The sequence below is a fragment of the Urocitellus parryii genome, chromosome 6, assembly GCF_045843805.1.
Source record: "Urocitellus parryii isolate mUroPar1 chromosome 6, mUroPar1.hap1, whole genome shotgun sequence".
Lineage (NCBI taxonomy): Eukaryota > Metazoa > Chordata > Mammalia > Rodentia > Sciuridae > Urocitellus > Urocitellus parryii.
The window spans coordinates 105,324,593-106,478,025 of NC_135536.1; the positions used below are offsets into that span (position 1 = coordinate 105,324,593).

The window sequence follows — 1,153,433 nt, forward strand, 5'->3', positions numbered from 1 at the left end:
TGCATGCATCTTTCCAGTTTTGGAAAAAACTTCAAGAGAGGTGTCGATTTTTTCTGGCTCCTTTCAGAACTTGATAAGTCCCAGGCTCTAGAATCTGGAAGGAGGGGAGCCTCCCGATCCCCAAGGATTCTAAGCACTATCAGTTGCTCCTGCCTCTCTCATTGTAACTACCAAAATGATAAGTATATCAAACAGCTTCAGTTAATTTGCTCAGTTAAACAGCCTGGTATACTCTAAAAAATGTAAGTCCAAAAAAAAAAAAATGTACCAGCAACAAAGAAACCGTTAGAAAACTAAATTGGAGCTCTTGAAAATGGTAGTGGGAGCCTTTTGGATATTTAGGACAAGATGTGTGATGGTGTCAGGATTTCACAAGCCTTATGCAATGCCCGTCTCTGCTTCTTCCTGCTTTCTTGTGTAATTTTCAGTCTGATGGAGCAAATGAATATATTCTTTAAAATGTAGTTCCAACAGAAAGGCAGAAATGAGGGAGAAAGAGGGAAGGCAAAGAAAGGGGAAGATGGGAAATCGGGGTGTACAATGGAGGGCAAGGACCGAGAAAAAAAAAAAGACATACACCCTTAGAGGCAAGGGGTGTGTGGTTGGATCCCTTTAAAAACAAGAGGCTGATAGAATGAGTTTACCTGGACAAGAACATGGGAGCCAGTTCTTCTTGAAGAAGCTCAGAAGACAAGGGCATTGCAAATGCAAACCATCCCCAAACACCGTTTCCTGGTCTTTGCTTAGAAAAACCACTGTGGGGAGGAGGGACAGGAGGAGGGAGGGTTAACATCAAAAAGCCTCCTGAACCAATTTTTTTTTCCCAAATATTACTCCATCATATCCATTACCACCTGCACATGGGGAAGTGTTCTGTCCTGGCCTATAGTCTTGTCTTAGGAGGGCAGAATTCCATCTGCTGAATGATCTTTCTAGAGCAAACCCTTGCTGTTGAGCAGCAGCAAAAGGTGCATGGAAATCCAACACAAGCAGGAATCCTCTCAAAGCCGTTTTCCAAGTTCCCTCGCACAAAGCAGGTTTTCCCCTCCACTTCAACACCAACAATTTGTTTTACTTTGATAGGTCCTCCTGAATAATGGTTTCATCATTAAACATCTGGCTTCTTCTTAGCAGATTAGGCCTCCAATGAGGAAAGTATGTTTATAATTCTAATTTGAAACACAGCACATTAATATGCTGATTCTCATAATGTTTGCCTTAACCTGTTTGGAGAAATTATGACTACAAATATCTTGTACACAACACCTCTAACTACCAGCTTGTACAAACAACATAAGAGCCAGAGCTGCCTCATCCAGACGATTGGAACCACTTCAGAGGCGATCATGATTAGTGCTTTGGCTGGAAGCCATATTTTACACATAAACTCAGCATCTGTCTCTGAGATGCAGTCCCAGGCTAACAGACCCACCTCCACTGTTACTAATAAGCACATTGGAGAGAGCCAGATGGTCTGCCGGGAAGAGCTCTGCCTTTTCCTGAGCTAGGCACACTGGAGGGAGGCAGCCAGAGCCAGCTCCAAGTTATATTTCCTGGGGCTCCAGGTTCCTGCAATGCTGTGTGCAAACAGGCGCCACTAAAAAAGAATGTAAATGAGGGTGCTATTCATTATTTACAGCTGGCACCCAGCCATCCCCTCCTCCTCCCAGTGACGCCTGCCTGTAGGACCAGGGAGAACATCTGATGGGAGCAGGGCCATCCTGGAGCAGTCAGGCCATTGCACAGCAATTTCTTGCATTCTGCTGAGGATCCTGCAGCCTCAGCATCCCTGGTTCACAGAAGAGCTGAGCTTTTCACTTCCTTCCTAACAAAGCACTAGCATTCTTCAGCCTCCATGTTTGTACCAGGGGCGTTTATTTACAACCCCCACCTAAAAAAGCAGACTTGCAACTATATTTTCATTCATAGCCGAGGTCCTTAACCCCATATGGGTTCAGGTGCAGTTGGAGAAAAAGATATGGAGGACAGAGGGAAAATGATCCAGAAAGTTACAGACAGGTTCCAGGCTAAATTGGCCAGAGATTGCATGCACTGAAAGAGTTTATTTATTTTGTGTAAAAACCTGTAAGTTTGGTGCTGTAATACTTCAGTATTTCACAAGTAGACAGCATCATGAGAGCATGGACCATACTTGACACTTATTCCCAATTTCTCCTAAGTGCTAATCTGGTAGAGATTTGGAGTAGGTGTGCAGAAGATCATCACTAAACCATACAAAGGTTTTAACTCTTTAAGTATAATTTTTTATGGAAAATAAAACATATAACTTTATTTTCATAAATAAATTTGTCTCAATACAAACAGCAGAAATCAGGAATTGTTATTAATGAGCTAACACAGAGAAGCTTTGTGTATTACTTGTTAAGCTAGCAGATTCCTCTTCAGACAATCTGAGAGTATTTTTTTTCTAATAATATAACCCCAAATGTTAAAAATATAAAGACAGTAATGGACATATATGTATCTTCTCTTTCTTCAATATAGAAAACTTTTTCTTGACTAATGATATAAAACATGGTGGCTATTAGTATCAGTCTAGACCTTTGACTGCAAGTTATAAAACCCAACTCTAGCTAGTTTTGTCAAGAGGAGGGAGGGGAGAAGATTTGTTGGATTCTGAATTCAGTCAACAAAAGAATAGAAGCAGAGGCAATTTCAGGGAAATTATTTTTTTCTTAAATTCCATATCCTTATCATCTTTTTCTTCTTTTCAATATAATATTCTTTCAGTTGCTTTATTTAAAAAGTTGCAGAAGATGTAAAATGTTTGAGGCTATATGTGTCTGAAATAATATCAATTTCACATAATTGATGTTTTGTCTGGGTATGTAATTCTAGGTTCTAGAGCAAACTCCTAAGTGACTCAGATTCCTCATTCTTTGTATGTAAACTTTTCTTGCACTCTCTGGAAGCTTTTAGAATCTCTGTTTCTAGTTATCAGAAATATACAATGTACATCGGTATGAATCTATTTTCATCCATTTTACTGGGGTCTTGGTTTTTTTCATTCTATAAACTCATGTCCTTTGGTTCTAGTAAATGTTCTTGAATTATTTACCTGATAATTTCTTCAATTTTTATTTACTCAATTCTCTAAGTCAGGAATTTGTATTATTCAGATGTTACATTGCCTAATATGATCCGATTTTCTTTCTCCTAGTCTACATTTTCCTTCTTGGTCCATCTGGTTTATAGACAATTTCTTCAATTTTGTTTTCCAAACTTCATGTGGAGTTTGTGGTTTGTGTCATTATATCGAAGATTTTTGGGTTTTTTTATTCTTCTGATTATCCCTTTATTATAGCATTGTATCCTTGTTCTGTGAATGCAAAATCATCTTTTATCTAACTCCGAAAAAAAATTTTCTACCTGCACTGTCAAAATTTTTTCTTGTTGTTTCCTTACATATTTGTTTTTCGTCTTAGAGGGGAGACATTCTTAATGGCTCACATTCAAGATTACATCACTAAAAGCTGATTGGAAGCTCTAATATGAATTGAGTTGTAAATTCTGGGTCTTGTCCTAACCAGTCTGGCTGGATTCTTTAATTGAACAACCCCCGATACAAACATACTTAAGTCTAGCCTTGTAGGTTGGTCAGATACTAAATTTCTAATCTGGTGTCCTAAGTAGAAGCTGCCTGCCAGCATTTGAGAAATCATTTTAGAGATGACCAGGTCTTTTAAATTCAGGTAAACTCTCTTTTTAAATTATGGTTCTCCCACCCATTATGTGCATGGTGACCTTTTATTTGAGGTCTATAAAATAAACTTCAAAAGTCTCTGTTGCATTGAGGGAGGGGCAAGCATCTGGTTCTCATAAAGGGGGGAAGAACAGAGAATTTAATTGTGCTGTTCAATACAGTAGCCACTATGCACTGTAGCCATGTAAATTTAAATTAAGTAGACTTTCAAATTCAATTTCTCAATTGGCACTAAGGTCAGCCATAATTCTAATACTCAATAACCACATATGTATTAGAGAGTACAAATACAGATTTTGTATAGAGAGTGCAAATACAGATTACCTACATCACTGCAGCAAGTTCCACCAGACAGTATTGGTCTAATTGCTTCTTTTCTTTCTTTTTTTTTTTTTTAATTGCTTCTTAAATAGACTTTTAACCCATCCTCATGTTTCAGCCCTATATACATTGCCACTTCTAGTAATATCACCAATTCCTTAGCTTACTGGAGGTTTTAGGGTACAAATCTGATTTTTCCTGCCAGATAGTAACTCCATAAAAAAGTGATTTTGATTTTGTTCATTAATGAAACCTAGAGACCTAGAAGAAAGTCTGGTGCACAACAAGGATCTTAGTCAGTTTTCTGTTACTATAACAAAATACCTGAGCTCAGGTCATTTATGAAGAAAACTGTTCTATTCAGTTCAGTTTTAGAGACTGGAACTCTAAAATTGGATGATCCCACCTGTTCTGCCTCTAGTGAGAGCCCCCCTGGCTATGTTACAACATGGTGGACCATGCCTCCATGGTAGAGATGCAAAAAGGGAAAGGGCTACGTGCGGATGGGGTTAAGCAGGTGGGATGGTACTGATTTATAACAACCCACCCTCTCAAGAACTCATTACATAAGACCAATATTAGTTCCTTCTGAGGCAGTGGCCCAGGGACTTCTACTAGGCCCCACCACCTCTCAATATCAGCACACTGAGGACTAAGCTCCTAGCATATGAAACTTTGGGAAAACACTCAAACCAAGACCAAACCACAGCAGTAGGAACTCCATAAGTGTTTACAGAATATTGAATAAATATTTTCCCCTTTGTCAACCTAGGATTCAGAGTTCTCAGATGTGCTAAGTCAATTATCTTCTCATCCTCCTGCTTTCCAGATTCCAAATGTTATCGTCTCCTCTCTCACTGTCTTTGTTATTGTGAGTCTATGTTTTGTGGCCACTTCAAAGGAGTTTCAGGTGGGAGCAAAGATAACCATTTTTAACCAGAATTGTATTTATAAATGAAAAACAAAGAAAATTTACAACAACAATTTTTTTAAAGGAAAAGCTTATTTAGTTTTTCTAAAACAATACAAAAGCCGCCCAAAACATATTCAGACTATACTCAAAAGAAGATTGAGACAGTATTAAGAGTAGTCATTCAAAGAAAGTCAGCATGCAGTTAAGAAAATAAGTTGTTTATGGTTTCCTTGCATTACTCTGCTGTTAATATATTCATTATAGCCTTCTCTTTCTTTAATTTATTTCTTATTTTTTATTTTTTTTTGTAGTGGAGCTTGAACTCAAGGGTACTTAACTACTGAACCACATCCCCAGCCCTATTTTGTATTTTATTTAGAGACAAGGTCTCACTGAGTTGCTTAGGGCCTCACAATTGCTGAGGGTGGCTTTGAACTCACAATCCTCCTGCTTCAGCCTCCGGAGCCACTGGGATTACAGGCATACACCAATGTGCTGGCCATAATAGGTTTTCTTAGTCAGCGGTTCTTTAAAACTCAACAGTTTACTTGAGAATCAGATGAAATTTATAGCTTAAGGGACCATCCATGAGGGTCTGTGGTGTTTGTCCCTCACTTTGGCTGCTAGTATCTGAACCCTCTTTCTATCCATGGGGAGCTCTACCTCAACAGTCAGGGCTTTCTCCACCAGGAAAAGAGACATTCACTTTCCCCACTTCCCTTGCAACTAAGGTACAAGAATAGGTCAAGCTTTGGTAATAAAGATATACCTGACCTAGACCTGGTATTGGCCAGTGACCCAAAGAACTAGGATGAACCAGGATCTGTCTGGCTGTGTTCTCACTGATCAGTTCTGCAGCCTAAGGGAGGAACAGTTCCTAGTGCAGTGCTAGCTCCAGATCTGTTCTCTGATCCTACCCCAAAGCCTTGACTAGTTCCTGTTGTGGTTCAACGAAGCAGAGTTCATTTCTGTGACTAGCAAGTAAGAGCTCAGGCTACCAACGAATTCAGACACTTCATGTGAGGAATCTCTGGGTTATATAAGAAAGCTATAACCCATAACCCATTTTTCTAAAGTAATCATGTAAATTCTAAAGTTCACATAGTGAGTTTTTAGAAAATTTTGGCAAAAAAAAAAATCCAAAGATACTATATCAGTGGAACTTTTCCTCAATATTATCGCTAGGAGTTGGTATAGACTCACAAGTTAAAAATGTGAAGCTTCTCTTTGTGCCAGGAAACCCTTAGAAGAAATGGCATTGTAGGTTTGGGTTTGTGAAGCCAATTTCTTCACTTAGAAAAATGTGAGCTTGATCAATTTCACCAGTGACCCTATAGCTTGGCACCAAAAGGTCTGGAGAATTGTATCTCAGAAGAGAAGGACACAGCTACTCAGGAGTGCTCACAGGTTATGGATGAAGCTTACTCTAGCCCACTCCTCCTGTGGTATGGGTTTCAACTGCTCAACACTTGAGCCAAGAGAAATCTTTTCAGGAGGCGCCTGAGGTGGGGGGGGTAGGGGGGATGTGTCCACCAATTGCTACTTAGCTTGAGTTAAGATTTTTTATTTTCAAATTTTTCTTTTGACCAATTTCCAATTTGAGGATTCTGCGTGTTCCCTCTTCTGCCTAATATAAAGGAACCCATTTGGAAGAGTAAAATGGACACTCGAATCTCCTTCCAAAAATGCTCAAGGTATCTGTCCCCAAATGTCTAGTATTTACTGTGTTGGTTTTAATCTAGGCTCTGATACTTCTCACTCCAAGAAGCAGAGCTTCATTCCCATCTCCTTGAGTATAAGCTGGACTTGGTGACTGAAGTCTAGTGACTAGAATACAGAAAGGGAGAAGTTGTTTACAGTGGACAGTCTGGAAGACACCATCTTAACCAAGGGATGGAGATTAATATTACTGGTGATATGTCGTGTTGGCACCACATACCCCTCACAGGATGTGATAAGGGCATTCCACCTCGATGGACTTCTTCTCAGACCATCACTGTGAGAAAGCATCAGACTCACGCACCCACATTGAAAGACATTCTACATAACACCTGAATGGGCCCTTCAGAAGGATCAAGGTCATGAAAAACAAGGCAAGACCAAGAAACTGTTATCAACTGGAGAAGAATCAGGAAATGTGACCACTACAGGCAATGGAGTATCCTGAATTGGATCCTGGTCAGAAAAAGGATGTTAATAGAAAAGTTGATGAAATCAATAAAAGTCTGAAGTGTAATTAATGGTATTGCACTGAGGTTAATTTCTCAATTTTGGTGAGTATATCGTGGTTACATAAGATGTTGTTAATTGTGACAACTTGGTAAGTGGTACAAGAAGCTCTGCCCTGTCTTTGCAACTTTTCTGCAAATATAAAATTCATTTTTTAAAAGAAAACAGTTTATTAAATAAGGATCAGATTTAAAAAAAAAAAGGATCCCTGAGATACTGCTCTGTGGAGAGAGATTTCAAGGAACATAATGAAATTCATGCTCTATCTAAATCAATTACCTGCATTTGAACAGGGTTTAATGTTTTGCAACACAGAAAGCTCATGTATGTCTTTCTCTTTGTAGTGTTGTGAATTTTTGATCTTTTAAATCATTGTAACAGCATCAGACTCTCTTCTGTTAAAGACCCATATACCCAAGCATTGAAGACAGACCCACATTCCGAGGCTCCCAAGTTCTAGCCCCTCAGCAACTATAATTATAATTCAGTAGCTCAACTGGAACAAGATTGTTCATTGCCAAAGGGTAGTTGGGACACATTTCACTCTGAAGGTTCTGCCTGACACAGCCATAATTTCTACCAGGACTCCTAAGAATACTTTTTAAAGTGATAGAAGATACTATAATTGTATTACCCTTTCCTGATTATTTTCAAAATGTATTAAAGAATAATGGAGCTGATGCATGACTGTAATCCCAGCAGCTCTGGAGGCTGAGGCAGGAGGATTGTGAGTTCAAAGCCAACCTCAGCAATGGCAAGGCACTAAGCCATTCAGTGAGATCCTCTCTCTAAATAAAATACAAAATAGGGCTGAGGATGTGGCTTAGTGGTTGAGTGCCCTGAGTTCAAGTTCAGCTAGCTCACTCCACCAGCTGAACCTGAACTTGGGGTGAAAAGAGTTTTTACTCTTCATAGACAAGGGCTACCACAACACACCCTGGGGTGCTGCTTTCACTCAGTGGGTGCATATGGAGCATTCAGTGTCTTAGGTGCTAGAGATACCAAAATTTAAAGGTTTAAAAGTCCTGGTACAACTACTCTGGCAAATTTAGAAATGCCCAGTCAAAGGGAGCCTGTGTATATATGCTACCCAGATGTCCTGCTGGCAGCTCTATCTTAATGCCAGTCTTGTATGTGTGTCAGAAGACGTAGGTAAAAATATTCAAAGGAGCCTTGTGTATAATTGCAAAACCTAGAAACAAGTCATCAACGATAGATTCAGTAAATAAAAGATGAGGTATTCACAAAGTGGGATTTATACAACCGTGAAGAAAGTGAATGAACCATAGCAATACATATCAACAGAATAAAGCTCATGAACATAAAGGTAAAAGAAGCCAGTCGTAAATGAATGCAAATAGAACAGCCCCATTTATATAGAGTTCAAAACTAGACCAAATGAAACAATATATCGCCTAGGAATACACACTTAGGTAGCATTTCTAAGAATTATAAATAAAGCAAGTTAATAATTAACATGAAATTCAGGATCATAGTTACCTTCTAGGGAGGGAGGGGCAGATGAGAACAGAGAGGGACACACAGCAGGCTCAGTGCAGAGGCTGGTAAAGACCTACCTAGGTCTAAGGCCTGGGGACAAACTCACAGTGTTTGATTTTGTACAACCGTTTCTTGTGTACCAGCAATGTGATTCTCCCCTCCCACCATGAAGTTATTAGAGATCAAGTTACAATCTTGATTTCATTTGTCTGTATAAAAGAAAGAAAGAAAGAAAGAAAAAGGAAGAAAGAACATTCTACAGGAATTTAGGATAAATCCTTCATTTAAATCTTTAATGAGCAATCTCAACTTAGTATTTGCTATTATGAATTCAATCAAACCCAGCTCCTTCCAAATAAAGCACTTCACCCCCATCTTAAAGCTTCTGAACAGCTGCCCGGTTCCATGGACTGTCTTATTTCAAGAAGATGGGCAGAGAAGAAGCAGGACTGCAGGACTTGTTGCAGCACAATGACAGGAAGGTCAGGGGGAGAAGCCAGCAGGTACCCAACTGTCCCCAAGACTGGAAGACAGCAAACCCGCATTTCCCTCCAGGATCATCAAACACAGCAGCTGAAATTCAACATGTCTGTCTTCCATTTTAGCTCAATAAAAACAGTTGGGAATATAGAAACAGCCATCAAGATCTTGGTAAATGAACATTTGCATTTATCCCAAGGCCGGGAACCACTGTTAGAAGAATCTGTAGTGAACACATTCAAATAAAATGATTTTCCCCGGCCTCAGTCAGCCATAGGATTTTTTCATGTAAAAAATTTGAGAAACTGGGGAGTGGGGAAGAGGGGGACTTGGGAGGAATGAAGAGCCTAATGATGAGGTTCCTGGGTTCTTACACACTTACTCATACACATCCACACACATACTTGTGTCCTCGTGCTGTGAGGGCACACAACCACCTACAAGGCATAGTGTTTACTTCACACCCCTAGAAAGGTCTGCTTTCCTACCAGCTGTGGGAATGTCACCCCTCCATTGTTTGCTTGGAATCCTAGATGTGCTGCGGTGCAAATGAACCACCGCAAAGGGCAAAATAGTCCAGCGCTTCCCTGAGCAGGTGGAGGAAGCCTAACTTTCACCCGCTGCCTAGTGGTGTCTGGATGGAGCCCTGAACACAGTAAACTACCACCAAAGACCTCTGCACCAGCTATGCCCTTCCATGATCCCAGCCAACCTCTTGTTAGCTGCGTTATATTCATTTTCTAAACCAGGACACAAGCTCTAGTGTGGCTCAGTACAAAACATGACCAAGATCAGCAAATGGAAAATAGAAGCAGAACTCCAACCCAGCCAGCCCGCCTGCCTGCCTGCCTGCTTGCCCTCCTGCCCAGCCAGCCACGCACGGGGCATCCAGCCATAATCATCACACTTCTTCACCTGGCTTCACACCTGAGTGGTGACGACCTTCACACCCAGAGAACAGGGGAGAGAACATCAGGTGCACTAGCAGTTGAGTACTTCCATCTAATCTAAACCCTGGGTAGCAATTCAGAAGATTCTTGGGAGTGGGGATTAACTCAGAGAAAAAGCCTTCTAAGCTGTCAGTACTAAAACTGCAGGAGCCAGATTCTCCTGGGAATAGATAATATTTGAGAAGGCAAAAGAAATAGACTAAGAGTCACTTAGATTTACTAGGATCAATACCAAACTTCAGAGCTCAAAAATACAGATCAATAGAATCAATCACCTTCATCAAATGTGTTTTCTTGAGTAATCCAGAGTATGTTGCAAACACGAGAATTTAGAAAATGGGGTTCAAATACCTAGTCGACTGTGTATGGGCTATGTGTTTTTAAGCGTATAACTAAACCTCTCTGAGAAGCAAATGTGGCAATATAAAAATTAAAAATATTGGACTTCAGAAAAACTGATCCAGGGCTGGGGTTGTAGCTCAGGGGTAGAGCGCTTGCCTAGCACATGAGAGGCACTGGGTTTGATCATCAGCACCACATAAAAATAAATAAAATAAACGTATTGTTTTTATCTACAACTAAAAAATTAAAAAGAAAAAGAAAGAAAGAAAGAAAGAAACTGGTCCTCCTCATCATAGTCAAATCACGACTGAGCTTTGTGTCAAGGGGGACTCAATAATACGACCCCACAGAGGTGGTGTGAATGGGATACCATGTACAAAAGTGCCACATCAGCTATAAAGACTATGTAAAAAACAGTTCTTGTCTCCACCATAAAAAGAGGGAATCAAGCCAGGAAGTTCTTCAAAATTCCTCATTCCATCTGTAATCAGGCAGTGATCCCTTGGTGAGGAGCTAATTAATTGGTTGTTGCTGTTAAATATCTGCTGGGTGACAAGCAGAGCAGCTTCTTGGGTATGCAAATTACAAACAGGAAGTTGACTCTTCCACCAATGTTTTTCAAGATCTTTCTGAATTACTATGCAAATTCCAGCCCAGGCTCTGTATTGAGAAGGGCTCCAAAAGGGGCCTGATGCTAGCTGTCACTGTCTGCAAACCCAATAATTTTTGAACAAGGAACCTGGCATTTTTGTTTTGCACGGAGTCTCGAAGGCCCAGTAACAGGGCCTGTTGTACCGCATGGTGTTTAGCATCCAGAACACAGCAAGAAAACCAATCAGATCCTCCACCGGCCCCAAGTAAGTAAATTACTTTGGAAGCAAAGTCTACAAAACAAATCGGACACAGAGAGAAAAGAAAGGAACTTGCATATTTTCTTCCTCGGTCCAATCTTAGATAGAAAGCTCCAAAGATTGAACTGGTTGTTCATCTGGGGACAGACCCTGGGTCGCTTGCCCATGAAGCACAGGCAGACCGCACACACTCACCAGCCACATGTGTGAGGCAAGATATCCTGGACTCCCACAGCACCATGGGGCATGTCCGCCCAGCCACGCCACACAGCTACAAATGGAGACCAGAGCACCGCACCACCACATGGTCCCAGACCAGCAGCATGGGCATCACCTGGGAGCTTATTAGAAATGCAAATTCTCCAGCCCACCCCAGACCCCCTGCATCAGAAACTCAAGGGGTGGGACCCAGCAATCTGGGTTTTTAAGGAGCCCTCTTGGGGATTCTGACCAATGCACACATTTAAGAACCACTGGCTAGATTATCAAAATTAATCACTTTGCAATGTGTTTAAGTTCTTTTTTTTTTCTTTTTTTGCAGAGAGGGTATGATGGGGGTGGGGGTTGTTGGCAGGATTGGGCCTTCCCAGCATCTTCCACCACACCACAATCAATAGCAATTCCCAAAGATCAGGATCTCTTTGTGTGTTTCCTGCAAAATTCAATTTAACTCACACACTTTGTTTTTGCCCGTTCATTCAAGACACAATGTAGCCCCGGAGTCCCTTGTGAACAAACATCCCATTTGCACATGTCAAGTATCTGATTCATTTAGACTTACCCCAATTGCTTAATGTCTGCAACAGAGGCCTTGTGATATTCTTGATCCAAACAGCTGAGTTAATACCCTTGGACAAAGGGGGCCTGGTGTTTGGGTGAGCTCCCATGGGTCTCACAGCCACAAAGGGAAGCTTGTTGAATGCACACATAAAGAGGGGAGATAGGAGGCAGCCACTCTGATCTTTACGACCCTTTGATTATTCTATCAGTTAGTTAAAGCATAAATCCATCCCTCGACCTAACAAAATACTATTTTACTTCCTTTTACTCCATATTTTATCTTTTATAGCCAATAAAACATAAAAAAACCTTACAAAGGTTATGTTCTCATCAATTTTTGCACTAAATGACAATAAATTAAGTGGAAGTTACTGCAGCAGCAACACAGATGCCGGCTTAAAACTTTCTTGAAAGACAACCTCCCACTATTGGAGTTGCGAGCTGCTAATCAGAGACCTCTCAGTTCAAATTAAAGCCCGATCACAGGATGGTATTGCTGGTCTATTTCTTTACTACGTAGTTAAGAGAGTTTCTATCCTTTTTCCTGATGGCTTCAGATCTTTTCTAAAAGGGGTCAACAAATAAAAAACAGAATATTAGAAAAAAATAAAAACTTAAATATTTGTTAGGTACAAAAAAAGAAAAGCCACAATTTGCTGAATCACTTCAAGACTGATCTCTGAGTTTTCATTGTAATAAAGACTTCCAGACCTCCTTAACATTAAAGAGTTAACAGACACAGAAAATCCAGATTTATTTTTTCTTTATATCAAAGTCATTCAACCAATATCTGTTAAAAGGTTACATTAAGAGTGAGTAAGCATAAAGCAATCAGAATAATACTTGGTACAGAGCAAGGGCTCCACAAGTACCTGTTACCATTCTTATTCACTAGTATGCTGTCATTGCTGCTGTTTCTTGTTAGATGCTTTTAAATGCTATCATGTGCAAAATATATTAGATACACAACTGCAAGCAACACAGGTGTGGTTCTCCTGCTCTTGTGGAGCTCATAGGCTAGTAGTAGAAACAGACCTCATTCAATCACACATTAAGTTATAAACTGTTCCAGTTAAGACATAACCCCATTTGTGGGAAAGGGACTTAAGAAAAACTCAGAGTAGTGTCATGTCATTTTACAATTTGAGAGCCTCTTGGATTTAGGATTTGACTCTTCCACCAATGTTTTTCAAGATCTTTCTGTATTACTATGCAAATTCCAAACAGGAAATAGCCAAAAAAATATCTATAAGCAAATATTCATATTTCGTTATCATATCACTCAATATCAGAAACATACTTCCCTACTGTCATAGTTCTCTTTCTGTAGTTAAAACAAAATACCTGATACCAGTTAATTTATAAGGAATAAAAGTTTGGCTCACAGTTCTGGAGGCTGCAAAGCCTAAGAGCATGGTGTCAGCTCCTGTTGAGAGCCTTCCTGTGGCATTATTACAGGGTGGCAGACATCACTGGGTAAGACAGGGTGAGCACACTAGCCTTGGTCTCACTTCCTTTCCTTATAAAGCCACTAATGTCATCACAGTGCCCCCTTCTCGAGACTTCACCCAACCCTAATTACTTCCCAAATGCTCCACCTCCAAACACTATTAACATATAAATTTGGGGAGTAAATGTCCAACACATGAAATTTTAGGGGACACGTTCAAACACTAGAACCAACTTTGCAGATCAGAACTGATTTTATAAATACTATTAACGTTTCCAAACACAGAAACTAGGATATAAGGATATAGTCAAAAAAATTATATAGGATATAAGCCTATAGTCAAAAAAATTCAATGAGTCTTCATGAATTTTCTCAGAACTTTATGAATAACTGCCAAATGAAAGCTAGGGCTCACCTCTAAATCTCATATACAACCACTATGTTGAACTTTATGACTATTCCTAGATACTATAAATCGCTTTAATAAAAATATTCTTATTCCCTTAGCTTCATATATATGTGTATGTGTGTGTATGTGTTTGTGTATGTATGTGTGTGTGTATGTATGTGTGTGTATATATATACATACATATATATATATATATATATTTTTTTTTTTTTTTTTCTGGATGGTTTCAAGCTAAGACCAAAATAAATAAATAAATAAATGACCACAGAATGCAAGGTCCTTTTTGATAGAACCTTTTTAACCAGGAGAAGTGAGGAAATTCAAAAAGGGCTCAGGGGTGTGTTGGCAGGCACAGGCACACCACAGAGGCTGCTGTGAGGACCCTCCGACCCTTGCCCACTCCTTTAGAGCATGGCAGGAAGACCTGGCTCTGGGGTCAGGGGCCTGTGCATGGACCCCAGCCCCACTGCTGGTATCAGTCTTTTTACTCTTGTCTCAACAAGAATAAAAAGCAAGTAGCTACTTTTTTCAGATTCAGCCTCCTGCTCTGTAAAGGGGGTCTACCTCCTAGCAAGCAGGGAGGATGAGGGCAGGCTTCCCCCAAAACCTTAAAACAGAGGAATTGCACACTGGGTAAGAAGAGCTCCAGTCTCTCAAGGCCCATTTCCTCATGAGATGGATTCCAAGGTCCCAGCTGCTAACAAGTAAATCCAGTTCCCACTGCCCATGAACTCCCCCTGGCAGAATGGCTATTCTCTCCTAGTCTCTCCTGGGCCACCTGCTGAGATGCTGGCCCTATGGGGGCAAGTGGGAGCCAGCTATGAGAAGCACACGCGTCTTCTGAGCCTTCAGAGGCTCCTGTGACCTCACCTCCTGACTCACTCTGCCCAGGCTCACACCTCATGGGGTGATTTATTAACCAACTGGAAATTGCATCTCAACTGATGGCTTCATTCAAACTTTACCCTCCAGAGTTAGCCGATCAAGCACATGACTTATATTCTATAGCAGTCGATTCCCGGGTGCTTAGAACTTGATCGCCGTAGGCCGCTCACGAAGAAAATGAAGAAATTGACACCATCACCAGAGACTCATTCATTCATTCAAAACACTTGTTCATGCTGTGTGCCAAACCCTGTGCTAAGCCCTGGATGTAAAGATGCATGCCACTATGTCTTTGCCACTAAGGTGTTCACAGTCTCAGAGGAAGAAGATGGTTAATAGATAATTACAATGCAATATAGTTCACATAATGATAAAGTCATCCATAAAACATTAAAATGTTTTTCCTGTTAGGAATTTGGCCTGGAAAGTAAAATATTCAGAACTTAAAGGAAAAAAAAATAGTCGTCCACAGTAACTAGATTACCTCATTTGTTCAGCTTGTTAATATATCAACTGTAAAAGAATCTTAAGAGAAAGGTAAGCAAAACAGAAAAGTATCACTTCTACTCTTCCTACAGCCTCTGGACTTTCAAATATGTACGTATTTCTAAACAAAATAGGAGATCATTTTATACATGGTTTGTTAACTTGAGCTTTTTACCTACCTACAAACACATACAAACATATTTCTAGAAAATTAAATGCTTCTCTAATTTATCCTTTTAAATGGCCATGTAGTATTCCAACATGGGTGCCAGAATGAGGCCACTGCAATGATTTGAACTATTGTTAACATTATAACATTCTTATTCACACATCTTTTTAACCAAACCCAATTAGTTCTCTAGAATAACTTCCAAGAATTGGAGTTGTTAGATCAAAGGGTTGGTGCATTTTTCAGACTTGATACCTGTTACCAAATCACCTTCCAGGAAGGTTGTACCATTAAATGTCATCATTTCAATACTCTTCAGCCTCATTGCTGCATATCATTTTTTACTCCTTGCATCTAGCAGTTTGAATTTTGATGTGCCCAACTTAGCTGAAAATGATACTTTCAGGAGCATCTTTTTTAGAAGTAGTTATGACACTTGCTGAAATTGGACAATTTTGAGCTATCTCATAATTCTAGTTTGGGTTTGGGGCTTCAGGGCTTCTTACATTCTACTATACACAGAAATCACCAGAAGACCTTGTTAAAATGCAGATCCTGATTCAGTAGGTCTGGGGTAGACTGAGATGCTGCATTTCTTACAAGTTCAGGGTGAGGCCAATGTTATTGATCCGAGAATACCACTTGGAGGAACAAGGATCTTAATTTTCTTATCTCAGATCCCTCTCAATTCCTGAGACGCCCCCATATCCCCAGCAGCTTCTTCCTCCCAAACACCTTGTGGTAGTCAAGGTATTCTACCATCAACTTGTTGCATCCTCTGAGCTGCACAGGGCCTCTGTTTACCCATCTGTGAAATGAACATTGTAAGGTAGCTAGCTGATTTTAAGTCCCTTCCCATCTCCAACAGCAAAGCAAGTTCTTCCCTGTCACAGTAGAACAAGGTGCATCCTAAATTCCTTCTCACTAGGACAAATTGAGTACCTTCTCTCCTTCTTCCCACAGGATCGCACTGAGATGCACAATGAGGAAACAAAGTATGAGGCCGACTAAGGAGCTACCCTGTAGCAGTCGATGAACTTGGAAAAAGCACCCTGAAAGGGAACATTCCAATAGACATTTTGCCTGGACCAGAGTGGTTATAATGATGTACATCATTTTCTCTTCCAAAAAGGAGAGCTTCAACAAGAACCTAAGGCTAATTCACCCATTAAAGGAACAAAGAATGGGGAAGGGGAGGAGATTGACAGAAATACTGCACCTGTAAATGCCTTACCAGAGAGCCTCCAGGAGCCAGCTCTCAGAACAGGGAGTTGCAGTGTCCTGGATAGTATTTCACTTGTCACGGCTACTCCCTCCTGTTCTGATTTCCCTCTTGCTTTCCTGCAACACTAAAAGATGAACAAGAAGCAGGACATCCTCCTTAATGCCTGAGCTAACTGGAGTCATTGTCTAAAATAAAGTTGCATCTATAGACGTGTTTTCTTGCTTATCCATAGTATGAAAATGCTGGCATCATACGCATTTCTTCTACGCTAATAGGAGACAACCTGTTACAACCCTCCCTATCTCAATGAAGAGGTCGAGTAGGACCTTGAGTGGTCATTTAGTTCAGTCCTCTATTTTTCAAAGACTGGGCCAGAATGATGTGTTTTGGGGTAGGAGTCTACTCCCCCATCCAGCCACAGACAAACTTTTTCTCCTGCTTTTTTCCATGTATTGGTAAAGAATGCAATTTATTCACAAAACTCTTCTTTCCATTTTCATTTCCTTTAGCTTCTTTTAAACAACGCAGTATGCTTTGACTCCTAAGTAAACTTTCTTTTTTTTTTTTTAAAGTACCACTCTCCTTTGCTTTTCTCTTCTGCCTTTGTTTCTTAAATCAGGACAGAACAAGGCACACACACGGATCAACTCTAATCAAGGACATGGACCAATCAGTCGGATCCTAAAATGAAATGAACAAAATAGATCACTTTGGATGTTCATTCTGCCAGGCACTCCCCAGGACCCCTTCCACACTACCACCTGTGAGCCCCCATTGGAGCTGGTGCCGTCTCTTGCTCTCCACTTTGAAGGTGGAGCCCCAGCCAAGACTCTTTCCTCTGAAGGGCTGGTACCCTCATTCTTGGCATCTCTTCGAAGCTTGTCAGTGGGACCAATAAGAAAACAAATACCACCTTATTAGGTTTCATTTGATCTTAAAACCAAATCCAAGATTTCAGCTTCATAATGTTGTCTCCGGACAAGATGAGCCGTGTTTCCTTATGAAAATAAATTAGACAAGCATACAGAAGTAAAAGAAAATGGATGGGCAGTTGCTAAAACGTACGAGAGCTTTAAATGTGGCCAGTGAGCTAAGCAAAGGGCGATGGTTTCTGTTTCTGCTTTTGGTCTCTTATTCTCCACTCTCCATTCTCCCTGCAGCAAAACAAATATTTTCCTTGCAACGGGTATTTTGACAGTATTACTTTTCAATTAGGGACGGCTTTATTTCTTTTGTATGCTGGGGTTTTGTTTCCTGACTGAAATTAAACATACACTAAGGAGGGTAAAAGGAAGACCTAGGAGTAGCCTTACTGCAATCCATCAGCTGTGATAATATCAAGATGAATATATTGTCAGGAATCTGTATGTAGCATTTCATTTATCCTACTCCCTCCGCTAAGAGAGGCTCCGCCGGGGATTACATTATTATTCAAGCTTCCTGGACTCGCTCCAAATGCAGATTGCAACTACAATTCAAAGGGAAACTTATAAAAGGTGATAGGAAATAGACCTTCAACAGAACAGGCTTTTTTAAAAAAATTAACCTTTTCAGACTTTAATTCCATCTTCGATATCCATAAATAGACCAGCTTTCGGGAACTAAAAACTAATCCTATAGTAATAACACAAAGCTCAATTTCTCATTCCATATGATCATTAATATTGCTTTAGAAATCACAAGAAATCTCTTCGACTTCTTAAGCTTCGTAATTCATTTCTGTACACCCATTCAGGAACCCTCATTAATTTAGGCGGCCTTTCTGCCGTACATCTGAGGCACGCAAATATTTGGAATTTTTACCTTAGGTCAGAGTTTAAGAAAAAATTAATTTCTCATTTTTCAGAAAGGATTTATGAACATAGAGAAAATGCTTTTGTGACAGTCCTATGTGTAGGTTACCTAATTCACAAATAAAATAGACCACAAGGAATCTATGAAGTTAAAATTGAAAGAAAAAGAAGAGAAAGGTTTTTATATAAATGGTAGGGTCTTTTTTAAAAAAGAAAAAAAAAATCTTGTTACATCCTTAACGTTTTTCCTATAACCCAGTTTCTGTATTCCAATCAAAAGTAAGGTGGAAGAACTTTGATTTGGGAAGGGAAAAAAATCCTTTGAACATTGATCGACATGCGATTTGTGCAATTATTTTACCTGGATTTAACTCTATGCTCTCAAATCACTTGAGGGACCAGGATGCCATTTCCATTGAGCTGGGTTTACAATTATCCCTAAACAAGCAAAACTTCAAAGGCTGCTCAATGGGTATTTTCCGTTCTTCATTAGAACTCGTAAAATGTATAACCTGCACATAAACAAGTCACTCTACCTAATTAAATGGAATCTCTTCCTCTCTATTAAAAATTTAGAAGTGCTGCCTGGGTAGAAACATGTCATCGGAGAAGGTGGGAGGGGAGACCCTCTTAATACCCGTGAATAACCAGCCGAATCTCCTTTAAGCTAAGCCATGTTGATAATAGCACAGATGCACATAAATTATTCTAATTATTTTATTATCAGTAAAAATCGTTTAAATGTGAAGGGCCTCCATTGTTGCCAATTATGCCCGCAAGCATTATCTGACTACTAGGGAAATTTGGTTCGGGTGTTTTCATTTATTTCAGAGACCATCACAGATTTTCACCCAATTTCTTTTTCAATTGTCTATACCAGGGCAAGAGGTAACATAGCATCTTCTCCGATAGTCATGTCTGGATTGGAGAATAGGGCTTTTAATCATATTTCTAGACTGAGAATTCTTATGAAGGTAATCCATAAACACTCTAGTTTGAAAATGGAATTGTTCTCCATGTACTTTGAGTTTGTATTGTTTTGTTCTCTTGTAAAGTAAGAAAATGTTTTAAAAGTCTTTACCCATTTTGTAGAAAAGTAGTTTAACTTGGGCTCAGGATTTACTGTCCAGGCTCCCAACCTTCTAAAAAATTTCATAAAGTTTGAGACAATATTTGTGACGTTAAGCTTTATATTGTAAAAACCAGCCAGAAATTGCAACGTGTAAATGTTTGAGGAGAGAGGCAGATTTTTGAGCTGTGAGGTGTTTTGTTGGAGCGCCCTCTTGTGATCCAATGTCACCAACACAACCTCCTTTGCACAATTTTTTAAAAGGCGATTCGACAAAATCACAGTGGTGCAATTTTGACAAACAAGTTGCAATTGGGGGTTGAAATTTCTAGTTTTTTGTCGACTTTTTGGATCTTCACCTCTTCTTCAAAACACCTTAAAATGCATTCACTAAAGCAAACAAGAATGTATAATAGTTCTTAAATATACATGAAATACATAGGCAAAAATCACTCAAGCATGCAAGGCAATGTTCCTTAGTGATTAGAGGACAGAGAAAGGCTTCCTTGTGAAGTGACACCACTCTCCAAACATTCTTCCACTGGTCAAGATGGGGTGGTTTCTTTGCCTAGCACCAGCACCATGGTCAGATACCAACAGGGTGGCATTGACGTGCAGTTACAGGTGGGCTGGATACTGTCACCCAATGGCATGATGTTGAGTGCACCCATCTGCAAAGAGAACATATGTCCCTAGAGGAGAGGGGCCCCCGCAGCCTCAGTCCCTGAGTGGAAGCAAGTATGACTTTTCTCTGATACCTTTTCCCAGAGGGGTGTAAGAATTAAAAGTGAGGAAGAAATATGAGAGGGAGTCATTATGTTCACATTTCTGTAATTTGTTGCCAAGGAAGACAGACTACCAGGTAGTCTTCTGAAGCTACTTTTATGCCTCAGAAGACTCCACCTAGAACATTCACTAAAAATAAGGATTTTTGTGGAAATTCCTGCTTTTGACTAAAAAGTCTAGGTTAAGAAAGAGTGATAAATGAAGACTTCTCTTTGATGTGTCAAATGTTAGTTGTTGAAGGGACTCTGGAGATGAAAGGTTTCAAACTTGTCACTCTGCCGATTTAATAAACCCAAAGTGCAGTTGCATAGGTAGGGGTTTATCCAAGGCTTCACGAGAGAAAGCAGCAAACTTGGGGTTAAGAGGCAGTTTCAGCCGGAGCTAGCTCGGCCCACCATCTTGGTTCCATCCAGCCCAAAAGCTTTCTGGCACCCAGTTCCCCACGTTGGCCAATCGTCCACAACCTGGCTCGGTCACCCCAACAATCCTACTACAACTTCTGTCCTGCTGCTGATTGTCTTTGCTTATAATGCTAAACAAATGATAACCTCACTCTTTGAGACAAAACTGACACCATTCACAAACCACAACCAACCTCCATACCACACTAGCATCCTCCCTGGAAATTTCTAGAATTCCCATCCCATATGTGCTCTTGCATTATAGGCTTGTCAGCCAAAATTCTTATACAAGTGGAATTAGAGTATTTAAGGGAATTGTTAATGTGATTTTTAAATTATAACTGGCAGTGTTAGTATCCCACAATGACTGATTTTATGATTATTAGAAAATAACTTTTAGCCATTTATGAAAATAAAAGCCCATAGAGTTATTAATTATAGGTAAAAAAAAATTAAGAAAAGTCCTTATCGGTTGCTCTAAAGCCTTTAGCTGATACGTTACATACAAATGTACACATACACCAACCAGGTGTCTTGAATTAATGGGCCCCTGAACAGATCTGATGTGGCTATAGCAGTTGTCAGTATCCCCACAAGATGGCACTCTTCTTTATTTTTAAATCACTTTTTAAAGGGATTTTCACAGTCTCAGAATAAAAAGAATCATGAAATATATAGATGATTTAATATACCAGCATGTGTAATGTTGTAACTAGCATCACAGTTATAAAAAATGCCCCTGACTCTCCAAAGATGAGTTGTGTGATAAGGGAGGGTTCCTGCCAGGCTCCTCCAAGGTTCTGCTAAGGGAAGTACTTTTTTCCTTTCTAGAGAAAGGCAGTATGAGTGTGTGTGTGTGTGTGCGTGTGTGTGTGTGTACCACTAGAGTCCATGTTTTTCTAGAAGGTAAATCTAGATTCAAAGGTATATCAATCAGGCTCCCACATTCAGAGTTTTCCATCATTAGGGCTGAAGCAGAGGCTCTCCAACTTTAGCCTCTGCCTTCATAAATTGCCCACCTGAAGGGCTTTACTGTGCCCTCTCCTACCACAGCAGTTGGTCCCTGCACCACTGGAATAACATTTTTGCTTACTTCTCCTTAGAAGGCAAAAGATATCTGATCCAGTGGGAAAATGGCTGAAAAGAGAGTAGTACATGGAGATTTATAAAAAAGCCTCCCTCATTGGGGCTGGAGTTCTCAAACTTGGTTTCATCACACTTGAATGCCACAAACTGGACAGATATACTTTGCTAATAAAAAAAGAATGAATGTTGACTTTTCAACAAGTGGTGCTAGAACAATTTGATGACCAGACTCAAAAAGAGAACGCTAGACAAAAACCTCAGACCTCAAACAAAAATCAATTCAGAATGGATCATAAGCCTAGATGGAAAACAAAAACCATAAAACTTCTTGAAGAAAACTAAGGGAAAGATCTACGTGACCTTAGATTTAGTGAAGACTTTTTAAATACATCAATAACACAGTCCAAAATAGAAAAAAAAATCATTAAGTTGGACATTGCTGAAATTAAAAAATGTCTGCTTCACGAAAAACAGTCAAGAGAACGAAAAGAAAAGCCACAGGATGGAAGAAAATATTTGCAGAACACAAACCTGCTAAAGGACTTAGATCCAAAACATGAAAGAACTCTTGAAACTCCACACTTCAAAACAACAGAATAAAAAAGATGGAAAAGATCAGAATAGACACTCAGAAGACTGAGGCAGGATGATTGCAAATTTGAGGCCAGCCTGGACAACTTAGCAAGACCCTGTCTCAGAAAAAAAATTTATAAACAGTGTTATTATAAAATGTTTATAACAGTTTTATTATTCATAATCATCTGCAAACTAGAAATGCTATGTCCATAAACAATAGGTAAATGGGTAAGCAAACCGTATTAGTCTGTTTTCCTGAGACAATCGACTTAGAAAGAGGAAGGGTTTCTTTTGGCTCACAGTTTTAGAGGTTGCAGTTCACCATTGGTTGGCCCAATCCTTTGGGGGCCTATAGTGAGCAGCACATCATGGCAAAAGCTCACAGCAAAGCAAATTACCTACCTCATGGCAGCCTGGGAGCCAAAGAATGAAAAGAGGAGAGGCCAGCACCCCAGGAACCCTTCCAAGGACACGCCCACATGACAGGAAGACTTCCAATTGGGCCCCACCTCTTCAAGTTTCCACCATATCCCCAAAGAATCACAGGGCTGGGGATCAAGCTTTGAACACACTGGCCTTTGAGGGGTACTTAGCCAAACCACAACACCGGTACATCTGCTGAACAACACAGATGAATCTTGAGTGCATACTGCTAAATGAAAGAAACCAGTTTGAAAAATACATACTGCACACACATTGCAATTTTATGACATTTTAGGAAAAGTAAAGTTGGTAAACAGATCAGCAGTTGCCAGGAATTGGAGGGGCAAAATGAGGTAGTTAAAGCACTGTGGATTTTGGAGATGGTGAAACTTCTACAAGATACCATACATTAAACACAACTTTAAAAAAAAAATTTAGGAAGTCAGAGGGCTCAGAATAGAATGCAAAATGTGATGAAGAAAACCCATTTGTACTACCAATATGTGAAATAACCTCAGTGGGGGTAAATGGTGCCAAACTAAGGAACTTTGGAAATGACTGGAATCTGCAACACTACAGAAAAGCAGACTGCGTGCAGTACTGAATTCCAGTTGATAAAGTTTTCCCTAAGGCAGAGCAAACAATTCTGATAGTGCTACGCGCGTACACTGGAAGTGAACAACTAAGTAAATAGGCGGCAGATGGCAGGAACAAGGTTTCTCACCACTGGAGCTGGACTGTACAGAGAGACAAAGGAAAGAGGCTAGAATGATCCATGTACTAATGGATTGGAATTGGAGAGATCAGCATGAACTGTTTCACTCCACGTAGATACAGATCCTATAGAAATATTTAGCTGGATGTGGTGGCACACGCCTGTAATTCCAGTAGCTCAGGAGGCTGAGGCAGGAGGATCGCGAATTCAAAGCCAGCTTCAGCAAAAGCAAGGCACTAAGCAACTCAGTGAGACCCTGTCTGGCTGGGGATGTGGCTCAGTGATTGGGTGCCCCTGACTTCAATCCCCAGTACTAAAAAAAGAAAAAAAAATATTTACAGACATAGTTCACACACAGCACAGTGCACACATATATATTTCCTGGCTCTTTCAGAGGAGAAAGCCTAGAAGCAATGGCAGCCCAGCGGCAAGGATCACTCTTTTGCCCAGATCTCAGTTTCTGACACCACCGTCCAACGAAAGGAACCAGAGCTGCTCGAGGAAATAACAGAATCTATAACTGAGGCAAGAAATATGCCAGATGAACCTGGAGCCTCTTGTAGTACCAGGAAGAAAGAAGGGTTCAAAAGATTGTCTGCGTCGATGTGCCAAAGAGACACAGGAACAGATGGAAATAGCTTCCAATGTCCAAAGCTAAAACAATTTGAGAAGTGTTGGGTCATAACCCAGAGCATAAAATAATGAATACTGTGAGTTCATATGGACACCAATAAATGACTACATAAATAAATAAGAAAAAATAAATCCTCTGAAATTCCAAATAATTTATGTGATGCTTTACCCTCAGAGAAATAGAAAGCAACTCCCCTCCTTAAGTGTGGGCTGCTGCATAGTGACATCTGTCCAAGGGGGACAACGTGGAAAGGGGTGGGGGAGAGCAAAGAAACCGGACACACACGACCTCAGCCAGGAAGTCAGCACTAACTTCTACTCTGGCGAGTCACACTGATAGGGTGACCCTGGAGGGGAGATAGTGAAAATGGCATTTCACCTCCGTCATCTTCCTCTAAAAATTCATGACCCCCATTGAATCCTGAGGAAAATGTCAGACAGATCCCAACTGAGGGGGAATTCTACAAAATATCTGACCAGTAATTCTTAAAATGTCAAGGTCATTAAAAACAAGAAAAGCCTGAGAAACTGTGGTTGCCAAGAGGAACTCCAGGAGACCATGACAACTGCAGGTAGTACGCCATCTCAGACAAGACAGGAAACCAACAGGGCAAAACCTGAGGAAATCTGAATAATGATGGATTTGAGCTAATAGTAATGGATCAACGTTGATTTGTTAACTGCCACAAACATGTCATGCTCATATAAGATGTTAACAATAAGGGAAACAGGGAGTGGGAAATATCTGTACTCTTTACTATCTTGAAACTAATTTTGTAATTCTAGAACTATTCTAAAATTAAAAGTTTAGTTTTTAAAATGTTGATAGTTTTTTTCCCTACTTGTGCAAATACAAAATTAATGGATAAATTTTTCTTCCATTTTTATAACAACAACTCCAATGCATCTACTCTGGCAGAGGTGTTGGAGTAAAAGATTTGGGTTCCACATCTTATGATCTGTGTTGCTTAGGAAAGTCATTTAACCCCACAGAGCCTCAGGTCGCACATGAGTCAAAGGGACTCATGCTATCTACTTCCTTGACCAGCTGACTATAGGAATTTGATGTCATAATCTATGTCTAGCAAAGTGTGGCCATGACGACAGAACAAATGTCTGGGCAATAAATAGATTTAAATAGAAAAACAGAATGTAAAAATCCCTACATTGAATCTTTTAAAGTGGTAAAAGAGAGAATGGTAAATTCTTATCCTTAGCTAAATAAGCTCTAAAAATCAGCTCCAGAAAAATATCCAAAATGTCATTTGCTTTGAGTCCAAGAAATACATTTCTACCAATAGGAAGTCATTCTGGTAAGAGGAATTTGGGAGTTTCTTCTTTAATCCTCTCCATCTGGCCCTGGGCTCAGCTCAGGTAATGAAGCCTAGACAGGGGTCTTTGAACTCTGGCTCTGTGTATGTCCTGGGGTCAGCCCTGCGGAAGGTGCCCTCCCGCCAACTCTCTGACCTCTTCCCTCCTCCTTCCGTCACCCTGCCCTTTCTTCTGCTTCCTCCCTCCCCTTTCTTTTTATTCTAATGGCTTGCATACATATTCTCTAACACAGATGAAGCAGGCAATTTCTGCTCCATCTCTGTTCTGGGTTCTAGTTCTGGGAACAAAGGAAAAAAGTGGAGAAGACTCAGAGACAATCCAATCCAAGGCCTTGAGAAGGCCAACTCCCACCAGCAAACCTCCTCGTGTATTAAGTTAGAAGGGGATCTGTGCCCATCTGCACCTTGAGTCTCATGGTAAAAGGCTTCCTCCCTCAACCTGGCCTCAGCAGGACCAGATTCCAGGAAAGCGGGGGAAGGACAGGTGTTAGAAGGAGTGAGAAAAGCCCATTACTGTACTGATGCTTCCTTAAAATATTGTACACATGTGTTTTTGAGGTATGAAAACTAATCTGTATGATTATAAAAATTTTTCATTAGTGAAACTGCTCTTGATTTATAAAATAAATGTTTAATGGATCACAGAAGAGACATACCCAAAGAATCAGAGAAGCACCTGGAAGTCGACTAATGGTGCTAGCTAATAGGTTCATATGGAATAGGAACCCTACAGCCCAGGCTTCCTAACCTTTCCAGTGTGTCCTGATCTTGTTGGACTCAACCTCCCTTGCATCCAGTTGGCTCAATATTTCCTACAGTTTTTACTATCATCATTTAATGGTAGAGTCATAACCACATGGTTCCGAGAGGTGAACCCTTAAATCCTCTCCCTCAAGGAATAGGAAATTAAATGATTTTCAAGAACAGGAAGGATTTGCCATCAAGGAGCATTATTTCCTATCCATCATCAGTCTGCATATTATTTATCAACTTGATAAGGTCTAAAGTTGTTGGAAACTTAAAAAAAAAAAAAAAAGAAAGAAAGAAAGGAAAGAAACCTTCCTGCCAAAATGACAAACGATGTTGCTATATAGGAGGCTCAAGGACACACACGCGCTACCTAAGACCCAAATATTCTGCACACCTCCCTGACGACTCTCAGATGAGGCCTGGTGATTCACTGACAGACAAGGAGGCAGGTGGCACATCCAAGAGAACCAAGGAGGCCAAATCCCTAGAGGAAATAGGCCATAGAAGGAGGACAAGCCTCCCCGGAACCCTGACACGATTTTCCAATGCCCTGTGGACACTCCCAAGGGCAAATACCACATGGCAGGAAGAATCTCCCCCGGGCCCAGGAAAGCCAATTCTTCAATGATATTGTACAGAATGACGTTTTGATAAGGCATCTATCTGATTATATGTTAATTTATTGGATTTATTAAGTGCTTCCTCTATATCAAGAAATATGTCAGGGACATTACATGTATTGTGTTCATTTAATCCTTACAACAACCCTAGAGGGGAGATATTATTCCCAGGGAAGCAGGCCCAGAGGGTTCACGTACTGGGGAGACTCCAGATAAAGGATTCAGCTACAGAAAATTCCCAGACTCACCATTAGTTCAGGGATTCAGGCCTCTATCGGGGGCAAATCCAACCCAGAGACAGTCACCTAACCATCCTGTGGACCTCTAACCAGGGACTTACAGATCCAGAGCTGGATCCAGGCTCATGCAGCTCAGCAGCCTAACCACAGGGCACCTTCAACCTTGTGCTCTTTATCTGGTTGGGAAGTGGAATGACTAGTTGATGTAGTTCATCTCTGAAAGGGGGAGCCCTCAGAAACTTCTAGAAGCTAAGCTGGAATATCACTATATAATATCTTGAAAGTACCTCATCCAAGATGAACTAAGCAGACAGTGACACGAAGTTGCAGACAGAGCTCCAGGACATGTGGAGAGGATGATAAAGGCTTCAGGAGATGAGGAGATGAGGTCAATGACCAGGACAGAAGGCAAATTATCACAATCTCAGCCCCCACAGGGCCAAGGTGATCAGAGTGGGCCCAGTGCTGGGGACAAAATGTCTGGCAAGCCCCAGACTTGGCTCTCTGCTTCCCAGAGTAGTAAGGAAACCAACAGAGTACCAGAAGCCACAGGAAGCACAGCCTCTTACATGTCTCATCCTAGCCCAAAGTAGATGGCCAACTCAGGGAGGGCTAGGCCTGAATTCCTGTTTGTGGATTGGAGGCCTGTATTAGTCCATTTTTCATCCCTATAACAAAACACCTAAGGTGGGTACTTATAAAGAAAAGAGGTTTATTTAGCTCACAATTTTGGAGACTGAGGAGTCCAAATAGTATAGCACTGGACCTGGCGAGGTTCCCCTTGGCTGCGTCACCTCATGGTGGATGGCACCATGATGGCAAGAGTGCATGGGAGAGAGATCACATGGCAAGATGCAATCCATTGAGGGACAGGATCCAGCCTCAAAACCTCCCACAAGGGGCTGGGGATGTGGCTCAAGCGGTAGCGCACTCGCCTGGCATGCGTGCGGCCCAGGTTCGATCCTCAGCACCACATACAAACAAAGATGTTGTGTCTGCCGAGAACTAAAAAATAAATATTAAAAATCTCTCTCTCTCTCTCTCTCTCTCTCTCTCTCTCTCTCTCTCTCTCTCTCTCCTCTCTCACTCTCTCTTTAAAAGAAAAAAAAATTTAATCTTAAAAAAAAAAAAACTCCCACAAGGCTCCACTGTCTGTCAATCTAGAGGGGACCCAGCCTCCACAACACATGAATTGTAGCAATGCCTCAGCCAGGGGGAGAAACAAACAATCCAGAGGCCAGGAGCAAGGAGAACCCTCCTTATTTTACCTGTATATGTTACTGTTAGCAGCCAGATGAGAGCTACATGGAAACCTGCTGGTGAAACAGAACTGGCAACAGCCCCCCCAAAAAAGCCAGCAAGTTTTATCTATGCTCAGAAACCATTTTCTGTGGTTTCTTTGTTCTCCCAGCAGCTTGGAGTGCAATATCCAGTGTGTCCTTCATTTTGTTTCCCTTGCTTTCTCTGATAAGAACCCGTTTCCTCCTTTTGTACAACATTTGGTTAACTTAGGCTCTTCAAAGCACAGAATTAGATCTAAATTTTGAGGCCCTGCAGTGTCTAGAATAATGATTATACCTGGAACAAATGTTATATAGACCACAGAATGTCAAAAAAGAAAAGGTCAGAATGTACACACACAATGAAGCTCTCCGTCTTGGAACGTGGGCTGTTGTGGTCATCAGAGAAAGAAGGGGTGTGGAATCAGACTGAGACTGGGAAGTAGGTTTGAACACAGGGTGGGCCCCTCTGCCTGCTCTCCACTCCCAGTCACTAAGGCTTTTCCAGAGGGGCTCCACACTAAGTGGTATTTGTTTCCCTACAAACACCCAGTTTCCCTCTCAGAAGCCAGGACACTTGGGTACAGCATGGGGGCCAGGCACCATTTCCCATCGCCTGGACAGCACCCCTCTGGAAATCCAGCTGCCCCAGGAATAGGCTACCTGCTTCTCCCTTTTACCCCAGAGCCTTCTCCCTGTGAGACAACCTAGCACTACATCCTCTTGATCTAGACTTTGAAAAATCCAAAGCCACCTTGGCTCCTCCACAGGGCCAGGGAAGACTAACTATCACTGCCCGACAGACAGTCCAGGCCATACAGCAGGGAAAGGGGAGGAGGGAAAACTGCCACTGGTTCTTTCCGGATGAGCTCACTGTCAAGGCAGCACAAGCTGCTTCTCAAACAGATCATCCTGCCAAATACAGGATCAGTGATCTGTTCCAGTTGGGGCTCCCAATGATGCAAGTATTCTCCTTCATATTTATCTCTATTTTCCAACTTTCCTCAATGATTACCTATTCCTCTTCTTAAAAAAAAAATACCAAAAAAGATTCTGCTTGGGGCTGGGGCTGGGGCTCAATGGTAGAGTGTTCCCCTAGCATGGGTGAGGCATTGGGTTCAATCCTCAGCACTACATAAAAATCAATCAATAAAAATAAAGGCATTGTATCCACCTACAAATATATATATAAAAACAAAGAAAAAAAAGATCCTGCTTTAAGTTGCTAAATTACTGAGGCTGACCTTGAACTTTTGATCCTCCTGCCTTGGCCTCCCAAGTTGCTGGAATTAAAGGTATGTGCCACTATGCTTAGGAAGATATTGTTTTCTTTTTTTGATATTGGAGATTGAACCCAGGGTCATTTAACCACTAAGCCACATCCCCAGACCTTTTTACATTTATTTAGAGACAGGGTCTCACTGAGTTGCTTAGGGTCTTGATAGGTTACTGAGACTGGCCTTGAACTTGCTATCCTCCTGCCTCAGCTTCCTAAGCCAGTAGATTACAGGTGTGCACCACCGCACCCAGTTTTTAAAGTTTTTTAAAGTCTGGAGTTAATGCAGGTAATGTTTGCCTTAGTTGTTCATTTGCTCATTTGTTGACTTATTCATTAACCCAGTAGGCATGCTGAATGTGTGCTGGTCACTGAGTTAAACACTGGGGATAGGGGGAGTAAGAAGAAAGCAGCCCGACCATGTGCAGCCAGAAGGGCGGTGACAGAGGAAACCATGGCACTTGCGGGGTGCTGAGCAGCTGATCCTCATCTAGGAGACAACTGCAAGGTTTCTGGAGATGTAGCTTAGCGGTTAAGTGCCCCTGGGTTCAATCTCCAATGTCAATAAAAGAAAAAAAAAATCTTCCTAAGCACAGTGGCACATGTCTGTAATTCCAGCAACTTGGGAGGCTAAGGAAGAGGATGGAACATTCAAGGCCAGTCTCAGTAACTTAGCAAGGCTCTACACAGAGCTTAACAAGACCCTATCTCAAAATAAATAAATAAATAAGGGCTGGAGATGTGAGTCAGTGATTAACTATCACTGTGTTCAATCCCTGGTACCAAAAAAGAAAACAGAAGAAAGAAAAAGAAAAAAAAATTTTCCTAAAGTCAGCATGCTGGCACATGCCTATAATTCCAGCAACTTGGGAAGTTGAGGCAGAAGTATCTCAAGTTTAAGGCCAGCCTCAGCAACTTAGCAAAACCCTGTCTCAAAATGAAAAACATAAAGGGCTGGAGTTAAGTGTCCTTGAGTTCAATCTCTGGTACCGAAAAATAAAATAGCACTTAATATTCCCCATCCAAATCTTCCTAGTCATGTGTGAATTCATACCTGTTAGGACAAATTGTCGCCCTTTAAGACAAGATGATTCTCTAAAATTCAAGAATCCATGGTAAAATTTGAAATCCGGCAATCTCACTGATATAGTAACATAAAACTTCTTTCAAACATTTTTTTTCAATTCCCAAATCTTATTGTTTCTTGAATTTAACTGTTTGATTTTAGAAATTTACCTGAAAGCAAATATATAATAGCCTTGGGCTACAGTGGATTATAGCTAGAAAAGTTCCAATTTGATCATTCTAAACACAGTCACATACCCCATACTAACATTTTGTTCAGTGGTGGGCCACATACATAACAGTGGTCCCATAGATTATATTACCTAGTGATATCGCAGCCATCTTAGTTTGTGTAAGTGTGCTCTATGATGTTGACACCATAACAAACTCACCAGGTGATGCAGTTCTTGGAATGTGCCTCTGTCATTAAGTGGTGTGCAAGTATACCTGGCTCATCTCTTCACTGTGGCTTGAGGGGTCCATATCCTCTTGCAGCCCTCCAGTCTCTACTTACTAACTCCTCTCATCCCAGTAACTGGAGAACAAAGCTTTCATCCAAGGATGGAAGAAAGATGGGTCCTATATACTTACCTCCGGGAAAGATATGTGGGCCAGCAGCTGCACTCAATTTTAGACAACATCCTACAATCCCTAAAGGAGAGAGAGGCCTGTAGATACCAGGAGGGACATTTGGAGGACTTGGGTCCATTCTTGACCACATTCCAATTTTGCCCAGAGCTTGTCTAGCTTTCAGAGTGGAAGCAGGCTGTTTGAACTGGGATGGTTGGGTTTGGATTTCTACAAGGTTAAAGAAAGAGGCGCCTGGTTCACTCTCTCCTCACTCTCCATCATGAACTGAGTGGCCTGATTAGGAGCACAGAGCTCGGAGCAGCACAAATGCAAAAGAGGATGTGCAAGGGGGAAAGTGTGCTTTTCTGTTTCGGGAAACCTGCTGACATAGGGAATGCTTCTGTTTTTCTGCAGAAATGCTGCCTTCAGTGGACAAAATTCAGCCACAATCAAGCTAATTGAATGCACAAATGTAATATTTTTCCAGGGCACCTCCAATTTAATGCTTGATGAAATCGTGTCTTTCGCATATATTTACAAAAGCTTTTCTTCATCCAGAAATGTCTGTTAAAATTGCTTATAGATGCTGAGATAGCAAATCACTCTTCTAATGTAATGAGATAAGTCATCTCTATAAACTTTGCTTGCTCAAATGTACTCGCATAAAAGAAATCAGGCTACAGGCTTTTTTCAATAAATAGAATGAACAACTAGAACTTGATGGCTATAGCATGTTCTGCCTCATTGCTAAGGGATGTTCAGAATTGCTCCTTCTCTCTCTCTCTCTTGCAGTGGAGTTTTCATTTTGGTAGTTGATGGAAAAAGGAGGTCAAATAAACTGATGTGGATAAGAAGCCAAAGCCATTTGTCAAAACGCAGGGAGAAGCCTGGAGATTGGAGTCATTTAGAGACTAAAAATTGATTTAAAAGATTTCTGTCCTCAAATCATTTTTCTTGCTAAATGCAGCTACTTTGGGAGCCTGGTTTTCCCTGCCTTATCTATCTTTACTAATAATTTACACCAGGGGAACTTCACCTCCAGGGGAAGATTCATATACATAGTCATTTGCCCATAGCCTAGTAAAATGGGTGGGGGACCTTGAGGAGTTCATCCATGAGTTTCCAAGTAAGATTCGTCTTCTTACTTTTTAATTGGGAAGCCAACTCTGGAAAAATACCTAACAAACTGTTTGACGCATGCCAGGGGTCCCAACAGAGGGCTATCACAAATGGCTGCTCAGATTGTGCGCTTTACCACTTCAGGGGAGAAAATGTACACGTGGACTACAAAGCGAAGGATATGTCAAATTGGGCACACAGCCTTGCTCAGCCCCTACCTGGGTCGGAGGGAAATGTCAAGTTCTTGTTCACAGTGTCATAGTGTAACAAGTTTGCACAGCTGGGAAGCACGTTCACTGTCTTATTCCTCAAAGAATAAAGTCAAACTTTTTATTATTATCAGCTCACAAAACGTGAAAGCCTGCCTGGTGCCCTTTCCCATCTCTTTGCAAAGTAAAATTGGATGGGAGAATATTCAGATCTCCAGATGGTTGTCTTTACTTCGAGAAATGGCTTGAAAAACTTGACAGAGGACAGGGTGGAATCCAGAAGAAAATGAGACCAAATTTCCTTGTGCCCTCACTGTCATTTTTGGAAAATACTAGACATCTATGGCTCCACGCAGAGGAGAGACAGTAGGCGTCTTTGGAGCAGATCTCTAAGACTCTGCCCTGTGCAGCCTGCCTTTTGGATTTTCCCTCACACCTGACAGAGGGTCTGAGCCAGCCAGACCAGCCCCCCCGCCCCCCACAGCACCTTGCTTTCTCTTTCAACTATTTCCTTTGTAGCCTGAAAAATGTTGTTTGGGTGAAAGAAAACCTAAATGCTGCAACATTGCTCCGACAGCCTCTCCCGGCCCTATCCATTCTGAGTTCAACATGAGAATTTAAGGTTAAACAGAAAGGTCCTCTTCCTATGCAGTTCCTTGAACTCTGCCTCAAGCACAAGGAAGAGTACATATTGGGATCTGGGGCATCAATTCTAATGGGCACTGGAGGTCATATTTGATAAAACACCTTATGTTTGCATAACCTGGTTTTAGAAGAAAATCTCAGTGGCCTAAGAGATACTTCATGGGCCACACTGCATCCAAAGTTTGCCAAAGGGGTCACAATAACCAACCAATCAGCTCACAGTTATTTGGTTTGGGAGACACCGTTGCTGCCATTGTTTTAATTGAATTTGGATGCCTTAAGTGGGGCAGGCATCCTCCACCTCTCTAGACTCCCCACTTCTGTCCATCCAGCCCACTTCACACATTTCCATTACCTGCCTAGTCCCTGCAGACTGCTGAGCTTGCTCTACCTCAGCCAGTCGACTCAGCATCCTCTGATGTGGAAGGGCGTGGGAGGTGTCACCACTTCCCCCAGTCTTACTCTACTCGGAAAAGTACTCAGAAAAGAAGTCTGCAGGGTCCTGGGTTAGCAGCTTACAAACAGCACCTTCACATTCGTCAGCATAGGTAGACACATGTACACACCTACATGCATAGTATGCAGACTCTATTTGTGCAAGGACATACCAGACACCACTGACTATAGAGAAGGCCACTGGCTGGGAGGGGAGAGCAGTGAGAGGTAACCATGGTCTTCCCTCTATGTGGTCACTGTACCTTTTGGAAGGTGTCCCAGTCATAGGAATGATAATTATCCATTATCTGAACCTTAAGAACCTGCCTAGAGAGCTTCTTCCCAGCTTTAAAACTTCATGTGAGATTTGAGGGCACAGCTGATATGCCTCCTTCTCACTTCATCTTTCCCAGAGCACCCACTCAAAGACGTTAGCTTCCTTTCTGTGCCCTCAATTCACTTGTTAGCCCTTTACAGGAAGGCTGTAGCCGAACCCACTGGCACTGAGTTCTTGAAGTGGGGACAGGATACTATTTATTTTGATGTCTAGAAATGTTAACAATATTTGCTAATCAGAATCCACCTCCCCACCTGCTCCTCAGTTTGAGGCCACCAAGATACTTGTTTTCACCTAATTGACCTATAAAAGGCTAGACAGGTGAGGAGTCACTCGGGGTATTCCCTCCACAGGTCCTCCCATTCCCTGGAAGGAAGTGCTGCTTACAGAAGGTTCTGTTAGAATGGAAATGCTCTCCCCAGGCAATATCCAGCATAGGACCTGTTCACCACAGGTGGATACAAGGCATTTGATATGTGGATAGCATGAAAGAAGAACTAAATTTTTAATTCTGTATGATTTAAATTCACTTATACTTAAAGAGCCACATCTGGATCGTGTCTACTGAATCAGACGGCTCAGTTCTCCTTCTTCCTTTAGGGACGGGCTCACCCATTGAACCATAGGATCCGAAGCACGCGTGATTTTTAAACCATTAAATGGAAAGCAAGGCCCACAAAGTGTTTGTGTCTAAAGTAAAAACTCGGTTTATTCACGACACGATACACAAGAGGCAAAGTGTTTCACATCATAGACTTCACTTCCAAATCCTTGGAATGTTCTTTTCTTTGGCTTAAAGGAGAGGATGGGTGGGAAAGACAGGCAACGCTTAGGCAACTAGAGTAAGGGAGCGGGGCAAGGCAAACATTATCTTCACAGGGAGGAGACAGGGGTCTGTTAGTCGCAAGCTGATCCTCTAGAAGGTTAGGTGGGAGCACAGGGGGGCGCCGTCTCTGGGCGCTTCACCCTGCCGCGCTTCAGTCATCTCCACCGCACAGGTACAGCAGTGCCTTCTGGTAGTCGCCCTTGGTGTCTTGCTACAAGTGGCCGTGGAGAAAAGAGAAATGCTGTATCAGGAAAAAGACCCAACTCCACAGAAACCTGCAAGCAGCCCTGGAGCACAGGTGAGTCTCTGCCATGACCCAAGAAGGATTCTGCAGGTTCTTCCTGCCTGCAGACACTAGACGGCCACAGCTCTGTCAGGTCCCCTAGGAGTGTGACTGGAAAAGGTGCTTGGGAGACTTCCAAATACAATCCCAAGGGCAGAGAAGAGTCACAGCTCTGCCTGCAGCAAGGTCCTGAACATAGTTCCCTGTGCCTCTCGTTGCCCCACCCTTCCACAGAGAACTGGGGACATTTCCTCCTCACTGCTGTGTCATGGACTCATGTGCTAGTGAGGTGAGGAAATAATTACCAAGAGTCTAACTGGCCCCTCAATTTTAAACACATGCCCTAAGAAGCCTAGGTTGACCGAACCCACCTCAAAATATATCCTTAGTAACCATAGACATGCCGGTAGAAATTTCAGAATCTTTTAAAAAGGGATTTGCCAAGTTTGTCTGATCTAGGCACAGTGGCACCACTATGAAGGCAATCACTTTACACCAATGTTCCATCACTCTAAAATGGACAGAGACCAAACTGAATGAAGAGACAGGAGTTCTAAGTAACTAAATGCTGTCATGATTTTCTGAGATTTTTTTCAAGAAATATTCTTGTAGAAATACAACAGAATACAAACTTTAATTGGTGTTCAAAGTTTCTTCAGGATGTCACCAACTCTTGTAGGATCATCCTCATGAACACTGATTATCATTGTAGAATAACAGATGTGGGAAATATTTAATACTGGCCTGTTTCTACAGTAATCCAGGACAAATCATCAAGGGTGCCTCTCAAAATGAATTCCTGATATTTGGTGACCAACATCTCCTCCCCAGGGACTTAGAAAACAGAAAAATCACATTCTTCCACTGTTCTGGGTGGCTAGCTGCCTGGGAACCCCAGGACCTTTGGATGGCCAGGCAGGGCCAACCTAACACCAGGGGCCTTACCTGGATGTAGGAGTACAGGGACTTGCCGTACTTTCGCTTGAATTCAGACCTAATTTTCAACATGTCCACTTCACTGCGGGACACCATGATTCTAATCAGGATCTTATCACGAGTCCCTTTGCCCTGAAAGTCAAGTTGATATTCCAAGTTAAATCCCCCGACAATGTTATCACTTAAAAAGCATCTAATATGTTTTCTGGCACACTCCTGCTTCTTGAGGCTGCCTGAGAAAGTGAAAACACAATTGTGGAACTTTTTCCTCAAGAAACAAAGATCATCTTGGAATTCCAAACACACCAAGATTTAATCAGCACAAACCTTACTCGTCCATTCAATAAATGTCTTTGGAGCACCTATTCTTACAAAGCTCAGCCCAAGAAGCCCGAACCCTTATGTACATGACAAGAGGTTGCTGCCTCTCGGGGGCTGAGAGAGAACTTGCCACACATCTTTCTCATGGTTCTGTGCCAGTGCGAATGGTAGACACAGTAAGGACCCCTGAGTGTACTTCCAGAGCCTCAGGCTGAGAGCATCAAGGAAAGGGTCACATCTGACATGGAACTCAAGTAGAAATGGCAGAGAAGCAGCGTGGACAAGGAAGGTGCTCCAGGGAGAAGCGGCAAAGGCCTGGAGGCACGTCCACGTGGCATGTCCAAGGAATGGAAAATGGGATGGGTCTATGGGAAGAGATGGTTAGTTCACGGAGACTCGCAGAGCTGGCTTTGGAGTCAGACAGGTGCAGATCTGCTGCAAAACTTCAAGCAGACTGAGGCTCCGTGAGCTCCAGTCCCCTCATCTTTAAAGAATATAAACCTTGCAGGGTTTTCAGTCAAGGAGGTAAGGGGCACAATGACTATGGCATAGGGGGTGCTCACTACTACTTCTGTCCTCGCCTGTCTTTCCTCTGGGGGTAACTGCAGGAAATTACTGAACCACACCACCTGCAAGAACCAGACAGCACCACCTCTTAGCACTTCCTCCCTCCAGGGGCACTTATTTTCTCCCTGAACCCAAACACATGTTCAAGCAGTTCAGAGAGGAAGGACTTGTGCTTTTCTCACCTATCAAATGGAACCAGAGCTGACTAGTGTGTTCTTGCTTCCAGACACTGGGGTCCCTCCCTCCATCCACCAGTTAAGGAGATTTAGTTGAGGGCATAAAATAAGAATCTACCTGGGAACATGGGCTTCTTGGCCAGTTGCCCTTACCTTCATGGAGTCGTACAGCCGATCAGCAAAGTACAGGGGCTTGTTCTGAATGCACTGAACTGTGGAGAAAAGAAAGGGCGTCAGAGGTGCAGTGCTCATCTCACCTTCTCCAGGAGGAAATGATGCTCTGACCCCAGGGCATCAACTAGAAATGACCTGATGCAGCAGACGTGGGCTGCAGGATGCAAAAGGTTAAGGGAAACTGCAATCCTCTGAACTACTGAGCTCCGCTGTGGTTTTCAACGAGGGCACTCTGAGGGCTGCAGAAACCCAAGCATGCATGTGAATTTCTCCACCACAGCCCCCTCTTCTCTTGCCTTATTCTTCCTGCCAACTCTGTTCTACCAAGTGAAACCCTTCTTCAGTTTTGTATCTTTATGCTTACAGAGTTAAGATTACAAAATTATTCAAATCATGCCTAGATGCCACACTTCCCACATCCACTTGAATTAAGAGGATGGCCATTCATTCCTTCTGATTCCATACTGTCCACTGAAAGTTGGTGTCCACTAGGGATGATTGCTTACCCAGGTTCAGGAAAGCATTTTCCAGGTCTCCTTTGACCTCCTTCTTGATGCTCTCCAACATGTCATAAGGGCTGTAGCTCTTATACCTATCAAATACTAAAAAAAAAAAAAGCCACAAATCATCATTATGTCAGAGCCACTGGTCAGTGCTGCAATGGTAACCCACAAGGCTAGGCACCAAAATAAAAAAAAGAATGAGGATGATCATAGGTAGTGTCTTGGGCAGCTAGAGGTTGCCATGGTGGACCAGAGCCAGCACTGCACTAGTCTACTTTAGAGCAGCAGGTCATGCACCTGTCCCGAATGGCACGACCCAGGTCACAGATTGCAGCATGTCCATCTCCCATGAGTGGAACCCTTTCCATCTGGAAGCCTTGAGAAACAATACAAAGCACCCAGCCAAGCCCTCTATTCCAACAAATATGTCAAGATAAAATGTTCCTCAAACAAGGAAGAGAAGCAAACTCAGTGCCAAACATGATGACATTTGGGAGAGAGAAGGCTCCAGAAGGACAGAGAAAGGCAAACGGATTTGGTGAAAGAAAACCGAAGAGCCTATGGGACGGCCAAGCAGAGAGTGAGTCTAATTCTTGCAGACCTGAGCCCCAGGATGGACACCACTCAGCCTAGCTGAGAGCCCTGGGTGCCAAGACCTCCTCAGCACAGCACCCACCTTTCTGGAGATGGCACACACTCCGCTCAGTCATGATGCTGATCCACTTGGGAACATCGGTTCCTTTCCTCTTCACTCCAGCATCATAGAGATCCTACAAGCAAAGCCAACAAGGAAAAGTTAACTACATGATCCAAAAAAAAAAAGGTCAAGAGAAATGTCATGTAAAAATATCCAAAGAGCTGCACGTTCAAAATGCCAAATGAGAAAGGGTGCCCTGCAGACTTGACCAAAAATGAACCATTTAGGTCAAGAGTCTCATAGCCATCTTCATTAGGCACAGACAGATACAAAGTAAGAATGCAGATTGTTCATGAGGCTGGTGCTGTGCACGTCTCCTTCCTTGAACGTGAAGGGAAAGGTTGAGAGCTTTTCCTATTAAGAGGGACTGAGAGATTCTAGTAAAAGAAGGCAGCCCCATCCAAGGAACTCAGTAAATAATGGAGCAGAAAAGGAGCCATTCCAATCTCATTTTTCAGTTTCCAGGAAAATGTAAGGGCCATAAGTAAAGGTAAGAATGGCCGAAGGTGAGGAAGAAAGGCTTCTATATGGAGAGAGACTCATTCATTGATTCTCCATCATCTGCAAAACCCAATTTCTATTACTGATTTAAAACCCCTCTCCACCTCTTGCTAAATATGCTACCCAGCATATTCTGAATTTTAAAACTAAAATGAATTCATATTAATTTTTTTCTATAACTTTTATGGCACACTTTGAGCTAACAGTTGACCCTCTAGATACAGCATATAGTTTAAAGGAATCTACATCAGCTTCACGAATAGTTCTCAGTGATTATGGCAAAGTTCTTTTCAGCCAGAAAAGAGGACAGACCTCTGTAGCTCTCCTCTGCTATCACCACAGCAGAGCAGAAAGCCTCCCCATCCCTGGCTGTGCCTTCACCACCGTCTGCTTCCCCAAGCGCTCACTCTGTTGGTGTGCACGGCCACATCCCACCCGGCAGAAGCTGGTGCTTCCAGACAAGCAAAGCCTGAATGAGGGTGAGTGAGTCAACTACTGATCCGGTAATTAATACCAGGATTAAAGGAAATACATCCTAAAAATAATCCCCTCAGAAAGTGAAGGAGAAACTCTCATTCTCAGACTGCTGCGGGTTTAGAACATGGCCACAGATTCTTTCAAGTTCCTTTCTCCCACAGGTGGAAGCAAATTCTCCACCTAGTGACTGTCAGCTAGACTCAGGAACGTACTTTTAATGAAAAAACTATGACAGAGGGACAGTGTGTGACTCCTGAGACTGGGTTATCAAAGGCACTGGGGCTTCCTCCTGGTTCTGGCTCTTGGGCTCTTGGATCACTCACTCAGGAGAAAGCCAGCTGCATGTTGTGAGGACACTCGAGCAACCCTGGAGAGAGCCTGGGGGGAGATGCTAAGGCCTCCTGCCAATAGCCGCAAGGGCGGGCAGTCTAAGAAGAGATCCCCCTGAGCCTGTTAGACCCCCGGGAAATCGCCAACATTTCATCTGCAACTTCACAAGAGACCCTGAGCCTGAGCCACCTGGCCAAGCCACTCCCCAATTCCTAACCCACGGAAACTGAGAGATGATAACTGTTTGTTGTTTCACATCCCTAAGTTTTGAGATAATCAGTTACACAGAAAACAGATGATTATACAGACTCTCCAGAGCTTTATAAAAAAAATAGGAATTTAAACCATAGAGCTTGGTACTTACCCGGGCATCTTGGTCGATCAGTTCGTAATCAATGACAGAGCCATCCTCTGCTCTTCTACCCTAGGGGACAAAAATAAGAAGATCAAATCTATTCCTTTGTGTATTTTAAAACTGAAACTGTTTTTCCCCCAACCCGTGTAAGTCACTATTTAATTTCCTACACGAACACCCACTTATACTTTTTCTTTTCACTTTGAGTACAGACAAGACCAAGGAGGGTGAGGCCGTCCAGGGAGGTGAAAAGTCTGCGCCCCTCACCATCCTCAGCCCCCTCAGAACCCAGGCCTGGCTGTGCATCTTACAGCATCCGCCTCCCCCAAGAAGAGCTGAAGACATTTAATTCTCTCCTTCAGGGACCTTGCAATTGGATGGAGAATGAAGTATGGAATACTGGGTAAGACAATACTCTCGGGCACTCAGATGACCAGAAATGCAAAAGAAAGGAGAACTCTTCAGAAAGCAGAGTCAGCAGGTCTGGGGATAATGGGGTGTGGCTAAGGCTGAACCCTGAGTGATGAGTGAAAGGAGGCAGGAAGCCATTCCCCATAAGAGGGACAGCACAGGTGGGGACAGAGCAGAGTTAGAGAGAATCCCAGTGACGAGGATGGAGGCGGAGAGGCCCAGGGTGAGGGCAGCTGGGAGTCTGAATTTGATGCAACAGAAACAGGTTCTGATCAGGGGATAAAATGTGAAAGTGAATGTCATAACCATCTGAGGGTAGCAGTGCACCGGGTGGTGGCAGATGAAGAGGGCAGGGGAGTTGTTGTAATAATAGAGATGGGAGTGGGCCAGGGTATAGCACGCTGATCAGTCATTTGCCATCAGGGTTCCCAGAGAACAGAATTTCCTTCTCCCCTGACGCAGGCATTAAGTGGCACAGGGCCAGAACTTAATAGTCACAGGGGAAGCACCTTTTACCCATGTTAATGTGTCATCATTAGCAATCAGTTCCACAAAGACCGTCCCACTCCAGACAAAGGACGGCAGGGACAAATGCTCTCATTAAGAAGTGGGAAGTGAGAGATACAGAGGGTCACTGCCCAATGAGTCCTGTGCGGCCACAGATAGAAGCAAAGTGACCTTCCCTAAGTCACACGGCAAGACACTTGGCACATAAATCCAGGCCAGAACTTGAGAACTTCCTATTCCTCCTCTGTCCCCCAAAGTCCAGTTGTCCATGCGGTTTCTCAGGATAAGAAATCCTATTATCCAAAAATGACAACTCGGCAGCGACGGTGCAAACCCACTGTCGGAAATGCAGCAGAATTTCTGATGCAGGCACAGAGGATTTAGTTAATTTGTTCTCAAGTATAAAATGAGGTATGTGACTTGCCTTGGGAGGAAGCAAGGCCGGTGAGATAAACCCAGAAACCCACCTTGGCGAGGGCAACCATCAGCTTGCGGAAGTCACCAGATGTGTCGGAGACAATGTCCTTCTCCAGATCAGTCTTGTACACTTGGAAAATAACACATCGAGTGTGATGCTTTCTGCCTATGCAGCCAACCAGCCGCCCACCCCAGTAACCTCCCACAGCGACTAAGCCTCAAAAGCAGGAACAGCTGAGTTGGCAGGAGGCACCTGTGCTTCTGAAACCCAAACTAGGGGCACACTCTCAAGAATGATATTGGCCCCCATGACATCAGAGCGGGAGTCACCAGGGACAAGGGATAAACAGGTCTAAATCAAGCCAGGGTTCCTCAGTACTCACTTTGATCAGGGAACTCTTTTATAGTTAAAATACTGGCTCCCAACCATCTCAATTAGGAATACTCATTTTCAAACAACAAAACACTTGTAGGGCAACATACACATGTTCATACCCTTGTACTTTATTATCCATGAATTGAGAAAATGCACCATGGCAAAACCCAGTAAAAATCAAATAATACTTTTAAATAGATTTATATTTCATTATTCAAAATAGTACCCATACTGAAATACAGTAGCAAGGTAGGCTGTGTTGTTTAATTTACACACTGCCTCCCAGATTGCTATGAGGTTCATGGGTCTCTTGCAGTAAGTCATGAGTGATCCATAGTCCAGAGCTGGTAGCCTTTTGAGCACAGAATAGATAGTACTCAATACATGACATATGTATATAGTACTTTCTTCTCCCTATCAGATCTTTTTTAGAAATAAATTTTTTCTACCCTTTCCCTCCTATTTATCCTTTTGCAAAAGTTCTAGTAAAATGTAATAACCAACACAGGAGGCTAAGGTTGTGGTTCAGTGGTACAGTGCTTGCCTAACACATGTGAGACAATGGGTTGGATCCTCAGCACCACATAAAAATAAATAAAAAAGTATTGTGTCCATCTACAACTAAAAATATTTTAAAACAAAACAAAACAGTTGGGCTGGGACTGGGGCTCAGTGGCAGAGTGCTTGCCTAGCAGGGGTGAGGCATTGGGTTTGATCCTTAGCGCCCTATACAAAAAACAGCAATTAAAATAAAGGCATGCTGTCCATCTACAGCTACAAAAAAAATTATATATATATATATATATATATATATATATATATATAAAAAACAAAACAAACAAATGAACAAAAAAACCACAAGCAGCCAGGCACAGTGGTGCATGCCTGTAATCCCAGTGGCTGGGGGGGGGGGGGGGGAGGCAGGAGGATCATGAGTTCAAAGCCAGCCTTAGCAAGGTGCTAAGCAACTCAGTGAGACCCTGTCTCTAAATAAAATACACAATAGAGCTAGGGATGTGGCTGAGTGGTTGAGTGCCTCTGAGTTCAATCCCAGGTACCAAAAAAAAAAAAAAAATCTAAAAACATGGGCAACGAGGAGGTGGAGGAGAGGGGCCAGGACCATGTCCAGCCTCACCTGGAAGGCCAACATGGCAGCTCCTGCTATGTGTTCACAATCCCAGCACCCCCTCCCAAACACTGACTGGGGTGGCCATGAGGGAGTCATAGAAACTCAGCTGAGAGGATGGGTCACAGAAACAGGGCTACTCACTTTCCTTGTAGACTCTGTTAATTTCCTGGAGCTCCTGGTTGGTTCTTGAGCAGATGATCTCGATGAGGGAGTCCTCGTCAGTTCCCAGCCCCTGTGAACCCAGAAGCACAGTCATCAGCCATCTTCCTCATCACTGGCCTCCTTCTCTCACTTCCATCAGGTAAACTTCAAACATGGATTGGGTCTGTTGGCATTTTCCTTTCCACATGCCTACACAGCAACCTGTACTATAGTCTTCAACAAAACAATGGCATTTTTCTATTCCTTTAAAAAATACCTCCCCAGAGCACAAGATGGCATGAGTGGCATGTTTGAGTTCAACTATGTTAAAATTACTTTTCAATGTGTGGGAATGTTAAAAGTAGTTGTCCTTTGATGACAGGTTGATAAAATAACTTCTTTCTTCTTCCTAGTTTTCTTTACTTTTTAATTTCTACCATAACCACTCACAACTTTAATAAATGGGAAAGAACTATCTTCATTAACAACCTTCTCACTCATCTAAAATAAAGGAACATAGAAATTTGATGTTGTCATTTGTGGACACCAATGGTAGATTAGAATAAGTCCTTCTTGCCAGAGAAAGGTACAGTTAAGAAAAAATTTTTAACTTCTCTTCTTTGAAATGTAAAATTGGGTTAATGTTAAAAATTTCATTCTTGTACTTCCATTTTTGCTTGATTATTATGCACTCTTCGGGCATTTTAGAGAAGCAAAAGGAAATAATGAAGTGCCAAATAAACCTCGACACCAACACTTTATTAAGGAATAAGAATTTGATGAGTGATGAATTCAAATTTAATATATACAATTTTGAGTGTGCCAGATAGCTTGAAAGGACTCAATGAAACATGTATTTCAAAGCTGGCTTCATGATCAAAGTCAAGATTTAATAATCAGGATTCTCTAATACTTGTCTTTCCGAATATGGAAATATCACTTTGAACTAAGTAGAATTACAACTGTTTAAAATGTAAATCAATTATAAGGTGTTAATACAATAAGAAACTTACTTATCCACACGAAAAATGTGTCAGCTCTTAATTAAACTTATTAGGGTTTATATGCCCTTGAAAAAGTAGTATGTATAATCTAAGCTAAGCCTCAGGTGAATGGTTAATTTTGAATTTTATTCTTAATCTAATCTTTGAGCCAATGGCTCTTCCTCCAGGGCTTTTATCATGATGTGTAGAGGTTCCAGCAAAGCCAAGAATCCTTCCTTTGTTAGCAAAAGGTCCACACCACATTGTACATAGATGCTGTGAAATGACTACTGAGGATCTTTGAATATTATAGGGAGGGGCAGTTTCAAGGATGATTGAAAAACAGTCTAAAAGCAACTCATGTGTTGAAAGAAATGCTATACCCCGACACTTTAGAAAGGAAAGATAGGTGAGTAATGAAAGGTTTGTTTCCTCCCACCAATGATATGCCAGTGTTACTATCTGAGAAATTTCAAGTGCTTTGATCTCTACATTTGAAGGTGACCTTGGTAATTTCCATAACTTGGCCCAAAGTTTCCCTAGATTGCCCAAGATTCCTATCACAAGGGCAATTTCTTCCGTAACATATGGCAGATACTGCTACTGGTATTGCCAGAAGTCAAAACAGACTTATTTATTTATTTATTTTAAAAAAGAATAGTTCAGTTAATATCACTTCAAGCTTTATGGATTTCCGAAGGGTACTCAACTATGATAGCTAATGGAAGAACTGGCACAAGGTCAAAGATTTAGCAGTTAAAGCACCCTTCATGGGGTCCAATTACATAGATTACAACAGTGACTGATAGCTCAGACAGGTCTGTTTCAAGTCACTAAAACCTAGTAATAGATCTAGTAAAATCACAATTAAATGGATTCTTGATGAAAATATGATAATCTGATCTGAGTGTTGAAGGTCAGCAGAAACCTTGGAGAAGCCAACATGGCTCCAAAGGTCCAAAGCCTCGGTGTGCAGGAGTGCTGTCTTATCAAGCCATTTCATCAGTGTTGTTAGCACATCGTCATTCTTGATTATACCTTCCCTGCAGTATAAACGGCTAAAAAAACTCAGAGCAAGTCCACATTAACAAAGAGTAGCTTGAGCTAAGCTTCATGAAGAACTGAAAGAAAGGGATTTAACAACAGATCTTGAAGCAGCCCTGAGCTATGAAGTCCCAGGGACCTGGAAATGCGTGTGAAGCAGCCTCATCCTGAGGTGCTCTCTGGGGAAAGGATGACAACTGAACTGGGACATTAGCTTGGCTGGCAGGCTTCTAGCTCAGTTCATAATTCAGAAACAGTGGCATCACAGAAAATACAGACTTAGGATAAAAAATCGGAGAACTAAGGCAATCCCCAGCTACGGAGGTTTTTCCCAGTTGTACCAGGAGGGGGCAGTAGCAGATTACTCAAAGTGTTGCATGCAAGCACACACTGAAAAGGATCCATGTGCTTTGCTGTTGCATACGTTTATGCATCCATTACACTTAAATATTTGGTACTTTAGGGATCCACAAAATTCAGAGGGGTTATAACCTAGAATTTTTGCTAATTTACCTAAAATTCCAAGTTCAAGATAACTTTGAAAAACATAAGAGATATAACATCCCTGAAAGACTTTGAACTAAACACAGACACCCTTCACATTCTGAAATCACCCCTCATGTGTACTATGCTGTTCTGATTTTGTTGGAATTTGAAACAAACAATGGGACGTGACAGGGAGAAGGGCAGAGGAAGAAATGCTCACAAATGCACAGGCAGAATTTGCAAGCTCTGCTTAACAAAAGCTACGAGTTCTTCTTTCTCCTTAATATCACAACATATCTTTCTTAAGGAGGAAGTGTAATCAAGGAAGTAGTTTTCCCAAATGGCATTCCAATCGCCCAGGTGCCAAGTCGTAGCAGCTGGTAACTGACTTCTCAGCATCATGAAATTTCTTTGCAGTCTTAAAAAAAGTAAATGAAATATTTTTGGTACAAATCCTGAAACTTATAGCTTCAGTTCATTAAAAAAAAAAAATCCAAATGAGAATTCAACAAAACTGAAAATCACCTAATTACACTCAAATAGCTGTAATTCACAAATATTAATGGCAGATTTGACAGAGCTAACATCTCACACGTGTTTACCTTCATGGAAGCTTTCAGCTCGGAAGCATCGTACTGAGCAGGTGTCTTCAATAGGCCCAAAATCACAGTTTCCAGGTGGCCAGATAAGGCTGATTTCAGTGCTGATGCAAGTTCCTTTAGAAAAACAGCAATCACATAGCAAACATGGTAACCAATATTCGCTTTAAAACTGGAGAGAAAAACAAAAGTAAGAGGACTCTGACCACTCTGGAGTCCTAGGTCAAACTCCCTCTACCACATTCCCTTTGTCAGACCCAGAAACCCTTGCTATCAGGTTTTGTACCCATTAAAACTCAGGCTGATTTTGCCTTCTCCTAATCATGAAAAGGAAACTAGAATGGCAAGCAATTCCTCAGAAAGCTTCAAGATAAGAGGGGAGGGCAGGAGAGGGCATTAGGGACATATGCATGTTTATGTCACAGAGGTGCCCATTGATCTGTTCATTTAATGGGTTCATGATTATGACAAAAAAAAAACACACACACACACACACAACACACAAAAAATAAACAAAGAAAAAGAAAAGAACTCTGAGCATGAAGGCACCGTAATACCCTGTGGAAGACAAGGCAGGTTCTGGTGTGAGGCCCCTGCCAGGAAGGAGGTGGTTAGAGAGTACAGCCTCCTGGGGACAGAGTCCTCCTTGTGCTGAGATCCTACAACAGAAAGTCTGTCTGCAGCTGTTACGAGTGGGGGGAAGGAGGGTGCCTGAAAACCTCCAGAAGAACCACAGACCCCAACGTGGCAGCAGTGGGGTTATGAAGCTTCCCTGTACAAAACGCTTCAACTGCTACTGAGGAAACACCAACTTGTCCATACTGAATCAGGATGGTGTTGGTGGGAACTAAACCCCCCACACTCCCCTTCACTTGCCTGCTGTGTATTGTTTTTTGATTGTGTGTCACCAAGAACTCCTTATTTTAAGTCAGAGGTCTAAGGCAGCACCTAATTCAATATGGCTTTTAAAGATGCTTCCTCAGGGATTAAATATTCTACAAACCATGGGCAGTGGGTCATGGCTAGCTCTACCATTTTAATCCTCTTTCTTTTTATTATTTTCCTTTTTTCTCCCTACTTTCTTTCCAATGGTGCCCTCAAAATCTGATGATGTTCAGCCTGTGGAGGTAACCTGCAAGCTCTGCAGGTCATGTGCAGCCCGCTTCAGAGATTATCTTCTCAAATCATTCATCCATGTCAAGATGATTAGAATGGACATGGGTCTGAGAAATCATCAGGCCCAATGCTTTGGCCACCTACTTTCTCCAGCTTCCCCATGTGCTAAGAACACACTTAGATTTTTCAAAGCACCACCTCCCAATTATAACACCAGTTTTCCAATTTGGAACTTTGAGGTTAGGTGATTCCAAACTTAGCCTACCTTTGACACTCCCCACTACCCATTCTCTGCTCAGACCTCGAATAGCATTTGGACACCTATTTGACTTCTTCCAGGTCTATTCTGAACTCCTCATGGGCGTACAACTTCCTGTTTCTTCTAATGTTCACCACAAGGCTCTGCACTTAGCAAAAATTCCAAAAATGATAAATAAAACACAACCATTCTTGATATAGGAACACCTCACACCTGGCATCTGCTTAAACATGAAAGAAACAGAAAATCAGTCCTCTCTCCACTCCAGCTCCTCTCTACATCTGCTGGCTGCGCCCAGGTCTTCAAGCTCACCACCTGGGCAGCCTTGGTCTATCTCCCCACAGAACTCTGCAAACAACTCAGATGGCTCTGCTTCTGAGATTTCCTTCAGAGGCTCTCTCTTTCTGTGAAGGATGACTCTCCCTGGCCTAAGGCTGTAAGCCCTCAAGAATCAGCAGGACAGTGAGCTGTCCCAATCACATAGCAAAGCCTGGGCAGTTGCTGAACCCCACCACAATTCTGGTAATACATTCCTTCCAACAGGGTACATGAGAGCTTTATTCTCCACCTACCTAATTTGAAATTGAGACTGGGGCCTCTATGTTTGTGTATACACAAGTGTGTTCCAAGACCCCACTCTGTAAGTGACAGCTGAATGAGCAATTATTCGTCTACTGTCCAAAGTGGTGGACCTTCTGTTCCAACAGAAACTTGGCTCTGCTGGCTCATAAATCCTTTGGGGAAAGTGCAGAAATAAAACACTCCCCTCCATGCTTCACCACAGAAGATTAATATAAATCTAGTGGAAGAAGAATTGTAATGCATATGAGATGAAAGAAGCCAGCTGCTTTCCTATTTCTGTCCTTTCCAACTGTTTCAGAGGGTGAAGGAAGGAGCTACAGAAAGGCTTGACCTGCAACTCCCAGGACCCTGGTGGTCATGTCAATCCCAAGAACAGAAATTCTCTTCCAGAATCCTTCCAGTTCACCTCTACTGTAGCTATAAGTAAAAGCCCTAAGTCAAACTGGAGCTGCAGGAAGCCACTCTTACTGCACTGTCCAAGAATAAATCAAAAGCTTTTAATAGCAAGAAGTTAAAAATAAAGCAGCACATCCTTAAAAATAAAATTTCCTAACACTGCAACAAAATAAAGGATGAACAAGTGCTAGTTGCTCTTTAACCACCAGTGGACAAATGAAGGGAAAAAGCACACAAAGATTCTTTAAATAGTAGAGCATGGCATGCTGAAGATAGCCTGGTAGACCCAATAGACCCAATGTACTACCAACGAAGCCCATTTGTTGCAAAACTCTTAAGAATTTGAGTGGTTTTTTTTTAAAGAATGAGAGGAATGTGTTACCATCAGTACTCAGTGGAGGCAACAGTCCTGAAATTAAATTAGAAACATCATATCAGAGCCATCAGAAGTCATAAAGATGAAACAAGAGAACTGAACACAGTGCCTGGCACATGGTAAGCACTCTGTTAGCCTCTGTTCCTTCCTAACTTTCCCTTCCCAGAACTGTTCCTTTCACATAGGCTGAGATGGAGTAAGAGAGGGTTGGAATAAAGGGTGTTATCTTTATGTGTGAGCTCCCACATGGACAAGAGGAGTAACCCTTACAAGGACATAAGAGGGAAACCTTGGACATGCAAGCGTTTCCAAAGGTCCTAGCTGGTGAAAGCCATAATCCACAAAAAGAAAACGCAATGGCCAAGGAAATTAAATTAAATTCAACACGGCATGCCCTCCATCCCTGAAATTACTCATACCTTTTTGGTCCTTCTCTGGTAGGCGAAGGCGATATCCTGTCTCTGTGCATTGCTGCGGTTAGTCAAAATGTTGACGATGGTGACCTCATCCACACCTATGAAAAAAAACAGTTGTGAATAGTCACTCAGCTATACATTCTGGTACTTTGGGCTTAGTTCAAAGGTCTTAAGTAGAATTTTTCAAACTGAAATACTAGGACATTTTTTTTCCTTGAAAGCTTCAAACCTCAAGCCTAAATGAACCTTTTAAATATTTGTATTTAAAAACTATTTTATTCCTAAATTGGTTTCTGGAATCAACAGTAGGAGGTGCATCTGTGGAGCTTTGGCAGTCAAATGGAACAACACAAAGATTTAGGAGGATTTTAAATGAAGGTCGCCAAATTGCTATATAACTGGGAATTTAATAGACAGGAACTGCAAAAATGAATTAATAGAGGCAATTATTTATATTTATTGCAGGATTATGACTATATAAGCAGCTAGGTATAATTTTTATAATTATAGAAACTGTCATGACAAATGAGTCAGATTTAATATGGCAGTTGTATTTTAATAGCATAATTGATTAATATAATCATACTTATTGAAGATTAAATTGTTTTGTAAGGAAAATAAACGTTCCACTGCTTTTAATCTCCAATAGGCAATTTTAATAATCAATTTTATAACTTTATTAAAAAGAGTAAGTGTTTTAATCTAAATTAAATCTAAATTGGGAGTTTTGAAGTGCCACCAAAATATTTTAGTACCTATTTTAATTGGAACATGTGTATTTACAAAGATAAGCAATGCCTTCTGGTATCCGAGTTTCCAATTTTATATCAGAAATACTCCTAACATGCCATTTAACTTAAGAAAGCATGATTTTAAGGATTCAGAATGTGAAACATGCCTCTCCTGAGTGATTATGAACTTTGTTTAATAAAAGGAAAGTCTCTGCCACAACTGGATAGGTAATTCTGGATGATAGGACATAACTGCTAAGCCCACAAGGTCACTGGCAAAATGCAAACAGCTTGGCCCAGAGGGAACCAGAGGAATCTGAAAGAAACAGAGGCCAGAAATGTAATATTTTGAGGCAAAAGCAATGAGCAGATTCACAGAGGTGGTACCTTTACTCTCAAGTGTATTAGTCCCAAAAGCACGAAGTTAGAATTTCTGGGTATAAAAACAACACTTTTTAAAATGTATATACTTATTTCAAAGGGAGTTCATACTAATATGTTGCTATCTTAACTGAAGCATCTATAACTTTAGTTCTGATTTTTAGAGTAGCAAAGTAAACATAGAAACCCAATCACTGCATGGGAGTCAGCTTCAAAGATGCTTATTTCAGCTTTGTATGCAATATCAAAAAATAAAATAAAATAAAGGGGAAAAACCTCTATGTCCAAAAGAGATGGATTAAATGTTCTCTTGTTCATATAATGGAATACTATGTAGGCATTTACACATTCATGTGCATGTGTAAGAAGATATCTAGAAGCCTTTATACCAAAATTTGAATAGTGATCATCTAGGAGTGAGATGACTATGACCACAAAAAGCATTTTTTAAGTACATAGTAAATGATGTGCAGTTACTGATCTAGAGTCAACAAATTACTTCAAGAAATTCCTAATGTAGTTCTAAATACTTCCTCTAGAATAAAACACAGTATGCATAATAACAAGGAATTATATCTATGTAATTCCCTTTCTGTCTCCCAATATCCTGACACTTGCTATCTTACTTAATCCTCAAAACAACCAAGTGGGCACAGCTATTTCTCTTTCTATTTATAGATGAGGAATTCAGTGCTCAGAGACAGGGACCCAGCTCTGCATCTGTTACTTGTGTAAACACCTGTCCTCCTGGGTCTCAGTGTCTACACTCACACAAAGGAAGGAGCATGAACAATGACCTCCATCTCCACACTACAGAACAGAATCATGTCTAAATTTATATTTAGTTTTTATTAGGTATGGGCTGGGAAGTTTTAATCACAAACTCAATAAGGTTACAAGGCTACTTTATTTATTTATTCATTCATTCATTTACTCACTTCCTTGGTACCATGGATTGAATTTTACCACTGAGCCATATCCCCAATTCTTTTTATTTTCTTTTAAGGCAAGGTCTCACTCAATTACTGAGAGTCTTGATAAGTTGCTGAGTTTGGTCTCAAACTTGCCATCCTCCTGCCTCAGCCTCTCCAGGTACTGGGATTACAGTCATATGCCTACACAACTGGTATTGAGGCTACTTAATGGACTTATGTCTGCACTAGTGGTGCGCACACCTACCTACATACATGTGTAATCCTCTTATTAATGTATTTTTGCCTTATACTTAACTTTATTATCCATATCTGAAAATGAAGAATCACAATGAAACACAATTCTACTCTCTAACCTCAATTCTAATAGTTCCTGAAATCAACTTACCAGCCACTGAACTGAACATAGAATACTGACCCATAATACATGATTTTCTCAGAAACAAAAGCAAAGGGTACATCTGTGTCAGATGTGGTCCCTGACTGGCCACCACTGAAATCCCCAGGAATATTTATTAAAAACTCAATCCCCTGGATCCTATTTGAGCTGTACTGATTAAGACTATCTAGAATGTAGGACCCCAGAAGCAGCATTTCAATAACACCCAGGCAAACCCTTGAGTGAGACTCAGTGACAGAGATGGACAACTACGGGAGGAGAGTGGGAAGGCTGTTGGAAAGCAGCCTGTGTATGACTTGTATCACTTCCACCAGCTCTTTCTATGATGTATGGGGCTGACTGTAATTTTAGGGCATTCCCTTATTATTGCTTGTTTTTGTCCAAACAACCCAGGTAAGAAAAAAAACACCTAAGAAGAGTTCAGTTCACAGACTGCTGTATAGTTCTCTGCTCTCAGTGAAACAGTTCTTTGCCTTTGTATAACAGTTAAGTGTCCAGCCAGCAGAGTTGGAACTCAATCCAATTATTGGAAATCCCCATAAAAGCCCTGATGATTAACCTGAATTTCACCTAAGAGGCAGCACCAACTGTAGTCTGAAGGCATCCCAATGCATTCACCTGAATTATTTACCAAGCGAACAGCCACTGAGATGGGATCACAAATGCATTACACACATGCTAATTAATGTCAGCAACTATAAAGAAACTAAATGGAGTTTCAGCAAGTGGAAGACTCCTTCCCAAAACTCCACCCACATCAGCTATTTCTCCCATACCATTGCCTGCATGTTTCCAATTGAACTGGAAAGAGGAAAAATTCATGGAGCCCAGGATTATCTGCCTGGTCAATGCTGCTAAAGGCAGGACCTACACGGAAACACCAGAACACGTGTATCTGCCAGTGGGACTGAACCATCTTATCTTTAGGACACGGCCGCTTCCCCTCGACCTGCTATCCTAATGGATGAGGCAGTTTACTCTTGTGGAAAATAGATGGTACAGGTTAAAGCTCCAAGGGTCAAATGGTTCCTCTCCACTGCTGCCCAAGATGCAGGAAGGAGGCAGCTGAACGCCGAGCTACCTCTGCCAGCACAACCACCAACAGCACACGGCCGGTGCCTGGAGCAGGGAAAGCTCTACAGTGAACACAGCTGCAGATACCTGTGAGAAGAGGCTCGGCCTCTGAATCTGTATCTTCTGACTTCTCATTTTCCAGTGCTTAGGAAAGGGTTTGCTGGTCAGAAGGATTTAGGGACTAACAGAAACTGGGTGGGTAGGGCAAAACTTCTTGAAGAAGAAACAAATCTGAACAAGGCTTTCTTTTCCATCCTATCCCCCTGTGTTTGATACAGGTGGTCACAAAGTCCTCTACGCGAAGGCTTACACTGGGGAATAGCGATGTGGGGGAGAATTCCACAAAAGGTAGAGGATGACATGCTGAATGCTGGGATTCAGGCAGACTTTTTAAAATGTATTTTTCAAAAACTAATAAAAATGAAGGAGGGAGGAATAGGAGTTCACTGGATTAGACAAAGGGGAATGAAGGGAAGTGAATGATGGAACAAGAGACAGTAGAATGAACTGGACATAACTTTCCTATGTTCATATATGAATACACCACCAGTGTAGCTCCACATCATGTACGAGCTCAAGAAAGGTAAGTTATCCTCCATGTATGTATGTCAAAATACACTCTCCTGTCATGTATATTTAAAAAGAATAATTTTTTAAAAGAACTAAACAAATAGAAGTTAAGCTTTTGCAACACTGGTGAGGAGACAAAACACAAATGTACTCATTTGGCTCCTGATGGGAAATAGAACAAGGAGGTTTTTAAAAAGCATCTACTCCTTGAATGAAAATAGTCAGCTAATCTAGTCAGTTAACTACAGCGTTTTCAACACTCCAGTTGGGGGACTCCAAAGGTCAGTCACTATTCTAAATGCCAGTGGACCTGAAGTAATCATCCTGCATTGAAGGCTACAGGAAGGCACCGCTGTCAGCGGGCTCAAGCAGCCAGCTTTGGGGTCCTGGGTGTCTTCAGTCACCCACCACATTTTTCAAGACAAAGAAGACTTGCAGTCTAAAATGATGGCTGAGTCCAAAAACCACAAAATCTGCCTCCTGGAGTTTCCTCCTCCTCGCTGTGGGTAGAAACCCCAAGTCAGCTCCATGGAAAATGTGTGTCTTTATTGTTCATGGCAATGAACCAACAGCCATTTGGAACAGGATGCTGACTCACAGCTGTGGAGACACACTGACTGCACAAAGAAAATGGGTTTCATTTGTGTTTGATGAAGGGCTCAGGAGCCCGTAGGGTGGTGGTGATGGGTTGAAAAGTAAAGGAAAATTGCCCAGATTCTCTCCTTATCTAGATCATGGGAGAAATCATGATTCAGCTCAGATTTCTAGGCAGAGTGGTATCAAATTTTGGAAGATATCATCTTTATATTAAGGTCAGAGGCATGCCACACCAAGAGGGCAGACCACAGATCCAAGGATATATTCACATGAACATGTTTTACTCATTAGAACAGCAACCTTCCCCTGTGCACCTACTGTGTGCCAGGCATTGTACTAAGTGCTTTGCACATATCCTGTCATTTTTCTTACATGCACATGAAATGGATGTGATTATTATCCCTGTTGCTAATGCTCAACGTAGGTTTATCCTATATTTATGAGTCATGTCTGTACCTTTTTGAAATTATACTTATGATACTTCTTCATATCGCACTCCTCTATCTAGGTCCTAAGAAAGGACTGGGAATGGTAATATGTCTGTACATGTAGAGAACTATTTAGTCATACAAATGCACTCACAGTTAGCAACCTGTAGGTGATAATTTGACATGCAGTAACAATGCGTAGCTACTGAAGAAATAACCCAATTGAGTTTTTTTCAACAGAGGGGCTAGAACACTCTCTTCAAGATATAGCCATTAAGAACTTGGTGGAGGGAGGCGATCTTTTGCACTAAGCTTGTTTATGCTGGCTACTCATCCATCTACGGGTGTGGTTTTAGGATAGAGAAGCCCCTGACCCAAAATACATACATCATTGCCCAAAAGAACCTTCCTGCCATCAGCCCTGGTGCTAGGAAGCCTGGAATTCCTGCCCTCTCAATCATTTGGCAAAATGGAACTTAGAGGATCCAACCAGGAGGGGCAACAGATAAAAGGAGAGAACTCTGAATAAGCAGCAGAGACAGATGTAGCGCTCTGGGAAGCACACAGGACAAAGACTGGCAAGATCCTGGGGCACAGTCTCCCTCCCTTTTCCCAGAATTCTCACTCTGGGACAGTGACGACAAAAATACTTATTTTTCCAGGATGCAGAAAAGACTAGTTGAGGGCTGGGGTTGTGGCTCAGCAGTAGAGCGCTTGCCTAGCACTTTCGAGGCCCTGGGTTCAATCCTCAGCATCACATAAAAATAAACAAAATAAAACTATTGTGTCTGACTAAAAAATAAATATTTAAAAAAAAGACTGAGTGAATGAATGGCGACGTGTCGACTGTATTCTCTGGCTCCTGCGAGCATTCAATTTGGGGAAGGGGTTGTCTACAAATATATAGGGTATAGAGGAGATGGGGAACAATTTTGCCATTAGCTCACATAGATGAATAATCCAGTTACAGGATAAACTCTGACAGCTGCCTGAGGGATGGGAGAGAAAACAAACACCAGACAGGGCGAGAATGGGAGAGCCCTGGGCCTCTGCCAAGTCTGGCAGAGCTGGGGACACAGTCCCAACTCAGGAAAAGTCTAGTTGAGCTAAGTGCCCAAGAAATTTTGGTGCAGAAATAAAATGTGTTCTATTGCCATTTTGCTCTGATCCCACCTCAGCTGAGCTCCTTAGATAGGAGCTAAGACATCATCTACTTGGTAATACCACTGGATACTTGAATGATCTAGAAGAACCCTGTCTGCTTCCCAGGACCAGTAGGAAAACAAAAGCAAGAGATTCAAATTATAAATGAAGGAACACACATAAAATACATGCACCATCCTGTGCTCTGCTGCTCTAGCTCTCTCATGAAAAGGAAAAGGGGAAAAAAAGCAGGAGCCAGGGAACACAGCAGGCCCGCCCTTAACTCGGGGTTACTCAGAGTTGCTGACCCCAGTAAGAGTCTGGTTACTTTCAGAGTCCCTGGGTGAAGCCAGTATTGGGATTTCTGCAGGGAAAAGAAGTTACAGCTCTCACAAAGGAAAAAGCAGCCAGGAGAGGCAGCAATGAAAGCTGACGCCAACAATTAGGAGGACAGGGGACTCTTTTCCCTGTGTGTTATATAGCCACCTGGCTTGGGTCTGGCACCTACACGCTATGCAGACAAATACCATTACAAAGGAACTCTGTGCTCACAGAGTAAAGGTGCCTAGGATTCAAACTGGCCTCAGGCTCCCACCACTGCTGTGAGATGGGAACTGGGTCTAAAGTAAATTTGAACGTGAAGACGAAGGCCTCAGTAATGGGGAAGGTTGGACTTCTGGCAGCTCCTTCCAAAAGGAGAGAATGTACTGGGCCACACTGGGCTCTCACTCCCACGGCTGGCTCTCCTAGGTCTGGCTCCTCATCACCCTGATCTTACAGGTGGTGAAAGGCTCTTTTCCCAGCCAACCTGCCTCCTGGTACCCTCAAGAGAATATATGCCTCGATGCTGTGCTCAGCTAAAGGAATGAATAGCTCCAGGTGTGCAGATGAAACCCAAAATACAGGTGCTGGCTCACTGTCCAGTGCATGGGCTATTACTCTTTTGACCATGCTGGAAATCTTAAGCAGTTCTATTTTGAAAGTATAAGAAGAAAATAAGTGCAAAAACTTGCCACAGTTATGCTTCTATATTTGTGCTTATGAGAAGGGTGGGGGGAAATCACCCGCTTTTGCACCCCTTCCGGAGAACACAAATACTGCTAAATTCAAAAGTGGCAATAATAATAGAGCAATTCATCACCCTCCCCTTCCAGAGAGACCAAAGCTGTGCCAGTTTATTGGCACTTACACTAACTCGGGGGTTGTGCTGCTGCTAATTACAACCTATTTTATGTAGTCTAGATTCATCCTTTTCTAATTTAGCTGACTTTCCTTTCTACTTATTTGGACCCATATGGTAAACCATTCACAGCTGTGTTGTACACTCCACAGTATATATTTAACCCAAGGCCAATGTAGACCAAGAGACTCCTACAGATTAAATCTCAGAAACCTCTTGTTAATTAAGCAATATTACTACTTTTGCATGGCTTAACTCAGTTTCTAACTAGACGTGAATTAACATAAGTAATTGCATAGTCTACCTCAAGCCAGAGCACACACAGAACAACCATGCTTTGGCTTAGGTGACACAATCAAATCCTTTCAAACCACAAACAAAGCCGACTTAGGATCAAGAATGGAATTCAGACCCTAAAAACAGACCCGAGCTCACTGGGGGACTATTATCCTTCCTGGATATCATCTAGACTCTGGAACAACCTTTGCTCTCTCAGGTGTCCCTGCTCACCCACATTCACCTGTGTGCACTGGTAAATGGACACTTTTTGACTACTATTGGGGTTAAAGTTTTACCATCTCACATAATCCAAGAGCCTGGGCATTGAAAAGTTTTTATGAAATAAAATCCTTGCCCTTAAAGAGAGACAAATGCAGAGGTAAATATGACAACACGATGTGACAAGAGCCATAAATGAGGATGTAAAGTAGAAAGAAGAAGCACATCAAGGAATCACTGACTCTGCTGCCTCCCCAGAGAAGGCCTGAAGAACAACTAGCAGCACTCAGGCCAGAGAGGTGAGCAGCAGCTGTGTGGGTGTCAGGAGGCGGAGGAAGGGGCCGTGCCCGCAGTCCTGCAGGAGCCAAGGCAGAGGCCCATCTGTTGGGGGCATCCGCTAGAGCTCAAGATGAAGCTAGAAAAAGAATGTGCATTGGGTGTGGCAGAGGGGCCCATTAAAAGACAGCTGCCAACACAGCCCACAGGTGAGACCCAGCGGGGCTGGGGAGGGGGGAGGGTAAGAGCTTCCCCTGGACTTTCAGGCAACTCTAGGCAGAGCCAGCCCACAGATCTCGGAAGGCTCTGCCCCTCCTAGCATTGCTCCTGCTTACAGTCCTTGTGTTCAATGGCAACACATTAAGTAATCTGCCACAGGTGACCTGCTCCCAGCTCTCCCTCCCAGAGCACACAGATGATAGGGAACATCAGATGGAGCTGAAATGTCCCTTCCGGCTCTACAGGTGGCAGGCACACAGCCTACCTTATCTAGGAGAGAAGGAGGTGCAGATACTTATCTTTTGGTCATTGGACTTATGTTTGTTGTATCAGCATTTGAGGTTTTACACTCTGTACCCTTTGATGTTAAGGAAAGGCCAACACCACATAGAGTTTGAAGTGGGTCAAGGTGTGGTAGGAACTTCTTAATTACAGTAAGATCACAATTAACTCATTTTCTAAATGGTGTTAGTTATCTAAAAAAAACATCAGGGGGAGGAGAAAGAAACAAAATGGTAAAATCCCATGCACTGGAAAACAAAATCATTTTAGTTTTTAATTAAGTTTACTGCCTTCCACTGGAAGATGATACATGTCAGAGAATATCTGGAAAATAGAGAATATACTGAAAAGACAAGAAAGAAAATGAATTAATTCTTCATTTTATGTATCAGTCACTAATGCTTGTGTGTAGAGTGGTTCTGGGGATTGGACAAGTACTTTACCACTGGGCTATGTCCCCAGCCCTTTTTGAGACAGTGCTTCACTAAGTTGCCCAGACTGACTTCAAAATTGTGATTTTCCTTCCTCAGACTCCCAGGTAGCTTGATAGATCTAAGGTTAAAAAAAAAACCAAAAACCTACTGCCAATATAGGAATTATTCTAAAGGACTAAATGGACTTAAGGAAACAGTTACTCTCTAAAACCACTAGGCACCAAAAATAAATAAGTAAATAATTAAAAAGTGGTTCTACATGAAAGTTACTAAACATTAAATCTGGGGGAAAAAAAAAAAGAGAGAGAGACGGTACCTAAACTAAAATTGGACCACAAGTGTAAAACTTATCGAATGACTACAGGATCATGTTTTTCATGCCTGAAAATAGAGGAAGACAAAGAAAAAAATCTGACCCCAACAGCTGGGTGCCAAATCATGGTAATGCCTAAGAACACATGCCCAGGGCTAGGCAGAGCGGTGTTGAAATCCCAGGATGAACCCAAGGCCAAGAGACGTGGAGCATGTCCATCCTGAACTATGTCACCTATAAACTGGGACATTCCATCCAAATGACTCCAAAGCTCACCTAAGCTGAATGTGCCTGAAGGGCAGTGTCTGCCCACCAGGAGCATTCAATAAATAACTGATGATGATCAGCTGCTTCGGACCAAACTGGAATGCAGGAATCCACATCTCAGCCCTCCAGACATTTCTACAGAGGACGACAGTATTTTCCTAGTAACCCAGAAACGGCCTGAAGGTATTCTTATTAACAAGAGAGTTTCAGCTGTGACCAGAGTTCATTTGCGCAATCCTTACATTCCAGTGGGCTGAAGGCTTTCTCATGCAAGGATAAAAGCACCCTTTATCCCAAGCTTGTAAAAAGGCACCATCTTTGTCAAATGAGTTAACTGTTAAACTTCAAGGGTGTTTCTGCAACAGCAAGTTGGGAAACCACAAGAACCTAGGCACACCCAACAGTGAAAGAGGATGAATGTTAGGAAAGCAGGCCATGTGTGTTTCTGTCCACAGGTTTAAGAAACGTATCTCGCACTCTCTAAGTCAGGCACCACACTTAGTGCTTGAGATTTCACAACAGCCCTGGGGGTGGGAGCTTCAGCTGTTCTACAGTAAGGAATCGACTCTGAAGCAAGTCCAGTGTTTGCTCAGTCAGATCACTAGTGAGCAGCAGAGGCTGGACTTGAACCCAGGACCGCACATACTCTCATCCACAATGTGCCAATGCGACAAAAACAGACTATAGTGAGGTAGCCCTGCGGATTTAAAGTTTCTGATTAGTGACTCTTGACAAGAAGGGTTATTTTAAAGCAAAAAGAAGAATGACTTTTTAAAGATCTAATTAGGATCCTACTATTCTCCTTTCACCTGTCCTGGAAGCCACTCTAAGTAAGGGTATCCCATAGTGTCCCCACAACGAACAAAAGGATGCTGAAGAGGCAGATGATGTACCCCCTTACATCTTGTTAGAGCCACAGGACACCAATGACCCTTTCTACTGTTCTTTCTGTCTCTCAGAACAAAGTCACCAGTTTCTCCAAGGGTCTTAGGAACAGCCGCATATAATTCATCCTCCAACATCAGGCAGTTCTGATAGTGAAAGGCACGGTGGCAAGTATACAGGGCAATAACTAATGCCTGTCGCCCCAGTTCAAGGTACCCAGATCCTCCTGGTTGCTGTTTCTTAGTCCTTCCATGAGGAAGCAGTCTTCCTGCTGTGAATTATGGGTCAGTAACTTAAAACCCTCTCTCCTTAGACGGAAATGTGACATGGCTATTTAGCAGGGCTGTGGACCAGCAGCTGCTCTAACTGCTGGGTCTCATCTACACTTCCATGTAGCCTCATGGTAGAAGGAAGTGCTTTGTCCAAAGCAGGGAGGGGAATCATAAAAATTCTCACAATAACTACTACTTCGAAGGGTTCACAGGATGGGCCAGTCCCCAGTGGTTCATTCATTAGCATAAGCAGGAAAGTCTGAACATGCACTTTTGCAGGTCAGGAAACAACAGGATGACCAGAGTTCTTGCTCAACTCCAACCAATTAAGTGCTTTATTTGTTTTGTTTCGAAAAGGAGGCTCTTACATGGCCTGGTCCCCTCCTACTCATCCTGGAACTCAAGGGCATGCTCTTAGTCAGACAGCCCTTCTAACCCGAGCTGCAGGTCTGAGGATGAGTGTCCCTCACAGGGAGAGAAAGAAGCCCGGATTGTTCACTCATTACATCCACCTAAGAGCCAAGCTGTGAAGTCTTTGCAGCATTTCCCCAACAATTATAAAGAAAGGCAAGGGAATCAGAACAAGAAAGGCCCTTAGGGACCCCCTGACAAGCTCCTTCCTTATGAAAAAGGGACTGGGACTCAAAGTGAAGCCCCCAGCCCAAAGCCCACATCCTGGACCAGCCCTGACTCTTAACGGGTTTCCCTTTAATCATTATATTTGGTTACACATCACCTCATGTCATAGCATTCCTCTCCAAAAAGGGGGAGTGGGGAAGGAAGGAAAGAAGGAGCAGAGTTGGGGATGCGGGCTGAGCAGGTTTGCAGAGAATCAAGAGGCGACTCAGAATGCCTTGGTGAGACCCTGCCGAGAGGGCAAATGCGTTGCCTACCTTTGGTCTTGATGGCCGTCTCAATGTTCAGAGCATCCCGCTCGGCATCGAAGTTGGTGTAGGCTTTGACGGACCCATAGGCGCTTGCGGGTGTAGATTGCTGAGATTAAAACACAAACACACTCAAATAACACACATTTAAAATCCTCCTGCTGAGATAACAATTCCTAAAACAGATGTTTTTACTCTTGTTTCTTTTAATGATTCAAATCCTTCTTCTACTAGGTATGGAGGAAAGTCGTGCTGTGATACCACGTACTGGATAACAAAGTTCATTTTTTCTAATAAGAATTCCCTCCTCCAAGGTTTAGCCAGTTTAGAATACGCTGTCTGTATCTCCATTTGCCATCTTACCAGGAGTAAGATCTCAAAGGCAGACTAGGCCAAGCTGGGAACCTGAGACCGGCATTTATTCTGGAAGGCTCAGAAGACATTAAACTAACCTAGCAAAAACTCAAAATAAGCTGAAAATGAATAAGCCCAAACAACAAGTGTGTCTTGCAAGTTTTTGGTACAGGCACATGCGTGTCTTTTGGACCTAGATTGCTGAGCTCCCAGTTCTTTAAAAGGCAAATATAAAATGCCTTCCCAGGAGTCTCTTATCAGATAAGCAAGAAAAGCATCTTCCTCTACCACCCCCACGCTTTGAACACCACTGTGGCACAAAGGTGGTCTGGCAAGCCGGCCCACATCCTCTTTGGCTTGCCAAGTTCTTGCTTCTCTCTCTCCTTCGTCTCAGTGTTCCTCCTCCGCCTCCCCACTGTCTGCTCTGCCTACCACTCTGCCTAGCATTTTTTTTCTTATTGCCTTTTAAGCCATCATCCCCTCTTCCTTTTCCAACATTTTTCAAAGCCCATGACTCTCCCTGAACTGATGGATGGCAGATCTCTCCCTACCCACCCCCACCCCACCCCAGACTGAGGGAAGGACTATGGCCTGCTCCTCCATCAGTTCTCCTTTTCCAGGATTTAATTTCCTTCCTTCTTTGAAATGCAACCTAGTCCCAAAGCACACACGAAGAGGACAGACGTTGTGGCTTTGGTCAGCTGATGGCCACAGAGCCCTCCACCAATGGCCCTACCTTCCACGCCAAAGCTCCCCATCTTACAATTCCCTTGCCACCCCCTCCCTAGGACACACTGCCCACATAATGGGATGACAGGGCCTTGGTGCAGTTTCCATGAACGATCAACATACAGAGGCGTCCTGCCTACCTCTCCACCCACGGCCATCGCATCATGAACCATGCCAACACCAGCACCAGTTAACTTTATCAGCAGTGAGGTTACTCAGATGAGCAACTGAGATGCCACCCTCTTAGCTGCCTCCCATGACACATTAGGAATCTAAGTTCAGGATTAGACAAAATACACTTGGAAGAAGCATCTTGGACAAACAGTAAATCCAGTTAATATTTAAAATTCTGGAACACAAATAGATTAGTAAAGCATGTTTCATCTAATTTCACTACTTAAACTTTCCTGTAAGATTAACTCAATTTAAAAAAAAGGAGCAACTATGCAGGAAAATGAGAAGACCGTATGCATTTTTTGAAGTACATACGGTTTTGCTATGATAGCTACAGGAACTCAGGTGGAAATGTAAGGACAGTTATTTGCCCATTTATCAAGAGTGCCATCAGGTACTTATTTGAAAGGCAGGTAGCCTGGCCGTTGAGCCACCTTACCTATAGCTTTCGTCAGGAGGTACATCATCTTAGTCCCAAAAAACAGTCAGTGGGGAAAAGGTTTACATGATTTTAAAGTACCTCTAGAAACAAAATTAAATAGATAACTGAATCTATTATTTATCAAATTGACTTGTCTGAAAATTAAATCATTGGGGTACCAGGTAACATGTGCCATTTTCTATTTCAGTCCCATTCTGTGCCCAGAGAAATGTGTCATACTGGAGTAACTTCAAAGGCTACATGAAGAGCCTTCTCAAGAAACTGATGCTGAAAACCATCCAAGGAGCAAATCCATTAAAGAAACAAATTACATAACACCTGGACTTGTCTGGGCCTTAACACGCAGCTGATGTGGCCAACAATAGCAGGCACAAGTTCCAAGAAGAGGAAAGATTTTAAACACCAAAAGGAACAACCCTGCACAGGCTTTCCCTCCACATTACCTGGGCTTGGCCCATGTTCATTGGAATGTGTTAATGGCCAGCACCACAATCTGGAGGATTTGTACCACATAACCCAAGTTGTTGTCTGCCCTCTTAAATGCTTCTTTGAACTTTAATTTAAATGAGAGCACATTGTGAAATGTCTCCAGGATATAGCTAAAAACTAGGGTCAGAGCTGAGTCTTCATAAAAGGCAATTCTGCCAAGATGGCCTGAAAGATGTCTGCATTATGAGACATCTCACGTTTCATAATGTACATACCACTAGATTCTAAATGTTTGTGCTTTTATTCACGTTATAAATAGCTTTAAGATATTGACTAAAGGAAGAAGCAAATGTATCAGAAGTCCAGAGTCACACATTTCCTGTGAAAGTCAAATTAAATTCTGAGCTCCATGATAGCCAAAGCAAAAAGTGAAATATGGTGAATTATAATTTCATTAAGAAAAAGAAAAAAAAATCCAGATTTTTTTGGAGAAAAATCTTCCCAAGTGCTAAATTAAAAAAAAAAAAAAAAAAAAAAAAGAACAGTATAGGTCTGGAATAACTTCACTTTAATAAGCCCAAAAATAGCTAGGTGTGGTGACACAAGCCTGTAATCCCAGAGGCTAGGGAGGCTGAGGCAGAAGGATCTTGAGTTCAAAGCCAGCCTCAGCAAAAATCGAGGCCCTAAGCAACTCAGTGAGACCCTGTCTCTAAATAAAAAATACAAACTAGGGCTGGGGATGCGGCTCAGTGGTCAAACGCCCCTGAGTTCAATCCCCAGAATCCCAAAAAAGAAAAGCCCCAAAGTGGCAGAAACATTTTTTGATGTGGTTGAAGCTTATGCTGAATATGAGTAAAATCCTGGAGCATAACATTAAAAAATTCTTTACATCGTAACAATGATTACCATTGATATGATAAGAATGGCAGAATACAATTCCAGTCATCTCAATCTCCCTAATACTGTCCAACTTTAATGTTGATATCAATAAAGATTTTAATGCAGAAGGAAAAAATAGCACCATTCTACAGAGATACCCAATTTGAAAAATTACACAAAGTGAAAAATTATGTACTTACATCACCCTCCAAGCTGAGCTTGCACAGGATTTCGTGAACTGTAGACATTTTGAAGGAAACTGGAAAAAAAAGGACAACAAAGTTTTTACAAAGAGGCTTTTCTTTCCCCTGAAGCACAGTGATTCATGATACTAATTTCTACTTCTTGGACCATTTCATCTGAAGATATTAGAACAATTTTTTCAAAGAGATGCCTTAGGTTTGGAATGGATGACCAATCTCGACATCGCTATGTTCTAGTGAAACAGAACCTGGGGAGAGTGACCTGTGAACGCAAAACCATCTATTCATAAGCTAATACAACTTGTTCAAAGGGCTTAGATCAGAGTCTTCCACTTCTCATCCAAAGTGACAAACTGTCAACCCATCACTACTTTTCTGTTTCTCACAAGTAATTTAACATTTTGAGAAAGGACTGTAAACTATAATATGAACTGAAACCAATAGTATTTCCATGTTGGCCTATTCCTAAATGGAGCCCCAAATTACTAGGTCCACAATTCTTTCCTTAGTTCAATGATGCTTAGAAGATATTAAACTGTTTATTTAAAAAAAGACAAACACAGATTTTCTGACATGAACTCATGCCACAGAGGATTGAAACCTGTATCTAAAATTCAAAATGGTGGCAATGACATCCTTCTCTTCCAGTTAATACACTTAATTGGGCAGCAACAAATGGCTTTGCAGTCAGACAGTTCCTGGAATTGATACACCCACCCCCTGCCACAAGGAGTGCTCGATTGGCAGTGGATTTATTTCAACTGAGACAAGACAGGTCATTCTGCATAATCATTCCAAAATAAAAACAGAGCAGAGCTGCATCCTGGAATAAGCAGGAATGACATTTAAGTTGCAGCAATTACTACTCTGTTTTTTCTTTTTTTTTTTTAACTTAATATTCTATGATCAAGGGAATGATGCACACGGAAATTCAGCTTTCTAGTCTCTTCAAATGGCTTGCTTAGTCTAAATATTTTCATAAAACCAGTTTGGAGAGAGTACTTGACATAGACATTGATCAACTTGCAGGAGCATTTTGGACTAAGCAGATTCCAGGCCCTCTGTGGGGAGAGTGGAGGAGTACAGAGGAGAGGATTCACCTGTCTTTGTGGTGATCCATGTATTTCTGCAAGATTTTCATTCAGAGCTCTCCTAGACCACTCCTCCCCTCCTGATGCCCACACAAGCTTTTCAAGTCAAGCGAAGAAGGCAATCACAGCCATTCCCACTGTCCCACTCCTCGACCCTCTCACTGCCTCCTCTCCCCAGTGTGTCTCTGCACTGGGGTACAGTTCTGGTTTGTAAAAAGTTCAGCTCTATAAACACACTGTGGGCCATCTTGAAGATGGAATAGTACTCAGTGCTCTAGAGGAATGAGCTATTGAACCATGAAGACATCAAGGAACTCTAAGTGCCTATTACTAAGTGAAAGAAGACAATCTGAAAAGACTACAACTGTTATAATTCCATCTTGATGATGTTCTGGAAAAGGTTAAAACTGTGGAGACAGTACAAAGATGAGTGGTTGCCAGGAGTTGGGGGAAGGAAGGGATGAAGAGGTAGAATGCAGAAAACTGTTAAGGCCATGGAATTATTCTGTTAGACACTGTAATGGCGGACACATGCCATGCTACATTTGTCACAGCCCACAGAAGGAACAAGACAAAGGGTGGACTGTAACATAAACTATGGACTTTGGGTTTTAAAGACAGGTCAGTGTAGGTTCACTGATTCTAGCAAACCTACCACTGTGGTGTAAGATGCCAAAAGAGGGCAGGCTGTGCCTGTGGGGAGGAGGGGGGACTATGGATTTGGGAGCTCCCTACACTCTTTGCTCAGCTTTGCTGTGATTATAAAACTGCCCTAAAAAAAAAAAAATAAAGACTATTTTTTTATAAAGTCTTGTTCTATAGCTCAACTGTCCAGTATACTAGCCACTAGCCTCATGTGGCTCCAAAACATTTGAAACATGGCCAGTCCAAACTGACACATGCCATAAGTATAAAGGATACTCTGGATTTTGAAGACTTAGTATGGAGAAAAAAGAAAGCAAAACCTTATATACTGATTATATAGGTGCATGTTGAATATTCTACATTAAATAAAATGCGATTTAATTTTACCTGTTTCTTTCACTTTTTTAAAATGTGGATATTAGAAAATTTGCCAATTGTACAAGCAGCTTACAGTCTGCTTCTATTAGGTAGTACTGACCGAGAGGATCCCAGAGACCCATAGTTCAGTCTTAATCCAAAATCTTTGCAGAAGCCAAGTCAGATGAAGCCTCAATTTGAGAGATTTCTTGCAAAGACAGACAAACTAGAGTCTTCCTCAATGGAGCCAGAAAGCTCCAACTTCTACTTGACTCAGAAGAGGGTCTCAACAGTATCCTTCAGCCTGAGAATTAACAAAGCAGGCTTGGCAGAATTCTAGCCACTGCTGTAAATAATGAAGGAATAAAAATGCCAAACAAGAACAAAAACAAAACAGAGGACCAGCAAGTTAGAGTGGCAGAACAGTTTCTATGTACAAAGTGTAGATTAAATTCCACTTACTTATTAAACCCTCTACTCCTCAGCAAAAGGAAAGTGGAGCCTCACATTGGTTCTGATGTTTGGGAAATCTCAATGACAGAGGCCCAGTAAGCTTTCATTGGATTGTTCTTTCAAGATGTCTTTCCACCTCGCTGGGAGCACTGCATTTGCAGATGACCAACCTTGTCCCGCATCCCTACCCCCTCCCCCACTGTACAGATCAAACACAATCTGATCCACTTCTTTACACTCTCCATTTGCCCAGCTCTTCTCCCATAGCCACAACCTTGAAGAGACAAATAATAGGGATGTTTTAAAGCCCTGTGAACTGTGTTTTGTTTCACCATTTAAAATTGTGCTGTTCTAATCTCAACCCCGTCCAGCAGTGACACAATCAACTAAATCTGTTTCATCTTATCAAACAGTTCAAAATCAATCTTTCTTACTCCAGAAGAACCCAGCCTTTTGAGATTACATCAGAAGCCAGCCTCACCTTCTTCCACACTGCGAAAGGAAAGCCAAGCCAAATTGCTCCTTGCCTCTTCCCAAATACAGGACTTCTTTCCTCAACAGCGAATTGGTTCTCCCTTCCTCCAGGTCACCTTACCTCCTCTCTCCTTACAACGCCATTGCTCTGGCATCTGCTCCAATGATGTCACCACAGCCCCCACTCCACATAGCTTTCTCCTGACTTCAATGCCAGAAAACAATTTTTGATACTACTTCCTCCTCCATCCAGGGCATATTTGAGTCCCCGCCCCCTCATCTCTGTATGGCAATATCAAATGGCAGATACCTAAGTATGATTCAAAGCAGTAAGGGGCATGTTTTATCTCATCTCCCCTCAGAGTCCCATTCCCCACCAGTATTTAAGAATATCTTTGCATGCTCTAGGTGCTAAATAAGAGTCTAAAAACAATGAGTTGCTGTTTTGTGTAACATTGATATTATCTATCATCATTCTGCATAAAAAATGAAAATGTGACAATAACCATAAAGTCACACTGACCACAAAGCAATATCCAGGAATCTTGCTAATAGTCCAGGCAAGTGCCCATCTGTATAAATATTTCCAATTCCATGCAAGTTTAATGGCAAACACATTTTCACCTTGGCTTTTTCACTTCATCATCTCCCCTGGCAATGCAAAGTCACTCCAAGTATCACTGCTTCGTGGCTGGAAAAAACAGTTGGCTTTGCCACTCACACTGTATGTTAAAACATTAGTTTAATATGGTACCTTTAACTAGTGAGAATGTGTCCATATGCTGGAAACAGAAAGTTTCCCTTGGAAACAGAAAGTCTTGGCAGTGCTCTAAGTTACAAATACTGGTGATATTCAAGGAATCAATCCACAAACCCATAATAAGCACACAATGTACCTGCACTGCCTTAAAATCAGTGAGAAATACATACAAAATTATGAGACTCAGCCTCCTGCCCCTCTGGTGGACACCTGAGAGACTAGCCCAGGATCACCAGTAAGAGAAGAGGAGGGAGAGGCCGGAACCTAGAGTCCTGAGCCTTGTCCTTTAGACCTCACCGCAAAGGCTCTTCATTCCTAGAAGAGTAAGATACAGAGAGAAAGATGAAAGGAATAGAATGAGATCAGCTCAGGCTCAAAGGGTGAAGCCAGGAGGCCCAGGTTCCCAGGCCTCCCAAGAGGGGTGACTCACCATGGGTGTATCCAGCAGAGAAATATAGGGAAGGCCTAGGGAGATGGGAAGGGGAGGAACAGCCCAGGGTGGCAGGAGAACCATTGTGCAGGTTTGCAAAGGAGTCCTGTCCAATGTGGTGCTCTGTGGGGAGCCTAAAATAGAAGTGCCTGAATGGGGCAAAGTTACGCTAGGATATAGAAACACACCAGAGGGCCTGAAAATCAAAGTATTAGGACTCAATACTGGCATTTACCTGTTCACCAAAACCTTTGCCCTGGATCCTGGATTTTCTTACTGAAAACAATCCCTCTGCCTTTAGTGTACCTATTGTTGTGAGTGTGATTAAAATGAAATCTAATGTGCCATGAGAGATAATTCCACCTCTACTAACTCCTTATCTCTGTGTACAATTCATGAATGCATGCAAAGCAGAGCCAGCCCTCCTATCTAGCATGCTTCTCCCCAGAACATGAAAATTTCAGTCTACATCAATCACTCTTCCCAACACTTCAACCTCACCCAGTTGGCCAACTGGTTTCAACTTGCAAACAAGAAGGAAATATCAAGCAAATCCATCTGCTGAGATCTGCTGATGCCTACCTCTGCATACCAGGGCCTTCTGTTCCCAGGGAAGGCTAAGTACTTGGACAACATTGTTAAAATGGCCCTTTATCAAGGAAAGTGTTTCTATTTAGGAAAATAAACCAGAGAGGCACAAGGAGACTTTACTGAAAGAACCATGCCCACCTCACCCTGGTCTGAAAAAATTTACCACTGGAGTGGGAAAACAGACTCACTGGGCTCCACCCTAATGAAGGGAACTCACAGTTTCCTCTGGCTTTGAAAAGATTAATAAATGAGACTGCTAATTGCCTCATAAGTTCTTAGGGCTCAAAACTGGACAGTAATGGAATTTGTACAGCTATTAAAGAGCAAATCGTTTACCATAAGACTACCTTAAAGATAACTTAAGGGTATGTCCTTTAAAAAAGGACACCACAGGTTTTATTGGATTTTACTATTTCCCTCCAAAATCACAGTTACAACAAAAAAGTTCTTTTTTTTTTCCAAATTAAGTAGTTTTAACTTCTCCCCCCCCCACCCCACCCCCCGCCAAAAGAAAAGCAAAACGAGATTGCAAAATGTTGAAACAAACAGTAAAGCTTTTGTTTGTCAACACTTCAAATTAAGTACAAGTTTCACTTAACTGGAACCAAGAAGAACCAGGTCCAGAAAGCCCAAATATTGATTCAGACAAACACACAAACAAAAACGTGTTTCGACACGGCTGGTGCACAGAGGCAAATTTGAGTCTAACCCAGCAGTTTCAGAAACACACCCACTTGTAGCTGAAACGTGGAGTGTTATTGGGTTACCACAAAACAGATCCCTAGCAACCAAGATGAATCAATCAGGAACAGGATGACACAAATGAAGATTTTTTAAACAAAAATGCATGGGGGTAGGAATGTGGAGGGTGGGGTTTCCCCACCAAAGCCTGTCCTGCCTGTCCTGAACACTACAGTCTGTCCTGAACACTACAGGAGGCAGGACCACACTGGAATTTTAAAACAAACAACAAAATGCATGAATGAGGGGGAAGGGGAGTTCCCACTGTACTCCACCCTCCATCCCCCTAAATCATCTTTATTTAATAGAACCTTCTGGAAGCACATACTTTTCTCCTTGCTCTTACGGTCCTGATTAATGCTTGAGTCATAGGGCCAAGTCATTCCCCAGAATTCTTGGAATTCTGCCCAGTGGCCTTGATCAGACTGAGCAGGAAGCCCCTGCAGCACTTGCTCTAGCTTATCCCTTTTGCTGCCTGAGCTGGTTCAATATTTGTGACCCAAAGACCCATTGCAGCTTCTCTCTCTCAGAGCCTCTCACTGCCAGTCTCATGAGGATGGAGGGGGCAGGAAGTGATTGGTAAGAAGAATGATGTCACTTGGCATTAAGGGTTGTCAGGACTGGGAAATATAGTCTTTCACGTTTACAATTCAATTTCAGTGCCTTATGGCCCATATATTGTTCTTTCAACAGGGCCCAGCTGCCTACAGAAAAAAAAAATAACATAAAAAAACTCTAACTTCAGCATTCAAGATCTTCCACACTCTGGAATTCACCCACCTTTCCTTAAATACCTCCTACACACATACTCCCTACAAAAAAAAAAAAAAAAATCAGACTGTCAACTCTCCTCCAAACTTGCTCAGCACTGTCCAGGCACTTCTCCAAGTTCCCTCCAACCAGGGCTTTATGTGGATGGGATGACAACCAAATGAGATTTAGGATACAGAAAATCATAACAAGTGTCATCTTTTCACACACCCTTGTTGCTTTGTACTCCTGCTGCTCCTTGTGGATCTATGAAACATCAGAGTTGAACGTGTGAAGGCGATCTTCAACTGTACTGGCAAATGGGGCTTCTGACTCAATCATTTGTGCATCCTCCAAGGTCTGAGCACACTGACACACAGTAGGGAATCAATTGCACCTTGGGATGGGCTTACACACAGTGGGTCTTTACAGTTCAGAAGGTCTATTTTTTTTTCCTCTTTTCTAACATACTTGCTTTCCTCAATTATCTTTCCTTAAGACTGAACATTCAAATGCAGGTCCAGTTTTATATATTCAGAGCTGAGGGTACCAATTTCCAGCATCTGAGAATCTTGCAAAGCCCAGGAGATGACTGATAGTACAGCAGCTGCTTGAATCCTAGCACAGGACAGCTTGGGACTGTAACTTTCACCTCCTTTGGGCATGAAGCAAACAAGATGGCAGCAAGGAGGTAGGACACACAAGTGGCCTTAGGACTCTAATTTCCTCTGAGCTGGGAGTATATAGTCTGGGTGTGGTGAAGAGACAAGGGGCATAGACAAAGAACTCTGTCACAGCCACTCCCTAGACTCAGAGTGTTCCACACCAGACCTGGGATCAGAACTCAGACTGCTTGTGTGCTATGGGCTTGTGCTCTAACAAGGTGGAGCTCAAATGGCTTAAAAGCTTCAGGGGTGTACCCTAAAAGGGAGATTTTGAAGTAATCTCCAGTGAAACACCTAGGATCATAAGTGTGGGCATCTCCCAACCTCTACTTATGATCAGTCCCCTAAATATAAGTAGAGGACTGCCTCTGGCAATAGAAGAAGGAAAAATCTACCAGACAGTGAATGGGCGGAAAGAATTTTTTTTTTTTTTTTTTTAAGAACTGGAATTTCCTCTGGTGTGGCCTACAACTAGAACAGGGTGTGGCACCAGGGAAAAATGAAAGAAGATGATTCCCATGTGCAAAAATAGAGAAATATCCAATTTCTATTTAACTCTCACAATCAGATTAGGAAGGCAGCTTAAGTTGCCATCACTTCAAACAATACATCCTGAGGAGAGCAAAATATGAAGTTCAGGTCTATGAAAAAGATGCATTAAAGGAGGAAAGAGCTCAGCCATTTGAAAATAAACATTAATTTGGGAAAAGATGACATTTTAAAAATCCAATTAATATCTATACAATCCATTTATTTTGTCACTTTTCTTTCTCTCCCCAATAGTCTTTTGAGCATGGACTGTGTGTGTGTGTGTGTGTGTGTGTGTGTGTTTTGTCCTCTGTTGTATTCCTAAAGCCTATAACTGAGTGGAGCATTGTAGGTGCTTAATAGATAGTTTTTGGGACAAAAGGATGTTTAAAGCTGCCTACTAGAGCCTGGAACTCCTTTTATGACACACCCACCATCCCATAATAAAAAAGGACTTCGAAGGCCCTATATCCTACAAGAACAAAAAGTGAGAACAAAGACAGCTGACAATGCATTAGTATAGATTCTAGACCCAAAGATGCAGGAAGAACTCACAGCACCCTTCAAATCAATTGCAATTAAAAAAGAGTTATCTACTTTGCCAGGAAAACTACTTAAATCAGAAATTAGTCAGAAACGAATGGCCATGACTGCAAGCCTAATGTCAATCAATAGGGTACTTAGCTCCAAGAGGCAAGACGCTAAATATCAAGACTCCAGGCCAATACTGATCTAGACAGTGAGTCAGCAATATTTGCTGACCATCTACCACAGGCAAGTCACTAAATCATAAAACTCCAAATGAAAAATTTAAAAATGTGCATATGTGGTCACACCCTTCCACTGCAGAGGTAATGGATGCTTTTATAGAAACCCTTGAAACGATTATAGGTGTATTTAGAAGAGGGCTAGAAACTGTGAGCAGGAATGTCCCAGGGCAGGGCCTCTGGGGTCCTGGTTTCATCTAAAATCTTCATTCACCTTTCCTGAATAGTATGGTTCCTTAATTCCATAGACTCCAAATCTAAAAATAGCAGATCCATTTAGGTTAACATTGTTCTTCTTTTTTCAAAAATTTAACTCCTCTGGATTGCTGAGGATTTTAGGACCACCAACCATTTTTAACCTAGTACTGTTCTAATTTGCTCGTATCTAGTCTGGTATGAGTACATACACTGAAATGGGCAAGAGGAAATAATACCACAGAACTGGACAAGCCTGAATGATGATTCCCTGGATGGTGATTCTAACATGTCAAGGAAGAGGATCAGTGGAGAAAAGAAAAGGGAGAGGTGATGCAGTGGTGCACACCTGTAATCCCAGCAACTTGAGAGGCTGAGGCAGGAAAACCACAAGTTCAAGGCCAGACTGCAACCTAGAGAGATCCTTTCTCAAAATAGAAAATAAAACCACTGTGGATGTAGCTCAGTGACACAGCACCCCTGAGTTCACTCCCCAGCACTGGGGGGAAAGAAGCAGGGGGAGGGGAAATGGGAGAGGTGGCAAAGACACAATTTTCCAATTAAAATAATTTAATCAAGATGTAATTTTTAAAACCAAGGAAAAAAACCTGAAAAATATTTCAGTTACTCTTCCTACTCACATATGGACCCTCACCCTCCCACCTCCTCTTCCCCAATGGGAAATAGGGCAGCGCTGAAATACAGTACATGTTTTAAAATATAAATAAATAAAAGTTTCTCTGGGCTAGCCTGGGAGCCTAAGCAACTGCGATAACAATCTTTCCTGTGTAAGTGAATACTGTATTCCAAACTACCAAGCTAAGAACAGGCAGAGCAGCATCCACAACTGTGGACTGAAGACATCAGTAGAGTGTGACTGACACTCGGGCCCTTGAATTCCAAGAGTTCTTGTAAAGTCGCGCCTAAAGACCCCAAGTGCACCTATGTGGCCACAGCTTCAACACGGCAAATCTTACTACAAAAAGGACACTTTTTGTTTTCTGACATTTGTATGGCACTTAGTGTTTTCGGTGTTCTTTACATTTTTATGTTTTGAACTCTTCAACAACAACCCTGTTTCGGTGCAGGCGTCCTGAAACCGTTTTCACAGATAAGAAAACGTGGAATCCAATTCCTCCACGCCAGCACTGGGACCTGCGGCTCAGGAGCCACGCCCTTGCTCTACCCTCAGTCCCTGACTCACTGTTACTCATCGAGTAACAGTCAAGGCAACCCTCCCCACAGGACCACGGGGGACACTTCCTTCCCATTGCCAATGTGTTCAAGCAAGTAGCAAACTGCCCAGATGGAGTGAAATCCGAAGCCGCCACCCTACACGATAATCTAGACAAAGAATGAGCTGAGGTTTTTGTTTTGTTTTATTGGCGATGTGAGCTGGCAACTCAAAACTCCCACTCCTCGTCCTCGGCTACTACTGGTCGTCGGCTCAAGCTCCACAAATGCGCTTCAGCTGAAAGGAAAGTAACTGGAAACACTCGGGGATTTACTTTGCGGAAGGCGGTAAAGCTTTTTGTTAAACTTGGAGGGAAATGCCCACCGCCTGCAGCGGGAGACTCCCGGACGGCCACACCCTGTCCCCCACCGGCGCCTGGCACCTCAGGAATGCGGGGGCTCCCTCGACTCTCCTTCCTGCATGGCCTCGCTCGGGATTCCTGCGAGGACTCCAAGGGGACGCACGACTCCCGATCTCTGTCCTGCACCCCCAGGCCTGAACACCTACGGGCCCCTGTCCCCTGCCCGGGACTCTTCGCCTCTGCTCCCCCACCCGCAGAAAAACGGGTGCGGACAGTCCCTCCAATCCCCTGCCCCGCGGGGCGTCAAGGTCCGGGTCCCCCGAGCCTCATTGCAAGGCCGTTTCCTCCTTTCGTGCCTCCCCGCGCCCCGCTAGCGCTGCGGGCCCGAGGCCATAGCGGGCGGGCGGGCGGGGTGCGCCCCGCTTACCTGGGCCGGGCGCCGAGAGCTGCGAGCGTCCCCAGATGCCGAGCGGAGCCGGATGGCCTGGGTGGGGCTTTTATACCCGCCACATCCTCTCTCTGTTCTAGGCGAGGCCCGCCCCGCCCCACCCCAGTACCCCCTCCCTGCCCGCTCCCATCCCAGTCCGGGTGAGTCACCCTACTCCGCCAGCCGGCCCGCGGGGCAGCCGCGCCCAGAAACAGCCCGGGATCCCGCCGCGCAGAGCGGCCCCACGCCCACCTCCCTGCCCTGGGTCAAAGCCCCGCCGAGGCTTTCCCGAGGCCCATTAAGGGCTCAGATTCTTTCTGTCTTTCTCATTTTACTTCTTGAGTGCCACGTAGAGTTCTCAGCCTGGGCTTGGGTTAATAAATGAGCAGGACTTGAGTAGACTCTGGCTTGCTTTAGTCACTTAAAAAAAAAAAAAAAAAGAAAAAAAAGAAAGAGCTTTCAGGCGTCAAAGCAATGGAGAAAAGAATTGTTCCAAGAAACATGAATTTGTATTCCCCGGGTTGGAGGATGTTGGCATCTGGCGCCCTATTACTGTCTGCAAATATTAGTTAACCTCTGGTCGCTAATTGGAGGGCTAGCTGGATTCACCCGTCCTGCTCAGCAAAATCTATCTGCCTGAAACACCGGGGCGCAAGGAAGCCCCGAACCCAGTACCAGGAGGGAGGGGTTAGGGTGAGGGATAGGCAGAAGTCAGGAGCCAGGATCACGTCCCAGTCCCACCTCGGGAGGCGCCCTTTCCCCCGGAGACAGCTGTGTTGTGTCCTCTCTGCTCCTCCTGGTACCTGGCTGCCCACTCCGCGCAACAGGCAGCTTGTAGTGGCCTTGTGGCAGGACGTCCTGAGCTGGGTGGGGCCCACAGCTTTGAAACCCAAGTTTCGGGAAAGAACATTTCTCCCCTCCTTTCATGACTGCTGGGGTTTTTCGCAACTGCTTAAACTGTTCTCTCTGTGGGTTTTGTTGTTTCTAGCTTTACTAACTGCTTTGCTGCCAAATCACACTGGAAACGTGGGCAAACACACTGATGTATGACTGAGCAAATACTGTATTCAAACCTCAAACTAGCAAAAATGCTATGCTAAGCATCTGCAAGAGCTTTCTCCAAGTCTTTGAATTCACCTTCCTCACTAACTTCTGGAGTCTCTTTCTCCTACTCTTGATGCTTCTGTGTTTTATCCTCCACATATTTTTAACATCCACTTTCACTTTCCACTTGGGCCATCATTGCACACCTGGGAATGGGAGAATGATAGCAAAGCCAACATTGGTGGTGTGCTCATTGCACATAGCCAAATAGATGCAAAATCCACTTATCTGGCGTCTCAATACCCAGCCCAGAGCTCCCTGTGATCCAGTGCTTTCACTAGGAATAACATATACATAAGCCCTAACAGAAGGACAAATATAAATAAACACTTTTGATACAATTTCTCATTTACATTTATAGTTCTTAAACTTTGACCAAAAAAAAAAAAAACCACGTGTTTATCTGTCTATTTGGTGGAAACATTTTGGAACATAAGAGGACACAGGCAGGGGAGAGTCAACCCCTCCCTTCTCTTATTTTTCAGGGGCAGGTCCAATGGTCTGGAGGCTTTATCATTGAGCTACATTCCCTCACCGTCCCCCTCCCCCGCCTTTTTTTCTTTTGTTACAGGGTGCTGAGGACTGCTAAGTTTCCATAGTTTTTTTATTCCCACTTGTGCTGTAAGAGACCCTCTACAGAGATAAGACTAAATTCAAATCATATATAAAAGTCATAAAATATCCCAAGTGATTTCTTTTTTTTTTTTTTTTTTTTTTTTTTTTGCTTATCTTGGGCATTTGGCAAATCTAAACTTATAGATCTATGCACTAGCAAGACTTTGATCTATGCTACAGAACTTGGCAGTGATGTTATAAAAATAAAGTGGTTATAAGTCATGGTTCACTATTTCTAAGGAATGGGAGACCAGTTTTGCCTGTATAAAAGAATTTTTGAATCTTTAACCAAGAAGTCTCTTCCTTCTTTCTGTCTCTCTATCGTTCGGGAGAATGCTTTCTACATGAAAAACTGCAGATGATGTCTGTTGTTGTGCATTTTGTCCTCAAAACAATTGACTTTGATTCACTGATCATGTCTAGCTAGTAATGATGAACACTCACTAAATGTTATAGAATGATAGAACAGAATTATTCACAGAATCAAAGAATATGAGAGCAAGGAGGGGACTTGGGGATAAACTTATTTATTTATTTATTTATTATTGGGGATTGAACCCAGGGCTTCCCACATGCTAGGCAAGTGCTCTATCGCTGAGCTATATTGCCCCCATTCCCTTTTCTTTCTTTCTTTCTTTTCTTTTCTTTTCTTTTTTTTTTTTTTGATACTAGGAATTCAACCACTGAGCCACATCTCCAGCTCTATTTTGTATTTTATTTAGAGATAGGGTCTCACTGAATTGCTTAGCACCTTGTTTTTTGCTGAGGCTGGCTTTGAACCCGAAATCCTCCTGCCTCAGCCTCCCAAGCCACTGGGATTATAGATGTGCACCTCTGTGCTGGGTTTCTACTCCTATTTTTGAAGAAACTCAAACACCAAATAAGTCTCCTGTCCCATCCAAGGATTAAGTAAATGAACCCTTGGTTCTTGTATCAGTTACAACATAACAAATTAATCCCTGAAATTTAGTGGTTAAAGCATAAACAACCTAACTGATATTTGCTCATGATTTTGCAATTTGGGAAGGACTTTAGGGACAGCTTGGCTTTGCTCCACATGATGCTGGTTTTTGATTGAAAGTAGCTTCACTCATTTGTCTGGTGTCTCACCTGGAGTTGCTAGAATGACAAAGAGCAGGATGACCTGTAGCTGAGAAATTCTCTCAGTCATTATTTTCATGCCGTTAAAAACTAAAAAGCTTAGAAAACTCATTTTGAACTGTTTCTCTGTCCAAGCTAACAGTTCTTTTATCAATACAAGTATCTTTAAAAACATGTGGATTTTCTATAAATCTTATTTTCACTCTACTATCCAATATTCATGTCCAGTACAACTTTCTTAAACTTCATGGGTGTTTTTAAATCTTATTGAGTTTTAATTCTATGCCCCAAGGTTCATATTCATTATTCTTTCTAAAATCTCTCTATATATATTTCACATGTTAGGTTGCAGTGGGACAATGCACAGAAGATTCTTGGAAGTTCTTGCTTCCTGCCTCAGCTTCCCAAGTCACTGGGATTCCAGGCATGTACTACCATGCACAGCAAACTTTATAAAGTCTTTGTAATATTCATATCAATACCATTTCTCACACATTATTGTAAAATAATAGTTGTTCATTCAATCAGTTGTAAACCAGATTTAACCAGAGTTATAAAGTGACCATTTAAAGAATTTTAAAACAAATAGATGTTAAATAAACCTTAATAGTTAACAATGCTTTTTTAAAAAGATTCTTAGAAGTCCTAAGATGGCCTTCAAAGCACCACATTAAATCTTTCTGGAGTCTGAGAAAAAGTTTTTATAGCTACATCCACGATTGGATCTTTATCCTGGGGCTGTTTCTTACTTTGAAAATCACTGGCTAGAATTCTGCTTGAAAACCAAACAGATCTTTCCTTAGTGCATGCCTTTGTTCTTATCCTTTTTCATAAGCAGCTAAGAGAAACTCATTGGCACTTCCAACATTCTGCCTGGAAATCTCCTTGGTTAGATCCACAAGTTCTTCAGGCACATATACTACCATTCACATTACCATAGGCAACAGTACTGTTAACATCCTGCCTCTACATGACATCCATTGCCTTTTCTGCTATATCCTATGGTAATTTCTTCACTGTTCTTCCAATCTCCACTAACAGTATCCACTCTGGTTATCACCTAGCAGTAAAGTCAACGTCAAATATTTTAGGTTTTCATTATAGCAACACTATCTTCTTGCCAGTTTCTGTTTTGTTTACCTACAATGAAGTTAAAATGTCTCCAAATCTTAGAGCCTTAAAATAACCACCACCACTTATTTGTTCATAATTTTGCAAAAGTCATAATTTATTGGACTAGCTTATTTCTGGTCTAGAATTGGGTAGGGACACCTGAGGTTGGAAGAGTCAAAAAAGCCTCCCTCTAAAACAGAGTTGTTGCCAGCTTTCAAGAGACGAAAGTGAAAGCCTCCAGTCCTAGAACTTCCATTGCATTGCACTTGCCCAAGAAAGTCACATTACCCAGATTCAAAGGAAAGGAAACAGACAAACCTCTTCATGAAGGGTGTGATGTGGCCAGGTGTGGCGTGCACACCTGTAATCCCAGAAACTTGGGTACCTAGGCCAGGAGAATTGATAGCTTGAGGCCAGCCTCAGCAACATAGTGGGCCCTAAGCAATTTAGCAAGACCCTGTCTTAAAAATAAAAAATTAAAAAGACTGGGAATGTAGCTCAGTGGTAAAGCACCTTAGGTTCAATCTCTAGTACCACACACATGCACACAAAAAGAGTGTTATGTATTTACATGGATTGAAGGAATTGTTGGAAATCATCTTTGCAGATATTCTACCACAATTCTTAAACCAGAAAGTAGCACAGATGAAGCCACAGTATATTTTTCAATCAACTGTTTTTCCATTACACCGTATTTCTCAAATATCTTCTCTATTTTGGTGAGATATAGGCTGATCCCAGACCTTCTGCATTGTATGGTTTAGATGCTCCCTAGCCATCAAGTCGTTATTTCATTAAGTCTGTTATATTCAGTCAGTATGTGAAACTGTATTATATTTAAGGACATAGACAGAAGAGGGAAAAATCAATCTGGGAAATCCAACATGCAAATAATAGACAAAATGGAAGGGGAGAAATCATCAAATAAATTACCGAAGGCAATTTTCTAAAACTAAAGTCTATGAGTTTTTAGATTGAAAAAGCCACAATGAATAGAAAAACAAATTCAAAGTCTGCCACTGTGAAATTTTAGAATATTATTAAGAACAGAGAAAAGTTTCTAAAAGATTCTGAAAAGATAAATCAGGTTATATGAAGGATCAGAAATAAGAATGCATTATATTGGGCTGGGGTTGTGGCTCAGTGATAGAGTGCTTGTGCAGCATGTATGAGGCACTGGGTTCAAAACACATAAAAATAAATAAATAAAATAAAGGTATTGTGTCCATCTGTGACTCAAAAATGTAAAAAAAAAATTAAAAGAATGCATTATACTCAATACCCAGATCTGAATTTCTAAATACTGTTCTCCAGTAAAAGGAGCCAGGGTTCCTTAGAGAAATGATTGTTTCCAGGGTTGTGGCAAAGAAAATACCAGGTGAGCTTTGAACAACTGATGGGGACATCAAAAAGACATAATGGTCAATTTGAAGACTCTCACTGGTAAAATTTTGAGATAATTTGATCATCAAATGAATAGTGATAGGAATTTATTATATCACATTGAATAGTCTAAACTGATAGTTTTTAAAAATCCACAAAAATGTTGGATTGAGAAAGCTCTCATTTACAGAAAAATGGCCACTTATGGAAGTATCAGAAAAGGTACATAGGTACAGAGGTAAGACCTTTGAAACCTTGGTTTTCTCATCAGCAGGATTACTCTAACGATTAGAAAAATGTCTGAAGAATGCCCGGCATATCAGAGGTGATTTTTAAGTCTTTTCAGCATCTTGCCCTGCTGAACTCATAGGAAGACCTCCATAAATCCTGGTTAAAGCCAGGTGATCACTCTGTGTGGTTTGATCATGATCCAAACCACACAGAGTGATCTTGGCGTGGACAAACCACAATTTCTATTTTCAGAGAAACATCTGTAGTGAAACCAATGTCCTCCTCTGCTGTAACAGACACTTTTGGCCTCCAGTCATCCTCTACAAGGCAGCCAGAATGATCTTCCTCTGATTACATGACCCCTCCCCAGAACCTCTTCCCAGTCGGGTTCTGACCTGCCTGGCCAGCCTTATTTCCCATGTCTTTCTCTTCATGCCTCCGTGCAGCACGTCATGGCTCAAACTGGCCAAGCACATTACTGCCTCCTTGCTGTCCTCCTCCCTGTTTCCTGGCTGGAGGCCCTTGCTTACTTTCCTCAGTGGTGAACTTTCCTCATTCTTTCATTCTCAGGGCAGATATTATTTTCTCTCAAGCAAAGGCCTTCCCAAATGCTTCAGGCCTTTTGGCTCTAATCTGTTTCTCTTGGCATTTTTATATCATCTCCTCCCCTCTCTGATGATACCAGCTTTGCTTTGTCAATGGTTGGGTTTTTTTTTTTTTGTTGTTGTTGTTTTATTTTTGTTTGTTCTGGTCTCTACAGCTAGGCAGGAGCTATTTGAGGACAGGCCTTTGGTTGTTTCCTCTTTGTGTTAATGTCTAACCCTATACCTGCTACAACCAGATTTATCTCCATAAATATATTACCTGGCCTTTATTCATGCTCATTCCCATGAAAGTATAGGCAAAATGGGAATTCTCACATATTCCTGATGGGAATACAATTTGGTAGTGTCTATCAGTATTTAAAATACTCATGACTATTGATTCAGTGATGTCATTTCTAACAAACTTTCCTGACCATAATATGTGCATATAGACGTCAATGGCAGCATTTTAAGTTTGAAACACTTTTAAGTGACCACTAGTGAGGCTAAATGGCTTATGGAATATCTCTACTATGATATTGAAAAATATGTAATAGACAAGTGTGTTCTGACATGGACAGATTTTTTTTAAAGGTAGTGTTAAATGAAGGAATGAGTTGAATGTCAGTGCAAAACTGTGTCTTGCTGGCATACTAAGTTGTAATGCCAACCTATAAAACATTACGGAAACTGATTTGATTCCAAATATCCACCCATCAGGATCACTCTTAGGTCAACTCACTGGGATATTTGCATGCTTCCTGAGCTAGAAGCAACTTAGTTCTTAACTCAGCACATTCCCTGCATTTTTATAGGTTGACAAGTGAAAGGATGAGTATTTCAAACTCTATCAGCCTCTGTTGGATGCTTTCTTTTTTTGTTATTTTTGTACTGGGGATTGAACCCAGGGGTGCTCTACTACTGAGCTACCTCCCCAGTCCTTTTCATTGTTTTATTTTGAGACAGGGTCTAAGTCACTCCAATTTGACATCCTCTGCTTCAGTCTTTTGAGTCTCTGAGTTTACAGTCTTGCACCATCACCACCAACCCCTCTCATTTTCTCTTTAAGCAGCATTTTCCACATAATTTTGCATAAAATGCATGTAAATACAGGTGCTAAGTCTCTTTTACTGACTGAAAGAAAAGACTAATTCTGCAGCACAACATACATCCCATAAATTGGACAATTTTTTTCATAAAATATTTTTTAGTGAGTATGAAAACATACAAAAAGATACCTGTTTTCATCTTTATCAAATGTCCAGTATATGTTTTTTAGTGCTTTAAATATTTTTTAAACTTTAAAGACCACATAATATTGCCTGAGTTTTAAAAGCCACAACTAATTTGATTCTATTTATGTAATATTTATACACATATGTATGTGTGTAGCTATGTATATGTACACACATATGTAACTGTATGAAAGAATATACCAAATTGATACTGATTAGTTTTGTCCTTTATATGTATAAAGGACAAAATTCACCTTTTCTAATATGTACTATTTTGCTTTACTTTTGTTAACAGTGAACATAAATTACTTCGATAGTTTTAAAAAATCGATTAAATTTTACATGTAAACATGTGTATGTATATATTTGCAGTAAAAGGAAGAGCTATATTTTTACATATTAAAATTTGACAGCCTGAGAAGGGCTAGGGCAGTAGCTTAGGGACAGAGCAATTGCTTAGCATGTGTGAAGCACTGGGTTTAATCCTCAGTTGTAGCAGATAACAATAATAAATAAATAAGATAAAAAGTAAAAAAAAAATTGACAGTCTGTACCGGATTTTGGGAAAAAATTCAAATCTTTCTCTCTCTCTCTCTCTCTCTCTCTCTTTTTTTTAAACCAGAGATATAACCACTGAGCCATATCCCCAGCCCATTTTATTTTTTATTTAGAGACAGGGTCTCAGTTGCTTAGGGCCTTGCTAAGATGCTGAGGCTGGCTTTGAATTTGAGATCATCCTATGTCAACCTTCCAAATTGATGGGATTATGGGTGTGTGCCATTGCACCCCACTCAAATATTTCTTTATGGCATTTTCATCTATATTTAAGAAAACAACAAGAAAAAATGTATAAGTAGAGGAAAAGGTGGACATCATATTCCTTTCCACTGATAAACACTGTAAAAATACAAATTTTAAGCTACTATAAAATCTCATTTGATTTTGATTCTTCTAATCATAATCTATGATTACACAACATAGGTGGGGCTTACATCTACAATACATGAAGAAAAAATGTTTGCTAGGCAAGTTAATATAATAAATAAGATAACCGGTGGCATGGGGTAGACTCATCTATTCATATAACCTTTGTATAGTTTGTATGATGTCTTTTATCTCATGTTACTATGACTGCTTTAGGAACTCTGTGTTCATCCTTAGAATCTCTGTGCCCAATGAGGCTCCTAACAGTTGCTAAGGGTAACCTCGAATTTGACATCCTCCTGCCTCAGCAATTCTCCATATTGAGACCTGACTTTGTTGGAGTAAACCTTGTTGCTGGGTAATCTGATAATTATCATAAAACTCAAGAAGGTGGGGTTCTGGTCCTAGATCCTATACAAATTAGGGGTACGTGGACAAATCATCTAAACCCTCTGGTTCTGTTTCTTTTCTGGAAAATACAAACTTTGACTAGAAAATCATCAAGTTCTCCTTTAGTTTTAAAATTAGATCCTTAATATGCCAATGTAATAGATTTAGGCATAGTAATCATGGTCATGCAGGTGGATGCTGCTAAACAGAAGCAAGTTTTATCCATTCACTGAAAAGGCCCAGATTCTAAATGGAAGTAATTTGAATATAAACAAACTCTCTCTCTTTATAAGGAGATCAGTAGATCATTATTATCATATTCAATTGACCTTTCTCTATCTCTATATTCATTTTTTTATCCAAATCAGGAAGGATATCCCTTGTGTAATTGATATAGTCAGCCCTCCACATTCTTGGGTTTCATACCCACAGATTCTACCAACTGCAGATTGAAAAGATTTGAAAAAAAAATTGTATTTAGCATGTGCAGACTTTTTTCTTGTCATTACTCGATAAACAATACAGCATAACTATTTACATAGAATTCACATTGTATTATATATCATAATCAGCTTAATGATTCAAAGTACACAGGAAGATGAGCACAGTTACCTGAACACACTGTCATTTTATATAAGGGACTTGAGCATCCTCAGATTTTTGTATTTTTGCTGGAAGGAAAACCCTGGAACCAAGTCCCTCCAGATACTGAGGGGACTTATATCCATATGAAGTTTTTTCTTTAATTCAGACTTTTTGGATTATCAGACCCCAGCATGTTTTTGATCCCTAGATTATTCAAATGTATAGCTATGATGAAGAAATATCACTTCAATGTAAAGTGAAGTTGTGCAGACTATTATTAAAATCATAACAGATAACTGTTAAATATCCTTAATGCAGCAAAGGAATTTTGATTTTTAATAGTGTGGACCCATGATAACACATGTATAAGGAAGACATACTTTTGCTGCCACTATCCATGGGGTACAAATATTCCTCTCCCCCGATAGTGTTGGGAAAGATGGAGCCCAGTTTTGTAACCCACAAGGCCAGAGTTGATATAGGGATGCTACAGGAGGACAGAGGAAATTTGAGTAGAGCTAAGTTTCATACCAAGGAAAGAGAGAAGGGCACTATGACCTGTCAAAAAGTCTAAAGAACAAGGGCAGATTCAAAACTGGCAATGAAACTAAGACTCTGAAGCTGGAAGAACACAGAAACCAAGAGTTGAAAGGTAAAAAGGCTGAGTCCTCTGCCTCCATGCAGGCGTGGTTGGAGGGATAGCTGGTGTGGATACTAAATCATCTCTGCGACTTCTTCAAACAACAATGCCAAAAGGGAAAAACAGGAGGAGGAGGAAGGGGAGGGGAAGGGAAGACAAAGTGGCAGAGAGGGTCAGGAGGACTGATGCTGTCAGATTGTGATTTAGAGGGAAAAGGACAGAGAAAGTCCACATTCCCAACCTCAGTCTTTCTGGAACTTTTTACAACTGGATGTTTTGGTCCAAATCCTATAAGTTTCTTGTTAGCTCTTAAGTTTAGAAGATAACTGCTAAAACAGAATCTCATATATTATAGAACTTTATTAAACAAACACTGAAAGATTTATAATCCATTGTTATTACTCAGGCAACATGTCTCATTTTACCTCCTTACCACATAGGCATCTAGGTTTCCTGGGTGCGTCCCTGATTGCTTTCTAATACAGTGGTCTCAGGGTTGTACTGGGAGCAAAGGCAAACAGTTGGGGTTGCTCTAGCTGCAATTTTTTTTCTATTTTCTCTTAAAACCAGTTCAGTCTTCCCCAAATCCCAGGGTTCCACTCCCTAATTTGGAGATGAACCAGATGATTTCACTGGTCTTTCCCTTCTCTGGTTTCTATGATTCATCAGCTATAGCAACAAGGGTGGGGCAAAAAACATAGTTCTAATCTTCAGGTTCTTTCTCAGCTCAAAAGGAAGGAATCAGAAAAACTATTAGGACTGTTAGAGAATGAGAAAAGGGGGCTGGGGATGTAGCTCGGGGTGGTGTACCAGCCTAGCAAGGCCAAGGCTCTGGGTTCCATCCCCAGCACTACAGCAAACCGACCAACCATGAGAAAAGCTAAATAATAATGTGCCTAACTCAAATATTTCCTTGGTATATCTCGTATCCCCTATTTTCCTCTTTAATTATCAATTATATGAACTTCCATATTTATCAATTGTTTAACAAAATTTTTAATGAAATATGGAGGGAAATGCTTATTCTGATACAGATGGAAGCTTAGTTGGTTTTGATCATCCACGTATCTAAAAAAGCTGCTAGGATCTACCTGAGTATAACAATCAAGGAAGTCTCAAGACAAATTCATTCAATTTAGCAAACAGTAAGTTTCCACTAAGGGCCAGAATGTTGTCAGGGCTGTACAGCAGATACAAAATAGGAAAAAACACCACAATTCACCCTTCAGGTCTCATGGAATTAAATAAGTGAGTATAATTTGACAAAGGTATTGGAAACGAAGTCAGAGTGCAAGGGAAGCACAATAGGAGAGAGACTAATTCTGTTAGGATAGTTAATCATTAGAGAGAGAGGAAGTAGGCCACTCCATCTTGGCCAATGCACCCGGTTACTCAGAATTATTTGAAGTCATTGTGCAACCATAAAAGAGGAAATGTAACATATACCAATTTATTATGTATGGGTAGGGAGTGGCAATAGAGAGAGGTATGACCGTTGATTTTTAAACAAACCGTTTGGTATAAGAACTAGTAAAGATTGGTAATTAAAGATATGATTTATGCCACCATTGTGTGAACATTTTTGGAACTCCCTCAAAGTCAAAGACAAATCCTAGTGACTGAATAGGAGTTTTGAGGAAAAGTTAACAGTGGCTGGGAATGGGGTACACACAATCATAGCTACCTGGAAGGCAAGTTGGAGGACAGCCTGGGTAACTTAGTGAGATCTTGTCTTAAAATAAAAAGGGGTAGGACTGTGGCTCAGTAGTAGAGAATTTGCCTAGCATGGACATGGGTAAGGCCCTAGGTTTAATCCCCAGTACTACAAAAAAAAAAAAGGAAAAGGAAAGCTAACGGTCAATCTGAGCTAAGGCTGGTGACTAATAGGGCAAAGGTTAGTAGGAAGACAGAATACCGTCCAACTGGGGTTAAAGATAGCTACATAAAGCCACCACTAGGCCCTTACTTGATAACGTTATTCCATGAACTCAGCAGGAATCTTCTAGTTTCAAGAAAATTTGATTATTCTGGTATGAGGTTTGAAGTAGAAATCTATCAATCCGATCAAACTTTTAGAATTTTTGAGATACTAAATATTCAAAACACTATCTAAAAGTTAATTTGTTTGGAAGGGAAGAAAATGTTCAAAAGTGTAGTGGAGAAATGGAATCTTTGATGATGACACGTCTATGAAAATGAACACATATACCAACAAGGGTCTCAAAACAGCACTTTTTGGAGCAAGGGAATAGCCAAGTATGTTGCAGTTTCCAATGGAGACATCAGCCCCAGGTACTTGTTCTTTAGAAAGGGGTTAACCCAAGGGCGTGGTGCAGTGGTAGAGCACTTGCCTAAAAAAAAGCAAGAGCAAAACAAAACAAAAGCCACACATAGTATGCCTATGGTCTCAGGCACTTGTATAGCTGAGGTGGGAAAATGGCTTGAATCCAGGTGTTGGAGGCCAGTCTGTCTCTTTAAAAAAAATGCTTGGGGAAGTTTTTCTTTCACTGCTGCAAGTATCTTTCAACTGAAAGTGAGAAATGATTGGTCAATAGGTACTAAGTTATGTCTGGATAGAAGAAAAAAAAATTGCACCATAGTGTTATAATGATAAAAAACAATAAAATACCACATACTTCAAAAAAGCTCTAAGAAAATTTCTCTCTCCCAAGTTTCCCTTTGAAGGCTGCAGCATGTACTATGAACATTTAACCAACAACATAAATATAAAATAAATGCTGAAGTCCCCTGAGGAGCTCAGGTCAGGACTCTGCTCTCGAGCCCCTCAGGGAAGGCAGTTTGGGTTTTAGGTTTAGGCATCTGGGCTCAGTTGCTTGACTCAATTTCAGTTTTCTTTCCTCTATACTAGAGTCCAAGTTTTAAAAGATTGGGAAAAGACCAAGTTGGTAAAAGAGTGTATCACAGAGTCAACTACTATTTTTTAAGCAACTTTCTTGTGTGGTCAATGATCCTTTTCCAGATTCAGTATTCCCTTCTAAATTGGAATTTTATTCTCCAAAGAAAAATTTCTGAAAGGAACCCGGAATCCATTTAGGTCTGGGGCCTCAAGGGAGGAGAGACATCTGACCCATCTGCGTGAGGATCTGCAGGACTCACCACCCTGTTACACAACCCACTCCAATGTGCTTGCCATCTGTGCTGTCAGCCTCATTGGCCTAGCTGCATTCTCTTGAAAGGGTGAAGTTTCTAAGCTGCAAAGCCTGAGTTAAAATGTAAAGGACCGGGCATTGTAAACCTGCTTCTAAACTGCAAAGCATGGGTTAAATTCCTGAGGCAGTTAGGACAAGGCCCTACTGGCCATTTAGTTGAATTATGGCCTGGGGTCCTGTGCAGCTCCTCATGTAAGCATTCAAGACCCTGTGCAGCTTGTCACGTAGATATTCAGGGTCCGAACCAATCAGTTTAAATGTAACCCCCTCCTCAGGAAAGACCTATCACTCCAGCCAGCCCTGTTCCCACCAATTAATGTACTAATCAAGTCTAAGAATTATTGTTTGATTTTCCCGCGGTGTAAGGTGATTTGTTAAAGGAGACTGTGATGTATGCAAAGCCCCCCCCACATCCTCCCCAAAAGGTGTACTTAAGCATTGTTCAACCCCTGCTCAGGGCTCTGGGCTGCTCTCGCTTCTTGAGTGAGCCTAGAGTCTCAGCGCGCTGAATCGGGGTCCTCAATAAAATTCTCCTTATGTTTTTTGCATGAAGCCAGTCTCTTGTGGTCTCTTCCTCCGACGTTTTGCCAGTCCCTTACACTCTCAAATATGTCAAGCTCATTAGGCACCAAAGAGACAAGAGTGAGCAACTTGCCAGTTAAGAGTGGTCACTGTGCCTTTAGGTTTAAATGGAAAAACAGCCTTTCCTGACCTCTCTGCCCTCAGACTTTCCCCATTTCCACTCTATCCCCTACCTACCTCTCCCTATTACATACAGCCCTACTCCTCGCTATTATAGATTCACCATGTTGCCACCCCTACTCCCACCTCCTAACTAGCTTTTGATCACTCTCCATCTCAGGATAATGTCCACCATCTTTACCAAGACACCAAGACCTCTCATTCACAAGTTCTCCCCAGCACTATGGCAGTTCCTTTTGTTCCCCTTGCCACAGGCACCTGGCTGGGCCTGAGCCTCCCTGGAAGACTTACCATCGTCGTCTACTAACATGCCCTGTGTGTTCCCTTCACTGCAATGTTGATCCTACTTTGTCTCTCAGCTTGAAATTTCCTCTCCAGTCTGGCAAACTCTTTTCAACTTTTAGCCCAAATGGCATCTCTCATTGATTTGATCTGATAATTCTCCACATTTCTACAGTGACTTATAACCTAAAAGAAGCTTTTATATCCATTTTCTATTGGGTATCTACTATAGCCTGTAGAATAGACCAGGAAGGCCTTACTATTCATTCCAACGTTACAGATGAGAAGACCAAGGAAGGATAATGCTTTAGCAAATGGTGGAGTTGGCAGCCTACCTCAGTGCTCTTCCCCTCACTCCTCGTACTTCCTCTTCCAGCAAAGTCCAGCACTGGGCTGGCTACTTCTAAGACTCCACTTTTCACACTTCTTTTCTTCTGGAAGTTGCAGCTGACGGTCCTAACATTCTGAAGATGTCTCCACTGCCAGATGTGAATTAACTTCAGCATGGGGCCCCTGGGAGACAGAAGGCTTGGCTGACAGCAAATTCAGCACTCCCCTGTATGCAAAATGACATTTTGGCCTTAGGCACTGACTAAGTTACATAGTCCTTGCTCCTTAAGAGAAAAAGTTTTCAGGCACTAGAATGTAGCATTAAAAAGAGCCAAACTGAATTAGGGGCTGACCTACTACTTTATTAGGCACCTAACATGCACATATAGAGAGACCTTTAAGCCTAATGTACTATGATATCACAATTTACCTCACCACCCTTTCTGAACTCAAAAGAAACTAACTCATTGTGCAATTTCATGAGACTGAAGATTGGAGCAGGACAGAAACTATTTCCAGCTGCCTAATGTGGCACTTGGGAATTAAAACTCACATCACTTTCAGTGGGGCAGAGGGCAGGCATTATACTTGCAAAATGTGTTCAATTATTTATTTTTCACAATAGTGAAAGTGATGTTTGTATATTATTGGGACCAAGACTAAATAGTTAAAGGTAAAACACAAATTCCATGAGATACAAACTGGACATACAATACATACTACTTCTTAGTTATATAGAATATTAACTTTCTCAGAAACAAATCTCAATAACTTGATTTTTTATCCTGGATCCATTTCTTTCTTTTTTAAAAAATTTCTAGCTTCTTAAATTTTTGAAGATTTTTCTAATCAAGAAATATAACTTTGGTGCCACTATGGCCTCATGCCTTTTTTCCCCCTCTACCACTTATTGTTTAAATTGACACATTATGTATTATGTATTATATAACACAAATTGTATTATGGAATACGATATAATATTTTGATTCCTGTATACATTCGGTAAAGTACAAATCAAGGCAAGCATATCTATCATCTTTAGCATTTATAATTTCTTTATGGTAAAACATTCAAAATCCTTTCTTCCAGCTGGATGTGGCAATACCAGCTGCTTAGAAGCCTGAGGCAGGAGGATGGCAAGTTGGAGGTCAACCTGGGCAACTTAGTGAGACCCTGCCTCAAAATAAAAAATAAAAATGGTTGGGGATGTAACTCAGTGGCAGAACACCCCAGGATTTAATCCCCATTACTGAAAAACAGAACAAAACAAAAACTTTCTTCTAGCTTCTCTGAGGTCTATGGTACATTACTGTTTTCTATTATAACAATACTGTGCAACAGAATACCAAAATTTAGTTCTTCTATCTACCTGTAACTTTGTACCCATTGACCAACCATTTTTCACTTTCAGTTGAAAACTTTAGGAACAAATGTAAATACTATCTCAAGAAGTGATCATAGTTAGTGGATCTCTTACTAGACAACATTCTCTTTGTTTATTTGGAATCCCATCTAACAGGTTAAACTAGAAAACTTTATGGTTCAGTTTCAGCAGTTTAAGCTGGATAGAGGTCTTTTTGAAAGACCTGTTATTAAAACTGTGGATGACTGATGTGTACTTGGCATTAGAAAATATTATCTGCAGAAGGTGAGGCTTCAAGAGTTGAATAAAAGAACGGGTTCTTCTTTTCAGCACACACACCAGTGATTAGAGATAAGCTTTTTGCTGTTATTGATGTTGTTTCCCAGGGAAGAATAGGAAACTAATATTCAGGTCTAGACAAGTTTTGCTGCCAGACAGAATGTTTTTAAGAGCTTTTGAAACTTTGTATCTTCCAAACTGTTTACTGTGAGTTTGTATGTTTTCATTGCTCTTAAATGAGCTGGAGTAACATTAAATGAGTTAGTATTATAAAAATGTGTCTAAAATAAGAAACTTTTTTCTTTCTTGGCGGATGACTTCTGTGGCCTTCATTAAATGCAGGGGTTTGTTTGTTTGCTTTTAATTTAGTGTTCTATAACTTGGAATGGCCCTAGAATGCTTTCCTGTCTTTCATGGGAAAGAGAATTTTTGATCACTGACCATTTGTTTTATAGACTGTCCTTTAGTTTGATTTCTCTGGTATTTCCTCATGATTTGTTTATTTGCCAGGAATCTATCACACAAGTGGTACTGTGTTCTTCGTGGTATATATTGGGAAACACTCCATTGACTTGTCTCATTGCTGGTGATACCAAGTTTTTTCTCTCTTGGTTAAGACACTTTCTTCCAGGTTCTGTTAGCACTCAGTAAACTAGTAGGTTATGTTATCCTCATTAAATAAATAACGAATTATGTAAAGCTATGCAAATTATGTTGTCAAATTTTTACTCATTACATTGGGCATCTACTGATTACTAAACTATGACTCTAATGGTTGAAAATTGGTGATTTCTCTATATCTATCATTCCATTTATTGGTTGGCAGTCTACTCTAGAAAAGACTGTTTCCTTCTTCCCTAATTATTTATTCATTTTTATCAATATGGACTCAAGGATTCCTATTGTATTCAAAAGATTCCAAACTCTTTCTATAATATTTGATGCTCTTAATTTTCTCTGACCTGGGACTCCCGTAAGCTAGCTCCTGTGTTCTTCTGATATGCCCCATCATTCTTTGAACACTTTCTGGTGCAGCATGAGTTCCCAGTTAATCTTATACTTTCCCTGACCCAATCTTGAGAATTAGTAATTTCTTCAAGCAGTTCTTGTTTCTTTTAGTGATGAATGGGATTTAGAAACCAAGATCTAGATGCTAGGTGTGCTAATTGCTTCAGCCCCTCTGCTGCTTCCAGATCTTTTCTGTGAATTATGGAATATGCATACCTATAACATGAACAGCTGTAACTGTTTTTCCATCTCTCTCGATGTATGAAGTACCATGCACTCACTCTGATATTTCCAATTCCAATCCAATATGATGAGATTAATTCTTGCCTTTCCCTTTCCCAATATTCTCAATGTATTTATCTAGCCCAAACAAAGGGAAAGGTGAGAGTCTTATCTGTTTTGTGCTGTTTTAACAGTATACTACTGACTAGGTGATTTATAAAGAACAGAAATTTACTTCTCATGATTCTGGAGTCTGAGAAGTCCAAGATCAAGGTGCAGGTACCTAGAATTGAAAGGAAAGTGACCACAACACTCGGAGCGACCAAGAGATCTTTTTGCAGCAGTGCAACAGAGGAGAAAAGAGAGAGAGAGAGAGAGAGAGAGAGAGAGAGAGAGAGAGAAGAGCATGCATGCAAGGGAGACAGAGAGATCAAGAGAGAGAGACAGAGCAAGAGAACAAGAGAGCAAGAGAGCAAGAAAGAGAGGGGCCCAGCAGGAGGGAGTTTTTATAGCCCAAGCTGCCTTGTTGGCACAAGGGGGGGTTGAGTGTTCAGCCTTGAGTGGGGGTTGAATGTTCAGCTTTGATGCAAACAGGTGATAAAGGACCAAACAGAGGGGGGTTTGAGTGCGTGGGCCATCCTGCAGCTAACATTTGTTCAGCCTGCCCTGCAGATAACATAGTTCAGCCTGTTCTGCACCTAATATTCCTTCCTTTTTGTTTTTCTAAGTGACATGGGGGACATCGTAAAGTCCTTCAGCTACTTCCTGCTTAATGGTGGGCGGTGTGGAATCTAGAAGGGAAAGTGGAGGAATGTTCAGGGGCCAGGTCTGTGAACACCAGGGCAGCCAGAAATGACATCCAGTGGCTATAGACGGTTATTTCGGAAGGGGCAAAGTCCATAAAGGTTTCTTGAAGCCATAGGTTGTCAATGGCATCAAACCATTTCTGAGCAGAGAAGATCTTTGGTATCAGCCATTGTTCCTGTTGTAGGGACTCTAGGAAGTATCGGAGGTGGCTTGGTTGAATCCAGTAATGTTAAGGGTGACAGCCCGATTTTGCAGCCAGTGGAAGGGCAATTGCCTTGACCCATAAACTGAGAGTGGGTGGTGTCATCCTGGTGCCATGTTGCTTGGATGTAGAAGCGGCATCTGTGGTTTGAGATAAAAACTTGAGAGAGAATAATGATTAGTAGAAGAAGAAGAGGGTTGGCGAGAAATTTTGAGTTTGGTGGTCATGGTGGAAGTCCAGGACTGGAAATTTGGAACAGGTGCCTATTTTAAGGCAGGAGACATAGTACCAGGGAGAGTGGCCCAAAAGCTTGGCCACCATTGGGGTAGTAACGATTATTGTATGGGGTCCTGTCCATTGAGGTTCCAACGATTGAGAATGCAGTTCCTGAAGTAAGACTGAGTCACCCAGTTGAAGAGGGTCCAATTCAGTTTGTGGTTGTGCTGGGACTGAGGCAATGAATGGAACAGGAAGACACCAGTCTGCATGTTCCCTTAGGAGTTTGCATAGAAGTGTGAGTTTAGGCAGATAGAACACAAGGGGAGGAGGAGTGATTGGAAAGCTTTGGTTGATTAAGAAAGGGCACCCATAGAATTGCTCAAAGGGGCTAAGGCCTGAGGGGGTCCTTGGGGCTGCCTGATTCAGGTGAGGGCCAACGGCAGGAGATTGGGCCAGAAGAGCCTGAGTTCAATAGCATGATCCCTGAGAATGCCGTTAGGCCTCTCAACCTTACCAAGGATTGGGGGTTGGTGGGGGATGTGGAGCCTCCAAGTGATGTTGAGGCCTTTGGAGACTAGTTGAACAACCTGAGAAGTGAAGGCTGGATTGTTGTCTGACTGGATGGAGGCAGTAAGTTCGAACCTGGGAATGATCTGCTGGATGAGGATGGAGGTGACAGTGTTAGCAATCTCCCTGGATGTAGGGGAGGGTTCTATCCAACGTGGAAAAGTATCAACCAAAGTAAGTAGGTAGCTAAGCTTTTTGTGCCTAGGCACATGAGTGAAGTTGATCTACCAGTCTTTGCCTGGCTGGTGGCTCCTCATCTGAGGTGTGGGGAGTTTAGGTTTGATATTTCCTTGTGGGGATACTGTAGAGCAGACAGAATAAGCAGAGTGGATCTGCTGGAGAGTAGTTCTCATTCCTATGAAGTGAAAGAGGGGTTGTGAAAACTGGAAAAAAAGGGGTTAGAGAGGGTTTTAGATGCACAGAGTCTCTGGAGCCAGAGGAGTTGGTCATGAGTCGTAGGTCTCTGTCTTGGGCATCAGGGCTGGTAGTCTTAAAGAAGTGGTTGATTGACCAACTGGTTGGTGAATTTGTGTATCTGATCTTGCAGGAACTTCTGTAGGCAATTTAACATAAATGGTCCTATTAGGAGAAACATAAAGAGAACTAATAGGGGTCCTGTGAGGGGGAGGAGCCAAGGCCATACTTGACTGAACATTCCCCATGGAGCCTGTTGGCCTAGTTGCTGTCTCCTTTTTTCTAGCTGTTCTTGTCTTTCAATACTCCCAGGAATGACTGTTTTGGCTTAACTGTTTTTGGTAGGTGTTTAAAATCAAGCTGGTCAAAATTGACTTTGTTTTTTCTATTGTTAAGAGTCAGCTGAGTTCCCATAGGGGTCACCTGTGGGGGAACTTGAGAACAGCTTCTTAGTTCTGCTAGTGCCATTTGCGCTAGGATGGGTCCAGGTCTTGCTTGACCATGTGGCTTCCCTTGGAAGCATCAGGATGTCTCCTGTTTCCAATGACCCTCCTATTCACAGCAAGTGCACTGATTGGCTTTTCATTCTCCAGTGGTCTCATTAATCTCCCTAATCAGGAGGTTATGTAGCCCAGAGTTGCAAAGCTCTCTAGAGAAGTTCCCTGTTCCCTGGATTTCAGACTGACTCAGAGGGTAAGAGCGAAATATTAGGGGTTTTTTTGGCCATTTTAATTTAAGTTTTGATCATAAACATCCAGCAAAGTCAGTTTCACCTTAAATTAAGAGTACTGGGCTTTTGCTGAAGTCTGGCCTACTTTAAAGTCATTCTGACATATACTAAGATGGGAGGCAGAGCCTTATCTCAGGTAAGGCTAAGATTTATAAATCTTAGGTAAAGTGTTCTATTATTGAACTGATCTTTGTTTTTAAATATCATTTTATAAAGTTTACATATATTGTTGCTTGATGTCACATGAATACTAATACAATATTATATTTCATTTAAATTGTACCCAGTTTATAGAACTTTATATTAATCTTATTGATAACAGGTCCAGTTATAGAACATTAAGTGATATAAATAAATCTCCAATATGTTATTTTTATAAGCCTAAAATTACCATGCAACCTTTTGGAGAACACCAGCTTGATAAAATTTTTTTTAAAGCTTCTATCTTAAAGACTTATATACCTGGAAAATATGAACACATTTAATACACAAAGAAGAGTAATAGTACCACAATTACATTGATGTTTTATATTAATCAAGTTTAGCTCTTAAAGAAATAACATATTACAATATTGTAAAATAACAGTTGTTGTTTAACCATAGTTGTATACACAGACTTTCTTTAGCACTTACACCTATATAGCCAACGTACACAGACCTTCTTTATCACTTGCTTAAACCCTCTTATTTACTTAATAGACTCTCTTATCCAGAAACACATTTTCCTTCTACTAAATCCATACCTAGAACCTTCTAATTTCTCTTTCCTATCTGTTAACTCCTTCTTTATTCACATTTTGAAACAATTCTTATAAATTTCTGGACTTAGGCAAATTATTCCATTTTAATAAGAGATATTTTGTTATTTGCAGCACAAAATTAATCACAACTGTTGACCATTTCATGAAAATATGAACAATGTTTAAGTATATAGAATTATATTGTTGTAGGGATGGACAAGGCAAGGCACTTAAGATAGCAGCGAATATAGGGAAACAGTTTTATTTGGTTGCAGCCAGATTCAGAGCTCACTGCTTCTGTTGTAATCAGTTAATCCCCTGAACCCCAAGTTTAGGTAGTTTCAGAATTTTGTACCCAACATGTAAGGGTGGGGGGCTCAGAAGTTCAGAGTCTGCAGAAGTTCACAAAAAGCAGTTGTTTTTTTGTTTGTTTGTTTGTTCTGGGCAAGTTAACTTTTCAAGGACACTTGATGCCGCAGTCTGGCTGGGCACAAATCACGAGCCACTGAAGCAGGAACAAACTTTATTTCTGAACTCCACCAGCACACTCCACACACACTCCCCAGGAACTCTCCCGAATGCCACACGGCTCCTCCAGGAACCACCCACCGGAAATCCCTCCTCCGGCACTTCCCCAACCAATGCGAACTCTCCAGGAATCCCCAGGAGAACTCCAAAGTAGCAGGCCAAGGCGGACAGCAGGGGTCTAACATACACAGCTTAACATAACCATTATCATCTCAATGGCTTGCTGGCATCACCTCTCAACCACTCTGTTCTGGCAAAAATGCCATGAGTCATTCTGACTCGGCTATGGCTCTTAGCAACTTGGGAGGGGGAGAGCTTTTTCTTCCCTTTCTTTCCTCCCCCTGCCAGCTGTTACCATGGAGCCCAGTTGGTAACTTCCTTATCTTAGAAATGTAGCCATCTCTGTGAAGCCCCAGCTCAAGGCCAGAGGTCTTGTTCACATATTTTGTGAAAAACTAGTAAGGGGGGGGGTGTCTAGCTTTTGGAGTGCTGATTTTTTCAGCCAGTGGCCAAGTAAAACAGGGCAATATGAAAAGAGGAAGTTTATCTACATTAAACTCATTTGTAGAGATTTTTTTTTGCTGAAAGTCCTAAAATCAGCTATGGTGAAGATTTCTGGAGAAGGTCAGTTATGACTTTTCTGTGGGCCTGGGTAAGGAGGGGGAAAACGGGAAGGCGGGGCTGAGAGCAGCTCCGAGGTGGATCTGAGAATGAGGAAGGAGAGATGTAAAAGAATAGGATTTTCCCTAGCAAGAAAAACTTGAACAGTAGAACAGGATGGGAGTGAATATCAAAAAAAGCCTATAAGGGACTTTAAATTCTTAGGAACCTGTTTTCAGTGATGACAAAGCAACTTTAAAGGCCATTTAATCCCAGATCTTGGATAGGGGTCTGAGGGCTCTCCTCAGCTCATTTAGCTGGTAAGAGGACCTGGTGGGACCCGGTGTGGTGCTGACAGTAGAAGAGAGGAGTGAGTGGGTGGAGGGATTCCTTCAGTAACTGCTACCTCAGTAAGGGGTCAATGGTCTGAGAACTGGCTGAGGTTTGGGTTTTTGATCTAGTAATTGGAGGGGAGAAATCAGGTTGCTGAGGTGGTGGGGGTGACCACTTAGGGGCTGGGGCAGAAGGTTGAGGGTGAGGACCTTTTTGAGCCAGGTGATAGAGTGGAGGTTCCTCAGCAAGGTCAAAAGAAGTGGATGAGTCCAGAGGAGGAGAAGATTGGGGATCAGTGGTTGTGGGTGCTGGTTTGTAGGCTAGAAGAATTTGCAGAGGTTTGCAAGAGGTGCAGAGAGCAGGATTGGATTGGAGCAAGAAGAAAGCCTGGACATAAGCCATCTTTACCCATTAATTGAATGCTCACAGTAATTGTAGAGATCCCTTAGAATGGAGGGATCCAGGGACCCAAAAGGGTGCCATCTGTTTTGATTGTTTAAGGGATAAGTGGGCCAGGCCTGGGTGCTATATTTGATCAACTTTTGGGGTTTGATGTCTGGTGTCAAGGAGAGGGTTTTGAGGTTATCCAAGAGGCATTGTAGGGGAGAGTCGACCGGCAGAGAGGACACATTACCCATGTCACAAACGTAGTATAAGGAGGAGGGAACAGGACGCAAAGTAGTATAGGGGAGAAGGAAAGAGATGCAAATATAGTATAAGGGAGAGGGAAGGAGATGCAAAGATAGTATAAGAGAGAAGGAGGAAACTGATTTATTGGCAAAAGGGGCGTCCCCGCTAGAGCCAAAAATCAGGAGTGCCTTAGTGGCAGGTTCGAGCTGTAGGGTTTGGTCGTCACCGAATCCTGACAGTCGAAGTTCCCATCCGTCCTGGACTGAGCCGAAGCCGTGGGAGACCTTGGCCAAGGCTTTTCAGGACCCTTCCTGGAGAGGCTGGATACTCCCAGGGCCAGAAAGAGTGGAAAGAGAGAAACAGGGGAAGAGAGAGGAAGGGGAGGGTAAGCGTCTCTCTAGCAGCCGAGTCTTGAAGGTGAGAGGACTAGGACTTTATGAGAGCCACCGAAGCCATGAAGGTCTGGGTGGGGTGATGTTCAGTTCTCTGTTGTGTGTCCCTGGAGGTTACACAGTCCTTCGAGGAAGACCTACAAAGCCTATGCTGGTAAACTACCAGATGGGAAGGGAAGGGAATAAGTTTGAACCTAGGAGTCTATTCTGCCCTAGGAAGGAGTCCCTGGGGACCACCGTGGCCTTGAAGGCTGTGGTGGGGTGTTTTCCTCCCCGCAGGTGGGCAAAGAGGTTTGCCAGACAATCAATGGTCAAATCCTCCTGACACCTCCATTGGGTTTAGGACTCCAAAAAGGGGAAACTCACCAACTGAAGGCCGGTGGTGGAAGTAATTCTGGCAATTGAGAAAATGGATTCACTTCAGAAGGAAGAGGGACCTAAAAGTGGGTTTTAACCCTCTCCTGGGTTTCCGCACCAATGAAAGGAAAGTGACCACAACACTCAGAGCGACCAAGAGATCTTTTTGCAGCAGTGCAACAGAGGAGAAAGAGAGAGAGAGAGAGAGAGAGAGAGAGAGAGAGAGGAGAGCATGCATGCAAGGGAGACAGAGAGATAAAGAGAGATAGAGACAGAGCAAGAGAACAAAAGAACAAAAGAGCAAGAGGGGGGCCCAGCAGGAGGGAGTTTTTGTAGCCCAAATCTAACGGGGGGGGGGGGGGGGGGGCCTCTGGGTCTGCAAGCTGCCTTGTTGGCACAAGGGGGGGGTTGAGTGTTCAGCCTTGAGTGGGGTTGAATGTTCAGCTTTGATGTAAACAGGTGATAAAGGACCAAACAGAGGGGGGTTTGAGTGCGTGGGCCATCCTGCAGCTAACATTTGTTCAGCCTGCCCTGCAGATAACATAGTTCAGCCTGTTCTGCACCTAACAAGAATGGTTCTTCTTACTGTGTCCTCATGTGGGGGAAGTTGGAAGAGAAGGAAAGGGTGAATGCTAAGCCTACACAGTGGAGAAGAGCAGGAGAGGGCAAACCCGCTCCTGCAGTCCTTTTTATAATAGCTTAATCCACTCATGAACTAAACACCTCCCAAAGCCCATGCCTCACAGTTGCTTTGGGAATTAAGTTTCCAACACATGAAGTTTGAAAGGGGATTCATTCGATCCTCTGCAAAGAGGGAAGGGAAAAAAAAAAGGAAAAGGCCAATTTGATGTCAGACATGCTAGCCCATCTTTCCAGGTGTGTATTATCACATGCTAGCCCATCTTTCCAGGTGTGTATTACCACAGAAGTGGTAGAAGCAGTTCCTGTATCTTCACAATCCTTATACATTACATAAACTAATTACAAAACTTACATTTTGGGGGTTCTTGTTTAGATATCACTTTTTATGAAAGTATAAATACTTGAAAACAAGGTCTTTTAAGTCATCTTTATATTCCCAGCACCTAGTACAGTGTCTATTCTCACTTGTGACACAATGTTACACGATTAAATACTCATTCTGGGGATGAGGTCAATCTATTATCTGCTACCTCTTAAGCAGCTTTCCAATCTATGCTTTTGTATCCACCTCCTATTTGTACAATTAACACTTGTCATTCATCTTTCTCCTCCCAAAATAATTTGTTATACTGCAACCCTTCTAACAACACTTTACTTGAAAAGACTTCACTGTTTCAGTGCTTTCAAATCAAGTAAGACTATCTGGATACAATACTCAATAACTTCTACAACTGAGATCTAACTTACCACTCCAACCTTATCTCCCACTCCCTTGCTTGTTATATATTTGCTATTTCCTAAAACCAGCATCTTTCATGACTTTCCTTCATGCAGTAATCCTCTACTTCCTTTTTGTCTACATTGATGTTTTACTTGTTGGGAGCTGCCCTGGATGCAGATGCCTTTAAGTCCTGATACGCCGAGTTCTGAAGAATTTTTGTGTTCAGTCTGGCATGGCCATACTAGTTCCAAGTAACCTGGGCGTTACCTCAGCTCAGATAACAAGGCGTGGCTCCAGGAGTAGGCGTCACCCACTGGGGTTGAGTTACTCTCACCTATTCCTTTGTAATCCTACCTCTTTGCCCTTTTGGGATAGAGTATTCCATTGAAAGGTCTCCACCAATAAAACCCTGGTTCGAGGTGTGCTTTCTTGCCCACCTTGCCTGCTTTGTGGGAGCTGAGTCAGAGGAGCCGACACAGAACCCAAAGAAAAAGGTATATCTCTATCTCTGTGTGATTATTTCATGCAGGCCCAGTTCACCTGGAATGATTCTGACTGGTTTAGTTATGAGTTGCAACAATTTGTCTTTCAAAGAGCCTAAAGGCCATTTCTACCATGCTTTTTTCACTTCTGGGTATCCCCTTTACTTATTCCTTTGTACTGTGTAAATTGAACATTCTGCCCTATATCATAATTAATTGTGCATAACTATTTCCTCAACTACATTAGCACATGACCTTAAGGCAGAAATCAACCTTATTTACTTTTAAATTCCCAGAAATATAATACATTACATCCAACAGATTGCTCAAAATACATTATCAATTCCATACAGGACAGGCAAGGTTTTGATAGGTGATAATAAACCCAAGTAGACATTGATTCATGTGCAAAAGCATGCAGGCAACAGGTACAGTGGTAAAGGCAGCAAGGCAGCTAGAGGATGTTAATGTAGTGCTTGGAAGGGCCTGGAAACCTCTGGCATCTGTGTGGTTTTGCCCTTCTGAAGTGTGAATCTTAAGATTATATATATATATATATACATATATACATATATATATATATATATACACACACACACACACACACACACACACACACACTTTTCTGTGCTGTATATTTTTAGATAATCAAAACCTAGGATAGGACATGTAGTAAAGATTCCTTTCCCCCAAAGAAAAATGTAGATTCTTCAGAAAAGGGAAAGAGAAATTCAACCCACTTATCATAGAATCTTTAGGGTTCTTCAAAACAGCAATCAATTTCCACTCAGGATTTTGCACCCCATTCCTGAGAGAATAACCACATTATACTATGTATGTATAGTAATAATAATAAACCCTTACTTGATCACTTTTTAACATCTGTCAAAGGTAAATCCTTGACTAGTGGATTTCTCTAATATAGCCAACTGGAGACCCACCCAAGAAACAGATCTAAGCCTTGACTTTGCATGGCAGGTCAGAAACAAACTCCACATACATACCTTCAGCGTGTCTGCCATTATTTACCTTGGTAAATAGTCTGGACATTAGACAAGGGAACCCAGCAAGTGGAAAGATCAATGAAATGAATCCCTTTATCTCTACATCTCAAAGACAAACTCTATAAAGCTTCATATCAAATACTTTGAGTTTGATTAAAAAGTACCACTTATATAGTGTATAGCAAACATCTTAGCACATTGATAAAAAATTATAAAAAATTATCTCTCTCCTATCTTTACTCAAGCTTACTGTTTCTTATATTTTCAAAATGTTCATGGTATCCAAACTCAGAATACAGAAGAATTAAAAAAGAACTGGTTAACTCCCTGCAGTTGACAAAAATCTAAATCACAAAAACCATTCCCAAGTTTTTCGGATCAGTTGGCAGTGAGGGAGTCCATTGTTTTCACCTTGCATTCTTATTCCTTCAAGTTTATAAGTCTGACTTCTCATTAGCCATATCAATGAAACTTCTCCTTTCAATGAACTTGTATGGTTTCCCCTGTGGTTCCATCCACAGCCCTTTCCTCATTCCACCTGTTTCTGCTGGGTCATCTTACACTTTGCTATAATTTCAATAACCACAAATACACCAGTGACTCCTGAATCTGTACTGATGAGGCTTCTTGCTTGAGTTCAAGACTTAGCTTACCAACTACCTATAACATATCACCTAGTTCTACATCAAATGTAACATGTTGGAAGTAAACTCACCTTTAAAAAGTGTTCTTTTCTTTCCACCCTAAGCGTAATTCTTCTTCTATCTCCCTGAAGTTTTCATGGCACATATGGTGGTTTAAAAAGATGTTCAGGAATTACCTTCAAAGTCTTCTCTTTAAGATATGGAGTTCAAAACTGGACTTAGTGACTTATTTATAAAAAGGAAAATATGGCACAAGGGACAGTGTTTGACCTCCAAGACAAGATGATAAAAAACCCTGTGGCTTCCTCCTTAGTCTTTTCACGGTACAGCTCACTCTGGGATAAGCCAGCTATCACTCAAGCAGATGTATGAAGAGGTACATATACACTGCAGCCAGCCACCAGTGAGAAACCAAGGCCTTCCACCTACTCCACATGCATGAACCTTCTTGGAAGTATATGCATGCTCCAAGTCCACTTGAGTCTTCACCTGACTCAGCCCCAGTCAACAGCTTGACTACAATTCACGAGAGAATTTGAGCCAGAGGCACCCAGCTAAGTTGCACCTGGACTCCTAACTTGCAAAACAAAGATAATCAATTCTGGTTATATCAAGTAACTAAGTTTTGGTTAACTTATTACTCACAAGAAACCTAGAAGCCATACTCCACTAATCTTACCAACCATATCAACAAGTTGTCATTTTTTTATCTTATATATTGTTCAAGCTCACTCCCACTTTTACTGCTTTAATTCTGGCTGTTTTCAATTACTGTAACACAGCATCGTAACTTCTATTTTAGTGTTTTTCAGTTTCATTTTCAACACATACTGTTATTTATTAAACTTTACTACTAGTTTTCACAATGCATACGAAAAAATACAAATGTCTTACATAGCTTGTCTGTCCCTCTCCTATCATTTTCTTTTTCACCTCCCACATCCATAGCCTACAATCTGGCCAGTTTTCACCTTTGCATAACCTGCATTCTTTGTTTGTGGAAAATATTTCATTCTTCCTTTATAACTCCCACTCTTTTTTCTTTTTTTTAAACCTCAGCTTAAGTTTTATCTCAGAAAATCTTCCTTATTTATCAGAACCTGGTTAGGTGACTTTTTTTTTCCCTTTCTTTTTTCGGTGGTGCTGGAGATAGAACCCAGTGCCTTGTGCATGCAAGGCAAGCACTCTACCAATTGAGCTATAGCCCCAGGCCTGACTTTCTTATTATGCTTCATCAGAGCCCTTATCACATAGATAAGTAATGTGCTCTCCACTAAAATTTGAGCTTCAGAGGAAAAAAAAACTATCCTTGGTGTGTGTATTCATTCATTGAAGACTCCAACTTGTTAACTTATTGACTACATGACAGGCAATAATATTAGGTATCTGTTACTTAACAATCAACAAAACAAATGTGCTCCATCCTTTCAGAGATTTCTGTGTGTTGAAGGGCCGGGTGGGGTGGTCCCCACTTGTAATTCCAGCCATTCAGGAGGTTGAAGCAAAAGGATCACAAGTTCAAGGCCAGCCTTGGCAACTTATTGAGACCCTGTCTCAAACATAAAAAAGTTCTGTGGGTATAGCTCAATCCCCAGTTACACCAAAATAATAACAATAATAATAGATATTATGGTATGGCACATAGCTGCAAACACTCATTGAATTACCTTGTTTTCTAAGACATTTGTATAAATTAAATGCTTCCCACTAGAGTTATAAGTGGCCCAGGCTCATCACATCCTCATGTCTTTTTTTTTTTTTCCTTGTACCGGGGATTGAACTCAGGGATATTTAATCACAGAGCAACACCCAAGCTCTTTTTATACTTTGAGATAGGACCTCACTGAATGGCAGAGGCTGGCTTTGCACTTGCCATCCTTTTGCCTCAACCTCTCAAGCTGCTGGGATTACAGAATTGTGCCACTGAGCCTGGTTGATTTTTTTTTAACATCTTTGCTAATATTGTCAATGTCATTTCCTTGTTTATAAAGTCTCCATGTTAAAATGTAAGAAAAAGGATATAAATCATGATAAAATATATGTTTAAGAAGTTACATTAAGGAAAGTGAAAAACTAGCTTTATATATTAGGATTATCCAAATATATAGCTTACATAATTTAAAAGTAATCACTTGCAAGACACATATTCTACTAAATAAGTTGAGCTAAGAAGCCTGTAATCCCAGTGATTTAGGAGGCTGTGGCAGGATTGCAAATTTGAGGTCAGTCTCAGCAACTTAGCAAGACCCTGTCTCAAAATAAAAAATAAAGAAAGGACTGGGATGCTGGTGTTGTGGCTCAGTGGTAGAGCACTCGCCTAGCATGCGTGAGGCACTGGGTTTGATCCTTAGCACCACATAAAGGTGAATAAATAAAATAATGATATTGTGTCCAACTATAACTTAAAAAAAAAAAAAAGGAAGGAAGGAAGGACTGGGGATGTAGCTACGTGGTAAAGTACCCCCAAGTTCAATCCTCAGTACCAAAGAGAGAGAGAGAGAGAAAAAAAAAAAAAAAAAACCTCAAGTTAAAAATGGCAAAAGCCAAGTCTTTCTGGCACTCAGAGATTTAAAGCAATCATTGTCCAGATTTTTCAAAAGACCTAATTCCAATGGAATCCCTCCCTTTCCTTTGGCTTGCTGACAAATGAGGCATAACTAAAACATTTCTGGAATATGTGATAAAGTTTAAAAAAGGTGGGGGGCGAAGTGTTTTATAAAAGATAATGGCAGGATGAGGAAATGATATATTAAAATATACAAAACGGGCTGGGGGTTGTGGATCAGCAGTAGAGTGCTTGCCTAGTACATGAGAGGCCCTGGGTTTGATCCTCAGCATCACATGGAAATAAATAAAAGTATAAAAAATAAATTAATATACACAAAACAATTTGTACTAATAAAAATGCCTTATAACCAATAAAAAATAAATTCAAAACAAAACTTCATAGTTGAAGAAAAAATTTCAACTGTTATTTATAATATATGAGAAGATATTTAGGTCAAATTTCTTATATTAGTGTAGAACTCATAAATAATAAAAACAAGGCAAATATTGTCTTGAATTACAAAACTTATATTTTATAAATGACACATATTTCTGATACTTTTAATGTACATTAAAGAACAGGGTTACAAAATTAAACAACTCTGCTCCTTCTTAAATTCAAAGTGGTTATAGTAACATCAGCAAATTATGCCAGGTTTTAAATTAATGTATGGTCCTATAAAATTTAAATTACTTAGAATAAATGAGGAAAAAATTAGCTTAGGCTCTCTACATCCCATTTAACCCTGTCAGTTTTAAACAACAGATTTTTTTTTTCCTGGAAAATACCCTCATCTCTACTTCCAGTAGCATATTTCAACAATCATCTGGAATTTGTGCCAAGAAGCAGGGGCATTCATCACCAAACCTGTTATACAACTAGTTTTCTTTTAACAAACTGATGGTTGCCCGACATGAAAACATTAACTTGTGACTTTTCAGAGGCAGAAAGTTTTTCTCTTTACCTTTAGTGTCTGCAATGAAATTTCAAAAAGTTTTTAACCTTTATTAACCTTCAATGACTTATCATTTTATAGCAATAAAAAGTGTCAAAATCGATCAGAAACAAGGTTTACAATGCTCATAATCATTTCTGACAGTGATAATATTTAACCTTTTGAGCTAGTCTCAAAGACCAGCAATATAACTCAAATTAAACAATACATAACCATAAATGTTATTCCTAAAAAAAAAAGTTATTTCCCTGTTTACAATTTTTAGAAAACGGTATAATATAAAAATATTTTCTTCATTTCCCTGCCATGGTAATCTGAAACCGTACCTAGGTTCTCTCAAACTTCAAGGGTAAAGAGTGAAACATTCCATTTTAGTAGAAACACTTATTTCTCATAGCTAGCATTTTTTCAAGGCACTCTAAAAATTCTTAAGAATGCTAAAAGAAAAACATTCCTTTGCCTACTGTTCTTTTGATCATGTTCTCCTCAAAGTTTTCAAAATTAAACATAAGTGGTTCTTCTGAATTTTTCTTTTCCATAGTACAGTCCTTAAGTTATTTTTCTTTTATTTGGAGCTACTCCTTCATTTTCAACTTGCTGAGCAGGCAAGCAACTGCTTTTGGTTTCCATGGAAACTGGAGTCCTGCGGCTGCGTGTAGGCATTCTGGTTCCACCAACCTAAGAGATAAAGCAAAGAACAAAATAGCTTAATATATTTACAACATACCTACATATAGTAAACTGTATTATTTCTATATGTACTAATCATCATGGATATAATATTCTAAATTTTTGGTCACCAGTCACATGGTTAACTGTTACTAAACAAGTTTTAATCTGATATAGTTTTAAGTAGTACAATTTTTTCAGCTCAAGATAGATAAGTGAATGGAAAAGCTACTATGTTTGGGGCTGGGGATGTGGCTCAAGAGGTAGCGTGCTCACCTGGCATGCATGGGGCGCTGGGTTCGATCCTCAGCACCACATAAAAATAAAGATGTTGTGTCCACCGAAAACTAAAAATAAATATTAAAAAATTCTCTCTCTCTTTTTTTTTTTAAAAAAACTACTATGTTAAATTTTGAAGGGGCTGAAATGTTCAATTAGAATAAAAGGGAATAATAGGGCTTTTGAATAATATGTTTGCACTAATTATGCTTAAGGAAAGGAAAAAAGAAATGAGAAAAAAAGAAATAAGAAATATGAAGGCAAAAGAAAGAAAATATAAGCAAGTCAGAGGTGCTGAAGAAGGAGAAGAAATTACATGGAAAAAAAGGTCATACAATAAGATAAGGAAGAAAGGGAGAGACAAAGAAAAGTCGTTGGGCACAGTGGCACACACCTGAAATTCCAGTGGCTCTGGAGGCTGAGGCAGGAAGATCACAAGTTCAAAGCCAGCCTCAGCAACTTAGTAAGGCCTTAAGCAACTTAAGAAGATCCTGTCTCAAAATAAAATATAAAAAGGGCTGGGGATATGGCTCAGTGGTGAATTGCTCCTGGGTTCAATCCCTGGTACAAAAAAAAAAAAAAAAAAAAAAAAAGCCCAAGAGGGAAGAAAGAAAAAACAATAAACATAGAAGAAAAAACAAAACAAAAAAAGGAATACAGAGGATGGGCAAAGGGAAAGAAGGATGCTTGGGGGACACCCGTGGTGCTACTTGCACCTTCATGTGTACTATTCTCTTCACTCTCCTTTTCTAGCTCACTGTGTAAGGGAGGAAGGTCATTCTTTGGACCCAATCCCTTGCTAATCATAGTCCTGTTTAAGAATAAGATCTGGAAATACTGTCACCTCCTTGGCTACTAGGAGGGAGGGCAGAAAGTTTTAAAAATATGTAAAGGAGAAAGCCAGCCCTCACAGAGAAGGATGAAAGTTGTGTAACCTGAAATTATTTCCACAGAATCTGCCCGTATCTGCCTGTATCTTCCCCAGCCACCATTCACACTTTGTTTCATCACATCCTATCTAGTGAATTCCATACTTGGGCACACTAAGGGTGATACTGGAACTCCAAGCACTCTCTCATATTCCAAACCCAACAGAAGCAGTGTTGGTATTGCTTCAATGGGTTACTGGTTCACTGAGAAAGGATCAGACTCCAGTGTCCCTCACCTATTATTTACTGCCTCTTAAAGGGACTTTTTTTTTCCTTTAAATTTTATTTATTTATTTATTTATTTAGGTTTAAAATGACATGATTAGAAAGGAAAAACTTAAGGATTTGAATCTGCCAGACTGTCTGAGGTTGATGAACATTTATAACATTTCTACTAGAAAGTGCTATGATTTTTAGATATCTATATCACTCTCTACATAGCTGGTATTTCTTATAAAGATATACTGACTATACTAATTGTATCTACTATATCTTTGAGGAAAGTCAGCATTGAAGACTTCCATTGTAAGATGGTATGTGTGTGTAAAATAAATGCTCATTACAGAAATTGTAGGAGAAAAGGGTATGAAGTATGAAGCTGCTGCAAAAAGACTGCAAAAGTCAGAAGTAGCACAGGAAGTAAAACGAACTCCTCCATATATCTTTTGCTGGATGCAGCAGGGAGGCAGACACAGGGTCTACTGGGGTCTCTTCAGGGTTAGTGCCTTAAGGCACTATACAGATGTGAGTTCTATGTTCAAGTAGATTAGGGTCTAAGGAATCACATTGGGGCAAAAACATTTGTTATATGAGTCTGTACATGGAGAGGATATGCAGATGATTTATGTTTCATACAGGTTTTTTCTTCCCCAGTTTCCTTGAAGTTGTGGTTTTTCCCCATTTCTGCTAAGGCTAAAAAAATCCCTATTGGTGCTTAGCTGAAGGAAAAGAAAAAAAGTAGAAAGTCTTATTTCCATGGTCTGCTTAGGAGCAAAGCAGGAAGGTGGGGGTAATCCCCACTAAATGTAGGGCTAGATTGTTATATCATAATTATATCCAAAATGTTCTATTGACTTACACACACACACACACACACACACACACAATCTCAAACTAAGTTTGGTTATCTCATTGTCTATAGTACCTAGTGTTGGGCTATGTAAGAGCCTGGTCCTGGTTAAACTCACTAAATATTTGTTCCTAAATTGAATACATGAAGTATCTTAAAAATACAAATAAATATATCACTGTGCTCAGTGATATACAAGTAATTAATTGTTAAAATATATATTTACATAATCAAACCCTGAACATATAGAATTTTTCCTTTTCCAAATAAATTATTATTATTATTTTTTATTATACAAAATCACATTTTGATGGGAACAGAAAAGACAGTAGAATGAACCATACCTAACTTTCCTATGGTTATATATGAATACACAACCATTGTAACTCCACATCATATACAACCACAAAAATAGGAAGTTATATTCCACGTATGTATGGTGTGTCAAAATACACTCTACTGTCATGTACAACTAAAAAGAACAAATAATAAAGAAACAAAAGCACATTTTTGGACCATAGTTTTAAAAAAAGTAAATCATGATAGTATTTAAAAAACATAAGGTACTCAACATTATTCTACTGTTAATCTGTATCAATAAGGGAAGAATAAAAATATTACTCAGTTCTTTTTTAAAAACACCTTGGGCAAATAAATTTATCCTTCTATTTATAGTTGTTTGAAGTCAAGACATTAAACCATTAATTTTCACTTAAGAAGAATAAGCAACCCCTGCACAGAATTATATGTTATGGTTCAGAAACTATAATCAGTGTTTCTAAATTAAAGAGAAAATCATTCTTCTAGAAAGAATACAGATTTTCAAAAATGGTTTTCAATTATTATTTCTTTAAGAGGTTATAAAAACCACCATTTATATTGTATGTAAACTAGGGACAGTCAACCAAAACTGTAGATAAAATAACTTAAGATGCTAACAGTTAACTTTCTCCATTCTTTTTTTTTTAAGAGAGAGAGAGAGAGAGAGAGAGAGAGAGAGAGAGAGAGAGAGAAAGAGAGAGAGAGAGAGAGAGAATTTTTTAATATTTATTTTTTAGTTTTAGGCAGACACAACATCTTTGTTTGTATGTGGTGCTGAGAATCGAACCCGGGCCGCACGCATGCCAGGCGAGCGCGCTATCACTTGAGCCACATCCCCAGCCCTCTCCATTCTTTCACTGATCTCAACTGGTTAACCATATTTATATTTTCTTGGCCATTGTTAACTAAGAATATACAAAGAGCTCAGTGTTCAATAGTTGCTTAGCATGCAGAAGGCCCTGGGTTCAATCCCCAGCAGAAATAAATACATAATAAACAAACAAATCCTTCCAAACTCTAACATTAAGGTAAAGAACTGAAAAACATAAACAACCCTATTCACTGTAAATTGTTTTAAAAAAAGTCCTCAATATTTGCATTCTAGCTATTTCTCAAAAGGACTTAAGGACATTTACAGATTAATTTACTGTAATATAGAAGGGAAAAAAGAATAGAACATTCAAAGGGTACACAAGTGATAAATTCTCTGAGGGTAATAACATTGAAAAGATTATAAAATTCAGTAATTTTGATTCAAAGATTTTTTTTTTTTGGCAGCAGAAAGGAAAACACACTAGGTTTTGTCTCCTGAACATTCAGATAGCAAAATTTTTCCTACAACTAAACTTAAATTGAAATTTCTTAAATTATATACAGAGAACAAGTGACATGGTGGAAAGTATTTCTAGCCACAGCTTTGTAGGTTTTAGATAAATAAATTATTATTCAAGTGAGATTTTTAGGAGGAATTTAATAAAGAGAGCAACATTAAAGTGTAATTTAATAAATATTGAGTTTAGCAGAACATAATATAGTCATTAATACTACAGCTATATTTATAACAAAGCACTCCATTAACTACTACATTTTAATTTTTCCATATCCTAGCAATCAATTTTAATTATATCATAATTTTATTGTTTGTATTCTTTTGCAAATTGTCTCAAATATTTAATAAAATTGAATAGAGTGGGCATAAATAAAAATTGCAAATACAACTTTTTATTTTATAGGAACATCGAGATTTAACTATGTGGCTGCCTTACCCATGCACCCATGAAGCAAGCTAGAATTTTCTTTTGTTGGTTTATAAACCTTATAAAAATAGAAAGTTCCATTGACAAAAAGACTGGACATGGTAGAGCATACAACTTTATCTACCCTTCTTATGGATATTAGTTGTAGAATAGTAGTTGTAATTAACTTGGAAATGTGGACCTCAGGTTGAAGTACAGTGAATGAAACAAATTAATAATAAACAATCTAATAGAACATTTGATTTCAAAAAGACTTTACCTTTTGCTGTGTTGCAGGACCCAGTGATTTGGGTGGAAAAGTACAAGGTATCCGTCCATGATGAATATGATATGGTAATAGGAGACTGGGATCTAATGGGACCCAAGGAACTGAGAGACTAGAAGGTACACCAGGAGGGTCACAATGTGTTTTATGCAAGTTGTATGCTGTTCTAGTAACTTTTCCATCAGAGGTCTTGTAGATCAGGAGTGAAGAATCTTCTGCTGCATGAGACAACAAGTAGGAACCCTCCTGCAAGCTAAGTACACCATTGAAGATCAATCTATTAATAAAACTGAAAACAATTATAGGCATAGAACCACAACCTCTAAAATATAAAATAGACCAATAAAAGTAGACTTCAGATTTAAAGTCTTTTCATGCCTTTTAGGCAACTAAATTATTTTGGAACTTTGGAACTTTAGTACAAAGTTCAGAATATCTGATCATTTTCTTTTTATTATGTATTAGGCAATTTGCAAAATTTCAATCATCTAATAGAAAAACAATCTGCCTATTTTTCTAATCTATGGAGAACAGATGCTTCCTGAAAACATCTGTCTCTCAACATTTTCATCATTCAACATCCTAATTTTTATTTCTAGTAATATAAGTTAATAGGTAGAAGTAGAGGATTAACAGATAGTAATTGATAGAAGTAGACACAGGTTAATGTTAATACTGAAATGTACACTTAAATTTTAAGAAGGTAGAGCTCATGTTAAATGATCTTATAATAAAAATTATTTTAAATTATAAAAGTGACAAAAGACATGAGAGAAAGTTAATGTTACATGTTTATGACGTCCAGTACTTTAAAATAAAGTGGCAGAAACTATTGATGGAACAACCAAGATATAATATGAAGTATTATTATGAGATAATAGTAGCAATAGCAGCCAACAGATATTGAATTTTTATCATGAACCAACAAATGTTATACTGCTTCATATCCATTTTTTCATTAAATCCTCTGCAACAAATCTTCAAGGCATAATATTAATTATTAACTCCACATTGGTGATAAATAAACAAATTAGAGATGTGAAGCAATTTGCCCAAAGTTGTGAGTATAGTAGGGTTTATATATAAACTCAGGCAGTCAAATTCCACAGGCCATACCCTTAATCACGATCATCTACTGTCACAATAATCAGTTATGTCAAACATCCAATCCACATTTTTCTTTTTTTTCTTAGAAAGCTTTAAGGGATTCAATGTATAACCATAAAGAGCTAATAGGATGATTAATACACTGTGCTTTCTTGGGATTACACATTTTCTGGATCAAAGGGGAACAGTTCTTTCTCACATTAATAAAAAAAGAGATTAATCATACTTCAGTTATACAGATCTCCTACAAATCTTTAAGTTACATTTTCATTAACATTTTTTTTTTTTGGTGCAGGGGATTTTACCCAGGGGTACTTAAGCCCTGAGTTCCATCCCCAGTCCTTTTGCATTTTGAGACAGGGTCTTGATAAGTTGCTTAGTACTTTGCTAAGTTACTGAGGTTGGCCTTGAACTTGGGATCCTCCTGCCTCAGTCTCCCTAGTCTCTGGGATTACAGGCACATATCCCCACACTCAGCCATTTTCATTAACTTTTTAAATTAAAAGTAATAGATGTTGATGAAGAAGGTCCCCAAAATTATTCTTATCCTTTAGAAACTTTTTTTTCTTGATCACTTTAATATAAGGAAATAATAATTGATAAAGAAGCAGGAATAAATAACATTTCAAAGATTGAGATTTTACTAATGAAAATCACTAAAAATGAAGAAAACTTTGGTTTACAGAAAAATGTATACTTTTTTTTGAGATGGGTTTTGCTATGTTGCCCAGGTCGGTTTTGAACTCCTAGGCTCAAGTGATCCTCCTGCCTCAACCTCCCAAGCTGTGCCATCCTGCCCTGCTCCAGAGCAATGTATTTAATTTATGGAGAATGAGACACTCCAAGGACAAGTATCATACACATGCCATACGAATGCAATGCACATGAAAAAATATAAAGACATACAACTCTGGTAGGCAGAATAGTGGCCTCCTAAAAATGTTTTTTTTTTTTTTTTTCCACACCCTGGTTATCTTACATGGCAAAGGGGAAAGGTAGCAGATGGAACTATGGTGATTAATCAGCTAATTTTAAAATGGTCATATTTTCCGGGATTATTCAAGTGGGCCCAATGTAATCACAAGAGCCTTTAAACGTGGAACGAGGCTGAAAAGACTCACAGGGAAATCCTACTGAGAAACAAATTCAGACAAGTGAATACTATGATTTTAACCCAGTATGACCAGTTAGATCTCAAGATCTACAGAACTCCAAAATAATAAATTTGTGTTGTTTTACAAAACTGATATTTTACAGCTATGATAGAAAACTAATATAAGAACTGAGGAATATAGCTCAATTGTAGAGTGCTTGCCTAGCATGTGTGAGGTTTTCACTCCCCAGCACCATAAATAAATAAATAAGAAAATTAGTAACAAGTGAAATAAGATTGACAATAAAAATTCAAAAGCATCTGGCAAGTTTCAAGTACTGTATCTGCTTAGAACTAAAACGTACTCGGGTACTTACTGTACCCGACACCATTATTTTACAAATAAGGGAATTCACATCTGGTTGTATAATTTAAGTGGAGAGTTAGAACTTGAACTTGGAAATTTTGACTTTGAGTTCAGACTACTGAATTGTTGTCTATTTCTCTTTTCATGACAGAAAATAAGTAAAAATTCATAAAAGTTGGACAAATAATCATTTGGAGAATTCATATTCTTAAATTTGCCACAGACTTAAAAACTTTGGTTACTAGTTCTCTGTGGCTTCTTTGTCCTGAACAAAAACTTTGTTAGTCTGAATAACGGTCTCCCATGATGTCTGTATCCTGTCTCCAGACCTGTGAATACATTAACTTTAATGGCTCTGCAAAAGTGTTTAAATTAAGGATTCTGAGATGAGGAGATGATCCTGGATTACTTGAGTAGGGCCAGGGTCCTTAAAGGAAGCAGGCAGAGGAAAATACTATTACAGTAGGGACAATGCAGTGTCACCTGGATGCAGACATCTGAGTGATGAAATTTGAAGATGGAAGAAAGGGCTGCAAGTCAAGGAATACAGCTGAGTACTAGAAACTGAAAGAGAGAAGGAAGGCTTGGCAATGTACGCCTGTATTTCAGCAACTTTGGAAGTTCAGACAGGAGGATCACAAGTTCAAGGTCAGCCTGGATAATTTGGCAAGACACTGTATCAAAAGAAAAGAAAAGAAAAGAAAAAAAAAAGCTCCAGAAGAAAGCAGGCCTGCTGACACCTTGACCTTAGCCAGTGAAACTGATTCTGGATTTCAGGTCTTCAGGACTATAAAGAGAACTATAAATTCATATTACTTTAAGCTACTTGTAATAGGGGCAATTTGTTATATGGACAATAGGAAACCAATACAATGGCCTTTTAGAAAATATATTTGCGGGCTGGGGATGTGGCTCAAGCGGTAGCGTGCTCGCCTGGCATGCGTGCGGCCCGGGTTCGATCCTCAGCACCACATACCAACAAAGATGTCCACCGAGAACTAAAAAATAAATATTAAAAATTCTCTCTCTCTCTCTCTCTCTCTCTCTCCTCTCTCACTCTCTCTTTAAAAAAAAAAAAAAAAAAGAAAATATATTTGCAAGTTCATTAAAGCAGATACTATCACATTATCTTTTTACTTGTATTTTTTATAATTTCAACTTCAACAAAATAATTCTTGTACTTCTAGTCTTTCTCATTGATTGTTAATAACATATTTTCAAAGTTTCTAAGAATATTTTCCTAAGAAAATCAGACAAATCAGCGCAAAGTGTCCAAAAAATACTTACCTACTTAATTTCTTTAGAATGTGTTGGAGAATGTTAAATAAACTCGAAACCCTATTAAACAGAAGAAATTTATGTAAAATTAAGCCAAAACACTTAATTATTAATAATTATAGCTTCTCAGGAAAAGAAATGCCCTCAATAACATAGGAAAACAGATGTGACAATATAAAACAGAATGCTAAACTTTTAAACATTTTAATGAAAAAATGATAAACTTTTATTTTTGTTATTTCTTGATTTTCTTTTATAATCAAAGTATTGGCCTTGTGTTAAGCAGTTATAAAAAGATCACTGTTGTATGTTGAAATCACATACTTTTAAAAATACAGAAGAGTATTGCTTTTAAAGATGGTATAAATTAGTTTTCAAATATTTGATGGGTACTTTAAATATGCCATGACAGAGAAGCTACTGATTGTGAATGGGATAACTAAAGGGAAATTAAATGTTATTCTGGTTTTTTTTTTTTTTTTTAGTATCTCTTCTAGATCCTAACTTAATATTTCTTTAAAAAAAAATCATTTTCATTGAGAGAAGTGAGGCAGGCAGAGAGTGGGGTATAGTAGTTTTTGTATTCACATGTGTAAAGAAAAGTTACTGCCCAAGAAAAGCAATTCTTAGAAACAAAAGTGGATATATTTAAAGCAGAGAGTTCAAGTTTGAATCTGGGACTCTTAAAAAAACATCAAGCCTCAGAGCTAGTACTACGCAATTAGTGTAAATTAAGACAATTTCTCATTTAAGTGGTGAATTCAACATACCAACTAAGAGCTAGACTGTCTGACATTAGCTCAGTAATGTGCTCTGGAGGCAAGGACCTATAAATCCTAGTTCTCATATATAAAATGGCAAAGACACTACCACCAGCCTTTCATAGAAAGTTGTGAGATACAAATGAGATAATATTTATAAGTTATTTTCCTTTGCATTTAGGCATTTAAAGTTCTGAGTACAATAAATTCATTTAGTTTTGGTATACAAAAACGCTTGGTAGGATGGGCAAACTTAATATTTAAAAGTAAAGGAAAACTAGTTATCATACTAATAAGTTTTTCTCAATTCTGTCACAAAGTGAACTTTCTTACTTGAGTGCTGAAAGTTTTTCTTTTAATTCTTCTGAGGTAATTTCTTCTAGCAGGAAAAGCTTTGAAGTAAATGCATCAATATGCCCTAAAAATAAAATATCAAACTTAAAAAAAAAAGCAAATAAGGTATTTAAAAAACAAAAACCCAACAAGTCACCCACTCTCCTTCAAGAAAATTTTTACAAAATTTTAATAATTATAATACGAATTTCATCAAGTCTATCAAGCAAAGCTATATTTAAAAATTACAAAAAAATCAAATTATAAAAGAAATACATATTCATTTAAAAATCTTTGCTGAATGTAGAAAAGTTTATACAAATATCCACAAACACAAAATAATCCCTAAGCCAACAATTTAAGAATAACTGTTCAGGGCTGGGGTTGTGGCTCAGTGGTAGAGCCCTTGCCTAGCATGTGTGAGTCAATAGGTTCAATTCTCAGGCACCACATATAAATAAATTACTTAAATAAAGGTCCATTAATAACTGAAAAAAAATTTAAAAAGGTTAAAAAAAGAATAACTCTTCTAATATTACTATTTCTAATTTCCATTAAAGTTGCATTTTTATTGAGTTTTTCAAGGAAAATATATACTTATTGTTAAAACAAGCACTTAAAAATCAAAATTTATAGACTGGGCATGTTCTATGTATCTTTACACATGTGGTTTTTAAGATGAAAATTAGATTATAAAAAATATGGCTAATTATTTAAAGTACACCACGAGATTTCTTGTGGTTTAAGCAGTCTGTTTAGTCATTTTTCTTTGCACTACTGGGGATTAAACCCAGGGCCTTGTATATACTACCACTGAGTATATTCCCAGCCCCTTTAATTTTATTTTGGGACAGGATCTCACTAATTTACTAAGGGTAATTCCTAATTACAATCCTCCTGACTCAATCTACTGAGCACATAAGATTATAGGCATGCACCTATAATCCTATAGGTGCATAGGATTATGCCTGATTCATGCCTGATGATATGAATCTAGAATTCCAAAAAGCAAAACAGTACGTGTCCAAAATAACACTTCTATTTTAAAAAGTCATGTGTATGTTTTAAACAAAACAGGGTTGAGACACATCACTGATGCCTTATGATATACCAAACCAAGGAAGAGTGAAACAAAACTTAGCCCTGAGACAAATGTTATACAATCAAGTCATGGTTTATTAAGGAGAATAAGAGAAACACTCACCATGACTAAAAGTGATATTGTTTTAAAATAATACTGTTTTTGGATTTTTATTTTTTTAAACTCTTAATATTGGGTTGTCTAATTACCAGGCATATTGATGTCAATCATAGGAACAACAAAAAATACATATAATTTGATATCTCATTTTTTTTTAAAAAATATTTATTATTTAGTTTTTGGCAGACACAACATCTTTGTTTGTATGTGGTGCTGAGGATCGAACCCGGGCCGCACGCATGCCAGGCGAGCGCACTACCACTTGAGCCACATCCCCAGCCCCTGATATCTCATTTTTATATGTAGCCCACTTTAATTTCATTTGCTTTATGCTTAAAGAATTCAATTAGAAACGTTATTAACAGATGCCTTCCTTCTAGACAACAAATCCATCTGTTCCAACAGCCTTGTTACACAAAGTTTGAGTTTCACCTCTTTTTTCCTAACAGTCATTATACAGTGACATTTCTTTTTTGTAACTTTAAATTTATGTGCATTTAGTTGCATAGCCTAATACATAATGTAAAAAACTACGATAACAGATTAAAAATAAATATTCATAATTTAGGGAGATTTTAACATATCTTAAGGGATTGGTAGAATATGCTGATTAAAAAATGAGTGAGTATGAGTATATAAAAGACTTGAGAAAAAAAGGATTAACCAAATGAACATACAGAGAATACTATGCCCCAAACCTGCATAATATATAATTTTTTGCAAATATTTTCCTATGACATATGGTTATTAATATACCTATCTATAACAATTATCGTTTTAGTGTGGTTGATGGCTTAATTGCATTGTCGTCCACGAACATACTGTCATCTTAGTCCTTTTGGTCTATTTTCATAAGTATATGTGTATATTTGCAAAAAATTATATAGTGACATTTCTAATAACAAACTTGTACATTTTAATGGTTTAATAACATAGAAAAAGGATATTAAGTGCTATTTTATTTTTTGGTACTGGGGACCGAACTCAAGGGCACTTAACCATTGAGCTACATCCCTAACCCTTTATATTTTTTATTTTCAGACAGGTCTAGCTAAGTTGCTTAGAGCCTAAATTGTTGAGGCTGGCCTCGAACTTGCAATCCTCTTGCCTCAGACTCCTGAGTTGTTGAGATTATAGATGTGTGCCACCATACCTGGCAATATTATATTTTTAGATGCTTACAAAATAAGCCTTGAAGAGACTAACAGTTCTTATATTTTTAAGGAAACTCATTAAAAAAGTACATATTATAATATACATCAAATACAGTCTGTCAAAAAACTATACAGACAATCATCCTAAGTACTATGAAGGTCTACCTCCTTAAGATTACAACTATCAACCTTGAAGCTTCCTGACCTGTGAGCTTAAAATGAATTAACTATATGCCTGAGATACTTATCTTTTTAGCCCTTGGGGCAGCTGAGCAGGGCTTGGGAGGATAAAAGCTTTCTGGCCAATGCCCTTCACTTACAAGCAATCTTGAGATCTCTGTATGATCACAGTATGTTGTACAAATGTTTTTCAGATGTGTCAAAGTTGGGAGGCACTGTTTACATAGTACAAATAAAGTCTTTGTATGCATGCATTCATACATGTATACCTATATATACATAGGTAGGCCTTGCTTTGTTTGCAGGGCAGGACCATACAAATGATCATACTGGTGAAAACTATGCAAGCAATTTTTAATAATATATGATTATTATGTATGATATTATATAAGTAATCTAAAAACTATGATTATTCTACCACCTTTAAGTATTCTGTCAAAACAAATTTTCCATCAATTATAAGTGCATAGGGAAATGAAAAAAACAGCAAAGTATGTATTTAGTTTATTTATAAAACCAGCCTGGCATGGTGTCACATGCTTGTAATCCCAGCGATCTAGGAGATTGAGGCAGGAGGATCACAAGTTCAAACCTAGCCTCAGCAACTTAGTGAGACCCTATCTCAAAAATAAAATACGGCTCAGTGGTAAAGCATTCCTGGGCCAAATTCCTGGTACTTCCCCACCGCAAAAATTCCTTATCAAGAATATTTTGAATAGTGCTTGTTGCATTCTTAAACAACTCATGTAGAAAGAAAGCATCTTTTCTATGTTATGGTGAAATAGCTTCAAACAGTACATCCTTTGAGCATTCAATGTCACGAAGTATCCCAGGAATTCCTTTAATATAAAATCTTATGCTGCTGTCACTTCTTCATTTTTCATGTCACAAGAATTTTCCTCATTTATGTCAACAGAGTAGCCTTCACTAAGTTCCTCTAGCAGAAAATCTAGAGTTTCTTGAGGAGTAGGAGTATCAACACTTGTACTGTCAGTTATTTCTTCCATAACTCCAGGTAAGTATGATTCAAATTTCATTTCTAGCAATATTAATTTTTATTTCTTTATTTTAATCTGTGTTGGCCAATTCCCTCTTTTGAGTATCCACTTTTACAAATATTATATGGGTTTAACACTGGAAGATAAGGAGGTAACACAATTGTATGCTTCGTTTTCTGTACACGAACTCAATGATAGGTGAATAGTGATCAGTCACAGATCATGAATGAGGTGGCACAACTTGCCAGTGATTATGATGTGCATCTATTATCTATGTAGTGATCACAGCAAAAGTGAAGATTGTATGCAATTACTCACTGTTAATATGTTGTCATAACTGGTATTTATACTTATAAGAATTGTGCACAGTGAGGACTGCCTGTACACCAACTATATAGAATTGATATACATTATAGGACTGCAGGGTGATACAGAAATTGTGGTAAGACTACTTTGGATGCTTTCTTAAAGGAGTAAATCTTAGCCAGGCAAGGTGGTACACATCCTTAATCCAAGGAGGCTATGGCAAGAGGATTCCAAGTTTGAGGACAGATTTTACAATTTATTGAGAATCTTGTCTCAAAAAATAAAAAGGGCTGAGGTTGTAGCTGAGTGGTAAAGCACCTCTGGGTTCAATCCCCAGGACCACACACATTAAAAATCAACCAGTCAGTCAATCTTACTGTTTTTATGGGGCATGGGGCAAGTAGGAAAAAAAAAAAAAGTACTGTAATCTAGGGAAAGAGGGGAATGTCCTTATAGTAAAGCAAGCAAACAAACAAAAAACAAAACAAACAACAAAAAACAAGTGTACTTGAGCTTCCTGAAAAAGAATCTATGAGCTATAGAAGTGGTTCTCGAAGTGTGATCCCTGGACTAGCAGCATCAACCTCATCTGAGAACATGTTAGAAATGGAAAGCCTTCTATTTCTAATTCAGACCTATTAAGTAAGATGTTAGAAAGCTCCATTTTAACAAGCTCTTTAAGTATTTTTCTTGAAAATTTTTCTTAAGAAGTACTATAATATTAAACAAAACAAAAAACACCTCAAACCTCACGTGCTTTAAAATACATTTCCATGTGAAGTATAGCTCAGTGGTAGAGCACTTGCCACTACCACTAGAATATGGAAGGTCAGGGGCTGGGGATGTGGCTCAAGCGGTAGCGCGCTTGCCTGGCATGCGTGTGGCCCAGGTTCGATCCTCAGCGCCACATACAAACAAAGATGTTGTGCCCGCCGAAAACTAAAAAAATAAAGATGTGGAATCAGCCTAGATGCCCTTCAATAGATGAATGGATTAAAAAAATGTGGCATTTATACACAATGGAGTATTACTCTGCACTAAAAAATGACAAAATCATAGAATTTGGAGGGAAATGGATGGCATTAGAGCAGATTATGCTAAGTGAAGCTAGTCAATCTTTAAAAAACAAATACCAAATGACTCCTTTGATATAAGGGGAGGAAACAAGGACAGGGTAGGGACGAAGAGCTTGAGAAGAAGATTTACATTAACAGGGTTGAGAGGTGGGAGGGAAAGGAAGTGAGAAGGGAAATCGCATGGAAATGGAAGGCGATCCTCAGGGTTATACAAAATGACATATAAGAGGAAAGGAGGGGTAAGACAAGACAATACAAATGGAAGAAATGATTTACAGTAGAAGGGGTAGAGAGAGAAGAGGGGAGGGGAGGGGGGATAGTAGAGAATAGGACAGACAGCAGAATACATCAGACACTAGAAAGGCATTATGTCAATCAATGGAAGGGTAACTGATGTGATACAGCAATCTGTATACGGGGTAAAATTGGGAGTTCATAACCCACTTGAATCAAACTGTGAAATATGATGTATTAAGAACTATGTAATGTTTTGAACGACCAACAATAAAAAAAAAAAAGAAACCAAAAAAAAAAAAAATTCTCTCTCTGTCTCTCACTCTCTCTTTAAAAAAAAAAAAAGAATATGGAAGGTCAGCATCAAAACAACAAATATGTGGGGTGTGTGTGTGTGTGTGTGTGTGTATCCATATAAAAATGGAAAACAAGCCCAGAACCCACAACCATACATGTTTTTGTTTTGATTTAGTCAAACCGTTGTCATAGAAACCAAACATATTATCCCATCACACTAAAATGAATGGCTCTTATGTGGATAGGTTCACTGAGGAAAACCAGAACATGTGGCAATGATTACTTAAGACTTTTTAAGAATACTGTAGATGAAATAATCCACACAGTCAATGATGGTAGTTTTATCTGTTAAACTGTGCATTAAAAAATAAAAAATGAATCTTGGGGCTGGGGTTGTGGCTCAGTGGTCAGTGGTAGAGAGCTTGCCTAGCATGTGTTAGGCACTGGGTTTGATTCTCTGCACCACATATAAATAAAAAAAATAAAATAAAATAAAGGTCCATCAACAACTAATAAAAATATTTTTAAAAAATGAATCTCTCTCATCAGTCAGTTCAGTTCACTGATAAAGTTTTGGTGGGTCTTTTCCAAAAGTGGATGTGGTTGGCAATTACTATCAAGCAGCTGACATGAAGACTATTAGTGTGAAGTCTCTGGAAAAAAAAATTAAGATCCTGGTTACTAATTAAAAAACTACTACAATAAACTTCCAGCAGTGCATTTGAAAGAGGTGGAGTTAGGCAGAGTGAATTAATTATTTCATTATTATGTTATTAGATGAATAGTGATCAGTCTATATTTCATAAAATATGAAAACAAAATATTGGTTAGCCAAAATAAGGGGAAAATTCCAAGTGAACAACTTTTCCTGGATTAGGCGAGGAAAATACACAGCACTTATTACACACAAGACATTATGCTACCCATTGCATAAATAAAGAATTCCATCAGACTAACCTCAAACCACATATTGTCTAACAGGAAAAAGAGATAAGAAGAAGACAACAAAAAGAGAATAAAAGATGAAAGGTGAAAGATGGTACACTGAGTGATGGGAAAAAGGAAAAGATCATATGGAGGGGCAACTTGGGATGATTAGGAAGGACTGAGACATATGGAATGAACTGAGCTATATAGGATTAGGCATTCTAATGGGAGAAAACAAATGATCAGCAAATAATCTATCACATGAGGTATGTTCATTGTAAATGAACCCAGCCAATCAAACCCCTGCCTAATTTCTAGCCCTGTAAAATACAAAAACAAAAAAGTAAAAAGTCACTTCATTAATGTGAGATTTAAAGACAGTGTTATTATAATTTTATGAAAATTTCAAAAAAGTATGAATCAATTAAATAGTAAACCAATTAAATAGTACTTTTAAAAGTAGCTTGTTAGAATATACATCTATTATTTTTAGTTAACTATCTGTTAAATAAGAATTTAAAAACAAAAGATTATTTTGACACTCATGTATAGTGAGATTGATATGGATAAGAGGAAAAAATGAAACATTTGCTATCACTAATTCCATTTTGCAGGTTAAATCTAGAGTAGAAATGCGAGTTTAAGAGGAATGTTAACACAATTAGAAAAATAAAAACAAGCAACTTCAAAAATGGAAGTTTTCCAATTGAATTTAAATGTATGTATTTACAAAAGAATTAAAAAGAAAGCCTCTTATATAACTTACCAACATAAAACGAGCAGTTGGAATGCAATAAACTTTCTGTCCATAAGCGACAAAGTTCACTTTCAGTTAGCGCTTCAACTCCATAACAAGCTTGATATTCTACTTTTGGTAGTACATAAACTGGAAATTGCTGAAATTCAAGATTATAGTTTTTCAAAGCTCCATTATTTACTATTAATAACAAATATATTTGCCTACATAGCTTTGCAGCTTTCAAATGCTTTCAGGTAATCTTATTTCATCCTTTCATACAGAATAGGATTCAGACAGAGAGATGAACATATCTGCCCTTGATGGGCAAAAGAACCTTTGGTTGATTCAGGCAAGAAAGGATAAATGGATAAGGAAGATTCCTCACCACCACCTCATCCCCAGTGTAAATCACTATACCTGTGTGTGTGTGTGTGTGTGTGTGTGTGTTTTAAATTTCTGTCAGGGAATGTGATTGACAGACTCGTTGGAACAGAACCTATCATACATAATTGTCCAAAGATTCAAAGCTAGATGCTGGGAAGCAATGACTATAATATATACTAATAATTCTCAAGAGGAAAAAAAACAGTAAAGTTTTTTGTAGTTGTTTGCCCTTTTAAGCATTAGTTCCATTGTCTCAGGCTAAAATACTCTGAGCAGCTTGTTTTAATCCTATGAATGAATAAGCATTAACAACCACATTAACAATTGTGGATGTCATTTATCTTCATTAATATAAAAGATTTTATTCTAGATACTAAGTGTCTGAGAAATTATCCATTCAGGGTTTACTGGTCAGGATTCCAAACAAATTAAGTAAAATGACTATAGCCAAGCACAAGAAATGACTATAACCACTAAAGGAGAATATGTAAAAATATACATATTTGTGAAATAATAAAACATTATTCTTATTCATTGTCCTCATGTTTGTCAAAGAAAATTCTTTTTTTCCCTCTGCTCTGCAGTGCTGAGGATTGAACCCAGAGCTTCCAGCATGTCAAGCAAGCACTTTACAACTGAGCTACAACCCCAGTCTAAAAACTCTCCTCTTAGCAGAACTCTATTTCCAGTTGCACAAAAAGAAACATGAGATTTCAGTAACTTACTCAGAGTGATATGGCTAGATAGCACTTTTGAAATTATACTAAGATACTGCACTCACAAATACACCTGAAAATATTTCAACAATGTTGCTGAATTGAGCCATGTTGCAAGTTAGTCAAGAAGTGACTAACTTGGTGGACTTAACATAATGGTAGTAATAAGAACAATTCAAATACAATAAAATTTTTGTTATCAACATGTGAAACAGTATGGTTTATATATGATTACCTCTGAATTTTGTAAAACTTTAAAAAGTAGTGATTCCTAAATGTCAATATGCACATGAATAACTTGGTAATCATTCAAAAATGTAGAATCTGAGTTGGTACTCAAGGTTTTGCATTAACTATATCCTAAATTTGGTTTTAATTTCTATATGTATTCTACTGCCATCTCCAGGAAGCCATGGGAAAGGAAGGCCTGAGTATTTTATCTTTCCTTAGCAACCCAAAATTGAAGTGAAAATTTAAAATCAAGATTCCTGTACTATAAAAACTAAATTCATTATTTCCCTTCCCATGTGATAGGTGGCTCCTACTCTGTTCTCCCCCAAGTGAAAGCTTTTCTTGGTTCTGTCTTCCTGTTTTTCACATAAATCTCTTAAATCTTTACATATATTTCTAAATAGATATTCCATAGCTAGTAGCTTTTCATCAAAATTATTAATTATCTTTTATTTTCCTCAATATTTAGCACCTTCAAGATCCCTTTTTCTGCTTGGTGAAGTGGATCATGCCTATAATCCCAGTGACTTAGGAGGCTAACGCAGGATAATTACAAGTTCAAAGCCAGCCTCAGCAACTTAGTGAAGCCCTATGCAACTTAACAAGACCCTGTCTCAAAATAAAAAATAAAAAGGGATGAAGCTCAGTGGTTAAGTGCCCCTGGGTTCAGTCCCCGGTGCCAAAATATTTAAATAAACAAACAAATAAAACCATTATTCTGGTTCTACAATGCCTATATAAATTTTAAATAACTGAATCTGAACTTTTTAATCATTTTTCAACATAGCACTTAGGATATGTGGTTAACTGTGACAGACAATAACAGATAATATCAAATTATCCAGAGTTACTCAGTCTGGATTTCATAATTATGCAAAGAACTCAGTGAATTTCAGTTTTATCTTAAGATCCAAATTAGCCTCTTTGTTTCATCACTTGAAACTGGCTGCTGTTTTAGGTTCTCTAAAATGCAGCTCTTGTTAAGCAGAGTTTTGATGAGGAAGTGTAAGTGATACTGGGAATTAAACTCTCAACCATGATAACAGAACTGAAGTATCAGAGGAAAACAAAGGAGAGATGTATTAATTTCTTTCTTTTTCCTTTTCTTTTTAGGTAGTACTGGGGATTGAACTCAGGGCAATCGACATGCTAACAATCATGAGCTACAAACCTCAGCTCTTTGGAGATAGGGTTTTGCTAAATCGCTCAGGGTGGACTTGAATTTGTAATCCTCCTGCCTCAGGCCCCTGCCCCCTGAGTAGCTGGGATTATAGGTATGTCCCACTATACCTGGCAAGGTAAGGTTCTTGAACAGCAGAGAGAAGCTTCTAAGTATTTTTAAGCTTTAAGCTGGTTTTAAGATAGAAATATTTATGAGAATGTATCCTCACCTACTTAAAAAGTAGCATTAAAAATATTTTTTGCTGGGCACAGTGGCACAGGCCTATAATCCAGCAACTCAGGACGCTGAGACAGGAGGACCACAAGTTCAAAGCCAGCCCTCAGCAATTTAGCGAGACTCTGTCTCAAAAGTAAAATATTAAAAGGGCTGGGGATATGACTCAGTGAATCTCCAGTACCAAAAAAAGAAAGAAAAATTTCACACTAGTGCCTCAACTTTCCCCGAAGTACCCTTCTTTAACAATGTTCCTGTTCTCCCAATTCCTCAATTTTTCTCATTTTTTCAGAATTATTTATTGAGTTCCTATGGCATAGAACATTTAAGAAAAACAAAGATGAATGGGACATGATTCCAAGGAGCAGACATTCAATTCTGGGATTTAAACCATGTGTAGTGAACATCACATACAGGTGTGATAAGCATTCATTGAAAATTTTAAAATTTTTCTCGGTTTGACACAATCAGAAATATGAGATTTCTTTTTTTAAAAATATTTATTTATTTTTAAGTTTTAGGTGGACACAATATCTTTATTTTATATTTATGTGGTGCTGAGGATCAAACCCAGTGCCTCGTGCATGCTAGGTGAGCAATCTACCACTGAGCCACAACCCCAGCCCAGAAATATGAGATTTCTATCCAGACATTCTTTTGGGGCTCAATTGTTTTGATACCATCTTGATGAAGGATGAATCTTCTCCTATAAGGTTATGTCTGGACATTTATCAATTTCACTTGAGTCCAGTGAATGATAAAGTTCTTGCCAACTTGTATTGTTTAAGAAGTAAGTTAATATCTGAAATTTCCTTACGCTATTCTTAAGAGATACTAGCCATCAATAATTTCTAAGTGCTATAGGCTAAAAGAGAAATACAAAGTGCTACCGGGCAGGGTGCTACATGACTGTAATCCTAGCAACTTGGGAGTCAGAGGCAGGAGGATTGCAAGTTCAAAGCCAGCCTTAACAACTGAGTGAGGCCCTAAGCAACTCAGCAAGACTCTGCCTCTAAAAATAAAATATAAAAAAGGGCTGGAGATACGGCTCAAGTGGTAAAGTGCCCCGGGGGTTCTATCACTATTACCAAAAAACCCAAAACAAAAAACAAAAAATAAAGTGGTATGGGTTCAGAGGGTAGGAAGTAAAAGAGTAAGGGTAGTCCCAAAATAAATAAGAGACAGAAAGTAAGAATTATAGAATTAAACATTGAAAATACAATCGATAGTACTGATACTACAAGTGTTCAGGTTTATACTTATTAAATTCATCCCAGTGGGGCTGGGGATGTGGCTCAAGCGGTAGCGCGCTCGCCTGGCATGGGTGCGGCCCGGGTTCGATCCTCGGCACCACATACCAACAAAGATGTTGTGTCTGCCGAAAACTAAAATGTAAATAAAATATTTAAAAAAAAAAATTCATCCCAGCTAATTACAAATGAGACAAGAAAAATAACAAAGTAAAATTCTTAATTCAGAGATTATCGGCATTTATCTGAGAGAAGGCTACCGGAAAACCTATAGAATTTGTTATTCCTTGATTTTTCCTTTATAAAAAACACTTTCCAGGGGTTAGGGATGTAGCTCAATGGTACAGCATTTGACTAAAATGGGTGAGGCCCTGGGTTCAATCCCTAGCACTCACCTCCGAGAAAGAAAAAAGCATTCCTAGATATATGTAATTCAAAATCATTGGTCTGTAAAATTTCACGTTTTTAGCACTTCTTTTCCTTTAGTTATTCTTTAAAGTCAGGGAATACTCTACTAGGATCAGTACTGGAAAATACCACTATTCTTTATTCATCTAATCACTATTCCAAAACACACTGACAACCTAAAGTGGTCAACAATGATTTTTATTGGTGCTGGTTTAGATAGCAAGACACGAAAATTAAAAAAAAAAAAAAAAAAAAAAAAAAAAAAAAAAAAAAAAAGGTATGTGACAAATAAACACAATGGAAAAAATTTTTTAAGAAAAAAGAAAGGCAAAATACTTTAATACTTCTTACATAATTAATTATAATATAGAGGCTTCTCTTTACTTACCAGAATTCATTCAATAGTCACACAAAAATATGCTAACAAGTCTGAAACAGAACTTCAAATATCAAATAGAGAAGCCTTTTGATTTAAGAAGCAATTATTAAAAATTTCTTAAACTGAAGAAAATGTTGATACCTAATCCCCAAACAGCAGCGAAAAGAGATTTGGTCTTCTAACAATCCTGAAAACGTTTCAAATGTGTGTGAAAGCCTATCTATCAAAACTTGTACTTTCAAATAAACCAAGAAAAGTTCCAATACCCCATTTGATTCAAATGTATGATATGTCAAGATCATTATATTGTCATGCACAATAAAAAAGGGGGGGGCTTGTATGTCATCACAGAAATCCAAATTCACATAGAAAACAGGAATAAATGTGCCAAACTAGGTCAAATTTATGATGGTGAACTTTTCATAAGTTGATATGGTCTATGTAAGGATGTTACTGGTATTAATGACTATTATGTATAATTAAACACTTTTCCGTATTTTACTAAAAACACTATAAGAATGATAAACAATTTAAAATTAAACTTCATATTAATGGTATTTTAAATATTTGCTGTTGATCTACCTTTGCTATCCCATTTTAATCCCCCCAAAACAACTTACTCTTCTGATTTTCTTCCGTTTTTTAGAACGTGGTCTTGTCTCTATTCTTTGGACACTGCAACGCACAAGTAATAACAGGTCTTGCAGGCTAAACAACTTATAAACAAAATTTCCTTCTTGAGGAGCAAGATATTCCGATGTATCTTCAACATAGTCCTGAAGTTCATATGGCAATCCTTTAAAAATAATATTTCTCATTTTTATTTTAAAATACATTAGCCCTTTATTCATCATAATTCAGTATACAACAATTCAGTTAACTATTTTTTAAGCTTTTACCAACTTTATTTTCTACTTCCTCCACCTAATTGATGCTCACACTATTACCATTTCTATTTACTGGAACTGTTACAAATCTAGCTGAAATCAAAGCTTTAAAGTTTTCTCTCTCTCTCTCTTTTTTTCCCCCCAGTGCTGGGGATAAAACCTAGGGCCTCATACATGTTAGATAAATGCCCTACCACTGAGTTACAACTCTAGTCCAGTTCTCTTTCTTCTAGTATTACCTTCATTAACTTTAGGCAAAGTATAAATTAGTGAGACAGTACATCAAATTAAAAGAAAAAAAGTTTAAAAAGTAACGTTACGCCTATTCTAGGCAGAGCTGGGGAAGAGATTTACATTTATTTCACAAAATTCAAAAGTAACAAACTATAGTCTAACACAAGTACAAATATTGGTCTGATCAATGTTTATAATTGGTGCATTTCCTCTTCTTCAGTTTGCTAAACCACATTACCTATAGCTTTGCAGCCACCTTACACAGTGGATAAACATTAAGTTATAAAACCCATAAACCTCTGGTACATATCTAGAGAGGATATTCAGGAAACTGAAATACTGATCAGGAAACTAAAAGATTCAGTATCAATGACTAGGTAAAGATTACAGCACAGGCCATAATAGAGACTGTGAAAGAATGAAGGAGAAAAAGTTAAAAAAGGAATAGTTAAAATAGTATAAGTTCTTTGTAAATATTTACTTACGTCCTTTTGGCTTCTGAAATGCAGAAGACCATCCAGATTTTGGCCAACTGGAGGCATCTGAAGGAGCAGAGGGTTGCTCAGAAATAGGTGGTTGTTTAGAATTTTCTAAATTCATTAAGGGCAATTCAGGTACTTTTCTGGAAATGGGCTTTAAGAGCTCATCCTGCATTTTTAAAATTTCTCCAACTGGATCAAATTTTTTATATACCCGTTTGATAGGTTTTTTTAAAACACATGACTCTTCAGAATTACAAGTGGTAGTAGTAGTAGTCTGGTTTCCTACAGGAACTTGTTCTGAAGAATTTGGACTCGCTGGTCTAGAACCTAAACTAGAACCCACAACAGCTATTTTTTCATCACTATTATTTTCACACTGTGTATCAATGATTAAACAGTCCTCATCTGTATCACTACTGCAAGGAATTACTTTTTCAGTTTTAGTTGTTTCTGATGTAGAAGACTTTTCCTTTGAATTGTCTATGTTATCTAGAACATTCAGTCTTTCATCTTTGGTATATACTGTATCTGTAGTCATATCATTTTCATTAGAGTTTTCAATTTCCTTGGAATTTTCAAACTGTAAGGCATTAGATGTTTTCAAGTCATTATCTTGCATCAAAGACTTGTCAGAACTGGTTACCGTTTCACCACATGGTACACATCCCTGATCATCTTTATTTTTGCATTCTTCAGGGCCACTTTCCATACCAGTGACCAGTTGTTTCTCCTTCTGCAATTGTTCCATTAGAATCTGAGTTAAACTTCTAGAATTAGCAGAAATGTCTGGTGCAGATGGTGCTACAGGTGTAGCTGCTGCTTTGGGGGCTGTGGAATCAGTCAAGATGGGTACCGTGGAAGTATTTGCTGGACTTGGTGACTTTGATGGTTTGGTAGTAGTTACTCCAAAAGTTTCAAGTTCTGTGACATCATCATCAAAATCCAGATCCAAATTTTCAAGAGTCTCAATTTTTCGGCACTCATTAACTTCACTGGATGTCTTAGAAGAAAATACATTGGTAACTTATTAGTAAAAATTTCAGAGCATGCTTCACCTATTTCTTAATGTCCCTATCTCTCAGATACATAGTTGTATTTTTAAAAGTAGAAAGAAAAGTCTAATGTTTCTAAATGATTCTTGCTTAAGATGACAACAAACTACAATCACTATTTAGCCTGACTTTCCCATTGAAATGTTCAGGAAAACAATTTGCTAAATTTTAACAGCACAGAAAACAGTCAATTGTGAAGTACTGCATCTCAAGAGGATTTTACACTAATCAAAAATAAAAAAAAGATGATCACCAAGAAGAAATGCAGGATCAAACAGGCAGACAGGTTTTCATTTATGCCCACCTGTGCACTCTTGCAGACACCTGGACTTAGCTGAACTGTAGGAAAGCCTATTTGCTGCTGTGAGGAAGCTATTTTCTAACATAACCAGAGAAATGTTGCTACCTCTAGTGCGTTCCTAATATCACCCAGTAGCTTTCTTTCCATACCTACTCAGTGAAAACAATTTTTGAGTAATGTAAGATGGGGCAAAAATGAATAGGGTAGTACTGTATCTGGGACATGAAGTCACTGAGTTCATGGTTCTTTATGTACTATTCTAGTCACTTAAGAACCACACGCAGGGCTGGGGATGTGGCTCAAACAGTAACGCGCTTGCCTGGCATGCGCGGGGCACTGGGTTTGATCCTCAGCATCACATAAAAATAAAATAAAGATGTTGTGTCCACCGAAAATAAAAAATAAAATATTAAAAAATTCTCTCTCTCTCTCGCTCTTAAAAATAAAAAGAACCACACACAGCTTTAGTTTATTCAGGAATAAAATGTCTCCTTCCAAAGTAGACAAAAAGCATCAGAATAGCTCTCTTCGATGTGGCAGAAAACATTAGATAAATACTATAGAAATTTGGTTATAAGATATGAATACTACTAACCTTTCAGTTTAAGATTTGAGAGAAAGATTCTAACAACAATCAAATAGTAAGGAAAATCAAATAGTAAGGGAAGTTAACTAACCTCTCTAACCTCAAATTCCTCATTTCTAAAATAGGAATAAGAGGGTTACTTCTCAGATTTATTCCAAAGATTAAATGAGAAACTATATATAAAAAGTTTCCTTGCATAGTGCCTGGCACAGAGTAGGTAGCCTCCAAATAAATGGTAGCTCTTAGTAAAACAAAAAGTTCCAAATTTAGTAAAAAAGTAAAATTAAACTATATGCTGTTTACATCAGACATTCCACCACAAAAAGTTTGAAACAAAACAAATGGACATGACATTAAGAAATAAAAACAGGAGGAATAACAATGTTAGTGTTAGACATACCAGAATTCAATGAAAAAAGCATTAGACAGAAAAAGGAAGAATGCTGTGTTGAAAAAAGATGATATCCATGTGAGAATAGATAATGGTCATGAATTTGTGACATACCAAATATGAGGTTAAAATACATAGTCAAAAAGAAAAACAGAAGAAAATTTCGACAGAAACACAAGTGTACTTGGTCAATGATACCCTGTTTCTTAAGTGAAAATAGAAATTCATTAAGAAAATTTTAAACAATAAACCCAAGCACTTGCAAATTAAAAAGCACTCCAAACTATTGGATAAAAGGAGAAATAAAAATAATTACAGAATACTTAGAAAGCAACAAAAATTAAAAGAGCAGACGTTAAAAATCAGAAGTATCATAATTTGAGGATCCATATAACAGTACCTTCTTCTAACAATTATTTTGATTTCATTTTGTTAGAAGTGTAGTGGAGACATTGGCAATCCAGAAGCATCTTACTCCAAATATGGGGCCTGAAAACTTAGGCTACAAATCTCTGAGAAAGCTCATTTACTTCTGGTTTACTTTTTCTCCTGTGGTATCTAAGTCTTTGGTGGAAAAGTGAATTCTGACTTGTAATCCCCTAATGAACTGTGCCAACAGCACAGTTCATTTCTTGGTTGCCACTTTGGAATTGGCAAATACCATCCAGGGCAAAAATGACCCTAAGTGACAGGCTTACACCTCCTACATTCCTTTCTTCTCTGTTATTTCAGCCCTGGCTATAATTCCTCACTATCTTATTAGTAGTTCTTTGATGCTTCTAAGAGAACAAGTTTTACATTTAGTCTGGCTCTTATAGTTAGTTGTCTTATGTAATGGGAAGATCCATATTACCCGATCTATCATTACTTAAAGAAGTCACACTGTTACTTTTTATCCCTCTTAACCTACTTCACATTTCTTTATAGCACTTGCTACCTCTTGACATTCACCTCATACCAATATAAGTTTTAGGTAGATATTCAAAAGTAAATGTAAAAGAATAAACATAAGAAAACTGGAAGTGCTGTGCTTTGTGATACTATACATCATAAAAAGTATTAGGCCAAAAACAAACAGAAAAAAACTTAAAATATATAAAAAGCAAAAGGCCAATATTCTTAAAATTGTGTGATCTCTTAAATGTAAGAAAGACATTTTCATATTTGACTTTAAAATTTTGTTTCTTCCTCACTTTATTCAAGTTTCTATTCATATGGCTTGTTCTCAGGCCTTCTTGGTCATGAATGTAAAACAGTCTTGCCCCTATCCACCTATCTCCCTTTAACCTATTCTATTTTTCTTTATAGCGTATCACTATCTGCTTTGTTGCTGCGTATTAAGAATCTCTGCTACTAATGTAAGCTCTGAGAAGAGACTTTGTTCTCATTTACCGCTGTATCCTCAGTGCATAGAACAGCATCTATTCAATAACTACTTGTAGACTGAATTAATGAAGTTTTCTAGAAACAGAATAATCATAGAGAAAATACTTTAAAACACATTGAATAAAAGCTAATATACGCAGTGTCAACTGTCAATCTAATACTTTATATGAATTAACTGCTTTAAACCCAAACTACCCAAAGAGCTAGGTAATATCATACTCCTCTTACAGATGAGCAAAATAAACAGATTATATAATTTGCCCAAGGCCACATAGCTACCAAATATACTGAAAAAGATTAACAATCTAACCAAATACTTTCTGTACCAATCAAATTAAATTCATCTGTTCCCTTTCACACTTAAAATTCTTGAATAGGAATGAGGCCAATTAAAATCTCATATTAACCACTACCAAGACGAGAACATCATTAAGTTTTTAGTATATGTACACTGAGCATCTTAAATAAATACCAAACTTAACCATCACAACAACCTTGTGAAGTAGGTCCTACTACTTTTGTTTTATGTGAAGGAATAAACGGAAGTTCAGGGAGGTTAAATCACTTAACGTCTTCTAGACTGAGAATTCAACTCTAAGTTTGAATTTAAAGACTATTTTATACACTTACAAATATACATACACATTACATACACACACACACACACACACACACACTTTATTTTGTGGGTTACTCCACATCTGTGGAATTTAGATCAAAGCACATTCATATTCACCTGGACTTCAGGGTTGAGGGCTCATAAATCTATAGACATAAATCTGCACATATTTATTTAGTATTAACCCAATCACAATGGGGATTTTTATAACCAATAACATTTTGAATAAAAATTTACTACGTTTTTACACTAAGAAAATTAAATTCCACATACAAGCTTTAAGAAAATTTATCAAAACCAGATCTGATGGCATGCACTTACAGTCCCCAACATTTGGGAGACTGAAGTGGAAGGATCACTTGAGCCCAAGAGTTTGAGATCACCAGCCTGGACAACATAATGAGAGCCCCCTTTCTCTTAAAAAAAAAAAAAAAAATTAGGGGCTGGGGTTGTGGCTCAGCAGTAGAGTGCTCACCTAGCATGTGCGAGGTGCTGGGTTCAATCCTCAGCACCACATAAAATAAATGAAATAAAGGTATTGTGTCCAGCTACAACTAAAAAATATATAGTAAAAAAAAAAATACATTTTGTCTCATTTGTGACACCTTTGTAAGTCAATAAAATATTTAGATGAAGGACCTAGCTAGGAGATTTGAAATCTATTTGGATTGAGTCTTTGGTATACAACAAAGTGTTTTATAGCTCTGCAACATATAATTGATACATGACATGTGTAAACTCCTTGAGGTATGTATGGTGTGATGTTTTTGTACATTTATGTTGTGTACTGATCAACTAAGTATATATGTTATCCATCATCTCAAAAATTTACCATGTCTTTGTGATAAACATTAAAATTCTCTTCTTCTAGCTATTTTGAATACTAATCAAATTTTTGTCTTTCTGTACACTGTCTTTCTGCGAGCCTGGCTCATTTAACTTAACACTATGATCTCCAGATAGATACCATTTGTATCTATCCTGATACAAATGACAGGATTTCCTTTTTTTGTTTTGTTTTGAAGAGCTGAATAGTTTTCTAACGTGTTTACATATCATATTTTCTTTACCATCATAAATCCATTAATGGACCCTTAGGTTGATTCCATATCTTGGCTACTGTGAATAATGCTGCAAGAAACATGTTAGTGCAGGGATCTCTTTGATACACTGTTTCTTTTAAATATATATCCAGAATTATGATTATTGGATCATATGGCAGTTCTAAAATTTTTGAAGAACCTCCAAACTCTTTTCTGTAGTGGCTGAACTAATTTACATTCCCACAAACAGTATATAAGGTCCTCTTTCTCTACATCCTGACTACTATTTGTCATTTTTTAGTCTTTTTGATTATATCCATTCTATAAGAAGATAATAATATCTCATTGGGGTTTTAATTTACATTTTCTTGATGATTAATAATATTGAGCATTTTTTCATATACTTGTCAACCATTTCTCTTCTTATGAGACTCTATTCAGATAATTTTCCGATTTTCTTAAATTTATTTTTAAGTGACACATGAAAACATAAGAATTATACACATTAATGGTATATGATGTAATGTATATATATATATGACCATTTTGCTACTAAGTTTAGAGACACATTATAAAAGTAATACTTCAAAAGGATAAACATGTACATTCTCTTAAGGAAACAAAAAAAACATTACATACTTCCATTTCAGATATACACTCTTCAGGTTTGTCCATAAATACTGCAGAGACTGGAACAGATGTGGTTTTGGACATCATAAATTTTAATGGAACTTCATGGAAAATTTGATTTCTTTCTCTCATTGTCATTTTCTTCTGGGGAAGTGGTGAGTTAATATAAATTACTTTAACTGGTTTGGAACCTTAAAACCAGAAACAAAAGAAAAGAAGTGAAGAGTAGCTGGTAGCTTTATTCAAAACAAATCAGAATACATGAAAGATCACTAAACAAAGAGACATAGGGGAGAGGAATCACAACTCATATGTTTGCCAATCTTGAACGAAAATATTTTTCAAATCCCTAAAGACAAACTCAACTGGCAAGACAAACATGCTCTTTTCTAGCCATGTTTAAAAATAATTTTCTGATTTTAATGTTGTACTCTGTTATTATTACTCAGTTCTTAAAGGAATTTGCAAAAAGTGATGAGATTTTTACCACAGAGAATACCTTATATTTGATTTTAACTTGTAGTTTTGTTTCATTTAAAGTCTTTAATTTATTTATGTTATAGACATAAAATTTTAATTTTATTGTTAAAAGAGAAACTAGTATAGACCTATTTTAAGTCTGATTTTCAATAATGGACAAGTAAGTAAATCCTGGAAATTAAACCATTTGAAGTTGTGTAAAGAAGTACAGCATTCCTTCATTTAAATAAAAGACAGAAGTACTTCACCATTTCATTTATTTCTGGCAACCTAAGTTATAATTACTTTTCTATCTTTCACCCCTTAACAAGACTACAGGTACTGTAGACTTAATACTCGTCACTTCTTTAGTAGCTTCATATTTGAAAAAGTTCTACTGAGTTTAAGTGTTAAGGACTGGGGATACAGCTCAGTCGGAAGAGTGCCTGCCTTAATCCCCAGCACCACTCACCCACACCCACACCCACACCCACACACACACACACAAAGAGTTTAAGTGTCAAATTGACATTTTCCCTAAACCAAGACTTTTATATTTGACAAATGACCACCTATGTTTGAACAATTAAAATGGAATGGTTCCAATATCCTTTTGAGAACATTATCTGACATAGCAAATCACAAACCTGCAACAGGTATAACTTGAATACACACTGGAATTTCCCATTGTTCCTTATAGCTGGGTCCATGATTATTTAACAAAGTGAATAATGATTGACTAGTCAGAGCTATCTGAGGATGATATCTTGAAACAAGCTTCTCTGCATTTGGATCCTTACTAATATCCTGAAAAAAACACATAACTTGTTAATTGGTTACATTCATTGACAATTTGACAAAGCAATGAAAAGAAGGGAGGAAGCAATAAAGGGAACTTCAGATCAACAAAGTTATATGTATTTTGTGAGATACAGATTACTGAGATCCAAAGCCACCTGGCTACTTACATAGTGCATAGCTTCAGCTCTTTGTTCTGGTGTTTCAATGGAAGACATGTTATCTTTTGAGAGCTGCAACTTTGCAGGCATTGAGGGAAATACTGTTTTCACAAATTTTACATTGCCCTAAAGAAGCCAAAAATGAAAATATTATTGCAAAAATCCTGATGTATTTTTCCCCTAAGTATCTTTCATCATGAAAACTCTTAGCTGAAAATTCATTATTCTACTAAATGCAAATGTGGAAACTCTTTAAGCCAAGATGTTCCCTAATGTTTACTCTAAACCATCCCCAATTTTTTTTAAAGGTTCAAAAGAAGGGTTTCATGAAATTTCCCTGACACTTTAAATTCCATCTTCTCTTTTTATGAAGCACAAATCATAAAAAGCAATAGTGGAACCCAAATATCTTCTTCGGATATATTTCTAGTATGTTTGTGAGTAAATTCCCTTTAAAGAATAAGGGCTTCCTCCTTGTATTTAGGAACATTAAGGAAGATGGGAAGTAAGAAAAGAAATAAAGTTAGTAGTGATATTTTTTAAAACATCAAGAATTAGTATCCATGAACTAAAAAGAATGGGACACAGATTGGTATTATATATTCAAAAAGTTATCTTTTTATCATTCAAATTTAAATAATACAATAAATACAGGAAATACAGATGATGTTTCAGACCAAAAAGGCTTATACTTTCATATGATAAATCTTACCAATACTAGAAGAGTTTTTTCTAACTTTAATCCCATCTCTATTCTGAATGGGAAGAATCCCAGTAAGCTGGTAACTTCATGGAGGGTATAAAATTCTGGATACTTTTTTACTTGTTCAATGCAAGCTCTTAAAACTTGCTAGGAAATAAAAATCAAGAAAAATTCATTTGTATCATACTTCATTAACACTGCAACAGTAATGTTTTAGTTACATGTGATTATATAATTATTTAATCATAAAAGTTAGCTTTGTTTTGTTTACTTTTACCAATCTGCACATTATATATTCCTTGATTTAATTTTATTTTTCAAACAAATTTTTAACCTAGTTTCCTAAAATACTGATTTTAATACTAAAATTAGCAATCTTATTAAAATTAAAAATTAAAGACACACATTTTCTATGCTACTTAAGAAACCATCAAATATAGCCACATGAAAATTTCAACAATGTATTTCAATAAAAGCAGATGCATGAATTATTAGAAATAAAGTTTAATACTCCAAAAAAATTCCCAAATACATGAATTAATGGAGAAGTTATATATACAAAATAAAATGAACAATTGTATAAGTAGTTTAAATGACGGAATACTTAGTATTTACAGATATTTTGAGTTTGAGATAGACCATATTCACATAACTTTTATTGTAGTATATTATTATAATAATTCTGTTCTATTATTGTTTATTGTTGTTAATCTCTTAGTGTACCTAATTTAAAAATTAAGCTTTACCATAAGTATATATGTATAGAAAAAATGTAGTATATGTAGAGTTTGGTATTATGTTCAGCTTCAAGCACCCACTGGGGTTCTTGGAATGTATTCTCCATGGATAAGGATAATCTAGATAGATCATTAAAAGATACAAACACATGAATATACTACAGTACACAGTTTTGAGATGTTAATATTTCTACTATTCAGCACATGAATAAAAGACCTACATACAACTTTATATAACTTGATTTTCTAAACTGAAAATACTGACAGTTCTCTAAGCTTTTTGCTAGATAATCACACATTTTTAGAATGTTATTACTGTAATCCACTTAGAAATTTACCTAAATGTAATTTTGTTTTTACCTCTGTGAAGAGACGAGCATCATCAGAAAGCATATTATAATCCTGTGCACATTTCTTTGCAGAATTCTGTAAAAATTTTAGGAATTCAGCAACTTCTTCATTCACATGTTTCTTCATATCCTGAATTTTTAAAAAGCAGACAAGTCTTGGAATAAGAAGTTTCATTAAAAAGCAATCTCTTCTCAATCACTGCTCTAATAATTTGCATTTAATGAACAATTAACATATCAAATCCAAAGCAGAAACCACAAATAAAAGTTAATATAAACTCTAGGAATGGTAAACTCTAGTTCAATGGTAGAGCATGGGCTTAGCATCTGTGAGGCTCTAGGTTCAACACCAGCAAAAACTAAAAAAAAAAAAAAGAAATCCCCAAAACTTAAACTCCACAAAAACAGAAAAGCCAATGTCTGGTACTATAATACATGCTTAGGAATTAATTTATTTTATATATTAAAAATAAAAAAGACAAACATCCCTATAGAAAAATGAGGAAACAATAAGAACAGGCAAGATACAAAAAAAAAAAGAAATAGAAATGGCTGAAAAACACATAGAAAATACTTATTTTCATTAGTAATCAATGTAAATTAAATTAAGGTAAAACAAGAAATCACCATTTTACCCATATCCAATTAGAGGCAAAAGAAGGTAATGTACTACCTTAATGAAGGCAGTTTTTTTAAAAGATTTTCATACAATAGTGGTACAAACAAAGTGGCTTAAACTTGTTGCAGAAAAATTTATCCAGGTGCATGTGTAAATCACTTTGAAAACATACATTATCTTTGATCTGACAATTTTATTTTTAAAATTTCATCTTAAGGAAGCAATCACAGATAAGAACAAAGAGTTTGCTAAAAAGATGTTCAGCATAGCATCACATATATAATTGAGAATGTGGAAACTACTTAAAGTAATAATTGAGCAATAATTTAAAACTGAAACAATAAGGTGTGTAAACTTCTACTATAACTTGAGAGAGACATGCTCAGAATGCCTGATCTATATGAAAGGACCAACAAAAAAGGCACCAATGCTCTGCCAAGTAAACGTCTTATTTTTCATTTTTGTAAATATGACTGTACCTAAAATAATAAAAGAAAATTTAAAATAAAAATTTTTCCTGATTTGTAATTTTTGTTTTTTTAGTGAAGCTGAAGAATAAAATACATACCAAATACTGCAAGTATTCATTTTTATTTATTCCAATAGCTTTTGAATTTGTAGAAATCTTTGCATATTTAACCAACAAGTCCACATAACTTCTTTGCTCTCTCTGTGAGAAACGAGAGAAACGAGGATAAGGAACTCTTGGTTTTGGGAGAAGAACCATTCCAACTGCGGTTTTAACTTTTTCCTCTGCTTGAGCTGCTGAACTAACTGCCGGCTCATTTTCTACAGAACTTGCTGAGGCATTCAAATTTTCCCCTATACGTCTGGAAAAAAAAAATACAATTTACAAATATGTGCTTTTCACATGAAGATTACTATCATGGAATTTCAAGATTCTCAATCATAAGGGAGAATATAGCATGATTAACAGAGTAAATTCTGGATTATTATCTAACTCTGACACCTGCATTTTGATGTTTAGTCATTTAGTACAGATAAGTATTTTGCAGGAATGAATCACATTGCACACTTACCTCCAACTACTTGATGAAGAGGAAGAGACATACTATTACACTATTCAATTTAGAAGTTTTATACCTTTTATTGAAGAGGGAAAATCATTCTTGCTCATTATATTTGTATTTATATTTTATTACAATGCTAGTTCTTTTTTAATGTTTAAATTCTCCAGTAATATATATTAGTTATATAATGAAAAAAAGCTACTAAGACCAGTTTAAAATAGGGTTACAAACTTAAAGTTAGTAAATTTACAGCAATTCTAAATTCTCTGGTTTCCTTTGCTTATCTCAAAATTTAAACAGAGCCAAGTGAAGTGGCACACACCTGTTATCCCAGCAACTTGGGAGGTTGAAGCAAGAGGATGGAAAATTTGAGGTTAGCCTCAGCAACTTAGGGAGACCCTCAGCAATTTAGCCAGACTGTCTCAAAATAAAAAAGTTAAAATGTTTGGGGATGTAGCTCAGTGGTAAAGCACCTCTTAGTTCAGTACCAAGCAATAAATTAATTAAGAAAATTCCAACAACTATAAGTTATATCTTAAGGAAGCAGTAGTAGTTTTAGAAAGTTGTACAATCCTTTATCAGTCTTGTACATGTCTAAGTCCATGAAAATGTCCCTATGCAAAAGTAAAATCCTAGCATAAAGTAATGTAATATACTAGAAGAAAAAGTAGTGAATAGCTAGAGAACCTGTTATCAGATTTATTTATAAAGTGCTAATCTCAATTTTTAAAGAGGTCACCATACCACCTTAATTAATGCATATGACTACAAATTTCTTATCTTGTTCATAACTGTCTTTATTCTTGCTACTCAGTTATTGTAATCAACATTTTCAAGAAGAGAATTTATAATTCCACCAAAAACTTTCATTTTCTTGGTCTCTATAACTCTAATTTCCATGACAGCCATTATTTTTATAATTTAGCTCCAAATTAAACAATAATCCACAGAGGAAGAAAAACTAATAAGAAAGATGGATGTCTATATTAATTCATTCTTCATTCCATTTATTAATATTTATTGATGTTTATATGTGCAAGTCTATGCTAGATACTGAAAATACAACAAACACTGTATACAGTACAGTCTAGGCTCTCGAGAATCTCAAGATCAAGTGGATTAGACAAATGAATGGAGAAGAAAGGTAAATATGTATATCAATCTGAAGTGGCTATGAATATTCTAGGTTTCCAAATGGAAAGTATCAAATAGGGGCCTGAGAAGAATTCTAAAGACATAATAATCAGGGATTAAGAGGGAAAATGGGAAGGGAGGAGAAATATACAGATACAGATGGGTTATCACAAAAGGGGAGGTTTAAAGGTATTCAGAGGAGAGGAATACTGGATGCCTACAATGTGTAAAACTGTCTTGCACAGCTTTTAAAGTGTTATCCTAACACTATATTCTATTTTCTCTTATCATTCTTTTGTGATATAGTTTACCTAACTTCTCTTAAATACAATCTTATTGTTTTGTTTTAACGCAAAAATCACACATGTTAAAAATGTGCTCTACCACTGAACTACCTACCCCAGCCCTCCCAACCTTATTCATAAATTTTAACTACTGCATCTCATTACATCATATCATCTGACATAGTGATTTCATTGCAATTTACCTATTAAAATACATATATAATGTAAATAACGTTCCTTTCATTTTATATTCATGTACTTAGGATGTATTGTTTTTTAAAATTATGTCTATGGTAATTATTAGCTATTCATTTCACTTCAGGCTGGTAACAGAAGTGTCTTATTTCTTACATACATTTGTTATGAAAAGTTGAAGTTATTATGTACAGCTACAGTGCACCAATAAAAAAAGTGGGAGGGTTTTGGCCTGATCAGGTTACAAAGCATTAATTTAGATCTATGTCTAGACAGAGGATCAGTTAAGCCCCATCCAAAAGCAGCACTGACTTGCTTTAAATCAACTTTATAATACTAGAATAAATATGGTAAAAATTCCAAAACTTGAAAATAGTAATTTGCGGAAAAGATTTAGGCCTCCCCAATATAAAACAAAATATTCAAAAGTACCCTCTTAGAGCAAACCATGAATAAAAAGCTAATTAAAAGCACTGATTTTTTTAATGGGGAAAAATTTTTGGAAAATAAAATTAGAATGCTCAGGTTGGCTCTAGAAAGAATACATGTGAAAGAAGACATACTTGGTTACTAAGTTTCTCCAATAACTATACAAAAATAAGCACATTTTAGGTTAACAAAATGAATATTAACTGCTGATCTTGGGAGAAATGTATTACAGAAAATTGATTTTTCACTAGAAAATGTCTTGAGAGCTATTCAAACTTAACAGTATTGTGTCCGGAACTCTTAACAATACTGCTTCACAGCTGTCTCTCTGAATATGAGAACATGTCTGTCCTTGTGGCACAAACTGGCAAATTTAATTAAGCTGCTGCAGCAACAAGATGCTGACTCAGATATGCCAGAGTAGGAATGTCAAGAAATTCTAGCAGTTTAAATTGGCTACATTCAGCAAAGAATGAAATGGCAGCACATCAAGATCATCTCCAAGTGCAGTACTGTCAAAATCTTCATCAGAGTGCAAACCAAAAGCATCTGATAGGGTTTTTCTATTCACATTTACAACATTATATTTTATTTCACTTGATAGTTTGAAGCTTCCTCCCTTTGTTTTGTCAACTACCCAGTCTCCTTTTTACTTAACATGTCTATGGGGGGAAAATTCCCAACTGTTAGTTTCCTATACTTTTATCTACCGATTTGGCAGCTTCTTTATAAGTAGCATTTGGAAATTATGCTTTTGGCCTCCAACTCATGTCTACCTGTTATCTTCTGTGTTTGATTTACTTTTTATGTTGAAAGGATTAAAACTTCATTTCTTTTCTATTTTAAGTCGTTTCCTCCTTGTTAGTTTAAAACTCAGTTACAAATGTCTGTAAACAGAATATTTAATTTTTTAAAAAGGCAAATGTTTATAATGGTTATTTCTACATAAATGGCTCACAGGGCATTTTAATTTTCTGGTTTATTCTTAGGTAAACTTTCCAAACATTCTTTAAAATCATAATTTATTTGTAATGTTTCATATAAAAATAACACTATGTTAACTTTTTAATATTATTATATGCAAAACACTATTTTAGCAGTCTTTTCATTTATAAACACATATGGTGCAAAAGAAAAGCTTTTTATGTTGAAATTAGGAGTAAAAAGCCTTTTGTGGAAAGATGAGGAAAAGGGTTAAAGAAAATCTCCTAGTTTTGAAAGTAGCAATAATAAGGGTATCAATATTTTTCCAACTGTCGATGAGCACAAAAAATACAAAATTAGGGATAATAATAATTTTATATTTCTTCCTGGTATTTCCCCAAGAAAACACTTGTAAATTAGTAAAGGCTCAAATCCATTCCTTACTGTAGTAATACTTAATAAAACTTAAGGCTAGGAAAACAGTCTAGAAACACATTTCAATTTCTTATGTCTGTTTTAATACTAAAAAGTAAATTATCCTAATGAATTATTTTGTACTGCATAAAAATGTAAAGAAAAGCAAATATAGTTTAAGAAAAAAGATTATTAGGAGTTTGGAATACTCACTTGCCAGCAAAACGTCCTCTCCTTTATACAAAGCTGGGCTATATAACCCACACCTAAGATATGGTGAAAAAACTGGACTTGAAAAGAACGGTTAAATTAAGAAGCAGTGGCAGGATGATGAAGATTAATAATAGAAAATTTTTAGTTTAAAATGATGATGGCTGAGATAAAAAGTTCAAAAAATGGTATGAAATTTTTAAATTTTTTGGGGGGGGGGTACCAGGGATTGAACCCAGGGTGTTTAATCACTGAGCCATATCCCCAGCTACCCCCACCCTCCTTTTTTAAAACTTTGAGATAGGTTCTCATTAAGTTGATTAGGGTCTCTCTAAGTTGCTGAGGCTGGCTTTGAACTCCTGATATTCCTGCCTCAGCCTCCTGAGCCACTGGGATTATAGGAATGTGTCACTATGCCCAACTGAAGATTTTTAATAAAAGGTAAAGATATGTTTTTTAAATCCTAGTATACTAGAATTTGATAGGCATTCTTTGATTCAAATAATCAATGGCAATTCTTTATTTAACTGGTAAGTTTATGAAATCAGTTATTTCTAAGAAATGATACAAGTTGAATCACCAAGACATTTGAAAGTGGTTTTGTGTGTGTGTGTGTGTGTGTGTGTGTGTGTGTGTGTGTGTGCGCGCGCACTACTGGAGACTGAATCCAGAGGTGCTTTTCTGAGCTTCATCTGTAGCCCTTTCTTAAAATTCTTTTATCTTACTGAATTGTGGAGGCTGACCTGGACTTATAATCCTTCTGCCTCAGCCTCCTGAGAAGCCAGGCATGTGCCACTGAACCTGGCTGTTAATGTTTTTAATACCAATTTGGCAATATACATTAAAATAAATGTATGCATACCCTCCACTTACTACTATACATACTATGTTCCTGTTGTGTACAAAAAAGAACAGTTATATTAATTTTTGTGTGTATTACAATATGCATATAGCTATTATAAGCTAAGTCAATTCCACAAATTCATCATTCATCTTAAGAAGTTCAGATTCAAAAGGCTGAGTTTAGAGTGCAATATCAGTTGTTGTTAAAATGTAAGTGTCTTATGATCAGCCACAATGAGAAGTCTGGAGATGAGAATACCAAAATATTTTGAAAAATGCCACAACCAAAATACTACGAAAAAGCTAAGAGAGTGAGGTCGCTCTAGAGCTGAGAGCTCATTGATGCCTCTGAGAGGAGCAGTTTAGTTCAGTAGTGAGGTTGGACGTCAGATTAGAGTGCAACGTGGGTGGGATATACAGTGAAAGGAATAGGTTTTTTATTTAAAAAAACAAATAAATGTGTTTTCTAATGCATTCTGTCAATCTGCCTTTTGAGTGGGAAGCTTAATTCATTCACAATAAAGTAATTGTTGACAAGGAAGAACTTACTATTTTCTGCTAATCATTTTCTCTGTCTTAAAGCTTTTTTGGCTCCTCATTTCTTTCCAGTAAGCATATATTAGTCTTAGTCTAAGAACAAACAAGGGAAGAGTAAGAAAGTAACTGGTGGGGGTCAGGCATGTGGAGTTCATGGATTATTTTAAACAGGAAAAAATTTAAGCACACACATACACTGATTGAGATGATTGAAAATGAGAGAGAACAAAGATACAGGAAAAAGAGGGGGTAATACTAATAAGGGGGGGATATGCTTAGTCCATTATAAAAGGAAAAAGGATAAAAGTGAATGCTGAACTCCCCTAGGGGAGTTCCCTAATTCTGCATCTGCTGGTTTTCAGATTAATCCACAATAGAGTAGAAACAGTCGATCAAAAAGAAAAGAGCTGCTACAGGCAAGTGAACAGTAAGAAGTGAAAATTACTACTGAATAGTGATTTTCATACCAGAAAGGAAAAAAAAAATCTTCGGCAATTTGGCACTTATCTATTAAACTCTAAAATGTATTTACTGTTTAACTAAACAATTCAATTTCTGTGAATTTATCTTCTAGAAATAACTGCAAAAAAATTCACCAATATATTGTTTGTAACTACAAAAAAAGAGGAATACAACATAGAACTAGCTAAATGAATTAAAAATACATCTATACGACAAATCAATATATAACCATCAAGACTAGGGGGAAAAGATTAAAATACATATATATATGACCATGGAAAGAAATACATTATTTCATATTGACTTCTTTTGTTCTGTGACAAAATATTATTTTCAATGGAAAAAGCAAACTATAAAACAGTTTTAACGGGTTTAAAACAGTATTTTTCAGTTTTTATAGCATGATCCCATTTTTTTTTTGTGTATATGTTAATATATGAAGGCAAATACCAAAGTGTTAACAATAGCTTTCTTACATTTTCTATCTTCTATAATTTGAATAATGGAGATAATTATAAAACTTCAAATATCAGAAAAAAAACAATTAAATATGAAAATAATCAAATATTTTACCTGTTAGATAAAATACAGAGTTCTTTTAAACTTGGAGCCAAGGAATGGTCTTTATAATTTTCTCGAGAGAAAAATGTCTTATGGCCATTTTTTGGGGAAACATCCCTAGAAACAAAGTAATTTACATTCATTTGACAATTCAAAACCTCATGTTAGACAAAGAAACATAATAGTATCTAATTTCTGACTATATGCCCTCTATCCAAACCCTTTCCCAATCACTTCTTAATATTTAATTTCATATACCAGATCTGTGAGCTTAGATGTTTTACTTTTCAGACACCAAGCTCAGGTGGATTATGATATTCTATAACTCCAACAATCAACCTTTCTTTTTCTATAGCACCCAATTAAATAACTGTCAGAGGTTTGAGAGTTAAAGATAGAACAGAATGAAGTACAATCAAGAGTCTGTCATGGGCAGGACTCATCTCTGGTTGTGAGGCATAACATTAAGATGCTTGATTATTGAAAAAAAAAATGCTTCTCAATTTATTTTTGTTTCATGCATTACTGTTCTAGTCCAAAAGATTGAACATCCAACCTATTTTTCTGAAACTGGAAAATGGGATAAATGGTGTGCCTTTGCTAAAAATCACCTCTATAATAATATATGATTTTTCATAACATTGTAATTAATTGAGGCTAATATAACATAACCAGTGCTTTCCAGATAGTAAGCTTTCCCACAAATGATGGCAAGTGAAGTTAAAAAACTGAAAACACGGAGAATCCAGGGAGTACAATGATTACTAGGATTTTGTGAAAAAGGACAGTTCCAAAGCCTACAATACTGTGCAAAGGTTCTAAACCACAATTGGTTTCGAGTCAGTTGCATATATGAATAACTGCACATCATCTGAACACTTACTTTACAATATTAGCCAGGAACACAAGTGTGCATGTCACTTAAAACCTACAACAAAACACTCCAATCAAATGCAACTTCTAGTCCCATTTCCAAATGGGAAATCCTAGCATATATGGTTCATGTTTATCTTTTACTGTTTTAAAGATATTTACCCCAAAAAGAGAAAAAATAAAACAAACACCATGATTAAGGTATTATAGTAAAATCAGAATTTCTTACTTGCTATGGACCATGGTAAAGTTTCCTATTATTTCAGCATGGTAATATTTCCATAACATCTTATTAAATTCTAAGGTTTCCTCATATAATTCTAAAACAAAGTCAAGGGCCTCAGTATTATGGAATTATTTGGAGATGCAAACACTGTTCATTACTGAACATACTGACTTAAAAGTTCTTTAAGTCGGGCACTATTTAAAAAATCTTTGTCATCTCTTTGTGACTTTTGTATCCTCCTTTGCTGGCTTAGTAAATGTGTGTTAAAATGAACTAAGGCAGCAATGTAGTATAGCAATATGATAGTTACATAAAACCACTATATTTGTTAGATGCCTACAAAACCATGATATTACTTAACTGGGTTCTCTATTAGCAAAGTTCTCACATTTCTAAAATACAGAAAACAGTCTGCATTTATATAATCTTTTGAGATAGATTCTACTATAACAAAAAGTGTGTCTATTCTTAAAGACGGTCTTTTTATTATTTGCATGGAAATGGGAAAGTTTTTAGAACTAAGAAAATTCCAGCATCTCTCCTTCACAACATACCAACAATAAAGACATGATGGAATTATATCTAATAAAAATTTGAGTGCTGAATTGTCACTTTAGGAGTGGAAGTGCAGTAATTATACCTCAAAAGTATTTATTACATGAAGATGAGAACAGGATAAATTCTGAGATCCTGATCTTTCCTCTTTTATTTCTTCCAAACCTGTTTGGGCCAAAAGCTCTCCTTTCCTATGTCAACCACCAGCTGGACTTCACTCCTATTCAGTTGATTAGGTAGAGAGAGAACTCACCAGTTTAGCCTTGGTTCACTCATGGTCATGCTGAAGCTCATCTTCCTAGATTTCTGCTTCACTCTAGCCCACGATTTGGCAGGTGGGAAGTAAGGTTTTCAAGAGGTAGGATCCCTCCAGATTCTACACTCAACCGAGGAAAAACAAAAGGTCAAAATAAAAAGCAAGGGATTGGCCAAGGCCCAGCTGCACTTTATTAGGTGAGAAAGAACATATGCCCTAAAATGACAGTGGCCACCTAGAACAGACAGATGAATGTTCCCAAGGTTCTTTGCATCAGAGCAGTACAATAAGTCCTTTTCCATTTAACTTATGCCAGGAGGGTCAGTCTTAGGATACTCACTGAGAAAATAAGAGCCAAAACAGAATGGTGTTCTCACTGCTTACACACTAGATCATTTCATGGAAGGGAGATGTAGGTCTTAGCTCTGCCTAATTCTCTTACTGCCAAAATGAATCCTGCTTCCATTTCCCCAATCATATACTATTACGGGGCATATTCTGACAAATGCATGGCAAAAGCTGCCTAGCTATCAAGAAATTTAGATCTTTCAAAGAAAACCTTACATTTGATGAAACTCAGGTTCAGGAAACTTACAGTGACAATTGACAGGATCACTCACAGGTATTATCAGGCCTCAAAATCGGGCTTGACCTCTCCATGTTACCATGGGTAGGCTGATAAAATGGCATGGGGGTAAAAGTCAAATTTAGGAATCTGTATCTTGGCCCCTGACGGGCCTGACCAGCTCCCACTTAATGCACCTTTCATACTTAGATCAGGGTGGGGCTGGGGAGGACGTGCAGATGAAGGCAAAAGGTATGTCTGAGAGAAAAGAGAGCGCAGAAAGAAAAGCAAGTTGCAGGAAGGCAGGTAAAGGAGTGGGCAGAGCAGGGTAAGAAGCCGCGCCAGAACCGGGAGCTGAGAGCCCGGAGCCGCCATATTCTTTCCTCCCGCCCCTCAAGAGCGCTCCCGGCGCCTTCCCTGCCGCTTCTGGACTGCAAAGCAGCCTTTCCGCCCACCTCACGGTCCGCGGCGGCTCGGCCCCGGCGCGGGCCCCACGCCACACTCGCTCCGCCCCACTCCGCACACTCACGCGCGTCCTGAGAAGGCTAATTTAAAGGACGTGGCCGCGTAGACTTGGCTCTGCGTGATGACGCCACCCGAGACGCAGTGGGTGGGGCCTGCGTGCCTAAGGGGCACGGCTCGCCTGCGTGGGTCTTGCTGGTGGTTCTGGCTGCAAAACCCCTGGTTCTTGAAGGGTAGAGGGGGTTGGGACTTTTCGTTATTATAGAAAGCCCTGATCTTGGTGTGTTTCTGTTGGGCTGGACGCGGGGCGGGGGTGTGGTGATAAATTGGAAAAAGCACAGATTTGATTGTGACCCTAGCCAAGCTCTTAATTTCCCTATAACCCTAATTACCCATCTGTAAAATGAAGATGATATTATGTACTTCATAGGGTTTTGGAAATGCCTAAATGGAGCAAGGGATGAAGTTGTGCCCAGCCCAGTACCTGGCACAAAGTAGGGCTTCACTACATGCCATTTCTCCTCATTGCCGCTCCCCGTTCCATTTTGATGTAAGGTTCCTCTAATGGTCCTTTGGTTCTTAGTCTGCTTTTGTTCTCATGTTTTATGAAAGACTTATTAAGCACTTTACACAGCGTGCTTGGTGCTGGGTACACATGAGACTAAGCCTCAATATAATTTTTTCTAGAACTTTTGATCTCTGGGACTCTTAAGGTATTTACATTAAAATGAAACAATAGAAAATGATAAACTACCCAAGAAAGTTGTTATGTTTTGGATCTTAACTCTTCTCCCAAAGACCCATATGTTAAAGGCTTGTTGGCCAGCCTGTCGCACTCTTAGGAGACAGTGCTTTCTTTATGAGGTAGGGTCTTGTTGAAGTTAAGTCATTGAGGGCCTGTCAATGAAGGAATATTGGGACCCTCAGCCCTTTTCTCTTTGCTTCTCTGCCACCATTCGGTGAACACCTTTGCTATTCTACTGTGCCATGATGTTCTGAGCAGTACATGATGTTCTGCCTTGCCAGGGTAAAAAGTCACCAGGGACTGAAAGCTGAGCCAAAATAAACCTTTTCTCCTCAAATTGTTTATCTTAGGTATTTTATCACAGCAATACAAATCCAACACAAGAGGTAAATAGAAAACAGTTGGAGAGGGAGAGAAATTAACGTGAGTTGTGAAAAGCAGCTTGAACACAACCTTGGAGAGTTTTTAGCTTGATCACTAAATTTCTTCATAAACCATACATAAGATGCTTGCAGAATGAGAATCCAGAAATGGTCCTTTGGCAAAAAGGTTTTAGTCTAGTAATTGATTAGAAAATTTGAGGAAATATTGTTGCTAATACCAGTTTGTCAAATCAAGATTGTCAGTAATGGTATTTCAGGTGGGTAAGGAGCCAGCCTCAATCCTAAAACCCAGCAAAACACTCTGGCTCTGTGTTGGATTAGAATAGCTAAAGTGTTCAGATTGTTTTGCTTACAAGATTTTTTTTTTTTTTTTGTACCAGGGATTGAACCCAGAGGTGCTTAACCATTGAGTCGTAGGTGCTTAACCACTGAGTCACATCCCCAGCTCATATTATTTTTTTTAATGACAAGACAGAGTCTCATTAAATTGCTTAGGACCTTGCTAAATTGCTGAAGCTGGCTTTGAATTTGTGATTCTCCTGTCTCAGCCTCCTGAGAGGCTGGGATTACAGGTGTGTACCATGGCTTCTGGCAAAAGATAATATTCTCTAAAATATATTTTGGTGTGTTTTGTATTATATAGTCCTTGGGCTTAAAAAAAAAGGCCCAGCTATAATTGTTCATGTGAAAGCTGAGCTTTTATAAGGAATACTTAGTATCCCCCAAAAGAAAGGGCAATGATAGCAGAGATAATTCCAAGTAATTTAAAAGTTATGTATATTTGTTTTTAGGATGTGGTATGCATTTTACTTGGGTAAAAAGACAAGGTCTAGTAGAAGTGGTGGCCATGGGACTCAGTAGGAGATCACTTTGTTAGTTTGGGGTGAGGCTAAAATTAAAATGAATTGTGCATGAACCATAGAACAATTGATAGATGAAGCAACTTCTTCTCCACAAAGGGGAAGTTATATGAAATTTAAGATATTTGAGAAGTCCACCAACAAAAATGATAAAATAATTGATGATTGCTGAGAGATTACTATGTTTTACTAGTATATTTTTCCTCCTAAGGATAAAAAGTTCTAGGGTCTTGCAAAAAGACTAGATTGTTAACTCTTTCCAATATTAGAATTAAATGGCATTAGGGAAAAACAGGATTTTTCTTAGCTCACATCTGGAGATATGGTGAAAGAACAGCATTCCTGTTAGTCTCCTAGGATGAGGTTTCTGCCACTGTTTAGAGGTGGAGGCAGGGGACAGTGGCTGTAGATGCCATTAGTGTGATTCTTCTGGGAATCAGGAGGATCCTTTTGTCAAAAAGTCCCTCCTTTCAACATTTTAATTTCCACATAATTGTACATATTGATACAGTGTAACATTTGGATACAGGCATACAATCTATAATGATTCATTCGGGGTAATTGGCATTTCTGTTGCCTTAAACATTGATCATTTCTTTGTGTTGGGCATGTTGAAAATCCTCTCTTCTAGCTATTGTTTAATCTATAGTAAGTTGCTGTTAACTATAGTCACTCTGTTCTGCTGAAAAACACTGGAACTTACCTTTTTATCTACCTCTATTTTGATACTTATTATCTGCCCTTTCTATTCCTGCTACCCTTCCCTGTCTCCAGCCCCTGGTAATCACTATTTTACTCTCTGCTAGTATGAGATCAAGTTTTTTTTTTTTAAGCTTCCACATATGAGAGAGAATATGCAATACTTTTATTTCTGTGACTGACTTAGTTCATTTCACATAATGTCCTCTAGGCTCATCCATGTTGCTGTAAATGACAGAAAAATTTTCTCCATGCTCTCAAGTTTCTTAAATCCCTAACATGTGAAAGCATCTTCTTTTCTTCCTTTCTCTGGTGACTTGTATGACATGAATAGTCTCTTCTACACTTCTTGACTTGTATGACACGAATACCTCTTCTACACTTCTATAGCTTTGAACAGTACTGGGCCCATTTTCAATTTCTTGTTCAAAAGAGGAAGGAACCAAGGTGCTGAGCTGCGCCTCTGCTTGGCAGTTATCTTCCTTTGCACAAGGAGCCTGGCGCGTGTTCTCATAGACCAGTTAGGAGAAGCTGAGCTTTGGCACCTGTCCATTTGATCCAAATGCATATCGAGTGTCCACTTTTGAGAGGCTAGACTGATTGCTTTATCTTCCCTTATGAAAAAGTTTAGTAGTAACAGTAGCAACCAACACATTCTTGTGGGCAGATCTTACCTGCTAGTCTTACCTAGAGTTTATTAATAACCTGGCATTTGTTGTCCTTTCTGATTTTCCTGTGAGATATTGTGACATTCTTATAAGCAGCTTTTTCTTCCTCTTTTTTTGTACCAGGGATTGAACCCAGGGGCACTTAACCACTGAGCTACATCCTCAGCCCTTTCTATTTTTTTTACTTTGAGACAAGGTCTCATTAATTTGCTTAGGGCCTTGATAGGTTGCTGAGGCTGGCTTTGAATGTGCAGTCCTACCTCAGCTTCCTGAGCCACTAAGATGTAGGTGTGCTCCATCACACCTGTAAGCAGAATTCTAAGAAGTCCTTTTTATTCTCCCATGAAGTGCCCTCCTGGACACTGAGCAAGCTCATCTGAGATACAGAAGAGCATACTCATTATTTTTAGAAGTTTAAGTATAAATTTGGGCAAAGGCCTCGAGGTGACAGATTTCACATTTTGAACTTCATTATTTTAACTAACAATTTCTTCAGTCACTAAACAGCAGTACATAGTTATAATTATGTAGAACTTGATGGTCTACAAAGATTTCATGTGTACAATAATATCTCACTCTTCCTTTTCTCATAGTTGGAAATAGAAGCAGGATTCGGACAGTTTTCTATATGCTGTGAATTTGGGGATCAATTACAATATTTATTGAGCACCTCCTGATCTTAAGGGATGCTTAGGCATTCTAGAGTATGTAGAGAAAAATGCGAACTCAGTTGCCTTTGTTCTGGCTTCATAATATTTCACAACTCAAATAACCTTGATATTATTTTAAAAATAATTCATGCTAAGGTTGTTGCACCATTAAAGTGCATTTAGCTGATGTTAGGTTTATGGTTCACCCCTAAGTGATCTCAAGAGGAGAGTGGGGATGGGACAATGACAGTGCAGGACAGTCATGGCATCATTTCTGCCGTTCCATTTCAACCATTTCTAAAGCAAAGATGACAAAGTACAGTATGCATTCAGGATTTCTCTGATGCTCAAGGGAGGTGTCAATTTTCAGTCAAGCACCTTTTTCCTTTGAGACAGGAAGTAGCCTCAGAATTCTAAACTCTGCCTTTTGTTTTCCAACAGCATCATTAACCATTATTTCACAAGTAAAAATGTTTTTTTTTTTTGCTTTGTCTTTATACTAATGCAAATGCAAATGAATTAATATTTTTTTAATTACTAAATGAACTGGACATACTGATGCACATTTGGAATCCCAGTGACTCAGGTGATTGAAGCAGGAAAAGCCCAAGTTCTAGGCCAGTTTCAGAAACTTGGTGAGACTTCCAGCAACTTAACAAGACCCTGTCTCAAAATAAAAAGCAAAAAGTGCTGGGGATGTAGCTCAATGGTAGAGATATAGAGAGCCCCTTGGTTCCATCCCCAGTACCTGCCCCCCCACACTTTATACTATTCCAGTACCCCTCCCCCCCCATATAGTACCAGGGATTGAACCCAGGGGCACTTAACCACTGAGCCACATCCCAGCCCTTTTTGTATTTTATTGAGAGACAGGATTTTCCCTGAGTTGTTTAGGTCCTTGCTAAATTACTGAGGCTGGCTTTGAACTCATTATCCTCCTGCCTCAGCCTCTGGAGCTGATGGGATTTCAGGCATGCACTACTATGTCCGGCTAATCTGGATTTTTTTTTTTTTTAACAAAAATGCAGATTCTGATTTGCTGAGTCAAAGTTGATGGTGGGGATTCTGCTCTTCTAAAAACATTACATATGATTCCAATGTTGCTGGTCTGTAGTTCACACTTTGGCTGTGAAAGTTCAGTAGTAGGTCATTCATTAGAGACATGATGTATGCTGGAAAATGATGTACAATACCACTCAGTGACCAAAGAAAAATAAGAAAAACAAGGCACATATTCCATTAGAAGCTGAAGTTTTATTATAGGATAACAGTACATAAAGCACATCTAAAATTGATGTGTTCAATGCACTTTTAATAAAGGTAATGTAATATTAAAGGTACAGTTTCTAAGTACAATATAACAACATTCATATTAGAATGAAAATTGGAGTATTTAAAAGACAACATTAAATCTCTCTTTTTTTACAGCTCGTATTTACAAAATGAATCAAAATATTTTTTTTAATTCAGGACTCAATAAAATAAACAGCTGGAAATAAGCAGACTACTGTAAAGAGTGAATTGAAAAGAAAACCCAATGTAAGTGAGAAGTTGGATGATCCTCTAATAAAGATCATTAGCAAAGGTTTAGTTCAATACTACTTTTTAGGATTCCCATAAATGGCTTGCATTTTTAGTGTGGCAGAAAAGGAGTTTTTACATACTGTACACAAAACAGACAGCATATATTTATAGGTACAGTATTACTGTTTCCAAACTTGTATGTATATGTACAGAAGGCTGAGTTGATTACTCACAGAGTTTTGTGAAATTTGTGTGCTTAACCCTCAAGACCTACACACAATTAGAATCAGCATTTCATGTGGTGTTTTTAAATGTGGCTTTTTATACTTAGTTGTGGAAGAAAATGTTAACCATAAGGCTTGGTATACTTTTATAGATTTGCCAGAACAACCCAGGAAAAAAGTTTTATTTGAGATACACTTGTCATTTAACAATTATCAAATGCTGACATGTGCTGGCCATTGTGTAGGCATGAAGAGATACAATCTCTACCCTAGGGAAGCTTGGGATGCTAAATGGTGCTTAAAAAAAAAAAGTTTCAATCTCTTTTCAAGTGAGACAGTTAAGGAATGCCATGATTTGTATTAAAAGAGATTTCTCCCTAAACTGTAGCCAATTCACTTTTAAAGGTTAACTATTAGCATTAGCTTTCATTAACCACACAATTTGTATTTATAATTAAGGTAATAGCGACTCTTCCATAGAAATGGAAAATGTCTAGAAAGGTGGGTAAATATGCAGTGCATGGGAGCCACTTAATCATGGCTTGAGAATTTATCACCTTCAGTTACAAAAAGTGCAGTAAACAGAAACATTTGCTCTATATTTATAAATTGCTCAAAAATCTTTGCTAAAGATCTTACAAATTCAGTAATATTACAGAACAATTCTAATCAATATTTAATAAGGCTAACTACATCCTTAGTTAGATATTTGATATACTGATTTTTAACAATGCCAATAGATCTTTGGAGTATAGGTGAAGCTCAATATTAAATGAATTTGAAAATTCATTACTCAGTTCATGGAACTGGTTGAGATCATATTAAAGCAGAATATCTCTTGTCAAATTTGCTGTCTGACTTGTTTTCTACAGGGGAGTGTGTCCATACTTCTCACAACTCAGGAGGGTTTAGTCTGTCATCAAACCACCATGAATATTTTATGTAAGTGCTTATTATCTATAATAGGAGTCAAAGATATAACTCTGTCAGATGCCAATAATACAATTCCTTAGTAAGAAAAAAAATGACTTATTCCATTAAATTAGAGTGTTTCTTTGGGATCTCAAAGGCCTGGCAAATAATTTTCAGCTCAGGAGATATGGTGTAAAGCCAAGTAACAAACATAAAGTCAATGCTAATAATTTTCATATGTCCATATTTGTAAACAAATTCACCTATATATGTCAAATATCCATACTAAGGAAGTAATTTTATCCTAATTAAATACACTCTAGAATAATTTATATAATGATATTATGTATTTAAAGAGAAAAGCATGTCCCAAATCCAGCACTCTGATACAGCTGCCAGTTGGGCACAGGTAGATATATATATATATATATGTATATATATACAAATATATAGTTATACTCAGTGAAATTAACAAGACCCAAAGGTGGTATTGTCTAGGAATAAAAGGGATTTTTTTGTTTGTTCACAAAAGTAACTTATCTAGCACCACACATCAGAAAAACACAAAAATAGCACACTCTAGTTCTAAACAGCTATGTCTAAAATAGATTATATAGTAAAACCAGTATTATACAGCATATTGTGGATTTGATAAACAGATAAATATTTGCACTGAGTAGGCTGTTTATAATATAACATTTTCTTATCTATACAGAATGAAAGCCAAAAAGTTAACTGTATAGAGATGTGCAGAACAACATTAAATATTATGACTCAAAAGCAGGGACGAAGGTAAATTTGAAAGAAGAGTAAGAGAGAAAATGTTTACAGGCCATTACAAGTTCTTAAGTTAATAGTAAATAAGGAATCAATTGCTCAAGTTGAAGAAAGCAGTAAACAAGAGATTGCATTTACATGCAGATGTCTAAAATTTGTATTTTTTAAGTCTATGCACAAAAAGTCATTTGTTTTATTGCTTGACATTCAGTTATGGCTAGATTATTTAACCTATTTTTTTGTACTTTGGAAACAAGAATATTGTTAAAGGTGCCATAAAAATGGACAACATTGAAAACGGTTTGCAAATAAACCACCTAACACTGCAGTTCTTTATACATATTAAAAGCCTTGTCTGGGGTTTGTCATATGTTAAATATATTTAAACTGGGAAAATATGTTGTAGCTTGAAGCCTCCCATTGGCCCAAACATCCAATACAAAAACACATCTCCAGAAAAGGAGCAGGCAGACAATACAGGTACATTTAAAGAAGCAGCCAGCTAATGTCCTAATGTTTAAACATTTACCACTGTTTTATGTGAGATTCCAAACCATTGTGGATAAGAGAATTTTGGATTCAGGAAGATGTATACAGTACATACGGATTTTTTTGTGTGTGTGAAATCATTTTCACTATATTGCTCAAGAATTATCTGCATTTACATATGCAATCTGTTCAATGATAATCAGCTTCCTAGAAATACTATTCATCCACATTAAAGTAAAAATGAGTGAGACAGGAATCATGCATGAACACCAAAGAGGATTCTGTTGTTCTTAGGAAACAAACTCATGGCATGTGCAGCAAGCTATCTTTCATTAGCTCCTAGGAGGATTGAAGAAAAAAGTGTGGTACTGCTAATGTGGCAAAGCACATCAAATGTAAATAGCAAACACAGATTCACTAGGCATCCATTTAAAACATTCATATTCTCTTTCTCTACACAAGACTCCATGTTATGTTGCATCACTGAAAAAAGTTTGCTGCTATTTGGACTGAATATTCTGTCATTCATTTGTAAGCAAATAAATGACAGAATGTACTTATTGCTCTAAGATCTGAGGGTGTGGTTGAACATGGAGATTCCTGCCTTCTACAATGGCTCCGTGTTATGAAGCCAGGCTTCTGGATTATTTTAAAAATTATTCTGAAAGTCTGACAAAACTGATCCCACTTATACACACAAATAAGCAAACAGACCCAAAAGTGAAACCAATTGCTTTGGGAGACACTGCTAGTCAGCCTTGTCTCTTAAAAATAAACAGCAATAGAGGGGTGCTGTAATCAATCTGGCAGAGCCTCTTTATATACTAGTGTTTAGGGACAAAATGAAGACCTGTATTATAGACTTCTCACAATAGATCAAGATTGACTGTTGCAATTGCATTTGGGGTACATAATGTGATCCATAGTACAAAGTTGCCTTCAATGGAGTTCTATATCATAACTTTAGAGGTAAGAAGTGGCAGTTACATGTTATGTAAAGAAGTCAGGAACGTGTGAGTATGAGTGTGTGTGTGTGTGTGTGTGTGTGTATGTGTGTGTGTGTATTTGGAGATGAGAAGAAGGAAATTACTGCCATTTTCCATGTTCTTTATTAGTAAAACCAACCGGGTAAAGGTATCTGACATCTGACAGACATGTTTCCCTAAAATATGCTTTTCTGTGGTAGTAAGAAAATCTGTAAATCTGCTGAATGTGTATTCCACCGGTAGAAGAGTCAGAGTCAACAATTACATTGAGCCTCTCTGACTTCATGGAGACTAGTATAAGGGAATTATGAGAACAAAATGGTTATTTAACAAATGTAGCATGTAACCCTAAAATCTAGATCAAGTTGCTGTCCTACAGGCAGGGTTTGATTTGTCTTTAAACATTAGCTTCTGTATTAATTCATCAGATATAAACTACAAATATGAAAGTAAGAACATTTTACATAAAGGGATTTTTGGTTTGCTTCTAGAGAAAAACATAGTGAAAACAACATTTATTTGCTGGCTTTAAAACAAACAATTGTGTTTTATCTTCACCCATCTCACTGTACTGATAGGCAGGTCTTAACACTGGTTTAATTTTTTTTTTATCCATAACATACAGAATTCGAAATAGTTTAAAGCATGCAATGCAACACACACGCACACACATCATGCATATTTTAATTATTAGGGAAATGGTAAATGGAATATGTAAGTTCTTCACTTTGAATGATGTTCTGTGTTGGTGTATTATTGATTATTTTTTCTTTTGCATACACTGGAATAACTTTTCATTGCTTTGGAAGTTATTCAGTGTTTTTAAGCACACAAAACTGAAGAACACATAAGTTTTGAACTCAACAAAATGAGACGGTAGTGAAGAGTTTACACATACATGCAGTTCTATACAGTTCACTTGTGCCTTGGAGGGATAGTATTATTATCATTATTATTAATAATAAAAAACACAATTTGTCCCAGTAGTACTGGCCACCCTGTTTTAAGAGTTTTAGAAGATCCCTGAGCACATTGTTTCTGACTCTTAACCCCAACTCCAAAATGAAAGGGCTTCTATCCTTGATATCAAGATGGATTGTCATTCACAGTAAGTCAATCATAAGGTGCTTATTTACCCTTTTGTTTTTCACCAATCAGCACAAAGAACTGTCCGAAAATAACTTTATTATTATTATATTATTATTATCTTAAAATAATAGCGCTGGAAGGACACATGATTTAAACAATCAATGTTTGAAACAGTGGCTTTAGGATTATTATCTGGCTGCCCCTCAACAATAACAAGTGATTCGATCGACATTCCTTAGCCAAAAACAAAAGAAAAACAAAACAAAACAAAAACCAAAAAACTGTACAAATATGTATTTTTCCCTGAGGGATCAAGGTACACCCGCAAGTGCTCTATGTACATATTGCACTAGAGAGGGATGAAGAACATGTGCAAAAAAGCAACAACGAAAGAAGCTCACAGACGACTTCGACCTTCCCACTAAGGGTTCTGCTAAGTTGTTTTGCATTTTGGAATGTCGGAACACAAACAGCTAGCTATTCCTTAGTTCTAAAACTAAAAACACATTATTTCTACTATGGCACATTCAATGAAATAAAAAGTTTTCCAAAGACAGATAGACAAATTCCATCAAGAAAATAATACAAAGTTTGTTTGTTTGTATTTTTTTTTTTAGAAAATTACATTACTTTCTTTCTTTGTTTCACATTACAAAATCTTTTTTTTTTCTTTACACAAATCACATTTTATTGCAGGAATATTTCAAGTGCCATCAAATATTTATAGAAGGGTTAAAAAAATAGAAGTCTCTCTAAAGTGGTCCAGACAAGGCTTTGTATAGAATAAATCTTTTTTTTTCCATCCTCTAGTTTTGATTTAAGTATTTTGAATACATTTTCTTTTTCCATTGACACTTAGTAGCCTAGAAGCTGTCCGACACAAGCACATCATATGTACTCCAATCACACACGCACACACACACACAAGTGCGTGGGTACACACACATACACACACACACACTCTCACACACACACACACTCCTTCCTCCCCTGACCCTCAGCCCACCCCCATACGCTCACAGAGATCTGGGTATCCACACTATAAAGAACAACCAAACTTAGAAGCAGTGTCTTAGGTCATGTTTTCCTTACGTTAGGAAGGGTGAATTAGGATGCTGAAGACTTAAAAAAAAAAAAAAAAAGAAACCCAAACTTTAACAGAAATTAGGATGCCGAACACTTACAAAACATCCATATCTTTAACACAATTTGCAAACTGTCCAAAAAGCACTTTCATCTGCACTTTTGATCTCATTGTGACCAAGACCAGTGTTTTTCACAATATAATATGATCATCTGGACACCATTGTAACAAAAAGTATTCTGGCTTTGTACAAAAGCCTCATTTATCTTATGTCAAAAGATTAGATAATGGCGTTACAGCAGCCACGTTGATGACAATGTGGTTCTAATCTTTAAAAGGCTATTGGACATTTAAGAAACTTTATTTATATAAATTATTAAGAATAATTATTCAGGTATCACCCAGTATTTTGTGTCACCACACAGGTGTTTTTATGATAAAGAAGAAAATTAAAATGCAAAGGTTTTCACATCGTTTTCTGGGACTCTATTTCTTTCAACTGCATTTATTGTTTAACTTCAGATCCCAACTTAGATCCAAATTTTAGTCAGTTGTTCCCTCAATTTCTCTGGGCACGTCTCTGTCTCTAGTATTCTTTTCCTATGTGGTCTGTGAACTTTGCTCTGACAGCCCACCTCCTGCTTTTCTTTCAGAAACACCTAGAAGCAGCATCTTCTTTCTCTGTCTTGGTTTACTATAAAAGCAATGTCACCATGGCATAACTATTACTAAGATTAGAGCATCATTTTCTTTCTTTCTTCTTCTTTCCTTTTTTAAATCTTTTTTGGCATTAGGTACATGCAAATCCTTTCTGGGAAAAGGAATTTCTTTGAAGTTCATCATTACTTTCTCTCTCACCCTTAGAGAAGTTCAATTAGCTCTTCTTATTCACAAATGGACACTGGAATTAGGTTTAGTTGCTCTTTAATGCGCTAGCACCTGAGGCTGGTCATATTCAGAAAGCTTTGGTTAAAAAGAAGTTAATATACTTTACTAAAACCATTCCCAAATTTAGTGACTATGAATAAAAAAAAAAATCCCCACACCCCACAAACCACACCACCATTTTCTCCCCGAAGGGGAAGTAATAGAAAAGATAATGGACAAATAAATAACTGAACTAAGCTTGGTACTCTTTTCAGAGTATAAATACTATTAATCTTTAAAGGAACTATGTTTACTTAAATAAATGTTTGATTTAACCCTTCTTGCCCAAATATAAATACTATATGCCAACAATTAACCTCTTTATATAAACACTCACATAAAATTTTATATGCCTGTAAGAAATTTAAGTAAATATTACTCTCATCTTCTATTTATGGTTAAACCCTTACTATATTTTTGAAAAAAAAAAGGATGTTATTTAGGCTTCATACACACTTCTGCATAAATAACTGCTTCCCCTTTTCCAAGTGCCTCAGGAAACAAGCCAGAAAGTTGGAGTTAAAAACAGTGAAGTGCTCTGGGAAGCCAACCCTGGTAATCCAGCTCAATATCAGGGGCTGCAAATTCTTGCAGAAAATTCTGGAGGGATCCTATGGCAGAGGAGGCTCTTGGGTGTAGAGGGCTTCTTGGACTCCCATCTTTACACCCTGGAAGATGTTCCCTTTTCCTTACCGACATGGTCTTTGAACCCCATCCCTAATGTGACCAAAATCATCTTCTAAATGCCCACATTACTAAAAGGTCACTTGTTTTTAAAATATGCACACTTGTGCATCAAACTGTTCCTTCCTCTTCCCCCACTGGGGCTTACTGAAAAAGAAAGAAATAAAGAAAAAAGAAATCTACAAAATTTAACAAAAATAACTCAATATTTCTCACCTGAAAACTAAAGCCAAAAATCTTCTAAATATTCAATAAAATAAATTACAGTCCACAGTTTTCTAGTGAAGATAAATACAAGAGTAAATGTTTGCAGCTAGCCTCGACTTGACTTTAAAGGCTTAAAATATTTACTATTTAAATAAGAGGAACATGGTAGGCCTCCCTCACCCTCCTATGTATTCCCTACCAAATATGGAGAGCAATATTCTAGAATAGTGGCATCTGGGGACAACTAGTCTAGAATCAACTCACTCTGAGATGAACTCTTAGGATTCCTGGATTATACCAAGAACATAAACATTCAAAGAAGGTTTCCTGTCCTCACACTGGGAATGTGCATCTGCTCCAGATATAATCTTTGGGTCCTTCTTCACATAAAAATGTAGATTACAACACAATATTCTGGTTGCTGACTTTGTTCTATAACAGTTAGAATTCCAAGTTGAGTCCGAGTCCATAGTTTTGACTAAACTGTGTAAAATGAGCCTCCCCTCCCCCTGCCACCCAAAGGTGGCATTTTGAAAAGCTTTCTTTGTTTTAAAAAATTTGATGGTTTAAGTCCACAGCACCAATCAATCATTCAACTTTGTATGAAGCATAAACACATCTATCCTTGAGCTTACCAAAGAGCAAAGTATAAATTAGGGAGAGTTCTGTTTCTAATGCCAAAATCACATGTGGGGGGAAAAAAACGCCAACATGTTGATTTCTAGATATGACCAGCCAGTCTTTTAAAAGTAATTTTGTAAACAGCAGCATAAATACCTCCCGACGTACCTTCCAAGCCTTCTCAGTTAAACTTGTGTTTCTGGTGCACATGCGACACGACAGTGAACACGCTAGCATTTAATTTAAAGAAAAAGGTGCAAAATGAAAGTGCCTTATCAATTCAACAGGAAAAGCTACACCAGTAACTACATTTTATATTAATTAAAACAATATATAAACAATATCTCTTTTAGCTATATATAGTCTTCATGCCCATTTACCCTGTAATATATTATAATGCTATTGTTGCTAGTGCTATGGACCCTTTTCATGCCATCCTGCTGACTGGCAATAATCGGTGAGAAAATAAAAACTTCCTTCATCAAACAAAGAGCAAGTTGTGCAAAGTAATGCCGCAACCTCCGCTATGCACACCAGTCACCGATTATTGCTGGACTCTCTGCTGTAACTGACAGATTGGCGACTCTGTTGAAAGTCTGTGGGCAGTGAGCTACAAGAAAAGGACATCTTCCGACTTTAGTACCCTCCTTCTGCTGTAAACAGAGGTCAATGCTCAAGAAGTCGAGACAAAAAAAGGGTCCATATCTGTAGGCATAATGGAAATCATATGCATGAGAAAAACAAGTTCAACTTTTATTTGTTTTCATTGTCTCCCCTCCTTTGCCTGACCCCGATCACCAAAAGATGTGCAGTGTGTTGGCGCTCCAGGGCTGTGCAGGGCCATAGAAAGTGTCTTGGTTAATTTTTTTTGTTTTGTTTTGTTTTCTTTTTCATGTTTGTACTTCAGACATTCTAGAAGTGCGTAGGTGATACATTTACCCATCAATTTGCATTGCTGGCTCAAATTCTGAAGTGAACAACTCCTTGTATAATGGAGGAAAATGAAGTCGCACAATGTCTGGGTATATTGCTTTAAATGCCATTAGCTTTTCCGTATGTCGTCCACATAAGGCTCTTAATGTAGACACCTTGCATATTAACTGTAAGTAGAGAAAGGAGATGATGTCAGGAGAGGACAGGCATGAGAATGGAGAATCAGGAATCTGGACCATCTTTACAACACCGTGTATGATGGAAATACACACTTGAAGCAACTTAAACATCTAGTAATAGAGAATTGGTTAAAAATAAATGATGATATAGTCATATCCTAGTAGGCTAATAATTCACTGAATGCCTTTTTAAAAATGAATCCTTTAACCTGAGACAGTATTCATAAGCAGAAGATGGCTCTACTTATCAATGGCAGAATCCAGATAGAACCCCAGGTTCTTGCCTCCTCCTTACTCAGGATCAGGGAGGATACTTTCTGCTCTACTGTTCCAAACTCTGCCTTCTACCACTGCATAAAAAGAAGAGGTCCAGTGATGGAGAAGTGGAGGAACAGTCAATCCTAGGTAGTCAGGGCACTGCAGCTAGAGATGAGGGCATTCCTTACATATTGTATGAAGAACTAGCACTAGTCATTTTCAGGGGCAAGTTTCTTCTGAATAAATATCTTTCCCTACAAGAGGCTATTCTGGGTCTAAGCAAAAGAAGAGTCAGAATAGTGAGAAGTGCCCTGATTGACCATTTACCAGTTGAGTGTAATAACATGATCTGCACAACTACTCTCAAACTCTAAGGCTCTATTCAAAGGCAAAAGCTTGTGATTTCAGCCCAGAATAATTCTTTCTAGGACGAATATCAGCAGATGTTTTCTGTGTTAGGTGCCCTTGCATCTGGGCAAGAAGATGGAGCAGAGAGTGAGAAGCTCCTGACAGCTCCTCACCCTTCCATTCCCTAGTCCTGTTCCAGTCACTCATTCAACAGGTACAAAGATAAAAAACAAAACAGCAATTCACTCCCAACTTCCCCTTTCACCTAATTTGGCTATCAGGAGAAAAGAAACTGAGTCAAAGAGAAAAATAAAACAAAATTGTTCAAATCGTCCTTTCCAGTAATAAAACACACATTCTAAGAATGAATAGAGCAGCTTCTTCTAAGATCAAAAATATACAACTAGCACTAACACTGAAGGCTATTAGCATTTAAAATTGGTATCCTAACTATATTTTTATTATGAAAGATAATTACTAAAAGTGAAACCTGGGCTGGGGACATGGCTCAGTGGTAGAGTACTTGCCTGGGGTACCTGAGGCCCTGAGGTCATTTCTAGCATCAGAAAGAAAGAAAGAAAGGAAGGAAGGAAGGAAGGAAGGAAGGAAGGAAGGAAGGAAGGAAGAAAGGAAGGAAGAAACCTTAATGCTTTGAATACAAGATAGTGATAGGAAATTGATAAAAAATAATATAAAAGCCATTTACTTTTGATTATATTAGAATATATGATTATCCTGACTCTTTTTAGTTCTTTATAACTTCTTCCTTCTTTTAAATTCAAAGATTCTTTTTCTAATTTATATCAATGCAGAATGTTAACTCTGCTTTATGCCCAACTTTGATGGAATAGGAGAAAGATTTCCTAAATGATTTGATTCTTAAAAAATCTATTTTCTGAGCTGGGGATGTGGCTCAAGTGGTAGCGCGCTCGCCTGGTAGCGCGGGGCGCTGGGTTCGATCCTCACCACCACATAAAAATAAAATAAAGATGTTGTGTCCACTGAAAACTAAAACATAAATATTAAAAAAAATTTCTTTCTCTCTTTAAAATTTTTTTTAAACCTATTTTCTTATAATTGCCCTATTATTATAGAATACTTTGTTTTCAATATAATAAATAGATTCAACCTGGGTAATGACTTTTGGTTCAACAGAATTTTCTTTTCTTTTCTTTTTCTTTTTTCTCTTTTGGTACCAGGGATTGAACCCAGGGGCACTTAACCACTGAGCAACATCACCAGCCCTTTTTAAATTTATTATTTAGAGACAGGGTCTCACTAAGTTGCTTAGGGCCTCACTTAGTTGCTGAGGCTGTTTTAAACTCATGATCCTTCTTGCCTCAGCCTCCAGAGCTGCTGGGATTATAGGTGTGTACCCCTGCACCAGGCTCGACAGAATTTTTCATGGAGATTATTTTTCTTTTAGTAGTCTGTGGCATGCTGCTGCTTTTGCGGGTTGTTCATATGACTTATAAGAGCAGCTGGCAGCATGATCTGTGCCAAGGATAATTTAGGCCATGGCAAGTAGAACCCTTTGGCTCTCACCTTTGTTAGTATTCCATCTTCTCGGTGATTCTTCTGTAGAACGTGTTGAAGAGCTAGCTGAATTTTCTGTTGCAGTTTTTCAATTTTTACCTTTTCCTGTAGCCATGAGCGATCTAAACATAAAAAAATGGTACTTTTTAGTATCATTTCTCCAATGAGTGCTTTCCTCCTGACTCCAGATACAGATGATTATGCTATGATGCATATTTAGAGACGCAGAGGCCAGTTTTAGGTCCAAACTCACTCCTAACGGAGTAGAAAAGTGATCTGTGGCAGTTATAAAACAGAATGTTAAACTTTTCTAATTTTACTGATATTTAAAGGAAGGAAGGATCTTCACCTTCCAAAGGATAGCTATTTGAATTTAAGGTCATACTCATGTGACTGCAAATAAAACCACCATGGTCCCTTTGTAATAATTGTACTTCTGGATGAAATTTCCATATCAATATTGCTAGACTTTTTGTAAAATATGAAAATTATCTTATAATCCAAGGCAACTAAAAGTGTCAACAGAATTCCAAATGAATTATATTTAGGATAAAGTCTATTGGTGAGGAATTCCAAATAGAAAGTAGTAAATATGCAAAAGTGATTGTCCCCAAGAGGCCAGTAATGGTTGAAAACATAGATTAAAATCAGATAAACTCGAGGAGGACAAACAAATGGATTTAATAAAAGGTAGAGTGTCTTAAAATAGACATGTCATTTTGGAGCTGGTGTTAAAGAATACCCTGTCCTACCACACACAGCACTTCTGGAGGTTAATTCTGGCCTGTGTTTTATTCAATTCTCTTTTTAAAAATTATAAGATCTTTTTCAAAAAGTACATGGAGCTGCTCTTGGGACCCTCTCAAATATCAATAGCCAATGAAAGTTATGCACGTTGTAAAAATTCTTTATCTAGACTATTTAAAAACCATTTTATTTTTATTTGGCTATCTTACCTGCCGACATCAGTACAAATGCAGAAAATAATGCAATTTCATCTTCAGTCAGGTGCATAGAACATAAACTCTTTCCAAATTCAAACACAAAGCTAATAAAGTCTTCACAGCCTGCAATAATACCATAAAGACAGTTTAGGATTTTGGTTGTCATCCTAGGGAAAAATATGGAAGAAAGTTAAGAGAGATCAAATAGTTGAAGATCAGAGAGGATAGTAATAATATTTCCAGTTTAATAGTTTGAAATATTAAAAGAAAAATTTTAGCCAACATCATAACTGTCACTACTACCACCCACACTGCTATACTACTATCATCGCCCCAGTCACTACCACCACCACCACATCACCATTACTACCAACACCATCATCATCAACTACCACCTTTATTACTCCCACCATCAATATTATCATTCAAAATAATGAGAGTCAACTTTGGCTGAATTTTGTGTGATTAATATGTCATGCACTGCTCTAAGAGATTTCTTTGGATTTCCTCATAGCTCAAAACAGCCTTAGATCCCCATTTCAGAGGTAGGAAACTGAAACTTGCAGAGATAAGTAAAGTACTTGAGGGTCGTACAGGTAGGAAGGATAGCCTGAGATTCCAAGTTAGGCTACCTGACTTCACAATCTATATTTTAAGTGAGATCTAATGGCTACAATCTAACTAAAATGTTAAATTGAATCATTTATGTTTTTAACTCTGTATTATAGAGAACACCCTTAAAAATGTTAACCAATGACACATTCTAGTGGTAAAACTATTACAACTATTTAACTAAGCTGAAAACACAATATGAGAGTCTCTTTAAATTATAGTCCATAAGACTGGTTACATTTGGTGTCTATGCTTTCAGATTTGCTTATTTTGTGTATATATTTAAATGGCAACGGGCTGTATTACACTTAACTAAAAACACCTTCTGTTATACAGCTTTAAAAAAATCATTTAACAATATATTTTAGATACCTTTTAATTTTTCTTAACGACTAAATTACATTTAAATCATAGAAATCCCAAAATAACTTATTTGTAAAGCATACAGCATAGTTTCATTAATTCTATTTCTTTGATATATGCATTTCCTTTCATTGATGGTTGTTGTTCTGAGGTTTGGGAGGACATACATTTGTATTCTCTGCTTGATTTTATGTATTGAATCATATTGTCTAAGTAATTTGAATGCTATATCCCCTGCAAATGTGGTTCCTTACAACCTGGAAGGGGAACTAGAAGGACAGACATACACTATAAATCACTTCGATTTTCAACTAGATAATCTCTAGATCTTTATATATACTAGAGACAAAAAGCACTTGAAAGTGTGTAACTTTTCTATAGTGACAAACACTCTCCAATTTTGGTTTCCAGGCAATCAGTTTCCATTTTTTTTTTCCACCAGAGCTTCCACCTAACCTACATATCCTTTAGTCCTAATTTAGACACAGGGCACCCTGAGATTTTCTTACCTAAGGATTTGAAGACATCGGGGCTGGCGTACTTCCCATCAAAGTACACGGTGTTGTTCTGAGAGTCAAAGGCACGGCACATCCTGATGAACACCACTTCTAGAGAACCTAAGCAGAGGTAGGATGGGTTCAGGTCATCTGATCTAGAGGAGTCTGTTTCTAAGGTGCTAATGTAGAGATGCTTTCTGAGACAGAGACATCACAGGGGGTGTTGTGTGCAGTGTAGCTCTTTGGCTCAGATACATCAGCTTGCTGTCTCACTGAGACAGTAGAGCTTATTCCTACGCAAAGACTTTCTGCAGAAGCTGAGCTGTTTAACTGAAATGAGGACTAATTTACAAATGTCTTCCTTGGCACACTTCTACCTTGTAATACAGAGTCTCATAGTTGCTAGGAAAGCACTTATTCATATGTATCAAAACAAACCAGCAAAACCAGGGAGATTCTCTGAGTTCCACAAGCCCCTTCCTAAAAACATAGCCTTGGGACCTGGTAGGTACACAAAATGTAGGTGACGGAAAATGTGGGAATGCAGGCTTTCTTCAATTTCATCTTCTCACCCAGAGGAAAAACAAAATGGAAGGAATGTTTCCTGAACACAGCTCAAAAACCTTTAAAAAGAACTCAGTTTCTTCTAAGAAAAACCTGAGCTATTACCACTGGAGAAAAAGTGCTCTAGACACCTTCCTTACCAAGCATTTCTTTAACAAGCGGGTGAAAGCAGGTTAGGGAGAGACATCAAAATTCACTTGCAAAGTGCATACCTGCTTTTAGAAGCACAATTTGATCGTTTTGACACAGCTCCATAAATCCATCAATGCGTTTGGCAAACTCCACCACATACTGTATAGCTTCTGTGATTTTGATGGCACACAATTGCCACATCACCTCCCGCTGCTGTTCAAGAGGAAAACATTAACATACAGGTTACCCAGTCTCTTTGGCACAAGGGATTTGTTCCTATTTTATAAAATCCTTCTGTGGAAATGGAGTCGGAAAGGCTAGAGGATGGAACAATAAACAGTTACCCAGTAATTCGGGTTGTAAGGATTGCTTCCATGTCCCTCCTGCCTCCTCTGATTCCTCTTACCTTTTTGGTGGCAATGGGATAAGGATAAGATGTTATGAATATTTGGAGCAGAAAAACTGAAAAGAGGTCAGGGCAGTAACACATGCTACTGCTTTAGCCTTGGGTCACAGAATAGCAAAGTAGGATCTTCTTTTAGGCAATTGTTTTTCCTTGGGAAATTTAATAACACTTTTTGGGGGGAAAGGAGGGAGAGGGGAGTAAAGAAAATTTGTTGTACACCCACTATAAGCTAGATGCTTTATGACATCCATGTCTCAGCATTTTCATAAGAATTTTTTTTCTTTTGTCCAGACATGACATGAAAGCTCACAGAGGTTTCAAAGTAGATATGCGAGCTGGACCCAAATCCAAGCATCTCTGATTCTGAAATCCCGTTTCATATGTCTTGCTGTTTCTTACTTATTTCTAACTTCTGCTCTGTAGCTTTGGCTATTGGAGTTACCTGCAACCTAAAAGGCTAACAAAGCAACTCACTGCTACTCCCCAACTTGTCCTCTCAGTTTCCTTTTATATATTCACTCTCCAGTGCAGTTACAGGGGGACGTGGATCTGTGTCTTTGCTTACTTTTCCCCAATCTCTGTTTAAGACTAGTTCTTCAGGTGTGATAGGGTCTAAGAAACCTTAGATTAGGAGCCAGGATTCATGGCCTGGGCCTGATGTTTCCCTCTCCAGCCATATGCTGGCTGGATGGAGGGGTGTTAGTCTTCCATATGTTACATGAAAGGGAAGATTAACAGAGAGAATCTCTATGATCTTTTCTATGATTATCAGGAAAACCCAAGCATTGTCTTCTACCAAAGGTAAAATTATTTTAATCCCATCTCCAGCTTTCCCTCTCATTTTAGTGACTTATTGATCAGAGTGTTGTATAGAAAAAAGCAAATCGCAGCACTGTCAGATTATCTAGCTAGGTTCAGACCAGAAGAGTTATGATCACAGTTTCCAACCTCATGTTTGTACATGTTGTCTAAAGTCCTTCTTAATAACCACTGGAAACATGAGGCTGAGATTTTTTTTTTTTGCAACAAATTCTGGACTTTATAAAATCTTCTACTGTGATATTAGGACAAATTCCAATTCATTTAGGAATTTGGAAGCTGCTTGATCTAGTCCCCAGGTGACTAAGAGAAGGAGGTGTGTGTACTTATAAAACACAATAGAATTCGTTTGTTTTTGATGAAATTTTACATGCTGACATCTCAGTAGGTTGACAAAGCCTCAAGGACATGATCATCTCTGGAAGAATAATTTTTAATCAGAAATCTGCTATCTGATGAGACCATTCTTGGGTTCTGAATAAATAGCCTCCCCAAACACCATTTCCACAATCCTAAGAAAGAACCTTCAGATTCTACCTTGTTTTGATAGTTCTCAATCTCTTCCTGCAGAAAGGTCTGCCACGTTATCTGCTGGAGCTCTTCTCTCAAGTATTGGCAGGTTTCCAGATGTGATTTAGATATATTCTGTGCAAGGTGTTCTAAGGAGAAAACAGGAGATCACAAACATGAAAAGCCACATTCTTCTTTCTTAGCATAATAATTTTTCCACCTAACATTTGCTTTAAAAAGGAATAAGTATAAGTATAAGCTATTGAGTTCTGATTATCTTTACAAATTTAAACAAACGGTTTGAAACTATTCTGTATTTGGGAACCCAAGGATGTAAGACAGGGACTTTACAAAGCCAATATTTCAAGATGAGACCATGATTTCAGAGGCCCTGCTGACTTTAACCTTGTTCTGTGCTTAACATCAATATCTGGTAATGAATAGATATTGACCTAGATAGGTATGGGGAATGATTGACATGGCTTCTTCTTGAAATTTTTTGAATATTCTAGGAAAAATTACTCTTTAAAAACCAGGAAATTATATTCTTTTATGATGACAATTATGCATTTCTTTTGCTTTTTCCTGAAAATAGCAGTTAAGAGATAGACTGTGCACTTAGATTGTCTGGTCTATATCTCAGCTCTGCTACTTATTTGCTCTGCCATCTTGAGTATGTTATTTTACCTCTCTGGGCTTTGGTTTCCTCAAACAAGGGGAACAATATCTATTTCACAGGGCCACTGTGAGAACTAAGTAGGGTGAGCACTTAGAACAGGGAGGATTGCTTAGCATGTGCTGCATAGTTATTATGCTTGAGAGTAAGGAGTTTGAAATCTTGAGGAAATGGATGCCAAAGAAGTTTTCCCTAGCAATTTATAATCTGTGGTCATGCATGAAACATACTGAAAGGATAATTCAAGGCATTAGATAATAAAGTGTGAAGGTGAATTTCTTCAGAAGATAAAGGAAAAGATAACAGACACCATTAGGAAAGGGAGAGATCAATGCTGAACTGGAAGATGCTTCTTGGCATTGAAGACTAAAGGATGGGTAGTGTTTTCAGGGAGAGATCGGGGTGTGAGAAGGTACACCAGCTCTGCATAGGAAGGGTGGTGAATGAAGGAACCGAATATGGCATTTATAGGGACAGGCAGATGTGATAAAGTAATTGTGTCAAGACAGAAATATGGGTAGGTAAGGGCCCAACACCTGGAGAATCTAGAATGTGAGGACTGAATTTGTTCCTAATGAAACAAAGGGAACTAGTAGGATTCTCCAGAGGGAGCTGACATATTTAAAATTGTACCTGGAGAAGAGGATAAGCAGTTTTATGCTTGATGGACTAAACAAGAGGTGGGGCAGGAGGACCAATTAGAAGGCTACTGGAGTCTAGGTATGAGTGATTAAGAGCCTGAAGCAAGTTGAAAAAGGAGGGCAATTAAAGATGTTTTAAAAGAAGAATTGACAAGACTCTGTGACTATGAAACCATACCCAAAATTTACTCTCCTTCCAGGGTTTTGGATATATAACAGACAAGCCATCTAAAAGAATGGTGGTGAATGCAAACTTGGTAATGCTACTAGGAGTGTCTGTAAATTTGTTATTTCCTCCCTCAAACAGAACGAGACTTGTTTGTATGAAAATAGAGCAGGTTCACCTAAATGGAGTTTGAAACTAGAATCTCCTTGGAGACACAGAAACATAATAAATCTTAATGGCCCTATTTGGCAACACACAGACACTAAAACAGCATGAATAAATAGCATACCAAAATAAAACAGAAACACAAGAAAACATTTAAAGGAAAGAGACAGAATTTGAGGGAAAGAGGGAGAAGCCAGCAAATTGCATATCTTAGAATCAATGATGCTAGTGAGGAAGAGAGTACAGACAAAAATAATGGAAATCGGAAACCAAAAAATGAATGCAGAAATAAGGTAGTGAACTGTGTTCTATAGAGAGAGCTCTCATTATATGAGGTAGTTTCTAGAATGTAAGTTTACAATTTTCCTGTTTTGCAAATATGGAAACACTAAAGTAAAAAGTGTTCACAGGGAAGCTGGGGGCTCCTGCAGGTGACCTGTGGGAAGCAGTTCACAGTACTCTCTTGTAGGTTGTATCTCTTTTCCAGTTAATACGGTCAGTCAGCACCTTGTGTTTTCATTTCATCTTCAAATATATGGCCAGGACTGGGGATAAAAGTCTATGATACTGTGCTTTCCTGGCATGTACAAAGCCCTGGGTTTGATCCCCAACACTGGCACCCCAAAGCTGTCACTTCCCCCTGAGTCAGGATTTTTTAACAGCCAGTGAACAGGGCAATGTAGATGACATACCAGTAGAGGGCAGCAGCTGCATTCTCACCAACTGCTAACTGCTGTCTTTGATTTCAATTTATAATAGATTTGGCAAGTCGAAGATTTTAGACACTTTGCTATTTTTAAATCTCCATTTCAGCAAAGGAGAATATGTTCAGGCTGAATAAAAGTTAAAAAGTTAGTGTGGCTTCTCAGAGAAACCACGTGGAATAGTGAAATACCTCAGAAATAGGAGGTAGGAGGGCTGTTTTCTGGTCTGAGCTCAGCAGATATCTATCTCACTTTGTGACAAGGGCAAGTCCGTTCCCCTCCTCAGCCATGACTGTTTGATCAGTACTGCCAGTGTCTAGACACTGCAGATGGAAAATCCTGGCTTCCAACTAACTCAGACTTTCATAGTGAGAAGGAACTACAGATACCACCTGGTCCAAACTCTGCTCATGTTATAGATAATGACATTAATGAGATGATAATAAATAACTCTTACATAGCATTTGCCATGTGCCAGATCCATATAATTTACTTCTGTCCTGAATATACTTTTTTTCTCACTTAATCCTTATAATCCCAGGAAAAAGGTACTAGTACTGTCTCCATTTATTAGATGAGAAAATTGAGCCACAGTGAAGTCAAGTGACATCTTTTAAGGTGTCACAGATGGAAAATGGCAGAGCTATGTATTTAACATACAACCTGGCTTCAGAGTCTGTGTTCAACCTTTATATTCTATAGGTAGGGAAACTACATCTTGCAGGTCACATAACTTACAGTGGTTGGTACAACTTATAGCAAGGCTATGACCACAGCCCATACAAGCTGACTTGTCTCATTCTATGTCCAATACATCACTCATCTTTTCTGCACAACATTAGTTAACAATTATAGTAAACAAGACACAATTAGTGCTTTAAAAAAATAAACCAATGGAATATATAATTCAGGTATCAACTGCACATCAAGGGTAAAATTTCCTAGTGAAATATGATTTCTGTTTTAATGAAAGTAACAGGCAGTAAGTACTCTTATTGAAAGATAGAACTGTACTTAGGATATGTCAATTTACAATTTTCGTGTTATACAATTGGTTTCATTTGTTGAAAAAATGATGCCAACATTTGCTTATTGTGAAATCAAGAGTCTCAGTTAAAAAGGACAATAGGGCTTAAGCCACAAAGGAAATATCAAGTGATTTTTATGTGGCTTTACAGTGGCACAGTAAGTCCTAGGTCATTTTCATGCTACTTTTAGTTCCATGAACTACTCCTCATCTGTAAATGGGAAAGAAAATTAGAAACCAATTTTGGCCTTTTCAGAAAAATTCTAGTTTAGTTTTGAGTTTGGGTCTACTCTTAGTTATGAGTTAATTCATCCTAGAATATGATATAACACATGGGGAAAAAATCGCAATTTTAAAAGAATATCAAGTACAAGGGCACAGAGCTCCCCAGATGCCCCAGGAGGCAACCGCTATAGAAGAGGAGGTTGGTTTATTCAGTGACTTGGGACAATCAGCTCAGCCATTTCTGACCCCAGTCAGGTATTAGTGCACTTTTAGCCAAAGTGCCATGTTCAAGGGCATTACTTTGGCTAAGCTCTATGGATTTATTTCAGGATTGAAGATTTGACAAGCAAACAGGATAGATTCACTAGTATTTATGGTAAGGTGGAAGCAAACCTAAAGTGAGTCAGGTCATTTTTCATGGGATCATGTCAGCTTTCAATCAAATCCCTATTCATTTCTGAAAATTTTACTTTCATTACAGTTCTGCTTAAGGCTCAGGCAACCAAGATTTCATGACAAAAATGGAAGGTTTTTGTTCTAGTTCAAGAAAAAAAAAAATCAAACCTACCTCTGCTCAGCTTGGCTTCTAGTTCAGAGGTTTCTCTGTTAATCAAAAGAGCTGTGATACACCTTTAATGCTGTTCAGTGGTTAAAGACCAGGCTTAACATGTCCCTGCTCTTGAGGATTTAAATTTAGACCCATAAAGAGATGCTTGTTGTAAAAACCGTAAAGAACATTCAATTTGTTCTATTTGGAGAAAGATTTTACTGGAAATATAAATTTCGCTTAAAAGATGTTTTATGGGGTACAGAGGTGGAGCAACCCTCTAAAGAACACAGCCATTATTTCTGTGAACTGAGGATTTCTGTGCTCAAGTCAGAACCTGCTGGTTCTTTTCCATCTGAGGTCTTCATTCTCTCCTCGTATTAACTTAGTCATCTCCACAGCAACTAATTGAAATGTCCCAAAGGATTATAACCTTGTGTGAGGAATCACTAGGAGGAGAAGATCAAATTCTAAAACTGCAAAGGTTCTTGTCAAAGTTTTTCTAATAATAGTGCTGTATTTAAAAATCGATTAAATATAGCAGAGGATGTTAATATAATTTCCTTGAAATGGAAAGTTTTCCATTGTCTGTGTTATCAACATTTCTAGGTCACATCTCCCAAGAAGCAGTCATGTGCCAGCAATAAGGAAATGGGATTGAGGGGGTGGGGTATGGTGAGCCTTAAATAAAATATAAATTTGGTCAACAACATCCATCCTCAGGTGAAGAAGCTAATTTATTTTTAACATTTATAGTATACATAAATGTGTATAGGGGCCAGGACAAATGATACAAATGGAAGAAGTGGGGGTGGGCCTATCAGGAGGTGCCACCCCCTGACTGGTACCAGTTGGATGCTGACATTCACAAAGCCCGGTCCAGCGTAATTAGTTTTCCTCCCCTCATACAAATAGCTGAAAAATCTAAAGTTTTCATAACTGTCCAAGTTTATTGGGATGGGGTAAGGGAAACTGACCAAGTACAAACTTACAGTTATATAGGAGAAATAAGTTCGAGTGTTTTATGGCACAATAGGGTAACTGTGGTTTACCATGTGGTAATGACTATTTCAAAATAACTAGAAGAGAGAATTTTAAAATTTTTCACTAGAAAGAAATTATAAGTGTATGAGGGAATAGATATGGTAAATACTCTTATTTGACTATTACACAATGTATCAAAGCATCACATTTTTCTCCATAATGCAAATTATTATGTGTCCATCAAAAACCAAAAACAACAAAAAAAGCAAGTTTAATTTTAGTAACCAAACACTTTAAAATTCTGTGCTGGCCAAAAAACATGTCTGTGGGCCAGGTTCAGTTTGTAAACTGCCATTTTTTGGTGACCTTAGGTACAAAGCAATATCTGGAATATGACTAAAGTAAAAAAAAAAATGTTGAAGTTAATGTGACCATTCCCTATGCTTAATGTTTTCTGCAGAATTTTCCTTAATTTTGTCTCATTTCTGATGCCGAGAGGCTAAGCATTTATGGGAAATGATGGACAGTCAAAAGCAAGGGAGTGGGGTGGAATCTCAAGTAGCCTAGATGGTAACAGTGAACTGCATCATTTTAACAACATAACTCATCAGAGGAAAGTCAAACATACCCCTTTACTACCCAGGGCGTAAGCAGAGCATCCCAGCAGAAGCATTCGAGCCATTACCTAGTTCTGCCATGGACACCGTTGGGGAAGTCTCTCCATTGGTGAACGAACAGTAGGGAAAGAAGCCAGATGCTGGTGTGTAGTCACATATGGGTTCTGGTTTGATTCCATTGATATCAAGCCCTGACTGGTCTGGAGAGGGCTGTATGTCCAGGTAGAAGCTGCTGACGGCAGAGTCGGCCTTGCTGCCCTCGGGGGTGTGCCCATCGATGTAGGTACTGAGGTCCTCGTGAAGCTCCGTCAGCCCGTTGGCCGAGATGTTGTAGGTGGGTGTCAGCGGCTCAGCCTCTCCAGGCTGCTGCTGGTGGTCGCGCTGCTGCTGCTGCATCCGGTGTTTCTGCACTTCTGCATATAAGCTGTCTCTCTGCTTTTTGGACATTCGACCAAATTTTACAGCTGGAAGAAAAAAGCCAAACGGTACCATGTAAATGTGCTTTTCTTCATTATCCTCTCCTGCAGTCTTTACGGTTTCCTTTGAAGTCTCAATCTCAATCAATAGCCACATGATCACAAAATAAGGACATCATCCGGAGGTAGAAACAGTCCCACCCCACACAGGCTGGCTCCATCTTTCCCTGGAAAATGCACACCCCAGAGAAACTCATGTTTCAGAAACAGACTCAGGATGGTAGGGGAATGCTTGGATAATCCTCCCTGTTTTTCTGCCATCACATATCCTTGGGCTCACTGGGCACCACTGAGATGTCACCTAAGACACTTGTTTGCTTACCACCTATAAAACTAGCCTAGGCCTCTTCCTTCTCCTCCAGCATTCAGACCAAGGAGCAGCAATGCAAAGACTCACAGAGCACACCAAGGTGAAGGCAGACCTCAACTTTCATTTAGTTCTCGGTTTTGTACACTTGAATGAGGTTCTTCTTGGTTGGCTTTGAAGCTTTATGGAAAGGCCTGACCTAAGAAGCCCCCTCCTCCACTTGTGGGTCCTGGCAGCCCCTGTGAAATCCTTGGACCATTCTTTAAGTGACACTTTCTGTGGATTTCTTTTAGTCTTGAGTATGAATGGATATCAAGATTTTGAAAGGGCAAATACTTTTTTTTTTTTTTTTCCATATTGAGCAGGAATTTTATTTTGCTTCATTTTGTTTTATGTTATTCTTATTGTACTACATACTAATTTCTTGAGGATTTTCTTTTTTTTTTTTTTTTTTTTTTATTGGTCGTTCATAACATTACATAGTTCTTAATACATCATATTACACGGTTTGATTCAAGTGGATTATGAACTCCCGCTTTTACCCCGTATACAAATTGCTGTATCACATCAGTTACCCTTCCATTGATTGACATATTGCCTTTCTAGTGTCTGATGTATTCTGCTGTCTGTCCTATTGTCTACTATCCCCCCTCCCCTCCCCTCCCCTCCCCTCCCCTTTTCTCTCTCTACCCCTTCTACTGTAAATCATGTCTTCCATTTGTAAGAAAGGGCAAATACTATATAAGATCCCTGTTGGGTGGATTTGTGTTTGCTATGCTTCTCCTTGGGATGTGTCTCCATAATTTAAGTGAAGTGGTTTATTCAGAATCTCAAATGATTTCTTCTGAAACACTCAGATAATTGAAAGAAGAAGAAGAAGAAAAAAACCCTATGATTCCTGGTCTAAATTTCCCCACTAATTTATTTTTCATCTGGATTCTATATGCGAATAAAGCCTCTGCTGGAAGACTTAGTTCTCCTGATTGTTGGTTAATTTACTCCTGGTTGGAGGAGTAAAGTCACAGGAGTTTGGGGCAGGAAGTGGGAGAGAGGGAAATGAAGTTGGAACCATGGCCACCAAACTGGCCAGGTGCTGGACTCTTCTATCAAGGAGGATGTACTGTCTTTCTGCACAGAGGAAAAAAGTGAACTAGAATAGTGGTCAGTTTTCAGTTTCCACAACTCAGATAACAAACTTAGATGGGGCCAGTTAGATGGTAAAGAGATTTTGGTGTGGGCTCTGAATTTCAGGCCCATAGTTTTATAATCCCCTAATTCCATCCATGCTATCTCTTCATATGTAAATTTTCCAAAAGGCATACTGAAGCTACTTAATTTTTTGCAAAAGGATACTTTAGACCCTCCAACAGGATTCATGCCCACAGGTGAAACATACTCTGCAATTATGCTTTAACTTTTGCCTTAACATTAACAACAGTTATCTCCCAATAAGTGAAATACAATGAACAGCTCTTGAAAAAATGCACACATACGTTGTAATTTTAACTTGCAGGTTCCTAAGAGATGTACCTATCTTTGTCAGTTTAGTGCCATTGGAAGAGGAACCCTGCAGAGTTGTGTGTCTCAGGAATTTCTGAGAAAATGGCATAAGTTCTGTGACTTGTATCTTCTGATGATAACAACTTTACTTTTGTAGGGGAATACGGGGGGCCTTGTAGGTGGGTCATGCCTGGGTGGGTCTATGACCCTAAGAGCATGTGATTATGGAGAAGACAGGTGGCCCACAGGCTACCATTCCACTGGAGGAGACAGCTTCCTTCGATGGGATCTCTCAAGACAGTCAGCATGTTCAGAAAGTCCCTAAAATGGACCTGCTGTACTTTCTGCCCAGTTTCCATGTATAAGAATAACTGCCTTGAAATCTGGTGTTGATTATTCAGTGCACTTAAGATAGTTTTCCAGGAAGATCTCAAAATGTTCTATAACTGAATGGTAGATGGTCTCTTTTCCTTAAAATAACTTCTTTTAATGAAAAGAGCATTTGTCCTTTAGCCACACTTTGCACTATTTTCTAACATTCTGCATGTACAAATATTTGACCTGGGCATCTGATTCAAAAGATCCAGTTAGCATAAAACCTCCTTCATCCCAACTGCCAGCACACTTACTAGGGTAAGGCAGGTAACAATTAGTTCTGGCATGTGTTTCCTACAGGGGAAAATGTCCAGAGGAATTATATTCATTAAAGTCCTTTAGATGACACTTGCCTTCAATAAATTCATCTACCTGTGACTTCTGATGTTAGAAAACCTTATGGGACAATTCTCTATATTGCCCCCTACTCCCCATGGGCCAGGCCGCTGACTCTGGTAAATTATGGGGAGAAAAAACTGCTGTGGATTCCACAGCGCTGACAGGGAAGCCTGGGGTGGGTGAGGGTGGGGAGGGGGCATCTCCTGGCAGATCTGGGTCCATGTTTCACAACCCCATGCTACTGTACCACTCAAGCTGTGGGAGCTCACCGTCTCGAGACATCCCTACGGCAAGGCATTTCTGCAATCGACAGTGTTGGCAGCGGTTTCTACTGGTTCGATCAATCAAACAGTTCTTCTGACGAGGACAGGAGTAGGTGGCATTGCTTTGCTGACTTCTCCTGAAAAAGCCCTGTGATTCAGTTATAAAATATAAAACAGGTTAGTGTCAGTTTGAGTGGTATGATACTCAAGGCAGTATACTAAGCACTGAGCAGCATTAATATTTAATGGAGAATTAAACTTGTAGCAGAATCATCCAGGAGACCATTAATGAAATTAAAGTCACTTCTTTTTCCTTGGGTAAAATTGATCCCCAGAGCCTAATACTCCATCCCTTACACATGCTAAACTTTTTTAAACTTCAACCGACAGTCATCTATGTAAAAGGCACAAGATAAGACTCCTGCTCTTGCTTTCTGACGATCAGAAGCAATGTGTTCGATGGACTGATACAAAGGAGTTTGTCTTTAACCTTTATCTTCAAAATATATTTTAATTTTTTTTCTTTTTAGTATTAGGGATTGAACCCAGGGGTGCTTTACCACTGAATTAAATTCCCAGACCTTTTTAGTTTTTATTTTGAAACAGGGTCTCACAAAATCGCTGAGGCTGGCCCCAAATCTGCATTAATCTCTCTAGTTTCCGGGATTGCAGGCATGTACCACCAAGCCAAGCTCCAGAATATTTTTAGCAAAATAAATACAAACTGGATGCCCAGATTTAAGGAAAATGCAGCCACACCATGACCTAGAGCACGGTGATCCTGATGCACCATGGTGGCCTCTTAGACATCTCTCACTCCCTGGGTCCTGGTGCAAGCAATTGGATGACACTTGGATGGATTATTTTGGCAGATCAGCCAGATTTGTACTCTTTCTCAGTCCTTGACAGTTTTTAATACCAGTGTTCAGAGTCATGGCCTTTGAAGATTTAACAAATTCAGTCTGAGGTCCCTCAAGTTCCTCTTTTGTGTCCAGTACTGTTTTGAAAATGAGAAGGTGCATGAAGGTGCACAAGGAGCTACTAATTTAATTTTTGTTTGTTTATTAACTTTCTGAGCAGGATTCTTAGCTCATTGATTTTGGTGTTTATTCTTATAGCTTCAAATGTTCTTTTTAGTTATGTTTCAGCAGCAATCCCACAAGTTTTACTATGCAGTATTTTCATTATTATCCACTTGAGCATGTTCTAGATTTTCCATAAATTTCTTTAGCCAAAATGCTATTTAGAAGTATATTTCTCAATTTCAAATATACAAGGAAGGGGCTTTGGTCATCTTTTAATTGTTGACTTATCTTTCAGAAGTTTTGCTAGCTAGACATGTCCTCAAAAGAAAAATAGGATAGAGTAATTTCTATGAAGCAGAGCCATGAAGGGTACAAAAGCATCTTCAAAGCTTTAATGGTGAAGATATGTGATCCCAGCAAAGGGGATGCTGGTGAAGAGGGGAGAGTGAAGTTCAGAAGAACTTGACAAGTAGTGGGGGTAAGGGTATTCTTCCACTGAAGGAATTTTCTAGAGGCCAACTTGGCAGTTACATCAAAATTGTTAGAAACATGTCTGCCCACTGAGCCATTAATTACATTTTTTCTTTCTTTCTTTTTTTCTTTTTTATTTAAACAGTACTGGGGATTGAAATCAGGGGTGCTCTACCACTAAATTATACCCCAACCCTTTTTAGTTTTTATTTTGAGACAAGGTCTTGCTAAGTTGCCCAGACCAGCCATAAATTTGTGATTCTCCTGTAGCAGCCTCCTGAGTAGCTGGGATTACAGGTGTTCACCACTGCACCTGTGCAGCTAGTAATTACCCTTTAAGAAATATACCTTAAGAGAATATTAAGAATGGCATAAAGATTCACCTATAAGAACATTTTTTTGCTGCACTATTTACAATATGAAAAAATTTAGAAAGATCCTAAATGTCAACACTAGTGACAATCATATTATATACACATTCAATGGAATTTAGCATCTGTTAATGGAATTTCAGAAATACAATTGTTATAAAAAGATGATAAAATATGCTTCTGAATTTTAAAAGAAATAAACCCAGTATCATCAATTTTTTTGACTAAAAAGAAAAGGAACCTATATATTTAGAAGAAACTTTAGGAAAATTATGCTCTAAAATGAAAAAAAAAAAATCATTAGCTGTGTCTGGTGGGGCCACGGGTGATTTTAAGTTTCTTTTCATCTGTGCTTTCTGATTTTTTTACACTGTACAAATGGAAAGATGTGTGAATTACTTGGGAAGAACAATCGAGTTCATCTGCTTCCTTCTGTGATGACTGGGGTCTCTGAGGACCAAGTCAATGTGTACGATGCATGTGACCTCGGTTCCCTCTTGTTTACTTTTGCAAATCAACCTGGGAAGATGGTAGGATGAAGATCCTCAGCTCTCACTCCTTCTTGCACCCTGCTAAGCTGCTAACCTAAACATAGGCAATCCTGGGGACCCAGCTCTGCACTGTACTTGAAATCTACCCTGTATCAAGTCTGATCTCTTCTGTAAAGCAATCTGTTCTCACGATATACAAAGCTGTGGTGTGTGTGTGTGTGTGTGTGTGTGTGTGTGTGTGTATTGTACCCTGTGAAAAGAAAGTGAGAAGTAAAGCTTTCTTTGGGCTTAATGGAGAGAAGTCAAGAAAATATAAGTGGTAACAGGGGCGGATAATCCTTAGAAAAAGACACCAAGAGGTCACCCGTCTAGGTGTTCATTTCAGTCTGAGACACATAATCTCTGTCAAAGCTGAAAGGTGTTTATCTCTTTCCTGAGACTCGGCTCCCACTCATACCCTGTGTGTTTGTTACCACGGCAGGTACCTTGGCTCAGGAGGTTATTTGTTTTTCCTTTAGTTGGGGTTGAATTTTGCTGCCTTCATATTGAGCCCATTGTGGTTGGTTTTAAATAATTCTTGAATATGGATAATGTCTGCACACTCTGGTTTCCTTTAAATGGAACCAATGCTGAGGGCTGTCAAACTGTCTTGGGGAAGTGTCTCCGGTAGCCCCAATCACCACATCTGTCAATCTTCCTTTATAGGGTCTTTTCTACCTTTAGTGTTTCTTCTTGGGATCCTCTCTAGCTGTTTTACTTCTTTCAAAAGTCTAAAATCCAGATTACACACAGCTCTTCAGGGTCATTAATGAAAAGGATGTTGGCTTTTAGTTTCCACATATTAATTTGACACCACACTACGGTAAATAAGGTTCCTGAATATTACCACAGAAGCCGTATATAGCCATCAGTTTTCTCTACTGCAAAGGAATTCGAGGGCATGATGATAGATAGATGGATCAATCTTAATGAGTGCTTGTATTAATCACATCTTTTAGTTCTGCATGTTAGATCCTTTGACATCTTGGGGACTTGCTGAGGTATTACCCTTCCCAGGGCCAGCCAATCCCTACAGAAAGCAAGCAGCTTGCCTGCAGTGTACCTTTTGAATGCATACCAACCAGGTCAGAGCCAGGTCATAACCTCCTTGATTAGGTTTCAGACTCCCAGCCAATATTCCCCAGCCCTTACCACTCCAGGGCCAGCAAGAAGACCACCAGAAACAACCCTAGGCCCTGCACCCCATAACTATTAAGTAGAACAAACTAGTCAGTCACCCTGTAACTATTAAGTAGAATAAACTAGCCACTCATGGGCCTGCTCCCCCTGTGGTGCACTTCCTTCCCATGGAAACCACAATACAGCTCCTTTGGCCCAGGAACTGCTGTTCCCTTTACCTCCTGACTGACTGTGGTGCTTCCCTGCATGGCCTGACAGGGATCCCGTTCCCAGGGTTTGTGACTATAACAGACTTCATTCCTCATGATAGTCATTTGCAAGTCTATGTATCTTTTGACATCTGTTTAGAACAAGACCTAGGTACTGTTAAATAGCTCTTAAGATGTGCTAGGCACTCTGTGCTTTATGTGGATCATGACATTTAATTTCGACAAGGACAAGGCAGATACTTTCATTTCTATTATTTCAGGGCTGAAGAAAGCCTTATGAGGGTGCAGAGACTTGCTCATAATATCCCCTCTAGCATAAGGTAAAGCCAGGGTATAAATTTTCATAGGTTCTTCTAAAACTCATATATTGTCCTTTTAAAATGTTTCCCCTGTGTGTCAAAGGAATTCCTCCTTCATTGTTTTCATAGAAGGCAATCATTTAATTAGTGTCAAGATAAAAAAAAAACACCAAGGTATGCATAATCAAATAGCAAGTCTGATCCACTCTGATTTGGTGTTTTCCTACGGATGAGGCCCTTTAGCTAACCTAGGCTGCTAGGTTCACCACTGTATCTGTGCCGCTAGTAATTATTCTTTAAGAAATATACCTTAAAGAAATACTGCCCAGACATGTCACAAAATCCTCATCTACAGCTCCAACAGATATGGGTTAGGAGTCACAGGAAAAAAAAAAGTCTTATTATTCTATTATTTCCCCTCATTTCTAACCAGAAATATTTGCCCCCTTTGATACACCACAACTCTATCTCGATCACATTGGTTCATTTATAAACAAAATGACAAGAAACTTACATCCAGGGCACAGAGTCACTATCATGAATGCTGTCTGAGTCGTTATGCCTTAAACTTGAAGTGCATCCACAAGGCACTCCATGAATGCCCGGAGGAGTGGCCCTGTGGCTGGAACTAATGTGGCTTCTGAGCTAACCACTCAGAAGAGGACCACACTACTGAGATGTGTCAGTTTGGAAGGGTTTAGGGAAAGCAAGCAAGGGGACATACTTTCTCTTGGTATCATCATTTGGTCCTCAATTGAGCCCACTAAGCAAAGTCTTGCTAAGAAGTTCTGGGAGTGGCCAGCTAAGAACCAGAGAAGAGAGCTATCTTTTGCTCTAAGTCAACAGAGTCACATCCACAAGGAGAACTAGAGAATACCAGATAGGAGGGGTCAAGCAGGGTTATAAAGTGAGACCTGAGAAGGGAGAGAATGGGTAAGCCTCTGTGACTCAGAAGAACACTGAACTTTGCATTTTAGAAAGAATAAGGGTTTGGCTTTCTTCTACTTTAAACTTCTTTTCAGCAGTCCTTGGGGGTTTCTCAGAGGTTTAAGTGTTTGGGAAGCTAACCTGATAAAATATTAAAAGCTAAAGAAGACCTAAGAGAGAGAATGATTAGAAGAGAAGGAGGAAGTATAATAGGAACTTTCCTACCTAAAAGAAGCAATATGCTCCTAAGAGTACAAGTAGGATCTTATCCGGGGAGCAATAGTAGCAATAGGGAGGTTGAAGTAGACCTGGAACATGAGTTTCAGGGCTGGGCAGTCTGAGGTCATCATCCAGAGAACAGGGGTAGCACAAGTCAGTGCATGGAGTCTGGGGAGGAATGGAGGCACTGTGTACCGAAAAGAAGGTGCTGGAACTGTGAGAAGCTGGGAAAGACATTAAGTATATAGTTTTGCAATTTTATTGTTTCTAAAGGACGAGTTAATGAATTACTTCATTGGCTTTCATAATTTTTTTTTAAATGGATGTCAAAATACATGAAGATGTGCATTTACAAACATGGTGGGCTTGAGCAAGGAGTCATCCTGATGAACTTCAGGTAGTTCTTAGTGAGAGTGCGGCACATTACCACCACCTAGTGGCAGCATGCAGTCATCGCAAATAGCATAATATATAGGCCTTTAGAGTTAAAGGTCCCATGGCTGGTACTCCCAGTGTTAGTACTGGGAGAAAATTGACTCAAAAGCCTGACTTTAAGTCCAGTGCCCTGCCACTTAAGTATTTTCTCTTAGGTGTTGGACTAAAGAACTGATGTCACACAGTCTCACCTTTGGACACACAGAGTTCCCATATATCAAACTTCTGCCTCAAGTTCAATTCTCAAAGACTTCTCTCCAGCATTTCCTCCATTACTTTGCTTTGCCCTCAACATGCCTTTGAGTTTTATTTCTGATGTCTGCCTACCACTTTCTGGAGAAGTCTATTCCCCAATACTTTTAAATATGGCTGTTCACTATGAATTTGTTTACTATCCCCGCTAGATTGGAGTTCCCCAGGATCAGGACTGAGGCCCTGGTGTTCAGAAGAAGGTTCATATCAGAGTATAAAAATTGATTGCTAAAATTCCAGGAAGTTTGTTGCTAAATCCAGTTGCTAAACCTAACCATTATTAAAAATCAAGTAATTATTTTATTATTTTGCCAGCATGTGCTCTTGAAATTATTTGTAACAATTATAGCTGAAAGGTGGAAATACTGTATAATAGTGTGCTACTGTACATCTCTTCTCCACTCTGTGTTCAGTGAGAGGGAACGTTGGGTAGCTTGAAATGGCCATATGGTGAGTATTTACACCACAGAAATTGGCAAATGCCGCCAATCAAGGCTTGATTTACTGCTTTGTTTGTGGTCTGAATTTAAAAAGTGATGCAGAAAATGACAGTGATGCAGATGGAACTTGAAAGTATGCCTTGTGTGTAGCCATTTCATTGTGAATAGCAGAAAAATGGAGGAAATGCTCTTCTGGTATTTGAGAACTATGATCTGATTCAGCAAAGTTGTTTATATTATCACTGATGAATGAGTGAAGTTCAAAATGTCATTTCACTTTCTTATTGTTCATTAAGGGAAATGAAACATCAACCAAGATTCAAGTTGGAACTATAGACTTTTGTCAGCTGCAACTACAGGTAGAGATGGAACAGTTCAGCAAAACCCATTAAGAGTATTCAGTGAGAATCAAGTGTCTGCATGAAATTTACAATAAAGAATATTATATGTTTTGTTATTATTTGTAAATTATGTGAAATTACTTTAATGGAATATACAGTTTGTTTTACAGGGTGCAAGTTGTTAAAAACTAATCAGCATGTGACTGGGCTGAAACCACTTCCTACAGGGTCACCAGCTTACCATTAGATTTTTGAAAGAGTCCTCCCTACTTCCTATAGGTATCTACCCAAAATTGTGGTTTGGCTTTCTAGGGCCCCCTCACCTTTTCCTCCACCCACACAAGTTCCAAGAACTTAAGCCAAACGGTTTTCTCTTCTTTCCAGAACAGAACAAATCTAAACCCACTGCCCATTTCCTAGCCTGGTCTCCTCCAGTGTTTTCTTGCTCACTGATATCTCAGCTCCCTATCACTCAAGGTAGAAAGACAGCTTCATTGCATCTCTGCCTCCTGTCTATCCACACCCAAACAGTTGACAATTCAGGCAGCTTCTCATCACCTTCATATTTCTCTGATTCATCAACTTTTCTCCATCTTTACTGCAATTTCCTGAAGTTGCCACATGTATGTCTCCTGAATTGGCTATTATACTGTTGGTAGCCCTGCTTCATTTCTCATCCCTTCAATCCATTTTGCACAGTCACTAAAGATCTCCTAAAACACAGAACTGCTCAAGTCACTTCCCTGCTTATAAACACTCAATGGTGCCTTCTGGCGAGCAGGTGATGACCACCTGTCCAGGCACCTCTCTGCCATGCTTGATCCTCTTCTCAGCCTCATGCTATGTTGAGATACTACTGTGTTCCAAGTTTTCCAAAGGAACCCTGTCTCTGTCTCTTGCTGGAAACCCCTTTCCTTCAGAATTCACTGAGGTATTCACATTCTCTTGGACCTTCTTTGACTTGGTCCTTCCCAAAGCTGGTTGAAGAACCCCACCTATGTGTATCTCTAGAGCCCTGAATTTATCCCCCTCATAGCCCTTACCTTGCTAAATTATTCATCTTTCTCACCAACTGCCTTGTTTATTGGAGTAGCTAACCCAGTACTTAGAGAAGTCAACAAACACATTTTGGATGAAAGACCAGAGGGAAAAATATTGGCTGTGATCAAAGCAGTGGTGATGATCAGATTCTGGACCCCTTTCTATGCTAGATACTGTGCAAACCTTACTTGTAGTTCACAACAACTTAACATTTGTACCTAAGCATTTTTTATGTCTGCTTTACAAATAAGAAAATTAAAGTACAGAGAGGTTAAGCTATGTGTTCAAAGTCAAATAGGTAAGGGGAGAAGCCAGGATTTGATCCATGAATCCTAGGTGCATCCAAACACCACAGGCTTTTTAATGCACCTTCCAGAAGTTCAGACTAAACAACAGCAACCCAGGTGAACAAATAACAACACAAACAAGTTAAGAAGCCACTTTTCAGTTCTGTAGTTGATGTGCTATATAATGGGGCAGGTGAGAGAGAAGGCATTTGATAGGGTACTAAACACCCAGTTTCTGTATAAGTAGTGAAACATTCATTTGCCACATCTACTTTATATGAAGTTTGAAATCCACATGACATTTCCTATTGGGGTTATTAATAGCTTGCCCAAAAGGTATGGGCTGGCTGGAGGCTGAACTGTGGGTGTGGCTAGGAAGAGCTGGGGGGTCTTGCTCTGAGGGTGTCCCCTCCTGCTTGGGGCGCCTTCTCAGAGATGCACAGGCTGAAATGCTGATCTGATGTTTGGTCTTTTGACAATTTTCACTTAATGAATTGATTCCTACAGTTCATTAACATACCCACTTCCACTTCTGTATACACATATGTCTTAATTAGCTGCTCATTGGCTGTTTAATTACAAGAAAACAGCTGACAGCTGCCTTGCTGAATTCTAATGGCAGACGCTTTGGAGCGGCTACACATTTGCTTTTGACAACCAAGATTTATTCATAACTCTGAGATTTATTGTGAATGCTCATATGCCTGCCCCGTTGATTGTATTTTGCAACACAACTAAAAATTGGAAATTTCGAGGACTGTTAAAGTGGTTATATGTCCACCTTTTCTTTCTGAGGCTCAAGGAGCATAGAATTCTATGTGTAAAAGGATACACTGTGTCCTTATTTTATTTGTCTTGGGAATTTTCTTTTGAGAATGTTCAGAAGCATAAGAGTGAGGAAGAAATATCACTGGGTGACTGTGGGCAGTTAAGTATCTGTACAAGGTGTAAAAGAGGATAACTGTTAATTTAGTTACACTGAGGGTTAAAGAGAGGATGTACATAGATTAAGATTGGGGAGAGAAGGAGATGAAGGAAATGATAAAATTTAAGTGTGCATGCGTGCTTGCGTGCGTGTGTGTGTGTGTGTGTGTGTGTGTGTGTGTGTGTAGTGGGAGGAATAGACAGAATAACAGGCTCCAAAGCAGTAAATGAGGAAGGGAATTTGATATTTAGAAAAGAATAGGCAACCTCACTTGTAAAAGTTAGCTAGTACAGCCCTAAACTCATGCACCTGGTAGCAATAAATCACAGAAATTTGGATCTCCTGAACTCCCTACTTGTTCAATAATGCCTGACCTCCCTGTAGAATTATTTGTGCAAATGATCTCTGATTAAAGCTGACCTTGTGTCGTATTTGGTAAGTCTAGATGTCTGCTTTTGCCTGAGCTTTGCCGTACTCAGATCCAATCCAAGTGTACACATTCAGCAACCGTCATTCCCAGGCAAACACGAAGGGACCTTTCCTGAGCCAGGCACTATGTCAGGGCCCTATCATCCATTGGGCCTCAAGCCCAGTGTTTTCTGTAAGCTGAGGAAGGACAGCAGTTACTGAGACACGATGAAGACCAAAACAAACAAATAAAAAATATCAGAAAAAAACCCCCAAAACAACCTGAAGTATACAAATTGATGCAAACTGGGATTTAACACATACCTATCCTGTGTGTATTGCAGGACTAGAAGATTTAGCTAAACAAGATTTTTTTTTGCTAATTACCTGTATATAACAGCTCTTTTTTCCCCCCTGCTGGTGCTGGGGATTGAACCCAAGGCCTTGTGCATGCCATTTAAGTGCTCTACCACTGATTTATAACTCCAGTTTATCATCTATTTATAAGTGAACTGAAACTTTGGTGTCCTAAGGATGCAGTAACAGCTGTCCTTCCCCAAATCTAATTTTTATCTTACAGGATAGCTATAATATTGGTTCTGGGTGTTATAAAGAATTAAAATAAAAATACTAAGCATGAGTATAATAATACTGAAAAATAGAATTGATTCAGGACTAGTGACTTTACAAATGAAATAAGAGTATTAGAATACTCTAAAAGACAATTTGGGCCTAAAAGGAACATTCATTTTTGTTTCTTTTAAAAACTAACACATAAAAAGCCCCAGAAGTTGCTTTCATAATTTTCTTACAGGAAAAAAATATTAAATTATCAATTATATACGATCAATTATGTTTCTATCTTTGAAAGTCTTTGTCTAGTTATTTTAAGAGAATATTTGTGGAAAGATTCCAAATAGTCTCTTTACTGTATAGCAAAGGAAGCCTTGTATAGGACATCATATTAAGTGTATTGATTGATGACTAAATCCTTGACAAAGAATGCTACTGTAATCTAACAAGAAAAAAGGGTTTTAAATGTAATGAGAAGCCAATTCATTAACCCCAATGCTGGATTGTATTATCATTTTAAAACACAGTTAAAATTGTATAATAAAAATGTCTAAGATGATATGGATTAAAATGTGTGTATGTGTTTATCTTGAGATAAATCTTCTCTAATCATTTGAACAGCCACTGTATCTTACGATGAATGTAGGATCTGAAATTGAATGACGGCTCGGACCATTTCTCCAAAGAAAACCTTTACCGATGATCATGCCTCTCCAAACACTTCACATTTTTACTTACTTTGAAGGTTGAATCTTAATCCTGCCATTGACTGCTTTAGTTTAATCTCTGGCCTTTACTTTGCCCTCCTGTCCCTTGACCTGGCCCTGCCCTGGCAGGCCTGTCCCAACTCCCATTTGTGCTCAGCAGGGAATACATTCTGTTTCCAGGGCTCAGGAACAGCTAACAGAACGAAACTCTTACAGGCCTGTTTTCTAAAACATGCTTTCCTGGATATTATCGTATGCTATTCCCTTATTCTTCCCAAAGAGCAAGTAAGATACATTTATAATAAAAACTGTGGCCTAATAGCACCCTTAAAAACTTGGCAATGGCATACTTCTCTTCCTTTATCTTCTACTTTCCACAGAAGGTGACCTTGCTTCAGTCAAACTGGGTTATATACTGTTCCTTAAATACACTGAATACACTCAAGACCTCCCTATTTCTGGACTTTTGCCTCTGATGTTTCTCACTCTCCCTCCTCCCTAGCCCAGAATGTCCTCCCAATCCTGCTGCCCTGGCAAGTCCGTCTCCACCCCTGGCCCACTGTTGGTTCCTCCTCAGTGAAACCTGTCTGGCCACACTCTTCTAAGCTCCCAACCATGCTGCCTCGTGGATGTGTGCTTTTGTGTCATATCATGGACTGTGGCTTTACTCTATTAGTTAGCTCTTAACACTACTATTTACCTTTCCCTGTGTTGGCCTCTTCTCTACAACTAGACCATAAACTGCTTGAGGGGAGGATTAGGTCTTCCATGTCTATGGATCCTTTAGAGTGCTTACAGTGTGAAGCCCTAAGGGAGTGCTCAGATTATTGTTGTTTTCCTTGGCAGGTTCTACATAACAGGTTGCCAATGCCCACAAAAATCAAGACTGGACCCATAGATATCCCAGAAACAACAGCTGATTATGTGAAGCAGCATTACCAAGGCACTAAGGAGTTTGGCCTGGGATGATGATAAACTGCAGCCAGCACTTTGAAAGTGCTTGTTCCATGCCTGGCACTCTCCTGAGTGCTTTACCTGAAAGCCTGTGTCAACTCCATGAAATAACTACAATTGCTATCCTCATTATACAGATGGAGGAACTGACTGACCCCCAGAGCTGTTCAGTGGGTGCTTCAGTTGGACAGTGGCAGAGCTGGGATTCCAACCCAGGTAGTCTGGTGGGGTAGGGATGTGGCTTAGTGGTAGAGTACTTGCCTGGGTTACTGAGCATAATATAAGCACAGTGATGGACTGTCTGTCCATAGGTAGCAAAGGGGATGTTCGCCTGAGCAAATATGTGGGAAAACAGATAATTATTTCAGCAAACAAGTTCTCTAGTTTCTTATGGTTTCAGGTTGTTGATTTTAAAATGCAATGTGAAATACACTCACAAAATTATTAGCTCAGAAAATGATGGAGTCACTTTGCTTTTCTCTCACTAGATATTATTTGATATATCTAATTATAAGTATTCTTTATGTCTAATTATACTACCATTGAGATAAATTATTTACAATTGATCATGATATAACCACCTTCACCTGGTTACAACATGATAAATAATTAACATGAAGGGTAGAAGTCCCTTGGCTTCACTATAACTAGAAATAAAATTGTTAGTTAAAGCAGAGAGAAACTAAATTGCAGAATAGATACATGTGTCAAAACAAAACAAAACAAAAAAAATAAACCCAACAATCACTCTCACAGAACATTGTACAAATCCCAGGTTGGGCATAGTTCAAGTCTGTTAATAAAATCACATGTTACCTGTTCATTGGCTTTCACTGTATAAAGTCAACAGAGCAGAGGTACAGAACCACAGATAACTAAACTTCACTTGGCACTGAGACCGTATGTGGACAAAATCTGGAAGGGAATCTACAAAAACGACAACTGTGAAATAATAGCTGTCCTTTGTGTTCTTATGATTTTTGTATTTTTATTTTTGGATAATTGTTGCGAGTAAAAAGGTTTACATTTTTTATACCTATGGAAACACAAGTGGTACTCAGATAGCCAGTTTTATTGAATAGCATGTTGGTAATTAATCTTGCAAATTGTTGGGGTATTTCATACAAAATCAACCACCTTGACCCCTGCCTGTCCTTTCCCTAGACTTAATTCTCAGATATTCACTTCACTTTGTCACATAAACTACATGTGACATTACTGATGGACTCAGATGGAGTGATCAGTTTCTTGGGAAAAATGAAGGGAAAGAGTAGTGAACTGGTATCCAGGATGCTGCCTGGGGCCCTGTCCTTTAAGACAACACTGAAGTCATATGCCACCCACAAAAATCTCCATGTGCTTGGGGACCCCTAGTAGGCAAGCACTGCTGTCTAAATGCCTTTCTTTCAGAGAGTCTATGCCATTTCTACCAGAGACATGGCTTTGAGGGGATGAACACAGAGAGAGGATGAGGTGAAGGACAACAGCTGCCCAGCCCGTCAGCCAAGTCAACTCTGAAGATCACGGGGTGACAGCTGACATCGGCAGATCACTCTCCTGCATCCTGGTGTGGCACAGCCCAGGCAGTTTATTTCATTTCATTAAAAAAAATTAGCTAATTACTTTTGAGGAAGAGCAAATTGAGAGAGAAAAGGTATAATGTTCTTTTTTCCTTTTTGGTAAGCCAGAACCTTGAAGTTTACCACAGAGATGAACAATTCAAATCTCCTCTAAATAGAAGCTCCCCACTCCTGAAAGGCAGGTAATTTATTTAAAAAAATGTATTAAGTATGTTTGGTAGCAGGCAGGAATCTTAAGCTTCACGAAGATGACTGCAACATGAAGCATTTATACATGTACAGATTGGCAAATGTTATGATAATTAACAGAGAAATGGAGAATTAAACTATGAGGTTAGGATGATTAACAGTAAAACAAAGAATTAAAGAAATGATGAGACCAATTTCCCTGAAGTCTCTCAGCAATCATTTGTGTCTGTAGGTGATTTTGTATTTTATGAGATTGTGCTTTCTAGTTTCACTAAAGGAAAGCAAACCAAATTTGTCGATTTTATTTTTTGCCTCAATCTCAAAAAGCCTTAGGGCTAATTCAGGTCTGGATGTAGCAATCAGCTGTCTCAGAGGCCTTCTGCATGCTTAAATAGCTTCTCTCCTATTTATTTTGTGCTGTTTTATCCTATAAGCAGTCTCAAGGCACTTCCAATACAACAAAGAGGATCTAAATCTTAATAAATTGAAATGTGAATAACAGAGGTAATCTGTGTGTGTGTGGGGGTGGTCTTAAATTATTAGGACAAACACCTTTATTTTCCATTCTCACATTATGCATGTGCTATATACATTACTCAAAGATTAAGGTAAGTAATAATAAAAATAGTGACAATAGCAATAATAATGAAAATATTTAGATTTAAGTAGAATTTTTACAGTTATAAGAACTTTGTATGCCAATTCTCGGCCTATTCTTGAATAGTCCTAAAAGGAAGGAAGGTCAGGTTATGCCTAGTTATAGATGAAGAAACTGAGTCACTGTTGAACTGAGAAAGGCCCAAAACAACATGGACAAGTGGAGAGTCCAGGATGAGAGTTCAGTGCTTCCTGACAGCCTTCCCATAATTTGGCCAGATGTGTTAACATCTGTGCACTGACAATACAACTCAACCACACTCCAATCAAACTTACTGGAAACATCTTTTTATAAATCTTATAACAGGGACAGCACAGAAAACTAGAGCTATCTCTTTTTAAAAGGCAATAGCCAAAGAGATAGCTCATCAGTTCAATTAATTCTGGAATTGGAAGTGAAAAACATAAACAATGCTCAAATACCTTTTCCCCATCCATCTCCTGATAGTTTGAAGGGAGCAGTCAAAGTATATGTGACTTCTTGGATTCTAATTTAACACCAAAATATTTATTCGGTCCTGTCATTTATCATCATTCAAAATTCCAAGGAATTGAATTTTTAGACATAGGATAAGTAAAAAATAGAAATCACAAAGATACATTCTAACATTAATAGAACAACAACAATTTAAAAGGCTTACCTTGCAGCCTTCACACGTAATGACACCATAATGGATTCCTGATGATTTGTCTCCACAGATCTTGCATGGAATAATTTCAATTTGAGCTGCAACAGAAGCACGCAACCAGTTAATTACATTTTCTTTTAAACACCTTATAAAAGCGTTCCCTGATCAGCATTTGTATAGTGAAAACTAATAACCTGCTAAACATTATACTGCATTAACTATTCATTGCTGAACTGTGAGGGTCCCCCTAGAGCCCTGGACTAAATTATGGCTGCTCGTTATATAATAGCTTTCGGGTTATTAAAATGGGTCATTTGAGAAGGTGTTTAAGAACCCACAAGAAGACTGGAATCAGCATTTCAAAGCCTTCAAGAACTGGAGAGTTCGCAGTTTAGGCCTCAGAGCAAAGCAGATACTAAAATGTTTCCTCCGATCTCATTTTCCATCATTATTTTTAAAAGGCCATAAATCTGTCTTGGCTGAGCATTGTAGCTCAACTGATGGAGAAAAATAGATTCCAAAAAATCAGGTCTACTTAGGAAAATGATTCAATTCAAAATACTAATAAGTTACATATGATGGCAAGGAAGAATTCCTTACTCATCTTTTTTAAATTAATGTAGTTGCCATATGTTAAAAATTAGTTCATTTGTGTACAATCAAAACCTTTCAACCATAAAGTTAATATCCTATCTGAATTAATGACAGATCTTGACAAATAGGATATGTTGCTTTCGAGTTTTCTACATTGGAAACTGATTTCTGGGTTCAGTTTGCAAGTGTTTAGCCAATCGATTAATATTTAAAGATGCCTCCTCCTGGAAGGCCAACCAGATAATTAACATATCACACCAACATTCTCAAATGTGACAAAGCACATTTCTGAGCAAATACATTATATTTGAATAAAGTTAGAAAGAACACAATTAAGAATTTAAAAAGTAACTGAAGGAATAGAATAATTAAGCGAAAGAAAGTGCTTAGACCACCTATTAAATAGAATATTTATGTGAAATAAAGAAGACCAAAGTGGAGCCACACAGACAGGATGGCAACAGTCCCCAGTTTACTTGGCATGTTCCATTAGGCTAAATTTGCTTTCTACAGTTTCACTACCGCATGTTACGTCCACTGAAGTATGCACACATACAACTGCCAAGTGCCCAAATAGCTAAAGTCTATTTCATTTTTATACAACTTCTAAGTAGCTTATGCCTTCCACAGAGCAAGGACTCTGTCCAGAGAATATGCTGCATGATATAAGTCTCTCTCTCTCTCTCTCTCTCTCTCTCACACACACACACACACACACACACACACACACACACACACACAGCCTACTCTTTCTTCTTACGTCATCTCGTATCCTGGGATGGCTTACACAATGACTTACTTTGGACTTGATGCAATTTTGTAGTTAATATATACTGCACACAAGAAGCCACTGGATTAACCTTGTTATAAGCCATGTGTCTTGTTTACTCTCTTCCATGGGAACTCTGGTGACTTTCATGGAGGGCAAGCTATCTAGGGGGTCTGTTTTCTATCAGTTATTTTAATGCTGGCATACTGAGTTTCTTTACTTGTCCAGATTTAGAGATTGTTCAATATCTTCATATCCAATGTATTTTCCATAATCTGGAGGCTCTCTAATACCCCAGTAATGGTACTAATATTTATATTCTGAGTTTTGCAATTTAATATGTTTAAAATTGAATTTCATAAAAACTGTCATTCACAATTCGGCCTCCCCATTAGTGCTGTACTTGATTTCAAGAAAAATTCTGTATGAATTATGAAATATAACAATGTCTCATATTTAATGGCTCTTCCAATATTTTTAATATAGTCAATGGAAAGGCTTTTGCCACAGATTGTTGAGAGAGAGGGGGCGGGCAGTGGGGAGGCTCAACATTTTCAGACTCAAAAAAGCCAGTGAGAAATTCTGAAAGCTGATATCAGCTGAGAGTTACTGTCTGGATTTTCCCACCTGAATTAACTAGTCTATAATGAGAACTAGCCTCCTCCACTCTGACCTGTAAGGAACAGAATAATTAGGCAACATAAAGTACTTGGACTACTTATTAAACAGAATTTATATGTGAAATAAAGAGGACCGAAGCAGAACTCCTTCTGCTTATAATTCACCTCAAGCTACAATCACAGAAATCAAAGATATACAACCTGTTTAGGCCCTGCAGTTTAAGTCAGCATCAAAACTACCCAAGGCAACTAGAGCAACACTAACCTTAAACTTGGGCTTTTCAAGAATTATCTTCAATCTGCCTTAATAATGGGGAGATCAGGCATATTGTTCAGAAATGGGCTGTGCTGTAGCTCAGTGGATGAGCACTTGCCTAGCATATGTGAGGGCATTAGATTCGATCCTCAGCACCACATAAAGATAAATATATATAAAGGTATTGTGCACATCTACAACTAAAAATATTTAAAAAAAAAAAAGAAGATGAGAGTCCTGGGCAGGACATATGGGCAAGGGCAAGAGTAAAGCTGTATCTGGGTCATATGGAAAATGATGTTCACTCTGTTGGGAGGCTCTTAGTGGATGGTCAATCAGAAGTGAAATGATGTTTAAGGCAGTGACCAAAATGCTTGCTAATGGCTCTGGAAATCCTGTAAATTCTAGATAGGGAGGTCTGTTCATGATGGGGGTGACCGTGGGAGTGTCTTTGTGGACCCAGCACTGCCACCTGAATGGCTTTTGGTCTGGTGTGGGGGAGGGTGGAGACTGGTTGCAGCATAGACCCAGAGTCTGGTGCCACTGCAACAGGACTGCTGGTCTGAGTCAGGCTCCTATACCATTGGTCTTCAGCTTTGCTTAGGTTCCCAGTGTCTTTCCGATTTCAAAGATACCCAAGCTGGGACCTAAGAGGCAGAGAGGCTATGAAGCTTAGTGAATCCAATGAATGGATTCATGAATGGATTCACTGTAGACTGACTTGTATGTCCAAGTGGGAGACCATTCACCTACATGTTTGTCCCCACTCTGTGTGTGCTTAGCTCCAGTGGACAATGTTGGCTAAAGGATCAGAATCAGTTAGAATATGCCTCAATAAGAATCTCATGGTAAGGGAATGGAAAGATTTCTCCAAAGCAACTTTCAGTTATTTTGATCAGTCAGATTAAACTGCTCTACCTGCTGACCCCTGTGTGGCTCTATTATCTCAGAAGACAATATCAATTGTCAGTACTCTTTTAAAAATGGCTGAAATCTACCTGCTTCAAAAGCAAACCCTCTGAATGCAATCTTATCAGACATGTTGATATTTCTAGACAGCAACCATTTGCAGAACAGAGCTCGGCACTTACTCATCTCTCCACTTAATCCCATGATGCACTGAAGCCTCCCATCCCCACTTTTACTCAATTTGTAGAATCAAATTAATTAATGAGAAAAAAATGTAATCAAGGGCTTGCAAAGTTTTCAAAAGGAAGATAGTATAGTACAATAAAGCAAGACTTATCCACATCATTGCAAATTGGCTTCCCAATGAACAATCTTGAGTTTGAGATTTTTGTTTAGGTACCAGGTGTTAAACCCAGAAGTGCTTAACCACTGAGCCACATCCAAAATTTTTTAAATTTTGAGACAGGGTCTCATAAAGTTGCTTAGAGACTTGCTAAGTTGTTGAAGCTGGCCTCAAACTTGTGATCCTCCTGCCTTAGCCTCCTGAGCTGCTGGGATTATACATGTGCACCACCATACCTGGGTTAAATTTGAGTTTTCCATCCAAGAAAAGGAAAAAGATAAAAATCCCTTTGCCTTGCATCCCTTCATGTTTTCCATTTTCTACCAGGTGGTGTTGTGTCTTCTCAAAATAATATTCTTTCAACATAAATTATGAACCTTGGCTCAGACATTTACCGCACACAGGAACTCAGCCATCATTTGCAAATACCAGTTCTGTCAGACACCACTATTGTCAACCTTCACATGCGTTCATAACTATCCTAATGTAGTGAAATATTTGAAGCAAGACTTATCCACATCATTGCAAATTGGCTTCCCAATGAACAATCTTGCTATGAAAAATTCTAATTTGCCCATGTTTTCAGCTCTATTGCCTGAATAATCTGCTTTCACATATCTAAGTAATTCAAAAAGACTCTCCACACCTGCAGAGGCAAATTTCTGGAGCTAACAAGTGGCAGCAGGAAACCCTGGAATACAAGCATGCTAATTAACCAAGTGGTCCTGGGGCTGGGCAGTCATTTAGTGTTGTATCAACACAAAATGTTAGATTTTTATTTTTAACTATAAAAGGTCAAGAACATGGGCACTGACATTCTTAACATCTCATTTACGCCTCAGGACCTATCTTGGGAGTTACACTGATCCAGAGTGCAATGCCCAATCTGCCCCCAAATTAAAGTTGTACAAGAGAGTCACCCATCACTTCATTCTGTGGGTGAGCAGTGTTCTCTTGATAATAATCTAATGGGATTATAATTACCAATGATAGTGAACATATATTTGTACTTACAATGTGTCAGGCATTATCTTATTTTTGTGAAATAGGTATTATTATTGTTAATATCATCGTCACTACTATTATTATCTCCATCATTTAGATGAGAAAACATAAGTTCAGAGAGGCTTATTAATTTGTCAAACTCAGGTAGAAAATGGTAAGTCTGAGATTTGGTCACATTTTGTCTTTCTGTTTAAATTCAAAAGTTAAGATTTTCTTTTTCTTTTCTTTTTTTTTTTGGTATCAGGGATTGAACACTTACTACTGAGCCATATCCCTAGGCCTTCTTATTAATTAATTTATTTGTTTTTATCATTTTGAGACAGGATCTCACTAAATTGCTGAGCCTGGTGTTAAATTTGTAATCCTCCTGCCTCACCTTCCCAAACTGCTGAGATCATAGGTGTGAGCCACTGTGCCCAACCCCTTTCTGGGATTTATCTGCTTGTTTATAACTGAAAGTAACCATTAACTTTTTTGGCCTTCTCGATTTTGCAAAATTCCAGGTAGAATACTTTTTTTTTTTTTTTCAGTCTTGAGATCAAACACACAGCCTCATGTGTGCTAAGCAAGTGTTTCAACACTGAACCATACTCGCAGCCCAGAATATTTGACTGTAAAGGTCAAATGCCAAGGTTAACGATTCTTACAGCTGGGCAAATAAATTACTTAACCTCTTTAAGCCTCAGTTTCATATATGAAGATTTGTTGATACAATGTACAAGTGACACAGCATCTCTAGAAGGTTTATATATGCTCATTTTATGTATGTATTTTCTATATGTATACATCACACAGTTCTTAGAAATAGTTGGCCTTCAATAAACAGTAGTTATTATTATTGTTGTTGTTGATAAGGAATCCTGCCTTATAGCAAAATGAAATTCTTTTCTCCACACTTTAAGCTCTTTCCGAAGTGGGGATAGAGAAAAGCTGCTTATCCTCCAAATACTGTGACAGGCAGTCTGTACCAGCTACTACAGCAATCCTTCACAACAGTGGCACTTAACTGTTTGCTTTAGCATAGTGCATGTCAAAATCAGCTGTGGAAAGTGTCACAAGGAATTTGTCACAAATAATGGTAAAAAAAAAAGTGAAATTTTTTTAACTGGTTCATATAAAAATAAACAACCATACTACTACTGCCCCAGTAGTATCTTTTCGCCTAGCTCATTTGCACACCATAGACATTCTTGAAAAGGACTGAATGGGGGTGGGGTTATCAGGAAATGGCCAGTGGCCAAACCTGGGGTACACCCATGAGTATGTCTATCACACATATGAATGTCAATCAATTTTTTGTGTTGCAAAAATGTTAAAGAACTACAGCTTGGGGAAAAAAAAAACCAAGTATCTATCTTTTACACAAATCTGTTGATGGTAGTTTTTTTCCTGGAAGGCTGAGAATATGGAGGACTTTCCACTTGCTATGTTATATGTTTCTCTAATGTTTGAATTTTTTTACAACCAGCATGCATTACTTTTGTAAGCAGAAAAACCAATAAAGATTAAAAAGAAAAACCCCAAGGCATTTGATTTTATTTTCAGTAAAATGGGCTTGAGTCCTTTATGGATTAGTCACTTTATTTTATCCCTGTTTAGAACTGCTGCAGTATTAAAGGCTTCAGCAGCTGCCCGAATGGCAGCTGGGCCTGCGTGTCAAGGCTGGCTGGCAGAAAGCCGTGGAGTCTTCACCTTTCTCCCTGGAGCGACTTTGGGAATGCCTGGCATCTACAGTTTCGTGGCTCTTTTAGTTTGAGGGCCTCCAAAGACGGTTGTGCAGGTTGTGACCTGCCCAGTGGAGCGCAGCTGAGAGGGCAAAGGTGGGTGCTGAAGTGTACCTGGCTGTGAGCTCTCCTGGGAGTGGCTGCAACCATCTGGCATGAGGGAGCTTTTCTCTGACTTGTCTATTCAGATGGGCTCCTTTTTTTTTTTTTTAAACCACCCTTCCAGAGGTGGTGCCTTCATCTATGGTGTGCAAAGGTGCTCTGTGGACTGGAGTAGGAACATTCAGGGAGCAAATGGCTTCTCTCCACTCAGTCACTGCTGCCATGGAAGGCTCCAACTCCCCATGTGGATTTGTAGAGTGCTCTCACTTCTTCTCCACCTTGGGCGATGAATAGACTGTCATCCTGGACAGTGGCTTGGAGTACTACTGTGGCTACATTCCCTAACCCAGGCATACTCAATAATCCCACAGCATAAGATGCAAACTAATAGTCAACTTGTTTGCCATTTTGTCTACTAAATATATGGCACATATAATGCTAAGTTTACCCCCAGTATTGTCTTTTCTTCCCTTGATTTTTGGATTCTTTCATAAAAATATTAATCCTTGCTGTTCATCACCAAAATAATTAGACATCTAAGAAAAGCTCTACCCCTCTGTAAGCAGTCTTAAGCTATTTCAGGAAACAGTAACACCTGATATTTGCAGAGTTTCATATGGCTTAAAAAGACTTTCACCTCATTAGGTTGTTCAGAGTTTAGTGCTCGTCTGTCCCTGAAGGAGCAGATGGGTATTTTTATTCCCATTTTACAGATGTGAAAATTGAGCCTCAGGGAGGCTCACTGGCTTCTTTTTTAGGTCTAAATTTCCCAGGGTTTACTTGTAGAAACAGTCACACACGAAAAGGTAGACCTGGTGTTTCTTTTCTGTTCCAGATTATTTGATGCCTCACCAGCAATCTGGAGCTTTCATGGGGAAAATGACACCAGAGAGAAATGGCTAGGGATCCATTTAGCTAAGATGGGCCGTGCCAAGTCTCCCTTTGACACCTGACTCTGTGGGTGGCCCCAGGCAAGTCACTTACATCTCCACTTCCTCCATCTATAAAATGGGAATAATTCTTACCTCCCAGGCAGGTGGTGGCAAATGAATGCTTTCAAATCTCTTTGAAGATGAAAAACCTATATAAATGGGAAGCTTCAGGAGGCTTGGTATATCATTCTTGGCAAGAACCAGGACGCTGTACCCTCACTACCCACAACATGCTCAGCCACAAAGAATAAAAACCACATAGGACTATCATTTTCATCTGTGAGCTATATGTATCTAAATTTAAAAAAAAATTGTTCATTTTAAAAATGCCTTTCTGAGGACTGATGGGTCCAGCTTAGTCTCAACCTGAATAAAAAGAGAACTTAGATGTAAAGTCACTTCTCTATGACAAGTATCACATGCAAAGTCACTGAACTGAACTTTTTAAACAGTAAATGGCATGATTTCCACTTGCTAAACACAGTAAACATACATGTCAGCCTCTGACATCCCAAGTCTTAGTTGATATGACTTCAACAATCCTGATAAATTATAGCTTTTAAAAAATCCTGCACCTTACTGTGTCCCTATTCCCAAAAGTCCTTTATCCATTGTTAAGGCACTTGTCAAAAGCATTAACTTGATTGTGATGTTCACTGTAATTTGACAGCTATTTTGCAAACTAAGGATAGGCAAAATTGAAAGTCTAGAACTTGGACCGTTTTCCTTCAGTAAGACTTAGGTGCATGAGAGTTAAAACACTAGGCCAGAATGTCCCAACTGAATTCAGAGAAAGCTGAACTGTGTATGCAGAAAATCTCCAAAGAATAAGGAAGCCCGGCATATCCTCTCATGAGACTTTCTGTGAATATGTGGGTAATTCTGACAGTGGGAGATGAATATGAATTCTTTGAAATATGTTTCCATACCTACTTGATTAAACTTTCCTGAGAAACTGACTCATATTCCATGATGCGTAGTTTCTAAAAGCCAAATCCAAATGAGCATGTTTGTCCCTAGACAGGGAAATTCTGTCAACTTAGAGAGGAAAAGGATTTTTCACATAGAGGAAGAGTGGATGGTCTAGATTTTTAGATCCAGTTGTCTCTAAAGTTTCCTACAATACAGTAGTGCACAAAATGTCTAAGTTTAAAGCAACTATCTTTTTTTGGTAACTATCTAGTAACTAATTAAACCTTCAGTAAAATAATTTGACCCAATCAGGCTATAATCCAGGGACTCACGAGGCTGAGGCAGGGGAATTGAAAGTTTGAGGCTGAGACCCTGTTTTTAAATAAAAATAAGGGCTGGTGACTTAGGTCACTGGTTGAATGCTTGCCTAGCATGTGTGAAGGACTGGCTCAAATTCCCATTACCACAAACAAAAACAAAAACTCAAAAATCAACCAGCAAAAGTAGAAGCTTCTGATGACAAATACTTCATTCTACTTATCTGGTAAGCTGATAAACCGAATAAGTTCTCACACCCAAAATATGATGCTATCAAGATGACCAATACCGTTCTTTTCCTCTTTTATTTCTCCAAACCAAACCCCTGTCTCTTAATAAAGAAACTTATTTGTTGTTAAGAATTTGTGTGGTTATGTGAAATCAAGGGCCAAGACAAAAGTAACTGGCCATTTAGCCAATTATTCCCAGTTGGAATAAGGTCCTTCTAAGATTCTAGAAACAAATATCCTCCCCCACAACATAGAATTCTTGAAGGTTTTTTTTATACCTTTATTTATTTATTTATTTATTTATTCATTTTTATGTGGTGCTGAGGATCAAACCCAGTGCCTCACATATGCTAGGTAAGTATTCCACCACTGAGCTACAACCCCAGCCCTGAGTTCTTAAAGATTTTTTAGGACCCTGGCATCAGAGACATATAACAATAACAACAACAACAAAATCTTCTCTGAAATTCTCAGTGTGGGTTAAGTGTTCTTTTGTATTAGTGGGAAAAGAATCCATTTTACTTTACTAATTTGTTAGACGATGCTCAAGGGAAACTTCTAATAACTTCTTTTCCAACAATAGGTGTCCCTTATATAATTCTGGACAGTACTAGATGCAAAATGTCATCTGACTCACAGAACTGCATCTAATCTTTTCTAGCAATCAACCTCACTTGAGATACCAATTCCTTTTTCCCCCTTAGCAAGAACAATTACACCACATTTAGGTTAAGTCTTCCTTACCTCACAGTTGAAAGCAACGGGGTCAGCTCTTTGCTGTCATCATTCAAAGTCTATTTTTCACAACAACAAAAAAGGGTATCTTTAAAGCCAAACCAAAATCTGGAGATCTTATCTAGTTTCTGCTCAACCAAAAGCATCAGAATTACTGTGTTTCATGACACAATCTTATTTTACACAATTATACCAAAATTCTCACACCTAAACCCAGGAGATAACCACTCTATTTTACAGCTCTTTTAAGTTCACACCTGCCTATGCATACTGAAAGCAATATGCATTTTATGATCTTGGTATTTCAATTTAGAAGCTTTTAAAAAATAATGGATACATATGATGATACAAAAATGAACACATATGTGATTCAATTCCAAGTCCAAATATGGAAAAATCTGTTGACGTGGAAATGGGTTTTAGGATATTTGTTTAAAAATCTATCTGTCCTATGGCTTTATATGAGTTTCACCCATTGTATACTTGGCAGATAGTATGATAATTCTCTGAGTAAATAATTCAAATCATTCTTCTTGCCTCAGGAGTATTCATTTCTTAAGAGGTCAAAGTTATCTGCCTAAAAAGTCAGCCACTGATTGTTAATTCCAATGGGGTGATTCTGTGACCTCCTAGCCATGCTATTCACAAAAACCAGCTGGATTAAGATGTGTAGAAATGGGTCAAAGTCACAAGAATCCAGGTTAAGTCATAAAAGTTTACCAGGCGAAGGAACCCATTGTTTCTTTCCATAGTAGCTTGTGTGGTTTTTTTGAGATCAGTTACTGCTCATCAAATAGTAGATTATGTCATTTAAGAAATATTCCTCAACCAAATAAACTTTGGATTCATGGTGAAAAACTGGAAAAAACTTGTAACGTTAAGCCTTAAAAAATGCATTTACGTCGATCTATGTGGAGCCATAGAAGACTAAAAAGAGCACATCTGCAGTTGCGGGAACAGTCATGAAATATAAACCTCCTTAGTCCACAGACCATCTTGGTGGGTGAGAATGATTATGAGGATTTTGCTACATCCCATCTCTCTACTCCACCTCTGTGCCATTTCCCATTTCCAAGAGGTCTCCCTAGAATTAACAGGGGAATGGATCTCCAGATAAAAGATCAGAGAAGGATCTAGTGTTTATTAAAAATCACAAGCAAATTATTTAGGCTTACCAGAAGAGGAAGCATGGATGTTGACTTATTAATCATTTTAAGATTGTAAGATCTTGATGAATTAGTGATCAAATCCTAGATGATAAATTCCTTCTCTACCTCCACCTTTAAGGACATAACCAACAACACCCAAACAATGGTTGTAGCAAGTTCTGAGCCTTCAAATACGTTACAGCACTATTTCTAGATTGCAGTTCAATTGTAGTTTTTTTTTTTTTTTAATTTCCCTTTTATAAGACAATCAATTCAACTAGGCATAGGAATGCCTGGACTAATGACATGAGGAGTATTTTCTGACTACCTCTCAGATGGTATGTTCTTTAAACTTGCTAATTAAAGGAACATTTACATTTTTAGTTATAATACATGAGTTCAACCAGAGAAGGGCTAACAATAATTAAATTAACAGAGGCAAAGCCCAGAGTTGGTAGCATCAAATGCAAACATTTGTTTCCATGTCCATTCCCAAGGGGAAACAGCAGAAGCTGGTGGCCATTTCTTAGTGCGAAAGGGAAATATAGAAGAAGGCAGTAGAGCCTTGGGGACATTAAGTCGTTGTGAGACATGAGGAGAAGGAATGCTCTGCACCAAGCTAAGAGACTGTCAGATTTATTTTAAGAAGGTCTGACATCTAAGCATCAATTCACATACTATAACGTCTAATAAATGTCAATTTTTTTCTTAGTAAAAGGAAGTGTATATCCTGGATGTTATCTTGAAGCCTATTGTTTTTATGTAAGTCATGCACAGAGGTGAAGCAAGAAAGCAGGAGCCTGTAGAGATAGCAAAATGAGGCACAGGGCACTGTTCTTCCTGTTCCATTTTCAGTTTCTGAACCTACAGTCCAAAATGCTTCTTCTGCCTGCAGAGACAAACATTTCCAATGACATTGTATGACTGTGCTACACATACCCCTATCAGCTATCCTGTGTTGGACGGTATGTGTCTTTGTCATTGAAGATAGCTTAAGTGAATAAGTTATCACTGGAATAAGTGAATTTTTCTAATGTGCAGTAAAAGTATATCATTCACACACTTTGGTACTTTAGGACAGCAAGGTTTTGAAATCCATTTCACAAGTGATGGCAGCACATTTCACATCAGATGGAAACACACTCTGATTGCTAACAGCTGCTACAGGCACATCTTACTGTCGCAGCCAGAGCTCAGAATAGCAGGTTCTTTTTAATGCCAATGGCTGCTACCATCTATCACACCACAGGCTCACATACCACGTAGGCACACTATCCATACACCAGATGCGCACCACAAACACACACTATACTTACATACCATGTATGAACACACACACACACGCACATACACATTAGACACCATATTCATACACCACACACATGCTCCACACACTCACACAGAAACACACCTCACTCACCCACAGGCTCATCCAGTTGCTAGTCCCACTACCACATGCTAAGAAGCCACTATGACTAGGTACCAGAGACATGAAAAGAATGCATCGAACCCACTAGCACACTTCATCTTGTTCACCAGTTTCGCTGCATATCAATTACAGATGCAAACAAAGACTTAAAAGAAGAAGGAAGAGAGTTGAGTACAACTTTGAAGTAAAGTGCGGACGTTCGATTGGCAAACTCGAGAGCCTGGGCTCAAATTCCTGCCCTGTTTCTTCCTAGCTATGTGAAACTGAGAGCTTTCTTAAACTCTGACTGCTTGCTGGTCTTTAAAATGATCGTTACCTCATTATTATAGGGTATACAAGTAAAGTGCCTACAGACTCAGTGTCTAGCACATAGTAAATGCTCATCAAGTATTAGCTGTTATCGTTGCTACCACCAATTTTTTAAGGACAGGGGTGCTTAGGAGTTGAAGGACCTATCAGAACAATGGAAAGGGAAAAATCATGGTGCTCCATTTGAATACAGGCATGTTGTTTAGTAGCTCTGTTTCTAATGCAGAGACCTAATGTGAGAAGCAATCCTAACCAGGTCCAAAGCACAATTGAAGTGTTTCTTTCTAGGGAAAGCCCACAAGGGGGTTGGCATCTTGGAGAGGTGATAAGTGGAGGAAGTGGGAGTAAGGCCTCACACACTGTGGTCAAGTGGGGGAAAGACGTGGAGATGTCCACAACAGCCTGCGAAATGAGCAGAGTTACCAGACACATGCCAAGCTCTATGACCACCTTACTCCAGGGCTCAGCTTCCTCATCTGTCCTTAGGTACATAGTGTTGTGCTTGATAAACATCCAGATCCGGCCCTGTGACATGATGACCAGGAGCGAGTTGAATCATCGCCTCCCCAACAGCAGGGGCACCCTTTTATGGCAAAGCTCAGCAAGTGCCATTCACTCACAGAAAATGGATAGAAAGTGGAAGGGTGGCCCACCTGGCAGCCAATTTGTCCATTTTCATTGCATTTTGGCTTAGAAAAGGGAATATACCCAAATATTCCCTTTAAGAGTCAAAGTTAAAGTTCTTTCAGAGTGCCTGCTGGGGCTAGAATATTCTGTTTCTAATCAACAAATCTCTTTCCCCCACACATTTTTTCCTTATTTTAGAAGTAATATTTGCTACTGTCAGTCAAATAGAATCCCTCTTAATAACATACCCTACCATGAGAGAAGACACCAGGCAAACAAGGCTAACATGGTGTTGATGGGAAAAGAAAGATTCCGTCCCCCCTTCAATGTAAACAATTTCAATTGAATGTGTTGGGACAGGGTTTCATTTTTTTTTCCCCCCGGTCTCTCTTTGAAGGCCACTAACGGCACATTTCTGCTTTAAATTAACAGAGGCAAAGCCCATAGTTGGTAGCATCAGTGACACAAATCTATTTCCCATTGTTATACATTTTTCCAAACATCTTTGCTATCTGCAAAGCATTTTAGGTCCTTATGCTACATAATTTCCAAGTACAACTGTCTTGGATACTAGATATGAAGGATCAAGACCAGGGCTAGTGGGACACAGAAAAACCTTTGGAGGCAGGGTCTGGTGGTATCACAAACATGTACTCCTCAAAAAAGAGACTTCCCTGTGAGGTGCTGGGGAACTGATGCCCAGTGTGGTGGCAGGGCAGTACTGTCTTCCAGGAAACTGATGAACTTCTAACTCTGAATTTTGCCTTCACTGTTATTCAAGAGACCTGAGGCAGTCAGTTACTGAAAGCAATTGCAAGAAATGGAGTCCAAAAAGAGAATTAAGGACTAGGAAAAAAAAATTTGAATAAGGTTATATACTTATAACTAAATTCAAATTCTTAACACTAAATTCAAATTCTGACCGAGAGAGGCTTTTTTCTTGGACACATAATCTTTGATATGCTTTTTTAAAAAATGAGTCATGCCACAAACTTGCTGGCCAATAAGCAGAAGAATGGCTAGCACCTATGAGGAATTAATATTAACTTAAAATATCCTTTAAATTATGTCACAAGGATAAGTTTGTCTGGTCCTTACCCACTCCCTGCCTTCAAAATAAACAATATTTATACTGAGGCCACTTTTCTCTTCTTAAAATTGACTTTTTAAGCTTTCAGAAGAGGTAAACTGATTACTTCAGCATGGAATTTGCCACCATCAATAGAAAAGCAAGTAGCTCTACCAGAAAAATGGCAGGCCACTTCAAACATGCTCCTTGGGAATGAATTATTATACCCACAAGAGAAAGGAAGCCTTTTTTTCTCTCCTGGTCCATTGAGGTCAGTGGTGCTAAGGAGATACATTTTACTGTCAATGAGACAGTACAGTCATTTTAGATTGACTCTTATTACTTTCCTTTCTTTCTTCACTTTTGGACATTGCTAATTTCAGAGAATGTTTTACTTTGGAGTAATTTTATAAATTGCTTTGGGGATCTATGTCAAAGTTTTTATATTGTACCATTCCAGAGACTTTCTGCAAAGGGGCTTTAAGGATGAGCTTAAAGTAGAGAAACCTGAAATTGGAAAACAGTGAGGGAGCTGGGGAGTATGGAGCCATCAGTCCCACCCGATACCACAGCTCCTCACTCTCTCCCGACTAGACAGATGGCTGAGCAGCCTCTACATCACTGTGAACATGCAACTACAACCAAAAGGTGGGGAGCAGAAAAGGATTAACTAGAAGAAAATGGTTGGCTCTGAGGGCCAATGAACACATTTCCTAATGATGTCTTTTAATATTCCAAGACTTTGATTCAGTACCAATTGCAAATTGAATGAATGTGTGACCTGTCTATTAAGAAAGCAATTGCTAAGCCAGGGGGAATTAGTCACAAATACTTTAGCAATAGCTATAATGGCCAGTGGGCTAAGTTGAGATTGTGAGTGGCAGACCCAAGTGTGATTTCTCCAGGAACTATGCCATTCATCTTACTCCAGTGTGGCCATTTTCCCCCCATCTGCATCAAGCTGAGGCAATCCCCAGGAGAAAGGCACAGAGACAGGAGCATAAGTGGTAGATCTGAATATTGTTCAGTAACATCTTATAATCCTAAAAAAGTAAAACTTTCTTAAAAGCCCATTTCAACATCCCCAAACATAGCCACCTGTGAAACAGAAGAGAATACTAATAGTTACAAAGGACTTCTCCTGGGGAAAGTGTCAATGTCACAACTAAAATATCCACTGATTCCCCAGTGCACGCTCTTCTCGACTTTGTGGCTGCGGCTACCTAACAGGTTTGCTGATCTGGAAATTAGGGAGCTCCATGTGACTACAGTGAAACCACCGAGAGCTACCCCATGACCCAGTTTTGTGGCATCTTAACAATTTCTGAACTGGTGGCTGAAGTCAGAATCCTGTGATTACCATCAGATTGCGACAATAGAAGTCACCATTCTGGGTCCTCTTGGGCAGGAGTTTCCCTTTTGTTCTCCCTCCATTCAGCTTCCCACACTTACTGGTTGCTAGAGAATTTTGTTAGTCAGGGGAGTAGTAACTCTGACATACTCCGAAGCATGCCCAATCAAGGCAGCGGCCATCTGGATCTGTGGCACAAGTGGCATGTGTGAAGAAGCTCTAGGCGGCATCCGTGGTAACCTTCAAATTCCCCTCATGGTTGTCATGATCTACTCTGTCAATTTTCTGGAAGAATAAAACTAGTGGCCAATATTTTCTTCCAACAAGGTCACTGGCAATAGCCTCCATACCAAAACGGGGACTGACCTTCGAAAGTACGGATGCCATCACTACCGTGAACTACTTTGTGCTATGTCTTTTGTTGTCAGTGCCAATGAGATGAGAAAGATACATCAGTCAATTGATAGTTCTCCGTCTTTTTTTTGTTGTTGGTGGTGGTGCTGGAGATGGAACCCATGCCTCAGACATGCTAGGCAACATGCTCTACCCCTGAGATATACCTCCAGCCTTTCTTTCTTTCAGTCAGTTTAAGGAAAAGGTCTGGACCATTTTATTTACCTTTTTCAACACATTAACTATATTGGTTGTCTCAGATATCAAGTTCACTTTTCCAGGAGAACCATGGCCACTCTGGAGAATATCCAAACATTGCTAACAGAGGGAAGGCAAATCCAGAAGAGGGATTACACATCAGCTTTTGGCAGGAACAGAGTTACTGGCACAGATGTTCAGCCTCCCCACTTGACTGCTTTGAAGGGGCAACGTTCACATGAAAGCATACCTCTTAGTACATTTGTTAAAATAAAATCGGCCTCATTACCTAATAATGTCAATGACTTTGGGAGGAAACTCTGAGCTTTCTCTTGACAATACCCATTCAATTAGGGTGGATTCGGTGGAACCTCTGATTTCATTACCCCTCACCACTGATTCAAACATGCTCTCTGATGTCATGTTCCGAAATAAACTAAGTTGTTTGCTACAACTACCTACACACAAATTAGAAAATTATATGACGAGGAGTTTATACGGCCTGCAGCTGGGACACAGGTTATTACTGAAAGAAGCCATCCACATGGTTTCTGGTTTCGCAGTAAAAGAAGACGACTTGAAAGGAGTCAGTGGTTTTGATGTTCTTCTGAAATGAAAACCCTCCGTGAGTGCACAGCATTGGGTTGTCATTAATGTCAGCCATGTGAAGACGCTGTCTCCATGAGCGCGACAGTCATTTCCCTGCCGAGACCATGACTTTCCACTCTCTGGCACGCAGGCATTGTGCGAGTATGTTTCCATAAAGAAATCTCTGGGGGCAAAACAGACTAGGTAATCACACACCAAACCGCCCTCTGGCTTCTTTTTGTTGTTATGGTTTAGCAGTGTTGGGGGATCTAACCTAAGGCTTGGATATGCTGGGCAAGAACTCTATAGTTGAGACATATCCCTGGTCCCCATAACACTCTTAAATGAACAGGTGGCCTGAATGTGTTGAAGTCAGGACATTCGAACTTCCCAGGGAGAAGGTGTTCCTTTCTGAGAAACATTACAAGCTAATGATGAAATGCTCAAGCTTTGGGAGGCAAGGAGTATAGCTATTACCCTGAAAGGTACATTGTGTTGGTTCAAAATAATGTTGTGGATAAGAATATAGTGACATCAGAGCAGCTTTACACTGCTCCCAATGAACTTCTTAGATATGCAAGTTTTAACAAGGTCTTGTTGACAAAAGTAAGAGAATCTCTGGCACTGTTAATGTATTTGATAGCAGGTAGCCTTTTCATGGTCTGAGTCTGTTGCCTGACTACATTACAAGCAACCCCAAAACACCCAAGTCGGGAGGAACGAAGCATGTTGTGTAGAGTGAAATCAGTATCCCATTAAAAGACAGAGCTACCATCCACTTTCTTGCTCTATGTCATCAAGTGTGTGGAATAGACAATAAATCTATTTTCTTAGGTAGGAAATAGTATTCGCTATCACCAGAGTGTATTTTTTATTCTTACTGCCCCCCATTCATTGCCCATCAATTAATTTAAGAAACAAACAAGGCATCAGAGAATTGGCTCATTTTAAAGCAGTATTTGTTATATATTTTTTTGGCTTCCTACATTGTAAGAGCAAGGTATCAAAATGGATAAGAAAATATTTTGCAATTTCCGAAGACACCACATATTTGTCATACTTCCTACTATGATAACATGCCATTTTTAATATCGATTTTTCATTGCAGTGGCTTTTCAACATCAAGGTGAAGTCTCGCAGATAGATTGCCTAAGGGTAGGCAGGGGGTGGCATCTGGTGAGACTCATATGGTAATCTTTTTATTTCACTCATTTTTTATGCTTTCAAATTATAAACTCAAATGACAATGTCACTCTTCACCCTCTGCCATTTCCTTTCCAAACAAAACCAAAAAGTCTATATTTTACTCTTTGTATTATGTAGCAGCTACTACTCAGACTTCAGTGGTTCATAAGTTCCATTTTATGTGAAGTGTCTGATTTTCTTTGGTCCATCAATTAAATCACAAGGATAACAGAGATCCTTCTCTTAAACCAAAGATTAGTAGTATTTGAAAATGAAATAGCCAAAGATGTAATTGTTTATATCCAAGCTGCTTTTGACCTCATAAAAAGTATGGAAAGGGAACATGTAAGACTTGACATTTACATGGAAATTTTAATATTTGAAGCTATTCCTATCCAACCTCAGATGCACTCACTTAAAAAATACTGTTTAATTTGGCCATCATATTGTTATACAGTGTTCATGTACAAATACATAACAATGAATCCCACCATTATATATAATTGTAATGCACCAACAAAAAAATGAGAAAAATAATGGTTAAAGCCACATAACTTAATGCACATATAGATTGTTTTCCCTATTAGAACTCTCCAAAAATATATTTTCCCTAAATATTTGCTATAACATCATATCTAGAAAATATTAACAGAAGTATTAATAGTTTTCAATCTTCTTCACTTGCACATTAAAAGGATTAAAATTATTGTCAGCATACACATGGACCAGCTTTTATTGGGAAAGAATTAATTTTTTAAATGTTGCTTGTTTTTGTTTTTAAATGTTGCTTAGTTTTAAGCACACTAAGATGTAAATTTAAGTCTATATCATCATGCAGATGGTGACTCCCAAAGGGGGTGATAAGGGAATGTAAGTACTGCTACCTTAGTTCTGATATTAAAAAAAGCTTAAAGCAATGACTGGCTGGATTCTCATTATACCAAATACAGGTGGACAACACTAAGTTTTCAGTTGTGTGAAATCATTACCACACTTAGAGAAAACAGAAGCAGCATTTTATAAAATCATGCTCTTTCTGGTAATTTAGTTTGTGCAGAAGATTCTTTGTGAACCTCTTATTCTTCACCACACTAAACTGACACCTTTAGAAGAATACAAGAGGGCTATGCATTAAGTGGCATCTTCTCATCTTTCAGGTTTCTACAAGATTTCACAGGATTCCATAAGTGAAAACGTTAAATCATAATGATAGCTCTATAGGGAATATGCAACATAATCTATCAAGTGGAATTAATATATTTATGCATTTATTTTCAGCCTTCGGGAATTACTAGTGAGGGTGATTCTGTGCCCTTGGCTGTTGCCCTTGGCTCTGTCTCTTAAGCAAAAGGAAATGTATACTGCTTAATAGCTTTACCACTCTGACCTCAATATGGAAAAAAAGCGATAGATAAGAAACTGGTCACTTACATGAATAAGTGATTTTGATGTTTTGGCTCATTCTGGTTCCTGCTCAGTCCCACATCCTGATTAGCAGATGTGGCTTAGTTAAAATATGCTATTTCTAAGGTTTGAGAAATTAGGGCTGGGGGTATAACACAGTGTTAGAGTGCTTGCCTAACATGTGAGAGGTTCTGGGTTTGACCCCAGCACTAACTGTCCACAGCCAGGGAAGATAAAAGCTGGTGAGTGATTTCTCCTGCTGCTCACAATGACACCTCACACTGTCCTCCCCAAATTCTCATGGGTTAAACAATCAATGCAGAGGCACTGCCCACGGTGAATCATGATTTTTATTTTGTTTAGTGTGTTCTAAAATGCTGAACTGAACTTTATGAATCATTCATTTTTAGACCTGCAAGGACTTCTGAGATTATCTAGTCAAATCTCTTATTTTTTTAGTGGAGGCTCTTGAGCCTGAGAGGTAAAGGGACTGATCTCATGTTATCACGCCAGGGTAAGCCCAGCGTGAAAGCACCACTCACCTCTACTCCCTCTCCTGCCATCTTTTCAACGAGGTTTATCCAACCTCCCATTTCACAGGTGGAAAACCAGAATCCACATCCATAGAAACAACTCACTTTCAAAGATGGAGCAGAGGTTGATTTATCAGGGTAGGTAATTGAGCTTTGGCAGCCATGGGGGGAACTGACTGCTAGGAGAAGAAACACAGGATGTTACTGGTTCACAGTGCTGGGGTTAGAAAGAGGTGGTGGCTTTGGCACTGCAGGCAGAATGCTAGGCAGAGGAGGGTAGAAGGAGTTAACAGGGAGAGAAGGGCTTCAAAGACTGGCAAAATGATGGCAGTGCTAAAAAATAAAGACTACATTGAAGTTCAACTGTGTCCACATTATGCCCCCCTCCCACCCACTCCTGGGACTAGCCGCAACTACACTACAGGTGCACCTAGAGATTCAGAAGCTTAACTTGCCTTTTATATTTCCTGTAATATTTCTCCTTGGGTTGGCAGGAAATTGAAATATCAGAGGCATCCCTAGCCCTCTTCCCTCCTGAGTCACCTGCTATGAACAGCAGATTTTATTCTCTGGAGCATATATCACTCCCTGGAATGCTACATGCCTATTACCTGTCTCCACATGTTCAGGATGTAAAGCTGTTTGGAGTAGGGACCTGTCTTCCTCATTCTATGTCCCCAGTACCTAGTTCCATGCCTGGACACAGCAGGTGTTCCAAAAGAATGAAGAAATTAGGGACTTCGACCACCTGCTTCCAGCATGTAATCTCTTTCTATTACTCCAGAGTGGAATGAAAGGATTATTAAAGATATCCAAGGATAGCTCCAGGCATTTCCTTCTAGCATGGAAACTCAGTGGCAAAAAACAAAATATTAAGTGTTCTCAATATATCCTAAAATAAAACCAAAAAATCAACTGGGTTAGGCATTCTCTTCTGAACTGCATTTATTAGAGTCTACAACCCAAAGATGATCAAAGATTGAAAAACTTAGAGAAAAGGCTAGAAGGCATGGGAAGGGGTTAGTTCCATGGTGAGAAAAATTATATTTTCTCTTCTGACATGTAGGGTTTGGCTTCTGGTAGTCAGTATGTGGATGCTCCTGTGTGTGCTGATAGTTTTCAAGAGATGGCTTTAGAGACAGACCCAAATGCTAAATCTGCCCCTTATTAGCTCTGTGATCATGGGCAAGTTATTTAACCTCTCCAATCTTCTGTTTACTAATCTGTATAGGAGATTAGAATAATTACTTCACAGGGTTATAAGGCTTGGATGGAAAGATATATATATAAGCAACTAGTTCAATGATGGGCATACAATGATACCCACCCACTATTACTACCGCTCTGTGAGCGATTGATATTTCTATCTGATCTCAGATAACAATAATCAAAGTTAGTCTCCATCTGCTTTTTAAAATCAGGAATTACTGCTTTATCCGGGGATTACTGTAAGGTCAAGATGGCAAGCGGGTTTCAGCTCACATTTCAAGTCAGATGCTTAGGTACTGGTTGAAGCGCTCTGTGCAGCAATCGATTATGATGACTGACTAGGGTGTAGGGCCAGGTTCACTGGTTCTAATATCAGAATTAGTAAACGTTTTGTAGTATCACAGAGATGAATAGCTATTTTAATATTATGAAACAAAGAGAAATGGAAGAACATGCTAAGGGTCTTGTTGCCTGGGTTCTAATTCTACCTCTGCAAGTGCTGAAGGGGATCAGGATGTGCCATCCCAAAATACATCACTTTGGCATACGGATTATTTTGAGTTGAAGGCAACCTAGAAACAGCAGATGCAGAAAAAGCTCCTGCTCTCTCCCCCTCTGCCTAAAGGCAGGGCACAAATTTCCCTCCTCAATCCCATATTAAGGAGAGGGGACAGCTCATTGCTGGAGACAGGCACTGACTTAAATCTGCAAAAGCAAACCTCACTGAAAAGGCCCTTATACCTCCTTAGTTCTCCCTTATATTATGTTCCCACAATTAACTGGCTTTAGAAACCTCAAACTATTTTCCTTTGTCACTTCTATGCAAGCTTATTCCCCTTGATTAAAATGATCTATCAGCCCTCAGGTTTGACAGCCTCTTTGGGGGTTTTTATTTTTGTGAAGTCCACCAATAAGCATATGGAATAAGTCTTTTTCTCCTGTTCCATCTTTTCAGCTTGTTTTGCAGGATTTCAGACACAGAACATAAGAGAGGGCACAGGAAAAAAAATGTTAGTTTTTTTCCTATCACTGGGTAAGTGATTTTGATCCAGACACTTTTACTCCATTAAGCCACTTGTTATTCAAATCTTATGATTTGCCTATATTGATTTTAAAAATGTAAGTTACAAAAAAAAAACTATAGGATGGAGCCTGGTATGTACAATGCAATTTTGTTGACATCATTCGAAAGAAAAATAAAAGCACAAGGGTATAATACGTAAGTGTAACAGTTAAATATTTTCTACCCTTGTTCAAAAAATATGACTTTTCCTATCCATAAGGAACATATTTGAGACAGGAATAAAATTACAATATTTTTGGTACTCCAAATAAAATCAGCCAATGGTTAGTGATTCTCCAAGAAAGACAAGGCTGTTATGAACATGGCGGCCCTTTAATAACCAGGCGCCATTTAAAAATAACTAGAATTAATTACAGAACTAATGACCCATTGAAAAGCTTATTTAAATACCAAAACTAATGCTGAACCATCATGGAAAATATGGCTCAAAAGGGCTTTAGAATGCAGAAACCAAGAACATCAACTGAAACAAAAAACATATTATCTCAGAACACTAGCTGGTCTGGTGAGAGACATTCAGGATGTGGAAGTCTCAGGGGAGCTCTCATACTGGTAAGAGAAGCCACTTGGTTGGACAGAAAGACAAGAAGTTGTTGACGCATGGGTCACCTGCTTGGAAAAGAGTGGCTTCTATTCAGCATTCACTCAAAGCGGGGAGTTCTTCACAAACAGCTTCTCCATCACCAAGGCCTTATTTCTGCCATTTTCACCCTGCTTTTCTCATGTGCCTACCCATTTTTTAATGTGCCATAGCATAAAATTATAATTTCCACAGAGAGGAAAATATATATTTTTTAATAAGTCTCTGTGGCTCTTTTAGAGCTGCATTATCTCCAAGAGTTTCCTGTGCCTTGGTCCTCTGTGCTTTGTCTCCATACCATCATAAGCCAGAGAGGAGGCGATAATCTTCAGCATGCCCTACTTGCCAGGCAAAAGTGATACCACTGCACTTCTTAATTTCTCTCTGTACCAAAATGGCCTTTCTGCACGTCAGTATCCTGGGAGCACACCAGGTGGCCAGAGCTGGAACAGTTTCATTACTTCATTCATGCCCATTAATTAAATGCATTACTCTTACCCTTATTTACTACAGTCCAGACGTGCCTTGTAGCTGCCTTGCGAAGTTAAAAGTGTAAATGGAATCAAAAGGTTCCAAAGCTCTTGAGATCTCAAGGTGGGAGGTGGGGGTGGGAGTGAGGCACTCTTGACATATATTGGTTTCAAGGAGCAAATATAAATTTTAGTATAAATTGCTGTTCACAATAACGCTTTTAAACCAGCAATTATTTATACTGTACTACTCGAGGAACCCTATAATTATTCTGAAAGCGCTTGCCAACGTCTACCCTGTTTTATAATTGCCAACACAGCCTTGTTCAAAAGAATTAGTGGCTATGTTAAGATTCTGTTTGGTACTAGGTTCCTGTTTGGAAGCAGAAGTGATTGCACGATGCCATGACATTCAAGCAGAATGGGGCTGACAGTGTAGATAGGATGACATGGTCTTGTATTCACGGGTGGGAAGAGAAGCTGATGGTTCGAAGGATACTCATATTGCTTGAAAATTTTCTTACTCCTTTGAAGAAACACTATCATCTGTTGAACAAAATGACTTTGAAGAAAAAAAAAAATTTTAAAAAGCTCCAAGTGGTGTGAAAGAAGAATAACAATGCACTTTTCCCTCTCCCTTGTTCTTGCCTGCCTAGAGAATATTTTTCCACTTCTGGCCTTCTTATGATATTCAGAAGTGGATGTGGGTGGCTTACAACACCCATTTGGGCAGGTCACCTGACTTTGCTGACCTCTTTTTTGCTGTTTCTTTTTGAAACACAGGTTGCCCCCGTTTGAACCAGTAGTAGTTCCTCTACTTCCCAACAAAGCCAAAGCTTTTGGAGTGCTTGACATTTTAGATGAGAGTTCAGGAGAAAATAGGATTCATCTTGGATATCTCTCTCCTCTTTATGTCATGATTGCTCTCCTTATAAGCCCACCCAATGGACAAGGAGCTCTGGGTTCCCCATGCCTCCCCAAGAGGGCACATAGTTTAAATCTACCCTCCAAATTGAAGATGTTGTGGATAGTTTCATAAACAGAAACAGGGAGAAGAACCTGGCCCCAAAGACAAGTCATGAATTTAAGTCATTTATGCTCCCCTCCCTCATTTCTACCTTACCCCTCCTCTTTTAGGAACACATGGTGTAAAAGCAAAGAACTTAGTGAAAATAAGTTTTGTATTACTTGCCTAAACGCTTTAGAGAAATACTTTTCTATTCTGAGTGAACAGGCTTTTCTCTGTTCTCCTGCTCACTCTGCAGGTGGAGACATTACCGTGTCATGTTCCCTCACCCCCATTGCTAAGGACGTGTGATGTATAGATGTGCCGGTGGACCATAACCCCGAGTCAGCAGCTCTTGAGATGCAAGAGACAAGCGGCCTGTTCCATTAATCCACTGACCACAAACGTGGAACCTCTTGCCTGCCTCCCCTCTCTCTTCATGACTTCAGAAGACTCTGTCTTTGAAAGCTCACCTCCTCCAAAGGCCTTGGAAAATGAAGACACCTTGCAAATTATGATAGATGATTCCTCTCACTTCTTACAGATCACCTTCCTTTGGAGATATGTTGCCCTGCCATTTTCCCTCCAGGAATATTTATTTGCCCACCTAAATTCAATGATAAATGACAAGGAACATATTACCAGAGCATGTTTTTCTGCAATAGCACATCCCAAATGCTTGAACAGCAAATAAATAGTCACTAAATATTGTTTAAAGAGCCAACTCCTACTGTCAGGCTTAATCCCAGTCTGGATATGCTCTTTATGGCCCCTCCCTGTTTTTAATAAAAAAACTCCTCCTACTACTACTCACTGGCAGATATAATTTTCTGCCACTTCTATTCTTTCTGCTTAGAACTCACTGATTCTGTGAAGGTTGAACTTCAAGTTACCATGGAAAAGTCTGCATTACCCTCTATAATCATACCTAAAATTGACCCACTTTCTTAAATTAAGTAAGATCTAAAATGCGTATGACTACTATGGTTATCTGGGAACTGAGAATGGGGCTTTTGGACAAAATAAGAGGATGTTTTAGGTCACACATGTTGTTTGGCCTTTATTTGAAAGCATAAAAAAAATCACAGAGATGACCGTAAAATTAGAGGAAAGGCCAGGGATGGACACTCTGCTTTGATTAAGTACTGTACTATTATGTAATGAAGTATTAACATTAACCTTGCCTGAGCTTAAACACACCAATCAACTTTTACAAACTGGGATAGAAGCCAAACAGGGAAGTCTGTACTTGGTGGCCAAGGTGGTCAAGTTCACATTGGTAAGGAACAAAATCCCCTGGGCTATAAAAGAAGCCTCCTGCAAACTAGAAACATATATATGTTACTTTTTGGATAGTTCTCTCAAAGAATAGAATGAACTCAATCTTCCTAAATTAATCTTCACAAATATCATATATTTTAATAGTGATGAATCTCAGCTGCTTAGAGCTTTAGTAAGTAATTTGCAATAGCTGAATTTTTAATTAGCTGGAGTTTTATACAAGTAAGCACAAGAAAATAAAGGGAGTTGTTACAAATGTTTTCGTATGTAATATGACTAAAATTATGGCATCTTTCTTTTTAGAGGATTCTGAATATAGTTTACTATGTCTTGATGATAAAGAGCCATTATAAAACTTAAGACTTATTACAAACATTAAAAGTACAAAATTATTTATTGTACATGCTGTAATGCACATGAGGTTTTCTAACACATGGCATTTTGCCTGCAAAACTAAATGGCCCTAGTCTATTCTCCTTTTTATGTATGTTTACCCCCTTAGCAATTGTTTTCCTTCCTTCAGAAGTCATATACTGAATATCATGAGGTTCTTCCTCTACTTGAGATGAACATTTTGTTTTAGACTTAGCTTTATGCTTGGAACTCAACCAGATTACCAAACTTGTCAGGAGACTTGTGTCCAAACCAATTATAAATAGGATACATTAGGTCTGAAAGGATTTCCTGAGTCAAGTGCATGTGTGGCAGCGCCTGAACTTTGGGACTCTTGTTTTGGCAGCTCACAGGCCTCTTTGCTTACTTCCTAAGTTCTCAGATGGTTCCTGATAGAAGAGGTTGCAAGAGGACAGATTCATCATAGGCAAGGCACTGCTGTAGTAGGAAGGCAAAAAGAAAAAAAAAATACTCAAAAGGCAGTGTACTTTAAATGACCAAGAGAAGGTGTGATGCCCAGAGCGGCAGGCACCTGTTTGCATGATGGCTTCACAATTACCACAAGCACATTGAATTTGAGAAAGTTTCTCCATCTCTTCTCAATGCTTTCAAACAGATATGTTTAAAGGAATGCCAAATTGATTCAAAGTTTTTTTTTTTTTTTTAATCAAGGCAAATTTCATGGTCTAAAAAATATTCCAAAGTCAAACCTCATAATTATGGCCACTGTTTTTGTTTGTTTTTTAAAATTTTGATTTTTTTTATCTTCTCCTCCCCCTCCACACCCACGAGAGTTCTAGGCTGGGTTTACCTTATTTATTTTTTAATTTGTTCTTTTTAGTTACACATGACAGTAGAGTTTACTTTGACATATTTATACAAACATGGAGTATATCTTATTCTAATTAGGATCTCAGTCTTGCCTTTTTTTCTTGACTACACATAAAACTTAAATGTAGTTGCATTTTCTAAAGGAAGCAACATATAAAAAGTAGTTTGTGAATGATCTGAATTTGTGATTTCAGTTCATTTTTGGTCCACACCAACCCAGTAGTCCATACCTGGAAAAATAAAAAGTTGATCAGAGCAACTCCTCACTATGTTCTCTATGGACTGCCTTAGAGTTAGATCTTGAGAGAATTTCGCCTCTTTAGCAGATTCAGGTTGAAAATTATCATATGGCCATAAAATGCAGTCCAGGCATATACTAAATATGTATGACTGTATGACTTTAAAAACACTGAATAATAAGAGCACATTTTTTCCTTTGCTTACTTCTTTTTGTTTATTTTTGTTCTCAAGAATGCTTTCTGAAATAGTCAAATCCATGTGACTTAACCAGGGGCAGCATGTCCTAGTCTTTCCCTCAGTATTTGGTATTTCGTTAACACAAGAACTCAGCTACCATTGCATTTTTGTTATGTTTATACTGAATAAATATATTCAAATAGCTGTCTTCTAATGGGGTTGCCTGGGCAATCTGTCCATTTTCCCTTTGCAGCATCGGCTAATAAAATTTAGCTATAATTTTAGGTTGAATGTTTTTTCTATTTAAAAATTTTACAGGCTTCTTGAAGCAAATTTAGAAAATAGTGAAAAGTATAAAGAAACATACCATGTTATCTTCACTCCTAGAGATAATCAAGGCTTTAAAATATATATATATATATATATATATATATATATATCTGCATAGGCACACCTGTACCTCCGTAAGCACACATACATTGATGATAATGCTTTAAAATATAAACATTTCTGCCCATGGGAAATATTAACTTGTATTTTTTTAAGTGTTGCAAATTGCTAATAAATGAGACATAGTTAAAATTTTGAAACGAAGTAATGAAAAAAAATCTTTAACTTTGAAACTAATGCAAGAATTTTATTAAGTGTTGTAGGTTTAAAAACTTGAGAAAGATGCTTTAACCACAAGATGGCTCCCAAGGTTTTTAGATTCCCTTCCATAATGTAAGATTCTGAATTGCAAAATACCAATACATTTTTTTAAAGGGTCATTAATACAGGAGGAAAATAAATGTCAATCCAAAACTATATCCATATAAGTTGAAATTCTCCCAAAGTGAACAACGAGTCAGCCTACCAAAGTAAAACCAAAATGAGGTGAATATTTACATACCGAGGCAAAAATCCCAGTACTGAAACAAACCACAAATATTTGCCTAACACCCACTAAGTGCAAGATTCTGATGATGCAAATACTAGGTGTGCCAGATACTGTCCAGACTTCTATGTGTCTTTGCCCAACTAGACTAAGCAGACTTTTGAATTAGAAGGTTTGCTTCAAAACAAATATACCTTGTGAGCTTACACACATTCTCAACTACTGTCAAGCCCATTTAGTACCCCAGTTGTGCTGCCTGTGCAGTGGTCCTTAGGGAAATTTCTTTGAGCCTCAGATTTTTCATTTGAAGTATGGGGATCTTCACCACTCACCTCATCTCCTGATGTCCTAAAAACAAAGTGAGACAGTACAGTCTTGGGGGATAGAGGACTCTCAGCGAACGGCAGCCCGAATTGTCATGCCCTAAGGAGTATAGTCAACCAGCTCCCCATAAATCAAACCATAGCTTTTCCTGTGTGGCCACATCACAGACACTGTTGATCAGAGGATATTTGTTCTAGTTCACTGTGGTCACTCTTAGTGGTCATTGGAAAGTTTGTTCCAATGAGGCAACTACACACACAGGTAGTGATGGCCTATATATTTGTTTTCAAGCAATATTTTACTACAGAAATGGCCTTATATTTTATGAAACATGCTCATAGTATTTCATTTCCTTTTGTCGTCTCACATGCAGCCTTTTGCAGGCCTCCTGATGTGAGCATGCTTTTCACTGCATACTTCTTCCCTTTAGCTTGTGAGTTTTATGTCCAGACAAGAAATCTAATACCTGAAATATAGCCATCTTACAGTTAATTGGGATATAGCATAGCTAGGGAGACATATATGTTTGAGAGGCTCTGGGGTTAGACATCTCAGTTTGAATCCCAGTTCACACTGCTTTGTGATCTTGGGTAAAACTAACCTCTGTGATACTCGGTTTCCCTCATCTACAAAATGGGGTGATTATAATTTGGCCTTAAAGAGTTGTGGAAAATTAATTGTGATCACACATGTTGATTGTTTAGCCTAATGCCTATCAGACAGAAGAGATGCAATAAACATTAGCTTGTGTTGTTACTGCTACTGACTTCATCTTAATTTGATGCTCTTCACATTTGGCCTACCAAATAAGATTTTCCTTTGGAGCTGTTTTTACTGGCAGTGATGACAATTCAGGGAGAGTCATCCACACTCTCTCATCTAGTTACTTCACTTATGAGAGAGCTGGCTGGGGTTAGGGGTACAATTGAAAGCCACAAAATACTGTTTTCCTGTGTGCAAAGCCTTCTGGGCTGTATTAAATCTGATCTCTTGGTCTCGTTAGGACAATTTTCTAACCAGGGAAGACAGGGTCTGGATACAATGCAGCTCACTAGAGCAAGTAGCCCTTGACTTGCAGAATTTTCAGTAAGTCTACTATTCAACTATATCTGGGGGAAGGGGAAGCTGAGATCAAAGTATTCTCTCAATGTAAAATAGTAATTATTTTTAAAAATTATATGAATGAATAAAAGTATTGATGTTTAAGTAATTCACTACTCTCATAACATCTGAGTTAAAACACTGCAACCAGGGCAATGGTTATTGCATTATATAACCATTATACATTTTTGTTTCACCCTTTGGGGTTTTAAATTTAAATCTTAAATTTCTAAGGGCAAGTAGTAACCTCCCTGAAAGCTCACCAAGCACTATCTATGGTGTTCTACTAGTTTTTCAAGAAAACAATAGAGCCCTGGAAATTTCACTCTCTGTCTGTCAGTTAGAACTTGGAAGACTATTGACTTATTTTCACATGGTCTGATTTCAAGGGAAAACAGAGGACAATATAATTGGATGTACATAAAATTAGTGTATGCCTAAGTACTTTTCTATAAAGGTAAATTCCACAGACAAGACACTTAATTTTCTTTTTTTTTAATTAAAAAAAATTAAAGGCACACTTAAAATTAGAAGCACAAGTACTGTTGTCCGGTATTGGTTTCAGATAGTGCTAAAGGTACAAAAATCATTTGGAAAATGTGACTCAGAGTGTGCACATTATATGTAATCTATTTTATGTATTCATGAGCAGAGACATTTGGACTTTTTTTCTGAATAATGAGATAAATTGCATTTGTCCAATACGCTTCCTTCTATCATACATTTATATTCGGCTTTGAGCCTCAACTGCTGTTATTCAACAGCCAACTCTGTTTCATTTATAATGCATTTTCTCCAAATGGATCTGTTTCATGTTAAAATTAGTGATAAAGGTATTTTTTCTTAATGGACTAGATAGCAGGCAAATAGCACTTCAGAAAGCATAACTTAATGGGGATAACTTCTCATTATTAGCTTTATCACCCATATAGAACAGGGTATAGTAAAGCTCAAGATGGCTCACAAACAAACTTTTACTTTTTGTAAAAGTTAGGTAATTATGATGTGACCTGAATTGAGAAATTCAACACACCCCCTCAGACAACTATCTAAACACTTAAAGAAAATGAATTGTCTTTGGACTCAGGCCAAATATTTGATGGATTCATAAGTGTCACTTACCTCCTGGCTTAAAAACAGAAGTGAAGATACAGGTTTCTTGCCCACCTACCCCTTGATGTTGGTAAGCTATTAAGCATCTGGGTAATATGATGCAAAGTTAATAACTGTGGTCTATAATTAACACACATTCATATGCATGCTCTAAAAATAGGGTACTGAGGAAAGTCTTCCTATTAGCTGATGTGATCAAGAATTAATTGGTTAATGTCTATAGCTCAAGTATATATAAATAAAATGTATGATTATTATAATTATGGAGAGCACAGTTCAAAATCCACTTCAAGTTCAAAGAATAGTAATTTATACATCTAAGTATAGACGCAAATATTTAACTGTGTAAAAATACTTACTTATTTTAGTGCTATTCCAAATGTTTAAGTATTACTCATTGCTCAAGTTTTAGTTACATGCATGGATGCATTCAAAGAGAGTCTCAAAGGAGTGGCCAGAGGAACAGATGGTTCAGGGATGGAAAGTAGGTAGCTATGCTGGTGAGACTAGATCCTGAAGACCTTGAATACTCTGAAAGAAGTTTGGACTTATTTTCTAAGTCACTTAAAAGTTTTCGGAACAGAGAAGAGCCTTTCAGATTCATATGTTAGAGTTGAGATTTTGCCCTATCTACTCATTGTTTAACCACACAATCTCAATACTGACATGGGTACTAACAAATAAAAGATGAACTATCCGCAAATACTAATAAGGTTCTATAACAAGCACTTAAATTTCAAAAATTTGTTTCTAACAATTAATAACCAGGGAATTTCACATTGAAGTTCAGATTTCAATATCCTCTTTAAAAAACAAATTAAAATTCCAAATGGTGACAGTTGGTCAGAGCCAAGGGCAGAGGCCCCCTCTCTGTAACATAGGTGCTGTCCAGTGGTCCAGGTGCCTCCTCTCTCTGCAACACTCACTTCACCTGCCTAAGGGCACTCAACATTTGGGTTTGTGTCTTCTCTTTTAAACAGATGTTTTCTCTAAAAGAATAATTCTAACATTGCATGCAACATATATCTCACTTCTTCTGTATTACTTTCATTTTTTTTTTACCTATTGAGGAATTCTCCCACGTGTTCTTTACTTAAAAGGGAAGACACTTTTTAATAGAATTTACTTTTACTAAAAATGAAGATGTCATGTGTAAGGGGTCCACGGTGAACAAAAAATGGCAAAGTATGTTCTATTGCAGGAGTGCTTGACCTCATTGCTATAAATTGGTGGGGGTTGGGTGGGGGGATGTCCTGTGCACTGTAGGGTGTTTAGTAGTATCCCTGGACTCCACTCATTAGGATGCTAGGAACACGCCCCAGTTGTGGTAATTAAAAACTATCTCCATACATTAAGGACTGATCCCTGGTGGTCAGAATCACCTCTAGTTGAGAACACTGTTCAGTGAGAGAACAGTTTCCAGAAAAACAGGCTCTGGGTCAAAGAATAGTGCTTTGTTGGAAAATGGGTAGGATGGTGCCACACTGCCCACTGTTCTTTCTGCCCTGTGTATCTTCCTGTTCTAGCCTACCCATGGCAGGTGCAGTAGCCAGGCAGCCTCAGCTATTGATGCCAACACAGGCTGCAAAAGTATCTCTTACCTGTGAGAACCCTCAACACCTTTCCAAAGCACCACGGCAGGAAAGCCTCCTTTTGCTGATGCAGTTGAGGGAAAGAAGATAGGAACTTACCTGATCTTCCCTCAGGACTCATCCTTCTACCCCATCCCCCCACCATTTGTCATTTCACACCTGGGCACAGTGTGGTGTCTGAATGCCTGTGAGGAAGGTAGAAGCCCCTTGCCCCCAGCAAAGCAGTGGCAAGGGCTGGTCTGGGTCTTTCTGCTAACACCTGGAAGCAGGAGGCAGGAGAAATGGGAATATGTCCTCAGGTTCCAGGGATTCCTGCCCTTTACCTCTCCCTTGCCTGAGAGCTCCTTTTTCACTGTTCCTGAAACAGAAGTTTATCCTGAATCTAAGCATCCTTGCATTGTTGAACTGCCAATATGGTTTTATATGTTTTCTTTTTGTAAGTAAAAAAGATGGGCTTCTCTGAGAGGAAAGAACAGGTAGTTGCTGAGTAACAAGAAGAACAAATGCATAAAAATTAATTGAGTAGTTTTGATGTATTTCATATGGATGGTTTGTATGGCTTTACACCAGGCACCTTCCCTGCACCCCAACCCTGAAAAAAAAATCAAGATGATGGCATTTCCTGGAGTGTAAATTAGATAGGCTGATGATATAATTTATAGGAGACCTTTCTGTGGTTAGTGTCTTTTCTCACTTCTTTCTCCTGGCATTTAGAGTCTAATCATTTCTCTGTGGTAACGGGTATTATATATAGAAAATTGGTTGAATTAAATTAACCAACGAAAGTGGTTTGTTCACCTTGCACCTCTTCTCAAAAGAAACCCAACATTCCCCTTTTACTAGGTTCGAGTCTTCAGAATGATGCTTAGAAAATATGAAGTGGAGCTCAATATGGATTAGCTAATGACAGCAGTGATTCTGGTCCTCACAATCATTCAGGGGTGAGATGGTAGTTAAAAGTGAAAATAAGACAACAGGAAAAAAACCCTGACAATTGGTCTCCTCATTCACTAAATAATGAGTACATGAAACGGCAGTTTTACCCCAAAACAGGGATCCTGTTTACAGCAAGGATAGCTCAAAAGATGAACTGGCTGGAACAGGGGGAGGGTGAACAATGAAGGGTAAAAGAGGGATGCAGACAAGAAAGGTTTTGAGCAAGTTAAACCTCCTGGAAACAAAGGACACACAGAGAGTGAGGCCAGGCAGCTGAAGCATCCTTTTATTCACAAATCAATGGAAGTTATTCAGGCCAATATGGTTTGATTTAACAGATATTAACTACAGCTAAAGTGATGCAAATACGTCAGCAAAAGGAGAGCAAGATAAACACTGAGAAACCCACACTAGCTTTAAAAAAAAAAAAAAGAACAGAGACTGACATTTAAAGACCAGATTAAAGGATAGGAAAAACCAGAGATGGGGTGAGCATGAACTCCCTTAGACACTGAAGGGGAAAGAGCCAACAATCCCCCTGCTTATTAGACTCAGAGAAAAGAGAGAAGGTGGCCATAAACAGTAGGTAACACAAATACGGCAGGGGCACTTAATGGATAAAAAAATTCTTTCCTTTCTGGATCTGAAGATAAATCGAGATTTTTTTCTATAGTGCCGTTTTTAATAAGTTTTTGCCCTTTGGAGATGTTGAAACTATGGGCAGTGTTAATGGTGATTCTAAAACAGCTGTTCATTTAGAGAAATTTCCAGGAACCTCGTCTGGTACCCCTGACACAGGTGCCATCACAGATTCAATTAGAGGGTCATGATACAGTAGTTGGAGCACTGGACTAAGAGTCAAGAGACCAGGGTTCCAAAATTGGCTCTGCTGCTAAGTGGGTGATGCTGGGCCAGCCACTTAACCTTTCTGAGTTCCTGTTTCCTCTGGAGTAACAACAGTGGCTTGGACTAGATAACTGTCAGGATCCTCTTGTGCTCCTGTGCTGGCAGGGAAGCACATTACCATATTAATCACGTATTTCACCCTGTCTCCATGTTGCCTTGTACAGCCCAGTGTTGCAGGGCAGATCAAAGTTCTTGTTTTTTCCTCTTTCTTTCATTTTGCCTGCTAGTGGCTTGTCAACAGTACCTTATATAATCAATGCTGGAAATGTTTACCCATCCGTATTATCTGAAGGTTGTTATTTACTGTTCTGGGTATTTTTTTTCCCCCCTTGGGTGGAGGGGTAAGGGGAAGAATTTCGCTGTGTCTCCCGCAGGAAGACCACGGCAAACAGCAAGGGTATATTTTCACAATGCTAAGCACAAACAGGCACTGTTTTGTTGGCTTCCCGGACACAGTCTGAGTTCATTGGAACAGTATCGAAGTGGTTTCTTTCCTCCGTTTCCCTGCATCGATAAAGACTATATTAAAGCCCCAAGTACATTTGGGTCTTCCTTTTGCTAGTACTCTCAGGGAGAATTACCCCCCCCCTCCCTTTTCTATGAAAATAAAAATAATAGTGCAGACCAATCACAAGTTTTGCTAAAAATGTAAAGCCTACTTTTTGAAGAGCTAAACAGACCTAATACATCACATACGGTGCTTTTTTTTTTTTTGTACCAGGGATTTAACTCTGGGTACTTAACCACTGAACCACTTTCCCAACCCTTTTTAGTTTTTATTTAGAGACAAGGTTTCACTAATTTACCTAGTGCCTTATTAAATTGCTCAGATTGGCTTTGAACTTGCTATCTTCCGAGCCTTCCGAGCCCCTGGTATTACAGGCATACACCACTGCACCTGGCACAGAAGATGCTTTTTAATATAGTAATATTACATCTAAACTCTTGGTAGCACTTAGATGAAGTATGAGCTATGGAAAAAATATGGCAGAGGAATAAAGAGACTCTGATTTTGGTCCTAGTTATCCTAGGCATGCCTTTTAATCTCCAAACTGCTTTATTGTGAACAGACTGAACTAGATAACTTCTCTGATCTCCTACAGTTTTAATATCTACAAAATGCCTAACTAGTTAGGGGACTGTTGTTTTAGCTGTCACATTCTGTGATGAAAATTATACTCATGACTAGAAAGTTTTCAAAATTCACTACTAGAACACTAGGCCAACATATCAATTGATCTTATCACCTTTCTGTCACCTCATTAAGAAAGTAACAATTTTTACAAAGGGATGAGATTTGAGAGTGATTTATATAGATACAAAAAATACAAGAACAAACTACAGGGCCCATAGGAGACGTTCAAAAATCCCAGTACTCCAAGATGGGAGAAGGAGGCCTAGCTAAATTGAATGCACAGATTCTATAGGTCTATGGGAAAAATACCAGCTATAACCTCATACGTTCTATGATATCCATAATTTGAATTTGGAGTGTTTAAATTATATAGCAAAGTTGAGTAGCCTTAAATATATAAAGCAGCTCTGTAAATGGGTGTAAGTGTGTTCATTTGTTAAAGGAGATGCTTTCCTGCCTTTCACATGTCCAGTAAGAGGCAAGGACTTGAGACTCACTTACAAACTCATATGTCAGGGGAAGAAAATTTACAAGAAACCAATCACAGAATGAGCATGATATCTCATCTATGAATAGCTTTTCACAGCTTTCCTAAACACGTGAATATGTAGGCCATATCTAATCATAAGGATGGGGAGTACAGATGGAATATCCCTTCTCTGAAATGCTGGGGACCAGAAGAGTTTTGGATTTCTTCAAATTTTGGAATATTTGCATAAACCTTACTGGTTGAGCATCCCTAATCTGAAAATCTTAAATTCTCCAAAATCCAAATTGCTCCCCACTCAAAACATGTAAGATTTTAGAGCATTTCATATTTTCAGATTAGGGATGCTCAAGCAGTACAACCCAAAGGGTTTAGCAAACTCACGTCTATGCTACAAAGATGGATCCACCTGCTTTAACCACTGTTAATAAGAAAAAAAAAGTGGCTTTTTAGTCATACTCCCTGCCATTAAAATATATTTATATATCTATATCTATCTATATAGATATATAAATACTTATTATAACACTTATTTTTGAAGTACTTACTGATGGGCCAAGTACCTTAAATGCATTATCTCATTTCATCTTCAAAATAACCCAATGAGGTCAATGTCATCATCACCTTTGGTAGTAGACAAGAGCAGAAGGAGTTAAGCCCTATGGCGAGGAAGTCACATCACCTCTGTTCTGGATAAATTTGCCAAGTTCCAAGTGTTTATCATGAATACCTGGAGGAAAAACCACCTGAGAGGCAGCTGGCAATGATACTTCTTCACGGTTTGGGCATAAGTCCTGACTAACATGTATTAAATTACCAAGCATATCTTTAAATAAACGTGTGCTACAGCAGCTTCAATTCAAACACCAATCTTCAATGTAATAATTACACCGGCTGTGACACGAGCTCAGCCCAGAGTGTATTTTTATTTTAACAAGCCTGAGTAAGTACATGAGTGTGGGCTGAGCTTTTTGCTCGATAGTCAATACTTGAAAGCTGGCTCCAACCTTTAATTTAAGCATTCGCTTGTAGCACCAACAGGGCTACAGGGTTTCTAGTATCAAAGACACACTCCTCCACCCTTTCATGGCCCTGCTTCTGTAAGCAGCGTGATTGAACTGCGGTACCACAGAAACTTGTTTTCCCTCCTCCTGGCAGCACAAGCCAAAACACTACTGCCCCATTCATCTTTGCGACATCATAATGAAGTCCCTGAATCAATTTATAACAAGCAAAGTGCAAAATCCATTGAAGGAGGCTTGTGGCGGATGTCTTTCATATATCTCTCAACAGCAGACGAGGGGCAAAGCATCGGCACAGAAACCCAATCATGTCAAAGAAAGGTCCTTTGCTACATCCAAAAACACTCCCCCCTCCCAAACCCCAAAGATTAAGAGAAAGGAAGTTACTGAGAACATCTGATGGTTCCTAATGAGTCCTTGTACCTTAAAATTATTTGACAAAATTCCTCAGCGGCCTCCAATCACTTTCAGCATAACGAACAACTCCCTTGGAGCGACAGTGAGGGCCTTTCATGGTCTGAACCCTGCTGGCCTCCTCTGGATGCCTCATTTCCAGCAGTTCCTACAGGCCACACTGAACTTCTTGCTCTTCCCAAACTTGCCTTGCTCATTCTCTAGCCTTTGAGAATTTTCACAGGCTCTACCCTTTGTTGGGAATAACATTCCTTCTCTTCAAAGCTCAGCTAACCCTTCACCTCCTCCAAAAAGCTACTCCTAAACCCTCAGTCTGATGAGGGCTTCTCCTCTGTAAAATGCTTCTGTCACATCCTGTATTCCTCTAATCTGGCATTTACCCTATATCACGATTTCACTTCCACCCCAGGGTCTCACTGGCCTAGCACTTTGTACAGTGCCTCGTACACATCAGATGCTTAATAAACTTCTATTTGTATGTTGTCTCCACTGAAGTGTTCAGAATGAGTCCCCAGTCTAACCTCTGAACCAGAAACAATGTATTTTGTGACATTCCCATGGTGCTGGGGCCACTGGGTCAGAACAGCAGAGGAGTAAGCCCAGCCCTGGGAGTCAGACAGACTCGGCCTCAAATTGCAGTTACACACTAGCCCTGTGATCCGGGACAGGTTGCTCTGCCTCTCTGAGTCTCAGCTTCCTCCTCTGTAAAAAGGGGGATGAAAGGCTAACGTTAAGTATTAAACATGGTAATCCATTTCACAGTGTTTGGCACAGAGGAAGCGCTTTACAAATGATAGGCTTGGAACACGTAATACTGGTTACAATAGCAGAGCTTGGGTGATGCAGGATTAGAGGCTTCTTATGTTATATGATGAGAAATAGCCAAGTTGTCCTCCCATCAGCCCCCATCTGACCAGGTCACAGGTCACATAGATTTGGGCACTAGCAGTGGCCCCTGTGAAAGTACAACGTGTGCCAGCTGAGATAAGCTTGGATGGAGTCATCCCTGCACTGCAAACTTGTGTATGTGACAGGTACCATTCCCCATGTGGACCAGAGCATGACGATATTCATAACACTTGTTCAATGTCTATTTATTCTAAATTATTGTTCTGTGTGAGATGTATTAAGTGCCTTCCATGAGTCACTTACTTCTTCCAAAGTCCCTATGAGGGAGAGATATTAGCTTTATCTTACAGATGATAAAACAGGTTATATGTCATGTCCAAGTTCCTTTGGCTTGTATGTAGCATTACTGGGAATTATATCTTATATTTGGAAAAATTTCGAAATTCATATTTGCTCTTATATCCATGCCAAGTTTCTTATAGTTTTCCTTTTTCATTTATCTCATGTCATCTGGAAGAACCAGACATAATGGGACACAGACCATAACACTGGACTGGGGGAAAGGAGGAGGGCTGGAGAGATGTACCCTGCTGTTCATGGGGCGATGGCACAACTGTGCCCTCAGCTGAGCCAGAGGACCTCTGCAAGCTGTGAGGAGGGAACATCTTTGACAACAGCCCAGTTAGCTGATGCCAGCTTCACTGGCAGAACCTGTCCTAGAGCTAGAACTTGCACACAAGCATCTCTGAAGACTTTCCAGTTCCTGTGATGACGTCTAATACCTTCTGATTCACTTTTTTCCTTCCCACATACCTGGCAACTTGTTCAAAGCCAATGATTACAAAGAGGAAAAAATAAGGGTGGAGAGTTGGGTCTTCATGATAAAGAGATATTGCTTCGCACGCACACATAAAATATACAACTGCCTCTAGTTTATCAGCACTCGGGTAGAGGATTTGATTTTACCATGTGAAATAGTGTAAAGGAATTGGGAATAAGCAAAATGTTTGTTAAATTCTGAAGCTGAGTCCACTCTCAGCAATGAGAATGTCTTACTTAGAACTGCCCCCCCCCGAACTTTTTAAGTTTTACATCAAAGCGCAACAGGCCTACAGAACCATGCATAAAGTTATAAACATGAGCCTAATATATTTTAAGAGTAAACACCCCCAGATCCCTTTGGTTTTTTGAATAGTTTTCTATGCCTTGGACAAAACCACTGAAAAAATACAACATCAAGTATATGAAATTTATTATTTTAAGTCAGTCAGGAAAATACTGGAAATTTAATAAAATATAATGCCTAAAAAGAAAAAAAATCCTTTTATTTCAAAGAGGATAATTATCTTGGAATTTTATTTTCCAAGTTGGAAAATTTGAAGTTTTGTTTTCTTTTTAGCCACAAACAGGCATGTAGCTATTTCTCTAACTCTTGAAAAAGCCAGGGTTTCCTCAGCTTTGCCTTCCTAACAGCCCTCCCAAGAACAGGATGGCTATCTTGGCTTTCCTTCCTCTTTGCACCCATTTTCCCTTCCACATTATCCTGTGAGTTCTTCTGAAACCAAGTGAGCTCTCTCTCCACAGCCCATCTCATTTTGGGAAGATTCACAGATGAGGGGCTTTTCTCCCCAGCAGGCTGGCCTTAGGCCATTGTACAACTTGTTCACATCACATGTGCTTCAGCCTCTACCTTTAACTGGCTAATAAAACCATGCAGGAAGGCAGATACCAGATACCCCACTTCTCTAAGACTCATCAGGCTTCAGAGACATCCACTCCTCCCTTAATTATGAGCAGCAGGAGCAACACCCTGGAAATTCAGAATGTGCCAACGTGCATTTGCTCCCATTCCACTGACAGTCTGATAGGAAACCAAACAAAACACAAGACCTGCATGTCCCTTACTTGATAATAACAAAGAGGTGATGCCCAGCTACAAAGGGCAATGTAAGCTTCCATATGTCAGATGCCAACAAAGTGATTATAAAATTAAAAAGAAAGCATCTGGGCATTGCTTCCTAACTGCATGCTATTTTTCACAAGAAATTTCAGGGAAATTTGGGGTTTTATGCATTTAATTAATATAATGGAACTGGTTCTGCCAAGTGTATCTGATTTTAGTTGAGGGCTAAGCCTTGTTGTTACAGTTCATGTGCCAACAGATACCTGGACACAGTTCCCCCATGGAGGAGGTCTGAGGGAAAGTGAATGGCATAACTTGTATCAAGGGGTCCATCACACGCATGGTGACAGGACCTACCAGATCTTCTAATCACTGCACAGTCATAAAACTCCTATGTGCCTATGTTAATGGAAAAAGTATCTCAGCTACCAAGAGTTGGGATAGTTCTGCAAGTGGTATAATTGTGTAAAATACTTTTCCTCTGTGTAAGTCCAAATGAAAAAGTAAAATAGTAGGAATTTACTAGTACTGTTTTTGCTAACATAGGTCACAGATGATTACAAAATAAACTGTAAATCCTCAGGAAACCAAATTTTATGCTAGATCTCTGTTATATTCATATAGAGAACAACAAAAGCTGAAAATAGTAAGATTCTGTTTTTCTGCTGATAAAGATGAAGAAAATGAGGATTAGATTTACTCTTGAATTCCATGCTTGAAAGTGTTCTGTTTAATAAATAATTTGAAGCCAAGCTGATAAATCTGCCTAAATTTAGAGCCTGTCTGATTGTTACCTCCTACTTTGTCACAGAATCTTCTATGTCTCGTGGAATAAACTATAGACCATCAGCTCTCAAACTTTCTGGTCTCTTATTTCCTTTCATGCTCTTAAAAGCTCCAATGAGCTTTTGTTTATGTGAGATTTTATATATATATATATATATATATATATATATTTATATATATATATATATACACATACTATGTTAGAGGTTAAAATGTGGAATGTTTAAAATACTTAAAATAATTCATTTTAAAATACCAATAATAAACTCATTAGACTTTAACATAAAAAATAAGTATTTTTAAAAAATATAGTAAAAAGAATGCCATTGCTTTACATTTTTGCAAATCTTTTTACTTCTGGCTCAACAGAAGACAAGTGGGATATCTTGTCTGCTTCTACATTCAATCTGTTATGTTAGTTTCTTTTGGCTAATATATGTGAAAAAAAATCTGGCCATACATAGAGCTGGAAGAAGGAAGATTATTTCAAATAATGTTGGAAATTCTTTGACGCTATCCTAAACCTAACAAGTGATAGTTTCTTAAAGGTTAGTTAGAATAAGGAACCTAAAAACTTACCTGTGACATTTGTACTCTATTAAATTCAAATACACTTGGCATGGATCCTTTACCCATGCACATTTTTATAATATCCTACACTGGTCACATGGAAACTATTAGTTCTTTCAGTTTGGTAGCATTTTTGGATGTTGACACATCCCATCGTCAGATGTGATTATATCAAGGAATCATACTGATTAATATCACCACCCACACCATCGAAAAAGTATCTGGAAGCTTCAAGTTCATGGGGTTGGATACAAGTCTTCCAAAATCCTATTTTTTTCCTGAAACACTGAATTTATTGGCAGTAAATACTGTCAACTTTTTTTTTCTTGAAATGACAGGCTCATTTATTTCATTTTTGAGAAAATAATGATACATACTCAAGTCTGAGTAACCAGTCAGTCATTCTATTAACAAAAATGGCATTGCATTAAAAAAGCAGATCATTCAGCTCTCAACAGTGGCACAAGGCCTTTTCCCTGGAGAAAAACATGGTATGGAGCGGATGTGCTTTCTGCATACTTTCCATTTTGTTATAAAGTTTATTAAAAAGGTGTGTACTCAAGGGTCAATTTTTTTTTTTTTTTTTTTGCTGAAATTGTGCTATCAACTGAGACAAACTTTTTAAAAATGTATGTTTTTGTATGCTTTGAGTTTGGAACCAGGTATTATTTATCAAGAAAAATTAAAAGCAAAAAAAAAAAAAGCTTTGTAGGAACTCAAAATTTGATAGTTCCTCACAAAGATGTTTGAAAACCATTGTCTTTTTTTTATTGGTTGTTCAAAACATTACAAAGCTCTTGACATATCATATTTCATACATTAGATTCAAGTGGGTTATGAACTCCCATTTTTACCTCAAATACAGATTGCAGAATCACATCAGTTACACATCCACATTTTTACATAATTTAATAGACTTATTTTTTTCCGCTTCATCAAGGTTATTCTTCAACAAAACTGGCACTTTGTTTTTTTGTTTGTTTGTTTTGTTTTGTTTTGTTTTTTTAACAGCAAGTGCATATCGATGAAGGACAACTTAACCGCTAGCACAGGTTGATGTCACTGCCTGATTCCTGCTAAGGGGCCAGCAGTTTCACCCACCGGTGCTTTGAGCCATTAATACTAATGGTCAACGTTGTAAAAAGGGAAAATGATATTTTAGTACACTTATGCAAGTAGTTTTTATCTCTTGGAACCCCTGAGAGGGATTGGGGACCCCCTGGCATCCCTGGATCACACATAGAGGACTTCTAAATACACTCTGTAATCGTCTCAATGCTGTGTCCTTGTGCAGTTCAGGTAAAGAAGATTTAAAAGGCTTAATTCTGTCTCCACCCACCTGCTCTCCCTGCCTAAACAAAAATTTAAATTTCCATTGTGATAATTCAATATAAATTGTGTGTGTAGAACAAACAAACAAACAAAAGTTACTCTTGATGTCATCAGCATTTCCTCCCTAACAAAGAAAGCTCTTCTAACATGCTATTGAGAAAATTAACAAACTCTCTTGAGTTACAGGAAATATGATGTGCTTGGCTGGCCACCCTTTATTCCATCTAACTCTCCACTCTCCCAAACCTTTCACTTTGGGGGTATTTTGAATGAGTTCTTAGCAGTGTCCTCAGAAATAATTGGGTGTCCTAATTCAGCCACATGCAAATTAATGCTCCCCTAAAGAGGCCTTATTATAATTTCCAACCCTTGATGTCTACATAATCCCCTATAGTTCTTTAACTTCTTGCTTTCTAACTCTGTTTACCGATGCACTACTTTTGTCAGCTCATATAGCATCAATTAGTAACACAGTTGTGTTTATTAGGTCTCCCCAGAGCCTTGAGAAAGCTGCTTTGTATTTATTAATGACTATGCAGAGAACTACTATTTTTTTTCAATAGCATTTAAAAATGAGTAAATTACTGAAGATGAAATATAAAAGAACCTCAAATTTCAAAGGCAAGCATAAAAAAAACCACCCATAATATGTGCATGGCAAGTTTAATTTTCAATTTAATACCAAGGAGTAGGTCAATTCTAGACTCTTATTTTACTTTGGGCATTTTGGAGTACACATGATTTGAGTTAAAGAACCAAGGTACAGATTTGGTGATTAATTAAAAGCGGGTTTAACAAGTCTAAAACTCATTATCACACACACCTGTTAGGTAATACATACCTGATTCAGCAAAAATCTACCCACAAAGTTAATTTGAAAAAATTAAAAAGCAAGCAAGCAAAAGAGGAAATAACAACAAACCAGGCACAACTCCACAAATTGATAAATGTCAAGCATAATTCCCAAGAAACAATGTGAAACACACCCAATTCATACACTTTTATTTCATGAATAATTCCATGTTCTATATTAGATGAGATCAGAACTGCCCAGGCTGGTACAGAATTCACTACTGAAGGAAGCCAGAGAGACCAATCTTTCCTGTGATGAATCTTTCCTAACTAAACTTAAAGTGATGGGGAGCAATTATAGTGTTCATTTGCCCTCTTTTATATTCCTGGTCATTTATGAAATGAAGACACTGATCTGCAAAAATCACTTTGCATTCATGAAAAGAGCTCTGGGAGCTCCCCCTGAGGATCTGGCTATGAGGCAGAAACATACCTCAGTGCACTTCCTTTGTCTTGTGCTCCCCCTTTGAAGTGCAAGTCACTGGTGGAGTAAGCTGTGATCGCTTTGATGTTGAACTTGGAGACTTTATTGTTACTAGCATGCCTACAAGGAGAGCTGTCAGTCACTTCTTACATCTGAACAACCATGTTTCTTTACAGCATCACTTTTACAAGCATCAATCCTTAAATACATGTTTTCACATTCCTGCTGATTACCACACTATCTTTGGTGGGGAAGGGCTGTGCTCAAATATAACTACAGCACCCACATTTTCTGTAAACACCCTGAGGCATCATCAGATGGCTGGTAACCAACCTTCTTCAACAAGAGAAGCCTGAGTGCAAAACATATTTCTAGCAAATGAAAACATTCTGAAAACACTCGAGCCATCTTAACAGTCAAAATGAGTAGTTTAGCCAATATTTCTCCTAAGCAGCCATTGAAATCACATAGAAACTTCCAAGCCACTTCAAAAGGGATTCAGAATGCAAGAGCAGCAGGGGACTTAGAAAGGCTGCCAAAACTTTGAGACATCTTAACTCATCTTAAACAACTTTGTTTCTCTGCAGTGGTGGAAACAAAACACTTCTGTTACATGATTTTGCTTGGGTCAGAAACATTGCTTTTGAAATAGATTTCTACCAGACCAATTGTTTTGTTAAACAGTATCACTTTCAAAAGTTGCTTGCTATCAAGGATGCAACCTAAGTTAGAGGCTGACATTTTTATAATCTTCCGTCTAAAGCAATCTGTTTGGATGTGTGTACAATGTATACAATTTCTTAAATACATACAGGAAAATAGGCAATATGTTAATCTTTAAAGATCTCTGTTGGAAAAGATACGGCTCTAATTTCATTTGCCAGCTCCCATCAGATTTCTTTCCAAATTATTTTATCACTTCTGGAACTGCTGAATTATCATCAAATCCCACTGGGAAATTCCACACAAAAAGGAAATAAATTTAAGGTGCTTACACCACACCATGCTGGTTTATAATGAACGGCTATCTTTTTGAATAAATGTTTTAATGAAACCCAAGTTTTAAGAGATACCAGGTCTCAAGTGAGGAAGTAAAATGCTAGAGCTTAGTTCTATTCTTTCCTTTTGATAAGCTTGCAACACAAGGGATACACTGTTCCTATTTGCTAATAAGCTATAAACTATACATTAGGAGACACTCAATTTCTTTAGGTTTTGGACCTTTAATATTTGGTAAAGAATAAAATTAACTGTGTTGTGCAGTGGTTAAAGCTATTACAGGCTTTCCATTTTTAAGCTACTCCCCACCCCCTTGGTTTTAACTCAACCATCAAAAATGGAAAAAGCTTTAGGCTAGAATTTGATAAATAAACTATGACTGTAATTTACCAGAACTAAGTTTGGGCATATTTATTATTAATATTTATGAAAACTTTCATGTTTTTAAAATTTATTTAAATAGTTGGCATACAGTAATTACCTCTTTCTACCTTAAATTTTCACTTGCAAAAGGAACTGATTAGCTGATTAAAGCACCTATAGCAATTATGGGTTGAGACAGGGAGTAAGGAAGCCAGGAGGCATTTGTTTGCTTCTTGTACATCTCATACAAGAAACCCGTCCATTTTCTTGCCATGATTTTAATAGAATGGTGGAGCTGGAAAAGATCTCCATGGCTATCATGTTAATGCTCCAGTTTTACAAAGGGGGAAACTAAGCCACTGAGGCAACACAACAATTATTGAGCAGCAGAGCAGGATGAGAACCCATGTCTTCATCTTCTCCCATCCCACACAAGGAGGTTTCCACTACTAGACACTGTTTTGCTACACCAGGGACCAGGTGACTCATGTACAAAATAAGGGTGTTGGACCTGAGAGGTTTCTCAACCAGAATCATCTGTGTAGCTTTAGACATTACCAATACTTGAGCCCTACTATGGACCAATATGTCAAAATATCCACTAACAGAGTCTGGGCTCCTGTATTTCTTTTAAAGCTCTCTCTACTGACAAGGTTGGGACCTAAGAGAGGAGATGACCTCTAAGCTCCCTTCTAGATCTACTACAGGGTGTTCACCGTTGGCTGGAAAAAAATCTGTGATTCAGTTCTCTGATGTTCATCCATGAAGCCATATGATTTCTAATCCATCAACACTGTTTTTATCTTGACTTCACTTTTGTCACTGTATTTATCTTGTTCATTTATATTTCCTTAAATATTGTCTACCTCTTTCCACCACAATGCACATTCACGAGGCCAGAGACTATGTCTGCCATGACTACTGCTGTCCTCATAGAACACTGCCACCAATTTCCAGTGCAGGAGGGGCTGGCATGCAGGGTTGAGGGTAGCAGGTGGTCTTCCACACCACCCAGAGCAGTTCTTCTATCTGTTTTACTACTCTAGAATCCAAGCTGCATGAAGGCAGTCATGTCTTTGTTTGGAAGCCCCCAACTCCAGAGCCTGGAAACAGGCAGATATGTGCCAGGCATTCATGCCTGAGAAAGGTCATCTTGTTAATAGGAAGCACCGAGGAGCTTGGAGGGCACTGAAACCTGTACTTTGTTGCTTAAAAAAGCAACATAGCAAAGACTTCACTGTTTCCTCTGGAGTTGGCCTTGACTCTTGTGGTAGAATCTGCAGCCTGCCCCCATTTAGTGGTCACAATATTGGCAAAACCCAGCCCTGGAGGCAGTGAGGGCTAGAATTCATTGTGTTTATGTCACATGGAGGCCAGAGCTGCTGGATAAGGCTTTATCCTGGGAGGAATAGGGGGCCTGCAAGAAATCACAGGAACTTAACAGCACCAAAACAGCTTTAGGATCTTCCCTGTTTGGGCCTTTTGGGGTAAGAGGTTTGGGGTAACAGTTTACTTCCTCCTAAGCTCTAATAGGAAGGGTAAAGTAATCAGAAAAATATTTCAAGTGTGAATAATATCCAAATAATGGCAGAAATTGCTCATATCGAACATCTCTTCCACTCTGAAAAGAGATTTCAGCAGGGGCTGGGGATGTGGCTCAGCGGTAGCGCGCTTGCCTGGCGTGCGTGCGGCCCGGGTTCGATCCTCAGCACCACATACCAACAAAGATGTTGTGTCCGCCGAGAACTAAAAAATAAATATTAAAAATTCTCTCTCTCTCTCTCTCTCTCCTCTCTCACTCTCTCTTTAAAAAAAAAAAAAAAAAGCGATTTCAGCAGACCAAAGAGAGGTATGTGTTTCCCCGAAAACCATTTACCTTTCTGAGCTTCAGTTTCTTCCTTCTTAAGGGAAGATGGTTAGACTAGAGAAGTGGTTTCCTCACAATCAAAAGAGGAGCTTTTGTAAATGCAGGATCCTTGCTGTGCCCTAGACCACCCAGAGCAGCACCTGTGTAGGCTGAAGGCTTCCCTATCTACAATGGAGAATAAGTGATATCTGGGAACCACTGAAAGACCAGAGAACTCTCTTGCCCATCCCAATTTGGACAGCTTAGGAGAGGATTTCGCAAAGTGAGGCATAAGGATCATCTGCATCAGACACCTGGGAACCTGTTTAAATCTGTGCCTTCTTTGCCCCACTCTGACAGAAACAGACTCCCTCCAAGTGGGACCCAGGAATCTGTGTGTGTGTGTGTGTGTGTGTGTGTGTGTGGAGGGAGGGGCAGGGATTGGACCCATAGTTACATCCCTAGCCTTAATTTTTTTTTTTTTTTAAATTTTGAGACAGGGTCTTGCTAAGCCACTAAGGCTGGCCTTGAATTTGCAATCCTCCTGCCTCAGCCTCCTAAATAAGATTATAGGCATGCACCACCCTGCCTGTAGGAATCTCTGTCTTCTTAACATATTCTCTGGGGTTGTGGGTTATACGCCACAATTTCAAAAACCACCATTTTAGGCAGGCGTTTAGAGCAAATTCATGGCTTATCTGGAAGAAACCACATTCACATGCAAGTATAAGGGTTGACCTTATTAAATTATAATACAATTTCATTGGATTATTTTGCATGTTGCAAAATCTCCATTGTTTTAAGTGGCATGTAGCTCATAGGAACTGCAAATCCATAAGCCCGATGGTCATAATGCAGGCTTCTCCGGTTAAGTGTGGCTGCCAATTTCTCAGTGCATTTTTAAAAATGCTGATTCATGGTTGAAGACTTTTGATCAGGAAGAAGGTGTCTCAGCTCTATTTTAAAAGTACACAGGTGACACCAGAATTACCCAGCATAGAAAGGCCCATAAGTATTTGCAGAGACAAGTTTATATATGTTTATCCAGTGTTCTGAATATCTGAAGTAAGATAAATAAAAAGGAGGAAAAAACCCAACAACTAAAAAATGAAAACAACATTCTGTGAAAAAGAATACTTCTCATGTGGTACAAGAATCACACTTTTGGGTGGCGCAGTTTGAAAAACAGTTTGCTTCAATAACTGATCTAAACTAAACCACAAGTCTTCACTTCTGAACCACTACTTCATTTCTATGATGAAAAGGCAAAATAGCAGGGTTTCCTTGCTTTTTTCCCCCCTCTCTTGTTTTTCTTGAAAAGATTCATCTTCATCTTTCTAGTAGCAGTCAGTGAGCATGTCATCCTTCAACAGCCTGGTAATCACTGTTCATTGCCATGACCTTGGTTAATCTAGCTTAGAAGGGAGGATTTGACATTGTGAACAATGCAAAATTATGCAAACCTGCATTCTTACCCCTCTGTGCAGCACCAGAGATAAATGAGATTTAAGGAAATAGGAAAAGCAACATTTATTCCTCTGACTCCTACATAGTAATCAAACTGTTTCATGATTGTTTAACATTTGACACAGCACTGAAATCCAGACTCACAACTCATTTCTATTTATCCTAAAAATTATGCCAATAATTTTAAATTCTACAGCATTTAAAAGCATAAAACCTATTATACTCAAAAGGCCTACATGGCACATACTCTATTTGATTTCATAGGCAAACTGTATATATTGAATGATCTAAGTCTTCAGAAACTAAGGGGTTGTTTTTGCATCTGTATTTAAAACTGTTTCATTGCCCCAAAAGATATAGTAGTTTACTTATGTCCAATTTTTTACCTTTTTAAACAAACAAAAGTCCTAGATTTAAGAAGGCAAAATGCTAGATTTCTCTGATGAAATTATTTATGACCTTTTTTTTTTTTTTTTTTTTTTAAATCAAGTGTAGGGGAAGAGAATTAGGTTGAAACTTTCAAAACAGTACAAGGATTACTACACAGGTCATGACAGTTGTTTACTCACAAAACAAACTCACTTAAATTTAATACAATTCATAAATTAGTTTTAACCTAGCTTAAGTTTTTAAAAAACTTTCCTTACTTCTTTCCAAACATTAAAAAATAATTATGTCTCATGCTAACATTTCTCATAACTGTGTAAAACAACAAATTATGCTTTTGAATGTGATGAAGAATGCCCTGAAGTAACTGAGAAAATAATTTCAACCTTTGACCTTCTCCACTAGCCTGATGGGAAATTCACTGGCACCATCATGGTTTTTAGCGTTCAGTAAGCAAGTAACCACTAGAGGGCAGCCTTATCTAGGCTGTAACACTACCTTGCCACAAAAAAAAAAAAAAAATCTCATAAATGCTTCTAATGTTCCTATAATTATTTTTGCAATATTTTTGATTCCCTTGATCCCTTGATATTTAACAGTCAACATCATTTGATATAGAAGTACTCCTACACAGTTCAAAATTCCACTTTCACAAATTACAATGCTAACACAAAGGCAGGTAGGTCATGAGAGGGGTTAAAAATGCAGTCTATGTACCTTAAAATATTTAAAACAAAAAGTTTTTTTAAAAGCCATTTCTTCCTCTTTATTATGTAGTGAGTTAAGTTCCACGTGAATCACACCAAATCTGGTAGTTGGGTTCCATTTTTTTTTCTTTTTTTTTTTATTGTTGGTCGTTCAAAACATTACATAGTTCTTAATATATCATATGTCACAGTTTGATTCAAGTGGGTTATGAACTCCCAATTTTACCCCGTATACAGATTGCTGTATCACATCAGTTACACTTCCATTGATTTACATATTGCCATTCTAGTGTCTGATGTATTCTGCTTTCTATCCTATTCTCTACTATCTCCCCTCCCCTCCCCTCCCCTCCCCTCCCCTTTTCTCTCTCTACCCCCTCTACTGTAAATCATTTCTTCCACTTGTACAAAATTTCAAATGGTTCTAGAAAAACTGAAGTGTGTTTTGAGGAAGAAACTGATCAAGATTGTGGGAAGGCTAAACCATGAACTTTGTGAAAAACTGGACAAGGACAACAGATATTAGGGGTTAGAGGGTGTGTGTGTGTGTATGTATGTGTGTGCACACTATATGCTACTAGTGCTCAAATAGTCTTTTATTTGAAAGATGGATTAAATGTTCAGCCCCCAAAGAAAGGATCAGAATAAAGGGATTAAAAGAACAAAGAAGAGATTTAGGTCTGATATAAGAAGACTTTTCTAATTCAGCATGGAATAAGCTACCTCTAAAGAGAGTGAGTTCCCCATCTTCGGAGGTGTTCAAGCATAACCAATCATTTTGCAGGAATGTTGTGGAGAAGGCTCAAATGCCAATGGGACACTTATCTCGGTGACTTTTAAGGTTTCTTCTATCCCTGAGTCTCTATGAAATAATGCTTATTTGTTTTCAGACGAATATGCTTCAATCCAGCACTCAGAAAGGTAAATGCCTATCAAGTGGGAAATGAGCTTTTGCAGATCCACTTGGAAACTTTTACACTTCAGGTGATTTTCTAAAAGACAACAAATTTCTCAAGAGTATGTCTATAATCATACCCCTTGGCTGTCATGGATACATGAATTTTCTACTATATAAAGGCATATTACAATTAGAAGATGTATTTGTATTTTCTTTGCCTAAAGATAAATGGAACATATAGATAAATCTTTAGTTCAATTGCATCATAATAGTAATGGGTTACACAGGTTAACTCTACTTCAAGGTATTCTATATTCTTCAGGAAAGTAAAGCTTACATTACAGCCAGATCCTCTTATAACAATCAGACTTAGTAAAAATCATGGATGAAGAGAGCTAATGATAAGCAAATAGAATAACCCCATTTGTACCAAATTGATTTTATTAAAGAGTAATTTAAAGATATTAGGCTCAGCAAAGTATTACATAATTGAATCTATTTTTTCCCATATAAATGCCAGAGTTATAATTTCCACTAACTAGATACAAAGTTATATCCAGGACATTTTCACAGCTTCCTCTGGGGGAGGCATGAAGATAGTGGAAATGAGGGTTCTGGTCCTTGCTTTACCAGGCATACAAAGGAAGACGGTGGCTATCATATATAACCCATATGAGCCTCAGTTTCTTCAACTCAAAAACATGAACTTACTAGTGACTTCCCAGGGAGGACTAAATGAGATACAAGTGTGTAAATCATAAAGCCCAAACTAAATACAGATTAACATCATCCCCTATTTGTGAAATGCCTAGTAAACTTCAGAGGCAAGAAAATCAAAAGCAGAAAATGAAATCACTGGCAAACCTTGGGAATAAACTTAACATTGCTTTTTATAGCCACAGGAGCAAAGATTCTCAAGTTTTATTATCTCCTATTAAGATGATGAGGGCTAACAGGTTTTACTTAAAAAAGAAAATCTAGAAACAAAAGATATCCGTACTTTCTTGCTTATTGCCCATTGGTTAATATATACTATTATTCACATCTCATCTCTGGACCTGCCACTTTGACAATTTACAGAAAAAGCACTTTTTTATCTCATCACACATGATACTGACAGATACAAAAACCTCTGGCAATGAATCTCTCAGTCCATAAGTGGAAAGGCCAGGGTAGAAAGAAGGTGTTCTCAGTGGAGTGACTAGACTAGGGACAAAGATGTAAATCACTCTTCAAAGGGTCAACATATGTACTATTATATCTAATGTTAATTCAGACCTGATTAAGCACTGATGGATGTCTCAAAAAAATTTTTTTTAAGTAGAGAAACAAAATTGGTGTAGCTGCTGAATCCATGTGTCTAATTTTTTAAATTACCAAATATGAATTATATAAATTAGCCTTGATTTCAACTAACAAGCTGTGAATATTTTAAATGTATGAATGTATTTCTATTACAAAGCAGTTTTAGAAGATTTGTTCCATACACAGGGTTTCACTGATTGTTAAAATTATTTAAAAGCATTTGAAGAAAACTGAACTCCAGGTCTACTTTCGCAGATTTTCCAAACATCCATCCATCCATTAACTTTTTCTTCTAGTAAATGCTATTTGTAAATATTATCTTCTTAGATTCCCCAGAGCAAATTATAGAGTGGCTGGATGCTATTGTAGGTGCTTTGCAATGATCTATTTGCTGATCTCACCCATTTTTACTGTGATTCACTTGAATGGGAGAGAAAGATGGGAGAAAAAGCAGTTTAGAGAACTATATCTAGTAGGTATTAAAAATCAAGACTTGAATCACATAGTATATATTTATTTTCAAAAGAATTATTTTTATTTATAAATTATTATATACCTGGACAGCATTAAGAAATTATATGGTTCTCAATTCAAATTGACGGCAAAGTGATTTACTTGAGCATGATGTTGCTTTGCATTTCAAGTGATGTGGTTACTAAGTACACAAAGCCAAGGGGCTGTCTATGAATATGGTACTTTTAAAATAGTCTCTGCTTCCTGGAGTACCCAGGCTTCCCCTCTACCCATGCACAAATGCATTCATACTTTTTCATCTTTAATAGAACTGACCCCAGCACTTAGCTCACTACTGGTGGCCATTTGGGTTTTATCTTTTTCAGATCCAGCCATCATCCTCCTCTGCCAATTCCACCCATCATAGGTTCCATAAATGGGACATAAATCTCAACGAAAGGATACCACAGAAAGGGTGCTTAAAATGAGACTGGGGATTGAATCCAAATTTTGCACAGTAAAAAGAAAGGGAGATTCTTCAAAACCATAAAATCATATGTATTAAAATTAGACATAAAACTAACCACCAAAATGTAGAGTATTTTTTTAAAGTGGTAAGGTGCCTTGCATTTGTATATGACTCAGGCTGAAAGAAGAACCTATTATGAGACAGAAATTCCCCTTCGGCCTCCCTTCACTTTAATAACTCCATTTACATGAACGCAGGCTGAGCGCTCATATGAAGCAAAGGGACACACACTCCACTGAGACAGATGGAGCTCCGCATTTCTTTTCAGCTCTCGGCCGCTGGGTGACATTTGGCCAGTGCACTTTTATGATGAGCAGAACAAGTGCTCCCCTGATTATAAATGTTATCACTGCCTCTTTCCGTTTGCCCAGGATGCAATCCAAATGGTAGTGGAATTTTGTTGTTAATTAAACAAAAACAAAACTGAAGGATGAGATGAGAGTTGCTCAAATGAAGATTTATTACTTCTAAGCATGAAACCACTTTAAGCCTAAACTTATTTGACAACTAACGCAGAGGAAGGATTTTCTTCTTTGGTGAGTTCAAAAGGCCTGATTTAAAAACATCAGTAAATCAGCCAACAAAGAGAATGTTTCTCTTTTATGGTTGCTTGTTCTCTCCTCCCTTGTCCACATGCAACCTCATATCCAAAAGCTATATTGTAAAGAAAGTGTTTCTGTTTTGCATGAAAAATCTAATTATACAAACTCTTACATATGGAACCAATTTAACTATTAAAACTGAGAGGCAGCAGGGAAGTATTTAATAAGATTCTGGGCCAGGTTTTTTTCCTTTAAATCTGATATGGAAACATTTACGGCATCCCTCATTTTCCCACAGACTATTTTCCTTCAGTTAAAATTTGCACCAAAACAAGATAATTCCATTAAAACACAGGATATCATGATATTGGGAATGAAATATTCTTATTGTCCAGATACTGCATGCTCTGTCTCTGGCAGCTGAGCTTATAGAAAAATTTCATTGCCAGTACTTTGGAGCTACTTTTCTCAAAGCACAATGCTATGAATCTATTATTTTATGGCAGCCAGAGGTCACTCCAAGACAAAAGTGCGAACAAGAGCTTTTGGGGAGGGGGAATGTGTGAGATTCTTGTGATTCTACTAGTAAGGGATAGTTTGTAGTAGAACTTCACTTTATACTAGAACTATGTCAAAAGCCTGTGTTCTATGTAACATCAACATTAAATTATGAGAACATACTTTCCTTATTGTTTGGTGGTTACTGTTCATTGGTGGTAAAAATCAATTTAAAATGTCTCAGCCTCTGTTTTTTGAATTCAACACAAACTCCACTAAATAAAATGCATGAGGAATGGCATCGATATGCCACAATTAGCAAAAGCTCTTATATAATTTAAGGGAAAATAGGAGAAAATGTCTTCAAAAAGGCTATTTGAGTAATTTTACACTTAGAGGATTAATGAAATGCAGGAACATCTTGAAAGTTTTTTTTTTTTGCAGGGTGGGGGTGGGGTGGGGGACAGAAACAATAGATTTCTTTTTACATAAGAACTCGCTAAGAACTCTTTAACATATTTTTTCTTCCCAAATGATTTTTACATGCTTAAGAGCGTGTATCACAGGAAGGTCTCTTCTCTTTTACTATATCAGTTGCATATTCTGAGAATGATTAAATCCCATTCCCCGCAAGCCTCAGGGGAATAGAAAGAAAATTTGCTTTAGGGCACATCGTACAGAAAGATTTCATCTCAAGCAGCTCATCTTAGCACCCACTACGTTTCGACCTGTTAATAATTAATAAAAGAGATGCCACCCAATCTCTAGTGAAGAAAGGCAAAGCTCGGTGATCCGAAAGTAAACCCAGTTTAGATGCCAAACTGGTGTCCTCCATCCTGGATTGCTACAAAATCCCAACGTAGCAAACATTTAACGCGCCTAGGGCGCCCGCACAGCTGGGCAGAACCCACAAGACAGACTGGGTCTGCACCATTGCTGGGTGTTCGGGAGCCCTGTCTACCGCCAACAGATGGGGCTTAAATCCCCAAGCCCGGCGGCTGGGCCTGCGAAGCTGCTCAGGCAGATTATCCACTGCCCGGAACCAGCAGACGAAGGAGCGGGCTGAGTTTTTCCGGGGCTGTTTGCAACAGTCTAAGAGGGTGTCTCGGTTTCTCAGGGCAGCACAGGACGACTTCCTGCACACCTCCAAACTTTGTCTTTCCTATCAGAAACTTCCCTGACTTGCTTGCCACGGCTCCTTCCTCCTCACCTGAAAGCACCTCGAATCAGTCTTCCCACTAATCATTTCTCCCTGCCATCCGGCTACTAGCCAGGCTAAGGAGTCCCGGTCAGGGCGTAAGGCCGGGTGCGCAGGATTGGCCTCGACTAACCCGCGCATGTCGGCCCTCACCACGGTCTAACCTCCGTTACTGCCAGCGAATCTTGTGGGCTGATAAGTTGCCTTCCCACATCCATTTACAAACGTAAGTATCAAGTGGGGGGTGAGCTGCGGCCGACGAAAGCGTCTTGGCAAGCTCAAGGCGCGGGTCTCGCTTGGGCCGCGCGCTTTCGGAAGTGGCCGCGGCGGGACGCGACACCGACCCGCCGCACTTCCCCGGAGGGCGGCAGCTCGGGCGCTCAGAGCCGCTGGACAAAAAGGGCCCAAGGCCTGGGGCGCTAACCAGTCCCCGGGGTGACACCACGAACCATTCGCACACTCTGCCGGGCCTGGCCACGGCGCCTCGCCTCCCCAACGTAGGCCGGAGCTGTCCGGGGTGCGGGCTCTGGGAATCGGCCGCGTTTGCCCCCAGCAGCCTAGACCCTTTCCTCTCTCCGCGAAGCGCGACACTCCCGGCAAACTTTCTTTTGGGAGCCCCGCCGGGTGCCAGGCGGACCCAGGCGACTGACAGAAGCAGACGAGCACGGAAAAGGGGGAGGTGGGGGGGGGAGTCCAGCCCGTGCGCCTTTGCCCCTAACAGGAGGCAGGCCGATCCCGCGGCCAGGCTCAGGTGGCGCCGCTGCGTTGGCCCAGAAGGCCCTGGCGGGGCTCCGTCGCCCAGCCCCGGGCAGTACGTGCGCTCGGGCAGGCGCGCCCACCCCTCCCCCTGCGCGCCCTCCTCCCCGCCCCCCGAGCAGCCAGCCCACCCGGCCCCGGCGGGGCGCCCGGGCTCACCTTTCATCGCTGCGATCACAAAATACATCATTTAAGCCGCGGTGCGGAGAGCGCAGGGAGAGCGGATTGTCCGACCCCGGAGCCCCCTCTGCCGCCGCCGCGCCGCAGCCGCCCGAGCCACAGCAGCAGCTGCCGCAGCTGCCCGCCCGCCGAGAGCCATCCCGAGCCATAAGAGGCTCCATGTGACCGGCTGACATCACGGCCGCCGCTCTGTTTACACCGCGCCCCTCCGCTTCCTCTCGGGGCGGGAGGCGGGAGGAGGGAGGCAGGCGCGCCCCAGCGCCGCGCCCCGCCCCGCCCCCGCGGGCAGGTGAGCTGCAGCGGCTTGGCGGGCCCACCCCGGCTCTGCGCGGCCCTCGGGTGCTCAAACCCCCAGCCTAATCTTCGTATGCTTGGTCACCTGTGGCCGCCCGGGAGCTTTCGGCGCTCAGCGCCCAGAGGAACGCGCGTCTCGCTACTTTCTCTCCCAACTCCGTGTGGCAAGAGACGCACAACCTGACGCCACTCTCTTCCTTTCCCGAGCCTTAGCCCCTGACAAATAGTCCAGCCTTGGGGAGAAAAAGAGAGTCTAGGGGGCTGTTTTTCCTCTTATTTTCCCAAAGTGCCCCAGCTCTGTTGGAAAGGTACAGCCTCCACTACGCAGGTGGAGAACGAAGCCACTGGGGACCGGTTCGAGGAGAGGAGAGAGCAGTGAGCTCCTCGTAAGTCTTTCAGAAGAAACCTTGCTTGGACGGGGGGGAACTCCACCCATCCAACTCTTGGTAAACCTCTTCATACCAACATCTGAGGTCCTGGTTTTTCCCCACCCTCCGTCCCGCGTTCAGGACCACCAATACCTGGGCGAAGAGCAGAAAATTGTATGTGAGTGACCTAAATGAGCTCCAGTTGCCGGTTGATTTGAGCCACTAAATTCTCAGACTTGTCATATCCAGCTCACTCTCCAGAGAACCTGTCTACAAGTAGAAAAGGCTCTAGTTTTCATACCGTAAAGATGAGACATTGTATTTTGGACCAGGGGGTGGGGGGAGTCTCTAAAGGCCAACTTTGCGAATTTTAACTTGTAAGACTTAATTTCTTCCAAATTTTGAAGCTTAATCCTTTTTACTAGTCTCATGGAAACGTAAATTATGACATAATTATTATACAGATGAATTTCCTTATGATGAATTTCAGATGCTACTGAACCTAGAATCTGCATTATTTTAAACTTTGGTCATTGTATCTATAGTATTGAACATAACAGAGAAAGATTCTCAACGGTACCTACTGCTGTTCCTTCCTTCGAGAAATTTCAATTCTGCTTTCTTTTCTGCTGGTTTGTCCTCTTACAACTTAAAATATTAAATGGCTATTTCTTTTTATAAATATTAAATGGTCATTTTTTTCCCCATACAACTGAATAGCCCTTGTCTGAACTGGGCCATAATTTAAAACACATGCAGATAATCAGCACTGTAGAAAACAAAAATTCACACACTCCCCACCCTCAACCCCCTTTCAAGGCAAAGTTAAGTTTTCCAAGCATATACACAGTGCTCTAATTTAGAAAGCCAGAAAAGTCCATTGTCTTTCAATCCAACTGTGGCTTTATAAAAAAAAAAAAAAGTTTGATCTCAGATAAATCCATCCCAGTACAGTTTTTTTTTCCCTTTAGAATACTTTCCAAATAAAACCACCAAAATAAGAAATTATGAAAGTGTGAAGCCAAGACCTACCCATGTTAATTCAGCTGTCCAGCCATAGCAAAGTGGACAAGAGTTTCAAATGAATTAACCATACCCACTGTAATGTTTACAATTATGAAATTGAATCACACCATGTTCCCATGATGCAACTATATCTCCCAGTGAAGCAACGCCTCTGTTACATGGACACCATCATTCAAATTTGGTTCTTGATTTCTTTTGTGCTAACAATTAGAAGAAGGAAGGATAAGACCAAACTATCCTGTTGGTAGGTCCTGGATCCAATTTCCTTTTTCTTATATTGTTAAAGGATGAAAAAAAAATCAGAGAATGCATTTTCCTAGTTATATTCTTCCATACTTGATGTAAATGAATTTGGATGTACAACTCTGAGAATTTACAATGTCTCTTTAAAACAGTATCCAGCTTTAGAAAATAATGCTTTGAAAATAACCAAATCCATTAGCTCTAGCCTGGCTGTCAGACATCTGACTCCAAGGTAAATAGTCTTACATCACTAGTAATCGGTATTTATTTCCAGACCATTTCAAATGAAATCGGTAATGGGGAGTGACATGTAATGTGACATATGCTCCTGCAATTACAAGTAGTAGAATTATTTTTCCTATAGAAATGTCCTCAATAGTAATATAATCTCATAATACTTACTTGAAATATTCACACATTTATTCAACAAAGACATTTCCAGGATAATGTAATACTGACCTTGCCCTTTTAGAAACGTATTTCATTCGCATCCTACAACTAATGAGCAACAGAATTTCAGATATTAAGTCCTAACCTTCCTGTGTGGCTAGATGCTATTTGTAATTCATGCCTCTATTAAATGTCTTCAGCTTTTAACCCAGGGTATATTACTTCTTTATATTAACATATGCTCTCACAAAACTTTTAAAGATGAGAGACTGTTTTTTTAAAAAACACTTGAAATATAAATTTTCTTTGAAATTATTGTTTCCAACCAAACAAATCAGCTAGGAATGAAAAAATCCATATCTACTTCCAATAATACTAAATTAGAGCCATAAATGATACATTTCAGTAAATCTGTACCCATTGTATATTAAAATACAATAATATAGAAATATGATATAATATTAAAATAAGACAAGTGTGTAGGAATAATGATGGATTTTAGTAAAGGATCAGAGTACTACAATGGGGGAAAACAATGCTAAGCAATATATTTTTTCCATCTTTTTCTTTTTAACAAGTGTACTGAAAAAGAAAAAATAATAATATTGCTACGTGAAGATAACTAAACAGGATGGGAGTTCTTTACCATGAATAGGAGTGTGTTATATATTAATTCCCAACTTACATTTTTCTGTTGGCTTTTTCTCAGGAAAAGAAGGCACACAAGTTACTTATAAAGACAGGTAATTTTCCTGAGTCCCCCAGAGCCCCACATGGTGTCCCTGTGTGCTGGATTTCATAGTGGATCTGGTACTTGGCAAGGAAGTAGGGAGATACTTCTGATGCCAGATTGTTCCAAAATGCCTATGGGGTTGGGTAGGGGGGAAGCCTGGTGCCCTTTTGCAGGTGTCTAGACTGTAATATCATTAGTAAATTGGTACTAATCTTCCCACTTTCAGAAGAAATGATACTTGGCTTTATGGTAATGTATTTGGTTTTTCACCACAAAGGATCTGATCTCATAGTATACCACCGTGAATTACACATACAGTGTGCTATTGGGGAAAATAGTGTTTATCCCAAGTCTCCTAGGATGAAGATGATTTTAAAGTTTTAAATGCATGTGAAAGAAAGCATTTTGGTTCTGTCTTGCCCAGGCCCTGTGTCTCTCTCTCCAGTGTGTGGCAGCTTGCTAATTCAATTAATTTCTTTCTAACTGAACAAGAAAGGGATCAGTGGAAGGTTAATGTGGTCCTAGGCAGCTTGATTCAGCTGAATCGTTGGCCATCCTGCATTGTGATCTTTAGGAGTTGGACCATTCTATCCAAAATAGAGCCAGGGGATGAGGTTTCTTATAGACCAAATGGGGCCAGATCCAAGAGTTCTAGAAAAATTACTCAGGAGATTACACAGAAGGCACAAACTTAACTACGTTGATCAGAGCTTTGCTTAATTTTGAGTCCAGAAGCAGCCAGTGTCCAGTAAGAGAGGGAAACTCCTTATTTAGGAGTGTTAAGGGGCAGGGGATAATCCTATAAATATTATCTTTTTCATAATTAAAAAAATTTTAATAGACACAATATCTTGATTTTGTTTAATTTTTTTAGAGAGAGAGAATTTTTTAATATTTATTTTTTAGTATTTGGTGGACACAACATCTTTATTCTTTTTTTAAAAATTTTAATGTGGTGCAGAGGATCAAACCCAGTGCCCCACGCATGCCAGGCGACCGCGCTACCGCTTGAGCCACGTCCCCAGCCCTTGTTTAATTTTTTATGGGGTGCTGAGGATCAAACTCAGTGCCTCAAACATGCTAGGTAAGCGTGCTACCACTGAGCTACAACCCCAACCTTTTTCATGATTTTTAAACTAGACATAGATGTAGATTTAAATTTGCATGCATGTATACATATGCATAGTCCACGAAATATGTTGAAATAAACTATTTTGGTAGCCAAAGACATCTTTGATTTTATACATACCTATTCACATGCACATATTTCTCATAAGCAATCCACAACCACAATTATTGAGTGCTTATTATGTGCCTCCACTGTGCTGGAGAGTCAAGCAACAACTAGACCATAGTTCTCATCTTGAGAAGCTCACCCCCCAGCTGACCTTTGCTCTAAAATCCCTACAGAAGTCAGTTCCCAAAGTCAGTGAACACTCCTAAAGAAGGCAGAGTGTTGGGTTGCCCATTGGAAAGATGTTTGCACAGCAATTTGCCATTCAATTGATAGATGGCTGCAAATAATTAGTGTGGCGATTAATGTAATGGAATGTTGGAGGTGAAAGATTTGGCAGGAGAGAGACTGTGATGCAGGGATTCTGAGATGTCTGAAAGCAAGTATTTCATTCACCTATTAGGAAATCCAGAGAACTGGCGTATGTTTTGTAACCATCTCAATGAGGAAAAAGGGTAGAGTTCACAAGGCCTACAGAACTAAGCAACTCTACAGAACAGGTAGGCAGCAGGTGCCTCACTAGACACACGCCTGCCAAAGCAGCAAGCAAAAAGACCAGAGGCAAGAGCACCCTCCATTCTGTCAAGTTCCCATGGGCTATGCAAGAGATGGCAGTGGATATACATATGCATATATATGTATATATATATTATATAGTATATATAATTAAGGGAATTCAGGAAATATGTATGAACTCCGAACCTGGAATCCTGAACTTGCTTCACTCTTGTCACTAGCTTTCTATTTTTCTTTGAGCAGTTATTACATCTGGGAACAGCAGGCCCCTTCCTTGCCTGTAGAATGAGGTCGTGAGAATAGGCCTCAAGGTGCTCTTGTGCCCAGACATCCCACATCTGCTTTCAGGAACACTGTCATTCCTTTTTCTCTGCTGTGCCATCTCTATTCACTTCTCGAAGGAGTCTTCTTTATTTCATTGAACTTTATGCTATGGCAGAATGAGCTATGGTTGGACAAAGTTGGGCTCCAGACCAGCCTTCATCCCACTCACTAGCTGAGAGATCTTGAGCAAACCTTTGTTTCATCACAGGTGAAATAAGGAGAGGAGAGTGTTGGAGGGCCACTAGGTGGATTAAATTAGACAATATATAGAAAGGACAGAGTGATTTCTCTTAGTAAGACTTACAAGGGAACTGCTTCTACCACCCCCAACCCACCTGGATCTAGGCATTGTTATACACACAAAACCTGTACCTGGCATGAAATACTGACCCTTAATAAAGATTTGTTGAAATGACTATAAATATGCAATTTTGCTAAGCTTTCTACAATTTTCAAACTGTAGTGTGTGTGTATATATATAAAACAAATATTTATAAAGCACCTGCTAAGTATTGGAGATCCAAAAAGGAATAAGGATTAAGGTTCCTCTAGGCCCAAGAGGACTTGTGACATGGCAGGTTCTTTTTACCTCTCTTCCTATAAGAGAGCAAGCTCTCTTCTAATAAGCAACAACTAAACATCTTCTGTGTGCATGATACTGTTCTAGGACAAAGAGAAGGAAGAAAAATATCAAGATGTCTGTCCTTCAAAGAGCTCACTATCTAGCAGGAAAATGAATGTAATGCTTATAACGTAAGACAGAATGTGAGACACATATTCTAAGTGTTCCTGAAATAAAGTGCTATATAAGCCAAGAATAAGAAAGGTTACTCTGTGCAGGGTTAATCTTAAGCTTTATAAGAAGGATTTCATGGAGGAGGTAGCACTTAGTCTAGACCTTAAAAGCCAAATCAGGGTACAAACAGGAGTGAAGGGTTTTTTGGAAGAAGCATAGAACATAGATAAAAGAAAGAGACAAAAATGTCATTTTTCATTTAAGGAAAACTAGTAGTGAGGAGGTTCACAGTAGCACAAAATACATAGAGACCAAGAGGGGAGAACGTCCCAAATACAGACTGTAGCCATTTCTCCTGCCTTCCCTCATAGCACCCAGTACAGAGATCTTCAAACTATACACATTCAGAGAATGACTTTTGAAAAAAAAAAAACTGAGAGCAAAAAAGGGGAATTTGTGCTTGAGAAAATAAATCTCTTTGCAGCTTGCCTATTGCATAGTCTATTGTAAGGATTAATAGTTGGTTTGATAGTCATAAAGTTAAATTACACTTAATAAAACACATAGAGCAAAAGAGTTCCACATCACAGCACACTGAGGAAGAATAAAACTGGAAATGGGTGTTATTTCATCAGAGTGAAAAGCTAAGCAGAGCATTTTAGGATGAGCAAGATAAATTGAATGTTATTTGATTTTGTATCTCATCCATTTCTGTTCTGAAAATTATCTGAGACAGTTCTATTAATACAGATGCTTCGTATATAGGCCATATTTTATTTTTTAAAGAACTATCTTAAAATATATTTTCAAATAATGGAGAAAAGATAAGCAGTTACAGATGGTTTTCCCTATTTTTGTCATGCATGATCAAGACTGCAGAGTAATGTGGGCTTCGTTGGGAAATCCAAGTCTCGCAGCTAGAAGCATTCCAGGAGCAAACGCTGGCATTATTTTGCTTTCACAGAGAAAATATGTTCCTGTTCAGTCAAGCAGAGTAATCAATTATTCTGCATTATGAAATACTCATTTTATAACTATTGACATTTCAGACAGTTGTGCCACATGTCAATAGTGGTTTTGATGCTCACATTCAAGCTGCAGCTTATAGGATGGGATTCATCTGGGCTGACAGTGTCTGATCAGAAGTCGTTTCTCTTCTCTCAGAAGTCCATCTATTATTTATGCCACAGTCCTGCATGGTACGAGTGTTTTTTGAGCACTGAAACAAGAACAGACTTGACTATGTATTTTCTTTTTAATAAAAATGTTAAAGTCCTCTAAATATGTTAGATTCACATTAAAAAATAATCATCACTCTTTTGAATGAAAAACTATTCCTACGTTTTGTGGGATGAAGGTAAATTAGGCATTCTTTTCTGAAGCTCCCACATTCACATTTGATTTGTTGTATCTAGTTAAACCTTATGTCCCCAAAGGTAATTTTCTGAAATCAAAATAGCTTTCCAATCATTATTCAATACTGCTGCTACTCCCTCTCCTACTGGTTAACCATCTCTTGGGACTTCCTTGTGGTATGCATTTATTTCATGTTCTTTTAAAGATTTCATTCATCCAACAAAATTCTATACTTTTATTACTCTAAATTTATAGATGAGGCAAGGCAGGCACAGAGAAATTAAGTGACTTGTCTAAGATCACAAGACTGGCAACTGGTGGAATCATAAAAAAAATCCTAGGTAAACTGGTTCTGGGGTACACATTCCAACATTATGCTATGACTTTCAAAAATTTTTATAATTTTCCTTTGAATTCAGCATTAACCAGTATTTTTTAAATAGCAAGATAACTTCTTCAGAAATAAAAAATTACCACTCTAAGAACATCTAGGCATCTGTGCAAGAAATTCTTTTATCACTAGCAGGGTTAGCATGTGTCATTATGAATTATTGCACAATTTAGTAAATTATTTAATTACTACTAATGAAGAAACATACTGTACATGGTTGTAATTATCCTGTTTGAAAACAATGTTGCCATTTGTATATTTAAAAAACACTTGCTACATATTAACTCTTGAGAGGAGGTTTTTTTTGTATCTTGGAATAATTAAGCAACACTAAATATTGATAATGGAATGTTAGATAGGATTGCAAGGAAACTAAAATATATAAAAGCTAATACTGGCATTTCTAAAAGATTCCAAATAGGTTGAAAATATAAAACACAACAATTTCATAATTCACACTATGAAAAAGCACAAAAGGTCTTCACCTCAGCAGCAAATTGTATCTTGCTGCTCTTTTTGTAAATCACTTTTGCAACATATGCCACATAATATAGTATCTCATTTGTCTAGTTAAATCACCTAACAAATGGCTTTGATAGCAAAATAATATTAAATAGAACCATTTAATTTTTATGCACTTTTTGTAAATTGCTGTATGCATTTATTAAGTGACTGTGATCATTCATACACAGTTTTTTTTTAAATTTGTACAAAAACATACTACATACATACCCTTAAGATGTGTGGGCAATGAGTTTAATTAAAATATAATTTTTATTTTTTATGGTACTGAGAATTGAATCCAGGTGTGCTCTACCACTGAACTATGTCCCCAGTCCCCCCTTTTATGTTTTTTATATGTTGACATCTCTTTTTTCTATTTTATTCATCTATTTATATATGGTGCTGAGAATAGAACCCAGTGCCTCACGTATACTAGGCAAGTGCTCTACCACTGAGTCACAACTGCTGCCCCTCCCCAGCTCTTTTTAATTTTGATTTTGAGACAGGGTCTCACTAAGTTTCATAGGACCTTGCTAAGCTGCTGAGGCTGGCTAAAATAATTTTCAAAATGTCATGATACATGTGAGATGTACATTATTGAGAAATATTTAATATGCAGTATTGAATTTGTTGTAAAGGCTTATGTATAATAAAATCTTGGAAAGTCCAACTCACCCATTAATCCAAAGGTTAGATACATGTTCTATGATGAAACTGGCTTTCATAAGGTAGACTATAATGGTGATTTGATTTATAACATCTTTGTTCCTTGAAATATAATAATGTGGCAAAGCCATTATAAACAAGGAAGAATAAAAAAAGGTAACTGCAAGAGTTGGGTGATACCCCAAAAGATCATGTGGTAGGTCTCCCTGCTTCCAAGGACATGAGCAGCTAAACCATCCATGTCTGACAGTTGCCTATCATTAAATAATCATATATAAGCAAGATAAGTGATATTATCATATTTGCTCTGTTGTCTGTTTTCTCTGTTATCCCAAGGTCAAGCTGCCATTTAACTGGATAATTTAAATCAAATAAAATTTTGTCCTCTTATGAATAATGCATGTATTAAAATTATAGTTCCCAGATTTCAGCACTTGTCAAAAAAAACAGTAAAAAACTATTTCCCGTCACTATGTTAGATTTAGGTATCACAAAACAAGAGGCAAGAAAACATGTTTTATATGTTCAGAGCTAACACTGCTCAATTTATCATGTAATATAAATTACTAGATAGGGTTTGTTTTACTCTCACAGTAGCTTATCAACTAGAACTACAGTAAAGCACATAGGGTACTGTTTTAATGTCTTTTTCTGTGATTACTATGGCCAACTGGAAAAATCGTACTTTGATTCATCCTTCAGATCTCCATTTTTCATCTTCTTATTAAAATATAATTTATAAGTAGTAAAACTCATTTTAGTGTAAAGTTATTTGTTTTGAAAAAGGCACTTAATTTTATAACCATTAACACAAAATACCTCTCCCCCAGCATTCTTCTTGTGCCTCTGTAGCCAACTTATCCCTCTATTCCAAACCTTGGCAACCAGAAATCTGTTTTCTATCCCTATAGTATTAGCTTTAAAGAGTAGTATTTCAATAGAATACCACATTATGGAGTCTTTTGACTTGTTTGTTTATTCATTTTTTACTTCTGAGCACAATGCATTTGGGATTCATCCCACATTGATGAATACATCAATATTGATATGTTTCTATTTATCAGTTTGCTTATTCATACCCCAACTGGAGGACAATTAAGTTGTTTTCATTTTTTTTGAAAGTTATAAACAAAGCTTCTATGAACATTCCTGTACACATTGCTATGTGAATATATTTTTTATTTTACATGGGTAAAAGCCTAGAAGTGGGATTATTAGATCAAATGGGGTGGATGCGTGAAATTAATAATAAGAAATGGCAAATGCTTTCCAGATGCGCTGTGCTATTTTGCATTTCTATCAGTAGTCTATGGGAGTTCCAGTTGCTCTACATCCTCCTCAGCGCTTCAGTTGTCAGGTACTTATTTATACACTGTTGGTTCTGGTTATCTGCTATTATTAAGTGCAATAAAGTCACCAGGAACACTGAGTTAGTGAATATGGAATCACTGCTCTGGAGATGCAGGTCTCTGCTAGTCTTTGCTCAGAGCAGTTTTGTCAACTGATAAATAACTTTGTTTTATGTGGTTCTGGTTAAAGACACCGTACTTAACATATTTTGTGAACACTGAACTCACAGTCAACAGTATTATGCTTCCTGGATTCTTGGCTGGAGGATGCTTAGCTGATACAAGGTTTTCTCCAGGAGGTGCATCACAGCCTTCAGGGTTTAGGAATGCCCTTCAACAAGTGCTATCCTTGGGAGTCATTTTAAACAGTGAAATCATCAGCAAAAATTACAAAAATTAGAAAAATGTAGCATTAAATAGACTTAGAAAGGGTATTTGTTTACAATAATACAGGTGAACCAGGAAGGTAGAACGTTGTTTTGAAGACATGAACTGGGATGCTTTGCGCATGCACCTGCCCGCCCCGACCACACAGAATTCACCAATAATAATAATTGAACTATCCGTCCATTTATTTTTACAGTCCTGGATCTCAGTTTTAGTGGGACTGACTTCAGGAGGTCTCCAGCAAACCCTAAACTTCCATCAGGGAAGCTTTGGGCTCCTGTTGGCATCTCCTCCTTCCCTTTCTGAAAACCTGATTCTTCACCTTGTTTTTGGTAATCAGTTGTTATCTTTTCTGTTTTCTTCACTAGTCTCTCAACTCTAGTGCTAGGAAACACCTTATCTGTTTTTTTTCCCTTATGTTTTATGCTATAGCTTACCATAGTGTCCAGAACATTCGGGTGTTGGGTAAATATTTGTTGAATACGTGAATACTTCATTGAAAGCAGAATGTGTGGTGGAAAAAGTTCTGTTATTGGAAAATCTAGTTTCCCATCCCAATTCTCACACTTATGGACTGTGTGGGATTGGTGACTTATATTCCATAAACTTTGGTTTCTTAATTTATAAAACTTAAAAAATAACATCTATCTCTAACTATGTTTTTAAGACCTGCAAAATCAGGCAATAAACTGGGCAGGTGATGCACCCCTGTAATCCCAGTGACTGAGGAGGGAGGATGGCAAGTTCAAGGCCAGCCTCAACAACTTAGCAAGACTCTATCTCAAAATGAAAAAAAAAAATAAATAAAAAGGTCTGGGATACAGCTCAGTGGTAAGGAGCTCCTGAGTTCAATCCCCAGGACAAATAAAAAAAGAATCAGGCAATAAACATGGAAACGATTAGTGTCTGGGGCATTGTTAATTATTAATAATCATTGCATTGGAATGGTTCATGAACTACAACTAGACTTTATAACTATATGAGCAACATAAAATATACTGATGAACAGTGTGAACAGTGAATCAATTTAGTCATCAAATAATACCAACTTTCCATGTATTTGATATTATGTATTTAGAGCACCCAAATAATTAAGAGAATTTTTCACTTGCAAAGTGGATGTTTTTGTACTCCATCCACCTAGCCACACTCTTCAGGATCAGAATGTGTCATCTTAAAAACTCTGAGTTTATCTATTCTATTTCAAAGATATTTGCTGAATGTTTAAATATGATTCTTCAATAATAGGCTTTATACACTCTGAAGACAAGTTGTTTTTTTTTTTACTTTTAAACACTCCTAAAAACAAATAAATTTAATTAAGAATCATATTAGAATTCTGCCTGAAATCTTTCCTTGCAAAGATTTAATGTGTTCCTTGTGATTTCCAGGCAATAAAAAATTAATAATTTTTACAAAATTACCTCAATGTTCCCATGTATGATCAAGACTAGCAAAATACTCTAAATGCTAAAATACAGTGGAAAAGAAGCTTCATAAACAATGCAATGGTTACTTCACTCAAAATTTACGCCAATGATTGCCTTACAAAATTATGATGATCAGATATGATTAAGTGACACTATTTAAGATTATTAGTCTTATATATGCAAAACATGATGAATCACCGACAAAGCAAGCTAATGGTAGGGAGGGAGAGATGTCAAGTTTGTGTATTCGATTAGAAAGCAGAAGAGATTAGTAGAACTATAGAATTAATAATGATTATTGTGTATGAAACCTCCATTATTTCTTAACTTCCATTTATATTAACTCTTCTGGAGACAACATTTTTTTAAACACATAAATTCTCATAAAGAACCTAACAACAGGTCTGAAACAAATCCAGGGTTTAAAACATCATTTGCCGACAGGCATCCTCCAAGTGTGCTCCGCAGAGGCACATCGCTTCTGATTATTTCCAGGCTATTTTAAATGATCTTGGACAGGGCTACTGAATGACTTGTCAGCGAACAGGAAAACATTATGACACCACTTCTCCAGTTTTCTTCCCAGAACATGAAATATTTGCAATTGTTCTAATAGAATCAAGGCTAGTTTATAAAAACAAGTTATGCTTCACTCTAAAGCTTTCGGTTTTAACTGAGGGAATGCTTCTAACATATGGCACCTGGGCTCTGACTCACAGCAACCTTCAAATTCTGGCCAAAATGTCTGTTTCCTGAGATTGTGTCTGATCTGCCTGTGCATCCCTGGTGGGGCCCAGCAGGCATTAAATAAATGCTATTGTTGGAACGAATGAATGAATTAAAGGGTTTCTAATTATGAGCTACAAAACTTCCATCAACAAAATAATCCCAGAGGAAAGCTGCAATGTACTTGGAATTCTTATCTATGAAGAGTTCTATTTTCAGCTTCTGTACAATTTTTTTAAATCATTTATGCCCAACTTGGTCTTTCTTGATTTTTTTTAAAGCAATGTGTGAAAAACACAGAAGCATTTTCCAGAACATGAAAGACAAGTTCAGATCTTAGAAAGTTTCATTTGTAAGCTTGTATGTGATAATTATTTTAAAATCTGTTAATCATCAGATATTTTCTAGAAACAGACTTTGGGTGAGGCACTACGTGAGATGTTTGAAAAATGAAGTTAAAAGAAAGGATTCTTACCCTTGCTCACGTACCACAAATGATCATTTAGACTAATAGAAGGTGTACAGTTTTCAGTATACCCATAGGTAAGGCAACTGGCTGTCTAAAGTGATACTAACCTAGAACTCTCATCAGAGGAGTGTGAATAATGGCTAATTTTTTTTCATAATTAGAAATCTCTCACTTGAAAATCTTATGAAATGGAACAAAGAAGAAAACAAACCAAAGAATAAAAAAAGAAAGAAACAACGATTGACAAACATACCACTAAATATCTAAGAACCAAAGTTCAATATATGTACTTAAAAGCATCCTTCTGTCAGTCACTTAAAGGCTAATTTATGGTATGTGAGACATCATTCTGACCACCTTGGCATATGTAGAGGTCCACTATATAGAAGATATGAGGGGAAAAAAGCACAGCAGAAAGGTATAGAGAGTTCTGCTTATGTGAGCAAGGAGAAACAATATAAAAAGAAGAGTTAAACATGATAAAACTTATACATATGAACTCACAAAGTATGGTGGTATGGAGCATTTAGCATAGGGGCAAACACCCAGTCATACCTGCAGAACTTCTGAGGACATCCTGTATTACAGCATACTATACACGCCATAATAATTAATGTTTATAATGACTTTGAATCATTAAGAATGGATTAACCTTGAACTCAAAGACAACAGGGACTTACATAATATATTTTGAAAGCCACCCCCCAAAAGTGAAGTAGTTTAGGCACTTAGAGAGATATATTCCAGAATATTAAGTTATATGGATATCTCATTTTCTGATAATGCCTATGTGATGCCTATGAATGCAGCATTGGTATCAACACCTCAAATAATAACCCTCATTACTTAAGACCTTACAATCTGGGACTTGGATTTTCTAGTTTCAATAAGAAATTCTCTGAAGCCTATTGGAAAAACAAAGTGCTTTCCATAGTAGAATGTCTGTGCTATACACAGATATTTTATTCAATTCTAATTTTAGCCAAATATCAATAAAACCAAAACCATTCAAACACTCCCCCACACCTCTATTTAGAGTGAGAATGCTTTTGTGAATGTTTACTTGAATTATGAGTGTTCAGGGCTAAGGTTTAAATATATATCATTATATTAAGGTTTTTTATAATTGCTATTTATGTAATGATGTTTAACCTGCTGGAACTCTAGTGAAGGAAAGGCTAGAAGTTACAGTAAGTTCGATGGGAAATAAAAAGAGGAAGAAGAAAAACATAGGCAGGACTTCGCATTGTGTCCACCCCGTGCAGGTGAAGTGGCAGGCTTCTAAAACAATGCTTCATACATGCACACATACGATGCCAGTACTTTCTTCATGGCTGCAGCAAGTCTTTTTAATAACTGCTAGTCTGGTTCCAGGGCAGCTGCAAAACATCCATGAACACTAGTTAATTTGTGGAGGCATGGAAGCCGCCACCTTCCCACCTGCCAGGCTAGATCCACAGTGTGCACATACCACAGTGGCAGGAGCCAAAGTTTGGAGAAAAATTTAGCTCCTGCCTGGAAGGAGGAAGGAATAGTCATTGCTGGGAATGTCCTGGATATTTCCAGGAGTTTTGGACTTCTGTCTCTTTTTACTTCACTCATTGCCCAGCCTCCCCAATAATGCTTTTTGTAGTGAAATCACCCTAGCCACCTCCAAATTGCTACTGAATTTTATTATTATTAACATTATGTTGTTGTTGTTGTTGTTAATGAGAATGCAATTAAAGGGTAAGATGTGACACCAATGTTCAGCAAGTGGACAGGATGATAATCCCCACTCACAGAGGGGTAAGTGAAGCTCAGAGCAGCCTTCTGGTTCAGCGAGGATCACACACTAATGTAGAGCTGGGACTCTAACACAGGTTTCTGATTCCAGGTTGCTACATATGGCTTCATGCAATGTATTGAAAACCAATTCCTTGTTCTTTAGGAATTCACGTTCTGAGGAACTCAGGTTGGCAAATACAAGAAAGTTTCCGATAGGAGGAGTTTTGCAAGAGAAACACAAGGCCGTCTACTATTTCTTCAGAAGACTTTTTGTCACTAATTCTATCTTCCCCTCCATTCATGCATTTTTATGTTATCTATTCATTCCTGCCACAAGAGGTAATTTATATGGCTCTTTAACAACACGGTATCAATCATCAATTATGTTTTAATCAGTTGAACAATCTACAGAAACTAGTTCATATGACATATAGCACAAGCTGGTCAGATGATGGTTGTTTTATAGTCTCTTATCCTTTCAGTGTGACAGATAGATGTGGAGTATTTACAGAAGGAGTGTGTGTCGGGGGGGGGGTGCTGTCCATCATAATATCTGCCTAAGAAATTGCGAACAAATTTCAAAGTTAGTTTTTTTCTTTTCATGGCTATGTTTTTTCATGAATCTATTTTAACTTTCTTGTGCCTTTTAATATCCTATCCGTTCTGAGGAGAGAAGATCCAGGCAGGCTGTATCACATGTGTTTGTTAACAGCATAAAGCAGGGCTTCCTAAGACGAAGTCTAAAACTAAACTTTCACATTGGAGGGAGGCTCCTTTGGCTGATCCACTCCACAGAACTTTGCTTTTAGCACCTTCTGCCTGGTATGAAATACAGAATTAATTTAGAAAAGAATCACAGTCGGTTATATTGCCTTTCAAAAATTATGTTATTTGGCACGAGGGCTTTTGAAATAAGACACTTGAGTATTTAATTAGGCGAAATAACATGCAACATTCCTAACAGGGACTTTGGAGGGAACCAAAATGGAGTAGCTAAATGCCTTAAATATAAGTCTCAGGTAGAGATACAGACGTTTCCAGGAATAAAATCCTCAAGTCTGCTTCCTGCTCAATGTTCTGATCATTTGGTCACACTCTAGGAAGGGAGAATAAATATCTACCTGTGAAAAGTCCATGAGATGGAAATGAGGTGGCCTACCTTTCATCATTTGCAATGATCAAAGACGAAGCCACTTATAAAAATACCTGCCTTCGCAAAACCCGCTGCATCTCAACCAAAAAATGAGAAGACACAGAAGAGGTTGATAAAAAATGAAATCGTGATACACTAATCCTTATTCTCGCACCAAACTGGCTGCCCAAAGAAGGGTCTCCACAGTTGCCTGATGAAAGGCACAAATCATGGACTACCCACTGGGGCAGGCAGGGAAGAGAAGTGAGGGAATGGCCTCTTCTTCAGAGGGCTGAATGGCTGGACTCTCGCGAATGAATAGATAACACCATTGGAGAACAGACAGTGGAGATGAAAGTGGAAGCCAACGAAAACAGAAGAACGGAGGAAAACCATCAAAGGGGTAAAAAATAACAAAAGTCCACGGACCGGTGTGATCAGCACCCAAATGTTAAAATTGCAGCTCGAGAGAGCTGTTTGAAGCTGCTAAAGAGATGTAATACAATCTGGAATGAACAGAAATTGCCATCAAACAGAACAGAAGGGCCACCAAGAGACCTTAAGGAAGGGCAACCTAAGGGAACGTGAGCCCCGCAAAGAGCTCACTTGGCAATGTCCTTTTGAACATCTCAATCATTCTGAAGTGCTGTGTAAAACACACACGTCCATGCGCATGCACATACACACACACATGGACCAGGATCTGCGGGGCATTTTGAAGGGAGGTGCTCGTCAAAAGTCTTAAATAATGCAAGGCAATGGCAATCCATCCGATCTTCCACTCTGAGGACCAGGAGCAAAGAACAGACGCAGGTTTCATCAAAGCAGCCTCTAATCTTTCTAGCACATCTGCAATGTCCATCTCACCAGGGGTGACCTTCTGAGTGAACTTTGGGAGAGATGTGCTCTTTGGTTTTGTCTGGGTTGCAGTTTAATTCAGCAGGAAGCAGGCCGTGGCTGGGAACCACAGCACAAAGAAAATCACGGTAAGGAGGTGAAAAATGTGGGACTGATCGACAATAAGTGAGATGAAATAAACGACTGGTAGTTTTTTATGAGACCAGCAGAATAAAAAAAAAATATGATGGGTTATCAGTTTTAAGGCTCATTTCCCATGGCTGTTACTAAGTAGGCGATGATAGAAACAGCACAATTGAGCAATAGCATCCAGACAGAGAGAGAGAGGAAAAAAAAAAAAATAAAGAATCAGGGAGGCCTTTTAGAACTGGGTCCAATCCAGGGCAACCATCCGGAGAAAAACTTTGAATTTCATTCAAGTACAATGTGAGAAATTGCATAGCAGAGAGAAAATACAGAGAGTTTAAAAAATCACTCTGTTCTGATGCAAGTAATTGTTGATAAGCCCCTCAGAATTGGGAGGGTTTTGGTTCACTTAAGATGGAAAAATCAGAAGGTGATCAAAAGTTGTAGTAGATCGAGATAAGAAGTCATGACACCTAAAGTTTATGAGCCAGTGGTCTTTTCTGGGGTAACCTCAACAGAGTTTCAGACAAAAGGGAGGACGGAGGTATTTTTAAGTACAGACAAGTAAAGGGAATTTGCATTCAGAAGTAAATAAAATTTCTCTTCCCACATGATGATCCTGACACTGCAGGGCTGGGGATTATTACATAGAGAGTGGGAATGGAAAATTTCTTCCTCTTGAATAGGTTCAGTCTGTCAGAGCTCAAAAGCTTTCCAAAGGAGTCTCCATGGCAAGAGTGACTGGAGTTTTGTTTTGATTTCTTCTCTCCCTAAATGTTGATTGGTCGTTCCATATCCTACCATGTTTATAGCATGGAATCAGCATCGGAATAGGGTACCAGGGGAAGGAAACAGAGATTTAGTTCCTCCTAGTGTTAACCCTCCCGGGGAGTCTTCTGCGTTTGTAAATTACCAGAATGCTATCAATATGAAAATGCATTTTTTCACCATTACATTCTGCATTTTCTTTTCCTTTGCCCTGGTAGAAAACAAAATCATCAACCTCAAAGAATCTTAAGTTTGGGGGAAAAAATGAAGGATGGAGTCTTCTCTGCATGAAGGTCGGGAGAACTCTGAGCACCTAGTAGGTGCTCAATAAACACCACCCAACAGGCCAGGGCTGGCTTCCTCTGACAGCTGGCCAGAGACGAAAACTGCTTTGGGAAACCTGATGAAGAGACCCGCCTTTCTGGCAGAGCCATCCTCACTCTTTCATCACTGTACTCAAAGATATTACTGATGTTGGTCCTCTGGTTTTGCTGCTTTTTTCCTCTGACTGGACTAACTGAGTCTACTCTGCTCACTAGCTGCCACTTCAGAATCCTGTCACGCAGCGGAAGGCCAAAGGACATTTTCCCCTAAGTCCTTTTAACTTCCTGGCATTCCGTTTTTCAACCCCACATTAAAGGTGCTGATGTTTCATCCTAGTCCTACCAGCCAATGGGTGGCCTCAAGTTAGACTAGGCAGGGCTTCTGTCAGCTCTTTCCCTGTTGGGCACAGGGAGAAGGAACCCAGAAAAATGTTTCCTCAAACCCATTTTCTAATTCTCCCTTGGATGCTATCACTGAAGTTCTGAGATCATTTATTAAGAAACAGACGCATTCGAAACTAACATACAACAGATGTCAACCTTGGGTCACTATTGGCCAGCAAGACGGATTTCTTACAAGTTCTCAAAATTAAATTTTTCTTCTTGCTTGCCTTCCTCCCTGACCCCTGCTCTCTCTCACCCAATGCCCAATCATCGTATAATCCATCAAAGCTGGTATCCCAATTCTGTTTCTTTTCCAAGACAAGACCTGCCAACTTGAAAAACAAAAATGAATCTCCCCTAATTTTGGCATGCTCCTCCAAGTCTCAACTAACCCCAGGCAGAAACTGGTGGAGGTACGCCCAGTTGAAGCCTGAAGTTATAGTCATCATTTCTACCTCCTTTGGTGAAAAATCCCCTGATATGTTCCTGAATCCTCACTCTTGGTGGATTGCTGGGCCAAGCATTAGCAAACCCAGAAGACTTGCTACTCTCTGCAGTTTGTAGAACAAATCATCTGGCTGGTGAGATTTGAGACCCCTCTGTACCTATAAGAATCTCTCTCTGTCTCTCTGTTCTCTCTCTCCTCTTTGTGTTTTTACCGTCTTCAGTGGTACAGTAATTTCTGCAAACATGAAATTAGTTTATATGTGAAGGGCTTTGAAATTACTAATTTCAACTAAGTTAAACCAGAGGGCAGAGTAGTCCTCTAGCACTTTCCCTAGGGACTATATCTGTGATTCTTGAGAAGGTTCTAATGGACATATTTTATTTTCGTTCAGGGTGACCTCACTAATCATTGTGCAAAATGCCCTTTATTTTCTCTCCTTAAAACAGAACAACTGTAATGTTCTAGACATTTTCTAGGGAAGAAAACTATAATTTGTGTTTTACTTATCTTTAAGGCCACGATTCAGAAATTATTTTTTAATTCTATTTTAAAAATAAAAGTGTAGGTGAAGGTGATTATATCTTTTCAAAGTCAGTAAAACAAATGTGTTGCATAAGTCATTTCAATTCAATTAAGAGAAACAGGTCAGATGCTAAAATACTAGTAAAATCAATTATGAGTAATAGGTCTCCTGTTAACATGTATCACTACAACTGCCTCTCTCATAATATTTGAATAAATTTACATTTGTTTCATATCTCTGTGTCACTGACCATTAAATTGTCTTGTTCTCCTTTCCTTTATTACATTTTTCTCTGGTGTGCCTTGGAAATGACACATGGTCTAAACCTTATTTAGTGAAGAATTTTCAAAGAGAGAGAAAGGAGGCAAATTGAAAAGAGCTTTGGAGTCGGATCCAACTTCAAATCCTCTCCTTTTGCTCATCAAATAGGCATTTATTATCCATAAATGGGGCTAAATGTACCCTCCCCATAGGCTTGTTGAACAATTTCATTGCAAACCTCTCTATAAGACGCCCGCCCCAGCACTGGGGTGGTTTTGAATGAAGGCCTCTTTCATTTCTCTTTGAAAACCCCTAAAAGTTGTTAAAATGTAAGAGAGGATAATAATTATGAAATTTCAAATTTGATGTCTTATTTTCATGTTAAGATTAAGGTTGCAAGGATGCCTAGAAAAGGGATGTTAAAAAGAAAATCTTTCTCCCTTCATTTTTTCTGTTTAGTGAAGGGATGCTTGCAAAAATCACTATTAAAGGGAAGGCATTGTGGGACAATAAGTTGCTGCTGCAACCTTGGGAGCCTTTCCTTCAGACAAATGGGTGACATCTGACATGGGGGCGTTCCATTGAAGAAAGAATTTGACATTGATCTGTATTATAATTGCAACATAATATAAAACATAAAATTGACATACATATAGGATGGAAAATAGGAAATACTTTTAGTAGATCTGTGAATAAAATTGGTGCATTATTTTCTCCTTTCTAATTTCCTTTAATATTATTCTTTTTTGCTTCTTTTTTATTATTAGTTGTTCAAAACATTACAAAGCTCTTGACATATCATATTTCATACATTTGATTCATGTGGATTATGAACTCCCATTTTTACCCTGTATACAGATTGCAGAATCACATCGGTTTAATATTATTCTTATAATGAGGTTTGGACAGTTAGGTGGAAAGTAGGGAGTTCTGCGATTAAAGAGTCATCCTTTTATGTTGATGGACTACTTGGGTAGAAAGGATGGAAGTCACAGGGAGACTTTCCTTCCAGCAGGACAGAAGGAATACCAGTGTGGAGGATGGGGAAGAGGAAGGCAGGAGAGTTCCAGAGGATGGGACACCAGCTAACAGGAGCAGCCTTGGAGCAAGTGACAGTTGGAGGTGGGGGAGAGGGTGGAATAAACGGAAATGGGAAAACTGCAGAAGCAAGGTAAGGTAAGTGAAAATGATACCTCCAGGAAGCTCTGGTTATTTAGGGAAGACATTATTATTATTATTATTATTATTATTATTATTATTATTATTATTATTGCGGGGGGAGAGCCAGGAAGTGGTGTGTTTTTGAAGAGAAGAGGCATCACAGAGTGCAGTCATGAGAAGGTCTCAAGAAGAGCATTGAGAACAGAGGTCACATACAAAATCTGGCTTCAGAAGGGGCAGCCTGGCACAGTAGAAAGAATAAGGTCTTCAGGGCAGGGCTTCACAGGTTCAAGCCCATCTCTGCCACTCCCTAGCCAAATGTGCTGGGCAAACTGCTAACATCTGGAACTCAGTTTTCTCAATGAAAGAAACAGGATACTTGATATTCACAGTTATCATAAGGTTTAGGTGAAATTATGCACACACATACATGCATAAAATGCCCAGAACATAGCAAGCTCTCCAAAATGTACCTCTTCTCCATAGGGAAAAGAAAGGTAAGAACTCCCATTCTAATTTAAGGAAATTACTAAAGTTATAGGTTGTGATTACATAGAGGTTTATATGCTCATGGAGGGACAAGGGCAGCCTTCCCTGGGAGCTATGGGTTTAGGAGCTGCCAGTGCAAACGGAGCAGCACTTCCCCACAGGCCCACTCTCCTTCCTAGAATGTGGCAGGGGATTAGCTGCCATTCATTATCCACCGTCACAAGTCCTAATGCTCTCTCATGTGTTTGTTCATCTTAGGGCTGGAGCCCTTGGCTAAGCTGATGGCTCTGATTCCCGTATTTTGAGTCCGGTAATACTCCATGCTTACCATGCTTGGGGTCAGGGGATATAGATAAAGGGGCACAGGGTGGCTTCTATTCTCTGCTGATCCCTGGGACTGGCTGACTGTTTCTAAGTCCTGAAGGTTTGCCTATCTCATCTGGGAAGCTGGTAATAGGAAAGAATAACACAGCAGCCCATATCTCTAACCCTCACCTTGCAACATGTGTAAAATGGGAAAGGGAGGGAAGATTGTCCCCCAAGTCTCCAGGGATGAGGCTCTAAGGGCTTATCGGGAGCTCACAAGGCAGGTAACACTGTCCTCGGGGCTCTAGCAGCAGCCAGGGAGGAGAAGGCTAATAATGGGATTTGCCTTTACCCAGCAAAACCTCTGAGGAGCAATCTCTGGTAGGCGGAGGAAGAATGTGAACACATGAAAGCCGAGGTCCAGGAAAGCTGCTCCCTGCCAACCAGCTCATAAGGAAACTGTTTATGTTTTCTGTTTGCCAAAAAAACCCTTGCGCATTGCTGAAACCTGTTTGTCCTGAACTCCTAACAATCAGCACATGGCAACCAGTTCTCCAGATGACAAGTCCTTCTGTTAACCAGTGAGAGGACACTCTGCTGGGGTCCTGCCGCCTGGAAACCTGGAGCTGCTTGGAGTCTGTGGATGGGGGTAAAGACGGGCTGCTCCCTCTCTCTCCACCTGCCTATGTGCTCCTTCACATGGGGGCAGACTATAAGTGTTATTATTATGGCCATGTCTCATTTGTGTGTATTTTCTCCCAAAAGTTCTCTTACTCCGGGGGAAGCCAACACACCTCCACATGACTCTTATAAAACTTGATATGAAGAGGATTAAAAATACATTAGAAATATACTCACCCACATAAAACACTTTATATCCCATTTAATGTATGCATACACACATGCACAAATGTGTACTTGTGGCCCAGGGATCAGAAAGAGCAAGGCAAATTAGAGACCATGTGAATTGATTATGTTAAACAATTCCATAAAAGTGGTGATCAAATCCCATAAGGGCGTGCATTCCTCCAGGGTGGTGCTGTGACGTGTCCTCAGTGTATGTGAGGCCAATCCTAGTGCCTGCACCTGTTCTCTCATCTCTCTCACCTTGTTGTTATTAAAATCTCATCTCCCATGCTTGCCAAGCACTCTTCTAGTTGCATGAGGGCTGTTGATGGTTGGCGAGGATTGAGAAATTTTGACTTCTGTTTGTTGCTTTACTGGTATCTCTTGTTAACTAAGAGTTAGAAAATATTGCTTGAAGTCCTTACAAAGTTCATAAAGAAATTAAGAATCTAGAAGAGAAGCAAAGAAATGTTTGCGGGGGAAACCGTGAGGAATTCTGGTGGTAGGGCAGCATTTAAGAGATTCTGATCTTGGAATGGAAGTGGACCCCAAATATATCAAAGCTATACTTCAGGAAAAGAGCTTGGAAAAGAAAGTTTATCAGGTTAGAATAAACTGATTGTCTCTGTATAATCTTGCACTTTGCACAAATAAGAATGATCATGTTTCTATCCAATGACTGGACACATCCAGGTTTCGCCAAATAACCTAAAGATGCACTGAGTCCCTGAGAAGACTGACAAACCCATTGTTTTCAGTCTGGCAGTATGCATACCTCTTTAAGTAAAGAGAACTCAAAGAAGACTTGATGAACATGAGTTCACTATGGCAGGCAAGCTTCATATAAAAGCTATTGCCTTTAAATTAATAAAATTAATTTTATTTAATGTATACATGATGCTATATATAAACATAGCTTATATATAGTAAAATGGTTACTATAGTGGGACAAATTAAAATCTCCATCATCTCACATAATTACCTATTCTGTCCCCCCACTCACACTGTATCCCCACTAGCAAGAATATCTATAATCTATTCATTAGCAAAAATCCAGAATATACTACACTATTTTAAACTATAATCCTCAGACAATGCATTTAGGGGGAGACTTCCATAATGTAAAATTGCTTGAAAAAATAAACATAAAAGCTCATAAAATATGTTTTTTCTCCTAGCACCACTTTTCTATGGCAGAGGTTATTGTATATTCTTTGTTTGTGGATCCAATAGAATAGAGTTGAAGTCCCAGTGTGACAGTCCCAGAACTCACTACAGTGCCTGGCACAGAGTAAGTGCCTCCTCTGTTATTCAAGTTTTGTTGAATCAATCAATAGCACAGGGTAGGAAATTCAGCTAATCCTCAATAAGTAATTGTCCAATAATTGAGGCACAGAAATTATGCCTGGTGCCAGTGAAATTTGGGGCCTCTATTTTTACCTCATAAATAAGGGAGAAAAAGTAACCCCATACTGAGCCTTGAAGGGCAACAAGATCTGAGGAAGCATTTTAACAAGTGGTAGAATGGTGACAGTGGAAAGCCATCCCAAAGAATATCCTATCCACAGATTTCCTCCCCCCCCCCCCCCGAGAGAATGCCTACAAAATTGTCATGGGCCAATTTCAATGCTGTTATTGTTTCATAGCATGGTAGATGATGAGCTATATCAATCAGGAAGGAAGAAAGAATAAAATAATAACAAACCCACATGCACACAGAAAAACCTAAAACCCTGGGCTTCACGATCTGGTGTTCATTAAGACCCTCACATCTGGTGGTGGGCAGATTTGCCCTAAAGTGGGCAGGAAGCCTCTTTTCATTGGGTCTTTGACAACAGTTACTAAGCTCAGGTTTGGACAGGGCTGTTTCAGAAGCTGGACCCAGCTGTGTTGAGGACTAGGATGTTGCTTTGTTTATGGGGAAAGTCAGGGAAGTAGCGGGGGTAAAGTGATCCTCGAGAAGTTTGTTGATAAGCCTAACTCTGGTTCTTAAAGCTATCAAGTCATGGAGAAATGAATGGGGCTTGTATAAATGAGGCCAATTTTTATTTATCAGATAGGGAAAGAACTATTAGAGGCCACAGAAGCTGTTAGACATCCTTCTGTGACTACAGATCTTCCTTTTCTTGGTCACTAGCACTTAGGTTGGCTGGTTTTCTCCCACTCCTGACCTTAGATATTAAGCAGAGGTACCTGGGGACTCCAAGCATCCTCAAAATGCTTGGGTATCAGCACTCGGCCCCGATCAACTGTGACCAATGCCAAGAGACAACCTCTTGTGCATTCCCTCCTTCTCTGGTTCTATCCCCCTCCCCAGATACATGTAATACACAGTGACATAAAGTCACACACACACACACACACACACACACACACACACAGAGTAAAGCCTATCCTTTATATTCACTATTGAACCCAGGCATCTCGCACACAGTAATGCCCAATAAGTACATCAAACGTTGCATGGTTAGGTCAACATACTAGGAGGTAGGGTACATAGTCCATGCTATCTTTGCCTCTATGAAACTTCAATTCACTATAAATATGTGGATACAACTGTTTTTCATATGTTATTTTCTAAGAGCTGTAAGAGAATCAGGATACATAAGTAATGTGTTCTCCATACTTTGGGGACAAAAAGAAAAAATAGTTCATTTTCTCATTTCAAGACAGCAGGAAGTCATCTTTCCTATGAGGTTTATTATTATCTTTTTAAAAGATAATCCTCTCCTCCCTCTCCCAAATAACTTTCCAAATGTTTCTTCCCAATGTTTATGTGTTATGGGAATGGGCAATTTGCAATATTCCTGTCTTGCCATTTCCCCAAATCTTGCTAATCTGCTGGGTTGGAAGCTCATGCAATATTTTTTTTCCCTCATCTGTCCCAACACCTCCTGTTGACACATGCCCAAAGGTACTCAGCTTAAAAAGGGAGTGGTCTTCAAAAGCATAAACTAGGTGTTCCCTGCTCAAATGAAAACTTGACAGGCCTTCTCACAGGGACTACTGGAAACTTTCCCTCAACAGCTGTACAAAAGGTTAAAACTTGTTCCTGGCAAACATGGTTATACTAATGCATTCTACATGGATTGTCTCTTCTTGTGGTTCACTAAATTCTAATTGCAATCATGTTGGACATAAGCTGCTTACCGTAATGTTTCATAATGAAAAGTGCACTCCAGAATTCAATACATAGAATTGGTTTCTTTGATTTAAAGCATGATTATGACAATAAAACAACTACAAAAATTGACACAAGATCTTCAATAGATCATCTTTCTTTGAAGACAAAGACAAGTTCTGACTCCTCTTATTATTGACGGTTGAATTTAGTTTCATGCACTATCAATAACCATCACAGCTTCATTTGATTAATTTTGGGGTAAATTGTGGGGCTACAAATATGGCCATCCATATTCATAGATAATCTATCATGGTGATTATTTTGGGTCCATTCATGATCAGCAGGGCTGAGGGATTTTTGTTTGGTCTGCTAAAATTAACTTTTTTTTTCTTAAGAGTATCACAACATGTAGGGTGGGTGAGAGACACACTGGTAATCCTGGAACTTTAAACATCTTAACCACTTTCTTTCTTCCTGGGTCTCACAACATTGAAATCTGTCTGCATAAAAGATGGAGTTTTGCATAAAAGTTGGTCCCTGTACTTTTCTGTGTCATTATTTCATCCTAGTGAATCATAATGGATTGTAGAATCATCCATCTTGACCACTTTACTGTGGCTCTGAAGCTGGCAGAGCCACCCAACTACCTCAGATTTTAACATCTTATGACGCTAAGATCTAGAACCCAGAGGCATTGCTTGAGGCACTTTCTGAAGGCCCTGGGTGGCATCCTTGCCTGCATTTGTAGGCCTAAAGGGAGGAAGGTGGTCCACAAAGCTGACCCTCCCCCTTCATTTATCCAAAGCTTACTTCATTTTCTAAGAACTCCACTGAGACCTAATTAGTCCTGTCTACAAGACTCATGCCTTCCCTTTAAGTTCCAAGGGTCCAAGAATCAGCATCTCTCACAATTTCCATTGGTTGCTAAAGAAGAAGTGCTATATCCGCTACCCAAACTCTTCTGTTTAGAGCAGATATTCTACTTTAGACTTCTCTGGAATCCTGAGATATCTAGTGCATGGAAGTACTAATACACACTTATAGATGGATCCAAATAATATCATTGATGGGAAAACTGTCAAATGGAAAAGTAGGTAAGAGAAAATAAGGTAGAAAATGTGAAAGAGAAAAAAGACATCATGGAGTTAGCTCAAATAAGGACAGGAACCATGTGTCACCCTCTTATGTGACTTATAACTCTCTGTGCTTCAGTTTCCTCGTCCAAAAAATTGAAATAAAACTGGAATCTCCTTCAGAGACTGTCAGGAGGATTAAATGAGTTCACATTTGTAAAGTAGTTAGCACAGTACCAGGTGAGCAGCAAATGCTACATAAGCATTTTTAAATGAAAACAAAAATCAACATGTTAGTGCCCACAGGGTAGCTATCCAATAAAGGTAGAAACCAACTACTGTCTGTCTGTCTGTCTCTCTCTCTCTCTTTTTTGGTCCCATTTGTGCCTGTGCAGGGCCCTGAGATGGAGCAGTCCCCAGGACGGGGGCTGCTTAGTGGCAGTTGCTAGCAGGAGAAGCGCTTGGAGACACAGCAGACACCGCGTTCCAGTTCAAAGGCCTTGGAAGTTAGTTACCAGGTCCCGCCACAAACTCGATTCAGCTGGAGAACTCCCAGGGCTGGGGCGTGTGGCTTTTCTGGCTAGCCCAAGGAGCAGCGGTTGCTGGGCACCCTGGCGCCGGGCCGGTGGTGGCTGCGGCAGGGGACAGCCTGGAGCTCCGCCCCCTCCCTGGCGGCCCAGAGCCCGCACGGAAAGTTACTGCGTGCTAACGTGGCAGGAACGACGGAAAGCCCAGGGCTGCCAAGTGCTGGAATCCTGGGCTGCACTTCTTACGCTCACAGGCACGGCTCTTTGGAGACTCCAGTCTATACACGTCCCCTGCACATACTGTATTCTTTCAGCATTAAGTATATTTTGGGACTGAGGGAGGAGAAAAAAGTTCGAAGGAGTGGCAGAAAGGCAGGAGCCAAGATCACATGTAGGATTTCATCTTTGCCCTGAGATGTTCCTAAAACGAATGCATAATTTCACATTGCCTCCCCACCCCACGCTGTATTGTGTATCTCTGAACTTTCATCTGATGGATATTTTAAAATGTCCTCTTTAAAATTCAACTCACCAGATATTTCTATTTGCCTACTTGCACATTAATTAATTTATTTTATTTTATTAATTATTATTATTATTATTATTATTATTATTTTAAACAAACATCCCCTAAGCACCAATTATCTGTCACCCCACTAGGCCCTAGAAACCCAGAGAGGCTGTCCAGCGTGGAGACAGAGTGAATTGTTGCTACATGACTTGAAGGGCTATAACCGTGGCACACACAGAGAGCTGCTGGGCGAAGAATTATCCTGCCAGGTGGGGACAGCAGCCTGTACAGGCTTGCAGGGGGGTCTTGTTAGAGCTGGGCTTTGAAGAATGACTCCAGCAAGGAGGTCACCAGGTGAACAACTGGCCTAATTAGCTGTGATGTACATTTATTATCTTTGTCCCACACCTGCTTTTTCAAGGGAGGCTTTAAAAAAATACAAAACCAGATTGTGGGCTAGAGAATAGTATTGTATCAACTACACATTCCCTGACTGTGATCATTATTATACTGTGGTATGGAAGAGAAAGACCACGTTCTTAGGAAATCTACACTAAAAAAAGGAAAGGGGAATGGTCCCCTTCATACAGGAGAGAGAGAGAGAGAGGGAGAGAGGGAGAGAGAGAGAGAAAGAGAATAGGATATCTATATAATAGTAATATTGTAGTATATGTAGAGAAATGAGAATGATAAAATGAGTAAAACAAAATGTTAAGAATTGGGGAATGTGGATAAAAGATTTATGGTTACTTGTGCTATACTTGAATGTTTTCTTTAAGTTCGGAATGATACTAACGCAAAAATTCACTGTCCTTGAGAATAATACTGTAAAAAATATAACAATAAACATGTTTAAGGCACAAAAAGTACTATATTGGTTTTTAAAATACCTGCATGCCCATACCTTTTCATACCATTGTTCTGAAAAGCATCAGCAACACTTAAAACAATTTGATCTGAAGAATACAGTTATCTACCTAGGCCTTGGGAACCCTGAGGGATATCGTGTCTTTTATTCATCCCTCCTCATTTCCCTACTCCTTTCTTTTTCTCTCTCTCTTTTTTTTAACCCTCCTGAAACCTTGAGATTTGTAGAGTGTGAGGGTAATGATAGAAATAAAGCCCATACCAGGCTGGTCTGCACCAGCCCTGAAAGGGGAGGAGCCAAAAGGTGCTGCTTGCCTCTTCAGGATGGTCTCCCATGAATCTATAGGAGGTGGTTCTATCCAGGAGTGGGAGGTCAAATTAAAAATAATAACAGAAACATTTGATATTTACCAAGTGCTTACTATATTCTATATTTTGCTATTTAATAAATATATCTCACTGAGTCCCCCCAGTGAAGTAGGTACATGAAGTAGGTACTATTTATATCCCCATTTTACAGATGAGGGAACTAAGGTCCAGCTTGTCAAGGGTGGAAAAGGACATAAGCCCAAGTAGCTTTGCTGCAGAGCTTGGTCTCTTGCCAGGAGACCAAAACTGTGCTGCTGTAGATGTAGCTACTACTTTATACACACATGAACAAAGAATTTCAAAGGGCATTGAAGGGAGGTGAAAGCAGTACAGTTAGTTGGAATGGCAGAATTACAGTAATATTTAGTTTCATTTTGATGTTCAGTGTGATTGGTATAATAAATTTTTTCTTTTGAAAAAAATTCAACTTATTGGTTGATTATTCCTGACCCAGAAAATGCAATTGGAGATATGTGTGCTTAACATAAAATCTTGGTCAGTTAATAATTTACAGCTTCTCTGTGCCTTGTTTCTGTATCTGAAATATGAGATAATATTTACTAACATTTTCCCACTGAATTCCTTGCTCTAAGGTTGAAATTTGATCCATGAATGACATGTACAAGATATGCAAGGTATGGAGATTGGGAGGCTGAAAAGGGTTAGGAGAAATAGGACAAGATAAAGACAAAAACACTATCAGGACAGTTACCAACTGGTGGAATCAAATGTTATGCATGAGGCCGGGCTTTCTATGCATAAGGTCTTGTTTGACATTGGAAGGAAACATCAGATCTGAATTAAGTTTTAAACTTTCCCCTTCCTTCCTTCCTTCCTTTTTGTTTCTACTATCATCCTTGCCCCTCTTCCTTTCTTCCTTTTCTTTTTCTATTTCTGGACCAATGGAAATAATGTTCTGTCATATTTATACATTTTCTCTGATGGGAAAGACTAGAAAAGACTTATAGACCAGAGAGAAAAGTGTCCCACAGGTCTAAGCACACCTCCTTGGCAACCAGGGATACAACCCCCTTACATGATTTGACCTCCTTTCCACATACATTGAAGAATGTCTTTTCAGTTTGCTCTTTATCTACACATACATGCTTATTCACTGGAAATGTATCCACAAAAGGCAAAAAGTTTGGAATTACCAAATGGACATACTATTATTTCTAGAAATTGTGCTGGTTTACTTGTTATCTTCTTCCTAGTCACCTTTTGGACAATCTGGATAGAAAGCAGAGTTTTCATTTCTGTGCATCATGTGTCTAGGTTCAAAGCTGCTTTTGAGAGAGCCAAGGGAACAATGATTTAATGCTGTCAAGTGCTTTGAGATCTCAGACAAAGAAGCACTGTAAATACTGAGAATTACTGAGTATTATCGGTCCCAGTATCATTCCCCTTAGTATTATCAGGGCTTTGGAAAAATTAACCAAGAAATGGGTCCTGGCATACTGACAGAAGCAATTGCTTCTGGAAAGATTAAGAGACCCTCTACATTGGGAAATGCAGGGCTTAGTGAAACCCTTGCCCAAGAACTACTCTTCTCCTTTTGCAAATTAAAACTACCAAAGACTAAAACCTGTTGCAGTATGGAAAAGAAATAAATTGAAGCTTTAAAAACCAAGCTCCAGGGCTGGGGATGTGGCCCAAGTGGTAACGTGCTTGCCTGGCATGCACACATTTCCCTGAGTTTTCTCATCAGTCCAATATGGAAACTGGGTTCAATCCTCAGCACCACATTAAATAAAATAAAGATGTTTTGTCCACTGAAAACTGAAAAATAAATATTAAAAAATTCTCTCTCTCTTAAAAAAAAAACAAGCTCCAATTCAGAGAGGGCAAGCAATTGTGTATGTGTGTGTGTTTGTGTGTGCACACATATGCCCATGCCTACAAGAGAGAAGGACATAGATTTTGCAATATACAATGTTTCTACAAATGTATTTATTTACACATTATTATCATAATTTCATATGTAGGAATTTATTCTGTACATGTATTTGCGTATGTACAAAATGGTGTATGTTTGAGGACATTCATTAAAGCTCTGTTTGTATTAACAAAGCCTGAAACTACTTAAAAGTTGATTAGTGAAGGATTAAATAACTTCTGGTGTATACATAAAATGGAACATTTCACATTTGTTGAAAAGAATAAGGCAGTTTTCTATGAATCGCTATGGACTGATCTCTAAAGATGTAGTGTTCATTGAAAAGAATCAAGATGTAGAAAAACGTATACAAACAAATATGCATATTTGAATATGTATGTTTGAATTCATCATGCTCATATATTCAAAGAATGGATTTCTAGAAGGCTAAATAAGAAAAGTTGTAACTAAGGCTAAGGGATAGGGCTCATCTTTATACCATTTTGAACCTTTTGAATATCACATTACAGACATATGTGTCCTATTAAAAAGTAAATAATGCTAATTAATGTATGTGAAACCAATGAAAATATATTTTGTATCAGTTTCTGGGGGGAGGATGGATGAGATGTGTCTTCAGAACTCTCCCATGTTCCTCTTTCCTCACCAAAGCCAGACTTCCCAGTGTGCATGCTGCTTCAGAGAGCCCAAGGTAGTGCCAGGAATGCTCGGCCTCATCACTGTTCCCTGCCACTTGCTTCTCTAGTTTCTATTGGGGCAGCCTGGTGCCAGTTTGAACTAACTCTTCCCAAATTAGGAACTCCATGGGCTGTTCCAGACACTGTCAAATCTGCCTGAGTGTGCAGGCAGCTTCCATATTGGACTGATGAGAAAACTCAGGGAAATGACCCCTAGGGACTGGGGCCCTTGCTGGATTATGCCAAACACTTGCTGCAAATCTGATTAGAGATAATTTTGGAATTTTTTTCCTTTTTTTTTTTTTTTTTGGTTGCAAGGAATGAATACCCAATTATTGCAAGGATACATGTGGGACAATATATATAGCCAAACTCTTATAGAAATTGAATATGAATAATAAAACAACCTCAAGTATATTAATGGAGCACCTTGTTCCCAGGACTGTACAGATTTGTGCAGATTTGTGCATTTCAACCCTACCATTCATCCCTGAGGCTATCACTGTTATTGCTCCCTTTTTACAGGATATTTAGGCTTGCAGAAGTCATGAGCGCCATAGAATTGGTGGGCCCCACAGAGAGGGCATCGGGGAAACCTGCTGCTCTCTTGGTCTCACCTTCAGGTTGCTTCTTTCCCTGCACATTTGATTCTTGTTCCTGACATTGACTGTCTACTCACTACCGAGCTCACTGAACTTGCTTCCCAATAACACCAGTTTCTGCAGGGTACTTCAAGACCCTCGTCTGCCTCAAGGTCTCCTCTGTTTTTCAACTGTCTCCTAAATCCCCTCTTCCTCTTTAGACCTCCTGTTCAAATTCCCATGAGAGAGAGCTGGGGAGATCATCCTTGTGGGAGACAGCGATATCACTAGTCTCCTTCTCACCTGTGGGTTGGGTTGACCATTCCACACTGGGCACTTACGGTATTGTTTTACTCATCTGTGGCCGAAGGCTAACAGTCCTCATGAACTGAGTCTTTTTTCTTCACTCATCTAGTACTTTTTAAGAGCTAAAGTTAAGCCAGGCATTGAGTAACTAGGAAGACAATGGTCAGCAGGTTACAGCACTGGCTCTCATTGGCACTCTTCTTTGAGATCATTCACCAGTGGCTGGGAGTGTGGCAGAATGTCTTGTTTAGTCCAGAGATAGTGACCCATGGTGGACAATTGAGGTCTTGCCTAAGCCCTTCAATCACTGCCCTCTGTGCATCCCTGCATCCATGCCTTTTCCTAAGTATCCATCCACCTGAAAAAAATGGGGCTGAGCCCTGCCCCAGTGTGCTATGGAGTCCTAGGTGATCAGACAGCCCCAACAGCTGAGTGAAAAATCATGGAGAGAATCCTGGAAGGTACTGCTTATAAGTCTTGTGCATCAAGATGCTTGGCAGTGGAATCCCAGCCACTAATGCAGCCAGACCACAGTATCTGCAGGTTCTATACCTGAATTCAACCAACTGTGGACCAAAGATATTTAACAAAAATAAGTTGCATTGTATTAAACAGGTACAGACTTTTTTTTCTCATTCTTATTCCCTAAACAATAGCATAACAAATATTTACATGGCATTTACATTGTATTATAAATAGTCTAGATATGTTCTAAAGTATATATAGGAAGATTTGCCTAGGCTATATGCAAATACTATGCCATTTTATATAAGAGACTTGTGCGCTTATGGATTTTGGTATCCTGGGGTGGAGGCAGGCCAGTCCTGGAACCAATCCTCTGGCAGATATCAAGGGAGGACTTTAATGACATTAATAATTAGTTCATCATAATTGGTCAGTAAGTATCCAAGCTGGGCTCCTGGCTTTTCTGTACTTTCTTTCCTTCTTTGAAAAGATTCCATGTCTTGACAAATACTACTCTCTAAGCCAAAATTAACCTTTACTGGTCTTGTCTTCAGTCTCCTACTAATCCTTCAGAACCCAGCACAGACATCACCCTCCTCAGAGAATCCCACTCTAAGGGAGAGGGAGTCGGGTCCTCTTCTCCTGTGGGCTACTTTTGGACTTGCACATTCCTATTGAAGCCTTTATTATTCTGTATTACAAACCTTTATTTAGATGTGTATTTCTTCTACTAAAGTGTAAACTTAGAGGGTAGGGGCCATGCCTTAAGAATTTATTGGCTTATTTTTAATTTAAATAAACTATTTTAGCTTTATGGAACAGTTGCAAAAACAGTTCAGATCATTCCCATTTTCTCTACTGTATTTTTAACATCTTGCTTTACTATGGTGCATTTGTTACAACTGAGGCATCAACATTGGTGAGTTACTAGTAACTAAACTTCCCATTGTATTTGAATCTCACTAGTTTGTAACCTAATGCCCTTTCCTGTTCCAGGATGCCAACTAGGCTCCATAGGAGAGCCCTCATGTATCCTTACCCTCCTCTGCTCTATGACCAGTTCTTAAACTTCCCTTGGTTTTGATGACCTTGACAGCTCTAAGGCACACTGGGCAGGAATGTTGTAGAACAATCCTCAATTTGAGTTTGTCTGATATTTCCCCCCAGGTTTAGACTGGACTTTGTTGATTTTTAAACAGCCTCACGGAGCTCGATACCTAGTATGCACCACCTAGCATAGATCAGGCATTTGATTAATGTGAATTGAACTGACTAGCATTTCTTTAGCCTTTTCTACATAAAGAGAACCTGAACTGATGCCCTTGGAGAGGTGAAATATGAAACTCAAATTGTAGGAAGATCTTCTACATGGCTGGATAAGACTGTACACAACCAAGTGTCAAATGAGGGGAACTGAGAGAGTAACCCACAGCAGCTCAGGAGATGGATGAATCAGGGTGAGTCAGCAAAATCTATGTGAGAGAAAAGTCTAGAAGCAGGGAGGGTGGAAGCTTTCTCTAGTCGTTAAGCACACTAGTTCTTCTTGACTTTGGGTTTGCTGAGCCTTAAGACTGGAAGGTATGTCAGCCCCTCTCTTCTTGTGACTGCTACTTCTCATTCTTGAGGTTTGGGGCTTACATGTGACTTCAGCAGACCAATATCATCTAAAATAAGCTTCACCGCCACTCTAACAATACCCTGTTTGTTTTCTTCATGGCTTTGGCCAATGTTTGTAATGGTTGACTGTTTATTTCTGTATTGTTTGTCTCCCTTGGGAGCTTCTAAACTCCTTGAGGGCAAGTATTATATATTTTATGCATCCTGACAGCACATAGTGGTTCTAAAATTATCTCGTTGAACCAATGAATGAGTTGATGTTGAATGAGACTGAGAAAAGACATGACCAGCTTCTATAGGAAGCACTGAAATGGAGCAAGAGTGAACTGAGTAGGCAGATGGGATGCTGCCAGGCCATCCTACAGCTCACAATGGTGTCAGGCCATCCTGAATGGGATGGCATAATGTGGGCAAAGGCCAGCAGTGTATTAGGTGTAGCCTGTCCAGAGGTACAGGTCATCCAGTAATTTTCCATCTTGAGGTGGTCAATAGGGTTCATAGAATGAAGAATGATGGTGAAGAATAATGGGGGTCCATGGAGGGGCAGGAGTCACGGGAGCGGCTACATAAATTAACACTGAGAATGTGTTCCCTGAATAACAATAACACAAAGTTCCTGGAAGGCAAGGGTGATACCCAGTTTAACATCTCTTATGTTGCCACAAACCCAGAAGATAAAGATCATTTTAGCAAATAGCATTTCTTTAGCCTAAATAAAAGATAAAGTGAAAAACCTGTGATTTTGCTATAGGACTTAGTACGAGGAAAGAACGGCCCTTGCAGAAGGAACCTAGAACAACATAATAATGAACCTCAAGACTCGGAATGAAAAGGACCCCATAGATACCTCTAATCTTTTCCACCACTTGTTCCATGGTTACAAAGGGCAAAGTCAGGGTATACACTGCCTACGTTGGAAAGTATACATTTTCCATCCAAGTTCAATTTCAAAAGGCTAACCAAAAGGGCAGTGTTTTCTACAGAGTCTGACTGGAACTAGCCCAGTGGGAAAAGCCTTGGAAAGCATATGGCAAAAAAAAAAAAAAAAAAAAACAACAAAATTTCGGAGTTCAGAGTGTGATTTAGTCACAAAAAAGCAGCATGTCTGTCTTTCTAGGTCCATATAAATAATTACAATGGTTGAACACTGCTTATTTTTCATCCAACCTAAGTAACACTTTGAAAAGGAAAGCTAGCAATGACCTGTGTGTATGGGCGTCCAGGGGGGCTGTAAGCAACAGAGCTCACTGGACTCCTGGGAGGACCAAGTGCAGAGCCAGCTGACCTTCCTGTGACAAGGTAGGGGATGGGGAGCTGAAAGCATAAACAATGGACCGACTTCTGTTTCTGGAGGTCAGAGCAAGAGATGAAGAAGCGTGTTCATGTTATTTCAAATCCATAGCCTTTCAACTCTCTGCGGGTAACTCAAGGATTTGTGTTCTCCTCTCTACCTCCTTAGAGACTTGGGGCAAAAAGAGCCCACTGGTCATTAGCCTGTCTAGTCCTTTTCCTTGCAAGGGGAGAAACTAATGTCTGGGGGTAGCATGACCTGTCTAATGTCACCTGGTGGATGGTGTTTGAAACAGATAAGACTTTCCAACCCAGCTGTCTTCTCAGTTCTAAGCATCTGAGGATATTGTGAGTGACTAACCACCCAAAATGGGTTCTATTGCACATTTTGATTTTCTCTCCCATTTACTTGAATGTCTAAGCACTGTTCACCCCCACCTCAACACACACTCCTTTCATAACAACCTTTAGGTGGCCAGGGGGACAATGACAATAAGATAAAATAATAAACCAACCAATCACATTCTTACACATGTTAATAAAATGTACCCCAGGCAACTGACCTGAACTCCTATTTCCCTGCCAATCTTCAGCTCATATCAATTCATTTCCCTAACAGAAAATAGGTGTCAACTTTGTAGATGGAAAGTAATTTCCCCACAAATATTACCAGAGATGTGCTAGCTCTACTTGACAGTTTTATTATTACTTTTGTTTTAGCTAAGATGGGGAACTACATGTTTACCAGGTAGAATGGTGAGAGAGAGAGAGAGAGAGAGAGAGAGAGAGAGAGAGAGAGAGAGAGAGAGACAGAGAGAGAATTTTTAACTTCCTATTTCCTTTAATATCTGAAAAATAAACAAAACAAAACAAAAAGAGCAAGTATGTTGGCCTTATGCTGAGTATGGCCAAAGGCAACTTCCTGGGATCCTGGATTTCCTCCCCATTCCCCACCCACAAACTTTCAGATCCTGAAATTCAGCCTGGGTTGAAGCAAGTTACTCGGCGATACCTGAAGAGCCACTTCAGAGGTGGGCAGTGGAGGCAACTTGGCAGGGCTGGCTGTAAACATGGGTTATCAGCTCCCAGCCAGCTGGGGCCAAGTTAACTGGTTTTACTCTTCTGGGGATTTAACTGCTTTTATAAGAACCTAATAATCTAACTAGTTCACCTTTAGACAAGAAAACTAGACAATACAATGATAATTAAGACTATTTTATTCCTAGCCACTTATATATAGGGGCTACTATATATATTCTACTACTCATTTATTTTCCAAGGGGTTAAATAGTCTTTGGACTATTCAGGGTAATATGCAAAATTTCCAGTTAAGTTTGAATTTCAGATAAACAACCAATAACTTTTTAGTATAAGAATGTTACAAATATTGCATAGGACATACTATTATTCATCGTTAATAAATTCTGAATTCACTTAACCAGCAGTTTATTTATCATTCAGATTATTTTTTCCTTTGCTTTCTTCTTTTCTGATCTTTCAGTGGCTTAATTTTAGGAACCCTATTAGAGGGTAGAGAGAGAAATATAACTCAAGAGCATTGGATGTCCTACTTATCATTAGCTGAGGCGCAAGTTTTGGTAAGGGAGAAATTTGATACTTTGAGCTAAAAATGGTAATTATCTTCATTCTCCCTATTGCAATATAGATAGCTGTAAACTGATGTTTTCCAGATTTTTGGTTTTATAGACCAGTAAAATGTAAAAAGAAAGGGAAAAAAATCGAAATTATGGGAAGATCAACATTCTGTTGCCATGTTTAAATTTTATGAAAAAAAAGATGCTTAAAAAAAAAACCACAGCTGCCATCTTCAATTACCATTAGTTCATAAAAGAAGCATTTCAACACTCCAAAACTAGGAAGTGCACAAACTAAAGAACAATACTTCTTATAAAGTCTGCAGCCTTAAAAACTCTTGCCCTCATTTTCTTGAAAACTTCCTGGTATATTCTGGTCTGGCCCGGGGAGTGAAGACCACCCAGGCCAACTTGTACCACTGTAGTACCTGTAAAATGACAAGAGTGAGACTGTGCATTTTATAGGATTGTGCTGGTAGGAGAAAATCACAGAGCACCTTTTAGTAATGGAAAAAGAAGGTGAACACAAGGCAGTTTGAATTCTGATGCCCGTCAATTAATATCTACAATATTTTACATGTGAGATGCATATTATCTGTGTGGAAGTATAATGGGATTTTTCACAAACCATGAAGACTTTCCTCTACTTATACTATAAAGAAAAGCTTTTCTACATTCCATTTGGAGCACAGCCCAATCTTTGAATTCTTCATTTCTATCTCTCTAAAATGAATGCTTCAAGAACTGGATAATATGACACTGAACTTAAATAGCCTCCTTCCTAAGAGAGTTCAGAGGTCTTTGAAAGTACTGGTAATTAAGTCTCCTGGCACCTGTGAGCTGGCAGAATGTGTGACCCCAGCTGAGAAGTGTTGGATATTTGCCAAAAGGGAGGTATAGTTTGTAGCAGTGCTAGGAGTCCAAGTCCGTAAGTTCATATTTTCTACCCTTCCCATCCATTCTCCACAAGTGAAAGATTCCATGGGAAAGTGGAGAACTGCCTGAAATTGCTGAGTAATTAATAGGAGCCACAATTAAAGTCAATTGCCTAATTCTAAATTCTAAATGTAGTTTCTTTTATCCTTCCCCAACCTCAGAAATGTACAGAAGGTCATTTTTATCAGAGAAACTCTTCTTTAAATAATATTGAAATTCAATTTCATTTGCTATGGAGAGAGTCAAAGTAGTGTTTACTAATGATTCCTAAATATTCCTTCCTTCTCCTCATGTCTGAAAAGTTGGAAACTGGGTACCCTTCCCAAGGGCTCTTTGAAGCAAAAAAAAAAAAAAGGCTATTAAATGAACATATACATACTAAAACACATGTTAGTATATACATTTAAAATATGAAAAATAGTTCTAACTTTTCACAAAGATAATCTCTAGGTCAGGGCATGTGGGGAGGAGAGCCTTTTCCATAGCATTTTATTTTTTGTAATGATAGTTTTAAAATAATTGTAATAGTTCATTACTTTTAGAATAAACTTTAAAAAAACAAAGATCTGAAACAGTACATGCCCATTAAAATATCACCTCCACTTGGATTCTAAGGAGGCCATTTAGTTACTTGGTACTAGTTCTCTACCCGACCCACCCTCCATGACCTGGGAAATTCTGTATCATACTTGGCAAATCCAGACATTGTCTTCTGAGACAAAGCGTGCTACCATTTTTTATCTCTCAACACCCCAGCTCTTTCATAATTACTGAAGCTTGGGTATTTCCCCTCCCCTCCAGCCCTATTTAATATCAGCTTGTTTTCATTTCTCTCTCTTTGTTGTTTGCTTTACTAATTCTGACATGGTTTTTTTTTTTTTTTTTTTTTTTCCCTAGGCTCAAGTGAATAGGAGACAGATTTTGGCTTTCATTCCAGAATGATATTTCACAGAAAGACAACTCTTGTTCCAGGTACTTGATAAACATCTCACTAGCTAATTTCTTGCTCTTTTCTAAGTGATTAACATTTTGGTTAGCAAATCCAGAGCCCTTCAGACGCAATTTGCCTCCCACACAACAAGTAAGCTAATGAAACCCATGAAACACAGCCTGGTCCTCCACATCACATCCCTTTAATGGCTTCTGTCACCTAGGCCAAGCTACCGGCCACCATGACTCTGCACATCCATGTGCTGCCTCAGGGCAAGCAGAACAATGCAAATGACTGTGGCCCTCAAATTGCAATTTAAGGATAATTGTTAGGTAATGTTCTTCCCATAAATTTCTTTCCTTAGCCACCAAATTTGAGGATAATGTGCCATTTTCACTTATTTTTAGTGGGAAGAACATTAAACCTTAGGGTGATGGTAGCGTATTGCTGAAGTATGTGTTTTAGGCTGACTAGAATAAATTACTTTTTGGTGGGGAGGAAGGAGAAAGAGGAACATTGAATCCAAGAAAAATTAGATTCAAAAAGCTAGATTTGGGTTTTAGGTATAAAAAATAGCCACAATTAACAATATAATAATTAAACTGTGGGATATTACAATTTTTAACAAGGTATTTCTTGGCAGGCATATTCAAAATCTGTATACTTGGTTTTTAATTGAATTTGCTTCTCTTGAGTAAAAAGATGCTTTCTACAACCAGAAACTATGGTATTTAAAGGGGAAAGAACACTTTTAAAAGCAAGAACATTCAAGTCTTCTTGGATAGAGGAGCTCTCATCAAAGGACGCTATGTGGATTGATGGAAATGAATCAGAGGTGTGGAGGCCTTCCATTACCTTAGAAAGAGAAACATGCTAAAATCATCAGGTAAATGAATTGGACAAGGTGCATTCTGAATTTTGTTTTTGGTTTCAATATAACAAAATACTGCACTCTGGTCTTGGCCAAGAAATATCCTCTGCTGTGCTCAGCCTAAGTCAACTCCCAGAATGACTGACTGAATTTTAGGTCCTTCATTTGCAAATCTGGTGCTCTCTCTCTCTCTCTCTCTGTTTGTGGTTATGGAATCTGTTGCTGTTAAGAGTTGTCATTTTCAGAGGCTGGGGTTGTAGCTCAGTGGTTGAATGCTTGCCTGGCATGTGTGAGGCACTGGGTTCGATCCTCAGTACCACATCTAAATCAATAAATACAATAAAGGTATTGTGTCTATCTACAACAAGAAAAAAAAAAAGAATTGTCATTTTCAAACACCAGAACCTTTCTTTGGGTTAAATATTCCCTCTGTCCATTTCTCTGATGGACCCTTGAGGAAGTACATTCTGTACATATGCAACATTATCCTATCTTCTAGAAGAACGGGAGCTAGAGCTGCTGACCCAGCCCTTGCAGAGACTTTTACCAGCTTTCTATATATCTGTGTTCTTCTCAATATGTCTTCCCAGGCTTGGAATGACAGGGTGAAACAATTCCACCCCATCACTCTTGGAAGAGTGGTGCTCATTCCCCTGGCTCAAATGTGGCTAATATTGGGAAAAGGAATGAAAAGGAAGGAAAAACTAAACCCTGAGGAGGAGAAAGTAGTTACCTCCCCAGAAAACTCAGAAATCTGCCCTTTGGAATAAATTAACCAAAAGTAGAAAATGGTACCTCTCTGGACTTAGAAGAATACAATAATTCCCACTAAAAATAGAGCATAATCAGAGATGGCTAAGGAAAAGGATACCTACCATATTTGTGGTTGAAAATTTGGAATTGAGAGAGCAGTTAAAAGAAACATGAAAAATATCGTCAAATCATATCTTCTTAGCTAAATGGAACCATTGGTAACATCTAGGGATTATTGTTCTCAGAACTGGTTTTTATTTTTTTCCTTTTTTTCTGAATATTTACCTAACTGAGATTCTGTACACAGAATTTCACATATTACTTTTTTTGTTCAATCAAAAGTATTTTCTCATGCATTTAATTCTTTAAACAATATTCTTAATGACAGTATAATTTTCCATCATATGACTCTATTATAATTTGATAATTTTCCTGGTGTTGGACACTTATGATGTTTATAATTTTAGCCATTATAAATAGTACTTAAATAAATGTGATTTTTTGCGGGCATAAATCTTAGCATTTCAAATGGTTTCCTAAGAATAATCTACCAGAGGTAGTATTTCTGGATCAGAGAGTATCCTCATTTTTCAGGACTTTAATATATATCACCCAGAAAGTTGTATCAATTTATCTTTACACAGTATACAAATGTCATCTTGAACTTCTGACTGTATTGATTAATGTCATTTTAAAAATCATTGCTGTTTTGTTAGGTCTCTGATATTTAGCTTTGTATTCACTGGTGAGGCTTGGGCTGAATATTGTTCCCAGACCAATAAGCCATCTGTATGCTGTCTTCAATGAATTGTCAGTTCGTGACCTTTGTCTAGTTTTTCCTTAATGTATAGTAACACTAATTTTTTTCCTTAATTTTTGAAAACATACATCATTTTACCAGTTTGCTTCTTGTCTTCTAATTTTTTTTTTTTTTGAGTGCTGGGGATTGAAACCAGTGACTTGGGCTGGGGATGTGGCTCAAGCGGTAGCGCGCTCGCCTGGCATGCATGCGGCCCGGGTTCGATCATCAGCACCACATACCAACAAAGATGTTGTGTCCGCCGAGAACTAAAAAATAAATATTAAAAATTCTCTCTCTATCTCTCTCTCTCCTCTCTCACTCTCTCTTTAAAAAAAAAAAAAAAAAAAAAGAAACCAGTGACTATCTAGAAAAGCACTATACCTCTGAGTTATATCAGCAGCTCTTGTTCTCTGATTTTATAATCATTTTTTGAATATAGAAAATTCATATTTCTCCATATTCTCATATATTGATTTTTAACTATGTGATTTCTTTCATTGCTCTAAAATAAAGGAAATCTGCAGACATCTAGATAAATATGCAGCATTATATTCTTCTACTTGTTTAATTTAAAAATATTATTTCTTTAATTCATATAGTACTTAATTTGTTATATGATGCAAGAAAAATTTATTTTTCTTTGATAAGCTAAAAATAATCATGACATCATTTGCTGACCACACAGCCCCCACAGCTTAAATATGTAGTCTGTTTATACCTTGCAAGATTATGTTTGGGGTTTTTATGATCTCTTTCCTGATTTTTTTTTTTTTTTTTTTTTACCAGTAGCTTCTCCAACCCAAATTCTTTTTTTTTTTTCCTTTTTGGATAAGTTTTTTTTTTTTCAAAGCTATTCTTATACTGGTTTCTTTCAACTTAAAAGGTGGCCAAGATGACATATCAGAAGGTTGTCTAAAATTACTGGAGAAAGAGAGTCTTTAAAGTTTTAGGTCTTAGGTGAAAATGGTACAGTGTAAGCTCTTCTGACCATGAAGGGTGGGGTTCCTGCTATGACACAGAAAATCAGAAAGGACTTTCTTGGTTTCCTGATATTTGTAGGAACAGCAATAAAAAGGAGAAGAATTCAGTATCTTTTGGTTCATCTTCAGAAAAGAAATTTTCCAGCAAGAAGATTGAGACATTTAATGTTAAAAGATCACCACTGCTTGGGCTTCTAGGGCATCAGTAAAGACATCAACCCATGAATCTGTAGAAAATTGCCAGAAACTGTCACAAAATAGAAAATAAGAGAAAGTCTGAATTATAATGGTCCTGTTAGAATTCTTCAAAGCATGACTGAATAACCTTGTTTTGTTTTTAAAGCTTATTAACAGAAGATATCTTGGGGTGATGGGTTTATAGATGAGTGTTTTCCCTTTGTTTTTACTGTATTTCCATCTTTCCCCCGAAGTTGCATAAAAATTTTGTTTTCTCAATAATGGTCTATTAACTAACTTCTGGAATACAATATTTGAAGCTTCAATCCCAAGAAGTGCAGTGTTACAATAGAAAGTGGATTTTCTATTTCTTCACCTCTTTCCTTAATAGACACAGCAACACTAAAACTCATCTCATTAGAAGAGATTTTGTGAAAATGAGACAGGACATTTCTAAACCAAGTGCTTTCCTCTGAATAAGATTTAACCCAAAACGAGGTTGGGGACTGGAAGAAGGTATGAAAAAAAAAAAGCTACCTCTTAAAATTGCTATTTCGAAAACTAATAGGAACCCCTCTGCAATGTCTTTTCCCCTGCCCATGACAACCAAGGATTGATACACCTTGCATGTTAAAAAGAAACAGGTTCTAAGTACGTACTTAATGGAAATAATTATTTTTTCCTGTAAATTCCTTTTTTATGATACAATGGCCACATTTTACTGTCTTGAAGATTCCCATTTCTCTTTAATGGTCTCTACCTTCTTCTTTTTAATCGTTCAGCTCTCCATTAGTACATCATTCTCTCTGGCTGACCAACAGTGATGAGGGTCAGAGTCATGGGCGATTTACTGTGTCTGGTTTGGTCTGCCTCAAGAAAAGCTGAACTGTGCCTCACTTTCAAAATTAGTCACTTTAAGTATAAATGATGGGCAGCCTCCGTGGCAATGATTTTGTCATCGTAAGCATTTGAGAATACCTGCTGCCTTTTATCTGCCCCTCACCCCAGCAAGCAAGTTTATCTTTGCTCTCAAACCATAAGCAGCCCTTTGTGTTTCCTTTCCATGCCACATTGAAAAGAAATAAAACCCAAGTGCCATGCATGTCAACTAAATGCATAAACAATTAAGTAATAGTCCATTTCCCCTTTAAATCTTTCATGCTTGTTTTCCTTTCTTAGAATGACACTTAAAAGCCATCAAAGCACCCACAGGACCAGCACACCTCTTCATTCCAGGGGTGCAGAGTGGAGGGGTAAGGGGAACTTTTGGCATGTCAAGTCTCTGTTCTACAGCATATGGCTGCATAATTTTGGAACAAGGCTTCCAATGGATACCCCTGTGAGATGGAGAAACTTCCTGATGCTCAGAGACTGTCAAGGCCAATGTGCCTTTCAGGAGATTGCCTAAGATTTTGAACACTGAAATTGTAAAAAAAAAAAAATTGAGCTGGACAGATCCTCACCACTGCCTTTTCTGCTAAATATAGAAGAGTTGTCATCGGGTTGCACAATTTGCAGCTATACCTCCACAGGAAGGGAGGTGAGCACCCGCCTCGTGTCTGTGATGACTGAAATGCTTAGGGTTGAGCTGACTGACCCTCACTCAGGAGTTGTGAGGAGCCAGGCAAGGGGTAAGGAGAAAAAGGGGTCTTAACTTTGGTCAAATATGATATGGGGGTCTGCAGGGATAGTATTTGCTTACAAGCTCATGAAACGTCTATAACTAGGAGGAAAAGACCCAGAGAAGGAACCGTATTCTAGGAGGCTGCTCAGGGCACCTCCTCTCCCACCGCTCTGGGAAAGAATGGTCCAGTGAAAAAAGACTACAAGATGTGGAGTCATATAGTCCTGGGTCTGCATCCCTGCGTTACCACCCCTGTTTGAAATTGAGTCACTTACTTAACTTTGCTGAGCGTGAGGATCCTTATATGTAAAATGTAGGCAAAATAATAGTTCCTTCCCAGCAATATTAGGATTTATACTAGGGTTAAAGCAAATGGCACTTACTACTAGGCACTCTTCCCCTCCTCTCTGTTTAGGGAATTCACATAAGACCCCTGGACTCCAATTGCTTCTCTCTTAGCAAGTCCTATTGGTTCTACTTCCAGAACTTATCTAGAATTTATAAACATTTCTCTATTTTCATTGCTCCCACATCAACACCAGCCACTGCATCTCTTGCCTAGGTCATTGCTATGCCTCCAAACTAGTTTCCCTCTTTCTATTTTTAAGCCATCTACAACTCTTCTCTGTACAGCAAGAGAGAGGACTTTTAAAAATGGAAATCACATCATGCTACCTCCCCTGCCTAAAACCCTCCAATGGTTTCTTACTGGACTTGGAATGAAATCCTAAATCCTCACCACAGCCTCCAAAGTTCCACGTGACCCAGTTCCTACCTGCCTCTTTCTTTCTGACTTCACCTGCTATTGCTGTGTCTTCTACTTGAATTTATTTTCAGATGCACTGGCCTTTCTTTGGTCATTCCCAGGATAGGATCAATCTTTTTTCTCTACCTCAGGGCCTCTTCACTGACTGTTTCCATAACCTGGAAGAAGCTTTTTCTAGATTCTCCTAGAGTTGAAAACTTCTTAACAGATAGGTCAAACATTTTCCTCCTAAATTTTGTCTTCCCTGACCTAGATACTGTCACAGCCCTGGTTTATTTTCTTCATAGCACTTGTCACGATATGAAGTTATCTTCAGTCTTGCTTATCTGTTTATTTTTTGTTCCCTTTAGGAATGTGAGCTCCAAGAAAGAAGGGAACTCTGTTTTTCATCCCTGAATAAGCTTGGACCAATGCCTACTGCAGAGTCGGCACCCGGAAACTATCTGGTGAATGAATTCTGAATAAATACATATTGTGGAGTAATAGTATTTTCCTGAGAGCTGATGACTAGATTTGAAAATCTTTGTCCTTTCCATGTCTAGGGATCCTATGATTCTTTGAAAAGAAAGACTGAATCTCAGATCAATTTTAAAGAAATGCAGTCAGAAAATTTTCAAATACTCGATATGGAGTAAGTCAATCGTACTAAATGTACCAAGCAGAAATGCTTCCGATATCTGCTTTCATAAAAGATAAGTAATTGTAATATTTGCATGTAGATGTTTTATAAATAAAGGAATCTTTTCAAATCATTTAGGTTTTTTTTTTTAAATTCTTTTAAGTGGCTGCTAGTTTCCCTGAGCAATCCCATTTACAGATCATTTATCACACCCTTTCTTCACAGGTCTTGGTGAGAAAAGTGACCTACAATATAACACATCAGCTAAAAGAATTGGCTCAGGTAAGGTCTGGCTGGGGGGGTGTGCTCTTCAGCTCCGGAAATTCTCCATTGCACAGTGCCGTTTGCACGTGGGAGCACTTCTGGTGCTGTGCTCTAAGAGGGACACTGTGCAAACTGGATCACATCCCAGGGAAGGAAGTGGAAACCATGTGAGGAAAGAACAGAAGAAACTTTCTTCTAGAGGAGGAGACTCAAGACCTGATTGTCAAGTGTTTGCTTTTCTCTTAGCAAGTCCTATTGGTTCCAGCTCTAGAACATATATCCAGAGTGGATCAATGCATGAAAAGACAGATTCTGTGCTGGTCTCTGAGACAAATCCAGAACCAGTGAGTAGGAACTACTGCAGGGCAAGATTTGGACTCAGTAAATGAGGGGAATTTCCAACAGTGTGATTTCTTACCTAAGTAATGCTATGGTTGGGAATAGTTTAGTGAGCAGGTACCGTCTCTGGATGTTTACAGTTTGGACAGGCAAACCTTAGTTGATAGTGTCTTTCCTATAAGGATTCCTCTTATTGTAGGTGGGCAGCATGTACACTTCTAGCAAATTCTCACTGAGATCTTTTTGTGCATTCTAGGCTGGCTAGCAGGGACCCAAATTATGTGCTTTGTGTTACACAGTATTCTTTTTAAGACATAATGTGTGAAATATGATGAGTCTATTATTAATGAATTAGGCCCAGAAAACTTTGAATTTCAAAAGTTAACGAAGAATCTCAAAGATCCATGGTTTTATATTCTGACCTGGAAGGAAGCAAGTTAGCCTCTTTCCTACCTAAGAGATTTCTTATCTGGAAGAATAAGTTAACAGTGGGGTCAGGGACAGAAGGCTAATGGGATAATGGTGTATTAGTCCCCCTTTCTCTCTGTGAATTTTCTACCTATCCTTTCTAGCAGGGGTGACTGACTGGTAACTCTAGGCAGAAGCTGACCCTCCTCAGTCTGACCCCTCTTTTCTCCCTCTTTCCTTCCTCTGCCTTTCATTAGAATTCCTAGGAGCCTTCGAATGCTTAGCATGAAAATGAGCCCATTTTATTTTTGGAACCCACAGAGGCAGCCTTGAGGGGAGTTATTGTGTTGCTTTTAGCAGCTAAACAAAAAGGTGTGAAATCATTTGCTGGCTGTTCTAGAATGAGAAAAAATAAATAAAAAAACTGAGAAGGAAGGTTCAGGACAGTGTGTGGCAACTTAGATGCAACCTCGTGACTGGGGCTTCTCTGAGACTTATTAGTAACCAAAGTGGCTTCGGGAATGTCTGCATTTTTCTCACCTTCCCCAGAAGTTACTAGAATAGCACAGAAAGCACTTGGATTTTTTTTTTAATGATTCATTTTGCAATACTATTTCCATGTTGCCTTAAAAAAGACTTAGGGAAGGGACTAGTTTGAGAAAATGTCTTGCAGCCTTAGTAACATTTCCATACAGGGAGGTTGAGGGAGAGATAAAGGACTATTCATCAAACTCTGAAGAAGGGAATGTTTTGGGGGACAGAATAAGTCTTCAACCAGGCCTTGAATGACCTAAACACTTAACAGTGGTGAGACACAAAAACAAACCTGAAGTTGTTACCTCACACTGATGACCTTCCTGGGAGCTGTTCTGGGAAGGCTGAGGGTCCCAGATACATACCTCTTAGAAAAGTTTCCTATTTTGAAGTGTCTCTTCACTTTTAATTGGAATTTTTTATATGGAATTTTTTTTATAATTATAGACTTTTTGAAACTGCAGAATATTAAAATATGCACAGACTTGGAAAATGTACATCCTTATTATGAAGATTTCATAATTGTTTCCATTTAGTCCATTCTACTTGAGGTTTTTTTTTTTTTTTTTTTTAGTTATAGAGGACACAATACCTTTATTTTATTTTTATGTGGTGCTGTGGATGGAAGCCAGTGCCTTCCACATGTGAGGTCAGCACTCTACTTCTGAGCTACAACCCCAGCCCACTACTTGAGTTCTTTTTAAGAAGAACTTTTTAAGAAGAATGTTATGGTTGTGTTCTTCTGGCTCCCATGTTTCTTCTTTTTGAAGAGGCAAGCCATGTTAAGCTGCTGGTGGCGTGTCCTTCCACCCTGAGCCTTCATGGAGCCTGATCACATAGCCCCCTTGCTTAATGAACATGGCCGAGGGAGCATGTAGTGACCTGGCAGCAGTGACTGGAGACCCCCATCATGCAGTGGGTGAACAGTGGGCCTGTCTTATTCTGGGGGCTAAGCCTCTTTTTATCCAGCACTCAAGGCCAGAATTATAGTATAATAAAACAGCAGGACCCTTTCACAGCACTATTTAATTGATTAATCCACAGAACACATACTATTGATTTCCTACTGGTTGCCAGGGCTTACGATATGTGCTGAGATAACAGTGAGTCTCACATAGACAAATGGCCATTAAAACCTCTGTAATACCAAATTTGTTTGTGGGAAGGAACTGTCTTTGTCTAGGCAAATTCTGTGAGAAGCTAACTTTGAGGATATCCGTGGTAGGAATCAAGACGACCTAGCGGAACAGGACAGTGGGGTGAGAGTGGAGAAAGGAGGGTAGTTAATTAACTAGGAATCTCAGGGGAGGAAAGAAGACAGATAGGAATGGAAAAAGGACAAAGGAGGACGATGGAAGTGACTACAGGGGGGGGGGGGAATCTATGGTGGTTCCGACTCTGGAACATTCTGACAACATAGCCCCCAGAGATCAACTTTGAGTAGTTTGTGCTTCTGTGAAAGACATCCATTGTTTCCTACCATCCTCTTCTCCCCACCCAGTACAATGTCCCAGGAAACTTTTTTTTTTTTCTTAAGCAAGGGTCTGATTTCATAATGTGTGTGTACATGGATATATATAGATAAATGGTTCACACACACACATACTTATGTATACGAGCCTTCCCATAACCCAAAACAAATTAATGGAAAGCAGAAGTTCAGCACAAGAGGTGACCATGAAACACAGCCTTGGGTGGATGTCCCTTACCCTCTCAGACCTAGGAACTCTCCAAAACCCTGGTGGGACCTTGGCTTTTCAACTGGGATGTACATTGAGGGGCATCTCAAAGACACACAGAACTTACTTAACACCAGGACAATGAACTTATTATTTCACTGTTTTACACAGTAGGTTCTAGAGAACATCATGGTCACCCCTTCAAATTCCCACTGCCCATTCAGACATAGGCTACCCTTGCTGAACAAAACCTAGGGACAGGAGCAATAAAGAGAAGCTCATGAGTGGATGCACAGGTTCAGAAAGAGCCACCTCCAAGCCCCCAGTAATGGCATAACTATTCCCCAGTAATTTTCTTACTAGTTGCTATTTGTTTTGTCCGGGTTCCTATTTTGAGTAAGAACCCATTGCTCCCCAGAAGTAAAAACAATATAATAATAATTTGCTTATTTACTCCCTACTCGAAGACCCAGGGTGACAAGGGTGGATTGCGCATGGGGCGTGGGCATCAGAAACTGGAAAGCCTCACCCTGCCTGGCCTGTCAGGCTCGTATGCTTGGGCAAGCCACATAGCTCCTTGGGGACTCCATTTCCTCACCCATTGGTAATGACCAGCTTCACAGGGTGGCTGTAGAACGTAATTAAGGATTGAGAAGGAGGCAGAAAATACACAGTGCTGCATAAACGAAAAGATTTTCATTCATATTTGTTTTTGAGCTCAGTATCTTGTGATAGTATCTATACCCGGAAGATAAGTCTAGCTAGTCTTGTTCTAAAATTATGCACTTGTTATTGACTGGGAATGGGACATGTTGTTTTTCCTTTTGTTCTAGTACATTCTGTGGCCCTTGCTACTAACTTTGTGTGTATGGCTTACTAACTCTTACTAATCTCAGTTTCCTTGGTCACCAGGATGTTCTCTATGGTTTCTCCATGCTCAGATATGCTGTGGTGGACTAATCTTTTTGCTTGGTCCCTCTATCCCTGAACCATACTCAGATTCAAAGTTGGCTGGTGGCATCCAGCTTGTGAGTGAACCCATAAGGTAACCCTCTGAGTCAGAAAAGGCAGAGACTTTGGAATTCCTTAACTCTTCCAGGCATCATGCATCCCCACCTCTCTACTGAGTGATCAGAAGGCCTTGGCAGATTCAGTCAGTGTCTCAATTGCTAAGTATTTACTGAGTGAAATGAGCAAAAGGACTACTGGTCTCAAAGCAAAGAGAGAGAAGCTGAGAGCATAAAACTAGCCAAAAGGGTGGGTTGAATTACTTCCTTGAAAGCTTTATTATTCCTATCATATTTTTTAGTTTTTTTAATTATAGAGGCTCTCCTTGTAGTGGAGAGAGTCAAGGACCATAATTGTTCAGAAAGAGAAAAGAACTCAATGCCTTATCCCCTAGAAGTACTCAAAACCCTCCTGTGAAGTGTTTATTATTGAGAGGAATAGATGCCAGAGGATACCCATTACTTAAATAAAGCCTCTTCTGTACCCTCAACAGACATGACCAATAAATTCCCTCAGCCCGGCACAGCAGTGTTGAGAACCCTCGGGCTCACTGGGCAGCTGGGTGAGCCTCAGGGATTAGGTGAGGAGGAGGGAGAGCGAGGCGGCTATTGCAGGTTGCCATGCCAGGTGGCTGTTGAGAGATGTGGGGTCATCAAGGCTTACACAAGGAGAATGGAGATCACAGGCCAAAGGGTAGAACAGGATGCTGACTTTGGCCAGCTTAGCATGGGGCAGATGGAGGGAGGTGACAGAGAGCAGGAGAGAACGTGTTTTGGAAAGCACAACAGTGTCTCATTTGTGTGCAAGTGAACATGCAGGTGCCTTCCAAGTAGGATCCCGAAGAAGATGCAGATAAATTGAAAGTTTGATATGTAATAAAGCACAATCTACTTTAAACATGTATAAACATAAGAAAGAACTTGGCATTGGTAGAAAAAGATGCATATTCTGATTACATTAATATGGGATGCATTGTTAGTAGAGGTTGAGTATTCTTTATCTGAAGTGCTTGGTACCAGGGGAGTTTGGGATTTCAGATTTTGGAATATTTGCATATACATAATCAGCTATCTTAGAATGGGACCCAAGTCTAGACACAAAAATTCATTTATGTAGAAGGTGATTTTCTACAATATTTTTAGTGTACCTGCATTTTTGACTGTGACCTTTCACATGAGACCAGGTGTGGAATTTCCCATTTGGGGCATCTTTCTGGACTTTAAGAATCACAAAAATAATTTTGGAACTTCAACCTTGGGTGTCTACAGATGATTTTCATAGGAAACCGCGGCTAAGGAAATGTTGGGACGGATAATTTTTTTTTTCCAACCAAAGCATTATAACTGGTCTCCTTTATTCCTGGGGTAAATTTTCTGTTTCAGCACTACTCTAGAAAAATGTCACATACTACAGATTAAACACAGAAACCAGCTACTCATGGAGGCAAATATAGCATGTTCTGAGAGGGGCAGATATGGACACATGTCTCTCATGAAATCTGATTTTAATCATCCTTTGAAAAATAGCCTTTCTGCAAGGAAAAGTTGTCATTGTTGTATCTCACAGACGGTTCTCAGTTTTCAAGGGTTAATTCGACCTGCTTTGATGATGGAAACAAAAGACACTGTGGAAATATCCTTTTCATTCTAGGCAGCTCCCCCCCCCCCCCGCCCCCAACCTTTTTCTGGGCTATAGAGGGAAGAAGCTTTTAGCTACTCCCTGTGTATTTTATATTGAATAGATGGAAGAGGGAGACACAGAGCAAGTTAACTCTAACCTGCATGCTGTAGCTTAACTACCCAGCTGGTAAAGAAGGCAAATGAATTGTTAGCTATGAACGGTTTCTCAATCTACATCCCACTCTGAGGTCAACTGGCATCACAGGTGCACTTGGCCACGAGGCCCTCGTAATCTCAGAAGCAGATCTGGCTGCCAAGTCCAAGTTGCCATGACTCTGAACATAGTATAACACTCCCACTCCAAGCCAGGGCCTGTAACTCTTGCGGCTGTTCAGCTGAGGGCCCTTCTTGGTACCATTCTGACTCACACACACTGGCCACAGTCATGGAGCAGGTGAAGGACTTAAGTGTCATTAAGTTGGTTTCCAGTTGCTTCCAGGAAAAAAAAAAAAAAAATCCATGGCCTATAAGATTCTTGCTCCTGATCCATGGCACTCTTTCCCTGTGTTCACTGGCCCTGAAGAGGAGATCCAACCACTGCTGTCTTGGCTGTAAGTGCTCTCTCTCATACTTTGAGGGGCTCAGAGACAAACAGAAACCTAGGGACAAAAGTGCTTTGGAGACAAAGTATAGAAAAAAAACTACATGAAAAAATCTGCCAGGCATCTCAGCCCTGACATGCCACTTCTGACTCTTCCAACTTCAGAACATTCTGTTTTAGGAGTTGTCAATCAACCCGACATCATATGCTAGTTTTACCATGTTGATACACATCAACCAGAAAGGAAGCCAAAAGGAAGGTTCTGTCACCATAACTACCTTTGGCAAAGCCTCGGATCATTCCGGATCCCAGCCCTGGACATTTTCCCTACTGTGCTGTTCTGGGCTGGCTGTCTAATTTTTGGATTGGGCATCTGTGGAGCTGGGTAAACATTGAGGTGTCATGAATATTAACATAATAAACAAACAGCATTAATAACCAATAGATCCCTCACAAAGCAATGGAGTAGCAAACTCACCTTGATGTGGCCTCTGTATCTTTGCCAACTGAGAGCTCAAATGCTATTTTGTCATTTCTGCACAGTCATTGACGTTGCCATTTCTCCCCTCACGGGATCAAATCGCCAATGTAAAAATAAATCTAGACACTTTTGTTCACACATTTTTTTTAGGCGTGTGCACCAAATGACACACTCTGAGAGGTAAGCACAAGTCATGGTAAGCAGCCACATCCTTTAGCTCTTGTGTCCCAAGAGTTAGCAGAACTTTATCTTGATGATGAAATGGCCTTTAGAAGTGGGTATCGCGGAGAGCAGAATGCGAACATCATTACTGAGAAAATGCATTTTTCTTTTAAACAGAGAAACCAACAGCCATGCACTGAAAGACCAGAAGGGGGGAAAAAAAAAAAGTTGAGCTACCACAAAACAAACAAATATTCAGCTCGGTTTCAGGAAGCTTAGAGAGGATCAAACAAGCCTTTCTCTATTGAACTCTTGGGAGAACATTTATGCTTTCTCCGGCCTCAGTTCCTGGCTTTTATACATGGACCTCAGGAGGGCATTCCAGGCTCAGGTTACTCACAGAGCTGAGGCCTGAAGATCCCACCCCCAACTCAGCACTCACATTCAAAGCACTCACATTTGAATTTGTTTCCAAACATGGTTCAAACCACTGTTTTGCCCTTGAGGGGAGGACAGCTCAGAAAATGAGGACAGAAAGCAAGGATAAGAAAGCTTTCTGGGGATGTCAGCACCCCTCTGAGGAGACCATCTCTTCCTGTGGGATGAAAGCAGGAGAGAGAGAGCAACCTCAGAAGGACGTTGCTATTTTCTGTTGGCTGTTGGGGACGATGTGGTGCTTGGCTGGATTTCCAAACAAATGATCTTCACCTATGAAGGCAGAATGAAGGCCAACCCCTTGCAAACAATCTTCTAGTTTTAAAATCAATCTGCTTTTCAAATGTTGGTGTCATTCATGCTCATAACAATATTTTGGTTGATATTTTCATCCCCACTTGATGGATGAGAAAACTGAGACTGTGATTCTGTAATAAGCCCTCAGTCACAAACACATGCATAGAAAAGCTAAGATTAACCTGAATCTGTTTGCCTCTCATCCCTCAGTTCTTTCCAGCATGTCTCACTGTATCCCGAATATATTCTTCCTTACAACCCTTATGATCTTCAGTGGGAAGACAGAGAACTTTTGGAGCAGAATGAAGATTTTCTATGCATGTGTTTGGGAAGTAGAATTGGGACAAGAAATATTATCACTTGGATTGTTGTTACTAGGTCCCCATCTTTTCATGGAAACATACGGAGGTTTTCTCTTAAACTCACATGTCAGGACCTGCTGGTGAAACACAAGTCACACCCAGCATCTAGTGCCAGTTCACCTCAGAGAAGCAAGAGATGAGAAGGCTGGTCTCCAGATAGGTCAGATCTGAAGTGTGTATGCCTAAACCCACATAGAAACCGCATGTGGCTGGACTCTGGAGAAGGGCTCAGGAAGCACCATCCAGATTTGAGCAAGAACTCTTCTTCCATACATAGTGTGCTCCTATTCAGACATCTCCCACTGCATGCCGGTCTAGCTCCATCAGTACCTGTTTGGCATCCCCGGGAGCTTAGGGAGAATTTCCTGCCTATGCTGAACGACTTCCCTTTATAGCTGGTTTGCAAATCTTCATGCTTTTTCTGTTATGATGTAATCATTTGGGGTTACCTAAAATATCCAACTATTTTCTATGGTACAAAATCCATCTGCTTCCTGCTACCTACCCCTCTTCCACCTCCCCCCAACTTCAATACCCTCTAGTACAGGAGAAGGCTTCCACTCCAGGAGGCTTCTGGAATCATTCCCACAAATAGTAGCAGCCCTCTGCCCCCTCCTCCCACCCTAATCTTTGTTAAAGTCGGTACAACATGTCCATAAAGTCAACTATCCCTTTCAGAGTTGGGAACAGCCATTTTAGTCACCTAAATCTGAGAGAGATAAATTTACAATCCACTTTAGGTTTATGTGGGGAACCATAAATATCAGGCTTGAGCCCTGAGGGCTAGAATTTCATGGGCCATTAAGCATGTCACCAGGTGGAAAGCTGTCAATAGCTGGATGTGAGTTACACTGAGATAACCGCAGTCAGCCTGGCTTAGGAGCATGTACTCTGATCAGAGAGGGCTGTCCTTTCCACTTGCTCCTTTCCTCTACTCACTGATATTCTCTTCCTCCTCTGAACACACCACTCTCCTTGGTTTCTCGCGGCTTGTCCTCTGTGCTAAATAGCAGGCAGCCGTTTTCTTCCCTAGCGTGAAAGTTTGGTGACATATGGAAAGAAAGAGAGATTCACAGTGAGGCAGACCTGGATTTAAGTCCTTGCTGTGCCATCAAATAGCTATGGAATGATGCAGACATTTCTTAATCCATCTTAGCTTCAGTATTTCCGGTTGTAAAGTTAATAAAGATAATTAATAGATAATCAAGAAAGGTAGAACAAGGGCCAGTGGATAGAGAATGGAAGGAGATAGACTTCCTATTTAGTAGACAGAAGAAATTGCTAAAAGCCAGATTGTCTTAAAAATAGAATGGGCTGCCTTAAAAAGAAGTGAAGGAGTGAATACCTTTTACTGCAGGTTTTGTGTATAAACTAATGTATGGTTGTGGGTCCTGGGAATATATGGAAATTTATTATTTATTGCAGCACTGGGGGCATCACACATTCTAGACAAGTTCTTGGCCCCCATGCTACCCGCTAGAGAGGGGTTTAGAGTGGATATGCACAATTCTCTGCTAATCTTGAAATTCCATGATTCTGTGACTGGAATGTGTCCTTCCATAAAAGCCAAAATAAATCTTCTCCAAGTCCCCTATGGAGAAGAAGGGTAAAAATGACATATTTTTTTTGTTTTCATTTTCTTTCTAGCAAACTAATCCCTTCCATGTTTTTTCTCTTCCCCTTAATTAGTTGGTAGAGAATTACATTTCCATCAAGTGCACAGAACACATTTAACCATTGTGAAACACTTAACATTTAACACAAACCACATGGCCATAAGTTTTAATTACTTCCCACTCTACAAATAGGTCCATTTTTAGAAAAATCAAAATGCTCCATGCTTCTTATTCTCCCGTCTCCATTGTCTCTGACTAGCTCAGTGGTGCATTCCCATCCTGCCCTCTGCTGCCTGAGCCCCTGGCACCTGCCAATAAAAGTGATGAGAGACTTTGATGCTCACACAGGTTTCCAACAACAGAGTTCACTTCATAATCACCAGAGTTCAGCCAGTAAGCCTGATCTGAGTGACATTGGATTTTTCACCTGAGATGTTACACTGTGGGCTTTCGTTTCTACAGGTTATAAAGCACTTTGAAAGTGAATTTTTTAGCTTGCTAGGGGAAATGACCTATGAGCCTGCAGACAAATCTCAACTGATTGGACAAAACCCAAACCCTTGTTCTAGTGCCTGAGTTTGCTTGGAAAATTGGCTGCCATGTGTGAGACACAGAGTCATCCTCTGAGAGAGTACATGCGTGTGCATGGGTATGTGTGTGTGTGTGTGTGTGTGTGTGTGTTCAAGCATGCGCAGGGCATGAAGCAAATCAGACATTTAAAAAGCAGAGTCTTCTCTTGGCCAAAGTGATTGTCAAGGGCAGCCTTCAGTGGGAGGAACACAGTGGAAGATGAAGGGGCACTATGCGACCACTTAGTTGGGGAGGGTTAGGACAGGACAGCCCAACCTCAGCCTCATCACAAAGTGATTGTCATCACTGACCGAACATCTATTATCCAGGCACGGAGGAAGAAAGTACTTGTTCCAACCTGATCTCATTTTCCCTATCTTACAGATGAGGCTCAAAAAGGTTAAATAACTCACCTATGACCACATTACTTGTAGGTAGTGGTGGAGTGGAGCCTCTTGGTGATCCTTCGGAAGCACCTTGACTCTTCATGGCACTGTCCCCTTTCAATGGCCTTCTCGGTTTGAGTCTGATGGCATCTGCCCCTCAGGCCCTTCTGCAGCCAACCTCTCTCTCTCTTTCTCTGTTTTCTTTTTTTTTTTTTTTTTTTTGCCTCTGTTATGCTGTTTCCAAGTTGGTACTCTTATTTACTTAAAGTTATAATTTATGTTTCTGATACCCTAGCACATCACTTTTGGGTTTTCAAAATTATCAAGAGCTTCAGGGATAGTCAAAATCTCAACAAGATCACGAATCCCACCAAGAGACCTGACCTCTGTAGCCAAACTTCAGATGAGGATGTGGCTTCTCTTTTCTCCTATGAAAGCTGCCTTCCTGGGTGGTTGGAATTTAGAATGTTTATCGTTTGAATCCCAGGAACTTCAGAATAAAGACTTGTTGACCAAAGTTTTCTCACAAGCTGAGGACAGAGAAGTCTTATTTTTCCCATTGTAAATAAAGATTCCAATCTTTTCATCCTGAAATAGGGATAATGCAACTGTTTGAATTCATACACTAAAATATTTGATGGTACAGTTAACTATCTGTTTTAGAGGTAGAGTTTTATAAGAGGAAGATTTATCTTTAGGCTTGACATGGTTTGAATATAACAGAATATAACTGTTTCCCATATCTTGTTTTACAAATTTATTTCCAGTGAAACTACATAGCTAGAATAAAACATCAAAAACAAGCAGGCATGTAAACAAAGGAGCAATAAAGTCCTAACTTGTTCTTTGCTGTGTAACTGGAACCTAGGCTCTTTGAAATCTGAAATGCTGTGTTTCTTATCACAGTAGGCTGAATAACGTCACCGTGTTCCAACCCCACACCCCCACCCCCCCACACGCAAAAAAGATGTCTACATCCCAATTCCTAGAACCTGTGAATATGTAACTTCAGGCAAAAGGGGACTTTGCAGACATAATTAAGAATCTTGAGATGGGGAGACTATTCTGGATGATCTGGACGGGCTCAGTATAATCACAGGGTCCTTTGAAGAGGAAGGCAGGAGGGTGAAAGACACAGAAGGTGATGTGATTGTGGAGCAGGTTCGTTGATACCATGTCACTCACTTTAAAGATGGACAAAAGAGCCACTAGGCAAGGAATACAGGTGGCGTCTAAAGCTAGAAGAGTTAGGAGGCAGATTTTCTGCTAGAGGTTCCAGAACGAGGCCTGCCAATACCTCAGTGTTAGCACAGCGAATTTGATTTTGAACTTCAGACCTCTAGAACTTTAAGAGAATAATTTTGTATTGTTTTAAAGACCACTTTATGGTGATTTATTCTAGAAGAGATAGGGAACTCATGCACGTGTTTGCCATTTGTTGCATCTCTTGCATCCACACAGTGCTTGGCTTTTAGTATGGATTCATAAATTGATATTTATTGAATGCATCGAAACAGTAAAGGAAGGAAGTCCTGAGAATGGACTGTACCAGATTCATGGCAATATTTCCTGATTACAAATTCCCTGTCCCTGAAGATGTAAAGTATATTTCTGCAAGGATCAGGAGGGTGAACAGTTAACCTGGCTACTCATGGCAAGGCCCTAGCATTTAGGCAGCTTTGTATTAGCCCTTCAGGCCTAGCAAGTTCTTTCCTGGGAGCAGATGGAGATCACAGGGTACAATACACAACATTTAGAGGCTAATTGCTTTAAGAATTCTTACCTGGAGCTTCCATGTACTAAAAACTCCAGGAAAACAAGGAAGAAGAAGAGGCCATACCAGTACTGTAAATACAACTAGCAAGTAGCAGCCCCTTGCAGAATGTCTGCAATATGCAGAATGTCTGTATATTGTAGGTCCTCGATGAGTTAATGATAGAATGTGTGACACTCAGAGTCAAGATGCAAAGCTTTCTACAGTAGGTTACTCTCCCATCATCTCTACCTTCTCTGCCTCCCTGGATGCTAATTTTGATCAGATTTACCCATATAAACTGAAGAAAAGCAAAGGAGAGCACTTCCAACTCTAGACACAGAACCATAGATCTGTCAATCTTCCACATGTATTTTTGGCATTGGTGCTAGAGTCCACAATAATATACCTCACCTCTTTTGGGACTTGCTTGCTTGTTTAGTTTCTTTCTTTTCTTTCTTTCTTTTTTGAAAATAGATTTAAAGAAAATAGATTAAGCCATTCTTATTCTGATTGGAGAATAATTCCCTTAAGGAACTTAACACTTAATGGTTATAATAGTAATTTACAGTAACTTCTCATTCAGGATTCCTTTAGATGTGTTATAGAGGTAAAATCAATAACTTTTACCAAACTGGAGAAATTTAGATGATTGGTTTTTGAAATATAGAAACAGAGAAAAAAAATCAATGATAAAAACTGAAATAACTCTAGTTCTAAGTCAAGATCTAGATGGCTCTGAGAATCAGAACCATCAGAAAGGGGAGGGGAGGCCTTGGGAATTATTACTTCACTTGTGAGGAAAACAGGCCCAGCTGGAGCCTCACCAGGAGACACTAAATTCAAGATTCTAGTTCAGGCCCTCTGAGCCCCAGTCCAGGCTGCATACCCATCTGCCTTGTTTCTTTAGATGATGATTCCAGGGGTTTGAAGGCACATAAAAATAAATAGACACCCATCTTGCCTTCAAGGCATTTACAATGTAGCAAAAGATATAATATATGCATATAAAATTAAGATGCAGCCCCAATATTTATAGCAGCCCAGCTCACAATAGCTAAACTATGGAGCCAACCAAGGTGCCCTTCAACAGATGAATGGATAAAGAAAATGGAAATAAGAATGAAATTATGGCATTTGCTGGTAAATAGATAGAGCTGGAGAATATCATGCTAAGTGAAATAAGCCAATCCCCCAAACCAAAGGCCTAATGTTTTCTCTGATATACAGATGCTTATTCAAAATAAGGGAGGGGAGCTGGGGAAGAATAGAGTTATTTTAGATTAGGTAGAGGGGAGTGAGAGAGGGGAGGGAGTATTCAATAGGAAGGATAGTAGAATGAATCAGACATTATTACCCTATGTACATATGAACTATAAGATTGGTGGGATTCTACATCATGTACAATGAGAAGAATGAGAAATTATACTCCATCTATGTATGATATATCAAAGTGCATTTTACTATAATTAATTAGAACAAATAAAAAGAGACAAACAGATATCCTCTACAAAATAGGTAGAGATTAAAGAGGAATCTTTAAATCATTTAATCATTTTCCCCTGAGATAGTTAAATTTTTTTTTTTTGTTTTGCAACAGTAATCAAACTCATAAAATGGTGAACTTCCTCTCATTTGCAAGATTCCTTGAAACCAAGTACTTGGAATATAACTTAGTTAAGGATTGCACAACACATGCTATTTGGGTATCTCATATAAACAATGCAGTCCACCACATGAGGCAAATTGGATGGTATCCACTGGGCAGGTATCTCCTGGTCTGCCTATGTAAGCCAAACCAAATGAGAGATCGAGTCAAAAACAAAGGAAAAATAAAGCATAAATCTAATTACCCCACCCCCACCCCAAGAGGCTAAGAGATCATCTCCCCATCCCCCATTACTGGTGGCTTGCGCTAAAATAAAAATACCACTCAAGCTGGGAAAGAGGAAAGCCCTTGGTTTGGGACCCAGATACAAAGTACTAGGAAAATAAAATTATTGCCCACTAGAGACTGTCTTCTTGGTATAACAACAAGAATAGAAAGATCATTGAATAGAGGGATTTGTGAGAAATATGGGTCATGTTCTGCAGCCCTAGTTGCTTGCAGAATTGGCTATGTGGGTTGGCACACAGTACCGTGAATATTAGAAACCACAAATCTCCAGAGTTTCCTGAACAAAGTAAAAGACCTTGTCTTCAGATTGCCAGGTTGGATGTTGGCTCATTAAAGAAGGGCCTGGGTGAGTTCCAGAGCTACCTATACACTCCCTCAGTCTCCCTGCCTCCCTCTTCCTCTCATCTGGGATCTGGGTACCCTAGTGGGTCCAGCTGTAGCTTATGATGCTTCTGCCAAATCTCCAGGAAACAAGCCTCTCCATGACAACTGCCAACCAGGAATCCACAAAAAACAATTCTGGACAATGGGACAAACCATATTTCCATGAACAAAACCATGGGAAGCTTATTCTTTTGCTCCTGGGGGACAAGAAGAGCTATTCCCCAGTTGTATTAGGCTGCCTTTGAGGGCCAGAAAAGGAGTGAACCTCCCTGTACAGACAAGAGAGCCAATTCTAGAGAAGCTGAGCTCATGTTCGGCTCCCTTAAAAACATTTCTGTGGGAACTAGAAATAGAAACCAGGTCCTTCCATGTTTTCATCTGTGCAGTCTTTGACTCCTGGTCAGGATTATTATCTTAAGTTGTAAGTAAATTAAGCAAAGTCTTTTAGAATGTATAATTGAATAGAAAAAAGGAAACTGAAATGTGCTTTTAGATCCTCAGGATAAAGTATACCTTGGAATCAAATAAGCTACCTCTGTACATCATATTTCCATGTACACTGTCTGGAATGCTCTCTGCATTCTCCCTTCACTTCTCTTCATGCTCGGAAATATTGCTTAGCTTTCTCTCATCCACAGTGATTTCCAGGAGCCACCAGGGGTAGGTCCCGTGTCACTTCTTTCCTTAGCCCCTGTATCCAAAACATTTATATTGTACATTTGTGTATTTTTTTCTACTCCTACCTCCTCCAAAAGGAAGGAGGAGGAGGAGAAGTAAAGGAGGAGGAGGAGGGAGAGGAATAAGAAGAGGAAGAGAACAAGGAGGAGGAGGGGGAAGGGGAAAAGGAGGGAGAGAAAAACAGGGTTTATGTAGGGAGATTCCATCTTTTCTTTCTTGTCCCTGGTGCTTTCCACACACATTGGGAGGGCAGAAAGATCAGGGGGATTCCTGAATGAATAAATTAAATGTAAATTTGCATTCTCCTAGCATCCTGTAGACTAGAGAAGCCAGAATTATGAACAATGGTCATGAAAATGAAGACCCACCTCTGGGTTGGTCTCCCCACAGTTCACATCAGCTGGGCAAAGCCCTTCTGGATGTATTCCTATTAATTGTACAACTATGTTCTCAGAACTCAGAGGGTTGTTCTTTGTAAAATTCGTGAAACACATTTTTTTTCCAATTGTAAAAATTATTTTATAAATGCCAGCCTGATCTACTTGACTTCAGTGAGCTTCTATTAAATGTAGAGAAGATAACATTTTGGAGGGTAAGTTTGTGTTTAAAGAATTTTGTTTAAGAATGCTAAATAGGATACATTTTTCTCTTTGAAAAAAAAAAACCCTATTTCAAATGTGATGCTTGGAATTTCAGCTTAATCTACAACAGGCTGTCAGAAAGGCACTGAGAAGTGGCTGATGGTCCTTGTGGAATCCCTCAGCCAAGCCTAGATTGTCATTTGAGCATATTGACCTGTCCCTGACAGGAAGTCCATGAAAGCCAGAGGAGGAGAAGCTACTGCAAGCCTGCTGCCCAGCATGAACAAGAACAGAAGGCAAAATGATCACTTCTGGGACATATCACACAACTTGGAAATGGTGTTCAATAAAAGAAAAGATAATTTGGGGCCACACAACCTGGAGTGAACATATGACCTGCAGTCACTAGTCTGGATTTAGAAAACCGCTTTGATCCCCAGAGGGTAGATTGTTAATGAGTATTTTAAAGGACAAGATTGAGGCAGCCTGATAAAGTGTGAAAGGGTCCTGGTTTTGAAGGGCTCCAGTCTTGCTTCCACATCTGTAAGCAACTGGAACTGACTCTGAACAAGACACTCTACACCTTCCTGAGAAAATGTCCTTTTCTATGAAATGGGAGGTAAGAATCACCAGATGAACTCTCTGGTCCATTCTACACTTGGATCTAGGCTTTTATGACCATATTAACATTCTTTAAACACAAAAATTCAAGAACAAGAGTAATTAATGCTTTTCCCTTTTTGCTACCAGAAACGAAGGTCAAGCAACCTTAATATAAAAAGTAGTTTTTTTACTTGTATACTAACAATCAGTACATAATTTATATAGAAATACAAGGATTGTATATAACTTAAGTGACCACTGCCTACTTCCTGAAATTGATATGTTCATCCTTGTCACCTCTTCTTCATAAAATAAATGCTAATTACTCAAAGTGGTCAAGCCTCCAATGTAAAAAAATATCATCATATAAATCACAGACAACAAGGAGGTGAAAAAAGTAAATGTATTCAAAATTTTCAAGCTTATAAAAAAACCCAGTAGTATAATCCATTCCCATGTTCCTACCCCAGACACCTGCCCCTGCTACTCTGGCTTTACCCATTGCCTGCCCCTCTCTAACATACTTTTTTTCTGGAGCATTTTAAAGTAAATCTCAGCTAATTTGTCATTTCATCCATAACTTCTGCAGTCTTCATTTCTGATACAGATATTTTCTTAAGAAAAACTCCTATGTCATTGTCATATCTGACAATATTTTTAAAAAATCCTCCTTATCAAATGAAATATCAGTCCATATTCAAATTTCATTAGTCATTTATAATATATTTTTTCCTTTCAGCTTTTGGCTTGAATCAGCATCTAAACAAGGTGAAACTGATTTCACTTAATTCACAATCCTTTGTCTTGTAAATATTTCTTCCAGATGCTAACATTACTTAGACACAAAATAGCTGGAACACAGATAATGTTTCAGATGAGGCCAGCTTCCTAGATACTAAATATTTCATTATCTGAAATGTCTGATTCTATGAATCAGATATAAATGTAGTAAAAGGCTCAGAACCGGAAAAATATCTTGCAGTTCTCATAGTTTTCCCAAATGCGTAAATGATTTAGGCAACCTTAACTGAGCGCTCTAAAGAGATTGTGTTAAACTTTACAACATTCCGGGGGAAATACATCTGACTAATGGCCTTTATTTTACCTACATACAAGCTGGATTTTCTAGACCGTCAAGCAGCCCATGAGCAAATGTAGCATTTTTAGTGGTAGCTCCACTTGGAATTTAAAAAAAGAAAAAGAAAGAAAAATTTAGTGGAATGAGGGACGAGGGCGTCTTTGGAAATATTGCTAAGAGTGCTAAACTGTCTTTGACTGACTTTTGGGAAGAGGAAGGTGAACAGTTTCTCCATTCAGCTCCACGAGGCCTCTCTGGTAACACACAGGCAACTGCTGTGACTCATGACTAAAAATCCTGTTTTATAACACCAGTCTGTGTTTTGTAACACGCACCAACATAACAAAATAAAATAAATAAATAAAGACTATTTAGAAACCAAAACCGAGGCCTGCACCTGGCACTAGTATCAAGATCTCAAGATGTCAGAGTGGCTACTTAATCCAGATAAAGTGGGCAAGGCCTTATCCCTTGCTTGGCAGGAAAGTGGAGGCTTCCTGCCTGCTGCACACATGCCCACAGGAGGAGCAACCATGAATTTAATTTTCTTAAAACAGAAGCATTTTCAGACTTGTGTTTTCCTGGACAGTTGCCTAGTGGCTGTAATCCATAAGGGCGTGTAATTGACAGTAATGTGAATCATTCACTGAAATTCTGGCACCAAAAAAAAAAAGAGGGGGGGGATTATTTTTTTTTCCAGGAAAAAATTAAGGATCAGATTCATCCTGTCCATTGAAAATAGCAATTACTTTACATTTCAGCTCATTAGCTACCTTTATATAAAAAACGCCTGTAATGTGCACGATCTGAATGTGTTGTAAAGAAGAGGCGCAGTTGCACAATGCCTGCAATCGGATGGGTTGGGTCAGACTTAATCTGTGAAATGGCAGATTTAGATGGGTCACTCGATATAGAATACATGGAATTCCTCTCCCAAGAGTGAAATCCGGGAGACAGTCCAACCACTGAGTTTTGCCCCTTCAAAAGCAGCTATCTGCCCAGGACCTTGTAATTATTATGGTAATACTCAGGGCAAAATAGATCAAACTGCCTTGATGTCCAAGAGCAGCTTCAGAATTCCTTTCACAGGGATCTCCAAATGAAGGGCTGGGGATTTTCCCAGATATAAGCTGTTAGAAATGTTGATGCTTTTAGACCTGGTAAAGCATTTTTCCAATCTATTAATTCTTTTTGAATGAGAGAGAGAGAATCATCTGAATTAACTTCATTATCAACCTGAAAGGGCTCCCTCTTTTCCAAAGCATAGGCATGGAAACTAAACACTGGAAATCCACAGAAGATTTAACTCCATTTAGATAAACCCCGATTCTATCTGAACCCTAGAGGTTCAGAGATTTATCTGAAACTCCAGCACCTGTGAAACTGAAAGCCCTTGTCAAGGTGTTTGGGGCTTCTGGTACCTGGGGGAATGGGAGTATTTTGAACTGTGAAAATCCCAGGAATATCTGAAAAGATGAGCAAAACAAACTTGGGCCTCTAGAATGTTGGGGTGTTGTGGGGGAGATGTATTATGGAAGGAAAAAAAAAACCACTTAGCTCTTTCCCTCAATACACAACACTCCAGGAATATGGTTTGGTTTAATTTCCTAGTAATGGGATCTCCCATTCTTAGAAGTAAAATTGAAGTCAGATTTCACTAAATCAGAGGCTATGTCAAGACTGTGAGGAAATGAAACTAAAATTAATTGTGTGCTTTATTATTACCAATAATTGAGAAGCTTCGTATACAACAGTTGGGGGATGGGATCATTAGCTCATAATGGTTCCCATCTCTGACAGCCACCACTAATCTCCTTAATTCTGGCTTTATTTACAAGTAGTTGCTAAAAGGGAAAAGAGAAAGTGGATTCTTACAAACCACTAAAAAGGGAGAAAACTATGCACATAAATAGGACCTGCAAAAATATTTTAGATGCTGCAATCTCAATTATAAGACTGTAGCAGACTGTCAAAATCTGAGAAGTAACATGTAATATGTATAAGTAGATCTTTGCAGGCATTCTCTTTGTTTCTATATGAATACATTTTACATGAGCCCAAATAACTGGAAATGTGTTATTTATTTTTATAATTGAGAAAAATGTGTTAACGCTCTGGAATGTCCATGTGTGGAAAAATAAAACATTATATGGAATTGCACACACATATGATTTATAATGCACATATCCAGGACCAGGAATCCTAACGAAGGACCTTATTCAACAGAAAAACCTTTTTTTTTTTTATTCAGCATTTGCAATTCTGGTATACCATAATGCTGAGGCCAAGCATATATTTTATTAATTTAAGCCCTAGCTAAGCAATAAAATGTGTGTCATTTTAAAGAAAGAAAATGTTTTTCACAAATGTTAAATCTGGTGTCCATTTATGCTCGCTGCCAAGATGAATGCTGTGGTGCTGCCACCATATCCTACCCTTTAGGATGGAGATCCTCACTCTCTGCTGGAGCCCAGAGTGGTGACTGCCAATGGCTTGTAGCTGAGTTGTTTCCTGAGTTTGCCATTAGCTAAAGGGAGCTGCCCTGCCTGCAGTTTTGCCTGTCCTTGGGTGCAGCTGGCCTCCAACCGCTGGTTGATGCAGAGTAAGAGATCCAGCCCTCTTGCCTCAGTTTGCAACATCAGTGAAAGGCCATCCCCACTTCTGATCTTCCTTTGGCATCTGCAGAGGCCTGGGTTACAACTGCTTGACAGTTCAAGTTCTCCTGCCCAGTATAGATCCCCCCATACCATACAGGTGTTGTGCCTATGAGCACCCCCAAACTTTCTTTTTGCAAATTGCACAGTCTCAGTGTCTACTCTCTGGGAAACTCAATCAAAGATAACAACCATTTATTCAAAGATACTTGAGTGTAGTGACTAGTTGGAATAAGGATGCATTTTAGATGAGAATGAGAATCTGATAGACCCTTACTTTAGTCAGTGTGAGGTAGACGAAACTGTTTTTATGCCAAGAGAGTTGCTTCTAGAAGTTTCTAAGTCTGGCAGTACAAAGTGAGATGAATTAATGTTGATGGCACAATATGAGAAACTTGATGTGAGGTTTTGGCCATGTGCAGATGCACAGTGCAAGCAGTGGGCTCTTCTGTGTTTCAGGGCATATTCACTCAACCCTCCAGAATTTTTCCTTTGAAGTGAGACTCTGGAGTAGAATGAGGGTAAACTCACTAACCATTTAAGAGTAGCTTGAACCCTATGAGAACCTGTGAGAATGAGACCCACACTGGTCATTCTGTTCACTAGAAATCTAACCTAAGAGAAACACATCAATAGAATCTCAGGTAAAGTAATTTAGGGCAATAAAAACATATTCTTCTAAATGATACTGTCCCCGAGTGACTCCCATAATGAAAATGAGAACATCTTCCCGTCTTTCAAATCACCCCAATTATACAAGGATTAGGTAACTTCCACAAATCAGGCCAGGGAAAGTTTTTGATTGGAAAAATATCAGACGGAACTCTTTTTGTGGGGGGAGAGGAAGGGAGGAGAGTGGGGAGGGATGGTGGCATGGACTTATCTGATCCACAATTGCTTTTCTTTCCATCCTTGCAAACCTTCAGCTGAGCTGCCTTCCAAGAAAGTATCTACTTTGTTTATATTTTGCTGTGTGACACAGCAGCACAGAATGAAGAAGGTTCCTCTCACTGTGATAACAACTCCCATCTGAGAAAGGAGGGGAAAGGGGCGAAAGAGCGTATAAGAGACGGTCTCTCTAGCCAAAAAAATCAACTCCAGAAGGACCAAAGATCTTCGACTCTGTCCTGCTCACCTGCATCTACTCTCAAGGAGTTTGCTAAAGAGATGCCTAAGCAAGGAAGAATCACTGCGAAGAAATGAAAAAGCTAGGATTTAAATTTCACGTGAAGAGAGGGACTTTGCATGACAAGCACAGAAACATTTACTCTCCTCGTACAATCATTTCAAAGTGCTTTTTGACCTTGGAAGAAAAAAAAATCAGTGTTAAGACAGAATTGGTTAGGTCATCGCCTAAGGAGGCATAAAAGGCCACCAGGAAATAAATTAAAATTAAAATAGATTCTTTTATTGGGTCACATCTCATCCTCTCATTTATAAGCAAGGTTTCTACTCAAGGAATTGATACTGCAGGGGATAATTCTGCTCCTCCTGTTTTGACTCAAGAAAAAGTTACAAACAAAAGTAGGGAGGAAGCTGTTCGAGAGGCTTAAAGGACATTTTTAAAAGAAGTCCAAGGAAAAGTGCAATAGCGTCGAAATCACTGGGCCCTGGAAAAGTAGGGAAACGTGTACATGCCAGACCAGACCAAACAGAGTGTCACATGTTCTGACCTTGAAGCAAATAAATGTCATTCATTTCTTTGTAGGATTTACCTTAAAACTCAGCAAGTCACCTGTGATGATCAGAACATCTACTTTAGAAACTGTTTAACATTTTAGGATTGCTTTTCCCTCTATAGACTGGAAAAATATAGGATATCTCCCTGGATACTATAGTCTCCGTTCTTGGAACCGGCCAATTCTCTTCTCTAATAGGTAGTTTTCTATTTTGGATTGACACAGGTGACAACGGTAACTTAAGATGTTCCTTTACCTTTTTTACTCTATAGATTTGATCTTCTGTTTTATAGAAACCTCAAATTGATAATGAAACCAAATGGTGTGTGAGCGGTCACTCCAGAAAATGACACATGCTTTATTTTTAGCAAGATTTTCAAGTATTTTTTTCAAGTTCTAGATGAGATTCTGACTCTGATTTAAACTGCTGAAGGGAACTTTAAAACAATGAGCCCTAAAACTAGAACTTAAAAACATTCGATAAATTGTCATGCATGAAGAAGCCCTTTGAGTTGTACTGTTGGTTTATATAAATCTCACAATATAATATTGAACAATAAATCTCAGTATAATTTTGAATGGCTGTTAATCGTTAAAAGATTAATATTCCTCGCCCCCCCCCCGCCAGCTCAAATGTGTAGGAATAGTGTCTGACACTTAAAATCTATAGATGTTAATTGAGCACATAGTAGATATCAACCATCCTGCTTAGTTTTCTCAAAGATAAGAGATATATCTAGTGGGACAAGATACATAAACCATTATTTTACAATACTTTGGGGATAGAGGAGCTGCAGCGATAATCAAGGTAAGGTTGGAAAGGGCTTTGCATGACAGAGCTGTTTGTATTGGCTTATGGTGGAGCAGAAAGACCTCTACAGGTGTAGAAGGTGGTGAAGGACAGCCTGGGACAAACAAGACCCAAGAGATATAAGGGCAGTATGCCCATGCATGGAATCTCCCAAGAACTGATTGCCCGAAGATGGCAACACCTGCCTGCTTGGTAAAAGTTACGAAAAGAGCAACAGAAAGATTAGGGTCAGGTTGAGAAGACCTTGAGTGCCGTCCTAAAAAGGTTAGGCAAAGGAAAGCCCTAGAAGGTTCTAAAGGAGTGGAATAAGAAGATCCTCCTGACAGTGGGAGGCCATAGTCTACCCCCTCCCCCACTTTTTTTTTTTTTTAACTGGGGGAGAGGGTAGTAGGAATTGCTAAATGTAAGGGTGGTATTTTCTAATACACCTGGTTTCAGAGAATAGAATTTAGCCAAGGGATTTTTTTTCTTTTTAAAATATATTTTACTCTATATAGTTGAGGTTTATAAGATGTTATGGGATACATATAGGTAGTAAAATGGATACTCTAGTGAAGCAGACTAACTTATCTATCACATAGTTAGTAACTCCAGGCACGTATTCAGTACAACCCACCAAGACTCTGATCTTTCCACTGGAAGATTCACAATGGTGACCTTAACTGCCACTGTCCTACTATATTCACACTGCGAAGCAAAAGGAGTGCCAACCCACAACTGGAGTACTCTGCAAATTCACCACCTGACAAGTCTTCAAGTAAGAAAAACACCTCAAACTGAATTTGTATTTAACAACTTTATATGTCTTGTTGTTCCTATGTTGCTTGAGATTGCCTGGCTACCAGGAAGGTAAGTCAGAGGCAGATATTTCTGATGGTGACCCCTACTGGCATCTGCTTTATCATCCTTCATTATCATCCTCATTGTCTACATGGATTAAGAAGTCTCTGGATTTATATAGTGCATGGATAGCAAAGAGGGAGGGTGATCCCTCCCCACTTTTAAAATTCTTTGATTCCTTTTTTTGTGGCAATCCCAGGAAAGTGCATAGTTTACAGATTGGAGAAATCTAGTACCAAAGAGAAGACATCATTGGAAATCAGTGTTTTGATGGAGTCCGAGGCTGAGTTAGCAGCAGCGCTCCTTGGCCGCTGCGCTCTCCGGGGGAAGCCCGCCAGTCTGGTTTCCACTGCAGACTTAAACGTCCTCAATCCAAGGAGATCAATTCGATTCCTGAGCCCAAACGACAAGCTAAACTACCAATGACGCCTTGCATGGTGTTTTAAGCGACATAATCAACTGGAGAGGGACTTGTGTCAGTTAGACTTTGTCTCCTTAAAAATCAAGAGTAACAGTGGTAGGAGAGAAGTTTTTAACAAGGAGGAAAACCCTAGACAGTTGTCTCTAAGATTCTTCACCACAGCTTCAAGGACAACCAGGAAAAGAGCTGCTATTTGAGGCAACTTCATTATAAAATCATTTTTAATAAGCAATCTTAACAAAGAGAGGGAATACTCTTGTGGAGAAACCCTCCAGGGACCCAGAGGCTGCCCAGTTAAGTTATTAGGAAGTTTCACACAAGGGACCAAACAGCTATTTCATTGGCCTCGGGGGACAGAGTTTAGTTTTCACCTGTTCTCTAGAGGCACTGGTGTTATCCTGTCTACCAACAGCACAGACTGGTAACAATCAATTATCCCGACACCCCAATTTGGTGAGGAAAAGCGAATTTTCAGTTTTGTCGACACAAAATGACACAGTGCAAGAGAGACAGATAAATTAACTCAATATGCTTCATTATCCTGGAGACTTTTAAGAATGTGCAGCTGACGAAATGCCTCATCTGGACCTCCGTGTTCTTTAAGAGAAACAATAGGAAACCCATTCTCTGGAAACTGAGAAATGCCAACTGTGAGAAAAGGGGGTGCAGTTGTCTTCCTAACGTATTGTCCAGCAGTAGGAGGGAAATAATTCTTTGTGGTGAAAAAATAATAATCTGTGCAGTTTATTTTACCTGCCTAAGGGGTGAGCAAGATTCGGAATTCGGGGTTCAAATTTTTATGAAGCTATTTGTAGCTGAGTTAAGAGGGTTGGAGAGACACAGGGTCTCAGAGCAACCCAGTAGCCTCCAGCCAATTAGCAGCAGAATGAAAGCAAGCAAGGAGAACCATTAGCCACGAAATTCAAAGTGCATATGTATTTTTCAAGTTTCCCTGCTCATTCCCTGTCTCTGATTCTAATGGAATGGCAGGAACTGGTCTTACAATTAGACTTTAAAACGGGGAAGACAGAGAAAAAGGGAAACACTTTTTCTTCACTGTAAGAATAGCCTTCCCTTTTTGGGCGAGATCTTTCCTGCTCAGTAAGCATTCTTTCTACACAGTCGATCACAGGAACAGCCAGAAAAGAACGTCTATCTAAGGATAAGGATTTTATCTGGGTTCAGAGAAGGCACTGAGGCAGGGAACATCTGATTCATATAATGCTGAGAGACAATGGCAGTGAAAACATTGTTACTGCATTTTTCACACACATTCTGTTGGCTCCCCATTGGTCACCCCATCTCTGCCTGATGCCCTCTCTTTTCCTTGTTAACACTCTACTCCAGTCAGGTCCACACCACCATCCCTGGAGCCTTCCCTTGACCTACTGACCATATCTCACCCTCAAGACCCTTCCAGACCAAGCTCAGGTCACCACCATGTTGTCAGCACACGTGACATTGAAACACAATGCAACTGGAACCTCAACCTGCAAGTCTTTTATGACTAAAAGTTCCTCAAATAGGTGATTCTTTCTCCTTCAGGCTCAATTATTAGAGAGTAAGAACAAATAAGTCAAACTTTCATTGTTTCTTTTTTTATTCGTTGTGATACTGGGGAATGAATCCAGGGCCTCGTGCATGCTGGGCAAGGGCTCTACCATTGAGCTATGTACCCGCCTTGAGTTAAAATTTCTACATTACACTGTGTCTCATGCAGTTCTAGGCATACTTATGGGCTAAGAAGTATTAAGCTAATAGATCTGCCTGGCTCCCAGCACTATCCTTGCCTAGGGATTGGTTGCAATCTGCTTTCCAGCATTCTTGCCTTTAAAGCCCAGTATTATAGATTTCTAGATTATCTATCATATAATCTTCTCTTCTCCAAAACAAACATTTAAAATAAAATACTTAAAAAGAAAGAGAGTTGGGTGAAGAGGAATATAGAAGGGTTTATCCAATAGGAGGCCATTTAGGAAATAAAATATCTATGGATTACTTCCCTATCACTGAATCTAATCCCAAATCTAGCCCATTCCATTATATTCTGCTCTCAGTTTGCTTTTTAATCATTGTGCTTGGCTGTTGATGTTTGGAGCTTGAGTTGATGTTCAGGTGATCAACACAGTAAAACAGGGAAAGAGCTATCACTCCTACATGGGAATACAAGTTTGTCCAGAGGTGGAAGCTGAGTGGATGGAGTACACTCCACTGGGAGGAGTCTTGGGCAGTCAAAGGCAAAAGGTACACCGCAGAGCTTGGAGATGAAAATCTTTGTCACTCTAATATGTTAGGTATGGACATTAATTTTATAATCAAAAGGGCCATATGGCCACAAACACACTAACTTTAGGGCTGCTTAACTTAATATATAAGTTAATATATAAAATGTTCATGGAAAAAATTGTGTAATTTATGAAGTTAATATCGAGTGACTGCTTTGTTCACATTTCAAATACACCAGTATTTCTGCCTGTCCTACAGTTTTGTTCCTTTGCATGTGGATCTAGACCCACTCTAAATCCAATCCTAAATTCAGGTGGTTTAGCATCCTCAAAACCTAGTTGTTTGCTTCTCATATATCTCTCTGATATAGATATATTCCAGATCCCTAGCCATTTTTCTAGCTTTAAGCGCTTTGTTTAATTTAGGTTTGGTTTCAAGGAGACTGTAGTGTCCTGAGTCATACTATCTACATGGCACTGAAAGTCACAGGAAATTATCAAGTTATTCTGACAAAAGAATACCACATAAATTTATTGTAAATGAAACTGATGATAATTAAAGGATTTGTTTCAATGGAAGATAAGTTCATGCCATAGAAATACACATTACTACTAGTAAGGGGAAGACAATTCTTGTAGAAGCCTGAGTAACTACTTGGAACAGTTGTTTTCATTGTGGAATCAGTTGTTTTGTAGGAATAGTGACATTAAGTAGATGTCAATTCTCTGATGGTTTAGAGTGTTAAGAAGATAAGTAATGATCATTTTAAAGAAGGAAGGCTGTGTAATTTCTTCTATGCCAGCTTGGCTAGATGAATCTTTCTCATGTAGTGGGAATAACATTCTCCATTTTTATAATCAGTTGGTTCTTCACACTTAGAAGTCCATATCGGTAAAATAGTTGTAAGGTAAAAGAAAACCTCAATCAATGGTAGGGATGATTATGTTACAATGTTTTCCTGTACTTCAGAGGGGAAGATCCACTATAAAGAATTAAGTTCGGGGGTGGAGGGGCTGGGGTTGTGGCTCATCGATAGAGTGATTGCTTCACATGTGTGGGGCACTGGGTTCGATTCTCAACACTGCATATAAATAAATGAATAAAATAAAGGTCCATCAACAACTAAAAAAATTTAAAAATGAAAAATTAAAAAAAAAACGTATTAAGTTCTTCTTTTTAGAAGCAATTCAGCTCTGGCTTCACGACATGCTAGCTAGTTGTAGGACCCTGGGCCTCAGTTTCCTCCTGTAGAGGGGCAGTAGTAATATCTACTTCACACAGTTGTGGTAAAGAATAAATAGATGAACACTTACAGAGTGCTTTAGAAAAGTGCCTAACATTAAATGTCCCAAAGTGTTAGCTAATGTTAGCTAATACTGGAGATAACAGTGTGGCTATTATGTACACACGAAGGGGCAATCTATTCTGTATTGCACCTGGGCTCTACCCCATGACCAGCTGGGTGAGTTGACGAGTTTTTTGGCTTCTTTGAGCTAAGTTACTCATTCCTCAGATAAGTTTTCTTATCTAAAACGTGATGCAAGTAGTAAAAAGCTCATGGAACTTATGAGAAGAATAAATGAAATAATGATGTAAAGCACTAAACATATGCCTGGAATATTAGAATTGCTTAGCAGGTGGCAGTTTCTGCTGCTGCTACAACCACAGGTAATTCTGCATTAGAATTGTCATTATTGAACTAGATGTAATGCAAACTCTGTAATAGACATCTAGTCCTTCTTTGAAATCCAACCCCACGATGTCTAAGTGTTTATTAAATATGTCATAAACCTACACACCAGCATCTGCTAGACTAGATATTTTTGTTTCCTCCCTAGTAGTCACCATGGATTTTAAAGAATCAATCCCATCTCAACACACCCCCTTGAGCCTATGTAATGAAACAGGAACACAAATACTTTGGGTCCAGACTCAGTTCATGAATCTGGAGTCTATTAACCAAGCAAACTGGAATCGGCTGGATGCTCTGATGGAAATACTGGGCTAAATATTCAGCTTTTCAATGGAATTTACAGATCCCCACCATGAACTATGGTTTTAAGAATGAAAATCTTCTACCTTGGAAGAACTGGCAGGGCCAGGTGCAGTCCATTTACCTTTAATCTGTTGAGACAGAGAACTCCTGTTAAGCTTAGGAGAGTTTGGCTCTAGTGCACAGGCTGACTCTAAAGGCAATCAGTTCCAGATGCTCCAAAGGGGCTTTTACTTCCTCAGACGAGTTGATCTTGAAGGGACTAAAACAAGTGTCAATCTGGGTGGGCATGAGTGGAAATGAGCAGCAGGGATGATTTTTTAGGACATAGGGCTATCACTGCTATTGTTGCTTGGATCATAGCATTGGAATCCTGGATTTTCTCCCTAATTCTTTTCTCCTTTCTCACACTTGCATCTTAGCGTGCCTTCCAGTGATCAGCTGAATCTTCTGGAGCTGATATACCTGGCATTGGTGCTTTCAGTTGTTTTCTGTGATTATGTGTCCCTACCATTCCTGTCTCTGCCACCTCCAGTCCCTTCCCTCAACTAGTTTGTAAATTCCTTAAGGGTAAAGCATCTGCCAACACATAACAGGTCCTCAATAAATGACTGTCCTTTAAGGAGCTCTTGTAAGATCCATCACCTCTGTTTTGGTTATACCCCACTGTCAGCAAGCTTGCCATCTGGGATGGCCAGTAGCCTTAGTAAGCCTAGCAATGAGGCTTGCTGACATTTCATGAGCACTAGATTGTCTCTTTTCCTGACTACTTGTCAATCGGTAGACAGGATATGGATAAAGGCCTACTAAAAGGACCTCAGTATGGCTTCTTCTCACGTCTGTCCTAAGGAAACACTGTGCCAGCAATTGAAATTATAATTGCTGTGAGTCACATCGTGAGTCACATGGGTTGTCACGGCAACCTATTAACTATATCACCAAAGCACCTCCGTTCGCTTTGCCAAGGAAGGTTTCTGCACTTTCTTGGACTGTGAAAATTATGTGGGTGAGCCTCAAGTTTGAGGTTGCTAAGAGTCTACATTCAAAAAGAATGGCCTCAAGGAAAGGAAAAGAAAACGATAAAATAAGGTTATTCTAGTTCCTGGTTCTCCTGAGTAAATGGCAACAATTGTGACAAATTGGTGGGTTCATTTTGTGGTATCAACAAATGCCTAAGGAGAGGAGGTTGAGGCCTCAAAACTAATTTTCTCTAAGTCAAATTCAAAGCCAAACCTCTGGGGGTGCAAAGTGAATACATTAACCTATTCCACTTTAAATGATTGCAATAAACACTTTTTTTTTTCCATGGAGGCAAAAGATTACTCTGAAAGAAATATTCAGGTTTGTGCTAAAATATATTTATTATTGGGAACTAAAACCATTATAAATAATAGTGCTTTAATTTTATATATTTGAGGTGTTAGCCAGCTGTAACCAAACAACATTTGAGAATGCACTGTTACCTTTTAATAGCTATTTATGTTAAAATTAAAGTTGTTTTAAAGGTTCAGAAGCATATGTTTGTATTTTGGGGGAAATATTGACAAATAACACATTTCCTTGATTGCTTACCACTGAGTAACCCACACTTTTTTTTTAAAAAAAAATCATTTGACCATCTTTGAGTATGAATGAAAGAGGCAGTGCAGGTTTGGATCAGAGTAATAATAATAAGGAATATAAACAATGCTTAGAACAGAAGGAAGAGGCAATAGTCAGATGTCCCTGGGATAATCTGAAGGCCTCCCAGGCACCCTCTGTCCTGCTTTGTGGTGGCTGTCTTACATATTCCTTAAGGTTATGACTATAATACCGAATTTCCCAGAAGCAGGAAGTAGCTAGGATGTTCTGTTGTTATTTTTTTCATCCTCATATTTGTCCTCTTGAAACATTTTAGTAAATATGAAACTATCCAAGTAGAATTAGATTAAGGAGTCAGGAGTGAATGGCTAGTTGTCCTTGGCAAATAATACAAACCAAAACAGCAGTTGATTCCAAAAAAAAAAAAAAAGATATTTATCCACATGGTACTATTTCATCAGGAAAAAGACCAGAACAAACTTGTGAAACACCAAAGCAAAAGCAATCTTGCAAGTGTCCAACCAAATCCATGTGCTATATAATCACCATGAAAATTAAATTGAAATTCCACACCACAGTGTAAAATTGATCTAATATGTCCCTATCCCACAAGTACAAACTCTCTTTCATGTTCACACACCAAAAACCAATAGCAACGTTTCCTATCAACAATTGAAAAACATCACAAATGTAAAAATTCCTTGACCAATTTTGTCATGATGACCTTGCACTAAAAGCCCCAGAGCCTTGTCTTGTCCCACCAGCCAACTGGAGTTCAGACACTTAAGGCAGCCTGCTCAGGAACTCAGGTGAACCTGAGTTCTCCCAGGACTATGGTCATGAATTCTTCTGAAGTGAACAATCAAATGTCCTCTCATGGGAATTTATGGCTCAACTCACCCAAAGTCTTTTTTTTTTTTAAATAAGCAATATCTGTATTTCCAGATATCAGGGTGGCCTAAAATATTACAAAGTGTCACAACTATTCAGGTTCATTTTGTAGTTCTTGCACCTCTGACTGGGGGACCTGTGAGCTGACACGCTGGTCTGATAATAGATTCTGCAACTGTACACATTAATTTGTAAGTTGAACAATCTCTCTGTGAGGGCACTTAGGAAACTCAAATTGAAATCGCTAATGTGGGGAGACTTCAGCTGTCGATGATTATGTAGTCAAGTCTTGACCAAGGTTTCCAGAACCTTGGCTAAAAATGGAAATTCTGAGACAGTACAAAAATGAATTAATACACTTCAGTGATAGTGAAACTTCTTGAAGAACAGATGTCAAGATGATTTAAGAGGGGCTGGAATTTCATATCTTTAAAAAAAATCTTATAGGCAAGTTAGGACAGTTCAGTTTTCAAGAAAAATCCGACAGATGCTAAAGAAGAGGTCATTTGGGTAACTGTTATTAGAGAAAGAACTGATTGGTTTTCTTCCTCCCCATAAGGTTGGGGCCCTGTAGAGAGGTTAAGATCAGAAATATGATGGGCTGTCTGCTGAGCTGGGTGACAAAAACAATCTCCATGTTTCAGAGGCATGGGGGACTTGCACGGTGCTGTGACTTGGACATTTCAATTTCTCCTTGACACATGCAAAGTAGTGGGTCAACGTCTATTCAGGTGCTCTCCTTTCCAACTTGTCATTGGGTGGTTTTATTCTGGGCCTTCTCCCCCAAATCATGGAATAAATATATTTAAACAAAAAGATTTCTGAGCTAAATCTCTCTCTCTCTTCTCTCAACCACATACAGGAACTTTAAGTCCTTCTCGATTAACTTTTTGTTTAATATCTAAACATTTTCCTGATGATTTTCAAAGTTATAAAAACAAAGTCCACCCACTCTGACTATATCTTGATTTTGTATTAAAGCAGGTATAGGTGATGAAGTTCTTTAAGCCTTTGCTGAAAGGCCCATCGGGTTACATTGCCTATTATTGGAATATCATTTTTTCCTCACTGGCTGCCACTTTCATGCTGTCACCTAAATCCTTCCATGAGTCCTACTTCACCACAGGTTGTTATTTCTCCAGCAGGCCAATGACATTATTTTCAGGAAGACAAATGCTTGAATGTCTTTATAGATGGACTGTCTGTATATTAGCTAATATCTATGGTCTTTGACTCATCTTGTGAGTTACAATATATGCTTCATGTCCAATGGAGACAAACTAGTGGTTTTGTCCACTTCTCAAAGAGTCAAATGATATTGCAAATAGTCAGTAGCTTTCTGGATATTGATTGCTAGGTGGCCAGGAGTCCACACCCCAAACCACCATAAACAGTAGGCACAATCAGCAGCCCCTATTTGGGAGAGGCCCAGGACTGAGCTAGCAGAAAGACTGAATTACTTACCACCTCTAGAGTGGGTCCCTCCAGGCCAGGGACGAGCTCATGGGCAAGGCTGTGCAAGGAAGCGCTCTGTACCATGCCTGCCCTGCGGATATACAGAGGACTTCAGTCTCCTGCGCTGTCAATCTCTCAGTCATCATGAGCTCAATTATGCACCGACAACAGCAAGAACAACAAGAACAACGACAAAACAACCCCCAAAAAGCTAAGGGTCACGGACCATCCTGATGGAGGGACAGCCAACTGAAACTGTGCTTTGAGAGATGGAGGTGCCTCCTGATCATGTGTGTACTATGGGCTGGGCCTTTCATTGATCCTCAAACAAGCATTCTGTGGGAGGCCATGAGAGAGCCACATGGGGACTGCAGGACTGGGACCTAGAAGGCAGGCAACTTCTCATTGAATTTGATGCTTTTTTTTTTCTTTTTCTTTTTGGTTTTTGCATTTTTTGTTCTCTACAAATACAGATAGACAGACAGACAAACCCGAGAGCAGATTTCAAGAATCAACTGAGGCACAAGCTGAACTACTTTGATGTTACACAGATTTTTTTCCCCAAAATAATTCACATGAAATAAAAAAAGAAATTAAAAAGTATAATTAAGAAAAATTTGGGGATATATCCTTGTCATTCCTATATTGTGCCAAAATAGCTCCTCTGCTTGCCTTAGAAAGATGCCCAAACACATCTCATCGGTAGCACATATCGGTGGTCTAAAATAGTCATCAAATTCTAATGACACCATTAATTCAAAGCCTGAATGTTATGCTGGCCAAGTGCAGTGAAAGTTGACTGCCTGTATCAATGACATATTATTTCATCCTGAGGTTCAAGGCACAAACATTATTGCTCAGATTGCAAATCACAACACCTTACATTGACGTGAGTTTGTAAACTTAGGGTGTGGTTTGAATGAAGGCAACTGATGAAAGCAGTTGAACCTGAGAAGTGGGATGAATACAGAGCATAAATCCAGCACACATTTCCACATCAAACTACCGATGCCATTTACCAGGGCCCTCGTGGACCATGCCCATGGTCGAGCCACAGCACCTATATTCCCAGTCAATATCTCTGCTCCACAGACATAAGAACAAAACAGCCTAATTTGGGAACTAGTGGAGAGGAAAAGGAGACCAAAGTTTAAAAGAAATCAAGGTGATGTTTCCTAGAAACATACCAACTCTTCGAAGAAGGATCCAGAGTGAGGGTGATCGATAAGTAACTGATCCTCCTGGCTAGATTTCATGAATTTTCTAACGATTCATGGCTCAAAACACTAGAATTCAGCAGAATATGTCTAGCCTCTCTCTTCAACACACACTCAGTACAAACAGGTGGAGATGTGCCACTTCCGACCACTACAGGTTGAAAATATGACCTCTGTTGAGCATGGATCACAGCTGGAACATTAGTTTATACTCGAAGGGTCACAGCAGCCAGACATATGCGAATTCCAACTCTTCAGAAAACTTTGGACAAAAAAAGTAAATGCATTACTTACATGTATGTGTCTTCTTCGTTACTGAGATACCTGGAAGAGAAGAAACAATGACAAAGGTAAGAAAGTGTCCTCTCTGAGCTCTGTTGATTGTACATCATTCCAGTGTATACCCAGAACACCATCTTGGTCAGATGGCAATGCATAGCACTGTCACCAGACCTACCCAAAGTCATGCAACTGAAAATGATAAGAGACTGTGAGCATTACCCATTGGCCTAAGAGTTTCTTTAAGAAATAAGATGGACAGTCATGGAACAGGGTGAAACAGGATGAGAGAAAGTTCTTGTTTCTGTCTTGTAAATCGGGAAGATGATCACATTTATAGGCAGAGATTTAAGGGAGACATTTAAGATGCAAGAGAGCAATACCAACCTACTCAGACAAGAGGCAAACTGAGCAATGAATGGAGCCATTAATTTGGTATGGCCATTAATTCTGTGTTTACTTTTTAATGAAAATGACTTTTCTTGCTCATACGAAGCATAGCTTTTAATGGTGAGGAAAAAATTCTTCCACAAAATGTACCTATGTGTCCATACTCATTAAGGTCACCTGGAGAATGACTGCTTCCTCTCTGCAAATGGCAGCAAAATGTATGGGACATAATTGCATGGAAATATGAAGGATTCATGAGTCAGCACCTTTGATGTTTTCAAGATGATTGACAGATGGCAGGCGGAGAGTGGAACTAAGCAATAGTTGGCATGTAAGAGCTGATAGAGATAGCAAGGATGCACGCTTCAATACAAACAATCCAATTTCCAGTTCAGAAATACTACATCTTGAACTCATCTTATGCTTCATTCTTCTTGGGAGATATTCTCAAGACTAAATAGGCTCAAAGTAATAAAACTGTTGAAAACATTTAGCCTGTGACTAAGAACTGTGGTAAACCTTGAATTTTTTTTTCTTTCAAGTTATTAGGAGAACTATTTAACCCTCCTTTGGAAAGTAAAAGTTGTTGAAAAATTTGGCATCCACATCAGACCTATTACTTAACTATGGAACATGTCGTACAGGGAAGAAATCTGTTATGAAAAATCCGTGGTAGACATTAAGAAAAAAAAAGTTAGTTCCAAAGTTGTGTGCCAAGACCAAAATCACACACTTGCTCCCCCCACAATTTTCCAAAGGCCTTATTTAGGGAAGCTGAAATTACATCGCCCAACTCAAAAAAATTTTTTTTCCTTTTTATTGAGGAAAACTATATTGTTTTTCATCATGTTTGAGTTGGCTTTGCAAAGTGAAGTTAGAACCTTCTGCAAAGATCTTTGGAGGCTCTCTCAGATGGGAACCACAAAAGTGTTCTAGAATTTTTTTGAAGTAACATTTATCGCGGGAAGGCCACCTCCCCCAAGAACAACAGTGAGTAAAGTTAAAAATCTGAATACAATTTGCAACTCTAGCTTAGGATACCAGCACCAATAAATTGATACATTAGTGCATTTCAGCACTATGAGAACCCTGTGTGTACTTTCCTTAGGAAATGGAGCTTTCTGTAAAATCACTTTGAAGAGAAAGTGCTTAGGCTGTCACTCCTGATTATTCAAAACCTCCACACAATTGGATTTAACACAGCCCAAAACAGACCTATCTATATTCGCTGAGTGTGGAACTATTTTCTCCTGACATCCAAAGGACTGATGAAAATACCACTGCTTTGCCTTTTCTACTTAAATTTATTATACAGCGTGAGGCAGTGTTCTCATCAAATATTTTCATGATGATTACATTGATAATAGATTTTGAGATTCTTTCCAGGAAAGCTGCCTGATCTTGGAGGGCATGGTAGTAGGCACAGAGCTAAAACTTCCAATATCTGTCTCCAGAAGAAAGTATAACTTCAGCAACAGTATTTAAAGTATTTACAGAACTGAGAGTAGAGAGGTAGGCTCCAGGCAGTAAATCCTTTGTTTTTTTGAACTGTCAATTAATGCTCAATATAAATAATGTGAGGTTTGTATTTACAGGGTTGCCTGATTTAGCAGATAAAATAAAGATGTCCAGTTAAGCTTAAATTTCAGATATTAAGTTGTTTATCTCAAATTCAAATTTTCCTGGCCAACCTGTATATTATCTGACAATCCTAACCTGTACAAATATAATGTAAATTATATTTATCATAGAAAATATAGATACACTAAACCATCAATATAAACATTTTTATGAAGAAAAGCTTAAAGACATACCCCTCTCACAAAAGCACTGTTTTTCAAAAGGTATATTTCAACTCCTAATTATAGAGATGGGACTGCAATATATATATTTTTACTTAGTAGCCATTTTGAAGATGGAGTTCTATTTTCCTAGAGAAAGTGAACAAATAAAAACAATGCAAACACACAAAAGATGAATTTAATACTCAGAAAATATATTGGTGCTCCCTTGAAAAATAATCCTTGTTCTAATGCCTTGAATTTGTTTCCCTTTTCCCATAGAAGTTCTTGTACTTTATAGTAAATGACTCCATAGAAGTATCAAAAAGAAAAAAATAAAGAAGAAAATAACCTTATTTCACAGATGGAGAAACTGAGGCTCAGGGAAGTTTAATGAGTATAATAAAAAGTTTCTCTGTGGAAGTAAATATCGGATGAGAAGCCAGCCTTTGCCAATCTTTAAAATAGATTATATTTTGTATAATATATTTATGGACATTACCTCTCAAAAGAGTACATACTCTTAAGAAGATTTACTGCCTGGAGCCTACCTCTGTCAGTTCTTTAAATACTTTGAAACTATGGGGCCCTGTCCTCAGTCTTATCTAAACCAGGAAGCCTCATCATGGGCTTGAGTGAAAGATGTAATCAAACAGACACTGATGTAAACTTGTAGAAACTGCAGTCCCTCTAACTGGAAGACAGACTGAGTTGATTTGAGAAGATTCCAGAGTATTCTAGAAGAAAGAGAACATTCTAGAAATCCAGCTGCCTGAATTACCTACCCCCTTCTCCCTGGTCTCCATTCATAGCAGGCTTGTGTGCCCTGCTTTGCTACCAGCAACTGTTTTCTCACTCTTATGTGGTGGGAGAGGGGGGTGAGTCTCCTCTTTTCTTTCTCTTCCTATTTTTCAGAGGTTTCAAGATTCCTGTCTTTCTCACCAAGAATAGCACTTATCCTCAGTCAGATCACAGAAGTCATACATTGTGATTTTTTTCTCTTAAGTGGAGGAGAAAAGACCTTCAGAAAAATACCTTATCTGAACATAATGCTAGCAGCAGCACCTCTGAACCAAGAGATTCTTGGAGAATTTAAGTTTTCTAAGGACAAATTACCAGGATTATTAAGGAGGCAAATACCTCTAATATTCCACTCAGGAATAGAAAGGTATACCTTTTTTAAAGTCAGTTCTTAAAAGAACTGTATTTGGGGGCAAGCTGACCTGAGTGTGCATATGTAGCCCACCTACTTTCGAGCCTCTCTATGAGAGACCTCGGGCAAATTACTTAACTTTTCTGAACCTGAATTTCTTAGTCTTTAAAATTAAAAATAATCATCATAATACTTAAAGACTATTGTGAAAAAAGTGAATAGCTTTACAAACTGAGAAATGTGAATATGTGAATATAAATATTAGTTATTGACTTTGATAAAGGCTGAGCAATTTGCACAGTATTATTTTAACAAAATTGAATTATCACATTCTCCTAAGAGCTATGCCTTCACCTCCCATAGTATCCCTGGGTTTCACACTGATTCAGGCCCCAGTATGTGGTTTTCAGCTCAACTGCTCTGACTAGAAAATGCCTTCATTTTTGATGGAGAAGAGCTGCGATAGATAGAGACCCAAGTTCCAAAAAGTAAGTATACTCTATTCTAGACCCTGAGCTCCATTTTGATTCTGTGCTCTGCACAGTCTAGGAGGTTGCTGATCGGTGAGGACAAAGGACATTGATCACCACCACCAAAGGGTGTAGAACCAAGCCTGGCTGTTGTGAAGGTTTTGATTCACTTCCAAATGACTGGGAAGAACACCAAGATCCTTCCTCAGAGATTCACAAACAGGCCAGAGCAGAGTAATGCTCTCTACAGAGAAAGAGACTTCATAGAGTTGTGGTGAATGATGGGGTGGACCCAAGTTTCTAAACACAAAACACCCCCTTCCCCAGCCCCAAATGAACCCAATTGGGAAATCATTTAACTTCTCTGGGTCTTTGTTTTCTCATCTGTGAAAGAGGTAGTTGAATTGATGGTTTTTAAATTTCCCTTCTAGTTGCCTGATCAATGGCTCTTGCTTTCCTTCTAAGTTATCAAACCAACCACCTCTTTCTAAGCCAACAGGCTGCCAGATCTCTCTCTCAGTGTTTAAAAAAAAAAAATCCGAGGTAGATCATAATAAAAGGTAACCCCCTGAAAATTTTTCTTCTTGCCTTAGAAAACCAAAGAGGAAAGAAGGCAGTACTCACAATAGGTTATGTAAGTAAGAGATACACTTCTCTGGGGGAATCTTTTAAATGATCTGGGCTGGAGAAAAATGGCATGTTTTGATGAAGTTGCCAGATGCCTTATTATTTCTCTCTCTCTCTCTCTCTCTCTCTCTCTCTCTCTCTCTCTCTCACACACACACACACACACACACACACACACATACACACACACCAAGGGTATTTCCAGGTAATGCTTTAAAGTACTTGACAGTATATCAGTAATTTTAGATTGCCAATTAAAATCACTAAAAATAAGAGGGAAAAAAAACCCCAAAACTCCATGAATACTCTACCCAAAGTAGGGCTTCTAATATAGCAAGATTGCCTGACTCAATTGCACCAACCATGCTTCAAAGCAAAGCAAAGGAAATGTCATGAAAATACCACAAATTTGTCACTGTCATGCTTATCAGCAGGGAAAAGTTTCAGAGTTATAGTCATCCCAGGAAAGAGCACTTTAGGAATGTAATCTCATATTTCTAATCAGTGCCAAATCTTGGACCAATTAACTTCCTTTTTGGACTTCTTATTGTCTCTTGGTTTCTAACAATTGTCTGGATACCAAGTTAATTTTAACCTTTTTTTTTTTTTGCTTGGTAAGAGAAGGCATCTTTCCTCCTCCCCAATTCCTGAGCTAGCATTTCCTGAGACCTTGCATTCTGGACAAGTCACTAGCTACAAAGATGCTTCTTTGCTACCTTGTCCATATACAGCCTTCCTTGGGCCTTCTCTTGTCCCTTTTTGCAATGAGATAATGACTTTGAGGTAGAGATATCACAAACATGGATAAGTTCTGGGCTAGTATCAAAGCAAACAAACACACATAAAATGTAGCAAAGAGGTTCCTTTTTTCTTTATTTTTTTTTTAAAAAAGTCAATATTGCTATATTTCAGATGAATGTGGAAGGAAGAAAGAAAGATACTGGAGGATAATTCATAGGCTTAGTCAATCTAACTCATGATGTTACACTTGCCTTGCACATTGATTGTTTAATTTCTAGAAAAGAATGACACAAAATCTGAAGACCTTCACAAGATTTATTTTCATTTCTCACAATATGCCCATTACTGAATCTGTGAGATCTTGGGCAAATGGCTTAACTTCTCCGAGTCTATGTGTCTCTCCACAAAAGGGAAGAGGGCTGGCAATGAAGTGCAGTGATATAGCACTTGCCAAGGATGCATGAGATGCTTGGATGGATCCTCAGAACTGAAAACTAAGGAGGGGGGTACAGGGATAACATTATGAGTGCTAGGTTTAAGGTAAGACTTCAGACAATTCATTTGAGAACCAGGGCATAGTGCTTCTTTCCTTCTAAGATGTTTCTAACTGCATACACTTTGTGAATATAATCCCTTTCAGATTAAACAGAGATATATCCCTTGGACAAACAGACATAACCAATAGGGCACTGTTGTTAAATAGGTGGATAATCTAGAAAGTTGGGTTTGAGGGCACAGGGAAAAATCTTTAAAATAAAACCTGGAACATTTAACCTCCATATGATCAGCAGGCACAGGGCAAAGGCCCCCATCTCCAGGGCCTCCTGTGCTTCTCCTTACTTCTAGATTTCATCATTGTAAGGAGCTACCTGTCAAAACATAAGTTTATGCACAGCGGACGAACACCAGCTAAGAAGCAAGACTGAACATTTAGGCTTTTTTTTTCCTTGAATGGCTAACAATTGCCTCATTAGGAAAATGCTATCACTTTGTGCTGGCCCTACATGCCCTCCTCCTCCATCCTAGTTGTCGGATGAGCTTGCTCCATTCCATACATAGTCAAGGAGAAAGTCCATGCAGGAGGTGAGTGAGGAACACAGCCCATAGGGCCTCGCTAAACAAAAATGATGTTACAAAACAATGTCCTTGTCTAGGACAAAAGAACCATTAATGATAATCAGTACATATTACTGAAAGTGCTCCAAGTAATCTCTGGACTTTGTTTCAAAAATTCTTAATGGACACTAATGCTTAGAGTTCACTCAAAAGAGAAATAAATTATGTGCCAGGGTTGCAGGGACCAAGGACAACATTCAGAAGGCATCAAAAGCATTAGCAATGTTACGACAATCAAACATTTTGTAATTACATAAAAAGCCTTTAAAAATCATTTAGAAATACTAATTATGAATATTAATAATACTTTAATGTGAAGTTTCTTTTATGTTACAGTTGAGCCTAGATTGGGCCGTTTCGGGAATAATATTTCAACTTTTTTTTACCAAACAAGGTGCTTTTGACTCCATGAAAAAATTCCATTTTAGTTTGAAAAATAGTTATGTGAATGGAATAAGAATTTTTTTAATTAAAAAAATGTTGTGTGTGATTAACCTCCATCTTTAGGTCACACTTCTTGACATTTGAACCCAAAAATATCTTTTAATTTTGGATAGGGAGACCAGAAGTATGCCTTCTTTTAAGTCCTGCCTTTATCCTTGACAAAACAATTCTGAGGACAAAACTTCATTTCAGATTTTCCAGAAAAGGCAACATGAAGAGATCATTAGTCTATCTATGAAGAAAATCTTGAGACTAAACTTATTTGGAAAACATCCATCTTTCCTCTTAGAGGTAACTAAGTAATGCATTATGAAAAGTCCATACCTAAGGAGGGCAATTTCTCCTGCTGGTGCCAAATGCATGATTAGTACTAATGCACAGTAAGGATCCTAAGAATCCTTATTCTTTCAAATTGATTTCCTTTTATTGAGTCTGTGTACTGAAAATGGAGCTACCCATTAGCTATTACTTGGTTGATTTAAATTTGATCTTGGAGCTCTGGGCAGAGGTGTGAACTGATAACTATCAACACCTCCAGCTTCAACTTCTAGAACTGAGTAGTTTTACCTTGTATGTGAATAATTCAACTCAGGGCAAATCAGCAACTTTTATCATGCTTTTTCAGAAAAAGCTTGCTTTATGTCCTTCTGAAATTAGAAACTGTTTATCTTTGCACTAATAGAGTCAGGTACTGACTTGAACTAACTACAGGAGAGACTCATCTATACTCTATAAACACATGGCTATTGTTGCAATGCCCAAAGTCAAAGCTACCGGAACTGGTTGGATAAGGATGACCCAAAGGTTATGGAGTTGCTTTCCCTAAGGCAATCATAAGGCATGAATCCTGGTCAGCATGCCAAATCAAGACTGGTAAAGATGGAAGAAATTCTTCCTTATTTGCAGCCATCCCCAAATCAAAGCCTGCTACCTATGGCAGAAGCATGGATAGACCAAGAGTATCACTAGTTAGGACACAGGAGGAAACAATTCCAATAGTTCACTCATGTCCGAATTGCCTAGGAAAGAGAAGGAATTTGATGAACTGGAAACAATGGACATTAGTTCTAAATTTGGAGGAAATGGGTTCTACTGTCAGAACAGATAAAGAGTAAAAGTTCCAGTATCCAAGGGGATAATAAACAAAAATTTAGAAGGAGAGAGGCAACTTCAATTATTCCAGAATATACTGGATACTAAAGGTACATAAGCTATTTTGGAAAATGCCAATATTATTACCATTTTGAAGAAGAAAGATGAAAAAAGATAAATGAATCAATCATTAAATCATAAATCATTACTAATTATAGCATCTTCCCTCTTCTGATTATAGGGTTTTTTTTTTGGCAATTTATTCAGACTGGCCGTTGCTGGGTAAAAATTCAAGAAAAAATGGAAATCATCGTGATACCTATTTTGAATTTACAGCTTTTCTATAGATGTTGGTCATTGTTAGATTAGATGCATAAGCCATTTTCCCTAAAGGGATTTAGAAGAAGGAATCCTGGATTTTATGCCTCAGTCACACACTTACTGGATAGTGTTATTTGGGAGATGCTATTTAATATCTCCAAGCCTCAGTTTCCTCATCTATAAAAGGCATGGAAAAAGATTTCTTCTTGCATTCTAAAATCCCATCACTAGAAATGTAGCCTTAGGAACTAATCATTGATATACATGAGGGTTTTCATTATAACATTGCCTATTTGGACAAAACATTAGGAGAGATATACACAAATGTCAACAGAAAGGATGACTTTTGTAAACCATGGTAATACTATGCAATGGACTAGTCTATCATTAAAATAATTAAAAATGAATCTCAGAGAAGGATGTAGTAGCCACATTAAGAGAAAACAAAAAATTCAAATCCACAAAGAATAATCTAATATCATTCAGTCAAAAAGAACAAACACATACAGAAAAAGACTAAAAATGTATGCACTGATTAAATGAGGGTGGCTATCTGGGTGAAGGAATTATGAGTAATTTTTTTCATTGCTTTGCCTATGTCTTCTAAAATTTCCATAATAAAACTGTAAAAACAAAAATTTAATAAAAAAAGAAAAGTTAATGCTGAAATACCTACCTCACAGGGTTACTGTGAAGATAAAATGAAATAACAAAGAGCAATGGTGACTTAATATTAGTTTTTATTATTGCAAACATCTCTTTGTGACCATTAGGATACCCAATTTCCTATGGCAACTACTAATTGCACTACACTTTCTAGGGAACTCTATGTGAAGTCTGAAGTGAAAGGGTGGTGGCATTGCAGCCTACCTTCAGGAGGAACCCATGGGATGAAAAGTCTGGTTTAATAGTAATCATAATCAATGTATTAAAGGCAGTCTGAAAATAAGCTTTGCAGAGCTTACTGTGGTTGCTTTTTTTTGTACCTGGGATGGTGCTTTACAACTGAGTCACACCCCCAGCCCTTTTTTGTGTATTATTTAGAGACAGGATCTCACTGAGTTGATTAGGGAGTTGCTAAGTGTGTGAGGCTGGCTGTGAACTCATGATCCTCCTGCCTCAGCCTCCTGAGCTGCTGGGATAACAGGCATGTGCCATCAAGCTGCTGTAGTCAGAGGCCTAGCCACTGATATTAGACAACTTTTGACACCTGGAAAAGCATCCTTTGTTCACCAAATGAGATTTATTAAGGCTGATGACCATAAAGCATATAACTATACTGTCACCACACACAGTATAAAGCTGACCAAGGACCATGAACATCCCTGCAAAGCAGGTGCACTTCAGAAACTGATCACAATCCCTGAAGGCAAGAGCGGGCCCTTTTGTCAGTATCCCCCAGAAATCCCCAGGACTGCATGCCCTGTGAAGAGGTTCTAGTGTTCTATAGCACAGTAGGGTGACTATAGTTTACAAAAGCCTATTATATATTTTATGAAGAACTAGAAGAGAGTAGTTCAAAGGCTTCAGCTACAAAGAAATGAAAGATGGAAATGATAATTTTCCTGATTTGATCATTGCACATTGCATACATGTATTGAATTAATACATCTACCCCATAAATGAATGCAATTATTACATGTCAATCAAAAATTTTAAAAAATTAAATAAGAAGAGTAGGATTTTTGGAGACAGAACACCCAAGTTGCAAGCCCAGTTTTACCACCCACCAGCCATTTCACTCTAGACAAGTGACTTTGAGCCTCAGTTTGAATTTCTATAGAATGGAAGTAAGAATACCTCTTTCATGAGATTGTTGTGAACATCCAATGACACAGACAGTACAAAGCTGAAAGTTGCTAACTCTCACTGAATCCTATTATCTAAACATCTCACAGCAAAGTATTCGTATATGAGAAAGGCCCATGTGTCCTGGAATTACAGCATTAAGGTGGCACTGAACTTCAAAACAAATGTGGGCTGTTTTTGAGATTGATTTACTTTGTCATTATTTGTTTGATTTCAGCTAGAATAGTTCTCCTCTTCTAAGTTCTTCTTCTTTTTCCTTTTAGTCATAAGAACGTTATAATAGGTTGTATTTCCCCCAAAGACATGTTTGAGTCCTAACCTCAATACGTTGAATGTGTCCTTATTTGGAAGTCATATCTTTATCAATGTAATCAAGATGGCAAGTTCATACTGGACCAAGGTAGGCTCTAAATCCAGGAGAAGCTTACACAGATGTCTTTTTAAGAGGAAGGAGACAGGAGAGGGATTGGAAATTGGCATCTAGAGACAAAGAAGACACACAAAGAAGAAATCCATGTGAAGCAGGAAGCAGAGGTTGGCAGCAACTACCAGAAACTAGGAGAGAGGCTTCTAGAAATTCTTCCCTAGGAGCTGGGAGCAGTGGTGCATATCTGTAATCCCAGCAGCTTGGGAGGCTGAGGTAGGAGGATCACGAGTTCAAAGCCAGCCGCAGCAAAAACCAAGGCCCTAAGCAACTTAGAGAGACCCTGTCTCTAAATAAAATACAAAAAAGGTCTGGGGATGTGGTTCAGTAGTCAAGTAACCCTGAGTTCTGGTACCAAAAGAGGAAAAACAAAATAGAAATAAAATTTTCTCTAGGGCCATCAGAGGGAGTATGGTTCTGCTGGCTGATTTTTTTTTTTTTTTTTTTTTTTGGTACCAGGGATTGTACCCAGGGGCACTTAACCACTGAACCACATCACTAGCCCTTCTTATTTTTTATTTTGTGACAGGGTCTCACTAAGTTGCTTAGGGCCTTGCGAAATTGCTAAGACTGGTTTTGAACTTGCGATCTATCTGCCTCATTCTCCCAAGTTGCTGGCTTGTGCCACCATACCCAGCTCTGACTTTGGTCTTCTAGTACCCAGAATAAGTTTTTATTATTTTAAGCCATGCAGATTATTATAGCTGCCCCACAAAATTAATACAAAACTCCAGGAATTGTTATTGAAGTCTCCGCCAATATTCTTGGGTCTTTCAAAAAAAAAACAGGTAGTGAATCTTCCTTGTTGTCCTTTCTATCCATTCCCCCATTCTTTGATGGCAGTCAAGTTTCAAGGTAGCACACAGCTTCCCAGTTAGAGATTCAATTTCCTAGAGTATTTTAGAGGCTAAGTATGACCACAAAATGATATTCTCGCAGATAAATCTAGGCAGAAGAGGGTGTGTAATCTCCATGTCACTTAAAAAGTAACTGCTTTCCCTGGATAGCCTCTGTCTCCTTTGTCCTAAGGGAAGATTCTGAGGCTGGACATGTTCAAGTCTCCCTATGACCACAGAGAACATAGTGACTGCTTCTAGGGACAATTTCACCAGCATCATTCAGAAGCTACATGGAAGCCAGAGTGACTTTGTGAACTGTAAGTCAAGTCAGTTGCCTGCTCAAACTTCCTTCCCAGCTCAGAAGGTGCTACACCATCCAGCTGCCAGGTTCTCCAGCCCCACATCGTCCTCTCTGCCTTCCCTGTCTCACTCTTCCACACCAGACTTCTGACTCAGCTCTCAAGCTTTCAGCTTGCCTTTCCTCCAGTCCCTCCTGCTTCTAATTCCCTCTACTTGCTTTGATTTTTTCTCCAGATCTCCCTAGGCCTCCCTCCCACCTATTCAGATCTCTGCTTAACAGACCCCCACAGAATGCTTCCCATCCCATCCTCCATCCTGGTTGCTTTGCTTTTCATTACAGTATTTTTCTCATTCTGACATTCTACTTATAGTTGCTATATGTCTTCCCATCAATGTCACCTCTGGAGTATACCAGTGTACTTGTGGCTTATAATGGTGCTTGGCCTAGAGTAGCTAAGGAATAAAAAAAGAAAAGAAAAAGGAAAAAAAAAACTGTTGAATGAGTGAAGGAAGCACAAAGAAAGTTATTGAATGAATGAATGAAGATGGTTTTTGCAAAAGCCATGCATCTGGCTTACCCATTGTGACCTCAAAGCCTCTGTAAACGTGCAGGGAACACGAGAGGAATGTATATGGTGTGACAAGCACTTAAAGAAGGTGGCCTGGGGATAGGGAAGGAGAGACTTGCACAGGTGAAGGGAAACTGGAAGGCTATGTATTAAGAGTAAGCCATGAGAGAACACACGGGAACCCCAGGACCCAAAGCAGAGGTCAGACAATCAATAGAAAAGTTAAAATGGCACTTTTAAACACTTCTGATAAAATCGATTTGGTCGTTACCAGAGCTGAACACAGGGCATGCATGCTCCATCTGCTAGAAAGATCTTTATGATCTTGTTAACGGATCCCCAACACCGCAGCTGTAAAGGTTATAACCTAACTTGTAAAGCTAATCTCATATTGGCTCTGGGATAATAAAGAACTTACAGAAAAATTTCCACTTAACTATGTGCTATTGCAAGACGCAGGGCTCGCAAGACTTCTCAAACACAGCAATTCAGAATAGCTTCATTCTCCCATTTCAGAGATTGAGAAAGCAATTTTGGAAACAATGATTTTGATACTCGGCGTTCTTAGACATAACAGCTCAGAGGTTAACTTGGGTTTAACAATTTCCCTCCTATTCAAAGCAATTTTAAAATAAATGTCAGGATGCCACTGCCATGGAGTGAAGCTGAAACCAATAGCAAACAGCAGTTTGGCAAAAACCGTCTTTGTCAAATTAAATTTGTTCTGAACTTTATTTTTAAGACAGCCCTGTTTTGTGTTTCTGTATTCTCAATTTTAAATCCTTGGTTGGTTATTATTATTACTCGATATTTGAGTTTTGGATCATTCTTAAGTATAGAATGCAGCATGAGTTCTTGACCCATACTCTGCTGGACCACACAGGCAGGTCTCTGGGGGTAGTACAGAAAGGGAAAATGAGTTTATACAACATAGCAGGCCCAGAAAACAAACAAAATAACAATCGCAAAAATCTTTCTGTGGCCTTGAAAAGGAAACAAGGGAGAATGTGAGTGTAGCAGGCGTTTGATTTCGAGCAGGATGCATACTGAAAAAAATGTAGGGATGAAAGGATACAATGTCTGGGGTTTGCTTTAAAATGCTAATTTAGCAAAGGAAAAAAAAAAGGGTCAGATGAAGCAAGTGTGGCAAATCTTGCTAAGTCTTGAATCTAGGTCTTGGCAAATGGCAGTTCACGGCCCTGTTGCCTTCCTTTGTCTGTGTTTGAAATTTTCATAACGAAAATTCACTCAAGGAAGAACTGGCTGGAAAACTTTAAAAAGAGGTTCTGTCTCCCTCACATGAAGTATGCAAGTGAGTCTGCCCATACTCATGAATATGCATCAGTGGTGTTTCCTCAGCGGCTGGGGAAGCTGTTACTAGAATAGGTTTTAATGCTTTGGAAAGCAGATACAGTTATATTCCATATATACATTCATTTGACTTTATTTATGAAAAAATATGGAATCTCTTCCTCTCCCATCCCCTTCCATTCTTGTTCTCAACAAGGTCTTAATCTTTCCAATCACGATTTTGTCAACCATGATACATTTTAGGAACATAACTTCATTTGTTGGTGAGGGAGTATTGGAATTTGTTATGTCCCAGTGAAGGAAGCATGAAACCACCTAAGGATGCAATTCTCAGAATGTGTCCCTGTCTTTAAGCGATGCATGACTATATTTCCCCATAAACATCTTGTTTATGCACTTGTATTTCAAAAGCTTCGGAGACATGATTTAATATTCCAAATAAGCCTTACAACTGGTATTTGATGAAGATAATTGATTCTCTTCCTCTTTATTTTACACAGATGAAACCTGTGCCTCAATTTCTAGGGTAATAGAACCTACCAACCAACCAACCAACAAAAACCCAAGTCATCCCTGGTGCCACTACTGGTAAAGTCAATGGCTTTGAGTTCAGACATGAGGAACCTTTCAGCTAACTGAGCTCCCTATTAATTTTTAAAGTTTTCCCACAACAGAACTTCCTCACATCACTTTCAGAAGTGTGCTTTAAATCCGGTGATAAAACTACTCGGATGAAGTAAGCAAACTTTCAGGGCTTTACTTCTAGCAAATGAAGGCAAAAGTGACTAATCAGAGTGAGCGAGACTGAGTCAGGAGCATCAATCGCAGAGTGAATCAGCCTCTGACAGCAAGCCCAGCACAAAGCATCCCTTCCACCACTGCCGCGTGCAGAGGAAGCGCGAAGCTGCAAAGAATCCCTTCATCGCTTACGCGTTGACATAAGTCTTATTATTATTACATATTATGCTAAAACTCCGAGCCTTACTGTAAGTCATCATTTCATATAGTTTTAACGATGACAGTAAAATACTGCCACAAGTGGCACTGTCAACTTTTCTATGAGCACTACCTTTTCCTCACGGTGACATTCAAAGTAGGGAGCCTCCTTCATCTGAAGGAGCTGTCCTATCAGCTCGCTAATGGGAACAATTCATTTAACCTGCGCTCCAAGTACAGCCAAGGAGCGGAGAAATATGTACAGGGTCCAGGGGGAATCCGTCCTCCCAGCCGGCCCCTCCTGCCTTTTGATTCATTGACGAGAGTTCCACTTTCTTTCCACTTAGGCTGACTTAATGGCGGGGAGAAGGACATTTCAGAAAAATTAAGGTAACTCGTAACCAAATCCCCTCAAGCCGCTGGCTTGAATTATATAACAACTTCGTAATTCCAGAACAGGAAGCCGGCATTTTCTCTGATTTTTGCATTTAATGCCCTTCCATTCTCTCCTCCCGTTCTTGCGGTCCACGGCCCAGCCTTGTATGCTTTTGACAGGCTAACTAGCTCTTATTCCTCATCTATTTTAATTATGTGGGTACTTCTGCTTACACTGCACTGTATCTTGGCTTCATGAGACTCACTTTACACACCCCTTCTTTGCCGCCTTTGACCTACTCTCCATGGAACTCTTGGAGAGTCCAAAACCTAGGGATAGCACCTGCTATGATTATCGTATCAAACTATTTTTCCCAAAATGACTAAATGCATTATTTCTGCTGCTGAAGAAAACGCTGAAGTGAAGCAAGAGCAAAGGTAAAGACCTGGTTTTCCTAAAATGGATGTAGCCTGATGGACAGTTTTCTTCTCCAGAAACTCAGTCTTGATTCTTCTGATCAGGTTTCAAATTGATGCAACAAGGGTGAGATGGCTTTCTCATTAAATTGGTATACTAGGTAAATACTACCTGCTTCTAGGGTGGGGGACTGACACAGAAGAACTGGTTCCTGGGACTTTAAAAGGATTTGTACAGGGAAGAAAAAGGAGGTGGGAAGGCTTGGTTTCTGAAGGAGGCTGTATGTTCCGCGCTCAATCTGGAGTGGCTGTCATGATAAGTAGCGGGGAGATTGTTCAGCTAGAGTGAACTAAAACTGCAACAAGGGTGAGATGGCTTTCTCATTAAAATTGCTATGGATTGCTTTTAGTAGGATTCTGAGTAATTTTGTTTCACAAATTTTATCTATAATTATGACTTCCTTTACAGGCAGTTGGAAAAGTAAACATATAGAATAAAATGCTATATACACCCCCAAACCTACTGTTGTTTCAAATCACACAGGACTGGTTAGATGCTTTGCATCCTGCAAAGCTATCCAAATGAAGCCTCCCCTCTTGGCATATTCTAAGTACAGCCAAAAAACTCCTAAGTATGACCTTTCTAAAGATCCTTTACAAAGCAGATGTTCAAAGTGAATACAGCACCATCTATCCAGCTGTTCTTACTGCCTTTCCCAGCAGAGCTGACTGCATTAGCTATTCCCTTCCAGAAAAGTTGGTCCACTCATGTCTACTTTTTGCTCCCCAGCGCTGGAAACTTCAGAGCCTCCTGCTCACCCATGCATGATCCCAACTCATCTGGATAAAATAGGGCTGCACTTGGGTTAATGAAATCAGACCTGTTACTCAATAGATTCTGTGAGCTGGTGTGACCCTGAAGAGCCATACATTTCTAACTTTTCACTCTTTTCTCAAATTTCACAAGTTATTTTGATTATCTCAAAATCCGGTGCTTTATAATAAATTTATAGGATGCTTGGGGGGATCTCCATTCATATTGGATGGTATCTCATTCACCACTCCTCCGGGATAGCAACGCCGAGTTACACCTCTCAGTCATCCAGCAACTCTGCACTTGTGAAGTTCCTACACAACAACGACAAACGAGGCTCCATGGGGACTCCACACACGTCCGGGAGAAACGCCTACAAAGTGAAAACGGTGACACACCACTGAAGTGGGAGCACCTAGGCACGTTGGAAAGATGTTTCCGTGCTTGTAGCCATGGAGTGATTATGCATTTTATTGCAGAAATTGGCACAAAGCATCATTTCCAAGTGATTTTTACATATCTGATGCTTAAAATGTGTGCTGTGCCTTCCTCTTTCTTCCCAGGACCCTCAGAAGTCACGCCTTGTTTCAGAGGGGGGACTACTGTGGGAGCAGTTGCCCAGCTTGCAGGCAATAATTTAAAAGCAATAAAAAGCTCAACTAAAGGCTGGTGTGCTTTTGGTTATTACTATGTGCTGACAATTCGGAGCAGTGTCAGTGATAAAATATTCCTTCCCTAGGGCTGACCCTTCACACTGCCAGCCCTCTGTTGGCTGTGCCACTGGAAAAACATTCCAAAATCATCCTTAGGATAAGCACATCATCATTCTAAAAAATAAAAGTAGTGCATTTTCACTGCAGAACCTCTAGAAAAATTACCAAAAATTTTGTTTAGGAGAGAATTAAAACTTCACATGAATTCTATTATTTATTCATAATCGTAACCCTTCATGTCATTTCTACTTTCTTGATTATTAAAAGATAATCCTACCATAAATATCTCTACTATATAGAGCTTAATATCATGTATGTTTTTAAAGTACATTTTTGAAAGTTTAACTTTTAAAAAGGAATTGAATATATATCATCAAAGTGGCCTGTGTCCATCAATTTTTAATTCTAGGAATAGCAAACATTATCATCAACACTGAACATTGTCATGAAAAGTAAATCCTGGTTATTTAGTTGGCTTAAAAGGTGTCCTTTTAAAATTTATGTTTAGTTGTTTACTTAAAAGGCTGTTTTTATCTAAGTTTTTGACTTCTGCATTTCTTCTTGTAAACTGCCTGTTCAGAATATTGTATTAAGGTATGAATCTCCTACTTCCTAATTTATAAGAATTCTAAATAGTTAATCATATGCTGCCTTTCCCCCCTTCAGATTCTTCCTGATTAAATTTAGTTTAGGTTGTTTTTTTATGTAGGCAAATTTAAAATATCTAGGAGGGTGGCATTCAGGCTAGTTGTCCTATATTTATGATAAAGGCTTCTGTGTATTTAAAAAACACATTCACCTGTATCTTAAAAATAATAGTGTCATGATTTTATTTTTCATATTTAACTTAAAAATTCAAATGGAAATTGTCTAGATGCACTTTTATCTTTTTGTTTCTTTAGTTTAGCTTGTAGATAAATTATTCCACTCCACTTCTTGAGATTTGAGTCTAAACAATACACCACTGTCTCATGTTTTTCTTTGTTCTCTTCCCAAGAGAGAGATGTCACTGTGTCTGTCATGTGGGGGGGGGGGAGTAGGAATATCAAAAAGGCTTACAGCCAAATTCTAGCCCCCAAACTTTACATGTAGAATTTGAGTCAACTCACCTCTTTAGAAAATGAGGCCAAACACTGAGATTTGGAGCATCCGTTTCTTAAATTTGTTTTCACTGAGTAAACCTGGCCATGTTTCCTGACTTCCTTGTAAAATAAGGACTATGACAAGAGAAGCACAGTTCTGTGGGCCTAGCATTTAACACCTTCTACAACAGATCACTGGTATAACAGAAATCTTCCCCTTTATCTTTGTTATATTTGATATTTGCCTTTGATGAAAATTACTAGTGATATTTTAATATCCACTAAAAGTTTTCCAAAGAGGGATAAATCTATTTTTTTAAAGGCCACATATGCTGTTCACCCACACTTGTTTAGGTTAGAATTATAACCTCAAAGCTCAGAGTGCTCCACTCACTGACTTCACACAAAGTAAACACACAGAATATCACATGGCAGGGCTGATGCTGTTCCTCCAGCTCATCTAATTCTTGTCCAGGAGGATAGCCAGGGAGACTGGAGAGACAGGAAGGGCCTTGCAGAGAGGGCCTCTCTGCCCAGATATGAAAATTGTGCTCTTTGTGAAAAGAAGGGAGTCAGGGAAAAACTGAAACATGGGAAATAATAATATGCATACGAAAATTAAATAGTAACCAAGTAATTCAAAAAGTATCTAACATATAGCAACCTATTCTTATTACTCCTTCTTGCCAGGACAATCATCATCCCAGGAAGTATTGCAGAACATGCTTTGCAGCAGTGTTACATTCCTTAAACAAGAGGTGAGCCACTCCAAGGTCCTACCTGTCCACTCCCCAAATCCTTGCAATCTTCAGAGCAATGCCAATGTGATGATGCTTAAAGGGACTCTTTTATCCCACTCCTAGGGAACAGGAATATTTTCCCTCCTCCAGGAAATGGGGACCTAGTATAATTTAGCATTCATCTCTACTTTCTGAGATAAAGGAACAGCCCAATAGACAGAACAAGGAGAAAAGTCAGTAATCTTTTCACTGGTGTATTTCATCAGCAATACATGTTTTCCCAGCACAGTACTGTATTCGAGCATCAAGGAAGTTACTTAAAGAAGAAAGGCATCTGGTTTCTTAGCCTTTACAGGTTCCCAAATGTTCCAAGTTCTTACAGACCTCTGAGCTTTTGGTTTTTAGTTCCTTTTGCCAGGGATGCTCTTCCTCTTTTTTTCTTTACTGGGCTGATTCCCATTCATCCTTCAGATTTAGTACAGAACTTCTCTGGATCTAGCCTGCTGTGGTCTATTGTGCAGCTCGGTCATGGTCCAAGGACATCAGTAAAGGGAAGGGTAGGGACATGTTTCATTCACCAGTCCATGTGCCCAGGTGCAGTTCTGCATCCACCCCTAGGAAGGGGGCAACTTTTCGCAATTCTTCAAAGGCAGCCTTCTCTTTTCCATAGCTCTCATGCTGCATTATCATTTGCCTGTCCATACATACTACCCCCAACTCCATGCACATCCTACCATCCTCCCTCCCAGAAAATATAAAACACCAAGCATCACTCCTCTCAATTAAATACAGGAACAATATCTCTGGTTCCTAGTCCCTGATATAGTACCTGGCACATAGTGGCTCCTTGGAAAATAGTTTTTGAATATTTGATGAATTAATTATACATAACTTAAGAAGTGGGTGCTCCAATGTGAGGGCTTCATCTTTGATGAAGCACCACAGCAGGGGCTTCATATGGTCATTCTGAAGAGGGGCCATAGCAAGAACGGCCCTGCAGCAGAGGGGCATAAACTGAGAAGTTTCATGGAGGAAGGGAGACAGCGCCTCACACATGTCACAGAGAAAATTCTTATTGGAGACTCAGTGTCTCCAAATTTTGGACGTGGCGGGCAGGGTATTTAGAACTCACCATTGTACTTTCTCGGCTCCCCTTTTGACACGGAGGACTCACTCATTCACGCTCGCTGGGACCTGCTACCTGTACTGCCTGCACCCTCCACAGCACATGCTCTGGAGTGTCTTGTCCTTCACTCAGAGCGCTCTGCTTTCTCCTGGTCTTGTCCTTAGGTATTCAAACAACAAACTGTTTTTGTACCGGAAAAACAGGGTCCCTCATTCTTCCATATGTTGAGCATGCTCACCACTAGCCTGAGAAGTCTGGAAGGAAGACCAAGGCGATGGCATTAGGAAAGGGCCCTGAAGCTTCATCAGCCTGGGACTCTTCAAAGGCCCCAGGATACTGTGAGACTATGGCAACTGCTCATAAAGGTCACAGCTCTGTACATCCCTCCATCCCTCCTGGGGAATACTTGACTGACCAAGTGCAGTGCAGACGAGCCTCTGAAAGCCATGTTCATAGGCTGCTAGAGGGTGAGGACAAGGTCTTCGTGAAGATGGTGAGCAAGATTCTGGCTGATGGCACAGGCATGTGACTGAGTTTGGGGCTGTGGAGCACTGGGCCACTCGCTTGTCTTCCGCAGTCTGCTTCCTCTCCTGTGAAGCTGAGATAGTGAGGGGAAGCTTCTTGCAGCGCTGTATGCAGACTCAGTGGTATATGTGTGAGACCACTTAGCAATGACAGCATGGGTGGTCTTCCTTAGCATATGCATGTGACCTTAAGAAGTCACATTGTCTATAATACCACCCTTAATAGAAGATTTTATGTGTGACTTAAATAATGCATGTGCAAGTGAGCCTCATATAGTATGTCCTAAAAAAAAATCTGAGTTCTTTAAGATGATTAGAATGAGGTTTTCTTATGATGTCGTGGTTAGCACCTGTTCTTAAAGGCTGACCCTGACTCGGCCTGCTTGGCAGGAAGCCGTCTCCTTCCATCTTGTCTGGTACAGGCCTTTCCTCTCTTCATTTCATTCAGAATATCTGTGGCAGTGCTGCGGAATATTCCAATACGTCCTCTTGACCTCTATCCATAAACAGCCTTTCTCACAATGAGATATTCTGAGTTTAGGAGCCTTGCTATTTTCAACAAAGAATTAATTGCAAAGTAATTAAGTTTAGAGCAGGGGAATAGATGAACCCTGTCTATCATAAAGGGACAGTGTGGATGGTGACATAATGAAGCAAGGAGATGATGCTTCAGATTATCGCATGCGCGTGCGCGCACACACACACACACACACACACACACACACAATCTCTTTTCTAAAGCACACAAAGAAACCTCCCATCACTTATATTGACAAGATAAATCTAAGCTGCTTAAAGAAGCACTTAATTTTGTTCTCATTAAGTCGCAGGGTTAAGGGCTTTACCCTCGATGTCCATGGAAGCGATGTTAGGTTTTCACCTTGGAAAGTTCTCTGAGGCTCTAAGTCCATTGACAAATTGAACACTAAGAGGTGTTATGGAAACACACATGGGCTGTGTTGCTGCCACATTCCCACAGGGCTCCACTTTTCTCCATGAACATAGAATAGACAGAAAACATCAGAGGGCCACAAGTGTCCATGCCTCTGCCTTAAAGCACAAAATTCACAATTAATCAGCAGTGGATATGGAGTGAGGGAGTGCAGCTTACATGGGGACAGTCACAAGCAGGTTTTACCAGGAAAGCTCCGAGGCTTAATCTGCTTAACAACGATTAGACTGATGCCACCCTAACATTTTTTTTTTTCAGGGACCAATGGACTTCCAGATCATTATCACACATGCTTTCTGATGTGCATGGAAAAGGTGCTGGAGAAGTCTGTGGGGTGATTTAAGGTGCATCCTTACACAATCCTGTGCTCTGATGAATGTAATATTTTGATGAATGTTATATATTTGTACCTGGAAAAAAAATACTACCTAGGATTTAAGAAAAATGTGACCACTTCAAGAAAGGAAAAAGGAAACCAAAGAGAAAGGAAGAAGTTGTAGAAGAAAACATACCTAAATTTTAATGGAGAATGTATCAAATATTTTTTTTTTCTCGTTTTATGTCTTTTTCAATTTCTTTCATAATGAGTACTGTTTTATAGTGGGCACAACAAAATGAACTTTATTTTGAACCTCTTTTTAAAAACATCAATTCCAATGAAATGTGCTTTAAAATCCCTTCCTGCCCCCAAGGACTTTTACCTCAGATAAACACAACTATGACAAAAATGGCGACTCTAATCCTGCATGGACGAAGTATGAAACTGGGTTTTTTTTCAAAGCTGTTTCCATGTTGGCTTTTTCTAGTGCTCTTTCTGGGTTTCAGGTTGGAGGTGAGTTGCGGGAGGGGACCTAGGAGCATGTGGTTGTGAGGAAAGGGAGGAAAGTAGGGTGCTGCCTCCCTCTTTTCATCACACCCAGCCTATGAGCAAACACAGCCCACAAACCGGGTTGTCACACAGCCTGGGTGGCTCCCTGAAGATGCTGGAGGCACACTCTTCGAGGGTGGGGCTGAGGAGGCTGAGATTTGAAAAACAAAAACAATTACCAGGCTTTCTTGGGTGATTTTTTTTTCTTTTTTCTTTTTTAATTCTTGTTGTCTCCTTTCTCTCTGTGCCAACATCTACAGAAGTTGACTAGGTTTTTCTTCAGTCCCTCAGAAGGAAGCATAACCTTCCCATAACAGCTAAAAGCTTGAAAAAGATGGCTGAGAATGTCGTGGAAACAATGAGACAGGACTAAAGTTGTGGGTACCTCGAATGCACCCTCTAGGACAAGTGAGCACTAATTCTCAAAATACTCTGTTGCAGACGCTGACATCAGGTCTTGTTGGTTGACGACTGAGTTCCACACCATGGTTACCTTTCAGTGTTGTGCAACCTTGGCTCCAAGTCCTCCGCGTTAGCACCCCTGACTCACTTTGCTCTGGATGGTGAATGAGCATGCACACGACACCCCACGGCTCTCCTTGCTGACCTACATTACGTTTTACTGTGAATGAGTCTAATGGATTAAGATCTGATTCGTATGAGCTTCCACATGTGACTGCCAGGGGCTGGCAATGCTCTTCATGAGCCCACAGAGGCATTACAGACGTTTGCTCTGAGTTTTCGTCTTTAAAAATTCGCTCGACAACTCACTTTAAATCTAGGGGTTTTGTTTTTTGCTTTTGCTTTGTGTCTTGTTTTGCTTTCCTCCTAGCAAGAATCTCATCCTCATTATAGTATTTTTGTGCCAGAAAAAAAGAAAAAGAGAAAGTGTGAACAGTTCCCTACCTACACAGTCAGGAAACCCAGGAAGTTTGCACTTTCTTGTATCAAATTATCCAAAACACAGGGCATGCCAACTGGTTTTATCTGAAGTCTGAGCTTGTATGAGATGCCAAATAAGGAACGATCTGGAAAGTGAGGCAAATCTACAATGAATATTAGTTTGAGTTTCCCCTAAAATTTCTGTGGACTGGAGTTTGGACTTAAAATTTTCCACTCAGAACTTACATTATTAATTTGTAAAATATCACCACATATATGTTTGTCATGATGATCCAGTGATTTCTGAACAGTTACTTAACTATAGTGTGATTTAATCCAAGGATTCAACAATTGTAAGGGTGAAGGCCATGGAACGAACAAACTTAGAAATGTAGTGCTATCTTTAGCATGTAATTATTATAAGGGAGACAAGGGTATTTTATAACATCAGAGAGAAGGTGATAGTAATGTTTATTTTCTTTGGTGACTAAGTCCTCAAGAGCAAGCTGCTGGAGTTGGATTAGAATTATAAATCCCCCTCATTCTCTTTCACCAACTAACCAGCCCCAGCTCTTAAGATTTAAAAAAAAAAGTAAGTGTATATTATGTTCTGTAGGACTGTAAGAATTAGGAAAACTGGGAGATAATTTCTCTAAAGGGAAGCACAATCTATTTGCTTAATGATCCTACAAGGAGCTAATAAGTATCATCTCTCTTAGAAATAATAATACTCTGCTTTTATGTAGAATCTTTCTCCAAGGAGTGCACAATATATTATGGATTTATCTAATTAATCCTCCTAGGGTCCCCAGGTGGAAGGGAGGTGGCAGGTATGATGGAAACTCATCAGCACCATTGACAAGTCTCGGGTGAGGAAATGGAGCTATATAAAGTGTGGTAACGCCTAGTTATTTAGGTCTGCCTGACCTCGAAGCACTTAACCAACTCATTGAGAAAAATAATCAATCAAATTTAATACCGGTTGCCAAATGAACAAAAGGAGAGGCTCCTCTGATGGAATGTTCTGCCTTTTCCTCAGTTGGGCTCTTGGAGTGGGGGCTTCAATGGGAGGACCAGTGAAGAACACACCGTTCCTGACTGTCAGCCTAGGGGCCTCTTCAGCACTGATGGTACAGATAAGTCAATTTTTCTCTTTGCCACTTGACACAGGACCCTCAAAGAGCACATAAGCCATGTGGCTATGGTTTTGTCCCAGGTTTGGATGACTGAGGAGGTTCACTGCCCCCTGCAGTGTGGGTTTGTCCATGGTGTTTTGTGGGTGGTGAGGGAGCAGGTGTGGTGATAAAGGTTCGTGGAGCTTAAACAGTTTGTGTGAAAGCTCCTCTCTTTCAAAGTGATAGGAGACACGCTACAAGTCCACATCTCTTGTGTCAAGAGAAATCTAAACCTGGCAGTGTTGGCCCGCTGCTTCAAGGGCTGCTTTGCTTCATTTCTAAACATTCCATAAGCAGAATCCAGCTCCACAGGGTTGCATACCCTCCCTAGAGACAAGCCTCTACCAGGGTCTTAATCAATAACTGTTGAACAGGAAGAGGGTGCGTCTGCAAAGCGTGAGCGAACCTTAAAATAAGAGCCAAAGTAGCACTTCCTAAACCTCACATTCTTTTAGTGCCACGCTCTCTGGGGGCATTGGGACTCTGCTAAAATCACTTCCCAAAAAGGAAAAAACCCCAAGAGAAAATTCAGTCAAATTAATAAACTAGCTGCCTCTGATGTGAACTACATTTTTTTTTTTGACAAAGGGTGATAATAAATAGTTTCTGATTCTTACTTACCTAGCTCAGGAGAAGTTGTCTCTCTCTCTTTTTAAAAAGACACTAATAATGTCACTTGTTTGGGAGTGGAGGTATACACTGTGCTCTGAGGAGAGATGCCACTTTGTCCAACACTGGAGCTCAGCAAGCCAGCTGGATGGCCCTCAGTTGCTGAGTCTGGGGGTCCTGACATGCCACTAGGAAGGTGAACATCTACTGAAGCCCTCAGAATGGTGTACTCTGGCTGCTACAATGTGCACACCTTTCATCTAGTCCCCAGCAGTACCTCTAGCTTGCCCCTCACATAAGCAAGAATAATTCCCTATAACCATACACGTTCTTCTCTTTCTTAAAGCCACTCAATTGTCCCTAAGGCCACTCATATAAATCCTCTTTCAGTATTGTCTTTGATGTCCTCCTCACTCACAAAACTCTTCTCTCCTTCTATTGAGTGTCTGGTTGTGCCCAGTCTTTGACTCATCTCTTACCTGGAATATCATCCCTCCCTCCAAGTCCAGCTTCTGCCTGTCCTGAACACTGGAGGCCCACACTAATTTCTTCTGGATCTTCCCTTTATCCTGATCATCCCCTCATCCCTGTAGCATCTATACATCACTAAACCCATATATACTTGATCTCATGGTTATCATCCATTTGCACACAATTTTGGGGATGCATGTTTAACCACTCCTGCCAAACAAATTCTTGATTCCTTGGACTGAGGCTTAGAAGTCAGGTTTTGTGAGGGTAAAGAGCTCATCTACGGGATCCTGTGGACTTCCCCTCACACTTTGGTCAAGAAGAGCCCTCTGTGCTATTCGTGATGACTGCCCAGCTGGGACTTTCCTAGGTACCTACTTTCTTTGCTTTCTTTTCTTTCTTTCTTTCTTTTTTTTTTAAACAAATGTCACCAACTTCCCATCCAAGTGGCATTCAACTGTGGCTTAGCTTTCAAAGTTAATGCTTCTTTGTCATTTTATGCCTACATGTGTCCCAAGGTGGGTTTGAGAAATACTTGGAAATAGCTTCTGTAGCCATGAAGAAATTTTCCATAATATTTACACAATTTTTTTTTTTGCTTAAGTCCCCAGACTCTCCATAGAAATTCTGACATCTTCCCTTCCCTCCCAGGCCCGTTCAATTCCCTATCATTTCACCCTCCCTGCTCCCAGCAGCAAAAGTGCGGCTGTCTGTTTGGTATTCAAGTTAGAATTATTTATATCTTAGAGCTCAGGCTTGTTTATGCAGTAGAATTCTGAGAAGGAAGTGAATCAGGAGATCTCTCTCCTGACAGGGCATCCAGGGGTCAGGCTGAAAACAAGCACTGATGACAAGGTAAAGCCCCACGCTCCACGCGAAGCTTTACTCCAAACCTCAGACACCACAGGCCTTCCAGGGACAAGGCCTCTCTGTAGCTAGAGTGGCCAGCAAATGAATGTGAGCAGGTAGACAGACTGTCCCAGACAGCTCCTGAGAGCCCACAGACACAGGGAGAATCATAGAAGCCTCCAAGAAGCCATGACTGTCCAAGCCCTTCCTTGTGGCCTTCCTGTCTCAAAAGTTGTATCAGAGAGATCTGCTGTAGGAGTCCACTATGTAACAGGACCTCAGATTTCCCTCCCTTGGTGAGTTCCATATGAATTCATCTTCAAATTAACAATATTTAAGGTTTGGGTTTTTTTTTTCCCCCAGCAGTAATTAAAAGTTACTATTATTCATTGAGTTTCTATTATGTGCCAGGTATTTTACATATAGATCTCATTTAATTCTACAACACTGAGAAATGGTTAGTATTACTCTCCTTTTACTGATTAAGAAACTTAAGCTACGAGGTAAAAATCTCATAGCTATCAAGTAACAGACTGGGGGCTGAGGAGCAGACTTGACTAATGTGGAAGTCTTTCGTTTGCTTTTCGAACTCGTCTCCTCTGCACACTGTACATGAGGCAGGGACAAACAGAGGGAGGCAGAGGCTGAGGGCTTTGGTGAAGCAGGTTGAATTACCTTAAACATCACGTGTCTGGTTAGATGGATGTCTTAACCTTGATTTCAGTATCTCAGGAATGCTTCAAGGCTGGAGACTTTATAAGATTGGAGATTGGATTCTGATCTAGGTTCTGCCACTCTGGACAAAGCTCCAGGCCCTTCCTGAGGTGGGGATGACTGTTAAATGGGGGTGGCCATCACAACATGTGTTTACTCACAGATTCACTGTCAAAGCCTGTTCCCCCCCCCCCGGTCCCTCTTCCCCCGAGTAGCAGTGGAAAGAGTATGGTGGGCCTTCTGGGTGGCCACTGTGGGGCCCTTCCTACTGCAATGGTCCCAGCACAGGAGAGGGACAGAGGGTCTGTCCAAGCCCCCCTCCTATGTCTAGGCTCCAAGAAACATAGATAGGCAGAGCCTGTAGACTTTTTTTTTTTTTTAAGCAGAAAGGGGCCTCTGTACTCAATCTACAACCCTATCTCTTGGTGTTGGGAAAGCTACGACAATGCACAGGGAAATTCCTTACTTAGCAGGTCACACTGCTAGAAAGAAGTGAAGAAGTGTGCCAAGATCAGGATTTTAGGTCTCCTGTCACTTCACATTGTTAGGGCTTCTCTAGCCTGGCTCTGTCCCTGCAGCCCAATTTGAACAAATTTATCCCAGAGGAGGTTTTTCCCCCTACAGGGCCTCTTAAGGGTGGGTCATTGCTATCTTTCCTTTGTGCAACTCCCAACACAGCCTACGATCCCTCAAGGCTGTGTGTGTCTCTCTTTCACCTGGAATGTCACTGATGTACATTCTTCATCCCCACTTCTAAAGTGTATCCTTCTGCAGGGCAGGGACTATACATCTTTCTTCCTTAACAGCCAGCTTCTTTTTGCCCAAACAGCTACCTGCATACAGCAAGTAATCAATACATATTTATGAAATAATTGTGCACATATATGTACATATATATATACATAATGAATAAATATCAAAAAGTTGCCTACAGTACTAAGAAGATGGACAGCTGCAGGCATTAATTCATTAGAAGAGAACTGCAGGGAGGGGTGATGTAAGGTGACTCTTCCTCCCTGTTGCTGTGTCCTACCTTCCATGCACACACGCCAGGAACCAGAAGCATTTCTCTTCAGAGAGCTCTTCTATAGTTGAAAAGGAGGCTAGGTTGAGGGTCACCTATTCTCGTGAGAACCCCCTAATGGTGGATAATTAATTCTATCCCCTCCATCCCTCGTTCTTTCCCTGTGTTATCTTGCTCTGCTTTCTCCTTTGGTCCTGATACCCCATTGCTCAAGGGCTCAAGGGAGATGACTCTTTCTTTGGGGCAGATGGTTTCACCACTGATTGACCTTCCAGGTTTTTCTAAAGCTTGTAGCAACACACCTGCATCCATGACTTATAAGAAAGATCCCAAATTTAAAATATGTTTCCTGAAACGAATTTTATGATAATAAAACAGCAAATTTCTTAGCCTTTCCACACTCATTCTCAAAATGCAATAAATTATAATAGCAGTGAGTTGAATTCTCTTTTTTTCTGCAACAGTGCAATAAAACTGTTTTGTGATGTGTAGTCTAATAATACATTGATTTCTTTTTTGAAATGTAATCTGAAATTTCTTCTTTGAATATGGGGAGTATTGTATGTTATCTTAGAGAGAGTGGCTGATATTTTTGAAAGGAGCTCATACCCTAAATAGGACAGGTTGAAAATACCATTGCTTTGATTGAAGATGAAGACTTATTCCAGAGGTGACTCCCTGGTGGCTCCCTACATGTTCCGTTTGGATTGCAATAGGTGTCTAGCACTTCTGAAAAATTGAAGTATTTCCAACATTTAAACATCCAGGTATTTCCTGTAAAAAAATTTATTGGTCTTTTCTTGAATATAGAAAATATGGCAATCCAAGGTAACATTCTTACATCAAACAATTCAACCGTATCTGAATGAATGGCTGCTGTCTTTAGGCAAGATGCACTTTCTAGGTGCCTAGTGAAACTGAGGTCATGAGATTTAGATACATTTTGCCATTTAGCATGAGTTTTGCATGATGGTTTAGATATATTTTGGTTTGTCGTTCTAATATGCACTTAGTCGGTTGAAGGGAGTCACCTAACCTCTAGGGTCTACATTTTAAGGACCCCAGCATATTGCATATGATGAACAGAGCCCAGTTTAAGCTCTGGCCATTCTTCCAGAGAAAAGGAGGCTACTTTTCCTTCTGAAGTGTGCAAGGCTCAGCTCAGTTCCCATTGCTTCCAGGAAACCTATCATGACCACTGGTGCCAGACTTCTTTCCTTGATCTTGGATCCCCCAGCAGCCAGAGCTGATGACATACCATTTGGGGTTACAGTCTACAGGGTCCTGAAGCACCTCTCCTTTGGACAGATCTCTCTCTGCCTTGGGGGAGACAGCTTGAAGATGAGAATCCTATCTCTTGGCCAGGAAAGCCTGAGGTCTCTCTGCTTGTGGCTATTGGACATACACCCTATTCAATAGTCACTGTAGATATTTGGAACCTGGGTTAAGTGGGGGAAAAACCAACAGTTTAGGTTACATTAATCAGCAAGACAAACAGATTTTTCATTTCCTTTGCTTTTTTTTTTTTTTCAGAATGTGGCCAGGACTTCCCTGGCAATAAAAGATCACACCAAATTGTTCTAAATTACGTAGGAAAATGATAGTTATTAATGTAACCATCTTCCATAAGAGAACGAGTGTGATAAAACCAGCAATCCATGCCAGAGGAGCCCAGGAACTTTGCCTCTTATAAGGGTGTGTGGCCAAGCAGGAACCAGTCCTTCCTCCCTCACAGCGGGGCTGTCCTGGTCCTTGGGTTAGAGGAAATGGCTTCTTGGCTCCTCCTATCCCCCTTCACCCACTAAGAAAACCAATGGTGCCTTTTATCAGTTTGGCAAAAAGACAAAGGGAATGTTTAATTCTGTACTTAAAATTCTTGGTTCCTACTGTCAGCATTCCCAGTTCTCAGAGAACGCTGAATGGATATTTGAAGAGTTTTGTGAAACAGACTGAACAGCGGCAACAAGGAGGAAGAGATCCAAAATGGAAAAAAAAAAAATTTTAAAATACACTCCCAGTACATTCCACTCCCCTCACTTTTCTGTCCTCCCCAACCGAGTCACGGTCAGCCCTGAGGACTATTCCCATAGGAGGGAGGTGATGTCATGTCCTCAGAATGTCTGTGTTCAAATCCCAATTCATTCTAACCAGCTATGAGAACTTGGGTAAGTAATAGACCCCCTCTAAGCTGGCCCCCACCACAATCAAGTGAAGTTAAGAACAGTTTCTGGTTCCCCCACCTGCCACCCAGTCCTAGCATTATTTTAATATTTTAAGGAAAGCACCTGATTTCTAAGACACAAGCCTTATAGCAGAATTTACAATAGAGTAAAGGCTGCCAATTGGCAGGCTGTCCAACCCTAGCCTTTCAAGCTAAGATTTCATAGAGTCATAAAATGAAGTCCTACAAACATCTCCAATGAATGAGGTATTCTCACTTGGCAAAACTGGACCCTGCAGAAACAACATCAAGAGCAACTGAGTTAATGCTTCCTTAACTCCCTGTCTTTTGAAAGAATACTTTTCTTCCCATATGGAAAGTTTGTGTTTATAGGGGATTCTGGGATGTCAGTATGACCTTCTGTCTTTTCAGATAATGTAACATGTGACCAGATAGAAATGGAAACCCTCTAATGAGACCATCTCCATCACTGCCCTGGAAATGTGGTCTTACTGTTTTATAGACTGAATAATAGAATCCTTGAATTGGAAGGCTAGAAGTGGTCGTATGAGGCCCTCTTTTCACAGAAGTGCCATCCAGCCCTTGAGACTTGAAAGGATGTGGCCTGAATCTTTAGGGGGAAGGGTGGGACTAGAATTAAAGTCCTCTGATTTGTTGTCAGTTGACTTTTGCACTTTACAAGCTTCCCCTGGGAGCTGGTTTGATTGGCTATGCTGCTGGGAAGTATTAGGCCTTGCAAGACTTTCTGATTCTAGCTCTTTCTGGGAGAGAGTGACAGCTTCAACAACTCCATGAAAGCTCTATGCCTTTTCTGGTAGGCATGGTGACACTGGGCCTTGGCTATGCCCCCCAATGTGGAATCCTTCCCATAGAAGACCTACCAGGAACAGGAATCCAACTCACAAGGACATAGTGTGGAGGTAAGAAACAAGAAAGGGGAAAAGGATGTCTAGTGGTGGAAGTCTAAAAACACTGAATACTGAGAAATTTCAGTTTTTTGATGTAGCACAGTCAGCCATAAAACATCTTCCTCCTCTTCTTTCTTGCAAAGCCTCCCAGCAACAGGTGGTTGAGAAATTCTCACAGCATCACAGAGGTCTCCTCTAGTGACCTTCATGTGAGGCCTCATGGCAGTTGGAAAAGGTTTCTCTGGCTGTCTCAGGAGAGTAGAAGAAGCCTGGGCGAACAATACTAGGAAAACCACAACTTCATTCGTTCCTTAAGGTTTGTTTTCACATAAATTGTGCAAATTGTCCTGCAGGTTGAGAAACAAAACTAACTTGTACTTTTAGGAAAGAAATATGATGAAAACATAATCAGGGTTCCTTTAACCTTCCATACAGTGCCCAATAGTGGTTTCTAATGAAGTCCTAGGCTGGCTTGTTTCTAATTATGTACACAATTGAGTGCATGTGCATAGACATACTCATGGTTTAGTAGTCTAAAAGCAACCTAAAATGCTTGGGGAAGGAAAAATCCCCATTTCCTACTTCAAGTTGCCAATCATAAAATTCACAAATGGAAGAAAGTGTGTTACATTTTTTTTAAATAAAAAAATTATGATTCTTCCTCTCAAGCTAATGTAGGAGAACTGCCTTTACCCAGAAATGATCTTACGCTACACTAGAAATACTCAGTCAGCATCTTTAATTATCATTTCCTGCCAGCCTCTAGGTCAGTGCTTCTCAAAGTTTAATGTGCAGGCGAATTGCCTGGGGATCTTATTAAAAATGCTAATTCTGATTCAGTAGGTCTAGGGTGGGCCCTGAAATTCTGTACTTCTTACAAGTTTCTATGTAATACCAAAAAGTCTAGTCCCTGGACTAAACTTTGAATAGTGAGATTCTAGACAACCCCACCTAACACTGTTCTCAGCAGGAAAAGAAGTGGTTGGGATACCAGTCTTCTATGAGCTTCATGCTCCCTGTGAAGCTTGGCTAACTTGGCTTCCTCCCTCTGAACCATCTTGTTTCCCTCTTTTCTAAATACACTTACAGTTACTCACCTAAAGGGGGCAGCCTGTTGCACTGGTACAGTTTGCAAACTTGGGTTTGAATTTCAGCAGTATCACTTGCTTATCAGGTAATTCTCAGCATCTATACTATGGGGCTAAGAGACCAACCCCTGAGCTCGCTATTATAGATAAATGAGAGAATGTGCAGCAACCCAGTACAGTGCCTTTCATACAATAGTTCATTAAACATCAGCCTTCTCTCCTCCTTTCTCTAAAATTATCAAGCTCCAAATCAGTGCTTGAATCATGGCCTCAGCAGGACACACCTGAGGAGGGTACAGATTTGTAAAACCTAAAGCACATTAACAAAAGTCTACCTATGATGTTGGAAGTAGGGAAGCAGGTACAGTCTTCCTTCCTCAATCTTGTTCTGTTGTCTTCCTTCTGTCATTGCCCCTAAATTGGAATCTTTTGACCTTGTCAATTAATTAGCTCACGTATTTTGACTGAGACCATGCTTTGTGCTAGAAACTGCATGAAAGATCTTCATTGCTAGACGAAGCCTTTGAATACAACCAGTTTCCAGAATAACTGGATTTTAGGTAGGAAAAACTCTGGGTAATTGATCAAAATGTTGTATTTCTATTTTAATATTTGATATTCACTAGATGGGATCTTTATGTCAGCAAAATTATGTCAATATGACAGAGTTGGCTTAAGGAAAACTAGTTTGACATGCTGATAAATGACATGGATATCATTAGGCAGAGTTCTTATTCCTCTATCACCCATTGGTCATGGGTGAAAGTGTCTTTCTAGAATGCTCAAGTTTCTTATCCCATCCTTGATACTATATTCAGATTCAACCACTGAACCTAAATATTCCCAATAAGTTTTTGTTTTTTTCTTATTGGGTGATTCAGGGTGAGTAGGATAGCAGAGAAGTGAAAAAAAAAATCTAGAAAAAGGTGATTGCCCACTTTTAAAAATGAATCCAGTTGGGCTGGGGCTATGGCTCAGTAGTAGCACACTTGCCTGGCAAGTGTGAGGCACTGGATATAAACAAATAAAATAAAGCTCTATTAACAAATTTAAAAATCCTTAAAAAATGAGTCCAATAAATAAAAAAGAGATTTGATTTACAAACCGAATAGGAAAAACCACTCTAGATGAGGGTTTTATGGTTAAGCATGAATGAAAGACATGTGACTGGTATAATCACATTGGAATGAGCAATGGTGGCTTGCTAAGTTTGATTTTCCTGTCAAAATTGTCACCATGTTGCAAATAAACATTAAAAAGAACTTGAGCCAGGGTGGAATAATGAGAAGTTAATACACAAAGCTCCATAGCAGGGAATTCATCTACCCATCCACGTCTTGACCTCCTTCTAACCCAAAGTACAGAACTTGGCAGAAAGCAGATGAGGAAGTCATTAATATGTGGAAAAGGGATCTCTCAAGCACACACCAAGACTGTGTGCTTTCCACTGACGAAAATCAAAAGGAATTGTACAAATATTTACCACAAGAAAATAATACGTTCTGTCTCAAAGCTGAAGAATTTCCACAATAGATACAGGGCACCGTATCATTACTTAGGCAAAGTTTCTGTTTAGCACGAGCTCTGGATCCATTCTCAAAGTGCAGAGGTTCAAGTTCAAAGACTGACCTGAGCTCCTTAAAAGAAGAATCAGCTGATCAGCCCTGTGTGTGTGTGTGTGTGTGTGTGTGTGTGTGTGTGTGTGTGTGTGGCATTTCCAAGCCACGCTCAGCAACCCAGCTAAAGCTTCAGAACACTCATGAAAACTGTTTAGTTCTGATCCTTATTTGGGTCTTTATTTGATCAAATCAACTATGAGTTTGAAAATGGGCTCAATATTATACAATATTAAGAAATTATTAATCTCATTTCAGTTTAATATGGCATTAAGGTTATATAAAAAACATTTAAAATATGGACACTAAAGCATTTATTGCTTAGATGACATGATGTCTAAGATTTTTATTGAAATTTTGCTGAAATTAAAAGCTGTGTGTGTGTTGGAATAATGGTAGATAAAGCCACTGGTAAAAGGCTGAAGCTGAATGATAGGTCCATTGAAGATCTTCCTTTTCTCCCAACTTATGAGTATTTTTGGAAATTCTCACAACAAAAGTTAAAAAGTCTAATAAATGGCACTGAACATAGTTTAAACAACAATACTGACTTATAGTGGAATGCAGGGAATAGGTGCAAAAACCCAGAGTAATAATTAATGGCCAATCTTATGTGCATTCCATTAAGCACAAGCAGCTGTCACAAACATCTTAATTTAAAGAGTTGGGGTTTAGGGAATCATGGCGCTGCAAAAAGCTACGTCCTGCTGCTGCTCCACAGAACTGGTACATATCAGACCCTTAAATTTTTAAACACAGCTTTCATGTTTTTGTGAGCTGAAAAGCCTTTGAAAAGTCAGCTTGTTAGGAAATTCACCTTGCAGACTCCTACTTCAAGGATTGGCTGAGGTGCTTGGGTACTGGCAATTGATTTGGGGGTGGGGGTGAGGGCTCAGAGGTAAAAGGAATGTGTTCTTGCTTCAGAAGAAGCTAGAAGTCAGGCCAGCTCTGAATACATGGCCACATTACTGGATGTAACTTTCAGGGATGCAAAATATACCAGCTTGCTAGAGGGACATTTAGATCCAACAGCCCCCTGCCCTTGATGGTTTCTATTATAGTGTTTGTCAAAAAAGAAGAAGGAAGGAAGGAAAGAAAGAGAAGAAAAATGAGGCTGAAGGGGGAGGAAGCAGGAAGCAAAGGAGTCTTGCATTTTAGTCCTTCTTACTGCTGCATATAAAGCCTAGGCAAAGCCTCTGTCTTGGTGCTTCTCCTATGATGTGGGAACAGCATCTACACCCTTGGAGGTCTCTTCCATCCTTCTGGCTGTGAGCCCATGTGATCTGTGATCTGTATGACAACGAGTCTGAGGTCTCCTACTACTACCTGTATTTCTCTTCCCTAGAGCTAGGAGGCACACAACAATCCTATCTGACTTGCAAAGTTTAAGGTGAACAGAAAGGGGCAGGAGATAACCAACACAATCTAAGTTAACAACTTAATAATCCAGACTCCCCAATAAAAAGAAAGCTATTTGGGCTGGATCACTTTGCATCAATTTGACAATTTCCTTTGGTGTCTGCCTTCATTCCCCTCTTTGCTCCCTCTCTTTCCTCGGAAACTTCATATTTATGCCCAAATCGGTGAGTTCTTGGGCTTCTATGAATTGATGGTCCTCCATGAACTAGAGGACATCTGGATTCAGGCTGAACTTGACAAGAAATGAAGATTGCCGGCAGTAAGAGACAAAGTCTCCTGTCAATTTCTTGAATTGATCCTGGCAATATTATCATCTGGTCCAGGAAAGAACAGGTCTTTATTCATAGCATCTGACTTGAATTGTTTTCAACACCACTCTCTATTGCCCGTAAGAATGACTAATAAGTGTCAGCTGTAATTTCCCAGCTTTTGTGGGTATGACTTCTGCAACTTTCCTTGCTTTTTGAATTGACCATATTTTGTCTGGGGGCTTGCTAAGAATTTCAAACACAATTTATCCAAAACCCCTGGCCAGCTCTGGGTTCAGCCCCAAGAACTTTGTAGTTCTCTTGCTCCCTCCTGCCCCCACACCCGGGGGTCTCCCAGAACCCTGCTTTTCCTACAGCTTGTACTCTCCATCAATCAAGAAGAAGCCTAGACACCTCTGTATCAATACAATCACCTTTCCTGAGGTAGCACTGCCATCATTTTGAAGTTTATTAAATGAGTCAGGGCAGCTGAGAAACAGAGGCCCTGGTTCTTTGGTGTCTCAGAGGGAAATGGGTCTATCCAGAAAAATGACCTCATTAAGCTGGACTAATTGCCAGGGGGAGGACAAGCCAAATTAACAAAACTTTTGAATAATCAAAATACAGTTTCACTATTTTCTATATGGTCTTGAGAGCTAGACAAATAAATTTGCTGGTATAAGTTCTGAGTCACATATAGATAAGAGGAAATTGAAACCACAATAGCCAAGCACTTCTCTGATGAATGAGTGTGTCACGGCCATGTTCTTATTTATATACTCTTATGCACATTATTTTAGTATAACTTATTTACTTACACCTACCAGATTTATTGAGTACCACCATGTGGAACTCACAGTAAGAAGTGCTGTGGGGAAGGCAGACATGGGTGTTCTCAAAGAACTTGGTAAATAGCTATTTGTTAAGTGCTACAAAACAAGTTGCTCTTCTAGTAGAAAAAGAAATGCTGGAAATCTTATTTAAAGATTATTTTAAATAAAGCAGATGTAGGAAACATTTATAAATGAAGTGTTTCTAAAACAGATATATGAGGGATCAGTCTTTTTTTTCCCCATTAAAATGAAAGTCAAAACCACTTACAATTTGAACACAGTTAAAGGATGAGAAGTAACTGCCCTGGGCCAGAGAGAGAGAGCCATTCCTTATAGGCTTGTTTTAATGAAAGATTCATCATAGAAGGTATAGAACTGGCTTTTTCTAAACAGATTGATTGTTTAAGCAAAGGATGCCTATATTCATTTGCTTAGCAAATCATTTTGCCTAGCTGGAGTCTAAATGATCACAATTAATGACATGCCAATCCTTTTCTACAGAAAACCTACCAAAAAAGTAGCATTAGCTCATGTTATCACTATTTATTCTTGGCACTTTTCCCCTTGACTTTGTTCTCTTCCCTTTCAGTTTGCTATGTACTATTTACTTTCTTAAGTTCTGAATTTCAAGAAAACTACTATGTGTTGTCAACATATGGTACATCATTAACTGAAGTGCATGAAATTAGCTACATATCATTAAAGAACTGATTTTGTATTTTAGTGAGTGAAACTAAGAAATAAAATCGCTAAGATAACCCAACAAACTGCAGTACAGCTCAAAGAGTACCCTCCTTCCATCACTTAAATGAATTACTTCTTTCTTAGAACTTTCTCTTTACATTTGTACAAATAAACAGAATATGTCCCATGCTTCACTGTTTGTGTAGAGGACTTACCTGCAGCTCTCTGACCTTCTTCAGCTCTGATTAACCCCTGAGGGACATGGGTCACCCAGGTGCAATTGGCTGGTGACATCGGCAGAAAGCTGTCTTTCTGAGAATCAGAGCTCTTGGCTCCTCTTGCTGCTCTTGTCATCTCCTGACCTCCTGGACTCTGGGCCCTGCCCACCTAGGGACTTCATCTCCGCTTGCTCCTCCCTGGTTCAGCTGACTGCCTGGGACTTGTGAGCTTCCTTAATGGCCTGGCCCTGTGCTGCATGCCAGCAAGGCTGGATTCTGGTCATTCCTGGCCAGTCATGTCCTGTGGTCATCTAAAAAGAATGCTGGAAAGGAGGACCCCCTTGGCTGAGATAGACCTCCTCAGTCCGATGAAAACATTCAATATCAGACATGAGGGCTTTCCTTCCCATTCTCATCCTTCGCTCTCCATGTCTCACAAACAATGAGAATACTTCCAAAGAAGTGGCTAGAGTACAGTGAGATGGGCAGCCAATGGAATTCTGCACACCAGCATGCTATTGGAGATGCATACTACCATTAATCTTAATTTCGCACCAGATGTCTGCAAAGATGGAACAAAACTAGCTTCCAGGAAGCCCTAGGCACTCTGGATCATCTGTCCCTAGGCTGCTTAGATCTTAAGGAGTGTCCAGAAATTGAACCTTATTTTTTAAAATATAATATTCTAATAACACATATGAGTTTTTCTCAGACCACAGACCTTTTACTCAAGGAAGGAAGCCAGGGAAGATAATGCCAAGATTATATTTTATGAAAAGCTTAGTAATTATACATTACTAAGTAGCTTAATATGTGGACTTTTATTTTAGCAATTGTAGCTACTTTTAGTTTAGATAAGCATAAAGGTTCAGAGGTTTGCTGAAAAGAGCAAAGTAAAGACCATTTGTTACCATAAAACTGATCAAGACTGACAAATGTGATCCTATCAGACCATTCCCATACACATCCGCACAAAATTTGTGGGAAATTCTATTTTCTTTGAAATTTCTCACCCCCAGGTCAGCTCAGAATGGGGTGTGGGAAGCGAAGGAAAGGTTATATTGGTTGAACACTTCTTCAGTGAAATGATTTGAAAAACTGAGTCTTCCTAAATAGAATAAATGAAATATCCTCAGCAAAGAATTCTTGCTGGAAAATTTCACACCAAAACAACTGTGGGATAAATTCACAAATGGTTGATTGGGATCCAAGTTATGGCTCCAGATAGGATTATCCCAAAAGCCATGCATCTATCCATTCATTCATTTATTCATTCATTCAAATAACATACCAATAAATATTTATGGAGTGTTTACTGTATGCAATATTCTGCTTTGGGGATTTAGAGACTGTAAGAAGGACCAAGGCACGCTCTCAGTCCACTAGGAGGATGAGAAGAAGGGAAACGTGTGGATCATGTGAGGTGTGCAAGGCAAGCACCTCAGCCATGGCAAAGCTGGGGTCCATCTCTGCCAAAGTAACTCAGAAGCCTTTGACCTCCAAGAGACTATGTACTTTTTTATGTATTTACTTTCACATAATGATATTCTTTTTAAGGCTTAGCAAATGTACCAAATCTAATAGCATGCAATTTGTATTCTTACTTTGCTTCTGGCTTTATTTTGCTCTTTCTATCCTTGTTTTCTTTGTACCCTAATTTATTCACTGAATTTTTATCTTTTGTATTCTATGTAGTCCTATAGGCCATGTCAAATCTTCTCAGGAAAACACAAACACATCTAAATTCATAAAGAATACATACAATTACTCTACTAGATCATATAGTAAGGACATTGATTTTTATTATCACAGATAACTTCCATTGAGGGCTCAGGTGTCAGGCAGCATTCCAAGCCTTTTCTAAGTACTTATTAATTCTTCATAATAACCTTTGAGATTGCTCTGATTACCCCTATCCTAGATGAAGCAAGTGAAGACCTGAGAATTTATATAACCTGCTGGTGAGTGGTGGGGCCCAAATTTGAACTCACATACTTTGTTCACAGATGGGCTTCTTATAGTTTACCCAAGTGCTTGGGTTCTGCAGGGCTCCTGATGGAACTGCAGATTTGCTTTCCAGACTTACTAGGCTTTCCCTATTGTTTGGCCTTAGGACTTTCATGGAGTGTCCTAAATAGTCTTGGAGACCTTGAGAACCTTTTAGAATACTGGTGCCAACCTTTCTGCAATCCCTCCCCAACCCCATAGGTGGGTTTGTGGGAGCTTCCAAGCCTGAGCACCACTGGATAGTGGGCTCCACAGGACAAACTATGTCCTACTCATTCTCAAGTTGTCAGTGCCCAGAAACACATGTGAGCCATAGCAGATACTTAATAAATGTGTGCGTGTTTGGTTGAATGAGGGCCCGCCCTATCACTTATGTGTACACTGTGCCTGGGATCCACTGGTCACCCTCCCAGAGAGGCACATCCAGATCCTGGCTCCACACTCTCCACACTGGTTCCTTCAAGATGGCTCTGCAATATCACCTGCCTGTTTTGGATAATTCTACCTGTCTAGGTGATGCTTCCAAAATTAAACAACTACCAATCTGTGCATTGTAAAGCATATGTGTCCAGTTTTTATCAAACAGAAAGCAAGCATACTTTTCCAAGGGAAAAAAAAAAGATCTTCCTGCTTAGTGACAATGAAATTGACTTGATTTCAGTCTAACTTACTATACTTGAAAGTCCCACATTCTAAACTGAAATGGGCACTTTAATTATCTTATGCATTCAGTCATGTCAATATCCCACCCACCCTCCAGATTCAGCTTAGAACACTTCAGCCAGAACCAAAGTCTTTTCTCTCTTTCTCTTGCTCTGACATGGTCTTTCTCCTCTTTTGTTGTCTATCTTCTTATTACCTGGGCTATTACTTGATGATTCAGCATGTGTAATTTAGTCATAAGTACTGTTGTGTCTGGCTGTATTTAACTTTTGCATTGCTAATTCATGGTCCCCATATTTCTGTCTGTCTTCTGTGGAAACTACTCACAAGAGACCATTGTAACTTGTGCCACCTGGGTTTTTTCACAGAGTGCAGTCACTCAAGGAATGCTTCCATTGTGGGTAGGGAGAGGCCATGGAATCTCACCTAAAGATTATATCCTTGAACTAAACCTAATATAAATGTCCTTCACTGGACTTATAAGTGAAATGGAAGTAAATCTGATAGAGCAGTTTTCAGGCAGAATTGTAGAAGTTTTGGTCAAATGGGAATGGCAATAAAGGAGGAGGATGAGGGTGACAGTGGATGGGAATGAATGGTGGTGGTGGGGGCGCACAACAGTTCTTGAATGGCCTAAGTTAAATCTGGGCGAATTTTTTTTCTTGCTTTGGATTTTATTTAATCATCACAATAACCCTCAAATGTTGACTTAAATGTACTTGTCTTCTTCCCATGATTAAAATGAGGCTCAGAGAATTTATGTAATTCAAACAAGTGGTGGCTTCGGGAAGTGACTCCAGGTTTATCTGACTCCAAAATTAAACTCGTCCCTCCATGCTGCAGTAAATGGGAATGACAGACTGAGCAGGCAAGTCTAATAAGTGAATGGGTGCAGGACCCATGGGAAAAGCAAGTTGAAATGTCTGGATTCCTGGTTGTCTTGGAATTGCAAAAATAAAGAAGGCAAATGGCTCTAAGCAGGATCACTCATGGCCAGTTTGGTGCACCTACTGTGTGCAAAGCCATCTGCCATGGCACAGAACATGAAAAGAATGGAACAAGGTCACATGACTCAGCCTGCAAGGTGATAGGAAAGCTAGCTGAGCCAGGAGAGAGCTCTTTTCCCTTTCATTCCTGCTGGAGAGCCAGCATCCAATCATCTCTTTTAAGACCAAGCCCAGGTAGTCCCTCAGCCCTGCTCTGCATGGGCCCAGCCTGGAGCCTCATCTGCACGTGTCTCTCCCGTGGGGCTGCAGACGCGCCACTGTGTCTGGGGGCTGGCGGGTGCGCGGGGAGACGGAAGCAGACTTCAGGCAAGCAGGGGGTTAATAGCTCATAAAATAAAACCCTCTAACACAAAAATGTTATTTTAATTGTATTACATTGAGGAGCCCTGAGGGTCGTGGGGTAGATAATCAAAAAGGACAAGGAGGAAATTAAAAAAGGGAAGAAGGCAATCAAAAAGGCCATTTAGGAGAGCCCCTTAATCCTCCATAGAAAGAACACTAATTATACTACAGAATCGCCTTATAATTAACCCTGATATAAAGTGTTTTTTTGAGCAGTAATAACTTTCACATTCACAATCGTTTTGATCGCAAACTCCCATGAACACCTCACAAACAGCGGCTCTCACAGGTTGGCTGGGTTCCTTCCCCAGCAAGCCCCAAGATTGCACTGACGTTCACCACCAGAAAGACAAATATTTCTGCCCTCAGCTAACTCCACTGCTCTGCTGAACTCAGCCCGCTGCTTGCTTTTTTCTTTTTGGCAAGAATAGCCTGAAACTCAACCATACTTGCGCCTCCTTTCCCCTCTTTGTAATTGCTTCCCTATGCTCATTTTTAGGTTTTAATATGACTTGGAATATGCGACGGTTGCAAAACCTACTGAATTCCCAACATAGCTTCCTTAGCAAACAGACCCCTGCTTAGATTTACCTACACTCCCAGTCCACCAGGCACACATTGCTGTAATAGTTCTTAACGTTTCCAGACAAAAGCTAGGATTCAGACAGACTGCTCAAATCCTGTCCAAACTAAGAGCCTTACATTCCTCTCTCTGACAGCGATTCCTTAGGAACCCAAGTTCTGAACTGTCAACTAGAAAACTTCAGGCACAAAAGAAACCAGGGAGAGGATGCAGACAGCTATATATTTCAGGTGCCTAGTTCTTTCTCGCTGGGAAGAAAGATGCAAAGGAGAAGCAACTGGGACTCATGCAAGAAGGGAAAAGGGCCTGGGACAGGTTGTTTGGGACATTTTTTCCCCAATGGCTCACAAGTGAAAAGAATCTGTCTCTGTCCTTATGTGAACCAGTGTCACTCTTATCCCACCCAGTAAGACAAGGAGCAGGATCTCCGATCCCATGAGATCCCTGGGGAGATAGTTTCAATGGGGTGCCTGCCTGCCAAGTGAAACTCTAGGAGAGCTGCAGGGCCCTTGTGACATTCACAGCACTCTGAAGGTATCCATCCCCTCTGAATGCACTCCTGCACCTGGCTTCACCTCCTCCCCTCAAATGCACAGCCAACCTCTTTGAAAGGTCTACCTGCTCACAATGGGCTGCATCCCCACTTTAACTCAGAGACTGGGAAACCAAGGTTAGGGAAACACTGAGCCCAGTGTTTTTCCTCTGTATCAAAGGAATGAATGCCAAAGGAATTTTTCCATTTGCTCTTGCATGCTATTGGAAGTAAAACCTCATTTCTACTTCCCATATGGGGGATTATTTTTTATGGAGAATTTAACAAGATAAGATGAGGCTTCCTATTTAATTAAAAAAATTTTAAGAAACCAGAATCAATTACTGAATGACAAATATGCTTTTACCATTCAACAATATCAATGTGGGATCTGCAATATGCCCACTGATGTTAGACCTATGCAACATATAGTAGAAATTATATGGTCTCTGCTTATGGAAGGACTAAGTTGCTCCTATTTGATGACCTATTTGGTTGAAGAGAAAGTTATAGCTCATTAACAGAGAGAACATAGGACATTAGTTCATTTCCACTTTAAAATATCACTCTTAAATAAACCATCATTCTCCTCATTCAAAACATCTTTAGACACACAATTCACTCATAAAGTTGGATAAGCAGATTAAATATAAAGAACAGATTATGAGTCTATTGCTTTCTAAATTTTTATAAGTGCAATGCACTTACATATATAATACACTAAAGAGAATTTTAAGTCGTGTTAACTTGTGATAATCCATTTATTACTTCAAGAAGCACATGCTGTGGGCTTCTGTTCAATTCTCAACACTCAAAGATGAGGCAGGCACAGATCCTGCCCTCAAGAAACTTAGAAGTAGGGGAACCATCTCACATCTGTGCATAATTGGACTGCAAGTCCCAATGTGAAAAGTAGTATAGATGAAAAATTCATAAAATATAAAGCTATTACATGATGGTAAGGTATTATTCATCTCATCTGCCAGAGGTCTCCCCTCATGCTATCCCACTGGAACAGAGAGCTAGCACTTTGTTATCTCCACAAGTGTGGTATTTAGAACTCTCTTTGGTGGGGTTTTAAACCATGGCTTAATTACTATTAACAAGACAGGAGCTGGAAGCCAGTATGAAGAGGCGAAGCTAGTGCTGATTCCACCTCCCATCCATGGTATCCATCACTGTGAGATGCAGTCCCCCCACATTGGGCTCCCTCTCAGATTCCCCACCCAGTGCTCTGAATGCCTCAACTTCTATGCTGCTCCACCAAGACACCATCGCTGGAGCCTGATGGATGCCACTAAAGAGGATGGACATTAACTAGAAGGGTTCAAAATCTATTAATCACATTCTTTATTCCAAACTCCACCAATTCATATCTCAACAGAGCCTTCTGGATATGAATCCCCAGCCAAAAGAAACTCTGGAGTCAGGAGTCCTGGGGTTCAGGTGCAGATTAGTGTGTCTCTATAGTAACCTTGGATAGATCACTTATGTATCTGTGTTCTTCATTGTGAAAATTCAACATCAACATTCTCCCAAAGTTGTGAGCATATAAGATGCAATACACAGACTTGATCAGTTACACATGTACATTGCAATACAAGCCTGGCTAGGAATTTTAGTAGGCTCAGGGGATCTTTGGACAAGAATCTTGTTTAAAGTACTTAGGTTAGGGTAGGTCTGTCCTGACACAAGAACTGTATCACCTAATGGCCTCTAATCCATTCCAACTGGATTGTAATTATTTATACAGTCACCAGTTCATTTAAACCCAATATGTAAAGTTTAACTCAATTTACATTTTACACAGTCAGGGGTATGGTGAGTATTTTCTATTTAACATCTTCTCTGCTTTAAGGCTAGTGGCTGACAAGAGATTTAGTTGCGACAGTTAAAAAAAAAAAAAAGGTTAGATTCTCTCTTTTCTGGTTCCATTTCTAGAAATAGCAACACTAGCAGCACTGAATCAAAGTGGTCCTTGCTGTGACCCATTCCTCTTTTAAGTCTCTTGTCATACTAGAATAAATAAAACCACAAAGATGAGTAAACAGCTAACATTTGGGAAGCGATTTTTAAGAAGTGGTCCTTGACATCATGTTTAAGTAGCCACCAGTTCCACATGAACTCTGAGCATCTTGTCCTCTTGTCTCCCGTCAGTTGACTGCAGGAGGGGGCTGAGCGGATGATGCCGGGAGGTCTTCCTCTATGAGGGAAGCTGGCTCTCCTCCTGCATTTTGTGTGTGCCCACAGGACCCCTGGAGGTGGCTGCTAGCAGCTGGAAACCTTGGGGTGACTGAGGATCATCCGTTGTTATTCTTCTCATTCTGGATATTTGAATGTGGTCCAATGGTCTTAACCTTTTATTGTCTGATTTGTTTTGCCATCATCTCCCAATTAATTTAAACTACTCTTTAATTTCCAGAAATAATACACACTGGCCATAAAAAGCTAAAAAATATAGTAATATGTAGAATAAAAACCAAAAGATCCCTTTGACTTCCCCCACTCTCCCCAATCCCTTTCCTCTCTTCCAAGGTAAAAACTTTCAGTTTAATTTCTTGCATACTCTATATGCTCTAAGTATGTATTTAAATGTGTATATATGTGAGTGTGTATTCATTTGCATTTTTATTTGTATACTTTTCTGTGATTTGTTTCATTTTATTTAATAATATATCATGGTTGGTTTCTGAGTCAATAAATCTATACCATATTTGTATGACTTTCTAACTGCTGTAAGGTGTGATGTAGAATAAACAGAAAGGTGTGTTACAATCTGAATGCTCATATGACTCAATAAAATCTAAGTGAGACACTCTTTTATAAGGAAAGGAATGCTTCCTTTTATAGAAATAACAGCATTTTCATTGTTTCTTGATAAGAATCTGGCACACATTGATGCTAACCCAGTAAGCGGGGAAGCAGCCTAGCAGTTTTAACCCAAGAAGCTTGAGAATTCTGAGCCACATCAGGGTAAACAACTCCTGGATATGAAAGTGGTCACTTGAGCAGGTGTCAAGCAAAAGGCCACACTCCAGACTTCAATAAGTACACCTGAATACCACCGATGGAAGTCCATTTCTTTGGTCTCAGGGTGGCCAACACAGCATTCTCTTTAAAAACGTATATGGAATAAGCAATGGCTTAATTTGTTGGGTACTTTTCCCCCAGACATATGATTCCATTTGAAAACATCGTTTCTGGTGGGGGAAGATTCTCAAATTGGGGAAGGAGAGATACATTCTGTGATGCAATAGAAGAGATGCATTCTGTGATAAAATCAGAAAAATAATCAAAAAAAGAATTCCAAATTCACTAAAGAATCAGTCTCTTAAATGCAAAAGCTAACTTGAGGTGAATAAAAATGAATTTCTCTTAAAAAGTAGTTTTTGTTTGTTTGTTTTTGTTTTTGTAAACTGGAGCAGAGGAAGCATGCAGGGCAAACCCACTAACACCCCCGCTCTGTGTTTAAGGCAGATATCACTAATCTATCATGGTATTCTTTCGCACAGAACCAGGACTCAGCCTCAGATTTCTTCTGCACTCAGCACTCCAGAGAGCCACTAGCAATGGACTGTAGTTAGTGCCCCAAATGAAATGCAGCTTGTCATTCAGTCACAGGAGTCCTCTCCATTATTACCAAACACAGGTTTGAATTTCACAAGGAGACATGAATTGCATAAGCTTAAAGTTGTTGTCCGGGTTTTTCTTTAGCCAAGTATCTGGAGAGGAGGACAAGCCCCAGGGAAAATGGGAGGTCTCCCTTAGATAGTACATTAGGATCCTTCAACACCAGATTAGAAGCCGTGTGTAGGCAAAGTTATGCTCCCCTAGAGTCCAAGTGGGTACTCAGTTTATAGTTGATGTGAAGTTGAACGATCATCTGAATTAACTGTATAATGGAACAGGATGCATCTCTAGAAGACATTTTGCACACAGAGTTCTCAAGCACTTAATAAAGGTGTCACCCTAAAACTTGTTTGGTTAATGCAGTCTTTGCATATACAGCCTCGAATTAGATATCTTTAAAGGGACCTCTTTTGGAAGAATATAATATAATGCTTTAAAATGCAGTCACCAGTTCAGAAAACAGATTGAAACCAACAGGAGGATATGTGTCAAGATGCTGGGTTGTGTAAGATGGAAAGGTAGGTGAGGGTGAGCCAGCACCTTTCAGATTCCCAAGAAGTGGTAGGGCAGGGTGCCTACATGGAAGTCAGGCCAAAACCTCTCTCCCTTGTGGCAAACCTCAGCAAACAGCTGGCCTCCTGGCTGGGTCCCTAGCAGAGTCTACCACTACGTTTCAGGAAGCTTACTTAGTGTTACACAAGTTCTCCTCATCATAAAAATTAAGCGAATTAAAAATAAAAGGCCTTAATGTGATTTGGCCAGCTTAGAGCCACTGTGTCAGAGGGAGGTTGAACAAGCCCTTCCAGCTTGTCGGAGATGTGACAATCATTCTCATTCTCTCTTACTCACGCGTGCACACACCCACTCACACATCCTGACACACATGCAGACACTGCTCCTACATATGCTTACACATGAACACTGACACACCTACAGACACACCTACTCCCACCCACATGTGCTCACCTGCCTGCATTTCCACTCACCTTTACTCACACATACACATAATGTCCTGTTATCAGCCCGCAAAGAGGCACACTCAAATACATTTCTCCTTTTCCATCATACTATTCTCATTCCAAAAAAAAAAAAAAAAAAAAAAAAAACACCCTCTTTTTATAGAAATTTCCTTCTAAAGGGACTCTCATAAACACCAGGCCCTGGGGACTGTGTGGAAAATAAATGTGTGCCTGCTCTGCTGCTGGCCCCTTTATTGCCAGGATGGTATTAACCTGTTCCTCTGGAGGAATTCTGGCTCAGAACTTTTATAAGTAGGAGACTCAATTATGCTTCTTATGAGTTCCCTAAATTTGGAAATGGAGCTAAATATGGAAATACATTAGTCAATGTCCTTTTCAACCTCCTCCCCTACTCATTTCACAAACTCCCCCCCCCACACACACACACTTTCTTTGGGTGATTTCTTTGAATTAGTAAAACTACCAATGGTAACAACCATGAACAGAGTACCACACTGAGATAGGGAAGAGGGAAAGTTAGAAAACAAATGCTCAACAAATTGTGAAAACAAACTGTGGGTGCCAGCAATCTATGATTAAGGCCCCACAGGCAAGCAAGTGCCCGTGTGTAGCCGACTCACTCAATGCTGGATGAGCAGTGTAAATGTGAGATTGCAAGGACAGAACAAATTTTGATGCAGGAGAACTTTAAGCTTTAAATGTAAATGTTAATGTTGTCAATATTTGGGGATTACAAACGGTATTCCCCAAGAATGAGTAATAAGAAAGAAAGAAGAATATAGTGTGGAAGTTATACTGCATGATCCTACATCAAGAATGATGGCAGATATGCAAAGGTACCTTACAGAGACTTCTGGAAGGCAAAATTTGACCAGAACCTGCCTGAATTTACAAATATGTCAAAAGAAGGGAGGATAACCAAGTCTGGACATGGAAGCAGAAAGGAGGGTCATAGAGACAAAAATGAGTCAAGTCCCACTTGGGATTTTTCAGGCCTGGGGACCCAATCAGTTGTTCACAGTGACTGAGAAGTTGGGTTATCTATTTTATGTGTTGGACACCTCCCCTATACAGACATGAGGGGGTGAGGCAGATGCATATGGAGAAGGATTGAGATGGGAATAGGAAAGGGAAGAGAGGAAAGGGAAAACCAGCTATGGTGTCAAAAAAAGAGATTGTGAGAGGGAGATGGAGAAGCAACTTTGCTGATCTTCAATCTGCCTCAGTTCTTAAGCCTTTCGGAAGATGAGATCTCTCTGAGATTTTAGTGTTTAACTACAGTTATTATCTACACAACATGGCCCCTAACACAGTGTTTCCTAAGAGTGATCCTGGACCAGCAGTATCAGCATAACCTGGCATTTGTTGGAAGAGACAACTTGAGTCCTAGTCCAGCCTTAACAGAATCAGAGATTCTGAGGGTGGGGCCCAGCAATTTGGACTTAAACACGTGATTCTGATGCATGATAAAGTTTGAGAACCATTTACCCTAAAACAAACTAACTCCCTGAATTTACAATCTACTCTCTTGAAGAAATAGTTGGAAAAATCTTTTTTTTTGAAACAAACAAAGGGATATTCAGTTTTGTCAGTGTGAGAGATTTGAGTCTGTCCTCTCATCTCTAGACATAGCAAAGACTCATTTTTGAGTCTATGGGGGTTGAAAGCTGGTCTCTGCTAAAAGGAGAGTCAGCAAGGTAACCATCCACTATTAGGCTTCTTGGGACCTCTGACTTCTCCATGTGCTGGGTGTATCCTTTTCCATTTTCAGATACTTACAGAAAAGTAAGTTTCCTGGTTTGAGAGAGATCTACACACCTTAGTAACATGCTGCAGAAAGGTCCAGTACACTCTTCCTAAAGACCATTCAATCCTGCCTTTAATGTCATGGTAATCATGTAGCCTCTTTGAAGTGACAGATGGGGCTAGACATGTCTGTGACACTTTTGACAGTGGATAACTAAACTGTGCCCCTGCATTTCCAACACATCAATCTGGTGTTTGTTTCTACCCTGCTTTTATTGTTTCATTTTCTCCTCTGTGTACACTCAGACTGACTTGCAGACAACTGTGGGCAGCACAGTTGGGTATAAAAGAGAGTTATTTAATGGTGTTATTTAAGGTGTGCACCTTAGCCATGCAGTTTACAAAAGCAAATCTCTGAGGTACAAAGCATCAGAGAGCAAAACAACAGTCACTGACATCTCTTCAGAGGCAAGAAAGAAGCTGAGTCACTGAGCCTGCAATTGAAGAGAAGGCAAATATATCACAGAACAAAGAATAAACCTCCACCCTGGGTCACAGGACATCTGCCTCAGAGATATTCACCAACACAGAAAGATTTGTTGCTTATGATAAAAGACATCTGTGACAAGACATACTGCACAAAGCATCATCTGACCCCTAACTAAACATAGCTTGCTTTATAAAAGGTTGATTTTATATAATATTGTCAAACACTATTTCTGTAGCCCTTTTAAGAAGTGAGGACCAGCAAGTGTTATTAAATCTGTGGCAGGCATCATTCTAATATGTGCCTGGGAAAGCGTGTGACATCTACACCCTAACTGCCTAATTAGCTATGTAGGGATAGAAACTAATGCTATTTAATTAAAATAAAACCAGTTGCACTTGTAAGAACCTCCAACCTTTTGTGGTAAACATCCTTTAAAAAAAAAAAAGAAAAGAAAACAAACACAAAATAAACTAACTAAACCAGTACAACTTTCACCTCCAGAAGAGGCAAGGTAAACAGAACTTCAGTAACAAAATATTTGTGTTCAGAGAAGTGCATGTGAATTGAACATGGCTGGAAAAGACTTCCTAGAAGAGATGAACTTCGCTCAGTGGTCCATATTTCACAAGGTACCTTGTCAGGAAATAAGAGAAGCAGCACATTAGACTCTAGATTCAGTGCTTTTGGAGATAAAATTGAATCCCTCACTTCCATTTGGCTGAAATATTGGGAAGCAGCAAAGGGTCACCACAGAAAGGTTGAGTCACCCTTAGAGAGAGACACAGTGACTTGACCATCCAGGCCCAGGCTAGTCCTCCACCCCAATTCTCAACCCAATAGTAGATCAGGTGTATCCATGCCCTTTGTGACAGTTATCTATCACAGCTCAGCAGTTACCTCTCCTGATTATCTTGCTTACATTTCTCCTCTAAGGAGTCACCTAGGGATCAGAAACAAGTAGTTTGGGGAAGGTGTTGTACAGGTTGTAGGGTTGGGGCTGTAATTCTGATTGCCGATTTACTGCTGGCTGAGAATAGGGCCCAGATTCCATCTTCTGCTTTTCCTCCCTGGTTCCATGTATCCTAAAATAGTGCTTTCTGGTTGACCTTCCAACTTTCAGAGTGATCATCTGTCTAGTGCAGGGACCTGAAGCAGAGGGTGGAGACTCTAGCAGCATGACAGGAGGGCTGGGTTATTAAAGAAAACATCAGAATATGATCCCTTCTGGCCCCTCTCTCCAGCCTGCATGATTGAATGCCCTTCAGCATTCAGTAATTTGAGGAGATGGACTCCTGCCCCTAGAGGAGGACCCTTGCATAGACCAGCACTCAGCACTGGTGTCTCAGTTCACGAACTCTGATTTGATATTCTCTGATTTGAAAGAACTCTGATCTGATACTCCCTTTCCCCCCCTCCTGATAATTACACTGGAGTTTGGTGATTTCTGGAGCATCTTTGAAGATTGTAAGTCTGTTTCATGATCCTAGCTAGCATGTATCATAATGATTTATGGACCTACCTCACTCTCTGACTCGAGTGTCAGCTCCCCTGGATGAATCACCTCAGCATTCTCCACCTTGCCCAGCACAGACACTTGCAGGGGAAAGCCATTCAATAAACACACCTTGGCTAAGGCAGCACAGCACGGAAAATTCCAGCTCTTTCCAGCTTCCCACTGCCCAGAAGGCAGAAGACTGAGGGCTTGTAAGATGTTTATAACCCCTGCTTCTCCTCACTGGGACCCCATCTCTACATCTGCTCCTAAGTATCTCAGCATTCAAGTGTACTTTCAAATCTGAAGCCCCACAGGACCTTTATCCTGGGCCAGTCTGCTACTACCACTGTGAGTGCATACATCACACGCATGGAACCACAGCAGGGTACAATCATGCTGACCACATTGTCATTACTCCTGCATGTTCAAGCAGCCCAACTGTATACATCCCTTCTGGAAAGGAGATGATGTCTGTTCCTACCTGTTTCCAGAAAAGGAGGTTCTATAACTTTAGGCAGCTCATTCCTATATAAAAATTCTGTAATGAGCCCCAGTAATGGAAAGATAGTGTTTTCTTTCTCCAATTAGCAATTATCACCAATTGAAGGTTCATGTGTAGACCAGTGGTTCTTAGAGAGCAGCACCTGGACCAGCAGTATCTGTAGTACCTGAGAACTATAGAAATGCAAATCCTTGTGTCCGCTGCCAGGTCTACTTATCAGAAACTCCAGGTGGGCCCAGCAACCTGCATTTAGTCAATCCTCTAGGGAGTTCTGATGCTCACTACAGCTTAAGAACCACCAGTCTATAGAACCAGGACTGAGAGTCTCATGTACACGTCAGATCTGGACTTACCTGTGTGCTTCAGCTAGGTTTCCTCTGATTATTCCTTGTCAGGAAAAGAGATTCACTTGAATCCCGTAGTTCAATCTTCACAGGCTACTTGGCTCCTGGAACTTCAGGCTATGTGACTTCTAAGAACCACACGCAGGATCCTAATCAACAAATTTCTCAAGCACTTCTCCCTTTTGTGAGGATTCTGGCACATACTTCAGTGACAGCAGTCCACATTTATGGGTTTTAACTGAGTAATTAATAGGATAACAGTTACAAGTGCAAGTTAAGTGCATATTATTTCTACTGGATTGGGTCATAAATAAGTAATACAGCTTTTGAAAGGGAATGGGAGAAACAGTTGAGAAGAAAGACCTATTGGGAACTGAGTGAGGAGCACAGACTTCATTTTAAGCTTGGCCCTCTCTAGTGAGCAATTTCTCAAGGGATAGGGCGTGGCTACGATGGATTCTATTTCACTTGGCATTTCAGCAACACCTGAGCATGGACAACCTACCAGATGAAGGTGATCTGGAGACTGTCTCCTTTTACAGATATCAAAAGCATAAGAAACACTGCAGGAGGGAAGGACTGTCTTGCAACATTGTTACAGACACCTCTTAGCTACCTGGGCTAATCCCCACCCCAACAGCATTTGGTATTGCCCTACCCATCAGGAGAGGGGCCTCTCAACTGTTCCAAATCAATTCTGGGCCTCTGGGCTGCAGCACATGTTTTGCAGGCTTAGGGCACTTTTGCCTTCTCAAACCCTTTCCTACATTAAAAAAAAAAAAGGCATTTCATCACTGCACTGGTATAAAGACAAATATAATATATGCTGGATTTCATTATTACATATTCATTATTATTATTATATTCACCTTTCCCTCCAATTTGAAAAGAAATTAATATAGTTTAGTGGGTCCCTGAAAGTATCATGGGCTTGTAGTAGATTCCTTGGAATGTTGATACAAAATACCATAGGCAAGGAGGCAAGGTGGCTTAAACAACAGAAACCTATTGCTTAGCAGATCTGGAGGCTGCAAGTCCAAGCTCAAGTCCTTGGCTGGGTTATACTTCCTGGGATGGTGCTGGGAGGATCTGTTCTAGGCCTCTGCCCTAGCTTCTTGTAGTGTTTTGTCTCAGGGCAGCACGACTCCAGTTCTTCACACAGTGTCCTGCCTAGTGTCCCTTTTCATAAGGACCCACCCCACTCCAGAAGTACAGGATGGCCTTATTTTCAAATAAGGTCACATTTGAAGGACTGGGGATTAGAATGCCAGCCTATGAATTTGGGAGAAGGGGACACAATTCTCACAATTCAACCCATAGCAGAGCCCTGGGCCCTGTGTTTAATGGAAAACTCTCCCCCGTGCAAGGCCTTTTCTGGGATTCTGAAGGTGAGATGGAAGTTTGGGGTGTCTTCACCGTATCAGAAAAGAGATACAGAGGCCCTGGAGGAGTGTGGGGGGAAGAGGAATGAATTTCTTCTCTGTATTTTTTTTTTCTCCCTTGGAGAAAATACTGCAGGATTCAAACACACTTCAAGAAAGATTTTGTGGGGAGCAACTCCATCTGGAGGGAAGTTAACGTCTCTTAATGCGTGCTTCACAAACGTCCAGCACGTCCAGCACGAGTTTAGCCCTACCTGGGGAACTCCCAGGCTCCTGCTCGGGAGTAAACCTTCCTTCCTCCAGAGCCTTTCATTCCTCATATTTACTGTCCTCTCTCCTTGCTGAGCCCTCCCAGGAACTGAGGAAGGAAACAGTTTCCTCTTGGTTTTATATCTGAGTTTCTCTGAGACAATGTACTTTTCCGGCTCCTTCCCCATGTTAACATTTTTTTTTTTCTCCTGCAAGAAAACATTCAACTTGCAAACTGAAGGGGAGCAAGGAGATTTGTCCATCTCCTCTGGACACAGAACTCTCTTCTCTTACCCAACTCCTTTCTTCCACTGGGAAAGAGAGAAAGAGAACAAGGGAATCTGGAAGAGATATCTGAAATGATCACTCCCTGGTTTTTTTTTTTTTTTTTTTTTTTTTGGTTCAATTTTTAAAAGTTACTATCAATCCATTACAACAAAGGCCTTTGGATTCTTTCTCAGTCCGAGGCTCAGTGGTTGAATTAATTCCCAAAGGATTCTATAAACCCAAACAATGTGTGGGCTACCCTCCCGCATTGTCCTCCCCACCCCAATTCAGAAGAAAAATCACCTCACACAAAAACAGACAAATAAAGCAGCACAGCCTGAGGGGGCCCACAGAGTGAGAAGTGAAACAGAACATGAACTTTGCCTGTCCATTTAAATTGCAAAAGCTCCAGCTCATTCGCAGACACACAATTGGGTCTGGCAAAACCATTCACAGTCCTGGATGTGAACTGGAGCCTGAGACATCATTAAAGGCACCAATGACAATGACAGTTAGGCTGTGTCAAGAGCCGAACTGTCTCGGTAAAACAGTTTTCTGGTTCTCTTTGAGCAGGCAGGGGTAAATAACAGTAATTGCTTCGAAGGTGTGCATGCCAAAAAACCAGGAGCTGGATGCTTACTTGGAGCAATGGTGGGAACCACCCCAGGAAGCTTGCTTCTCTCAGCACAAATTTTAATGAAATAATAGCAGTGGTACTTGGAGCCATTAACTCTATTTGTTGTTGTTGTTATCTCAAAAAAAAAAAAAAAACTAACAAAAAGTGACACAGCTAAGTGTACATGCAGGATCAAACAATGTATTTTTTTTTAAACTGTTTTACTCTTAACAGCACCTCTATATCATAGCTCTGGTGGCTTTATGGCCAGGTGGAAGGAGCTTGCAGAATCCATCCTGTTGGTCAGACTCGACTTCCAGTGAAGGGAGAATTGGTTCATCTACCAGACTCGCCTGAAAGGGTGAGCAAACCCCAGGTGAGAAAGCAGTTGAGATATTTTTTGAGGCTGCACACTCAGTTCACCTGTAATGTAAGTCTGAGGCATTCTGTTAGGGTGTAGAAATGGCATGGTTTAGAATGAATGGACATGCCTTGCTTTGGTCTGGGTATCAATAACAGCTTGAGGTATCCCCAAATCCTCTCCAAATGCCTCAACTGACTAACCAATCACAACACCAACCTAGCAAGATATGAGGGACAGAAAGAGAAAGTTTAGTGAACCAATGGCTCAGATTTAAATTCCAGCCAGACAGGGGACAGTAGGGAGGTTTACATCCAGGGCATGGAGTAAATGCCCCATAATTCATTATGATAAATCCAGTGGCCCCAGCTTTGCTGTAGAAACCTGGAGCCATGGCTATAATGGCCTAATGACTCTGGGGATTGGCTGCAGGAGTCTAGCCTTCTCCTTCCAATTTCATCTTATCAGTCTCAGGGCCCTTCTCTCTCAGCCTCTTCTTTGTTCACAAGGGAGGCTTTAGCAACCCACTTTGCATCTTTCCTCACTTCCTACACAGCCACAGCTGATCCTTCCCTAATACCTGCCTCAGCCCAACCGTGCAACAGCTTCCTCAGGATGTTCCTGGGAGCTCCTGCCCTTCCAGTCATATGAAAGATTGTCTCACAGAATTTATGCAACTTCTGAAATCCAGTCTCCTCCAGGAAGCCATTCCAGATTGGTTAGAGAGAAATGCAAATGATTCCTACGGCCCCAACCAGATATTTGTACAATTTTAGGAGTTATTGTCTCTAACACTTACCAAGTTTCTTATATCACCTCTCTGCTACCCACAGTGAATGCTGTTACTCTTTTAAAAAGTTCTGATGACTCTATTTTTTTCTACTGATTATTAAAAAATGACATATGCTCACAGCAAATAGTCAGATAAGTAAATGCATAAATCTCTCCAGAAGAACATGTAGGAGAATGCGAAAACCACACAAACTCAGTACTCAGAGATACCTTCTTTTGAAAGGAATGTTTAAAAAAATTTACTTTCTAGTTGAAAAGTAAAAATCACACATACTTATGGTATTAAACATGTTTTGGTATATGTATACGTAGTAGAATGGCTAAATAAAACTAATGTATAGATAACCTTGAATACAAACAATTTCTTTTTGTGGTGAGAACACTTACAATCTACTCTCTGAGCAATTTTCGGATACATAATATATTAACTGTAGTCACTATGATGTACAATAGATTTCATGAACTTATTCCTTCTGTCTAACTGAAATTTTGTGTCTTTGGACCAAAATCTCCCCAATTCCCAGATCTCTCCTCTTCTTCTGTGAGTTCTTTTTTTTGGACTGGGGTGGGCAGGGTGGTGGTGGATTGAAATGAACCCAGGGCACTTTACCACAGAGAGCTACATCCCCAGCCCTTTTTCGTTTTTATTTTGAGACAGGGTCTGTTAAATTGCTGAGTCTGGCCTTGAACTTGGGATCCTCTTGCCTCAGCCTCCTGAGTCACTAGGATTACAGGTATGCACCACCACATCCGGCTCTGCTTCTATAAGTTCTATTATTGTAAATTCCACATATAAGTGAGATCCTGCAGTATTTGACTTTCTGTGCCTCCTTATCTCATTTATCTTAAAGCCCTCTAGGTTCATCCATGTTGTTGCAAATGCCAGGATTCCCATCCACCCTTTGAAAGCTCAATACTATGTGTATCACAGTTTCTTTATAGATCTGCCACTGACAGATACTTAGGTCAATTTCATGTCTTAGCTAATATTGACCAAGGCTGCAATGAACGTGGATGTGTGGACACATGGACACAACTTCTATACTTCAGTATGTACATACAGTTACTCCTGATTGGAACGGCTCTACGTTACAGGGAGAAATTAAAAAGAGGCACATTTCCATAGTGAAGGGTAAGTGGCTGCTCACTGGTTGGTCCTGTTTACAAGGCCACCTAGAAGGATCATTTCAATGCCAAAGTGGAAACCTTCTCATGTCCACCACAAGAAAATGGAACGGAAGCAGCACTTCAGTTTGAAAGAGAAGATGAGTGAAGTTCAGGACCACTATAGATACTTATGAGTCCAAAAAGGCAGGGGACATCAACTTGAGAGTGAGTGAAGTTTATCAAAGAAGTGGAAAAAAGAAGGCACAGCAAGGAAATCTGTCACTCCCTCTGCCCATTTACAGATGGTATGAAGCCAATGCTAAGCCCTCATGCAGTGTGAGACTCTGCCAGGCACATGAGGAACTGCTTGCCTTGGTTTGAGGGTTTGGGGCCATGGTCTCAATGCCATTTGCACATACGAGGAAAAATGTATTCCCGCTTTTCTCTGTCCCACCTGTTAGGGAGAAGGCAGCCTGGGTCCAATTTGACTGCTGGTCTTATGTTTCCATTCAGAGCACTGGATTAGAGAGTGAAAGAAACGAAGAAGTCAAGATGATTTGATTGGCTTCCATTGGAGAAACCAGGCTCATGGAAGAGGAAGTACTAAATCTGGACAGTAAGGGGTAGGGAAGAAAAGATAAGAATCAGAGGATGCTAGGTTGTAGAGAAAGCTGGAAGGAAATTCTCTTTTTGAGGAGGGGGAGTGATTAAGGCCATTGTCATAGTGTGATCAGTGGTTTTCAGGATGTGTTGGCCAAGAAGATCTTTCAGAAAATTTGCTGTAAGCTAGGGATGGAACCCTTGACCATTTTCTGAAGAGTTGTAATAAAGATACAAATTGCTTTTAAATTCTTGGAAATCTGTGTGCTTCTTTGGAAAGGACACTGTGTAGACACTGGAAACCTGAAGCAGCTATTTTACACAGGTTACATGTAAACACTTGTATCGTTTGCTGTAGATGCCCAGTTTCTAGTGATTAGTGATTTATGTCTGTGGAGAGACTTGGTTATACCCCAGGTAGACATCTTGTCATGGTTATGAAATCTCTGAAATAGGGGGCCTGAATTTGAGTCATGGTTCTTCCTGTTATTGGCCGTGTGTCCCCGGAGCATGTCACTTAACTTCTATGAGCTCAGTGTCCTTACAGGTAAACGGGGGAGAACAATAGTGATACCTGCCTGCACCTTGAACTTCTGTTCTGATTGCATAAGATAACTGCTTTGTGAACTGTACAGAAGTCTCCAAACCATCACTCAATGTGGCCTCTTCTGAAGCTTCGCTGCTGACAACAGTGGCATCTGGGATGCCTCCAGGACTGTTTCTGCCCAGGGCTAATCGTGATTCTTCTCTACTCTTTCCTGGTATGTTCTCTGAGTTGGGAGCCAGGGAGGAATCAATTCAGTCCTAGGAAACCTACTGGGAACTGAACAACCTCCCTACCTCATTTCACCCGGGGGCCTCCACTGCTGATTAAATGGAAATGCTGGAGGGTGTGATGGGCTCAGGCCAGGGTTCTGCTGACTGCAGCCAATGCCTGGCCACCACGCTCTGTGCCCATGGTGATTTCACCCGCTGGCTCCCACCTCAATGGACCGCTCTTTCTGAAAAGCCATTTTGTGACTGTCTTAGGAGAGCTTCATTCATGCTGGCGGGGAGTTCCTACCCCCTTTGCTTAAAATTAACCCTGCTTACCCCAAAACAGCCACAAAGAAGACCTCGATCGATCCAGATTTCTTTCCAGGAGAGTTTTCTCTGCTTTCCAGGATTCCACCAGAATCTCACTTAACCTCAGAGAGAACTGTGAGGCTGGGGCCAAGAACCTGTGGAGGTCCTTAGAGGTCTGTCCCCATGGGCTCCCATCCCTCGCTAGGAGAGGGAGTCAGACGGTTTTTCTACCTCCACTTCAAAATCAGATTCTTTCCTTTTGTTTTTAATAGCTGAGACCAAAAGCCTGGCCTGCTCTCTGTCTCTGGTCTGAGTCAAGAGTACTTGCCACTGATTTTCCTAAGAGGCAGCCCAGAGGCTGGTCAACAAGGAACTGGCCTGCTTTCTTTGGCCTCCACATGGCTGGTTCTGCCCTCACCCTCAGCCAGCCCAGCAAAAGCCAGGGCCCAAAGCAGCATCAGGACCCTGAATTAAGACGCAGGCAACTCTTTCCACTTTCCGGGCCGTCTCGACACATCTGTCTTGTCGGCCAGTGTCTAAACCTCTTGAGCAATCCCAGCTGCTGTGCCTGCCCGAGGACACAGGGACATTTGGTTTCTGTTAAAACACAACAGGTCAGTGTGTCCACCTGCTTCATCTTCCCTCCTGTACCAGGAGGGGGACAGCAGCAGCCAACCACTGGTGCTGCCGGTTGGGACATTTCCCCTTCTGTTACAGTGACTTCATACCTTGGACTGGCCTCCACTGGGTCTTCCAAAGCCACTTTATTTCCTGTGTATTTCCAGCACTTGGCCAAAAAGAATGTACAGTATGAAAAAAATGTCTACTACCCTCAATTTCAGACCCTCTGGAAGAAAATATCTGGAGGGCTTTTAAATAAAAGAAATAATTACAACCTGCTGAGTGCCTTACAGAATCTATGAAACTCGACCTTTTCCAAAATATCATAGTATTTCCTGTGGCTTCTGTAAGCTAAGCCTTCATGGATTTATAAGTATGTGTCCAACACAGTCTCTGGGCTCCATTTTTTTAAATCCAAAAGCAAGATTTGAAAAGCACAAATACATCCTCTTGGAAGACAGTGTCCCAAAAGGTGTTAAGTTAAAACACAGCTGGAAAAATATAAGCTGCCAGCTGTCAGGGGTGGTGGGCCTTGTAAAAAAAAAAATTTTTTTTTAAATGAATGGAGGTTTGAATTTTCCAGCTTGCTGCCTAGTTGTAGGTTTCAGGTGTTGAACATGCTCAGTATGCCTGTGGATACAGACAAGTTGCAGTTTCTGACTATATGGTGGGTGGAGAGTGGTTTATGAGCCTTGAGATTCATAAATTCTGTCTTTAGAACTCTCTGTATAAACACAGTTAAAAAGTGGAAAAGGAGAGAGAGAACATTTTCTGACCTGAAACTACCCACGATCAGTGATGCAGACTCCTGCTGGCCTGTCCCAAGAGAAAACTGAAACCATCTGAAAAAGAAATTCAAGGAGACAGAAGCCTCCACTCACTTTCCAGGAGAGGTAAATGTTCCAGGTCTGGCTTCGCTGTGTATGACTCTTTCTTGCTAAGGCCACACGTACACAGAAAAGATGAAATGGATACAATTAATTGGATACTTGAACCCTCGAATAGACCATCCCAAGTATGTGGTCATAAAAATACCTTTCCCTTGGTGGTTTTGAAAAATAAATCAGATTATTTATTTTAATTTCATACTGTAGTTTTCCCACTTTAGTGGGAACTCAAGGATCTAGGGACTTGATTTCCAGGGAGAATGAGGTGGATTCCATCTCGACTTAACTCTGAATAAAACAGTGAGTGCTAACTCATAGATCAACCCGAGCTAGTACCAGCCACAGACAGCGAACTGGCTGTCATTTGTCGTCACAGACTACTGCCCTCTGCTTTTGGTTTCCTCACCTCCACCAAGAGGGACCCTTCTTTAAGCTTTGCAGCAGCCCAAGCTGGGGAATATTCTCTTATTCAAGCTAAAACTTACTTATGTGCTCTCTTCCCTAAGAAGCCACTCAAGTCATTTCTGTTGAGGAGACAGGAGTTGAATATGGTCCACCTCCCAGATAACAGCCATGTTTAGTCCCCGAGAGAGAGAGAGAGAGTAAAATAAAATAAAATAATAAAATGAAATAAAATAAAGGTTGGGAGTCTTGGAATCAAAGAAAGTTGATAAGGGAGATATTTTTAAGAATATTCAACTCTTCTTATCTGCCACTTCAAAGAAGTGTTAGAACATTCCCTGAGAGAAGCAGAAGGATGAGCCTGCTTTACTCTGTGGTGCAGGGTTCCAGTAAGTGGCAGAAGAACAAAATAAAGGGATGGGTTTTTTAAAAAAATGTCATCTCTTTATTTAACCTTGACCTGTTAAATAAAGAAATACTGGCCAGGAACATGGAGTACATCTGTAATCCCAGCAGTTTGGGAGGCTGAGGCAGGAGGATCAAGACTTCAAAGCCAGCCTCAGCAAAAGCAAGGCTGCAATAAGCAACTTATCCTGCAATAAGCAACTCAATGAGACCCTGTCTTTAAATAAAATATGAAACAGGGCTGGGGATATGGCTCAGTGGACGAATGCCCTTGAATTCAATTCCTGGTACCCCATGCCCCCCAAAAAGAAATACGTAATTTTCTTGTTTGTTTTGTTTTTTCCTGTGCTTGGGATCACACTCAGGGCCTTGTGCATGGGAGGCAAGTACTCTTATCACTGAGCTATACTCTCAGCTTACTACAATTTTTATATAGAAAAAAAAATGTAAGCAGGCCCCATTCAGCTGTGGGAGATATTTTATTAAAACCCTCTAGTTGGGATTGCCATCTCCATCTAGGACTTCAGAAGAGGTGAGACTATATGAGACTCTACCTTTTGAGCCACTAGAATTACTATGTACAGGAGGAGAAGTGGATTAGACACACAGCACATGATGCCTGAGGACACAGGTAAGGCACAGAATAGAATATGCAAACAGGCCCTGATGAGCTCTTGGGTGAGTTGTCCAGGGCTCTCAGTGAAGCCACAAATCAAGCAGGTAGAACTTTCTTGTTTCTATGCTTCTCCTTTAGGGATCTAATTCTCTGTAAAGTAACTCAGGAAGAAAAAAAAATAATGCTCCTTTGTTTCTAGGACTTGGCCTTTTGTTTTATAATTAATATAGATTCCCACCCAATGCATAAATGTTTAAAGCATCATTTATATTGCATCGCCCACTTGTTAAAGTTTAAAATGTTGCAAATAGCCAAGAGTCTGTGCTTTTGCTACAAGCAAACTTGCTCACCCCGTGGTCTTAATCTCTGGAAAACATCAGCATAAATGAACTTCTGGGTCAATTTTGTATTTGCTGCACATTCTTTGCTATTATAAAATAAGAAAGAATATGGTTTTAAGTCAAAATCCAGCTTAAAGTATTTTTTTTCATATACATTTTGTAAGCTGAAATGTGTGTATTCATCTTTATGATACATTTCATATGGTAATGGATGAAAATCTGGTCTTTACCCAATAATGGTTCAATTAGCAGAACAATTTGGATGATCCTAATTAGAAAATCCAAAATATGAAATGCTCTGAAACCTAAAACTTTTTGAGCACTGATGTAATACTCAAAATTTTTGGATTTTGGAGCATTGAAGATTTGAAGTTTTCAATTAGGGATGTTCAACTGGTAAAGTCCATGCAAACATTCCAAAAATTCAAAAAACTCTGAGATCTGAAGCGTTATGGTCCCAATCATTTCAGATAAAGGGTACCCAACCTGTGAAGGCTCTAGGAAATGGAAACTAGCATCTTCACACAGGGATTATTTTATTAACAAGGGGATGAATCCAAAGATTAGAACCATCTGCCTTCACAAGTCACATGTAAATAAAGAAGTTCCTCTTTGTGTAGTTTTTAGATTCTTTAACTTAAAAGTCAACTCAGGAGAGGATTGCGCAGTGTGCAGTGGCTCTGAATGGAGCCAGTGTCTGGTCAACTCGTCCCAAGCCTCATTCCCATGACTAGGCTCCTGACCTGTCCTTTAGACTAAGCCTATTCCTGGTCCAGTAACCAAGCCCTGTCAGCTTCTATCCTGATTCTCTTTTCAGACCTCCCAGGGTCTTAGCCGGGTTCCTTTCCTTTCCTCATAATTCTCATAACTCCCAGTCATATCATGATCATTTTTAGGCTCTAGGATTTCTGAGTGTGAAGGGTCACAGCATGGCACTGACATGGAAGTTGGAGCATGTTTCAGCGACACCTTCCTGTTAATGGAGGATGACCAGATGATTGGTGTGCACTAGTGGGCGTTTAACTTCTAGAAGAGGCTTCAATGTTTTCCAGTACATAAAGAAACTCTAACTGCTAAGAAGAGTTACCTAGGTAACTTTAATCAAGGTGTAAATAGTGTCCATTTTCTGTATAATTGATATTTTTAAACTTTTAGTAAACATAAAAATCATTCAGAGAGTTTGTTAGGACACACATTCTTAGAGTCCATCCTCAGGAATCCTGCTTTAGAAGCTGTAGGACTGAGTTCAGGACTCCTGGACTAATCCCCCCCTCCTGCCCCTGTGCACCCTGCTTAGGATTCACTCTCTCAGAAGGAATTTTGAGAATCTTGTTCAACATCTTCATTGAACAACATCCAGATGTGAATTACAAGTTTTATTTTCACATAGACCACTATCATTATGAAAATATTTGCTGTCTTTAAAGTTTAGTATATCTCATATGATCTCATTTGCACCATTAATTCTTCTAAAAATTATTTCTATAAAACATAAATGTAAAAGTTAACATAGCCTGATTGAGATTGAATTACCAAAAATTGCTTTAAGCAGATGAAATACAAATTAATGAGATTTCTGTAAATGCTTGTTTTTTTTCCCTAATATTCTATGGTGTTATGATGTATTGTCAAATACTGAACTGTTTTAGCTATTTCTGAAATTAATTTAAAGGCTACTTTTGTACTAGCTAAGAGAGGGAAAGAAGAGTTGATCAATTTAAGTAACCCTTGCCTTGAATGGACTAAGTTTTGCAGGACAAAATGAATATGAACCAGGATTGTTCCGAAAAGTGTTTCAGTGTTTGTTAGCACAGTTAGACAAGGTCTCCTTTCACCACGGATGTGATGGAGAAAATGTGCTCTATGACTTTAGTCATCTAAAGATCTAAGTGGCAACAACTAATTTTAACCCAGTCCTTTTTGTTTGCCAAGTATTTTATATTTGGTCTTTACAACATGCCTGTGGACAGACACTACCATCAACCCCATTTACATATAAGGAAACTAAGGCTCAGGATGGTTAAGTAAGTTGCCCAAAATCACTTGGTAGAAAGTGGCACAGCTAAGTCTGACTCTCAAGCCCAGGAGACCCAGTCTGTACAAGATAAAGGAGTCATTCTTTATTATGCCACTGGTCTCCTCCACCAGGGAGTCCTTTTTATTAGGCATAAACTGGCTAGCTAAAACTTGCAGATTGAATAATTTACTTTGAATGAAGTGGTGCACACAGAATATTAATCCAGATAATTTTCTTCAGAATAAGGTAAAAACAAAACAAAACAACAACAGCAACAAAATACCTCCTTCTAATTTTAGTTTCAATATATTTTTGCAAACATATTTTTGATCAGATGGCCACCAAGCTCAGTTGTGTTGGAATCCGGTGGCTGAATGTTCAGGTTCAGCAGCTGTTTGGGGCAGCCTAACCATTCACCTGTGTATCCCAAGTTCAGAGGAAAGAGGACATTGACCTGAGATTCCAGTCAAGGAGAATGAGTAGAAGCTGATCCAGGGATGGCAATCTATTTACCCTTTTTTGATTGGCATATAGAAAAGATGTTTAGAAACAAATTTTCAGTTTTTACTTTAAAATTTTTATACTGCCTTCAAGGAAGGTAAAGAAAAGGAACATTCAGTGTCTTTGTCATTGCTTCAGAAAGAGAGAACTAGCTGGGACTCCAGGTTACATGGACATGGCCCTGCCTTCCATGTTACAGGTGTAGCCACCTAAGTCTATAAACAAAGCTGCCCAGAGGGCAAAGGGCCATGAAGGATTCAAGTCACCTACCCCCAGCTGGGTATGTCTTTCATGACCCACGATGGATGTTACTTCTGAGCAGACTTGGCCTGTGGAAGGCATTTGATAGCAGGCAGTGATCAGTGCAGAGAAGAACTTCAGGCAAGGGCTTATTACAAGGCAAACAGAGGATTCTGGAGATCAGAAAAGCAGAGTGACAGCATGGTCAAAGGATCCAAGGAGAAGGTCTCCTAAGATCCTTAGCTAAAGTCCTTCCCACACCCACTGTGGGGCAAGCCTTCCCAGAGCCTATCTATATTTCCACTTTGCCTGCGTCCATGGTGGTTGTAGTTTTGTTGTTAGGCATTGCTTATATATGGCAAATAACCATCAGGAGAAATTGGCAGTTGTGAGACGATCAGTGGTGGAAAGGAAAAAGTGGGGTGGGAGCAAAACGAACCACCATCACCATCAGCATCAGCAAGTGTTGCTATTACAACAATAAATAATGATAATGATGACAGCTAACGTTTAGTAGATCAGACACTAAAGCATTTAAAATATTTCATCAGATTGAACGCTCATGATACTCTGATCAGCGTCATTATTATCCTACTTGACTGACAAGGAGATTAAGAGCAGAAGTGAGCACTCTAACCAAGATCACTTGTCAGGTAGTGGTAGTGCTTGGCTTGGGTCCTGAAAGTCTGAGTGCAGAGTTCCCCTTCAAAACCCACCTTCTTGACTACCACATGCCAGGCTTCCTAACCTATTACCTTCCTCATCTTCAAAGCAATGGACAGAGCTGGGTATGCTACCTCCCCTTACAGATGAGGAAACTGAGGTTCAGAAATGGTAAATTGTCTGCCAAGGGGAAGGAGTAGAGGCGACAGTGAGTCACCTTACTACCATGCTGGCGGCAGCTGTGAGCACTCCAAGATGAGGACATAACTTTCTCCTTACTATGACTCTAAGACCAGGTGGGAGCAGGGAAAGAGTTTGCAGGGGAGGAGATAATGATAGCATGTGTTCGAAGACAGAGAAGTTACAAGCCTTGAACTTGGGACCCATCCTTTGGGAGGCACAGCCTATGAGCTAGGCTGAGCTCTCTTTGATTTGCTAAATAAATAAATAAATAAGGAAGAGGGAGAAGGCAGTGGGACAGCATCACAGCAAGGAAGAGAACCAGCCAATGTGAAGAAAGAACATCAGGAGAGAAAGAAACCTCTGAGAATAGCACAAGGTAAATTTTAGGCAGCCACAAAAACTGGCTGACCACTCAGACACCTGTAAACAGCCCCCCACACCTCATCCCCCAGTTTCCTTCTCCCATGGCACCATCGGAAGCACTGATTTCTATCTCCTTTTACTTCTGGATGATGCACCCTGACAAATACAGTATGGAAAACGCAGGGACCTGTGAAAGCAAAGCGTGGCTGGCGTTGTTTTCCATCTCCCAATAATAGCATTTCAATTTGGTACCTAAATAAACAATCTATTTTAGTGGCTCCCCTTTGATATCTCAAATGTTCCCTTCTGTTATTTCTGGCAGTTCCCAATCCTGTGATGTGATTAGAGAGGATGATTACACTTACATAACAGCATCAAATTAATTTGCCGCCGAGAACAACAGCAGTAGGCAATCACTGAGTCCTCCGATCGCCCCCACCCCCACCCGCCTCCAGTTTATTTAAGTGACATCAAGGGATTAGAGCGAAGTCGGTCAGTAGAGCACTGCTGGGAAAACAACCAAAACATCCAGTCTGACCTTGTAAACCAACGAGGAACAGAGCAAATAATGGAAAGTGCCGGTCCCAGGCCCGGTGCAGGGGCCGCCGGTGAATCAGCCTCCTAAATGCATTTCCAGCCATGGAGAAAGAAACAGACTGTACCTTTCAGTGAAGACAAGATCTGTTTTCTGGGGCTACTTTGAGCCAACCAAGGACAGTCTAAACCATATTTGAGATTTGCTTATGATTGTTTTCTTTACTTTTTGGCCCCTTTTCAAAATTACACATTTAAAAGTTGACAATATTTTTCCTTTACCTGCCCTGACCAAAAAGCAGAGGCAAATATTGCTTTCATTTTACCAAAAAAAAAAAAAAAAATTGACAGCAGCTCAGAAAACAACAGCTCAGATCCTTTGCCAGGATCCTGCCAAAGGCCAATGGTTTACAAGACAAGGCAGCATGTGGTTGTCAGGAAAAGGAGTCCGTTTAAGTTATATTAGCTGTTCTCAGGCTAAGGCTGACCTCAGACAATCATTTAAACTTTCAAAAACCTTCGTTTTCTTACCCAAGGAAGGCAGGACGTAATAGAGGCTGTTTATTGACTCTATTAACAGGTTGGTATTCACCTGTCCATTTATTTTGCCCATAATCCATTCAACAAACACAATTGAACATCAATTCTGCCTCAGAATTATGCTGACCACTGGGAATGTCAGCTAACATGATCTCAGTGCTTTGAGCTCACTTTCTACTGGAAGATGGAAATAAAAACAGCCATCATGCACCAAGGGCTTTTGTGGGCAGGCACTGTGATTGCATCACCCATTATCCATCATTATATTTAAATCTCACAACCACCCTGCAAGCATAGGTACCACTACCCTTATTTTATAGATGAGGAAACCGAGCTCAGGTTCATTAAATAACTCTATGATAAATCACATTAGTGAATGATAAGACTGAAGTTCACATTCAGGTTGTCTGAATTTAAACATATGAGTTTCCCTTCATATTTTTGGAATCTGATAAACTCTAAAGCACTCTGCAAATACAAGGACTTATTTTAAGTGTGCTTGCACAAGCTGTTCATATGCTAGATAGATATCATAAATGCACAATTTTTATTGCTTTATTCCAGAAATTATAGCATTTGATTCTTTTGAAAGAAAATTCATTCCCAGTATTTCATTTGGCCCTTATGATAGCATTGTGATACACATGGAGCAGGTATTGTTATTCTTGCTGGACAGATGAGGGGCTCAACACTAAGCAAATGGCTGAGGCCTGGACCTAGAACTAGAGCACTGGTCAGTGGCTATGCCCTTGCTCCTCATCCTCAAACCCCATTGACAGGTCTAGACAAGGAAGGAGAGTTTATGTTTGCAATTTTGGCTTTATAGATTTCCAGATGGTGCCTGTGTCGGGTGGGTCTTTTGGAACCCAATGGTATCCTGTTCGAATAGAAATCCACATTCAAAACATAGTGTGGGCTATTTTTTCATTTGTCTGCTTTGAAAATTATCTGCTGCTTTTCCACCTTTTGAGAATTTGTTCCATTTCCCCATCATCTTTCATTAGCATCATCATGATTCACTAATGTAGAAATTTCATTGTACATTCCCTCACTTAGCTGTTACAAAACTGTTCCTAATATCAATATATGGGGTTTCTAAAGTTAGGATTATTCCAATGGGATAATTTTGACCTTTTGTTCCTGTGCATAAGCAATAATGCATCTATATTACCAAAATCAGACACATACTCATTCCCACTTTAGTATGGAATCCATCATATCACCTAACTCCTCATTTTCATATTTCTCTCAATTAATCCACCAAATGGACATTAAAAATTCTTCCTCCCACTTTACCCTCATGACTCAGTTCATGGCTAGTCCTTCTGCCCGAAATGCTTGGCCTCAACTTCTACGGCCTTTCCCCATTGCTTAAGGCCATTCAACTTCCTAGTCCCTGAGGATATATTTCCTCAACACGTCCGCCAGCACTGACTCCCCATCTCTGGCTTTCTGAAGCCTGTGGATTGTCAGAGGTCTGCTGTAACAGCATCTGTGAGGGCACCAGCCCTCATCCTTTCCATATGAGGTCACCAGAACCCAGAAAGCTTAAGTGACTTTCTATTTGCCAATACTGGAACTCATACTCTACTCCCTTGGTTCTGTAAGCCAGCACTGCTTCTGTGTGTGGAATATGGATAGCATGGACACAGCCTAGAACAGATATTTGATTTATTAGTTACTTTCATAACTCAGCTTCCTGAAAGACAGAGCTTAGATATTTCTATCACTGAATCCCATTGCACCTTCCACAAGACCAACCCATGGTAGTTGTTCAAAAATAGTTTGGAGGGCTGGGGGTGTGGCTCAGTGGTAGAGCACTTGCCTGGCATGTGTGAAGCCCTGGGCTTGATTCTCAGCACTGCATATAAATAAATAAATAGAATAAAGGTCCACTGACAACTATATATATATATATATATATATATATATAGTTGTCAGTGGATATATATATATATATATATATATATATATATATATATATGTAGTTTGGAGATAGATGACTGTCCTTTTTGGAAATGAATTGCCTTTTCATCTTTTAATCTCTAAGGTGGTTTGTTAACTCACCCCCAGTAGTCCCCTCTCTTATTCCTACAAGTTTTTCCCTTCAGTTCATTTCCCTTCAGTTCAAAGCCCTCTTCCACTCCTTTCCATGCCTCTGTGGAGGACTTGACCTCCTATTTAACCTTTATTCACTCATCCACTCATTCATTTATCCAGCAAACATTTGCTAAGGGGCTACTCTGTGCCAGGCACTGCCTAGGTGTTGGAGATGCAGCAAGGAATTAAAGGAAATTCCTGTCCTCCTGCAGTCCATCCTCAGCATCTCTACCTTCCTTTCAACAGCGCTTGAAACTCCAGGGAAACCCAGAGATCCACAAAACATTTTCCAGAGTGTCCACATCATTAAAGGTGATGACAGCATATGTTTTAGTTTTTACTGAAATGACCAAATATATATAATGGTTACCCAAACATGGTTACCATTTGTAAGAGCAGAGTTTGAAACTGGGTGCCCATGCCCAGGATTCTTGTACTCACTCTCCACAACTGGGTGATGAACTGAAGGGTATCATCCTCTGTGGTTGGTTATTGGACCATCACACAATTGAAAATGTTTATTTTTTTGTTAATTGATTAATTGCTTCAGTTGTTTAATTTTTTACTCACACAGGATTTTTGGTTATGGCCAATGTAAAGAGAACAGTAAAATAAAAATTTGAAAAGGTTATAGAGGCCATACATATGATAGTAATTCTGCACATATACAGAAGTAGTTCCTGGGCATCAGAAAGGCACTGGTTCCAGGACCCCTGAGGATACCAAACTCCATGGACACTCAAGTCCCCTATAAAGTAAATCATCTCTAGATTACTTGAGATGCCTATAACATGTAAATGCTGTGTAAATCTCTGATATACAGTACTGTGTAGGGAATAATGACAAGAAAGACAGTCTGCATTTGTTCAGTGCAGATGCAGTTTTCTTTCCCTCAATATTTTAAACCTGTGATTGGTTGAAACTGTGGATGCAGAAACTTCCGACATTGAGGGCTGACTGGACTTCAAGATTTTCTTCACCAGAATTCAGAGTCATATCTATACCTTGCATAATCCACTGAGGTTTCTCTATACTTTCAAAAAGCTGTGTTAGGCTGGGTGCAGTGGCTAATCCCAGCGGCTCAGGAGGCTGAGACAAGAGGTTAGCGAGTTCAAAGTCAGTCTCAGCAATGGTGAGGCACTAAGCAACTCAGTGAGACCCTGTCTCTAAATAAAATACAAAATAGGGCTAGAGATGTGGCTCAGTGGCTGATTGTCCCTGAGTTCAATCCCCAGTACAAAAAAAAAAAAGCCATGTTAGTAAAAGCAAACTTGGTGTTAGTTTGGTTTTTATATATTTGCACAAAAGTATTTACTAATAGTGGCCAGAAACCATCTTTTAAAATTTTCTCTATTTAGAAATAAAAGAAAGAAAAAATAAACCAGATTTTTTTTTTTACCCCAAATGCAAGGTTTTCTTCCAACAATTTTGAAAGCAGATTTCATCTGGTTTTATCTATTTTTGACACTATGATAGCAGTTAAATTTCCACCCACAGTTTAATATTTATTTGATTTCTAAGCCAAGCACGCTATTAGATGTCATTGTAATGTATGCTTTATAAATTGCCATTTCTTACATAATTAAAGTAAATTAAATCATGTGTATCACTTGTTAGATGGAACTCCTTCAGAATTTATTATTATAATCCACAAGTATTAGTAAATATTGTATTCAATTAATTTTGTAATGAAACTTCTAATATATACTTATCTAAAATGAGATGTATTTTAAAACATTAAATCGCTTCAATTTGCATATAATATAAAATAATTGGGTGAGTAAAACAATTTTCCAAGTAATATATGTTACTGTGAGTTCATAAATTTAAAAATAGTTAGGGAATGATGCTCTAAACTCTGTATCTACTCCATCAATGCTCCTTCTCCAAGACATGTGTCCCTCTCAGCACTGTTGATAATCCTTTCTCTCCCCGTATTGCCTATCTTTCCCTTTCTACTTCTCCTTTTCCTCCATCTGCAAACACTGCCAGGTCTCCCTATTCCATACAGCCAGCTGGTCAACTACAAGCTTCATCAGAAGTCTTCCTCCTCAGATCCATCTTTGGTATTGTTTTCTGCCATTTTCTCTGCCTTGGGGCCTTTTCACTAGCTATTTATTCTGCCTGGAATATTTCTCTCAGTTCTTTGCATAGCTAGCTGAGTCCTGCCATTCAGGTCTTTGTTCTTCCTAGGGCCAAACAACCACCCTTAACTGCCCATCCAGTCTCTCTCTACCACTTTCTCCTCTTCTGATATGAGTGTTTATTATCATCTGCCTTTTTCTTGGTGTTCCAAAAGAGAGCATTGTCTGCTTCCTGGATGTGACTTCGGGGTATAAAATAGTGCCTGGCATACAGAAAGTGCTCTATACTTATGTGTTGAATAAGTGAACAGATGAATAAATGATGAAACTTTTCATCCTCATTTGCTGGTTTCTCCCCCAACCCCAATTTACTCCTTAAATGCTTGCTTTGTGCTTCTGAACCTCTTCTCTCCTCCCTTTTCACGTTCCTCTGGATTATTACAGCTACTCTTGGAACATCAACATCCATACACATGTAGATGGTGGCTGTGGAGCATATAGTGCGGATCAGGGCAGATCCCAGCTCTCTTGCAGTCTAGTTGGGGCATTCATGTGGTCCAGGCAGGGTCTGCATATTGATAGACATGGCACTCTGCAGGAAGCTATTTGCTTTATGTGTCCAATGAGCCAATCTCTGTTGGCAGCACAGGTGTTTTCTGATCCCTTTTCCAACTGCCCACTAGACACTTCCATTTGTTCACCTCCACCATCTAGCATAGTGCAAGGACAGGCTGAAAGCTCAATAGATGCTCTGTGCAATGATAAGCATGCATTCAGCGACACTCCCCACTTACAGTCTCTACCAGCTTGCCAGGTAGAAAAGTGAGACTCACCTATTTGTACTTCTCTTCTTTCAGAGTTGTTGTGGCAATTTGCCAGGTCTTGAGCACAGTACCCGTTTGTAACAAGTTACACATTTTGGCCAACAGTTCCACAATTTCACCCTTGAGTTCCTTCAGAACTCTTGGGTGGATGCCATCAGTTCCAGTGATTTATTTACACCTCGGGTGTCATTCCAGGACATCCTGTCCATTCACCACAACTTGTTCCAAGGCTTTAGACTTCTCAGTTTTCAAATACAATTGGGGAGTGGGAATTTTCCTTTTCATCTCTATGGTAACAGCTCCTGCAAAGATTTTGCCATGATTCTCTCAACAATTTTTTGCTCATCTTTAAAGTGGTCATGAGTGAGTCCCACTGATCTAATTGTCTGTCTCCTTTTCTTCCTGCCATTGGTACATAATAAGAAAAAATGCTTTCTGATTGGCACAGAAAGTTCCTACAAAGTTATTCTCAAATTACCTCCTGCAGCATTATGCCAACTGACTGTAATAAAGTTCCAGCTGATAACTCAAATGGATTAAAGAGCTTTCACACCCACCAACTCATTTATTCTTCATTAAAAACTCTGAAAGATTGATAAGAGAGGCTAGACAGATATCATTTTACAGACAAAGAAACTGAGGTTCAGAGCAGTCAAGAGATTTGAATTTCACTTCACAAGTTAGTGACGGAGATGAGGCTAGAACTAGCCTTTCGATTTACAATCCAGTGGTTTTTCTCCTTGCTACACCTTGATTTAGTTGAACTACACCAAACTATCCTGACCAATCATGTGCTCAATGCACAGTCATTAGAACAACTGGAAAGAACTAACTGACGTCAAAATGGTTGATTCGGTGGCCACATGCAGCTATGGCCTCATGTAATAAAAATGCACTCTGTTAAGATATATTCTCCAAGGAAAGCCTGAGAGAATGCACTAAAGAGTCCCGCCCCACAGTGGCCAGCATAGATTATGCTGGAGGGTGAACATCATGTCACATGTAAATATATATATACACAGCATTGGGATTCCAGGCTTAAAGGTCTTTGTTGAATTTTATCCTGAGACAAATTGGGTTCTCACTATAGGACCCTCAGATGGAAATCCAGATGGAAATGAATATGGGACCACCGTTAGTAATTCATACATACAGGGAGGGGGTGGTGGGACGACTTTGAGTCAGTAGCAACCACAATTCCCACAAGGAATGATGAGGAAGCTGAGCAGTTGCAAGGATGAAATATTGGCATTTCGTTTTTAGGATCACATTTTGTGTGCAACCGCAGCTCCAGACCTGAAAGACTGGCCGTCTCAGATTTGCCCATAAACATAGAGAAATCTGCCTCTAATGTAATCTGACATCGGCTCTGCTCTCTGATTAACCACTTCTGGGTAGGCCTCAAAGAAGTGTGTGCCAAATGGTGCCCTGTGGATTTCAGCGCCTGCCAATTTCATTCTTCCTTCTACCTACTCTTTTCCCAAATATTATTTTGCCAGTTAAGATGATCTGCCTGAACAGACTGAAGTATTCCACCATCTTTGAAACAAAGTCGGGGAGAATGAATAATCGAGAATTTGCTTGCTTATTACTATACCTCCTCAAGGTGATTACAAGGTAATTCACTATATTTAATATCTTTGGTACAAAGATCAGTCTGATAATATTTTGGATTTGTCAGTTATTCAGTAATTCAGTATTTTAAAAATTTGAAATATATTACCTTGGAATGTGTGTTATATAGTTCCAAATTTGAAATCCAAATTTGAAAATTTACTTGTTTTTTTATATATAAATGGTTTCAACTTGCTTCATTATAAGTTCTCTGAGATTTTATTTTAACTTTAAAAAAGTTTCTAATGTGGAGTGGCTGCATGGGGGTTAAACATTCTTTGGTGCCAAGCTGATTGTCACCTACATTAAGACTATTTAGGGGGCTGGGGTTGTAGCTCAGTGATAAGAGTGCTTGTCTAGCACATATGAGGCACTGAGTTCGGTCCTCAGCACCACATAAAAATAAATGAATAAAATAAAGGCATTGTGTCCATCTACAACTAAAAATATTTTTTAAAAAGACTACTTGGTAATGAAAGGAGCATTGGTATAGGGCTGCAAAAGGATTCCCTTGGTCTATTCATGTACTTGGAATAATTCATTAGCTGACACTTTTGGCTGCGAATTTAGCTGGTAAATCCCAGGTCACCCCAACTTGATGTGTGAAGAGGGTGGTTGGGTTCCCGTGTGAGAACTTCAGGAGGATGAATTAAAGCCCTCTCTCCCACAGTTACCCTTCCCTAAGGGAGCTTGTTAATAAAGAGCTCTTCGGACCCTTTCCTTTGTACAGGCACTGCATGAATATTTATGGAATATTCCATCTGTAAACAGCATTAAAATATAAACAGAGCATACCAAGAAATAGGAGAGCAATTTTCACCTAATACATAATGGTTCCAGGACAGGAGATTGTATGGGCTGGAAGGGCATTGGTGTTCTTATTAACCAAGTCTTCTGGGTAATGAGATGATAGATGCATATCTACACACACAGGTGCCTGGTACTCATAATCATTGAGACAGGCCAGATGCAGTTGCTGCTTTTGTAGATTAAAAAGAAGTCAAATACCAGAATTTTTATATGGTTCGATCTAACTAGTGCTGCCTCAAGTTTCCCGCCCTTTTCCTTTTGGGCACAGGAAGAGGCTGGGAGTATGGAAGGGCTGTTTGCACATGGGCTTCAATTAGCAAGCTGAGCAGGAGAGGGAGGAGTGGGAGGATTTGGATGGAACCTTGAGAAACCAGCTTCTGCAGACTCCTTGGGCTGCTCTGACTCCTCTTGGGCAGCAAGATGGAGGATGTGGGGGTGAGAATCAGCCTGTACACCAAAGAAACTTCCCTCTAGCCAGTTGTGGCCATGCATTCTTGATTACAAACCTCTGGTACCAATCATAGATGCATTACCAATTTTCAAAGGGATTAGTATACAATAAAAACACTCAACAAAAAAAAACCACCCAGAATGCAATGAGTCATTCTTTGATGATTCAGAAAGCCCTTTAGGATCCCATAGTGCCTTAGGGTCAGCATTACAGACATCAATTACTTAATGTAGAGAGTGTGGAAGAGCTGGTTGACTAGAAGTACTACTTGAGAACTTGCTGAGAAACCCTCTTTCATATTATTTCAAAACAAACAAACAAACAACAACAACAACAACAAAAACACAACTTCTATCCCAGGCATTTTCTTCTGTCAGGATTTTGCCTAAAATATTGCTTCTATTCTTCATAGAAATGGTGCATCTAACAGCTTGGGAATCACCTCCTCTACAAGTATGACTGAGAAGGTAAAACTGAGGTTCTCTTTTTTTCTGTGAGCCATTTTCTGGGTAGACTAGTCCTTCTCCCTAACCATTTAGATATACTGGTAGTTAAATTCAAATCACTGTGTGAGAAGGTTGGTCGGAAAAAGCCGACAAAATTCTTTTTAAAAAATCTGCATGGTGGCCTGGCCTGCCCGTGCTTTGTTCAGTTCCTCCTGAGAACCAGGAGGCTGTGTTGATAGCACTCCAGCCAAAATCAGGTAGAGCTTCTCCTTCCTTGCAGACCCTTGTGGGTGGCAATAAAGAAAAGAAAAGAAAAAAAAAACTGGTCCTTGGAAATCAAGTTCTAGAGTAGTTTTGAAGCAAATTATCATAAAACATTGTTAAATGGTAATATTGAATCTTCTTACAAGCACAAGACTGCTGACAGAGGTCTGATGTGGGGGCTATTGAAATGTGCATCAGATTCCAATTCCAATTCTTTTCTAGATTAGTAAAGACAAAGTAAAAAAAAAATCTGTAAGAACTGTATTTAAAAAAAACACAAACCCAGATGATTATAGTGTAAGGAGGGAAAAAAGGTACAAATGAGGTTTTATGGACCAACTTTATGAAAAGCAAAATTCTAACAGAAACAAAATATCAAAAAAAATGCAGTTGGCTTTATGCATCTTTATTTTCCATGGTGATGCTTCCTGTTGGCTTTCAACACAGAATGGAATTCTGAGGTGAACCTTGTCAGATTTTCCAAAAGCAGTGTGATACCAAAGGAGGGAATTCCAGACAAGCTTCAGTCCCTGGGAGGCTGGACTCTGGCCTGGATTTATTAAAAAACTTCTGGTTCTTCTTAATTTAAATTTTAATGGTGGTAAGCCCAAATCATCCCCTGGGGGTTATGGTATCAGATTTGAATAACTGAACAAAGAGATGCCAGCAGTTTTGGGCTTTGCCCAATCTAAGAAGAAAGGTCACCACAAATTTAAAGCAAGTGGGATGTATTACTGTACCCAAGGCTGATTGTGTGTATTTAAAGAAATGTAGCACGTGCAGCGAAAGGAGATCTCCAGTGTTGCTTGCACACATATCGACTCCCATTATTATTAGGTGAACCTACCCACAGTCTTAAGAATGTGAGGTTATTTGGAGCGATTGTGACTATATAGCTACATTTTGTTGCATCTACAAGTTTAACAGCATCTACTTGCTAACCTGAATTTATGTCTCCAGAAGGAACACTATGGGTATTTTGCAAACTGCAGCTGCTTCTCCTCTTTCTGTTAGACATGGTCTAATGGGTTTAGAAAATGACATTCAAGATGCTGCTTTGCCAATTAGAACTTCCGCTACCTGATTCTTGAAGGACATAAGCATGCCTAATTGTGTGCTCAGACATTTTATTAAGTTGTTTTGAGTGCTGAAAATCTCTTAACCTTCATAGAGACCCATTTTCATTAAAAAAAAATGTTTGTAGGGAAAAAATAAAAGAAAGGGGAAGGAGGCATTTAATTCCGAATTGGAAGTCTTATTCATTTGCAGAATGCAGACTTTACTAACCTACCAAATGCAGAGGTAGGCTGCAGGTGTTGAAAATTGAGTTGGGAGAATTGCATAGATATTTTCCCAAAACTTTCTTGACAATGCTGTAAATGCTTTTCTGGGTAGCCAAGAGGGAAAGACAGCAAGCGCTGTCTTGCCAGGGGCAGGACTTCCTGTCAAGTCACTTTCGATAGGAAGAGCTGAACAATATGACTTCGATGTTTCCACTGTCCTGAAAGCATGTTCCTTGGGTTAACCATCCTTGAGCAAATTCAGAGTCTCTGACTAGGGAAATTATTTCATGCAGGGGACACAACTCCCTTAGCATGAAACTCATTCCCCTTAACTTCTTTTAGAAAGTTTCCTACTCTCAGTTTAGGGGGCTACACAGCATGTTAAACTCTTGACAAGATCTAAGGCAGAGAAGAGAGACAAGAGACACTGCTGCCAACCCTCTAAGAGAACCCAATCATTAGTCAACCCCAACTGTCACCAGTCACATGAGTCCCCATGTGGGACCTAGTGTGAACAGAGCCTTGCCTCCAGAAGCATGTATGGGAAAATATGCCAGAAGATAGCTCCCAATTCTCCTGCTTACTTTCAGAGATGTTTTCCATAAAACTACCCCAACTTGCCCATTCTCGAGCTCTGTAAGCTCCAGCCGGGCCTGCCCTTCCGTTTGGAGACCAGCCACATGTGTGCTCCACCCTCTGGAGGCGTTTATTTTCTGCTTCCTCTCTCCTCACTGCCGTGCCAATCACGCCTCTCCCCCTGCCACCCCCTCCCTAAAGGCTCTCTGAGGCTGCTCCCTTTGTGATTGGCATCTCATTAATGAAGAAGGGCTGGTGTCTCTCTCATTACAGTTGCGGTGAGTGAGAGGACCTCAGAACTAATTTACTTGCTCTCACTAGGGAAGACACTTGTCTCCATCAAGAATTTAACTTTCCTGCTGCCTGTGGCAATAAAAGAACCCGTTTTGTTTTAACATTAATAAGGTGAGAGAATAGAGAATTTCCAAAAGAAATTAAGAGAGGCAAGAGGGTAGGTGTTGGCCTGTGGAAGTTTCTCTCAAGCAGATCTGATGGTAGAGTTCAGCAAGGGATCTGTGTTTCAGCAACATATAGACAGCATAAAAAAAGCCCAGCAGGCAAGCAAGAGACCAGAAATCAGCCAAACGGAGTCTGGGGTGGCAAGTGGGAACCTCAGGTTCTAGTCCTAGGTCCCAAGTCTCTGAGTGACCTTGGGCAAGTTTTATCTGGTCCTCAGTTCTATTATCAGTAAAATAAGGATTGAATAAAATGATCTCTTAGGGTTCTCCCAGCTCAAAATTTTTTATATTTTATAAATGGGACTCTAGACTATTTAAAACTTTCCTTTTTTTTTTTTTTCCTGTTTGGAGTGAGTTTTTATCTCTGGCAACAAATTAGAAATTCCTCCAGAATTAAAGAGCATGGAATGGAAATCATTTGGCTTCTCCAGCTGAAAAGGTCAACTAGATTCAGAAATGTACTCCAAGCCTGCACCGTCTGCGTGGAAACCTAATTAGAGATCATCCTTCATTGGCTAAAAGGGATCAAACTTATCCAAGCTTTCATCTGGATATGTATTTTAAAAAATTACTCTGGGTTACTAATTCATTTATCTTTCTACTTACAGGAAATTCCACCCATTGATAAAGCTCTGCTTTGACACTCCTGCTCACATAAAATACCTTCCTTTCCATCCACATTACTTTATGATTGTGCCCCTTTATCACATTGTGCTTAAAATGCCTTGTCATTTAAGAAGCCATAAAAAAGGACATCTTAAAAAATGTGTTCGTCATTTACCTGGAGATGGCTTCTGTGCCTGGAACCAGAAGCATGCCTCTCTGTGGCATGCCTCAAAGAAAAGAGACCAGCCTAGGGACTGTCACCACAAAAGATAGCATCATGTGTTGCCTTGATAGCAGCTGAATTAGCATGTCCGTGACAAGTTTACATAGGGGTGGCAAAGCAGAGGGGATCAATCAGAAATGCCTCTATGAGGGGTGAGGAGGACTTTATACTGGGGGCATCCGAGACTCCACAGTTCATTTCTAATTCTTGTCTCTTTCTCTAATACATACAGGCTATTTGTGAAAAGGAAGGACCTTGGCCCAGGTCAACAGTTTGGCTTCTCACCTTTTATATTTATGGGCTAAACTGGCACTCCTTGCTCCCAAGATCCCCCACCAAACCAAATGGAAATAGGTTGTGCCATTGAGTCTGGCCTGGGAGTCCTTGAGATCAGCTCAGAATCCTGTTTTCACTGTCCCCCCCCCCACCCCCCCCAAAAAAAAAACCCCGATCATACCTCCTTCTACTTGTTTGTAAGTATCCCCTTAGGGTGCTGACAGCCTTTTCTCCTCCTCACAGTTTTGAATAAAATTAAAGCTAATCCTCCCTGGTTTGGTTAGGTCTTGTATAAGATTCCCACACCCCACAATCAACGGGGTGTTAGAAGAGATAGCCAAGCCACCACACCTCCATCACATTTTCGGGAGACCAGAGGGTTTTCTGCCTTCTAAGCAGCCGCTTTGAAACCCTGAGTCACAGTACCTCCCTTCTGTAAATCCTTCCCTTCTCTTCTCACCATCACTAACTACAGGGAGCAGAGAAGGGTGCCCAAGACCTCTGTGGTCCTAAGAATCACACTTAAGATGCTTAGATTTCCACCCCATGACTGCACCAGACCAATGCAGCCCCATTCCACGTTCACTTGCATGGTGTCTCCAAACATCTAAGGTGCTGTAAACCCCCTCATACTGATATGATTTTACTCACTTAACAAGGAAGAAACAGGAGCCAAAGAGAGAGAGAGAGAAAGAGAGAGAGTGCCAGAGAGAGACGGGGGAAGGGGGAGAGACACTGAAAGAGAGAAGAAAGCCAGAAACTGGGGACCAGTTTTCAGGTCACCCTTTCCTTCTTAAAAGAAGGAATTTGCCTGCAGTGTCTGTAATTTAGAAGGTTTTAATGAATGGCTTCTAAATTATTTATTACTCATAGAAAGCTGTAAACATCCCTCCCTAAACCATTATGAAATAATCTGGGCAGGAGTCAAATGGTTCAAACATTTGGCACTTTTTACTGGACTGTTGTTGAAGATAGTTCTGATCTGTGACTGTAACTTCTCTCCTTCCTCGTTAGAGGATTGTGTATGAACTCCACGCCTCTGTATGGATTCTTCTCTTGAGATGGTCAAAAGGCATCTTAGCTTTGTAATTTGCTCTTTTGCAGACTTTGAGCTTAATCACAGATTCCAAAATTAGTTAAAAAAATAAAATAAAGGAAATTTAAAAAGGCATCAGCAGAATATACAAACTGGAAATTCAAGCAGAAGTGTTTGAAATGCCTCAGCCTCATTTCAAAGAGCTTCCTGCTGTCAGGCCCAAACACCCAGACAGGTAGACTGCTGTGAAATATGTAGGCGATGCCTGCTGCCTGATTTTCAGATGGCGAGGAGGCATTTGAAAGCATCAAAGTTCCCTGTATAGATGTGTGTACATTAATCCCTGCCTCTGTGATCTCTGCACTCGCCTATTGTAACTTGCTGTTTAATAGATTGCCAAACTTTGCCCTTCACAGACTGCACATTTTCTTTTCCCCAAGGATCTGCTTCTCTCCCAGGAGCTTCTTGCTGGGGCCGAGTTTGAAAAGTTTTCATTCCTGGGCTTGTGCTAAGGCACTGGGTCACTCTTTGAATTCTGCACTTTTGAACACCTCACTTGTTGGCTCGCTTTTCCTCACCCCTGGTGACGATGTCCATATGTGGCTAAAGTCAGTGCCCTCCAACCATGAGGCCTCCACCAGGAGCCAGCCCTGATTCACATCATTAGCAGGCACAGCCCTTGCCCTGTGAGAGCCTGTAATGCGGTGGGAGAGAAGAGGGACATCAAAGGCCATCAACTGGCAGACCACAGGTCATGTATGGCCCATAGATATGGACTGTTTGGCCTGCACTGTGTTTTAAATTGAGATTAGTGGCCGATGCAGAAAATATGAGGACTCTCACTTAGAATTCTATACTTTGAGCTTCTCCTAGATAATCAGAAGGTACGGTTGTGCAGGGCTTCCTGCCTGCTCAGGCCTATTTCAAATGGGTATATGTTCTTTCTCAACTAAGGCTGCATGACATCTACCACTAAGCCCCTTCGACTTGACTCTCTTGATATAGCTCTATGGGGCCTGCTGAGCCACAGGGATTTTAAGTTTGTGATCTATGATAAGGACACACACAAAGGTAAAATAATAATAACTGGCAAATTTGAGGGACCCCAGCAGGTACTTTGACTGTGCTGTCTCATTTGATTTTCCCAACAACTACAAGGCTGGGATTATAATTCCCACTTTGCACATGAAGAAATTGAGTGTCTGTTTGTAAATACCCTGTATTTTACTCCAGTGATAGTGGGAAGAACTGGGTTTTGGAACTAGAGTTATTGGCTTTGAGGTTCCCTCTTTATCACTTTATCAACAATGCAAGGAAGCCCAAGGGCAGACACCCTGGAATCCATTCTCTCCTCTTCTGTCCTCACTCACTTCTGCTCTAGTCTAGCCACAATCCACCCTGTTGCCCAGACATTCTGGATCTTTCCATCACTTCCTGTGTAGGCATGTTCTGTTCTTCTGCCTTGAGTGCTCTCTCCTCACCTTCTTTTCAGTACCTGGAAATTCTTTCCCGACTTGCAAGACCCAGATTAATTGTCAGTTACTTGGCACAGACTCTCATGACCCAAGTCAGTTATTCTGACCTCAGATCTCCCAGAGCCTCCATTCTTATTCAAGTGTTGCATCCTTGGTGAAAGGTCCATATCCAGGTCTCCTTGCACCTCACTGTCAGTTCCCTAGGGGCAGGACCATGTGTCACATCACTGTGTCCTCCAGGCCTAGCACAGATGCCTGTTATGTAGGAAGTACTCAGTGCAGGGTGGTCTGTAGGTAAGGAACCCCAATCTTACACTATCATGGTCTACTTGGGGGTGTGTGAAATTGAAATGAGGGGTCACCAGTGAAATCCATTGTTTTCATTTGGTTTCTCTAATCCTGCATTATACCCTCACCTACCCTCCAAACTCTGCTTACCAAAGCTTTACCACTTACTTCTCTGTTGCCAGATGACAACACAGTCACTACTTTGAACACCCAGATAAAAGCATTGGTGACTTCAAATTTGAAACATCTCAGCAACTTGCTGGGTATGGAACAGGTACTGGGAAACAGGCAGTATGCACACTGCAAGATCATGATGGGGCTATGAAGTTAACCAGGAAATGAATGATCCCACCAAGAGCCCTTGAACCTGCCCTAAAGAAATGGCAGGGTTGCCCAGGGGTGAGCTATGGGTTGGGGAAAACGGATAGTCTTCCAAATCATTGTCTCAGCTCCAACTGCACTTTCAATTTTTATTCTCCACCCCATACTATTTTTGAAAGTGTAAAATAATTGCTTTGCTTGCTAACCACTAAAGGCCTCATTTAAAAAAAAATTAATATGTAACAACCTCTGTGTGGAAAAAGGCAAACCAGAGGCCAAAGCTTGGAATCTGTCTCACAACACTGAGTCTTAAATGGCAAAACAAAGAGCAGAGGCACTGACAGGTGAAGGGCTGGCCTGATAAAATGGATCTTTATTCTTTAGTGAACTCATCCCGTGGTCACAACGAGAAAGGACTGACCAGGTAGGAGGGAGGAGCTGATTGGCAATGAATTAATAAAGGTAAGAAAGGTATCTTCTCACAAAATGATTACTCAAAAGAGGTCCCAGAGTGGAGGCTGTCCTAGGTTTAGGGCAGTTTCCATCCGCACATTTTCATTTCTCATTTCTCACACCTTTTCACTGAACGTGCACTGTCTGTGTGGTTATTTCTAAAATGCGGACATGAAGACAGCCTGCAAAACTTCAGTCATCGTAGTCGGGCAACAGTGCCCTATTTAAGATGGGCGCGTGGTAGAGATCACGTTTTTTGAATTATTTTTTTTCTGGTGTGAACAGAGACTAGAAAAAGGCTGTCCCTTCCCCATAATCACAGGTTCTCCACTGTTAGCTCCGGGAAGAAATATACAAAGGGAAATTAGCTTTCACGATAAATATTTAAGAAAAATACCCTTTTAACTGAGTTAGAATGAAAGTTAATGTGCTAATTACTAATTGAGATAACTGTCTGGATAAGTCTCTTGCAAACACAATGTGAAGCAGAAAGCTTGCTCACTATTTTTGTCTCACCAGTATTCTGCAGGCTTAGGTATTCTCATGGGGTCAGGGGAATGAGGACCAGCAATATATTGATGAAATTGGGTGAAAAAAAACCAACACCCATTTGGTTGAACCTTTTGAACTGACATCTGTACCCATAAGCCAAGGTGATTACAGAACTGCACCATAAATTTGGTTAGAGTTTAAGGGATACTTTTGAACTCATAAAACACACTGTTGAATGTTCTAGTCACCGGGTAACCAAAGATTGCTGAGTTCTCAGTGGATCATTCATTCACCCTGGTCTTGACAGAAGAGTCTAGAAAGTCAAACATTGATGCTATGAATGCCCGGGCTCTGGGCTTGTGTTTCTGATGTCCATTTGGAATCACTTTGAAAAATCAGAATGAGGAGCAGTTTAAATCAGACCCAGCCAGTCCACCCTCTATGTTCCAGGACCTTCCCTGACCAGATGGAGACTGCTTTTCCTCTAATGATTGTCACCCATTGTCCTCCTCCAATTTCCTCCACCCCTGTTTTCTACCCCTTGCATTTTTCTTGCTTCTTTCATTTTTCCTGTGTATGCTGACTCCCTCGTTCCTCTTCTACTAAATTATGCTCTATTATTTCCGCAGCCTGAAGAACTCACAGCTGAAGCATTATTTCTAACCTGATTTTGTATTCCTAGCATGTGCTATAACCTGTTTTGAGTTTTATTTGCAGCCAAGTTGCTGACACAGCTCCAATTTTGTTTTCATATTTTGATTGGGTAGGAGTGTTCATTACTGTGGGGTACCAGGCTGGGGAAGAAAAGTCATTTTAAAAAGGCACAATTTACACCTTCGTTAAAGGGCTTTTTGTTTCTGAATGCTGCCCATTTAAATTCTAAAAACTACAAAGGTTCAAACACTTTACTTGTTTCCTTGGAGAAAAAAGGATTCTAATGAAAATTGTAGAGGTCTAATATAAGTGTCCTATTAGCCTTTTTATGTCATGCCTATGATGTCTGATCCCCCTTTGTGTCTCTTGACTGACCAGCACACACAGGCAGGTGTCAAAAGCCTAGAAGTTAGGGGATTGTAAGAAATGCTTTCAAAGCCCAATTCAGCTCTGCACTAACCAGCCTTCCCAGGGACAACTGCTTCATTTGTGACATTGTTGAATTCCTGGTTCAAGTTAAGCTCATATCCTGTAACCAGGTAATTTGTGCATTTCAGTTACAGGGAATCCCTGAGATGGGGCATGAAATTTCCACCGTGCTTTCCCATAAAGGAAAGCATAAGGCAAGTGGGGCCTCACAGTTTTATGTACAATTCTTAGGCTCCTTTTGGGGAAGAGATTTATCTTTAGTGGACTTTTGTACTCCAAAGTCTTCAAGAGCTCCACAGTTAGGGTTGCCATAAAAATATAAGAAACCCAGTTAGATTTGAATTTCAGATAAACAAATAAAATTTGTGTATGTCCAATGCATTATTTGGTACATACTTATATTAAAGATTACCCTTTGTTTATTCAGAATTCAAATCTGTGTATTCAGTATATTTCTATTTTCAAAATCTGCCTACCTATGCACAGCAAAAACAGAGACAGGTTTTGACGAGAAGCAGGACTTCTGGTCCCCTACATACTGACTCCGCCTGCCTCCCCTCTTTTTCTCTTGTGGTATTAGGGATTGAACTGAGTGATGCTCTATTACTGAACTGCATCCCCTGCCCTTATTTTATTTTTTTTAAACAGGGTCTCATTAAGTTGCTGAGGCTGGACTTGAACTTGTATTCCCCTGTTTCAGCCTCCTGAGTTGATGAAACTGCAGTTTTGTGCCACTGTGCCTGGCCCTAACTTTTGCTTTAAGCCTTGTTTCCCACTGTATGTGCTTCTCCCTAACACCCCCCCACACACACACACTGAGTGTGGGTTATTTCTCTCTGGAAGGCCAGCTTGCCTTCTTTCTCTCTGGATCATTCTCATTCCAGACTGCCTCTTCAGGGAAGCCTTTCCCAACACCCAGCTGAAAGTAAGGTCTTATTCCTTCAAGATCAGAAAATTCCTTCTGTCTGGACCACTCATGGGCACCCCTCACATTCTTTCTGGGGGCTTCAATTATCATTTGCCCTGAATACTGCAACTTTCTAGGAGGACACAGCCTTACATCTTGCCTTCTGGCCTCTTCTGTGATGCTCAGAGTCTGGCATGAGGCCTTTCACACAGTTGATACTCACAAGGTTTCTACTGAACTAAAGGGGGACTATTGATTGTCACTGAGCTGCTCCTTTCTGTAGCAGCAGCTTTCTCATCTTGCTTTCTTGCTCTGAGGGAATGCTTGATGCCTCCTCCACCACGTGAACACAGGGAGGTCTACACAAACTCACACAGTCACACAAGTGATTAGAAGTTTGGGAGTCAGATTCATTTCTCATAGATTTGTGAATAATGCAAAGTCTGATCATATGTGGGTGAGCATCTGGACAAAGGGCCTAGTACCTACCTACCTCTAAGGGTCATGAGGATGCAGGTAATCTTGGAGAAAACGTAGGTAGCCCATGGCTGAAGTGTAATAGTGATGAGGACAAAAACATAAGCTTCTCTGGAGTGTATGCTGCTTAAGCCAGATGCTTGGATTTCTAGTGAGAATTTCAAGGCTAGTGCCAGCATCCATTCTTAGAATCACGGCTAACAAGGTGGAACTTAACAATGATATCGTTGAAGACAAAACCAGCTGGTGAGCAGGTGGCACTGCTAACCCAGGGTACTATGTCCTGGACACTGGGAATTTACACTTAAAAACTATATTGCACAGTGGCCTGGATTTTAGAAATATGCAGGAAAAAAAACTTTCTAGGAGGGTAACAACAGAGTAATGATGCATATTAATCCCTCTAGCGATTTTCTAGGACTGCTTTATTACCATGGGAGCATCATTGCGTATTTTGGATGTTCCATTATAGCAATACCTATTTCACTGAAATATATCTATTTCTGCTAGATTGAAGATTCTTACTTGACCTGAAGGAAGGTTTTACCTTTCTTTGAAAACACTTATTTTTTTTTGTTTGTTTGTTTTGTTTCTTTTGAATTTTGCTTTCACACATCCGGTTCCCCTACCTGTGAGGATACTCATCTCATGAAGCAGGGCTTTCAAAGCAGGCACAGAGTCTGCTGTACATCACTTAGGAACTTGTTTTTTTCTTTTGCTCTTATTGCATTTTCATAAAGATGCAGTGTGTGTGTGTGTGTGTGTGTGTGTGTGTGGTGGGGTTCCATTTACCTGCATGCCTTAAGCCACGTCTGGGGTCCATTCTAGCCAACACTGCCCAACTTTCCTGCCAAACCCCATTTCATTGCTGCATCTGCAGGCCATCCATGCTCTGTGATTCCTCCTCCTCACACTCACATTCCAGGCTCAATTAGTGGAATCCCAGTCTTACATCCACACTACAGCAGCACATTAAAATGTCCCCGATTAAGCCCTGGATTAGCATGTGCCTGGACTTTATCTTAATTGCCGATTAAGATTAATCCCTCTAGGGAGTTTTCCAGGGCTGCTTTATTACCACGGGGTGGATCATTATGTCTTTTGGGTTGCAAGTTCTATTTAGCTTCCTTTGACTAAAATGGAAGACCCAGACTCCCTGGCCTCTAAGGAAAGGGCTCTGTCTTGCTCTCTGACAACTTCCCTTGACAGCTCATTTGCACCTGAAGGTTGGGGATGAGATGGATGAAGCCTTGATCCATTTTGACAAGTCTGCAGAAGCTGGAACACGGGCTTTCCCGAATGCTCTTGGCTTTAAATATCTATGGTGAACTTTGACCTGAAGAATGATATTCTTGATATGCACAGTGCTGGCTTGATTATTCATAGTGACTTACTTATATCATTTTTCCTATCTCCCTTCCTCCCACTGAATGGATATCTGTAATTTGTTTTCTGAACCATTCGATCTTTTAGTCCTAAAAACTTCAGTGTGTGTTTCCCAAGAATGGAACATTCTCATACATAACCACAGTTGTCAATTTCATTAATCTGTGTTGATGTGATACTTTACTCCACCAATAGTGAGTTACTTTGGAATCCATTTCTCTAATAACTACCCTAGATACCTATTGAGCTATGCTTACAAAAGGAGTGGGGATAGCAAACAAGAGAACTCTCCATCTCAGAGAAGTAAGGCCCAGAAAGGAGAAATAACCACACAGTGGCAACAGAGTCCACACACACATAGGAACTCAGGCCAGCTTCTGGCTGTTGCATTGATAAGTACACGAAAACACAAAGAAGGTCAGGCCAGCATCGGCTCTGGAGACAGCCAGAGTCATTTGCCCAGCCGCACTCAACGCTACACTCGCCAGGTATGGAGGCTTCCCAAGTGCAGGGGTCAAGAGCTCTGATTTTTTTAGGGGTGGGTGCCCCATGTTTTATTGATGCGTAATAAAGACCTGATGACAGCAGCAATTACTTCATTGAAATATATCTTTCCTCCAAATCAAACATTCTCATCACTTATGAAATATCATGTGGCCATGGGGGGTGGCATAAAACAGGAGCATTCAGCTACACTATGAAGCCCATTAAGGTAGGACATAGCTGAGGGCCTTATGAGAGAGAATGTGCCTTTGGTCCAGGGGCTGGCTGACACCTACAGCTAAAGCTTCTACAGACTTCTAATAGAGCATTTCCGTGCTTCATTAAAAAAAAAACAAAACAACAAAAAAAAAAACTAACCATGCTATTGCTCTGGACTGATTGGCTTTTGTCAGAGTATATGGATCAGGTGAGTCTATGGAGTACTCATCAATGTCAAGGCCAATCTTCACAGTGATCATCAAAAGCACTGCACCCATAGGGTAACATCTCCATCTGAGAATATGTCCTACCTCGTAGTCATTATCAGCAATGGTTTCATGCTGAGAGCTCTTCAACAAAGGCCTCAGGAGGATCTCAGAGACTTCATGTTCTTCTTGGATCACCCAGCAGACCTTCTCCCTAAGGACTCTTCTTCACATGGCTGTGGGTATTTCTGCTTCCTCTAGCATAGAGAAAGCCCCACTCTCATCTCCCTGCCCTACTGACTGCCCTGCCTCACTAAGCCACCAACCTTAGTAGCATATGGGAGTCTCAACAAATGAGTCCACATCGAGGCCCCTCAAACTTCTCATGCTCTGCATCTTTCTTTACACTAAGGACCCAAGATACACCACAGTTGTCACTTTTGAATGGACAGAAGTCATTTGCCGGTCTCTTTCTAAGTGTTCCAGGCTGCCTCCTCCCACGGTAGACTCATTTTCATCCTAAAGCACAGCATAAGAATTGAGGACGAAAGCTTTCTCTTTGTTGAACCCACATGATGATCATGTTCCTTAGATTCTATTACAAAACAACCATTGGCCTTAACTGGAAACTTGAAAATTTAGGGTAATTATAGTATCAATTCATGATTACTCAACACATTTCCTCCACTTCCTTTGTGACTGATATTTTGAGTCTATTACTGTAATGTTCTCTGAAGAAAGTGTGTTGTCCTGAAACAGGCGATCAGTGGGCCCCAAGACACTGCACACCTCTAAGGTTTCTACCGATGAATCACACGGCTGCCCAAATATCTTTTACTCTCTTCGTTCTTCATTCATCCCTTCCCTCTTAAGTTCCCCACACTTGTATTGAGCTTCCTGGATTTGCCTTCAGCATTAGCAGAGACATCACTCCAAACGGATGGGATTTCCACGTTATTCTGGTCCAAGCTGCAAATGATTAGCTTCCCTACCGAGCCCCGATGGCAGTATTGCTAGGCTTTAACTTGATGGGACTCACTTCGTTAATAGAATTCTCTCTTCAGTTGTTTGACTATGTTAATGTTGCTGGAAGGAAAAAACGGATTTTCCTGTATGTAAGCCATTTTAAAATTTGTGTGGGGGTTCTCCTGAACAGATCTGCAGTTTTCTTCCTATGGAGACACGACAATTGCATGTTCCTTTTTTTTTTTTTTTGTCTTATTAAAAACTAATATCTTGCTAGGCACTCTGCCAGGAGTACTTAAATTTAGTTCTGATAAAAATCCTTGGATATTTCTAGTCTAAGCTTTAAGACCTTTGTTCCTTCTTTTTCTCTTTGCTATTTGCTGCTCCCTTATTACCCACTACTCAAGGTACAAACATACACACACACACACATACTTAGTTTATGCCTACCTTGGAATGCATCTGAGCCAACATATTCCCCGGGGGGAAACAATGGTCTCTTTTCCTATTAATGAACAGTATGTTGTTGCAGATTCATGGAGGGCTTAATTTAATAAACATGGAAAGATGAATATGCTTATGGGACATCAAACCTCTTTAGGTTTAAAATTACTGACATAGAAGAATTGTCTTGTGAAGCACCCCATCCGTTCACAGCTGGGTCATTACAGAATACAATGAGGCGGGGGAAAGGGTACATTAGGCTTCGACTCCTTCTACCCTTTGACTCCATCTCCTCCATCCCCAAGTGCCCAAGGAGGCGTCAGATCTGCAGACGTCAGCAATGCCTGTGTGTGAACTAGTTCAACTTCAAACTTTGTGGCTTAGTCCTTATCGGTAATTTCGATGGGAACCTGAAACTTTGTTGAAGGGGAAGGCATTTTGCTGGCTCAGTTAGAATTGAGTTTAGATAGCACCCAGGATACCGTGATAACCCACCAGTTTGAGGTGAAGGGACCCATGACCTGTTTGCAGGAGCAAGCCTCTCCCCCACTCCACTCTTCTCACCCCCCACACCATTCTCATTGGACACATTTCAGAAACCTCTGTATTCCCACCTTTGCTTTATGGGAAAAAAGAAAGCCCATAATGAAAGCAAAAGAATTGGACTCAGCTGGAAAATTAGATGGTCCACTTTGCTGTACGAATTAATAGGGACCAGCCCCAAGGTATCTTCCTCATTGGCCACACCCCCTGGCTGACACTTCCCCATCCTGCCCTGAACCCATGACAGACATGGCTAATCAGTCATAGAATTATTTCCCATTACCAAATACTGCCTCAAGCAGTCATTACCTTATTCAACAGAGCTGAATCCTATTCACATTCCTGGATGAAGGCATTAAGTAAGCTTGGACCACCTGGGTTTGAATTTCAGCTCTACCCCTTAAAAACAATGTGACTTTGGCCAAGTTGTTTTGTGCTTTGATTGCACTACCTATAAATTGAAGATAAAAATAGTCTATTTCAGCCAGGCACAGTGTTATATGCCTGTAATCCCAGCAGCTTGGGAGGCCGAGGCAGGAGGATTGCGAGTTCAAAGCCAGCCTCAGCAACTTAGTGAGGACCTAAGCAACTCAGTGAAACTCTGTCTCTAAATATGGAAAAAAAAAAAAAGGGCTGAGGATGTGGCTCAGTGGTCAAGTGCCCCTGAGTTCAGTCCCCAGTACACCCTCATAAAAAAAGAAAGAAAAGTCTACTTCTCCTGTGTTTGAGTATTATTAAAGAGTTACTATTATTTAAAAAATGCTAAGAATGGTAAGTGACACATCAAAAGGGACATACATGCTTGCTATTGTGATTTTTTTGTTTAAATGCAAACCTCAGCTAGGAAGAGTGTGTTACTGTGTATGGTCACTTCCCTTTCACCTGGGATGAGTCTGTTCAGCAGTCTCCTAGCAGGGTCTTCAGGAGAGGAGGGAAATAGAAAAGGGCATCTTGGTGGGGACATTTAGACAGGCCATAGGCTGCCTGCTGGGGAGTGAAGGGCTGAGAAGCTACTGAGCACTAACAGAGAGGTGGGTGCTGGGGAGAATGTAAGGAAGGAGCAAAGGCCTCACGACCAGGCTTTATTGAAATACACCTGCTTTTCTGCCCCCTTTAGATAGTGCAGACGAAAGTGAGACGCACAGAGGAGTGCAGATCCCCAGCCAAAGGGGTAAGGTGCTTGCGACTGAGCTTGCAACTGATGTGGGTTCCCCAAGTCGGGGTCCAGATCTGCTTGGGGATAGTGGAGTTATTGTAAAGAATCTCTTATGGATCTTTATCTGTAGCTACCACTGTCTAGACACTGCATCAATAACAGTGCAATTACTGTCGCTGGATGTATGCAGTCCTGCCCTGACCACGCTATTTAAACCTGCAACCTGTCTTCTCTCCTGGCCCACTTTTCCATTTCCCCTCAGCACTTATCACCTTCTAATGTGCTATATAATTAACTTATTTCTTACATTTATTGCCAATTCTCCGTCTTCTCCTTGCAGGAATATAAACTTCTCCAAGGCTTAGATATTTGTCTATCTTTGCTGATATATCCCTAATACCTAGAGCAGAGCCTTGTTAATAATATGTGCTGAATAAACACAAATGAGTGCATGTTGTTAGTCCTGACAAGAAGTCCTCATATTCTAAAACACTGAGGTGGATTCTTTGTGACATAGCTCAAATAAACAACAGCATAAAACACAGGAAAAGACTTTATGTAGTTCAGTTTTAACAAATGATTATTTAATTAGTTAAGTGAAAAGCTAAAAACAAAACCCATGACAATAGCTCAAGAGAAAACACAGATACACAGAAATCACAAGGAGATGCCTCATGATAGCGTGGAAAACTCACTGGCCTACATATAAGGAGACCCTGTTGAAGTCTCAGCATGGCACAAACCCACTGTGTGACCTTTGGCAAATCATCTTGCCTCTCTGTATCTTAGTATCACCATCTAAGTTAAGCTTGATTCAATTGAAATATTTAATGAGTACCCACTTCATCACTTCTAGTTCTCAAACAGCATAACCCTACCTAGTCCCACTTGAAATTAAGATGCTAAAATAGCTACTACCTAAATTTGATCATTTGTGGGAGAGAAATTAAAATTGCATTTCCTGCTCCCCATCACGGTGCACTGCAGTCCTCAGGTGGATTACACCTTCACTTAAACATCCTTACTCAGCAGAGCAGGCATTTACTCTAAGAGGCGAGGTGGCAAGAGCCCCCTCATACAGCCGAGTCCAGGTGCTCACCTCTAATAACGACTTTGGAGAACCCAGAATGAAACCGCACAGGGGATGAGTCAAATACCTATAGTCAAGGCGCATATTGAACTGCTGAGCAAGGGGTGTGCAAATACTATTTCAAATGGCTTAAAAAGCATCACAATGTAAGTGGGTTACCACTGCCTCACAAAAGCACATCTGGAGGATCTCTTTGCTCTCTTGCATCCTTGAATATTGAACCCAGAGAAATAAATTGACTTGCTGTTTAATCCAATAGTCAATACGAGCTTCTGTTGTATAGACTCAATCGACTTAAAACTCAAACCATAGCCTCCAGCAAGAAAAATCTAATGCAACTGTGCAGGCCTGCTATCGATACATATCACAGGTAGTTGCTTCTTCAGTAAGAAACAATTATCCCAACCACATTTAGTGGGAATGGTCAGTGTTCACAGATCAATGTGGTTAATAATTTTTGATCTGGCTTTGTGAAAAACTGGGCCCAGATTTGTTATCTTTACCAGTTACAATGGTTCCCTAATGAAATTAGGTTATTATGATTTTTTTTGTCTCTCATGCAAAAGGACCTTTCTTTCCCTGTGCAAACAAAAGGGTTAAATATCCCCAGCTCCAAAAAGCCACTGGCCCTTGAGGTGCTCTCTGACATACTTTACCTTAGCTTATATGTCAAACGTAACTCATGGCGCAGCCCAGTTAGTTACCTGGTTGCAGACAACTGTATTTGACTGTCTTGTTCCTGAGAAACATCAGGAGAAATGAACAGAGCTACAAGTTAAATCATATTGAGCAGGCTTTAACACCTTACTTGCAAATCCCTCTGCCTGGAAGACTTGGCTTCTTTGGGAACTTAATGAAGGCAGAGGGGTCAAGCACTGAATTGTAGGAGACCTGACGGCTCTCTTTAGTAAAGAGCTGCTTCCTGCCCTAACCCCTCCTCAGCTGGAAGAACTATATCTGGCTTCTTCCTGAGGAAGATGGCTACTCCTTATTTCCTCTTACTCCAGGATCCCTACTGGTTCAAGGGTGGGCATTTTCAGGGCATTTACATTAATCTTATTACATTTTACCTCCCTCTGGGGCTGTGACAAACTGTGAGGTTTCCTTTGAGTTTCAGGTTTAGACACACCCTAGAACTCAAAGTAAAAAACGATATAGACTTAATAACAACTTCTAGGGAATCCTTTTTAAGTTCAAAGCAGATTGTAAACATTAATTAATCAATTCTCCCTTCCAACACTGTGTGAGGTAGGAATTAATCCCATTTTATAGATGAGAACGTTCAGGTGGGGAACATGAATGACTCATTTCAAGCCTAGATGGACTGTAGTCAGTGAAGAGATGAGCAATTTGAATTCCTGTGCACAGTGAGGAGAAAGTCATCTGACTTTCCTTGTTAAAAAAAAAATTGCTGAGACCCTATCCCAGGGACAGGGGCTGAGACTAATTGTCTCCTTGGAGTTGTTATTACCTCCTAATTTCAGCCCTCTGCTACCTCTTTGCATCCTGGGTTTTCTGGCCTCAAGGGTTTACTTTCCTTCAGCACAGCTCAAAGGAGTGCAGATCAGACTCACTGATGAGACATCAAAATACCCAGGTCAATTCAACACACCTCCTTCTAACAGGCATCCCTGAGCCCAGGTTTGGGTTTACCAGCTTAGCTCTGCCATGGACAATCCAGGCTGCTCACTACACCTGCAGCCATTGAGTGGGGGAATGCTGTTTGACGCAGGAAAATAAATAACAAGCCAACACATTTTGTAACCTTTCAGTATATAAACCTATTGACTAATGTTAGGATTCCACATTTCCTTCAAAAAAAATCCAACGTGGTTCCTTTGTAGCAAACCATACATGGTTTTCCTCAAGACAGTTCTAGCAATGGAGCCTCCAATGACCTCAAAAATGTTCTACTTTTGCCCCAGGAACTGCCTTAACCTGATAAGCGCTGACATTCTTTTCATCGACTAAAACGTCACTGCATCATCAATTGAGACCTGGGAGGAATTATCTTTGCGATTCCTAAGTGCTAAGGAGGATGGACTCAGTTTGAAGGGTGGTGACATTTGGATTTCAGCCGGATTCAGCCTTCCCTCATTGAAAACATTTGGAACGTGTTTTCCCAGACTCGCCAGAGTTTCCAGCAATTACACATCTCACAAATGGAGGAGAAATACTTTATAGAACATCCTTGAAAAGGTGTTTGGTGGGAGGAGTTTTAGCTGAGCCAAAATGAATATAAGAATTTAAAGATACATAAAAAGAGAAAAAAAAAAATCTATTGCCATGCTGGAAGTGGAAAAGTCTAGCCCAGTGGATCTCAAGCTTGGCTCCTTGACAGAACCATCTGCAGAACTCTGAGGCATGGTTCACTTCAGGTAATTACTTCCAGCCAGCATCATTATTCAGTTAGTAATTTGGTTTTATTTGATGTTGCACGTGAGAAACTATTTTAAAACAAAAACTGTTTCATTCTCATTTTCATTTAATGGACTCAAAACTGTTTGCTTGATGGGTGAAGAGAGTGAGGTATTACGACACTGGCCCCCAAAACCGAAATTGAAAAAAAATATTAAAATACAAAAAAAACCCACACTCCTCCATCTATGTGATCCACATTCACCAAACTTATTGCATTCACCAAATTTATTGAGAGTTTTTTGGGGGAACTGTGCAAGATCCTAGCGATACTGCAATGAAGTAGACATGGTCCCTACTTGCCAGTGCTGCCCAGTCTAGAAAGGGGATAACACACAAGAAAAAGTGCAGTGATAAAAGCAGGGTTTAGTTTGCCCTTAACCATGGGTCTTGCAATCTTTCAAGGGTTTCTCTTCTATTACTCATTGTAATCTCTCACCTTAGGGTTTTTTTTTTTTTGTTTGTTTGTTTTGTTTTTGTTTTTTTTTTTGGTGGGGTGAGAGGAGGTAGTACTGGGGATTGAACTCGGGGAGTTAGTTAACCACTGAGCCAAATCCCCAGCCCTTTTTATTTTTTATTTAGAGACTGGGTCTCACTAAGTTGCTTAAGGTGTGGTTAAGTTGCTGAGGGCAGCTTCGAACTTGTAACTTCCTGCTCTGTCTCTCAGCTGCTGGGATAAGGGGTGCACCATAGAAGGCCCCATGGGTTCTATTATCATCCCTATGTCATAGATGGGGTTCCTGAAACTTAAAGGCCTTAAGTTACTTGTCAAAGATGACAAAATCTGTAAGGAGGAAAGGAGACTCTCTTGCATGCAGCACGCCAAGTGTATACCCCCATGCCATTCTGTTGTTTTTAAGTGCATAGAAGTAACTTGGGGTCTTGATCAAGCTGGTGCCATGTGGGTAGTTGTGTGGCGGTGGGGTGGAGGATTTGAGAACATCCTTTTCTCTTGTTATGTTAGCGCTGCTTCACATGAGAGGGAACCCAGCGTGTTTGGTGCCCCTTCCCCATGAACTTGCACACCCCAGCAGCCTGGGCAGCTTGATGGTCAGCAGTGCTTTTGAGGCCATATATACCCTTCTCCGGGATCCCAGAAACTACGTGCTGTGCTAGGACTGAAGTTGGTACCTGAGAGCCATTTGCTTCAGTTCCTGGCCCTCTGCCCAGCATTTCCGGAGCACAGAGGGGCCCACAGAGCTAAGCTCATCTAGTTATCCTCTAACTGCGCTCCTCCCTGGCAAGCGCCTGCAGGGAAGGAGAACGGGCTGCCACAGTTCACTGAGCCCAGCGTAACTTGGCCAAGGTGTCAAGTCACAGTTATATAACCCCTGGCTGCACGCCTCCCTGGAGGGGAGGGGCGGAGGGGAGCAGGAAAGGCATTATTAGCATGCTGATAAGAAACCAGACGTCGAAATCTTCCAGTCTTGAGAGTTTGGAGTCCTGTTTTCCAGTTTAGTTCTTCAGGCTTCACATCCTCGCTGGAGATTCTGGTCAGCTGTGGATGGGGCAGACGGCAGAGTGAAGGGGCTCAGACTGAGTTTATTTAATATTAAAACATGCTCTCTTGCACGACTGTTTTCAGTGATTAAGGGAATGTGATAATTAACACGCAAGTACAACTGAGCAAGTGTACCTTATACATTTTGTAACTACTTTTTGCCTTCTAAAGTCTAAATGCGAACAGCTGGAAAGACCTGAAATTGAGCTTCCCAGGAGCTCCTTGAAGCCTTTCAATAAAGAGGACCCAGTGAGCAAAGGGGCCCTTTTAATTTGGAGGTCTGTTTCTTTTGGCCACAAGAGTTACAACCATCTATTTATTTTTAACTTGAAGGCAGTCATGTAATATGCAGCCCCCCGCCTCCACTTGTCACAGGAATTCAGGTTGTATTCACAGACTCCACAGCTGTCCTCTGCCCCTCCCTATGATGTTTCTCCCTCCCCCATATGTGGCTCTAAAACATTTTAATAAATAGCCCTAGATAAATGAATATGTGGGAAAATGTTCATTGCTGCTAGTAATAAAAATGCAAATTAAAGCAACTCTGAAAAGGTAACATTTTTGTCTTATGCCCTCATGCTGGTCAGGTAACACTGTAACTGAAAGACTCCAATGCTAAAGGCATTGGGTAAAATCAGCATAACTCTAACGTGGTGATTTGTAACAAGAATCATAAAGATGTGCTTACTCTGACCCAGGAATCCTTCTCCTGAGAATTTATACTAAAGAAATGATCTGACAGATGCAAAACACTATACAAACTGTAGCACTGTCTCTAATGATCATATATAATCACACACACACACACACACACACACACACACACAGGGAAGGAGAGCCAGAAGTAGTCTAATGATCAGTCAGTAATTGGGGATTACTTAGATTATAGTGTACCGATAATGGAATATTACACAGCCATTAAAATCCAAAAGACACTGGGAAATTTTAAGATCTAATAACCCTATCATGAAAGGATTTCCTTGAATGTTTTTCTTGATTTTTAAAAATTATGTAAAAAGAAGTGAAGACATTATAGAGAAAGTACCAGGAGGTCTGTCGGATGATTATTTTCTTGTCTACACCATCTGTGTAAAATGGCTGTGATTTTTTATTTTTAAAAATCAGTTTATTTTTTAATTGACAAATAAAAATGGTATAACATTTATTTTGTACTACATGATGTTTTGAAATATGTATACATTGTGGAATTGCTAAATTGAGCTAAGTAACTATTGCACATTAACATATGTATATACTTATTAACATAATCATGTATTTATTTTTGTGGTGAGAATGCTTAAAACACAGAGTGAGATTTTAGGAAGAATTTTGAAAATAGAAAGAATGAAATTCACAGGGTCATCAAGATCAGGCTGGATGCTAGGGTGGGCGGAATCAAACCAGTGATCCCTTCACTCTAGCCTAAGAGTCTAAGTCGGGTCCTTGGCCCCTGAATCTACCTTTGTGGAGAATTGCTTCCAGCTTCTCAAGTGAGACTACAGAAAGGTGCCACCACAGGGCTTGCTGTCCCCCTACCAGCTCAAGTCACTGAGGTCGCGGAAGCACCTCCAGGAGTGTCTTGACACAATTCTCAATGCCAGGGTTTAAGCAGGGCTATAATCTGCCTGTTACCCATCTGGAAATGAAGGAAATCCAAGGTCACGTGTCCGATTATCTTGAAAAGACTAGCAAAGAGGAGGATCTTGATACTTGAAAGTTGACGCATTGACTGGTTTAGCTTTATGATGTCTGGTTCAGCCACGTGAAGCCATCTCCCCTAACATTGGCAGCCTCTCCACACTGGTGAGTAAACACCGTGGGCAGGTCCATGCCTTGGTTTTCATTGTTTGCACCCAATTGGAGAAAACAAGGAAAATGTGTTTTCATGAAGCTAAATGTGTTCAAAGTAAAAGAACTGTTTCTTACTTTAAGATAATATCTTTGTGGGTTAGGGTTGTAGCTCAGGGGTAGAGCATTTGCCTAGCAAGTATGAAGCCCAAGGTTTGATCCTCAGCACCACATTAAATAAATAAATAAATAAATAAATAAATAAATAAATAAATAAATAAGTTGTATCCATCTACAACTAAAAATATATTTAATTTTTTAAAAAAGATAATATCCCTTCTACTACCTAGGTTATAAGCTCCATTCTTTTGGGGAAATATGGTAAAAATAGACTATTATTTATTTGTTTATTCTTTTGCAGTAAAATGAAGAAACCCTATGTTCCCCCCCCTTCCAATGTTACTTATGTGACACTGCTTCATTATAAACACATTAGCCATGGGTCACAGTTCAATAAGGAGATAGAGACCGCACAATCCTACCTGGCCATACCAGTTTGGCAAAATGTTCTGCTCCCTTTGGAACTTCAAAAGGTGCTGTTGGATCACAACGGAGCTTCACTTCTATCACTGTACCTATCCACCCTCCTGATTGGAAGCATCTTTGCCTAGAGACTACTGCCTTGCTCTCCTTCTGGCACCGATGATCCACACAGCGTTGAGCATGCTGTTGGTACACTGTGTCTTGCAGTTGGATGTACATCACAGGTGAAATGGAGGAACAGCTCATGGAATCAAGGAAACATTTTCCACCTAAGTTCTGAAGACCTGATCAGCATCCCAGTTCTGTCACATAACAGCAGTGAACAGCTATCCTCTCCCATTCCAATTTCTTGTATATAAAATACAAACCTGTCCTAACTTCTGTAAAGTAGGACTACTTCCTGAGCCCTCCACTAGATCCTGGCTGTACTGTCGTATGACCGATCATGTGGAAGAACCCATGCATGTGTCTTCATTACTTCCAAATTTCTTATTCCTGGACTGGATGCTCTGCCTATCTACACATTTCACCCTTCCCAGAGGGTTCCACCGAGGAAAGGCCAGATCTCCCAATCCAAAGAGGTGGCAGGCCAGAGGCAGCTGTCAGCATGCTTCAATTAAACACAAAAATCAAATATAAGCAGCATCTGTTTGCATTTACTCATGATTATTGTGTTTGACAAGAAAACCTGTACCCACTTGTACATTCATTACAGAGCTTCTGAAATGATTTTTCTTTGTCTGCTTGAACATAGGAATTTTTAATGAACAGTTTCAGTGTCTGGTTTCATGCGCTTGAAAAGTAAACAGCAGCAAGCATCTTTCTAGCAGGCTGGACCCACACCCTCCCTGGTCTACCACAGAATCCAACGGGGAGGCTGTGTGTGTGTCAGAACCTCTGAGCTTTCTTCCTGAGGTCACCGCTGCAAACAAAGAAGGAGGAACTGCCAGCCTCCCCTTCCCAGTGATAAATATTTTAAATAAGTGAATAGGTAAATAGAGAAGGGATTTGAATTTAATTGCTGGTAAGTGAGGCATAAAGAGGTGAAGAGAGTTGTAACTGCCAGGACAATCCCATGTACTCTGTGCAACAGATTCATTTGCCAAGTATATCACAGAGAAACGTCGCTGTGTGTTTCAGCCTCAGAAGTTCAAGTCAGGCTCCTGTCTATCTTTCACTGCACATGACTCTTTCCTGTATTTTTGGGCTCCCGCAATCGTAGGCTTTGCCTTGTTCCCCCAATCTGTACCTCTTCCTCTTTCCATGGGGCCTTTGTACATGACCCTCCCTCTGCCTGGTGCAGTCCTGTTCGCGTCTCCTCAGGGCTGCGTTCCTCCCCTCCATGTCGAGGATGATGTATCTGCAGGGGGCTTATCATTCATCACACTTGTCACCGTTGTTATTTTATTTTTATTTGGTGACAATTTGATGAACTCTGTCTCCCCCAGAAGACTGTAAACTCTGCAGAACACGGGTGGTGTCCCTGCTCTGCATCTTATTCCAAGCAGCTCAGTTGGCAGGGGCTGTGTAATTATTTGTTAAGCACTAAATGAACAGAGTGAATGAATCCCTGACAAACAACTTCATCAACATCTTTTTTTTTTTTTTCTTACTGACTCACCTTTGAAAGGCACACTGTGGAATATGTTAAAAGACATGGTTCCAGGGCTGTGGGGTTACATCAGCTGGAAACATCATTTTCCTACATACCCAATGTCACTGGGTTAAGAATTGGTTGCACATGGTGTCCCAGAGTCTGGGCATGTTCCAGATGGTTCACACTGTCTCAGGCAAGGCACTACACTTCTGTGTTCCTCCACCTTCCCATGTGTTAGATGACGATAATATCAGGGGGCTTCTAGCTGAATGGTCAGGGAATAAAACCAGATAACAGAAGCAAAAATGCCCTGAAAAGATATAATATTAATAATACTTCCTGCCTACAAGTACCCACCTTTTTTAGCCAAGTCTGTAGAGTGTCCAGAGCTTTTCTAGGAAGACATGTGGGAAGTGACTCTGTGAGGAGCAGCTTGCACAGTGGGAATGGGTTGGATCAAGCTGGGGGCACAATCCAGTGGCAGAGTGGCAGACTGAGCTCAGGCGCCCTTAGGGGTCTGATGAACTCTGTCTCCCCCAGAAGACTGTAAACTCTGCAGAACACGGGTGGTGTCCCTGCTCTGCATCTTATTCCAAGCAGCTCAGTTGGCAGGGGCTGTGTAATCAACTCCTGCCATCAGGGCTATCATGTGAGGACAGTGGATTGGGTGGCTTCCCCGAAACAGGGACACTGAGCAGGTTCATGATGGGCAGAGGGCCAGAGCAAAGGAGGGGCAGAGTCTACCACAAATCAAACCAGGTGCCCTGAGTTCTGTGGGTTTCTATGTTTCTTCAGCCCTGTCTCATCTGGGATGGGTGGACACATAGGAAGCCTCCTCCCTACCTGCTGCTCACCTGGCCGGATCTAGCTCTTACTCAGCTGCAGCTATGCAAGTACAGGGACAGCTTTCTCAGAGTCTCAGTATATGATAACCATTTAGCAACCACTGGAGCCGAGGTGTGGAGAGTATTAATAATCCAGAGTGAAAACCAGGCCTTTCTCAGGATGGGATCAGTGACTCAGGAACCAGGGGGTGGAGGCAAGTGGAACCTTATCAGTCCTTTGTGAAGATACCCAAGCCTTTCAGTCTACAGCTCTAAAAATGCAATGTCATCTCATTTTACAAATGAGGAGCAGGGAGGTTAATAAGCAAATCCACAGCAAGTCATCTAATGCTGTGAAGGTGGAGGTTCACCAAATGAGTTCCAACAGGAAAACTCAGGAGAGGTGATGGGAAACCACACGGGGCTGTCCAAATGGAAGGGCCTATTACTGCTCAAGCAGCTGCTGAGAGTTTGGGAGCTCAGGGATCCTGGCCCAGCTGCCCAGCTGAGAGACAGATGTAACAGTCCTGAGATTAAACAATGCACAAGTCCCTTGTTTGTTTGAAAAGGTCACAGTCTCATCCAAGGCTAATGGAGATCATGAAGGAGCCACTACAGGTGGCACTTGTTCACAACATTTGCCCTTCAACTGTGGTCAAGACTGAGGAGAGACGGTCACAACCGGTCATTTCTTCTGAGCATCTCTTTGCAAAGAGTGGAATGGGGACAGCTCACGTTAGTGGGCTAAGAAGTTGTTTATTTAAGAGCAATACTGCTTAAAGAACCCAGGGATAAAAACAATTGTTTTTACTGGTTCTGCAATCTGTGTGGAGCACTAGTAAAGGCTAAGACCTGGGCGAAGTGCAGAGAAAGCTAAACTGAATAAGATACCTTGGCTGCTTTCAAGGGCCATCTCCTGATGGGCTAGGAGGCACGGTGGCCACCAGGTGCTCTGGGGAAATCCTATCTCTGCAATATTCAAGGTGCTGTGGGAACTCGGAGGAAAGAGAGAAGCTGTCAGGATAGCTCAGAAACCTTCTCGAAATGAGGGAATGATCAAAGATGAAGTGTCCATCACGCATCAGAGAGACTTTCCCCATATTCATTAACATCCAGCAAATACTGTGAAGAAGCAGCTGTTCTGGGCACCGTGCCACATGCCATACATAGTGGACAGAACAGCCAGCTTCTACGCTCATGGAGCTTACAGTCTAGTGGGACGGAAGGCACACATAGTTAATCATAAATTAGGAAAGTGCTCTAAAGGAAAAGTACAAGGTGTCTCCAGGATATCTATGTGGGGACTGATCCTTTCTGGGAGGCAGGAGAAGCCTTGGTGAGAATGTGACATTTGAGCTCAGGTGGGAAGGATGCTGAGCAGTGGAGCAGGCCCCGGGGGGTAGGCAGGGAGGGCTTTCCAGGCTGAGGGAGTGTTCTTCATTCCACTGACACTTAGGAGGCACTAGAGATGTGGACACAGTGCTTGGCACTGTGGCCATCAGTGAAGCGTAATACACCCTTCTGACCTCAAGGAGCATGCACTCTAGAGGGGAGCAGGAAACTATAACAGGATGGGCTTTGTTCTTGCCTGGGCAGGGAGACAACTTCCCATCTGCAGGAAAGGCATGTGCAAAGCCAGGAGAGCAGTGCTCAAGACGATTCAGGCAGAGGTCAGGGGTTCCTCCCTCCTCTGGATTGATTGCCGTGTGGGGTGGCCTCTTGTTCTTCCTTACTTAAGAATGAAACTTCTGTCTCTACCAATAAATAGCAGGAATGTTGTGCCCAGAAGAAGCCGGCTCAGCAAATGCTGATGCATGCATTTTGCAGTGAGTTGGAAGTGCCCAGCCTGGCTCGGCCTGCGTCTCCCTCTCACCCTCCCCAGGCAGGATCCACACACTCATCAGCACCACCGGGTTGGTTGCTTAAGGAGGACTCCCTCCCTGCCTCATGGCTCCTGGCCTGCCGCAGCAGCCCAGGTTCCCTGGCCACGTCCTCTACCCACCCAAACCTGCTGTCTGAGGGTCAGAGCCCCTTCCATCAGAAAGCCCCCGCCCAGCCTAACAACATTTTCCCTCTGCCTGTCTAATTAACTCCGTCACTGTATCTGCAGTCAGATAAAATGCTCATTTCACACCACATTAATTTTTATCAGCTGAACATTAAGCAACACAAAGCTATCTATGCTTGGTTTAATTTACATACTGACAGACCTACAAAGCGTTACCCAGAGTGGCTGTGGAGCAAATAAGCAGAACTGGCATCAAACAAGGCTCCTCAAAATGAAATATTGATTTACGCGGCTGACAGCAAAGGCAGGCTGGAGGGATGTGGGAGAAGAAGCAAGGAGTAAAAAGGGTTATATTTTCCTTGAAGAACAATTATTGATGTAGTCACCAATAGGTTTCCCAAAGGTCAAGTAGAGGGGATCAGCTGTTTCTCAGTCCATAGAACTGGAAATGGAATCTCTTCATCCTGCCACTGGAAGTGGCCCCAGCCTGAAGAAAAATGCCCTCAACAAGCGAAGTGTTTTAATAACACACACACACACACACACACACACACACACACACACACATACACACACACACTCACACACATAGACACAATGTTTTTCTCTCTCTTTCCCTCTCGCCATGATATATCTTGCTTCTATAACTTTGCTCAAGCTCTTTCTCTGAAAGAGCCTTCCTTCCTTATTTCTTGGTTACCACAGGTTTCCCCACCTCCAGAAAGCCTTCCCTGATCATCGTCCTTCTTTTCTGGGAGGCAGGAGAAGCCTCGGTGAGAATGTGACATTTGAGCTGAGGTGGGAAGGTGACTACCAAGCATGTCCAGCACCAAGTCTATCACTCACACTCTATCTTAATCATTCACCTGTAAGCCTCTTTCTCCCATTAGTTGTGAGCTCTTTGCAGGGAAAAATCTAGTATGGGGGCAGCTGACACTTAAACAAATGGAGGAAATTTCTTTCAGGAAAAAAAAGAATTTAAAAGAATTTAAACATATCTAACTTTTGTCAATATCACCAAAGCTTCTAAAGAGGAGAAAACATGACTAGGATCACACTCAGGGCCTCACAGGGGGCCGATGCAAATGAGGAAGGCTGAAGTTTCAGTTTTATCAGCTCGGAGATGGGTCTACTTCTGGTCCCTTGAGCACAGCTGCTTGATTATAACAAGCATTTGATAAATGTAGGCAGCATGGGTGGAATGAACAAAAGGGGCAGGAACTACTCTGGGATCCACAGTCTGTGATAGGTAGACACAGGGATTTGGGCCAGAATATTCTCTTGTAGGGTTCACAGCAACCCAGAGGATATAACTAGAGCCAGAACTGATTTCTAAGAATTGTGCTTCTCCATCTGACAAACTATGACCCAAAGGAAAAAGAAGACATGCTCCTAGGCAAAGAGTCCCATGGTTCACAGAGGTGAGTTTTGAGAGGTTGGAGCTCTTAGCAGCCATCATTTCACCCTGACCAAGGGCTCTTCCATGTTAGCAGGCACCTGCATCACCTGAATCCTTTACTCCCTGGAAGATTCCTTGGCCTGAAATCCAGAGATTCTGATTTCTTATAATTGTATAACTGGAGTGGAACCTGAATGCTGGCATTTGAAACATGAGCACCCACTCACGATCTTACTATGGATTTTCTAACACCATACTTTGAGAGATTTTGACTCAAATACAGATGTTGATGTTGAAAAGGAGTGGGCTGGAGGAATTAAGTGGAAGCTGGTTGGATGTGTTAATGGGAGTTTTATTCCTGCAAGAAGCTGGAATATAACTTTAATTCAATGTGTCAACATGGCCTAAGGAAGACCAAGTTCCATAGAACACACCCATCCAGAACCTACGGAGTAAGAAGACCATAGGTACGCTGAAAAACTCTATGTGAGCCCCGAGTTTGAGAATAATCATTTTCTTGTGAATTTCATCCTGTAAACACTTTTCACTGAGTCCCTCAAGAGGGAGAGAACAGAAGACTGACCCTAACTAAAGGGGCCAGGCAGGTTGAGTTTTCTGCCTTCCTAAGAATTTCAGTAGGTAGCCCCTGAATATGTAAAGCACAGTAGTCTTGTTCTTGTCTATGGCTCCCTATGAAAGAAATCCTAGGGCTGGCTTCAATTTCCCAATCATGCATGTTGGGGCTTGTAGGTATCTGTTGGTTGGTTCCAAGGTTTCTACAGGTATTTTGCTTTTAACACCAGCAGAGCACATTCTCTTTTCTCAGAGACATCTTTGACCCTGGGAGACCCCAGACCCTACCAAAAAACCTGCAAAAGCCAGTCTTGTTTGTCTTTTGCTTGTTTAGTGGGAAGAGAATGCTTTGATATTGGAAAAGTCTGGATCATTTAGGATCAAATGTGCATAAAACTAATTCTGGCATTAAGTCCAGGCTAAAGCCATAGACTGAGTCCAGTTTTGGTTTGGCTACTGGAAATCTGCATGAATTTTACTTCCCTGAGTATTTTTCTTTAAATGTAATATGGATTTATAATATTAGTACTGCCTCCTGGAGCTGTACTATGGAGCCAAAGTGTCCTGAAAATCCAAATGTAGCTCAGCTCAGTGGTACAGCACTTGCCTAACTTATGTGAGGCCCTGGGTTTTGATCCTCAGCAACACACACATACACACACACAAAAAAAACAAAACAAAACAAAACAAAACAAAACAAAACAAAACAAACCACAAAATCACCCAAAACAAAAAACCTAAATGTAAATCTAAGGGATATGGTGGTGTTCTACTTACCTCCTGGAGATAACAAGTAAGATACCAACACCAATGATTAAAAAAAAAAAAAAAAAACAAACTATTTGAAGGCATTGGAATGGAGTCAAAAGCAAACAGGAACCAGAAGCACCCTAGCCCCTGTAAATTTTTAAATTTGTGGATTTTTTTCCCTTAGAGCACTCTCCCATTGGCTTTTGGTTCTGGATAACTTGAGCTGACAGAGGAAAAATTAAAGCTTGACAGAGGAACAAGAAGGAAAGGAAGTTGAAAGAACAGAAAAAGACTATCTGCTACACATCACGGGGAAGACTGCTAGAGTCAGAATGCAGCTGTGTTAGCTGATTGGTAAAACAAAAATCCTCTTCAGAGAAACCTAACAGAATGTCGAGTCCTTTTATCAAATCATTTGTATTGCTTGTTGCTAGATATGCAAAGAAGGAGAAGTATGTAAGTCATACTCAAGAAAAGGGGGGAAAAGGGGGGAAAAAAGCACCATTAAACTTCGATAATGTATTTGTCAGATAAGGAATTTTTAAAGACTACCATAGACTGTTTAAGAAACTGAAGAAAACATACATCGTAAGTGAATAGATGGGAGACCACCGTGAGAAATACACACTATAAAAAATGAACCATATATAAATCCTATAGTTTAATAGTAAAATGAATAAAATAAAAATTACTGAATGGGTTGAACAGCATATTGAAGATAGCAGGAGAGTCACAGACTTGGAGATGGAGCCATAGATAATGTCCAATCTTGAGAACAGAGAAAAAAAAAATAAATGAAGCAAAGTGAACAGAGTCTCAGTGACCTAAGCATCAAAGGCCATCAAACAGTCTAACACACCTGAAATAGAAATTCCTGAAGAACAAGAGAGAGAGAATGGGGAAGGAAAATAGTTGAAGGATTGGCTGAAAATTGCCCAAGTGTGGTGAAAGATGTCAACTTCAAGTTCAAGAATCACACAGATCCTGAGCAGGATAAATACAAACAAAACCACAGCCTTATTCTTGATCTATGTTCTGAAATCTCAGAGAAAATCTTAAAAGCAGTCAGAGGAAAACCAACATGTTTTATACCTGAGAAACAACAGCTGATATTTCTCAGTAAACGACAAAGGCCAGGAGGCCACCTTTAAAGCACAAAAAGAAAAAAAAAAAAAAGTCAACCCAGAATTCTATTTTCAAAAGTGAAGACAAAGTCAGGTTCGGGTAGCTCCCAACTGAAGGATTCATCGCCAAGTCACCCGCACTAAAAGAAATGGCAAAGGAATTTCCTGAGGTTGAAGGCACACGACATAAAACGGTAACACAGACCCACAGGGGGGAATGAGGATCCCTAGAAGTGTTTATTTAAAAAATTAAGCAGATACTAACTTTTCAGTGGGTAGCACATTTGTACAACATAATCATACGTTACCTTAACTAAATAATACTTGGCCTCTTTGTTACAGGGTATCTAAATTTAAACAAAATGAAAGAAAAACAACAACAACAAAAAGAAAGACACACACACACACACACACACACACACACACACACACACACCATAGTTGTGTGACCCTGGGCAAAGAGTTAACTTACCTGTGCTTCTGTTTCTTCATTTATAAAGTGAAAAGGTGGATTAAATGATCTCAAAAATTCCATTTGGCCCAAACATACTGTGATTCTATGACTAAGCTGGAATAGTTTATTAGTAACCATCTCCACTTAATTTTTTACTATTATTAATTTTTAAAATTTTGTTATTGTGATCCAGGTAACTGAGCCTTATTCTTAATGATCATACAAACTCACAAAATTCAGCCAAGAACTAATGAGCCTCAGAAGTGTCCTAGTCCCACCAATACCCGTTGGTGCCTCACCACACAAAACAAAACAAAAAAACAAACCCACAGCTGAAGTAATCAAATGAGGTAAGCTGCCACCCCTGTGCTTTCAAATGGCAGAGCCTAGTACAGAGAAGTGAGGGGGCTTTATGCTCCCAATTGCCAGATTTCCTTTCGCATTTGAAATGCATTGATGCTGGATGCCAGTCTCTTAGTCATCTTCAACACGGAGGAACTGCACGAAGCCACATCAGAATGTGCTCAGCCAAGTGTGAAAGTTCACTGCACACGTCCTGCCTGTGTGGGAATCGGGGAGTAAGCAAGCTGTGAGCCCCCCAGGACTGGGGACAGTTAATTAAACATTCAGTGTGTCCATGTTTTACTGCAGGGAGAATTGGTGGAACCTTCAAAGAATTTTCTGATGATTTGCCACAGAGATGGACTTAAGCCAGGCTAGACTCCAAGGCTAACTGGCCACCAAGTTCTGAGAAGTTGCCCCAGGGTGGCCTTCCTCAGTTTCCGATGCTCTGTGACATTTGAGCTGGGTAGACTTCCCCTCCCGCCTCAGTGCCTCTGTGACTCTGCTACATTAAGCAAGCAGTGGAAGTCCTTGACTTAGAGTACTCTAGAACGGGCTTCTCTGGGGACCTGGGTCCCAGCTGCTTCTGTGAGGTATCAGGGGAAGGTTGAAAAATGCAGTCCTTCCTTTGGCAGATGCTTTACAATTCTGCTAAATGCAGTGTGTTCAACTGTTCCTTTCCTCTCCCAGAAAAGAGTCACTGTGAATAACGTGCTGTTTGGAAACAGGACTACTTCAAATGTCACATTAATATAATTATTTACAAATACTGGCATAAGTGAAATAAAGGTCTGACTACAACAGAAAATTTCAAAGGCTAACACCATTGCTTTAATGAATAAAGCAAAGAAATGCTGAATAATTTTCTGCTTATTTCACAGCATTCTTTAACAAGCCTTTTGTCCCTCCTACACACACATCCCAGGTTAAGTCTTCCTTTTTTAACCTGCTCCATTCGCCCAACATACAAGCCCATAATGTGGTATATACATGGCTCATGTTTCTGAGTAGCATTAAGATGGATTTAAACATTGCCACCCCAGGACCGTTACACCTGTTTTATGCTCTCCTTTGGGGAAAAACAACAACTGCAAAGCCCTAGGGGAAAATTCTGGGTGCACAATCATCAAGTGAAAGCCTGCTTTCAGAAATCCAAACCTCTACTGACGTCAGAGACAACTGAGTCACCACAAGTTTCTGACAGCAAAATCCAATATATTTTAAAAATGACAAGCAGAAACTTCTAAGCTATTGTCCATTGGTGGTTGGATAACAGAACTTCTCTTCTGACAGTGTGGAGGTGTCATTTAATTAGAGCCAGAGCAAAAAGCACCTGGCTTCCTTCCTGTTTTCTGTTTGGAAGGGTGCTTCAACTCATCTACCCACGAGCTGGAGTTCACTGTTATAGAGCAGCTTGTCCTGGAGTTCTATCTTCCACCTTCAGCCCTTCAACCAGTGAGTGAAGGAGAAGGGAGGTGGTAGTTTCTTCTCTCAGAGGGATTTGCCTAAAAACAAATCCTAGACCTAAGTTTCTAAAATGTGACCCTCCTGCCCATGGCTTGCCAACCACATAAAAAACCACCATAAGCATTGGCATTTAAAATCTATCACCATCCTGGAATGCATATCCTGCAGTGATGTCAGCTATCCCAAATCCCCACACATTATTAGATGTCCAGCTCAGGGATCAGGACAAAACATCCTTACAATCCTCTTACTTCTCTAGAGCCAACCTAGAATATGTGGCTGGTAGTGAGGAACACTATAGAGATAATTCAAAATGGCGCCCCCAGACCAATGTTCCAGATGGCTCTTCACCTTCTTTAGGTTGGCCAGAACTTCCACCTTATTATGCTCATTACAACAGCAAAAACAGCAATAACCATAAACTCACCCCCTCTAGATGGGTGAGATATATAATTTGCTTTCACTCTTTTTTCCTATTGATCTGTCTCAGAAAAGGTGGCCAAATCAAAGGAGAACATTTTTGAGATAAGAACGTGATATTTGTTTGACTGGAAGTTCCCCAAGGGAAATGTGGCATATTCATATCATAGAATATTAGAGCTTTGTAATGTTTTGAATAACTAATAATTAAAAAAAGTAAAAAAATACAAAAAAAATAAAAGAAAAACAAACAAACAAACAAAAGAATATTATTCCTTCCCCAAAAAGAATAAAAACCTGATACATACTACAACATTACGAACCTGACCTGATTTCTGTGAGGTACAATATGGTGGTGCCTGGGCAGTTGATCCTATGGTATGATGATGAAGGAAGACTCTGAGAAGCCACTAAACTCTTAAGATGGCAACTTCAAACAGCTTCCTCTTGGAAGCCAGAAACAGGTTTACTTGTCACCCTCAGACTGTCAAAGGAGCCCTTCCTCTGGCCTTGCCTTCTGTCCCCCATGTCACTTCTGTGAGAGCCCTGTCCCTCCTCAGCTCTGGCCCTACTAGCTGTGCAGGTGCCCTGTAGACATTAAGGCACTATAGAACCTTGACACATCACATAGGACCAGGTGATATGTAGTAATAGCTCTGGGAATTATCTGAATGGCTTGTGCCTCCAAGTTTCTTCAGCTTTCCAATGGGGATAGTACTTCCTGAGGTCTGGGTTATTTGGGGCATCAAAACAAATAAAACCTGGCTGGGTATATGGTGGCACATGACTGTAATCCCAGCAGCTCAGGAGGCAGAGGCAGGAGAATTACGGATTCAAAGCCAGCCTCAGCAATTTAGGGAGGCCTAAAGCAGTTAAGCAAGACCCTCTCTCTAAATAAAATATAAAAAAATGGCTGGGGATGTGGCTCCGTGGTTGAGTGCCCCAGGGTTCAATCCCTAGTATCCCAACCTCCTGCAAAAAAAAGAGTAAAACCTATTATTGTGACCATCATCATTACAACACGAGGAGTGTGAAGTGAATTTTTGTTTCTGGACAGGACTGAAAGAAGCTGGGAGTAGGAGAGAGTTGATTCTGCCATAGTGGGTTCCAGTGCTGGAACAAGGTTCTCTGGGCTCTATCCCAGCAGGCGTGGTGCTCTAGCTCTGGGGGGCATGCAGACACTGTTGAAGCTGGAAGGGACTTGATGAAATGGCACAAGCACCAGAAGCCAGGAGGCTCTTGACCATCCCCATGCTCGCGGCTAGCCTAGAGGAAAGCCTGTTGACTTGCCTAAATGGAGAAGCCTCTAAAATTGATCCTAAACTTGGAGCTGTGACGAGACTGCAGGTCAGATACGTGAGGTAAGCGGCAGTGACCAGGACTACCTAAGTGTGCCACCTCTGAAAAATCTTTCAACTGCTTGGAAAAATATACTCTGAAAAAAAATAAAAACCTGATACCACTTCATGCCCAGTAGAATGACTATTAAAAAGGAAAAGAAAAAAAAAAACAGAAAAAAGGAAATGACAAATGTTGTGAAGGAGGCAGAAATTGGAATGAACCCTCATCCATTGCTGGTATGAATGGAAAATGGTGCAGTGACTATGGAAAAAAACTGGAAGAATTACCATATGATCCAGCAATTACCATATGATCCAGCAATTCTCCTCCAGGTATATACCCCCAAAGAAGTGAAGGCAAACATTCAAACAAAACTTGTACATACATAAAGCTTTTTTTTTTTTTTTTTGAACTAGGGCTTGAATTCAAGGCTGCTCAACCACTGAGTCACATCCCCAGCCCTTTTATTTCTTATTTTGAGTCAGGGTCTCCCTAAGTTACTCAGGGTCTTGCTAAATTGCTGAGGCTGGCTTTGATCTTGCGGCTTCCTGTTCAGCCTCTGGAGCTGCTGGGATTATGGGTGTGCACCACCGCACCCTGCCTTTACAGAAATCTTGACAGCAGTACTATTCGCCATTGGCAAAGGGTGTAAGCGACCTCAATTGCTCATCAATTGACGAACGGACCAACAAAATATGGCATATTCGTATAATAGAATATTATTCCTTCCCCCCAAAAGAATAAAGAGATGATACATACTACAACACAAACGAACCTTGAAAACATTATGATGAGAGAAACAAGTCGGTCACAAAATAAACACCTAAAAGAGGGAAATACACAGCAGAGGGCAGATCAGTGGTTGTGAAGGCCAGAGGGGAGTGGGAAGTGGAAATGACTGCTTAATGGGTATTAGATCTCCTTTCAGGGGGATGAATCTGTTCTAGAACAAGAGAATGGTATTGGAAGCACAACTCAAAATATAAATGTACTAAAATTACTGAATGCTAAATTTTATGATATATTATTATAACATGAAAAAAAAATCCAGACAAAGGTGGGGACAAGGTAGTGGAGGGAGCCTTCTAGAGCAGCAGTGGAAGGAGCCCCTCCCAGGCCTTCTCTACTGCCCTGCATGTGCCCTTTGAGGGGCCTGAGCTGTCGGCTTAATTGAGAAATTATTCCTAATAAGTCCCAAGGAGCTACAGGTCTTTTCCTTACAAATGGGAAACAATCATATCTCATGGCAGCTCATTACACATTCTTTTGGTACCATGAGTTGTTTTAAAACCGTGAAATTAGTTCTGGCAGAGTTTACAGAAAAACACCCATGAGATGAGACTGAATGAGTTATGTAAGACTTCTTGTACTCTGCATATAAGATGTTAACTCCTCACTGGCACCACCAAGGACACCAGCATCCTTTATCAAGGGATGAGCACATTCTGGTTTTCACTATGACCAACACCTGGTTGATGGGAAAATGACAGGCACATGGAGCAGTTGGCAGGCCCAGCCTCATCCCTTTGGCTGAAACTGCTGAGGTCCCCACACAGGTAGAAGGACTTACCTACAACATTGGTTTAACCAAACGTTCCAGTCTTTTAGTGTGTGTATGTGTGTGTGTGTGTGTGTGTGTGTGTGTGTGTGTGTGTGTGTATGTGTGTGGTGCTAGGGATTGAACTCATGGCCTTGTGAATGCAAGGCAAGCACTCTACTAACTGAGCTATATTTCCAGCCCAAGTTCCAGTCTTTTTGCAGGAGTGAGGCTGACCTCTTGGTGTGGTACACTACAGATTTTAAAATCACTCAGACATCTCAAATATTAAGAAAGCCATCACTGGTTTATAGCTGTGTGGCTAGACAAGCCCCAGTCCAACTAAAATGGTGACTCGTTTAATCTATTGAGCTTGAACTCTGGCTTTAAGGAGACAACAGATATCAAAAGTTTTCACCTGACAATGATCACTCAGCCAATGATTAAACATGGGAAAAAAACCCTTATTTAATATGTGAGTCCCAAATTATTGAGTTCATGAGCTTCCCCCACCCCTTCCACTCTTCCTTCAAAGACACACACACACACACACTAACACACTTCTGTGATTGTGTTTCATATATAGCATACCCACAAAAAAAATAGATCTGAGTACATATGAAATATTTTACTCATAAAATATAATGTATAGTTTAATTTATTTAGAAGATAGCAAAGAATTAGAAAACAAGCTTTAAAAGTTTGCTCAAGAAATGTCTCAAGTGTCAGCTTCTAAACTTGGAGAAGCCCTTGAGACTCTACTCAGAATCCATGGGGTCTTGTTTTATAAATGGAGACAACTGGCTTAGAAAACACCCTAAGCAGGGTTATCTGTTTATCTGTCCCTACACTGCAACATGAGCTCCTTACAAGGAAGGGAGCCCCACAGGCAGGGGATTCTGACTGCAGCAAAAGGGATTGCTGCCCACCAGAGCAGGGAGATCCAAAAGGACTAGAAGCTGGCAGAAGGCATCAAAAGGTAAAAGCCTGGAGCCTTGGGAAGCACCAGCAAACGGTACCCTCCCTAATGGGTTGTGTTGTAGAGTGGGGGACTCAGGATCCAGACAGACCCAAGTTTGAAAGCCAGACTTCACTACTTATTAGTTGTACAACGTTGGGTAAGTTACTTCCTCTCTCTGACCCCTCGTTTTCTTCTAAAAAGGAATGATATATCAGCACTCTAAGAAGTGGAACACACTTACCTCACAAGGTTATTGTGAAAGGGAGACAATTTATACCATAATCAAACAAAGGTACATAGTTATTGCTCAGTAAAGGATTTATTTTTTAAAGGCCTTAGGACATCAGGGTATTACAGTGTGGTCTGATTGTTCAGACGCATGTTGAGGGGTAACATAGAGCCACGTGTCCACAGTGAGAAGACAGGGACCTGCCCCCAAGATACTGCATTGTCTTCCTACCCCTGGCCTGGTCCCTTAGGCCTCTGCCCTGTACTGGGCTCTGTAGCCAAAGAAATCTACTTTCAGTTCACTCTTTTTCTGTAAGTCAGTTGATAAAATAACTTATACTAAGGCTTCAGTGCTCATTAACAACCCAGTGATATCAGTTAGCAAGGGGCACTGCTATAAGCCAGCAGGAACACCTCGGAGAAGGTGATGGATCAGTGAGGAATTAACCTTGGGGAAGCAGGCCTTCCCGGTGTCATTTCAGTCATAGCTTGTAAGTGGTTTCTTCTTTATGGTTAGTCTGAAATACTATCACAAGGAGTCCAGGGCACTAATAGGTCCCCCAAACCTGGTATCTGCTTTTGGAAGAGTTAGATGTTGGTACATATCTATTCAAAACATTTTAGCTCCCCTTCTGATGGATTCCTGTTTATTTATTTTATTTATATTCTGTTTGGCCCACAAATATTGGGGAGTGGGGTAAGCCACTAAGCTAAACACGTTCAGAAGCCAATAAGATCCTGCCACCAAGATCCAAAAAGTAATCTCTATGCTTCCTGCTCCAACTGAGAAGGAGCCTCCGTTTCTTTTTTCTTTTTTTATTTCCCCTGCAATCTGATGTTCTTTTAAACACCCATGTGCTGGAGATTGCAACAGCAGAGAGGTAGATAAGGAGGGAGGGGCATAGGAAGGGACAAATGGCTCATTTGAGAACTCAACAAGATATGCATATTAGAATGTCTTTTAGTCTCATTTTCTAGCCTTTGTCTCTGTCTCTCAGTACTTTTATCTCTGGTTCTCTCTTCAAAAAAAAATACAAAAGAAATATTGCTAGCATCAAAAGGAAAATGCCAATTATATTTCACCTGATTAGTGACTGGGGATTCTGCTGTCTTGCAGAGGACTGGAATCATGTCTACTTTGTTCTCTTGTCTGTCTCCAGCTGTGGCATGGCCAGCACCCACTCTGTACATCTCCTCCCAATGGTGCCTTCAGCAACATTCATGCTGGTCACCGGAAATTGGCTACAGTGGGAATCTTTACACCACAGACATGGGAAACACTTCAAGTCAGGCTCATTTTCCCCTCCCCTGCTTCTTCTGTAGAGCCTGTTGTTAAGCACTGACCAGCACACCACTGATAATAGGTACACCACAAATGTCTGTTAAATAAACAAAGGAAGAAGGGTGAGCTGTCTGTCCCATTTAATTCAACCAGTTCCAACACCTCTCCCATCCCAGTCATTGCAAACTCTCTGCAAGTTCTTCTCAACAACAGGATGATGAGCCTTGGGACTGAGTGATGAAGCAGAGAAGAAAATGCCAGGAAGACTAATTTAAAACAAAATTTCTCTTTGGTAATAGTGTCTCTGACTCAGCTCTGGTGGAAAGTATCAACCTTATAAACCCACAAGGAAGAGGTGAAGATTTCACATCATTTCTTATTTCTTTTGATGTTAAAAAGAGAACTGTCTTAAATGCCGCCCCTGGGCTGTGAGAGGACGGATGCCAGGCTTGCAGTGAGCTGTCACGTACGGCGGCTCCTCTTTGTGACCTCAGGGAGCAAGTGACTTTCTCTGGGTCTCAGTTTCCTTGCTCTAGACTAGCAAATAACATCTCTTCTGTTACCCTATCAGGTGACTTCTCCACATACCCATCAAACTCCTATTCATCCTCCAGCACCCCTGCCCGCCTCTTTGAGGAGCTGGCTTGTTTGTTCAGTATGTGGTCTATCAGTCCCTCATCCCTGTCTCCACTCCAGCACTTACTATCAGTTTGGTCACTCCCTGTTGCTCTGTGACCATGGGTAGATGCCCCATGGCCTTCTCTGTACTTTCCATGTTGCTTGGCACATAGTAGTTGATGGTTCGATGTTTACTAACGTCATCCACTGGAAAACTAGATGTGAAGGGATGAACATCAAATTAAAGAGTGAAGAGTCTTTACCAAGTGCAGACCCCAAAGTGGGGTTTCCTACCCTGAGGAACAGCTCTGACCAGGAACAGGCCCTGTTTAGGCACTTAATCACATCACCACCAGATAAAATTAGTGAGGCACCTGAAGGACTCAGGAGGGAGGGATCAGTTAGAAACTACAGAAAGCATTCTTCTCCACAGTGGCCTCCTCCCCTTCCTTCCAGTGTGTTCCAGCAGCTTTATTCCAGGATTCCAAACCCTCCCTGCCCACAGGGCTCAGAGGTAAGAATATTATATAAGGAATGAATGCTGCCTTCATTTGTTTTAATAAAAGAAACAGCCCATTTAAAGAAACACAGACTTTAGTGGCTTGGTATTTCTGAATGTGAATATGACCCAAAGGTTCAGGAATACAGAACGGCTGTCTTGAGAATGACCGTTTTTTCCTATTTAAAACATTCTGGAAAATTGCTCTGTGTCCTCGGGCCAAAATGAAAAAATGAAAAACATAAGGGCTATTTGGAATGCCTCTTCATTTTACAGATGACTTTAATGCATAATGTTATAAAGACATGAAGCTCTCTGGCCTTAAATGCCCCTGATGTGGCTGCCCGACAGTCCCTGAGAGGCACGCCACAGTGTGGAATCTGTGAGCAGACCCTGCAAAGAAAGCTCCCCATTGCAGATGGGTTTCATAGCTGTCTGTGGGCTGTGGAGTTTCCAGGAGTCTCTGAATAGTACACAAGCAGCCCGTCCTGGGCTAATTCCTTAATGGCACAGTGTTCAAGCTCTCAGGGTAAAGTGATGACCCTGAAGGTGGTGTGACAAGCCTTACACTTCATTGTGCTTGATTTGAGGCAGCAGACACTGTAGCTAGGTAGGGAGGGAAGTGCTGATGCTACAGATGTAGAAGATGAAGGCTCAAAGATGCCCGACTGGCTGCAGGTCTCATCATGGGCAAAGGACCATCTGGCACCAGAGCTGCTTTACACACCCAGTGGGAGTGGTGCTGGAGGGGTGCAGGACAAAGAGGGACACCATTCTAAGTGGCGAGCTCAAGTCCTGGAGTCCCACAGACCAGGTTCTGTATCTGGGCCCTGCCAAGGACAGGTCACATGATCATGGGCCAACTATTGCTCTTCTGGTCCATTTCCTCATCTGAGTATGTAACATTCCCAGCTCATGGTGGATCAAAGGATGAGGGCACCCAGTATGTGGTAGGGACCCAAAGTGGTAGCCATTGGGATTTTACCATTTTCAGCTTTAAAGGGGCTTACTTTTGTTGTTGTTGTTCTTTGTGACCCTGTCTGGGTGGGAATTCTCTTATTTATTTCATAGACCCTTCTCTCTTTTCCCCTTGTAGGGGGTTAGCAAGTGAAAAATAGCTCAAGCATCTGGCTTCCATGTTCAGAAAAAAAAATCATTTCTGTTGAGGCATATGGTGTGTGTGTGTGTGTGTGTGTGAGAGAGAGAGAGAGAGAGAGAGAGAGAGAGAGAGAGAGAGAGAGAGGGAGAGAGTGTGTTTGTGTGGTGTGTATATGTGCATTTATGTGATGTACATGTGTGTATGTATGGGGACGTCTATGTGTACATATATATATAGGCTGTGTGTACATGTCATGAGTCTGGTGGCTCAGCTCTCCCACTCCTCTTTATTTTGAAATGATATTCACCTGTTGTTGACAAACCATCTTTGTCTTTTTCAGATATTGCTCTGTCTACAGAGATGGAAATCTTTGCCCAGATTCAATAAGGCAGAAAATCAATTAAGGTTTTCATTTTCTGCTTAGCCTCAAAAGACATGATGCTGATAAAAGGCCTAAGTAAAGAAAGTGTGTACAGATTCCTGGAGGTTTCCTTTTGGGTTCGATGTTTTGGGGAAAATAAAATGGAAAAGAAAAACCTTATATATATCCTACTGAAAACCTAAATGCTTTCCCCCTGCTTTTTCTTAAAAAAAAAAAATTAAAGCCATGACACTCTATTTTGATTAATATGGACAATTCCAACAAAAGAAAGACACCTCAAATTTTAAAAGTCGACCCTAACTAAACCTAACAGCTTGGCTTTTAAATGGCTACATTTAAATATTTCGTTCTCTGTTCATTTCCAATCCTGGGCTATAAATCACCCTTATGAACACAATGGCCTGTGCCTATAGCAATTTATCATTTGGATAATGTCACCTGGTCAGGTGTGCATTAATTTATGCCTCACATTAGTACTCCAGTTGGCTGGAATCTTCCCTCTCATCTGCCCATCCCCAGCAGCAGCAGCCCCTGAGGACCAAGTGACCAACTGGGCATAGTGAAGCCACAGACAAGCCTGTGCAATCCCTCCTTCTCAAGGGAGGTGGAAGAAGGTGATGGCAACAGAGCAGGGCCTCTTAATGTTCACTGTCCCAGGATACAACCTATTATGAAATGTTCACCAAGCCCAGGGGGAAAAGGAGGCACATGGGTGCAACCTGTGTGTCAGGTTTTCTCACTCCGAGGAACATGAAGGACTGAGCCGCATCGAAAAGGAGGGGACAGTGCCCTCGAGGTGGCATCTGAGTGGAAGGGATGCCAGAGTGGCTGTGCTGAGTTGAAGTCCTAACTTTTCTGCTCACTGCATGTCACCTTGGTCATGTTACATCATTTTCCTGGGTCTCAGGCAACAAAAAGATGTCCAAGATCTTGCTTCCCCACATTCTAGACTCTGATTCAAGAGGAAACATGGCCAGTTTTTAGGAGATCCACTTGTTATTACTACTCACAACCCCCATGACTGTAATATTTTCTCCAGCTACCCCCAAAGACCCAGGACAACTTTATGTGTCTGATCCCTAACATGAAGAATTGGCATTTATACCTTGGATGGGGGAATCCATGTGCTGTGAGAATTAGCCCGAACACCCTCCAGTATTAGTGGGAGCAGTCAACATGTGTTTTCTTGACATTAGCTATTATATATAATTAGTGAATAAAACAATGTCATTTAAGGCTTCATACAACCTCAGGAAGCCCACAGTAACCATTTCCAACTTCAAAAAGGAGAAACTGAGGCTCAGAGAGGTAACTTGCCCAGGATCACATAAGGATGATTCAGAATCTGAATCAGAACCCAGAGTCCTCTGACTCCAAAGAGTGCTGTGTCCACAGTGTTGGAACTAGCAAGTTCATGGGCCAGGGTCACTTAAGATGTGGCTAAGTTAAGTCTGACTACTTAAGCTCTGTGTTAGCCAAGAGGAACTGCAAATATTTTTTTGAATTTCCACAAACAAGGGGTGTGACTATAAAATTACATATGGATGAGATTCAACAACTGATTTCAAGAGCCACACACACAAAAATTAGTCTTCTTGCATTTTAGGCAGGTTTTACATATTTGAATTGTAAATTTAGAGATTCTTTCTCAGTATCTCTCTATAAGCCTGTGATCATGGCTTTTAAAACTAAAATAGGCTCTTTCAACAGAAGAAACCCAAAACCCCAAATCCAGATTCCTCCATTGTTCTTTTGAAAATACAGTCATTGGCCTCTTTATAGGTGTAGCTTTAAAAATGATTTCTACATTACCCATGTAAACTAAGGGAAAGGAATTCCAAGCCATAGCTTTTAAATGCACCAGTTTTGCGTAGGGCGTGAAAATTGTGAGATCCCATGGTTCCAGGGTGATGAATCACTGCTTCCACCAGTCACTTCCCCAAAATGAAGCCCAAGTCATCCCAAGCTCCTCTCTGTCCCCCACTGCCCCCCACCCCAACCCTTAGCAGCCATCCCCTCTCACCATGACGCCACTCTCCTCTGACAGGCCAGGGAACACCTGCCAGAGGGTGACTTCACCATCCCCAGTCACTCTGACAACAGCCCAAATAAAACCCTGTCATTTAAACCATAAACAACATCCAACCAGGCTGGGGAGTTCAGACACAGTCATAAAGGCCAGAGAGAAAGAGGAAAGAGGGCTGTTGCCACACAGAAAACCCAGGTTCCAATACTTTTGACTGACAGTATATTGTCTTACCCTCTCTGATCCTGTTTTCTATTGTAGGATAGAGTAATAATAGGATCCAATTCATTGGGTTGGTGTAAGATGCTGAGTATTTACTTAAAACAGGCCCTAGGTAGCACTCAATCCAGGAAGCCTGATAGGATATTGTTTATTAATATAGGACTGTATTAGCGACCATTCTAGAGCCCAACAGGCTCCTCTCACTGTGGCAAACCAAGCAGCATACCATTAACAAGGATGTGAAAGAGGCTTGGGTTCGTGTTCCGATTATGTCACTGGTCAGATGGGGGTAAATCACATTACTTGGTGTCAGTTTCCAATTCTGCCAAATAAGAGTGGGGATGGAGGCCTCAGGGTTCCCCTTATGCTTCTACAACACGCTGTCTTTTCCTCTTCCCATTGTTCAACCCTGGGGCATTAGTGCAAGCAGTAGAGTTTTACATTTCAGGAACCCCCGAGCCCTTCCCTTCAGAGTGCTGACTCCTCCATCCAAGATCCCAAGCCGCCTCCTCCCCCCAGAATGTGGAGGGTGGACTGGGCTGGGTTGGGGGCACTGGGAATCCCTAGTGAAGCCTCCCTCTTGAGTGCTCCAGCCAATTTCACTGCATCTTTAATAAGCATTTGAGGCAGTGACGTGCTGCTTTGAAATTTTCCTTTCAGTAAGGAAAGTCAGAACTGTCAGAAGGAGTCTAACTCTTCTGCTTTTGATTTCCTGATAAGAGCCCAAGAGAGGAAAAATGCAAGGGTTTTTTAAAAAATCTGCAGGGGCAAGGAAAGTACATACTTGGCTGCTGGCCGGCCACTGAGCCTGAGCGAAAAAGCACCCACAATTGACGTGTTCTGACTATAAGCTTGCCTCTGTGCAAGAGTGTGCGCCTTCACCCATCAAGAGCAGCAGCACACAGACTATAAATCTAGGCCAGACGAGCGGTGAATGGTTACAACTTCTTTTACCAGCTCTTCTGGAACACCACTCTTTCAATATGACACAAGAACTCTCCTCAGCGTTGGTAACGGGAACTTTTAGATGGTCTTTACTGTTGTCTCTCCCAGAGAGTGGCAGTGGTGATGAGAATAATAACCACTCCTGGTATCTGTAAGCCTTCACGGTTTCATAGAGTGCTTTCATCTACATACTCTCCTTTGATCTCCAGAACAATGCTACAGAGTAGGCAACATGGTATTATTATTCCCATTTTACATATGGGAATAAAACCAATATGCTTTGTGAGGTTAAGGACCAGCAGGTCAGAGCTAGGACTGGAGTCAGGGCTTCCTTGCTGTGCACCATGTCCCCTGTCCATTATTTGGAGTATGTCTTACAAGCAAGCAAGAAAGAAAGAAAGAAAGAAAGAAAGAAAGAAAGAAAGAAAGAAAGAAAGCCAGCCAGCCCAGAGCTAAGAGCTAAGAGTGAGGGTCTCTGGTTTTCAGTTTTGATTGTGTTCCCTCTGAGGTGGGGACCATGGACCTGCCACTTCTTTGTAGTGAGGTTCCTGTCTATAAATTGTCCTTCAGCTCTAAATTCTGTAAATAATTCCATGTCTCCTTGGAATGACCAGACTGTCTGATGTCAGATTTAGATTGGTAAACTGCACGTCATAGTGGCCTGGATTGCCACAAATTTTGGAGGAAATGTGTATAGTTAATCCTGATTCTTTTTTAATATTCATTTTTTAGAAGTTACACTTGCGCATTATTTGAAGAGACAATTCTACGAAGGAAAAAAACCACAGTCCCTCTCTACATTTCTCATGTCCCCAGAGCAACCACTCTCAACTCCTTACATGACTCTTTTGATATTTACCTCCATGTCTCTAAATGTTTATGTAACTACTTCTTTTCTGCATTAGGCTTTGTCTAATGACCTTCCAATGACAGATGGAAAATGAGGTTTTAGCTTTCTTTTAAGGACCCCCCACCACACACATGCACATTTCCTGTCCTCTGTCCTGCCAGTACAGTTCTGTCACAATATGAGTTGGATCCATAGTCTATGCATCTGTTCTATGACAACATAAATGCTATTTATTCACTGCTGTGTCATTCACATAGGAAGAGTCATATAAATTTCTGTATAATATTGTGTTTTTCCTGATGTTAATAATTCACTTTTTCATTTGCTTAATTTTCTCCCTACTTATTACTTATTCAGTCCTAACGTGTTCAAACACACAGGTATTTTATCAATTTCACCTTCTTGAGGTCATTTCCTCAGGATCCTTCTGATTTGTTCCCGTCTGGGCTGGTTTTTCCCTGGACTGTTGCATGGCTATTGTCTTGTGATTTCTCTGTCCCATGATCCTGGGGACTCTCTGGACTATTTTGTGGGCCTATTTGTTTCTTAGGGCTTCCTATTTTTTTTTTTTTGTTTATGCCTTCCTTTTTGATGATGTATCCTTTCAGTAGTTTCCTGAGAATGTAAATGAGGTAAAATGTTGGAGACTTCTTGTGTCTGCAAATGTTTTTATTCTAACCTCACTTATACTTGCTGGTTTGGTTAGTTAGAGGATTCTACACCACAAATCATGTTTTTTGAGTTGTTGAAAACCTTGCTTCATGGCCCCCTGGTTTCCAAAGTTGCTTTGGAAGAGTCTAGTAACAGACTTATTCAGGATCCTTTATATAAAATCTGCTCTTTCTCTTTGGAAACCAAGGATCTGCTTTCTTGTCTTTGGTGTTCTGCAACCATCACAATGAGCCTGTCTTGCCATGGATCTAGTTTTACCTTTTATATGGGGCATTTGAGAGATCCAATGGGAAATTTCAGTTTGGGGAAATTTTCCTGAAATATCTCTTGGTTATTCTATCCTTTCCACCACCACACTTTCTTTCTGGTTTTCATTTCTACTTTTACATTTTTAATTCATTACAACTCATTATTGTTTTTGAATATTCCTTTTTTTTAAAAAAAATATTCTTTCTTCATGAATGTATCTTCACTTACCTCTCTGTGTTTGTTAAAGTAGGGGTATTTCTTTTCTCCCCTCCTCTAATCTTTTCCCCTCCCATCAATTTCTATTTTATTAAATGGACCATTTTTTTTTAAAATGTGTATTTCACATTAGATGCTTTATTCAAGTACCTGGTGATTCTTAGTTATGTAGACATACTGAAGAGTGGAGCACTAAAAACTCAGTATGATTTCTGGGTTCATTCACTGTTGGAATAATTGATTGGGGAACTCCAATGCCAGTTTTTATTTCTAGTTTTTTTTTTCTTTTTGATGTATGTGTATGGTGCTGGGAGCTGAACCCAGGGTCTTGTGGACCAGTGCCTGGGTTTTGGGGTCTTTTTAATCCCTTTGAACTGGTCAGATATCTCAGAGACCATTCCAGTTCCTGACTCAAAGTATACATCTGGCTGCTATGGTGTTGGAGACAAATCCAAGAAAAAAAGCAGGAAGTCTCCAATTAAATACATGGACACACTATTAACTCCACTCTTGGTACGTGGTGTTCCAAGTCTAGAGACACCATTTCACATTATCCAAAGAACAGTTCTCCAGTCAGGGGAGGGTTAGGGCAGTTTTCCAGAATGGATCTGGGATTCAAACTGCTTCTGGAAACAGATTTTAATCAACAACCTAATTTAAGCCTATCAGCTCCATTTTCAGAAGTAACTGGTAGCATCAATTCATGAAACTTTGTGGCCCTGGATTCTGTGACGTCATGGGTTCTCCCAATAATGAATCTCATGAGAAGGCATGAGATTCAGCCTTGTCACGTCTGGTAACTCAGCAGCCTCTATTCCATCAGCTTTCCAATTTCCAAAATATCATTGCCCATATATTTTCTCCTGTTCTTTTTGGCCTAGTGGGTTATCCATTTCAAAGACTCCCACAAATCATTTTAGTGTATTTCAAGAAGAGAAGAGGGTTAAATTCATGTGTGTTTAATCTGCTATCTCTAACCATTCTCCTTAAGCTCCTTCTTTCTGTGTTTAACATAGTAAAATAATCAAACACACTTTGGACTAACAGTATAAAAATACTGTCTGAAAAGAAATCTTAATCCATAGGGAAAACTGACAGTTTCTTTGTGTCATTTATGATTGTCCACATCTCAATTCTCATTGCTACCTAGTATATATATATATATATATATATATATATATATATATATATCTGTAGGCCTGGCTGTGACCAGAGGATTTATAATCTGTCCCTTTCAAGTATCTGTTTGACTGTTGATCCACAGTGAACAATGCACAAAGCCAGTCCAGGACCAAAGTATCTTAATTTCATTCACTGTCTCTTGAGCAGCTGACTACTTTCCATCTCAGATTATTCATGGAAGTTGAATCAGTTGCATGTCCAGTATCTTAACACTGAAATGGTAAATTTCCAGTGAACACCTTTCTACTCTTCACTGTACACCAAGGATGTGCAAGGTGAGCTCTGTCTACTCAAATCCTGTGAAACCTGTAGATGGCAAAGACAAAATATTCATGCACTCCCATCTTTAAGGCAGTGAGAATCTAGGCAAGCTGTGTTTTAGGAGCTCCATCCCCAGTGGGGAGTAGAGTCTGTTGACTGAAATATGGTTTCAACATGAGTCACACTCTATTGTAACCTTTGCTCATCTTTCCCTCAGTCTGCAATCAAAATCCCAGCATGCCTTATGGCTCAGCTTAAAGACTCTAATTGGCCACAGTCAAGGAAAAGAAACTACTCTAGAATATTATATCTTTATTATATTTATTTATCAAGTCAGCTCTAATAATAATAATGTTTTATACATTATAACTTATAAAGCACTTTCTACCTTTGTTGTCTTATTTTATCATTGAAATGATCTTGAGAAGTAGCATAAGTATCATAACTTCACATATGAGAAAGTCAAAGCTCAGAGAACTAAGGTATCATATTCAAGATTGCTCAGTAAGGTGGTGGAAGAAGTGTCCCTTGAGCATAGGTCTTCAAAATTGCTTAACTTTTATTTTTCTGTTATATTCTTAGGTAAATATTCAATAGTTGGTAGCACTCAGTTCCATGCTATGGGGGGGAGGACCAGGTACTGAGAATTTAAGCAACATATAATCTATGTGGATAAGGAGGCATACTACACTTTATAAAACCATCTAGGAAAATTATGAGAGAGTACATAATTAGGGACTATGGTATGGCTTTTCTAGTCCAAAGGGACACTTTAATGCAATGAAGATCTGCTTTTAAGTGGCCCCCAAATTTTGTATAGTATGTCTCCATGTCCAGATGTTTCCTCTTGCACAGAAGTACGTTCTCTGAGTTCTTAGTCCAATAATTTCATCTTTCTAATTCTGACACAAATGCTTCCTCCTCCTCAAAGCCTTCCCTGACCTCCTAGATAGAATTAGCCTATATTCTCCATGGCGTCCTGCCTGTGACTCTACTGTCTTGGAGCACACTTTGTAAGTTAAGGATGCTGGTTTGGGCAGAGGTGGGCAGGGTGAAGTGGACATATGGTGCCTTCCTCCTCTCCAGGCTGCAAGTTCCTGGCTCCATATCTCCAGCCTCCAGTGCTAGTACTGACATGTGTTAAAGGTTTTTGCAATGAAAAAATAAATTAATGTTCTGAAAGGGAGGCCACAGCTTCCTAAGATGCCCAATGTTATCCCATAAGGGTCTTTCCTAAGCTTGAATCCTGGAATTTTGGAGGGAGGGCACCAGCAGTGAAGAAAATAGGTAGAAGGGAAGGAGGGGGCTGCACCAGCTGATGCCTAAGGATTGCTGACTTCACCCTCCTGCATCAGAACAGGAAGCCCCTGACAACAGTGGCCCCTCTGTCCTCTCATCCCCTCCCCACTTACTTGGCTTTGTTCACCATTTTCCATTTGTGCTGTGATTTTTCTTCCCAAGGGCTGCCTTTGGCATCACTACGAATCAGCTTCTCTCTGTGCATAAAGGCTGATGAAAGTGCGGAGGAGTAGAAGCCGCATTTATTAGGACTTTTCTGGGTGCTTCTCCTCTCCTCCAGGGCCTTTACCCTGGCACGGTGAAGGACAGACCCAGGGCTCTGAGGCCTCCCACCCTGGAGGTTTATTCTTTGCTTAGGCATTGGGCTCATCTGAGTCCATGTTCACATGCAGGTGGTGTGAGACACAAGGGTTTGAGAAGATGTAAAAATCCCCAGTTTCTTTTCCCACGGTTTGACCTTAGGCCATTGAGCTAGCCCAACAGTGTTTCAGTTTACTCCTCTATAAAACTGAGTCTAATGACGCTTCGCCTAACTCGTGGAGGAGTGGCGAGGCTTAATTAACCAATGCTCATTTCTCTCAGCACTTTGGATGTCCTCCATGGGCACAAAATTATGTTATTACTTGGAATAATAATAATAGTTTCCCCTAATAATTCTGTGTTATTATTGCATTTAAGGAACTGTATTAGAGGCCTTCTGGAACTAGTTTAATACCTATAAATGTCTCTCCCTGGCAAAACAAGGGAGTATTGCCTGGTGATTATGGTTTGTCTTACATTTCAAAACGAGTCCGTTTAAACCCTCAGCAGAGTCCTTAAACCAGCGCCTGGCCAAGGGGGACCTCTTTTGATCTCTATCGCTGGACCACGGAAAGCACTTAACTTCAGCAAAGCAGCCTGTGTTCAAAAGCCTCCGAGTTGGCAACTCTAAAGGCCCAGCCTAAGAATGTGAACAGATAGGCGCAGAGGAAAGATAAGCAACCCACCTTCCTCCACAGCCAGAGCAAGGTGCTGGGGTCACAGATAACATCACCGGTGCCCCCTATTTACTCCCACCAGTGTCCTCTGACTCTTAGAGTCAAGTTTAAACTCCTCCCCAAGGCTCACAGAACCCTCCAGCGCCTCAGTAGACACCCTTTCCTTGTCCTCTCTTCCCCCATTCTGATCTTAAAAAAAATTTTGTTTGTCATTGACAAAGAATAACTGTACATACTTATGGGTATGATGTGATATTATGGTACACATTTACACTGGGAAATGAACACATCCATCATCTCACGTGCTTGTCATTTCTTTGTGTGAGAGCATGTAAAATCTAGTCTTCCAGCGATTTTAAAAAACATAGCCCCTCCCTTTAACTGCAGAGAACGCATTCCAAAACCCATCTGAGTCTCTAAAACCTTGGGTAGGACCAGATACTATATGCACTCTGTTTTTTTCCTGTACATACACACTTAAAACTCCTCTTCCATCTTAATAAAGCTTTTATCATGTACTGTGGCTGTGACTCTTGTGTACTGAGGTGCAACAGCAAAACTTTATTTTTCTTTCATCACAGCCTCATGAATAGATTTGTTCTGGTCTGGGAATGTGGTTCAGAAGCAGAGAACTAATGTGTTAAATGCCCCAGCTTTGAATCCCAGCAACACACACACCAATGTTTTCTGACTACAGATCTTAGCAATATCAGCAGGTGACTTTTTTTCCTGTCCTTATTGGGTACATTTATGCTTTCACGTAAAGGAAGCTCTTCATGGGTTTCCTTTGGCATATTGGAATTGGTAGTACCACTACTCTTGTGCTTTGGAGCCAACATGAAGTAAAGTAAGGGTCACTTGAACACAAACACTGTGATACTCCAACAGTTCACCTCATAACCAAGATAGCGACTAAGAAGCTCACAGGTGGGTAATATTTACAGTGTGGATATGCTGGACAGAGGGACAATTCATGTCCTGGTAGGGTGGACCAAGACAGTGCCAAGAGTTCATCATGCTGCTCAGAACAGCTGGTAATTTTAAACTTGTGAATGGTCTATTTCTGGAATTTTGGACCTCTGTTGACCATGAGTAACTGGTCATGGAAACTGAGTGCATGGAAAACAAACTGTGGACAAGGGCAAGACTTCTGCACACTATCAACTAATGTCAACATGTGATGCAACAGGTCACCAGAACTCATCGATTCTGTCTCCATCTTAATCTGTTATTTCTTCAAAGACACCAGATCCATGTTCTCCTCGTTGCCTTTACACACCCTGTTCCTTCCCAGCAAGCTCTTCTTCCTTGTCTTTGTTTTCAGTTCTCAGGTAGATGTTGTCTCCTTCCAAAGTCTGGGCTGAGGCCCGTTTTACGTACACCCATAGCACACTGTGATTGTCCTCTGCATCAAAGCACATGGCAGACACTCATGCTTGCTGTTTACCTTCATGCTTGCCCATGCACCTTGGGGCAAAATCCAGGCTAGTACTGTGCACTGGGTCTGCATACGCTAGGTACTTACTCAATGTTTGCTGAACAGAAGAATATCATTTCCTTCTCTTTTTGCTTATATCCTGTTCTCTCATATTCTGTACCCCTATCCCAATGCTAATCCTTCTTTACCCTTAACTTCAGAAAAGCAGCTTGTTTTCAAAGCCTAACAGTTGACAATTCTTAAGATTCAACCTCTAAAGCCTAAGAGATAGGCACAGAGGAAAGATAAGCACCCAACCCCCACAGCCAGAGCATGGTGCCTTCTGCACCAACCACAGGTGAGTGAATTGGATGAGGAAGGGAGAAAAGAGAGAAGTAGATTCCTGAAGGGAGATAAATATAATGCAGACCCTGGGGATTAGAAACAAGGGAAAGTGAGAAAGGAGGAAGAATATCTGGAGGGAAAGATCTGAAATGAAAGCAGGGAAGAGTGTAGGAATTTTAATATGCTAAAATTCTGAAAATAAAATCATCCTTAAGTTATACTTTTTAGGAATCTTCCTTGTAAAAGAAGTGGGGTAGGAAGGAGAAGCCTGTTAGTATTCTTTATGTACATTATCTCCTTAGTCCTTGTACTCACCCTATTTGACAGGAATTTGAGCCACATTTTACACAAGATAGGGAAGCTCAGAAAGGTGGAGCACCTTGCTCAAGGTCACACCGCTAAATGCAGAATGTGCTTTTATCCCACTTTGCTTCATTAGAAGTATAAGATGACTGCTCCACTGGTAGAATGTCCTTCTTTTGGGATTCTGGAATCCTCAAAGATCCTATTTCTTTGGGATGTAGGGGAGAAATGTGTTATCTAATAACTGAGAACAAAAGTAACTTAGCATCCTGTTGGTTGTTAAATGCTGCACCGTAAAGAGTGGTTCCTTGCTTTTTTATGAAAAAAAAAATCCCTACTTCCTTTCATCAGAAGAAAAGTGAGTTGAACTGACTTTCGCTTGGCTGTTGGTTTGTCTTTCCTATGATTGGCAGGTGTCCCAGAGTACTGTGTATATAGGCCCAGCAAGAAAGTTGCTAAGTCCTTGTTGCTGCAATATTTTCCATCAAGGTCTGGGCCAGGCAGACAAAATTGTGCTTATGGACTTCAGCAAACTCAGCACAAGGAAGGCCAGTGGGCATGCTGAAGAACTGCCTCTCCAACATCGTGTCCTCTCCTACAGACTCAGTGACACCAGTAAGCAGATTCTTGCAGTCCTGTGCATTTGACATCTAAATAACTTGGTCTCACTCTCTGGTTTTCTGTATCTAAATTTCCCCTCCCTTTGGGCCATGAGATTTAAAAGAAGGCTCTTGAGCAGAGCAAGCAACAGTCTCGTCTTTGATTTATGCTATTACTGGAACTGTAGTCCTTGAAAGCAATTCCGTCACTACTGTAATGAGGACGGAGCTTCCGTTAACTAATAAATCCTTCAGGAGTGTGTTTCGATGCTGTTGAACTTTTCATTAAACCATGATGTACAAGAAGGAAGAAAGATTTTAAAATAACATGATGCAGACACACATCCACGGTGGAATTAGTCAAGGCCTAGGAACATCATGTGTAAGACAGCCTATTTGACAATCAGTAATAACACATTTCTCCTGCAAATACCAGGTAACTTGGCCTTTCTTCATTCCTGGGCCTGTCTTTGTACAGGGAAGGGAGAGAACTAAAAACCTATCTGTGATTCAATCAGAAAATGCAAATGAGGTCAAGTTTCTTACAGGCTTGTGAGATTTCCCTAGAGAAATTTCCCCAGCGTCTCCTCTGCTGCTGGTGCCCTTCCGAGGCTAGGGCTTGTCTGTGGAGTGAGAGGAACACAGGGCAGGCCCCCTCCTTTTCTCCTTGGACCTCCAGCTGGATGGGCTGTTGAATTCCATGAAGGGGCTCCCTAGAGACTATCACCTAGGAACTGAAGTCAAATCCAGACACACACACAAAAGGGTTGCCTTAGGTGGGTAGACCTGGTGGCCTGCCTCTCTGCTCTGTGTAAAGACCCTGAATCCAAATCAGGCAGGAGGGGCACTGCTTAGGCAAATCCTCATAGAGAAGGGATCCTGGGACCATCCTTGCAGCTTCTGGGACCAGTGATTCCACCCCTGCAAGTACCCCAGGGAAACCTGTAAGAAAATCTCCCTCACAGGGCCCTTCCCTCCCACAGTCCAACTAGAAGTGTGTGTATGTGTGTATAGGGGTGTGTGTGGGCGTGTACTTGTGGGCCTCCCCTGGGCCACAGAAGCCTGAAGCCTACCCTAGCATCTTGCGATTGGGAAACTAGCAGTTTGGGACAAGCTGACAAGTGATACTGCAAGTCAGGACGCTTGGCCCCACCTTCCAGCAACCTGAGGGTGGTTCAGGGAATTTATAAGGGTTTCTTTTGATCGGCACAGGTTCTAGCATGTTTTGAAAGTTGCTTTTTTTAAATCCAGAGATACATTGACACTGCTTATTAAAGCTATATGCAAGTTCCCTTAAATTTTAAATGACTGGGCAGTATCAGGATCTGCCTTTCCAGGGGCTGAGAGAAGGAAGGAAGACACAGGACACCTCTATCCCCACCCCCAGAGCTCTCAGTGTGCCAAGTCTTAAAGCAGACGACCCTTGATTAAACATCTCACATGTGGGAAAGGTTGGTGAGAAAGAGACTGCGTTATGTGAAAGGGGTTCTGATTTGATGTCAAAAAGGGTAGATTTGCTTTCCTGTAAATTTTTAACCATCATTTTTAAGTGAAATGTTACCTTCTTGGCCTGTAGCTTTCACATTGAGAATGAAGACAGAGAGGGTGGGGGTGGAGGTAGCAGGTGTATGGGTCTTACAGGAAACTTGGGGGATAACAACACAGATTTCCCCTAAACTGTGCAAACTGCAAATCCGGAGGTTCCAACTGATTTATCAATCGACCTAGTCTCAGTTTTTCATTACTGAGCTTCTCTCTACCACAGTGTCTCTCAAAGCACAGTCACACACTTCAGATCTTAGAACTACCAGGGAAGCTTATTGAAATGCAGATACCCAAGTCCTGCCTTGAAGGATTCTGGGTGTCATCCAGAGATCTGTACAGAAGGAGGTTGATCTCTGATCCCCACACCCCATCCCACTCCTCCCCAACCCAGCTCTGGCTATTCTATGATTCTAGATTCTCTGGAAAGGAGCACCATCAGGAACTGGGGCTGTCCCACTGCCAGAATACACATCACCTCTGCCAGGTGTCACCAATTACCTAGGACCTCTGCCAAGATTGCTCCTCCCGCTGGTTGACAGCTAGTTGTATAGGGCTCCATCTTCCATTGAGGACGCCATTAGTTCCTCTGGACTTTCTGTTTGCCGGCTGTGGTGTGTTGTCCTTGGTGGCAGCCTTTTTCTGTCTCCCTGCTGTCTGACCATCCCTTTCAGTCCTGTCTCTGGCCTCTGCAGTTGCAGACAGGGGCTCTTGGCTCCTGTGCTCCACACTGGGTCCACTCCATGTACTGCCCATTTCCTGGTACCTGTGGACCTCAAAGTCTTCAACCTTCTACGAGGCGGGGGGCTCCCCTCTAGCCTTCTACTTCTTTCTCTTACCACCCAAAGTGGTCCAAAGACTTCCCTTTCACATGTGACTGGTAAGTCAACATGCACCATGTTTACCTCCTGCTCCAAAAATAATAGCTCCCTCCTCTGCATTCCCCAAAGGCTTGGAACACAGATTGCTTCGCATCATATTCTAATGATCTGCATTCATCTCTCCTCCCTGCCTAGGTTGCAAGTCTATGATGCCAAGAACTGTGTCTTACTCATCTTTGCATCCCTAGCAACCAGTGTGGGGCCTGATGATACTGGTACAAACATTCACTGAGTGCTTACTATTTGGCAGGCACAGGGCTTGGGGCAATATGCCACTTTATGCAATATGTACTGCACCACTTTATCCTTCCAACAACCCCACAAGAACTGTGCTTTTATCAGTCCCATTTGAATAGATGAGGCCAGTGAGGCCAAAGCATTTAGGTAACTTGATTCATTGAGTATCTAGTAAATGGTCAGTTTAGGATTGGAATCAGCCAGCTGGGATTCCAGAGCCTTATATGAAGAGTTCAATTAAGGTTTGCTGAATAAATAAAGGGCATATAAACAAATGAATGTGTGGCAGTACCCATAGAAGCACTACATTTTAGAGCAAAAGGAAGCATAGAGACCATTTATTCCAAACCCTGATTTTGTTTTTGGGGAAACTGAGGATCTAAGCAGCAAAATGAGTGGTGGTAAACAATACAGCAGGTGGAAGCCCTGGTGTGGAAGAGAGAGCCTGAGTCAGAACACAGATGGCTCTGTCACCTACCACCAGCCTGGGCAAGTCACTTAGCCTAGCCTCTTTCTCCCTCAGTTTCTTCATCTGTTAAATGGGACTTGTAATAGGAGTCTTCTCACTGTTTTATTATTAAAATTAAATAAGATAATAAAAATCTCTTAGAATAGTGCCTCACATGAAACAATGCCCTTTAAATGCTACCTATTGTTATTGACAGAATCATAGCAATTGGGGCTTCAAAACAGTCTTTGAAATCATAAACCCAACTCTTATTTTATCAAGGAGGAAACTGGAGTTTAGTTTCATTTTTATTTCCAGGACTGGATTTACCAGATTTGGCCATTTTAAAAGAAACATGGTGACCTTCTCATTCAATAGCTCCACTTAGCAAACCAGGAAGCTGTAGTCCAAGGAATCAGATGACTTGCCAAGATCTCTGCCACATCCGAGCAGAGCTGGGAGTGGACTTGGGCCTCCTTATTTCAGCTATACCACCACAGGCCCATTCGTCAGCCTGCTCCACACCACCCTCTTGTCCCAGGCTCCTAGCTAGGAACAGAGAGTCCAACTATCTGTGATTTAAATCCAGTAGAAACATTCCATGCTTGAGCTCAAATTCAAGGCAAGCAGGTCCATCAAGATCCAGTTCTTTCATATGACAGGTGGGTAGAATTACAGAATCACATTGCAACCAGTGATTTGTGAGATCCACCCTGGAAGATGCCAGAATTCCCCCCACAAGTCTGTTTGGTAAGCACATAAATCAGCATTTGGGTGGCTCACCACCCAAGGTCTACACCAGCCAGCACTCAGCAATCAACACCAACCCTCCCTGGCACATTGGTGTTTTATTTTTTTTTTAAACCCCCCACCAGCATTAGGCGCTTCTAGAAATGCTGATGGCTCAGCCATAGCCCAGATTAACATAAGCAGAATCTTTAAAAGTGGAGCCAGGCAACAGTATTTTTTTTAAAGCCTCTAAGTGAATCTAATGTGCCACAAGATAAGAGAAATGTCTTCCACCCAAACTGGCAGCATCACATGGGAATTTGTTGGAAATCCGAATTCTACATTTGGTAATCTCTGTTATTTTCTCTCACCGTTCTCTATTGCTAGTTTCCATAACATTCAGCAAGACATAAAATTATTTATTTATTCACTTAATGTCCTTCACCTGCCCCATCCTCAGATGGTAGGCTTCATGAATAGAGACTATAGCTGTTGTATTACTCACAGCGCCGTGCCTGGCACAAAGTAGACACTCAATGAATATATTCAATGAATGAATGATGCATGCATACTAGCCATCTTAGACAAGGCAGATATATTATCAAATTTTCCATTATTCCAGAATTCATCCATTGCTGTGGCCTTATGAAGAGAAACCTTAAGCATATGTAATACATGCTTTATCTTTCCCCCAAAATAAGGAAGTTTAGATCAATGCAGTAAGTAACTGGATTTATTTATTTATTTCTTGACAACCACCAGAATAAGGAAAAGAAAAAAAAAGGTAACAGCAAATAACGACAAGAGAAAAAGTCAATGAAACAACCTTGGCCAAAAGAGTGGTTTTGCCTAAAATACTACTTACTATTCTTTAGGTTGAGTCTCTAAATATTTATTGAATGAAGATTGGGGGAGCCCAGAATATTAATAGGCCCTTTGTGAGAAATAATGAAGTTGAAGACAAGGTTCATAGCCTTAAATTTATTGGGAAACAATTCATGGAATTCTAAGAAGGACACCAAAGTAGGTTGTGAGGTGTTACTTCTAACAGGTAGGTCTGTTGGATGCTCACATGTGAGTATTGGTCAGATTGGTTTTCCTAATTTTGGTTCAGGGAGACACAAGGAAGAGAGTACATTATGAGTTGGCATCATCAAAGGGGTCTTTTTGGAAAAGGAAGAAGTCTGAGACTTACAAATATTTTTAACTCAACTAAGCTTTTGGAAGTAGATGCGGTCAACATTTTCCCCTAGCCCTGGTGTGGAGAACAGCCCTAATCTATGAAGTCAAGACAAACTTTGTTCTTGGATGTGATTTGGGGGTTCAAATGAGGAGACACAATTGTCTCTGTGAGCTATAAATACAGCTTTGCTGACAGAGGCCAACTGGCTCTTTTCATAGACATCTTCCCTTGTAAAAGGAATCCTAAGGTGCCAGATTGGGGTGTTACATTCAATAAAAAAATCCATGTTCCAAAACTTAGTGTGCTAGTGGCCATATGCTATATTCATTAAACCAGACTAGCTGGACTCAAATATCAGCTTTTGCCATTTCATAACTGTGTGGCCTTGGCTAAATTATAAAACCTCCCTTTGCCTCTGTTTCCCCCTCTGAAAAATGGGACTCACAATAATAATACCTCACTTGTACTCTTATTGCTATGAAGATAAGGGATGTAATTTTATATAGATTCATAAGAAATACTATGGAAGGGTTAGCGGTCATTATCTAGAAGCCTGACCTTATCATAGACCCATGTGATCTGCTGTGAACATGTTAAAGACCACCTAAAATAAACTGTCTGCTCAGGACAGGGTAGCAGCTGCCCAAGGACAAAATGACCTTATGCCTGAGGACAAGGTCATGCAGTGACCTCAGGGGCAGAATATAAAACATCCCAAATAAGGATAGTCCAAATGAGCTGAAGTAAGACTGTGTAACAAGGAGTTTCTGGGGTTTCCTGGTGCTGCTACCTGGGAATTATCTCAGGTTATTAGAGAATTATGTTTAGGAGGAAAAGGTTATAGAATTCATCCCACCTTGAATCAGTTGATGTCCTGTGTCATGGCAACAGGGATATCTGTGGCTTACAGAAGTATCCCTTTAAACTTATAAACCATTTATACCATGCAGAACTGGTACAAAGAAGTGGTGATGGCTTGGCACAACCCATCTCTGCTTCTAGAATCACAACTTGAAGTACAGTCTAAGCACCTTTGTATCCACACCACATATACTTATAGAAGGCACTAATACAAGCATCACATAGGAAAGCCAGGTTTGATAGGAAAAGCAGTAAAAATGATGTATCTCTCTTTTGGAAGTCACGGTGACATTAATAACTGTGTTCGCTATTCTTTAGAGACCAGAGTTGAACTATGGCAAAGCTATCTCAGAGTCTCATTCAGGAGGTTGGTTGGAATCGCTGAGGTTCCATAGGGGGTTTAGTTCAAGGTGGCCTCATTTATAAGTCTCAAGGCCAAGAAGAGAAGGTGGTGAAATCCTTGCCTAATCCATAGACAGCACCTAGTAGGCTGCTTCCCCTTCCCCAATCTCCATCCTGGCAGTGGTATAGGCTGCTCCCAGCACAGAGCGTGACAAAAGAAGACAAAGAGGCAACAGCACCCAGCAGTGTGGCACTCCCAGACCTCCCTCATCTGTAGAAATATGGAAACGGAATTAACTAATTTCTTATGACCTTTCCCACTTCTAGAATCGAGGATTATCTTTGTTAGGTGCGATTTAGATGAAATTTGTCTGGTTCTTGAGCAGAACAAACAGCTGCCACCCAGGATACCGCAAAGACTCTCCTTACTCTATCATATTCCTGAAATGTGGCCATTATAAGTACATCCCTTTGGGCTCCAAGGCCTTTATATTCTCAAGGGTCTTCTCTTAAAGGCAGGCAATTCTGAGAACAATGTCAGCCCTCACTAGTTCTCACCTTATAGGCAGGACTAGTTGGCCAGATCATTTCCCAAAACAATGAGGAGAACATAGAGGAATGGAACACTGGATGGGATGGAGTGAATTCCACTGTACTCAATAGTAAGGGCCATTCACACCTATAAATCCCACCCTGATTCAAGTATTGACACATGCTTTGTATTTTTAAATATTGGTTTTGTTTTTTGGCAGTTTGGGGGATTGAACCCAAGGCCTTGCATTTACTAGGCAAGCTCTCTACCATCAAACTACAACTGCAGCCCTTTACAAATGTTGAGACAGGGTCTTGATAAATTGCTGAGGCTGGCCTTGAACTCTTGCCTCAGCCTCCAGAGTACCTGGGATTATAGGAGTGTGCCACAATGCCTGGCCTAAATACTGTTTTTAAAGGAAGGAGAAGAACAAATAAGAAATGACCCTTGAGAGTACTTCCCACATCTGAACTGGTCACTATGTACACCAGGGCACCTTTGGAACCTAGTCCCAGGTGCTAAAACAACCCTTGTTCTCCAGTGGCAATTTCCAGCCTTGCTTTGACTTCCCTCAGCTGGGAGAGGCCCTGTGCTGTCAATGAGGACCATTCCAGGGCTGAGCTGCCCGGCTGCCGCGATGCTGAGCCCTGCACCAGTTCTAGGCCTTACGCTTTTTTTAAGCACTTGATTTAAATGAAGAAAGAAATTGGCTTATATTTTTAGCAGCTCCTGCTACTAAAACTCATTTGACAAAAGTGCCAAAGGGACAGTTAAGTCTGAGTATGATTTTTTTTTTCCCATGGAGGAGGAGGAGGGTATAATTTATCTGAAAATGACTGGTACTTTCCTGGCCTGGGGACATTATTCTACCTGCTCTTTCTCTTTCTCTCTCTCTCTCTCTCTCTTTTAAAAGACATACTCTTTTTTTTCCTCATCAAATTTCAAACTTGAGATATTTATTGTCCTTAGCTTTAGTTTTCAAGCTTTAATGCAACCACAGAAATGGAAAACGTATGCAATTTCGGTCATAAACTCCACAATCTTCAATTACATTTTGGAATGAGAAGCATCTCATTCAACTGGAGAAACCAACTCCCCCCCCCCACGAAGCAAGTTCAATGCAGTTGGAGTATGACATTAAGCCCAACTGGAAAACTATATTAATGTAGTATCTACATGTACTGGGTACCATATTCAAAGTGAATGATTTTATTGTCCCAAGCCCTCTTCCTAATGTGTCTATTACTGACTTTCCTTAATATCTGAGACCCCTCTTTGACAGCGTTGGAGTTAATTCCTTTCTGTTGTTGTTGAGGGTGAAGGCATTAGTATATCAGAACAATCTGCTAAAATATTTGAAAGGAACACACTAACCCAATACCACCTGTGACAAAAATGACTTCAAATGACAAATTAGCCTGTGGAAATGGAGTGTTGAGAGAATGGGCAATTTGATGGTTTCAGGGCTGGTAAGAAAATGTCTGGTCTATGAAAAGTCCAAAATGAACCTGTTTGGTCATTTGCTGCCTGGAAGTTTTCCCCCAGAAATGCAAATTTATGAAGGGTGGACTATATTCCCAGAGGACCATCTGAAAAATATGCTTTAAGCATGAAGTACCTGAGGTATCATCCTCAAGGGTATCCCTGAACCACTCTCAAGGCCCAACTGCCAGGGGGTTTGGGGTAAAGGGAATAGAGAGAACAAGCTCCCTAGAGAAGATATGAAGCAGGGGAGGGGATGACAGGTGATGATGGCCATGGAGGAGTGTGATGTGTGGGAGGCAGGTGGCACTGCTAGAGGGAGATTTAGAGTCAGGAGAGGCAGAGCCCTTCCTTTCCACCCTGGCCATCAATCCAGACCTCTGCCTGGAACAGGCAGGTAAAGGGAGGTAGAAGGTCAGGAAGACGGTCCTGTCAACCTAATGGTCAGTTCCAGGTGAAAGAAACCTTGACTCAGAGCCCAGAGGACAGTGAGAGAGTCCCAGAAGGAAGGCAAGTCTAAGAGGAGGAGAGAGGAAGGGAAGGGGCCATGAGACACTCTCAAGTGCTTGCAAATCAGGGCTCAGCCACAGTGGCATGGTCTATTTTCTTCTAGCATTCCCAGGCAGCTGGTGACAGTGGCTCACTTGGTGTGCAGAGCAAATGCATGTATCAGCTCTCCTGACCCAGAGTCAGGGGCTATGGTCTCTCAAAGAGAAAGCTCCCAGGAGGCATAGGGGTGGAAAGCATCCAGGACAGTCTATCATACATAACCTTAGGAATAAAATGAGAAAAGTGAGCAAAAGGTCTTGGCTCCTAGCTTCTCTGAGGCTCACCGCTGTACATTCTCCTGCCCTCTCCTCTTCCTGATTCCCACTGATTTTGAATCTTTCTATGTTTAGTCAGTATTTGCCACCAGTAGTTCCTCTGGTCTCTCTTTAACCTGTGGAAAGGTGCAAAATTCATTTGCACCCACCATGGCCTCAGGGCAACTCATTTACTTTCATCTTGCAATATCCAAAGGGTTACTCATTTACTTAGATCACTGAAGGATTTCCAGACAAAGACACATTAGGCACCTCCAAGACTTCTCGAAGAATTGTATGCCTTACCACAGGAGGTGGTGGTGCACTGGAGAGAGTCAGGAAGAGCATTTGGGAAGAAAAGACCAGGAGTGAGAGCTCATTCCTCTGTTGCAATGAGGTTCAGCCTCACCTTTGATCACCTGGATTATTGCTAGTTTGGAGACAGAAGATGCCCCAGCAGGGTCTTGTGGATCTTCTCAGGGTTGGTAGGATTCAGCCTCTGAGGGGGCTCCTGGAATCTCTTCTCTATGGACACAGAGGAATGACAATACTAACCTCCACTTCCGCATGGGCCCAAATTCTGCCAGCAAAATAGTGGTCTGGCCACATCTCTAGCTAACTCTCATAGGAACCCTACAATAATGAGGGAGAAACCTCATACATCTGGAGGCCTCCAAGTGTGACTCCTTCCAGAGTCATCCATTCCTTAAATGGCACACGCTTGCCAGAACAGCAAATGGAAAGAGCTGCTCAGTTCTTCCATGAGCCACCATCATTTTATAGAGCCAGTCAACTGAAAGATTAGGGCCTGGTCTCTTGAGGCTCCTACCAGGAGATAACCGAAAACTCACAGAGGACCAGAGGGTTCCTGAAGAAAAAGGGAGTGCTGGTGATGGAACATTGCTTGTACATCTAATAATCCATTCAGAAGACACACAATGGACAACACCATAAGACAATTATCATACTAGTTAATGTCTTCCTATTCTATATGTGTTTCTCAAAGTTGAGACCTAGGACTTACACAGGGTAGGCACTGGGCCTGGCACACAGGAGGAGCACAACAAGTAGTTATAAAATAAATGAATGAGTGAACAAATACATCTAAAGATATCACTCTGGGCACATGACTTTGTGTTAGAACTCCCTGCAAAGTGAGGGGGTCATACCATTTGTCTTAGACCATTACAGAAAATATCTTTGTCCATCAATATCATCATATATTTGTAAAGTAACATTTTGACCGTATACTTAAAAAAAAAAGAAATAGATTTGTATAATTTATAAGTGTAGTGGAGGTTTTTTTTTTACATTAAAATAAGAGAAGCTGTTTGTTTAGAAAACATTGGAAATATAGACCATTTTTAAGGGCCTATATTTGTCCATAATCCCACTAACTGTCCCATTTTAGAGGATTTCCTTCTAGTCTTTTTTTCCTAAAGTAGAAATTTACAAAAATGGAATCATGCTGTATATGTAGTTTGAGATCTTGATTTTTCCATTTAACATTGTATCATGAGTATTTTACCATATCATTAAATAATTTGAAAATGTTACACTTAATGGCTGTATAATGTTATATTATAGCTCTTCAGTTCTTAACTAATGCAGATTTATTGTCCTTAATAACCCCCTGAATCACTGCACAATCAGAATTGTTCCCAGGCTTCTGTGACTGGCTCAATGGCTGACACAGACTAAAATCCTTTACGAAAAGATGAAGACTTCAAGGCAAGTAAAGCTGGGGCCAGTGTGGCTGCGTCTCATCCTCAGCTTTCCCTCCTCAGAGCTCCAAATTCATATGAGCATACTAATGCCTTTGGAATGTTTATTCTCTTCAAGTTGGAAGCTCCAGGGTACACAAGAAAACAGGCACAGAGAGTGATGAGAAACACATGGCAAGTGTCTAGTTGATTCACGAAATACTCCAGATTTACTTGGGCATGAGGGACCACACCTCAGTTTAATAGAACAGGAATATGGCAGTTCTCTACAGGCAACGTGATTTTGCTAAAAATGTTTGTGCATGTGTGTGTGTGTGTGTGTGTGTGTGTGTGTGTGTGGTGTGTGTGTCCCCATCAAGAAGAGAGACCACAATGCAAAGTAGACACAGAATCATGCTTTTGTACAATCAGCAACCATGAAAGGGGGCATACTGAAGGGCCTCTGTCAAGGTTGGGAAGCATCACATAAGCTGTGTCTTGGCTGTTGTCTAATGAATGACTGGTTTCAGTACCCTGCCACCTTCTCTTTCAGCTCCCAGTCTCCTTCTACTCCAATCCAATCTTTGTCTTGAAGCTACAGCATTTTGACATAGTGGATCTGAATCTCTCGTTTTTATTTTTTTTTTAACCATGGGGAGCCCACTCTAACAATGCCAATGTAAAAGCACAACGACCCATCTAACAAGGCCGAGCTGGCTCCCCCCACAATCCAGTGGTCACACCAGCATCCACTGGTTCATTCTGTCCTGACAGGTCACCTTGAGAGCTGATATTGCCTCCTAACAGCACAGGGCACACAGAGGACTCTTTCCCTAAAAACTGTTTCTGGGCTGCTAACTGGCAAGGCTGAGGCAGGTTCTCCAATCTGCCATAGAGGAGTCTTCTAGGAGCCCACAGTTACACACAGGCCTCTGTTAATATTAAATACACTTGTCTCCACCTCATTTGGGTATTTATGGAGGAAAGATAGAAATACCCCAGCCCTCTAAATGAATCTTTCTGAAGTATTTTTTTCATCATATCATTTCATAACTCTTGAACTCAAAACAATCATTTTGGCAAACTATTAGAAAGTACCTTAGTTTCCATGCCTGGCCATAATGGTATGTGGAAATCAATTGTGGGGTGTCATAAAAACATTTATGATTAATACTTTTAAAAATAATCCAGCAGGGCTCAAGTTTGTCTCTATAAAAATGTCACTCTCAGATACTTCTCCTGAGTAGGGAAAAGAGTGAAGTTACTATTTGTAGAGCTATTGTTATTGATTCACCACCTATATCTCAAAGATGCCTGTCAATTTTTGTGAACAATTCTCTTCCACCAACAAAAACAACTGTGTTATTGCAGACATAGTTTGTTTTTGTTCAATATCTATTGCCACCTTCTTCAGAAGAAAACATCATTTGCTGGGTACCCAGAATAAAGACTATATTTTCCAGCCTCCCTTGCAGCTAGGTATGACCATGTGACTGAGCTCAAGCAAATAGGATGTAATGATAAGTGAAGCATACAATTTTGAGATGGACCCCTAGGAGTAAGATGACAACTTACTTTCAACCCCTTCAATTTATCAGGGATTTTTCCTGGCTTTAGCACTGAAAGTCCAGTGTCCTTGGAATCCCATAGACCCACACAAAAATAGTACGATTTTAACCTACCTCCCAATTTGCTTCTTTCCTTAGTCTATCTCCTGGAATATGGACAAGGTGGTGAGCCATGTAGACATACAGATGAGGGCAAACCCCAGAACTGCCAGCCTCACAGATGAGGCCTCACAAACTTATGTGAAAGTGAAATCAACTTCTTTCTTGTAGAAGGTACAACTTTGGAGGTTTCTAACATGTTCTGAAATACCTTTACCCTAACTAAGGTGTCTATTTTCTTGATTAACCTCTCTGATGAGAAAAAAATTGGAGTGGTAGTGGTAAGGAAAAGCTAATTTATTACAATTTAAATATGCCAGGGGCATGTCATTCCAGAGTACAATATCTACCTCTTGTTACTGAGGAACAAAATGTTGGATTAAAGTCCTTAGCTGGCATTTCTCCTTCCTTCCTTCTTTAGCCTGTCCCATCTCTTGCCATTCAACCTTATGTTCCCAGCTTCATCTTCTTGCTAACTCCTGCTGAAGTCTGCTGGGTCTTTCCTTTCTGTGTCCCTTTGCTCGACAGTTATAGGTCCCTTGGAATTTATCTTCAGCTATCCAAACCCATCAAACCCCGCCTCATTTACCCTTTTTCATTAGTGTGATTTATCCTTTACTTGAATCTGGCAACATCTATATACATCTGACATTTAAGCATAGACATCTCTGTACTGTCTTTATCTTGTGTATAAGTCTTTATCTCTAGGAAGAGTCTAAGATAGAAGGAGCAGAGTGCTTGAGAATATATGGCATAAGATTGAGAGTTCAAGTCTGAGTTCCAACACTTTGCTGCTTGGGTGGTCTTAAGCATCAGTTTCCTTGTTTACAAAATGGCGGTGATTCTAACATCTCCATGCACTGTTGTGAGAATTAGATCTCACTAGAGTGTACCCCAACCATCAAGAGCTAGAGCCTTGAAAGGGAATCTGTCCTTTCTCTGACTTTCCACCAGATAGCCCCAGCATACTCACCCTAGTTCCAGGGACACAGGGAAAGACAGCTCTATGATTCTTTGTAGAATTCATAAATAAAAAAAGAATGTAAAACAATAACTCATCAAATATTATAAAATTGCAATAAGTAAGGCTCTGCCTGTACAGCCTTCAATGCAAAGAAGACACAAAAGAGTGGACATCTATCAAACAGACCCAAGGCCCAGGTTTTCATTTGTGAGTAGTTTCAAGAGCTAATGTACTAATTAACTTATGGCCATCAAATATGTCAATGATGCTGGAAATCCAAGGTTCATCCCTATGAACAATGCGACCACCCTCTAGTCTCAGCTCTGCACATGCACACCTTGATATGAATGTGGACATAAATCACGACGACTCCAGATACATGTAATGCCAGGAAAGAAATGGCTCCATGTCAGCAAGCCGCAAAGAAGTTTCAGGTGCTCCACAGTTTAGCAAACTACCAAGGTGACGGCATTAAGCTTAAGACTGCCTATTAGTGCAATGGTAAATGTAATTCCAGGAGGCCCTGAAGCAAGCACCAATTGAAAGATTAAAAATCACCATGAAGCCCCAGGGGAAGAACAGAGGTGCAGATTTACCCAACAGATCAGGCAATGGGCCCTGCCCCACCTACAGATGAAGACCTCCTGAGACTACCTGCTCATTTTTTGAGGAGACCCCATTTTGTTCACACCACAGAGTAGCAGAGCTTCTCAGACATAGGCACCCCTCAGCAGTCCTGTGAGCTATGCTTGCCCAGAGCCTCCAGTTCCTCTTCCTCGCTCCCCTTTGGGATGGGCTACCTTCCCTCAGGACCCTCATCCTTGCAGGATTCTTTTCCCTCCAGAGTTCTCTGTCCTCAGAATAGGAGTCAACACACTCAGCATCACTGAGCTATAAATAACTGGTAGTTACTTTTCCTAGAAACATTTAGAGCTTCAAAGGAACTGGAAGTCTTCAATCCTGGGAATGGACTTATTGTGGAGCTCGAGTGTCTGCACAGCCAGGTGGTAGTGGTACTGTGGAGGGAAAGAGGGCCTTTGTAACTGCAGAGTAACATCGCTGGGCTGCTGTCTTCACTGTATCTGCATAAAGTGGGGCCAGAACACTGCACACAAATTGCTCTGATCAAATCGAGGGGCCCTAAAGGAGATCAGGCTTGGCTTAAAAGCTCTTGGGCTATGAGTTAATAAGAATTTTAATAAAAATGGAAAGTATAGCCCTGGGCCGTGGTACAATATCTCTCCGGGTTGCTGGTGTTCTATCAGTCAATCATATAATCTTTCTGACATTAGGCAAGTGGAGAGGGTAAGGGAAAATTGCGTGGGCCAAAGGTTTCAAAAGCAGAAACTGCAGAAACACCATCAGCTCTTGGAACGGCCTTTCAGGGACAAGAGACAGATCTGAAAGCAAAGCCTCTCCTAAAGACAAGATACCAACGTGAACAGCCAGTGCCCACCGCCTCACCTCATCAAGTAGTTTCCATACACATTTAACTGTCATGACAATCAGTGATTTCCATTTATGACCCTCATTATACCACAGGTGAGGAGCCTTAGGATGATGGAGTGGGGCATCCCCAGGTCTTTTGACTTCTGCCTCTCTCCAAACTCCTCAGTAGCTTATTTATACATTCCCAACTCAAATGATCTGTTGAAATATTAGGATGCTCTGCTTCAGATTATTATCCTCAGGTACAACCCTCATCGGGGCCATTTGATTCACCTTTAAAGGCAGGAAAAATTATGAACCCTTTCTTACCTTCAATGATTGTCATTGGAATGGAAACTGACCACGAACTGAAAAGTAAAGAGCTTCCCTGATATTCATGTGAAAGAATCAAGTTCTGTGATTCCCGAGGTACAGATCAATATCCATAAGTATTGCTTAGTTGACTCCTCCATTCCACTGATCCCTTTCAATATGTCCAGTAATGGGTATATTTTTAATGATTAAGCTTTGATCACAACAGTTGGTAGACAAAAATTGGTTTACATTTCTTTTCAAACAGATGGCACTCAGCTGAAATAGAGTCTACATGGCATATACTTGTTTAGCCAGCACATGCTGGTATCATTGCAGCTGCTGTAAGCTGCATAGAACGGCAGTGTGGCCTGAAACATCACTGAGGGTCGGCTCTGGCCCACACTGCTTTACGTGTGGACTGAGAGGGGAGCCAAAACAGAGGAACAATAACTTCATTATTGGCCCTGATTTTTCAAGCACTCATCATGACAGAATGAGAAGAGACATGAAACATTACACTGGTTGTCCTCAGACCCCACGGCCATTCTCTCCTCATCTGTACACAGGCTCCCCACCTCCACTTCCCATAAAATGGCAATCCCACAGGCAGTAGGCTGAGATCAGCAGGCTGAGAACCTCACATTCCACACTTGCCCTGGGCGCTTCATAAATCCCCAACATCTACCACTAGAGTGGAGCTCTCCTCCAGTTTTAGACTCATTCTCCTTTATATATCTCCATGAATCTTTCTTCCCCCCCCCCCCCGAATATTTCTATCTACTTGTCCAGTGGGGTCTCCAGACACATCATTTTTCAAAACCAAACTCATAGCTTACATGTGCAGCTTACTGCCTCCTGGGTTCTCCATTCCAGTTGGAGATACCAGCAGCCAATCTCAGCAGGGAAGCTGGGAATCTCTCTGCAATCTTCCCTATCATGGTTCATGTTCATTAGCCACTGAGTCCTCAAAGATTCATCCACTACGTACCCACTCTCTCTGCCTTCCCACCCCTATTGTCTTGGATCAGGCTCTGTCTTGTCTAAGACAACTGACAAACCCGGTGCACACTGCAGTTAGGTAAAATGGGGGACCAGGGTCTTCCCTATTAAAAAACCCTACAGTGGTTCCTTGCATGTGTAGTCATGTACAAAATCCCCACCTTGACTTCTGAGGTCCTCTCTAATCTCATCTTTTGCTCTCCTCCAAGGTTCTCTCTGGATGGAGATGAGGGGAAAAAAGGGATGTGGAAGGACAGGGACAGATCCGAGGCCAGTGCTCATTGTTCTTGCTTTGCGGTCTGGGGATGCTGTTACGAAAACTCTCTTCCTTGTTCTTTTCCTATACCCACTATGGACTTGTCAATATATCACAGTAGGAAAATAAACTGAGTATGGAAAAGAACCAGGTCTATTTGATTGAGGTGATTCCAGGTGTGGGCTGGAGCTTGGTGAACACAAGCTCAGCACAGGTGGGGCTCCGATAATTATGGAGTGTTTAGGATGCACGTATATCTATCAATGCATGCTACCCGCTGCCAACCCCACCCCTCTTTGCACACGTTAATACAGGCTTGGTAGCAGGTACTACAAGTTTATCATGTGAAAAACAAAAAGCAAGACAATAGCCGCCTCCTTTCTTGCCTTCGACGGGGAGCCTGTAGGGAGTGTGGAGACACACCCACTCCAAATCAGGTCTCATGTTGGCCTACAGCCTTCCTCCGAGTTTCCCCAATGGCCACAACACCAGTGCACTAGTTACCCCTCTAAAGAGCTAATTGAGGGGGCACAGTCTCCATTGTCTCCTTCTGCTCTGAAATCATCAAGGACCCCACCAAATGAATTAATACCTGGTCATTTCTTCCTATAATGCCAAAAAAAACCTGGATATTTGGAAACCTCTAGAAGCAACTGAGCTGTTTGCTTTGTATAAAGGAACTTCATATTGTGAAAGTACAGCCTGAAGGGTGGGAGCCATCATTTTCATCTCTATGGCCTTGCTGCCAGCACAGGGGCTGGCAGAGAAAATGTCCATGATGCTCAAAAAGGGGCTTGAGGGATAAATACCCTGGGTCACTTACCAACCGTGAGGTGAAGCAAAGCAGCCCTCCGAATCTTTCAGTTTGAATGCCGAGCTCTTCTCTGCATATATTCTCTGTTCTTACTGCCAGGGTTGATCTCTGAGATCAGCACAGCCAGTGGCACAACCTAGGTTCCCTGACCTAGTCATACTTAGCTATTGTCTTCTCTCCCCTACTCCCTGATGCCCCAGTCCACTTTTCTACCAATAGCTCTAGAAAAAAGTGCCATTTTAATCACCACTTGCTCAGGCCCAACCCCTACTTGCTGGTTTAATCCTGACCCCCTCCTCCTCCTTTTATCATTGACATGGGTTGATCCAGACCTGGCCTGGGCTTTGTTGTGGTTTTACTCTAACTGTGACAACACAGAACCAAACATCTGGAATGAAATGGGAAAAAGCTCTCCATCTGTTTCGGGACATCCATATCTGATCCCTGCCCCATTGGTCAGGGTATGCTATGCAACCAAAAAGGCAGCAGGTTCCTGATCTCAGCCCATGGGTATCTCTGTACAGGGCCAAAGTTGACCTGAAATCTCAGACCTAAAGAATTCCCTTTCTGGAATTTTTCTCTAGAAAAGAAGAGGGGAAAGCAGCCATCAGATCATGCTCAACCTGCTCTAGATATGAGGCCTCATGCTCATGGGTGTTGAAGCATGGCCAGTCATGGTTTCCCTCTGCTTTCACTTCCAGGGGAGCATGATCAAACCACAATTACTTAGTGTCTTCTGGCTCTAACTCCGTTCCCTAGAGAATTCTCTTCTTTTTTTCTTGCAAGGGAGCATTTGCCCTGGTCATCTTTCAAAACATTCATCCAACAATATTTACTAGGTGCTATGTGTCATGCGTCATAGCATAGCCTACCCATAATGAACATATGGACCAACCTAGAGAACAATTATATTAATGATAATGATGATGATAATTGCACATCTATATTGACCCTTTATTGCCTCACTGAAAAATGTCTTTCTTTGCCTTATTTTTCATTTAGTTTATCTAATCACGCTAAAAATAAATGTAAATATGGGCTAAGTATCTTGTATCTGGAATGCTTGGGAGCAAAACTGTTTTGGATTTTGGATTTTTTTTTTCAAATTTTTGAATATTTGTATATATGTAATAAGTATCTTGGGGTGGTACCTACGTCTAAAGAAATTCATTTATGTTTCATATATAGTTTATACATATAATCTGAAGTTAATTTTATACCATATTTTAAATAACTTTGTCTAAGAAACAAAATTCTGTGGTGTGGAATTTTCCACTTGTGGCCTCATGCCAGTGCTCAAAAAGTTTTAGATTTGGGAGCATTTTGGATTTTTGGATTGGGATGTTCAATCTGTATTATCTCCTGGAAAACTCAAAGACATTAAGTAACTTGCCCAAAGCCATAGAGCTCATAGATGCTATAGTCCAAACTTGAGTCCATAGACCACATGCTTACCCACTGCCTTGCATCATTACAGATCTACTTAGTACATGTGGTGGCAGGGACCCTGGGTCTGTAAAGTGAGTTTGTGACTCTAGAGAGCCTCATTTATTGTATTCTATAAGACTGGCAACTGTCAGTGCTCGTTTCTGTAAGTTATAAGGTAAATGACTAAACGTGGAGTTGTGAGACTTAGTGGCCCCCTCCAGAGGTGCTAGGAGTATGGGAAGGAAAAAAAATCCCACATAGGGCTAGCCACAGATGCCACAGTGTCACCAGCAGTGTCTAATGTGGAGGCTGGAGTCCAATATGTTGTCTGAAATTTTTACTGCTTGCCTTATTAAGTGACTATATTTAAAAAGATAAATGAGAGGGTGGATACCCAGATTGGAAGAAGATGAGCTACGGGTCAGGTCCTTCCCTGCTGTGGTTAACAGGCTAGGACTGGGGCTGGAGTTGGGACTGGACAGAGGAATCTTCCCCACAGGGGACCAAGCACAAGAAGTAGTCTGTGTCCACAGGAAAGGGCTTGGCGCATTGGTCCTAAGCTCGCACTCAGTGGTGACTGAGGCCAGGGTCTGCAGCAGCAGCTAGAACTGGTTCTGGGTGAGCCCTATCCACTGCCTGAGCTTGGGGGCCTTGTTTTCCTTTGGCAGCCCAGCTCTGGAGCCTAGAGAGCCTGCTCACAGAGGTGGGGGGCATGCCTTGCCCACAGGTGCCTTGTGCTCTCATCCTGACATCCTCCGCTTCTGACCCACAGGGTTCCGGAGCATTCGTGCTGGGACTGAGGGCTTCACAGGGGGCTGGGTGAAGGCAAAATCTCCTTGGTTCTCAGGTAGGATTTGGTCCAGCTCTGTCCAGCTGTGGCACCAAGCTCTTTTACACTTGGCCCAGAAGGCTCTTGATCCTGGGTTCAGAGCCTGCATACCTCAAATCCTGTCCCAGCTCTCATAGGCAGTGACTTGGGCCTGGGAACACTGGTTCTGTACTCTGAGCCTCAGGATTCCCATGTAGACAAGGTCCAAGAGGGTGCGATGTGTGCTCGGCTGCCTTTCCCCCTCCAGAAAGGGGCCCTTCCTGGATGCAGCCACTGCTGGGCGGGCCGCACAGAGGACAGAGTGAACCAAAGGTCAGCAAACACAACTTCTCACCCAGTTCCTCTCTTTCCACATCCCAGGATTGGTGGGTTCAGAATTTGGCTTGCCACGGGGGTTGGGAGGGAGGGGTGAGAGAAGATGTTATTTCCATCTCTGCCTGCTTGACAAGGCTACCACCTGGCCTTGTGGTCACTACCATGAAATCCTGACTAGCAGAAGCCCACTGGATGGTTTATCAAAGCTGTTACCCACCCCACCCTCACCCCCGCAAACAAAACAAAATAAAACAAAACAAAACAAAAAAACAAAAACCAACACTGAGTTTGGGTGTAGAGATAACTATCTCTGCTCTGTCACACCGCAGGAGAGGGAGGAGGCCAGAATACCACCACCTTCCTCGACAACAATATCTTACGGAAGTCAGAGAAGCTTAGGCATCAAAAGCAAAAACATTCAATGCACTTACCAAATGCCAAGTGACTCTCCGTTAGCATTCGGCAGCATTCGCGGAGAACCCAGGGAAAGAACTTGGTCTTGTTCTCCCTGTTCCACCCAATGGCTCACCCTGGTGGAGAAGGAGCCTCCAGCACTTGGAGGCAGCTGTGAACCCCTCAGGGGCTCTGGGAGACACAGGGTGCCCTCACCCACCTCTCAGACTCTGAAACACGGAGAGATCTAGGGCTGAATGATGCTGTGCTACTAAAGAGAAAGGAGGAGAGGAAGCAAAGCCACAAGCGGGATCACTTTGTGGCCACCACAGCTGCCGCCACCGACCACGGGTCACCTGGCAGTGCCTGCTATCAGGGGCTTCTGTCTCTCCCCATTTCTCTAGCTCTAGCTCTTTCTTGTTTCCTCTCTCTCTCTCTCTCTCTCTCTCTCTCTCTCTCTCTCTCTCTCTCTCCTTCTCCTTCTTTCTTGGGGATTGTTTTGGTTCTGGAGAGGAAGGCACCTGCTCTTGCTTCTAACATTACAAAGGAAAGAAGGATTAAAAATACCACAGAGAAATACCCTATGGTGATTCTGGAGGTTAGAAGAGGCAAAATAACCTGGTTTTTCTGTCCCTTCTGGGAAAGATGCTTCCCTTGGAATGGGAGAGGGTTAGAAAGGATACACTCAGCCCTAAGGCCACAAGTGGGCATCCTGTGACCAGCAACCCCCTAGTGTCAGATTATTTTCTCCCTCGTTCCTCTGCTGTGTCTCCCTCTATTCTCTCCTCCTTTCTCTGTTCATCCCTGTCTCAGCTGATTTCTATTTATGGGGAAAGTATAAACCATCTAGAGTATAAGATGTAAAATCATTTCAAACCCTCTTTTGGAGAAAGCAGGATTCAAATGTGAAAACCAATTAACCTGCCAAGATTTGCCCTCAGGATAGTGGGACCTGAGTCCAGCAAGCCAGAATGGTGGCCTTCCCCAGGAGAGACAGCAGCATTATGTACCCCCTTCACAATTCAGCTTGGGTCAAAGTCATCACTGATGCTTCCTCAAAACATCTTTGGTTGCTCCTTCTTTCTCCCCTAAGGTCTTCAAGCTGGGTGTCCCTCCATCCTTCCCTGGCCATCTTCCCTTCTAAAGTTCACCGAGTCCGTTTTTTTTTTTTTCATTCCATTCCCTTCGCCACCTCCCTGGGCCCTCATCCACGTTACTTGGGCACTACTGACCCAGCCTCCTTGCCAACATTCCTTCTTTCTTCCAATGCTCCCTGAATTGATGACAGGTGAAGATTTCCCCAAACTCTAATTTCTTTAATGTCATTCCTGCCAGAACACCTCCACTGGCTGCACTAGGCTGCAGGATCAAGTCCAGATTCCTTGTCTTGGTAGAGAGGAACTTCCACATATTGACTCTAGGTTGCTTTTCTAGATCTTAACAATAACAGATATTTTTAAAGCTACTGTTTATGGGCCATTTGCTATCCACTGGGCCCAACGTTAAGCATCTGAAGCTGGTTCTCACAAGAGTCCTATGAAGTCCTGCACTTGCACCTCACAGACGAGAATGAGGCCCGCAGAGATGATGTCACTATACAGAAGACTGTATGACAAGTCAGTGGTCAGTGGCACGCCCAGGTCAGTGGCATGCCCATGGTGTCAAAGGCTATGCTCTCAGTCACCCCTGCCTATGGCCCCTTGTTTCTGAATAAGCATCCAAGGCTGTGGCCAACTGGGCAGCCATAGGTCCTCTCCTTGAAAACTCAGCCTGCCGTGGAAAATGGACCCAGGAATCCCTCAAAGCATATTAGTTGAAAATTTTCAGTCTTCAAAGTAGAAAACAGGGTGAGTAGAGAAGACACACAGATGGGGAGCCTCTTGTGGATGGGTGGATGGGCCGTGAGCCCAGGCCTGCTACATTTGCAGAGTGAGAGTGGGCTGAGGGCTTTGAGTTGCCTGCATTCCTTGGAGGCCTATGACCCTCGACTGCTTCCTACAGCAGCCTCTTTCTCTGTCCACCCTCCTTATTCACCTCTGTATCCCTCATGAAGCTCCATTCCTGGGCTGAGTTCTCCAAATGTCCAAACCCAAGAGTACTCAGACCAGAAACTGGGTTCTCATTCCTTCCATCTCCCTGGTGTTCTGCTATAGGAAGATGGAGGAGGGAGCAAACTCACAGGGCCACTTCATGATCTTTCTTTTCCTTGTTGAAGACATAAAGATCCCAGAGGCTCCATGTTCAGAGGAAACACTTCATGGTCAGTCTGTTCCACTCTGATGTCTATAAATTCAAGAGGTAAGGCAGACTCACATAAGGTAGGAGAGGCACCACAGACACCAGAATGTCCAGCTCCCTCATTTTACAGCTGACGAAATTGGAGCCTGGAGAGAAATACTTGTCTAAGGTCATCCAGTATGAGAGTGGTGAAGCCCATGGCAAGACCCCAAGTCCCATATCCCAAGCATGGGTCTCTTTCCTTCTCTCAGAAGCACTGCAGTGACAACCACACACAGCAACTGTTATATGTGTCATGGTTCAAGGTCCATTGGCTTTTCAAGGGCCAGATGAGACACATCTTCTTTGAGTCATCTGTAGGGTGCCAGCAAAGCCAGGTACTAGGAGAGCTAAATAACATGTGAAGGGAAAGCCCAGGCTAAGCCGGAACAGGCACAACTGGCAGGCACAGCTCTTCTGGCTAGGGAGGCAACACTCTTCATTTTGGCAAAGTCCCTGAAAGTCTTGATTTCCTGGGGTCTCTGATACACTCATCAGATTAAATTTTTTTTTATGTGTGTGTGTGTGTGTGTGTGTATGTGTGTGTGGGGCTGGGGATTGAACCCAGGGCCTTGTGCATGCTAAGCAAGTACTCTACCAACTGAACTATATCCCCAGCCCCATCGGATTAAATTTTAAAACATATACCCAGGGCTACACATCTCAGGAAAATGCACCAATTCCTTCCTCTGAGGGGCCAGTCATCTTTCCACAGCCCCCTCCTGATGTACCTGCTCTGCTCAGGACATGCCAAACATAGCTCACACTTTCACATCTTCATTTGCTTCTTTTGCTAGTCCCTCTGCTGGGAACATTTTCTTCCTCTTTAACTGGCAAACTTGTACTTGACTTTGAAGATAAAGTTTAAATGCCTATTCCTTTTCATAGTCTCCCCTGGCCCTTTCCTGCTCTCCCTCATCTGTCTTCCACAGAACTCTGTTCGTGGCACCTCCTTGGCCCTTCCTGAGTGAAATTCTAGCTATTTGTTAACATGTTTTCTCTCTATGGCTATATTGAGACTCTCTCAAGGACAGTAGCTCAGTCATATTCATCTTTGTACCCTGAGTAGCTAGCTCAGTTCCTGGAACATAGAGGGAACAAAAGAATAACCAGCTTAAACTAAAAAGAAATGCATCCGCTTAAGGAAAACTTTGCTCCAAATTCCCAAGTGGAACGGCCAGTGAAAGCTTGTTTTTTATCTAAGCGTAGAGCGAAGGCCCCCAACCAGTCAGTTTCCATTATAGATAAATGATAAAGGATCATTTGACAAGCTGCTGCCAAGGAGCAAAGCACCACGCATGTTGAATACACACTTATGAGGGTGTGTGCATGCACACACACACACACACACACAAAAAAAAAAACTTGAAAGGAGCTGTGCTCTAAGGCAAGGTGCAGCAAAAAAGATAAGATCACCGTGCTGCAAAAGAAGGTGAGCCACGTGATGATGTGGGTAACCCCAGCATAAATGACACCCTCGGCAAGGCCCAGCTTCAATCTAACCACATCATCTTTTCATGAAACAGACATGAAAAAGTACAAGTAAAACAATTACAAAAAGGGTGGTTTAATACCTTCTTGTCTGGTATCTTCTTGATGGTATCAAAGCTACTGACTCCAGCACTACACTCGGGGAAGCAATTCTCTAAGATAAGGAGATGAACTATCTAGTCAAGAGACTGTGCAGGAAGTCAAGGTAAGTGGGCAACACATAACGAAACGGTTTGTGGCCAATGAGCCATCTAAGCAAAAGAGTCCATGGGTGGCATCAGTTGTATAAGCGAAGGAAACTGAACCGACTCTTTCTCAAAGTGAAGACTTTGTGGGTGCCTGTGTGTGTGGTGTGTTCACTAAACATTATGGCTAAAGTGAAATTCACAGCTCCCCCAGCTGTGGCTGACACTGGTATTAAATGAAAAGGTTGAAAAGGTGAGACTAATTGTCATGCAGCAGCTTGGAGTCCCTGCCCAGTGGCTCCACCTACTGTGTGAAGGCTCCCTGGCTGAGAGGCCATGACTACATGGCACACACTGAGACCTCATTGACTGATTAGTGCATCCCAGGAAGAGACTGAGTATCAGCACCCTGGTATTCTGGTATGGTTAGGCTGTCATTTCTCTGAGCCACAGACAACGGTATTTTCTGTGATGCTTTTCTCATGCCTCATCCATGTTTTAGTGCAGCGTGATTTCCCCCATCAGTCTTCACCATTTTTATTCCCCACACAATGTTCAGCTGATTCTTTAAGGTCCTCAGTACTAGAGTGTGATAGCTGGGTTGTCCTCAGCAAGTGCAGACCCCAGACTTTACAGGTGCAAAGACACGCTGTCAAATCTCAGCTCTGGCATTAGTCAATGCTCATTGATTATGGTTAGAGCACTGACCCTAAACGTCAGCTGATGTCAGTTGAGATTAACAGAAGCCATCTCTTAGTTAAGTCTGCTTTAGAACTAAGAGCTAATTCACATAAAGTACTTAGTACAATCAGCATAAAGCCAGACATCACTACATGGAGCCATTATCACCACCAGAAGGGTCTGTTTCAACTCTCACAATTTCATGAAGTGGGTCATGAGGTCCAGAGAGGTAAAGTGAGTTGTCCACAGCAAGTGAGTCTTTGGTGATCCAGTAGCTATTGTCTCTGCTAGAAAATTACTAAACCAGAGATGGCAGTACTCATAACTGGCTAAGTTCATGGGAGAGCTGAGGATTCCCTATTCCCAGAACAGACCTTGACCCAGTGTGCCACATTGGTGCTATGTACTGTTATTTATCACTGCATAGATTTTTTATTTTATTTTATTTTATCTTATTAACAACCAGTCCTTAATTCCCTGGAAAGTAGAGACCTGGTGCTTCCTAATCTCCCTAAAGAGTGCAGCACTTCATAGAACCTGGATAAATATCTGTTAATCAGTTGATTTCAAAGATCATTGCTAATTTTCAAAGTTGCAGGTTTCTGTACCATGGCTGCTTCTCCTGTGCACTTTTATGACCCTATAATTGGGTGAAACACATCCAGAAAAAACTTTCACTAATGTGTTATCCGAGGGAAACATTCCATTCCTTTGTGGAATGCAGATCTAGATTGCTACAGCTTGTGGGAACACTAATTAGAGCCACTGGTAATTTGACTGATGCTCTAATGCCCCAAGGCCCTCAAAGAAGTCACCTTTGTCCTTGCACATGGAAGCTTTTGTTACTGTATATCAAAATATCAAGCTGCCTTTTGATGGGGCTGTTCATACACCTAGCCTGGACACCAGGGTTGAGATGCCCGCCTACAGAATCTAGCAACCAAAGGAAACTCTGTGCCAGCCTTTTCCCTAGAAGCTGTGAGCCTAGAGTGTGTTTCACATTGCTGGCTTGAAACAGGATATTCTAATAAACAACGTGTTATTTTTATTGCCTTGTGCAGTACTGAATAGCTTCTCATAAGCTGGCCTTTATGCAACCCACCATGACCTAAATGTTTAATTCAGATCTTTATTTTCTGTTTCATAAGCCCTTTTAATATCACTGTAAAAATCTAAATAGATATACATGATGTTCTCCTGGTACTAAGCTTTAGGGACTGGACTTTTGTGGTTAATATTCAGGTCACAGCAAGAGTTCATGAAAGCATGTGTATAACTTGGAAGTGCCTGGGATCTACTTCTTACCTTAGCAACAGAGACCCTCTCAATGTTTTGTGGAATTTTTCTAGTTCTTGACCTCTACCCTTGACTTCAGTTATATCAGTTTAATGAGTTGAATAAATGGCTCTGCCTATAAAGAAATGAAAAAACTCTGGCTTTGGCTAAAACTCTTATAGGAGAATAAAGATGTGAAGGGTAAGCACGGAGGTCATATTAAACATCAATCAAGTGGACAGAGACAGGATCTTTCTTGGGTGTACCAGCCAAGCAAAGGTCCAGTAGAGTCTGGAATGGAGTCTTGTTCGCCCCACCAGGAGACACATTTCTTTCTAGAATCTCCTGGTTCCTCTTCTACTTTCTATGACTTAATTTTGAGCCTTCAAAGATGGGGTAGCTAATAGAAGTGACAGGTGGCCCATATTCTTTGTGACACCCTGATGTTGACCATTTTTCCCCAACACTTCCTGAGGAGACTCTTTATAGGACTCTGAGGACAGTGTCCAGTCTTGTACTCTCCAAAATGGCAGAACCAACCACATGTGGCAATTGAGCAAATGATGAAATCTAGCTAGTCCCAACTCTAATGCGCTTTAGGCATGAGACATATGCTGGGTGTAGATGATGTGCCACTAAACAAAAAGAAAGTAAAATAAATCATAAAAATATTTTAATATTGAATATCCACTGAAATGAAAATACTTCAGATATATTGGGGTAGATGTAATATTTCATTAAGATTAATTTCACCTGTTTCTTTTCACTTTTAAAATGTAGCTGCCGGAACATTTAAAATGACAAATGTAGCTTACATATTTCTACCAGACAGTACTGCTTTAGACAGTTACAAGAGGAATAGTTCCACTCAGGCATGGATTAGCCCAGTGGAAACACAACTCTGGAGTCCTCTGCCCTCTTTCCATCACCCTCAGAATGAAATCAATGCTGTTCTTCTGGCCCCTCGTGCTGAGATATCTGGGTCCTTCTATCCCCCCAGCCCCTCTGCTCACCTCAGACATACTGCCATCTTCCTCAGAAGCTCCAGGCTATGTCAGAGCCAGGATCTTTGCAGGTTGTTCCCCTCCTTTGTGACTCACAGACATCAACTTTTCTGAGAGGCAGCTCCTGTGGTAGGCAGAATAATACCTCTGGAAAGATGTCGACCAATCCCAGGGATTGGACCTGTGTATATGCTGCCTTATGTGGCAAAAGAGACTTTCCAAATGTAGTTAAGTATCTTGAGATGGGGATATTATTCTGGATTGTCCAAGTGGGCTATCATACCTACTGGGATCACAAGAGTCCTTACAAGAAAAAAAAAAGGAGGGGAAGATAGGAAAATCAGAGTCAGGGAAGAGGATGACAGAAGCAGAGGTTGGAGAGATGCGGGGTCATAAACCAAGGAAGGCTACCGGCCTCCAGAAGCTACAAAGAGATAGATTCTTCCTGGAAGCCTCCGGGACTTCAAGAAACAAAAGTCTCCCAGGTCATTTTAGACTCTGACTTCCAGAACTATAAGATAATAAATCTGATATGGTTCTAAGGCAAAGCATCTGAAGCAATTTGTTATATCAGCAATAGGAAAACAATACATGATCCCAATCTGAGACTATACCACTCAATTCCCATTTCCTCTATTCCAGCCTTCTAGGTTAGTCTTTCTGAATCCTTTGCTCCCATCACACAGCATCTAATGAGATATTTGTTTCCTTATTTTCTGTCTCTCCTGACAAGAATGTGAGTTTCCTGAGGGCAGAGACATCCCATATCATACTTTTGAACTATCTGACACATTGTAAATGTTCATTAGTATGAATAGATGGCTGAAGGAGTCGATAGATGGATGAGAATTAATAATTTGAAAGATTTACTTTCAAGCAATTGAACATCAGCTTCAAACTTTTAGAGAAAAAGTCTACTCCATTAACAGACCCTGGAGAGTATTTACTATACACAAGGTACAACAACACTGCTGCTGAGATAGAAAGAACTTAATGATCCTCCTGGAGCCAACTGTAAAGATAGCCAAAGGGGGGTGTTAAGTTGTTGGGGCATTAGGTATAGGCAGTAATGAGCTGGTAAATCAGCTCTCAAAATAGCAAGAGCAAAGGTCTTATTTGTAGTGTTTGAAAATTTCTTGTTGCATAAATAATTTCTTGTTGCATAAATGCTCCTACCGCGATTGATTTCAAGATACCATTGTGATATTTCTGAGCGTGGAGTTGGAAAAAGATGCACACAAGAGGGTTCTTATTGAGAAAGTGGGATTTTTGGCTGGACCTAGGAGAATAGGCAGGTGTAGACAGCCTTTGGAGATGGAAGAAGCATGCTGTGCACAAAAGCAAGGATCTCTTCAGGGCTGGTAAGTGAGGTCTCAATGGTCCTTATAACCCCAGTGGGTTTCTTGTCCTTGTCACAGAAATAAACCACTACCCGGGAGTCAACATGAAGGGAGCTGCTTAGAGAATTTGAAAACTTGAGAACTTGCCATGAAGATCTTGATGATTTTCTACATCAGCTCTCTCTCTCTCTCTTTCTTGGTACCAGGGATTGAACTCAGGGTCACTCAACCACTGAGCCACATCCCCAGCCCTATTTGGTATTTTATTTTAAGACAGGGTCTCACTGAGTTGCTTAGCACCTCGCTTTTGCGGAGGCTGGCTTGGAACTTGCGATCCTTTTGCCTCAGCCTCTTGAGCCACTGGGCCCAGCTCTCATTTTAACTAGCCAGAGTTATGGCTAAAAATTGAGGCTACCAAAGCCCAGAGAGGAGCAGTGAACAGTCTGTATTCACTAAGCTGTCACAGAACGCACTGGCCCGAGTCCAGGCTGCTTCTCAAACATTTAGGATAGATACACTACAACATGCAGCTCCTCAATAAGCCCATCATGAAGATAAGCCAGAGGCAAACTTGGAACAACCTGCTTTGGGACAGTTCTTAAAATATCTCTCCCTGACTTTCTGATCCTCATCCACCACTCACCCCCATAATTAGTAAGCCTGGGAGATTTAATCCCAGGGATCACTGAGTGGTAGTGAAGATACTAGTGTCTGGTGTGTAGGAGGGAGGAAGAGTCAGATGGCTTCTGGATTTGAATCCTGACTCCACCATTTCTTAGGTGAGTGACGTGGGAGAGGTCACTTGACCTCTCTAGACTTTGGGTTCTTCTTCTCTAGAATGGGAATAATAATGATTTCCTCCTCAGAGGGGCTCGGGAAGGTTACCCGGTACACAAACGATGCCAGCAACATCCACGCCTGCTGCACAGTAAGTGCTCGATCCACATGTACAATGGTGGTGACCATCCTGCTTTGCCCTCCTCAGGTGTTGACAGCAGCAAAGCTAATTTTCTAGCAAGTCTCATCCTGCCGTCCATAGCCACCTTGTTGTCTATTGTGCCAAGCAGTGAAGTCTAAGAAGACAGCTGGTTCAGCACCCTCTCAGGCCCACACCTTCCTTGTTGATCATTTTCAGGGCATACATTTGTTGGGGTGCAGGGTTGCTTTGGGTGTGTTTCAATGGGGGACAAAGATAAGGCCATTATGTGAACACAGTGACAACAATGAAAACAAGACTGCTTTCTGAAAAGCGCCATAAAGCTTTATTTTGCCTGAATGGCCATTATTTTCATTCTTTTTTCCCCTACACAAAGCACGAGAGCACATTTCATTCAGTCTGTGGCTGAGTGAGTGGGTGGGAAGATGCCCAACAAACAAAAGAGGTAACACATTGCTGTTGCCAGGTCTCTTGTTAAGCACTTTGTGAGGTGAACCAAGCTTCCCCACTAGCACGGCTGCTTGAATCATCCGGAACAACAATGTACCTGTATAGATAAACATAAAAACCCGACATAATCTTTGACACGGTTACATGGCGATTTACGAGCAGAAGCACAATTTCTAAAGTCCATGGAACAAAAAAGCACAGTTGTTCTTCTAGGACGCTGGCACCTTGTTGTCCCCTTCCACAATCTTAGGCGTCAATCCTGCTGCCTTGGAAATGCTGTTCCACATGCCCCCCAGGAGGAGGGCATGATTGCTGTATTCCTGTGACGCACCAGAGCCCCAGACATGAGTGAAAAGCTCGGCTGGGCAGCTGTGTGACTGACGAGGGAAGGAAGTTTGAGGTTCTGGGTATTCTAGGGTGCAGACTGTCCAAATCATAGAACTCAAAGGAAGAGACAACTATTATCTTCTATTCTGAGTTTTCTGAAAATAAAAAAACATAACTTTGAATGTAGGGAGAAAGTAAATCTTGACACTAAATTGTTTCTTAGTAAGGATAATTCGGTGTTTGTGTGTGTGTGTGTGTGTGTGTGTGTGTGTGTGTGTGTGTGATTTTTTACTCCCATAGCTTGTTTTCTTCCCTCCACCTTTTGTCAAACTGTCACTTTGCCAACTCCATCTAAGTTCTGAGAACTTTTTTCTTCTGTATCATTGGGCAGTTCTGAGGAAGGAGGAAGCATCTCCTGATAAGGTCTCAGCTCCCTTAGGGCCAGGACCTGACCTGTTTCCCAGAGAGTCTCCCCAGGGCCCACCTGTGACCACACCAACGAGTATGTCTGAGTGAGCTGAGGAATAAGTGACACTATTGTGGCATTTTCCCAATCACACTCTCATGGGGTCCTGTCAGGGAACACCTGCTCTAGCTAGATGCCATTGCTTGAACCTCAGTGTGATGTCCCTACATGACTCAGCCAGAAGCACTGTCAGGTTTAAGAGCATTATCATGGGTGAACTTGAATATCCAAAATGCTTCTGGGGCTATGGAGTGGGTGATACAGGGGAAAGGTAGTCCAGGTGTGGGGTCCCCAGGAGCCTACTGTCATACATGCCTTGAGCCTCTACCTTCCCCTCCCCCAAAAAGTGTCCAGTGGGTGGTATCCTGCCTTGACATATGGCAACTACACAGTAGTGTGTCTCCCCTGCTCAACAGCATGTGGGTGACCCTTGACCCATATAATACTGTGTCTAGAATAACACCTAACCTGCAGGTTTGTCTTGAGGATTAATCATGTCAAGCAGCTTCCAAAGGGCCTGGCACCCAGGAGGTGCTTATAAATTTTCAGGACCAGTTTGTCTTTGGTAAGTAGTAAAGTGGGAAAAAAAAAAGTCTTGAGGAAATAAGATGAACATGCAGAAACAATTTGGATGTTATAGAAGTGGCAAATGACAAAGAACTAAATAGGATAAATAACAGGATCTTTGGAATGAATAGGCGAGTGCTGTCTGCAGCACAGAAGGGAATGAAGGATGCTGAGAGAGTCCTTAGCAAACAGCATCTCAGAGAACATAAGTCTGAGATGGAACCTTGAAGAAATGGCTTACAGGGCTGTGGTTCCACTTGGACAACAATGAAATATGCTATTTGAAAAAAAAAAAGTTCAAGTGCTAGATTCATCTCAGGGGATCATGGTGGAAAAATGAAAATGAGAAAGAAGTTTGGGCTGGGCCAGGTGGGATGCTAAGAGCATCTTTCCCCGAAAGGTCTCTTGTAATATCCTTTGGGTCTGTAACTGTGACAATTACTAATGACCCCCAGTTTAGTGCTGAGAGCATTCCTTTATGACAAGAGTCAGCCTGACACAATCTTTCTACTCAGAGTTCAGGGTGGGGGAGAACCAGGCAGATTCACACCGCTACATGCTTCCAATTAAAAATACAGACAGAGGCAAAGCAAAATGAATGTCACAGAAATGAAAGTGCTGCCACCCACTCTTGGCCTAAAGGTCACTGTGCCACAGCCTTGGTCATTATCTCCAGCCGCAAAGGTCAGGGGGACTGTCTGCATTGCTGTGGAGTATGCAGGCTTTCATAAGGCCTCAGAATGACTGTTGCTCTGACACCAAAATCAGCGATAAGCTCTCAGTGGAAGATGATAATAGAGCAATGGAGTGACTGTAACCTTTTCCGCCATCTCTCTTGTCGGCTCCATGGAGCAGAGTCACAAGGCAAAAAAACGAGAAGTTTCCACATTCTACAAAAGACTACAAGACTGCTGGCTTAATTGGGTGCGTAACAAATGGCTATACTATTGCCAACAAGAAGACATCAAAGAGGAAGGAGAAAGCAGCGATTAAAACATCTCATGACATGGCCTTGGATTTGGAAACTGGCTTACAATATACCTGGACCGGCCTTGACACAACAATGGAGAGAGTTAGCCATGTGATTACATGAAAATTGTAATCACTGTGGTCCAGCATGGCCACCATCCCACTATCAATCATGTTGAATTTTAGAATGATTTCAACATAAAACTGGGAGGGCACTGGACTTGGAGTCAGATAGACCTGCATTCAAATCTCAGTTGTCCATATTTGATGGGAATACTATGTAATCTTTTATCATCCTTGTATTGTGGTTCCATATTTTCCCCCTCTGGAAGTGGAATAATTTTAATATCTATATAAGATCTAATGTGACAAAAGATAAAAAATCTATTTACAAATGATCAGGTACAATGTAAATACAAACACAAACATAATATTACTAATAGCCAGCAGTGATATCTACTCTGAAGTAACCTCTATTCCTGCTCACTCTGAGGTAATGTTTTCCTATACCAAAACTTCTAAGGAGAAAGAATTTTGGGGGGGCGTGGGGTGAGTTTGGTACTAGGGATTAAATCCAGAGGCATTCTACCACAGAGCTACATCCATAGTCCTTTTTATTTTTTTATTCTTGAGATAAGGCCTCACTATGTTGCTGAGGCTGACCTCAATCTTGCAATTCTCCTGCTTCAGCTTTCCTAGTCACAGGGATTACAGGTGTGTGTCATCATATCAGGTATGAAGGGTTTTTTTTTTTTTCTGTTGTTGATAAATAGAATCAGCAGAATGCTAAACACGGAACTTTCTCGGTGGGATGGTACAGAAACACTAGAATAAAATAAACCATGCACAGGAGTGCATGAACATATGGCTGAATACCGTCTTTAGTGGGTATCCAAAACAAAATTAGCAACTTGTAGCACTTCGATTCAACTTCCTAGCAACAGAAACACATAAGTAACAAATACTTACGATGATTATCCCTAAAAACACTTTAACATTAAGATGTGATATCGGTCCCTCCGAGTGTGCAAGAATGGAAAGCATTTGACATTTTTCAATTACTTTGGTCATGGAGAATTTGATGCTTAAATCTGCCAAGTAGAGAGGGATGAATCAGGAATGATAGTTTCATAGTTCAAAATATTCATCCCCTTCCTTTCCAGAAGGAAATCAATTATAGCATCAATGATAGCCAAAGCCGAGAATCACTCAAATTAGCACAAAGCACTTAAGTTCTGGGTTTGCCCTGGGTAAGTACATCTAGAGAAGATGCTGGTAGGAGTTTTGAGCATTACACAGCAATTCAAAGTTGTTGACTCAGGCTCAGAGGCTGGGGCCAAGTGTATGATCATGTCTGTTGGTGTGGCTGACCACATGGATGGTGCTCCTGGCACCCTTTGCTTTATGAATCTGAGAGTTAACTCCTTGGTAAGCATGGCTATTTGGTAAGATGTGGGGGAAATCTATACTTTAAAGTTTCCTGGAGCACTGAGTATCAAAGGAATGAGACATCTCCTGGCCTTTCAAGTTGCAAACCAGAGAGGAGAGACTCAATGCAGCAGGGCAGCTACAGCTTAGAATCGCCTTTTACGGTAATATGGAAACCACAAGACAGATTGTACAGGCGCCTGCATAACTTCTGACTCATTCCCCAGGTGCTGCTCCTCTCTGGCTACAAGGAGCCATGTTGAGGAGATAAGTCATGGCAAGATTTTCCTTTAAAATGTATGGACCCTTGGGCTGGGGATGTGGCTCAAGCGGTAGCGCGCTCGCCTGGCATGCGTGCGGCCCGGGTTCGATCCTCAGCACCACATACCAACAAAGATGTTGTGTCCGCCAATAACTAAAAAATAAATATTAAAAATTCTCTCTCTCTCTCTCTCCTCTTTCACTCTCTCTTTAAAAAAAAAAATGTATGGACCCTGTATCTCCTCCCCATGCATAGACTAAAGACCTTGGTGTTTTCATTCAATTTTGCAATGGGCATTCTCCTCCACTACCACCATCAAATTAAGATTTCTACCAACTGAATTTACAAAGGAAGGAGGACAACAGCAGGCACAGAGTCAGTTATGTCTGAGTTTGTTCAGTCATGGGTCTCCCATTGTGCAGGTAGAATTCAACTCCAATCCTCTGAAACAAGTATGTGGTGTCCTACTCTTTTACATTCACTCTTTTGTAATGTTTTCTTATAGAAAATTTGTTCATGCATTAAATTGAACACTAAGTAAAGTGCAGATTTCAGAACTAAGGTCATAGACACTGAATCAAGAATTATAACGAAGGGCCTGGGAATCTAAGCTTTTAGCAAAATCAAGGAATCCTCAATAGTAAGGAATTCAACTTTCCATGGTCATGGACTCCTCCTCACCAATGGCAGTTCTGAACAGGCTTGAAGAGCACCACCACCAGCTGGGGAAACTGAAGAAGAGGAGGAGGCAAACCTGAGAAACGAGGGGAAAAAAATCCCCTGGAAAATTAACCTTCCTGGTATATTTGAGGCCCCTATTAAGTGGCATTGAGTGCTTTGTTTGTCAAGGACAAAAACTTCCAAATGCCTCCCACTACTTAATACTTTAATTTCCTTCCTTCCTACCATCACCTGCAATGACACCCAATGGCACACACTTTGGCAAGGCTTCACTTTCACCTGTGATGATTTGAGGTCTGGTAGCAGATCCCCTGAACAGAATCTCCTGGGGAAAGATCTATCACTGATCATAAAATTAATGACGTTTGTAGAACTGGAAGGATTTTTAGATATTGTCAAAAATTAGCAGGATGCACCAGATATTGGAGAAGAGACTAATACAAATGAATTAATACTTTTACAACTTTAAAAAATAATACTTTGACAACTTAGAAGAAAAAACACAAAAAAATTTATATTGTGTGGGGGACAAGGTGGGGGGGAGAGAGCAAGGCATAGAGTGTAAAAATGAACAAGTTCTGGAAACTGCAGGTTTACTTCAAACAGGGCAAGAGAGGAAGTGTTGCCTCTTTTCCAGCCAGTCAGGGAACTCTTCATTGCTAGTAGAGTCATGAGTGTCATTTCAGAGGTGGAAACTGGCCCAGCAGAGGAGAGTGGGAGTAAGGGAAGAGAGGGGAAGGGGTGTTGTTGTGGATGGAGACTTGCTCAGAGGAGAGAACAGACACCTGGATAACTTTGAGCAAGTCTATCAAAAGAGGAAGGAAGAGGAATAATGGGAGAGCATCTGAAAGATAAAGAAAATCTTGTTCCTAAAGTATATAAAGAATACTGAAAGGATGAACACAGGTAAAGCCATTATAGCTCATCCACTCACTCCTTCTTCATTCAATAAACATTAGGGGGATGAATGATATGTGCTCAGTGTTGCTAGGGCATTTTCAGGTTGGTGGGCCAGGCAGAAAACTAATCAGAGACATTTTTTATATGGTGGGACAAGGGCTATGGTGGATAGAAATTCAGGAACAAATGATAAAAGCACAAGAGCAGCTTGAATAGCTCAGGGAAAGCTTTCTAGAATGTGTGGTGTCTCTTGAGGCTTGAAGAGAGACAGTAAGCAGAGATCTAAGCCTTAGGGGAGCTATTCAGGTGGGGACGTTACCATGGAGAAGGAAATCGTTGCTCATGCACCCAAAATGGAAGTCCAGTTGGCCTTCCACATCTGTGGGTTCAGCATCCACATAGTCTACCAACTGAGTATCAAAAACGTTTTTAAAGTAGTGTGTCTGTGTTGAACATATATACTTTTTCCTTATTATTCTCTGAATAACCCAGTATAACTATTTACATATAATTTACATTGTATTAGGTATTGTAAGTAATCTAGAGATTATTTAAAGTATATGAGAGGATAAGCATAGGTTATATGCAAATACTATGCCATTTTATAGTGGGGATCGAGCATCCACAGATTTTGGTATCTTCAAAGGATTCTGGAACTACTCCCCCATGGTCACCAAGGGACACCAAGGGACACCAAGGGACCAGGGTAAATGTATCACAGTGAGTCTTTGCGCCCTTCACTTTGAACAGTCATCCACACAATACAAGGTGTCAGACTCTGGAACACAACCAGAGGTTCACATTAGCCAAAGGTTACTGATGTTGCTTTCCAGGTAATTGCCACCCAAGGTATGCCCATCCCTTTCCAGTACAAACAGAGAAACTAAGCTGGCATCAAGAACTACCATGGAAGCATGCAGCCAAGTTAGAAGACCTGCCTAGCTGCCACATACACCCTGCATAAATAATGGCACACAGGTGCTATCATCCCTCTATCAAACGCAGTAGTGCAACAAACTGAAGTGTGTTGACAGCTGCAGTACGTTGCTCGGAGTTCAACATAATTAAGCAAAATGATTAGCACTGAATAGAAGCTGGAAGCAAAGAACTCTGGTTTCACAGACAAAATTACAGAATCACAGGATAGGAGAGCTGGAAGGGGGTTTTACAGATCAAGAGTTACCTCCATTTCACAGATGAGAAAATATGGCCAAAAGAAGTGATGATATGGCAGAAAGAGCTGAGGGACAAGCAGCTGCACAGCACTGGGTCCTCATCAGGACTCTGAGTTCACAACCATGGGGGTTTGCATGCCAAGTCTGAAATTCACTGACCTCAGGAAAGTGCTTAGCTGCTCTGAGCCTCAGTTTCCTGTTTGAAGTCTGGGTTGCTGGGAGGCTTATTTGAAGATCATTCCTGGACCTGTTGATGGTCACTGCATAATTTTACTATGTAGAGTCAAAATATTGGGTTTTCATCCCTGTTCCACCACTTAGGAGCTCTAGTTCTCTAGGTCTCAGTTTTTCCAGTTGCAAAATGGAAAGAAAAATGCTCAGACCGGTCCTATTTACTTACCAGGATAGGGGGAGGGCTTGATAGAGATTTGCAAATTTCTAAGCAAGTTGTTGTTATTCCTATTATGGCAGGACATGCTCTGGGCCTCCCTACTGATTAGTGGCAGGGTCAAGACAGGACACACACAGTGAGAGAGAGAGAAAGGTAAATCGTCTTGCAGGCAAGCATTGAATTGCAGTGTTTGGATGCTGTCAGCTTAGATGAGAACGTTTGATGTGAGAGGAGATCTGCAATTCATTTAAAGGCAAAGGATCCCATTTCTGGGCAAAAGGGACAGTGGGGATGGATTGATGCAGAGTGCACAGCAGGAAGGAGAGGGAAAAACCTGGGAAAATAGAGCCATCTGCTTGGGTTTTTCAATTTGAGTTTTAGATTTGATTATAAGGAAGAGAGAGAATATACCAAAAGGGGAGAAAAAAAAAGAAGGAAAAGAAGGGCAAATGTAGAGGCCCCAATTTGGACAATATACGAGAAATACAGACAAGGTTGCAAGAATCTGGGAGAATGGCTGGGCTGGCTCTGCACAGCTCAGGCCAGCTCTTGATGCCCTCGGCTCGCTGCTTCTCCCGACTTGATGCTGCAAATGCTCTAATTACATCATGCAGCAGGAAGAAGGCCTGGTGCCCGTGGACGTGAGTGATTGCTAACTTGCTACAGGAATGCTCTGTGAATTTATATGTCCCATTATTTTAATTCTAGCGGATTGGGAATGAATTGGGAAATTTCTTAGGTGTCTGCCTGGCAGAAAGGTGTGGAGCTTCTGCTTGGTTTCTCTTTCAGCCACAGCTCTAGCCTCTGCAGGAAACACTCTTTTCTGACTCCCTTACTTATTCGCTTCCTCCTTTTCTCTAAGTTCTAGTTAAAGTTCCCCCCAGATACCACTCCCCCGAGTCCTCACTTTGGAGGATCTGTGGAGTGGTTACTGTCTCTCTGCCCACCAAGATGTCCCCAAGGGTAATAGGCCTATCTTCTTCAGGGATCCGCCTTGTTGTTCCCTCCTGGGTGTGGCACTTTGCTAATTCAGATGTTCTTTAAGGCCCAGCAGTGTCAGTATCACCTGAGACTGCATGAGAGCAGAAGGGTCTCAGGCTGCACTTGGGACCAACTGAATATGACATTTTCTTTTGATGGAATTTCCAGGTGATTCATCGCCATGCTGAAGTTTAAGACCCACTGGAACAAGGTACATTAGGAAACACTGAATCAATGTTTGTGGAATCTACCAGTTATTCCTGCTTAGTTTACTTCTCCAGGAGGACTGAGCAAATAGATTGAAGAAATGCAAAAACTCCAAACTTCTCTCCTCAGCTCTGTTGTAGGTCCCTGACATGATTCCTCAGAGCTCAGGGGCCTGTTTCTATGTCCTTACCACCTACACCTAATGCTTTCAAAGAAATCACAGCCTGGACCCAGAACAGAAACGCACAAGCCAAAATGCCCTAGGACATTTCATCGAAATGTGGCTGGACTGATGGGAACCTGGCAGGAACAGAAATGTCAGGAGTCTTCCCTCTTGAGGTTTTGGGCTTTGTGTCGCAAATTCAATGGTCCAGATTGAGATCAGATGAGTCAAGTTCAGATAATCATCCAAAAGTTGGGGAATGAAACCAAACCTGTATTCTCAAACCATTCCAAATGTGTTGATCACTAGTTTTAGTTTACCCTATAACCCAATCCAAGAGAGTCTAGTCATTTCTCTAATAACAGATGCATCATTTGCTCATCAGTGGAAAATCTAAGTGTACATGATAAGGCTAAAAGTTACAAGAAACTTGACACCATTGAGGCCATGCCAAACCTCAAGCTTCCAATAATAAAGGCTCTCAGTCGAACCACTTAGGAAAATAGAGTATTTGATCCAATATCTAGCATAAACAGAACTGCAATACACTGTGCCTTTAAAATGGCTGAATTCTTTGCTAAAGTGTTTGCTAAAGTGTTAAGAAAAACAACAACCCGAGCAACGCTTTGCTCCCGAGTACTGTAACTCAACTATAGGTACAGCAAATAGCAACTCATAGCCAGAATCCAGTGAGGTTTGGAGGTATTACTGAAATCCAAGGAAGTAAAAACAAAGCCCTCAGCTATATCTGCTAAATTCCCTAAATTGTGACATGCCAAGTATTGGTCATGAGTTCTAGTGTTACCTAAGTATAAAATCCTAAAATGTCTGCTACATATATGAAAACACTGATTTGATGTGCATGTTTTGGGGGCACTCACTATGTGCTAGGGGAAGTATTGGGTATTAAGGGTTCCATAGAGAATTCCCTTTTATTTTCAGTTACTGCTTTTCTCTTTTTCAAGTATTTAGTGACCTTCTACTGTGTCCTAGATGTGTTAGACCTGAGGCAGGAGAGTCTTTCTCCTCAAGCCCCTTGGTTTCCAGTTGGAAGTGACAGATATATCAACCAGTGACATAATGAGCACCCAGTTTGTAGGGGTATCTTCACTGATCATGCCCCAATTAATCTCCCCAAAAGACCTTTTGGCTGTTACCAAGGATGTCAACAATAAAACTAGATCTTAAAGACACCATTGATGATACTATATCCTTATTGAATTAGAAAATGTACAAGGCAATCACATGTAGATCACAGGTGATAAAGTGTACCCATCCATTAAGTTAAGCAAGATAGCAGAGATGGCTTAATGTCAATCACATATTTCAGGAAAAATGTGCTTATCTGAAGATTTTTGTAAAATTGCATCACTCCAGAAGAGCTGGGTATGTTCATAGGCCCACCTATCTGCATTGGTAAGGTACCTTCTGGTTTCTGAAGCTCTTTTATTGAGGAAACCCTGGAGGTTGCTGGTAGCATGCCACGGTGTGATATGACCAGTATGCACAGGGTTGAGATAAGGACTGTCCTGTACCATGTTCTCAGTCAAACAAAAGGCAGCCATTCTTCACTTTCAAAGTGTTAAAAATACTTTTTTGAAATTCCAAGAGATGAGGCATCTCTCTAAACTGACTTCCTCTTTATGTAATGTGACTTTCAGTACCCTGGTGTGTTAGACTCTCTTCCATTTAAGTGCCCCCATGGAAGGCTACCCCTGTCAGCTTTAAGGGAACAGAGGATCTAAAGGAATTCCAGGTCACCGGGCTCTCCACAACAGATATACCTAACTGCCCTCAAAATAGATCCTTAGTTTTTAGAACGCAAAGAAAATAATTCAGGGAGATGGTCAACTTTTAAGTTCAAATTATATTTGCTCTAGGTTTTGGGCTCCTGCTGATGAATATCACCACTTCCATTAACATCTAAAGCAACTAGCTCAGAGCAACAGGAAGTGGGCACTTTGTGAATAGCTGCTGTACACAAATCTTTAACCACCTTCGCCCCCTCCCCTTTAGATTTTTTTTTTTCGAACCTAGTGGACTTTTCATTATTCAAAGGCAGCCCTTGATTTTCAATCCTCCTTCCAAGGTTACCTCCTGTGGGTAATGGCATCCCTCTTCTTTGCGAAGGTCAAGACAAAAAAAAAAAAAAGGAAAGAGAAAGTAAACCCAGAACTGTTTATCCACCAAAATTCTTAGCTTCGAGATACACACACATACATCACACACATTTACACTACAAGGAAAAGTGGACCAGAGAAATTAAAACTAATATTTATTTCAATATTTTGTTTAGTTAATTGGCAAAAAGTCAAATACCCAATGAGGGGAGAGCTTAGATTGAGAGGACTAGACAAGACCATCTCACAACCATGGTATTGTGGACCAAGGCCCCGACAGAGGCCATTGGAGCAAAAGGTTAATAGAAGTTTGGCAGACACCCCTGGAGTTAAGCAGGTGCATCCTCTCCTGCCAAGGGATCACAATCCCAGCAGCTAAAGGGGAGATGTGGAAAGCAAGAGGTGTATCTAGGGAAACAAAACAAAAGTCCTTGCTGAGTTTGATTTTAGTGGAGTCACAATGAGAGGGCTCACTTCCCAGAGCTTGCCCAGAACAGCCATCTAAATGAGGAGCAAGAACTGTACCAGCTTTTACTAGATTCTGAGGTTGGAGCCTTAATTAGAGTCACAGTTGTATTATATGCCTATTTGTGTAACGGTTCAATTAGGAGTATAAGAGCTGGGACAGAGATCTTAATTAGCTTTTCGTGCTTTTGGGGGGGTTATTATTATTATTAGTAAACTTCCATATAGGCTTTTTCTTTCTGCTGGCCAATAATATGGTTCTTCTTTGAGAGGGGTTGAAATGCAAGACTGAGTCTTTGTATATCAAATGCTGTGTGTTCCTAGGGCTCTTTATTCCTTATCATTTTCATGATTCATTTATAAACAGTTGCTGGTGTCTGCCCTGTGGTCCATACAAAGAGAACTGATTTTCAGAAAGATAAAGTAACTACTGGACATGCCACTGATAGTGACGGAGCAGGAGCTGGTACCCAGGCATTTTGATCCTGCACAAGCAAAATACTCAAGACACACACATACATTACACCTCATCAGGTGTGATGAGGTCATCCTGACATAGCAATGCCTATTATACACAGGAAACTGAGGCACAGATTGGTTTGTGAACAAGAAAGTAAGAAAGAAAGCAATGAAGGAAGGAAGGGAGGAAGGAAGGAAGAGAGAGAAAAGAGGAGGGGAGGGGAGAGAAGAAAGAAAAGTTTTTCAAAGACACAGATTTAGTGGTGCTAATTAAACAGGTATTTTACTTAATTTTTCTCTGCCCTTTATTACTTAGTCTTGGTTACAGTTAAAGACAATATTTACATAATGTGTTAAAGGGATAGTAATAAAGCATATCCTTTTTGGGGAGAGGGTTATAGGGGATTGAACTCTGGGGCACTCGACCACTGAGCCACATCCCAGTCCTATTTTGTATTTTATTTAGAGACAGGGTCTCACTGATTTGCTTAGCGCCTTACTTTTGCTGAGTCTGGCTTTGAAGTCTTGTTCCTCCTGCCTCAGCTTCCCGAGCCAATGGGATAATAGGCGTGTATCACCGCATCCGGCAATAAAGCATATCTTGATTTAAGCAAACTTGGTGTAGGAAAAAACTATACTCATGAAACCTAATAAACAGTGACTTTCTTTTTCTTTGCTTTAGAAAAAAAAAGACTCTGTGCCTCAGTTTCCTGTGTATAATAGGCATAACAATGGCATGAACTTTATGGGATTGCCAGGAAGATTAAATGGAATAATACAGTTAAACTCTTCACAGACTTCTAGCAGAGAGTCAGCCTCCATCAATACCAGCTGCTTTTATTCTTACTCTTTTCATTATCACAAAAGGATGCCCAGACATACAATCAATCAACAAGTACATGAAAAAATGCTCACCATCGCTAGCAGTCAGAGAAATGCAAATCAAAACTACCCTAAGATACCATCTCACTCCAGTAAGACTGGCAGCCATTAGGAAGTCAAACAACAATAAGTGCTGGAGAGGATGCGGGGAAAAGGGCACTCTTGTTCATTGCTGGTGGGACTGCAAATTGGTGCAGCCAATTTGGAAAGCAGTATGGAGATTTCTCGGAAAGCTGGGAATGGAACCACCATTTGACCCAGCTATTCCCCTTCTCGGTCTATTCCCTAAAGCCCTAACAAGAGCATGCTACAGGGACACTGCTACATCGATGTTCATAGCAGCTCAATTCACGATAGCAAGACTGTGGAACCAGCCTAGATGCCCTTCAATAGATGAATGGATAAAAAAATGTGGCATTTATACACTATGGAGTATTACTCTGCATTAAAAAATGACAAAATTATAGAATTTGGAGGGAAATGGATGGCATTAGAGCAGATTATGCTAAGTGAAGCTAGTCAATCTTTAAAAAACAAATACCAAATGACTCCTTTGATATAAGGGGTGTAAACAAGGACAGGGTAGGGACGAAGAGCTTGAGAAGAATATTTACAGTAAACAGGGATGAGAGGTGGGAGGGAAAGGGAGTGAGAAGGGAAATTGCATGGAAATGGAAGGCGATCCTCAGGGTTTTACAAAATGTCATATAAGAGGTAAGGAGGGGTAAGTCAAGAGAATACAAATGGAAGACATGATTTACAGTAGAAGGGGTAGAGAGAGAAAAGGGGAGGGGAGGGGAGGGGAGGGGGGATAGTAGACAATAGGACAGACAGCAGAATACATCAGACACTAGAAAGGCATTATGTCAATCAATGGAAGGGTAACTGATGTGATACAGCAATTTGTATACGGGGTAAAAGCGGGAGTTCATAATCCACTTGAATCAAACCATGTAATATGATGTATTAAGAACTATGTAATGTTATGAATGACCAATAAAAAAAAAAAAGGATGCCCAGAAGATCCTGTATGCCAAGCAGTCAGAATCATTTTCATATTTCATAGGAGGAGTGAAGAGGATTGGGTGGCATGCTGGGGGTGGTGTAAGTGCTAATATTTTTGAGATGATTAAAAAGAAGGAGAAAATTAATGTCAGAGCTTGTGAAAATGACTGTTGAGACAAAACAATTATTCTATTATAAATTAATAATGCAATTCATTTATGATATGTTATTGAGTGCTTGAAGAATGGATTGCCCTCAAATATTCTTTTCAAAATCCATTTATTGCCCAAGATAAATTTAAGGGTAGTGTCACATTTTGAAAAATGTTATTTTATTGGCTATAATTTTTCATGGTTCCAGTGGGGACCTGGTGACAGCCCAACACAGTAAATGTCCTTCATGTTGCCAACCCCCCCCCCCCCACTTTAAAGCTGAATTGTCCTGGGACCACTAGGAATGTGATTTATTTGTCCTCGGGCCAGTAGAAGGTTCCATGTAGGTGGAAATGGATGTTTGGCTAGTTGAAGAGAAATGGAAATGAGTTCTGCAGGTTGAGGTATTTAATCAGTGAAAATAGGTAACATAGGGACATTATAACACTCTACATTCTGATTACATGGAATTCTGCATGATTCCCATCCCTTAAAGATAACATGGACCTACATATAGTCTATCAGTATGGAAAAAGACAGGAGCACTGTAGTGGGGATGAGCCCATTTTGATCATCTTAATGATTGCATAGCCACTATGTGTAGTAGCCCCTCCTTGGTCACTGGTCCATATACCAGGACTCTGCACCATGGGCTTAGCCAACCATAGCTTGAAAATATATTTTCTGTCTGAATTTGTATAGACTTTTTCCTTGTTATGATTCCCTACATGATACAGTATAACCAGTATTTATATAGCATTTACATTGTATCAGGAATTACAAATAATCCAGGGATGACTTTAAGAATAAGGGAAGGCATGTGCAGGTTATATACAAATACTACACTATTTTTATATAATAGACTTGTGCATCTGAGGATTTTGATATCCACTGGGGTCCTGGAAACAATCTTCTACAAATACCAAGGGACAGCTGTACTTCTTATCTATTTACTCAGTAAATGCAACAGACCAGTAAGGCTAAGGTTTGATGAGGTCTGAAAATTTGCTCAAAGTCACTGAGCATCAAGTAATATCACTGTTGGGATTTGGTCCAAGTCTGAGCTGATTCAAAAAGACCATGGTGTTGCTAGTGTTGTGGAAACTTGCCTCTTGATTTTCCTGCCTCTTGCTTTGGGGAACAACATCAGGCACCCACTTTCACAATGAAGTTGGTGCTGTGAAGAGGAAATAAGAGGATAGAGAAATTCAAACAAACTGAAGATACGTTTTAATCCTGGTTCTTCCATTGCCTGGTTCTATGTTCTTTCTACCACATTCCACTTCTTAGGGATGAGGTAGGAAGATGTTATCAATCAGAACTCAGGGACCCTGTATAGGACTGGCTGCAGAGAACCTGGGTTCCAGCACTGTCTGTAAATCTGACTATCTGAACCTGGTCCTTTCTTTCCTTTGAGCCCTGTTCTCTGAAGTCCACTTCAGCTTGAAAATTCCATTGTTCAACTATCTTTGTGCTCTGATAAGTAGAAGCATATAGCCCTTGGCTTATTAATTTTTACTGGGGCAAACAAGTGAAATTAGTTTAGAAAAACAGAGTTGTGGGTTTTGCTTGGAGCCAAATCTGTTTTCTGAGACTCACTCTAAGCATTGATAATGGGACTGCTGATGGCCCCTTGGCCAGAACCCACTAAGCCTCACAGTTTACAAACTCTGGATTGATTAGGGCTGGTTTATTAGAAGCACATATGACAACCTGGGATTGGATTGGTGCCTGAAGTGGGGGAAGTCTTGTAGGAATGAACCCTTAGCCTGGACGGCTCTAGGTAGAGGGTCAGAACTGAGTTAAATTGTAGGAGACCCAGAGTTGCATTATTCCAGAGTATTGAATGGAATTGAATTGTTGTGGGAGGGAAAAAAAAACCCACCATCTGATATGAGAAGTGAAGTACCAAGAACAATAATGGAGAAGGTTTTCCTCTTGGGGGACACAGATGGAAGGCCAGAGACATAAATTTTGATCTATGTTGTCTTATTTGCCAAGTTTATTTGAATGCTCTCCTCTTGAATTCCAACAACAATAATGAAAAATACAACAAAATGTTGCAAAAATGTAAGTTTATCAATGTGCTAAGTCTATTAATGCATATCCTATAGGTATTTTGAGGCTACAGCTAACCTGATCTCTCAGTTTTCACTATACAAAGTCTCATGAGAGATTTTTTTCACAATTTCATTTCAGAAAAAGATCTACCCCAATTTAATGATTGCTCTATTAATAAAAATCATAAACTAGCAGTGTCTCCCCCGACTTTTTTTTTATTGTTTTGGCGGACAGGAAGCCCAGGTCAAATATAAAATGAACTGATAAAAATCTTTCTTTCTCTGTTTGACCCTGTATAGTTTGTTTTTAATTTGGTCATGATAATTTTCAATTTTATCTACACTTTCTCTGATCCTGATTCTCTGGTCTTCATTATATTTTGCTATTTTTGTATATAAGAAGTTTCCTTGTCTCTGCCCCTGAATATTTCTTAAAACAAGGTGAAATATAAATAAAAAAACCATAAAACTCATCATGTCTTTAAATCTGAAATGGCTAGCATGGTGCTAGAAATTTAGCAGGTAGTACATATTTCTTGATTTACAGGGAGACACACTTTAATCTTATTATTTTTTTTTTAATGCAGTTTCTGAGAGCCAGTTGGAAGAGAGCGGCGTGGTCCCTGTGGTTGGAGGTATCTGTGGATAAACTGAATGAGCACTTTGGCAAATTTACTTAAGCCCTGGTTTCTTTAACTGTAAAATGGGAGTAACAGAATCTCCCTTTGAAGTTATCGTGAAGAGTATAAGTTGGTACATGTCATGCACTTAAACTCTTAGCACAGTAATATATTTAGTGAGCATTTGAAAAAAGCATCTATTATTATTAAAGAGAACTCATGCATTGAAAGCTGTTTTATTAGTTTAAGTTCAGCATGTATGACTTGGAGTCACAGCCCAACCCTGCTTGCACAGCTACTGTGAGGGGGACTTAAACTGCAGACAAGGGGCTGGATGAGGTCACCCTTTGGCTTCCTTGTAATCCCCAAATCATGATACTTTGGTATCAAATCTGTGATGGTGTGAATGTGTCCCCAAGGCAACAGTGCTGAGAGGTGGGACCTTTCAGAGGGGGTTAGGTCCTGAGTGTTCAGGCCCCAAGCATGAATCAAGGCTTTTATTACCTGTGTGGCTTGGTTATCATGGGAGTGGGTTCCCTAGAGTAGGATGAGTTCAGTTGCCTTCCTCTCCCTGCCCTTATGTATTCTACCCTGAGATGACACATGGTAAGGAGGCCCTCGCCATCTTGGGCTTCCCAGCTTCCAGGACCATGAGAAATGAATTTCCATCTCAGGTGTTCTGTCACAGCAACACAAATCAGACAAGGCAAAGTCCATTCAATTAGAGAGACTAAAAGGGCATGGGAGGGAGGATTAAAAAAGGATTCTGATGCCATTTTATTACAAATTCTCTCTTCTTTCATGTGTAAATTTCACTTGGGACCCTATCAATTGGATATTCAAGCATTTTCCGGGGAGAAAACACCCAGGAAGAGGAGAATAGAGAAAATGTCTAAGCACACTTCATGCCTTCCTATCTATCTGCAAGTAAAGAGCTGCCCTGTCCATGGCCTGCCAAATGCAGGTTGGCATGCTGATTTTTTCCACTAAGGGACAGACAGCTGATTTCAAACAAGAAAGTTGTCCGGAATACACACCAAACAGGATGGACCTTCCAGATTCTTTACTGTAGCCTTGGACAGAATTGCTATATTGTGCACCATCTTTATTTTACAGCATTTGATGGTGGTGCCTGGCAGAAAATGTACCACGTCTAGAAAACAAAGAATATCTCAGTTCCCTATATTTTAGCTAGAATGACCATAAAATTACAGATCCCCATCACAGCCAGGGTGACCATTTTTTTATTGCTGACCCTTGCCTAAGGAGTTATCAGGTACCAGAACAGGGCTAAGTTAATAGGTAGGAACTTTCCCAGGTTGATTTCATGGTTTAAAGATGGATTTTTCTTTTCTGTAAAAATCCCTCGAGGGGCATCTGTTATGGAGGTTGGGCTATAGAGGTCACCCTAGATTATCGACAGTGTAGACTGTCTAGGTGCATCTAACTGGAGAAGAAATAGTAGTCTCAAACAAATCAGTACTGTCAGAAACATGACTGGCAAACTCTCAAAAAGCAAATGGGCAGATCTGGTGGCACACAGTGTCCAGCCTGTGTCTGGCCATATATTAGGTACTATAAATATGTGTTTAATGTTTCAAGTTGCCTCAGTTGTTCCCAGGTCATGGCTTTCTTAAAGACCCTAAACAGGAGACTCTTCAGACGTCCAGGAAAAGAAAAAAAAATGGTGTTAAGTGTGCAACTATAGCTCCTTTTCTCCTTAAAAAAAAAAAAAACATAAAACAGGGGCTGGGGCTATAGCTCACTGGCAGAGTGCTTGCCTAGAATGTGTGAGGCCCTGGATTCAATTCCTACACCACACAAAAATAAACAAATAAAGGCATTCTGTCCATCTACAATGAAAAAAAAGAAAAAAAGAAAAGGAAAAACAATAAACAAACAAGAAACTATAAAAATGGTGCTGGTCCTATGGAGAATTCTGTCCCTGACACCCAAGTGCTCCTCTTCCTGTGCCCTGTGCTACCCTTTCTCCTCCCTCCACACTTACAACCCTGAGTTAGGAGGCATTGATTAGGATACAGTGCATGACAACAAATTCACAGTGATGTTAGAAAAGTGGCTTTGGGATTCTGTGTCTTCTTTGGTTGCCTGTTTATCTTTTCTCTCTACTGAAAGCTAATCATGATTGATTAGTCCAAAGAAAAGATCTCAATGAAGTGGTCTTTGTAACAATGGTACTAGAATTCAATCAGATACCTCACCAGGCCTTCCTATTGTTTGTGATTTCGCTCATAAAGTATCCAGCAAGGTTAGGGTTAGTCTGTCATTGGTTACAATTGGCTGTAGATAGCAGGTGTTATTTATTGAAATATTTACTGAACTGCTGTTATATGCCAAGCAGCATGCTAAGCACTGTGGGGCTGCATAAGGGTAAATTAAACATAAATCCTGTGCTCAGATTAATTGAACTATATCAGGGAGAATGAGACACCTACTTACACAAGACAGTAACAAGTACCTCTAAGAGCTACATTTAGGGATTTGGGAGGAGAAATGATAAGCTTTCTCTATGGGTATCTGGTGGCATGAAAGAAGTGTTCATCCTCTGGTCCTTGATGGGTAACAAGAACCTGGACTTGAAGAGAAGATGGAGGTAAATGGTGGCAGCAGCAATGATAGAGCAGCATGGAGTCTTCAGCCAGCAATTATACTTGTACAAAAGAGCAGACAGGCTCTGCCATAACATTAGACAGTCATCATAACTGTATGTATGTAATGATACTCAAATATTTTTGCACAGAATCATACTTATGTTGGTTAGCTTTATGTTACTGTGAAAAAATACCTGAGAAAAATAACTTAGAGGAGGAAAGATTTATTTTGGCTCATGGTTTCAGAGGTCTCAGTCCATGGTCAGCTGGCTCCATTGTTTCTGAGCCCATGATGAGGCAATATATTATAGTGGAAGGGCGTGGTGGAGCAAAGTTCCTCACCTGGGAAGCAGAATGGGGGGTGGGGAGAAAAGGGCCCGAGCACAAACCCTTCAAAGGCACACCTCCCACGACCTCTTCCAACTAGGCCCACCTCCTAAAATTTCCACTCCTTTCCAATAGTGCCACAGGGTGAAACCAAGCCTTTAGCACATGGCCTTTGGGGGACATTGTAGGTCCAAACTATAACAGTTTCCGATGTCACAAATGCATAAGGTTTTCTGGACAATGACCTGAGTTTTCCAACTCCTTTTCAGGCATTTTGGGCCTCAGTGGTCACAGGCATTTTATACTACCCTAGTCCTCACACTCACTAGTCCTATATGGATCACTTGTAAAGAAGATTAACTATCCCTGTGACATTACAGCATGTCTGCCTCTGGCCATAGAGTAAGTCAAGTCCTGATCAGGTTTTCCTTTTCCAAGACCATCAGTGTGAGCTCCTGCCAAGAAGTGCTTTTTAAACAACAATTCTCAACTCTTGGTTGTTCTACTCGTCTCATTATGAGGATATAGCACAGCTGGCTGGTTTGCTGAGAAATTCAAGCAGCAAAGTCTCTGCTTCTCTGTGCAAACCCAGCCAGATCCTCTTTTCTCCAAAGTGAGAACTTCTGGAAAGGGCTTCTGAGCACATCAGAACAAGCATGGGGAGCAGTAATTAGAATGGACTTCAGTACACCACAGGTCAGGTCTACAAAGGGAGATGGGGTGGAGAGATCCGGGCAACAAAAGTTTGCACACTTTCCCAAATTACATTCCTGCAGCAGATCAAAGTTTTGTTTTGTTTTGTTTCTCAAACCACACCAAAGCACACATTTGTAGGCCAAAATCTTCAAGGGCACTTTTAAAGTATTTGGTAACTTTCCTGTTAAATTTAGAGTTCAGCTTACGAGCTTAAGGTGCACCAAATAATAACTTCACTAAACCACTGCCTTAGCTAACAAAGCATTGTTGATTGGACCAGAGGACCACATTTACATGAGGTTTGAAGTATTTTATGTGCAATTCTTGTCTCAAGAGCCATGGTCAGCCAGACTACCTGTAATGCCACTCATCAAACGAGTATCAACAGCTCCGATTTTGACTATGTTCTTCCTTGTTGAAACCATTCAGCTTCAGATAATTGATGAGGGAAATGTTTCTACATTCCAAAAGCTAGGTGGTTTTTTTCTACTTACAAAAAAGACCTTGCCCTTTTATAGAAATGGCTCTCTCTCTTCCTGTCTCACTAGGCTCAAAGCCTCTTATGTGGAATGGTTAGCTTCCATGTGCCACAGTCATGTATAATCAAGGATACTAAATGCAATGGGGTATATTGGATTGGATAGCATAACAGAAAAAGGACATTATATCAAAAAATGATGAAATTTAAATAAAATATAGATTTCCATTAATAGTAATGTGCTAATGCTTATTTCTGAGTTTTATCAATAAACCATTGTTGAGTAATATATTAACATTGGGGGAAATGAATTGAAGAGCATATGGTAAATCTTTGTACTACCTTAGTAACTCTATGCAAATCTAAAATTGTTCCAAAATAAATGTTTACTTAAAAACTTCATGGATGGACTTATGTTTTGGAGGGTAACTCACTGGCAGCTCCATGAGGGAACCTCTATCAGAAAGCAAGTGTCCTGGGTCTGGAGCTGTAGCATAGTGGTAGAACCCTGGCACAGGTATACATGTAATTAAAGGTATGATTTTGTTCCACCTTCTGCAGAATGGCCATCTGCATCTGTGAGAGGCTCCATATCTCTCATGGGGACATTAGGAAGATCAAATGCAAAGATGTTTTGCATTTGGGCCAACACAGGCAGATATTTTTTGGTCTCAACTCTGGAGGCTGGCACCAAGAAAAATTTTCAGATGTTTCATGAGAGGTCACATAAGGCAGTGTCAAGGCACACAGCATGGAGTCAGACCAAGTGCAAAGCAGTGCAGTGACAGGAGCAAAGGTTTTGTTTGGTATCTTCTTCAACTTCTGGTGCTTCATGGTAGAATTGCCTCAGTATCTAGAGATCAAAGATGCTGCTTCAAATACTAGCATCAATCCTGCTGATTTACCATTCCAATTAATTAGTTCATTCCTATCACAGAATAACTGGTCATTCTTCCGTGGTTCCTCAGCACCAAAACTCTCAGTCCAACTCCAACACAAGTTCCTCTGCATATGGGATCATCGCGTATCTCCTGCAGTCTTCTCCGTACACCCAGCCCTGCTCACCAGTTTGCTGCTTCAAGAGAGCATGCATTCACTGCTGTGTGCCCTCTGGTATCTCCTCTCCAAGGTAATCGCTTTTCACCCTTCCTTCTCCACTTCTTCTATTCCTTATTTTATGGCCTCCTCTCTTTTAAAATTTTTCCTTCTTCTCAGTTTTCAGGTTTTATACCAAGTGCCAAGTCTTTAAAGATACTTCCTCCAACTCCAGCTGAAACCTTCCTCTGTCCTGGAGCCTCCTCTTATCCATGATTAAATTGTTCCTCTCATATTCGATTGTCTCCCTAACATCCTCTACATTGGGTTGTGATCTTCTATGGGTAAAGACTATTTGTGTTTTCTAGTATCCTGAACACTGAGCCAAGTATTTAGCACAAAGGTTTTTGAACAAGTGAATGAGCAAATAAAGGCCATGATACCTAGATATATTCCTGAAGTCTACATATGCTTCTCTAAGGCCTGGCAAATAGGAATACTGTTAAAGATAAATATTATTTCTACCAAAAGAATTGCCAAACACATTCGTATGACTAGTAGTGAACTTACATAGTTTAGCAGCATTAACAATATGTATAGAGCATTTTGCAGAATGACATAATGAGAATGACAACATTTTATGACTAAGTACTAGATAATGATAGAAAATTAATTAATTCACTGTTAAGATAAATGACTATAAGAACTTGAGGGAAAAAAAAAGCTGCCATAGCTATTATGTTTCTAAGTTTGTTCTGGAATATGAAGTACCTTCCACTGAACAACTCCCACCTCCAATTAGCTGTATTAGCTCTATTAAATTGGGATAACTAGAGATCTCCAGCTGCTGTTCTAAGTATCCCCAAACAATAAATTATGGAACAAAAAGCAAATTTTATAGGTAAAAGGTATAAAATACTAGAGAATTTATCTTTCACAAAACAATGGAAAAATAAAAAGAGCACAAAGCATTCTGTCTTTCTGGGCACATTTACAAGATACCCACCTAAAACATAACCCAGTTCTCAATGTCAATATTAATTTTACCAATCCAAGGCACTGAGTCCCAGGGGAAAAAACAAAAACCTAAAACAATTGTTTATCGTACATCTAGCATGTCCCCTCTTTTGCAAATGCTCAAGAAAATTGATTAAAAAAATCATGTTATGTATTTACTGCTTGTAAAACTTATATACTTGAATATAAAATTTTATAATTTTTCCCCTATACTGAAGCTGTGTCCATAAGGGTATGTATGAAGAAGTTATAAACAAAGTTTTATTCATTAAAAACGTTTAAAGTACCTACTATGTAACAAACATTGTTCTAGATATTAGGAATATAGCAATGAACAGAATAAAGTTTCCCAACTTCATAGTCTTACATTCTAGCCTAAGGGTCAGTATCAGAAAAGTAATTATTTTGGCTTTGGGCCTCGGCTGTGTTGTGAAATACTCAGTTACAGACAACTTAGAAAGGAGTGAGCATGGATATGGTCCAATAACATTTCATGGTACCAATAGGCAGGGGCCTGGTTTGACCGACGGGTCAGAATTTACGAACTCCTGTTCTGGTTAATGAAATTGCTTATACCTCTGTAAAGCGAATTAGTAGTAACTAATTTATGGAATTACTCATAGAATTGTGAAAATTAAGAGTTGATAAGAGATACCCACTTATCTCAATCTTATTTTCTCCTTATGAAGTAGCATAATGGTTAACAGTATGGCTCTTAGGATCAGCCTGCCAGAATTCAAAACCTGCATTTTCCATTTGCCATAAGGGATTCAGGACAAGCTATTTGATGTCTTTAGGTTTCATTTTTCTTATTGGCAAAAGGATCAAACTAATAATACCTATACCTCTTGATGTGATCTAAGTACACATTTATCAAGTATATGGGCTAACAGAAAACTCTTAGCAAATTCTATTTATTCGTCAGAACAAAAATAATAACAACAACAATGGAAACAACAACAATGCTGAGATTCACAGAGCTGACATGGCTTGTAGAGGGTCCCACAGCTAGAGTATATGAGTTGGGAGAGGATCCTAGGCATTGTGCCTCCCCAAACAATGTCTTATCTAATATACTCTGGGTTTAGTTTCTTCCAAACCTGACTAAATCACAAGATCTGTGAGCATAAAAATTGGGCAAGTTTACAAATGGTAGCAGGACTCAGTTCTACTATCCAGGGAATTTTAGGACTTGCATATGATATATGGAGACGCTTTAGGGAAACAAGTCCATCCTAACCTGTTCATCAGAGTATGTCTGCTACTATCCCATCCATGTGTTCAATGGTGGAACTGCCAGAGGAAATTATCGTGAGAGAAATACAGTCATTCACATACTAAATTCCACAATAGAGGATCATGGTGAATGGGAGAACCCAATCCCTCTTTGTGTGAATGGAGCCTAACCTTCAACAGATTCACTGTGAACTAGAAGTTCTGGAAGAGGGTAAATATTTTGGTTTCTTCTACCTGATGGCATGCTCCAGCAACTACCCAAGGAGCCCTTCAGAATATTGTTTTCATTGGTAATTATTTTCAACCTTTTGCTTATTTTGCTTCAGGATCGAGTTCTCCTAAAAGTCCTTTGAAGACCACAGTTGTTCAGTGTGCTCAATGTAAGTCATCCTCAGGGAAAGAAAAAAAAAGAACCAAGGATTTTTTGCTGCCACACCCTTTGGAAAGCCCACATATTTCTATTTCAAGTAAATCAAGCACAACAGCATAAATAATCTCTCAAGGAACTTTCAGCTAATTAATTGTGAATGTGACAGCTGTAGTAGAGAGAATTAATTTTCTGAGGTTAGTCTCCCCTCTAAAATGTAGGTTTCCTGAGGCCAATGCTTTCTGGGCTCCATCATTTGTGGGTTCCAACAGGATGTAGGAGGGCTAGGAGACCACTACACCCTTGAAGGTTAGTAGAATTCTTTTGACAAATGGTTTTGCTGACTTGAGACATTTGGGTCATATGGGGCTTAAATCTGATTTTAAGATCTTTCTTCATAGGCCAAAGACAATGTTCTCTTTGGAAGTCCTGCATAACATTTCACATAACAGTGCCCACATACATCATCCTTTTACCCCTTTTAAACAATTGTTATCAGATTGAGGCAATGGGATTGAGTCCTAGAAACCCAGTCTGCATGATGTATCCTGCTTGTTGAGATTTTTGTTGTTGTTTCTTTTGAAGTTACTTGGAAATGACCATAACAGGAAGTGTTCAAAGAGAAACTCTACCTAGTTCTGTTGATTCAATTCCTCACTTTTGCAGTGCACAGAGAAGGGATGCCTTCTCTGTCTGAGAGTTTTCAGGAATAAAAGGTCATTATAGTGTGTGGTTCTTTCCTTGAGGATTAGTGGGACATATGTGTAGCTACAATTCAACATGCTAAGTGCTTTTTCAGAGCTATTTACAGTTATTGGTGAAGATCTTTTAGGAGAAAGTGTACCTCATCTTGGGGGACAACTAGTTCACCAAGGAAGGTAAACAGGAAGCACACACCATGCAAAAGAATCTTATTGGGCAACCAAAGGAAGTGAAGTACTGGAATATGCTACAACATCCATGAACCTCAAAAATATGCTGAGCCAGGAATCAATCACAAAAGTCCACTGACTGTATGATTCCTTTTGTAGGAAATGTCTAAAATAGACAAAATTCTTGGAAAGATTAGTGGTTGCTAGAAGCTCTGGAGATGGGGAAATGAAGAGTGACTGCTAATGGATATGGAATTTCTTTGGGGGGGTGATAGAAATGTTCTGGAATTAGATACTGGTGATGGTTGCACACTCTGAAAATAGTCCACTGCATTTGATGATTTTTATGATATGTAAACTCTATTTCAATAAAGGTATGCTATTTTTCAAAATTCAGGTTACAAATGATCACCTGTTTTGTTATGATCACTTTACAATCATTACAGTGAATACCACTGAGCAGGCACTTCATGCTGGTGCTAAACTAAAACTTCACCAAATACTCCGTGATCAGATCTCTCCCACGAAACTAGCCCCAGGGGTAGAGCAGCCTCTGTCTTTTTTTCTCTTTGGTATCTCTCCATGGTGCCCTGTCTGACCCAGAGTAGAGTTCAATAAATATTTTTAAGCCATTATGAAAACTACACTTTTCTCATTTCAAGAAATAACCAAGTATTTTGAATGAAAACACCAAAGGTCACCCTAAAAAGCCATGAATGCATTCCAAGTTCTAAAAATTCATTAAAATTTTGAGATCACATTCTTTGAGTTCCCAACGCTCACTACTTCAGAAGCTTAAGTAAAATAAATAAATAAAAATCCAGCAGTCAGAGCAATGAAAAGGAGATTTCACTTTTATACTACGGAATTATGCCTGAATGTATCCATGATTTCTTCTCTTTGCAGATAATGGTAAAATTGCCTAAATCACACACCAGCAGTGCTCTAATGAGACCCGATTTGGATGCATTTCTATTCAAGGCAAACTAAACGTGTAAAACACCCTATTTCGGATGTCTCACCATAGTACACAGGCTTTAAAAACAGCTTCAGCTGAAATGAATTTGGGCTGCTGAGGAATCGAGTGGGGAGTCTAAATTAAGTTAATAGAATTTTCCAGTGTTAAGGAGGACAGAGTGACTTCCTGCTCACCAGCACTCACCCTCCTGGGATGCAGCGAGAGCTGTGCATTCAGCATCACCCCCTTGGCCAGGGCTATGACTCAGAAGGAAGGAAACTGGAGCTCAGAAACGGAAGACCTGTTCCAACTGCCTTGATCTTTCACTGGTCTCTCTGTTCACCCTACAGTGGTCAGGCCCTGGCCATTCTCTGAGGCCAACCCTGTCCCTGAAAGCCTTTGCTTGGAAGAAAGCCTCCTGTTTCCCTGCTAGCACTGTTTCACCTTTTCTGGTAAATCTCAACTTCCTATTATTGCTCAGACCTCTGTCTGAAAACCCGAGCCCCACAGAAACAGCAGCTATCAGAAGCCACGTTACTATAGTGACCTACTGTGCTTATTTTTCCAGATGAAGTAACTTGTGTCCAGAGGTAACATCCTTTTTGCTCAAGTTACTGCAATAGTTTAGATAAAGGAAAAGTTCCCATTTCCTAGCCTTTTCTCTGGGTACCCAGAATTGGTGTCTTGTCCAAAGTCTCTAGTTTTCATTTTGTTTCATTTGAACTCCTTGAAATCCAGACCTTCAGATCTAAGGTGTCTCCACTTTGCAAGACGCAGGATGCATCTGTTTTCAGCATGGCTCAGCCCTTCACCTGTTAGCTTGTGCAGGTTATGGGGGCAGGACATGAAGCCTCCAGTGACCCTTCTAGATCTTGGAGTCAAGTTTTTTGAGACCCAGCTGGCTTTGGCCTTCTTGGCTGCCCAGTCTCTCTACTGCCCACTCTCCCATGGAACAAACTCAAACCATTTCTTTTCTGTGGGTTAGAAGCACACACTTCATTTCCACTAAGCAGCAGTCAGAAACAATCATCTGTGTCTCTACAGAGAGGCAGGAGTGTACTGTGAAAAAGAATGAGGGTCACATGGCCCACAATGCTCAGTTTGTCTCCTGGCTTTACTAATTGCTAGCCAGGTGGCCTTGGGAAGTTTGTTTTTCTTTTTCTTTTTTTAAAAAAAATGTTTCTGAACGTCAGTTTGTTTATCAACAGAACAGGAGGGACTGTAGTATGTACGTCATGGGACTGTTGGGTGGAGTATATGAGATGATAAATCTAAAGCTTTTAAAACACAGTAAGGTACACAGTGAATGCTCAGAAAAATTAACTGTTGGTGCTGTTTGGACAAGGAAAAGCAAATAACTATCTAAAGTCAATATAATGACACATCAAGGTTAGATGCAACCTGATCATCAGATTAATGACTTTTTACATGATTTGATGTAGTTTTTGTAAGCAACCAGACAAAAAAAAAAGTTTCTGTGATTAATTATTTAGATTACAGAAATAAATTTGGGGGACTTGTCTTAAGAAGACATTAAGTGCCATCAGTGGTAATCAGACATACAAAGATATCAATCAATAAAGTTTATCTCTAACAGACTAACAGAATTGAGGTTTAGGGTCAGGGTTCTGGAAATTCCTCTATACTAAAAGGAAGTGCTTTTTAAATGTTATAGAGCCAAAGCAAAAAACTTCCTTTTCACTGTTTGTAAATTAAGACATAAACATAAATTATGTACCATTTTAGAATAGTATTTCTTTTAAAAACAACTGTAGAAGCCCACATTGCTGTGAATGTGGGACTGTCATTTCCAAAAGGCCACCTATGAAATATATGACTGTGTTTCCTGTAAGCAAGCATGCTTTGAAGAAATAATCTACTCCGTCACCCATAGGCCCATAAGAGGACTTCCACACAGAATTACTTTTAGATGAAAATATAAGGAGTAGATTCAGGACCCTGAGAGGTGACGTTCTTTCTTCTGACCAATGCCATCCCACTTCATGTTTCTGTTTCCAGAAATGTTTACGCCTCCACCAGGTACCACCATTCGAGCTAGTTTACGTGTCCATGTCTATCTCCCACCCTGCCCTCTGCATTAGTTGGGCATCCTTCTCTTCACTCTCATTTATCTTGGTCCTCATTTCTAAACAATGACTTCTAGTAGGAAAGAATAAACCTATTTCATTTTTAGGTCAAAAATCATTGATTTTCAACAACTTCATTTGATTCAACTTTTTTTTTTTTTAACCATTGTTAGTTTGTGGGTTCGTTGTAGGCCAGCTCAACACCTCTGGGAGAGGAGATGAGGTAAGGTATGAGTTTAACAAAACCAAACCATGCCCTGATTCCTGCAGATATTGAAATTAGGGTTCCAAAAAAAAATAAATCAAAAACCAGAAAAATAAAAATCTGCCAATGGGCTATCCTTTTTTCTTTTTCTTAGAGTTTGCCTTTCTTCGAATGCAAGACAGGTACTATTCTATAAAACAAAGCTTGACCTTCACCTGCTCATTCAACAATGAAGCCTCCATCTCTCATCCCTATTTGAACATCTAGAGGGCTTCTTCTGGACCCTTTAAGAGCTCTTCAACCATTTGAGAATAGTGATCTAAAGAGACAAATCATTCCTCGGAGAGGGTAGAGTTAGGAACAACTCCATGCCCACCCTATTCTGCCTTTCCATGACCCTCAGACCCTCGGTGCAGCTTCGTAACTGTTAACCTGGCTTCTTCTCTTTGCCTCCTCTACTTGTCTCTCTGCTGAGACCCTACACTACTGTGGCCTCTAGAGCTGCTTCCCTCCTGTCGATCCTGAGAGCAGGTACACCTGTGTGGCTCTTGGCTAGGGTCGAAAGCTGCACACTGGAGGGACTTCCCTTGCCAGGCCAAAAGACATGCCCACCAGCTGCTGGGACCCAGTGATGCCCCAGCCTTGCTCCTGAAAGGTTTTCTCAACCTTTTCGACTCTCTGGAAGTCCTCTACCCCACATATTGGGTGTGACATCATTTAAACACTCAGTAAAGCTCCCTGCTATCACTTAGAAAATTAGGATAGGGCTTGTAAACTACCAGGCTGTCCATTACAGTGGAGGCTCCAAACACATTAAAAAAAAAAAAGACCTCTCTGCCATTTCATCTCATTTTTAATAAACCCCTATGCTTTCTTTTACCACCAAAAAATAAATAAATAAGGAGGGAAGTGGTAGAAAACAGGGTGATTCTTTTTCTGAACAATAGTTGCATTAAAAAGTGTCCTTGAGGCAGAGAGGCAACTCAAGAAAGAAATAACACCTCAAACCAGGGAGCCATTCACCAAAGGGAGTTAACATTTGAGCTCTTTGCAAAACGTTTCCTTGTTTTGGCCTCCCCTTGTTCACCACAGGACAGATGACAAAGAAAGATGATAAATATGTTTATACAAAAAGAAACCTTCAATAATTCATCACCTTGTTGGCTTACAATATAACTATTACAAAAGAAAAGTGTTTTACAACACACCAGCAGCGTCCAGACACCTGAGACTGAACCGTGGTTCAGAATATTGTCTTCCTGTGCACGTGTTCCGGAACTGTCCCCGGCATGCTGTCTGGGCTAGTGATCTCAGCCAGTGCTTCCTCCTTGATTAGCCCTGCTGTTCCCATATCTACCATCTCCTCCCAGTACAAAGCATGCTGGCAAACACCCAAAGTTCTGGTTTGTCGTAACCACTAAAATTCACCAGAAATGGGATTATAGTATTTTTCAGTCTAATAAAGTGCCTCCCAGTCAGGGGCAATTTTGCCCCGGCCCCCTGGAGTATATGTGGCAGTGTCTGAAGACATTTTGTATTATTACAACGAAGGCTGAGTATGCCACTTACCTGTAATGTGTAGAGGTCAGGGGTGCTGCTAAACTTCCTACAATGCACAAGGCAATTCCTACAAAAAGGAATTCTCTGGGATAAGCTCTCAGCAGTGCTGAGGCTGAGAAACTCTACCCTAAAGGAAATGTAGTAATAAAACGATTAGGTCAAAGCTGAGGGATGGACATGACCATAAGACTTGCTTAGAACTAGTCAGTCCAGCAAATGGAGAAGCCAAGTGTGGCCCCCATGTTAGCTGGTTCTAAAAGGTATTCTTAAGAGACAGGTTCTGGGCTGGGGATGTGGCTCAAGCAGTAACGCGCTCACCTGGTATGTGCGGGGTGCTGGGTTCGATCCTCAGCACCACACAGAAATAAAATAAAGATGTTGTGTCCACCGAAAACTAAAAAATAAATATTAAAAAAATTCTCTCTCTCTTAAAAAATTATTAAAAAAAAAGAGACAGGTTCTTCAGATGGGAGAGAAAAGACAGTCTGGAAGGATACACAACTAAGTGAACCCTGTGATTACTGCTGAATAAGACAGGATGGTGTTGATTTTTCTTCTTGGTTCTGATATGTCCAATTTGGACGTATTTAATTTTTTTACAATAGACATTTATTGCTTTTATAAGAATAATTTTTTTAAATTTTGTAAAACCACATAAAACACAGTAAAACTTAGCTTGACTAATATTGATTGCAGGCAAGAGTATGGCAATGTTTGCATTACTTGTAGGCTGCGGTTGGTAAGTAGTATAAGGAGAGATTCTTCTAGAAAGCATATCGATAGCACCTATACTCAGTCTTCAAAAATGTCCCATTATTGACCTACCAATAATTCATATAATAAATTTTTCCCATAGAAATAAAGCATATCAAAGATTTATATACAAGAGTGTGAAACATCATTTATAATAACAAAATGCTGGAAATAAACAAAGTATCTAATAGCATGATTAATAAATCATAGTTTAGCTTAAATAAAATATATAGATTATATTAAAAAGTGTTAACTTTTTAATATAATCTATATATTATAGGGCATTGCTCTCTCTATATACACACATGTGTGTATATATATATATATATATATATATATATATATATATAGGGATAGTATGAAGTTTTTAAAACCATATTCATAATCATGTCATTATTTCAGTGTTGATCTCCCCATTAAACTAGTCTTTGCTTTTTGAATTCCTTCTGCATCCCTGATATCCAAAGTGCATCACATCGTACTATGTAATAATTATTGTTGAACAAGTAAAATGAGTGAATGAATGTGGTTATCAGGGAGTAGCAACCTTACAGATATTTCCAAGATTCTCCATTAGGCATGTGCTACTTTCATAAATGGAAAACAGATTATTTTGTTAGTGTGAAAAGTGAAAGAACACAGTAGAAATTTAAGTAAGGAGAGAGACAAAGAAGAATACAGTATGAAAGGACTTTGAGAGGACATTCAATACTTGGGAAGCCCATTCCATGACGCAACTGAGGGATGAGATGATGCTGCCACCAGAGAGTCAAAATAGGGGGATTATGTATAATCCGTTGCACCAGCAGCAATTCTTTGTCATAACTGGCTTCCTCTTCCAGCATTCTTCCCTCATTTGAGCTTTTTTCCCAGTGGTAACACTAAGAGCTAAAACAACAGAGAAGCCACAAATCAACAGATTCGTGTGGCCAGAGGCTCCAGGGGCCACCAGAGTATCGAGGCATTGTGGTGGCAGTGGTGGCTAGGGGGGCTTTTCAACTGGATGTGCGTCTGCGGCTGACACATGGAATAAAAGAGCTATGCTGTGGTGCTCAAAATAGAACAGAAAAAAAGTATCCCAAAGAGAGAGGGAGAGAGAGAGGAAGAAAATGACACAGACATGAGAGGCTAGCTTCTGGAACAACCTAAAAAGACCAATGTTAACCCAGACCCATGAATTCGATTCTCACATCCTTTGTAGACTTTTTTTTTTCTTTCCTTTTTTATAAATGCCTCTTTGGGACTGCAGCCCTGAAAAATGTCATCTGTCCCTTTCCTGGAATGGCTAGATTCTTATGTCACCTAAGTAAAAAAAAAAAAAAAAAAAATGCTTGTGATTTTATGTATTTGATGACTTGTGCTCATCCTGGCAAGTAACTGAAGAAATAAACAAATCTAAAAATATAAATCCACATGTGCATATGGACCAAGAGTAAAAGACCCAGAGTGAAGAAAATAAAGAGGAATACAGTGAGCGAGCACCAGGGAGAATGTGAATAGCCTATAAAACAGGGTGGACCCAGCAATAACCATTGTGGGGGTAGGATTGGGAGCGGTCTGGCGTTTACTGGCGCTGTCAAGGGCTTTCTGCCCAAACTCATGCTCTCCTTCCTGCTTTGTCTCCCAAAACCTTGAGGAGCAACCCATTTTTTTTTTAACAAGGGAAAAATCCATCCTTCAATTAAAGATACAGCTCCAGATAAAAGGGTCTCTAAACGTCAGGGTAGTTTCATCTTTTTTGAGCACTGGTTTTAGGGACACAGGCAAAGGGAGATTGGGAGTCTGAGCATGAGGGCAAGGTGGAGTCATGGAAGGGATAGAAGACCACAAAAACAGAGCTCTTTTCTGCATAGTTTGGTGCATGGCAAACCCTTTCTTAAAAATCAGACTTTTCATTTGATTCCATGGAAAGAGCACATAACTATAGCAGATGAAAGATGGCTGTACATTCTTTGACACTCCCTTCACTGAGAAGTGAGGTTGACTTCTCCTGTCCTTAAATCTAAGCAAGTCTGTGATGCTTTGACCAAGAGCATGAGGGATGCTCTGGCGCTTTGGGGCTCGGCCTTTAAAGCACTGGCAGCTTCCACCACGCTCTCTCTCATGGAGTCCTGAACTGCCAAGTAAGAAGCTCAAGAACTCTTCGAAAGAACCACATGCATGCTTGAAGAGGGAGGGGAACCCAGCTGAGCTGGGTTCAGAGATAGGTAGTCCATCCCAGGCAAGAGGGTGGCAATGTCTGTCCACTTTAATATTACCTTTGCCTTAGAAACCTATATGGATGAATATATATAGCATAAGAGATAAAGCACAGTCTTGCCTCGCTAGGGTATGTGATGCAATGCAAATGCTATCTGTCTTAGCTCAAATTTTGGCATTGCCACAGACCCAGTAGTATCACTTTGGCCAGTGTTGACCTCTTTGAGCCTCAACTTCCTTGACTGCAAAGCAGGCACAACAATACATACCTGATTGTGAGGTTGTGAGTGTTAAATGAGAAAGCAAACGTAAAGCATGGCACACAATACCTGGCTAACAGGAAGAGCTTCCTCAGTCTGTCCTGCCTGCCCTTTCTACCTACCCCAGCCTCCAGCTTCCACGTCTCAGCTGGCTTCTCTGCTGCCTCGTTTCCTAATCACTCTGACTTTTCCTGGGAATCACTGCCTCCCTGTTGGTTTTCGTTATTTCAACCTATTAGAACTTTGGCAAACAGAGGCCATCTGAAAAAACGAAAATAAAAAAACCATCTGATATTCAAATGGTCGTTAATGTGAGAGACAGGACCTTAATGATATGCGGAGGTCACTTTTCCCCAGAATCAGACAATATGGGCTTCCATAAGATCAATCTCTGAAACAGCCACAATACCAAAATTTAAAAAAAAATGATAGGCTCTGAGCATTGAGATGAAAAGAAAAGGAATAAGAGTTCTAATTTGGAACTTCAGTTAAGTAGCTGGACAAAGATGAGCAGGTGGAGGCCCCTCTGGTTATGTTCTGGCATCTTCCTATCCTATAGCTAGGGAGGGCTGAGGCGGTAACTAGTTTTCAAAGGCCATACACTTCAACATCTTTTGCCTATAACCAAGAACAGAAACATCCCACTTGAAAGGCCCACCTTCTGTGCCTGGGAGTTCCTGTGGAACTTTTCCTTGTACTTGCTTACTTATGTTAAACTCCTTATACAGACAGCCTGCCAACGGCCTCCCAGTTACAACCATGGATTTCCACTCCTCCTGCAAAATATTACAATCCATTTGCTTAGTCAATATAGACAGCTTTGATCTTCACCTGCAGTGGCTCTCACAGTAATGAAGAGAGAGCAATGTTTCTTGCATAAACAATTGTAAAGATGATGAAAGGATTAAAACTCTTAAAGAACAACTTAATTCGTTACTAAAATTACTACATTCTATTCTATGTTTTGCAGTGAGTATATTTTAAAGTTACAACCTCTTCCTAGACAACCAGGTCTCTTTCTGGAATGGTTTGGCACACCTGCTAAATGTCTGTGGTGCAGACTTGGAAGATGAATGGGAACTTTAAAATCCCTCCCATTTTGCAAAGACCAGAGGAGGCTCACAGTCACCACATTGAAACCTAACCGCCTGCTAGAATGTCTTCATCTCTGACTGTCTCTCTTGTGCTCCTGAGCTACAAGATTGTCTTCTTGGATAGTTTTTACAGCTTTGGGAAATGATTTGTCCTGCATCAGGTTATCACAAATGAAAACCAAGACAGGTCAGAAGAAAGCTGGCTTCTCTGTCAGCAAGATACTTTACCAGAGCTGAGAGAGCGAGTGAAAGAGTTGAAATTAGGAAAAAAAGGTTTTGAGTGCCTTTCTGCCATGTGTGATCTTTTAACAGAGGGGTATAGCATATGAGGTTTGCAACCTTTCATGGCCTGAAGGGATCCAGTTATTTGGCCAGCTGGGAAGACGTGCTCTCGTTCCTTTCCTGTCATGCTGTCTCCAGGGTGCATGCCTGGTTCATGATAAAAGGGAGCCAAACTGGGTTTTTGCAGCAATTTCAGAAGTCTCAGAATTACTGAAGACCCATGCTAGGACTAAACCCAAGTTCCTCAAGCCAAAGTGTTCTACATATTAGAGACAAGAGCAGACGAGCAGAAGAAAGAGAAGGAAGCCGAAAAGCAGGAATACAAAAATAGGTAGAGAAAAGCATCTTTTCAGGTATGTTGAACGTAACTCTCAGGACAACTATTTCTTTCTTTGTGGTCGTACAATTTGTGGTTCTTTGGCCCTTGGAAGGACAGAGTATAGCGAAGGGGTTTATAAAAATAGACCACTCTCTTTGGTACAGGACAGTACTAGTATGAAAGTGGGTTGTTCCTAAATACTATTCCTGGTGGTGAAACTGTCCTTGTGCAAATATGGCACTGTGACCTTGTCAGCGCCTGGCTGCTGGGAAAAACAGGTGATGGTGAGGGTCCTGCAGTGTTGTTTTCAGCCGTATCCCTCGCATTTTACTTCACATCATCGAATGCTTCACAAAGTCTAATCATGTCATCTAAAAAGAAGATGACACATGAGAACTCAAAACTAAAGCAAACAAGCAAAAATCAGCCCCACTTAATCCATAAGAGGCAGCCCTAGATAACCCAGCCCTGCTTATGGGACAAAATCCAGGAAGGCTTCTCTCCATCCTGCCACTCCTCAACCTCCTTCTCTGCTGCCAGGCTTCAGAGCTCTGACTCCTGCCTATGCTTGTCTCCTGCTTGGCCCATCTGAGATGCTGTTGTGCTGGCTTGGTTGAGGGCACCTCCTCTGCACAAGGTTTTTTGGTGGGGGAGAGGTACTTGCTCCGTGAACTCCAGGTGAGTGTTTCGGGGGCCCGGCTGGATGTGGCCCCATACTTTTCTGTTCTGATGACCCACCTCCAGGTGATACTGGCTCAAACTGAAACCAAGGACAGCAGGTTGGTGGACCTGGTCTTGAATACTACCAGTCCCTATGGAAGGTTTTTCCACCAAGATCTTTTAGCACAGAACAAGGGACATGGGTAAGTGTCATGGAAGAGTTACAGGGTGGAAGTAAGGACAAGCAGGGAGAGGACGACCATGCCTGTACATGCACATTCACAGTCTCACATAAACACACACATGCACGCGCGCGCACACACACACACACACACACACACACGCCATTATCTCAGTGTAAGCAGCTCGTTGTCATTTTTCCTTAACTGACTAAAATCAAAGCAAAGCCATAAGCAACTCTCTGGCTCACCTTATGCACATGGCCAATATGACATCCTTAACCCCATGGAGTTCTGCCCTGCTATGCCTGGCTCTCCTCCAGGACCTTTTTCCCTTAAGAGTCCAGGTGGGCTCTTGTCAGATAGAGGGAACCACAGAGAGAACAGCTGTGGGCCCCTGTGTGAAGTGACCCTGCTCATTTACAAGCTCCTCCGGAGCCTTAGGCCTCTGCCCTGAGGGAACAGGGCTCAGAGGGTGTGAAGGCAGGATCGGGGATGAGCTCCCCAAAACAACTCATCTTCAATGTACAGATGGCCAATGGCACCTGATGGATGTTTCCTCTGTAAGAGACACCTATGGGAAAGAGGCACCTCAGAGGTAACTCTGACCCTTCCTGTCACCTCCAGGAAGGGTCCACAGGTGAACTAATCAGTCCTCTTTGGCTCCGCCATGACCCAACAAAGCACTCTTTCCTAGTAACCTATGACCTGCTCCAGGCAGGAAGGAGACTCCCAGAGTTGTCCTTACAGTGCCCTGGCACAGTTCTCATGCAGAAAGGGGGTTCGCTAAAAGTCTGTCCAATGACCCCTGCAGGCCAGAGAGCGCATTAGACGGTGGACACTCATCAATTGGTTTTCCTCTTGGATCCCCAGTGAATGATGTTTCCATGTTCTGCTGGTGAGTGCTGGGACACCCACTGGTTTTGAAGAAAACAAAATGCAAAGTTGTCTGAAGGCAGAAGTCAAGCAGTTGGGGTGAGTGACAACAGGACAGGAGAGCGTCCACAACCTCAGTGAGCTGAATGAGGTCTGTGCTGCGGGTCCAGGAGGCCTGGGAGGCACCAATTCCCACTGGAATTTGGACTGGGCCTGGCTTGCAGGCAAAGGCATAAAATCCCCAAAGTAAAAATGCTGAAGGGCAACAGACCGAAACTGGACAAACAAGGAGTTTCTATCTGGTCCCCTTCACCTTTGCCCATTAGCAGAGTTAAATTCATACCAGAGTTAACTTTCTATGTATGAAGTCATACACAGGAACCGATGTATGCTGCTGCTAGAGATGTAAATCATAACAAGCTTTTGGGATGGCAACAGAGGCAAAATACCTTAAAAATATAAGAAGATTACTTCTGAAACCAGGGAATGACTTATAAAGAGTAAGAGATTATAAAACCAAGTTATTTCCTAATTTTGAAAATAGAGGAAAATGTCTTATACATATATACATATGCTCTGAAAGTTTCCATACTCAAAACAGCCCCTATTAGAACTCTCAGGCTCTATCTTTCCATAATAAGCACCTTGGAGGTCACCATCTCGTTTTCCAATTGTCTGTGCTACATACATTTATATCCCTGCATTATATCAGCACTTGTTTCAAGTTCTCTGATGTAAGGTTTTTATAATCATTTATTCCAACCCCCTTATTTTGCATTTAGGGAAATTGAGAGCTCAGTGCATTTTCTCAAAGTCAATAGTAGAACACTGCGTATGTCTAAAATGTCTTATTTAATGCCACTCTTTAACTATAACCCATGCCAACCTCTCTCAGAAGAATGCAAGGTACGAGTCTTACTTAAGAAAGAAATTACACATTTGTCATCCAGAGGTGTACTGCTGGTCCACTTCATCTTGGGTTTTCTCATAGGTCAGATACCCCAGCAGCACAGTTGTAAGCATGTGGCCTAGGAAGGGCAACAGTGAGGGGAGAGGGACCTGTGTGCCCATGGTCAGGGCATCAGCGACACTGGTCATGCTCCAGGGCTTCTTCATAGGGACTGCAGAGAACAGCAGTGATAAGGTGTGGCCGAGGGCCGTTCTGTTTGTGCCATTTTAGTGATGCTGGGATGTTAGGCAAGGAAATCTTTGGTATTGCAGTAATCCTGGATTATAAATAATTTAGCATATTTCTTTGTAAACTACAGTCCAGAATCCTTGCAAATAAGAAAAGGATTAAGTTTTTAGAAGTACTGGCTCTTGAGACTTTAAGTTCAAGGCAGAACAATGCTTGCCGTGGTAATTCCATCTATTTTAAGATCACAAAACCATACCAAGTTGAAACCAGAGCAGAAGATATTAATGCAGTGCTCTCTCTGAAGTGCCCAATAGTGGGACGAGAAAGCTTTCAAAGGGAATTAAGTAGACAGAGAAAGCTCCCTGTTCATGTCCAAATCACAAGGAGGCAGATGAATAGGATTCACAGCTCTCCATGGGAAGGACCCACAACACAGCTAATGTTCAAAACAGGGGGGAGATGTCTCGGGAAGATCAAGGACCCCGAATTCTGCTGTTAGAACCAGCTGCCTGCCCATTAGGGCCTCAAAAAGACCCTCCGCCATGTGTGAGCCAATAGGATCCTGCAAATGAGCCCATTTTTCTTCTTCTATCCAGCCCAAACATTATCTGAAGGAAATTGTCCTTATGTAATATTTCCCAAGCACCTTTGATGTAATCTTCAGATCTGGGGTGTGTGTGTGCACACACAGGTGTGTATGTGCATGTGTATGTGCACGTGAGGGTGGTGTATGTAACAAGCAGAGAAACTGGAGGGGAGCTTCTCCTGATGTGCAGAACAGACAGCACTGAGGGAGAGCCGGCTCCTGGGAGGTCACACAGACAGAGGTAAGGACAGGCACCTGTCAGCCAGAGGAGAATCTGAGCAAGGGACCAGGGAGAGTCTAATGGGTAATGAGGCCGAGGCAGAGATGGACAGACTCAGAAACTATCAGCCAGCAGGTAGGTGGCAGGGTGGGGTCATGAAGGACTAGAGGAACAGATGAATAAAGCCACCTCCAAGGCCTAGAGGCCCTCCATGATCTGCTCTCTGCCTTTCTTCGGAGTCTCATTTTTATTTTTTATTTATTTATTTTTGTTATTCCAGCGTGATGCTTATAAATCCATCAAATTAGAAACGTAGCATGCTTGGGATGCTTTTTTTAGTTTCTTGCCTTTGTTCTTCCTGTTTTCTGTTCTTAAAAAAGAATCCTTCTAAAAATCTCTCTCATTTGCCCAGATTTAGCTTTTATGGTCACCTCCTCCAGGAAGCCTTATATGCTTGATCAACCTTCAGACTGGTTTCAATGCCACTCCCAGCTCCTCTGAGGTTATCTTGCTAATTGCCCAGCTTCCTCCTAAGGGAAGATAGCAATGAAGTTTCATAGCAAGAGCCAACTTTGAATTCTGAAAGGGTCATGGCTGCTCGGAGTGCTGTGTTTAGAGTGATTCTGAGGCTTCCTCCAGAATCAGCTGGAAAGAATGCTGCCATCAGTTAAGGGTCCCTGCCATTTAAAGGTGGAGGGTCCTAAATTTGATATCCTAGCTTTAGGCCACCATCCTCACTAGACACTGGAGAAACCTGGGGCTAAAAGATGAAAATATCTTCCCTGCTGTTACAAGGAGGGTTAATGCCAAAATCAGGATAGGACCTTCCAGACCCTGATTCCTAACGAAAAGCTCCTTATAAATAAAACTCCCAAGGATTTTAAGTCTGGAATATGGAAGCTCATAAGATTTTCTTGGCTTTTCCAGGGCAGAGGGTAATTATATAGTGATGAAGTCATTGTGCCTGCACACCCAGTCACCTGAGCCCCCGCATCCTATAACATTTCCTCCTGCCTAAGCCTCTCAAAGTCCCACCATTATGCTTTCTTTATCGTCAGAGCTGTTGGTACCGCCAGTGCCTGTTACCCAAGTGAAAATGAAGAGTTCTGAGCTGACTCTCTCAATAGGACAAATATGTGATGGAAATAGATGGGTTCTCCTCTTTGCCAGGGAAGGGCAGGGAGCAGGAGGCCGAAGCCACTGTTCCCAACCTGGTCTTTCTCTCTGCATGATGGAAGCTGAAACTTTCCTGAAAAAGAAATACACCTAGAAGGGTTTCATTAGATAACCTTTTTCCCTGTCTTACTGTGAAAGGAATTTTCCAGTGGGTTCCAGTTTCAGGAGGTTACTAGGTAGAAGGGAAGGAAAGTTGGCATGCTCCCAATCTGGCAAGAAGTTGTTATGTTACCATTGTATAGATTGAGCTAGGACAGCTTATAGGATTCTATCATGCACTTTCCTGAGCCGTTAAGTAATGAGAAACGCAAAACATCTGTCTGCCTACTCTTTCCCACATTGTCCCTGCTTCTGTGAAAGGTTGTGATTAGAGACGAAGCCTCCCAGTGTGGCCTGAGCTTGCAAAGGACCATCTAACCTTTAGAGTTCAGTTCAGCAAACAGGGCTGAAGAGAAGCACCAGGGTGTCTTGTGTTATGTGCTGCAACATCAAATGACCTGCTTCACCAGGTAACCCAAGGACACAGCTCTAACCAAAGGTACGGGAATTCCCAGAACTGGAAGCAAATGCAAGATGATAATAGGACCTTCCCTACACCCCTATCCCAGGATGCGCAACTGCAATTAGCAGCCATGTCCTTTGCCTCACCTCCACTGTGTTTTTAGCAGCTCAGTTTCTTCAGAGAACAAGGCAAGAGGGACTAGGATTAGGCTGGGAGCCCTGATTTTCTGAGAGAAGTGGGTATTAAACATTTGCATTTCTAGACTCTCTGAAGGGTTTCTCAACAACCAGACCCCCTCCTTCTCAACTCTATCATCTTTGGGTGCCTATTGTATCCCTCCATAAGAAAGCAGAACAGTTAATTTTCAGTTGAATATCCAAGCAGCTGAAAAGAGGAGATCCCTTTGTACGTGTGTGTGTGTGTGTGTGTGTTTTGAGCCTTGTAAGAAAGAGGCTACTAAGAAGGTAACAGAGTCTCTAAGGGATAAATCCCACTGTTCTTGTGCACAAATGAGAGGATGGTAAGGAAGTCCAATGGGAGAAGGAACCCCAGAATCATCATCATCATCATCTTCATTATCATCATCATCATCAACATCATCACTATTACTGATACTGGGGGCTGAATCCAGGGGTACTCTACTACTGAGCTCCATTCCCAGACCTTTTTATTTTGAGAAAGGTTCAAAATTGCCATCCTCTTGTCTTTGTCCCAAAGAGCAGAATTATAAAATTTTTGAAGCTGAAATGATCCTTAGAGGTCATCTGATAAAACCAACTGGAACCCAAATCCAGCTCTCCCAGGTCCCAGGTCTGGATACCTGTACTTTCCTGCAGTCCATGGTGCCTATTGCTCCCACCATCACGCAGCATTTTTTCCAGGAAGCTGCCTACAGGACCTCATATCACCCCAAGTGGCTTCCCACAAAGCTCCTCTCTGCACACAATGCCTTCGCCGGTCATTTTCTCAGCAGCAACCTCCCCCGGCCACATGGGCATAGAGGCAGAGTTCTTCCTGGGACAAGCTCCATAGCTAACATTTTATGTGAAGCTGGCAAAGCCACTTCAGCGATCATTTTTTAATGCAGCAGTTTCCTGACAAGAGGATTAAAGCAGGCAGCTTTCACAAAAGTCTCAAGAATAATTTTAATTGCAATAAGTTAATGATCATCTACAGTCTTGTACACTTTTATGAAAAGTCATCAATCTTTCCTGTCACCCCCTAACCCCAATCCTATAACTGGCCCGGTTTACTGAAAATAAGAAAAAGAAAATGAACATAGTCACATATTAGGATCAGAAATCTAATTGTGCAGATAAGGCTATTGAAGTCACAGACCAAAATTGGGTGTGGAATTGCAAATCTGTGAACTTTTGAGGGAGTGGGTGCTGGTTATTATGGAGGATGGCTCTTTTGGGTTCTTCCTGGAGGGCTGACAAGGGACCATAAAGGATGCTTCTGCAATGTGAGCACACACCTGAGGCCCCTGGAAGGCTGTGAATATGCAAGCCGCTGGGTCCCCTTCCTAGAGCTTCTGGCTGAGCAGGTCTGGGGTGAGCTTGAAAATGGGTATTTGTAAAGAGTCTGCAGATGGTACAGATGCTGCCAGTCTGGGGACACACTCAGAATCACAGTGCTGGAAAGATACCTTTCAACTTCTGACAGTGTGGAGCTTAATTAAAATGTGGAGGATAGAATGTGAGGTGGAATTTTAAAATCCCCCTTTCATAGGCACAGCAGGTAGGGAGGGAAATAAAGCCACACAGACAGAGGCCCGGCATCACATCAAGGAGCGGTCCCTTTAATAGGGAGGTGAGCAACATAGTACCTGCTGCCATGGTCACCTCTAAAGAGATCATGCCTATTTGAGCAAAAGCAAACACCAGGAGGCTTAAAAACCTGGGTCCCTCTGCTACTTCCTCAAGCAGGAGAAAAAGGTCTTTATGTAGAGAAAGTGCAGTGTAAATAGAAAGTAGGGCTCCATTTCCACAGGCTCAAGTCAAAGAATCTGCTGAGAAGGCCCACATGACACACGGAATGAAATCCAGGTCCTTGATACCCGGAGGCAAGAAAGAGAACGGAAGATCCAAGAAAATCCAAATGTTCCCGAATTTCGACAGTCAACAGTTCTGATTGGATTCACTTGCTATTTTGGAACATACATGAAGTTCATTAACGGGCATGCATGTATAAAGACAGATGCAGAAGAAGGTGCTGGAGGACAAATCAGTAATTGCTCCTTTAGAGCAAAACCAAAGTTACTGAGAAAATCTCCTATAAAGGCTCTGTCAAAACAAGTCACTTAAGGATTAGTGAGAGCTAAATCCTCCGTCAGAGAGATTTTTCTCAACAGTCGTAAATGGGTTTTAGTATCGGAAAATCTTAGAAAATATACTTCTCCCGCCTCCACCCCCCTCTCAGAATGGCTCTTTCAATAGCTTCGGCATCTTGTGGGAGCACAGTATTTCCTTAGGCTGAGGCTTTTTCTTGAAAAAATAAAATAAATTCTATCATTCACTGCAGAGTCAGAGACTGGAAATAAATTGTTACAGGCACCTCACATGTGTTTTGGGGACTTGTCTGTGCAACACACATGGCTCAAGTACAGCCTTTTTCTCTCCCCGGCAATTTCCCTGAAAACCATTAATATCGAGCTATTATAAGCTAGTACTCTTACTTTAGCTTTTTAGTTCTTTCCACTGTAGTCTCTTTCCTTAAGATTTAACTGCTTGGGCTGGGGATGTGGCTCAAGCGGTAGCGTGCTGGCCTGGCATGCGTGCGGCCCGGGTTCGATCCTCAGCACCACATACCAACAAAGATGTTGTGTCCGCCGAGAACTTAAATAAATAAATAAATAAATTCTCTCTCTCTCTCTCTCTCTCAAAAAAAAAAAAAAAAGATTTAACTGCTTAATTTATTCATTCGGTGAGGGCAAGATCTTAAACTTCACCCTTAAAAATGTTTGGGTGATTAATTTTTTTTAATTAGAAAAAAAAGCAAACAGATGATATCAATTATTGTCCATGGAAACCTTGTGAAGCACACATTTTAACTCTATCAGTGAAGGGTCATCTTATTTTCTCTTTTAAAATCATCTTTGAGACCCATCTTAAGATTTCTGAGCAGTCTGTGATGTTTCTAGCACCGAATCTTGGAAGTCTGGCTCCATTCACTAAACTAGTGTGTACCAAAGACCCAATCCTCTGGTCTGCACTTAGAGACACTGTGGCTTTGAGCCCCATGATAGGGGGACCTCATAAGGCTATTTTCATATTTGCTCCTAGATGGTCTCAGCCCCCTTTTCTGCCCAAATCTTTCTTCTCTTATCCGTGCTCAATGCGAACACATCCTGGGATATCACCAGTATGACTCAATGGAAATGCCCATCGGTGAATAAGGATTGACCCTGCCCACTTTATATCTACTGTTTCATTTCTAAGCTTCCCATTTTTTTCCAAAAGGCCCTTTAAAAACAGCCACTTGCCAGACATGTTTTTCCTTTTATCCATACGGGCAAGTCTTCCTTCCAGGTTGGTAACTAGACCTAGTGTATCCCAGAGGAGGCTATTTCTTAGCTTGTGTGATATGAAGGGGTGACCAAAAATCTCATCCCCCAACTATTTCCTTTCCTAGTCTCCTCTAAGCCTAAAATTTTACCACTGAAAAATCCTTAAGACACTTGAAATCCAGGAATACTCTTTTAATATTAAACTATTCTGAGAGGCAACCCATTAAGTCTATTTAATTAGCAAGGCTCTAGAGAATTGAGCAAGCCTTTTATTTTGGTTGCATAGCCAAGAGAATTTAGGTTTGGGATTACACAGACCTGAGATAGAATCCGAGCCCTGTCATTTCCTAGCACTATGAACTTGAGCAAGTAACTTAATCTCTAGGAGGCTTGGCTTTATTATTTATTTATTATTATGCTTGAGTTTAAGAATGTCTGCTTTTAATTTTAGGAAAAAATTAATTTAAATATTCCAATGACTATTGCGTGATTAAAAGTCTATCTCCACTAAATAAATTACTGCCTCTGATTGATCATCTTTTTCATTTCTCAAATGACAACATATCTACCTGTGAGGAGCAGACAAGAAGCAGAAGGGCCCAGCGTGCTGGGTCTGCCACTTGGGTAGAGCTTGATAATGTAAATTCCCTTTCTCGTGGACTGATGGGCCGTATGTGTGTGTGTGTGTGTGTGTGTGTGTGTGTGTGAGAGAGAGAGAGAGAGAGAGAGAGAGAGAGAGAGAGAGAGAGATATTTAATGGGCAGCAAGGGAATGGTAGAGTACAGCAAAAACCATTAAAAGGAGAGAGAGCACCAGAGGAACTAGTAAGAGCAATCCTTTGCCTACCCACTCATCTGCTGATAACCAGGTCTACCCACAGTTTCACAAGTTTCACTCCAGTTCTGCCCTAACTTGATTACATATCAGGGACTTGCACTCATTATCTCAAAAATGACATCTCAAGATCTTTGCCTGTGGGATTAATGAGTAATCAGGACGTACCACATAAATCTCCATTTAACTAAAGAGCAAGCTAAACAGTTGCCTCAAATCCTTTTCTTGCAGAGGGATATGTAAGCTATTCAGCTTACAGATTCTAGCTGAATATGTAAAGGAAAGTGTGACCAATTTTCTTGGTGACAGGTCCAGAGACCAAAGAGTGCCTATTTTGGGGTGAGAATAAAAGTTTCCATCAGTCTGATTAACCATCCCTCAGGAAAGAGCCCATGTTTCTGTATCCATATCCACTGGATAGATGCACTGTGGCTAACCACATATTTTTGATCACCAAATGAAGGCATTTGAATTTCCAGATGATTTGTGATTTTTATTTATGAGAAGTTGTTATGAAATTGCATTCTCATGGAAAAGATGAGCTTTTATGAAAGGGATGAACCTTGAATATTTACAATGTCTGCCCTTAGTGTTCACAGTGGAGGAGCTAAGTCCTTCCAGGATGCATTCATTGCATAAAGTGTTGACAATTGTGAGTCTCATATCTTAATTCACCACTTCAATCTTCTTGAGCCTCCCATTGAGCACCAAGGACATGCAACAGGATAAAACAAAACTACTCGCAATAAAGAGAAGAAGAAGTCCATGTGATAAGGCAAGAAGGGCCAATATTGAGAAAGAAAAAAGATTGTAGGTTTCTCTTCACCCTTACCGCCTCCATCCTACATTGAAGTAATACAAATGAAGAAATGGGATCTGAAGTCATAGTCAAGAAACAGCTAGATTAGGGGAAAAAAGTCTATTCTTTAGAACCTACTTTCTGCTGGGTATTTTATATACACTAATTAACCTAATATATGATATAAAAGCACAATGAAATTAGATCATTTTCTCCAATTTATAGGCAGGTCAAAGAAGTAGAGGCTCAACTTGTCCAGTCGTGTATTAGTAAGGGTCAGTGCTAAGGTTCAAACGACTTCCAATAACTCTGAGGAACAAGTCAGGTGTGGTCAGGAGGATTTTAGGCTTTGGGACCACCCTGTGTTCACCAAAGGCACAGGCTCCTGGAACAGGAATAAACAGAACTGGTGACTCTTTCTGTATAGCTCAGTTCTCCCAGGATTGACATGGAGCAAGGCAGAAAAATTCTTCAGAAAATAAGGTAATACTTGTTGGGCTTGTTTTGATTGGGGAAATATCACATGGTCTGGGATGCTAATGTTCTCTAAGAGCAAACATTCAAGGTAACTATGGAGAAGTTCTACTTAGCATCTAGTTTTCAGGGAGCTGATGTGAGGGTAGACAGGATTGGATTGAGGACAAGGCATATTCTCAGGCTTACTGATAGATGAGACCCTGGAAGATATTCCCTAGAGCTTCCAGAAGCATCCTGCAAGTTACTGCCCAAGGGTAATAACGGACTTTTATACCAACACAAACAAGTGTTGAGGTTAGGGGTGGTCTACACACTATTTGGGGAATGAGGAGCAACATTTCATCTCTCAGGCACCAAGAGTCATCCACAATGCAACAGAAACCATGACTTAGCTAATCATTATGTAAAGATGTTTTTTACACAAGGCATTTTCCAACCTCATCTTCTTCCATTCTTCTTTAGTATCTTCCAGGTAAGATTTTAAAGAAGTAAATGAGCCCTCAACATGGAGAGTTTGAAATCCAGCATTCAGCTACTTGGGCACATCAAAAGCACCATTATCATGCAATAAGCCAAAGTGCATAACCCAATATGGACATGGACCTCCACTGCTCTTATCTGATCAGTGAATGAATGTGGATTGGAAATGACACGATTACTAATTTTCTGAGAGGAAAAAGGGGAAATCCAGTATAGTAACTGGGTGAAAAGTTAGTAATATAAGGTAAGTAACCCAGACAGGGAGTTTCCCAGGCAGGCATAACTGGGCAGTCTTCAGCCACATTCTCCCAGGGTGTTCTCTTCAAGTTTGGGTGACAGATATCTGACCCTGTACTTGACTGTCTACTAAAACCACCTCTTACAATCGCACCACGTAGGAACGTCAGCAAAAAGCCTTTTCAGCACAAGTAGCAACCTACTTTCCAAAACAACTCCCCACACTTGAAGCTAGACAAACGACTAAGTAAACCCAGATTAAATAGAAGCTTTATCAGGATGGAGTTTGAGTAATCTCTGAATCAACAAAATCTGGGAAATATGTGTACAGAATATCCATTATACAAATGTCAGATCACAAAGTCAAACTCTTTTTTTGAGATTTTGTTAAGGACTCTCTAATCCAGCCAATATAGGAAACCAACGGAGGCTCAGTCACGCAGCTTCCATCCCACAGCCTGTTTTTCCTTATGCAAAGACCTGGAAAGCATATTTTCTGCAACATTATTTTAATTGTTCCCTGTGAAGAAGAAGATAGCCTTTTTCTCATCAGTCTAAATAGAAGGCTCATTCTCTGAGTTGCTTTAATTCCTGCTCATTAAATTTGAATGTGGCACTCCTTCAGAACAACACTACTGGCATTATCTGGCACTTTTGAACTTTTGGGGGGATAAGCTACAAAGTCCATGGGTCACTTATCATTGGCCAAATAGAATGAGAGTGAAATGATGTCATCACATAATTAGGGAAATAAGAAAATATTAGAATGTTTGCTCAATCTATATAGAATCAAATATACTCAAAAATGGTCACCATAGGAAAACTACCAACCACAGCAGCCTGAGAGCCCAAGAGCTACTTGGATTGTCATAGACATCCTAAAATGACACCTTCTAAATTGACATTGAAACACACAGACTGCTGTTTTATTAGTGCTATCATAATAGTCCAGTACACTGGTAGCATGAGGCTTTGTGTGCCTGAGTCAGACAGAGCTGGGTCAAATACCAGCCTGTTTACTTACTACCGATGTGTGATTTACAGGTTGCATTTTATTTCTGGAACTGTTTTATAATCTATAAAATAGGGACCACATGACCTTCCATGTAGGTTTTTGCATAGAAATAATAAGATTACATGTAAAGTATGTGGCCCTGGCACAAACCACAGTGTTCCTCTCTTCCTCCCCTTTGATCAGAGAGAAACTTGTATATGGTGTGTTTCTTTAGTATTAACATTGCACCTGTATGTAGTAGACTCCAATAAATACTTCGTTTTTTATTCCATAATGAACACTGATTATTCACCTTTCACAATGTTTAAATCAGAAATTTCCAAACATGTTTTATTTATGATGTCCATAAGGCCTCAGGATTTTTTTTACAGGGTACCTAGGCTAAAAGAAACAACAGCTCTGTTGAGTTATTGATTAGACCTAAATAACTTAATAGGTATGTATGTATGTCCTGATAACTTAATAGTTTTTTGACAAAATGACACACAAAAATTAAAAGTAATGATTTCATTTTATTGTTAAATACTCATGAGTTCTCACTAATGTGACTGACATGCCTGTTGAGCTGAGCGTCATACACCTTCTCAAATCTTGGCATCAGACTGGAAACCCCCACCCTCATTTCCTGTTCCACACTGATTTTCATGAGGTACCACTTGATTTTACAGCAATTGCTGAAAACCTAGCTTTGCAGCATGATGACATCCCTGAAAGAATTTCATACACTCCAATAGTGAAACCATAAACCACCTTGAGCTAGTAGTTCACACGGGTCTGACAGGTGTCAAGAACTGCTAAATTTTCCTCAACTATTTAAAATATTTCCTGGCACCCCTGTGAGTTTCCTGCAGTGTATATAGTACTTGCTCTAGACGTGGGAAACAGGAGGTTAATCAACCATAGTGAGTCAGATTCTTCTATCCTATTGCATCACAGAAATAGGAACTGGACAACACCACAGATAATTGAATAATAGGACTTGTTTTAATGGAGTTCTAAGTCACTTTTTTATTTCTATTTCATTTTCAGCTTTTGCTATTTCACTTTTTAAAAAAAAAAATTGTTCTAGTAGTGTCAGATGGTCACCAGATAAATTCTGTAGTGAAGGTTCCAGGGATTCAGATAGATATTGGCCAAGTTTAATTTTATGCTTTTAACACTTACACACACGTAACCCAAAATTTACCAGGTGGTCCGACTCCTTAATTGGGATTCATGAGCTGTGAATCTGTTTTCTGGAGTTTTAGTTGAGAAAAAGAAAGAGAATCTCTTTTTACACAAGAATAGATTAACACCTAAGAATTCTGCTTGCATGCTGACTGGTTTGAATTTAGATGCAGGCCCAGGGAACCAACATGGCTTGTCCTGTTCCCATTCACACTCTATCCTGTATTATTTCATAAGCAAGTCTACAAGAGTTGAAGGGCAGTTTAAACTTTTCTCAAGAAAAGTGGCAAAGAGAGGGAAGGGGGCCAGAAGATATTCTGGGCAACATTTAGAATTATTCTTTCCCATGAAAACACCTGATTTGTAAATTTTGCCATTTCTGCATTACAAGAACCTGTACCATGGTTGAGTGAGGTCCCTGAGTTCAGGCTTGGGAAAGGTGCCATGGGCTGGCTCCAGCCCACCCCATGCAGACCATCTCCTCCTCTTCCATAGCTCCCTGCAGAATGTTCTCAATGCTGAAAGGAAGATTTACTAATGCTCAATTTTATTAGCTCCCCATTGAAGATTTCTCCCCCTACCCCCCACGCACAAATGTTGAAAAAAAGAGAGTGCCTTAGAGAGAAAGTAGGCTAATCTGAAGCATTTTATGCAGGGCATGAGCCTTCCTGACCTTACTGGATAAGCTTGCCAGCTTAGAGGTGGCATACCACTGAAGGCTAGTCAACAGGTATTCATAAGGCAACAACTACAGGCTCCATATTTAGATTAGTCATTTTGGAGGGTTCTAAGTGAAGATGAAGTGACTCTATCCTGAGGAGGGGACAACAAAGCCAGGAAGAGGAAGGTAGTTCTATACTAGGCAAGCAAACCCAGATTGTAGACTCTTTCCATCACAAGTTTAGAGTCAATCAATTAACAGTGCCTGTATTTCCAGGGCCTCCACTGGCAGAGCCAAGCAGGAACCATTGTTTCTACTGTCAGACATGTTTATGGGTCCCACTGGCTGATTTGGCAAGAAGCTTTATATGGAATGTCTTCTGGAACCCTTCAGCACCTCATAAGTCAGTCAGTCTTAGAGTCCTAATTCTGTCCACTCTGCATCCAGCCTCCTTAGTCTCTCTAGGCTCCAGGCACATGGTAAGATACTCGTTTTCAAGGCTCTGCTTTATTTTAAAACCCAACTGGAAAACTTATTATATCCCCTCAATGATTCCTCCAAGTTCTGTGTAATGCAAAGTGGCAAATTCTGAGGCTTGAGTGGAGAATGCTATCTTGGTACAAATCCACAGATGAATGCACGCCTCATTTGGAATAAACAGAAACACAATAGTGATTACAGGGGTGATTACCTTTCCAAGGACCATGAACTTAGCATTGTGCAAAATTGAAGAAGGTTGGCCTTTAGAAGTTCACATAACAGAGATTTAAATGAGGTGGTAATGAGTACAGTGTCTTCCACCATGTTAAAATTTCCATAGTAAGCCCCCTGTTATAAAATGCTTTAGTGTTCCATTGATTTGATGAGCTTGTGGGGGTCTAGTTTGCATTTAGATTTAGTGATATATCAAGTACCTTGTTTGCTTAGAGAAATAAAAGATCAATAAAAGCAAGCCCTGTGATTTCCCACTCATTCATATAGAGTGCTTACTAATTGTGGACCATAAGCTGGAGTAGGCAAGAACATTTGTGTTAAGATTTTGCTGACCAGTTAGTAGGCACTAATGTCCTTTAGATTATTTCCACAAAACTATAGACTATATTTGAAACAGACCAGTTATTTTATCATTTGTCATTTATCTTTCCCAAGATCCATCCTGGGTTTTACTAAAGGCTTTTTGCCTTATGCAGTTTACCTTTGTGATCTGGGGGTCTTCACTGAGATAGAGATGAGCTTCAGACACACCGTGGGTGGAGTGAGAGGAGAGTGTTTCCTGTAAATATTTCTTGGCATGGGTGGGGGAGGTAAGGAGGCTTACAGTTGAGGAGGTAGACTGAACTGTAGCAACAAGGGGGATCAAGGCAGATAGAGGCAAATATCGCAGCTCAAGGAGGGGAGAGTAGAACAAAAAAGAGGCAAATATCGCAGCTCAAGGAGGGGAGAGTAGAACAAATCCGGAGACAGGGATGGAAACAAGTGTCACCATGAGAGAATCTGGTAGGGCAAATTTGACTCAGCCACAAGCATGCCACTCAGGCAGAGAGATGTCCCACTAGGCTGGATGCCGTCCTTTGGTATGATGGGACGGTGTGACCCCATATAGTCTATCTTCCAGGTGCTGTGGACCCCTCTATGTTTGAACTGAAAGACCCCTTTCACCAAATTCTGGAATGCTTTTCAAACTGTTCTGTGTAGCACATGCTCTTAAACAAACGTGGAGGCAGAAGCCTCACATCAACCCAGGCTTCTGTCCTGTCACAGCAACAGAAGGTTGGATGGCGTCGGTGGCTGGAGCCTTCTCATCAACCATGAGTAGGAGAAGTGTATGAGGAACAGTCAAGAAAAACAGGGGTGGTGTGGTTTGGCGTGGCCACGGCTGATAATGATGACATTAGTAGAACTCAGAAGTGTGAGCAAAGTCCAGTAAGGAGTGAAAGCCCAGACTAAATCTATGTGACATCTCTCTCCCTCTTTGGGAACTCAAAGGGATGTTGAGACTGGGTTGAGCTGAATAAGGAACTCCTTTACCTGCACCAGGAGGTGAGGGAAGGCTCCAGAGGCTGCCAATGAGACTCATTCATCCCCTTGGGCTGGAAAGGCTTGGAAATATTTTGGTTTCATAAACCGACATCGGCCGGCCCCTCCTCTCGTTTTAATTGACATGCAATCTTAGCTCTGTTATCATCTCTGATCTTGGACCATTTCCCTGAGCCACTGGGCAACCAATGTCTGGTTTTGAAAGGTGGGGAGAAATGTAAATTCACTGGTTTTCTCCTGAGCAGCCCAGTCCCTAATTTGCATTTCTATGTGAGTGTAAAGTAAGATGATAAAAAATGCGATTCTTCAGACACGTCAAAGACAGCTCATTAGATCAACTTTTTTTTCCCTGTGTATGTGTTGTTTTATTTTTTATTATTTTTTTTTTGAAACAAGGACCACTGTGCTTTCTTTCAAGTGACAAGAGTTGTGACAGCTGCTCTATGAGGTATTCAATGGTTAATTAAGACACCAGTGTCATCGCTGAGCTCTTTTGTGTTTCATAGAAAGCAGTTGCTAAACAGATGAAAGTAGGTCTGAGGCAAGGGGTAGCATAACTATTATTTCAATTAATAAATAGCTCTAAAAGTGAAGGAAGTGATAAAGGCCTCAAGAGCGCCTGTATCTGCCCCGGTTCTGTCAGGAAAATTAAACAGAGCCCTGTGATTGCCATTGCTTCTGTTTAAGAGATCCAAGCAAGTTGGGTCACCTGTGTGGAGCAGGTTAGAGTCTGCCTGGTTCTTGGGGCACCCCCTAGTGACACATTTGCATACCCTGCCACGTGTATTTCATTGCTACAGAAAGAAATGGAGCAGGATTCACCTCTCCTTCTCCCACCTGCATCCTTCCTTCTATTTTCCCCCCCTCTCTTCCACCAAAGAAGCCCTAACATGTACTTTCAGACAAATATCAGGGAAGCATTTATAAATATTTCAGAGGCATTTCATAAATAAATAAGCAAATCTACAGAAAGACTTCTCTCTTTTAATGAGATCTTAGCTGTGGTATATGCCTTTTATTTGAGCATCATTAAAACCAGTTGGGAAGATTTTTATACTGGACTCTCTTTTGGGGGGTTTCATAATATATGAATAACACTGCTATGCATCTCCGAAACATGTAGCCTTGTCTCTGACAGATTAGGCAGCTCTGGCACGAGGGAATCGCTTTAACTCTTTTTAAAGTAAACACTAATCAATAGCAACTGTACCGACAAAAACCTTCTTGCTGCCTAATTGCACCACAGCTACTCATAGACCCCAACAGAATTTTCCCCTGGATCTAACAAAATTAACTACCAGGGGCTGAGCGAGTGAATTATCACCATCTCCCTATTCAAATGTAATTAACACAACCCCCTGACTACCACACGTACCATTAAAGTACCATTTGTATGTGTAATTTTCAAGGGGTCTGAAGTTCGTGCCCACATCAATCTTTTCAACACACACATCTGCACAGGAAATCAAACTGGCAGGGAGGTGGTCCCGACCATTTTAGGAAATCTCTCCCAGTCTGAAATCTTGTTTGTAGTTTCTCTTCTGCAGCTTAATGCCCTCTGTAGTCTCTTTGGCCATGCCAGAAGGAGCCAGACTGTATCAGAGGCAAACAAATGATTTACATTATTTTAGCAAGCAAATCTAGTAACCAGCTCTGGCTGACCAGCTGCTGGATATGCAGAAATCTCACCAACAGCTTGGGTTGGTTATTATGGCCACTTTGATTAATAACTATTATTTTTATTGCATTTTAGGGATTTTTAAGAACCTTAACCTATATTTTTCTAATCCATTGCTATTGTTGACAGTTATAATAATAGCAGTAGCCTCTCATTGAACACTTGGACTAAGAGCTTTCGGTAGATACTTTATCACTTAATTTCCACAAGAGGTTTAGAAGTTAGGAATTACCCTCCCTATTGTAAAACCAAGGAAACTGAGGCTCAGAGACAGCAAGTGATTCCAAGAGCACCAAGCAGCTAGAAAGAGGCAGCACCAGAATTTGAACCCAGCTTTCTTGCTCTAAAGTGGCTCTGGGCCACTTAACCACTTAAGGGAGGAGGTATTAGCATCATTGCCAGTACCTTCATCTTCAGCACTATGGCCATCACCATCAAGGTCATTTTGAAAGAAAACAATCAACAGGGAGATAAGACAGTTTGCTCAGGATTACATAGCATGGAAGAGTTGGGAAAAGACTTGAAGCAAGAGAGAAGGAAAAGGAAGTCGTGAGGAGATTAATACCTCATGTCCCAGTAGCTGTTCCATACCTCCTATTAAAGGATCAGTGGTAAAAGCAAGGGCAGAGAAGTCCGAGAGCTCAGGGCTTTTGACCTAGAACATGTGCTAGCTAGTAAATTTGACACAGTGGCATCTCCTCTCTGGCTCAATGCCCTCAACTATGTAAAAATGACTTGGATTAGAAAATCTCTTAATTCCCTTTCAGAGCTATCATTTTAGACTCTGAAATTATGTATTCTTTGAGCCAGAAGAGGTCATTTGTGAAAATCTAACATAGGATTCTTTTCTGAAGACTTGACCTGTAATGTTCCTGTAAGACCCCTGGTAACAGTGTTATCACAAACCCTTCTCTAGATAAGAGGAGGAATGTGGGGTTGAGGATGCCCAGGTGGAACTTCCTTTCAGGGATATGAAGTCTCTCCAGCACCAATTAATATGAATGGCATGTGCTGCATTTTACTTGCATCTCGTGTGTCGTTCAGCAAAGCCACCTACTTTGTGCAGACGTCTATGCCAAGTCACGGAGGTCTATAACTCCAATTAGAACTCAAGTCCTGCTCCTTCTGGAACAGACTGTATTCAGAAACTTTGCTTCTGCACAGTTGCCACAGAGGGTCCTTCTAGCATGTGAGTCCCTTGGCTCCTTCCATTCAGAGATGCTCAGTTCAGGCCTCGTACCCATCATGCCTGAGGTCTGCCCAAATGCTTGGACCAATCCACCTCCACTCAGAAACCCAATGCCACATGCATTTCAGGCTCATGTGATTTCCTTCCATAGTTTGCTCTGGATACAAGGTGTTTTTTGCAGTTGAGTTTCTAGTTGGCCTGCCTTGGAGAGATCTTTCCCTGACTCAGGACCACTATTGACCCAGCCCTAAAGGGACAGTCACTTTCAAGTCTAAGCCAATTGTGGGGTATGGGATGGGCAAGTCTCTTTGCTGTCCAGAAGCCTTGGCATCATATTATTTCCATTTACACATGTTTTCCCTTGATTCAGAACAAACTTGGAGAAACAAATTAAAAAAAAATAATCAAATCGGAATGCAAATATTCAAGGCTTCTTTCTCTGAGAAAATGCCCTATTTCCCCCCCCCTCCTTGGCACTAATGTTTTAGAAATAGAAGGTACCTCTGGAGAGACAGGATAATGCCAAATTTGAAAATCTGTAGAAAATGAGTACAGGGGTAGGCGGCACTATTAGTGCTACTAAAAATAAGCTTTGGGAAGCTACAATAAATGGAAAAACCAGAAGAGTCACCCCTTTTTAAAACTGAACATCGTGAATGTTTAGGAGCCATTTTCTCCAGAGATTCCAACAATAATACTTTGGATTCAATATTCATTTCTACACTGGTCTCTTTCCTATTTCACCCTCTCCCTGCCCCACCACTGCCCCAGTAATGCAGACCAAATATTGAGCTTATTGCCCATGAGAAAGTATGGTGTTGCCAACAGAATATTGTGCCAGATGCCAATCACCTGGAGTGATTATGTTCGGCTTACTGCTGGGTGTACTGAAAATGGGGATTATTTTGTGTGTGTTTTACAGAGATTATTTTTTGTGTGTGTTTTAAGAGTACTGTTGACAAATAACCCAGTACTGAAGAGAAAGGGATTCTGCCATCCCTGCAGCCTGGGGTGCCTGCCAGTCTGTTTTCCTCTCTGGATGAACTTCCTTGCCATTATTATCTGGGGAGGGAGAGGTTGAGGAGTCTTCCCACGCTGCCTATCTCAAGGCAGTTTGAAAGATGTCCAAAGAAGCCACTGGAGTTATCAACACCTCTACCTGACTAGAGAAATCACTGCAAATGCATTCTACATGTGGCACCAGTTGGGTGGGGGTGTAGGGGCAACAGAATTACCCCATTCCCAACCCAAATATTCAGGTATGCAAGGACACTAGTTCCCAAAATTCAACCTGCTTTGGTTTCCATTCCAGAGGTTTCTCTGTCCAGTTACACCAGCCTTAGCTATAGACTCCTAGCTGAGCTGTTGTGAGGAGTCAGGGAATTTCTAGGATTTTTAACAGAAAAAAGGGTATCTTGCCAAGTCCTAAAGTCCAGGTGTTAGTGCTTTGGGTGCGGGTCCCTTAGAACCCAGGTGTGCTAGCAGGAAAACTCAAAAGAATCAATAAGCCCAGGACCCAAACTTATTCTGCCTTTCCATCTTTTCCAAACTTAGCCTTTACTGAAATATTTAGTCTTCATGCACATAAATACACAGACAGATGTGCTTTGAGAAACTCTATAGAAAATAGTCATGGAATATTTATGAAAGAGGCATTTTTAAAGTAGTCAGTCCACTTTCCTCATTTTATAGACAGGGAAATGGAGGAACAGAAGGCAGAAAGTTCTGAGCAGAGTCCCCACTCAGTGTGCGCCAGGCTTGGGGACAGAATGCTGGCTTGGACTTCTGGCTATTGTGGAGCTCTCCCCAGCACATGGGACCTTATGTGATGGAGACTCTGGAGAGACTGTGGCCTCACATAGAGCAGGAGCAAAAGGTCAAGATGTAGAACAGCTGTATTTTTTTTTAAAGATAAGGTGATCTGGAATGTGTTATTTATTTTTTCTTTTTTGTTTCCGTCCAGGTGTCTTTGTCTCTTAAAAGCAGCCAACCCTTTACCACGGAGGTGATGGCAGAAATCTACCGATCAAGAAAGCCTGGAAGCCCTGTGCTTCCTGTGGAAAAATCTATATGTGCCCTTCAGCCTCATAATTGAGTTGCAAAGGGGGAAAATACAATGGTTTCCTAGCTGTGTGGAGCCATTCCACCAGACATGCCAATAAAAAGAAAGTGGTGTTTTTGTCCATAGGATGTCCAGGCTCAGAGTCAGATCCATGAGGCTAAACAAGGGCTAGGTTATTACCAACAAACGATTTACACTCCGGGCTGTATTGAACAGAGTGAGATATTTGAACTCTTGAGACTAATTGGAAGAGTTCTGAAATGTCAATGTTGACATTCCCTGTCTGGATTCCCTGAACCACAGTGGAAACTAACCCTGAATCTCTAAAGTGCTGGCTTTCAGAAAGCTCCATGTTTTATTAAGAGATGTGAATATTAGTCCTAGGCAAGTCACTTAGCTACTGATGCCCATCAGGTAGGTAGGTAATAACCATCCCTGGTATTGTTCTCAGAGGAGTATTAGGAAAATGGAGTAAATACCAATACTTCCATGTGCAGAGCCTTTAACTTGTAAAATATACCTCCTATCCTCAAGCTCAATTACTCTCTGCAATATCTGTAAATAGATGAGTACCAAATACTTCAAAATCACCCTGTCAAGTTGTGGGTAACAGTCCAATTTCAGAGATGTGAAGACAGAGACTCAGAGGGTTTAGCTTAAGCTTTCCCAGCTAAAGAGCAACACAGAAAGAACAAACAAACAAACAAATTGGCCAGTTCCACATCCAGTTTTTTCTCCAGAGAATCACACTGCCTCTACCTTGGTACATGCAAAATTCTTTTAGAGGTTATAAGAGTGACTCTGTAATAACAAATTAAATCACCTCCATCCTGTCAGTCATGTCAATATTTAGGAGTCTATGCTCCTCTCCATGGATATAAACCATCTTTATGAGTCTCTGGCTGTCTTTATGACTATAGCAAGCTCCTCTCTGGCATAAGCTCCTGGCTGTGTCTCGTTCACTGATGGACAGATGAAACGGCTGGACCAGTCTTGCAGCTCGCTCTCTGCTCCCAAGGCCATTTTCATGACCATGTCTGAGAACACTGGATCAACCCAATCTTTCCTCATACCCAGTCAGCTGATTTTATTGGCAGACAATAGCTGGTTGCCTTCCTGTTGTGATTTCTAGGTTCCTAGAGTGAAATTCCTTTCCTGCAATTCCATTCTAGCCCTTCCCTTAAGGTTTAATCCTTTGAATGGGCATTTAAAGAAAATCATTTAACAATGAGAGACTGACTTAAAGTGCAAATATATTAAAGAATGGACTTGGGGCAACAGACTCATTTACTAGTGAATACGTAATATACTTTAAGGAAGCAAGAGGGGCTAGGAAAGAAGTGGAGGATGTCAGGTAATTGGGGGGAAGATGACAGGAGGGGAAGAGGCAGAGCAAGTATACTAGGGACCCTGGAGCCATTATTTTCCTTAAAACAATGCCTATGAAAGCCTCTAGGCTCCAGAGAAAACGCTTTGAAAATCTATTAACATGTATGATTTAAAAAATTTCAGTGTGGTTTACTGAAGCATAATTTACATATTAAAAAATGTACCCATTATCAGTGTATAATTTAACGATCTTTGGTAAAGTGATGGAGTCGTGCGACCATTACCATAATCTAATTTTATAAATAAATTCAATTTGAAGAAATAATACTTTGCAAAGGTAATGCCTGTCCAGAACAATACTCCATAGGATTTATTCTTATTGCTATGTGCTAACATAATATGGAATCCTGGATAAAGGCAGCCATGCTTTGGAGACTCTTCTCCTTATCCTGGCTGGGATTTGAAGGTGAGCTCAGCCCAGCCACCCAGTACTCAACCCTGAGGATGGGCCCTTTCTATTGACATGAAATTCCACTGCCACCCCCACAGCCTCCATCCCCACTCCTTGGAAAGTTACAGAGAGCTCCTGTTCACACCTCCAATTTCCAGAGCTAGGAGGGGAAGCATGTGCTCAGCTCTTCCACCCCAGCATCTAACACCCACCTTTACTTGGAAGGCCTAAAGAAAATGGTCAATATCTGGGCATTCCCTTCTGGTTGCCAAGTCTCCTGATGGTTGTCGCACTTCTTAGAGACTGTCAGCACAACTTCCCCTGGCAGCCCTGTGATCAGTTGTGCTGTCCTTTATCTCAGGGTACTAAATGACCTACCTCATTCTAGGTCTTTCTGTTCATACCACGAGCCAAGTGGAAAACAGAAAGGTGGCCCTATTTTAAGGCAAACACTAGACAAAGACACTGTTGTGCTTTGCTGATGTTTGTTCGTAGTGGGCATGGGTAAAGAGTGGCTGTAAGCAGATATTTGGTTGAGTGTAAAACCTGCTTCAATACTCTGGATTTATTGTTGAGGCTCAAAGTGACAGTTGGAGAATACAGTCAGTGAAAGGAAGTCTGAACAAAAGATATTCATACCTTTACATTTGCTATCTCAAAATCTTTTGAGAATTCTCTTTCCTCTTCTGTCTGTCTTTCCATCCCAAGTTTCATGAACTTAAACAATGGAGCACATTTTCCCATGTCTCTCCCTTCTATGGAATACAGGCTGGTGGATTATGTTTATTTTTATTTTATTTTATTTTTTTGTACCTGGGATTGAACCCAGGGGCATATAAGCACTGAGTCACATCCCCAGCTCTTTTTATTTTTCATTTTGAGAGAGGGTCTTGCTAAGTTGCTCAGGGCCTCACTAAATTGCTGAGGTTGGCTTTGAACTTGTGATCCTCTTGCCTCAGCCTCCTGAATTAGTGGGATTATAGGTGTGCACCACCACACACATTGGATTAGGTAATTCTGTTTTAGGTCTAGCTCCCTTCCACACTCTGAGTTTGTAAGGAAGGGACCCCATCTGCTCACCTTTGTGAACCTCCTGCCTAATGCCATGGCTGGTACATAAATGATTCTCAGTATATGATCTGTACTCAACTCATTGGAAAGGACTGTGGAAACAAAAAAGGGGTTGACCTTCAGATACTCAGAGCACACAATCCTTCTTCAGTTGTGCTGAGAGCTTATGTGGCCAGGGAATGGTCTGTGACAATTTGTTGAATTAAGAAGTTGTTCTGGACTCAAGAAGCACCAACTGTAAACTGCAATGTAAGACTGCAAGAAGCACCAACTGTAAACTGCAATGTAAGACTGCAAGAAGCACCAACTGTAAACTGCAATGTAAGACTGCAAGAGAAAGGGTGGGGAACTAAAGGGAAGTGGCTTTCTTCAAGTTCTTGTCCACTGACAAGCTGGGGAGATGCAGGTTCCCACCTAAGGAGGTTTACTCACTCCACAGCCATGCAGTGTGGGAATACAGTACCCACTCCTCCCTACGACAGCTCTAGTCAGTTCTGGATCTATGACAAGAAATACAAAGATGTGCTTTCAATTTGTGGCTTATGGAATTGCCTCCATGATTTTAATCTGGCCTCACATGTTCACTATTGTGTCTTCAACATCTAACACTGAACATGGCATAGAACGCACTTGGTGAATATTTGTGATGGGAATGAATATTTAATAATCTAGATGACTTCTTTCCCATAAAAGGTGTACATTTCCCTCCTCTAAAAAACACAAAGGTCCCAGAATCCATTTTCCATTGAACATTTCATCTGACCAGAACATAATCTGTGAACATGATGAATAAATGGATAGTAAATCCCTGGGAACTAAGGCCCGTGAGGTCTACCATTTAGGAAATAAAAGCAGTGAAGACTCAAAATCTCAGGCATCCTAAAGTGATTATGCACCTTCTGATTGATCTGAGGATGTCCTAGGGTCCTGGGGACTGAGGAGCATTAAGAAAGAGGCTGAGAGCAGAGGAGGAAGGAGAATTAGCATGCCATGCCGTTGGCATTTGCTCTGAGTCAGGTACTGGATTAAATGCTTCCATTTCCTACGTCAGTACCCAGGACAAACCCTAACAGATGCTTATGGTGATCACAACTTTACAAATGAGGATGGTGAATCAGAGAGACTTCATATCATACCCATTGTGGTCCAGCTAGAAAATGACTACCATAGATCTTGAATCAGACCTATCTGACTCGAGAGAAGAAGTTCTCTCTACTCCACCATGTATCTGACCCTAGTGTTCCTCTGGCTATCAAGTCCCAGCAAGGCAGAGACAAGTCTCAGGGCAATCTTTTTCCTAGCCTGCTCTCCCCAGTGTAGGCCAGAAGAAGCACCAATACATTTCCTGAGCTGTATTTTGGATTACAAACATTGGGACTTGATTACCCAGGAGTGGTCTGATGGCAGCTCAGCTATCTCAGAGAGGACCTACAACCCCTGGAGAAAGTCCTCAGGCAGGAAGTGCTCAGGGAGTGGGGAGCACAGCTGCAGTGCAGGAATGTCTCCTTGCTGTGATACATATGCTTGCAACTCAGCCTTAGCAGCAATAAGCCAGAGGCTAAAGGTGGGGGTGCAAATCTCCTTCCCAGGTCTGCCCAGGCTTCACTGCACAGACATCTCACAGCCTCCATGATTTTTGCTCAGCCTTCATCTGAGAGGAACTCTGAGTGGCAGAAATGGTCTGGTGTGAAAGTGCAAGTGGTCAGCATCAGGAGACTGGATTCTAGCTCCTGCATTACATTCTGGGGAGGGATGCTGCTATATAGGAGTGGCTTCTTAGGCAAGTCCTGTTTCTTCCCTGGACTTCAGTTTTTGATGGTCAAGTGGAAAGATTTGGCAGGCTGTTTCTGAGCATGATAGAACTTTCTTTGGTGGTGCAAACACTGTTTCAATACGGTAGTCACTAGCCACATATGCTTATGGAGTAACTGAAATGAGGTTAGAATGACTGAAAAAAACTGCCTTTTTAATTTTATATAACTTTAATTAATTTAGATTTAGACTTAAATAGCCACATGTGCCAGTGGCTCCTATTTAGGACAGCAAAGTAAGGAAGCTTCAGCTCTAAGAAGCAGAGAAAGAGGCAGTGCAGGGTTGAGCGCAGCTCACATATACTTGGGCTCAAGTCCTTTCTGCTCCTTACTAACCCCTAGGACTAAGCCCAAGATAGTTAACTTCAAGTCTCAGTTTCTTCTTCTGTAGAATGGAGATAACAGTGGCTTCTACACAAAATCCACTTTAAAATCACATGAGATAAAGCACTCGGTGCACCATCTGTCACACACCACGGGCTCTGGAGATGAAGGCTATTATCAAAAGTCCGTGAAATGGTGCTGGGATGGAGGAGTTCCTTTCTCTGATGAATTCATTGTTTTTTGTTTTTTTTTTTTTTTCATTCACCAATATGTTACATCTAAATTTGAGAGGAGGAAAGACAGCTTGACAATTTTCCGGGTGGGGCCCTAGAGGGGGAGGTGAGAAGTGAGGGAGAAAAGTCAGTTTTGCGTACTTGACATTTTTCTCAGGGCTGTCCCTGTGTGTGTTTGACGGATGGAATCAAATTACAGAAGATCTAGCTAGATATTCAGATTCCCTCAGAGGCGACCAAGTTGTGTAATTCTCCCAGCCTCATAGAGAGCTACCTGGACGGTGAGTGTAGAGGAGGCCCTGCCACCGAGATTCTCCATCCACTAGAGACAAGGGAAGGGTCCGTGATATCCTATGACAAATGTGCCAACAGCATGAAACATCAGGATGACACTGTCTGGGCTGCTTAGCCCATATTTTTGAGGTAGAATAATTAAACAGAGATCTGCCCACTAGACTAAAAGAGAAAGCCACTGATGAGAAAGTCAGTCCCCAACTCCCTTTGCCCCTAAATATGCCAACTCTGAGTAATTCACATGAGCTGCCTCTTAATAAATAGTTTCTCCCCATCCACCCCTCCCCACATCATTAGAATCACCCAGAGAATTCTTAAAAATCCCAGTGCACAGGCTTTGTGCCACATGCTATTAAATCAGAGATGGTGCAGGTGGCGCCCAAGCAGTATTTTTTAAAGCCCTCCAAGGTAATGCTAATGTGCAGCTAAGTTCAAGTTCAGGACCACGTGCTTAGAGAGAGAGATGTGGGGAGACACTCAGGCACTTGCCGCAGGTGAGCCCTGATCTGTGCCCCATGCTCAGGGCCTAATCCGATCATGTTGATGTTTCGCTTGGCACACATTGTTTATTGAGACTAGAATTTCTCAACCAACATCCTTTTTAATAAAATCCAATTTGGGCCAGTTCTACATTGTTAGTGTTGACAGGGAAATCCCCCATCTAGTTGGCAACAGGAGAGGGTGGTACTTTAAAATCAAGCCTCCAAGAAGTATTAAACCGGCATTGGGAACCCAAAATGCCTGCAGAGGAGCTGCTTCCATACCTTCTGCATACTGCCACCTGGTGGGGCCTGGTCCCAACTTCATCCCTGGTCCTCATCCTTAGGCTCCTGCCCCTCCCCCCAAATGGATGTAATTTAGGAAAATGTCATGCATTTTCAATCCAATTTACTGGTGCCTTCCACATTGATCAGACTTCCTTCTCCTTTTTCCTCCCATCTGGTTAATATAATTATTGCTTTCAGATGGCAAAGCCGTTTTATGTAATAGCTTTGTTTGTTACTATGGTTACAAGTTTAGTAGCACTTTGGAATATAAATCTATCATCGTGGAAAGTAGCTTTGTATTTGTCAAGGCACAGTCCATGTGTGCATCAGGAAGCAAGTTGGGGAGCAGCCTTACTTTTCTGTAACAAGGAAAGTGGCCTAATCTTAGTGGAAGATTCTCCTGGCCTGGCCTGGACACTGCTGAGGAATTGCTGGGTGCAGGCCCACTTTCTCCCCCTGGGATTTACCCAAGTGAGTAAGGCACCCACAGGAAGCTCTACCTGGGAGAAAGCAGGAAAAGTTGGCTGCGGGGCAGGTATGGTTGTTTTGTGAGAGCCCTCACCTTGCATAAATGCAGTTTTGACTGGTCAGTTGACTCCTGGCTGATTTATTTACCAGCCAAAGGCCAGGTCTGAGGACAGGATCTCAGAGGAGTTAAGTTCTTCAGGTGTAATCCCTTCCTCTCAGGGAGCTGAAGCATCATCCCCTATTTCCTGATAGAAATGGGGTTATAATCTCCCTCCAGAAAGTGGCAGAAGTTCAGCACTGGATTCAATCCGCCACCCTTGAGTGACAAAGCATGGCAGTGTCTCTGCTTTGACAGTGTTTCACACCCAGCTGAATCAGACCCAACCCTCAGAGTAAGGAAGTTGTACGGCTAGTGCGGTTGGGCTTCCTACTCACCTTGGAGAGTTTGCAGCTTGCTTCCATGTAGGTAGCTGCATCTAACCCCTATGACAACCCCAGGAGGTATGCATCGCCCTCACCTGGCACCACTCCCATTTTACAGAGCAGGAAACGGAGGCTCAGAGAAATTACACACCATCCCAAAGTCACACAGCTAATGTGTGGGGCTCATTCTCTTTTGACTCTGAATTCTCTTTTCACTCTAGGGAGTCCTGGCTGCTAACTTAATACAGCCACCTTCTAGATTCAAATAGTAGAGAACAAGAGAAAAGCAAAAACAGATAATACCAATCAAAACCAGGTAGTACCAATACCTTCACGAAGGCCTTGCCTAAACCACACTGAGCAAACATCAACTATCTTCCTCCCTCTTTAAGAGGAGGTTATTGGTTTGGTAGCCCATTGGTGAATTTCCAGTGGCTACTAATTATCTAGCCATGTCATTCAAATTCATTATCACAGAGCAGGTACATATTTATTTACATGTCTCACATGGATAATTAGCAGTTATATAATTTCATGGTAATTATGATCGGAATTGCCATATGCAAATTCGGCAGTTTGGAGTTGCATGATTACCAAGAACTGGCTACCCTGGAATTATCCATCAATGACATAATTAGTTGTGGCCTTTTAAGAAAAAGTTGTTACATAAGGGACTTTATTTTTCATTCCCAATTGACAGAATAGCAGGAAACTTGGAGATACCAGGAATATTTTTTTCTTCTTCTGGCAAGTAAAGAAGTAGTTGTGTAGGTCTGTCCTGTTTCTGGGCATGTCTGGGTGCCCTGGTGACAGGGAGGGGACATAAGGAGATGTGTGAGCTTCAGCAAAGGGCTCAAGCCCTGAGGTACACAAGGCTGGTATTCATATCTGTTGAACCCAGGCACAGCCAGGAATTATGACCCTGTTGAACAGAGAGTAAGGAAACTCAGAGAGGTTCTGCTTGAGCTATGGGGCACAGAACCCAGGAGAATGCAGGACTGTTGATCCTTGGCTGAGTGAGGACCAGAATAATGTAAGTTGCAGAAAGGAGGCCAGAAGAAGAGGAGTGGGTGGATTCCAAATACTAAGGATTCTATGAAAAGAAAAGCAGCTTTTATATATATATATATATATATATATATATATATATATATATATATACACAATTTTGGGGGGTTGTGGTGTCCCCCCCCCAAAAGAAATGGTCCCAAGGCTGGTTTTCTTGGGAACAGTATCATTCCTATCTCTTCTTCATCTCCTCTAGTGGACAGGCTTCCTCTGAGGTTGTTCTTGTTTATTCTCAATGGACATCACAGGGCATAATGCAAAGAAACCCACACCATAGGGTGCTTGAGGTGTGGAGAATATGAGAACCACTGGCTCTTAGAACAGCAAGAGCCTTTCACTTAACAGAGGAGAAGTTTGGGGTCCCAAGGAGGGGGGTGGTAAATGTGTGGTCCCAAGTCACACAGCAGCAAATTGATGGCACAGGCCTGGAACCCACATTGGCTACCTCTGTGATTTTCCACAATGCAATACCTTCACTAGGGAGGAGTTGTTAATATGGCAAAATTAAAGCTTGGCTTACATAAATAGTAGCTATACAGGAAGTACCTGTGCATTAATTGTAAAAGCTACTCAGGGAGATACATATATATTTTACAAATTTTAAAAATGTTTTACCTATGTAATGCCCATATACAAAGTTCTCTCAGAGGTCAAGAGTAGCACATGGTCCTCCCGACCTGCAGAGTCCCTACGAGGAGAGGATGAGGAGTAAGGTGCACAGCGTTCCCTTCCCCGTGGCTGTGAGGGAGCTGAGGTGTCCTTGTTTTCCTTGTAGTTTTCTTTTCCTCTCTTTTTCTTGGTGACCACTTTTGTTTCATGTAAATTGTTTTGATCTTTTGTATGTGTGGTTTTAGTATAAAATTTCTGGATGAAGGTAGGATGATTAACCACTCAGTTAACAAAAACTAAACAAATAATAGTATAAACGTTTGGGATTCAGTCACATGGAAAAGAAAATCTTAAGTCACAGAAGAGCCGGGAAGGGTCATGCATCCTCCTGTGCTACCCACATTCGAAGAGGAAGACTTGGGTTTCAATGAAGAGGAAGAGGAGGCAGAGGAGGTCATTTCCTATATATGCCTCCTCTTCCTGCCTCAGCACCACCATCTTCTTCACTAACCATAACATCCAGGAGACCCGAAGGCAGGAAAAGGAATTCTGGACTTCTGGAGACCTTGCAGTTATGCAATTTGGAAGAGGACTAGAGAAACTTGGAACATTTTTGATAAACAGCAAAGAAAAGCAGCTGACATTCCTGGATGGGCTGCAGTGTGTCTGGCGTTTTCGCACTCAGACTCTATTTGTATTTTTCTCTCCCATTTTATTGGCCATTTCTATGACCTTTGTAGTTATGTTTTTCTCTCCTATTTCTCTAAAGTTGGTTCCATCATTCAGATTCTTTCAGAGAAGAATTTGGAGAAATAGAGTTAATATTTTCAAGGTTGAATCATAGGTAGACATAGGATTTAAACCTTTGTTAATTTTTCTCTGAAGTCCACATTTTCCCCGATCATTATGTCAGCCATCCTCAGATAATGGCTGCCATATGGAACTGTCACTCATAGCATATCCAATTTAGATCTTTCTTAGGCCTAAGGTCTCCAAGCTTTACTGGCACCAACCTGAGCTCCCAAAACCAGGTCGGGGGCCACAGGTATAAAGATGGTGACCTATGTGATCACAAGGGAAGTCTAGTTCCCTAGGGTCCATAGTTAACAGGGGGCTATTACAATAGGAACTCTTTGTCCTTAAAGAGGAAACGAAATGACACCATTGGTATAACACTGACAGGCAGGCCAAATGCCAAGATGGGTTTTATTGAAATTTTGTGATTTTTTTTTCCTGATGGTTTAGATAAGAGTATTTATGGTTTTCTCTGTTATATGATTTTTTTTTTGATGTTGTGGAATGAAATGTTGCTGTATAAAGCAAGCCACAAAGGCAGGACTCTTTTAAGTAGTGCTTTTCTTGCATTATTTCAATGAAGATTCATGAAACCTTGAGGATTGAACTGGGTCTCTGTGTTCACCAACCACAAATAGGAACATATACACAAGGCCAAAAATCTTAATGTTGGTTTTTACCTCAGAGACTTCTAGGATGGTGTTATCCCCAATCTTATGGAACCAATCATAGGAAGTAATTAATCTCTTCAAGTATTTTTAACAATAAATGGGTGAATAATATTTATTTATTTAAATAAAGAAACCTAAGCTCCTGGTTCACATTGGCCTACCAGTGGGCCTCCAGCTCCACTCACAGAAATGCATGCATCAGGAGTCTATGCTTATGTCCACTTGAGGACATGCATGAACATGTTTCCAGAGCTACCACTCCTGATAACCTTTAAGTAGAAACACCTCCAGTTCCACCAAGACAGAATAGATAATTTGTAGCACATTTCTATCATGGGATACTCTATAGCAAAGAGAAGGAAAGACCTGTTAGAGACATTACTATGGATGAATTTCACACACATAATGTTAGGCAAAAGAAATCATGCATAAAAGAGTATATACCACATGATTCCATTTAAATAAAATTCAAAATATATGCAAAACCCATCTGTGATGTAGAATTCAAGATAGTGGTTGGCTTTGAGAAGGGACAGTGACAGGCAAGTCACGAGGTGGCTTTGGGCTGATACTATTCCATTACTTGATATTGGTGTGGGTTGTCTGATGGGATCACACAAAAACTCATTAAGCTGCACAAATATGATTTATGCACAGATCAGTGTATTTTGTTATACTTTAATAAAACACTTTTTAAAAACTTACCCATCCAAAACCAATAGCCTAATCAATACATGGGCAAATAAACTAAGCAGATACTTCTCAAAAGAAGAAAAACAAATGGACAACAACTATATGAAAAAATGTTCAACATCCTTAGATATTAGGGAAATGCCAATCAAAATTATTCTCAGATTTTATCTCACTCCAGTCAGAATGGCAGCCATCAAGAATACAAACAATAATAAATGCCAAAGAGGATTTAGAGATAAAGGAACATGTTTACACTGTTCATAGGATTGTAAACTAGCACAACCACTATGGAAATCAGTATGGAGATTTCTCAGAAGACTGGCCATGATTATGACCCAGCTATACCACTCCTCAGTATTTAACCTAAAGGATTAAAGTCAGCAAACTATAGCAATACATGCATACCCATGTTTATAGCACCATAATTCACAATAACCAAACAAAGGAACCAAATTAGGTGTCCATTAATGGATGAATGGATAAAGAAAATGTGGTGTATATATACACACACACACACACACACAATGGAGTTTTATTCATCCATAAAGAAGAATGAAATTGTGTCATTTGCAGGAAAATGAATGAAACTTGAAAGCCTTATGTTAAGCAAAATAAGCCAAATTCAGAAGGTCAAAGGTCATATATTTTCTGTCATATGTAAAATCTAGAGAAGAAAAAGGAAAAGAAATGGGGGGGGGGAGGTTCATGAAAATCACAAGGAGAACAGTAGAGGAAAGGGCATAGGGTAAGGGAAAGGGAGATAACTGGTAAATGAAATTAACCAAATTATATGGTTATATTGTGTGCATGCATGCATATGTACAAGGAATCCACTATTATATATAATTATAATGTACCAATAAATTTTTTTTGAAACCAGAGTTTAATTCCATCTCTGCCACTTACAGTGTGACTTGTGGAATTCAATTTTTATTTATAGTTCAACTTTCTTAACTGAGAAATCAGGACAGCATCACCCATTAATAGGGATGCTGTGAGTGTCCAAAAATATTTTGCATGTAATAAATCCAGCCTTAGAATGGAGACCAGACAGAATCAAGGCATAATATGTGCATGTATGGAACTGTCACAGTAAAACCCATTAATCTGTAGAGTTAAAATGTATCAATAATTATAATAACGAAAATAAAATTTTAAAAAGTAAATATATATATATATATTTTTTAAAGGGATAAATACTAGGTACATAAATGTATTTAACTGCCCTCCTCCAAAAATGTCCAGTCCAGAGCATAGCACATGATAAGATAAGAGCTCATTAAACATAATCTTTCACAATTTAAAACACTAAAAATTTGTTGGGAATTGTTAACTATACACAAAAGTAAGGATAACATCAAAAGAAACCCTTAGACCCATCACTTAGCTTTAATAATTGTCAAACTATGGCTAGTTTTTCTTGGAATGATATATGCCTTTCCAGCTACTAAAAATAAATATATAACTTAAAGATATACATATACACACACATGTGTATATATATATATATATATATAGATGATAGATAGATAGATTTATCATATATACATCATTTTGCATCTCTAAGAAATAATTGTAAAAAAATTTAAAAAGGTGAGTGTTAATGAGGAGTTTTGGGGGGTAGATGGATAGGTAGGGCATAGAGGATGTTTAGGCAGCAAATCACTCTGTAGGATGCTAAAAAGGTAAACATGCCACATTAAATTTATCCAAACCCACAAAACACACAACAACGGGAATAAACCCTAATGTTAACTATGGACTTTGGTGGTTGTGACGTGTCAGTGTAGATTCATTGGTCCTAACAAAAGCCAGCTACTCTGGCAGCAGCTGTTGACAGTAGGGGGATGTGAGGGTGGGCTGGGACAGGGGTCAGGGGCATTCAGGAAATCTCTATATCCTCCATTCAATTTTATTGTGAACCTAAAACTGGACTAAAAAAAGCCTATTAAAAAACATAATCACAATACCACTATCATTAAATACTACCGATATCACTGCTGATCAAATTTCCCTGATGAACTCATAAATGTCTTTTTACAACAAGTTTGCTCAATCCAGGATATGGACAAGGTATCTTTGGTGTGTATTTCTTCATTCTTTTTGCGGGGTACCAGGGATTGAATTCAGGGGCACTCGACCACTGAGCCACATCCCCAGCCCTATTTTATATTTTATTTAGAGACAGGGTCTCCCTGAGTTGCTTGGTGCCTTGCTTTTGTTGAGGCTGGCTTTAAATTCTTGAGGGATTACAGATGTGTGCCATCACATCTGTCTGTTTCTTCATTCTTAATTCACTAGATGTCTTTAACAAATCACAAGGGCGATGGACAGGGAGGCTGTCCCTGGCCTCTGGCCACCAATCTCAGAACACTTTGGAGAAGGAAACAGTACTTGTCCTGAAGGCTCCTGAAAACATCCAGAATTGTCATCTCTAGCACTCTTTTGATTCCTTAGAACCACTGGTGGCTGCTGTCACCATCAAAACTAGATCTATCCTCCCAAAGGACAAACCTTTTAACACAAGACTGTGAATGCCAATGGGATAGAAGCTATCATCGTTACGTGAGATATAGAAGAAATTCTGTAAAGGTCATTTCCAGGCAGACAGACCTATCATGGAGCAGTCTCAACTTTTTAAGTGAAACAATTGTTTTAAAGTCTAGGAGGTATTTATTTTACTTACTACTCTGCTGTGTTGATCCAGCTACTAATTTGGATCTAAAGATGAATTGCTAAGTTAGGTACTGATGCCTTTCAGAAATTCTACAGTGATGAAACTTTGTTTTGCCAGTTGCCCTATACCATCCATGTCACAGTGTCCCCATCATAGATCACAGTGGCAACACCCCATCCAGAATGGCCAGATTGAACCCTCCCGTTTAACTCACCCAAATGGCATGCCATGCTAGATCTGGTTCGACTAAGTTGCACTGGAAGCAGGAACACACTGGGACTTAGAAGCTTCTTTTTGCCTCTTTGTCATGTCTGATCCAGAGCTATGATGACTGACCATTAGTACATGTGGGCACAGGCTGCTGTATCTGGAGAGGTGAGCACAGGTAGGTTCTACCCACTGAAAACTTGCCGACTGCATGAAACATCTTGGCGCTTGCTCCCCTGTCTCTTGGTATCCATCCCATACCCCCTTGAGATATCTTGTTCCAGAAAAGCCTGTTGACAACTCATCTCCTGAAGGTGTTAGCTGACAACTTTTCTGAGGTAAAAGGTGTGACCAGTATGAGTGCAGGCAGAAGAAAGGGAAGGGCTGTTGTATTTACTCTGACTCTCCTTGAAAAGGAAGTATACAACTGGATGAGGATTCTTTTACTTTATAAAAACTTTCTTATTGTACCACTGTCATCAATATATGTTCACATCATAAACATACAGAAACAGATTAGAACAAAGGAAAAGACTAAAGTTACCATATACAATAGGCTTTTTACATAATAGAGTCTTCTGGAGTTTTTCCTATATGGATTAGAATGTCTTAAATGCCCATAATCATACTTCTTCCCCACTAGATTTAATACAATTCTATTTCCAATGGTATAGACATTCTCTTCCATTCTATTCTAGTCTAGTAATTAGAATGATACAATTTTATTTATATGGTTGAATTCTTAATTCACAGGAATGAAGAGTTTCTTAGCAATGGAAAGCCTAAGATACAAAAGAAAATAAGGTTTTGTGGGTAGAACAAATTGTTGGGGCAAAGGGTATTTCCTGGCCCACCTTTGAGTGTCAGGAAGAGGGGCCTCCTTCTGTATTGGCTCCTCTCAGCTGGCCATGCATGGGACCTACCAGTGCACAAATACAGGCGTCTGCAAAGGCAGGCCTGGGAAAAGAACAGGATGGAAGTCAGAAAACCCAGTTTCAAATCCCAACTTTTTGTTCCTGGCTCAGAGACCTTGGACAAGTCACTTGATCTTTCTATCTTCAGATTTCTCACTAATTGGTAAAGCACAGTCCATGTTAAAATGAATTATCAAGGCTCTATTATACAGGATGGCATAAAGAAGCAACCAGGCAATGTGGAGAAAACACTTTGTCAATTCTGATGGTAGAGATATGAGCAGTATCTCTACTTGTTGCTAAGACAAGTTAGCATCTTCAAGGATTAAAAAGCAATCAAACAATTGAGAAAGCTCCTTATATCACCTCCTGGCAGTGGATTCCAGCTATACCACGATACTAGAATTCTCTCTTGATGGCAATTTTACAAATCTGTCAATTTCTCAATGTTGGAATACCTCCCAGTTTAGAGGTGGTTCCCTTCAGACTATCTATCTCCTCTAAAGAGGATCAAATTTTCCCACATTTAAATCTAAAGGAGACAGCCTGGACTGGTATGTCCAGGCAGGAGACTTCATTTACATACATTGTTGGGTCACAAGCACGGCTCTGTTTTCCCCACACATCCTGATGTCACAGTACTAACAACACTTTGTATGGCCCTGTCCTTCAGACTCTGGTTTCTGCTGGGCTGGCTGTCCTCAGAGGAATTAGGGACATCCTCAGAGAGGCCCTCATGAAACTTTGGTCCAGCAGTTCCACAGCTCAGGAAAAATACTTCATACCTGACAATGGAAGTGATCAGTAGACTGCCCATCTGATGCAGAGCACTTTGCCTCTCTGAGCCTCAGTTTCCCCCATTAGAAATATGAGTGGGTTGAACCTAGTGATGTCAGAATTCCTTCTTGCTCAAAATGCCATGACCGTGTATGTTCTTGTTCATTTGTGTGTTCTGATTGGTGCCCAGCACCTTGACTGCAATAAAACATGATGTTAGTATCTGTTGAATGAATGAATAGTGAATAAAAAGATTGAAATTCTGTACTTTTCAAGAATGGAGACTCCAGAGTATAATTTCCTTCTTCTTATAAACACAAATCTTCACATAACAATGAAAGTAAATATTCAATAAAACTCTGTGGGAATCAAGGAATGACTAAGTCAATGAACAGATAAACAAATGAAACCATGCTGCCATTCCTTGTGCACATGACATCTGTCCACAGGACGGACCCTTTTGGAAGGCTAGAGCAGAGGGGAAACACCTGGCACTTTAAAAGAGAGCCTTCTGTGACCTACTGGGACCACAATGGCACCCTGAAGAATCAGCCTTTCCCAGAGGTCAGCTGGAAATTCTGCTTATTCCCTTATTGTAAAGAATTTATTCCAAGGGACTATCTTGTAAGTACTTTGGGGATTAACTTAATCCCAAAGTTACTGAAATTAATCAGCTTCTAAAACCACAACCCAAATTCTAGACTGGAAGCTCCTGGAAGCCAACAACAAAGACAGACCTCACAGTGAGACCCTGGAACCTAATACATGGGAGGGGCTCCTAGTAGGTTTTTGCTAAGTAACTAACTAACCACCAAAAATGCAGCCATTAAACCAAGGCAATGGTACTGCAGAAAAACAACAACAACCCGCCCCCCCCCTTTGTTTTCTTTGACCCTAAAACCCTGAGATCATCTAATCCAACTCCCTCATTTCATAAGGGAAGAATCTGAATCTCCGAGAGATGAAATGATCTTCCCATGTCACACAGCAACTTCAAAGTGTGAACTATGCCTGAAGCTTCTGGTGTTTTCCACCAGCCAGGCTGACTTTCTAGGCAAGCCGAAATACGGGCCGTCACACACGGGACTCTAGGCACAGGGAGCTCTAGAAGGTGCCAGACAGCAGAGGTTGGGGTGTGAAGTCCAGAGTTGATCATCCCCAGAGAGTTTTACCTGTGCTTCCAAGGTATATTTTCTCCTCTCTCTCTTTTTCTTTTGAAACCTTGAATTGTTTGGTGAACAGCATCTCAAGTCAAGGAGTGGACACACTTGTGCACCCCTCCCCCTTCCTTTGTTCTTCTCTTGGAACCACATCCACCAGAGGAGCATTGTACGGTGCCCCTGCTGGGTCTACAAGGCCCCTGTTCGGTTCAATTAATGAGCCATAAATAACCCAATGAAGGTGTCAACAAAGAGGGTAATTTATCATACACTGTCAGGAGGGCGAGCCTTGTGAGGCAAACGCTCATTCACAGTCTGGTGCAACATGTGAAGATTTATTCCTGGCCAGGTCCCTCCTCCTTCAGGTCCCCTCCCCACCCCCAAACAAAAATTCATCTTCCACGGGAATCCTCACAGGTGTGCTGCTTTGACAAATAAGCTATGAAGTCCGGTATTCATCACTGGCTGGTCTTTGTTGGGATGAAGGCAGCAAGAAATAAATTTATTTTAGAGGGAAGGTACTTGTGATTCAGACACGCTCAAGGGGAGCAATGAGGTTCCTGGTTCTGCAAAAGGAGAGAAGGAGCCACTGTAGGACAGCCTCTTTCTCCATTATTTACTACTTGGGGGAAGAGCAGCAGGACTTCCCTGAGAGGAGCTGCCCGTGTAGAAGCTCCAGTCACATCCTCTTGAAAATGCTGGTCTGGACAGATCTTACTGGAATAGAAAGGGCTACGAGACATCTGAGATCCTCAGAATCACTGCACCGGGAAGTTTTCCAGCTTCACAGTCCAACTAATGGCTTCCCTTTGAGCGCTGTATTACGAGATATGAGGCTGCATAAGTGCCATCTGTGGGTGCTTCTCAAGACAGATTCTCTGGCTCTCCACCTCCTATGGCCATCCCCAGTGAATCTGCTCCAGGAGGCGACCAAGGGAGGAGCCCAAGAAGTTGTATTTTCACACATTCTCCAGTTGCCTGCAGACACATGTAGTTTGTGGACCCCACTCTGCATCGAGGCATGCTGTTCAGGTCCCCAGTCCATTCTTGTGAGCTTTCTGCAATGATGGAAACGTTCTGTATCTATTCTGTCCAATGCTGTAGCTGCTAGTCAGGTGTGGCTACTGGCCACTTGAAGTGTGGCTACTATGAGAGAGGAACTGGATTTCTTAATTCTATTTAATTTTAATCAATTCACATTGACATAGCCATTTGGCTAGTGGCTACCAAATTGGATGGCACAGCTGTAGCCTATCACTCTGTAGAACTGATTCTTGGGGGTCATGGACAAAGTAACAATCTCAACATGTACAGGAGACCTGAAATATAAGTCTTTTTCCACTCCCTCTTATTTTGCCAGTTAGTAAATGCCAAGAGCCCCTGGAGGTGTGCCTTATTTGATCAGTTATAATCAAGAGGCGGGAGGATCATATCCCATAGGTGGGGTTGTAGGGGATGTCTTTGAGAATAAAGTATAATCCTGGTCCCTTAGGACCCAGTCCCTTTCCTCCCAATACAAAAAAGAAGGCAAACACACAAATGACTCAACACCAGCTGGTTCTCTCTGAGCTCACAAAAGAAAACACCTAGGGAAGTAAGGTGCTATGTTTTTAGACTCCCCTAAGTACCTCCTCTCTAATTTGTAGAGATCATGAAGTCCATAAGCAGATTCCCACTCAGTCATCTCTGAGCCCAGCGTCTTGTCCAGTGGCTGATCCTGGTAGAGGACAACCAATATGTATTAAAATAAAATGGTCCCACATTTGTTTATTTGAGATCCCAAACAACTTGTTTAAGGCTACTAGTCAGATGGGGAAGTAGTCCAAGAGGAGCAGAAAGTCTGTTCTGCAAGGGAAAGGGACATGGGTGCTCCCTCTTTTAGTGCCATGAAAGAGTTCCCCCTACACAAATGTAATTTATGCAAATGCCTTTTCAAGAGAAGTGGGAAAGGGACACATGGAAGAATGATTGGTCAAGGGTCTGAGAAGGAAGTGCCTAATGGTGAGCAAATTCCACCTTGGTGTGTCTAACTATGGCAGCAGAAGATTCTGGGTCTATGAGGGGGTCAGAACAATCTGAGGCATTTGATGGTCTTAGGAGGTAGGCTGCCCAATGGCCAGAGGCACTGAGAACCTGTTCCAGACAGAAGGGGGCTTCTACAGGCCTCCACTGGACTCCTTGCCTAAAACTTCTCCTTACTCCTCTAGCTCCCCAGGGAAGCAGAACCCTGGCTCATGGCTTCAAAGGGAGGAGCAGAGGTGAGCAGGAGCCCAGTCCCAGCTTCCCAGTGATAGCTCTGCTAATCTCCCAAACTCCTGAAATATTTCAAGTCTCTGACATTTGATTCCTCCTTTCTGTTCATCAAAGCCTTATTTTGCCTCCAGAAAATAAACACTGGCATTAAAGGTTGTTGCTAATTCTTGCTGTTCCAGAGTGTCTGGTACAGGGCTCAAATTGCCTCTCCCTACACACAGAGAATTCTACAAAAGAACACTCTACAGTTCTCCAGCACTATAAGGACCGCATTACCAAACAGAAGAAGGGATATGGCCTGGAAAAATTCTCAACTTTCTTGCCAAGTTCTGCCTAATGATAGCAATAGCTCCGACTCAAAGCAGTTGGCCAACTTCTCCAGCTAAATAGTCATTCACTCAAAATTAACTCAATGTTAGGGAGCCAAAGTGAAGCCAGAATTTTGGGTTGGTCCTCCAGTTTATGATGAACTAAATACAAGGAATTAGGGTCTGGAACTTACCAATGACACTTGTTCTAATCTGGAATTCTCAAAGCAATCTCTAGAAAAATATGGAATCAAAAGATAATGTCCAGAAAATGAAGATTCAACTGTGGGGATAGAGGGGCAACTTTGATTTGGAAACACACAGTGGTACCAATGTATTTGGTACCAATCCACCCTGAAGGTTATGGTATTCTGATTGAAAAGATTTTATGGTGTTTGAAATTTCCAAGATTAGTAGTGATGGAAAATCACGTGAGACCTAAGAAAACAAAGTTGCTTGAGAGCTAAGAAATGGAAGTGCCATAAGTAGACTTGGACAAAAGTCCATTCCCAGGAGGACTCTCAAGCATGTAGTAGGTAGGGGAAGGCGGGGTCTTATAAACTGTCAGCTGAGATCAGGGCTGGGTCAGTCTGGGCATTCCTAAAGAAAAATGATTAGGAATCATCAATTCTTTCAGACATCATTCATAGTTGTTCATTTACAGGTGGGGAAACTGAGGCCTCTCTAAGATTAAATAACAGGTACGTAAAAAGTTTCATCTGTTTCAGTGTTAACTGCCTAGTGCCAAGTTTCTTCATGCACAGCAAGGAAACAATTTCCACGCAACAGCTTGAGATATGCAACTCAGGTTTGCCTGAAGCTATGGCACGGCACGGTGAAACATTCGGCTCCCTTCAGATCTTACAGGCTACCAGCCATTTGTCAGGGTGGGTAACTGCTTGGGAAACCTCCCAGGAAACCAAAGCTCCTGCAAATGACTCAGTAGGTGGTTCTGACTTCTCTGAGTCAGAACCCAGCCCATGGCCCAGGCCCATGCCAAAGCTCCCTGGCATTGTCAAGATGCTCTGGCCTGGTGTGCCTCCAAGTACCATGTGATACTGAGGACCTCTGGTGTTCACCTGTAAAGAGATGAATGTTCTTTCTTTTAGGTGATCAAGGAGTGTGGACCAGAAAGGCAGCTGAATTCACTCAGCGGCCTCTCTTGTCTCTAAATTCCTGGAGAGTTTCGATGGCTTTCTACATCAGGCAACCTTTCATTTGAAATCTTACTTCTTCTTCTTACCTGGGAGCTTCCAAGTGGCCTCCCACTTTCATGAACTTGTGGACACACAGTGCCTTGTTCTAGCTTTGATTCTGTGACTTCATGGGGTCATGACCCTGAGCAAATCTCCTATTATGGACATTAAGTGCCACCCATCCCAACTGCATCATCAGTCCAACAGTCCTCTCATACCATGATGGCCACAGCAATCTCCTATCTTAAAATCTCCACTGGCCCTGGAGAATCACCTTCATCCTTAGCCTGGTATTAAAATCCCAATCTTTGAAGCCCCAGCTTCCTCTGGTATTCTGCTTGTGGTCTACATTCTGGGCAAAAAAGATTGATCACTCATTTCTTCCTTACTGCATTGTAATTTTCCCCTCCTCTGTTTTTTTTTTTTCAGCTCCCTTTACTTGAAATATCCTCTTTCTGACTCTTGAAATTCTGTCCACCCTTCTAGGCCCAGATCAAATGCTGTCTCCTCCTCCATGCAGCTTCCCCAACTCAGCTCTTGCAAAACCCCTTTGATCTTTCATGGCACACTTTGTTGATACCTTCTTACTGACATATCACACTCTGTTCTGGATTGCAGGGATTTGTTCTCCATCTTCCTTAAAGGAAGGTCCTGGGCTGGGGGCTGGAGAGAAGTCTTATTCATGTTTTATTTCCCATTATTCTAGGATATATAAATTTGTACTAATGAACAAGTGTATGAATTTAGAAAATCTAGATGGATGCTCTAAAATTATCTACAGCTGTGGTATTTCATTCCAGAGGTGGCTGCAAATCAGTAATAAAAACCAGCCCAGCCACAAGCTTTTCATATGGGAAAGGACAGAGGTATTGGTGTGAACCATTCTGTTGGCCATGAAATGTCTTTGGGTGTGTGCAGGCAGACTCCCACAAACCAGATGCAACATCTGCTTTGAAAGAGCCCAGAGAGGCTGGGCTCTCTCATTTCTCAATGTGATGAGAGGTGCACTGAAGTCTTACAGCTGACAGTTGCTCTGGTAGAGAAACACCTCTTTAGCATAGCGCCAGCTCCAGCTTCACACCATATGCAACAACAGGGGTGGGTCACGGTGCCCTCTTGGCAGTAAGCCAGAAAGAGATTTGAGGTTTGGTTTTGCTGTGCTCAATAGGCAGCCTTGATCTGTGTTAACAAGGCTCCTGCTTCCGTGTAACTAACAAGAAACTGCCGTCTGCCTTGTGCAGGGGGACCCTCCCCAAAGCCTGTGCACCTGCCCCGCAACTAGCTCAATGGAGTCCACATGGGGTGGGGCACAGGAGGAAGACCTTGTTAAAGCTTTCCTTCCCAATTACTTCGAGAGATGAGATAGGATTGTCAAACTTTAGCAAGGAGCAGCATCCTTTATAGGGCTTGGTAAAACAGATTGATGGGCCCAAACTCTGGAGTATCTGATTAGGAGCTCTGGGTCAAGGAACAAGAATTCACATTTCTAACACATTCCCAAGTGCTGTTGATGTCACAGGTCCAGGGACCACATTGAGAACCACAGCACCAGGATACCCCAAGAAAGGCAAGTGCAAGCCATCAGAGGTCAGACAAGAGAAATGCCTCTGGGCTCTGGCCCCATTAAAATCAGTTCCCTACTTTGCCACAGAAACTATTTTTCTGCCTATGCCATTGGTTCTGTTGCCTGTTCCTTGCCTATAAAATAAAATTCAAACACCACAGCCAAGCTTATATTGATCAAGCCCTAACTGTGTGCCAGGCACAGTTCTAAATCCTTTACACATTATTAGCTCATTTAATCCACAAAATTCTATGCAGTAGATACTACTATTAGCACCATTTTAGAAATAATGAATCCCACAGGGGGCCCTCAGGAAATATTTTCTGAATGAATGAATAAAAGGAGGCTCATAAGCATTTACACCATGTACTACAGAGGGCTTTTTCCATGCCAAGGGAAGCCATCAAAAAGTGAAGAATTGGCTTGCCAACCAGTTGTTTGTTCCTGTACTACACCAAATAACTCATTTGCCTGCCATTGGCTGGATATTCTGGCTTTGTGTAGACATCTCCTCACTGGGAGAAAAGCCAGAGTTAATCCCTCACAAAGGGTGGTTTAATAATAACCAGATACTGGAGGAGAGCAGAAAGGAACACAGCGATCCCACACAACCCGAGGAAAATGGACTGCTGAAACTCATGGTGTTCACACTGCCAACAAGGGCCCCTGATGTAGCCTGAGGTTTCTTAATTTTTATTATAAAAATAGAACATGAATATGTCTCTCCTGATTATCACCACCAAATGCACCAGCACAAACACCTACAGATGCATATTACTCTAATGCAACACTAATGCTTACTCTGGAACAGAAACCAGGTCATCTCTGAGAGTCTATAAATGGACAGCCCTCTCTTGTCTATTACTTATTTATGTTTCCCGCCTTTTGCTCAACGAGCCTTGAGGCCCAAACAGAGAAACACACCATACATAAAGTTACCAGTACAGATAAATAAAACATCAGACTCAAACTGGTAGCTTCATCCTTCACTGTGTTGGGGTGGGTGGACTTCATCAACTTGATGCTGCACAAAGGATCAACAAAATGCAACCCTTGGAGACTGGAGCAGGCAGGTCATTTCTAAGATGTGAGTCTTTCCCAGAACATACTCAGCTTTGCCCTTTCTAGAGAACACTTGTTTGCCATGGATGAGAGACAATGATCACACAGTAACCTTGAGTCCCAATTTTTTGAAGTTGGGCAAAGTGAGGTTGACACGTCGAAGTCATCACCAGCTAAAGTTTCTGGATCACTTTCCAAAGTTTACCCATGCAATATGCCCTTTACACCCTGCAGTTGCCCACCCTCAAATTCACAATGGAAATACTAGCCATCGGGAAGTGTGTGCATGACAGAAATATCAGAACCCCTGCATCCAGTTCCCACAGAAATACAACTAGGTAGGATTCAAATCTGCTTGAACTCTCTGTGGCATCTATGACCCGGCATAACTCTTCTGAGTAAAGTAAAGACCCATCTCTGGAGAAATATTACTCCCCTTGCTCCTTATAGTTTTCCTGCTGGCTGCTCACAAATAGCCCTCTCTCAGCTGGAACAAAGTAGGTTACTCTTGCCCAGTTCTCAGCCTGCTGCTAGGCAACCTGTGGAATGCCTCTGATGGAAAGATCTGGTGTTATTAGCAGCACAGGGGTACATTTCCAGAAACCACCCAGATGGAGAGGCAGAGGGCTCCCTGAGACACCTGTCAGGGCTCCAACCTCTGCCTACAGAAGATATGGAGGAAGAAGTTTGTCTCAGCATTTATTCTGTCATCATCGTCCCCACCAACACTTCAAGTGTAGATCACAGGAGTTCTGTGCACCCAGAGGGAAACTGTGTGAAGTAACCAAGAAGGATCACTCTGCCTTAGTAACAGGCACTGCCCAAAGGGTGGCAGTGGCCAAGAAATTTGCCCTTGACCTCAACGCTTCATCTTTTTCTCTTGCAAAGGATTAAATGCTGTCTGGTTCATTAGAAAAAATGGGCAGTTACAGTTAATACTGATTAAATGCACAAGACAGACATTATGATGGGGCAGGGGAAGGTGATAGAATCTCCAGATGCCAGGGACTGTATTTTTGAAACCACTCAAAGTCCTTTCAGTAAATCAAAAGTATTGCTGATGTAAGGTATGATTATGAGATGAAAGTAGTTTTAGATTTTCCACTTTGTGGAAGACAGGGTACAAGTCTTTTTTTTTAATCTAATGATAACAATTTATACACATTTACTGATTGTGTGCCAGGCACTTAAGGAATGCTGTGTTAAATTGTTTCATTTCATCCTTATAAATTTATGAGGAATGCACCGTTAGTATAAACCCATTTGATGGATGGAGGAACTGAGGTACACAGCTGGCAGCTGGCAATGCTGGAATTGGAATGCATGAAGTCTGACATTGGAACTCAGACTGCCCCTTTTTGCCACATAACCTTTGGCTGAGCCCATGAGGAGCCCCAGACCAGTGTAGGCACTCGGAATTGTTTTGGAGAGTCAGTACAGCCCCTGACCATAGTTGTTGCTCAAGAGTAATTATTCCCCAAGTGATTATTACTGTTCATCTCCTGAGGCTCTTATCTTGGTGAGAAAGCCCTCACCCTTATCCAGTTGGAAAGCTAAGGTCTTCCAGGCTTGGGGAAATCTTACCTCATTAAATCCATGAGCTACTAAGCAGCATAGGAAAAGATTATCATGAATTTCCTAAACTGGGTGTAACCACTTGGTTCAAAGCCTTGATTATTCTGTTTTCTATGTATCAGGAACAGAAAATGGATGATTGACACTTACAACCTATTCTTGTCGGTGATTCCTCCAATTTCCAAAACTCCTACTTGAGTCTTTTTAACAGTGCCTGATACCACCACAGACAGCAAGGTATATCTGAGAGTACTGAACAAGGCATGTGGGTTCAAGCCTCTGCTTCAACCAAAGCTAATTTTTGCACGGTCTCAAGCAAAGCATCCAACCACTCCAATCATCAGCAGTACTACCAGTCAAATGAGGACAACGATGTTTGTAATAATGTTACATAAGCAGACAAATGAAGATACCACATGTGAAAGTATATAGGAATATAAGTAATAGTCACTAAGAGTATAGCTAGCATTTCTTGATGGCTTATTATGTGCCAGAAACACCCTGGGATGGATATTATTATTTCTATTTGCTGGTGAGAAACAGGAAGGTGAGGCTTTAAAGGAGGGAGGGAGGGAGGGAGGGAGAGAGAGAGAGAGAGAGAGAGAGAGAGAGGAGAATGAGAACTAACAGAAGCAGAAGGTGAACCCAGGTTTTTGTAGCTTACCCATTCTCAGCACAGCTGTCAGTGTTCCCCAAAGGGGGGGGGACAGGTCCTTAGGGTCAAAAAATATTATCATATAAAGCACAGATGTACATGGACTATATAAACAGATATGCAAATGTATTAAAATTTCTTGGGGAGGGCGATTAGGAAAAAATGTCTAAAAGGATCTTTAGAAGATAATAATGAAGAAAATTTTAAGAAATACTGGTCTAACTTCACTACATCATTCCATTCTCATAATTAATAAAGATGACCATTACTACCATGTCACTAGGCTCCTACACTGGAAGTTTGCAAGTTGTGTTCAAAGGTAGTCCCAGAGAAAGTGGTGCCACTTGTTGCCATTGTGGATTGTCCAACTTAGAGGACATGTGTATGGGATTCAAATACCTTCACATTTTAATTCTAAAGGTTCTATCTTTTGCCATTCGAAACAAAAAAAGTAATGTGTCATTCATGCTACCCACTCTCCACTCTGGATCCAGTAGATATTTGGATTAATTTACACAAATTTGAGGTAGGAAAAACTTGTTTTAACATTACTGATAAAATATCGGGAAAAATAAAAACCATAATTGGTGCATTAAAACATTGATACAAATCTGTGTAGATCTGCCAGTGGATTCCTTCTATACTTTTACCAACGGAACAAACTGGAGGTTTGTGGGTAAATTCCAACTTATATCTGTAGATTACTGGCCCATGCCCTGGTTCTTAAATAACTAAGCTTATTCATGCAACATGCTTCCAGAAACATTTAAAGTCCACTCATTGGCAACAGTTGATCAAAGTTGTTTGCCACTTCTGTCAGTCTATTTCAACTTGACACAGCCTACTTTCATCTTGCTCTCTTGGACTTCTTGCCTAGGCACTGTAGCCATGATGCCCACCATGACCTCCTCGCTCTCATTGCCCTCTTTAGTGTTCTCTCTCTCTTTTTTTCCCCCCTCTCAGAAACTTCTTGGTGTTAGACTCATGGATTCATTCATTCATTCATTTTATTGTATTCAAGCAAATAATGACCCTGTTCCGACACAGATCCAGACATTCTTTTAAAACAGTGGCCCTTCCTCTCTGGTTTGAGAGATCCAACTGCCTAGGCCAGTGTTGTCCCAATTCCCTACTGGACAACGAGGGCTGGAAAGGAGGGACATAGAGTCACGGGAGACTTCATTTTGTAGAAATTGCCTTTGAGGTGTTCTTCTGACTGAAACACGGCAGGGACGCACGTGCTCACTTGTAATGCCAGGCCAGGCTGGTCCTAAGGTAGCAGTGATAATCAATCCAGTTGCCATAGCGGCCGTAAGTGTTCATTTACCACTATGCGACCTGGAGCAATAATATATTATGCCTTTCGCTAGCGGGAGCTGCGCCAGCTGCAGCACGGGGCGGCTGTGTTGGCCATCCGTCACCACTCTCCTACACAACCTTTTGTTCCCTGCTCATTACGGTGAATTATAACAGGAGGACAGCACATTTTTCAGGAGAGTCTCTCCTGTTAGGTCTAAGTGCTAACTCTTCCCAGGTTGTTCCAAGTCAGCTACACCCACCACACAGGTGCACAACATTGAAGCATGGGACAGTGTCGCCTGCAGGACTTCTCTGCTTTCCTTCTCCCTTCCAAGATAGGATAGAAAAACACTCCACTCCACGTACAATAAATATTGGCTACTGCATTTTGTTGCACTCTGTCGCATCTCTGAAGCCTGTCGCTAAGGTAAATTATATTATAGCACACTAAATAGGTCATCATGTCAGCTTTGGGCCTTGGCACTGCTACTTCAAGACAAAGACTACAATCTCTTCTGAAGTCATGGATGGGAGGATCAGGGACAGCACCACCACCCCCTCAGCATTTTTTGAAAACGTTTCACTATAATAGTGATTATAAGTTATTTAAGTTTAAAAAAAATTACAGGCTGGTCAAGAACTCAGGTGACTAAGAGAAATCATGGATAAAATTGTTGGTTAAGATGATTCTTGATTGTCCAGATGGGAAACAACCCAAATTACCACTAATTAGCAAAGGGATAAACAAATTGTACGCCTATTCACAGAATATGGAATGCCCTTCCAGCAATTAAAAGAAATGAAACAGTAATACATGCAATGACAAGAATGAATCTTAACATCATTATATAAAAGAAACAGAACACAAGGGACTATATACTGTGTGATTTCATTGATAAAAAATTCTAGCAAAGGCAAAATATAGTAAGAGTAAGTGGATCTGTGGTTGCCAGAGGTCAAGGGTTAGGGAGGGAATTGAAAGCAAAGGCACCCAAGGGAGTTTTTAGGGTAAGGAAACTATTCTGTCTATTGACTTTGGAGGTGGTTATATGATTGCACACATTTACCAAAATTCATCCAACTGTATGCTTGTGAATGGTGGACTATATTGCATATAAATAATACGTTAATAAATGGAAACAGATGAAAATAAAAAAAAAATCTTGACTAAGATAGATGGCCCTGACTTTTTCTCATTGGGACAGACATCCTACAAGACAGAACTGGCATTGTATAGGAAAACAAGTTTTATGCAGATAAAAATGAATGAGGCAACCTGTGAGCCTGAACTTGGAAGAGACCACACGGTTCACAGTCTCTGTGGTAAGGTGATAAGCTATTACATGTACCACCACTGTGACTGAGAAACCCTGAGAGCTTCAGTTCAACTTCTGGTTAATTCACGCTGGATGTGAAAGACGCCGAAATGATGGTGTGATTGCAGGTAAGTGTTTACCCTTCCGTGAACCTCAGATTCCTTGTTCTTAAAATGGATGGGTGGGACAAAGGGGTGAGAAAGCCTTTGAAGGACACAGTTGTGCTATGCTTTGCTCTAAGTTCTTTAATGTGATGGCATCTTCTGGTTTCCTTGGAACCCTCAGGCCAAATCTGGCTGGTCCAAAGTCGTCATTCTGTAGCTTGGGGTAAAGGGAATTAAGATGCATAAAAGAAAGATGACCAGTGCTGTTCCTGACAGTGGACGCCCTCAAGGCCAATTTCCATGCCCGGACACAGTCATCAGGTTCTAGTATGTTCTGACCTGAGGGTGCTCCCAGAACATCCCCAGTGAGTTACCCTGCTTTGTTTTTGGTTGCATGGTGAGTGCTCACTTTTTATTTAAGAAAACTTTGAGATCTCAAGATGAGGAATTTTTGATCTTACTTTTTTATGCAATTATGAGTCATTCTATCCACTGGCATCCGCAACCCATGGTTCCCTCTCATCACTGATCTGTTTTTTTTTTTTTTTTTTTTCAATCTCTTCAAAGATCCTTGAGGTAAGCAACCAAGGGTTTAAAATGTTTGCGCTTAAAAATAAAAAATGAGAGAACCGGATACTGGTGACTAGCACACTGTCATGACCAAGAAATATTTTTTTAAAAGCAGAGCTTTCACAAAGGTAATTATTGATCTTTATATCACCCACCAGTCTAGTGATCAGGCAAATCTCCTGTGCATAAAACAAAGCTAAGTCTTCAAACCCTCCCTTCCTAAAAGGCTGAATAAAGACATGATCCATAACATCTTGGAATATGCCTCTTAATGTTTTGAAAGCAGGCCGTACTTTTTTTTTTTCCTGTGACGGACCTTGCTGAAAACGAAATAATCAGCAAAAAAACTACATTATCATCATAAAAGTAACTATTTATGAGACTCCTAAAAAAATGATCATATACTCTGCACACAGACCATCCTTCAAAACTTGTACCTAGATGTGGAAACTGAGTGTCAGTGAATTCATGTCTCAAGGTCAAGGCCACTGGGCTTGGAAACAGCTGGGATATACGCCCAAGGAAGACCAAATCTCAAGTCAGCGTGCTTCCCTCTGCTTACAGTCAAACTTGAGAACCAGGTTTCCTCTAACTTTTCTATTCTCAAGGCTCATTGTGCGTGCTAAGCAGGATGTTCTGCCATCATTTGTCCATGGATAAAAAGGTATATGTTAAGTTTCTCATAACTAATGCTTACTTCACATTAAGGATATAGCCCCAGCCATAAGTGAGCAATGGCTTATAATCAGTTTGTAAAATTATCACTTAACTGCATTTTCCTGTTACCAATGATACTTAGGGCTTGGCTGTTAGAACACTGTGTGCATGTTATGTACATATAGATACAAACACTTATGTTATCTCTTTGTTCTGGATCTCCCTATCCTCCTTCAAACACACACTGCATTTAATCTTTGGGCTTATATGCAAAAGTGATAATAGAATACACCCTGGGTGCGGGTGGGAAGGTATAGGAAGCTGTGCACAACAAGAGAGAATGACACAACTTCATGCTGGTCCTCAGTGCCTTCACACACTCTGGAACAAACGAGGCTAATAATATTATCAAGCCTGTAAAGCCCCATTAGAGTTGAAATGGCAGCTCACTGAAGGTCAAAATTATTAGATTTTCTTTTCCACCTTTGTTGAATGGTTGAATAACAACTTCCTATTTTAAGCATATATTCTCCTTTGAAATTGTTTCACCCAAATCAAGACAGCTGGAGATAGGGCATCTTTACTGGCATCATATTCTAAATAAAGTCCAAGCGGCTATGCACAGCAACATTTTCTGATTTTGAGACTTGGCCCTTCAACTAGTAGTTTAGGAAGAAAGGAGACTTTGCTATGAAGTTGGGGGAAACCGGGGTGCGGAGGAAGATTGCCAGGTTCTGCAGGATATTTTAGAAGTACACTGCCAAGTTTAGCATTTAACCTCATACATTTCTCTTTTTATTCCCTCTCACATTTAAAGCTAGCTTAGGAATGTCAATTCTGATTCTATCCCATCTTGTTCTGGCTCTTGTAGTCACTCTTCTGAGGTGTTCTTGCTCTTTGCTGTAATCAAGGTTACACTTAAAAGGGGATGTTGTTTCTTGATCAGGGTTCCAAGAGAATTATGTTTTCAATGCAAAGGTTCAGTTGCTGGTTTAGAGGACTGTATCAAGGAGACTGAGGGTCTCAGCCCAATGGTATCTGCAAAAAGTCTGTTCTCCAAGTATGGCATCATTAACCTCAGACAGTTACCTCACAAAAGTGAGCAGCTGGTTCAAAGGGAAACAGATAAGGGGGGTCTGTAATGTCAGTATAAATGTATCACTCCTGCTAGCTTGGCAAACCAGGGTCTTTGCCATTAGCAGTCAGTCAAATTCCTATGAAGGAAAACACTACACACATGCTTACACAGGGCCTTTGGGCTGTCCAAGAAATTCTATAAACCAAATAACTGCAACATACACTGAACATGAGATGTACCAGGTGAGGATAAAACATTTCTGAGGCCCAGCTTATCTTAATCCAGCTCTGCAAATCTGATTTAACTGGTCTGAGATAGAGCAGGGACATCAGAATTGCTTAAAAGCTTCCAGGAGATCCTCATATGCAACCAGAGCTGGAACCATTGATCTAGAACTAGCCATCTGCATCCAACACAGTACTAGGGACCAGGACTTCATATGAACTGCTTTAGTGGGCAAAGTGGTAGTGGAGAGAAACAAATCCATGCATAGAAAACAGCATGGCCCAGAATTCCTGACTGATGCTTCCTATAGTCCCAGAGGGCAGGAAACTACTTCCAAGGTCCCTACAGAAACCTAGAAATATGTGAGCAACAACAGCAACACTTAAAACTGCATACCAGCCCCCCATAGCTGAGCAGGCCATAGGCCCAGCATGGTAGAATTCCTCCTGATCGTGGCCTGGGTTTAGCAACAGGCAGAGTACACAGATGCCCCAGAGTTTCCACGGGGCCGACAGTTGGGAGAGGGAACACATGCCTCTAGGAGCAAAATAAAGAGAACAAAACAACAATAAAGAAAGCAAACAGCCTACTTTGGTTTTAGAGCAGAAAGGGCCAGCAGCTGATTGGCTTAAGAGCAGAGTGAGGACAGCTAGAGTTGAGTATGTGCAGCAAATCCAGCAGTTTGGGGGTAGAGTGGAGAGACAACTCATAAAACATTATTTCCCTCCCCGTCCTCTCTCTAAAAATCCAAACACACAAGCCTATGACCTGCATGTGCCATGGGGGACAATAGGAACTCTCATCTCTCTTTTTTAAGGGAAATAAGTATTCCAAGGTTCCTGTTGGAAGGAGTGAGGCATCGCAAGGCTGATACCTCTGGGGACAGTACAAAATGCTGGCTTCTTGCACACAAGCAGGTGGTGCCAACTGGCTAGCACACGGGCCTGGCTCTCAGCCAAGAAACCGTGGCTCGTCTGAGCTCGCATCAGGGAAATGTTGTATGGTGGCCACTGCAGATTGGAAGGTGAGGGAAAGAATAAAGCTCTCCTGGCTACAACTACCAAGAATGGTTCTTGTTAGAAGAAATAAGCCTTCTCACTGCAAGGAGAAAAACAGCTCTTTCCCCAGATCTCTTCCTTTTAATCTCCTTTCCCCCCACACGAACAAGACTATGCTCCATCAAGAAGTGGTATCAGAAACAAAGGAATAGCAGCAACAACAAAAACCCTATATTTTGAGAAGAAGAATTAATTGATTCAGATGGAGGGTTTCCTTGGCAAATCCAAGGTAGCTCACATTGTCATCTATACTCATGTATTACAGGGGATGTAAGAAGACCCCAAGTCACAAGGATTCCCCCTTCTCTGAGAAAACCAGGATAAAGATCAGAGGCAAATCATCCCAACTGTCCTGTGTCTTTTGCAATTGAGTGGATAAAACTGCATGGGAAGGAAAAACCAAATTGAAACAAACATGGGCAGCACCTGGTGAACACAAGCAGAGGTCTTGGCTGCTTTCTGTCCACAGCTGCAGCACTGGGAGCTGGTACCTAAGCAGGGAGTCCATGGGGGATCCAGCAGTGATGGTAACTATCCCAGGCAGCACGGGGCTTTAGGGGCAGCTCTCCACGGGCATCATGAGTGGCACCAGTGCTATCCACATGGCCGCCCCTGGGCATCTCTGGTGAAGAATGGTGTTCTCCTTGGAGAGCATGGCTGAGTGGCTGTTTTAAGTATCTTCAGCTCTTGAAGATGTTACCACAGGGAAAGTGAAAGCAGCCAAGCCAATCAGGTCAGAAGAGATGTGCCCCAAGATGCCCAGGTTGTTAAATAGATATTTGGGAAAGGGAAGATTTAAAGGTCTTTCAGAAGGGATGGAGACAAAACTACCTAGAGATGGAAACCCTATTGTTTATTCCCAGGAGAATTTGATTCAAGAAACACAAGACACAGGTGTTAAAGATGAAAAGTAAAATTGAAAGGAAAAAAGTCTCTGTTTTTCTTGTGATGCAAATACAAGGCACCATCCATTTAAAAGAAAGAAATGCCTTTCTTCTTTCCACTCCAAAATGCCAACATTACAAATGACTTAAAGGGGTCACTTCTGGAAGGCAAAATACTCTTCCTGGTTCACTTCCTCAGTCACTCAACAAACAGTAACTACAAATAGATGAAGTTCTCAGCTAGTGCTTGCATCTGTCAAAGACAAGTAACAACGACAACAGCAAACAATATAGAATTTATGCTGGACACTTTTACATAATCAACTTTACTTCATCCTATACTCTCACCTTGCCAATCATCATTCAGTCCTATTTAAAAGATGAGAAAAATGAGGCTTAGAGAAGTTATGTGATGAGACTAAGATAAGATAAATATTAAGGACAGAACCAGGACATGAATGTGGATTCCAGTTCTAGTTCCAGATTCTTCCTACCCTCCATGAGGGGTAGAGTACAAAGGCACAGCCCCTACTCTCAGGAACCATGAGACCCAAACCCGTTAAATGACTGGAAACTAGAACCTGTTTATGTTCTCTTCCGGTTTCAAAGAACAGATGCAGAAGAGAGTGATATCTTAATTCCGGCAAGAGAGATACCATGAAGGGGGAGCAGTCAGAGGGTTGTTCCAGAGAAGGGGGGAGCAGAGGGCTTGAAAATGCAATAGGAAAGAGGAAGGGGTTGAGTTGAAGTATATTCTAAGCAATGAATGAGAAGAAAAAAATGTGAGCTGTCTTTCCTAGCTGAACTGGAGTGAAGGAGTATAGTACCACTGTGGTATCCTGTCATTTGTTCTCTCCTTCATCAGCATCTCCAAAGTCCCTCGCATATGTCAGGAACTTGGCTACACAAAAGATCCCAACACACCCAAGACACAGTGCCTCCCCTGGGAGTCTCCCAGCCTGATGTGCTGGGATAGTTGAATCCCACAGGACTCCCCAGCCAGCCAGATCATCTCCTACCCATCATAACAAAAACACAGCAAGTTGTCATCCCAACCCTTGCATGGATTCTCAAGTTCATCAGTATTGTTTTCCAGAATAAATTATCTCAATATAGAACTAACGTGCATGTGGGCATGGTGGGGTGAACTCAGCAGCTAAAAATAAATTGGCCAAAGAGGGTGACCTCCCTCTTCCATGCAGCACCCAGTACTACTACATGCACGAGAATCCCAGCAGCTCTGGATGCCATCGCCAGCACATCCACTAGGAATGTGGACCCAGGCAATAACCCCATGACCACCACCTCTGCTGTACTTGTTGTGGCCTCCTCTGAACTCTGGAACTGGATGTTCCATGGTGAGACACAGAGCCTGGATTGAGGGGTTACTACTTAACGTTGTTTGCCTTGTCAACTGGTGTCTTGTTCCATTTGCCATAGATCCCACGATGGGATGTTGGAAATGGCGCTGACACACTCCTACACATCTTAAGCTTTACATTTCCCAGTCTGCTCTTCCTTACATCTTTATCTGCATTTGGCTTATAAGTGAAATCAACTGATAATGCTTCATTTCATACCATCTGTTCTGTGTCACAAACACTAGTTTTGCAAAAGGAACGAGAAGGATCTTTTAAGACTATTGAAAACTTTCAGAAACATTTCAAGCTCTGTAGGCCAGCAGCTGAAACTTAATTAAATGAGTGTCTGGACACATTCAAAGAGAAAGTCCCCCAAATGTAAGGGTGACACTCAAGTCTTTCTTAAAAAGTGTATGGTGAAAGCATTAGTTTTATGGTGGTAAGTTTTGGGAAGAGGTACTAGTTTTATTCCCAACAGATCTGGTATCTATCATCTATTGACTTGTGTGGGGTTTAACAAACATGAGAAAAGCTTGCTGCCAAAAACTTCAAGGGAAATCTTGTTGAACATTCATATCGCAGGTGAAATGCCATCTCCTCACACACTCCTGAGTCCCAGCAGGCCAGTTCTTTCTCCCGAACAACTCAAGCCTATCATGGGTCTCAATCAGCTGTCATCACATTTGGAATTGGAAGGCATGCTGCTTGAGGGCAGGTACTTGCTTCCTTCCTCTTTACAGTCATCTAGTAATAACAGGTTTGAATTCAGTATGGAACTGCTGACAAAACTGGGCATTTTTCTCTAGTTAACTCTTGCTTGTTGGTTGTCTAACCAATAGGTGCCCAATAAATGCCAGTTGTTGTCCTGTTCATCCAGACATTGCTTTCATGACTTTAAAATTCCTGGTTCTAACTCAAGTACAAATGTTTTCAAAAAGATGCTCAATGTTCCTGGGAGTTCAACATAAGAACAATAACTCTCTTTTATACCTTACAGAAGCCATGACAAGCTGTTTTTCACCAAGTTGCTCCTGCTGTATTTTGCTGGAGGAGAACCGGAGAGCTAGCCCGCCAGCCTGTGTACCTTACTCCAGGCTACAGAGCCAGGATGCATCACTGTGAGGAATCAGACCCAACCAAGAATTCTGACTCTCAGTCTTGACAGTCCTGAGGCCTCTCTAACTTCTTCACAGCTTTCTAGTGTGTGTTCTCTTTATTCATTTTGTTTATTCCACCGAGAAAAGTACAGTTTACAGTCAAAGATTCTCCAAAGATGTCAGATGACATCTGAAATTACAATAATAGTCGATAGAACTCTTAAGCAGGATGGTGTATTATTGAAAACAGAAAATAATAAACAGCACTGTAATCACTGGCACATTTTAAACAAGATTGCTTTACCTGATTTTGTTTCTTGTTAGACAATTTCACCTACAGGTTTATAATAAAAAGAAGAAGGGAAAGCAGATTTGCCTGTTGGAAGTTTAAGAGCATTACGTTCAGTGGTGAATAGAATGATTTCTCTTATTTTGATCATGCCTTGCCCCCAGTATAAACTCCACAAACACTTGTTCAGTCGAATTATTATTAGAACAGTTTTGGGGTTTTTTCCCAATATACAATAATAACTTTCATTTGTATAATGTCTTATAGCTTATAAAGCATATTCTTCATGTATTACTATTTAATTCTCATCACAATGCCGAAAGGTAGATATTAAGTTCTTCATTTTACAAATCAGAAGGCAGAGGCCCAGGTATATTAGGTCATGTACCCAAGGTCAAAATTACTCATAAAGCATTGATCTTTTAGGAAACAATGGCAATTTAGATAAAATTTGGTCTTTCTCGAAGACAGTATAGATGAGCAATTAAGAGTAGGAGACTTTGAAACCAAACTGCCTGGGTTCAAATCCTACTCCAACCAAGAACCAGCTCTGTGACCACGTACAAATTACATAAATAAACTGTGCATCAGTTTCTTCACGTGTGAGACAAAGGTTATAACAGTAGCTACCTCCTGGTGCATTAGTTAGGATGACTTGTTTAAAGAGTTTGGCATCTCAAGAACTCAATAAATAGGAGATGTTACTGTATGATAATCTCTCTTTCTGACTTAGGGAAAGTATCTTAATAGGTCCCACCATCCCTGCAATGATTTAATTGGTCCCACTATCCCTGTAATGACCATGTATGTACTAGACTACTATAAATATAAGAGGGAGCCATGAGTAAGGAGCATGGATCAAGCTTGGGAAGTCTTGGGTATGCGTCCTGGTTCTGCCCTTTATCTGCTATGAAATCATAAGCAATCTTTGTGATGACCAGTTTTGGCATCTGTGAAGTGGGATAATAAGTAATCCAATCAGACTCACAGTACTGCTGTCTGCAGTGAATCAAGCGAGATCTGAATGGAAAGCAGTATGGAGTCTACTCAGGCATCCATTCACAGTCTGTTGGCAGTGTGCCTCCTAAGTGCCAGGCACTGTGCTCAACAGTGGTGATTCAAACATACACCTGGGTCGTGGGGGACAGATATACAGAATGAGAAATGGCTGTGCTAGGATACAAATTCAAGTAAGGCAATATTACAATGTGCTATTTCTGAAATAGACACTGTGGGGCTACGAGAGCGTTTCAGAAATGTAAACTCGGCCCACATTTCCACTGCAGAGAAGTCTAACATCCTCTCAACATCCACAGTTAAGAACTTTGCCAAGAAAGGCAGGTGAGGACTCCATTGTGCCTGTCATCTTCTGCACTGAAGAACTTGCAAATGCAAGAGGGCTTTTTAGCTATGTTTCCACCCCTTCTATCACTTCATGTATCTCTCTGGCTACACAATATAATGGGACGCAATGTCCAGGCTTTATTTTCATTCCTTTCAGTAGACACTATGGAAGACCCACGTTGGGGTAGCCTTTGTGCCTGGTGAATAAAGAGGGAAAGGACATTTTGCTGAGGTGCTGAGGGGGTTGCAGTTCAGTGAGGCAGATGAACTCACGTACTAATCATTCCAGAATAAGGTGCTCAGAGTTGCGCTGCCCATAAACAAAGGGCTTGGTGTTAAAATGAAGAAAGAACCCTTAGCCCACCTGGACTCCAGAGAAAGTTTCCTGGAGGAGACGATACCTGATCTTACACTTAAAGGGTAAGAGCTAGTTAGATGGGAAAAGAAAAATGGTGGATATGACAGAAGAGGTGAGAACACAAAGAAGGAGAAATTACTGTGAAAGAGCTAATCAATTATCCTAGTGAATTGCTACATTTCCATTTCAAATGCAAGTATTTGGACCCCATCTATAAATCATATATATATCCCCTACTTTTCATGCTTTTTATCCAATAAGAAGTTTTATAAACATAAATAATATTTGAAATGATCTATAAAACATATTTGATTGTAGAATGATTTTTTCTCCTCCTAACCCAGAATACCTTAAAAAGGGAAGAATTAGTGATCTGCTTTGATTCAAGTCTCTTTTGAAATCATGCATCTGCTTTATTTCTCCAATTGGATAGATAAATTATTCAGCAACCTGACTATGGGAATATGCAAATCTAAAATCTGAGCTAGAATTTTGGTGGGCAAAGGTTCATATCTCATTATAGAAGATGTTTGATATAAATATTAATTTTCCTAAATGGTGATGGCAGAAGTTTCATATAAAGGATGTTCATAGTGGATTAAACACCAGACTCAAATTGGCCAAGCCTTCATGTGCACAAAAATCAGATTCCATTTAATCTTGGTAAGAAGTTGCCCTGGAGATTCTTCATTCTGGATTTAGCAGGCTAATGGGGTCCACTGCCTCCTTACCAAACCATACAACTATCTAAAATACTTTTATTATTTATGAACTAATTGCCTTGCTTGGGTAGAGGTGGAGAGAAAAGTGAGATTTTATCATCTCCTCCATAATAAAAATTCTGCTCCAAAAGTGAATGACTGCATATTAATTGTCTAGTTGATGCCAGTCATGAAGATAGAGGCTTATTCAATGATACCCAATTTTCCCAGTCACTCTGGGAGGATAGAGTCTCATCCCCATTTTACAGATAAGGAAAATGAGACAGAGTAATTAACCATCTTACTGAAGGCCAAGTAATTAGGACTTTGCCACAGTTGTAAGTAGTAAATGAATACAGATAAAAAGGTCAAATGCCTACTATAGTGACTCATAGCTAAGCAACAATGGAAGTCAATGTTGCTAAGGAAAATTTAATGTCCACAAAATATATTATTTAGGAAATGTACTGTAGGAAGAAAGTTCCTGATTGTTGGACAGGTTATGGCACAGTTCAAGATATCCAGGCATTGGATTTGCACAGCATCTTTACTCAAGCCTATCCTTAGGTGGTTGCCTATATTGGTTACTGATCTTGGCCCATTTGGACTCTGGTCCAAATTTTTTGACTCCTTTCCCAACAAAAGAGAACACAGAAGCTCTTCACACACCATGTGAGTCTGTAAATTGGTGTACCTCTTAAAGTTGCACCTGCTATTGGATCCTGTGGGTAAGTTGCAAGGTGGATTATATGTAGGATTTTGAAAATTTCAAAAACTGGGGTTACCATTCCTATTGGTCACTTCAGTGCAGGAAGAAGAGAAATTAAGTGTTCCTTTTCTTTTCCTTTATGCCTACTTGGCGGAGGTCATATATTAGATATATCAGATATTCTATGGCTATAGGCCTTGGTGTAACAAATGGAGAGGCAATAGAAACACTGATCCAAGGAGAAAAATATTAGGTCTGCCTAATTTGAATTCTGGAACTCTGAAGGAAAGGCTCCGGAGATCTGAACTGGAGTCCTAGTTCAACCATGAACTTGATAGTGAGGGTCCCAACTTCCTTATCTGCAAACTAGACAAAGTCAGAGTGTCCTAAAACGCCACCAAACACTAATGTTGCCAAGAACCTTAACATACAAGAGTTCTTTGCCAAACTGAAAAACGTCAAGTGCAGAAAAACCCCATAAATATGGCTGATGTTCTCGCAGTCATCACAATGTTAATGGTAGCATTTAAGACTGACATTCATTATGAACCTGCTGGTGTCCTCGAAGTCTTCATTTCCACATTTGGTGGACCATGGAAGGTGAAACCTTTAAATGGCTCAGGAAGCTGGTGGAGCATACTTTAAGAAACACTGGATCAGACAGGCCTGAAGTCTTCTTTAGCCCCTGAAGTGAATGGAAACAGGCCTTTCTGTGAAAGGAGGGAAAAACTGCTTGAAACTAGGATTTGAGGTTCTGGATAATTCTTTCCAGTTTGTAGAACCACCGAGTTTCCTCTCCCTCTCATTGCCACAAAGACTAGATCAGCTGTGCATTTCCTTCTCACTCCAAATTACATGATTCCATAGAGACATGTTAAGGAAAAGTCTTTGACTTTATCATAAAATCATTAGCTTCGAGCCGAGGCATTTAACAAGCATGTTGCTCTTATGAAATTCCTCTGGCAAAGGCACCTGCCAGGAACAAATGAGCCAGTCATTTTAACCTGCCCTCCTGACACAAACCCCAGACTTGGGTAACCCTCTTAGGAAGGAGATGTCGAAGTTGCCATGGCATTTTAAGCGTCCACCAACATAGGTCAGACATTTCCCCATCTGATTAGAAATAAAATACCTGCTCAGAAAATAAGTGATTCTTTGACCCACTGGCATGGCTGAGTAGGCGTCTGTCTACCCAGTTGACCTGCTGAGGCAAGCAGGGGCTAGAAACTCAAATGGCCAGGAAGAATGAGTTGCCTACACACCAGTTTTCCCTTAAAATCCACTTCTACCACATTGCAGTCTAGCATACATTTTTTTTTAAATTTCTAAAAACAGTTCCCTATTTTCCCTATTTCCCACTGCACTGAGTCCACACTCCTAGGATGACTTCTCTCGCTCTCTGAAGACCAGAAACACCTGACTCCCTCTGGATTTTGATGCACCCTCCTCTTGCTAGATGGTCCTGCCTGTTCTCCCTGCATCTCCACCATCATTATTTCTACTTAGCTGTGGACTTTATGCCATCATTTCAAGTACCCTTGATGCGGCAGGCGAGACAGATACTAATATTATCCTCCCCATTTTACAACTGGGAAAACTGAGGGACCAAGAGGTTAAGTAATTTGACCAAGGTCCCACAGCTAGGAAGAAACAGAGCTGGAATTTCAGCCAAAGGAATCTGTCTCTAGAGACTTCAGTCTTAAGTACCAGTGTATATAGGCTTTATTCATCATCTTCTGACCAGTCCATGAAGGTTGACTTCAACTCTACCTCCCTCAGGAAGCATATTCTCAGAGCAGTTGGCACCCCTTCCCTTCCTGTGTCCCCAATTTCACACACTCCTTCACATTCACATTCCATTGTTTTTCTCATATTGTATCATGCTGATGTTATATGTGTGGGTTCTGATTGAACTGTAAGCCCCCTGAAGTTGGGGACCACATTATTATATCTCTATGCGTGACAGTGCCCTGCATAACACTAGGGACAAGATCCATCATGCTCAATAGAAACCTTTTCACAGATGAGTTCTCTCATGGCCAATGAAAGCACAGGGCCAGGCTCAATCCTCCCACACAGGAGATACAGTCACACCTGGCCCTCGAAGCCAAGATCCACAAGGAATGAAAAATAAGTCAAAGAAAATAGTTATCACCTAATGATATACTGACAGACTTAAAAGTCATAGGCTGATTGTCTAACGCAAGCAAGTTGGTGTTGTCATAGGGCGTCTCAGCTGCTATGCTGGCCCAGGGCGGGCACAGACTGAGGTTTTTTCTTTCCTTTGAGAGACTTTTCTGGCTATGAATGGGCCAAGAGAAAGGAGGAGGGAGGAGGGGGAAGAAGCCATTATGGCTTTAATGGTTTAATCTGCGGATATATGTTGTCAACCTGGCCAGCCTCCAGAAGCACTGAGAACCGCCAACTCGAGCCAACACAAGCACATGCTAACTTGATGGGCAGCGAAACAAGACTCGGGTTGTGTAACTGAAGGTGAATGCAAAGCCCTCATCAGATCTATGCTCCCTGGGGTCCCTGCCTGAAAGCAGTAAAGGATACAGGCATCACATGGACCTTCTATGCACACAAACATAGAAGGTCTTCAAATAAATATGTAGAAGGTGCTGGAGCTTGGGTTTGTTTGGCACAGGGTGCCTGCTGCAGATGGGTAGACTCTACTGGGACAGAGAAAGGTGCCCTGTTCCTGACCAAGTGTGGCTTTCTTTTTTCTATAGCTGGAGATGGAGAGTGGACTGCTTTGCCTTCCTAGTACCTTTCCTCTTCTGGAAGTTTTGCAGATGGGCTTTCTTCTTTAATGCCTTCAATTATCACAGTTTAAATGATTATATTCCCAGCACCTACACCCAACAGCCACAGAAGTTTGGCATTTCCTGCCCTGACTAGAAAATGATCTGGCAGAGGAACATAAGCCTGGCTCTTCAGCCCTTCATCCCCCCTACTGCAACCTTTGATTCAGTCACCTCCTCCCTTCCTAACTGCAGGAGAAACAGGAGATTAGTGCAGACGGATGGAAATATTTTTTTTTTCCACTTCAGCATTTGCTGTCACAACCAAACACTGGGAAGGTTCTCAGATGGTTCTTGAGCAGCATGGAATTTCCCAGATCCATCTTCAACTGCCTTCACCTGGTCCCAAAGGGAAGGCGCAGACCAAAGCAGCTGTTCTTTTCTGAGGGCAGCCCTTGAACGTGGCACTTAGAGCTCTGGTTAAGGCTAGGTTGCTCCTTCAACCCCTGCACTTTACGTTAGCTGTTTCTGAGCTGTCTTTGACACATAAGCACACCATATTAAACACCATGAAATGAACACTTGGCAGCCTTAGCATGTCCACCTGCCCAAACATGAATGTTCATATTCACTGATAATCATAACCCCTGGGAGCCATGGAACATAATTCTCATTAGAAGTGTGACAGTGGTGGCATGGTCCTCTCTAAAAGGGCTTACAGTCACATCAGGAAAATATAAGACTTGCCCAGAAGGGTGTATAGGAAGAGACAAAGGCCAAGGGAACAGTAGAATGCAGATGAGAGGCATGAGTTCAAAGGAAAGTAAATGGTTATGGAAAGTTGGGAAGACAATAAGGAGGTGACATCATTTGTGGTCATGAGAAATAGGCAAGGTTTTAAAAGGTGGGAAGAGCATATTCCTTCAAGGGAAACAGTTGAGTAAAAGCATCTTACCCCCACTATGTTCCCACTTCCTGTAAAGAGCAATCATACCACCTGCCAGATATTCTGATGTGCTGCGTGCACTCATTTAACTCTCCAGCTATGAGGCAGATTTGATTATCCCCATCATACAAGAAACGAAAGCTTTCAGAGGATGAATGACTTGCTCCCAAGTTGGATAATCAATAGGTCAGACCAGCTCTGATTCCAAAGTCCGTGCTTTTACCTTCTCTAAGACATGGAAGTCGGAATCTAGACCATGCTTCTCTGGCTTATGTGCTCAGGGTGCATGAGGGTCCATTCTGGAGCCAGGGGAAGAGGGTAGGTTGTAAGGTGCTGTCTACTAAGTAGCACTCTCATACATCATCAGGAGTCATGGTGAATGATGGTGGTGGCTGGTGGGTGGTGGAAGCAGATGATTGAAAACAGACAAGTTTGAAAAGGAGCTGAAGAGGTCTATGTTGATTTCCCTTGGACCTAGACCAATTAGCCATTTCTGGCTAATGATGGAAAGGAAGCTGGAATCACCTACGTTTGGGCCCCCTGGCTGACTCGGGGTGGTCAACTGGCAAGGAGTGGGCACTGATCTGTGAGGTTTCCCTCCCATTCCTCCACTCTCTTCTCAGCTGACTGCTTTATGGCACCTCCCTCAGTTTCCTCCGAAGCCTTTTCTGAGCACCGTCTACGTGTTGATGAAAGTGCTCTACTAAATGCGACAGAACTCAGCAGGAATGGCCCAGTTAGGCCATTATGCTAGCAAATTCTGAGAGCCTCTGGCAGACAGGTGTGGATTTCAGCCCTGGTTAGGAGGAACGAGGCTCAGGGACTTACACATCTCAGCTGCAACAAGAACCCTTGATGGGGCTTTCTGACCAGGATATTCAAGGGGAGGTTCATCAGTGGGTGGTTTAAGGTCAAAGATTTATGTCAAATTATTCCTTACTCCCTGCTTGAGGGAACGGAGAGACAAGAAAAGCAAGATGGAGTTAGCATCTCCTATTCACAGGAAGCACTCTACCCTCGTTTCATAGTTTCACTCATGTACACTGGCTGTAGGCTGTATGATGAAATTACCTCATTTATGACACTGGGAAACCATAGCCCAGAAAGTCTTTGAAACCTGCCCACGGTCACACAGCTAGTAAATGGTCCAGTCTGGTGTCATGGAGAGTCCACCTAACTCGCATCCCTTCATGGTCTTTCTATTCTGCCAAAGTCTTCCTGGGACTATCTGGTTTCGGGTAATCTAGGCATTCACATGCCCATTTGGAAGAGTTGTGGTCAATAACCAAAGAGGACCCCCCATGGGCTAGCTGAATTCTTCATGAAGCGGAGACCTTAGCTTGAGTCTAAGTGGTCCTTACTCTAGGATGCAGGTATGGCTGGTGGAATGGGGCAGGGGGGTGACTATTTGCAGGGAGCCGCCTGGGAAAGCCCCATTTCAAGGGAAGAAGCCTGGAGAGTCACAGTGTGAAGACAAATTAGGGTCCAGGGGAGAGAGTCATTCTGAGATGTCATTCCTGTCCATTCCCTAGGTCTTCATATCTGAGTCCTGAAGAGGAAAACAAGGAAGAAAGGGCCAGGAGAAACTTTTGGAGTCTGGGAGTTATGGCAGGCAGTGCTGCCTTTGGCAAATGGACGTGAGGACAGCCAGCGGGAGCAGGGAGGGGCTGTGGCTGGTCCAGCACACAGTGGTGTGGGCAGTGGCCAGCTCTCGAGGAGCACTGTGGGGAACACCATCCATATCACCAGTCCCTGCAGCCTTAGCAGCAGAGCACATGGTGGATGCTTCAGACACACACAAGTCACCCGCTGGCTGAAGCAGTCCTAAAGGGGCTGTGGGTGGGGAGAAGTCTTGTATGAGATTCTTGAGAATCCTAAATTATGAACTTGCATTGAATTATGGCACATTAATGATGCCACAGGCATGTTCCTTGAACCACAGAGAAAGGCTTCTCTTCCCTGCTCTTTCCCTGCAACAGACAGGATTTTCCCCATCAGTGAGTGTTCTCCAGAGAAAGTAGTGAAGGGGCCAAGGACGCCTATCATTTATCCCTTTCCAAGTACTTGAGTAACCCCTCTCACTTCAGGGCTGGTCCTGCTGACCACCAGTGGAAAGGATGGGATCTATGGTCCAAGACCAGGACTCCAGGCAGGGACTAGGAGCTTTGGTATTATTGGGGGTTGGGAATAGTGATCTTCTAAACTAATGAAAGTCACCAGATTCTTTTACAAGTATGTCAGACCCTTGATAAGAACAATTTTCCAAGCCAGCAGGACTAGCATATCACAGGCCTTGAGTCTGATAGGCATTTTTATGCCTATTGAGCACTAGGGAAGTACCAGGTCACACTGCAAGTGTCTGACTTCACGTCTGAAGCACCACCCTTCCTTCCTGGCTTAATTTTTCAACACCCTGTCATGGAGCATCCTGTGATAGAACAGGAATGGCAAAGCATCACCTTCTCAGTTCCCTGATCTCTCACCACCTAGTTTGATGCCATCCCAAGGTCCATCAATGGCCAGGGCACACATCCAAACATAGAATTAGCAATGGTCTCTGCCCACTGGGCTTAAAACGCTAAATCCCAGCATTAAGGAAATGCCAGAGTATATAATTACAAGGGACAAAGAGAGTCTTACACTGGAAGCACTTAATACATCTGAGTGAAAAAAAGGAACTAGCCCAACATGAAGCCATTTTGCTTCTTTTTAAAACAAGACAATTCAATAAACACGACATCAAGGGGAATGAGTCCTCTGGAGAGGGCAGAAGCCTCTTTTGCACTGATGAAGCTATTAAGATGCAAAGGTTGCTGCGTCTTGATTTCTCTGTTTGTAAGAGCTAGGTTTTTTTTTTTTCCCCTCCCAAGCACTGGTTTCTTTTCTTTCCTTCCCCTTTACCCACTTTCTTCTTCCCTTTCCTCCTTTCTTTCATTTTCTTATATATAATTATGCCACCCTCCCTCCCTATTCAAAACCTGACCAAGCACCCTACCCCACCCCTTTCTCACTGCTACTCACCCTCCCCAGGCCATGCCAGTCCTCATCTGTGAGTTCACTTTCAATATACAGGTATTATTTGCTAGGACTGCCATGTCAAAGTACCGATACAGAGTGGTTTAAATGACAGAAATTTATAGCCTCACAATTCTGGAGCCTGGAAATCCAAGATCCAGGCTTTAGCAGAGTTGGTTTCTTCTGAGGGCTGTGAGGAAGGCTCTCATCTAGATCCTTCTCCTTGGCTTGCAAATGGCCCTCTTCTCTCTCATCACATGGCCTTCTCTTGGTGCACACATTTCCTCCTCTTATAAGGATATTGATCATGTTGGATTAGGACCCAATCTAATCACTTAATTTTTATAATGTTTACTCTCTAAAGACTCTACCTACAAATACAGTCACATTCTAAGATGCTGGGATTGGAACTTCTGCATGTGAATTTTTTGAGAAGGACATAATTCAGCCCATAACAATATTCTGCAGAGATAGCATTATGATTCATTTCTGGAAGATCAGTCATCTCCTCAGTCACTTTGCAAGTTCAACCAATGTTAGTCACTCTACTTTCACAAAACTTTACTTCACACGTACAAATTTTGAGTGCCAAGAAGAAGGGATCATAACTTTTGTTGCAAATCACTGCCTAAACCTAGAACCATACCTGGCACATGGCAGGAATATATTAAATACTAGACCAATGAACAAGTGAACAGAATATTACACATTGATCTCTCTGACCTTCCAAAGACCTCCTTTGCCTTTAGGTTTTAAATTTAAAAAAAAAATTAAAACTTTTAAAATTATGGTGCTGGGGATCAAACCTAGGGCCTCACCTGTGCTAGGCAAGTGCTCTATGACTGAGCTACACCCCCAGGCCTGCCTTGCCTGTAAAGAACAACTGGATCTTGGCTTTCACTGTAAAAGGGAATGCATCCATATTTCTGGTAAATCTGATATGTACTAAATATGTTGCATCTGCCACAGAAGCAAACACAAGATAGCAACCCAACAGGCGGTCAAAAATACTCTTTGAATGTGATTGAATAGAATTCTGATTATATACTTTAGCCAAGGAAGTCAATCCAGCTCAACATCAATTTTCACAGTCAAAGCCAATCTGAGCAACTTGGAACCGAGGTTTGAACTCTTGACTTACATGATACATTGGCAGGGCCATAAATCCCCATGTTGTACCTTTCAGCTATTCCACTCTTATGTCATCTCAGCAGAATTGTCCTGGAGATACCCTAAAGCAATGCATTACATAAAATGATTATCTATGGATCCAATTCAGGCTAACTTCACATCTTCAACAGGGTCCGGATATGGATTCTAATTAATAGCAGGACCTGAAATTAAGAATCTCTTGAGACACTCATTACTTATGGTCCTTGCTATTTGAGTATCAATATGCTGAGTAGAAGAGGTTTCCAAAATAAAAGTATGGCATATAATTATTGATATAAATATGCACATATATTTATGCATGGACAGATGTAGCTTTATTTATATGCATGTGTTTGGAAATATAGGTTTTAATGTGTAAAGTGTTCTTTTATGCATCATCTTTATCACCCCTACCCCCAAATATTACCAATCAAGAGAGCAAAATGAGTTGTGACCCCAGCAAATGAAGCCAGGAGGAACGCAGGCAGTTAGAGAAGTGCTCAAGTCCCTGGTTATGTCTATCATTATGACGTGCTCCTCTCTCTGTCCAAATGACTGATGGCCTGTAATTTGTTGTTGCTGTTGTTTTGGCACACATTTGCAGAAACACACTCGTTCATGGTCCCTCTGCTGAAAGCTCAGCCATCCAAGTGCCATAGAAAACAGACTTTGGCATTTTAGCTGCTCGCAGACTGGGTCATCCATAAAAGTTTAATTTTCTAAAAATATTCAGTGAGGTGCTTTTCCTGAATGAAATGGCTTCTGGCTCATCAACATATTTATGTGAGTAAATAGAAGGAGGATCGGTAAGTCAGGAATCTAATCAGCTATCATCCAGTCCATCTGGTTTAATTAGAGAGCCCAGCAGCTCACAGGCACCTTTTAGTAAAAGGCTTCAGAACTGGCTCCCACAAAGGCAGGGTGCTTCTGCATGTGGTTTCAAATGCTTGTCATCTCCCCTGCCTCCACTGAATTGCTTCTCAAACTCCCATCAGAGAACAAACTTGAGACACATCAGAGCATGCCTCTTAAGGGCATGCAAATAAAAGCAAATGTGCCTTCGGAGAATACCACTGAACATCATGGCTTGGTCCCTCAATTCATTTGGTAAGCATCAATTAACCAAGTATGCACTGGTGCCTACTCTATGCCAGGGATTATGTGGAACTTGGACCAATCCTGGTAGGGGAGACTAGCATGTAAACAAGGCAATTTCTAATCCTTGAGACGCATGTTAAGATAGTGAGGTATGCCCAGGGATGGGCCCAGAAAAGGGGCTGAGTCTGGAAGGATAATTGGGAGCAAGTATGAACAGAAGAGGAATGAGGAGGGTTCTAGGACAACAGTTCTTAAATTTAATCACACGATCAAAATGAACTGGAGATTATGGGGCCCTACAATCAAAATCTATCATTTGGGAGGTCTGATATGCAGCCCAAAATTTTGCATTTCTAACAAGTTTCCCACTGATTCTAATTCTGCTGGTTCAGGACCTATTTTGAAAATGGGACAGGTGGTGCCAACCCAGGCTCACATTGGAATCACCTGGGAGTTACAAAAGCTAGGAAAGCCTGGGTCTCCTCCCTGGAGATTATGATTTAATGGGTTTTTATATAAAAACTGGATATCAGGTATTTTGTTTATATGCTTTGTAATTCAAAAATTTTAAACTTACAGAAAAGTTGCATGCACAGAATAACTTATTTTTTAAAAAAATAGAACAATTTGAGAGTAATTTGTTGACTTGGTGGCCTTCCCCTCCCTTCTTCATACTTTGTATTTTCTTATAAATAAGAACATTTGCCTATAACCACAATAGGACCATCAGAATCAGGAAATTCACATTAGTCCCTGGTGTCCATACAGTTTTTACTAAATGTACCCATAAGTTTTTTATAGCAATAGAGCTAGTTCAGAATTACAAGCTGCCTTTAGTTTGTCATGTCTCTTAAATTGTCTTCAATCTGAAATATTCAAGCCTCCTTTGATTTTTCAGGATCTTAATACTTTTGAAGATTATAGGCAAGTTATTTTAAAACAGGTTCCTTAATTTTGATTTGTCTGAAGATTAGATTCAGGTTATGTATCTTGGATAGGACCATGACAGTAACGGCATGATGCCTTCTTACTGTATCCCATGAAGGGGCTTCAGGGCTTTTGTTTACTGTGCTTCTCCACTGTAAATTTCACCATTTCTTTCTGAATAAATAAGTCCTTCATGGGGAATGCTTTGAAATCACATAAATTCCCTGTTTGTTATCATACTTTCAATTCATTCATTAGGGAATATATTAGATGAACTCCTAGTTTCTTTTTCTTTTTTTTTTTTTTTTGCTTAGAAAGTTATAATATGTTACTACCTTTATTCGTGGAGGCCAATGTCCTTCAAACTCACTGTAAGTCCTAGGGTCTTTTTTTTTTTTAAGCTTTCCAGGTGATTTTTTTCTGTTTAGCCAAGGCTGTGAAGTGCTTCTCTTAGATAGAACACAGTACCATATTCAAAGGATTGGGGGCAACACAAGGGAGAGCCTCAGGGAATTACAAGGTTTTCATTGTGCCTGGTGGACAGGGTGCAAACAGGAATAGTTAGAGTCAGACTTTAGGGTTAGTTCACGCCCAGACTTCTTTGTCATTATTTCCAATGACAGCCCCTCCCTGTACAGTGAGCTATAATTGCACACATCATGGTGGTCCTGCCTTACAGTTTGGTATGTAGTCTTTGGGGGAAAGGGGGTTTGAGTCCTTGTTCTGCCACATCCTAACTCTACAACCTTGTGCTAGTTTCCTCTTATGGATTGAATGTTCATGTCCCCCCCCCCCCCCGCGCCCCATTCACATTCTGGAGCCCTAAACCCTGCTGTGTGTATACTTGGTCATAAGACCTCTAAGGAAGTAATCAAAATTAAAGGGGGAGTTAAAGGTGGGACCCTGAGCTAGTAGGATTAGTGTCCTTCAAAGAGACACCACACCACTCTCTCTCTCACTTTCCACCAATGCACAAAGATCATGTGAGCCTACAGCTAGATGGCAATTGCCTACAAGTCGAGAGAAGAGGCCCCAGAGTGAAACCTGTATAGGTGGCACCTTGGACTTCTCAGCCTCCAGAAGTGAGAGAAAAAAATTTTGTAGTATAAGACACCTAGTCTATGGTACTTTGTCATGGCAGCCCATGGAGACTAAAATATGACTTGCCTGATCTCAGTCTGCATCTGACCTGAGAAATGGGTACCAGTAGCCCTTCCTCACACAAGTCTGGAGAGATTTAAGAGAAAAAGTCAAGGTCTACAGCAAGATACCTGGTTCTTAGTCAATGCTTAATCAGGGTCAGCCATTTGTTACTAATTTGTCCTCCCATATCCCCTGCACATTCTCACTCCTCTTCCTGTGTTCATGATCAGTTTAGTTCCATGAACATTATTTGAGCAGGTTCCTGTTATGTGCCGGGCACTGTGAGGCCCTGAAGCAACAAACTGCTTCAATTCCAAGGCCAAGAGTGAAGATGCTGCCCACTGCTGGCCTGGGTGAGGTTGTTGCAGATTCCATCTGTAATAAAGGCACTAATTCACCAGTGGAAACAGGGACTTGGTTTGGAACCTGTTTTACCACAGTTGGGATGCTGAGAAAATGAGTAAATCATAGGATTAGATCCTATAATCCTCCACCCTCTCCCTTGGATTTATAATATTTGCATGGTAATCCAGTCTTCTTCCTAGTTTACCAATTATTAGCCGAGGCCCTCCAAACTAACAGGGGTCCCTGAATGTCAGAGATCTTTTTTCCCCCTCTCCCTGTTGGTTTCAGGTAGTACATAATGATACTCAAAAGTGAAAGGAACTTTAAAGCAATTAAGCAAAAATGGAAGAATTTTGCTCTGCTCCATTGAAATTCAGACAGGGAAGGGATAGAAAAATTCCTGAGCCACATGCTGTCATGACTTAAAGCAAGAGTTCAACTGACTCATGGTGGAAAACAGTCCAGTCACAATTTTATAGCTCCTTTGGGGGTACAAAGAGAATTCTTCTTTGAGAACAACTAAATTAGCAGGAGGAAGTCAACACAAGTTTGTGAAGATAAAATCTGAAGGGTCCCACATTTCACCCAAAGTCCATATTTAAGCATTGAAAGGGACAACATGCATTAGGGAAAACCTAGTTTTGGCTTGGATATTTTCACAGCTGTGGCCCTCCTCTGAGTTCCCCCAACATGCCATTTTTATCTCCATTAAGGCCTTTCCTGATTTCCTTTCCAATTTAGAGTTTTTAAGCATATTCCCCACTAGACGGCGAGTTCTCCAGCTCATGGATCCTTGCTGGTGTCCCCCAGGGGCTGGCAAGAAGCAGGCCATGCTTAACCCTCCCAGCACTGCCGCTCCTGGACTGATAGAGGAGGCTAGGGATGTAGAAGCCACAGCAGACACCTGACATTCAGCTTGGGATCCCCACACCTGTGCTTTTCCCTTTCTGTTGGAAATTCCTACTCTGATTTTTCTTAATATCCTTCTGATTCTTTTCCTCATCTCACTGCAATCCTTAAATGTTTTCTCTTCCCCTTTATCATTCTTGACCTCAGAAGTAGCCTTTCTATTTATAGTCACCAAGCTCCCTCTTCTTCCTTCCTAAAGCATTTCTGCAAACCTCTGAAAGCTCTTCTACAAACAGGAATGGCAGATTAAAGACCCTGAGGAGGCATTTGCTAAGGAGTCACATTCTCCTTCCTGTGGCCAGTAAGAACAGTTAGGAGAGATGAGAATGTTCTTGCAGTTCACAGGCAGACCTTGCTCATGCAGAGCTGGAGAGACGGCATGAAGCTCCTTGCATTGGACTTACCAGCCCTCCCACCATGGGGCAGCCTGAAGGAGGGCAGTGATTTCCAAACTGTGTCCTTTGGAACCTTATCTTCCTTGGCCCTCTAGTCCTCTGGGCCAAGGAGGAGAACAAGAAGGGCAGGAGAGAAAAATGGACAGGGTCATACCTTCCATTCACACTTCAAAAGCAGAAGTTGTGCTTGCATCTGACTTACAAATTAGTCTTCTCTGAAAGATTCCAACAGGAAATAAAAATGGTTCCACTTCTAAAATATTTTGCTAGCAAATGGAATACTGGGAAAAAATAGAGTCAGACCATTCAAATGGTGGCAAATTTTCCTTTTAAGGGTAGAATGGATTTGCATATTGGAAAGAGCCAAAAGCCATTTGGAGCCAAGCCTGGTAAAAAGATATGTGAGCACAGGAATAATAACACCACAGGATGGCAAAACAATCATGACAATGACAGAATAAAAAGTAGACTGTGGCTGATACAAAAATACTGTACCTGTATGAGTGTGTGTGTGTGTGTGTGTGGTGTGTGTCTCCCAGGAGATTCTTCCCAACCAAGCAACTGTGACACTGTTGGCACAAGTACATAAACTGACCTTCCAATGTGATGACATAGAAGCTTGGAATTCATTCATATGCATAAATTCTCCTGTTCATTTTGAGTATAGCTGAGTATGCATGTGAGTAGAGACAGAGAGAGAGAGAGAGAGAGAGAGAGAGAGAGAGAGAGAGAGAGAGAGAGAGAGAGAGAGAGAGAGAGAGAGATTGCTTTAAAATCAAAGTCCAGAACTTCTCTAGCTCGTCTTCGGGGATAAAATGCCTCACAGTATTTACCCCAGATTCAATTGCTCTTCCAAAATTTACTGGCTATTTGATTCCAGGAAAATCAATGAACCTTTACAAACTCAGTTCTGTCATTGGTAAAATGGGAACAGTAATAACATTACTTACTTTATAGGATTTTTTTTTTCTTTAGATCTAAATGTGGTTAAAGCAACTAATTGCTCAGCACTAGGCCTGGCACAGAATAAATTATCCTAATATTTGTTGTTTTTATTGTTATCATGACTGCTATGATCACTACCCTCTGATGTAAGAACTCTCCAGTAGGCCCCACTGCTATTCATTCAAGAATCCCCTTCTTTCTTCAACAAATAAATGAAGTCCAATTCTAACTGATCAAAAAACAAAAATGAAAAAAAGAAAAGATAGCTTTGAAAAAACCATCCAAAGATTCCTAAGAAATCTGGGATTAGAACAAGAGGTTAAGGCAGTTTGGGCAGCTGTCCCTGAGGAGGACTGAATTAAAGTCCCACATATCTTGGTGGGTGGGGACATTGGAAAAAATGGTGGGAGGATCCTGGAAAGGAATGTAGAAGATGCTGACACAAGACAGACTTAGAATCACAGGTCCACTGACCATCAGAGAAGAATCTGCGGGAAGCCTCACCCCAGTCCACATACAGTGAGACCCAGAGAGGAAGAGTAACTTCCCTCTGGGGACACAGCTTCTTGGTAGATGAGCAGGATCCAAGTTCTTTTCTCCTGATTCAGGGGCCACTGGCTTTTCCCTGCCACCCGCCCAATTTCCCTGCCACCCAGTGGGCTGTCTCTGCCCTGAAAGGTTTTGTGAGGGTCAAGCAGGGTGGCCGGGCAGCCTTAGCCCACCGCTGTGAAAATGCTCTGATTTTTCAAGTCTGCAGCCTCAAAGCGTAGCCTGCAGTAGTTCTCCTGTCTCACCTTCTACTAAAAATGTTCACTCTGAAACATGTAACAGCAGTGACCTCTGACAGACGGCACGTCCCAGCTGTTAACATTATTCGGCTTACAACAGAAGTTGCCCTCAAGACCCTTGTAGCCAGGCCCAGGGAGGAGGTGAGGCTGTCAGGGCTGGGCCTCAAGAAGAACAAAGAGCAAAGTCACCTTGGCACTGAGGGTCTGGGAACCGCCGGTGGCTCAATCGGGCCTCCTGCAATCACTCCCTTCTGTAACTGTGGGCTGCAAACAAGAGATGCTGCCCCTGGACTGGCCAATTAGACCCTGCCATGGGGCTACAGCGCCTCACACATGGAATCCCTAGTAGCAATTAGCTGATGGAGGATAACTTTTTATGGGGGCTTATTTTTAGCACACTGTCACCTTTCCACTTGGGCCAAACCTTTTGTACCCAATGCATACCTGAGTTGCAGGACATTGCATTTCAAGCCTCTTTTAATTGACTTCATTAGTTAACATGCTGCTCCTTGAGTCCTGGGGGTAAGTTACCAGATGAAGAAGGCTAATTTGGAGAAAGTCTGCAGTCCACTTAGGAGGATGGATGCGCCAGCCCCCACCCTGACCCCCACAGAGCCCAAACAAAGGAGCATCAAATTCTCCATTAGTCATCCCTGAGCCCTCTAATGAGCTTGAGTTATTTCACATTCTTCCACTCTGTTAAGGGAGGCATGGTAGGAATTATGGAGGCTGGGTCTGAACTTGAACTCCAAGTATCTCTCTGTACCAGGAACCTTTTAGTTAAGTCATTTTGCCTCTTAGTTTCCCTTTCTCTACATTTACAAAAATTCCTGCTCAACCAGGTGTCTCCTATGCACAGTGAGCTGGAGAGTTCTTGTGAGGAGTACGAAGCCCCCTTGTGATTGTTCCCTAGTTTTCAAAAGGGAGACACTCACTCTGAGCATCAACTTGCAGATAGGTCTGTGTTCAGGAATGTCAGCTCTCTAAAGATCTCATTCATTCCACACGCATCGGGCCTGCTCTCTGTGCCAGGTCCTATGTGAGGCCTGGCACAGAGATAGAGAGGAAACCCAAGCAAGGTTCCCAGGAGACCTCCGATTAGTGGCTGAATCATGGGACTTAACGGGACTTAATGCCAGTCTGTGGGTTCAGACCAGAACAGTATCCAACACCAACCTGGGGGCCAGGGGACTAGGGGACCAAGATATCAGGAACATTTTCCTATAGAAGGGACTCTAGGAGCCAGTGTCTGATTAGTCCTGATTCAGCCCGAGAAGGAGGAGAGGCATTGTTCTAGGTGTTAGAAAGAAAATGGGAAAAGGCTATCACTTCAGTGGAGGGCAAGCTGTACTGTCTGGCTGGGCTTAGTGAACAAGCGTAGGCCTGGAAAGATATAGACCCCGGAGGGTGGGCAGGTCAGACTGCAGAGAGCCTTTGATCCATGCAGGGGAGCATCCCAAATCTTTCCCAAAGGTGAGAAAAGGGGCTGACCTGGGTGTTGATATCAGCTAGAAGAACAAATATAACTGCTCCTCCTTTAAGGTACTTTCTGGACAGTGAGCAATTAAGCCACAGCCAGCCCAGGGAGGCCAACAGTCCATGGTCCTTCCATTAGTAAGACTGCTGAGCCAAGCTCTGGGTGCATGGTCCTGGCTAGGTGGGAACTGGATACTGGCCGGAGGGGCATCAGAACCCTGAATTCCCTGAGCCTGTGGTATCGCAGACAGCTTCACAGGACTCAATGTTTACCCTTCTAGATTTTCATCCAGCACTGCCATAATTTTTTTTTCCTTAAAGAATTTTCCTCCCTTCCCACCCTGAGTAAAATGGGAGTTAAGTGCTTAATCTACAAAGAGCAACAATTCATACTGCACTTCAGCAGGCATTAAATGGAAGAGCCTTGACTCTTTCCAAGTCTCAGTTTCTCTTCCATGAAATGAAGGAATTAGATTAAATGATTCCAAAGTGTCTTCAGGTAAATGCATGTCAGAATAGGGCACATAGGAGATTGGTTCATACCCATTCTGCTTGTTTCTGTCAGTTTGATATGATTAGTATTTTCTCTCTTACTTACAGCAGTTGATGATGAAGAGACTAATATGGTAAAGAAGCCCCAGCCTTTATTAGATGCAGAACAGGAAATAGGGCAACAACCTCAGGAGGAGACCTCAGATAGGTTTCTCAGGTCAAGAGAAGATCCACTTTTCTCCACCTCCACTGAAACCTGGCTCTCCTAAGTAGGGGTCACAGGGACTCCCTTGGAGCCAGCCTTCCTGTTCAGGAGGAAGGACAGTGCTCAGCTGCCCAGCACCACCTCTGGCAGATGGCAGCTATCACTGTCACAGTGACTCTACCACACACTTTTTATTGAGCACCTTGCTGTGAGCCTGTGCATGTCCCCTCTGCTTGTGTGGCCCAGGACAGTCTGGTTTGTGCCTGTTGAACTAGCCACCCTATGGCTAACAGCCACTTTCATTCTGAGAAGCATCCCATTTGGGCAATAAATCAGGGGGTTATCTAGGCTCAATGCCAGTGACAGACAGCCTTTGCCCATAGAGGTCCTATATTTGGTTTGAGGTCCAGATGGAGAAGGGATAGTAATGCAACCTATTATACCAGCAAGAACTGGCATTTGGTAGTTCCTTAAAAGCATCCTCTAGTAACAATAAGATATTATGTTAAAACCAAATAAATCATGTGAATTCATATTTATTTTGACATATTTTCCTATTAAAAAGTTTTACTATTGATCATTTCAATTACTTTAAAGTGTGTAATTCAGTAGTTTTTAGTATATTCACAGTTTCCTATGACCATCAAGATTAATTAAGAACATGACCCCAAAGTAAAGCCCATAGCCATTAGCAAACAGTCCCAATTTCCATTTCCATCTTCCAGACACCACTAATATATTTTCTGACTCTATGGTTTTGCATTTTTTGGACATTTCATGTAATGGAAGTACACATTATGTATGATTTTGTTTCTGGCTTCTTTATCTCAACATCATGTTTTGAAGGTTCATATATATTGTAGCATGCATCAGTACATACATTCATTTCTTTATATAACTCAGTAATATTCCATCACATGTATATACCAACTTTTGCATATCCATTCATATTGATAGACCTTTGACTTGTTTCTACTTTTTTGTTATTATGAATACTGTCATAAATATTCACATGAGTTTTCATGTGAACATATATTTTTAATTCTCTGGATATACAACTAGGAGTAGACATTCTAGGTCAAATAGTAACTCTTCATTTTTTTTGAGGTACTGACAAATCACTGATATGATCCAGAGGTTGGATCATATTACATGCTACCAGCAATATACAAGCGTTCCCATTACCCTATGTTCTGACCAACTGCTATTTTCTTCTTCCGTTTCCTTCTCTTTTTCTCATTACTGCCAACTTTGTAGATACAAATCAATATCTTATTGAGGCTTTGATTTGCATATCCCTAATAAAAATGATACTGGGAATCTATTCATGTGCTCTTTCATGAACATCTTTTCATAGTGACCCTTTGTACACTTTATTTAAAATATAAAAATATTTATATTTTTTGCTTAATTTATTTTTTAATTCAGTTGTTTTGTTGATGAATTGAAAGAGATCTTATATATTCTGCAGATATATGATTTGCAAATATCCTATCATATAAGCTGATTTTCACTTTCTTGATAGCATTGTTGGACACAAAGTCTTTAATCTTGATAAAGTCCAACTGATCACCTTTTTCTGTTTTCATGGCTTTTTGGGGTCATGTTTAAGAAACCACTGCCTAATCCAAAATTCTGAAGATATATACCTCTGCTGCTTCCTAAAACTTCTGCATTTTTAGCTGTTACATTCAAGTCTTCCATCCATCTTGAACTGACTTTTCATAAGGTGAGGTAAGGGTCTGACTTCATTTTTCTGCATTCTGTTGTCTCAGAAACACCACTGGGATCCTTCTTTCCTCTTTCACACTTGTGTTGAAAATCAATTGATCACTCATGTGTGGGTTGACTTCTGGAGTCTGAACTCTACTCCACTGGTCTATAAGTCTGTCCTTACGCCAGTAACACCCTGTATTGATAACTATAGCTTTATAATACATTTAGAAATGTGCATCTTCCAACTTTGCCTCCCACCCAAAGAATATATTGGCTGTTCGGTGTCTCTTTCATTTCCATATGGATTTTAGGATCAGTTTGTCCATTTCTATAAAACGGTACTTGGAATTTGATAAGGACTTCATTGAATCTGTATATCAATTTGGAGAGTATTGCTATCTTAATAAAATTCCTTTTAGCATACTTTTGTAGTTTTCAATGTATAAAACTATTACTTCCTTGTTAAATTATTACTATTTGCTATTTTTATACTTCAGTTAATGGGACTTCTGGGGATTGCAAACATATAAAAATATAACTGATTTTTGGATATTAATTTTATATCCTTCCTTCTTCTAATCTGTATTCCTATTTTCAACCCCCCTCCCAAATTCTTCCTCTCCTTTCCATGTTATTCCTCCTCCTCTCCCTCATTCTCTCTTTCCTTTTTTCTCACCTAATTGTCCTTGCTAAAATTTCTAGTACACTGTTGAATAGAAGTGGCTAGAGGAGAAATCCATGCCTTGGTCCTGATAGTACAGGGAAAGCTTCTAGTCTTTAACAATTAAGTCTCATGTGAACTATGGGTTCAGATGCCCTCTATCAGGTTGAGGAAGTGCCCTTCTGTTTCTAGTTTGCTGGATATTTTTATCAATGAAAAGATATTAGATTTAGTCAAATGCTTTTTCTGTATCTATAGAGACAATCATGTGGGGTTTTCCCCTTTATTTTATTAACATAGTTTATTATATTAAATTGGTCTTAATATGTTTCACATTGCATTGCTGGAATAAATTCTACTTAACAATGCTGTCCAACCCTTTGAATGTGCTGATGGATTGTGTTTGCAAGCATTTGTTGAGAATTTTTATTTCTATTTTCATAAGAAGTGGGTCTGTAGCTTTTTTGTTGTTGTGATATCTTTGACTTAAGTATAAGGGCAATACTAATATTATAGAATAGATTAAAAAGTGTTTCTCCTTTTGATTTTTTCAATAAAGTTTGGCAATAATTCTTCTTTAAATGGTGTAATTCATTGGTGAAGTCATCTTTTCTCTGGTGGAAGTGTGTTGACTGGTAAATCAGTGTATTTACTTGTTACAAGTATATTCATTTATTCTATTTCTTTTTGAGTCAGTTTTGGTAGTTGTGTTCTTAGATATCTATTCATTTCATGTCAGTTACTTAGTTTGTTAGGTTACTGATTGGAGTGTTTTTTATTATTTGTTTTTTAATTTAGGTCAGGTCTCCTAGTAAACAACTGTCTCATTTTGACTCATTTGGAAATTTCTTTCTTTTTTTTTTTAAGAGTAAAGAGAAATCATTTATTTAATCTTAAGGACACCCAAACAGGTTTGAACAGGTTTCTTTCTCCGTGACAACTTTATATTCCAAGATGAAATCTGCACCAAATATTCAAAGAAAACACAAATTTTCTCCACTGTGTGATAAAGTCAGAATGCTATTTTACCAAATTATGTAACAGGTCTCTAATAGGAATTAATCTATTTTAGGACAATTATGTTTTTCTATTATTGGAGATAACCAGTTTATCATCAATGTCAACATTTTTCTAGGAGTTAATAAATTTCATTTATAGTTTACAGTAGGAATTCAATTCAACTGCAATGTGTTAATTATCTATGTTTTCTTGAACAAATAAAAAAAAGTGATCACATGTTCAGAAATGTTAATGCAGGTCATGGAGATGAACTTGGTGAATCTTATCCTGATAATTAAGTACAAAAGAGAAAGAAGGGAAGGAGAATAAGGAAGGAACTGTATATGAAGTTAGAATATCTGATCATGGCCAGGCATGATGGCGCACACCTGTAATCCGCCAGGCGAGCGCGCTACCACTTGAGCCACATCCCCAGCCCATCATGATTTCTTATTTAAGGAATAGTTTTGATACAAAATCCCTGATTGACAGAATTTTTTTCCAGTGCTTTAAATACCATTGCACTGCCTTAGGCTTCCATGGCTTGTCATGAAAAGTCAGCTGTTAATTTTGCTGAGGATCTCTTATGTCTTGCTTGCTTATTTATTTATTTTTGCTGCTTTCAAGATTATTTGGTTTCCAACAGCTTGCTTATGATGTGTCTCAGTGTGCATCTCTTTTGAGTTTATTCTACTTGTAGTGCACTGGGATTCTTTATGTGAAAATTGATATTTTTCATCAAATTTGAGAAGTTTTGCCATTATTTCTTTGAACAATCTTTTTTACTGCTTCTCTTTCTTCTTCTAGGAGTCTATGAGTATGATGCTATGCTTAATGGCTTATGGTCATCTGGACTCTGTTAATTTATCTTCATTCTTTTTCCCTTTGTTTCGATGACTGGATAACCTCTATTTCAAAGTCACTAGTTCTCCTACTCCCCTTCTCTCCTTTTTGGTCTGCTTAAATCTGTGGTTGAGTCCATTTAGTGAATTTTTCTTTCAGTTACTATATTTTTCAACTTCATATTTTCTATTTGGTTCCTTTTCATATTTTCTCTTTATTGCTATTCACTAATTTGTGGGATACTTTTTTTGTATTTCACTTTAACTCCACACATGATTTTCTTCAGCTCCTTGAATATATTTAAGATAATGGAGTTAAAGTCTGACTATTAAGTCAAACATCTTGGCTTCCTTGAGAGAGTTTTTTTTTTTTTTTCTAGAATGGGCCACAGAAATGTTTACATGATATGTAATATTTTTGTTGAAAACTGGACATTTTAAATATTATAATGTTGCAACTCTGGAAATCAAACTCTCATATTTGTTGTTTACTGTAATTTTAGTTGATTTAATGACTTTTCTGAACAACTTCCACAAAATCTTTATTCTGTGCTATGTACAGCCATTGAAACCCCTGCTTGATTAGCTTAGTAGCCAGTTAACATTTGGATACCTTCTTCAATACCTAGAACCAAAAAATCATCCACTCATAAACAAGGATCTCTGTGTGCATGTTGAAGGGCACCTTTAACCCTCAGCTGAGCAGTTTACTACTCTGCCTTTGCCTTCACTTCCTGGTTGTGCACAGGTGGGCCATCCAGTGGTAAGAGACTAGGGCTTTCTTAAGTCTTTCCTAAGCATATGCATAGCCCTATTCATGTGAATGTGCTTACTAATTACCAAGAATATGTAGGAAAATTTTAAAGCCCCTTATTCCCACAGCATATCCTTCTCCAGCATTTCCTCCTATAATTTTGATTATTCTATAGTTTGTCCCAAATGATACCCATGGTAGCAGGGTAGCAGAGATCAAAATATTTGCCTATTTCAGGCTCCCTGGGGAGCCACTTAACACTAGGCAAGTTCCTAATCAGGAGAGATAAAGACATGCCTTTGAACAGGTCTTCAAGAGAATGACCAGACAGACCAAATAAGTTATTATTATTTTTAAAAATCCATTTTGCTTCCTCAGATACCTACACTGAGAATGTTGGCTGCTATTTTCAAGGTTGCTGCTGAACTAGGTACTAGAGGATAGCATTAGGGTAAGTCAAGCCACGACAAACTTTGCTCTTATTAAGAATTGGCTGTTTGGCTTTTAAAGTAAATGCTACACAGATTACATCAAGCCTTTGGTTAGATTCCAGAGTTCTCAAAAGTTGATTCTGATAATTACTGCCAGATTTTTTTTCTTGCTTTAATGGAAAGGCAGATTCTGGAATTCCTTATTCTACCATTCTCCCTGACATCACCTGTTGTTTTATTTTGTATTTTTCCCCTGACATAAAGTTAAGACATCTCCTATTCTCCTAAACCCCATGTGAAGGCAGCTACCTTTATAGTCCTTGAGGAAGAGAGGAGGTAAGAGAGTTCGAGATGAGGATTTCTGGGGAAGAAGCATAATTCCTAATTTTCCATTTGTATATTATGTAGCAAAATTGTAACTCTGCTATTTTTTTATTCCTAAGTACTCCTAGAATATAGAGGGTAGTACTAATACTACTTTGGGGCATATACTAGTAGGACAAGAATCAAGATGTGGAGACCATGCTCAAGTATGGAGTTTCTTTATATGCAATTCTTTTCTGATTTACTCTAAGAAAATATAGCACCCCATTGAGTAATGATAATGAACAAGATACTTGTGTTTGTTTAGATTTAAAAACAAATTTGTAGTTTTCCTAAAACCTATATTTATACAATTGAGTATAATATTAACAAACAGAGGTTGAGGAAAGGTAAGTTTAGATATATTTTTAGTTTTAAAAAACCAGTAAATAATAATAGCAATTCATCATTATTACCAATAATAGTACTAATTATTTTAATTATTTTAAAAAAATTAGTATCATCATCATTATCATCATCATCATCATCATTATTGTAATTACTACTGACAGTTACTTATCTAGAGGTCTTACTGTAGAGATGTGGACATGGAAATATGTAATAAAGTTTATCCACAGCAATTTCCACAATAGAGGAGGGAATGCAAGCAAAAGTAATGAGACACCACATATAATGATCAGTGCAACTCAAAGTATAGTGCACGGACCAGAGCTGCTCTGTAAGCTTGTTGTTACTGGTTTGAAATAAGACAAGTATAGAAATTGAGAATACTGTTCAGAAACCTACAGCACTATGATAATGGGGCGCATACCCTTCAAAATAAAGTTTTGCCTACTGAGTTTAGTAATAATAAATCTGGGTTTGTATTGTGTATACCTTTTTCTCCCTTATTTCATGTTTTTATGGTAATTCATTTTATGTTTATTAACAATTAAAAATGTAATAAATTGGGCTGGGATTGTGGCTCAGCAGTAGAGTGCTCGCCTCGTACGGGCGGGACTCGGGTTCGATCCTCAGCACCACATAAAAATAAAGGCATTGTGTTGTGTCCATCTACACCTAAAAAATAAATAAATATTAAAAAAATAAAAATAAAAATGTAATAAATTGGAAGCAGGGTGGAGGGAGGAGGTAGTCCACTAGAATTTTTTTGAGAAGTGCTAGTTTAGACAATCTGTTATTTGGTTTGTGAAATGAAACTTTTGGTGCATTTACTATTTGGATTTGGGGGGACCAAAATATTTTTTGGTATATACATTTGCTGTATAATGGTCTGAACAGGATTTTAGGATGTGGGACTCAACATTGTTACAAATCACAGGTGAAGAAAGGAAGATTCCAGGATCAGGTTTTCTGCAACTAAAATGCAATGTAAGTTCTCCTAAGGTTTCCATCCCTCTTATCTGAATATAGAAATTTATTTCCATTATGACGAGAAAATCAGGAAATGGATGAAAATCTTTTAATTTCCTTCTTGGTTCTGAAGTTCCTTAAGGAAGGAATTCAGAATTTAAAAAGTGTAATCAGTAGAATGTTTGAAAGAAGAAGATATATATTGTCTTTTCATTTTAAAAACTAGATAGAAAAGCTTGCTCCCACCCAAGAGAAAAAAGAATTAAATTACAATGTTTGGCACTGAGAGTTTTATCAGAATATCTGATCCAAATTGAGAAAAATGAAATCCTTCTTAAGCTTTACTACCTGTATTTTCAAGAGCCATAATTCTGTTTGGAAATGGGTAAAGGCTTGCTTTTCTCATATATGAAAAATTAATCTTGTATTAAGGCTAGGCAAGGAGCTCTCCTGATATGTTGTATTTAAATCAAAAGTTCTCCAAAATCAAGCATTTAAATAAAGCCTTCTGTTAAAACCTCTTCAGTGTTGACACTGTGGGAATTGGAAAGCACCATGACTAATCCTAGTCAAGTCATTTAAATGCAGAGATGCAGAGTCTCAGGCCTGAAGAAGCTAAGATTTCCTGGTGGTTCTTCAGCAAGCCATAAACTGGTGTTAGTCAAACACAGGACCCTGGACTGAGAGCGAAGGTCAAGTGGTCACCTGGTTTCTCATCTAGCATACTTCCTTTTATAGTTTTCTATTACAAGAGTTAGATGTGGACTGTAATCAGTCTGCAGAGATTTCCTTTTCAAGTTCTTGCACAACATGAGGCCACACCTTCATCAAAACCAGCCAAAGTCTTGAATGACCACAGCAAATCAGAGCAGAGAAGGAGGCTGGCTGGTGAGAAAATGGTGATCATCACTGGCCAGACATGAGCTCATGTGGTGATGGGAGCCTGTTAGAGGTAGGATGAAGGCTTCCATTCAAGTGCACATTGCCTGCACACACAAACCCTTTGTCTTTGAAAGGCTCTGAAAGTGCTTAGATGATAAAGCATATTGCATGCTGTGGTTGTTGTTATTGACCTGTGCTGTCTGTAACTGAGGGATAACTCTCTGAAAGCTGGTCACATGGAGGTCTGGTTGAGCCAGCAGGATTGCATAAGCACAAACCAATTTCTGGTTTTCTCTGAAATATCTGCTCTGTCTCAGTTTAGGAAGACATAGAACAGCTTAAAATCTTTGAGACTTTGATTTAGCACAATCTACAGACTGGGTGATTAAAGTACTTTGGATTTAGCTATTTCTGATGTCCACAGACTCCAGATATTCCTTTGGTGAAGGCTAAACTAGCCTCTCCATGGAGACAAAAATCACATTAAAAAAAGAAAATGATCCTGCAGCATGCTGTGGTCAGCTGGAGAAATTGATGCTCAGGTTTCAAGACTAAAGACGTGGGGTTATGTTGTCCCATTATTTCCTCCCACTCTGCATGGATGGTGGCTCCTGACTGTCACCTCCTTGCTTCTATCCCACTGTTCCTCCTTGCTTGGAGGATGACTGATCCAATCATAGATGTCTAAGATAACCCATGATCTATCTAAGTCTGTTCGTTCTTCAAGGCCCAACTCAAACCCTACCAAAATAGTACTGTCAGGTGGTAGGAAAACCAGGGGCTTTGAAGCTGACCACAAGAGACATGGGCAAATTGCTTACCTCTCTGAGTCACAGATTCTTCCTTATAAAATGTGGGGTCAATGTGAGGATTAGGGGTGCTCAGAATTTGTGGATGTTACAACATATACAATTCTAGCCATCTACTGATGCCTTCCTCCAATGAATACCAAAAACCACGTCCTTCAGGATTTGTATGATCTGCACAATATTTCGTGTGTTTCAGGCATGTCTCCTCCAGAATCTTTAAGGGCAGTGAAATTCCCCTACATCTTTGAAGCAGAGATTCAGTTCTACTGAATGTCCTCTTTGGTAACATTTGCTCTGTAATAGGAACTGGAATGCTTCTGCTTCATCTGAGAAAAGATTATTATGCCACAGGCCCAGAATAATAGGTTACTTGTCCAAGACCACATAGCTAGTGACCTGCATTCTGGCCATGAATCCAGGTCCTCTCCACACAACAGGTACAAACACTGATTGATTGACTAGCTGAACTGACAGCTTCTCTTCATGACATCTTTACCTACTGTTCCTTGCTCCTAAGATATGCTCGCCCCTTGGTGACTGACTTGGCTCTCCCTCTCACCACTGTGTTGCACATCAGCACAATGCTGTAGATGTCTAAGGACCAAAGCAGTTTGCAGACCATATTTCACAGGGCAACAAAGCAGTAAGACTGAGAACAGGGAGCAAACAACCTCTAAGCAGGTCTAGAGAGGTTAGAAGGAGGGTTGGGAGAGGGAAGATACTGGGGGAAAGTGATAGATTACCTACTACCTAGAAATATTCATTCCCCTTGGGGTGGCAAATCAGGAGCAAACATAGCTGCAATCAGTCATAGCATGCTAATAGCAGGGGAGACACATTTGATGCTTCTGGAAATGAATGGATCACCTCATAGGTCAAAAGGCAATTACCTTCATTCAGCTCAGGAAATGCCCATTTTTCAACCAGTGAGTGTACTGTTCGGGGATTTTTGTTGTTCTGTTGTTCTGCTTCCATTGGAAAGAATACATAAAAGTCATAGCCAAAGGCAGAACACTTGCCTTGCTGACAAACAGCCCATCGACCATGGCAAATCCTCTCTTGCTAAACTATTAGAATTATGACTTGCTGATTCCAGCAATGTCTTCATCCATTCCCACCCCTTCAAAGACCCCAGGATATTTTAAGGCCATCTAAAACCCTCTCAACAAGGTACACAGCGTGGTCCCACAGACACTGGCTCTTAAAGGCTGACCTAGATTCATCTACTCTAGGGGCACAGGACTGGCATTTGCACCCCCCTTCATCACTTCCCTTTGGGGTGGCAAATCAGGAGCAGACAAGGTATTCTTTTAGTTATTTTTTTGTTTTATTTTACTTTTTATTGAGGTAAAATTCAGTAAGCACCCAATTGACTGCTTTAAAGTGCATAATTCAGTGGCAGTAAGGGTTTTCAAGATATTATACAATTACCATCTCTTTCTAGCTTCAAAAACTATTTTTTCACACCAGAAAAACCCTCCATTTCCTATTCCCTTCTCCCCTCACTTCCTGGTAATCATTAATCTGCTTTTTGTCTGTATTGATTTGCCTGGCATGCACGGGGCTTGGGCTCGATCTCCAGTACCACACACACAGGCAAAAAATCAAAAACCCCACAAACATGCATTATATGAATGAATGAGTGGTAGATTTATATATATATATATATATATATATATATATATACACACACACATAGATTGATTGATTGATTTACCTGTTCATACATTAACTTTGTGTATGATTTCTTTCATTTAATGTAATATTTTGAATTTCATCCAAGTTGTAACATGTATCAGTACTGCATTGCTTTTGATGACTGAAAAATATTTCATTATGTGTATAAATCACAAGTTACATGTCCATTTACCAGTTGTTGTGGACACTTAAAATATATCTACTGTTTAGCTATAGCAAATATTATTTCCCTGAACATCATAAACATGTTTCTGTGTGAACTTATTTTCTTTTCTCTTACATATATATCTAGGAATATAATTGAGGCTCTAAATCTGCATTCACATGTGAAAACTAAGGCTGAGAGAGGGAGAATCTGTCCAGGGTTATTAGTTTAGCTAGTGGCAGAGCTAGGATTAGAACTAATTCCACATGGCCCCTAACCCTGTACTCCATCCACTATACCTAAGAGCTTCTTTGGCTAAAAATTCACCAAATAATAATTTTTTTGTGAAAGATTACTAACTTCTAACCTCAACTCAAACACCCTGAGGTCATAAGATTAATAGCACTAATTTGAACTCATGGATCTAGGAGTTTCATTTGACTCATGCTGAGATCTGAGCTTTTGTTTCCAAGGCAAATCAATAGCAACAGACTTTATCTTGTTAGATCAAATATAACTTTTATTTTAAAAAGCTCCAATTATGCCCTAATGCAGAGTTTATGCACTCAGAGGCTTAATGAGATAATAAATGAAATTTTAATTTGACAATTAATAGTATAAAAGTGTTAGGATACTTTGCAATTAGGAAGGCTTGTGTGATATTTCCTTTTTTATTAGCCATTGTTTTAAGATATAATTATAGTTTTCGAACACTCTGATTGGGCAGTCACTGACTCATTAAGAAATTTAAAATGGGTAAGTTTCTGCTCCTGTGCTCTTTAAAGCAGACTGTGAAAACAAAATAGAAAGTAAAATATAATGGGGAGATATGCACAATAAGAAATGGTGTAATTCCTTCCATACCTATTATTCCTAAATAAGAAGTGGTTCATCAAGCAGCCAATACCTTTACCCTAAACATTTGTCAGGAATAAAACTGGTAAAACAGTGGATTTTGGAAGAGCCTGGGTTTCTTCTGAATGAGGCATCAGATAATTTAAAATATATGTAATCTACATGTATACAAGTGATTTCCTAATACAACCATGCATGTGTTCACATCTACCTGTACCCAACACCTACACCTGTAGCATGAGGGAGTTTTCCATGCTCACAAAAAAGCAGGGCTATTTGGACCATTATTTTAATATACACTATTTAAGACTTGAGGGTACTAAACAATGGCTATTATAAAAGAGTTCAATGGAATTTCAAGATATTATATAGACAGAAATCAAATTATAAACTGCAAATCTACTTAGCTAAAGGGAGTCCCCTACCACCAAGTAAAATTGTTCTCTCTATCACCAAATCCCAGACAATTTACATCTAAACGTTGTATTTGTTAAAATAGCAAACAACTGTTTTTCAAATTAGTAGGAGCCAAATCTTAATCATTTTCATTTACTAGGTAACCATTGAATGCTCACTGTGAAAGTAAAAAATGTTAAATGAATGGAAAACCCAGTCTCTGTTGAGAAGACATGAATTCCACTCAGGAAATAATATCTTCTCATGGCAGGTGGAAAAAGTGTAGAACTTCATGTATAAGATTGATTCAGCCAAATTCAGAAAGAAAATATCAGTATTGAATGAACAAATAAAAGAGATAAACACCACAGACAGACAGAATAAAGGAGGCAGGACTTACTTGAAATCCATAACCCCAAGTGAGGCAAGGTTCACTGTGCATTTTCAAAGAGATGTTAGCCGTGATGTTGGAGGAAACAACAGAGGACATCTCTGGGCCACTTTAGAATAGTTTAATGCAGACATTAAATTGGCAATCCATATCAAAAGTCCTAAAAACCTTAAAACTGTTTGTGTCCCAATATCGCTACACTAAAATTTTTCTTAAAGAAATGGCTCAAAAGATGAAAAATAGTGAAAAGTAGTAAACTTGTAAGAATATAAAATGCCATTTAAAATGGTAAAAAAAAAAGTTAGAAATCACCTAAATGTCTAACAATAAGAAGTAGGAAAGCCATGGTAAGTGGATAAATAAAACCAAGTGTTTGGACCTAAGGAGAAGCAGATGTGAAGTAGTGTTAAGTGAAAAAGATCAGTATAAAAATGTTATAAGTACTATAATGTATGCTTTTAAAAACTATCATATTAATAAAGACCAGAGTTTTAAACAAGAAAGAAAAATTAATTCCTGTTGGAAGAAATGGGACAGAGATGGTCCATAGGTTTGGGATAACAGAGAGGAGAGAGAACAATGAAGGCTTGACAGAAACAGAGTTCTGACTAGTTGTGCATGCACTTCTGATTAAGAACTGAGCCATGATGAAATTAACCTAAGCCTCCAGAGGAGCTAATTACAATCCTTAGTCCTTTTTTTTGGTGGGGGTGGGGGGGCTCCGAGCATCTTAGCTTCCAGGAAGAAAACACTGTAGTCCTTATGGCTTGATGACTTTTAATATGATACACATTCCCATACCAGGAGATGCAAGGGCCACTGAGTGGGGTCTGGGGAATTAACTACACTAAGACACTGGTTTGAATTTCTGGAAATAGAGGCCCTACCAGAAGATTTTATACAAAACCACTAATTCCAGAACAAATTGATCAACCATCTGCAAGCAGTGTGGTGGAAAAACTTTTTGGGTTGCATAGGTGCTATGACACTCCAGGGTCATGGACTCACATAGACCTAACTCTGCTGACAAAACAATAAAAATGGCTGACATAATTTCCCAGAACAATTCCAACACCACAACTAGTCTTCCTTTAGCAACCTCTTCTTACACTTCCACCCTACCATTGATCTCTCCTGCTTTTAATAATCCATCTCAATCAGCTCTAGGGTGGAGGGCAATAAGGGTATAGATGAATTCCCATGAATGTCCAGGCAAAACACATTACATGCTCATGGAAAAAGACTACATTTGTCCATGACAGATTTAAAACCACTGCAATGTTTTTGGCCCCTGCAGTGCTGGAAGACACAAGTGCCATGTGTTCTTAATTCATCTAAATGTCCTCGGACAGTTCAGCATTTATATAAAATATTTCTTTGTTTCCATAGAGAACAAAGGAAGGTGATATTCACAGAACTGCTAAGGTATATCCAGCCCAGGTTTTTTTTTTTTTTAAAAACAACTTTTTATTTTGAAATAATATTAGACATGCAGAAAATTGTAAAGATAGCACAGTATTCTCTTATACCATTCATCCAGTTTGCTCTGATGTCACCATCACATAAAACCATAGTACATTGGCTACAACTAAGAAATTTACATCAATACATTACTATTAACTACATATTTTATTTATTTTGTCATACTAATTTTCAATAACGTCTTTTTCCTTTCCATCCAGAATCTTACGTCGCATTTAATCATTCTTGTCTTTCTCTCTCTCTCTTTTATTTTTTCTAACCAGTGAGTTTCTCTGTCTTTACTTATCTTTCAAAACCTGAGTACTTATCAAAAGTCTTTCAGTTTGGGTTTGTTTGACATTTGCTAAGGTTATGGATTTTGAAGAAACAACACCTCATAGTTAAAATGCTACATCAAGGGATATATAATATTATGAAGGTTTACAACTGGCATGTGAAACTTGATCATTTGTTTAAGATAGTGTCTGCCAAGTTTCTACCTAATCTAACTTTACTTTCAGATAGGGTTGCCAGACATAGTCAAGAAAAACCCAGGCTCTCAAGTTAGACATACTTACACTAAACGATTATTCCTTGCTTATCTAAAATTCAAATTGAACTGGGCATCCTGTATTTTACCTGGTATCCCTATATCCAGAAGCAAATTCCCATTGAAAGTCACAAATGTTCAGTGAGTCCCTCATATTGTATGTAAAATTCCCTCACCTCACTTTTTATAGGCATCCTTTCCCACAAAGGCTGTGGTATGCATCAGAATTCTATTAATGCTTATGCCAGTATCCTCAAACTCTAGCATCCACTAGAATCTCTTGGAGGGTTGGGCCCCAACACCAGTTTTTAACTCAGAAGGTCTGAGTTGAAGCTCTAGAATTTGCTTCCCTAGCAAGTTCCCAGAGATGCTATGATCACAAATTAAAATTGCACTGGCTTTCATGAAGGGAAATCGGAACATTCATATTTCTTAATACTTGCCATAAGATAAAAGATCTACCTAAACTGTAGATTACAAATTTGTCATTATAACTCATGGAGGACAGGTCTGACAGACACAATGCATTTCAAGTGTCTGTATGACTTTTTATGAGAAAGTGAACAAAGAATAGTTAAGACCAGATCATCATATTCCCTGTGGGTGAAAATGTCTTGGGGCCCTCAGAGTTGACAATCAGGCCTAGATCTAAATGGGATCACTTCATTCTCTCTGATAGTACAGTCAATGAGTGTTTATCTCCACACACATCAATCCATCTATGGTCTTTTCATGTCCTACTCACCACAGAATTTGTTAGTGAGTCATTCCCACACCGTGGAGATGCAGGAGAAGAAAGTATCTGAAATCAGAATGTATAGTTTCAGAGCAAAAAAAAAAAAATACTGTGGATACCATGGAAGTCAACAGTTTATCAATGCTGAAAAAAAGTATATTTTGGGTGGTTTGGGTACTTAACTCACACATAAAACACTGTTCATATAGGAAAAGACTTTCTTGAATTCAAGCAAGAGAGAACAACAACAACAACAAAAAATTGAAGTGCTTCAGCCAAAAACTATTGGTACCTAAATTGGAGATATCCTAGCATCAATCCCTCCCTCCAAGTTGCTAGACTATTTTGAAATGAACGAGTTTCTGGTCAAGCTTTTGCAACACTTATTCTACATTGATTATTTGGCAATGTTGGCAGCAATTGGCTATCTGCAATATTCTCATTATGTTAAACTCAGTTCTTACCTAGTAGTAATTTTTCCAAGTTGAAAAAACACAGTGCAATTTCTTGAAAAATGTCTAAGTCCATGCAGTCTTCTAGTACAGACTACGTGCACAGGATTACACCAGGCACTTCATACACAGAGCTCATTAGTCTTCACTAATGAGGAAGGTACTAATGTGCCCCTTGTGCAGATTGGCTAAGTAACTTACAAAGCAAAATTACAGACCTGGCAATCAACTTCAGTGTTGTAGACTTGCCATTACAATCAGTACCTCACTTAATTCTCACTCAACCTCATCCAGTCTCCTTTTCTAAGGGTCCAAACTTCAATCTTTTAAACACCAGGAAGAGCATTTGGTATTTTAAAATATATTTTAAATCTATTTTAAAATATCTATTTTAAATACCTAATGCTAAGTTTATATAAAGACAACATGGAGTGGGTTCCTGTACACTAAATAAATATTGATAGAGCATTTTTCCTTATCATGCCCCGCAAGACATAATTTTGAAAATGAAATAAAATATGTATTTAAAAATCCTAAAACCCATGAAAGGGGAGAAAAACATACATAGCCTTCATGTGATGGAAGCCCACTAGAGCCCCTTAGTGACACTAAATTAACCAGAAAATCAATCTGAGGGCCAATGAAAATCCAATGTGTTGTCCAAATTTGGACCAGACAAACAGGTTGATTTATTTCTAATATCCTCCTTACAGGAAGAGAGGTCACTAAGCATGGTTACCTTACTTTTATGGTATTTACTGACTTCAAAACAAGGAGAACACAATTGAATGTCCCAAGTCCTGATGGAGAAGGCCAAAAGCCCCTTGTGATTTCTTCTTCATGTTCCAGAGGCTTCAGCAATCACAATACTTGTCAGCTCACACTGGGCATCTCCTCAAATGTGGCCTCTGACTGAGACATCCCGGCACCTATTTTGCTTAAAAGGACAGCGACTTAGTCTGTTCTGTGCGGATATAACTGAATATCACAGACTAGATAATTTATAAACAATATACATTCATTTAGAGGCTAGGAATTCCAGTACTGAAGGGCTGCATCTGGTAAGGGCTTCTTCACTGCATCATAACATGGTGGAAAGATCACATGCTTGAGAGAGAGCAAGAGGAAGAGGACCAAATATGTCCTTTTATAAGGAACCCACTCCTGAGATAATGGCATGAATCCATCTAGCACCTCTTAAAGGTCCCGCTTGTCACACTGCTTCACCGGGGATTAAATTTCTATCGCAAACTTTTGGGGACATATATTCAAAGTATAGCAGACTGAATGGAATCTAAGCAACTATTTGGGCAAATAATCAAATCTACATCTTTCTCAAGCCTAATCAGGGTCCATTCCTTCTCTTTTTGACAACCAGTTCATGAGCCTCAGAATGGTGTCTTGACCCATCAGACTGTCTTGTTGACTCACTTTGCCCTCCTCAAGTTCTAGCTTTTTCTGTCCTGTCAGGAGTATTTGACAACAAGAAACCCCATCCTCTTGCCTTAATGGAATGCAGAAACTGTGATCCACAAAGGAAGTGGCCCAAGAACCAGGAATGGGATGCTGGGAAAGTACTGTAGGTGAGATTGTGTCCAGAATAAAGACATCTCCACATATCTTATTTTGGGTTCTTCCCTGCCCCAGTCCACTGTAACCACAGACCTAAATGAACTCACAGGCTCCTTGAAGAAGCCAACTCTATCCTCCTTTTGAAGACCCTTCATTTTAACAAGTGCAGTTATTGGGGTACTAGGGTGTCAAGGGCCAGAAGCTTTACAAAAAGGGGAAGAGGGAGAAGAAAACCAGGAAGTGGTATAACAAAGGCCTAATTATAAGGGAGGAGTATCTCTCTACAGACAGGTCATGGGAAGGATGCCAAGGGCTCTCACCACATAAAGAAAAAGATTGTTATAAAAAGACTTTTAAAAAAAGAAGAAGAAGAAAGAGGCATGGCAGTGGAGACTGGGAGGGGTGGGGCAGAGAATAGGGAAATGAATAAGAATAATGACTTGAAAGCTTTTTTTTTTTCTGCTTCTCTGCTTTCCTTTCTGCAGATGCTCAGCTGAGCCAGTGCAGCTGGCTCCCTGACAAATGTGGAAAAATCAGCCAATTTGAGCTGGTTGTTAGCAGTTCGGGTACAGAGGCTCAGATCAATGAGGGGCTGCTTCAGGTGCACCAGCTGATCTTCCCAAGGATTCCTGAGAGATTCTTGGCCCAAGCAAAGACTCCTGGCCTTCAGGACCTCACCAATACTCCATTCTGGCTCTAAGTTCTGAGAGAGGTGACCTTGGAATGGGGACCTTTCTCCATGGGTTCCTTCCCATCCTCCCACCAAGAAGATCTCCTTTCTTCAAACAGATGGGGCTTCACTCAAGTGAAAAGTCTGCAGCCCAGGGACTCCTGTCCCCCAACTCAGCACAGATGGGATGGTCCAACTCAAGACCTCTAGAAAACCTGGATGTGTATTACTTTTCAAGTCACTGCAGTGAACCAGAGTCTGTGGACACCTTGGCAGAACATCCTGGGGTGTCCCCATAAGAGAGTGATGCTTCCTTGTAAATTTTCACTAACAGCAAACAGTATGCCACACATATTTATTTACACACCATTGCATGCATGGGGTGTGAATGTCAAAAAGAGTACACATCTGGCCATGCAGTTCAAGAAAAGCAAATAGTACATAGAGCAAAGTTCAAGGTGAAGAGCAAGTTCCCTACTTACCAAATTGTCCCCCTTTTCTATGATTTTCAGTTAATAAAATAAGAAGAATAAAATGAGATACTAAGATATTAAAACAAGTGCTTCTGTATGGGAAATTTCTACAGGGATGGAAATGTTTTATATCTTGTTTTAATTGGTGGTTATGTGGGTTTATAGAATTGTCAAAACTCACTGTAGTGAACACTTAAGATCTGATCTGTGCATGTGGTTGGAAGCTAATTATATCTGAATAAAAACTTAAGAATTTAAGGGCTTGGGTTCCAATAAAACTGTGATCTACACCAGCATACTCCTCAATGGCAGCCACTGTGAACATGCACAGGGACCCAGGAGACACTGTGCCACTTCATGCTCTGCCCATATGTATACAGAGCCTTCAAAGGAACCTGTACCACCTTCCTAAACACATTATGAGTCAATAAAATCCAGAGGGGTCAAAAACTGTATGTGGGGGAATGTTGTGTGTGTGTGCGTGTGTGTGTGTGTGTGTGTGTGTGTGTGTGTGTGTGAGTGAAAGAGAGAGAGATAATCTGAAAGTCAAATATGTTGGGCACTTGAATTAGTTGCTCTCAAAAGCCTTGACATGGGGAGTACTGGTTAGGTGTCTGGTTTGCCTGAACTATACTGATTTGCAGGTGAAATGAGAACACTTGCTTGGATCAGAAAGAGAATAATATAAAATTGAAGGTGAAAAGGCATTGGATTATATGGTCTAATCCCCTTACTAAATCAATATAAAAACTGAGGCTTTGAAAAGAAAAGTAGTTCATCCACAGCACCCAGGTTGGCTTTTTTTTTCCTTCTAGATATGAGTCTTCTGGTGCTGGAATTTGTTCACCTTCCAGTTTTTCTTCTTTTAAATGGCATCCTCCGCTAATATTTTAAAGCAAATATGGTATTTATAACTATCATCAACTTTCTAGAAAGTAATATTTTTATTAAATAAAATTAAAAACATTTTCAGAAAAATGTTTTCCTCTGACAATCATTGCTTCTCAAAGTGTGTTCTTTGAAAAATTAAGAACTCTAGTGTTACACTCAAGCACTCGTGTTTATCTCCTTAGAAAGTACTCATGGATAAATTCTGCATAATAGTTAATGGCTTTAAAAAAAATCCTGTTTCCTGCTGTCCCATCTTCCCATCATCAGAGCAGGAGATTCATAGAGGCATTTCTGTCACCCCAAACCTACATTTTCTCCTATTTGGATCTTCATGTTTCCTTCAGCTTGGCTTCAGTGATTGGGCAAGTCATCCTTCTCAGTCTCGAGGAAATCACTTACTGTGACTAATCCAAGAGAAGACTCTGGTTTATGTCTTTACCATACTGTTCATGGAGAGGTGCTATGGTGCTGTTTGAATCCCACCAGCCACACTGAAGATGGGTGATGTGGTACCCAGAAGCAGAGTTAATGAGACCAAAAGGGTATGGCTTAGGTATGGCTTCAGAAGCCCAAAGGAAAGTCTGGAAATCCCATGTGAATTTGGTTTGCTTTGTCTGTTCCTTTTAACCCAGACTCCTATCAGCATGCACAGGGTGCCAGCCTCTTTGGAAGGCCACTGCTGCTGTGATAGTCTGGCCAAAGCCTCTGCATCTCTCTTGAATATGGCCTGGGTCTCCCTTTCTGCATCTCTGCAGACCCTCCTAGCACACCAGAAGAGACATCCTAGAGGTAAGCATGGCAATGCTCATCTTGCAAAGCAAAAACAAACCGACAAGGAACTATAAAGTGCAACTCAGAAAAAGGATGGCCAGAACACCAGCCCCAGCCCCCATCTACAAGAAGGCCAACCTTTTTTGGGAAAGGGCATGGACAGTAAAACCAGGAGGTTCTTTGGCAATTTGGGGGACCTTAAATCTGTTGTTTGCTATAGTCACAGCATTCCAGAGTTAGAAGAGAGTTTAAAAATCATCAAGTGAAGTGGTTATCAAGTAGCTTTAAAAAATCGCAGTAGAATTCCTTTTGAAGTTAAATCTTCTATGGACCCCTGGCATTGAAAATAATTAAAATTGAGGAACTGGTTGCTGAGCAATTAAAAACCTCACTGTTTGATGGAGAGATTCATCTCATTGCATGCAGGGCCCTAAAACACTGCCATGTGAGGTTTCCCAGAGTACATTTAAAGATGAGGTTCTAAAGGAAGGGGAGCTCACTATGACCAAGGCCCATTCTACGAGGGACAGCTGAGACTCTTGAAGGACTTTTGCCCTACCTAGACCTGACCTCTGATAATTGGTAGCTTGTATTCATGATATTGGTTACCTTACCTTTAAGACCCCCCCTTCAAAATAACTTACATCCCCATTTTACAAGAGGAAAGGCTCATATAATCCAAGGTTGCAGGTATGTTGTATGTGACATACTCTTTAGTACAAGGCAGGCTGGGGACATGTCACGCCCCCCCCGCCACACACACACACATTTAAGTCTAGCCACCTCCACCCTAGCCACAGTCTTACCTAGACTTCCTATATAACTGTCTCTGTGTATTGGAGGCTCATCTGGCCATGTGTGTGGACAAGAAGGGAAGGGAAGGGTTTTGCTGCTGGGTTCTCATGTTTTCCTGTTGAGTTCAAAGCAGTCCCTGCCCTTTCTGAATTGAAGGCCATGAAAACTGGCTCATGGCCATTTAGAAGAGGATCAGATTCTGGGGGCCAATTCTAAGTAGACTTTGCTAAAAGAAAATGAAAGCAGCTGAATCACAGACAAAAACTCAATATGTTGTTTCCCTCCAAGAAAAGGCATCCAAACAGAACTTCTTCAAGACTGTAAGACTTTCTGTACACCAAGGTACTACGTTTATAGCAGATCAACAGTTAGAAAGGCAAACCTTTTTCAGTGGTAACATTTCACAGTTCAAATCACTGAACAGATATAAAATTATAGCATTTAGTTTTCTTCAAAAAAATTGTTAGCTAAACATCTTTCTGGAAAATATATTTGACGGTTCTTGGTGATGATGATACGAATTTAAAAAATGTTTATGATAATAAATGGTTACTATACTAAATCACACTTTATTTGCTTAACCTGCTGCTTATACAGGTTTCCCTAGGATCAACTGGATGTTTTAAGACACTAAATATACACAGTTTAAAGCCTGGGAACAGATGGTCCTGCTAACCAGCTGACTCATGTAAAAGATGAGAGGCAGCAGTTTAAGCAATATCAGATCCAAAGTGGACATTCCACCATCAACACCGATAATGAACTGCTCTGGTGAGAGAAATTTGAAGTGAGAGCACCCAGGATCACAGCTCAAAGGCCAGGAGTCCCTTGTCTGAGAATGCTTGCAACTGCAGGCAGAGGTAAGGGCCAGCGCTGCCCTTCGGGAGAGCACAGACAGTGCTGATGAGGTAAGGAGAAACAGAAGCCACTAACTACATGGAAGACAGACCTAATGGGGAAAGATTAGAGGAATTAGGGTGGTTTTGAGTTCATAAGAAAAGAAAAAGAGCAACTCAATTACTATCGTGGCTGACTTATATAAGAGGCTTTGAAATATTACACCAAAGCAGAAGAAATGCAGGTGGGCTGTTTGGGAGGGAGTCCAGCCAGGTAAGAAGCAATCAGCCAGAGAACGAAGCCTTGATGGAGCAAGAACTGTAATAGGTATCTTATCATCGTTTGTCCTCAGTTTCCTTATCTGCAAGTTCAAAGGTTGCAGCAAATAGTCTTGAGTTCAAGATGATCTTTTAATCAAAAACTGAAGTAAAAATTAAAAAAAAAATCTTTCTCAACTGAGAAAGCTAATGAAGGTATTAAAGGAGGTGTTCCCTAATTTTTCTTACAAAGATCTAACCCAGTGGTTTTTTACAGAATTTTTTTTTTAGTTGTAGATGGACCTAATATCTTTATTTATTTATCTTTATGTGGTCCTGAGGATCAAATCCAGGGCCTCATGCATGCTATGCAAGTGCTCTATCACCGACTACAGCCCCAGCTCTTCACCCAGTGATTTCTCAAGGATCCTTGGACACTTCACCACTGGCGTGCCTTATCAGCAGCTGCAATCCCATCCCTCTGTTCACTGCTGAACTAAAGGTGACACTTACCAAACCATGGTCTGCTGGAGGAAATGATGCCTTTAAAAACGAATTATAAAACCCCGCGGAAGGGAAAGAGTGTGCTACAGAAAAGTCATTAATAACTCAACTTGGAGCTCGGCTTCCCATTTGGAACCATCAACCCCATAACAATATTCTTCCTGGCTGTGCAAGGCATGACTTCCAAGAGGCAGACAAAGCATTTGAGGCAGAAATGTCAAGAGTCCAAAGAAGGAAACCAGCCTTGTGGTGGACTAGTTTACTTACAGAAGGTTTAACTCTCACAGTGCCACCCTGAGAAGGTATTGACTATCTCCACTGTCATCGGCAAACAGTCTAACATCCAGAGAAGTCAAGAAGCCTGCCCAGGTCCCCACAGGAAGGCAGAGGAGTCGCACCTTCACAGACATCTTCTCAATTCTTGCTCTCCTCTGGATATTGTGGGATGGGGGTCGGGGGGAGAAGCCAGAATGAGACCGGCTCTGACAACAGTTTATTTTCTAGAAAGAGGAGTGAGCAGCTGTAAATACCCATGCCGATGAAGAAGCAGCATTTGGTAGTATGAAATATGACAAAAATAAACTCAGGGAATACGACAGGGAGTGATGGAGAAGCTACTTCTATGTGGCAGAGGGAAAGAGCTCTCTGAGGCAGTGACCTTTAAACCAGTGAGACAGTGACAAGAAAGATTCTGCAAAAATCTGGGCTGAATCAGTCACATGGGCAAGGGGACAGAGCGTGGGGTAGCATCTAGTGCAGATGGCAAACATCAAGCAGACATAGCCTGCTCAGGCACTGCCGGACAGGAGGGCAGCTGGCAGCCACCTTAGCACCTTTCTCTGAGGTCTCCAGGTGACTTGGGTGGCTGCATCCTTTTTTGTGTGTTTGTTTGCTTGTTTGGTTCTGGGGATTCAACTCAGGGCCTCACCTGCTAGGTAAGAGCTCTACTACGGAGTTACACCCCCAGGCCACCACCTCTGTCTTTTTTTTTTTTTTTTTTTAGAGAGAGTGAGAGAGGAGAGAGAGAGAGAGAGAGAGAGAGAGAGAGAGAGAGAGAGAGAGAGAGAATCTTTAATATTTATTTTTTAGTTCTCGGCGGACAGAACATCTTTGTTGGTATGTGGTGCTGAGGATCGAACCCGGGCTGCACGCGTGCCAGACGAGCGCGCTACCGCTTGAGCCACATCCCCAGCCCCACCTCTGTCTTTTAATAAGAGCAGTGGAAAGGAAATAGACCCTATCCTCATTGCACTAGCACCTGCATCTAGGAAGCAGGAGCTGGTCACAGGAGGGCTCACTGCCTCTTACCACCCGAGAGGTTTAAGTTCCTTTCTGCTTCACATGCCAGCCTTAACTGTCAGCTTTCATCTCCCCAGGGACGTGGAGTCAGTGTGCTGAAGTTGTAGCTGTGGATTCAATAAACCACCTCCAAGCAGCACGGAAGGAAGGTAGGAAGGAAAAAAAATCCCTCTGTGATATCAGCCATATTTCTTCCACATGGCAAGTTTCATTTTGTTTAATTTAACAATAAACTCATTATATTAACTCAATTCAATAGAAGCAGCAGGGGGATTTCTCCTAATTTAATCTTGGGCTTTGAGGAGACTTACTCAGTGCTAAAACAATGCCATACAGAGATTAAAGGGCTTGTAGCACATTGAAAAAATACTTTGGAGTTTGTGAATTCTGCCTACCTCTAAGTGAGGAAATAGCCAGCCCTCTTCTTAGTTTATCCAAAGCATCAGCCAGTCAGAGAACTAATCTCTGCAAGCAAATCATTCTCATGAATGATGCCGCTTTAGGGTGTAAATTGTGCAAAGGGATCCTTTCATCCATGGAGCTGATGCTCCAATTTGGAGAGGAGTTATTACATGCACCCAGCCAGGGAATATAAATAACTTGAGCTTACCAATGTCACAAAACTGACTTTCCATAAGTCACTTGAAAACACAAGGACAGAGTCTAACAATCTATCAATCTGCATCCATTAAGATAGGATGTGTAATATGTAGCCTGAAAAAGGAAAAGTTGCCCCTGATCATTAGTCATTATAAGAAAATGTCTACAACTGTTAGAAATCTTAAGGGACAGAAGAGCCTAAATAATCTGCTGATCTGGTGATTTGAAATCTGGGGATTCCAAATTCACACACATAATGGCTAGAGACCAAACAATGCTTTTTGTCCCCAGCTGGCAAGAAGAATGAACAAACTCATTAATTAGGATCCCGTTGATGCTTGTATTGAATATATATGAATGCAGGCCCACTCGAGGATTCCAGCTGGGAGATGCAAACTTTTGAAATTCAAAGACAAACTAGATTTATCTTTGGTGCCTTCAAATGCTTATTGCGATCCCACTGACCATGTGGGCTTGTGTCCATGTGAGGCCTGTGAGTATTTATTTAAACAAGCAAGTTTTAAAGTTTAGTTCAACTACAGAATGCAAAACAAGGCCAGGCATGTGTGTGTGGGCCGAGGGGGGCGATGTAGGAGAGCAGAAACCACTTTGAGAAAAAAAAAAAAAATCTTTATGGAAGATATCTTTATGGAAGATATCTTTATGGAAGAAGAAAGAAATGGCTGAAATCTGCAAAAAGGCGCAGCTAATAATTCTGCTTCACTCCAGCTGAGGCCAAAGCCAAAGAGGCCCTGTGCTTTTCCTGGAGGGAGGGAGGGATATGGGACCTGGAGGACTGGCAGGGGGAAGGCACAGGCCTGGGACGCTGCTGCTGCCCTGCCTCCCTCTGTCTCCGTGGCTCTCTCAGTGAGAAATCTATTCTCATGGTCAAAAAATAAAAGTCCAAGGATGAAGACAAACAGCGGGGAGCTTGTGTCACACATTTCAGATGCCAGAGTGAAGGGACTTCAGACAAGATGAGGTTTCAAGTCTTTGCAAAGTGAGAAAAATCCTTCTCACTCTGTCAATTTGTGAACAAGAAGATTTTTTAGGTCTGGGACATTTTCTTCTATTATTTAAATTCCTTGTTATGCATTTGCTTTCTTTATTGACAGAACTTACTTCTTGTCGTAGAAAAGTATAATTTACCAGAGAGAAGAGAAAAATGAAACCTGGAATACAAATAACACAGCAAGAAGGACCAACTCTTATAGAATTCCTTAAGCTTAAAACCGAGTCTTATTTTTCCCATCTAAAAATAATCCTGTGACCTTTTACATTCTCTAGGCCATATGTATTTCTGCAATGTCCAAAGTCCCAAGGCACATTGGGCAAAGGGAGGGATGAGAGCTGTCTGGTCCAGGTCCCTGGAGCTAAGAAGTATACCTGTCAGAGAAGCAACAGCCAGATTCAAAGAGTAGGAATCCACAGAGACCTGGGAGAGCACTCTGAACCCCCATTTCCTCTGTCAGTTATTGATTAAACCTCTTATGCATACATACTCATTCTAAGAAAACCGAACTTTAATTTTATGCCTCCCACAGAAAAGAAGTGGATACAGACGTGGGATTGAAAATAAATGACTAAGTAACGTGAGTAGAACAAACACCTGCATGCATTCTCACTGCTAGATTTTTTTTTTAATCTAAAGAAATTAGAAAGGATGTCAAACCTCACTTGTAATCAAAGAAATGTAAACTAAAATGTGTTGCAGTTTTACGAACTTATCCAATTAGCAAAGATGAAAAAAGAAAGACATACCAATGTTGATGAGGGCTTATGCAAACGGGGCACTTCCATGTCTTTTTACAGAGTTGGAATGTAAATTGGTAGAGTCTTTCTGGAATTAAAGTAGGCAACATGTTGAAGATGCCTTGAATGTGTACAGTCTAGTGCAGCAATTCCACTTGGGTATTTTACTGTATCAGGCATATGCAGTGGGATGTTCCTCACATCATTGTTTAGAAATTGCAAATTGTTGTACAATAATGGGACAATTGGGTAAGTTAATTATATTACATTCAGACAATGGATTATTAGCTGTGCTTACAGCAGTACATAATTAATGAAGTTGGTGCATGTTTAAGAAATGTTATTAACCAAAAAAATAAAATAAGATCTAAGACATATTTGTATATCTCTATCTATCTATCTATCTATCTATCTATCTATCTATCCATCTCTAGCCATTATGCAACCATCTATACACTCAATGCTAACTGTGTTTTAAGCATTTATCTAAGTGTGCTCACATCATCTAACACTCATAACAGCCCCATGAAGTAAGTACTATTATTATGGTCTTTTCACATATAAAGAAACTGGAAAACAAAAAATAGAGATTTAAACCCAGGTATGTATTAGTCTAAACCAGTTACTTTCTCTGCCATGAACAGAGATGTGTACCCATTATGCACATATGTGTACCCATGTACATATGTCATTCCAGATTAATATATATCCTCTAAAATGTTCACAGTCATCTCTCAGTGGCCAGCTTAGAGATGATATTTGTTGCTCTGTGATTTTTTTTTATCTTTCATGATTTCCATGACCATGTAATTGTTTTGCAATTACAAAAAAAAAAAGCAATGAGTTTCTCTGGAGATGCTATTTTGACTCTGATTGTCTCCTAAGTCATGGGGAATCATGAAGTATCAAGATGAAGGAGAAAATCGCTAATGGGCAATTTCTCCTGGATGGACCCTGGAACCAGTTATAGCTGCTTGCTGACTATGTGCCCTGGGAAAGGTCACTAGACTCTGTATAGTACAGGGAAAAAGAAATGTGACAAAGACACGGAAAACCACCTCCACAGAATATGTACTCAGTAGATGCTATATTGGCTTTTCTTGCCAGTGTTCTGGAATGCTTGAGTGTCAGGAGTGGGATTCTCTAGACTCTGCATTATATATGGTTTTAATTGTCTTCCAAAAGACCATTAACACAAAGGGAAAGAGAAATACATTCAGCCTGAAGGACTGACTTGTCAATGGCCATTGGCCACAACTGACTAATTCTCCTATTCCCAAATCGAGTCTTCTTTGAGGTCCAGTCCTTAGTTTGGGGGGATTATTTCTTTCTTTGTTACAGTGGTTTTTAATGAAAAAGTGTCAATAAACATCTCTCCTTGAAGTACATGAACTCACATAATTTTAATGGAATTAGTTTCCAGAATTTCAACTTCCCTAAATCAAGGGGTCATGCCAGTATATATTCACCTGCTTTCTTACAACTATCTTTCTACTTTGTAGCAGAAGGACAGAAGTCATACCCCTGGCAAGTCCCAGAGCTATCAATGCCACTGCAGTGCCCCCAGAAAAGGCCAATTTGATATATGGGTTAAAAGTAAGTTTCAACCATTTGCTTAACAAAAATTTATTGAACAGTCTCTCTATTCCCCCAAATATATTTTTTATACTTGCCCTCATGTTGCTACATCGTAATCAAATTAGAAGTTAAATTTCAAATTCAAAAGTGATATGGTTGTCACAGGAATGCATATTATCATATTGAAAGATGCATTCACAGAAAATGGAATCAGAATTTTTTCTGGCACAAAATAAATTTGACTTGGCTGGCTGATTAAATAATGAAGACAATTAGGTTATATTTTCTATGCCCTAAATGAGCTAAATCTGTGAATCTAAGATTTGATGAATATGTATTTAAATGACATGATAAAAGCATTTTTACCATAATTACATAAAAAATTTTGTGTGGCAAGCAAAGGGATACTGGAATTACCAATATTTCTAAATTACCAACACTCTAAGTAGCTGCAGGTTAAGCAGCATCTCACTAAGTGGAAGAATACACGTAATAGTCTCTTCATATTTTGTAGACTTTGAGATACGCTTTTTTTGATCCACATTGAGAAAGCAGATGCCTCCAAAGAACCATCACCATGTACTTTGGGAATCCAGGTATCCTCCAGTTCTTTGCTTTCCATAAAATCAGGAGAGGACCTGACAATGTTTCTACCTGAGAGATCACTAAATATTGCTGTAGTGTTTGGTTGTTTGGGGCATGTTACTCATAAGTCCAAAGACAAAAATTACAGTGTTCTAAACAAAACTGTTTCTATCTCGGAAGAGGTAGACAATGCTCACCATTTACATGATGTATACCAAAACTGGGGATGGAACTGCTTGAATCCTTGGCAATAAGTAATATTTATCCATGGGAAAGTTAACTTCTTGGGTTCGAGGGAAGCCATCTCATTAAACAATGCATTGCCAAGAAGTTTTCACCTTTTTAATTTTTTTTTTTAGTTGAACGTGGACACAATTCCTTCGTTTTATTTATTTATTTATTTAATGTGGTGCTGAGGATGGAACCCAGTGCCTCACATGTGCAAGGCAAGCAGTCTACCACGGAGCCACGACTCCGGCCCCAAGAAGTTTTCATTTTCTTAGTTAAGAATTATGTTTAAATATTTAATATATTTGTGTTGTTCTGATCAACTTTGCACTAAAAATCATTACTGTGATACATCAATCCATTTTTACTATCCAGAGGTCATGGTCACAGGACTTTTAAAATTGAAATTTTTATACACAGTTTTATCGCAAAGGATTACGATAGAATGATAAATAAAAGCCTTTGAGCATAAGAATATATAACATTAATATAAAATTCCACAGGGAAAACAACAGAAACACAAGTTCAGAAAAAAATATGTGAGTTTTTTAGTATTGAAAAGCTGGCTTCTACATTTAAAAAAAAATAAAATAAAAGATGGCAAGTATTCACTCCAGACATTACTTAGATGTCACTGGATATATCTCAAAAGTGATAGAAGAGCTTTATTTTTAGATTACAATATCTATAATATGCCAGAAATGATATGCTTTACTATTAAATTATTTAAGCTTATAATAAAAACCTTAAATATCAAATTGTAGAGAAACATATACAAGGCGGTATAAAGAATTCCATAATTCTTTTCAATGAGATAATAAGTTAACAAAAAAGAAGTGCAATTTAATGTCTACTGCATCCCATGGCTATTTTTCTCCATGAAACCCAAGACACTGACATTGAACTTAAGAGGGCAAAAGAAAATATTTGCTTTAGTCCTCTCAAAAGATCTGACTACAGTCTTCCTGCACCCACTGGGCAGATACCAGCTGGCTTTCTTGGAAACTGGGTGCTCAGGAGCACAGGAGCAGCAGTGAGCAAGCCCAACTCTGAGAAACAGGGCCTCATCTGCCACTGGACTGATTCCTAATAGGTGGAAAGGGTCTGACTCACAGAAGGAAGAACTATTTCTTGCCCTTAGTCCATGACTTACACCTACAGTCAGGTTATTTGTTGTTATTTAAATATTTTATTGGTTCATTCTAGTTATACATGCTGTAGAATTCATTTTGACTTAATTATATAAGGATGGAATATATCTTATTCTATTTAGCACCCCATTATTATGGATGTACATGATGGTGGGATTCACTGTGGTGTATTCATGTATGTTCACAGGACAATTATTGTCTTTCCTTTTCCTATTCCCCCTCTCTTCCCTTCATTCCCCTATTAAATATCTATTTTCCCCTCTCCCTCCTTATTGTGGGTTATCTTCCACATATCAGGGAAAACATTTGACCTTTGCCTTTTTGGGGGACTGGTTTATTTCACTTATCATGATAGTCTCCAGTTCCATCCATTTACTTGCAAATGTCATGAAGTCATTCTTCTTAATGGCTGAGGAGTAATCCATTGTGTATATTTACCACATTTTCTTTATCCATTCGTCTGTTGAAGGGCATGTAGGTTGGCTCCATAGTTTAGCTATTGTAAATTAACCCAATCAATCAATGGGCAAAGGAATTGAACAGACACTTCTCATAAGAAATATGAATGATCAACAACTATATGAAAAAAAGTTCAATACATCTAGCAATCAGAGAAATGCAAATTAAAACTACACTGAGAATGTGATATGCTACTATTGACTCATTCCTTTAAGTATTTAAAGCTTTGGAAGAAGACCATAACTCAGTGTTCTCTAGCCCATTCTCTGTCCTAAAGCTTCTCTCTTGCCCATTGGGAAGAATGGGTAAGGAAAGTAATCACTGATGTCATCAACACAGAGTGAAGAATATGTATTTCAATAGAAGTTAGGGTTTGCTCTCCTAGTTTCACTACAATGAAAGGAACAGTCATGCTATGATTGTCCCTTGGTGTCCCCCATCCCTGTACCCAAACGCACACAGGACTTTAATACTAAAGTTATATGTTAATGGTAGTAAGAGTTGAAAACTTCATCAAATGTGGGGTTTGAAGTGATTAAATGGCTTAGATAAATCCTGAGGGTGGCTCACCCATGATTGAATCCTGGTGTCTTTCTAAGAAGGGCAGAGGTCAGACACATAGACACTGACATACGCACTCTGTCTCTTTGTCCTGTGTTGCTGTAGGCCACCTGGAGACTCTGCCAGCCATCACCATACCAGAGCAGATTCCAAGCACCATGCCCCTAAACCTCCACAATGGCAGAATCTATTCTTTATAAAGTTAGCCTGCCTCCAAGATTTGGTCATAATGCCAGTCTGACTAGCACAAGCCACAATTCTGGGCACAGTCCTGTCCTAATTTATTGATTTATTTGGTACCGGGGATTGAACCCAAGGGCATTTAACCACTGAATCACATCCCCAGCCCTTTTTTTTTTTTGTATTTTATTTAGAAACAGAGTCTCACTGAGTTGCTTAGGGCCTCACTAAGTTGCTGAGGTTGACTTTAAACTCCTGATCCGCCTGCATCCGCCTCCCTCCCAAACCTCTGGGATTACAAGTTGCGCCCTTGCATCTGTCCACAGTCCTGTTCTTAAATAGCTACACCAAGATGAAAGATGACTCCACCTTGATTCATCCTTATGATGCAGCAAGAACAACTGGCAAATAAAGGGACTGTTTATTCACACCAGTAGGTGCCAGACTAATCATTGATTTTAAGTTGGAGGGACAGTCTTAATAAAGCTATAATAGCAATGAGAAATGAAAGCATCTGGTTGGTCCTGACTATGTGGAGAACTCACAGATCCTGAACCATGATCCAGGTGCCAGAACCACTTAACACTGTCTTGAGCTGACTTCTACAAGTAATGCTAAAGCTCTCTCCTGAGGTAGCATGCTGTTAGCCCTAACATTATTAACCTGGACAATTGATACCAATAAGGATCTTAATTCATTAATTTGCTAATTGATGCTCATAGTTTTGGGCATGGACTTCAACATTGCCAATCCAGTGTTTATCTGTAGAAAATAAAGACCATAACAGGATATAGAACTGCACAGATTTCTCTGTACCTTAAAAAAAAGAAAAAATTGGGTCCAGGTCTTAAAATTCTCTGAACATGAAAATGAAAAACACAACTAATAAACAGTTGTGTTGCCTTTTAGTCTTTGCCCCCAACTGTACTGCTTCATTTTTAACATATGTTTAACTGCTACTTTTTATTAAACTCATATTTAGGCAGAGAGGCACAAGCCTCCCACATATGCTTTGGGTTATATACTAACTGTTCTCTGTCAGATGGTGAATTAAAAAGAAGAGACACTGGAAGAGAAGAATTAAATGTAAATTTAGCTTATAAAAATCCCTAGCTTTGGGGAGGAAAATCATATATTTGAGAGAATCTGGGGTGCTTTTCCATGAGGGTTTTTTCAGGGTACCCCAGAACCTGAATTGAGTACCACTGGGGAGAACCTGTGCTTCAAGCAGAGTGGTAGCCCCTGAAGAATCCAGATCATCCCTCTAAGTATCCATCTCTAAGACTGCACACATCCTTGTCCCTATTCTTGGCTTATAAGGTTCTAGTGAACGTTAGTGGCTTGGTGGAATTAGGACATATTGCAGGAGGGGTGCTACGTCATGTGTTGTGGACAGCAAAAGGAATCTGCCTTCAGCACCTGGAGATGAGGACTGCTGGCCAGGAGCAGCCACACGTATTTGCACTCTGAGCTTCCTCCTTCCCTTCCCACTTATAGCCCTGAGTCTGGTTCCTTGGTTCTGTTCTGCTGTTCACTTCAAGACACCTGGAGTCCACACACATTTATTGTCTAAGGCAAGCACCTTTACCCACTTCATGTCGCTTATGCGCTTTTTAAAAAGGTTTATATGATTATTCCTACATGATGTGAAAGGAATCTGATGAAGGTCAAGTGAGAAGTCAGGGGTTATGCAGGGAGGACAAAGCCAGGGACTAGACCAGATCTTCTGCCTCCAAATCCAGCTCTCCTGACTGCTCCTGCTTCCCTCTGCACACACTTCTGGCTTCATATCCTTTCTTTCCCATCCACATCTCTTTCTTCTCCCACAAGCTCTATAATTCACATTCTCTTTCTTGTAATGATCCATTTTCTCATTACTCCAATCTCTTTCTTTCCTGTTAAACAGGTTTTAAAAACTATTGAATTCTGTGAGAGGGGTGTACATTTGGGAAGAAATTCTAACTATGATAACCTAAAACTAATATTGTTAAGACTAATTGAGCAGCAAAAGTTTCACATTTGTTGTTTAGTTTTAAATGCATAAATCTCTAAGTGTGTGTTAGAATAATGGTTTGGAATAAAACTATAATTTAAACAGGAAACAAAAGTAGCATTTCCTTTTATTTTCCCAAGGGAGATACTAGGAAAATATTCTCATTGAGAGTGTATTTCTAAAAGTTTGCATGCGTGCGTGTGCGCGCGCACACACACACACACACACACACAGAGAAAGAGACTAAGAATGGTTTTAAAAAAATCTTAGCTACTTGACACTTACAGAGCAGATTGAATTACTCTAGCCATTTCTGGGTACCTGGCATTTACTAGGGTCACTTGAGCTATTTTGATTTATGAGGGTTTAACCCCAAGCAGAGTAGGTTTAACCAAGCTCACTGCAAGTATCCACTTAAGGGTTCTTTTAGCAAACAAGAGTAAACATTCTCCAGCTAGAGTTCATGTCACAGACTCACCCCAGGAATGATGCCTTCAGTTCCAGAGAGCCTGCCCTCAGTTTACTCCACAGCTTCCCTGAATTTCCATCTCTATTAGAGACAAAAAGCACTGGGAGGTCACCAGTTGCAGGCAATAGCATGGCATACACAGATCAGCCCGGACATCCCAGTGGCATAGTGCTTCCTTTCCCCAGAGTTGAGCAGGAAGGGCGCCCTTCACTAGCAGAGCAGAGAAAGCATGATTTTGATATTTCACTTCCACTGTTTTTACTGTGAACCTTTGTGTCTCAGTCTTCCTACATGGAAAATGTGACAAGAATAGCACCTAGCTTGCAGGACTATTTGAAAGATTGGAAGAAATAATTCAAGCACAGCAAGTAAAACATGTGCTAGAAGATGGTTTTATGAATACAGTAAATTTAGCTGATAATATTAGGCTTTCCTTATTTGTTCCTATAGGATTCCCAAGTTGTACAATAAACGTTGCTGACAACCTTCTGTCCCACCCAAACCCTCCAAATACTAACTCCTGTCTTATCATCCTTCAGTCTTATTCTTTGCTAGCTAAAATTCAGTTCCCACAAGATAACCGGACAAATGAATTTGTGAGCCTTCTGTATTCTCTTACCTAGGTCCAGGAGTGCTGTCATTCAAATGAAATCCACATGTCTCAAAAAGATTCTTAAGTGATCATTTCAAGGAAAATTTCAGGCTAGCAGAGAAAAGTTTTCTGACCAGATATCCCTTCTCAAGTGTTTGGCATGCACTGCTTCATTACACCAGGTGATTGTCCAACTTCTTGATTTGCATGCTCCAAATTTAATTTCCATCACAGGCAAATGGCATCTAGGGATGACAAAATGCCCTGAAATCTTTCTGGGGACGTGCCTTCTATCTAACTCATTGAGCACCAAACTATGATGCAGAAAAATGAAATTTCAGTTCCAGAGCCATTCACTGAGCTGCTCTGGAAAAATCACTTTACCTTTCTGAGCCTCAATTTCTTCATCTGTATCATGGCAATAATAACAAGTATAAATTATTATAGCCTATGAGCCAACTTCAGCTTGCTGTCTCAGCTAGTAAATGAAGTTTTATTGGATCATGGTTGTGTCTGTTTGTCTAGGAACTGCCTGTGGCTGCTTTTGTACACTACACCATCAGAGTTGAGTGACCGAGAGCATCCTGCCCAATCAAACATACTGAACTATCTAACACTTTATGGAAAGTGTGCTGACTCCTATACTAATAAACTATTGTGAGAAACCAATAAGATTACTGACCTGGAAGTGCTTTGTAAACTGCAAATATTTATGTAAAATGTAAATCTTTATTATTGCCTTTTAGATGTTTATAGGCCATTAGTGTGTCCCTCACCCCATAGCCATACTCTTCCTAGCTAAGCAATACCAAATACCTTGAGCCTTTTCCTATTAGGCCAATCTTCAATTTCTCTTGCTGGGTGGGATATTTTTGGACTTGCTCCAATTTCTCCTATTCATTTTTCTTTTAAATTTTAATTAATGTATAGTATACTGGAAAGGTTATTATCTAGTTCTCAAGTGAAATCTAAGTTAATACAGCCAAGAACTGGGTTGGCTTTTTAAATAACAGCTCTATAATGAAGTGCTCTTGGTCAAGTGGAAAGAGCACAGTCCAAAACCAGTTAAATCATTGACTAACTGAACATTTGAGCACATTATTTAACCTCTCTCGACCTCGGCTTCCACATCTATAAAATGGAAGAAAAAATTATGTGGTACTTAGAGACTGCCTGCAGATCACAACAGTCTGCCTGTAGGTAGGCAAATTTACACAAGATGCCTGGCACACAGTAGGTTTAGACAAGGCCACCAGTGTAGCTTCCTCTTGTCACTGACTGAGACCTTTGTCTCCTACCACAATAGTGCCCAATTTGAAATGTGGGAGTCCACTCATTGGACATAAGTATCCTACCTTACATTTGTCCCTATTGAACTTCAACTTGCTTTTGATTTATTGAGGTCACTTTGACTTCTATTCCTGTCTTCTGAGGAGTTAGAATTTATGCCTTTCCGAATTTGTATTCTGTGAACCGCATTTCCAAAGGATGAAAGAACAGGAGAAAACACAGGTTAACTAGGGTCGTAAGGCCAGCTGTCTACAGCAAAATTAAGTGTAGGTTCGGCACAATTATTCAAAACCCAATATGACAAAATGTTTCAGCTGTTAACTATCTAAGACTTAAGAAGCAAATTACATTTTCCTATCAATTTTTTCACTTCATACGGCTGGCATAGACCAGGCCAAGGTGGTAGAAAGACAAATGGGTGGTCAAAATGAACAGCATGGTTAGGGGGAAAGGAATGGGAAAACAGGTGAGTTTTAGTCTCAGAAAACTCTCATTGATTTTTAAAGGGTTCTGCTTGACAGAGGTTTGTTTTGAGATTGTTTTTAATCAGAGACGTTTTATCTGCCAAAACCTTATTTTTTCTGCTCCATTTTCTGCATTTTCCTCTAGCATCTTTGATTCTCAGCATTTACAGCAACCACCGATCTCCCTCTAGCCTGAAGCTTGTTAAACTACCGCAAAATAAGATATAAGCACCTCATTAATTACCATCATCAAGAGAATTAGCGTGCCTATCGATAAATATTAAAGTTGCAAATTCTATCTCTAAAGAATGGACTCGATGTGCACAGGTATTGGATGCCTTCCCGCCTGAGACAGATCACAATCACAGAAGACAAGGAAAGCCCTGGCGGCAGGTTCTATTTTAATCCAAGGATTTGGGGAGGGACTTTCCTGCCAACTAAGGATTAGCTTTTTTTCCCTTAGAGTCTTACAACTTTGAAAACCAGCTAAAAATGCATATCAAAATGTAAAATGCCTAAATCAGCATTGTAAGAATCATTTAAAATGTACTGACAAAGCTGCTCTCATAAGTTGAGATATTAATTCAAAAATTTTTAAGTAAAGAAACATTAGTTACATTGAAATGCACAGAAAACTGTTTAGCAGAAAGACTTTTCGCTCCACGGCAATTTCTAAATTTCCCTCAGTACAATGATGCTGATACCGGTCTATAGTGATTGGAGAGAGTATGTAGCAGACACTGTAGCGGGGACTGTAGGGCTCCTCTGTTGCCCACCATAGCTCTACAAGGACTGTACTATTATCCCCATTTTACACTCCAGAAAACTGAGGCTTAATGAGGCTAAGTAATATATGCTATAGATCACAAAGGTCAGTTTTTGAAGATCAGCTGCATACATGAGAAAAGAACTCTAAACAATTCTAAGAATATGCTCCAAATGGTACAAAATAAGCCTATAGCTGTGCAGAACCAGTGCAGTCTTAGGCGCATTAATTAAAGCACGGGATGTAAGACCAAGGAGGCAGTGGCCTTGATCTTTTCCTTGATCCTCAGAATCCACCCGTTTTCATACCATAAACACAGTTTATGTGGATTATGGATAAACCAGAGGGAAATTGGCCAAGAGGGTGAGGGAGCTTGAGCCATGACATCTGAGAGAGGATTGTAAGAGCTAGCAGGAAGAGCCTGGAAACAAGGGCCCCAGGCTTTGTGGTCCAATAAACAAGGAACTGACCTGGGTTCCAATCTCACCATTTTCTCTTATGAGCACCACAATGTAGGGCGAGTTGTTTAACCTCTTCAGGTCTCAGTGTTCACATCTCTAAGATGGAACCAACAGGGGCACTTTACCCCACAGTTAATATAAATAAAGCACCGACCATTGTACCAGGCATTCAAGAAGCGCTCAGCAAATGCCGGCCACCAGCATCAATGTTGCTGTCCTTGTTGCTCTTGTGGTTCTTAACATAAAATAATCATTTTCCAGTGCTCAAAATTACTGATGGAAAATAGTCTCCCCAGTTAAGCAGGGGGCATCCAACAAAGGCTTCCACGGTTCCGAAGGTTTGGGAAATGCCAAGTTAGAAAAAGTTAAGCATCATTTTTCCTCTTTGCATTGTGATCCTCCAAGGAGAGGTTCAAGTATGTAACAATTCCCAGATGTGTTCCATTAGCACTGATTTTAAAGAACATTCCTTGGAAGGAGTGTGTTCTGCAAAATGAGCTCTGGGTCCCCCAACCACAGAAGAGCCTACATCATAAGCTATGCCGACGATCATCGTTTGATGTTGATATGGGAGAGAATCTGTCCTGTCCAGAGGTCTTAAGAGCTATATGATCCTTTGTTAGACCATCAGGGGTAAAGAATAGCCAAATGTGGTAATCTGGGGTAGTGGGCCACTGAGCAGATCGAAACACAGGAATGGGCCCGATGGACACAGGGTACCAGGCAAGCAGCAGTTCATTCTGAGGAAACTGGTAGAAGGGTCCCCTGGTAAAAGCTCACTTTTAAAGTAAAATGGCCCAGATAAACCCGAAATTCATTAAATGAGACCTGGAAATAAGGTTGCCCCATATAGACTCATCTAAATACATATGAATGAACAAAGAAATGAATGAACACTTTTATCCCAAGGTTACCCCTCTTCTAGAAAACATCAGAAAAATCACATCCTTATTATCATTGATTAATATTATTGTTAAAATTACAAATGCCATCAGAGAATATCACTTGAGCCATTCTTTTCCAATCTGAATCTATCACTTCAATCAGATTCTTGGGTTCCTATATCCTTATTTGCTTGTTTAACGGGAAGGTTCCATTGAAAGAAGTGTGTTACACACAAATAAGTTTCAAATGTGAGAGAGACAACAGAATCCAGGACAGGCTTTGTATAGACATGAATTTTCACATGCTTATTCAAAATATTTGCTGTCAACGGGTACTTGGTTAAAATGATTGTTACATACAGCATGGCTAACTTTTTTATGTAAATGAAATGCAAATGTATGCAATGTTATCTTTAATGCAGATGTAGCAGAAAGTATTAAGATATGCTGAGAGCCTAATTAGGTCCTACATCAAAAACTATATATAAACTTGACTCCAATGTCTCAAGAACACAAATTGAGTCTAGAAATCCCAGTTTGCAAGCTTAAAAAAAGGATGTACATATATATTTTAAATCACAGTTCCTTTCTTCTCCCTTCTCTAAGACTGAGCACTTAAAAGGATGATCTTGGACAGATATTTCAGCTCTGGGGAGGGGGTGTGGAGTGGGTGGGAAATGAACAAGTTTCTTTCTAGCAAAAACCAGGAAGCAAGAAAAGAAAAATCAGCCACAAGCCCCCGAAAAAAGCAAAACAAAGCTGTCTTATGCTTTCCATCTTCGTATTAAAAATGATGACTTGCCAGAAAGCATATTTTTGCATTTATTTCCATTTCTAACCTTCCTGGAGACAAACACATGTGCATTCCTTCCTAATTGGTGTTACAGTAAAACCTTATGAATCCCAGTTTCACTAATTCTCCACGTTGATCATTTGGACAGGGGTGGAATAGTAGTTTACCTTTATCCAAGGGGCAAAGGGGATTTTTGAAGCAAATAAATATCATCAAAAGTACTGCAGCATGCAAACTCAACCTTCATAAGAGAAGGGGCCCTTTGTAAGCACCTAGAAGCATTGTTAGTACAGAAAACTGGTAAAACTATTTAACTGCATTTTCTATTTATTGCAATAGATCCCCCAAAAAAGACTCTTCTTTGTTAGACCATAATTTTCCCACTGTGTTTAGTAGAAAAGTGATCAAGTTGAATGTCTTCATAATTCTCTATAATCTAGTAGTTTCAAAAACTCATAAGGACCTTGCCCACTTATTCCTCAGCAAAATATAGAAGGCTTCAAGTCAAAAAGAAACTGGGGACGCTGTTTGGCTCTAGCTGTGACCTGCTCCATGTACTTGGACAGCTGGAGCCTCAGTGAGCTTATTTTCTCCATTTATGGAGCTTTTCTTCCCTAATAAGATTCAGGACTGCTATGGGAATCAAAGGAGAAAACAAAGAGTAAAGAAACAATCTCAAAAATATGGAAAATTCTTCATAAATGTAAGTTATCACTTGTCTCTAAGCTCTGAGAATGTGTGTGTACTGTAGTAAACACATATACAACATGTATATACATATTTGTGTATGTGTATACATATGCATATATATGTGTACACGTGTATGTGATTATGAGCTCATGTGTGTGTATTATGTACATTTAATGTGCATTTATATATAAACACCCAGACCTGTGTATATCTATATGTGCCAGGACAAACATTAATTGTGTATATATCTGAACCAATTAATCCCTATGCTCTTTGCAAGAAAAGGTACTTAAAATGGCCCAAGACAAAATCTAGACCTATGAGTCCAGGCTGACAGGCTTAAAGCAAACAGAGCTTATCCATTCTATTCCCCTCTGAGTTTTCTTCCATCTTATCTAATACACCCTCTGAAAGGAAGGATCTTTTTTAGTTCTGCTAAGATCCCCAAATGCTCTTAACATCTCCAAAGCTCTCTAATACAAAAGGACCCAGTTGCTGCAAGGCACAGGAATTGCACTGGCTTCACAGCTCCACAGAACATGCCCAGCGGAATATATTACACACCGCGCCAGCGCAGCTCCTCTGAAATTGATATTGCCGGCATCACTCGCCCCAAATTTCTAACATTGTCATGATAACCCCATTTGTTCTCAGGCTCTGCTTCCCAGATTTTAAAGTGACAGAATTTTCCCCATGTCTGTCCTTCATCGTGCCCTTTCTTTAAACAGGAAAAAAAAAAAAATCTTCCCCTGGGTTCCTCCTCCATTTTGTGCAGTAATTCCTGGAGATATGTGTCAGTCAATTACCACATATGTAGTAAACACTACTGTTAGCTAAATTAACAGCCTGTATGATTTTAAGAAACAAGACTTACACTCTAATTAAAGAAAAACGAAAGATTCAGTCTCAGTGCTAAATAGTTTGGTTCATATGATAGCAGCTACTGATGCCAGGAAGAGGGACAAGTTCCAGGCGAGAATGGCTAAGGAAGAGGCAGAAACTGAGAAATCCTCCTGTCCTGAAAGCATTCCCAGAGCTCCTCTCAAAAGAGTAAACTATTCCGTGACTTGAGTCCCTCACGATCCACTCTGCAACATTATGCATCTTGCTTCTTCTCTTCCCCACTTTACTGATGATGACTGCTGTCCCATTGAGGTTCCCCAGGATAACCTGATCGCCCTTTCCCACAGCCTGTCAATCACCTGGAACCTGCTTCCCTTCCCTTCCCTTCCACAGCACAATTTGTTCTCAGTTCCTTTTCCATTTCTCAGAAAACCCCTCTGATTCCTGCTCTGGCACGCAGAATACACCAAATCCAACTAATTGCCATCTTTTTTTTCTCTCCATATCCTTCACCACCACTCATGTAGTATTAACTGTCAAAGGAATTGGTAAATTCTCTCAAAACTCCAGAATCCTATAACTGGACATTATTATAGAATGTGCCTCTCCAAAGTATCAATAAAACCAGGTTGGAACATTGCATCTTCCCTCCAAACCCTCATGGGGTGGACATGAGGATTTGAAAGGAAGAAAACACCCCAATTCCATGCCTCACCTTAGCTCACCACTTTGTTGCCTCAGTTTATCTACCTGTAAAATCAAGACAACAAATGAAATTATCCTACATGGTGATTGGAATCATTGAGGGAGATAATGCATGCAAAATGCCCAAAAAAGTGATTCAGTTTGACAACCATTAATTAAAACACATATATTCATTATTGTGTGTTATTGTTGTGGAAATATTCATTATTTCCACTAATACATATGAGTGGAAATGTGCATGGTAATTGTGTTATTCTCTAAGATGATGAAGGGAGATAAATTTGGATCATGTTGAGGCCCACTGCACTTGACCTGATACTATCACTTCCCCCACTGCTTTTGCAAATAGAGCTCAAATTTCAGGATGCCAAGCTGGGGATGTCACTCAGTGGTAGAGCACTCACCTAACATGTGAGAGGCCCTGAGTTCAATCCCCAGTACAGCAAACACAAAAAAACAGAAACACACAAATTCAGAGTGCTAGTTTTGTTTGCATGCACTCATGCCAGTTATCATCCATGGTGCCCTCATAGACACACACTGGGCTGAAGGGAAATCTGCTACAAGGCACAAACACACAGCACAATCACAGCATTCCATTTCACAAAGTCTTAATAGTGGCCTGTACAAAAGCCAAAATAAAATGTATGGGGCCCTGAGCATCAGGAGTTGGAGTTGTCGTCAGAGCTCTACCATGGTCGAAAAGACACCTTTCTGTACTTTTGTGTTTTCCTATTTCAAAACTGGGTAAAATTACAACCACTGAGACATGTTATGACAAAGGATACATAGATTTAAGTGAAATAGCTATCTGGGAGTTAATCAGTTGATTCCACTCTATATCATGCTTGAGCTTCTGCTGTTCAGACAAAGGTAGAAGAATAAGGTATACTGAACATTAGCCCAATAAAGTTTTATTGATACTTCATTTCAGCTAAGAGCTTTGGATATTTTTGTCTAAGAAAATCATGGCCTTCTCTTGGTGTGAGTAGACACTAAAATGAAAAATTCTATGAAAGACTCACCTTTACTCATTGTGATCCCAAGCCCGACTCCTTCCTCTTTATGATTTGACATGGGATGAGGGATCTCATCATACCATATTCTTTGGTAGGTAACTCCCAGAAGCAAAAAAAAAATAAAATAAAATAAAATAAAAATGAAGGATCCATCTGTATTTAGATTTGTACAACCAGGTTCCTCTCATACTTTCTTAGATCAAACTCAATTCAGAATGACCAGTCACACTGAACTGGCGAACCATTAAAGTCATCTCTAAAGAGTTCTTAAAGGAACATTGCCAAAAAAAGATGAGTCAGTAGAAAAGATATTGACCCATGTTGGGAATTGGTTTTGCGCCTGGCACAGAATGGGTTTATGACACACATGTGCTTATTTAATATGCACAGCCCCTAAGACAGAAAAATGTAACCTCACATGTTGGGTTTTCACACAAAACCCAAGCTAAGGACACTAGCACAGAAGGGAAAACAAGCTGATATTAAAGAAAAAAACAACAACACAAATACACAAGTACAATTCACCCAGGGAAAAAGCAGAAGTTTGTTTTATCTTTTAACTCACTTTCTGTTTTCTTTAGTTTTTGTATTCTGTGGTTGGGAAAGAAAAGATAGTTCTTAAACTACGTTTGTGGTTTTTAAGATCTTCACAGTCTCAGTCCAGGCCCAGATCACAAATCTAATGAATAGAGCAGCCAGGATTCGGACCCATGCCTCCATGCTCTATGACTCCAAAGCCCCATCACATATAGAATGATGATCCCATGTCAGCTTCCAGGATGCTCTGGAATGTCCCAGTCAAACCCCTGGCATAATAACATCCACCAGGACAAGACATCATTTCTCCCCAAACTTCTCAAATCATAAAACACACCTGTATCCACATATAAGGCTGGTTATCACAGAACTCTGTGAAAATGTCCTCCCAAATGATTCAGCACCAAGAGCTATTGGTACCTTGAAGGGCTGCTGGGCCCAACTCCCAGGCCCCTGCTGTGCTTCAACCACAGGAGGCAGTGGGGCAAACCCTGCTCATTTCTGAGGACTGTTAACCTTGAGTCCTTACTTCACACTCTTAGGATCTTTCCTTAAAACTATATATAAAAATGTGATTCAAACAGTCTTTATAACCAAGAATAGGAAAGAATGTAGGGGAGAACACAGGACACCCTGGAACTACAGAGTTGAAGACAAAAGTCTATAAAATGCCCCTGAGTAGACTATTTTAATTCAGAAGAACCACCAGAAATTGTTGTGAGTTTAAAAATAGGAGAAAGCGGATCTATTCTAAATCAAACTTATTAAGATCAAGAATTCGTGTAGAAAAATGGAATAAATACGTGCAGGAAAAAGTTTGGAAAGAAAAATCCCTCCCCACCTTGTACTCAATGAATGTCAGTAGGTGACACTGGTTAGGGTTGCCTTTGTGCACATAATTTGCCATGCCTACATTCTTTCAGGGCCCACAGTAATGTTCCTAGCAGTGTATTTGAATTAACCAGACCCAGAGGATAAAACTTTCAAATTAAACACATTCCTAAAGGATTTCAGGCTCATTGTGTATGCACCAAGGAAACATAACATCCTAAAAATAATACATACACAGAGAGAAGCACATTTTCCACGAACATTAAAGTGGAATATGAATTATGACCCAGCTCATGGGAATAGACATCTGATTACATGCAAAATGGAGCTTTTGTAAATAACATCAGTCTTTGTGAGCTACCACAATTATTATCAACCATTTAATTTTACTCCCTAGCAACTCATCCATCATTGTTAAAACTGCCCACTTTTGTTTTTTCCCTTCTGATTCATGAGGCTCCAAATTTTATAAAGTTCACCGTTCAAGCTATGTAGATTACTAACCCAGCAGTGGAGTTCAGGAGATTATTAGATTCACCAAAGCATATGCTGCATTGTGGATCTGCTATTTGAGGATGTAGTCTGCTGGTGCATTGCTAGAAGCAGCCGAATTACAACAGTAGCCATTCTGTTTGCTTTCTATACAAAGGAATCATGAAAGTGTGTTTAAACTTTTAGTGTTGGGGTATTTAAGAGCTAAGAGGCTACTGAGGAAATCAAGCACACATCACCTCCCTCTCTCCTGATATTTGACACTACTCCACAAAACACCATCCACAATTCCAGTTGGTCTATGTCATATTTAATATGCTTGCCTCATAAATAGTGAAGGAAGCCACTTGCTGGCCTCATGAATTCTATTTCACCATAAAGTAATGAGAAATGTTTCTCAACAGAATAATACTTTTTCAGGGGACACCAAATGTATCCCTAGTATAGTCCTATAGTAAGCTTTTTAAAAATCTTTTTTTATTGATTCTTTTAAGTTATATATGACAGTAGAATCCATTCTGACATAATTAAAAACACATGAAATGTATCTTGTTCTAATTTAATTCCCAGTACCTCTCCTCTCCCAGCCCATTCCCTTCCCTCTACTGATCTTTCTGCTATTTACCCATAGTTTTTTTTTAAAAATTAATTTCTTATGAATGTACACAATGGAAATATTCACTGTGGCATATTCATGTATGTACATAGGCAAATTATGTCAGATTAAGTATAAATTCTTGAAACCCAGACACAGGAAGTACCCACAGCAGATATTCTGTTGTTCTGGGAGAAGGTGTTGGTGGCACATCAGAACAATATCTTGAACACCTAATGGGAGACCTCACCTTGCAAAATGCACTGAATTTTCTCCCCCTTGAAATTACATGGCAGTGAGATTTTTTTTTCATTGGCTCCCAGAGGCCTTTGAGTTTTTAGCTGCATCAGAAACAATCTTAGAAAGCCTCTGGCCTACAAAAAAAAAACATTGTTAAATTTCCCCATGCAGCACCAATGGCATTTATTATAGTGAGCTGTATTTGATTGAATTGTAAAAGCCTGTTTGTCTCTTCTATTGGAATATGAGCCCAATGTGGGAAAGGGTCCATTTACTATTCATTAATATTCACTTCTATGCCCCAATAGCATTAGTTGATTTGATATTCACTGAAATGAAGAAAAGAATATTAAAGGTAAGAATTAAAGTTTCTATTTCTAATAAACCTTTTGAGTACTCAGTATATTTCTAGTTTCTAACCTGAAAAAAGTGGTACTAACTGGGAAAGCCAGCCAAAACTGTATGCTCAAGCTATTTTTTTTTCATGTTAATAAAGAAGAAGTAGAAGAAATTAAAGGGTAAAGTGGCTTTAAAAATGGTTTTTGCATCTATTCTGACAGGTGCTGGTTTGAGGTTTTCTTTGTTTTATTTGATTCCTAACCGTACCACTGAGATTGATATGATTATTCCCATCTTTAAATTTAGAAAACCAGGGCTCAGGGAAAGCAAGGAATGGGCTCAATTAATAAATGGGAGAATCCAGGTCCATCTAACTCCTGAGCCTGGGGTATTATATTTCCTCTTTGTTGTTACAAGTTTTTTTTTAATTTAATTCAGGCATCATCTCTAATAGCCTTTAATTTTCTGCTTTAGTTCTTTTCTTCAAACTTTCGAGGTAAAAGGCAACCCGAGATCTGCCAAAACAGACAAGTAGTCCCTAAAATTGGAGTTAGAAGAACTATGGAGCCAGGTGCATTGGAGCACACTCAGGAGGCTGATGCAGAAAGATTGAGAGCTCAAAGCCAGCCTTAGCAACTTAGTGAGGTCCTAAGCAACTTAGAGAGTCCCTGTCTTTAATAAAATATTTTAATAAGCTAGGGATGTGGTTCAATTGTTAAGTGCCCCTGGTTCAATTCCTGGTACCAAAAAAGAGAGAGAGAGAGAGAGAGAGAGAGAGAGAGAGAGAGAGAGAGAGAACTATGGGATAGAGGTCAAGTTACTTTTTCTCTCAAAGCCTCAGTGTACTCATCTGCCAAATGGTGGAGGATGGTGCCTGTCCCACAGGTGGGTGGGACAATTAAATGACATACAAACCTCTAGCCTGCCACCCATCCACAGGAAGCTTTTCAGGAAGGGTGGTGACTATCATTACAGTAAACTACTTGTTCAAACAAAAATTAAATTATCCCCTACACTTTAATGACAAGAGAACCTTGTTTAAAAAGATTTTTTTTCCCAAATACTGATGGGTACTTGCCAGAGAAATTCCATTTCTCTTCACATCTTACAATAACTCAGACCTTTATAGCTTTGCAACTGGTTTGCAAGTATTAGCTTCAATATGTTTCTCTGCTTTTATCTCTTCTGGTTACTATTCTAGTGGTCTAACTCAGTTCAAATAAGTAGCTACAATAATTGCTAAGTTCTGTTAAGGAATACAATTGAGTAAAGGCATGTTAGAGTCAAGAGGGAATAATAAGTAGCCTTAAGTAATAAGGACCCATTAAATCAACAGCACAACAGTCTCATACCAAGGGAATTTATCCAAATATTTCATATATCTGGCCTGGTAGAAGCAATTTTGACTTAATGAACTGAATTAGGATTACTTTATTAAGCAAGTATCTGAAGAGTCCTAGTGTGTGCAGGGCCTGGTATTAGGTGTTAGGATGTGATGGCGAATCAGAACAGATATGGTCCTTGCCTCCTCAAATGTATAGTTAGTCTGTGGGAAAATACCAGCATTAAACCAAGCCAAGAATCATGAAAACTAAAGTAAACCCAAAGCTGTAAAAAATACTACCAAGCAGAGGGACATGGGACAGTGAAACCCCATCTGGCAGCATCTGGCCTGGTCTGGCAGGTCAGGGAAATTGTCTGAAAAAGGGATACTTGATTTGAGATCTGAAGTAGGACCCAAATGTGCACCAACTATTTAGTGAGTAAGTAAACTGTGGTATATCCATGCAGTGAAATATCATTCAACCTTAAATAGGAATGAAATACTAATTCATGCTACAACTTGGATAAACCTCACAAACAATATACTCCATGAACAAAGTTCTATACAAAAGGCCATGCAATGTATGGTTCTATTTATGTAATATGTCTAGAACAGGAAAACCTATAGATTTTATAGGGCTGGGCAGGTAGGATAGTGGTGGTGAAAGTGGGGGCTGAAGTGTCACTATTATGGGCAGGAGTGAGGAAAGGTTACTAAAGGGCACAGTTACTTTTGGGGGTGATGAAAATATTCTGAAGTGAGATCGTGGTGATGGTCATATAACTCTATGACTATCCTAAATAGCACTCGGTTATATACTTTAAATGGACGAATTGTATGGTATATGAACTCTAGGTCAACAGAGCTATTTAAAAATTCTAGAAGGCTGGGAAGATGATAAGCTGAGAAGCTAAGATCCTAGAGCTGGAGGAAGCATGGTAAACCTAGTTGGAAGGATAGAATAAAGTGAGAGTCAGGCATCTGCTCAGACTGGGGAGGGAGGGGGAACTAGGATCTTTTTTCATGTTAATGATTTGTCTATCCTAAGCACCAAGGGATGCCACTGGAGGGTTATAAGCAAGAAAGTGGTGGTGGTGGTGGTGGTGGTGGAGGAGGAGGAGGAGGAGGAGGAGGAGGAGGAGGAGGAGGAAATTACACTAAATGTGCACTGTGAAAGATCATTCTGGCTAAAATAATGCAGACTGATGGGAAGAGGGCAGAAAACAGATGTGTAGATCAGTTAAGAGGTGGTCAGAATCCAAGGCAGAGGTCGGGGGTGGTATTGATGGACAGAAGTGGACAGATTAGAAAGATGTTTAAGATATTAAGTCAACAAGATAAGGGGACAGATTGGAGCTCAAGGTAAAGATGAGATTGAATTCTTGGCTTTGTGATTTTGTAATAAGAGGGCTAGTGCTAGCATTCACAGGACAGAGGACAATGTAAGATGGCCAAGCTGCCAGGAGAAGATAATTTTGGAAACAGAGTTGAGAGTCTTTGGTATCTAAGAGAAGGGACTAGAGAGGCATTTGGTTCCATGGTTTCAGAGCCCACTGTAGAGGCCTGGGCTTAAGAAGGGACTTGGTGACTCACCTAAAAACAGATAATGGAAGCAAGTTTTTGCATGAGCTTGCCTCAATGACAGGATAGAGGCCCAAAGCTAAGCTTTGAGGAACCTCGACGTTTTGTAGGCTGATATCATATCACTGGAACCTAATTATAAGACAAACCCAAACTGAGGGTAATTCTATGAAATAATTGGCCTACAGTTGTCATCTGGGTCAAAATCAAAGACAGAGACACTGTTCCACATGAAAAGAAAGAAGACAATAAAATATGTGACTCTGAACTGGAACCATTTGCTACAAGGATATGCTATGGATAAGTGGTCAAACTTGAATTAGATCAAAAGATTTGAGGTTATAATTGAAGATTCCTTGTTTGGAGGGTTGTACTGCAGGTATGCAGACAACCTCTAGTGGCCTTGCACACAGGGATGACCCACTGAAGTATTCCAGGTTATGGAGCATGAGGTTGGCAACTTACTCTCAGATGATTCAGAAGAAAACAAAGTTCTTGGTACCAATCTTGCTACCTTCCTGTAAACCAAAGGGCATGACCCATTGGAGAGGAAGAGTAGATTATTGAAAAGGAATAATCAGTACATAGTAAGCAGATCCTGAGAAGGAAGAGCTACAGTGGAGGAAGTCTGACAAGTGACTTAAAATAATCCTTGTATTGTGTGGGAGACTGACTCAATCAAAGAAAATTGGTGGACAGGTGTAGGAATCATCTCAGGATGATGATTAAAGGTAAAACAATATCATAACTTCTAACCACATTCAAAGACTTAAAACAGAGCATTTAAAACAGATAAAGTTTATGTACATCCAAATCAATAAACAAGTTTATTTGTAACAATAGATAACCTACACTTCATAGTGTCTTATCCTCATTAAGTTTTTTTGGAAAAAATAAACTCAAATAGCAATTATAGTAGTGTTAGAAAGATAGTTTAAAACTCAGAAAAAAAATGTTCAACACAATGTATGTGTAAATATTCAGGTTTTATCCAGAAATCTGAAATCCTCCAAATGCTATTTTTTTGAGCACTAACATGATATCTTACAACTACTATTCTGTGATAGGTCACCACCAAAATACAGACACACTGAAAATATATAAGACTGACTTCAGATTATGTGTATATAATGTACATGGATCCTATCCCAAGATACCTTACTATATAATTATATATAATTATATATGAAGAAATTCCAAAATCCAAAAAGAATCTCTCCAATCTGAAACATGTCTGGCCCCAAGTATTTTAGATAAGGTGTATTCAAACTATATATACATATGTATGAATATATATTTAATTATAATTTCTAAAAATTCCACAGTTTATTTTAAATATCTTCCTCCAAGTGCTTACTTCAAGACCAACCCCATAAGCATCAGTAGCTATTTAATACATAGCTTCTAAACTAAACTGAGGTTATTTATAAATTATTAGAATTTTGACAATATTTGATCATAAAAAGGGGTAAGAAAAGCAATTACATAAAAATATGAAAATCAAAAATCATTAACACTCAATTATGATATGAAGAAAAATTGTTTCTAAATATCAAACTCAGCAAAACAACAAGATATTTCTCCCAGTGTTATTTATATTTTTTCTTATTTAGATCTCCAGTGGAAGGATATCTTTGTTTTATATATCCTCATCTAGGACCAATAATGCTCATAAGAGATAATGTTTCTTGTGGATTTTTTAATTCCTTATTTTCTTGTCTACACCAAATGTGGATACTTCTGGGGTCTGGTTTTAACTCAGATGCATGTTTGAACTGACCCAGCACAGCAGGCTGCTAACTTCCTGGAATATTGTAAGTAAAGTCATGAAATAAAGTGTGGTCATGTATATATTCTAGATTTGCATATATGAGGCAGTTAAAGATCTTAGCAAATTCTGGGTAAGGAATGGACAGAGTAAGAACTGTGTCTACTGACGTTTACAGGTGTGTGTGATGTACTGTTAAGTGAAAACAAATACAAATTTGTGTAATATGATTCTAGCTCCATACTGAGAGAGAACCCCTACATATGTGTTATCTGTGCACATGTATATCTCTACCAGCAAGGAAAAGGTGTACATGAACAGGTGTGTTTTTCCTCACTTCATCATGAAGAAGGGAGCAAGAAGACGAAGGCAGACAAGAGGAGTGGCTAGAGATCTTTTCATGTAAATGATTCCGTGCAGTGTGCATGTACAATCTATAAAGATGCTCATGATTTTGCTCTTGACAGTTCTTCCTTCCCTTTTGAAGAGCAGGGAGATGTTTTTCCCTCCTCCTCATTCTGCCAGGAAGGGTGTGGTGTTATCACTGATTACCTGGCAAGGTCTGTCTCTAAAGCAGTGTCTGTCTGTGTCACAGGGAAACACAGACATATTCCACATCAGCTGTGCACGTCAAATCCAGCACATGATCTGCCCATGAGAAACACTTCAGTTAACTGAGTGGTTGGCAAAATTACAAGCATAGTACTTGAAACTATACAGAATAACAAAGACAGCCCTTCCAAGTAGCTCCTGTCGCTTTTAACCAATTGTGGTTAGTACTTTTATGGATCATAAAATAAGCTTCAAATGTGGCCCAAACATAATCTAAAGTAAATAGTGTTGAACTGAAGAACAAAGCCACCCTTGCTAGACACAAATACAAATCAGAGTCCTGCGAATAATGCCTCAGTGCCTTTCTAGGCATGAGAATACATGCATCAATGTGAGAACTGGCTAAACTTGCAACCTTGAAAGTTGATTAGAGAATGAAATAATAAAAGGTTGGTTTTTCAAGAAAACCACATGCTCCTAACAAAATACAAATCAAGACTTTCACTTGTATTTGGTAAACAGAGTAGACCAAAATATGCCTGCTTCATTTTTTCTAATGACAACTAGAAGGACATGATAATAACACAACCAGGTTAGACCATGAGTGGATGTTAAAAACATGTTTCATTTACTGCTAAAGTCATCCCAAAACATGAAAAGAGAGAGGAGCTAATTTTATCAAACACAGAAATTTTCTAACACAGTCCATACATCTCTTAACCTGCCTCAGTTTCCCCAAGAATTGTCTTCACACAAGATCATATGCTAGAGAGCAGTTTTCATTAAAGGACCATAGAGCAGTACAAAGGATCCTTCCACAGCAGGCCACAGCACCAGCATGGGACAATAATTAAAGAATCATTTCTTACAATTATGTCTATAGAAATGCCTCATATTTATATGATCTTTATATTATGACAACAATCATCATTTATTGGTTGTTTCTATGTGTCGGGCATGATGCCAGGTGCTCTATACACTCTGTGGTTCTTATTCCTCATACAACCTACAAGGTGGGTGTGAACTTTCCTCTATTACACAGGAGAAATCAGATTCAGATCTGCAATTTGCTTCATGTCACCCAGCTGCTCAAACTGAGGGCTATGAGATTCTAAAAATCCCTGCCCTCCTGGCTCTATCCCAGGGAACCTGCACATGACAATCACTAAGTTTGGAATGGATTTGGACTCCAATCTATGGGTGCAATGAGGGACAGAGGAGGTGATGGAAGCCTTCTCAGAAGCAGAAGCTACAGTAGGCAAGCACACCTTGGAGTGCTGAGCTTTCCTTTGTCCCCAACATTACTTCTGTTCTGAGAAGGTTCAGAGAGGATAGATTCTCCCCAATGCTGCTTCTAGTTCAGCCCTCACTTGCAAATTAAACTCAAGAGCCCAAAATTTATAGCTTTATGCTGAGAAAACAAAGTTATGTTCTCAGTTGGACCCTTCAAATTTATAAGACCTCCTGCCATTTTCTTTCTCTAAATCCATCACCAACCAAGTGAGAAACAGGATGATTCTTTCTTTAACTCCAAAGTGACCTAGATAGTAGTTCTATATAAACATTCAGCCTTCAGATTTTATTAATTTCATACTGGGTCTTCTTTAAGTGATATTAACTTGTTCAGCTGTCCAGTTGGGTCACCACCAACCCATATGGAAATTGACCATGTGAGATATAGTGAGTCTGAATTCAGATGTGTGGTGTTAAGATATGCATGAGATTTTAAACACGTAGTGTAATAAAAGTAAAATATCTTAACAATTATTTTATTGGTTACATAATAAAATAATATTCTGGATATAATAGGTTAAATAAGACACATTATTGAATTTCACTTATTTCTTTTAGCTTTTTAAGGGATCATTAGAAACTTTGTTCATTATAGTTCTATTAGACAGTCCTATTCTGGAGTGAAGTCTTGCCAAAACTACTAAAGACTGCTAACATTCTAAATCATACATGGATTGCTTTTATTTTAATTCTAGAGATCGTACATAGGCTGTGTTTTAATCCTAGAAAGAACTGAAGAACTGTATTAACATTGCAGCTGTGTTAAATCTTTGGTAGGCTGGGATTTGGGGGAGGGGGAAAGAAAGAGAGAATAGGTAGAACTGAAAGTGAAAAGTAAAAAAAAAAAAAAAGGAATATCAAGCACATTTTAAAAATGTGATTCTTGATTTGCTTGGTAGCACAAACTGTTTCAAAAGAATCAGGCTAGAATCCAGTTTCTTCCCAATTCACAAGGCTACCAAGTACAGTATATGCAGAGGCTCCTCTGGACCTTGGGCGGTGACTTCCTTGCCAATCGCTCAGCTGATCACTTATGAATGATAACTACAGCTCGCCACTGCTCCTGCTTAAGACCATTGACATCTGTCCAAAAAATTATAGCTTACCAGTCAGGGAATATTTATGTGATATTTATTGTCTCTGAAGAAAACCCTGGGGAACTGGCAGTAGGAAGGGTTATTTACCAATTTCTCATTCTTCGAGTTTAAATTTACTTGATATCTACATCTAAAGGATATTTTGCAATCACATAGAACTCTAATGTGTGAACATATTTTGGCAGATTGGTCAAATTAAAAAAAAAAAAAACACCCTTTTAATTTTAAAAGTGAGGCCGGGGGTGGGGGGACCCCTGGTGATTCCACTAAAAACATAGACCAAAAAAAAAAAAAAAAAAACTCTCCTCAAGGAAGTAGCATTTCATACTTGAAAAATTTATCTGAAGTCAGCCAAGAAAAATAAAGTAGAACCAAGGAGGGAAGGCTGGAGTTTTAGTTTCTGGAGATTGTTCTTCCTGGCATTATAAAAATAAAAGTTAAATTCAGAAAAATTCAACTCTGAAGCTAGCATTGCCTAAAACACAATAGAAAATATTTAACTATGTGCATATGTTTGTACACAAACAGAAATAGATATAAACAGACCTTAATTAGCGTTGTAGACTTTAATTATCTTTGTACAGTAATTGGGAATGGTTTTGTTCTGATTTATTCCATAACGCTTACTGTGTTCTGTTAACAACTAATTTTTTCCCCCTCACAGCCCGTAATAGAAGGCTTTTACTGCATACTTTATTGCATCTGCTTCTCATTTAATGACCATTGTTCTGGTCTGTCAGAGCGAGCGGCTATACAACTTCCCAAATCTGCAAGATTAAGCAAATATTTTGACAATGCTTAGATTTTTTTCTTTCGTTTTTCAACGGAATAACAATAAAAAGAATTTTTACTTACCCACACAATGTTAGGGGAGTTCTTAATCAAGAGAGTAACATGGAACCGAGCAGTAGTTAAATGTACCTCATGTGGCAAAACGCATCAAGAGATTTTCTGTCCCATTTCACTTTGGAGTCCTAAGAATTCTACCTGATCCACACTGTAGGGGTTGCAGGATGCATTCCTGGACAGCAGGGAGGTCATGGCACCCAGGGTCAACCACCTGGAGACTTCTACCATGATGAGTTTCTAGAATAATACAGAGGCCTTCTACTCACCTTGAAAGGCTCAGGCAGATAAGCTGAATGAGAGGCATCTGAATCACTATGTAATATCATTTTTCAGAATGGTCATGCTATACATAAAACTCTAATTCCACTGATGTCAGGAAGCCCAGGATCATGACTCTTCTCATAGAAGGTAGGAGAACATATAAGAACAATATTCTAAGAGACTGGGGAGGTAAAGGGAAAGTGGGATGGGGTTAAGGAGAAAACCATTCATAAACAAGCATTCATTAGTTCCACAAGTAATATAATGGTAGGAGACAGAGAAGATAAACCAACAAAATCATGAAACAGAAATGCATGCAAAGAGGCAGAGGCAGCAGCTCCAGCATGCAGAAGATGCTGAGGCTGCTACTGGGATGAGGGACAGGGGTTGAGGATGCACATGCTTAAAAGAGACAGCTGCTGCCATTCAGAGTGATTTGGAAAACAAGTTACAGAAAGATGACTGGGAACAGAAAGCAAGATGAGAGCAAGGACTGGATCAACCCAGCCGTGTAAACCTCTTAAAACTTTCAAGTGAGGGCCACTCCATGGAGGCTGCACCAGGTATGGAAAATTTGTACAAGAAGGCACTTGGAGCAGCCAGAATCCTGCTAGAAAGACAAGAAGAGGAGGGGCTGTAGAAGCCATCAGCAAAGAGAAAGGAAGAAGAAGAAGCAATGACCAACCAGCCTGCTGCCATTAGGCTGCTTTATATCTTGGCTTGCATTTACCATGGAGGAAAGGACAAAGCATGATATGCATTTCAGGAAGCTCAAGTGCAAGGTCATGGGGTTCTTTTGCAAGCCACAGGCAAGCCTCTTGTACTTGGGCAGGAGTCCTGTGGAGTGTGCTTCTGGACAGTCCCTTCATGGTTGACACTGCTGCCTGGCTCCTTAATTGGAACAGGTCCTTGCCTTTTAGTGAACATCTTGGATGAGTTCCCTGGACTTTTCCATCTAAACTTAGACAGCACAAATAAAACAAAAGTCCCAAAGCCTTGACTTAATGGTAGTCGATTCAAGGAGTATCTCCCTAGAGCAGAGATTTATAAAATTGTGGCATTAAAATCACTTGTCCCTCCTACTCTCAAAACTAGAAAAGAAACCAACATCAAAGCCCCTTGAAGTACAGAACAGAAAAGAACATGTTGGTACAAATTTGCTGGCCTTAGTCGGAAGAGTGGGATCAGCAGTCTTGGGGTATCTGCATTTTTAACAGCCATTGTAGATGATTTTGATATAGGTGGTTCAGGAAACTTTGAAAAACCACCTGTTAAGAGGCAACATGATAAATGATTTAAGTGTGGGATTTGGAGTCAGACTATAGGGGTTCCAATTTCAGCCCTCCTACTTCCTGGATGTGTGACCTTAGAAAAATTACTTAACTTCTCTATGTTCAGTTTCCTTATCTTCAAAATCAGATCATGGTAGCAATGTGTGAGAGTTGGAAAATATGTAAAGTACTTCCTGTCGCACCAGGCATGTGGTAAGGGCTCAAAAGCTGTTAGCTGCCATTAATAGTGGATTCATCCAAAAGTGCCTCTGACTCAGTCAAATTTGGAAGAAGGGGTAAGCAGATCCCAACTAAACAAATGAATGAATGCAGCTAAGCATAAAGTCGAAAGCTTATTAGGTTTCCTCCCACCATCATTTCAGCACGGTCAGCAGGTCTAGAAGCCATACAGACAAGCTATACAATATGAACTTCCTGTAGCACAGTGTTTCCTAACAACCCTCTTGGGCATAGACACAGCTCAGGGCAAGAGTCAAAGCAACTGAGCTCCGTGGCCTGACTCCATGGGAATCCCATTAAGTACCAGTCTGGGAAGAGATGACCTTGCCATGCAGATCCAGTTAATTCAACTCAACAAGCATTTATTGAACCCTTGTGATGCATCAGGAGCTCCGGCAGATGCTGAGGAAGATGCCAAGAGAAACACGAAAATAACCCTGTCCTCGAGGAGGTCATGATCTCGAGGGTGAAAGAGATACAAGCAATTTTAAGGCCAGGTCGCCAGAGATGAATGCTGTAATAGAAGACGGAAGATGGCCAGGTGAACACAGAGGTGGCAGTAATTAACTCCGACGGGGGCAGGGAGGAGCGGACAGAGCATGCCATCACCAGAGATCAATAAGGCAGGTCTATGAAATGGTTTAATGACTTTTTAATTCATGAAAACTCCCCCAGAAGAAGCCCGAGGGACCATCCCTGTCTCTGCATGAACAGAAGTGTGCTTAAGATCTGATGAAAGGTTTGTGGTTACAGGAATATATCATGTTTTCAAAAACAAGTATGAACGTTTATCTAGTACTGCGATCTTCTTCGCAGAGAAATAGAATCCTGAAACGTTTTTCCTTTTCCAAAGCAAACCTTCCAAGTTCCCGGATGGATCACAGAGGGGTTGGCCAAACCAGAATCCTGAGAAGGCCTGGGATTATTTGTTTTACGTAGCAGTAGGATAATCAGCAGAGTATTTTCTCCCTTATGTCTAATGGCCTCTTTCTACCGGACTCCTAATAATTTCTTCAGACCAGCACAGGAAACAGGTATTGATCACAATAAACCAATGAATCCACAAACACCTGCTATAGCAAGTTCTGGTCTCCATGGAAACCCTCCAATAGAACCAATCTGAATTCAATTTCAGAAGTAATGAGAGCAGATAATTTTGCACTCAATCAATCACTGTCAGCCACTGTTACCAGCCAATCAGTCATTATGTCAGTCAGTCACACTCTCAACAAACTTCTTCTGTGGCATGGTCAGATGAGAATGTTTTGACATCCAGAAGCAACATGATCAAATTGGCTCGTGTTTCCTGGCACAATGCCAAAGACACCCAACACATTGTGTTCGCAAAGGCAACAAACAGGTGGACCCAAACACATGGATAGTTGGAATATTCTAGGCAACGATTTCAACAATTGTTATGATACTGATGACAGAGAACTTTGGACCCACAGGTCATATTATTTAATCTACTCAATCAGAAAGAAGGATAGCAACAGAGGGGGAAAGCATGCCCAAAGCTGCAAAGCAGATTCGTGGAAAACTCAAAGACTAAAACATGAGCTTTCCTCCAGACCAGAGCTCATTCAGGATATCATTAAAAAGAAGGCTGTCATTCAACAGCCTTCTTTTTTGACTTAAGAGGATAGTGACCCTTGAAGGCTGGGTTCTAATTCTGAACAGAGAGCCCACAGTCTGTAGGAGACTCACAGGACATGGTGGGACTTGTGCTTTAGAGTCAACTGGAGCCTCTCGCTGTTTGGGGTTAGTCTTTCTTTGGCCAAATACAATTTCTGGTTTCTAAGGGGGAACGAGAGTCTTTCAAATACTACCAGGCTACCAAATCATTATTACTAAGTGACATTTTGGATGCATTTAGGGCAGTCTTATCGAAAACACATGGATTGAATTTCCCTAAAAATGCACAGGAGGAGGAGGTGAAATTTGAAAGGGAAAAATCTTCAAAAATCCATTTTGGCTCTTGTCAACCCTAAATATCAAGAAAGGCATTTTGGAATTCTAAAGAGCCTTGGAAGGTGCCTGGTTTAAGGAGCCTCTATAGATACAGGTTAGTTCTGGAAGTCCCAAGGGCTCTTCAGGTTTCTTCTGTATTTTCTCTAAGGGCAGCTTTGTTAGTGTCCTTTCTTTTTTCTTGTGTACTGCACTATTGTTTGACCCATTTCTCAGAGAAACAGTTTTCTGAGGCAGATGTTCACATTCTTTCCTGATAAAATAGGTGGATCAGTTTGGTGGTTGCTGAAGGTCAGTGTGCATGAGAACCTACCAGAGAGTGCTCAGCAGTGCCAATTCCCCACACGCCATCTCTGGAGTCCTCGTTCATCAATTGGGTTTGGTGAAAAGGAATCCACCTTGGTAGCCAGGAGCCCAGGAATTCTGATGCACTTTCTCTGCCAACCACCTTTGGAAAACCTTGGTAACTAAAACTATTTGGCACAGGACTTGGGTCATTTGGGGATGGTGGTTTTGCAATTACATTCCTTCCCAACCACTTTCAACTTCATAAATTGTGTGTGGCACCTGTATCATGGGAACGTAATGATAATGGCCCATGATCACAAGCTTTTATTCATGTAGAGCCATTTTCTATGAGCTGTGAGTGGGCTTTACCTATTAAAAGTAAGTAGCATCTGGGGCACCCTCGTTTATCCCACTGAAGTTGGTTGAAGGCAGAGGAGATAGAAAAGCAAAATAAGGATATGGGTTCAAGCTGGAGATGAGACAAGAAATTGCGCCAAGGGTCTTTTGGCAGCTTGAAGATAAAACCGTTGCTTCATTTCATATGACCTCCACTCTCACTATCTATGTTACCTTCTTGCAGAAGACTCAGAAGGCTTTCTGTTTCTTTTTATGTCAGTAAAACTGGTTCTTTTCCCTGCCTTTCCTTGTTGGCTTGATTTCTGTCTTTGACTTAGGTGTTTTTGGAAATGTGATGGAAGTATGTGTAAATGATAACAAGGATATTGTGTGCACCTGGGGTAGACCATATGTGAAGGATAGACACAGTGTTTTTTCCCTCTTCTTTTTTTGCCATTGTGTCCCCTGAGCATGGTGCAGTGCCTGGGACATAGTAAGTATGCAACAAATATTTGTGCAGTCAATAAAATGAATGAAAGGACAACTGGATGATAGGCAAATAAAACCTCACCTGTCTGGTTGCTTTCTGAATAAAGCTAGTTCAAAAGATCCTTCGTGTAGAGTGTTAACTGACAACCACTCATTTTTTTTCCCCAAGGTTGTTCTTTTTGATAAAACTCTTGACTGGGTGTTGTTTACTCCACAGAAACCAAAAGCAAATATAGTATTTCAAACATGTTTTGTAGGACCAGTTATCAGACAGTTTTTCCTTTGCAGTCTGAAGCTCATTTCATTCTTGTTATGATTTTAATGGAAATATTCCTGGAAGCCAGAATAACTCATAGACATGGGAGGGCCAGGACGAATCAGGAAGAGGGATAGATAATTTAAAGACAAACCAACAAAACCTCACCAGGACATTTAGCGACAGATCTTCCAGATGCCTATGCAAATTAAGCCAACTTGAAAAGCTCTCTTGCCCTAATCATGAGCATCATCACAGGCTCTGGGCCTCTGTGTGTCATTCAGATGTCACAGCCTCCTTGGAAAGTTTGCTTATCTCACTGGTGGGCTGCATGGCCACATGGCAGTGACATCAAAGAAAACAACTTCAAAATTCCCATGAAGCAAGCCAACTAAGAAGGGATGAGCTCAGTGAGCGACAGGGATGCTTCCCGACTTGTTAGAGGAAAGGAGGAAGGGAGAAGGGTACACAGGCAGGGAGGGAGGAGAAAAGAGCACTTGCTGAGCATTCCAGGGAAGCCAGGTGCTGCACTGAATTCTTCCCACACAGAACCCCGTTGGCTGCTTACTACATTTCCAGGAGGCAGAAATTAGTAGGTTGATTTTACAGATGAGGGAATTAGGGCTCAGAGAGGTCCATGGCAGTTGCCAAACAGCTAAAGAACAATAAGGCTGGGACTAAAGTAACAGCAAATATTGATCAAGGGCTTAATGTCAGCCACTGTTACATGTGTGTTAACTATTAACCGATCAGAATTCTCCTTTGAACCGTCTGGGATAGGTGCCTCTCTTCCCTGTTTAGAATTCATAGAACAAGCACAGAGAAGCTCAGTGACTTATCCAAGGAGTCACAGGATGTAAATGGCAGAGCTGGTGGGTGGGGGGCATAGAGCCTGGATGGACAGTTTTGCACCCAGATCTCTTAACTACCACATCCAACCACCCTCTGTAATAGGGTCTAGGTTGGCCAACCTATTCTCCCAATGACAGCCTGTTAGATTCTTTTTCTAGCACTGAAATGTATGTGCCTTTGTCATGTATACAGACACCACGTGTTTATAATTCAGGTGACCATATGATGCATTGTGCAAAGTAAGCCTCATCTGGGAGTGAAAGAAGGCACTCTTTGTGATGACCCCAGGTCAACAGCCACAACCTGGAGCTGCTCCAGCAAAGCAAGGATACCCAGCCGCCCTGGTCCTAACAGCTTTGCATACACATGATTAGCCACAGTTGCTACAGACACATTCTGATAAGATCAGCCTTTCTGCAGATGTGAAACTATATCCTGGACCCCAGCTGAGCCCATCTCTCCTCCTACCCCAAGAGCTGCTCTCCCTAACATATTTCTCTTAACTTGTTTTTTTTTCCCCAAAGACTATGCATAATTGGTCAGCCACGAGAGATTAATTTGTACGTAGCTGGCTGGGCAGACGTGTGATAGCTCAATATGGTGCATGCAGAGCAACCTTATCTCAGTAGAGGCCTCCCACCTCCGCCTGACATCGGCCCTCTCCAACCGGCTTCTTTGGGAGCTGCTGGCCAACCCACACCTGTGTGCACCTTGTTTTTGCCTGCCGGAAGGAATCTGAACTTGTTTGTAGATTTCAGATTTGCCTTGTGGTCCATTTTCTTTTGGAAATGGAAACACTAGAAAAGAAACTCTGACTCCTCACTTTAAAGCAATGCAGGAAAGAGAGCATTGGGCTGCACAGACTGGTGATGGTGACAATGATGGTAACACTTCCAAGAAATCCTAAGGGGTTTTATATAGATGATCTATATAAACTTAAGTGGCTGGAGTAAGCATCATTCCTATTTGAGAGACAAACTATGACTTACAAAAGGAAAAAAAAAATCTATCCAAAGTCCAACTTAGGTAACTTGACCCCAGGGCCCACACTTCATCCAGGATGCCTGGATATACAAATGCACACATCAATCCCAGGTGACAGAATGGGAGACAAAGGGGACTGGGGTGGTCCACACCTCCCTGCGCACCTCACAGATGAGGACTCCTGCTCAATCCGTGTTCCTTCTCCAGGAAATACTTACCTGTCAAGAACTTTGTAAAAATGGAATAAGAGAGGGTCAAAAAACTACGTAAATGGAGTCATGCTAAGTAGGCACTAACTGCCATGGCTACATGAGCCCTTAAACTCCATTTCACTCTAATAGAACAATTTAATACCTGGACATCAGGCACAGCACTGGGGCAAATTCCAGCTAACCGTGGAAATGGGCTGTGGCTGAGGTTTAGACATGTGATGCACCTCCCGGGGAAGCTGCATTTGCCACTTTCTAATGCCCTGTCAATGAGGACAGAGTACCACCCAAAATACTCACAGAAGCACCAAGGACAGGGGATGGGGTCTAGGGAAGAGGGCAGAAGCAAAAGAATTGTATTGTTTCAAGTGTCCCCCAGTCCTATAACCTGGCCCCTTTTCTCTGACTGGCTGGTACCATGGGTGGAGGTGGTGACTTGAGCACCCTGTACCCTGCTCTAGTCTCTTGCTCTCATGTCCCCGGTTCAGTAACAGCCTGGAGCTTCAAGAGAACATGCTGCAACACACAAGTCAGAAGTAAGCTGTGCTCAAAGGGTGTGACATCAGAAACCACCTGAAAGGAGGCTCCTCCGGCAGCCCCTCCTAACTCACCACAGGGCTTAAGGAGGTTCCATTTTAATGGAGGAGGATAGGATGGAAAGGAAATCTGAGCATCCCCAAAGCAAATGGCTTCCTCAGACAGGAAGAACCTGCGCTTGATGAATTCACAATAGCTAAGCTATGGTACCAACCTAGGCACCCTTCAATAGCTGAATGTTTAAAGAGAAGGTGGTATATATACACAATAGAATATTACTCAGCCATAAAGAAGAATGAGATTATGGCATTTGCTGGTAAATGGATGGAACTGGAGGCTCTCGTGCTAAATGAAATAAGCCAACCTCAAAAAACCAAAGGCAGAAATTTCTCTCTGATAGGCAGATACTGACTCACAGTAGGCAGGGGTGAGGAAGGGGTGGTGGTTGACCAGATTGGACAGGGGGAAATGATGGAAAGGGATAGAGGATGGGAGTGGAAAAGACAGTGGAATAAATCTGACATAGCTTTCCTATGTTCATATATGAATACACGACCAGTATAACTCTATATCATGTACAACTTCAGGAATGGGAAGTTATACTCCATGTATGTATGATATGTCAAAATATACTATACTGTCATGGATATCTAAAAAGAACAAATACTAATAAAAAAGAACCTGTGCTCAAGTCCTGAGAGTTTTGCTTTATCTTTTCACAAGGGGATGGGCAGTTAGCTGTTTTCAGATTCATGTTTTTGAGGCTGCTACTCATTCGAGGCCCCTTAGTGGAAACTTCTGCTGCTCTCAGAGTCACTTCCCTGAGTCACCCAGACATGAGGCATCACCTGAACCCCAATGTTTAATGCAGTAGCCACCAGCCACCTGTGGCCACTGAGCACTCAGAAGGAGTCACCCTGAAGGGTGCTGTCTGTGCACTGACTGGAGACCACACAAGCAGCTCAGTCATCTTTGTATTCAACACCTGCCACATTTCCCCTGGACAGTGCTGGTCTTGCCCTTCACCAGCTGTGCTGCACTGCATGGACCAGGAGCGTCCGAATCCACAGGGAGTTCACACCGACTGCAGCATCCAGGCTCCAGCCCAGACCTGCTGACTCAGGATCTGCATTTTAACATGACTCCCAGGTGCTTTGCCAGTGCACTGAAATTCCAGGAGCCCTGCCCAAAGGCCTAAAACCAGGCTAGGCACAAAGGAGGCACTTGAGAAATATTTGGTGAATAAATAAATGAGTTATGTCTAGGAAGGTGCCACATATAGGACACTTGGGGAAAGGGTAAGGCCTGTCCCTGATTTTTTTCTTTAGCTCATTAATATTGATGTGCTCATCAGATTAATTGTCTTTCATCTTAGCAGGCCCATAGCATTACACCTTGGGAGAATTTGGTCCTTGAAAACACAAAGGAACAGGTTAGAAATTCAGAGTCCTGAATCCTGGGTCTCTCCCCAGGAACTGCTAATTCAGAACTGAGTTATAAATAGAGTTTTCCAGGTGAGCCCTAAGCAGGCCAGGGACTGAGAAGCCAGGCTGTATGGGACAAGTCTCTTAATCGATATGAAAAGCAAAAAGTCTAAGAACAGGACAGAAGGGGAGAAGGTGGGGACTCTGGGTAGAACTGCTTCTGCTGGGATCACAAGAACTCAGCTCACCCAAAGAAAAGATGCAGGAATAAACAGGAGATGAAGGTGTCAGAGCAGGGCAGGTAGAACAGAGAGCAAGGCTGGGGCAGGCTGGGGCGAGCGAAAGGCGGGCCTGAGGCACACTGCAGGATCTGGCGAGTCAAAGATCTGACATGAGACTGGTGTCTACCCCAACACACCATTGTATTCCTTTATCAATCTAAAATCCTCAACATAAATGGACTGTCTGATCACTTTAGCTATAAAAACATCTCAAGTGGCCAGGCATGTGGCAAATGCCTGTAATCCCAGTGGCTCAGGAGACTGAGGCAGGAGAATTACAAGTTCCAAGCCAGCCTAAGCAAACCTAGCAAGGCCTTAAGCCACTTAGAGAGACCCTGTCTCAAAATAATAATAAAAAAAATTATAAAGGGCTGAGGTTGTTGCTTGGTGGTAAAGTGCCCCTGGGTTTGATCCTCAGTACCCTCACAAAAAAAAAAAAAAAAAAAAATCTCAAAAACATGTAAAGTCAATTTTATTTCTTAAACCAGAAGCAAATGCTCAGGGTAAAGGAGGGAATGTCACAGCATGCAGAGAACAACAGTCCCAGCCATTGTCTCTGTCTCCTGATACTCCACCCCAGACACCCACAACCTCCACCTGGCCGTCAGACTGGAAGGAGAAAGGGCTGAGGGCACAGGGGCAGAAGAGACAGCAGAGATGGAGAAGTCACTGGTAGTGGAGGAGATATCAGGAGAGCCAGGTCCTGGAGGTCCCATCAGACACTGGGCGCCTGGCAGAGGGAGGGGAGAGAAGGGGAGAATATGAAGGTGTGTCTTAAATAAATTTCCTTTTTAATTAGCACAAGGAAGGACAGTAGTCTGCATACGGCCAGAGGGCACTACAAAACAGGTGAGCTCCACTTCCTCTACTCCATTCTGACAAAACACTGTCAGCTCTTTCTTAACTCTGATGACCGTCCCAGGGGCTAGGCCTCCAGGAGAGGTTGGAGATACGACCAGTAGGTTTCTATGAGCTGTGAAGCACCTCCTGAAAAGGACGGTGGGCTTTGGGCATATGGAACTCAATGTCACAGTCATCCTGCTTGTCACCATGTTGGAGCAGCCTGGTGTTTAACCTGTGTGAGCCCAAGTTAGATAGTAAAGTTGTCCATGTTGCAGGGAAGGTGCCCCCAAGTCCCTATACCATCAGCAGGGGTCGCATGCCAGCTGTGGCTTAATGAATAAATGGACAAACCCCAGAGGGACTGGGAGAGGTATTACCCTGCAGGACCCAGTCGTGAACCAAGGAAGTCAGACTCGCTGCCAGAGGGACCCCAACAGGCATTCAACCTCAGGAAGTTGGTGGGAACTCTCCTGGCATGACCTCCAGTTCAGGTGCTTCTGACTTTGAGGTGGTCAGGATGAAATATGAAGATTCTCAGGGGAATTCAGAGCTGCTCCCCTGCCAAAAGCACATTCTGTCAAAGTGCAGTTGATATCTGCAAGCTCAAGACCCTTCTTTGAGAGTATCTTTTGCTTAAAATGGTGGCGCCGGTGTTCCCAGTTGCTGGAGCTATGTGACATATTCATCTTAGGCAGCTCCAGCCAATTCTGAATCTTTTACTTTCCACGGGGCAGCCAATGGCACTCTAGGCACCTTTGGTGTGGCACCCAGGAGGATTTTCTCTTCATCCTAGAAGGTGTGGGGTTCTCCAATCTGCAGCACCAAGGGCCTTCTTGGGTGCCACTAGTGAATGTGCTCTGATTATCCTGGTGACCAGCACAGGGACTTGAGCATTCTCTCTTCCAGACATGGCCACATGGTCTGGGTCTCCTGCAGGAGACTTTCCACACAGGACTAGGCAGTAAGGCAGGTTTACCACGGGATGGAATTGTGTCCTGAATTTCAAAGGATTTCTAAAGGAAAACAACTTTTCTCATTTTATACTCACGTTTTTCCAGAAGAGTAAAACAACAGGGCTTAGTTTTTTGCAAGTAGAAAGGAATAACACACACTAAGACCATATAAGTGCCCCCGGAGGGCTTGGAAACAGCAGCTTTGATGTGTTCTCTACCTTTTCCAAACGGCAAATGGAATATCTCCTTGGAGTGGCTCTCACCTTGTTCTCAAGAAATAAATCAGAATGAGGATGTTGAGAATGGTTAAAAAAAATCAATGAAAATCTGAGGCCTCTGTCTCTTTTTCTTGGACAGAACCATCCTAACCAAAATATGTTCCAAGAGAGATAAAATGGGCAACTTTAAAATTTCCCAGCAGGCAGAAGTGATTCATGGATTTATTTAACCAGGTATTTAGATGCTACTTTGGGCAAAAGCACATACACCTGAGAGAGGCTCTGGTGAGACCCTAACAAGTTTGCAACCCCAGTGATCAAAAATGCACGATGATCCATCTCCTCACTTGTAGATTTGTGACTTCTTCCCTTTAAAATCTATTTAAAACTAAACAAAGAAAACTAAATATCAATAATACTTTAAAGTAAGATTATGCCATGTTGTTGGTTAAATCAAGTACAGGTCTACTTGGTGTGTTCTCTACAGCCTGATAACTTGTTCCTAGGTCATCCAATTTCACTCATCCAAGTGCCCACTTTATCCTAGGAAAGTTGAACACAGGGCTCTGGTTTCCTCTTTCTGGTGAGCCAGGACCCTGAGACATCAGTGACTTGGCCAGGGAGCAGAGGAGAGTGAGGCGCAAACATTTCAGAAGCAGGGTCTCGATCCACTGCAAAGAGCCACGCAGAAGAGAGAACAGATCCTTGTCCCCAGTCTCTTCCTGCCCATGCCCCAAATCTCCTTGAAGTGGCCATTGCTCAAAAGCCCGTGAGTATCATGGCTCCCACAGCCAGCCTCTTCCTGGTTATGCTGTGTTATAGGGAAGCTCTGCTGGTGTGTGCATGCAGTTGTAGCAGTTTCATAAGCCCGGGAATGAAGACATGGACGTCAGTTCCAGCAGGGGCCAACTAGAATTTCTCCTGAACAACTCTAGTCTGGGCAGGAAGGTGCTGGTGGGAACATGGGACTTGGGCTTCTTACTTACAGGTTTTTAAATTTAGGTCTCAACTCTTCAGACACCTGCCATTCCTTGGACTTCATGAGCAGCAAGACCCACTTCTGGCCCCAGAGACAGCCACAAGCCATCCTGCTGTCAAGCACAGACCCACCTTGACTCTTCCTCCACAGCAGCTTCTGCGTCAGAGTTCCATCGCGTGGACAAACCTCCACCCACAAATCCCTACATTCAAAATCACGCCACGGAGCAGCCACTCCAGGTCGTCCCCCCACTGGGTGCCCTCCAGGGTCTGAAAACCCTCATGTTCCAGTACGGCATCTGATTAAGTTGACCGGACCTGAGATGCTGGCGCCTGGGTGTTTTGGGGAACTGCGGAGAGTTCTCCTGCCACCATTCCCCTGTTGTCTTCAAAAGCAATTACGTGTTTCAGATGATGGAAAGCACTGTCATGAAAAGCTGGCACAACAGCCAAGGAGACAGATGTATTAAACCACACGACTCCTAAGGACTCCCACTCATGTTGGGGCTCGACAGAGATGGGCATTGTGATAGACCTTTCTCCAGCAGCCTCCCGTTCGCATTTCATGCACAAGTCTGGCTCTAACGAGCTGCTAAATTCTTCCCGTGGACAAACACAAAGTTGCACAAGTCGGTTATCATACAAGCCCATGTCCTCAAATGACTACTTCATAAATGCAATCCCCTACCATTTAAAAATAGGATGGGTATGACTTTAGTGAATCGACATCAGAAAAGCTAGCCTTTCTAACCGGTGATGGGAAGAATTCTGTTCTGCGGGATGTTTATTAATTGATATGCTATGAAGAGCTCATTCCACAAGCAGCAATTGTAGTTAAATAAAGTTTAAAGTGTTTCCTAACTGCAGGACTTCTCAGAGCTTTGAACATGGTCACTAGTGCTGCGAAGTTGAATTAGTCAACCAAGGATAGAGAGGTCTCATTGGATTTGACCACAAAAATCCATTTTCCAGAACCACGCTTTTAATCGTCCCTTATATCTGGGGTTGGAAAACCACTGTCCATGGGGTCTAGTCCGGCCGCTGCTTGTCTCTGTCAATCAAGTTTCCCTGGCACATGGCTGAGCTTACTCATTCACCTACTGTCCACTGCTGTTTGCACAATGCAACCGCAGAGCTGAGGGAAGTGAGGCAGACGCTACAAGCCTCCCACAGCCTGGGACAGTTCTTGGCAGAAGAAATGTGCCAGCCCCTGCCCTTGGGGTATAGTTTGGGAACCCTACTCCATCACTGGTGTCAATATTTCTAATAGAGGGCTGAGGGTATAGCTCAGTAACAAGACATGTGCTTAGCATGTACAAGTCCTGAGCTTGATCCTCAGCACCAATAATAACAATAAAATCTCTAACAAGTTTCTTAACAAGGAGAAGCTTTCCACAGTTAGAGTTTTTATAGATAACTACAACAAATAAGTCTTTTAAATATCTAGACAATAAAGTAGAAAGACACTGCTATTTCATGTGGTCTCTGTCTTCAGGGAGCTCACGAGCTAGGTGGAGGGCACATATGTGAAAAAGAGAACCCAATTCCCAGGTGACGGCCAACAGGCACTCTAAGCGTCAAGGGCAGACAGCACAGCACGGTGGAAAGCACACAGGAGTACACAGAAGAGGCAAACGCATATGCAGTTCAGGCCAAAAGAGTTGGGTTTAGTCTTGGCTGTGATACTTTTTCCTGTGGTAACAGAGTTTTTATTGAGTACTTGGTAATGTGCCAAACATCCCAGTGGCTCGACGTGAAGAATTTCTTTGCATGCTCATCCCAATGAGGTAGGTATTATTATCATTCCAGGAAACTGAGTATTTGGTTGATTAGCTTACCCAAATAAGGCCTATGTCGAGAAGGAGGTGAACAAGGATCAAAACAAGAATGTTAGACAGGTGAGCACTGTGTGGTCGTGGCTCCTTGTCAGGGATTCACTTAACCTCTGCACTTCCCCAGAGGCAACAGGGTGCCATGGCACACCCATCTTGAAGAAACAGAGGAGAAGGCAGTGTTCCCAAGTGTTGACACTCAGCCCGTGTTTGCTGATGGAAGAACCACTCAGGGAACAGAACAGGTATTTCCGGGCATGGGGAGGCTACTGTGGCTGCTCATGCAGAAGGCTGTCTCTGAGCTGGATCTGGCAGCATGTCCGAAGGGAACGAAGCCCATGGCACTGGGGTAAATAAAAAGTGATATTGCCACATCCTCAACTTGCAAAGAATTAGAAAGAATTTTGAAAATATATTCCATCCGTATTTTGGAGAGTGGGAGGTAGGACCTGAGGGGGGTGGAGGAGACAGGCAAGCCTTCCCGGGGCATACTGATCACAACGGGGAAGCTGAGCTCCTGGGCAGCAGCCTGGCAGGATGAACGGTGCTTGCGGTGACAGACCCTAGTGCACAGCTCCTCTCTCTCCTGGAGACAGTCCCCACCGCCCTTTCCTGCTGGAATCCTTCACTGACCAGAATGGCCTGTGCTGGCACCTTCTGGGTGGGGATCCTATCAATTACATCAAAGCAGCCCACAGCAGTTACAAAGAGGCTTCCTGAGAAAAATACACCAGGGCAGCTATGCCACCTAGTGATGCTCAGATGTACTGTTCTTATCCCGAAGCCTGCGGAGAGGCTTTGGGGAAGCCTGGAATTCGCTATTTCCGGCCCACACTTCCAGGAGCAGAAAAGTCTAAAGTTTCAGTTGTGGCTTCAAAACTTTTCTTACGGCTGTACTGACCATTCTCCATGAGCTTTGCGAGGGGTTGTGACTTCACGCCAAGAGGGAGCAGACCAACTCTGTAATGATTATTACCAAAGAGTATAGAGCAGACTCCCCTCATTCTGCCTTCCAGTGGAGAAGCCCGTGTCTTCTTGTGAATGCAACCAACTGTTGTTGTTGTTATTATTATTATTATTATTATTAAACACCATGGAAGTCTTATGCACATAGACCCTGCTGCTTCCTGAAATAGAGATGCTGCAATCAACCATCAGAAACAGGAGACATGGGGTGCTTGATGAGGCTCTGCCCACTATCCCAGAGAGGCAAGAGTTGGAAGTGCTAATCATTAGTGCCATGTGAGTGTAGTGTATGCACAGAGAATGATGTGTGTTTCATTTGATAGGACCAGTGGGGAAGGGAAGGATCTTATATGCCTTATCAGTGTTGAGGAGAAACTGAGCAAATTAGACTAAATGGTTTTATTTTTATTGTCACTGTTCTACATTTCAGATTCCTTGGTCTGCTGAGTAGTCACATTCAGGAGTCTGGATGGCAAAGGCTCACACATAATACTTTCCATCCTTCAGATGACTGCAAACAGCAGCAGTTCCACAAACGCTGCTTTCAATGGTGGTTCTAGTATCGGACCTTGCTAACATCCTGAGCTATGATATCTCCTTTCCTAAGGAAGGAAAAGAAATGGAGGGGAAATGACATTGATCAGATTATAGGTTTTGAAAATGGATTTGCTTCATTAGATCAAAGACAGTCTATTTCTGCACATCATCGCCCATTCTGTGGGAAATATTCCAGATATTCTGAGTGTGTATTTTGAGACTGGGTTCTTGGTTCCCTTACTGATTATTTCCATTCTAGATCATAGTATATTACCATGAGTTCTTATTAGTCTTTGTATAGTTCATCAATAAGACAAAAGTGGAAAAGGTGCACAAAAATCCCAACAGGGAAGAGAAAGGCCAAGAGGAGGACTTCAGGTAGTACTCCATGTACAGTTGGTTTGGTTGTGCCCTGCACAAGTGTCCAGCTTGTACCGGACTTACATGGCTGTGAACCTGGTACAGAATTATGGAAAGGACATGTCTCATCCTGCCTTCCAGTGGTGGTAGAAGCAAAACCTTTTTCTAATTCATTCAAAGTGTCTTTGGGGCTACCTGGTATCATAATAGAAATATCTTAGGGAAAAAGAATTTCTATATTCAAAAATCTTTATCTTAATGTTTAAAGTTTTAGCAAAATACCTCACTCCTGCTTTTGTCCCTGTAATGACCAATCACTTGGCCCTGAATCCGTTGGTTTTCACCCAAAGCCAATAGACTTGATTCCTCATATTTTAAGATGCTCATGGTGAAGTACGTTACTGCTTGCATACAGCTGTCAGCTGTGAAAACATTTTTTTTTAAACACAAAAATCTGGCTTTGCAACCCGCCCCCCCTTCCCCTGAGGCTGGATGGCGGCCTCCTGACTCACTCTGAAGAACAGGACAGAGGCCCTGGGTTCTCTTTGTTTTCTCCATGTCCAGATGTAATTTGGCCTTGCCCAGGTAACCCCTCATGCAGCAGAGAATGCTCAGTGAGAAGACACTTCTTGGTGACCACAGCCCCGGGAATGCCGGCGTGCAGCTCTGATTGGTTATACAGGAGTGGGTGCCAGGACGCCTTTCCTCATTTCTTGGTCACTACTGGCTCTGAATCTGGTCTCCAGGGAAGAGCCGAGACCCAGACAGAGAAGCAGAGCCCAGCAACAAAGCCAGGGATGCAGTGTTCGAGAATGCCTTAGGAAAACAAAATTCTTGCTTCTCCCTGTTCAAGGAGCCACAGGGAGACAACACAGCTGATGGTTATTTTTGTAGCTAGAGGATAGCATGAAGAGTGCTTAGACTTCATTTGTTCCTTCAGCACTCCCAAGGCATTATAGACACACACATTTCATATATGTGTATCAACACACACACACACACACACACACACACACACACACACACACACACCCTTCCTTAGGGAAGGTTTCCTTCCAAAAATTCAATACTTAAGGAAAAGGGGGAGCCCAGACAATTTATTTGGGTTATTCTTTGCGAAGCTGAATATTTCCTTTTCCCTAAAAGGCATGCTTTCAAAATAAAACTACATTATATTTTTATCCCAAAGCTGCTGGATGGTAGGTGTGACTTAGAAAGCCATAGATTTATCTCAAGCAAACCCATTTGGACTGATTATGAAGGGGGAAAAAAGTGAAAAGAATGGTGACGAATACGTAGAATGGTTTATGGGTGGGCTCAGTCAGCATCTTCACACTGAGAATTTGCTTTTACATGTACACAGTCTCTCTTGAAGACAAGAGGAAACATACATAAGGCAGGAATTCTTTGTATATTCTGGATATTAATCCTCTGTCCAGGGAGTAGCTGGAAAAGATTTTTCTCCCATTCTGTAGGTTCTTTCTACATGTTATTAAATTATGTACCAGTAAAAAAAATTTTAAAGAATAAGGCAGGAAGCTAAAGATAGGAAAAGAATTTTTACTTTCCAAACAAATGATCTCCTGTAGATAAAACAGAATGGATTCAGTCAAACTTTGCTTTGAAAGTGTCAGATGATAGCTGAGGTTATCCTTTAGAAAAGAGGAAACCTGAGGAGAGCAGGGTCAGGAATGGAACCCACATCCCTGTGTTTCTCATTCTGAGGTACCAGAAACACCTTCTCCTCTCGGCTGCAAGCAATAATCAGCATCCAATAAAATCCCTTCAATTAACATGTTTGGCTTTATTTCTCATGAAGCATATTATTTTAAACACTGAATACTTTTCAGGAGCTGGAGGGGCATAAGCAACACAGGTTGAGTGATAAAATCAAACAAGACACTGTTTATGAAACAGGACCAACTGGGCAACACCAGTAAAGTAACAGTTATCTCTTCCTTTAACTTTCATGCACATAAAATAGTCCTATGCTCATCTGAGTTCATCCACAGGGTAGTGAAGGAAGCCACCTGGACCATCCTACGCCCTCACCTCTCTTCCCCAGTTCTTTCTCCTCTTCGAATTATACCCTTTCTGTAGCAAAGTGTGATACTGATATGCTTTACAGGTGGGTTTTTGTTCAGATTCTTCCTCACCCCTCATCAAGCAATTCACGAGGTAAGCATGGCTTTATCAAGTGACCAGGGCCAGAGTGAAACTGGTATTTGTTCTGTGGCTAATGTTTACACAGCACCTTAAGCTGTGCGGGGGGGGGAAAATCACTTGCTTTCCTACAGAAAACATGGATGCCTTGCGGCCCAGACCACTATACTGAAGATACCTTGTAGGTGCTTCTGCTTCTTAAGGTGGTTAGTTGCCCGAGCCACCAGCGAGGCCATCATTAGGCCCACCTCACAAAATGGTCTCAGAAAGAAAGAGTCTGCTTTGAAATTTTCAGCTGTTTTTTTTTTAAGCAATATTTAGAAAAAGTACACTGGTAGAAAAATAGGGTTACCCTGGTCTTTTATCACATTTCAAAATTCCCTTCCTATATTTTTAGCACTATCTCAATGAAAGCATACAATAACCCTGCTGATGTCTATAAGGCAACAGAAGGAATCATTAAGATTTGAGAAATGTTGTCAGAAAAAGTGGCTTTAAATAATTAACAACAGGCACTCCTTTCTCCATCCTTCACTCAGCAGAGTAAATGTCTTCTGACAGGTAAAATTCCTTCCTGTGAGCTTACAACTCCAGTGTGTTCAAGGTAACTGTGTTATTATCGAAAAGCAGCCTTTAAACATTGTCTTGGAAAATCAGGCTATTTATAAGTAAGAACTGACTCTTATCCAATTAATCATTTATCAGTTCCAATGCATAAAATATATGTACTTCTATGTTTTGAAAGGAAAACATGAAGTTAAAAAGAACTAATGAAGGAAATAAAAAAAAAAAACAGGGAAATTACAATATCCAAGTGGACACCAGTCCTGAAGTGTGTGTGATTGATTTTCCAGATCCTACACTGGACACTGTCACGTGGGTTTTCACATTTAGCCCTCCCCTAAATCCTAAGAGGTAGGCATTAACATCCTTACATCAAATGAAGAGACGGAGGTGCAGAGAGGCAAAGTATCTTGTCCAAAGGGAAGCACTCTCAAGCAGAAAAACAAGAATGCTAGCTGAGGCTCCCCAGATTCCAGGTTCCTTCCATTATTCACAGTGTCTCCCAAACTGGAGAAAATAAACAGAAGAAGAATTGAAGACGGCTGACCCATCCAAGAAGATGAGACCCAGGCTTGTTCAGAGGCCCGGAATTAACCATATTTTGGGTAAATATGTGTTTTTCCAGCCATTGGATCAACCATGATGTGATTCAAACTGGCTTTTATGAAAGCCAAAGATACCAGATGGACCATCTTTCAATCTGGTGTTTCTGTCATCTAAACACAGTCCCAGGAATCAAAACAAACAGAAACATACAAACCATTTTTTAAAAACATGGGCAATCTCTACTCTAGAATAAAAGCAAAGAATGAAAAATAGTTACCAAGACCAGTTCCAGAGTAGACAGGGCCTATTTTAGTGATAAAAAAGCAGACGCCCATCCAGTTACTTTTACAAATAGCCACCACTTGCTACTTCTGCCCAGTGGAGATGAAAGGCCCCGGATATGGTTGTCCGTTTGGTTTACAGTATTTGGTCTATTCAACCTTTGCACCTGCTTGTCCGCTTGGTCCCTGGTGATTTTTGAGGCATGCCATGGAAAGGTGATGCCTTTAATGATCTATACTTGACAAGACTTGGAATTAACCTTTTAGTGAACCTGTACTGTTCAAAGGGAAGCACCAGAACCGGTGGTGATGTGACATTTTTGGTAGGTGAGCACATCAAAGACGCATGCCTTCAACCATCTCCCTGAACACCCAAGGGTATCTCAGGCTGCCAGGTCTCCTTAGACTCGACAGGCAGAGGACAGGAGAGGAAAGAAGCAAGAACCCACTCACTGGATATTCTGCATAAAATGAAGGTATTCCAACCCACTTCTAATTCGATCTTATGCACTTCATTACGCCTAGCTTTTTAATATTCAGGTATAAAAGAGAAACACGGGATAAAAGACAGAGGATATTATTTCTGACTGTCAAGACTCCAACAGCAGAAACACATGAGCATTTGACTTCTAGCCCTTCTACTCACACGTGATCTTGCTGCCAGTGTTTCTCAGAATAATCATGTTTAGGATTTTCTGTTGGGAAGGCAAGTGCCTTCAGCATTTCTTTAGATGTCAGGAAGCGTTTTTAAACTGAAGCACAATGCAATTTGGTGTTAGCTAGAAGTGCTGTCATATAACAATGAGAATAACACCAAAGGCTTTCCCACTGTAAAGGGCCCTCCTTCTGCATCCCCACACTCGGTGTATAATGGCCACCTTTGGGCACAGACACCTTTAGAAACTTCTTGTGTCTTTGCCTCTTCCACCTATCCCTAAATTAGGGAATTGAGAGGAGGAGAAACCACACAAAAATATTGGCTTTTGTTGGAGGCCACTGTCAGAGACATTGCTTATCCTTGGATGCCTTACCTCGATTGATGAAAGAACCATGATCAAGTTAAAAGACAGCTAGGAACTCTACAGCTCCAAAAATCTCTCTTCATTCTGGTCCATCCTTCTAGGAAAAACACTTCTTCAATAAATCACTATCATGGAGAAGCTTAAAGGCAGTTGTTTGGGTCTGAGATGATTAACAACAGATGTGGCAACAGGTCCAGGGGCTTAGGAGGTCTCCTGTGTCATCCTAAATGAGCATGGCTTGTTACTGATGGGACAAGTGTTTACTCATGCCCAGCAGTAGCCCTCTACAGACTGGAGTGGTCAGGGTGGCCTCACGAAGAGGAAGGACTCTTTATGAGACTGGAGAAAATAAGAACATGCAAAGCCTATCATGAGACTTCGAGGAAAGTGCATTGCTAGAAGGTCATGTTCAAAGAGAGGAGATGCAGTTCAGAAAGGCAGCACACTGGCAGCCTGGAGAAGGTCAGAGGTTTGAGATTCATCCCCAACACGGCAGGAGCTTCTGAGTGACTCTGAGCAACCTCTTCACTATTGGCTGATGAGTGATTGTGGGGAGAGGAAGCTCAGGAGGAAGGACATGCATCAGGGAACTTTCACCTGGAGAGAGTGCCTGGAATGGAACTGAAGGAAGTCGGTTCAGCAGCAGCAAAGAAATCAACTTAAGAAGCAAGGAAAATGATACAGGGAGGAGGTAGAAAGACCAAGGTAGATGGTGGCAGAAGGAAGGAAGGGAAGTAACTTGAAGGATGTCAGGAAAGTTCCAGAGTATCTGGATATCATAGGGTGGGCCAGGAAATAATGGACACAATTGCCCCCAAATCAGGTCTTTTGTGCTGGGTGGACCAGAAGAATGAGGACAGCATTCCTAAAGATGGGACTCATGGGGGCAGGGGTGCTTTGTCCCTTTTTATTGGACCAATTACATTGTGTTTTAACCAGATAAAACATATTATATTACACTTTGTCAGCACTGCCCATTTGACTATAAAATACATAAGGACAAAGTCTGTATCTTATTCACCCCAGACCACCATCATGGACCCCCGCTGGTCTATATCACAGCCTCATCTTCTTTCCTGATATCTCTCAATGACATCCTTTTCTTTACAATGGGCAGATGATTATTACAGTTCTGTGGATGGAATAGTCTCCAAGAGAGAGTGGAGAGACAATTGGAAAGCCAGCGGCAACGATCCTAGCAGCAGCAGGAGAAAGCAGAATATAACTCCCAGTGGTTTTAACAGTCAGTACAACTAGGATTTTTACCTACTGAATGGAACACATAAAATATAGACTATCTGAACCATTTGCAGACAATCTTAGGAGATGTTCATTGCATACTATGCAGTGATGTTTACTCAGCTGAAGGTAATGATATTTAATTGTCACTCTTTGAAAGACAGTACTCTCTATGCTCCCTGCCTACCAAAGAATGATTGGGACGGACTTATTTGTTATAAGACCATTGTCTAAGCAATTACAAACGTTATTCTGGAGGAACAGGGATTTGCAGAAATCTTTCTTATTCCATACACAATCTGCTTTGAGATATGCTCTTGTGACTTAGACCTACAGAAGCTTTTCTCCCACTGGGAAATTAGAGCCCAGGATTTCCTGCTATTTATGGGATACAATAAACGATTCTTCTTCTCAATTTTCTTTACCTGTTCTGTCCCTAAATAGGGATCAGCCTGAATGCTGGGACAAGGACAGATGGTATCGAGTAGAAAAATTAAAGTGGATTCAAAGCTCTAATTTTGGCAGCCAACAACTCTAATCAAGAAAAAGGGATTTGGTTACTTTGGATAATAAAATAATTCAGAAAATGTAAAAGATGAATCAAAACAGCACAGTTTCACATTCAATGGTGGGAGAGCCTTGATGACAAATGCTTAGCCAACTGTGGACCATGGAGGGGGAGGTGTATTACATGATTTACTCCTCAACACCTAGGGAGGGTGTGGTTCAGTAAACACCTTGTAAGTGAGTAGATTGTAAACTAACTCCTTGCAGGGAGTGACAGATTTCGCATCTTGCAGGCTCCCCAACACACGTGGCATTAAGCCATGCAAAAGTGAACACCTGATAAACATGTCCATGGTACCCTGGCATCCAGACTCCTATTTCGCATATTCCTCTTGGCTCACCTTCCTTCTCCTCCTCATTCTGCTCCATCTAAAGTCAATGCACTGCAGGAGCTGGCTTCTCCCTGGCCTGGTCCCCAGTGGTTGTCATGACAACACCCCTTCAGAGCAGGCACTTGACGCAGGCCTTCCCCAGTGCAACTTGGGGCAGGAGAGAGTGCAGGTGACCCTGTGGTCCCCATCAGGGGATGAAGGGAGGAGATCCCAGCCAACCCAAGAACAGCTCTGTAGTCCTAGACCACCATTGGCTGCTCAGGGGAACTGGAGACTGCACAATGGAGTCTGTGCTTTCTCACGCCAAGGAGCATGTGGGGAAAGCAGCTTGGGACGCTTCAGTGGCCAGACCACCTTATTCTCTTTATTGAGAGGAGAAAAATGGCTGGAATCCAGCACCAAAGACAATGTAAAAATGTCATGCCTGAGTCTGAAGGCAGCTTCCCCAAAGTCCTCAGGAAGGAGAAGCTACTTGCTGTTCCTGCCCCTTGAAAGCTGGCAGCAAGGAGCAGGTGGGCAGTGCTGACGTGGAGGAGTGCTGGTGCAGGTGGCAGGCCTGTCTGTGTGCTGGCGTGAGGCATGGATGGCATGGGAAAGGGTTGGTGTGAGAGCAAGCAAGCTTCAGGCCTCACTCCTCCTTGCACAATATACTCCCCAGACTTCAAGCCCCAAAGCCCTTGCTGGTTCATCTCAAGGAATATTTACCTCTAAGTTTATTAAAACAGATTTATGAGTCTCTCTCTATTTGCAAGAGCTAAAAGGAATTTCAGACGACTGCACTAGCTGTTAGGCATACAAGTTCTGCTGCTAAGGGACAGGGTACTGCGCATTACTGCTACCTGCCTTGCATACAGCAGGCGTTTGATAAATGCCTAAAACCAAAATGCTACAGGTAGAGCCAGCAGCTCCATCCCAGGGACACTGTCATCTTCTCACCAAGTCCTCTTAGCCCTGAAGGCCAGAAAGGGCTTCCATGGGGTCAAGGGTCAGTACCCACACATGGGGCTTTTGCTGAGAAGAGCAGGGATGGTATGTCAGGCAGAGAGAACTACTTGGAAAAAGGCTTGGCATGTCTGTGACCACCACTTCTCAGGAAAGCAGCCGCAGGAAGTCCCTGGAGATGACTTGAATGCCACGTGAATAGTAATTTCTGTATTCAGTGTATACACAGCATTCACATCCACAGTGAATGACAGTGGTTACGCCCTCTCCTCTCCCAACTGCTTAGGGACACAACAGAGGCTTCATGTCCAAGTAGACAAGTGATCTGAGTCTTGGGGTGGGAGTGTTTACATGCTCACTATTGAGGTTCAGGGAGACACCCCCACATTGGTGAACTTCATAGTAGAAGTCTATGGTGAACTACATAGTGGAAGAAGACATTCCACTTTATGTGAGCTCTTTTGCCAACTTGTTTTTTTTCTAATTTATTATGTTAATCTGAAAATGGCAGAATTTATACAGTTTGACTATATTGCCTGAGACTGAAATACATAGCACACACCTGGAAAACACAGTAATATAAGGTGTGAAGGGCAAGAACTCTTGGACCAGATGTGTTCCCCAGGGCTGGCCTCTGGAGGCCCTGAATCCACGCACCTCTGCATGGCACCAACAGCACAACCTTTCCCCTTGGAGAATAAGTAGCATGAATATCTTCCCATCATGGAGCTGCCTATGCCCCCAAATAAAAATTTATGCTCCACAGAAAACAAGAATTCTCTTCAATGAAGCTTATCTTATTTTATAAAAAGCTTATCTTATTATACAAAAAGATGTTGGAGGGGAAAAAGCAGACAGAAGACAGCCACTGCTCCATGAGAACACACTGGAATGTAAAAGTGTAAGTTGATAAAGCAAGAAGTTCCCCAGAACTCTGTGTAAAGTTAATGTTTGATACACTTTATTTTGTATTTTCTAAATATAAAGAGTAGTTCAAGGTTACCTGACCCTGTAACTATACAAAAGGGGTCTTTGTACCTCAGCATGAATAACTAGCAGTGAGATAAAGGGTAAAGTAGTAAAATCCTTGGAATCTTTTTCTAAAACTTCAGTCTTCTCTACTTTAAAATGGGGATATTTAGTGGGGACCGCTAAGAATTAGATGGCTAATACACATAAAGTATTTACTGCCTGTCACATAATATGTGCTCAAGAAACTAAAAGAATAAGGACACTGAAAGACAGCTTTTCAACCAAAAAAAAAGAAAAAGAAAAAGAAATCAGGTTTCCCAAGAAAAATAAGCCAGCATTACAGGATAACCTAGAGCATGTTTGGCCTACCTACTGAAAATGGAGAAGTGCTGGGAGAGCCAGTTCTAACCCTGGTCCTGAACTACCTGACTGTGTGTGCATAGGGCATTTCACTTTGCCTTGCTGGGCCTCTCTCTCATTTTAGAATTAAGTGTGAACACAGTGTGTACTGCGTAATGTCACAAGCCCCTTCTAGCCATGACGTTCTGGACCCAAGCTCTAGGACAGTTGTGAGGGAAAAATTCAACACAGAGAATTTTATACACCATAAGTGGAAGAAAGGGTCAAGGGGCTCACTGGTCGCATTATGTCATTAGCCCTCAGCATTTGGGCAGGGAGTGCCCGTGTGTGCTTATACATCCCGTTTTGAAGGGAAAGATACCAACTCACATCACACCATTGAGAACAACTATGATTTGCTTGAGCCAAAGTTCCTACCAAAAAAGTTTGTCAAGACAATTTTAGTCTATACCTTCTGAGTGCCAAATATTTGAATAATTCTTTATTTTTGCAGAACTTTGCAATATAAAGGCACATTTTCAGGACCCATTCTTATTGACTTTATGAGACTAATGATATGAGACTATCATATTCCATCATACCCCTGTGTAACTCAAGTAATCTGGGAGTATACATAAGAAGCTTGTTAAAAATACAGACATTTCCCACTTCATATTGATTCTGTAGGTGTGTTGAGGAGCACAGGGATGTGTTGTTTGTTTGTTTGTTTTGCCAACGGGGATTGAACCCAGAAATACTTACCACTGAGCCACATCCCTAGCTCTTTTCATTTTTTATTTAGAGACAATTTCCTAAGTTACTTAGGGCCTTGCTAAGTTGCTGAGGCTGGCTTTGCACTGACCATCCTCCTGCATCAGCCTCCTAAATTGCTGGGATTATAGGCACACACCACCATGCTCAGCCAGGATGTGTGTTCACAACATCCAGGTTAATGGTTCACACTGTGGTTAAAAACACACAAAACAAAACAAACAAAAAAATCTCTCATGGATTTCTGTGGTAGAAGCCACACAGGTGGCCAAGAGACCACCATTACCTGAATTGAGGCTTCTTTACTTCCCCTGTCATGGAGTAGGAAGAAAAGGTACTACCCAACTTTCCTTCCCCTTCCCTGAGTCAGAAATAGAATTCTAGAATTTCACCAGGTAAGCTGACTGACTGGAAAGTAACGTATTCCCCAAGTTCCCCTCACCCCATCTCCTCAAACCCAACTGCTTTACTGCTTGCCCCTCAATTTTCTCTCTCTCTCCACCTGGAATCTAGCAAGAATCACTGTGTTGCCAGGACATCAAACATGGAGAATCTGAGACCAACTGAGGGAAAACAGAACAAAACAAAACCCCTACATTTAAGACTCCAGGAAGTTTCACAAGCTAACAGTAATGCTATCGTTCAAAAATCAACTCAAGTGTCACTTTTCCCAGGAAGACTTCTTTGAGGACCAACCCTCTCCACAGAATCTGCTTTAGATTTCCCTCCTAGGTGATAATGTGGCCACGAAAATCTTTAACAAAAATAGCAAGCACCGCCATGCCCTGTAACCATTTCATTTAGACCATGCTCCTTGCAGACAGGTGCCATTTCTATATCGACTTTACATTTTCAGACCCCCTCTGCCCAGCCTGGCTCACTCTTATTGATCTGGTCTGAACTGACATTTCCCCAAGAGAGGCTTTCCCTACTCAAGTCAAACCTCCTTTTGGTAGATGCTCATGGCCCCATCTTCTCTTTTGCTACACTTAATGATGCTGCCATTTTCCAAGTATTTCAGTGACTGGCTGATAAATGTCTCTGACCCCCACTGGCTTCCTGAGAGCAGCCAAGGGGATTCATATAAGGAAAGTAGTCAGTGTCTCTTGAATGAGTGAATGGCCTAAGACAATGGTGTCCATCTGGGAGAAGCTGAAGAATTTCTGGCAGAGCTGGATATCTAGATAGTTCCCCTTCTAGGGAGAAGCTTGGTCTCAGGGAATCTAGTGCTATAAATATGAATGCAAAATTGGGAGGGAAAGGGCCTCTCAGAACATAGCCGTGAACTGTTAACTTTGTTTCCATTGTCATTTCTTTCCTGTAAGACTCTGGTCTTAGTTCTTCAGCCTGGCTCCATTTCATATTCTCCAGTGACTTCTCTGTTCTACCCAAGAAGCAGGGAATTTCTTCCTGTACCATGGTAGATGTTCCCTTCAGGGTTGACTGCAGCTTGGCCGAGTATCCTGTGGAAAGCCATGCTCAATGCCCCTCTAACCAAGAAGCGTTTAGGCCTTTGACTTACGTCTACTTGTCTGAAATTGATTAAGGCCTAGTGTATTTTTGGTTGCAAGGACCCACTGTGAGAAAATTCATCTGTCCTCCTCACATTCCAAGTCCAGCACAAGTTTCCCATTCCCACCTACTGCCCATCTACTTTAAACAAAAAGACATTAATGACTCCATGGTGGCAGACAGGCACTGTGGAACCAGAAGCAGACAGGACAGGGCAACATGTTCCTTTGCCTTAATAACACTTTGGAAAAAGGCTAAGAATGGTAAGTACTTATCATAATATTTAAATTTTACTAGAAGAAACTTTTTATTTTTTTACTGATATATTTGCATCAGTCCAAACTTATAAACTCCCTTTAGTTCTTAACCTATATAAATTGATTTAAAAGTGCCATTGTCAAGCTTTATTTTAATTATAATAAGAAATATTGGCAATGTCCTTGATGACAATGAGGGTAAGAGTAGCCATGTGTTAAGCACTTTTCTAAATTTTAAGGATTGTGATAAGCACTCCACATTCACATCTCACTTAATGATTTGAAAACGATGGTAAGGTTGTTATTTCACCCATGTTAAGAAAATCAGGAATTAGAAACATCAGCAAAAGCTATGGTCAGAAAAATAAGTGGTGGAACAAGGAACACCAGTGTTCCTTGTTCAGTGCACTGTGGGGTCACCTCAAGTCATTCACAAGGATGCTGCTGTTATATTTGGGGGACAAATCAAGGTTCATACCATCCCGCTCTTGTATCTTCATTCCACCTATTATCAACTTCCCAAATAAAGTGTACTATATTTCTTGGTTTGCCTTCATGGTCACATCTCAAATCCCTTGGCTACTCTATCCATCTACCCATCTCCTTGGTTCCTTGGGTTGCTCTTAAGGCGAAGAGGTCCAGCTATAGACTATCCCATGAGTGGCCAGAGACATGCTGTTGGTTTAGAGACTAATACTCTTCATTACAAAGCATCATCTTCCTTCCAGATCAAAATCACATTTTAGACAAAGTCTTTGGAGAAATGTCTGAAATGCTTTATAAATTCATTTAATGGGTTATCACTCTTGGCTGCTCATCGCCAGCTGCAATTGGAGTTATTTTTGCCATAGACTTTGTTCATACACATGCTCTTCTATTATTATTATTATTATTATTATTATTATTATTATTAATTTTAGCACACTTGGCCCATGAAAGCTTAGTATTTCACTCCTAAAAAGATTCAGAGGTTTCACTGCACTTCTGATTATACGGAAATGTTAAACTGGACCAGCCCTAACCAAGCCTAAAGGTCTGTACTGTTTATAGTTCTCTTTCAGAGAAATAACTTTGTGTATCTAACCAGAGTTTCCTGCCTTGAAGATTATCTCCACCCTTGAGCATGCTTCCTCTGATACTAGGTTCACTAACAATTTTAGTGGGGGGAAATACATGGGAAAATCCACCTTGTCAGTTGCATTTATTGTTAAATTCTTGTGCTAATTCTTCAAGTGTTCCATGCTGCTTGACAATCTTAGATTAGACTTCAGAATATTTCATTGTTCTGTGCATCTTAGTCTACGCAAATGAGGCACAGTTGGTGGCTGTGCAGTTGTCCTATAATTTTGAGCCACCCATTTAGTAAATGAAGATATTCAGGAAAGAATGGGAGTACTTTACCATGTCGAGTCTCAGCTATAGGAATGATGACATCCAACCATGGGGGTGCGGCTCTGTTCTTGCTTAGCTCATTAGCTCAAGATCTGTGGCACATCACCCAATAAATTAGCAAAAACTGTACTGGGCACACAAGCAGTTAAAGCCATTCCTCCACTGGGTAAGATGCAGAAACAAGTACTCTTGAAAAACAAAGAGAAATTAGTCTGATAATGAAAAACCACTGAAAGCAATTTATGAACCATCCCCCTGACAGTATATAAACTCTTAATATGCTGTACGTAATTCAGGATCAGTCTCTTTTTTATTTCTTCCTTCTAATCATACACCTTTGTAGCAGCATTACTGACACTTGAATCTATTTCTTACTGCTTCACAGGGATACACAATAGCAAAAGCAGCTATGCCCTGAATGAAGCTAATAGCTTGTACTGTTTATTCAATGGTTTGCTGCTAGTAATTAAAAAAAAAAAGTAAAAAGATTGATCAGCCAGTTGTGAAACCAAATATTCCAGAATCCAAGCACTTATGTAAAACCTAAAATTGTAGCTGCATGCCCTAAAAAAACAAACTAGATGATCACCACAAATAAAAAGAACTTAAATGGTAAAACTATCATTTCCTTCAAAACTGTACTAGCCAAGAAAAAAGTTTTGCAAAATAAAATTGGGTGGAGGATATAATGAGCAGGGAGTCATGGCATCCCAAAGGAGAGAGAAGCAGAAAAGAAATTTCAGAAAGGATAGCAAATTAGTTTAGCAAAGTCACAATGAGAGAGGGCAGACAAAAATAAAGGCAAAGGATGTAGCGTCCAGGGAAGAGGAAGGGGCGAGTGGAAACAGCTGGAATTGCTCAGCTGTGTCAACATTCGGCTGTTTCACAGATTGACTAGCAAAGTGTCATCTGAAACCAATTACATTCCCAAAACCCCACGGACCCAGTTCATAACATTGATTAATCCACATTGTGAAAAAGTCCCCAAGCAAAACTAGAACAGCTGTCAGCCCTTGGAGCTCAAAAAACAGCAATTGCTTAAGGAAAAAAAAAAAAGAAGATGAAAACCCCCTCTTGAAATTTTAGGGATTTTTAGAAGGTGTGCCTACTGAAACAGAAGATTGATTGAAAATGACTCCACCCTGTGTCTGTTTGAGCCTAACGCACTATAATTAGAAAAGCAGGGTCATGATCAAATGAACTCACAGTCCATTCCCAAAGTCAGAACACAATTGCCTCCAAGTCCGTAATACCTTGTCTTTTTGCTCCCTCTTTGGGAATTACACTGAGATTTTATTTTTTTCAAATATGTTTAGTTTTTTCTTGTATTTTCAATGTATTAATCTAGTCCTTTTGGGTCAATAAAATGTGTGTGTGTGTGTGTATACATAAATATATATATATATTTAACAAATATATATATATATTTATGTATATATATTTTGTTAAATATATATATATATTTAACAAATCATATTTTTGCTTATATTTTACAGAAGTGGAAGTATTCACATGCCAATGGTTTGAAAATATCTGACTTGTGACTCAGTTAAACATGCAAATGGCTACCACACCTCCTTGATGTGTGAGACTATATAGGGGGAGCTCGTAAGGCGTTCACGCACACCTGTGTGACCCCAGTGGCTCTCATATATCCATGCCATTCATCAAAACCTCTGACCAAAGATGACAGAACTCATGCAAAAGTCTTGACTTTGCCTCTGAAGCTGGGGCAATTAGAAATCCAACCACCAGATACTGTAGGAGACTCCAACACCATATAAGTGGCCATGGGTGGCTCCCCAAGAAGTCTCCATTTCTGTAGTCCCTGAACTGAAATCACCATCTAAGGCTATAGAAGATGTAGGACTTTTCCCCACAGAAATTAAATGCATTTATTTGCTCATTCATTCAGCAAACATTTATTGAAGGTTGCACCCAAGATAAGCACTGGAATGTATGGTTTACAAAATATTTTCACATGTTGACAACTATAGGCATCAACCAAAACTCAGAACAGTTTAGTGACCTGCACAGGGTCACATAAATAGTAGTTCTTGCAGTTTGTACTCACACCCAAAACTGTCTCTTACCTAATTCTGTGCTCTTTTTTTTTTTTTTTAATGCACGTCTCCATTATGCTTGCCATAGGCTTTCATAAGCTAGCTGGAGAACCTAAAAGCATGCAAAATATAGTTCCTACCAGGAAATGCATTCTGTTACAAAAAAAAAACTGGGTAAAATTGGACTTTAAGAACATAAGCGGTTTATATGTTCAGATTCCATTCTATTTTTGCTGTCTCCTCTGTAAATACTCCATAAGTAATCAAATGGTCTCCTCTGTGGCAAGCCACTCTGTAACTGCAAATTTTATGAATTGGAAGGATGTCCTTCATCTTTTTTTTCCATATACTTATGCATATGTCTCATGGCACAAACCTACCAGTATGAGATTACCTCTCTCCAACTCAAATCATTCAGAGAAATACTAATCTTGATTTCATTGGCATATCTTTAGATTTGAAAAAAGAAAAGAAACAAAAAACAACCCACAATTCTTTGTGCCATGCAAAGAAATATGGGTTTATTCTTTAGATTTCAGAATTGGAAGACCAAAATTAATCATAACAAGAAGTTATTTCAGATATAAAGACAAAGTTCTTCAAATAGTAGTAACATCTCTATCAAGTTCAGAAGGATGTATGTTTTCATGTGTAAGTGATGGGGTAGGGAGGTTTGAATATGCATCATACATGAGCTTGACATTTCTTGGCATGTTACAAATTAGACACAATTTTGATGAGCTTTGTGGCTTATTGCAAAGATTTGCTCTTGGGGTAAAAATGAGACAAGAATAGGGTTAGACTGATTGCATCTTTTAAGCCAACAACTAAGTATGAAAGGAGATATTATTAATGAAATCCATCATCACCCCCAACACACACATACTATCACTTTTATTACATTCCAGTAACTGTCTATGATATGTACTTGCAAGATTGATCAGCATTCCAAGACTTCTAAGTCAGCAGGACCATTTCCTCCTCCTAAACCTATAGTGACATGTCATACAATGACAAAATCTAGTAAGTCCCTCAGCAACTAAGGTGAATGAGGTGGATAGGGACACTCTTTAGTCTGTTGCAGGAGTACTCCAAGGTCTGATGGAGTCTCCTCTTCAAATCCCCATGGTTCTCAAACTTCCTTAGTTTATGGTGCCTTTGTGTTTAAGTAACTTTTTTCACAGTCCCCTTAGATGAAGAGAGATACCTACCAATTACATATACCAGTAGTTAGTTTCAAAGAATCTATGCTGAATCTGACAGATGTTGCTGTGTTGCCTTGGAAACTTAAAAAAAAAATGCTTTCTTGTGCATTTGTTGCAGCCTACAGTTTAGGAAGTATGGCCTTAATCTTTCAAAGGAGATGAAACTAGAACATCGAGAAACGTTTCCAGGGTGTATCATCTTCATGATACTTTCCCCTAGAACAGTTGAGTAAAATAATGAGAATTTATATTCATCACTGTAGGAAAAGAGGTGATTTTTATAAATTACAAGCAACTGGCAGATCTGGTGTATTTCCTTACTAGGACTTTAACATTCAGATCAATGTTAGACCATAATAACAGAGTTTCTAGCAAGAATCTCTGTGAACCCATTTGCAGATGTGTGCCTATAGTTTAGTTAAGCAATAGTTTCTTTCTGAAATAACAGATAAAGAATGATTGCCTATATCCTATATCTATGTGTAGTCCTCAGGGAACATTTGGGTACTGCAGGACTAGATCTTGAACAGAGTAGGTGCCAACTATATGTTTGAATTAATAACTTCTTTCTGGATGGCATGTGGATAGTTTTACCTTCAAGGAACTTCTCTAATGGATACTACTCCTATCATTCTTTAGTCTCATTTTTTTTTAGGTTTGCAAAGTAGCAAAAATATATCTAGCACTGCAGCTAAGGCCGCATATAAAGGCACAGGCTTAGTCTCCAGAGACCTCTTAGATGAAATGAGATCATAGTGTGTTGGCATGTCTTGAGGGGAGAGGGTCCTATGGACTTGTTCACTAATGTGGATTTACCTGGAAGTTCCATTACATAATTGGCATTGTTCTTGAGTAGAAAACCACTGAAACATCATGGCACTCACATTTTATTGTTCAACTCAATTGAATAGTAGGCAAAGGTTTGGTAGTAAGAAACCAGGAAACACTATCTTAGGTGCATTGAAATGAACTTCTTGATATTCTAGAAAACTAATGTGTCAGATACCTGGGAATGGCTTTTGACATTTAGAAATGTTTGGCATTTGTGGTGTGGAAATTGTGTTAACTCCAGAAACCTGAACTTTTATTTATTTTTTTCCTTTTAAAGTGGTCTACCCTCATATAGTCTGTCCCTAACCTGAAGATGGCTAAAGCACAATCACACTGATGTGGGAATTAGCTTGAGAAGGGAATTCATGTGTCCCTATTTAACTTTTGCCTTACTTTGACTCAGATACTGACAACTGAGATGAGAATTTCATTTTGGGTTTTTTCTCAACTTTGCCCAAGTCCATTTCCCTTTACCCCTCAGGCCCAAGTGGATGAAACTCCCTGGGGTTGAGACAAGTCATATTTTGCAACATAAGCGGTGACACTATTCCTAAGCAATTCATCTCATCTAAGACTTTGAAACACCCATCAATGACAGTGCTGTAAGGAAGCTGGGCCTAGGCCACCTCCAACGCCATTCACACCTGAAAGGGTCCACGTTTTTGAGATGTGTGCTGATAGTGATCCTACATTGAATGTCTTAAGTAAAACAGGAGCATTAAGGAAGCTTGTGGCTTATGCAGTACTCCTGCTCTCTGCCTCCTCTCCCTCACAATCCAATGAAGGCCTTTAATACATGAATCTCCAGACATTGCTCAGAGGAGCCACTTGGAGCACGGAAGAAGGAAGAGGCCTTGGCCAGTGTGCAGCCAGTTGTGTGGCTTAGCAGACCTGGACAGCCTGTTCTTGCTCAGCTTCCTTTGTGCAGTATATCAAGGAAGGATACATTTGATGACGTTGAGTAGTGGGTAAGAAACTACCTTTACAGAGTCTTCTTTTACTAAAAAATTACCTCGAGTCTGCCCAGACCTAAATCCTAAAACTTGTTTTTCCAGAAACTCCAGTAGCATGGAAACACTTAATGTTATTTCCTTGTAGATTTTGCCCTATTCTGAGTTTTTAAATGGACTCTATTCAATCTTCAAAACTATATTACAACCAATGATATGGACCAACACCACGTTCCTATGGTCCTCCCCAGGTCCTCCCCAGGTCCTCCCCAGGGACCTATGGTATATGTGAGCATGTGGCTATGTTTATCTTGACCTCCTTTAGTTCACAAAAAAATAGGATAGTTAGTTCACAAAAGAATGGGGTTAGACTTAAGAAAATAAGAATTGTTTACAATTTATTAAAAAAACAATGTAAATTACAATAACTTTTGCTAATCAAAATGTACAGATTCCAACTTATATAGAATTTCATTTAGGCCTCTTAGGATAGATTCATTTGAAGATCACAGTTCCTGAGATAGATGATGTCTTTGTTCAGCACTCAGTTATAACCTTTGCACCCCAACTCTTTTGGGGTAGGCTGGAATATGGAAATGTGCACAGTTTTGCCTCCACCGCCTTTGGTATTATCCCATGTTCTAAAATCACAACAAAAATATAAATTTGTTATTGTACTCCTTACAGGCTCATCAATGCTAAAGTCCATTGAGGGGACAGAGAGAAGGGGGCATGATACAGGTAATGATATCTTTTCATGAAAAGAAAGAACTGGAAATTCCTTGGCTTTCTTTCAGTAACATATAATTTGTAATGTTCTTCCCCTCATTTACAATCCTGTCCGTGTATAAACAGTAATTTGCTCTTCTAAACACATACTGTAGTTAGAGTTCTGTTGGGAGCAATTGGTGTTCTTTATCTGTGACATCATGAGCATTTAAAAAACAATAATTATAAATATCCTCCAGGGTGAAAAAAATAGAAGAAGGAATTAGAGAATCTGTCTAGAGACTTGATTGTTGGTTCTGATTACACTTTTGGTGTCCTGCCTCCACCCCCATCTCAACAAAATTAAGTTTGTCTGTTTAAATTATAACATACAAAGAGCTATGGCAGACTTAGGTCTCATCCAGGCACTTAAGGCTGCAAGGTATATGTTTGCACACTACACAAATAGACCACTGGGTAAAAGGTACCTTCTCAAGTTATCTAGTATGCAACCTACACAGTCTTATTCAGCCACCCTGCTCAGCACCAAGAGTCCCTCATGATGGATGGAACACAGTAATGGGCATGTGGATATCTCCAGCCAAAAGTCACATTCATTACTGACTAGGCATTAGCATTGGGCATCCAGGAAAATAGAAAAAAAAAAAACTGGGGTCAAGGGAGCAATAAGAGAACAGGGATAGACTTTGGCAAGAACATGAGAGGTCACTTAGGTCTTGCTTAGATAAGCCGGGGTGGAGGACAGGCTCCAGCCCTGGCTGGTGGCAGATAATCATAGTTTAGGCATAAGGGCAATGGTGGGGACCAGACACATGCCCAAGTGTCCCTGCGTGCACGTGTGCATACAGACACAGACACACACACACACACACAGACACACACACACACAGACACACACACACACACACACACACACACACAGGTTTTAGTGGCTATAGTTCATGGACTGGGGTGTACCAGCCCCATGATACACTTCAGATCCACCTGGTGTTAGGACTAGGGCTTCTGAGATGCTGCCAGTTTAGGCCAAAGTTATGCTACATCCCTGGCATTTTAAACCCACAAATCCACCTGTTCAACAGACCCCTAGATGACTCATAAAAGTAAGTTGAAACAACCGCCCCCTTCGAATCTCTCTCCATGAGCCCCCATCTCAGCTCCTTCCCAGGCAGGCCGCTTCCTATTTGGTGACTCATTCATATTTCCTCTCATCCTCAGCCTTCCCACACTACCTTCTGTTCTGCCCACTCGCTCGGGACTGGCCCCAAGTACCGAGCTGGCTGACTGCCCACACCTGCCATGAGCCTGACCCTAGCCAGGTAATCAGGGAGGAGCCATGGCTGCCACTGGGGGTCCTCTGGGCCTGCTACTGATCTTGGCACTCAGGGACTGAAGGAAAAAAATTACTAAAGTAATGCAGATTCTCACACATATAACTCATTAGTATTTTCAAAGTGACTTCTCAGTGACCAAGGAGGGAAGGAACTTCTCCCATCTTTTCCCAGTGTGTGTGTGTGTGTACTATAAGGAAGGAGGCTTTCTATCTGTTCTCCCAATGGAAGGGATTGATTAGGACCTGAACATCCACCTCTACTCCTTGTGGCTCCTTGCCAGGGGAAGATCATGCCCAGTGTACCAGGCTGGGGCCTGACTATCACTCGACCATGATGGTAGCAGCAAAATTGCTGTCTTGTGCAGCCTTCTAAGTTCATCTTTTTCTTATTCTGGCATCTATACTTGGCAGGTGCTCTTCAGGTTCTTGTCTTTCTGTGGTCCTCCTGCCCTGGCCTTGGTCAAACTTGGGGTTCCAGTCACTTATGCTCAGGCTAGTGGAGTAACGGGATGTGGACCCTGCCCCTAGCTGGAGATGGTAGGCCTGCTTTAGGCTGGTGTGACTCAGCCTTGTGTTCCCCAGGTCTTCCCTAGAGCAGACCTGCAGGGTGTGTGCACAAGTGGGCACACGCGCAAGTCTGTAAAGGCATCAGCTTAATAAATCAATGAAGTCCCTTGCTCCCACTGGCTTTGTTGGGAAGGCACCTTCAGCCGGAAATCTAAGTGAAGAAATAAGGGTTTGGATTTGGGCAAAATCCCATCCCCACTCCTATCTCAACTGAGCAGACTGTCCTATGAAACAGGGCACTTATAATTATCTCAGTTTTTGAGATGGGGAGATTTAGGTCCAGCTGAGTTTAATGAGATTAATGTTTTTTCCAGAGTCCCAAAGTGACCAGAGGAGACCTGTGTCCTGACCTGAGTCTTCCATGTCTAAACCTCCTCTCATTATACCATAGCTGCTAAGATTATGAGCCAAACTTAGTGCCCTTCTCTGCCTCAACAGATATACTCAGTGGAGGATCAAAGAGACATTCCCATCAAGGAAAGAACTGTCCCATATCACACCACCCCTAGGTTGTCTTGTGGAATTACTTGATTCCTTGAGCTGCCAGATAGCCCTAAACACTGAAAGGAGGGAAGTCCCATGTAGTTCCACTGTTGAGGCAGTAGGGAGGCTGGGTCAAAGCTTGCTGTCACCTTCATAAAGCTCCCAGTTGCAACCTTTGTAGATTTGCCACTGCCGAATGTGTCTCTCCTCTTCACAGAAGGAAGTCCTAGAAGATGCTAAAGGTCCAGCAGGGATACAGACCAGTGATTCTCTAACATGAGCATGCCTTAGAAACACCTGGAAGGCCTGCAAGATCCCCCAACTTCTGGGCAGGGCCAGAGAATGTGCATCTGTAACATATTCCCAGGAGATGATGTTGCAGCTGGTTCAATGCCCACCCTTGGAGAACCAATCATCTACAGTGACTTGTCTCTTCTCAGAGCCTTGCTTATTGCTCTACAAGGAGCAGGTGTATTTATTGAGCAAACATTAAGGAAGGTGTCCCTTGATATCTCAACAAAAATATTTAAGCAGTTTCTATCACCAGTTCTGCCTGAGACCCAGTGGTGTAAGTGAGATAAAAGTGCCTGCCCTCTAGGAACACAGAAGCTGAAGGCAGACAGGATTCATGTGGCCATGCATAGGAAGATAAGGCCACCATCATCAAATTATGATAAATCCCATAGCATAAGACAAAAGGCTTACAATAGAGACTGCAAGTTTCCTTGGGAGGTCTCTGAAGTTTCCACTTTTTAATTTTCAGAGATACCATCATTCTGCCATGGATCACTGTGCAGATGTTACGGCTGTATTTAATCACAATTCTAAAGTCAGATTGGGCTGCTCCAACCTAATGGCACAAGGGAGGCCTTGAACTGCCGTCCAGTGGCTCTGACAGGCAGGCATAGCTGCAGAAGGCAGTTTCAGAAACCCGTTTAAATGTGGGTGACTCATGGTATCAAAGATCCCTGAACTGTTCAGCTAAGCAGAGGAATCATCAGGATAATGATCATTTTTCACTCTACCCCCTCCCTTGCTTGTTCAAAGCAAAAAGCCCTTAATTGCTTCTTGAACTGCACACAAGTGGGCCGTTGACTGTGACTGTAATTCAGCATGGAGAAGCAAGGAAAACACTAAAACAGATTTTGTTGAAGCAACGTCTTAAGCAGAGAGAACACTGCAGTGGGATCAGCAGGCACAGGACACTGTTTAGTGGAGTGAGGTCTGCTTAAAGCACAGCTGGAGATATTGTCAGCAGTGGAAGTTAATCTTTAATTGTAGATGATACCAGGTATGATTGAGGGGGGTATATTATTAGGGACATGGGGAGGGCCGAGGGTGGTAAAAGGAAGAACAAACTGAATGGGAGAAGGAATAGAAATCCATTTAGAAGGATTCAACATTTTGGATGCTGTGGCAGATTCAGGTTCCTAATGAAAAAGACACTGTGTAAGGAAACCCAAGGATTCTGAATTTATTCTTATGCCATTTACCATCCTGCTACAACCATGTAAAAAGATGCCCTATGCCTCAAGAACTCTGAACCATTTTCTTCCATCTAGATTGTGTGTACCTAGAAAAGGCTAGAGACACGAAGAGGCAGAAACAGCCTTGCCAGGACTTCCTGGTTCACTGGTCATTCCACCCAAAGCCATAGCCATCTCCAGCACTGGCTTCAGGGACTGAAAAAGGGATTCCCACACTGAAAGCCGATTGCCAATTATAAGTCTTTTGTAAACATTTCTCTCCCTGTTTACCTAAGAAAGATTCAGGCCTTCCAAGAAAAGTCTTCCTTTGAGAAATGTACCTTTTTACTTCTCTGTGCTGTTAGGTCTCTGAAAGAAAAATCAATGCCTGGCACTTGTCTAAGCCTCCCATCCCACTCCACCCAGAGGACCCTTCCTCCCTTAGATGTCTGCACTATCCTGTGCAGGGAGTTCTTCATTCCTGTGCCCTCACAGCAGACCCACCCTGACAGACTGCTCTACGTCCTTGCACCAGGGGAGGGGAAGGTGAGGGCTCCACTTCTGTCTTCAGTCTTTCACAGAGTGACTCTCTCATGTCCTCAACAGTGCTAAATAGCAACCTTGCTTTCAGAGAAAGCCTTGGTGACAAGAACAATTGGTCTTGTACTAGGAAAAGCCCAATACTACTTCCTAGGGAAGCAATGACCCAATGATAAGATAAAAGTAGCTGATCATAATTTGCATCTACTGAGGACTTATACGTCCACATGAAGGGATTTAAACAGATATTCTCCTGCAATAATAACTGCAGGGTAGACCATATCACAATCCCTATTTTACAGAGGGATAAGTGATACAGTGCAAGAATAAACAGATTGCAGAAGCCAAGGTGATGGTTACAAAGGGGTTTGAATGTCTACAAATGCTTGGCAATGAGGTAATTGTTATTAGTGTACTATTTGAAAACTTTGTAACAACTCTACCAGGTGAGCTCTTTTATCCTCCTTTAACAGACAAGAGAACTTAGAGTCCATAAGATTGAGTAATTTGCCAAAGTTTCCACAATTGGTGGGTACAAGTGATTAAATTAGAAAGTCCACATGCTTCCAACTTTGCCTTCCTGGCTCCACTTGGCCAAGATCCTCCTCTGAACCAATTATGGGTTTAATGCCATCCTTCTCCTACTTAATTACACACAAACACACACACACACTACACACACACCCCCACACACACACACACTACACCCCCCCCACACACAAACACAACTAATTCTAATCCAGGACCATACTACTAAATATTTTATATATGTTCTGGGCATCACCAATTCATTTGTCATTGTCTTAACATTCTCATATTAAAGGTAATCACTATAAAAAAACAATTAAATATAAATTCATAATGGTGATATCATTGATGGATCAATTAAAAAGACTTAAGTAATTTATCATTGCTAGATCTTAGATGCAGTTCTATACTGTTCATCAAGTTCATAAAGCTTTTCCATAACAATGCCCTGGCTTTATTTCATGGATGGCAGCAATTAAAACCCCACCCGTATAATTAAGCAGCAGACAAGGATTACAGGTACCTGTTGGTAGTTGATGTAAACATTAACTAGTCCATCTCCTGATTGACTTACCCAGTTTCTGAATTACATTAAAAAGTACAGAATTTCAATGTCATTTTAAAATTTCTTATAAACTCTTGTGAGAAGGATAGAAAAAAGGAAGAGAGGGAGAGTAGAGCTTCAGTTAGCATACTTGATGAGAAGGTATAACATGTGCTGATCTGGTCACATGAGCTTTACTCTTGCTGGCCTGGGCACTTCTGGATGAAGGTGCTGAAAAGCTCGTGTTTTGAATCACACTTGGTTTGAAACCTGGCTCTATTGCTTTTTTTAGTGTATAACCATGACAAGTCATTTAAAACCTTGAGGGCTCAGTTTCCATATTGACAGGTAGAGACAATAATACTTTGAACAGGCGGGAGGAGTGAGCACATCATGGATAGAAAGAGGCCAACATGTACGCAGCATGTAAGCTGGATCATTACTGTTGAGGATCTAGCATGGTGTGGGACAAAAGGAAGTTGGCTGGCTAGCACTGCTTCTCTCTTGTTCAGAACTTTGAAATCTTTCCTTAATTAAGCCTCTCTCTTGCCTACTACCATTGCAAACCTCTCCTGGTTAACCTTTACTCCTCCTTCAGCTGCATCTAAACCTCCATTTGCACTTCTCCCTGCAACCCTTACCTGATCACCATAGCACCTAGGCTTGCCTATATCTCAGCACTTGTCAATCACCTTAAAGAGTCCCTAATTTCTTGCCTATATTCCCTACCAGAGAGTAAGAATCTCCAGGATAGGGCCTTGTGTTAGTACTCTGTCCCCAACTCTGAGTAAAACAGTGGACAGTAGCAGGTGTCAGGTGTCCCATAACCATTTGTTCAGAAGATGAATGGATGAATGTAAATAGAAACTGCATCTAAAACTGCATAAATCTGCCCTTAGTGAACAAGGGCATGGCTGAAATGCAGCATCAAATTCTGCTGGCCCATCTTGTGCCTGCTGTCACAAAATCTCTGGGTAACAAGCAGAGATGGTTACAGCGTCATGCTGAAGTCTTTCTACCACAACATCAGTTGCCTCTCCCACACACCGTGGTGCAGAGTGCTTTATATGGCATGGCTGTGTTTCCCTCTCAATAAGATTGCCTTTGCTAGCTGTGGGTGTGAATGTGGACTCAACTCAGATGCTTACTCTGTTTGGCATAAATAAGTGTGGGAAGAATTCAGGTCAGTCCAACCATTAGTAACAATATCTTCTTGCTCTCCTGGGAGCTGTTTCAGATTTTGGTTTCATCCCCACCTCTACATAAAGAGACAGGGATGGGACAGCAGCTTCTAGAATTACAACCATTTTGTCAACTTGTCATTTGACTCACTGTCTGGCCAGTGCCTCTCCCTCTGGGTCTGCAGACATTTTGCACAGGAAGAAGCAATAAACTGAACAGTCACAGGGCCGACAAATTATCCAATCTTCAAAGCCCCTTGTTCTGTCCCACAGTCCATACATATTTCTGGTAAGCACCATGGAGAGGCTCATATCTGTTACCTCCGGCACGACTGGGAATCAAAGCAGTGACCCCATGAGATGTTTTCTAAAGGCCTGAGGGCACTGGGCCACTTTATCCTCACTCCCTTGGAGAGCTTCCCTGATGACATGAGAATACCTGAAAAGGCTACCTTCGTCTGTTCCTTATTGCCTTAAATATAAGAGTACTCCTAACCTTTAGGGGTTTATATTTGGAAGAGGGAAATGAACTAGATACTGCTTAGTAAAAGGAAGGAGGGTGAGTCAGTCATTTTAAAAAATGTTTATGAACCTGGGACATATGTGTGTGTGTGTGTGTGTGTGTGTGTGTGTGTATTTATTCAGATTGTTCAATACAACTGGTCTTATTCGAGTAATCATTTCTCAGTGTATATTATACACATTATCTTTTGCTTTTCAAAGAAAACCATAGCTGGCACTGAAAACCTACTTGATGATTAGAATAACCAGGATATATAATCATTAATTAGTTAGAACTGGCTCTAGGTATAATAACAGGAATTCTAGAAAACTGAGAGATAGCAAACCCCTATTTAGGGTTACAGTTTTACCGCTTCCTAATCATTGCCCACACAGAGGGAGAATGCCAATCACATCACAGGTTTGCTGTGACCATCACACCTTAACAGACTTCAGCAAAGTTGCTGTACTTCTTAATAATACCTGAGGTCTTCCGATTTCCTCATGGGGCCAAGAGGGCAATGGGTTGTTCTTTCAGGGAAAGTGCTGTTATCAACATATTTTTAAAATGTTATTTATAAATAAACCTCTTTAGGTTTTTTTATGGCCATTCTAAGATTCCTGAAGAAAGGGTAAAAGACCACTTATTTTGCCAGTTTAGTATTGAATCAAAGTACTGGTAACTATTGTCAATAAGAGAAGCTCAGAAAGCATCTGATTTTAGTCCAACCCACTCATTTGATGAGAAAGGGGAGGTAGAGAGAGACAGGCTAGATGAGCCCCCACAGATGACAGACAGGGTGACAGAACCAGGCTGAGACGGAAGGGCTCCTGATTCCTCACTCAGTGCTCCATGCTAAACAAAACCTTCCTTTTCAGCTTTCCACATGAGCCAGCCTCTGCGACCACAAAAGCATCCCTCTCAAAAAGTGTGGAATTATTATGAAAGCTGTTTCTGGCAGAAGAGGGTTGCACCTGACTGTTCGCTGCAGAATTTTCCTCTCAACCTTCACAATAGGCAGGCAGGACGGATGTTCCACCCCTGAGGCTTTCCTTCCCACCTCGAGAGCCTTTGAATGGGTCCTGTGGGCTTCACTCACAGGGACCATGTTCTTAAAATGCCAGATAGAATCCAAAGCTGAAGATTAAGATTTTAAAATGTCCAGTTCCTCGTTCTGGGAGGTATCAGAAAAGTGGAGACCTGTTCCTTTAGGTCATTTGGGCATGAGGTGGTAGTTCCTGACATAAAACCTCAATACCCACTGACTTACTGGAATGGGGTAATTAATTTTTAGTCCCTACAAACCTGAAGCTGGAAATCTCTCTGTGTTCAAAAGCCTAACATCTTTCGCAAAATCCTTTGGTGCAGGAAAAGCCCAATTTAAACAGACCCAAATAACCCCAGAACACACTGTTGCCGACACCACATCTGTTGCAGTGTTTATTCATCTGGAAAAGGATTCTGTAGTTCTCTCTCACTAACGGGGAAAATTAGAAGAGGGAAAATAGCCCCCTCAGCTCACACTTCCACCCACCTCTCCAGGCACCCTCTCCCTGATGGGATGGCTCTTCCCCGGGAAAAGAAAACAGGCGGCCTCATTACGCATATGAGACAAATAGAAGACAGGAATACATAGACCTCTGTTGATGATCAAGGTTACAGGCATGAGGAACAAATGGAGGGAGCATGCAAGAATGAGGGATAACTCAGAGTCTCTCACAATATTAAGAAGTACCTACACAGACCCTGAGGCCCCATGGTCGAAAGCCTGGGGCTCTGTTTCCACCCCTTCCTAGTTGGACCAATTTTTGCCACCCAGGACTTGACTGGGTGGAAGTGGGAGAGAGGCTCCCTTTCGCAGAGGTCACTGTGTGACATGAAGGGAGTTTTCCCACAGCCGATGCATCCTCTGTGCCACTTCCCTCACTTGAGTTTCCTGTCAAGCTTCTCAGTGATGGCAGACAAATTATTTCCTTTCTCTACTTTAAAGTCCTCTGGTCTATTTAGCCCTTTTCTGGATGCATTGGAAAAGCATGAGATTCTTCTAGACTTTATGAAGCTCTGCTTGTAAGAAAGCCCATCAACCTGGACATCCACTGGAATGCCAGGGGGAAAATGCCCTAGGTCCTGACCCCCACACTCCTTCCAGAAGAGAGAGCAGCTTGCTTCCTCTTTCCTGGAAAAGCCACCTACTAACTAGCTGAGGATTCCTGTTTAAGCTCAAGGCTGACCATAAGAGATGGGTCATTTAATATTTGACCTTTTTCAAGTCATCTATGCTCACAGAAATAGCTGACCCTTTCTCTGGGACTTGCTGAATCTTCTTAGATGCTAAGGAGTATCTCTCTCTCTCTCTCTCTCTCTCTCTCTCTCTCTCTCTCTCTCTTCTCTCTCTCTCTCTCTCTCTCTCTCATTTTCTAAATTTCAGGCATTCTATTGCCAATTTGAGTTCTCTTGGCAGAACCTTCAAGTGTTCTCAGGAACAGATGCCTGGAGGAGAGGGATGCTATGAGTTCTGAAACAGAGCAATGCACAGAGTTGGGGAAGCAGCTGCTCCGCTCCAGTCACTGTGTATACAACTTCACCAAAAGTGTTTAGGAAACAGATCATTCTGGAACCTATATACCTATTCAAAATTCAGGCCCTTTTGGTTCCACCCATCCCGCCTTATTCTCCCGTGCTGTTTGTTTTCTGCCATGAGTTTAAGCAATCTGTTTATGTTGTGTGTGCCTGCGCGTGCACGTGCCTGTGTGTTTGTGTGTTTTCCCCTCTCCAGCCTAGCTGAATTATCCCCAAGTGACTCTTAATCCTCAGCTGTAATCCCCATGATTGCACAGACATGGTAAGGGGGAGCCCATTCTCCTCCTGTCTCTCCCCCCTCCCTCCTCTCATTTTGCTAAGCTCAGCCAAGTATGTTCTAGGGAGATTCTTCAAGAGGAAGTTGGACAGCAGGGTCACAGGCCTTATAAATGGAGAGAGGCTGCCCAGGGTAGGAGGAGAGATCAAGAGTTCCATCTCTCCTCTGACCCCAGAATATGCACACACTGGACCCAAGTCATCCTTCTTTCCAAGACAAGACACGACTTTCCCACAGTCCACCCACATTGGCACTGTGGGTAACAGAGTTTTGTTCTGGGAATCAGAGATCTGGGTCCCCTTCTCCAGCAAAGCTATTTCACCTGCCCTCTCTTGTCCTCAATCTCCACAATCATAAAAAATGAACTAGAAAAGTCCAACTGGATAATGAATCAAATATTGCTTCTCAAATTTTACTGTGCACAGTGATCATCTGGAGACCTTATTCAGGCAGATTCCTAGGCCCACCAGGAAATATTCTATTTCAGTAGCTTGATTGGAAAGCCTGGGAATTTATATCTCTAATATACTCCCTTGGCAATGATGATGCTATAGGTCTGAAGACCACACTTTGAGACCACTAGTCTAAGATTGAACCCAGGGGCACTTAACCAGTGAGCCAGATTCCCAGCCATTTTTATTTTTTATTTTGAGCCAGGGTTTACTAAATTGCTGAGATGCACTTTGAACTTCAGATTCTCCTGCTTCAGCCTCCCAAGTTGCTGGGATTATAGGTACGTGCCATAGTAACTGGCTGTCCAAGGTATCTTTCACCTCTAATAGTCTACTGCTCTATCCATAGCGTGGGAAATAAGCACTCACAACAATTTGGCCCTGACTATATGAAACACTCCGCAAAGAATTACAAAAGTCATAGGGCTCTTTCACATTTACACTCTTTTTCTCTTACCCCCATCTTCTGCTAACTTATTGCAAAGTGAAGCAGCAAAAATATGGGCGGGGAGAGCGACTGGCTTAACTCTAATTTACCAGCAGTTGCTTGAGCTGAAAGGGCATTTGGAATTATAAGAGAAACAACTCAGCACAGCAAAGTAGGAATAAGAATAAATTCCACAAGCTTCACTTGCTTAGGTGCTATTCTGGTCCTCCTTTGCCAATTGCGTAAGTCACCTAGAACCGTGCAATGTGAATTTGTTAGTCTTGTGTACTGTTTAAAGAGCACAAAAAATAACTCCAAAGCAGGAGGAAAAAGAAGAATTATCATGGGCACCCTTAGATATTTACCTTACTCCTAGCTCTATAATCCTTTTTGGGCTGCAAAAGCAGAAAACTTTCTGCCATTGGGCAATCTGAATATCACCAATCAAATATTTGCAAATTCCTGCACAGGTCCACTCTCACAGAGTTATGCAGTCTGGTGTGAGAGACAGGAAGTGCTGCTCTGGGGATGGAGGATTATGTCTGAGAAGGAATTACGATTTTAAGCTTCTGGTTTCAGAAGCCTAAATATTTTTGCCCATCTGAATTTTACTTATATGAATGTACAAACTCATGCTAAAATGTAATAAGTGTTAAAGACATAAGTGTTAAAAAATTAAATAAAATAACCAACAGAAAGCATTACTTGACCAGTGTTTCTCAGTCCCATTCCCTCTTTGAAGATTTATGCCATAGTGAGTCACCATCATTAGAAATGCTTTATAGTCGTTAGATGAATGAAAATCAATAATATTAAGAACCATTGTGCTAGAATAAAGAATAAAACATTGATTTAAATGTTATCCTATAATTTAAAATTTCATATAGCCAGTTTCAAAATTACCAAATGGAATGGGAGCCAATATAGTTCTTTTAAAAACTATTTTTTTTTTCTAAATTTCCCCCATAGCTTGAAACACCTGAATTTGTTTGAGCCAAAGGTTGGTAACCTACAGCCTGATGCCTATTTTTGTAAATAAAGGTTTATTGGAACCATTCATGCTCATTTGTTTACTGTGTAGGGTACTCCTGCTCTATAATGGCAGAGTTGAGTTGAATAGTTGCTAGAGAAAGCCTATACCTTGAAAAACCTAAAATATTTATTATCTAATCCCTTACAGAAAAACCTTGCCAAGTCCTTGTTTAAATAGTAGAAAGAAAATAATGGCAACAATTTAAACCTTGATGTGTGATATGTAACATGTATTCTCCAAATAAGTACCATATAAATTAATTATAAACCTGTTGGATCAAAATCCTATCAGCCAATGTCAAAATCTATTCTTTCTTCCTGGCTCTCAGTAGGATCTTCAAATATAAAATAATAATACTTTGCAATTCATTCAGCTGAATTTAACAAACTTTTGAGAGCCCATTTTATCGAAAGTGCAAAAATCAATTCAAGTACTGAAAATTTATATACACCCTATTTCCACCAAAAAATAAAAGCAGGGCCACAGTAATCATGAATTCCTTCATGTGATTTGAATCATATACAAACAACATATGAGAAAGGGGGCAAATGGGGTCTTTAGAAGCCATAAGTCTGCCATTGGCAGATAAAATGCCATCCCAGATAATCACATTCAATTGTCACTAATGTTAAAATATGTCGGGAACAGTCGAGCGCGGCACACCAGAGGTTAGCTTTACTGCTCATATGCAGATGTTTGCAATACTGAATCTCTGCCATAACCCTGTGGGAATGGCATTTTTTATGTGCTCTGCAGTGAATTTATGGCCAGGGAGCTATAAATGTTATAGTTCTTCAAACTTTTGCTTGTGGAGATTGTCACAGTGCTTGAAAAGTGGAGACACACAGATGTCTTCTGTTGGCAAGCCATTTCTAGACCTGCTCAGGGATCAGCCTGTGTCCACTCCTAAAGTTCCAGTTATCTGTATTTTCAAAGTCACACAGGTCCGAAATCATACTACGGACTTGGTTCAATTCAGATCTGCAGAGAGTCCCAAGGCCTCAATGTGCCAGGTTCGAGGATGGCACTGAAACAAGGTCCTTGACCTCAAGGTACTTGCAAGTTGTCCAGAGTGACAGGCCACATACTGTGACATGGTATGTGCTATAACAGCTAGTCACCAGTCCTATCAGACAGGGGCAAAGACAAAGAGTCCACAGAAGTGTGCTTGCAGAAGCTCATGTCTGAACCACATCTTGAAAGACTAGTACAAGGCACATAAGCAAAGAAAGATGTATGTGTCTGTCTCTATGTGCATATGCCTGCCTGTGTGTGTGTGTGTGTGTGTGTGTGTGTGTGTGTGTATGTGTGTGATGTTCATATAAGGAAATGTATAGGCAAAGACAGAGTAGAAAGAAATAGGAGGATTTGCTCTAGAAGGCATAACTTGGTATTGATGAAGCACCTGGTGGCAGGGCTGGGTCTATACAATGTAGACAGCATATGGGCTTGGGAGGAGGTAGATCTTAGTTTAAATTCTGGTTCTGTCACCTACCGGTAATGTGACCTTGAGTAACTTGCTAAATCTCCACAAATCCCAGAGTCCTCCTTAGTAACAAGTACCTCTCAGGGTCAACATGAGGATGAAGGCAGGTAATAGCAGAGTCCAGAGAGCAAAATAAGCTAGTAAATTGGTAAAGTAATCACAAAGCTACCAGGGAGGAAAAAGACCCATTCTATTCAGAATATTTGTTTTTTAAGAATTCTATCTACAGCTTCTTCCACCAGCACTGACTAATGAGGAAGGAAGAAATCATTTACTAGAGAACCCTAAAGCCACAGAAAAGCCTCTACCCTCCCATTTCTGCGTGTCCTTATCACGCAGGTGAAAGAGATGAAAAGATTCAGCCATGCAAATGATGAATCACACATACAATTCACATCTTCTCCAAGGTCTGAACCCCACACAAGCTCTCTTCACCTCATGTGTCCCCAGTACCCCTGGGGATGTGTGACACACACACCCCCACACAACAGAAGGGACACAAAATCCACTTCTGACATGCCAGGAGCTACACAACAGATGCAAAAATTCCTTCAAGAGACATGAGTCAGCCCCACAAGCTTAACGAAAGGAATTAATTTAGAATTTTCTGTTAGCAAGAGCTTTTCCAGTCGTTCTTTGAGGGACAAAAAAGTCCCTAGTGATTATGTGAAAATCCCCACAGTCTGGAAGAAGTCAAAGATTAGTGGCCACCCTGTGCTAGGGCCTGCCTTAGTTCATCAGGACAGAGATATTGATAGAATCACACAGACCTTGCTAACTTGGGGAATCATCCTGTGGCTTTGTCCCTTACTTTTGCATGGATGAACAACACACAGAGGCACACATACACACACACACACACCAGAAAGAGAAGGAAATCATCTCATCTGTGTGGTTGAGACCCACACCTTTGTGCAACTTGATGCAAGATGGAAAGAATACCTTTCTGTAGGCCCTCATTGGGGATCTCTACCCAATGACTTGGTTTCCAGAAATAAACCCCTGGGGTTAAGGAAGATAGTTCTGATGTAGCCTCAGGATTCACAGCAACCCTTTTGTGTGTGTGTGGTACAGGAGAGACCTGTCCAGCTGTAGCAAAATCACTCACTACAGGCCCTAGGTCCTAGGATTGGTTTGCTGAGTTCCTCTGCTGCCCAACCCAATAATGATAAGGACTGGACTCCAAGTATACCCTTGGGAAATCACTATCTCATCAAGATGTTGGTAAATACAGTGTTCCAAGAATGGATGGTCAAACATTCCCCAGAACCATGCCAATGGCCACTCTGAGGGCGGATGGAATGAAACAAATGAGCCAGGCAAGGGCCATACTGAGTTATATAACCTGGGAGCTAGAATTCACTATTAGACCCCACTTCTAACTTGCACCCAGTAGGACAGGTGCAGAGTCTTTTCCAAGAGACATTCCCTTTAAGAGGACTCTGCCTTCTTGTCCTTGCCACAGAAGGATGCAAGACTTCGGCCCTAGAATGGTGAAATGGGAACAGCACCTGTCCAGGAGCTCAGGCCCTGACCTGGGTCCTAGGGACTGACCCTTATACCGGTCACTGGGTCATCCTGGGAAAATCACCTTCAAGACTTCATATGTTCACTAAGGGGTTTGGATCAATTAGACAGATCTAATTCTTCCTTCTTACTGTAAGCTTGTTCTATGATATTAGGTGAAAATAGCCCAAATGGAGTTGTTCCTCTGCAAAGATGAATGAGGCAGTCACCCACACTGTATCATTTGAGGGCTCTAAAAAATACACACTCCAGCCTCTATTGTAGATTACCCCATATCTTATCACCTTTGAACAGAAGACTGAAAGCTGCTAACATGTGCTCGTTGTGTTAATCTGAGAACATGTGGCTGTTAACTCATTATTAGCCCTTCAGTCATCTACGTAAAGTAAACTATCCAATAAGTCAACCCAAGGGTAGGTGATTTTGTAGGGGCAGAACAGATCTTAATCTCTATCCCTGGAAGAGTATGGCAGCCATAGTCCACATATACTGAAATAATTATGGAGCTCTAGACAAGATGAGATAAGAGACAGCCATTTAGTTAATGAGAATCCCAAACCTCTCCCTGTGAAGCAGGAACCAGGAGCCTCCAGCTACCATGTCATCCAGTCAAGCTGTGTGATCTGCCATTGTCACTCACCTCTGCCTGATACCTCTGGCCACCCCCAAAGACCCCTCAAAATTCACTGCCTGAACACATAGTCATTTGTGAGTCTCAGAAGAGCTGAAAAGAGGGTCTGAAAGCCTCATAATCTCTATCTGTTCCTCCTACTACCTAAAAAAGTCCACTGTTCCATTTACACAGGCTTTTTCTTCAGCAAATTTACAAGGTAACATCTGCTTCAGAAACAGATGTTTATGCCAGAATTCTCTTCTGCTCATTAATGCTTTTCCGGTTAACATCTAACTATCTCACTCATTAGTTCTTAATAATACTTTTTGTATCCAAGCCATGCCAAATACACGCTCTTTAGAGCTCTGCATTATTGTTGCTTCTGTTGCTGTTGAATTACGCTGCTGAATAAAGGAAAAGTAAAAATAAGCCCCTCTAAGAAGGCTGCTGTGTGTCAGAGCTCTATCTTTGTGAACTGAACAAGCTGAAATCAATTAAAAGTGTGTGTTTAGAGAATGCATCTCAGCTGTCTAATTGCACCACCTCTGCTTTAGGGCCAAAGTTTGACTCCCTGCCAAATTGCCATCAAAATGGGCGTCCATCAGCGCTGCTACACTGCCACCGCCGGAGCCTGATTCAAGTGCTTGTCTAATGCAGGAAACCCAGCGTGCTCTGGGGCTTGGCACACAAAAACTTCCACTTTCCAGAAACAGCACTCTGCTATGCGACTCCAGCAAAAGTTACTACAAGGCTCCCTGGCAGGAGGGTCCTAGGCCAGAATAGTTTATCCCACCAACTTCTTCAGTCTGATATTGTAATAGATTAACAAAGGAAGCATTTGCACAATTTCCCAGCAAATCCACAAGCAACTTCACGTAACAAGAATTACTTCAGGAAAAGCAGAATGAACACACCAGTACTGAATGACAAGAGGTGCCTAAGAATGTGAAGTAACTCTCTATCCATCCATTACTGGAAACTAAGTTCTATACAGCTATATCTAATGGAAAAGATAAAGTTAGGTTCAATTTTTCCTGATTTGTTCTGCAATGGCATATATTATGTCATCTAAACACTTTGAAACAATTTTAAAAACATTTTTAAAAACTTGCTGGTGTCCATAAACCTGGCTTTCACATTTTAAGAAGCCAATGCCATTGTCAAACAATTGAACAAACCAAGATATAAATAAAGCTAACATTGGACTATAGATAAGGACAAAACCAATCCTCCAGGGAACTTGGACCAACACAATGTATTGTTTGGAATCAGGAAAAAGAATGCTTAATAAATCATCAACAGTGGTTTCCATGGTTACAATAAATGTATAGTCATCTATATTGTTTAGTTTTGTGTAACTGTTCCTACAGGGAAGAAATAACCAAGGATCCTGGTGATAAGCAAATATGAAACTCATTTAACTTAAAGACTAGGATACTGTCAAAAAATGTGAAATAAAATTTCAACTTGAGTTGAATCAAGCAAACTTTTAGTCTCTAGACCTCTTGTAACCAACATTTCTCAGTCCCAATGAACTACAGAGCAGCTTCATAACATGCTCTGTTCTTTTTATAGTAGGTTCTTCCCTTTCTGTCTAAGTGGCTGCTTTTCAGCAAAATTACTTGGCAAACACTGCTTTATCAAGTATAAATCAGATATGCTACTCTGGAATCTAAACCCACAAAGAATATGCCCCATAAGACTACATAAAAATGAAAAATAGAAATACTACATTATTGCTGCCAAAAAATGGGAAAATATGAATGAAAATGATCACTGGGTGGGTCTTCTATGAGATTCCAGTTAAATAACACTCCCCACTCACTTAAATCTCTACAATCTGATGGGCTTACATATTGCAAAAGGAAATAAAAGCACATTTTATGAGAAAATTAAAATGTTATGCACTGCCCTGGGTGGTATTGGCATCAGACAAAGAATGGTGAGTACTAACCACAAAACTCAATCCCCTCCCGTCAACAGATACCATCTGAGGTTTTGAAGCAATGTGCTAAGGGAATTCATTCTGGAGATCTGGGGGCTCTCCATGGTTCTGCTCTCCTGGTAAACTCCAGGGGAACCTAGGTGATGGTGTTAGTGAATGATGACACCCTCCCCTCCTCCAGATCCACTTTCCTGCTCTCTCTCTCTCTCTCTCTCTCTCTCTCTCTCTCTCTCTCTCTTTCTGTCAGTACTTTGCCTCCTTTCCCTGGACTGCTCTTCTGAATTTTCTTCAGTTCTCTGGTTTGAGTGATGGCTAATATGTCTCTCATGCGACTAAGGTCACAATACTCACACTCAGTTATCCTACAAGTGGTAAAAGAACAACAATAAAAAAGGGCAATATTCTTCCATCATTAGTAACTTGGGATAGTTTTCTTAAATCCCAAGTAGAAGGAAAAGTTTCCTTTCCTATAATTTGTTCCTTTCATCACAAATGTACTTGGTGCCATAAGAGACCATCCTAGACTGCAAACTCCTGCAAGACAGACCTCAAGGGCTTGCACTAAGTGGCCATCAGGTGTGGATCTCAGAAGGGCACCAGCCAAGCAAGTGGTACAGGCCCAGGCCACAAGGCAGATCACCTGGGCATTATCTCCTATGCCTACAAAAGCAGGCCAGCAACATAATTACTAGGGGGTTACTGAGGGTTTTATCTCTGTCTTCAGAGGGTATTAGGAGCAAAGAGATACAAAAGTCTTTTATACCCTTACAATAAGAATTTGATAACCAAAAAAAAATATTTTTAAGATAATTTATTTTTTAAAAAGCATAATGCCTTTAAAGAGCTTTTCTTTCCTGGAAAGAGTTTTCAGTAATGTGCACTAATAATTTTAAAGAAAGCCACATATAAAACGAATAATAAAAAGACTGTGTACAACCAAACAAGGTCAGTGGCTACCCATGTGAGGAATCCTGGCTACTTTGTAAATATCATCTCAGTCTGGGGGCTGAGCCTCTGGTGACAAATGCATTTTCCAATTTCACAAAGAATGAGATAAGACAGTGCCAAGGTTGTGCAAGGATATAAAATCTGAGAATACATAAGCTAGAGGTCTCAAATGCTTTTATTTTGTAAGCAAGAGAACCCTTTCTTTAAACAAAATTATATACCAAATCCTATAGGCGAATCCGTTAACAAAGAAGGATGCCTGTTTGAGACAGTGGGTTAGAGTCTTGGGGACCCCGGGTCCATTATTTTCTGTCCCTTCCTTGCCATGAGAGGCAGCTCATGCAGGACTTGAAGGAATACCCCAGAGCCTCAGGGGCACAAACTACTCTCTAAGAGTCAGGGAAACTTCTGAACTGGCCCACCTTTCACACCAAAGACCGGGGCCTCAGAAGGATGAGTGTGACCCAAAGGATCAGGCTTATTACTCTAGGCTGTTAATTTCACAATCACCAGGAGGTTCCAAATTATGAATCATGGGCCAAAAGGGGACACTCCACAAACCTCATCCCCAAGTTGGAGAAAGAAGACTAGCCAGAGACTAACTCCTGTTGGTGAATCTGAGATTCTGCAGATAAGGACAGCAAGGCCCTGTTGGGGCAGCACCTTGCCCACTGAAGGCTCCTGAAGCCTCTCTGTGACTGTGGGAGTGACTATGTGTACCATGGTCCTTTGCAGAGCTGCAGCCTTCTTGAGAAAATTTGGAATTGGGTCCATTCCATATCCAGTGCTTTGGGATAAGTACTCAAAGCAGTGTGGCATGGGGTAAATCCAAGGACATTTTGTTCTTTACCAGAGACTGACAAGCTCATTTAGTGGCAACAATTCACAGTCTACAAGAAAATGCTGAATCTCACTTACAGGCATAGTGAAAATCAGGCAAAGACAGCCAAACAGCACTGAAAGCTATTTTAGACACATATATTTTAATACCATAAATCTATATTTTTCTTAAAAACATAGTCTTACAAAATTATCAGTCACAACAAAGTCCCTGTGAGAGAGGTTATAATCCCCATTTCAGAGATGGGGAAACTGACTGGTGCAGGCTCCCAGGGATGAAGGGAGGGCCTGATCCTCCTTACGCACAGCTACTCGTGGGCTCACACAAAGAGCTTCCATACTCAGCAAAACACAGTCTTCTGTGTGCCAAGGGAAGGTGGCTCAGAGTCATTAAAAATCAATCCTGTCCCATCCCAAAAGGACATCTGGATAAATATGCACTGGAGACACATGACTAGCAGGCTTACCTGAGGAATTTAATCCGAGGTTGCTTTAAATTCACAGTCCTTATGCCCTGGTCTGCGGTTTCCTTGCTGATGGGATAGCAATTCTATAAGCACTTCACAGGAGAATTTACCTTACGCATTTTCTTGAAATAAAAATTAAAGCCACTAACTGTATAAACCATTCCGTCTAAGCACTATTTCCTATTCTTTTTTTTTTTTTAAATTTTCTATTCCCGGTGCCTTTTAAAATGGATTTTATACTCTAAAGGTGGCCAGGCCGACATCCGTGGGGACCAGATCTGTTTATATACAGAATTCACAAAAGATTTTCAGCCACCCAGAGGAAGAGAAGGGTGGATATAGAGAAGTAGCAAGAACAATGTTAGACCAGCCACGTGATTACCAGAAGCCAGGGTATGTCTTAGGGATAAGCACCACCACCTCTGATCTGAACCTGGCCCATTGGCAAGATTTCTTTGAAATACTAGGGAACTATTTTCTAAAACAGAACAGTTCTTTGTTACATGAATTTGAATATGCAGCAATCTCTTACATATCTGCACTAAATGCAATGGTGTAAGAAGCTCATGAAAAATTCTGAGCTCTTTCTTACAAATTTCTTAACACAGAACATAAGGTTTTTTTGTGATTTGTTCCTGGTCTACCCTGTCAATCTCACCTGTTATTCTTTCCCCCCTCTCTCAATATCCTAAACTGCCAAACCATTGCTAGTGCTTTTCTTTGTCCCAGAATGCCCTTCTCCAGATGCCCCTCTGCTTTTAAAGCTGAGCCTCTCCTGGCAGAGGCTTGCCCAGCACCCACCAACCTGAGTGATCATTCTCACTATAAGTAACCATGATAGTTTGCAGATGCCTAGAGTCTAGACCTCATTCACTGTATACAATTACTTGTGGAGAGCCAGACCTCCCTTCCCAGACAATGGGCTTGACAGAACAGGTGACACCTAATGGATCTGTGATCTACCAAATTATGGAAGTCAAGGACCAAACAGTAGTCAAAATGTATGTTTAAAACAATGGAGAATGCACTAATGCACTCATATTTTTAACCAGTAAATTCAACCACTAAGAGTGATATGGTGATATCTACAAAGAGTGCAAGTACATAGCAAGAAAGATCAAACTGGAAACAATCAAAATAGCCCTGAACAGAAGAATGTGTAAGTAATATGCACACATCATGAGGCTGATCTGCACAACCAACGTAGACAAAGATGAATGGAATTATCAGGTGAAAAAATTCTGAAACAATGATGAACAAGGACTATTTAGGAATTGTTACCTCTAAAGAGAAAGTAATATTGGGTATATGATGCATAATTTCACTTTTTATTGTATTTTGTTTAATGTTCACATTTTTGAAGGTAACTTTTATAATTCTGAAAATGGAATAAAATGCCCTCCATTTATATAGAACTTCACTTGAAAAGTTGCCAGGTTAACAATCCTTGCTATCAAGTCTGTCTGCTAAATGAAATAATCTGTAAGGGACCCCCAGGATTCCTTGAAAACTAAAGACAAAATAATACCACCATTTTATGAGTCCTCATGATACATTTCCCATTGTGCTCTCAGATCAGCTTTTCTCGGGTGCAATGCTTGGAAAAACTCTTCTCTGCTAGCCTGCTATATGGACCTGAGTTATTTCAACTCAATAAATATTTATTAGGCATCTCCCAAGTAGAAGGCATATGTGCAGAGCAGTGGATGGAAAAAAAAAAAAGAGCAGGAGGGGGTAACATAAGGTCTTGGCATCTCAGAGGCTCCTATGCTACAATGGAAGACTAACACAAAGACTTTTAAAGCAAGACAGAATGTGAGAAGTGCTATAGAAAGGAAAATGCAAAGGAGGTCGAGGAAAGGCATCCAGATGGAAAGACTGGAGGAGCTTGTAGAAGAAGTGAGATCAGATCAAGGTCCAGAAAGATGGGTGAAACTGACTAGCAGCATGGGGGTAGTGGTTAAATATCTACATTTTAACAGACTTTCTGCATGCAAAGACACTAAAATAAATTACTTCATACCTGGAATAAAACCCAAACCCTTTTGCAGAGATAAACTAAGGGCCCCCATTTCCAACCACTTTCACGCTACCCGAAGGATGGACTCCATCAGAGCAAGGAATTTTTCTTGTTTACAATTTTATCCTCAATGTCTAGCACGTAAGTATCTTTGAAATAAATAAATAGGTAAAATGAAGTTCTTAACTAAAGTAGAAAAGAGCTGGTAATTGCAGAATCTCTTCTTGGATATTCTTAAATTTTAAAGTACATGTGTCTGAGTTATATGTGACTTTACATGCCCTAAACCACAAGGAGCATACCTGGCATTGCCTGGTACACCATTGGCTTTCATTCACAAGTTATTGTTGCACTTAAAAACACAGAATCATTTCAGTCTGCATAGAAACAGCCTGACATCTCAATTGGACTTTGCAACTGAATAAACTGATACTAGAGGCAAAGAACCTTCAAGGGAATCACACAATCAACAGCTGTTGGAACTCAGACTGGAACGCAGGTCTTCTCTCTGATAGGCTGGGCCTAACAAAGAATTTCTATTCCTATTTCTATTCTAGACACCAAGCTATGAAGGGCTTCTATGTATTCACAAGGGAATGCGGGGTGATCTGAGGAAATACTACATCCTACAAACAGGAAATACTAAGCAAATTTTGACAATTACTCCTCATTTGCTTTGCTTTAAAGAGAACTTAACTCCTCTTGATTACTGTTATTGGAACATCTAAACTTTCTAAAACAATAAGTACTACTTAGGAGCAATTGTTACTTTAACTGTGAATTAAGATCATAAGTCTTTTGTTTAAAATGCAATTGTGTGTGTGCTACTGAACACTTCCAAGGTTCAGGGCCCTAATTCCCTTGCAGGCAACCAATGCTTCAGTGAAATTTTTCATTTGCAAATTAGGTTCATTTATGGCAGAAAATGAAAAGTCATCATCAGACAGACGAAGAAACGGGGCCATTCTTTACCTAGAAGGAGCAATTAGCTGAACTATCTATGGGGAAATTTTATCATTCATGTATTGTCAGTTTTACAAAGGTATGAAAGAATTGCTCTGAAAACCTCAAGAACATACCTAATTATGGTTTACCCCAGTGAATGTTCCTATCTGGCTGTTTACTCACACTGACACGGGAGGTACAAGTTCTGAAGGCAGTGGCAGCACCTCGGGCGTGTTGGGATGGTGACAGCTGTGAGCTGAGCAATGGCTACCCATTTCCTGGGCCAGCGCATGCTCCCAAGTTCCTGAGATCAAAAGTTCGCCAGCGGTGCCCTGAGTCCCTATAGCAAAGAAATCTTGACAGGACACACAGTACTCAGGGAGGGACTCTGGACCAAGCCACTGGAACCCCACTGGGCAGAGCAGTTTCTGCCACTGTTGCTCATGCAGGAACACACCTGCTTACCTGTGTGGCCCCCTTAAAGGACCACAATCACCTTCACCTGGAACATCAACCAGGCCTGGCTGATAGTGGCAGAGAAACCAGGTATTTACTGTGTGAGTTCAGACATCCACGCTGGACCCAGATCCACTGGGCAGTCTGGGATTCCACCAGCTCCTCATGCTTCTCTGGAGCTGTTTAGGAATTGAGCCCCACTGGGTTAAAAAGCAAAATGTGCCCAAGACCACGAGGGGTTTCAAATACATCTTGGCCAAGTTGCCAGGTGAGGGCCCTTCAGAAACACTGGCTGAGGCAGCCACGGAGAAGGCAGCATAGAGGACTTGGGCAGCTACTAGGAAGGGCAGGGGCCTCACCAGCAGGCGGCCACCAGCACACAGCAGCAGCAGAGGCCGGCTCCCCACACCACCAGCAGCAGAGGCTGTGCTCAGCAGCCTCCACCCTCTTTCAGTTGTTCTTTATTGTTAAGAATCCACTTCCAGCAGGGTGCAGTGGAGCATACCTGTAATATCAGCTACTCAGGAGGCTGAGGCAAGAGGATCACAAGTTCAAGGTCAGCCTGCACAATTTGGCAATACCCTGTCTCAAAATAAAATATTTTAGAAAGGGCTGGAAATATAACTCAGTGCTTGCGTAGTATGTGGGAGGACCCGAGTTCCATCTCCAGGTTTGAAAAGAAAAAATTTTTTAAAAAAGGAAGAAAAACCAAAGCAAATTCTGATCCTCTCTGCTGTTTGGGTGATGGGCTGGGGTGTGTGTCCTATTTGGCATCTACAGAATACCAGGCACATTATCCACATCTTAGCAGAGGTCTACTGACTCCCTCAATGGGCAGCTAATGACAGAGGTGCAGACAGGTGATGACTTGCCAAGCTCACAGGCAATATTCAGGGGAAGTGGTAATAAACCACAGACTATGAGCTCCATCACCGCGGGATCCTTGTTCTGTTCTCGGATATATCCCAAGTGCCTGGAACAGTATCTAGCACATAACAGGCACTCAGTAAATATTTGTTGAATTAAAAAGAACTGAAATGAGAATTGCAGACATTCCTTGGATGAGACCACACCCACAATATGGAACTTGGGTGATGGGATTCTTGTTTGTTACTTCCAGTGCCAGGTTTGGACAAATTTGTTTTGTATAAATCTACTGTAGACTTCGATATTTCTGTAGATATGGCTTCTAATTATCTTCTGAGGGGCAGTCTGTATTGTTCCCCACTAAATCCTCAGCAGGAGAGGACATCTTCCTTGAAATATCTGACACTCATCAGTTTAATATTCTAGATAAATTAGAAAAAAATACAGGGAGAATGGAAAGGTAGGTTCACACTTTATTCCATCTTAACAGCTATAGGATGTTATACTGCTGATCAGATACATGTTAGTTGTTAGTTTTGAAGTAAGAAGAAATGTTTTAAAAATAACACACACACACACACACACACACACAAAACCCACAAAGAAAAAAGAATAAAGTATGTTCAACAACATTGCGTACCATGTTCTACTCTGACCATTTTTATTTGAGCAAGTCAAATTCATTCCATTTTTTAGTGGCAACTCCTTCAGGAAATGCTCTTTTAAAACCTGTGTTTTGAGAAATGAAGTTAATGGGCCAGAACTGGTTTATCATGAAATACTCATCAACTCAGGAAATAAAGTTCAAACCCTTCTACCCTTAGGTGAGTGAAACTCGATGGCCAGACACTCCGGGAGTAACTATCTAAAGGTCCTCTTTCTAGTTATTAAGAGAGTTCTTGAAATAGTAAATGTGGGTCCAGTACTATTTCTTTGTTATACAAAATTTAAAAAAAAGGAAACAAGTTTGGTAATAAACTCAATGAAATTGTCAGTCATCCTAAATGATAGGAATAGAATTCTAAAGACTCAGAGTTATCTCCTTTCCTCTCCCCACCAACGCCAACTAAAAAAGTGGCAAATTTTTTAAAATATCCACTCAATTTATCATTGAATTTTGGAAAGCCAGAAGAATGGGTTCTCCTGAAAGAAGCAGAACCCTCTGCCTTCTCTATTCCAAGGCTACCTGTAGTCAGAGAGCGGGGCCATTTACTTACAATGAGTTTCCACTCTCCTCGATGGTGAAGGCCAATGGTACATTCCTATTGTCTGTGGCTCTGGATTTCAATATTTCTTATCATCCTCCACATTATCTATCACCAACACATGCCCTCCTGTTATAATTAACAAGATCACAGTTTATCTTATACTCCTTACAGTTTAGGTTGATATCTTTTAGAGGAGATTTGGGAATGGGTAATCGCATCCTGCTCTGTTGATTCTTAACAGATTTATTGTCAGAAAATCATAATAAATACTCTATCTGGAACACTGTCACAAGGGACTATGTACTCAGTCCACCTCGTGTCCCTATTGTGTGGAATGTCACTTTCTACAACTGTCTCTTTCACCACAATCACCCTAAGGATAGAAAATGTGTCTTGGGGCTGGGGTTGTGGCTCAGAGGTAGAGCACTCGCCTAGCATATGTGAGGCTCTGGATTTGATCCTCAGCACTTCATGAAAATAAAATATTGTGTCCACCTATAACTTAAAAATAAATATTTAAAAAAGAAAAAAACTGTGTCTTATCCTTGGCCTGCCAACACCAATGTCTCATTAAATGTTTTGTAGAACAAACTAACTAATGAGGACAAACTGCTTAAGTTCTTCTACATAGAAACACAAACAAGATCATAGAAACCTGCTAACATTTATTTATTTAGTCATTCATTCATTTAATCAACAAATATTTATTTAAAGTCCACTGAGGACATCAAGATGAACTAAACAGACATGACTCTAGCTCTTAGGATGTTAATGTACAAACCCTGAATAAGTAAACACATAAGTGAATATCCAATAGCAAATTATACCAACAGAATGGAGGAAAAATAAGGATAATGAGAGATAATGAGAAACTGAAGAAGGGATTGTTTAGTCCAAGACTTAAAGGGTAAGTATAGATTATCTGGGGAGAAAAAAAAAAAGACAACATTTTCTAGGTATTAGGAACATCTTGTGCAAAGGCCCTCAGGTAGGAAAAGCATGATACATTGAAAAAAACTAGTAGATCAGTGTGTTTAGAGTTCAACAACAGGAAGGTAAAATAGTAGTGATTGTGGAAATCTAATCTCTCTGAAATCAGTTTCTTCTCTTCCCTTCAGGATATTGTAAACATATTCCCTTTAAAACAAGAAAATAAAATCTTGAAAAGGTTTGCAAATCTGGTAATGAGTTGTTGATTTTGTCCACAAGATAACAGAAACCCTTTGGAGCATAAGCATGATGGAACCAGATCTGCATTTCCCAAGAGCAATCTGACTGCTGAGTGGTGCTGGAGGAGCAGGGAGGGAAGTGAAGGTGGCGACCATACCTAGGGCCAGTGGGAACCAATGCACTAGGATCTGGACCACCCTGGGGACAGTGGATGGGTTTAATCTGAGTGCTGGAAGTAGCTTCCAGGGCCTCTGTTTTTGGATTCAATTCTAGGATGAGTTAGAGGTGCATGAGCTGAGCATGACTGAAACTAACCTGGATAGCCATGAGTCCTCGAGTAGGCCCAGCTCCCAAACCATCTTCCAAGCACACACCTGGGTAGGAGCCAAGCCCTGGGCTGTCCCTTGGGTTCCTAGTCCTGGCCCATGCTGCACATCCATTTCTCTCAACACTTAGCACAGGACCTACAATCCGGTCCACATCCTGGCCCCACTGAATAGAGTGGAGGTCCGAGAGAATCCATGCCCTCCACCTGATCCGCAGTTGTGGAGCGACATACAGGCACCCCTCCTGGGCTTTCGCTCAGCCCTGCTCACTTCACACACCCAGGGATGGCAAGGACTGGACCTTGAACTGTCACACAGACAGTGAAATCAACTCTCTCCTCTCCTCCTCCAGCGGCCTGTAAACATCCTTCCTTTAAAATAACAAAATAAAAGCCTGCTTCCCATTGTGAGTTCTGGCCTTGGCTGCCCCAACCGCCAGAGCCACAGCTGAGGACCTCTGGCTTCCCAAGCTTTTAGTTTCTGCTCGTATTCCCTCTGCTCCAGCCCCTGGACATCCAGAGCTCTTCTTAAAACATCCTTTGATATCCTGTTTCCCTTCTCTGTGGCCCCTACTGTCAAAAGCACAGTTTTGTTTTCTTGCTGCAGAACTAATCCAAATTCTTGCTCTGTGTGCTCACAGCTTCCTCGCTGTGCTCACGGGTCCCTGGCCACTGCTGCATTGACTGCTCCTCATCACCTGCTCTTCTCCAGGGCCACCCCCCACACAGCAAGAGGCACTTTCTCTTTCTTCTTTAATTATACAACATCCTCCTCTACCTTCACTTTCTTGGCCATTCTCTTCTCCACATGACAGTATTTTGCAAAATCACATTCCTCCCAGATAGTGGACTGGATGCTTTTCTAAGGGGGGGGAGGGGGCACCAGAGGCTTTTCAAAGCCCCAGAAAGAGACCTCATTCCTCTATTTAGAAGTCATTCCATACTTTGAATACGAATGTCTCTTAATCTTGAATGCTCAGTGGGGTTAAAGCTAGACAAACATATTGAGTGACTACATAAGCTTGGCAGAGACACATCTGTGTCATAGATCCTTCCACTGATCGTAGGTGGGTACTCTGGCACACATGCTCTGGGAGGGTGGGGGGTCCACAAAGAGCTGACAACCCAGGGGAGGGCACGTGGGCCTTGGCTCACCTCCCTCTCCTTCCCCTCCCCTCCTGGGCAGGGCTGAGGACTTTGGCAGCTGAGGACTGGCGCAGACGTCAGTAGGCTGCTGTGCGGGCAGTGAGGAGCTGAAACCAGGAGGAAGTAGATGATCAGTCCCTGGAGAGTTCAAGAGTTAACTGGACAGGATTTGGGGTGTCCCAACCCTCTTTGCTCCTCCCCAGTTAAGGGCTGAGGGTGGAATGACCTCCACGTTCCAGAGGTAAACCACAGGGCTAAGGGCTTTCTCCAGGGCCTCACAGGGAGGGGGAGCTCCCTGGGCACAGCCCTCCCCACTGACTTTGCAACTGGGACATCACAGACAGCATGTCAGCACCCATCCCTCTTCCATGTCTGGCCCCGTGGACCCTGTGGAGAAGGCCTGCCACCGTGGGGAGATCTCAATGCCCCAAAGGCCACGTGTGCAGATGCGGAGGGGCTCCATTCTCATTCCCAGGGCATTCACATTGTCCTGGCAACTCACCCCTCAGAACAGATCCCAGACATGGCAGCCGGCAGGCAAAGAACCCCACAGAGGACCACGCCAGGATCATTTGCATGCACGGGACAGGCCTCCCCCATGCTGTCCACTTACACAGGCAGATTGAGCCCTGCAGCTTGGACTTAAAAGCTCTCTGCAAGTGCCTCAAGTGTTATGGAACCAAAGGGGGAAAACAAGACACTCAATAAATCCAAGGGAAGCAGAAGGGGTTTCGTCCCTCACCCTGGTGAGCAAATTTAAGTCAACCACAAAACCATCCGCCAACGTGTTTAATTTCCTAGGGAATATGAACACCCCGGGCTCACAGAAGTTAATTCTCTGATAGAAGAAAGATGAATTTTAGATAAACAAGGCTGCATTTGGGGAGGTGGGAAAAGCCACACGGGGCATGTTCTAATCTTCCCCTTCCCCACAACTCACCTGTCATCTTCCTGTGCTTCCTTGTTGCAAAAACCAGCATTCCTCTCACGGTTGGCTATGCACAAAATATCCTTCTGTTCTCCCAGTCACATCAAAGCACCTTCACGCTACGCAGGCAGGTCATTGAGGGAGCGAAGGAAATTAACAAACCCACCTAGGTTATTTCTATTAAAATTAGCCCCTCAGCCAGCAGACTCTGTCAGTTTCCACAGGACACAAACCCTGACAAGTCCACTGAAAACTCTTAACCTGCCCAGGTCCTGTCAACAGCTTGCAAACACAACAGGAGGGTGGCATTGCTGAGTCCTGCCTCTGGTCCTGAAACAGAAGAGGTATCAGGGTTGGGTCACACCAGCTCTTACACTTATCTTCATGCCTGTCTTCATTACCTGCTGCTACCTTAAGAGCATAAGCCACCCACCCTACTGAGTAAAGACCAACATCAGTGATGTCCCAGGGTCCTGCAAAGCTTTAACTTTTCCTACTTCTCTCCCATTTTTATCCCTTAACCTCCCTTTCACTCTGCTCAGCTCCATTGAAGACTGCCTCCTCCAATTCCTGGAATAGATCAAATTCCTTCTGCCACAGGGTTTTTGCATGTAGTGTTCCTCTGCATGAAGTTTTCATTTCAACTAGACAATCCTTACTTATGACTTGGGGTCTAAAAAGTTATTTCCTCATACTTGAGAGGGTCTCACCTTTACCCATTTCCTATGCAATCATTCTGAAGCATGTTACGCAGTTTCAACTATGTATAGGACTTATGAGATTATTTACTGAAGGTTTATCTTGCCTGCTGGAATAAAAGTTTCACAAGAACAGGAACGATGTGAAGTTTGCTCCAACACATGACTTGTGTGGCATTGGCCAAGACACTTAAATGCTCTGAGTATCTCTCTCTTCAAATAGAAAAAGTCCTATCTACAAGGCTATTATGAAAGTCAAGTACAATGGCATTTTAAAACCACTAAGCCTATTGTCTGGTGGGTGGTAGAAACTGGGTAACTAGTAGCTCCATTCCCATTCTTCAACTTGGATCAAACCAGTCTACATGCCTAAGAGCTGACATACTGTAGAAGTGGCCTGGGCCAAGTCCATGCCAGAAAAATCAATTATCTTCTCCAGCTGGCAAGGAGGTCACCATAATAAGTCCATGGGTTCATTCCCAGGAGGGTCACACAGACCCCAGAGGTGAGTATGCTCTCCATGGTAACAAAGCAATTCTCAATGACAAAGAATTTCTTTGTCAAAGTGCCCAGCAAGACACTAGTTTCTATCAAGGCTTGGTGTCCGGTGTCTTTGGCCATCTCATTCCATGAGGAAGCGTGTTAAGGCACATTTGTTGCACACTTGACATTCAGTTACTGCTACAGGATGCAGAAGTACTAAACACAGGGCTTCCCACAAAGCACAGTGTGCAGCCCGAGAGAGAACTGCCTCATAAAGTGACACAGCTCCAAATGCAATTCTCAACTGGGTGCTATAGACCAAGTTCAGAAGAGGGAAAAAAAAATCAGAATTATTCACTTGTACAACAGCGTCTATTAAGCATCTAGCAGGCATGGGGCTATGAGTTAACAGACCACAACGAGGCTGCTTTTCATGAGCTTGTAATTCCCCCCTGCCCGCATCCCCTCCCCCCTCTCCTTCTTTCCATCCAGCCAAGCCCACTTGACAATACAGGCCTTGCTCAAGTCATGCCTCCCCCAGGAAGCCTTCATTATTTAGCTCTGGACTGCTGCCATCTTCCCCCACCTCCACCCTACAAAAATTTCCTATTTGTCATGGATTTTGCCACTCATTCACATTTGCCTGGCCTGTACTGTCAAACACAATCATCTCTGGTTGTGTAACTCTCCTTTCACTTTTTTCTCAGTATATGCATCTCTCCATCTATTTATAAATGCTATGAGGCCCAGGGCCCTTGAATCTTCTGCAGTGGGTTTAAAACAAAATGTGTTTTGTTTGAATTAAAGTAGATTTTCCTGAGAGTATCTTAAATAGAGAGAGGGGGTCAGGATGGGAGGGGACCTTTATGGAACACCAGCTATGTGTGGGTCCTCTCCTGGGGCCCACTGCAGCCCTAAGAAACCTTCCAGAAGGTGCTGAGTCTCCCTGGAACTCTTCCCCCACTCCTACCAGCATCTTCCTGAGCATGGTCACTGCACAGCCAGCATCTGCTTGCCCTAGCTCTAGCTACAATCATTGCTTGAGTAGGCGTATAGTTCGCTTTTTCCAAAAATCAGGGAAGTAATTACTTGCTGTATCCAATGGGCTGGAATCACCCCTGCTCTGCCTGTTCCTAATACACCCATCAACTAAAATCTAAACACACAGGAGACCACTGAGAGGAGACGGTCTCCTTTTGCATGACTGCCTATTTGAACAAATTCACAAAGGCCTCAAAATTCCAGTACCACTATCTGTGAATGCAAAAGTTTTAAAATGACAGGTAGCAGTTTCGCCAATATGTACAAAACTACAGTATTTTTTTTTTAAACTTTTAAAGGAAGTCCACTATTTTCCATTTCCCAAAAATGTCTTTGTTCTTTTGCTCTAACAAAGTAAATTATTCCTCACCTTGGGCAAGTTGGTAGGAACGTGAGAAAATTATATTAAATCAGACATCCTTGAGATCAAAATAGATTGGAACAGGGGTTCTCTTTGCTTAAAATAGTTCTTCAAAGTGAAAGCAAAAGAGCTTAAGGGAAGAAAAAGTTGTCAAACACCCTCCAGCACTTTAGAAGCACCTAAGATCTACAGACCATTGATATGTTAATTAACATTTACTTTTATCTAGGATAGGTGTTTGCTGGCCACAGTCCCACTGCCCTGTGGCACTTTAGGCCTCCTGAATACAATTTCATTTCTTAAAAAGGGCATTAGAAAATGCTTCCTTTCCTCTGTTTCAGATTGGCTTCTTCTCCCAGACTGTAATTTTGTGAGAACTCACTCTGGTTTGGTAATATCCTAAGGCTAGTCACCAAATTCCAGAGAGAATATACAATCCATTTAATCCATCCGCCATCAGGCTTCTGGCCGCATCAGGACCTCACTACCTCACACAAGATAAGGAGAAAGTTGGATTTTTAATCAGTGAATGATTAATTGTGTGGGAATCTCTCTGGAATTTAAAATGTCTAAAGAAAATCCTTCTCGGTAACAAACCTCCTTGTAATCTATTTCAATATTGCAAAGCCCTCACTGCTGAAAATTCTTCCTGTACCCAACACAAACTCCCATGAGACAATTTATCTCCTGGGTTTCTATTCCAGGAAAGATGTCTTGAAATGTCTTTCTTGATCCCTTGCGCTGGCCTTGGTCTTGAACCAACCAGGAAAGGAAGTCATGCAGAAGGGGACATTAACACCATATAGACTTGAATCCCAACTTCTGTGAGTTTGAACAGAGTCAATATTATTTTCTGATATTAGTTCATGTTTTCTTTTCTCTTAAAAAGCTGATAATATAAAAAAAATATCACAGAATCCCCCTCCCCCTTCGGGAACAGAGGCTGGCACACTGATCTGTGGGCTGAATGCCTGTTTTTATAAATAAAGCTTTATTGTGCCCTTTGCTGACATATCGTCTTTGGCTGCTTTCTTGCTATAGCAGCAGGCAGAGTTGAGCAGTTGTACCCACAAACCCTAAAACATTTACTTTCTGGCCATTTTACATGAAAAAAATTCACAATAAAACTTTGTAGACCTTTGTGTTAGCACCAAAATATTACCACTAAAATGTACAGTTCCAAAAATACTAATGTAAGGCCCCAAGAGAACATTTGGCTATCTTAAAAAGTTAAGTCAACAGTGATGTGATTAATTCAACTGTGGTCATTGTGAAGACCCCCAAAGAGCCATGGTCATTGTGTTGTAAATCCTAATTTGCCCACACCATCTACAAATCCAGTTTTGCTATCTCATTTGACTTGTTAACCAAAAGATTAAGGACTATGCCAAACCTGCCCGTGAAATTCATAAAAAGGCAGCATCATATAATAAAAACCAACAGACACTGTAGGCACTGTACTACCAGGTTATGTACATGATTATGTGATACAGATACGTGAGAGCAGGATTTTGTCTGTTTAGTTCATTTGGAGTTTAGACTAGTGGCTATTATAGTAGTTCCCCAATAAATGGTTGATGAATGAATAAAAGTTCTCACAAAAACCTCATGGGGAAGGGGAGGCTGGGGCCAGCCCAGTAGTAGTGCTTGACGTGCTCCAGGCTCTGGTTCAATCCCCAGTACCAAAAAGAAACAAATACAAAACAAATCACCACCACTGAGTTTGTGTAGCATTAGGCAAAGTGGCAAGCGGATGCCTGATGACTTAATGGCCTAATACCTAATGCCAGGTGGCTTCACTCTCAACACTGTATTGAAATTGCAAACCTATAAAGAAGATTAAGATGCTTTTTCCCTATGGTGCATGTACAAAGGTGTACTTGTTAAAAGCATGAACTCCGAAAGACCACACAATGTTCACTTTCCCACTCTGTCATGTCCTTGCTACATGATCTTAGGCCAGTTATTGAACCTCCCTGTGCCTCAGTTTTCCATCAGTAAATGGGAGGAAATTATAGCATCTAACTATAATAGAGAGAGGGCTGTTATACCATAACCCTCTGTAATAGCATGTAGAGGGCTATTACACAATTACAGTGGAGGTCCCATAACAAGTATTAATATTTACCTATGAGTGACTTATTCTTATATTCATTTAATTCTATGATTGGAAAAATACGAAATTCTCACCTGAGACCTTTGAGTAATGGTGTCCTATTTTATAATCCCATGTGTTGGACGCCCTGGTATATTGAGGGCTGCTAGTTAGGGAGAGTCATCTATAAATCCTAGAATGCTCCTTCCCCTGTACTTCCCTTGGTAAATTTCTACCCATCCTTCATGTCTGAGTTTGAAAGTCACCTTCCTGGAGTCGCCTTCCCAGACCTCCCCATCCTCCCTTGAGTACTGTCTCCTCTAACGTCCACACACTCCGGACACCTGCGCTTGCTCGGCTAGGTCCTTCCCTCCTGTGCTTGCATGTGTGTCTTCTTCATGACCGCCTTCCTGCCTCACACCCAGGGGACCTTCATAAATGGGGCAGGAGTGAGTTCTGTGAGTTCAAACTGGTTGCAGGGTGATGTTGCCAGAGACACCTAGACAGGAAAAGGAAGAAGGCTGACAGGTTGCAGTTCTTAATTTTTCTTTTTCTTTTTTTTTTTTAAGGTGAAGAAACAACAGGGGTATGTGAGTTCTAAAAAACAAAGAATACAGCTTATCCTCAAACTTCCAAGCCTCCTGTAAGTGGTGAGGAAGGAGGCTGAGCAGGGCTTTCTCTCCTGTTGTGATCCAGTAGAGATGAGGGGAAAGAGCCATGTTTGCTGCTCTCCTGGGTCCCTTCCCTGGGGGTGAGAGTGACCCCAGCATCCTCCTCAGGAGGAAGGGAGCCTTGCTAGGGAGGTTTATATCCAACATCAATGGGTGATTGAATAAAGCACTACAAATAACCTGTCACCTCTGTTCATTCAAATGTTGTTTTTGACTTGTAACTATTCTTGATAAATTCTTATACATTTAAGCATATAATCTCCTCTGTAATTTATAGCAATTATTAAATTCAGAAATTCTGATACTTACTATAGTATAAGGTATGCGTTCCCTTAAAGTTCTCATGTATGTTTTGTTTCTCAGAATGCTATCAAGTATGCCCACAGACTGGTGAGAGCATAAACCGTATTTCCATTTAACTATCAGAGATGGAAAATTTTTTAAAATAAGGAAAAAGAATTGGTCTTGATAGGCAATGCAAATGAGTGAATTTTATAAAAGGCAAACATACAAAAATTATAATCCCTTTGGCATACTGTTCATTAAGAAAATTCATCCTCAGGATTATAGGTTTTAAATATACTCTGTACAGTCAATCATTTATTCATTCACTCATTCAATTCAACTAATATTTATTGTGCATTCATTCATTCAGTCAATTCAACTAATCTATCAAGCACCCTGTATGGGTAAGGCCTCCTGCCAGGTGTGGGAGCTTGAATTGACTTAATTAGTTGTGTACCTAAGTAACTATGCCAATGTTGACAGGGTGTTGATGTGACCCTGCATTATGTGTTCCATGCCCTGATGGCTGGTCTTCAAACTGGACATTACCATTCTGGGGCAAAAGAAGTACAGAAACTGAGAGTAAACCTTTTGAATCTTTCACACACATTTGACAATATAACTTGATATCTTTGTTTCTAGTAATCAAAAAATGCAGATTGTATTTTTAATTGCTTTTTTTTTTCATAGAATTACTGATCCATGATGGACCGAGGAGGTGGAAACTAGTTCTTGACCATGGAGAGTCTGAGAAGCCTTGCTCCAGGATAGGTGAAGCAGCCTAGTGAAAGGAGAGTTAACTAGTCGGGGAGCATAGCATTTCTAGGCTATGGAAGAAACAACCTGAAAAGATATCCCCAGAGGGAATGGCATCTGAGCAAAGTCTCACAGGATGTAAAGGGTTTGGAGGCAACAACAAGAAAGAGCCTTCTGTGGCAAAGAGAAAGGTAGAAGGTAGGAATAAAGGGTTTATACAAGATTCAATGTGCATCTGAGTCTCAATAAAGCAAAAGGCAGGTGATTAGTAATGATAATGATAGTAGCTAACCTTTATTGAACACAGTGCAAACTGGGACCTGTGCTAAGAACATGGTGGGAGGTACCGCATTTGTTCCTGGCACCTACCTACGAGCCTTGTGAAAACAGCTCCCAGAGAGATGAAGAATATTAAGTCAGAAGTGGAGGGACCTCAGGGGACTGGGCTCTGGGTACACAGGAAGATGGGAGACATATGTCACTGGGGAAATAGCTCTATTGTCTGTCTCTCGTAATGAGGATGTGGCCTTGCTGGGCCTGAGTTGGCTTTGTATATATTATCTCTAAAGAACAGGCACAATATTGTTCTACAAATACTTCTGGAATCGTGATGTGAGCCCAAGGAGAATAAGCAGGTAAACAGAGAACATGGACTTCCCAGGTCAGGTGAGACTCCACAGTACTGCAGAACCCCTTCTTGACAAACCTGGGGAACGTTCCACTGAGCTGTGCTGCATCTGGCACCTGCTAGGAGTAGCACCCTTGAATAAGTAAGATTCTATGCCTCTGGCAAATTAAATATAGACCTAATTTAACCTTACAAGATGTGTGTTCTGCTCCTACCAGTTATTACAGAAATACTTTTAAGTAAGTATGATGTGATGGGTATAGACGGCTGGAACTGAGGCCTAACTGTCTCCAGAGATGCAGGAAGCAAGACCAGAACAGTAGGCAGGGATAAGGATGTAGATGGAGGTCCTGACTTTCAGGTTTGGGATGTGGACTTTGATTCTGAAGGCAGTGGGGAGCTAATGCTGATGGATGGAGCATAAAAATCATATGGGAGATTCTCTGCCTCTACAATGAACATTCTTTGGCTCAGCAGGACAATATTGTAGGAAATGTCAAAGTTACTCATGTGGCCCTAGGTCTCGGTCCTCTTCAGGAGGAAAAAAAAAAAAAGGCCGAAGTAACAATCAGCTCTTCCTAAACAAGGTGCCTCTAACGCCTGCAGTCACGTTTTGCAGACATGGCCTTAAAATGTTTAACTAGGAAGTTCCTGAGCCTGTTCAACACACACACACACACACACACACACACACACACACACACACACAAACACCTTTTCTTGAGATTTTCACATCAGAAGGCATGTTTGATCTGGCCTGCCTACCAATTTGTGAAGCACTTCAGCAACTTTCAAGATGTCAAGTGCCATAAAATCAAAGTCCCCGTTATTGTGGTCAATTGGCCTTCATTGCCAAAGTAAAACTAGAGGCAGCGTTTACTGTGGCAGCCACGAATAGCTGTTCTGTAAGGGCCAAAATCATGATTTTCAATGTTTTTCCATCTGAAATAGGGGAACATTATTCACTACAGCCCCAAACCATTTCCTGCCCCATGAAACTAAATTCCTACACCAGCAATATGGTCTCCACAGAAGCCCTTAAAACAGAAATGTCACTCCGCAGAGTTCTTATTTCAGCCAACGAAGCTTTAAGTTTAGACTTCACTGTGAAACTGAAAATTTGGCTCACCACAGAGGCGACTGGAGAGAATTTTTTTTCTTTTAAACATCAGGACACTGATGTCACTGCTTTGCCTATCCTATGTCATCTCTTCCTTCTCCCCCAAACCTAAGTGAACTCTGGAGAAAGTAACAAAGAGCTGAAATTTCAGCTTTATCCCATGGCTGGCACGGATATCCAAACTCATTTCGTACTCAGGTAAGTTTCCGCTTTAAAAAGCCTGATGAGGAAAAGACCAGATAATGTAACCCATTAGCATCTGTTCCGTGAAATGGGGAAAATCCTTTATTGCATGATCTTTAGCAGAGAAATGCACCGTTGATAGGCCTAGTTTCTCATATCATTTTTTAAACCGAATCCATATTTATTAAAATGCTTGTTGTGACTAAAATAAAGCAGGCATTAACAATCACCTTGGTTACATAAAAGGATTTGCAGTTAGATTCCTCAAGAACAAATTCTCGCAGAGGAATGTTACACCTGCAAACTACTTTGTCAAGAGGCTGGGAACCAACTCTTCTGGATGAAATTGGTTATATAACTGGCTTTTTAGCATTGATAGTTATCCCCACACCTTGTTCTTATAATGGCAATCAGCCCAGCCAAGCTCACTCCTTTCGATTTGGAGTCATGGCCAATGTTTGCCCACACAGACATGAGATAGGACAATCTCAGGGCTTCGTATGTTGGCTCTTTGTTCATATGGTATGAGAATCCCTTTCTGACATCAAAATATCATGTATACTCCCACATCATTAAAGTCATTATTTTTAGCTCATTAGCTAAAAACTCTGACAAACTATTTAAAACAAGTGTTTACAAATCCAAAGAACATCTGTATTTATTAGAAAAATAACAGTTCAGAAAATGATGTGTGTTCAGTAGGTGGGCATAGTTTGGTGGTGGAAGATCTAGGGATTCCCATCCCTTAGTGAAGACCCAGAAGTTGAGGGATTCTTCACCCATGGGTTTGGAATTTGGGGTCTGACCCAATGAGGACACTACTCCCTTTTACATCTCCACAGTATATGCGGGAACTGGCTTCCATGTCCTTTAATTTGGCTCCTTTTACTGGGAGGTGCTCAACTATGAAGGCTTTGTAATGGATATCCCAACAGAATGCAAATATGAGCCACATTCAAGGGCACCATTTAAAATGAAAAACCCACATGAGATCTCTGGGCAAACCACTGGCTTGAAAGAGAGCCTGGCCGACTTGAAAGACAGGACACTCGATCCTGGACATGCCGCACCACGCGGCCTGCCTGCAGCAGCTCTGCTGCTCCTGGCCATGGAATTTCCAAAACAGTCTCCCTCAAAGAGAGCCAAGAGCACATTTCTGTGGCTTCAGAGTGAAGTGAGGTTTCTCTTTATTAGAGAGAGATGGTGGGACTAAATGGGCTCCTTTTCCATCCTGCAATACCAGTCCCAGAGACTGCCTTGCTCAAGGTACTCCAGGGAAGGGAACAGACCCTGTTAAGGTGCCACAGGGTTTGAGAGACTCAAGCTGGCCTCACAGAGCCTTGGTAAGGAAGAAGCAATTTCAGCACTACAATTTTTTCTGAAGCCAAGAGGCTCTCAACAACATGGGCATCAGAACCGAACAATCCAGGAATTATCCTACAAGGAGGACCCAAGAGACAAAAAGTTATGAAGTAATCAGTGTGGGGAGGCTGAGCCCCAGGGGCCTCCTTGATGAGGTGAGTCATAAGCTGGGTTTTGAGCTGGTGGGGGAGAGAATGTGCCATATGCAGGGGCGAGATGAAATGAATGGGTGACTTAGCATCTAAGACCCAACATTAGCGCAACAGCCTTTGTAAACCAGGCAGTCTAGAGGGGTGACCTGCAAGTATCTACCGTTGGTCCTTCAACACTTTTTCAAAAAGAACATTGTCCTTGGAGGAAACTGGAGGATGATGGGCAAGATGATTTGGAAAGCCAAGGAGGGTAATTATTCAGGGGTGATTTGGATGACAAAGCGAAGATGGCGAATAGTCAATGTAAATTAATAGGCACAGGTGGGACATAAGTGCCAAGCAATTCATCAGTACCACTGCCCAACTGTGGACTCAACTTCAGAGTTTTAGGTTGCAGCCAAAACTGTATAGAGGCTGGTTATGTGTTCTGTCACCCCAAAGTAGGACCTACTATTACCCTAGGACAGGAGAGCAGCAACTGAAGGAGCCCCGTCTTCCTCTCCTCCTGGGTACCTCACACACGGTCACCTATCCCAGGACTCCCCATTCCTGAACCTAGCACCTATTTCTTCTGAGATGAAGTACTAAAATAGAGAAAGTACCCAGATAATTACAAATTTCATTGAAATGTGAGGTTTTTCAAAGCAGAAAAGAAACTATAGCTCAATGAATGTGCTCATTTTATGGAGCAGGAAGCAAAGGCTGAAGGATTTCATCCGGTTCCCCTGGGATCCAAGAACTGCACTCCATGGTGCAGGGTGATTTCTGCTCCTGGCTCCATCCCTGAAACACTGGATGATGCCAAGAAAAAAATAAAAAGCTTCAGATTCTGCATTTGTAAATAGAAAAGATATAACTAAATGGCTGGTAGGTCCCCGCTAGCACTAACTTCTTGTGTGATCAATGCTTCTAAAATTGCACTGTGTCCAGGTGGGAAGTTCATTTACCCCCTGTCTGGTTTGCGCTCACTTGAGGGAGTGATTTCTTTCCTCAGAGGCTCTCATTTTGCCCGTTATTCAGAGCGAGCTCTCTCCTGGTGAGCTGTCAAAATACATCAGCTTCAAAGACAAACACACACCTTTCAATCTGAGGCCAAGATAGTTTACTGTATAATTTATGATAATGTTAAGGCTGTTTCTCATAAATGTTAATGGTGCTTTATTTTTTTTTTCTCTCATAGATGGGTAATTCTCAGAAAAGCAGCTGGATGTTAAAAGTTACATTTTTCTTTAACAACATAAACGGCCTCCACCAACAAATCTGATTAAAACAAAACAAAACTCCACTGGATTGTAGGCACAACAGTTCTGTTAGTGGCAGTAAGTAATTCCAAAATAAAACCTTTCAAAGATTCTGCTCACATAGCAGTTCACCTACCATGATTTGGTTCAGTTTGCAATTACAGACATTTCTCCATTTTAACATGTAAGTATAAATAGTTCTTTACCCCAATGCTGGTTAAAAAAAAATTATATATATATATATATATATATATATATATATATATACACACATATATATATATTCCATTCTTATCAAATTGCTAGATTTGTTGTACATTAGTATTAATATGAGACAATATGCCTAAGCACCTCCCAAAGTAAATTCTTTCCTGTTAAAAATGTTTTGCCATCAAATAGTCAACCTTCTCTCATTTATAGAAATTGACAACTTTAATTTGAAATAGAAGTGCCATCGCTTCATCTTTTATCCTCCATAGAATTGTTTTGACTGCTAAGTGTGTTTGAGGAATCCTCTCCCAGACATCGGGAAGTTGGGTTTTGAAATCATTTGACTCTTTCAAAGTCATTGCCTGACAAAAGAAAATGAATCAATAGTTTCAGTTTAGCTACTGTAGTGGGCTTCTGAAATTCCAAATTTTCTATGTTGGAGCATCATATTCATCAAAGTAAGAATGTTAAGTATTCTAAATTTTTCAGACTGTAAAAAGGCAATAACAATAAACACACTTTAACATATAAAGATAAGATTTCAAAAGATCACAACAAAATAGCCAGAAAAACATACAAAAGAGTTGGATAAAATGGCTTCAAATTGCTTAGTTTCAAGCTGCCTGGGTTCTAGGCCATCTTCCCCCTTGATCACTCTGCAACCCATTCATTTATTCTATCATTTCTTTATTCTACAAAGATATACTGAATTTGGCAACAAGGTTCAGTGCTGGGCATTGGCTATAGAGAAATGCTAGCATATGGTCTTTACTCTCAAAGAGCCTATAGTCTAAGGGAGAGAAAGACATACAGACAGATAATCCTATAGTGCGATGGCTGCCCTTGAAAAAGATATGCAGAGCATATCAGGAATGTAAAAGGGTGGGGACTGGGATTTCCACTTTTCTTAAAGAAGGTGATGCTTCAACTGAGACTTGAGACCTACCACGTCTGGGCTTCACTGGGCAGTTGTGAGGTCCCCTAAGATAAAGCCTGGGAGAGGCCCCCAGGAACTAAAGCACAAAGGAGCTGAACCAGGATTATTTTCCATGGTGAGCACTGGAACTCTACAGCATAATGAGTGAGTTTCTTTGCATTTTTTGCTGTTAATAAAAACATTCAAACATGATTTGGAGGAGAGTTTTTAAAAAAACAGTCTTGGCTGATTTTCTCAATCTTATTTGTATTTATCAAGGACTTAAAGTGAAAGGGCTATATTAAATATCTCCATCTTATAGACAGGAAACTTCAATGCAGAGCACAGAGAGTTGGGGAAGATGCTGTTAAGGGTAAAAGCCTCAGCCCTGGGTCAGCGGGACAGCTCAGGAACCAGGGGGTGGTGATGGTGAGGAGGTGGCATCTTCATTCCATTCACTCCCCCCAAGGGCAACACCACCCTTGCCAGAAAAGGAGGAGTAAGTTCCTCTATATATTCTTCTTTCACATAAACAAATCAGAGAGAAACAAACCTGCATTTCAAACTCTAAAAATGTTTTTTGGAACAACAACTGTTTTCCCCCTGTTTTTCCAAGGCAGACAGATCTGGAACCAAGACACAGTTCATCTCTATGTAAAAATGAAGGTGACCCTGACCAGGTTGTGCCCGGCAACCACGATTCAAGTGCAAGAGGAGACACAAAGAAAAAGGAGTCCCATGAGGCATGGGGTCCTTGGAAGATATTATGAAGAGGGGATGGCCACACAAACTGGACTTCAGAGTCTAGGAAGATTCAGTGAACAGAGGAGGAGGAAGGTGGTCACGTTGGAGCAGTTGGTGTGAGCAACAGGTCAAGGACAAGAGCCTGGCTTGCCCAGAAGGAGGACAAGTTTCTTGGAGGTACTGTTCCATCAGAGCTTCCCCTAAGAGGCCTCCCCAGGTGGGCCTCGAGAGCCATAACCAAAAATCCAGACTGAACTCCAGCCCTTTCCCCACATCACCAGTCATTCTCATGGGTAGAGCCAAGGGCAGCAGCATGGCAGGGGCACATCAGAGTTAACTGGTTGGTCCCCTGCATGCTCAGTGTTCGGGCCCTGGAGATGTGAAGAGCCATTGAAATCTAGGCTTTGCCCTGCAGAAAATGATGGCTGAGTGGAGGAGACACATGACTGCCCTCTCGCTACTTAGTAGGAGGTACTGAGGTCAATAAGACACACATGCAAATGCAGGGGCATCAGATACCAACCACATGGGGAGGGACAGGAGTTTTGTGAAACAGCATTGATGGGTACAAGGGTGTGGCCTCACAGAGCATTTTCTGGGGAGGGAGAAAAAGCTGGAGTCAGGTCCAATGTGGATGTCATCTGCTTGCTCTGGTTCTCTATCCTGGCTGCCCATTAGAACCATCTAGAGAATAAAAAATACAGATGACAAATGTCCTATATTTTGATATGGATAGTGGTTATGTAGATGTATTTCTATGTCAAATTTCATTAAACCAGATACTTAAGACTTGTGTCTTTACTGTCTTAAGTCATACCTCAAAAAATTGAAATACTAATCCCCAGAGTCCATGCTTGGCCAACGAAATCAGAATCTAATATGCATGCAGGCTAAAGACCATCGTCCCAGAGAAGAATTTTTTTTTAATCTGATCATTTAAAAGCTGCATATCTCTTTGACCAGGATCAAAGTGTTATATTTCAGTATTCATAATGGAGAAATTAATAAAATAGCTAAAATTTATTTAAAAGGCATCATCTCTAATCCTTAACAGCACTATATAAAATAAAATAAGTTATCAGGTTCCTGTTCTACAGATGAGGAAACTCGGGCTTAGAGATTTTCCTCTCTTGCTCAAGGGTAACCATCTCATAGTAAGCAGAACTGGGGGGCAGGTGTGAGCAGTGCAGGGATATCTATTTCTCCTGAGAGATCCAAACATAGATTCTGACTTTAGGCACCCACTACCAGCTATGACTCAGGTTCCAACAACTTCTCAAAAAGGAAGCTTTTGCTACTACAGGAACAATTCTGCAAACCAGAAAGTCGAAGTCAGCAATAATTAAATTGCCCCTTGAAACACTTGGGCACTTGCATGTCTCTTTTTCTTTAGGGTCTCATCTCAGCAATTTGTTTCAGCTTCTGTCTGCACCAGAATCTCAAATCTGTCATGCCAAGGGCAAGAAGAAATACCCTCCTAACAAGGCTCTGGGCATCGCTGGGGCTGCTTGCAACCCACACTTCCAAAGAGCCATATTCTTCATGAGCAGGTAAGGAAGCTCATAGGAACAGGAGAAACTGCACAAAAGCAGAAAATGACAATTCAGAACATACAACCATTGAATGACGGCATTAAGGAAATCCTCAAAGCCCTTAGCAATGTAGCTGCCAAAAGAAAAAAAAATGCCTTCTTATAAAAAGGCCCAAGTAGAAGTTATAATAAGGATCCATATACAGACTGCAGGTTATAAAAATTATTGCAGCATTAACAGTGATAATAGCATAATGCCGTCCAGTGTGTATGAAATCCCGGACAATATAAGATGGGTTGCTTAAGCATAAGGCTAATACTGCCTAGAAACACCAGGGAAATAAGAACTGCGTATAAGAGGAAAAATATCCACTTGGTATTTCTGGATCACCTCTCTTGCTGTTTGCAAGAAAGTAAACAGTGTTTCCGGATGGCATCTCAGCAGTTCTCTGCACTTGGAAAACTTTCTTAAGCCAGGCTCTGCTGTTAGAGCTGAAAAGTTAGGGAAGACATTATTCTATGTTATTCCTCCTTTTCCCGTTCCATTTCTGAAATCTCAAGGTGGATAAAAGCGAGGGCTATCCTCCTCTGTGGAGGATATTAGGAAGTAAGAAAACCATTTGAAAAAGGGCAGTTTGGAAAACTGCACACTCACTCTCTTTCTTTAGAATCTGGGCACAAGAACCCTACCAGGAGGATGTAATCTAAAGTGTCCACTCCCACCCCATGTGAAAAATGAAAACTGGAAGTCAGGGAGGTAAGTGATTGACCTGAGGTTCCACTGACTTTGTGGAAAAATGGATAAAGATATACTTATATTTATATATGGTTTTACAACAATGGATAAAGATATACTTACATTTATTTATGGTTTTAAAACGCTATCAAATGTGTCCCTTTTCTTAGATAAAAAAAAAAAAAAACCTGAGGCTAAGAGAATCTGACATTTTCCTTAAGTGTATGCAGATAGTAAGGGCAGACCTGGAAGCCAGTTGTCCACAATGCTTCTCTGGAATCCAGGAAATTGCCCCCATGCTAGGTGTGTGGCTAGTGAGCAAAGATGGCCATACCTGTACCAGGCTTCATTAGTCCTCATTTGTTCCAGATGTAGCTACACCATCCTTCTCTGCCCACACCCCAGACAAGGCTTCTTGCCTGTGCATCACTGAATAAAATATATTCGGGCAGCTTCGGGCACATGCTGTACTGAGAAAATTGAGACAAAAGGCTAAGGATGTTTGGGCACCGGCAAGAAGTTATATTACAAAGGTATATCACTTTCATATTCATTTGCACATTTTTCCTCATAAGAAAATTAGGCTTTAATGTAACCTCAATTTCAACCTTGTTGCTTTATCGCCTAAAGCCCATTAAAGAGCTATTTCCCAGGGCCAGGAACTTATGATTGGAGGTCAGGAGGCTGGATTTTTAATCGACTCATGATGAAACTTCTTTCCTGGGGCTTCACTCTTCTGTCTCAGCTCTGCCCTATTCTCAGGGGGAGGTTGCACGCCCTATATGGGCAGTAAGAATTTTCCTAAATGCACCAAGAACTGAGTTAACTGTCAGTGTAGGCGTGGGGAGGGGAGGGAACCAGAGCTTTCATTGACTCACAGACCACCATATGTCCAAACAGAGCAGCTCAAGCTTTCAAGTACACTACCCAAAATAATGAAAGAGCAGGCGCCCTCTTGTCCTAGCCCCTCTTTCTTCTCCTGGGCTAACCCTGGCATTTTGACCACTTTAGGGTGCTATGAAGAGCCCCAAAGGAGTTCCATGTGCCTCAAGACAGTGATTCCCTGCAAAATTCTTCAAATAAACTATCTGTGGATTGAGAATGTTCTAGACCACTGGTTGGAGATCCAGATCCACATTGAAAGCACCTAGGTCGTCTTTAATAAAAAGTGTTGATGCTTGGGCTCCCCTGTCCCTCCAGAGATTCCATGTAATTGTTCTGGGAAACAGATTGGGAGCTGGGATATTTTAACTGCTCCTTCCAGTGATTCTAATATGCAGGCCACTTTGAGAAATATTGCTATAGCATAGGCCCAAGTTAGATTGCTCAACACAGCTTGGCCTGAAACGTCTCCCTGCTCCATGTCCCTACCTGTGGTAGAAGAGGGATGAGTGTGACTACATTATATGACAGGAGAAATCCCTTCCAGGCACTTGACCCTTCCTGGTAAAATGGTGGTAAGAAGGCAGGAACTATTCATTTCCAGTGCTTCAAAGTGCTCCAGGTGTCTGCTCGTTTCTACTATAAAAAATGTTTATTGGGTTGAGGTTGTGGCTCAGTGGTAAAGCGCTTGCCTAGCATGGGTGAGGCACTGGGTTTGATTTTCAACACCACACATTAATTAATAAATAAATAAAGGTCCATCAACAACTGAAAAAAAAAATTGTTAAAAAAATGTTTATCAAGCCTCAGCCTTCCATAAGTCCAGGAGAGAAGACATTAGAGGCCTGTGGAAGGGGTCCTTACCCCCAAGCCCCTGGCACCACACCATCTCTGCTGATTCCATTCAAAACAGATTCTCTTAACTGCTTCCTGAGGCCAGCCTCCAGCCTCTCAGCCCATTATGCAGCCTGGCACCCCACCATTTAGGTATCACTGCCTTTTTCCTTTAAGCCATTTCCTTATCAGGCCTCAGAGATAATGCAAACACTAGGAAAATACTATTTTTATATTCTAGTGGGTACAGCTTATAATAATTCATGCTGGTAGGTTTTTGTTTCCTATATATTTGGATCCTGACTGCAGTCTACCTCCAGGCAGGAACAAAATGGATGCAGTTGGAGGCAGCGGGGGAGGCTGCCGACCTGCGTTTGATGCCGATTCAGCACCCAGGCCTGCTCAAGAGCAGAGTAGAGCAGGCCCCGCCAGTCTTGCTTATCATAAGGAAGCTCAGAAAGACCCAGAGTAGAAGAGGGCTGAACTTGAGCATGGCTTTTTAGCCAGAGAATCTCCAGAGAAGAATAACCTTATTGTTTCTAGCCCAGGTGATTCTTTAAAAGCAACATTGTGTCTGTATTTATTCAACCATTTTTTTAACCTTCCTTTTTTTTTTTTTTTCTCAATATAACTTTTCACTAATTCTTTTACTCTTCAAAATCCTGCCTGGAAGAAAGAAAGCCCTGATCTTACTCCAGTTCTGCTGCCCAGGAGCCTTGTAATTCTGAGAAAGACTGAATGCCTCTCTGGGCCTCAGTTTCTCCACTTGATAAGGAGATTACACTTCACTAATCTTCCATTCCCCTCGAATGACTATAGCTGTAATTCCCTTCTTTCTTTCTTTCTTTTTTTTTTAAATTCAATTATACTCTTTGGGCCTTCTCTCCAGCATCTAACATATGGAAGGCATTGAAATTATCTTTTCTTATACAATCCAACCCTGTCCATTCTGAAAAAAAAAAAATATATATATATATATATATATATATATATATATATATATATATATATATATATATTTAGGGGTGAGGTAAAACAGAATTTTTGAAATTTTTAAACTTTTTTCATCGTCAATCATTCCTATTATTGTAGTGATGAAAACAAATAGGTTATAAAATGTAAAACTGCCTCTTTTCATTCATTAAATGTCATATTTTACATCCATTAACATTAATGTTCATATCAAAAGCTAATTATCACATTGTTGCAAAAAGCACATTTTGTGAGGGTAAGAGGGATGAGCACACACAGAACCTGATCTGAAACACCCAATCCATATTTATGCACCAGGGGAGTATTGATAGCTTCCATGACATTTCAGGTGAAGAGGCAGAATCAAACTACAGAATCAAAGGTTGTTGTTATTGTTTACTTGCTAAGCTGTTAGTCTATTTCTTGGTATTATTAGATTACAAAATATGTCCATTATTCTAACATGAAGAGCACAGTAGTGTTCTAGCAAATGGGCACAATCTACTAATTTTGTTGAATTCATGAATTCATACTTATTTCAATGATGTATCAAACCACTGTAAGCTCACAATGAGTGTCTTATGATATTATTTGATCTCAAATGTTCCCTTTTGTAAAAATTAGATAACAAAAGTAACTCTATTATACTATTCCAAATATTTTTCTTTGAATGGATTCATTCTTTAAAAATTGACAATGCTTGGGACTGCGGTTGTGGCTCAGTGGTAGAGCGCTCACCTAATAGAGGTGCTGGATTAGGTCCTCAGCACCACAAATAAATAAATAAATAAATAAATAAATAAATAAATGGTATTGTGTCAACTACAACAAAAATTTTAAAAAAATTTACAATGCTTCTGTTCCTTTGTTTATCAGATACTGTTATAATTGTTTTTTCCCTGTCCTCCCAGTTTCAAAGCAGAACTGTCAACAGGAAGGAACCAAAAATTCCCATATTTCATTGAAGCCCTGATAGCAAATGTTTTTTATTTAAAAACAATCAGTTCCATGGATACATTTTGAAAAATTAATGAGGCAAATGTAATAAAAAATTGTCACTATAACTATGAACAATTTTGGAATAGCCACAAGAACTGGGGCATGGGATCCAGACAAGCAAAATTTCATACTGGGAACTGAGCTGTCAATCGACATAGTATTAATGTTGTGATATCTCTGAAATCTCATATTACATTAAATTGTAGTTGTGCAGCTATGTAATGAGCACCGGGAAGACTTTTGGTCACTTTTCTTTAGAAAGCACCTTTTTTTTTTTTTTTTTTGAGGAGAGGAGAAATGAACCTGTGCAAACATTAGCCCCCTCTAGCCAACAATCAGACCTGAAGCCTCCATAATCTCTAACCAACTGAAGTTTTCAAATGTCTCCTACCGGCTTTATCAAGTATCATGTATATTCATAGCCTACATCATGATGTTTTGATATATGTATACATTATAAAATGATTAAATCAAGGTGATAGCATGTACATCGCCTCACATATCTTTTATTTATTTATTTTTTTTATGGTGAGATCATCAAAGTCTCCTCTGTTAGCAATTTCACATTTACAATACATTATTATCAACTACAGTCACCATGCTGGTACAATAGATACCCAGAACTCCTGCATCCTAATGAAACTGCAACCTTTGACCACCTCTTTATTCTCCAGTCTCCTTCAACAGCTAATGTATGGTGGCAGTGAAGAGAATTAAATGAGAAATCGATCAACAATCAAAGTTGTGTTTAAAAGTTACAGGTTTCTTTTTTTACCTTCTATTCTAGATGACAGACACTTTCCATATCTTATCCCAGGTAAACATCTCCATATCTTCCCACATAAACATGATAAATATGACTATCCGCATTCTACAGGTGAGAGAACTCAGACCTAAAGCCATGAAGGCTCTTGCCCAGGGACTCCAGGCCAATTTAAGAACTAGGTTACACTGAGTCTATGCTCTCTGCATCACATCCTGTGCTGCTGGGGTGAACCACAAAGCTAGAGAGAATACCAGAGTCAAATGACTTAGGTTGTTAAGTCAATAAACTAAGGCAAACAACACTGCATGCATTTTATTCTTCCAATATATTTTTGGCAGAGAACAAACTGCCCTGGGAGACGTATTGTACAATTTCATTTGGAGCATTGTCCTTCTAGTAGAGGCAAAGTGAAACATACACACACTAAAATCAGATTGCAATTAAAATCCAATTATAAATATATTACTATATTAGACATGTACCCAGGAAGAATCCAGCAGGGGACCTTCTCTGAAAGGCAGCATGTCACCATCTTCAAACTGCTTCCATGTGTATTTCTGGCTGTGCCCCCTGACCTTGAGTGTGTGTTAAACAATACTTGGCAGCCTTTGTCAGAGAGGGAAAGGTCTCAATTTATGTCTCATGATGGAGTAACTTTAATAGTACTATTACTAATATACTTTGGAGGATGACATCTGAGAAATATTAAATCTTCCTCATGCAGATTATTAAACAAAGTAAAAACACAGTATTTACATTGGTGAGATTCAAGAGAGGTGAGGTCAGGAAACATAGGGTCACAATATAAGTCTAGGCGTGGCCCTCATACATTTCTGGCCCTTTGTTCAAACAACTTGTTACTTCCTCTGACTTGAAACACCTAGCAAATACTTATGCAAAGAAATGGGCAATCAGTCCCCCACACCTGAGCTTTTCTTTTCTTACAACATGATTTTCAAACCAAAGGAATGGTAATCTCAAGTTCTACCCATTCCTGATGATCCAGGAATTTCCTTCCTGTGGCCTTCTAGGAGATGTGCACTGCTGGCATTTAGGTTGATTTTCTTTTAATTTGATAGAACATTTCAACTACAGAACTCAGGCTTCCGATATTTTCAACAGTTGTCCTTAAACTCATCTGTCATCATTAATATGGGCCAACCAGACAGATTGCCGGCACAGCCCACTCACTGCCCAACTCTCCAGTGAGGATGCAGGGCTGAGGCTGCTCTTGATATTTTTAATTTATGGAAATGTCTAAGGGCCAGCCATTGGACCCCCACCATTCCCTTTTAAGTGGTCTGGCATAGACTCTGAGCCCACACTGTATGCATCAACTTCTTACTGCTATAGGACAGGTGCTAATTAATCTACCTAATTATGCAGCCAGTGGAAGAAGCTTACCCATAGGATTCTAAATCTGGAGGAAAGAAAAAGTGGGAAGGGGAAAGGGAAGGAAAACGCTTTTGGTTTCACACTGAAACATAATTTCAGGAGTCAGCTTACTTGTCATCTCTACTTAAGCTGGATTGATTTGTGTTTTTCTCCTATATCACAATTGCTGTGTGTGTGTGTCTCTGTGTGTACTTCCCTCCAGGGTCTTATTTGAAAAGTGCTAAAAAAAATGATAAACTGACATGAGAATTATTAGCTCACCTTTATTCTTCTGAACTGCAAATAAAGCAAGAAAAAAATCCAAATAGCATGTAAACTTAAGATCATTCACATGAAATGTGCAAGACCCCAAATGATGCTGTAATTCCACCAAGTTCCTATTTGCAGTTAACCACTTACAGGGCCAGTCACTGGAATTCCCCGGGCATCCATACAAATGAATATAATTACAGATACCACGAGCACAGACCTAGGAGGTTGTTGATTATGGTAGATAACTCAGGGATGCAGGGAGAGAGAAATCCTGGGGTGTGCAATCGATTTTGTCACATACACTCTGCTGGTCTCTCCAGCTTTACAGAAGGGTTGAAACATTCTTTCTCCAGTTCTCAACCGCCAGAGACACATGGATGCTGTGATACCTGTCAGAGAAGGGGAGAGAACTACTTCTGAAATTCCTCCAGGGGAGTAAGGCAGATCACAAGGGATCTCTTCTCTCAGGGCACAATCCAATACTGGCAATGCAGAGAGATGGGAAGGCAAGTGATATCCAAAGTCAATCAGCACAAGCACACTGTGGCTTGGGAAAGAGAATAACTCACCTGGTCCTGCACATCAGTTTACCTGGTATCCAAGAAGAACCCTGGCCAGTGCATGACTTAGTCCTGTTCTCTTTCACGGACACCCCTAGCCCTTTACAAAATAATAATTTCATGTCATAAATTAAAATAGCTGAAAATAATTTTTTAAATGAATAATTTACGAATTCACATGTCTTGTTAACACTAAGTGACTTTCCAGCTGGGCAGAAAATCAAAATCTGCATTTGGCAGTTTTACAAGTGATTATGGAAATACGGCTACTCTTTATTCACCCCCCTATTTCTAGATGCCTTCCTCATGTCTTGATAGTGTCCTTCTCTATATGGTACACAAGGTATTTTAAGAGGCTAAAAAACTAAGTGTCATTGCTGACTTGAGGCCACAAAAGAAAAAAAAAAAAGCAGTAAAACACCTGAGGGCTTGAACTGGCAATGTTCTCTGGAAAACATTATGCTAGGTGAAAGAAGCCAGACACAAAAGGCCATGTATTCTCTAATTCTGTTTATAGGAAATATAAAGAAAAAGCAAATATAAAGACAGAAAGTAGATTAGTGGTTGCCAGGGACCAGGGAGAGGAGGTTATGGGGAGTGACTTCTTGCAGGGTACAGGGTTTCTGTTTGGGGATGAAAAAGTTCTAGAACTAGGTCGCTAGTGGTGATAGTTACACAATACTGAGTATGCACTTAATGCCACTGCACTGAACATTTTAAAATGATGAAATTCAAGCTATATGTATCATAGTTTAAAAAAATATGACTGTTTTAAATGGTGAAATTCAAAGTTTGGGTCCTAGCATGTGAGAGATAAAGCAAAGAATAAGACACTCTGTGCGCTCAGCTACCTTGCCAGGGCTTCATGAGAGACTGAAGAACAATACAATGGTTCCATCGACATACCTTCCCACCTGACCCTTCTACTCTTGAGATCTGTCTGTAACTGAAACAGGCATAAGACTGAGACTAGAATAAGGAGGAGTCAGATGATCACCTTTCCCTCCCTTCTTGACTGGAAAGTCCTCAGGAAGAATCCAGCTAAGCAAGTGAACCAACACAGTCAGCTGGCAAGGTGTCCTGTGTATTCCATTTCCTGAAGGTATTCACTAACAATAGGAAATTGGAGATGTCTTGGAACACTACCACTTATAAACTCCAACATGCTCCGCACAATTACACCCTGATAGGTCTCTTTTCCTACTAAACACTTTGGACAGGAAGAGAGGAAAGGAAGTAGAAAGGGAATGGAGACAGAGATGACAAGATCCATTTTGGACCTTCAGTGCTTGAGGAATTTCTTTTTATTGCTCTGAAGAGGCACAATAGCATCAGTTATAATAATATTGGCATATTAATTGACTACTTGTTGCTACATAAAATGGAGGTAACTCCCATTTGTTTTGGAAGGGATAAGAGACATGTCCGTATCTGATTACTGATGCTGGTATTTGGCTCTACATGATCTCAAAGCCAGTAGAGGCTTCGAAATCTACAATACACTTATTTCACAGGTGGAAAAAAAAGGAGAGGCTTTGGGAGGTAAGAAACTGAGCACTGAGAAAAAACAATATTTTATGACAGGCTTTAAGGATTTTGATCCTATGAAAATGGAAGAATTAACTGAGCACTTTGCCAGTGCTTTGCTGTTAGCAGTGCGAGATGTCTTGGCAATCGGGTATGTGGTTAGATGCTGAGGATTCAGCTTTCACAGACCTGGGTTTAAATTGTGTTCTGCTACAATTTTCAATTTAATCATTTTCAGCCTTAATTTCCTCATCCATAAAGGGAAGAGAGACATGGCTAGCCATAAAGTTATTAAGAGGTAAAGTAGGAGTAAAGGGTTTCGCATAGCACTTGGGACTTAAACACTCAGGACATGATGGTTGCTGATGACATTGCTACTATTAAAATCCATTCTAGAGTGCATTTTCCCTGTATAATTTTTACAAGTTTTCTATATGTTTGTAAGTTTTCATGATAAAATGTTGGTCAACCCGAAAAACATTTTAAAAGTAGGATTTCCAAAAACAAAACATGAAGAAAAGAAGACTGGCCTCTATCTTCATAATTAGTCTAGTTATCACTAAGACCCAGCTAGATTTTCAAAACAGCTCACCAGTAACAGTGAGGCCCAGGCCTCTGGACTCCTAATACAAGTCTTCCCAATATTCTATGCATATAAATAATCTGAGTGTATGTTTGGTTCATTGTGTACCTACTACTCAGCCCTCTATAATATCCAGTGAGGCAAAACAAATCACCCAAGACTGGGCTTTCCTGCTCACAGAGGGCCCTGCACATGGCTAGCATGTCCCGCTTCCTAACATCAGCTGTGCCTTGTCACTGACATTTCTGACCCTTTGCTTTTATCGGGGCTATTTTCATAACTCTCCAAGTACCCTGATCTTGTTCATAACGCTGCAAAATGTTCCCACTGCCTGTGTATTTATCCATTAAAAATAACAAATTAATGTTTTCAATCATCTACACAAAATAAGTGTAGACTCTCTGGGCAAAGAGACTTCTGGAGGATTGAAGCAATATTTGCTGGGGCAAGGTGACTCCAGCTTTTTCCTAGGGGACATACTTCAGTCTCTGGGAAGCTGCTTATGTGCCTGCCTTAAAGTGGAGCTGAAGGCTTGCTGGGGAAGAACTGTGGGGCTTTGGCAGTTCATTGGAAAGCTTGAGAAACTCAGATATGATTATTTCTGTTATAAAATTAAATTTTCTAACTGCAAAGTGCTAAAATTACTGAGCATTGGTTAAACCATGTTCGGAGCACTTCTTATGTATTTGCTCATTTATCTGGAACAAAAGTCAATATGCCAAAACCTGAGCTTGACCCGGTACAGTAGAAACACACTGAGCAGAAATCCCCAGGTGGGTGGATTTGGGGGCACAACTGAGATAAAGAAAATGTGGCTCCTTATTCTACCACCACAAGAATGTGTACCTCTAGGCAGATCAGTTCTCCTTTTCTGTAAAATTTCATCATTGGTGAATCAGAAACATTTCATTTGGAAAACTAGTGTTGAATTGGAACTGGAGTGGATCCTCTGACCCTGGTTACCAGGGGAGGTGGGATAGCTGAGAGTTACTCATGCCCCTCTGGGCATTCACCACCGCCTCCCTCACATCTCCTCCATTCCTCTTTCTCTCTTTCTAAAACAGAAATCAGATTTGCATTCAAGTCTTTAAAAAAGAGGGAATTTACTCTCTAATCTATCTATTCTTGGTACAAAATGGAAGTAGAAATTCATTGAAATGCATAACTCAAAGTGGTTTACAGAAACCATGCCATTCCAGAAAAATAAATTCAATTCATTTTAATTTCCCCAAAGTATAACCACACTAAATGCTAGCACATATACATGTCAACAAGAAAATTATTAATGTTTTATATTTTTGCGGATGTTTGATCAATAAACCATGACCTCCATCGTGGCAAAACAAAACCATTCAGCAAAGTGTTTTATTTGCTAGATTGTCATTGCTATTTATTTATTTTTTCATAGTAAAGAAAGTATAATCATCCTTGCCCCCTATTTTATAGGCATTGAGTATCCCAGTTCTGACTATTTTCCTGCTTTCCAATTTTATTTTTAATTAACAATCTCATGATACTCTAATAAATAACGTCAAAAGATGAATAATGAAAATATAAATTTCAATGTGCTATAATTACAATTCTAAAAAAATGAAGTGCAATAATTCAGGGCTTGTTCTTTAGCAATTATAAACATAAATAGAATTTCCTTTGGCTTTTAGATACATTCTAAGTCTGGTGTAACAGTACTGCTGTCAGAAATGCAAACAGCTGGAAGAACAAACACCACTGTACCTACAGTTCTATAAATAAGGTCAAACTGTACTGCTGACAGGGAAAAGCAGCGCAGGAGTTTGGTAGCACCATTTGTTTGGTGCATTTATATGATTGACCTGTATAAATGTGTGCTGTTTTCACTGTTGACACTTTTATAAATACAAAGAACTCGCTGAATAAATCCTGCTATATATCTCTTTGTATCAAAATGGAACACTCCACAGTTGTGAAATCTGGCAGTTAATAAAAATAGCCTGCTTTTTTATTAGATTCACCCAACTATGGGAACACAATAGTTTAATAATAACTAAGTATGCTTCAAAAGGCAAACTCTCTAAAAGTAAAATTGTAAATACTAGAGAATGCATAAAGGAAACAAAAGCTTTGTTGATTATCCCCAAACAAAAGTTGTCTTCAAAAAAAAATAAAAAAGAATCATTTTCCCAATTATGAATGTGTATGTAAAGTGAATCAATCTGATAATATACAAGGTTGTGCATGGTACCTGCTCACGTCCTCTGGGTGTAAAGAGACAGTGGTTCTGAACACCATCCTGAACCGTATAAAACTCTACAAAATGGGTTAACTCTACAAATTAGTAAAGTGCAACTCTCGTAAGACATAAAGTAATGATTTTACTTAACAGTAAAACAAATTAAATTTACCCTTTCAGTTGGTTTATATAACCATCTTATTACAAAAACAAAACAATCTACACCAAAAATGATCCAAAGCAAAAAGAATCTAGAGAAACATCTAATAGGATGAAGAAATGCAGAGAACTATCAGGGATCTGATTGATCAAAGAGGGTGAACAGGCTCAGTAATGTTAGGCAAGTCCAGGGGAATCAGTGATCCACCAATTAGGGTAGCCCAGGAGACCCCTCACGGACAGAAGTTTCATCGGCTCCCAGGGGCGCGGGGTGCCCTTAGCAATGACTACACACAGATACATTCATTCCAGAAACTTTTCTTCTCCACTCTCCTGAAATAACCCAGTCAGTTGTGGAAACCGGTTGCTCTAACATCATATTGAAGGTTCCTTTTTAGTTCCAGGGATCTGGAAACATTATGCCACCCTTTTACCTTCCCACCATCAGGTGCTATGGAAACAAATCTCCAAGTGTAAAGAAATACATTTACATTCCCCCATAGGAAAACAAAGTGGTGTGAACATCTTGCCAAAATACAACTGAAAGGAGAGGCGAAGTTTATTTGTTAAAACCATTGTCTGCTGCCTTTCACCATCTGGCTGATTTTTTGCTGACTCAGGCAGATAGGTCATAGAGGTCTGGAAGCACAATTTACTCAATGAGCATCCCTGGGTTTCTTTCCTTCAGCATCAGATCTCTTGTTTGGTACCCACAATGGGCATCCTGATTTAGCCATTTGGTTCATTGAAACTTCACAGCCTTTCCCCCAGAACCCTCAAATTAGCTTGGCCAGGCCCATCTCAAAGTAGAAAATGAGCTGCAGGATTTTAGGGCGTACTGGTGACCTAGAGTATTAACACACGATGTAGAGTTTCCTCATTCGGTTTGGTTTGTACAAAATTTCCTTTTTTTACATAAAAACATCTACTTTAGTGCTAGCAAAGCACATGCACTCTAGCACTGGAGTTTGACGGCAAGCTCTAGGTCACGTTTTATGCCTAAGTCCTTCATGAAAAGGCCAGAAGATGAAACAGTAGCTCACAGATTTTACAAGGCAGCCACAAAAGAGTCAAGTAAGACACTCTGGAGAGTACCAGGAACCAGACTCATAGCATAATTTTAAAACCATGAAACCTTTTCTGGTTGGCTTTGCCTCTCAAACATGACCCAAGGGGGTCTAACAGATGTGCCCACATCTTTGAGACCTTTTAGAGTTTCATGGGCTGCCAGGAGAGCAGGTAATGTCCTTCATTAATTCTTTACTGTCCCACTCTCCAATCCTTTACTGACTATTACTTAGGAAATGCAGAGCCCTTCCAATCCTGCTATCCTCAGAGATTTCCAACAAATTACTACCTAAGGTTATTTTTTCCCTAGGGCAGTAAAGTTCAAATTTTAAGCAATTATTTGGTCTTTCAGGAAATACACACAAAATAATTCTTCTTCCTTTGGTCTTAACTACCTGTTTAATGAAAGGGAATGTGTTTTTATTTTTAGGTATCCATATATAATTACCGATTTCTCTCCTTGGCTTTGGAGAGTGCACATGAAAGTCAATACTCTTGGTTAATAATTAGCTTCCTTTTAAAGATGGGAACACTTCAGAGGAACAGAAAGCAAACTAAAGGACACCAGAGCTGGTTCGCAGCCAGAAACTGTGAACTGATGAGGAGGTGCTTAGCTTACTTACGTTAGTTCAAGTCTAGACAGGATGCCTCTATTTCTAAGCTGAGCCAAAACTTATTTTATTCAACCTTAATATCTACTGATTAAAAACAAAATTTTAAAAATTCACCTGTTCACTCGATTTGGTGTGAATAATACCAAAAGCACTGGGGCCCAAGTCCCCAGTTCCATTCAGTCACACGCCACTTGTAACAGGGACTTACATCACTTCTACAGAAGAACTCTGTGTTGCTGTGTATTTCTCAGGGGCAAGCTGTTCTGAAGGTCGAGGTCAAGACGCTATGGGAAATACAAAGAGAACCCTCCCACTCCTGTTTTATTCCATCAGCAATGACTGCATTTTCAAATTCTTTATATATTGTTTTGTCTCTGGCAAATGTTCTAGTTATTTGTTTGCTTTAACAAAACTTTCATGTTGTTATCTGTTTACAACATAACTCTAGAGGAATAATATGATATATTCCACTTATAAAGTGCAGACACAATCTACCAGTAAAGCCTATTTTGTTCCTCAAAGGGTGAGAATAACATCCAAGTGTGAGAGTTTTTCTCATACTTGGATATTATTCTCACATTTGTAATGTCAGAGACTTGAATTTTCACATTAAACACATACACACACCCCTATCTACCACCAAATCCTAAAACCATGAGTGTTAGGGTTTGGATCTAGAAAGGTCTCCAAATCTTCATGTGTTGAAGGCTGATCCCCAATGCAGCAATATTGAGAGATGGGGTTTCTGGGAATTTCAGAGACTGGATCATGAAGGCTCTGATCTCATCAGTGAATTAAACCACATATGGGTTCATTATTTGATAGCACTACTGGGAGTTGGTAGAAACAATAAGAGGTAAGCTCTAGTTGGAGGAAGTAGATCCCTAGGGCCATGCCCTTGAAGGAAATATCTTGTCTGAAGCCACTCCCCCCAACCACCCACTTCCTAGTCACCATGAGGTAAGCAGCTTTGCTCCACCATGATGCTTTGCCTCACTATAGATGGTAGCCATGGAGCCAGATGATCATGGACTGAAACCTCTGAAACTGTGAAGCAAAATAAATCTTTCCTCCTTTAGATTGTTTTACTCAGGTATTTTGTCACAGTAATGAAAGGCTGGCTAGCACACCTAGCTACAAAATTCCAGTCTATTCCTATCCCTATGCACAGCTGCTTTTTTTTGGTACCAGAAAAGCAGAGAGAAAAACTATTAGAACTATGGATATTATACTAAGAGAGTTGACAGTGATTATTGGAACTAATGGACACCAAGCCACACTGGGAGCCAGATAAGACTGATCATCTCAGATTAAACCAGGCAGACATGGAATAAGCACCACTAAGATCTTGGTCAACTGGCCATTTCTCTGACCCTTTGTAAAACTAGCAAAATGGACCCCTAGATGTGATTTACTCAAAAGTTCCCAAAGGTCCAAATAATAATTGTTTTGGTCATCTTTATCTTTTATCATCTTTTTCAGGATTGATCTTGTCTTGATGTTTTGTTTGTTTTTTGTTTTGGGGGGGAACTACTGGAGATTGTACCCAGGGGCACTCTACCATTGAGCCCACATCCCCAGTCCTTTTTATTTTTTATTTTCAGACAGAGTCTTACTAACTTGAGGCTGGCCTCAGGTTTGCCCCTTCCTGTCTCAGTCTTCCTAGTTGCTGGGTCTATAAGGGTGTGCACCACCGTGCCCAGATTGACCCTGATTCAAATTTAATGTGCCAGTTACAAAATTTATTTCCCAGTGTTTTTGAAAGTGAACTATGTCCTGGTCATACAAGCACAGAAGTCGTGACTCTCATTATTGCCCACCAAGTCTTACTCCTCACCAGAAAGATCTGTCCACAAAACCATTCTGAGAATGTCTATTTTCAGCCAGGTATGGTGGCAGATGCCTTTCATCCCAGGGGCTCAGGAAGCTGGGGCAGGAGGATCACAAGTCCAAAGCCAGCCTTAGCAACTCAGCAAGAACCTAAGCAACTCAATGAGACCCTGTCTCTAAATATAAGTACAAAATAGGGCTGAAGATGTCACTCAGTGGTCGTGTGTCCCTGAGTTTAATCCCCAGTACAAGAATGTATGTATTCAATACCTAACCTATCATCTAATATTTCATTTTCTCCCATTTTCTTTCCTAATCTATTATGTGATACTGATGAGCACTGTTACCAGCTGCTACACTTGACACTAGAGATGGACTCCATGTCACTGGTGGTGAAGTTCAGAGTTGAATACATTTGTAGCCAGTATCAAATGTTTGGGATTTCATCTACAGTTAATGACTCAAAGAAAATCATCTGTTTTCTTTTTCCTTTCAAAGTGTGGTGACTATTTTCTTCATTAAAGGGGGGAAAAAAACACAGTAGGCTATAATGAGACAAAACACATGAACACATTGTTACCACAAGCCAGAATTGAGCAAGAAAAGGGGTTTTATTTCTTGAAAACAAACAATAAATAGATACACAGTCAAAAGGCAGTTCTTCAGAGAAAACAGTTTCAATCAGTACAATTTAGACAAGACTCACCAATCAACCAAAGACTGGCAGTGATCTTGCTGATTGTAACAACAACTATAACAGGTTGCCATCATAAAGCACTTGAAACTTTGTTCACAATGCTTTCATGCACAGGATACCATCTCTTCCTCAAGTTTAAGCTGGTAAAATAAGGCTTATGAATGTTATACTTGAGTCCAAGGTCAAGGTGACCTCAGCTTCATATATTTCCCAGGATTTGGGATAATCTTGCCACCCACCCCAAGAAGAGATGGTCTAAGAACCAATGAATGGAAATCAAAGCTGAGATAATTCCAAAACAGCAAGGTGGAAGGGGCGGTGGAGTAATCCCTCCAGACCAAAACAAACATGACCAACACTTCCTAACATAAACAAAAAGTAAGATCCCAACAAAATCTAGCTCTGTTTACTCTAAAGTTGTCTTTCGAATATCACAAACTCCAGCTTGTTTTATTTCTCTGCAGACTCTTCATCATGAAGCCTGAAGCACACAGGATATAAGAAATACCAGCAATAGCAATTCTAACTTTCAAAGATGTTTTCTCTCTGGCACCCAAGTCAGCCCAAACCTACAGATATGGCTGAATTTCCTTTTGCGTTTTTGAATGCTGACTTTCTTAAAGCAACAGACCTCAAGTTCTTTCCTACAAAATTAACATATTGCACATGCATGTCCTCATTTGTAAAATGCCCTATCCTGGCAGTGTTTGCCCAACAGCTTGATAGAGCTTGCAGTTAAAAGTGGCATTAGCCTGAGGCAGCAAATCACAGTGCTCCTGCCATCCTGATGGCTTTCCAAATGCAGATGTTCTCTGCAGCCACAAACCATACCTCCTCTCAGCACACAGAACAGAGCTCAACTGCATTTAAAATTTTTAAATTTCAAATGTGTGCTTAGGTGCGGTGCCACTCTTGCTGAACAATCAATTTGCATTACATTAAATTAACACAGTAATGGACAGCTATAAAATTACACATTTCATGCATTAAATTTAATGACGAAATAATAGGTAATAACAGGTTACCAATTCTGACATAAATATCATACAATCAGTAAATCCACTCAACAATAATGAATAACTTTAAGCGTCCTATTTTCTGGGCAACAATCTTGAAAGAAGAGCATATAAATTCGAAAGTTATTGTCTATCAAGACAACATAATTACCCTGGAAAGAGACGTGCAAGGGGCTGTTAACCTGAAGCATATGGTTACAGCATACTTTTCCTAGCTTTGTTTATATTGAGCCATTTGGGAGAATTTAATACAGTATCACCTCTATTTTGACATGCTGTTTCCATATCATTCATTTTTTTATGGTAAAAAATGCTAACTCACATGCTTGGAATAGGATCAGAACAAAGGTGGTAAGTTCTTGGTAATCCAAGAAAGTAAGAAACATATGTATTTGGTACTTAAGATTCATTTGGGTTTTTAAATTAAACAACATGATTTATTTTTACTTGTTTTTTTTTCTAATTATCTATGTGCATGAGACAGTTTTTTTTTTTAAAGAAGTACTTAAAAAAAGTGACTCACATAGACGTGGGAAGGAGCTAGATGGTTCCGTGTATACTGAATGATACATGAATAAAAATTTTCAGAGAGCAGATTTCATATAATATGAAAACTGAACTGCTCCAGGCTGGCTGTCATGACTCCCCTGTGGTGAAGGAGACCATTCTAGAAGTGCAATGGTGCGATGCTCCTGTAGGTGCAATGCTTACCTGTTTTAAGTGCAGATCTTTGGGAGTCTTTTGACAGAAAGTGCAAACTTTTATATTATAAGGAATCCAAGTCCCTTCCTGCCTGCAGATCAAGCTGCTACCACTAGTAAAAAGCCTGTGAACCACAGACTGCAAGACTCATGCCAAGTGCACTAAGAGTCTGATTCTACGTGGTCTAGACTGCATTCTATGGAGCACTGGTCCCCTTAGGATGTTAAAAGATTCTGTGGGGCTTAGGTAGGGATGTTCTGTAAATATTAGACTAAACAAAGTTGAAAACTTTTTTTTAACTACAATTTTTTCCATCTTTAATATATTAATATGCACTGAGAAGCAACAGGGGGAGATAAACAGCAGGTGGTATTTCCCCAAACTAAACTGATCACAGAAATATTTTCCACAGAACAACTGTAACTACCTCACCCATCACCAGTGTTCCACGGGACAGAATTTGAGAAACATTTAGCATCATATATTAGAAGAATCAGAGCATTTTGCCAGGAATGATGTAAAGCTTTACTGACTTTCTTTCAGGTGAACCCATTGCTCTCAGCCTCTTAATGGACCCAAAGATAGACCACCAAATATTCACCTGCCTGCCTACCTCAGTGGCTAGAACCAGGGTAGGTGGGCCTGAGCAAACCTAAGAAACTGATGGAGGAAAAGGACCTTAAAATAAATCCCAAGAAAAAAATATTTCAAATGCCCTCTCTCGAAGCATTTAGTTTGTTTTTTTTAAAAAAAACTCTACTCCCATTTCCTGTTTTTTTCTTTTTCTTTAAAAATGTAGTTAAAGAAACTGGACTGAGAGGAGCTGCTACCCGATTGGAAGCTGCTCTCATACCAGAAAAGTTCAGCTAGATGCTGGAGGACACATTTGGCACTTCTCAGACTTAATTTGCAGATTCTCAGTTGTATTGCTATAAATGTAACCACCGGTATGCACATACATTCACAGTACCCTGAATGTACAAGGTTGAACTTAGTTTCTGAGAGAGAAAAATGTTCAACACGTCAATTGTCTCATTTTACCCGTATCTACTCACTTCCAAAAATGCAAAGACAGAGGAAGAAAAATTTGGTTCTGGTCTTACTTGTCTTATGTTTAGACAGAAGGCCATGCACAGTATTTTGAACAATGCCAAGATTCCCTTAATACTTTTGGGTATAGGTTCTTCTAAAATTGTTTAAGAAATTACATCACCAGGTAGAAGGCTAATGTATCAACACAGGTGTGCCTAATAAACCAGCCTGTGGAAATTCTACTCATCTTTAAATATCCAGTGTGAGTGTCACCTCCTTCAACAAAGGATCAATGACATTCCTACCTGGATAGAACCCTTTAATGGCTCTCTACTTCATCCAAAGCAATGAAACCAGGAAAGAGGATCCAAAGGTGGCCAGAAGTTATGAGAAAGGTCCCAACACATGGGAGAGGCACTGATGAGAGCCAGAACTGCTGAGGACCCCCAAACCCTAGCAAGGGATAGCCAATGGGAGGTTAAGGATAGGAACAAAGAAAACTCAGAGGAGAAGCCCACCCGCAACAGTGTTACCAGAGGCCAACTCCTTGTGTGGACTGTGACATGGGTACTCCCAACTGGAGAGGAAGAAGGAGAAGAAACTACTGTATATTCATATTTTGGAGAATATTTTTAGTCTGTGTTTTTGACGTGTAAGCTGCCAGCACAAAATACACCAAACACCTTCCTAACTCCCTCAAACCAAATAAATAAATGAAAAGAGAGGCTGCTGAAAACCTTGACAAGCAGCTTGTCAAGGAAAGCTGTTTTTCACACAAGAAGCCTCCTTTCAGAACCCTAAATCCTGCCGACTTCCATTCTATTTGCAGTATCTTATCTGTTAGTATCACTATGGAAAAGTGTAAATTGGGCTCCAAAAAATCCCCTTTATTTTTAAAGCCAAAAACCTGATCAAGGAGTTCTGTCTATATTTCAAAACCCTGGGATTCATATTTCAGAGATATATTTATAGGCTTTACAAAGGGGTATAATTTCAATTTCTGGGGTTAAAGTAACATCCATAAGTTTATCTTATTCATTAAAATTTTCAACCTGTTATTGGGAGTAAATTTTTTATGATCAGGTAAGTGCAGAATCAATATAGAATTTGGAAGGAAGAATTTATCAGAACAATTTGTGGCTGGAACAATTTTAAGCCAATACACATTATTATGTAATCATCTTCCTGTTGCAAAGTCTAACATAGTTGCTCAGGGTTAGCACAGAGAGACCCGGAGAGCAAAAGAAAATCTAAAACAAAAGCAATGAAATGATCCAATTTAATCTCACCATCTAGCATGAGAAAGAAGAAAGAGACTAGGAAAAAATGCATTTTTTAAAAAATTTTAGAAATGTATTGGAGGAAACACCTCAGAAAGACTTTGGAGAAGGAGCCAACACCTCCAGGGATGTAAGACTGCTGAGGTGGAATCAAATGGTATTATGGTTTGATTTCATCAGGATAAGACACAACCATCTCAGCCAGAGCTGGAAACGACGCTCCATCAGGCACACAGAAGTCCTGTCAGCTGGCCTGATAGGTCACAACCACCTGCTTTGGCTGTAAGCATTGTCAAATTGCCCTACAAAACTCAAGGAGGCAAGGCCTCAAACCTGCACCTGAGCTTGGCTTGGACCAAGGGTCCCTTACCAAGGAGCTGCACACAAAGGGAAGGCTTTGGCAGGGAAGAAGCATCCTGATGCCTATTGCATAGGTGAGCATCACCAAGTGGGTCCTGGGCTGAGAAGGAACAAGGAGGCACAAGAAGATGAAATAGAGAAAGTCTCCAAATTAAGCAGAAGAGAACAAAGACAGCATTTTCCCATTTTACATTTTACCGCAGGATAACCATGTGAATACTAAAAAATCCATAATTTCAGATTGCATAGAATATAGACAACATCAATTTTGGTTATCATAGTTACCTTAAATAGCTCCCAAATGTTTTTCTGTGGATTCCCAGAGTGCTTCAGCTGAGTCCCACAGTTTTCTGCCTTCTCTGAGCACTTGCAGACACATTTCTTAGATCCTCTGGCATCTCTCAGTTTCTCAGGAATCTATCTGTTGGCGCCTCTCTTCTCCTTTTTCAGCTGGGCGAAGACAGATCCAACCTTGACAATGATCACCTATCACTCACCAAATATTTTCTTCTCAGAATATTCAGAGAAGCAGTGGCAAAGATGCCAACAATAAGCTGCTTTGTGCTGATTTACATTAAAGTGCTTAAATGTGTATTTAGGAAAGAGAGCTTCCAGGTTATTTAAAAAAAAAAAACAACAAACAATTGTAAAACTGATTTCAAACCTGATAAAATAACCCAAGAAAGAAAATCCAGATCAATGTAACTTATAAATAATGGCATAAAAATATAAACTCAAACATTAGCAAACAGAATCTAGATATAATAATAGAATAATGAGGCTACTGATTCGGATACCAAGATCAAGAACAGAAATTATACTTCTTAATTTATAGTATGATAAGTTAAAGGAAAAAGACCATATAATCATATCCACAGTGCTAAAAAAGATGCTATTGACAAGAACAAAAAGGGAATATGCTTTTAAGAGAAATTTAAGAAAGTTAGAACTCACCAAGAAAAACATTTAAAATCCTACAGAGACACATAAATGATGACAAATTAATGGAAAGATATACTTTGTTCTGAGATAGAAGACTCACTAGTAAAGATGCTATTTCATCCTACATTGCTTTATAAATTTAATGTGATCCCAATAAAAATGCCACAAGAATACTCTGAACCTTGGAAAGTCAATTCTAAAATGTACATGAAAAATTAACATGTGAGAACTGCCAGGAAAATTCTGAAATATGGGGTTATTAATTCCACTGGATAGTAAAACATACTATAAAGCTAAGGTAATTGGAATAGTTTGTTACTAGCAAAGCAACAGTGAGAAAAAAAATCTGTGCAAAAAATAGTTCAGAAACACGCATAATACACATAGAAATTTATTACATAATAAAGTTGGCATTTCAGGTGTAGGAGACAGATTAATTAATCTAATAAATACATTGGTACATTTGGCCATTTACTAGCAGTGGGGTGAAAGTAATGCTGATTCCATTCTCATATCTTACATCAAAATAAGTCCCAGATGGCTCCAAAATTTAAATGTACAAAATAAAGATCTTAGAAGAAAAAAGGGAATACTTAAAAAATAATAATCTAAGTACAGGAAGGCTCTACTAGGTAACAGACAAAAACCAAATGCCACAAATCAAAAGACAAAATAAAAGAGGAAAAAACTTATAAATTTGCATTAGCATTTGAAACTTTTGAAAGGCGAAGAATATTGACAACAAAGGGAAAGGCAAAAGACAAAGAGGCAAAAATGTTTGCAACTCACATGTTAGATAAAAGGCTAATTTCTCCTAAGTAGAATGCCTTCAAATCATTATGAACAGGACACCAATTCTCTGTAAAAATGCAGAAGATTAGTGTCCTACATTGGGCTCTTCTGAGAAGCAGATATAAAGGTGGAGAACGGTGTGCAGGTTTATTGGGAGAGTCCTTAGGATGAGCATCTAGAGGACAGGGAAGGAAGTAAGACTAGTTACTAGCTCCGTGGGCAGCTCTGGAGCCAGGATGGCCATTTATAGTTGTCCCAAATTGGTGAAAAGGGAGCTGAGCCTTTCCCGTCTCACATTGACTAGTCCTTGGCTATGGGGTAGTATCCTAAGGAAGAGGAGAAGACTTCAGCTAAAGGGCTGACCTCAGTTGAAGCAATCCCAAAAGGAGACTAAACCACTGATTCCTTGTGCTGTCCCCATCACAACAGCTGAGGGAATGAGCTGCTGCCTGAGGAAGGGTCTAGGCAGCTAAGCTCAGCTTCCACCATTGTGAGTAAGAGGAAGACCACAGAAGAAAAGCAAATGCCTAGTAGACAAAGAAAACAACGGTGGTGCTCTGGCTTTACTCAACCAAAAATGTAAACAACAATAAATGTCATTTGTCCCTTTAGATAAGCAAAGATAAAAGGGCTGCCAACACAGAGCTGTTAACACTGCTATTGGCAAATGCAGTTGCAGAGGAATGTGAAGCTCCAAGACCTCTGGGAGGCAACTTGGCATATCTTCCTAAATTGAAAATGCACACATCCTTTGACCCAGAATCTCTACTTCTAGGAATTATTCCTACAGACAGATTCCTATGTATACCCAAAATATGCACCAAAGTTTGTGACACTGGTTACTTTTGGGAGGCACAGGAGTGCATCTGAAAGTGAAAGGGGATTAAGTTTCATTGCATGCCTTTTTATACTATTCTGCATTTTTTTTCCTGTATAGTGTTATTTTCTAAAACAATATTTGTCAAAAGAAAATCCAAACATGAAATATCTATCTGAAAAGATATCTTTACGGTCTATGCCTGAACCTGTTACTAAGAACCTTCTTTTTATTTCCATGCTACATAGCTAGAGTGTCACCTAAATTCTTTCATGCTCAATTTCATAAACTTATTCTTATACATAGGGAATTTGTGTAAGGCCTCTGGATGTATTTACCTTCTGCATAGCAAAGTACACCAATTTAATTCAAAGCCTAGCAGTTCTAAACACTTTTGGAATGAAAACTGAGGGCTCCTGCGTGTCCATTATGCTAACAAGCATGCTAATACAATATCTAATTTAATCCTAACAACTCTATGAGCTATGTCTTATTCCCAATTTATAAATATGGAAATGGAGTGCAAAGAGGTGAAAAGACAGGTTCTCTGTGATGTAGCTTGAAAGTGGCTGAGTCTGGTCCCTGTGCAAAGGTTTGCTACTTTCTACAACATCCTCCTGCCTCCCAGACTATATTAACTTCCAAAACAGATTATATGCAGCTATTGGTAAGTTAAAATAAGTGGTAAAGTGTTCATTTCAAAGAAACACAGACTAAGAAATGATAAAAGACAAAATATTTTTCTTTTGACCAGAAAGCTAAATTTTGCAAACTAGAATGCTAGTCTTCATCTTCTCATCTCCTTTTGAGTACCCTTTAATCTGAATAGAAACCTTTCACTAAAACAGAATTCCACGTAGGTGGCATCTCCACCCCAGTCTTCTTTGGACTGCCATCAGAAGGATCAGGGGAACTATGTCAAGCCAAGAGGTACAGGACATTGCCACTGCTTTCTTTCAATCATTAGACTCAAGGCCACATAACAGAAACTACACTGGGAGTAACTATTTGAATCTGTGGAGAGAAATGAGACCCACAAAAGTCAGAGATTTGAAAAAAAAAAAGCAGTGGAGAGATAAGTAAAGAATGCTTCTCTTAAATGTTAGAAAAAAATACTTAATTATTGCATTATAGAATAAGGAGGGCTTTGAGTGAGTTTCCAAATATCCTATGCGACTGCTTCCCAAATAAAACAGGCAATGCTGCCAAAAATTAGACTTGAGCCCATGGCAGAAATCTTCTAAAAATATTTTAATTATAAGTAATCAAAATGGATGATGGATTGGTTTTATACAAATATCTGTTGAGGAGTTTTCACCTAGACAGCACTGCTGTTACCCAGAGGAGGGAAGCTATCGCTTCTGCTCCACTGACACTGTTCATCATTTTGCCCAGACCCTTCAATGGCGATGGCTCTGCTTCTCTGTCGACCATCTGTTGTCATCAACATGAAGGATCTACATAAATCCCTACTAGTTGCTGTACCTCAGAAACGGCCCCTCCCAAAGCCAGCCACTAATTAATTGCTGCTGCTTTAAAACTCTGAGAAGGGGGAAATCAATCTACATATGGCCCCATCCCCCCAATCACAGACATCCATGCACACGGCAACTTTCATCAATATACTTTAGAAAATGGATGCAGTTCAGCAACAGTTAAAGACCAATCTCTTATGCTTTTTGTGCATTTACATAATTGATTCGCTAGATAATGCACTCTGCTTCCTTATTTAATAAACATGTTAATGATTTCAGACAATTACTCAAAACTGCCTACAAGTGTCTGCCTAAGAAAAGCAACAAAAAATAATTAAAATGAAAATACACACCAAAAGGCACATCCTTCATATCACATTACACAAGATATTAAGTCAATATGTCACCCTGTCACCAGTCACTTGCTACCTGCTGTTATACATTTATTCAAATTCTAATGTATTAGCTAAGGCTGAGACATTGGTTAGACACCCAAGCGGGCAAACACGCAGAGCGAGAGAATAAACCTGGTGCTTTGTCAGGGTAGAGGCAGTAAAATAGCAGCAGCAAAGGAGGGGGAGACAATAAAACACGGCACAGAAACAGAAGGTTGAAGCAGACGCTTTCACAAGAAAACCCTCTTCAGGCTATTCGTGGTGGGGGGCAGTCACAGGGGAACTAAATGAATTCCATTTCCTCTGCCACCCCTGAGCGCTTGGAACGCACCACGCAGGCCAATATCACAATAGTCCAATTCTGGCAGATGCCTCATGCTTTCTGGCCATTTCCGGGCTGTCTTATTTTATTCCCCAGAACTTTCACATGAGTCAACCAAAATGCCACAGTTTGAATCACACAGAACCGTGGACATTCTCACCATCCGAGGCAATTGTGGGGAGGAGGAGGGGCACCGAAGAGTTCCTGCGTTGGGCAACTGTAACTTTGGCCCTCTGTGGTCCCTGGCCAGTCTCATTTGAGCTTGGCTCTTTCAGCTCCTGCTGGTGGCCAAGTTGCTTGGGTACAGCAAGTCCCAGCCACCCTCTCCAACCCTCCCCAGAAGACAGTGGAGGGCAGCCCAACAGGTGGGACAGACACTGACGGGCAGTGGAAGTTTCCACACCTTGCTTGGGCGGTTCCAGTTCTACTCCTCTCCGAAAACAGGTTGGAAGCAGAGGAAAAAAGATAGAATTGTTTAAGACGGAAGTGGGCCTTCCATGGGCAATTTCTGGTGGAAAAGGATAAGAACAGTAATAACGAGGAGGCTTTCAGGGACACTCCTTTTGCATTTCTAAGTCCAAGTGTTCTGGGTGGAGATCACCCATGATTTCAATCTCAGGAATTACAGGTCAGTAAGTACATGTGTTTATGTGTGTGTGTGTGTGTGTGTGTGTGTGTGAGAGAGAGAGAGAGAGAGAGAGAGAGAGAGAGAGAGAGAGAGAGAGAAATATCTTTAGGTTGTTGTACCTCTCTGCTTCACTATGTAAACTCAACCTGCTTAAGGCCTAGGTAACATGTGGAGGAAATGGCAGCAACATGACAGAACAAGTTAACTGGGAGTCACCTTAGGAAATAGGCACTTTACCAGGAAGGCTACATGGATAACTTCTAGGGAACTTTGGACAAAGGGTGGCAGGATGCAATCAGCTCCTTAGGTCAGCTGTATTTATACATGTTGGATATTGGGTTTCCGGTTTCTCAAGTACACCCAGGTAGGGGTGTTCAGAAGGCAGCACTGGGCTCTGGCTTGGGGTCTCACTTGCCCATATGCTAAGGGGTCTACTAGGCTACAAAGGCAACCAACGGTGATCTTCTACCTGGGGCATGACATCTCTTTGTTTCACTCTCAGAAAGCCTCTCCCTAGTCTCTGGAAGTAGAGCCAAGGGAAGAGGCACCATGGATCCCCTGCCATCGAGAACTAACAAAGGACCTAATAAATATATTTAAACCACACTTTCCCCCAACAGAAAGAACAACATAAAGAGGGTGAGGAGGAATTGCTTAACAATGTGAATAGCACTGCTGTGATTTCGTGGCCAATTTATTCTGGTCAAAAAGTGAAGCAGATAGTCTGACCAAATGCTCGACATTATTAAGAGGTTCTTATAAACCTACTCAGAAATTAATCTAAAATAATCATGGGATCATTCGGACTAGTGCAATGGGAAAGGAGGCCCAACTGACCTGCTACATGGGCAAAATCTACCCAGTCACTGGTTTTGAAAGCTGATTAAATGAAGGGAGCTCACAAACTCCACACAGGAAGCACTGAGAGGAGAGGACACTACCTGCAGGGACATCTCTAAGAAGGGGGCTCCCTTTCCAGCCCTGTTGAGCTTCACATCAGGCAGTTTGCTTTGCTGCCCTTGAGGATGCTTCCAATGAATGAACAGAAGTTACTTCTGGGGATTCCAAATGCTGAAATGTGACTTTCACAAGCCCATGTAAGCCAGGCCTCAGACCTCACCCAGTCCTCTGACTCTTCCTATGCCACTTCCACCAGAGGAGGCAGTCTCATCACCAGCTTCCATGAGAGAATCAAGGAACTCTGGTCTACTGTAACTGTTCACCTTACTGAAGACCCGAAGGGCCTATGAAGGGGTCTCCCTCACACAGTCTCTTCCCACATTTCTCGGAGCCTAGTAACCCCACCAGTGATCCTTCTTGTGCCTCTTCATCCATGAAGAAACCTTGTCCTTGCAACCTGGACACCCAAGGACTCCCTTGTTAGAGTCTGTAAACAAGTCAAAATAACACCTGGCATTTTGCCAGGAGAATGTTAGAGTTCGTAAACAAGTCTGGATGGTGCCTGGCAAAATGCCAGAGGGAGTGGTTTGAGAAGTAACAAAAGCGAGCCATTAAGTGTGGAGATTCCTTATTGGTTAACTGATGTATCTAGTTTATGCTAATTAAGATAAGCTGTGCAAAATGTATAAATACCTCTGTTGCCCTACAATAAACGGCTCCTATTCCTGCTGTATCAACGTACACAAGTTATTCGTCACCTCCCGGCACTCCCTTATCTCCTATAGAGAGCTTAGCAGACAAGCTTTTTCCTCATCAAGGGAACCCACCACCACTTCTAGAAAAGAACTTGGTCTAGCTGCTAAGAAGATGCCATTCTCTCTAGATCATTTCCTTTTTATTTATTCATTGCCTTTCCTACCACCCTCCAGAGAGGATCTGAAGATTACAACAAAGCACAGATATGCCATAAATCAGTGCTGAGGAAAAGAGGAAGCAAATATACTAACCTCAAGATGATTAATACAATTGTGGAGGTTCCATGTGAACACTAGCCAGGAGCTTCCAGGCAGCCACAACCAAAGGGAAAACACTATTAAAGATTAGCTACCTGTTCTTGTTGTCAGAGATGACAAAACATACAAATACCCCCAGGAGAAAATCTTGAGCAGCCTGCCAAGCAGGATTCGGGAAGGCCAAGTCATTGGATAAGAACTCCCCTTTCTTCTCTCTCATATCCACTGGTCTGTACGCTATGTTAATTCTGTCTTTATTTTCTTAATTATTTGAGGACAGAACAAATACTGGACTAGGAATCAAGGAATATGGTGTGATGCCAACCTCTGAACTCTGCTATGACTATCCAGGAGGCAGTAGGTAAATAGTCCCAGCTTTCCAGAGAGATAGAAGACAAGACCCAAGAGTTTAGAAATCTCACACATGGCAAAACTCCTTTTATGTGATGATCTAATGCACTTCTAAAAATTAACTTGTAAGCTTTTACAGTAGGAAGTTATGTACTTGGAGATCTCATACAACTCAACAGTCTGTGGTTCTGTGTAGCAATGAACCACACATGGTAAGGATAGTTTACCATATTTCTTAGAAGCAGAACAAACTCATTATTGGAAAATCATGAAATGCACTTACTGGCTCCATTTGTTTGATCCTCTTTGACCTTGTAAAGTTCTACAGTGATTGCCATTCTCTAAAATGGGGCATACAATTTAAAAAAAAACCTATTGTGCAGCCATCATTTACACATAGATGAGCACTCACAGATGATGTGTACATACAAATAAAACCATCTCATAAATTTGGTCCACATTTTATGACCTTGTTCGGCCCTCCCTATGCTAACATGATTATGTATAACAACCTTAATTTAAACTCATAGTCAAAAGAAAACATCCCTAATGAAACACAATTTCGAATTAGAGTTAAATCTGTCTCCTAGACGAAAATATACAAAAAGGCTCTTGCTTATATTTTTAAACTTCATGTGACTTATTTAAAGATTCAAGGTTTTCACTGAAATGAGGCATAGATGACTAAACTTTCATTTAGGCTAAATAGTAACTCAGGCAGAATTCCACCGGTGGATTTGGATTCCTTTCAATACTCCATACTGCAGTATATGGAGACTAATTTGACCCAGGGAAATCATACTTTTCTTTGGTTCTGTTTAAGGCCAATGGTCTGAAAAGAAAAATGTGTTTGTAGTAAAACTGTCATTTCTCTACTAATAAATACATATTTGTAATCATCACATTGCTTCGGCTGCCCTTTATTGCTTTCATTTTTTTTTTTACATGAAATTAAACAGAACCATGCCTTACCTGGGAAGGTTTTACATTCTTAAGAGGAAAAGACTCAATGGTCTTAAGCAGTACGGAACCCAAGAGTGGGAACCTCAGGGATTATCTTACCTGGGAAGGGAGTGAAACTGAATACCTGCTACTCCCTACCCATCTCCCTCAGCAGACTCCACCCACAGACCACGGGTGGTGTTCTTTTACTTTAAACCCAATGTACCCTTAGATTTATTTACAACCCAGCACTACAGGCAAATGATACCAGTTAATAGAATATGAGCTGAGAGCTTCTGGCATTCTGGGACATCAGCCGAGCCTGATGTGGAGAGGACACCAAACTTCAAGCTGTTAAGCAAAAGTGCCAGGACTACACCCTGAACTAGAAATTCCTCATCTGGTGCTCCTCTACCAGGAACCAAATGCAATGTCATATGCTTAATGAGTGACCAATAAACGGGCTGAGTGAATGAATGGACCTTCCTCTTTTATTCTTTACTTTGGGGAAGACATATCTGGACCACACCTCTTAATCATTATCAAGTCATGACATTTGAGTACCAAGTGGGGCTGAAGAGGCAAATAAAAGTTCTGAAACCCACCCCCAGATTCTAAACTACTGGAGCATCCCATAGTCATGCATCTCTACAATACAAATGCCCCGTGAGGTTTGCCCCACAGGACAAGCACTGCCACTGGTGTTTATCACTATGAGAGAACTGTGACACTTTGAGCTGCATATCCCCTCTCTGGCACCGTCCTCTTCATTTTGTTAACAGAAAGTTTCAAAGTTCTGACCTCTAACAGTCTTTCTGAAGATGAAATTTATCAAACATTTACTTTAAACCTAAGTTATTTATTAAACACTTACTATAAGCAAAATACTACAATAGGACAAGGAGAAACCAGTAAATAAAACATGGGCTCTGCATCATGCCATCCAGTCTGTGTGCTCAACCAGCACCTGGTCTGTCTCACCTTAAAAGTACCCACCCTGCATTTTAAGGTGAGTCAGGGAAAAGAGTTGTTCATCTCTTTCCATCAAGTGGTCAACAAGAGTAGCTTGGGAAAAATTCCAGTGCTATTTCACCCTCTGAAACCCAACACCTTCTCTCCAAAAAACTAAAATTAACAAACAAACAAACTCTGCACCTCCTCCAGCCTCCTTTTCCAGATACTTTGGTGGAGAATGAGAAGCCAGGAAAGACAGTGACAGCAAAGTAAGTGGACATTTTTCTGAAATCAATGCTTAAGACTCACATTCTCTCACAGCTTCCCCAATTCCTAAAATGGGGAATGGCTGAGGGGCCACACAACTCTCCATGATAAGAAGCTACAGAAGGAAGTGGCACTAGACAAGACGACACACATACCAAAATCCACACAAGGAAAGGCATCATCACAGGTCTAACTCTCTTCTAAGTCTGTCATGTTTGTGAGCAAAAGTCTAACATCTGCAGAGTTACAATTTTTTTAAAGTTCATCCATTGTAATCCATTCATTCATTAAACAAATATTTATTGAAATCTCCTGTATGCTAAGTAATATTCTAGCTGCTGGGGCATTTAGTAAACAAAATAGGCATCGCTGTCCTCACAGAGTTTACTTTTTATGTAGAAATAAAGCAAAAGGAGCCCTTTTTTAAGGACATCTATTTATGCTCTCATAAGTATTTGTTAGGTAAGAACTTCAAGCCAGGCTCTAGGTTAAACTGAGAACATGTTAAGAGCAGTAGAGCCAAGCACTTATAGATAAATAAGCAATTCACAGACTAATGGATGCAATCACGAAGCATGGTTGTGGACAGAGGGGTGATTGATGTACTGCAGGTTCCAGTAAAAAATGGAAGTCACAACTAATTGGCCTTTGGAGCATGAGAGGGTACCAGATAGACTAAGGGAGGAAAGGTGTCTTAGCAGAGACTCACATTAGCAAAAAGAGTCAGGAGAGTGCAGACAGGATCAAAAGAGCCACCAGCAACAAGAGCACACACTACAGGATCCCAAGAGGCTGGGTCTCAATGCTGTGTCCATTACCCTGGGGGAATGGCATGAGGAATCCATTACATAAGCTTGCACCAAGATTTATACCTCAATGCTTTGCTCTTCCTCCAGCCTCTAGAAAAGTAGGCAAAAGTTTGCTAATTTTTACAGAAAAGGAGATGGGGGTGTGACTGGCATAGGCTGGATGGAGCCCAACACACCCAGAGAGAAAACATTTCCTTCCTTTCAGCCACTCCATTCAGTGAGCAGCTGCTAACCCACTAGCGGTGCCAGAGAGACTCAGTGGGTCTGACGGCTGTTAATGGGCTTTATTACCTTGTTGAGTACCTCAAACTCCAGTTACTAATTACAGGGCATCAACTTGAATGTTTGGCTATATAATTTTTGTTAATTGATTTGCATGAGGGGATTTGGGCATGACACACTCTAAATTTTCTCCTGGCTCTAAAACTCCACGGCGATTCTTCTCTATAACTACATGCATCAGTAACAACTTTGTTATTCTGGATCATAGGTTTCATGCATGGGCTCTCTCCAATCGCTAAGAACCCTCAGGAGCAAAGTGTTATGCAAGGGCACACAAATGACATGGAGGCCCAGGCTAGAGCAGGACACAGCCATTATCGCTCATGTTCAATGGCATCTATCGATCTCTCCTCAAGCACAGACTCTGTCAAGCTAACCTACTTCTAGTCACTTAGACACCTTGCCTGCAGTGAGCACACCCAGCCTGTTGACAAGAAGCTGGTGGCTCTGCATGATATGTGGGCCTCAAGTGCTTATGTGCCACCCTCCTAACCAAATCCTTTCTTTATATCTCCTCCATCTCCCAATTCCAAGGTATGAAGTCATCCTTCAGAAAGATCACAGCTAATTTTGAAAGCATTGTTCTCTACCAACAAAAATCCTCTTTGGATCTTTGAATGTCATTTTTCCTCTTAACATATCCTATTTATGAATTGGAAATATATACTGAAGGAAAGGGCAAGACAAGAAAGACCCACAAGTAAACTGCTTCAATATGGATATCCTAAGCCTTCCTGAGATCATCAATTACTGGTCTTTAAGCCTCTCCAATCCATAAGTCTTCTGATGACCTGTTTCTCAAGGTGAAAATACCATTCACTAAGAAACCGTGAGCCACAGACTCCATTATCAACCCAGCTTCTAGGCAAGACGGCTGTGGAAAGCAGTCATTCTCAGTGACTCTAGGTGACCTATCATTCCAGATGTGTCATGAGCCATTTGTGGCTAAGAATAGTACAAGTTCTAAAGTTTCCAAACAATTAAGCTTTTACTTCATAAATTAGAGGAGATTCAAGGTTACCACATAATAAATTCCCCCTCACAGCCTGCATTCAGGATTTTTTTTTTTTTTTGAGTGGGAAAGAAAATGGAACTGAGCTAACTGTCATGCTTGTGTCTCAGTGAGGGTGTGTGTACTGAGTGGAACTGTCACTGGCCCTGTTGGTTATGGCAGAAACACTTGTTGAGAAATGGGAACAGTGCTGGTTCTGATTCTGGCACTAGGAAAGGGAGGTGAGCTCTAGCAAGGAACATTTGTCTGGGTACCTCAGAGATGTACAGCGAAGACCATCACTCACCTGGCTCTAGAAGTTGAAGGAAATGTATCCTCTCCAGGCACGCAAACATCAAACCTGAAAACCAGCCAAATCCAACTCAAGAGAAGGGATGAAAAGTGTTCCCAGATTGAGAAGGAAAAAAAGAAAAGTGAGAAAAAGAGAAAGCAACAGAGTAACAACTAGGAGAGTTGCTTCTTTGCCCTCTCTTAATGGATCCTGACTCTTGGGGAGCTGTGGCCTCAGGCATGGGAAGATCTTGGGAAGAATCCTTGGCCTATTGGGTAACAGTGACTGTTCCAATGGGAAAGATTAAGCAAAATACACTTGTGTGATGCTTGACAAATTGTCTCATCTTCAGCTGTGAGGGGGAAAAAATTCCTCGTTTCCTCCAATAACATTAATTATCCAACCACAGCAGAAACTTGACAAAGGCGGATGATGTGTTTAGAAACAGCAAATGTGGTGAATCACTGAGCCCAGATCCAAGGATTCAGGCACCTCGCAAGAGCATCACTTTCTCCTCCCCACACTCAAGGTAGAGGGAGACCCTGGTGTTTTAACCCAGCAGAAGCAGGAACGGGCAAGTGAGCATTCCACATTGTGTTCTAGAAAATAGGGACAACTGTGCAGATAAAGATGCCACCGGGGTCTCAGCACCCAGAAGGCAGGGTGTTAATCCAGCTGCAACCATTTACCCTCTTCACTCATGACTTTTTTGGAAGATACTCCCTGAAACTTTTGCATAAGAAAAATCTCATGAGCTGTTCAAAAGCCAAAGGACTGTTCCTACTCTTGATTGGGGAAGAAGCCAGTTCCTTGTCACTTCTTTCTTTTTTTAAAGGGTATAAAGCAGAGGAAAAGAGGAAAAAACAAGGGGGGGGGGTGGCGTCAGAAGAGATGTAATAAAATATTTAGAAATCTGTTCCCGTTACCATTTTTAGGATAATTCTAGAGTTGTTTGTTTGTTTGTTTTGTCACTTTTGCAAATGGTCCAATACCATTCCCACCTTCTGTGGAAAAGGCGGCTGGCTGCCTGAGACAGTGGGTCCTTGAGTAGTTTCTTTTAAGCAGAAAGGAAGAAACAAGTTCTCCCGCCCAGAGGCCAGCACCCCCTATAGTCCATGAGTCATAAAATGGCCCAGGAAGAGCCAGCTCCACAGAATCTTCTCAGCTCCTCTCTATTATCCTCCCCAGGGACCAAGGAGATGGCGCCAGAGAACAGCCCAGCAGGAATCTGTGGGAGTGAAAAGCAAACAGGAAGCCTGAGACCCTAGGAGGCAGAGGCGGTCTAGGAAGAAGGGAAATTTTGGTAGCTATGGCATTATAAAAGCCATCATTTAGGTTAGGGAGATGAACTACAGCCAAGGCTTGGAAAAAAAAAGATAAAGACCCTCAGGAACTGGCTTCTTCTCCAGCACCCCATTCTACAGATGACATTAAATCCGAGGTGAAAACAGTGAATAAACTTCCACGGCTTAGTGCTAGCCCTACAGAGGATTTGGTTTGGCTTTTTAGATGGATTTTTCCAGGTTGTAAAGATGGACGGAGCAGCTTCAGCTCAATGCCATTCATCTTGTGTAGGCACTGGTGAGAGGAATGTTCCTGCTGAGGAGCCTGGGTATTGTCAGAGCCTCCCATTCCTTCTAACTCACCCAAACAATAGTGTGATCAATATGGTGTCAAGGTAGAGAACAATTTATCCTTTTCCAAGCTTTAGAACACTGGAAAACCCTACATCTTACATGTAGTAAATCTTAGACAGAATAATTAATTAAGTTAGCACCTAGCATGGAGAACCTCAGTATGTGTGTGTAAATAAATAAATGACCAAACCCAGGCATTCTAGCCAAATGGGAGAAGATTATAACATCTGAAACATAAGGTTTTGACACTTCCTAGAGAAACAATAATAGCTCCTTTGGCATAAACATAGGAATGTCAGGAATTTCAGTCCAGAGACAGTTTTATGTTGGGAATGGTAACCACTGTAGGCTGTGTGATACTGGGAGGTGGTTAGCTCCTCTGTGTTTCATCTATAAAGGAAATAAGAAATTAAATTCAAGGAGTTATTTATGCAAAAACTAAGCAATACAGTGAATATAAAGCCAAATTGCAAAATTCAAATCACTGGACACAATTAGGTGTCTGTGCTTCACAAACATGATATATTTGGTTCTCACGGATTTTGTCCCCAGCTTTGCTGTACCATTTACCCCACTGTTCTCCATTAGCCAAGATTTAAGGGACACCCCTATCCTCATGTGCTAGGTGCTACAAAAGGCACTGGGTATTCACAAAAGAGATAAAGAAAAATTTCTTGTGATTGATTTTACACAAATCTCTCCCACTTGTGAATAGGTTTTAAAGGCTTTTGGTTCTCTTTATAATCTAGTCTAGTGACTAGCCCTACCTTGCTGACTGTCACATAGTCAGCTATGATCAGACTGTTCAATAAAAGCATAAACAAATGCTTGCACTGTGGAATGAATAGATAAGAACCCAAGTACTTTGGGATAATTGCCCATACCTCAGACTCGGATCAGTAAAATTCCATAATATGCAGAACTGAAGAGCAATAGCATCAGGCCTTTGAGGTATGTGTATGTTCCTTGGATGGAGCCAAATCCCAAACCCTAGAGAGCATGGAAAGCCACAGTTCAATTCACAAGGAGATGTGCCAAAGCCCAGCCCAGCTGCACACTGACTTGCAGAAAATCATACCAAATTCTCTTCCAGAAGAGTTTGCTGTAACCACTATCCCAAACAGAGTGTTGATCACATGTCAGACTTGGATTCCAAGTCCCTGTCCCCAGAGTATGGGATGAGCAATTTCACCCTGACAGATGTGATCCCCAGAGTGCTTGAAGTGACAGCATGGAGTTTTCCACTCCTCCAGACAGTGGGCAAATACGTGATGATCTGACTTGGCTTAAAGAAGGCCTGTTGGTCTCCTCCTCCCTGAAGTGTCATCTCCACTGGAGATCAGCCAGATGCTTTTGCAAGTCCTGGGTTCTCAACTTCCTAGAGTTGGTGGGGGTTGGGTAAGCTGCAGCATGCTTTAGACACTAACCTTCCATCCCTCCTCTAGGGTGGCTAATGTTGGCCAAAAGCACATTGTTTTTATCTACTAATTATGACTGAATGGCTACATAGTTCATTTTCTCCTGGGTGTCAGTCAATCTCTGTCTTTATTAAATGAACAATTTTTAACAACTTACTAGAAACCAGCCATTCCTCTAAGTTCTTCACAAATATTCGCACATGCACTCCTCATCCAATCTTTTGACATAGGTACTGCTACTTTCCCCTGTTTGTAAATGTGGCCATTGAGATCCAACGAGGCTAGGAAAGCGTTCTTGGTTAGATTGTTGGGGGCATTGTCATGTCATCTGAAGCAATACTGGGTGACAGATAGTGCACTTTGGAGGATTAAAAAGGTCCCATTCCTTTTTGAGGGTGAGTCATTCTGAAGCATATTCTATGCCATTTGAAGGATACAGGCAGGGATGGAGTGGGAGGGATGGAAAGGAAAAAGTAGTGTCCACCACGCTGTGTTTACATTTAGGTGACACCTTTAACCAAGGACAGGGGACACCAAGGGGAAAAGGGTTCAGATGCAGAGGGTCTTTCCTCAGATCCAACCTCAGTCATTTGAGGACTAGATCTCAGAAACTATAAGCATAGAGTAACATAAACACACACACACACACACACACACACACACACACACAGAGAGAGAGAGAGAGAGAGAGAGAGAGAGAGAGAGAGATTGTTACAGAGCTAGATAGATACAAAAATGTAAGTCAGAGTTTCTGATGCAAGAACAGCCTCTTCCCTTTTGCTAATTGGAAAATAACCAGCTCCTGCAGAGCCTCCTACACCATGAAAGGGGGGACTTAACCTGCATCAGGAGTTCCAGTCATCAGCCTCTTTGAATGAAAAACCACACCCTTCCACACAGCCCTCCCCTGAGAAGGAAGCAGCTTTGCCTCCCCTGTTCACCCAGCTCCCTGGCTGAACATCATTAAGACTTTAAGCCATCATTTAACCTAGGAGATCAAATTTAACCTTGAAAATGTGCTGCTTTTTTTCTTACCAGTTTATCACCTACAGCGATCCCTTTCTTCCATCAGAAGCCTTGGTCAAAACCTGATGGTTATTGCATGCTAATTTCACCCACAAATACCTGATCTGAAGTTTAAGTAATTAGCAGATCGGGTAACCTGCGAGATGCTTATCTTTATTTTTAACCACAAAAAAAAAAAGCTTGTCATGGAGGATATTTTAGTTCAAGAACATTTCCAATCAGGAAACTTAACATCATGTTCCAAAATACCACACTGTCTTGCATTCATACATTCAGGCGGGGTACTGACGGAGAGAGAGTGATAACCGAGTTCGGAGCGATCACACAGTGTTGGCACATGCGGCAGTGGGTGTAGGTCCTACATTCTAACAGGGTAGGCAGCTGTCCATGGAGAGGGATCAGCTTTCGCCAAATGCGTTTTGTGAAGTTTAGCTTTCGGTTGTGAATGCGAAACATTCGTTTGTTTAAGTACAAATATGTATGTTTACTGGGAATTTTTATCTTGTGAGGACTTGAAGACAAGGACACCCAGATGATAAAAGGCATATATGCTACCCAATTCTGAAAATCAAATACTATGCAGCAGACTCTGAGGTAGAAGACAATTCAATCCGGTTTCTTCTCTGTGACCGGGGAGGATATGACCTCAGTTGGCTCATCTATAAAGTGGGAGCACCAACCCATACCTACAGTGAAAGGATGTGAAAGTGTCATGCAAACTTACATCAGTAAACCACGTGAGCCCTGGAGTTACTGACAAGCATCACTCACCAAGAACTGACAAGACCTAGCTCAAACAGTAATGCACAAATGCACCTCCAATTACAGACGCCAGGAGAGCTGTTTCCTGTTCATAGATACCAGCTCATTGGGTTTGTAGCCTAAGGTATATATGTAAAGCAACCATGAAGTGATAAATACAACTTTTTTATAATTTTCAAGTTCACATTACATGACACATTTTCCCACACCATTGTTGTTTAGTGTCGAACTTCGTTTCACACAGTAGAATCTTATTATTGAACTTTAATATTCAGTAAATAAATGTATCCTTATTAGTATTTCAAATAAATGGAGAAAAATTCCTTGGAAAACAGCATTCTGTAAATGTGAAGCATGAAAAGAAGGTGGATTAAAAAGACATCGCTGAGTCTGTGGTGAGGGCCTGAGCTCAGGAATTGCTTGAATACATGGGATCAAGCTGCAAAGGTGTTGAGAACCACAGTGTGCCACAAGGTCAGTGCCAGGACTGTGTGCTATTTTACACCTATCATAGGAAAGAAAGGAAATCGTCCAAGTGGGCAATTGTAGGGGGGTTATGAAGAAAACTATCTTCCTAAGTGGAGACATAAACACTGCAATGCAGAGTTAACACAAAGAAAATTCTTTTTATTTCTTCTCTAAGTCTCAAACAACAAAATTGGCTCAATGGAGGAAGATTTCTACAGGAAATCTGGGAAGGATGTTTTGGGAGAAAGTACCAATTTAACAGGCCCATTTTGCAGTGGGGTGAGTATAGATCTGCTTTGAGTCAAGTTCCTACAGGATATCAATTGCGTTCCAGTGAAGCACTCAGAAGCCCAATATACAAACGGGGGAAAAGCTGAATTGCTATGGTTCAGGGAGTAGGAGAAGAGATGCTGCTGGGCTGGAAGGATGGTGGATCCTATATCTGCCCCCAAGTGGTTCCAAGAAACAGAAAATTCCAACCTTAAAGATTATCTTTCTGAATTTCTTTGAGAGCTTTACAGTGATATTGCGCAGGAAAGCTGGCAGCAATAACCTCAGTCTGGAGCTTAATCGTATTTAGGCAGCATGATTTAATACAGGGAAAATGTGGATTTTAGATTTGACAGACCTGGATTCAAATGCTGGTTCTGCCATTTTTCTAGCTACATAAACCTAGGCAAGTGCAGAACCTCCCTGAGCTCAGCATTGTCTTCTGTGAAACCAGGACAATAACATTGGCCTCTGGGACTAGTTATGAGAACTTATGAGATAACGTATGAGCATCCACAGAGCATGTGCTCCAAAAACATCAGTGTTCTTCCCTTCCTACCTTTTCTTAATGTTTCATTGCTTTGATGATTCTTATCTCTACTACTGGTTTGAGCGCATCTAACTACAAAAATAGTATCTCCAAAATAAGTCCTATATATTATTTGAATCTTTAAACATTCATCAACTTAGATTGTGGGTAGAATAGAAAATTGGAAGGTGCAAATTACAGGCAATTTTTTCTCACAGTTAATATGAACTTCAAATCTGTTAGTCCAAAGACCAATTTGTCCTTCTATCACAAAGCCATTTTCAGAAATCAAACTCATGTCTAAATAAAAATATACTGATATTTTATGGCAACAGTTAAATCAATTATGATACAACCATTATGGACTGTATATATGGCCATGGAAAATAATGATTTGAACTATTTCAAATCATATGAGAAATGCATAAAATACAATGTTTGATTCCAAAGGCATAATGCAGATATCCAAAAATAGAAATGTATATATACATGCGTAGATGTTGAAGGTAGCCATTTCGAGGATATTTTATTGTTGTTTTTCTATTCCATAATAAGCATATATTTATTTCTGTAACCAGGAAGAAATTAAAAGATGCCCTTGAAAAAATATCTCATGGATAGGAATGACATGATTTCCATTAGCTTTAGGGAATTTGCTTTGCGGGGTAATGTATAGTTTTTATTGTCATATGTACACATGTAAAAGTGTCCTGGATCATCTTCAATCCCATAGAAAAATGTGCCTCATGATCCAGTCCTTGGTCTTAGGTCATTACAATAGTAATGGTTCCAAATGTCTGATTTTCGTTTTGCATGAACTGAAAAATTTTAAAGGCAGCAGCAGAAGAAACAGCTAAGTCAATCTGTATTTTTAAAGAAGCTGATTCTGGCAAAAGGCCTGTCACATAAGACCAGCCATGAGGGCTGGAATGTTCATGAAGGAGAGATGCTGCCAGTGGGGGCATTTCTGTTGCTAACAGTCCTAAGCCTCATGGGGAGTGGTCTCAGTCATGGGATCCACCAACTGTAACATCAAGGGGCAGGGGGACCGCAATTCATGTGCCTCTCTGGTAATACAGACATTTTTAAATGATTTTTTTTTAACTTAACAGAATTCTAGCTGTGGCTCACCTAAAGCAGCTGCCTCCTTTTACTAAAAAATAAAACAAAAAAATGAGGAAGAAGAACCTTTCTCAGATTAGTGAATGAGCTGGGACCATAAATGAATTCTCCAGATACAGAATCCAGGCTTGCTTCACTTAAATATAAGCTACATTAGCCAGCTTGATAATTGAGCTTTCTATTACAGTTTCCAGCTACTTAGAATCTTCAAGATAAAACCGGAAACAAGGCCACTATTACTAGGGAATGTGGCAGAACACAGAATTGATGTATGGTCCATTTAATAGGGTCGGAGCAGGTCTCCCATCCACGTGTCGCTCTGCACTCTGCAGGGCAGCTCACAAGGCACAGGGAGCTGATAGATGTTGGGTGATAAGGCCATAAGTAAGAGTCGATGCCAATGACTTCGGTAGCAATGGACACACACTCAACACAGTTACAGGCCACGGCTTCTTTCCATCCATTTCAGAGGAGTTTTGTCAAAACTCTACTTATTATTTTCAAATTACCTATTTCTCCATTTATTTGTGTGTTTATATGTCTGTATATCTCACATGCTTTAGTATCAGGACACCAAAGCATGGAAGGCTACATAGGAGCTAAACAGGCAGAGGGCCAGGACCCAGAGGAGAAACCACGCAGATCAGTGTTTCCGTAGACACCAGGAGCTCCAGGCAAGGATATCTAGACACCATCATGATGGGACAGAGAACCTATGCACGTCTGTTCAGAGGCAAGTCAGCATTCCAGAACACAAAATTTTCCTCCTGGAAAGGTAAAGGCCTTGGAGGGCAGGACATGTAGAAGGTTCTGGAATCTGAAAAATTAGACAAAGCATGAAAAGAGCAGCAGCAACCTACACATACACAGGAGCCTAATCTTCAAATAAAAACAATTCCAGATGAGTACTTCCTATGGAAGGAGGCAGAGCTGCTGAGAGACGAAAGTAGACCTGGAGACCAGGCATGTGGAGAGCTGAACGCACAGGGGACACAAAAGTCCTGGTAGCTGAAAAGGAGGAATCCTGGCTGCTGGTTTGCTCTGGGGCAAAGGTGTCCATAGAGTATGACACAGGAGATCTGGTGCCATCCTCTCATCACAAAACCACCCTTCAGCTCTCTAACAAACAGACTTAACATTTGCCGAGACCATACACACAAAGGACCACACCAAACTCTTTACCTGTCATTTCTTTCTCCCAAAAGAGGCTGTTATCCCCATGATTCACATGGAGAAATTGAGTCTTGGCTGAGATGAAATAATTTGCCCGAGGCCACATAGCGTATAATTGACAGAGGCATGTGATCCAAATCAATCAGATCACTGAGGCTGGGCCCAGTAAATTGCTTGGCAGTTTAAATGCAACCCTTTTGGCAACTTATGCAACCCCAAACCACCCAAACTCTCAAAGCACAAGATCATACTAGTGGAGAGTTCATCCCCCAGGGAGTGTAGGTGTCTACATCCGTGGAACAGCCAGCCAGCCAGCCCAGGTGGTTCCACATCCTGTCTCACATCAAAACTCGTGGAGGTTGTATTCTTAATTATGTAGTAACTGGCAGCTTTCCTGACTTTGAGGGAAAGGTTTCATTAGAACCCTAGAGATCCTTCCTTCTTCTGTTGCCTTCCTGCTGTCCTCAAACCTAAAAGTCAATAGCAAGTGCTGTGCAGCTGATCACATACCTTTGTGGTGAACCTGGGTCTTCAAACCAATTGAGGAGACTGGGTGTGGAGGGATAGAATAATTTTAAAAAGAAAAAGGCTTGCTTTTCCAGAATAATCAGGTGTCATTATTTTTACCAAAGCAGAGTAATACAAACCTAAATAATTCAACCACTAACTAATGGAGGTCCTGCTTCAATGAAAAGGCAAGAAGGGGTTGCAATTAGGATATCACTTTCTGTGCTCTTAAATACCTACTCACTTTTGTCCTTGTTAGGTAGATCCTGTGAGCATGTATGAACCTGCTCTGGCAAGCATTTTCCTCCTCAGCGGTACTAGTTACAATTTTCCTCCATCTCTGACACAGTTATCACACATTCTGAATCAGTAAGGCCTAAATTAACACTTCTTTCTGTACTAGATCTGCAGATTATTTGGAGGGTTCCTGTTAAAGGCTAATGAAATCTGGAAGCTGAAAGGCTGATGTTTGGAAAATTAAGAGATATAGAAGTATAACAATGACATATAACTGTTCCAAGTAATTACAGAGCACTTTCCAGGAATACCACAAAATTCTAAATGCCCCTGAATACCAAAGAATATCAGACTGTTCCTTGCATACATGTGTTGAAACATTACATTGTACCCCATAAATATGTGCAATGGTTTTATGTCAATTAAAAAATAGAGGGGCTGGGGCTGTGACTTAGAGGTAGCGCATTTGCTTGGGACGCTCTGGGTTTGATTCTTAGCATCACATATAAATAAATAAAGGTCTATCAATAACTAAAAAAATAGAATGCCATGTTGTTTATGAGCAGCTGAGAATATACTTTTTTTTTTTTTTTTAGTACAGGGATTGAACCCAGGGATGCTGAGAACTTACACACAAAGGACCACACCAAACTCTTTACCTGTCATTTCTTTCTCTCAAAGAGGCTGTTACCCCCATGATTCACATGGAGAAATTGAAGCTTGGCTGAGATGAAATAATTTGCCCAAGGCCACATAGTGTATAATTGACAGAGGCATCTTATCCAAATCAATCAGATCAATGAGGCTGGGCCCAGTAAATTGCTTGGCAGTTTAAATACTATGCAACCCCAAACCATCCAAACCCCAAAAGCACAAGACCAACCCAGATATCTGAGCTACATCCCCAGCCCTTGTGCATTTTTATTTTTATTTTGAGGCAGGCCCTTGCTAAATGCTGAGGCTGGTCTCAAATTTGAGCACTTCTCCTGCCTCAGCCTCCCAAATCACTGGGATTACAGTTGTGCACCACTGCACCTGGCTCAGCAGAGAATCTTTTCAAAGACTTTGCCCCAATCCCCTTGCACTGCACCTCCAACCCACTCCTGAAGTTCCTTTGTACCTGCTGCAGCTCCAACTAAGGAGTAAGCACCCTGTTCTTCTCCCCAGGTCTTCCTCTCCAACCCCAAAGAAGAAACAGTTATAACTGTGAGACACAGCATTTGTGTGTTCTAGACAGTTTTATTCTTTCTACTTTCCTGATGCTTTAAACTAGGAAGTATCTTCCCGAGTGAACACCACACCAGGTGTTGAGTGATATAGTTAACTTGCTACCAGCTTTCGACTAGGAACACACCGTCAATTGAAAAAATTGATTGCGGATGCAATGCCCGCTGTCATCCACTGGGTTTCCTTCTTGTGGCAATGACAGACCCATCGACTTCACAGTTCAACAAGAGTGGCTGTGTGTATCCAGGTCCCCTCTGCAATCCCACAGCATTTCTGTGATATTATAGCTGCTAAATCCTACCAAAGTCTACTCCTTTATCTAATTCCCATTTTTGATCCAGTGTCTGCATCCTAGACCAAAGTTTTCAAAATTCTTTTTTTTTTTTTTGTCTGTAGAAAATAAAACCCATTCCAGACTCCAAGATGTAGAATAGATCAGAGGCCTAGGTCCCGCCTGTAACAACCCACCCTGGAGAACCCTGGGGCTTTGTGGATCATGTTAGAAAGACAACATGGAACAAAACTGGGGGAAAGGAACTCTGTGATGAAAGAAGGAATGCAACATCCCATCCTGAACCTGAAGCTGAAAATCTGCAAATCATTCTTAATAGTCCAGGGCAGGTGGAAATGTTAAACTTACAGCTAACACTTTGTTAAACTACTAAAGTTAATATCTACCCTTTAAAACAGGCATTTTTACTCATCTCATTTAATCCCCACAACCACTCCATGGTGTATAGATTTTTCAGCTCAAAGATGAATAATGTAAAGCCTGAAAGGTAAAGGAACTTGTTCAAGGTCACACAATCCTAAAAAGCAGAACCCTGACTGCAGCTAAAGGTTGGGCTCTGAAACCTTCATGCTGGGTACGTGCTGGGCTGCCATCAGAGACAAGTTCTCATACTTCTCTGCATAGGGAATCACTTAAGAGTGGACCCGTCATCCCAAAGGGAGGATATGCTGAGATGTGCAGGAGAAACACAGCAAACATAAAGACTGCAGATTAAGCCTGAAATTTTTTGAAGAACAGTTTCCTTAAGAGGTTACTAAGAACCTTGGTGAGGAGACATGAATCACACCAATGGTATTCAGGACCTATTAAACCAAGCAGTTTCTGCAGAATATCTATCTATTCCATGCCAAGCACTGGAAAGACACTTGGGATGACAGACTAATCCCCCAGGTCAGCCTCTGAATCTGACCAGAGAGGGTGTCAGGGACAGGAACAGAGATAAGACCAGGAGGAGACAGAGAACAGGAATAGGAATGGGAGGGAGAATAGAAGTCAAGAAGAAAGAGAATAAGAAGTAATCTTAATGTAGCACTTGGACTTTCCCAAAGAAGTTGTACATCCTTTGATAACTACTACACTGTCCTATATTCATACTCCATGTTTTTGTTTTATCCTCACAGCAAGTGATATTAAAGACGGGGCAAATGTAAAATCTAGCTTTACAGCAAAGGATCATGTAACCTCAGAAAGATCATTTTACCCAAAGTCACAGAGCTAGTTAGAGGCTGAGCCAGGGAGAGGACCCTGCCCTCAGGACTGTTAGCTGTGCTCATCCCACCACAGAGGGCAGCGTGTAAGGCAGAACAGATGTTTCCAGTGCTGTCCATGGCTACTCTGCCTGCCTGTGGCCAACATGGTAGTGGACTCTTTTCTCTCATTTACATCTCCATGATAACCTCTGTCCTTGTCTCCACGACCTCCCCACTGACACACATATCTCTGAGCCCAGCTCTGCTCACCTCAAGACCAGGCATCCTCGGAATTACAACAGAGTATGATAAAGAAGAAGGCATAGTTGCCAAAAGGTGTCTCAAATCAGATGAGGTGACAAAAATCACAGAATCAGCGGCACGCCAACACTTCTGTCCAAAATCCAGTTCTTGTAATGACATCTCATCAGGCCGTGGAATCAGCTGAAACAAGAGCTTCTGTAAAAATCACTGCTTGCCTGATGCTCAGCAGTTAAGTCTTCTAAATGTCAACCTGCTAGGAATTATTAAGGAAAGCTTTTTTTCCTTCAATTCAAGGCTCAAAGCTATTGAATCTTCTCAACCTCCTGCTGGACCTGGAGATTTGTATATGCCTGGAGATATAATGTTTTTTTCTCTAACTGCTGGGTTTGAACAATTCTGAATTGCTTGAAGAAGCAGTGTCCCCAACTTTGGAGACATTCAGACTCTTTATCCATATACTTATAAACTTTTAGAGCTTTGGAGTTATGCAGATAATCTGACAACTAGGATTTTTGGCTTTGCTGGAATAATTTCTCTACAATCAGGGCCCTGATTGGACCTTTTAGCCCTACAATTTGGTTCTATGACCACCAGGTGGTGATAGTGTGCCACAATCCAGGCCCTTCTAGGCAGGGAAAAAGGTACTTCCCTTATGCTTCCATATTGAAAACCCGACCTCTTACACACAACCCTCACTTAATTCCTGAGGGCATTAAAGGGGTTACCTTTAATACAGCATTTCCAGGGCCACCCCCTCTGATTTAATTTCTTCATAATCTATGGAACTCAGCATGAAATCTTTAACCTGGAATTCAGGGCCTTCCAAGGCAATAGCAGCTTCCCTGATACCCATAGTTACCCCCAATGTCCTCCCCTCCTACTTGGTCCTCCTGTTATAATGGCACCTAAATCTGCATTCCCTGCATACACGGATGCAAAACTAGTCATAACACTTCCTGCTTCTGTACATTTGCTCTTATTCAGCTGAGATTTCTAGACATCCCCTGATGTTCCCCCACTTCAGGCACCTCTAAAATACTTGGAAACTGTTGTTCAGACAAAACTCCACCAAAGGAGTTTTCAAAGTGCAGAATTCTATTAGTATTCATGGATATGTTAAGTGTTGTTTCCTGTAGAAAACTTGTAAAATATAGATTTGTTAAAAGAAATTTAAAACACCCCCAGCTTTGACACTCAGAGGTAGTTACCTGATAGAATGAGGGTAGAAAATACATTAGTCTTAATATTTCTAGAATAACTAAATGTGTATATGTAATAAGAGTTGGATCACATAACCTTTCTTATCCACTTAGCTGTATCTCTTGAATGTCTTTCCACGCCATTAAATAACACATGAGGCATTTTATGATTTCCCCCAGGAATCCGCTCAGTGTGGTGGAAAGTACACTGGGCTTGAAATCAAAACACGGATACTCAGTCCTAGTTCTGGCAGGAATGAGCTGAGTTTGGGCAAGTTAGTTAACCTCTCAGAGCCTTAATCTACAGAAGAGTGTAAAATTGACCTCCCAGAGCCTCTTGACAGCCTAAAGAGATAATTTATGTGACTGTTGTCTAGTTTGGAGTCCACCTGAGAGTGACCTCTCAATAACTATTCATTTCTTTCCAGTGAGTCCACACGATTTCTGTTTTCCTTTTTTTCAGTGGTGAATCTAGGACCTTGAGCATGCTAGGCAAGTGCCCTGTACCTTCCTACCACTGAGCTGAGCTACCCCTACAGTATGTGATTTCTTTCTTCTCCTAACCCCAGGACTCTGTGCCTCCCTGTGGCTTCATCCTGCTGGATCTCATATTAGAGGAATTCACAGAATTACTATATTCTTCCTGGCTGGGCATGAGAAGGCTCTTGAAGGCAGGGCTGAGTCTGGCTCATCCCAGACCCACCCTTGGCCCCTGGCACGTGCTCCTCCATAACCCTACAGGTGTTGCTGCCCTAGGCAGCTGTTGAACTGAACTCAGCATCAGGCCTCCCTGAGCCTTAACTGGCGCCATTCCCCACTCTTGCAGCCTGTATAGAAAACAGCTTCAAAGAAAGTCTGGGCTTCTTTGGGGCCCTGGCTTGACTTTGATGTTCAAAAACATTCAGTCTGCAACTTGGCTCTTTGGGGTCCTGACGATGCCTCTATGCTTGGCATCCTCCCCTCTAGTTTCTCTCCTGGCGGCCAGCTCCGATTCCCCTTTTCCAGGCTCCTCAGCTCAGATGGCCGATGACAGCCTTGCTAGAGAAGGGGAGAGCAGCGTCTGCCGGCAGCCTTCTGTGCCAGTCCCTCGCCCTTTCCTCCCACAGAATGAACACTGCAGTTTCAGGGAGACAGGACCACTTGAGTCTGCCTGCTGCATACTGCATGCTGAAACTACCTCCGGTGTTTTTTTTTTTTTTTTTTTCTCTGTTTTTCCTTCAACAACACCCTTGGCACCTGCCTTCCTTACAAACTGCTTCAGAAAAGAAAAACAGTGCACGTTGATGGTACATAACACCTAGGAGGAAAATCGATCTGACTTCATCACCAAGTTCCGATATTGTTTGAGCAGAATCCCCAGGTGGACCTTTTGGCCAACTCTGCCAGGTTGGTAAAATTGAAAAAAGAGCCCAGAAAATGGCTTTAGGATTTGGGACACCTTCCCCTGGTGGGGCAGTGCTTAACGTGATAATTCTAAGTAGGAGCACTGGAATCCAATGGAGTGTGATTCCCGATGCACAACTTCCAAGCTGTGTGACCCCCAAGGTGACTGGCTCTGCCTTCTTTCCCTTTTCTCGTCTGTCAGATGGAGGTAGCAGTCTGACTTCCTATTCGAGTCTCTTGCTGCTGCCATAACAAATTAACATAATCTTAGTGGCTTGAATGGACAAGGAACGTATCATCTTACCATTCTCCAGGTCAGCAGTCTTCCAGCCAGGATGCGGCAGGCCTGTATTCCTTCTGGAGGCTCTAGGGAAAAATCTGTTTTCTTGCCTTTTCCAGTTTCTAAAGGCCTTTCTTCCATCTTCAAAGCCAGCAGCCCAGCATCTACATCTCTCTCCGGTGTCTCCTCTGCTTTTACCACCAAATCCCCTTCTCTCATTTAAATGGTTCTGCCTTCCTCTTAGAAGCCCTCTGGGGACACTGGGATCACCCAGCTGAGGCAGGATCATCTCCCTATCTCACATTCTCATGTAATGACATGGGCACAATCTCTTTCCACACAAGGAAGCATCTTCATGGGTCTGGGGATTAGGATGTGGACATCTTTCGGAGTCACTATTTCACCTACCACACAGAATGTATATGTCCTCAGTGTGCTAAGTGCTCCTGTATGTTAGTCACTATGGGGAGGTACCTACACTAGCATGAGTGGCAGCAAGAGAAGTGGTTAATGCTTACTGAGGTAAAGCAGGGCCATTGGATTCAAATTTTAACGGAAATGAAAGGTGGCAACATAGGGGCTGGATGGTGGGTAGAGACATCCTGCTACAGTTTCATATATTCCCCCTTCATTTTTCAAACAAACATTCATTGGGTGCCCACGAGGTGCCAGCTCTTTGATCCCTGATGACAGTCCTATGTGGTGGAACGATGGCCCTCTTTTACAGGTGAAGGCAGTGAGCCTTGGGTTGCACAATGAGTTCAGGTCATCTGGCTAGTAACTAGCAAGACTTTTCTTGTCTGACTCAAAAGATTGTCCTCTTTCCAGGGACTGGAGCGTGGTGATAGGCCAGTTAACAAGCACACAGATCATCAGAACTCTCCCCGGCCTGCCCTGCCATCAGAGCTGGAAGGCAGGTTTATGCTTTGCTAGTGTCCTCCAAAATCCTGTACCCACCCATGGGCCCACGGGCTGAGCAATCACATCCTTGTTCTTGTGCTAGGAACAGGAGGGGCCAATGAGCAGGGAAGTGCTCCCAGGGCAGTGGCTCTCACCCCTGAGCATGCCCCAGAGTTACCTGGAGTGCCTGATACATCAGATTGCTCAATCCCCACCCCCACAGGGTTCAGGAGGTCTGTATTTGCATTTCAAGAGCTACCCAGGTGATGCCCGTGCTGCTGGTACAGGCCCACACTTTGAGAAGCACAGTTCTGGGGTCATGTGGAAGTAAATTCATAAGAGTAAATAGCTCATAGGTATAGTATTACTGCTCCTGGTTCCCACCCACTCTTCCCATTTTTTAGTCCCACAGAGCTGCTCAGCACAGACTCACTTTCCTCCACTGCTGTTGGAGGTGGCCCCAACGGGGACCTTGGCTCTACTGGTCACATCTTTAGAAAAGAGCCCTCTCTCCTCTCAGTCTTTTTAAGTCAGCCAAGCAACGCAACACAAGACACAGAACAGCACCTTTGGAAACGAGGCAGCAGAGCAGGGGGGTGATTCCTTCAAAAGGGCAGAGGTTTCTCAGGCCACCATTCCTCAAATCCTCACCCACAGCTCAAAGTCACAACTTGCCAGGGTTCAAGCTCTCAAGTGTGCTCTGCTGGCGTGATTTAGATGTGACCCTATAGGCTGAAGGGCACGCACGTTAGCATATTTTGCAACAGCTGTTGATGAAGATTTTAAGTTTTGCTCAGGGGACCAGTTGCGGTGAGAAGCATTTTATGAGAACAATACATATTGTAGACATCTGAATATATTTCCATGAGAAAATAAGGAGGAAGGAGACAAAAAGATGGTATAGTGTTCTTCCACAGCAGATGAATATTTAATACACTGGGGGCTTATCGTTAAAAGAAAAAAAAATACCCTTTGCAATTTTACATGCCTCCTACAATAGCAATCCATATACAAAATGACAAATGCTACAGCCACCCATATAAATACCATGTATTTCATTATTCCCTTCTTACGGTGGCACAAAGACCAGCTGCTACATGAGTATCATGAAAACATAAATTAGTGGTTATAAATAGCATATTTAAACCATGAGCCCATCTAAAACTGGTTGGTTTAACATAGGCTTCTGAGACAAGTCTGAGGAATTGATAAGACAGGAGGGACGCTCAGGCAATGTATGCAGATGGCAGGATCCAGCCAACAGAAGCTACGAGAGGGGCTCTCCAAACAGGGTTCAAGGCAGAGGCAGTGGATTGCTCAGGGGCCCCGAAGAGCAATTCTGCTTTTGGTTGACCCTTACCACCCCAAGAGGGACCAATTCACACACTGCTTATCACCACTATTTTTAACTTCTTGGCAATATAACCCAGTGCAATGGGAAAAGCGCCCAAAGTAAATACACACTCTCATTTGATTCTTCTCCTGGCAAGTAATTTTCTATTATTTTCTGTTAGAACCATTTCCAGGATAAATCATGCTCCAGAGGCAGAGCTTAAGTCAGAGGGTCCTCTAAGGAGCCCGTATCCAGAATGGGGAGGCGAAGGAAAGGAACGTCTTTGCTTTCTGCTTTATATGCTGGGTCCAAGCAAGTCCTTTAAAAACCTTTCCGAGTTTTCACCTTCAAACTTCCTTTGTTATTATTTTTCCTAAGTAACGCTACCAAACAAAATTACATACAGTCATATATCATTTTATAATGAGGCAGCTTAATAACATTTTAGAGCATCTTCTTTGTACCAGGCACCGTGCCTAGATTTTCTCATGTAATTGTCCCTTAAACCCTGTGAGCTGGGTGCTACTATTACCCCCATTCTATCTACAGGAAAGTAAGGTCACACAGGAGAAAGGATTTGTTCCAGATTTTGGAGCTGGAAGTGGGTGGAAGGAGTCTAAAACCAGGTCTGTCTCCAAAGTCTGTGCTTGTCACCATTACACTGTGCCCCCTGAGCTCATCCATGTCACCCTACTGTGTTCATGCAGTTCCAGATTAAAGAACAAGCTCATTCAGATAGCTAAAAACTTACGAAGGATAAATGCACAACTTGCATAAGTATTTCCAAAACGCCTAAAATAGTTTCAGGAATCCCATCCAAGCCTTCATGGACCACTAGCTACCCTGGACCTCTCCAAAGGAATCACTGGCCTGGAACCACCTGAACATCATTTGCAATGTGAATCTTCCAGGTCCACACAAAAATAGCTCGTTAAAAATATTGTCTGAGGCTCTGGGATTTGAAGTCAAATGAAGGCAAAACACTGAATGACATTCAAGGCTTTTCTTAAACTGGTCCTAACTCTCTTTTCTGGTCCATTTTCTGGAACTGGGTTATGCACACTGAGTCTGAATCCATCGGTGAAGCGCTGAGAGAGGCTGTGCTGTTAGCAAGCTCCCTGGAAGACCTTTATCGGCAGGAGGTTTGAGAAACACTTCCATCCTGTTCATGGCTGTTCACAGACTTGACAGCTCTAATCTCCTAGGGTGACTCACCATTTACTAAGCATCTACTTGCTCTCTCAGCTTTGTGCTGTGGTTTGTGCTCATTCCCCGACATGAAATGCAGGTCCCATGCTTTCCTCCCAGGCCTGAGCTCAAAGGCCTCCTCTGGGCAGCCTGCCCTGCTGTCTTCTCTTAGAATTTGTCACGCCCCACTGCCCCCAAGCACTCAACTCACGTTCTGCCTTCTATCCTGGGGAGCAGTTCTCCAGCCTCACCCAGTAGACAGTAAGCTCTTTAATAGCAGGACTGGTTCCTCCAGCTCCTAGCAGAGGCACTGGCCATGGAAGGCTCTTAATAAGGATTAGCAGGTTTAACTTGTTACTGGCAACAGGGAGTCAGCACTGTCCTGGAAACAGGTTTCTTCCCTCTCTGGCAGTTAATGCCTCTGGCAAGAAGCAAGGAAGGGAGGAAGGGAAGGCAGGAAAGGAGGAGAGGGGGCACATATGAACATTACACAAAAATGTAATCCAGGCTTAATGCACACCTGGTTCTTGGGAAGCAGCCTATCACTGTGATCAAAACTTCCCATGACAAACCCAAACAAAATGTTTTAATATTTGCATTTGTCATTCTTAGGCACTCACATCTGAAGTGCAGTCAGTACCTCTTGGGCCTGATTCCACCCTCCCAGGTCTCACTGAGCCTCAGCATCCAACTGCATGTTTCCACCATGCGTCTGTTCCCTGGGATCTGTTCTACAGTTACCAGCTAGTGTCTCTTGAGCACACACTTCTAAGCACTGAAGTCTCAATTGTCTGCATAATATCTAATCCTCACACAACAGCCCTCTGAGTGGTATTTGCACCATTTTCTAGATGAGAAAACTAAGCTCAGAGAGGTTAAATTGCCCATAGCTGCAAAGCTAACAAAGTTGAATTTTGAACCCAAATCTGCCTGACTGTAAAACCCATGTTTTAATTACTCTGTTTACTTTTTAGTAAGAAGATCCATAAGATTTTACAGGGTAAAAGCAATGATACTGAAATATAAATGGAAAGAGAGGCTCTGAGCCTGCTCTGACTGCTGGAAAATTCTATTTCAGAAGACCCAACTTTGCACTATCCAAGCTCACAAGGCAAAGGCCCCCCTGGGCATAGACAGCCATTCTAACTGAAGAGCCTACAGGGCTGTGTCCGTGGTCCTGAAAACCTTGGGCTCAAATTTAGGAAAGAGAATGACAGCTGCCCAGCCCTAGTGAGCTTGGGCCCCAAGGTGCCCCATGAGCAGAGTGACTCACAAGGGTTCACAAAACTGAAGGGCCCAGAATAGTGAGAGATACTGACCCTCATCATTTCATTCTTTCATTTCAAGTGGGGAAACTGAGGCTTAAAGAAGCTGTGCACTTGCCCCGGTCACACAGCTAATAAGCACTAAGCTAAGACTCCGACTTGCTCTGAGTCAGGCTCATCTTTTTTTTTTTTCAATTATTATACTGAATCACATAACAGTATCATTATAGCAGTGAAACATTAAGGGGCATACAAGGCATAGATAATGAAAGGCAACCATCTCCTTCTATCTCACTCTAACTCCAGGCATCTGCCCCTGAGATCACCAACACCCATAGTCTGGCATGTAGACCATCATATAGTTCCTAAAATTCATACACATGGCTGTGAACATATGCAGACATTCTTCCTTTAACAAAAAAGTGGAATATACATTTGTTTATTTTGAAAACTTTATCACTTAACATGTGTCACATACACTTGCAGGTAACCAAATCTAGTTCTTATTTATTAAATGCTGCCCAACATACTATAGTACCAATGTGTTTTACAACCTGTTTAAAACCTTCTCTTCTTGATAGACAGACTGTTGTTGGGTGTTCCCTTTGTAGGCGCCTTACTACCGTTTAAGTAATAAACTCTGCCAATACAGATATGGCCTCTATCTTATTTAGCTTTGCATGGATCAAAATTAAAACCTGGTCTCCTAAATGAAGGTAGCAGGAGGATCACTTGGTTTTCAGAGAGTAGGTTCAATTGCCTTTTCAGTGAGCCAATCTGCACAAATGAAATATTTTTATCAACTGCTAAAAAACCTGCTCGCTAAGGCCCTGTGAATGTGGCAAGCCTCAATTTTGTTCATCTGTAAAATGGGGAAATAACAGTCTTACCTTACAGAGCTGTGTGATTCATAATTAAATGAAATGATACATATAAAGTCCCTCATATGATGTCTGTCACACAGTCAGCATTTATAAAAAAAAAGGCTACTATTATCATTATTGAAGTTATGACTGGTATTCATACACTATCAATAGGTACAAAGGATTTCACGTGAATGTCCATGCTTTCTTTAGACCTTGACCTCTTGTTAGCATGTTACCTGGAATATTCATTACCCCACATTATTAAATGCCTACTCCCATAGGTGGGTGGGGTAGTTAAAGAAGGGAGCAGGGTTGGTCAGCTTTATGTGGACATTAGCAGTTGAAGATTTAAAGGACAGTGAGGGCCATTCAGTGTTTAAAACAGGCCTTCGGTGAAATTGCAGAAGGACTTCTGATGTTTAAATCTAGAATTTTCCAGCACATACAAGTAAGTGGCTTCCAACAGAGGACAGGAGGACTGGGTTAGAAAACCCAAGTGAGAACAAGGGGAATTGGAAGAAAATATAATAAGAAAAATGCCTAAGTGTTGACTTTTGTTCCCAGAAATCTGTTTTGAAAAATACTGATGGGCATGAGTTTTTAACCCTAGATGTTTTACATCATCAAACATGTTTGTAATTTGTGCAGGCTACACACTCCAGATTTTATTTTGAAAGGGGAATTCATAAATCACTGAATTAGTATTACAAATAAGTGAACCCGAGACTAATGTGTGGTTGTACATACACATGTTCACAACAATGTGAAAAATATGTTGTCAACACCAAGGCCCATTCCATCACTCAACTGCTTCTGCATTTTAGTTGTAAGTGTTGCAAATACAGGCAGGGCAGGAACGTGGGGCATAAAGATACTTTGCAAAAACAAAAACAAGAAAGTAAGTCCAACCTGAGGGAAAGGAGAGGGAGACAATGAAGAAGGGAGGGAAATGCTCTTTCTTGTGTTTTCTTATTCTTAGCCTTAAGACAGACTCCAAGCGCTCCACTGGAAACTGTGTTCAAAATACTCTGATTCTCGGGTTAATGGCATAAAAAAGTAAAAGAGCAATGAATTAATGTGTGTTTTTCAAAATCCTTTGATTCTAAATCCATTCAACTATAAATCTGGGTTATTACTTTAAACGTTAGCTACATCCTGAATTTTCTAAAGTGACGCAAAATATTCAATCCAAAGCCAAGAAAAATCCCACACCAACCAACAGAAGGCCGGGAAAACTGAACACAGAAGCTTTCAACGTGAATTATTTGAGTCTAAGAAAATTAAAAATATTTCATCTTTTTTCCTCAGTTAACTTTGAAAACATTTTGAATACATTGCCCTAAATATTTCAAAGTACAATCTGAAAGTGATCAAATTTCATTTTATGAGCTGAAGAGACTGGATAAATATATCAATTTTATCCAGAATACTCATACCCACTTGTTTTATGGATATTGGAATATATTGGTAGTACTGGGCCTATTAAAATGCTTCTAAAGTATCAGAGAAAAAGCTTCTTAATATTTTGATAAATTTATCTCTAAAAGATACCATCACTCCAAAATGCTTCTTAAAGATAAAAAGATCATCTAAAGAAAAAAAAAAAAACTACAGGATGCCATTTTTTTCCACACACATGAACAAACCTGGCTAGAGAAAAACAGTTGGTGAATTGGTTAAAATTAGTTAAGATGGAAAACAGGCCTACATATAACTGACAAACAATAACTTACCAAGAGAAACCTGTTCAAACAGAACTATCTAATGGCACAGTCCTTGAATAGGGAACCAGGTAGGCTCTGTGCAGCCTACAAACACTTTCTAATAGAATGAAGGCATTTTGGTTCAGATAATCCATTGCTTAATATTTTTGCCTCAACCTCCTCATTCACATATTTTTCCTTTGGTACCAATAAAATCTAAACATGTGCATTGTTTTTCTTAAATGAATCCAAACCTAAATAAACAGGCACATGAATTATTGTGGACTAATCTCTTGGAGTGTAATATATATAAGAGGTCATCAGGCCAGGGATTGGCCTCCCTGGGTTCTTTTCAAGCCATCTGCAGGCCTCAATACCTCTGTTCCATGGACAGCAAGGGGACCCTTTCACACAGAATTTTCCACAAGGGTAGCTCATGGTCCCCTGAGGATCCCAAGACTCTTGCAAAGGAAACCATGAGGTCGAACTATTTTCATAAAAACACTTATCACAAGAAGTAGACTTTTCCAGAGGCTGCATGATGTGTGATATCACAACAGATTGAACACAGAAGCAGAGTCAACAATCCAGCTGTCCTCTATTAAGTCAGACATAAAAGAGGTTTGGGAAAATAAAAAAGAATGCCGCTCTTCTGTTTTTGTTTTGGAAAATAGTTACAGTTACTTTTCTTTTTGCAATATGTTGTTTATGTTAGGATGGAGTAGGTTTTTTATTTTTAAATACATATATTTTAAAAATTTCCTCCATTTTCAGTTTTAAGATGGCAAATATCATTAAACATAATTCATATAAACAAAAGCTCTGTAAGGTCCTCAATAATTTTTAAGCATATAATGGGGTCCTGACACCAAAAAGTGTGACAACCAGTGACTTAGCACAATGCCTGACATACAGTAAATGTTCAATACATGACATGAATAGATAAATGGGTTGGTTTAAGGATTTTAATGATGCCTTTAAATGTGCAAGAGACTCCAGAGCTTAATAAATGGACATAGCAAGAAAGATCATTGGAGGGCCATCTTTAGGTTCCCAGTACCAGCTTATACATGAAAAGTATTAATAAAAAAGATGATAAAACTGTAAAGCAATGATTATTGCATCAAAGATGCCAGGTGGCTGAACAAAAAGTAAAGTGAATATTCAGCTAAATATTGGTGTGATAGGTTCTGATTATCAATGGTTTCCTTATCCATCCTATTGCCACTTCTTTCCCTTTTCAGAGACGTAGTACCTTATATGAATTTAAGAGGGCATATCCTTCTAAAGGCTGAAATTTAATACACAAACTAATTAAACTATGTACCACCTTACATGGCTCAGCATACAACCCCACAATCATCTCACTTGTATCCCATGACTATAGTGTTCACATCCTTCTTCCCGATTTTCTTCTTTGTAATGTTTCATTCATCTTGCAAAGTGCACTCTGAACACTTTCTCCAAATATATTTTCCTGAATTCTTCCTGTTCCAGAGATTAAAAACTCCTTCCTTTGTGTTACCTGCATACCCTACACCTGGATCTGACAGCATGCAACACACTGTGTTGAAATTCTTTATTTTCATAAACCATGAGGGCCTTGAAGGCAGGGCCATGCATTGTGCCCTTCATGGCTCATTACCTAGCACAGAGCCAAAACATGGGGGACACTTTGAATATCCACACCAACTCCGGTCAGTCACCTCATAGATATATGCATAAGACCATCACAAGAACTAAGTCCAATGCAGTGGAATACTAAGGGGGCACTGGCATGCTGTTTGCCTGCAGCCCCACGAAACTCCCAGCATTAGCATCCTAGTATTGGTGAGGTAGTCCAGCCATGTCCGAGAATGAAGGGCAGTTCATTTAGGGCCCCCTCCCCAAAACCCATTTCCTAGAAAAACATCTATCTTCTTTCATCCTTCTGAAAGGATACAAATTGCAAATGGCATAGGCAAGGATTTCAAATGATAAATTAAATGTAGGTAAAAACTCACATGGCAAAAAAAAAAGCATACTAAAGTGAAAAATAGTCAATTAGCAGAAAAGGACCGGAGGAGCGGGACAACGTGACAATCTGGAATGCTTATGCAATATCAGAGAGGGCTGGAAATTCATGTTCCAAAATCAATCAGACTTTGTTGCCACCTTTAAAGTGACATGCCCATCAGCGAAGAACAAGCCTTTTCATTAGCAGAGCGGAGGAAGAATTTGCATGCCTAGTATTAGCTCTCTCAAGGAAATGGGTAAAGTAAGTTGTTTCCATGTTCAGCTTGAAGAATATGGCCATATGGTAAGGATTCAGACACTGCCCTGAATCTAACATGGAAGAGATGTCTGCATACTCTGGCAGAAGAAAGAAATATCAGTGGCACTCAAGTGGAGATGTGAGATTGGGTAACTAAAGGCAATCTAATCTTATGAAAAGCTATGAAAAGGAAAGGTCTTGAAGCATAAAGAGCTTGTCCATCCTTACAACCATCCAGCATAATTGGATGTGTACCCTTTTGTCAGACTTTGAAAATAGCAATTTATTTCTCATTCATTACACTGATTTCAAACCACCCTTATCAGATGTCTCAATTATGAAGGACTCTGAGGTCATCTAACACCCAGATAACTCTTCCAATCTGTTTTCTTTACCCTATTATAACTCGGTTTTCCTCATTAAAGGTCAAGTCTCAGCCCAGGGTGGGAATCTCATCATGGAACCACAGAATGTTAGAGCTAAAAATCATCCCAGGAATTGACTATTCTAATCGTGCATTTTAGGAAAACTGAGGCTCAGAGAACTCAAATTCCTTTTCTGTGAACTCAAATTCACAGCCCAGTATCTTCAGGAACCAACTAGTCCTCGGGTCTTCCTTCCTCCAGCTTAGTGCTGTTTCCAAAGCAAAGAAGTATAGATACTCATTTGGAAACATGTGTTTGGACAAATTGCTAGCCCTGAGCACCATTTCCTCTCTATATAAATAAAAGTAATGCTTTACACCTGCCACCATCTCCTTGGGAACATCCACGGTGTATGTGAGTATTCCCTTGAGCCATCTTAAGGAAGACAGAAGACAGCATTGCGATGAAGCAGGAGTGCTGCTCCTGGGAGGGGTGGGTCAGAGTGAGTCTGCGCTGGGGCACTCATGCACAGGGGCCCATGTGCAAGCTTAAGGAGAAGAAGGACATTTTCCTAGCCCTGATATGTCTCCCCAACACATCTCCTGATATAAAAGGACAGTGACTTTTTAATAGAGAAATCTGACAAACACTTCTTTAACTAGGGGATTGAGGTCCACATTACCAGATGTGGGTCAGACCAGTGTGATGACATGAAGTGCTAATGATATGTTGGGTTATGAAGGGCACTTTATATCTGTGGTGTTCTTTCAAAAATCCATGGCCTCTGTTGAACAAGGAGGAAACATCAGACAATGGGGGACCTTCTATGAGGTACCTGGCTAGCTCTCTTCATAAGGGTCTGGATGATGACAAATAAGGAAAGTCATGGAATTGTCACAGGTTAGAGGAGGCTTAACAAGACAAGTGCACAAGACAACGTGAAATCTCAGATTGGAATCTGGAGCAGAAAACTTGAAATCTCAGATTGAAATCTAGAGCAGAAAACTTGAAATCTCAGATTGGAATCTGGAGCAGAAAACAGACATTGGTGAAAAGATGGGTGAGATGTAAATGAGGTCTACAGTTTCAGTAGTGGCACTGTGGCCATACTGAGCTTTGCCATCTGTACCCATGGTTACGAGGGATAATGACTTTTGGGGGAAGCTGGGTAAGGAATATGCAGGAGCCCTTTGTACTAGCTTTGCCATTCACTGCAAGTCTAAAATGATTTCAACATTTTCAGAAGTGGCTCATAGATGGTTAGGAAAAAGAGCTAAAGACCTTTCCCTTCTCTCAACCCCTTATTAGAATCACTCATCCTGCTTTCTTTCAAAAGCAGTTTGCATGAACTCTCTTTTCTCATTATTCAGGTTACTGATATATCTATATTTTTAAAGAAGGTAATTTTTAATCACAGAGAGTCAGAGGAATCATTATCACTCTGAAGAGGATCTAGCCCTGTTTTTCCACAAAGTAAGTGCTCAATAAAACCCTCTACCAGATGAATGAATGAGTTGTATTCCATAGTCCTATGCCCCCTCTCTCTTCATGCCTCTCATCCCTGCAATTATGTCAGGCACACATGGCCTGGCCAGCCCTGTCCATCCTAGGAATACACAGAGAAGGGCAGGCCCCTCAGTGCTCCCACACCCCTGTGTCCCAAGGCAGTGAGCCCTTTCTCACCTGGGGTGGAACTCACACAGAGCTGTCTTGCTGAAGCCCAGTTCCCACCTCCACAGAACTCACAACACACCTCTGAACAGCCGACGGTAGCAGCGCACCTGCTTCCCATGGATAAGCTATGCACATTCTGCTGCATTTTATCTTCCCGCTCCGTAAGTCAAAGCACATGAGCTGTGTCTGCAACCCTGTATCTATCTCTTTGTGGCATCCAACACAGGACACTGCTCTTACAGACTGCACACTAAGGTGCAAAAGCCGTTCAAACTTCCCCATGCTCTTCCCCCAGGCTGCCTTCCCTTCTCAGGCTGGAAACAGGTCCAGTTATTTTCCCAAGTTTCATGCATGGCATCACCTCCTCCAAGAAGCCTCTCTAGAAGCCCCTTAACTTCCACCTTACACAAATCTCCTCCTCAGAAGTAATCACTCCCTGCTTTGTGGGATCTAGGTATCTGATATGTAATTCTGTTCCAGCTCTTGTAACACTCCATTTTAGTTATCTATGTACACATTCATCTCCCTGATGACAACAGAAGCTCCTTGAGAGTAGTAGCTTTGCTTTATTTATTGTGTGTCCTCAGCCCCTGGGAGAGAGTGTTTTTTGCAGTCAGTCAGACAATAAAAGTTGGCTGCACCAAAGAAGACTGTTATTCCCATTCTCTGACTCCTACCACCCAGGATTCCAAGGTGGCAGAAATGTGGAAGGTGCAGGTATTACCTGGGACAAATGAACAAAGGCCACAAGCCATTCACAGGTCCTCTGCCTTGTGGCAGGGAGCTTATAGGTTTGCTCCTGTCCTTCGGTGAACGAAGCCCTGGCATACTGATGAAGCACGAAGTGATTATCTGCTGACACCCTGATTTCACTGAGCTTCTGCAGCAAACTAAATGATATTTAGCCTCCAGACCTGTTGATCCAATCTTTTTTTTTTCCCCTCCCCTGTGAGCATTAATGCTCAATAAGAGGGACGGGAAAAGAATTTAAGCAAGCAGACTAGCAGGATCTCTACTGACACTGGGTTACTCTAGTATAAAGAATTAAAATCTTCCCAGAATGTTCTTATCAGAAATTTCACCACTGCCAACTCTGATTGGAGTGGTTGTCCTTGATTGCCCTTGACGTTAGACAGACGGGATGGCTCCTAAAATTTTGATGAGCTGCATCACTAACCTGCTGGTCCTCCAAACTAGAAACCTGAGATTTGTCATTCATTGATATCTAAATCCCTTGGATTCACATCCAAGTAAAACCTATTGTTATGATTAATTATTGATCATGCTATTGATCAACAATGGAAATAACCTGAAACACCACTCCTCTCCTCGCTGAGGTAGGACTCAAGTGTAGCCTGGAGGAGAACAAGTCCTCCCTGGTTGCCCTGACTTAATGCCACTCCTACCAGCCTCTCCTGCTCAGCTCGGCATAACCTCAACTCTTCCCCAGGGCCCTCCTTCACCAGGAGGAAGCTGGTTGAGTTCTTCCTGGAAATGTCAAGTACCTGGAAATGCCCAGACTTGGATCTGCATCACTACTGCTCCTCTTCCCTGGAGCACTGAATCCTCTTTCCCCTACAAACTGCTATACATCCTTCTCTGCCCAGCTCTACTGCCACACTGTTTACCCCCCAACCCCCCCTCCCTGAGGAGAATGCATTGCATCCATTCGTGTTTAATATGAAAGTTTGCTCTGTGGTTGGTGCCCCCTCAAACGTGGAGAAGTGCTCATTTCCTGAATTGTCTGCAGAGCACAATTTGTTGAATTTAATTATTCAACTCATCATTGAAATTTTCATGTGCACATGAGTCGGGTCATTGACTAGACTTCAGGGTTCTTCTGGTTCAGATCACTTAGCCCAATACTCTGTATGCTCAGGTCATTTAAAAAGAAGTGCCAGTTGAGTGACTGAAAAGTAAATGTCAACCTACACCAGAAAATGAAGGCTTCAGGATTCTCAGTGGTCCTCCAACCCCCGTGTGCATCACAAGTGGCTGGGAAGCTCGTTAACAATCCAGATGATCCAGATGTCTGGACTTACCCCTGTGGATTCTGACTCAGAAGGCCTGCGGAGGGTCCCAGAAAAAAATCTGTTTCCCACTCTCTGCCTGCTCCTAACAGCTCGCCTGGTGGCTCTCCAAACACAGAAAAGGCTCCTTTATGCTGTGGGTCTGCTGAGTTCCTGTGTCCTGCTTGCCCCTGAAGCTCTCTCTCCCTGGGGTCAGAGGTCAGAGGTGAAGTCAGGAGTCATTCAAGAAGAGCTGGCTTCTCCCAGGGACGGGGACAAGCTCCTGAGCTGGGAGGCAGCTGAGAGGCGATTGCATCTGGAGAGCACACAGACTACTTATCTGCTCTCTCTGAAATGCCAGCGAGTTTGAAAGGCACTTTGTCCAATTAGAAGTGTGGAGAAATATTCATCCTGTCCATGACAAAGATGAAGTGCTTCTTTCAAAAGCAGCGGTGGCAGCCTGCCAGGTTTAAGAAGTCCAACTATTCCACATCGAGCCAGCAGTTATTAATTAGTTTTATTAGTGGCAGGTCCTTAATGCAAAATGACAGAGGGAGAGAGAGAATATCCCCGTCACTACTAAAATACAAATTGTCCAGATTTAGGTTGTGTTGTTCCCCAACATGTACAGGCGGCCCGCCAGGCCCAAGTGGGGACGGAGCAGGCAGCCAAGTCCCTTTCTACAGAGTTCCGGACTATTAATGGCCTGACAAAGAGACACGGGTACTTACCTCAGGTAGCTCTTGAGGGGAAAATCCACCAATTTTAATTATCAAGGAGGAAGAGCCTCCGAAGGGAGGACGGGGAGACCTGAGGGGAAAACCAAGAGTGGAAGGAGGGGTGCCGGGGGAGAGGGAAGGGCCCGTGGTTCCTGGGACCCCCAGGCCTTTGCCAGGAGCAGGCACTTCCACAGAGAAGCACGCGGGGCTGCTTTGCTGAGAATTAGTCTTACACTGTCAACCTGTTTTTTATGACCATTAATCACATTTGTATTTATAAGCGCTAAGACAGGATAATCAAATCTCATGCTTCAAAGCATATGTTTATCACCACAGGCATAAAAAGGAAGGGAAAAAAGTTTACAAGCCTGCACTGCTGGCAGAAGCTGTGGTTTATCTGGTTGCTTCCCCAGAAGCACCCTGGGGGACTGGAGAGGACAGAATGGCCCCATGTCCCACTCCTCTGTTCACGTTCCTGCTTCTTTCTGTGCCCAGTCTAAGGCAGGAATAAAGGAAGTCCCTCCCTAACGCTGTGTCCCACCACATACCCTGAAACTCCTTGTCTCCAGCCTACCAGCCTACAAGGCCTTCCTCCTCTCCCCTCCAGGGGACCCTGACAGGCTCTGAGTGATGTCTTTCTTCCTGCTTTCTGCCGACAGCTTGCATATTTCCTGCGGGTCCCTCAAATACTCTACAGCCCCACCCTCAGCTGCCCAAGCTTTGAAGAGTTTTCCTTCCCCAGGTACCCCGGGGTCACCTTCCTCTAGACTCTAGCATGGATGGGAAAAGGACACTTTAAGACCCTATAGTAGATACTTTAGCCTCTGCAGGCCATATGGTCCCCGTCAGAGCAACTTCACTCTGCCCTTGTCTTTGGAAAGCAGACCCAGACAATCTGTCAAAAATTGGGTGGGACTAAGTTCCAATTTTATTTACAAAAAATAGGCGATGGATAAGCTGGGTTTGGCCAGAGGGCTGTAGTGGTCTGAGCCCTACTCCACAGCTGTCGTGCCCACCCAGGAACCTGAGTACTGATGAGCTCTGCAAAACTGGATGGTGCATTTCAAAAATTCTGACAGAAGAGATATATCTGCCTTCTCCACAGCAGCACAGGTTAACCCAAATATCTTGGCAGAAGCCATGCCCAGTACTTGCTTTCCCAGTCCCTATTTCACATTGTCTGAGTAACAAAAATTGGGCAATAATCATTAACACACACAGTTGGGTGAGCAGTCTTTCAAAACATGAGGTCCATGCCTGGGAGAAGGCAAGTAATAAAAGCAACCCACTGCTTCTCTGTCTCCTCTGACTGTGAACAAGGGGTTGCAAACACACCTAGGAGACTCAGATTCCCTGAAGTAGCTAAAAATACTTTCAATGAAGTAGAACATCATCTCCTAACATGTGAGTGAGTGACCAGGTCAGTGTGCAAATGCCTTCCCACCATTCTCTATGTTAAAAGTTAATATTGTGAGTACTCACAGAGAAAAGAAAGATTTTTATAAGCCCATCAGAACCCAAGGCACTATCCAATCCAGCCCCAGGGTTTCTAGAATAAGATACACAGCAACAGGGAGAGAAAACAAGAACACGGAAATCCTGTTTCCCTTGCTAACTGGATGAGTGACAAGTAGTAACTTACTGAGCCCAAAAACCATGTCTTTTCATCCTTGATTCTTCAGTGTTTAGCACAAGCCTTAGATGTTTCTTGAATGAATGCATTTTTACATTCAGGCTAGATGTTATAAAAGAATTAAAAATGAACATGAGATGACCTTTACCTTCCCAGGGTTAATGGTATCAAAAAGGAGAACATAAAGAAAGGAAGACAAAAATAATACACAGTGTCCCTACACAGGCGCTGCATCTGCAGGTTCCTGCCCCGCCTCTAAGGTCTTCTGTGTTACAGAGGATCTTCTGCAGCCTGCACTTCTGGTTTCCCAGCTTCTAGCAGCTCTGTAGTAGGCAATTCAAAGGATGGCAGAAGAAGGAGCCTACGAGGGTCCCAGACACTGTAGAAGGCTATCCATCATTATCACTGCATTATTTGTAATGGTAAAAACAGCACAAACTGCAAACAACATACACAGTTATCAATAGGGATGAATACATTAAGGTTATGTTTAAACTATGGGAAATGTGATTTTTTTAAATAAATAGATTTATAATCCCTTAGCTTGAAGTGAAGTTTCTGATACACATTTAAGTTTGTTCCTCAAACCTCAAAAGGCTCTTAAAGCTAATTCTCATACATTTCAATGGGAATGTTTTTTCCATCAATTAGCATTTGACCCAGAAAAAAAATTAGTATATCTTTCTTTAAGAACATTGATATGCTCAGACCTCAAATCAGGAAACATACAGGAAAACAACAACAACAACAAAAAAAAACAGGTGATAACACCTCACTTTAAAGGGTACTTTCCCATTAACCCAAGGCACTGATGGACTTCTTAAAACTGATGTTTTACGTAGTAGGTGATACATAGTGCTACATAGACACTGAACTGAAGTGAGCTTTACAGAAACACCTTCTGCATAAGGTGAAGCCTATGAATAAACCCCAGAAGATGCTTTATTAAAATATAAAGTCATGAGGGACCAGTTACTGAAAGAACTCAAGGGGAAACCTCTGTACTATCCAGTGGGGATAGTACTGAATGTATGCATGTGTGCACATATATATAATTTTATGTGTAATTTATATAAAGTCTAAATACTTTGGATATATGAATCGTTTTTTCCCACTGGCTTCCCTTAAAAAAGAAAAACCTGATTGATTTTCAATAGCTCATAAGCTAAGATTCTTAGCCTTTCAGCTGAGAAATTAATGGTCTATAAACAAAGACTAAATGCATCAGGGAGATATTTCATATCTTTGGGTTTTCACGTGGGAAGCAGTGTTGAGGGGTGGAAAGAACATAATCTTTAGAGTGGAAGGAACCTTTGTTGAAATGATGGCTCCACCTCTGTGGCTTTGGGCAAAGCTCTGAACCTGTTTCCTCATCTAAAAATAGGAATGGTGGCACTTTCCTTGCACAATCAGCATGCAGGATGGAAACACTATACAAGAAGCCTCTAGTGTAATTCTTGGCAGAGTACCTGTTTAGAAATTTTTACATGTATTTTGCACACTGATTTTTTTTAAGAAAGCATATCTAGGTTGCTATCTCTCTCCTTGCAGCCAAAAAAAATTAGAAATTGGTTCTGATCACAGGTACATCTTATGGTTGAGAGGGAAAATGAAATGGGAAAATAACATATCACATATTCAGCCTCCTTCTTGATCATTTAGATGAATTCCAGAATACCACAAGGCTGGCTACTATTTTTTTAGGCCGTGTCCAAAGCATTTTAGTCAAGCCAGTGCTTTGCAGATGAACGCAATGTCAACTGTTAAAATATTCATCTGCCCCTCTACCTTCCTTCCAATGGAACCGAAGCAGATGGTCTCCATCTACAAATAACAAAATAGTCAAGTGGTCCCCTGCAGATGCCACACACTAGTGATCCCAGGACACACTCTGGGAACACCAAATACAACTTTGTTTATCAAGGCAGCTGCAGGAAGACCCAAGGTTCCAGTGGGCTCATGATGATCCTGCCACATCCCTACAGTTCTCATCTATTCTGAAACCTGGTGGTAACAGAATTATTTAAAAATCAGGTCTGCAGAGCACTATAGATCTGAATGCCAAATACTACTGCCATTCAAGATTCACCTGTCTCAGAAAAGGCTGCCGAGAATGAAGATTACAACTGCAGCCCAGGCACTATCTAAACCTTGTTCAGTGGTGCACAAGGTACTTAGGTTGATAGCCAAGGGATATGTGCAGCTCTGGGGGGGTGTGCAAACAGAGGTCATGTCAGCATGTGTCACCCTTAACCAACACGCTGCTATTTAAGTAAGCGGTAACCTGCAGTTTCAGCAATTGTGATTTATCGAAGAGGGCAGTGTGAATAATGCGGAGGACTTGACCACTGGCCTTTAATTCCTCTCATTTAGACAGGCTGCTCTTCACCATAAAACAGTCATTCTGTGAATTAATGTGTTTTATTTTAAAAGTGACATGTTATACTGGCTTCTGCTTAAAGGCAAATTACTCCAGATTGCCAGTTTTCCAACCAGGCTATAAGGGATCCTGCATATTCTACCCAAGATAGAGAAAAAACTCTAAATGATCAGAAAAGATGACAATATATACCACCCCAAGACCCACAGGTACCCCGTTTACTCACAAAGGCATACCTACTATAAAATAAAAGGTATAGTGCTCAGTAACTGGAGACTTCTCTGCAGCCCACTGTGGTCTTCCCTTCCCTGAGACCCTAGCCAGACAGGCAGTGAGTCAATCTATTGCTTTTCTTTGGTTAGCACTGAATCATGAAGTATGAAATGAATGAATGATGGTACATCCTGCTGCCAGTTCACCTCTCCTTTCACCACATTCCTCCCTGACAGTATGTGATTTGGTGAGCAGAAACGCAAGCCTACCTCTTCTCTGTAACCCTGGTTATCACAGAGTGTGAGCGATCTCTTTGCCCTCTGAGTCTGCACTTTCATATTTGGAGAAAAGAGCCAATGCCAGCCTCGTGGGGCTGTTGTGAGGTCAGACAGCCAAGGTATCCAGGGCTGTGTCTGGCAAGTGAAACAGTGTTTGCAAATGCTAGGATTTTGCTATTATTATTATTATTATCTTATAACACCTTGGCATGGATCCTTCAACAACTCTCTGTCAAGTAAATAACAACCAAGCCCCAGAGGAAGAGTCAAGGCCTCCCCAGCCCACTCTCTCTTTCCTATCTTCTATCTTCCTAACCTCTCAACATGAGCCATCTACTCCCACTCTATGTCATTTGATGAGTTCTTGAACACGTGCCAATTCCTACCCCTTATACTTTCATTCCTATCATTCAGAAAGTCTATCTTCATCTCAGCTCAGCCTCTTGGAATTTTATCCATTCATATAACAATAATTAGAACCAACTATGTGCTTCACAAGAACAGGCACAAGACCCAGACTGGCAATGGGGTAAACTACATCCATCCTCTCATCTGCTCCCCTCTACTCCCGTCTATTCCCCTCTACTACCCCTCTACTTGCCAAGGCAAGATGAAGATGGGGGTCACATGACCCAGCCTGAGCCAATGAGTCTCTGTTTAAGGATTCATATAGAATAGGTACTCTCCTCCTGGGATTTCTAGTTGGAGAGGAACTGCTTATGAACAGAAAAAAGGCCAACTCGGAAACCCCTGAGTCTTGGATCCAGCCCTTCTGGAAGTTTTTGCTCTTCCTCTTAAACTTCAAAGTAACATGAAGCAATCTGCCATTTTTTGGTCAAGGTAGCTTGAGTCTGACTTTCCTCATCTAAACTCAAAAGAACTATGTCTAACACTACTAGCCATAGCAGTTCCATTTGAAGGTGAAGCAACATTATGTTAACTGCTTTACATAGACAGCATTTTTAAATTCTCCATTTTTATAATTGTGGAAGCTGAGACTCAAGAGAAGGTCAGTAATTTCTGTGAGGTCATGCAAGAGGGGTAGTGTCATGTCAAGCTTAATGCTCCATTTCCATTGTATGCCACCCCAGACACTGGTCTTAGTGGATGGCTCTGGGGATGTGTAGAAGGGTGGTTGGTCTTACCATGGCCACTTTTCCAAAACAGACTTAGCTGAGAGTAGCTCCATAGCAACTTCCTCCAGCCCTGGGGAGTGTGCTTTCACCTGTGGCACCTCTAGCTGACCTTCACTTGTCTAGCAGCAAGGCCAAGGCTGTGATAATGAATGGCCAATGGGAAGTGCAGTAGGTCCAACATGAATCATCGATAGCACTAATGAAATTGTTTTAAGTTCTAGAGCAGAAGGGAAACTGAATGCTATGTGAGATGTGCAACCTTGTGCCCTTCCAAGTTCCCAGAGAAGAAAGAAATACAATCATGGCCAGGGATGGGGGATAGGGGTGGAAAACAGGAGCAAGCCATCACTGATTTCTAATACTGACTTAAAATGTGTAATAATGTCTCACTTAGACATGCTTCTCACTTAGAAAGAAGTATCCCCCACACATGATTTCATAGATGAGTACTTGTTTATTTTCTCATGGGTAGTATTCTAAAATGCAACACCGTACATTTTAGTGTGCTGTTAAAAGGTTTTCCTGAATATTATTTCATCATGATCTAAAGCATGAAGGTTATCAGCTCAGAAGAGTACTTGCGAAAACACATACAACCATAATGCCAAGGTTTGTATTCCAGTTACGCAATTTCCAACTGTGTAACCTTGGGCAGGTTAATTAACATCTCTTGTCCACATTTTTTTTACTTCTATAATGAGGAATAAGTGCAATACCATTCTCATGAAAATGCTGTGAGAATTAAATAAGACAATGTAAACAAAATCATTAGCACAATGCAAGGCAAAAAATATTAAGTTTATTTTTTTTTTTTTGAGATAGTGCTGGGGATTGAATCCAAGGCCTGGCACATGTTAGGCAAGAACTATAGCATTGAGCTATATCTCAGCCCCATCTTTTTGCAGCTGTTGATAATAATAATAATAATAATAATAACAACAACAATAATAATAATAATAATATTGCTGATGTTAATTTTAATGTCACCAATTATGATTTTTGTAAGACAGTGATGTCTTTAGGCTCTACAGAGATATATAAAAAGGTTTGCTCCTATCATTTAAAGACCCCAGCTGTTTTACTTTTTTAAATGCTCTCTGTAATTTTTTGAACTGAGATTTCAAATTTTCAGCCACACTACTGTCAGCCTGGATGTTATTTACGTTCTACTTACCATTTAAAATATAGCTAAGCTTGTGGGGAGTTAGGCATTAAACAAGATTCATACTATTAGCATGCAGTAACTCTCTTGTCCACTAGAGGTCTACTCCCTTATGCAAGGGTTTGGGGCTTCCCAGAGGTCTGCAGTTCTGCCCAAGAGCTCCATGTTTTAATGAACCAAATCACACCAGATATTGCAAAGCTGGTACTCAGAGCAATCCATAGCAGTGTACTGATCTACGTTTGTAACCTTCTATCCTACTATTTATCATGCACAAACTACCACTCTCAAACAAATGCATAGTTTCACTGTTTCCCAAATGGGCCTCAGACCTCTGCATCTTTGTGCCTTTACACACACTATTTGCTCTACTGATAAGCAAATAACCGCCCCCCCCAGGAATATCCCCCACCACCACCACCACCACACACAATCTTAGGTCTTTGCACCTAGGTAAATTCTTTGCCTCCTTCAAAACTGATCAAGACTTACCACTTGAAGGAGTTTACTAACAGTCTATCTCCTCCTTTGAACTCATGGAATTTGAGCTCTATGCTTATGACTAGCAAGAGTCACACTCATTTGTGACGCTTCTTGTTTTATTACTTTAAATCTTTATTTAACTCATCACCTATTGGTGCTTTGCCTCTCCTACTAGAATGCAATTTACTTAGGTCACATGTGTCATGTTATCCCATGTGAGTGTCTAAAAGCAGGAAAAGGAAAGTCTCACCATTTATTACCTGGCACAAGGCTGGTCACTGAATAATCAGGATCAATAAACCTAGTAGATAGAAATTTATATTTCCTTTGTAGAGATTGAAACTTAAAGAAATAAAATGACCTGGCCAAGGCCTCATTACCACAGAACCTTCAGCCATGATTCAGATCTAACTCTAAGGGTCATGTATTTTCACCAGATTATATCACATCTCTTCAACATTGTGTGCAATAACTATGCAAAAAATATTTAAGGGTTACTTGAATTGCCAAGGAGCAACTCATGCTGAATATATGCAATCTGAGACTATAAGCCAATCAGGAGTATGTATCTCCAGTCCTCAGACCCCCTGAGTCTCCATGTGACCACACATCACATCAGCAGTTGAGCTGAGAAGCCAGGTCATATGGGGACAGGAAAACCTTCCTCTCCAGCCTTCCTGCAGCTCTGAAGGTACCCTACCCATTCCAAGATGCAGGATATACTGGTCATCTCAGATGGAAACAGGGGAGTAGGAATCACAGGGAAGGAACAGACAGCACTCAAGGTGATAATCAAAGAGTACTAGAGGCTAAACCACACATTCTCCCTGCCAACAGCTCAGTAATTCCAGGAGCACAACAATTCAGTTGGCCATAATGTTATGAAATAGGCCGCAAACAACTGGATTTCATTTCAAACAGCATAAATTAACAAATTGCACATGTGCACCCAGCATCTGCTAACCTAATAATTAAGATATTTAAAAAGTCACCTAATGGCACCAAAGTCAGGATAATGGGATAATTGTTACAGTATTATTTTTTTAAATTTAAAGACACACGATCCAGTCACCCATGTAGTGTCCCAAATGGAGGGTTGCTTTTTCATGGTCTCTTTGAGCACTGTGTTTGGATTAGCACGGTGTGAAAAGCAGCAACTGCTGTTATGTAACTAAACCCTGCATATACAGTTGTCAGTCTGGGTAAATTTAACTCCGCAGGTTGAAGGCAGAGCTTGCTTGCCAGAGCAGAACTTAGAAAACAACTAAAATTTAAAGACACATTGCCCCCGTGGACGGCAGAGGAGAGCTGGTTGGGGAGCTGTGAGCGGCAGAGGCACGTTAAGGCCAGTGGGGCTTGTCTGCGCCACACCGGGGCATTAGCCCCCTGTAATAGCCAGTTTGAAAACAATGAATACTGACAAGAGCATGGTTGTTCAATTACAAAGCTGTCTGCATTTTCCCTCTCTCGACATGGCGATAAAGGCACTTAGGGGGCCTAATGTAGTTGGGAAGGGAAGGCGCTGAAACCAAGGATCAAAGAGGCTTTAATAACGGGTTGCCTGGTCGGGGGAACACTTGGATCCCTGTCTCCAGCCACGGGCTCCAGTGCTCCATGGTTGGAGAAGCCTGCCAGGAGCCAAGCCCGCTGCCTGAGTTCTAGGCAGGGCCGGGCAGCTCAAGAGGAGCCAGCCATCCTCATGCTCCTCAGGCATGCCAACTGCAAAATCAGGGGCTAACTCCCCGGAAGGCCCTTCCAAATCTTCCATCTCTCCCTCTGCTTTCATTAGCAGATCTATGTTCATTACAGACAAGAAATAACTCTGTAGGTAAACTGTCATTCTCAACTGGACTCTGGGAGGGGAGGCTGAGAGGAGGCCATCCACTGGAAACTGTCAAGTGTCAAAAAATATAAATCCAGTGGACCATGTCTCCAATCGTCTTCACTACCCCACAGAGCTCATTAAAGCAGGAAAGTCCCCGCCCCCATCCAAAAAGACGACGTGGTAATGTCAGTAAATGTGAGGGGATTCCTACCTAAAAGTGTCTCCCCATGCACATCTCAACCCTTATGCTAAGGCGTGAGCCCAGGAAGAGTCCACAACCACACCCTGAAGGGATGACACCCCAGGGAGTTGAAGGGAGGCTTCACAGTTGGGTTGGCCGGGATGCTGTCTGTTCTGTGTGGTGTGAGGGACATTTTGCAAAAACGAGAGTAGATTCAAATAGATGCTCAACTGACTCCCAGCATTTGAGAGATTTTCCACTCTGTTTTGTAAATGCAACAGGGCCAGACAAGGAGGGAGCAGGTTAGGTGCTCGCCTTGGGCACAGAATTTAAAGGGATGCCAAAGAACTCAGCAGTCAAGATAAATAATATTCTAGTGCAATATGTTTAAAATTAATATGAATATGAAAAAAAAACTCATGATGAGCAGCAGCCTAGGAAGAACCAGCCAGCCAGGTTCTTTTAAAAGAATTGCTCTATGGGCTGGGGCTGTAGCTCAGTGGTAAAGCACCTGCCTCACATGTGTGAGGCTCTGGGTTTGATCCTCAGCACCACATAAAAATAAATAAAAAACACTGTGTGTTTATCTATAACTAAAAAGTATTTTAAAAAGCTGGGTGCAGTGGCTCATGCCTGCAACCCTAGCTGCTCGGGAGGCTGAAGCAGGAGGATTGCAAGTTCAAAGCCAGCCTCAGCAAAAAGTGAGGCACTAAGCAACTCAGTGAGACCCTGTCTCTAAATAAAATACAAAAATAGGGGCGGGGATGTGGATCAGTGGTAGAGTGCCCCTGAGTTCAATCCTCAGTACCAAAAAAAAAAAAAAAAAAAAAGAAAAGAAAAAATTGCTCTGGTTGGTGTAAAATAAGCCATTGTAACATCTTCCGATGCCACTTTAAATATAGAGCTAAGAAAATAACTGGGGAAAATGAGTGTGGATGAGTTATCCATATTGCCATCTTTGTCATTGCCACATCTGCATTTGCTAAACATTCTGATCATGGATGGCCGGAAATGCGTAACACTTAACTGCAGAATCCTATGGTTAGGATATGCCAACAAGAGGGTATCCCCTCTTCTCAGATGAGATTGAACAGAAATGCTCAAGGATGACTACAGAAAAACATGCACCCAGGAAGGAAAGGCGCTCCAAAATAATTTATTCTAAAGTACTATTTCTTTAAAATAATTGCTATTTAAATAGTGACAAAGCTTTGGCATACATTATATTATCCTCTAAATAGAAAAGATTTCTGTATACTAGTACTGCATATATTTACTTTCTGGAGAAGCAGTTCTAATGTTGCCACCCCAGCTCAAAAATCTTCCATGACTCCCAACTGCCTACAGACTTCAAATCCCAAAGCCCAGGAATGAAGAAAGAACCTTACTCTCTATACTAATCCCTGTGACTCCCCCCATTCCCCTTTCTTCCATCCTTACACCAGCAGATCTGTTGCCAAGCCTCTCCTGTCTTTGCTGAGGCTTGTTCCCTCCCAGGAGCAGGAAAGCCCTCTCTTATCTTCCCCAAACCATCTCCCCTTTCCTGAATCTTATGCCTAGTTCCAGTCTCAATTCTGAAACTGCCTTCTCTGTGAAGCCTCAGAGCTCCAGTAGGTACTAAATTATCAGACAAATTAAAACTAGCAAGCGATGGTCCCAAGCAGCTTTGGCATTTAAGTTTAACTCTAAATTAACCAAAACACTTAATTTGCCAAAAGCATCCCATTATCAAAATATACTGATGACTCCTTCTCTGTCTTCAGAAGCAGAGCCAACGGGGAAGGAAAGAATAGGAAAACGTGGGAAAACATAAAGCTCTTTTTCCTTATTTACTTCTCCTAAAATGAAGCAGGTATTCAATAAAGGAATAAATAACACTTTCAACTTCATATGGACATGAAGTCAGGCCGGTGACTCCAGGAATCAGCTACAGATACACAAGATGAACGTTTTCTGTATCCTGAAAAACCCACCACACTCAGAAACACACACTGCTCTCTGCCCAGGCTGGAATGGAAAGAAAAAAAAAAAAAATCCCATTTTGACGCCTGAGGCTTAACCAGAGTGCCCAGCCCTCCCAGGCCCATGCGGCTTCCTGGTGATTGGCCTCCACAGCTGAGGGCCCACTGCTCAAAGCCTCATTTTCTGGAGCAGAGCAATTCAAAACCATCTTAGTCACACAGATAGAAGGTGAAAGTATATTCCAAGCAAACTACTGGACTGAGGTCGAGTTTATCAAACCAATTACACTGAGATGTTATGGGAAAGGGGGGGAAATGTAATCACATATGACAGGGATTATCAAAACTGCTTACACAGTAAATCGAGAAACTGATAACAGGCTGACAACAGCATCTACCTGACGGGGGAATTTCAGGCTCCTGCTCCCCAGGCTTGTGAGACGGAAATCACCACACAGAGGAAACCATGCAGTGCGGCCCACACCAGGCGATCTGGGGGGAGGCTATGGAAGGCCTGGGACAGTGGGGGCCAAGGGCCCAGGCAGAGCCCTCCTGGAGACCACGAGGTGCAGGATGCAGGGTCTCCTCATGCTGCTCAGAAACATCTTAATGGGCTCTGACCTTGCACACCACAGAATGAGAGCAGTAAGTAAAGAGTGAGATGAGGAGAGTCTTTGGAAGCAGAAACAGACACACAGAAGTCAAATTTGCACTCTGTGGTGAGGACTGGAGTCTATGGAGCTCCACTGGGACAGAAGAGTCAGGGAAGAGAGCGGCTCTGCACAGTTCCTGGCGTACACTGGCTCCCTGAGGAACACAGTATGGAACTGCACACGTGCTGGGAGGGTCTGGCTCCTTTTTTGGACCCTGTCACTCAGGGCTTCCAGAGGAGGCAACATCATGCTGCGTGAGGTCATGTTGTACCCCAAATACAAGAGCAATAAATTAAATTTCTGGACCATAGAGTCACTGCAGGACCAGTGGGGCCCAGAGCAAAAGCAAACTGCAGGAGCTACCTAATGAATCACTGACAGACAGGACACCAAAATAGAGGTCCTAAATAAAGCAAGTGACCTGGAAAAGGAAATAAGTACCTGCATTTTAAAGGAAGGGCCTTCTGGTCCTCTCTGTGCATCAGTAGGTTTTGTTTTTGATTCACAATGTGGCGCCTTGGAAACACCCTAACAAGTTCAGCTGATTGGGGGCATGGGCTTAAACTTCATCAAGGCTTGCGACAGGGATGATTTGCATCAAGTTCAATGCTGTCCTTTTGGCAGTTGTTGCACTTAATTGAGTGAAAAAAGCTGTCAGTCTAAAGCCCCAATCCCAAGGTAAATTCACTCTGAACTAACCATCTGCCGGGGCTTCTCCCAGGGTAGTCAACACTTATCATCCAGAGAACTGGATTCACTTCCTCATAATTAGATCATTCCTGAATTAAATTGACGTTCCCAGGGAAAAAAAAAATGCAAAGTGTGTTTTGAGACCAGAAAGCAGAAGCCAGCTTGTTTTAACAAATGCAAGAGACTACATAATTTTTCACAGCGATAGAGTGGCACAAGAAATGATTTTTCTAAATTAGGCTCCACAACAATTATTATCTTCCATGCCAACCTCCTAATTTATATTTGGATTTTTGTTTGGGAAGTTCAAGCATTTCTTGGAAGCACCACACACAAATCCAAAGGATGGGTAGTTACTGTTTACAGACCTGGGAGCCCAAGCAGGGTCAGACCAGATGACCAATCTTATCAAGCACTGCGAATGTCATAGTCTCTGTGCATTTGTGGGCATATCTGGAAACCTGCTGCTTATTCAAAAATAAAGAGAAAGAATTGCCGTCTGCTTCTTGTATCCTGTGGTAGCCATGTTGATTGGAAAGGCTGGGGAAGACAGGTCCAAAAATCCACAAAGAGATAAATCTGGAACCAGGGTCCCAAAGCAATGCAACCATGCTGTGAGCAAAAGGCGGAGAAGAAATGAAAGGGAAATTTTGAGAGTTTCTCTGTGAACATGGTTTCATTCCTCGCCAGCAACTGGGTGATTTGCCTGGAGACAGGCTGAGTCTCCTGGGAATTTACCTGCAAAAGGTTTTTCGAATACTTCACATTCACTCGAAAATTTCCAGAAAATATTTCGGAATAAATAAGAGTATTTGGTAGTCTTTTTCTGTTGTTCTTTGAGTTTGCACACCTCTTAGTTATCATTGTGCTTCTGAAGAGACACGAAGCCAGAACCCAATGAACTCAAAACAGAATGATACCAGTTCACTTTTGCAGGAATATCTAAATTAGATATTTCAATGCCTGCTTTTGTAGGGATGTGATATTAGAGATAAGATAAAGGAAGATGAACAAAAACATGGCAGACTAGAACCTACTATTAGAGCCTATGTAATATTTATATATGCCATATAGCATTTCTACTTCTCCAGCTTCTAATATTTCTCAACCTTGCCTGATCTTAATAGTCATCTAGAGCATTTAATTAAAAAAATTATAGAGTTTTCACTTTCTTCTTCTAAAGATTTAAATTCAGTGGGTCTGTACTAGACTCTATAATCTGTTCTACACAAGTTAACTAGAAGCCCAGCAGAAAAAGAAAAAAAAAAAAAAGAAGAAGAAGAAGAAGCCAAAGCAGAGTCTAGAGGCAATGCAAAAAAAGAATCAGAAAAAAGAATTCAACAGATGTTGCCATGATAGCCTGAGGGGAAGAGAACCCACCCCCTATCTATATGTACCCCAGAGTGGGGGTGGCCTGGGGTGTTTAAACTCTACCAAAAATGGTAGAAGTAACCTTGCATCATTGCTAAGCCAGAAACTAGAATTGAGACATGTATTCCGGGGCAATGGAAAACTGCCCCCTTCATGGTAGAAAGACTAGAAAAATTCTACTCCTTGCCAGGGGAAGTAAAAACTGAACTTGTCATCTACTTGAAATTCTACCCATAGGAAAAAGACAAACAGAAAACAAACAAATAAGCAAAAGAAACAAGCTTGTATGAGAAGATGAAATCCTAAACCGATGGAACATGCAAATAGATCTAGGCTCTGAATTTATACTGCCCTGGTGTCACAGGATCGAGACACTGCCACAATCCAAGATACACAGGATACTGCAGGAAGAAATCCTACTCAAGATGAATCTGCAATAAAAAATTACACTCACATAAGAAGATGCACTGTACACAAGTTATGAGTAGTGAAAATTGGTTCCACAGAACTTGATATAAGATCTTATGGAAGGTTTTTATAAAATAAGCAAGTCTAAAATTATTTAAGAAGTTTTTTTTTAAAAAAAAAAAAGAAGAAACATGAAACAAAATGAAAAACAGAATACTATGACTAAAAACCACACAGATTTGGGGAAAAAGGGTAGAGAGAGAAAAGGGGAGGGGAAGGGAGGGGAGGGGAGGGGGGATAGTAGAGAATAGGACAGACATCAGAATACATCAGACACTAGAAAGGCAATATGTCAATCAATGGAAGGGAAACTGATGTGATACAGCAATTTGTATACGGGGTAAAAGGGGGAGTTCATAATCCACGTGAATCAAACCGTGTAATATGATGTATTAAGAACTATGTAATGTTATGAACGACCAATAAAAAAAAAAAGAAAAGAAAAAGAGAAAAAAAATAAAATAAAAATTAAAAACTCAAAGAATATGACATAAAAGAATAGATTTGACATGATTCCATTTATGTGAAACTGATATGAAGCATGGAGGGGCTGTTCAGGGGAACTGGAAAGGTTTCTTTCTTGCATAGCAGTTACCTGAGTACTCACATGTCAAGGCTCCATCAACTTCCCTGCATGTATATTAAACCATCATTTAAAAAATTCAATAGGCAGCTTAAACACTAGATTAGACAGAAAGGATAAGTGGGCTCAAAGAACGAACCAAGGAAATTGCCCAGAACACAATAGACATAGAGAAACGGAGATAAAAGATACGAAGGAGAAATGAAATAGAGGATAAAATAAGATGTCTTACATGTCCAACAGGAGTTTCAGCAAAAAGAGATTGAGAAAAGAGAAACAACTAAGAATGTTCCAGAATAAAAGGAAAACATGCATTATCAAAATGAATAAGCACATCAAGTCTTGACTAGAATAAATAAATCAATCTATGCCTATACCTAAGCATATCATAGCCACCCGTAGAACATCAAAGAAAGAGAAAATCTTAAAAGCAAGCAGAAAGACAAATCACCTATAAAGGAGCAATGCTTTGACTGACAGCAAACTTATCATCTGCAACATCAAATGCCGCCTACCGGTCAAAGGCCACTGCCAAGCTATTGACTGTGGAGAATGGTTTTTGCAAAATGATTGCAGAGCGAACATAGTTTTTCCACTGTTGTCTTTAGTGTTAAATGCACCCTTCACCACTTCGTCTCTTCAACAGGTTTTATTGAGCACCTATCGTGTGTCGGCCTGGGCAAGGAATTTCTCTGCTTTCAAGGAGCCCGTTTCTTTGGATTCAGGTTATAAGTGCTGTGATGGTACTAAAGAGGGCAAAGGAATCACATTTGATTCAGAGGAAAGGTCAAGAAAAGCAAATCTGAGCTGAGGCTCACCATGTGGACAGACGTTAGCAAGTAAGGATTGTCAAGCTCACAAGAGCAGGGGCCTTGAGTATCTGCATTCTATTGTATCCCGAGGATTTGGAACAGTCCCTGGCACTCAGAAGGTTCTACATAAATGCCTTCTAAACGAATACTTGGATAAATCAACAAAGTAGTAAGAACTGAGTTATGAGGGGAAGATGGGGAGGTGAGAAGGTGTGGCAAGTTTAAGGACCAAAGTTTGGTTCCTTAGAGGAGAGAGCATGTGAGTGAGCACAGGAGGCCAGGTAAAAAATGAGCCGGAAGCCTGGCAGGTGATGCTTTAGACCTGGTAAAGGGTTTGGATTATATTCTAAGAGCAATAGGAATCCCATGCAGGATTTTAAGCAAGGAAGTGATACATGAGATTTGCATGTTCAAATATCGCTTGGGAGAGTTAGCACTGTTCTATAAGGGGAAAGAAGTCTTCTTCACATAATAGGTACTGGCCTATTATGATGCACAGCTTTGAGACTTCTACCCAAAAAGAGCTACAGGGAGAAAGAAAGGAGGAACAGAGACAGAAAGACTGGGTATAAGCAGGTCTAAGAAAAAAAAAAAAAAACATAAAATGCTGGCTGCCCAATTCCTGCAATGTGTGTTTTCCAATCAGGCCCAAGGCTTACGGCAGAGCTGGAATAGGAAGGGAACCCGTCCCCAGCTCCAGCTGAACATTCTGTTCAGGCTTTTCAATCTAAAAGCTTCAACGTGCCGGGCAGCACTGCCGCTGTTCTCATGTTGTTCGGCCAAATCCTGCTCCAAAACATCAACGTGTCACATGGGGGCCCAAAAAAAGCCTTGGTGAACTTTTATCAAATTTGAGTTTTTCCCCTCTTCTTGCACAAGCAGTGAACCAGAGACAGGTCCATGGTAATAATTCTGGCCTTCCTGGTGTGGACAGCTTCCAGAAAGGGGCAGCAAGCCCACAAGAGTCTGGCTGAATAAAGCCTCTCCTCAGCCAATGCCAAGTTCAGCAACTTCTCTCTTAGCAGTTCCTGTTAGGGCTGCAAAGCACTGAGGAGCTGGGCGGTTGTGAGGATGCACCACCCTTGTGTTCACAGGTCCTGCCATCTCTGAAGCCCTGTGTCTTTAATATTCATAGTCCGCAGCTCACAGGTCTGCCAAGCCACCAAGTCGCAGGTTGTTCTCAACAATTGGTTCGAGTTTCTTGTCAGAATTGCATGCAGGAATTCTTCCCGCAAGAGGGGAGTTTTTGCTTTGTGTAGTCAGCTGGAAGTCAGCCAAGACAGTGAGGAAGAGAGATACATCTCAAGGAGTTCTCTGGCAAAGGCCATCTCAAGCTAGGGAGGGCAACAGAACACCACCTAAGGACCGAAAGGAAAACCGACAACCAGGAGGGTAAGGAAGCTGCCACAGGAAGAGCCAGAGGGCAAGAGTAAGTAGAAAAACAATCTCTAGGGGCAGCCATGATCAGCTGACTGGGCTGAACACTGCACAACTCCAAGGAGCTCCACTGGCCTACCTTGCAACCTCCCAGCTCTGCAGATGAGAAGGACATAAACAGAAATGGAATGAAACCCCAGGCACTGGCCTGTCATACAGACACATGGAACCCTGCTAGGGAAAGGGGCTAGAGAGTGGTGGAAGAGGACATGATAGGAACTAGGAGCCATAGCTGAAAGCGACATTCTAGACTCAGACTACTCAGCTCTTCTAGGCCCCAGTCGTTCATCTGCAATGCGAGGATCCTACTTCTTGTCTCCTGAGATTGCAGAGAGAATCAGAAAGTCTGAGAACAGTGTGAGCAATAGGTGAGCACTCTTAACTGTTATAAACTGTCAGATCACATCCCGAATTCCAGGATAATTGTTCTTGCAAACTCATTGAGAGCTTAAATAATATTTTATTTTGCCTTCATAACGTCAGCCACTCATGGAGAGCCTGCAGAGCACAGGGATTAAATACATAGTTGTGGAAGGAAGCAAGGGGGAGACACGAGAGGCAGCAAGGGAGCAGGGAGCCAAAGAGCAAGAGCTCTGCCTGCTGTCGCTTGGGTACCCAGCAATCGTGACAGAAACTACTGCAAACACTTGCGTCTGCATGAATAGTGTCTGTTGTATACAAAAAATTTATTCATCAGTTATTTACTCAAAAACAATAGCTGAGTGCCCACTGTATGCAAAGCACTAAGTTAGGGAAACACAAGGTCACCCCACAGCATTCCTGTCCCCAAGGCTCTTATGGGTTAGAGACTCCTACAAGAACAATCCTTGTAACGATCAACTGTTAAAATGCGCTAACACAGTCCAAGTAAGACAGGACCTGGACCTTCTCTCCCCTGCTGCCGCCACCAAAGAGACTTTTTTCCCCTTTAACTAGTTCCTTCCTGGAAGGGAGAAGAAAATATTTCCCTGTTTAAAGCTGTGGGAGAGGATAAGAATGTGATCATGCCTTGATATGTCCTTAGGAAAGCCCAGCCGCACACTGCTCTCTCTGCCTGCAGCCACCGGATCTCAGGCTCAGAGGCACAGAGGGTCTGATGTTACTAAAGCATGTCCTGGCTTGTCTTTCTCTGTAAGAACCCTACCACATGGACACAGCCAAGGCAAAGCTTTTCCAGGACCCAGGAGACAGGTCATGATATGCTAAACACCATTTCCACCACAAGAAACAGTGAACAGTTAACTTCTAAATTCTAAAAGATATCACTGATATCCACTCTCTGGAGAGGACAAAGGCAAATGGAGTTGACTATCTCCTTTGTCCTACATGATCCACTAGCCAAGGATGGAGTCCTGGAAATGAGTTGGCCTTGGAGCAGCCAAATATAGAACAATATTACAGATTAGCTGCATTCCCAGAGCTTGACTCTAAACTGGAGAATCATCTGAGAAGCATCCAGAATACTGAATTATTACCCTCCATTAGCTAGGGGCTTACCTATTGGAAATGCACATCCCCTCTTCTCTCACAACCCGAAAACATTACCACGTTCAAGCTGTCAAGCCCATGGCTCCTCTTTAAAGAAATGAACAGCCCAAAGATTTATCTCATCCCTCTTCTCAGTCTATCTACCTTTTATTCACCGTGACTTTTAGCAGTCGTTTTGATTCACAGCTGAAAAGCAAAGCAGGCAACTATTTCTCTCTGTGGATTTGTTGTTATCGACGACAATTCTGATGACTTCCAGAGAAAAATGTTGCAAGTGACATTACTAATCAGATTAACAGCCAGTGTTCTTAACTCTTGCTCCCAAGTATTTCATCTCCCAATGTGTAAAACCAACGTACAACAACAGGCAGCCTGTGTTGGGAAAACTCCGGGGTCAAGTTCCTTGTAGGGGAAACTTCACATTCAAATTCAGTATATGTCACAGGGAAGTCGCCAGGACTTAGGCTCTCCTGTTCACTGAGAGGTGCTGCAGAACCTCTTAATCACATCTTCAATGACCCAGCCAGATTGGTCCACAAAAGCCTAACCTCTTCTGTAAGAGAAGGCCTAAAATAAAGGTCTTGCATTTCTCTAAGAGAGATCCATTCTTTTCAGGAAGAGAGGGGACTACAGTGAGAGGAAGTGCACCACAGAACAGAGAAGGAAGAAAACAAAGTCCATCAGCTGGTGAATGGATACACAAGTCTGGTATATATACACACAGTAGGATATTGTTCAATAATAAAAAGCATCTCCACATATCTGACATTTTTAGATTAGGGATGCCCAACTAGAAAAGTCTATGAAACACTCCAAAATCCAAAAACTTCTAATATCTGCAATGCTTCTGGTTCCAAGCATTTTAGATAAGAGATACTCTCAACCTGTATTGACATATGCTACAACATCATGCTAAGGGAAAGAAGCCAGACACAAAAAAACCACGTGTCATATAATTTGATTTAAATGAAATACCAGTAAAGACAAATACAGATCGATGGCTATTTTAGACTGGGGGCAGAGAGGGGATGTGACAGCAAATGGACATGAGGGAGTTTTAGGGGTGATAGGTATGTATACTAGGTTATAGTTGTGGTGGTACAACTCCACAAATTTGAATTGTAATATTAAAACAGGTGAATGTAATGGTATGTAAATTATGCCTCAGTAATTTTAAGCTAGAGAGAAAAAAGACTGCATATTCTTTGGGGATTCCTTAAAAAAGTTGAGCCTTGGGCTGGGATTATGGCTTAGTGGTAGAGAGCTTGCCTAGCATGTCTGAGGCACTGAGTTCAGTCCTCAGCACCACATTAAAAAATAACTAAATAAAGTTATTGTGTCCATCTACAACTAAAAATATTTTTTAAAAAAGTTGGGCCTTAGGCATGGGGTCATAGAATGTGGGAGCTGGCAGGATATCATGACTCAGTACTTCCTTGCACTATGGAGAAGGTGAGGCCTCTGGGTTGACAGCCACTTGCGTAATCTGCTTATACAATGAACAGTCAAGTTGGAATCAGAACCCAGGTCCCATGGTTACTTGTCCGGTATGTCCTTCGCAGTTTGTCTTCATTAATTTGCTCTATATGAATATCCTGGGCATTAGCCATGTAGATAATAGAATATATACACAAACTGATGTGCCCGAATGAAAGATCAATATGTTTTTTGGTATATAAACCATACTGGATAACCCATGATCTGATTCTTCTCTGATTGCCTTGGTGGTTGTATATTTCACTCTCTTGACTTCTCAATACTTTTTTTTAGACAAAACTCCATGACTGTTTATCAGCTATAGACTGAAGTTTCTTTCTTACCCTAAAGATTCACAGATGAGTTTGTTAGAAGCTGACTCAACTTCAAAAGTACATCCAACAGCAAAATCCCAATTCAAACTCAGCCACAGAGGCTTGTCTTCCTAATAGAAATGGAAAATAGATCTTTGCTTGACACAAAATTAAAATGTGATCCAATTATGCAGAATACAAAGGAACTTGCTGTTCAATTGCCAAAAAAGTAAATAAAAATAAATCATGCTCTCTAATTTTAAACAATGATACCATCACCTTAATTACCTTGGATTTTACTACCATCCATTTCAAACAGTACATGGGGAATGTGGTGATGAAATACGCATAGAAAAACATCACACAGTTTAAACAAACACATGAGCAAAATAAGAATTTTTAACAACTTTTTGAAGACAAATTGACCATCCTGAAAATTATTAGTATGCTTTCGGCATTGGCCACAAATGTGGCCTGAAGATCTATGTTCCCTTAAAATTTACATGTTCAAGCTCTCACCCCAATGTGATGTTATTAAAAGGTAGTCCCTCTGGGAGGTGATTAGGTTTAGGTGAGGTCATGAAGGTAGAGTACTATGATAAGCATTGAGCCCTGATAAGAAGAGGAAGAGACACCTCCTTTGAATGCCATGTGAGGATACAGTGATAAGGTGACTGCAAGCCAGGAAAGGACCCTTACCAAGCCCAAGCCTGACAGACCCCGAAGCTTGCCTTCCAAGCTCCAAACTGTGAGAAAATAAACAACTGTTGTTTAAGCCACCCAGTCTACGATATTTTGTTATAGCAGCCAGAGCTGACAAAGACATCTCAAGACTTACTTCATCACCAAGTAGTACTTGGTGCAATTCATTACTGTGATCATAGCTGTATAACATCCCTTTCTCAGGAACTTCATCAAGCATTACTTTTTCATATGCATTCAGTGATATGAGAAAATATTTAGCCTCCCTTGATATGCATTTTTCAAGGGGCTATTCTTGTAGTGACTTACTTACACATTTACAGTCTATCTCCCAATGCTTTTTGCCTTGGCATAAAGTGAAAATTAAAATAGAACTGCATATTTAGCTCAACTTCCCTGTCACAGAACCAGTCCCTAACTTCCTAAAATGTCCTTCAGCCTCAAAATGATGCCTGTCTCCAGACTGCTTCACTTTTCAGTTGTCTGTGTATGCAGGGGCCCGTTGCACAGATGCTCCTGTGAAGTGGGGGGTTCCCCCAAGAGGCAGGTGTCTCTTCCTCTAGAAACATGGGAGAAATCTGCAGTTAGCAAGGAGGCTGGGAGAGCTTTGCTGACCTGCACTGTGGAAGTTCCGAATTTAAATATACCAATGACCTCACGCTCAAGAAGGCTCCAAACAGCCCGGAGGGATTAGAACTTCTCTAGCCAGTCTTTCTTTCTCTGACAAAGCCCAGCATTCTCTCCCTATTCCACCTAAATAACCCGAAATGACCCTTCAGCTGGTATTGAAAGTGGAAAGAAAAATTCCAAAACGCACTGCAGTATTTGTGGGCAATGAGGCTTGATCTGAGCCCCAAACCAGATGACTTGGGGAGGATGAGGATTCTGTTTCAAGTCCCAGAGGTTAACTCTAGACCCATTAAAAGTGAAGTAATCCCCAAATCACAACCACTAAATGATCAAATCCTTATATATACCCTGGTTTTCTCAAAGGACTTAGTTTACCTTAATTTGTTGAAGGAAACAGGCAGGAACAGAAATGACAGAAGTATTTCAAAGTTATAGCTATGAACAGCTTTTTCTTTTAAAAGTCTATATCCTTAAAAAAGAATACATAGGGGCTGGGGTTGTGGCTCAGCGGTAGAGCACTTGCCTAGCACATGTGAGGCACTGGGTTCGATCCTCAGCATTAAATAAAATAAATTAATGAAATAAAGGTATTATAAATTAATAAAATAATTTTTAAAAAATATTTTTTAAAAAAGAGTATATAAATCAACTAATTGAAAGCTTGAGCCACGGAGAGGAAAAATTCCCTCTAAATAGTCCAACTCTAAAACAACTAAGAGCCACAAATGTCTACTCCAAACCATTTTCTCCAGGCTACTTGTAGATCATAACCCAGCCTGAACTCCTTCACCAAGAGCCTCAACTCTTCCAGCATCTCTGTATAGACAGGCCTGACCCTGGGCCTCTGCTGCCTCCTGGGATGGTGGCCAAGAGAGGGCAGTCAAGCCGGAGAGCTCCCCAAAGTGGTTCTCAGGTAACCAGTGGTTGGATTTCATCTCGCGTGGGTTTAGCTTTGCCGAGCGAGGCAAAGGAGGTGCTTGGCCTGGGTTTAGAATGATTTCTGTTTAAGTTTCTTCAGGGCTCAATTATAAACAGCTCAAATAAAGGCCGTGCTGTCCTGAAGGGCACCTTTCAAGAGAAACAAAAATACTTAACAAAAGAGGACTGTTTGGCTACCAGTGTCCTGAGCAGGGTCTGAGTGGATAACCGGAAGGGCTTTCTGCAAAGTTAGAAAGACAGAGAAGAAAACAACAGCAAAAGAAGAAGAATCATCACAGATTCACCCACCCCAGACCTTCCTTCCCGGCAGAAGTGCCAACAGATAAAATAGAAACCTCTTTGAAGAAAACTCCAGCCGGAGCTCAGCTTTCAGGTATTAGAAGACACTGGCATCCCAAGGCCTCCCACTGTCAGATCAAACACACACAAAATAGTTCCTTCATATTGGCCCGGGTTTCCCCCACACCATAAAAAACAGGCTTTTACTTTAATCCACTTACCACACGGTGGGTGCAGGCCTCTAATTTCACAGCACAGAGATAACACAAATAATTCACATGACACATGAGTGGGCTAGGGACAGGGCAATCACTGAACTCCCAGAAAACAGCAGACAGCCAGCTCCAGCCTCAGAAGGCGGGCAAACAGAGGGCTCTTCCAACAGGGCAGGCCCCCTCCTGGCTAGTTTGGACTTAAAGATAAGGTCAGCCTATTAGTGTCCACATTGTCTTAAGTCCACGGGTGCCCCTAATTACACAACACTTCCCAGGTTCGTCCCTGGGCTGCAACACTATTAACTTCCTGCCTAGACTTCCAGAGGCTGTTGCATATAAGAAAGTCCCCCGAAAACAGGAGCCCAACACATGCCATGCAGCAGTGGCAATCTCACTATAGCATAACCAATGTCATTGTCTGCTTTGCCTACAAACGCTTGTGTGTTTCTTTTTTGTCTTTCTGGTGAACTTCAAAAACAAAACATCTTCTATTTAGTTTCCCATGGCTGGACCCATCCTTTGAAGGTCTCACACCCTTTCTCAAGACCCTCTTTCAACTTTCTCTCCCACACAGACTCTCTCCCAGGGCAATGCAGAGACCTCTCCAAAGCTACTATTCATTCCATTGCTCCAGCCTTGAGGTTCTGCCAACTGTGAGGCAGATTCCCTTTAGAGACAGGATAAATCAATGCTGGGCTGTGTAGAAAGTTTTTTTTTTAAAAAAAAAAAGGCAGCAACTCTTCACTTATCAATTAGGTATGTTGGGAAGGAAGGATCCCCACCAAAGTGGAAAAAACACAAATGCAACCTGAAGCAGCACAGGGCACCATAACCTGACCCAGCTGACACACATCCTTATTTTCTTAAGCAGATGTAGGATCTCCAGATCTCAATCTTTTCCCTCTCACTTCACCATTCATCCCCTTCAATTTCCTGACCACACCCACCTGCACTGATATCACTTCAAAATCCATAAACATGACTTCATGATTGCACAAATTCTATCTTCCAATCCCGTCAAAAGTGCCGCTCAGAGCTGGGCATGGTGGAGTGTGCCTGTCATCTCAGTAGCTGGAGAGGCTGAGGCAGGGGAGGATCGCCAGTTCAAAGCCAGCCTCAGCAGAAGAGAAATGCTAAGCAACTCAGCGAGACCCTGTCTCTAAATAAAAATACAATACAGGCCTGGGGGTGTGGCTCAGTAGTCGAGTGCCCCTGAGTTCAATCCCTAGTACCCAGCCCCCCGAAAAGTGCCACTCAGAGCTGGGGCTCCCTGTCTGCAGATAGTCTTCCCCGGCCCCAGGTTCTGGCTAAATGTTTTTCTTCCCTCCTAATACTTCATGTCATACACAGTCACATGCCACCTGCCAGACTCACATTTCCATCTGGCACCTCCAACTCATCTCATCCAAATCTTAACTCACATTTTCTACCCACTCCACCCAACTGCCTTGGTCAATAATTCTGCCCCTAACTCTAGGGTGGACTCCTATCAGTCCCTCCATCATGCACCTCTGATTCCATCTCCTGAGAAATTCTACCCCCTACACACTCCAGTTAAAGTCCTGGCCTGACATATCCCCTTCAAAATCATCACTGAGGTCTCTTCCCTGGGTTTACTATCTACACTGTCAATTCTCCACCCCTTACCTAAGGTACTTTTACTTCAGTATCTTACCAAAAAGAAAGCAAGCATTTTTTTTTTTTTTACTTGCTCAAAATTTGGGGCCTATGGGAAAAGGCCCCAAATGCTTAGTGCATGGCCCCTGCCTACTTCCTATAGCTTGATCTCTTGGTCCTCACCAGCACCTTCCTTGGTGAGGCCAAGCCACATGACCTGAATGAACCATCAGTTTGCACCTCACACCTCAACCTGGAATGCCCTCTCACTTTTTGCCTAAAGAATCTCCCCATTGTTCTCAAAACCCAGGCAAATCTAATCACCTCAGTGAGCTTTCCCAGACTCCTCTCAAAGTGTTCTCCCCATCTCCTGTGTGCTATATACTTTGTTAGTATGGTTATTATACCACTCTCTGCAATTTTCAAATTATTCTATCTTTTCTTCCCATTAAATCCCTTAATTCAACTTTGTCCCTCCATTGACCAACTCGGGGCCTAGCACAAAGTAAGTGCTCAATAAACCCTTGAGGAGTCAATGCAAGGAGACAGCATATCATACCACCTTTAAACAGCTAAAGCTTTCGAAGAATATTAGGTTTTCTTGCCTCATTCCACTTTCCCTCAGCTGGCTCGACTTTCACATATTGATTCTAAGCTGCACCGTCACTATCATCCTGAGGGCATTCACTGAATGCCCCAGTAAAAGGCAGAGAGATATGAGACAGAACACTGAAGACAATCTACAACCCTGCCCTCGAGGAACTGAGACCAATGGGAAGATAAACACAGCTGAAGCAGCAAAATGTGAATTCAATAAAGACTGTAACTAATGAGAGAGGAAAGCAGAGTATGTTTGTGACTAAAAAAAATTAATGGAAAAGACCAATTAATAAAGGAATGTTGTCAAATGCCATGATAATTTTCATTATAGCATTTTATTAGGCACAATATAATATTGCTATTTTTTTCTTTCAGGATTGCAATAAATTTCTCCACCAAAAATATTCTTAATCCAGATGCCAGGCATTGATGCTGTCTTTGCTCTCCTTCATTCTTCGTGGTGTTTAATATCAACATTGTTGATTTGGGGTACAGGGAAGCTCACAGTTGTTTATGAAGCAAATTTACTTTCAGTATTTTGACCATCAGAGCAAGTACCGTGTGTGTGTGTGTGTGGGTGTGGGTGTGTGTGTGTGTGTGAGAGAGAGAAAGAGAGAGAGAGAGAGAGAGAGAGAGAGAGAGAGAGAGAGAGAGAGAAATATATTCTTTTTATAGAAATATTTTTAGTTGTAGCTGACACAATACCTTTATTTATTTATTTATTTATTTATTTATTTATTTATTTATTATGTGGTACTGAGGATTGAACCCAGGGTCTCAAACATGCTGAGTGAGCACTCTACAACTGAGCCACAACCCCAGCCCCTTAAATATATTCTTAACTGCCATAAAAACTCAATTGTTTGGGCAAAGTATTTCTGCAGTTCCAGTTTACCAGGTAATGGTGTCAACAATGCTGCACAAGCAAAATCTTGGAGTGAGGGCAGAGAAAAGATGAAAGGCCACCAGCAAAATCCCTTTGAGATGCTCCTATTGCAGAACACAGAGCGGCTTTGGAGGCAGCAATCCAGAGTGGAACATGGACCAAGGAAGTTTTCAGGATCTCCTTGAGATACCGTTCTACTGGTTGGAAACTCATGGACAATAACTGCCAAACTATACCCTCAGTCCCTGGCCAAAGAAGCCTGTCCCCAGAAGGGGAAAAAAATACAGTCATTGGAACCTAACCAAGGTGTAGTATGTTCCTGGGTTTTTAAATTTACATGTCTCACTGGGAGCAGCCACTCTAAATGATACCTTCTCAGAGCCTATTTTTTCAGCTCCTTAGAGTTGGGTTATGACTTCAGGCATAAAAATGTGCTTCTATCTTTCTGCTGCAGAAGAACTTGTTTTACTAATCTTTCCTTGCGAGACAAATGACAAAGGAAAATGACCAATGTTCCTGGACCCTTAACACTTCTTTGCTAACTTGAGAAGTGCAATGAATAGAGGTTCTCAGGCATGATGACAAGCATGAAGAGGCTAAAAACAAAATACAGAAAGCCTTGCTTTCCAGCCTTGCTTGATTCTATTATTGACTTGACCTGCCATAACTGATCACCCATCCTCATTCAGCTTAATCATTAAAATGTAACGTGAGCCAAGAAGTTTCAGGCCAGCACCATACATCTTCTTAGTCCGACATCTACATACGTGTGTATATGCTGCATGTTTATTTTCATGTATGACATTCACCCTTTATTTTCATTGCTGAATGTTCAATATATTATACCCCCTCCTCTTAGCTAGAGTCTGTTTCTTAAAGACCAGCTACTCGAAGTCTCTGTGTATCACCCACACTATCACAATACAAATTAGACAAAATAGATGCTTAATGGTGTAATTCGCTTTACAATGGCACCATTATTACAGCATTACTCTATTTTCATTATTACTGCATATTAGAATCAGCTTCCAACATGTTTGAGTGAAGAAATAAAACCACCTAATCACAGTGCCAATTAATTCTGTAAAAGTCATGCAGTATATCAAAACTAAAAACCTTTTCAGAGCATCCCAGAAAGACAGGATTCCACTCTTGAGTCATTTCCTCCAGCTTGCTCTGCCCCTACCTCGCTGTACTTTGACCTATGCTAGTCCAGTTACAAGTAAAGTCAATAAAAGACCTGTGGCAAGTTTAATTGATCCTCTAAGAAAAGATATTCTAATCCATCAGCACTCCCTATCCTTGCGCTAACATGATTTTCCCAGGTTTACCCAAAACTATTGTGGTACCAATAACCACTCTTTCTCACGCTGCTCTCTCATCAGCTCAAATACTGTAACAGCAGAGTAATTTTGAGCAGGTTGTGAGTCTCTGAGAGTATTGCTTGCAAAGTGCATGTAAATTATTAGATTACATTACAAGTGAACGACTCAGCAGTGGGTCACCACAGTGGAGCATTAATGTAGAACAAGTTGAATGGAGCCCTTGCAGACAGCCTTCTCCAATGGGATTTTTTGGCAGGGAGGAGAAAGTGAGTGAAGGAGAAGGGAGGGCCAGGAACGATAAGATGCTAGAACTGAGAGCACAGAGCATGGTGGGAAGGAGGGGTCTACCCCATCCTCGAACTGGGAGAATTAGTCGTGGGGGACCACAGGAATGATGGGGTTGCAGGGAGGGAGGAATGAACAGTCACTTCTGGTTCAGCTGAAGGCATGAGAGGTAACATCAGGAAAGCCCAACAAGTGGTGGATGGGTTGAACTTAAGTGATCCGTCCTCCCTTGGCAGGACCCAGCCCAGGGTAACTGAACTGCGAGATGGGGGCTGGATCCAGTCCCAGAAATGGACCTGGCAGTAAGAGGAAAAGCGTCAGAACCTCCACTGATGCCCTGAGACTCTTGCTTATTTCACAGAGCAGCCAATCAGCATCAAGGAGGAATGCTCCAAGCAATGGTGACTGGACCCAATAAGGAGAAGGGGATGGTGGTGAGGGGGCTTCACCACCCCTCACACCTGCTCCATCATTATTGCCACCATCCCAGGAGCTACTCTTAATATTTTCCAGGCTTCTTGCCAAGCCCTGAGTATTGATTTTTATCACACCTGGTCCTCCCAAGGTACATCTGCAGCATCCCCAATTTTCAGGTGAGGAAACAGACTGAGAGGTCAAACAGCATACCCAGCCTACGACCCAGGTCTCTCTCACTCCAAGGAAGCTTCTAACAGCCAGATATATGTACTACTCTCCCAACATGGCCAGCCTCAGTCTGAGTTATTCAAGATTGGAGCAGGCCTGAGCGTGCAATGGAGGGGACTGGTGGATCCAGGAGAATGGGAGGTGGGAAAAACAAGGGTCCAAAGCCCAAACCCAGTTGGAAGTACAAGCAAGTTAGAGATAAGTTTGCAGAGTTCAGAGAGCTGAGCTGGTCTCTTGAGAAACAAAGAACTCTGCACAGCAACATGGGAAAGATTACTTGCACAGTTAATGAGCACCATCTTTAATCAAAAACTGAGGATTAAAACATTTGTCCATGATCCCTGTCTTGGGGAAACCAAGCTTACATACAAAAAAAAAAAAAAAAAGCAGTATAAGACAATGTAAAAGGAACTGGCAGAGGAAGAGTTACATGTTTGTTGCATGAGCAAGGCCTATGTGACTGACAACTATCAAAGGGAACTTGGGGACTTCAGGAAGGACAGGGTGGATCTTACTGTAGTTGAATTGATGGTAGGATTTCCCATAAGCAAAGACACATGAGGACAGATTGGGTGAGGGACTGGAGGAGGGGAAGGCTGAAGGTACATGAAAGGTATAGAGGTGAAAAAAGTCAAGTTCAAGGTAAGAGAACTGTTTGAAGTGTCTGGACCCAGTGGGTTACCCTACAAAAAGCCACCACTAGAACATAAGATTCAGGAAGGCAGGAACCTGGCCTCTCTTGTGTGCTACTTTATCCCCAGAGTCTAGCACAGTGCCTGGCACACAGTAAATATTGATTGAATGAAAAAAAAAATATACCACCCTTGGGCTCTTGCACACTGATGTGTATTCAAAGCAAGGGGTGGGGATCCAAGTATTTATATTCTAAACCAGTCAAGGCAGATGCATATCTAAATGAAATAGGATATTAATGAGCATGTGCTAAAAGTGGCATAAAGATACTGTATGATTATAATAATAAGTATTTACATTATTTGTCCTCCCCTACTTCCTCCTTGGAATCATAATGAGTAACACCTGGAGCTCAACATCAGTTACTGTGGAAACACTTCCCTTCTCCCTCCCACTGCCAGGCCCCAGGCCCCTGAAGGGCTGCTTCTACCCCATGCCCAGGATAGGGTTTTTCAGATTTGCAAGAAGCAGCTCATAAATAGATCAAGAAACCAATTTGATGGCTCATGACCTGTATTTTAAATAATAGCGCAAAAATAACAGTGCACCACAGCTAAAGGGTAAATATTTTATAGCAAAAGTTTATTTCTCTTGCGTGCCTGTCTCTATGTGCAGATTCATGTGACTATGTGTATACTGGCTCACAATATCTATTTTTCTCATTGTGGATTGCAATATGAATGTTTCAAAGATATTACTCTAGAGGGTCAAGAAGTTCCAAAATTAGGACACTCCTTTTAATATTCAAGATGAATGACTCCAGTTTTCCTGGCTGAATGTGACTGTCGAAAGGTATTGCTCGCAGCTGGGCACAGTGGGGGCACACCTGTAATCTCAGTGGCTCAGGAGTTCTGAGGCAGGAGGATCACAAGTTCAAAGCCAGCCTCAGCAACTTAGCAAGACCCTATCTCAAAATAAAAAATAAAAAGAGCATATGATGTGGCTCAATTGTTAAGTGCCCCTGGGTTCAATACCTAGAATCAAAAAAGAAAAAAAAAAAAAGGCATTGCTCTTTGCTCTTGGGCTGGTAAACTTGGACCAGTAACACACCAAGTTTGAAATGAGTTTCTTCATAGCATCCCCAGCTTCACAACACAGAAACAATGTTTTTTTGGGAAAAAAGATTTATTTTTAGTAATACATACAAAATGCAGGAAACTCAAAAAATACAGAAAAGCAAAAAAAAAAAAAAAAGAAAGAAAGAAACTCAGATAATCCCACCATCTGTAGATAACCACTTTATTATTTCATTGTTTTGAAATGTTAATTTATCGAGTCAAAGTTAATCTATTGATAGAATTATAAAATATCTCTTATCTACACATGTACACACACTGGAATTATTTTCACAAATATAATGTGATTCTCTGCACACTGTGATGAAAGCTGTTACTTTTCATTTAGCAACAGGTTGTAAACTTTTTACCCATTAAGAAGTACCTTTCCACTGCAATATGACTTTTAATGGCTTTGTAGTAATCCAACCATAGACTTGCTTTCACTCTCCCTATAAAAGGCACAGCAGCCTTCATCTTAAAGAAAGAAGCTGGCCGGAGAGACACTTAACAGCACAGGGTAAGATGCACAACTCCACAACCTGTGACTTCCTCTCTACTAATCAGAACATGAGACTCAAGAATTATTTTCACTATGCTTTAGAATGACTTTACTGACATAGCTATAAGCTCACTGGCTAATTTTTAATTAATAATAGACACGTCCAATGGGATTTAAAAATCACAGTTACTGACAATGTTCCATTATTGATGCATAGCCAAAATGACTCTCACTACTTACTTTCATATATACATCTACTACCTAATTCCACATTAGTTTCTACACATACCTTAATACCCTCAAGGGGTTTCCTGGAGGAAAGGAAATTCTGAGAACCCTGGCACAGCACACAAGTGGAAGGAAGATTAGTTGAGAAAGTAGACCTGGAGTCCTGTCATACCCTTGCTATGGTTTTGGACACCTCTAGATGTCGGTGAGCTTTGGTTTAAATGGAGGGATGAGCTAGAGGGTTCTTAGGTCCCCTTCTGGGTCTAACACACTGTAGTCCAATAAAATAGAACCAGTGGCAATACCATGAGTGAACCTCACATATCTAACATATATCCCCAATCTCAGATTAAAAAGCAAGTTTTAGCCAGGCATGGTGGTGCACGCCTATAATCCCAGTGGCTCAGGAGACTGAAACAGGTGCACCAAAAAGCCAGCCTCAGCAACTTAGTGAGGCCCTAAGCAATTTAGCGAGACCCTGTCTCAAAATAAAAAATAAAAAGGGGTGGTGATGTGGTTCAGTGGTTAAGCACCCTTGGGTTCAATCCCTGGTACCCCCCACAAAAAGAAAGAAAGAAAGAAAGAAAAAGAAAGAAAGAAAGAAAGAAAGAAAGAAAGAAAGAAAGAAAGAAAGAAAGAAAGAGCAAGCTCTAGAACATTCAAGAACCCATCAATTCTCCTAGTGACTCTCTGTGCGGAGAAAGTTGTAGAACCTCAGTAATCTTTGGCTGTGTCCCTCCCACTGAGAAACTTGACAATTTCTGGGTCAACAGGCTGGTCTATAGAAACTGCCCTGGTTCCTACTCCCCCAACCCCACGCTCCTCCGAGGTAGGTGAGGAGTGCCAGAGATGGCAAGAGCCACACCAGCAGTTTCACACCTGTCAGCATCAGTCAAGTAATCAGGTCACTAACAGAGAAATCATTTTTTATTATCAAATTATTTCATTTGCCTTTGCTTTCCCAGTGCTTCATCACCTGGACAACTGAGAGTTACGGGCAGTCCACCCTCCCAGCTGCCCCGTCCTTTCAGATATAATATCCCTGTCACACAAATGTTCCCGGGAGTGAACGCTGTATTGTCACGTGGGCTTTTCATCTTCCACTGGTTTTATAACTGGAAAGTGAAAATGAAAAGCAACGCAGTTTATTGAAGAGGTTTTAGGCTTGCTAAATATACACATTTCCTCTGTGATTGGATGTTGAAAATCCATTAATTTCCACAGTCACTCCTCGCCGTGACTGGCATCGATCACATGGGTTGATATAAGCCTCTTTGCTTCTGGAAGGGCAGAATCACATCTGGTTGCCTTTTTCTCCATCTCTGTCCATTTCTTCAGGTCTCTTGAAAACTAATTGGAAGAGTCAATAAACACGCCCACCAATTCCTTCACCATCCCGGTGAGCAGATCAGCGTGCCCTTCAACCTGTTCTTGCTGTTTTTCCAAGTATTCCCTTACCTGCCTTTGTCAATTGGCATTCTCGACAAGTTCGTCATAACTTCTCAAAAGTGTCAACTTTCCTCTTTTCATTGCCCTTGTTAAAGATAATTTAAAATTAGAAAGTCACATTCCCAGCCATTTCAGAGTCAATGCTAATTTCATTTTCTTTTGCACAGAAGTCTCTTTACCCTCTAGAGATCCCCTGCCTTCATCCACGGGCCCCCCGCTCCCCAGCCCCAAACAGGCCTTCTTCATCTCTGTGTGCACTACTCCCTTCCCCTGACACCACTCTTATCTTTCCCCCCAAATACTTCACCCAGTGAGACACACTTTAGCTGTGGTTCTCCTTCTTTCACTCCACTTCGGAGGGAAATGTCTGTGTCTAGAGATTGTAAAGTCACCTTCAGGAAAGAAGCATACAGTGGGCTGTCAATTAATCAGGACGAGACAGGAAAAATTACATCACGTGCAGCCTGGTGTCTCAGCATCTACATTCACGTTGGGGGGATCAAAAGGATTTCTCCCACACAACCTCAAATTCTTAGTTATACCTTTTGTTTGGTTCTAACTGCTTCCCCAACTAACAGCACTATAGTTAATAGTGTGGAATACAGTGATTACCATACCTCATTATAGAGTCAAATGTTGCTCTACTCATTTTTCCCCATCTCTGGAAATTTCATCTTTATTCTTTGCAACCTGTCCGTTTATCCTCGGTAGCATTCTTCGCCTATAAATGATTTTATATTCTCTAATTTTTAATCCCACTTGTAGACTGACATATAGATTTTGAGCCTGTTTCTTTCCCCCTGTTAACCACAGACCCAAATGTCGCCATTCTTGTCACGTGGACAATTCCATCAAGTTTTAGAGTGTCATTTATACACAATTTTATTTCTTCTTACTCCTTTCACACACACCTACCACTTACGTACAGCAACTTCACTACATTCATATTTCATAAACTTCATCAGTATTCAACCAAATCCTCCCCGGAAGTAAGCTAGGTATTTTTAACAGTGCATTGCCTCTTGCGCTGGCTTGAGGATCCAATACCAAGTGGCACATTTTCCTGCACCCCAAATGAGTTCACCTATTATGGTCTGTGCATACATGCAGAAACTCCCTAATTGTTTCAGAAAACTTGAAGATAGTTCATGATCGAAATGCCAACACCCATTAACGTGAAGATATTCAAGGCTAGGGATTGTCAATCCCCTATACCATAATACTTCCTATTCTTTCCCAAGCTTTGATGGAGTTTCAGAGAAAACACACCTGCTGATATAGAAACTCTCCCTGGGACAGCCTGGAGTCCTCTGCCATGTTTTAAGGTACATAAAACCTGAACCCTCAGCATCAATGGGCACTGCACAAGGCTCTCCCACCAGCCAGCAGGGCCCCAGTTCAGTAGATAAGCCAATCACCAAGAACCCACAATGCCATGCCACTGTTAATGTGCCATAGCATGTAATGTGGGAAGACAGTTCACAATGATGACACGTCAGTTAAAGCCATACAAATCTGTTAGGGGGAAAAAAAAACTGTTCTTCCATGAACACAAGGGAATTGTTACCTGTAATTCCTTTTAGCATCAGTATGTAAGAGCTGAAGCAAAAGCCAGCTCTGCCTGAACCATAAGCTGTGCTACATCCATTCCTCACCACACCCTATTTCACCCCATTTCTGTAGACAATTTGATGTCTTTGTTCCAACAACAATGACAACAACAACAAATAATAGTCAGTTGTTACTGACTAAAAAGAACACCAAGACTCCCAAGCTGAATTCCCTACACTGTGACATCCAAGATATAAGCACATACTATCCTTAGGTCAAGTGAGACGAGTCCAAGGAAGCCAGCCTCTGACCGTGGTATGGCTCCAAGGATGCTTTCCATGTAGGTGGTGCCAACTGAAGCCCAGGCCTGAGCTTGGAAGTAGAGCTTCCTTCTGCACAATCTAAATGTTCTTTACCAACATTCTTAAAGTTCTTCCTTCTAACCTTCGAGCTTTCTAACACTCGGGACTCATGAGCCCCTTTGCCAAAGATACCTCTTTAACCTACCTAAGGAAGAGGTCAAATTAGCTGGCATTTCTGTCCACCATTACATAGAGGGAACATTACATGATGTTATGGTAATATAGTAAATATATAACTTATTGTAAGTGTTAAGAGCCTTCCTGAATATTTAAGAATTATTTTGCATCTCCTATAACTCTAGAGAAAGAATTAAGAAGACTAGATGCTAGATGGAATTTTCCTATATATTAAAAACCTCAATTAACCAGAATCAACTAATGAAATTTCTAATTTGCTGCTTGCAACTTAGAAAACAAGGGAAGCAAATAACAAAACATTCCTGCTGAGGAGTTAACAAAAAGAAAAGAAAAAAAGAAAACAATTTTCATGCTGGGATCAAGACAGATTAGTCCAGTCTCTGACACTGTCTCCATTTATAGTTCTGTAATGTACAATCAGAATTCATACTCAGAACAGTGACCCTGTGGCACCATAAGATTCTCAAGCCTCAAGGAAAGATTCAATTATATCCTCAATGTTCTTTCTAGGGTAGGAAAGGGGACCAGTACACTTTAAAAAACATTCAATAAGGAAAATAGAAAAAAAACCATTTCAGATTAATCTACTGTTAGTCAGAAAAAATCAATTCATCAGTAATGCCTTGGTACCCTTACAGAAAAATCATGGTTTACTGAATATTAATCAACACTTGAATGCTGATTATTTGGGATTTTTAAAGCATTAATTCAAAATGATACAATTTTATTTTTTAGCAGCCTACAAAGATGGGTGAAAAATTTAACAGCTTAATTCCAAAGTAACCCTTCCTATTGTGAATTAGATACAAAAGGTAAATGTAAGAAAGTGATGGAGGGAGAGGAAAAGAGAAAGAGCAGACTATTCCTGAATTCTAACCAAGGAATACAATCTCCACATTCAGAAAGGATTGTACATTCTAAGTTAGTGTTTGCTCCAACCACTGAAGGCCTTTCAAAAGGACTTCTTGCTCTGGAGGAATTTATCACTAATCTGGGATCAATGGGTCAGGAGTCTCCATGAGGGAATGGATGATGCTGACCTCAAAGTCCCTGTACATGGCTCATGGAAGACAAAGAGGGTGGGCAGCAGATATCCTATTAGGATATATAATTATAACCCCCCCGCACACACCATACACACACAGGGCAGTTACATGACATCTCTTTTCCCAGATGCCTGAAATGCAGTTAGGTATTTTTGCTTTCTCAGATGCAGAAGTACGTACAAAAACTTAAAATAATAATAATAATAGTTCATCAAGTGCACTAGGAAGATGGAGGGGAAAGGGAAAGTACTCTCAAGAAAAGTAGCCCAGAGAGTCCACACCACACCAAGAGAATTTTCAATAACATCCAACTCAATCTGTCCTGCTAACATTACACTACAAGTTCCTACAGGGGGGGAAAACAACCACAACAAGGAATCTGGAGAAAAAGTACATCTTAACTCAGAAGTGACAAGAAGATTGGCCAAGGGCTGGTCTTACTGGCATTCCAAAGGTCAGGTCCACAGAGTATTCAGTTTGCTTCCAAAGGGATTCAGCTGTCATCAAACTCCTCAGACCACTGTCATCAGGAGGCCTGGCTATCACCATTTCCATTCTCAGGCCTCCTTGTGTGCCACTTCAGGAGTCTGTGTGGAATGAGGGGGCATGTGCTGGGTGCTCCCACCTCTGCTGCCCCAAACACACAAGCAGAAGGGTCTCATCCTGAGGGGGCATCAGTGCAGGCTTCATCCGAGCTTCCGTTTCAGAAACAGAGACATTTTCTAAAGTCAAGGGCTCCACATCATGCCTGTAGGTTTTGGAAAATTCCAGCAGGTGACTAACATAAAAAGAGTCTGCTATAAATGTTTTAGCCACTCAAGACTTGAATTCTAGATTAATAATTCAATTCTTTTTAAGAAAGAAGGGGGGGAGCAACAGAAAAGGTTATCATAACTATCATGAAATGCATTTTCTAAAATTATTCTATTACATTTTTAAAGCGTATAATTATAAATGTTTTTATGAGCAATTTACCGGAAAATTGAAGTCCCTCAGTTTAAGAAAAAAATCACTTTGTCCCTGTGGCAAAGGATTTTCTCCCAGCCAGGAGCACTTTCAAACTATAGGGCTTCATTTATTCACTGTAGAGAAGCCAGATTCATGCCAGAAAAGTTGATCTGAGAATCCATCTCTAGAAAGGGTGCTAACTTGCTAAGGGAGAGAACCTACTAGAAAGTGACTCACCTGAGATTAAAGGGAAGAGAGGAGGGCACATACTTTCACAGTCAAGGAGTTTTGTGGTTCTAGAAGTCCTCAGGGCTACAAATAAATTGTAGGCCCTGTTAACTGATTTTAAGTCAATCTAAGCCAAGCTTCCAGGGGGTTCGATCTCAACCCAACCGAGCTTTTTTTTCAATGTTAATCCCATCTTTTGGCTTCGATTTTTCCCTTAGGTCAGCTTGCTCTAAAAGCCTTCAACCTTCTGCACTGGTGTTGCAAACCCAGTGCATGGAATCCAGCCCTGTGAGGATAACTTTACTGAAGTAAAATATGTAAGCTTCCGGCATGCATATAATAACGAGATTCTGAAAAAAGGTTTTTTAACAACAGTTATGTCACAACGCTCATGGCTCCCTGAAGTCTCTGAAAGCCTTGTTAAATTAAAGATTCGCTGTGGTTTTTTTCCGCTTCATTCCTACTTCCCATGTTGCCTCTTGCCTGTCTTTTTTTTCTGGTTTTCATTGTGCTGTAAAGATGGGACTGAATGACACCAGCCATCATTAATACCACCTAGAAAACGGAAGAGTTTCATTAAAACTGCTAAGGTTCCCTGCAGTTGTAAGGATGGGGGGAGGTCATCTTTCAGATTATGAAGTCACACATCTGATTTTGGAAGCTCAGGCGCTAAAGGTACACAGCCCATTCACACTTGAATTCCCAGGAGGTAGGAATTCAGCAATAGCCTCAAGTCTATCTAGGTAATGTCTCATGAGGTCACCTCAATGTCATGAGAATCCAGACCACATTCTCTGTGGACTTCAAACACTCACTGGCTAGAGGCTAACCGCTATCTTTTTGGGCAGCATCTCCCAAGTCAGAAAGCTTCTCATTTTCCCCAATGCAAAGAACTCCATTCAACCCTCCTTGAGGTTGAAAATGCTAATTATAAGGTGATGATGTTTGCTTTTCCTTTGAGTCGTGTGCCTTTATGTTTTAAGTATTTAAGAGGCGTAATCACCTAGTGTGTAGGTTAATTTCTTTCCGATATTGTAATTTATGCAACATTAATACTGGATGCCAGCTCCAATTTTCTTACTGCTTACACTCTGGAAGCAGACTTGCATATTCTGCCAACTCCATTACATCATCTGAAAACCCAAACATTTCCCATTTTCAAATCACTCTCAACTACCAGGCATACTTACACATTCTCTCTTTTTCTCCCAGCTCACACACAAAGATTGGTACCCCTGAGGAGCAGACGCTACATCTGAGGTTAAAGTCTGCAAATGCACATAATTTCTGGAAGCTATTACTACTGCTGTGTTAGCTAAAGGATGCCTCCATCTCTGACCTTCCTTTTTCCATTCAGACTGTTATATAACCTAGTGCCTGCGTGCAGGATGTGAGTTGAGTGTTTGGGCCTTACCTCCCCCCTCCCACTAAATCTCCTAAGAGCCATGGCCAGGGATGGACAGAATGGGGGGGGGGCTCTAAGAGGAAAGGGGATATAGGTCAGCAGGTCAGCTGCATAAGATGCATCCTACTCCTAGTTTATCCCTCTCCCCTTTGTGCTGAGCCTAGGTGGTATTGAATGCCCCGGCGTTATATAATTTGCAAGAACAGCAAGTTACGGATTTGCTAGTCGGTTCTGCAGCTTGCCACCCCTATCTCTTGCAAGAACACCTTCTGGCAAGAATGACACCTGAAGATGCTAATAACATACAGGAGGGGGGAGGGGCTGAAAAGGGGGGGTGATAACACAAACCAGAAATTAGTGCCGCTTCCTATATACTATGCTCCCCCTTCTTAAAAAGAGAGAGAGGAAAAAAAGCCTCAGAAACACATGAAGGGGATTTTCTCCAGTGTTTCTGATTAACCCTGTTACATAACCCGCTCGCATTCCAAATCCACCGTCTCAGGGTCTAAATATACTCTTTGCAGCCAAAAGCTCTCCGCACACAAACTCACCGATCTAGCTGCAGGTCCGGCCCCCAGCCCTCATCCCCTTTCCTTTCGCCCCAGCCTTACTGCCCCCCTCTAGCTCAAACCGCGGTTCGGCGTGGTCACTCTTCAGAAATCGCCTTTAATTAAATGTTTTTCGCGTGTGTCATCCTGATGGCTTTTACTGTACTCGAATTCCGTGAATGGGAAAGCGCCCGGACAGGGGGTGTGGCTAAGGTGGGGCGGGGGGGGGGGGATAACTGTAAAACAGCCAGCACATGATCAGCCATATTCCTACCTCCAACTATAACATCGAAGAGGAAGGGAGCGGCTCCCAGGGCCGGGTTCGCCTTTCCCCAGCCCTCCCCATTCACCGCCTGAAGCCCAGTGGCTAGAGGAGGGGGCGCGCTGGGCCGGTGCCCAAGCCGGGGTTCGAGAGATCCTCTCTGTCCCCAACCCCGGGCAGCTCCCGCTAGCCCGCTTCCTCCGGAGTGACAGGCGTGATTTATACATTATTTACAACAGTAATTAAAGCTGTAGCTTCCTCCTGCTCTTTGAAAACTCCAGGCGCATTCAAATAAATAATCCCCCACACCCGAGGGGGGTAAGAAAAAAATCCCACATCAGGTTCAAACACCTTTAAGAAAGAGAGAGAGAGTAAGTAAGCTTTCCTCAACAACCTACTTTAACTAGGAAAACGCCAGGAGGGACATCGGAGCCCGCCCCCCCAGCCCCATACACACTCCAAACACCAAAATGAAGTGTACAAATCTCCCAGGGAGGGGAAAAATCGCTCTCACTATCCAACCAGCATTCAACTTGCACTGACCAGCCCCAGGTTATTGCAGAAACACTAGGAATCTCAGAAAGGGAAGGATTCCCAAGGCAGAAATAAGTTTGGGTGCCTATCGAGCTTTCTTGCTCTGCTTGTTTTCTTTGTAGCGGCTGACTCCGACTGCGCGTGGAGTGCCCCACCGGACCGCCGCCCTAGGTGCGCTGGCGCGCACACGCCCCCACCAGCCCGGGCGCCGGGCTCCGAACCCGGGTCTGCAAACTTGCGCATCTCCCCTCGCCGCTCCCGCAACACAACTTGGCTAGCACCTCGCGCGCCCGCACCCTGTTTCTTCTGGCCTTTCCTCCAAAGCCCAAATCCATCGCCGTACTCCAGAGAGGGTGCCCGCGTCGCCCCCAGACCCCGGAGCGCCCCCTCTCCTTAACCCCCGGGGCTTCCCCGGTTACTCACTCCTCCCACCCCCCAAGCTCTGCGGGGGACCGAAAACACACCCCCCGACTCCAGCAGCTGGGGCCGAAACTGTCAAAAGGGGAAAAGGTAAAGGAGGAGGAGGGTGGCCATAAGCAGATATATATATATTTTTTCCTTCTTAAAAGGACACTGCCGCTTTAAAAGTTTCTTTCCCGGGCCCCCACTCCTTGATTCTCCGTATTTGGGGGAGCGTATTTCATTTCGGCAACGCGGCTTTCCTCCTGTCTTTGCAGAAAAATCAAAGCCAGGGGTTGGGTCCGCCGGCTGTCAACCCTCCCGCCGCCTCCCCCGCCCCCCTCTCCTCCCGCAAGCCGAGAACCGGCTGCAAAAGTTTGCAACATTTCTGGGGGGCGGAGGGGGGAGGGGCGAGGGGGTGCTCCGGGCTTCGGGCGCAGCTGCAGGCTCGCGCTCCGCCGCGGGACCCCGCGCCCTGGGCGCCCGCTCCCGGCCGCCCCCCGCTCCGCGCCCGGGCTCCGCCGCCCCCTCCCCAGCCCCTCTCCAGCCTCCTACCTCTGCTGGTGCTGGAATAGCTCTGTCTGCGCACCGCGGCGGGCGGCTCACTCTTGCGGGCGGATTCCTGGTTCAGCGGGGTCTCCCTGGAGCCGGCGGCCGCGTCCGCGCCGCTGCTGCCCGGCTCGCTGGCGGCGGGGTCGGGGGCTGCCGGAGCTGACTCCATGTTTTTTCCCAATGTAGAGATCGCTGGAGATGGCGAGCTCCGAGACTCCCTCTATCTTCTGTTTTCAGAGCAACTCTATGGTACCAAAAAAAAAAAAAAAAAAGGGAGAGGGAGACCGGCGAGAGCAGGAGGGAGAGAGCAGGCGGCGGCGGGCGAGCGAGCGAGAGCGCGAGGGAGCGCGCGGAGTGTCTAGGTGGACGTGTGTGTGCGCCCGAGAGGGGATAGGAGGCGGGTCTGGCCACAGGCAGCGCTAGCGAGAGCTTCTCCAGCCGGCCCCCACACCCACATTCCCCACCCTCCAGACCCCAGACCGAGAGCCACAGACAGGCTGCCAATTTAGGGAGGTGGGGAAAAGAGGGGAGGAGGAGGGGAGTTCCTCCTGCGCCCCAATCTTCCCGTCTCCTCAACCCAGGGACAGAAATTAAAATCGGCGAGATGAATCTGTGTCTACTTTTGAGACTCTCTCGGGAACAGAACTCATCCCCATCTACAGCCAGCCTGGGAGGAGACAAATGCGGTTATCCACGTTGAGAAATCTCAGGTAGCTCCCTGCCAGCCCTATCCAGGGCTGAGTGGAAACTAAGAAAGAATTAGAACTGGACTAACAACCCAAAGAAGGAGGAGAATGGAGGACGTGGCACTTTTTACTTTGAAACGGGACAGTCAGTGGGTTTCCAATCTTGGTTAGATACGTATGTGTGCCTGAAACAGATTTTGTGAATCTAGTATCGCCATCGACAGCTAATTTCTGGTGTGGTTGAAAGAGGTCGCTTTCAGCTCCTTTGCTGTTTATTCAGCGAGGAATTCAGAAGCCATCCGTTTGGCAGGGCACTTTTTACTGAAGAAAACTTTGGCCTGTTTGTTGGATGACTGTCTAAATTGCAGAAAATATGCCACACTGCATCTAACTCCTGCGTGGCCGCTGATTGTTGATTCCCACTGGTACTTTGGCTGTTAAGTGTAGTCTTGCCATAAAAGATTGATATACTGGCATGGTGTTCATAATGTCTGGATGATAGAATTAGATACTCCTAATAAGTCACATCATTGAAAGCATTATTCTAAGATCTCCTTCATTTGAAACAACCCATCTTCTAGTGGATGCTTAAAACCCTAAAATTACATCAATGTAACCTTCATCCCAAACTACAGTATAAAGGAACAATACAAATTGAATGGATGGAAATATTCAAGTGGTAGTATCTTGATATATCTATCTCAATATCAATCCACCATTTTCTTTTGCCTGCAAAGACACTGATGAAATCAGTCCATTTTTAACATACACCCCCATCTTTCTTTCACAAGGCTCAAAAATTTTGACAATAAAAATATTATTATATACCAGAAGGTGGCATAAATATGTGTTTAAGGAGGTGGGGTGGGGGAGAGAATTGGGGAACATTGTGCATTTGCTAACTTTCTAGTTTGGAAAAAAAAATGCTTTTTAAAAAATAAGGGGGTTAAAATCTTGTTAGATAATAGCTTAAGAGGAACTTCTATATGCCAAATTTCACACATGGTTGAAGTTACTGTTACTGACCTTGATCTGATTTCATACACAATGCTCTTTGCCATGGTCTGTGTATTAATCAGCAAACCTGTGGTCCACTCTTTGGGGTGATGTAAATGAGATGTGAACAGTTCTGATACCTTAATCCAGTCTCTGCAAGGATCCCTGGCTTTAGCCTGTCTGTTGGCGCCTACACACAATGCCATGATTGTCTCCTCTATCCCAAATCAGATGTGTGAGTTTCCCCATACATCAAAGAACAGATTTCCAGAGTAGCCTTCACATCATTTACCATTGGTTAGCCTGTTAATAATGTTCTTGTTGATATTGACCTAACTGATCACACTTGACTTTTCTAAGTAAATAAATATATCAAGTGAACAGTTTAATCAACAATTTCCTCTGGGACAGTGAGCATCTTAAACTATATTAACTGCATTGTATTTTTAAAGAATACTTAGAAACATGCTTTCGAATTAAATTTCACCAATAATTCTATGTAGAATGCAAATAGCTCAAAAAGTAACCCTGGCTTCCTTTTAAGTACCAGTAGCAACTTGTTAATATTTTTTGGTTAAATCTGCTCCCCTGGTCATTCAACCGGTACTTTTACTTTTCTAATTTAACTAAGGTGGGATTTAGTCACCCTGGATAGATCTCCCAGAAAAGCAGCTCTACTGACCTTAACCAGTTAAGATAGGCTTTATATTCCCTTCAGAGAGAGGTCCCAGCTCCAAAAAACATTTCTCCTCACTCTCTAAGACAATTACTGCTTCTGCAATTTAAAACAATTGGGAACTCAAGTGCTTTCCCCAAGGGAAAAATAAAAGTAAGTTAGATACATTCCTTGACTGTCAATCATTGTTACTAAAGTGTAAATTTCCTGGATTGGGGAAGCATTTCAAACCTGAAAAGCACAGTGATTGGGTTTATATTTCTTTCCTTCCCTCCTGCCCCTTTCCTGATTACTAATTAGGGCTTTCCAATTTTCTAAATATTTGGAGAGATGGGAGCCTTTCTTAGATGTGCTTATTGATGAAGGGCAACAATGTTTGCTCAAAATGGTTATTTTACCTTGCAGTGAGTGCTCAGACAGGCAAAGGCTTTGAAAAATTGTCCTTTGTAGAAGAGATAAGCCTAAATCCAGGTTTTTGCTTCTCTTCTTTTTCTCTCCAGCCCTACAAGGACCCTACCTACCTCCTTGTCAATCCCAGGCTCCCCTCCTGATGGTAGCCCTACATTTCTCCTACTCTAAAAGTAATTACTGGGAGTCTGTGTCTCTGTCCCTCTCTTTCCCCCAGACCCTAGTTCTCCCTGTCCTAATGTACTTGCCATGTTCTATAAATTCTACTTCTATGACACCTGCCCTCTCCTGTGTTCATTCAATTCAAGCCACAATTGCTCACCTAAAGTATTGCAGTGACCTTCCAAATAACTGGCCTTCAGTCTTATAACCATTCTAATCCATTCGAGATAGCACTGCTGAGTAAATTACCCTGAACTACAGCTCTCATTTCCCACCATGTCATTCCCCTGCTTACAAGACTTTAATGTCTCCCCATTGCCTATCCAATTAACTACTAACTAGTCAACATGGTATTAAAGGCTCTACCTCACTTAACGCTGTACTCCTACACCAAGACTGGCGACTCAATCTCATCTTGGGGAGGAGCGCCTAAGGTTAGTTGGAAAGGTGTGGGCTGTGATTCATTAAGCTGTCTCTTATGGATGGAAGCAGTGTGACACTACTGCCATTAGTCTGAGTTTGCCAAACTGCCTTTTATACTTATATAATCCCTTTAATACACATGTAGTTGTCTGGTCACACCACATGCTATGCTGGTCCCTCCTATTCCTCCTCCCCCTCCTTCTTCTGTATGATCTCTAGGATATAGATAATTGTCAGTGCCACTTCTCAGACCTCAGTGACCTTCCTGTCTTCTCTGTTTACTGAAATTAACTTTTTTTTCAAGATTCATTCTCTATGACAACTCCTCTATGAAGACTTCCTTGATTCCCCCCAAACCAAATATTTGAATTTAGTGCTTTACACCCCTCTCAAAACACTGGATATGCTCCTTCTAACTCTTGCTATGGTTGTTCGAACATTTGCCTTATCCTCCATAGACACTATGTCCTTACACATAGTAGGCAGTCATTAGTGTTAGTGGATTAGGGGTAGGGGGGCTGATAAACTAATCATAAAATAGCATGTCCACACAGTGATTCCATTACACAACAAGAATAAAAACCTAAGCATTTCAACTTTCAATCACTTGAAATAAGCTTTTCCTTCCTGGATAAAAGATTAGTTGACATGTATGGGCTGTTAAAATTTATATATGCAAAAAAAGTTGACAGTTATTTTCTTGCATTTCTTGGAGAGAGAGAAGGGAAATGATGGAAATATATAGTCGAATTTCCTTGGGAGTGTAGAGCTTTCTACAACATGCATGAGAACAAAGAAGACAGAAAATTCAAACTGGGTGCCCAGACAACAAGTTTCCTTTCTTTCAAGAAAGCAGCAAGAAGCTGATGCTGGGCCACATGCTGAAAATAGAAGAAACTCCAATGAAAATGCAGCACATCTCTTGGGCTCCGAAGGGCTGCATCTTGCCCCAACCAGGAAAGCTAAGGGTCAGAAGAATGCTTCATCAAAATCAGAAGGAATGGTGTACATTGAAGACCTCACAGTAACAGGAGAGCCAGCTTACCAGACACCAAGAGGGAAAGAGGGATGTGAAAGCAAGTAGTGTCCACCCTGGATGATCCACTCCACCCATCCACTCACCCATACAGGTGAGGACACTAAAATGCATAGAAGTGACTTACATTGTCAGTTCAACATGCACTCAATATAAAATTAATTAATGCCACTCAATTAATCAGAGGCATTAATTAATTTTATATTGAGTACATGTTGAGCTGACAATGGTTCAGATATGTGGAGTTAAACAAAATACATTATTTGACTTGATTTCATCTCTTTTTTTTTTTTTAAAAAATCTTGCTATTAGAAAATTTAAAAAAAAAATACATGGTTTATATTGTGTATCTAGTGGACCATGGTACTGTAGAAACTCTCTGGCACATGGTCGGTATTCTAACAATTTAATAGGAGTAATTGTTGAGGCTTCGTTTGAGACATCCCTGGGTCAAGAGTTAAATACCCATCTTGTCCATTTCGCAAAATCTTAATTATGCTTCTGCTGTATGTTAGGTGACAAGGAAAACAATGTATTGTTTCTTATAGGGAAGGTAAGATGTGCACACTAAAACTAAGCAGCCTAACATGCTTGTCTTAGAATCATTCAGGAATGTGGTTTAAACTTCCCTTAAGACCTCCATATAACAATTAATAATCTTCCTCAGGCAATGTACCAGAAAGGACCCAGTCCTGTTCCCTTTGATAACTTCTGGAACTAGAGCTATGGCCTTCAAGAAAAGAGAGGAATTTGATGACATATTACCTTTGCTCCTTTGTCAAAGATCAGTTGATTTTATTTTTGTGTATCTATTTCCTCTCTGTTCTGTCTCATCAATCTATTTGTCTGTTCTTTTACAAATACTAACTGTCTTGATTACCATTACTTGGAACTAGATTTTAAATTTTAATTTCAATTAACTTAATGTTAAATAGCCACATGGCTAAATGTCACTATGTTTAACAAAGCAGATCATTCATTTTAAGTTTTATTCATTTGATCTTCTGAATAACCCATAGATATTAATTCATATATTTTAGACTCTATAAATATTTATTTTATTCCTGTCACATGAAAGACACTGTTGTGGATTCTAAGATAAATCAGGTAGATCATATATCCTCTATGAGGACCTAAGACCTGTCCGTTAGTACCTGTACTGTAAGTTATGGAACATCAAATGTCATGGAATGAGTTCTGGCAAAGGGCCTCAGAAGAAGCCAATTATCTCTGTTGGAGAAATCAAGGAAACTTCTTTGAAAAGGAGATATTTCTCCAGTTTTCACTGGAGTCTGGACTAAAGGTACAAATTTGGGAAGTGGTTATGGAGTACATGAGCTGTTTATAAAAGGAATTGAGGTTGCCAGCTGTCTGTAGTCTCCAGGTGGACCTTTTCTTAGTGTTGTACAGGAACGATTTCCATTTAGGAAATACATGAGAATCCCCCCTCCCATTGATAGTTTTCAAAGTGCATTCCCCTGACCAGTGGTATCAGCATCACCTGTGGACTTGTTAGATATGCAAATTCTCAAGTCTCAACTAGACTTAGAAACTCCAGGGGTAGGGTCCAGCAATCTGTGTTGTAACAAGCCATCCTGGTGATTCTGATGCATGCTCCAATTTGAGGATCATAGTCCTAGATTCAAGACCACATGATTTATAAAAGCACAAAATGTGGACACTATAAACTCTGAAAGAGAACTCTTCTAATGAGAGAAAAAAAATCATGCTTGTAAATTTAACCATGTTTTGACATATAACTGCAGCACATTCCAGAATCCCCAGCACCATGGAAACAACCTACTAGAACTAGTTGTATCTATCTATGCCTCACCATTTTGGTGGTAGTTACACTGGTTACATAGAGAGGGCTACCCCCCCCACACACACACACACAGTTCTTCTAGAAAAACTTGGATATAGATTAAATTTGAAAATTAAAGAAAAGAAGGAAAAGAAAAAAAAAAAAGTGCTGTCATACTAGCCTGGGGCACTAATGAGTCAGAATGCCAGTTCTGCCCTGGTGAAGACAGATATTTAGATGGTGGCCCAGTGTGAAACTGAGTAAGAAATCAGCAGGAAATATTTTCTACTTAACAGATCAGGAGGGTGACAAGGACAGTAGCACTGTTCCAAAAAGCAACATCATGGTAAATATTATGGGTCAAACTTTCCTCCCCAAAAAGTTGTGACTTGTAGCATTCTCATGCCACAAAAAGTGTTCATTTACTTAAAATGTGGATGATAAGTTCATTAGATAATTTCTTTCTATTTTAGGTATGTTAGTTACCTTTAAAAAAAATGCTGCCTACCAAATCACCCCCAAATTCACTTGCTTACAGTAATAAGCACATTCTCTTGTCTGTGAGCAGACTAGAGTTTACTGGGCCTGGCTGCAGGAATTGATCAGGCTTGGTTCTGCTCTACATGTCTCCCATTCTTCTTGGGATTGTGGTTGACTGGAACATAGTCATTTCATAGCAAAAAAAGCACGTGCATAAGAAAGTAAGCTACCCTCCAAGCATAGGTCAAATTTGGGCATACATCTTTTTACTAACATCTCAATGGTCAAAATAAGTCATGTGGCCAAATCCAAAGTCAAATGGGTGGACAGATATCTTCTTCCTAGCAAGAGACCACTGCAAGGGTGGGAATGCACAGCATTAGACAACAGATTGAACAATTGAGGTCAATCATTTAATCACCTAGGATGGCTTATCTCCAGGTCAGAGGTTCTCAAGCTTGACTGCACACTGGAATCACCTGGGGAGCTTTAGAAAGTGCTGATGTCTGGGTTCCACCCCCAGCGATTCTGGTTTAATTGGTTTGGGGTACAGCTCAGGCTGGATGTAGTAAAAGCTCCCCAGGCAATTCTAATGAGCAGCCAAGTCTGAGAATCACTGTTGTTCAACAAACTGCTGTTGATTAAACAAAGATATTTTTGACCACTGCTTTGGGAGGACCCTTTCTTATTCATTTTGGATCTCCTCATCCTTTAAGACCTTTTACAATTAAAACACATTACTGTGTCAGATGCAATTTCAGTTCCCTCCAGTGAGCAACCTCAGGTCAGATTCACAAAGAGGTGTTGTGAGAGAGTTTCTTAGCATTGAATTCTAATGAATTGATGATTTTTTGCTATGTATCTATTGTTAAAGTGAAAATACTGATGTGGGTGTGTTGTTAGCTGTCTACACCGGAGAAGCTATGTAGGAATAGAAAGAATCCTGCTGTATTGTTGGAAGGTGAGATCTGTCTTCTGAAGATACAGGGCACTTACACAGATCAAGCATTTTATTTATTATTTTGCATTTTGCTTATTTTTATATATTTTGTATGTATGTATCTTGGGAATGATTTCCTCTGTGGGGGGGAGGCACTCAAATTTCCAGGTAATACATATAAGTTATAAATGACCACAAAACTGTATAGCTGTTTTTGAGGACCATATGAAGAACTCTTCTAAAGTGGTGGTTTTTTGCCATGTATTTTGGAAAAGAGATATCTGGGGCTTATTAAAAACCAGGGCCTTCATCATTTGTACCCAGCAGAGTTTTTGCCACTTAAAAATCTCTGCATATTTTTTCCTTAAAATTCTCATTTCATGTGTTCTGTCACCAATTTTGTCTCATAGTTTTCAGTTTGGGGTCTTTTAAAACATTTTTATGGTAGTGTGAAGACAAAAATATTGCATCATATCCCCTTTAAAAATTTTTTTTCTGTGTTAAGAAACAATATTTAAGGATCAACCTAAGTTTTAGAAAATCCTTTTGTATCATTCATGGATCTTCCAGATACAGTGTTCAAGCAAAACATCCTCCCACAATTTCCTGATATGTTGTCTGGCTCATAGACAAGCTCATTTGTTGAAAAAAGAAGATAAATCATCAGTTTGCACATTATTTCTCCCATCAATTGATTGCTGGCTGTCAGGATGCTTGAGGTTTTGAATAACCAATCAAATTATTAATTTTTGGATGAAATTCCATAATGCTGTGGCTAATTATCAAAGCTTATGCAGATCTTGGGGGAGCTCTAGGCAGAGCAACAAAATTGTCACTGTCTAAGATGATAAAAAAGATACATCCGCCCTGTACATGAGTCACTGGAAACATATTGGATACATTTATCAGGGTAGGAAGCACTATAGAGTCAGTAACATTTCAGTTTGACACTTACTTCATATCCAAAAGTTAGATCCACAACTATTTTCTTCCCAGCTATATGTTGTCATAATAAAGAAAATAAAGCCTTGGGTCACACAGCTGTTACCCTTAACATTTATGCCATGATGATATGATCAAAAAGGATGCAGTCATGTATCATCATCACTCAGCAACCACCTTTTCATTACAGGGTGTCAAAGGCAGGAGTCCTAGAACTGCAGCCAAGAAGTTGTGTGGCTTTGGATAAGTTACTGAACATCTCTGGGGTTAATTTTTTGCATGCATTGGATAGATTAGATATACAAGACCCTTCTGCCATTCCATTTCATTGCCTAAAGAATACTTGGTTGCTACAGAACACATAGTGTTGAAGGGAGCTGTGTTAGAAAAGATAAATAAAAGGAGGTGTTCACTTTGGAAGATGTTATGGTGGAATGGTCAGAAGGTGAGAAAATTTATTAGAAATAACACTGTGGACTCAGAATAGGCTGAGTCCTTCACAAAGGATCGGGAGGAAACCAAGTAAAATCAGTGAGGACTTGGTCAAAGTCATTTACATGGTGGCCAAATGAAATAAGGAACTGAAACTCCCAACTCTCCATTAGCACCATTTCCTCGCCTCAAGCTGCTCCACTGCCCAAGTTTAGCAGTGCTGAGCTTTATAAGCAGCTTTTCCATTTGAGGACAGTAAGATCATTTTAAATGACCTTTGTTTAAGCCTTAGCAAAAAGATCTTTGACAGTAGACAGAAGTTATAGGTTGGGACACAGAATCATCCTGATGACTGTGAACCTGGTGTGGCCAATCTTAAGTTCATTGTCATCTATGCCATAACCTTGTGATTGTACAAGGTCAGCAGTTAGTCTCAGACTTAACCATCTGGCTGGACTGGAGTTAATCTGGCTGTACTGACTTGGTCCATTTGGACATATGGTGCCACTATTCAACCTCGGGGATGCCCCGGCACTGTTTCCAGAGGAGACAAGGTTGGGAATTGGAGTCTTCACTTTTATGCTTCCCGGACTACAGCCTCAGGGGAAGCATAATGCTAGGGCTGTTACTAAGATTATCACAAGTAATCCTCAATGCTAGGAACTGTGTTTTGTTTTGTTTTGGGTTTTGGTTTTATTTATTTTTTTAACAAAGAAACTTAGTCCAGGTGTAGTAGGCAGTCTGACCAAAGCTCCATGGTTAATATTCAACAAATGTAGGCACTCAACACAGGTCTAATTCCAGCGTCCATGTTCTTCACACAACACGTTTTCTCTCAAATGCAAATAGCAGTACAATGAAAAACAAAAAAATAAGGCTGAAATCTCAGGCTAGGGAAAACAAAGAAGGAAACAGATGAAAGAATGGGTAGGTGGAATAAACAGTAATTTAAAAGTTTCAGTCCAAATTCCAGTCTTTCTTCTTGATGATCATCCCATTCTCACATTAGGTATTATTACATAACTAACTGCTACTGAGTGTTCACGCTTCAAGTGCTTTCAACATTTTCTGCATGTTACACACATGCCCACATGCCAATGCACTGAGACAGCTTCTGTTATAACTCCCATGTTATGGTTGTGGAAATGGAGAAACAGAGAGAAGATGAGGAATGCGTCTAAGATCTTACAATTCATGGGGGCAGAGCCATGTGACAACACCCCTTCTTCCAATTTTTGACTGACACCCAGCCTGCATTTGACCACTCTGTGCATCTGCTGGAACTGTTTGGAGCTCCCAGGTAAGACACTTATTTCAGCTGCTTCATCAATCAAACAAGAAGTCCAGACTGGAGGATTCAAGGAGTCCTTTCCAAACCTAATATTTGCTCTATCTATGCATGAGAATAAGACTTAGAAAGACCAGCATGGGAAAGGGGAGGAAGAAGAAAGAGCAATAGTGGGGGAGCACACCTCCTTCCCTACAAGGTCCAATCTACTGCTGCTCCTGACCAACTCTGCTTCTGTCCAGGAAGAGGTCTTCCACACCTCAGTGAGCAGGACTCTCTCAAAGCAAAGGTCCTGGCCTTTCAGGGGTCTGAGAGGTCTAAAAAGTGGGAAGTTCAAGCTTTGTGTTCTGGGGGGTGGGGCATGACAAACTAGAACAAAGTTCAGGTTTTGATCCAGCCACCTCTGTGACCCCCAGGTGAGTCAGTTCCTAATGATCAGCTCAGCACTACAAAGTTTTCCCCTGTCCTTATAGGCAGTGATCCCATTGAAAGAATAAGCCTCTCTCCTCTCCTGTACTTCTCCACTGAACTCTGAAGCTTTTACAGTAAGGGCTCTTCTGGGTTAAGGCACAGAAGATCACCACTATTAAACTGTGACTTTTATGAGAGCGGAAGTACATTAAGTGCATATATGATCATCAACCCTTCAGCAGTCACTCATTCATTTATTCGTGCAATTATATGGTCACTCCCTCCATCTACAGCTTTTTTAGAGCATTATAAAAGTCATATTATTTACCATTTATTGTATGTCAAGTAAATGCCAGGGATTTGACTAGGATCTAGGGATAAAGATGTGGCACTCTAGAGTTCTAGCTTAAATTGGCAGATGGTGTGGGTAGAAGGGTGGTATGGGGATGTGACAGAAGCTATATACTAGAATTTATGTATTGGTGTGGCCCCATCCATCCGAACCATCATCCATCAGGATTCATCTGTCAGCAAACCGTGTTATGGATAGGACAAAGACATGAGTTCAGATGGCCAATTCTGTTACTCCTGGCAAGTTTTTCTCTTCACAGGGCAGTTGTAATCCTGTTCAAGGAACAGAAAATCCAACTTAAAATGCCTAAGTGAGATGGAAATTTTGTCATACACAAGAGGTACTATATAAAGTAAGATGGGACTGGCTGATCTTGTAGCTTGATGGTACTAACAAAGGCCTCTCTCATCTCTACTCCTTGGCCTCAAAATATCAGCTTGGGCCTCATGCTACCTCCCTCATGGTTCAATATGGTTGTGGCTGTTGTATATATCATGCACATCAGAAAAAGACTATCTTATCCTTGACTAATTTTTGGAGAAAGAGAAAAATTCCCAGAAACCCATTAATGGGTTTTCATGTATGTTTGTTGGCCAGAACTAAGTTGTAAATCCACTCTTAACTCAACCACTTAAAAATAGATTTGTAACATCAACTCTGGTTTAAATAAACCAAAATTTATTCCTTTACAGTTAGAAGGTCACTTTCTCTGAGGGGCTGAGTACCTAAGCACAAGGGCACCAGTTACTAAATCAAGACCTTCAATCACTCAGTTGCAAATAGGGGAAGTAAGTATCATTTCTCCTTTGCAGGACTGTTGTATGAAAAATGTGTAGCATTATTTTGTAAACTTACAAAAAGAAACTTACAAAGAAACCAAATAACCCAATTAACAAATGGGCAAATGAACTAAGCTAACACTTCTCAAAAGAAGAAATACAAATGGCTAACAAATATATGAAAAAAAGTTTCAATATCATTAGCAATTAGGGCAATGCAAATCAAAACTACACTGCTATTTCCCCTCACTCCAGTTAGAATGGCAGCTATCAAGAAGGCTAACACTAATAAATGTGGACAGCATGAGGAGAAAGAGGAACAATTTTACACTGTTGGTGGGATTGTAAATTAGTACAACTACTGTGGAAATCAGTATGGCAATTTCTACAAAGACTAAGCAAGGAACCACTATATGATTCAGCTATACCCCACCTCAGTATTTACCCTAAAGTATTAAAGTCATCATACTCCAGTGATACATGCATACCCATGTTTATAGCAACACAATTCAATTGCCAAAATATGGAACCAGCATAGGCATCCATCAATGGATGAATGGATAAAGAAAATGCAACACACACACACACACAATGGAGTTTTATTCTGCCATAAAGTAGAATGAAATTGTGTCATTTGCAGGAAAATGGATGGAACTTGAGAACTTTATGTTACGGTAAATAAGACAGACTCAGAAAGTCGAGGGTCATGTGTTTTCTCTCATGTATGGAAGTGAGAGAGGAAAAAGGAAAAGAAATTATGAAGGGATTTCATGAAAATCGAAGGGAAATCAGTAGAATAAAGGAGAGGAACCAGGGGGAGGGAGGAGAGGAGGGAAAGGGGAAATATTAGAGAATGATATTGGCCAAATTATATTGTTAGAGTACATGCATGTACAAATATGTAATAATGAATCCCACCATTATGTACAACTATAATGCACCAATAAAATACATGGGAAGAGAATACTTTAGGGAAATAAAAATACTTATAGATGTAAGGTACTATTATCCTATTAAGTAGAGGCTCTCAGATTGAATAAGGGTCCAAGTCACTTGGAGAACTTGTTAAACAGATTGCTGAACCTCAAAGTTTCTCATTCAATGGGGCTGAGTGGGGTCTGAGAATTTTCTTATCTAATGAGTCCCCAGGTGCTTCTCCTGCAGGTGGACAAAGACCAAACCTTGAGAATCTCTGCTGCAGACCATGAGTTTCTTATCTGTATATCTCTAGCTCTTCAGCGTCTGGCACAGTTATGGTTTCGATATGAGGTGTCTCTGAAAGAGCTCATGTATAAGACAATGTAGCAGTGTTCAGAGGTGGAAAAATTGGATTATGAGAGCCATAACCTCATCAATAGATTAATCCACTTGATGGATTAATAGTCTGAATGGACTAACAGATGCTGACTATAGGCAGAAAGTGGGGGGATGGCTGGAGGAAGTAGCTCCTTCGGGGTATGCCCTTGGGAACTTTATCTTGTACCTGGTTCTTCTCTTTGTCTGCTTCCTGGATGCCATGAACTAAGAAGCTTTTCTCCACCACAATTTCCCCCATGATTCTTCACCTTGCCTCAGGACCAGAGCAGTCACAGGACCATGGACTGAACTTCTGAAACTCTGATCCCCAAATAAACCTTTGCTCCTCTAAGTTGTTCTTGTCAGGTATTTTGTTCATAGTGATGCAAAGCTGGCTAATACAGACACACATAGAAGATGGTAAATAATAAGAGGAGCTAATATTTATTCTATGCTCAGCAACTCATGGAACTTTTTACACGGATTATTTCATTTAATCTTTAACATTGTGAAGGAGATCATATTAGTACCTCTCTTTTCAGAATGGTAAAGTGAGGTATAAAGCGGAAGATCCATAACTAATGGAGCCAGGATTTAAACTCAGGTCCATCTAAACCAGAGACCTTTGCAATCAACTAAAACTGTATTTTGGATATAAGTGGTTGTTAATTGTTGAATGAATTAATTAGTTAATAAATGTAGGACCTTAACAGAAGGAAAAAAATAATAGGTATATGTTGAAGTGAGAGGGAAAAGACAGGGCTAAATCGTGGGCAAATTTCATAGGAATTTGATCTAGGAAAAGTCCTTGACATTGGGATCCTGAGCAGAAAAGTAACAGGCATTAGAGCAAGCCTCCCAGGGAGTGAAGATCCCCAGGAGAAGTGACTCAGAGGAGAAAAGGCTTCCACCCAGGGGCTTAGTTCTCCTCCCTCACTAATTGACCTTGGCTTCTCTTCCACTGACACAACAGACCAGTATGGATGTGGGAACATAAGCACAATGAGGAGACCTTGCTGTCCCCATTCTCCACCTTAAGCTGTCCATTCATTACAGGAAGAGTTCTGAGCACACATCCCCAGACATGAAGAAAGGCTCCTTACAGATGTGCACTCCCTCCCTCAGTCACCAGGGTACCATTTGGTAAATTGCTGCTGCAAAGCACTGAATGGTACCCTGGTGGCCTCACAGACGGATTGTATCCCTAAAAGCGCTTAATTTATCTCTGGGGGGAATTTATACCCTGGGAAAATCTGGTTAAATGTATAAATGAATCTTCTAACCAGCCAAGATTGAAGATAATATAAAATCATAAAGCCAGAAGCTCTTCCTGAGAGCAACAGGTTTGTCCCGTCTCCTGGCACGCACACACTAGTCTCAAGCAGGTGAGTTCAACTGGGAATCAGGAAGGAGGTTCCATATGCCATCCACCCTTTGGCCTTTGGAATATTTTGCTCTTCTCACTTCAATTCCATAAGCAATAATTTGGGCTTATTTTAACCTTCTCAGATCCCAGAGGAGATGGAGGATGGTTGACTTATATCATCCTCTGAGTCCCAAATTTAGCTTAGTAAGAGTCCTTAAGCTTTAGTGGGGTCTAAAGCTTTGGGGATTAATCCCCAGCTTTAATGACCTTCCTGTTAATTCCTCTATGTAAAATTAAAATACTAAGAATCATTCCACTGGATATTCCCAGTAGTGCCTCCATCAGGATAGACTACGTTCCTTCCCAATAATAACTCACAACAACAAAGGCTTGTGTGTTGCTCACAGTATTGTTCACTGCCAGTCAGCAACAGGGCTCTGCCCTTTACAGTCACATTTGGAACACTGCTAGCCACTGAATCAGGGGGAAATTACATGTGTGCTTCCATTCTGCTTGGAAGTGACGCTTGTCACTTCTTCCCACATTGCATGGGTCACAGTAACTCCCATGGACTCTCCTAACTCAAAGGGGCAGGAAGGAAAATACCAACATGTCCTTAGACAGGAACATGGGCAATACTTGGTAAATCAATACTAATGATGACCACAAGAAGCATTCTTGTGTGGGAAATTCTTTGGAAAGGCGTTTTCTGTCATGTACCTGGAAGTCCTTGGAGGAATGTGCAGTGTAGGTGTGAATGTGTGATGCAATAGGAAAGTTAATCCACAGTTCTCTCTTTTTGGTAATGTGTGCAATTTGGATTTCCATCAATTCCAAAAAATGAATAATCCCACCTCATGTGGGAGTAACCATTCAAGAGACAATAGAGGCAAAGGGAGATTCCAACTGAAATGAGCTATTTTTTGTTATGTGTCCAATCCTATTTTGCATGCTGAGAATACAAAATGACTAAGAAACTGTCCCTGGTCTTAAGACTAAAATTTTAAAGTCTAGGAGGTAGATAGTCAAATTAATAAATAGATTTGCTCCCAAACATGAAACCATAATAGTTAAGCACAGTGTCTCTGGAATAAATAAAAGACCTGGATTTGCAACCCTGGTCTTAACTACTCAAGTGTCCTTTTCATGGATTTTTCCATAAGTATAGCAGCTTCCATCACAATGCGAATGAGAATTAAAGTAGATAATCCCTGTAAAACATTTATGGCACATACATAGTAAATGTGATGCTTAAAAACCTTTTTTTTTTTTTCCTACAGGAACACAGAGGGGAGCTCAGTCTGAAGTCAGTGGGTCCTACATTCTTTTTTGAAAGGTGATGGGAATTAAAGAAAATAGGTGGTTAAAGGCCTTTTATCAGTTGAGGTAATAAATCCATGGTCCAGGTTTTGAATCAGAACTAGAACATAATTCAGTCGAGATCCCCACTTTGCTGCTTGTTAGTTGGGTAACCTTGGGTGAGTAATTCACCTTTCCAAGCCTCAGTCCCTGACATCTTCCTCACTAACTTGTTATGAGTATTTCATCCCAAGCCATACTTGGTCAGTTTCATTGGCAATAAACAAAAGCCTGTACTTATAGAAGGAATGGAGGTGTGAGAGGCCAGTGCTTTTTGCCTACACTACTTTATTACCAAAGTCACAGTTTTATCACAGGCAGGAGATGCTCACTGCCATTATTCCATACATAATAAGTATATGAGAAAAACAGATTCATTGGTCAGAGTTGAGGACAAGGGTAAGGAATCAAGCTGTGTGTTTGTTTTTAGTTATAGGTGGTAGGCTCCTGGGTAGCAAAGGAAGGTAATTGACTTATAGTTCTCACTAAACTTAAGAAGTTTTAGTTTGTGCCAGATGAAAATTAAATAATTAGCAAGGAATGCTCATTTCCAACATCCTCTGCCAACTGTCTATTTCTCCATAAAGATAGGCCCTTAGGGAATGGAAAAGGATGTAAGCGCAATTAAATAGGAGCATAAACCTTGCAGAGAACTGTCAGGGCAGTGCCAGAGCTTGGCTGGAATTTATTCTAGAGCACTCAGCATTCTCCATTCACAGTGCGCTCCAAGAAAAAGGACATCAATATGGTGACCGGCATTTTCAGATTTATCCATTCTTACCAGTTAAATAAAAGGTGCACTTCTAAAGAGATGTCTATGAACAAAAATTGTTGGGGAAAACATTGAGGAGAAGTTACAATGTTTCCTTTAAGATTTCACACTCATAGGCAGGCCCATATCTGAAAGGTATGACAAGGAATATACTGATATATCAAAGTGCCTGAAAAATTCAGAGTCAGCACTATCATGCCCATAAGTAGACATATGGGCCTTGTGCAAACATTATTAACTATGTTCTAGGTCCAGCATCAAGTTCTGTGAATATAATGCTGAATAAAACATAGGAACTCCCGCAGCTCTGTATGACTCAGGATTAAGTTCAGCTCTAAACAATGGAAATTCAATTCCAAACAACAATGTTTTACATTAGTTGGAAGTTAATTCTGCTTCTTGGGTTGTCAACTCCATGCAATCAGGGACTCAGGCTACTACTGTCCCATTGCTCTGGTCTTTTTAATACGATGCCATACAGTCGAATATGGTGACATTAGCTCCATGTTAGCACTGAAGAAGCTGGGGCAAGGAAGAACACGTCTTTTCTCTTTAAGGACATTTCACAAAATCAAGAACTTCCCAGCTCCCAGGAAGGTTAGTAATTATATAACTCTTATTCTGAGTGGTTATGTACCCAGTGAAGAATTGGGAATTCTGTTACTAAGGAGGAAGGTAAGAATTGGTACTAAAGGGTAATTAACAGCTTTGCCACAGGATTGAAAAGCTCATATTCCTCCTTTTATTTTTCTATTGTCTTATTCATAACCAAATCACTGAAGTAGCACCATTCTCCTCCAAGAGGAAGAAAAAGTGCTGGGCACTGGTGTGTGATAGGAAAAATTTCTCTTAATTTTTTCCCTTTCAGATTAATAACAGCTGAAAATCTTGTAAGAAAACCAGGACATAAAAATATATATGAAGAATCTTAAAGATGTTCTTCTAGGAGATAATAGTCTAAACTCTTTGGGGGAAAATAAACTTAATTTTTGACCTAATGCTACATATAAAAATGAATCTCATAAAGATTAAAAATTCAAATATAAAAACCAATGTATTCTGAAATTGAATTTAGAATTTTATATATTTCATCCAGTGGTGCTGAGGACCATAAACAGGTTATACACACATTCCTATACAGGACATTATGCAGAGACAGCATGCTAGGAAATATATATACACATACATACATACATATGTGTGTATAAATGCATGTGCATATATATAAAAAGAAGGTAACAATGACTTAAAATAAGAAAAAGATGAACACTCCTTATTGAAAAACAAAAAAGCAATTTACAAAACAATGTTAATTTACACAAATTCAAACATAATTTAGTCAAAAATAACAAATATAAAAGGGAGAGAAAAAAATCACAATGAAAATAATTGGGGTTATTCTGCTCCCTCTTCTAGCCAATGAGCCTATACTCTAGATTGCACTTGAAACAAAAAATGGAGACCTATCTCCAGTCTCTGTACTTAAAGGATGATGTGAGTATCTTTAAGAGTTATTTCAACTACATCTGAGTTTTTGCTTTGAGTGCCCACTTAAAAATCTAAGCACATTGTGCAGTACAACATCTCTTTACTCAGTGCCAATGATGAATTGGGGAGACAGAATTTCTCATTCACAGCTGGTGGGAAATATAAGTTGATAGGAGCTTCTTGATAGCCATTTGGTGGGAGGTGTTTGAGAATTGCAGCTCAACAGTTAGGGGACAGACTGCTGACAAAGTTGGGTAAGAATTTAGTGAAGCATTATGAGTACGTAGACTTTCTAGTTAGTCACAGTTAAACATTTCTGGTTACCTGTCTCAGTAGAGATGGGAGTGTGTAAGTCTGTGTGTCTCTAAGGGTCTTGGGGTCTTGGTGTCCCCTACTATCCTGCCAGGTCTTCTTCAAATCTTTTCCTAGCTCCTTTAAATCAATTCTCTTAATGTATAAGTATATAATAATATACAATATAATAATGTATGTCATATATTATAATATATAATAATATATTACATATATTTGACAGGTGAGCTTAATTATTATCATGATTTTCTAGAAATCTAATTATAGTAGTATTTCTTTTTTTTTTTTTTTTTTAGTCGGGGAGGGTCTCAGGGATTAAACCCAGGAATGTTTAACCACTGAGCCACATCCCCTATTATATTTATAGACTTAGTATATTTTGAGACAGGATTTCCCTAAGTTGCTTAGGGCCTTGCTAAGTAGCTGAGGTTGACTTTGAACTCACGGTCCTCCTGCCTCAGACTCTAGAGCTGCTGGGATTACAGGTATGTGCCACCATGCCTGGCAATCAGTATATTCTTAAATGTTCATTATGCAGTGCTAGAATTATGCTAGTTTTTCTGTCTTAGCTAATTTCAGATAATTTTCAGTTTAGTTACTATTGGTTAAAACATTTTAATATCTCTTAATACATTATGTCTCTTAATACAAAATGTTAAAACATTTTAATGTCTCTTAAGTTCTCAGGGAACTGAGATATCAATAATTCAGCAGTCTCTGATTGAAGTATGTGAATTGTGATAAAATAATACAATTCAAAATAATGTGTAGAACATGCCTAGTGAGCTGGTTCAGTGCAAAAGTGTGAGTCTCTGTGCTGGGACATGTGTATTTACAAGTGTGATGTCTTTCCTACACAGTTGAAAAAGAAAAAAGGAAGTAGGAAGAACTATAATGAATCTGAAAATTAGATTTTGTTGAGCCAGCCAGCTATTCACTCTCAATTCTAAGTCTGATATGAAGCTGCCAAATAGTGGTGTGAAACCACCACATTAAAAAAATCCTCTTTAAACACAGTGACATCTCCACTCAACAAATTTATATTTTCCATAACAAGCACAAAATAATGTTTTCCTGCATGAAATTGATGAACACTATTGCTAAAGGCAAAGGAAAGACCAAAACTACAGAAGCATCTTTCAAAGTCACTCTCCTTACAGCCAAAAAAAGGAATAAGTGTCACTCCCAAGAAGCTTATGAAATGATCCCCCATATAACAAATAGTGTGCTTGGAGAAAAAGAAGACAAGCTATTGGTGAAATTCCTTTATCGAATCAGACAGATGGGCATAGCACAACAGTGGCACACCATGTGAAAGAGCAGTTTCTCTCTCATACTCAGGCTTGCAATGGGAAAAAAAACAAAGCTCTTGCAACACATAAATCAGGAGCTGGCATATTATGGTGCATGTATGAGGGGGACATGCTGATGGGCTTTTGTTTGTTGATCATTGAAACATCCATGTATAGGAATTAAGGGAATGATTTGTTGTAAACTAAGTTAAAACTGAAAAAGGTACTTTGTGATAAACACTGATGAGCAGCAAGCATGTATACAAGAAGGAAAGGCACTGCCACACCCATAAGGATGTTTTAGTTGAACACCAATCCACAGGCTGATTCATTGAAAATGGGCAATTGGGAGTGCACAATGTTCTTTTGGATTTTGATTTAATGCTAAAGGAAACAGTGCTCCCAAATACAAGAAAATTACAGGCACCGTGTGTGAATTTTTTTTCCAATCTGCAATATGTAAAGGCAGCAGCAAGAATGTTCTTCTATGCTGACATGTTCTTACTGCCAAACAAATAGGTATGCACCAAAGTTTTTTAAAACAGGGTATATAGCTTAAATAGCCAAAGTGATATTAAAAAAGAAGAATCAAGTGAGAAGACTTACTCTGACTGACTTCAAAGTTTACAGTAATTCTTCAGTAATTAAGACAGTGTAGTACTGATATAAAGTAAAAATAGATCATGGAGAAGACTAGAAAGCCATAGACCCATACTTATGTCATCATTTTTTAACATAACATAAAATTTATGATCATAAAGTATTTAATTTTGTAAAGTCTATATTTTTAGTATATTGACAATGTTGTGCAACCTCCACATTGCTTAACTCTAGAACATTTCCAAGACTCCAGAACAGAACCTATAACTGTTAGCTTTCATTTCCCCATTCCCTCCTCCTCCATCCCCTGGCAATATCAATGTAGTTTCAAATCTCTATGGATTTGGCTATTCTATATATTTTATATCCACATAATTATATAATATGTGCACTTTGGTATTTATCTTCCTTCCACTAGTGTGACATTTTCAAGGTTCATCCATGTTGCACTATATTGCTATTTCTTTCTTCCTTTTTCATGGATGAATGACATTTCACTGTACAGATTTTCTACATTTTGTTAATTTATTCATCTGCTGATGGACATTTGGATGATTTCTATATTGTGGGACTATTATGAATAATGGTGTCATGAGCATTTGTGCACAAGTTTCCATGTGAACATATTTTTCAGTTCTTAGGGATATAGGAGAGGAATTCCCAGGTCACACAGGAACTTTGTGAGGAATTGCCAAACTTCCATAACAGCTACACATTTTACATTCTCAGCAGCAACATATAAGGATTTCTGTTTATTCAAATATTTGTCAATACTTGTTATTTTCCCCTTGAAACATGATTAAAGCCATTTTGGTGAGTATGAAGTAGTATTCTATTAAGGTTTTAATAAACAGTTGCTTAGAAGCTAAGGACGTAGAGCATCTCTTTATGCTCGTACCTATTGACTGACAGTGGGAACTTTTCAAAGAACCAGCTTTTGGCTTTGCTAATTTACTTTATTGTTTTTCTAATGTCTATTTTGTTTACTTGCAATATTATTTTGTTCCTTTCTCTTTCTTTGAGTTTAGTTTCTTCTTTTTCCATTTCATTAAGGTAAAAGTGTAGACTGATTTGAAATTTTTCTTAATGTAAGTTTATATAACTGCATATTTTTCCCATACAAATTTCTCTCTGAACATGGCTTTCTCTGTGATCCATGAGTTTTGGTATGCTATTTTTTTTCATGTATCTCAAAGTGTTCTCATTTTTCTTATAACCAATTGGTTACTTAGAATTATGTTATTTTTCATGTATTGGTGAGTAATTTTCATGTACTGGTGAGTTCTCCAAATTTTCTTTTCTAAAATTGATTACTAATTTCATTCCATGTGGTTAGAGAACACACTTCTCATGATTTCAATGATTTGAATCGATTGAGAATAGATTTATAACCTAATAGATGGTCTACCTGGAAAATGTTCCTTATGCACTAGAGAAAAATGTATGTTCTGCTATTGGGTGGTGCATTTCCTCGATGTTCAATTGATTTTTGACAAAGGCAATAAAACAGTCCAATTTTCAAATTGGAAGACTTTGAAGCAAATGGTGATGAAACAATTATATATTCATACAGAAAATAAATGAACTTCTATCACTCCCTAACACAACACACAAAAGGCAATTCAAGGTGGAGCATAACAAACTCGTGTAAAAGCACAAACCTTTAAACTTATAATAGAAAATATAAAATAATGTTTTTTTTGTGAATTGGGGGCAGACACATTTTTCTTAGATAAGATATAGTTTGCAATAACCATAAAAGGAAAAAGGCTAATATTAGAATTCATCACAATAAAAATTTCTGCTTATTAATAGATTCTATTAAGAAAATGAATAGACAAAGACAAAATATGGACTAAGAGAAAGTGTTTATAAAATATAAATCTGTTATAAAACTCATATTCAGGATATACAATGAACTACTGTATTTCAATAATAGAAGAACAAATTACTCAATGTAAAAATGAGTGATTATAATATTTGCTCAAATATTTTACATAGGAAATAAAAAATTAGCTAATGAGCATATGAAAATGTACTCATCATCAGGTAAATGCACATTAAAGCCATGACAACATAGTACTACATACCACTGAAGTATCTAAAATTAAAAAAGAAATTAAAACCCAGAGATGTTGGCAGGAATGTGAAACAATTGAAACTCTCCTCTACTGCTGATGATCTGTAAATTGCTTCAATTACTTTGGGAAAAGATCTAGCAGTTTCTTATAAAAGTAAATATACATTGGTCTTATGACCCAGAAATTCCACTTGTGGATATTTACCCAAGAAACATGAAAACATATTTCCACAAAAGACCTGCACAAGAATGTTGATGGCAACTTTATGCATAAAACTCCAAACTGAAAATTGTGTAGGTGTACAAAAACACGAGAATGGCTAAAATATACTGTGGTATATTTGTACAATGTAATTCAGCGCTGCAATGGGAAAGAATGGATGTTGTATCCAATGGCTTGGATGATTCTTGAAAGCACAATGTCATGTAGACAAAGTGCATAAGGGATACTTTATGATTCCACTTATGTGAAGTTCTAGAGCAGGCCTAATTGATTTATAAAGAAAAAAAATTAGATGTGATAGCTCCTGGAAAATAAGGGTAAGGATTTTCTGGGAAGAGGCATAAGGAAACTTGCTAGACTTTTCAGTATATTGTTTAGATTTGTCAAGATTTGGAACAGTATGTTTAAAACCTGTGCATACACTATAAGTAAATTTTACTTTTAATGAGAAATCATAAGAAGTTTGGGACACTAATAATATGCATGCTGCAGTTTTCTTTGAAATTTATAAAAAATAAGATGAATTGGTATGTATCTAGATGAAGGGATAGATGAAGAAATGTATGATAAAGAAATAAAAGAAAATGTTAATGATAGGATCTAAGTAGTATATGAGTACAATTATTTCACAGCACAATCCTTCAACTTTTCTGTATGTTAAAAATGTTTGTAGCATGTTACTAAAAAAAAAAAGCTCTGATAAAAAATAAATAAAATAATGGTTTTCTTAATTCTCACAAAGAACACTTCTCCATGATCTTAGGTGTTTAATCATGTGTTTTTTCTTAGTAATGGTTTAAGTCTTTTGAATAAGATGAACTTATTATTTCAGTGTTTTAAAATGCCTTTTAATGTCAGGCATAAAATGTTAGGATACCTTACAGGGACCAAAGTATGGCACAAATAACATAATCACTAATATTTGACATTTTTCATCACTTGATTTTATACAATCATCAGAGAATGAGAACCATAAGGACGTGCAGCAATACTTTCCAAAATCAAATGCAATTGAGCAAAATTGGGAATCCATTTGCTGCCATCTCTCACATGGAAATATTCAACCTTCTGGCTTTTGAGTGTAATATGTTCATTGACTTAGCATCTGACTGAGTGAGGAAAGTGGTCTTCAGTAGAAAATAGCTTCATAATTCCTATGTCCATATTCAACCCAGAACCACTTGTCAGAACCACCAGAAACTTGCTGTCATTCCTGACAACCTGTGACTATAAATTTGGATTTTCTAATATAGCGAATATAAAGAGTAATGAGAGAAATTGACCGGATACGGAGCATGGCCTGTGGCTCAAGTTATCTGTCAGATATTAATAGTCTTAGCATAGGTTCCTTAGAAAACAGAGCCTAAGGCAATGGATTATCTGTTAACACTTTATTGGGAGGTTTAATCCCAGGGAATTAAGAGTAAGGGAAATGGGGAATTGATTACGGGAAAGAGAGAGATCAAATGCGAGGGAGTGTATTACTGAGATGGCCAGATTTCACACCAAGTACATCTCAGTTGTTCATTCTTAGAGAGGTATCAGCATTGAAACCACATTATGGCTTCGAAAGAACCCTGCAAGAGAGGTAGGCAGGAATGAAGGATGGAAGTGGAAAAAGGACTGACCAGGGTATCTTCTGGATCCCTCCTGCCTCTGCCCTTCCAGCATTTGCAGTCCACCTGGAGGGGTGGCAACCCCCCTTTATGTTGCATCCCCCAGCTCCTCCAGCCAGCAGTGGAGACACAAAGTCTCCAAAAGTCCACTTTTACCAGATCATAGGTGCATGGTTCTTTACGTGTCACCTGACCCCACACAGAGAGTCTCCTTACAGTGGACCTGCAGCAACTGGGCTTTAGAATATTGGGAATGGAGGGTGACATGTTGACCACAGCTTTGGCCAGGAGGTGAGGTCAAGGGGTCATGGTAAGTTAAGTAGGACTGAACAGATCTGGAGAAGTTCATGGTGGGCCTGGTTTAGATAAGTTGGTGATTGATTGCAGACAATGCAAACGACATAGAATTGCCACACAAAATTATCACTGATGTTTTAAACACTTTTTTGTCAGAAGTTTTTTTTTATGAATTTTTAAAAATTTAACCTAGATCAAATATCTTTAAGTATGATAAATAGTCTTTAAGTGGTAGCAGGTTGCCCCAAAATTGGAGAAATGGACCTATATACTGAACTTCTTAGAGTTCACATGAAAAATTCTTATGTCACATAATTCACTGTATTGGGAGCATTGCAAAGCAATTTCCCCCCATATTTTTAGTCATGCATATCTTGTAATTGTTTCAAGAGGAACAGAGATTCAAGATTTTTTTTTTTTTGGTTGCCTTCAGGGTTTGCAACGTAGCATCTGAGTTCAGAAAGTGATCTTTTAACAGGAGGCCCTGAATTCTTGCATGAATCTATTACCTCTAATCAGCCAACTAATCGGCTCCACATCACCCACAGGAGTTCAAACTCTTTTTAGCCTCCATTCACTCACTGGGAGAATCTTACTTTAGAACCTCTTTCACAGTGTTTCAGTATGATCTGTCACTCTGAAGGGGTGTGGTTGATCCCTTTCTCCTGGGAGTGAACCCTGGGTTGTGTTTTTTTTTTTTTTTTTCTTTTTTTGGTACAAGGGATGCTTAACTACTGAGCCACATTCATAGCCCCATTTTAAAAAATATTATTTTAATTTTTTTTGAGACAGGGTCTTGCTAAGGTGCTGAAATCTTGTGATCTTTTCATCTTCCTGCCTCAGCCTCCCAAGCCATCAGGATTATAAGCATGAGCCACCATGCCTGGCCATGGGATGCTTCTATTGGCTTCTATTCTGATGGTCCAGGAGGACCAAGTTTTCAGCTCCCATTTGACTTTGCATGTTGTTGGTCTACAGGAGTGTTTGGCTACTTGTTTAGTTATAGTTTCTTGAAAATTCTTTGAATAGAAATGTGGTTAATTGTTTTGCATTTGAAGTATGTGTGTGTGTGTGTGTGTGTGTGTGTGTAGATATAGAGTTTTGTGACCTCACATCTTAACATATTGGTGAAGTATGAAACTATAATTTGAAGTAGTATTCTTCTGATTTGAAACATGTTGGATTATTGAAAATATAATTTTTATTAATTTTTTCAATGAGTCATACCTTTTCAAAAAAGTTAACTTTTAGAATTAAATCCAAAGAAGTTTATTAAGGCATGTTTAAAAATATATGCCCTTTGGAAAATTAATCACAGTATTACTTATAAACAAAATAACTGAAGTGATGAACAGAAGAGGGGCAATTAAATAAATTATGCTGCACACATATGAGGAATTTTCACAGTTATTACATATGAGACACATATTTTGTATATGTATATAAATATATAGAGACACATATTTTGAAAAGAAAATATTTTTACTAAATGTTAAATGGGGAAAGAGCTTAAAAACTGTCCATTTAGTAAGACTGTATGTTTATACTAGTGTATTTACTAAAAGGCAATAGAGTAATTTATTGATAGTAAACTCACAATGGTGGGAATATAAACAATACAAAACTTTCCCTTTTTAAATCTGCCTGCATATTTTGTTTTTTTTTAACTAAATCTGAAAATCTCTTGTTACACATCTTATGCTGTAAGTTTTCATTCCTTTTCTGTCTAGTGGGAATAATCACAGTAAGTTCCCCATAAGATTATTATGGGGATTAAATGAGACAATTTATCCCTGTTGATTCTACTCCTATATCATCCAACAAAGAATAAATGTGCCAACTTTGGAAAAGGACTGATGGTTAATTTTTTATGTATTTACCTATAGATCTAAGACCAGAAGAAGAGTGCATGATGGGTTGCAGGTTGAAGTATGAGTATTGTATGTTCTGATAGAGTATAAAGAATGCTGCAAAAAAAAACAAAAGTGATAGAAGGAAAAGGATATCATTTAAATTTTAAGTGAGTACAGAGGAAATCCAAGATACTATAAAAAGTTGTATTAATATTAATAAAAATACAGACCTTTGAATTATCTAGAATAGAGAAATTCAGTAAAATAACATAATAATCCAATAATTAAATAAAATTATATGATAGAATGGAAATCAATGATTACATTCATATAAATAAATATGAATGAACTTATCTTGCCAATTAAAAGTGTTTCAAGATTTTCATATAAAGTAAAATCAATTCTATGCTTTTCAAAAGACACACTCTTAAAATGAAGATATTCAACAAAGTGATTTTTTTTTTAAAGAAAAGACAATGACTCACCAAGTAAATGGAAAAAATAAGAAATCAGGGTCTATGATCTTGATACCAAAGCAAATTTCAAGGCAAAAGTCAGTAAATAATTTCAAGACAGACATTTTATAATGTTAAAACTAAATTCCACAGTGAAGATATAAAGGACTTGAATATCTAGTTTTTTGTTTTGTAATAAAAAGTACAGGAATTTAGGGAGAAACAGAAACATTAAGTATTCTAATAATAGAACAATACTTTCAGCATGAGATGGGTAAAATAGATAAATTACAAGTAAGGCAAAAAAATGTTTAAGCTTCAAATGAAAAATTAAATAAAAATTCTCCTTAACTACAAATTAGATAATCAATTGGTTAAGGGAAAATACAAACAAATTGCAGAAATCCTGAGTGACATTGAAAACACTAAATATGAGGATATAGGATACACTTAAAGCAGTGATCATATGAAAATTCATAGCCCTAAACATGATATCAATAAAAAATAAAAGAATAAAAATAAGTATACTAAATTCTAAAATGTAAAACCTAGAAAAATAATAACAAAATAAACTAAGGAAGGTACATGTAAGAAAATCATAATACTAAAAACAAAAATTATTCAAACAGAGAAGAGAAAATTAGTATGTTTTATTAATAAATTAAAATTCTGGTTTTTAGAAAAAATCCACAAAATAGAAAAAATGCCATATAAATCATATCAAGGAAAAAGAAAATACAAAAATAGAAATAAAAAATGACAAGATAACTATTCATATACAGAAAAATTTTAAAACCCTGAGATTACTTTGCACACCTCTATTCAAGTAAATGTAAAAAACAAGAGAAAATGTACAATACATTAGGTAAATATAGTTTAACAAACTTATGTTAGTGGTCAAAGAAAACTTTAAAAGACAAGTTTCCATAGAAATAAGAAAAAAGATCATCAAGGAACTACCCATCAACTAAAAGCACAAAGCCCAGATATTTGTATAAGAAATTTGACCAAACTTTAGAAACTGTATGCTTGCAAAGTTCCATAGATTATTTTAGAGTATAAAAGATGAAGAGCATTTTCAGGCTTTTATGAAGTACAACATCAATATCTAAGAGTGACAAAGATAACATAAAGACATTTAGAAATGATATTTAAATATTAATTTTAAAATCTTAAATATTTGTAAACAGATACCTACCTAGCATTACAAAAATAATTTACTATAATTGATTAGGGATTATGTCAGGAATGCAAGGATAGCTCAATATTAGAAATCTATTAATATAATTCACCATATTAATAGTTCTAAAAAGAAAATTAATATACCATATTAATATCTTTAAGGACAAAAGCCTAAAATTTTGTACACAGATTCTGAAAAAAATTGATATAATTCAATACCTTTTCTTAATAAAGATTCTTGAAAAACATGAAAGAGTGAATAGTTCCATAACATATGGAAATGCTTATAAAATTGGTGCTGATCATAATTCTAAAAGACACAGTCTTGAATGCCACATCCTGAATATTAAAGCCATGAAAGATCAAAATTCCTAAAGTCTAAAATCCCAAAAGTTATTATCCCAAATTTTAAAATCCTGAATGTTGAAATCTCAAAAGCAAAAGTCCTGAAAAATCTCATATTCCATGGGAGAGGTGCAAGAAAAAGACTAGATGAGAAGGGTGGAAAGCCAAATTCTGGAAACAAATTTGGCCATGTCACATGGCAACCACAAAAACTTCAGGTTAAAAATGCATCATTTGTCTGCATTGGCATTCCTTCCAGCTAATGAAATTCCAGGAGCTTTTAGTGAATTAAAACCACATTTGCCTGAATAAGCCAGCAAAGTTACTGACTGGCTCAAAAATAGTTATGTGCATGGTAGGATAAAAAGACACTTATGCAACAGGGTTGCTGTTTAATCACCAGTATTGTTTCTGCCAAATTTGTGGTCTGCGTATGAGTGCATGTGGAATGGATTTCCAAGTATCAAAAGCAACACAGAGCATGGCACAGAAGATGGGGAAAATTTAATAGGGAATGAGCATGCTGGTATGCATTGGATCATAGAAGAATTTCAAAAAGAGTGGCACCACATAGAGAATGAATATGAATGGATTCTCTGAGGAGAGTCATAACCTAAAAGAAAACAAAAGCAGCTACTCATTATCATGCAAGACTTCAAAATATAATTAATAATCATGAATTTGGGCCAGCTCTTGTGGATCTCCTATGTACAACTGTCCATCATCTATCCCTGTGATATACTTTAGTATTTTGCGTTGTCTTTTCCCTTTTTAATGTTTATTCTCCCACTATTTTAAATTGTCAGCATTACTTTTACATTTGGTATGCTATGTGTTTCATCTGAGCATTATTTCTAAATGGAAATATAAATTGTATAAAGACATTTAGAGAGTTATAATTTGCTTTATAAAGTTTTTTTTTTTCAAATTTGGCTTTGTTATGTTATCACAACATTGACCTGTTTTTGTGTGTGTATGTATGAAATTGAAATGCCTTTATTAAATGAAGAGATGTCTTTTTGTACATCTGCATTTGTAAAAGATCAAATTTCTTAAGATCTCAGCTCTCTGGGTGACTGCCTATGCAGTCAGTGGATACCCATTTTGGTTTCTGAGAGGTTTCATCAAAAGATCTATCTTACGATGCCCTCATGGTATTTCAGATGAGCACAGCCACAAAATTGGGTGCTTTATGCTTGCAACAGTATGCATGTTATTATAGCCTATTTTATTGTGTACAGTTGCTTATGAAATAAGTTCTGTCAAATAGATGAAATAGCTGTGGCAATTCATGATGACTCTATAGCAACATGGAAATAATTACTTATGCCATAACATTAAAAATAGAATATAGAAGTTCGAACTGTGTTAAAATTAAAAAATTACTAATTTTAGTAATGAAAATGATAATGTACTGAGGTAGTCTTTAGAAAAAATAAGTGACTTTTGGAAATAGTGAGATTTTAAGTAATTATTTTGCTGATTTAAGCAGGAAAATCTTTGTTATAAAACTCTTCAGGAATTAGTAAGTATAATGCTGAATTCACACTGATAGTGCTTAAGAATTTAGCAGTCTGAAAAGCTGTGCATTCTCTTTGAGATTTATTATCAAGAATAGAAGGAGTAGGTCTATATAAAATCATAAAGGAGGAGATCACTTGTCTTTTTGCTCAGTTTGACATTTGCCCACTTAGACACCTGGATTCACACCATAACTAATTACCAAGCACCAAGAATAGGCCTGCCCTTAACGTTTACTGGGCCTGGGCAAGAATATAAATGGAAGCATGTGTATGTTGTGTTTGTATCTACATGTTATATCCTGATATCGATACATAGATTACATATATAAATAAATCAATCAGTTATTTCACAAATAATATGTTTTGACAAAGAATGGCATAACATAAAATAGGTGAAAATTTATGGTTTTTATATGAAAATCAGAAAATTGTCAAAGACTTAAATTTAATTATTGAACATCTGGGTGACCTATCGATGGGCTTTCTGTGCTTGGAAGAGTAATAAAATACTGGAACACATATTTTATAAATGATTATATATCTAATCCATAGCACTCATTTCCTTGGCCTTTATATAAAAACCATTATGCATAATACACATGTATATTATACATTTTGTACAATATATATAACCAAAACATGAATTTACATTGTGTTCTATGACAATAAAGGTCTGATGGATTAAAAATAAAACAAATATATATTCAGGCATATAAAAATTAAACATATTTTATCAAAAATAAAGTTGAAATAAAAATAGAAAATTGTAGCATCGTACAAATTCTTCCCTGAAGTGGGTTTTCCAGTAGTGGGTGCCTAAGGACTATAGACATCTGACCTTTATCCACGGGCTAGCATGACTGATGCCTGCTCTTCTCAGGGCATCTGAGGCCCTGAGAGTCCAGTGATAAGGCCTGTAGACTTCCCTACTTAGTCTACATCAGCTGTCTTTGAATTGTTCCTTACCAGCCCCAGAAAAGCATGAAATCAGTTTAGTAGAGGGAAGTAAACAGATGGACAGAGTCATTTATTTTGAGGAGAACTCTGGGCTGTTTGAATTAAAGTAATGAGCACTTTAAGATGCAGTGAAGCTGTTTTTACATTTCATTTGAGTAATTCAAGATGTAAACATAGCCCCATGGCAGATGAGCAGTACCAAACTCCTTCATCTTCTGAATTTCTAACAAAGGATTGGGGAAGGCAATATCCTTCCTCTCCCAGGACATGGCAGTACTAACAATGGTGATGATGTTATGCATTATCTTCAGTCTTCAGCCACAACTGTGCAAATCCCTACTTGAAGGCCAGGATACGAGTCTCAAAGGCTGAGAAATTTGTTAAGGGACAGAGCTTATAAATGATATAGGTGGGATCTGAACCCACTTTCTATGTCCTAAATTTCTTTCTGCCATTCCAGAGACTGAGGAGGGTCTGCATCCTCCACAGTCGTGTGCTCCTATGATTTTGAGTTTTGTTTTTTTTTTTTTTTTTTTACTGAGGCTGGGTAGTTAGAGTAAGAAGCAAAACAATGTCCTATATTGTAGCCCAGGCTCCAATAGCTTCTAGTGAGGGATATTTAGCAGCCCAAGGATAACAGTTACCCAAGTTTCTGAGCTTAACTTTCTCCATACCCCAAAAGGAATAAGTTTACCTGCTAAGTTCAGTAAATGAAAAAGCATTTTATGTTTTTTTTCTTTTTGGTAGAATCATTGCTAGGATGAGGGTATAGCAACTATATGGTAAATTATTCACAAACATGCTAATTATAGTATAGAATAAGATAGCATAGATTAGCATTGTTTAGTGCTGAATAGGTTAGTATAGTGTAAAGAGAACAAGGTAAACTCTGTGAAATGTGCTCTGCCTCCTCATGTTAAATTGCTTGGGAGTAAATTGTTTTAAACAAGCATATTTAAAAAAATATTTTTTCCATTGGATAATAACTGTCAATTGATTACCCTGTAAAAAACTTGTTGCATACTTACTGTGCTTCAGACTGTACAGTGAGAACAGGATCAGAGGGTGAGAGGAAGAGAGATAAGAGAAAGTCTTATATTCTCAGGAAACCAATTCTAAAGGTTTCCTTGCTTTGGATAACTGTTATCCTTGAGTTACCATCATCACATCTTGGATACCAGATATCATCCCTGCTCCAAAGGTTTCAAAGTTCAATCTTCTACCTTGAGTGGTACTGGGAGGCAAACTGGGGTATTATGTACTGATGACTCCATGAGGGTATGTCACTGTTGTGCTCCGTGCTTTATACACCTCTGTATCCCTGGGACCTCACACAGTACTCTGGACAAAGGAGGACCTCAGTAAATGTTTATTAAATTAAATGAATACATGATGATAAAAAGCTCTATATCTGCCAGAAATAGATACTGAACTGCATTTATTGACATGAGGATTAATTTTCTATTACTGTCACTAAAAATTATTAAATAGAAACTATAATGCTACTTTTTTTTTTTGGTAAGGGAGATGTATTTAAGCTGGGCATGCTGTGACACACACCTGTAATCACAGCAGCTTGGGAGCCTGAGGCAGGAGAATCACAAGTTTGAGGCCAGCCTTAGCAACTTAGCAGGCTCCCAAGCAACTTAGAAAGACCCTGTCTCAAAATATAAAAATATAAAGGGCCAGGGATGTGGCTTAGTGGTGAAGAGCTCTTGGGTTCAATTCCTGGTACCAAAACAAAAATAAAAAGAGAAATGTGTTTAAGTACAAAGAAATATACATATGCACATATATCCATAGAAAAATACCTAGGAAGAGAACACACTGAACAGTGACTATCTGTGGGTGATGAGATTTTAGATCTCTTTAAATTTTATTTCATTATCCTGATATTCTTATTTTAGAAAGCACATGACTTCTAATAAAATTTGTGTTGCTAGAAGAGAATAAAAACCTTTCTTTCCTTTAACAAGGCTACATGTTTCGTATGTCCTCTGTGCCAGCAATGGGAAGATGCTCATAATTATGAACAGGCATAGTGTTGCCACTGATATTCCCAGAACTCTGTAGTAAGGGGAGAGGGAATCTGTTCAGTAGTGAGCAGAAGGTACTTGACCTTGAGCTTGTGAGTTGTATTTTCACATCTGCATGAGAGTGAGAGCTGGGCACTTTGAAGTCCAGGTTTTTGCTCAGGGTAAGATATTAATAAACAGTCCTTGGGTTGCAGACTCAATACTGGTCTGGCTCTCCAGTTACTATTGCCTTCACAAGAGAAGCCAGTTAGCAAACTGGTGTGATGAATAAGACACAACTTAGGTTCAAGGTCAACTGGTGACATGGACCTGCCCATCCTTTTCACTTGTCTGAGCCTGTTTCTTCACTGGTGCTATGCAGAGATCAGAGTATATGATTTCCAAATTCTTTCTTGGTATAAATGTGTTGGTATTCTTTTTTCTTTCCTTGAGATCTGATTTAAAACAAGAATATCAGAACTGATTATTTCAAAGTCATATGACTATTTTCACCCACAGTCATTCCTAGGATCAGACAGGCCTTGGGGACAAGGCTTCTGTACTTCCATCCTGGGCTCAGCCAGAGACTCAGTGTTCTCATGTGGAAATTCTTGACGTGAAAAGATGCTCAATGTAAATTGTTACAAGGGAAAGAAAATACAAAGCAAATGTTAACGGAGATCCACTTTGGGAGGTGGAATAATAGAGATATCCAGAGCAAGGTGAGACTGGAAGTTGATTTCCTAGGATCCACATTGCTCTACTTTAACAGCTGTTCAAGCAGATCTCAGGGATGATGGGGTAAAATGGGCATCATACAACCAACTTCCCAAAGGCTTTTTTCTGAGCAGTAAATAATCCAACATATATAAACCATTTAGCACAGGGATTGACAGCGACAAGGCACCAGCAATTGATGGATGGATAGGATTGCTGAAGCTTATAAATGTGCTCTATTCCCTTCTTTCTCCCTTTCTTGCTACACTGACCACCTCATTCCTCCTTTCTGTGTGGCTGCACAGACTTTCAACCTCCCTTATTTTCCTGTATCTCATAACTTCTTCTTTGTATGCAGTTTTTGTTCCAAAGGCAGCATTACATTTGGAAGCCAGTGGGATCCAAATGGTTAACCTGGAGTGGAAAGTATACAGTGTCAATATTTAGAGTGGCACTATTTGACCGAGGGTGGTTTTTCCCTCCTCAGAGTAATTACTCTGTGTTTGGATTCTCGGTTTTCATAAAAGAAACTTGGCTTGCTAGCTATTACATATACTAAATGAAGCCTAAGCTTGTGTAAATGTTGAATAATGAATTAAAATGAAATTGCTGCTTGCGACAGGCCTTCCATGATTTAGTGTGGCTTTGGAGGCAACAGCCCCTATGTCAACTTCCATGAAGGAGAATCTCAGAGTTGCCACATAGCAACCACCTCATCACAATTCCATTTGGCTGAAAGGTGGAGACAAGTGCCAGAGATAACCAAGGGGCTATTCCTTCATCAGTGCCCCCTTCCTGCAGGCTGTCTGAATTTTGACTTGAGTACTATTGACTCTCATGAGGACAGAGTCCTCGAAGTGGCCCTCAGGTATATGAGGAGTGGCTGCTGAATCTTGATAGCACAGATTGCATATGGTTACATCTCTCATCACATGCTCATGGGTTTTTTTAGTATTTTTCAGAGAAGCTTTCAAATATGTATTTTGGAAAGCCACTTCATTTAACATCAGTCAGAGGGCATCTAAAGTCCCTATATCTTTGAATTGGTTCTATTCTAACCAGTCTGATCCAATCTCCAATGAAGATCACTAAGAGAGAAAAATAAGTATCACACAATATTAATCCAGGAAAATGTGATATAATTTCTCAGGCAAATGAAGAGAAAGACAGGAGATGATAAACAGAGGGGAAGTGGGGGACAATTTATTTTGGACATGGTAGAGTATGTATTTCATCTAGTTGAAATTAAGAGAGGACTTGGTGCTAATGTGCAGATGGATATTCTTTTTATTTGAAAAAATATTTTTAGTTGTAGATGGATACAATGTCTTTATTTTATTTATTTATTTAAATGTGGTGCTGAGAATCGAACCCAGTGCTTCGCATACGCTAGGCAAGCGTTCTACCACTGTGCCACAACTCCAGCCAGATGAATATTCTTGAATTGGATTTAGTGAAGTTTTTTTTTTTCCTAAAAGAATAATGTATTCCTTGTTGGCCCTAGTTCTGCCCCAGGTCCCAAAGCCTCAAGATCTTCCAACTTCAGCCAAAGGCATTTTCTACCATCAACCAAAGCAGTTGAATCAGGAACTGAGCTAATTCAGCTAAGTTCAATTTGGCAAATATTTATTCTGTATGTTTATATCTTCTAGTAGATGCTCTTACTCTCAAGGAGCTCATAGTCTGAAAGAAAAACAGACCTGTAGTCAACAATGAGCTCATCTCTGTGAACTGAGTGGAAAATGAAAAGTAGCCCCAAATTCTCATGGTGGTATGGATAAGGGATCATTGAAACCTTGCCTGCTCTCGAATTTCTGTTTAAAGAAGTTTAGGGCCAGGCATGGTGGCACATGCCTGTAATCCTTTTGGTTCAGGAGGCTGAGTCAGGAGGATTGTGAGTTCAAAGTCAGTCTGAGCAACTTAGAGAGGCCCTAAACAACTCAGTGAGACCCTGTCTCTAAATAAAATTTAAAATAGGGCTAGGGATGCAACCCTCAATATCCAACAAAAAAAAAAAAAAAAAAAAAAAAAGAAGAAGAAAAGAAATTTTAAGGGAAACAATCTAATTGCAGGAGTGAGGCAAGATGAGTAGGTGGTAGGTATAGGCAGGGTTGCCAGATTTATCAAATAAAAATACAGGGCACCAAGGTAAATTTGAATTTCAGATAAACAACAGATAGTTTTTTTTTAGCATAAGTGTGTCCCATATGATATGGTAAGTGTTCTTTATCTGACATTCATATTTATCTGGGAATTCTGTATTTATTTATAGACTCAGTGGTAAGGGACTTGTCTTGCAGCTTTAATTACTTAGCATTTTACCAAAGACTGAGACAGCATCAAGGTTAGGAAAGACTTTTTGGATAGAAGATCCTGGGTTTTAGAGACTGAAAATGAGGCCTTGTTATTCCAAGTGTCATCTGTAGACCAGCAACAATAGCATTAGCTGGAAATTTGCTGGAAATGCAGAGTCTCAGGCTCCATTCCACACCTTGGCACACCTTGGGACTCAGAATCTGCATTTTTTTTTTTTTTTTTGTACCAGGGATTGAACTCAGGGGCACTCGATCACTGAGCCACATCCCCAGCCCTATTTTGTATTTTATTTAGAGACAGAGACTCACTGAGTTGCTTAGTGCCTTGCCATCACTGAGGTTGGCTTTGAACTTGCAATCCTCCTGTCTCAGCAGCCTGAGCCGCTGGGATTACAGGCATGTGCCACTGTGCCTGGCATAATCTGCATTTTAATAAGATTTCCAGGTGATTCAAAGGCACACTGATGTTTGAGAAGCCCAGGCCTAGGAGGGACCTAGATTAGACTAGGAGAGACCTTACTCTAGAGCACAGAGTAAGTATGTTAATCTGCTTCACTACAGACATCTCTTTAATTATCTTTTAATATTTATGTATAATATATATATATATATATATATATATATATATATATATTATCCCATAACATCCCCAAATATCAAGTTGCTTCATTGAAATACACATGATATTTATTTTAAAAAATAAATGTACAGGTACCCAAGACAGTGTGATGATATCCTTGTGAAAAATTAATCACTGTTTGGTCTTCTGTTATGCACAGCCTTAGTATTACCTGCACTTTGTTATGGTTTTGCATTGATATTATTCCTTCCATTACAGGGAGCAAGAAGACCCATATCACTCTTAATTAGCAGGACTTATATTCTGTTGAATGGTCAGAAATTTAAAGACAGAGAACTTAGTTACAACATAGTTATTTTCAGTAATGTTCAATTAGGAGTTTAGTGTATAGTGTGCATAATTCTTCCATGCGTCAGGTGATACGCCTGCATTTTACAAATGAGAAAACTAATGTCTGAGAGGTTGAGTGACTGGTAAGTTTCAAAGACAGAATTCCATCCCATGAACGTCTGACCCGAAGCCTATGCTTTTTGACTGTTCCCTCCAACTAAGTGGTGTATATTAACAAAATGAAATGTTTTAAACTTATGAAAACTTTTGGAAAGGTCAGATTAAGTAAGTTTTGCTTCAGATACCTAGAAACTTAAGGTAACAGATGTGTGTACACTGGTTGGGTTTGGGAGGTCACGCAGCTCTAACTTGCCAAGTGCTTCAATTCTGTATTTTTGTGTGTATATGTAAAAAAGGGGTTCATTTTTGGGTTAACATTTAACTTTCTCTGTACTGTGTCAGTTTCAGCCCTCCTTCAAGGGAGACCTAAGACCCTCTTCTCATTCTCCCCCAAGAGGCTTTCAATCACCCGACCCTAACTCAAGGGGTTCCATCCCACAAAAGTCTGATCAGCAGCCTACGCTTTTTGACTGTTCCCTTCAATTAAGTGGTGTCTATTAACAAAGTGAAACCCAGCCCCTTCTCCTGTGTCTTTGTTCTTATTGATTGTTTTGTAATTCTTTACTTTCTCCCCAGCAGTGGAATCTTTGTAAATATAAAAACAAAGAAACAGAAAAGCAGTGAAATTTTTTTTGCAGAAAGCCCAGTTTAAAAAGAGAAGTAGAACTCTGGGATTTCCTACATCCCCCAGATAGCTCCATTCTCATCTCTCAAAGGTCCCTTAGGACAAAAGGGAACCATAGATTTTTGTGGGTACTATCTGGCCCCCTTTCATTGTTGTCTCAATTCTTTGTTCTCCGAACATGTCTATCTTTCCCAGTAAGAGCTCCTTAATGGTGGAGAATATTGATTATTATGGCTACCTGATCACATCCAAATCCCAAGATGGGGCTCATGAATTTCTGGGGACCAGAGATAAAAGTCTAACTCTGAGAAACCTAGAATTCTAGAATTCTAGTCATTTTATACTTTTGTGTATCTTTCTGTGAATCACAGCACAGTGCCTTCCATATAAAATATGCCTAATCAATTCCATATGTGCTGATTAATTGACTGCTATAGAGTTAAGTGGATCATTTTAATCTTGTTGGCTGAAATATATTTATTTAAATTGCATAAATTGATTGTACTCTTTATAATAGCATGTTGACAGTGAATAATGTTTTTAAAATTTAGAAATAGCAGGAATAAGCATTACCTACATGTATATAGCAAAATAGCTGTCATCAGATTTATAGGTTGTGCTGCTTTTGTGGAAATAAATAAGAAGCTGCAAATAATGTATTATATATATTTGAATCCCAGGAGAGAATTTTGATATTCTCCTTCCTTAAGCATTTAATAATTTCTTCCAATACTGGAAGTATTCATAATTAAATCCAATAAGCCAGGTAATCATTGTAATGAAAATATTGCTGAAAATTCTGTTGGACATATCGACTGGTGTCCCGTTTGCAAATAGAAGGCTCTGTCACACAGAAAATTGTGTCTTCTTCAGTATCAAAGTGGCACAACTAGAATACTCATTCACTCATTCATCTAGTCATTTATTCACCAGATACTTATTGATCAATTTATAAATGTCTGGCACCCTGCTAAGTACTGGCTTCATACATTACACATTATGTATAACATTATGTATTACATAACACATTCCCCTCAACCTCACATTCTGAAAACACATGCACTTAAAAATAACAAAGCTTGGGAAAAAATATGCAATTTTGGAATCAGAGCATAAATACAAGCACCATATAAAGTAACAGTTATTAGAAAAGACACTAAAATAGTTAAAGACATATTAAATTTCTAAGAGAAAGATACCTGGTCTAGTTTCATACAAATACAGTTATACGATACTAGACAAAGGTGTCAAAAATATACATTGGAGAAAGATAGTCTTTTTAACAAATGGTGCTGGGAAAACTGGATGTCTGTAAGTAGAAGAATGAAGTTGTACCCCTATCTCTCACCCTGCACAAAAGTCAACTCAAAGTGGATCAGAGACCTAGGAATTAGACCTGACACTATGCGACAGTTAGAAGAAAATGTAGGCTGAACACTCCATCATATGGGCCCAGGAACAAACTTCCCTAACAAGACTTCTAAAGCACAAAAAATAAAACTAAAAACCAATAGATGGGATGACATCAAACTAAAAAACTTCTGCACAGAAATGGAAACAAGAACATGAAGAGAGAATCTACAGAATGAAAGAAGATCTTTGCCCCCTGCTCCTCAGATAGAGTATTAAAACCCAGAGTATCTAAAGAACTCAAAAAAATTTAACACCAAGAAAGCAAATAACCCAATAAATAAATGGGCAAAAAATCTCAACAGACAATTCTCAAAAGAAGAAATATAAATGACCAACAAATATAGGAAAAAATGTTCAACATCTCTAGCAATTTGAGAAATGCAAATCAAAACCACAATGAGATTTCATCTCACTCTAGACAGAATAGTAATTATCCAGAATACAAATAATGATAACTGTTGGCAAGGATGAGGGGAAAAAGGTACACTCATACATTGTTAGTGGGAATGCAAATTAATGCAACCATTCTGGAAGGTAGTATGGAGATTCCTCAGAAAACTAGTCATGGAACCACCACATGACCCAGCTATCCCGCTCCTCAGTACATACCCCAAAGATCTAAAGTCAGCCTTATGAGCAAAAGAAACAGCAGTTGAGCGTTCAGTGAATTGGGTACTATGAAGTATAATCTGCTATGTTCTAGAGGAACAGAGCCATATCAGTGTTTATAGTCGCACAATTCACAACAGCCAGACTATGGAACAACCTATGTGCCCTTCTTCAGATGAAGGGATAAAGGAAATGTGGTATATATACACAAGGAAGTATTACTCAGTCATGAAAAAATAAAATTATGTCACTTGATTGTCAATGGATGGAACTGGAGACAATAATGCTAAGTGAAATAAGTAAGACTTAGAAAGTCAACTGTCAAATGTTTTCTCTGACATGCAAAAGCTAGTCTAAAATTGGGTGGGAGAAAGAGAGAGAGAGGAAAGAAATGGGGGGATGCAATCAAAATAAAAGAAATATCAGTGGAATAGAAGAAGAGGATTGACGGGGAGGAAGAGGGATGGGATAAGGGGAAAATGGTGGAATGAATCTTACCTTACTTTCCAAAGTGAATCTCACCGTTATGTATATCCACAGAACACTAATTTTTTAAAAAATATATAAATAAAATCAGCAGAGGAAAGGGAACAGGAGGAGGGAGTGAGAGGGTACATGAAGTAGTAGAGACTTAATCAGAGCAGACTATACTTCATGCATTTACGTCAAAATAAATCCTAATGTTTTGTCTATTATGAACCAATAAAAAGATTTTTTTTTTAAAAGGTAATGGTGTGAAGTGTAGGGGAGACTCAGGGTGGAGGATATGGAGCTGTGGATGCAGTGTGCTGCTGTGGAAGTTGGTGGTACAGCGTTTCCAAGACAGAGCTTGAGATGGGGTCAAGAGAAAGAATGAGCTGTATTAGTTTAGGCTTTCCCCAAATGGACCTGGAGTTAGATTTTGGTGTAAGAAGTTTTCTGGGAGGTCTCCCAGGAAGCACAGTGAAGGAGTGAAGAAACAGGAAAGTCTCGTGACATTATTAAGTCGGCTCAATGAACAGATTACCACTGTAGTCAAAAGGGATCAAGCCCAAGTGGAACCTGTTATGGTGCAGGCCACTCTTAGGGTTATTTATTCCTTAGCACTTTGTCCTATATACAGGCCAAACACTGTCTCTTATAGGCCAAAGAACACCCTCAGTTGGAGAGATGCAGAGAGTGACAGGAATGTTCTGGAATCTTCTGCAAGTGACTTCAGGAGAAGTAGGTAGGCTGAGAGTACACAGGTGGGAAATCCACATGTTCTGCTGGTGGGCAAATGGGGACTGTATACATTGGGGCAAATGGGCATTGTGTTCAATACTGGATTCCTTTGTGACTGGCCAGAGTCAGCTGTGCTCATTTGCATCAGCTGCTGTTTAGTAGAACAAAACAGTCAGGTGTTAGAAACTCACAATCGCCTGTGAACCGATGTGACTTCCACATTGTGCTGGCATCATATCCCAGTTTATGAACTGGGTACGAGAGTAATTGGCATTACAGAGAGAACGTGTTACAGAAGAACAGATTAGGCATCCCACCTATGAATTAAAATACTGCAGTCCCCCACTGAAAGATACTTGTAGCTGAGCAAAAGAGCAGTTTAGCATTCAGTGAATTGGGTACTATGGCAGAATATGTTACTGAGTGCAAGAGCATCCTTAGAGGTAATTCTTCCATCCACTTTTGGGAGATCAAGGAAGAGACCTTGAAGTTACATTCTAGAGGATGAGCAACAGGTCAATGCATAGGAGAGAGGAAGAGAAGCCTAAGGAAATAAATGTGTGAGGATACAGGGTGAACTTCCACTGGTGAGGCCTTTTGCCCCCCCCCCCCCGAAGATCACTGAAGACCCCTGGCCTTCAAGGGTTTTAGCATAAGAAAACAGGGAACCTGAGGACTCAAGAAATGAAAGTCCTCAGAGGAAAAATGTGAGCCCTAAGGTAGATGCTCAGCTTGGTCCCTGCGTCATGCAGAGCCTAGTGGCTGCAAGCGTTAGATAAATAATAGATACCAGTCCCTTCTGTCTCTGGGAGCCGCGTCCTGCCTTGACCTTGCTCATCGGATCAGGTAGGAACCCGAGGTCCTCCTTACCACATGTGGTCATTACATTTCCCATGGCAGTTTTCACAAGAGCCGGGGCTGCTTCCCTGGCTGTTCTCCAGGTAGGTAATTATCTTGCCTCCTGTTCTAACTCCTCTGTGGTTTCAGTTGTAGGAGGGAGCCGTCTCCCTCATTCCCACGTGATTGGCTGCTGGTGCTGAAAGGTTTCATTCCAGAAATCTGTTACCTTCTGCCCTGGAGCTTGGCTGGCATTCAGGGGTGGGAGAGGATGTTTGAGGACAACTTGGCCAGGTCTATACTTACTAAGGGAAGTAGAGAAGTGGGACTAATTTCCTGATCAATTGAGCACCAAATGTAATTTTTACCCATTTGACCTCATTTTTTTTTTTAGATATAAAAATCTGAATTGTTCAGGAAAATGAAAAGTTCCCTTCCTCAACATTACTGACACATAAATCTATATTCTTTAGCCAAACCATAAAAGCATGCTGTTTTGTCAAAGTGGTCAGTAATTACGATAGTCAGATATTCTGAATAGGATCCACCTGAGAATAGAACAGCTGAGTAGCAGCAACACTAGAAAATCTACCTGAAGTTTGAGTACCTCTTATCCAAAAAATGCTTGGGGTCAGGAGTGTTTGGGAATTCTGACGTTTTTGGATTTTTGAATATTTGCATATATGTAATGACATATCTTAGAGAGGAGACCCAAGTCTGAACACAAAATTCATTTACATTTCACATACAACTTATATATAGACTGAAGGTAATTTTATACTGTGTTTTTAGTGTGTCCAGAGTTTGACTACAGTCTCTACATGAGACCCGGTATGGGATTTTCTACTTATACCCATCATGTGGCTGCTCTAAAAGTTTTGGATCTTGGAGCATTTGGAATTTTTGGATTAGATATGCTCAACCTGCCTATCAATCATCATCGCATCCATAATCTTTTACCTTCTTCTAAAACATGCATCATTGGCATGTAGCTGTTAGTACATAACCCTTGATGATGATGTTCCTGGTGGTTCAGTCAATGAATAGTTTCTCAGTACCCACAGGTGCATAGCCATGTGACACAGGCAATATAAAAATGTAGAATGGCAATATCGCCTTCCTGCCTTGAACTCACTTCCAAGCTATAATACAGCATGATAGGATCAGTTCTGAAAACAGATTTGACTTTAAATTCTGGCACCACTACCTCTGTGACCCTGAACAAGTTAGGAAATCTTACTAAGGCATAGTTTCTTTTTGCATCAAATGCAGAGAATAGTATACTGCTAATTTTCAGAGTAATCAATTCCATGAGATATTGAAACTGAAGTGCACAGTATTTGGTACATAATAAGTTCAAAAAGTGTTTGTAGTCATTACTAAAATACAGGCCACCTGGCATATATACAGAACACAACTGCACTGCCACAGGGGAAAGCCTGTTGGTGCAAGAGTGTCCTCTCTTGGCAGTACAGAGGAGCTGGTGCTCTATGACCATGAGAAATGGTGGTTAGGAACACTGGCTTTGTGGTCAGACACACCTGGATTAGAATCCCAGCTTTGTCTTTTAATTTACTTACTAATTCTGTGACCCTACACAAGCATAATGACCTCTCTCAGCCTTAGTTTCTTCATGGTACAATAGGATAGCATGGGATAGATCACAGTTACTATTTATACAGTCACACTGAACTTGCCACAAAAAAAACCACTGAATACGTGGTAGTTATTGCTCTTAGAGATAATGAATATGGAGGACCTCGTGATCTAATCATAGGCATCAAATAAAAGTGCAGCTACTTTTAAATCTTTATCAGCCTAAAAATATCTATGATTTCAAAGGCTCAGTTGGAAGGTACTGTCCAGGATGTCATGAAGGGTAGCAGGCCGTTGACACCAGCCAAGGGACAAGCTGGGCCGCCTTCATGGAGGAGTAGACTTAGGCTGGCTTGGACTTTAGCACTATGCCAATGGCTTGCATGGGGAGCACGTGATAGCATTTGCATGAACATTGTCATGCAGGAGCATTTCAGGACACTGTGGAGATCAACACTGCTCTAATACTATTCCTGTTTGAGAATCCCTAGAAGGACAGTCCCTTATAAATCTTCAAAGGTCACAGACTATTTCCTTAGTTAAATATGTGGATTTTTAAACTTCAGATTTTGAAATAATCATAGTTTCATTGAAATATTCACAGATTGTACAAGGAGGTCCTATTCCCCATCACACATTTTTTTCCCAGTAGCCACACTTTAGGTAATTATCATACTATCAAAATCAGGAAATTGGCATTTTTTTCAGCAATGTTACTGAGCTAGAGAGCACACCTGACATTAACCTTTATTTTCTTACTATCATCTCTTTGTTTTCCTCCTCAATTTATTTTATCATGTTTTTGCATTACACATAAAAAAATCCTCAAATGCTGAAACAAGTTTGGGAGTAAATTAATAAATGAAGTGAAATATGTTGTGACATCAATATTATGCTCTATGGTATCTGCAATATTATTCAAGTTGAGTAAATCTATAACTGGAAAGAAACTTAAATTCACAATGTCTACTCTCTGTACTTTAGGCCCTTACCATGGCATTTGAACACCAAGAAACTAGTATTACCCAAGGACAGTTGCTTAATTGAATAAAACTCAGGTTTTAAAATTAAAAACTTAGAATAATGGTCTTACTACACTACTACTACTAACAATAATAATAGGTATCAGTTTGGAACATCTACCATGTGCCAGATGTTCTACAGAGTACTTTACAAACATACTTAATCTCTCATAATCATCCTGCATACAGCCAAATGCTTTCTGAATGTACTTAAATCCCAGGATAACCTAATGATAACCACTTTTCTACTTTACAGATGAGGAAACTGAGGCTCAGAGAGGTTATCTGCCCATGCTTACACAATTAACAAGTGACAGACTGGCCAAACCAGAAGGCCTCCACTAGGGAACTTGGAGCCACACTCAAACTTTTGGTCAAATGTGTGACATGCTATCTTGATTTTGGTTATGCCATATTTTATTTAATATTGTTTTATAACATAAAATAAGGAAATCTTATTTAATGTTTGCAAATCATTATAACGATTTGCATATCATTGTAAGAACAATTTAAGCTAATATTAAAAATAAAAGACAACTTCTTCTCCATTGGAGAAGGTGTTGGTATGTTTCTCAAATCTGGGAAATACTGGCACAGACAAGTTTTTATCTTTTATCAGTTTTTCTCTCAAATCTATAAGATTTATTATTATTTTTATTAACACTGGGGATTGAACCCAGGGTATCACTCATGCTATGCAAATGCACCACCACTGAGCTACTGCCATACCTTTAAATATGAAAGAGTCATAACCCACTGAGAGGAAGGGTAGAACCCACTGCATGGGCTGGCAAAGATGGGATTTGAATTAGTGTTCAAAGAGGTGAAGAATTTAGAATGTGAATGGCATGTGGTTCCAACACCCACCACCAAGGTAATTTTACTTTTTTAGATTAATTTTTTGTCATGATATTACCTTTATGTCTTTTATCATCCAACACATACAACTACTAAAGAATCCCTGAAGTATCGTTCACACTATTTCTAACCTTACTAAAAATTACTTCATTTTTTTTCCTTTGCTCTCTGAGTCACAATGAGAGAGATCTAGAAATGTTCATATTGTCTATGAACACCAACATCCATGATGGTTCTCGATTCCTTAAAATACATCATGCATTGCCCCTGGATTGAAGGCAAAAATATAATGTACATATAAGCTTCTAGATATACCTTTTTCCTTATTAAAACTGAGCTATATCTCACATATCCTATAATTCACCCATTTAAAGTGTAAAACTCAATTTTTTTTTGTTTGTGCACAGAATTGTGCAATCATTATTTAATCAATTTCAGAACATGTTCATCACCTAAAAAGCAAACTCCATAACCATTACTAGTCATCCTTCACGTGTCCCACTATCACCTACCTTCTCCTTTCCCTCTATTCCAGGCCCAGGTGACCACTTACCTACTCTCTGTCTCTCTATATTTGCCTCTTCTGGACATTTTTTTCTTACATCCCTTTGATGTAACTATAATTATATATTCTCTGACTACCATCTCCCTCTGCCATACTCTCCCCTAACCTCCCTATCCTCTGGTACCCACCCCACTACTCTTTACTTATATGAGATTAATTGTTTTGAGATTCCACATACATGTGTGATTATGTGTATTTGTCTTTCTAGGCCTGTCTATGTCTCTTAACATTCTGTCCTCCATGTTCATCCATGTTATTGCAAATGATAGGATTTTATCGTTTTTTTTTTTCAATGTCTGAACTGCACCATCTATATTCATTCATCAGTTGATGGACGATTGGGTTGATTCCATATGTTAACTGTTGTGAATAGTGTCTCAATAAACATGGAAGAGCAGTTGTCTCTTACATGTACTGATTTTATAACTTCAGATATTCACCCAGTAGTGGGCTTGCTATACCATACAGTAAATTCTGTTTTTATTCTTTTGAGGGATCTCCAAATTATTTTCCATATAGATCTATTCATAGCCATTCTCACCAACAGCGTGCAAGGGTTCATTCCTGTTTCTCACATCATTGCCAGACCTTGTTACTTGTATCTTTTTGATAATAGTCTATCAAAATTAAAATGACTCACTTTTGGTAATAGTCATTTTAACAGGTATGTGATAATATTACAGTGTAGTTTAGATTTGCATTTCCCTGATGACTAGTGATATTGAACATTGTTTCATATACCTGTTGGCCATTTGTATGTCTTTAAAAAAATGTCCATTTAGGTTTTTTTTTGCCCATTTTTAAATAGGGTTATGTGTTTTCTTGCTACTGAATTGTTTAGGTTCCTTATAAATTTTAGAAATCAATTCCTTATCAGATGTAGAGTTTACAAATAGTTTCCCCCTTTCTGTATCTTGTATCTTCAATTTGTTAGTTATTTCCCTTGCTAGGCGTAATCTCTTTAGTTTGCTATAATTCCATTTGTCTATTTGTCTATTTGCTTTGGCTATATGAGACCTTTGTGATTTTATATGAATTTGATGATTTTTTTCTAGTTCTTTGGAGAATGTAATTGTCATTTTGAGGGCCTGTATTAAATCTGTAGATCACTTTGGGTAGTATGGATATTTTTTAACCATATTTATTCTCTTAACTCACGAACATGGGATATATTTCAATTTATTTGTCTTCTTCAATTTATTTCACCTTTTTAAAAATAGTTTTCAGAGTAAAGATCTTGCACCTCCCTAGTTAAATTTATTCTGAATATTTTATTTTTATAGCTATTATGAGATTTTTAAATTCTTTTTCAATTCTATATTAGTGTATGGAAATGATATTGATTTTTGCTTCTAGTTTTGTTTTTTATAGTTTTGCTGAATTCATTTATTATATAATAAATGAATTATATATTATAGTATATATTATATATATATATTAATTTAATATATTATATTAAGTAAAAAAATTTAACTTCCAATTTGGATTCCTTTTCTTTCTCTTGCCTAAGTGCCCTGGTAAGAACTTCCAGCACTATATAGAATAGATGTGGTAAAAGTGAACATCCTTGTCATATTCCAGATCATAGAGAAAAAGCTTCCAACTTTCCCAGTTCAGCATGATATTAGCTATGGGATCTGCCATTCGTGTGTGTGTGTGTGTATGTGTGTGTGTGTGTGTGTGTGTGTGTGTGTATGTGTGTGTGTGTGTGTGTGTGTGTGTGTATAATTTATTATGTTGAATTTCAATCCTGTTATATTTTTTGAGAGTTTTCTTGATCATGAACTTTGTCAAATGCTTTTATTTATTTATTTATTTATTTATTTTGGCAACTGTTGAAATGATCTTATAATTTTTGTCAAATACTTTTATTTATTTATTTATTTTGCAACTGTTGAAATGATCATATAATTTCTGTCCTTCATTTTGTGATTTTACATTAATTTGTCTCACCCAGATGGCTAGAAAGGTGTCCTTTCTCCTGCATGGTTCCTGTTTGAGCTCTTTAAAAGCTGGAGTTTGGTCAAAAATGGAAAACTTTTCGAATAGAGGAGGACTTGTCTTCAGTTATAAAATGAGATTCAGATAAGTAGAGGCCAGGGAGAAATATTCTTTGCTAGAATAATGCCAAGCACGACAGAGGGAGTGAGCAGAGCACATGGAGGTCCCTACAAAAACCAGGCTGTCAGGGCAAGGGCCCACAGTGAGAACCAATGTGGGAGAGATGAGCCAAGACCAGAACCACATAGTGGAAGGCTCTGAGTATGGACGAGGAGCTTGGATGCTAAACAATGGGGAGGCCCTGAATATTTTTGAGTAGGAGATTGAAATGGTGTTGTAATGCTAAAGCACAGAATGATAACAAGAAGGGAAAACTTGGAGGACTGAAAAGAGCACTTTTGGGGTTCACCAGAATGGAGTATAATAAAGAAATCAGGTAAAGCAGGTGGTGAGTGACAACCTTCTTCACTCCCAGGTAAGAGAGATTCTGATGTTCCCTCCAAGGAGTACCTTGTTGTCATAGGTGAACTTGTTATGGCAGGAGCTTGGCTTGCCTGATGACTTGCCACAATTTGGTTAGAATCATAAACATAATGGAGACCCTAATACTGTTCCCCTTTCCTGCTGGCAAAGCTTGTGCCTACATGATCCCACTGGGACCAAAACCACATTGAGTTTCCACAAGTGCGTTTTTGACAATACTGGGCAGTAGCTTGTCTGAAAGACTCTGCCCAGGATAGCTACTGCAATCAGCTTTCTTACTTTGGGTTTCTGCTGTAAAGAACTTGTCTGTAGGTCTCATGCAGAGAATTCAATTTATATCATCCAAACAGGTGAAATGCAAAGTGTACCTTGCTAGCTCCCGGGGTTGGTAGCAGTCACCATGTTTACCTTCACTGTTCTCTGGTTTCTGGGGGCAAATGAATTGAAATTCGTATGTTACAATTAAAAAACCATTAGGAGCAAACATCAGAGAGAAGCAGCAATTAGTTAATGTATTATTTAGGGCTTTACTATATACTGTGGCTATCAGGGGCAATCATTCATTCTGAGTAAGTTTTATTTTTATTTTTTTTTTACCCATTATTAAAAGCATATGTATCTACCCATAACTGAAAATATGTTTAGATTTGCTTGAATTCTACTCCAGGGAGCAATATCCTGACAATGTTTCCTGACCGAATACCTCAAAGTATGCAATGGGGTATAAAGCTAAACACATTAACTTTCCAACATAAATATAAAACGAGTTTATAAATTTTGCCATGGATTCTTTGCTGTATATTGATCCATTCATAATTTTTAAGTATCTGTTCTGTTCAGGGCACCATGCTTGAAGCCATAGGGCAACTGAAATACAGTTTTTATCTTTTAGCAGTTTCAGCTCTTCTTGATGCTGTACATAAATAGTCATTAATAATGACAATAAAAGTAGTAATTACTTGTCCAAAGATATTTTTAAAAATTTAAGAACTTTTACTTATGTAATTTGTCTTTTAATCTTTCGTTTAATAGTCAAGGGAACTCTTTGAAATAGCTATATAAAATTTAGGAAAAAATCATTTACACCAGAGAGATTAAATGACTTATTCAAAATCACAAAGTTAGTGATGGATGCAGAACTAAGACACTAACTTCCAGACATACAGTACACTAGCTACTGTCTTTACTGATCAAATTTTTAGTTTCAGCTATGACTATCTCCCATGTACTACACAAATTCAGATGGGTATATTGAGGTAACCCTAGATATCACCTTCTCATTCCATGCAAGATGAATTATAGATAGGATATTTAAGATTTTAAAAAATATGTAAGTGTAAAAGCAAGAAATTTAAAAAAATGTGTAATGCCAGGAATAAAGAAAAAATAAAATTATTAGAAGATAGGAATACATGGGCCATGAGACCTACTAGGAGTTATAGTATAGAGAACATGATGCCTAATGAAAAAGGAGTCCTGAAATCAGGCAGATACCACTGGGCATCTGGTCTCGGCCCTAAGAAACTCAGGTCAGTAGCCTGAGCAGAAGCACAGTGGCACACAGATCACCTTAGGCTGTGAATGACAAAGCATTTGCCCCAGAAAGAAAGAAATTGGAATTGTATGCTATGGCTGCTATGCTGGCAGGGATCAAATTCATATTGCCTGAGAGACACAGGGAACCACCTTCAAAATTGGTAGAGGAAATTTCTTCCTAGAAATCATCATTAGAATATTATGTTGCTGCAATTTTAAAGGAATCGCTAGAAGAATAAAGAGCATATAATTTCCTATCCAGTAGAGTGGAAAATGGCAGGGGGTGGGCCCTCCAAAACCTTGATCAATTAAAAAACAAATAGGAATGAGATGAAAAATTTTTCTAAAAGGTATCATAAGACTTATACACCATTGGTTAGATTCTAATTTAGTACAACCATTATGGAAATCAGTATGGAGGCTCCTCAAAAGACTAGGAATAGAACCATCAGATGATCCAGCTATACTACTACTTGATATTTATTCAAAAGATTTAAAGTCAATATATGGTAATAAAACAGGTTTATCCATGTTTATAGCAGCCCAATTCACAACAGCCAAATTATGGAATTGGTCTAGATGTCAATAGATGAATAGATTTAAAAATGCAGCATATCTACACAATGAAGTTATATTTAGCCATAATGAAGAATGAAATTATGTTATTTACAGAAAATGAATGGAACCGGAGAGCGTTATGTTAAATGAAATGAGCCAAATTCAGAAAGCCAAGGGTTATGTATTTTTTCTCATATAAGGAAGTTAGAAAGAAAAAAGGAAAAAATATTAGGGTTGGGAATCTCATAAAAATAGAAAAAATACCAATAGAGTAGAGGAAGGGAGCCATGAGGAAGGAAAAGGGAAGGAAAGGGGAGGTAATAGGGAATGAAATTATATTGTTATAGTGTGTGAATGTTTGAATATGTAACAACAAATCCCACTATAATGATATCTAAAATGCACGAATAAAAATATAATATGGAGTGTAAATGAGTACAAATGCATTATAAGAATAAATGGTCTAAATTGTTTTGGATTAGATAAAAAAAATTAGATTTATATTCACCTAAAGCTTAAGGACACAAAAACATTGAAAATAAAAAAGAATGCACAAATAAATACAAATAATTAGTAGGTGTGACAAATATTATATGTATATATATATATATATATAAATATAAACATACACATTTTTATCATGAAAATACTAACCAAATAATAGCTAAGTAGCATTATTAAAAACTGACAGAAGGGATTTTTATGTCCAAAAATATTATTAGAGATAAAAGTATTGTCTAAATAATAATAAAAATTTCATTAATTCATTAGAAAGCTACATTTCTAATGAACTATGATACATAAACACATTGCAGCTCCAGGATGTATTCCAAACACCAAAATTAACAGAACTACATGAAGAAATTGAAATTCCACAATATGTAGAGGAAATTTCAATTTGTAACTCACTATAATGATACCTCCTGCAGATAGATTTAGTAAGACTACAGAATATTTGAACAATATGAAAAAATAGGTTTAGTAGAGTGAATAGAAATACCCAACAATTGGGAAATATAAATTCTTGTCAAGTGTGTATAGGTCATTTATAAAAACTGATCATGAAGCATGTCTCATAAATCAAAGCCAAAAAATTCCAAAGAAATGATATCACACAGATTGTATTACAAATAATGTAGAAGTTACCATAAAAAAAGACAAATTAATCTCAAATACTTGAGAAATGAAAACTCTTTTCCTAAATAACTCACAGGTCAGGAATAAATCATAGTGGTCAATTGAAAATATTTAGAATCAAAAAATAATGGAACTATGATACATAAACACATGTAGAATGCAGCTCCAGGGTGTTTTCCAAACTTTGTACCTTAAATGCTCCTATTTGAAAAAATTGAAAAATCAATAAGCCAAGCATGCCCCTCAACAAAATTGGAAAATAGAATGAAATAAAATAACATATAAGGTGATTTCCATTCTTGTCTATGATGAAAAAGATTATGTAACATTACCCCTACCACTAAGAATAGTTAAGCAAGCTGGCAAGATCCAAAACAGAACTGTTTGAGAATGCCAGAAGATCAATCGATGTAGACAGGACTTGAGAATCTATTCTCAAAGAGAAGGTAAGTCCTGTGATTGCCACTGAACTGGAAAGGCAAAGTTAGAGTTGGGAGAAGTTGTACTCTGAAGTTAGAAGGCAGAGCTGGAGAGATGGAAGCTGAGCAGGACCTGGGGAGTTCAGACCTCAGAGAGTGGGAACTGCAGAGAGTGAGTCTGAAATCCATGTTCATTTTTTCCTTAGAGCCGACTATCAGCTCCTGAACTGCATGTGCTCAGGGTAGAGTGCCAAGAAATGAAGCAGAAAGCAATGTCTCTCAGGCTGCAGAGCTTGACTGGAGGCTTTGGTGGGAGAGAAAGAGATGGGAACTGGGTAGCCACCAAGTGGAGAAGATCTGGTGAACACTGAAGCTTTCAGCAGAGACACCTGAGAGATGCACTCTAGGAATAAGAGCAGCACCCTAAGAGCAAAAGCAATTTAAAAATACAGACCTCATCCCTCAATAAAATCTGGAGCCCAGACAACTAGATCAAGGGGATCTGCTTGTACTCTATTCACTCACCAGAAAAAAATTATGTCTTCTGTATAGGAAGATAACATAACCCAGCAACTTCTTTTGCTATATACAATATCCAACATTTAATAAAAACTTACCATACAAGTCTAGAAACAGAATCAAATGATTCAAAACAAAATTAAAAATCAAATGGACAATAGAGATAGTCCCACAGGTGGTCCTACTATGATTCTATGTTCCAAAAAATAGAGGAAAAGTGAACCCTCTTTAGAAGATGCATCACAGAATTTATAAAAAAAGGAATCAGAAATTTTGAAAGTGAAAGTTTAATGATTCATATTTTAAATTAGTAGATTAATAGTGGGTTAGAAGAACAAGTTAGTGAATCATAAGTAATTTGTCAGTAAAATAAATTTCATAGAAGTTCAATATGAAAAAAATAAAATAATAAAGTACTTTGTTTTACATCTGTGATACCTGGAGTATAAAGTATGTCATTGACAATGGGCGCAAAAAAAAAAAAAAAAGAAAGAAAGAAAGAAAAAGAAAACATGCACCTAGAAATAAATCTAAAATACGGATGCATGTCATTTAAGGAAATATTTGTAAAGATCTTAGTAATTGGGAAGATGTCCATATTTGTGGATTACACAGGGCTTACCCAAACCCAAATTGTACATATGAAACAACCAAGATCTTGTTCAAATGTAGATTTTGATTCAGCAGGTCTGGGGTGAGGCTTGAGTTTTTGCATTTCTAAAGAACACCCAGGTGATGTCCCTGCTTCTGGTCTACAAACCAGCTTTGAGTATCAAGACTTTAGAAGACTCAGCATCATGAAGATGTAGGTTCTGTGTAATTTACACTAATTTTTCAATACAATATCAATAAAAATTGACAATTTCTTTAGTAGAGTTGGATGAGCTGGCCCTGCAGTTTGTAGCAGTGCGCCCCGAATAGCCAAGAAAATTTTGAAGAAAAATAATATTAAGTGGGGTTTATCCTGTCAGGTATTAAATCCTTTGATGAAGCTCAAATACGTGAAATGAAGTGAAATTTGTAGAGAGATGACAGATAAATGAATGAAATAGAAAAGCAAGATACAGTCCTGTACATAAATACAAACTAGATACACAAAGAGATGGAAATGAAGAATGTTTAGGCAAAAGGGAAAATTTAATAAAAGTTGTTGATGTAAGTAATCATATACAAAAGTTAGAGTGAAATTGAATGCCTATCTCACACCATACACACAATAAATTCTAAGTGGGCTTAAGCACTAAATTCAAATAGCAAAACATTTAAATTAAAACAAGTTAGGTAATATTTTTGTGACTCAAAGTATGGAAGGATTTCTTAACAAGAAAAATAAAAACGAACATTAAACTAATAAATTAAGAGCTTTGGTTATATTAAGCTGAAAATTTCAGTAAACCTAAATTTGCAATTAAAAAATGGCAGGCATGGGAAGGGGGAAAAGACTCCAAATGGGAGAAGGCATTTTACAATGCTTGTATCTGGGAATTAAATGGAATTCTGGTAATTCTAAAGCATCCTATAAATCGAGAAGAAATAGAACGTGAAAATAACCAGAATAAGAGGGAGACACTCAAATGGAAAAAAAAGAAAAAGAAAAAGAAAAAATAAAAGATGTTACATATTACTGGGGACTAGAGAAAGAAAACACAAGTGAAAATAGCGAGTTATTACTTAAAATGCAGATAATCCCAGCAATTGGTGAACATGAAGGGCAGCATGAAATGACAATTTTAATTGGTGAAAGGTTAAATTATGTGTAAAGTTAGAGTGCAGTTTTACAAAGTTAAGTTGACCATATAATTTTCCTATTTCCAATAATTCATTGCTCAGGAATATTTTTCTGTGAAAAAATTCTTATACATGAGCGTAAGTTGATATGTACAAGGAAGCGTTAGCTAGTATTTATGGTAATTGTTAAAAAAAAAAAACAAGGAAGAGCCTAAATAGGAATAAGCAATAGAACAAATAACTAAATTAGGTAATATTCATGCCATGGAATACAATACAGAACTGAAAGTAAATGGATTATGTAACAACATGGTTAAATAGAATTTTAATGGATAAGTAGAGGTAGTGCAAGGACAACATGGGATGCCATTTTACCAAGCAACACCACATATTATTTGGAAGAAAATATGCACATGCAAGTGGGGACCGAAAAATCACAAATTCAGCCATGTTTATCTCTGGAGGTGGGAGAGGAGAGGTAGCGGCAACTGTAAGAGATGCATGGAGGCTTAAGATGTATTTATAATATTTTATCTGGTAACCTGGGTATTGGTTACTCAGCCATCCATTACACGATTCTTCGTGACTTTTTATGTCTGAAATATTTTATTACAGAACCATTTTTAAATGTCCAGAACTGGTAAATCTGGAGGGTCCCAATAGAAGGCATACCTGCTAGATCAAGGTCACCTCCACAAACCAGGGCACTACCGAGAAACCACTGTGGAAGACAACTATTGAAAACAAGCTAATGGCAAAGGGATATAAAGCTCGTCAGGAAATCCGCCCCCATAAGAGAGACTCGGCAGAGAGAACAAATGAAAGAACTCACAGTTGAGGAACTGAAGAAAAATAGAGCAGTTTCCAAAGGACTTCAAAATAAATACTTGAAAAAAAAATGTTCAAAGAGAGAAAGGAATCCACTGATCTCACCATGTTAGAAGTCATTATATAAGCAGAGTAAGCAGATTTGGGAGTCAACATGTATTCCAGAAGTGGAAAGCTCTGCTCTTATAACTGTACAACTCCACAGAACATGTCAAAGAAGAAGTCTTTAAAACTACCAGAAGAGAGAAGCCAGAGAACTTATGAGGAGCAGAATTCAGATTGTCAACAGATTTCTTATTGGCCACAAAAGGCAATCTGAAAAAAAAAAAAGAAAGAGAAAAAAGAAAAAAAATGTCTTTAAAGCGTCAGGAGAAAAATATAACGACAAACCCAGAATCCTAGCTTACCTAAATTATCACAAGAATGAGGGTAAAATAAAGATATTTGAAGACATACAAAAGACAGTTCATTAATCACTGAAATACTGTTCTAATGAGCTAGATGGAATCTACAAGGGAAGAGCAGAATCCAAGAGGCAAGGGTGAATAAAAACATTAGTATGATCATTAGTGAAAATGGGAGTTGATAGTGATAAAAATAGTGCAAAATAGTAGGAATGCAGGAGTTCAAAGATAAGGCATGATGGGAAGTGAATTATTTTGTCAGGATGGGGAGTATTTCAGAGAGAAGTAAGATGTTTTATTTCCCTTGTCTTGTCTGAGTCAATAAAGATGCTAATTAGCTTTAGACTTCTTTAGATAAATGCAGTTAGATATGGATGTTAAAATTTTAAGAGCAATTACATAAAGAATAAAGAGGAAATTTATCACTTGTGAACAAATAGCTAAAAGATCACTGAGAAACTCTCAGTTCAACAGAAGACAGGAAATTGAGAAGGGGCTTGGGAAGGAGAGAAGGAGGGGGAAAGAAGAATGGCAACAACCACACACAAAGACAGTAAATAGAAAATCCAAGTAAAATGTTGAAATTGATCCAAATGTATTAATGTGACAACATACTATTTGTGATTGTGAGTTTTGGCTGGAGTCCCCAGTTATTCAAATCCTAATCTAGATAATGCTGTGAAGGTGTTTTATAGATGTGATTAAAGTCCATCATCAGTCGACTTTAAGTAAAGGAGATTATCCTGGACCAACTGGGAAGGCCTGGTGCTGTGTGCTGAAAGGCCTTAAGATCAGAGCTGCAGCTTCCCTCAAAAGGAGGGAATTTAGTCTCTGGGCTGCAGCATCAGCTCATTCCTGAGAGTCCGGCTTGCCTTTCTGACAGCCTGCCCTACAATTTCAGACTTGCCCAGCCAGCTTTATAATTGCATGATCCAGTTCCTTGCAATAAATCTCTTAATATATATCTCCTATTGGTTCTGTTTCTCTGGTTGAACCCTGACTGATCTATGTATATGGATTAAACTCATGCTGTCACAGGCGAAGATTCTCAAATGGTATTAAGAACAAATAAAAATGCTCTTTATGAGAAACATACCTAAAACATAAATAAGGTTGAAGGTGGTGGGGGCGGGGATCGAGAGGATGCCTATCACAGGCAGATGCTTACTAAAGGAAGCCGAGGAGGAATAAAGAGGGCTGACCACAGCATGTCAGGAGCTGTGACATGAGGACCCAGGAGGAGTCTCTCTTTTGAAGTACCTAAGGAGATCCCAGCCTTCTTGGGTCTCTGGAGAATTTGGTGATTTCTCTGAAGAAGCCCAGGCCACTTTTTGAGTAAAACCTAGACATTTTTAAACTTTTAATTTTGAAATAATTCGTCTCAAAGCAAGTTGTAAAGATTGTCTAGAGAGTTTTATATGCACTCATCTGGTTTTCCCCCTGAGTGGGGACGGGGGAGGGGACACCTTAGGTAATCAATGCACAGAGTGAAAACCAGGAAATTGGCACTACTACAATTGTGGGCACTTCTGTCATTTTATCACGTGTGTTGATTCCTGTACCTGCTACCATGATCAAGACAGCTTGCTGGAACTGTCTCATCACCACCAACATCACCTGTGTGGCTCCCTTAGAGCCCCATCCACCGTTTCCCTCACCATCCCAATACCTGGCAACCACCAATCTGTTTTCCATCTCTATAAACTTCTTATTTGGAGAATGCTACATGAACAGACTCACACAGAATGCTGCTTTTTGGGTCTGGTTTTTCTCAGTAAAATGCCCTTGAGATCCACCAAATTGTTGTACATATGTTTAGTTCTTCCCTTTGAATCATTGAGCATTATTTCATAAACCTGTACCAGTTTTTAAGTTCTATTATACACTAGAAACTTGTTATATAAAATATTATTTTAAAAATATCATAAAAGATGGAAGTTCCTAGGATTACAGGATGTTTTTATAGTCTGAGATTGCTAATTCTATCTTCCTGAAGCTCAGGCATTCTTCCAATTTGGAGAAAATGAGATTATTTATATCCCTATCGAATCTTAAATAAAATGGGCACAATTATCCATTTCTGATAGAAATATTTGTAACCGCCAATATGTCACTGTGCTAGATGTTGGTGAGGCTTGAAAGAGGGACATTGATATTGTGATTGGCACAGTTCCTGGTGCATAGTAGGCTCTCCATTACTATTAATAGAATTAATACATTCTATTGTAGTTTAGTAGCATAGATAATGTGTGCTTACGAATATATATGAGTATATTAAACAATATCAAAGAAGGTGGTTATGGGTACAATGGGATAGTTCAGAGGAGAGAGATTATTTTTGTGATAAGAACCTTCAACATATCTAACATCTTAATGAAAATTTGTGTGTGTGCTGCTAGGCATCAAATCCAGCATCTTATGCCTGCTAGGCACTGAGTTTTAATCCCCTGTTCTTAACAAAGTTTTAACCATATGGTATGGTATTATTAACTGTAGATACAATGTTGTATAGCAAATAGTGAGAAATTAACCATCAGCAAAGCCAAACTTCATACCCATTACAAAATAACTCCCAATTCCCCTTCCTCTGGAGCCTGGCAATCACCATTCTACTCTCTGCTTCCTCTTTGTTTGGCTATTTTATACTTCATATAAGTGGTATCACATAGTATTTGTCCTTCTGTGTGTGACTGACTTATTTCAGTTAGCATAATGGTATCTATTTCATCTATCTTGTTTCTTATTTCAGGATTTCCTTTTTAAGGCTGAACAGTATTCCATTGAATGTATATAGCACATTTTCTTATCCATTAATCTGTCAATAGACATTTAGGTTGTTAGCACCTCTTGGCTGTTATGAATAATTCTTTAATGACAATAGGTATATAAATATCTCTTTGAGATCTTGATTTCAATTCTTTTGGATAAATATTCAGAAATGTGATTACTGGGTTATATGGTATTTTGAATTCTGAATTTTGAGGAACTTAAAGGTTATACTTTGTGAGGACAAGAGAGGATTTCAAAAGAAATGCGGTATCTGTGTTTGGCCTTCAAAAATAATAATTTGACTAAGAATTCAAGAAGAAAATAATCTGCATTCTGGTTGTCAATATAATAGTTGATAAATGCAGATATCTTCCTGTGTCCTGGGTACTCTGACAACTGCTGTACATACTTAAATCATGCCATCTCACAGCACCCATGATAGTATGCCCTTTTACCAACATGAGACACAGAGAGGTTATGGGCCTTGCTCAGTGAACAGCTTGCATTGGCTGAATTTGGAAACCCTCTAACAGAGTAAAGGGTGGGAGCAGAGAAAAGCATGAGAGTAGAACACGAGTGGAGCCTCACTAGAGTCTTGAGTGTGTCATTAAGACCAGGAGAAGAAATCCAGGGCGAGGAGTCCTGGAAAGCTTTGAATACCATGCTAATTTGAATGGGTTTGGAAAGTCTTTGAAGATTCTGAATACAGATGTTCACAAACAGGTGTTTTGTTTGTTGGTTGGTATTTCTCTGAAATTTGGAGGGAAGAAGGAGTGTCTAGACTTTAGATACAGGAAAATCTGTAACATCAGACCAGACGAGAACTAGGGGAGCAACTGTGAGAATGAAGATGTCAGGGTTGGCTTGAGAGAGGACGTGAAGATAAACTATTTAGGATCCTGCAATTGGCTAAATAAATGGGCATGGGGGGGAAGCTTCAGACCTGGGTGGACGATGGTACTGGAGGAGGACAACCAAGTCTCAAAGAGAAAGGAGACTTCAACTTCAGATATTTTGAATGAGGAATTCCAGGGGCATTTCTAGGTTGCAGGTGAAAAGAGGGAGGGATTGAAACCCTGGAAAGAGTCCAGAGGGGTTGTACATTGATCCTTTGAGGGAGAAGCTTACAGTAGGCAAGATTTTGAAAATACTCAGTTTTAAGGAATTCTTACCAGTAAAAAGATCTCACACTGAATACACCGAACATGTCTTTGATTATGATATTTTGACACCACTGGACCAAGATTTTTCTCAGCGATTTATTTATTTATTTATTTATTGTGGATTTACATTAAAAATGGTACAGAAATGTTTGGACTGAAGGCTTAATGAGATGGTTGTGGCCATTTATTTTTATTTATTTATTTATTTTTATAAGAAAAGCTTTTTATTTATTCAGTCAGCAAATATTTGTTGAGACTCTGCTATGTGCTAAGAACTATTTTGTGCACTGAAGATATAAGGTGAAAAGAGTCCCTGCCCTCATAGAACTTAAATTTGACATAAAGAGACAGGTAATATGTAAGTAAGCAAATAAAAATATATGTTTATATTAATGGTCGAGAACTATGGAGGGTCTGAGATTGCACCCTGCTGGCAAATTAAGTTACCTATCACAGATTTATGGGTACTGGCAGAAGATGTAAAAATTCATATCCATGGAGAAGAGAAGAATGTAAAGCATTCTATTTAAATGGGATTTCTTACTCATATTTTCTCAATAAAAATTCATTTTAGCATGTAATACACAATGAAGTTGAGGAACCCAAATTTCTACGTCTTATTTTGAGAAATGTCTGTTTATGTTACTTGCTCACTTTTCAATTAGGTTGTTTTCTTGCTATTGAGTTCTTTTAATTCCTCCTATAATTTAAATATTAACCCTTTATCAGATTAATGGCTAACAAGTATCTTCTTTCAGTCTATAGACTCTCTCTTTGCAGTTAATTATTTTCCTCACAGTATAGAAACTTTTGGGTTTGATGTAATCTCATTCGTCTATTTGGGCTTTTGTTGATTAAATTTTTGGAGTCAGGTCTAGAAAATGACTATCCACACCAGTGTTGTATAGTTTTCTTCAATTTTTCCTACTAGTCTTATAGTTTTCTGTCTTACACTAATTCTTTCATCCATTTTGGTTTAACTTTTGTATACAAGGTGAAATAAGAGAACAATTTCATTGTTTTGCATGTGAATATCCAGTTTTTCCAACATCATTTATTGAAGAGACTATTCCTTTCCTTTGTGTAGTTTGGCAATTTGTCAAAAAACAGTTGACCATATGTGAATGGCTTCTTTTCTGGGTTCTATTGGTCAATGTGTCTATTTTTATGCTGGATAATGCTGCTTATATACTTCTAGTAGGAAAAATTGTGGCTGTAGTCCATTCTAAATTTGCCTCAGTGTCCATTTACATACTGAAGATTAAATTATTCTTCGGTGTAGTCGTTGACCTTTAAAATCACTAACTGATAACCCAAAACAAGGGAGTTTGGGGAAGGGAATAATAAAAACTCATGTCTAGGACTGGACAAAGGGAAATGAAGGGAAGACAAGGGGAAAGGAATAGGAAAGACAGTAGAATTAATCTCTAGCCTTCTATTTGTATACACAACCAGAGTAACTCCACATAATGTATGGCCACAAGAGTGAGAACCTAAATAGAATAAGTTATACTTTATGTATGTATATTCTGCCAAAATGCATTCTATTGTCATGCATAACTAAAAGTAAAAAAATAAAAATATTTTAAAAAATAAAATAAAACCACTTGCTGGTCTTTTTCCATGTGAGAAGTTTTGCAAATTTCACTATTTTGCATTCAGTTTCCTTTTACAGTAATTCTTTAGGTAAAATCTCAGATTCAGGGAAAAAGAATGACTAAAATTGCAGAGATGGTAACAGTAAAATTCACAGTCATAACAGCAGTTCCTAAAATCAACAGCATCTTTGATCTACTTTGAAGCATCTAAAAAAATGGGTTTATATTTCTGAAGTTTTAGCATTCTTTGGAATGCTATGTTCAAACTAAAGTCTGCTTTTTATTTTTCTATTCACAAACTCAGTTCCTTGAAAAAAATATGAGTTAGTTGAGGTATCAGATGTAAGGAGAGAAAAAAAACAAACCAGAAGAACTCCGCTATGTATCAGCTATCCCCTATATAGTCAGTGATGTTTTGCTTCTTTGCTGACAGCATGCCTCTAAGTTACTCTAAAAGAAACACTTTTAATTGGCCTCAAGCATATCTTTGCACTTGTATGTGAAATTGTGAGTGAGGTGCATGTACTTTTCTGGAAGATGGTTTTAGAAAGCTTTCAAGGTGGCCTACTAAGACTTAAGCAGCTCAGGCCTTGCTCTTGAGATTCTTTAAGGTCCAGGGGCTCTGTAGTGAGGTGCGCTTGCCCCATCCTGAGCATGGTGTGCTGTGCTGGGCGAAGTTCCAGGCTGGCACAGAGGAGACATGATTTCTAGTTCTGGTCCTACTCCCCTTAGATTGATTTCAAATAGTCACTGAACCTCTTTGGGCCTCAGTTGGTTTATCATTAGAATAATAGCAGATGTCTATCCTGGTTGATAGACAAGACCTGCTGGAATGAGACTACAATAAAGGAGTAAATATCCTTGAATGACACAAAACATCCTGCTGATGCCAGTTATCACCTACTATTTAGTGTCCTTGTGCTATCACCATTATTTCCTTTTCTCTGCTCCCATAATTCTGTAATCTATGCTCTTTTATTTATTTATTTTTTAATTTGTCATGGTTTTAGGCTTTGCAATTGGGACAGAGAAAAGGAAAAGATACTGATTACACAAGGGGTCACTTGAAGATTAGCTTCTAAGAGGAAAATATTAATACTTTCATAGAAGTTTTTCAAGGCACTTCAGATTAACCGGCATACTTTATTATAGCAGATCCAGAAGAAAGCTTTCACATTCATTTGATTTGGCAATTGAGGCAGAGAGATCAGGAATCCATGGTCACATGTGAGTGATCTGGGGTGGTGCTGGGGCTGGGTGCCAGGCTTTCACCAGCATTCCCTTGGGATTCTCTTGAGAATAAGCACAGACTCAGTCCTGAGGGCTTTATTTAGTTTCACAGTGAGCAGGTGTGCATCAGCAATAGCAGAGAATCTTTTCCTTGTACTAGGATCCAGGAAGAACTGTCTGTCTTCCTTTGTGACTGTTTTCATCTGGGCTTTGACCTTGCAGTTGAGTCTTTCTCTTGATGCTGACTCTGCTTTTTTTCCCTTTCAACTTGATTCATTCAGGCCTCGGTGGGCCCTTCCTGGGATAAGGCCCTTCTGAGAGTGTTCAATACTTTCCCCTGTCAAACAGGAGAAAGAACTGCACTTGCAGAATGAGGAGACTTCCAGGAGGTCTGTGGCCAGAAGTCGATTTGCAATTTTGAGAGTGGCACTTGATCTGGTCACTGATATAACACTGTTGAATATTACTTCACAAATGCTGCTGCATGTCTTTTTGTTTTTGCCCATAGCAATAACTCCTCTAGACCAATGTCCTATTTAAAATTTTGACTAGCCCCCAATATGCAGGCATCTCACATGTTTATTGAATACCTACAGTGTGCCAAGTGCTCTAGGGAACAAGAGAATGAAAATTGAAGGGCCTGCTTCAAAGCCTCCCAGCCTGCAGAAGGGAACAGCGATATCAAATCATAGGGGCTTCCAGAGAGGGTGTGCTCAGGTTTGTGGTGGCAAAGAAGAGAGATTAAGTTGCCAGGCTTAAAACATTGACTTCAGTGAAAGGATGCTCCACATTATGTCATCAGGAAAATCCAAAATCAAATAAAAACACCATACCACAACATTAACTTCACCAAATTCTAGTAAGGACATGGAAAAACAGGGAGTCTCATTTATTGCTGGTGGGAATGCAAAATGGTGTAGCCATTTTTGGAGGAGAGTTCGGCCACACAAATCCTTGCTTTACAATCTAGCAATCACATGTCTTGGTATTTACCCAAAGGAGTTGAAAATCATGTCCATACAAAAATATTCATATTTCCATAACAGCTCTATTCATAATTACCAAAATTTGGAAGCAACCAGCTATCCCACTCCCTAGTATATACCCAAAAGATCTAAAGTCAGCCTCCTAGAGGAACATAGTCATATAAAGTTTATAGCAGCACAATGCACAAGAGCCAGATTATGGAACAACCTAGGTGCCCTTCAATGTATGAATTGATCATGTGTTTTTGTTAGGTGAATGGACAAGTGTTGCACATACAGAAAATGGAATATTTTTCAGTGCTAAAAATGAAATAAGTATCAAGCCCTGGAAAGATGGAAAACTTAAATGCATATTTATAAGTAAAATAACCCACATAGGGCAGTGAAACTCTTCTGTATTTCACTGTGATGGATGACATCATAGTGGTCATTCAACATTTGTTAAAACATATAGAATGCATAATATTTAAGAGAAGAGTGAATCCTAATGTAAACTATGGACTTGGATGGTAATGATGTATCAATGTAGATTCATCCATAGCAACAAATGTACCATTGGGGGATGGGATCTTGATAATGGGGAGGCTGTATATTGTGGGAGCAGAACTCCATGGGATGTCTCTGTACCTTCTGCTCAATGAACCACGAACCCCAGATTTCCCTTCATCCGTTCATCTGTTGAAGGACACCTAGGTTGTTTCCATAGTTTAGCTATTGTGAGTTGAGCTGCTATAATACAATGATGTGGCTGTGTCACTGTAGTAATTTAATCACTGTAGCTGATTTTAAGTCCTTTAGTATAAACAGAGGAGTGGGATAGCTGGATCAAATGGTGGTTCCATTCCAAGTTTTCTGAGTAATCTTTATACCACTTTCCATAACAGTTGCTCCAATTTGCAGTTCCACCCGCAATGTTTGAGTGGACCTTTTCCCCTATATCCTCACCAACATTTATTGTTGCTTGTATTCTTAATAAATGCCATTCTGACTGGAGTGAGATGAAATCTTAGAGTAGTTTTGATTTGCATACTTCAACAGATGAATGGACAAATAAATGTGGTATATATATACACAATGTAATATTACTCAGCCTTAAAGAAGAATGAAATTATGGCATCTGCTTGTAAATGGATGGAGCTGGAGAATATCATGCCGAGCAAAATAAGCCAATCCCCCAAAACCAAAGACGGAAAGTTTTCTCTGATCTGTGGGTACTAATTCACAATAAGGGGAGGGAGGCTAGGCAAGAATAGAGTTACTTTAGATTAGGTAGAAGGGAGTGAAGGTAGGGGAGGGGAATGGGGGTAGGAGGGATAGTAGAATGAATCTGATGTTATTCCCCTATGTGCATATACGACTACACAACAGGTGTGATTCTACGTCATGTACAACCAGAAGAATGAGAAATTATACCTCATTTATATATGATGTGTCAAAATGCATTCTACTGTCATGTCTAACTAATTAGAACAAATTTTTAAAAAAACCTCCCCCTTCCCCCCCAAAAGCTAGTGTGATCCTCAATAAATTTTTCTTGATTGAATGACAGAGAAACCTCTGTCTTAATTAAAGAAGAGCCTTATCAGAGAGTGTGAGGAAGCTGGATGATGAGAAGTGCCTCACTAGGCAGGAAGGACCAGGCCCATGAGACTATTAGAGAAGAAGAGTCCAATTCAGTAAAGCATAAAAGCATGGAAACAAACCAACTGTTTGAGGACTTTCAAATGATCCAGTAAAGCTGGACTATGGGTTTTTCAGGAGAAAAGGAGAAGGAGGTAAGAACCACACACACACACACACACACACACACACACACACACACACACACAAATTGGTGTCAGGATATAGTCATTATTATGACTCCCCATTTTACAGGGGAGGATCCTGAGACTCAGAGAGTCAGGTGATTCAGCAAAGCTTCTGCATTAATAATATCTGTGACCCTTCTGTGTGTGAGCATTGTGCTAAGCATTCTGTGCATTATCTCATTTAATCCATAGAGCAAGATTATGAAATAGGTATTATTCTAATTTTAGAGATAAAAAAAACAAGTTTTATTAGACAAGCTAAATAAATTTCCTGGGACTTCCTGTTTAAGATGGTAGATTGGACACACTATGACTTCTCCTTTCTGACCTTAGAAAGGATAGGGGGAAAAAACCAATGACAACAAAACAACCATTTTTTAACAAAGGAAGAAATCACAGCAACACTGGAAAATAAAAAGGAAAATCCTGATAGACTAGAAGAAATATCTGAAGGAAAGCAGTAGGATTTAGCCTGAATGATAAACTCTTCTGGTGGAGTTCTTTGCTGAAGTTTGGGAGCAATACTGAGAGTGCTGCACTCCCAGGAGGGGGGTGCCCTCAGCAGGGTCCAGGGGCCTATGCTGGGCTGCTGTCTCTGCACACTCCCTTCCTGTCGGCCAGCAGGAGCAGCAGAGGATGGGAAGCCCAGGCTGGGGCACTGGATCAGAGAGACAGCTAGGATAGGGTTCCTCAAGTTGTCGCCAGGGCCATGCTCCCTCTATAAGCTCTGGTGGTGGGGGGAATCCTTTCTTGTCTCTCACAGCTTCCAAAAACCCTGGGTGTTTCTTGGTGCACAGTATACCACTCCCATCTGCCCCCATTGTCAGAGGCCTTCCTCTGAGTCTTCACATGCCTTCTTTCTCATAGGGACACCTGTCACTGGATTTAGGGCTTACCTTTATTCAGCATGATCTCAATTTCATGCAACTAATTGCACCTGCAAGGACCTTATTTTCAAATAAGGTCACATTCTGATGAATTCTGATGAGGTTCCAGGTGGACATGAAGTTTTAAGAGACAACATTCAACCCAGTACAGGTGGCATCACTTAATTTAGACAATATAGTTTCCAAAGTGGCTAGTGAGACCCTGCTGCTCGACACAGGTACAGATTCTCCTGACTTCATGACAACTGGCCCTCAAGGTGATGGAAACCCTTTCTGTAGCCTCTTAAATTCTCCTAAATGGTGGCCATCCACCATCCTTTCTCAAAGACTTCTTAGAGAGGCCCAAACAGTGGATTCTTTTTCCTCCCCTTCTTATTTGTTAATTTCATATTTGCGGGCAATGGGAATGTTTTTATCCTCCCTCAAATAGTTTGCTTCAGCAGACAATGTACTGCTTTCCTGTTTCTATTTTAAAGCTGCGCACGCATCTGTAAGAAGATGGGAGTGTTATGTAATAACTACCATTTTTGTCAAAACCTCATCTCACCCCATTGCCTGATACAGGAGGAGGTTACTGGTGTGAAAATTGCTGCTTTTTTTTTTTTTTAAATAAGGTGAAGAGTATATTCAGATGGATTTCATACCTCACTTTCATACGCAGGTCCATTTTTAAAAGACTCTAGGTACTGTGCTAATGAAAGATGAAATTTACATCCGTCTCCCATACAGCATGCCAGCAATGCTTGCACAAATATAGCTGAGGACTCTGCCTTTGCCTTTATAGGTATTTTAAAGAGGTGCCCTAGAGGGAAGCATGCAGACGGATCAACAGAAACATCTAAGAGAGAGAACAACGACCAAGAATATTTTCCCTTCTAACAAGTTATGACGTTAAAGTGTTAGTACATTTGGAGTTTGTCATCTGGACTGTTGCAGTTTATAAATGAGAGCTACAATATCCCCAGGGGGCTTCAGGAAGGGGAGAAATTACTTCAGTAAAATGATATTTCTTTAGTAGAATCAGGGCTTTATGAGAGGAGAGATGGGACAGGAGAGAGAGAGAGAGAGAGAGAGAGAGAGAGAGAGAGAGAGAGAGAGAGAGACGGAGAGAGGGAGATGGAGAGAGAGAAACAGAGAGCAAGGATTGGGAATGCAGCTGGAGCTTCAGGATGGGGAAGAGCTGGATGTCAGGGCACGGAGCTAAGGCAGGGCTTGGAACGCACGTATGTGGAGCTCTGAGTCTGAAGGTTGCTGTGGATGTGGGAGCCTGCCTCAGAGAGCAACAGTAGGAGGATGCAAATTACTGTCAGACAAGTGTCCACAGTGAGACTGCCGTATTTAGTTCAGACTATCAGCCAAACAGTAGGGGAAAGGAAACTGACTATGTTCCACAAAAGGGGAGTCAATGTTAAGAAGGTCTGAAGATGGTTATTGGTATCCTGGTCATGGGAAAACCGGGGAAGACATCCAATTCAGCTAAGTTCTGCAGGCATCCCAACCTGGGCTTGGGATGGAGAAGAAGAAGGTTCTTGGTAGTCACTTTGTAAATTATACCATGTATAGAAGGATTGCATGATTCCACATGTACTAAGTTGAATGTTGTCCTTCCTAATGCATGTCTTCTCCAACTACAGAATGTGCCCTTATTTGGAAATAATACTTTTACAGATGTAATTAGTTAAAATGAGGTCATACTAGATTAGGGTAGGCCTTAAAGCCAATAACTGGCCCTTATAAAAATACAAAGATTCACAGAAAAGAAGTCCATCTCAAAACACAAAAGAGACTGGAATGAGTCAGCCACAAGGAAGAAAAGCAAGGGTTGCTGGGACCCACTAGAAACCAGGAGGAAAGCTTGAAGCTGCAGATGCAGCACCATTTGGCTCTATTCTTTGTGAGTTCTGGGTCTGTGTATATCCTGTGCCCACTGGGTCTAGGAGCAACATAAGTTCACAGTTTGGGTAGAGCTTTATCTCTTAGTTAGCTTTTTTTTTTTTTTAATTGAAAATAAGGACTGGACTCAATGTGAGAACCCTAGACTGAGTTTTATTATTTAATCATGTATGCATCTACCTACTTAACACATAATTATGCTGCACACTAATGTGGACCAGCTAGGTCCTGGGAAGATAAAGATCCTGCTCTGACATTGAGGAGCCACTGACTGGTGACATGTCCAGTCAGTTATGTTTGTGTAAAATTACACATAAGGGGTAATGATGAAGAGTTACAAAAGTCCGGGAGAGGTAACACAAATCTATCTAAAGAGAACTGAGGGAGGGCAGAAAAGAGTCCTGGGAGGTAATATCCAAAGATGGTTTTGAAGTATAAGCAGGATTGAACCAGGTGATGAGGAGCAGAGGGGCATCTTTGAGAGAAGAGGCAACATGGATAAATGAATGGAGATTCATATTAGCATCTGCAGAGATATAATCAGACTGTGTGCTTGGAATTAAAATCTGCAAAGGAGGGAGGAGTGAAAATAAGGGAAGATACATACATATATGGAGATAATAGATGGTGAAGATTCTCAATTATATGTTACAGAGTTTACACTTTATCCATTGGTAATGAGCAGCCAGAATGGCTTTGAGAGGAAAGTGGTGTGATTAGATCTGTGAAGTATGGAGTGGAACAAGGCTAGAGGCAGAAAAAGAAACGTGAGGGTATTGTCATTGTTGCTGTTGAGAGATGCTACTGTGCTGGGCCAGGGCAGGGAGAGAAGAATGAAGGAGTGGATTGTTTTAAGAAATGTTTAGGTCAGCCATGTACCATGTATTAAGTTCAAGCTTGTATAAATTGCTTCCTTTTATGAGCCTGAATTTCCTTGTCAGTAGAATAGGAAGAATGATATACAAGTCCATGTGGTTGTTGAAGGATTAAATTAGGTCCCCAATGTGCCACTGTTTTGTCACTTCTCTAGCAACCTCCAGAGTACAGTCATTAGTAGGCTTTCCATATTTGTGGGTTGAGCTACCTGGTGTCTCAAAGATGGCTGACCTGGAGAAATATGTAGACACTCAATAGTTTCACACACTAACTTAGAAATTTAAAATGTGATTTTTAAAGCCCAGGACCTTAAGCACTTTCATGCTCTTTCTAAAATATATAATTATGTCCTCTGCTCACGTGATTTTATCCATTATAAAAATGGAACATATCCCTGTCACTTTTGTTGTAGGATCCTGGCAAAAATTGCTTTACCTTGCAGATGTGTTTCCAAAAATCTTACTTGCAAATTGATTTTAAAATGAGTTAAATCATATTTTACTCACACCAGGGAGATGCTTTTCAAAGAATCCTCTGGTTGTGATTTCTTTGGTAAAATTAATATTTATCCTTAATGGGGGATGGTGGTTAAATATGAACTTCTATATATATAAATCGAGTGGTAGTGGTCTTCATAAAAAAATATACCTGTACATGTTTTTATACACATATAATGCAAAATATTATGGTATAAATATGTCAGGCAATGTCTCTCTCTCAGCCTGTTGCTGTGTGGTTGTGCTTTTCAGTACTCATCCATTGTAATTTAAGGCATTCTCCCACCAAACATGTCAAATTAGCATCTACATTAATCTTCTTCATACTTGACACAGGCCAAGTCTCAACCCTTCCATTACTGACATGAGATCAATTGACTTTTACAATATGATCTTCTATGAGACAATAAATTATAAACTTTCTATTTAGCATCTAGTCAGCATCTAATTGCATTTTGATTTGTTTCTTGATGTGCTGTTGGAGTGACGAGAATTGGACACGTAAAGCTGGATGAGTCATATTTGCCTAATTATAACTTGTAATTGTAAAACATAACAGCATTAATACGATAAGTGATGCAAATCAATACTGAAATGTGTTCAGACAGGAAAGAATTCTGGCAACATGGAGTCAAACTCATGGCCATTTGAGGAGCACCTACTATGTTCCTACTTGTCACTTTGTTTTTACCTTGACCCCAATCCTAGCAGATGTTTTTCTCATTTTGCAGATAAGGAAATGGGAGCCTAGAAATAGTAAGTCACCCAGCTAGGATATATTAGAGCAGACATGTTATATACATATATCAAATTCTCATTGAGATCTGGGTTCCATCCCTGTCTGGTTCTCTATCACCTTTGCATCTGGGTTCTTCATCCATTATGATAGTAGAGGGAGTGGTGGGGTTGTTTTCCTTGCCACTGAGACCCTTCCCCTTCTTAACATTTTCAATGAAGTTTCAAGAAGGTCTTGGGCTGCTTTTAAACAGCCTGGCACCTCCCCACCCCTCCCCACAGTCAACGAAATCCAACTTGAAATCCAAGAATAGCTAAACCTCTACTTCAGTCCCAAGAGCTATTTCACTTACTGAAATACTTACCACACTACCAGCCAATTACTATGTAAAACACCTTGGGATACCATTCATACAAAAGGTTATATATTCTAAAACCCAAATGTCATTTTGTATTAGACATTTTCTTAAGGGCTACTTATCTCAGGATGAATTCCAAGAATGAGTGCTTAATAATTATTTTGCATTTAAACAACCTACTTATGAATTCCAGGGATACATTGTGTCACAGTACGGCTTCTGCAGGATACAGCAATTATTATAAATGCTAGTGGATTAACTGCTACAGTATTGCAGTCTGACAAAATGACACATCTGTATTAGATCACTCGTAGGTCATCAGGCAAAATCCTTCCCTCCCTTCTGCCCCCATCATCTCCCAGAAAATAGAGCTGTATGGAATATTTCTCAACCCAATGAGAAATAATATAAAACTCACCAGAACACATATATTTCAAAATACTGGGCCTAGTCACAGCCATTTTATCATTTGGTAAATTGCAATACTAACCTGACTTTCTTCAAAGATGCCAGAAAGAATATTTTAGAATCCAAGGCAATTTTACATAGATTCCTTTTGAACTAGATTTAAGAAATACAGAAATTTGTAGTTTAAGCCTATTTAGATTTATGAAGTGTGTCTTTAAAAGAGTAGGCCATAATTTGGAAGAAAGGAGGATTTGGATTAAAATGTGATTTGTTCCTATGTATATGTGTGTGTATGTGAGTATGTGTGTGTGTTTGTGTGTGTGTGTGCACGAATGTGTGTGTAGGGTTGGAGAGAAAAGTTCAGTTAACCTCTTATGAACCCAAAGAGCTAAGCTCTATGCAGTTTTAATAATTAACCACTTGGTGATGAACATTTAACAGCCTCATTAAATCATAATTTAAAAAATGGCCTTTTTTTCGGTCCCAAACAAATAAAACTCTGTTAAATTCTAATAAGGATCTTTGGAACAGCTGTTTTGTGCTACAGAATGTGTAATGACCTTATAATTGCATTAGATGTGGCATGGAAATGTTTATATTTCTCTTCTAGTCTGAAATGTGCTAAATAACAGAAGCCAAAGAACAGGGATTTATTATGAATTCCCAAGGCTCAAGGGCTGTGTTTCCAAAGATTTCAGTGGATAGGGTCCTTAGTGAAATTCCCATATAGATGTTGGACTGGGATGGACCAGATTAAGGGAGGCAAATAGGTTTCCACACAGCTAGATTCCTGTGAATGAATGACATGTCATCACGCCCTTCACTTCTAACATCTAAATACCTTCCTGACCCTTAAACCTTAGACAGATCTGCTCTCTGACCACAGACTCATGGGTTGCAAAGTACTCAAAATTGCCAGAACCAATTCCCATCTTGAATTTCCTCTAGCAAGGGAGTTGCATGGCTGCTGCCTATGTCTGCTACCTATGGACGTGACCCCAGGGAACCTGGAGGCAGAGTCCACATCATTGGGTTATACTAATTTCCTATCACTCACCCCTGGGCCCAGGAAGCTGACCCATGTGAATCCATCCATTGACTTCATGACCTCCTTCTTCTCATTGGGTTTGGCCACTGGGCTGCCTTACAGGAGGGAAGACCCTAAAGTTAGGTAAACGTTTCCTGGCTTCTTCCCTGGAATGTTATCAGGGGTTATGTTCATCTCTCTACCAAAGGCCTCAGCTCCTGTTGGAAGGCCCTGCCCATGTGGCTCTTTGCCTGGAGATTCTAGTAACTGCTGCCAACTCTTATTCCTTTAAGCCTAGGAGCTATAACAGATCCTAGTTTTTAGTAGGTCTGGGATGCTTCTTAAATGGATATTCTGTTAAACCAGACCTCCAAAAACAAAAACAAAAGCTGGATTTATAGTATTTACTGATTTCCATGATAATTTTCAAGTTGCTGCCACCATGGCTAATTGCAATGGCTAATTCCACATGATGGCCCTCCCGGCAGAACTGGGAAGGGTCATGGACAGTTCACTGTGGTGGGCCAGTGGAGCTAGCTGGAGCATACCACTTCTTTTCAACAGCCTGTCCACACCATTGTAAATAGTCTCTTTATTTCAAGGTTGGTAGTTGAGAAAGTTCTGCACTGATTACCCATTCTGACAGCACCATCTGTTTTCTCCCAGGACCCTGACTGACACAGCCTTCCTCTGAAATGGTGGCCCTTATGTACTTATGCATTGCAGTATCAGGGAAACATCTCCAAAGCAGCACAGATTTTCCTGGGCCAATTCATACTGTAAGAAGTTCTTCCACAAGTAAGGAGTATATACTCCTCTTTTCCATAAACTCATCTCTTTCCCATTAAGAGTCTACTCACAAGTGACCTTGGGCACTGCAAGGAAGTGCATATTGCCATTGAACTAATGAAGAGTGAACCCCATCCCACAGTGCAAGGCCAGCTTTACAGAGAAACCTTTCTGGCCTGGGTGGAGGGTGGCTGAGTGGTGCCATCCTACACTCAGCCAGCTGCTACTCCTGGGGACTCTACACTAGCAACCTTCTCCCATCCTCTGGCCTTGGCACTTGTTGGGCCTCATACTACTGGTTGAACCCATGTCAGGGTGAATGTTCTCAGAAGAAGTTGCCCACTCCGAATTGCTCTTTATTCTTCCTTAAGGATCAGAAATTCTCTCAAAATCAAGTTAACTGAGTGTTTTAAGATAATTTTCTCAAAAAAAAAAATAAAGAGAGAACCCAGTGTTTCATCAGGCAGTGCAATGCCCTGGGATTACTCAGGTAGTAGGATACACAAAAAAAGTTTATTTACTGCCTTTGGAGCTAATACTGCCACTACTACCACCACAACTACTGTTCCTGGTCATAATAACTGTTAACATTTATTGAGCGCTTACTATGTGTCAGCTGCTGACCAAGAATATAAATTTCCTTATACTCTTGTATCAATCAGGGTCTTTACCAAGAAAGCAGATGGCATATTCTCAAATAATTGAAGATAGCATAATGAAGGAATACTTTATTCCTGTAAATGTATGGTTAGGATCAAAAGAACCAGCTGGGGATGGTGCAGCACCTAGAGACTACCAGCAATAGGCATCTTATTATTTATCACAATAGTGGGAGCAGGAGGAGGAACAGTGGTCCCAGACTCCAGGGCTACTTACAACCTGTGTTTGTGAAGGGGAAACAGTGTCCCTCCAGGAGATGGGGTTATAGAGACTGTATCCTCTGATCCCTCTCTTCCCAATTTCTTTGCCTGAGCTCCAGTGAAACTTGGAGGACAGGGGAGGTAGGTGGTATAATCCATAAACTTCAGCTTCTTGGATACTGAGCACAGTAGAGGGGTGGAAATGGAGTGGACTATTACACAGAAAGCAATCAGTACCAACTCTAAGTGATAAGTATTACCACCATCCAGTCAGCAAAGCAGATGGACATGATCCCAGGGAACCTAGAGGCAGAGTCCACATCATTGGGTTATACTAATTTCCAAAGGCTAACAATGGAAGCAAATGATGAGGATAATGCTTCTCTTTCCTCCAAATTAGTGCTCTTTTCCCTTGTCTATCTCCATTCCTTATAGATGTGATAGCCATGAAAATCAGAACACAAGTTAACTTTTCAGAAGGTGTCCCAAGAGCTTTATCTTGGGCAGAATAACTATTGCCTTGTGTTTTAATAAAATCAGTTGATCTACAGGCAGATCTCATTTTTTCTTTTTAGTTCTTTCCCTTGGGGCTTCAGAAATCAAGCCTATGTCTTCTTTCGCTCCTTGGGTTTCTGCAGGCAGCCACTCTGCAAGCTTGCAATCTTATCTGCTTATTGAGCATCACTTCCTCCAGTGTCCCTCTACTAATGTTTGGGTTTCCTTCCCTGAACAAACCTCTTTCCTCTGTACATGGCTTGATGTGCATCTATCTTTTTTCTCCAGATTTTTATGGATGCATTATAATTATACATAATGGTGGATGCACTGTTACATATTCAGACATGCACATGAAATAACTTTATAGTTTGGCCAATATCATTCCCCAGTATTTCTCATTTACCTTATTTCTTCCCTCACCCTGGTCCCTTTTCTGTACTCTACTGATCTCCCTTCAGTTTTCATGAGATCCCTCTATACCTTTCTTTTCCTTTTTCCTCTCTAGCTTCCACATGACAGAAAACATATTTGACCCTTGACTTTCTGAGTTTGGCTTATTTTGCTTAACATGATGTTCTCAAGTTCCATCCATTTTCCTGAAAATGACAATTTCATTCTTTACGAATGAATAAAACGTCTCCCATCCTCTGGCCTCAGCACTTTTTGGGCCTCCTACCACTGATGGACTTCACATCAGGATAACGCTCTCTGAAGAGGTTGCCCACTCAGAGCTGCTCTTTCTTTTTCCTTTAGGAAGTCTCTCCAAATCACGTTAAATGCCTCCATATATTCATAAAGAAGATATTTGCCTTTTTAAGGAGTAGATTAGTACAGCCACTATGGAATCAATATGGAGGCTCCCCAAAGGATTAGGCATGGAACCACCATATGATTCAACTATGCCACTCATTGGTATTTATTCTAAAGGACAGAAGTCATCATACTACAGTGAGACATGCATACCCATGTTTATGCTCAATAAATGTTAAAAATTATTATGACCAAGAACAGTAGTTGAAGTAGTAGTAGTAGTAGCAGTATTAGCCCCAAGGGAAGTAAATAAGATTTTTTTGTGTATCCCACTATCTGAGAAATCCCAGGGCATTATACTCTGCCTAATAAACCTCTCTGGGTTCTCTTTTTTGGAAAAAAATTTAGCTAAAAACACTCATTATTTTAACTTATCACCTTCCCAGAATGACATTGAAGCCTTCAATTCTTATTAGAAAGGTCACCACAAAAACTTCTTAGAAACTTTTACAAAACCACTGCCAGAGGCAACATCTATTGTACTGTTTAATATCCTCTATAAAACAAGCTGTGATAAATTATCCTTAGGATGCAGTACAAAAAAAGTTGGTTTTTCCTGATAATGTGTCATTCCTCCTTCTATGAACTAGCCAGAGTGATGAAAGGTAGCTTCTCTTTTTGCCTTGACTATGGGAAGTTCCAAATTAATTTGTTCATGGGACAGTTACAGTAACTCACTTTACCTTAGGCTTTCTGGTACTATCCTTTATTCTCATTTTATTATCACAAAATAAATGTGTCCTTGATTCTTTTTTTAATAAGTTACCAATATTTTTGATTCACCTTGTATCTAGTAAATTATAGTGATTTTAATATACTTTTTTGATCCTTACAACAACATTTTGAGGTCTACTATGTTGATACTTTTCAATGATATTCAGAGACATTTTTTGGGCCCAAGTCACTCATCTTACAAAGCGTGTCCTCTGCAGACAGCATAGCACACCAAGGAAAGTGGTTTCAAAGTCTGGAGTCAGTTTGTTTTATATCCTGGCTGATTTCAAGCTCACTTGACCTTGGCCAAGTCACTTTCCTAAGCTCCCCTACCAAAGCTTCAGTGTTCTTGTCTCTAAAGTGGGGGATGATATTTGACCATGGGACTCTTTCAAGGGTAAAAATGGGATAATTCATGAAAGTATTCAATGTAATACCTCATGCTGGGTAGGAATCCAATAGATGTTAATTACTACGATGGTTGATATTTAATTTTAGACTGTCTTCATGTTTCTGAAGGCTAGCATTCTTTCTACCACTAGATCTAACATGTCAGAAATTACAAATATATTGTAACCATATCTTATTCAAAAATTTCTTTTTTTTTTCATGAATGTATAATTTCCCTTTCAATCCCCATGTCAACTTTTAATGCAGCAGACTCTTGGGTTATACAGTATAATTAGAAAAAGCTGATGGCTAGGAGCGGGTTTTAGTCACATGTAAACATGGCCAAGGAATGGACTGTGTCAGCACTGGGGGCGGGGAGGGCGTCAGTCTGAAGTTACTGCCCACAACAGGTGCTCTCTCCTCACACCAGCACATCCTCCCAGGGTGAGGCTCTCTGTCATTCTGACAGTTGCTGCTCCCAGTGCCTCCTGCCAGGGCCTGGTATTTACTGGAAGACACTCCAGTTCAGGACCCACAGATAAAGAAACAGTCTCCTTAGGCAGGTCACTTCCCTTTCCAGTTTCTGTTTCCTCATCTATAAATTAAAGGGGTGGGTGGTATGAGAATGGACCCCCGCCGATGGATGTTTGATCCCCAAACCAAGGTGACTCTTGCTCAGGAATATTGGCTAAAAGGCTTCCAGGACCGACACCTCCCATCCACCTTCTCTCATATCCCATCCCTCTCTACCATGTTCTGAGTAAGGTCACTGGATGACCTGGGAGGGAGAAGAGAATTCAAGGACACATGGATCAGATTAACACCTGTTGGCCACTGCTGACTCTAGAGAGAGGGGAAATTGAAGGAACAAGGCACAAGTTTGAAAGCCCAGGGGAGGGGAGAGGAATTACAATAATGTTTACGTGAAAGGTTACATTGTACAAAGCATCACCCCGTGTGTTATCTTTGATTCCTAGGACAAGCTCTGAGAAGTAGTTATATTATCCTCACTTTCCAAAAGGGCAATCCAAAGATAATGGTCTGCAGAGTTAAGATCTGAATTTAAGAACTCAAAAGCCAGGTGTTACTCCTATTATACCAGCTGTTTCTCTGATGGTTCCTCCTCTAATTCAGTTTTCCTGAGTCATAAACAGTATAAGGAGAATCTGACAGGGCCACTCCAAGACAGTCTTGAGACACAACAATACAAAAAATTCAGGGTAGCCAACCACATCTGAACATAGAAACCACAGAGCAGGCCTAGAGGCAGGATGTTGTTGGAAGCACCTGGTTAGACTTTCAACATTGTGTCCTTGACTTTCAAACCAGCTATCATTACGTCTGCTGGCTCCCTTACCCTTGGGATCCCATCAGTTCCTTTGAGGTTTTCAGTTGTATCTCATTTTACAGCCGAATGAGTGAATTTTGTGTCTCTTCAAGTTTTGCTCACTCAGGCACCCCAGGCTGTCAAGTAGCATGTCATCTCCCCAGCAATGAGTCACAGACCCATCAAACTGAAGTTCTGTGCAGGCTTTCCAAAAGACTCCGTAGTGCAGATCAATGGTCCTCAAGCTTTAGTGTGTGTCAGGATCATCTGAAAGGTCTCTCACAGTACAGACGCTGGGCCTGGTTCTGGAGGTAGTGTTGGGGACTGGGAGTTTGCATTTCTTTCCTTTCTTTTCTTTTGGTACCAGGGATTGAACTCTGGGGTGCTTAACCACTGATCTACATCCTCAATCCTTTTTATTTATTTATTTTTTTCTGAGACAGGGTCTCATTAAGTTGCTTAGGGTCTTGCTAAGTTGCTGTAGCTGGCCTTGAACTTGGGATCCTCTGACCTCAGCCTCCCCAGACACTGGAATTACAGATGTTCACCAGTACATCCAACCTGGGAGTTTGCATTTCTAAGAAGTTTTTAGGGGGTGCTGATGTTTCTGGCCTGGAGAACCATGCTCTGAGAATCATTAATATGGAGATGGAGTATATGGCTTCAGCATTGCTAGGATTTTGGTGCAACCTTGATTAGGCTTCTTGGGCAAGTTATCAGACCTCCTGCAGGTTAGCTTCCTCTCTTTCAATGTGGTGATAATAGTAAGTTGATGAAAATGTTAAGTGATCTAGATGATCCTTGTATAACCCTTGTGTTCCCCATGTGGCCAGGTTCCCATGTTCTTTAAAACAGTAGAACTCAGCTTCTTTGCTACATAGCTCCATGTCTGATGATTCACTTGTGGAAAAGTCTTAATAAGCAACTAGAGTCTGGAGAAGATGTTGCAGAGGACACAGGAGAGAAAGTTCACATTGCACCTAATAGCCCCAAACTCAAAATCCCTCCTGCAGCATTATTGTTTTCCCAACACTCTCTTTGGCCTCTTGGCCACATCTTTCAACCCCAAACCAGGTATGTCAGAGATCCCCCAGCATCATTGGATGCCTTCTTTTTATTGTTCTTGACTTTCTTTCATGGTTAGGGAGGCACAGCAATATAACTGGCAGCCTTTCCCCTCCTACCTCATCATGACATTTTACAAACAAGTTTAGGAGTGCTGTCCTGTTCATCCCAGCTCCTGGCCATTTTTTGTGGACTGAGTTTGACTTTGGCCTCTTAGCTCACATCACCAGTGAGGAGCTTATTAGAGCACCACCCCCCCATCCATCTTCCGCTACTAATCTTCTCCCAATATAGAGAATAACATTTTCCCTGTTTCTACAAGCTATTACAGGCTGTTCTACAAGGGGGTGGTGGGCAGAAAAGAGGTAAAATGAACAGTAACTGGAGAGGCTTGGGCATTTTCAGATGCAGTGCCAGCCTTATCACCCCTTCTAATGGGTCCGCGAGTACTTGCATTTGACCCCTCTTGGGCTGTTTCTCCCTGGAACTAGTTACTCATGGGTGAAGAGTGGTCTTCACTGCCTGCTCACTCATTGATGCCTGCAGCGTGACTGACCATTTATATACAAGCAGTATCAGGATGACTGAGTTCCAACAATGGGATTACAGTCCCCTGCAGGCTGATCCACAGCCTGAGGCTCCCCTACTGCCCTTTCCCTGATTTAGCCAGGGTCCACCCAGCCCCTCTTACTCCACAGCTGAATGGTGGCTGGCCCTTCTTTCCAGTGTCTCAGTCTCTCTCAAGAAGTGCAAGGCACTTCCCTTCCCTTACCAAAACTTGCTTAAACATCCTCTCACCTACTTCTGATATAAAGCTCTTTTTGGATACACCTGCTCTCATCCTCCAGGGCTTTAATTATCACCTCTCTTTCCACTCTAATTTCAAATTAGCTTCACTAAAAGCAAGATCTAGGGGATTCTCAATCCTTACCTCACTGGAAATTGACATCTGACTCTTAATCGCGTTTGTCCTAAATGGGTCTTATTCTAACTTACTCTACCAAGTCTCATTTTTCAACTACAATCCAAATATTCATGTCTCTTAGTTTGTTACCACTGTTTCCTGAATCCTAAAATGAAGGAAAGGTGATTTTTCCCTCTAGGACATGGTGTTATTCAAGATCTGGAAAGTCTTGATGTTACTGAGTACCCACATGAATCCAGAGCCACTGAGAGTGAGGTGTTTTTTACTTAGGGGACATTGTCATGCCTAAGATTGCATCTAGTAAGCTTTTTGTTAATTTCCTTTGCTTATCCACCCTTTTTTTCCCCTGTGATTGCTGTTAATTATCTTACTCTTGCCGTGAATGGAAGAGCTTAGGGTCTAGGTTTCAGAAAACTCATATGAGTTCAAATGTTATGTGCTGCTAACCAGCATGTTCAGAAACACTGAGTCACCACTCCAAGTCTATGTCCTTGTCAGAAACAGGCCAGAAAACATGGCCCATGCTCACATCTGCTTCAAAAAGGATTGAGTGAGGCCTTTTGGAAATATTTGGCACTTCTGACATATGCTTCTGTTATTTCTAGGGGCACCCACCTATTCCTTTCTCCCTAGGATTTTTCTCCAGCCAGTACTAATTGAGAGTTTGGGCAGAATGGATAGAGTAGGATGCATTTTTATCAGTTTTACTCTGAGAAGGCTGCCCTGCTTCCATGGAGGGAAACGCATCCAAGCGGTTGTCACGTTAATCACAGGCCAACTGGGAGTAGGCTATTTACACTTGTGTCACTTCCTCCAAAATTCGATTACTATAATTGCCTATTGACTATGTGCTTTGCCAGCTTTCACACCAGCTCCAGCTGTCAGGGTCGGAGGTGGTGGGCAGTCTGTGTCGTGGTGAAAGTGGAAGCTTCCAGTACTGAAGCAGAGCCGCTTCTGAGCTTGTCCACCATGACCCCCAAAACCTTGACCAGTGAACCCACTCTCAAATCTCTCCTTATGCCTTATTGTGTTTTTTCTGTTACTATGTGTCCCTGACCAAGGAGATCTCTCTAGATCTTGACCATGGATTTTATGGTTAAATCCTACCCAATATAATTATGCAAGGTTACACCATATTTTTTAAAGAGATTTTATTTTCATTTGGAATTGTCAGATGTCCTCACTGTATATTTTTTTTTTCAGATTTAAGCTTTCTGCTTATCTCATGCTGCTTTAAATTGATTTTTATGAATCATTTAGCTTCTCGACTGATTTTTCCATTTTCTTTCATTAATGTTTTCATGAGTTCGGGGAGGGTGACAGTGGCTGTGGATCGCTTGCTTTTTCAGTCAACCAAGTTGTAGGTGACCAGACTTGACTCTCAGTTCAGAAGCCAGGTGTGGCTTCTTCTTTTTTTCCCCCCCAATAAATAAACTGGTCTGAAAGAAGAACCATGAGTGAACTTAATTCCTACTATTTCAGGAGTGAGTGTCCTGTTCAACATTCCCGCTGATACCTCGTCCTAAACTTCACGCAGGTTGCCCCATAGCTCAGCTATCTTCCAGAAGTGAATTTAGCCTAAATCACTGCCATCTACTACGATTGTCCAGACAAATCTTCTCAGTCATCTAGTTCTTAAATGAAAAGTGCTTCCTCACTGCTCGTTTGATGGAGGGTAATGAGCTGCCGTTTCTACAAGATTACTCACCTGATGAGACAGGAGGACTGGATTGGAAAAACACAGGCAGGACCCCAGAGGTCTCTGGCTGAGCACTCCTGCAGCATGGAGTTAGCATTTCTGTAGAGAGCAGCAATATGTTCTTTTTTTTCACTTTTAGCCCCAATGAATTAATGTAGCTCTATTCCCCCAAAATATTCTTTCAACGTATTCTTTCCCTCTAGTGCCTAAGACAGTGATCACCTAACTTGAACATTCATCAGAATCACCAGGAGGTCCTGTCAAACAGATTCCTGGGTCCTACTCCAAATTTGTTGATTAACCAGAACTGAGTCAGGGCCCGATGATTTGCATTTCTAAGAATTTTCTAGGTGATACTGGTCTAGGCACCACATCTTGAGAACCACTGACTTGGAGGGTTTAAAGCCACAAGTCACTGTGGCACACAGAGCCCTTCATCACTTGGCTGATTTCTCCTTATCCAAACCTATTTTCCTTGCTACCACAAACTGAACATTCGATCTTTTATTCATTCAGCAGATATATGCCTGTGATGCTAAATCCCTCACAGTTCTTGCAAATAGAAAAACCCTAACTACTCGCTGCCTTGCTGTTGCTATTGTTGTAGACTTTCCTGAAGTGATATCTTCATTCTCTGCCTTGCCTCACCGTTACTCATCTAAGTTCTATGTGAAGCACCAACTTCTTTCTAAGCCAAGCCCTTCCCTGGTGAGAGTCAGTACTCCCACGATGCCACCCCATTGGACCATACACAATTCTCCATCATAGCATTTATTATACTGAATTTAGTGTTTCCTTATAAGTTTTTGTCCCTGTTAGACTGTGTCTTCCTGACAGCAGAGTTGGTCATTCATTTCTCTAATTCTAGAACTTGTCCAATACCTAGGCCAGGTTTGTTGATCAGCATTTGCTTGCATGTTTGATAATTTCATACCAAGAGCATCCACTTGACTTCATTGACTAGGAGTTTGGGTCTATATGTGATTTTTCCTCAACAGACACATGCTGCCTGTTTGGTTGATTGGGATCCTATGTGAACAAAGCTGGAGAAAGTATGTTTAGTACTTCATAGGTCTGGTGGCTTTACTTAATCCCATTCTACACCTCTAATCATCACATAGGAGCTGAGACAGAAAGTAGACATTTGACACATGAATAAATTCTATCATATTAAAATATTTTCACATCCTTTATCTTAATAAGTTGTCCTGTGATGTATAATGATGCTTCAGTAGACATAACTCAGCATTTGGGGAAATGGCTGCATGCTAAGAGCCTCCCAACCGATGGTCCAGGACAGGAATGGAGAGCATGGGAGTAGCCTGGGTGCTGCTTTTAGGGGGGAAAGAGGATCCAGCCCCAGACTTGGGAGGCATGTGTTTTTAGTCATGAACCAGTCATGATGACCATGCAACCCTCAGCCTCAGTTTCATCTGTGAAGTGAATTAGCTGACCTCTCACATCTCTTTCAGCCTTAAAATCCTGTGGAAATTCTTTAGATTAAAATGAAAATTTTATTTATAAAAAATCCCCAATGAAGTCTTGAAAGGCAAAGTCATCTTCTGATTGACACCCTCAAGGACTACCATAACTTATTCTGTGGTGTGTCCAAGGCTACCTCTCAGAGAGAAAGGGTTGCAAAGGTAGAGGTTGGTTCCCAAGTGCAGAGCTCTCTGAGAATACTTTAGAGAGTATAACTTGGCCACTGTTATGTTGGACTTGGTTGGCCAAGGCTTGGTAGAGTGTTTTCTTTGGGGTAGGAAGGGGACTTCTACCTGTAGACATGAAATCCAAGATTGTGGAAGTTTCTCCTAATTCGTGGCTTCAGTACTTATGTCAAAATAAGTTTCCCCATACCTGACCCATTCTGCTAACTGCTTAGCATTCATATTTTGCATTATCTTCCTCTGTCTGCCAGAGCAACATCTCTAAACTAATCTGTGTCCTCTACCAAATATACTTTCCTCCTAGGGTCTTTCAACTCCTAATAAAATTCTGTAACTTAGGTTTGAAATTATAGCATTTTCTTTGATTCCTACATCTCCCTACTCTACTCCATATTCTAAAGATCTTGCTCTTGTTTCTTCCTTTCCCACATTTCACTGTCCTTGAACGGCTCTCTGGTCTTTTGCCTAGAGTTTTGTAAATAGGCTTGCTTTAACACTCTTCTCTTTCCAACCTGTCTGACCTTCAGAAGCAGACCTGGAGATGAGGTTCATAAACAAGTCATGTACAATAGTCCCCCTTAAGCTGCAGTTTTGCTTTCTGTAATTTCATTTACCTGTAGTCAACCCAAATCTGGAAATATTAAATGGAAAAATGTCAGAAACAATTCATAAATTTCAAATTTAGCATTGTTCTGAGAGTAACTTGAACACCAGCATTACATTACTAAAACAATCAATCTGAAAATTAAGACAGCTATTAAGTGACTAATGAGAGGGTAGCATGTACACTGTGGATAGGATGGACAAAAAAGTGATTCTGTTTTTCTTTTTGTTTCTTTTGGTACTGGAGATTGAACTCAGGGGTATTTGAACACTGAGCCACATCCCCAGCCCTATTTTGTATTTTATTTAGAGACAGGGTCTTACTGAGTTGCTTAGTGCCTCACTGTTGCTGAGGCTGGCTTTGAACTCAAAATCCTTCTACCTCAGCCTCCTGAGTCACTCGGATTACAGGCATGTGCCAGTACACCCAATTCAGAGGGGGTGATTCTTATTCTAGGCAGGATGGAATGGTTGGCAAGAGATTTTATTGCATTATTCAGAAGGGTTTCCCAAAGATGATAAGAGAAAGTCAACAGTAGTCTAATGCTACATCACAATGTCTAAACAATTATTCTTACTGCATCTCATCACATAGGCACTATAGCATCCCACATCATCACAAGAAGGATATGTATAGTAAGATATTTTGAGAGGGAGAGATAGAAATCACATTCATATAACTTTTATTATAGCATTTTGTTATAATTGTTCTATTTTGTTTTGGTTATTGTTGTTTATCTTTTACTATCCATAATTTATAAATTAAACTTTATCATGGGTATGTGTGCATAGGAAAAAAAACATACATAATATATACAGGGTTACCTATCAAGGTTTCCAGCATCCACAGGTGGTCTTGGAACATATCCCCTGCAGATAATGAGGGGCTACCATATTAAGGAAGTGCTTCTGAGAGAAATTGGAAAGGGACAGGTGAGGAGAAGAAACTACAACATAGTATGACACTCCAGCCTCAGCCTGATCCTGCAGCAGCTCTGGAATATAAATTGCACCTCAGAGTTTGTGCCAACTGGAGGCAAGGGAGCTGGGCTTTAATATCTCCACACTGTCAGTCATTGGCTAAGGGCTGCCCCAAGGGATGTCAATTCCCAACAGTTTCAATGCTTTGCTTTTTGTCAAAGTGCCTCCTGTAGCCCAAAGGCAAGCATCTGAATAAAGTCACAGTTTTGGGTTCTTAGCAAAGCAAGATCTGGGAAGGTGGGAGTTACACAGAGAAATAGCCAAAAGGATCTGAGGGGACCTGGGCATTTGGCAGAACATTGACAGTGTCTACCACATTGACCTTCACCATGTGGCCAGCAAAACATTGCCATATTACTTCTCAGCCATTGCTCTACCTAGCAATCCTCAATGCCTCCCTAAACACTCTAAATAGCCAATAGTCCTGATAATTTAGCAACAACAATTTATCCATGCTTGTCCTTTTTTTTCTTCACAAACTTTGTGTTTCTGGCAGATAGCTTTATCATCTTGCATGGAGATGAGAGATGAGCTGTCCCTGGGCTTCAACCCACTCAGCTCCCTCTGCCTAAAATGGCCTTTAATCCATATCTAAAAGTTTTACTCATCTTTCAAAGACCAGGAAGACTTTTCTGATTACCATTCATAAAATGAAGTCCTTCCTTTTTGGGAGCTTCCCCAGTACTTCCTGTCCCTCTCTGTACATGTTATGGGTGAAGGAAGTTGTTTTCTCTCTCCTTGGGACTAGCAGTCAGCATCAACATTTGACTTTTCTTTGTAGCCTTCCAACACAACCACGGTGGGTGGTGCTTGGGACATAAATGATACTGGCAATGCTTGTGGAATGAATGGTTGAATTCCTCTATGTTCCCATGCCAGACAAAAGAGGGTGACCACCTCCTCCCAAATGAGTTCTTATCCAGCTCTTTAGATGAGGTGTTTATGCATTTGTGGGCCATAAATTCCCTCTGCATGCTTTTAAGGTCCTACCGTATGAGTCCCTGCTGTGGAGGAGATGGTGACGCCATGGGGAAGCTGGGAGTGGAAAGGAAGACTCCTGTTCACCACAACCTTAAAGCAACCTTTTCTTTCAAGGAAGTAAAAGAAATATTTATCATTCAAGAATATTTTTTAAACACATTTATTTTTTAGTTGTAGTTGGACACAATACCATTATTTTATTTATTTATTTTTATGTGGTGCTGAGGATCAAACCCAGGGCCTTTCACATGCTAGGCGAGCACTCTACCACTGAGCCCCAGCCCCAGCCCTCAAGAGTATCAAGAATATTTTTATGACCATAAATATGAAGTGTAAGTGTTTTTCTGCTAAAAATAGTGCTGAAATAGCATTTAAAAATTTGGGATCACTCCTAGGTATTTATCTAAAGAAAATAAAGTCAGAATACAAAAGAAACACCTGCTTGCCAGTGTTTATTGCAGCACTATTCACAATAGCCAAGATACGGAATCAGTCTATGTGCCATCCACAGATGAATGGGTAAAGAGAATGTGGTACGTGTACACAGTGGAGGAGTATTCAGCCATAAAGAATGAAATCATGTGATTTTCAGGAAAATGGAGAAAACTGGAAGACATTATGTTTGTTAAACAAGACACGTACCAAAAGACAAGTATTGCATGTTTTCTTTCATATGTGGAAGCTTAAAAAATAACAACAACAAAAAAAAAACTAACAATGACCTGGAAGTAGAAGAGGAGATATTAAAGAATGGGCAGGGGCCTGGCATATGTCTATAATCTCTGTAGCTAGGGAAGCTAAGGCAGGATGTGAGTTCAAAGCCACCTTTAGCAATTTAGTGAGGCCCTAAGCAACTAAGCAAGACCCTGTCTCTAAATACAAAAAAGGGCTGAGGATGTGGCTTAGTGGTTTAGTATCCCTGAGTTCAATCCTCAGTACCAAAAGAAAAAAAGAAAAGAAAGGTACCAAGGGGAGGAAGACAAGCATGGGCAAGAGAGGTCAGGGAAAAGAGTGAACAGGATCAAGGCACAATAATATATGCACATATGGAAATGTCACAATGAAACCCATTCATTGGTACCATTAATATGTGCTAATAATAATAAAGATTGGGGCTCTAGCACTAATTCTACCATTTATATAGGGAGACATTGAGCAAACCATTGTATAGTTCCTTTTATTCATAAATTACTGGTTGGGTTGGGTAAAATGATTTCTAAGAGCTTTACTAATGCAGTATTTTATGATTTCACCATGACTTTTTTTGTGCAAGCCGCTGTGCAAAGTACTAGAGGACAGAGAAGTGCCATAGATTGCCTTAACCATAAACTCTTGAAATATTTGTTTCCTAGAATCCTTTTGAATATAATCAAGCTACCCAGGAAGAAATCCTGTTCTGGTTGTTGAAATTTCCTTCCTGTGACTTTTGACCTTTAGTCTTAATTGGATCCTTTACAGAAAAGCACTGAATATGCCTCCTTCCTTGTCTGTATGACATGCCTTTAATCACAGAAGATCCTCAGGAAATTTGAGACTTCAAATTTGCACACAGAATTTCTTCCATAGAACACATACATAGAAATAAATGGGGGAAACAAATGTCATGTCAAGTATAGGTTCCAGGAGTCTGCTAGGTGCACTTGGTAGTCATTTGATAGATTCACACACACACACATACACACACACACACACACAACCCCTCTGTTGGTGCTAGACAAGGTTTTAGGAAAGGAAAAAGATTAGAAAAACAAGAACAAGGTATAGCAGCACCAATACAAGCAGATCAACGAACAGACAGACATGGGTTGGATTTTCAGAAAGGGCCACTGAGACAATAAAAATTACTTGGAAATCAGAAAGACCAGTATGGGTTCCTCAGTGGCCCCTGACTAAAGAAAAGATACAAGCAGCCCATGATCTGGTCAAACAACAATTAGTAGAAGGACATATACAACCTTCTGTATCTTCCTCCCTTCTGCTTGTCATGATTGTTCAGCTAAAATTTGGGGGCCAACAGAGGTGAGGCAAAGAACCTCACCCCCCGCTGGTACCTCTCCATAGGTGTGGCTGTATACTGGACCGGTAGTCAGTGACGGGTAACATCCAATTACAATGATATCAACCGAAGATAGGAGGCTGACGCCTTGAGGCCAACTCATCCGATAACGGGTAAGGACCATATGTACTATTGGACAACCTAAGGCAGGCACGGTCCCTAAGCCACATGCTTGTTGTTTAAACAGAGAGGGGGAGATGTTGAGAGTCACAGCCGAAGGGGCCCCAGCAAACTTCCAGCTGCCAGCAAACTTCCAGCTGCCGGCTGATGATTGGCTCACAGTGGCCCCAGCAACATCTAGCTGATTGGCTCCTCTGTGATGATGCTCATTGGAGATGCTCATTGAGCTGTTTCCCCGCCCTTTCAGACTGCCAGCTGATGATTGGCTCTCAGCGGCCCCAGCAACATCTAGCTGATTGGCTCCTCTGTGGTGATGCTCATTGGGCTGTTTCCCTGCCCTTTCAAACCACGGAGCTGCTCATTAGGGGACTTCTTTGGCTCCGCCCACGCGACCCAGCCAATCGGCCTCAAGAGCAGGAGGATTGTGGGAGGTGGAGAGGCTGGTGTTGGGGTGAGAGGCTTGTGGGAAGCCGGTGGTAGCAGTTGGGCTCTGAGGTTTTTTTCCTGAGGAGCTGTTTTGTTTGGTGTGTGTAGTTCTAAAAATAGTTTCTTTTGACAAGTGGCTCCTGAATTGTGCCCAGCTAGACTGCGGCACCCCTCAACACATGGCTCTTAAAATAATATCAGAGTTTAATGAAAATTCCCTAGACAATGGACCATTGGGCTCTATCCTGCATATTTGAAACTGATCTGATAAATACGTGAATTCTGAAGGTCTTCTCTTCTATGGACAAACAAACATAATCATAGCCCCTCAATAGTGGCATAGGATGCACTATTAAACCTCAATATTCTCCAATCTCTTACTCTTCTGATTGATTTTCTTCAGATGCTCTGAGCTATTAATGTACAGTTCTTTTCATTTAGTAGATTCTCATCTGTGCCAGGCACTGTGGGAAGCCTGGCTGGTACTAAAACACTAACTAAAGATCCATGGACTGGAGGAGATTCCAGTTTAGTACACTTGAGGTGCTCTGACCAGTGCAACCCTCTTTCTTGTGTTCTAGCTGCTTGACCTGCACATGTGGCCTCAGACCATGTTTGCGTTTTGCTTCACATCACATCTAATGGTCTGTAATAGAGAAAAGCAAAACATCTTCATTTTTATTGTTGCCTTGACTGTGTTTCCTTTCTAGACCAGTTACCAGTGCATCCTATGCCACTAGATTCACAGGAGTGAGGCAGAAATTGCAGGATGATTTGCAGCAAGATACTCTTGCTGAGGGTTTAGAAAAGCTTTGCATTTAGATGGGAAATGTCTTCTGAAAATGTCTTGTTTTCTGAGCACAATCCTGGAACTTGGAAGCATGGTAGGAGCATGCTCCAGGGCTGTAGTTCATCTGACCTGGCTAGGGACCAAGTTCAATGGTCCTGTTGCTGAGAGGCCTCACTGTTAGTGAGGGTGATTTGTGATTGGAAACTACTTCAGAGTGATGTCTTATTTGCTCCTAGGCAGGTGCAGATAAGTCCCCTTGAGAGATGAGACCTCACTCTCCAACCTACCATGAAGCAAATCTCCTGCTTACTTGTTTTTTTAAAAAAGTTTAACTTTATTTATAATTTGCAATTTTGAAGAAAAATTCTAGCAATTTTTGAAAAATTAAGCCTATTAATAAGATATTGAGGAAATTCTCAGGAAATACTACTGGACCATTATAATTTGAGCAATAAACTGCATATATAATTTTAATGCTATTTTAAGTGTTTAATGATTAACCAATTTTATTTTGCTTTTTGTGCATGAATATATTTCATATTTAAATATATAATATTCTGAAAACAAATTTTTATCAATCAGTTTTATTACTAAACACAAAACATATCTTCTAATTGAAATACATCAAACACAAATTGTTTAATTACCAAAGTGGCCTCAAGCAAATTCTTAGTGCCAAAATTTATTAATCTAAATGATATAAACAAACACTGGACACAGGTAAAACATTATTTTCTTGGAAAAGTCCTAAAACCAAGAGATACAGCAACCCAAAATATCATGTTTGTTCTCCTGTCTTAGCATGTATTTCATTTTGGAATAAATGAGTTTTGACAATGTATTCAGAAGCACTACTCATGAAAGGAAGCTATTATTGTCTTGTAGTTTTTTCTCTTCTCTCTTTTTATTGGTTCTTTTTAGTTATACATAACATAATGATTCATTTTGACATAATTATAAAAGCATGGAATATAATTTGCTCTAATTCAGTCTTCAGCACTTCCTCTCTTCCTCCACTCCTCCCTCCTCCTCTTCCCTTCTTCCTACTCTATTGATCTTTATATTGCATATTTATATATTTTTTTAAACTTGGATATACATAATGTGAGATTCACTGTGGTATACTTATATATGTACTTAGGAAAGTTAAGTCAGATGCATTCCACTATTTTTCCCTTATCCTGTTTCTCTGTCTTATTTCCTCCTCAATACCCTTCCTCTACTGCACTGATTCTTCCTGTATTTAATGGAATCCTCCCCTGCCCCCTGTCCTTATTTTGGACTAGTTTCCATATATTAGAGACGACATTTGACATTTGACTTTTGGGGTCTGGCTTATTTCACTTAGCATGATAGTCTACAGTTCCATTCATTTACTGGCAAATGCCATAATTTCATTCTTCTATATGGCTGAGTAATTCTCCACAGTGTGTGTGTGTGTGTGTGTGTGTGTGTGTGTGTGTGTATATATATACATATATAGTGTATATATACACACACATTCTCTTTCTCCATTCATCTGTTTGTAATGGTTAATTTGAATTGTCAACTTGATTGGATTAAAAGATGCAGAGGATTAAGGGGTTTATGGGTGTGTCAGTGAGGGTGTGTCTAGGAATTATTGGCAGGTGGGATAGCCAACTAAAATGGAGACCCTCCCTAAGTGTGGGCTGCACCATCCAATAGGATGATGGCTTGGATGGAATAAGTTGGAAGAACAAGGAAACAGCAGCAGATGCAAACTGGATTCTTCTTGAATGGGTTCTTGATTGCTGCTGCGATCATCTGAGGATATCCGACCCTGCTTCTTCACTCTTCCAAAGTGGACCCTGCCAGTGACTCTCCAGAAGACTTTGGTCTTGGACTAATGTAGCACTGTTGATCCCTCTTGTTCTGGGGCTTCAGCCTCTTGGACTGCACAGCTACTGGTTCTTCTAGCTCTCCAGACTGTAGATGGCCATTGTGGACTATCCAGCTTCTGGTTACATAAGCTAACCTGATAAATCCCCTTTTTATAATTATACGTCCTGTTGATTCTGTTCCTCTAGAAAACCATAACTAGTACATGTTGAAGGGCACCTACCTAAGTTAGTTCCTTAGCTCGGCTAATAAACGATTGTGCTGCTATAAGCACTAATGTGACTGTATCCCTAAAGTATTCTGATTTTAGATCTTTTGGATAAATACTGAGGAGTGGGATAGCTGGGTCATATGGTGGTTCCATTCCTCCTTCTTCTTCCTGCTTTTTGCCATCCTCCTCCTCCTTCTTTGTACTGGGGATTGAACCCAGAGGTTCTTAACCTCTAAACAATGTCCCCAGCCCTTTTATTTTTATTTTGAGACAGTGTATTGTTTAGGGCCTTGCTAAGTTGCTGAGGCTGGCCTAAAACTTGCAATCCTCTTGCCTTAGCCTCGCCAGCAACTGGGATTACAGGCATGCACCACCACATCCAGTCCATTCCTAGTTTTTAGAGGAATCCCCTACTTCCTTCCAGAATGATTAGTCTAATTTGTAGTCCACCAACAATGTATGAGTGTACTTTTCCCCCTTTCCTTGCCTACATTGTTATTTGTATTCTTGATCATTGCCATTCTGACTGCAGTGAGATGAAATCTCAGTTTTGATTTGTATTTCTTTGCTTGCTAAAGATGTTGAATATTTTTTTCATATATTTGTGTGCCATTTGTCTTTCTTTCTTTTTTCTTTTTTAATTTTTATTTTTTAGAAGTGTCTGCTATTAAAATTGTGTTATTTGTATTTTGGTATTATGTTTTTTGGCTTCTTTATATATTCTGTATATTAATGTCCCATCTGAGGAAAAAAATGAAACTTGACCCCTATCTCTCACTCTACATTGAGAGTCCACTGAAAGTGAATCAAAGACCTAGGAATTAGACCAGAAACTTCAGCTGCTAGAAGAAAATGTAGGACCAACTTTCATGTTGGCACAACTTTCTTAACAAGACTCCTAAAGTGCAAGATGTAAAACCAAAAATCACTAAGTGGATGGCATCAAATTAAAAAGCTTCTGCACAGCAAAGGCAACAATTAAGAATGCAAAGAGAAGAGACAGCCTACAGAATGGGAGAAGAGCCTTGCCACAGGCTCCTGCTTGTGTGGGGCACCAATGAAAGGAGCCTTCTCCTCCCTTGTACTATACTCTCTACTTGGATGTTTCCAGAGGATTTTTGTTTTACTCAAGATACCTGCCAACATGCAATCTTCAATTAAAGGAAAACAGGGGAACACTTTGAAGGGAGCTCAGGTTCTTTTTGTTTAGATTTTAATTTTGGGTTTTCTGCTGGTTAATTTCCTCATCTTTTACCTGGGGACTTGGGGAGGCTATTTTAAAACAATATTAAATACACTTCTGTAGGAGCACTTAAGAATGACTCCAAGCAATAACTTGAACAGATTGCCAAGAAAAGGAAGGACAAGGAAGATTTTAGATGGGTTTAATATTGACATGTGGGTTCACCAATCAACTGATCATGGATTAGTGGTGCTTGGTTAACATGTGTCTATTTCCTATATGTTAGTTTGGGTCATAGGCAACAGGAGGGCCATGCTGAGGAGTGGACACCAGGGACTATGTTAAGGTGGGAGGGGTTTTTATAAGAATAGCTAGAGGCTGATCAGCTAGGAGACGATTCCTACTATACTTGGGAGGGGGAAATGCCAGGCTTGTTAGGAAAGGCCATACAGGGGAGAATCAGCAGCATGGACAGAAGCTGGGGCATCCAGTAGTTGGTTAGAAAAACAACGAGCAAGGTCATTGTAGGTATGCGAAATGCTGCTGCAAAGAGCGAGAGGTACCCAACTCCCACTTTCAATGGCTGCCTTCCTGCTTCCTCACATGCCAAGTTTACTCCATCTGTCTCTTCTCTCACTTTGTCCTTCTAAAATGGTCTTGCTAGGTCTCTTCCACCTGACTAGTTCAAAGTCTATTTTTACTGCAAAGCTTTCTTTATATTTCCATAGCTTTCAGGTCTACCTAGTCACTCTGTTAACTCTTTGAGAACCCTACATCTTAAATGGCAGGACAGATGCCATCCTATTTTCTCTGTTTCTATGTATATATGATGCTGGGGACTGAACACAGGGGCATTCTACTACTGAGCTCCATCCCCGTTCTATTATTTTGAGACACGTCTCACAAGTTGCCTAGGGTCTTGCTAAGTTGCTGAAGCTGGCCTTAAACTTTTGATCCTCCTACCTCAGCCTCCCATGTAGCTAGGGTTACAGGCATTGTGCCACCGTGCTCAGTACAATCCCATTTTTTAATAGTTTACATTGCTCCATGTAGGAGCTGACCTCAGCATATGCTTCTGACAAAGAAAATGTTTTGTGCACTAATTATCTCATGTGAATACTACTTGTCTCTTCCAATTAAATACCTCTGGGGGAAGCAGCAATGCAATACAATTAATTTTATCCCCAAATATGTAGCAAAGTGCTAGGTAATCATAATAGCCAACGTTTATTGAATATTTGCCATGTGTTCAGCATTGTCCTAAGCACTTTGCAGGCATTAATTCATTTAATTCCCACAACAATCCTATGAGATAGCCATTAGTATCATTCCCATTTTCCAAATAAGGAAACTAAGACCAAGAGGTTCAGTCAATCGTTTGAGAAGTGAGAAAGGTAGAATTCAAATGCAGGCTGTTCACACCACTGACCACTTTTATTGTCATGGCCAGTGCTAGGTAATCTTTAAGTGCTTTAATGTTTGCTAATGGGTTCATTTTTGTCTTAAAGAAAAAAAATTACCTCTAAAATAAAGCATCCTTTGTACCAAAAGGGAGCTCATGCTTAGCAGCGAGTATTACTAATTTCCTGTTACTTGGATTTGATCTGAAAATTGAATAGAAAAATTTCATCTTTCTCAGGCTACCCTTGGGCTTTTATAAAAAAAAAAAAAAAAGAAAAACCACAGGAAGCACAGAGTCTGATCAGAGCTTCCAACTGGGTTCCTCCTCATCTGAAGGTGAAGTGGAAACTGGGCAAGTGTCCAAATACTTTACCAAACCAGCCAATGCTACTAGAAGCTCCCTAGAAACCATTTAGGGGCTCACAAAGCCCAGAGAACACAGGGAAACCTGGGCTGCTCATTAAAAGAGGAAACAGGAAACAAGTATCAAAGAGCAAGCTCTTTGGACTACGCGTTCATGTTACATATATGAATCATCTCTGAATAGAAGGGACAAAGACTGTCCTTTGCTTTCAGGCCTGTTATGTCTACACTGCATCCAAAGTGGTGATGTGGTGTTTGTTAAGGCTGCCTTTGAAAAGCTCTCCAGGTCTCCTCAGAAATGCAAGCCAGCAACAGAATCGATGGAGAGTGTAATGAGCAGTCTCTTGTGGAACAGGAGGATGATCCTCCCCCCATCATCTATTTGTATGTTTGTAAATGAGTAATGAGGTCAGTTTGGGACAGGCAGGTTTTGTGCCACAATTTGGACAGATGTTCAGAGCCTCTGGAAAGCACAGCTGCCTAGTTCAAGTGGTGGCTCTCACCCAAAGTACTAAGTGTTCAAAGGCAATGTGTCACCAGGAATGCTCAGAGGAGCCCACTGATCATCAGGGCCTGGGCATGACTTGATTCTTTCCAGCCATGTTCACACTGGTAGAGCTTGTACTTTTCCTAATAACAAACACACAAAAGCAAAAGACATTTTTACAGTTTACAGATATTTTATTAACAGAGTCATCAATCTTTTCTTGTTCCTCTCCAGAAAGGTTACCTGGGTATTTTCTTAATTTGGTTGAAATTCAACTTTGAACCAGCACTTATAAGGTGTCTGAGCTCTGCTGTAAATGATGGTATGACTTTGCTTTGATAATAGGCACAGAGCTGTGACATGGACTAGGGTGATTTTCTTTTATAGAATATATATAGCCTATAAGACATTGGACATGAAATGGCTGACCATACAATTCTTGAGCCTCTATATTGGAGATATCTAATGTAGCCACACAGGATACTTCATGGCATGAATGTTTCTGCCCAAAAATTCATGGCAATGATTACCTTTTTGGTAGCAACAATCATATTTCAGGTTTTGCTCTTACAAACGATGCTGGAATAGACATTATCTGCATGGCTCTTTGTGTACATTTGTTGTTCTGTTGATACTAAGAGTAGAAGATTTGGGTTGTAAAGCACACACATTTCCAATCTTAGTAGTTATTTTCAAATTACCTCTAAAGAAACAGTACCAATTCATACTATTTCCCTACAACTTTGCTAACATTTGGTATTGCCAGGCCCTTTAATATTTGTCAAACTGGTTGGTAAGCTATGGTATTTAATTGTCTTGCTTTGCATTGCTCAGATTACTAGTAGTCCTGAGCATTACTATATTTGTTTATTTTTCACTTCAGGTTTCTCATCTCTGGAATGTCTGTTATTTTCTTGGCCATACTTCCATTGGGTACCTTGCATAAGAGTTACTTGAACACAAGCGTTACAGTACCAAGACAATCAACTGGGTAACGAGATAGCTACTAATTGACTAATGAGAAGGCAGCATATGCAGTGTAGATATGATGGACAGAGGGGTGATTCTTGTCCTAGGCAGGATGGATGTGTCAGCATTAAATTTAATTGCATCATTAAGATTGGTTTCCCAAAGATGGTAGCTTGTCTTTGTCTTACTATTTCTAGAGTTATTTATAGATTCTGGATATCAGTTCTTTGCAACTTATGTGAACATAGATTGTAAATAGCATCTACCAGTCTGGTGTTTTTTTTTCCTTATCTTTATTGGCTCTACTTTAAAAAAACAGAATTAACAAAAATTTTAGCCACATTTATCAATACAGTGCACTTTTGTGTCTTGTTTATATAATCTTTCATTATCTCAGGTCATAATGACGTTCTTATATATCTTCTTCTGAAAGACAAATTTTGTTTCCTATATTTAATTCTTCAACCCACCTGGAATTCACTTATATGTGGTGTGAGAAAAGGGATCCAATTTCACCCTTTTCCATATAGATAGCCAATTGTGCCCACTTCCCTGTATTTTTGTAGTCCTTTTGCTATCCCATGATTTGTAATGCTGGCTCTGTTATATGTCACTTTTCCATTTTGCTAGTTCTCCTTCTGTGCTATTTGTCCCATTGGTCTACTGTCTATCTTTATGCCAGGAGATGTACTGTCTTACTTAATACACCTTTATAAAGCATCTTGGTATCTAATAGGGCAATCAGTACCCTCAGTTACACTTGTTCTCTTTTTGTCCAAAATTATATAGGCTACTTTGGGCATTTTCAGTGAATTTGAAACTGGCTGTAGTGTTCTAAAAAATATCCCTGGGATTCTGATGGGTTATTTTTGCATTTATAGATTAATTTTATAGCAACCAACTTAATATGATATTCATTTTCCTAACAAATGAACATAATAAAACTTTCTATTAATTTATGCCATCTTTTGTGTACTTCAATAATGTTTTGCATTTGTCTCCAGAACAAACATACACATTATAATTTTAATATTAATTACTTTAGAGGTTTATTGATATTGTGAATGAAATTTTTATTTCCATTTTATTTTGAAATGGTTTATTCTTGATATACATAAAATTACTGATTTTGGTATAGTAAAATGATTACAATGCTGATATTTCTTATTAATCATGGAAGTTTTTGTAAATTTTGATGAACTTTCTATATAAACAATAATTGAAGAGATTTCTCCTTTTTCTCCAATTCTCATGCTTTGTTGTTTTAAACAATACAATGGCTAGAATATTAGAAGTGTTATTAGTGGGCATTCTTGTTGTTTCTTAACTTAATAAAATTGCTCCTAAATTTTATCCTCAGGAATACTGTATGATGTAGGTTTTGAATAGATATTATCAGATTAAGGAAGTTTTCTTCTAAATTTAGTATGCTAAGGGGATATTTCCTGGAAAAATATTGAATATTATGAAATGATTTTTCTAAAGCTATTAAGGTGGTCACATGTTTTTTCTTTTTAATTTGTCAACTCAGCATGCACATGGATCAATTTTTTTATGTTTACTTAATCTTCAGTTTCTGGGATTCAGCATGTTCAGATGATATATTTTTAAAAAAATACTACTAAATTAGATGTACTAATATGTTGTGCAAGATTTCTACATCTATATTGATAATTGAGATGGGTCTATAAATTAATTTTTATCCATATCAAGGCTATAATAACCTTGTCAAATAAGTGCAAAATTTCCCTCATTTTTTCTCTTATCTTTATTTTAGGTTTATTTGTTTTAAATGAGAATTGTAAATGCACACATTTTAAAGAATAAAAATATTTCCTTTTAGGTTTTCTGCGGAAACCAAATCATAAACAAAACAAAAAGAAAAAAAAAAAGAACTTCATTCATCCCCAGCACTCACTGACTTTGCTATAATTATTCTTTCCCCAAGGGCAAAAAACTTTTAGCTAATTATTTTGACATTCACTTCAAGATAACTGGAAGTTGCACTTGCATTGCCCTTGATTTTGCAGGTCTAATGATGTGCTGTCTTCCCACCACAAAGACAAGGCTTTCTTTTTCTTTCCTTCCCTTGCTCCTACACACAGATATATCCTTCCTGTCTCCACCCTCCAATAGAGACTTATAAAGTTGCTTAGTTCTGACCACATCAGGGTTTTATTTGAAGACTTGTAAGACAATTTTCCTACTTAAAATTGAGACAATTTTCCTTCCTGTACTTTGATTGTTCTTCTCAAATAATGATGATACTTCTATTTCTTTTGTGTCATTGCGCAGTCTCTATGTTTCATCCCTGATCCAAACCCAAACCATACTCATCAATTATCTAAAAAAAGTCTTCTTTCAAGGCAATTGGATGCAATGGTTGTTCTCTCAGTTTTACATGCTTAAAAAGCCTCCGCTGGAAGCTTCTGATCTGCTGCAAAGCAGACTGACTGCTGTCCACACCTGGTGGGGGCTGCCATTCTGGGTTTTCCTTCTCGAGTATCATGGGGGATTCCTCTTGCTTCTTTCCTGTGTTGCATTTTTACCTATTCCATATTTTACACTTCTTTGGAGTAGGTAAATGCCTTGAGATATTGCAAGATTGAGAATGTCTATTATACTTTTCCTTGAGTACTAATTTGGCTTATTTAAAAATTCTAAGTTGGAAACAATATTCCTTCGGAAATTTTCAAGAAGGTACTGTTCAATTGCCTTACACTTAACATTGTTGATTCTAAGAAGTCTGAGACCTTTCTGACACCTAATCCTTCCTATGTGACCTGTTTTCTTCAGAGTAAGTTGGCATCTCACAGTGGTGTATTTTGCATGAGCATATTTTTATTCATTTTCCTGGGTTCTTTATAAAAACTTTCAAAATGGAAACAGATTTTCCATCTTTTTGTAAAAAAAAATTAATTATATTATTGATTTATTCTTTTGTTGCATTTTTATTATTATTTTTTCAGATGTCCAACATCATGAACATCCTAATTTTGTTGTTTCTATTTTTCTTTATTTTCTTTACTTACCTATGAGAACCCTGAAATTGTTTTGTTTCTTCTATTTAATTTTAATTCTGAAGAGGTAATAATGGTGCCTTTCAGTCTTTTTTAATAGCTCACTGTTCTTGTTTCATGGTTGGAGTAACTTCCAATCTGTCTTTCAACTCAGATGAAAATATGTTGAAATTTTCTCCTCCCTGCTTAATCTCTCTATTCTAAAAATTGCTTATTTCTCTTTATTTTGGCCTTTAACAGTCATTTTAAAGGCTTTTCCCTCGATGTCTTGTGTCTCAGTGTCACCTTGCTTTTATATTTAGATCTTTCCTCTTGGACAGTTCAAAGTCTCAAGAACAGACCGTTTTATATCATGCACAATTTTCTGCCTTGCCATTGTTTTAGAGACAGACTGGAGCAGGGTTTTGGGTCCTACCACTGTCACCATTGAATACATCCATGTTTTCTTAATTTCTTGTTTCAGCATAGTATCCCTGTCCTTCATTCTATTGACTGCCTCCAAATCATAGATTCTGTTTTACACTCTCAAGTCTTTTAATGAGGTGAAGGAAAAAAGTTGCTGGAAGGACCCTGGAGAGGTAAATGCTCCTGAGATTTCCAAACCAAGGTGTCTTTACTCTAGCTTCCAGGTAGCTGGTGTGGACTTCAAGGATTCTGTGAACTCAAATCGGTTCCTGGAAGTTTCTTTTGCATATTTTGGATCTGTTTTCTCAGGTGCTAAGTTCTTTATACTTAGTCCAAGTGCTTCCCAGCTTCCAGAATTCCACCACTCACTAATTATCTCTGCATTTGTATCCAGGTTATTTCTAATACGGATACCACTTATTGTAACCTTTTTCTTCTTATATTTTACTATATTCAGGTACTAGTAGAGTTCTTAAAAGTCATTTCCAGGGCTGGGGATGTGGCTCAAGCGGTAGCGCTCGTCTGGCATGCGTGCGGCCCGGGTTCAATCCTCAGCACCACATACAGATAAAGATGTTGTGTCCGCCAAATACTAAAAAAAAAAAAATATTAAAAAAGTCATTTCCAAAGCATTTTGTATGAGATATGGTAGTTTTTCTTCCAGATTGATTATAAAGAACCCTAAATATTTTCACTTTGATCACTTCCCCAGAATATCTAATACACTTCATATTTCTAGGATATTATTCCTATGGGTAACTGTTAAGTCATCTTTAAGTGACCAATGCAGTATATCGCCATGTGCTGCTGTCCACATGTAAACACAATATTTGTGTAGCCTTGCCCATTTTCTAATTACTAATGTGTTATAACCTGCAGCCAACTGAAGATTTATTAAATAATGATGATGGTGATGTTGAGATGGAGAAAGAACATTAAAGTGATGTTGCCTTAAATACATTCTAGGTAACTCTAGTACCATCATGAGTATGACTAGGTATTTTTGGTCAAAGGAAGGTAGGATTCTTGGTCAAACTAATGTGGCAAATACTGAGTTAGGCAATTTAAAGAAGCCTCTTTAACATGGGACTTCTCAGAGCCTGTCATATGTTTTCATGCATGGTATAGCATTTTCCAAATATTTTGTCCACAGATTACTTTTTGCTTATGGAGCAAATTTTTAAGTATCTTATGACTCACTTTATATGTAATAAACTTTGGAATGGGTGTTCTAAGTTTTATTAAGGATTTTTTTTGTTTTGGTGTTAGGTTTTTTTGTTGTTGTTTTCTATATTTTAAAAATCTAGTCAGTCCCCTAGTAGGACAACTGTGGAGTGGTAATATTTATTAGAAATATTTATTAATCAACAAGAGGAAGAAAGGCTAAGTTCCTGCTTTATACCAACATGGTTTTTGACTGATATTCATTCAGAACTCTGAATAAAATCACTGAGAATTAAGTACAGCTTGTGTAATTCTCAATAGTGGGGCCAGGAGGATGCAGGTGAACTGGGTCAGGGAGCATTTAGTGAGCCAGGATATTATAGGGAGGGTCTAGGAGGCCAAGTCCAAGAGATGAATGTGTGGGGAGGGGTCTTAAGCTGGGGTCTTAGGATGGGGTCTTAAGTTTCTTACCCAAGGGGTTTATGTCATCATTCCTGAGATACAAGATGTCAGAGGCCAAGAAGACCTGAACTGTGAAGAGCTACAAAGAGTGTGTACAGGATGAGGATGTTCAAGATGCCAATGTGATTCAAATAAAGGGCTCAGGGGCTTGACATTATTAGGCTCTGGCTAAGAAACTTGGGATGGGTTTCCTGTTTTAAGTAAAAGTAACTGAATCAGGCAATAATTAATAAAACTTAAAACAAATCTAAAATAGCACTATTCCCATATGGTAGAAAAGAAACTGAAAGATGTTGAAAGAACGAATGATTTGCAGAAGGTTCACAAATGAGCTGCAGAGCTGCTAATAGCGAGAATGCAACTCCTGGATTCTTAGTTCTACATTCTTGCTCATCTCTCACCTTCCTTTCACCCTTGTTTGTTGGGCATTCAAGGTGCAGTTGAACTCGCTAAACTAAGAGCCACATCCTTAGAGCCACTGACATTTACCTGTTCAACTACCAGTGCAAAAGGGTTACAGTCAACACCCAGAATCCTCTACCTCCACCTCTCTACCAGAAACCTATGGAGATGCAGAAATGTTCCCTGGATTCTGATATATGACCTTCATCAACAGAAGATCCGCCTATGTGAAAACACTAAAGTCACTTATATATTATAGACACCAAATGTATCATGCGGCATAAAAACAAATTCTCTCTGTGTTAAGTGCTGTTTGGAGCAGTGCAACCAGACTGCAAGAAGCCATAGCACCCTGCCGGAAAGCTGATGTGCAGGGATGCTTCCAGTAATGAGGCCCGAGGCAATTGTCCTTGGCATTGCACACAGCTGGCTGATTCTGCTTTAAAATCTCTAGTAGCTGAACAGGCATTAGCTGGAGAGGACTGACTTCCCATCCTGCTTGCTATCCCTTAGTCACCTGGGCTTTGGTTAACATGGGCCTCTAAGATCTGGGCCCCTGAAAACCTTCAACCCCATCTGAGACCGCTGCATAATCTCTGGGCATCTCAGCAGCCTCCAAATACATCACCCTGAAAGGCCATTCTGCTTCATTCTGTTGGCTTTTCCTGCCCAGAATGCTTCGATTTTTAAAATATGAGCCCCAACTCTAGCTCTGACCCTCTAAGCAGCATTCCCCACAATATACCCATGCTTCTGTCAGTACCTTTCACCCTTTCAATCATTAGATTGACAAAGCAAACTTGAAAGAAAAATTATTGATCACTTTTGGCGATATGCCTTGAAACATTTCTTTTGCTATTCCAGAGAGACAGCCAAAGCTGCAGGGTCACTTTGCATAATCAGTTGTACCTGGCTAATTTAGAAAGCGCTTCCTTCTCCTTCTGATTGCTCCTTAGGTTCACACTCTTATTACCATCCCTAACTTTAAAAAACAATAAAAGGTAAAAATAATAGAGCAAACAACTGAAGAAATTTTTAAAAACTACAAAGTGAATACCTTCCATTGCATACCCCACAGTGATGCTTATCTCTTTAAAATTGTTCCATCTCTCTCTTAATCCACATACATCACATTTTACACAGTAATAATCATAATGTAAGAATAATTCTATATTACCATTTAATACTTTATCTTAAAATTTTTCTTCACACATAATTTTTCTTAATGCTCTGGCTACTTGATATTCCATAAAATTTATGTCACAATCACATTATTTCTAGAAGAGTCCATTTATTTTTACTAACTAACCTCATACTAGCTGCCCATAATTAAGGTAAATGCTATAGCATCTTATTCCTGAGTTGGATTCTCCAAATGAGAACATGGAAATGCAAACAAGCTGTATAAGAAGCAAGCGTCAGAGGCCAGGGGTTACAGATCAGAACGGAATAACTAAGAATTCTGGGCTGCGGTCTGTGGAGTCAGAGGTTAAGATTAACCAGAAGCCGGAAAAGGTGAAGGTGAGAGGCAGAAACATAGACCCAGGTGGTCAGAACAGGCTTCTGGAGTACACAGCTGATTCACCAAGATACCACCATAGAGGAGAAACCCCTTCTCTTTGGCGGGCGCTGTGTGCTTTCTATCCGCCCATTCATTTGAATCTCTGAGACCACCAGGCATAGTACTTGTGGCTGAGATGACTCTATGTATGTTTGCTCTGCCTTGACTAAAGCCTGAGTTAGAAAACTGGAATTGTAAGGATGTTCCCTGGAGTGGCAAGATCAGGTCTGACCCATGAAGTTTCCCCAAAAGATATGCCCCATCATGATCCCTGCTGAACAGGAAGACAAGGGAACCAGAATCAGATTGGATCAGGGAGGGCACCAGATTCAAAAGCAGCCCAATGTCTGAATAGTTAAGTCAAAACACACCCATCTAATTTCTCTTGAAGAATTTGTGCTGTTTGGAGATAGACAGGCCATTGTCAGTTAGTGAGATCTGAGCACAGAAGAATATCCATGGAACAGAGGGATCTGTCCACCATGATACAGAAGGTAGGATGAAGTTAGGAGGAAAGGGCAGGTAAATTGTGGTGAAATGAAAACAGAGCAGGCATCCTCATGAAAGAGTAAATCATAGAGGGGAAAAGCAATTCCCCAAAGATATCCTGGTTTATGCCTTTACTATCACTCACTTCAACTTTTCTTGGGGTGGCATACACATGTATCTTTTCATTAAATCTCTTATTTTTTCCCTCCAAGATGCACCTGAGTGAATCTCTATTCCTTCCAACTAAAAGATCATAGAATCAAGGACACGAAGGGTGAAATCTCAGTACAGAACAAATTCCTCAGAGATCCCTGTGTGGGGTTGCCTTAAGGTCATGTCTTCAACATGTAGGAAGTTTGGCAAGAAAAACCACAAGGGCTCATGGCCCGCCTTTACAGGCAGTCAGACCATTAAACCAATTAAGGAATGAGGGACTGCATGCCTTTTGCCTTCAAGGTCAGGACTTGACTCATCAGAACCCTGGCAAATCTTACAGACTGAAGAGAGTAAGAAATCATCCCTGTGGATGACACACTTCTGAGCAGATGGTTAGTAAATCAAGGTCCTGATGTGAAATATTGATGCTTCTTAGCCGAGGAAGATGTAGGTGAAATATTACCAAGTTAATCATGTAGGGTAGGCCCCAGGAAGCCACTGGCCACTGTTCTTAAGGAAAAAGACAATTCAATATGAGACACGATCCTGATTGCTAGGAGTAGAAGCCATTAAACCAATGTGGAATCCCAGCCTAGGGGTTAGAAGGTAGTGGTGATCAAGGAGGCATTTGTGTTATGGACGTATTTGAACAAGAGGTTCTTTATTTTGGCCAATGGAGTACGTATGTACCCTGAATAGGCATTCAAGAGAACACCTTTCCCAAGATTGGCATTGTTGGTTTGGTGTCACTAAACTCCCACTGATGACTATGAGTTCCTAAATGTGTCCATGGAATTCCAACATAAGCTCATCTGAGAACAGGGTTGAAGGAGCTATGATGGAATACAAGTCTGTGAATGTCAGCTGTAGGCTGTGGGCCAATCTATTGCCTTTCTGTATCCATCAAATGGGACTCATAATTACTATTCTGTCCCAGATGCTTTCTCCTTGGGTTTTTAAGCAAGAAAGTCCTTGCTAACTGTTGTTGAAGAGACAGAGGGCAAAGGTTGTGGTCTAGCGTTCTAAACTTGCAGAGACCATGCCTATGGGGACCCTGGCCGCCGGACCCCAGAGGTCACCCTCTAGCTGCTGTGCTCTAGAGATATCCCACAGTGCCCAGGGCCCTTCAGGTCAGCTAGTCTTCATCAGGTATTGTTTAGAAATGACTATACTTAACGCTTTTCCATTTCTTCGTGGGGCATTTTAATAAACCATATTTCATTCCATCCTCCTGGCTTCCTTGTGAGGGATGTTCTTTCTTTATTGAACAGAGGAAGAAACTGAGACTCTGAGATGTTGAGTAAGTTATCTAAGGTTGCACAGCATGCCAATGGTATAGGTAAGATCTGAGCCACTCATCAGAAATCAGTGTGCCTGCTCTTCCCACACTTTCATCAGAACTCTGCCCTGTGCATTGCCATCATGGCACTTCTCCAGCAGCTAATGCGGGCTGCTGGGACAGCCTCTTTCACAGTTTGTCCTAGTTCAGTGCTTCCCAAACATCAAAGTGCATACAAATCACCTGGGGCTCTCGTTAAACTGCAGATACTGATTCAGTAGGTCTGGAGTGGGGCCTAAGAGGCATATGCCCAGGTGCTAGTGCTGCTGCTGGTTTGCTGACCACACTCTGAGTAGCAAAATGCTAGCTGACACCTAACACTTCCAAATTACTCACTGGATTATGAATAAACCTTCTTGCAAACCTCAGTACCTTCCCTCTCCCACTAAGTACTTAGTGGCCAGATCTGCGAAGCAGACCCAAGTAGCTCTTAATGAAATTAAAACCAGACTGACATTCCTAATACTCTCCAGCTGTTATCCAGTATGTGCCATTAGGGTAATTGTGTGGGAGAACTGAGAGTTAAAGCTAAAACAATAATCTAGCCAGGGTCTATTTAAAGCTGCAGGCAACACTTGATTAGTAAGGTAAGGAAATTTAAGGTGGAAATCATGGCGCGTAGGCAGTAGTGACAGCAATAATAGCAACACCAGTATCATTAGCTTGGATGTCTTTTATATTTTAAGTTGTGTATATATTTTATGGGTAAATTCTTACAACAGTTCAGCAACATAGATATTATTGTTAATTTTTAGTTATTCATAGTCTATTTTCAGTGGTAAAATAGAGCCCAATCAAAGAATATCTAACATAGGATAAGAGGGCACAAGAGTATATGTGGGCACAAAAAGAAACATCTGAGTACCAACAATATAGAGACAGGAATGTGGTTCTGGGTGAGCACAGAACTGTCCACCTGCAAGGACTGAGACCTGCATGGTCCTCACCTTCTAGCAAAAGCAGTGAGATTCGGGGTATGGCCAGTGGAACACTTCACAGTAATCATGTAATGGAAACAAACCACTTTTCAAAGAAGGCACACCATTCTTAACATTCTTAGCTTGTGCAAAGATATCTCCTATGGATTTTCATACAGAATTTATTATGTGCTGTGAAAATGACATCTTCAACAGTTATCTTTTTTAATTGCCTAAGATGTCTTTCAGGGATTATGTGTACAGTGGTCCTCAGTGGACGATGATACATCAAAAGCAAGCCTAATTCATATATGTTGTCCTTCTGGGCGAGTGTGATAGTCTAAATCCAGCCTCTGGATGCTCAAGTTTGACTCAGAACTACATGCTGGACAGCTTGGAGAATTGGACAGGATGAGTGTCCTTTAAGAAACCATGACCTGGCCATCCCTCAGTTCCATTTTCCTAAGCTAAGCTTTTGAAGATGCTAAGTAGCAGTGAGTTAGAGATTGTTCAACAGCAGGGAGTTTTGGTCGAGTGGAGACCCAAATGAGCTAACTGCAAACTGGGCACAGTTGGTTAACAAGGACACAACTTGAGTAAAAGCCATCTCAGCTCTACTCTCAGATGACTGAGCTTCAGAGAATATTCTGGGAAGGAATAGGTCTCTGCTCCAAGAAATGCTCTTCTGAATCTAGGAAACCGAAATGAGCAAAGCCTTAAGTTATACTTCATATAGTAAGGATAAAATAGTTTTAGCCTGAAAATAAAAAGTTAAGACCATGTAACCAATTTTCATAATGGCTAAAACAAAATCTTAATGAAATGTCTATAGAATACTTATATTTGAGCAATGTTAGTTTTTTGGGTTTTTTTTAGAAAAAAAATATTTGTGAAGCATATGCCATTCATCCATTTATTTATTTATTTATTTTTTGGAGCCAGTACATATTTGGGGGCAGATGTCATGTACTAAGCATATGCTTAGGAACAAAATACAGAACCATATTCCCAGTCTGGGAGAGCCCATTGTCACATAACCAGCTAATCACGCACAAAAAAATCTCCATGCCTGAGTATTAAGATCCTCCAGTTTTTTCAACTATTTAATGTCTCTCATCTGTTGGTACCATACAGGGGTGTAATGATAATGACACACAAATAAATACACCAACTATAAGAGGCACTAACGTTAGAAGGGAAATAACTGAGTCTGCCTATGAGATAGAATTAGGACAGTGGACTAGGGCAGTATAAAAGAGGGTGGCAAGGGCCCGTGTTCCCAAGCAGGTAGTGTTCCAATGAGTCTTGTAGAATGAGAAGTTCTAAATATGGGTGCATTAAAGGGAAAGCATTTTGGGTGCAAAACCTCTGGTGATGGAATTAGCATGCAAGTTAGAAGATAGCAACTAAATGGTCATATCTTAAAAGATTGGTATTTATGATACAGTTAACAGGTGAAAATATGCACCAAAATATTCAATTTCAGAATAATTGATCAATTTTTCTTCCTCTTTGCAATAATTATTTAGCAAGATCAGCTGTACCTTCCTTGTTTTATGTAATCAACCATATCCATCTGTAAGAGATGCATGACTTTCTCTATTAGATGGTAGGACACCTAAATCCTCCTCTTTCAAAATCAACAGCAGAATTTTAAGAAACATTTAATACAGAGCATGTTCCTCAAGTTCAAGCTGATTTATGCAGCTTTTCAGAACCTTTGTCTCCCACTAAGTAGTAGCTTCAGGATTTGAAACATCAGTTTGTACATAACCTTAGTCTTTGCATCCAGGCCCCTTGGGTTATTAGAGATGTGGTGGTCAACTCTGGAACAACCTTTATTTAAGTGAAGTATTTTCCTTGAGGCTCAGAAGGGGAATGAAGACAGAAAACTGAATGGGCATTTTTAGTCCTGCCCTGGAAGAACACCAGTCTTAAGGAATACCTCACAGGTTCTTTTGACAAACATTTGACCCTATTCTACCAAACGCTCCCCAAGTAAAAGTCATTACCTTGTACCATAATATACTATGAAATGCCCAGTTTCCCTGTAAATTGCAAGGCCTGAGGCAGGAAAGTTTCCTGCCTATGAATCCTATAATTTTCTCATGAGATCAACTTTTGCTCCAGGATTAGTGTAGATTCCTTATTACTGACATTCCCTTGTAAAAAACCTCTGCTTCTGATTCCCTCCATCTTATTCATCAGACAAGACTCCAGCTCTGAGTGAGTTCTGCCTGCTTTCTCTGAGCTTGGGTCCGAGCTGCTTGATGTGGATAGAGAAAATGCAATGGTGCTGTCTGGTTCACTTTAAATTCATGATCTCCAGCCTCAAATGGGTACTCAAAACTGCCCAGCAGGCCTTTGATATTTTTTTCTTGTTGCCTTACTTTTCTATTCTCTGAGAGGACTATTTTATATCTCCTCTCCTCTCCTGAAACCTCCTATATTCCTTCCTCCACTCTCAGATGATGACTTCTCATTTCATGGATAAAATTGAAAAATCATCTTCCCTTCACCAAACCTGCAATCTTCATCAGGGTCCATTTTCTCCTTCTTTGCTCTGGTTAAAATGGAAAAAAAGTGCTCTCCAGCCCCTTTGACTAGTCCCTTCATTCACACCCTGGGCCTCCTTCACTCAAATACTGCTGAACCTCAGTTATTCCTCTTTCCACAAGATCAGTCCTTCTCATTCTTCCTGGATCAGTACCACCCATAAACACACATGCTCTAGTTTCTCCCACATTTATTAAGAGGAAAACAAACCACAAACTCTCTCCTGACCCTAAATCTCTTCATGTTCCTCTCTTTTCCTTGAGTTCACAGCCCAATTTCTCAAAAATAGAGTTGTCTGTGCACTGTCTACACAATCACTTTTACCCCCACTTCAATTTGGCTTTGTCCCCTGATACCCTTAGAGATTTTCCTGGATATGTGCAGGCCAAAGGTTCCAAAGACTTTCTAAATGCCAAATCTAATGAACAACTTTCAGACAGACCTCATGTTATTTCATGTCCCAGCAGGAGTTGATTGCCCTTCCCCTAGACTCTCTCTTCCAATCCCAGTGATACCAGTTCTCTTTTATCTGACCTCCAAATGCAAGTGTCCTCAGGAATTAGTCTTGCGTGCTTTTCTTTCTCCCTGAATAATCTTAACCAGTCCATTGACTGTTTTTCTAATTGATTTTAATTTTTATCAAGGGAGCATGTGCAAAGTGAAAATTGGCTAATAATATTGCTAAAAGTCTCTTGTTTGGGGTAATATGGCCTTTTTGACAATATTAATTCTGCCTATCCAAGTCTTCTTCAATTACTTTTTTCAGTGTTCTATAGTCTTTATGGTAGAGGTCTTTCATCTCCTTGGCTAGATTAATTTCCAAGTATTTTTTTATTTGAAGTTGCTGTGAAAGGATGATTTTTCTGATTTCTTTCTCAGCTGAATTTTTGTTGGAGTATAAAAAAAAAAGCTGTTGATTTATGAGTTTTGATCTCGTATCCTGCTACTTTGCTGAATTCATTTACCAGCTCTAGAAGTCTTCTGATAGAATTTTTTTTGGGTCTACTAGACAGAGGATGATGTCATCAGCAAACAGTGATACTTTGACTTCTTCTTTTCCTATTTGCATCCCTTTAATATCCTTCTCTTACCCAATTGCTCTAGCTAGAGTTTAGAGAACTATATTGAAAAGAAGTGATGACAGTGAACAGCCTTGTCTTGTTGATTTTACAGGAAATGCTTTCAGTTTTTCTCCATTCAGAATGATGTTGGCTTTGAGTTTGTCATATGCAATCCCCATCAAAATACCAATGAAATTCCTCATAGAACTAGGGAAGAAAAACAGTCCTTAAATTCATTTAGAAGTATGATAGACCTAGAATAGCCAAAGCAATTCTGAGTAAGCATATATATCTAATCTCAGATTATACTACAGAGCCATAGTAATAAAAGCAGTATGGTATTGCCATCAAAATAGACATTAAGATTAATGGAATCAAATAAAAGACAGAGAGACAAACCCAAATATTCAGAGCCATCTGATACTTGACAAAGGTACCAAAAGTATGTTGGAGAAAAAAATTTTTTTAAACCAATGTCTGAAAAACCAGACATTTGTACATAGGAAAAACAAAACTAGATTCCTATCTCACCCTGCACAAAAGTCAAATCAAAATGGACCAAAGATTTAGGATTTAGACCAGAAAACTTGCAAGTACTAGAAGAAAACAGAGTCTATATTCTATCATAAAGGTGCAGGGACTGACTTCCTCAACAAAACCCACAAAGCTTAAGAAATAAAACCAAGAATCAGTAACTGGGATGCCATCAAATTCAAAACCTTCTCCACAGCAAAGGAAATGATAAAGAGAATGAAGAAAGAGCCTACAGAATGGGAGAAATTCTTTTTCAACTGCTCCTCTGACAGGCAATTAATGTCCAGAATATATAAAAAAAATAAAGAAAACCTCAACACCAATAGAATAAAATAAAAATAACCCAATCAATAAATGGACAAGAGAACTAAACAGATGTTTCCCAAAAGAAGAAACACAAATGTCCAACAACAAATATATATGATGTTCAGCATCTCTAGCAATCAGGGAAATGTAAATCAAAACTATAGTAAGATTTCATCTCACTTTAATCGGAATGGCATTTATCTTCAACACATATAATATATGGTGGTGAGGACATGGGGGGGAAAAGGTACACTGATTCATTGTTGATGGGATTGCAAATTAGTATAACTGCTCTGGACAGCAATGTAGAAATTCCTCAAAAATCTAGGAATAGAGTCACCATATGACTCAGCTACCTCACTCCTTGGTATTCATCCCAAAGAACTAAAAACAGCATACAATAGTGATATAGCCAGTTCAATGTATATAGTAGTACAATTCACAATAGCCAGATTATTGAATCAGCCCAGATACCCTTCAATAGACGAATGTATTAAGAAAATATGGTATATATATACACAATGGAGTCTCATTCAGCCATAAAGAAGAATGGAATAATGGCATTTATTGGTAAATGAATAGAAATGAAGAATATCATGCTAAGTGAAATTAGCCAGACTCAAAAAATCAAAGGTCAAATGTTTTCTCTTATATGTGGAAGCTAGAGCAAGATAAGACAAAGAAGGCAGTGAGGGAGGGAGATCAAATATCATAAATATACAGGGACATTCTTTGGAGTAGAAGGTAGAGAATGAGAGGGTAGGGAGGAAGGATGGGAAAAGGGAGAAAATATGAATTGAATTTAACAAAATCATGTCATATGCATAAATAAAGTTACCAAAGGTAATTTGGCCTTTATGTATAGGTACCAATCAAAAATAAATAAATAAAGGAGTGAAAAGAAGACTAAAAGAGTAGAGGAAGAATGGTGGGGAGGAGAAATGGGAATTTAAATCAAATTACTTTCATGTATAATTTTCTCAAAGTGAACCTAACTACTTTATGTAATTATAATGCTCTAAATTAAAACAAGGGCTTCTTTGGCAAAAAGAAAAGTCAATTGTTATTATTATCTAAACATTGAATACATTGGATAATTTTAAGTTCCTTTTCTTTTCCTGAAGAGTCTACCCTTAACCTTCTCCCTTGGCTTCTCTCCATCCTGGCTCTCTTGCATAACTGCCATCCTGTGACACTTCCTTTCACTATTCCCTTGTGATATGCAGAGTCTTACCTGCATCATTTTCTCTTTCTTGATTTATTACCTTATTTTGCTGAAGGACATCCTGTAGTTGCTTTCTAAGAAAGAGTATATTCATTTGGATATTTTTATATAAAATGCATATTACTTCATCTCTTTGGTTTACAATTTATTTAGAAATAAAATTTTATATCAAAGATCATAACCATCCAGAATTTTGAAGCAGTATTCCATTTTTTTTTCTAATTTTCACAGTTACTGTTGATAAGTCCAATGCTATCCTGACTCCTTCCACTTTGTAAGTAGTTATTTTCTTCTTTTCTGGAAGCTTTTAGGTTCTTCTGTCTCTGGGTTCTAAAATTTCATCATGGAATGTGCCATGTTGTAATGTTTTTTTTTCATTCATTATGCTGAGTACTCATTTGTCTTTTTTTTTTTTAGCAAACAAATGTGTCTTTTAATTTAGGGAATTTTTATAAAATCAAATTAGCTGAATGTTTTCTTTCATTAAGTGTGTAAACATCTTTTCTTGCTTATCATCTATTCTTTATTTGTTGTTATTCTATGCTCTATGATATTGCCTCTATTTCATCTTCCAATGTTTCTATTGATTTTTAAAATGTTATTGGCAGGTTATAATAAAAGCATTCTTAGCTATTATTTCTTCCTTTTTCATTGTAACCCTCCTGGTTTAAAAAAATATCACATCATCTATTACCACCTGAAGAATATTAATTATCATTTGATTTTGAGGATTCTCCCTACCTCGCTTTTTTTTTTTTAAATTTCTTTTGGTCTTCTCTTTCATATTGGAGATATTCCTAAAATGTCTGCTCTTCTTGCTTATATACTTGTAATTAAAAGAGAGTTAATGAAAGCTGATTGCAATCTCTGTGAGCTTGCTGAGGGTTGTCAACTGGTATATTTTATTGTAGATTGCACCAGCCAGACTGGTGTTCCTTCAGTTTCAGAAACCTGTCAAGAACTTTTCCATCTCAGGGGCTTTGGCCATCAGGATCTTTCTGAAATATACCCTTCACATCTCTCTGTATCTCTCTATCTCTCTCTTTCTCTGACACACACACACACACACACACACACACACACACACACACACACACACAGGCCTGAATCGCACGTATCAATTAGATTACTGCTTATATGTCACTTCTCCAGAGAGGCTTTTTCCGACTATCCTATCTAAGTAAAATAGTTCCCATTATTCTCTTACTCCTTCCTTTGTCTGGATGATGTATCACAATTTAATTTATGCAAATATGGACGGATATATTACATAATTATATACTTTTCTGGAGGTTTTCTCTTGTCTAACAACAAGCTGTATGTGGGCAAGGACCATTTCTATATTCTTCGAGGCTATAAACTTTGGGCTTTGCATTCAAACATGGAATACTCAATCTATATTTATCTCATTAATAAATGACTGGATGGATGAGGGGATGGATGGGTGAATAGAAATTTAAATTTCTAATCAATCTCAACTACAAGTATCTCTGTAACCTTAGGCAAGTCCCTACATTTTGTTTTATTTAGCCTCTTGAGATTTAGATAGAATAACAGTGCTTATTCTACCTACAGAGGTATTTATAAGCACAAGTGAAATAACAGATATAAAAGTCCTGAGTAAAAAGGTTTTATATAAATTTGAGGGACTATAAGGACTGAATGTGACTTATTCTTTTCTTATTTTTCTTCTTTCCATATTGAAACCTTAATTTAACACTTCAGAGATCATACCTTGGTAGCACCTTCTAAGTGGTGTTGTTATAAGAGTTCTTTTTAGAACTAAATTAACTAAACTCTTCAATGTGATTAAAATCAGACATGCCTTATTCTGATTCCTGAGCAAATAACGTCATAAGAAGATTCTACTCTATTCTAGTCTAAAGAAGGAAATTGGCAATAAAAACTTATGTTCAACTTTCAAGCACAAAGAAAGAAAAGAGAATAGAAACTCCAGTTCATGAATAAGGATTAAATTTTCCCTATACTTGTACCCTAATTGTTCTTTAAACTTTTCCCCAAACCAGTAAAAAGTGATGATTTCTTTTTCCTGGTAAGTGTATAATAAAATTAGCATGCTTATTCTTTGCTGACAGAAATGTAAATTGATATAATCCTTCTGGAAAGTACTCTATAAATACATATAAAATGCCTTTGGGTATTTAGATCTTTTGGTATCAAAACTGTACTTTTGGGAAATTATCCTAAGGAAATGGTCCAATGGGGGGGGGGTGGGGCGGCAGGGACCCTATGTACTCTATCTCAAAAAAAAAAAAATCAAGTATTTAAAAATGTAAACTATTAGAGAAACCATGTATTTACAATGATACATCAAAGATTAAGTGAACCTAAGGGGTGTATTTGATAGAATAAAATCAAGATGATGAAAGCTACAGAGCAACATGGAGACATGTTCATGATACAGATTATAATGCCGAACTGTATGTACACCATACTACTGAGTTCAAAATATTTCTTAAAAGGAGGTTTAGGTAGACATTTCCTCATCACAACTTCTGGAGCCTTAATTTTCAAAGTGTTGGCTGACCTGCAGTATTGACATCACCTGGAAGTTAGTTAGAAATGATGGTTTGGAGCCCTAACTGTCCCACTAAATCCGAATCTGCACTGCATGCAGACTTGAGATGGTTCGTACATATATTATATCCTGAGAAGCACTGCTCAAGAGGAAAAATGACAGTGTTCTGTGTACAGCTCTCTACACAGCTATGAGAGCAGGTGGTCCTTTGAAGAAGTTAGATTAGAAAAATAAGTCAGTGTGTTATCACAGGATCTCCTTCTAGATGACTCTACAACTCCTCTTTGCCTTCATTAAGATTAGTTAAGGGTTTACTGACAGATGATATCTATAAGGGCTTTTCCCCCCAAATATAGGGCTCATCATTCCATCTGTTAGGGTTTGAACTGAGCTATGTAACAACACTTTCATATTCTCTTCAAGTGGCTCTCCTGCATTGCACTGGGTTCCTGAAGCAAACTGAGACCCTACAGTATATGCAAACCAACTAGCCAAAATCCTGTTCATGAGGCCAATAAGTAGTTTTGGGAGAGATGGTCTAGGGGTAACTGTAACTTGAACCCAAATCGTGAGGAGGGACATGTTAGTTAAATCATATGACAATGTCATTTTTATAGGTCAATAAATTGATTCCCATGACTAACTGTGGATACCAAAATCCACAGTTGCCCAAGTCCTTGTATAAAATGGCCTTGTACTGGATATAACTTAGTGCATACTTAGCATGCACAAGACCCTGGGTTTAATCTCCAGCACAGCAAAAAATAATAAGTAAAAATATGTAATGACCTTATATGACCTATGCAATCCTCCAATAAACATTAAATCATCTCTAGACTACTTATAATACATAACACAATGTAAATGCTATCTAAATGATTGCTATACTATAACATTTAGAAAATATTGACAGAAACAAAAGTCTGTGTATATTTGATGCAGATGCATACCCCCCTACTCAAGAAATTTCCTATCTGTGGTTAGTTGAATCTATGAATATGTAACCCATGAATACAGATGACTTGTATCACCCACTCCATGTGCTTTGTCCTAATACTAGTAAAAATAATAAACTTCATATCACAGCCTCATCACTCATTTATTGAACACTTACTATGTGTCAGAGTTCCTGTTGGGCAAATTGCAAATATAATTGTTCTAACTAATATCTAAACAACCTTATAAAATACATTTTGTTTCCTATTTTTGTAGCTAGAGAAATAGGAGCTCAAAAAAGTTACATAAATTATCCAAGATTATTCCACAAACCAGGGCTTCAGTTTCAAAATCCAGATTCATGACGTTGAATCCTGCTGCCTTTTTAAGAATTGCTCTTTTTCAAGTTAAAATCTAAAATCTAGATCTACAAAAGCATTCTGTGGGATATCCTGGCTTACACTTGAGCCTGTACATTATGGTAAGCAAAAGGGCCTTAGACAGTCTTTGTCCATGGTTTCCCTTGGCCTCCTAGCATCTGTCTAGGAGGCCAGTGCCATCATGGCTGTTTAGAGGCTTTCACTGAAGAACCTCACTGAGTCCTGACCTTTCTGTGCTCTAAACCAGTAGTTCTCAGAGGTTTACAATCTTTAGCATGCACTAGAATCTGTGGAGAACTTGTTAAAACCAGATTACTAGGCATAACCTATAGAATTTCCAATTCCATAGCTCTGGGGCTGGGTCCAATAATGTGCATTCAACCAAGATCCCAGATGCTGCTGATGCCTCTGAGTCAGGTGACCATGCTCTGGGGAACCACTGTTCTATACCTGGACACCCCATCTTCCAGCTCCTGTTGGAGCTGACATCCCTAGTCCACTGCTCCTCCCACTCCTGCTCACTGATAGTCTGAGAAGCTATTCTAACTGAATCGATATATGGGATGATAACAAATAATAGCAACCACAATTAATTTAGTTAGTAGTAATAATAAGTAATAATAAATAGTCAAGGACATCTGCCACACATTTACATAATGAATCAATTGAGAAAGAAATCAGGAAAACAATTTCATTATACAATATGATAAAACACCGAGGAATAAATCTAACCAAGGAGGTAAAGGACCTCTACAATGAAAATTACAGAACAATAAATAAATAAATTGAAGAAGATACTAGAAAATGAACACATCTACCATGTTCAACCAAAGCAACCCTGAGCACAAAGAACAATCCTGGAGGCATTACAATACCTCATTTCAAATTATATTACAGAACCATAGTAACAAAACCATCATGGTACTGGCACAAAAATAGATATGTATACCGATAGAACAGAATAGAAAACACAGAAAAATCACACAGCTTCAATCATCCGATTTGTGACAAAGGTGCTAGAAACATACAATGGAGATAAAATGGCCTCTTTGACAAATGGTGCTGGGAAAACTGGATATTCATATGTAAAAGGCAGAAACTAGATCCTTATATCTCACCCTGTACAAAAGTCAGCTCAAAATAGATGGAAAACCTAAATATAAAATTAGAAACTTTATAGCCATTAGAAGGAAAAATGGGGGAAACACTTCAACATACAGGCACAGGGAAAAGCTTTCTGAATAAGACCCCTATAGTTCAGGAAACAAGAGAAAGAATCAAGAAGTGGGATGCCACCAGATTCAAAAGCAAAAGAAAGAAAATACAGTAAAGAGACAACTGACAGAATAGGAGAAGATCTTTGCCAGTTATTTTTCCAACAGAGGATTAGTATCCAGAAATATATTCTTTACATAAAGAACTCAAAAAACTCAATATCAAAATAACAACTCAATCATTAAATGGACAGATGAAATAAATAGACACTTGTTAAAAGAAGTAGCACAAATAGTAAAAAACTATATGAAAAAATGCTCAACATCTTTAGCTATCAGAGAAGCAAATCAAACTACACTGAAATTCCATCTCACTCTAGTATGACTGGCAATTAAGAAAACAAACAACAATAAATGCTGGTGAGGATGTGGTGGGAAAAGAACACTTATACAATGTTGGTGGGAATGTAAATTAGTATGGCAGCTGTGAAAATTGGTATAGAGTTTCTTCAAAAAGCTAAAAATAGAATTACCATATAACCCAGCTATACCACTCCTTGGCATTTATCCAAAAGAATTAAAATCAGCATATTTTAGAGCTACATTCATATTCAGGTTTATCACAACACAATTCACAATAGCCAAGTTATGAATCAGCCTAAGTGTTAGCATATGAATGGATAATGTGATATATATATATATATACATATATATATGAGATATATATATATTATACATATATGTTATATATAATATATATATAATATAGTTTCTTCAGCCATAAAGAAAAAAGAAATTATGTCATTTGTAGGAAAATGAATGGAACTGGAGACCATAGTTTTGAGTAAAATAAGTCAGAAAGTCAGACTTACAATAAAAAGTGGTATGTATTTTTCTTTTATATGTAGAAGCTAAAGGGACAGAACAGGAGGGGAAAAGGATCTCATTAAAATACTAGGGATCATTAAGGTTGAGAAAGATGATGAGGGAGTGAGGAAGGAAGGGAGGATAGGGGTATATTGGGGAACCAAGTTGATCAAATTGTATTTTCAGGTATGTGCAAATCTTCTACAATGAAACCCACTGTTCTAATAATAATAACATTTATTATTATAATTGAGCTGTACTAATTTTTTCAAAACATGTATGTTCTTTCATTTGCAGCCCACTGTGAGGGTAGATCTTACCTCAGGGAGGGGTGTAATTCTTATGTCAGAGATGCCCTGGTTATGTTTTTCCATTTTTAGGGGGAGGGTGCTAAATGACCCTTGGGAAAGACCCTTCCTGTGTTCAAGATTCTCTTTCTTGTTCTTCTGGCTTTGCCCACAGAAGTGCTCTGGATTGTGACTGAGCAAGGAGCTGAGGGATAAGAAGCTTGTGTGGATGGTGACTTAATGGTGCGCAGTGACTGAGTCCTGCTGTAGGTTTAACTTTGGTGTTAACAGTTCAGCTCACATGTCACAGAGAGGGGGTGGAGGCCTCTCTGTTTCTGTCCTGTGAGGTTTTGAGAGTAGTGCCCTAGCATATGCTTCTCCCTTAGATTCTTTCCCCTTTGGTTTCTCACAGTGGGAGTTCATTAAGTTGGCCTCATTTATTTGGACAGCCCTTGTCTCAAGCGCTGCAGTGATTTCTGATCACACCCTTGGCTTGGGCATTTCCATTTCTCCTCCTTGTTGCTTTGATGCCCGAAGCTTGTATTCTTTTCAGGTTCTCATGCTTCCAAGTGAGAGATTTTTATTTTCTCCAGCTTCTCTTGTTTCTGAGGTACACCTGTACGTCAAATCACTTCATGTCTTATGATAGCAAAAATTTTCATTCAACACACATTGATTCTCATATACAAGACACTATGTTAAGTACCAGGAAGGCAGCTACATTTGACAAGCAATGTCTTCCCTAAATAATATTTTGTATTTTAAGAGAATCTGGGTGTACTGGCATTGTAAATCTAGCCATTGAAAATACCGATGGATTCTGAATTTTTTTTCTGGTGTGATTTTATTGGAGCTAAATAGCTGGTATTACTATTTGAATCAGCCTACCCATAAATGAAGTGGGAGTGCCAGAGCCAACATGATGTTAGGGAAATTCTATTCTTTGCTGCTTTGATTGTGATATAGGCAATATCAGTATAAGAAACTGGCTCATATTAATTCAGATTATGTTTTTCATTGAAGTTATGCAAACAAGTAGAATATAGGTCATAATAAATTTTATGTAGGAGAGAAATTTGAGGGTAGTATCATAAAACTTGAGTATGTCAATCATGGCTCAAGAGGCCAGAAATAACAAAGAGTTTCTTGAAGATTCCCAGCCAGCCAGGAATTATCTTGGAGCATTAGGTGTGGGGCAGGAGATGGCAATGAGTAAACAGACCATCAAAACTCTGAAGTCAAACTTTGCTTATGGAAATTTTGACTAGATATTTTTCTTTAATGATATGGCCTTAGTCTTATTTCCTATGTCCAAGTTGCTCATCCCCTTTCTGTACCATTGGCTGAATAACCCTTTACTCAGTATCTCAAAATGAGTTTTGAATGACCATTTCCAAATCTTAGTGTAAGGTTACCTAATTGAGCAGTCTCCAAACCAGAAATTATGAATCTCTAGGAAGCCTGGCATATCAGCAGAGAGGATGGCAATTAAGTTTGTAATGATTGACATTCCAAATTACTTTTCTAAACATAATGGCAAAAGGCTTAGACCATAAAAGTCATGATTGCCAGTCATTGTTTGTGAAAGTTAACTTTTGGCACTCAAAATAACAAAGATCATTTCAAATGCAAGTAACAAGCTTGGAGGGTGGCCTGATATTTCATAATAAGTACAGAGTGCCTACAAGTCATTAAGAAACAATAAATATACCCAATAAAAGGGTATATTAATTAGGGTAATGTTTATAATTGGAATAGCAAAACCTGTGACTTATTACAATGGACATTATTTCTCTTTCTTATAAAGTCTAACATAAGTGCTATGGTTGAAATATTGGTGTCTCTCCAAAATTCACATGTTGAAATCTAATCTCCAATGTGTTACTATTAAGAGGTGCAGCCTTTGGCAGGTGACTAGGTCATTAGGGCAGATTCCTTGTGAATGAGATTAAGTCACCTCATAAGAGGCCTGAGAGAACTTATTTGCTCTTTGACATTCTACCATCAAAGGACACATACGAGGTGTTATCAATGAGAGACAGGCCCTTACCAGACCCCAATATGCTGATGCCTTGATCTTGGATTAGCCAGCCTCCAGAACTACAAGCAATAATTTTCTGTTTCTTATATATAACCCAGTCCAAGGTATTTTGTTACAGTATCCCAAGTGGACTAAGATAATAAATAAGTGCTCCTCATTGGTGGTAGGCTTTTTTTTTCCCCTGTAAAGATTCAGAATTGTAATGCATTCCACTGTTGTTGTGTATTTAAAAAAAAATAATAAAATCAACATGTGACCTCAAAAATTGCTTAATTCCACTGCACAGGCTGATGGGAGAGGAAAATTCTAGAAGGATCACACCTAAGAGAATATCATGGGCCTGGAAAGCCTGAAACTGGTACATGCCATACCCATTCACATTCTTTCAGCTAGACCTGAGTCAGTCACAGGAGAGTCCTTCATACTGTCCAGCTATGTGACCAGGAAGAAGAGGAAGTGGTTAATGAATGAACAACTATCTAGTCTCTGTCACAGGCTTCTAGAATTTCATGCATCTGTCTTTTTTTCCCCTTCCCCTTGCTCCAGTGCTGTAGTGTCAGAAACCAAGAGGGAAGGTCAGAAGAGTAGAAGTTCTGGGTGAAGGAATAAGCAACAAGCCTTCCTTTCTCACTGCAGGCAGCTGCCCTCTTGGGGTCAAGCTGGAGAGCAGGGAAGTGAGAGGCTTTACCTTTAAGTAATGATACAAGTTTAGATTTTTACTGTGGGCTAAACACTAATTACTGACCCAAAATGCTTTATGACCAAAAGTGACTGAAGGAATTCTTATTGTTTGAGACCCAGTTCTCATCCATGGGGAGGAAGCTTTAATATGCAGAACAAGACTTTAATAAACAGCATTTTGCCCACAAATGTAAACATTTTTTTTAATTATAATGACACTAAGTCCATTTTAAGTGGTTGTATTAGTATCAGTCTATGTCTTAGTGTCACATTTATAGAACTTGAATGATAATTTCATAGAGTATCCAATTCTACCTTCACCTTTCATTTGTTTGCTATTCTCTATCTCCCTTTTCTGAGTCCTCATTAAAGTGTTCTGTCTTAAAAGAGGAGATATTCAGCATTCACCTCAAACCCTGCATTCTCTGAGGTTACCATCATTCCTATGTAAGTCCCTTCTCCCCCAGGCTCTCACAGTAAATGGACCTGGCCCATGTAAACTGAACAACTGATGATGTACTGTTTTGTGTAGGTAGAAGGCTAACTTTTCCCTGGATGTTAGGCTTATTTTCTTAGTGAGGTGGAAGATCTTTGAAGCTGGAGAATGCTTATCATCCTTCCAAGTGCCTTGAGCCCCTATCAAAGTTAGTCCTAGGCACACCTTAGGAGCAGAGGCCAAGTTTTTACCTTAAGTGTATTTGGGAATGGGGCATGCTGCTTTCATTCCTGTTTCTCTTATATGATAGCCTCTGAGAACCTAAGCCACTTGGAAGGTGCTCTTATTCACAGTTTACGACTACAGTTGTTTTCCTGTTTTTATTCTCTTACCTTCTGGTCTTTTGCCTGTCTATAAAAGCTGGTCAATATTCTAGATAAGGCTCCAGAAAAGAAGGAGGAATGAACATAAACAGCAAACCCTTCTTACCACATGCATCTGTCATTTGATCTAGCTGGGAGTTGGGCATGGACAGTGGACTCTTTGATTGTACTAACTCTATTCTCCAAATACAGAAGTGCGAGGCATTATCTCTCTCTTGTTCAGTCTGTCTATCTATCTATCTATCTATCTATCATCTATCTATCTATCTATCTTATTTATCTATCCATCTATCCATCATCATCATTCTTAGCTACCTTTTACTAAATGCAATATCTATATATTTTACTGGACACTTTATGAACATTATTTTAATTCTTACAATTCTGATAAAATATAAAATCATTTACCCTCATTTACAGATGAGAAAAAAAGATGAGTAAATTTTCTAGGGTCAGTCAGCTGCTAAATACCAGAGTTGGGATATCAGTTCAGCTTTTTGGGGTTCTAACACTAACACAAAGATATACACAAATGTTAATAGCAGCTTATTTGTAAAATCTCAAACTTGAAAACAATCTGGTTGTTCATTATCAGATGAATGGATAAATAAAATTTAGCATATTTATTTGATGGACTACTACCTAACAAGAAAAGATAGGCACTACTGATATATGCCACAATATAGATGAGCTTCAAAAACATCACCCTGAGCAAAAGACATCACATACAAAATTTATTTCTATAAAATTGCAAGAAAAGGAAGAACTCTAGAGACAAAAATCTAATCAGTGATTGCTTAGGACCAGGGACATAATTGGGGATTTACTACAAATGGGAAAGAGGGAACTTGTAGGGGTGATGGAATTGCTCTAAAGCTGGATCATGCTGGTTGCACAGCTGTTTAATTTACTAAAAATCATCAAAGAGAGAACTGTGTGGTATTTTGACTTCAATAAAACTGTTAAAAATGAATATGCCCATTGTAAGTAAGCAGTTGGTACATCACTCTGCTCATGTTAGAACCTTTCCCATCACTCCCCAAATTTCCTCTGTGCTCCTTGGCAGTTGATTCCCCATTTGTCCTGTACCCTGATTTACACAAAGGCTGATAGATTAGTTTTGCCTATTCTAAATTGTATGTAAATGGAATTGTATAGTGTTTACTCCTTTATGTTTCACTTTTTTTATTTATTTTTTATTTTTTTATTGGTTGTTCACATTACAAAGCTCTTGACATATCATATTTCATACATTAGATTGAAGTGGGTTATGAACTCCCAATTTTACCCCAAATGCAGATTGCAGAATCACATCGGTTACACATCCACAATTTTACATAATGCCCTATTAGTAATTGTTGTATTCTGCTACCTTTCCTATCCCCTACTATCCCCCCTCCCCTTCCCTCCCATCTTCTCTCTCTACCCCATCTACTGTAATTCATTTCTCTCCTTGTTTATTTTCCCATTCCCCTCACAACCTCTTATTCTAAGTCTTAAATGTACTCTTGCCCCTCCCAGGCTCGCTGCACTGGGATCCTGAGTCTTTCTCTCATTTTGCTTCCCCCTCCACCCTTTTAAACTTGTTTTATTTTATTTTATTTTTTTTATTATTGGTCGTTCAAAATATTACATAGTTCTTAATACATCATATTACACGGTGTTTCACTTTTAACAGTATAGTTTTTTTAGGTTTATATAGATTTTTGTACATATTGATAATTCATTCCATGTTTTCATGCAACACAATTTGCTTATCCATCATCTGTTGATGGAAATTCATGATATTTCTTGTATGGGGCAATTATGAATCAAGATATTATGAACCATCACTCACCAGTCTAAGGAATACCTTTGACTTTGTTGATTTTCTTTATGATTTGTTTTCTCTTTCATTGAGTCCTGCAGCTAATTTTATCATTCACTTTCTTCTACTTATTTTGGGTTTAATTTGCTTTTAATTTCTAGGTTCTCAAGGAGGAAAATTAGTTAATTGTATACCTTTCTTCAGTTCTAATATATCTTCTTAAATCCATAGTTTTCCTGTAGGTATGCTGTAGATTTTTCTGTATTGTTATACTTCACCTTGACATTCCAGTTTCCATTGTACTATTGTCTCTAATCCATGAAGCATTTAAAAGAGTGTTTCTTTTATATAAGTATTAGGGCATTTTTAAATAGCTTGTTATTGACTTTAAATTTAATATTCTTATGATCAGAAAATATATTTTATGATTTCTATTTTTAAAAATACATTTAAGCTTGTTTTAGAGCCTACCATAATGGGACTTCACATTAGGAAGAAGATCCTCTTGAGGGAAAACCTCCACTATACAACGAATAATCTATACTGTAAATATTGTTTGTCATCCATAAAGGTACCTATAGAAAATTTTCAGGGTGATTGTGAATTAGAGATGGGAGACTAATTAGACTTTTAGGAAATACTAGATACTTGCTCTGAATTGATACAAATGCCTGGTGATCCTGCCTGCCATTGTACATCTCCAGTCAGAGTAGGGATTTCTGAACACCAGGTGGTTAATTGTGTTTTGGTCCATCTCATACTGGGTTTTGGTGATATATCTAGTCTTGGAACTCATAACTGACAGAGAAATAGTAATAAACTGGGAGAATTTTTACCTTCAGTCTATGGTCCATGGAATGCAAGCCGTTCTGATGGCAATGGCCAAATAAAAGTCACAGAAACCCTTTCTACTTACTAAAATAGAAAGCAAAAACAATACCCCATTTATGGAGGGATAATGGATTAGTGATACTCTCAAAGAACTGGAAAGATGTGGGCATGATAATTCCCACTATACTCTCACTTAACAATGCAGAAGACATATATATGGATTCTGGAGAATGGTCATATATATGAACCTATGATAAATTTAATCAGGTGGATGGGAAGACTTTTCTTATGAACACAGATTAGTCTTTTTTCCTCTACCACTTTAGTCCTTGCCCAATGGGCTCATAAACACTGTAGCCATGGTCACATGGATGCAGTTTACACGGGACTCAAGCACATGGTCTTCAACTCAGGAAGTACAACCTGGCTCCCGCTATTATAGAATGCTGGGTCTGCCAATAACCTGCTGTGTGTCTGATATGGCATCATTTCCTGGAGGGATAAGCCAGCCACTAGTTGTGGTTTGTTTACCTTGGAGCCTTTCCACCCTGGAAGGAGCAGAGTTGTATGCTCACAGGATAAGAGACTGAATACAGATGTGATTTGTTTCTCTATTTCTGCCATAATCAGCATCCACTGACTTGTGAATACCTTGTTCACCATCATAGTATTCAACACAGCCTAGCATCTGTTCAAGGATGGCATTCTATAGCAAATACAGAACCCACAGCATTGGGTTCATGCCCATGCTCTGAACGTGTTCCCCAAACATCCCTAGAGTAGCTGGCCTGATATATTGGTGCAATGGTTTTTTAAAGCCGGATTCAGAATCAGCTGGGTAGCAAAACCTTTCAGGACTGGGACAATGTCCTCTAGGAGATAGTATATGCTCTAAATCAGCAACAAATACAGGGTGGTGATTCTCCCATGGACAGGATTTGTGGTGCTGTGAGGAAGTCCCTAGAGATCTACTAGAAACATTTTGCATCCCATTTGCACAACTATGCAGTATGCTGCTCTGAAGGTTTTACATTCCAAAACAGCAATGCTCGCTCCACAGGGTCCAATACATTGGAAGCTGAAAGTGCCACCCAGTCACTTGAAGATCCTCAAGCCATTGAAGCAACAGGCAGAGAAAGTGGCTATTGTAATGCCTGGGTGATTGAAACTGACTACCAGGAGCAATTGGGTGTCTAATATACAATGAGAAAAGGGAAGGGTATGTGTAGAAAATGTAAGAAATCCCAACTGGGAGCTTCTTAATCTTCTCCTGTTCTATGACGAAACTAAATGAAAAACTGTAAATCAGTATAGGTAGACTGCTTATGACCAAGAGCCTTCTGGAATGAAGGTTTGCATTGCCCCACCAGGCAAGAAGCCACACCAGCCCACACACCCACGGAGCACAGAGATAATATAGAATGACTGGGTAATAAACAAAATAGCTACAAATAATGACTACAATCACCTGCCGGAGGCAGATGCAGACATAAAGATGATAGTAATTTCAAGTAGTTCTTTCTAATTTTGATATGAAAATATTTGAGTGTTTGTATGTGTGCATACACACACACATAATTTTTTATCTTTTCCAAATCTCTTACCATATAATGTGGGATGTGTTAATCTTTCATCTCAGTATTTGAATTATAGAATATTAAACAGGGAATGTAATGCATGTAGAATAAAATTGGCAAAGATGGATAAAAGGTTATTGTATCCTCTTTTGGTGAATGGGATATGGTAGACAGAGTAATGACTCCAAGAATGTACACATATTAATCCTTCAATTTGAGAATATATTAAGTTATGTCACAAAGGGGAATTAAAGTTACAGATGGGATTAAGGTTGCTAATCAGCTGATCTTAAAATAGGCAGATTATCCTGGATTATCCATGTGGGCCCATGTAATTACAAGGAAATCACAAGGAATTTTTCCCCCCACCCCTGTGTTATTTGGGATTGAACTAGGGCCTTGAGCATGATAGGCAAGGGCTCTACCAATGAGCTATATCCCTAAACCTCATAAGGAACTTTGGAATTGAGTAGAGAATAGGTAGAACCAGAGTTATGGCAGTGCAGGGAGGACTTGCTACTCTAGGCTATAAACATTGAAGGTCTATAGCATGCAGAAAGAAGGTGGTAAGACAAGGAATGGGGGAAAGCTCCAGAAGCTGAGAAAGGCAAGGGCGCGGATCCTCCACTAGAGCTCCAGAAAGCACACATTCTTGCCAAAACCTTGATTTTAGTTTGATAAGACTCATTTTGAACTTACAATCCCAGGAACCATAAGATTATAAAATTGAATTGTTCAAGGGAGGAATTTGTAATAATTTGTTACAGAAGCAAGAGGAAGCTGATCCATCATGTTAGCATGCTTTGGTTGCAGCCAAGGCACCTGGAGTTGATGAAGCTGATGTACTTCGTCCTTCACTGTCCTCTCTTGACTGGTGTGTGGCAGCTCCTCCAGCTGCCATTGGATCCTTCTTCAGCATCTCCAAGTTCTGGGTCGGGTAGGTGTTTAGATCTGTGACAAAGAATACCACTTTCTCCTACAAGGCACCTGCATCATTGAGGTTAGAGGGGTTGGCTACCGTGAGAGGCACGGTGGATCCAAGCTGTTCTCATGGGTTCTAAATAGTGCTCATTCTCCCCCACTTGGATGTATCGTCCTTTCCTGTCTGGTGTCCTTCTTACCTTAGGTTCAAGCATCAAATACAAAGTCTTTAGTGACTATTTAATAATTACATAATGTCAAATTATTATAATAAATCCCTTATTATACCTACCACTCTTAGGGGTTCTTTTCCTCTGCTTGAACAGAGGTAGTTATACATTTAAGCTCCTTTTAATCACCATTGTTAAAGGTTTTTTTCCCAGCATTTTTATGTGTTTGAAGCAGAAATTGGATCCTTCTATGTTAGTTCATTCTGTCATGTGGATTTGCAAATCTCTGTTTCTATATTGTTAAGTTCATCATTTCTCCAACATATTCCTTTTATCCAGTGGAGAAGATTCCACGCGGTCACTGATTCATGTCTTTGAACTTACTAGAACCACTTGGTATCAAACAATTCCTAAATTGAAGAAGCCCATGATAGTAGAATCTGTACTGGTGTCTTCATGGTTTCTCAGATCCTGTCCGACATGGGAAAAATCTGCTTACAACTTCTGCAGAAATTTGGCTGTAGCTCCCACCTATTGTTGCTCTGAAGTCTCCATTCCTCAGTCTCTATTTTTTTCCCTTCATGACAGGTCTCAGTCCTCCTTAAGTGGACACAACTGTGCATCAGTCATACTCTGCTGCAGTATCAGCAGCATCACTTCAATGCCCCATAGAAGGATGGGAGACACTCAGGGGCTTAGATGGAGGCCAGCCTGAGCTCCTGTGTCCCCAAACCTGCTCTTCATTCCTTTGCCACTATTGTTTTTCTACAGCTCTTCCATTCAAAACAGGAATTACTCTCAGACTTGACCCTTAGCTCCCTTCAGGGCATATGTCTTCTTACAACTCTACCCGAGATGAGCAGAGACTGGGGAAAATGGGAAATTTCTCATCAATAATTCTCTGTTCAAAAATTCTAATTCTAAAACCTTGGTATTTAAGTTCCAAATTAAAGCACACACACAAACTGGTCACAACTATGGCCCTTGATAGCTACTGGAGACGTAACTTATTTATAAGACAAGGCCAGGTTGAGAGTAGAAAACGTGAATTTCTACATATATAATGGCCAACATATGGTACGCAAGACAGTTTCTGACTGCTGACCTAAAATAACCAGTGTCCTGTAATGGGCGTGTGATCAATCCTGTCAGGGTCTCTAGCCTCTCTCATAGCTACATGACAGGAGACTCCAGACAAGGGTTGCTTGGATTCCAAAACTAATTGAATCTCTACCCATGCCTTTTTTTTTTTAAAGAGAGAGAGAAAGAGAGAGAATTTTTTAATATTTATTTTTTAATTTTCGGTGGACACAACATCTTTATTTTATTTTTATGTGGTGCTGAGGATCCAACTCAGCACCCTGCACATGCCAGGCGAGTGCACTACCGCTTGAGCCACATCCCCAACCCTCTACCCATGCCTTTTTGATTATACACTAAAACTTGCCTGGGAGAGTTTAGACAGGTTGCAAATATTACCACATATGGCATACTGTCCAAGAAAACACGAATTATCATCTTATCATTACTACTAACACATTGCATTACCTTCAGGTAGCTATGTTATTCTCCTGGGCCTCAAATTCCTCACCTATCAAATGAAGTAATTAGACTTCATACTTAAAGACACATTCAAGCTCCAATAATCTGTAAACATTTAGGCAAAGGATGAGAATATCTTTAACTATTCAACTATAGTTCCTTAGAAATGGCTCTAGGTAACCTATTTGTGACATTCCTCTGTAGGAATTAACAAAGAGCAAAATAAAGAATAGAATCATGGCAGCTCTACTCTATAGAAGCTAAGATAAATTTGGCTACATTCAGACACAAATCAATCAACAAAATAAAGTAGTGAAAGAGAAAGAGGGGGCAATTCAGCATACACTTACACATTTCACCAGTGTTTATAATTTCAGCCACTATGCTAATCATGAGGAAACCAACTGTGAGTAAAACAACCATGGTCCCTACTCCTGTGGATTCTAGTAGGGAATAAAGACATTGATTCAATAATTACATCAAAATGTAGATACAAGTTGTGACAAGTTTTAAGAAAGAAAAGCACAGAGCCAAAAAGGAGGGAGAGGGCAGGTTTTCCTGGAACTGTCATTTGAATTGAGATCTAAATAAGTTAACAGAGGTTACCTATAGTATGATAAAAATTTCTGGAGATCAAGGTTGGTGGGAGGTATTTTCAGACAGGTTGGGCTGAGGTGCTTTGGAGACATCCAAATGGGAACGGAGACAGTGCATACACAGGTCTGAGGCATAGAGGAGAGATTGGGACTGCGCATAGAATTAGGAGGCACTGTGTCTACCTGACAAATTGAAACCAAGGTAAGATCCCCTAGGGAGAACAGAATGAGGGAAGGTGAGGAAGAAAACTGAGGGAACTGCCACATTCAAAAAATAAGCAAAAGGAAATCAAGACTGAGTGACCAGACAGATCGGAAGGCAATCCAGAGAAGGAAGCATGTGGAAACCAAGTGGGCAGAATAGTGTATGGAGCATGTGGCTAGTGATGATGAATACTCCTGGGGGCCAGAGGAGAGGAGAGAATCGGGCCCACTGGCTTAAATGACAGGGACCTTAGTGAGCCTAGTGAGTTCTGTTCAAGTGGGGGGAATCATGGGATAAATGGGGCATGAATAAACAGAAGCAGCAAGTCTATGTAATTTCATCAGGCAGTCCAATAACTAATATGCACCGGTTGGGTTTAAAGATTCTCAGAAAGTGATAGAGTGCCAGGGATCCCAGCAGCCTGCAGCAGGGCCCGGAGAGCCAGGCCAACTGATTCGCGTGGCCTGCCCTGCGGCTACAGAAGGCGTGGCGCCTCAGTGAAGCCATTAATTGGCAAGCAGGGAGGTTAGGGAAGGCCATTAGGTGGAATCCCACCAGCCAAGCCCACACGGACCCTTGGGCCGAGCACGGGTTCTCAGAAGGGGAAGGAAGCGGTACAGTCCCATCCCCCACAGCGGACACTCCGCCGAGCCAGTCAGCGGCCACCATCCGGGAAAGCTGAAGGATACACCGCCACTCTCCTTCAGAGTGCGACATCAAAACAGGTCGGTGTCATTCAGCTCACCCCCCAGACAGCGGGAATTCGCATAAAATCTCTCCTAGGCTTGCCGGGAGAGGGAGTATCAAGCTGAGCCTCCATACAGGCTAGGGGGAAACCAGAGACACCTGACCTCCAACCCCTCCTCCCAGTAGCAGCCAAAAGGAAACCTGGCTAGCCAGCGCTGGGGGAGGGGCAAGCAGAAAAAATCAAAGTGATAGAGTGCCAGGGATCCCAGCAGCCTGCAGCAGGGCCCGGAGAGCCAGGCCAACTGATTCGCGTGGCCTGCCCTGCGGCTACAGAAGGCGTGGCGCCTCAGTGAAGCCATTAATTGGCAAGCAGGGAGGTTAGGGAAGGCCATTAGGTGGAATCCCACCAGCCAAGCCCACACGGACCCTTGGGCCGAGCACGGGTTCTCAGAAGGGGAAGGAAGCGGTACAGTCCCATCCCCCACAGCGGACACTCCGCCGAGCCAGTCAGCGGCCACCATCCGGGAAAGCTGAAGGATACACCGCCACTCTCCTTCAGAGTGCGACATCAAAACAGGTCGGTGTCATTTAGCTCACCCCCCAGACAGCGGGAATTCGCATAAAATCTCTCCTAGGCTTGCCGGGAGAGGGAGTATCAAGCTGAGCCTCCATACAGGCTAGGGGGAAACCAGAGACACCTGACCTCCAACCCCTCCTCCCAGTAGCAGCCAAAAGGAAACCTGGCTAGCCAGCGCTGGGGGAGGGGCAAGCAGAAAAAATCAAAGTGATAGAGTGCCAGGGATCCCAGCAGCCTGCAACAGGGCCCGGAGAGCCAGGCCAACTGATTCGCGTGGCCTGCCCTGCGGCTACAGAAGGCGTGGCGCCTCAGTGAAGCCATTAATTGGCAAGCAGGGAGGTTAGGGAAGGCCATTAGGTGGAATCCCACCAGCCAAGCCCACATGGACCCTTGGGCCGAGCTCGGGTTCTCAGAAGGGGAAGAAAGCGGTACAGTCCCATCCCCCACAGCGGACACTCCACCGAGGCAGTCAGCGGCCACCATCCGGGAAAGCTGAAGGATACACCGCCACTCTCCTTCAGAGTGCAACATCAAAACAGCGGACACTCCATCCAGGCAGTCAGTGGCCACCATCCGGGAAAGCTGAAGAATACACCACCACTCTCCAAAAGCTTGTAACATCAAAACAGCCAGCAGCAGGACCCCGGAGATCCAGGCCAACTGATTCGCGCGGCCTGCCCCGCAGCTACAGAAGGCGTGGCGCCTCAGAGAAGCCATTAATTAGCAAGCAGGGAGGTTAGGGACTGCCATTAGGTGGAATCCCGCCAGCCAAGCCCACCGCCCACGCCCGGAAGAGGCCCAGCGATCTGCCAGCATTGTAGTCACGACACCCCAATTGGAATAGGAACAGAGCAGAGCCGCCTTCCACTCCTGGAACAGGCCCAGAGAGCCGCCAGCATGATAGACACGTCACCCCAATTGGAGTAGGGGCACAGCCGCCGCCCGCACCTGCAAGGGAGACTTTTCAAGTATACAAGAGCAACATAAATAAATAGGGGGAAAATTTGAAAACACAACAGTTGCACCAAGCAGAAAGAAACGCGGGCAGTATGAAAAGACAAGGAAAGAAAGGACCACAAGCAATGCAGGTCAACTCAACTTTAGAAGAGGTAATAGCTGCAACAGATGGAATATCAGATAAAGAGTTCAGGATATATATGCTTCAGATGATCTGGAGTCTCAAGGAAGACATGAGACAGCAAAATCAGACAATGAAAGATCACATTGACAAACAAATCCAGGAAGTCAAAGATCAATTTCACAGGGAGATAGAGGTAATAAAAAACAAACAAATTGAAATTCTAGAAATGCAGGAAAGAATAAACCAACTTAAAAACTCAATTGAGAATACTACCAGCAGAGTAGATCACTTAGAAGAGAGAACATCAGACAATGAAGACAAAGTATTTCAACTGGAAAAGAACATAGACAGCTCAGCAAGTCTGCTAAGAAACCATGAGCAGAACATCCAAGAATTATGGGACAATATCAAAAGACCAAATTTAAGAGTCATTGGGATACAGGAAGGCACAGAGCTCCATTCCAAAGGAATAAACAGTCTATTCAGTGAAATAATACGAGAAAACTTCCCAGAATTGAAGATTGAGACAGAATCCCAAATCCTAGAAGCCTACAGGACGCCGAATGTGCAAAATCATAAGAGATCCACACCTAGACACATTATAATGAAGATGTCCAACATACAGAATAAGGAGAGAATTTTAAAAGCTGCAAGAGAAAGAAAGCAGATTACATTTAGGGGTAAACCAATCAGGATAACAGCTGATCTCTCAACACAGACTCTGAAAGCTAGAAGATCCTGGAATAACATATTTCAAACACTGAAAGACAATGGGCTCCAACCAAGAATCGTGTATCCGGCGAAATTAAGCTTCAGGTTAGAAGATGAAATTAAAACCTTCCACAATAAACAAAAGTTAAAAGAATTCGCAGCTAGAAAACCATCTCTTCAAAAAATCCTTGGCAAAACATTACAGGAAGAGGAAATGGAAAACAACATTGAAAACCAACAATGGGAAGTTGGACAGTAAAGGGGGGAAAGTAGTCATAGAGGATAACAAATCAGGTTTAGTAACATCAATAAACAAATATGGATAGAAGAACAAACCATATCTCAATAATAACCCTAAATGTTAATGGCTTAAACTCACCAATTAAGAGACACAGGCTAGTAGAATGGATCAAAAAACAAGACCCAACAATATGCTGTCTACAGGAGACGCATTTGATAGGAAAAGATATACATAGACTGAAGGTGAAAGGTTGGGAAAAATCATATCACTCATATGGACCGCGGAAACAAGCAGGAGTGTCCATACTCATATCTAATAAAATAGATTTCAAGCCAAAGCTAATCAAAAGGGATATAGAAGGACACTTCATACTGCTCAAGGGAACCATACACCAACAAGACATAACAATCATAAATATATATGCCCCAAATAATGGTGCAGCTGTATTCATCAAGCAAACTCTTCTCAAGTTCAAGAGTCTAATAGACCAACATACAATAATCATGGGAGACTTCAACACACCTCTCTCACCACTGGACAGATCTTCCAAACAAAAGTTAAATAAGGAAACTATAGAACTCAATAACACAATTAACAACCTAGACTTAATTGACATATATAGACTATACTACCCAACATCAAGTAGCTACACTTTTTTCTCAGCAGCACATGGAACCTTCTCAAAAATAGACCATATACTATGTCACAGGGCAACTCTTAGACAATACAAAGGGGTAGAGATAATACCATGCATCTTATCTGATCATAATGGAATGAAACTGAAAATCAATGATAAAAGAAGAAAGGAAAAAGCAAGCATCACCTGGAGAATGAACAATAGGTTGCTGAGTGATCAATGGGTTTTAGAAGACATCAAGGAGGAAATTAAAAAATTCCTAGAGTTAAATGAAAACACAGACACAACATATCGGAATCTATGGGACACATTGAAAGCAGTTCTAAGAGGAAAATTCATTGCTTGGAGTTCATTCCTCAAAAAAAGAAAAAACCAACAAATAAATGATCTCATACTTCATCTCAAAATCCTAGAAAAAGAAGAGCAAAACAACAGCAAAAGAAGTAGAAGGCAAGAAATAATTAAAATCAGAGCTGAAATTAATGAAATTGAAACAAAAGAAACAATTGAAAAAATTGACAAAACTAAAAGCTGGTTCTTTGAAAAAATAAATAAAATTGACAGACCCTTAGCCATGCTAACGAAGAGAAGAAGAGAGAGAACCCAAATTACTAGCATACGGGATGAAAAAGGCAATATCACAACAGACACTTCAGAAATACAGAAGATAATCAGAAATTACTTTGAATCCTTATACTCCAATAAAATAGAAGATAGTGAAGGCATAGATAAATTCCTTGAGTCCTATGATCTGCCCAGATTGAGCCAGGAGGATATAGACAACCTAAACAGACCAATAACAATAGAGGAAATAGAAGAAACCATCAAAAGACTACCAACTAAGAAAAGCCCAGGACCGGATGGGTATACAGCAGAGTTTTACAAAACCTTTAAAGAGGAACTAACACCAATACTTTTCAAGCTATTTCAGGAAATAGAAAAAGAGGGAGAACTTCCAAATTCATTCTACGACGCCAACATCACCCTGATTCCGAAACCAGACAAAGACACATCAAAGAAGGAAAACTACAGACCAATATCTCTAATGAACCTTGACGCAAAAATCCTCAATAAAATTCTGGCGAATCGGATTCAAATACATATCAAAAAAATTATACATCATGATCAAGTAGGATTCATCCCTGGGATGCAAGGCTGGTTTAATATACGGAAATCAATAAATGTTATTCACCACATCAATAGACTTAAAAATAAGAACCATATGATCATCTCAATAGATGCAGAAAAAGCATTCGACAAAGTACAGCATCCCTTTATGTTCAAAACGCTAGAAAAATTAGGGATAACAGGATCATACCTCAACATTGTAAAAGCAATCTATGATAAGCCACAGGCCAGCATCATTCTGAATGGAGAAAAATTGAAGGCATTCCCTCTAAGATCTGGTACAAGACAGGGATGCCCTCTCTCACCACTTCTGTTCAACATAGTCCTCGAAACACTGGCCAGAGCAATTAGACAGTCAAAAGAAATTAAAGGCATAAAAATAGGAAAAGAAGAACTTAAATTATCACTATTTGCAGATGATATGATTCTATACCTAGCAGACCCAAAAGGGTCTACAAAGAAGCTATTAGAGCTAATAAATGAATTCAGCAAAGTGGCAGGATATAAGATCAACACGCATAAATCAAAGGCGTTCCTGTATATGAGCGACAAATCCTCTGAAACGGAAATGAGGACAACTACTCCATTCACAATATCCCCCCAAAAAATAAAATACTTGGGAATCAACCTAACTAAAGAGGTGAAAGATTTATACAATGAAAATTACAGAACCCTAAAGAAAGACATAGAAGAAGACCTTAGAAGATGGAAAAACATACCCTGCTCATGGATAGGCAGAACTAACATCATCAAAATGGCGATATTACCAAAAGTTCTCTATAAGTTCAATGCAATGCCAATCAAAATCCCAACAGCATATCTTGTAGAAATAGATAAAAGAATCATGAAATTCATATGGAATAATAAAAGACCCAGAATAGCAAAAACAATACTAAGCAGGAAGTGTGAATCAGGCGGTATAGCGATACCAGACTTCAAGCTATACTACAGAGCAATAGTAACAAAAACAGCATGGTACTGGTACCAAAACAGGCGGGTGGACCAATGGTACAGAATAGAGGACACAGTAACCAATCCACAAAACTACAACTATCTTATTTTTGATAAAGGGGCTAAAAGCATGCAATGGAGGAAGGATAGCATCTTCAACAAATGGTGCTGGGAAAACTGGAAATCCATTTGCACCAAAATGAATCTGAATCCCTATCTCTCGCCGTGCACAAAAGTTAACTCAAAATGGATCAAGGAGCTTGATATTAAATCAGAGACACGGCATCTGATAGAAGAAAAAGTTGGTTATGATCTACACGCTGTGGGATCGGGCTCCAAATTCCTCAATAGGACACCCATAGCGCTAGAGTTAACAAATAGAATCAACAAATGGGACTTACTCAAACTAAAAAGTTTTTTCTCAGCAAAAGAAACAATAAGAGAGATAAATAGGGAGCCTACATCCTGGGAACAAATCTTTACTCCACACACTTCAGATAGAGCCCTAATAACCAGAATATACAAAGAACTCAAAAAATTAGACAATAAGATAACAAATAACCCAATCAATAAATGGGCCAAGGACCTGAACAGACACTTCTCAGAGGAGGACATACAATCAATCAACAAGTACATGAAAAAATGCTCACCATCGCTAGCAGTCAGAGAAATGCAAATCAAAACCACCCTAAGATACCATCTCACTCCAGTAAGACTGGCAGCCATTAGGAAGTCAAACAACAATAAGTGCTGGAGAGGATGCGGGGAAAAGGGCACTCTTGTTCATTGCTGGTGGGACTGCAAATTGGTGCAGCCAATTTGGAAAGCAGTATGGAGATTTCTCGGAAAGCTGGGAATGGAACCACCATTTGACCCAGCTATTCCCCTTCTCGGTCTATTCCCTAAAGCCCTAACAAGAGCATGCTACAGGGACACTGCTACATCGATGTTCATAGCAGCTCAATTCACGATAGCAAGACTGTGGAACCAGCCTAGATGCCCTTCAATAGATGAATGGATAAAAAAAATGTGGCATTTATACACTATGGAGTATTACTCTGCATTAAAAAATGACAAAATTATAGAATTTGGAGGGAAATGGATGGCATTAGAGCAGATTATGCTAAGTGAAGCTAGTCAATCTTTAAAAAACAAATACCAAATGACTCCTTTGATATAAGGGGTGTAAACAAGGACAGGGTAGGGACGAAGAGCTTGAGAAGAATATTTACAGTAAACAGGGATGAGAGGTGGGAGGGAAAGGGAGTGAGAAGGGAAATTGCATGGAAATGGAAGGTGATCCTCAGGGTTATACAAAATGTCATATAAGAGGTAAGGAGGGGTAAGTCAAGAGAATACAAATGGAAGATATGATTTACAGTAGAAGGGGTAGAGAGAGAAAAGGGGAGGGGAGGGGAGGGGAGGGGGGATAGTAGACAATAGGACAGACAGCAGAATACATCAGACACTAGAAAGGCAATATGTCAATCAATGGAAGGGTAACTGATGTGATACAGCAATTTGTATACGGGGTAAAAGAGGGAGTTCATAATCCACTTGAATCAAACCGTGTAATATGATGTATTAAGAACTATGTAATGTTATGAACGACCAATAAAAAAAAATAAAAAAAAATAAAAAAAAAAAAAAGAGAAAAAAAAAAATAAAAAAAAAAATAAAAAAAATCTAATTCTTTAAAAAAAAAAAAAAAAAAAAAAAAAAAAGATTCTCAGGGAGGAAGACTGGGCCTGGAAGTGGCCAGCTCCTCCCATTTGTGGGTTCATCATCCACATCAGCAGTTCTGGGGTGTCCCTGACCTACTGATTCATTCATCCACCTATTTTCTTCCTCATTCAATAAATAATACAAATTCCATCCCTTTTTTTTCTTAATACCTTTATTTTGTTTATTTGTTTATTTTTATGTGGTGCTGGGTGTTGAACCCAGTGCCTCAAGTGTGCTAGGCAAATGCTCTACCACTGAGCCACAACCCCAGCCCCAAGGCCATCCCTTTCTTTAAGGAGCTTGCCATATGTTGGAGTTCAGTGTTGGCTTAAAACATATAACTTAGTTATCTGTGAAACCACTTTGCAGAGGAGGACACAGATGAATAGAACATGCCTGCTTCCTCCCTTTAGGAGTAGACTCCCCTGGGGTGATATAGGCATCAACAGTTCAGGCAATAGTCCACACCCAGCTGTCAATGATAATAACTACTGACTACAAATTTAACTTCTCCCAAGCTCTGAACTAAATGAAACCAAATCTAGTATCATATTCTTTTTTGTTTTCTCTGGGCAAAGGATGATGAAATAGTGCTGCATGTCCAGGATGAATATGACTTGGATGTTGTGTTAGTTCTCAATTGCTACAAAACACATGATCACAAATTTATTACCTCATTGTGTTCGTGGGTTGAGAGTCTGAGCAGAGCTTAGCTCTACCTTGATCACTCTCACAAGATTGAACAAAGGCAAGGTCTCATCTGGAGGCTTCACTAGGAAGGACTGCTTCCTAATCTGTGTGACTGTTGACAGAATTCAGCTCTTTGGGGGCTATCAGACTGAGTGCCTGGCAGTTCCTTGCTGAATGTTGGTCAGAAGCTTGCCTCAGTTCCTTAATACATGGGCCTGTGCCCAGGAACTAATGGCTTGCTTCATCAAATCAAGCAAGTCAAGGAGGCAACAACAGGTGTCTGCTAGCAGAATGAAGTCACTACCTGTACAACCTAACCATAGAAGTGACATCTATCACCTTTGCTCTATTTTACTGATTAGAAGCAAATCACAAATCTCAGCTACACTGAAGGAGAAGAGGATACAGAGGTTGTAAATGCCAGAAATCAAGGATCATTAGGAACTTTCTTAGAAACTGCCTACCACTGGCGGTGTCTGAAAGCACCACCTATGGCAAGGTAAGCTTTGACTCATGATTTTCTCTTGAGGTACCCATATGAACTGGAGTTTGTCTTTTAAGCCACATTCAGTTTTCTGGATCACCTGGGCTCTGATGTCTGCATTACAACCATCTCCTAATTCTAGTAGGTAGGAAGGCTAGACCTGTCTTGACTTGTCTGAACCACTCTCTGATCCATGATGCTGGTTCTGATTGGACAAGAGGAAATGACCACTGTCCCCAGGCTACCCTTACCCTTGGCTCAGATCTCTAAGCTTGGTCACATCAAGTGCAAGCTAAACCCATTCCTTGGAGTTGCTCTGGAATCTTGACCCTTCCTTAGGGTGAATGGATGGCCTCACTTGGTGTCTCCCAGTGTACCTACATGAGTGCTCTGAAATCTGCCAAGCCCCCACACTGACTGGGAAGCCTCTGTCTTGGAGTAGCTCAGATTCTTTTTAACAGCCTCATAGTTATAATTCACATACCATAAAATTCACCATTTAAAATGTATAATTCAGTGACTTTCAGTATATTCACAGAGTTGTTCAACCATCTGTACAATTTTAGAATTGATCTTGACCCCCAAAGAGATCCTATACTCACTAGCAGTTACTCATGAAACTTCAAATCCTTGGTAACCACTAATAAACTTTCTATCCCTAAAAATTTTCATATTATGGATATTTCAAATAAATGTAATCACAGAATATGTGGTCTTCTGTGTCTGGTTTCTTTCACTTAATGTTTTCAAAGTTTTTCTATATTGGAACACAGATCAGTAACACCTTTTTCCTGGAAAATAATTTTTTATTATGATCAATCATACACATTAATACCCATATGTAATATCCATACACAAAATATTATATGAATATACTATATCTTATTTATTCATTTGGATGGTTTCCACTTTGGGGCTATTATCAATAATGTTCCTATGAACATTTGTGTATAAGTTTTAGTGTGAAACACATCTTCATTTCTTTTGGGTACATACTGAGGAATGGAATGGTTGGCTCATATGGTAATCATGTTTAATAATTTGAAGAACTGCCAAATTGTTTTCCACAACAGCTACATCATTTTACATTTCCAGCAGCAATGTAGGAGTGTTCTAGTAGTTTCCATGTCACTGTCAACACTTGTTATTATTGGCCTTCCAAGTAGTTGTGAAGTGGTACCTCATTGCATTTCAATTTCCATTTCCTGGATGGCTAGCAAAGTTGAGCATGTAGTTGGGTATGGTAGTCATTTACATGTCTTCTTTGGAGAAATACATATTTAAACTTTGCTTGGGCCTCATATTATACCATGTTCTGATTCTCCTCTGGCCCCCCTCCATGAGATAATGATTACAGAAGCCAAGGTGATATGCCCACCAAGCCTGGGCCTCCTCTGGGAGACCATGCTCTGGGTATTGGGGACACTGGAACTCCCTGCTCAAATGGGATCTTTTAGCTTATTGACCTGAGTGCCTACAATACTACCAGTAGGCACAATATGCACAACCAAATTCTGAAAAATGGCCACCCATGGGAAGAAGTTTGTGTTTGAAGAATAGGGTGGACCCTGGACATGTGGGCAGAGGTATGAATGTAGCCCTGATGATATGGGAAGATCCAGGAATGAGAAGCAAAGATGGGGGCTGATCTGGTACCGGAGATGGAATATCTCATGTTCTGGAGCAAAACTCCTAGGGATGTGAGGATTCTAAATTCACCCCTAGTCTGTAGATGATAGTATTTTTCAAAGTAGGAGAACAAAAATTGTTTAAGTTTTTAGGCATGATTTATTACTTTTAAATAATTGGACATACAGTGTGTGGCCTTCACTTGTACATTTGTCCTGACCTGCAGGGCCTGAATGTCTTCCTACAGCAAATTATCTCCTTTGCTAGGAACTCAGGAGCTGTAGGTTGGGACTTGGTACAGCCACCAAAAGTAAAAGGCAAAGAGCAATAAGCAGTATGTATGAGTCAGACAAGTTGAGCAACTGAAGCAGACGCCAGAATGATGCTGTCTAAATTTTGTGTCTGATCTCTGCCATTTATTGGCTCTGTGAACTGGATTGAATTTAAAAAAAAAAATTCTTTAGGTTTGTCTCTGCAAAATGAGAACAATTATATTCTCTCCCGCAAGGAAGTTCTGTGAATCTTAAATGGGTTAATACCTTTAGAGCACTCAGGAGAGTGCCTGGCTGTCAGGAAGCATTCAGTGGCAACTATCATTACTAGGAGATGCTGTGGGCACTACAGAAAGTAGAATTCTACAGATTCTTCTGTCTATCCTTCAGTAGAAACCTTCCCCAAGGTCATTTCAAGGTATGGAAATGGAAAAATTCCTGAGGATAAATTTCTTTCTGCTTGTTTGACTTCTGGGAAAAGGACCCTCCCCAGCAAATGCCAGTAAGCCTTGCTTTCATATTCAGCATTTGCTAGAATTTGCAGGAGAACACTCTGAGAATAGCTTATGCTTGAGAAGGGGACTTAGTGAGGGTTAAACATGCAAAAATTTGACCAAGTCTCCAAATGAAAAATAACAGCTTAAGGGAAAACTAGAGACATCTCTCTCTCTCTCTCTCTGTCTCTCTCTCTCTCTTTTACTTTCACTCTCAAAATGCATTGTGATGAATAATGCCTCAGGGCTGGTGTATGCAAACTTCCACTGTGCTCATGGAGATAATTGAATCCCCTATAATGATGGGCCAAGAAAAAAATAAAATAAAAAAGACCCAGACAGACAAGGCTCAGAGGCTGTGGATCGGCCCAGTTTGGCTTCCAGCCCACAGCACCTACAATTATTCTGCAGTGATTTTTATTTATCTATTTAGTGCTCCCACTAGGCAGAGAGAGTAAGGAAGAAGGACTGTGGAGAGGGAGAATGTAGTCATAATTCAGCCCTCATGGTTAGGCAGCAAGCTCGAAATTGAAAAAGTTATTCAAATGGATAATGAAATGGGGCTGAGTGTCTAATGTCCTCCTCCATGGGAAAATGGCATAAATTGTGGGACTTTGCAAGTGGCTTTACACGTTGTTTGTGATGAGATTATTTAAGAATCATTGCAATGATGTTAGAGGAAGACATTATCCCAGGGTGAACATTGGACATTTGCACTTGCATCAAAAAGAAAAAGGAAATCTATGCTTTTCATCTTGAGAAGGTTATTGTCAGGCACCAAATGGAACCAGAGCCCATTCTGTGTTGCTCAAATCTTCAGTGGTGAGACAGTGTGTAAGAACTGTCTGATAAGGTTGTGGCCTGGGATCAAATTTTTTTTTTTTTAACATAGTTGAAAAATCAGTGTATGTTCCTGAGTGCTACCTGGTAGAAGGGCAAGGTTGAGGATCTGATACACCTGCCAGTCCCAGAGGGTGGGGGAGAGATGGCCACTGCCACACATCTCCCCTCCTCTGTTGTGAACAGCTACCTGAAATAGTTCCCCCATTTTAAGAACTGGAAGTAGATGCCTGGTGGTCACTTCTATTATATGTGTGAGCCTCCATCCCTGACAAAATTCAATGTTAGTTTTGCAGTTACTAGCACTTTCATATATAATGGTTCAGGGAAGTAGTTACTACACTTTATCACCAGAGTAACTAAAGTGCAGTGAAGTATGGTTAGATAGGTTTTGGAGCAGAGGATAAGTTTGAGTCTCCATAAGTCACCACCATATTTAAGCCCATATCCCTTTCATTATTGGAATTTTGTTACTCAGCTTTTTTTCTGTGCTGTTCAATGTGGTGCCCACTAGTCACTTTAAAAGTGAGTCGTGGGACTGAAGAACTAAATGAATTTTATCTAAATATAGTAAATTTAAATTTAAAAGTCACATGTGGCTAGAAGCGACAATGTTAGGCAATGGAAGGCTATTCATCTATTCAATAGTCAGGAAAATTGACCCTATACCAGCCAATAAGGGTTTAAAGCAGGTTCTTCAGGGTCAGGCAAATTATTTCCAACCATCTCCTGTCAAATGAATATTCATGAGAAAATGGGGAGCTTTGAGAAAATTTGACAAAATGGCTTAAAAATCTGAAAAAGCTGAGATCTAGATGTTTCATATGCATCAGTATTAGTGCATTAATATATTACTGGAGAAAAAAAGGAAGATAGGAAAAAATAAACTGAAAGAGGAAGTATAATCGTTTAATTCTTATCTAGCAGTATCTTCTTCACATAGAGCTATGGAGAAATTGTGAAGTTTGGCAGAAAGAAGTTTAGTAAAAACATAGTCTTTCTTGAAGAAAAATCTAGTCTAGCAGGCAGAGGACGCCCAACAGGACAGCCACGGCTCCGGCTGTGAAGGAAACCAGGGGACAGGAACTTGAAGCCGAATGTCATATCTGAGACACAAACATATGGTAGGCACTCAGCAAACCCCAGGATTTGGATTCCAAGTGGAATAGCTGAAAGAAAAGAGTCAAGGGTTTGTCTCTTTGAAGCAGTTAAAGGGAATAAACTGTAAGAATTCAGAACCTGGTATCTAAGAATTAGAAAAGTTGCAGATTCTACCAGATGTTTGTTGTCAGGATGTAGAGGAAAGGAGGACAGGGTCCTATGGACACCACTGCTACAGGGAAGAGCTCCAGAGAGCACAGGCTGTGGTGGGTGAAATGCAAACTTTAGGGCTAGAAGTGTGGCATGTTGGACAGAATACCTTTTTTTTCCCCTCCTGTGGTACTGGGATTGAACTCAGGGGTGCTTTACCCCTGAGCCCTTATTTATTTTTTTATTTAAATTTTTTTTTTTGATATTTTGAGACAGGATCTTGCAAAGTTAATGGTTGGTCTTGGACTTGTGATCCTCCTGCCTTGGCCTCCCAAGTTGCTGGGATTATAAGCATGTGTCACTGCACCCAGCTATCAGAATGCATTTGATTGCAATACAAGAATCCCCAGGTAATGTCTTTTAAACAAAAAAGGATATTTATTATTTTATATGATGTTAAGTCTAGAGGTAAGGTAGAATCAGGGTTTGATGACTTTATCTAACTTAATTCTCAAGACAATTTCATGAGGGAAGTTCATTTCATAACCATGAAGGAGTCAAGGGTTTGGGAGGTTAAATTACTTGTCCAAAGTCACAGAAAGCCAGGATTGGACCCAAAAAGCCTTGGGTACTTCATGGTGGTGAAGTTTACTTTATGTAAAAGATGACAGGATTGGAACAAGGTCATTGGGTATAATTTCCATTTTATGAAAGAATTCCCAGCCACAGAATGTGGATCGTTTCTAAATCACACAGCTAGGGTCAAATTGGTAATTAACTATGGTATCAAATGTAGAGCTTCCTCTCTGAACTACCAAGTATCATTTCATGACTCTTATTCTTGCAAAAGAATACACACACACACACACACACACACACACACAAACACACACACACACACGAAATCAAACAACATCCCCCATGGTGCCTAGCAAGTGCCTTCTGAAGCCAATCTCATTTCTTTCCTCCCACTTTCTCAATAGCTGCTGTTTTGTGAAAATACAGGAAGAAGCCTGCCATGGACACAAAGCAAAGTAAGAAGGCAAAATCCCATACCTGAGGGATCTACCTGGAGAAATAAACCATAATTGTTGAAGGACACAATCAAGTCCTGGCCCAAACTAGGGAGGTGTAATTTCAAATGTTAAGCTACACGAACCTCTCTTTTTGTTTGAAGTCTCAAATGGATTTTGCCTCAAAAGGTAGCCAGCCCATAAATTAGAAAAGCATAATGAACCCATAAGCATGCCTGCACAAAAAGGACTTTTTTTTAAAAAAAAGTATACAACTTGTATAGAACCCATGAAAGGGTGTTATTTTGGATGGGAGAAAATTTCCAAAATTGAAAGGTTGAAAAGAGATTCAGTAGCTATATCTAAGCTTAGTTTAGAATGATGTGAAGTGCTATTATTTTTCAGAAGATAATTATCCATTTATTATCTGTTGCCAATGTCACATAATACTGAGAAATTGATCAGCATATATCCTGAAATGTCTCAGACTTTGGAATGGAAATAACTGCCAAATATGGATTAAATTGATAAAAATAATTCCAAACATGATTAGAGTCACTCTGTTGTATATCCTGCACAGCAGGTGGGAAATCCTTGAGAAGAATTAGGGAAAGGTTTAGGGAAAGCAGATTAATGGAGAAAGATTAAATGTGTTTCAAAAGCAGTACAAAACATATTTTAAATGACAGTCCTTCCAGGGGCAATGTTAAAAGGTATCTGGGAACATGCAAAATTCAAGCACTTGGTTTAAATGTAGATGCAATATAAACATAAATGTGTCCTTGTGGCATAAGCTGAGCACATGGAAGACACTTGGAAGTGACAAATATAACTGCTAGTTATGTTATTTTTCTTTTTATCATTTACACTTAATTACACAAGTGATACAGAAAAGCATCATTACTGTAACAGATTTAAACAATACCCAAGTGCATAAAACAAAATGTGAAGATGCCCAGGATGCTGCAACTTCCTCCCAGCCCCTCCTTCCTCATAAACATTTCCCCCACCAAATTAACTGATGCCAATTGCAGCATGCAAGCTTCTGATCCTCTTTCTAATCCATCTCCCTACATATAAGAGGAGGGTCCTGGCAAGTGGATACCTGGCCTTTTTTGATACAGACACACACACACACACACACACACACACACACACACACACACATACACATATATAAAAATTTTCATTTTGTTTCTTACATAAATGTAAGAATAAAAATATTGCTTCATTATTTGATTTTATTCATATACTCATATTTTGGAGCTATTTTCAGGTTAGTGCATACATATCTAACTTTTTGCTAAATGTCTGACACAGTATCTCATATCATGAATATTCCATAATCTAACTAGTTAACATCTTATTGATGATACTTGGCTTATCTGTAATGCCTTACTATAACAAAAGTCCCAAAGATGGCTCCTTTAACATTTTCTAAGAGTTATAAAATAAGACATCATTCTTAGAAGTCTTATTTAAAACTGATGAGGTCGATTAGCAAGGCAGCCTAAAATGAGTCAATTAATGTTGCTTTTGCCCCTATTGGCCAAGACCAGGTAGCCACTTGCCAGGACCCTCCTTTTGACTTACTGGCATTCTAATCACTGGGATTTAGGAAGGGCAGGCCATCAGATCTGTGCATGTCACAGAAGCAAATGCCATCTGCTCTCTATGGGATGTCACAATCCCTCTCCTTATCTTTCAGTCTATAGACCCACCCCACATAATATACAAATATTGTCTATTTCTTGATGTCAGTTACTATGAGATTATTTATTGCTATTTATATTTTATGTTTCCATAATGTACATATATTACTTGTATAACTCACATAAAGGCATTTTTTTAAAGGTGTATGATTAAGAAAATCAGAAAAAAGGCAAATGAAAACCATCTGCCCAGAACTCACACACACTCAACAATTATACCTTTATCATGTATTGTTTTATATTACAATATATGTAATATAAGATATATTGCATGATTTAATAATATATAACATTTAAATACATAAATAGGTATTTTCTCTATTTACAATCTATAAATTACCTGTGTAAAACCAAGCAAATTATTCCACCTCTCTAAGCCTCCACTTTTATAAAATAAAAGGTGCATATGACAACCTAAACTCATAGAGTTAATGTGAAGAGCAAATGAAATTATATATGCAAAATGTAACACATAGTGGGAAGATGGTGTATAGTGTGATGTGGGGTAAAGAACATTAACTTTGGGTTCAGAAAGACCTTGGATTGAGGCTCTGCTTCACCTCTATCCTGAAGAGTGGCCTTAAGAAAGTGTATTAACCACTCCAAAGCTCAGTCTCCTTATCCATAAAATGTAAATAAACTTTAAAATGTAATTATTTAAACCTGAATACTGTATTTTCACTTTCAACCTGGCATGTGGGAAGAATTCAAAAAGTCTACTACCAAATGTCAATATTTTTTTCTTTTTTCCTTCTTATAGATTTCTAAGCTCCAAGTGAAGCAGATAGTGTGACTTCACTAAGAATAGGGTGGTGGCATTGTTACTAATGATTATTTCCATATATTTTGAAGTTAACACAGTATACATTGTGTTGTTTGATCTTTATAAAATTTACCATGGCAGCTATAAGGTCCCATTGATTTTTCTAGGGTTTCTCCATGGTTGTGAAACAATTTCTCATGGATCTCTCATGGTTCTGCACATCTTGCAAGCAGATGCACTAATAGCATTTTTTTGTGGACTGGCTTAATAAGGATGTTTCTATAGTGAACATCTACTTTTGGAACAAAGAGCAGATTTGTTTACTGTTCAGTATTACAATGATTATATCTTCTTCGAAGGCAAAGGCCAGGTTTACTTTCAGCCCATTATAAAAGATTTGTGTTTTCTTAGCTTCAAGTTCCTCCACTGTGATTCAAAGAAAGCTACTGTGTACATCCATCTGGGCTGTTCTGTGAACCTCCATGGGATTTGAGAGCAATGGAAATGGATATACAAACGGGAGCTCAGATTGCTTTCTTTGCCATGAGTAATCAACCCTTTGTCTCTAAACCAGAAGTCTTGTATCTTTTGCCAGCATCCATAAAACAGTAGCAGACTTTCTTGTTAACTTTCAAGTAAAGTAACATCTCAGAACCATTGTAAACTCTTGACAGCAACACAGTGCCTGGAACAGCAGGCTATTCGTTCACTAGAGAATGTGGAGTTCACATGACTTCTTTACCTCCTACATTTCTAAGCATTCCAACATCAAACTTGTTAATTTACCATGCAAATATGCCTTGATTTGTCTAATTCTTTCTCCAATACTACTACCACCCCAGTTTAAGCTCCCCTTGTCATATTCTGAATGACAGCATTAACCTCCTAAGGTATCTACCTGCAGTGCCTTTGATTCTACTCTGATCCATTGTTCCTTGGCAGTACTTTTGGTACTGTACTTGGTACTTGGTACTTGGTACTTTTGGAAAAATGTGACTCTGATCACATGATTTCCTATGACATGTGGTTTCCACATGGCCACCAACTTTCTCTCTTGACTTACTCTGTCTCATGCTCATTCTCTGCGAGCTGGGGCCAGGGAGATTTTCTTCCATTTATTAAATGGGGTCTGCCTGTACTGTCCTGCAGACTTTGCCTAGCACAATGTGCAAGGGTGTCAATTCAACAGTCTGCTGGCAATAACAATAAAGTGTTCAGAATAAAAAAAGGGGCGCTTCTTCTAAATTGGCCAAGGGTACCATATGGGTCAGCATGTTCCTCATGGCCATGAGAGCTTTAAATATACTAATCCATTTCCCCAGGATGCTCTTCTCTCTTTGTCTAGTTTGCTCATATTTGTTCTTCAAGTCCTGGCTCTCTTCAGGCTGAACTCCCTCAGAAAAAGTCAGTCATCTCTGGCTCCATTTTGTATGATTCTCCTTCATAGCACCCACCACAGTTGATATGTTATCTTCATTTTAAGTCATTTATTGTCTTATGTTTACTTATGTTTTTTGATTGATGTCTGAATGTGCTTTGAAATCTATGCTCTATGGAGAGAAGGCCCATGCCTATGTTTTGATCCTTATACTATCCTCATTACCTTGCACATGCTCAATAAATAAGAATTATGAAATAATAAATATGAATGCATAAACTGAGTAGGAAATATTATCCCAGTTTTATAGATGAGAAAATTGAGGTCCAGAAATGATTAATGAATTTCTTATGATCAAAAGGCTACCAAGAGGCAGCACCAGGTCTAACATTCAGGTTTTCTAAGAGTGCAGATCTCTTTCCATTAATGTTGCTCCTGTGAATCTAGAAAGGCCAGGAAAGAGCTGCCTAAGGAAACAACATTGGAGGGAATTCTGGAGGGTGGTTTATTCTAGGCAGGGTGTTAGGCCCATGTAAATACTAAACTAAGGAAGTGACAAGAAAATAGGCAAGAAGAAAGGGCAATGGAACCAAATGGTATCTCCAAATGTAAGGCAGTGAGTGGGGAGGACATGGGAGATGAGCAGCAGATTTGGTAGCCAGGAAGATTATGAAAAATAAGGTCTGGAGGAAGTTTAGGGATTTAGGATCTGACCCTCCATGACCAGTCTCTGGATTTCCTAGACATTTTCAATACCTCTAGGTTTCCACCAATTTAACCTTCTGGAAAATGGATTCCTTTCAATACCTCTAGGTTTCCACCAATTTAACCTTCTGGAAAATGGATTCCTTCTAGCTTCTCTAGTTCCTCCCCTCTTCTCCCCACCACTTCTGTGTTAAAACTCTGTGACAATACATGGCCCATGGGTAGCTATAATTTTCTTCATATGTAGACAGCACTTCTCTCCAATGTCAACTACATCTCCCTGCACCCATATCCTTACAAAATTAGAAAGAAGCTGAGCTGTCCCCAGGGTGTGACGAATTAGGATAGAAGCTTAGTTATCTTTTCTACTGGGGAAAGATTCAGATAATTGAGAAAAACTGATTGGATGAGAATTACTTTTTGAATGTATTATACACACAGCTCAAGACTCATTAGACTTCTTCTGACAGTAATACTCAGTTGATTTGTAGTTCACTGGAGGTGCAGTTGGGGTTGACATGTGACATAAGGAGCTTTTCATTCACATATAGCCAAACTCTCAGAAGCTCTCCAAATAGTTTAGGTATGTACTCCAACAACCATTTCCTTCTCCAGAGAAATCTTTTCATCTTACACGTAGTGGGATCCCTGGTTTCTGAGCAGTTGCCTCAACCCTAGATTATACTTCCTGGCCTAAGGCCTATGTGTCAGCATTTTGATTGAACTGTGTACTTGGCTTTTGATTTCAGCTTCACTTATGGAATACTGTCCTTGAATCATCTCCATTTCTATTTTGCATAGACCCAGAGATCAGTCTCACAATCCCCTCTTCCCATTGAAGGTTTCTGGAATTCCAGTGTTATGGGCTTTTGCTGATCTAAGAGGAGATTTTTGACATGATTACTAAATGCCAGGTTTCCCCTTTACACCACAATAAGAATTATTTAGCCAAGACACACCATCCTAGTTACAATGAGAGTGGTACTTGAGCTATTGTCAAACTAGGTAATTTTTGATCAGTCTAGCCCCCTAGACAAATGAGAATTCAGAACCCATGTCCCAGGACTTGAGATGAGTCTGGGGACATAAGTTTAGACCCCTGAGCTGTTGGCATAAAGCTGAATATCATGTTACAGAGAGTGCCTAGTAGCAACCAAAATAAAGAGCCAAGCTATTTAAATATCCAAGAACCAAGTGTGCATGGCTAAGCCTAGGGGAAGAATCCAAGTGCTAAGTAGTGAAACCTGAAGATAACTTATCAGAGAATACAGAGATTGGAGACCAACCTTGAAATCTTGGAAGGGACCTCCAATTACATTTTATAGCCCCATGGATGCACAGAGAGGGCTATATGAAAGGACCGCAATGATACGAACAGATATGCAATTGAGAGATCCATATGCTGTGGTATTACAACTCTGGATCTTATTAGGAGAGATCATATTAAGTACCTACATATAAATAATTTTCTGTATATGTAGACAGCACTTCTTTTCAATATCAATTATATCTCCCTGCACCCATGGCATCCCTATGAAATGAGAAAGCTGAGCTGTCTCCAGGGCGTGATGTATATATTGGTTAGCTATTGAGTACCTATTACGAACTTATCAGTCAGCTATTGCTGTATAACAAACCAGTTTAATGCTTGTTTTAGTCAGCTGTTTCACTGCTGTGAACAAAAATCCTGAAAAGAACAGTTAGAGGAAGAAAAGTTTATTTTGATGTTCACAGTTTTAGAGGTCTCAGTCCATAGACAGCTTGTTCCATTTCTCTGTGAATGAGTTGAGGAAGAACATCATGGTAAAGGTGTGGTAGAGTAAAGCAGCTCAGTACATAATAATCAGGAAGTAGAGAGAGCTCTCACTCACGAGGGACAAAAGATATACCCCAAAGGCATGCCCCCAATGACCTATCTCCTCCAGCCATATCATACCTGCCTATAGTTACCACCCAGTTCATCCTTCTCAAGAAATTAATGTACAGATTAGATTAAAACTCTCATGACCCAATTATTTCACCTCTAAACCTTTTTGCATTGTCATCCACATGAACTTTTGGGGGAACATCTAATATCTAGACCATAACAATGCTCAAAGTTTTAAAACAACTGTATAAATTTATAAGCAACAACTATTATAGCTCATGCTTCTGGGCTTTGCTGTGAAATGGCTAGAGTAGGCTGGTTTGTCTTGGTGGCTCTATTTATCTTGGAGGGTTTACTCATGCATCTGTTGTTGACTGGGCAGGGGAGTGGTGGACCTTGCTCTCGGCCAATGCAGCTTATCTACAGCAGGTCCACTTCACAAATCTCTTACCCTCTTCTGAGTCTTGAAAGCTGGCCCAGCATGTTCTTACAGTGATGACAGAAGAACAAAATCAAAATAGAAACACATAGTCTCTTGAGGCCTACTCTAGGGATGGGCACAAGGTCATAATTTGCTTGACTCTCTTGGCCAAATCAAATCTCATGCCAAATCCAAGTCAGAAAACAGAGAGGTACCTCCTGTTTGCAGTGGAAGAGCACTGCAAAGATATATAGCAAAGAGTTGGGGTACAGGAAAGGAAGGAATTTAAGGTTATCATTCAATCTATAGAAGGCAATAGGCACTCATCTGAGAACTCTATGATCTTATATGCTTAAATGTTAGGTGTATAATGAGGAGGCATTATTATCCCCATTCTATAGCTAGTTTAAATGTTTACATCAGTCATTAGGGTAACACAGTAATTAAGTGGCAAACATTTCAACTCAGGTTGAAATTTTGAAATTTGAAATTTTTTTCACTATGGATTAATCAAATTATCCTCTTTCATTTCAGTTAATTTTTATGTAAAGCATATATATATATATATATATATATATATATATATATACATACATATAAACATGTCATATTTGAAAGAAAGATACTTTAACAATTTGGTAAATAGAATTAAAATTAAAACAATCTTAATTTAATTGCAGGTTTTTTTGTTTGTTTGTTTGCTGGCAACCTCCAAGGGTCTGTTAAACAGCTTTCTGTCATTTATCCTTTGCCCTTATAATGTTTTAAAAAGTTCAACATCCTGCATTGATGATAATTTTTCCTGTCATTTATACATGCACATAGAGAGTTGGTATTCAATACACTATAACATGGAGCTCATTAGTAAGGCAATTCTTTCACAGCATGAAAACATTCTGTTACTTAAAACAAAAATTTACAACAACCCCAGCATTAAGTACAGTAATCAGCTATCAGTAAAGGATGTCCCTTTAAAACATTTTCAGAGGATTCATTTAAAGTCATCTGCCACAGTCAATCCTGTGGACTGTGTAATGATTATAGTGGAATTAGTGAAATGATGGCCCAAATCATCATTCTGGGGCCTCAAAGGGTTTATTCCTATAGATAAATTAGCTTTCTTTTATAAAAGTCAAAATACAGTATAGGTTTTCATGATCATGCCCCATTATTATTGTTGGAAAGTGGCAATGCTTGCTCTGACTTAGCAGTCATCTGAAAAGCAACAAGATGATGCATCCTATCCCCATCTTATAAAGTCAAGAAATGACCAAGAATCTCTGATGTCAAGGTGCCTGGCTAGTCTATAAATTGCCCGCAGGTGGGACTCAGAACCACCCATTATTTACACCAAGTCTCATCTCTCTCCTCTCCATTAACTTTGTGTTAAAGCCTGAGACCAGAACAGATCCATTCTTGCTTTCATATATTAGCATCAAGAGCTGGAGATTTTGTCATATGACTTGAGCTCCCTGAACCTGAGTTTTCTCATTTATTTAATAGAGGTAACAGTCCCCACTTTCTCTTCCCTAGAAGGCTGAGAAAAAGAGCAGGTGCTCAAGAACTATTAATTTGCTCCTTACTTTGATTACTCTCTGACCAATACTCTGAATCCCAAAACTAGGCTATTGATGATTTGGTCATATTTTTTTTTTAATTCTCTGAAATATGTACTCCTAGAAAGTCAGTAACAATAACATGCAGCTCTTACAAAGACATTTTCCCCACTCCACGAAATCAATAAGACAAATAACTGACATTCTTGACATTCTTGGTAAAGATTTACCCATAGAAAGAGTTCCAAACCAAAGGACAGATAATTTTGGAAATATTTCAGTCTTTTCATCCCTCTACAGGTTCTTCATATGATTTCATTTTCATAAAACTGCACAAGATCATGCAACTAAAAGCCATGTTGAACAATGATATTTTGGTCAGTCCTTGTTATTACTTGTGACTCTTCACAAAAATGAATAGGAAAGATCACATTTTGGGGGAAAAAAGCTTCATCATAATTTTCCCCTAATTATTAATTTTCCTGCAAGTTTTAGGGGAAATGATTATAAAATACATTTAGATCTAGAACAGGTTGGATTTGCCTGACTTTTGTCATTTCATTTTGGATCCCAGTGGTCTGGGAAACTATGACTAAAAGCCAACGAGACAACAGAAAATGCATCTGTCTGATTTGCAGAAGTGTTATGCTGTTACCTTTACCACCGGTGCAGCTTCATGAGTTAATTAATCCAGGAAGGTATTGATTAGTGGTCTTCCATAAATGGACAGACTATAGATAGCATTTACACAAAGATTTTAGGTATATTATCTCATTTGATTCTTATGTCTACAGAAAAATGGTGATGAGAAAGAAATAAACAGATATTTGATTCTGATAAAAATATATATCAACAAGTAATAAGTTATCATTAATACTATTACAAATTAATAATTATAATGCCTGCCTGCCTTGAGACTTTACTGCCTTCCAGGTCCCATGCTAAGAACTTTACTTTGATTATCTCATTTAGTTCTCCTGTGATATAGTTTGTTATCATTCTCAGAGATGAAGATTCTTCAAGGTTACCCAGCCAACAAATTTATGAAACTATTGCTCTTTAACACCAGAGATAGAGGGCTTATGAAAGAAAGCAATTAAATCCAAGAAATCCCTAATATTATACAGAGAGTAAGTCTAGGAGGTGAGAATGGATCATTTGAATGTCAACACATTGTTCATTTAAATATACTGAAGCTCGGCTTATTTTACCCTCACAAAGGACACTGGAATTTGCTTGCTGGAACAATTAATATGGTGTGAAGTATGTGGACAGGTATTACACAGTCAAATATACTCGGGTCAATTTTTCAGGGTGATCTTTTACTCTCAGGTGGTTCATCACTTAGGAGTAAACATATTATGATTTCTCTCATCCCGTGAAAAGAGATCTTTAAAGAGACATTGAAAACAAAACACAAATCAGTTGAAACACGTGAAACTCTCAATTTCTAACTAATTTTTAACCAACAAAAGTGGCAATTGTATGTGGCTCAAATATAAAAAAATTAATGTAGTTCTGGTGGTTTGCCACACCTATAATAATTCTACTCTCCCCTACAATTTCACTAAAATAAAGCAAATAGATTGTTTTAGCAGAAAGAAATCAACAAGGAAGGGGAAACAGGACAGGCAACAACAATTATAAAACTTTGGAAGCCGAAAAAGCAGGCAGATGAATGATAACTAAGAAGATAGATGCCAAAAATGCAAATTATATGGAAAATATAACAACAAATATACAATCAACCATCATTAGCAGCCTCAGATAAAGAAGAAAACACCATGAAACTAGAGCAGAATGCTGTTAAAAAAGAACAGTAATAATAAGCATATGCATACATACACACACACCTACACACACACACACACACACACACACACACACCAAGATGTTAGTAGTAAAGAAAACTCAACAAAAGCATTTTAAAAGATTTTTTAAAGTCAGAAAATCAAATAATCTGTTTCAGAATCCAAAAAAAAAAATAGTAGTTACAAAGAGAAGAGGATTAATCTAAGAAGAAATTAATCAATAAAATAACTCAGGAATTTCCTACAGTGGAAAGAAATGAGTTTCCAGATTAAAAGGGCCCACTGGGGTGCAGTGGGAGAATGCACTCCCATTCACATACGCTATTGTGAAAATTCACAGTGCTTGGCTCCAAGAAAAGACCCTACAAACTGCCAGAAAGAATGAGCAGGTGCATGTAAAAAGGAAAAGGTTTATTTTTATTTTGCTTTTAATTGACACATATTACCTGTACATATTTGTTGGGTATGATGTAATGTTACAATACATTTATATATTGTATAATAATCAAACCAGGGTGTTTAACACATTTATCACCTCGCATATTCATCATTTCTTTGTGGTGAGGAAAAAACACTCTCTTCTAGATATTTTAAAATATTCAATACAATATTGCTGACCATAGTCACCCTACTGTGAAATGGAATGCCAGAATTTAGTTCTAACTGTAATTTTGTACACATTGATGAATTTCTTCCCATCATTCTTTTCTCCCTCCCTTCCCTCCCCATTGTCTGACAAACCAATATTCTTCTTCCTATGTCTATGTGGGCAACTTCTGCAGATTTTACATATGTGTGAGATCATGATTTTTGAACAGCATCCCAATAAATCAGAGGACTGAGAATATGAGCAAGGAGAAAAACCAATGAAAATTCCTAGCATGGCATTGCTCTGGACAGCATCAGAAGAGAGAAGGGAAAGATGGATACACACCCAAAGGAAAACATTTTTAAGATTTGTGATGTGGTTGGCTATGTGGAAAATTGTACTTAAAAGCTTTTGTGGGGAAAATTAGCAATATATACAGACTAGTAATAATGAAAAAAAAAAAAAACCCACAAGACAATGTACTTCTGAAAAGAGAAAAGTCAAGGAAGAAAGCAAACACAGAACTCATAGTACAAAGTTGGCAATAATATTTGCATAGGAATAATACCACATAATGACTGAATATTGATTTACCCAAATATAATGGAGCCAGGCATTGAAGTTGAGAGGAAGGAGCTAAAACCTCATCTGTCCTAATTGAAAGTCAGAAGATTATATTTAAAATTCATTAATCCAAAGAGAGGAATATATACATGTTGTTTAGAAATATGTGTGCTTAAATGCCAGAAGAAAACACTAAAAGAACAAAATCATTGCCTCAGGAGGGAGATTGGGAAAAGTGTGGAACGGTGGGGCAGGGAATTTCTTAGCAATTTTTATGAGCCTTTTAGAACTATTTGACTTTTAAACTATGTGAATGTATTACTTTGATAAAATAAATATTAATTTTAAAAATCCAAGTTCAGCAAGCATGATGCTACAGCTCCTTTGAAAACAAATTTTCCCATTTTGACAGAGGCCTTCTTAATATTACCAACACTTCTAAAGTGCATAAAATGTGCAGAGCAGGGCATGAAAGCACTGTTTTTAAAGTCACAAGAATGCTTCATTTAAATAAATTCATCTTAGCAAATGCGAAGTTTTGACCTTCCAAGATTAATTGAAAAAGAAGGGTCAACACTTCGTCATGTGTTAACCAGAGCTGTAAACGCAAGAAGCACTTAGGCTAGAGAACATCACTCATGAGACAGCAAATTTCAGTAAAATGACAATTACTAGTGGATAACCTCAAGAAAACAATGTTAAGCTATTCCTTATTTCCCTTTACTGAGCTCTAAATCTTCATTACTTTCTAAAGTGATCTTTGTGTCTGTGGGACTTTGTTGACAAATCATTTCATGCCCTCTGGGCGGATCTTGGAACATTCTCTGTGTGCTTCCAGAGAGAATAATAGTCTTGGCAGGAAGCTGCACCCGTATGAGCTTCACTTCTCTTAGCTCTGTGTGGATGTCCCTCCAAGGGCCCCTGTTCTGGGCCAACTTTGGATGGGTGAAGTGTGACATAATTCTTAATTTTGCATCTGATCACTTAGAAAAGCTCTTTGTCCTTTCAGCTTCAATTCTGACAGGTCATTTTCTGTGGTGTATCAGTAAAGATGCTACTGAGAAACACCGTTAGCATAAATACTCCACAGTATGTCTCCCTTCACCTTGACCCCTTTTCTACATTCTTCATTGTAGGCCCTGATGGTCTGGGATTTCTTTTGCCCACTTGCTGTAAACACTTCTCATTCTTTTGCTTAGGTTTCTCATTCTCTTTCAAATTGTATCAAATGTTGGGGCAGTGTTATTGGATTTTGATTGGGTGTGCTTCTGTGCCTATGATTAATTCTAAATGCTGATGAAAAGTCCTCCATTGAAGTCATGGCTTCTTTTTCCACATTTACCAGTTCAGTTTTGTCTTTTGCTATTTCTGAAAGTTCCCTTTTGTAGTTTTTCTTTTCCCAATTTTTACCAAAGATCTATTATTTGAAGATTCTGTGGGTATAGGGAGATGGTGCTGTTGTTGGTGTCTTCTCTGTGTTCCTGTTGGCTCTCTATTCCTCTCTAAAGTTGTTGTATGAATTTGTTTCAAAGAATCCCTCCTTCTTCTCCCAAATTGCACACTGGTTTTGGGACTTTGGTTCTGACTTCTGATTGGTTCAATTCTTCATTTTACGTGCTTTCACTTTTGTGTGTGTGTGTGGGGGGGGTAGGTGGGCAATCAGGAGAGGAGACATGAAATAACTCAGAGATGCAGAGGGTGGGGAATACCCATAGTCTTGGGCAGCTGATGGGGGTGTGGAAAAGCTGAAGAGTGCTGAAAGTTCCATATGCTTCCAACCCAGGCTCCCAGCAATCACCATGATGGTGCTTACTCCAACTTACATCCTCACAAAGACTTCTAAGTTGTTCTTCTAGAGAATGTTCCCCTCTTAGAAATCTGTCCTTAGTAAATTAAATGGGAAAAGATGCTTTCAGTCCAGGTGGCCAGAATATATGTATTTAATAAAATAAAGCAAACTCTCTCTTTAATAGTTTATAAATTCAAAGAAGATTTACATGTGTTGCTGATGGCATGTATTCATGTATTCATTAAACATTTATTAAGCATCTACTAAGGCCTACGTACTCTACCTTGACTTATCCTTTTGGATATTAATTCAACAAGACACATCTAGAGTCATTACTATTTTCATATGCTTTGTACCAGCAATCTGACTCTTGGGAATTTGTCCTAAGGTAATAATTCAAATGGAAGAAAATAAATAATATGTAGAACATATTTATAGTAGCATTATTTATAATGGTAAAAAATCTAAATTCCCAGTGATAGGGAATTAAGATAACTGTGGCAGATTTATTCCATGAACATCGGGTACTTACTGACAATGATGAATTATAAAATGTGGAAAATACAAAAGAATATATAAAATGTTAGAAATAAAACAGACAAAAATCTATAGAAGTATGATAGTAACTATTTAAGATTAGGTGTATATGAAAAGTTGCAGAGAATAGTGAAAAATGTATAGTGATATGATTGGGTGGTTAGAGTATATCCTTATTTTCTTTCTTGAAATAATATAAAGTTGTCTTAATGGTAAGTAAAAGTCATGACATAAACTAAAAAAAAAAAAAACTTAAAAATAGCTCTATAGGGACTATTAGGTAAAGTATCCTAAAGGCAGGACTTCTAGTGTCCTTAATAATAACGGTTTGGTTACATGGGAAAACATTAGGACCTAAGACACCAAGGAAAAGGTATTCTCAGAAGCCAGTCGTGAGAGTTTATATCATTCAATATTCAGGGGCATGAGCTCCCTAGATTGAAGCAGTTCCTTTCCCAGCCCAAACTTTACTGGTTTCTGTAATTTTTCACTACTCTGTGGAGATTTCACCCTCATCTGGGGTTTTCAAAACATTGACCTCCTTTGAGGTCACTTGGGTAATGGATCATTCTGATCAAACTGAATTAAAAGTTGTTTGACTGAGCTTGTAGGTGATATTTCTGAGTCTCTCTGTAGAATGGGAATGATGATAGCAACTCTCTCCCAGACTATCATGACAAGGTGTGCAAAGATTCTAATAGCCTGCCTCCTCCTTTGCAGGGCAACCTAATAAACATGAGTTTCCTGTCTTGAGGTTGAAAAGCTAACTGGGGCTCTGTGAGGCATGCAGCAGGAGAAGGTCTGTATGGAGTCTGTCCATAGCTGCTTCTCATTCAGCTGGCACCACACACTGCCCATTGCTGAGCGTGGCCTCAGGTGGTAGAGTGGGCTGTGCCCTGATAGCAAGTTCTTGGCAAGACCAGTTGACTGCTTATTTTATCATCACAAAGGCAATATGTGCTTACTAAATAAAACTTGGAAAGGAGTGAAAAATGGAAAACAATCCCCCAAAGTCTCCCCACTTGAAGAAATTGCTGTTAACGTTTTGGCATATTTTCTTCCAGGCTTTCCCTATGCGTAGGTTTTGGCAGGTTTTTATACACAATTGTAATTATGCTGCACATAAAATTTTGCATCATGAATTTTTCATTTAAATGTAGCAGATAAGCTGTTTTCGTGCCACTTCACAGTTTTCAGGACCATCATTTTTAATGGCTGCATAACATTCTTGTTTGGAAATCGTACAGGTGGTACCCAGGCATACATGCTTCCCTGTCGTGGGCCGGGAAGCCTCTTGTACAGCCTTTTCATTACTAGTGAGATCTCCGAGTTTTCCAGGTAGTCCCAGATCGTATAACCAAAGGCATTTGGGAGCATGCAAATCTTCTTGGAAAAAAGTTAAGAAGGAAGAGGAAAAAGGAATAAACAGGAAAAAAAATACACTGAGAGAGGAAGGAGGGAGTGAGAAAAAATATACAAGGAAAAGGAAGAAAGAAAAGGAGAAAGAAGATGAAAGAGTGGAAAATGTAACAAAAGAAAATGAGGAGAAAGAGGAAATTTGGAGGCTGAAGAGGCAGATATTTTACTTATGTCTTTGATAAGACATGGACCACTTTAATTCCCCCATGGTAGATGCTTTCTAAGAAAGACAAAGATTTTGAGTTTCTGTCCTGTTGGCTACTTCCAACACAGTCACCAGCCCCTGATGTTTTTGTTCTCAGTCCTTCATATTTAATGTTATGGCCATTGGACTTTTGGGGGCACTTATTAATTCTTCATTTTGAATCAAACACATTCACCCAGCATTCTTCTTTCTAAAGACTCATTATTAACTCAACTCAATAGATGAAGATCTTCAATTGATTCCCTGGATTCTGAAGGACAGCATCCTGTTTAGATACCCCTTGAATTCCACCTCCAGGGATTTTGTTTTGTCCCTCTTTGATGCCATGTCCTTGGCTGGGATTAACTCTCTTTTCAGTATTTGGCGCCTGTCACCATAATAGAATTTCAAGACGTGTGGTTCATTAGCCACATGCTGGCACTTTTGTGGTCCCTGATGGGGTTCTGGGCCCATGTGTTTCCTCCTGTTTGGGGGAAAGTATGGTTTCTGGAAGACTCTGAAAGCCTCTTGTGCTGCTGCCAGATGATCAGTGCTGCTGAAAGGGGGGGACTGAGCCTGGCTCTCCTCCAGTCTGCCCTGGGGACCATCTGCATTTTGTGAGCCTGGGACCTGCCATTGCCCACAGGATGACTGTGAACATCAGAGGCACTGGCAGGGCCTTCCATGAAGGCTGGAGCAGGATGCGAACAGCTTGTCTGCATGGCGGCTCATTCTACTCTCCCAGGAAGCCAAAAACTATACCATAGTGCCTTGGCAGGAAGACCTTCCCAGTTGGTAGGTTTACAAAAGCCTCTTCACACAGAGGCCCAGGCCCAACAAGTAGGCAGCATCGCCTCCACCCCTTGCCCTGTTACGTGTCACCATGGGTCAGGACAAGTACAGGGCTGCTCCCTGCCAGGGAAGAGTCATGGTTAGAGGACCTGGAGTAGAACTCTGATTCTTCTACTTAGATGCTCTGTGACTTGAGTTAGAAAAATGGCCTTTATGCTCAGTGTCCTCATCTGTAAACTGGGGACAAGAATCCATGTCCTGATTTATTTGCAGCATTGGTAAAATTGTAGAGGAGATAATAGAGGTTAGAGTATATGATTCAAAAAAATATCCTTCCTAGGTCAAGGAGGGAAAAGAAAGCAGTAGAAAGAATATTGCTTTGGCATCAGGAGCCCTAGGTTCAAATAACACCTCTGCTATTGACAACTTGCATTTGCTCAGTTTCCTCATTCTGTAAATAGGACTAACAAAATCTATTTGCGTAGACTTTTTTTTTTTTGCAAATGTTAGGTGAGGTAATAGGATTAAAACCTGAAAGTGCTTTAAGTGACACATTAAGGTACTATAAGTATGCCTGCTAGGGGCACCATTGTCAGAAGTTATGTTCAAAATGGTAGACTGGATATTTGTGTCCCTTCCAATTTTATACCCCCAATGTAACAGTATCAGGATGTGGGGCCTTTGAGAGGTATTAGGGTTGGATTAGATCATAAGGTGGGTTCTCGTGATGGGATTAGTTCCCCCATGAGAAGAGACAGCAGAGAGCTTGCTTGCTCTCTTTCTTCTGTATGAAGACACAGGGAGAAAGTAGCCATCTATATTTCAAAAAGTGGGCCCTCACCAGAACCTGATCATGGCACCACACTGATCGTAGATTTCCAGCCTCTAGAACTGTGAGAAAAGAAATGTATAGTCTTTAAGCTACAGTATGACAGCCTGAGCAGATAAACTTGGTGTTAGGCCCAAGCAAGAAGGGCCTTCCCTAGAGGGTGGGCTTGATCAACACCCTCCATAGCTATTAAATTACCAGGGACCAGGACCAGGGCTAGGCAGGTGAGGCCCTTACCTCCATGCAAAATTTAAGGTGATGCTCCAAATTCCATGATCAAGATAAATATTTTAATGCAATGTTAAAACAATAATCAAAAGCAAAGCAAAACAAAATAAAACAAACAAAAAAACATCCAGAATGAATAAAATACCAAAATTTTAAAGGTAAAATCATTCACAAAACTCAGTGGACTGAGATAAAAGAAAAAAAATTATTAGTGAGTGATCTAATTAAAAAGTTTTGATATCTTGTTCATTACAGATTTTTACATTTTTATTTTTATTGCATTAAAATATAAATTATCTTGATCACTGAGTTTGAATCCATTGGAAATTTTGCCCCCAGATGAAGTGCTTACTTGCCTAACCTCAGCCCTGGCCCTGCCATCACCCATGAGACTTTCTTTCATGGGACATACTGGCCAAGTCCCTGTGTCCTCTGACATTATGTTTTTAGGGCTCTTCCCTCAGTCACTAGGGATCCTGCACTGGTGTCCACTGAAGTGCGTCTGAGTCTTGCTGGTCTACCTTCTCATTCATAATTCAAACTTACTGTCTACTGTCTCTTTTTCTAGGCCCTGCTCTGTTAATCCATACTGAATATTAATTATTGTTTTCCTCTCAGAAATTGACAATTGGGGCAGGAGGAAAGAGCCCTAAAAACATAATGTCAGAAGACAAAAAGAGTGAATCTCTCTCAGTGGAAAGTTGATTTTTCACTCAATAAATACATATTAAACATCTGGTGGTTATCTTGTGTGGTAGTGAGAACGCATTGATGAAATAACCCTGTCCTTAGTAGGAAGAGCTCACAGCCCCGTAAGGAAGCCGACTAATTACAGTGCAGTAAGAAGAGTGCTCCAAGGCAGCGTGGGGCTGGGGGACAGGAAAGGAGCACTCAGGTCTTTCCTTTGGAATCAGGGAGCAGGGAAGTCCTTGCAGATGAAGAGATGCTTGAACTCTCAAAAATATGTTAGCTGTTTTATTCTGATTCTACCTCCTATATGATCATTGCAGAAAAAAATTGTAAAGGTGAAAATATAAAGAAAACAAAAAGATTTACTCTCCTATACAAGGCATGACTATGGTTAACATTTTGGTAAACGTCATTCCCATTTATATCATATACTCACAAGTAAGTTGGGTTCAAAAGATATAACTGTTAAAACTTACTAGGATTGTCTTCACCTTGTGCTGGAACTCCTATTCCAAGACATAAAGTTAAAAAGAAAATGAGAGAGAGAGAGAGAAAGAACAGAAAAAAATTAGCATTTCCACTAAAGTAATACTGTGTCTTAAAATAGTTCCCCTTTATACTAAGAATCCAATCAATTCAAAGTTCAAACTCCCCATCAGCACTTTTCTCACCTTACAAGTAGGCTCCCCTACCCACGCCTTCCATGGCACCAGGGTGCAGGAATTAGTATGCCTGTCGTCAAAGGAGCTAGGGTCTGCTCTGACCTACTAGAGGCTCTAAGGCTCCTCGGTCACTAGGGATCCTGCACTGGTGTCCACTGAAATGCATCTAAGTCTTGCTGGTCTGGGTAGGCTGATGGTATCCCTGCTGGGGAGCACCAGTCATATCGTACCTTTGCTCAGGTGGCCATTCCCTATTCCTCATCCTGGCTCACTGGACCATCTGCACCGCCATGTTTCCTAATCTGAGTATGAAGCAATTTCTCTGTTCCTACCTAGTTTCGTGGTACTGGATAAGTTTGGGAAGAAGAATAGGGATTAGATCATACAATCCTTCCTACATAGAAGGAAAGGAATTTGGATTTTTCTTTTTCTCTCATGGCTTAAATATTAGGTGTTCCCCAAAAGCTCATGTGAGACAATGCAAGAAAGTTTAGAGGTGAAATGATTGGGTTACGAGAGCCTTAACCCAATCAGTGCATTCATTCTCTGATAGGGATGAACTGGGTAGTAACTGCAGGTAGGTGGTTCATGGGGATGTGCCCTTGGGGTTTGTATTTTGTTCATGATAAGAGGAGCTGTCTTTCTCTCTCTCAGTCCTTGTGACATGTTCCCAGCTGTTTCCTCTGCCACACCCTTCTGCCATGATATTCTGCCTCACTCAAGGCCCAGAGAAATGGAGTCAGCAATCCATGGACTGCGACCTCTGAAACCATGAGCCTCCAAATAAACTTTCTCTCCTCTAATTGTTATTGTCAGTTCCTTTGATTATAGCAGGGAAAAATCTGACTAAAACATAAGCCATTCAAAGTTTTAAGTAGATGATTGATGTGCAGTTCTCATATTCAAAAGGTCATATGTATTGCTCTTTAGAATGGACTGGGAAGGACAGGAGTGGAGGCAGGGTGACTAGAGAGGGAACTATTGCATGGGCCAGGCTATTTGTAGTGGTGATCTAAATTTAGATAGTAGCCCTGGAGCTTAAGGTCAATGTCAAAGTTTGAACTTGCAGGAGTTGCTGAAAGGTAGGATATGGGAGGAGACACAGGTGAGGTTTAGGAGAGCAAAGAGCAGGGTGGATGGTTGTACCACCACTGAGATGAAGGGTTCTAGGATAGGTTGGGGGCACAGATTGGGTCAGCAGTTCTGTTTTAGACATGTTATATTTTCCATGTTATCGAGATCTCTGAGGGGAGATGCTAAGCTGGCTGTTTTGTGTAAGAGTTCAGAGAAGAGGCACGGGCATTATCAGCTCTCAGGAGGCATTGAAATCATGGGGATGAAGGCAATGTCATAGGGACAGTTACAGGTGACAGAGGAAGAAGATCTGATAGAGCATCCGTGGAGCCTCCACAGTTAGAGCTTGAGCTGAGGAGGCAGGAGAAGTGAGGGGGCTGGGGAAAGCTGTGTGTCACAAGCCAAGGGGAGTGAGGGGGGGAGAAAATGCATCCTGGGCTGCTACTGTGAGGGTGGCCAAGGTGAGGCCATTCTGGGAAGTGTGCCCACTCTCCTCAGCAGGCAGGACACCTCTCCCCTATTCCCCTCACCCCTCCCCAGCCCTGGATCCCTCTTTATACAGCATCACATTGAATTATAGCTTTGTTAACATATCTGCCTCCTTGTCTAGTCTGAGAATGATCCTAGTTCATCCTTGCATTTCCTCTAGAGGTAGCCTGGTGTCTGGCCAGGTCTAAGTTCCTAGTAAATGTTAAGAGCATTAAATTAAAAAGATCCATCACCAGCTTAAGGGAGGAGCTAGTGCACAGAAGTAGAAGAGATGCCCATGAAGGTTGTGAGGGACCATGCCTCATTTGAACAGGAAGTGAGCAGGCAGGCACCACTGTATCAGAGGCATAGATATGGCTCTGGCTCCCACCAGAGCTGCTCTTGTGAAGAGGAGGATTCTGCCCAAATATGGGCTCTACCAATTGTTGGCACCTGTGACAGGTATGGAACGTGGAAAGGAGGCAGATTAGCTGATTTCTGTTGGCAAATAAGGCCCAAGGGTATGCAATTCTTCCTCACGGTCCCTCACCAGCATTCACCATACAACTTAGGGTCTTCATATTGCTGGAGTGGGACCGTGATGTCTTATGGCTGGACTCTGACTGCAGAATGTTCCTCAGCTCCAGGGACAACCTCTAGATTGGGATAGAAAAGGCAGCTCCCTGGTAGGTCACTTCTGCAGTACTTTGACCCACTCCTCCAGCACTCCTGGTGATCGGTAAGCCAATTTCCTGTATTAAATGTTTTCATTTTGAAATATGCCAAGTATTTGTTTCCTTTAGTGTTTTAACCCTGATAAAACTACTTCCTATAGTTTCCTAAACTTCAGCCAGCAAGGAAGAAGGCAGGAAGCCTTTAACATGGGGAAAGGACCCCCCCCCGCCCGCTTCCTCCATCTGCCACTCAATTCATTTTGGGCACATGACCCAGGAATATCTTTATCAAAAGTTGGTTGTTCACATGGAGACCATGAAGGGTATGAGACTGGGTAATGTATGCTGATGTAAGGGTCAAACAGGAACTTGGAGATGAAGGTGAATAAGACAGCAAACAATTCTATGTGGGACACTGTGTGCAGGCCTCCAAATTAAATGGAAACAGTGGGGATTAATGAAAGGTTCAGAGCAGGAATTGTGAAATGGCTCCTGGCAGCAGCCTCGGTATGTTATGCTCTCTGTCATGATGCCATTGTGTCTGGGACTTGTAAATTTTGCTTGTACTAGATTTATTATATATATTTTTTAAACTCCAGAATTCTTTAAAAGACAAGACAAACCTGGCCCTACAAGGTCTTTGTAGAAGTGGTAACAGCAGGAGAGGGAAGGATTCATAATGGCACTTTGCAGGTGCTTAAACTTGTCTAATGAATGCAGGAATGGGAATAAAGGACTTCCTGTGACCTGGCTGTGTGCTTGTCTCATCTTCTGCCATTGCTCTTTGTATGCCTCCTCTGCCATCCAGCCCATCCTCCTGGGTGCCTGCCGCTCCTCCGTGCTCCCCAGCCTGGAAGAGCTTCCTCCTTGCTTTCTCAAGCCCTGGATCAAATCCCACTGTCATCAGACTGCTGACATCTGCGACCTCCTCCACCTGACAGTGGTCTTCCTTGCTCTCAACAGCCAACACTTTGTGCTTGTATGGACTTTAGAGAGTTTCACCCTCTGAGTCAAGATCTAGCTGAGTAGTGCTCATTTTGCTGCTAAACCTCCCAGGAGGGAAAACGGCTCATCTGGAGCCCATTTTACATGCTCTGCACTTTATAGGCCTTAACACCTTTGGTGATCTATCAACCTGCCAGAATGCAGGACTCTGGAGCTTAAGCAGTTTTCCCCAGAACACCTGATTGCAAGTGGCCAAGTGGGGAATGGGACTTGGGTAGAACCTTCTGGACTCAGATCCTGGTATTCCACTTCAACTGCCTTACTTGGCCCCAGCTTGCTTTTCACAATTGAATCAGGCCCTTTCCTAGGGGGTGCCCACCTCTGCTTGGAGATGGCCTGAACATGATAGTTAGGAAGTATTATTTGGATAATGGGAATCACACGAGTTAGTTTATTATTACACACAAGAACTCTAGTATTTCAGCCTTTAAAAAAAATGTTTACTTTTGCTAGCTTATTCCCTGTAATACAGATGCTGATTTAAATCTCTTCATTACACAGATTTAAAAATAAAACCCGAAACAGCATTGAGAGTAAAGGAATTTCCCAAAGTCATATAGTAAGAAACCTTGGTCTCTTATACCTAATTTAGTTTTTCTATCAAAGTTCTAGGCATAGATACTGTAATGAGACAATTGGGAAAATTATTGAATACATGCTACATAATACAAAGGAATTGCATAAGTTTCCTATTTCTGCTGTAATGGGTGATCAGAAATTAAAAGAATACAAAGTTATTATCTTACCATTCTGGAGGTCAGAAGTCTGAAATGGCTTTCAAAATTCCTTCAAGGGCTTTAAGAGAGAATATTTTTTTAAAATTTGTTTTTTCTTTTTTTCAACTTTCCTGCCTTCTGGAGATGACCTGCACTTTGGCTTCTGCCTTCCTCTTTTAAATGCTCTTGTGATTACATTGGACCCACCTGGATAAATGAGGCTAGTCTCCACCAGAGAATGTAACTTGATCATACCTGCCAAACCCTTGTACCATGTAAGGTAATATATATACAGGTTCTAGGGTTTAGTTTGTGGAAGTCTTTGTAGGGACTGAGAGGGCCTCTTAGTTTCACACGGAAATTATGAAGAGTTTTCCTAAGTACAATTATGGTATAGCAATTATGTTTTTAGAATGACCTCCTTGTTACCAATGCTACCGAAATATTTATGACGAAATAGCATGATGTCTGATATTTTCTTAAAAATTCCCCCGAAATAAGTAGGCATTTTATATATATTTAAAATTTTTAACATTTTAAAAACAGATATTACAACCTCATCCCTTCTTTCCCAGTGGTAATTTCAATCCTGAATTTAATGTTTTACTCCCTTTTATAATTTTATTAGTATTACCCATTAATTATATTATTATTACACATTCATGTCTTAAACAACATCATAATTGGTTTGCACATTTTTCAAATTTTATAACTAGTATATGGTCATATTTTAATATGTTTTTGAGATATATTCATGTTTATACATGGATGAATGTAGTTAATTTTTATTGCTAACATAAATTATTCAGCAGTCTGACTATATGTCAATCTATTCCTTATGGTGATGTGCACTAAGTTTACTTTCAACTTTTAGTTACCACAAGCAATCCTGCAATGGATCTTATACCAGTCTCTGTTTACATCTTTGACATTCCATCTGGGATACTAAGCAGTAGAATTGCTAGTCTGTAAGGTACAACCATGTTCATCTTTACTAGACCTCACTAAATATTTAATAACGAGGTGGTACCAATTTATAATCTTCTGAAATATATGGTGTTTTCTATTTACATTCTCATCCTCATACATTATTGTAAAACTTTAAAATTATTTCGCCCAGTGAATTACTGTGAAATAATATCCCATTGCTTTAATTTACAAATCCCTGATAATTAGTGAGGTTGAGTGTCTTTTCATCTGTTTAGGACCACTTCATTTGTCTCTTTTATTTATTCTTCCTTAAATTGTATTCAATCTAAAGTTTGATCTGTAGCATTTTTAATTTCACTACTGTTTTGTTTTCAAGGTTATATTTTTTATTTGTGCTTTGTCTTTAAAGTATTATAAACATTCTTATTTTAAAATTTCTGGACATTATACGACTAATTTTATCCAGAGTGATGTCATATTTTGATGGTTGGCTATTGATTATGATGACATTTTTAGATTTGTTTGTTGATTTTTGTAGGCTCATTTCAAATGGGGAGATTGGGGCTTATATACTTTGTATTTCTCTTTTTTTTTTTTCTTGGTGTGTTCCTTTTTTTCTAGCCTTTGCCAGTAGCTTTTTCTTAGATTCCTGGGTTCTCAGTTTAGACCAAATTCTAACTGGGTATTTTAGTAATCCCTTCCCAAAGTGATATTGAGATGACTGCACATCCAACCATAGAACCAGGGAGGGTCAAATCCTATTTATGAACAATAATTCCTTCAGATATTTGTACTTTGCTAATGACTAACAGATCCAGGTGGTGATCAATAGCTCCCCTCATGCATAGGATGTCCTCCACCAATCTCAGGCTTTAAGAAAGGAGCTTGGCTTTGGACCCACTTGTTTGCAAAGAGCAATTTGAGTCTTTGTTTCCCACATTGGAAAAAGACTCTGTAGCCCCCATCTGGCCTGGCTTCATCCCCACTCTGGTTATCAATATGAATTCCTTTTATATTTCTAACTTAAAGAAATATTTTTAAAAAATTGTAATTCAGTTCTGAATTTTAAATTTCTTCATTTTTAATTATTTTTGTTATTGATATGGGCCTGGAACAGAAAGGATGCCGTGGATGTGATTTTCCATAGTCATTGGAATTAGAAACACAGGCACTTTTGTTCTGAGAGTTAACTTTGTACATCCTGGGCACCTTCCCCTAGAGTTGTTGTGAGGATCTGACAAGTCAAGTCCTGAAGAATCCACAACTTTAAAGACATGATTCTATCATACTCAGCACTGAATGCAGCTAAGTATGATGCAGATCTGATTGCTGTTCTCTTGTAACAAAGTGTGTGCATGCTCACACACACATGTGCGTAGATATGTACATGCGTATATTCATATTTCCATTTGAAAACATTTAGGATGTTGCTCTATCTAGTGACCTGTGTATTATATGTTTATTTTTATTTGAAAAGTTTCACTTTTTTTAAGAATCTCTTTTTGCTCTTAATGTTCTGAAACTGCAAGGATGATTATAAGCATGGGTCTTTTTTCCCCATTCTTTCTTGCAATGTTTAGTGAAGACTTTCATTCTGTATTTGTATCTCTCTAGTACTAGGAAAGATTTTCATATTATTTTTAAAATTATTCTTCCTCCAATTCTGTTCTTTCTTTTAATGGATGTTGGTGGTTTTTTAATTTTTATTTTTTGGTTGACTCATACTTGGGTCTCTCTCTCTCTCTCTCTCTCATGTTTAGGGAAACTCCTCAGTGTTTTCTAGTAGTTGTTTAAATGAGTTTATGAGTTTGTTGGCAAGCGTTTTTTCCTTTCCATAAATATTTTCTTTTTCTTTGACAAATTTTCATAGTGGCCTATTCTTGCTTTCTGCTGAAATATATTCTTAACTTTCTATAAAAATAGTAGTAAGATTTTTTTAAAAGGTTTGCTTCTCTTCCCCAGATTCCCTCTTTACCTCATGGGTGGTTGGTTGTGGTGCCAACCTTCCTGTTCCTAGATTACCTCATCTGTCTGGTGGTCCATGGTCACCTTACTGTGCTCATAAATGAAGGATCACACTGAGCATCTGACCCTAGAGAACACCAGCTCCCTCTCTGGGTTTATGTCCTTAGAAGGTATCTCTTGTCCAGATCCACATAGGGACTCCAAGGACAGAGCAGACTCTGCTTTCCCTTCAGCCTCTCCAACTCACGTCTCCATCACCCTGGTTTATCAGTTAACATGATTCCATCCACCTTACAAGTCCTCTAGAAATTTATCAAAATCTCTGCTATGGTTACACTTCCCTATTTCCCATTCCTAACACCTTAAAAAAAGGTGGTGTTTCATTCTATGTGTCCTAAGCTTGATGGGTCTTAGGAAGGAAGGAGTAGCAGGTAGCTTAAGGAGTACACTCAGTTCATCACCTTGAGGCACTCTGGCTGCAGTGTGGAAATTAAATAGGGGCACAAGGTAGAGATCAGAGTCCGGATACATTCACTTGAAACCAATGCAAGATGCTAGTATCAGATTCCAACTGAGGGTGTGGAAAAAAAGAGAAAAAAGAAAAGAAAGTAGAAGGTTAGATGTATTTTGCGGGCAGGACTGGAGGGTGTCCTTTATCTTCTTCTGGGTGTCTGTGGACTTGTATGAAATCCTAAGATAAGAGAGCCTTGGATAATGAATCCAGAAAGTAGCATGGAAAGTAGGAAGTATAGAGCACTGAGCTGGGAATTTGAATTATAGGAGTGATTTTTTATAGACTGCCTCTTAGCCTCGGCATCTTCATCTATAAAATGGGTCTATGAATATCTACTTCCATTAGGTTGGCAACAACTTTCTTGTAGGTTCTGCCACCCTGAGAAAAAGGCAGTTACTTCAAGCATACAAGGTGAGCATCCTAGAAGTGGGAGATTGTTCTGAATCAACTTCCCAACTTTTCCACACCTTTTTTAGCCTGTATGGCTTCTCTTTCTTAGTATTTCCATTTCTGGGTGTCTGTTACAGCCCTGTTTTGTGAATGCCAATTTATAGAAGATGATAGTCTGATTGGATTAACTCATTGTTATCAGCCCAGATTGAAAAAGCTCTTCCTAGCAGGTCACTGACTATTGACCTTACTCAGGTCACATGACCACTGTGAATTAGGGGCCACCTCTAAAAAGAGTAGCACAGTCCTGCTTTCCTGGCCAGAGGTGTTTCTATGTGTTGAAATACAAGTTGACCCTGGAGACATTAAGTGCCATGACAAGCATGCCCAGCACCTTAGGGTTCATGTGAATAGCAAATAAAACGAGATAGAAAGAAAATAGGTAGTGGGTTATAGATTTAGATGAACCTCATTTCATTAAAAAACAAACTAAAACCCTGCTTGCATTACACAAAATTGTTTGGCTCCTCAGCTTCCCCTATTATGGGGCATCCTCATTAGTAAAAATTAGCCTAATTGTGGGAATGTAAGAAGGCCTTGAAATGCATCTAGTAATAAAGACTAGAAAAATAAAAGAGCCCAGGAATTCAAGGGAATCGCTTAGTTTTCTTGGTTTTGTTTCTTTGTGAGAAATCTCTGTGGTAGATGTGGTGGGTTGAATTAATTATATCTGGTAGGTGTCTTTCTTTTTCTTAAAACTCCAAGTCAAAATATGATTTATATTTTCAGGACCATGACTGTTCAAATATCCATTTCTAAATCTGTATGGTTAAAAATGCATATGAAAATGGAACCTGTTATACTGTCATTTAATTAATAAAGGCAGAATTCGCAGTTTTCCCACCATATGTATTTTTTTGTTCGCCTGCAACATAGGTGATATTTTTTGTGCTCCTTTTTAACTTTTAATAAGCTTCCTTTCTGTAAAGTGTGGATAACGTTGTAAAAGAGAAGCTAAAACATATTTTTAAAAGAAAAACAATCCTTAACTGAAAAATGATCCGAAGGAGGAGGGACAGAAAGAAGGCTCCGGTGATGCACTCCTATAAAGGCAATAATCCTATGTGTTACTGCTTATTTAAAAGAAAGAGAAGGAAGGGAACAGTCTCATGTTTTCTGATAGAGTTCTCTCACTGGTTCTTCCTGTACTGCCTCCTAACACTTGTGTTTCTATAGGAAAATAGAGATTTATGGGAAGAAAACAGACTTGTTCTCAAGACCTGGAGGTGGATGCCAGCACCATAGTTGGCCTGCTGGGGACACTGCAAATGGCATTTCCCTCTTATCCTTTGACTCCATCTGAGAAATCCATAGGTTTGGACGAGTCCCAAGCCTCTCAAAGAGGCAGTCTAACATTGCTGGTTTGGGATTTGTGGCTACTTGCTAACAGTGAGTTATGTAACAAACAGTCCTTTTTCCAACTAACTTTCAGTACTTTTCTTTTATTATATCAAAATAAACCCTCAGTTGGTGCTGATGTTTTTAACACCTCTCTAATCCTTGCTGATTTTCCTTTTTTATAGAGCAAATCTCATACTCAGAAACTTTGGTGGGCAACAGTGTCAGGTAGAATTTAAAACTCACCCTCCCACCTGCCCCCATCACCTATTTGAATTTTTTTTTAAAGAGAGAGAGAGAGAGAGAGAGAGAGAGAGAGTTTTTTTTAAATATATATATATATATTTTTAGTTTTCAGTGGACAGACACCTTTATTTTATTTTTTTATTTTTATGTGGTGCTGAGGATTGAACCCAGCGCCTGGCACATGCCAGGTGAGTGCGCTACCACTCGAGTCACATCCCCAGCCCCACCTGTTTGATTTTTAAGGTAACATCCTAATTATAGCAAATTGTTCAGCTATTCCATTTATAGAATTAATGCAATGTTTTCTTTAAAAAATTGGAATTAAAAATACTAAAGTATGTTTCATGAGCACTGTTATTTATGAAGGAAGTAGATATGATTGCAATAGTCAAAAGTGTCAGTCAACTTTCTCTTACTGTAACAAAATACCTGAAATAATAAACTTATAAAAGGGTTGTTTTGACTCAGTTTTAGAGGTTCTAGTCCATGATTGGTTGGTTCTTTATTTGGGGCCTTTGGAAAGACAGTATATCATGGTGGAAGGACCTCAGAAAGCAAACTTGCTCCCTCATGAATAAGAAGTAAGGAGAGATAAAGAGGCTGGAGAAGTAGCAAGGGTCCCACTATCCCTTTCAAGGTCATGATGCAATGATTTGAAGACCTTCCACAGGACCCCACCTCTTAAAGATTCCACCACACAGCACCCTGCTGGAGGCCAATACTTTAACACATGAGCCTTTGAGAGACATCTATGATTTAAGCCATAGCATTAAGTGACATGACTGAAGACAGCGAGCACTTGTCTTCATGGTCTGCAGGGGCCCTTGCAGCTCTGCAGCCAAAGCTTTCCTCACCTCTGGTGACCGATGATGATTGCTATTTCTATTGAAAACACAAGCAAGCGTATTATCAGAGAAGAGTAGAAGATCCCTACTCCATCTTCCTTTATGACAATCCACTGGACTCGGTGGACCCTGGAATCTTTATAATAAACACAGGAACAACCTGTAGTTCATGATACAAAGTTATAAAAGAAAGCAAGGAAATGGTTCTTTAAGAGTGTAGGAAGACTATAGACCTCCAGTTAAATGTGACAAATGAGACAAAAACATTAATTATAACTCTTTGTCAAAACCCAACTAAAAAGACATAAAGCCATAAAAGAGGTTTAAGCCTGAGAGACAAGGAGAATGAACGGGAGACAAGAGTGGGCAGGGGTCCTACCAAGTATTCTGGAAGGTGGAAACCTGGTGTGTGAGGGATCCGGTGGACAGTGGATAACCATCAGTGGGAATAAGAGGTGAAACTGCTTCAGCGCCAGAGCTAGAGAGGCCCCTGCAGACAGTCAAGACCAGTGTTCTCCACCTTCATAAAGAGGTGCCAGTGGGCAGCGCGCTGACTCAGGCACCCGAGAGATCTTTGGAACTAGAGACCCCAGGTTCCTCAGAAGGAAGCTGTCTGTTCTAGAGAAGACTTTATCTCTGAGGGTTCCTCATGACATCCCCAGGACCTGCCCAATCTCTCTGTAGGGGTCCTACCAGCAGGGTGAGTGCCTGCTGGAAGTCATGTCTAAAGCAGGGTCTCCACCTGAGCCTTACTGACATCTGGGGCAGGACACTTCTTTATTCAGTGGCATCTCCATCATCAGAGGTCGAGCTGCCTCCCTGGCTTCTGCTCACTGATACTAAATGTCTCACGACATTACATTTTTCAGGGGCAAAATTTCCTCCAATTGAGAACCATTCATCCAAAGACCCCTTATCCCTCCCTGAGTCAATGCAGCCAGTGTTGACTGCTTTCCATCCCAACCAGGAGCTAGAGGGTTATTTTATGAATGCATGGGACCAAAGAAGCTCCAGACCTGGGAACAGTAGGCATAGAGCAGGGAGCAGTAAGGCACAGCCCTAAAAGCCAGGGATTAAGTAAAGTCTGTGTACAGAGCACAGCCTTCTTCCCCAGCTCAGCTGCCAGAACACAGCCAGTCTGTAGATTGCTACCCAGGAAGGGGATGGCAAGGCTTCTCTGTAGAAGCTGTCTGTTCTAGAGAAGACTTTATCTTTGAGGGTTCTTCATGACATAGCCAGGACCTGCCCAATCTCTCTGTAGGGGTTCCCTAGTTAAAGAGTCCCAAACCCTTCCCCATCACAATCACCTTATACATACAAAGAAGTACACACAGAGAAAGACAGAAATCACATAAACACAAATCACACACACACACAACTTCTAACCAGTCTTTGAATGCATCGTTCTCAAATGCATATGACAGCCGATGAGTATTTGTCAGTCTTCAAGAAATCAACAACCAAACTCAGTGGCATATGGCAATATTTCTTTTTTAGCCCAGTGGTCTGTAAATTGGCTGAGTCTTGGCTTTGATTGAGCTGTTGTGCCATCCTGCTCAGCTCCAAGTAGAAGGGCCTGAGTTGCCATGTTGAAAGAGCCTCCTGGGTACTCAATGCAATGAAGTTTGAAGACACATCAGGCATGCATCCACCATTCAAGACAGCTGGAAAGAAGAGAAGGTCCTAAAAAGTTTGAGGGTTGGGGATTTTATACTAAATGATAGGAATTAAAATGGCACATAATTGCTTATCAGCAATATTAAGAGTTAGAAGATAATAGAAAAATCCCTTAAAATTTCTTAGAGAAATGGGGAGCTCTTCTAGAAATTATAGCCACTTAGGGGGTGGGAGTGTGGCTTAGGGGCAGAACACTTGCCTGACCTATGAGAAGCCCTGGGTTCATTCCCAACACCACAAAAATAAAAAAGTAAGTAAGTAAATAAACACAGGAGGAGGCACAAATGACATTTATTTACTACTTACTGAATAGCAGAAAGTATAATAGGAATTTTTTATACATTATCTTATTTAATTCTCGTGACAAATCTGAGAAGGATATAGCATTAGTTTTATTTCACAAATGAGAAAACTAAAAGTATAATTGGCAACTGGGAGTACCATCAGTGCACAGGTCTGGAGTGAGACTCCAGGGTTTAAGTCTGGTTTCTGACAATCACACACTGTTGAAATCTGAGACATGAACATTTCTCCCTGTACTTCTGAGTTTTCCCACATAAAATGCGGATGAAGATGAGAAGCAAAGATTATTATTGTTTTATGGTTCCATCTCACAGGAATATTTTAAAGAATTTATAAGCAAAATGTGTGTAAAACAGTACTCAAAGCACCTGATATATCACAAGTGATATTATTGTAAAAGGCATTCAACCCATCAAGATCAGATGCAAATTATGGGCAGACATTTTTATGTAACTGTTTCCTCCTCTTATTTGTCCTCTCTGGGCATTTGGAATTACTGACTCCTCACACAAGGTCATATCATTATTAATTAGTGAAACTAGACTTTGAACTCAAGTCTGACTTTCTTCAAAGCTCAGGGTCTTTTCTCTCTAATCTGTTTCCTTTCATTAGCTAATAGAGCAAATGATAGAGAGGCAAGATACAAAAGCAGAACTATCAACACTAGAAAACAGGAAGAAGGAGAAGAGAGAGGTGGTGAGTGGAGGAGTCAAACAAGATGATGTTGAGTCAGGTAGGAAGGAAAGTGTGATCCATTAGGATAAAAATAAGATGGCAGCACAGGTAGGAGAGGGTAGGAGATTGGGTTACTGAGACAGAGATAATACCCAAGCAAACTTGAGTAAGTAGGACATTGTGATTGGCAGAAATGAATGTAAGTAGGGATGGTCTCAGGAGAAGCATTTTACTCTGTCTTTAACATAGCTGAGTTTAACTCTTGGAATGCCATGTAAAGATCTTCGCTGGACTTTCAGGCTTTTCCAGTTTAGAAAACACTCATTTCCCCTCTTCTTCATGCAAACTCCTTTTCCATATTGCAATACACTATTTGGTAATTATCATTCTGTATCCTTCCTTCAGACTGTAAGGTCTATGAAGGCAGAAATTTTGCATGACCTGCTTCATTCTGCTTAACCCAGTGACTGTTACTACAATGAAAAAAGGAATACAACTGGACGTGATGGCGCACGCCTGTAATCCCAGCAGCTCGGGAGGCTGAGACAGGAGGATCCCAAGTTCAGAGCCAGCCTCAGAAAAATCAAGGTGCTAAGCAACTCAGTGAGACCCTGTCTCTAAATAAAATACAAAATAGGGCTGGGGATGTGGCTCAGTGGTCAAGTGCCCCTGAGTTCAATCTCTGGTACCTCCCATCAAAAAAAAGAAAAAAGAATACAGGGGAGGAGGAGGCACATGCTTATATATTTAGTAAATTATACTTTAATGGAATCCCCAAAGGCCAGGAGACCAGGCCGGGAGTAATGAAAAAGACTGTATAAATGAATTAGCCAATCTTTTGATTTAAGAGTCAGAATGTGCAATATCTTGGAAGGACGTCCATTTTTTCCTTTGTTTGAACTATTTATTAAATGTTTTCAATGTGGTAGGTTGAGATCTAGTCACTAGAGACTTGGAGAGGAATCAGACTTAATCCCTGCTCCCCACCAAAAGTACTTCCAATCTAAAGTCAACAAAGAGCCAACAAATGAACACAATAGGGGGTGAAGTGGAACTGGCATCAGGAGATCAGGAAGAAAAAATGGAAAGCGGCAATTCATTCCTTGTGACCATTCGTTAAACATTTTATAGTTGTTCCCTTTGTTCCTGGGTAATGTTAATTCTTGCAAAGGACTCAGGGAAATGTAGGTTTTCCTGATGAACAAGGAGCCCCCAAATTTCCTTCTTGTAGTGGGCAGGGGGAGGGCAGGAGCTGAGCCCTCAGGCTGCCAGCGCTGTAACAACAGGTGTCCAGCCCATCCCTGACCTAGCGCAGCACTTCTCAGACTGGAGTTCAAAAAAATATATCCATAATGGAAAAGAATTGCCAGCTTTAAATCTGCTCCAAAATAAGCATAAAAATAATCTAAAAAACCCCATTTTCAACAAAACAAAATATATGTAGGAAGAAGTATTTTGGTAATTGAAGCATTTCTTTAAAGCAAAGTCTCCTTTTCTGGAGGACACTGGGATCCAGGGGACTGATATGACTCGTTCAAGGCCCCTGAAAGTTGGTGGCAGAGCAGGACCAGAACACGGTGACTGCCAGGCCAAGGTTCTGCCATCCACAGAAGCAACAATGTCTAAGCAAAATACGAACATGCCTTTTTTAGTTGTGCATCGCATGATGATGGGTTTTCAAGGAAATCCCAATGCCATTTTTGGCTCTTCCAGTCAGTGATGGCAAAGGCTGAGAGATGAGGAAAAGAAAGTCCTCTCAAATGGAAAACCTGCAAAAATAAACCAGCCGACTGAGATCAGGCAGTTTCTGAGACAGTAGTGTTGCTTTCCATTAACAGCAGCAAAGTGTCTCCTTCCAGGTGTCTTCATTCTGCCCATGAACAGAGAGGCTCTTTAAAAACACTGGACACGTGCAGTATTTAGTAATGTAAAGAATTAAACTTTACAGGCGGGGCCTTTCATTCCTATTTTACTCATTTTCTCCTTGTAACACCGCTATGAAGTTGATATAGCTATCATTTCTGTTTTAAAAAAAGAGAAGCCTGTGGCACAGAGAGGTTAAATAACTTGCCCAGAGTCATCAAGTTGGCAAGAGTGGAACAAGGCAGGATTTAAACTCAGGAAATGTGATCATATTTCATGGGCTTTTCTGTGGTATTCTAATGCATTTCTCTAAAGAGGACTGTCAACCATAGCTCACTGCCCTGATATGATTGATTTATGTCAATCAAAAGAGAATGCCAGGTGTCTCACCTAATGACAATAAAGGAAATTTAACTGAAGCACTCAAGAGTTTATAAAGATGCATTCTTTTATCTCATATTCATGCTAAGCTATGAAGGAGTTCTAGGACTCCCATGAAGTACTGAAGCCCAGAGAAGTCACATAGGTGTCTGGGTTACCTTGCTGTAACCCATCTGTAGGCAAGATCTGAACCTCATCTCTCTGTCTCCCCAGCCTTGAGCTCTTAGCCTCATTTATGTTGCTTTATCATCATTTTTCTTTCAGAGGCTAACTCTGATTGGAATAGTATCTAACTGATGTCATCTCTCACTAAAATTTTGCAGTTGGGGTGAACTTGGGAAGTATGTTACAAACTCAACATGCAGAGTAAATATTGATTTATCTGGAAAAGCTCAGATAAATCATAATATCCTTCTTCCAATAAGAAATGCTACTCATAATAATCTGCCTAGGAAAATGGTCCAGATTAATAATAAAAAATCTCAAAATATCAATACTCATTGTATTATATTTGGGATTGTTTAATGTTATCATTGACATTAATAATACCTTGCCAAATTTGTATAGTTCTTTGCAGTTTATACAGTACTTTCATTATCTTATCTGACTCTCCCAAGAAGATGGGCACATTCAATTACTGCTATCACCATTCAATGGAGAAGGATATTGACATTTGGAGAGGTGACAGCTTATTCCCAGTGGCTAGTGAGAGATAGAAGTGGGGCTTAATCCAAATCACCTTATTCTCAGGTTAAAACTGTACAACTCAACAGTAGCCTTCCCATTGTATTCTGAGAGGAGAGAGAGAGAGAGAGAGAGAGAGAGAGAGAGAGAGAGAGAGAGAGAGAGAGAGAGAGACTGAAAACGACTCCAGACTCCAGATAGAGAATATATGTGCCCTTGCTGGCATTGCTTGACTCTTCTGGGAAACCAAATTTACAGAACCTCTGGCAAGCATCCCCGTGGGTGAGATCTATCTTCCAGGGCGGGGATTTCTGCCCTCACTGGATAGAGTGCGGACACATTTGGAGACAAACATGGGAGCCTGAGGCTTCTGGGAGGACCTGCTGTCTGTACAAACACCCACAGAAGGGAGGGAAGCATCTGAGAGGTGGGGAGGTGTTTGGAAATGAATGAAAGAGATTTGGTGAACAAGTAGATTGAGGTTGGTGAGTATCTTATATGCAGACATTACTGAAAAGAAGCTCAAAACACAAAGGATAGAATAGCACCAAATTGCAGCAAACATTATGAAAACAGATACTAATACCTCACCCAAATTTGGCACTCAGTATGACCACAGCACCAAACATCATAGGTACTCCTTAGGGGCCTCAATGGTCCTTGCCTCACAGCCTACAAAACTTAGGGGGACAGAAGTAAAATGACCCACTGTGGGCATTTAATGAACCGTTTGGTTCTGTGGTCTCTGCTCCTGTGCAGGAGAACACCCCCATACTTTCTGAGACAGCAGTCCTGTTTCCCCCTGGAGTCAAATTGATATCGCCTCCTTGGTCAGACTTACCCTGACCTCTCTCCACAGGCAGAATCTAATGTCCCTTCCTCTGGGTTTTAACTGACCACATTGGATGGTAATATTTATGTTCTTTAATGTCAACTACTGGACTAGGCTCTCACCAAGGCTAACGGCTTTTCTACGCCCACAATAAACAACAAAGTACCCAGCTCCAACTATGTCCCAAGAGGTTTTAATCAGATGCATACATGAAGGGAGCCACACCCATAAAGAATTTTCAGCCAAACAGAACACTCAGTGAATGAGAGTGGGGCTTTCTATTTAAGTGAATTTTCCAGAGAAATACTTCTTATTTAATTATAAATAATCTATCTCCATTTTATCTCCCCTTGCCCAGTCTAAAATGCAGGAAATAAGAGAATACCAAGAATCTGTTCTTTCTGTCTAAAGGCAGAGAAGGAAACAACAGGTTCAAAACCAATGTGACCATAACAGGTTCAAAACCAATATTTCCCCTCTCCTAGCACTGCTCACACCTGGGAAGATATGTTTGATTCCGATCTGCTGTATTAGACTTTGTAAGCTGATCCAGGGTAGGAAGAGCAGTCTGAATTGTTGATGGCTGCGTCTCTAAGGTCTCTAAATCATGAGTAAATACATGGTACCTGGAAAAAAGTACATTTCAGCAGAATTTTTGCTTAATGAATATGTAAGTGAATTCAACAAAGACTTCACGGGCAAGGTGACATCACTGAGCCTTCCACCATTAATACTAAACACAAAGACTGGGCATGGTGGCAAGTGATTATTATCCCAGCTACTTAGGAGGCTGAGGCAGGAGGGTCACTTGAGCCCAGAAGTTCAAGGCCAGTGTAGGCAACATAGCATAAGCCTGTCCTAAAATAAACAGATAAATAAAAATAAAGCAAACACAGAGCTACCATTATAGAATGTCAACTATGGCTCAGTTACTGTGCTAAACCCCTAAATATTTGCATAATGATTACTACCAAAGGCAGTGCATAGATGAAGGAGAAAGGTAATTTCTGGCTGAGGAAGGAACATGGAAAAGGTGTAGTTGTAGAAATACCTGATGGACTCAGACAGGCTAGAGAGCAGAGGTATGCAAGGACAGGCTGGAAAAGGAGGATGGGTGGGGATCCCCAATCTCCAGGACCATAGCTATCCTGGATCTGCACTAAACCCAGGATTTTCCCTGAAAGTCAATTTTATAATTAAATCCTAGATAATAGCTTATTTGTCAAGTGTTCTGATGAGTGCACAATTATAGAGAATAGAATCTCTATCCCTTTAAAGTTCCAATCAGTTGGGTTCCAATTCCTAAGACTTTATTGTGAAAGAAAATGTCCTAGCTATATGTTTACTTATAATTTCATTTTTTGAAACTTTGAAATATTTTATATTAAAAAAATAAAAATTTCAAATATAGTAAGGGAGCTTCCATACACCCTTACTATTAACATCTTATATAAGTATTATATAATGACCAAAGCTAGGAAATGAACATGGGTAGAATACTATTAGCTAACTCCAGATTTTATTTGGATTTTGCCAACCTTCCCTCTGTGTCTGTGTGTTTTGCAGCCCAGCCCAGGATCCCATGATACATTGGGCTGTTGTTCCTCTGGCCTCCTTCAAACTTGTAACAGTTCCTCAAATGTTCCTTGTTTTTCATGACTTTGTCACTTTTACGAGTACTGGACAGCCATTTTGTCCCTCAACTTGGGCATGTTTGATGTTTCATTATGATTCCACTGAGGCCACATATTGTTGACAAGATGTACCACATCTTGCCATCTTGGCAAGTATGTCATGGCGGATCACACCAGGGGTTACGTGATGTACGCTTGACCTTGTTCACTTGTTGAAGATGACATTTAGGGATTTTGCCACTGTAAAGTTTCTCTTTTTCCCTTTGTAATAAATGAATAAATACCTTTGAAGAATTACCTCTAAGCCATGCAAATGCCCTGTCTCTCCTCAAACTTTTGCCAACTAAACTTTAGTATTCATTGGTGGATCCTGCCTACAATAATTATAACTATGGTATTCTAGTGTTGATTTTATATTTTCCACATTCCTTGAATATTGATAAATTGGAACTCTTCTACAAAGAAAGGTTGTCCCGTCTTCCCCACCAACTTATTTATTCAATGATGTATTTTATAAAGACAATTTTGAATAAATACATATAATCATATAAATTTTATAAATATAACTGTACAAAATTTGTATAAATATAATTGTAAATAAATATGTAATTGTCTACAATTATGCATAATATAATACTCTATCTGACTCATGAATATTTATTTTATTCTATGCATTATTATCCAATATTATCATTTTGTATTTGATCAGTTTTCTCTGACTTTTGCCATTGAGAACACCTATTCCCTTTTGACCTTTTGACATGTTCCCATTTTTATGTGTGTGAATATTTCTTCTGAGGTCCCACAGATGTTCTAGGTTCATCTTCTAATTTTCCTTCCACAGTCCTGGAATCAACCACTTCTCCAAGGACAATTTAAATGTATGCCTTCATTTTGTCTGCCTGCTCCAGAACAGGCAGTACCTTGGATTCGGATCATGCCAGAGAAGTGGAGAGTGGGAACTCTTAATTATAATCAGATAAGAGGCCTGGTGATGAGGCCAGGAAAAGCAACCTTTTCAGATTCTTAAAGTAGTCAGTCAGTCGGGATTAAAAATGGGCTTGCACAGAAAAGCTGAAGCACATTTCCAAAAGCATAGTTGTACTTACAGAAGAAGCAAGTCCTCTTGGGAAACAATAAAAGGCACAAGAAGAGGGATGTGAAGGGAAACTAAAGTCTTTCAGTCCAATGCCTGAGGAAAAGAAGACTCCAATAGAGTGCAGGCCTCAAAAGATTTTCCCCAATTTCAGCAGAACCATGTATTAAATAAGAACCTCGTATTTCCTATTCTTATGGGAGCATTGAGAGATGGAATATTCCTTTTATTATAAAGTGGAATGACCAAATAATGAATTTGTTTCATTTAACTTCAATGAACCCTTAATATGTGGCAGGTGCCATGATAGGTACTGGATAGGTAAAAGGGAATAGACAACTAGCAGGTAATGGATGGATGATAGATAATTTAATAATATTAATAATAATGACAACAAAAGCTGAAGACCTGAAACATAACCATCATTTCAAGTTTGTTTTTTGCTGGCTTTTTGTTTTTGGTTTGTTGGGATAATGCATCCTTTTCATCTTCTGTTGAAAAATGTACACTTATATATTGCATTCTGCCTAAAGAAATATTCTTCCTTGTTTTCCCCCTACACCCTCTTGATAGTCTAATTTTGCAAAACTTTTTCTTGGTCCCTAGCATACTTCCCACCGTGATCCCAATTACACACTCCTCACTCTGTCTACATTGCCGACGGGAATGCAAAACAGGGCCCTTTTCTGCATTAAACACTGAAAAAAATAAACTGACCTAAAAATTTTTTTAATGCATTCAATATTTCCATGTCTTTAGAGGTTTGATAAGTGTTTTAGGAAGATATGGGAGGGGGGGGAAGAGGGGGTTGGAAGAAGAGGATGAGCTCATGAAAATTCAGAACTCGGGTATAGATTTGTTCATGTAAAAGCGACAGCCCTGACATATCGGTCAGCCTGGTGCCCAGCAAGACTCAAGATATTCAGCCACTTATATATCTTTATTTATAGTTTAACCAGGCCCCATCCTTAAACATCCCATGATGCAGGAGACATTTATCAGTGACAGTGCTGTTTTTCAAGCACCTTTATGGGGGCTTAGAAAAGAAAGCAAAGTTTAATGTATGTATCAATGAACCCTGTTTACAAGGCAGAAGATTGCACTCTGCATGAGCTTTCTGACACATTTATCACTTCATTCCCAAGCTGGGTGGGAAGGGGCCACCTTCCCCTGACAGCTGATGCCTGGTAAAAAGGATGAAAAAAGTGTCAGAAATGTTATGAATCTGCTGCAGGCAGTTATAATAGTGAAAATGATCATGATTCTTTTCTCCATCCCAATTCATAAATCTCCATCAGCACTTGGAGATAACACTGACAATCCATTGTGGTCTTTCAACATCAGGTGCCATTGTGGCAGCTTAACTTGGAGCCCAGAAATGGTACCAGAAATTGGAAGCTTTCCCGGTATGGTAGGTACTGATAAGATGCTGAAAAGAGAGAGAGAGAGAAATGGGAAAAAGAAGGAGGAAGGGCACTGGGGTAACAGTGGGAAAGGGGGAGGGTTCTTGTCCTTACTGAATGATGACAAGCAAACTACTTAACATTGCTGTGATCTACATTTCTAAAAACAATATTACCTTTTTCTGACTTACAGGAGAAAAATGAAGAGGAAAAACAAAATAATGGGTGTAAGACTATCTCGACAAGTGGAAAGCACTATGCTTACCTAAGATATCACTATTCATGTTATGATGCATTTGTGGTGGGAAGTGTTCAAAAGAGAAGGATCCAACTAATTAGCAATAAATCTGTAGCTTGGAAAAGATATTATGTGGGTGACATCGGGCTGAGAAGAGTTCACACTTGTGTTGGCAAATATGAAATTCAACATGAGTTTAGTGTTCCATATAGCCAAGTAATAGTATACACTCAATAAATATTTATTGACTGAGTATTTATTTTTAGTGCATAGTAAATTAGTTATGTATTTCTATAAGTGTCTCCTTCACTATGGTAGTTGCTTAAGACAGGAATTATGCTTGCTTAATTTATTGCTGTTTCTCTGTTCTAATCATAGCACTCGTTGCAAGTCTGGCATCCAATAAATATTTATTGAAATAAATGAAAAAATGAATGAATGAAATAATGGAACAATGGTAATGGTCTCCGTAACTATGGAGAGACCATCAAACTAACTAGTTACTAAAAAGTGAATATTTAGAATCAAGTTGAAAGACATATACACAGAGTTCAAGACTAACTATAACATGTCTTATAATGAAGAAGAAAAGATTGATGAATGGATTCTTCTACTCAGCAAACTGATTGGTGGAAAAGAAATATGGAGGCCAGAAACAAATTCATATTTATGCAGTCAATATTTTTTTTAACAAGAGATAAAAACAATTCCAGGATGAAAATGATATATTTTTCAAAACTTGCTAGGATGACTGGGTATCCTTAAGAAACATGAGCCTCTACCTCACACCGTATACATAAGTTAATTCAAGATGAATTTTATGATTCAGAGGAGAAATCTGAACTATAGCTAAAACTAAAAACTTCTAGAAGAAACCTAAAAGACTATCTTCATGATCTTTGGACTTTTCTTCTTGCCTCTTCTATTCAGCGCTCTTAGGGCTGTATGTTGGATTTCCACATCTGTCTTTGAGGATTTCATCCCAATTCATGATTAAAATTCTACCCATGTATTGATAACTCACAAAGACACATTTCTGAGGGGATTTTCCTCATGAATTCTAGGCTTGCCTATTCAACTAGTGTTCTCTGATTTTCCCATCTCGGTCTCAGATTCAATATGTTCATCACCAAATTCATCCTTTCCTGCTCTCTTCTTCTATCTGCCACTTCCACTGTTGGCAATTTCAGTAAATGTAAACATGACCTCGACCACCAGAGGCTGGGGAACTTTGTGATTTAAATCCAATCATTCCCGAGTCCTGTAGATTTTTTGTTTTAAGAATTTTTTTTTGTCCCCCTCCTGTCTATTTACACTGTTACTGGTTTGTTTGGTTTTTGTCTCTTTTCTTTCTTTCTCTTTTTTTTTTGCCATAGATGTTTAGCTTCTTATGACATCTTCCCATATTATTGCAAGAGCTTCCTTCCTAACTTCTTGCCTGAAGCCTGGGCTCTCCTCACTTGTAAGCTCCACATTTCTACCACCAGAGTGATCTTTAGTGCACATAAATCTTATATCACTACCCTACTCAAATCCTCCAATGTTTTTCTATTACCCCAAGACAAAACTCAGGCTCTTCAGCTTGTTACCCAAAGCTTTTATTATTTAGACGCACTGCACAACACACCTTAAGTTTCAGCTCTCCTGGTAGGTGCCCAAGTAGGCCAAACATTCATCTATTCATCTGTTGATTCCTTTAAGAAGTTACAGTTGTATATCCATCATGTCCAAAGAGCTATAATGCTCTACCTTCTTGAATCTTACTTATATTGTAGCCACTGCCATTAATGTGTTTTTAGATACAACTCTTGAACATCATTAGAGACTCAATTCAATATCCTTTTCTCCCAAAAGCCTTCTTGGATCCTAAGTCTTATGTTGACACTTCTAAGAAACCCCTGAAATAGCATATTTGATTTTGTTTTCATACAGCACCCACTATAAACATTGAAATCATCTACCTCGTTGCTCACAGAACTCCCCAGTGGCAGCATGTGACATGGTGACCCACTGGAATAGGGTGGGTTTGCAGAAGATTTTTGCTGAATTGCTGAGTGAGTCCAACCTCAGTGGGTGTCACTATTCTCTCACTTGCCAATCATCTTGGGGAAACTATTTAACCTGAGACATCTTTGGGATACCTGTTGGTTATAAGCATTTCTCGCATGATTATATTTCAAGATTAAATGACACAATGGATGTAAAGTTCCAAGCATGTGACCTGACCACTCCCCCCCAGCAGATGGCTTATAAACATTAGTTCTAGCAGTTTAACCATGACTTCCAATGGTACGATCCAACTCTGGGCTTCCTGAAGAGACCCTGAAGTTTAAGCTCTTACAAAAAGAGGCTGTATTCCTACAGTTGTCCCTCTGTGGGAAAAAGGTCTGGAGACATTTGGAATATCAAGGCTGTGCAGATTATCCACATATAACAGACTGGATGAAGTACAACTTAAGAATCAAATTCAACATGATTTAATTTAACATGAATACTTGAAATGACTCCTGCAGGTCATCTCAATATGAAGTTTTAACTTTCTTTCAGAAACATTCATGCCTTTATTAAACAAGCATCCTTCACAACGAAAGTCCTACACAAGATATGATAGGTGAGTCAGAATGAACCAGACATGGATGTTGGTTTGGTAGGAAGAAAGCAGGAATGTTAACTAGAAAACTTTGACCCAAGTCCTGCCTTTCTCATTTACTAGCTACATGATCCTGGGCAAACCTCTAACCTCTCTCTTTCCTCAGTTGTAAAATAGAGATGATATTGAGCAGTAAATGAGACAATGTAAGAATCATATTATAAACCTTGAAGTACTACAGAAATGTAACAATAATTATTGGTGTCCTATTCTTAAGAAGTTCAGAGTCTAATAGAAAAGATAAGCCAGAAAATAATAGCCATTGGGTGATGGAGTTTGGAAGCACTCAAGGGCTTAAGTGCACTTGCTTACATTTTACTCTGTTTGCTCAAGGAAAAGCACTTTGTTTTTTTGCATCTTGCTTCATGTTTTGCTTTGGTCTGGCTTCCCTCCTTCTTGCTTCACTTTCATGTTTTTGCCTTTGCTCTTGTTGCCCTGTAGAGGATGTGAACAAACCTCAAAGCCCTGTGGTTATTCTGCTCAATGCCACTTTTACAACATTTCCAACCATGAATATTTTGAGGGGCTCTGGCTTCTCCTAAAACATGAAGGATGCTGGCTTGCAACCTTGGCCAGGACAGAGAGAGTGGGGTTTCCTACTGACAATGGCTCTTGGTTACAGAAATCTAGCACCTCCCCAGTCCTGCTAAAGGGTTGGTGTTCATAGCTCCATTTTCTCCACAATAATTTCATCTGTCCTCACACATCTGAGAAAGTAGTGAACCAGAAACTCTCTGAGCACAAACTTTCAGGCAGGGTATTCTCAGTTCAACTGTCTTCCAATATGATGGAGTTTGTCGAGATAATAAAAATAATTTTTTTAAAGCCTGGAGTGCTTGATTAATGAAACAAGACTTCTTCTCTATCTCATTTATAATCTAATTTACAATATTGCATTTTTTTGCTTAATGTTTTATGAAAAGACAACATTTTATGATAGGGGATTGTTTTTTCCTAAATTAATATGCACTTATAATAGATTTTCTGCATTATTTAAGGTAATTTTGGGTCCTGGAGCCAATGCAACTCTGATATAACAATAAGTAGGAATGTAGCATTTGGTTTCCTTCAAATATATCATGGGTGTAGCTATTACAGATGTCAAGGCTTGCATTTAAACTTAATAGAATGTTATAAATACATTACCCATGAGGTTAGGTTTAAGTTCCCTTTTGTTATAAACAGGGAGAATGCCTAGTAGCTGTCCCACGTTAACTCTCTTCCCTCACATCATTATGTGGCACAGACCTCTCTAAAGACAGAAGTCTGAACAAGGCATATTTTATGCTTTTAGGATTTTTTTCTTTTTAAAATAAAATATTTGATTTAATTAAACTTTTCTTCAAAGTGTGCCTTGTATACGGGTCCAAAATGGTATCTTGGATGCTGCAAAAAAGAATAAGGAAAACTCCACCCACAGTTCTGGACCTTCCTCCCTATATCCAGAGCTGTTCTATTTTTGTTTTATTTCATTCTTATGTGTTGAGGTTCTTTGAATCATTTGAAACAAGAGTTTTATTTTTATTAACAACAAATTGACCTAGGTTAGCCCTGAGATCCATACCACAGAATAATTAAAAACTAAATATCTTCAAAAACACATGCTCCAAAACACCTAGAAATATAGGGTAAAATGTATCAATGGCTTTTTAAGGCTTGACAATTTACAAAAAGGAAAGAAAAATCTTTAGAGATCAAAAACTATGAGAGAGTGTAATCATAAATGATAGACTCATTCAGAGGTTCTGGCTGTCTCGGGCCTTTTTCTAGTTCCTGGGAATTAGGGATTAAATGATTACATATAACAAGAAAAACCTTGTGACTATACAAGGTACAGAAAAGAAACTGAGACTCCTGTATAGAGTCAACGGTATTAAAAGGAGTCTAACTTCAATGAAAAGAGCAGTCTATGAAACCACTTGTGGCAAGAGAAGTAACTTATTAATCTGAATGCAAATTCTTGTGAGGAGAAAAAAAATCTCTTGAGAAATTGTGAACACAGGTCTGTGCTCACATGGATTTCAGTCTTATTTCTGTACTACCTAGGATATCCAGGAAATCCAAGTAATTGACAAGGGCCACAGAACAAGTTCATGACAGAAACAAAAGCAAATCTTATAAAGAATTATCCACAAGGTGAACTTTGCAGAATTCATATAGTTATAACTAAAATGAATGAGTGGAGAAACCAAAATTATAAATTCTGAAAAGCAAACCAATATGCATTAGAATTGACCAAAACCAAAAGGAAAATATTTAAACTCACTGGACTTCTAGGGAATTGCCAGAAAGAGACTATACAGTTTGCATAGTTAAAATATGTAAAGAAATAAAAGGGAATTAAATACAATCAAAGAATAATATATCATAAAAATACTAGAACATCTTAAAACAATAAACCTTTAGTAATAAAAAGGCCACCTAACTTTTAAAAGTATTAATTCAATGGATGTATTGAGGAATAGGCTAGGCGGAGTTAAAGAGAGAGTTAGTGAACTGGAAGATTGCTCTAAAGAAATTACTTATTACATAGTGCATACTGAAGCAATTGCTTACTGCTTGGAGGAAAAATGACATTATGATAGATTAAAGAACCATGGAAGATTGAAAGAGACAATCTAGAAAACATCTATCAAACAGTTATATTAAACAAACAATCAAAGAAATTAGAAGTTATTATTCAAGTAATAAAAATTTTCAGAATTGATGAAAGTCACAATTTCTCAGATTCAGAAACTACAACAGAGCCCAAACAGAAATCTGTATCTAGAAATAAAATTACAGAAGAAAATAGGTAAATAAAAAACAACAAAATTAGCTTATAAGAGATTACCTTCAAATAAATAATTGAATTCACATAAGATTCCTTATACTAATAATGAAATAAAAAATATGATGAAATGATATTTTTAAATACGAGAAAAAAACAACTATTTATGTATCTATTTACATGTCCAATCCTCAGGAAAATTATCTTTTTGTGCCTAAGATTAAGCAAAAACCTGTTCAGGTAAATTTGGAATTTACCAATGATAGATCTTTACTTAAGGATTAGCTAAGGAATGAACTTTGTGGAAAGTAAACATGAGTCTAGAAGGAAAATATGTCTCCAAAACTGAGTGAGCAAAGAAATTCCAGGGTTGAAATGTTATTATTCTGTGAAATTTGTCTATACCTAATCAGATGAGACGATTTTTGGATGAGAGAGAAATGAGATAGGAAAAATAAAATTTCTAAAAACTTTCCTAGGTTTAGCAGTAACATTTCACTATAAAAGCTGCCACAAATAATCTCTGTAGACTCACATCTATCAAAAATGATTGAAAACTGGGATTCACAACACTCCCCACTGCAAACATTAAATTCTAGTAGATGACCCCACCTCATCATGTACTTGTTTATTTTTTATGTAAAATTTTTAATATTTCCTCATGTATTTCTCCTGTGCATTCTTATCCTTTTGAATTAGAGTACATATCAAGGAAATGCCATATTGCTGTGTGATTTCTGCTTGGTGTCTGCTTTCAGTGTCAGTAGAAACCACAAGTTTGAAAGCTGCTTGCAGTAGTTCTGAAGAATGAGGAGGAGTTACTCAACAGCAATGCAGGACACTGCAAAGAAAGGAACTACTACTTACGCCCTCTTTAATATTTTGACTGAGGCTATTAGTAATAAAAGCCAGTTGATTAAAAGATGAAAATACTATGTAGTAAATATAAATTCATCATTTTGTAAAGTGCCAGACCAAGTTTATGTACCATTTCACAAACACAGTTAGGGGTGATGGTCCAGTCAATTTTCATTATCCAGTAAACCCCACTTATGACAAGTAGCTTCTTTTTTCCAGTCAGTTCCTGGACAAATCCTGAGTTTATTCTTTAAAACAAGCTCAGAAATACCAGTTGTGGATTCTGGAAGCACTTTGATTACAATTGTCTATATATCCGTGTGCAGGAGTGGATGTACTACCTACCTTTCTTCTCTTTACAGAGACCTGTCTCTACTCCCTATGCCCATTCCAGTCCCATGTTCCAAAGTACCCCTCGTTAAGTAGGAAATATGCTATTAATATGACTGTCTGGCACCGTGGAACATTCATTGGACTATATATATATATATATATATATATTACTAGGAAGCATTAACACTTCATGCTATGATCTCAGGCTCACTACCCATTTTGCTGTTCTTTTTTCAATGCAGCTGTGAATAAGTGGGATTCAGGTCTTTCTCTTCATTCTTTACACATTCCCAAGCATAGTTGCTATTCCATTCAGTTCTCAAAAATGAGTTGAACCAGACACTGCTAAGATCCAAGATGTGGGTGTATAAAGAGTGGGGAAGATCCCTTACACTTTAAATACATTTTCACTTAGGAGCCCATGAGAGCGCTGCATTTGGCTTCTTAGGTGCTTCTGAAAGCTGAAAGCAAAGCGGTTCTTCATTTTGCGTTTGCTTACTGTTTCTGTGTAGTTCTCTCTTGAGAGGCAGTAATAATTGCTAACATTGAGTGCTTAATCCTTGCTGGGCATAGTTTTCAGTATTTAATCTGTATTTGTGTGATTATAATCATCTTATTAGATAGTACCAAAAACAGTTTCTTTTTCTACAGATGAGGAAAATAAGGAATGAGGCTTAAATAACTTGTTCAAAGTCACATAGGTAATCAGTGAACCCATTATGTCTGCTCAAATCCAACACACCACATTTTTCTCTTGGAATAATAAGGGCAGATATGAGAACAGGATTCTATCATTCTTGGGACCTTGAGTATAAGTACAGTAAACCATGCCAGTACCTCACCCCAATATCCAGCAAGGGGATGGAGAACCTCCACATTCACTTATCCACCCTTTCCTAGAGCCTTTCTGTTTACACCATGCTTATCACTTGTTTTGGCCTTGACTTTGCTCTTCTCTGATGTCCACCTGCTCTCATATCTTTAAATTAGGCTGTCCTACACACATCCAACTGGCACTCCATTACCAAAATAAAATTGGGAACATTCTCAATACTTTGTGAGATTTTAGGGGGGAAACATTCACTTTATCCTCATTTCTTTTTCCAGCTTCTGCTGTGTTCCCATGGTTCTTCAGCCTTAGACTTCTTTGCTTGTCTTTCATTTCCAGTTCTGGATTTCCCACAAATCCTTGGAAATGAATACTGAACTTTGGTTTCTGGCTTGACCCTTGATCCTTCCTTGAATTGTTACTTAAACTCAGTATCAGGTTTGCTCTCTTCAGGCTTTGGGGTTCACTTGAATTCAGAGCTCTGGGTTTTCACACCAACTTTGAATGGTTGTCCACACAGAACTACAAACTATTAGGCTTGAACTCTACAAAATCATGGCCAAGAAAGACTTGGCATCTCCTGCCATAGATCCCACCACTGTTTGACACTCTCCCAACCAGGCATCAATCATCTAGAAACACAAATCTTTCTCCTATCTCCTGTGACTCAGATTCATCCACTATTCATGTTTCTCTTTGCCTCACTTTCATATTGGAATTCCTTGACATTGAAGCTGTCCCAAATCTAGCCCCCTCAGGTCTGTAGTAACATGCATTATCTTGGACTTAATCTGATCCTTTTTCTCCATTGTCCCACTTTGCTGCTGAAAATGAAAAGGCCTTATTCTTGAGCCCAATTGAGTTAACTAACTATTAAAAATGGCCCAAAGAAAAACTAAATCTAAACTTTACCACACTACGTGGGACATTCTTAGAATACCAATTTTTTTAAAAAAAAATTAATTAATTTGTTTTGTTATACATGATAGCAGAACATATTTCAGTTCATAGTACACAAATGGAGCACAATTTTTCATTTCTCTGGTTCTACTCAAAGTAGAGTCACACCAACTTTATTATTTCATGTTTAATACTTTCAACTCCCAGAGGACTAGGTGATTCTTTGCACTTTTTTCTTCTTTATAGTGCTTGCACACTGTCAAAACGTTTGATAAATAGGCAAATGGGATGTTTGAAGGATTGATTTGTTGGTCAGGACTCTGCTGTGACATTCCTAAGGCAGTCTCCATGGCCAAGGGTCATATGTACTAAGACCAAGCAGGCAAAGGTTACATGTCTTTTTCTATGGCCAAATGGATAGTATCTTCTTTAAGTCCTAATGGACTAGGGGATGGGCATTTGGCCAAGGAAAATGAAGTAAGTCAAACAAAACACATATGGTTACTATAGCAGTTTCCCTGGATTAACTTATTTGTGTGTATGTGTGTGTGTGTGTGTGTGTGTGTGTGTGAGAGAGAGAGAGAGAGAGAGAGAGAGAGAGAGAGAGAGAGAGAGACTTGTTAAACAATTGTTCAGAACTGCATGGATCTCTTCAGCTAAAAGTCTTTCCCACTCAGGGTGAAACCTATCTCAATGCTGTTTTGTAGCTTTAATTCTGCATTAGTAGCTCATTTCATTAAGGATCACATCCCAGCTACTCCTTACATATCTTGAAAGATATTAACCCTTCCACGATAACTACTCATTGTCCCTCCTTTGGGCTGGTTTTACTTTTCATTCTTGATTCACCTCACTGTGATCTTGTATCCTCTTTGGCCACAATTCTTGCTGGCCCTGGTCAGTCCTTCTCCAGCTCTGACTGAGACTAGAATTTCTCATAATTCTCTGGACCATCCCCACCTCAATACTGCATGGAACCCCAGTGGATTTCCTTTAACCCACACTTCCACAGGGCCATAATTGGTAGCTTGTCTGCCAGCTCTTCATCTAGTTAAGGGATCTCTGGATCCTTATTTAAACATGGAGGAACTTGAATAATGTCTATATTCTTCCCCTCCCCCCTCTTATCCCTGCTTGCTTTAAACAAAATGTCCATTTTTTTTTCTCTTTGTTGATGTCATATACCTTCTATTGTCTTCAGCTTTGTAGTTTTGCTAAGGAGGGATCTTGCTTTTATTTTTTTCTTCTCCTTTTGCACAACTGTCCTTCTAGTTCCTATTATTAAAGAAATGATTTTTTAAGAGTAACCACTTAAAAGATGTCATTAGTGGCCAAACATATAGTTCTTTCTTTTGATGTTAATTTTTGTTATTCTAGATATTTTGTTATTCTAGGTATCTTTCTTACTCTCATTCTTCTCTTCATGAAGATGTTTCTTAGGAGACTTGTGAACAGGTTATTGGTGAGTATGTGATGATGAAGAGGATTCTTTGAGCTAAAATCCAGGAACTTCCGAGGCCCTACCAGCTCCTAGGTAGGGCTTGTTTAGTGGGTGCCACCATAACTCTCACTAAGGCTGATCTATTTCCCCTAATGCAGATGAGGATTCTGGACAAAAGGTCTTTGAGTATATTTTCTTACTAAACTAGCCGAGCCTTAATCTGGGCTAAACCAGGAAATAGGCCAAGTTTATCTTCAGTGGAAGAGGGAGTGCCTAGGTTGTAGAGTCAAGTCTTTCACATTTGTATTCAGTGGTTAAAAGTTTTGAATTCTGCAGTTAGTAAAAATGGATTCATATCCCACCTCTGTTGCTGATGAGCCATGCAATCATGGACAAATCACTTAAGAATTTCAAACCTCAGTTTCCTTATCTGCAATGTGGCCAATAAATCCTTTGCTCAACAAATACTGAGTGTTTAGTATGTGTCAGATGCCAATCTAAGTGCTGAGAGAGCAGCAGTGATTCAAAATACCTGGCCTTGCAGGATTCTCTATCTAGTAAGAAGAGGGGAAATATATAAATAGCTGATTTTGTGTTGGAAGCTGATAAACACTGTAGAGAAAAAATAAGGATAGTGGATGAGTTTACACTCTACCATCTCACATGAAGTATACAAGTCTTTTACCAGCCTGGTTCCATTTATCCTCAGTCCTTTGTGCTATTGCTGTGATATATAAAACATCTACATTCCTCTTATATTTCACAACATTGTGCCATAATTTTACCTTGAGGGGTTGGGGTTGTGGCTCAAAGATAGAGCATTTGTCTGGCATGTGCGGGGCCCTGAGTTCAATCCTCAGCACCACATATAAATCAATAAACTAAAGGTACAAAAAAAATTTACCTTGAAATAATTTTATCTTTTAAATAATCACGTGTCTCTAACACAAATTAAAAGAAAATATTTACACTTTTATATTTCCCTTATATTTATCACTGATGATGTTTTTCTTCCTTCCTGCACACTCATGTTTTCATCTATTATCATTTCCCTTCATTTAGAAGAACTTCCTTTAGCATTTTTTTTTTTTTACAGTACAAGTCTGCTGGCAATAAATTCTCTGTTTTTATTTCTGTGAAGATGTGTCCATTTTGCCTGCATCTTAAACAGATAGTTTTGTTAAATATAAAAATCTGGGTTGATAGTTTTTTTCTTTTAGTGCTTTGAGGATGTTATCTCATTGTCAACTGCCTTGTCTTTTTAAATTTTTAATTAAAAATCAGTTGTCATTTGTAATGTTGTTTCTTTATTTGCAATGTTATTCTTGCTCTTTCCTTTAGCTTTCAGAAGGTTTACTATGGCATGCTACAATGTAGTTTCTTTCTATGTATCCTGAAGTCTTTGGAGCTTATGGAATTTAAAAGTTTAGTATTATTTTGCGAACTTTAGAAAAATTTCTTCTATATTTCTTCAAGTATTTTCTTCTTCACTGTTCTTTATTTCCTTTTGGAGCTCTAGTTACATGTGTATTAGATTCCCTGGCATAATCTTATAGATTGATTAAATATTACTAATTCTGTTTAAGTGATTTCTCTCTTTGTTTTATTAAATTGGCTAATTCCACTGGTCCATCATCATATTAGCTAACTCTTTCTGCTGTCTACAATATACTTTTAAATCTATCTTACAATATTTTATTATTTTTTACTTTTTATTTTTAGAATTTTGTTTTCATTCTTTTTAATTTTTTTCTGATTTCCTTTTTAACAGTTGAAATCACCAAATTTATCACCTATTTATTCATTATGTACATAATTTCTCTTAATTCATATATGAATGTATATATATATATATATATATATATATATATATATACATAGGACATTTATGTATACACATATATATATCATATCATATATATGCATATACACATATATATTTTTAAAGTCTACTAATATCAACATTTAAAAACATATGTTAAGTGACATTAGCCAATCCCCCCAAAATAAATGCCAAATGTTTTCTGTGATATAAAAAGGCTGATTCATAGTGGGGTAGGGAGGGAGAGCATGGAAGGAATAGATGAACTGTAGATAGGGCAGAAGGGTGCGAGGGGAAGGGAGGGGGCATGGGGTTAGAAATGATGGTGGAATGTGATGGTCATTATTATCCAAATTGCATGTATGAAGACACAAATTGGCATGAATATACTTTGTATATAACTAGAGATATGAAAAATTGTGCTTTATATATGTAATAAGAATTGTAATGCATTCTGCAGTCACATGTAAATTTAAAAAATTAATTTAAAAAATAAAAACATCTCTGGGTCATTCTATTGAGCAGTTTAGTCCTTGAATTGGGTCTCATACCTGTTCCATTTGCCAGTGATTACATCACTGAATCCTAGACAATGTGCTAATATATCATAGAGATTCTGGATTTCATCATTTTTCAATGAACTGTATTGACTCCAACTCTAAGCACTGTCTTCCCTGCAATGGGAAGGAGCTGGGATGCCCTCTCAGTTCTTTTAGTTTCCACATGCTATTTCTACAGAGGCTCTGGAATCTCCTTTGAATCAACACACTCAATGACTATTCAATATTAAAAAGTTTGTATTCCATTTTTGGGGTTCAAACCTTCTGCAGCTTTTTCATTTCTGGTATTTCTCTTCAATTTTCAAACCACTTTGCCAGCCCCAAAGTCTGTCCTGTGATCCCTAAATTCAGCATGTGTGTGGCTTTCTCTAGTCCTCCCTCATGTGGAATACTGGCCTTAGGCAAAAAAACCACAGCTATCTACACATTACCATGCATAATTCCTGTATTTCGAGGGTTAACTTCCCTAAGTCTCTTTCTACATTTTGTTACTCTGCACTATCACATGTGTTGTTGCTTTTTTAAGAGAGAGAAAAAATGCTTTTTTTTTTTTTTTTTTTTTTTTTGGAGATGGACACAACACAATGCCTTTATTTTTATGTGGTGCTGAGAATCGAACCCTGGTCCCGCCTGTGCTAGGTGAGCCCTCTACCCCTAGCCACAATCCCAGCCCAACATGTGTTTTTAAGACATTTTGTCCTGATGTTAAAATTGCTATCTGTAGCAGAGACAGTCCAACTAAATTGTTCTACCATGATCCAAGCCAGGAATTCAATTTTGAACATGTTAGGCTTGGCACGTTTATTAAACATTTACGTGAGAACATTGAACAGACAATTAACATATAAGTGTGGCATTCAGAGTAGGGATCTGAGCCAGGCCTATGAATTTGGTAGTCATCAGCATATAGATTCTATAAAGCTACAGAATGGAGATCACCAAAGGAGGTTGTGCAACAAAGAAGACAAGTAATACAGGGACTGAGACTTACCGGTTTCCAACCTTTAGAAGACCTGGGGAAGAGTGGGCAAGGAGACTTCCCTGGAGTGATGAATGTGGTAAAATAAAAATCCTGAGATTGTGACAGCCTGGATTCCAAGTAGAAAAAGTCTCATTAGAAGAAGGAAGCGATCAATTGTGTGAAGTTCTGCTGATAGGGCAAATAAGATGAGAACTAACCTGATTATTGGATTTAGCAGTGTGGAGGTCAAGGATGACCTTGGGAAGAGCAGTTTTAGTAGAGTGCTGGGGGTAAAATCCTGAGTACAGTGAATCATAATAGTAATTGCCTACTCACAGAATTATTGTGAGGATTTATGTGACAAATCATAAATTACCTTAATATATAAAAAGCTCATAAAATTAATAAGGAAATAGAGAGTTATTGTTTAATGGGTACAGAGTTTCAGTTCGGGATGATGAATAAGTTCTGGAGATGGATAATGCTGATGGTTGCACATCAGTGTGAATGTGCTTAATGCCGGCAAATTGTATACATAAAAATGGTTAAAATGGTAGACTCTATGTTATGTGCACTACATCACAAGTTAAAAATAAGCAAATGGTAACATTATGAAAATGGGAAAAAAGAAAACACAAAAAAATAGAGACACATGGCTATTAAAATATGCAAGGAGTGCTCCTTGGCTAATAATTAAACAATAAACAAATTTTTAAAATATAGATTAAAAATTCAAATTATAAAATTATAAATTATAAGATTTAATATGTATATAATTATATATGATATAATTATTTAGTAATATTTTAATATATAACATTTGAATAGATTAAAATTATAAATTATAAAATTAAAAGTGGTAATTTCACCTGTCATATTGGACACCAAAAGTGTTTGATAATATAGTGTGCTGATAAAATATGGAAGAACAATACTTTTATTCATTATTGGTAGAATGCAAGAAGGTAAAATGTTTTCATAGATCAGCACCTTTTAAAATTAAAAAGAAACCTACACTTTGAGCCAGTAATTTCGTGTGTTGATGTACATATAATATATATTTCTATATAGTATATTCATAAATATATAAATGACATATTTACATGGGTACTCCTTGCCCCTCTCTTTTGAGTAGCCATGGGACAGATAAATCAATTATGATATAAACATGCAGAAGAATTCATGATTTCTATGTAATCCTTAAATAGAAGGATGCAAATCTACGTCATCAGCTAAAAATATCAAAGCAAGATACAAAACAGTATGTACAATGAACGAGTATAGAGATTACATTAAAAAGAGGAAATATATATATTCATAAATACAAATCTATACACCAACATAATACACACAATTCTGTGATATCTTTGGAAGGCTTTGAGGAGAGTTATTAAAGGCTTGCCTCTAGGTAGGGGACAGAGAAGATTATGCTTCTAAAACATGAAGACGACTTACTATTTATTATGTCTTTCTACATTTAAAAAATAAAGTTTTTTTTAAACTATGTATGACCCTGCACTATTCTTTCATAAATAATTTTAAATGTTTATAGATGTGCAATATAGATAAGAAGAGTGCACATATCACAAGGGTGAAGCTTGACAAGTCTTCACATCTGAATACATTAATGTCGTCAGCATAAGAAACTCACTGGCATCTCTGAAGCCCTTCTTACAACTCTTTCCAAGTAGTGCCACTAAGGAATTGTCCTTGTGTCTTTTTATTTTTTTCTTTTGGTATTGGGGATTGAACCTAGTACTTAACCACTGAGCCACATCCCCAGCACTTACTTTTACTTAAAAAAAAAAATTATTGTCTTAAATTTGAAGACAGGTTCTCCCTAAGTCGCTTAGGACCTCACTAAATTGCTGAGGCTGGTTTTGAACTTGCCATCATTCTGCCTCAACTGCCTGAGCCTCTGGGATTACAATCATGCACCCTGGTGAATTTTTATTTTTATTTTTTTATGTATTTATTTTGTACCAGGGATTGAACCCAAGGGTACTTAACCACTGAGCCACATCCCCAATCCTGTTTTTTTAATATTATTTTTATTTAGAGACAGGGTTTTGCTGAGTTACTTAGAGCCTCACTAAGTTGCTGAGGTTGGCTTTGAACTCATGATCCTCCTACCTTACTCAGCCTCCCAAACCACTGGGATTACAGGTGTGTTCCATCGTGCCTAGCCTGTCCTTGGATCTTAATGGAATATGTAGACATGTTTTTTCAATGCTTGGAGTTAATTATGATCTATATTATTTTCCAAACTGGACAGAAAGATTTAGAATGTTTTTGATTCTCTCTCTCTTCTTCATCTCCCATGAACTACTAGTCAGAAGTTAAAGAATAGATTGTTACTGCTGTTTTTAAAATCAGCCAGTACAGATGCTCCTCAATGTACAAGGGATTATATCCCCATAAAACACCATGAACTGAAAATATTTAAAGTTGAGCGGTTGGGAGTTTAACTAAATGGCAGAGTGCTTGCCTAGCATGTGCAAAGCCCTGGATTGGATCCCCAGAAACATGAGAAAAGAAAAGAAAAAAGAGCCTCGGTGGCAGACGCCTGTAATCCCAGTGGCTTGGGAGGTTGAGGCAGGAAGATCACAAGTTCCAAGCCAACCTCAGCAAAAGCAAGGTGCTAAGCAACTCAGCGAGATCCTGCCTCTAAATAAAATACAAAATAGGGCTGGAGATGTGGCTCAGTGGTCAGATGCCCCCGAGGTCAATCCCTGGTACCCGTCCCTGCCCCTGCCAAAAAGAAAAAAAAGAAAAAGAACAGAGAGAGAGGGAAAGAAAAGAAAATACTGCAACTTAAAAACCTATTTAGTATCCTTACCCTAGAGAACTCCGGAGTTCAGCAACACAGTACCCCAGAGGGTCAATTGTTCCTCTGCGCAACTGTGTGGGTGCCTGGGAGCTGCGGCTGTTCCCAGCATCATGACAGTGTATTATACTGTGTATCTCAAGCCTGAAGAAAGTTCAAAATTTCAAATGGAAGTCCAGTTTCTGCTGAAAGACTATTGATTCTGAACCATTTTAAAGATGAAAAATCATAATCTGAACCATCATAAGTCAAACCACTAAGAAGTCAGAGAGAGTCTGAACAACTTAATCAGATCTAACAGAGTACTTGCCTTCTGGTTCACTGGGGCTTCTTGTCTCTCCGATTCTGCTGTTGGAGAGTTGAAGGTATATATAAGGTACGTTTGTTATTCTTTTCTACTACCCAGAATCTTATCTTCATTCCTATATTTTGAAATTTTCCTACCCTATCATCTGAACCTTGTCTACCACAAGAACACTTGAAAGTAACAGAGATTCTCTCACCCAGGCTACCTTGCCATCAAAGGTCAGGTTTGCCCATCAGTCACACCCACCAGGAGGATCGCAAAAATCTACCTTGTTGATGCAGGTCATAGCAACAGCAGCTATATCTAGTCTCCACAGGTGAAAGGGGTGGTTTTTCTAGTGTGAGTAGCCACTCTATATATTTCTGAGATATTCTGATACTTACATGCTCACCACCGTCCAATTCGCATTGTAAAGAATAGTATGAATATGGGATAGTTGAATTTTCCATGTACTTCTTATGAACAGTTCGGTTGCTTCAGGCTTGTTTTATTGTTGTCATTTTTTTTTAATTACAAAAAGAATGCAACTCCTAACACCCTTCAAAAATGTTTTCTTGTACTAATGGATGAGGGATGTCCTCTTGGACACTAACTATCCATCCACTATCTCAGAAAATTAAATCACAATATTTAGGAATAGGGTCATAGAGCTGATAGAAAGTAAATTATCCACATATAAATAAATCTCTGACATCATTGTTACCATAGAATCCTAAACTAATCAACTGAAATCTAGTCCCAACACTGCCATGCCCTTGAAATGGGGAGGGAACACGTATCCCATATCCATCCCTGCACAGTTCTTTTCCCTTCTCTTTTGGAGGATCCCAGAGATTTCTGTTGTGACCCTCTGGACCCATCTTTTTCAGTAACCTGAACTGGAAAGAATCTAATGCCCTCGTTCAAATTCAAGAATTAATACACCATTGGGAGTTGCCTTTCCTCACTGTAAGAGGCATTTGAGCAGGATAAAAAATAAACCTTTAGTATAAATGAAAAAATTTCTAGTAGTTGAGCTTTATCACTCATTATCTGGATGGTTTAAGAGAGGGTGTTTTTCTCCCTCCTGTCTTCACTCCCTTTTTTCTTTCTTTCTTCCTTCCTTCCTATAAAGGTATCATTTATATACCCCTTCTAAAAATTAGGCAAGTATTCAGGGAAGCATGGTGAGGCTCAGGGCTCATTTGCATTTCTAATGGAAGGGGGGCAAGATGGTCCAGGAGCTGAATCCTAGTACAAGTTGGGCTTGGGAAAGTGCTTCAGGCAATAGTATTTTTTCAATTCTGTATTGGGAAAAACCTAAAATGTACTTAGCCAAACACTCTGAGCCCTGAGGCACTCAAAGCAAAATGTAATCCATATGTTTCTGATTCATTTCACTCACCTCAAAGGCTCTTCAGAGTGGAGTTTCACTGCTAAGATGTCTTCGAACTGTTCAACTTTTCTCTTTCTCCACAATAAGAAGAACTTATCTTCTGAACCCATTTCCCAAAAGACAGCTCAACATTCAAAACTCAGAGTTTTGAGGGTCCTGCCTGCAATTGAAAATACGCTGCATTCTTAAAAATTCATCCTTTTCTTAAAAACAGAAGCATCATAGCAGCCAAATAAAAAGTTGCAAAAGAGGGAAGAAAGAGAATGTTCAGGAATTATTATGTTTTAGAGATCCAGAGATTCTTAGGGTTAGAAGAGAACTGGGATTCTGAATCTTAATTTACTTCAATTTCCTACACATTTCATTGGTGTCCATTACACTGCATATATTTTTGTCTCATAGGCGAAGAATTTATTTTCTCTAACCTTCTTTTTTTTCCTTTTCTCCCTCCCTTCTTCCTTCCTTTCTTTCTTTGTGACACAAAAAATTGACAGTTAGGCATCTCAGGCAAAAATAATTTGGTGCATCGTTAGGACACTTTATAGATCCACTCTTTTCTCCCTCTTAATTAGAAAATGTAGTCTTTTATACACAAACAGTGAAGTGTAAGGGCATGAATAGAACAGAGGAACTCCTCAAAATCTTTTGACTGTTCAGGGAAGTGAAGAGAGATAGCATAGCAGATACCAGGAAGCCCTGGGTTGGAATTTGAGTTTAAGCAGAAATCTGGCAAACATATTCAGAAGATCCACACTCCATGAGTGAGATTGTTGAGTTCCAATCTGAGGGCAGAAACTGCTTGCTTTCTGGCTCATATTATATAATCTGCTATTCACATTGCATCTCATAAAAGTTTTTGCATTTATCATTTCTTTAACAAATAGCCAGAAGAGAGTGTTTCATGGTCTACTCTTACATCTGCCTGCATGACCAGTTAGAACATTTGGATTAAGCTGACACGTTATTTCACACTACAAGTCAATTTAGTCAAATAACTAGTTAATCCTGTCAGAATGCTTGTTTTTAAAACTGAATTGAATTTTCAGCTGAATTCAAGCCTGTCAAATGACCCAAACTAGTTATAATTTAAGTAAAATAGTTATCCTAGTGAGTGCTGTCCTTGAATATATTTGAATTGACAAAATTTATATTACTGGCCTGGATCTTCAAGTTACTCAATTCTAATAATTTTCCGTTCTACCTAGAGCCATTATGACATATGGTAAATGAAATGCAATTTTTCCCCAGTAGTTTATAAAAAAAAAGAAAAAGAAAGGCTAAAAATAGCTTTTTACTTCACCTGCAAAACTTTGCTACTACACTTTTCCTTATAAAGAGAAAACTAGTCAATAAAGAATGGGGAAAAAGAAAAAAAAAAAACTATGGAGAACAAAAGTCTGAGAGACTTTTGCTGCAATCTTTCAAATCAAAGCCCAAACCCTGTTCTGGAGTGATGCATTTCCAGGGTCGGTTGCTCATGGGAAAGTGGCAGTGAAGGCTGCAACCTTGTGCCCAGGCCACATATGCTAAGCCCTCAGAGTGTGTGTGCTTACGTGATGTTTCCAATGAGGTAGAGCAAATACTGTTGAAAAGACATATTGTTTTGTCCTATGTAAATTATGTATATGTACTATGAAATAGTTGACTATTCCAAGTAAGATTCCTTTGCAATATTACTGAAAAAAATTTTTAAAAATGTGCTTATGGGTTGCTAGATCTTTGTTTAATGGAAGGGCACTCTTTTTCTCCCATGCGGTCTGATATAACGTCTGACTAAGTTTACCACCTCTTTCCTCATCTAGGGCCCAGTCCCCTCTCCATCCTCCACCTATGCCAATACCTTTAGCTTACAAAAAGATATTTAGGTTTTTAATTGAGGAATTTGAATTCTGGGTGTACTTTCCCAGCCCTGCCTTTTGTGGGAGGACCCTGCCCAGCCAAATCATGTCTTCTCTGGAAATAAGCAGCCTCTGCATGCCACAGTGGGGGCCTTTTGCTGTCATTCATCTCCAACATGGCCACTTCGTCTCCTCTTTACTCAAATGGGTCTTAACAGGTCTTAAAGGTCTTCATGCTCCTATTCACAAAGATGGAAACCTTTTTTGTCTTCAAGTCTACACACTTCTCCCTGAACCATTTCAATACTTTCTTCTTGAGTCTTTTATCTCACTATGGCATGCTGTGATTGCTAGATGTGACCTCATACACTTTCAGCATTTCCCTCCAATTACACTGAAAATTCATTGAGGGAAAAAACCCACATCATATGTTTTGGTTAAATACATGGTGACAGACTCCAGCATTTATCATTATCAACATCTTCATTAAGTGCTAATGAGTTACATTTGAATAATGACATTCTGTTGTATAGAACCAGTTAAAATGAGAGTTTTACTCATATTCACAGTTGCTTTTTGAAAAAAATTATGACAAATTTACCTCCATTTCATAAAGGAGGAGACTAAGGCTCAAGAACTTTTGATTTGCCCAATTTCACATACTATCAGAGACAGATTTGAAGTCTGCCTTGTGTGTGTGTGTGTGTGTGTGTGTGTGTGTGTGAATGGTGGGGGAAAGAAAGGTTAAGAACAATCAAAATTCATTTCAACTCCAAGGTAAATTTAACAAGAAGAAAGTATTCTAAAATGACTAAATGAAGATGTATGTATCTTCCTTTTGAAAACTAGTATCATTCCCCAAGTGAGTGTTCTCTGCTACCAAGACATTTACACATATGATACCATTTAATCCTTTTAAGCTCCTGAAAGGTGGCTATTATAACCCCCTCTTTATGGAGCACAGAAGGAAGGCTCAAAAATTCTAAGTAATTTGTGTAAAACCATATAACCAAAAGTGGTTGTCTAGAAAATGTAACCTTAGATAGCTTGGATCCAAAACACATGTTCTTACTATTACATTGTGATGCTTTTCAAAACCATTGGAACAAAAGAAAAATGGAGAGAACATTTTACAACAAATTGGGCAGAATATTTATTCAGAGATAATACAGATATTCCCACAATGAAAAGTTAGTCTATCATCTATCTCGGTCAAAATCTATTGATTATATTTGTTTGTCATGTCTTACTCTTGAATTTTAATTGATTTATATACTTGTTTTCTTTATTCTACCTATACTCCAAAAAGGATGAATAGGAGCCTTCTATTTTCAACTATGATGGTGTATAAAGTAAATAATGATAAGTTAAAATGCATTTTGCAGATTCTAGAGCAAACATTAAAATAAAAGGAGAACAAAGAACTACAGTTGATTAGCCAATAGCAAAATAAAATCATATCATTAAAAAAATCTCAATTAGTCTCCAAAATAGGAAAACAAGAAAGGAACAAAGAACAAATAGAACAAATAATAAACAAATAGTAAAATGTTATATTTAAAGTTAAACATATTAATAACTATTAAATGTAAATGTTCCAAATACTCCAAATGAAAGACAGAGATTGCCAGACTGGATAAAAGGGCAAATAATTATATGTGCTCTAAAGGAAACTACTTCATATAAAGGTACAATTTAAAAGTAAAAAAAAAAATGACAAAAAGCATTTGAGGCAATGAGTCATGCTTTCTTTATTTTTGTTTTCAGGCTCTGTTTCTCATTCTCTGGGCCTGCTCTGTTTTTCAGTGTTATAATTGATAGGAGTAGTCAAGGATTCAAAATAGAATCCAGACCCTCCATCTAGTTATCAACTGATCCACCACTCAACAAAGCCAATGAGGAAAGGATGCTCTGGCTGTTTGCTGCTGGGGAACCTGGACAGGTGTGGACTTTTCTCTTAGGGAAGCAAGGAAAGAAATACTTACATAGGCATGCCTGTTTTTTTTTTTTTTTTTTTTTTTTTTTTTTTTTTTTTAGATTTAAACAAGTTGTTTCCAAACATGTATCAATGTTCATTTTAGAAAAATGTGGGCATTTTTATAGGCATAAAGAAATGTAAATTCCTCAATATTAGGCTATCCATGAAGAACTATTATCATATTTTAGCCTTTTTTATGACCCAGATCGAACACTTATGGTTTACAAAAATGGGGTCAGACTCTATTTTTCCACTTTGAAATACATTGTAGTATTATCATAATAATAATATTCTTCACCAGTATCTAATTAGCTGAGTAACATTAGTTGCCATTACAAAAATCTTTTATATTATCAATAAGCCAAATTCTCACTTTTAATATAGATATTAAATTGTTTTTTGCATTGGCTTGGCATTTTTGTTACTCCTACCTATGTTGTATCTTTGTATTCCTATTTCAAAGGCCTACTCAATACAATATTCCATCTTTTGAATATATCCATGACGGTAGACAATTGTAATAAAAATATTTTTACATATTGATCACATTAATCCAAAATTGGAAGCATTCTGGTTAATATTTTGAGTGTTACAGCATTGTATTTTAGTACCTATTAATCCCCTCCTTCATGTCACTAATGTGTGTTTACGTTTTGGGCAATGTTGTGATGAACATCATTGTGGGCATATTAGTAAATTTTATATCATGATCCTGATATGACTTGCCTGATTTCAGATGTTCTCACTCACTCTTAAGAACTGAGCTATGCACCAAGATACTTACTTGGTGTTTAGTATTCAAATAAATCTAATTGGTGGTGTGTTGGAGTGAGTTTCTGTTAGTGTAAGAGTTGAATGTGTGCATCTCTTTATAACTAGATATTGGACCATTTACCAGCACATCCTTGGCCTGACTGGTGAGTTAATATAGGTGTCTTGTATGCAGCACCACACAGTGACTCAGTTGGCATAATTCCTAATCAATATAGAATTGTCCACCAGCCAAGCAGTCTGCAACATAGCGGTGCTGAATACATAGTGTGGCCCAAGGTCACACAGCCAATAAGTGGTGGAGTCAGAATTCTAAGCCCAGGTGCTCTGTCTCCACAGCCCATGTTCCTCTGCTTCAACTTGCTCTTTCAGAAAAGGCCAGGCTCTGGAGACAGACTGCCTGGCTTTACAACTTGACTAGTTATGTGACTTATAGATACATTACCTTCCCTATCCTTAACTTTTCTCATCTGCTCAAAAGGAGCAGAAACAGTACCCATTTCATTGTGACATTGTGAGAGTTGAAATTAATCCAAAGAACTTAGCACAATGCCTGGTACATAATAAGTGTTCAATAAATATTAATTATATTAATATTTTGTTAAAGCATGCAATGTGATAAATATATTTATTTAGCATTTATTTCTCTTCTATTCCACAATGTTCTTTTAAGTTTGGGAATGTTTGACAGTTTTGTTCTTTAAAAAGCTTTAACACATAAGCTCAGATATTCCTTTTTGTTTTTTAAAAAACAATACGTATATCAATGTATAGTTCCATTATGGAACAATAATTTAACAATTTCTTTTGTTGATAAAGTCCCCTTAACAGCACTGAATGAATTCTTAAGAGCCTGTGGATATCTGGAGGAGTGAATTCCTTTTGAAAAATTAGCATACTATGACCTGAACACCTTGATTTTGGCAATCATTAGCAGTCTAGCTGTTGCCACCTGAACAATCATCATTCCCTTAGGTTCTTTTTATGAGGAAGACTGCTTTGGACAGAATGTTCTCATCATTTGAAGAAACATCCCTTGATAAATGGAAAAACTAACTTTCAGCACAGAATCTCCTTTTACCAAATTTATTTAAAAGGAATGTAATATTTTCTCAAACTTCTCTGTCAACTGATGGTGTGGGAAAAGTTTTGGAGTCCTGATTATCTATAAAACAGACAGCAGCAGGCTGAATAAAACATTGCCTGCCTATAGTAACTCCACTACGTACTAGCTGAAAGAACAACAAGTCAACCTGGGGTGAACATTAAGATGGACACACACACACCCTTATATAGAATGGATGTATACGATATATACACAGAGAGATGACAACTGATAAAACCCATAAAGTCTAATCTCAATTGTAATGAAGATCTTCCCCATATTACTTGCATTTCATGAGTGGAAACAATGTTTTGATTGATAGTGTTTCATTAAGCGCCTGGTAATTTTCTGGAAGTCACCTGGCAGCCCTGACACTGAATGCAAAGTAAAAGGGACAGTGTCCTGAAAGCCTCTTAATGAGTGGAGAGGAGAGGGTACCTTCATGGCAGCCAGTGGTGCCCCTTTATTGAAGTCAAACCTGACGTCAATGAGCCAGTCTTCTCCGCCATGAAGTGATGGCTCGGCTGATACCCAGACTGTGAATACAAAGTCTGAAAACAAATCCAACATTTGAAATTTCTTTATTATTTTTGTTTATTTTCTAAAATAAGATTTTGAGGGTATTTCCTCCAATACTTTGGTGAAACTTCAAGAAAGTTTTCTGTGGAGTTTTGACCACTAAAGCCAGTTTCTCCCAGTGCAAGCCCATCCTCCCTCTCAGCTCGACTCCAGGTTGAAAGTGTCAGCCACCTGCAGGGTCCAGGCAGGGCACTGCCAACCAGGTGCCAACCAAGTGGAGAGAGGCTCTTTCTCCCAAAGTTACCCCAGAGCATGTTGATAGCCCTGTTGGAATCAAACAACAACATAGAAACAGTATGAAGTCGTAAGTCAAAGTCTCATCAAGTATCACAGGCGGTTAGTCTGACTCACTCAGTCTGACAGAGTCTTCCAGTTGCTCAGCCCTCAAGCTGTGTGGCTCTTCTCACTTCCCTGGTCTCTGTGCCTCTCAGGCCAGAGTAAGGGAAGGAAGGAAGCTGGAAGGGTTCTGCTATTAGGCCAATCAAGACAGAAGGGACAGAAATCTATGTGTCAAGGGACAGAGGTGGTCATCCTGCCTGTGCCATCACTGGTCAAATGAAGTGGTTATTTATTTCACCTGTTTCTTCCCTGTTTCCTGGGCTCCCTAAAACGTTACTGAAACCGCATGTTCCCAAAGGTTTTCCAAATTTGATATTTTAACAAATCCTCCAATTTATGGGGTGTGTACTGTACACTACTGTGTACTAGAGCTGTGTTAATTTCTTCTTCTGCATTACAGTATCTCATTTTATTTTCTCTACAGCCCAACCTACTGAGATTATTTCTGTTTTATATCAGAGAAAGCTGAAGCTTAGACAAGTTGGGCACATTGGTCAAGTTTGTGACTACTTAGTAAAGCAAGGACCCATCTCCTTAACCTTTCTACTGCACTTGACAATATCTTAAAGTCTAGCCAGGAAGGTCTCTAGGAGGTCCTCCAAACATGCCTCTAAATGTCCCTTTTACAATTTTCTGTTCCCCTATCCAATGATATTAAGAACCCAGTTCTATATCATTTGACGGCAAATATCCATGCAACACTAAGAAGCCACAGAATCTTATCGGTCATTTCATTTGTGCAAGCAAGGCCCAGTGGAGTCCGGGCATCTGTGACTCATCCATCAGCTCTGGAATCTCTTTCAAAATTTACTCATCTCCTGTCAGGAATGGGCAATGGCTTCACGGCAAAGGGGAAGCTCTGAACCTTTGCCAAACTCTTAGATACAAATGAGACCCAACTGCTTACAACGAGGATGGGTAATAACTATTCTGGCTCTGTCAATGTTAAAGATGTTGTTCCTTCCATTCCTTCAGACTTACTGAATGACAAAGTAAAGTGAGCCAAACACACACCTAGCAAGGAGGGGCTGCCAGAGACTGATTTCTGATCTAATAGCCTTAGGATTTTCTCTGACATGGTTAAGCCTGAGACAGTCCATTTAGAGTTTTCTTCTATTGCAGTTAAAGGAAATCTGATAAAAATCTTCCATTACTGCTAAGGCAGAGGTTTTAGGAGGCAGAGTGGGAAAGGAGGGAGAATATGTGGTCTGGTTTCTGTGGGACCCTGACCTGACTCCCAATTCTCCCACTTTATAACTGGGTGACCTTAGGGAAGTTATTTAGCATCTCTGAGTTCTGACTGATTTCCTCAAGTCTAAGATGAAGACATTACTTACCGCATAGGTTTGTTGGGAGGATTAAATGAATTGATTATGTAATATAGCTGGTCACACATAAAAAGGACTTTATGTGCTATCCATCCCCAAATTTCACAAAATGTTGGAATTTTAGAGTTGAGAGGAATTGAGAATATGGAGTTCAATTACTGGTATTATAGATGAAAAAAGTGAACCCAGGGAATTAAAATCCACAGTTATATAACTAATTAATTAATGCCAAACTAGCCTGTTTTGTTTGCAGCCATCTTGACATCTTGCAAATCCTGCATTTAAAGATACACTTATTCATCAATCAACACAATTTATGGAGTATATCCTCTAGGCACTCAGCCTATATTAAGAACTGTGAAAGATGAAAAGACGTAAGGAAGGAGAGTCTCAGGCACTATCAGCAATAGGCCTTAGGACCCTGCTAGATGAGGTGTTCTCAGCTTTCTGTCCTGGTGATAATAAATTAAATGTAAAACAGGTCTGGTACATGCCATCTAGGGAAGTAAGTTACCAGTTAGTTTTACAATTCTTATTACACATATAGAGGACAATTTTTCTTATCTCTGATTGTATATAAAGTATATTCACACCAATTCATGTCTTCATACATGTACTTTGAATAATGATGTCCATCACATTCCACCATCATTGCTAATCCCTTGCCCCTTCTCTTTTCCTCCTCCCACTCTGCCCTATCTAGAATTCGTCTATTCTTCCCATGCATAAAAATATGTATCCATAGCTGGAAGATATTTAATCAATCCCAAGCAACATTTTAAAAAACCCATACTTTGACACAGCAATGTGAAATATAAAAACTCAAGAAAATAAATAACAGCAACACCACCAACAACAAAACACAGAGATAATATTTTAATGGTATCTTGAGAAAAAGATGGATTACTTTAAAGAGCAAGAGTGACACTAACGCTAATTTTTTAAATTATAAGCAATGGAATGTAAAAAATCATGAAAAAACATATTTACTGTGTTAAGAAAAATAAACTTGATTTTTAACTTTATACACAATTAAAATCTCTCTCACAATTTAGGGAAAAAAGAAGATATTTGAGAAACTCAAAAACTGAGATATTTCACCACCAGCAGACAAAAGGAAATTGTTAAAGGATGAGGCAGAGGATTCCAGATGGAGCTTTGTGTGGTAAGATGGCACGAAAAGGAAGTGCATGGTGGATATGTGCCATGTCCAAACATGTTTATGCAGCAGAGACTGCTCTGTGCTTATTTACTTTCCCTTCTTATGGTGCCTTGCAATTAGGTATGTGCATATTACTGCCTTTGGCCATTAAGGTTTGAGCACCGTAATATGGATCCTATCTGTAATAATGATATAAAGACATAAGTATACCTTCTCCCATGCTCTTTCCCTATTTGCTGGCTTAATGAGAGTACTCCAAGAACTAAAGGGAGAGAGAGCCATAGAATGGAAGAAGCCTGAATCCCTGAATGATCAGATATAAAGTAACCAAACCAGAAATATCCCCCATTGAACTTCAACATGAGAGAAATTTTTGTAGCAAATCTACAAAGATTCCAGAATTTACTTGTTCTAACTCCTAGCATTACTTAACTAAGGAATTTACTGAATTGCTAAAGAGAAAAGACTGAATTAGAACACACTATGGCAATATCAGTCAATAGTGGAGAAAAGATGTGGTTAGATACAGAGTTTACCAAGTTTTTTTTTTCTTATCTGAAGATAAGATAAAGGTATGAATTTTAGCCTTCATTACATTACATATGCATAATGTAATCTCTTAGGTCACCACTAAAAATAGAAACATAGAACATAAATTCTAAAACAGAAAAATAGTAGTGGGAAAAGTTGAATAAGAAAAAATAATAATGGGAAGCAAAGTCATATAATAGAGTCAAATAAAAAGCATAAAACAAGGTGGTAAGAATAATATACACATACTGGCAATTATAGTAAATATAAATTAAGTTTTTAATATTCCAAATAAATATAAAAAATGATAAATTTTTAAAAACAAAGTACATGTTCTTAACAAGATATATACCTAAAATATATTAATCTGTAATGGTTGAAATTAAAAGGATAAAAATATGACATATCAGGCAAATTCTAACCAAAGATAATGAATTTAACTACACTAAAATCAAATCAAATGGATCTTAAATCAAAAAACAAACAAACAAACAAACAAACCATGAATGCTAAAGGTAAAGAAAGAATTTTCAAAATGATAAACAGCTTTCTGGTTAACCAGAAAGAAATAAGACTTGCAAATTTACATGTATCTCTATAAAGCAAAGTTTAATAGAACTGCCAGGAAAAAGGGAAAATTCTTTAATTATAATAGGGGTAACTGATAGGAATAACAACAAAAAAATCAGTAAAAATAAAGAAAATTTGAACAAAATTATCAACAAACTTGGTCTAATTGAAAATATCAAACACAGCATACAATAACTGCAAAATGTGTATGCTTTAAAGATGGGTTGAACATTACTAATCATTACTAATCCAAAAAGCCTATATTGACAAATTTAAAGTATGAAAATCATGCAGAGACAGTAGAAGAAAAGAAATAATAAGGGTAAGAATAAAAATGAAAAAGTATATATAATAGAACATAGCAACAAATCCAAAATTTGTTATTTTTAAAAGAAGTTTTAAATACTTTAAAATTGGTAAATTTGATCAAAATTCTAAAAACAAGAGGAGGCAAAATTCAGAATGAAATGTAATATGAAATAATTGCTACAGATGTTAAATAGATACTATGGTAATAATTATAATATTGTCATTAATAGATAATAAAAAGATATTATAAATAAATTGATTAACATAGAGAAATTACTAGAAAAATGTAACACTAAAATTGATTCAAGATTAATAACATTTCATACCTATAAGTAAAAGAGATGAAATCATCTCTCTTATTAGACCTAATAGTCACTCTAATCACTCCTATTTAACATATTAATAAAAGTACTAGCAAGAGCAATCAGACAAGAAAAAAAAATAAAAGACATCCAAATCAGAAAAGAAAAAGTAAAATTGTATCTATTTGTAGATGACAAGATCTTATATGTAGAGAACCCAAAATACTCTACAAAAAAAATTGGTACTGTTATAACTAATAAATAAATTCAGAAAAGCTATAGAATATAAAATCCATATGCATTTCTACATACAATTAACAACCTAGCTTAGAACAAAAACTAGAAAACAATCATTTGTGAGAGCATTAAAAACTATTTATATATTTTTTACCAATGAAAGTAATATATTTCTCCACTGAAAACTATATAACACTGATGAAAGAAACTGAAGACATTAACAAGTGAAAAGATTCCATATTAATAGATTGGAAGAATAATATTTTAAAATGTCCACACTACCCAAAACAATATAGATTTAATACATTTTAAAATTCCAAAGATATTCTTTACAGAAAAAGAAAATATAATCCTATAAATTCATATGGAGTGAAACATGTATACACACACTCACACACACACACACACACACACACACACACACACCAATACTGAGAAAGAAAAACAAAGTTGGAAGCATTCCACTTACTGGTTCAAAATTATATAACAAAACAATAGCAATCAAAGCAGTATAACATTGGCATGGAAGGAGAAACACAGATTAGTGGAATGGAATTAAGAGCCCAGAAATAAACCCACACATATAATCAACTGACTTTCCTCAAGGGCACCAAAGGGATACAATGAGAAAAGGCTAGTCTCTTTAATAAACAGTGCTGGGAAAACTGGATATTCACATGCAAAAGAATGAAACTGGGCCCTTCTTACACATGACACACAGACGTCAACTCCATTTTCTAAAAGACCTGAATGTAACACCTAAAATCATGAAACTTCCAGAAGAGAACACAGGGGAAAAGCTCCTTGATATTGGCCTTGGCAATGATGTTTTGAATATTAAACCAAAAGCTCAGACTACAAAAGCAAATATAAATAAATGAAACTACATCAAACTAAAAAGCTCTGCATAGCAAAGGACACAGTCAATAAGAAGAAAAGGCAATCTACAAACTGAGAAAAATTATTTGTAAACCACATATCTGATAAGGGGTTGGTTATACCCTAAATTTATAAATTATAAATTTATAATTTATCAATATTTAATAGTAGAAAAACAAATAATTTAATTAAAAACTGCTAAATAGGCATATCTCAAAGACATAAAGATTGCCAGCAGGTATCTGAAAAGGAGCTCAACAGCACTGATCATCAGGGAATTATGGCTATTATCCAAAAGACAAGAGATAAAATATATTGATGATGGCATGGACAAAGGAAGCCCTCATAGGCTCTTGCTGGGAATGTAGTTTGACATAGCCATTATGAAAAAAACAGTATGGGAGTTATAACAGAAAACAAAAATAGAACTACTATATGGCCCAGTAATCCCTCCTCTGGGTATATACCCAAAGGAGATAAAAACACCACCTTGTAAAGGGAGCTGGACTCCTGTGTTTACTGTAGCATTATTCACAATAGCTAAGATATAGAAATAACCTACATGTCCCTTAAAGGTGAATGGATAAAAGAAATATGTTCTATGTATACAATAGAATACTATTCAGCCTTAAACATGGATAGGCTTGGAGAACATTATGCTAACTGAAATAAACCAGACAAAAATTTTACAGGGTTTCATTTATATGTGGAATTTAAAACAAAAATTAAAAACCAGGTCAAATACAAAGAAAATAAAACAGTGGTTACCATGGCAGGAATTGGTGGAGGAAATGGAGAGATATAGACATGGGCTAAAGGATACAAAGTAACAGACAAGTAGGATGAACAACTACAGATTAATGGGCAGCATGAGGATTACAGGGTTAATAACACTGTATTGCATTAGGGATTTCTATTAAATTAGTAGATTTTAGCTGTTTTGTCAAATAAAGTATGTGAGACGATAGATACATCAGTCTGCTTCACTACAATGATCATTCTACCATCTGCAAGTTTCCCATCACATCACTGCAAATCTCAAATAAATGCAACAAAGTTTATTTTCTTTTAAAGTAAAACAAAAAGTCAAATTTTCCCACAAAGACAATATCAAGCCCAGTTTCTTCACTGGTAAGTTTTAAAGACATTCAAGTAAAAGGTAATTTCGATTTTACACTGTCTCTTCTAAAGAACAGAAAAGAGAGGGGATCGTCCCATCTTTTATTGAATGAGACTGCCAAAACCTTGCTACCAAGCTTGCCAAGGGCAATTCAAGAAAAGAAAATTACAGGGCATCTCATTCATAAACATTGATGCAAAAGCTCTAAATAAAATTAGCCAACCAAATCAAGAAATTTATAGAAATGAGAATACATTATGACCAAGTAGGATTTATTTCAGTAATGCCAGACTGACTTATATTAGAGAAAAAATTAAATTCATGTAATCACCATATTAACAGATTAAAGGGAAGAGGAACATGTGCTCATCTCCAAAGAGGAAGAAGAGACGATATTTGATGTGATTCAACATTCATTCATTATTTAAAATATTATTAGGACCTTAGACACACTTGTAAGCTATTGACACAATAATGCAGTTTAACAAAATGCCATCTCCAACGATGGTTAGATAAGCTCCACAGGGTCCAGGTAGGCCTGGCTTCACGTTTCAGGTTAGAGTCAAGACTGTCCATATTTCGCTTTGAAGAACACCTTGTCAAGGTGATAGCAGAAGTACCAAGAGTCAGTAGATGTACAGGAGGTCTCTTGAGGCCTAAGTGTGAAACCAGCACAGCATCATTTCCATGGACATCCTGTTGTCCAAAGTAGTCTGTAGCCAAGCTCAGTGTCAATAAGGTGGGGAAATAATGCCATCTCCAGTGGAAGAGTTGCAATGTGACATGACAAAAGACGTGGACATGGACAGGTAAAAAATAGGAACAGTAACACAACTTAGAAATAGAAAGGAATTTCCTTCAACTGATAAAGGATATTGTATAAAACAAGCAAAAATCTACAGCGAACAACATTCATAACTATGACATGACATCTGCATAGTCTCTCTTTGAGACAGGGAAAATATCATGTCTCCATTACCACTTTATTTGACATTTTTATTGGACACCAGAGATCTTAGCTAGAGAATAAAAAGAACTAAAAGCATAATGATTGGTAAAGGAGAAATAAAATTGTTTTTGTTGCTGCAGATATGATTGTATATTCTAAAAATCCCCCAAGAACCCACAGATAAATTACTTGATTTAATAAGAGAGTATAGTGAGTTTACTGGATATATATATATATATATATATATATACACACACACTCATGTATATATACACATATATATGTGTGTATATATATATATAAATATATATATAAAATTTACTAGCAGTGTATATAATATCAACAAATAACTTTTAAAAGATACATTCATGCCTCAGCAATATAGAGTACTTAGGAATATATATTCTGAAAGATGTTCAAGACCTTTCAGAGAAACATATAAAATTTCATTGAATAAAGTTAGACATTCATACAGAAATATATGATCTTTATGGATTGGAATATTTCATATGGCAAAGATATCACTTCTGTCCCATACTGTCAATATATCCCAATCAAATTCAGACAGGATTTTGAGTCAAACTTGAAAGTTGATGCCAAAACCATATGACTGGGAACTTTGTATCCTAGATAAATGGAGAAAAGGTACTCCAGAGAACCAGAATAGTTGATTTTTCCAACTGATGTTCAGACAGAGAGAAAGGTAAAAGGTGCCTTTGAACATATCTATGAATCCATATGGAAATGGGGCAGTAGGTTCTTTATGTTTGTTAGGGAAAAGAGGAGGTGGTGAAAGCAGGAGGTAGAGAATAAATTTCCAGAGACTTTTGACAACAAACTGGATGGAAGTCATGAGTCATAACAGGTGGAGTTTGAACCAAGATTTAAGATAAGAAAGAGGCAACTTATTAAAGATTAAGGTTATATTCTGAGCTTGGGTTTATGCTATAGGTCAAGGTATTTGATTTATTTTAGACATTTTGATAAATATACTTTAATGAACATTGAACTAGGAACAGCATAATACTATATATCTTTGCATTAAACTTGACTGATTTAATTACAAGTCATACTTTGGTAAGGAAACACACAGATGCTTGTATTGCTAAGTCACTGGTTCTAAACCATGGATGACTTTGGGAAGAAGTGGTGAGATTAAAAGTTCCTCAAGCCCAGACCACACTGGACCAATCAAGTGGAACCCTGGGGTGGGGCGAGGGCACCAGTATGTTTTAAAGTTTCCCCCAGGCTTCTAAAGTACATTCAGTGTGGAGAACCTCTGCGCTAAGTCAAACCAAGCCTTCAGTGTCTGTGGATAATTAGAAAAAGTTTCACAGCCCTCTCCATGTCAAGTACACTAGAATCTCTTGGGCATGGTTGGTCACCTTTTCAGAGCTCTTTGGTTGATGCTGGAGTGCTACCAGGGTGGAGGACAACAGGTTTGAAGACTTCCACTTGACATTAATCTCCATTACCCTCAATCCTGCCAATATCTACCAGTGATTTTCTATAGCAGTGGCTCAATTCTCAGATATGTGACTTCCTCTCTACATGGTCAACTGGCTAAGTCCAACTAAGGAAACTTTATCCAACACTTATTGAATATTTATTGGAGACATGAATAGTATTTTTCTTCAAGTGTAAAAAAAAAATTCCAAATACATAGTCTGTATTTTGGCAAATTGTGGGTGGTCCCAGTACCACCAAAATCTGTGTAAGACTCTAACAACAATAAGAATAAATTTATTAAAATACAATGCATGTAGATATCTTTTCTCCAAACCCCCAAATACAGCCCAGTCATGTGAACCACATAGCACCTCTCCCATTCTCACAGCTAGGGGAGAGGGTAGGGTGGTGATAATAGAAGGCAACATCACACCAAATATTATAATAGCCCTGCCAGCCCTGTCGTACCTGAGAAGTGTAGTTCACACTCACAAGAGTGGTGTAGCAAGTTACACTCCTCTGGCACCTCCTTGGCAGGCATGTAACTCCTAAATGACTAAGCAAAATCAGGAGGGAGTTTGGAAGGCCAGGGCTCTCTTTTGCAGCTGGAATCATCTGAGGACCCCATGGACACCATGGCTTTGAGTGGTATTTCCCTGCATTTCCCTTCATCAGGCACCAGTTCACAGGGAAAGCCCATCTCCCAACAACACAAGCACAAACAATCCTCCGTTAAGGAATGCCCATGTCCTAAATGCCTGTGTTCCTACTCTGTAAAGTTCTTTTGCAGATATTATCTCACGCAAGATAGATACAGTTATTGTGTTGAGTTTTCATATGTAAGGGAGGAGAAACCCAGAAAGTTGAGGATGTGGCTGAGGATCATGTCACTGACAGGAACTGAGCAGGGATTTACACCTAAGTTTTTCCTTCTAGAATCTATGCTTTCTCCCTCTGTTGTAACAGGAATACTCAACATCAGTATGATGCTTCGTGATATTCAAAGCACATTTCTGATGGATACAAAGCAAGTAAAATAACAGTACCATGCTTAGCACAGAATCAATGCTCAATGCATGAACTTGCTTCTGCCCCTTTCCGTTCATGTATCATTCACTGCCCTCCTTCCATCAGAGGATCTGAGCAGGTCATAACCTTCACTAACCTCAGGGCCTAATAGACTGATCAGGATTAGCCATCACATTGGGGCCCCCATCCTGATTCCTGTGAGCAAAAGGTCACAACATAAGATTGGGCAACACATGACCTCAGGTTTCACAGGTCAAAGGGAGAATGATAAACAATTGTGCACATCAGAGAGACCACAGTCTCTGATCTGAAAGGAAAGTCAGAGCACCTACACCTCAAATCTAGATCAAGTTGCCAGTACTGTTTATCCTCACTTTGAACAGATTTCCTTTTATAATCATTGCAGATTGCTACAGGGCTTCGGCTACTATGATATTATTTTTACCAGAGGCCCAAGAATAGTTATATCTTCCTAATAATCACTCTTCCTCATTGTCTCCATCCTCTAACCTTCGTCTGATGGTATTGTACACACAGGTCACAAGAGCAGAAAGAGAATGAAATGCCAGTTTGTCAGTATTAGAGTTCAGCTCCCAAATAAAAATACTGATAAACCCTGGTTACAGCATGTGGCTTAGGCTTGAGGCTACAGTGGATCCCCAACCACCACACTCCCATCTCTCTGTCCACTTGTTCACCTCTAAACTATGAGCCTCACATGAGGCTATAAAGTGGGAGTGAGATGGCCAGGTTAGGGTCATTTATCCACCCAGGCACATGGAAACAATGGGAAGAAAGAGGGAGACAAGATGTTCTGGGCCTTAACAATTCAACCACAGGGAGAAAGGAATGTGCGAGAGCAGGAGGAGAGAGAGCCCTGCCCTTGCCATTTAAGGGGCAGTAGCCATGTTTGCTAACAAAACGTGGCCAGGTAAGTGGCCTTTATGGTGACTGTACCAACTCTCTTCTTGGTTGGGGAGGGACTGATCTTGCAGGGATGATTGGAAGGAATATCCTCATCCTATATCAGATTCAGGTTCAGCTTTCTTCCTTCTTGATCTAAAATACCATGCTGACAGATTTGGTAAAGTTTAGGTCTCAGAAGCAACAAAAATCAACACTAGAATTACCATGAAAGTAAATAGTATGTATCAGACATTCTGCAATCACATAGCCCATATTCTGACAGGTTATTGGCCACAAAATAATAATTCTATGCCATTCTCAACTTCCCTTGTTGTACATAGTAAGAATTCTCCCTGGGTTTCCAAGTTTCCAGATGAGATTGGCCATTCTCTTTCATTTCGCAATCCTAAGCCCAAAGGCCACTGTTAACAAAGTTGAAAAGGAGGGTTTGTCTTTGCTGCCTTGGTTTCTGCTGACAATGCTCTTTTGCTGACTTGACTTCAGGAGGCAGGAACTTAAAGCCTTCTTATGTTTTTCTACTTTCAAGACATGTTCCTATGCCTTTGGTCAATCAAGCACCCCTTGTTTTCGCTCCTAAATAGTTGTCAGATCCCTCTTCCCTACTCCTCCCCCATAGCCATGGCTTCCTCTAACTTATTTTCCTGTACAGGTCTTCTATCTCTTTCCAGTCCACATAGCCATATCCTGATGTAAGATTGAAGTGATCATGCTCTGCCCCTGCAGGTATCCTTTAGTTGTTACCCATTGTCTATGGTTGAAATTACTAGCTCCTTAACACAAAGTATGAGGCTTTCTATGACTCAGCTCCTTTATAACCTCATTTTCTCCTTTGGATTTTATACTCTACCAATATTATTCTTCTGATAGTTCCTAGCACACCTGCACACACTATATTCCTTCCTCCTGTTTCTCTGCTCTGTATGTCTATCCTACCCCTCCCTCCTTTACTTGGCCAATTCTCATTTTTCCTTCAAGGCTCAGCTCAGATGCTACCTCTCTGGGAAACATTCTGGCTGTTCTTCTCTACTCCCTGCTGATGCTTCCATAAGACATTAGCCATACTTCTGCCAGAGTATAACTCCAAACACTGTGAAATTGTGGAACGACTGGGTTACAGAGTTCAGGGATTTTCCTCAGCCTCCAGATGTCCAAAGTAGGAGATCTTCCATACCACAGTGACTCTAATACTTGAAAGGGTTAGAAATAGGACCATAATTAGCATGGGAGCCAAGTACTTGCTAAAATGGTATGATTTACAGGCAAAATAAAAAATTCTTCTCTCATCCCAATTTCATGGGTTAGCAGCAGCTACTTGCATTGTCCTATTGAAGACTGTAAAGTTTGTGCAGATGTGAAAAATAGAGTGATGTATGCTGTTGAGACTCGTGTCCTGTATCTATCATTTTGGATATAAGGGATAGAATCTAACAAACAAGAATCATCTAGATCATCTAGCAATACACATCGGGCACTGTGGCTAACTTGCTTTGTCTGTCTTTACTTTTGTTACTACTAACTAAACTTCTTACTGGTTACCCTCTCTGTGTTAGCGGTACTGTTTTCATTCTCAGAGACATTATATGATATACTGAAGTCATTATTTTTAAGGTAATAGTGTATGAAGTTAAGGTGGTAGGCCTGGAATTCAAACCCTTCTCTGCATCAGGCTCTGTCTTCTTTTAAGCTGCAGCTACTGTCATCCAGGGACAAATCTATATTTACCACAAATGATGGAGGAACTGTCTGTGATGACCTTGTGCTGTAAATAAGCCTGCTTTAAGAGCATCAGTACACCTGAGGGTTTGCCTAGGACCCTGCCTCTCACAGCTCAGGATCTAAATGCTTGCGTTCATCCTGGGAATCCTGTTCATGTGTCCTTGTCTCTCACTGAGTGGCTTCCCCTGACCCTACTGAGACCAGATTCTGTCTGAACTTGGTGCAGCTGCATCCCACCCACCCCTGGCCTCAGGGCAGAGGACTTTGCTGGCCCCCAAACTCTTCCCCTACAGGCAGGGGCTTTTCCCTAGTAGCACTCCACCTAGTTACACAGACCAATGGCATCTTTAAGTGAGAGATAATCAAGGTAAAGAAGATGGAACAGATGTGTTGATGACAGACCATTATGACAACTATTGATAATTTTCATGGGGTCTGCTTTGCCTCCACTGCCTGGAGCAGGTCATCCCCCAATACAGGAATTGCTCTGGGCCTTAGAATCTTGGCCCAGTCGAAATCTGTGCTAGGAAAGGATGGAAGGGAAAAAGGAAGGGATAAAGTATAAAGAGAGAGAGGGAAGGAAGAAAGAGAGGGAGGGGGAAGGGAAAAGGGAATAGATGGTAAGAGCAAGGAGCAATACAGGAGGTTAGAAGTGTGAAAGGCCCAACTGGACCTCTCTGTGGGAACCAGCAAAGTGGAAAATACACGTGGATGTTCATGAGGACAAAGAACCCTCTATCCCCATTTAAGTGAGGCTGCCCATCCCTGCTTCTGTCTAAGGCCACCAGATAGCACCATCCCTGGTGTCCTCCTAGCTCCCAGTCAGGGGCTCTCCCTGGTCTCTCACACACAACATCAGGCAAACTGAGGCAAAGCCATCTACATTGACTCAATTCACCATGAACATGAACACCCTGTTGACTTCAGAAAAAATGGGATCCATACTAGCAAGATAAGGAGAAAGGTGGAACAATAGTGTGACAGTCCTCAATACCATGCCATGGAGGTGGGAGGAAGGGTAGACCTGCAGTACTGGATGGGTGTTGACCTCTGATGCTCAGGTGGCATACTGTAAGACTGGTCTTTTACAACTTTTTGCAAGATGATCAGTTGCAACTAATTGCTTATTGTATACTTCTCTCCATGCTTTTGTGTCTTGCGTTTATCTATTTGTCTCTTCTGTTCTATTTTCAGACAAAGGGGGCTTAAGCAAAAAAAAAAAAAAAAAAAAAACCTTCCAAATGTATTCATGAATATTTTAGCATGTATTTTGTGTAGACATTTAATATTCTCTCCGGGGCACACAGAGCAAGGAAGTGATAAGAGGAAGAGAGACCACTGTTTGGTGCCAGATGCCCAACAGCAGAGGCTCTCAGGGAGAAGGGGCAGATCCCCTAGGATGACAAAGCCTGCCGGCTTCCAGCAAAGCCAGAGGAGGATGTGTAACTTTCCTGGTCAGAGGCACAAGAGGTGGAGCATGTGAGACAATGGGGAGAGAAGGGAGGGAAGGACCAAGGGGGCATCTACCATGTCTCACATTAATTTATACAGGATCTGTACTGGTTTTAGGGATACAGAGTTCACCAAGGCCCAGTCACTGCTGTAAGATGCTAACAGGCAAGAAGGACGCTAGTACAGAAAATTAGGAACCCTGATAACAGAATCACAGATGTCATGGCAGAAGCCTCAGGGGGAATGAGGAGCCACAGGACAGGTAAGCAGGATTCAGGAAAGGTTTCCTGAGGGAGACAACACTTGAGTGAAGCCTTGGAGGATGTGTTAGCTTTAGGCAGATGACCTCCATCCAAGAAACCATATGCACAAATGTCTTGAGGCAAGAGAGGCTGAGGCAAAGTCCATGACCAGAGTGGTTCTGCATGGCTGGAGCGAGAGGAGGGGGTGGCGCCAGAGAGAAGGCTGGAGGGGGAGAGCTCTATTGCAGGGCTAGTGAGCAGGGCTCAGGAATATGAGATGTTTGTGATGTGCAGACAGAGATGCCGAGGCCCAGCAAGGAAATGGTGGGTGGGGAGGAGGTAAAGAGGAGAGAGGAGTGGGATGGAGATACATTTAGGAGTCCAAGGGATGGGACAGATGACCGAGGAGATGTGGTGTGTGGGGGAGACTAGTTCTTTCTCCCTGTGAGTGAGACAGCATAAGAGTTATTAAGTAAGAGTCAGTCGGATGACCTAGGGATGACCTAGGTATAGATCCTGCTGCTGCCATTTATCGACATTGACTCTGGGCAAGTTACTTAACCATTTCCTGCATCTGCTTCTGCTCCCATCAAAGAAAAAGGGGTAATGAAAAATTAGTTTAATACTGATTTAAGTGAACTCTTTAATATACTTAGAAGGGTGCCTGGCCTGAAAGAAGTGCTACAAGTATATATTCAATAAAATACAGTCTACTCAAACACTTGACCTGATGGAGAAAAGCCAATGGACATGGCATGAGGCTGAGGCTGCATTTCAGTAGGGGTGGAGGGGTCTACTCAGTAATGCAGCTCAGAGTGTGGCCTAAGGGTCACTGTTGGTCCTAGGACCCTTTGTTACACATTTCTGGCAAGTTAAAGAACAAACTGAGAGTAAGCATTTATCAATCTTTACACAAATTTGACAATATTGCCAGATCCAAGGCATGTGATATTTTTAAATTTTACAACCAGATGGTTGGGAAATGTTCAAACAGCATAGTCATTCCCTATCGATGCTTTGAGAAGCATTAGTGAAAGACAATGGTACTCAGATTTTGTTTTATTTTAAAACTGTGGGAGAGCGTTTAGAAACTGGGATGCTCATCCCAAACCCATACCAGCTACATGAAAATCTCTGTGAGAGGAACTTCAACCTTTAGTATTTTTAAAGCTCCCTAAGTGATTCTAATGTTCATTCATGTTAGAGAACTAGTGATCTAGACCAGGGCTCTTCAAATTTTAATGTGCAGATGAATCACTTGGGATCTTGTTAAAATACAGATTCTATTTCATTAGTTCTGGGGGTGGGGGACTGCAAATCTGTATCCTCACAACCTTCTAGGTAAGGCCCACCCTGTTGACTTACGAACCACACTTTGATTAAGATCCATAATGTAAGCTATGCTTATCTAACCGAACTGTGGACATTCATGTAACAGTGAAGAATTTGACCTGCAAAACAAGCCTGAAAGGCAGACAATACAGAAGAGGAAATCAAAACTCCAAGACAGCTGCAAATCAGTAACTAGTTAGATAAGGACCTCAACCCAGGCCTCCCTATGCTGAGCATCATCATGTTCTTGCCATATCATGCCTCTGTCAAGGCCACTTCTTGTGTTGATTTTGTGCTTCTGTTTGCTGGGTTTCCTTTCTTACCCACCACTCCTACTGCAGTCACTGGCTTTCCAGTAAAGTGATTTTTAGAATATTATATAATTTTCTCAGCTGAATTAAAGAGAAAAGGAAATGTGCCCTCATGTAGGCTTAATCCTAAGCAAACCTTTATGCACACCTCTATGTTCCAATCAGTTTTAGTGCCTTCCAGGGTTAAGAAACAACCAAAGAAAAACTAAAGAAAAGTAGGATAAATTAGTCCAAATTCATAGCATGTTATTTAGTTAATGGACTTTCTCTTTAAGGAGGATTTGTTTCCTAAATGATGACAATTATAAAACAACTCACATGCTGACATCTCAGTGTTAGGCCAGGCCACTAAGGACAAATCTCCTGGAAGTCCTTTCTTTTTTGGGTGGTGGGTGGGTAGTGAGGGTTGGTCTCAGGGGCACTAGACCACTGAGTCACATCTCCAGCCCTATTTTTATTTTATTTAAAGACAGGGTTTCACTGAATTGCTTAGGGCCTCACCATTGCTGACACTGGCTTTGAACCCATGAACCTGTCTCGGCCTCCTGAGCTGCTGGGATTACCGGCATGTCAAAAAGTCCTTTCTTGACACCCTGAGTCATTCTGCTCCACATGTTTGCAAAGCCAGAGACTTGCAGCTGAAAAAGAGGAGGTGGCTGGGTGTGACCCTCAGAGCACCTTAGGTGAGACTGCTGTTTTCAGAATCTTTTGCTCTCTCTGGATTCTCCATATCACTCCTATCAAGAAAAATTCTTCATCTCTGCTTCCAGAGCATTTGTAAGTGTTCCTACATCCCTCTCACCAGACATGAACTCTCTTCTCCCATTGGGCCACATTCCTCATGCAGCCCTTTGTTCTTAGTTGCTGGACATACACAGCAAGAGCTCAGCTACATTTTGTTGAGTAAATGGACAAACGCGTTCCTGTTTTCCAAGTAACATTCTTAAAATACAGATGATCCAATAAACTGGAGAATAACGTGTGACATGCAAGTTAGATGTGACATGAAGGCCTCCATGGGACATCAGGCTCTGGTAAAAGGAGAGTAAAAGTTGGATTGTGGGGACTTGGGATGGAAAGGGATAAATGGATACAAGAAAGAAAAGATGATGAGACTGAGGTCCACACTGTTCTGGTTTGGACCTTCAGACTTCAGAGGTGGTTCAGCACGTAGCCATGGAGACCCAGAGACTGCAAAGGAGATAATGAGTCCCAAATGGTAAGTGGAAGGAGAGGGCAAAGTAGTGCCCACAACCTCTGCTGCAGAAGTGTCTGCCAGAAAGTACTGGTGGGGGAAGCTTCAGAGGCGCCAGATCTGGAACAGGAAAGAACTTCCACTTCTCCAATCACCGCAAGCAAGTTGAAGGACATACCTGTGTCTGGGAATTTGGCTGCATGGGGTTGGGGAATTGCCAGCTTCCCAATCTCACTCCTGTCTTAATAGTGTTACATAGTGTTTTATGTTAATTAAATGTCTACTGTAGGCATGTGCCAAGAGGCCTTGCAAAATCCGGTCCGTGGGGACAAGAGGACAATTGTGCTTACTGCAGCAACCATTCCCAGGTGCCTACAGACCAGAGTGGGAGATGCAGAAAACCTTCATCTGGGCCCTTGACAGAGATAATTGGAAGTGAAGAAATCCTATATAATGTGATTGCTGCACAGGGGTTGAATAGCAAGCCTGGGCCTCCTGCTAATAGAAGGTAAAAATGGGATTAGTCTTCTACTTCCTCACTCTGCTCCTATGTCACTGCATCTCTCCTCTTTGTTTCAGGTAGAAACCAGCTCTTCTGGTAAATTAAAATAACAGCATATGGTAGGATAAGTGAAGACTGGTGTCACACAGCAGAGACAGAAAAGTTACATGTTTTAAGAATGAAGGCATGACTTGGCTTTACTTCCTTTTTAGCTGTGGGTTACATACACATACACAAGCCATGGTCCACACATTAGGAGATTTTAGGCTCTTTGCTGGGTATTTTACAAATGTTGCCCCTTAGATCACCTATTAAGAAGAATAAAAACAATAAAAGATGTTAGGTAACCTTTGACAGCTATGCAGGTAGTATCAGCAGAGCAAGAATTTGAGGCAGCTGTGCATGATGACAGCCCATGCACTGGACCACTACCCCAACTGCCTCCTAGCCTGTGGGCTTGTCACTCCTTCAGGCTCTGCAGCAAGAAAGTCCAGAATGAGCAAAAAGCTTTCATGGAGCCAGTCTCAATCTTCTCCTTCCTCCTTCTCTTGCTCCTCCTCTTCCCCACCTCCTGTGAGTCTTCAGGCTTAATGTCTGCTCCTTGCAAGAGCGAGGGATGTCATCAGCAGCTTCCTGAGCATCTTTTCAGAGCTCCGCCTCAGCGGCCCAAAGTTGCAGCCTTGTCCAAACTGTCAGAGCCATCTGCCTGCAGTCCGTGTGGCAGAAAGACCATCTGTCAGCCTCTGACCCGTGCCTTCTCATCTCACAGACCACTTGGGCCAGCTCCATGCTCGCTGAGAGCCTCTGAGGTCCCTGCCTCCACAGTCCATCTCCCCAAACCTGACTGACAGCTCACAGGCAGTTAGCAGAGGGGTGCAAAGGGTGAGATAAGCTGAGAAACCATGCTTCCTATGGGAACACACACACACACACACACACACACACACACACACACACACACACCAGACACTATTTTTCTCATTTGGATCATTCTCTTGTAAGGAAATAATTCTTTACTGTAAGCTTTGATTCCAAACAAATACCCACTGTATCCTGTAGGGAATATGTACCAGAAATGAGTATCATCCTAATTCCTCCTCATCAGGTTAAGCCCTATGAAGACAAAAAAAAAAAAAAAAGTCAGCATTATAGGATTATCCAAAATTACTGTTCATGGTTTCTTACCTTTAACCACTAAGCTTCATAGTTCTCAGTCCCAGCTGCATAATATAATAGTGTGGGGTACATGAACAATTGTATCAATGTTTGAGGACCATTACAGACTAGAATCTATGAAATAAGGACTGAATATGGTATTTTAAAAAAGTGTTCCAGATGATTCAAATGTGAATCATGAAGCAAAAATCACTGAGTACTCCTGGATTCAAAATAGATAAAGGGAATGATACTGTGGGAGGGAGGTATAGGGCAGGGTGCACTGCTCTTTGTTTTAGAAGTTCAGGAAGCCATCATGCAGAGCAAATAGCAAATGCAATGCACGTAAGGTGAGAATAAGCAAGGTATGTAGGGTGAACAAGAAAGCAGGGCAGTAGAGATTAATGAGAGAGGATGATTGACAGATGACACATGATAATAGGGGCCTGGCTGAATCTCTAGAACATGAAGCCTATGGGCAAACATCTGGATTTGCTTCTTAATATACTAAGGAGACATTGGAGTATTCTAAGTAATGAAGAAATAATATCTGACTTTATTTTTTAAAAAAGATCATCTTGGCTATACATGGGCAGTAGATTTGGGAGAGTTGGTGACAGAGAAACAGGAAAGAGATGGCTTGGAGCTTTTTGTAGGATGTCAGGAGAAAGATGAGAGTGGGCTTGGACTACCATGCTGCCTTGGGATGCCAGGACCTCAGGGTGGCCATTTATGGATGTGGTTGACAAATATGAGAGTAAACAGCCAGTATGCTCCCAGGGAATGGAGGAGAAAAAGTCCTGATCCCCAGGGGCACAGCTGAGCAGCTGAACCAACATGGACAGATGCCTACCCCTGGACCGCTTATCTGAGAAAAACAAACCCAAGTTTGTGACAGCAACTACAGACTGGTCTTCTGTTACTAGTAGAAATGATTGTCAGCTGATACCTAAAATCACTATCCTGTGTCAGACACTGGGACTAGGGAGATAAAGAAATAAAAAACATTGCGTCCCTGATTTACTGCCCAAATTTGAGCTGATCCAAAGAGGTAAAACATTACTTCCAAAAGTTGAAGAAGACAAACATATTCCAGGGTTGGATTGAAGCATGGGTGGGCTGCTCTCATTTGGATAGACCCAAGAGCAGCAGGTTGAAACTGATGAAATCAGCTTCTCACTGATCTGGCAATCAAGGCTAACAAAAACAAGCTGGTAGAAAGTAAATTCGCAGGGAGGGAATTACAGTCCAAAGAGTGATAGGATGGATCAAAAGCATCTGGTCTAAGTAGAGTACAAGAGTCTGTTCAATGACATGCCTCGTTTGGTTCAGAGAGGGCATTGAAAACGTAGACAGGACAATGGGCAAGGGGCAAAGAGAGTGCAAGGAGATGAGGATCCCCTTTTCCTGGACTGTATTGCTATCTCAGCCAGCGCTTTGCCTCTCATTCAGCATTAGTACTTGCAATGGGAAGAGACAGTAAGAGGGAAGGACGCCATGGTGGGGCCCTGAAGAGAGCCCCCAGCAGCAAACCCAAGCTCCCATGAAATCTGAGCCCATGGATCCTGTGACTGCTCAGCAGCCCCTCACCAATAGCTTGAGGCTGAGCTGGCAGAGGAAGAGAAGTGTCTGCCTCATCTGAAGAGGAAGGTGGACACCTGACATGCCAGGGTGAAACTCTGAGCATACTGTCTTTAGAAACATTATTCTATCAGTGGCTAAGTATGGTAATATAGTCCTGGTGCACTTGAATTCCATGGCTCCTCTGGGCCTCACCTAAGATCTCACTCTTTAACACTATTTGAAGGCCACTGTGGTTCAAGCTTCAAAACCTGTTTATTAAGAAACATTTTTATAAGGCAACTTTTAATTTTTTTTCTTTTTGGTAAACTTACTTTATTTTCTTTAGTTATATCTTATTTTGATGATAAAATTGTATTTATGGGATATAATGTTTTGATACATGTATACATTGTATAATGATCAAATCATAGTATATTCAACACCTTAAACAGTTTTCATTTGGTGGAGGTTGAGGATATTCAAAATACTCTCTATTTGAAACACATAATACTTTGTTGTTAATTATATGTACACCCTAATATGTAAAAGAACACCAGAACTTATTTTTATGTGTGTGTGTGTGTGTGTGTGTGTGTGTGTGTGTGTGTGTGTTAAGGAGGCTTCCTTGTACTGTCCTGGATACCATAATATATAACATATATTCAAGTGAACACATTTTGGGTCACTGGGTGCTGGGATGTGTACTGATGTTCAATGTTTTGGACATTTCAGTTTGACTCACTGAATTATAATAAATATTTTTAAAATTGAAGGCATTATTCTTTGAGGTTAAAAATTCTTATTTCACCATGAAAATGTCTTTCTGCTAGAAAACTGAAAGTACAAAACAGCTTTGAAAAGTCAGAACACTATGCACTTATATAGATAGCCAAACCTTTACATTTTTAATTCCCGTTTTATCAAATAGAAGGAATAGTATTTACAAGATGTTTTCCAATTGGCACAGTAAGGGACAGCATTTTGGGTATTTCAGAATATGTTATGAAAAATTATTAAGGCACCTTTATTTTCTGAAATGTAAGTATGATATTTTGAAGTACATTTAATACCACCAACATCAATCCAACATCAATAGCCCAATGACTAATATTCCATTACCTTTTAACTTTCATGTATGTTGCAAAAAAAGAAATCTTATATTTCATTCAAGTGAATGGATTTTGGTAAACTGTAATGCAGTGACTATGGTTTTAGAAGACAAGTTTATAACCTAAGAGGTAATGTTCATAAGAATTGAAATACAAATGTTGATTCATTTGTAAGGAGATTCACGAGTCAGTTCAGGGAGAATAAGGTGGGAGAGAAGCTACCATATCAGAAATACCTCAGATGTTTTATCGTACATTTACAAAAATTTACATGTTACTGTACCATGAAGCAACTCTCAACACATTTCAGTGAATTAATACATGGAACACATTTTTGCCAAAATGCACAAATTTGTAAATCAACAACAAAATAATAGTTGTTCCTCATTAAGAACTTTAAAAATAACCTACAGAGTGCTAAATTATTCATAGACCAAAGAGGAAATCATAAACTATAAAACATCAGGACTGGAAAGCAGTGAAAATCCTCCAAATACAAACTTTTAGGATGATGCTAGAGCGGTATCCAAAAAATGCTGCCATTAGAAAAGACTATGAAGATTTTATGATCTGAGTATTCAACTCAAGACTTTGGAATTAGAACAAGTAAGAAAAAGCACAGAAATGTAAAGAAAAGAAAGGGCAACTAATAAACAGCCGAAATTCATGAAACAAAACAGAGTAATGACAGGAGCTCACACATTAAAATAGATTTTGGTTCATTCATTCAGCAGCCATTGATATAGGCACTGAGGAGTCTGGGGTCATTCAGTGGATACAAATCTCTGCTACTATGGAAATTACATTTTAGTTTGGTGACAGACAATAATCATCATGAACAAATAAAATATATGATATGCTAGATAGAAAAAAAAACTAAGCCAGGTATTTTGAATATAAATATTACATGGAGACTAGGTGGTAAAACTCAGAGGGGATGGTTAGGGTCCACCTCAAAGGGGGACTTTTTGTTCTTTTAAAAACTGAATAAAATTTGCCAGGTGCAGTGACAGACACCTATAATCCCAGCTACTTGGAAGGATAAGGCAGGAGGAGAATTGCAAGTTTGAGGTCAGTCTCAGCAACTTAGCAAGACCCTGCCTCAAAATAAAAATTTAAAGAGAGTTGTAGGTCAGTGGTAAAATACTTTCCTAGTTTGCAAAAGACCCTGGGCTCAATCCCCAATATTGCAGGGAATAAAAAAAAAGAAAGCAATTCTATAGCTTTGAAAAATGAAATCAAACACAGCAACAGTGCCAATCAAAACAAATCTGTACTGATATAATTACCTTAAGGATCTTAAAATGAGAAGACCATCCTGGATTATCTCTACACAAGATACACAGAGAAAAGGCGCGGAGACCAGGAGGAACTGACTTTGCCATGGAGGCAGGGTGGGAGTGACACACTCAACAGCCACCAGAAACTGGAGGAAGCAAAGAAAGAAGCCCCCAGGGGCTCTGCAGGAAGCATGGTCCTGCTGACACCTTCCTTTCTTGTATCTGGCCTCCAGAACTGTCATTCCTGTTGTCTTAGACCACTGATGTTGTGGGAATTTGTTACAGCAACCTAAATATGTAGATAATCCCAACATTGTTTTAAAAATCTTTACCAATAACAGAAAAAAAGGACAAAGCTTGCAACTCATTTTATGACACCAGTACTGTCTTGATACCAAATAGGCTGTATTCACTTATGAAAATAGATACATGTGTATCCAAAGTGCAAATATCCAGAATACAAAATAAAAATGTGTATATATGTGTAATGTATAAAATAATGTATTATATCTAAGAAGGTATTATCTTTGAAATGCAAGCATGATTTAACAGAAGGAGAACTATTAATCTCCATTAGCAACTTAAGGGAAAAAAGATAAATATCTTGATACAGAAAATACATTTATAAAATTCAGAGTACTTCCATGATAAAGTAAAATTCTTAGAAAACTAGGAACAAAAGGAAAATGCCATGAGTTCATTGAAACAGTATTAAAACCCAAGGCAAACATGCTTGGTGATGAGAGATAAGGTCAAGAAGAAATCCAAGGGGGACAGAGGAGGTGGCCATATCCAATGACTGGTCATGGGGGTAACGGAGGCCGGATTGCTTCCAGGCAGGACAGCTGTAGGATGCCAGTTATATTGCAGAGCTCCCTGTGAGGTCCATGGCAGCTAGGCTTCAATTCAACCCAAATCTTTGCCTCACTGCTTCCCCTGTCCTCTCCAGATCAGTTTCAACTAAGGGCAACCTCTTAATTAATCATGGCTCAGATATGCCTCTAGGCAACCCATCCAAGACATAGAGCAAATGTCAATGTCATGTTCCCTACCTAGGTTATTACTAAGAGAAAACATTCCCTATCATTGCTACAGGAGAGGCTAGTATACCCATATCAAGTTATACTATTATCAAAGCTCTATGGGTCGGTGGAATATATGGACTGAAAGGAGCGCTGCTGATGTAAGAAATTCAATCATATTCTCCACTATTCCCAAGTCATTCTCATTTTCTCTCTGTTTCAGCAACCTTCACAGAGACAGTATGTTACTTAAAGTCACAGAATCTGACCTCTAAATTTTCCTCCAGTTCTTCAACACTGTGATTCAATAGTATTGGATTATATAATAACTGTGAACTTCAGAACTTGAAGAGGCACAGGAGGTCATGAAATCTATCCCTGGTATTTCCAGATGAGGGACAAAGGAGAGAGAAAAGGAATCAACTAGCTCAGCTCAGAATTTCCTGTGTTCTGTCAGCTCTAGATCCATAAAAGGAGAGAAGTAAACATTCTCTAAAGCGAGAGGGGAGGCTCTCTCTCTCCTTTGCACAGATAGTAGATAGCAGGATCCCTGCCTCTGCATCTGATCACATGATGATAGAGCCAGGTTCAGAAACTTATTCTTGAAAGGAGATTCATAGTTCCAAGACCTATGCCAAATTAGCATTTTGAATGATAAAGACTCAAGACCCAAAAGAAACATCCTTTTTCCTTTACAAAACGGAGAAATGCATCAAATATTTAAAGAATTCAAACAAAAAAGATTATGACATTAACAACTATCACATACTTAGTATATACTTTGTCCCAGCACATGATGTTTCCCACACCTGTGACGTCAATTTTTATTAATCCAAAGCCTCTTACTCACATAACTTCACCCCTTTACAACAGAGCTGCTGATTTTTTTTAAAAAAAATATATATATATTTTTAGTGTTGGTGGACCTTTATTTATTTATTTTTAATGTGATGCTGAGGATCAAATCCAGTGCCTCATACATGCTAGGCAAGTGCGCCACCACTGAGCTGCAACCCCAGACCAGCTGCTGATTCTTAAGCTTAAGTTTGCACAAAAATCAGCCAAGACCAGTGCAGTAGTACACACCAGTAATTCCGGCTATTGAAGAGGCTGAGGCAAGAGGGTTGCAAATTCAAGGCCAGCCCCAGCAACTTAGCAAAGACCCTAAGCAAATTGGTGACACCCTGTCTCAAATTAAAATGGAAAAAAGGCTGGGGATGTGGCTCAGTGGTAAAGCACACTAGGCTTCAATCCCCAGTATCCAACTCCCCCCCCCACACACACACCAAAAAACAACAACAACAACAACAACAAAAAACCTCTCCTGGAGTGTTGTTTAAAATGCAAAATTCTGGGGCTGGGGTTGTGGCTCAGCAGTAGAGCGCTCGCCTAGCATGTGTGAGGACCTGGGTTCGATCCTCAGCACCACATAAAAATACACACACACACACACACACACACACACACATATCCTTTAAAAATAAATAAAATACAATAAAATAAAATGCAAAATTCTGAGCTCTTCTCTTAGAGATTTGGATTTTATCAATTCCAGATGGGATCCACAAATCATGACAGAAAAAAATAAAAATAGGTGATTTGCATATAGGTGGTCCTAGGGTCATGCTGTGAAGAATACTGCTCCTTTTTCTTAGTTATCTGAATGCTGAAATAGCTTTTCCATGTTAGAAATAGGAAAAGAAGCAATAATGTAATCTGCCACAAAACCTGAGGACGGTAGCTAGCTCATCTCATCTTTATTTGTATAGCAATGTCTTTTAGGAATGTCTATATCCATAAGAAAAATAGTTTACAATAATTTTATAGCCTAATGTTGAGTTCCTCAATCAGGTTTAATTTTAGATAACCTTAGCCACACATTTAATAAAAACAGTTATTTAAGAACATTACCAAATTTTAAAAGTTATTGTAATGATATATACAAACAAATATAATGTTTTCAAAGCTTATTGGGACATTAACTATCTAGTCCAATCTCATTATTTTACAAATAAGAAATTACTTAGCCATAGCACACAATTTTGGGTAGTAATCAAAACAAGGACCTATTTCTTTTAACTACTAAGTCTATGCTTTAATTATATATGACTTCTTATAAAATATTTTTAGTACATGGTTCTAAAAACCTTTCTAATATAAAAAAACTTTAGTCAAATTAAACCATTAAAAAAAATTCAGCCTAATATGTTTTTGCTTTTTTTCTTAATTTTGAAAGCTAAATTCCTGGAGAAAGTACTCCAGTTATCCATACATCCAATCAGGAAAACAGAACATATATGTAAGCATATGAGCTGCAATTGCTTTATTGGCATGCAGATGACTTTCAGAGGGAAGATTTCTGGATACAAATTCTATCTAGATTCACTTATCATTTAGTGTTCCTAACATATGTTGGAGCTGTGAGGTGATCTGCACTAAGGAACAAAAGGCACACCCATCAAGCACCCTCACCAGAACTTCTGTGAAGCCAGGGTGACCTGAATCATCAAGTACCTTCAGGTAGGCCAGAGAAGTCTTGGGTTCTCAATAATACCACAAAACAAAATCCTACAACCAAGCAAACACAAAAGAAGACAGCAGGGGCCAAAGCCAGCGACTGGTCATGACAAAGACCCAGGAAATATCTTCAAAGGAGCTTCTCTGATGAGTCAAGTTTGGAAAACAATGACCAAAGTAGCTTTGTTTGTAAAAGCTGCTTCTTTGGGAAACTTCTGAGTTGATCTATGTCTGCAAGACTAGGCCAAAGCCTTCATGGTGAACCAAAATATTGCATCTATAGGAGTTGACTCCTGTCTCTCACAGCAAGAGTTGAGATGGGAGAGCAGAGGAGGGTGAGCAGTAAATCACAGAATTTGACCAGAAGTTGACAAGGCCAGGTACCCAGGGACACATGGATTACTAAGAAATTTATGATAAAGTAATAGTCATGTTAGTGGTTTATTTTTAAGTTTCAATGCACTCTGGACATCTTGTTGTCAAAAATACAACCATTTGAAACATGTAATATCTTTGAAAAGAATATGAAACAAGAGTGTAAATGAGAAAGAAAAATGATTATCTTTTTCTTAACCAAATATTTAGATGCCAAAATCCCCAAAGACTTTTCAGAAAACAATAGTTTTATTGTCAGGGATTCAGCAAGGGTCCTGATGTTCAGGTCTTGGGAGTGGCCTTGTCTGGCACTAATGTCAAGAATTTCCTAACTTAGGGCTTGATCATTACATTCAGACCTGAGGCCTAAGCCCAGATAAAACTTCGTAACTTAGATACAGATATTTGGGGTTGATTTTCTAGTTTCACCTTCAAAATTTGAAAATATGATAATTAGGCTAATGGAGTGAAAGAGCCAATCATTTCTATATTAATTGTGAAGATGCATGGAGAGGGGGGACTTCAGAGTTGGGTCAGCTTAATTTTCCTCCGCCAACCCCACCTTCAAAAAAATACCAGTCCCTCTTACTCAGGAACTACTTCAAAACTCCATCCTTTCTCCCATGCCTTCCTCCTTCTGAGCACTTAGATCCAGATTAAGAGAGAAAAAAGGGAGAAAAGGGAAGTGACTAGCCCAACCTACAATGTCTGTGTTCTCTCAGTTCTAGATCCACAAAGAGAAAGGAATAACACCCATTTGCCTCCATTATAGCACAACAGTGAAGCTCCTAGAAAACAAATGGCTCATGCCATTCCTGAAGATACCCAGGAATTGGGGCTTAAGCTTAAAATGTGACATTAAAAGACACTTTTCACACTAGTGTATGCACCCATACTCTCTGGAATGCATCTGACCCACTATTCCTTTTTGCAAATAACATTTGGAGCACAGCCATATCCACTCATTGGCACATGGTCTATGAAACACTGGTCAAATCCTGCGATTTACTTTGGAGATTTTGGCATCTAAAGATTTGATTAAGGTATGCAGAAAATTGATCTTTCCTACAAAAAAAAAAAAAAACAAAACTTTTGACCTAGGCCTAATCCACTTTTTCTATCTCCTTTTCTGTCTGTCCAGGTTAAAGTTCACCAAACTGTCAAATCAGACTCACTGTTCTCCAAATACATCATTGTCTTTTAAGATTGCTTGCTTCTAAACACATTGTTCTCTCTTCCTTGAAAGCCCGCATCCTTTTACTAAAACTGGTAAACCCTCTTTCATTCTTGAAGACAACTCCAATATCTTCTCCAGGAAGATATTTTGGGTAGTAATCAAAACAAGAACCTATTTCTTTTAACTACTAAGTCTGTGCTTTAATTATATATGACTCCTTATAAAATATTTTTAGTACATGGTTCTAAAAGTCTTTCTAACATAATAAATTTTAGTCTCCAGGAAGGTTGGTCTCTCTGTCCCCTAGTCCATCTTTTATACTTGCTTCTGTTATAGCATATGTCACGTCACATCTCATTCATCAATTTCCTTCATTAGCTTGTGAGCACTTTGAGGATAGTTCTTTGAATTTTGAATGTTCTGAGTGTCTTGTAGAATGCCTGACTTATCCAAACACACACCAAGTGTTTGATGAATGAATGAGTGATTTTCAGACCATGAATATAAAATTGCAACACTGCCCATGCTGTGTTAAATTACATTTTACTAATTTAATTAGTTCAGTATTCTCACAGAACTATGCTTTGCTCACAGGGGAGTAGTTAAGAAATAGTGTCCAAAACAATTTACAATTTATCTTCTACCATAGAAAAGTAAAAAAGAGTCAAAGCAAAAGTGAATAGTCTGTTTAAGAATAGTGCATTTGAACTCTGTCGTGTGCATACATGAATATATCACAATGAATTCCACTTTTATATATGTATCATGCACAAGTTTTAATAAATAAATTAATCGAAGGAAAACCAATAGAGTAAAGGATGGGAGTCAAGGGAGGGAGAAGAGAAGGGAAGCCAATAGTACTGTGGATTGAAATTATGCTATATGTATTTTTGTGAGTACTTCAAAATGAACCTCAAAATTATGTATAACTCTAATGAACTAAAAAAAGAATAGTGTATTCTTATGAATGAGCTATCAAGAAAAAAATAGAGGTGTCTGTAATACATTTAGTGATTTCTTTTTTTTTTTCTATTTTACAGGAAGAAAGAAAAAATAGCCAGGACTGAGTTTTAATTAAGGCTGAACACTGGCATCACTTTCTCTCTCCTTGATAAAAATTCAATCTACCAAATAGGGATTTATTGACTAGAATCTTAAGTTCTACTTCTCAGACAACATGCATAAATCTCTCCTCAGTCCTTTTGTAAACTTTCGTATCAACAAATTGACACATTTGATATCAAGTTCACCTTAGGCCAGAGGCACTTGTGAGCACCCCCATTTCAGAAATACCAAAGAGATGCTGGAAAAGGCTTTGACCCTAGCTAGCTCATTGTTTTCTCCTGGTATCATGTTTCCCAACAATTCCCAACATTGAAATAAGCACATTTCCAAACTCAATGGTGTTTTTACTTAATAGACTGTAACAAGCATTAGAAGAAAACATTTGGTTCATACCACGGAGATAGCTTTGTTTCTTTTGTACCTATTGTATGTGTAGACGATTCATATTTTTGAAGGTACACTAGTCCCCATTGTTTCTTGAAAAGCTAAGGTATGCAGAAGAACAATCAGTAAAATATTTGAAGATTCTGGAGATCCATCCTGAAGTTTGAATATGATGGTGGCTCCCACTTGGTCCTTAGGTCAGGTCAAAGTTTGCTTCCCTTTCTTAGGGAAGAGCGTCCCTCTGTCACTGATGTTATGCAGACTGGGGTGGGACTGACAAGTCAGGCATTATACCACTTTGTAATTTTGGCCCATGCCAGAATATAGCCCAGGTCCTAGGAAGGCAGGCTCTCATGGCTGAAAACTAAGTTCACATACATGGGCTGCTGATTTAGACTCAGAAGACCTGACCTTGAGCCAAGTTTTAAGAACTATTTCTGAGCCTTCAGGTTATCTTGTGAAAAATGGAAAGAATACTAAGGAACCAATTGTGAAAATGAATTAATGAGTTAAAGGTGAAAATCAATCGAGAAAGCTAGAAGCAATATAGATCAATTTTAAAAACTATCTTTGGTCGGAGAAAGCTTTTCTAAGTAAAGGAGAAACCAAGAAGAAAAAGATCAGTGGATCCTCCTCCAAAGGTTTAGAAAAAACAATTCTCATTCAGAATTGGGTGAGATGTATGGAACCATGACCTTCAAGATGGTTACTTTCTCTCTTTTATATGTTTGATCAGGGATTTGATGTTTCCTCAATGTGGAATAACATTCAAAGTCCACGTGTGCATACCGATTTTCCTGTGGTCCCAAAGACTCTTGAATATCTCTGATACATATTGTATTTCCCTATGTGTAGTGCTGATGGCTGTTCTATATGGTCTGTGTTTTTCTTATTTGTCTTGCTTGATGTACAAGTGCCAGACACTGGGAAAAGACATGCAAGAATTAAAAATATTATAGGGACCCAGTGAGGCTAAAATGGTTAAAATCCATAATGCAATGTTGATGATGAATGTTTAATACTCTTATATATAAGAACAAATGTTCAGAACAGGTAAATACTGACATGCTCTTGGAAACATAATCAAAAATATGAACAAACAATTCATAAATGAAACAAACAGCTAATTAACATATGGATATTCAACTTTACCACTGATCAAGGAGGCAAATTTAAGAAAATGTTTTATTGTTTGTTTATGACAGTGATTCTCAAACTTGGCTTTGCACTCCAATTGTTTGAGGAGCTTTTGAGAAACACAAATGCCTGGCTCCATCTCTCAAGAAGTCTGATTCAGGAGATCAGAAGTAGGGGCAAAAACTTGTTTGATGATTTCAGAATTATGGACTCATATTGAGAACACTTATTCCCTTTCTTTCCAAGTGGTTTCCATGCTCGTATTGTTCTTCTTAACTTCCCAATTCTTGAGTTTCTAATTTTGAAAGAAGTGTTATACTTCATTTGTAGAGGTATCTCTACATTTTCTGTTACTTTCACATATAAATAGATTTCTGGATTTGGAAATGTATCACAAACCTTCCTTTTTAATACTTTGTGGGCATTTCTCAATTGCTTTTTTTTTTTTTTGGTTTGTTTTGTTTGCAGGGAGAATCTGAGGTAAACCTGAGTTATAGTTTTATTCTCTGGTGTGTTGTACTTTTTTTTTGTTTGTTTTTCTTTACCTTCGAAATGCAGAAACATAGCTAGGATAAACCAAAGGTGCAGTTTGGTTTTTATTTTTCAAAGATTTCTACACCTTCTCAATTCATTGCTTGGCACAGAAAAATTCCTCTCTATTACACCTTTGATGACTGTTACCAATCCCATTGTTTTGGTTTCAACCTCAAAACTGCCTGTAATTCTTTTACTGCAATGCCAGTTTGCTAGACCCTGTTGAACAACTTCTCTTTCACTGTTTTTTATCTTGGACTTTCTATGGGTATTCTGGATGCTTTAAAATCTACATTTGTCTTTATAGCACTGATTTGATGTATTTTCACATTATCGATGCTGGACTTTGGTGGCTTCCAGTAAGGGATAGAACCCAGGGCCTGGCACATGCTCAGCAAAAACTCCACCACTGAGCTCCACCCCAGCCCACAATAAGGATTTTGAAATTTGGATTTCTTTATAGTCATTTCTTGTTTTGGCCAGATCCTTTGGGCATATTTGTGATGACAATCTGCTCTTGTGTTATAAAAGTCATGTTCTCTGTACTTCTTTTTTTAAAATTTTTTATTTCTTTTAATTTAAATTTTTATTTGTTATAATTAGTTATACATACAGTTTGTGCTATGTGCTCCCCCAACATTAGTTAGACATGACAGTAGAATGCATTTATGCACTTTGATATAACATACATAGATGGAATATAATTTCTCATTTTTCTGAGTGAACGTGTTGCAGAATCATATTGGTCATGAAGTCACATATATACATACAGTAATAATAAGTTCTTAGTAAGTCTGTTTCATTCTACTATCTTTCCTATCCTCATATTCCCTCCCCTTCCCTCTCATCACTTCCCTCTACCTAATCTAAGGTAATGCTCTTCTTCCCTAGTTCCCCCCGACCTTATTGTGAATTAGCATTCACATGTTAGAGAAAACATTTGGCCTTTGGTTTTGTGGGATTGACTTATTTTGCACAGCATGATATTCTCCAACTCTAACCATTTACTAGCAAATGCCATAATTTTGTTCTTCTTTAAAGCTGAGTAATATTTCATTGAGTATACGTACCACATTTTTCTTTACCCATTTATCTATTGGACACTTAATTTGGTTCCATAGTCTAGCTATTGTGAATTGAGCTGCTATAAACATTGATGTGGCTGCATCATTAGAGTATGCTGATTTTAGGTCCTTTGGGTATAAACCAAGCAGTGGGATAGCTGGGTCAAATGGTGGTTCCATTCCCAGTTTTCTGAGGACTCTCCATACTGCTTTCCATAGTGGTTGCACAAATTTGCAGTCCTACCAGCAATGTATGAGTGTACCTTTTTCACCACATCCTCACCAAGAGAGAAAAACATTTAAAAGTAATCTTGAGAGGTAACATTTAAAGGTAATCTCCTCTTTAAAGGTGAACTCTTCCTCCAAGTTGTCAGAGAAGGTGTCCATGTGTTCTATCTGTGGTAAGCATAGATCTATGTCTATACCCAGATATCTTTATATCTTATTCTATAATATCTATATTTCCTCCAGATTCCCTCTCTCTCAACTTTCTTTCCTTCTTTTTTATTCTTTATTCATTCTTAAAGAAAGAATATGTTCTCCAAAGCTATTGTCTCAGCAACAGAGAAGGGGGAGACCTTAAACTTCCAGACCTTACTGCTACCCACTTGGGTGCAGGCAGCTTCCACTTGGCAGTTCCGTTTGCTACCTGTGCCCTCCTGCAATTTACCACAGACAGCCTTCCTCTGGGTATGTGCAGTTGAGCCTTGATCTGATATTTGCTTTTTTGACATGATATGGAGAATCAGTCCCAGTTTGAAACAACACCCACCATTCATAAATCTCTTTCTGACTTTACTCTTATCTGTGATACTTTTCCTTACACCACTAAGAGCCATTACTTCCTGGAGTATTGCAAGCTTTGAGTTAATATTGACTGAATGCATTTAAAAGCACCATTGGTAGGGGTGGGGAGGAATAGATTTTGAGTGTGGAACTCAGTTTTGGGGGTTGTACCCTCCTATTTTGCAGGTTGGGGCAGTTCTTAGTAAGCCTGGACAGTGAGTTTGAGTCCCACCTTCTTGGTGCTGCTTATTAGCTGAGCACAGAGTGGAACTTGCAGTTTGCACTATGTGCTCCTCCAACAGGGCTTCTTGATTCATTTCCATTGGTGGTTCAGTTAATGTAAATTCCCCAACCATGGCAAAGTAGTTGATAATTCTGTCACTGGATTCTATCTTTACATGTATTTTAAAAAATATTTTAATAGGAAATTGGGAGCAGACATACTGGGCACACCCAATTTACCATTAAAAGTCAGAAGTAGAGTTTAAAGTACTTTCTTAAAATCTCCCACTCAGAATACACATACATCAGAGTTTAAAAAGCCTGTAATGAATAAAGACAGAAAATGGGCTAATTGAAGCTGGTACAAGGGAATTAAAAACCCTAATTTTACAAAAACGTAGGCACTTTATTTTATTGTACCCCCTGAAGGTAAGCAGAATGTAATTGGGGAATAACTTCCGTTAACAAATGGTGATCGCTGAAACACTTAAAAGTGGGTTAGAAATTCAGAAATATACTACAAAATGGATTATGTAAATATATGATCCTTAGTATACTCACAGAATTATAGGACCCAAGTTTGCCTTATTTGTGTATGTGTATAATTTGTATAAAAATTATTGTAGACTGGAGCTGTGAGATGAAGATGGTAGTGCCGCAGCAGGGGTGAGTCCTGGATACCAAGAGCAAGGGAAATACTCAGACACCCTACTGTGTCCCACTACCCGGCACCACTTTGATCACTGCGCTTCAGTAAAACAAAACCACTCTGGCAAAGATAGGAGAAGGGCATCTGAAGGGACTGAGGGGTGGACAGCCATAGCCAAGCCCCTCCCTGCTTCCTGCTCACAGGGCTAGACTCCATGTTCTCTTTCTCTCTCTCTCTCTCTCTCTCACTCTCCACACACACACACACACAATCACTCAGGCAGGATATTTTTTTAAAAACCACAATTATGCTCTATTAATGGGCTTACTAGAATACTAAGGGAAAGCAAAGTTGTTTGAGGCAGACCCAAACTTTCCAAGGTGACTCAGGGAAGGACAGTCTTGTGTGCCAGGGACAGAATCCCGAGTCGGCTGGATGGCTGGGCCAGTTTTGTTGTAGCATTTCTGATGCTTTATGACTGCACAGTGCATGATAAGTGTTCTCTTCACCTTTTGCTTCTTGTGCTTCCAAATATTTATATGAAATTGGCTGTGGAATTCCTTCACTCCCTTGTTGCAATGCTGTTGTAAGGTGCTGATTCTCAGCACTGACTTCAATAGAAAAGCAGGAGAAATTAGATAAGGAAATACAACTGAAAATAGGACATAAATAGAAATAAGGAATGCATCCCTTTTCTGAGTTACCTCAGATGAACCTTCAAGGGATCCTGCAGCTGATGCTTCTGTCCTAAGATTTGAGGACTGATGTCATTACTGAGCCCTTTGCAAGACCCTAAACAAGTCCTTAGAGGCATGTTATGTGCCATCAGCATGGTTGCCATGTCATGATGGAGACTTATGTTTTTGTTTTTTTTCTCTTTGGTTTTGCCAAAGAAAAATATGAAACTACTGTTTATCAAAAGGCAAGTACAATAGAAAGCACTTTATAGTGCTTCATTTAATCTTCAAAGAAGCAGCTCTATAAGGTCAAGGGTATTTTTACTTTACAGATAAACAAGGTTTATAGAGACTCGAACACTGCTGAAGGTCACACCACTACCAATGGATGGGATCAGGATTTGAACCCAGATCTCATTTGACTCTGAAATTCAAATTCTGAACCACTTTACTATACTCCCTCTAGCTGAAAAACAAAGTTAGCCTCAATGTCAGTCTGCTCAGATGATAAATGAAGCACTGCACAAATTTACGGTGAATGGTCATTGGCAGGAAGAGAAAACTTTATACTGAGCTTCGATGGATGAAGCCAGCTGGTAAATGATTGGAGGTGGCAATGTCAGGTTCAGAGTACAAGTTCTTTCAAGCTGCCAGAGCCTGCACTGAGGGACAGAGTAGCCATAACTGACCTTGTCATGTCAGTGCACAGCAAAGTCTCATATCAGGGCAAAAAGAGAGCCACGGCAAGCCAGAGCCAGGTCTTCAAGCTATGGTACAGAAATGACATTTGTGCACATATTTAATTGACCAAAGCAAGTTACATGGCCATTCTTTCACTAACAAGAGTGAGGGTGTATAATCTTCCCACAATGAGGGGTGCAAGTCCTCTCCCTTGAGGGGTTTTTATCATTAGGAGGTAAAAGGGCCAGTGAACTTTGGAACAGTGGCATAATCTAACATAATAACCATACTGTAAAAGAGGTGATAAAAGTAGTTGAAACCAGATACTACTCTCTTAGTTTCCTTCCTTGGGATTCTGTGATACCGGAGGATCTCTCAGTCTTTTGTGGGATCAACTACTTTGTGGTACTGAGGTAGGGGATGAAGGCTTGGAGCAATAGGAAGAGTAATGTTCCTGGAGCAGGTTGGCAGCTTCCCCTAGTCACTCCCCCGCCGACACTGAATGATCTATGCACAAAAGAAATCCAGGGCGAACGATATACATAATTTCTAAGAGTCACATTAAAAAGGTAAAAGAAGCCAATAGTAATATTCATTTAAACTATGAATTAGAGCATTTTCATCTCAACATCAAATCACTATAGAAATTATTAAGATATTTTACATTTTTATGCTAAATCTTTGAAATTCATATTTGATACTTAAAGCACAAGTCAATTTTGATTAGCCACATATTAAAGTGCTCAATACGCTACATGTGGCTAGTGCAAAGTAAATTCAGTCAAAACTGCTGAAGCTCTGGCATCAGACAGAACTGGATTTTGGGGATCCCAGGCTGGGGGGATCCTTAGCTGCTGCTATTGAGGAGAGATAGAGACAGAAAGAATGAATGAAGAAGGTTTTACCTGTACCACTAATGAGGCTAGAATGCAAATAAATGGAAAGAGTACAGATTGAGTCTAGACAGACTTGATTTGAAACCAACTTTGCCACCTACTAGCTGTGTAGTCTTGGTTAATATATTCAATTCTTTTAGTTTTAGTTTTCTTATTAGTTAAAAAAGGGAAATTTTACCTCCCTTGAATGATCTATGTGAAGATTGTTGATAGCAAACATATGCTGCCTGGCACATAGTATATAGTTAATAAGTAGTTATTAATGAGGAAATGTATATTATTATTTTGCAAAGGAAGAAGAGGGGCACAGGATTACAAAGTCAGTGCCACAGAGAAGAGAGAATGCCAATGGCAGCTGCAGAGCAGTTTAGATTTCATCATCTGGAAGCCAAAGGCTCAGGTCCAGAACCCTGCTCCATGTTGCTTTCCTTTACTGTTTACCTGCAGGTCTTTCTAAATTGTTGTCTTGTTCTAGAATGTTTCAATTCAACTTTTTTCATGTACCATACTCTCTGTTTCAGTAATTCTAGAAAGAAAGACTCTGAATTTTCCTATTCAGGATGGTTTGGAAAAAGCATTTAGTTAATAAATGAAAATGAGATCCTGTGGATTTAAGTTGGTGCCCGCAGATCTGACAATAGCTTCTGGTAGCCTCCTTGAAGCTCATCCTAGAGTTTTGTCTTGAAACAAGCAAGCCATTTTGTTTCAGCCCAAGACAGTACATCCCCAAATCAATGTATCTTATCATAGGGTTGGGCGAGCAAGAAGGCTGAGTATGATTAAAACACAACCAGAAACTATAGCCAGCCCCTGTTCTTTGGCTCTGTCTTAAGAAATCCTTCCCCTAAGGCTTCCCCCAAGCCAGCCAGACCTCAAGTTCTTTACAATATGAGCATCTTGAGAGTGAGCACTCACTGACGTCCAAACTGTTATCAGTACCTTCCCTGGGATCAAAAAACAAGCAACACAGATTATACTTCTTGGATGCCAAGTTTTAGAAGACTCACAATACACTAATTTTCTGGGACAATGAGTGTCTCAAAGTTGATCCTCCATCCTGTAGCACACAGAAAAAAGAGCTGCATCCTCAGGCCAGCCAAGAAGCCCTGTTTTCTTAGCAACTGGCACCATTAGACTCAGAAGGGGATAAGCAACCATTGGAATTTCAAATGGCGAATTTCCCAGAAATGCATTCTTCTTTTCTGAGAACAGCAAAGATTGGCTGGCTTACATGAGGTACCTGGGGTGACATCCTGGCACCCAATAGACAGCAAAAATATTGCCTGGGTGTTTTATAATAAGAATCATTTATAATTTCAATTTTCTATATATTTTTGGCTATTTTTTCATAGGGGAAAATACATTTTTTTTCTAGAGTAAATAACTAACCATCATCTGTAACTTAGAATCAAATAAGAATGTGCGCAATCGAGATTGATCACAAAAATAGTTTTTCACTCTATTTGATCTTGTTATTTTACATGAGTAAGAAAACAAATGAATCTTTTATGAACTTCACTTTCATCATGAATAATGTTTTATATGACATTTAAACATACTCTTAATTATTTACTACATTTTTTTCTGCTAATTTCTAGGCACATAAAAATAAATTGAGAATTTTTTTAAAGGACTTGATTTTGCATAAACATACCTTTCAGCATTTCTATGCATTTCAAGGACTTTCTCCATATAGGATCCAAATTCTCCATTTCCTTTGCGTTGCAATTTAATGAAACTCCAGCATTTTTGTTGCTCCAAAAATGCCAAATGTAGTTAAGAATGCCTTGATAACATGCTATTGCTAAAAACTATTTATATTCATAGATTCCTGACAGTTTACTGTTTTTTGACATGGTATCTCTCATTGTAGAGCTTTCGCCAATATGTGTGTGTGTGTGTGTGTGTGTGTGTGTGTGTGTATATATATATATATATATATATATATATATATATATATATACGTGTGTGTGTGTATTTATACTACAAAATTAACACATACAAATATTTTACCATACTTTGGTCTCCAATTGCTACCAAACATATCTATTCTGAGAAATACAAATATGTAAAGCACTTGTTATCAGGATACAAGTCTAGATATACATCTATAAATCATCCTTAAGTGGTTATGAATATTTTAGAAGCTAGGAATAATGTATAGGAAAGCAGGATGCCCTAAATTTCAACCAATGTCAGTTTCACATTTTATTGCTACTGTTTGAAATAACTCAGTAGCGTTGAGGATAAAATTAAAAGACAGAATGAGCTGCTTCTGTGAAGTTGATGTGTGCACATGTGTGTGGGGTGTGTGTGTGTGTGTGTGTGTGTTATGAGTGAAGGAAAAGTATCAGAAGGGGCTAAAAACATTTAAAGGAAAGCGATCATCACATTCCACTTTGTGAGATAACATGAAGCGTCTTTCAAAAGCAAATTCATAGGAACCTTTTTTCTTCATTAAAATTTGGGCTGGAGAGGTTGAGTGGGTCTCCATGGTGGGAAGGGAGGCATGCGGGCCTTAACTGCAAGGAGGACAGGGGCAAGGAACACAAGCCCGTGGTCGGCACTCACAAATTCTCCCGAGTAACTGTATAACTTTGCCAGTGGGTGGTTTATTTGTGGAATATTTCCCTGCTGGCCAGATAATGAGCAGGCGATTCCTGGGATAAGCATAGCTAAATGCTATTTGTATCTCATTTGAGGAGCGTAGGATCATAGCAGGCTGACTGCATTTCAAGGCGACCTCACAACACTTTCCCCAACCTGGGTTTAAGCTGAGAGCAAGGTTCCTTGTGGGGATGGCCATAGTTCAACATCTTTGGCCTCATTTTGCAAAGATAACACACATAATGCTGTGCTCATTCTTGCAACAGCAAGTATGCGAACAGCCTAAAAAGAGAATGAATTAAAATGCTGTTAATTACGCTTGAGGCTATGACATTCCTTCCCAAGTAATTATGAGAGGGAGAAGTGTCCCCAGTGTTCCTGGTTCCTGATAGTTTACAAAGAAAGTGGGGAGAGTGTATTGCACTTATCTCTCAGGTTCTTGGTCTTCCTGGGTCCCCATGTAGCCAGGATCCTCTGTCCAGTATTCAGAAAGTTATGTGCATGATTTTAGGGTCATAAGCTCGCTGTCAAGAGCGTTGAGCCAGATGGGTACCTGTAATGATAGAGATAACCCTTTTGCTGATTAGAAGATCAGAGAGAAATTTAGAGCTTTCTGAGGAATCACCTGTTTTACAAAGGCAGCCACCGAGGCCCAAGGTCTCATCGCTGATTAATGTAAAGACTTTCAACTGGGTCTCCATTCTCCACAAGGTCTTCATTCAGCTACTGAGTAAAAACCCAGAAGAAAAAGGCTAGCAGATAACTGAGTAGTGAGAACTGAGTAGTGAGTGCTGAGTCCTGGGAGCTGAAGGGACTGCATTTTTTCTTGAATAAATCTGTCACCTTGAGAGTCTCCCTTGACCTCTTGCCCCAGTTACCAGAGGGAAAGAAATGCCGGGCACTGCTGAAATAGGAAATGTGACTCATCTGGTACATTGTCTTTGGCAAATGGATTACAGGAAACATTGATGCTTTCTGATGTTGTTTCAGCCCCGTTTGGGGACAGTCTGGAATTGTGGGGTGGACCTTGGCAGATTACATGTGTATCAGAGTTCAGAGGTTTATTTGTTCTTGTGGAGATTCCAAATACTCTTGAATGTGGCACAGAAAATGAATTAAGAGGGAACAGGGCAGCTACAGGTACTTGGAGACGTGAGGAGACTAAATAAAGCTTCTGTTGGAGATGAAAGGACCTCAAACTCCATCAAGGGTATCCTTGGGAAAACACATCAGCACACACACACACACACACACACACACACACACACACACACACCTGTGCACTTGCAAAGCAGGACACCCTGAAATGGCTGTCACTGGAGCAATTCACTCCAAAGACTTTGCACCTAATTGAAATTAATGTTGCCTCTGGCAGCCTAGATGGAGTCCCCAGACCTCCCACTTACACAAATGCAACTGGCCAGACTGCTTAGCTGGGAAATTTGGTTTTTACCTGGCTTCTGGAGTTTAGCGTTTAGCGTCTCTGCTTATCCACATTAGAGTATCTTCCCTAGAGAAATCAAATTTACTGTTAAGAATATCTGCATGAGATAAGACAGGACCAGGCCCCAGGAAAATTGGGAAATTCCCTGAACTTATATTTGGCTAAGCCACCTGTTTCTATTCTAAGGGTACGATTTCTGAACTGAAATATATTTTTGTTTGTTCACATTTTTACAACTGACAGGTGCAAGAGATAGTCTGGAAGATGCATATTTTTTTAAAGCAACAGATATTTATTTAATTATAGAAACATGGATCTGGAAAAAAAAAAGAGCCCCTTCATTGGTACTGAAATCTTTTGTGTTTTGGTTTGTTCAACAGATCTTTTTCCTCTAGACCTTAGTTCTCAAACTGAAAGTACTTTGGAATTATCTGGGAAACTTTAAAAATACCAGTGCTTAGGGAATCTCATTTAATTGGTCTGGGAAGTGGCCTGACTCTAATATATGAATATGCGATAATGTTTGAGAAAGACTGATCTAATAGATTTTCATTATGTCCATCCATTCTCTCTCTCTCTCTCTCTCTCTCTCTCTCTCTCTCTCTCTCTCTCTCTCTCTCTCTCTCTCTCTCACACACACACACACACACACACACACACACACACACACACTAATTATACTATTAGTAGGGTATCTTAAAGCAACACCTGTGTAACCACCCAGAACAAATTAAAGGATTGTGTTTTGATGCTGATGTATTAACCCATTAAGTCCCAAGATTTCAATTTTGTGAGTGTTTGAATAAAATTGGTGCTGGTACATTAAAATAGGTTGAAAATCTAGAGCTTACGTATACTTTATATAATTTTTCAAACATATAACATATTCAAATGATCTAATCATTCACCTATTACTTTTCTCAAAAGAACAAACTCTAAAAAGAATATTTCAAAAGTTAACATAAATGGTATATTTGTTGTTCAATTTAATTTTTTTATTGGTGTTCCACATTGGGGATGATGGGACTTAACAGGTTAATTATCTTAGATGGTTTTATAGAAATAAAACACTTAAAATTGGATCTGACCTGATGATTTTCACTCATCTCCCACAGCCAGGTACCACTTAATTATCATGCTTCACCAAGGAGTCTGTCTCTTCCAGGGCAAATTTGCATTTTAGAAACACACAATGAAGACTGGGATTTGGAGCCATCAAGAACTTCCTGGCACAGGGCATCAGCAACAGGGTATGGTGGTCACTTTCCCCTCCTTGGCTAAGGGAAAACAGATAGCTCAGCTCCCCTCTTCTGCCAATATTACCCTCCAGGTCATTGAGTCCGGACCCCCCACATCAAGAAGGCTTCCCCCACTAGACTGTCAATGCATTGCCTTGAATGATGAGACTGTGGAATTTCTGTATTCTTACAGAGACACACAGACGCATCCATCTTCCCAAGGCCAGCTCGGAATGTACTAGCACATGGTGGCCTTGAAGGCCCAATATGGTATTTTATTTGTAAGCCAGAGGGAAATGAGGCTAAAACCACGAATACTTGCTTTTTTGGAGGTGGATACACAGAATAGGTGACATATGATTTGAAAAGTGATCAAAGGTATCTTCTTCAAATCCCTCCCCCCAACTTCATGACCCCTTTCAGGTCTTAATTGTGATTCTGTTGTGGAAGTTGCCATTTTCACACTCAGGATGGTTTAGGTTAAGTCACTGCATCTGGGAGGCAGCACTTCCTGTGATTCTTAGTGGCATGAGGGGTTGGGTGAGACCCCGCTCACGTGGGCTAGGTGGGGGTGCTCCTCCAGAGGAGGCGTCCCCTGTCCACACTGAGCTGAATCACAGAGGTGGTGAAGGGCAGTGTTACTGATGGGAATTATTATGTATTTCACACGCATGGCATGGAGATATATTAAAATAACTGGGAACGATTGATTTAAACCAAGAGTGATTAACATTTTGGCACAAATTAGTTGATCAGATGCTAGCAAAAGCCCTAAGGACAAGGACATGGGAAAGGAGAGATGTGACGGGGAAGGAAGTGGGACAGGAGAATCTAAGGCTTGGAGGAGGGACCCCAGGTGAGGGATTGTCCTGAGGGTCATTGGCCAGGAGGAAAACGGAGGTCGGAAGGCTGGCAAAGGACAGAGGTCAAGGAGGGTCGAACTCAAAAGTAAAGGTTCCAAGGACAAAGGTAAACCTCTCCTCAGCTGACCTCAAAGCGAATGGCTAAGTATTTTTCCTAGTTGGGTCTTGATAAACCAAACATAAATGGAAATAAAAACTGCCCGTTTCTGTTGTTTTTCCTTCTGCCGCATTGATAGTAGAAGCTAACATTCTTAAGTGTTTGCCACGTCCCAGGCTCCAGTCGAAGTGCTTTATGCTGTCTTGTAAGACGGTGCTTATTGTCCCCCTTTAAAAAACAGAACAGAGAGGATAAATAATATACTAAAGGTCACACAGCTATAAGTGGCTGAGCTAGGATTATAAACCCAGCCAATGAACCTTTCTTTCTCTCCATATATAAATATATACTCTCTATATATACCGATACCTATTTATACATACATATGTATGAAATATATAAATATGTATGTATACACACATAGTAATTGTACATATATGTGGGATACAGTGTGACATTTCAATACCTGTATATAATGTAATGAAAGGATCAGGGACACTGGCATATCCATCTTCTCAGACATTTCTCCCTCCTTTGTTTTGGGAATATTAAAATTCCTCTGTACAATTAACCCTTTTCAACACGGTTACCCTGCAGTGCCATAGGACACTAGAAGCCTTACTCCTGAAGACAAGCTTCTGCTCATTCTTCCTAAGTGTTAAGATTACATGTCAGTGTGCACCCCACAGAACAGAGGGGAAGTCTCTGGTTGCTTCCCAGGGAAGGGCAACAGGTCATAGTTTTTTGAGGTCTCTACTAAGCCTTGAAAGAAGATTAATGAATTGTGGTTATTTAAAGGGCTAAGACACCTTTCAGGTGGGCTGCTGAGTACGGCTGAACAAGATAAGTGGAGTTAGCACTTTTGTGGGTGAGAATAAAAGTAGTGCTTATGGGAAGGGGTATCACCAGGAAGAGAAAGATGTCCTGAGGGGTCCAGAGACTGGGGTACTGGGGCATCCTTCTTGACAGCGGTCTCACAGTCTATGCAAGGCTAGTTGAAAGAAAAGGGACCCTTGATAGGGACACCATCTCATAGGCCAGAATCAGTTCCATTGTACAAAAATGTCCCAATGCTCAAACAATACCTGGAATATGTTTGTCTCTTGAAGAAAAAAAAACAAGAGGGCTTCCAGTCTGAGTTGGAGATAAACAGAATGTGCACTGGTTCCAGAATGCTTTCTGCCGTGTATTCATTTCCTAGAACAAGCCCCACATTTGCTATGATTGTAAAAGCATAGTAATTTTTAAAAAGTAAAAAATCTAAATGCATCTGCTTATGTTGAAAGCCTCCATCTGTTTGATCTGATTTTCCTAGCTTCTGCTTCCAGAATGGATGGCTTTTGTCTCTCTACCTAGTGTTTCAGTTGACCTTCTAAAGGAAAGGCCTCAAACTGCTTATGTTCCCTGTGCAACCAGCACGGTGACAGCCATATCCTGAGGCTGGATTAGAGGCTCCACGGGGAGGGGATGCTGCCTGTGTCTCTTGTAACTGTAGACCTGATACCCATTCCAGTGCTCAGCACAGAGAAGGTCTTTAACCAGAAGACTACAGCTCAGAGAGATGAAATTGTCTTCCCAAGGTTACTCAACAAATGTATTTATAATTTCTTGCTGCATAACAAATTATCATTTCCTTATTATAGATCCCCACCAATGACTTTTATTTATTTATTTATTTATTTATTTATTTATTTATTTTTATTGATTGTTCCATACAGAGCTCTTGATAAATCATCTTTCATACATTTGACTCCATTGGGTTTTGAACTCCCATTTCTACCCCCAAATACAGATAGCAGAATCACATCTGTTACATACTCACATTTTTACCTAATGGCATATTAGTGACTATTAATATTAATATTAATCTGCTACCTTTCCTATCCCCTACTATCCCCCCTCCCCTCCCCTCCCACCTTCCCTCTCTGCCTCCTCTGCTGTTGTTCAATTCTCTCCCTTTTTCCCCCCTCCCCCTTGCCCATCATAACCTCTTATACTTTTGTGTATCATTGAAGGTCTCCTACCATTTGCATATCCTTTCCCTTCTCTCTCCCTTTCTCTCCCCGCATTCGTCTTTGTTTACTGTTAGACTTTTCCTCATGCTCTTCCTTCCTGTTCTGTTCTTAGTTGCTCTCTTTATATCAAAGAAGACATTTGGCATTTGTTTTTTAGGGCTTGGCTAGCTTCACTTAGCATAATCTGCTCTAATGCCATCCATTTCCCTGCAAATTCTATGATTTTGTCATTTTTTAGTGCTGTGTAATACTCCATGTTGTATAAATGCCACATTTTTTTTTATCCATTCATCTATTGAAGGGCATCTAGGTTGGTTCCACAGTCTAGCTATTGTGAATTGTGCCGCTATAATCATTGATGTGGCCGTATCCCTATAGTGCGCTCTTTTAAGGTCCTCAGGGAATAGTCTGAGAAGGGCCATAGCTGGGTCAAATGGTGGATCCATTCCCAGCTTTCCCAGGAATCTCCATACTGCTTTCCAAATTGGTCTCACCATTTTGCAGTCCCACCAGCAGTGTACAAGTGTACCCTTTTCCCCACATCCTCGCCAACACTTATTGTTGTTTGACTTCATAATGGCTACCAATCTTACTGGAGTGAGATGGTATCTTAGGGTGGTTTTGATTTGCATTTCTCTGATTGCTAATGATGGTGAGCATTTTTTCATGTACTTGTTGATTAATTGTATGTCCTCCTCTGAGAAATGTCTGTTCAGGTCCTTGGCCCATTTGTTGATTGGATTATTTGTTATCTTATTATTTAATTTTTTGAGTTCTTTGTACATTCTGGATATTAGGGCTCTATCTGATGTGTGGGGGGTAAAAATTTGTTCCCAGGATGTAGGCTCTCTATTTACCTCTTTGATTGTTTCTCTTGCTGAGAAAAAACTTTTTAGTTTAAGTGAGTCCCATTTGTTTATTCTTGTTGTTAACTCTTGGGCTATGGGAGTCCTATTAAGGAATTTGGAGCCCGACCCCACAATATGTAGATCGTAACCAACTTTTTCTTCTATCAGACGCAGTGTCTCTGGTTTGATATCTAGCTCCTTGATCCATTTTGAGTTAACTTTTGTGGCTGGCGAGAGAAAGGGATTCAATTTCATTTTGTTGCATATGGATTTCCAATTTTCCCAGCACCATTTGTTGAAGATGCTATCCTTCCTCCATTGCATGTTTTTAGCCCCTGTATCAAATATAAGATAGTTGTAACTTTGTGGATTAGTCTCTGTGTCCTCTATTCTATACCATTGGTCCACCCGCCTGTTTTGGTACCAGTACCATGCTGTTTTTGTTGCTATTGCTTTGTAGTACAGTTTGAACTCTGGTATCGCTATACCTCCAGATTCACACTTCCTGCTTAGAATTGCTTTTGCTATTCTGGGTCTTTTGTTTTTCCATATGAATTTCATGATTGCTTTATCTATTTCTACAAGAAATGCCGTTGGGATTTTGATTGGCATCACATTAAACCTGTAGAGAACTTTGGGTAATATCGCCATTTTGATGATGTTAGTTCTGCCTATCCATGAACAGGATACATTTTCTATCTTCTGAGATCTTCTTCTATCTCTCTCTTTAGGGTTCTGTAGTTTTCATTGTATAAATCTTTCACCTCTTTTGTTAGGTTGATTCCCAAGTATCTTATTTTCTTTGAGGATATTGTGAATGGAGTGGTTTTCCTTATTTCCATTTCAGAGGTTTTGTTGCTGATATACAGGAATGCCTTTGATTTATGCGTGTTGATTTTATAACCTGCCTCTTTGCTGAATTCATTTATTAACTCTAGCAGCTTCTTTGTAGACCCTTTTGGGTCTGTTAAGTATATTATCATGTCATCCGCAAATAGCGATAATTTAACTTCTTCTTTTCCTATTGTTATGCCTTTAATTTCTTTTGTCTGTCTAATTGCTCTGGCTAGTACTTCGAGAACTAAATTGAATAGAAGTGGTGATAGAGGGCACCCCTGTCTTGTTCCAGATTTTAGAGGGAATGCCTTCAGTTTTTCTCCATTTAGGATGATGCTAGCCTGAGGTTTAGCATACATAGCTTTTACAATGTTGAGGTAAGTTCCTGTTATTCCTAGTTTTTCTAGTGTTTTGAACATAAAGGGATGGTGTACTTTGTCAAATGCTTTTTCTGCATCTATCAAGGTGATCATATGGTTCTTGTCTTTAAGTCTATTGATGTGGTGAATAGCATTTATTGATTTCCGTATATTGAACCAGCCTTGCATCCCAGGGATGAATCCTACTTGGTCATGGTGCACAAGTTTTCTGATATGTTTTTGTATTCGATTCGCCAGAATTTTATTGAGAATTTTTGCATCCAAGTTCATTAGAGATATTGGTCTGTAGTTTTCTTTCTTTGAAGTATCTTTGTCTGGTTTTGGGATCAGAGTGATGTTGGCCTCATAGAATGAATTTGGAAGTACTCCCTCTTTTTCTATTTCTTGAAATAGCTTGAAAAGTATTGGTATTAATTCTTCTTTGAAGGTTTTGTAGAACTCCGCTGTATACCCATCAAGTCCAGGGCTTTTCTTGGTTGGTAGTCTTTTGATGGCTTCTTCAATTTCTTTCTTTGTTATTGGTCTGTTTAAATTTTGTGTGTCTTCCTGTCTCAATCTGGGCAAATCATATGCCTGAAGAATTTATCGATATCTTCACTATCTTCTATTTTATTGGAATACAGGGTTTCAAAATACTTTCTAATTATCTTCTGTATTTCTGTAGTGTCTGTTGTGATATTGCCTTTTTCATCCCGTATGTTAGTAATTTGAGTTCTCTCTCTTCTTCTTTTCGTTAGTATGGCTAAGGGCTTGTCTATCTTATTTATTTTTTCAAAGAACCAACTTTTAGTTTTATCTATTTTTTCAATGGTTGTTTTTGTTTCAATTTCGTTGATTTCTGCTCTAATTTTAATTATTTCTTGTCTTCTACTACATTTGCTGTCGTTTTGCTCTTCCTTTTCTAGATTTTTGAGGCGTAGTGTGAGTTCATTTATTTGTTGGTTTTTTCTTTTTTTGAGGAAAGAACTCCAAGAAATGAATTTCCCTCTTAAAACTGCTTTCATTGTGTCCCATAGATTCCGGTATGTTGTGTCTGTATTATCATTTGACTCTAAGAATTTTTTCATCTCCTCCTTTATGTCTTCTGTAACCCATTGATCATTCAATAACATATTGTTCATTTTCCATGTGGTGTAGGGTTTTTCCTTCCTTCTTTAACATTGATTTCCAATTTCATTCCATTATGGTCAGATATGGTGCATGGTATTATCTCCACACCTTTATATTTACTAAGAGTTGCCTTATGGCATAATATATGGTCTATCTTTGAGTAGGATCCATGTGCTGCTGAGAAGAACGTGTATCCACTTGATGATGGTTGATATATTCTATATATGTCGGTTAAGTCTAGGTTGTTGATTGTGCTGTTGAGTTCTATATTTTCTTTATTCAGTTTTTGTCTAGAGGATCTGTCTAATGGCGAGAGCAGTGTGTTGAAGTCATCCATAATTATTGTGTTGTGGTCTATTTGACTCTTGAACTTGAGGAGGGTTTGTTTTATGAACGTTGCAGCTCCATTGTTTGGTGCATACACATTGATAATTATTATGTCTTGTTGGTGGATGGTTCCTTTTAACAGTATATAGTGCCCTTCTTTATCTTTCTTGATTAACTTAGGTTTGAATTTGATTTTATTCGATATGAGTATGGCCACTCCTGCTTGCTTCCGAGGGCCATGTGAGTGGTATGATTTTTCCCAAACTTTTACCTTCAGCCTGTGTATGTCTTTTCCTATCATATGAGTCTCCTGAAGGCAGCATATTGTTGGATTTATTTTTTTGATCCAGGTTACTAGCCTATGTCTCTTGATTGGTGAGTTTAGGCCATTAACATTTAAGGTTACAATTGAGATATGATTTGTACTTCCAGTCATGCTTCTTTATTTATATATTTTAGTTTGGCTAATTTTACTTTTTGGTTATTTTCCTCCCCCTTTACTGAGCTGCTTCCTGCTATTGGTTTTGTGCACTATTTTTCAATTCCTCTTCTTGTAGTATTTTGCTCAAAATACTTTGCAGTGCTGGTTTTCTTGCTGCAAATTCTTTTAGCTTTTGTTTATCATGAAAGATTTTAATTTTGTTGTCAAATCTGAAGCTCAATTTTGCTGGATACAGTATTCTTGGTTGGAATCCATTATTTTTCAGTGTTTGAAATACATTGTTCCAGGATCTTCTCACTTTCAAAGTCTGTGATGAGAAATCAGTCGTTAACCTAATTGGTTTACCCCTGAATGTAATCTGCCTCTTTTCTCTTGTAGCTTTTAATATTCTCTCCTTGTTCTGTATGTTGGCTATCTTCATTATTATGTGTCTTGGAGTTGGTCTATTATGGTTTTGAATGTTTGGGGTCCTGTAGGCTTCCAGGATTTGGCAATCCCCACCAATGACTTTTAATGACACATTTTTTATCTCACAGTTTCCATAAGTCAGAAATATAAGTGCAATTCCATGGCTCGGTGCTAGAGCATGTGCTTAGCATGAGTTAGCATGGGCAAGCCCTGGGTTCAATCCCTAGTATGAGAGAGAGAGGGTGGGGGGAGGAAAAGAAGACATGCAAAATGTATCTGGCCTCTGCTTCAAGATCCTACACAAGGCTGCACACATGGTGCAGACAGAGCTGCATCTCCTTTGAAGGCCCAAGAGGAGAAGGACTCTCCTTCACAGGAGCACTCCTATTTGATTGGTAGCATGACTTAGTGCTTTGCTTGCTGCTGGCCAGAAGCTACCCTCAAGTTTTTGCCACACAGCCATCTCCAAACTGTGGTCACTGGCTTTGCTGAAGGGAGAGTCAGCTAGCAAGATAGAAGTCGTCCTCAAAACAACCCATTCATTGAGGTGGCACCAAACACATTTACCTGCACTGAAGGATGTGAATACAAGGAGAAAGAGACCACTGAGCATCTCAGAGTTGGGCACCTCCATCAGAGGGTGATCACATGCCTATGATATGCATCTCCTCTCCATTTATTCTCCTTCCTTCTCTGCCACCCATATGCGGTCACTTGGAACACACATGTATGTGACATTATGAGCAAGGCAGCATGAGATAAACCGCCATGAGGATTATTGTGCAAAGGAGTCTTAATCTATTAGGGAGCTGAATAAAAGAGACACACAAAGTTGTACTGGAGTGGAGGTGGATTACAATCCAGAAACAGAAGTCCATTGAAATCAATAAGTCTTGGACAATGGATATTGTCTAGAAAGTTCATAGAAAAGATATGATTTGAGCAGGGTCTTGAAGAGTGGGTAAAAACTGACATTTACTAATATATTTTTACTTAAGTTTTACTAACTGGTTTTATATGCAGTACTTAACTTAATTTTCATAATGATTCTCTATGGTAGGTTTTAGTATCATCTCCATTTTAAAGATGAAGAAACTGAACCTCACAGAGGTGAAATAACTTGCCCAGGGCCACCCAGCTGGTAGATGAAGAGACAGCCAAGCCCACCTCACCTAGGGCCATGATTGCTACCACTGTTCATAGGGCTTCAAAGGGACCAGCCAGACTAGACGAGTGGAAAAGGCACCCTAGCAGTAGAGTAGCATTCACAAACAAGTATAGGTGGCAAGCATCAGGCACTTAGCTGGGGAATTGCAATTCCCTCTGTCTAGGAAGTTCTTTCTTTAGCTCTTACTTGGACTGAACCACCAAGGCCTTCAGATCTCAGCTCAAATATCACTTCCAGAGAATGTAGATAGTACTCTCCCCACCCTGACTCTCACTCACCACTATCAGTAGCTCCTCTTCATCATCTCATTTGGTTTTTACCACTCTGTTCCCCTGTGTCTTCACTAATCAGTGCTGACCAAGGGTAGAGCTGTTACATGGGGAAGAGTGAATATGAAAACTAGGGCTGTGTTTTGTGTCATTAAGGGAATTGATTTTTATTATGAAGATGATGATAAAGTGTGTGGAGGATGTGTGAGCAGGAGAGTGTGTATGTATAGTAGGGTTTTTAGGAGTTGATTTTGGGTGGCATGCTTCTGGACAATTAAAATTCCCACCAATATTCTCTGTTCATTCTGCCTTTCTAGAATTCAAAGATTTTTAGCCACTCATTTACTTCTTGCCTAAAGGAAAACTCATTTGGAAGGAAAGGTTTAGACTTATTTCTGATCTTACAAGGAAAGTTTGCACTCTAAATGTCATTGCTCATCGTTGAACCCTGGGCTCCAGACTTTGGTGTGCTGCATGATCTCAGATAAGTCTCTTCATATCTGAACCTACGTTTCTTCTATAAAATGAAGGGGAGGCTAGATGCCAATTCTACAATCTTGTTATTCTTGTTTCTAATTTATAGCTTGGACATATAATCTGGGATTAAAACAAGACTTTATTCTAAATAAGGAAATTTCATTGTGTCTTGGTACTACTCACTATTTAATATTATTTTTAATTTCCTGATCTGTGATCAAGAAAAATTGTTGACTTATGTTGCCCTGATGTCTTATTTGTGAGATGTCTTATTTGTCTTGATATTTTTTTTCTCATAGTATGCTTCTTCATCCACAGAAGATTCAGAATTACACAGTCAGCCGCTTGTGAGATAGTTAGACGGGTGTCCCTTTTTTCTGCCTTTATAACACTGTATTGAACCAGGGAAAGATCATGAGCCAGAGTCATCTCAGGAGTGGCAAAGACAGTGAATGAAATGTCAACAATGTGAAAAATGTAGAAGACTCACAGGTAACATCACTCTAGCAATCCTATTGCTACTGCCCAGCCCATTGTCCTGCCTCTCTCATCCCCCCCCCAACCCCAAATGTCTCCTCGATCCTCAGGAACTGTCCTACCACATGCCTTTGCAGCCTTTGAAAAAGACATATTTAGTGTTTCTTGGAAAGTCTCCCATCTAGTAGTTCACCCTAGAATACAGACAGGGCACTTGAATAGAGTTTCATGGTGAGGGTGTTTGACAAAGCCCTACATCTGTTTCAATTCCTGTTTCACTGAATGCTCATCCCCCTACGCCTGCTTCTCAGCTTTCCGGTTGCCTTCTCCTTTCCCCATATGCACAAGCAGCACTCTTTCTCCTTCCAGAAGTGTAGATGACTTCCCCTCTAACACTTCAGAGGACTTATGCCCTGTTACATTGAAACATTGTTTCTAGAACTCAGGGCAGAGTGGTGGGGCATGGTCTTCGCAGAGTGTGTCAGGATCATCAATCTTTCTCAAGATCAGTGGGAATGAAGTGTGACAGAGCCCAAGTGCTCGGATCCAACACGTCTGCTTCGCTGAAGTCTCTGATCAGGGGCTATGATGTGCAATACCTTAACTGCAGAACCAGTGAGTTTAATCTTATACACACAGGTACATTTGATCACAGGTGGGTGTGTCCCTGAGTGTGACAGAGCAGGCTTTCCTTTCATTTCGTTTCCTAATCTCTCTTCCTTAACTCCAAGTCTACCACACTCTCCCCCTAAAATCCATGCTGAACATAATTTCAGTCTCTACACTTGAAACACAAGGACCATGTTTAAACTTCTTCTAATATTATTTTGGAACGAGACAGAATTCATTAAATAGAAATTAATCAAGTTTTACTCAGAACCACAAGTTATTTGGTGAAAACTAGAGGGATAATGGTAAGGTTTTCTGACCAAGAAGTTGATGCTCTGCCCAAGAATTGATGATAAACAGGGACTGAGAGCCTCCATCATCTAGGCTTCAGTCTTATCATCTACGAAAGAGAGGGGGCACTACTGGAGTGCAGACTGTGGCCACAGAGGCTACTGCCCGCTGGAAGGTTTCTGTGAACACTAAATCCATCTAAACCACAGCTAACTCACATGTAAAACAGATCTGGCAGTGCTCAGATGTAGGATGAGGCAAACAAAATACCACTAGAAGACGTTAGCTCAGTGCAAGGTTCAACCTAAGAAGTCATTAAGTGCTATGGGGCTGCTATAGGTAAAAGAAATATTCAGAAGCACTATTTCAAGGGGTAGGGTACCAAGGCCACCCATTGGGAGTATAAGAAGGTGTTATGATTTCTTCTGAAAGAATTTAGCTTTATCAATTATGGATTGACTTATGGCTTCCATCCATCTGTGTGTCAAGACTGTCCAAATGGCCTGGGAGGCAAGTGAGCCACCTTAAAGAAAGAGTGGCCTTCTCATAATAAGGGCAGGTCAACTGCAGGGCCTTTCCACTGATTTTTATGTCAGTGTGTTCAGATGAGTTAGTATGTGTATAGTTAAGTAATTTTGCCAATTTTATCCAGCTTCAACTAAGCCAGGTAAAATTGACAAATATTTAGGAAAGATTTATGCTCTACTTTAAAACACTGAAAGATGCTGACATAAATTGCAGAGGGTCTCAGAGTTTACCACTACTGGCAACCTAACTTGCCACATTTCATGGATGCTGACAGAAGACCCAGACCCTGGGGTCAGAGACAAAGAACTTTATTACTTGTGGTACAACAAGCAGCATGAACCTCATGTTTGTCTAAATACCCTTCCAAGTCCACAGGGTCAGTCTGGACAGCCCACCCAGGTGGATGTTATACAAGTAGCACGTATCACGGCTAAAAAACCTGAGTGAAGGAAACCCAAACCTTTTCTTTTTTTTAATTTTTAATTTTTATAATTGACAAAGAATGTCTTTATTTTATTTGTTCATTTTTATGTGGTGCTGAGGATAGAACCCAGTGCCTTACACATGCTAGGCAAGTGCTCTGCCACTGAGCGACAGCCCCAACCCAAACCTATTCTCATGAGGCTCCTAGAAAACCAAACCTGCCCAAATTTTGCCCCAGAGGAAGACATTATTTTTAAAATATTGGATAGCAAACGATCCTGCTCTCTGCTCCAGAGGGAGCCCCTATTTCTGTTTCAAGCCTTTTTTTGTATGCAAACATCCTTCAAAAGATAGACCAGAATGAAAGTTGTCAGAGCCTCTGCTTACCAGACATGCAGAAAAGCAAGAGACTCGTGAAGAGCTGTCTCACAGCAAATATTATGTTCTAATGAAGTACAAATGAAAATAAGACAATGCCTGAGTTTCTTGTACTCCTTTTATAAGATATAAACAATGACAATCTAATTAGACCTAAAAAGAAGTCAGTTAAAAAAAAATTTAAAAAACTAGACATGATAAAAGAATATCTGAATCACAGATTTATATCTACTATAAAAACCTTGATGCAAGTATGTATAGAGTGCCTTGGAATATTGGCAAATGATAATAGAATGTTTATATAGTTTATATAAATAAGTATACATAGAAGTAAAGAAATAAAATCGGGGCTAGGAGTATAGCTCAGTAGTAGAGCACTTGCCTAGCATGCTTAAGGCCCTGGGTTTGAGCTCCATCACTGAAAAAGAAGAAAAGAAAGAAACAAGGAAGGAAGAAAGCAAATGTGGGGTCTGTGATCAATTTATTTCACATTGTGGGATATGCATTCTGAAGTACATTGATCCCCTACTCTAGAGACAGCAGTGATATAATGTGCTGGGCCTTGGAAGGATTCCAGGATGGAAAAGACATTGGTATAATGTTCTTCTCTAGTAATAGCAAATGTACGACTTCCCTAAGAGCTTCTATATCATGATATTTTGGTTACAGAACACCTTTTCTCTCTAATAAGAAGGTGGATGTCATTCCTAATCCCTTGACTACCTCTTGAATTGGATTTTACTATCTAAAAAGACTTGAAATTCCTTCTGAATTTCTGGGAGCCAGTTTCCCCAGAGAACCAAGATTCACACTGAGCTAGATAAGATCTCTGTACCTGCTGAGGGAGAGGGTGATCCATGGTGGATAGGGCCTGGGGCAAATAAGAGTGCATGCCTCTTCCCCAATTTCCCCAAACTCAAATTTGTCAAATCATATTCAAATTAGCATGTGAACAAACATTAGGAGAAAGTGAGTCACATCGCAAAAGGGAGGAGCCTGGAGGTGCTGGAAGAGGATGCTCTAGTTATTAGTGAGGGTACAGCTCTACTTTGCTTTCCAGGTAAAAGTTTTACTGTGTTTCTTTGTCTTGTTCTCACACATAGGCTTATGAGTAGCTCCTCATATGTCTTCTTGTTCTCCCAGGTGTTACCATCAGTCCTAGCTCCTCAGGGAGCCTGAGCAATTTCTCCTGTTCAGAGCCTCTGGGAATCTATTTTTAAACTGTTTCATGTAGCAGTCACACGTAGGAGACCACAAAGTGGTCTCTCTTGGTTGTTCATCTGCACAACCAGGAAATGACCCTAGTGCTTGCCTAGCGGCAAAGGCAGCTGCATTTCTTCATCCTCAGTCAAAAGGCTCGACTACCCATCCTTATTTCATTTCCAATAAGTGGACAATGCATAGATTTTGAGGTCCTCAAAGCCTAGGTTTGAGTACTGCTCATCTCTTGCTCTGAGTGACCTTGGATGAATTACATTGCCTCTTCATGCCTTGGCTTCCTCATCTGTTCATCTGGGCTGATAATTTTATGAAAATTATTTGAGGCAAACATGTGACATTGGTAGGTTCTTCATAAACACTGCTTGTTCTTCCATTTTCTCCTCTCTCATGGCATGTTAGGAAGACTCATAAGATAAAGGAATGTTCTTTCTAATCTTTAAAGCTTTTATAACTAGTATTTTATTCACAGCCATGTATATAGCACTCTTGTGGTAGAAGTTTCATGCATGTTGGCAAAGCTTGAGAAGGCCTTCCTAGATTGTAAACATTCCCAAGAATTTTGTCTTTTTTAAATATCCTGGCTGGCAAACCTGGGCCCAGAACTTTGAACTTCCCAGCCTCCTTGGTGGATCAAGGACATGCTTGTCCTCCAAGCCCAGCACAGAGTCCTGGGGTGTTGGAACTCCTAGGTCTGGAGCACATCTCAGATGTTGGCCGGACCTGAAGATCTGTTAGAGGGCAGAACTAACACCAGCCTGGAAATGTTCCCAGAGACACATTTCTGTTGGAGCCAAGAAGAAACATAGGCGATCCATTTCAAACTTATTAATAACTGCCACATTTCTGTCAGGACAATAACAGAGCCAGTTTGGGGACTTGGTACCTTGAGTCCTCCCTAATAAGTCTGGATGTCAAGAAGGTCTAGCGCTGTGATTTTAAACCAGGCTGTCCATCAGACTACTGAGGCAGGGGATGTTAAGAAAGTAACAATTCCCAGGACCCGTCCTGGAGAGTCCTAATAAGGAAGAGGGCTGGGGAACCTCTATTTTAAAAGACTTTTCCATCTCCTTCAGTAATTCTGATGATCAGACATACGTGTATCAGCCAAAAGCCCAGCTCTCAAAGTGACACTAATAGCCACTGGACTTTGCTAATCTTGACTTTATCCTGACCTGAGTTAAATATTATTGGAACAAGCTGAGGTAAACCAATGAATAACAAAATAAAGATGACCCTGAACAGCTGACCCTGAGATGGCGCTTAGTACACAGGATTTTTATCAGGAAGGGCTCCTGGCCCCTGTAGAAGGAAGAAGGACTTGGGATCCTGAGGAGGGAGAGGCTGAGCTGTGGTGAAGTCCCAGGGAAACCCCTAGGAGATACCACGGGAGCTCTGGAGTTGGGATGGCCCCCTAGAGTTGTCCTAAGTTGGGGCAGGCAGCTGGTCCTTCAAACCCTATGGTTGATTATTCATTGAATACTGTCTACCTGTGGAAAGAGGTGAGACCCTTGGCCAGGCAGTTTTCGTCAGCCAAGGCCATACCCAGAGAGGGCTGACAGCTGAAAGCTGGTTTCTGGGAACACTCCCAGATCCCGGAAGAAAGAAGACTTTATTTACATAGGAGGCTCTGGGCACAGCATCTCCTACCATCCTGAATTTCAACTTCAGTTGCAATGAATGTGTATGTAGCATTCTACCAGCCTCTTCTGCCCTCCATAAACCCCCCGTCTAGAATGAGCCTCTGATGCCAAGGAGGAGGCATGAGCTCATACTTTTCACTGTCTGAGAGACACTGAGAAGACAATCTATAGGTGGGAGTAAAAAGAGACATTAAATTAGGCGTTGGAGTCTGAGTTTTGATAGAAGAGGAAGAAGCCTGTATCACTGTGCTGTGCTAATGGGACCAGACATATATGGATGATGCCCATGTAGGCCAATGAGGTTCATTCTTTTCTTCACTATAAACTAGTAGGGTGAGCATGCCTTAGCAGATAATCTGTGGCAAAAGGTGTATCGATACTCTGAGTCGTGTCTTGTAGCAAAATACTGGTCCTACTATCACCTCTACCCCAGATCCATGAAAACTGAACACACACCCCACTCCTAACCCCATGCTGCCACCACAGAGAATTAGGCTCACACCCGCTTAACATTTCTGATTAATCATGAAGAGATTTATGATGGCAGAGAATAATGCCATCAAATCTGGATCCCAGATATTTGATTGTGCTGATTTTTTTTATATGCCTCTGCCAAGTTTCACAGTGGTTAGATTCCCCTAATCCCTCAGTAATTATTAGAGTTGTCTAGGAAAAAAAAAACCCACCACATTCTTTTGATGAGAATGATTGTTTGGTATTCCTATTTATTTATTCACTTGTAATGAGCAAGAGACACTTGGTGAGCCTGTTCTGTTCCTCTATCAGATTCCTTTACGCATAAATTATTTGAGGGTGAGATTTATGCTCAAAGAATAATGAGGTAAACAGGAGCAAAGGGAATAATTTAAAAGCAATTCATAATAAGGAAGTGATCACATACATACCGAAAACTCAGAGAACTGCATACTGTTGCTCAGTTCTGTTTTGAAGTTAGGTCAAAGGAAAATTTAATCCCAGGGACCAATTCCCCAATGAAATCCCAAAATGCTTTTTCTTATTTTAACCCATGTCACAACTTGAGACCTGACTATTCAGGGGGAAAAAAAGTGTATTCCTTCATTAAGATTGTTTTGGTTTGCCTTTATTTTCTAAGTTAATAAAATGTGTGTGTGTGTGTGTGTGTGTGTGTGTGTGTGTGTTGTGTGTGTGTGTGTGTGTGTGTGTGTTCCTCAAAGTTTCTTCCTGGAGAAAGAGTCTTCATCACTAACCCAAACCAGGTTTAGTTTGCCAAATGTCTTAAAGCAATTTATAAAAACTTAAAGGGAGCCAGGTATGGAATGCAATTCTTATGCAAAGACTTTGGATCAAGACAAAAGACAGTACTTAAACTAGGAACTTTGTGACCAGAATTGTAAACAGAAACATAATTTGCTAATGGTTTGTCCCTGAAGTCAGATATTACTCCTTTTACCTGGTTATTAATCAGGAACATCAGGGAAATGAGATAGATATAATATATTTGAACTTCATTTAGAAATTTGACAAGATATCTTCTGTGATCTGAATGGATATAATGTAGAAACACGTTTTGGATAATCAACGGCAACCCAGACAGAGGTTCAGAGCCAGGTTGCAGTCTTGTATGTGTATGTGTATGTATGTAGGTAAGTATGTAGGTAAGTAGGTATTTTGAGTGTATTGTAACTAAAGCAGATTGATAAAATCTACAAATAATAACAAACTAGGAAGAATAATTCTATAGCTTTTAACAACCATCTAGAAACCTCCAGGCTTCAAAATTGTGTCTCTACCCTGATTTTTGAGCTCCCTATTTGCCTATTGGACATCTCTACCTGATGCTCCTACCAGCACCAAAAAGTCAATTCATCCCACTTCACGTCTACTTCGCCCTTCAATTACTTCACTTTCTATAGTTCTTAGTAAATAGAAACTCCACGTGTTTTCCAAAGCTAGAATCCTTGGAGGCACATTTTACCTTTCGTGTCAATCATATCCAAATATCTAGTTGGGCACCAGATTTTTTACTCTATCTCCTTAATGTCTGCCTAATGTAGGTATTGGAATTAGAACAAAGAATACTGAAGGAAAGGGAAAAAAAATAGAGCACTGCCCTTGTGGCAAGAACAAGTTAAACCGAAAGTCCAACTTCCCAAGTCATGAGGGGAATTGAGAGACTGTTGTCAATGGGGAGTTCATCAAGAATCCATAGGTTAATTGGCCTGAAAAAGAGTTCATGTGACCTGCGGTTGCATTAACTACATGATAATGTTTAGAAGGTGAGAGGGGATAATTTTTCTATGCTCTATACTCTCAGATCACAATTAAATTCAGTTCTTGATGGCACGCTATGTTTAGAAGAGACACAAATTATGACATATTCTGTATGTGTGTAGGCACTGGGAAGCTTTCCCATGAGAACTCTTGCATTGGATTGTAGCTACCTACAGTTTGCTGAGGAATGTTATATAGGGCATTGGTCCCAAACTACTCCATAGACTGGACTACTGACTGGACTGACATGGTGATAATATCCTCGGATAAATCTTCAGATCCCTGGGTCAGTCCCCTCCAAGACCCCTTTGGTACTCCAAAGGGGACTGGACTATGTACATATCAAAAATCCCAAAGTGATTTTGGCACACAGCCAGGGCTGGGAACCCCCATGTAAATGAGAGATCAACTTTTCTAAGTACGCCTCTAAGAGCAATGGATAGGAGACAGGTCCTGACAGAACAGGGAAAAGTGGATTTTAAAACACAAAGCAGTTCAGAGGTCTGATGGGCTGCCTTAGGAGAAAGGACATGCTGAGTCATTGGGGATTCAAGCCAGGCTGAAGGAATATTTTGTAGGCATAAAAATCAAAGAGGTTTGAACAAGATGGGTAGTCAGACCCCATGATTCTTAAGATTCTGTGGCATTGGTCAAAGGAAACAAAGTCCTGTAGACACAAAGCAGCTTTAAAGATATTTTGCCTTATATCCATCTGTAGCAGAAGTTATCAGCATCCCATCCACATCCCTTGCCTTATTTCACTGCATGTTGGTCTGGTTTCCCTCTGTACCTCTTCGCCTGAGAGCTTTCTCTGGCCTCCAGACCACACTCTGCTTACATGGGCAGCAGGCCAGACAGACACACCTGAAACTAACCAGCCACTTGTCCTCAGTGATCCTTGACCAATGTTGGGCAGGAGCTGTCATGTAAGCCCAGCCCCCTTGCATTCTGGTGGGATGACTCCGAGGGGTATGCTTCCCGGGAAGTTCCCAGCCAGGAACAAGCTCCAGTTGCCCACAGTGTGAGTGACATTGGCTGCCTTTCCTTTCCTTTCTCTATCCCTCTCCTCTCCTCTTGGGCTCACCTTACAATTAAATGACTTGTACTCAAATCCTTGTCTTTGGATCTATGTGTGGGGAACCCAAAATAAGACACAACCAATTATTGCCAACTAAGCAGCAAAGAATTACCAAGGATTGAGAGGGTATCTGATTAAAAAAAAAAAAAAAAAAGAACTTTTTTTTAATTGGCAATTTGACAGTTACCTTAAGTCTACAGTAATGTTGGTAGGTGCAGCTAAGTTAGACAGTTAGACGGTCCCTCTGCCCTCAGCATTCCACATCCCCTGCTATTGAGGGCTGCTGCATATTGATCTCAGCTGCAGTTGCCTCTTTAGGCAACTCTCTCCCACTTGTCCTCTATAGTTTACATTTAGGCAGCATTTATAATTCCTCCAATATACCTCCCTGCTTCAGACCTCTATGCCTATGACATTTCTACTTGCCTTTGTTCTAGAAATTTCTATTCATTAAACACATTAACTCTGTCCCCTCATCTAGGAATACTTGTTCCTCATTCCCTTAGACCAAAGGAGTCATTCAACACTGATTAGTTGGGTTTCATATTGTAGAATAGTACAATTAGCAATCAACTGGTTATTTAATATTAAAATAGAAGTATATTAAATGGTAGCCACAGAAGACTTCTGCCCTGACTCTCTTGTACTCAGGGTTGGGAAGCATCCCAGAGCAAGATGATTTTTAATGACAATTCATTTGTATATTGGCCTTTTGTTTTGTAGCTAGTTGAGTTAGAATGTAATCATTAAGTGTACAGAACCTGAATCCAAAAGAGTCCCCTGAAAGAGGGGAAATGTAACTTTGTAACTAAAATAACATTTAAGAATAAAAGTAAAGTGCTTATGCTGTCACCTTAATTAATAAGAGCAGGGTACAAAATTTGGGGTGCCGCATGTATTTAAAAATTGCAAACTTGAAACAGTGGAAGAAAATACATTCATGGTAATTGTGGTGGTTCTGGGCTGTGGGACTCTGATGAATATTTTCCTGTTTCTCTCTACTTTTTGTGTTTTCTAAGTTTTCAATAATGAGCAGGTTGCAGAAAATAACAATGATACCTTTTTCACCTGTAAGAAATGGTTTCTCACAGATCAATCACCATGGAAGAAATTTTATAAGCTATTAAAGAATTATCTACAAAACATGTCAGAGCCCATAAGGCTTTAAGAGAGACATCACATTATTGTACTGCCACACAGTTCATTCCAGGACATAGAAAAAGCTGAAAAGTTATACAATTTAGTTTTTTAATGAAGAAAGAATGACCCCCCAAACCAAACTTGGTGAAGATGTATGCACAATTGCTTTACTATAGATCAATGATACTAATCAAGGAGATAAAAAATATTAAAGGAAATGCAAGCTAATCAGATTCAATAGTATCTAAAAGAATGACCGTCTTCATTGAGGTACACTACTCTAGGAAAAGTGATTCAATATTAGAAAAACTAACACCAGCATCAATAAATAACATCAATATGGTAAAGGAGAAAACCCATCTCAACACGGACTGGGCAAGCAATAGGTAAAATTAAAATGTGCATTTTGTAAAACTAGGAACAGAAAGATTTAGTGTGACCTTGAGCTATATGGAATGTCAATTATTAGTTATGTTCTCTGAGATCATTCTGACCTAGGTTTAAATGCTAACTACACCATTTAAGGTTTCTTTCTTCATAGGGTTGGTAAGTGAGGCACATTGAGTGCTTAGCACAGGACTTACAACTTAGTAATTCTCAGTATTATAATGACATCTGTATATGAAATACTAATAGTAGTGATGGCTCTAAAATTGACTTACTTCTCATTTTAGATATTATAGATATTCTTCTCACCGACAGTCCTGGACTTTACATGCCTGACTTTAGCACTAATAGGTCTTCTCCCAGGTGATTCTAATATATGCCAAAGGCTGAGACTCACTAAATTGAAGGCATTCTTATAAAAGCAGACACAGTAAGATAAGGATATAAAACATGACCAGATTGTTGACTATTGTTCCAAAAGCCCTGGGCAATGCAGTAGTCATGAAACAGAAGTGAGAGGTATAATTGTAGTTGGGGCAAATTGATTTGTTCAAATGGTCTTTCATTAAACATAGAAAATTCAAACCATCAAACACCTCCTCAAGTCCAGCCCTCTTAGAATCAGGAGTAGGGTTCAGAGTAGTGGTCAGAAACAAGCAATATAACAATCAGTTTTTAAACAATATCCCTTATATCATGTAGTAGGGGAAAATCCCATCCACAATAACACTAAACATACAAAATCCCTAGAAACTACCTTATGAGAACTGTGACATATGGAGTGGAAAGTAATACAAAGGATGAGTTGAATAAAAATGGAGAGAGGAATGGGCTTAATATGGCAATTTGAGAAACATTCATCATAGGCTTAATGCAATTCCAATAAAAATATTAATGGATTTTTTTAACCAAAATTATTTGAATTGTATTTAATACTGGATATGGGAAAATAAACAACCTAGAGCTTGGCATAGAGACGGTGTCTAATAAATTCCAGTTTACTTCCTCTTTCTGCTTAGAAAAAGTTCTGATGCCTCAGACTGTGGCGATCTTCCCTCTTTTAATTCCTATCTCAATCATAAGTTGGAATTAATGTACAATTCTTGGAAAGTTCTCCTTACATTCAAATTTTTATTTACTCTGCTGGATCTTTAATTATTCAGTCCCAAATATGTGGTAATCTCCTTAAAGTCAAGGACTAGGTTCATGTGTCTTTGAATCAAATATTTAATGTATGATAGTCATCTACAGGGAATTGGAGATGATATAGAGATGATAGACTACAAAAGTGTCATTAGCTCACCACAGGGGAAAAATGTAGTCATAATTGGGGAATTCAAATGTGGGGGTCACCAAAACAATGTGAAGTCCACATGCCAAGTGTAGGCCCAGGTTAGCAGGGACCTTCTCTGAGCTAGAGCAATCACTGTTGCTTATTATGTTGGCTGAACCATCGCGTCACTCCTAAAGTATGCTGGAGCTGATACAGAGCTGAGGTCAATTTCATAATGCAATGAGGATTGTTGCAAAATAGGGGTGACTAATTAGAAGAAATACATGTCTACTTAACATCAGTCCATGACCTATGAATCCAAAGGGATGAATGAATTCCCAAAGCTTCAAAGCAAAATATTCCAGAAGCATGTTCTCAGTAGGCCTGGCAGATTCTCAAACTATAGTTACTGCAAATTACTCACTTGATATTTTAAGCATATTTTGTGTGCTTAAATTTGTAAAATTTTATGAAAGTTGAGGAGAAGATACTGTTAGTTGGAAAGTATATGTGGGAAACATAAGTATTAAATCAGTATGTGTACAGTTTCCAAGAACTATGAGTAAGCAAACCACTTCTTGACTTCAACTGGATGTCAGTTTTCCCTAAATATATGCAGGAGATATTAATACTATACTTGTGTTTACTTTAACAACCACCAGGCCTGTGTGAAAATCAGCTTCACAGCCAAACAAAGTGACAAAAATGACAACTCCAAGAACACAGAAACCACTTTGCAAAATTTGCTTGCATTTTCTGTGTAATCTCCAGAAAAGAAGTCTTCCACATCAGCTGTCTACCTACTTTTTGAGACCCTGATTAGCACTCTGGGGATGGGTTTCACTAAAATACTAATTCAACTCAGAAAAAAATGGGTCTCACTAAAATACTATTCAACTCAGAAAAAAAATGCTTCTAGTGTTCCAGCTATTGCTAAGAAGCATGCAAATCCCACTCAGAAATTAGAGCTCCAAATGTCTGAGCAGAATCATGAGTTTTCAGAACACCCACCCCTTAGTGGAGAGGAAGAAGTATTCACTGCCTCCCTAAGAGCTCAGCTTTGATGTGACTAGTGTCTCTGTGGCAAATGACCAACCAATACTGATCAAAGAGATAGGTCTGCCAGCTCTGTGACAACCCCAGCTCCTTATGAAGTTTGCAGAGCTATGACACATGTATTCAAGACATGGCCTACATGTTAGCATAATTTTAAATATACTTGAGAAGAAAAGTCACAAAGCACATGGATTAAATTGCAATTCAAGGTAAAAAAGAAAAACTGCAAAGAGTATCATATATTCATATATATATGAAAGTTTCCAGACAATTGTTAAGTGGATCCAGAAGACAGAGCTTGCACTGTGATAGGGCCATTAGGATGTGCTTAAAGGGGAGCTGAGTCTTTACAGGAGATCACTTATCAATACACTCTGTCTTCCAATTCTGCCCTAATGCAGGAAGCAATGTGTTCCTGAGACTGTTATTTGATCCTCCTAAGCTTCAGTTTTCTCATCTATAAAATGGAACAAATAATAGTACCTACCTTAAGGGTTAAGTTAGGTATTGAATGTGGAGCAGTGCCTGGTACGTGGTAAAGACTCACTTAAGTGTTAACCCCCCAAATAAAACAATTTGACATTGAAAGAATGTTTGGAAGTAAATGAAAGAGGGATAGATATTGCAGATCAGATAATGTTTGGTGGGCAAGAATTATACTCTTACATCAATTGCCTAAGGTCATGGTTGTGTGTAATGTACTTCCAAAGTATAGAGGAATTTTGGAGAACAATAAAATCCATCTGGGCTTCTTTTAGAATCTGAATCAGGTAAAAAAGAAATACACCTTTGTGTATTTGTTTCCTGATTTATCATTGCACATATTTTGGGTCTAGCACACTACCATCAGAATAACACTCCAAATAGTCCAAAACCCCAAGCTGGAAAATTGAAATAAAAGCTCTATCTGAAAGGGAAGTCACCACTGAGTTTTCATGAAATGAGACTTCAGAGCCATTCTGATATTCAAAAGGAGTCATGTCCCTAACATACCACTGAGAAAGGAATTTTCAATTAAGTGAAAACCTGAGCCAATCTTAAATATCTGGAATGGTGTAGGAAGTCCATCCCTTCCCAACCCTCCTCTGTACTTGTACTACCCACTCCCTGATTATTTCATATTATTCCATTTTCATATTATTCAACAAATTTGGCTCCATTGATCAGATGTTTTGGCATTACACAGCCGGAGCAAGTAAGTTGAAAACAACTCACCCAAGAAACATTCTAGCCAAGAAAGGGCAATAAATGGGCCATTTCACTATCATCCATAATGACTCCCCAATTCCACATTTCTACATATGATCTGGCAATTACAGCTATAGACTGAGGATTTTAAGGCAATTTCTGCCATTCCAGGTGCAAGCACAGTCATTTAATTGATGTTTGTAGCTTAGAAGAAGGGAGTTTATTGGACTCCTTCTCTATGGCCTCCTAAAATCCAGCTGCAAAACCTAGAGTCCCTTGCAAAACAATTTCACACCTAAGGATAGAGAATTGGAATGATTTAGAGGAACAAAGAGAGCAAGTTAACAAACAGCAGCGTTCAGAGGAGGGAGGAAAGGGCCAGCCACAACGTCCTTTGGCTCCATGTTTCTGGAGGACAACTTTGGCCGTAGCACCAGATTGCCAGGTTGGCAGAAGTTCCCAGCTAGTGCTGCGCCTTTGCCTTCAGGGTGAGACCTGTCACACTTTTTCTTCTCACACACCATGGGGTGGGAGGCATGTTAGAGAATCTACAATCAACATAAAAGTCAATTTTTATAATCATTTCTGTGCTGAATGGCCCACTTTCCCCCTTGTGCTTGGGGATTTCATCATATTAAGGAGAAGCAGCAAAAGAGGCACGTTCTATTCAGCAACCAGATACATCTTCAGGCAATCTCTGGGAGAGCAGAGGGGCTCTTAGACCAGCTTGCAACTCCCCAGCAACCACTAGCACCAGTTCTTACAGGTCACCTTCAAGGAGAATACTCAGAATAAATGTCTTTTTTAATTCTGGGAAAACTATTTTCCTACATAGAAAGTATACTGATAAAACATGATCACCCTGCTAAACGAGGGGGTTTTGAAGCAAAATCTAAACCAGGGCTAAGTCAGCTCTGACTTCTTGTACCCATCAGCCTGGTTCATCATCATATCTAGCTCAGATGATGGTAACTTCTTCCTGTCTGACTCACTATTGAGCATGCTATGGTTTAGATATGAAGCGTCCCCCAAAAGTTCATGTATGAGACAATAAAAGAATGTTCAGAGGTGAAATGATCAGATTATTAGAGCTGTGATCTAATTAGTGGGTTAATCAATTTGAATGGATTAATGGGTAGTAGCTATGGCCAGGTAGGCTATGGCTTTAGGAAGCAGGTCACTGGAGGTATGCCCCTGGAGATTATATTATTCTTTGGTTTTTGCACTCAATATTACTCAGCTCCCTGGCAATCATGAAACTGAGCAGCTCTTCTCCATAATGCCTTTCTGCCATGATGCTCTACCTCAGCTTAGGCTCTGAGCTAGAGTTGGCCAACCAAGGACTTACACTCTGAAAAAGTAAATATTTTCTCCTCTAAATTGTCCTTGTCAGGTCTTTTGGCCACATTGACCCAAAGTTTTCAAACACAAGTAGTCCCTTGTTATTTTCTTCACTCTTCACACCAATATTAGAGTTACCTAAGAGATTAATGTAAACATTTGAAACCATGTTTTAAAATTCAATAGGACCTCAAGGCTATAGGATAAAAGTGAAAATGGCTTAGTAAAAGACTCTGCCCTCTGTGCCTCGTAACCCTTCCCTTTCTTCTCACCCACTTCACTCAATTATTTTACACCAGACATTTGGAACTTCTATTTCTGGGATGTTCTGGATTCTTTCACATGCACAGGCTTTTGTAGATATGCTAGCCCCTATTTCTGCTTTGAGAATTTTTGCTATTTTTCCAAAGACCAGGTCTTCTATGAAGACTTCTTTGATGACTTCTAGAATAAGAAGGTCAGTTTCTTCCTCCTTAGTGCTTCTGAGTTCTCATGACCTATTTCTGTGACAGTAGTCATGGGGCCAGATTTAAATCCTAGAACCTTGGGTGGTGGTGAACACATGTAATCCCAGTAACTCAGGAAGCTGAGGCAGGAAAAATCACAACTTCAAAGCCAGCCTCAGCCCTAAGAAACTCATTGAGACCCTGTCTCAAAATTAAAGAAATAAAAATGGCTGCAGATGTTGCTCAGTTGTTAAGCACCTCTGGGTTCAATACCTGGTACAAAAAAAAAAAAATTGCCAGTGAAAGAATGAATGAGGGAGTCAATTGTGCTGCATGGGAGAACCCTGGGGGTATATCTTCATTTTTTCCCCCAGTTTCTACACTTATTGATCCTACACAGCCCCCATGATATTCTCACAGACATGTGCTGACTGAAATACCTGGGCTCGTGCCCAGAGACACAAGGTGTCCATTCTCAGTGAATTCCAGTGCATAGGCACAAACCTCTCGCCATCACTGAGCTACCTGGAATATAATTCCACCAGGACAAGGATTTGGGTACTGATCATGACTGTTCTATAGTAAGTGTGAGAAAAAAGGAAACAGAATAAGGTTGAGCACCATGCCCATTCTGGAACAGCCCTACGCAGGCTCAAGCTGTACTTCCCCAACAGTAGGATGTGTTTCAGTAGAATATATGTCCCCCTCTTAGAGGAGGTGACTGGACTTCTCACCTCTAAAAATGACCTTTTCTTTAGAAATATTTACTTGGTCCTGGGAGACTCCTTGTTGGGGTCATCACAATTTTATCATCCCTGTGACAATTTCCCCCTATCAGCCTGGTCCTTCTTTTTCTTAACCTGTCCAGCATCCACCTGGCTGGTTAATGACAATCAATTCCTTGTATGTTTTAATCTTGCTTTCCCATATGAGTAGGTCCAAATTTGGAAACATGGTTTTTAGATATCACAGTGGGCAGCTCTGTGCCAATCAGAATAGGTGCCCACCAACTCCTATTAGAGATGCTGAGGACTCACAAGTCTGGAAGGGATCAAGTATGTGAGTATTAGAGAGAAAGAGAGAGAGAGAGAGAGAGAGAGAGAGAGAGAGAGAGAGAGAGAGAGAGAGAGAGAGAGAACAGCTAGCAGCAGAATTTCTTTTAGAAAAAAACTAACCACACTAGGAAAATACATTATTGGACTATCTGAAAGAAAAAACACAAACCCCTAGATGGTCCAAAAGAAAAAAAAGCATAACTCAAAGACAATTTCAAAACAAGAAATGGATTATCTGTATAGAAAGTGAGAGGATCTGCATTTATTCCTGAGAGGCTGCAGGGAGTCAGAGAGGGAGAGTAAGGCCCAAGGCCCAATTTGTATGGGCCAGTGCTGGAAGACCAGGTGGGCCGGGGTGGACTTTCATGTGTCAGAGTTGGTTGCTCTATTCTCCTCTGAAATCTTTGAAGTTTGCCTCCCACCTAAAGGCCTTTTGGGAAGAATTTGTGCCCTCATGGAAATAAAGGAAAGTATGGAAAGTGTGGGGCTCATCAGAGTCCAGAGCTGGGTTAGCATGCATGAGTGAAATGATGGAATTTGCCAGAAACAGGAGTTGAGGGGCAGAAATAAGGGGAAACCATGAGGCTCTTCCTCTTCCTGTTCCCCTTAATCCTCAGAAATTGGAAGGCTGCAGTCTCTCTACAAGTGAGATGAACTCTAAACAAACCTCGGTAACCTCTCAAGGGGCAGGGTAATGAAACTGGCATGTGCACGATACATGGGTTATGGGTCTTCAAGTTCTATGACTGTAATTGATACAAATGAGGACACTGAGGCCCAAAGACAGGAGAAGTATCTTGGCCAAGGCCACTCAGCTGTTCCACGGAGGAACTGGGCCCAGAACTCAGGTTTTTCTCACACATTATTCCATCTTCTACTCCATGCAGTGCCTCTGTCCTTAAATTGACCATGGGCCTAGAAACAGGGTCTGTCCAAGACTGTGGCATTTGCTGGATTTATAATTGGAGAAATTTAGGTTACTGTACATGCCAGCAAGGACTATTGTTTATCTAAAGGCTGGGAATCACATCTGTGCCGAATGGCCATCCGGGAGAGCCATCTGTCATTTGGGGGAATCCTAAGGGGATCTGGCACCAGGAGATGGGAATGGGTAGAATCGGGGCTGCTGCTAGTAGCCTCCAGGCCTCCATCACTGAGCCTCTTCACCTTGTACTCTCTTTACTTATCTGTTTGAGGAACCTGGGAACTAGCTCTTCCCGCCCGCTGCTTCTGCTGCGTGTTCAGGGTTAGCGCTCATGGAAGATTTACCTTTCCCTCTCAGGACCCTGACCTGGGAGAGGCTGCATCAAACACAAGGTGGTCCTACCTGGGAGGCTGCCTCCTGTGTTCAGGTCCTTTATTTCCAGGTAACCGGGTGGCCCAGCTGAGTCTGTGAAATTTATTTAGTTACCCCTTTCATGGGATTTCTTTCCTATCACTGATAGTGCCCTGCAGGTACAGATAGGCATAATGAAGCTGAAACAGTGGCCCAGACAAGGGGTTGCTGCACATCAAAGCAGCCATTGGCTTAACCGTTAGCTCAGCCATCAGATTTAAGCAATGGCTGTCCCCAAAGAACTAGAAAGAAGGCAGGCAGCAGGACTCCTGGGGGGCCTGGGGAGGGCTGGGCAGAAGAACTGCCTGTCCTAAGCTGCTCACAAGAGCAACCCCAGCAGAGAGCAAGAGGAGGGAAAATGCTATGCAAATGAAGCAGCCTGCTTTTGTCTCTTCTAACCACAGCCCTAAACATTTGATAACAACATCAAAACCGCAAATTTCTTTATCCCTGCTATTGTGTGAAAGGATGGCTTCAAGAAAGAGGTTAAGGAGATTGAGTTGAGGTCAGCCAGCAAATCAGTAAATCCTGGAAACCATTCTGCCTCTCTGCTCCTTTCCAACTGCTCCTCTCCACTGTTTCCTGTTGCTGCATCAATAGGAAGTTGTGTGCGCAAACAGAAAAAGTGGCAGGTCCTTCCCAGCCACAGTGCAAACAAATGCTAAATGCTATTTCTATTCTTGACTGGATAGAAGGAACTTTTAGGCATATTTATTTTGGGAGGAATGAATAGAGAAATTGCCATGGTAAAACTTTGAAAATGGTGGAGAGTCTTTCTGAACCAGAAACACTACCTGGGACCTTTGGGACCTATGGTGGTTTTGTAGAAAAAAACAGGTCTTCAGTGATGTGTGCATCTCTTTGCTGGTTAGTGACCTATTGCAGCACAGCATTAGAAGGGGGAGAATGGAAGAAGGACATGTTTGATGGCTTTTAGAAGACACGGAAGTTCAAAATGATCTCTGGAAGCTTACTGCCCTCTGATTGTTGGAGTTATCAGATTCTAGCAAGGATAAAAGTCTTTATCCTGGTTTTCCTATTTCATGAAGTCTTCTCTGAGCATCACCTTCTCCCCATTCCATACCCTCTTCCATAGCTCTGGTTCCCCTCCTGATCACTGTTTATCACTTTACATATTTTACTTATCTACCACCTCATAACCACAGTACTTGTTCTACTTACCTTTGTACTTACTCCTCTCCTAGTTGAGCTTCATAAGGGCCTAGATTTTTGTTGTTTTCCTCACTGTTTTATCCCCCCCAGAAGTGGAGACTGTGACTGAATTAGGGAGCTGTTCTAGTAATATTTACTGTACAAATTGGTGAAAGAGAGGGGATCAAACTGATTTTAAAAAAAGAAAAACTTACAAAAGATATGCTGTATTACACAGCACTGGTTTTGGGAATTTCAACAGGTAGAAATCCTAAGACCTCCCTCTTGTTCTGCTTGGGCTGCCATAACACAATTCCACATGACAGGTGGTCTAAACTACAGAAACTGGAAGTCCCCCTGTCAGCAGTTTCGTTTCTCCTGAGGTTTTTCTCCTTCGCTTGCAAATAGTGGGCCACCTTCTCACTGTGTCCTCACATGGTCACCCCTTGTCCTATGTATGTGCACATCTATGTCTCCTTGTAGGCCCAAATTTTCTCTACACATAAGGACACTCTTCAGATTGATCTTGACTTAAATCACCTTCCTCTGTAAAGGTCCTATGCCAAATGCTGTCACAGTCGCCAGTCTCATTGCATGAGAGATCTCTGTGAAGCCCTGGGAGTTAGAATTTTAATGAAAATAATTCACAGGGAGGAACATAATTCAGCTTATAACATCCATTAAAAGGAGTATGATGTGTTAGAAACATAAATTAAGTTTTAGTTAAAAATAAATCCTTATATTTGAAAAAACTATGAGACAAAACATATTAAATACAAGAAATGAAGGTAAGAGATATAAAGCAGACAGTATAGTAGGTTTGTACTAACCCCTCTCTTTCTTTAATCTTCAACCCATTTTTTAGTTTATTTCTTCTTTTTAGTTATACATGACAGTTCAAGGTATTCTGACATATTATACATTCATGGAGTAAAACTTCCCATTCTTGTGGTTGTACTTGATGTGGAGATACACTGGTTGGGTGTTCATATATGAACATAGGAAAGTTATGTCCAATTCTTTCTATTATCTTTCCTATTCCCATCCCCCTTCTCTTCCCTACATTCCCCTTTGTCTAATCCAGTGATAGTCCCCTCTTTTTAGGCCTTGAGCAAGTTTTTATTATTCTAAGCCCAGTTTTTTGGTTTTTTTTGGGGGGGGTCTGGAAAACAGTATTGATGACAAGATCAAATAGGATAATTTTTTGCCACACTTTCAATGGTGTGAAATATAATAAGTGAAATAAAATGCAGTTTACCTCCTTTCCCCTCTATCTTCAAAAATACTCTGTTCTGTTTTGGTGCCATGTTTTAACAGGAACACTGATGGCATTGTGAAAACTGTCATTTTCTCCAAAAGTGATAGGACTTTTTCTGATTATGAAATAATGTACACTCATGTTTAAAATTACAAATATGCAGGAGTGAAGTAGAAAGTAAAAGAAATTCAATAATTAATACCCTTCCAGGCAAGATGGTAACCTCTGTTTACAGGTTGGTGTATAGCCTTCAGCCTTTTCTCTATTTTTATATAAATATGTAATTTGTTTTACATGTAAAAGCAAAATGATTCAGAGTGGGCAGCTCTCTATGTCAATATGAACAGATCTAGCCCATTCTTTTCTTTTTGGGGGCACAGGGATTTCCAGAGATTGAACTCGGGCACCCAACCACTGAGCCACATCCCCAGCCCTATTTTGTATTTTATTTAGAGACTGTGTCTCACTGAGTTACTTAGTGCCTAGCTTTTGCTGAGGCTGACTTTGAACTTGTGATCCTCCTTCCTCAGCCTCCTAAGCCACTGGAATTACAGGCATGTGCCACCATGCCTGGCAGCCCATTCATTTTTACATTTGCAGTTCATTATATGGGAAAAGGGAAGAGGGAATAAGAAGACAACTCCAGTCAAAATTGAACAGATTTCTTAGCTCTGCGACTGCTCAGAGCCTTTAATATATGTGGTGACCATGCAAGAGGATGATGCCAGAAGTGGCAATGCCAGCTATTAAGCTATTATGTCTCAGCTCTAAATGCCCCTCCTGACTCGGCTTGTAGTGCTGGGATTGCCATGAGAAGCCTCAATCTCTGCTTTGCCACCTGGCTCCCTGTTAGATCTGCCACTGGGGGGCGCTGGAGATATTGGGGACCTGGAGGATGGAGGAGGGACTTCCTGTTTATTTTCTGCTCCTTTCACACCTGTAAGCATCCTGCTAGCAGTGTTTCTTCACATTGGCAGTATCAAGTACTTCTTGTAGCAGCAGCAGTATCCAGTTTGTTCTTTTTCCAACACTTACAAAACCAACCTCGTTGCATAAGAGATGCCAGTACCAGCTGGCTGGCACCCCCTCTTCAGAGGTCTGGATCCCAGACCCTTAGGGGGGCCCCTTCTGTGAATTCAGAGTCTAGACCCAACAAGAGCACTCCTTCCTCAAAGATTTAAGTTTGGACACCTCAGTTCTCCCCCTGCAAGCTTTAGAATTTAATAGAACCAACCCTATGGATACCAGCTAGCATACTCAGTAATATTAACCCTAGGAGAGATTACTGCTTTCTACATTTGACACCTTTGTAATAATCCAGTATTCTTCCGCCATTTCAGTGACTTAGTTAACAATTTTAATATCTTTATATTAAGTTCTTTCTGATCAAATAACTGGTAGGTTTCTGTCTCCTTACTGGCCTCCAACTGATAAATTTCCTAAACCTCTTTGTGTGTGGATCCTTCTTTATGGAATAGCTCAGGGGTTCAGCATTCTGCCAAACACTTATGAGAAAGGCAGCTCTGAACGTCACCATTAAGTTATAAAGAAGAGTGAGGGGAGATCATTAAGAAAGGCTCAAATAGACTCCTCATAGAAATAAGGGAAGGTAGAGCAGAGGCTGTATATGCTACCGATTTAATATGCAACCATCATTTTTCAGCAACTAGGTCTGCCATTAGCGAAAAGACTTTGAAGAATCACCAAGATGCATATTGAAATTTAACCCTAAGGGGTTGTATTTGAGCCAAGACTTGCGGATCTTGAACATTTAATCTTCATTTGAATTCATTTTATCATTTCTTAAAGTCTTTTAGTCATTTTGGCTTAATCATTTATCATGCTCCTTTTCTCTTAGATTTGTGGATTGGGACACCTTTTCTTTAAAATATAGTGTTCAACCCAACAAGCCATGAATATTCCCTCTCTACTTTACAAAGCTAATTAAATTCTCTTTCCTACAATAGTATTGATTCTTCCTGCCAACTTTTCCTTTAAAATATCCTTCACACTCATCTTTTCCTACTCATTTCAGCAGCCACAACTTTCAACTGTGTTCTTCCTCTCCTGCCTGGCCTGCTCGAAGAATCTTTCCACTATTCTTCTGACCTCCAGCTGCTCCCTCTTCCAGTTCACCCTCTGGGTCACTCCCAGATTGATTTGCTGTATTCAATAATTCCTCTGGTCAAAACCGTTGAAAGGTTCCCAACTGCCTACAGGTCTAACTTCCTTAGCATGGCATTCAAGTTGCCCTCAATCTAACCTTTGCAAGTCTGTCTCCAGCAACTCCCTTTCCTCAACCTATTATTCCAGTCAAACAGGTTTTTTCATTGGCCTTCAATTGGATCTTAGCCTTTTTACCTGCAAGCTTTGACTTATTTCATTGTCTTCAGCAAGAATGTCCTGCCTGTTCTTACTTCCCATCCAGATATTATTAGATCAAGGTCTAACTCAATGCCCTTCCTGAAGTGACCTTGCCTTACCTTTCCAGTAAGCACATCCCTTAATGGTTTTACCCCTTTATAACACCAGCTACCATTTATTGAGCACCTATTCTATGACAAGTCCTTAGCTGGATAACTGCTATCATTGATCCTCTCTACAACACTTTATCCTGTTTGGGATGAAGAAATTGAGACTCAGAGAGGTGAATTTTCCTAAGGTCACGTAGCTCCTTAGGAGGTGAAATCAGGAGCAGAGGCCGCCTCCTCAGTCACCTCTACCCTAACCCTAACCTGTTGACCTTGAAGTCACAAGAGCTGGTTCTGTGACTAACTAGCAGTCAAACCTTGCAGGGATCACTTCACTTCTGTGGACTTGATTTTCTCATCTTCAAGTCCTTTCCATCACTAACGTTCTGAGAGCCAGTCCACAGAAGGTCATGAATTCCATTACACTCCTCTCAATGAGAGAAGAGACCTCAGACAATCAAGACTGGTGTTTTTATTGGGCCTTTAATTCCCAGGGAAAAAAAGGTGATGTGGTGAGGTCAGGACACTGAAGTGATTGCTCTTTGCAGGATGCTGGGAGGCATCCTGTCATATTGAATTAAGCATTTGTCTTTATTTAGAAACTCCGGAAATTTTACAGGAAGGGATTGTTAGAAGAGAGTTTAAATTGTCAACCTGCCATAGAATCACAGATGAACAAAAGCTGTGGAGAGTTCCCTTTTCCCCTGGACAACAGAAGGGTTTGCCTTTTCATTTTGTGGGCCCCATGGAAGAGCCGACGCACGTGCCTTTTCAGACAGGATATTTTGTTCAACAATTGCCAAAGCAACCTGGACCCAACTCATGGGGAGTGCTTGGTAGTGGGAGATTCACAGCTTTTGCCTGAACATATACCCTGACCCCTAGGCTTTGCAGGGTGAAATTACACAGTGCTAACAGAGAGCTGTGCACATTGGAAATGGAAGCTAATATCAAGGAAGGAATGTTTCAGTGTCAGTCACGGTTAAATTGAATTCCTCAGTGGACCTACTCTGACCCTAGGTGTGGAAAGAACATGAACTTTGGAGTTAGGCAAATTGAATTCACAACCTGGAGCTTTAGTTTCTTCTTTTCTAAATGAAATTCATGACACTCACTTTGTCACATCCTTTTTAGAACCAAAGGAAAGGATCATTAAATGAGCTACTCCAAAGGAGATACTCAAAAAGGTTAGCTTCTCTCCCATTTTGTAACTTAAAGGGTTAACTAAATGCCAGCAACTAAACCCTGTTTCTGAATTCAAATCGAAGTGGGAGGTGGTATGTGGTTTTAGGTGGTGTGTCTAAGAAAAAGGCCACACCAACAGTATCTATCCTACTTTTTGTACATTTTCTCCTCATTTAAATATCCCATTTGTCAATCTTGCAAGAAAGAAAAGAAATCACTCATTGTTTGGTAGATTTCATGCTTTCCGTCCATCCCGCTTCTGGAGGTAAATCCTAAAGAGGCAGCTCAGCTCTTCTCAGCACCGCCACCACCAATCCCGGGAAGCCGTGCTCCTAGCGTGCTTTTAAGTGCTTGCATGACTAATAAAGTGTGACATGGCTGAGATTTGCTAGCCTTCTCTTCAGGGCGTACATTCTAGCTGACAAAATATGGCTAAATTTAGCTGCCTTTAGACAACAAGCGTCTTCCAAACAAAAGAGGCTTCAAAGGCGAAAATGAGCCATGACACGTCCCTGTCCTAACATGGATTTGCACAGCCTCTCATGGGCACCCCTGCTCTTACACAAAGAGTCGGGTGCTCATGGGCAGTGTCTGAGCTATGTGTCCATGCTGACAAGGTGGCCTCTGTGCAAGGTGTTTCTCTAATGGCCTCTGACCTGAGAGTCCTTAACAAGATGAGGAGACAGGTATTCAGCAGTAACAGACCAAGTGGGGGTCCTAATACAGTATCAGAGACTCCCACATGGCAGTGAGTATGTGCCATCTGTGCTCTGATCATGTGTCCCCATTCCTCCAGTAATAGCATATTATCAGGCCTAGAAAAAGAACCCAGAGATCCTCCAACTTAACACCACAATTTTGGGCCTAGGACAATCAAGGCCAAGAAAGGTGAAGCCACTTTCCCAGGGTCCTACAGCTAATGAGTGTCCAATTTAAAGCAGGAACACCATGCTCCTGCTTCTTGGTCAACTTAAACTGCTTTATAGGAAAGAGAAGTGAGAGAAATCTGTTAGGACATATGGGAGGCACTTTGTGGAGGAGAATCATATGTTGCTAAAGCATTCTGAGAGCTAAAACTGTCTCCCTTCCAGCCCAAAGTTTGTATAGCTGGATCCAAAACATTGTGAATGCATTTGGCATGAATTACAAAAAGAAACTGACCTCACTGTAGCAGACTTGGGCGCTGAGTGTGACAGTGGACATTTCCTGAGTTCAGCCAGAGAGCCACAAGCAGCCAGGTAGGAAACACTACTAGTCCATCTCAAGTGTCTACTCAAGGTCCACAGAAACAGAAAGGAAGAAAGCAACCTGAAGTCCCCTGGGGGTGTCACCTGCGGAGGATGGACCAGAAATACAAAAGAGCCTTTCTGCCTATTGTTGGAATTTCAGGTTCAGGTATTGCTCATTGTCTGTTGTATCATTCCACCCTCTCCCAAGATCTCAGGGGAATGATGGTGTAAAACTGCACTTCTCAGACACTTAATTCAGCAGGGTTCCTGATATGGTCACAGTTCTTCCTGAGAGATGCACTTGTATGAAAGTTGAAAGAGATGTCGATGCCATTCTTTCCTTGGCAGTGCTGGCGAACCTATGGCTTTGGCCACACATTATCAGTTGCCTCCATGATACCCTGACTAGCAGGATTTGCAGGGCCACCCATGACCATTGCCAATGGTGGTTTTCTGTAGTTTCTTGATGGGTGGGAAGTAGTGATAACTCCCTGATTCTCAGAATCACAGCTACACTGGTAAAGCTGAAAGCTAGCAGCTGCACCCCTTTCTCTCACTTATCCAGCTGGTCCTTACAAAGTTTTCAAAAGCACCTGTTTTCTGTGGATCCTTTTCTGCTTGAAATATTTAGACTGGTTTCTGTCCCCTTGACTTAACTCTGATAATCGACATATTTAATTATGATAAAAAGTAACCTAAGAGATATTCCCCATTTGCCAGAGCTATGGTAAGCATCACCTCATTCAAGGTTCACTATAATAACGTACTTGTTCTCGTTTTACAGAAGTGGATGATTAGGTGACTTTCCTGGGTTCACCTAGTTAGCAAATGGCAAGCGAAGATGGAACCAGGCTGTCTGATGAATCCTCACTCTTAACCACTTTGCAACTGACCCCTTCATTTTAAGATGACAGTCTGCCTCAGAAGTGTTCTGCTGAAGGTCACCATGTAACACAAGACTTAAGCATGTCCACCATCACATGGTTCTAAGGAAAGAGAAAAAAAAAATCAGGATTTCAAGGGGAGAGACCGAGGGAGTTATCCTTTGCCTCTCTCCCTCTTAACCTGCCTGTGTTCTGATGAAATTCCACAAACACATGCCAAGCTTACCTGACGCTCCACCTGCATCCTTTCTTCATAATGCTGCATCATAACCTGCATGATGGAGATTATGACTCTCATTTTGTGGACAAGGCCACCTCTTTGTCCCCTGTGAAGCCTTCTTCCTGTGTTCACCCTGTGGTAGCCTCAGCCAGAAGGAATGTCTCCCTCATTTGACTGCCAAGGCAAATTGTTCATAGATCGCCTCGTGGTGTCTCAGTCTACTTCATGTTAGGATGAGCTCCAGGAATGCTTACCTTTCCTTTGGGTTTGGAAGCACCAGTTGTTAAGTGGTACCTTTAATTCAGACCACAGAGGGACATTAAAGGTGTCCCCCTTGCTCTTTAACAGGATCTCCAGCAGAACTCTGACCACTGGGATCTGATTACACAATTCCCTCAGTCCTTCTTCAAAGTCCTCCTTCCTGACACTTCAACTTTTATCTGCTTGTGCCCTTGGCTTCTGACCACATTCTGATCCATCTATTTGCTCACTTATCTCTGAGTGTCCTTTGACCTGAAACCTGGTCATTGTCTGGTGAATACAAATTGGAGCTGAATCTAGAATTGCATATTATAACTCTCAGGAGTCTGACCAGTCCTCTTCTAGAAACATCTCCAGTACCTACATGTTATATGGCTCCTCAACTCTATCTCAGTTTACCAAACAGCCTTGGGGTTTCTTGTTGCTGGCTCAGGGACCCATTCATAGTAGAGATTCTGGAAATGTCCGTTGACATAAGAGTGAATATCTGTAATTTGGAAAAACTCTCAGAAATGACAGACACAACTGAAATTGACAGTTACCAAAGAAGAAGGGGTCATGTGTCACATCAGGGGCACTGGATAGGTCATGGAGGATGAGGATGGCCCAAAAGGTATATGAGAAGGTGTTTGTCAGTCGGGTGAGCAATTCAGACAAAGCAGACCAGATAGGATCCAAAAGAAAGAAGAAAGATGCATGAAAGAGACTGGAAGTAGAGACCACATGGGGCTTTATGAAGCTGAAAGGCAGACCCAGGGAAGCAATTGTCAGGGGGTAAGTGTCAAGAAAGTGCTTTGTAGGGAAAGGAGAGGCACAGGAGGGGATGGGAAAGGAGAGAGCGAGCTCTCAGAAGATGGAATATGAAATAGGGAAACAGGTCAAAAGTTTAGGAAACAGATTAAAAGGGAACAGAGAAGAATAAAAGAAGAAGAGAGATGATAGAAAAGAGTGGGAGAAAGACAACTACAAATTTCACCAAGAATTAAAAATGGCCAGGAAGATCACTGAAAAATCCTTTGTCAGTACAATATGATCTATATGCATACTGGGAGACTGCTGTCATTGCTCTGAAGTTTTTGACTTTTTAGCAACACATTTTGTACTCACCTGATATTTTGGTCAATTTATGCTAGGGTGAGTGTAAACAACAACAACAACAGAAATTCCAAAATTTCACTGACTTAAAACAGTGATGATTTGATGTTTTGCTCACTCAGTAGATCCTATGTAGGCCAATTGGTACTCCGAATCTACTGAGTCCTCACTAAGGGATCCAGACTGAGGGAGGCTCCATCTCCCCGGATACACATGTGCTGAGCCTAAAAAAGAGAACAGTTACCCTTACAGCTGCCCCCTGAGAGTGAAGCATGCATGTCATGTCCACACACACTTCATGGACCACCAGCTACTCACACGGCTGTGATTGGCATCAGAGGAGAGGGAGTGTAACCCTATTATGTACCTAAAAAAACTAGAAATATTTGATTGACAGAATTAATCACTACCATTTACCTGGTAAATTCCCAGGTTCTCTATTTTCAGCCTGGCATATTCTTAACCAGAATTTCATAGAAACATCACACGGTAAAGCAGGAAGGAATCTGGAAAAGTACCTAACCTAGCTTTCTGCACTGACTGATAAGGAAACTGAACTTCAAAGAGATGAAGTGACTTATCAAAGGCCACGCTGCTGGTGGAACAGTGAGGTCCTGATTTTTAGTCTTCCATTCCACGCCAAGGCACTTATACCACACTAAGGCACTTCTAGAAGCTGAATAAATATCTACTTATTTGAACAACCAGATTAATTTCATTTTGGAACAGGCTTTTAATTACTACTATAAGAAAAGAAAGAGTTTCTTGCCAAATGCCTTGGTGCTGCCAAGTTCCTTGTACCTCCAATAATGAATCCCAACTATATAAATAAATAGAAGGCAATTAGGAGGTTGAAATAAGAATTTGGGTAGGATTAGAGAGAAGTGTTTGATGATATACATTATTGCTTTTGCAAAACATAGAATTATTTTTGGCCATTAGAAGAGATATGCATAAGTACATATGCATACATATGCATGTATATCTTTGCATCTATGCAGGATATTTCCAGAAGGATGCCCAAGAAAGTAGTAATAGTGGGAGGGGATCTACAAGTAACAGAGGCACATACATTTTCATGTATGCCCTATTGTACTATTTGAAATTCTCTACTATGTGTGTAATACCTTTTTCAATAAAAATAGCTAATAAAACAATAAAAGTAAGATTTTTAAAAAGTAACAGATGTCAAAAAATGCTTAATGGGACTCTGCAGTATCTTTTAGAGTAACATGAAGTAGAACAAGATGAGGAGAAAGACTAAAATGGAAGCAACCGACAGCACTTACCAGCAGGCAGTACATTTTTTTTTAGCACGTTGCAATATATTTTTATGTCAGACAAGCATAATTTAAATATCATTAGGCTATAGTCAAGATCTGGGTTCAAGCCCCCCCAAATGCACTGCACTCTTGCAGTTACAAGGAGGAAATCATTCAAACCTCTCCCTGGTTCAGACTTCCTATCTATAAAAGCTCAAGAGTTGGGTTTTCCCTGTGGAGGTCTGCTTGTGTAACCACCACTTGGGTACGCAAGAGCCAGCATGTGCCATGGAAAGATCAATGGTCCCAGAAACAGACAACAGTTTGCATTCTATATCATCCACCTACTAACTATGACGTCTTGAGGAAATTGCTTAATCTCTCTTCATTTTCAATAAGTCAGCAATGTATACCTTCAGAATTGCTGAAAAGGTTGACAAAATGATAACACAGAGAGTTCCTGGTACTTACATGACATTCAGAAATGTTAAATTCCCCACCTGAAGCCACCTGAATGAACCAATGATGGAGATCCTATCCCTGGAGGGAGGACAGAAAGGACACATTTCTGGAATCTATTTCTTTCCTTTAAGTGAGTCTTTGTTGATATAAACAAGGATGGAACAGACACAAACTAAAGAGAGACCCTTGTGGTAGTTAGAATCTTTTATCCATATTATGACTAATATTTGACTTGAGTCAGTACATAGTGCCGTCTCTACCAGGGGCAGGCCTTGTAGCAATGCAGCCCAACTACATCCCGTAACAATAACTGCAGAGTGAACAAAATGCTTCTACATATGCTAGTTCATTAAATCTCCAAAACAAGTTGTACTTAACTCATTCATTTTCACAGTCATCTATTCAATAAATATTCATTTGATCATCCACTGCATGCCAGAGATACATTGGTGAACAAAAGTTATGGTACCTGTCTTCAGAAATCTTATCATTTAATAAGGGGTAGGGTAACGATATTCATTAAGTAAACAATCAAATAAATGAGATATTAGAACTGTACTGTGTTTCTTCAGCTGAGAAGACAGTGTGTGCAAAGACTGTGAGGTAGAAAGAGAGGGAAAGAGATCATATTAAGAGGGAACAGGAAGACCCCAAAGTATTAAAAGGCATAACATGAGGTGACTAAAAGGTGACACTGGAGAAGTGAGTGGGAGGGGGGTGGGCTTTGTAGAGCCAATGAATAATTTTCTTAGAACTACAGAGATTCAATGACAGGGCTGTATGCAAACAACTGGGCTGACAAAGAACACTGAAGAATATGCTGACTACAGCCAGGGGGAGAAGTGGGCTGGCATGGGTTAAATTGTCTATGCTCGCTGCCCGGAATTCAGCAAGCTTAAGAGAGTCCTTGTCCTGTTTGTGCCTGCTAAAGCTCTGCCAGAGAGACAGAAGGAAGCAAGGATGGAGCTCACCAGCCTTACTTCAAAGACAGCAACGCGAGGCTTCTATACAGTGCTTGGGGAAGCAGTGACTTGGGCCTTTCTTTAAAAAGAAAGTCATGATTTCATTACTTTCTTGGGTACCTGGATGTTTCATGAATTCTTTCTCCAAGCCCACTGATACCTTCTTGTATTATTATCCATCATGACTTTTGGAAATTGTCTCCATACACAGAAAACAGAGAGCTCAGTGGGTCTGCAATAGGGGGATGGTGGAGTACTCCACAAGTTGAAGACCACTGAAATCTGTTAACATTTTTAATTTGAGATGGGGTCTCACTACATTGCCCAGACTGGTCTTGAACTCTCCTGGACTCAAGTATTTTCCATATTTCTCTCCTGAGTAGCCAAGACTAGGGGTGTATACCATGATGCCCAATTTCTGCAAACATTTTGGTAGAGATTGTAAGGAAGACTGGGTTGTAAGACTCGAGAAGCCATTGAGACAAACAGAGATTCTCAACCCTGGTTATACATCAGCATCAGCTGGCCATGAGAAACAAATGACTGGGTTCCACCCAAGACCAGCTAATTCAGAACCTCTGACAGAGAAGCAGCCATGCTCCTTCAGAAGCAGGTGACTTCTTCCAGATGACTTCTGTGTAGCAAGGGTGGGGGGAAGGCATAGAGAAGACACACCCAATTCCTGGGGTATTGGTCATGTGGATGTGGGAAAGTCACACACATCCCCACTCTCAGTCTGGGGACCTGAATGTTCCCGAGGAGCTGATCTCAGTGATTCCTGTTTGCCAGCAGGTAGGAAAGCAATTCCACCAGAAGCAGCATGGCAGCACCCACAGTGAGTCTTACCCCCATCCCAAACCCCTCTTCCAGTTTGGGGTCAAGGCATCATAGAGAGGGCCCTAGACCTGGAGTTGGTCTCCCAGTACATATGTGAAATGTCATAGAGGACAGAATAGAAAATGCCACTCAAACCCTCTAGACCTCAGTGTGCCTCATCTGTTTAACGGTGCTAATATTAATCTTTAACCTTTAAAATGGAAAGCAGGAAGCCAGACCATTCCTCTAGGCCTTGCCAACTCTTTTTGTGAGTCAGAATCCCAGTCTCCGTGAGTGAACAACATTGAAAGAAATACAACATTTAAAAACATGCAAAATAGCATCCTTGGGGGTGAGTATCCTATGGGCTCTGAAGATTGACGATCCCATCATAAAACAACCATCTGCATCTCCTCTATGCTATGCCATTGCACTAGCAGCGTGGTTCAGCAAGTTTGAAGCAAACTAGGAAGAACTAAGGTGGTCAGTCCATGTGAGTCCACTGGTCTCCATGAAGCTGCTCACTGTGGCCACAGAGAAGGAAAGGATATGGCATTGTGGCTATTGCTGGAAACATAAAGTCACCATCCGCAAAAGGGGGCTATGATCCTATGTGACTCCTAGGTGGCCCCACCTGATGGACAGTTGTTATGACATATGTCCTGACCTCCCTATTTAACTAACCCCTGTATCTGTTTTAAAAAGATGGCATTCCCATCACAGCCAGTTCCCCAAGGCATGACACTGAACCTTCACCAAGAATTCCCTCTCCTTTACCTTGTGCTTTGAAGCCTATGAAATCTCATACCAAAACATCTTACACGTTGCTCCCCTCATCTCCCTGTCCTTCCCTATCTACTGCTCTGGCTCCCTAACTACTATTTCTAGATGATTTCTCCTTATCAATCTGTCCTAGCTGAATGACCTTTAGGACACACCTTTAATTTCAGCCATAACACCTTAGAGGACTTTTTTCCCTACTTACCCTGTCTAAAAACTTGCCCAGGCTTTCTTTCCTACTAAGTTCCTGCATAGCTTTTGTCATAATCTACTATTGTCTTCTGGTTTGTTCACTTCCCTGAGGTTCTAGCCCATGTGAGACCCCGATATTGAGCACATTGAGTACATAATAGGCTCTCAATACGCATTTTTTGAGTAAAGAAATGAATGAAAGCTCATTGGATTATGTCCTTACACAGTAGGGTCCATACTATGTGTGAGGGCCCCTACTACTGAGCCCCTCTTTGCTCTCTCCATGGCCACTGCTTCCCCTACTCCAGAAGGATATTTTACTGTTCTTCCAAATGCTATGGTCTTGAACATTCCTGGGAAGTTTTACTTGATGATTCTGGTGACTGAAATGACATTCTCTTTCATCCAGCAAATCCCTGCTTATCTCTGAGCAACAAATTCATATTTCACATTTTAAAAAAGTTTCCCTTTCCCTGCCCAATCTCTCTTTTGTACTCCTAGACCTCAGATTCCTCTTGTGGATCTTTGGGCTTCCTCATCCTTGTTTGTTTAAGTGACTGGCTCCCACTCTGGACCATGAGCAATTTGGGAGGAAAAATCCTCTTTTTTTTTTTTTCATCTTGTTTTCCATCAACACCTGGTATGTCATATAGCCCACAGTTAATCAATTTCCATCCATTTTCTGCAATTCCAGAAGCTGTCCCGTGTGAATGCTAGTGGGTCCCATTAGAAGGAGTAGAAACTCATAACAAGAGGAATTGAAGAGTCGGTACTTGTGGACCATCCTCACAGAGGACACTCGGGTAATTCATTTATTTGTGGACTTATGATTCAAATAAGGAGTTGCTGTTCCATTTTGTCCTTCTGCCAGAAATGACCTTTTGTTAAGCAAACATTATTGAATGCCCAATGAGCACCAGGCACCAGAACCTCCCAGTCAGACAGCACTTGGTCATAACCTGAAGGAGCTCATGGTGTAGTAGGGCAGGAAAGAGATCATCTTTTTTGTTGCTCTGCCTAGTTTGACTTGATGACTGATGACGGTTGATAAATGAAGATCTACATCAAGGTGGCTTGCCTAGAGGACAATTCAAGTAGTTCCCCGGGAGAAGAGGGACCTTCTCTGTACCCTTCCCATACATAATTCCCATGACTGAAAAGGAGATGGCACTGTGATCTGGAGCACCTGACTCAAACTGACAAAGAGGCACGAGGGATCACCCCAGGTGTAGATGCTTTCAAAGCCCATGGTACCAGGCCACCAATGACCTGTTCATGAGCTGTAGGGCACCACAAAAATGTGCCAATTTCAGAGCCTCACCTTACTTGCACCTCAATCATCAGAAATGTTTGAAATATTCCTTAGAAAAAAATGACTTGGATTTCCTAGATGACTCATCCCATTGCCCCAGAAGACTGGCAAATGTCCCAATCATTTTAGGATTTGTCTACCCTTGGAAGAAATGCTTCCAAGGGAACCGAGCACAGGGGAAGCTGAGTTGGGCTGCCCCTCTGGCTGGCTACCCTCTTGGCTGTGAAGAGGAAGAGACATAAGCTTCTACTGTAACATTATCTATGTGTCTCAAGGCAATATTCACATTCCCTACCATGGAGACCTTTGGGAAGGCCAGCATCTGCTTCCACAGTTATTCTTCCCTTCCTGATCTCCTGCTCACACAGTAGTACGTATCTCCAGGATGACCTGCCCTAACCCAGGGCTGAGCAGGGATCCTTCTGATATTTAGAATCTTCCACAAGCTTTTGGCTTTGTCTCCATTTTGGTTTTAAAACCCAAATTACATCGATTACATTCCTCAATAGAAAGGCTCTGCTAGCCAGAAGGGAAGAATAAATTTTATAAATTATCCAATTAATTGCAATAGTAAACAATTCATCTTGTGGGGATTGCGGGCATTCTACCTTCTTTTTGAAGGGATGTTTTAGGATATACATAATACTGATGTGGAATTTCCAATTGATGTTGTTGTCGATGTTACTTAAATTTCCAAACTCCTAGAGGTTGGCATTAACTGGGCTAATTCATACTGAAATAAAGTTGATTTGAAATATATCTCTCTGCAAAGTCCACACTAGAAAAATTTCTCAAGTTTATTTGTTCTGTGAAATGTTTTTCTGAAAGAAGGAGATGATATTGATTGAGGACTCCTGGGCATGGCTATGAGCACCTGTTTCTCATAAGGCATGCCCATGAGCCCGGTGCAGGGCACTTTATAGCTATTGTGTCTGATTTTACAATTCTTCAAAAGCCAAAACTCAGAGACTCTGAGGCCTGCCTGTTCTGCTACCACAGGACCCAGTGCAACCTCATCCTCTGCTTAGATTCTGTTTTAAGAAGTGGAACTTAGAGACCTGCTCACATTGTTCTGGAGATCAAATGTCCATCCATCTTAAACTCCTTTTCATAGCTATGGAGGGGAAAGTGAGGCTCTGAATAGTGTTGGCAGGAATAATACTAGTTCCTATTTCCAAAGAGTTTATATGTGCCAGGAGTTTTTATTCATATTTTCAATAATCATCAAAGTCCTCTAAGGTAGATATGACAATACCCATTTTATAGTTGCAAAGCGAAGGTTCAAAAAGGTTACACAACTTACCTCAGGGCTGCAGAGTGGATTTGAATACGAGTGTATCTACTCCAAAGCCTACACTTTCCAGCTACCCCATGGGTCAGGACACAGGGTATTGGGCATTTGTGAACATGTACTATGGGAAACAGGACAGAGAAAGTGGTTCAAGTCTCAGGCTGTTAAAGAAAGGACTCAGAGACCACACACTGCCAAGTGGGTCACACAGAGGGACCTGTTTACTGTCTTTTAGAGGTACTATAGAGAGCCAGTGACGACATTGCCACTTCAGTCAGTAGGAAACCAGCAGCATTTTTTTTTTTTTTTTTGCAGCATTGATGTGATGAGACAGAGTGTGGTGAGGGCCATGGGCTTCTGCACCATAGCATCAGACACTGAGAGCTGGAAGTGCCAAAGGCTCATGTTGAGAAGGTTGCAGAATGGAAAGGGCCAGTGACTTCCCAAGTGATGACAGCTCACTTCGAGGGAGTCAGGACTGCAACTCAGGTGTCCTGCATCCTTGGGTGGTGTCGTGGCCCCCACAGGTGGGTTACAGTATTGGACACTTAGGAAGCAATGCAAGTACAGCCTCTGTTCTTTTTAACAGGTCATCCCTAACAGGGACACAAAGCAAGGAACACATAATACATAACTCCTTGGGGGCCCAGTAAGGAGCCTACCTTATAGTTGAGGGGTCAAAATCCCCGCAGGTAGAAAGGGACTCCCCAAGGCTATTTCCCTGGGGAGTACCAGAGGTAGGACTGAAATGCAAGTTTCTTAAATATTTGCCTTCCATCTTTCCCTTCTCTCGTTCTATTTCCAAGCCCATTCCTCTGTGTCAGACATGTAGGTGACCTTGAATTGAACAAGATATTGTGTAAAAATAATCCTACCAAATACCAGCTAATAAGGACCTCTCTGACAAATAGGAGTTTTCAATATCTGGAAGAATGAATACTTAATGATTAGAAACAAATAATGGAAAAATGAAGTGATTAAATTCAGACCAACACGTATTTCCTTATTGACATAGTTTATTTCAAATATGCATTAACTGTATTCTGGGCATGCATATAATAATAACTGTGCTTATAATAATGACCACTTATTGGCCACCATTTTTACATTATCTTATTTGATCCTTAAAATTATTTGGTAAGTAAATAACCTTGCCTCTGAGTCATAGAATGCAAGCTGCCTATCTCATTATCCATTCTTCCCTTCCTCTTAAAAATAGAAACTTGATTTCCTGCTTGAGATATTTTTGCCTTGTCAGTTAAATATAATTCTCAGATATTCTTACATGTAAGTGTGGCTATGTAATTAAGTTCTGGCCAATGAGATGTATTTAGAATAGTCACACCAATCTTCTAGGAAGTTTTCTTAAGGGAGGAAACATTCCCTGTTTTTGCCTCTTTCCTCAATCCTGCTTATATAGATGTGATGGCTGGAATCCTAGCTGCTGTTTTAAACCATGAGGTTAATGCTTACTTCCTAGGCATGATTGATCAGAAAGTTGTAAGGATTCAGAATCTATTCCAATAGATGCCCATTTTGTGAAGCTACTGTACCATTGCTAGACCATCTATTCGGAACATCCCTTTGTGGTGGAGGAAAATAAACTTGTTTAATCAACATAACTTTAGACTTTTTACTGTATACAACCAAATTCTAATCCTAATTAATATGATTCAATTTTCTCAATAAGGATAAGGATGCATAAGGAGGAACTCACTCCACTTCTATGACAGATAAGATGCCATGTATATAACATATACCTATATAGTTTTTTCTTGGGGCCATAGAAAGAAAATGGTTCCCATTTTGACTGCTGTTAGATTGAAGCCATGTGACCAATTTCTGGGCTGTGGAATATTCCTGGAAGGGTTAAGTACAGCTCCTAGGCCAGGCATCAAAATCCTGCATTAATCTCCGTGCTTACTATTGCCATGTGGTAGTTTGGAAGACCAGAATGGATTTGAGGGAGGATTCAGCCTTTGGGACAAGGAAGATTTCATGGAGTACTGAAGGAAAAGTAGTAATTTTCAGGATGACAAAGTGCAGACAAGGAAAACCACCCCAAGCACTGACTATAGCCTCTGCAGCGGGTCCAGAAAGAAAATGGTATGCCCGTGGAAGATGCAGGAAGTGACATGGCTGGGGTGGAGATCTGTGCTAGGAGGGAGCCATGGGATGGCAAGCTGGATAAAGAAGCAGAGGCAATTAAGAAGATTTTAAAAATCAGAAAATATATACAACATAAATAAGAGCTGTGGGGGATACCTGAGGAACTGTGTGTGGAATCAGTATGTGTGGAACCTCCCTTTTCTTAGGACAGTATTAGAAATTGGAGTCGATGTAGCTTAAAAACATGGAAGGTAAAGTACCAGTCAAATAGAGCACAGAGATTAGATCCTTCCATTGCAGATCTCAGATCTCAGCCAGTTGTGGCCAGGCACAAAGCACAAAGCTGGCAGTGGCCAATGCAGAGGTGCACAGAGGGTGAATGACGAAGAGATGTGTCAGCTGAAGGAATGGTTAGGAGATCTAATAATGGAAGTGACTGACTGAAGGTGGAAATCTAGGTAAGGCCTCCAGGTACCAGCTGGTTTCTCTTCCTCTTCTTCCAAAAGTGTTGACTTCTTTACCACCTTTTTCCAAGTGTATTTATGAGTTGGCTAGGAACCATAGATAAAAGATTGATAAATTGAATTTCATCAAATTAGAAAATGTCTGCTTTCCTAAAACTGCTCTCAGGAAAATGAAAAAGTAAGCTACAGGGTAGGATAAAATACTTGAATACACACATCCAATAAATAACTTTTATTCACAATATGTAAAAAAGACTCTAAACTCAATAAGAAGACAAATTACCCAATTAAAAAAATGAGCAAAGATTGGAATAGATGCTTTAATCTGGAAGAATTATGGAAGTCAGATAAGCAAATGAAAAGATATTAAGCATAATTAGTCATTGGGGGTACACAAGTTAAAAGCATAAAAAAAAGCATAAATGGGGAAAGAGGGAGAAGGCGGAGGAGACAAAGGGGAAGACGGAGCAGGAGAAGGAGAATGAGAAGGAGGAGTGGGGAGTGGAGGAGGAGAAAGACGAAGGAGGAGGAGGAGGATGACGAGGACAAGGACAAGGAGATGATGATAATACCAAACGCTGGTGAGGATAAAGACCAACCCAGACCTAAACACTGGGATGGACCTTTGGAAACCAGTTTGTATATAGTTGAATACATTCTTAACACATGATTAGCAATCCTGCTTCTAGGAATCTACCCTAGATAAATGAATATGCATGTGTACCTAAAATCTATATGCAAATATTTGTGGCAATTTTATTCAGAATCACCAAAAACTAGAAGTGAACCAAATGTCCATCAATTGTGAACAGATAGATCAATTGTGGAACATCCATACAATAAAATACCATGCAGCAATAAAAATGAACAAACTATTGATACATGCAATAACATAAATCTCAGCATTTTGATAAATAAAAGAAGCCAGATTCGAAGTTCTGTATACAACATAGAATAATTTCATTTATATGACATTCAGGAAGTGGTAAAACCAGTGGAACAAAGAATAGAGTGGTGATTACCAGGACAGGAGATTGTGGGGATGCCATTGCCTAAAAAGAGGTAGAAGTATTCTAGATCATGATGGTGGTAGCAGTTGCATGACTGTTTATATTGCCAAAATTTGTACATCTGCTCAACAGATCATGTGTAAATCATACCCCATTGACCTTGACTTTAAAAACAAAATGAAAGACTCATATAGAGAGGCATTGTTTCCTGAAGGACACTGCAGGTACTTGCAGCCATGGACATGCAATCCATGCTTCTGGCTGACTCTCCTGAGGTGTGGCCTTGAATAAAGTGTACTAGAAATCATGAAATAGGCTTTTTGAATCATTGGGAAATATAATTTCTATAGAAGGGATTAGGCATGGCAAACTGGATGGAAGAGGGGTCTTGGAGATTAGGTTGAAGTTGCATATCATAGCAGGCCCATTGTTCTTACTCAGGGTGCATGACACAGATCAATTAAAAAAACAGTAAAATCTCCTGAGAAAGCTTCATTAACACTCTATGCAAGAATAAGAAATTGTCAACTGCTCATAGCAAATTACATTTTTAAAAAATTTGAGTAGCCTGGGGAAGGTTTAGCCATCATATAGCTCCTTCACTAAAGTCAGCTTCTACTGCATTCACCAAAGAAGAAATGAGTGTCTTTGACCTGAAAAAAAGCAAAGCTCTTAACCTCTAGCTTCCCTCTTTCTGCAAATTCTTCAAGGAAGAGACTCTCTCGGGGCAGGAATCTCAGAGAGGATTGTGTGCAGCTCTGGGAACCATAAGTCTTCATGCCTTTGTGCAGAGCTAGCCCTTGAAGGGACTCCCAGGGAGGTCTTCTCCAACACAAGGCATGTCATGCTGCTAGTAAGATCCTTAGAAAACATTGCTTCTCCTCCCAAGACAACTAAAGGAAACGTTTTACAAATTGAATTGTGTTTTCCCAGAGGGAACCATTTCTTCATCTCATTTGATTATCCATGAGGTTTTAAGCACCATAGTTTAAAGGGGTTTCCCTAGAATAAATTTTTGAATCAAATGGCTATGAAATCCCAATGGACCCCCAACTGCTTTACTTTGGTAGCACACCAGGAGCAACTGGAATTAAAATGGAACCAGAGAAGATAATCTATGCAAAGATAAAGGCAGCTGAAAGGTAAAAATAAATGGGAACAAATCAGCCACACAGCAGAACACTCACAGCCCAGGAAAATATCAATTAAAAGTATTAGCTGCAAATATTTCCTGAGGAACTCACACTACAGTCCCCCACTGTGTCTCTCTGACTATTTACCTAGGTGTTTTAATTTGCACCTAATGCAAAATGCTTTCCTTCATAGTTTTGATTTCCCATTTGCTTTGTTCCTCTGTAGGCAGAATAATGACTGGATGCTTTTAAACCTATGACTATTTTGACAACTTAGAATAAAATAAGTGAGTTACCTCTTTATCACTAAAGAACCCTGTAATTTGGTAATCTGGCACTCAGCTACCTTCAATGAGAATTCAGCTTAACTGAGCATCAGCCACGTCTCATGTGCCAAGCACTCTGGTTAGAAAGATGAATAAAGATGCAGCCGGCCATAGAGAGCTCATGGTCACATCATAATGCATCGTGATAAGGCAGCTACAGCACAGATGGAGCGTGTGGGGCAGCACATGAGGTTCCCTGTCTGAGGGGTCTTTGAAGTTGTTGCTTAGTCCACCATTTGAAGGATGACCAGTCAATCCACAAATAAATGAGGGCAAAAGGGCCTCCCAAACAGAAGAAAGGTATATGGGAAAAGGGAGAAAGGTTGACAGCAAGATGCATTTCAGGGACCACCAGGACTTTCATATTGGAGCTCTATCCGGCGCGGGGTGGCAGAGGAGTATGAGAAAAGCAAGCCAATACCAATCACAAAGAACCTTGCCTGCCCTGCCAAGGAGCGCAGATCTCACTAGTAGGTAATGGGGGCACCAGGGCCAGGGTTCCAAGCAGAGGACAGACATAATCATATTTCTATTTTAGAAAGATAACTCTGTCAGCAAAGGGAGTGTCAGAGCCTGAACTAAAGCCCATGGCAGTGGACACAGGAGGAGGAGGATTCACTGAAGAGATACTAAAGAAATAGAACTTGTCTGTGTGGTAGTGTACTGTAAGGAGAGGAGGACGTTAAGATAAATGCTAGGTTTCTCAGTTACGAGGTTTGTGGCTGATGGCCACCATAGAGATGGAGAACAGAAGAGAGTTTAAGGGTGAAGGTGTATGCTATGGTCTAAATTTTTATGTCCCCCAACATTTATATGTTAAAAATAATCCCCAGTGCAATGGTATAAAGAGGTGGGGTCTCTGGAAGGTGATTAGGTCACAAGGCCATATTGCCCCTTTCCACCGCATGAGGAATCAGCAAAAAGGCACCATCTCTGAGGATTGGGCCCTCACCAGACACCACATCTGCTGGCACTTTGAGTTTGAACTTCTAGATTCCATAACGGTGAGAAACAAATTTATATGGTTTAGAAGTTCTGCAGTCTAAGATGTTTTGTTATAGCAGTTCTAAGGACCAAGACTAGGAAAACAGATCATTCCATTTTGGATAATTTATCTTCAGTGTAAGTGAAGATATCTGGAAAGTAATTCTTAAAAGCCCTAGAGTGAGAAATCAACCAAAGAGAAGGTGAGAAGAGCAGAAGACCAAAGCTGAGCCTGGAGAATGCCATCAGAATGTCATGGCAGAGGGAGTAACCCCAGCAAGGACACAAAGGCCACGAACCCTGGGAACAACTGAGAAATGAGTCCAAACGAGTGCTTTGCAGACCACAGACCACATTAAGCTATCTGAAGAGCCATTTCCTCAAAATATATCTCAGCAGAAGCTCAAAACATAAGACAGAGTGGAATTGCTCTCCCTGGAGGAACTCAACCAAACCTCTGCCCTTCCTCTGATCTTTAGCCAACAAAGTAGAGCCTGAAGAAACCAGGTCTGAGTAGTACCACGAGAATCACGAAGCATAGACCACCTTCAACAGCCAGGATAAGGCACAAGCCTCTCCATAGTGGAAAGAAAATTAAACTACATACCATCAATATGGCATTTAATGAACAACGAATATAGGTTTAGGTTTGTTGCATATTTGACAGGTATGGACAGAGCACCTAAGTGTTAGCACCCAAGGATCTCCTCCTTGTGATCTAGTGAAAAAAAAGAGTTTCAGAGTTAGGAAGCTGATTAGTTAATGAGGTCACAGTCTAGGTAGTGGCTGAGAGAGGACAAAGCTCCTCGTCTAGGATTACTGCATTCATGCCATTGCAATTTCCCTGGAACTCATGCCAGGCATGGTGGTGCACACCTGTAATCCCAGTGTTCATGAGACCCTGTCACAAATATAAAAAGTAAAAAGGACTGGGAATGTGTCTAAGCGGTTAAGTACCCCTGGGTTCTATCCCTGGTACCAAAAATAAATAAATGAACAAACAAATAAAAAAATTTCCCTGGAACTCAGCCTGGAACTGAATCTAAAGCCTGGGGTAGAATTAACAATTCCATCATAAATTCTTTGGGGTTGAGAGCTACCATTTGTGACTTCTGTAGCACAATACTGGGCCCCTGAAACAGTTCACAAAACAGTTTCTGCATGAGTGGCAAAGCACTTTGGAAAGGACCTGGGCTTCGTTCAAGACCTGAGTTGTTCTCCTGAGGAGACTATTTCCTGAACAGAGGGACTATCTTCATTATTTTAGCATTAACAATGTGAACACCTTCTGAATCCAAGATAGATGACCCTGAAGGGATATTGAGACTTCTATTAAATGGCAATGTTTAGGGAAAGATTATAGATAATCTTCACAGTAGCACTTCCCTACGTTTAGTAGCACCAAAAAAAAAAAAAAAAAAAAAAAAAAAAGATCTCATGAGAATATCTATGCCAAGATGGCGGGACCAGCTCTGAAACTAGAATGGCAGCTCGGTGGTGGGAACATGGCTAGAATGAAATTCTGGACAATGGCATTCCTGTCACTTCCATGCCACGTGGCTTCTCTCTGCTAAAACATTCTAGCAAGAGTCAGTCACAGCATAAAAAAATTTTAGAAATAGGTGGTAAACATGAAAGATTTATTATATAGCAAGCTCAAGGGTCAGTCTGAGACAGATACTAAGAGGAAGGAGAAACAGACCAGCAATTTGGCCTTTAATTCATCTTGCTCTTCTGGATGAGATTAACTTGGCTCACAGCAAAACAAAATTCACCTCTAAGTTTGCTGCTGGAGAAGTTAGAGACTTATTGCTCACTGTAGCTTTGCCACAACCAGAGTTTTCCCCTCTTGTATCTGCATGTGTTTCTCTTTTACTCCAGTGGGTCAACAATGAGGGAATTGATCCTTACTCTGACACAGAACCCCTGACTTAAATAAGCAGTCTTGACACAGATTATGGGACACCAAGACAGGAAGAGTACATAACTCAATTTTATATCCAAAGAAATCCAAGGCTCCCTTTTCTAGAGTTGATATCACAGGTAATTTAAGTAGACAGGGTAAAATTATTCAAATGCAATGTGACTTGAAAAATGGAAGTTCCTCTCTCAATAGTCCCAGGCATTTAATATGTAGATTTTGAGGATCAAATGTAAAACAGACACTAGCTAGATATTTCTCAACTCCCAAAAGTCCCAGCAAGTAATCCAAATGAATGCTTCCTAATACTGTTCTGGAATTCTGTTCATAGAACAGAATGTTCACAGGATTCCAGGAATTTCAACATCTGCAATCTAATCACAAGCCATTTGCAGTATTCAGCCTTTATTCAGTAGAAGCAGGTTTGGGGTGGTAAGTCAATAGGGATTGCTTGTTGCTGGCTTTTTAAGACAGAGAACTGAAAGCCAAAGGAGAATTTCATACTCCATATGAGAACATATCTCAATATGGGTCTCAGATTTGGAGATGCTCTACCAAGTAGACATTTTGGGGAAATTGAAGAATAGAGAAAGGTCGGGATATAACCACATTACCTATTCATAGAGTATGCAGACAGCTATCAAAAACAGGGTGCAGATATAGGTTAAGCCTGGGGTGTGAAGAAAAATCAGAAATATGTGAGTCTCAAAGAGGATGATGAAGAGGAATGCGATCATAGAGACGGCACCTACTTTCTCTATCTACCTGGCTCATTCCCAGAGCATCTCATTTAAGTCCTGCTCCAGCTCACAGAAGCTACAAAAACAATAATGCATTGGAATAATTACCATTTGCATACTAATGAGCATTTTCTATCTATTCTCTAACTTTTCAAAGCAGTCTTCATTACACTCTCATGAGAATTATTTTAAACTCCATTTCACAGATGAGAAAATAAAAGCTCAGAAGAGTTAAATAACTCTTCCAGAGTCACAAAACTAGTAGGCAGTTTTCAAAGTGAAGTTGGTTTTGTTCTACACCCGTGCTTTCTCCACTCTGGAAGGTACAGGAACAGAGCAGCTAGCTTAGGACAGGTTGTCAATGAGCCATTTTTCAGGTGTTCTGAGAGACACAGGCTAGCCCACTCTGCTCGGATCACCCTGCTTGCCTTTAATGAACCACCATCCCATTGATCTGCAAAAAGCCTAGTGAAAGAGGCTCTTAGTGGTGGGGTTGGCATGAAGGAAAAACCATGGAAGATCAAAGCATTTTTTTTTTCTTGCTGAACATGTTTTTCTACAGTAAATTATGTATACAGATGGGAGGACAATTTAACCAATGAAAAAGAGAGGAAGGTGTATGTTGACAAAGCAAGGGGGAAAAAAGGCAGATGATGAATATAGCAAATTGAGTATTATAAAACTGAAGATAAGCTGGGCACAGTGGCACACACCTGTAATCCCAGCAGGTAGGGAGGCTGAGACAGGATCACGAGCTCAAAGCCAGCCTCAGCAAAAGCAAGGCACTGAGCAACTCAGTGGCACCCTGTCTCTAAATAAAAATACAAAATAGGCTGGTGATAACTGGTGATATGATCAGTTGGGTACCCTAGAGTTTAATCCCAGTATCTCCCTCAAAAAAAAAAAAAAAAAAACTGAAGATGAAGAAGGGGAGGTCCAATATGTCTTTTAAAAAAATGGTTTTAATAAGCATCCAGTTTGAAACATTTTTTCTCAAGCTTCGTATCAATCAGGAATGTATCCTATCCCATGTATTCACTTTATCATCCTATCTAGTGCTTCTCTCAAATATTCTTATAGTTGGTTGTATGACATTCTGTCTCCCTCTGAGCAGGGCTGGCTTTTGCTCCACTAGGCCAGTGTCCAGCCCTGGGCTTTCAGCATAAAGTGGTCTCCAATACATGTGTGTTCAATGGAAGAACAAGTAGATGAATAAGGAACAAAGGACTGTATTTTATTTGTGGCATAAATGGCCATGTTTATAGTTTCTTTTAAATATAAAATGTAAATGATCTCTTTCCCTAAAAGGGAATCAGCAGCCTGTGAAATCCTACTGTTGGCCATTCTTGGCATTTCCACTTTGGCTGAGGTACACCTGCTTTGGCTGGTCCCAGCTGCTGGGTTACAGCAGCTCTTCTATCTCTTTTTAATAACTGTATCCTGTCACTGGCCCTGGGTACACATGGCTGGGCTTTGCTAGACACGCCCACATCATCTGTTTCATTCCTTTCACATACCTACAGGCCGTTGCTGCTTCCCCTGCTCGGCCTCAGTATTTCCACATTTCCACACCACACTTCAATCTTTCTCATTAGCTTTCTGTCCCTGGAATCATCCCCAGGCTCTTTCCTGCATCTCCTCTGGCTTCATCTCATCCTTCTACAGTTGTGAGAGTCTGAAGGAGCTTTTGAGATCCCAGGTGTGAATGATGTATAGTGCCAAATATGACCTCTTTCCCATTAAATGAAGGGCTGTTATTTTTCTGAAATCCACCTCCTAAATAGGACCTGCTCAGATATCTGAATGCATGGCTTTTCGGTCCATTTTAATATACACATGTATGTATGAGTTCATATGTATAATAATTTGTTCTAGCTTAAAACTAAGTACCTGTTATATTCAAAATTCAAAGCATGACTCTTTCAGATTAAAGAGGCTTATTTTGAACCAAGTAGAGGGATGTCCTGTCTTTAAGACATAAGAGGCTTTCTTTGATTTCATTTTCCTTGGCCCCCATCTATCCGAGCACTGCTTAGCAAATGAAGTTCTGCAGAAGAGAAGGAGCTTGAACGGCCCTGCTGACATCCTCAAAGAACAGAGGAACATTTTTAGCACAGGCACCATCACACACATTTCTACCGCCTCGATGAAATGACATGCACTCTACGAAAATGACACCTGCCATCTATTCTTAAGTACATCACAAAATACAGTGATTTTATACATAAGTCTTTAACAGAGGAGGAACAATGAGACAGAGCTCAGCATTCCTTTGTTTCCAATTACCCTGGGTGTGGCGGCCACAAGCTGGAGGTCAGCAAGCCTGCCTGTCCCTTTGGCCTTTCATGCAGAGGAGACCAGGAGCCGCAAACCCTTCCCGCACTCACCCAAGCCCACTGCTTTTAAGCTGTTTTTTTTTTCCCTTTATTTCAAAATTATCTAAAGACCAATTGGTTCCAGGCAGCTCTTTCTGTATATTAATTTTTAATTGGAGAAATAGCAATTAGATGGCTGCATTGATTGCCAGTTCCCGTAATCTTTTTTAATTTGAGATAACAATCTATTCAAAAAATGAGTTTGTCCCTAAAATATCTTTTCTTAATGGCAATAATAACTGAAGTTATATACAAAACCAGCAGAGCAACCCACAGGGACAGGTTCTAAATTATACATGGAATATTCTGCACCTGGCTTGTCAGTTACAACAAAAACTTTACCACGGGTGCCCTATGGAAACGGTCAATTTTCATATGTTTCTTTTATTAATATCATTTTTGAAACATCCAGATAATCTCCAAAGAAAAGATTTTCATGGTATGAGGCCTGTTTTTCTACACCCCAAAACACTGAGGACACATAGATAATAAGATACTTATTTAGCTCCTTCCTGTGGATATCGGCAAAAAGAAGATGGTGAAGGAGAAAGAGGAATTAGACAGGAAGAGACCTCCAGCTTAGGAAGAACTCCCAGTCTGTGGCTGAGCAGACAAGAAAGCAAATTCAGTATAGAGAGCAGCCCATCTCCAGAGCTCCCCACAAACTCCTAGCAGAAAGGAATGTTGAGGCCTCCAAGGGAGCTCGAAATCGTCCCTTTCTTGCGGCCAGGTCTGAAGAGTCAAGATGGAAGCCAGAGAGTACTTCTCTTATTCACAGAAGCTAACACAGCTTGGTGGGGGTCCAGGAGATCAGGTGACTGAATTCCTGAACCAGAAAGGTTTTTTGCCTTCCTGTCATAACATGTTGGGCCAGCACACCACCTCCCTGTACTACAGCCTGCCCCTACAAAGCAGCATATGGAGGAGTAGCAAACTTTACCTCTAAAAGGCAGGAGTGTGAGGGGCATGGGGTGATTCCAAGAGAAAGAGCTAAGTTTCTGCCAAGCTGAGCATGCTTAGTTACTTTCCCCACATTTTCTTGTTAAAGAAGTTCACTTTTCCTCCCCAGGGCTATGTGAGAAAAGAGAGGGGACTGTGTGTAGGAAAAATTGTTCCTTGTGGAAACCAGAATGGGAGAAAATGGATTTACTGCTACAAAGAAGGAAGAATTGGGGTCCAGGAGAGGTAACTGAAAGTGACTTGTTTTTAGCATCAGAATTTTTTTTTCTTTCTCATATTCTATCTTAAAATTGTATAAGATTTTGCATTCTTTTCCATAAGCTTTCAAGTAAGAAGTCTGGGCCAAATTATCTGAGAAATTTTATATTAGAGAAGTCTGAAATTGAGCAAATCTGCTTGAATTCTGCCTTTTCTGTTTGGACAAGTTCTGTTATCACATCTGAAAAATTAGGATAATGATCCTCTTTAGTTAGTAGGACAGCAGAAAATGATTAGGAAGGATAGCTTGAGAGAAGGTTCTGGTACATTGTAAGCACTCAATAAACTTTACCTGAATTTATTTCAATGACTGTCCTCCAGGAACGTTTCCACACTCCTCTGTGAGTCTCTTGCCTCCAGAGTCTTCACTGAGAAGCTGTGGTTCATGTTTCCCAGAGGGGGAAGCTTCATTTTTGCCACTCACCTGAACATCCCTCTGAAAAGTCACCCTTCTCTGCCTCTGCACACCATACCTTGCTCCCCAACCACTCCGCAGCCCCGGTTTGTTAAAAGCCTGTAGTGTAAGATGGTAGAGTGGAGATGGGAAGGAGGCAAGAAATAAAAGATAAAACAAACACATTTTCAAGAACTTTTGACCTGACAACAGCGATAGATAAAACCTATTGATTCACAAAGTACCATTATTCAGAAATTGTTTAAGTAATACAAACAGAAATTTATCATGGCCTGGAGTGAAAAGAAGTAGGATCTAAAACTCTCTCTCCTCACCCTACTGCAATCCCCCAGGAGTTTATCTCAACAACTTTACTGCAGACATTTTAAAAGGAGAGTCATTGCCACCTAGGTCCAAAGCTTATAAAATTAGGAAGAATATCGATATGAACAAATATGTTCACCAAATGCATATAAGAACTAAGCAGCCTTCGTGAATGTCTAAAGACATAATACCAGGGGAAATGGAGATACAACTTAATGTTGAGGATAGTTGCCTCAGAAACACGTTGTCCACAAGAAATTATAAAGTCAAAGATACAAATAAATAATGTGATGAAGAAAATCATAAATAATAATAATAGCTACTATTTATTCCACAATTACTATAATACTAGGGATTGGACTTGCATTATCTCATTTAAAAATTGACAGTCTCATAAATTTTGGGGTGAAAGAGAAATGCCTTAGATTGAATTATTTAGAAAATGGATTCTGAGGCACATTTTTGTGGGTAGGAGTACTCATAGAAACAATATCTGCAAGCAGAGAAGGAAACAATACTTGGTAGGTCAGGAGAAGCTGAAGCACTGTGCCACAGAGAGCATGGAAGCTTGGGTGGTCCTCTAGAGATATCCCCAACTGAAGAAAGGGACCCAAGAGTTTATAGCCCTGCATTGACCAGTCTTAGTGTTGTTCCTTCTGAAGAGGGGATCACCACAGGGAGTGGCTCAACTGGGAACTGTTAGCCACCAATGTTCCTGGCAGTTTGGGGAATGGATGCCCCCGTCCTCAAGTGGGGATCTGAGTGACACAGTACCATATCCATTTTAGGGAAAGAGAAATAAAAAGGAACTCTATTTATTAAGAACCTTCTATATCCCAGGTGCTGTACAGGACAATTTCCTTGTGGCATTTAATTCTGCTGTGTAGACACATCCATGACTTGTTCTAACCCCCAGAGAGTTTTAGGATCCTTTTTTTCTTCTGAGTGGTTTTCAACTGGGGATGATTTTGCCTCCTAACCCAATATTAGGGAAAAATTGTCAATGTCTAGAGGCATTTTTGCTTGTTACAACTGGGGGTGAGGTTATACTGGCATAGTAGAAGCTAGAGATGCTGCCAAATAGTCTACAGTGCATAGGTCAGCCCCTCACAAAATGCCCCAACCACCCACAGTGCAGGGGTTGAGAACCCCTATTGCAGCCCATAGGAAAAGAACACACAACTGGTAATTGGTGAAAGAATTTTGAACCACATGGCTCATTCTCTTGACCTTTTCTCTCTTGATTCTTTTGAAGTCTCTAAACCTCTTGAATTTTCTGAGCAGAAGGGCCTGATCCATGCTATTGGTACCACAAGATGGGAGTAGGGTACCAACTTGCCATTAGAAGGGCATGACTCCCAAGGCCCAGATGTGGGGATACAGGGGAAGAGGCTCAGGGCTTACATTTATTCTGGGTCTAGAGGAACAACAGCTGTCTCTGCTTTCAGCTCACCAGGCCGAATTCAAAACATCAACAACATTCATTTTCCTAGAGTGCCTCCTCTGTAGATGACCAGCAAACCCCACAAGCTGGTGGGGAGTTTAGAATCCCAACTGAAAGGAAAGTGACCATGACACTCAGGGTGACCAGGAGATCTTTATTGTGGCAGTGTCTGATTAACAGGGAAGGAAGAGAAAAAAAAGAGAGAGAAAGAGAGAAAGCGAGAGAGACCGGGGAAAGAAAGAAGAGAAAGAGAGGCGGTGGGGGGGGGAGTGAAAGTGAGAAAGAGAACAGGGAGAGAGAGAGAGAGAGAGAGAGAGAGAGAGAGAGTAGTTGCTAAGGGTGTCATCTTCTGTCCTTAGGAGACGGGGCAGGGGCCAGATGTGGGTTTCCATTGCACCAGACAGGTGGGAGTCGAGTGTTCAGACTTGATGCAAACAAGCAATAAGGAACCAGAGGATGGGGGTCGAGTGTTCAGGCTACCCTGCAGCTAACATTCGTTCACCCTGCTCTGCAACTAACACCAACCACTCCCGTCTTTTTCCATCAAATGAACAGAAACAAGGATGATTCCTTTCCCCATGTTGTAGAAGTTACAATGTTGGAAATGTTAAGCAATCTGACCATGGTTACACAGCTAGTCAACAGCAAGACTGAAATTTATAACCAGGTTTCTCTGACTACAAAACTCATGCTAAGGTTTTGGGAGGGGTATATACATACTCTTGAAATTAACTAAAGGAAATATCTGTGTCTACTTATATGTCCCTTGATGTCCCAAGATGCAGACTAGAGTGGATGATTCTTAGGCTGGACCTAGACTCATACGCTTTCTGTTCTTTTCTTATTTGAAGTTTAAGAATTCTGAGCTTTCCGACTTCTAAGGGAAGTCCAGAAATGAAAGACAGGCTGTGTGATTTATATACAGTGATCATGTGAGCCCGTCTCCTTGAAGCCATCATTTCAGTCTGCAATAAAAGTGACTGGTCTGACACCCTCCACTTCCTGAATATCCAGAAGGCCTAACCGCTTGGACTCTCAGATATAAAGCTCTCTGTTAATGGGCCTGTCAGTTTCTTAAAGTGAGCGGTTTTTCATAACACTCCATAAAACTGAAGAAAAAAAAAGATTAAAAACAACACAACATTTAACATGAAAATAAGGGTATATTTATTGAGTATGAGTTAAAAATCAGCAATGATGGGGAGCAAGTTTGGTGCCTGCAAATAGAAGGATCTGGGAAAGGGGAAGGAGGCTCTTTACCTATTTTTAGCAGCTTTAAAAAAAAAGCAGCAGACATTCATTAACAATTAAACTTAAACATAAAAAGCTTTATGTTTTTCTAATAATAATGTAGGATCCTTGTTATGATAGATTTACTAACCTCAATTTAGACTCCAAGAGATCAGATTGGTATCCCATAAAACATACAGGGAATGCATTACTGTAACACATATATAGTAATAGATAACATAAATATCTATGCCCTATTAAATTTTCAGTTATAAACTGTGTTTTTTTTGAGTCATTTTAATCCATGAAATTCTTTACAAGTTTATAGACACCAAGAAACAAATTGTATATAGTGTGTTATGCAAATTCTTTTCCAAATATGGAAGTCATAAGAATAGAATACATAGTGATCAACATATAATTATAAAGAATATTTCAGACCTACATTAATGACAACTGTTCACAAGATATTTGGAATTTTTCTATGATTCTACTCATTCTCTGTGTTTGTTTATAAAGTTCAACCCCTACCCATTGTCCTAATGTCATTTACCCCAAGTTTAAATTCTGTTCAAAGAAAATTCAGAGGTTCTGTTCATATATCATGTAAATTGGAGAATGGAAAAGCCAACCTCATTATGATTGGTTTGTATCTTGGTTTTAGAGATAACATGACACAATGAACAAACAGTGGAATTTGAGTCAGTGGAGTTGTTTTTAGGGTCTCTTCGATCAAGCTAAGTGACCTTGGGAAACTCCTTGAACCTCACCATGTGTTAGCACATGTGGAAATGGATGTAATAGTCTCTGTCTTCCCAACCTCTCTGAGTTATTATGAGGACATGTGAGATGGTTACCTGAAAATATGTTGTCCCCTGAATGAAAATAAAGGATATCATCATGAGAAATATAATTATTTTCTTGGAGAACATTCTGTCAACAAAGAAATAGTGATCAAGTGCAAATGAATTCTCTGGTGAGAAGGTATTTTGGTTCTACATGCCGAGGGCTATTATAAGGTTATGAAAACATTTTGAATGCTGTAAAGCACTATTGGAATGGTATATAATAATCATGATAGCAAGAACAATATAGCAAGGGGTCATTACTGAATCATGAAGGCAGAAAAAAGACAGAGTATCCAATTAAATTTAAATTTCAGATATACAAGGTTTTTTTTTACAAGTATGTATCTAATATTGGATGAAGCATATTTATGCTAAAAAATTTTATTGTTTACCTGACATTCAAATTTAATTGGGCTTCCTGGTTTGTTGGTTGTGATTTTTGTTTATTTGTTTGTTCTTAGGGAAGGGGAACTATATATGGCAATCTTAAGGCAGAAAGGCTTTCAGAATTCTTTGACGCCTTTCCCAATCATGACAAGTCATTTTGACCATTGAGGATATTTACTCTTTGCTGCTCTTATGTTATTCATTTTAAATATTAAGGCTTTCCAGGACTCTCCTCTCTTCTGATGACTCCTTTTATGTCTCCTTCTAGCACAGGCACTATCACCCACCATTTGAACATTATTATTCTCCAATATAGTCAACTATCAATGTGTCATTCCAACTCAACAGTGAATTCAATTAAGGGAAGAGACTCGTTCATTTTGAACACCCAGTGTTTGGGTTAAAGCCTAGGGTATAGTAGGTGTTCTGCAAGTGGACCATGAGTTGAAGATCACAAATTTCTTCTCATTCCATGCCCTCATTAGTAGAAGCCTTGCTCATGTCTCTTACTTAAGTGAGCAAGTACAGTGGACAAGTCAATAGTCCATATCTCTGTGGTGTGGCCTTCTCAAGTGATGTTTATATCCATGCTTTACAAGAAAGCATTTCCCGTCTCTCCAATGAGATTCCCATGAGCACCTCCAAGGCAGCATGAATACACCATCTTTCCCTTAAAGCTACTTCTTTCTTACGTCATAAAATATAACGGAGGCCCCCAGAGTAGAGTCTTTCTAGACCACTCTCTCTTCCTTCCTCCCTCAGCACAAAAGCCTTCCACAAAAAACTTTGGAAGGGTTTTTGAAAGGAAAGTTCTGATTCAGTTGGTTTGGCCTGGGGCCAGGGAATGGGCATTTTTTTAAAAGCTTTCCATTTGATTCAGTGGTATTTATAAACCAAAGTCCTATAAAACAGCAAAAGTCTTAGCAACAGCCTCTCTGTATGGGCTTACTATTTCCATCTGAAAAATGCAAATTCCCCCATATATTTTGAATTAATAATTTTGAGAGCCCTGTGAGCTTTTAACCTGAACTATTACTTCATTTATATATGGGGCCTTTGTGGTCTAAGTGTGCTTTGTGTTCTTAGTTATGATTTGGGAAAACTGCCCAACCTTGTACTTCAGGAATGTATTTCTTGTTGTATAATGAAAATTGCTGCAAGAGATTCAGTATTTAAAAAGTCCTGTTATATAAGTAACACTTACTTGGTAAAATATTTATCTTACTACAAATTTTCTCACCTAGACTCTAAGAGCATTATTAATTAGAAAGAAAAGGGTTAGAGAAAATAAAGTTATTAGATTATTTGAAGCTACTCTCACACACATACACACACACACACACACATACACACACACACACACACACACACAGATACACACATTAAGATAGTTTGCCACTTAGGGATTTATAGTTGTCCCAACTTATCCACAGTCTTGCTTGAAATAAGCCCAGAATTTATCTTAATTGCAAACATTCAACAAATACTCCCAATTTGCCATCCTTTCAAATAGCAAACCATTTACCTCCAATCCTACATCCTCTCACACAGAAATGGTAACTGTGAAAAATCCTACAATCAGTGGGGGAAAAATGTTTTTTTCTAAACTTTTTAAATAAATGGTTTGCCCAGGGGTAAGACCTTTTATACCATTTTAGCCGGGAGCAAATTTCCCTAGACAAATTGGCTGGCTGCTTCCCGAATTCTTCTCAGCTGAAATTGAGGCACTCTTATTACTGATATTATCTGGCCATGCTTTTTTTATTATTTTTTTATAATCCACATATTTTGTTTCACTGGAAGAAAATTAGATTATATTAGGTTGTGTACAACACAGAGCTTCAAAACATTCACCCTGTCAAAATAATTTCTTAATTAGTTGTACAACATACTTTTTCGAGACAGAACTTGTCAGAAAAAACATCCTGCAGTGGAGAGCTTAAGTGAATTCATTCTCAGGATTTTAATAAGACTACATTTTGCCTTCTATATGGAAGGGGAAGAAAGTAATTGTCTGGCAATTCTTTGCTTCCTTGGAGACCCACTTCAGGGAAAAAAATAGTTTTAGCTACTTTTTATAAAGAAATTTCTTACATTTTTGTTAGGAAAATAAAAAATGCATCAGGTCATTATATGTTGGGTTGGTTACAAGACTTATGGAATGAGGTAATGAAAGAAAAATGAAACCTTCTTTCTCCAAAATAATATCCATTCATGAGTTTGTGTAAAATGAACTGATTAAATACAAGAATCCAATTAAAGAACATACCATTCTGTACTGCAACAGATTTAAAAATATTTTACCACTCTGTCTATAAGTACTTTAAAGGCATTGCTTTATCCATTAAAATGTATATCAAGCATAACATATCAAAATGTTTTGGATTTAGAAAACAGAAGATTTGAATTTTCAGCCCTGTTTAGTCATGGAATTTCTGAGTGATATTAAGAAAGCCAGTTAACTTTTCCACACCTCTTTTTTTTTTCCTTCTGAAAAAGATTCACAGGGTTCTTATGAGGAATAAATGACTGGAGCCAAGCTTTGAAAATTCAAAAGCAATATACATCAGCTGTCATTTACTTACTAGGTGTCCACTCTGGGTCAGGCACTATATTAGATGTTGTATATTTAATCCTTATAAACAGAGCATGAACAAGGAAATTATCCATAGCTTTTAAATAAGGAAATCAGGGCTCAGGGGGGTGAAGCAAGCACCCAGAATCAAACATCCAAGCTGCTGAATTGCAAACCAAACCTGCAGCCAGGGGACCCAGGCCTGCCACTCCCACTTTTCGATTCCTTCTCCTGATCTTACCCCTCACAATTGTGGCCTGTGCTTTGAAAGAAGAAAGAGACAAGGACTAAGCCCTTGACTGACACAAAGCAAGGGCTCATCTGCATATCATGTTCTTCAAAAATCAGTCCCTTCAGAGTGTAGCCAGTCTCCAGCAAGAAGACCAAACTGGAATGAGGAGCTTAGCTCAGCCACTCCATTTCAATTCAAAAGAAAGTTGTCAGATGGGACACTGGGTGTTCAGGTTTGGGTTTCCAAAGCCAGAAATGACATACTTGAAAACAGAGTCAGTTCATCCCCTCATTACAATGCAATGTATTGGCCCCATGGTAGTGCAATATCAATGCAAATTTTATTGAGCATTTGTTGTGTATCAGAGCTCTAATAGATACCTGGAGGGATACTGAAAAGCATGATGCCTGCCCTAACAGAGGGCAAATAAATAAATAAATAAATATTTGAGAAATGAAATAACAATCCATGGTTAAATTGTTCAAGAGAATAGTCAAGAAGCCATGACAAGGCAGTGCACAAACTGCCACTCCATGATACAGATAATATGTTCTAAGAAGTTTAGAGCAGAATCCTTCAGCCTAAGAGCAGTCAGGAAATGCTTTAAGGAAATCATATTAACCCTTTATGGCATATCAATTAGTCTTACTTCCTCCTATCTTAAGCGCTCCTAATTACAGCTTCTAAAATATATCTATTGACCAGAGCTTCTTGTTGTATGTGTAAAGGAGCTGTATGAGCTCATTAGACTAGTGTACCATTAATTCCATTTTTGTTAAGGAAGAGAGATACTGACCACAAAGCATTAGGAAGGGCCTTGGAGAAGAGGTGGGAGAGTAGAGAGAAGAGTTCTGGGTGAAGGAAAACAGCATGAATGAAAGCACAGAGGAAGACAATGGAAACATGGAATTCAGCAGGAAGAGGTGATGTAAGAAGGCATGGTGAGAGATAAGACTGGATAATGAGTTAGAGGCCAGGGACATGCTATGGAGTTGGAATTTCATCATCTGGGCAATTACTGAAGGTAAAAGCTCAGTGTGGCCAGAAACAACTTTGACAATGAACTTGGGAAAAGTGTTCAGGAGATATTTGGTCTCGATAACAGTCAGGAACAGCTCAAGAAAAGATAAAGAGGAGTCTGGGCAATGGGTATTGCAGGAGTGAAGCAGGATTGTTAGAGAAGGTGCTGATGTAAACAACTGGATTGGATAAATGGCTTGTTACAGGGTAATAGGAAAGAGAAAAGGAGGTACCATTCGTTCATTCAACAAGTATTTTTGAGTGTCTCCTATATGCCAGGCATTGTTCTAGATATTTGGAATTTTCCAGTAAAAATACAAAGATACATTTCCTCATGGAGTCTATATTATAGTAGTGATACAGAGTAAACAATGGACATAGTGAATACATGAACATACACCATGTTGGCTGTGTAAGATGGACTGCAAGGGCCTGAAGAAATACAAGGTTCTTGGAGAAGTTGGCATTTGAGCAAAGATCTGAAGGTTAGGGAGATATTAATGCAGGTATTAGCAAGCACAGGGACAAGATCTGAGGTGGGAGAATATCCAACATGCTCAAAGAAGGTCATGGAGACGAGTGCCACTGGAGCAGAGTGAAAGAAGGGAAATGGAACAGGAGATGAAGAAGTGGGTGGTAGGAAAGACATATAACACGTAGTACCTTGTGGCCCATTGTAAAGACTCACATTTGGATTCTGAGTGAGAAGATCCATTGAATGGTGTCAAGCAGGGGAGTGACATAATCTAATTCATAATTTTAAAGGATCACTTAAGGTCTTATATTGAGAAAAGTCTGAAGGGGACAAGTGTGAAAAAAAAAGAAAAGCAGGAAGTTTTAGCAGTAATTCTAAAGACAGAGATAATGGGCACTCTCACCAAAATAGTAGGAGTAGAAATATTGAGAAGTATTAAAATTCTAAATGCTTTTTACAACAGGCTAACAGGGTACACTGTGAATTGGACTTATGGTATACAAGAAAGAAGACAATTAAAGGTGGACATATTAAGAATGAATTGTCTAAACCTCCAAATGGAGATTTCTGGAAGGCAGTGCCATCTAAAGATCTAGAGTTTGGGAGAGAGGTCTGTACACGCACATGGGAATTGTATTTGTTATTTAAAGTCTTAAGACTGGATAATAAAAAGAACAAAGATAAGAAGAGAATAGGACCAGAACCAACATTAAAAATAGAAAGGAGGAGGAACCAGAAGGTGTTGAGATGGAACAATCAGTGAATTGGAAACCATGGGAGAAAAAGGAAGGAGGGGTCATAACCATATCACAAGCACTGGTAGGCAAAGCAAGGGGGAGATTAAGACTCTATCATTGGTTTATTTATGTGGTAGCCAGGGGTGTGTATTGGTGCACTTTTGATGGTATGTTGGGGGCAGAAATTTCATTATAGTGAGTGAGGAGGGAATGAGAGAAGAGAAACTTGAGAGAGCAAATACACATATCTGTATGTATTTGTTATAAGAGATCAAAAAGTAAAGAGGGAGTCATGGGGAAAGGAAGTGAGGACCAGAGAAGTTTTTCTTTAAATGAGTGAAATAATAGCATATTTACACATTTATAGGAATTATCCAACAGAGAAGAGCAGTCCAGGAGTAAAAATCCTTGCATGAGTGAACTGGAAATAGGATGTAGTGGAAGCAGGGAATGAGGATTAGGCTTTAGGCAAGAGCACAGACAATCCAGCTGTTAACAGGTGGAAGACTAAGAAGAGGAGTCATTAGAAGTTTTACACCAGGAGGGTTGATGGTGCCTGTCTTTAGCAAAGGGCAGGGCAAGGCTAATGAACTCAGTTTCAGACAATTTCTGTTTAATGCTTTTTCTTACGTAGGAGATACACTGAAATCCTGTCGTTCATCACAGGATCAGATTATTTTGGCTGGATCTAAACAAAATTAAGGCTCTCTCAAATAATTGTAACCCCATAAGGGAGGTTCTGAGTGACTCTTACTGTCCACTCCATGCATTTAACTATGTGTGTTCATTTGTTTTAGGTATCCCAAAATAACATGTTATATACTCTCTGCTTTCCTAATTTTATTCTCTCTAAATAATGATCTGATTTAAGTTCCCAAAAGAACTTGGAGACACGGACTAGATGCCCAAACCTCCCCCTAATCCATATTCATCACCCTAATCCATCTATTCAAGTTGACACATCCATTAACAGCTGTCTGCCACTTTATTATCGTCATCTGGGATGCTTAGTATTTGCCCACAAATATTTAGATAGTGGTCACTCTGTGCACTCTGTTTGCCAGGCTCTGGGGAAACAGCTATGGATGGACAAGGTGCAGATGTGGGTCCACAGCAAGTGCAGCTGATTATGGATTAGAGTTAGGCAATTGATTCCCCACGTTAGAATGTAGAACATTCTAAGAATAATGGCGGGGGTGGGAGGACCTGGGGACACTAGGAATATACTTACTGAAGATTAAGAGACATTAAAATGGCAAATGCATCATCATTGTGCAAGCTTACATTACCTATTTTAAGTTCCCCCCTTGAAAGTGAATTTCAATGATTCCAAGGATTTAGAGAAATATAATGCTTCTGCTGACCACTTTGGCTTGTGAGTTTACTAGTAATTTAGTCAACCACTTAATAAGGAACTACAAAGCTCAGAGATACTTCATACCTCACTAGCACCATGGGAGTACAAAGAGGAAGAGAGCAGAACCCTTGCCCTTTGGACACATGTCCTTTCTACTCCTCTCCCCACAGGCCCCCCTTGATATCAGTGGGAGTTTACAATTTCTATCTCCACAGAGTGTCTATCTCACATGCTCTCTGAGCCAGTGAGTGAAAAAGGAACAGGTGGAGACAGAACGTCATTCCCTTGTGATCTTGGTTTATCAGAATCCTCCCATCCCCCATGCCCCAAATCAAATGCAGCTTCCTTCATGAAGTCTTTCCTGATAAACCCCAAGAGACCTTCATGTTGTTTAAGCCACACCTCCGCATGTGGGAATTTCATATGATCTTCATCATCTGTACCCTGAAACTATACATTTTCTGTACAATTGTATAACCCCTGCTATACTCCATGTTTACTTGAGGTCCATACAGTCTCTGATCTAATTTTTTTCAAGGACAAAAACTTAATTCAAGGATTTATATATATTGGTGGTCCATGAACATTTGATGAAAGACAAATTAATGAATGAATGACCAAATCCACAACTTACTCAAGGCTTGAAGCTGCTTCATCTGAGTCCCCTTTCTTTCTACTGAAGTAGAAAGGAAGGAAAGTATTTTCAAAAACCTTATTTCTGTCCATTGTATACTTGCTTTTTCTTACTATATTCATAATATATTTTTTGGAGAAAAATGAAAAAAAGAACAGTAAACCAGTAAACAAAGAATAAGAACATCTATAATGCCAGCACCTAGAACATAGATACTATTTAACACCTTGGTTATTTTCTTTGTCTATGCATATTCAGGTTTAAAATAAGATCTCTATCATGTTCCATATAAAGTTTTGTATTCCTAGCTCAGAGATATTACAAAAAGAATGTTGACACCAACAAATTGCAGGCTGGGTTAACACAAGTTTGAAGAGGAGACTGTTCTAGAGGATTCAGGTTAAGTTGAAGAACTTGGATCTAACCATTAATTCCACAACCTAATAATATAATCATATTTCTTGGGATCCCAGGAGTTTCTTAAAAACTCTGAGGTCCCTTCACCTCTGAAGTTATATGACAATTTAATTCTATTGTATGTGAAGAAATGGCTTGGGGCACTTCCTCTCTTATAATTGAGAAAACTGAGACTCAAAGACAAATATCTCTGGAGAATTCAGCTTCAAATGAATGCTGTCCAGCGCCAGGTTTGCCCATTTTTTCCTCACAACTGGGATGCTTCTCAATCAAAACCAACCAACATGGGGTCATGCCTAGCTATATGATCGTGGAAAAAGGTATGAAAGAGGATCATTAGTGCTAAATCAGTTTCCAGGACATTATTGGTTGTTTGCCAACACTGACATAGATGGTAGCTCAAGAAAACAAGTACATTATATTTTGTTGTTGTTGTTGTTATTTTTGAAGTAGCTTAGATTCTCTCGAAGAAGACAGACTTGTCTCATAACACGACCACATGCTGTTTATGGTGATTCACTAGTCAAGAGCCAATAAGCATTGTGGGACAGGGCTGATGCAAGCTGTCAAGGCCAGGTGGAAAAGGTAAAGCCAATGACTAGTGGGAAAGTCAGGAGGCTTGAGAGCCAGGAAAGAGCAGGTGGGACTCAAAAGCCTGGGAGCACAGCAGGAGCTCAAGGTAGGGGCATGACCAGGTGTAGGAATCTAGAAGAGCCAACAGAATACATCAAAATCCCAGCCCAACAAATGCAAGAGATGGGTTTCTTTGCCAGCCTGGGTTCCAAAGCCCATGAGCAAGAGCCAAGGTGTGCTCATTAAGGTTGAGACTTGCTTTGGGCCAACATGCTGACATTTCTTTTGAAAAGTGTACACTTTGGAGACCCCCACCTGCATTTATCTTTAGAAAGTGGGCTGTCACTTCACATGACCCCCCAATCCCAGGACCCAAACTATAGTAATATGGCAGTGTAGAACTGGGTGGAGTTTAGACCAGATGGTTTGGGGTAAGACTTTGCTTCTCAGCCTCATATCTAGACCCCTAGTGTAATCATCACCTCATATCATGTGGTGGACTTTAATAAGGTTTGTATGGATAGGGTAGGACAAAAGTTCAAAATTTCATATTTTCTTTTATAAACAAATTCATCAGCGAATCTCTGAGTTTCAAAATACATTTTCAAATATATCACCAAATTATGAGGATTAGGAAGCCAGGTTTATATTCATTTCTCTTCTCTAGAACTCTACTTCTACATAAAATTTTTAAAAGTTGAAATTATTTCAAATTTCATTATTTAAATAAATGTTTTATTTGAAATAATTCCAGATATAGAAAAGTTATATAATTCAGAGTTCCTATGTGTTGTTCACTCGGTTGCCTCTAATGCTAATATACAACCATGATACATTTTCCAAACCTAAGAAACTAATATTAGGCATCATTATGAATTAAAACAGAGTTTATTTATATTTTACCAATTTCATTTTTGCTCCCAAATATTGTTTTTTTTTAAATATTAAAGTATCTGATTTCTTTTGTTGTTAATATTTCAAAATTTTAATGCTGGAAATTGAATACAGGGACTTGCACATTCTAAGCATGTGCTATGATATGACCCCTATAAGTTCAGTATCCAATATAATTTTTAAGGGCCTATTTTGGCATGGAGGAGGTCTAGTAGTGAAATACTTGGAGAAAATAAGCAGAAAACAGTCATAAAATGGAGAAAAATATGTCAATCAGAGCTTCCAGATTGAAGACTAACAAAAATTAAAAAAAAAAAAGCCTGACTTGTAGGAACAAGGGCAGTTATTGTGTATAAACATGAGCACCTGGAATGGTTTGATATTTTACTTAATGATTCCAATCCCCTAGCCCTATGCACCAAAGTCTATCAGTCTTAAAATAGAGAAGAGACTCCTAGCTACTGACATGGCAAAACTCATTACATATATGCTTAGTAATTCATTATTTTCTGATTTAGTTGTTTTTGCTTCGTTCATGTTTTCATTCTTAACAAGGATCTAGTTAAGGTTAATGTGGAAAAATATAGTACAGGGGCTTTTCACTTCAATGTGTTCACTGGAGCATTGCAATAATCACCCTGAGACAGGCAACCTCAGCTTTTTAATCAATTTTATATTTTCCTCCTGTAGCTCTTCTATTACTTCTGGTTTCCATTGCTATTCCCATTGTACAGATGACAGAACAGAATTATGCAGATAATTTGCCGACTCACCCAACAATGGTGAATGAAATCAGGAAGCCCTTCTGAATGTCTGTGTCACACAGGCCTGTGTTCTCAGGATGTTTGTACCCACTAACTGAAATGTGAAACAACAAGAGAGAAATTAATAGTGCTGCCATCAAACGAAAACATGCATGTTAATCAGCTGTCACTTTGACAAAATACCTAAGATAAACAATTTATAAGAAAGAAAAGTTTATTTGGGCTCATAGTTCCAAAGGTTTGGGTCCAGGGTCAACCTGGCCCTGTTGCTATAGATCTGTGGTAACACAGTATAACATGGCTGGGGTATGTGACAGAGGACTGTTCACTTCATAACTTTGGGGAAGCAAAAAGAAGATGAGGAAGGGCTGAGGTCCCCATATCCCCTTTGAGGGCACAACCCTACTGGCCTAGCTTCCTTCCACCAGCCCTTAAGGGCTCCACCATCTCTCAGTAGCACTCCAAGCACAGAGACATTTGGGGAACACCTGAGATCTAAATTACAACAGCATGGCTACATACAACATGTGAATTGTACACACTATGCATGTAGCTGTGACAATTTTATTATTGTTACCTGGCGACATAAGAGGTAAGAAATTATCATTTTTCCCCAAGTTTTAAACCAGCGCATAATTATTCTGATTGACTAATGTTCCAGCTCCTTTGGTAGGAACACCAAGTTCACATGCAAATTATAATGAAGAAAGATAAAGGGATGCAGGCAACAGGGAAGAGAGGAGCAATTCTGGAAAATTTTTAATCTGAATAATAATACCTAATGCTTCAGGATTAGCTAAAAAGACAGAGAACACTCCTGGAAAAGAAACAATAAGTACCTTTCCAAGATTTTCTTTTCAAAGAGATTATAATTTTTGGAGACAAATCCCACTCTCCCTCTTCCAATTTATCCTGTCTTTAAAAAAAATAAACCGGAAAAAAATTTTAAAAATAAATACATCTGGACAGTTTACAAACTCTTCAGAGGCTGAAAAACTAGCTATAACAAGTACTGTATTTGACACATTTTTCCTCAGGCTAATTTACTTCATTCAAGGTTTTAATGTTTAAATAAACTGCTGCCCAAATCAATAATCTACAGAATCATTCACTCAGGGACAGGCCTTCAATCCTTCTGCCCCATTTAAGGCTGACTTGAGTGGTGAATGAATGCATTTTATTATAGTTCACAGTCTGCTCCAAGCATTCCTAAAAGTGTAGTGAGTACACCTTCAGTGAGGAAACTAAGAAAAACCTCTTAAAATCATGTCTGAAGCAGGATTTAGTACAACTAAGAGACTAAGTCTGGTCTGAGAACGTGCCAGGCAGCCATCAGGGGAAGGTCCTGTGTTACTATCTCCACAGGCAAAGCAGTGGGGTGGTCAAGCTGGCAGACTTGAGGCTGGCCAGACCAACTCTGTTTAAATCCCAGTTTTGCCAATAGCTGGGTAAGATTTCAGGCAGGTAACTTAACTCCTGTGTGCCCACATCTTTATATATAACACAGAGGAAATAATAGAACACTTACTTCAGAGGGTTATTCTATAGTCAAGATACAAAATTTTAGCCATTGTTATTATCTATTATTTTAAACTTAAAAACAAAAACTTTTTAAAATCACTAACAACCCTAAAATGTGTAGTTTCTGAGGCTCAACCATGTCCCAACTAATCCTGTGTGGGTTGCCTCAGGGTGAAATGCAAGGTCTTCTGCTGACCAGAATTCCCTTCTTTCTTCTGCATTAAGTAGAAGGTAATTCCTACTGAAGGTCTCAGCCACCCCCCAAACTGTACTGTGTAACACAGCCAAATTTTTGGTTAACAATTACTACTATGAAAAAATAACAATCCAGCTGGACATGGTGGCAGTGACACATGTCTGTAATCCCAGTGGCTCAGGAGGGTGAGGCAAGAGAATCACAATTTCAAAGCCAACCTCAACAATGTAGTGAGGCCCTAAGCAACTTAACAAGACCCTGTCTCTAAATCAAATATAAAAAAAGGGGTGGGGATGTGACTCAGTAGTTAAGCACCCCTAGGTTTAATTTCCAGTACAAAAAAAAAAAAAGGAAAGACAATGATCCCATGGAATTTAAATTATAGGGGAGAAAAAAAATAGTTTATTCAAAGTAAACAGGGGCTGGGCTGTGGTTCAGTGGTACGGCGCTTGGCTAGCATACCAAAACCCTGGGTTTGATACCCAGCACTGCAGAAACAAATAAACAAAAACCTATAACATGTCTTGGGATGACAAAATGTGCTCTTTTATATAGGCCAACCCTCTGACAAGGAAACATTAAAGCAGAGATATAAACAAAGTGAATGAGTGATTCAGAGGCAAAAACAAGTTCCAAAGCCCCAAGGAAGGGATGAGTCTGATGAGTCTGAGGAAGAGTTTTGAGCCTAGAGTAGCTGGGGTCTGTGAGCAAAAGGGAGAGTGGGGAGAGGCGGCATCAGGAAAAGATGTGGGGCCTGGACATATGTAGGCCAATAAGCTGTGGTGAAGACTTGAAGGTTTGAACACAGTGCCGAACAGTCCAAGTTTTAGAAGACCACTCTGGTGGTTTTAGAAGACCACTGTGGATACTAGTGAAGAACAGATCATTAGGACTTGTTGGCAAAAAGAAGCGGTGAAGGGCTTGGGATATAGCTCTGTTGATAGAGTGCTTACCTCACATGCACAAGGCCTTGGGTTCAATCCCCAGCATCACAAAAAAAAGAAGAAGAAGAAGAAAAAGCTGTGAAACCATGGAGGAAGTGATCACAATTAGTCCACTAAAGCTCCTATGTGATCTCAGCATCACAGGATATGGTGACTAAGGCCATGGTGGTGATGCTGGAGGGGGAGAATAGTGCTAAATTCAGCATATATTTCAAAAACAGGCAAAGAATTTGGTAATGAATTAGGTGTGTGTGTGTGTGTGTGTGTGTGTGTGTGTGTGTGTGTGTGTAAAGGGCTGTAACAGAGGACATGGGGTTACTGAAAACTTTTGTGACTCTCAGTAGAGGGACTGCTACACAAGGAGCCTCTCTGAACTTTTTATTTATTTCCATCCCCAAGACTAACAGTGTGCTATCTGTCTGCCTTTATCTTCACAAAGGAGCAATAGTATCAAACCATTTCATTAAAGCTTCTAGGTTGTATACAGAGTGTTAAAACCAAACTGCCCATCTGAGAACTTGGCTATATTCACTGACTAGCTAGAGGATCACTACTTCAACACATGTGCACATCCACTGTGTGTTGGGTGCTGTCCTGGGTGCTGAAGGGACAGTGATTAATTATGACTATCTTTTTGCATGGGTGATTCAAAACTGAACCTTAGAAAAATTCACAATTAACCAATAAGTTCCAAGTTTTCAATTCTACATAACTTTTTGGGACATAAAGGGTTAATCCATACTAGTGCTTTTGGTGTTCATTAAGAGTAGATAAAAATGCAGACATTAAGTGTAGAAATGCCAAGACTCCACCTACATGAGGTTCCCTGGGGGCCTTCTGTGATTTCACTGCTCCATGACTTTGTATATTTTGCCATCTGCCCCATATCTGGATGGAGATCCCTGGCAATGTTCTAACCCACTCAGCTCAACCCTAGAAAATTCCTGGAAAGCAGGGCCTGAGTGCTCCCTGCCCACCTCAGGGTTGAGTCCACTCACTGTACTTTGTGACCTGCTCCATTATAGTGTCTCTGTCTCTATATATTTTAATTATTGGTTTGTATTTCTGATTGAGTGTAAACATCACAGGACTCATGTCTTAATTTTTGT

The 1,153,433-nt window shown here is 40.1% G+C and overlaps 3 protein-coding genes and 1 long non-coding RNA gene across 6 annotated transcripts; all 4 read right to left on the minus strand.

The window, feature by feature from the left end:
* Positions 1–34,761: 34,761 nt before the first annotated feature.
* On the minus strand, positions 34,762–74,921 carry Anxa2 (annexin A2). Its single transcript, XM_026384799.2, has 13 exons — positions 74,842–74,921; positions 64,430–64,488; positions 61,232–61,331; positions 49,460–49,554; positions 46,315–46,428; positions 43,200–43,290; positions 41,604–41,683; positions 40,228–40,287; positions 38,535–38,628; positions 37,862–37,957; positions 37,335–37,393; positions 36,127–36,249; positions 34,762–35,109 (listed from the first exon to the last, which is right to left on the minus strand). The coding sequence occupies exons 2-13, from the start codon at positions 64,475–64,477 to the stop codon at positions 35,050–35,052; spliced, it is 1,020 nt and encodes a 339-aa protein (XP_026240584.1). The 5' UTR covers positions 64,478–64,488; positions 74,842–74,921; the 3' UTR covers positions 34,762–35,049.
* A 30,298-nt stretch (positions 74,922–105,219) lies between these two features.
* Positions 105,220–149,207, minus strand: Ice2 (interactor of little elongation complex ELL subunit 2). 2 transcript variants are annotated; one of them, XM_026384893.2, is made up of 16 exons: positions 149,114–149,207; positions 148,091–148,213; positions 146,196–146,300; positions 139,728–139,989; positions 138,551–138,670; positions 137,463–137,600; positions 136,760–136,876; positions 136,439–136,598; positions 135,342–135,523; positions 129,328–130,324; positions 128,342–128,517; positions 122,985–123,114; positions 115,846–115,930; positions 114,761–114,811; positions 110,901–111,159; positions 105,220–106,295 (listed from the first exon to the last, which is right to left on the minus strand). In XM_026384893.2, the coding sequence occupies exons 2-16, from the start codon at positions 148,129–148,131 to the stop codon at positions 106,167–106,169; spliced, it is 2,952 nt and encodes a 983-aa protein (XP_026240678.2). In that variant the 5' UTR covers positions 148,132–148,213; positions 149,114–149,207; the 3' UTR covers positions 105,220–106,166. The 2 variants fall into 2 exon arrangements, with proteins under 2 accessions (XP_026240678.2, XP_026240679.2); XM_026384894.2 differs by lacking the exons at positions 148,091–148,213; positions 149,114–149,207 and having other exon boundaries at positions 139,728–139,829; positions 146,196–146,278.
* A 5,229-nt stretch (positions 149,208–154,436) lies between these two features.
* Positions 154,437–832,358, minus strand: Rora (RAR related orphan receptor A). 2 transcript variants are annotated; one of them, XM_077800038.1, is made up of 11 exons: positions 831,934–832,358; positions 329,766–329,795; positions 194,384–194,469; positions 179,769–179,910; positions 176,571–176,966; positions 170,778–170,899; positions 169,096–169,228; positions 168,332–168,439; positions 166,860–166,970; positions 165,913–166,025; positions 154,437–163,749 (listed from the first exon to the last, which is right to left on the minus strand). In XM_077800038.1, the coding sequence occupies exons 1-11, from the start codon at positions 832,097–832,099 to the stop codon at positions 163,585–163,587; spliced, it is 1,572 nt and encodes a 523-aa protein (XP_077656164.1). In that variant the 5' UTR covers positions 832,100–832,358; the 3' UTR covers positions 154,437–163,584. The 2 variants fall into 2 exon arrangements, with proteins under 2 accessions (XP_077656164.1, XP_026240652.1); XM_026384867.2 differs by lacking the exons at positions 329,766–329,795; positions 831,934–832,358 and adding an exon at positions 250,056–250,185.
* Positions 824,284–828,709, minus strand: LOC144255395 (uncharacterized). Its single transcript, XR_013343751.1, has 3 exons — positions 828,240–828,709; positions 827,496–827,802; positions 824,284–824,349 (listed from the first exon to the last, which is right to left on the minus strand). It is a non-coding gene; the product is annotated as an uncharacterized LOC144255395 (long non-coding RNA).
* Positions 832,359–1,153,433: the final 321,075 nt, after the last annotated feature.

Excerpts from the sequence above, each read along its gene's own strand:
- Anxa2 (XM_026384799.2), bottom strand. The coding sequence starts at position 64,477 with ATGTCTACAGTTCACGAAATCCTGTGCAAGCTCAGCTTGGAGGGTGAT. Across the intron at positions 49,555-61,231 it reads GACGGCCATCAAGACCAAAG|GTGTGGATGAGGTCACCATC; the intron begins GTAGGCAACGCA and ends TTTTTTTCATAG. Across the intron at positions 43,291-46,314 it reads AGCTGAAAGCTTCCATGAAG|GGGCTGGGAACTGACGAGGA; the intron begins GTAAACACGTGT and ends CTGGGTTCACAG.
- Ice2 (XM_026384893.2), bottom strand. The coding sequence starts at position 148,131 with ATGAGCTTCAGCATGACCATGAGTGAACCAAGGCTAAACTG. Across the intron at positions 137,601-138,550 it reads ATGCTCGTCTCTTCACAGAG|CAAGTTTTAAGAGCTTGCAT; the intron begins GTAAAAACAAAA and ends TTTATTTCCTAG. Across the intron at positions 136,599-136,759 it reads GAGCTGAAGCTATGCACTAT|GATATTAGTAAGGATCCAAA; the intron begins GTAAGTAGCCAG and ends TGTTTTTTTCAG.
- Rora (XM_077800038.1), bottom strand. The coding sequence starts at position 832,099 with ATGGAGTCAGCTCCGGCAGCCCCCGACCCCGCCGCCAGCGAGCCGGGC. Across the intron at positions 329,796-831,933 it reads CTATTCCAGCACCAGCAGAG|GTATCTCAGTAACGAAGAAG; the intron begins GTAGGAGGCTGG and ends CTTCTCTTCCAG. Across the intron at positions 179,911-194,383 it reads TTACGTGTGAAGGCTGCAAG|GGCTTTTTCAGGAGAAGTCA; the intron begins GTAAGCCTTTTA and ends ACTGAATCACAG.